This window comes from Mesoplodon densirostris, chromosome 18 (assembly GCF_025265405.1).
Source record: "Mesoplodon densirostris isolate mMesDen1 chromosome 18, mMesDen1 primary haplotype, whole genome shotgun sequence".
Classification (NCBI taxonomy): Eukaryota; Metazoa; Chordata; class Mammalia; order Artiodactyla; family Ziphiidae; genus Mesoplodon; species Mesoplodon densirostris.
The window spans coordinates 49,356,743-50,389,492 of record NC_082678.1 but is presented as its reverse complement, the minus strand read 5'-3'; the positions used below and the strand labels follow the sequence as shown (position 1 = coordinate 50,389,492).

General features: G+C 40.6%; 15 protein-coding genes, 5 non-coding genes and 5 pseudogenes across 43 annotated transcripts; 11 read left to right on the top strand and 14 right to left on the bottom strand.

Annotated features, from left to right (window-relative positions):
• Positions 1-12,452: 12,452 nt before the first annotated feature.
• On the top strand, positions 12,453-19,272 carry CRYBA1 (crystallin beta A1). The gene is made up of 6 exons (XM_060081849.1): positions 12,453-12,483; positions 14,106-14,170; positions 15,162-15,280; positions 16,525-16,666; positions 18,711-18,853; positions 19,125-19,272. The coding sequence occupies exons 1-6, from the start codon at positions 12,453-12,455 to the stop codon at positions 19,270-19,272; spliced, it is 648 nt and encodes a 215-aa protein (XP_059937832.1).
• A 782-nt stretch (positions 19,273-20,054) lies between these two features.
• Positions 20,055-49,211, bottom strand: NUFIP2 (nuclear FMR1 interacting protein 2). Its single transcript, XM_060080669.1, has 4 exons — positions 48,864-49,211; positions 41,961-43,685; positions 30,298-30,330; positions 20,055-28,515 (listed from the first exon to the last, which is right to left on the bottom strand). The coding sequence occupies exons 1-4, from the start codon at positions 49,141-49,143 to the stop codon at positions 28,463-28,465; spliced, it is 2,091 nt and encodes a 696-aa protein (XP_059936652.1). The 5' UTR covers positions 49,144-49,211; the 3' UTR covers positions 20,055-28,462.
• A 5,492-nt stretch (positions 49,212-54,703) lies between these two features.
• LOC132478416 (small ribosomal subunit protein eS1-like) lies at positions 54,704-55,461 on the top strand (annotated as a pseudogene).
• A 69,190-nt stretch (positions 55,462-124,651) lies between these two features.
• Positions 124,652-279,579, top strand: TAOK1 (TAO kinase 1). Its single transcript, XM_060082698.1, has 20 exons — positions 124,652-125,293; positions 181,485-181,706; positions 209,070-209,141; positions 211,743-211,844; positions 213,500-213,545; positions 214,112-214,208; positions 216,232-216,345; positions 218,982-219,073; positions 230,228-230,321; positions 232,094-232,175; positions 235,075-235,242; positions 237,035-237,238; positions 244,993-245,127; positions 249,905-250,141; positions 252,534-252,662; positions 256,437-256,640; positions 258,482-258,721; positions 261,608-261,820; positions 262,715-262,897; positions 270,248-279,579. Exons 2-20 carry the CDS (start codon positions 181,575-181,577, stop codon positions 270,707-270,709), a joined length of 3,006 nt encoding a protein of 1,001 aa, XP_059938681.1. The 5' UTR covers positions 124,652-125,293; positions 181,485-181,574; the 3' UTR covers positions 270,710-279,579.
• LOC132478945 (lysine-rich coiled-coil protein 1-like) lies at positions 221,847-222,751 on the top strand (annotated as a pseudogene).
• On the bottom strand, positions 267,968-268,259 carry LOC132479065 (dynein light chain Tctex-type 1-like; annotated as a pseudogene).
• Positions 279,580-286,398: 6,819 nt separating the features above from the next.
• ABHD15 (abhydrolase domain containing 15) lies at positions 286,399-290,286 on the bottom strand. Its single transcript, XM_060082245.1, has 2 exons — positions 289,406-290,286; positions 286,399-287,373 (listed from the first exon to the last, which is right to left on the bottom strand). The coding sequence occupies exons 1-2, from the start codon at positions 290,284-290,286 to the stop codon at positions 286,848-286,850; spliced, it is 1,407 nt and encodes a 468-aa protein (XP_059938228.1). The 3' UTR covers positions 286,399-286,847.
• A 2,043-nt stretch (positions 290,287-292,329) lies between these two features.
• On the top strand, positions 292,330-296,205 carry TP53I13 (tumor protein p53 inducible protein 13). Of its 5 annotated transcripts, XM_060081423.1 has the most exons (7): positions 292,330-292,464; positions 292,635-292,703; positions 292,927-292,968; positions 294,619-294,747; positions 294,884-295,084; positions 295,195-295,750; positions 295,842-296,205. In XM_060081423.1, the coding sequence occupies exons 1-7, from the start codon at positions 292,393-292,395 to the stop codon at positions 295,952-295,954; spliced, it is 1,182 nt and encodes a 393-aa protein (XP_059937406.1). In that variant the 5' UTR covers positions 292,330-292,392; the 3' UTR covers positions 295,955-296,205. The 5 variants fall into 5 exon arrangements, with proteins under 5 accessions (XP_059937406.1, XP_059937407.1, XP_059937408.1 ...); XM_060081424.1 differs by lacking the exon at positions 292,635-292,703; XM_060081425.1 differs by lacking the exon at positions 294,619-294,747.
• A 1,384-nt stretch (positions 296,206-297,589) lies between these two features.
• On the bottom strand, positions 297,590-312,043 carry GIT1 (GIT ArfGAP 1). The gene is made up of 20 exons (XM_060080763.1): positions 311,801-312,043; positions 306,174-306,307; positions 305,596-305,708; positions 305,369-305,474; positions 304,632-304,849; positions 304,452-304,546; positions 304,073-304,115; positions 301,895-301,943; positions 301,367-301,439; positions 300,711-300,808; positions 300,178-300,289; positions 299,918-300,051; positions 299,653-299,805; positions 299,311-299,541; positions 299,167-299,220; positions 298,891-298,977; positions 298,686-298,759; positions 298,398-298,580; positions 298,199-298,262; positions 297,590-298,021 (listed from the first exon to the last, which is right to left on the bottom strand). The coding sequence occupies exons 1-20, from the start codon at positions 311,850-311,852 to the stop codon at positions 297,809-297,811; spliced, it is 2,286 nt and encodes a 761-aa protein (XP_059936746.1). The 5' UTR covers positions 311,853-312,043; the 3' UTR covers positions 297,590-297,808.
• Positions 312,044-315,892: 3,849 nt separating this feature from the next.
• Positions 315,893-333,754, top strand: ANKRD13B (ankyrin repeat domain 13B). Of its 5 annotated transcripts, XM_060080377.1 has the most exons (16): positions 316,333-316,413; positions 318,117-318,177; positions 326,961-327,096; positions 327,231-327,355; positions 327,443-327,488; positions 328,095-328,238; positions 328,328-328,517; positions 328,594-328,660; positions 329,732-329,813; positions 330,534-330,598; positions 330,819-330,949; positions 331,043-331,200; positions 331,325-331,477; positions 331,595-331,758; positions 331,837-332,003; positions 332,391-333,754. In XM_060080377.1, the coding sequence occupies exons 5-16, from the start codon at positions 327,464-327,466 to the stop codon at positions 332,626-332,628; spliced, it is 1,584 nt and encodes a 527-aa protein (XP_059936360.1). In that variant the 5' UTR covers positions 316,333-316,413; positions 318,117-318,177; positions 326,961-327,096; positions 327,231-327,355; positions 327,443-327,463; the 3' UTR covers positions 332,629-333,754. The 5 variants fall into 5 exon arrangements, with proteins under 5 accessions (XP_059936358.1, XP_059936359.1, XP_059936357.1 ...); XM_060080375.1 differs by lacking the exons at positions 316,333-316,413; positions 318,117-318,177 and adding an exon at positions 315,893-316,179 and having other exon boundaries at positions 328,382-328,517; XM_060080376.1 differs by lacking the exons at positions 316,333-316,413; positions 318,117-318,177 and adding an exon at positions 315,893-316,179 and having other exon boundaries at positions 331,837-331,913.
• Positions 333,755-334,672: 918 nt separating this feature from the next.
• Positions 334,673-341,780, bottom strand: CORO6 (coronin 6). 6 transcript variants are annotated; one of them, XM_060080368.1, is made up of 13 exons: positions 341,566-341,780; positions 340,896-340,937; positions 340,146-340,400; positions 338,570-338,692; positions 338,004-338,133; positions 337,727-337,908; positions 336,981-337,100; positions 336,458-336,599; positions 335,938-336,320; positions 335,704-335,849; positions 335,303-335,360; positions 334,974-335,204; positions 334,673-334,879 (listed from the first exon to the last, which is right to left on the bottom strand). In XM_060080368.1, the coding sequence occupies exons 3-13, from the start codon at positions 340,341-340,343 to the stop codon at positions 334,757-334,759; spliced, it is 1,836 nt and encodes a 611-aa protein (XP_059936351.1). In that variant the 5' UTR covers positions 340,344-340,400; positions 340,896-340,937; positions 341,566-341,780; the 3' UTR covers positions 334,673-334,756. The 6 variants fall into 6 exon arrangements, with proteins under 6 accessions (XP_059936351.1, XP_059936350.1, XP_059936353.1 ...); XM_060080367.1 differs by lacking the exon at positions 340,896-340,937; XM_060080370.1 differs by lacking the exon at positions 340,896-340,937 and having other exon boundaries at positions 335,938-336,042; positions 336,480-336,599.
• A 6,150-nt stretch (positions 341,781-347,930) lies between these two features.
• Positions 347,931-591,965, bottom strand: SSH2 (slingshot protein phosphatase 2). Of its 5 annotated transcripts, XM_060082986.1 has the most exons (17): positions 591,912-591,965; positions 591,682-591,784; positions 527,744-527,824; positions 490,049-490,092; positions 412,166-412,269; positions 408,128-408,192; positions 394,618-394,739; positions 390,096-390,164; positions 389,251-389,316; positions 385,710-385,904; positions 382,011-382,104; positions 381,748-381,876; positions 371,806-371,852; positions 366,725-366,871; positions 363,198-363,398; positions 353,322-354,156; positions 347,931-351,170 (listed from the first exon to the last, which is right to left on the bottom strand). In XM_060082986.1, exons 2-17 carry the CDS (start codon positions 591,742-591,744, stop codon positions 349,083-349,085), a joined length of 4,350 nt encoding a protein of 1,449 aa, XP_059938969.1. In that variant the 5' UTR covers positions 591,745-591,784; positions 591,912-591,965; the 3' UTR covers positions 347,931-349,082. The 5 variants fall into 5 exon arrangements, with proteins under 5 accessions (XP_059938969.1, XP_059938973.1, XP_059938971.1 ...); XM_060082990.1 differs by lacking the exons at positions 527,744-527,824; positions 591,912-591,965 and adding an exon at positions 585,431-585,489 and having other exon boundaries at positions 591,682-591,741; XM_060082988.1 differs by lacking the exon at positions 527,744-527,824 and having other exon boundaries at positions 591,682-591,964.
• Positions 400,858-400,927, bottom strand: LOC132479374 (small nucleolar RNA U2-30). Its single transcript, XR_009530496.1, has one exon. It is a non-coding gene; the product is annotated as a small nucleolar RNA U2-30 (small nucleolar RNA).
• Positions 401,066-401,145, bottom strand: LOC132479376 (small nucleolar RNA U2-19). The gene has a single exon (XR_009530498.1). It is a non-coding gene; the product is annotated as a small nucleolar RNA U2-19 (small nucleolar RNA).
• On the bottom strand, positions 477,038-477,672 carry LOC132478439 (RNA 3'-terminal phosphate cyclase-like protein; annotated as a pseudogene).
• EFCAB5 (EF-hand calcium binding domain 5) lies at positions 591,573-716,380 on the top strand. The gene is given in 25 exon segments (XM_060082985.1): positions 591,573-591,700; positions 608,984-609,033; positions 609,427-609,489; positions 610,468-610,552; positions 627,456-628,026; positions 635,695-635,851; positions 638,264-638,312; positions 639,710-639,777; positions 656,233-656,388; positions 675,946-676,045; positions 679,810-680,817; positions 682,193-682,270; positions 682,370-682,462; positions 684,321-684,535; positions 685,978-686,134; positions 689,193-689,482; positions 692,202-692,371; positions 693,119-693,347; positions 695,249-695,401; positions 700,425-700,528; positions 702,635-702,888; positions 704,170-704,453; positions 704,849-704,945; positions 715,946-716,103; positions 716,105-716,380. Coding segments are annotated over 24 exon segments (4,605 nt in total). The 5' UTR covers positions 591,573-591,700; positions 608,984-608,991; the 3' UTR covers positions 716,129-716,380.
• Positions 599,668-601,075, top strand: LOC132479247 (elongation factor 1-alpha 1-like; annotated as a pseudogene).
• A 7,039-nt stretch (positions 716,381-723,419) lies between the features above and the next one.
• Positions 723,420-788,902, top strand: NSRP1 (nuclear speckle splicing regulatory protein 1). Of its 3 annotated transcripts, XM_060081250.1 has the most exons (8): positions 723,453-723,477; positions 723,883-723,949; positions 724,693-724,786; positions 772,552-772,608; positions 783,318-783,446; positions 784,352-784,559; positions 785,312-785,420; positions 787,374-788,902. In XM_060081250.1, the coding sequence occupies exons 4-8, from the start codon at positions 772,600-772,602 to the stop codon at positions 788,413-788,415; spliced, it is 1,497 nt and encodes a 498-aa protein (XP_059937233.1). In that variant the 5' UTR covers positions 723,453-723,477; positions 723,883-723,949; positions 724,693-724,786; positions 772,552-772,599; the 3' UTR covers positions 788,416-788,902. The 3 variants fall into 3 exon arrangements, with proteins under 3 accessions (XP_059937232.1, XP_059937234.1, XP_059937233.1); XM_060081249.1 differs by lacking the exon at positions 723,883-723,949 and having other exon boundaries at positions 723,420-723,477; XM_060081251.1 differs by lacking the exons at positions 723,883-723,949; positions 724,693-724,786 and having other exon boundaries at positions 723,436-723,477.
• Positions 745,977-746,049, bottom strand: TRNAW-CCA (transfer RNA tryptophan (anticodon CCA)). Its single transcript has one exon. It is a non-coding gene; the product is annotated as a tRNA-Trp (tRNA).
• On the top strand, positions 779,098-779,237 carry LOC132479409 (U4 spliceosomal RNA). Its single transcript, XR_009530527.1, has one exon. It is a non-coding gene; the product is annotated as a U4 spliceosomal RNA (small nuclear RNA).
• A 12,991-nt stretch (positions 788,903-801,893) lies between the features above and the next one.
• Positions 801,894-838,095, bottom strand: SLC6A4 (solute carrier family 6 member 4). Of its 2 annotated transcripts, XM_060080975.1 has the most exons (15): positions 837,883-838,095; positions 825,417-825,508; positions 823,913-824,366; positions 821,149-821,283; positions 820,493-820,712; positions 819,534-819,672; positions 818,856-818,990; positions 818,393-818,496; positions 817,148-817,275; positions 815,440-815,552; positions 814,648-814,779; positions 813,511-813,610; positions 811,979-812,079; positions 808,065-808,232; positions 801,894-803,703 (listed from the first exon to the last, which is right to left on the bottom strand). In XM_060080975.1, the coding sequence occupies exons 3-15, from the start codon at positions 824,253-824,255 to the stop codon at positions 803,629-803,631; spliced, it is 1,893 nt and encodes a 630-aa protein (XP_059936958.1). In that variant the 5' UTR covers positions 824,256-824,366; positions 825,417-825,508; positions 837,883-838,095; the 3' UTR covers positions 801,894-803,628. The 2 variants fall into 2 exon arrangements, with proteins under 2 accessions (XP_059936958.1, XP_059936957.1); XM_060080974.1 differs by lacking the exon at positions 825,417-825,508.
• A 12,772-nt stretch (positions 838,096-850,867) lies between these two features.
• Positions 850,868-894,178, bottom strand: BLMH (bleomycin hydrolase). Of its 4 annotated transcripts, none has more exons than XM_060082254.1 (12): positions 893,919-894,178; positions 893,413-893,613; positions 890,090-890,199; positions 889,117-889,258; positions 888,208-888,296; positions 886,809-886,901; positions 872,601-872,756; positions 871,321-871,479; positions 871,139-871,206; positions 869,219-869,336; positions 866,508-866,577; positions 850,868-851,833 (listed from the first exon to the last, which is right to left on the bottom strand). In XM_060082254.1, exons 1-12 carry the CDS (start codon positions 894,169-894,171, stop codon positions 851,682-851,684), a joined length of 1,611 nt encoding a protein of 536 aa, XP_059938237.1. In that variant the 5' UTR covers positions 894,172-894,178; the 3' UTR covers positions 850,868-851,681. The 4 variants fall into 4 exon arrangements, with proteins under 4 accessions (XP_059938237.1, XP_059938238.1, XP_059938239.1 ...); XM_060082255.1 differs by having other exon boundaries at positions 893,413-893,610; XM_060082256.1 differs by having other exon boundaries at positions 893,946-894,178.
• Positions 894,179-909,207: 15,029 nt separating this feature from the next.
• Positions 909,208-921,311, bottom strand: TMIGD1 (transmembrane and immunoglobulin domain containing 1). Its single transcript, XM_060082858.1, has 5 exons — positions 921,230-921,311; positions 918,897-919,175; positions 914,227-914,505; positions 910,099-910,202; positions 909,208-909,252 (listed from the first exon to the last, which is right to left on the bottom strand). The coding sequence occupies exons 1-5, from the start codon at positions 921,309-921,311 to the stop codon at positions 909,208-909,210; spliced, it is 789 nt and encodes a 262-aa protein (XP_059938841.1).
• Positions 921,312-941,415: 20,104 nt separating this feature from the next.
• On the bottom strand, positions 941,416-941,568 carry LOC132479439 (small nucleolar RNA SNORA57). Its single transcript, XR_009530553.1, has one exon. It is a non-coding gene; the product is annotated as a small nucleolar RNA SNORA57 (small nucleolar RNA).
• Positions 941,569-970,400: 28,832 nt separating this feature from the next.
• CPD (carboxypeptidase D) lies at positions 970,401-1,032,167 on the top strand. Its single transcript, XM_060080449.1, has 21 exons — positions 970,401-971,248; positions 977,502-977,749; positions 996,383-996,525; positions 997,193-997,362; positions 998,569-998,918; positions 999,414-999,605; positions 1,001,664-1,001,831; positions 1,006,898-1,007,007; positions 1,012,488-1,012,590; positions 1,013,311-1,013,453; positions 1,014,577-1,014,746; positions 1,016,095-1,016,418; positions 1,018,850-1,019,045; positions 1,021,271-1,021,406; positions 1,022,331-1,022,462; positions 1,023,256-1,023,351; positions 1,023,456-1,023,520; positions 1,024,907-1,025,038; positions 1,025,585-1,025,770; positions 1,026,072-1,026,171; positions 1,027,810-1,032,167. The coding sequence occupies exons 1-21, from the start codon at positions 970,413-970,415 to the stop codon at positions 1,028,034-1,028,036; spliced, it is 4,227 nt and encodes a 1,408-aa protein (XP_059936432.1). The 5' UTR covers positions 970,401-970,412; the 3' UTR covers positions 1,028,037-1,032,167.
• The last annotated feature ends 583 nt before the right edge of the window (positions 1,032,168-1,032,750 follow it).

Below are 1,032,750 nucleotides of genomic sequence, written 5' to 3'. Positions count from 1 at the left end.
GTGGATGTTACACAAGTGTGTGCACTTTATAAAAACTCATCAGACTGTTCACTCATGACTTGTGCATTTTTCTATAAGTATGCTAGATTTCAATAAAAAGTTTATCTAATAAACTCTTGATAGGTCCCTCATGACAAATCACAGGATATGCTCAGACCTCACTTATCACAAGCTGAAGCCCAGAGTCCTAGAGGGTATCAGAATCAGGAATTTAATGCCCCTCTAAGAATGGGAGATGAGGCCTCAGGCCCCATGAGCTGGAACCAGGTTTCCTGCTCAGAGCCAAGAAAAAAAAGGCTTTCTTATAGATAAAACAGGTTCTAGAAAAACTGCACCACTGGGCCATGGAACAGAGCAAGAGAGCTTGGTATCTGCCTGGAGTCTGTGAGTGGACAAATCAGACTCTGACATGGTACCAATCACAAAACCAGGGCATATGCTAGATTTGCTGTTTGAGTGCCCCGGTTCCAAGAAATTAGCAAACACTGGTCTGGAAATCGTGAAACTCATAGAGTACTAGCATAGAGAAAGACAAAATAACTCCTACAGGAATCCTCCAAAACCTAGAGAATGAGCAAAGCGCTGATCCCTGAAGAAACAAATAAATACAGAAGAAAATATCATGTTAGAGAAAATTTATACCCCTGGATTTACAGGTAAAAGAACAATCTGAAAAATGTTTCCATTCATGAAACATGAAAGCTAATTTAAAATAAATATCTCTAAAATGTCCAAATACATAAAGGGAGAAGTAAAATCCATATGATAAGTGAGATATTGTGGGGCAAAAGGTGGGTTTGAAAAATACCAAATAGAAATTCTAGAAATAAAGGCTTCCCTGGTGGCGCAGTGGTTAAGAATCTGCCTGCCAATGCAGGGGACATGGGATCGAGTCCTGGTCCAGGAAGATCCCACATGCCATGGAGCAACTAAGCCTGCGAACCACAACTACTGAGCCTGCACTCTAGAGCCCACAAGCCACAACTACTGAGCCCGCATGCCACAACTACTGAAGCCCGTGAGCCTAGAGCCTGTGCTCCACAACAAGAGAAGCCACCACAATGAGAAGCCCGCGCACTGCAACAAAGAGTAGCCCCCCCGCAACTAGAGAAAGCCTGCGCACAGCAACGAAGACCCAATGCAGCCAAAAATAAATAAATAAATACATTAAAAAAAAACCCAGGTCATTGAAGCTTACCTTACTGCATTATTATTATTTTTTTTAACTTTATTTATTTATTTATTTATTTATTTATTTTTGGCTGTGTTGGGTCTTCACTGCTGTGAGCGGGCTTTCTCTACTTGTGGTGAGCCAGGGCTATTCTTCGTTGCGGTGTGTGGGCTTTTCACTGCGGTGGCTTCTCTTGTTAAGAAAACAGGTTTCAGTAGTTGTGGCACGCAGGCTCAGTAGTTGTGGCACATGAGCTTAGTTGCTCCACGTCATGTGGGATCTGCCCAGACCAGGGCTCGAACCCATGTCCCCTGCACTGGCAGGCGGATTTTTAACCACTGAGCCACCAGGGAAGTCCCCTTACTGCATTATTGTCTGTTAAATGAACTAAATAATTTTCTTAGTGTCTAAGCCAGTTTGCATTAGGTTTTCTGTTACTTGCAGCCAAACTTATAATAACTGATAAATGGGGTTGCAGAACTGGGGACATATAGAACTATTAAGGAGGTAGAATTAGCAAGATTCAGCCAAAGGTTGGATACGATGGTGAGAAAGAGAGAGGAGTCAAGATTGATCTGGCTTGGATAACTAGGTGGATTGTGACACCATCTCTGAGACAGCGAAAATCAGAGGAAGATCAGGTTGAGGGGTAGGAGTGACAGTGGAGATCATCTGAACAGCTTGGCTCTGTTGGGTTTGAGGAGTCTGTTGGAAGCCATCTAACTGCAGATGTCCAGGAGGAAGCTGAATACTCAACACTGGAGTTGAAGAGTGAGCAGTGTCTCTCCAAACTTCATGTCCACCTAGAACCTCAGAATGTGACCTTATTTGGGAATACAGTCATTGCAGATGAAATTAGGTGAACTTAGATGTGGTCCTACTGGATTAGAGTGGACCCCAAATCCAATGATTGGTGTCATCAGAAATCCATGTGAAGACAGAGAGACACATGGGGAGAACAGCATGTGAAGATGAAGGCAGAGACTGGAGCGATGCATCTACAAGCCAAGGAAGGCTGAGAATTGCTGGCAACTACTGGAAGTTACGAGAGAGGCATGGGACAGTTTCTGCCGCAGAGCCTTCAGAAGGAACCAACTCTGCTGACACCATGATTAAAACTTCTGGCCTCTGGAACTGTGAGAGAATACATTTCTGTTGTTTTAAGCCAAGTTTGTGGTTATTTGTACAGTAGTCCTAGGAAACGAATATACAGAGAGATGTCTGAATTTGAAATATAGCTCTGAGGGTTATCAGAATAAAGTGGTTGTTGAAGTCTTGGGAGTAGACGAGATCATCTAAGGAGAGTCTAGAATGAGAAGAAAAGGAGGCCAAGAACAGACTCAGGAAGACTGACCTAGAAGGAGCAGGAAGGGGAAAGGGAAGAGACTGAGGAGACTGAGAAGACTGAGAAGCAGCAGAGAGCGGTCACTCAGACGGAGGTCAAGGGAAAAGAGTGTTTCTAAAGAAGGACACGTTCAATGAGTCAAATATTGTAAAGAGAGAAAACAAAGGGTCCGTCGGATGTGGCAGTATGGAAATCACTGGTCTCCCTTGCCAAAGCAGTTTTGGAAGAAAGGCAAGGACAGAAATAAGATTGCTGTTTTTGAAGACAGAGAGGGAGGTGAGGAAGTTGAAATAGTTACTTTTTTTTAAGGCCTGTGGTTATGAAGGCAGAGAGAGAGTAGGTGACGTCCAGAAGGGGAAGCAGAGTGTTGGAGGGGGTAGGTTGGGGTTTTGTTTTCAGACGAGGAGGCTTAAGCATGTTTATAGGCTGAGGAAAAAGAGTCAGTAGGAGAGAGGTTAAAAATTACAGGAACATGACATGGAGACCAAAAAACAGAAACAAACTCCATCACTGATGCAACCAGCAGACATATGTAACTTCCAATCAGATCTTTAAAACAAAAAGTGAACAGGAGCCTTTAAGGAGGTGGAGTATAACTCACCAGTCCCTGTGTTTGGGCTGTGCACAATGATACAAAGAGTGCAGTATGACTTCCAGGAGGGGAAACTGAACCAACCCAAGCAAAACACCTACAGTTACTGATTTTTAATAATTCCCAACCGAAAAAGCTGGCTGACCACCTTTTGTCATATAATGAAATCTACAGTTGACAGTTCACCCAGCCATCCAGACTTTCCAATCAGTTTTTCCCAGTGCACTTTTTCTTCAATAAGAAAGGACATCCACAGATCATGACACATGTAGGAAAAGTCTCCAACATAAAATAATAGTAGTAATAAACAAACAGAAGTAAAGGAACCTGAAGAGAATAGAGATAATGTAGGGAGATGTAGAAATTTCAAAGAAGCAAAAATATCCACAGGGAGATAAAAGAAAATACTGCATCTATGAAATAAGAACGGGATGCTTTAAAAATGAAACAATCAGAAAACAAAACTGGACTCTTGGACATTAACAATGTGATAGTTAAAATAACAAATTTGGTAAAAAGTTTGTGGTAGACAGAATAATGGCCCTCCAAAGATACGTCCACATCCTAATCTCCACAGCTTGTGAAAATGATCTTACATGGCAAAGGGACTTTGCAGATATGATTAAGGAACTTGAGATGGGGGACATTATGCTGGATTATCTGGGTATATAATCACAAGGGTCCTTTTGAGGGAGGCAGGCAGGAAGACCAGCGTCACACAGAGAGAGATTCGAAGATGCCATGCTGTTGGCTTGAAGGAAGGGGCCATCAGCCAAGAAATGCAGGCAACCAGCCTCTAGAAGCTGGAAAAGGCAAAGAAAGAGATTCTCCCTGAGAGCCTCCAGAAGGAGTGCAGTTCTGCCTCCAGAACTGTAGGATCATACGTTTGTGTTGTTTAAGTCACTATGTTTGGGCTAGTAATTTGCTATAGCAGCAGTAGGACACTAATATAGGATTAAAAGTTAAGATCAAGGAAATCTCTTAGATGTCAGAACAAAAAGACAAAGAGACATAAAAATAGAATAGGAATATAAAAAAAACTAGAGTATCAGTTCAGGAGGTCCAATGTCCAATGAATAATAGCTGCAGAAAAAGAAATACATTAAACAGAGGTGAGAAAATGATCAAAGAAGTAATACAGGAACATTTCAGAGAATTGAAGGACCTGTCTTTTCTGAAAGTTGAAAGAGTCTACTAAATGCCCACAGAAATAAAGGGAAAAAAAGATTTTACCAAGGCACAGCCTCAGGAAATTCAGATCACTGGGAATTAAAAAAAAAAAACTTCCAGAAAGAATGAAAAAATGTCTCATACAAAGGATGAGGAATCAAAATGGCATTATACGTCTCAATAGCAACATTGCACGTAGAAGACAAAGGGGAACCGCCTTTCCAATTTGTAGGGTACTAGAGCTCTATACGCAGCCAAACCTTCAATCAAATGTGACCATACAAAAATACATTTTTAGATAGTTTGACCTTAAAAAATTTATGTTCATGTGCCATTTCTCAGGACACTGTTAGAGAATGTGTTTTACTAACACAAGAGGGTAAACTATGAAAGAGGACACGGATTCAACCCTGGAGCACTGACAAGGGAGTTCCCAGGATGTCAGCCAAGAGAGGTCTCTGGGCAATACCTATGCAGTAGCATAGACAGAAACTTCTTCAGTCTGGAGCAGGAGAACAGAGGCTTCTAGATGGAAGTCTCCAGGGAGAAAAGATGCAGCCAATAGGATGTTCTGATAGGTTGAGCATGTAGGACATTGTATTAAGAGGTATTTCATGAAGATGCAAGAAAATTGAACCTATGACAAAACTAGGGAATGTTTAACTCCAGGGAAAACAAAACACGGTTCAAGAAAGGAAACGTTATCATGCATTACTTGGTCCAGTAGTAAATAATATTTAAAAAGTCATAGAAACTAATTCACTGAATATGGATTTAAGCAAAATTTGTAATGGATCTATAGGACAGTGGGGAGGGGAAGAGAGCTAAAATCCTGTCTGCCAAGATAAGAAATCAGTATATAATGTCTAAAAATCAATGAATACCAAAGGAAAAGCTAAAAGAGTTGAAAATGGTAACCTTTGAAAAGCAGGGCTCCTGGGTTTGTAAAAAATACTTATTGTACAGTTAATATATGACTTCTTCAGTTACATATACTTTTGTAGTAAAATACAGACATTATTTTTTAAAATACTAGACAAGAGAAGGCTAATCAATTAAATAAAATTCCTAAGAAGACAGAATGGTATGTTATCCAGGACAGGAAGTAGTGAACATCTGGGACTGGAGGTGAAGAGGTGAGGGTGGGTGTGGAAGTAGATAGTGCTGCAGGTACTGTAGGTTCCAGGGGCAGGAAGTTGGGGAAATCCATGCCTGATGAAACAGGATGTAAGTTCTCCTGCTGGGGGTAAAGGGAGCACAGGTGGGTGAACAGCATGAAGAGAGCAGCGAAGTAACACACCCATGTTACAGGATGTGAACATGGACGTTTTGGCTGAGACATTAGATGTTAGAAACCAAAGTGAGGGGACTTCCCTGGCAGTCTAGTGGTTAGGACTTCACCTTCCAATGCAGGGGGTGCGGGTTCAATCCCTGGTTGGGGGGAGACGAGATCCCACATGCCCCACAGCCAAAAAACCAAAACATAAAACAGAAACAATATTGTAACAAAATTCAATAAAGACTTTAAAAATGGTCCACGTTAAAAAAAATCTTAAAAAAAAAAAGAAACCAAAGTGAGTTATGTGACAGAACACTATGCAGAAATTTCAAAGGAGGTGTTTGAGAACTGATTTGATGGCTCTTAACACTTCCGACACCGAGGTTGTAAAGTTGGAGAGATTAGAGACAGACTATGGAGAGAGTGTTTTGAGAAGCTGTGCCGTGAACCCCATCATCCGTCAGGGGAGGAGTGAAAGAGCTTCACCTTAGGTGAAGGCTCCAGGGTCTCCACTTAGAAAGCCTGTTATGTGTCCCTGCAGTTAGAAATCTAAAGGTCAGAAGTTGAGCTGGGCAGTTGCTGAGGGATGAGGCAAAGCAGAGGAGGCTAAGAAAGAATCAGCCTACATTCTAGAATTTGCTGTGGTAAAGTACATGTAGTGTTTCCTGAGGCATGGCGTGGGTGATGCCTCAGAAGGAACTGGGATGGGGCTGGAGCAGATTTAGTCCAGCAGAACTCTTGGAGGATTGATGGGTCCTCAGCAGAGTAAAGCTAGACGTAGACCACCAGAGGCCTAGGGGCTGTAGAAGGAACAATAGCCAGAGCGGAGATGCACAGACCTGGGTCAAGGTTACTGCAGGTGGTGGTAGTGGTGGTGGTGGTGGCGGGGGGGTGGGGGTGGGGAGGTGGGCGTCTCCCAAGAACCAGTAAATACCCACAAGACGGGCAGTTTTGAAGATTTGCTGGGCACAGAATGTGAAGCCATCTTATCACAGGACCATCAAGTAAGGAATGTTCTGTTCTCCTTCTCCCATTCCCTCCAATCCTAGAAGGATCAGAAACCAGTGAGTAAGCAGGAGAAAGAAAAAAGAGTGCCCTTAACCTGGGCTCAGGCTTTCTGCCTAACGCAGGTCCTATCCGGGGTAGCAAGGAGAAGACACCTTTGAATGGAGATTGACGTTTTGGTTACTATAGTGGATAGAACATTCTCACTTTAAATTGAGACTGTCTTTTATGATTTAAAGTACATCCAACTTTTTATTACCTAAAAATGGCCACAAAAAGTCTTGGGAATGCCCAGGTTTACATCCAGGGCAAGGGAAAGAAATTAGCCCCAATGGAAAAACATAATGAGGCAGAGGAGATGAAAATAAATATGCTTTTATGGCTACTCTCTCTGAGTCATGCTGTTCAAACAAATGAAGGGTGAGGGATTCCTATAAACAACATGGTAAAGAATATAGATTTTGGGACCGAAGAGAATCAAGTTTGAAATCTGATTCTGCCACTTCCCAGCATTGTGACCTTGGGCAAGTAACATAAGCTCTCTGAGTCTGATTCTTCTACTGTAAAATGGGGTTAACTAAGCATATCTTTCAGGGTTAATTGGGAGGATTAAATAAGCTAACATTTGGGAAAACACTTTAAAACATATAGATTCTCTCCTGTTCTCCACTCTGTCAAAGGATGTTGTAGGGTGGCTGGTGGGACAGGGTATGCCAGGGAAGTGATCATGAGGATGGTGACTTTTTTACACTGTCTTCTCCAAAGGACAACAGAGAAGCAGATTGGCAGAGGGGTATCACCTCTGGATCCAGACAAAGGTGGAAGGAGACCGGTGTCGGCAGATCAAAAGCAGGACACTCCGTTCAATTTAAATTTCAGATAAACAACAAATAATTTTTTAGGATAAAAAATGTTTAGGACCTATTTATACTTCAAAATATTAATTGGTTATCTGGAATTCGAATTAACCTGGGTGTCCTATATTTTTATCTGCTAAATCTGGCCGCCCTAAATGAGACACAGAGTTGAACTACTTGGCTGTAGTTGAGAGAATGGGCTGAGTGCCACCAATAGGATAAGTCCCATCTTCGTTCCTATTTTTCTAATAGTTTCATGGAGTTCCAATTGAGAGGAAATGACAAGCTGCAGTATTGAGAAATTCAGTAAGACCGAATGGGATTGAGATGCCCTCCAGCTAGTTACACACAGAAGAAGCAGGCTAAGAGGCTCGCCCTTAGGACAACAGCACTCCCTAGCATGGAAGCAAAGGGATAGATGAACACAGAAAGAGCTCAGAAAGAACCAGAGGCTTGAGATACCTCCCAGGTTCTCTCCTAGTGCTTGCGCCTTCTCAGGCCCAGCCAGGCCCTGGCTCTCCTACTTGTTTAAAGGTGTAGCAAGGACTAGGGCAAAAAAGGTCCCCCCGAAGCAGCCCCTCATGGGGGAGGTAGGTGCTGGCTGAACGCTGACTGGGCCCTTTGCTTTGTACTCATCCTGCTTATTCCCAAACAACAGAAGTGCTGCTCAGCCGCCTGGTCAGCCCCATTATGCGCTTGCCAAAAAGTGCTGAGTCCAGGGGCTGCCCTGGCCCCATGACCTCACCCCTCTCACCCTGGGCCTCATCCTGTGAGGCTCCCTGGGCCCAGAGTCAAGGTCAGGGTGTCCAAGCCATCCATAAAATTCTTCTGAGCATCTACCATGATTGTCATGTGGCCTTAGTGCTGGGGAACCCAAGGTTCAAATCGACCTCATTACATTTGGGGATTGTCTCATTCTCCTCAACGTCTGTCATCACCTCCACATCTAAAAGCCCATCCCACTGGATAGACAGTTGCCCCACCTGTTCATGTGATGAGTGTGTGGACTGAGAACAGACTTCACAATCCCTGTCCCCCATAGATCAATGCCCCGCAGAAGATTAGACTGACAGAATGCGCTGTTAAAATGGAATAGAGAAAACTATTGGGAAAAAAAAAACCAAACGGAATGAATGTGGTCTTTTTGAAATTCAAAGACAATATTTTTTATCTGATAAATGTTTCTAAAACTTTGTTGCTTGTTCCCACTCATCTCTATGAGAATCTGGCACACGATAGTATCTGACTTGGAACAAGCTATAATATTGTTACCATTTATTGATGGTACTGGGTCCCAAAGGCTGCCCTAAACACCTTCATTTCCCTTCATCTGACAGCCGTGGGTCAGGTAGGTATTATCATCTGACTTTACGCCAGAGAGGCAGGGTTGCCAGGAGGAAAAACTCTGTGCTTTCGAATCAGCGAGATGTGCATTCAAGTCCCTGTTGGGTTCTCTGGCCCAGAACTTGGCCCCTCAGATCTTTAGTTAAGTCATTGGTAAAATGGGTATCATAATGATCTACTTCATGGGGTTGTTTTGAGAACAAAGAAGGTAGTGTCTGGTTCACAGTAAATGCTCTGTACACTGTAGTTATTGTTATTAAGGATGAAGAGGAGAGACCCAAACCCAGCTTGGGCGAAGGGAATGCAAGCTGGTTGCTCTCTTGGTTCCCACTTCTGCAGTGCCTCTGCCCTGACTTTCCTGGAAAGAGACAGTAGAGGGAGTTGGAGCTCTGAGGCCATAACCATCATGGGGCAGGTGAAGCAGGAGTTCCAAACAATGTCAAGGGGGGGAATCCTGTAGAACTTGGTTAAAAACCATATTGAGGGGACTTCCCTGGTGGCCCAGTGGCTAAGACACCACGCTCCCAATGGAAGGGGCTCGGGTTCAATCCCTGGTCGGGGAACTAGATCCCACATGCATGCCACAACTAAGATGATCCCAGGGCTTCCCTGGTGGCGCAGTGGTTAAGAATCCGCCTGCCAATGCAGGGGATGTGGGTTGGAGCCCTGGTCCGGGAAGATCCCACATGCCACGGAACAACAAAGCCCGTGCGCCACAACTACTGAGCCTGCGCTCTAGAGCCCGCGAGCCACAACTACTGAGCCCAGGTGCCACAACGACTGAAGCCCAGGCGCCTAGAGCCTGTGCTCCACAACAGAGAAGCCACTGCAAGGAGAAGCCCGAGCACCACAACGAAGAGTAGCCCGCGCTCGCCACAACTAGAGAAAGCCCGCGTGCAGCAACGCAGACCCAATGCAGCCAAAAATAAATAAATAAAAATAAATAAATTTATAAAAAAAAAAGATCCCGCGTGCCGCAACTAAAGGAGCCCACACGCGGCAACGATCCCATGTGCCGCAACTAAGACCCAGTGCAGCCAAATAAATAAATAAATATTTTTAAAAAAAAACATTGAGGTGCTATTTGGAAAGCGTGATGGTTGCCCTGGAGATTTGGTACTCCTTCTCCGGCATCCTTGGACTTAAGGTAATTGAGGAAAGAGGATAGAGGACAGGCTGGGGATGCTTATGACCCCAGGAAAACTGGATGGATATTTGTAAACTGTTTGCACAGTGACCTTGATCTTCCCCCTTACAGTGGTTTTGTTCATGGGTTTGGGTTTTTCAATCAAACGTAAAAGCCCCACTTTTCTGCAAAAATTAAAAATTGGCTCAATCAGCCTGCATGGTTCTAATACTCCAGTAGTGTGTAAAGCTCCCAAATTGAGATGCTGAGCGTGTATGAAGCACAAACACAACACAAGCAGGTCGGTTGTGGCTAGGGTGGTGAGGACTACATCAGTTTCACCTCTGCCCCCAGAGTCACAAAACCCCATCATAGGATGTCGTTCATTCATTCAAAACATATTTACTGGGCTTCCCTGGTGGCGCAGTGGTTGAGAATCTGCCTGCTAATGCAGGGGACACGGGTTCGAGCCCTGGTCTGGGAGGATCGCACATGTCGCGGAGCAACTAGGCCCGTGAGCCACAACTACTGAGCCTGCGCGTCTGGAGCCTGGGCTCCGCAACAAGAGAGGCTGCAATAGTGAGAGGCCCGTGCACCACGATGAAGAGTGGCCCCCGCTTGCCACAACTAGAGAAAGCCCTCGCACAGAAACGAAGATGCAACACAGCAACAATAAATAAATAAATTAATAAGCTCCTACCCCCAACATCTTCTTTTAAAAAACAAAACAAAACAAAACAAAAACATATTTACTGAGCTAAGAGTTTTGCCCAGAGCCAAAGATATAACAATGAACAAAACTGAGCCCCGGCCATCATAGAGAATGGCGTCTAGCAGAAGAAGCAGATAATTAAGCAAACAGTTTCTTTATCTTCAAAAATAACTTTGTTTTGATAGAAATATGTCCACATTGTTCAAAACTCAAAAAGTACAGAAAAATATACTATGAAAAGTTTTGTCCTATACCCGAACCCCAAGTGCCCAGTTTCCCTCCTTGGAGCCCAATATTTCTAGTTTCTAAAACAATTTCTAAGTGTGATCCATGCCATCATCGGTAAGTGCAGGGTGTCACGAGAGCACTTGGTGGGGGTACCTAAGCCAGTCCAGGGGTTAAGGAATGAATGAATGAACAAATGAACAAATAAGCGTTTTCCCAAGACCCCAGTTCTGAGGAGAAAGAAAAGGAAGGTTGAGGAAGAATCACCAGCATGGACAGCTGGTGCCTTAAGCCCTTGCACAGCCACCAGCCGGCCACGATCCCCAAGGCGACTCTGTTCTCGCTAGCCGTCGATCCAGATGCCATCAGTTGATCAAGCAGCAGAAACGTCCTAGGGTGGCACATCATGCTTATCATCAGACCAGTAGATTTGGAATGTTCTGCCTGACCTGCAAATACTTGTATGTATACCAGAACTAGCCCCTGGATTTTTGGTTCTGAGAAAAGGGGGCTCAGACAAACCTGAGTTACAGGCCAGAGAGATTGGCAGAGGGATTGGGAGAACTTTACTAGGAAAAGTTTCTTCCTCTCTCCAAGCTGCTATGAGATTTTCTACAGGATCTGTCACCAGAAAGAGAGTAGGATAATATGTAATAATAAACCTACGATGTGTTAGGCAGATAGTATCTCCTTTTTGGGGGTTGAGAGAAGCTGAATAACTTGCCCAGTCACCCACCCAGGGGGAGTTGGGATCTGAACTCACATCCGCCAGGCTCACCCATGGCACCCTCCACCCATGGCACCCTCCTCCTTCTCACAGTAGCTATGATGCTTGAACAACACATCCTCCCCTTCAGGGCTCCTGGGGAGGCCCCCAATTACCACACACTATTCTCACCAAGAGCCCTGAAATTCCAGGGAGAAATCATTTTACCTGTTAGGGTACCTTGGGCCTGTGAGACTGCTAAGGGCCTAAAGCAATATATTTTTTAAAAAAACCTCAAAAGATTTATTGGCTCCAAATTTGAAAAAGAAAGCTGCGAAATTAAAATGAATATTTAATAACAGAGCTACAGAGAGAGTCCTACTAGCTGACCATAACTGAATTCAACTCTAACATAGTTATACATATAAATATGGTATAATAAAGATTTCCAAGCACACACAGAACCATTTTTTAGAGTTCAGAATTGTAATAATCCTTTACATTTTTAAACAACAACCACCAAAGTGTATATCCTGTATGAGAAGGGAGGTGCGTTTTGATGTGTTTGTTATGACGTGGGGTCTTAGAAGGTCCTGGGGTGGCGAGAGGAAAGGAATCTGGAGAAGAGCAGGGGACAAGGATGCACGCAGAGACCTGTCCTCACCTCCCCGCTGCTCTGAGAGCAAGTCCACAGCAGCCAAGGCTTGCACAGCCAGCCTTGCCCACAGCAGCAGGGCCTCTCTGGATTTCTGTATCCCAGGTTTAAACAAAGCCCTGAGGGATGCCCGCCCAGCAGGCTGAGCCACCAAAGCTCTGGGATCAGGGGGAACAAAAGCAGAGGGAAAGCAGAGTGCTGACAGGGCCGGAGGGCATCAGCCGCAGGGCTATAAAGAGCAGGGCCATAGAGGAAGTGGCACCAGATGGAGACCCAGACTGTGCAGCAGGAGCTGGGTGAGTAAGGCCCTGAGGGGTGCTCTGGTCCTTTCTTTCCTTCCCCTGCAGAGACATGCCCAGAAGGGGGACCCCGTCTTCCTGCCTTGTGGTCAGAGCCTCTGAAGATGGCTGGAGAAGACTGGGGAACTCTGGGGGAGGTCATCTTCTCTTGCCACCTCAAGAGGTCACTTACCTGACAATAACCACTGCCCTAGCAACCATGGCTGGGAGGGGGCATGGCGCCCAAGAAATGACAGGCTCCTGGGGCATAGGGAGAAGGTAGGGGGGCAAGAGCTAGGAAGTGCTTGTTCAGAGGTTCAGAACGGAAAGTTACGTCACAGAGTTTATATGCATCAGTCCCTGGGCCAATACCAGCCAGAGGGAAAAGCTATGAATGGCTGTTCTGAGTTAAGAAAACTGATGTAGGGCTTCCCTGGTGGTGCAGTGGTTGAGAGTCCGCCTGCCGATGCAGGGGACACGGGTTCGTGCCCCGGTCCGGGAAGATCCCACATGCCGCGGAGCGGCTGGGCCCGTGAGCTATGGCCGCTGAGCCTGCGCGTCCGGAGCCTGCGCGTCCGGAGCCTGTGCTCCGCAACGGGAGAGGCCACAACAGTGAGAGGCCCGCGTACCGCAAAAAAAGAAAAAAAGAAAACTGATGTACACCTGCCTGTCTTCTTTCTTCCCTCCCTCCTTGCCCTCTCCCCCCCCGTCCTTCCCTCCTTTACTCTTCCTATCATCTTTTTCTATCTACCTCACCTCTATGAGCCTCCTCATCTGTAAAATGGGGATAATGATAGTGCTTCCCTCATAGGCTCATTGTGAAGATTAAATGTATTAATGCGTGTAAAGCATATAGGACAGGGCCTGGCATAGGGTGGGCCATTGTTAAGTGTTAGCTATTATTATCATCCTCTTTTCTTCCTCACTTTCCTTTGATAAGTTTTTCAATGCCGCCCGTCCCCCTCCTCAAACACGCACCACCCCAACATGGGCTCCGCATGGTGCTACATCAGTCGCTCTGGAGACCCAGGCCCTGCCATGGAGATGTTCACCCAGGACATATTCAATAGGAACACAGATCAGTACTGTGATGAGCGCTGGAAATGAGGAAAGAAAGCAAGTCGCCATAGGCTGGGGAAAGCAGCAAAGTCTCAGGAGGCAAGACCAAGGCTGGGTAGGTCTAGAAGGCAGAGAAGTAGGGAGGGGATGGTGCATGGCTGTGCACAGCTGGTCAGTTTGAGGGCTGTGAGAAGCCAGGTGACAGTGAGACCACGCACTGGTAATATGAAGAGTCCGGACTAGATGGCTGCCAAGGGGTTTATACTGGGGTATGTAAGACTGAGGCGATGCTGCCACCAGCAGCAGGTGCCTGGAGGCAGGCAAGGGGACAAGAGCCACGTTTATCAAGTGGTCGTGGCATCTGTTCAGTGCTCTACCTGCGTTATTGCTTCTAATCCTTACAATAACTCTGCGCGTAGAAGTTTTACCGATGGAAAACAACGGAGGCTCGGCTAGTGAGAAGCAGAGCCAGCATCCCAACCAAAGTCTGTTTACTGGACTTCAAGCCTCTTTTACTTCCGCCTGTGCTCCTCTCCCCTCACCCCAGAGGCCATGTCATTGGTGTGTGTTCTGTCTTCCAGAATCCCTTCCAACCACCAAGATGGCTCAAACTAACCCCATGCCGGGGTCTGTGGGGCCATGGAAGGTAAGCCCATCCCTATCACATGGAAAATTGAGGACTCCATCAGGGCAGGGGGTATAATACCACCTCAGAGCAGGGACAGTGACCGACCAATAAAACACCAGCTTGTAGGGAAGGGTTCAACCCAAAATCCAGATGCTGTCTCAGGAAGGTTCTTCTCAGGGTGCCCCATTCGGACAGAAGAAGGATGACCCCGGAAGCCCATGATGGGTTGGAAATGATACCTAGTTTTCTAGGTCAGTTTTCCTCCACACTGCTAAAATCATCTTAAAATAGAGCAGCCCGAGTGGATTATGACATGGAAAAACTGAGGGCCCAGAAATGAGGACAGATTGGCCACCAGATCCCAAATAAATGGTTGGACTATGGTCTCCTGACTCCCAGCGTGAGGCTGGTCGTAACCACTGCCTGAAGTGGCTGATCCTCAGCCACTGTTTCCCCCAACACCCTTACCTTCCTCACTGGGTCAACTCTTGAGTCCTGTTCACAGCTTTGGGAGTTGTCCTCTAGCCAGGTTCAAGAGCCAAGTTCTAGTTCAAGGTATGAAAGGGGTTTATCACAACTCTCCCCTTACTCTTTAGGTTTCTATAGAAGGTGTGGCTGGAGAAGCTAAGAAATAATTCACAGGGAGCCCCTGGGTCTCCCAGATTCCTGGCTTCTGGGCCACACTCATGCAGGAAGCATGGTGGAGTAAGAGTCCACAAATCATTGGTATGTCCACTAGGCCAGCTATCATCCCTGGAGGACAATTCCTATCAGAAACCAATCCCCACGTTTCATCCCGACTGGGCATGTGAACACCGCCAACCAGTGCTATTAGTTCAAACCCCTTCTTAACCCAGTCTACACTAGAAGAGACCTCATCAGGCCTCCTGGGCTGCAGCTAGTGATGGAAAACATAGGGTCAGACACAGGTTAAGATGTTGGCCTGGGCCTCTGTTCTTCCTGATGTACCACTTTCTAGCTCTGTTTTCCCATTTTAATCCCACTTCAGATAACCATCTATGACCAGGAGAACTTCCAGGGCAAGAGAATGGAGTTCACCAGCTCCTGCCCAAATGTCTCTGAGCGCAGTTTTGACAATGTCCGGTCTCTCAAGGTGGAATGTGGCGCGTGAGTATACACCTCAGCAGAACATCAGGTCCCTTATTTCTGGTCCCTTCAGACATGTGACCATAAAGGTGGAGATCAGGGAAGAAAGATGTTCCCCCAAACTCTAATAGTTTCTGGGAGAGAAGCCTCCATACTTAAGTAATCTCAAAAAAACCCAAAAGTCACTACATGCGTAATTTAGTAACTCAAAGCTGGAAGGAACATGAGGTTCTTAGTGGCTTGGTATTAGATTTGGGGGGGGGTTAAAGAAATATATACCATGGGGTGGGGCAGTGATGGTAATCAGTTCTGTGCTTCTGGAGCCCATAGGCTTCTGCCTGGGATTCCCTCAGAATAGCCACAAGCCCCTTGAGTTTTTCTTTTCTACAGAAAATAGAGAGGAAACTATCAAGCTACAGCTTCACAGCTAACTCCCCTCCATGTCCCAGAGCAGACACTGTTAGCTATTTTCTCTTTGTAAAAAGGAACTCAACTCCAGAGGGTAATATTAGTTCCTAGCTAGTCTTTCAGGAGTTTCTTGGTGGTGGTTAATCTCCCTGGCAAGGAAGACCCTCTCTTGTTTTGTCTTCTTACTCTTGGCAAGTTAGTTGAGGCCTTGATCATCAGCCTGAAAACACAAAGGGAAGGACTCTACTTTGGCCTAGGCAGAACTGGCCGTGCATGTCACAAGTTGCTAACCCCCAAAATTGAGCTCTTCCACCCTTAAAGTAAAATTCTTTAAGGTGTCATCAGTAACTGAGACCTGGTTGTGAAAAATCAATCTGAGGTGTTTTAATAAATAAGGTACAGGTATATATAGGTATGCAGAAGAACCCACAACGGGACAAGGAAACAAGAGACTAGTCATTCATCCGCTGCCTGTTCATCCCTTTGCTTCCTTAGAAAGAAGTCAATAGGTTTGGCTGGAGCCAAAGCAATAGTCAGTCACTAGATCCTGAACCTGGAGCTCCAAGTAGAGAATAAGGTAACTTGGAAAGGAAATATAATTTTAGACTGACTTTGCCAATACTCATTATTCAGGCCAGTGAAGTACACCTCTTCAGTGGATAACCCCAAACAAATATATTTACAAACCCACAGAGTGCAGCTGCCATTCTCCACCTCTCACGATAAAAGTATTACTTTGTATGGCTTTAATTGGATATTTCACCCCACTGTTAACATCTAAAACAAAAGATGCCTCCTCCATGAGGCCATGTAAGCTCTGAACACCATGAACAAACACCATTACTTGTCTTTGGCAGCTGGGTTGGTTATGAGCATACCAGCTTCTGCGGGCAACAGTTTGTCCTGGAGAGAGGAGAGTACCCTCGCTGGGATGCCTGGAGCGGGAGTAATGCCTACCACATTGAGCGCCTCATGTCCTTCCGCCCCATCTGTTCAGCTGTGAGTCCCTGAAATGTTCATTTCTGTGCATGTGGGGGATGGATAAGAGAGGGTGCATATGGACTGACACTTATGTTACTTCCCATCAGTTATGCTGAAATGTGGCAGGAAGGATAAAAGTATAAAGAGAAAAGAAAAATTCTGCTCCCTCAGTTTCTGAGTTTACCATTTGATTTTTTTTCTCTCCTAGATGGTATTTTTATTAAGCTAAAAGTAAGGGCTTCTTATAGGTGGCAGGAAGTGGATACTCAGGAGCCCAGATCTTCAGAAGTGCAATAGGATAATTAGTGAGAGCACTTACCATGTAATAAAAGTAAATCCTGGGCCAGTTAAATTTCAATCTGTGGGGCTTCCCTGGTGGCGCAGTGGTTGAGAGTCCGCCTGACGATGCAGGGGACGCGGGTTCGTGCCCCGGTCCAGGAAGATCCCACGTGCCACGGAGCGGCTGGGCCCGTGAGCCATGGCCGCTGAGCCTGCGCGTCTGGAGCCTGTGCTCCGCAACGGGAGAGGCCCACGTACCGCAAAAAAAAAAAAAAAAAAAAAAAAAAAATTTCAATCTGTGTATCATTTTACCTAGAAACAGGGAAATGCTGAAGTAACCTTTTAGTACAGTGGGATGACTGAAGTAGGCAAGAGCTCCAGCACCTCTTATCTTTGATTCCTAACTTTCTTGTTTCTAACACTAAGCAATATTCAATTATGCATCAGAATGGGATGATTTTAGTCTTTTGGAGAATTCAAGCAGAAGCAGGATGACCTTGAGGGGTGTGTGGAAAAATGATCCCTACACTGGGAGTAAGGCTAGGCTAAAACCTTTTCAAATGTTTATCTATATCATGTGATTTTCTCATGATTTTAGCTGTTAATGATCTCAAAGTCCTGTCAAAATTCAAGTAGTGGAAATGGTAAACTGAACTGCTCTAGAACTAAAAGGTATTTCCCTATCTGGATGTGTTTTCATCCCACTTTAACTCTGATTTTTTCCCTCTAATGTATTGATATAATTTACACATAGTAAAATGCACAAATCCTAAGTGTATATTCTTATGAGTTTTGAAAAACATGTATACCCACATAACCAACACCCTAATCAGATACAGAACAATTCCATTGCCCCATAAAATTACCTGGTGTCCCTTTCCAATCAATTGCTCCTTTCCACTTGCTATCACTAAGGCTAGTTTTGCCTGCTTTTGAACTTCATAAAGGTTAGTCTCTGCCTTCTTAATGCTTGTAGTCTTCATATCCCCTACTGGACATTTACATTGTTTCCAATGCCATGTACACACACAAACACTTAGGCACACATGGACTTACTTTTCCTATCAATTTGTGGGATCTTTTCCACATTACAATTAATCCTTTGGTTGGCTATGTGTTTCAAATATTTTTCCTGCTGTCATAGTTTTCTTTCATTGGTCTTTCGTTGTTCCAAAGTATATCAGTTATTTGTACATTTTAAATGTTATGGTATTGGGACATCCCTGGTGGCGCAGTGGTTAAGAATCCGCCTGCCAATGCAGGGGAAATGGGTTCGAGCCCTGGTCCAGGAAGATGCTACATGCCATGGAGCAACTAAGCCCATGCGCCACAACTACTGAGCCTGCACTCTAGAGCCCGCAAGCCACAACTACTGAGCCTGCGCTCTAGAGCCCACAAGCCACAACTACTGAGCCCGCGTGCCTAGAGCCCGTGCTCTGCATGCAACAAGAGAAGCCACCGCAATGAGAAGCCCGCGCACTGCAATGAAGGGTAGCCCCCACTCGCCGCAACTAGAGAAAGCCCACGCACAGCAACGAAGACCCAACGCAGCCAAAAATAAAGAACTTAAAAAAAATCTTAATTGTTATGGTATTAAATTGGATTAAACAGGATTACCCAATTTTTAAAATCTCTGTATTGCGTGAAATATTTTTACCATTAATGATCATGTACTTCCTCCTGTAAACCAGGAGAGTTTTGAGTTTGATAAATGTGGTAAAGAACTACAATGACAGCCTTAACACTGGTACTAAACTTTAAAAAAACAATTTCTGCATTACAGAATCATAAGGAGTCTAAGATGACCATCTTTGAGAAAGAAAACTTTATTGGACGACAATGGGAAATCTGTGATGACTACCCCTCCTTGCAAGCCATGGGTTGGTTCAACAATGAAGTTGGTTCCATGAAGATACAATGTGGAGCGTAAGTGCATCTCAGTTTTTCCTTCCCCCGACATTCCTGTATGGAAGGATTTATGTTGACTACTCTCATACCTTTTTTCATAATCAAGGTTAATTTTCAGCTGGTTGTAGGTATCTGCTCACAAATGGTGCCTGGCGTATTTAGGATGGCTCTTGTTTTCTAAGCCTAAAAGCCTTCCATATCATTGTGTTGAGGAAAGAGGCTCAGGTTTGGGGGTCTTGACCAGGTTCCTAACTAGTTTTAATAATCCAATCTGCTTTGGCTTTTATAGCTGGGTTTGCTACCAGTATCCTGGATACCGTGGCTATCAGTATATCTTGGAATGTGACCATCATGGAGGAGACTATAAACACTGGAGAGAGTGGGGTTCTCATGCCCAGACTTCCCAGATTCAATCAATTCGCCGTATCCAACAGTAGTGGATTAAAAGCTCCAAGTAACAATTCCCCAAGCATGAGACCTTGCTAAGCAATCTAGAATGAATTTTATGTTCTGCTCAGATATTGCTTCCAAATGTTAGCTGCTGAAATCCACAATAAATGTCATTAAAAAAAACCCAACAACTTTGTAGACTGAATTAACTACCATGCTTTATAGAAATCACATTTACATGCCTGAGAATCTTAAAAGACAAGCTTCAATAAAACCCCAAGTTCCCTTTTGTGTCCTTGCAAGTCACTTACCTGGCCAAGGACAATGATTCCCTATTTCAAAGAACATGAAAGCATATAACCCAAATGTATCAGTCTATATAGCGACAGACACACTCTTGGTAAATGTTTTTTCATCTTTTCTAACCCCCACTCTAATGTTGATGTTAGCACTGCTTTTTTTCACTTGTGACAAATCAATGCTAAACAAACTTAGGAAGTTTCTCAAATATGCATTGCCATATTGCTTAATTGCTTAGCTCAATTTCGGTTTCTTATTTCAACTGGAAGAACATAAGGCTCAGTGTCATGACAAAAGGCAGGATAGCTGCTCTCACAACCGATTTTTCCATACACATGCCAATTCTTAAGTACCTTAATAACCTGTATGATTAGAAAAAAAACCATGACCTATGACCATGCTATATTTAAGACTTAATTTGTACATTTGATACTTCGAAAAAAATATTATCAATGTCACGATCTTAACTTAGTTTTCAGTAGTTTTTTTGAATTAAAGCACACAAAAGATGATAACACAAACACCTCAGAAACTTTAAAATTTTTTATTCAACAATGTACACTTATTGTCTCTTAATTTGATCTACAAATTTCTCGTTTTTTTTTCCTGATAAAATAAGTAAATCTGGGTATGGATGTAGAGTGTTTGTAATTTGTATTTTTAAAACACTGAACATGAAGTAAGACACCAATAAAGGAAGAGCATCACGTAACTGACACTTCCTCAGAATCCATGACATCAGAAACAGCTATGGCAAATACCTAAGCATTTAGCAAAAGGGTAAATTTCTGGCCACTGTTCTTGTATCTAGAAAAGGCCTATCATTCTGACTGGTCAAAATAAACACTGAAAAAACATTTCTTTAAATTGGGAGATGGAAGGAAAAAAATCCTCTAACATAATTGTAGCCCATTAATTGTCCTTTCCCCCAGATTAAGAGGTAACTCAGCTCCTAAGTGCTGATGCACACAAGACACAGAAATTACTTTGCTCCTCCAATAACGTTCTAAGACTGAACATGTGAACCACTGACAGATGCTGAGTAGCCATAGCCATCAAAGATGATGCTATACTCCTGCATTCATGCCTTTTAAGGCCATGCATTATGGGCCACCTTTCACATCTTGACTAGTAGACTTAGATTTTAACTGTCACTTTCAGTTAAGGTATAGAAGGGTTTTGCTGTGTTTTCAAAGACAACAACATACATTAAGAGCACACTTGCTGATAGAGAAGTAATATTCTTCTATACATAGGAAAAAGCTATAAAACAGAAATATTTCTTTTATATCTAGGAGCAAGGGGAAAACACCATTAGTATTATCTCTACTTAAACATATTAGCCTCTTCTACAAAGGTCCGGAAGAGAATATAAAACAATCTTTTATAAGATGATTTGACAAAACCTGGCCAGTACATCTACACAACCTTTAAGTACACATACATGTGAAGTAAAGCTATTTAGTACATGCAGACTGCAGCAATTAAACCAAATCAGCTCAGTTTCTAACTTGTTCTAATCAGCTTGGGCAGTTTTAAAAAGATACACATCATCTTTAATCTGTGCTTTGATCTTTAAAGAACTAAATGATTCTTATCTCAAGTCAGTCATTCATTCAGTAAACCAAATTTATGCTAAAGCAAAGGTAAAAAGGCTATCCTACCTTTAAACCAGGTTTAGAGGTTTAACATAGAATTGTCACAGAACTCCATGTGGCAAAGGTCCTTCCTTCACTTCAGTTTCAATTACTTCCCATTTCTATTTGATCAAATAAACGAAAATTTCATTGAAGAGTATCCAACAGTTTGTAAAGCTGATAAAACTGCCCTGTTTTAAAAAAAAAAGCCCTTTAGTAGACATGAGTCAAGCTCTCATTTTAAACCTGTTGTTAAAATAGGTGCCAATTTTCCTCTCTTCTAGTTCCACTGATGAGCTAGCCCAGAACTCTAACTTTGAGCCATGTTTCTAAACATGGTAAAGCTAAGAGCAGCAAAGTAATAAGGATAGGTCACTTTTGGTAATGACACACAAATTAAACTTTCAAAACATGTGCATAGCTTTATTCATCTACTTAGATCTAACCTTTTCATGGAGCTTCGGCAAAATTCGAGTGTGCAAAATGCATTTCTAAAACGTAATGCAAGCAAAGATTTTCACATTTACACTGGCAGGAAATACAGAGAAACTAACAAGTCACAGTAGGGAGAGTTCAGATCTTTTTTTTTTTTTTTTTAATGACAGAATTGCACAGTTCATTATTTTGAGACAATTGTTGCAGACATAAATATTTAAAATTTTCTAAGCAAGGTGCTTTAACAATAAAAAATTTTTAAGTTGGAAAGAGCCAATAACTTGGATCATAGCTCACATAGAATTCCAAATGAAAGTGGACTCCATCATCTCCCTAGATTTTGCAAACAATGCTTTTTATAACACTAAAGGAAACAGCAAGCTGAAACGTCTTTCAAAGCACACAAGAAATGGTGTCATCACATTACTTGAAGAAGGTGCTGAGCGGGGAGGGAAAGGAAGTGAAGAATCCTTTTACTATTTCCCACTACAGAACAGCCACTAACAGACTAAGAACTAAAAAAAAAAAGAAAAAAAAAGAAAAAGAAAGAAACAACCAAAAAAGTAAATCAAATCACTTCCCAGTTTATAAAATAGTTCCAGTTTGTGACGAGATCTGTAACTTTAAACAGAGAGCACCAGTTGGGCGATAGAATGAGCATTTCATACTGCATAAAAATTAGTGAGGTGGTAAGAACCATCAACTATCTCGGGCATTGTAACATGGCCTTTCCAATTTTTTTTTTAATATACATGCAAGGCACATTGATATAAAAATAGATCTCTGGCCAACAAATATATTAAATAAGCAAATTAAAATTTTGGCTTTGCAATATTGGCAACATCAAAATATAATCAGATAGCTTTGGACCACATCTCTCTCATATTCTTCCACCCCATTTGGTGTTTTTCCTCCATCATATTGGGTTCAATCTCCTTCAAGTTTGAGTATGTGCTTGAGAAATGACTTTTCCTCTTGTCAAGTAGCATAAGTTTATCTTTCCTAAGTAAAAGTACGCTAGAGAAGCAGAATAGTTGGTTTTGATTGATTTGATTAAACTAAATCGGATTGGCTTGGGGAAACATTATTTCTCCTCTGTATACAAACAAAAATAAGCTCCCAGTATATATAGTAGACAATTGTTTTCTTTCCAAAAGACCAGCAACAAACCAATGATACTACTTCCTTTAAGCCATTCTTCCCAACTCCTCTTTTTGAGGCAGAGGGAATAACAGAAGCAAAATTAAGATTTAAAAGATTTTCAGTAGTAGAAGACATTTTAAGGCCAAAACGTGTAATACTAACAGAATTTGTATTTTCCTAAGTTAATGTCCTTCATAGGCCAATACCATAAATAATTTGTACTGATTCCCTCCCAAAGAGAATTTTTAAATTCATTCACTTTTGTTAGTGGCTGTGCTACAGGAAAGGTATCAAAGCAACCTATAAAGGTATGGTATATAGTAATGTAAAAAGTGCATCACATTCTTGATTTTTCAGTTTCTCATAGCAGCAGCAGGATTAATCCAAGACAGAAAATAGTTGTATACTCATCCTAAAAATGCAACAATACCTAATGAAATGTATTCAGTATCATGAAAGGATCCTCCTCCACGGAGGATAAAGGAAACAGACAAACAGGGGTAAACTAAAGGCATTCATTCATATTTACATATTAAACCACTTTTGTTAACACCAAATCTTTACACCTAGCAAAAGAAATATTTAAGAATAAAGCAGACATTACTAAAGCAGTATCCATTTTTGGAGCCTTTGTTTAGCACCTGAGGAGAAAAGGATTTATGGAAAGCTCTGCAATTTACCTCAAGTTGGTTTTGTTGGTCTACAGAGTAAAATTTTGATATGCAATCAAAGTGAAACTGAACTGGAAAATAAATGTCTGTAGCTATTCTAATAAGGCTGCAGAAAAGGGATACTGCAGTACTATAAAATGGCTTTAGAACTCTGGACATAAACAAAATCTTATGGATAAATAGGGAAGTCTGAATCAGCAAACCCACTTGTGAGGATGGCTGTTCCATAGGTTTCTAGCACATAACTGCTATTTGACACTCCCAGTAATGCAAAAGCAATATACCATTCATGCTTCACTGGGTGTTTTTATTGTGTAGACAACTTAAAACTCTATTTATTCGTAAGACCCTTCTTGAGTAGCAAAATGGTGTGAAATTTAATTTAAAACTCGGTAAATTTTGAGTGAAGTGAAATTTTGCTTTTGAGTGAAGCCAATGATTCATCATTCTTTAAACCAACCCAGGTTGGTCCTGGTTCTCACACATCTGAACAGATTGATGTATATTTAAAAAGAAACATTTTAAGATACTTAAAGCAGAAGCCCATCTTTCTCAAAATAAAAGAATCCTGGTGCGCTGTCAATTAATTACATTAATGAAAATAACATCAATATTAAGAACTAATGATAACCTAATGCATCTCTGAAAACATAAAGCAGCTATTATTCTTTTAGTCTTATCCTCTGCCCCTCCCCTTTAAACAAATATCAACATTTTGGGGGGAAAAAAGCTGAGCAAATTCTACCATTTCTTTAAAAAATTCAACAGTAAAATTATGGGTAGGATTATTAAAAGACACTGCCTGATCAGAATCTACAACTGGTGCAGCATTAACAGACCTGATCATAGTATGTATTTGTCCCACTATAGTGTCTGTTTTACACAGTTAGCACAGGTATACAAGAGGGATCATGTGTTATTTGAGGATATGGCTCAGTGGCATAACTATTCTCATAATCCTTGGAAAGTGTGGACTTTTAATCTATTTCTAGAACTTGAGGAAGAAAGCCTTGAAAGAATGACTTCCTCCTTATTTAGAGGAATTTAAAATCAAAGTCCTCTTCTAAATTTCCTTGACTGTGGCCATTTGGTACATGACATACAACTTCACTAAAAAAGTTTACAGCAAAAAATAAAACCATTTAGATGCCTCCAAAAGGGTTAGCAACAAGCCTAAAAACCAAGCACAGAACTACCACTGCTATGTAATGTTTTGTGAAAGAAACACATTTTGTACTGTGGACAACACTCATTGAGGTTTGTCATCCTATAAACTGTTATTTGAAAAAACAATGCAGCACTTTTTTTCCTTTATAAAGTTTTTGCAGATTCTGTGATGATTAGGGTAAGCAGATGATTAAGGAAAACAGCAAAATTCTAAACCTCTCCAGCCGTTTACTTTAAGGAAAAACAAACTGCCATTAACAAATTCCTAGTTATTGTCTATCCCCTCCTAGAAAGAGGAGGAAGGGCTAGCTACAGATGCTGTAAATACATTGTATGTGAAAGCTCATTATTACTGAAGTCAGAGGAAAGGCTATGGAATTAACTTCAGTTCAGCAAAGTGGGGTGAATGAAGAGAAAGATAAATACACCCTGTCTTTTGTGGGGAAGGGGAATTATTCAAGACATCTACAAGAGAGTGGTATGTGACACAGACACCTACAATCAAGACAGATTTAAAAAGAAATCTCCACCCTTAGTTAGTATCTTCATAGCTATTAAAAAAATAGGTCATGATTTCATTCGTAGTGCCATTTTTCAAATACTACCCTTTTAAGGATTAAAACCACCTGACTTTATTCTGTGTAATGAAAACAAATGGCACAAAATAAATACAAGTTCATTCTCTGAATACTAATATAATGTCTTACACACATTCATCTACTAATTTTTAATATCTCCTTCTCTCTCACACACACAAGCACTCAACAGACACACACACAGACACACACCTTTTCAGTCTTTACAATGGAGGGATGTTAAAAATCCCCTCTAGACTGTATTTGGTTTATGCTACAGTACTAATACTCTGAGTTGAAGAAAAATTCTTTATACCGAACAATAACACATCAATGTTATTTAAATGTGCTAAATTAATCACAGCTGAAGCTTACACAAAATAATCAGAAAACATCAACTCTTAAGATTTTTTTTTTTTAATAAGTGCTCTGTAAGGAATTGTGTGAGGACCTAAGAAAGATTGCGACAAGTAGAGTTAAGTGTTACCAAACAGCACAAAGGAGACATGTCTCAAAGTCCTGCTTGTACCTAGGCAATTAAGTCCATTAACCCAATGCCCCCAAAATACTGACAGTTAATGATGGGGCACTAGGGTTCCAGAAGGTTAAGAGACATCCCTAACTCTATACCTCTAACCATATAATCAAGGAAATTTCAGTGGGGAAATCAAAGTGAAATGTTGCATTGTTTCATTTAGAAGTGAGACTCAAAAACCTTTGGACAAACACAGAGATGGGGTACATTCTCTTTTTGGCTTCTCTAAACATGGAGGCCTGAGGGATATGGAAGGGAAGTAGGAAAGCAATGACAACTTTCAAAAGATATTTTCAAGTAAGTGTTGCTTCTAAATTAAAAATTCAGATGCGGGCTGTTTTTTTTTTTTTTTTTTCCTTTTAAAATATATATTCATTCAACCTCTGTATATCACAAACCCAGAAAGTTTCTTGTGAGTTGTGACACAGAAGAGCTTTCAAATTCCAGGTAAGCAAAATGGATGTTTAAAAAAAGGAGGGCGACAAGGGGAGAGGGAGAGAATCTGGCCCTAAGGCGACAAGTGGTTACACAAGGCAATTGAACACACAGCAGAACTTTAAAACCTGTAAAACAAACTGGAGCCTTTTTTTTCCTTTAATCAACCTTGTATCTTTTTTTTTAACCTTTTGAAAATTTTTATTTAAAAAAAAACACAAAAACACAGACTTCTTTCACTTCAGTATGTGGTATGATGCATTTTCCAGTTTGTTCAATGCTTTAAAGCTCAAGGATGCCTCTGCTTTCAATTGTACATGGGCCTGAAGCATCCTAGCTTTTGGCAAGCAGGCAGGAGACTCAACAAAAATCAAAATAGAACAAGGCAGACTAAATGCAGGGCACATCTGTAAACATATTATACATTTGAAAATTACAATATCTGTAAAAGTGATACAGTTTACAGGGGAAATGAAACTATCTGGAACTGGCCTACCACAAGTTTCTGAACCTGGACTGATACAATAAGTTATTATATATATATATTATGTATAAAAGTTTTGTTTACATCAAGTGGAATTGGCAATCCATGCTTATACTTTTAAAATCTAAGCAGGGCAGAAATCCAGACTATAAAGATATTTTCTCTACTCTATGCTGAGTCCAACAGCTTCTTTCACAAACTACTTGTTAAAAGCCTCAAATAATCAACAAAACAAGAAAACTCATCCATACTACGGTCGCTCAAAACTGGACATTTCTTAAGCAAAAGGGTTGAGCCAAAGTAGTTACTTTCTCCCCAAATACCCCTGGGGATCCAGTCTACTTTTATTAGAAGACTACATCTCTCTATATAAATGCCCTGCTATTTTAACCTGTATTTGACATACATGGATATACTAATTTCTGTGTGTGTGTGACGCAATGCTATGTCAGGCCAGAGAACTTGTTTTTACGCCACTAACACCACCCAATCTTAAGTTGGACCCTTAGTTTCTGCACACACAAAAAAATTTATTTTAGCATGCTATATACAAGCTGCAGTGCAACAGGATGGTAATGTGATGATAAGACAGGGCTAATGCTCTTCTCTGCCCAAAAGAAAATTTCCAGAATTTCACATTACTTTCTTTAAAAAACCCATTTGCTCTAGTATTAAAATATATTTATTAAGATATAATTAGAAGCTAATAAGCTCAGAAGTATAGTCTGAATGGAAACACACCTTCTATAGGCAGGGTTTATTACCTCCTCACTGGCTAAAAACATGAAGTTTCATATTTCCATGGACTTTTTTCTTCCCCCTTTAGATTATTTCTGAGAAATTAAAAGAGAATTTACAGAAAGGTACACAAGTTTCTCTTCAGATGTTTGATGAAAAACAAGAAAAACAGCACATTTAGTGTTAGTGACAGAGAGCAAGTCCGGAGCACCTACAGTTGAAAAGCAGAATATATTTTTGCTCCCACTTACACAATTACATTAAAATATGGGCACAGGAGTATTTTTCCATATTAAATATCTAAAGCCAATTGTTTGTTCTGTAACTTTTCTTTAAATGACACTCATGGATTCTTTACTTATTAGAGTCCAATATGTAACCAAAGCCAAGTGAACTATGTACCAACTATTCCAGAACTGTAGAACTTCAATGCCCTCCCCATCCCCACCCCACAAAAAAATAAAAGGAAAGAAAGAAAATATTTCCCCAACACCCCACAGAGGCTGCTTAACTCCTGGCAAGACATGCAAATCATATTCGCTAAAAAAATACACCCCTGCAAACTTCAAGGCATTTTATCCAGCATTCTCGCAGGGCTCATAGTATAACCAAAAGATCAAGGGAGGAGTGGGGGAAAATGCTGAATCATTCTGGGTTCCCCGTGATTAGTGTATCACTTTAGTCACAGAACAAGATACAGAGATCTTTTAAGTGGATTTGCCTTTCCAGTGGGTCATCTGTTGCCCAAGTTGATGACAGCAGGAACTTTAGAACCACGCTTGTTAATAAGTCCATATTCATTAATCACTTGCATTCACACTTAAAAACGAAAACTAACAAAAAAGAAAAAAAACTATTCAGTACCAGAGATTAAATAACCATGTGTAGTCTCTTGAAATAAATTTGATTCCTTAAGAAGTCTAATTACTTTCAGGTGCCTTTTTTTTAAATAACTATATATATATATGTATATATATATATATTTGTATATATTATCCTGTGATTCTACTTATGGTTCCTCTGCTGCGTTGAAGATCTAGGAGCATAAAAGCCTTGTATCCCCCATGAACGGTGGCTCTAATGCTGCAGAAAGGTTACAAATAGGCAGTCTGGTCCTTCATTGATCTGGACTATCCATGGCTTCATTGTAAGTGATTATCCTTTTGGGATCTGGAGGGAAGTTTAAAAAATAAACACATAAATAAAAACAAGGTCTGAAATCCCCAAATGCCCATGTTCAAAAAACAAATCCCAAATAACCATCATCATGTAAACTCCTTTTATGAAAACACAATTTAAAGACCATTTCCTCTTTGTATCAACACATGTGTGATCCACTTCGTCTCAACCAAATAAATCAACCTCAATGGATTCCCAGCATAAAGGTCCTCGAGCCAGTGAGGGGCCTCAACGCCTACAGGTTAAGAGGGTTGAGTTCAGTTAACCAGGACAATGTGCTTCTCCTGATTATAAAAGTAGCACATTTGAAAAAAGCAGACAAAGGTTATTAAGTCATCAATAATCTAACACTAAAGTAAACACTTAGATTTATTTTCTTTTGTTCTCCTCAGCAAAATGAAGTTAAAATTTATTTAAGCAATGTGGATTGTCTATTAAGGAACTGTTCAAGAAACACCTAGCACCAAAAATTTCAGGTTAAATTAAAGCAAAACTACCGGTTCAGTCCTAATTATGACTTATTTCTTCCCTCTAATTTCCCATAGCACCACCAGACTTTATTCTCAGCAACAGCAAAAACCTGTGGATATCCTAGGTTGAAGTATAAAACAGTCAGAATGTGTCTGGGCAGACTCCAGTGTTATTTTAAATTCCCATTATTTATCTGTATGCCCCCCTCTTCTGGAGAGCAATGTTTTTATTACATACTACGTCTATCTACCCTAAGAACTTTTTGAAGTACACATGCTTTAATAAAAATAAAACTTGTCAACCTAATAGAAAAGTATAAAGGCCTGAAAATAATATAGAAGAATTCAAGCTCACCTGAGGCTAAGAATCAATCTAATTTAGTCCAGAAACAATATCCTTTCTAGAACTCCAAGGGACATCCATTAGCAGCTTGCCAGGAAGGCAATGCTCAATTCTTAATAGTTAATAACCATTTTAGAGTAAAAAACAGGTAGGTCTACTTCTGCAGGGTATATTTTCTAGTCTATGTTTTAAATGTGTGTTTGAATAAGGAGGTACACAGAAAGCAATTCAAAATAGTTTAAGAGCTTGCCAGCTATTTTCAGGTCATGGCTGTGTTAGACGAAAAAGACCTGGCCTAAGAATAAGAGAGAGGATGGAAGAAGAAGCAATGCTGGAAAATCAGGGAATCTTACTTTCTAGTCCGGACACTTTCTAGTTTATATAGTAACCCCTCTGTGCCTCAGTTTCCTAATTTGTAGTAAGAAAACAGAATTTCTAATGCCTTCAAGTTCTGAAATTCTAGGACTTTCACATTCATCTGAAATTCACTTATTTTAACTAGCAAGCTGGATGGCAAGTGGGATCCAGCCCTGTAAGTGGGCTTACAGGGCTCTGAAAGCCAAAATCTATTATTAGTGACTGACTCTCCAAACCAATACTCACTTTATTTCAGGTATCCCACAACTAACATATTTTATTGTATTTGGAAAGAACGCACTCAATAATTAAGATAAGCAATTTTCAGTTTTTTGAAAATTCCAAATTATCCAGATGTGGATTATCCAGTCCCTCTGCCCTCCTGCTACTCACATCTTGTTTATGTGAGTGAAGGAAGCTAATCTGCTATTCTGTAGATTTCTAACCTTCTTTTCAGAGAATATACAGCCCAAATAAGGTTTTTACAACAGCTAATATTTTTATGAACTATGAATTTCAGTTCTTAGGCTACCCTTTGTCTATCACACAAATACAGATAAAGACTGGCCATAAGGACATTTTAGGTAACCTAACCATTCTTACCTTGCTTCTGCAAATTCCAAACAGATTCCATTTCTGCAAAGAAGAAAAAAAAGGATTATTTTTATACACCAAGTTTTAAGCTTTACACCAAGAGCAAAGTTTAAAGCTATGCTTTTCACTTTAAACCTAAAAAACCTAGATGGATTATTGCTGGGCTGGGTTCTATGAAACCCAGACAAAATATTCAAATTTTCCTTTAATTCTTGAGAGTGTCATTGAGATGTCCTTAAATGTTGATTACAGAAAATCAATTATTACCTGAAATCAAATTGCCAAGAGAACAACTCTGTCTGCACAAACAGTAAAGATATGCACATGCATGCTATAGATAAAATGATTTTTTTGTAATAGCTCATTGTTATTAAAAAACACCAAGTATTTTTTGGCAACCCATCATCCTTCAACAAGGTGCCAATGTCTTTTGAATGAAGCATTCATCAAATTTAACTAAGCTTGACACTTAAAATGCCTTATTAAAATTTTACTTAACTCTGTGTTATAGGTAAGTAGTTCTCTCCTACAAACCCAACCTACTCTTCTTAACCCATAAGGTCAAAATGTCAATCCATACCTATTTATTAATAACACACAACCCTTATCTGTTCCAATTCCATTCAAATGTGATCATTTACAATGTGCCTATTTTAGTATCTTAGAATAAGGGAAGTAGGTACATAACCAAACTGTAGTGACATACAGAGAGAGGGCAAGAAAAACTCCACCTGGAAGCATAAGAAAAAGCTTCACAGAAGGGATATTTGAAGTCTTGAGGAATAAGACAGTAGACGACTATTACACCACAAGAACCTAAGAACTGTTCCTTGAAAGGAGATTAATGTAAACAAAAACTACTTAGTAATAGGAATGACCTATAACTAACACTGAGAATAAGTGCTTTTCCACGGCCCTATAACTACCATTTTGAAAAGACAAAAAGGTGATTTTTATTCTGTATAACTGGACTGTCTGTAATTGTATTCTATAATTTATCAGCAACCAATTATAGTTAAGGAAAAATAAAACTGGAGCTCATTAAGATCAGATATATCTGAACATAGGTTATAGTTAAGGTACAACATAATAGCTCCCCAGGGCTAAAAGGAAGTAAGTGTCTAGATCTAAAATTATTACTTTTTGTTTTATGTGAATGGATGGGGTCAGGGAATGGTAGAATCACATTCTCCCTGCCCCCACCCCATCAAACTCACTTCTAAAAAACCTGCTAAGATTTTTTGAAAATTTGTCAGAATTGGATGTTTGGAGTAATGGGTTAATTATTCAAAATGACCAAAGAATTATCCAGATAAAACCCCATTCAAGGTATCACAGCAATTCCCTGATTAAACAAAGACTGGGAATAATGCACTGCTTGCCACTTGGTCCAAGAGCTTAGATGGATGCTATGGCCTTTAAATTGCTGAGCAGATGCCCATCTAAAGATTGGCAGGAAAATTCCCATCTCCTAGGAGGTCTAAGGAGAGAGAATTGCAACCAGTCTAATCTGGGGAAAAAAAGAAGATATATCAGGAAAGGAATTCTAGTCATGGCACTCATGTATCTATCACTTCAATATAATTTCTAATCCCATTAGTTTCAGGCAATTAGGAGTAGCTGCAATAGTAATTAGAGCTGTTATCTACAAACTTCTGGATCTCAGAATGGCTTACTTTAAGAAGTCCAAAGAGAAGCCTTTCCTTGGTTGACCTCACTACAAAAAAAATTAATCCGACCACCTTTCCCCCTTTTAAAGTACAGATATCTCACATTTTGCAACAGATAAATTCCTGAGTTCTGTATACACAGATTACTTGATGCTCATTATTTAAAGTTTGCTTAATGCAAAGATAAATCTATATTTAGTTTTATGTCGAGAAAAGAAAAGAACAACAGAACTTTTCATTGTTATAGCCCGCTTATGCTATAACATTTTCCTTTCTTTTCCCAGCCGAAAACCTCAACCTGCCGCTGCCCCACCCTTTTTTTGGTGGGTGGGGGGAGAAGGGCACTACATTCAAGAGTCACAGTAGCAGCATACTATTGTACTTTTAAAGCAGAGTAAACATACACATTTAGAATAAAGACAAAAATAACTATTTGCAAACATCCCATTTCTTTAGTGGATTGAAGACATTTCCTTAGCTTCAACTAGGACATTCAGCTTTACATTCTACTCTAATGATTTTAAATTATTTCTGGCAAGAAAATTTTATTACCCTCAAATATGGGCTCTGGAGTAGTGAATTTGACTATGACTTCTGAGGAGGGAAAAGGGATGCTGACCTAGCTAAAAAATTAGTCATGGGCCAGCCTAGCTTCCAGCCAGGAAATCAGCATTATCTGCAGTGTTGTACTGAGAAATGAATGCAATTCCCCTTCCTGCTATTTAATATCAATTACTTCTATAACTAGTAGCAACTTGATTTCCTTGATTAGAATTTAATGTTTCCATGAAACTCCAAGTTAAGATGAAAAAGAAGGGAAAATAAATCAAATATTGTTTGCAGGATTATATGCCATGCTTCAACCACTCTAAAAAGACTAACAAGAAGCTAGTGACAGAGAATACATGGGAAAGAAGTGAATGACATTTTGCCCTCTTTTAGGTTACAAAAGTTTGGATTCAGACGTTAAATATGAAATGAGTTTCTGTTTAACTTTATCACAAGAGAAGCTGAACAAGTATAAAGAAGCCTACAGAAGGCACCTTCAAGTATACAGAATCATAACATAGCATAACATTAATCTTTTTCCTTTTAACACTGCCCTCTTCTACACGCATGCACTCACACACACACACACACACACACACACACACACACACACACGTCTAACTTCCCAGTTCTTTTAAAACAGGAATCACACTATCCAATTATGCAAACAGTTACTGAGAAACAGCCACAGGGCCAAACTTGGTAGGCAATTTTGTCACGATTCTATCATTTAAACCACCACCACTCAAATTTGAAATTTTACTGTATCAAAATTTTAAAATTCAAATATTTAGTAATGCCACTCAAATGAAGAAAATGTAACATTCAATTTTCTAAAGCAGACTACCTTCTATGTAGTTCCCTATCTCAAGGCTTCCTGTAGTCAATGTCCAATTACCTACAAGTTCTTAATTCCAAGTGGATTAAAAGGCACTATTTAGGGATAGGGATATAGATGCAAAAACAGAAAGAAATGCTCTGCCTCTGTGAGCTTAGTAGAGTAGGTAGGTAGCTTTTCTAGGTAGAAGAAGCATCAGCACAATCAAAGCCTGATGCTATTAAACAAGGTGTGCTAATTTAAAGCAGTCAGCCAACTGGGTTCTACATACCACTTGTTTTTGCAAATAAAGTTTTACTGGAACAGAGCCACGCCCACTGCTTTTGTGTGCAAGGCTGAACCAAATAACAACAGAGACTCTGGCTCACAAAGCCTAAAATATTTACTATCTGGTCCTTTATAAAACAAGTTTCCTGACCCAGGCTTTAGCAGTCACAGGTAATTTAGTAAGTCACTAAGAGGAAAAGACTTAGACAAAGAACACCACTATTCAGGGAATAAAGCTGAAAGTCACCAAGAAGAAAAGATTTAGACAAAGAAAAATGCCTTTTTGCTATTTTGGGGAAAGAGCACAAAGCATTCATAAAGAAAAGTTTGTTATTTAATTACATCGGTGAAGGGAAGCTACTGAAGAAATATGAGGTTATTAACCAAATATTAGGAATGATTCCTCAAGGCAGCTGAAGAGAATGGATGAAATGACAATACAGAAAAAGAGCCCAGTAAATGTTACTGCAGAAGTAAAGAATTTAGGACAGTTGTATTAGAGATAGAAAAGAATGGAGATGTTCGAGAGGATCCATATAAACCTAATGATAAGGGTTGTATTGTATGTTAATTCAGAGAGGGAAGGCAAGAAAGAGCGAGCAGGTTTTGGGAAAAAAATGAATTCAGTTTTACAAACACAGCATTGGAGTGATGTTGAATTGAATATACGTGGTCTGAACTCAGCATAAAAGCAGCTGAAGAAGTCTTGAGCTGATTCACAGCAAGAGAATTAGATGAGATTACCCAGGAGTTCAAAAGCATGAAAAGGGGACTGAAGGAGCACCAACATTTAAGAAAAAGAGAATGATACCAGGAAGGTTATATCAAACACATAGGAAGTAGGAAGAGTGGGTCGAGTTAAGGAAATGGAAACTAGAGAACGCAGGGAGGGAGTGTTCAACTACTGCAACTCTTACCCAAAGTTAAGACATCTGTAACTTTCTAGTTACCTATCCCTATCCCCTCTTCTCTAGCCCAGTTCAAGCAGTGGTATCCTATGCACATTTCTGAAGTTGTCTTTTAACTGCTCTCTTATGAAGTTAACTGAGCCTCACTTTCTATTTTCTACACCATGGTTATAATTCTCTTCCTTTAAAAATATAAATCTGAAAGTGACCACACTGCTCAAAACATTTCAATGGATTCCCACGTGCCTACATGGAGATTGGTTCTGTGTATGTCTCATATAAAATTTATTTGTAGGGCTTCTTTGGTGACGCAGTGGATCTGCCTGCCAATGCAGGGGACACAGGTTCAAGCCCTGGTCCGGGAAGATCCCACAGGCCACGGAACAACTAAGCCCATGTGCCACAACTACTGAGCCCACGAGCCACAACTACTGAAGCCTGCACCTAGAGCTGGTGCTCCACAACAAGAGAAGCCACCGCAATGAGAAGCCCGCGCACCGCGACAAAGAGAAGCCCCAGCTCTCTGCAACTAGAGAAAGCCTGCACGCAGCAACAAAGACCCAATGCAGCCAAAAATAAGAAATGAAATAAAAAATAAATTTATTTCTAGCATTTGACACAGTGGCTGATACATAAATAAATAAATTCAATGACTAAGTTAAAGATTTAACTTGCACCATTCACCTTCCTTGAAACAAACTGAATAACTGGCAATCTTCAAACACTATTTCACTTCCACCTAAAATATTGACTCTCCTTCTACAAATAAATAAGCCAACGTTCACTTCTTTTTTGAATCCTGACTACCCTCATCCCGACCCCACCCACTCACCTTAGCGGTTTCTCTATATTCTAAATGCATTTTTCTATAGAGTAATCACACTAGTAATAAATTTCTTTCCATGTTTCCCCATCAGACTGAGTTCCTTAATAACATGAACCCTCTCTTTTCATCTGCTTATCACCACACACAGTGCTTGACATAATAAATAAATAACTATTGATTTGAACGGAATACTACTCATAAATCAAAGTAATAATATAGAAAAGTAGTTTTAGGTAGACCCATTTGAAACTGCTATTATTCAACCTGTTTTGACCTACAAAAAACAGCAATTTCATATGGTTCAACCAAATAGATTAATCTTCTAATTCTAAAATCCTTCAAAGAAAAAGACTGAAGAGGGTTAAAGCTAACTAAAAGCTTAACTGTTTGCCTTTAAAATTGAAAGATACTACTGTCCCAGTTTAATAGAACATTAAAAAAATCATTTAAAAACATTTAAACATTTTAAGAAGCATGTAATGGCTCCCCACAAAAAGAAAATAAATCATATATAAGGCAAAACAAGCTGATTCCCACAAATGAGAACCCCCAGATCAATTTATCAGTAATCATGCCTTCCAACCCCTTATTAAGACATTTTAGATCAAATTCTGTAAAATTCTGCAAGGGTGGTGGCATAAATTTAAACTTGCTTTTTCTCTAGCTTAGATTTACCTGTCTTTTGGTGATTTCTGGCTATCCCAATGCTGTGTTTTGCTATCCTGACTTCCTCCTTCTCAACCAGTCACTGTACCTACCTGCCTATTCTTTTGCTTGTCAGAAATTTCTCCCCACCCTTCTCTTTTTCTTCTCATTTTGACTATACCCATAAAGAAATACTGTACATTTTCAAGTAAAGTTGATTAAGGTAGTTGTTAAGTCACCACCTTTTCAGTAGATGCTTAACGAACTCTTCAGTGTATCAATCTCAATCCTACATTCCCCATTTGGAGCGACACCAACAGAAAACAGAATTGTCTGGACAACCTCTAAATACACACAATAGAAACTTGGAGCACTTATTCTATTTCAGATTACTTTTGAAGGTTAAATATCAAATTCAAGTTGCTTAGAATGAAACTGCTACTATTATGATAGTAACAGACAACTTCTGTTTTTATAGCATGGGTGATTACTTCCCTCTCCCTCAGGACTTCAGCTAATGAAATCTAGGGGTTAAATTTTAGCTTCTATTAAATTCCTTACAAGTTACCTTCCAGATTAGTAGCAAAGTAATTACTGTACTCATAAAGCAGAATTAATGAGAAATCAAATATCCAGTACGAATGTTAAAATGGAAAGTCACTGGGAAAAAAGGATCTTACACAATTATTAAGAATTACTTGTCACATACATTCCTATATGTCCCATATTACAGAGAGGGGAAAAAAGGACTCTTCCCAAATATAGGATATTCAGCTAGGACTGAAACCAAACTCAAATCTGCAGGTACCTGTTAATAAGATTATTAGAAAGATAGCTTTGATGGCACAATTATGGAGCAAATGCAATACAGTGAAAAGGCTTATTAAGCACTGTGTTAACGGGAGAAAATTTAATATTCAGATCTTTTTGTGAACAAATATATAAACTGTATGTATAGTTCCCATCAGTTTTATGGATCAATTTAATTAACCGTAACTTGCCTCCTCAATATCCTGTTTCCCTTGGGAGATTGGGATTGACATATATACACTAATATGTATAAAACAATAAGAACCTGCTGTATAAAAAAATACATAAAATTTAAAAAAAATCCTGTTTCCCATTATCCTGCAGATGTAGAAATATTTATCAGCTCCCTCTTCCCCTTACCCAATCTAAAAACTTTAAAAAAATAAACGTTTGTTCATTTTTGGATAAATAATACATTCACATGACTACAAATACAAAGGGGGAAATCTTTGTTATTTCTCTGCCGGGACTATTCCAAGAGTCTGACTGATCTTTTACTTCTAGTCGCCAGAAAAATGGCTTCTAATCTACCCTACAAATTGGTGCCACATTTATCTACCTGAACACAGATCTACAAGTCAATTGTTTAATACCAGCCCAGTTATTACAGCAGCTGAGTACAATCTGGTAACACAGAACAAAGGCTGATATACTTATTTTATAAAATTAGAAAACCCAGGCTTAAAAATGATAAATGATTTGCCCAAGTACATAGGAATTAGGAATAGCATTAAAACCCCTGTCTTTTGTCAGTTTAAGTTACTTCCATTCTACCAGCCTATCTCCCAGATATTCAGTGGCTCCCCCCTGCCTCCAGATGGAAATTAAAAACCTCCATGATCTGGCAGCTATTTACCTTCCTTCTCTTTTATATCCCCTCACCACATCCAAAGTGGATATCTTCCTACTTTACTTGTTTTCCAACTTTTCTGTTCTTTATCTTTCTGTTCTCTGTATTTCCATTAAGTCAAACATTTTACCCCCATCCATCAAAAATCCAGTTTAAATGCCACAGCCTCCAGGAAAACATACCCTGCATTTACTCCATTAAGAAACTCTCTCTCCCCCAACTAAAATCTCTTATTTTTATCCTTCTTATGACATTTAAAATCCTTGCCTTAAAACTTGTGTATTGTGTTTTCTCCTCTACTGAAGTTCTTTAAAGGAAAAGACTCACCCTGTGAAAGCAAGTTTTCCACAACTAGGCCTATGGTAGGTACAACATTAAGAGCAAAACAAATTATTGCACAACTCCTTAGTAGTACAGAAAACTGTGACAGAAAAGAAAATAAAAAGAATTAAGCTGGGGAAAGTTCTCTATAGACCTAGAGTCCCAATCCTAGTCGGCAATTAGAACCACCCAGTGAGTTAAAATTTTTTTTCAATCCAGGACCCAACTCGAGTGGATCAAACCACTTATGCCAATAACCTGCCACCTGTGGAGGTAATACAGAAACAAATTTTTTAAATTTCATGCAATAGCCTAGAGCTGCCTTAGGAATATTTTATACTAGACAGCTTTCATTTTGACTCACCCCAACCATCAAAAATTAAATCTTACACTATTTATCTCCCCTGAGTCTCTATGTGATGGGTAAATTTTATCAAATCAAATTATTTAATGAATACTCCAAAATGTCAGCATTTTGAATGCTTAATATCCTTTAGTGCAGTATTAGCCAGGCAAGATAAATTAACTGGTTTAAATTAACACATTAACCACACAACTCACACCAATCAATGTTACTTCTTGGCTTCAAATGACTTTAGACCATTTCAAAACTAAAGATATCACCTCAGAAAGTTAGGATCTAGTATTATAAGCCTTTGACAACAAATCAAAGAGTTCTACTAACTAAGCATTCTGAGTAATTACTTTGAAGGTGGCAATGGTTATATGTCTTGAGTATGTGCATTAAAAGCCATCACTCTAACATACTCAAAGTATCAACGACTAAAATGCTGATACCTGGAATTTGCTTTTAAAAACTCCTAAGAGTGTGAAGGTGGGTAGATGAAATAAGAATGACAATGTTTTCTAAATGTTCAAGCTGGATGATGGGCACATTGGGGTTCACTGTAGTATTTGGCTCCATTTTTAAATATACATAAATATATTTATATACTTATATATACTTAAATTTTTCATAATCAATTAAAAAATTATCACTTTGAAGTTTTAATTCAAGTGTCACTTGAGATAAATAGGAAAAGAGGCCGACCTCTTAACTTAAATACTGGTACTGCTATGTCATGGTACAATATTCCCCCCAAAACCACAAAGATTAACAGTCTTATTTCTTAAGAAGTTAGTAGCATATTTATATCAAAAGCTGTAAGAAAAATCCCAAGAACAAGAATTCCTATCAATTCCTTTTTTATGCCTCACTGTATCTTTTTTTTTTTTTTTTTTTTTGTGGTATGCGGGCCTCTCACTGCATGGGCTCCAGACGCGCAGGCTCAGCGGACATGGCTCATGGGCCCAGCCACTCCGCGGCATGTGGGATCTTCCCGGACCGGGGCACGAACCCGTGTCCCCTGCATCGGCAGGCGGACTCTCAACCACTGCGCCACCAGGGAAGCCCTGCCTCACTGTATCTTCATTTCACATCCCTCAACTAAACATTCAGATTTTTTAAATCTGCAGTAACTAACGTTTAAGACCACAGGTAATTAATATTTAATCTCAAAAATGTGCCATTCCTGTTGAACTGACATAATGCACCCTCCTACCTACTATTTCCAAATAAAGTTGCTGAAGGGCTTATTTTTGAAGTTAGGAAGTATGCACAGAACTTCCAATCCTAAGTCTAACTTCATTCAACTTACTCAGTAATAGGTTACTTTTGAACATTTAAAGATCATACTAAAGGATCAAGAAAATAATACAAGTGCTCTTTTAAAGGACAGTCCAATAAGTCCCACTGATTATTGCCTCTTTTAGAATTTTAGAACACTTGAAAAAAGGGCAAGTCTTCGTTTAAGAAAAAGATCTTCATATCTTCAAAAGGTTGTGACCAAAACAAATTCAAATAAAAGAAAAATTAGTGACCTAATGGATTTGGCAGGAATTCAAAGCACCTGCCACTTTGGGACCTAACTGAACTGAATATTACCTGTTTGTTCTAGGGAAGAAAAAAAAAAAATCAATACCAATTTCATCTCAATAATGTCCAATTACAAAACTCAAACTGATGCACTTTACTAAAGCAAATCTTTCAGTTACATCAGCAAAATTAAGTACAACTGCATCCGTGTAGGGGTATTTAGCTTATCTAAATACCATGGATTTCATAGTTAGCCCATCTATAGGACAAGTGCATACACAGAACACCTAAAAATAAACAGGAGTTAATACTCCCATTAAAAAAGGCCTGCATTTCTTCATAATAAACATCATACATAATACCAACAACCAAGTTCCCAATGGAACAACTTGTCCCAGAATTTTTCCAGGTTGTGGGAGAACATAACACAACCAGATATCTTCTCAGGCTCACACAACCACCACCAGTATAAAATACTTTGGTAAAGATTTTCCAAGTACACTGGTCTCTGGAGGGCAGATGGCACAGAAAATATCAAAAACACCCAACTCCCCTGGCAGAATTTAACATATAATTAACCAATGTCTTAAGAAAATAAGTATTTCTTTTACCCTAACTTTCCCAAAAACATCCAGCTCTTGGTTAACGCGTATTTACTTCCGAAGAGCAGTGCTGGAGAAAAGTGAAAACAGGTAATTTTATCTGCCAGGATTTCTACTCCTTAACTCCTAGAAGGCAATTCTAGTATTTACTCCTATTTTTTAAAGGAAGAAAAATTTAAAAGGACATCTGTTTATTTTACTAATGTCTTACAACCTGCAGCTAAAGAAAAGTATGGAGACTAGGTAATTGGCTTAGAAGTCACGTAAATAGCTTTGTTATTCATCTATGAGGCAGTGATTCTTCCAGGGAGAATATGGTTAATTACCTTATCCCTATGATCTGATATGCTATCTCTCCCCTGCAGTTGCAAATCATTGCCTAAATGAGCTACTGTTAAAAATGGGACTGTGCAGAATATATTAGGTGTGTGCATGCATGCATGGGGTATGGATTTCTGTTAGGGGAGGTGGGGGAGGTAGAAAAGGAAAACTGAAAACCACTGTTCTCCAAAGCACAGAGGTACTTGTAACATCATTTGTAAACATCATTCATGAAACAAAAAACATTGTTTTAAGTGGGAGTTTGGGATTAGCATATGCAAACTGGTATATATAGAATGGATAAACAATAAGGTCCTACTGTATAGCATAGGGAACTATACTCAATATCCTGTGATAAGCCACAATGGAAAAGAATATGAAAAAGAATGTATATATGTATAACTGAGTCACTTTGCTGTACAGCAGTAATTAACACAACACTGTAATTCAACTATACTTCAATAAAAAATAAATTTTAAAAAACGGCTACAAAAATACTGCAAAAACAAACACACCAAATAAACATTATTTTAAGGATTTAGTTATGCCACATAGCAAATTTTTCCTTAAGACACAAATAAGCCATATCCTAAGAAGGTTATTAACATGGAGCTTGAAAGATATCTGGTTCTTTTTTAACATGGGCTTTGGGGCTGTGACAGGTGCAGACTCCCAAGAGCCTGGTCCCTACCATTGTAGTTTGATTATCTTCTAGTTACCTTTTAGCACCTGTTATTCCTTCTTATAAGAGAAAAAATTAGTTGACACTCCACCTTTTTGGACTCCTCCAAAACACTGCTCCTACTCATTTTAAGCAAATGAGAACAAACAAGTGAGCTCACTAATAAAGAAGCATATGATATAAAAAGCAGAGGCAACACCTGTTCAAAGAAAAAATTTAATATTCCTTGAACAAAAGGCAGGAGGTCAATTATCCTTGTCTATATAAAAAGAAACGCTTTTAAGTTGGGAAAGTGAACATTCCTTCTAAACTTTAACCATACTGTTTTCAAAGACCCTGAATTAGAGTCTGGTATCAGCTGCTTATCAACATTGTTATTCTCAACTAAGCTCTGGAATTCTTAAAGAATCTCATAGTAGCTTCCAAATTTCACTCTTAATACAACAGCCAATAAATGTATATTAAAATGACCAGTAAGAACCTTCATATAGGAAACAAATAAGTTACCTTTAGTGTGATATACAATAGCAGCCCTCAGGTCAAAAGAACCCCAGCTATCATTCCTTTCTAGGCCTCTCTGGTATCTCTGTTCTTTGGCGGAGCCTAACAAAGTGTTCGTAGGAGACGCCAGAGGATTTTGATTTTCTATCTCATAGTCCTTTGAGAGAAACACTAAAGCACCTTGACTACTGGTGTCTGCTTTTTGCAGGTCACCTATATGACTGGGTTCCAAGGATAAGGCTCCACTCTCACTAGTAGTCCCAGATTTTAGAATGCTACCCAGAACTTGAGGACTAGTCCGTTTTTCCAGCTCATAAGCCTTGGGAAACACAGGATGCTCAGTTCCTGAGGGGATTATTTCAGCACCCTGTGAAACCAAAGTGGCAGGATATTCCCCTTGAAATGTCACCTCCATCACTTTATGATCTGATGATTTCCCAATAACAGTCTCAGGGCCAGCACTGGGCTCATTGATAAATGATAAACCCCACTGATTCTGGAAGATATCCCCCAGGTTTTGCTGATCTGTCTGAGAGGGTAGATCCACTTGTGCTGTGCTCAACAGCACAGTTTGCATATTTGAAGGGTAGATAAAAAGGCTGGACTTAATTTGTTCAACAGCTGCTGAAGTCAGACTCATGTCTTGGAGAACTGAATCAGTCCCAGAAGAGATGGGTGTTAGCGTATTAGCAGCAGTAGTTAGCAGTGGCTGACCCCCAGGAGAATACACACTTGCATCAGTCCCTGCTAAAACTGGCCCATTAGAGAAGCTGGCCGAAGTAACAGATTTCAGCGCTGACATAGGGACCTGGGATAATCGACTTGAAGATTGGGTCTGAGTTTCCCCAGTAGATGACGAAGAGGATGAAGATGAAGATGGTGACACGGAAGAGTTCTGTACAGTTTTGTTGAGGTTTTCCTTAACTTTGCTTGCATAACTTATTTTAGGAACTATTTTAGCACTGCTATTGTCCACTGGAAAAACTGGGGGTGGTTTAAATAGGGTCCACGAGTCCTCTTTGGAGGCAACAGCAGAAGTATGCTTTCCTTTGGGCCGATCATCAAACTTTTTGCTGCTCACACCAGGCTTGATATCAGAGCTTTTCCTCAGCATATCACCCACAGCAGGTTTTCCTCGACTTGTTCCTCCAGGCCCAGTTTCATACTTCCAAATGGGCTTTGAACCATCTACTCGATTTCCCTTTTGTTCACTGTAGTCAGGCTTGAAAGTTTCAAGTCCCTGTTTTAAGGTTGGGACATTGGTCTCTTGTTGCATTATTTTGTCCTGCACTAAATTAAGGTTTTCACAACCCTTGGCACTATTGCGCCTAGCTTTCCTTTTTTTAGGAGTGGTATATCCGCTCTCAGATCCACTACCATCATTATCTGCTCCTTTGCCCATATAACCATTAGCAATATAGCCAGAATTATTTGTTACAACACCATTTGGAATTGCTACGGTATCAGTCTTGTCTACAGATTGGTTCTCTCCAGATTTATTTTCATAAGACTTCCCATTCTTTTTGTCCATACTGTTTTTCTGAATGAAATTCCTGGTTTTAATTCCTGCTTTCCCAAAGGTGCTGGACTTTACAGTCTGCTTCAGATTAGTGTCTACAACTTGTTGGTTGCCATTGAGGACCCTGGAAATAGGGTTGGTGGCTTCATCAGAACCCAGGCTCTTTAAAGATATTTCTCTTTCTCCAGCATTACCATTTAGTTCACCATAGCCTAGGAAAAAAAGGTTAAAAAAATTACAATATGTACATAACACTTAACAACTATTCATTTACAACATACTAGACACTATACTATGACTTCAGCTTTACGTTATTATTTCATAACTCTATGAGAAAACACTTGTTAGTCCCATTTCACAGATTAGGAAGTTTACTAAGCAAGAGACAGAACTGACTGGTATCAAACCAGAGTCTAAGGTCAGAAAGAAGATGACCTCTTAAGCATAATATCTCTCACCTAACAGGATCAACCTTCCCATCATTCTCACAAGGCTGTTAGAAAATTTCCTTTATAGGGACTTCCCTGGTGGTCCAGGGGTTAAGACTCCATGCTCCCAATGCAAGGGGCCCAGGTTCAATCCCTGGTGGGGGAACTAAGATCCCACATACCGTAACTAAACCCTGCGCGCTGCAACGAAGACCCAGCGCAGCCTAAATAAATAAACAATTTAAATATAAACAAATAAGTAAATAAAACTTTTTTACACTTAAGAACAGAGCTACCTTCTGGGCAAAATCAAGTTATACTGATACAGTAAATCTAAGTATTACAACAAAATTAAAGATTCCACTTCTATGAAACCATAAATGGCTGGTGGTCACCATAAGCAGTTCCTATTGCATTCTGTGAAACAAAATCTAACACTTGTGAACTTTTTCAAAAGTGGTCTTGGGCTTCCCTGGCGGCACAGTGGTTGAGAGTCCGCCTAACGATGCAGGGGACACGGGTTCATGCCCCAGTCCGGGAAGATCCCATATGCCGCAGAGCGGCTAGGCCCGTGAGCCATAGCCGCTGAGCCTGCGCGTCCGGAGCCTGTGCTCCGCAACAGGAGAGGCCACAACAGTGAGAGGCCCACGTACCGCAAAAAAAAAAAAAAAAAAAAAAAAAAGTGGTCTTAAATTAATTGACACTTCCCAGACATTAAATCATACTGCTATTGTATGAAACCCAAACACCTATGTGCTAACTCTTATAAGATATATTTTCTTCATTTTATATTTGGGTAAACAGACTCTCAGAGAAATTAAGTGACTTGCCCAAGTCACAAAGTGGAAGAACTGGAAAGCTGAATTCCAGTCTGTCTGGAACATGGTTTCCTATCACTATATGTCATACTGCCTAACCAAATGATTCAGTAAGAAGATACTAACAAAACTACAATGAAAGGTACCTAATTTTAAAAAGTGTTATGGTATTCAAGTTTAATTTAAAAACTTCAGTCACCAGAATCAGTTTATTACTATAGGTGATTCAGCCGGGTCAACAACTTTTCTCACTTCCTTACTAGTAAAATAGCGTTACTACTTATCTACTTTACTGTGAAATGTTCCCTAAAGCATCTTGAGGTCAAGTCATTAGAAACAGATACATGATAAAAGAGAAGGATGGATACACACACACACTCACACTCATTTAAGGCAGCTTTTCGGGGTGGGGGGAAATCCAATAGTATTTAGTATTCCTAGTATTTAGTATTCCAACAGGAATAAATAATAAATAATTTGTCACTCTCATTCATTCTCTTGGGCCTTTAGCCTGTCAAGGCTAAAAGGCACATGAGCTTGTATATTCTTGTTTTGAAATTTGTTTTAATTTCCAATATGGTAAATATCAATAGACATAATCCACATCAAAAGCTCTTTGTATACTTTAAGAGTATGAGGGGCACTAAGATTTTTTCTAAGGCTTGAGAACCATTGTTTTAAAAGAACTTGATGTGAAACAGAACACACTGAGAAGATTCACAAGACGGTTTACTATAATTTTAAGTCACTTACTCCACATCAGAGAAATGAGCCAATTATATTATATTAACTTTCAGGAAATAACTTAAGAAAACATACTTAAGGCATAATCATTCTTGAGATATAGTGGCACAGAACTTGTTTCATGAGAGAATATATTTTGTAAAAGTTCTTAACTTCTGTAAAGGTACATTTTATTTTTTGGCTGGCTAAAAAAGCTATGATAGCCAATCAAATCAAACTTTTGGTGGAAAAATTCTATGAAACAGCAGAGATCACTGCTTTGGATGTTTTCTAAAAGGTTCTTATTTTTCTCCAGAAAAGCAGAAATTTTGATAGAGACTCTCAACATTTTTAACAGATACAAGTTTACCGGTGCACAACTCTAGACCAATGAGAACTATATATACCATTTAACATACTAACAGGCTAAAACAAAGGCTTGTACCCTTGGGCCAATTAGTCATAACTTTTCAGATCTCAAACATAAGCAGTCTTAAACACAAAAATAAATAAATAAATAATCCAAAGTCCAAACTAGTTGGACCAAAGCCAAGACTTTAAAATAACTAGAATTTTCCTATTTAGTGGTTCTGATATCAGAAATCACCAATTTAAAAACCACCCACAAGCCACTATACTTCCGCCCCCCAAGTTTTAACGACAAAAAATATTTCTCATTCAACCATATAAAAATTTTCCCATGGCAACTTTGTTGGTTGCAAAAAGTCTGCCGGAGAGACATTTTCTTTTAAAAATTTAGGTATTGAAAGAAAATGTAAACACTATAGAATTACTGAGAGAAATCAAAAGTCTCCAAGTGCTTTTATTATTTAGGGTTGCCATGCTAAAGCATCTAACCCTACTTCAAAAGGACTCGGCAGAACTGGAGTCCTGATAAATCTAGCTTTTGGATTAGTATCTGAAATTACCGAATGAATTTGCATTTGTCCCTCTCTTGCTCCCTCTTCTGGATAAAGAAAAATTGTTACTCTTTACAGGTTTATAGGTAATGGGTCATAAAAGCCCACCTCCACACGTTACAGACACATTTCAAAAATCCTCACAAGTTTTCTTAATAAATTAGCACTATGCATGCTGAAGCAACAGTGGTGTGACCAGGCCACACAAGAAAAGCTGCTCACCCCAAATTGTTTACATTCTCTCAGAACTGCTAAACCCAGTTTCCCCTATTTATTCCCTTTCAGGATAAGACAAACTATTATAATTTGAAGGATGCCACCTTGAATGGTTCAGGGGCTGCCCCCATAAGTAGAGAGGAGTCCTGCAGGAGTATATTAATACCTGACAGACAAAACTGAATTTTCCAATCTGAACTGTAATACTGCCTTATAGTCCAAGTAACCATAGTAAGATTTTTTTCACCTGAAGTTGAAAAAAACCTAACGTTAAAAATATCTAGTATTATATAGTTTCTAACAGTTTTTAAACTGTTCCAAATCCTTAGGATTAAATACTCAACAAATTTAATGTTCATTTCTACTGCATACCATCAGTCCCTACCACCCCCCAAAATGGAAAATCTGACATTCCAGTTTCAGTCTTCAAGTACTATTAAATCTGCAATAGAAAAGCAGTTTTTCTCCAGCTCTCAGTTAACTGCTTATATCAAATTTGACACGCAGGATTTAACATTCATTCTCCTACCGTTTCAATTTATAAAGAACCATTAATTTTTTTAATCTGCGTGGTTATAAACTTTTAAGTTCATTTCTTTTCAAATGTTTTCTAAAATGACTTTTGCCCTCAATTTAACATTTGTTAAAAAGAAGAGTTTGGGGATCCATATCGGTTTTAAAATCGGAAAACACCTTTCCTTTCAAACATGGAAAAAAAGTCTCCTCCCAGGCAAGATGGTAGTGCACCAACCTCATGGATGAGCCACCTCGGTTCACCCTTAAGGGCAAGAAAAAGGGGTCAAAAAAACGTCGCCCTCTATACCATTCAATCAAACATTTTTCTAATCTCTCTCCTCAAAACCCCTGCCCAAGCCCGGAAAATAAATGTTGGGGTGGTTGGAGAGAGATAGAACAAGCTTTTTTTTTTGTAAAAATGAGCTGCTAGAAGGAAAGGGCCCAAGTGAAAGCCTGAGAGGCGGAGTCGTGAGCGAACCTGGCAGGAGACGAGGTTCCTGTGGCAGAGAAACTCGTGACCGGGGAGCCTGGTTCCCGCTGGGTACCCCACCCGGTCTTCAGGCACCGCCTCTACCCAAAATGTATCCCTCCCGCCCCCCCGTCCAAGCCCTCCTGCCCCAGGAGCGCTCGCGGCCGCCGCCCGCGGCCTCCTTCTCCCTCGGCCCCGCTTCGAGGCCGGCTCCCCGCCCCGACCGCCCGCGCCTCCCGCCGCACCCGGGAGCGGGAAACGCGGCCGCCAGCACGCGGGGCCCAACGCAGGCCGCTCCCCTCGTGGCCGCTTCCCTCCCCCACCCCAACCGCCCCCGCCCCTCACCCCAGGGACCCGCCCGGGGCCGCGCGGCCGCCACCGGGTTACACAACCCGGCCGGCGACGGGGGGAGGGGCGGCCGCGGGCCAGGGGCGGCGGCGCCCCCGCAGGGCGGGAAGCGAGGTGACGCCGGGGGGGATCCCCAGCCACCCGGCTCGGCCGAGCCGTGCGCCCCTCGACACTCTTCCCCCTCCGCTCTTCAGTGGGCCGGAGTCGGTGACAGGAATCGGCTTCCAACATGGCGGACAGGAAGCGGCCCCGCGAGGAGGAGAGAACATTCCAGCCGCGCCGGCTCTGGGGGGAGCGGGCCCGGGGCGCCGGCCTCGGGAGGAGCCGCGGGGACAGACTGCAAGGTGCGGTGCCCGAAAGGGGCGTCTAGGGGTGGAAATGACCCGAGAGACGAGGGGTCCCATCCGTCCCCCCAGACGGGGAACCCCAAGGCCACAGGTGGGCTTGGGGTGGCGGGTGAGGGAGGACACTTCCTCAACTCTGCCCCCCTACCCTCTCGTCGCCGTATGCAAAAGGGTCTCGCGACGCCACCCGAGTCGGAATTCGTTAGGCCTTCCTGAGTTACACCCGAAGGACTTTCCTGGGGGGGTGAGGTTCACCCCCAACTCAGGGCCCCCAAATTAGGGTCCCTCCGGGGCCGCAAGAAGGTAAACAAGAAAGGAATATAAGGCTAGACTTCCAAGGCCGACCCTCCGGGTCTCCCTCCAGTCCGGGCCGGGAAGGTCACACTGGCCTGGTTGGGCCTCTCCCATGCTGAGAAGAGGGCGCTGCAAACCCCGGGGCCCAGCCCGAGCTTTCGGAGAATGAAAGGGGGCTTCCCCAGACCCGCAGGACAGGGACACACACGCACACACACCCTGACCCCGTCCGCGCTTCCCCGATCCAGCCCCACCCCCATCTCCCCTACCCCCCACCTCCATCCCCCTTCCCCCATTCGTCCTCCCTCCCGGACCTGTTTTCTTCTTCGGCGTTTCCTGGTGCTGCTGGAGGGCGTGTTTCTGCTCATGTTTCAGCGGCTTTGGCTGGGCCTTGGGGCTGCCCTCGGCTCCATGCTGCAGGTATTGGTGAGGCTGCTGGTGATGGTGGTGGTGATGGTGGTTGTGGCTGTGGTTGTAGAAATAATAATGGTGGTGGTGGTGCGACTGCTGCTGCTGTTGCTGCTGGGGGTGATGGTGCGGATGGTGGTGGCTGTGATGGTGCTGAGACTGTGGCTGGCTGGGCTTCTCCTCCATTGAAAGCGGCTGGGACTCTCTAGCTGAGGCTGCGGGCTGCTGCACCGTCAGGATCTGAGACTGCTTCTCAGGGCTCACTCAGTATATCTGAGCGCGTCTCGCAAGCGCACTGGTTAACCGAGCGATTCTGCGAGATTGGCAGCCGCACCCCAGCAATCAGGAGCCACGCTGTGCCTCTGGCCCCGCCCCTAGCCCAAATCCTCTTTCCTTCCCCTTAGCCACTGCCTGCTGGCCAACGCCACTTACCCTATGCAACCTCACAGGGCCGGGCCTTCAACGTCAGCACTATGGCTCTCTCTTCTGTCGCTTTCTCTCCTTCACCGCGCAGTCTGCGAACAGCACTTTCTACACTTCTCGCCCGCAAGCTAGCTCATGTTGAGGGCAGCAGATTCTACTGGCGATTCCACTGGCTCTGGGATCCATCTGTTGGTTTTGCATCTCCTAGAATCTATTGGCTTTTTTTTTTTTTTTTTCTAAATCCTTTTCCGGGTAACCAGAGGGGAAGCTCAATTCCCTTAACCCTGAGACCACTAAAGGGGCAATACAAAAAGAGGAAATAAATACATTTTTTAAAATACAAGAGCTTCGCAATCCAGTAGATCATTTTGTATTCTGGATTCATTTTGCTTTGTATTCATATGCTAATCTCTTCCTTTCCACGAAGGGATTATAGGATTCCACAATGGGGTATCTGTGTAATTTTCTAAAAGAGCACAAAGGGTTTAAATCATTGTTTCTTTGTAGTTGGAGGCAAGGGAGAGTGGGAGGAATGAAAATCTAAAATCTACACTGAAGTAGGTTTTTTTGTTTTGTTTTGTTTTGTTTTGTTTTAACGCTGCAGGTGAGGTCAACGGTGGAACCAAGAAGGGTTTTAGAATGTGAAGAGTTTCAAGAGAGAAAGAGGGTGAAAGAGCACTTTAAAAGTTAAGTTAAAAAAATTTTTTTGCATGTATGGAAAACATTGGAATTTAAAGAAATACTCTGTTGCATTTTGTGATATTGATTTAACTTATCCTGCATTATCACATCACAGCCTGATTTTTAAATGTTTAGTCAGGACAGTGGTTACTCAGGAAGGAAGAAAACGGTTGTGAGGGGGCACAGGGGTGCACTCTGATAATATTTTATTTCTTGACCTAGTTGGTGATTACACATATATTTGCTGTATAATTATTTCTTAAACTGAATATGTATGTATGTATAATACATTTTTCTCAATGTATGTTATACACTGGATTTTTTTAAATTTACCATAAAATACATAAGATTTACTATTTTACTCCTTCTTAAGTATGCAGTCCAGTGTCAGTAAGCACACTCACACTGTTAGGCAACCATCACCACTGTCCATCTCCAGAACTTTTCATCATCAGAGACTGAAACTCTGTACCCATTAAACAATAACTCCCTGTTCCTTCCTCCCCGCCATGCCCTGGTAACCGTTATTTTATTTTCTATCTCTATGATACCTCATATAAGTGGAATCATACAATATTTGTCCTTTTGTGTCTGGCTTATTTCACTTAGCGTAATGTCTTCAAGGTTCATCCATGCTGTGGTATGTATCAATATCAGAATTTCCTTCCTTTTTAAGGCTGAATAATATTCCATTGTATGCATATGCCACATTTTGTTTTTCCATTCATTCAGCAATGGACATGTGGATTGCTTCCTCAGTGTATATTTTACAATTTTAAAATGTGGCTTGAATTCCTACAGCAGGACAATGTTAAAGGAACAAGAAGCTTAAAAGAAAAAGTTTGTGCTTTGAAATCAATGAATATCAGCACAAAAGCATAATTAAAAGGTAAAAGTCTTTTTCCAAGAGCAAATGTCACTGAATTCAGACAACCATGTCCAGACTTGACTTGTTCTTTATAGTGAGGATTTGCGTTGCCTTGCGGAATTTTAAAGAAAGACCCCTTTGGGTGGTGGGGGAGTAAATTTACCCCATTTTGAGAGCTAAAACCCTAATAATAACATGTTGTGACAAATAAGTCCTTGCTGTTGAATAGTACTGCACCACTTTCCCATCTATTAAAGAAATAAAAGTGTTTATGGAATTTAGGATTATGTTGATAGGGCTTTATATTCTTTTGCTGACTTGGGACGTTTGGTTGAAAATCAAGAATCCCTGAGTCATAACTTCTCTTTCTACATTTTCCACATTATAGTTGCAGGCAAACCAAAAGCACTCACTCCGAGTTTCTGACTTTTCAAACTTTGGCCTGCCTTAGTTTCTTCACACACAGTCATATGAAGTTTAGGAAACTAAGCCTTGCTCTCAGATGCTCTAGTTACTATGAATGTCGCTGTAGTAGTATGTAGTAGTATGGAGAAAGACTTGTGATATAATGTAGGAAAAAAATGCAGACTATCAAATTATATATACAGTAAGGTCATAACCTTATAAAAACACGAATCTTTATTTACTTATTTATTTATTTTGGCCACGCCGCACGGCTTGTGGGAGTAACTATGGAAAGACAACAGTAGAATGTGTACCTTTTCTTCCTCCTGATTTTTTTCAAATAGTTGTATATAAAACATATTTTGAGATTTTCCATGTATTTGAAAATAATAATTCCATAATACCAACCCCCCTTGAAAAGAGAATAATTGGGGGACTTCCCTGGTGGTCCAGTGGCTAAGACTGTGCTCTCAATGCAGGGGCTCCGGGGTCGATCCTTGGTCAGGGAACTAGATTCCACATGCCACAACTAAGAGTTTGCATGCTTCAACTAAAGATCCTGCGTGCCGCAACTAAGACCCAGTGCAGCCAAATAAATAATTAAATTTAAAAAAAAGAGAATAATTGGGTCTACTTAGTTCAAGCATTTGTATATTTTAAATGAAGCCTGCATTAAGGAAAAAAACACAACAAGAAAATACAGCATAAGTCTGGAGAAATTATGGGTGCTATTTTTTTCTTTTCTCTATTTTCCAAATGTTCTGTTATGTAGTTACTACTTTTCATAATAACATTATTTATTTATTTATTTATTTATTTTTTGCAGTACGCGGGGCATCTCACTGTTGTGGCCTCTCCCGTTGCGGAGCACAGGCTGCGGACACTCAGGCTCAGCAGCCATGGCTCATGGGCCCAGCCGCTCCACGGCATGTGGGATCTTCCCGGACCGGGGCAGGAACCCGTGTCCCCTGCATCAGCAGGTGGACTCTCAACCACTGCGCCATCAGGGAAGCCCCATAACAACATTATTTTTAAAAATTAAAATAATAAAAGATTGAATGTGCACAATCCTTAAAACTAATTTTACACCATATTTTACCTACAGTCAATGTACAAAGTTGTAATGGAGAGAAAAGAGGTTCCCAAATAAGGTAGGCTAATGTTTTAACTATCACTGTAATCATAACACCTAATCTTTATGGAGCATTTATGATGTGTCAAGAACTGTACCACCTATTTTATCTTTGTTTTCATTTGCAATTCTTTGAGATAGATATTAAGCCCATTCTACAAATGAGGAATTTGAGACCTGAAGAAATTAAGAGACTTGCTTATAATTTAAAAGCCACCAAGTTTATGGTGGGGCCTGAAGTAGATTCCAGGTCAGCTGGATAGAAAGAATTTCTAACACTGTCAAAGTGTGATGTACATTTCTAAAATTTTAGTAAACCTCAAAAAAACATTCAAGCTGTATCATAGCCACCATGAAGGTAGTATCTGGTTACCAACAGAGGCATATGTAGCTAATGAAGCTAATGAAGGTTCAGGGCCACTCAATGCACAGGCCCCTCCAAGCCCTAGAGGGGCCCTAGAAATGGTCTCTTGAAAGAGATATTTTTTCATTGTTTTGTAAAAATTTTTTTAAAGTAACGTATTTTTGTATTTTTTCCTTAATGAGGGCCTCCCTACAAAACCTGGATTCACCCCTGTTAATAGTCATTTTTAACAGTCATTTGGGAATCTGACTCAGAAGTGTTGTAACTTCAATAGGTCCTTTAAAAGGTTCTGGTCAGGGCTTCTCTGGTGGCGCAGTGGTTGAGAGTCCGCCTGCCGATGCAGGGGACACGGGTTCGTGCCCCGGTCCCGGAGGATCCCACATGCCGCGGAGCGGCTGGGCCCGTGACCCATGGCCACTGAGCCTGCGCGTCCGGAGCCTGTGCTCCGCAATGGGAGGGGCCACAACAATGAGAGGCCCACGTACCGCAAAAAAAAAAAAAAAAAAAAAAAGGTTCTGGTCATTTTATAACACGGAAAAATGTTATGCTAAACTCAAGGGCAAAAAGCAAAATAAACTATATGTATACATTATGATTGCATATAAAATATGAATTCAAGGATTGTGAGGGAACTTGAAAATGAAAGCAATAAAATCTTTTTATTCATTTGTTCATTCGCAAATATTTATTAGGTACTTTTTATGTACCAGGTCTTATGCGTTTTGTTATTTGGGTTTTTTAAAAAATCTGTTTCTCTTATTGATAGAGTTTTAGAACTTGGGTGAATACATTTGCAACACTGTCTTAATTACCAGATGAAAGTCACTTTTCACACACCTGTACTCTTACACTTTGTCTACTATGACAGCTTAAGAGATACAGAGATATTTAATTCTCTGGACCTCAGTTTTCTCCCCTCTAAAATATGGAGAATGGGCAAAGTAGCCTCCAAATTTCTTCCTACTCTAACATTCCTTAATCACTATCACTGCTCTTTCTTTCCATATTACTCCTTTATTTCATTATAATAGACTCTACAGCAGCAGAAGTGTAGCTGATAAAAATCTAGCTTTTCAACTGTAACAGTTGACTATAACTTTAGAAATTATAATCAGAAACAGAATTATGTAGTTTTATATAAATGGAAATTGGCTCTCTGATGATAGTTCCAGTTTCAAATGAGGCAAATCACTGGTAACATCCACTGTTTTATTTTGGCAGGGAAAGAATTTTATTCATGTATATTTCCTTTAGATCTTAATATTTTTGTCTTGAGACACTATCTTCAAAAAACTTTCAAAGGAATTGAACGGAGGTATGGGTAAATTAGGTTAGTCTTTTAATAACAAATATGACGTCTTTTCTAAATATGAAAGTTTTTAAAATGACATTTTTCTTTTATGAAAAGTATTATGGGAACAAGTTTGAGGGAGAAACTATAGCAGAGTGTTATGAGTATAAATTTTGTAGTCAGACAGAACTGGGATGGAATCTCTATTCTGAAACTGCTTAGCTTTGTGACCCTGTGTGAGCAAATTATTTAACCTCTCTAGCCTTAGTTTACTTATCTGAAAAATAGAAGTAATATTAGTGCCTAACTCACAAGGTATAGTGAAAGTCAAATTAGATAATGTAAATAAAGTTGTTGGGTATAGTGTTTATAACATTAGTAAGTGGTACTAGATATTAAATATTAGTGATACTAAATTATTAAATATTAATACATAAAGTTAAAATTTCAGATATGATATTTCATTAAGGAAACTGAGTTTCAGAAAAATCAATTAGCAAGTTAACCAAGAATAGAATATTTTCCCAATTTTTAAAAAAATAAGCAAATAGCCCTTGAGCCTTTGGCCCTCTGAGCAGCACCATGGCAGTGGGCAAGAACAAGTGCTTATGAAAAGTGGCAAAAAGGTTGCCAAGAAGAAAGTGGTTAATCCATTCTCTATGAAAGATTGGTATGATGTGAAAGTACCAGCTGTGTTCAGTATATGAAACATTGGAAAAACACTAGTCAGGAAAACTCAAGGAATCAAAATTGCATCTGATGGCCTCAAGGGTCGTGTTTTTAAAGTGAGCCTTGCTGATCTGCAGAATAATGAAGTTGCATTTAGAAAATCCAAGCTAATTACTGAGGATGTTCAGGGCAAAAACTGCCCGACCAACTTCCATGGCATGGATTGTACCTGTGATAAACTGTGCTCCAGAATGGTCAAAAAATGGCAGGCCATGATCAAATCTCATGCTGATGTCAAGACTACCAATGGTTATTTGCTTCATCTAATTCTGTGTTGATTTTACTAAAAAACACAATAGTCAGAAATCCAAAAGAAGATGATAGGAGTCATGACCCAAGAGGTGCAGACAAATAACTTGAAAAAAGTGGTCAATAAATTGATTCCAGACAGCACTGGGAAAGACATAGAAAAGGCTTTGCCAATCTTTTTATCCTCTCTCTGATGTCTTTGTTAGAAAAGTAAAAATCCTAAGAAGCAAAAATTTGAATTGGATAAACTAATGGAGTTTCATGGTGAAGGTAGTAGTTTTGGAAAAGCTGCTGGGGATGAGTTGAATGCTAAAGTTGAATGAGCTTATGGATATGAGCCACCAGTCCAAGAATCTGTTTAAAATTCAGACATTTAATGGTGACAAGAAAAAGTCTTATTTGTGATGTTTAAAAAGAATAGGCAACTGCTGTCAACTAAAATCAATAGTGCATTCAGTAGCAGTCCTCTCTGAGTAGCAGGTTCAAAGTTGACTTTCACTTTCTTCTTTTTTGCTTCTCTATTTTTTGGTTGTTGTACATTTAACATTTATTCCTTTTGTTTAAAAAAAGTATTTTTAAAAAATGAATGAATTTAACATCTAACTCTCCTGTGAACATTAATCCAAAAAAAAAAAAAAGACCAACAGAATCAGTATGCCATTTTGGATTCCTTTCTGAGTCTCCAGTAGACAAAATGAATTTATGTATGAATGAATCAATAAATATTTAGTTGTCAGTGTGTATAATACTCAGTTTGTTGGAGTCCATAGTTAGATGCATCTAGAAGTTAGATAAAATGTCACTCCCTGGGAATAAAACTAGTAAGACTCAACATAAACTGGATGAGATTAACCACTACTAGGGAATCTAGTCAGTGTGGTTAGAATGCCTAAGAAGCTATTAAAATAAATAGTGTAACCATGGAAACTACTGTTGTAGTTTTTATTCAATTTTATTTCCCTCCTTATTGTCTTTTAGTGTTTTTTTTTTTTTTTTTTTGCGGTACGCGGGCCTCTCACTGTTGTGGCCTCTCCCGCCGTGGAGCACAGGCGGACGCACAGGCTCAGTGACAATGGCTCACGGGCCCAGCCGCTCCGCGGCACGTGGGATCCCCCCGTACCGGGACACGAACCCGCGTCCCCTGCATCGGCAGGCGGACTCCCAACCACGGTGCCACCAGGGAAGCCCCCTCTTTTAGTGTTTTTAAATTAGTATTTCAAAAGTTATATGATTGCTGTTGTATAGTTATTATTGCTGTGTAACAATTTACGCCAAACTTTACTGCTTAAAACAACAAACATTTACTATCTCACAGCCTCCGAGGGTTAGGAATCCAGGTGCTGCATACCTGGGTGCCTCTGGCGAGCATCTGCTTCCAAGCTCACTCATGTGGTTGATGGTGGAACTCAGTTCCTGGTGAGATGTTGGAGTGAAGACCTCAGTTCCTCACTGGTCATTAGCCAGAGGCCTCTCTATAGGGCAGCTCACAACATAGCAATTGTCTTTCCTCAGAGTGAGCAATAGAACAAGAGGGAGCTCTCAAGATGAAGCCACAATCCTTTTGTAACCTAATCTCAGAAGTGAAATCCCATCGTTTCTGCTACATTCTATTCGTTAAAAGTGAATACACACCTACACACAAGGGGAGGGGATCACAGGAGGGTATGAATACTATACTTTCATTAAAGGGATCATTGAAGTTTATCTCAGAGCCTGCCTACTGCAGGTATAAAACCATTTATTAAACTTCTTCTGCTTGCTCATATGTCATCACCTAGCTACATTCTGAATATAATCTCACATTATATATGACTTGTTTATAAGGAGAGTATACTAATCAACACACATAAGTTCCTCATCATTTATTAAATTAATAAATATTTTTAAACACTTGAATTTTGTCACTTGCCAGCCTTGTGAGTTTGGCTAGTGTGATTCAGTCTTCCTAATGCTGATAAGTATATGAACGTAAACTTGTGACCAGGACCAGGATTGTAGTCCTGCCTTGAGAGGGCCCACCTGAACTACCACAAGGCCTCCTTATGCAATAGGAATGGCAATATAAAACACCTACATGGCTAGTCAGGTTAACTTAACTTGGGTTAAGTTACTTGGCTGTAAGCAAACTTGGATGTAAGAAACATTTCTCCCAACACAGCATCAAATTCTACAGTGATAGCTCTATTAAAACATATACCTATTTACCTCAAGAACTGGATAACTTAACGTCTCAGTCTAATATCTACTTTCAGCTTACAGAAAGATAATCTGATACTCTCAAAATCCTTAGTTACATCTTTTCACGTAAGTTAATATTTACTCTTTTACTGTATAAGGTAATAGTCACACGTTCCAGTGTTTGGGATATGGACATATCTTTTTTTTTTTTTTTTTGCGGTATGTGGGCCTCTCACTGTTGTGGCCTCTCCCGTTGCGGAGCACAGGCTCCGGATGCGCAGGCCCAGCGGCCATGGCTCACGGGCCCAGCCGCTCCGCGGCATATGGGATCCTCCCAGACCGGGGCACGAACCCGTATCCCCTGCATCGGCAGGCGGACTCTCAACCACTGCGCCACCAGGGAGGCCCTGGACATATCTTTTTGAGGGCCATCATTCAGCCCACGACAGGGCCATTGTCTGCAAAGAATTTTTAAATAATAGTAAAATTGGCTAAATGTCAGTCCACTTTTTATTATCACCCTATGCAGGCAATTTTAAACAGATTCAATGATAAAATACTCCCCATGGGGGCAGACCACTTCCAACACCTTCCCCCACTCTCAGTGTGCCCATACTGAATATTCCAATATAAGCTATTCAGCCTGGCTTAACTTTTCACAGTCAGATTCTGCAAAAAACAGTTCAGTGTTTCATCAATAGCCAGCCACATCCCCTAATCTTGGTATGACTGACCCCTCATCCTTCAGGAATCAACTTAAGTAAATGTCACTTACCCAAGGAAAATTTCCCTAAAGACCCTTTCTAAACCCAAAGTGCCATACCACCCCTCCCACTTATTTCCTGTATCTGTTTGTTTCTTTCATAGCACTTGCCACACTTTGCAGTTATTTTATTTGTAGGTTAATTTTTTCCCGTCTCCTTTACTTGTTTGTAAGATGCAAGTCTTGTCTATCTTGTTCTCTGAGTTACCCCCAGAACCTAGCACAGGGCCTGCCACATGGTAGATGTTCAGAATACGTGTATTTTCATTGCATTCTCAGCTTGTGTGCTACCAGTAAAGCACATTGGCTCAACATTGAACAAACTTGTCTTTCTTCATCTCATGTCCATTACCCAAAAAGAAATAGCCACTTGTTGTTTAGGACTGGTGACATAGAGAACCATTTATCTCCATAATTCAGAAACAGCTGCAATGTCATGGATCTTAGTAGAATTGTTTCTCCTGATCCAAACTCCAACTCGGACATGACCATGAATGTTTTATCCTGAAAATTCATAGAGATATTGTAAGGCCTCATCACAAAATAAAATATAAGTATGGTATTAACATTGTGAAGGGGGACCTATACATTTTGCCAGGCATCACACTAGAAATGACACGAGTCTAGTCTGTACCTTAAACTTAGCAAGTTCCAAAGATAAATCATCAATTTCCTCTCCTAATCATATGCTCCTCTTAATTTCCTTCAGCATTTCTTTTAGTGGCACAACTATTCACCTGGCTAGTTCTCCATGCTCAGTCTTCAGCTCTCCTTTCTTCTCCCTTTACTTTGTCTTCCTAGGAGATCTAACCCATCTCCAAGTCTAAAATATTATCCCAGGACTACCCTGGTGGCGCAGTGGTTGAGAATCTGCCTGCCAATGCAGGGAACATGAGTTCGATCCCTGGTCTGAGGGGATCCCACATGCCACAGAGCAACTAACCCCGTGTGCCACAACTGCTGAACCTGCACGCCTAGAGCCCATGCTCCGCAACGGGAGAGGCCCCTGCTCACTGCAGCTAGAGAAGGCCGGCACACAGCAACAAAGACCCAACACAACCAAAAATAAATAATTAGTAAATAAATAAATTTATAAAATAATAAATAAATTAATTAAATAAAATATCATCCCTACAGTGTTATTTCTAATATATGTCCTCAGTCCTCTCCTCTGAGCTCCAGACTCTCAATTGCCTACTTGTTCTATCTTAGATACATCACAGGCATTTCAGATTTTTCATACCCAAAAGCAAAACTGGTTTTTCTTCTAACCTCTTTCTAACCTCTTTCTCTCTGATCTTCTCAGTCTGCAATGACACTACTATTCACCAGTGGCTTAATCCAGAAACCTGGGAGTCTTCTTGGACCCCTCTCTTTCTCTCATCCCCCACAATTATTTCATTCACAAGTCCTATCAGCTGTATCCACAAATATATGCAAATTGTGATGACTTCTTTACATCTCCACTACCTCCTAGTCTAAGCTATTGGTCTCTCTACTTTCATGGCATTCCTCTCCAAACTCATTTCATGTCACCCTCTCCTCAACCATTGTGTTACAACCATTCACTGTATCTTTCAGTTCTCTGTACAAGTCGAGCCTTAGCACATTCTGTTTCTTCTGCTGTAATGCTTCTCCCCGGCTCTTTCCAAAGCATGTTGCTTCTCATTTTAAAACTTAATGTAAAAAAAAAAAACTTAATGTAATTGTCACTTCAAAGACTCTTTTCCTCCCTGCCCTATGTAGTAAGTAGATCTCTCCACTTCTACTCTTTTTTTTAAAATAAATAAATTTATTTATTTATTTAGGCTGCGTTGGGTCTTTGCTGCTGCACGCGGGCTTTCTCTGGTTGTGGCGAGCGGGGGCCACTCTTCGTTGTGGCGGGCGGGCTTCTCATTGCGGTGGCTTCTCTTGTTGCAGAGCACGGGCTCTAGGCGCACGGGCTTCAGTAGTTGCAGCACGTGGGCTCAGTAGTTGTGGCTCGCGGGCTCTAGAGCGCAGGCTCAGTAGTTGTGGCGCACGGGCTTAGTTGCTCCACGGCATGTGGTATCTTCCCGGACCAGGGCTCGAACCCGTGTCCCCTGCACTGGCAGGCGGATTCCCAACCACTGCGCCACCAGGGAAGCCCTACTCTTTTTTTTAAAGATCGAAGTATAGTTCATTTACAATGTTGTGTTAGTTTCTGGTGTACAGAAAAAGTGATTCTTTTTCATATTCTTTTCCACTATGGTTTATTACAAGATATTGAATATAGTTCCCTGTGCTATACAATAGGGCCTTGTTTATTTATATATAGTAATTTGTATCTGCTAATCCTGAAGTCCTAATTTATCCCCTCCCCACCCCCCCTTTCCTCTTTGGTAACCATAAGTTTGTTTTCTAAGTCTGTGAGTCTGTTTCTGTTTTGTAAATAAATTCATTTGTGTCATATTTTAGATTCCACATATAAGTGATATCATAGGATATTTGTCTTTCTCTGTCTGACTCACTTCACTTAGTATGATAATCTCTAGGTCCATCCATGTTGCTGAAAATGGCATTATTTCATTCTTTTTTATGACTAATATTCCATTGTATATATATATGTCACATCTTCTTTATCCATTCATCTGTCAATGGACATTTAGGTTGCTTCTGTGTCTTGGCTATTGTAAATAGTGCTGCTATGAACACTGGGGTGCATGTACCTTGTTGAATTAGAGTTTTCTCCAGATATATGCCCAGGAGTAGGATTGCAGGATCATATGGCAACTCTATTTTTAGTTTTTTAAGGAAACTCCATACTGTTTTCCGAAGTGGCTGCACCAATTTACATTCCATTTAGCAGTGTAGGAGGGTTCCCTTTTCTCCACACCCTCTCCAGCATTTATTTGTAGACTTCTTAATGTTGGCCATTATAACTGGTGTGAAGTGGTACCTCATTGTAGTTTTGATTTGCATTTCTCTGATAATTAGTGATGTTGAGCATCTTTCCATGTGACTATTGGCCATCTGTATGTCTTCTTTGGAGAAGTGTCTATTTAAGTCTTCTGCCCATTTGTTGATTGGGTTGCTTGTTTATTTTTGTTTTTTTATTGAGTCACATGAGCTGTTTATATATTTTGGAAGTTAAGCCCTTGTCGGTCACATCATTTGCAAATATTTTCTTCCAGTCCATAGGTTGTCTCTTCATTTTGTTTATGGTTTCCTTTGCTCTGCAAAAGCTTATAAGTTTGATTAGGTCCCATTTGTTTATTTTAACTTTTATTTCTATTGCCTTGGGAGACTGACCTGACCTAAGAAAACATTGGTACAGTTAATGTCAGAGAATGGTTTGCCTATGTTCTCTTCTAGGAGATTTTTGTTTGTTTATTTTATTTATTTATTTTTTTTGCAGTACGCGGGCCTCTCACTGTTGTGGCCTCTCCCATTGCGGAGCACAGGCTCCGGACACACAGGCTCAGTGGCCATGGCTCACGGGCCTAGCCGCTCCGCGGCATGTGAGATCTTCCTGGACGGGGGCACGAACCCGTGGCCCCTGCATTGGCAGGCGGACTCTCAACCAGTGCGCCACCAGGGAAGCCCTGTTTGTGTTTTTTAAAAAATAAATTTATTTATTTATTTTTGGCTGCATTGGGTCTTCATTGCTGCGCGTGGGCTTTCTCTAGTTGCAGCGAGCGGGGGCTACTCTTCATTGAGGTGTGCGAGGTTCTCATTGCGGTGGTTTCTCTTGTTGAAGAGCTCAGGCTCTAGGCGCGCAGGCTTCAGTAGTTGTAGCACGTGGGCTCAGTAGTTGTGGCTCGTGGGCTCTGGAGTGCAGACTCAGTAGTTGTGGCACACAGGCTTAGTTGCTCTGCGACATGTGGGGTCTTCCCGGACCAGGGCTCGAGCCCATGTCCCCTGCATTGACAGGCAGATTCTTAACCACTGTGCCACCAGGAAAGCCCTCTTCTAGGAGTTTTATGGTGTCCTGTCTTATATTTAAGTCTTTAAGCCATTTTGAATTTATCTCTGTGTGTGGTGTGAGGATGTGTTCTAATTTCATTGTTTTACATGCAGCGTCCAGTTTTCCCAACACCACTTGCTGAAGAGACTGTCTTTTCTCCATTGTATATTCTTGTCTCCTTTGTCGAAGATTAATTGACTGTAGGTGTGTGGGTTTATTTCTGGGCTCTCTATTCTGTTCCATTGATCCACATGTCTGTTTTTGTGTCAATACCACACTGTTTTGATTACTGTAGCTTTGTAGTATTGTCTGAAGTCTGGGAGGGTTATGCCTCCAGCTTTGTTCTTTTTCCTCAGGATTGCTTTGGCAATGGTGGGCCTTTTATGGTTCCATATAAATTTTAGGATTACTTATTCTAGTTCTGTGAAAAATGTCATGGGTAGTTTGATAGGGATGCATTAAATCTATAGATTGCTTTGGGTAGTGTGGCCATTTTAACATATTAATTCTTCCAATCCAAGAGCATAAAATGTCTTTCCATTTCTTTGAATCATCTTCAGTCTTCTTTATCAACATTTTATAATTCTCAGCATATAAGTTTTTCACCTCTTTGGTCAGGTTTATTCCTAAGTTTGTGTGTGTGTGTGTGTGTGTATGTGTGTTTTTTAATGCAATTTTAAAAGAGATTCTTTTCCTGATATTTCCTTCTTAGTATAAAGAAATGCAGCCAATTTCTGTATGTTAATCTTGTATCCTCCTACCTTGATGTATTTGTTTACCAGTTCTAGTAGTTTTTGTGTGGAGTCTTCAGGGTTTTCTATATATAGTCTCATTTCATCTGCATATAATGACAATTTTACCTCTTCTCTTTCAATTTGGATACCTTTTATTTCTTTTTCTTGTCTGATTGCTGTGGCTAGGACTTCTAATACTATGTTGAATAGAAAAGGTGAGAGTGGGCATCCCTGTTCCAGATGTTAGTGGGAAAGCTTCCACCTTTCCGCTGTTGAGTATTATGTTGGCTGCGGGTTTGTCACAACATAGCTTTTATTATGTTGAGATATGTGCCCTCTATACCCACTTTGGTAAGAGTTTTTATCATGAATGAATGTTGGATTTTATCAAATGCTTTTTCTGCATCTGTTGAGATGATCATGTGGTTTTTGCCTTTTCTTTTGTTGATGTGGTGTATCACATTGATTGATTTGCGTATGTTGAACCATCCTTGTGATCCTGGGATGAATCCAACTTGATCGTGGTATATGATCTTTTTTATGTGTTGTTGGATTCAGTTTGCTAATATTTTTTAAACTTATTTTTTATTGAAGTATAGTTGATTTACATTATGTTCATTTCTGCTGTCCAGCAAAGTGACTCAGTTATACACATATATACATACTTTTTTTTTTTTTTTTTTTGTGGTACGCGGGCCTCTCACTGTTGTGGCCTCTCCCATTGCGGAGCACAGGCTCCAGACGTGCAGGCTCAGCGGCCATGGCTCACGGGCCCAGCCGCTCTGTGGCATGTGGGATCTTCCCGGACCAGGGCACAAACCCATGTCCCCTGCATCGGCAGGCGGACTCTCAACCACTGTGCCACCAGGGAAGCCCTGCATTCTTTTTTATATTCTTTTCCATTGTGATTTATCCCAGGATATTGAATATAGTTCCCTGTGCTATACAGTAGGACCTTGTTGTTTTTCCATTCTATAGGTAATAGTTTGCATCTACTAACTCCTAACTTCCAGTCCATCCCTCCCCAAAACCCCCTCTACCTTGGCGGTTTGCTAATATTTTGTTGAGAATTTTTGCATCTACATTCATCAAAGATATTGGCCTGTAATTTTCTTTTTTGATAATTTCTTTGTCTGATTTTTGTATCAGGGTGATGGTGGCTTCATAGAATGACTTTGGGAGGGTACTCTCCTCTTCAATCTTTTGAAAGAGTTTAATAAGAGTTGGTATAAGTTCTTTGTATGTTTGGCAGAATTCCCCAGTGAAGCCATCTGGTCTTGGACTTTTGTTTGCAGGGAGGTTTTTTTTTTTTTTTTTCCATTTTTTTTATTAGTTTCTGCTTTATAACAAAGTGAATCAGTCATACATATACATCTGTTCCCACATCCCCTCCCTCATGCATCTCCCTCCCTCCCACCCTCCCCATCCCTCCCCTCCAGGCAGTCACAAAGCACCGAGCTGATCTCCCTGTGCTCTGCGGCTGCTTCCCACTATCTATCTAGCCTACGTTTGGTAGTGTATATATGTCCATGCCTCTCTTTCGCTTTGTCACAGCTTACCCTTCCCCCTCCCCATATCCTCAAGTCCATTCTCAAGTAGGTCTGTGTCTTTATTCCCGTTTTACCCCTAGGTTCTTCATGACATTTTTTTTTCTTATATTCCATGTATATGTGTTAGCATACGGTATTTGTCTTTCTCTTTCTGACTTACTTCACTCTGTATGACAGACTCTAGGTCTATCCACCTCATTACAAATAGCTCAGTTTCGTTTCTTTTTATGGCTGAGTAATATTCCATTGTATATATGTGCCACATCTTCTTTATCCATTCATCCGATGATGGACACTTAGGTTGTTTCCAGCTCCGGGCTATTGTGAATAGAGCTGCAATGAACATTTTGGTACATGTCTCCTTTTGAATTATGGTTTTCTCAGGGTATATGCCTAGTAGTGGGATTGCTGGATCATATGGTAGTTCTATTTTTAGTTTTTTAAGGAACCTCCATACTGTTCTCCATAGTGGCTGTACCAATTCACATTCCCACCAGCAGTGCAAGAGTGTTCCCTTTTCTCCACACCCTCTCCAGCATTTATTGTTTCTAGATTTCTTGATGATGGCCATTCTGACTGGTGTGAGATGATATCTCATTGTAGTTTTGATTTGCATTTCTCTAATGATTAATGATGTTGAGCATTCTTTCATGTGTTTGTTGGCAGTCTGTATATCTTCTGTGGAGAAATGTCTATTTAAGTCTTCTGCCCATTTTTGGATTGGGTTGTTTGTTTTTTTGCTATTGAGCTGCATGAGCTGTTTATAAATTTTGGAGATTAATCCTTTGTCAGTTGCTTCATTTGCAAATATTTTCTCCCATTCTGAGGGTTGTCTTTTGGTCTTGTTTATGGTTTCCTTTGCTGTGCAAAAGCTTTGAAGTTTCATTAGGTCCCATGTGTTTATCTTTGTTTTTATTTCCATTTCTCTAGGAGGTGGGTCCAAAAGGGTCTTGCTGTGATTTATGTCATAGAGTGTTCTACCTATGTTTTCCTCTAAGAGTTTGATAGTTTCTGGCCTTACATTTAAGTCTTTAATCCATTTTGAGCTTATTTTTGTGTATGGTGTTAGGGAATGATCTAATCTCATACTTTTACATGTCCCTGTCCAGTTTTCCCAGCACCACTTATTGAAGAGGCTGTCCTTTCTCCACTGTACATTCCTGCCTCCTTTATCAAAGATAAGTTGGCCATATGTGCATGGGTTTATCTCTGGGCTTTCTATCCTGATCCACTGATCTATCTTTCTGTTTTTATGCCAGTACCACACTGTCTTAATTACTGTAGCTTTGTAGTATAGTCTGAAGTCAGGGAGCCTGATTCCTCCAGCTCCATTTTTCGTTCTCAAGATTGCTTTGGCTATTCGGGGTCTTTTGTTTTTCCAAACAAATTTTGAAATTTTTTGTTCTAGTTCTGTGAAAAATGCCAGTGGTAGTTTGATAGGGATTGCATTGAATCTGTAGATTGCTTTGGGTAGTAGAGTCATTTTCACAATATTGATTCTTCCAATCCAGGAGCATGGTATATCTCTCCATCTGTTTGTATCATCTTTAATTTCTTTCATCAGTGTCTTATAATTTTCTGCATACAGGTCTTTTGTCTCCTTAGGTAGGTTTATTCCTAGATATTTTATTCTTTTTGTTGCAATGGTAAATGGGAGTGTTTTCTTGATTTCATTTTCAGATTTTTCATCATTAGTGTACAGGAATGCCAGAGATTTCTGTACATTAATTTTGTAACCTGCTACTTTACCAAATTCATTGATTAGCTCTAGTAGTTTTTCGGTAGCATCTTTAGGATTGCAGGGAGTTTTTAAATTACAGATTCTATTTCACTTCTAGTGACTGTTCTGTTCAAATTATCTATTTCTTCTTGATTCAGAAGAGATCTTGGTGGGCTGCAAGTTTCTAGAAACTTGTCCGTTTCTTCTAGGTTGTCCAATTTGTTTTCATATAATTGATCATCTCCTCTCCTACTCTTATTTGCATTTATTGTATCCTACACATTTCCTTCATAGCACCTTATCCCAATTAATATATTTGATTAGTCTTCTCCACTAGATTTGAGGCTACATGAGGGCAGGAACTGTGTCTTGTTCACTAACGTATATCTAGCCCCTTGTGCAGTGTGTTGCCCATAAACACAGCAGGTGATTAATCAGTTGTTGAATAAATTAAGGTACCCTATTCTGTTTTGGTCTATGTGTTATAAGTATGATGCATTAGCACTACGTTGCTCAAAAGGGAAAAATTCTTATTCCTCCATTTCATGTCCATTACTGAAAAAAAGTCACTTGTCTGAGACCAGTGATATAGAGAGCTATTTATCTCCATGGTGCTGAAACAGCTGCAGTGTCATGGATCTTAATATAGACAATATTTTTCCCATGATTAGGAAAGTTTAATATTGAATCTTATAGGAATTTCAAAAAGAAATTGAATCATAAAATACAGGAAAGATTAATAGTAGGAAGGGATAGAACCTGGAAAATTTGGCCCTGAGGCAGTAAGATATTTTCTTTAAGCTTCTGAAATAACCATACAGATGTTTCTTTTTTGCACACTTCCAAGTCATCTCACAAAGATAACAACATCTGCTGCCTATGCTGGCCAGAAGTACAAAAGTTGTTTATTAAGGCATGATTCACCCACCCAGAGGCCTTCATTTCCATGAAGAGGAGAAGCAAACTAATTTCAGATAAGCCAGGCATAGTAAATTGACCTAACAGGAAAATGGGTCCACAGTTAACACTCTCTTGCATCTTACACCACACGACAGTGTCCAAAGCAGTGTCGCTTCTTGGCTACACTTCAGAACTGCTTTGCATACCTGGGCTTCCCAACAACCAGACCTCATTTGTTACGCCTCAAGCAGACACTCTTTAGGCTAGCTTGAAAGTACTCAAAGCTATAATAGCATTCAAACAACAAAAAGTCCTCAGATTTCCTTAGTTTCTATCTTTGAACAGTTCAAAGAGCTTCCACATTTATTTTTTTCTGGTTCTTTCCCTGTCATGGTATGACGTAAGAAGATCTGAGATTAGAGAACCTGAAGTTCAAATAGTTTGTTCAAAGCCACAATGAAATTACATATCACAGTCAGACTCCATTCTCCCAACTCTCTCTAGACCATGTAGTTTCCCAAGGGGTTTGAGACCCTTTATGAAAAATTTCAAAACTACATATAATTATGAGTCTTGAGCATTTTTTTAACCTTCTTAACATAGAGAAAAAATATTACTTTGCCGTTTTTAAATAAAAATGGCTTTGTGAGGACAGGCTTCTAAATTGCCTCATTCTAAATTCACATAGAAAAGATCAAAGGAATAAAAATAGAGGAAAAACCTTCCATATGCCAGAAACTTGGAGGGATGTCTTCTAGTTAAAATGCAAAAGGGCTCAATTAGGAGGAAGGGTCAGTTCAATATTCCACTTCTGTAAAATATATTATCACCCCAGTAGAATTCCATGAGCATCCCCTTACTCAAGGTCAAAGACTAGATGAAGGCAGACGGGGAGCTAGTCAGGGCACACAATCAGACCCACTTCAATCTCTGACAGAACCCTCTGCCATTCCTACTTAAATATTAACCAAAGCTGGACACATATAGACCTCTCTATGTTAAGATGAGCAAACGGAAAAAACCCATAGGACTATGAAAATATGCTGCAGCTCAAAGGATGAGGTTTCCTTGAAAAATCAGAACAAAGGTGGGTGATATAGAGAGCAGAGTCAGAAGATCCAATCAACAAAAATGTAAGCATTTATGTTCCCTAATGATGTATCCCCAGTACCTAAATTAGTGCCTAGCATAGAATAGTTGTTGAATAAGTTGACTGAGTACATTAGGAATCTCAGAAGGCGGAAACAGAATAGGAATAGAAGCAATAATTAAATAATTTTCCTAATACTTAAGCCTACTGGCAAAATGAATGAAAAGAAATCAACACCTAGACTAGCCAGGTGACATTTTTTAATATTTCTGGGATAAAGCAAAAAGCCTTCGAGAACCCAGGCAGGGGAGTGGGAGGGAACAGATTATCTCCAAAGGAACTAAACTCAAACTGGCCTCAGAATTCAGCACTCTAAGACACAAGTCAATAAAGTATATCCTGCAGAATTCTGAGAGTAAATGTTTATAATTTAAGAATTCTACACTCAGCAAAGTTGTCATGAAGTTGTGAAGGCCTCATAAATAAGTACTGAGATACAAAGGGCTCAAAAATGACACTACTCAGGTTATCTGCCCTGAAAGAAAAAACTTCTCAAACATGTACTGCTGAATGAGAAGTCAAGAATAGGGAAGAAGGGACTTCCCTGGAGGTCCAGTGGCTGAGACTCCATGCTTCCATTGCAGGGGGAGAGGGTTTGATTCCCTGGTCGGAGAACTAGGATCTTATACGCCGTGTGGCACAGCTGAAAAAAAAGAGTGAGGAAGAAGAAAGTCAGACCATAAAAAATTTATGCATAAAAGAACTTTAAAATAAATTGTCTAAACTAACTCTCATAAGAGAAAATACATAATGTAGAAAAAGAAATTTATCTTTCCAAGAGGGATAATCAAGGTAGAAAAGGCCAAATTGCACAAACAAAAACCAAGCTGATAGGATGTGGGGAGTGGGTGGTAAAGAATGAGGAGAAATAGTGTGCTACAGCAAAGGAAACCATAAACAAGATGAAGACAACCCTCAAAATGGGACAAAATATTTGCAAATGAATCAATGGACAAAGGATTAATCTCCAAAATATACAAACAGCTCAACATCAAAAAAACAAACAACCCAATCAAAAAATGGGAGGAAGACCTAAATAGACATTTCTCCAAAGAAGACATACAGATGGCCAAGAGGCACATGAAAAGATGCTCAACATCACAATTATTAGAGAAATGCAAATCAAAACTACAGTGAGGTATCACCTCACACCAGTTAGAATGGGCATCATCAAAAAATCTACAAACAATAAATGCTAGAGAGGGTGTGGAGAAAAGGAAACCCTCTTGCATTGTTGGTGAGAATGTAAATTGATACAGCCACTATGGAGAACAGTATGGAGGTTCCTTAAAAAACTAAAAATAGAATTACCATATGACCCAGCAATCCCACTACTGGGCATATGCCCAGAGAAAACCATAATTCAAGACGACACATGCACCCCAATATTCATTGCAACACTATTTACGATAGCCAGGTCATGGGAGCAACCTAAATGCCCATCGACAGATGAATGGATAAAGAAGATGTGGTACCTATATACAATGGAATATTACTCAGCCATAAAAAGGAACCCAATAAAAATTGGGTCATTTGCAGAGATGTGGATGGACCTAGAGACTGTCATACAGAATGAAGTAAGCCAGAAAGAGAGAAAAACAAATATTGTATATTAACACATATATGTGGAATCTAGAAAAATGGTACAGATGAACTGGTTTGCAAGGCAGAAACAGAGACACAGATGTAGAGAACAAACAAATGGATACCAAGGGGGGAAGGGGAGGTGGGATGAATTGGTAGATTGGGATTGACATAATATGTATAAAGTAGATAGCTAATGAGAACCTGCTGTGTAGCACAGGGAACTCTACTTCACTTCGCTGTACAGTAGAAACTAACACAACATTGTAAAACAACTATACCCCAATTAAAAAAAAAAGAAATAGTGTGCTAAACACACCATCTTGCACAAGAGAAATTAAGAGATATTATTTCATTGTGATATTGAAAATAAGGTGTTTTTCTTTAATCTAAAGGTGAGCATTTTTAGAATAAAAACAGGTTGTATACCTTCCAAAGCATGACACAGGATTTGAAAAGCAAAGAATACATAGTTCATATAGTAAGAGACAAGAAAAAGAGAAAATTGTTTCAGAATATGAAAAGAATTAAGAAAATAAGATGACAGAGTCTGAAACATCAGAGCATCTAAGCAATCCATTCTTTACCAAAGCAGTGTGTGAGAAACAATATTTCATTCATTCATCGATTATTTCAATAATCTTATGGAATATCATAAAGCCATTAAAGTTACGTTAGTAGAGGATAGTGAAATATTATATAGAAAATATAATAAAAAGTCAAAAAGCAGAATCAAAATTATTTCTATAGTAATTCCAATTTGATTTAAGACATGGAAATGTACCGGCAGTCATGGTTGAGATGATAGACTTTAGAATTGGATATAGATTTGTATCTCAAATCTACCATTTACTAACTAATGACCTCAGGCAAACAAATGAATACTCTCAGCCTCAATTTGCTCATCTGTAAAGTAAGAATGATAGTATCTTCTCATAGAACTATTGAAAGGATTATAAGAGAAAAACTGTATAAAAAAAGGAAATCAAGATATCTGGCATACCCCAGTAAATGATAACTATTATATATGTGTGTATATTATTTATATATAATATATATGTATATGCACATAGAATATATATTATACATACATATTACATATACATATTATATATGCAAATATACATATGTAACGTGTATATGTGTGCCTATGCACACATACACATAGAAATAGGGACAAGAAAAACTATACAGAAGTTTTTTTGGTTTTTTTTTGTGGTACGTGGGCCTCTTACTGTTGTGGCCTCTCCTGTTGCGGAGCACAGGCTCCGGACGCGCAGGCTCAGTGGCCATGGGTCACGGGCCTAGCCGCTCCGCGGCATGTGGGATCTTCCTGGACCGGGGCACGAACCCGTGTCCCCTGCACCGGCAGGCGGACTCTCAACCACTGCGCCACCAGGGAAGCCCCTATACAGAAGTTTTAACAACGGTTATCTCTAAAACTAACACAACTTTGTAAATCAACTATACTTCAGTTAAAAACAACTATGGTGGGACTTCCCTGGTGGCACAGTGGTTAAGAATCCGCCTGCCAATGCAGGAAACACGGGTTCGAGCTCCGGTCCGGGAAGATCCCACATGCCGCGGAGCAACTAAGCCCGTGCGCCACAACCACTGAGCCTGCCCTCTGGAGCACGCGAGCCGCAACTACTGAGCCCACGTGCCACAACTACTGAAGTCCGCATGCCTAGAGCCCGTGCCCTGCAACAAGAGAAGCCACCGCAATGAGAAGCCCGCGCACCGCAACGAAGAGTAGCCCCCACTCACCACAACTAGAGAAAGCCCGTGCGCAGCAGTGAAGACCCAATGCAGCCATAAATAAATAAATAAATAATAAAATTAAAAAAAAAAACAACTACGGTTATCTCTAGGTGGTGGAATTTTGAGTGATTTTTTTTTGTTTCTTTATACTTTTTGTTTCTCCCTCATGCTTTTCTGCATTTTCCAAAATTTCTACAAAGAATATGCTTGCTTTTACAATTATTAAAAAGATTAATTAAAATTAAAATACATAGTAAAATTTTGTAGGATAGCAATACAGATAGAAAAATATAACACTCCAAAAGCAGTATCCATTCTTAGATACCTAAAAGGCACAAAATTATCTATAAATAGAGCAGTGTCTTTCATATAGCTTGGGTTCAGTTTTAGCAAAACAAAACAAATGTCTTTTCCTCTGAATGGTGAATGCCTTGGAGTTACTCCAGAATAATATTGAATTATTCACTTTGAATGGTGAATGCCTGGAGTTACTCCAAAATTATATGAAATCAAACCTTATTTCAGTAATAACTTTTAAGCCTAAAATCCTACACATTGAATCAGTCCTAGTACATGTATCTGTTCCAGAAACCAGTCTCCAAACTTAGAGAGTCTAGGTCTGGCACTAGGAGATTGGATGTTTTAGACAAATGCTCCCTGATGCTGAGGGTAGAGGTTGTGGGGAGTACAGAATGATGAAACCAAACACCAATCTTTTTTTTTTTTTTTTGCTGTACGCGGGCCTCTCACTGCTGTGGCCTCTCCCGTTGCGGAGCACAGGCTCCGGACACACAGGCTCCGCGGCCATGGCTCGCGGGCCCAGCCGCTCCGCGGCATGTGGGATCTTCCGGGATCGGGGCACGAACCCGTGTCCCCTGCATCGGCAGGCGGACTCTCAACCACTGCGCCACCAGGGAAGCCCCAAACACCAATCTTTTAAATATTGTTAGTAACATCCATTTCCACCTCAGCTTTTACCAGAGTAGTATGCGATAAACAACACTTCATTCATTCATTTATTCTTTCAGTTAATATTTATTTAGGAGCCTATTATGCATGCAGCACTGTGCTAGGCACTGGGTTTACAGTGGAGAACAAAACAGGTGAGGTTTCTGCTTGCATAGGGCTGAGAGCCTAGTGGAGAAGATAGACAAAATACATACACTAATAGACATGCAGTTGCAAATTGTGATGAGTGCTATGGAGGAAAGTTCAGAATGTTTTGAAAGAGAATTGGGGGAAGGGGTATTTTAGGGTAGGAGAAGGGAGTGGTCAGACATGACCTCTCTGAGTAAGTGACATTTCAGTCAAAAGATGAGTAAGAGTTAGGGGAAGAATGGTGAAGAGTATTCTAGGAAGCAAAAGTGGCATATGCAAATGCCATGAGGCAGAAAAAAGCTTGAAGCCTTAGGAGTAATTGCAAGAGCAGTGCAATCTCCTATGGAAAGGCATGTTTAGGCTCCACTTTTCCTCATCCCAGTGAGAACAGAGCACAAGGCAATGAGACAACGCACAGGTGGCAGCGCACAGGTCTTAATCACATCTGTTACTTAGCTGTTTAACCTGATGTCTAGGCCTTTTTTCAGCATCTTTGAAATGAGAATTATGGAGTTCCTTCTTGAACCTCTTGTGAAACTTCATTATATTTCATCTGTAAAATACTTGCCCTTTTTATGATGTTACATAATCATATGTGTAATGTAATAATTGACAAAATGTGGCACTTTTACTATTAAAATGCACATTCGGAGGAAAAAGAGTAGGAGCTACCCGCTGGTTTAGGAAAGTGAAAAGAGAGAACTATATTCACTCATTTGCAATTGTCATTTAATTCCAGAAGGCTAATTATCATCAGCTAGGTCATCTATTTTTGTGAAAGTAAACTGTTATTTGCAAGAAGATGGTCTATTTGAAGCTTTCTCAAGGGGAATCCAGTGACTTAGCCTCAGAGCTTCATTGTGAAGTCTCTAAATCAACATGTGTTTCACTCAAATATACTCCTGCTTTGAACCATGTGGTACTTAGATAAGTGTCAGAGTCAAACTGACAATAATATATCCAGAGTCTCACCCCCACCCCAACCCTGCACTGGTCCCCTAAGTCCCTTGTGCTGGGCACAATGCTGAACACTTGCACGCAATAGTTTTCAGTTAAGCCCTGCCATAACAACCCTATGAGACAGTCAATTCTCATTATTTTTGGTAGTTATATTCTATAAAGTGGCCACAAGCACTGAATTAATGACTATCAAACCATTGCTCCTAAGGGAAACACAAGGTTCCTACAAACCTCTGGTTATAATATTTTTATCAACTGATCAATACATAACCTTGTTTTATGTGTGTTTCTGTTTAAAGACACCGTATTTATTATATATTGTCGATTCCTTAACGTTGAACTCATGGCCAACAGCCTTATAACTCATTCCTGAATGAAGCTTATCTAATGTTTATTTTCTCCATCTCTTCTTCATGGCAGCCTTCTTGCACCTAGGAACAATAGACAACACTTTAGCAATAAGCTTGGGGGCCATATTAAGTAGTAAAATCACCAACAGAAAGTGCAAAAATGCAAAAACCGTGGCATTAAATAGACCACTTTATATGGTTATGTCTACATGTGGTCCCCTGGAACTGCGGCAGCCATCCTGCAGCCATAAGGAGATAAGCCCAAGGACAAAAGCCAACACACTGAAGAGCAGAAAGTTAGGGAAAAAAACCCAAAACCCTACATCCTTGATAATGTTATTTGCTGCTAACTTAACCATCCTAGTAACTATTCTATCTCTTTTCTACTAGGTGAGATAATACATTTTCCTTGTTTAAATAATTTGAGCTGGAGTTTTCTGTTACCTGTAATCAAAAGCAGCCTAATTGAGAAAGTCTGCCAAGAGAAATTTTTAGCTCACTGATTTTCTAAGACAGATATAGTTCTCCTAAGAGAAATTGCCCTCTGCCTAGACAAACTAACATGTACCCTATTTCCACAAATTTGGGTGGCATTTGAGCTCATGGAAGAAGATAGTGAACTGATCACTTATTTAGCTCACACATGAAGCTTAACATGATGTTTCTAGAAATTTAATGGGTTTTCTTTCTAATAATAAGACACTCACGTGAAAAATATTCCTCCAAATGTCCCCCCTCACCCAGAGGACCTGCTTTCATATATCATTAATTAGAATTACATTACATGCTCATGCCTAAGCCATGATTGGCTTAGATCAATAAAAATTCACATCCTGGAGACAGGAAGGACCCAGATATCCATATCTTAATAAAACTGGGGTTCTGTTAGAAAGCAAGAATGGGAAAAGGGGACAACAGTTGGGTAGGCAACGAACAGGGTCTACCACACTGCTAAATAGCTATTATTTGATGTTATCATACCCATTGGCTAATACTAATATCCTATACCCACGATAGATGTCGTTGATAATGGAGCTCTGTAATGAGTCACTTCTTCAACATTATAGGTTTACTTTGTGGGGGGGGGCGGCAAGAATAATACAAATAACTCCTCCCCACCCCCAATCCATTTGGGTAAAAATTACCAACATGATGACCCATTATCCAGAAATACTTCAGAGTGTAGTTCCTACAAACATGGATATTTTCCTATGTGACCGCAATACAACCATCAAAACTGATATGTGACTGCCACCTAATACTCAGAATCTATTCCATTTTCAGCCATTGTCCCAATAATGTCCTTTGTAGGTATACAATTCAATCCAAGATCTCTTCCTTGACTTGCAATACCTTACACTTCTGAAGACTACAGACCAATTATTTTGTAGAATATCCTTCAATTTGGGTTACTCTCATGTTTCCTAATGATTAGATTCAGGTAATACATTTTTGGCAGAATTATCACAAAAGTGATACTGTGTTTTTCTCATTGCATCCTATCAGGTAGTACATACACAATTTCAGTTTGTCACATTGCTGCTAATGATAACTTTGATCACTTGGTTAATGTGATATTTGCCAGGTTTCTCCATTCCAAAGTTACTCTTTTTCACTGTGTAACTAAGTATTTTGTAAGGAGGTATTCTGAGACTATGTAAATATCCTGTTCCTCATCAAATTTTCACCCACTAACTTTAGTATCCACGATGTTTCTTGGTTTAATTATTACTACAGGTTGCCAAATGGTGATTTTCTAATTCCAGTATTCTTTCTACATGTATTAGTGTTCGAGTGTAAAGAAAATCTAGTTCTAGTCTTCCCATTGGTTTTCATTTATTTATTTATATCAATGTAGACTTATGCATTGCTGTTTATATAATCCATTACTATCATCATTTATTTTGATACCCAAATTGTCCCAGATTTAGCCCCCTTGAGGTGGCTTCTGTATCCTTTTGATGCACCCTTATCATTCTTTGACTACTACCTTATTTTTTGTGTACAAAAAGATGTTCCAAGCTTATCTTGTGCTTTCCATATTCCAAATAGCTTGGAATAAGCTATTTCTCCCAGCATCCCTGATATCATTTAACAGAGAGTACTATTTAGCAACCAAGATATGGGCACTTGTGTACTCATTGCTATTGGATTGTTGCTGCTCTAAGGCCCTCTAAGCTAATGGATATCTATATCTATATGTAAATATAAATTATGTACACATATATGTTGTATACAATGTATAATATTGTGTACCTATATATGTATTATATGTATATGCATGTGTAGATTTATATCTATATTTGTTTTTATGTCTCTGTCTGTATTTTAAACCATGAGTTCACACCGATAAGTTCAATTCTAATATAACATTAGAGGGCCCTTCTAGTTTTCTCCCCTTCCATATTTCTAATTCCCATAGTAAAATATCCTCAATATTTACTCATTGAGTCAATTCCCCCCATATTCTCCAAAGTGACTAATTACCCAAATCTATGATGCCCCCTCCTCAGGCAAACATTCTCTTCTTCCCACTCATACATCAACAACCTGCACCCAGTTGCCACTGCTCTTCATCCCCCTTCCTTGTGGACACCTATCTTGCTTGCCCCCCCACCCCATAATGGCTTTTAGATTGAATATTCAGAAGGAGAGGAAGTCAGAAGGGCAGGAAGGCAGGCAAGAAGACAGTTGGGAAAGCAGGCAAGCCATATATTTACCTTTTAAGAGACAGTACTCTAACCCAAAGGAAAACTGTAAGAGTGAGAAATGTTGGATGTTGAGTCAGGCCAGTGGAGATTATATTTTGGAGGAAACAGACCTTCACTACGATCTTTAAATAATAGGGTAAATATCAATACTTAGAGGTTAAGGTGAATTAGGATTTTTCCTTCTAAATATTTATGTTCATAATTTTTAAGTTAAAATAAATCACATCTCTTAAGTTAGAGCCTTGATACTCAAAGTATGATCCACAACCAGCTGCATCAGCATCTTCTGAGATCCTGTCAGAAATACAGAATCTCAGTCCCCACCCTAGATGTTCTGAATCAGAATCTGCATTTAATAAGATCCCCCAGGTGATTCATCTGTTCGCTAAAGTTTAAAAAGCACCGAGTTTGAACATTCACCATTTGTTGGCAAAATCCATCCTGGTCTCACCTACAAAATGTAAGTAGTAAAAATAATCCTTCTTCACTAACTCCAGAAGTTAAAGATAAAAGTAAATACTTCATCTATCTCACCTCACATGCTATTATTTATTATTTTTATTCCCTCACTTCTTTCTTCCCTTTCTATCTGCCTGTCTGCCTCCCTTCTCTTCTCCCTTCCTTCTCTTCTTTTTAAATGTCTAGTTCCCTTAAATAGGGTGTAAACACCTTTAGAATAGAAAACATTTGCCCTATAAGTCTACAGTTTAGTAGTCAAATAACGAAAGTCTGGCTATCGATTTACAAACTAACTTCTTTTTTTTTTTTTTGGTGGTACGCGGGCCTCTCACTGTTGTGGCCTCTCTCGTTGCGGAGCACAGACTCCGGACGCGCAGGCCCAGCAGACATGGCTCGCGGGCCCAGCCACTCTGCGGCATGTGGGATCCTCCTGGACCGGGGCACGAACCCGTGTCCCCTGCATCGGCAGACAGACTCTCAACCACTGCGCCACCAGGGAAGCCCCTACAAACTAACTTCTAAGGGAAATATATTCAAAGAGTACAATGAAATAAAACCCAGTTAGATTGCTCTGCTTTCAGAATTAGCTTCAAATCAGAGAACGAAATTATTTTTCTTCCTGCAAAATGTCAACATTTTGATTCTGGAATCAGGCAAACCTGGATTCAGATATCAGTCTGTGATTTGCTGGCTGTGTAACATTGAGCAAGTCTCTTAAACTCTCTGAACTTTTATTTCTATTCTTGGAGTGCTCAAACTCACGAGCTTTAGAATAAGAAAGCCAAGCTTTGAATCTTGCTTCTTTCTCTTCTTTGATATGTAGACTTAGGCAAAGTATTTAACCTTCTTTATCCTCAGTAAAATAGAGACCCACTTCAGAGGTTTGTCCTGGGAAAATGCATTTCAAGGGCTTAGGACAGTGCCTTGGCACATAGTAAGATGACCATTGAACAACGTGGGGATTAGGGGGACTGACCCTTCATGTAGTGGAAAATCCATGTATAATCTACAGTTGGTGCTCCCTACCCACAGTTCTGCATCCGGGGATTCAGTCAACTGCAGATCATATCGTGTAGTACGGTATTATTTACTATTGAAAAAAATCCATGTATATGTGGACCTACACAGCTCAAACGTGTTGTTCAACGGTCCACTGTATGTTCAGTAATTGTTAAATCTATGTTCTTTTCTCAATTTTGAAATAAGGATAATTATCTGCAACAAAGGTTGTAGTGAGAGCTTAGATGTGAAGAGTCTGTGGTACAAAGTAAGCACTCAGTAAATATTAGCTATGATTGGCTCATAGTGTTGCTGTGAGGATCCAGTGAGATAAGGTAGTGCGATACTCATAATCATTATTGTTCCCTTCCAATAGGGAGTAATTCTGACTTTGAGTTTTAGAGAATTTTGACTATGTTGTCTGTAACCTGCAAGCTGTTTTAGGGTTGTTGTTTTTTTTTAAGCCATTCTACATTTTACTTAATCCCTATACTTATCACTTATGTATATGCTGAAATGCTACAGAAAGAAACAGCTGGGCATTTCCACTTGGATCTGGCTTGGTTATGCTCCTCTGATCCTAAGATCCTGCTCCTGAAATGGCCAGCACCATCCGGTTCTTCCCAGATGAGTGGCTGGATTTTGACTGCAAAAAAAAAAGGAAAAGGAAAAGCAGGTGGAAAAAAATGTTCCAAAATCTTCTTTAAGATAAACGGCAAGGACTACATCTGCCTAGGAAATGACTTCTTTAAAGGCCATGCAAAGGATAAAAGGAGGAACAGAGGAAAGAGAAGCATCCAATTGCTATGGCAACTGGAATTTGCAAATAAATACTTCAGCATAGCTTGTTTCTCAAACAAACTGACCTATTCTTTCCGTTATTTCGTTCCCCTCCTGTTTCCTTATTCTCCCTTCATTAGTGTACACTCATTCCTATCATACCTCGGAATGAAAAGGATAAGTATTCCTTTCTGAGACTTTTTACTCCCCCCCACCAAATAAAATCTGGTAACACCTTGTTTGTTCATACACTGAGATGGGAAGTGTCCGTATTATACAGAAACTCTGTCCCTCCATGAGTGTCATCATGGAGGTATGGTAAGCCAGAAACTTCCCCCAAATCCTGACAGTCGAAACAATGAAGGTCTACTAATGACTTGTGAGTCACCAGATTTCTCTAAGCTTCCCTTTCCCAGTGTGCATGGGGGAAATGCTGCCCCATATTATAGGAAATGTGGGCAAGATTTGGGTCATTTGTATTCATATTCAACTGACCCAGTTTGGACCCAGTCTCGGTTTCCAGCTTAAGCTGTCACTGATCTCCGGTGCTTTAGCCAAACACGTCTACGTGTTCCTGGCACACGCACTTCTGTGCCTTGGCTCTTCCCATCTTTCTGCCTGGAATGCCCTTTCCCCTTCTCTCGATTTCCTCCTTCTATTTTATCAGACTCACGTCTCTCTTCCTATATGTCTCAAATCAAATAACACCTCTTCCACAAAGCCTTCTCTGATTTCCATAGCTAGTACATTTCTTGCTTTTCTTATTTGTGTTCCTCTCTGGTATTTGTAGTTGTTTGTGTACATCTTTCATCCACCTCACCTTCCCCCAGAAGAGATTAAGCCCCTTGAGAGCAGAGAACATATATTCTCCTTGATTCCCTATAGCATCCCAAACTATAAATGGCCTTTTTACTTACATGTATCCCTCCCCAACAAACCCTTGACTTATAAGCTTTTTAAGACCAAGGGCCATGTCTCGTTCCCTTTTACTTACCCAGTACCCAGCTCATTGCTTGGCACATAGCTGGTGCTCAAAAAAATAATGGTTGAAGTAATGAATAAAAGTAGACGCTTTTGGAAATGAATTAGATTAATTTGTAAAATAAAGCTTTAAATAGTGGGGAAAGTATATTGAGTAGTTACATGTGCATGAAATTCATTCATTCATTCAATCAGCAGTGAACAAGGCAAATGAGGATCTTGACTTAATGAAGCTTATGTTTTAATGGGACATGCAGAGAATTAACACACAAGCAAACAAAAAGATAAACTCAGGGACTTCCCTCGCGGTCCAGTGGTTAGACTCCGCACTTCCACTGCAGGGGGCACGGGTTCGATCCCTGGTTGAGGAACTAAGATCCTGCATGCCGCATGGCACAGACAAAAAAAGGTAAATTCAGATTGTGATAAGTGTTGTGAAGGAAATAAACAAGGCAATGAAATAGAGTCACTTTAAATAGGGTGTTATTTAAAGCGTTGTTTGTAGGGTTTCTCAACCTCTGCACTATTGTCATTTTGGAATGGATAATTCTTTCTTGCAGGGGGCTGTCCTGTGTATACTAGGTTGTTTAGTAGCATTTCTGGCCTCTATCCACTAGATGCCAGTAACAAAGCCCTCCAGTTGTGATAATCAAAAATGTCTCTAAACGTTGCCAAATCTCTGGGGGGCAAAATCACCCCCAGTTGACAACCACTCTGTTAAAGTACTACCTCTTTGAACTTGTGACATGGGCTGAAACCCGAAAGACAAGACATAAATAAACCTTCATAACTAGTAAAGTGTATTCCAGATAGGAAAGTAGATTACAGAACACACATACACACACACACACACACACACACACACACACACAAATAGACTATAGACATGAAGATTATTCATGTGGAGGGGAGTAATATATGATGTGATTGGAGAGGGAGGCAAGGGCCCAATCATATAGTTGCTTGAAGTCATATAAGGAAGCTCAGTTTTCATTTTAAAGCAATAGAGGTCATTAAGGATTTTAAGCTGAGATGTAGCATGATCTAATTTCTTTCTAAAGCTTACTGTAAGGTGGCAAATGGATTGGGCAAGAGTTGAAGCAAGGAGACTAATGAGCAGACTATTGGAACAATCCAGGTGAAAGATGATGAGGCTTTAGTCTGGGGTAATAACAACGGTAATGAAGATACTTGAACAGATTCATGATAGCAAAGAAGTATAAGACAAATGCTATCACTTAAAATTAAATACTACCAGCTAGAACAAGACAACCTATGGAGTGGTAATCTGGGCTCCTTGCTCCACCTCTCATAGTAATGGTTGGTCTATTGTCTCCATTTTCTCTGCAGATGAGTTTCTGTGCATCCACCAAACTTTAGCCCTCACATGGTTTTGATCTACTGTGGCCTAGCCTCTACAGTACCTTTTCATTCAAGCACCCACCACCTGCTAATTGCCTTGGTCTCTCAATTCCAAATTCCTGAGAGAGGGAATCTGATTGGTCTAGTTTGCTTCAGGTTACCCTCTCTTCTAGGGGATATGGGAAGAACAAGTTCACTAAAGATGGGATTCAAGTGAGAAGACAATGATTGGCACATCTACTGAAGATGGCAGGTTTTTTTTTTTTAACTCTGTGCTAATTAAAAAAAAGTTTGTGTGGGGCTTCCCTGGTGGTGCAGTGGTTGACAGTGCGCCTGCTGATGCAGGGGACACGGGTTCGTGCCCAAGTCCGGGAAGATCCCACATGCTGCGGAGCGGCTGGGCCCGTGAGCCATGGCCGCTGAGCCTGTGCATCCAGAGCCTGTGCTCCGCAACGGGAGAGGCCACAGCAGTGAGAGGCCTGCGTACCGCAAAAAAAAAAAAAAAAAAATTTGTGTGTGTGCAGGTAAAATATACACAACACAAAATCTGCCATTTTAAGCATTTTATGTACAAAATTCAGTGGAATTAAGCACACTCACAATGTTGTAGAACCATCACCAATATCCATTTCCAGAACTTTTTCATCATCCCAAAGTGAAACTCTGTACAGCTTAAACAATAACTCCTTTCTCTGCTCCCCCTAGCATCTAGGAAACTCTGTTATACTTTCTGTCTCTGTGAATTTACCTACCTTCGTTACCTCATGTAAGTGGAATCATACAGATTTGTCCTTTTGTGACTGGCTTATTTCATATAGCATAAGGTCTTCAAGTTCATCTATGTTGCAGCATGTATCAGAATTTCATCCTTTTTTAAGGCTGAATAATATTCCACAGTATGTATATACCACATTTATTTATCCATTCATCTGTTAATGGAAATTTGGGTTGTTTCCACTTTTTGGCTATTGTGAATAATGCTGCTATGAACATGGGTGTACAGATATCTGTTAGAGTCTTTGCTTTCAATACTTTTGGGTATACACCTAAAAGAGGAATTTTTTTCTTTTTCCTGGACCATATGATAATTAAGCTTAACTTTCTGAGGAACTGCCAAACTGTTTTCCACAGTGGCTACACCATTTTTAATTCTCACCATCATTCAGCACTTCACACCACTACAAATTCCAGGAGTCAACTCAATCTATCAGATCACCAATGCAACAACCCAAAATAAATAAATATTTTTAAAAGTAAATAAATAAGTAAAATAAAAAGTGAGATACAGGTAAGTCTTAAATAAGCAGCGTTCAGCTGGGTAGTACAACATAATGTGTCATTAAAGAGGTATATGCAGGGACTTCCCTGGTGGTTAAGACTTTGCCTTCCAATGCAGGGGGTACAGGTTTGACCCCTGGTCAGGGAGCTAAGATCCCACATGACTTGTGACCAAAAAACCAAAACATAAAACAGAAACAATATTGTAACAAATTCAATAAAGACTTTAAAAATGGTCCACACCAAAAAATAAATCTTAAAAAAAAAGGGTATATGCAAAGTGCTTTTGGAAGCACAGGGGATAGAGTAATGCTGGCAGAGCCAGAGAGGAAGTGACATTTGAGCTGTGTTAAAAGATGAAATGGAATTTTCCCGGCAGAGAAGAAAAAAAACAGTTATACCATGCATAAGTAAAGACATGGCATTTCCAGAATCTGTTATCTAGTTAAACTTTCTCCTGTAGGTCTTAGAAGCAAACAGCAGAAAATTACCTTTTATTATTCGGGTCCATGGTTGATACCTGTGATGGTAACATGGAAGATGGTTTGGAAGAGGGAGATTCTTAAATCCTGGAGATCTGCAATGATATTGTGGTTGCTTAGGCAAGAGGCACAAAGAATCTGTTGAGGTATGGAAGAAAACAAAGAGCTATGGAAGAAGTTGCCTATCGACTGCAGCAGTGAAAGAGGGGGAGTACTTGAAGATAACTTTCAAGTTTCTGGCTTCGGCAACTGGGTGGATGGTACTGCCATTCTCCAAGCTAAAGAACGTAAGAGAAGCAAGTCTGTGAGCATGAAGAGAATACACCCATTTCTTTTTTTTTAAATACCCATTTATTTTATTTTTCTGCCTACATCTCTGGAAAAGAGGATTTCCCTGCAAGTAGTACAGATAGTTTAAAAAACTGACTTTTATCTGTAACATAAAATTTTAATTTTGCTCCTCTTTTTAAAAATTTTAAACTGTTGCATGATATTCCACTGTATGGATGTAATAATTTCATGACTTATTTCAAAAGTTTGTTATTTATGGTTATCATACTATTGTTTATAGATAATTTTGAATTTTAAAAATTTATTGCTTTCCACATTTTCAGGAATAGGCAGGTACCATTAATACAGTTTTTTTAAAAGTTAGAGAAAAAGCAATGATATTGGAGTTTTGACTAAGGATACTAGAATCATGTTGTCATTGAACAGAAAAAGGGAACTCAGAAGGATGAATGTTTTCTTGGGACAGACTTGGGGGTGCTGAATGAGGAGCCAGTGTTTCTAGTCTGGAACAGGTTAAGACATAAGACTAGAATTCAGGAGAGAAATGAAATATGAACATTTGGGGCCATTCACAGAGGGAGAGTTGAAATTGCACAAAGAAGAGAGGGTAGAGGGAAAGAAGAGAGGGTGAAGGAAAAAGAAGTGAGAACACACACACACACACAAACACACCACACAGAAAACATGAGGGTTTGTTGCTAGATTGAGTTCATATTCTAGTTCCATAAATTACTATCTGTTCCAAAAATTACTAGCTAAGAGTCTTCCGGACAAATCACTTAATGTTTTTGAACCTCAATTCTCTCTTTAGTAAAATGGGTGTTAATAATACCATTTACCTAGAGTGCTGTAAAAATAGAGAAAAAATGTAGGAAAAGTATTTTATTAATTATTTTTGTTGTACAACAAATTATCCCAAAATTTAACTGTTGAAAACAACAGTAATTTATTATTTCATAGTTTCTAGGGGTCAGAAATATGGAAGTGAGTTGCTTAGCTGGCTCAGGGTCTCTTATGAAGTTGAGATCATGATGTCACTGAGGGCTGTGGTCCTCTGAAGGCTGTAGGATCTGCTTCCAAGAGGGCTTATTTGTATGGCTGATAGCAGAGGGCCTCAGTTCCCAGACACGTGAACTTCTCCACGGGGCTGTTGTGAGTGAGTGCCACTTCACAACGTGGCAGCTGCTTCTCCAGAGTGACTGATCAGAGAAAGCTGTGATGCCTTTTATGACCTATCTCCAAAGTCAAACACCATCACTTCTGTTGTAGTCCATTCATTAGAAGCGAGTCACTAAATCCAGTCCACACTCAAGGAGAATGGGATTAAGCTCAATCTCTTGAAGAGAGGAGTGTCAAAGATTTTGTGGATATATTTTAAAACCACAACAAATACCTGGCACACTGTTACTTCTTTTTTAAAAAATAAATTTATTTATTTATTTTTGGCTGTGTTGGGTCTTCGTTGCTTTGAGCGGGCTTTCTCTAGTTGCAGCTCCTCTTCCTTATGGTGTGCGGGTTTCTCATTGTCCTGGCTTTTCTTGTTGCAGAGCACAGGCTCTAGGCACGCAGGATTCAGTAGCTGTGGTGCGCGGGCTTCAGTACTTGTGGCTCACGGGCTCTAGAGCGCAGGCTCAGTAGTTGTGGTGCATGGGCTTAGTTGCTCCACTGCATGTGGGATCTTCCTGGGCCAGGGATCGAACCCGTGTCCCCTGCATTGGCAGGCAGATTCTTAACCACTGCACCACCAGGGAAGCCCACTGTTACTTCTTGAGATTTGATCCTGAACCCTCTTTTCCTCTCTATCAGTCTTGATTTTCTTACAAAACCCATCTTCCCTTAGCTTTCCCTTTCTCCGTAAGTGACACTACCATTCACTCAGTTACGAAAAGCCTGAGTCATTCTTTTTTTTTTCTTTATTACTATTATTATTTTTTGGCTGCGTCGGGTCTTAGCTGCAGCACTTGGGGTCTTCGTTGTGGCGTGCGGGTTTTCTCTCTCTGGTTGTGGCACGCGGGCTCCAGGGCACTCAAGCCCAGTAGGTGGGGCACGCGGGCTTAGTTGCCCCACTGCATGTGGGATCTTAGTTCCCTGACCAGGGCTCAAACCCGCGTCCCCTGCATTGGAAGGCAGATTCTTTACCACTGGACCACCAGGGAAGTCCCGAGTCATTCTTGATGCTTTTCTTTCTCTGACCTTATATCTCCCAAGGAATCTATCTGCAGGTATTGTTGGTTCTACTTCTAAGATAATGAATATATGAAAGTTGGGGAATTGAGGTGGTAGGGACCCACTGGAGAGATGGGGAAGCAGAGGTTTGGTATGGTTCTCCTACCTTCCTAAGGCAGCTTTTCAAGTGTACAGGCCTCTGTTAAGTGTAAGTATGGAGGGTTGGTGAGATTGCTTCCTAGCATTTATAGCAGCCACCCCTTTTTTTCAGGTTTATTGAGATGTATATGACATATAATGTTGTGTAAGTTGATACATTGTGATGATTTGATACACATATGTATTGCAAGATGTTTACCACAGTAGGGTTAGTTAACACATCCTTCACTTCACATAATTATCATTTTGTTGTTGTTGTTACAGTGAGAACATGTAAGATTTACTCTCTCAGCCACATTCAAGTATACAATACAGTATTGCTAGACAGTACATGCTATACATTAGATCCCCAGAGATTATTCCTCTTATAACTGGAAGTTTGTACCCGTTGACCATCTTCACTTATTTCCCCCGCCTCCCAGCCCCTGGCAGCCACCAATCTACTCTCTATTTCTATGAGCTCAGCTTTTTTAGATTTCACATGTAACTGAGATCATACAGTATTTGTCTCACTGTCTGAACTTTTCACTTAGCATAATGCCCTCAAGGTCCATCTATGTTGTTGCAAATTGCAGCATTTTCTTCTCTTTCTATAGCTGAATAATATTCCATTGTGTGTGTGTGTATATAAATATTATATATATATATATATATATATATATATATATATTTTTTTTTTTTTTTGCGGTACACGGGCCTCTCACTGTTGTGGCCTCTCCCGTTGCCGAGCACAGGCTCCAGACGTGCAGGCTCATCGGCCATGGCTCAAGGGCCTAGCCGCTCTGTGGCATGTGGGATCTTTCCAGACCAGGGCACGAACCTGTGTCCCCTGCATCAGCAGGCGGACTCTCAACCACTGCACCACCAGGGAAGCCCTATATATATATATGTATATATATATATATATATATATATAAAATATATATCACATTTTCTTTATCCATTCTTCCATCAGTGGATATTTAGGTTGTTTCCATGTCTTGGCTGTTGTGAATAATGCTGCAATGAACATGCAAGTGCAGATACAAGATAGTGATTTCATTTCCTTTGGATGAATACCCAGAAGTGGGATTGCTGAATCATATGGTAGTTCTATTTTTAATTTTTTGAAGAACCTCCATACCATTTTCTATAGTGGCTGTACCAATTTACATTTCCACCAATACTGCACTTGGGTTCCCTTTTCACCATATCTTTGCCAATACTTGTTATTTCTTTTCTTTTTGATAATAGTCATTGTAAGAAGTGTGAGGTGACATCTCATTGTGGTTTTGATTTGCATTTTTCTGATATTAGTGATGGTGAGCATTTTTTCCTGTATTTGTTAGCCATTGGTATGTCTTCTTTGGTAAAGTATCTATTCATGTTCTCTGCCCATTTTTAAATTGGATCTTTTGGGTCTTTGCTACTGAGTTTTACATGTTCCTTATGTATTTTAAGTATTCAGTATTAACCCCTTATTTGATATATGGTTTGCAAATATTTTCTCCCGTTCTGTAAGTTGCCTCTTCATTTTGTTGATTGTTTCTTTTGCTGTGCAGAAGCTTTTTGTTTGATGTAGTCCCTCTACAAATATAGTGTCACTTGTTTATTTTTGCTTTTGTTGCTTGTGCTTTTGATGTCATATCCAAAAAATTATTGCCAAGACCACCGTCAAGGAGATTTTTCCCTAAGTTTTCTTCTAGGAGTTTTAAGGTTTCAGGTCTTACCTTTTAGTCTTTATTCCATGTTGAGTTAATTTTTGACTGGTGTGAGATAGGAGTCCAAATTCATTCTCTGGCATGTGAATATCCAGTTTCCTCAACACCATTTACTGAAGTGACTATCCTTTCCTCATTGAGTGTTTTTTGGTCCTTGTCAAATATTAGTTGACTGTACATGACAGCCACCTTTTATTAAGCATTTACTTTGTACCTTGCACTGCACTAAGTAATTTTCATGCATTATCTCATTTAATCATCACACCTCTCTAAGGAGTAGCTGTTACTACTGCTCACCTAACACGTTTGCTTAAAAACTTACTTTTACTATTATCAAGACAATGCATGTTCACATATATTTTTTTATTCTTCTGTTAAATTATTTTCTTAGGATAATTTTCAGAAGTGGAATTACTGGGTCAAAGAATATAAAACTTTTTTTTTTTTTTTTTTTTTTTTTTTGCGGTATGCGGGCCTCTCACTGTTGTGGCCTCCCCCGTTGCGGAGCACAGGCTCCGGACGCGCAGGCTCAGCGGCCATGGCTCACGGGCCCAGCCGCTCCGTGGCATATGGGATCCTCCCAGACCGGGGCACGAACCCGTATCCCCTGCATCGGCAGGCGGACTCTCAACCACTTGCGCCACCAGGGAGGCCCGAATATAAAACTTTTAAAGCCATCAATAACTTTTTTCTAGGCTCACTTGGAGGACTTGTTTGCTCCCTTTCTTCATAGTCAACTTTTCTATTAAAAAAGAAAAGTGGGCTCCTCTTCCTGATGACCTGCCCAACCTAGAGCCTGACAGACAGTAGATCCTTAATAAATATTTACTTTATGAGTACCAAATATATTTAGAGTATCTTATCTAAAAGCCCATCTAAGAAAAATGAGTAGGGACTTCCCTGATGGTCCAGTGGCTAAGACTCCGCACTCCCAATGCAGGGGGCCCGGGGTCGATTCCTGGTCAAGGAACTAGATCCCACAAGCTGCAACTAAAGATCCCACATGCCACAACTAAAGATCCTGCATGCCACAACAAAGAGCCCGTAGGTGGCAATGAAGATCCCGCATGCCACAGCTAAGACCCGACACAGCCAAACAAATAAATAAATATTTTTTAAAAAAAGAAAGAAAGAAAAATGACTAGGTCTGTCTTTAATGAAGATTCAAGGATGGAGCTTCAAGGAATTGCCTGATTTTAATTGAGCTCATTCGTTCATTCATTCATTCATCTATAGTTTGTCTTCTTGCAAACAAGACCTTGGACTTTCCTAGTGGTCCAGTGGTTAGGACTCGGTACTTTCACTGCCATGACCCTGGGTTCAATCCCTGGTCGGGGAACTAAGATCCCGCAAGCTGCACAATACGGCAAAACAACAACAACAACAACAACAAAACCTTAAAGTGGCTTAGTAAGTTGCAAAAACAAATAGCAAGAGAAAATATATTCCGTATAAGAAAGGTAAAGCAAAGGGACTATAAGGGTAGGAAAATGGAGCAAAGAGTGAGGAAATCTCAAAAAGTGCATACCATGAAATTTTATATACACTTGCTAATAAGGGCAAAAAACAATTTTGATTTTAAGCTCCCTGGCAACCTGAAAAAAGGATGAGAATGTGATCAGCTGCAACAACATTTGCAGTGTTCATAGGCAAAAACAGTCTGGTTACTTAGGGAAATCACCACCTTTCCTGGAGATAAAACTTGACATAGCCCATCGACAGATGAATGGATAAAGAAGTTGTGGTACATATGTACAATGGAATATTACTCAGCCATAAAAAGGAACGAAATTGGGTCATTTGTTGAGACGTGGATGGATCTAGAGACTGTCATACAGAGTGAAGTAAGTCAGAAAGAGAAAAAAATATCGTATATTAATGCATGTATGTGGAACCTAGAAAAATGGTACAGATGAACAGGTTTGCAGGGCAGAAGTTGAGACACAGATGTAGAGAACAAACATATGGACACCAAGGGGGGAAAGCTGCATGGGAGTGGGGATGGTGGTGTGCTGAATTGGGCGATTGGGACTGACATGTATACACTGATGTGTATAAAATTGATGACTAATAAGAACCTGCTGTATAAAAAATAAATAAAATAAAATTCAAAAAAACCCCCAAAACTTGACATAAATTTCTGCTGTGCTTTCTCTGACCGCAAGTCTTGTGAACAATGTCACCTCCAACAGCATCCTCCTTATAGTAAGCATGGAGATAAATTTTGAAGGGCTGTTTCTTATAGTGCCTATAATAAAGGCTGAGAACATTACAGCCATGTACAGTTCAGTAAAGGCAAAGGATGATGATGATGATGCCCAGAAGATAAGCAACTCTCCTGGTTTTATTCAATCTATGCTTCTTTTATTTAAGGGATCTCTTGTGAAAGTTCTTAATCTAAGGTTTATGGACAACATTTAGAGTATTTAAATTCTCTGAAATTGTATGCAAAAATATTGTGTCACTTTGAGGGACTATGACATGTCAAGGTAGATTCGGCAGTTGCAACAAATGTACCACTATGATGGGGAATGTTGACAATGGGGGAGGCTATGCATGTGTGGGGCAGGGAGTATATGGGAAATCTCTGTATCTTACTCTCAATTTTGCTGTGAACCTAAAACTGCTCTTAAAAGGTAAAGTCTTGAGAAAAAAATTATGTCCAGGAGTAAATGCATTTTCCTGGGAAAAAGTTTAGAGCAGTAGTTCTTAAGCTTAACTGCACATTAGAGTCACCTTGGGAGCTTTAAAACTATAATGGTGGGAACTTTGGGTATCCTGATTTGATTGATCTTGAGGAGCCTGCACATGGCTATGTTTTAAAAGCTCACCAGGTGATTCTAATGTGCAAGGTTGCTGTGAATACAAAACACCTAATGATTTTGTGAAAATGCAGATACTGATTCAGTATATCTGGGGTTAGGCCTGAAATTCTGCATTTCTTTTTTTTTTTTAACTCATTTTATTGAAGTATAGTTGATTTACAATGATTCTGCATTTCTAAAAAGCTTCTACTGCTGCTGATCTTCAGAACATACTTTCAGTAGTAAGGCTCTAGAGCAGTAATATTCAAAGTGTGATCTGGGGATGCTTAAGGTGGAGGGAATGGCTTATTTGCATAACAAAACCAAGATATTATTTGCCTTTCTCACTACGTTGGCATTTGCACTAACGGTGCCAAAACAGTGGTGAGTAAAGCTGCTGGTGCCTTAGCACAAATCGAGGTGGGTAGCACCAACCATATTAGTACTCATTGTATTCTTTACTGCCATCTGCTTGCATTTTTTTTAAAAAAGTGCAGTTTTACTTAAGAGTAAATGACGATGCAGTAAAAATTATGAATTTTATTAAATCTTGACCCCTCGGTACATGTGTCTTTATTTTGGATGACAAAATGGGAAGTGTGCATGAAGCACTTTTGTGCTGCATGTGCAAGAAGGATCGATGGCTGTCTTGAGGAAAAACGTTTATGTGATTCATTGAGTTGTGATCTGAGCTGGCTGCTTTTCTCATTGACTACCATTTTTACTTGGAAGAATGACTAATAGACAAACTCTGGCTATTCAGACTTGTGAATTTGGCTGAAATTTTCTGAAAAATGAACAAAGTGAGCCTGCGTGTCAAGGAAAATAACTAACGGGCTTCCTTGCCATTGATAAAATTTGAGTTTTCAAACAAAAATTAGGATTTGGGGAAACTTGTTTTTACCACCATGAGCTCAACAGCTTCCCAATACTTTAGACTTTTCTGATGATGATAAATGTGCTTTTTAAAATATTGTACAATAAAATGTGTCAACAGTTGGAAGATCTGCATAGCTCAGTGAACCAATATTTTCAAATGACCAGTGCATATTAAATCATGCATGGTTAAAAGATCCATTCAATGAGCAAGAAAGACCAATGGATTTTAATGAAACAGAGAACAAAAAGTTCATTGATATGGTTTCAGATTCTATACTGCAAGTAACCTTTAAGAAATGACTACTTGTTGAATTTCCATACAATATCAAAAAATAACCACACTTATCTGAAAAGGCTATTAAAGTATGTCTCCTTTTTCCAGCTACATAGCTGTGTGAGGTCCAATATTCTTCATATACTTCACCTAAAACAATATATTGTAACAGACAGTGTGCACGTATATATGGGAATCTAGCTAGAGAAGACATTAATGAAATTTGTAAAAATGTAAAACATTGACAGTCTTCTTATTACATTTTTGGAAAATATAGCTACTTGTCATAAAAATATATTATTTATGTTAACATGTACTAATAAGTTTACATCTATTTTAAAATGAAATAATTATTTCTTTAATTTCTAATACAGTAATTATTGATAGATATAACCAACATAAACAAAAGCTCATTAATTTTTAAGACTTTTTGGTCTGAGAACTGCTGCTCTAGAACTTTCATTAAACTACAAAGAGGTCCAAGACCTCAAAATGGTTAAGAACTTCAGACTTTTAGAAAGGAATGGATAAACTGATTGCATATTCTCCACAAAACTTATTTTTCTCAGTTAAGATTTTTTAAAGTACACTTATTTATTATTTTATATTTATTTTTGGTTGCATTGGATCTTCATTGCTGCGCACGGGCTTTCTCTAGTTGCAGTGAGTGGGGGCTACTCTTCACTGTGGTGCGTGGGCTTCTCATTGCGGTGGCTTCTCTTGTTGCAGAGCACGGGTTCTAGGCACGCAGTCTTCAGTAGTTGTGGCACACAGGCTCAGTAGTTGTGGTGCACTGGCTTAGTTGCTCCACAGCATGTGGGATCTTCCCGGACCAGGGCTCGAACCTGTGTCTCCTGCATTGGCAGGCGAATTCTTAACCACTGCACCACCAGGGAAGTTCCTCAGTTAAGCTATTGAAAAGTATGGAATGGCAGTGTGTTCTAGAATATATTTCTGATAAGAAATTGGAGTACAACAGTTCTGAGCTGCCAGTTATCTACAGTCTTAATATTAACAGTTTGAAAACAACTCTTGAAGCTCAAATCCAATTCCATTTACTAATATGATGTACAAAAATCTTTATGAACTATGCTTTACAAGAATTAACCAATTTAATTCATGACAACCCTGGTAGGTACTCTTCTTTTTCTCCAATAAATTTATTTATTTATTTCTGGCTGCATTGGGTCTTCATTGCTGGGCGCGGGTTTCTCATTGTGGTGGCTTCTCTTGTTGCGGAGCATGGGTTCTAGGGATGCGGGCTTCAGTAATTGTGACTCGCTGGCTTCAGTAGTTGTGCCTTGCGGGCTCTAGAGCACAGGCTCAGGAGTTGTGGCGCATGGGCTTAGTTGCTCTGCAGCATGTAGGATCTTCCCGGATCAGGGATTGAACCCGTGTCCCCTGCATTGGCAGGCGGATTCTTAACCACTGCACCGCCAGGGAAGCCTGGTAGGTACTCTTATTATGTCTGATTTGTACATTTTATTGAATGAATGAATGAATGACTACATGAGTAAATAAACTTAAATTTTTTACCTGTACGCAAGTCTAATTTATTATAGTAAAGGGTTCTCAGTAACGCTCTACTCTTCCCATTAGTGATCACTTCTTATCTTTTTTTCCCTCTTTATTTGCCTATCTTCAGTTTTCATCTGTGTTTTTATTACCATCTGCTTCTTTGTTTTATCTCCTGAAAAGCCCCAGAGTTAATTCTTTTCCTTCTTGGGACTTGAGATCTCTTCCCTCTAAATCTCCATGCACCTTTTGCAAATAAATACAGATAACTCAGTCTCCATCATCTAGTCCCACCTGACTTACTGCACCCCAGTGCTCATGCTCCCTATATGGGCCATGTGCTCATCCTATCAGGCAGATCTCCTCACCATCTTCTGATAACCCTAGTAATAACAAGAACTAACATTCACTGGGTAATTACTATGTGCTATGTGCTTTACTGAATGACCTTACTTAGTCTTCATTGGGTAGCTACAGTACTATTTTTATCATCCCTATTTTACAGATGAAAAAAATAGAAGTTTGCGGAGCTAAAATAACTTGTCCAAGTCTCATAGCTAGATAGTAATAGAGCCAGGATTTGATTTAAACCTTCCACCACCACCCCACAGGTCTACTGAGGTATAATTTACATATCATAAAGTTAAGCTATTGTAAATATACAATTCTATGATTTTTAGTAAATTTATAGAGTTGTATGACCATTGCCACAATCTGGTTTTGGAATATCTCCCTAAGCCCAAAAAGCTCCCTTGCGGTCATTTGCAGTCAATTCCTGCTCCTACTCCTAGCTCCAGACAGCTACTCATCAGCTGTCTCTATAGAGTTGCCCTTTGTGGAACACATGTAAATGGAATCTTACATTGCATTTAAGTGGAACTTTTTGTGTCTGGCTTTTTTCACTTAGCATGATGTTTTTGAAGTTCATCCATGTTGCATAGTGTGTCAGTAGTTCATTCCTTCTTATTGCTGAACAATATCTGTTGGATGGATGGTTTATGATGGTTATCATAGACGATCACCAGCTGATGTACATTTAGGTGATTTCCACCTTGGGGCTATTATGAATAATGCCGTTATGACATTTACGTACAAATTTCTGAGTGGACATGTATATGGTCATTTCTTTTGGGAAGTTCTTCAGAGTGAAATTTCTGACTCAGAGTAAGTTTATGTTGAACATTTTAAGAAACTCTCAAACTGTCTTCCAAAGTGGCTGTGTCATTTTATATTCCCACCAATGATGTATGAAGGTTCCAATTTCTCCATATCCTCATCAACACTTGGCATTGTCAGTCTTTTGGATTATAACCATCCTAGTGGATGTGAAGTGGCATCTCATTGTGGTTTTAATCAGCATTTCCTTAATGACTAATAATGTTGAGTATCTTTTCCTGCACTTGTTAGCCATTCATATATCTTCTTTGGTGAGAACCCATGACTACAATGTTAATGCCTCCCAAATATGCCATACTCATTCTTGCCTTTCTGCTTTTGATAGTCTTCCTATAACCTAAAGTGCCCTGTTATTTTATGATCCCAAATTTACAGTTTTTAAAAATCTATTTCTAGACTTGCATCCCCTATAGGACTAATCCTGGCCCAACCTTTTATACATCCTATCTTCCATGCTTTTTTTTTTTTAATTTAGGCTGTGCTGGGTCTTAGTTGCAGCACTCAGGATCTTCGTTGCAGCATGCGAGATCTTTAGCTGCAGCATGTGAACTCTTAGTTGCGGCAGGAGAACTCAGTTGTGGCATGTATGCGGGATCTAGTTCCCAGACCGGGGATTAAACCCAGGCTCCCGGCTTTGGGACTGTGGAGTCTTACCCACTGGACCACAAGGGAAGTCCCTCCCATCATATTTTGCATACAGCAAAAATCCAAAAAATGTTTATTAAGTTTATGCATGGACTTTGCCCCAGTTAAAACATGTGAATTCTACTCAATTTCTGAGCAGAACAGATCCTCAACATATATTTCTTGAAAACTGATACGGAAGATACCAAGTCGAATAGAGCAAAATAAAGTTCATCATCTAGTTAATCATCTGGTACAAGGCACAGATACAGGCCCAAATAATGCAAAAGTACATCTTCAGCAGTTGTGTCATCACTTCAGGCTTAAATGACACCCAAAAGCCTACTATCTATTTATGCATCGGTTTGTTTAACTATCATTTATTGAGCACCTCCAGTGTATCAGCAACTGTAATTGCTATTGTTAGATACTAGAGATAAATAAGATCCTTCTATTTGTTCATAGTAAGATGAAGGGAAGTGATAGGTAATCAAATAATTCTAATACAATGTTAAGTGTTGTAATAAAGGTAGTAGTTCCAACGTGGGACACAGAGGAAAATGCGATCATGCTGTCACAAAAGAGATGACTTTGATTTGGTTCTTTAAGAAAGAATATTAGCCAAGTGAAATGTGGGGCTTCCTGGTAGGAATCTGGCCCATCTCTGGGTTTTTCTCTCACCTCAAGGAAGTCAGACTGTCAAAAAACCATATCCAATTTTGGACTCAGTTAAACAATCAGGGCACAAAGTTGTCCTGGATTGACCTGGGTTCCTAGGGATATTGGAATAATGTTAACAACAGCACTCCTCTTCACTTTTTCCCTCTCTGGACTCATTTCCGGGCATTATCCTCTGAGTTTTTAGGAAATGAACAGTCATAGAAATTAACAAGGGCACAAGGGCATGAATACTAGATAACAAATGAACCTCTAGAAAAAGGCCATCTTTAGCAATCTGATCTCTTCAGTTCCGGAGGACAGCCTAAGAGCTGGAGGCTCTGAATTGTAAATAAATTGTTCCAAAGTGAAACCATTAGGTTTTTAGATCCAAAAATTCTGCCCACTTGTGTTTGGTTTTAGCCCATACTGACTTGCTATTTAAGCCTTTCTTGGAGGACTTAATCTGGAAAACAGAAGTGGATGATGGGACTTCCCTGGTGGCGCAGTGGTTAAGAATCCGCCTGCCAATGCAGGGGACGCGGCTTCTAGCTCTGGTGTGGGAAGATCCCACATGCCGCGGAGCAACTAAGCCCATGTGCCACAACTATTAAGCCTGCACTCTAGAGCCCGCGAGCCACAACTACTGAAGCCCGCATGCCTAGCCTGTGCTCCGCAACAAGAGAAACCAGTGTTCTGAGACGCCCGAGCACCGCAATGAAGAGTAGCCCCTGCTCTCCGCAACTAGAGAAAACCCGCGCGCAATGAAGACCCAACGCAGCCAAAAATAAATAATAAATAAATAAATTTATTTTTTAAAAAGTGGATCATGGCCAAGGAAACAAAGTAAACATAAATATTGAATAGTAATATTCGTCTTGGGAATTGTTACTCTGAGTAACTCTAAACAGGAAGCTGTTTCTCCAGCCATTAACCTGGTGTAAAGACATAATTTCAGTCCTTACTCTGAAACCTTGGTCAAACCACTTAAATCTCCTAAATCTTAATCTCTTTATCAGAAAAATAATCTGCCTTTCATTCTTTATTGAAAGTTAAAGGAAGTAAAGTATGTAACAACCGCTGGTTATCTGCTTGATGATGGTGATGATGATGCTAATACTAATAGCAAACATTTATTGAGCATTTTCCATGTGCCAGGCAGTGTTCCAAAGTGCTTTTTATGATAAAAATTGTGATTATTTTTTTAAAATTTTATTTATTTTTGGCTGTGTTGGGTGTTGGTTGCTGCATGCGGGCTTTCTCTAGTTGCAGCGAGCAGGGGTTATTCTTTGTTGTGGTGCAAGGGTTTCTCATTGTGGTGGCTTCTCTTGTTGCAGAGCATGAGCTCTAGGTGCCCAGGCTTCAGTAGTTGTGGAACGTGGGCCCTAGAGTGTGCCAGCTTCAGTAGTTGAGGCGAATGGCCTCAGTAGTTGCCGTGCGTAGGCTCAGTAGATGTGGCACAAGGGCTTAGTTGCTCCACGGCATGTGGGGTCTTCCCAGACCCGGGATCTAACAACCTGTGTCCCCTGCATTGGCAGGCGGATTCTTAACCACTGCGCCACCAGGGAAGTCCTGTGATTATTTGTTGAATCACTGCTCAGCAGTACATCTATATGAGAGACCAGTGGATTATCAATTTTCTTAGCCAGCTTGGACTGTTATAACAAAGTATGTATACTGGGTGGCTTAAACAACAGACATTGATTTCTCATAGTTCTGGAGGCTGGGAAGTCCAAGATCAGGCTGTCAGCATGGTCACATTTGCAGTGAGGACTCTCTTCCTGGCTTGTAGATTACCACCTTCTTACTGTACTCTTACATGGAAGTTAAGGGAAAAACTCTGGTCTCTTCTTCTTCTTATAAAGACACTAATCCCACCATGGGGGCCCCACCCTCTCGACTTTATCTAAACCTAATTACCTCCTAAAGGTCCCACTTCCAAATACCATCACATTGGAAGTTAGGGCTTCAACATATGAATTTTGAGGGGGATACAAACATTCAGTCCATAACACCATTCTAGGAATTGGTTCTCCATCTTGACTGCACATTAATCATCTAGGGAGCTTTTAAAAAATATCATTGTCTAGATGCTAGACCAATTAAGTCAGAATATCTGGAGGTAGGCCCAGTTCTTCATTATAGAATAAAGAAGAGTTAGAAAGAGGTAGCATTCACATTTTTCCTAAGTAATGAGTACCCAAATTCATAAAGCCCAAGGAGCCCTGATTCACCCAATTTTCACTTCATTCCTGGATTTCTTTGTTTTTCCATATAGGAAGAAAATCCAAAGAGATACTTCTTTGATTATTTCTGTGGCTTCTGAAGAAAACATGTATCTGAAGCATGGTTAACACAGCACTTACTTTTTCTCAGAGTCCTATCAGGTCTCTTATTACTAGTTTCTGGGGCAAGCTTTGAATTTCTTGTAGAGATGTTCTGTTCCAGATTGATTGATTGATTGATTGATTGATTTACAGTGCTGCATGCAGGCTTAGTTCCCCGACCAGAGATCAAACCCACACCCCCTGCAGTGGAAGCACGGAATCTTAACCACTGAACAGCCAGGGAAGTCCCTGGATTTATTAATTTGATTACTATATATTGACTGTATACCCAGAGCTGTGCTGGGTGGTGGGGATTTAAAGAAGAAAATAAATACTTTATTCCTAAAGAATTCGCCCTCCAGGGTAAGAGACCCACACAAATAACACAGATAAAAAGTGGAAACTTTTATGTAAAAATATTGTGAAAGGTTTGAGAATGCTCATAAGGGAGCAGTTAATTATAGGCTATTAGGGAAAACTGGAGAGGGAGTATGCCATTAGCACTGGGCTTTAAGGACAAATGATAACAAGAGACGGGAGTGGGTAGAGAGGGTATTTCTGGCAGATAAATAATGTGAACAATGGGCTGAAATGTGATGGAATGTTGAGTGGTCCAGTGTCACTCAAATATAGGGCATTTAAGGAAATTGTAGAAAATGAGAATAGGATGGTAATTTCTGGTTAGATTTTAGAGGAGATAGAGATTAGGAGATGTAGTTTAAAGAGAGTAGTAAAGCTTCGAAACAGCCATTTTACAGAATGAGAAAGGGAGTTCACTAGGAATGAAGGTAGCAGTTACCATTTCTGAGCGCTTACTATGTGCCAGGCAATTTGCTAACTGCAGGATATGCATTGATGAACTAGGTGGACATGGTCCCTGCCCTCCTGGAGCCTCCAATCAGAAGGGGAGGCAGAGAACCGATAGGTGTATTCTAAAAATATATAACATTATTGTTGAGATAAACGTATGAAGAAACAAATGGTATCATGTAAAGGAATGGTTAGGGATGAAGGCCAGGTTGGAGAAGGGGAATAGCCTCGGACCAAGACTCAACGGATAAGAAATAGAACATGACAAGAGCAGAGGGAAGAGAGCTTTTGCCAAAGCTTGTGTCAAGAGAGAGCTTTGCCTATTCTAGGAATTGAAAGAAGGCCAGTGTGGCTGGAGCACAGCAGGAGAGAGTGGCATGAAGTTAGAATAGATAGCTGGGTAGAGGCCAAATCATTCAGGTTTTCTTCTAGGCCCTGGTAAGGAATTTGTATTATATTCTTAGAGCAATAGGAGTTTGTAGACTAGTTTTAAGCAGGGGAATAACATGACTGTATTTGTGTTTCAACATTAGTTACTAAAAGGGGAGTGGATTGTGTCAGAGCAATCAGGAGGCCTCAAGAAATTTTTGGAGGACTAATGCTTCTGTCAAATGAAATCCTGAAGGAAATTAAGAGCACAGGGTGGTTTGGTGAAGAAGTTGATGATGTAGGTTTAGGTTTTGTTGACTTTGGGGAGATATATATTAGTTATTTCTAGCATAGCTCCAAGTGGAACTGAGATAAGGAGATTTGTAGAGTCAGTATAGAGAATTTCACAGACTGTGGACAGCTAATGTAAGGATAAGAAGGGTCAGAGAGGTAATGCCTAGACTGGAGTACAGAGAAGCCAAGGTATTTTTTTGCCCAGAGCTACTTTTACAGGGCTGTCAAATACCTCACATTATCCTGTTGAAGATGTTCCACAAACTGGACTAGACCAGTAAGATCCAGGTTGTAGCACATCATGTAACCGAGCAGGACCCTACGGGGCCTTCCTGGGACAGACCCCTCCCCCATATCCTCTGCTTTAGCTCCTCTCTGAAGTACCTAGATAATAGTATCTGAGGTACATTTCCTGAGTTGTTTTACAGGTGTGAAAAAACCCCACCAAATGGAAGATGTTAACTATTTGATGGCCATGAGCACATAGGCCCAGGCCTCCTGTAGCCTAAGGACTGATAATGTTAACACCTGTGACACCACCCTGTTACTTCACCATCAGCCAATCAGAGAATTGTGCATGAACTGATCACATACCCTGTGACCTCCCTCCCTCACCTGTTTTTTAAAGTTGCTTTGCTGAGGCACTTGCTTGGTGGTCCAGTGGCTGGGACTCCACACTCCCAGTGCAGGGGGCCTGGGTTCAATCCCTGGTCAGGGAACTAGAGCCCACATGATGCAGCTAAAAGCCCCCCATGCTGCAACAAAGACATGGCGCAGCTAAATAAATAAATTAATATTTTTAAAAAATATGCTTTGCCGAAACCCTTCTGGGAACTCAGGGCTTTTTAGGGCATGAGCCACCCATCTCCTTGCATGGCCCTGCAATAAACCTTTCTATGCTTCAAACTCCGACGTTTCAGTTTGTTTGGCCTCACTGTGTGTCAGGCGCACAAACTTATGCTAATAATAGCAAGCAGTTAATTAATTATTGAATGAATAGGATAGATATGGTAATTCTCTATCTAGCAAGGGTAGTTGAAGGTATAGGAGTGGATGAAACCACTGAGGGAGAGAAGAGAGAGAAGGAAAAGGGAACAGCCAAGAACAACTAAGTTCTGATTGGAATTGATCTGACATAAACTAAATGGTGTGACCACAAGAGAAATTTGAGTTAGACTCTGGAAGATCTTAAAGTTGATATTTTTAGTAAGAATGGGAGAATATCTGTTAAAGAAAGATGTTTAATTTTCTCTTACGCCCAAAGAGATTTTTAAGAATAGGGGACTTCCGGGGAAGATGGCGGAAGAGTAAGACACGGAGATCACCTTCCTCCCCACAGATACACCAGAAATACAGCTACACGTGGAACAACTCCTACAGAACACCTACTGAACGCTGGCAGAAGACCTCAGACCTCCCAAAAGGCAAGAAACTCCCCACGTACCTGGGTAGGGCAAAGCGGAGAGATCCCCACACAGAGGATCGGTGCCGACCGGCACTCACCAGCCCGAGAGGCTTGTCTGCTCGCCCACCGGGGCGGGCGGCGCTGGAAGCTGAGCCTCGGGCTTCGGTCAGAGCGCAGGGAGAGGACTGGGGCTGGCGGCGAGAACTCAGCCTGAAGGGGGCTAATGCGCCACAGCTAGCCGGGAGGGAGTCCGGGAAAACTCTGGAGCTGCCAAAGAGGCAAGAGACTTTCTTCCCTCTTGGTTTCCTGGTGCGTGAGGAGAGGGGATTAAGAGCGCTGCTTAAAGGAGCTCCACAGACGGGCGCGAGTCGCGGCTGAAAGCGCGGAGCCCAGAGACGGGCGTGGGACGCTGGGGCTGCTGCTGCCACCGCCAAGAGGCCTGTGTGCGAGCGCAGGTCACTGTCCATGCCCCCTTTCTGGGGAGCCTGTGCAGCCCGTCACTGCCGGGGTCCCGGGACCCAGGGACGGCTTCCCTGGGAGAACGCACGGCGCGCCTCGAGCTGGTGCAACGTCACGCCGGCCTCTGCTGCTGCAGGCTCGCCCCGCACTCCGTGCCCCTCCCTCCCCCACGGCCTGAGTGAGCCAGAGTCCCCGAAGCGGCTGCTCCTTTAACCCTGTCCTGTCTGAGCGAAGAACAGACGCCCTCTGGCGACTTAGACTCAGAGGCGGGGCCATATCCAAAGCTGAGACCCGGGAGCTGTGAGAACAAAGAAGAGAAAGGGAAATCTCTCCCAGCAGCCTCAGAAGCAGCGGATTAAAGCTCCACAATCAACTTGATGTACCCTGCATCTGTGGAATACATGAATAGACAACAAATCATCCCAAATTGAGGAGCCAGGAGTCAGTGCTGTGCCTCTAAGGTGGGAGAGCCAACTTCAGGACACTGGTCCACAAGAGACCTCCCAGCTCCACATAATATCAAACAGCGAAAATCTTCCAGAGATCTCCATCTCAACACCAGCACCCAGCTTCACTCAACGACCAGCAAGCTACAGTGCTGGACACCCTATGCCAAACAACTAGCAGGACAGGAACACAACGCCACCCATTAGCAGAGAGGCTGCCTAAAATCATAAAAAGTCTGCAGACACCGCAAAACACACCACCAGACATGGACCTGCCCACCAGAAAGACAAGATCCAGCCTCATCCACCAGAACACAGGCACTAGTCCCCCTCCACCAGGAAGCCTACACAACCCACTAAACCAACCTTAGCCACTGGGGACAGACACCAAAAACAACGGGAACTACGAACCTGCAGCCTGCAAAAAGGAGACCCCAAACACAGTAACATAAGCAAAATGAGAAGACAGAAAAACACACAGCAGGAGAAGGAGCAAGATAAAAACCCACCAGACCTAACAAATGAAGAGGTAATAGGCAGTCTACCTGAAAAAGAATTCAGAATAATGATAGTAAAGATGATCCAAGATTCCATTTCCAAGATCCAAAATCTTGGAAATAGAATAGACAAAATGCAAGAAACAGTTAACAAGGACCTAGAAGAACTAAAGATGAATCAAGCATCGATTAAAAACACAATAAATGAAATGAAAAATACTCTAGATGGGATCAATAGCAGAATAACTGAGGCAGAAGAATGGATAAGTGACCTGGAAGATAAAATAGTGGAAATAACTGATGCAGAGCAAAATAAAGAAAAAAGAATGAAAAGAACAGAGGACAGTCTCAGAGACCTCTGGGACAACATTAAACGCACCAATATTCGAATTATAGGGGTTCCAGAAGAAGAAGAGAAAAAGAAAGGGACTGAGAAAATATTTGAAGAGATTATAGTTGAAAACTTCCCTAATATGGGAAAGGAAATAGTTAATCAAGTCCAGGAGGCACAGAGAGTCCCATACAGAATAAATCCAAGGAGAAATACGCCAAGACACATATTAATCAAACTGTCAAAAATTAAACACAAAGAAATCATATTAAAAGCAGCAAGGGAAAAACAACAAATAACACACAAGGGAATTCCCATCAGGATAACAGCTCATCTCTCAGCAGAAACTCTACAAGCCAGAAGGGAGTGGCAGGACATAGTTAAAGTGATGAAGGAGAAAAACCTGCAACCAAGATTACTCTACCCAGCAAGGATCTCATTCAGATTTGATGGAGAAATGAAAACGTTTACAGGGCTTCCCTGGTGGCGCAGTGGTTGAGAATCTGCCTGCCAATGCAGGGGACACGGGTTCGTGCCCTGGTCCAGGAAGATCCCACATGCCGCAGAGCGGCTAGGCCCGTGAGCCATGGCTGCTGAGCCTGTGCGTCCGGAGCCTGTGCTCCGCAACGGGAGAGACCACAAAAGTGAGAGGCCTGCATACAAAAAAAAAAAAAAAAGAAAAGGATAAAACGTTTACAGACAAGCAAAAGCTGAGAGAGTTCAGCACCACCAAACCAGCTTTACAACAAATGCTAAAGGAACTTCTCTAGGCAAGAAACACAACAGAAGGAAAAGACCTACAATAACAAACCCAAAACAATTAAGAAAATGGGAATAGGAACATACATATCGATAATTACCTTAAATGTAAATGGACTAAATGCTCCCACCAAAAGACACAGAGTGGCTGAATGGATACAAAAACAAGACCCATATATATGCTGTCTACAAGAGACCCACTTCAGACCTAGAGACACATACGGACTGAAAGTAAGGGGATGGAAAAAGATATTCCATGCAAATGGAAACCAAAAGAAAGCTGGAGTAGCAATTCTCACATCAGACAAAATAGACTTTAAAATAAAGACTACTAGAAGAGACAAAGAAGGACACTACATAATGATCAAGGGATCGATCCAAGAAGAAGATATAACAATTGTAAATATTTATGCACCCAACATAGGAGCACCTCAATACATAAGGCAAATACTAACAGCCATAAAAGGAGAAATCGACAGTAACACACTCATAGTAGGGGACTTTAACACCCCACTTTCACCAATGGACAGATCATCCAAAATGAAAATAAATAAGGAAACACAAGCTTTAAATGATACATTAAACAAGATGGACTTAATTGATATTTATAGGACATTCCATCCAAAACAACAGAATACACATTTTTCTCAAGTGCTCATGGAACATTCTCCAGGATAGATCATATCTTGGGTCACAAATCAAGCCTTGGTAAATTTAAGAAAATTGAAATTGTATCAAGTATCTTTTCTGACCACAATGCTATGAGACTAGATATCAATTACAGGAAGAGAGCTGTAAAAAATACAAACACATGGAGGCTAAACAATACACTACTTAATAACAAAGTGATCACTGAAGAAATCAAAGAGGAAATTAAAAAATACCTAGAAACAAATGACAATGGAGACACGACGACCCAAAACCTATGGGATGCAGCAAAAGCAGTTCTAAGAGGGAAGTTTATAGCAATACGATCCCACCTTAAGAAACAGGAAACATCTCGAATAAACAACCTAACCTTGCACCTAAAGCAATTAGAGAAAGAAGAACAAAAACATCCCAAAGTTAGCAGAAGGAAAGAAATCATAAAAATCAGATCAGAAATACATGAAAAAGAAATGAAGGAAACGATAGCAAAGATCAATAAAACTAAAAGCTGGTTCTTTGAGAAGATAAACAAAATTGATAAACCATTAGCCAGACTCATCAAGAAAAAAAGGGAGAAGACTCAAATCAATAGAATTAGAAATGAAAAAGGAGAAGTAACAACTGACACTGCAGAAATACAAAAGATCATGAGAGATTACTACAAGCAACTCTATGCCAATAAAATGGACAACCTGGAAGAAATGGACAAATTCTTAGAAATGCACAACCTGCCAAGACTGAATCAGGAAGAAATAGAAAATATGAACAGACCAATCACAAGCACTGAAATTGAAACTGTGATAAAAAATCTTCCAACAAACAAAAGCCCAGGACCAGATGGCTTCACAGGCAACAAGCATTTAGAGAAGAGCTAACACCTATCCTTCTCAAACTCTTCCAAAATATAGCAGAGGGAGGAACACTCCCAAACTCATTCTACAAGGCCACCATCGCCTTGATACCAAAACCAGACAAGGATGTCACAAAGAAAGAAAACTACAGGCCAATATCACTGATGAACATAGATGCAAAAATCCTCAACAAAATACTAGCCAACAGAATCCAACAGCACATTAAAAGGATCATACACCATGATCAAGTGGGGTTTATTCCAGGAATGCAAGGATTCTTCAATATATGCAAATCAATCAACGTGATACACCATATTAACAAATTGAAGGAGCAAAACCATATGATATTCTCAATAGATGCAGAGAAAGCTTTCGACAAAATTCAACACCCATTTATGATAAAAACCCTGCAGAAAGTAGGCATAGAGGGAAATTTCCTCAACATAATAAAGGCCATATATGACAAACCCACAGCCAACATCGTCCTCAATGGTGAAAAACTGAAACCATTTCCACTAAGATCAGGAACAAGACAAGGTTGCCCACTCTCACCAGTCTTATTCAACATAGTTTTGGAAGTTTTAGCCACAGCAATCAGAGAAGAAAAGGAAATAAAAGGAATCCAAATCGGAAAAGATGAACTAAAGCTGTCACTGTTTGCAGATGACATGATACTATACATAGAGAATCCTAAAGATGCTACCAGAAAACTCCTAGAGCTAATCAATGAATTTGGTAAAGTAGCAGGATACAAAATTAATGCACAGAAATCTCTGGCATTCCTATATACTAATGATGAAAAATCTGAAAGTGAAATCAAGGAAACACTCCCATTTACCATTGCAACAAAAAGAATAAAATATCTAGGAATAAACCTACCTAAGGAGACAAAAGACCTGTATGCAGAAAATTATAAGACACTGATGAAAGAAATTAAAGATGATACAAATAGATGGAGAGATGTACCATGTTCTTGGATTGGAAGAATCAACATTGGGAAAATGACTCTACTACCCAAAGCAATCTACAGATTCAATGCAATCCCTATCAAACTACCACTGGCATTTTTCACAGAACTAGAACAAAAAATTTCACAATTTGTATGGAAACACAAAAGACCCCGAATAGCCAAAGCAATCTTGAGAACGAAAAATGGAGCTGGAGGAATCAGGCTCCCTGACTTTAGACTATACTACAAAGCTACAGTAATCAAGACAGTATAGTACTAGCACAAAAACAGAAAGATAGATCAATGGAACAGGATAGAAAGCCCAGAGATAAACCCACGCACATATGGTCACCTTATCTTTGATAAAGGAGGCAGGAATGTACAGTGGAGAAAGGACAGTCTCTTCAATAAGTGGTGCTGGGAAAACTGGACAGGGACATGTAAAAGTATGAGATTAGATCACTCCCTAACACCATACACAAAAATAAGCTCAAAATGGATTAAAGACCTAAATGTAAGGCCAGACACTATCAAACTCTTAGAGGAAAACATAGGCAGAACACTCTATGACATAAATCACAGCAAGATCCTTTTTGACCCACCTCCTAGAGAAATGGAAATAAAGACAAAAATAAACACATGGGACCTAATGAAACTTAAAAGCTTTTGCACAGCAAAGGAAACCATAAACAAGACCAAAAGACAACCCTCAGAATGGGAGAAAATATTTGCAAATGAAGCAACTGACAAAGGATTAATCTCCAAAATTTATAAACAGCTCATGCAGCTCAATAACAAAAAAACAAACGACCCAATCCAAAAATGGGCAGAAGACCTAAATGGACATTTCTCCACAGAAGATATACAGACTGCCAACAAACACATGAAAGGATGCTCAACATCTTTACTCATTAGAGAAATGCAAATCAAAACTACAATGAGATATCATCTCACACCAGTCAGAATGGCCATCATCAAAAAATCTAGAAACAATAAATGCTGGAGAGGGTGTGGAAAAAAGGGAACACTCTTGCACTGCTGGTGGGAATGTGAATTAGTACAGCCACTATGGAGAACGGTATGGAGGTTCCTTAAAAAACTACAAATAGAACTACCATATGACCCAGCAATCCCACTACTGGGCATATACCCTGAGAAAACCATAATTCAAAAAGAGTCATGTACCAAAATGTTCATAGCAGCCCTATTTACAATAGCCTGGAGCTGGAAACAACCTAAGTGTCCATCATCGGATGAATGGATAAAGAAGATGTGGCACATATATACAATGGAATATTACTCAGCCATAAAAAGAAACGAAATTGAGCTATTTGTAATGAGGTGGATGGACCTAGAGTCTGTCATACAGAGTGAAGTAAGTCAGAAAGAGAAAGACAAATACTGTATGCTGACACATATATATGGAATTTAAGAAAAAAAATATCATGAAGAACATAGGGGTAAGATAGGAATAAAGACACAGACCTACTAGAGAATGGACTTGAGGATATGGGGAGGGGGAAGGGTAAGCTGTGACAAAGTGAAAGAGCGGCATGGACATATATACACTACCAAATGTAAGGTAGATAGCTAGTGGGAAGCAGCCGCATAGCACAGGGAAATCAGCTCGGTGCTTTGTGACCGCCTGGAGGGGTGGGATAGGGAGGGTGGGAGGGAGACGCAAAAGGGAGGGGATATTGGGGCCTCCCTGGTGGCGCAGTGGTTGAGAGTCCGCCTGCCGATGCAGGGGATACGGGTTCGTGCCCCGGTCTGGGAGGATCCCATATGCCGCGGAGCGGCTGGGCCCGTGAGCCATGGCCGCTGGGCCTGCGCATCCGGAGCCTGTGCTCCGCAACGGGAGAGGCCACAACAGTGAGAGGCCCGCATACCGCAAAAAGAAAAAAAAAAAAAAAAAAAGGGAGGGGATATTGGAACATATGTATATGTATAACTGATTAAATTTGTTATAAAGCAAAAAAAAATAATAAAAAATAAAGAAAAATTTAGAATAGACCAGTTGATTTTCTACAGGAGAGTTACTATAACCTAATTACTAAGATTGAGGCCATTAACGTTAGACAGACCTGGTTTTGATTCTTACTCGGCCATTTCCTAGCCCTGTGACTTTATGCAAGTTACTCAACCTCTCTAGGCCTAGTTTTCTCATCAGAGCTATATAGAAAATGAAAGAACCTACTTCAAAGGGTTATTGTGAAAATTAATTGAAAAAATTAAAGCATTTAACCCAGTGCCTTAAAGGCAATCCCTGACACGTTCCATTACAGAAAAACATAATAGAAACAATATAATATCCAACACTTAATATATGCCAGCTACTGTGCTTAGGTACTTTAAATACCTTATCTCATTTAATCCTTTGAGATAGGTACTATTTCTTATCTGAATTTCACTCATGAAGAAACTGAGGTTTGAGGAATTCCAGCAATCAGAGAGCTATAGGAATACCTAGTTAGCTCAGTCACCCACAGGTGTGCACATGTAATTTAATGCAAACATATGCAAGGATATTTACATGCACATTGTTGCCAGTCCCACATTTCCTGACACTTCTGTCTGAAACTGGTGGTGCTGGAATAGCACAGTGGCATTAGTGGAAATGAGTGGAGGAGCATCTACTCAACCAGCATGAGTGTTTTCAGGAAAAAGGTGATGTAATATAGCAAAGAGCACAACTCTGTCTCTAACTTGCCTTAGGACCCTAAATAAGTCATTGAACTGACTCTATGGGCCTCAATTTCCTCAGCTGTAAAATGAGGGAGCTGGCTCGGTTCTAGAATCCTCCGAAGCTAAGCAGCCCTCAAGCCTACCACCTTGTATAGGCAGTTCTATACAAACACTCTCGCCCCCATGGCAACGGCCACTCAGCTCTCAGCAGCACTGGTATGCGGCTCTACTCTAGCCTGCAGTACTATTTCCATCTCAAATTCCTGGGTGAATAGAGGACCTGAATGGGGGAGGGATCTGTTGGTCAGAAATCTTAAAGCCTCTGGCTTTAAAAGAAATTCTGGAATAAATTGCCTGTGGGTGGTGTGTATGTGCTAAATCAGAAAAACAGCATCAGTGTTTAATTCACAAAATCACCCTTTTAGCAGGTAGAGGAGCTGTCTTAGCTGAGATGAGACTTAAAGGGTCACTTTGCCACTAAGTGCTGAGTCAATGGGTGGAGGAGACTGTGGCCCAAGTTCATTAGCGTTGGTGAGGATGCCAAAGGAACGTTGCCAGAGGGCATTTAAATCAATCCGGATTTTTGAGAAGCGATTCCAGTATTTATTTCCAAGATCCATACACTTGGATGTGACTCTTTCATTATGATGGGCATTATCAGAACTCCATTTTAGAAGCGTGGGGACTCTGGGACAAAAGGACAAGGATTAAGGTTTGAGAGAAACACAACAACTCTTTTCAAGGAAAGCAGGAGATGTCTTTGATGAGGCTACCCTATATCTGCCCTACTCTCTGTTTTCAAGCCTTTGATAAGTTGTTTTCCAAGTCTGTTACTGGTAATGGTGATGATGACGATGCTGAATTCATGGAAGGGAGGAGCTCCTGCTTTTTCCTCCCCCACATTGCTTCCTTAAGTTTGAGTCCTAGAGTAGAAGGGGGCACTGTCTTTTTATAACTCGGATGCAAATGAAACGGAGGCTCAATAAGATACCAAGTTTAAAGAATTGACTTTCTGAGAGGGAGTGGCTCCAGGAAAAATGCAATGCACACTTCCCTAGGTCTCCACTTGAGGGCAGCAGTGCTAGCTTTTACAGCCTCTTTAGGCCTGCCCACTGCCAGATCTGCATTTCAAGGGCACCGAAGAGAGGAAGAGTGTGGAGGTGGGGATGGGAGGTTGGGAACAAGGCTGGTGAGAGTTCTCAGAAGAGGGCTTTCTAAAATGGGACACAGAGCTGTGTCCATGGAACTGGGGGAATCCTGGAATAAATGGATGGTCTTTGCTGAAGACGGAGCAACAGAACTTGCTCAGAGATACAAGAGCTGTGACGTTCAGGGCAAATCAAAGCTGGCTGCTCCTTATAAACCTGTGGAGCTAGAACTTGCTAATTTTCCTCTTGCCACTAGAGGACAGAATATGAAAAGAAGATTTGAGCTTCATCACCCTTTCAAACTGGCTATACAGCCCTGGAGGAATTCTAAGTTTCAGAAAGGATAAATCTTGGTCTTGCTAATATGTATATCTGGTCAAACCATTTCCCTGATGACACATTTTCAACGGCTCCCTAAAGTCTCCAGAGTAAAGTCTGAGCTGATGAGAATGGCATACAAAACTCTTTCCTAATTATCCTTTGTCTTCCTTCCTAACTTTATTGGTTAACTCCCTGTTCCCCACCTGAACATACACAGCCTTAGAGGGAGTAGTGAGGTGGAAAGGGGGAGGGTGCTGGAGCCAATCACAAGCCAGTAAATCATCCCAGACCCTCTCTTTTCCATCACTCTCACATCCAACTCCACTAATTCCTGTCTATTCTATCACAGATAAACTCTGTGAGGCAGGACCCCATCTGCCTTGTTCATCTTTATATCCTTGGTGCCTAGCACTCATAGTAGGAGCTTATTAAATATGTATTGATCAGAGTAATAAATGAATGAATACATCCATGTCACTGTTACCGTCCTGTCCAACTTACTACTATCTCTCACCTGGTCTGCAATAGGAACACAAAGGGTCTCCCTGTGTCCCCCCTTTATTCCCTGTAACCTGTTTTATACTCTGCAACCAGAGCAATCTTTCTGAAATGCAAATTTGCTTAAAATCCCTCCATGGCTTCCCCACTGCTCTTAAAATAAAGACAATAATCCTTAATATGGCCCATACAGTGAGTATAATTTAGCAGTTTGGGCACTTGCTAGTTAAGTGATCATAAGAAAATTATTAAATCTCACTGAATCCTGGTTTCCTCATCTAAAAAATGTGAACAATAATTATTCTTACCTCATAGGGTTATTGGGAGGATTAAATAAGTCAATTCATATATATAAAATGCTTAGCATAGTGTTCAGTTCTGTGTTCAATAAGTGGTTATTACAATTATTGGGTCCTGAATGATGTAGTCCCTGCCTGTCTCTTATTATTCCCTCTCATTTCTGGCAGCTTCATTAAGCTACTTTCAGATCCTGGAATGTGCTATGCTCCTTTTTATTCCTATTCCTCTTACTTCTTTTTTATTATTTTTAAAATATTTATTTATTTATTTTGGCTGCGCTGGGTCTTAGTTGCCGCACGCATGTGGGATCTAGTTCCCTGACCAGGGATCAAACCTGGGCCCCCTGCATTGGGAGCGTGGAGTCTTAACCACTGGACCACCAGGGAAGTGCCCCTATTCCTCTTTCTGGTCCCAGTGTAGAGTTTACTTCCTCTAAGAAGGCTTTCTTGACACTCCCTGTCTGGTTCAGGTGACCCTGCAATGGGTTCCCATAGCGCCCTATATACCATTTATCATGGCATTTGTTATCCGCTCCTGGCACAGTGACTGACATTTAGCAATGCCTCAGTAAATAAATGTCTTGAACCAACTCTACACCCACTGCACTTCTCTTTCCCATGCTCTTTGTTACGTTATTTCTTCTTTCTGTTCTAAACAGAACTTCATGACCGCTACATCCATATTTCCTTTCCAAGGGGAAAATTCCCCACCTACAGCCACTGTTGAAGAGGCAGCCCTAGGTAGCCACAGTTCATGTACAGTTCATGGAGGTACTTTTGCCTTAGCTGACTAGACCAGAACTGGCATCTGATGCAGTGGTGGACAATCCAGAACCTGGCCAGCAACTTACAACATACCTGGCACCAAAAAAGGACTAGGTCAATCAGATTCTCTCTTACTCTCTAAACATGAGTTAGAGAAAGGAGAGAATGTGGTTATTTTTTTAAATAAATAAATAAATTTATTTATTTATTTTTGGCTGCGTACGGGCTTTCTCTAGTTGCAGTGAGCAGGGGCTACTTTTTGTTTCAGTGTGCGGGCTTCTCATTATGGTGGCTTCTCTTGTTGAGGAGCATGGGCTCTAGGCACATGGGCTTCAGTAGTTGTGGCTTGCGGGCTCTGGAGCGCAGGCTCAGTAGTTGCAGCGCACGGCCTTAGTTGCTCCGCGGCATGTGGGATCCTCCCGGACCAGGGCTCGAACCCATGTCCCCTGCGTTGGCAGGCAGATTCTTAACCACTGTGCCACCAGGGAAGCCCAAGAATGTGCTATTAATGACAGGAACAAGAGCTAAAATGACATATAAAGAAAAGTCATGAGAGCTTCGAGCCCTGGTCCGGGAGGATCCCACATGCCGCGGAGCAACTAAGCCCGTGCGCTGCAACTACTGAGCCTGTGCTCCAGAGCCCGCGAGCCACAACTCCTGAAGCCTGAAACCTAGAGCACGTTCTCTGTAACAAGAGAAACCACGGCAATGAGAAGCCCGTACACCACAATGAAGAGTAGTCCCCGCTCACTGCAACTAGAGAAAGCCCGCGCACAGCAACAAATACCCAACGCAGCCAAAAATAAATAAAATAAATAATAATAAAATTTTTTAAAAATTTATATAAAAAAAAGAAAAGTCATGAGATAAACTCAGAGTCATGAGGGGTCAAGGCAAGCTAGAGCTGTGAGGATATAGAAACTATAAATTAGAGAACATAAATACAAAGCGAAGAATAAGGAACCAGTTGGAAAAGAGGTCCTGCCTGGAGGATAGCTAAGTCATGCTAATAGTCACTAGCATCCTGAGCATCAGGATGAAACTTCCTAAGATGCTGTCTCTTGCTCTTCTGGGCTGTTTTCCTGGGTTTCTTGTGACATATATCTTTAAAATAACATTGTTGAGCTAAATGGGGTGAGTCGTCCTTTGCAACCCAGAGTGCCTAACTAATAAGCCATTTCTGTTTTAGGAAAACCCAGACATCCTTCAAGGCTGAATTTCTGGCCCTCTTGTCTCTTCTGTCTCTCCATTCAGAGAAGTACTTGTCACATTACCTGTAATTATTGGTTTTTCTATCTGTATCGTATGGATATCAGCCTTTGAACTCTTTGAGGTCAGGTAATTTGTCTGTGTTTCTCAGCAACATACTCTGTCCAGAGGCATACTTGATATATAAAACCAGGTACTGATCAAAGTACTTTACATGTTTTAATTTATTTAATCCTCATGGAAGCCCTCTGAACAGGGTAATATTTTTTCTATAGATAATATTGAGGATTTATTTATTTGTTTGTTTGTTTGTTTACTTACTTATTTATTTTTGGCTACGGTGTGTGGCATGCGGGATCTTAGCTCCTGACCAGGGATCAAAACTGTGCCCCCTGCAGTGGAAGCATGGAGTCCTAACAACTGGACCACCAGGGAATTCCCAAGGATTTATTTTTTAAAACCACACTCTCAATCCTTTGCTTTAGCAAACAGTAGCCAGAACTTTTAGCATATATTGGTAATTTTAGTTTCTCCTACTTTTTCTGACTGTCATTTGATAGAAGTTCTTTTTTTAAAAAAAATTTATTGGAGTATAGTTGATTTACAATGTTGTGTTAGTTTCAGGTATACAGCAAAGTGAATCAGTTATATATATGCATATATCCACTCTTTTTTAGATTCTTTTCCCATATAGGCCATTACAGAGTATTGAGTAGAGTTCCCCATGCTACACAGTAGGTCCTTATCGTTATCTATTTTATATATAGTAGTGTGTATATTGAACAGGGTACTATTATCTTCCCCATTTCACAGATGGGGAAAGTGAAGCACAGAGAAAGCCTTGCCAAAAGTGCAAAGTAAACAGTAGAGAAGGAATTCATACCAGGAAGTTTGGCACCAGAGTCCTATGCAATATAGCTTTGAACTAAAGGGGAATGTGGGCATGGAAGAGTAGTTAAAAATGAATATTTGAACACTCTTCTACAGGGTACAAAGAACTTCCACATGTATTATATGAGGACATCAGAAGTCCCCTCACCCTTTGTGGGAAACTAGCCAGCAGTCCTAGCCCTGAAATGCCAAACGCCCAGATTCTTCCTACAGGCACAGAAAAAAATGAAGTATAAGTAAAGGGCACATATGGATGTATTTTGTAAACTCCATGGACCTTTAGAGATGTTAATACTTGGTAGGTTGGTCAGATTTCTAGGCTAGTGTCCCAAGAAAGAATTGTATTAGAATATGGAAACCTTTCATTTGGGCAAAACAGCCATTTTCTCAGCTATTCCAAGAACTGAGTCTGTCTATAAAACCTACAATTGAGAGTGTGTATTTGATGTTGTGAGGAGGGTGGATAGAGTGGTAATTCCACATTATGCTATTGTTTTTAAAGGAGTCTGAGTTTAGGGACTCTCTTGCAGATGCCTATATTGGCAGCTTCAACCATTTCTTCTGAGTTACCATGACAACAGGAAGCCAAACTTCGGGGGCTATATATTGATGAGTGGTAAGGAGCCAATTGAAAGGAAAACTCTTTGAGGAGGCCTGGTGTTGTTTGGGGTGGTAGTGGAGCAGGGTGTGTATGTATTGGTATAGGGTAAATCCAGATGCCTCCTGGCGAGATACACAAGTAACTTCCTCCTAATTGCCTATATCTCAGAGATCTGACTGAGTTACCAGGGGATAGGTCTGACAGTAGCAACTGTTCAGCATGAAAATGTTCTTAAATAGTAATGGTGCTGTGTAAGAACAGGAAGAGTCTTTAGGTTCCCCAGAAAGTGAGGGAACGGCAGGAGATGCCTATACCTGAGTAAAATTTCCCCAGGAAGTGAGTGCGATTTGTGTTTGGGCTGAATTCCTGGTGACACAGCCATATGGCTTTAGCTGACTGCCATCCTCCAGACAATATATTCCTTTTGCAGAGCAGCTAAAATGTATAGAGAACTGTGCTTCCCTCACCATCACCTTTACTCACTCCCCCATCATCAGTGGGTACTCTTTTATTTATGTATTTGTTTGTTTATTTATTTATTTATTTATTTTTGGCTGTGTTGGGTCTTCGTTGCTGCGTGCAGGCTCTCTCCAGTTGCAGCCAGTGGGGGCTACTCTTCGTTGCGGTGCACAGGCTTCTCATTGTGGTGGCTTTTCTTGTTGCGGAGCACGGGCTCTAGGTGCGCAGGCTTCAGTAATTGTGGCACTCGGGCTCAGTAGTTGTGGCACTCGGGCTCAGTAGTTGTGGCTTGCAGGCTCTAGAGCGCAGGCTCAGCAGTTGTGGCGCACGGGCTTAGTTGCTCCGTGGCATGTGGGATCTTCTGACACCAGGGATCAAACCTGTGTCTCCTGCATTGGCAGGTGGATTCTTAACCACTGTGCCACCAGGGAAGTCCCCAGCAAGTACTCTTAAATGAAGATGCCCCTACCTATCCTTCCAGCCTGAATTCCTACTCAAGATGCAGGATCTGGATCTTTTCCCCAAGCCACTTTCCCACATCTCTGATTTTCTCCCAAGAGTAGGAGGCTCCAGGGGACCACAGCTGACTCTGCCAGGCACAGAGGGTTGAGTCATTCTGCAGGCGTCAGAGCTGTTAGCAACAGCTCTGCTGATCTGTATGCAGCTCCAACTCCCTCTCCAGTTCAGAGTTTTGGAGCTGTCTTGTTCAAAAGTAAAGAACAGAACACAGATGGCTGGTAACAGGATCCCACAGGGGCCTCTTTTCCCACTGAGCCCATCCTGCTAATCCTTTTATAGGAGAAGAGGAAATAAATAGTGAATGAAGCAAAAAAGGAGTATCAGCTTTTGCTTGGTTCCTTGGGTCTTGGGATCTTGGATCTGAGAACAACCTTAACCTCCTGCTACCCATTACATTTCCCAGGCATTTTCCTGGTCCTTCTTTCTGGTCCTTCTTTCTTCTCATCCACTTCTTTTCCCTCCCAGTTCTCTATTCTCTGTAGCATCTTTGAATCTGATGGACTATTTTGTTGAATGTCTTCTATTTAATCAGGCAATTATAATCCATACATGTATAAGAAAATCATATGCACTAGAAATGCATTTATCAGTTTTATCTCTTGGGAATCCCTTTAGTTTCTTCTACTGAGGCAGCATAATGCATTACAAAGAGAACAGGCTTTGGAGCCAGAAAGTGGGTTCTAAGCTCTGTCCTAGGAAATAAATAAATACATTAAAAAAATCTGCTCTGTCATTTACTAGCTGCGTCATCTTGGGCAATTTACCTAACCTCTCTGAGCTGCAGATATGGCATCTGAAGATGTGTATAATAGTATCTACTTTGCCAGTTGATTTATAGATTAAATTAGGCAGAGGTAAAACATAGTATCTGGGACATAATAGATGTGCCCAGTAAATGTTAACTCTTTCCTCCAGTCTCCTGTTGCAATAAATATGAGGTCCCTGATTTTCAAGAATCTGAAGAAAATTTTTCCCATTGAGAAAGTTAGCATCCATGCTCAGGTGCTGCAATTGAAGAAAGAAAGGTGAGTGGGAAGTGTGCGTGAGTGTTTTTGCAAGACTAGAGGACCAAGACTTTGTAAAAACTAGCATGTGAATATGCTAATGTTGCTTTCCCCCAATTTAAAGATTCCTGGTAAAGATTGCTGGTTTCCTCATGTTGCTGCCGCAGTGTGGTTGATATTAATTTATTTTCCTTGGAAGATAAGATGCTGGGTTGCTGATTAGGTAAGTTTTTATCCCTCTCCAAGCTTCACCAGAACAAAGGATCACTGCTCCTCTTCAGTTCAGGAAAGGAAGAGGATTGGTTGAAGTTTGTGTAAATTCCAGGAGAAAAGTTAAGTATGGTTTGGTATTATCCTTGGCACTGAGAATACCAGAAGCGTTTGTACAATCAGGTCAAATGCCACTGTTCAATTTATGTGATTACCAAAGACTCAGCTGATACAGGGCTGTGGTTTGACATGGTCCCTTTGTTCCCGATAATAAACATGTGTAATGTCAATTATACTAATGTGCTTTGCTCTATTTGAAACAAGGAGGCTGATGATGAGGCCAGGACACTGTACCTCATTCTCTCTGACCAGGTGCTCTCTGATAACGCATTTTTCCTGTCTCTCTTTGTAACTGGTAATTAGGTTCTCAGCTGAGCTGTCAGGAATCTTGACAGGTTTCACAGGCAGTCACCATCTGACAGTTTACACCTGTGGGTTTTCGCAGCTGGCATGTTCCCTCCCTGGAAAGCAAAGTTTCTCAAATCCTAAGCTCCTCCTATCATTCAAAGAGTCTGATGTGAGTGGAAGGCTAGCTCTCTCAGTGCATTATCCAATTCCAAAGCAGACTCTTGAGTCCCGTGGTGGTGATGGGGGAAACCTCTGTATTCATGTATATCCTCAGCAGTAAGGGGCATATGATTGGGCAATAGAGTGGGAGTGGTCCAAGTCAGAGGCGGCATGGGAGTTTGGGAATTTGACATAGTCTATCAAAAAGAGAGGAAAAAAATTAGCTAATAAAGTTGCTTTTTCTTTTGTTTTTAAAAAGCTCAACCCCTGTACACCCCAACAATTGAAAGCAGGGACTCAGATATTTGTACACCATGTTCATAGCAGCATTATTCCCAATAGCCAAAGGTGGAAACAACCCAAATGTCCATTGACAGATGAATGCCTAAACAAAATGTGATACATACATACATGGAATATTATTCAGCCTTAAAAGGGAATGAAATTCTGACACATGCTACAACATGAATGAAACTTGAAGACATTATGCTAAGTAAAATAAGACAGTCACAAAAAGACAAACACTATGTGATTCCACTTATATGAGGTACCTGGGGTCATCAGATCATAGCGATAGAAAGTAGACTAGAGATTACTGGGGGCGGGGGGCAGGTAGGACAGTGGAGGTTGTTGTTTAATAGGTATAGAGTACAGAATTTCAGTTTCTTAAAAATTTTTTTTCACTCTATTTTATATTGGAGTATAGCCTATCAGAGTTTCAGTTTTGGAAGACGAAAAAAATTCTGGAGATTGTTAGTGGCGATGGTTGTACAACAACGTAAATGTACTTAGTGCCACTGAACTGTATATTTTCAAATGGTTAAAGTGGTAAATTTTGTTACGTATGTTTTACCACAGTCCCTTTTGGATTAGAGGACCTAGGTAGTCGATTAAAAGAAATCAGTTCTTCCCAGAAGCTCCTCAGATGGGCTCGCATACTTACCTTGATCACAGCACTGGCCAGACTGTACCATCAAGCCTATTTTGCTGCTCATCACTTGTTTTTGCTGCCTCTATGCATAGTCTGTGTGGTTCTTGTGACGTTGCATTCCAGAGATGGAGCACGTTTATCAGGCCTAAGCCCCCAGTGTGTGCAGTGTATGACATTCCCCGGTGTCTGGCTCAGGGATGGGCACATGATCCAGATAGAGCCAATGAGAGGCAATAAAACTTTCTCTGGCATTTTGGGGAAAGAAATTCTCTTATTTTTTTCCTGAAATTTGATGACAATAATGATAACAAAAATAATGAAATAGTTAACACTTATTAAGTGCTTATCCCGTGCCAGGGAGAGTTCTGAACACAATTTATTTTCTTTAGCCCTCACAATAACTATACGGGGTAAGTACAGTTATTATTCCACTTTTACAAATGGTGGAACTGAGGCACAGAGTGTTTCGATTAACCTGTTGAAGTTCTCATAGCTGGTATGTGGTGAGGCCAGGTGTCAAACCAGCTCTCACTCTGAACCACTACAGTCTGTTGCCTTGAAAGGATGTTAGGACTGGAATTGCTGATGCTTCTTGCTGTGAAGCCTCCAGACCAAAGTTAACGTGGTGGAAGTCCTAGAGATGAAACTAGAACATTTAAGCCCTAAACTAACTCTGCCTGAAGCCAGCCCGAACTGTGGACTTTTTAGCTTGTGTGAGCCAAACTATTCCCATTTTTTTCTTAAACTATTTTGGGTGTATGTCACTTACAGCCAAAGAGCCCTAAATGACTCAGGACTGTTTATTTGTTGGCCTTTTCCATCAGGCTGTGATCTCAAGAATAGGAATTGTATCTTACTCATCTCTATATCCATAGAGCCTAGCATAATACACATAACTGACATTCAATAATGCTTGCTATCTTTCAATTCATTATTCCATAAACACTTATTGTGGGTTGTCTGTGTGTCAGAAATTGGGTTAGATGTGGGAGATGGAAGTAAAATGAGTGAATGAAGGCTGTTATCCTGGAGTATGTGGAAGAATAGCAACTATAAATGTTAATGTGATAGAGTAATCTAGGAAAAGATGCATATGTGTGCTAGAGTTCCCAGGAAGTTGCAGTCACCTTGGCACTATGTACCTGGATGCTGGGCATTTTCTGGGTTCCTGCACATGCCAGATACTTTCAGAATTGTCTAACGTTCTAAGAATGTCTGGGAAGGCACCTGCCTCCCAAACTGACGTACATACCAGATACATAAATACCAGATACCTGGCCTTGTCATGTGAACCATGTGTTTCCCACTGTGCTTCTCTGTGTTGCTTGACTCTCAAAAGTGCATTCTGTAAAATAAGTATGCCCTGCCCATTTCTCAGAGTTATGGTGAAGATCAAAAGAGGTCATAGATATGAAAGTTCTATTGTGTCCAGGTGATAGTTGCTTTCTTTTACCTGGCCACAGCAAGTGCCAATATATTGTACTCTAGCTAGCATCCCCACAAAACCATATCATTTGGCCTCGCCAGCAGTTCTATTCTTCTTGTAGTGAACATCTGTTGTTTTTGTCTGTCCAGAATTTCTCCCTCATCTTCTGGCAGAAAGTACCCTACATTCCTTTAAGGAATTTCCTCTCCATCACTCTGTGTAGTTTTGTGGAGCTGTTACTCTGAGCCTCTTGCCACAGAGTGGACACACAATCCTAGCTAGGGCAATCAAAATGTCTCACCCCTTGGTGAAATGAGTAGCCCAGAGAAGGGCATATAACACAGGGTCCAATTTGGGCCACTCAAAGATGTTCCTTTGGATATTATATACTGTTAGGTGAGAGTGAGAAGCTTTCCTTTGCCTTTAGGGTCACTAAACTGGGATGAACTGTGAATCTGGACTTCTGTGGCCATTCCTCCCATTCCACTCTGCCCTCTGCCTCAGTCCAGCATCCATGCCTCTGCTACATGAATCGACTACTAAGATGGAAGTTCATCTAATATGATCTATGTGAAGCCTGTTTGCACCTCTCATGGAAACACTGTCTCTGGTCCATATGCCCCCAATTCTGATCTGCTCATCCTCACAAAAAGTACCAAATGACTTCAATTTCTACATTTACAATATTGTTATATTTTTGTGTTGAGAACATTTGTGAAGAGGAGAAATAAAGGATGAGTTTCATGATAACCATTTATATGGTACCATTTGATCACTAGACTAGACCTCTGTCCCCTGCTCAGGGGTTTTGGGCAACAGGTGAGAGAGAGCAGGTTATGCAGGAAAGGCCACATAGCAGGAGAGATTAAGTGGTTGTATAAACCTAAATTTTGGGACAGGGCTTCTGTCACTAATGATCATAATACAGTGTCATATCAGCAAGGGAAGCATCTGGTTAAAACCAATATTAGAAATGCCCTTGATTCATTTCCTGTGTACAGACAGTATTAATGGCAGCATTCAGTGTTGGGGTATATTAAACTAGATGACAGCAGTGGGAAGCACCCGGATCCTCAGTTGCATTCCCCCCTCCAATACAAACACAGACAACCTTATAACAAAATCCAATCTATGGAGAAAAATAGCCAAGCAATTGGGAGCTGGGTATGGTGCATGGAGAAGCTGAAAACGGGAAACAAAAAGAGGCAAACACCTGACAAAATTCTTTTAATTCCTGAAGCACTAGACTTTTCAGTTACAGGGTTTAATAAACTTCCTTTTTTTTTTCCCCTCTAAGGTGATTTCAATTGTCATTTTCAACCAAAGACTTCTTACCAGTATCATATTACTACCTAGCAAAGAGAAGGCTAAAGAGGAGGCCCAAAGACAATCCTAGGCCAATAAAATAACAACTTATTTTAAGTTTTGATTGCCAGCTGTTTGTTTCATATCCTACATATCAGAACTCTGGTAGGAATTTGTGTTTTCAATTGTGGCAGATGTCAGCCAAAGACAAGGGCATGACAAAATCACCAATTGGTCCAGAAGATACATTCCAAAAACCTCTCAGTCCACAGACATGCTGCCCAACCCTTGCCACATTCACAGATGTCCCATACAGTCGTGATGCACTGATCATGGGTGCCTGCCAGAGGGTAGTGTCAGAGCAGTGCGATGGATATTTACCTTCTGACACATACACAATAACAGCTAACACTTGAAAACATTTCCCATGGGTTAGGCACTTTACATGGTATCTTATTGAAATCCTCACACAACCCTGTAAGGAAGGTAATGTTAACCCCATTTTACAGATAAGGAAAGCAACACCCAGCCTGGTTATGAGACTGGCACAAAGTAACATACTCACTGACAGGAGTAAGAGATGGAGGCGGGACTCCACAGTCAATGTTTTTAACTACGGCTGTACTACCTTCACATCCACTGCCTGATATCTTCAGGGCTGGCTTTCTTTTAGACTCTGGTGCAGCTGCTTTAATTTATTCATGGCTTGCTGCAGATGCTTATCTGATAGATACCTGAGACTGAAAGGTTTCTAGGACAGGACTTTCTTGAACTGAATTGTATTCTACCATCCTTAGGGGACCTTGGCCCAGCATTTGTCTATTTCTGTGGGTTAAAATAGAGTACCTGCTGCCTTCACATACAGGGCATTTTTAAATGTGGCATTTGTAAAAGGTTCACAAAATGAACCCGATTAATACGGGGATGCAGAGCTCAAGAACCAACTCTGTATATGATGAGTGTTACTTTGCAGCCTGTGAAACCATGCTTCTATCAGGCAGCCTTTTGTAGACACGTCTGAATGAGGTATGACCACCAGACTTCAAGCTGTCAACAAATTTAACAAGTATTTGTTAAATTGAGTTGAACATAACTTGGTCTTTTAATGAGTGACAATACTGAACAGATAGTTTCATTAGCTAGATATCATATCAGTCAGTGTACCCACCCACACATTGACAAGCTATCTTTTTGCACACAGATACATGTGCAACAACAAATACACTGACATTACATGGTCAGGCATCTCTTAAACACTTGAAATGTGTACATGGCATCAAGCTGTCCTCGGTTGGTGGTACCAGGAGTATAATATGGTAGAAAGACAGCATGCTTTGGATTCATTCACAACTGGGTTCAAATTCTAGCTCACCACTTACTTATTAGTTTTTTGATTTGGGGCAAGTGACATAAGCTCTCTGAACCCTGTTTTCCTTACCTATAAAACAGAGGTAATAATAATAGTACATCACAAGTTTGTTGTGAGGATTAAATGAGACAGTGTTTGGAAAGAGCTTATTCTTGGTTTTGTCACTGCTTGGGTAACTTTTCTGTCAAGGTCAAATCATGGTTGGTACCCATTCATCTCCCAGAGCTTTCTGACCCCAATTTATAGGCTCAAAAGAATACCTAGTTGAGATATGAGATGGCCTCTCAGGGAAGTGACACTTGAAGCATATTAGCAGTTAGCAGAAGAGTGAATAATATCAGCATGGTAGGAATATCCTAAGGCTAGAGAGGTATGCAGGGGTTTTGTTTGGATTTAATTTGGAAGGCTTTGGGGAGTCATGCAAGAGTTTTAAGCAGAGAAATGAAATATTCAGCTTTTAGAAATTGCATTTTAGGAAGAATAAAAGCATTTAGCTCAGGACAGAGAATGGGGCATCCTGAGGGGTGGTAAGGAGAGTAGTTGGAAGACAATTACAGTACCTCAAGTGAGAAACTGAGGTATGAACCACCACAGGAGGAGCAATGGGGATGAAGAACGAGACCAATCCAAGAAATGTTCAGGAGTTAAATCCACAGAAAGCGCAATATCTGCAACCATTCTAAGCATTGACTTATTTTCCTACCATCGATGAGTGTAATTTTCTTTTTTTTGATAAATTCTAAAAATTAAATAACTGCTATGTTTTGCAGTACCTACTAACAGTACTTTCCTGTTGAACAAATTTGACATTGGGATAAGCCCATGTGTAGGTGTGTGTGTGTGAAATTTGAAGAATTTGAGGAGGGAGGCCTATTTGCACCAGATCATAGGCACAGATCTGGAATAATAATAATAATAATAATAATGATGAGACAGCCAGAATCTCTTAAGATGCCCCATGTGCTGAGGAAATGGGGCAGGGGGAACTACAATTTGTGGTAGAGGTGGAGGTAAGTGTGAGAACGAGGTAGTGGCAGATAAAAGATACTATAAAAACACCACACATACAACATCAAATCTTTAGATTTAACTACCAGTTTATAAGAAATATAATCATTGAAGCAAATGTGAAATGACATCATGAGGAGGCAACTGGCCAAATCCAGAATGTGGAAAATTCTTAGGATAAATAATCTGATTTCTTCAACAAATAAACTACATACAAAAAAGAAAGAAAAAAGGAAGGAAGGAAGAAAAAAGGAAGGGGAACGTGAAAAGAGACTGAAGAGACATATTTATCAATCAAATGCAAAGTGGAGAATTTGTTCAGACCCTGATTCAGATAAATGTGCTATGAAAAGATATTTTGGAAACTATTGGGAAAAACTGAACATGGATTGGGTATTAAATAATATTAAGGAAGTATTGTAAAGGTGTGATAATGAAATCACGGTTATGTTACAACAAAAGTATTTGTTAGAGATACGTATTAAAGTGCGTATTTACAGGCGAAATGTTATGATGGTTTATTAGAGATTTACTTAAAAGTACATGGGGTGAGGGGAAAGGCTGTGGGAGAATAGGTGAAACAAGATTGATAAAGTGTGATAACAGCTGAAGCTGGATGATAGACACATGGTTTACTATTCTATCTGACTCCTTTTTTTGTATGTGTGAAATTTTCTATAAAAAGATTAAGAACAAATAATATGGGAAAGCATGAATCTCTTTCCATTCCCAAATATATGAAGTAACTAGAACATTCTTGCTGTAACACTTTCAGAAGATGGGATCAGGACTGGAGGGGCATCATTTAAGGAGTGGGTGGAGGATGAGGGGCTTCAGGGACAGGAAGGTACAAGAAAAACTGGTTTTGAGTGGTGCTGAAAAGCCAAAGAGGAACACAAGTTTCAAGATGGAAGGAGTATCAACTGTGTCAAGTATTGTAGATGTCAAAAAGGAAGGGATTAAAATGAATACTCCACTAGACACAACTAGAAGGACACTCTTGACCTTGGCGAGATCAAATTCTCAATTTTCTGTGGAGGTGGGATGATAGACAACTTTTCCAAGACTTTGTCTGTGACGGACAGGAGAGGTGAAGATCATAATCTTTCTTTTCCCCTCAGAGAAGGAGAAATTTGGGCTTTTTTAAAAAAATTTTATTTTGTTTTGTTGTTGTTGTTGTTTTTAATGCTGAGGGGAAGTTGCCATTTGAGAATGGTTGACGATATAGGTGAAAAGAGTAATGACTGACTGACTTGCAAAGCAAGGACCCTTACTAGGAGAGGGAACATTTAGAACAAATTACATGTACATTCGGCTGAAGCAGAGAGCTTGTTTTTTCTCACAGCCAATGTACTTTCCTAGTTTATTGTAACTTCCAACAACTGTTCTGGTGTACATTTTCACTCACAAGTCCCACACAACAGATGTATTCATCTCAGTTGTTTTACTGATTGAAGAACCAAGATTTTTTATGACTGCACCTTAGGCATACCTTTTGGTTCTTGAAAAAAATTTCTCTTTGTGGCCCACTGAAGGGGTTTTCCCCTAAAAAAATGTTTTTCATTAAAAAAAATGAGAAGCACTACCTCTTCCCTTAGAACTCTTTAGTTTACTGCTCTTGTTACTCAACCTACTCAATCCACAAAAACTTTTCAAGAATTTGTCCCTTTCCTACCATCGCTAACTATAGGATGGTTTAGCTCTGTATTTCCAACTCTTGTTACCGTTCCAAAAATTATTATAAACGTTTAGAATCTGAAAAACTCAGTTATATACTGATTACGCTGACCAGCTTACCTCTGAATTCCACGGAGGGGTTGAAGTAAGGTGTGTAAGAAGGAGGCTATTCAACATGTCAGGGCAAGCTTCTCATTCGCAGGGTTTTGGGAGGGGGGACGGATATTTTAGGAGTGGGAAAAGCAAAGGAAGAGGAGAGCAGATAAGCTCTTCTTTCTTAGATTTCAGGGTGAAATGAATGCACCTGACGCCCACGTGGCAGAACGGCTCCGCCAGGTGAGCGAGGCCGGGTTGGGCAGAGGATGGAACTCTGGGCCACTCTGGAGACTCCGCCCAGTGTGAGCACTCGCGCGCTCCCGTGAGGGCGTGCACGCGTACGCAGTCTTGTCTCGCGCAGGGTCGAGCCTGTCAGGCGGGAAATCTCGCGAGATTGGATACTGGGATGACTGTCGGGAGGAGGGGAGTGGTGTCTGGGAAGGGGGGGGAATCTGGGCAGCGGCCGGGCTCTGTGGCTTCAGGGCTCGGAGAGAGAGAGAGGGAGGGTGGCAAAGAGAGTGAGTCGGTGCCGCCGCCTGCCTAAGGAGAGAGGAGGGGTCCTGCTTGCCTGCGCCCTTCGCGGGCCGAGAGCGCGAGGCACCCGCGAACCTCTGAGGCCTCCAGCCCCTGGGGACCCCGCCCCGCCGGCCGGCCGGCCCGGGGCCTCTCTTCCCTTTGTGAGCGCCCCCTTCCCAGGGGTGGTGGTGGCTGAGGGCTGTGCGTGGGCCCGCCCGCCAAGGGGCCGCGGCGGGGGACCGAGAGGGCCTCGGCTGTGTGAGGACGGGAGGCGGCCGAGGCCCGGGCCGGTTCCCCCGAGGCGGCGGCGGCGGCTCCCGGCACTTCCCCGCGCCATCTTAGCTGAGTCCAAGCGCTGAGGGCGCCTCCTCGACCCCGGTCGTCCCTTCGCCCCCCCCCCCCGCCCCTTGTCGCAGAGCTTGGGCTGGGCGGCTTGCTGGGGCTCCGGGGGGGGGGCGGCGGTCTGTCGCCTGGCCCCCTCCTCCTCCTCACTCCTCGCCCTCCAGCGTAGCGGATACCCAAGCGCTGCAGGGGGCTGTGGCTGCCTACTCCGCCCCAGACCTGTCGGCGAAAGGGTAAGGGCACCTCTGCCTTAGGAAAGGGAGACATGGAGGGGGCGGGGAAATTCGGCCCACTTTGGCCGCTGCGCGGAAGAAGGGATGTGGGGGTGGGGTGGGGGAGGGAGACAAGGAGGGTCTGTAATTCTGTGGGTGGGGTGAAGAAGCTGGTGAACTGGGCGCCCTCCCGTTTTGAGGGGCGAGAGCAATTACATTCCTCTTTCCTGAGGGTTACCGGAAGGGGTGGTAGAAGAGGATGTCTCGAGGAAGGTGTGGCCCTCCTAAGGAGACTGGGTTGATGTGCACCCCGATTTAAAGGCGCGAGGTCCCTTTCCCTTCTGATTCCTCTGCTCCTCCCTCTCCTCCTTTGTAGTGTCTGAATTCTTGGGAAGGGAGACTGCTCTGGGTAGTGTACTGGGTGGATTCCCACCCTCCCTCCTCGCTCGGGAAATCTATACCCCTCTTCTCTAGGGGTGATGGAAGCGTTTCTTTCCCCCTACCCTTCCCCATTCTTTAGTCTACTGCAGTGCTGCAGAAGAAGTCCAAGGCAGTTTCTTCATACACAGGCCCGTGTATACAGTGAAGGAAGGGGGAGCAAGAGAGGGAAGTAATGGCGCTTCCCTTAGAAAGGTTACCCCTTTTCCTTTGGTTTTAAATCGATAACGGTACTGGTTTAATACTCTTCCCCTCTGATCTGTCCCTGGGAAGTATGTCTGTTACTGTTGGGGGGATACGGCCTCTAAAGAGAGACCCTGCCATGTTAGAACAGTTTTGATGTCTCTCTCTTTTCAAAAGACTGGGTTGACTTTTTGTGTGTGTGAGCATATTGGGTTTTCGTTAGGATTAAAATAAAATAATTTTGTACTCCCTCATTTCCCTCTTTTTTTTCTTCCTATGACTTTTGTAGTTCTTGAAGAATTATTAAAGATTATTGTATACAGACAGGCTGTCTGATGGACATTCCTTCTCCCTGAGCTGTGAATTTTTAGGGTTAACACTATTTTGTATACATTGAAATCGGAATTTTCCGAAAATGATTAGGTTACAAACCTGTTGAAAATGCCTTGTTTCTTAATGTAATAAAAATTAATAAAGATTAATTTGCCTAATGATATTGTGATAGGATCTATATTCTGTAGTCAGTAGGTCGTTTTTCCACTTCTTTTGCTTCATGTCGTATTTGTTTAAAACAAATCATCTTACCTGGTTTACAGTAGTGCTTGTTGGTTTTGTTTAGTAGAATAGAAATAAATTTAAAAAAAATTAACATTCTGGAAGTGTGTTGCCAAGTTCTTGTGACCAAAGAGTAGTCTTGAAATTTACAGTTGATACTTTTTTCTTTAAGTATTTAGAGTTACTGATGAAGTGATTTCAAAATGTTCCGTACATGAATATTCATATAATTAAATAACTTTTATACAAAGTGATGAAGGTGACTAAACTAACTACAGAGATCATGTCTTGACATTTTACTAGCAAGTTGTATTTGGTGTTTAAGCTTTACTTAGTGGGTGACTTGTTTTTAAATACTTCCAAATACCATCTGCATATTACATTGTCCATCAGAGCTTTTTTGGTGTGTTTGTTGCATTTTGAAACCTGTTTTAAGACAGGTATTTAAAGATGTTAGTAGTAGTAGTGTTAAGCATTAATTTAGTTTCTGTCATCTTATTTCATGATTTTGATATAGGGAGGCACATTAATGGTATGTTAAATCAGTTTTTATTATTTTTCCTCAGCAAATGGAATTCTCCTTTATTCTCTTTTGATTTTTATCTGAACTCATTTTAACTTAAACAGCACTTCTCATATGAACCTTTATTTCATGGCACAAAGCTGCATGTTGTGGTGTGTAGTTTTCCCCTCTTTGGCAAATTGTGAGGTAAAGTCTAATTCCTGTGTTACGGCTTGTTGATAATTCATATGTACTAGCATGTATAAACCCAAGCATACTGCTCAGTAAAAAGTGACTGTTTTTGTCTTCGAAAGGTGAAGGCAGAGGGGATTTATCAATAAGGGCTACAAAACTTAAGGATGTACACTGGATATAGGTAAACTACTTGATATATATCAGCATACTAGAACTAAGAGGCACTCTTTAGAACAACTATGAAGAAACCCTTTACAGTAGATGGTAGGAGTTCTGTTAAAGGTGGTAAAACTATGTTCATGACCAATTAGATAAATTCATTATTAAGGAAAAACTGTCTGTGGGTTATTGCAGGTGAGTTCTGATGCCACTGTCAGAAAGAGAAACTAAGAGCTGTTAGTCTGAGTTAATTGATTCCAGATTATATGGTACCTCTTGGGTTTCTAAATAGTTATCTACAAAATGGCAGTGTACATCACTTCCTGTTCTTTCACAACTGATTCTCTGAATTCCCTCTTAGTGACTTAATTTTTGGCATTCTGATACCTGATTTGTTAATTTGGTTATAATTCTCATGTTTTATAGATGGAAGAATTTCTAAGAATCAGTTGGGTTTAAAGGCTTTGTATAGTCTAGGATTATCTTGACAGTAACTAAATTTCCTTCCAAATTAAAGGATAGTTTCTCAAACAGATTTAAACAGAGGTTTTAAAGAAATACAGCAATATACAGGACCAAAAGTATGAGTGAACTGAATAGAAAATAATTATTGTATTTTCTGTAGTATATATTTTGTGAGAACTGTAGATGTGGCAGTTAACATGTTAATATAAAACAAGTTTTATTTATATCAAGGTATACACATGATATTTGGTCCCATGCTATGATGCCATCCCACTAGTAAGAAAGAAACTGATTACTTACAGAATACTAGGACTGAATACTCTTAACTAACCATAAAAAGTGTAATTTATTTTAAGAATTTGCTGGTACTTAGTAGATATGAATACTTAGTAAATCCAGAAGTTATCTAGGGGGCCAACTGTTGGCATTGAAATTAGATTTGAGATTAATCTGTTATTTGAATTAATAAATTCTTTGCTTTTCATTTGACTTCTCTGTATATTAAAATCATTTTATTTCTCCTCTGTATATCTTTTTGGTTATCAGTAGTCTGTTGTAATAATTGTACTCATACTGATTTAACCTTTTAGAAATTAGGAGCTTTTTTCTATGTATAAGTTAAGGGCTGCTATTCAGTCAGGATCATATATGAATGCATCTCTTCTAAAAAGTGTCAATTCTGTAGTTAAGTCTTGCATAAAATTGAGATTGTTCCATTAAACAGAGTGCCAACGTATGTTCGTTTGCCTTTAGGTTTCTGTACTTGTTCATGGCTGGATTATTTTTTTATATTCTTCAAGATTTCAAATTCTAAAAATGTAAGTGTAAAAGATACAAACCTGTATTCATTCCATTATATTGGATGGAAATATTTTAATTTTAATGATAAAAATTGATATTTAATATCATTAAAGTGTCTCATACCTTCTTAAAAAATCCACATGAATTTAAATGTGTGGAGGGGCTAGAAACAATTACTTTCAATTGGGATGTTCTTTCAACATTTGGTAACAATTATTTCTATATCAGTCTCTTCTGTTTGTGCTAGAAGCAGACTTTTTGTTCTGAAATACAGTTTAAGGCTGCATTTTCTTACCTAGTGAAAAAATTAAGTGGCCCATAAAAGGTGGAAAGGTTTTTCACAATATAAAAAATTTACGTGGCATGTAAATAAAGTTAATAAAAGTACAGGTTACTAGGTACTTTGCATAATTAATATATAGCCTGTTAAAAATGCCAGTAGCAGTGACATTGTTATAAAAGCATAACTACATTTAATTAGCCTCTAACTTATCTTTAAAGCTGAGAAGGGGCTGGTTTTTCTTTTTGATAAAATTATTCAATATGATTGTATTGTGCAGATTCAGAAGTAGATGAATTACTTCATTTAGAAAGACATGCAAAGTTTAGTTTCTGAGAAAAACATCAACAGATACTGGAATGGAACAAAATATTCGGATCTGCAGCCACTAATAATACAACTGTCACTTAATATATCTTAATTTTACCATTTATTATCTGTGTAACTTCTTTATGTAACATTTTTAAGCCTCACTTTCCCTGTCTATAAAATGAAAATAATGCCTACTTTATAAGGTTGCTAGGTTTAAATGGGATAACCCTTGTTAAGTACTTAACGTATTGCTTGATACATAGTAAGCACCCAATAAGTTGTTAGCTGTCACATATTGGCCACTTAATAAATGTTTACAAATGAAAATAGTGAGTCTAATATTTAAGAATGAATTACATTCCATAATTTTGACTTGAAGTTGGATTTATACATTTGGAGCTCAATGTATATTTTTTAAAGAAATGGTTCAAATTTCTAACCAAGGGTAGCTTACAAACTTTTTTGTACCTGCAATGGACTACTATGTAGCTCTATAAGAGATTTTCTTTTTCCTTTGCTGGATGTAAAACCTGTCCTAAAGAACAAAATTTCCTTCCCCTTTGGTACTGAATTTGTTTATTTAAGTCTTTTGGTATCATACTATTACTTCCTGGAACTCTTTTCACCATCCCTGGCTTTGAGGGAATCCAAGGTACTCATGTTCTCCTAAGCCGTTTTTTGAGGTATGTTTTGTAGGTATGTCTCATCTTGAAAGTGCTTTATATTCCACAATATATTAATTCAGCAAACGTTAAGTGATGATTACGTGCCAATAAGGTTTAGTCCCTGCCCTGGAGGAATTGTCTTTCACTTTTTCCACTTCCTAAATAGTTTTCTCAAACTAGATATTCAGAGGAAAGCAAGGATCTTCCTGTGGTTGTCAGTTCCTCTAAGTCAGTGCTTTTCAAACTTTAGGTGGTGACCCATTAGTGACTTGTCAATTCAATTTACTGGGTCACAACACCAATTTTTTTAAATAAAAAATAATGGGAAATACCAGAGTGTGTTGTGTAAGTAAGGGTGAGCATTGTAATGGGAAGCTTTTTTTAGCTTTATTTTTATGTGTTCTGGGTACACAGATAAATTTTTTTGAAGTTTCTTTTTGAACTCATGCTTTTTACTTCTAACTGCGTATTTCTGAAGTATGAATATGCTTGTTGTTTCTTTTTCTTTCAACAATTCTCCTTTCAATCTCTCCTGATTCTAGTCTCTAGTCTACTTGTTAGTTATGTTGCACATATTTACCTTTCCTCGGTCTCAAAGCTTGTGGGGTACTGATAGGTCCTGGGCAGGATACCAGCAGTTTTGGGTATGATGATAACTTCTGAGGTTTTTATATTGGGGAGCATGTTATCACATGTTCTAATGTCACATCTTATGTATGTGAGGGCAATTTCTCATGAATTGCAGGATTTATTTTAAAAAAAGAAAACTTTATTTGGAGCATAATAAGAAAATATCTTTTATTTTTATTTGAGTCATATGTAGATTTAATTTTAAACTATTAATTGCACTAAATATTTCTTGTTTTGTTTTTGGTTTTGGTTTTTGTGTGTGTGTGTGTGTGTGTGTGGTACGCGGGCCTCTCACTGTTGTGACCTCTCCTGTTGCGGAGCACAGGCTCCGGACATGCAGGCCCAGCGGCCATGGCTCACGGGCCCAGCCACTCCGCTGCATGTGGGATTTTCCTGGACCGGGGCACGAACTCACGTCCCCTGCCTTGGCAGGCAGACTCTCAACCACGGCGCCACCAGGGAAGCTCTGCACTATGTATTTTATTTATTTATTTATTTATTTTTTGCGTTACGCAGGCCTCTCACTGTTGTGGCCTCTCCCGTTGCGGAGCACAGGCTCTGGATGCACAGGCTCAGCGGCCATGGCTCACGGGCCCAGCCGCTCCGCGGCATGTGGGATCCTCCCAGACCGGGGCACGAACCTGTGTCTCCTGCATCGGCAGGCAGACTCTCAACCACTGCGCCACCAGGGAAACCCTATTAAGTATTTTAAAAAAAATTTCAGTGTGCTTCAGTGCATTACATGTAATGATATCCTTATATTTTGGTTGATGTTTTTAGTTCACTTATGGTGGTAGTTACGAGTCTCTCTAGTTTGTATTTTGGATTGATTTTTTCCTGTTTATTTCCACTGAAGCTGAGAAAGGTTTTAGAAAAAGTTTGATGAACAGCATTACTAAACAAGGTCAAGGTTTTTCCTTTTTTACACTTGGGAACTTAGTGTCACTCAAAATTGGAAAAGCTTGTCTCTTTGCCAAAAGCATCCATATCTTTGATTGTAAAGACTAAAATTACTTATTAACCTATAATGGTACTTGATAAGGAAACTTTACTCTTCACTGTTGCACTCTGTATAGTATGTGTTACAGTATTTAATATACTGCGTTTAAGTAAGTTCATGCTGTGTAAATGGTAGATGATGATTGTGATGTTTTTTATAGGGAACATCACATTATTGGAGTACAGTATTTCACTTGGTTTTGTTTCTTACAGTTCAAGGGTTCTGAGTCCTGGGGGTGCAGTATAATGTGCTCACTCTCAGATTCTTTTTTTTTTTTTTTTAATAAATTTATTTATTTATTTATTTTTGGCTGCATTGGGTCTTCATTGCTGTGCACAGGCTTTCTCTAGTTGCAGTGAGCGGGGGCTGCTCTTTGTTGTGGTGCACGGGCTTCTCATTGCAGTGGCTTCTCTTGTTGTGGAGCACTGGCTCTAGGTGCGTGGGCGTCAGTAGTTGTGGAACACAGGCTCAGTAGTTGTGGCTCGTGGGCTCTAGAGCACAGGCTCAGTAGTTGTGGCACACGGGCTTAGTTGCTCCACGGCATGTGGGATCTTCCCGGACCAGGGCTTGAACCCGTGTCCCTTGCATTGGCAGGCGGATTCTCAACCACTGTGCCACCAGGGAAGCCCTCAGATTCTTTTCTTTGACATATGTGCTTGTTAGTGATGATAATTTTTTCATTACCCAGAAAAGTACAAGTAATTTGAAAATACCGTGATGAAAAGATCCTTTTGTCTTTAGTTTAGATACTGACAAAATATTTTTGTGTATTATGTGTGAAAGTTCAGTTCTATGAAATAATGCCATAAAACTTAAATCAAGAGTAAAAAGATTTTAAGGAAAAGATGGGAAAATTTTCTATTTAGGAAAGAAATGTTCTGTAGTAGAGAAACTTGAATGCTAGCAATAGAAAGTATAGAATTTGGATATTTCTTGGTTTATGTGGCATTTTTTTTTTTTTTTTTTTCGGTATGCGGGCCTCTCACTGTTGTGGCCTCCCCCGTTGCGGAGCACAGGCTCCGGACGCGCAGGCTCAGCGGCCATGGCTCACGGGCCAAGCCGCTCCGCGGCATATGGGATCCTCCCAGACCGGGGCACGAACCCGTATCCCCTGCATCGGCAGGCGGACTCTCAACCACTTGCGCCACCAGGGAGGCCCTGTGGCATTTTGATTGAACTGATTATGCATATGCATACAAATGTATGGTAAACTGGTTGGAGAGGTCCACTACGTTCAAGAATAGCATGGTTTTAGGGGAAAACAAAAATATTGATCCACAAATTTTGTTTTTGTAATATGTATTAGATAATTTGATAAATTAATTTATTTATTTATTTTTGCTGCATTGGGTCTTTGCCTCTGTGCAAGGGCTTTCTCCAGTTGTGGCAAGTGGGGGCCACTCTTCATCGCGGTGCGCGGGCCTCTCACCATCGTGGCCTCTCTTGTTGTGGAGCACAGGCTCCAGATGCGCAGGCTCAGTAGTTGTGGCTCACGGGCCCAGTTGCTCCATGGCATGTGGGATCTTCCCAGACCAGGGCTCGAACCCGTGTCCCCTGCATTAGCAGGCAGATTCTCAACCACTGCACCACCAGGGAAGCCCTAATTTGATAAATTAGAAGAATAAGTTTCACAAGAGAGTTTATTCCTGTAGTAAATGATGTTATACCAAAATCCTAAATAATGCATTGCTACTAAATGAATTTTTTTCTTTCTCTGGTTGAATACATGTGAAATAGGTGTTGTTTATTATTAATAATCAAATAAATGATAAGGATGGTGGGCTTTTTAAAATTTGTTTTTTGTTTTCTTTTTGCATTTAGTAGTTTCAGTATCAGAAGTGAATTAGATTTTGTGTCTTTAAGGAAGACCAAATGTGAATTTTTTGCAATTGTTTTTTTCAGTCAACAAGAATGAACCTATGTTGGAAGTTAAATGTTTTGAGAACTTTAAATAGGAATCAGATAAAGAACTTTCATTTTTACTTATCAGATTTGAAATGTAGATGTATTAATAATATATCATTCTCTCAAAAATTTAAGTTGGAGACTTAGTCTCCTAACATTTTACAGTCTGTCTACTCTAAACAACTAAATTTAACAAGGCATCTGGTTAATTTAAGAGCCTGTAAATACACATTTTCTTTCAACCTTCCTGGAGATGGCATGGAATATATTAGGGGAGGAATGGTGAAATAGATACAGTAAGCAAACATTGAAATGCGTATTATGATTATCTTTGAGGTGGTAAATCCAGTCATTAACAATATAATGATTCTGCTTTTGATGTACGAAATGTTTATTAAATAATACAAAAATGGTCTAATTGTTTTTGACAATTAATATATTAAGGTATACCACCATTCTGTTTTTTTTAACATGAATTATATTGGATTAATATTAGGTGAAATGGTATCCCAAATTTTAGTGTCTATTATTCTACTTTATCTCATTCAGGTGGCATTGTGATATGAGATTAAAACATTTTTTTTGAAAAAGTGTTCTTTGTTAAATCCTTTTGAAACATAGTCATTAAGCTATTTGGTTTACTCATATTTGGCTTAAGCTTAATATAGAAATGAATTTCAGTTTAACACTTTGAGATACATAGGTTATAATTTGTGATCTGTCAGTACGTACTATGAAAACACGAAATCAAAATAGTGATTGATGGAATTTGAATTTAAAGACTACCAGTTTAACCATTATCTACTTAGCTTTAGTATCAAAATAAGATTCAGTGATAACACATGTACTTACCATGTGTCTTTTGAGTGCTGCATTCTAGGCACTGTGCTTATCAAAATAGGTTCAGTGATGACATCTATTTATCATACATTTTTGACTGCTATTTGCTAGATATTGTGCTGGGATAAAGAAATGAGTATGATTTAATCTCTCCTGTTTTTTCAGTTCAGCAGGGATATGGACTTGCAAATAAATACATCATACAATAATGCAATGCACAGTTTCTCAAACATGGCAGTGTTGACATTTTAGGTAGGATAATTTATTGTGTGGATTTGTGCTGTGTATTATAAGATATTTTGAAGCATCCCTGGCCTTTACCCATTAGATGCCAGAAGCACTCCCTCTCCCCATTTGTGACAATTAAAAATGTCTCCAGACATTGGCAAAAGTCCCCTGGGAAGTAAAATCACCTCTTATTGAGATTCACTGGTGTAGTGAATACTAAGGTACAAAGAGCTGTCATCAGACAAGTGAAGTAAAATCAAGGGATGTTTAGATGGAATGACCCCTAAGGGAGTGCAATTTTATATGGGTCTTGAAGAAAAGTAGGAGTGGAAAGGGAATTATATACCTGAGAGCATGAAAGATCAATGTCTAAGAATGTAATTAGTAATAGTTTGTGACTATAGGCTATTTATGTGGTTTGGGATAGAAATTCAGTAAAATGAAGCTGAAAAACTACTTTGGGGCCATATCTTTTTTTTTTAATTTTTATTTTTTTATACAGCAAGTCCTTATTAGTCATCAGTTTTATACACATCAGTGTGTACATGTCAATCCCAATCACCCAATTCATCATACCCCCCCACCCCCCCACCTCTTTCCCCCCTTGGTGTCCATACGTTTGTTCTCTACATCTGTGTCTCAATTTCTGCCCTGCAAACCAGTTCATCTGTACCATTTTTCTAGGTTCCACATATATGCATTAATATACGATATTTGTTTTTCTCTTTCTGACTTCACTCTGTATGACAGTCTCTAAATCCATCCACATCTCTACAGATGACCCAATTTTGTTCTTCTTTATGGCTGAGTAATATTCCATTGTATATATGTACCACATCTTCTTTATCCATTCATCTGTCAATGGGCATTTAGGTTGCTTCCATGACCTGGCTATTGTAAATAGTGCTGCAATGAACATTGGGGTGCAGGTGTCCTTTTGAATTATGCTTTTCTCTGGCTATATGCCCAGGAGTGGGATTGCTGGATCATATGGTAATTCAATTTTCAGTTTTTTATGGAACTTCCATACTGTTCTCCATAGTGGCTGTATCAATTTACATTCCCACCAACAGTGCAAGTGGGTTCCCTTTTCTCCACACCCTCTCCAGCATTTGTTGTTTGTAGATTTTCTGATGATGCCCATTCTAACTGGTGTGAGGTGATACCTCGTAGTTTTGATTTGCATTTCTCTAATAATTAGTGATGTTGAGCAGCTTTTCATGTGCTTCTTGGCCATCTGTATGTCTTCTTTGGAGAAATGTCTATTTAGGTCTTCTGCCCATTTTTGGATTGGGTTGTTTGTCTCTTTAATATTAAGCTGCATGAGCTGTTTATATATTTTGGAGATTAATCCTTTGTTGATTCGTTTGCAAATATTTTCTCCCATAGTGAGGGTTGTCTTTTCGTCTTGTTTATGGTTTCCTTTGCTGTGCAAAAGCTTTTAAGTTTCATTAGGTCCCATTTGTTTACTTTTGTTTTTATTTCCATTACTCTAGGAGGTGGATCAAAAAAGATCTTGCTGTGATTTATGTCAAAGAGTGTTTTTCCTGTAAGAGTCTTATAGAGTCTGGTCTTACATTTAGGTCTCTAATCCATTTTTTTTTTGCGGTACGTGGGCCTCTCACCATTGTGACGTCTCCCGTTGCGGAGCACAGGCTCCGGATGCACAGGCTCAGCGGCCATGGCTCACGGGCCCAGCCGCTCCGTGGCATGTGGGATCCTCCCAGACCGGGGCACGAACCCGTGTCCCCTGCATCGGCAGGCAGACTTTCAACCACTGCGCCACCAGGGAAGCCCTCTAATCCATTTTGAGTTTATTTTTGTGTATGGTGTTAGGGAGTGTTCTAATTTCATTCTTTTACTTGTAGCTGTCCAGTTTTCCCAGCACCACTTATTGAAGAGACTGTCTTTTCTCCATTGTATATCCTTGCCTCCTTTGTCATAGATTAGTTGACCATAAGTGCATGGGTTTATCTCTGGGCTTTCTATCTTGTTACGTTGATCTATGTTTCTGTTTTTGTGCCAGTACCATATTGTCTTGATTACTGTAGCTTTGTAGTATAGTCTGAAGTCAGGGAGTCTGATTCCTCCAGCTCCGTTTTTTCCCCTCAAGACTGCTTTGGCCCTTCGGGGTCTTTTATGTCTCCATACAAATTTTAAGATTTTTGGTTCTAGCTCTGTAAAAAATGCCATTGGTAATTTGATAGGGATTGCATTGAATCTGTAGATTGCTTTGGGTAGTATAGTCATGTTCACAATATTGATTCTTCCAATCCAAGAACATGGTATATCTCTCCATCTGTTGGTATCATCTTTAATTTCTTTCATCAGTGTCTTATAGTTTTCTGCATACAGGTCTTTTGTCTCCCTAGGTAGGTTTATTCCTAGATATTTTATTCTTTTTGTTGCACTGGTAAATGGGAGTGTTTCCTTAATTCCTCTTTCAGATTTTTCATCATTAGTGTATAGGAATGCAAGAGATTTCTGTGCTTTAATTTTGTATCCTACAACTTTACCAAATTCATTGATTAGCTCTAGTAGTTTTCTGGTGGCATCTTTAGGATTCTCTATGTGTAGTACCATGTCATCTGCAAACAGTGACAGTTTTACTTCTTCTTTTCCAATTTGTATTCCTTTTATTTCTTTTTCTTCCCTGATTGCCATGGCTAGGACTTCCAAAACTATGTTGAATAGTAGTGGTGAGAGTGGACATCCTTGTCTTGTTCCTATTCTTAGAGGAAATGCTTTCAGTTTTTCACCATTGAGAATGATGTTTGCTGTGGGTTTATTGTATATGGCCTTTATTATGTTGAGGTAGGTTCCCTCTATGCCCGCTTTCTGGAGAGTTTTTATCATAAATGGGTGTTGAATTTTGTCAGAAGCTTTTTCTGCATCTATTGAGATGATCATATGGTTTTTCTTCTTCAGTTTGTTAATATGGTGTATGACATTGATTGATTTGCATATATTGAAGAATCCTTGCATCCCTGGGATAAATCTCACTTGATCATGGTATATGATCCTTTTAATGTGTTGTTGGATTCTGTTTGCTAGTATTTTGTTGAGGATTTTTGCATCTATATTCATCAGTGATATTGGTCTGTAATTTTCTTTTTTTGTAGTGTGTTTGTCTGGTTTTGGTATCAGGGTGATGGTGGCCTCGTAGAATGAGTTTGGTAATGTTCCTTCCTCCACTGTTTTTTGGAAGAGTTTGAGAAGGATGGGTGTTAGCTCTTCTCTAAATGTTTGACAGAATTCATCTGTGAAGCCATCTGGTCCTGGACTTTAGTTTGTTGGAAGATTTTTAATCACAGTTTCAATTTCATGACTTGTGATTGGTCTGTTCATATTTTCCATTTCTTCCTGGTTCAGTCTTGGAAGGTTATACCTTTCTAAGAATTTGTCCATTTCTTCCAGGTTGTCCATTTTATTGGCATAGAGTTGCTTGTAGTAGTCTCTTAGGATGCTTTGTATTTCTGCGGTGTCTGTTGTAACTTCTCCTTTTTCATTTCTAATTTTATTGATTTGAGTCCTCTCCCTCTTTTTCTTGATGAGTCTGGCTAATGGTTTGTCAATTTTGTTTATCTTCTCAAAGAACCAGCTTTTAGTTTTATTGATCCTTGCTATTGTTTTCTTTGTTTCTATTTCATTTATTTCTGCTCTGATCTTTATGATTTCTTTCCTTCTGCTAAGTTTGGGTTTTGTTTGTTCTTCTTTGTCTAGTTCCTTTAGGTGTAAGGTTAGATTGTTTATTTGAGATTTTTCTTGTTTCTTGAGGTAGGCTTCTATAGCTATAAACTTGCCTCTTAGAACTGCTTTTGCTGCATCCCATAGGTTTTGGATCGTCGTGTTTTCATTGGCATTTGTCTCTAGGTATTTTTGATTTCCTCTTTGATTTCTTCAGTGATCTCTTGGTTATTTAGTAATGTATTGTTTAGCCTCCATGTGTTTGTGTTTTTTACGTTTTTTTTCCTTGTAATTCATTTCTCATCTCATAGCATTGTGGTCAGAAAAGATGCTTGATATGATGTCAATTTTCTTAAATTTATTGTGGCTTGATTTGTGACCCAAGATGTGATCTATCCTGGAGAATGTTCCATATGCACTTCAGAAGAAAGTGTAATCTGCTGTTTCTGGATGGAATGTCCTATAAACGTCAATTAAATCTATCTGGTCTATTGTGTCATTTAAACTTCTGTTTCCTTATTTATTTTCATTCTGGATGATCTGTCCATGGGGGTAAATGAGGTGTTAAAGTCCCCCACTATTATTGTGTTACTGTCGATTTTCTCTTTTATAGCTGTTAGCAGTTGCCTTATGTGTTGAGGTGCCCCTATGTTGTGTGCATATATATTTATAATTGTTATATCTTCTTCTTGGATTGATCCCTTGATCATTACGTAGTGTCCTTCCTTGTCTCTTGTAACATTCTTTATTTTAAAGTCTATTTTATCTGATATGAGTATTGCTAGTCCAGCTTTCTTTTGATTTCCATTTGCATGGAATATCTTTTTCCATCCCTTCACTTTCAGTCTGTATGTGTCCCTAGGTCTGAGTGGGTCTCTTGTAGACAGCATATAGATGGGTCTTGTTTTTGTATCCATTCAGCAAGCCTGTGTCTTTTGGTTGGAGCATTTAATCCATTCACATTTAAGGTAATTATCAATATATGTTCCTATGACCATTTTCTTAATTGTTTTGGGTTTGTTTTTGTAGTTCCTTTTCTTCTCTTGTGTTTCCCACTTAGAGAAGTTCCTTTAGCATTTGTTGTAGAGCTGGTTTGGTGGTGCTGTATTCTCTTAGCTTTTGCTTGTCTGTAAAGCTTTTGATTTCTCCATCGAATCTGACTGAGATCCTTGCCCGGTAGAGTAATCTTGGTTGTAGGTTCTTCCCTTTCATCACTTTATCACGCCACTCCCTTCTGGCTTGTAGAGTTTTTGCTGAGAAATCAGCTGTTAACCTTATGGGAGTTCCCTTGTATGTTATTTGTCGTTTTTCTGTTGCTGCTTTCAATAATTTTCTTTGTCTTTAATATTTGCCAGTTTGATTACTATGTGTCTTGACGTGTTTCTCCTTGGGTTTATCCTGTATAGGACTCTCTGTGCTTCCTGGATTTGGGTGGCAATTTCCTTTCCCATGTTAGGGAAGTGTTCGACTATAATCTCTTCAAATATTTTCTCAGGTCCTTTCTCTCTCTCTTCTCCTTCTGGGACCCCTATAATGTGAATGTTGTTGCGTTTAATGTTGTCCCAGAGGTCTCTTAGGCTGTCTTCACTTCTTTTCATTCTTTTTTCTTTATTCTGTCCGCAGCAGTGAGTTCCACCATTCTGTCTTCCAGGTCACTTTCCATTCTTCTGCCTCAGTTATTCTGCTATTGATTCCTTCTAGTGTAGATTTCATTTCAGTTATTGTATTGTTCATCTCTGTTTGTTTGTTCTGTAATTCTTCTAGGTCTTTGTTAAACATTTCTTGCATCTTCTCGATCTTTGCCTCCATTCTTTTTCCGAGGTCCTGGATCATCTTCACTGTCATTCTGAATTTTTTTCTGGAAGGTTGCCTATCTCCACTTCATTTAGTTGTTTTACTGGGGTTTTATCTTGTTCCTTCATCTGGTACCTAGCCCTCTGCCTTTTCATTTTGTCTGTCTTTCTGTGAATGTGGTTTTTGTTCCACAGGCTGCAGGGTTGTAGTTCTTCTTGTTTCTGCTGTCTGCCCTCTGGGGGCCATATCTTTTTAACTGTTTAATTGAGGCATAATTAATGCAGCAAAGTATATAAATATTAAGTGTAAGCTTGTTGAATTTTTGCAGATGTATATACTCATGTAGCCACCGTGCACAACAACATATGGAACATTTCTATCATCTCTTACATTTCTTGAAGGGCCATTTTTTCTGTGCTCCTGTTTGATGTGAAAATCATATAAAAGCAGGGGTGTAGTATGATCAATTTTGTGTTTTAAAAAGATTACTCTGGAGTTGTGGCGAACAGATGGGCAAAAATTACACATAGCGAGTTTGGTTATAAGGTTATTAGAGAAATCAAAACAAGGAGTAGAACTGACATGATGGATTTTAGAGAGACCAAGGTGGAAATATTGATGGAATCAAGAGTTTCCTAGAGGTAGGGGACAGGATATGTTGAGAATGACTCTGGGTAACAAGCAGTTCAAAGATTTCAGTGACTTTTAACAGGACAAACAGTTTTTGCTTGACATGATGTACATATAGTGTGGATTTGTGGGGGTTTCTGTTTGTTCTCACTATGTAGGGTCTCAGAATGATGGAGGCTCCATCACATGATTCCATGATCTCTGTGACAATGGGAAGGAGACTGTTGCTAATAACTTATTGGCTCTTAAAGTGTTTACCTAGAAGAGGGTCATGTTGTTTTGGCTTATCGTTCATTGGCCAAAGCAAGTCATGGTCTTAAGAGATTTCACAGAGTGGGTAAGAAAGTGCAGTATGTCCTGAAGGGGAGAACTGAAATATTTCAGCTATGGTAAATATATGTCATTTTGATTTACAGCTTATTTAGTCATTTAAAAAGTGAATAATATTGAAATTTATGGTAAGAATTTTAGTAGTAACAAGATACCCACCATTTATTGAGCATTTACTGTGTGCCAGGTACTATTTAAGATATGTATTTTAAATTATATTTTTCATTTCAATTTTTACAACATCCCTGGAAGGTAGATGGCAGTTGCATTTTATAGAGGGGAAACTGATGCTCATGAGGTTAAATAACTTAAGATCACATAGCCAGTAAGTGGTGGAGCCAGGAGTGTATGTAAAGCCTGAGCTAGTTGTACTCTATTTGGTTGAATAGAACCTTCTTGGCAGTAGGGTAGAGGGAGGGAAAAAAAACCAAAACCTCTTTGATTGAATAATCAATCAAATATTGTTAATTCAACTTGTTGTTAATCAGGCTTAAATGAATGAACAGTGGTATTGTTCTTGTAAATAACATTTTGTCCTCCAAGATTTTTCTGAAATTTCACAAGTGTAGACTATTTAATTGCAGTTTAAAGATTCACAGATTAGAAGCTGCTGTTTGTTACTCATGTGTTCTGTTTTTTACCGCCTTCTGTCTGATTCCTGCCTATATTGCTCTACTTAACCTGTTCTCTAATTTTTTAAAAAAATAAATTTATTTATTTATTTATTTTTGGCTGTGTTGGGTCTTCGTTGCTGTGCGCGGACTTCCTCTTGTTGTGGTGATCGGGGGCCACGCTTTGTCGCGGTGCATGGGCTTCTCATTGCAGTGGCTTCTCTTATTGCGGTGGCTTCTCTTGTTGCGGAGCATGGGCTCTAGGCTCGCGGGCTTCAGTAGCTGTGGCTTGAAGGCTCTAGACCGCAGGCTCAGTCATTGTGGTGCATGGGCTTAGTTGCTCCGTGGCACGTGGCATCTTCCCAGACCAGGGCTCGAACCCACGTCTCCTGCATTGGCAGGCAGATTTTTAATCACTGCGCCACCAGGGAAGCCCTTCTCTAATTTTCTGAGTGTGAGAATCTTTCGTCAGTTCTTTGTACATGGAATTCTAGTGTATGTGATTTATTTCTCTATTACTACCCTTGGTGAGAATTTCCTTTCAGGTATGTGAATTGCTAGTCATGGGGATGTTGGTAATTAGAATAAGAGGGAGTCTGGCTGTTGGGAATAGAAAAGTCAAGTAGAAGGCTGAGTCAGGAGTAGGGATTTTTGTAAGAAAACCTTAGGAAAGATTAAAGGAAACAAGTAAATCTGATCTGTAAAACTGTCTTCTTACCTCCTTTGAAAGGAAAGGGCTTATTTTTGAGAGGCTAACAGTACTTCAACATGAAGTTAATGGGCAGAGCTAAAGCTCTCTGTAGTGGGCAAGGTCTGTGAAAAATAAGTTAGTCAAAGCATTTCCATCGTCCAAGCTGTCCTTGCATCCTGGGACCATGGTTGGCCTTTGGAAAATCAACTTTTGCCTTAAAAATCAAAAAGTCCTCAAATAATGGAAAAAAGTTAAATTGTTTAGAATAAGTTATAACAATACATGATGTAAAATTCAGAAGGTACAAAAAGATGGGACTTTCCTCGCCGTCCAGTGGTTAAGACTCTGAGGTTCCACTGCAGGGGGCGTGGGTTCCATCCCTGCTCGGGGAACTAAGATCCCACGTACCACGAGGCGCGGCCAAAAAAAAAAAAAGAGAGAAAAAAGAAAAATACATAGTTAGCAAATTAACTGTATGGTGTGCATAGCTAATATAGGATATATAAATGTTATTAGTATTTTCTTAGTCATTTAGTGTGTCCAAAAACATATGAAAAAAAGTTTCTAAGAGCATAAATCTACTTGTGACGTCAGTCCTCCTGACCCTGTTTTCTTTTTTAATATCTCAAGTGCCTAAAACATCAATTTGTTTATTAGGTAGATTTTCAGGGAGCGGGACTTTGACTTTCAGAGAGGGAGACTCTCTCTCTGTTTGCAAAACACTGTGTTAAGTGTTAGAAAAAAAATGTTCATAAAAGACAGGTTTAGAATTCACAAGAATAAATTCATGTGTGGTCCTTTATGCCCTATGCTTCTTTGTAATACTTAACACTATTTATCATCTCCTTCCTTCTTAAAAATTTTATTTTACTGATTCTTCTTTCTGACTGCCCCTAACTGTAGGTGTCTCAGCACTTGATACTTTTCTTTCTCTCTCTGCTCCTCTTCCTCTCTCTCCTCTTTCCAGTGCCTCTCCCATCCCCATCCTATATACCCAACTGCCTATCTGAGATGTCTTGTACTTCTTGGATATCTATAGGCACATCAGGTTCGACACATCTAAAATGAACTCATCTTTTTCATCCCCTTTTGCAAAAGGTTCCCCTTATTTACCCACCTGTTTCAATGCTAATAACACTTTTTTTTAAAGTCAGCTTACTTCACCAAGGTATAATTTACTTGCAGTAAAATTCACAGATTTTTAGCCTAGAGATCAATGGCTGTAACCATCAACCTAGTGAAGATGTAGAACATTTTTATTTCATCTGAAAATTCCCTAGCAGTCAGTCTCACTCCACTCTTATTCTTAGGCAGCCAGTGATGTGATTTCTGTTACTATGAATTAGATTTGTCTTTCCTAGAGTTTCGTAGAAATGGAATCACACAATATGTGGTTTTGTGCTTGGCTTCTTTCTCTTGGCATAATGTCTGTGATATTTATCCATTTTGTTGCATGTATCAGCAGTTCATTTCTTCTGTTCCTTAGTAATGATCCTGAGTTTGGATATACCATAATTTATTTATTAATTCACTTGATTGATATTTGAATCTTTTCCAGTTTTTGACTTTTATGAGTAAAACTGCTGTGAATATTTGTGTACAAGTCTTTTATGGACATTTATTTTTATTTCTGTTAATAACCTTTCTAAAGTCTTGCAGCTAGAAACTGGGATTGTTTTGATTCTTTTTTTTTTTTTTGCGATACGCGGGCCTCTCACCATTGTGGCCTCTCCCGTTGCGGAGCACAGGCTGCGGACGACGCAGGCTCAGTGGCCGTGGCTCACGGGCCCAGCCGCTCCGCGGCATGCGGGATCTCCCTGGACTGGGGTACAAACCCGTGTCCCCTGCATCGGCAGGCGGACCCTCAACCACTGCGCCACCAGGGAAGCCCTTTTCCAGGGATCTTTAACAGTGTTGTGAGAAGCTTCTTTTTTTTTTTTTTTTTTTTTTTTTGAAGCCTTATTTTAGGAGTAAGGGATAGAAGGATGATTATGCAAATGGAGTCCTTGCTGAGTGAGGCTTATAGTCAGGTGGAAATGCTGACTGAAATTGGTGAGAGGATGGTACTGACATTGAAGTTACGGGGTGGGGAAAAGGGATGTTGCTGCTGAATGCTCTCCATCCCTGGTAAAGCACTGTTTTAGTCCCTGTTTTTGTTGGTAGGTTGAGATTGCCATTTTTTAGCTTGTTTTGTTGTATATTCATGGGTATATATGTAGTGTGAGTGGTGAAAAAGAAAGTTTTTTTTTCACGGATATTCTCATTATGTGACTACTTAACCCAGGCCTTGGCTTCATCATCGGTAAAATGGGGATAATAATAATACCTGTCACATAGCGTTGTTAAGAAGATTAGATGCATTATTATATGTAAAGCTCTTAAAACAGTACCTGGCATGTTGTGTTCTATAAGTGTTAGCTAGTATGATTACCTTAATTCTAAGTTACTTAAAAGGCCGTCTTTTTCTCTCCCATTTCAGTTCCTCTTACATATTACTGTAAGATTTATCTCCTAACACACCACTCTTTGGCTACCTGTTCAAAGCTATAAAGCTGCTGTATTATTTGGCAACTATTTGTGTGTCCTTTTTTTCCAATTGTGGTAAAATATACAAACAGTAAAGTGTACAAATTAAATTTTACAAATGTATCTACCACTCAGACTAAGCTATAAAACTTTCTAACATTACAGAAGCTTCCCTCTTGTCTCTTTCCCTTCAGTAACCACTCCTCCCACATCTGTTTTGACTTCTTTACCATAGATTATTTTTGCAAATATGTCCTTTTTAAGTTTTCATTTATTTTTAAAAATATTTATTTATTTGGCTGCGTCGGGTCTTAGTTGTGGCAGGCAGGATCTTTTGTCGTGGTGAGCAGGCTCTCTAGTTGTGGCGCGCGGACTTAGTAGTTGTGGTACGTGGGCTTAGTTGCCCCGTGGCATGTGGGATCTTAGTTCCCTGACCAAGGATTGAACTCGCATCCCCTGCATTGGAAGGCGGATTCTTAACCACTGGACCACCAGGGAAGTCTCTGTCCTTTTTTAAATTGAGGTATAATTGACATACTAGTATCAGGTGTACAACATGATTTGATAGCTGTATGTATTGTGAAATCATCACTGCAACAATTCTAGTTAACAGTTGTCACCATACATAGTTACAGATCGTTTTTCTTACAATGAAAACTTTTAACATCTACTCTCTTAGCAACTTTCAAGTATGCAATACAGTATTATTAACTAGTCACCCTGCTGTACATTACATTCCTATGATATTTGTTTTATAACTGGAGGTTTGTACCTTTTGACCCACTTCACCCATTTTATCCACCCACAGTCCCTGCCTCTCGCAACTGCCAATCTGTTATCTGTATCTGAGCTCCGCCCCACACCCCGATTCCACATATAAGTGAGATCACATGGTATTTGTCTTTTTCTGTCTGACTTATTTCACTTAGGGTCTATCCCTGTTGTTGCAAATGGCAGGATTTTCTTCTCTTTTTATGGCTGAATAATACTCCATTTTATATATGTGTGTATGTATGTATTGCACATTTTCTTTATCCATTCATTCATTGATGGACACTTAGGTTGTTTCCATTATCTTGGCTGTTGTAAACGTTGCAGTGAACATGGAGATGCATATATCTTTTAGTATTTTCATGTTCTTCAGATAAATACCCAGAAGTGGAATTGCTGGATCGTATGGTAGTTCTATTTTTAATTTTTTAGAACCTCTGTACTGTTTTCCATAGGCTGCCTCAATTTACATTCCTACTAACAGTGTGCAAGGGTTCCCTTTTCTCCACATCCTTGCCATTCTTTTCATTTGGGTAATAGCCATTTTAACAGATGTGAGGTGATATTTCATTGTGGTTTTGATTTCTGTTTCCCTGATGATTAGCGATGTTGAGCAGCTTTTAACCTGTTGGTTAAACAGGTTAAAAGCTGCTGCAACAGGCTAATTGAGCAATTAAACTGTTGGCCATCTGTATGTCTTCTTTGGAATAATGTCTATTCATATCCTCTGCCCATGTTTAAATTGGATTGTATGTTTTTTTTCTCTTGAGTTGTACGAGTTTTTAAAAATATATTTTGGATATTAACCTCTTATCAGATATATGATTTGCAAATATTTTGTTTTAATAAATTTATTTATTTTATTTATTTATTTTTGGCTACTTTGGTTCTTTGTTGCTGTACGCGGCTTTCTCTAGTTGCGGCGAGCGGGGACTGCTCTTCTTTGCGGTACGTGGACTTCTTATTGCGGTGGCTTCTCTTGTCGTGGAGCACGGGCTCCAGGCACACGGGCTCAGTAGTTGTGGCTTGCGGGCTCTAGAGCACAGGCTCAGTAGTTGTGGCGCACAGGCCCAGTTGCGCTGCAGCATGTGGGATCCTCCTGGACCAGGGCTCGAACCCGTGTCCCCTGCACTGGCAGGCGGATTCTTAACCACTGCGCCACCAGGGAAGCCCGCAAATATTTTTTTCCTGTTCTGTAGGTTGTCTTTATTTTCTTGTTGGTGCAAATAATTGTTTAATTTTAAGCTTATCTGTGATTGGCCCCTCCATATCTGTGCAGTCTTATTTCCCATTACTGCTCAACACACAGATTTTATTACACCTGCTCTGCCTGTGTTCATGATGTCCCTTGAGTGTCCTTCTGATCTCATCTGCTCTTTTCTCCCTGTCCATTCAAGTGTTCTTCCATGAAATTGTCCCCAACTGTTCCAGCTTATATTGTCCTTGTTCTTCTTCTTCTTTTTTTTTTTTTTGTCCCCACCACACAGCATGTGGGATCTTAGTTCCTGGGCCAGGGATCGAACCTGTGCCCCCTGCGGTGGAAGCACAGAGTCCTAACCACTGGACTGCCAGGGAATTTTCCCTGTCCTTGTTCTTATCTAAGTACTTTTTGGCTCATTATCAGTATCCCAGTTTAGTACTTAATGAGATATTCTCCTTTTTTGTAATTACTTAATTGTCTTAACTTTAGTGGGACAGTGGTTATTTTCTATTTCTCCCTTATGATGCCTAACATAGTATACATAGGACTAATTGTTGATGAGAATCTAATTGAATTTTTAAAGTTTAAGTTTTCCTAAGTGTTGGATAGCAACTAGCAGTCGTAGTAGACAGCTTGACAGTGAACTAGGACAACTATTTATAAAACTACACAAAGTAGAGCTTCCCTGGTGGCGCAGTGGTTGAGAATCTGCCTGCTAATGCAGGGGACACGGGTTCGAGCCCTGGTCTGGGAGGATCCCACATGCCGCGGAGCAACTAGGCCCGTGAGCCACAACTACTGAGCCTGCACGTCTGGAGCCTGTGCTCCGCCAACAAGAGAGGCCGCGATAGTGAGAGGCCCGCGCACCGCGATGAAGAGTGGCCCCCGCTTGCCACAACTAGAGAAAGCCCTCGCACAGAAACGAAGACCCAACACAGCAAAAATAAATAAGTTAATTAATAAACTCCTACCCCCAACATCTTCAAAAAAAAAAAAAAAACTACACAAAGTAAAAAGCACATCTTCATGAACCTATGTAGATCTTGAGGCTATTCCAGTGTATTAGACTGCAGTAGAATGTGAAATTTAGAACTGAAAGGATCATAGAGATAACCTAATTAGGTTATTCTTATCCCCTCCTTAATGCTGAACCCATTGGAATTGCCTTTGTCAGTTCAGTAGGTCTGTGAACTTCCTGAGATTGTATGTAATTTGCCATGTATATATGTGCACACATGCATTTTTCTATGGTGATAATCTGTAGCTTAATTGGATTTTCACAGGTATCTGTGACTCTAGAACTGTTAAATATCCTGTGATCTAGCCAAAATATGACATTTCACAGATGAGACAACTGAGGCTCAGAGATAATTAAGACATAAGAGGGGTGACGCTTACTCCTATAGTAATTGTTATTCACAGTGATGATCCTGAGTCAACAGGAAAATATTAATTATGTTCAGTGTGCTTTTCTTTAAAAAAAGGGAAACAAGACTGTATGGAAGATTCTGATACAGTTAGGAAATGTTTCTGTCCCAGATGGTTAAAACAAACTTCTAAAAAATTGAGATGAAATTCACATAACATTAAATTAATAATTTTAAAGTGAGCAATTAAGTGGCATTTAGTACACTCACAGTATTGTGCAACTACCACCTCTTTCTAAGTTCCAGAGTATTTTACTTACCCCAGAAGCAAACCATTTACACATTAAGTAGTTGCTCCCTCTTTTCCCCTTTTCCTGCTCCTGATAACCACCAGTCTGTGTTCTGTCTCTGTAGATTTACCTATTCTCAGTATTTCATATAAATTGAATCATAGAACGTATGTATCTGACTTCTTTCACTAACATAATGTTTTGGAGGTTCATCCATATTTAGTACTTCATTCCTTTTTTTGGGTGAGTAATATTCTGTTGTATACAGAATTGTATACACAATTTATCCGTTCATCTGTTAATGGACATTTGGGCTGTTTTTACCTTTTGGTTGTTGTGCTAGTGCTGCTGTGAACATGTGTATACGTGTACTTCTTTAAGTACCTGTTTTCAGTTCTCATGGGTTTATACCTAGGAGTGAAATTGCTGGGTCATACAGTAATTCTCTGTTTAACTTTGAGGAACTGCAAACTGTTTTCCACAGTGGCTGAGTGCACAGAGGTTCCACTTTCTCCACATCCATTCCAATAGTTGTTATTTTTCATTAAATTTTTTTTAATGATAAGCCATCCTCATGGGTATGAAATGCTACCTCTTTTGCTTTTGATTTCCATTTCCTTAGTGGCTAATGATGTTGAACATCTTTTCATTTGCTTATTGGCCTTTTCCATATCTTCTTTGGACAAATATAAAATAAAATTTTGATTCTCAAAGAGGAATATTTTAGTTACCAAGAAAAATCTTTGAAGATGTAAAATATTTGGTGTTACTGTATAATTAAGTGCCAAACTAGTACAAATACAACATACTATGGGTATTTAAAAGGAGATGTGGGGCTTCCCTGGTGGCGGAGTGGTTGAGAGTCCGCCTGCCGATGCAGGGGACACGGGTTTGTGCCCCGCTCCGGGAAGATCCCACATGCCGCGGAGCGGCTGGGCCCGTGAGCCATGGCCGCTGAGCCTGCGCGTCCGGAGCCTGTGCTCCGCAACGGGAGAGGCCACAACAGTGAGAGGCCCACGTACCGCAAAAAAAAAAAAAACATTAACTACAAAAGAATAAGGATTGTGAAAAGTTAATATTTCTTCCATAGGATTAATTATAAAAATCAAAGTAAATGCTGGAATATCATTTTAATACATAGCTATTGGGTAAGGGCTTATAAGTTTGGCGATTTTACTAAAGAGGAATTCTTTTTTTAAAAAAATTTTTATTGGAGTATAGCTGATTTACAATGTTGTGTTAGTTTCAGGTGTACAGCAGAGTGAATCAGTTATACATATACATATATCCACTCTTCTTTAGATTCTTTTCCCATTTAGGGCATTACAGAGTATTGAGTAGAGTTCCCTTTGCTATGCAATAGGTCCTTATTAGTTATCTATTTTATATGTAGTAGTGTGTATATGTCAATCCCAACCTCCCAATTTATCCCCCCCCTTCCCCCCTGGTAACCATAAGTTTATTTTCTACATCTGTGACTCTGTTTCTGTTTTGTAAATAAGTTCCTTTGTACCATTTTTAGATTCCACATGTAAGCGATATCATATGATATTTGTCTTTCTCTATCTGACTTATACTTCACTCAGTATGACAGTCTCTGGGTCCACCCATGTTGCTGCAAATGGCATTATTTTGCTCTTTGTTATGGCTGAGTAATATTCTGTTGTATATATGTACCACATCTTCTTTATCCACTCCTCTGTCGATGGACATTTAGGTTGCTTCCATGTCTTGGCTGTTGTAAATAGTGCTGCAGTGAACATTGGAGTGCATGTATCTTTTTAAATTATGGTTTTCTCTGGATATATGTCCAGGAGTGGGATTGCTGGATCATATGGTAGTTTTATATTTAGTTTTTTAAGGAACCTCCATACCATTCTCCCTAATGGTTGTACCAATTTACATTCCCACCAACGGTGTAGGAGGGTTCCCTTTTCTGCACACCGTCTCCACCATTTATTGTTTGTAGATGTTTTGATGATGGCCAGGAATTTTTTTGTAATTTTTTTCTCAGTTTTATTGAGATATAATTGACATGTGATGTATTCTTTAAATTTTTGTAATATTTTTTGTCTTACAGAAAAGTTACAAAGTTAGTGGAGTGTTCAGGTATGCCCTTCATCTAGCTTCCCCTAATCTTTCATAACTATAAAATAATTACCAAGACAAGGAAATCAACATTGTTATAATCCTGTGATCTTAACCTCAGCCCCCCTTTGAATTTTACATTTTTTCACTAATAATAACCCTTTTCTGTTCCAGGACTGCACTCTGCAGTTTGTTGTAAGTCCTTGTTCTCCTCCAGTCTGTTGGTGGAACCTCAGTCTTTCCTTGTCATTCATGACCTTGACATTTTTTAACCTTGCTTTTTTTTTTTTTTTTTTTTTTTTTTGCAGTACGCGGGCCTCTCACTGTTGTGGCCTCTCCCGTTGCGGAGCACAGGCTCTGGACGCGCAGGCTCAGCGGCCATGGCTCACGGGCCCAGCCGCTTCGCGGCATGTGGGATCTTCCCAGACCGGGGCACGAACCCGTGTCCCCTGCATCGGCAGGCAGATTCTCAACCACTGTGCCACCAGGGAAGCCCAACCTTGCCATGTTTAATGAGTACCGGTCAGTTACTTTTAAAATGCCTCTCAATTTGGGCTTCTTTGGGGACTTCTCTGGTGGTCCAGTGGTTACGACTCTGTGCTTCCATTGCAGGGGGCACGGGTTTGATCCCTAGTTGGGGAACTAAGATCCCACATGCTGCGTGGCACGGCCAAAAAATTTAAAAAATAAAATACACACATTGAATTAAAATACGTTACAACACTAACAAAAATTTGGGGCTTCTTTGGTGTTTTCTCATGATTAGACTGAGGATATGTTTTTGCTAAGAATATTGCAGAGTGTATTGTGGCCTTCTCAGTGCATCATATCAGGGATATGATACATGATGTTGGTATGTTTTACTGTTGATGTTAACGTGGTTTTTTTGCTTATGATGGTATCTGTTGGATTTCTCTACTATGATTTTCCCCTTTATAATTTATAAATATCCTGAGACTGTGTGTTTAATAGTACTTTTGTCAAAACTAAGAAAACTGACATGAAATAACAAGGTCTTACTGTATAGCACAGGGAACTATATTCAATATCCTGTAATAAACCATAATGGGAAAGAATATGTATATATATGTATAACTGAATCTCTTTGGGGTACACCGTGAAGTAACACAACATTGTAAATCAACTATACCTCAATTAAAAAAAAGAAAGAAACTGACATGAGTATATTATCAACTCACAGACTTTATTTGGATTTCACCAGTTTTTCCATTAATGTTCTCTTTCTGTCACAGTCTCCTCTGGAATATGATAGTTTCCCAGTCCTTTATGTCCTTCTTGTTTGGAAGAATGTCCGCCAGTCTAGGTTTGTCTGGTGTTTTTCTCATGATTAGCCTGAAATGATAGGTTTTGGGGAAGAATACTGTAGAGGTGTAGCGCTTTTTTTTGGCCTTGCTGCGCGGCATGTGGGATCTTATCGAACCGCACCCTGTGCAGTGGAAGCACGGAGTCTTAACCACTAGACCGCCAGGGAAGTCCCTGTAGTGCCTTTCTTATCACGTCATATCAGGAGGTACAAGATAGCCACATGACAACACTGATGATGTTAGCCTTCCTCGCTTGGTTAATGTAGTGTTTGCCAGGTTTCACCACTGTAAAGTTACTAATTTTCCCTTTCCCTACTCTATTCTTGGGAAGTGAGTCACTAAGTCTAGCCCATCCCTTAAATGGGGAGGAGATTCATGTGATTTTGGTTTGCATTTCCTTGATGTCTCTTCATGTGCTTACTTGCCATCTATACTTTTCTTCAGCTAAGTGTCTATTCAAATTATTTGCCCATCTCTATTTTAAAATTGGGCTGTTTGTTATTATTTAGTTATGATTGTTATTATTTAGTTATGAATCATTTATTTGTATATAAGCCTTTTATTAGGTAGATACATGTTTTGCCAGTATTATCTCTCAGTCTGTGGCTTGGTTTTTTGTTTTCTTAACAGTATCTTTTAAAGAGCAGAAGTTTTCAATTTTGATGAAGTCTACTTTATCAGTTTCTTTTATGGGTTGTGCTTTTGGTTTTATATCTAAGAAATTTTTCCATAAATTAAGGTCACAAAATTTTTTTTTTAATGTATTTTATTTATTTATTTTTGGCTGAGTTGGGTCTTTGTTGCTGCTCACGGGCTTTCTCTAGTTGCAGAGAGTAGGGGCTACTCTTCTCTGTGTTGCGATGCGCGGGCTTCTCATTGCGGTGGCATCTCTGTTCTCTTCTTGAGCACGGGCTTTAGGCGTGTGGGCTTCAGTAGTTGTGCCGCACGGGCTTAGTTGCTCCGCGGCATGTGGGATCTTCCTGGACCAGGGATCGAACCTGTGTCCCCTGCATTGGCAGGTGGATTCTTAACCACTGAATCACCAGGGAAGTCCCACAAAAAATTTTTGTCCTATACTTTCTTTTAGAATTTTTAAAATTTTAGGTTTTACATTTAGGTCTGTTATTTCTTTTGACTGAGTTTTTGTTTAAGGGTGAGGTAAGTGTGTTAAAACATATATATTTCATAACATTTACTGTCCTTTCCTCATTGAATTATCTTTGCACCTTTGTCAAAAAACAGTTGACCATATATGTATGGGTCTACTTCTGGTCTCTGTCTGTTTCATTAATTTGTTTAGATTCTTACACCAGTATCACACTGTCTTGATCACACTATCTTGATTACTGTAGTTTTTTTAACATTCTGAGTACTATAGTGTAGTTCAGTCGGAGTGAGATTTCCAACTTTATTTTATTCAGAATTGTTTTGTTTATCCTAGGTGCTTTGCTTTTTTTTTTTTTTTTTTTGCGGTATGCGGGCCTCTCACTGTTGTGGCCTCCCCCGTTGCGGAGCACAGGCTCCGGACGCGCAGGCTCAGCGGCCATGGCTCACGGGCCCAGCCGCTCCGCGGCATATGGGATCCTCCCAGACCGGGGCACGAACCCGTATCCCCTGCATCGGCAGGCGGACTCTCAACCACTTGCGCCACCAGGGAGGCCCGGTGCTTTGCTTTTTAATGTAAGTTTTAGAATCAGCTTCTACAAAAAAGACTACTCGTCTTTTGAGATTGTGTTGAATTGTTGGCTCACTTTGGGAACATTGACATGTTAACAATATTGGGTCTCGCAATCTGTAAATAAGGTATATCTCTCCATTTGTTTGGGTCATCTTTGATTTCTGTCAGTGTTTTGTAGTTACCAGCCTACAATCTTGCATGTATTTGTTAGATTTATCCCTAAGTATTTAATGATTTTTGATGTTATTGTAAATGTTACTTCCCCCCCCAAATTTTAATTTCATTACTAATATGTAAAAATACAACTGATTTTTGCATATTGACTTTGTATTCTGCAACTGTGGTAAATTCACTTATTCTAGAAGGTGTTTTGTAGATTATTTGGGATTTTCTATGTAGACAATGATATTTATGAATAAAGACAATTTTATTTCTTCCTTTCCAGTCTTAATGCCTTTTATTTCTTTTCCTTTTTTGGTCTTATTGCCCTGGATAGGTCTTTCAATACAGTCGAATAGGTCTGGTGAGAGTGGATATCCTTGCCTTGTTCTCCATCTTATGGGGAAAATATTTAGTTTTTCATCATTACCTATGATATTAATTGTAGGGTTCTTACAGGTATTCTTTACCAGGTTAAGGAAGTTCCTTCTGTTTTCAGTTTATTGAAAGTTTTTGTCACGAATGAATTGAACCCTGTCAGTTTTTTTTTTTTTTTTTTTTTTTTTTTTTTTGCTGTACGCGGGCCTCTCACTGCTGTGGCCTCTCCCGTTGCGGAGCACAGGCTCCGGACACACAGGCTCCGCGGCCATGGCTCGCGGGCCCAGCCGCTCCGCGGCATGTGGAATCTTCCGGGATCGGGGCACGAACCCGTGTCCCCTGCATCGGCAGGCGGACTCTCAACCACTGCGCCACCAGGGAAGCCCCCTGTCAGTTTTTTATTTGTTTGTTTTTTGCTTCTACTGAGTTCATATGGTTATGCTTTTTTAGTCTAATATAGTGAATTACACTGATTGATTTTCACTCCTGGAATAAATTCCACTTGGTCATGATTTATTATTTTCATAAATTGCAGGGTTCTAGTTGCTAATTTTTTTTCAGAATTTTTCCATTTATATCCATATAGGATATTGGTCTGTAGTTTTCTTATTCATATCTGGGTTTGGTATCATGGTATCGTTGACTTCATAAGATAAGTTAGTAAGTGCTTAAATGCTGGAAGAACTTATGTAGAACTGGTGTTATTTCTTAAGTATTTGGTGGTGTTATTTCTTAAGTATTTGGTAGAATTTGCCAGTGAAACCATCTAGGCCTGGTATGTTCTTTGTTGCAAAGCTTTTAACTGTGAAGTCAGTTTATTTAATAGAAAGATTATCTATTTATTCTTGAGTTAACTTTGATAGTTTGTGCTTTTTAAGGACTTTTAATAGACTTTAAGTCTATTTCACCTAAGTTATCAAATTAACTGGTAAAAATTATTCATAATATTCCCTTATTCTTTTAATGTCTTTAGGGTCAGTAGTGATATCCTCTCTTTAGTTGCTGATACTGGTAATTTGTATCATTTCTCTCTTTTTTTCTGTATCCGTCAGGCTAGAGAGATTTCTCTGTTTTATCTTTTCAAAGAACTAGAAGTTGATTTTTCTCTTTTGGTTTCTTCAGTTTTTAATTTTATTGTTTTTTACTGTTTGTTATTACCTTTTTTTTAAAAAAAATATTTATTTATTTTTGGCTGCGTTGGGTCCTTGTTGCTGTGCGGGCTTTCTATAGTTGCAGCGAGCGGGAGCCACTCTTCGTTGTGCTGTGCAGGCTTCTCATTGCGGTGGCTTCTCTTGTTGCAGAGCACGGGATCTAGGGCTCACGGCTTCAGTAGTTGTGGCACACGGGCTCAGTAGTTGTGACGCACGGGCTTAATTGCTCCATGGCATGTGGGATCTTCCCAGACCAGGGCTTGAACACGTATCTCCTGCATTGGCAGGTGGATTCCTAACCACTGCGCCACCAGGGAAACCCCTGTTATTACCTTCTTTATGTTTGTGTTTAATTTGCTCTTTTCTTGTTTGTTTAAGTTGGAAGCTTATGTTACTGATTTCAAATCTTTCTTTTTTCCTTTTTTTTCTTTTATATTTTGGCTGCACTGCACAGCACGTGGGATCTTAGTTCCCTGACCAGGGATCGAACCCACGTCCTCTGCATTGGCAGTGAGGGGTCTTAACCACTGGACTGCCAGGGAAGTCCCCTCTTGTTTTCTAACATAAGGATTTAATGTTATAAACTTGCCCTTTAAGTACTTATTTAGCTGTGAACCACAGAGTTTGATATATCATGTTTTCACTTTTATTCAGTTCAGAATATTTTCTAATTTCCCTTGTGTCCTGCTCTTTGATCAGTCGTGTCATTTAGAAATATGTTGTTTAATATACAGATATGCAGCAATGTTCCTAATTTAATTTTTAATTTAATTCTGTGTGGTCAGAGAGCACACTTTGTGTGAATTTAATTCTTTTATATTTACTGAAACTTGTCTTATGGCCCAGTGTATAGTCTAGATTGGTTAATGGTCCATAAAGCTTAAGAAGAATATGTATTCTGCATTTATTGATGGTGTGCTTTTTAAATGTGAATTAGGTCAAATTATTTTGAATGTTAAGTTTCTGTACACCTGTTGCTTTTCTATACTTGTTCTCTCAATTATAGAGAGGAATGTTGAAATGTCAACTATAATTATTCATTTCTCTATTTTTCTTTTCAGTTTTGCTTCATGTATTTTGAACCTTTGTTGCTAGGTGCATACCCATTTAGGATTGTTGTATATTCTTGATGAATTGTCCTTTTCTCATTGTGAAATATCCCTTTTTTTCTTTGGTAGCTTTCTTTTTCTGGAAGGTCCTTTGGTAATATGGCTACTCCAGCAATCTTTAAACATTTTTTGAAAATTGTGTTAACATATGCATAACACAAAATGTACAATTTTAACCATTTTTAAGTGTACAATTCAGTAGCATTTAGTACACTCACAGTGTTGTGCAACCAGAGCCACTATTCGTATCCAGAACTTTATCATCCCAAACAGAAGCTATGTAACCATTAAAAAATAACTCCCATTCCCCCTCCCCCAGCTTCTGGTAATCTCTATTCTACTTTTTGTCTCTATGAGTTTGCATATTCTAGGTACCTCATATAAATAGAATCATACAGTATTTGTCCTTTTGTGTTTGGCTTATTTCACTTAGCATAATGTTTTCATGGCTGATTCATGTTGTTGTATGTCTCAGAATTTCATTCCTTTTTAAAAGCCTGAATTATATTTCATTGTATGTATATATCATATGTTTATCCGTTCATCTGTTGATAGACATTTGGGTTGTTTCCACCTTTTGGCTATCATGAATAATGCTGTTTCGAACATTGGTATGTGTATCTTTGAGCCCCTGCTTTCAGTTCCTTTGGCTGTATACCTAAGGCTACCCTGGTACTCTTTTTTAAGGGTTTTTTTTTTTTTTTTTTTTTGCTGTATGCGGGCCTCTCACTGCTGTGGCCTCTCCCGTTGCGGAGCACAGGCTCCGGACACACAGGCTCCGCGGCCATGGCTCGCGGGCCCAGCCGCTCCGCGGCATGTGGGATCTTCCGGGATCAGGGCACGAACCCGTGTCCCCTGCATCGGCAGGCGGACTCTCAACCACTGCGCCACCAGGGAAGCCCCTACCCTGGTACTCTTAACAGTGTTTGCATGGTATGTCATTTTTTTAAAAAAAATATTTATTTATTTATTTTTGGCTGCATGTGGGCTTTGTTGCTGTGCGCAGGCTTTCTCTAGTTGCAGCGAGAGGGGACTCCTCTTCGTTGTGGTGTACGGGCTTCTCATTGTTGTGACTTCTCTTGTTGCAGAGCATGGGCTCTAGGCGCACAGGCTCTAGTAGGCACACAAGCTTCAGTAGTTGTGGCACGTGGGCTTTAGAGCTCAGGCCCTGTAGTTGTGGTGCATGGGCTTAGTTGCTCTGCAGCATGTGGGGTCTTCCCGGACCAGGGCTCGAACCTGTGTCCCCTGCCTTGGCAGGTGGATTCTTAACCACTGCACCACCAGGGAAGTCCTATGAGAGACATTTTTATTTTATTTTATTTATTTATTTATTTATTTATTTATTTATTTATTTTTTTCGGTATGCGGGCCTCTCACTGTTGTGGCCTCCCCCGTTGCGGAGCACAGGCTCCGGACGCGCAGGCCCAGCGGCCATGGCTCACGGGCCCAGCCGCTCCGCGGCATATGGGATCCTCCCAGACCGGGGCACGAACCCGTATCCCCTGCATCGGCAGGCGGACTCTCAACCACTTGCGCCACCAGGGAGGCCCTGAGAGACATTTTTAGATACGTAAGATTCAAAGATAAATAAGGTAGCTTCTTCCTTTAAGGAACTCACCTAGTGGTTAGGTGAGATAGATATGTAAACAAATAATTCAGTACAGTGAGATGATGTAAGTGCTAATTGAGTATAAGCAAATTTAATGGAAGTATCACACACAGAGAAAACCAATTAATTTTGCCTGGAAGAAGAACTGGGTTGGGAAAAGTTTCCCAGTGGAGATGACAACCAGAAATTGAAATGGAGAGGAGTTTGGCATGAAGTGTACTTAATAATTTTGAGCACTGTGTTTTCTACACATATTTCATTCAGTCCTCACAAGATCCCCATGACATAGGTATTATCATTTCCCCTGTTTTAGAGATGGGAAAGCTGAGGTCAGAGAGATTGTTACTTGCCCAGCAAGTTAACTGCCAACAGTAAGTATGTTGGCAGATCCAGTTTGGGGACTTAAATAATATGATTTCAGAACCTGTGTTTTTAGTCACTGTATGTTCAGAGCTCTGTAGAAAGAGGAGCATAGTGATACACTGAGAGGCTTATGTCGTCAGAGCACAGGAGGTTGGAAGGAGATGACGCTAAAGAGGTAGGTAGTGTCAGACCATTCAGTTTCTTAAATGTCATGGTAAGGATTTTTGTTTCAACCAAAGTAAAGTGTAAAGGCATCGACAACTTTAAGAGAGGGAATGGCATAGTCAGATTTGCGTTTTGAAAGGTCATTCTGGTTGTAGTAGATGAAATGAATTGGAGGGGGGCCGAGAGTGGATGCAGTGGCACCCTTTAGGAGTTTGTTATAATAAGTAGCCCGGGTAAGGTAAAGTAATAGCCTGGATAGAATAAGTAGGTGATTGTGGAGATGGAGGAAAGTGGACCGATTTAAGAAAGATATAAAAGGACAAAACTACAAGACATGGTGATGGATTGGGTTATGAGTGAAGGAAAGGGAAGTGTCAAAAAATAACTCTTAGGTTTCTGAATTGCCCAGTTGGATACATTAGATTGATTCATTTTATTTTATATATGACACACAGAAAGAAGATTGGTTTGAGAGATTAGATTATGTTGAGTTAGAAGTGTCTTTGAGATATTCAAGTGGAGATGTCAAGAACATGGTGTTAATAGTACCTTTGAACTATCTATGTACCACATAAGCTTGCTCATTCTTTTGTTCCTAATAACATAACTTTTTCAGGGCTTCATCACAGTTGTAATCTCTTGAGTTACTGGTAATAAAAAAGAAAGTAAATAGAGTTTGACTCTTAATCATTAAAGCTAATAAAAGAATGTGAAAAGATTCTGCAGTCTAGAAAGCCACAAGGCAAGTATATTAGGACAGTTCTCCTTTGGAGAATGACAGAACCAAGAATAGATCCTGGAGAAAGACTAGTGACAAGAAGGCACAAAGGGCTAATCTAACTCTAAAGTAACAATTTAAAAGTAATCTGTTTTGAATATTGAAGTTAAATATTTCCTTCCTTTTGGTAACAAAGGAACTATTCCTGGCTTATCTAAACTACAATTACCCAAATTACTGTAGATCTGCAATGGGAAGAGCTGTAAGGGAAGAGAAGTGTTTTTTCTTTATTTCCCCATCACATTTGATGAGCTGATAAATCACCACAGTTTTGCTTTATATATTTGGGCATATTGGGTATTTTAATTATTTTAAAATTTTCTTGGAAAACAAATGAGGTCTGATGAATAGTTCTTAAATAAGTTAAAAACTATTCTCAAGTTGTTAGATTTTTATTGTTGAGCTTAGATCAGTGGTTCCTCTTTATCAGAAAATATATTGCCGGGCTTCCCTGGTGGCGCAGTGGTTGAGAGTCCGCCTGCCGATGCAGGGGACACGGGTTCAAGCCCTGGTCTGGGAAGATCCCACATGCCGCTGAGCGGCCGGGCCCGTGAGCCATGGCCGCTGAGCCTGCGCGTCCGGAGCCTGTGCTCCGCAACGGGAGAGGCCACAACAGTGAGAGGCCCATGTACCACACAAAAAAAAAAAAAAAAAAAAAAAAGAAAATATATTGCCGCTCTTGAAATTATTGTGATACTGAACTAACAAGACTAAGCTTTTGTTGCAGATTTTTAAACTTCTAGGTATTGTAGTATTGGCGTTTGTGTTACTGATATTTTAAAGTTCTCTGGAAAAAAAGTAGTTTTAAAAGTAATTCATGTATAGGGACTTCCCTGGTGGCGCAGTGGTTAAGAATCCGCCTGCCAATGCAGGGGACACAGGTTTAAGCCCTGGTCTGGGAAGATCCCACATGCTGTGGAGCAACTAAGCCCGTGTGCCACAACTACTGAGCCTGCGCGCCACGACTACTGAAGCCCGTGCACCTAGAGCCCGTGGTCCTCAACAAGAGAAGCCACTGCAATGAGAAGCCGGCACATCGCAATGAAGAGTAGCCCCTGCTCGCCACAACTAGAGAAAGCCTGTGCACAGTAACAAAGACCCAACACAGCCAAAAGTAAATAAATAAATTTATTTTTTTAAAAAGTAATTAGTGTATAGATGTAGACCATTTGGAAGATAAAAACCTGATTTTTTTAACCACCTAGAAATATCACTGTTTGTGTATTTTTCCTTTACTATTGCTTCTCTGTATCTTTAATGTGTAGGCAGTATATAGGGTAGTAGTTAAGAATGGGGATTCTAGAATTAAACCTCCTGAGTTCAGATTTCTGTTCTACCACTTATTAGCTGTGTGATTTTAGCAAATCACTTCATTTCTCTGAATCTTGAGTTTCACATCTTTAATGTGGGGATAGTAAAAGTAAACATTATTGTTTGCTTTGTGCCAGGTACTTTGCTAAGTATATTATATGTAAAATCTTAATTTTCATAACATCTCTACTTAGGAGCTACTTAGTGCCTTTAAGAGAATAAATTAAATAATGGATGTAATATACTTAGTATAGTGCTTAAGGCACAATAATGTGCTTAAGGCACATTACTTATTTTTTTTCAAAATTGCATTTATACAATATTGTCAACCTGTTACTAAAGCTTTTATTGTGGCAACATCCCCATGCCATTAATATTCTTGGAAAATGAAAAATTTTTAATGGCTTTAAAGAAGTTCATCAAATGGATTCATTTAGTCACCTCTCTAGTGATAGACCTTTAGATCATTAAATGGTGTTATGAACATATTTGTTATGATTATTTCTTTAATTCCCAGAGGTAGAATTGAGTCAAAGGGCATGAATATTTTTAAGGTTCTTTTTTTGCGTGTGTGTGCTATGTTGGGTCTTTGTTGCAGGTTCTTGATACCTTGTCCTGCATTGCTTTCCAGAAATGTGAATCAGTATACATTCTTATTTCTCATACATTCTTTTTAAAAATATTTATTTATTTATTTGGCTTTGCCGGGTCTTTGTTGCGGCACACGGGATCTTCATTGCAGCATGCAGGCTCTTTAGTTGTGGCATGCGGGATCTGGTTCCCTGACAAGGGATCAAACCTGGGCCCCCTGCATCAGGAGCGCAGAGTCTTAACCACTGGAGCACCAGGGAAGTCCCTATTGTTATTATTGTCTGAGTAATTTTACTTCTTGTCTTTGTTTCCTCAGCTAAAAGTATAGGCTTTACTTCCATGGTTTCTTTCAGTTCCAAATTCCATTTCTGTAACCTTGGAGTAGGGTTAAGTTTTAAATTATTGTAGGTTGATTAATTTTTATATCTTTGATGACATTTTAGCAGTCTTTGACATCTAATTAATTTCAGTAGTTTATCAGATTAATTATATGGAAAAGTAAAGAATGTTTATTTAGTTCAGCTTAAAATGAAAAGAGACTGACCAACAAACTCCAAGTGTTGGTGAGGATGTTAACAACATATATTGCTGGTGGGAAAGCAAAATGTTGTGGCCAGTTCGTACTTAGAAAGTTAAATGTATGTTTACCAGCAATCCCTATCCTAGGAATTTACCTAAGATAAATGCAAACACATGTGCTAACAAAGACACATACAAATAATGTTCATAACCGCTTTATTCATATTAGCCAGAAAATGGAAAAACTCAAGTGAACATCAACTGAAGAATGGATAAACAAATTGTATTATATCCATACACTTGAATGCTACTCAACAATAACGTCAATGAATCTGAAAGGCATTATACTAAATGAAAAAAGCCAGCCACCAAAGGCTGTATGATTCCATTTATAAGAAGTTCTAGAAAGGACAAAACTATAATGACAAAAATTGGATCAAGGGTATTGGGAACTTTTTGGGGGTGATGGAAATATTGTTGATTGTGGTGGTGATATCAAGACTGTATATACATGTATCAGAACTGTACCTTTAAAATGGGTGGATCTTACTGAATGTAAATTATACCTCAGTGAACCCTATTAGAAGGTATTTAGAACAGTTATTTGGGTTAAGTAGCAAATTAATATTTATTGATATATCCCAGAGAACTATATAATTGGTATCTTATGATTAAGGAATTTGCAATATTATTAGAAAGAAAATACAATTTACAGAGTCATTATATCTCTTAGAAAATAATACTGAACCTCAGATACAAGTATGGTCAGTTCTGCTATAACACAACATGTGTGTTCCTAAAAAATCACCATGTTATGCTAAATTATGTAGTGAAAACTACAGGGCTTATGGGAAAAATGGGGTTAGGAGCACAACAGTCAAAAACTTTAGTGTCACATAAAAAAAGATAGGAACCTAATAAAAACAGCATAGTTTTACACATGTTAAATGATTAATAAATATATAAATATTACAAGAAATACAGAACTTACTGAAAGAGACCTTAAGTTTGTTGTGGAAGTTGATTTAGTGGGAGTTATTGTGAAGTGATGAAAGACGGTTATCTAAAATCAGATAGAAAATTTTAACACCAGATGTGGTTGGGCATGCATAACACATGCAGTGAACTAAGGTAGCTAATATATGTTTAAGGTGTGTGTGTTTTGTGTATTCTTATATGGCTTGGTGTTTTAAAATGTAGGTTTTACTATTTTTCGGGTATGATGAGACCAACAGTTCAGAAGATGACTGTCATTGAAAAGATAGTTTGTTTCAGTTCCCGAGAGGAGGTGGGACACCAAGCCATCTAGGGCCACACAGGGAAGCACCAGGTTGGTCAGGAGGCAGAGGGAGCAGGAGGAAAATATGGCAAGAGCCTTTATTGTGGTTTCTGTGGGAGGAAATGGGCGAGGCAGGTTAAGCAGTTTTAGGATTGGCTACTTTTAATAATTCAGTGGTCTCTGAGCTATAGGGGCTGTCCTAAGGGTCTGGTACCTGGCCCTGGAGTGATTAAGGCAGGGGAATACTCGCCTGGAGTGTAAAAGCTAGGTAAAGGAGGTAGTTGGAAGTATGGATTTTGGATTGATTGGTTTACATTTGAAAGATATGATCTCAGATTAGTTGTTTGCTGTCTCTAAGAATTGACTGGCCCTGAGAGGACCAGAACATTGAAAATGCAGAAAATAAAAAAACACAGTTAATAGACTTGGTTCAGCTGGGTGCAGTTTGCTGCACTCATCTAGTGTTTCTCAGGGATGAAATTGCACATAAGTAAATGCATAATTCACGTTGTACTACAATTGTTTTCAGAATAAATGTTATAGCAGAACTGACTGTACAAAGTAGGATACAGTATTTGAGTCACCATTCCTTCCTTTGCAAAATTAATTATGCAAATTCTATTATATAGATTTTACATTAGTATAGTTCCTTGGGACATGACTGTATTTGTAAGCAAAACAATTTAATGGTAGATTTGATCTTGGGAAAGTAATCACAGATTTAAATTTAAATTTTAACTTTGAGAAAAATTTTGTCTTAGAGTACGTGCTCAGTGTAATTCAAGCAATTAAGCTGGGTAATATGTAGAGGTGAGAGACAAGATGGTGGAGTAGAAGGACCTTGAGCTCACCTTTCACGAGCACACCAAAATCACAACTAACTGCTGAACAAACCATCAATAAAAAAGACTGGAACCTACCAAAAAGGTATTCTACATCCAAAGACATTAAGAAGAAACCACAGTGAGACAGCTGGTAGGAGGGGTGCACTTGCGATATAATCAAATCCCATACCACCTGATTGGGCGACCCACAAACTGGAGAATAATTATATTTCAGAAGTTCTCCCATAGGAGCGAGAGCTCTAAGCCTCACGTCAGGCTCCCAAGCCTAGGCGTCCGGCATCGGGAGGAGGAGCCCCCAGAGCGTTTGGCTTTGAAGGCCAGCAGGGCTTGATTACAGGAGCTCAATAGGACTGCTTTTGCTGGACATTGCTGTGATTAAGGGATAGATACCCTAAGAGAAAAGACTGGAAAGGAAGGATTCAGCCAGATTGTGGAGTTCTTGAATGCCTTATATACCGTTTGAACTTTATTCTGTAAGTGTTATGGTATTATTTGAATTTAATTAAAAAGTGAGCAATAATTTTGTGACTTTTCTTAAGAATTTCCTGGGAATACCCTGGTGGTCCAGTGGTTAGGAATCTGCACTTCCACTGCAAGGGGGCATGGGTTTGATCCCTGGTCAGGCAGCTAAGATCCCACATGCCGCCCAGCATGGCCAAAAAAAAGAATTTCCTGCCTTAGTTTGTGCTTCTGTATATTAATGAAAAAATTAGAGAAACAATAAGAAAGATGAATTGGAGAGAATGAAACTACAAACAGTCTAGATAGGAGGTATTGCATTAGTCTAGGTGAGATATGATTAAGGCCTGAACTAGGCTACCCACAGTGAATAGAGGAGATTCAAGTCTGTTGGGTTTACCGATTTATTAGTTTGACATTAGAGGAGAAAAAGAGGAAGGGAAAAAAATTAAAAGGTCACATCTAGTTTTTTGGGTTTTTTTTTTAAAACATCTTTATTGGAGTGTAATTGCTTTACAATGGTGTGCCAGTTTCTGCCTTACAACAAAGTGAATTAACTGTGCACATACACACATCCCCATATCTCCTCCCTCCTACGTCTCCCTCCCACCCTCCCCATCCCACCCCTCTAGGTGGTCACAAAGCACCAAGCCGATCTCCCTGTGCCATGCGGCTGCCTCCCAGCAGCCATCCATTCTACATCTGGCAGTATACACAAGTCCATGCCACTCCTCACTTTGTCCCAGCCCACCCCTCCCCCTCCCTGTGTCCTCAAGTCCACTCTCCACATCTGAGTCTCTATTCCTGTCCTTCCCCTAGGTTCTTCATAACCATTTTTTTTTTTTTTTTTTTAGATTTCATATATGTGTCAGCATACGGTATCTGTCCTTCTCCCTCTGACCCACTTCACTCCGTATGACAGAGTCTAGGTCCATCCACCTCAGTACAAACAACCCAATTTTGTTTCTTTTTAGGTCACATCTAGTTTTCTGACCTCAGAGACACAAGGAATAGCCATGCCATTATCCTGGGTGGGAAATGCAGGATGGATTTGCTGAGTGGAATTGTGGGGTCGTATGGTAATTCTGTGTTTGGCTTTTTGAACTGCCAAACTTTTCCACAGTGGCTGTACCATTTAGCATTCCTACCAGCAATGTGTGAAGGTTCCAATTTCTTCACATCCTCCACAACACTTGTTATTTTCTGCCTCTTTGATTATAGCCATTCTAGTGGGTGTGGTATGGTATTTCATTGTAGTTTTGATTTGTAATTAATGATGTTGAGAATTTTTTCATGTGTTTATTGACCATTTGTGTATCTTCTTTGGAGAAATGTCTGTTCAAATCCTTTGCCCATTTTTAATTGGGTTATTTAATTGGATTAACCCAGTTAACAGTTCTTTTTTAAAATATTTATTTATTTATTTGGTTGCGCTGGGTCTTAGTTGTGGCATGTGAGTTCCTTAGTTGAGACACACAGCCTCCTTAGTTGTGGCATGGAAACTCTTAGTTGCAGTGTGCATGTGGTATCTAGTTCCCTGACCAGGGATTGAACCCGGGCCCCCTGCATTGGGAGTGCGGAATCTTAACCACTGTGCCACCAGTGAAGTCCCAAGAGTTATTTATATGTTCTGGATACTAGACCCTTATCAAATATATTGCTTGCAAATATTTTCCCCCATTCTGTGGGTTGTCTTTTTACCTTCTTGATTGGTGTCCATTGATGCACAAAAGTTTTAAAATTTTGATGAAGTCCATTTTATCTATTTTTTCTTTGCGTGTGCATTTGGAATTATATCTGAAAAACTGTTGCCTAATCCAGGGTCTTGCAGGTTGTCACCCATGTTTCCTTTTAAGGGTTTTATCGTTTTAGCTTTTGCCTTTTTGGTCCATTTGGATTTAAATTTTATATATAGTGTGAAGAAGAGGTCCACATTCATTCTCTTTTGCATGTGGATATCCAGTTATCTCACCAACTTTTGTTGAAAAGACTTATTTTCCCACTGAATGGTCTTGACACCTTTGCTGAAAATCATTTGACCATATATGTATGGGTTTATTGTCCCATACATTTGACTGTAAATATGGATTCTCAGTTCTTTTCTGTTGGTATATATGCCTATCCTTATGCCAGTTCCACACTGTCTTGATTACTGTAGCTTTGTAGTATGCTTTGAAATTGGGCAGGGTGAGTCTTCCAATTTTGTTCTAAATTTTTAAAGATTGTTTTGGTTATTCTGTGTCACTTGCAGTTACACATGAATATTAGAAAGAACTTGTTCATTTCTGAAAAATGACAGCCTGGAAACGGTTAGGGATTACTTTGAATATATTATTTTAAGTGGTATTACCATTTTATGTGTTCCAATCCATGAACACATGATGTTGTTCCATTTATTTAGGTCTTTAATTTCTTTCAACAATGTTTTGTCATTTTCTAAGTCTTGCACTTTGGTTAAATTTATTCCTAAGTACTTTTAAAATATATTATTATTAATATTTGTTTTATTTTAGTGACATTGTAAATGGAATTGTTAATTTCAGAATATTCATTGCTAGTGTACAGAAGTACAGCTGATATTTGTGTATTGATATATCCTGAAACTTTGCTGAACTCATTTGTTCTAATAGTTTTTTGTGGATTCTTTAGGATTTTCTATGTATAAGGTAATGTCATTTGTGAAAAGAAATAATTTTACTTCTTTTCCAGTCTAGATGCCATTTATTTCTTTTTCTTGTCAAGCCCTGACTCGAACTTCCTGTACAATGTTGAATAGAGGTATTGAGAGCCACATCCTTTTCTTGTTCCTGATTTTAGGGGGAAAGTTTTCAATCTTTCACCATTAACTATCATGATACCTGTGGGTTGAGGAAATTCCATTCTTTTCCTAGTTTGTTGAGTGTTTTTATCATGAAAGGGTGTTGGATTTTGTCAAATGCTTTTTCCGCTTCTGTTGAGATGATTGTTTTTTCTTTCATCTCATTAATATGGTATGTTACACTGATTTATTTTCATATGTTATACTACCCTGGTGTTCCTAGAATAAATCTCATTTGCTCATGGTATATCTTGTTGAAAATTTTTGTATCTGTACTTATAAGGGATATTGGTCTGTAATTTTCTTTTATTGTGATGTCTTTTAAAAAAATATTTATTTATATATTTGGCTCTGCCAGGTCTTAGTTGCGAGTAGGATCTTTAGTTGCAGCATGTGGAATCTTTAGTTGAGGCATGTGGGATCTAGTTCCCTGACCAGCGATCAAACCTGGGCCCCCTGCATTGGGAGCACAGAGTCTTAGCTACTGGGCCACCAGGGAAGTCCCTCCCTAATCTTAATTATAAAGATTTTAAGTGCTTATTACATGTAAGATGTGAAAGGTGCACAAAAGTTTCACATGGTTAGGCTAATTGGAGTAACTAATAAGGTTGTGTAAGTAAGGACTTTTTTTAAAAATAAATTTTAAAAATTTGTTTGTTTTATTTATTTTTGGCTTCATCAGGTCTTAGTTGCTGCACGTGGTTTGTTTGTTTGTTTGTTTGTTTTTGAGGCACTTGGGATATTTCGTTGTGGCATGCGGGTTTTTTTCTCTTCTCTAGTTGTTTTTTCTCTTCTCTTCTCTGTCGCAGGCTCCAGGGCATGTGAGCTCTGTAGTTGTGGCGTGTGGACTCCAGAGCACGTGGGCTCTGTAGTTTGCAGCATGCAGGCTCTGGTTGAGGTGCGCAAGCTCAGTAGTTGTGGCGCTCAGGCTTAGTTGCCCTGTGGCATATGGAATCTTAGTTCCCTGACCAGGGATCAAACCTGTGTCCCCTGCATTGCAAGGTGGATTCTTTACCACTGGACCACCGGGGAAGTCCCCGTAAGGCCTTTCTTGAAAAGAATATTACCTGTATCTCTCTTTAAAATTAAAAGAAAAATAATACATGCATATGGGGAATAAAAACTTGAAAGGTAGAAAGGATTCATAGGAAAAAAAAAGTCTCCTAAACACCCCTATTTCTGATGAATCCCTCCATAGATTACCTGTGTGTATACAGATATATTTTCTTATTTTTATATAAATGGTTACATATTACTTATACACCTATATCTTGTTTTATAAAAAAAATTGAATCTTCATATCTTTATCAATGCTCAGAATTAAACAATATTCATAATACTGCCCCATGCATTCTCTCCTACCCAACAGCCCAGTGACTTCTTTAATAATATTATTTTTGCTTAACACCTTTCTCTTCATTTCAGTTTGAAGTAGTAAACAGTGGTTCAGGTAATTGATTCTGTATTTCCCACCACTAATTTGCCCTGTGATTTTGAGAAAAGGCATGTGACCTTTTGAAACCAAGTACTCTCTTAATTTCTGGCAACCTTAAACTTTTGTAATTATAATGTATAATATTTATAAGTAGGTTGAAGCACCAGGCATCAAATCAGTTCTCTGTCAATTAAGGCTGATGTGAGTTCCTGTATTGTCAAATTTATCTTACTGATGACATTTCTCAGTTATTGGTAAAGTGATTTGTGTATATGTGTGTTTCTTTTGAGGGAAGACATAGTAGACAGTGTAATCTGTCTCTGCCGATTCTGTGTAAAGAGACAATTTTTCTTTCTCTAAAGTAATCGAACATTTGACTAAGTTGGCTGGTTTCTAAGCCTGAACCCTCTGAGTAACATGTAGGGAGAAGGGCGTTATGGTATTGAAGCAGTTGCTTAAGACCAACAATGTCCTTTTTGTGAAAATCTGAAGGTTCTTAAAAGATGGAATACTATGACATCATCACCGTTCCTCCAAGGAGCATTCCTCAAGTAATACTGAATATGCTGTGATTATCAGCACCCTTCCCCCATCTTCTTTCTGTGGCTTGACTGATGTTATTGTCAGTTATTTGACTGTGGTTTGCAAATGTGGAGCAGTTACTTAATTCTGAAAATCCTTTTGGGTCTGAGATTTTAAAGTATATTGGGTTTTTATTCTAGTTTCATCAGCTTTCTTAGCGATCTTTGTTTTAGGATTGAATAAAATGATATCACCTACAAAAATTATGTATCTTTTACATTCAGCCCTCAGTAGCCTAATAAATGATATGCTTCTCTGGTCTGTTTTTGTGGAAACAGAAACAAATTAGATCTCATTTGCTGTTTATAGGATTGTTAATGTCTTTTACTGTTGTCTTTTAGTAGGAAGGATATGGTGAGTTACAGTTTCCCCGAAGGACAGATTAGGTATCTTTAAAATGTAACCTAATAGCCTGTTTTTTGTTTTTTTTTAAAAGAAGATTGTATATGCAGTCTCATAGTACCTTTAAGAACTTTTTACAAATATTTATATCTTTTAAGCCTGATCTGTAGTTTATCAAGCTGTATTAGCCCTGTACTTGGGGTATTTATGTACCTAATATTCATTTTCAGCAGAAATTATGGAGTTTATGATTAGGGTTGCTGTGAAAGTTCCTCTGTGCTGTTTTCTTTTCCTAGTTTTTCATGACAGCTTATAAAAATGGGCAAGATTCAAATCAAGTACCTTTGTCAGTTTTACATTGATGACTCTATTATAGCAATGTTCTGCATGGGTACAGGGCAACCAGGATGGTGCTGATTTTTATAATAAAGTACTTTACTTTTGGAAATTTGAGGATGTATAGAAAAGAAGCAGTTATGCAATGGATACTATTAACTCTAGCTTAACAGTGTAATGATATATTTCAGAGACTTCTAACTTTATTGGCATTCTCACTTTTTATACATTTTGTGTTCATCTCTTCTGTCTTCTAACAATCCAAAGAATATGCACAAATGTTGTTGGATTTTTTAATGTTTTTTCCTGGTTGTAGAAATCAAACATGATTATTGTTGAAAATTTGGAATGTAAGAAAGCTATAGATTTGTGAATGTTTTTCAAAATACCAGCCATAATTAACTAAAAATAATCCATATGATTTTGTTGTATCGCCCTCTTTGCAAAAACTACAGTTGAGTCTCAAACAACATGGACTTGAACTGCATGGCTCCACTTCTATGCAGATTTTTTTCAGTAAATACATGTATGTACTGTCAATGTATTTTCTCTTCCTCATGATTTTCTTTTTTCTTTTTTTTTTTTTTTTTTGCGGTACGCGGGCCTCTCACTGTTGTGGCCTCTCCCATTGCGGAGCACAGGCTCCGGACGCGCAGGCTCAGTGGCCATGGCTCACAGGCCTAGCTGCTCCGCGGCATGTGGGATCTTCCCGGACCAGGGCACGAACCCGTGTCCCCTGCATCAGCAGGTGGACTCTCAACCTCTGCGCCACCAGGGAAGCCCCCTCATGATTTTCTTAATAACATTTCCTTTTCTCTAGCTTATTTCATTGTAAGAATATAGTATATAATATATATAACATACAAAGTATGTGTTAATTGACTTTATGTTATCAGTAAGGCTTCTTCTGTTCAACACTAGGCTATCAGTAGCTAAGTTTTGGGGGAGTAAAATCAAACATAGATATAGAAAATTCACAAAACAAATGAATTTGTTTAATGAACTATTGCAAATGAAATCCCGTATCTAAGGCAAGAAATAGAACTTTGCCATCCATTCCAGAATTTCCTCCATGTGTCTCTTCCCAATCACAACTCCCCCTTTCCCCTAAAGTAACCACTATCATGACTTGTATAGTGATAACATCTGGGAGTTTCTTTATAGTTTTATCATTCAAGTATGCATCTCTGTACTCCATTATTGAGTTTTGAGAGTTCTTTATATATTTATATATTTTATCTATTTTGAGATATGTGACTTGAAATAATGTTCCCCAGTCTTTGGCTTGACTTCATTCTTTTCTTTTAAAAGTATCCTTTGCAAGAGTAAAAGTTTTTGATTTTGATGAAGTCCAAATGATCAGTTTTGACTTTTATAGATTATACTTTTGGTGTCAAATCTAAGAACTCTTTAACTAACCTAAGGTTACAACGATTTTCTCCTGTGATTTCTTTTTTTTTTTTTTTTTTTTTTTTTTTTTTTTTTTTTTTTTACAAATTTAATCAGTTATACATATACATATGTTCCCATATCCCCTCCCTTTTGCGTCTCCCTCCCACCCTCCCTATCCCACCCCTCCAGGCGGTCACAAAGAACCGAGCTGATCTCCCTGTGCTATGCGGCTGCTTCCCACTAGCTATCTACCTTACGTTTGGTAGTGTATATATGTCCATGCCGCTCTTTCACTTTGTCACAGCTTACCCTTCCCCCTCCCCATATCCTCAAGTCCATGCTCTAGTAGGTCTGTGTCTTTATTCCTGTCTTACCCCTATGTTCTTGATGACATTTTTTTCTTAAATTCCATATATATGTGTCAGCATACAGTATTTGTCTTTCTCTTTCTGACTTACTTCACTCTGTATGACAGACTCTAGGTCCATCCACCTCATTACAAATAGCTCAATTGCATTTCTTTTTATGGCTGAGTAATATTCCATTGTATATATGTGCCACATCTTCTTTATCCATTCATCCGATGATGGACACTTAGGTTGTTTCCATCTCCGGGCTATTGTAAATAGGGCTGCTATGAACATTTTGGTACATGTCTCTTTTTGAATCATGGTTTTCTCAGGGTATATGCCCAGTAGTGGGATTGCTGGGTCATATGGTAGTTCTATTTGTAGTTTTTTAAGGAACCTCCATACCGTTCTCCATAGTGGCTGTACCAATTCACATTCCCACCAGCAGTGCAAGAGTGTTCCCTTTTTTCCACACCCTCTCCAGCATTTATTGTTTCTAGATTTTTTGATGATGGCCATTCTGACTGGTGTGAGATGATATCTCATTGTAGTTTTGATTTGCATTTCTCTAATGAGTAAAGATGTTGAGCATCCTTTCATGTGTTTGTTGGCAGTCTGTATATCTTCTGTGGAGAAATGTCTATTTAGGTCTTCTGCCCATTTTTGGATTGGGTTGTTTGTTTTTTTGCTATTGAGCTGCATGAGCTGCTTATAAATTTTGGAGATTAATCCTTTGTCAGTTGCTTCATTTGCAAATATTTTCTCCCATTCTGAGGGTTGTCTTTTGGTCTTGTTTATGGTTTCCTTTGCTGTGCAAAAGCTTTGAAGTTTCATTAGGTCCCATGTGTTTATTTTTGTCTTTATTTCCATTTCTCTAGGAGATGGGTCAAAAAGGATCTTGCTGTGATTTATGTCATAGAGTGTTCTGCCTATGTTTTCCTCTAGGAGTTTGATAGTGTCTGGCCTTACATTTAGGTCTTTAATCCATTTTGAGCTAATTTTTGTGTATGGTGTTAGGGAGTGATCTAATCTCATACTTTTACATGTCCCTGTCCAGTTTTCCCAGCACCACTTATTGAAGAGACTGTCCTTTCTCCACTGTACATTCCTGCCTCCTTTATCAAAGATAAGGTGACCATATGTGCGTGGGTTTATCTCTGGGCTTTCTATCCTGTTCCATTGATCTATATTTCTGTTTTTGTGCCAGTACCATACTGTCTTGATTACTGTAGCTTTGTAGTATAGTCTGAAGTCAGGGAGCCTGATTCCTCCAGCTCCATTTTTCGTTCTCAAGATTGCTTTGGCTATTCGGGGTCTTTTGTGTTTCCATACAAATTGTGAAATTTTTTGTTCTAGTTCTGTGAAAAATGCCATTGGTAGTTTGATAGGTATTGCATTGAATCTGTAGATTGCTTTGGGTAGTAGAGTCATTTTCACAATGTTGATTCTTCCAATCCAAGAACATGGTACATCTCTCCATCTATTTGTATCATCTTTAATTTCTTTCATCAGTGTCTTATAATTTTCTGCATACATCTCCTGTGATTTCTTCTCAACATTTTGTAGCATTAACTTTTTAACAGTGAGATAAATGAACCATGTTTGGACTTAATTTTTCTGTAAGGTGTGAGGTATGAGTCAGAGTTCATTTTTATACATATGGATGTCCAGTTGCTATGACACCATTTTTCAAAAAAGATTATCTTTTTTCTCTGTTGTACCTTTGTCAAAAATCAATTGACCAGGGACTTTCCTGGTGGTGCAGTGGTTAAGCATCTGCCTGCCATTTCAGGGGACGCGGGTTTGATCCCTGGTCTGGGAAGATCCCACATGCCACGGAGCAACTAAGCCCGTGCGCCACAACTGTTGAGCCTGCGCGCTAGAGCCCGAGAACCATAACTACTGAGCCCACACGCCGCAACTACTGAAGTCCGCACACCTAGAGCCCATGCTCCGCAACAAGAGAAGCTACCGCAGTGAGAAGCCCGTGCACCACAACGAAGAGTAGCCCCCGCTCACCACAACTAGAGAGAGGCCCACATGCAGCAACGAAGACCCAACCCAGCCAAAAATAAATAAATAAATAAATAAATAAATAAATAAATAAAGCCCATGCACCCAGAGCCTGGGCTGCACGTTAAAAAAATTGTCTTGACTAATATGGATTCTTTGCCTTTTTATGAACATTTTACACTCAGTTTTTTGATATGTACAAAAAAATTCTGTTGGATTTTGATTGAGATTGTTTTGAATCTATGAATTGTCGAATTTTAAAATCAGTTCGGGGAGGATTGACCTTATAACAATATTGAATCATTCGGTTCATGAACATGGTACATCTATTTAGTCAAGTTTGATTTATTTCATCAGGGTTTTATTGTTCTTACTATATAAATTCTACTCAAATATTTTAGACTTATATCTAAATATTCCATTTTCTTCCCTTGCTGTTTTGTATGTTCCTTGGGGGTTTTTTGTGTACACAATAATGTCTGCAACTAGAGATGGTTTTTTTCTTCCTTTCTGTTATGTATTCCTTTTCTTTCTTTTTCTTTACTTACAAAACTTCTAGTGTGATGTTGGATAGGAGTGATTATAGTGGAGATTCTTACCTTGCTTTCCCTATATCTTTAGGGGAAAGCTTTCCTTCTTTAGTCATTAAGTATGATGTTAGTTGTAGTTTTTTGTAGATAGCATTAACCAGGTTAATGCCGTTCCCTTCTATTCCTAGTTTTTTGAGAGTATTTGCCATGAATGGATGTTGAATTTGTGAAATCCTTTTTCTGCCTCTGTTGATATGATCCTGTGTTTTTTCTTCTTTAGTCTGTTTAGAATGGGAGAATTATGTTAATTTTTGACTGCTGAATCGGCCTTGCATTTCTGGGATAAATGCTACTTAGTCGTGATGTATCATTTTATTTCTGGATTTGATTTGCTAATTTAAAAACATTTTTTATTGAAGTATAGTTGAATTACAATGTTGTGTTAATTACTGCTGTACAGCAAAGTGACTCAGTTATACATACATATACATTCTTTTTCATATTCTTTTCCATTATGGTTTATCACAGGATATTGAATATAGTTCCCTGTGCTATATAGTAGGACCTTGTTGTTTATCCATTCTATATGTATCAGTTTGCATATGCTAATCCAAAACTCCCAGTGCAACCCTCTCCCACCCACCTTTTCCCTGGCAACCACCAGTCTATTCTCTATGTCCCTGATTCTGTTTCTTTTTCATAGATAGGTTCATTTGTGTCATCTTTTTTTTTTTTTTTTTTTTGCGGTAAGCGGGCCTCTCACCGTTGTGGCCTCTCCCGCTGCGGAGCAGAGGCTCCAGATGCGCAGGCTCAGTGGCCATGGCTCACGGGCCCAGCCGCTCCGCGGCATGTAGGATCCTCCCGGACCGGGGCACGAACCCTTGTCCCCTGCATCGGCAAGTGGACTCTCAACCACTGCGCCACCAGGGAAGCCCTGATTTTTTTTTTTTTTTAATTTCTGATACTGTATTTTTCAGTTCTGAATTTCCCATGAGGTTCTTTTTTTTATAGTTTCTCTTTCTCTGCTGAGAATTTGTCTTTTCAGTTGTTTCAAGAGTGTTAACCATCACCTCATTTATTATGATTATAATAGCCACTTTAACGTTTTTATGTGGGGATTTCCCTGGTGGCGCAGTGGTTAAGAATCCGCCTGCCAATGCAGGGGATGTGGATTTGAGCCCGTGGGGAAAATCCCACATGCTGCAGAGCAACTAAGCCTGTGTGCCACAACTACTGAGCCTGTGCTCTAGAGCCCGCGAGCCACAACTACTGAGCCCGCACACCACAACTACTGAAGCCCGTGCACCCTAAAGGCCATGCACCACAACTACTGAGCCTATGTGCTACAATTACGGAAGCCCATGCACCCAGAGCCTGGGCTGCACAACAAGAGAAGCCACCACAACGAGAAGCCCGTGCACCGCAACAAAGAGTAACCCCCACTCGCTGCAACTAGAGAAAACCTGAGCACAGCAACAAAGACCCAATGCAGCCAAAAAAAAAAAAAAAAAAAAACCTTTATGTGATAATTCCAACATGCATCATCTCAAAATAAGCATCTGTTGGTCCTCTTTTCCCTTGATAATTTGTCCCATTTTCCAGTTGTGTGTGTGTGTGTGTCTGTTTTGTGTATTTGTTTTTTTTTTTTTTTTTTGCTGTACGCGGGCCTCTCACTGCTGTGGCCTCTCCCGTTGCGGAGCACAGGCTCCGGACACACAGGCTCCGCGGCCATGGCTCGCGGGCCCAGCCGCTCCGCGGCATGTGGGATCCTCCGGGATCGGGGCACGAACCCATGTCCCCTGCATCGGCAGGCGGACTCTCAACCACTGCGCCACCAGGGAAGCCCGTGTATTTGTTTTTGCATGTAGAGTAATTTTGGATTTTATCTTGGACATTTTGAGTATTGTCATTTCTGATCCTGTTACTGTCCTCTGGAGAGTGTTGATTTGTTTGTTTGTTTTAGCAGACACCTACCAGTGTAGATGGCAAGTTGTTTCACTTTCTGTGGGTGGTGGCTCTAATATCAGTTCTGTTTACAAAGCTTTTGTTGTGCTCTTTGGATTTGCCCTGCATTGTGCCTCTCAGTGATAGTCTGGGACTTGGGCAGTGGTTTATATCATAGATTAGTTCTCTTTAGCGTAGCCTTTGCTGCACCTCTTTGAGTCTTGTTTTACACAAACGTAAATCATTATTTGTATTGGTTTATACACAGAATTAGGGGACCTCTTTTCCAGCTCTCTCCTCTCCGTGATTTCCCCCATACTCTTCAGTTTCCAGTGGCCTTTTTCCCAGTTCCAGAAAGACAGGTTTCTCTCAGCTGTCTCTCTGCATTGTACAGTTCCCCATAACTGGGGCTGCCCTTAAGTGAAGTGGGGAAAGAAGAGAGGAGGAAGAAAAATAATGGGAATTCCCCTAATACTTTTTGGATGACAGAGAGCCTGTTTTCGCAGTTTTTCTGGCCAGAGAGATTGGTTTTCTCATCGGGTTTTTCTGTTTCTGGGGTAGTGCAATTCTATGGCTGAGGAGAGAAAAAAGAAACCAAAAGAAGGCATTTCCCCCCACAATCTCCAGATCACAGGGTTCCCTTTTCCTGGTCCTTTGGACAGGGGGAGAATTTCTTTGTTTTCTTATCAGCACCCTGAACATAGTTTTGTATCTGAGGCCACACTCTTCTGTCAGAGACGGTAGATAAAGGAGGAAAATGGAATCAGAAAACTCGTGGCCATACCCATTATTCTTCAAGTTTTGACTTCTCTTCCCAATCATTTGTATTGCCTGTTTATGGCATGTTGATATATATCCTTTGGCCATTTATATTTTGGTGGATTAGGTATTTGCTCAGTGATTTGGATGATATCTCTATCTTTTTTTTTTTTTTTTTTGCTGTACGCGGGCCTCTCACTGCTGTGGCCTCTCCCGTTGCGGAGCACAGGCTCCGGACACACAGGCTCCGCGGCCATGGCTCGCGGGCCCAGCCGCTCCGCGGCATGTGGGATCTTCCGGGATCGGGGCACGAACCCGTGTCCCCTGCATCGGCAGGCGGACTCTCAACCACTGCGCCACCAGGGAAGCCCGATATCTCTATCTTTAAGGAGTAATAATAACGCTTAATTTTGTGTGCTCTGGATGTTTCAGTTTTTGCATTCAACTCAATTTTTTGATATACAGATTTTTTTAATGCATTAGTCTTTTGTAAGTTTAAGTACTAGTAGCCTTTTGGATGTTCTCTCTAGTTGGAGTATGTATTCTTCTAGTTTAAAAAGTATTCTATTTTATTTTTCTCAAATTAAAATTTTTTTTAAATGTTGAAAGTGGTTGCTATAAAAATTCAGGTAATATAGATGTCTAGGTTAACAAGTAATGTTCTTCACAGCCCTACTTTATCAGAGAAAATAATAACATTTTAATACACATCCTTCCATACCTTGTTTATAAATTTGCTATATATATATATCTTTTATATATATATAAATATGTATATATACACATATATTTATATGTTTTTATATACACATATATATATACACACATACATATATATATATCTTTAAAATTAATTAATTAATTTTTGGCTGTGCTGGGTCTTCGTTGCGGCACGTGGACTTCTCTACTTGCGGTATGTGGGATTTTAAGTTCCTTACCAAGGATCGAACCCGGGCCCCCGGCATTGCGAGCGTGGAGTGTTAGCCACTAGACCACCAGGGAAGTCCCTACATATATTTATCTTAGATTTTAAGACTTTTTTTTAAAAAAGATATTACTTTAATTGAGGTATAATATACATAAAGGCATCTATTTTAATATAGTTGGAGTTTTGACAAGAGTAATTCACTGCTGCAGTCAAGGTAATAGAAGATTCTGTTACCTCAGAAAGTCCTTGTGAGCCCTTTCGTGGTCAGTTCCCCTTTTATTCCCCCAACTGACCCCAAACAACCGTGACTCTGTCGCAATACTAGTTTTGCCTATTTGAGAATTTTTCAGGGTAATCATACAGTTTTTACTGTTTGGTTTCTGGCTTTTTTTGCTGGAGCATAATGCTTTTGAAATTCATCTGGGTTGTTGCATGGATCAGTAGTTTTGTTCCTTTTTATTGCTGTGAAAAAAATTTCATTGTGTGAATATATCACAATTTTATTATACATATATTTGTTGATAGATGTTTGTATTATATGCAGTTTTGGGCTATTATGAATAAAGCTGCTGTATACAAGTCTTTTTGTGTGCCTTTGTTTTCATTACTTTTGAGTAAGTGATAACTAGTTAAGGAACTGTTCCATCACATAATAAATGTTTATTTAACTTGATAAGCATCTGTTAAACAGTTTTCCAGAATGGTTGTATCATTTCAAATTCCCATCAACAATGTAACGAGTTCCAGTTCTTCACTTTGTTTTTTTTGATCTTTTTATTTTTTTGGACATCTACATGGCTTATGGGATCTTAGTTCCCTGACCAGGGATTAAACCCGGGCCCCCTGCAGTTGGAAGCGAGGAGTCCTAAACACTGGACCGCCAGGGGATTCCCCTAGTTCCTCACTTTGTACATTTATCATTTCTTATATTTTGTATAAGTATTTTTGATGTGGATTCTTTAAGTGGGATTTTTGTGTGAAATGGTAAGTGCATATTAGATTTTGCTAGATTTTTCTCCACAGGTTTTGTACTGTTTTTGCATTACCACTGCTACTATATGCAGATTTCTCTTCGACCCCACCATCAGTGTGTGGTGAATTTTTGCCATTCTGATAGGTACAAAATGAAATCTTCGGATAGTTTTAATTTGTATTTCTTATACTTTGAGTGATGTTGAACGTATTTTCATAGATTTGATGGTTGTTTCTTTTCTTTCTTTCTTTTTTTTTTTTTCTGTGAACTACCCATATCTCCTCCGGGTTGTTGTTGGTGGTGGTGTTTTCTTGGGGTGTGTGTGTGTGTGTGTGTGTGTGTGTGTGTGTGTGTGTGCTGTTTTTAGAAACTACATATTAAGAATGTAAGAATGTCAGGTTATTATTTCGTTTGTTTTTTGAAATTCTTTACATATTAGGAATACTAACCCTTTGTAAACGTTAAGTTTCAAACATTTTTTTCCAAGTTTATCATTTGTCCTTTTTGTCTGGAGTGTCTTTTTCCATGGCCCCTCCTCCCAAGTTTTTTTTTTTACCCTGTTAAATATATCAGTCTTTCTCCTTATTGTTTTGGATTTGGATCATAGTTAGGAAAGTTTCTACATTCCCTGATTACAGAGGAACTTACATTTCCTACTAGTACTTATATACTAGTACTTATATAGTTTCATTTTTCTAATTTTTGCATTTCTGACCCATATGTGATTCTGATATTACAGTTTGAGGAACAGGTGTTATTTTTTTCCAAATAGCTATTGGGGTCTCCCAACAACACATATTTTATCAAATACTTTTTTTTCCTCATTGATTTGAGAGGTTTGTTTAAGCCATTTAGCAGTAATGGTTATGTAAGGTATGTGATAGGGATATCATTATATAATTTTTTCCGAATGTGTTCTTAGGTTTCTTAACCAAATTTATTTCTTCTCCTTTAATTGTATGCTAAATTCCGAGATACATATACATGGGTTTGTTTCTGGACTCTTTTAGATTAATGGTTTACTTGTCTTATTTTAACATTCTACTGATAGCAATAGATTTGTATTATCTTTTGGTATTTGGTACAGCAGATTTTCCAGTTCCTTCATTTCTTTTTTCTCTGATTTTCTGGAGGGTGCTGTCCTTATGAATTTACTCTGTTTCTCTACTATTAACTTTAATATTTCACATATCATACTCTCATGTATACTATTTGGTAAATATTTGTGGAAACGAAATCATTTTAAGGGGTGTTAGAGAAGAATTAAGTGTATTATTTTAGTTCAACAAATATTTATGTAATATTAACTGTCGGAGGTATGGTGTAGGATGTAGACAGGTAATATAAAGATGAATGAGACACATTGTGCCTACCTGTCTAGTTAAAATTTTAAACATTACATTTAATCTAAATCTTGAAAGATTTTGAGTGGGGATTTGTTAGGCAGATAGGAATATGCAAATCATGGAACTGGTTAGAGAATTTTAATATAAAATAATTCTTGTAATAAAGGTACTATAACTTGATCATTCAGAGTTCTTAAATAAGTCTTAACGCTGCAGGTTTTTTAAAAACAGGTGGATTAATTGAATAATAATACTTTTTATGGAATATAGTTCAATCTTCTATGATCACATTCTTAGAACTATAATTGAAACACTTTGCAGGGAACTTGCAGAGCAGGAAAATTGGTAAATGTATATGGGGCAGCCTAGAAAGTGTGTTAGAAATGAAATACAAATTAATAATTTAAATGTTTTTATTGCAGTGGAGTGTTAATTTAAGGAGGTACAAAAGACATGTAAATATGTTTTATGTAGTTACAAAGAAGTTTTCTACCAAGAATTAAAATTGGTTCAGTTGACTTCACTAAAAATGAGACCAGTAGTTAAGTGGGGGAGAATTGACTAGAGTCTAATGAAATCAATTAGGAGGCAAATGAAATACATTTTGGAGGGTTTTCTTTTTTTTTTTTGATTGGTGAATTTATTTAGGTTAAAATAACTGACATTTAATGTAGTGCTTACTATGCCTGAGTACTAGTCTATGCTTGTATTTATTAACTCATTTAACCTTCACAACCACTGTATTAGGTAGGATATTATTTTCACTTTACAGATTAGGAAAATAAGGCTACTCAAGTTCGCAGTTTATAAATAGTGTTGCTAGGATTCATATCCAGGTAGTAACATTCCAGAACCTAGGTTCTGAAGTTTCTCAGTAATGACAGCCATTTTTTAAATTGGGTATCTGATATAGAGGAACTGATAGCGGAATCACCAGGGAATTTATTGGTTATCTGTAATGTCTACTTATCTAATGAAGCAGATTTGATAAAGGCCATATTTTAATGTGAGTCAGGTTTACAGGGGAAGCAGTTGTCTGCATTAAATTCATTACTTTCTCCCACTGCATTTTTCTTTGGAATGTTTGTGTTAGAGTTGATTGAACACTGGCATATGGTATCTGAAAGGAAAAGAAAGACAGCTAACTGAGTTAAATCCTTTGTGTATTTTCTTATATTTGAAAATCATTAATAGATGGGAATCTTCCTGTTGTTAGAAACCTCTTACGGGTACATCTTAAGTTATGCATGTTTTTTTAAATGGTCTGTGTGTTCTATTATCTCCTGCCAGTGGGCTCACTACCTCAGAATTAGATAAGGATTAGATAAGCCTTCCAAGATATAAAGATTTATTTAATTTTTAAAAGTATATGTACGGTAATACCCTATGTATAGTAGGACTCATTTTTTTAAGCACCACAGGTGATTGTGATGATGAGCCAGATTTAGGAACTACTGCACTAGTAGATCACACTTCCTTTTCAGTGAAATTCTAGGCCTGAGATAATTTTATATATGCTATCAGAAAATGATCTTATACTAATTATTCTTAGAAGCTTTTGGTTTTCCTGACTTTTTTCTTTTCTTATTTCTCTACAATAGTTTATGCCAGCGTGGCTTCATTCATACAGATGAACCAAGGATTGGGATAGCAATATAAAATTAGAATCAGACAGCTGATTGCCCAGCAGGATGCCATCAACTAACCGTGCGGGCAGCCTGAAGGACCCTGAAATTGCAGAGCTCTTCTTCAAAGAAGATCCAGAGAAGCTCTTCACAGATCTCAGAGAAATTGGCCATGGAAGCTTTGGAGCAGTGTATTTTGTAAGTGTTAAAGGCTTAATGTCAGCGACCAGGATTTACTTAAAATCCAGTCCTGGCAAAATGAAAAACAATAATATAAAGAGACAGACAGAGGCCATAGTCCATTTTATAGTCACTTGCATAGGTGTGTGTGTGTATAATATGAAAATAGCTTTATTTATTGAGTTTCTTGGATTATTGAAAAAATGGAAACGAATATTATTTTGCTTTGACTTAGTGTTTAGAATGTTTAGCACACTGTTTTTAGGAGTCATATGACTTGCATTGCTATAGAATTAAATATTGCAGAACACTGACTTCTGTAAAGTTCCATACAGAGTCAGTTTTAGTTTTGTGGAAATCTAGGATTATTATTTGGCAGAAGGATATGTACCAAAGTTTTTTTTTCTTGTGTGCGTGTGTGTGTATTTTATACTTAAAAAAACCCAAAAAACATCAGATTTGCCATTTTAACCATTTTGAGTGTACAATTTGTGGCATTAATTATACTCACAATGTTTACAACCATTACCACTATCTATTTTCAAAACTTTTTCATCACCCCAAACAGAAGCTCTGTATCTATTAGCAATAACTCCTCATTTCCCCCTCTACCCAGCTGGTGGTAACCTCTAGTCTACTTTTTGTCTTTATGAATTTGCCGAGTCTAGATATTTCATATAAGTGGAATCATACAATATTTGTACTTTCATGTATAGCTAATTTCACTTAGCATAATGTGTAGCATAATCACTTGGTGGGTCTTTGATGTTGTAGCATGTATCAGTACTTCATCCCTTTTTATAGCTGAATAATATTCCATTGTTTGTATATACCATGGTTTTGTTTATCCATTCATCTGTTGATGGGCACTAGATTGTGTCTACCTTTTGCCTATTGTGAATAAATGCTACAATGAACATTGGTGTACAAGTATCTGTTGGAGTCCCTGTTTTCACATTTTGGTATGTACCTAGAAGTGAAAATACTGAATTACATAGTAATTCTATGTTTAACTTTTTGAGGAACCGCCAAACTGCACCAGAGTGGCTGCTTCATTTCCATTCCCATCAACAATGTACCAGTGTTCCAATTACTCCATGTCCTTGCAAATGCCTATTATTGTCTGGTATTTTGATTTTAGCCATCCTACTAGGTCTGCAGTAGTATCTTGTAGTCTTGATTTGCATTTCCCTAATGACATATGTTGAGCATTTTTTCATGTGCTTATTGGCCATTTGTGTATCTTCTTTGGAGAAATGTCTGTTCAAGTCTTTTGACCGTTTTAAAAGTTGGGTTTTTTGTCTCTTTGTTGAGTTGTAAGGGTTCTTTATGTATTTTGAATATTAAATTATTGGATACATGATTTGAAAATATTTTCTCGCATTCTGTAGTTTATCTTTTCTCTTTCTTGATAATGTCGTTTGATATACAAAAGTTTAAACTTCGAATGAAATCCAGTTTATCTGTTTTTTCTTTCGTTGCTCATGCTTTTGCTATCATGTCTAAGAATTCAGCCAAATCCAAGGTCATAAAGATTTACCCCTGTGTTTTCTTCTAAGAGTTTTATGGTCTTAACTCTTCTATTTAGGTAACTGATCCATTTTGAGTTAATTTTTGTATATGTTGTGAGGTGGAGGTCCAACTTCATTTTTTGCATATGGAAATCCAGTTGTCCCAGTACTATCTGTTGAAGAGACTGCTGTTCCCCACTGAATTGTCTTGACATCCTTGTCAAATCACTCGGCCATATTGTATACATTTATATCTGAACTCTCTGATCTATTCCATTTGTCTTTATGCTAGTACCACACTAGCATACTAGCATGTTTTTTGTTTGTTTGTTTTTGTTTATTTTTTTGCGGTACGCAGGCCTCTCACTGTTGTGGCCTCTCCCGTTGCGGAGCACAGGCTCTGAACGCACAGGCTTAGCAGCCATGGCTCACGGGCCCAGCCGCTCCACGGCATGTGGGATCCTCCCGGACCAGGGCACAAACCCGTGTCCCCTGCATCGGCAGGCGGACTCTCAACCACTGCGCCACCAGGGAAGCCCTACTAGCATGTTTTGATTACTGTAGCTTTGTAGTGAGTTTGAGATCAGGAATAACTTTATTGTTCTCTTTAAGGACAGTTTTGGCTATTTGGGACCCCTCCCAATTCCATATGAATTTAAAGGCTAGCTTTTCCATTTCTGTAAAAAAGCCTGTTGGATTTTGATAGGGATTGTTTAAATCTGTAGATCATGTTTGGTAGTATTGGCATCTTAACAATATTAAGTCTTACAGTCCATGAACACAGCATGTCATTCTAAACATTTATTTAGGTCTTATTTAATTTTGTTTAGCAATGTTTTGTACTGTTCAATGAACTATATTCTGATGAACCTACATTGACGTAGCATACTCACCATAGTTTATATCAGGGTTCATTCTTAGTGTTGTACATTCTTTGGGTTTGGACAAATGTATAATGACAAGTATCATTATAGTATCATACAGAGTATTTTCACTGCCCTGAAAAAAGCTCTGTGTGCAGGTTTTTGTGTAGACGTTAGTTTTCAGCTCCTTTAAGCAAATACCAAGTGCTATTGCTGGATAAGTAAGAGTATGTTTAATTTTGTAAGAAACTGCCAAACTATGTTCTGAAGTGGCTGTACCATTTTGTATTCCTCCCAGCAGTGAATGAGAGTTCCTGTTGTTCCGCATCCTCACCAACCTTTGGTGCTATCAGTGTTCCAGATTTTGGCCGTTCTAATTAGTATGTAGCGTTATCTCATTGTTATTTCCATTTCCCTGATAATATATGGTGTGGACCATCTTTACAAATGCTTATTTGCCACCTGTATATATTCTTTGATATATACAGATATATACCTGATATATAGACCTCTGTTAACGTCTTTGGCTCATTTTTTTAATCAGGTTGTTTTCTCATTTAAGTGCCCAGTGGGTCCAGGGCTTTTCTTTTTTGGGAAATTTTTGATGACTTATTCAATCTCTTTACTGGTTATAGTAAGTAATAATAATAAGTAATACTATTCAGGTTTTCTATTTTTTCATCCTTTAGTCTTGGTAGGTTTTGTTTTTAGGAATTTGCCCATTTTGTCTAATTTGTTGGCATAGTACTCTCTTATAATCCTTTTTATTTCTGTAGGATCAGTAGTAATGTTCCCACTTCCATTTCTAATTTTAGTAATTTGGGTCTTCTCTTTTTTCTTAGTGTGTGTAGGTAAAGGTTTATCAATTTTGTTGATCTTTTTGAAGAACCAGCTTTTGGTTTCAATGATTTTCTCTGTTTTTTGATTCTTTCACTTATCTCTGCTTTAATCTTTATTATTTCCTTCCTTCTGCTAGCTTTGAGTTTAGTTTGTTTTTCTTCTTCTGGCTTTTAAGTTGTAAAGTTAGGTTGTTAATTTGAGATCTTTCTTGTTTTTTAATGTGTTTATAGCTATAAATTTCCTCCTGAGCACTTCTTTCACTTGGTTCCATAAGTTTTGATATGCTGTATTTTTGTATTAATTCAGCTCTCAGTATTTCTAATATGCCTTGTGACTTCTTCTTTGATACATTGGTTGTTTAAAAGTGTGCTGTTTAATTTTTACAATTTTGTGAATTTTCCATTTTCATTATTGATTTCTGACTTTATCCCATTGAGGTCAGAGAAGATACTTTGTATATCTGTCTTTTAAAATCTACTGATTCTTGATTTTTGGCATAACATATGGTCTGTCCTGAAAAATGTCCCATGTGCACTTGAGAAGAATGTGTATTCTGTTATTGTGTATAGAATGCATATTCTGTTAGATCTAGTTGGTTTATTGTATTAAGTCCTCTATTTCCCTGCTTATCTTCTGTCTGGTTGTCCTCTCCTTTATTATGAGTGGGTTATTGAAGTCTCCAACTATTATTGTAGAACTGTATATACTTACTGATCTGTCCATAGGTGTGTAAATGTTTATAATTGTTATATCTTCTTGCTGTATTGAACCTTTATTAATAAATAATGCCCTTTGTTTTTTATAAACTTTTTTGATTTAAAGTCTTGATTTACAAGTCTTTTTGTGGACCCAATTTTTCATTTCTTTTAAGTAAATACCTAAGATTTGTTGGAGTTGTTGGATCATAGGGCAGGTGTATGTTTAGTTCTATGCCAATTGCCAGACTTTTTCACTAAGTGGAAAGTTTACATTCCCATCTACAGTGTATGAGAATTCTTTTTGCTCCATATCCTTGCCAGCATTAGATGTTGACAGTCATTTTAATTTGAGTTATTCTGATGGGTGTGTAATTGTATTTCAGTTAGGTTTTAATGTACATTTCCCTGCTGATTGATGTTGTTGAGCTCTTTTTCATAGACTTAATGATCATTCACGTATCTTTGGAAGTATCTGTTCAAATATTTTGCCCATTTTTTGAAAATCGGGCTTTCTTTTTAAATTGAGTTTGTAGAATTTCCAGGATACTTGGTCAATCAATATATGTTTTGTGAATATTTTCTTCTAGTATGTGCACTGGAAAATTATATATATTCTGCAGTTTATTGGGCGTGATTATCTATGTATGTCAAGTAGGTAACATTTGTTGGTTATATTCTTCAGATCTTTTGGGTCCTTTCTGATTTTACTAGTTTGTTTTTGGTCTGTGTGTTCTATCAGTAACTGAAAGGTATTTAAAAATCTCCACTGATAGTGGATTTATCTAATTTGCTTTTTAGCTGTATCTTGTTTTACTTTATACATTTCTGATCTATGTTACTGGGAATGTACAAATTTAGGATTATTGTATCTTGTTGAATTGTCCCGTTATCATTAAAATTCCACTCTTTACCTTTCGTAGTATTTCTTGCTTTAAAATCTACTTTGATATTAATGATAGCTTTCTTTGGCTAATGCTTATGTAGTGTATTTCTTTTTCCTTTTCATTCATTATTTCTGGAACTTTATTCTAAAGTATTTCTCATCTTTGTTGTTTTTTCCCCCACGAATTGTTTTCCCCCTTTATTGTGATATAATTGACATATAACATTGTGTAAGTTTAAGGTGTACAGTGTGTTGATTTGATACATTTATATATTGCAAAATGATTACTACTATATCATTAGGTAACACCTCCATCCTGCCACATAATTACCATTTCCTTTTTGTAGTGAGAACATTTATGATCTACTCTTTGAGCAGCTTTCATGTATATAATAAAGTATTATTAGTTGTAATCCCCATGTTGTACGTTAGATTCCCAGAATTTGTTAATCTTATAACTTGTACCCTTTGACCATTATCTTCCCTACCCCCAACCCCTGGTAACCATCACTCTATTCTCTGTTTCTCTGAGTTCAGCTTTTTTAGATTCCACATATAATTGATAATAAACAGTATTTGTCTTTCTCGGTCTTACTTATTTCACATGCCCTCACGTTTCATCCAGGTTGTTGCGAACAGCAGAATTTTCTTCTTTTTCATGGCTGAATAATATTCTGTTGTTTCTATGGACACATACTACATCTTCTTAATCCATTCATCCTTTGATGGACACTTCAAGATATGGTTGTTTCCATGTCTTGACTATTGTGAATAATGCTGTAATGAACATGGAGGTGCAGATATCTCTTCAAATCGCAGTTCCAATTCATTTGGATATATATCCAGAAGTAGGATTGCTGGATCATATGGTAGTTCTATTTTTAATTTTTTGAGGAGCCTCCATACTGTTTTCCATAGTGGCCATACCAGTTTATGGCCACTGCACACTCTTTTTTTTTTTTTTTTTTTCTTTTTGCGGTATGCGGGCCTCTCACTGTTGTGGCCTCTCCCATTGCGGAGCACAGGCTCCGGACGCGCAGGCTCAGCGGCCATGGCTCACGGGCCCAGCCGCTCCGCGGCATATGGGATCCTCCCAGACCGGGGCACAAACCCGTATCCCCTGCATCGGCAGGCGGACTCTCAACCACTGCGCCACCAGGGAGGCCCTACTGCACACTCTTGCCAACACTTGTTATCACCTGTCTTTTTCATAATAGCCATTCTGACAGGTGTAAGGTAACATATCATTGTGGTTTTGATTTGCATTTCCCTAATGATTAGTGATATTTTCATGTACCTGTTGACATATGTCATCTTTGAAAAAATGTCTATTCAGGTCCTCTACCTGTATTTTAATTAGGTTGGTTTTTTGTTTTTGTTTGTTTGTTTGTTTTTTGCTATTGAGTTTTATGAGTTCTGTATATATTTTGGATATTAACCCCTTATCAGATACATGATTTGCAGATATTTTCTCCCATTCCATAGATTACCTTTCCATTTTGTTGATTGTTTCTTTTGCTGTGCAGAAGCTTTTTAATTTGATGCAGTCCCACTTATTTAATTTTGCTTTTGTTGTTTGTGCTTTGGGTGTCATATCCAGAAAATTGCTGCCAAGACCAATGTCAAGGAGCTTTTTCTCTATCTCATCTTTGTTTTAATTGGAGTGTTTTGCCCATCTATATTTGATGTTGTTACTAACATAGTTGGGCATAAGTCTGTTTTCCTATTTGATTTTTGTTTGTCCTATCTGTTCTTTATTCCTCATTCTTGCCATCTTTTGAATTAATCAAGTGTTATTGTTCTTTTGTTTTAAAATACAGGTTTTAATTCAGGTATGGAAAGACCAAAGATCAGGTAACAACTGCCATTGAAAAGATAGTTTAGGGATTTCCCTGATGGTCCAGTGGTAAAGAATCCCCCTTTCAATGCAGGGGACACGGGTTTGATCCCTAGTCAGGGAACTAAGATCCCACATGCTGTGGGGCAACTAAGCCTGCGCACCACAACTAGAGGGAGGCCTGAGTGCTGCACAACTAAGACCCAATGTAGCCAAAAATAAATAATAAGTCTTTAAAAAAAAAAGAAAAGATAGTTTATTATACTCATAGATTTCAAGAGAAGAGGGCATGCCATGCCAGAGAGGGCCACTTGGGGAAGCACTGGTATAAGTGAGAAAGCAAGGGAAAAAGCATGGGCAAGAGCCTTTATTGTGGTTTCTGTGGGAATAAAACAAGTGAAGCAGGGTAAGCAAGTTTTGGATTAACCACTTTAATTTCAGCAGGCCGTGGGTAGAGGGGCTGTCCCTGGTTGTCTGGCTTTCGGCCCTGTGGTGATTAGAATATGGTGTAGGGGCCCATAGTGTGAAGTCATTGGAGATACAGGCTCTGGATTTGTGGTTTGTATATGAAAGAAGTGCTTGTTTTTTCTCTCTAGGAATTAGCTAGCTCTGGGAGTGTAGTCTCTTCCTGTTAGCAAGGCCCTAGCTGTCAAAGCATCAGATTACAGCAACTTAGAAGATATGGTTAATATATTTTTTCTCACATTAACCTTTTGGTTATACAGCCCTTCATTATTATTTGAATTGTTACCCTAGAGATTGTACTATATATTCTTGACTTATTATAGTTAACTTAAATGAGCACTTTTACCACTTCTCAAACAATGTAAAAACTGTACAGTATTTCAACTCTTTCTCCTGTTTTTTGTGCAGTTTTTCTCATATATTTTACTTCTAAAATGTCCATTGATTCCCTTTGTTTAAAAAATATTTTATTTATTTATTTGGCTGCTCTGGGTCTTAGTTGCAGTGTGGGGGATCTTCACTGAGGCATGAGGGATCTTTATTTATTTATTTTTTTAGTTGAGCATGCGAGATCTTTTAGTTGTGGCGTGCAGTATCTTTTAGTTGTGGCATGCAGAATCTTTAGTTGCGGCATGCAGGATCTTTAGTTGTGGCATGCAAATTCTTAGTTGCAGCCTGTGGTATCTAGTTCCATGACCAGGGATCAAACCTAGGCCTCCTGCATTGGGAGCTTGGAGTCTTAGCCACTGGACCAACAGGGAAGTACCGCACCCCCCCCCCCCCGCTTTTTTTTTTAAGACTCTGTCAGTAACTCCAGTATTTGAGTCTCCCTTGGGCCTATTTATATTTCCAGTTTTTTCCTTTTTCAGTATTTGGTCCACTTTCTAGCATGCCTTACAATTTGTGATTGGTTACTCTTTTTTTTTTTTTTTTTTGCTGTACGCGGGCCTCTCACTGCTGTGGCCTCTCCCGCTGCGGAGCACAGGCTCCGGATGCGCAGGCTTAGCGGCCATGGCCCACGGGCCCAGCCGCTCCGCAGCATGTGGGATCCTCCTGGACCGGGGCACGAATCCGTGTCCCCTGCATCGGCAGGTGGACTCTCAACCACTGCGCCACCAGGGAAGCCCCGTTACTCTTCTTTTTAGAGGAGAATTTGTAGATGTTTTGGATGGTTCTATTTTTCTTCAAAGACAGTTGTGGTTTCTTTTGGTAAGCTGATAGTATAGTGTTGAATCACCTTGAGGCTTGGTTTTAGGCTTTATTAGGGCTAGTTGATGTCAGTTTTGCCCTTATTACTAGGCCTTTGCCCTTACTCTTAAAACATGGCTCTTCTAGAATCCCAACTGACTGTCTAGGGTGTTTATCAAAGCTCAAGCAGGGCTTTCCTAGTGGCGCAGTGGTTAAGAATCCGCCTGCCAATGGAGGGGACATGGGTTCGAGCCCTGGGCCGGGAAGATCCCACATGCTGCGGAGCAACTAAGCTGGTACACCACAACTACTGAGCCTGTGCTCTAGAGCCTGCGAGCCACAGTTACTGAAGCCCACACACCTGGAGCCCATGCTCCACAAGAGAAGCCAACGCAATGAGAAGCCTGCACACTGCAACGAAGAGTAGCCCCCACTCGCTGCAACTAGAGAAAGCCTGTGCACAGCAATGAAGACCCAACGCAGCCAAAATAAGTTAAATAAATAAATAAATTTATTTTTGAAAAAAGCAGTTTGGTGGGGTTTGAATTCCAACCTCCTTCTCTCCAGCACTTTTTGTCTTCTGAAAGCTCTGCTTATCTTTTTAGTCTTCCAACTGCTGTTTTCTTTTGGGTTTCTGGGAGTCTTAGGCAGTACATACTTAGGAGTTGACTGTTTACTTGAGGAGAATTCAGTTTTTTGAGCTGCTTCTTTTCAGCTCCCTCTTCTGTGGTTATGCCTTTTTTTCCAATATATTAACCTTTAAAAAAAATTGAAATATTGTTGATTTACAATATTATGTTAGTTTCAGGTGTATAGCAGAGTGATTCAGTTATATATATTTCAGATTATTTTTCATTACAAGTTATTGTAAGATATTGAATATAGTTCCCTGTGCTATACAGTAAATCCTTGTTGCTTATCTATTTTAGGTATAGTAGTTGTATGTGTTAATCCCACACTCCTAATTTATCCCTTCCCCACTCCCTTTCCCTTTTGGTAACCAGAAGTTTGTTTTCTATGTCTGTGAGTCTGTTTCTGTTTTGTATGTAGATTTATTTGTATTATTCTTTAGATTCCACATATAAGTGATATCATATAATATTTATCTTTTTCTGTCTGACTTCACTTTGTATGGTATTTTCTACATCATTCATGTTGCTGCAAATGGCAATATTTCACTCTTTTATGGCTGAGTAATATTCCATCATATATATACCACATCTTCTTAAATGATGATTGTGCTTTTTAAGTTCCAGATGCTTTGGAAGCTCCTATCTCTGGCCTCTCTCTTCAGCCTAGCTTCCTCCTTGGACTCTTTTTTTCCTGTTATACCACAAGTTCAGGGATGAAGCTGGAGTAAATTTATTGCTCACATTGTATACTGTTCTTCTCTCAAGGCTTCTAGTCTCTAAAGCTTTGCCTACATTTGTTGCTCTCCTGTAGTTTCATACAATTGTTATACATACATTGACTGCTTTGATTCTTGTTTGGGCTTTTGGGACAGTCTAACAGAAACATGGCAAAAATTAGTGGTGAAGTTTCCCTTGATTTATGTTTGATATTATTTGTACTTGCTAGACTTTTCATATATCCTACTCTAAAGATATGTCGTTTTGTTATTTATTTATTTATTTATTTATTTATGGCTGCATTGGGTCTTTGTTGCTGCGCACGGGCTTTCTCTAGTTGCAGTGGGCGGGGGCTACTCTTCATTGCGATGCATGGGCTTCTCATTGCAGTGGCTTCTCTTGTTGTGGAGCACAGACTCTAGGCGCACGGGCTTCAGCAGTTGTGACGTGTGGGCTCAGTAGTTGTGGCTTGTGGTCTCTAGAGTGCAGGCTCAGTAGTTGTGGTGTATGGGCTTAGTTGCTCCACAGCATGTGGGATCTTCCCAGACCAGGGCTCAAACCCATGTCCCCTGCATTGGCAGGAGGATTCTTAACCACTGTGCCACCAGGGAAGCCCAAGATACGTATTTTTGGAGCAATTGGTCTTTCATTGTTGATATTGAAAAGTAGAGAATTTCCGTAGGTTTTCTGTCTTCTTCAGACCTGTCCATATGATCTATCCAGTGAGGAATGTTATTGTCCTTTTCCTTTCGTTAAAGGGACTGAATTAAATCACATATTAGCAAATTATCAATGATTTAAAAATTTTAAATAAAGCTATAAAATTGCAGTATCCAAAATCCAGAACTGAAGTGGGTGTGTTTTGAATTAAGGTTGTAATGAGAACTAAGGATTGGATCAGAGAAAGGTAAAAAGGAAAGACAAGCAAGGGCTCCTGAAGGGAGCCTCCTCCACTAAATACTAAAAAATGTAGGCTTTATTCTGAAGTCTTGAGGGAACACTGAAGTGCAACAGAAATATTATATTTCCATTTGTGACATAGAAAGTTTATTTTTGTAGCAGTGTAGAAGATCTTTGGCAAGTGTCAAAGATCAAAGAAGGGAGGCTGATTATGAAGATTTTATAATTGGAAAGAAATGCTGAGAGCTCAAACTAGATAGTGGCAGTGAATTTAAAGCTTAAATTGATAGAATCAAAAGAACTTGTTTTCTGACAAGTTGAGAGGGTGGACACTGTGGTGCCTCACGGAAGAGAATTATTTACTGGGGTTGGGGGAGTGGTGGGCAGGGAGAGCTTCTCTAGTGCTTGGACCTCCTTGTGCAGTATTTCTGGGTTTGTCTTACCCAGGCTGGATTATTTCAGAGAGCTGTGGTTGGGAGAGAAAGTCTCATAGTCCCAGAGTTAAGTATAGCAGGGGCAACAAAAGCTAATTGGTCTAAGCTAGATATCAGGAGCTGCCTTAGGAGAGACCTGGTGGTTAAACACAATGGGTGATCCTGGATTGGGAAAAAATTTCTGTAAAGGACATTGAGATAGTTGGTGAAATTTAAATATGGACTATATATGCACTGTATAATAGTATTATATCAATGCTAAATTTCCTAAATTTGATATATTGTTTTTCAAGAGAATGTTCTTGTTCTCAGGAAATAAATGAAGTTCTTTGGAAACAAGGGTAGGAATTTATCTCAAGTCCTATTCAATAATAAAAGAATGATAATGTAATGATAACAGTATATATTTTTAGATAAAGAGTTTCAAAGCAAATGTGGCAAAATGTTAACCAAGGTTTTATCTATAGTAGGTGCCATGCTATAGCTCATGGTCCAGCCTGTGAACTATTTTCATTTAGCTTTCAAACTAAGAATGATTTTTACATTTGGAAAAACAAAAGGAAGAATATGCAACAGAAAAAGAAGAAATGTATTTGGCCCACAAGGCCTAAAATGTTTAATATCTTGTTCTCCACCCTCCCAACGCAGGGGGCCCGGCTGGGTTTGATCCCTGGTCGGGGAACTAGATCCCACATGCGTGCTGCAGCTAAGAAGTGTGCCTGCCACAACTAAAAGATCCCACACGCTGCAACTAAGACACCGTGCAGCCTCCCCCCCCCCCAAAAATATATATGTATATAAAGAAAAGAAACCTAGGTTCTGGTTAGGACCACCTGAGGAACCATTGCATGGAAGCTTAGAGGAGTCAGGGGCAACTGCTCAGAGCAGGTGTTTTCTGTTAATTGTCTTGATGTCTGGGAAACATGTACCCTATAGATGAGCAAAGTTTGACTGTAGCTCACAACTGAATAATTTTGCTGTCATTCTATTTCTAGGTCACTAACATTCATATTTTGTAGTATCAGCTAAACCCATGTGGCAGTGTGTGTATGTGTGTGTTGCATATGTGAATGTGCACACCTAAAAGTGTGCTTCTGATTTTATGTGCTCTCTCACCCCAACCTCATGACAGGGCTAAACGTGCAGTGTCTTTCTATAGAGTATATACAGGAAGGACCTTCTCATCAAATTTTTTTAGGTGACTAAAAATAGTTCTTAAAATATAGGTCTGAATTTTCATTAATTGACAGTAGGGGTCACCTTAAATTTAAAAATACTTCAATTGAGCCAGGTATTCTGGCTGTCTTCAGACAAGCTAATCAAGGACTGGCATCATAATAAGTGTTTGAAACCAAACCAAAGAGTCAGATATCCAAAAGGACCACTATCTCTAGATTGCCAGGAAGATAAACATTCTCTTTTAGTTTCCAGTACCTTACATAGAACCAACATGATGTCTGCAGATGGGCCATAGAACACTGGCTTTGGAACCAAGCTTCCTAACAAATGTGACAGACCATGTATGATCCCAGTGAAGTCATTTATTTACTTTGTAAAAGTTTTTTTCTTTATTTTAAAAACTGAGATGTAATATTTACCTCTTATTTCCTAGTGTAAGATTTTATTAATCTGTATTCTTTTAGGGGCTTGGCAAGTTTTATATTTTCAGTGGTACAGCAAATTGTTTAATGTTTTAAGAAAAAAGATATAAATATAAAAAAGAAGGGCTTCCTTGGTGGCGCAGTGGTTAAGAATCCGCCTGCCAATGCAGGAGACGGGTTCGAGACCTGGTCCGGGACGATCCCACATGCCGTGGAACAGCTAAGCCCGTGCGCCACAACTACTGAGCCTGTGCTCTAGAACCCGTGAGCCACAACTACTGAAGCCCGTGCGCCTAGAGCCCATGCTCCACAACAAGGGAAGCCACAGCAATAAGCCTGTGCACCACAATGAAGAGTAACCCCTGCTTGCCACAAGTAGAGAAAAGCCCGTGTGCAGCAACGAAGACCCAATGCAGCCAAAAATAAATAAATAAGAAAGAGAAAGACAAATACCGTATGCTAACACATATATACGGAATTTAAAAAAAAAAAAGTCATGAAGAACCTAGGGGTAAAACGGGAATAAAGACACAGACCTACTTGAGAATGGACTTGAGGATATGGGGAGGGGGAAGGGTAAGCTGTGACAAAGTGAAAGAGCGGCATGGACGTATATACACTACCAAACGTAAGGTAGATAGATAGTGGGAAGCAGCCGCAGAGCACAGGGAGATCAGCTCGGTGCTTTGTGACCGCCTGGAGGGGTGGGATGGGGAGGGTGGGAGGGAGGGAGATGTATGAGGGAAGGGATGTGGGAACAGATGTATATGTATGACTGATTCACTTTGTTATAAAGCAGAAACTAATAAAAAAATAAAATAAAAAAAAAGAATTATAGAAAGACAATTTACATATAATTAATTGATATGGTGATTTCAGATCATTCTTATTAATTCATTAAAATAGCTCCCAAATGGATATTCACATTTTCACATTCACATTTGATTGGTTGTATATATTGTCTTTTTTTTGCTCTTTACAGCATGAAGTTTGTCCTTAGGCCTGTAGCCAATTTTGCCTTTACTCTTTTACTTTCAGATGGTGAGAAGAGATAACATGTAGTATTGTGCTCTTATTTAATTACTCATAGCTCATTTAATTCTGTTCTAAATAGTATTTTAATTTTTTTATTGTTTGAATTATAATGGACCTACGATACTATGTTAGTTCCAAGTGCACAACATAGTGATTTGATATTTCTATATGTTACAAAATGGTTACTATGATAAATCTAGTTACCATCTGTCACCATACAAAGTTATTACAGTATCATTGCCTGTATTCCCCATGCTGTACATTTCATCCCTATGACTCACTTAGTTTCTAACTGGAAGTTTGTACCTCTTAATCTCCCTCACCTGTTTCACTCATCCCCTCACCCCCATCCCCTCTGGCAAACCACCTGTACCTTCCCTGTATCTATGAGAATGTTTCCATTTTGTTTGTTTGTTTTGTTTTTTAGATTCCACATGTAAGTGAAATCATATATTTGTCTTTCTCTGTCTGACTTATTTTACTTAGCATAATATCCCCTAGGTTCATCCATGGTTTCACAAATGGCAAGATTTCACCCCTTTTTAATGGCTTAGTAATACTCCATTTTATTTATATATATATATATACACACACACAGACACACGCCATTATATATATGTGTGTATGTATATATGCAGCTTGTCTTCTTTATCCATTGGACACTTAGGTTGCTTCCATATCTTGGCTATTGTGAATAAAGCTGCAGTGAACATGGGGGTGCGTATAATCTTTTCAAATTAGTGTTTTTGTTTTCTGCAGAAAAATACACAGAAGTGGAATTGCTGTATTGTCTAGCAGTTCTACTTTTAATTTTTGAGGAAGCTCCATGCTGTTTTCCATAGTGGCTGCACCAGTGTACATCCCCAGCAATAGTGCATTAGGGTTCCCTTTTCTCTACATCCTCATCAACACTAGTTATTTGTTGTCTGTTTAATAGTCATTCTGACAGGTGTGAGGTGATATCTTACTGTGCTTTTGATTTGCATTTCCCTGATGTATCTGTTGGCCATCTTTATGAATTCTTTGGGAAAATTTCTATTCAGGCCCTCTACCCACTTTTTAATTGGGTTGTTTGTTTTGATGTTGAGCTGTATGATTTCTTTGTATAATTTGAATATTAACGCCTTATCACATACATCATTTGCAAATATCTTCTCCCATTCAGTAGGCTGCCTTTTCATTTTGTTGACAGTTTCCTTCCCTGTGCAAAGCTTTTTAGTTTCATGTAGTCCCATTTGTTTATTTTTTGTTTTGTTTCCCTTGCCTGAGAAGACATATCTGAAAAAATATTCCTAAGACTGATTTCAAAGAGTGTACTACCTATGTTTTCTTCTAGGAGTTTTAATCCATTTTGAGTTTATTTTTGTATATGGTGTGAGAGAGTAGTCCAATTTGATTCTTCTGCATGTAGCTTTCTAGTTTTCCCAACACCCATTTATTGAAGAGACTGTCTTTTCCCCATTGTATGTTCTTGCTTCCTTTGTCATGGATTAATTAACCATATAAATGTGGGTTATTTCTGGGCTCTCTTATTGATCTATGTGTCTGTCTTGTGCCAGTATCATAGTGTTTTGGTAACTGTAGCATTGTGGTATAGTTTGAAATCAGGGAGCATGATACCATCAGCTTTGTTCTTCTTTCTTAGTATTGTTTTAGCTATTTGGGGTTTTATGTTTCCTTACAAATTTTAGAATAATTTGTTCTAGTTCTGTGAAAAATGCCATTGGTATTTTGATAGGGATTGCATTGAATCTATAGGTTGCCCTGAGTAGTATGGGCATTTTAACAATATGAATTTCTCCAATCCATGAGTAAATACATCCTTCCATTTGTTTGTGTAATCTTCCATTTCTTTTATCAATGTCTTACAGTTTTCAGAGAACAAGTCTTTTACCTCCTTGGAGGAATTATTCCTAGGTATTTTTTTTGATGTAATTGTAAATGGGATTGTTTTCTTAATTTCTTTCTTTCTCTGATAGTTGTTATTTGTATAGAAACTCAAGAGACTTCTGTACATTAATTTTGTATCCTGCAACTTTACTGAATTCACTGTTGAGTTCTAATAGCTTTTTGGTGGCATCCTTAGGATTTTTTTATATATAGTATCAGGCCATCTGCAAAAAGTGATAATTTTGCTTCCTCCTTTCCAATTTAGATGCCTTTTATTTCCTTTTCCTTCCTAATTGCTCTAGCTAGTACTTTCAGTACTATGTTGAATAAAAGTTACGAGAGTAGTCATCCTTGTCTTGTTCCTGATCTTAAAAGAAAGGCTTTCAGCTTTTCACCATTGTGTATAATGTTGTCTTCAGGTTTGTCATATATGCCCTTTAATATGTTAAGGTATATTCCCTCTGTACCCACTTTGTTGACAGTTTTTATCGTAAATGAATGTTGATTTTTGTCAATTCTTGCTGGCCTTGTAGAATAAGTTCAGAATCATTTCTTCCTCTTCAGCTTTTTGGAATAGTTTGAGAAGGATAGGTGTTAACTCTTCTTTAAATGTTTGGTTGTATTCACCTGTGAAGCCATCTGGTCCTGGACTTTGTTTCTTGGGAGTTTTTTGATTACTGATACAATTCATTACTGGTAATCGGTCTCTTCCTATTTTTTTTTTTTTTCTTTTTGCGGTATGTGGGCCTCTCACTGTTGTGGCCTCTCCTGTTGCGGAGCACAGGCTCCGGATGCGCAGGCCCAGCGGCCATGGCTCACGGGCCCAGCCGCTCCGCGGCATATGGGATCCTCCCAGACCGGGGCACGAACCCGTATCCCCTGCATCGGCAGGCGGACTCTTAACCACTGCGCCACCAGGGAGGCCCTCTTCCTATTTTTTATTTCTTCCTGATTCAGTCTTGGGAGATTGTACGTTTCTAGGAATTTATTTATTTCTTCTAGGTTGTCCATTTTACTGGTGTATAATTGTTCCTAGTAATCTCATTTGTAATTTGTAGTCTGTGATGTCAGTTGTAACTTCTCTTTCATTTCTGATTTTATTTATTTGGGCCCTCTCTTTTTTTCTTAATGAATCTGGCTAAAAGTTTATCAATTTTGTTTATCTTTTTGAAGAACCACCTCTTATTTTCATTGATCTTTTATGTTGTATTTTTAGCCTTTATTTATTTCTGCTCTGATTTTTATAATTTTTTCATTCTACTAACTTTGGATTTTGTTTGTTCTTCTTTTTCTAGTTCCTTTACATTTAAGGATAGGTTGTTTATTTGAGATTTTTCCTGTTTCTCGACGTGGGCTTGTATTACTCTAAACTTCCCTCTTAGAACTGCTTTTGTTATGTCCCATAGCTTTTGGTTCATTGTTTTTCCATTTTCATTCGTCTCCAGGTATTTATTTATTTTTTCAGTGACCCACTGATTACTTAGTGTTTAATATCATATAGTTTAGCTTCCATGTGTTTGTGTTTTTGCAGTTTTTTTCCTGTAATTGATTTCTAGTCTCATACTGTTGTGGTTGGGAAAGATGCTTGATAATAATATAATAATAATATTTATATATGAATTTTTATTTTATCTTATTTATTATTATTATTTTTTGGCTGCGTTGCATCTTCATTGCTGCATGCAGGCTTTCTCTCTAGTTTCAGCCAGCGGGGGCTACTCTTCATTGTGGCGCGTGGGCTTCTCATTGCGGTGGCTTCTCTTGTTGCAGAGCACGGGCTCTAGGTGCGCGGGCTTCAGTAGTTGCAGTACTGAGTATTCATTACTCAATCCTCCTTCTTTTTTTTTTTTTTGTGGTACGCGGGCCTCTCACTGTTGTGGCCTCTCCCGTTGCGGAGCACAGGCTCCAGACGCACAGGCTCAGCAGCCATGGCTCACGGGCCTAGCCGCTCCGCAGCATGTGGGATCTTCCCAGACCAGGGCATGAACGTGTGTCCCCTGCATTGGCAGGCAGACTCTCAACCACTGCACCACCAGGGAAGCCCCTGATTGCTATTCTTTGCCTTTAGCTCAGCTTTCATCTCAGCAAATGAGTTTTCTAATTTAATTGGCTGCTCTTTATAGTTTCTAATTCTTCGTTACAGTGGTTGGCATTTTTATCAATACCTTTCTTAATTCCTTCAGTATTTTTTTTTTTTTTTTTTTTTTTTTTTGTGGTACGCGGGCCTCTCACTGTTGTGGCCTCCCCCGTTGCAGAGCACAGGCTCCGGAAGCGCAGGCCCAGCGGCCATGGCTCACGGGCCCAGCCGCTCCGCAGCATGTGGGATCCTCCCAGACCGGGGCACGAACCCGTGTCCCCTGCATCGGCAGGCGGACTCTCAACCACTGCGCCACCAGGGAAGCCCTCCTTCAGTATTTTTATTACTTCCTTTTTGAGCTTGGGATCTCATAGACTGGAGAGGTCTGTTTCTTTTTTTTTAATTTAATTAATTTATTTATTTACTTATTTGGCTGCATTGGGTCTTCTTTGCTGTGTGCAGGCTTTCTCTAGTTGTGGCGAGTGGGGGCTACTCTTGGTTGCGGTGCGCGGACTTCTCATTGTGGTGGCTTCTCGTTGTGGAGCACAGGCTCTAGACGCGCGGGCTTCAGTAGTTGTGGCACGCAGCCTCAGTAGTTGTGGCTCGTGGGCTCTAGAGCACAGGCTCAGTAGTTGTGGTGCATGGGCTTAGTTGCTCTGCGTCATGTGGGATCTTCCTGGACCAGGGCTCGAACCCATGTCCCCTGCGTTGGCAGGTGGATTCTTAACCATTGTGCCACCAGGGAAGTCTCGAGAGGCCTGTTTCATTGCTTGTTCTTTCAGGAGATTTTTCTTGTTCTTTTAATTGGGAGTGGTTCCTCTGCTGCTTTATTTTACTTACATTTCTCTGACTCTGTGCATTTAGGAGAAACCCTTATCTACTGTGGTCTTGAAGGGCTGTTTTTATGTGGGAGCACCCTTGTGTAGTCTGTGTGAGTCTGATATTTTTGGTGCAAGGACTGTTTTTAATATGGGTGCCTGCCATGTCTTTCTTCAGTGTGTGGTGGCTTTTATTCTCTTGATAGGAGGTGTGATTGGTGTTGTAGTGAGCAGACAGCCTGCACTGGATGTTGAGTGGGGCCTCCTATTTGCTCTGTAATTGTCACAGCCCTTTTGGGGGTAAGGTCTGCTCCCCAGTTGTTGTAATAGAAGCCCCTAGATCGGTTTCTGAGCTGTGATGTGAGGTAGGTGGTACTGGAGCACCTCTGCTGGTAGAGGAGCCACTGAGTATTCCTCTACAGGAGCTGTCCACCAGGAAGTGCACTCTGTGGTGTTGCCTGTCACGTTATGTGCACTCACAAAGTACACTGTTGTTGGCACTACCTTCGGCCCTGCCTCAGTCAAGGGAATGCAGGCAGTCAGCCTGGATATCCCTCAGGCTTTGTGCTCACAAAGCCAGTAGGGCAGATCTACTGAAGTCAGGCACCTGGACGTTCCACAGGGGCTACAGAATCAGCCCATGTCCTGGCCCTGCCTCTGCATGCCTGTGTCCGCAAAGCCTGTAGCTGCTAGCGCAGGACCACCCCAGCCTTGGAAGCAACAGTAATCCACTGGGATGTCCCGCAGGCACAGAGCTTACAAAGCTGCCAGTAGCTGTGTAAATCCACCAGTCTCACAGCCCCTGAGGGTAGGCTCAGATTTCAGCCCCACTTCTGCATGTGGACAACCCACCAGCACAGAGGTGGTAGAGGTGGAGCCACATTGACTGTGAGCTCAGGTGAGCTCGTTGAAATGAGGCTGCTATGATGGGGCCCCGCCCCTCCCTTTACATGTGTGTTTAACTATGTGGCTTCTATTGTGGCCCCAGGCTCTATCCTGCGCACACCCCCGGTTGCAGCCCAGAGCACCCTCCAGCTCCTTCCGGCTGTCTCCACACAGCCAACCCCAGCCCTTTTCCCAGGTCTGTCCACTGAAGCCCAAGTTGTAGCACTCAGCCCCTGCACGCACCAGCAGATGTGCATCTCGGGCTGGGCAGTGCAGCGAGGTGGCCAGGACCATCTGTGCTGGTTTCTCTCTGTTCTGCCTCCCACAGTCTGGTTGCTACACTCTCCTCTGAGCCTGTGAAGCTCCTTATCTGTCCCAGCTGATCTCCCAACCAGTGAAAGGGGTTCCCAGACTGAGGGAACCTTCCTCTTTCATATCTCCCTCCCAGGGGCACAGGTCCCATCCTGATTCCTTTTTTTTTTTTTTCTTCATTCTACTCTGATATGTGGTGCTCTTTCTTACAGTTTTAGTTGTATTAGATATTCTGCCAGCGTCCAGTAGGTATTCTGTGAGAATTCTTCCACATGTAGATGTATTTTTAATGTATTTGTGGGAGGAGGTGTGCTCCACGTCCTTCTCTTCTGCCGTCTTTATCTCGAGAAGCAGTTTTCTTAATGTCCAAGAAAGAAGTTAGGAGTAAGGAAATGAGGAAGGCTAGAAATAACCCTGTTGTATGTTGAATTGGAATTGGAGGTATCAGTAGGAACTCCTCTCTCTCTCCTCTCTCTCTCTCTCTCTCTCTCTCTCTCTCTCTCTCTCTCTCTCTCTCTCTCATGCACACACACACACACACACGCAGATATACACATATTTATAAAGAATAAAAATTCCTTTTATTAAATGTAGAAGGACTAAGGGAAATAATTGTTGCAGCCAAGATCCACTAGTAGATGCTAAAATTAGTAGGTTAAAGTTTGAGATGAAACAGGATATATGCATAATCTCAAGTATAGCCCCAAAGATATTTATTAATTAAAATGGAAAAATCAAGGCATATATCTGGCAGAGACTACCTTAACCAAGTGATCAAGGTTAGTATCACCAGAAACATCGACATCATTTATCTCCTTTCTGAGATGACACCAAGAAGGATACATCATTCCTGTGGCATTCTCATTTAAAATCCATAAACAGTATAATTATGAGGAAATATCAGGTAAACTCAAATTAGGGAACATTATACAAAATAACCTGTACGCTTCAAAAGTGTCAAGGACATGAAATACAAGGAAAGATTTAAGAACTTTTGCAGATTTGGAGGAGAGAAAGGCAACATGATAACCAAATATTACTGCAATGTAGGATCCCAGAATAGAGAAAGGTTAGTAGTGGACTTCCCTGGTGACGCAGTGGTTAAGAATCTGCCTGCCAGTGCAGGGGACATGGGTTCGATCCATGGTCCGGGAAGATTCCACATGCCGTGGAGCAACTAAGCCCATGCACCACAACTACTGAGCCTACACGCCCTAGAGCCCGTGAGCTGCAGCTACTGAGCCCACGCGCTGCAACTGCTGAAGCGTTTGCTGCTAGAGCCCGTGCTCCGCAACAAGAGAAGCCACCACAATGAGAAGCCTGTGCACTGCAATGAAGAGTAGCCCCCACTTGCTCCAACTAGAGAAGGCCCTGCACAGCAATGAAGACCCAACGCAGAGAAAGAAAAACAAAGGTTCTTAGTGAAAAAATTGGTGAAATTCAAATAAAGCCTATAGTTTAGTTAGTAGTTAATAATTTTACCAGTGTTAATTTCTTAGTTTTGATAATTTTATTATGCAAGATATTAACATTAGGCAAAAGCTGGGTGAAAGGTGTATGGTAACTCTCTGTACTATATTTGCAACGTTTCCGTAAGTCTAAAATAATTTCAAAGAAAAAAATTTTTTTTAACTCACTAGTAACCAGAAAGGAACTTTTTCCCCAAAATTGGGGAGGATGTAAGTTTCTGTTGACTCTTTTTTTTTTTTTACTTCAGAAAAATAATATACATTTTAGAAATTAAAATTTCTAGGAAATAAAATTGGTAGTTAAAGGAATATGTTTTATTATTTTAAAGACCATAACTTTAAGATTGAGCCAGTGATATACTATTCTAAAGTCATAAAACATCTCTAAGTATTCCTTTCTTAATCTATAGGGGAAAACTCCACTCATTTATTTCTTCTTTGTATAAAAATTGTTTTTTCCCCCTCAAACAGCAAGTATTATACAGATGTTTAATATTTTGGCAGTATTATGGGTTTAGTCTTTTTTTATGGGCACCTTAGGAATGACACTACAATTTATTAATAAATTAATAAATTTAGTAATTTATTAATAATAAAATGTTATTTCCCTTGAGAAAATATGGTTCAAATTCTTAACAATTTGAGCTTTTGGTTTATACCCCAATTATAAATTGGAGACAAAAATAAGAAAAACTCCATCTATAATTTCACTACCCACGGACAGCTACTGTTAACAGTTAGGTATATAACTTGTAGAATTTTGTGTACACGTGTATGTGTGTGTTTGATGTTGCTCATGTTTGTTTAATTCTGGATTGGACACAAAATAGAGAAGAGGGACCCAAGGATATAGATATTTTAGAAACGACCCTTTTTCTGTATTACAGTTTTGTCTGAGTTTATGCTTATACCTTTCCTCTCCAAATACACTAATATAGAGAAATATAGAAAAAAGGAAAAATATACATAGAATCTTAGAAATGGGCCCAATAAAAAAACTCCATTGAGAAAATCCCTGAAAAATAGCCATTCAATATGCTGGTAGGAATTGTTTTTATTGATTTAATTTAATTTAATTCATATATAATAAATATACAGATATTAAATATATAGTTTGATGAAATCAGATAAATTATACAACCAACAGTTCAACATATAAAATGGTGATAGTTATAGGAATGGATATGAAGAGATAGAGGATGGAATGATTCTTGTTTGAATATACCTCTTTGGATAATAAATACTTTATATACTTAAAAATTAAAATTAATATGTATGGGGGTAAGGTTGTCACTGACATCAAAGGCAAACAGGAACAATGAACCCAACTGTATTTCAGACATAACCACATTGAGGGGAAAAATAGAACTAATATGAGTAACTTTTGTACATAGTATTTTAACTGTATACTCTCAGTCTGGTTGGGAGAGGGAAACTGTAGGCAAATCTTGAACCCTTCTTAATAGACTTGTTCCATATTTGTATGGGTGTGACGGATCTGAAACTATATGTTAAAGGATTAAGTGGGAATTCCTTGGTGGTCCAGTGATTAGGACTGGGCGTTTTCACTGCCGTGGCCGGGGCTCAATCCCTGGTTGGGGAACTAAGATCCTGCAAGCCATGTGGTGTGACCAAAAAAAAAAAAAGGAGGATTGAGTAATGAATAATGTTGATGTTGTTTGGGGTCAGGATCCTAACTGTGAAAATATGGAAAGAAATATGGAAGTGGGGAAGGTAAGGAAGAGCCCTGTGGGTTTGATTGGATAGGAATTAACAGTGTTAATATGAAATAATTATATCTCATATATGTGTGTGTGCATCTCTTAGCTCTATCTGCTGCAAGATTCTATTTGTAATGACACCCAGTAGTAATGAGCACACTTAGCACTCAGATCTTGAATTTAATTCCTAACTAAAAGGAACAAGAACTTATTGGAGGAATGTCTCATTTTGTTGCAGGGGCAGGGAACATAAATGATAAGCCTTAGAAGACCTTGTGCCAGAAAGTTAAAAAGTGCTTTAAAGAAAGAAAAAAAAAATGGGGCCTGTCAAAAAGACATTGGAGCCAGCTTATAGGGGCTTCTGCTGGCCAAATCTGGAACAATTTGAATATCAGTATAAAGATAGTAATGGATTATAACCCATTTAATAAAATAGGGCTTCATAATTTCCATGATAGATGATGGATGGATGGATGAAAAGGGGGGTGTTTTCCTTATAATAGAATGCCTGACTGATAAATGTGAAGGGAATGGTAGAGGTGGGGGGAGGAAATGTGCATTTTGTAATCATCAATAGTGAAGATTGTTTTGGGCTATTATCTTCAATGTTTGCTAAATCTAAGGGAAAATTTTGATGAGCAGGATGTTTACGTGGTTTTAAAGTATCTCTTCACAGATTGTTTGTTAGATACAAGGTAGGAAACAGTAACTTTAACTATACACATTGGAAAAACACGGCACCTTTAGTGGGTGATGAAAATTGGTAACACCAATGAGGAGTGGACACATTGTATATATGTCCAGATATGATACCCTGGGAAGGACACAATATCACTCTTATAGTATTCTTGCCAGGTGTGTATAATCAGAATCTAATCTTGAAGAAATGTCAGACAAGTACAAATTTAGTTACATTCTCTAAAATACCACAGTGTATTCTTCAAAAATGTCAGTATCATGAAAGACAAAGAGGGGTTATGGAATTGTTCTAGATTAGAGGAGACTAAGTAAGCACAATATGTGATCCTGAAGGGAGAGAAAAACATGTTCGTGAACATTAAATATTTTTACTTTTTGCTTTTTAAAAACATGAATAAGCAAAAGTCGTATCTCCTTTTAACTTGGTCATTTAATTTTAATCATCATTACTAGTACATTTGGATTTTAATAGTCACGTTTTAGTTTAATTTAGTATTTAAAAATAATATTAGATTTGCAGATTTCACAGTTAGTACAGTGTTTTTCCCTATAGTCTTTGTCTAGTTCCCCTAATGTTAATATGTTACATAATCATGGTACATTTATCAAAACTAAGAAATCAACATTGATAGGATACTAGTAACTAAGCTATCTACTATATTCTGTGTACTAAATTTTGCCAGTTTTTCCACTGTCTCTTCTCTGTTCTAGAATCTAATCCAGGATACTTCACTGCATTTAGTATACCCACTTTTAAATTAAGCTTTGTCTTAGGCCAATTAAAAGTGTAGCTGTTTAATGCAAAACAGTGGAATTAGGTCCTTACCTTATACTATAGAAACGATAGAAAAATTAACTCAAAATGGATCAAAACCTCAGTGTCACAGTTAAAACTATAAAACTCTTAGAAGAAATCATAGGGGTAAATCTGCATGTCTTTAGTTTTGGCAGAGCATTCTCAGATGTGACACCAAAAGTATGAGCAATAAAAGAAAAAAATAAATTGACCTTAATCAAAAATAAAAATTTCTGTGCTTCAAAGTAGTGAAAAGACAACCTACAGAATAGGAGAAAAAAATTTGTAAATCATATATCTGATAAGGGACTTGTGCCTAGAATATGTAAAGAACTCTTATAACTCAAATCAAAAGACAACCCAGTTTTAAAATGGGCAAAGGATCTGAATTGACATTTCTCAAAGAGAGATGTACAAATGGCTAAGGAGCACATGAAAAGATAATATCATTAGTCATGAATCTTGAAAAAAGCCAGTCACAAAAGACCACATATTACATAGTTCCATTTATATGAAATGTCCAGAATGGTCAAATCTCTAGAGACACGGAAAAGAGACACGGAAAAGTAGATTAGTTGTTGCTTAGGGCCGAATGGGTTTTTTTTTTTAATGAAGAAAAGAATTTTATTGTAAAATACACATAAAATTTACCGTTTGACTGTAATGCAAATTGCAATGAACAATTTGGAGTTTCTTTTTGAGGTGATGAAAGTTCTAAAATTATAATGATGGTTGCATATATCTGTGAATGTTCTAAATGCCACTGAATTGTACACATTAAAATAGGTGAATTGTATGGCATGTAAATTATATCTCAGCTCTTACAAAAGAGCGCAATATAGCTGTTTAGACATGATTAAAATAAAGAGGTTCGTAGATAGATAAGGAGAGAACATTTTGGAAAAATTAATTTATATTCAAGCATGATGTCTGTGGTTAGATCCGCTTCACCCATTACAATAAGTGGTGCCAGTTTCCTAACCAGTACACCGGTAATTGAAATTGGCATGTGATTAAGTTTCCCGAGGCCCACTTAACTGAGTGTCTTTTTTTTTTTTCCCCAAGCCACTCTATAGAGATAAAATTTACATATGTGCTGTCTTTTTTTTAACAAGTTTTAAAGTATAAATTACATACCATAAGTTCACCAATTTTATGCCTACATTTCAATGATTGTCAATAAATATGAGTTTTGCAGCCATCACCATAATCTAATTTAGAACATTTTATCTTGGGAACTCATTAAAAATCTGAATTGAAGATGAATTCTTCCAACAGATGATTTGAGGTGGTTCTGATACTTTTAGTTAACCCATTTAAAATATTTTGCAGCTAGTCTCATGTGCCTTCTTAATATATAATCATTTTTTTAACACATGGAAGTTTGGCTTTTCTAGTTAACTGTCGTGTTTCTGTTACATTTTTATTACCCTTTTTCAGAATTACCTCAACAATGTTAAGTAATAATTGTGATAGTATTTTAGCATTCTTAAGCCTGATTAGCAGTAGTTTACAATAGAGGTGATTTATCATGTTAAGGAATTACCTTTCTAATTTGTGTTTCCTAAGAGTTTGGCCTTCTTTGCAATTGAATACATTTAGAGTTGGGCACTTCTGAATTTTCAGGATTTATTGAGCATTTATAAATATGTGTGTGTGTGTGTGTGTGTGTGTGTGTTTATTTATTTATTTGTTTGTTTGTCCCCCCTTTAACTTTTAAAACTTGTGGTAAATTATGAAATTTTTTTTCTAATATTAGAATCTTTTGCATTTCTGTAATTTTATCCAAATGAAAAACTATATATATTAGTGGGGTTTTTTTGTTTTTTTTGTGTGTGTGTGTGTGTGTGGTACTCGGGCCTCTCACTGTTGTGGCCTCTCCCGTTGTGGAGCACAGGCTCCGGATGCGCAGGCTCAGTGGCCATGGCTCACGGGCCTAGCCGCTCCGCAGCATGTGGTATCTCCGGGGCACGAACCCGTGTCACCTGCATCGGCAGGCAGACTCTCAACCACTGCGCCACCAGGGAAGCCCTATATTAGTGTATTTTATCCAAATGAAAAATTATTTTAATGCTCTGTAATATTTTTAAATTTTCATTTAGAGTTTTCTTGTCTATATTTACAAGTGAAATTGATACCTTTCTATTTTGTGCTGTTTGTGAGGTTTTAGTTATTGGGTTATATTGCCTTCTTAAAATTAATGGGCTAGCTTTCCTTTTTTTCCCCCCTTACATCCTGGAAAGTTCACCTGGTAAAACTATTTTCCACTGTAGAGTATTTTAGATTTGTTTGTTTGTTTAATATTTGTTTATTGGGCTGCGTTGGGTCTTCGTGTGGCAAGTGAGATCTTTGTTGCTGTGTGTGGGATCTTCGTTGCAGCATGTGGGATCTTTAGTTGTGGCATGCAAGATCTTTAGTTGCAGCATGTGAACTCTTAGTTGTGGCATGTGGGATCTAGTTCCCTGACCAAGGATGGAACACTGCACTGGGAGCTCGGAGCCACTGGACCACTGGGGAAGTCCCTATGTTTTGTTTTGTTTTTTTGCTGCTTGCGGAATCTTAGTTCCCTGACCAGGGATCAAACCAGTGCCCTCGGCAGTGAAAGCCGGGGTCCTGACCACTGGACTGCCAGGGAAATCCCCACTCAAGAGTATTTTAAAGACAGTTCATTGGTGTTCTTTTCAGTCTGCCACCATTGTTTGTTTTTCTTACATTTCTTACATTTTCTTCTTAAGATCAGTTTTAGTAATTTATTCCTTCCAGAAAATTGTCCATTTCATTGAGATTTCAAAATTGATTAGCATAGGCTTGTATATACTAGTCTTGTTTTGTCTCTCTGTTATAGTGCTATTCATATTTCTGTTTTTTCCTCTTAATTAGATCTCTCAAAGATAAACCCTGCTTTATATTTCTTTCCAAAGTACCAGTTCCTAGATGATTTGATAAGTTTCACTATATGGTTATTGGGTTTTTTTGTTTTTAATGTTCTTTAAAGGCAGTTTTGATGTTCCTTTTGACATGGTAGCTCATAAATGCTTTTATTCTCAAAGAAATTATTGCCCAGATTTAATCTGTTAATTTTTACAATAGTTCTTTCTTTGTTTTTTTAGGCACGAGATGTGCGCACCAATGAAGTGGTGGCTATCAAGAAAATGTCTTATAGTGGAAAGCAGTCCACTGAGGTAGGTGAAATATTTATATTCTTTTTGACATGTTAGAAAAAGACATACTGTTTTTAATTAAGGGTAGCTGGGAATTTTTTCAAAAAAGTGTAGCATACCTAAAAGTATATGAATATTAAGAATATATCTCAGTGTATTTTCTTTCACAAACTGAGTGTACCCATTTAACTTGTACCTAGAGCCATAAACAGCATATTACTGGCATTCCAAAAGCCCACCTGTCCCCCTGCTTTGAATTTTTTAACTGTGGTATAATATATTACTTTATCTTTATCATAGAAGGCTTATCAGTTTCTAAAAGAGTAAACTAGAATAAGATGCATTTAACAGTAAATTATATTGGATGTAATTTTTTTAATGATTCAGACATTAAGGGCTGATTTAAGCAAACTTTAATCAGCAGACAATATATATCTAGTCTGAAAAATAAAAAAAATACAATTATTGATACTACACTGAGTATACTTTAGTTCACTAATACTGTGAGTAGTGCTTTTTAGTATATTTATTTTGTATAATTGCATAAATTTATTTTATGAAATATAGTCTGCTTTTTAAAACTAGGATCTGTCAGTCTTTAATTTTTCAATGTAATTATTTTTAATTGTGGTAAAATACACATAACAAATTTACCATCATAACCATTTTCAAGTATGTACTTCAGTGGCTTTAAGGACATTCACATTGTTTTGCATCCATCACCACCATTCATCTCCAGAACTCTTTTCATCTTGAAACACTGAAATTCTTTACCCATTAAACAATAACTCCCCACTCCCTCCTCCCCTCAGCCCCTGGATATCACTCTTCTGTTTTCTTTCTCTATGAATTTGACTACTTTAAGTATCTCATGTAAGTGAAATCATGTAGTATTTGTCCTTTTGTGACTGGCTTATTTCACTTTACATAATATCCTCAAAGTTCATCCAAGTTGTGGTATGTGTCAAAATTTCCATCCTTTTTAAGGCTAATATTCCTGTGTGTGTGTGTGTTTGTGTGTGTGTGTGTGTGTAAAACACTACATTTTATTTATCCATCCATTCATCTGTCAATGGATGCATAGGTTCCTACTGCCTCTTGGTTATTGTGAATAATGCTGCTGTAAATATGGGTTACACAAATTTTTTTTTGAGTCCTTAGTCTCAGTACTTTAGGTATATGCCCAGAGTTGGAATTGCTGGATCAGTCTTTAAAGATTTTGGTTTTCTACTTTTTTGGAATCTCTTTATTTTATGATAAATCTTATTTTTGTAATGATCATACTATGAATATGATAACACTATTATGATTGTATCACTGTTCCATCATTTTGATACCTAAAAAACTCAGTTTCTTACAGGATTACTCTCATTTATATTCTATTCTGTAGCACAATTTCAGAACTAAGCTTTCATAGGCAAACTTGTACTGTGTTGGAGTCTGTTTGATTAGTCACACCTAGAACAAAAAGTTTCATTTAGGGCATCATCTTTTCACATCTAATATTAACGTCTTTCATGAAATTTTTTTACATTGAAAAATGCAGGGTTTTGTTTTATTTTGAAAGTTTCAAATATCATTCAAACTTGAAATTTAAAGGCCATGAAACATTTTCTGAGTTTAGCATCTTGTATCTTACACATTTTATATAAAACACTGTGAACATATTTTGCTGTATTTTGTTGAGGGCTTGTGAAATAACATCGGCGATATATGATCTTACATTCTAGTACAAAACATTTTTTAAAGTTTCCTATTATGCCAGTTTCCCTGCTTTTAGAAATATGGCCCAAGTCAGTGGTAAAGGTTGAAAAAATGAAAACAAGAACAAAAAATAGATTCCTCTTTCTCACCCCACAGCTGCTAAGCCTCTGGAGTCTCTGGGTGTAGACCCGGTAAACAGTATTTTTAGAGTTCTCTGGTTGCTTCTTAAGAGTAACTATGTTTAGGACATGGCCTAAGTGTCTAAGGTTGTCATGGAGTAGCTTATGGCTGAAGGTTTATCTGTATTTCCTGGTAGGTGTCATTGAGGAATGCTCTTAGTAAAATATGTAGGGAAATGTTTTCATACTGTTTTTTTTTTCTTTGAACTTTCCCATATAATGACTAATTGTTCTCTAGCATTTTTTTTAGGAAGTGTGCACTTTACGGGTTTAAATCTTCATTTGAATTTAAAAAGCAAACAAAACCTTAACGTTTGGTAGAACACATAACCCAAAAACACAATAGATGAACTTAATGGTATGTAAATTATACATCAAAAAGCTGCAAATAAGAAGGGAAGATGAACTTTTGAAGAAAAATCACTAAATATGGTATATAGTTTTCATCGGCAAGTTTGGTGTGTGGTTATAAAATTTTAATAAGACTCATTGATGATAAGTTTTACCAAACTAAAATTTGTCCTACCTTGAATGAAATAATTTTATAAATTATGTAATTGAGTTATAAACTATATGAACATAACTTTTTAATTTATTATTTTGATATTTACATATTACAAATGAAGTTTAATGTTCTCAATAACCCTTCTTAATCTGATAACTTTTTTCTTATATAACTTTCTCAGGAAAAGCAGCTGTTCATAATTTTTTCCTTTATTCGTTTTTTTTCTCCCCATAGAAATGGCAGGATATTATTAAGGAAGTCAAGTTTCTACAAAGAATAAAACATCCCAACAGTATAGAATACAAAGGCTGCTATTTACGTGAGCACACAGCATGGGTAGGTATATGCTTCCCCCTTGCTGTAATTTTAGTTGGTTTCTGTTTAGAGTTAATTATTTCAAGAATGTCTCAAAATGGTTGTGTAAGGCCATGCAGAAACACCTTGAAATGTTAGTTCATTCTGAGAGGGAGAGTAGCTTTTCCTAGAACTCCTAGGCAGGAGAGGGAATGTATGTTTTGTGAGTTTACTGCAGAGATTTAGCTGACGTTTATGTACATTTCTTGTACTCATTTTTTAAGGTAAATGGTGACTAGGGTTTGTTTTACTTCAAACACTCTTCTTGATCGCCTTGGTGAATTTATTTTATCTCAAGTAGAATCTTTTTAATAATATATTACATGGTACATGGTAAAATATTCTCTGACATTTTTTAGTAGTATCATTCTTCAAATGGTTTATCAAACATTGTGAAAGCAATCCTGTTACTTGAGGATGAAATGTAGCCTATCTTTGACATAAACATATTGTAATCTATTTAACCACAAAGATCTTGGTGAAGTCCTGCTGAGTCCTGGTGAAGTTTGAACTGATTATGATTCCTTGGCTGAATAATACTAATGCTAGAGAATTGAGACACTTTGTTACAAGAAGTGGTGATTAATTTTGCCCCATTGTTACCGCTGAGGTGATACGGTAGTAGTGCTGTAGCATTGTGGGCATAACTGTATCTTTTAATAGAGAGGCTAAATTTTCTTTAAATGGAAATGATCCCTTATTTTGAATAATTAATAAGTCACAGCTAATTATCATTTTAGTATCCTGAACCTAGATTTGTAATGTTTGGTGCATTTTTATCCAGTTTAATTTTGGTGGTGATGGCAGTACTCCTGAACACAAGGCTGTGGTTAAAGAAAAAGCAGTGACATTGGGGAGATTACCTCTCTGTCTCTCACGTTTCTCCATTTGTAAAATAAGGATAGTAATAGGGCCTACCTCATAAGGTGGTTGTGAGGATTAAATTAGTTTTTTTAAAAAATATTTATTTATTTATTTGTTTGCACTGGGTCTTAGTTTCGGCAGGTGGGCTCCTTAGTTGTGGCTCAGAGGCTCCTCAGTTGTGGCTGGCAGGCTTCTTAGTTGTGGCATGCGAACTCTTAGCCGCTGCATGCATGTGGGATCTAGTTCCCTGACCAGAGATCGAACCCGGGCCCTCTGCATTGGGAGCACAGAGTCCCAACCACTGCGCCACCAGGGAAGTCCCTTAATTAGCTTTAATATATATAAAATATCTGGCACATAGAAGGTGCTCTGTGTTTGCTTTAACTGTAACCTAAGCTTTGTATATATAGTTCCAAAGGACAGTTTTTTGCTTCCTAGCGATTACTAAAGTATTGCTTTAGTACTATAGATTAATAGTAACAGAATATATATATTCCTTTATAATTTTAGTGGTAGTTATATATGAAATACACATCTTATACAAATGATTATATGTTGGTATTGTAAAAGATTAATGTATTATTAGCTTAACTTTACATTTGCACTTAATATATTACTAGATACATAAATACTCATTTTTTAAGGTAAATGGTGACTAGGGTTTGTTTTACTTCAAACTGTCTTCTTGATCTCCTTGGTGAATTTATTTTATCTCAAGTAGAATCTTTTTAATAATATATTTTAATGCTTGTATAATGTTTCTTCCCATGTAGCTTGTAATGGAATATTGTTTAGGATCTGCTTCAGATTTACTAGAAGGTAGGTTTCCTTTAATCATTAAGAAAAAACAGTATTAGCAAAATAAAATGAGAATTCAATAAAAGGTTTCTTAAATAATGTACAAATTTTCCAGAAAGAATAAAAATCTTAACCTTTCTATATCCTCTGCATAGTATGCACTATCCTCATTAAATGTAATGTAATAGCATAAAAAAAGGGATTTTTCAAAAAAAAAAAAGGGATTTTCTCTCATTTTGACTTAAGTTTTTTGGAATCTTTGTCATTCAGCTTAATCTGTTCCTTCTGTTCATAATGAAGATATTAGAATAAAGGGAGAACTTTTATTACTTTTGTTTTTGTAATCACCAAATAATTGCTTAATGTTGTTAGCTTAAAGGAAAATTGGCTGTGGACTATATACTTTAACAGCTAGGCACAACTGTATACTAGTTGTAAAGTTCAATAGCATTATTTTATTATCTTTGGAAGGAAATCCCGTCTTGCTAAATGTTAGTTTTTAGAAATTGCCCTATATATTAGGTATGTATTTTTAAACAAAAATGTTCTTTATAATAAATATTTTCAAATAACTTTCTTATTTTAAGTTCACAAAAAGCCATTACAAGAAGTGGAAATAGCAGCAATTACACATGGTGCTCTCCAGGGATTAGCCTACTTACATTCTCATACCATGATCCATAGGTAAGCACTTTGAAAATTATTATATATTAATAAGCAAATGGCTTGTTACATTATTAACTTATTAACCCTGAAAGTTTTGTCGATTATAGCCAAATAAAACCATTTCTTATAAACTCAGGTTTTTTAGATTGTCCATGTTAAAAAATACATACTAGTACACTTGATCTCTTTGTTTAGGATAATTTTTATCTTTGTCTATACATGTTGCTGGATTTTCCAAAGTTCAGGCATACCTCATTTTGTTATGCTTTGCTTTATTGTACTTCACAGATACCTCGTTTTTTACAAATTTAAGGTTTGTGGCAAGCCTGTGGCAAGCAGGACTCTAGGTGCCATTTTTCCAACAGCACTTGCTCACTTTGTGTTTCTGTCACATTTTGGTAATTCTCACAGTATTTCAAACTTTTTCATCATTTTATTTATTATGGTGATCTGTGATCATTGATCTTTGATGTTACCATTATGATTGTTTTGCCATTAGCAGTAAAATATTTTAAAATTAAGGTATGTACATTATTTTTTTAGAGATAACACTACTGCATATTTAGTAGCCTACAGTATAGTGTAAACATAAGTTTTATATGCACTGAGAAACCAAAAGATTTGTATGACTTGCTTTATTGTGTATTCTGTTTGTTACAGTAGTCTGGAATCAAACCTGTAGTATCTCTTAGGTATGCCTGTATGTGCACTTTATGGATTTGTGCACATTTAATTGAAATTAATTGTAGAATCATTTAATTTGGGGAATGGAAAAGACATTAGGGATTATATAGTCTTACTTTTTTCATTTTACCAGTGAAGAAACTGATGCCCTAATTTGTGACTAATTTCCCAAAGTTTACAAAGCCAGGTGGATTTAGATTAGAACTAAACCTAGATCTTCTGTCTTCCTGGTAACTGATAATGCCAGATTTATTCCATTGATTCCATGATAGGGATAAATAAAAGATACTTAATACTTTTTATGCTTTGAGTATTGATCCTTGATGATCCTTGATAATGAATAGTAAAATTAAGCCATTCCATAATGCATTTTTAGCATTGGTATTGGTTTTACCTGTTTTAGAAGGAAATTAGCATTTTTTGATTATATATGTGAATCAGGCAATACATGTTAAACTATATAGTAGAGTCAATTGTGAGTTAATGTGATTTTTTTTATTAAGATGAGGATTGTAAGGTCCAAGAGAAATTTACATACTAGTAAGTAAGTGAATAGAAGATTTAGAATTATAACCTAAGGTATTCACACTGCACAGCTTGTGGGATCTTAGTTCCCTGACCAGGGATTGAACCCAGACCCAAGGCAGTAAAAGCACTGCCAGGGAATTCCCTAAAGTACCTTCATTTTTAAAAAACAAATGGAAGGAAAATAGATTAATTTAGTATTATGTCCATTACAATAGTAAGAATTGACAAGTGCTTGGGAACTTAGTTTTTCTGTTTTTGAAAGGTTAAGTGTATGTTATGGTGCCCATTGGACATACAGTCCCATTTTATGAATATCCATAATTTTCTGGGATCATGGATATTACATTATCCATATGTTTGTTTTCATTTCATATCCTAAGGATGGAAATGATATGAATAATCCTTTTTTAAAAATTGGGGGCATGAAATTCTTTTGTTTATTTATTTATTTTTTACATTAAGTAGGTTACTCAGAAATCTTAAAATTATGAAGGAGTGGTCTGCTATTTAAATTTAATTTTTAAAACCATTATTTGTACCAATAAACAGGACCTCAAATGAAGACTATACACTTTAATTACCTGATTTTCTGTCCTGTTTTTACTGCTATTTTGCCTTCTCTTTTACAAAATTGTTACTATATATGAATTCTGTATTTTTTGTATTCTAATTTGGATCTTAATTCTCATCCCAATTGAGAGATTATCCTAGGACTTAATTATTTTGATTTCTCCTTCTCTGTTTTACAAATTTTTATTTGATTTTTATCATTTTTTTACACAACCCAGTGAAGGAAAGAGAAATAATTTTCTGTGTTCCTTAAACCCAGAGATATCAAAGCAGGAAATATCCTTCTGACAGAGCCAGGCCAGGTGAAACTTGCTGACTTTGGATCCGCTTCCATGGCATCTCCTGCCAATTCTTTTGTGGGAACGCCATATTGGTAAGAATAATCTTATCTGGATTTGATCTTCATAATTGATATTGTGTGTGGTTGTGCGTTTTTAAGATGTCTTTTTCCTGAAAATATAATGTTATTTTGGACATTTTAACTTTAAGCATTATAGTTAGTTTCAAGTACAGATTTGGAGTGCTCCCCTTACATCCCCCATTTTTTAAATTTGTCCCCCATTTTTTAAATTTGTCCCCCCTACAGTTTCCTTCCTATGATTATCTGCATCATATATTGGGTGTGGGAGTGGAAACATTCAATAAAAATTCAAGTGGGGAAAAGATAGAAATGCTAAGTGGAAATGTGTGTGTTTTCTTCAGATTTATATTTACTATATATCATTGATCTTCAGGCTAGGAGTACCTAAAGACTGGTAGTGGACTTGGAGTTCTCTGGGGTTTTTTGTTTTTATTTTTTATTATGGAGAATTTCAAATATAACACTAGACAAAAGTATAATGAACCCTACGTATTCATTCAGCCCAGCAACTTTATCCCCATGGCTAGTCCTGCCCTATGCACTCACCTCTCCCTTTCTTCCTCTCCCCTCAGTTACTTTGAAACATTCTAGACATCATCTAATTTTATCCATAAATAATTCATTATTAATGTCAGCAAGTTTGAAGGGAATAATTTTCCAGATCTTCAACTTTCAAATGTATCCTCTTTCTCTGTGTATACTGAGAGCTGTGTCTTAGGCCCACTACGTCATCTTTCTCACCTGCCTTTCAAATCTCCCTTCTCCTGCCTCATAAAAGAAAGGCTTCTAACTCACCCTGAATATTACAGTGATGCATTGCTCTGGGGTGTAAAAGCCTCAAAGCAACACCAGAGGAACAACTTGAGAAGATGTAGCATCTGTCAGATATATTGAAGAGTCAGGACAAAACTCTTGGCAAGTCCTTGTACCTTTCCAGTCATCTCCCTTCCGTTCCTTTTACCCTTTGCTTTTTCTTTCTCCCCAATTATCTTCCTTCTCTTCTTTTTTTCTAGTGTAGAATTCATAACTGACATGGTTGTCGTGGGGACACATTAACATGTTACTTGCATTGAATTCAGACTTTTTTCTGGCAGAAGGTGATTCTGATTTGACTGATTGATATGACCATGAAGACTGATTTTGCTAACTAGATTATAAGGCAGTGTTTTTAATAAATTGAATGAACTAATTCTGCAACTCCAAGTTTTTAGTATCTTTAAAGCACATACACAATATACATACATATAATGTGCATTATATCCTTTGCAACTATTAAATTTATAAACTTTACATATCAACTCAAAAGTGTGCAAGGGATACACAGTTTTTATAAATTCATTGAAGATAAATAAATGAATAAAAATTTGAAGACCACTGCTCTAGATGACCAAAAATTTCTATGTAAAACCCTAGTTTAGATAGAGTCCCCCATAAAAAAGGGTTCTGTGAGTGAATATTTCTCAGTGCTTCCCCTCTTTAGATATTAATGATGAATATTAGATATTAAAAAGGCCCTCGAAAGTTCTGCAATAAAAAAACAAATTACTTGTTTAACTTTTCCTGATAATTTCTCAAACTTCCTTCAGCATCTTAAAGAACACATTGACAATTGAAAGTTTACAATAAAGTAAACATATTGGTTAATTTGTATATAGTGTATTTGGTTCATATTTATATGTCTTTACACAAATGCACGTGTGCACACACACACAAACACACACACAGGGATACCTGGTAATAATCTTATTGAAGCAGTCAGCAACTGTTCTAAGTACCTATCTGTGCTTAATACCAAATATATATGAAGTATAAGGTAAAGTATCATCAAGAACCACAGACTCTAGTTGAAGACATGAATTAGTGTTTCGTTTTTTGTAGGATTTTGGGGGGGGGTTGTTTTGTTTTTTGTATTTTTTTGGCTGCGCCAAGTGGCATGTGGGATCTCCCTGACCAGGGATTGAACCTGCCACCCCCCCTGCAATGAATGGAAGCGTGGAGTCTTAACCACTGGACTGCCAGGAAAGTTCTGTGTTTCATTTTATCACCAAGACACCTGTCGTTGGTTGGTTATAAAGTTAATAATTTTGTGATTGTTTTAGTTGTGATCTGCCCTAGCCATGTTTATCATGGGACACTATTCTAATTTGAAAGAAAGGCTGCCAAGCTATGGTTATTCAGCGTTGGATATTGTGATAGGTACTTCCTAAAATAAATGGAGTGAGTTTGTCATTTCAAGGGAAACAACTGATGGTATTCAATGCCAATGGTAAAATTCCATCTTTCAAGCAAAAATTAGATGGGCTCCTGAGACCAAAATGTTTGAGAATCACTGGCCTAAAGGCTATACAGTATTAAAATTTGCAGACTTGAACAGATGCAGAATACAGCCCTGCTCTAGGGCATCCTTCCTTTAGGATGCTGTTATATGATCATGACACATGGTGAGAATGAGTCTCACACTATATATGCAAAGATAAATATTTACCTCACAACCTGTAATACATTTATTTCATATTATAAAAATTCTTAATGTCCAGATATATTGCCTGGAATTCACACCAGGTGTTCTCCATGTAGATAGTCATTACATTTTAAAAGAATAGCATACATTTTTAAAACTTTAATTTAAATGACATTTTATTTTTTAGGATGGCCCCAGAAGTAATTTTAGCCATGGATGAAGGACAGTATGATGGAAAAGTAGATGTATGGTCTCTTGGTATAACGTGTATTGAACTAGGTAAGCATGTTCTTTATTACTATGTAGTAAATTTTGATCAAAGTTTTACCTCAATTTCTATACCAAATTACAGCTTTTTATTTTTTATGTTGGTTGCTAAGGGGAGCAGTATGTTTATTACATAGTTTTCATTTTGGTTATCTGGTAATTTTTATATATATATATTAGCTTAGGTATGTTGTATTTGCTCTGTTAAATTAGGTCTAAAGTAATTTCCACTATAGTATTAATTAAGTTTGAGGTATCTATGTCTTATTATTAATGAGTATTTGTTAAACACTTGGAATATATATGCGATTACTAGATTTACCATCTATAGATGGTCTCTAAAGCATTTATGAGTTACTTACCTTTACCTAGGATACTTATTACTTTGAGTTAGATTTGAGAATTAGCTGTCAGGCTGCATACGTATTGTAGTAGTTTAATTTTATGCACACATTTTATTCTGTTGCCCATAAATGGAACTATGCTTAAAGCAGCGGACCACCATAACTTCACTAACATTCCCAATGTAAGTGAGCCAGGTGGGTAATTGAACTGTCACTGTAACTGAAGATGATGACCATCTTCTTGCTCTTGATTCCCCAGGCTTCCCCCCACAAGCCCAATATCCTTTTCTTTTTTTCCTTCTTATAAGAACATTCCATTAAACTTTATTTAAAAACAAGAATATTTAATTGAACATTCTAGGAGTGACCAAGAATTGAAAACAACACATTAAAGTAAAAATCCTTGTGTAATTTTGACAAATCATATTTATTTTAAAGTTTGATAACAGCAGTAAACAGATTTGGCGATTACCATAATGCCATTCTCCTCTGATCTCTTCATCTCAGTTTGAGGTTTGCAAAATGTTTCTTCCATTTGAAAGTATCCTTAAGTGTCTTAAATTCTTTTTCTCTTGATTCTTCTTCCTACTGGTAGATCCTAATTACTTTCTTAAGAAACCTGGGTATAAATGTAAAAAAGCTGGTTAATATATTCTGCCCATGGGTTATTTTTACACTCTTATGCTGGCTGATGCATATATGTGCCCCCTGGTGATAGCGAAATTGCATTAATGGTCCTGTTAGATATCTCTGATATATTTTAATATTTATCTGATTAGAAAGTATTCATTGGCTAATTTTACTGCTCAGAAAGAAATCTCTCTAAACTGCAGTTTCTGTGAAATGGTTTCTTTTTTCCAGACTTTTCTAGCTTCTTTTTATTATAGTTCACAAGATAGAATTACTTCACAGTGAGAGTATTTATGCTTATAATAAAGCAACTTCAGAAGATGTGACTGCCTTTGGATAATTTCAAATGAGTGAGATGTCTTAAAGAAATTCTTAGAGTTTTAGGCATACATTTGGCATCTTCAACTTTTATAAATAGTCTTTCATAATCACTTTAAAAATTTTTACTTACAAATATTTTGAATTATGAAGTTGTTCTAAGTTCAGGAACTATATTTTAAGCCTGCTTTGGGTTCCAAGGGAAAGGTCTAGAGGAGCACAAGCAAATAAAACTGTCTGCATTGGTAGAAATGTTCTGTGTCTGCATGCCTTTTGAGCACTTGAAATGTGGCTAATGTAACTGAGGAACTGAACTTAAAATTGTATTTTTCTTTTTTTTTTTTAATATTTATTTATTTTTTTGGTTGTGCCGGGTCTTAGTTGTGGTATGCAGGATCCTTGTTTCCACGTGCAGGATCTTCCTTGTGGCATGTGGAATCTTTAGTTGTGGCATGCGGTATCTTTAGTTGTGGCATGCAGGATCTTTTAGTTCTGGCACGCGGGAACTAGTTCTCTGACCAGGGATCAAACCCGGGCCGCCTGCATTGGGAGTGCCAAGTCTTAACCACTGGACCACCAGGGAAGTCCCTTAAAATTGTATTTCATTTAAGTAAGTTTACATATAGTCACATGTGGCTAAGGGGTACCCTGTTAGACAGTACAGGTCTGTAGGCATGCAAATTAGATTTGTAGTCTTGGGAACTAAATCTGTTACATGCTTTTACTTTAAAATAGTTAAAGATAGTGAATTAAAGCAAACTATTTTCTCATAGTTTGGTTATGTCTTATGACCAAGAAATCTTAAAGTGCAGGATTTTTCATACGTGAGTTTATATGTTTGATTACAGTTAATCTGATGGAAAAGATCCCTAGTTTGTTGTTTTCAGGAATGATTGTACAATCGTGTTTATAAAAATAAATTTACCATTTTTTTCTGATTATAAAAGTATATATTGAGGATGTAAAATTTCAGCACTTTAAAAGGAGTAAAAGGAAAATAAATCAAAATAAATATAACTACAATAATTTGTTAATGGATACACAGGATAGAAAGATGTAAACTGTGACATCAAAAACATAAATCAGTGGTGCACCTCACAGCTATGGCGGCCGTGCAGTGGTGCTGTCCAGTCAGCCGCTGGTGGTGTTGGTGACTTCCTCTCAGGAAGTCCGGTCTCCGCCTCCTGCTCCCACCACGCTTGCTTGGTGGCGGCAGAGGCAGCGGTTGTCCCTGCCTCTCCGCCTCCTCCACCTCGGCCTATCTACCAGCTGGCGTTGGCGGGGAGGGGGACAGTAGTTGTAGACAGCCACCCCTGCCTCAGAGAAGATAACACATTGAATGAGCAAAGAATGAACTTTTTACAGATACCTTTTATAAAAGGCTTATAAGGAATAGTGCCATAATTTGGATGACAATGGATTTCACATTATGAGGTAAATGGGAGTGAAGTATTGGACAAAAATAGATTTTTTAATCTCTGCATCATGGTTTTTAGCTCCTCAGTTGTTGCACAGTCTCACTATCTGTGGAAAGTTCATGCTAAAAAACTGAAGCAATTAATGGGTGAATATGATCAAATTTCTCCACCAAGTTCTCAACCTGATAAGCAGAATCCCTTGTCAACCTAATGAAGTATTCAAAGAAGACATCTGACTCTTTTCAAGATGAACTTGAAGATTATATCAAAGTGCAGAAAGCCAGAGGCTTAGAGCCAAAGACTTGTTTCAGAAAGGTGAGAGAGGATTATTTGGAAACCTGTGGATACAAAGACGAGGTTGATTCTAGACCCAGGTGTAGAATGTTTGATCAAAAACTCCCTTATGAACCTGTCCAGACCTACCGAAGACCATGCAATATTTCACAAGCAGTGGAGAAGTGGTTACCTCGGTGACTACCAGCTCATGACAGCAGGCTGAGACTGGACTCCCTGAACTACTGTCAATTCACCAGGGACTGTTTCTCAGGAAAACCAGTATCCCTGAACTTTAGTCAACAAGAGTAAAACTGTGGCTCATACAGTGAAGGATCTGGAGTTTACAGGCACCTCTCCTCAGAAAACAGTACCAGTGTCCATCAAGCTAGTTATAAACAGATACATCAGAAGAGAGAAAGATACCCAGAGGAAGGCCAGGAAAAACCAGAGGAGGAGTGGCCCAAGCATAAAAGGAAGAAAGCTTATGAGGAAATAGATTTAGACAAACACAAGAGCATCCAAAGAAACAAAACAGAGGTGGAAACAGAGTCAGTACAGAAAAGCTTAAGAACCAAAAGGAGAAAAAAAGCTGAGGTGTAGCCTCTAAGAAAGAGGAACATAAGCATAGAAAAGAGAAAAAGGAACAAGGGAAAGAAAGGACAGAAGAGGAGATGCTTTGGGACCGGTCTGCCCTTGGATTTTGAAGCTCTTGCACTGGTTCTCCTGAGGTTGAACTGAAAAAATAGTTAAGGAGCTTGGTTTTATGATGTCCATGTTCATATCGCTCTTCTCATGTGAACAGGTACAAAGGCTAAGTGAACAGAAAACATTTAGTGTGCTTGCTCTCCAAAATGGAAATTACTTTTCCTCTCCTAAAATCATTACTACATTTTTCTTATACATAATGTAATTTCCCTTAATGAGGGTGGCTCTGCTTTTATTCATCAAATTGCTATGATGGTGGAAGTATTTTTCCCTTGGGAGGTCATTTATTTTAAATTGGAGGATTTAATAGGCTTTATAGAATCTATTTCTTGATTGGGTGTTAGTTTGGGGTGGGTGTTTTTATATTCATTAGTTTTCTCTGTGAAGCAGTTTAGATTGATTTTTTTTTCCTTCATTAGATCTAACTTGCAGTATATTTTCTAGATTGGAAAGTGGAAAATGACATACATTATAATAAGCTTAAGTTGCATACAGTTTTAAACGTTTCAGAAAATCTTGATACAAAATCAGTTTATATTCTGGAAATGTTTATAATATAATAAAGTTCTAATTTCTACAAAAAGAAACATAAGTCAAAACCAACAAATGAAAGATAAAACATGGTGGTGGGGAGTAAAAATGTAGAGCTTTTTTTTTTTTTTTTTTTTTTTGTGGTATGCGGGCCTCTCACTGTCATGGCCTCTCCCGTTGTGGAGCACAGGCTCCGGATGCGCAGGCTCAGCGGCCATGGCTCACGGGCCCAGCTGCTCCACGGCATGTGGAATCTTCCCGGACCGGGGCACGAACCCATGTCCCCTGCATCAGCAGGCGGACTCTCAACCACTGCGCCACCAGGGAAGCCCTGTAGAGCTCTTTTTAAACTTAAGTTGTTATCAACTTAAAATAGACTATTATAAATATGTTGTTTTATATATTTTGTAAGCTTCATATCAATCACAAAGCAAAACCTATAGTAGATACACAAAAGATATAGAGAAAGGAATCCAAATGTAACACTAAAGATAGTCATCAATTCACAAAGGAAGAGAGTGAGAGGAGAAAAAAGGAACAAAGGAATTACGAAACAGCCAGAAACCGATTAACAAAATGGCAATGAGTACATATATTTATCAATAATTACTTTAATTGTAAGTGAACTAAATTCTCCAATCAAAAGAAATGGAATGACTAAATGGATAAAAAAACAAAACCCATCTGTATGTTGCCTACAAGAGAGTCACTTCAGATATAAGGACACATAGAGACTGAAAGTGAGGAATGGAAAAAGATATTCCATATAAATGGAAACCAAAAAGAAAGCTAGGGTAGCTATAGTTTTATCAGACAAAATAGACTTTAAAACAAAGACTGTAATAAAAGACAAAGAAGAGAGGCTTCCCTGATGGCGCAGTGGTTGAGAGTCCACCTGCCGATGCAGGAGACATGGGTTCGTGCCCCTGGTCCGGGAAGATCCCACATGCCGCGGAGCGGCTGGGCCCATGAGCCATGGCCGCTGAGCCTGCGTGTCCGGAGCCTGTGCTCCGCAACGGGAGAGGCCACAACAGTGAGAGGCCCGCGTACTGCCAAAAAAAAGTAGATAAGAGCATTACATAATGATTAAAGAAGTCAGTTCAGCAAGAGGATATACGTTTTGTAAATATTTATGCACCCAACATAAGATCACCTAAATATATAAAACAACATAAACAGACCTAAAGGGAGAAATGGACAGCAATACAATAACAGTAGGGGACTTTAATACCCCCTGTTCATCAGAGACTAGATCACAGACAAAAAGTCAATATGTAACATTGGCCTTAAATGACACATTAGACCAAATGGACTTAACAGACATGCACAGACATTTCATCTCAAAGCAACAGAATACACATATTTCTTAAGTGCATACGGAATGTTCTCCAGGATAGATCTTATGTTAGGCCACAAAACAAGTCTTAATAAATTTAAGAAGATTAAAATCACATCAAACTTCTTTCCCAACCACAATTGTATGAAACTTGAAATCAGTTATAAGAAGAAAACTGGAACATTCACAGATATATGGAGATTAAACAAAACAGTACTGAACACTCAATGGGTCAAAGAAGAAATCGAAAAATATCTCAAGGCAAATGAAAATACCTGGGACTTCCCTGGTGGTCCAGTAGTAAAGAATCCACTTTCCAAGGCAGGGGACGTGGGTAAGATCCCTGGGCAGGAAGATCCCACATGCTGCGGAGCAACTAAGCCCATGCGCCGCAACTACTGAGCCGGTGCTCTAGAGCCCGTGAGCCACACTACTGAGCCCGCGTGCCACAACTGCTGAAGCCCGCACGCCTAGAGCCTGTGCTCTGCAACAAGAGAAGCCACTGCAGTGAGAAGCCCGCACACCACAATGAAGAGTAGCCCCCGCTCACCGCAGCTAGAGAGAAAAGCCCACACGCAGCAATGAAGACCCAACGCAGCCAAAAAATTGAAAAAAAAATTTTTTTTAATTAAAAAATTACATCAAACTTCCTTTCCAACCACAGTCGTATGAAACTTGAAATCAATGATAAGGAGAAAACTGGAATATTCACAGATACATGGAGAGTAAACAAGATGATACTGAGCACTCAGTGGGTCAAAGAAGAAATAAAAAAGTATCTCAAGACAAATGAAAATAGAAATAAAACATACTAAAACATATGGGATGCAGCAGGGACTTCCCTGGTGGTCCAGTGGTGAAGAACCCTCCTTCCAGTTGCAGGGGATGCCGGTTTGATCCCTGGTCAGGGAACTAAGATCCCACATGCCTCGGAGCAACTAAGCCCGCACACCACAACTACTGAGCTCACGTGCCTCAACGAAAGAGCCCGTGTGCTGCAAACTACAGAGCCCACACGCTCTGGAGCCCACGCACCACAACTAGAGAGAGAAAACCTGCACACCACAACTAGAGAGAAGCCTGCACGCCACCGCAACTAGAGAGAAGCCCGTGCGCTGCAACAAAGATCCCACGTGCTGCAACTAAGACCCAATGCAGCCCCCAAAAAAACCACTAAGGAACAATGGAAAATCAAAGTAATAAATGGGATTTCAAAAAAATAACCAAACATGGGATGCAGCAAAAGCAGTTCTAGATAACCAATGAGAACCTGCTGTATAGCATAAGGAACTCTACTCAATACTCTGCAATGGCCTATATGGGAAAAGAATCCAAAAAAAAAAAAACGAGAGAGAGAGAGAGAGAGAGAGAGTGGATATACGTATATGTATAACAAATTCACTTTGCTCTACACGTCAAACTAACACAACATTGTAAATTAACTATACTCATTGTAAATTAACTATAAATTAACTATAGTTAAAAGTATTAACTATACTTTTTAACTATAAAAATTTTTTTAAATGATAAAAAAGAGGCAGTTCTAAGAGGGAAGCTCAGAGTGATAAATGCCTACTTTAAGAAACAAGAACCATCTCAAATAAACAATCTAACTTTACACCTCAAGGAATTAGTAAAAGAAGAACAAGCTAAGCCCTAAGTTAGTAGAAGGAAGGAAATAAAGATTAGAGCAGAAATAAGTGAAATGGAGACTAAAAAGACAATAGAAAAGAACAGTGAAACTTAGGAGCTGGGTTTTTTTAAAAAGATAAAATAGACAAATCTTTAGATAGACTTTCCATAAAAGAAAGAACTCAGATAAGAGATGGAGACATATCTGATAACACAGAAATACTAAAGAATCACAAGAAACTACTATGAACAGTTATACATCAACAAATTGAGCAACCTAACAGAAATGGACAAATTCCTGGAAATATTCAATGTTCCAAGACTGAATCATGAAGAAACAGAAAATCTAAACAGACTGATTACTAGTAAGGAGATTGAATCAGTAACCAAAAACCTCCCAACAAACAGAAGCCCAGGACCCAATGGCTTCACTGGTGAATTCTACCAAACATTTAAAGAAGAATTAATACCAGTCATTCTCAAACTCTTCCAAAAACCAGAAGAGGAGGAAACACTACCAAACTTATTTTACAAGGTCAGCATTACCCTGATACCAAAACCAGAAAAGGACACTATAAGAAAAGAAAGTTACACACCAATATCCCTGATGAACATAGACGCAAAAATTCTCAACAAAGTAGTAGCAAACAGTATTCAACAATACAGTAAAAGGATCATACACCATGATCAAGTGGTATTTATTCCCAGGATGTAAGGTTGGTTCAAAATGCACAAATCAATCAGTGTGGTACATCACATTAACAAAATGAAGGATAAAAATCATATCATCTCAGTAGATGCAGAAAAAGCTTTTGACGGAATTCAGCATCCATTTATGATAAAAATTCTCAACAAAGTGGGTATAGAGGGAACATACCTCAACATAATAAAGACCATATATGACAAGCTCAAAGCTAACATCATACTCAACAGTGAAAAGCTAAGATATTTTCCTCGTGAGATCGGGAAAAAGAAAAGGATGCTCACTGTTGACACTTATATTCAACATAGTATTGGAAGTCCAGATAGGCAAGAAGAAGAAATAAAAGACATCCAAGTCAGAAAGGAAGAAGTAAAACTGTCACTATTTGAAGATGACATGGTATTATATACAGAAAACCCTGAAGATTCCACCAGCAAACTCTTAGAACTAATAAACAAGTTCAGTCAAGTTGCAGGGTACAAAATCAGTATACAAAAATCAGTTGTATTTCTGTACACTAAAAACAGACTATAAGAAAGAGAACTTAAGAGAACAATAACCATTTACAATCATATCAAAAAGAATAAAATACCTAGGAATAAATTTAACTGAGAAGGTTAAAGACCTGTAAACTGAAAACTATAAGACTTTGATGAGAGAAATTGAAAAGGACACAAATAAATGGGAAGATATTTCGTGCTCATGGATTGGAAGAATGAATATTGTTAAAATGTCCATATTATCCAAAGCAGTCTACAAATTCAGTGCCATCTCCATCAAAATTCCAGTGGCATTTTTCACAGAAATAAAACAAACAATCCTAAACTTTGTATGGAACCACAGAAGACCCTGAATAGCAGAAGCAATCTTGAGAAAGAAGAAGAACGCTGGAGGCATCATACTTCTGTTTTGAACTGTATTAGGAAACTTTAGTAATCAAAACAGTATGATATTGGCATAAGACAAACACATAGATCAATGGAACAAGATAGAGAGCCCAGAAATAAACCAATGCATATATGGTTAATTAATTTATAGCAACAAGTCAAGTATAGACTATGGGGAAAGGACAGTCTCTTCAGTAAATGGTATTGGGAAAACTGGAAAACCACATGCAAAGAGTGAAAATGGACCAGTATCAGGAATTCCCTGGTGGTCCAGTGGTTAGGACTCGACACTTTCACTGCCATGGCACGGGTTCAATTTCCTGGTTGGGGAAATAAGATCCTGCAAGCCGCATGGCATGGCCAAAAAAAGAAAAGAAAAGAAAATGGACCACTATCTTATATCATACACAAAAATCAGCTGGTTACATACAGGGGAAATTTATCAACTAAGAAAATATATTAAAGATAATGAGAGTGAGGTTTTTCATTGTCAGAGAGGGATATTACAAATCATGGGAAGAAGATAAGCTGGAATAAATACTATGGTATTGGATTGGATTTGTGATATTATGGTGAACTCAATTGTTTTCAGTAAACAAATATAGATGTTTAATGTGCATGTATGTGTTCCCTAACTCTATCCACTGAGAGGATCTAAGAACAGTGACACCTCAGTAGCAGTGAGTACATCTGTTGCCATAGTTTCTTGGAGTAGGGAAAGTACAAGATGCTCCTGGAACATCTTAGTGTGCCAGAAGGCAAGGAAGGATCAAGGAGTGATGGGGCCATGTGAAAAAAATAGAAGCCATCATAAAAAGGTTCTTACTGCTCAAATGTGAGACAGTTTGAACATCAAAATAAATGATAATAGCAGGTTATAACATTAAATAAATAGAAATCTACAAGTCCATATAATAAAGAATAAAATGAAAGTTTTATGAAAAACAGGATATTTATATAAGTACCTTCTCACAAAATACTTATTAATTACAAAGACAAAAAGAGAAACTACTATGAAGAAGCCTGGTAGACACCACCGTAAGTGATCAAAGTGAACACCATCAATAATGGAACCATTTGAAATCATACATCATCTCATAGAATAAATTAGAAAAATATAACATTTACTTCTGTGATATTCCTGCCTAAGTTGTATAACCCAAATTTAATTATTAGGACCAACCCAAATTGAGGGATATTCAAGAGTCCTTTATACTTCAAAATTATCAAGGTCATGACTTCAACTCACCTTAAGAGACTGGAAAAAGAAGAGGAAATTCAACCCAAAATAAGCAGAAGAAAGAGAATAAAATATCAAAGCAGAAATCAGTTAAATAGAAAGCAGAGAAGCAATAGAGAAAATCAGTGAAACCAAAAACTAGTTCTTTGAGAAAATTAATAAAACTGGTAAACCACTAGCCAAATTGATCAGGAAAAGAAGAGAGAAGACACAATATCAGGAATAAGAGGTGACATCACTACAGATTTTACAGGTATTAAAAGAATTATACGGACTTCCCTGGTGGTCCAGTGGTAAAGAATCCACCTTCCAGTGCAGGGGACGTGGGTTTGATGATCCCACATGCCGTGGGGGCAACTAAAACCCATGCGCGACAACTACTGAGCTCGCACACCTCAACGAGAGAGCCTGCGTGCCACAAACTACAGAGCCCCCGCACACCACAACTAGAGAGAGAAAGCCCAAATGCCACAACTAGAGAGAAGCCTGCACACCACAACAAAGAGCCCGTGCCACAATGAAAGATCCCTCACGCTTTAATGAAGACCCCCCGCCCTGTGACGCAACCCAAAGCAGCCGAAAAATAAAAGAAAGGAGGGAGGGAAGAAGGGAGGGAGGGAAGGAGGAAGGAAGGAAGGAAGGAAGGGAGGGAGGGAGGGAGGGAGGGAAAGGAAGGAAGGAAGGAAGGAATTATAAGGAAATACTATGAACAACTTTGTTAATACATTTAACAAGTTAGATAAAATAGATAATTTCCTTGAAGGATGCAAATGACCAAAGGACACTTTTGCTACAGAGGACATTATTGGGATACTTGATTGAAACTTGAATGGGGTTTGAGGATTTAGACGATAGTCATGTATCATTATTAATGGTCGGTTTAATGGATGTGTTATGGTTTTTTAGTATTTTGAGAATATGTTTAGGAAATATACACTAAAGTATTTAGGAAGGGTGGGGCATCATGCCAGCAATTTACTGTACATTGACTCACTTGAAAAAGTTCTTTGAACTCTACTTGAAATTTTTTTTGCTAAGTTTAAAATTATTTCAAAAAAAAACAAAAACAAAAAAACTTTAACAATACTTGTATGTTCCTGTATAACAGGCACATATTTTAACAGGAAAGTTTTCTTTCTTTTACAGCGGAAAGGAAGCCTCCTTTATTTAATATGAATGCAATGAGTGCCTTATATCACATAGCCCAAAATGAATCCCCTACACTACAGTCTAATGAATGGTGAGTATTGCTAAGAGATATATTACTTGACATTGTATAAATTAAATGCTTTTTCATAATGTTATCAAAGTGATTTCATTTCAATTAGGTAAAATGTATTACCTGAAAAGATATTAAAATAGGTTCTATCATGTTTATCCTTTATTATGTCTGCTTTCTTAGCATATATGTAACTTAGTTCAGAAACAAAGGATAGATGATGCCATATGGAAGCAAAAAGTATTTGCTTTTCACAAAAAAAATTATATTTAGTTTTTTGAACTGTAGGAACATACATAACCCTGATTATATAATAAATAGCATGATTTAAACATAATATTTTATAACTAAAATATAGATTGCCACAACCTGTAGTGAAGTTCAGTTGGAGAATGGCTTATAATTTATATAGTATAAGATATAGGTAAAATGGTTTGATTTATCACAATTACCAGATAATTCATAACTTTGGAATCATTCTTATTGTTATTATGACATTTGTTATTCAGACTGCTTAATGTTTTTTTCTTCTAGTGCTTCCTTGATGTGATAAAATTTCATTCATGTAAAAAAGTTTATGGAGAATTGATTGACAGTTTTAGAAAACGAGGATTTTTATCAGAGATAGAAAATTTTACTGGGAAATTAATTCCTCAGGTGTATCTAGCATTTGAAAAATTCCAGGGGTATATGTAGCATATTTAATAAATATTTTTAAAAAGGTAGATGCAGGGCCTCCCTGGTGGCGCAAGTGGTTGAGAGTCCGCCTGCCGATGCAGGGGATACGGGTTCGTGCCCCGGTCTGGGAGGATCCCATATGCCGCGGAGCGGCTGGGCCCGTGAGCCATGGCCGCTGGGCCTGCGCATCCGGAGCCTGTGCTCCGCAGCGGGAGAGGCCACAGCAGTGAGAGGCCCACATACCGCAAAAAGAAAAAAAAAAAAAAAGGTAGATGCATAAGTTAGCAATACTTTATTTTTTAAGGATTAATTAGCACACATTCATAGTTCTTAGTACTTTGTAGATATACATAGAAGGAATCTTTTGGCTCAGACTTTAGTATTATGGTACATATAAGTAATAAATATATTGAACACAGACTGTCTTCACACTGTGTTTGATACGTTGGGGATTCAAAAAAGAGTTCCTTTTTTGCTTATAAGGAACTTAAGGTCTTCTTTGAATATTGAGACAAACATCGATGGAGAAATTATTACTGGCTTACTCATTGAACTCTCATCAGTAACACTATATAATAATAATGTGTTACAGACTTCTGATGTTTTAAAAAATATCTCAATTGGTTTTCTGGATTTAATGGAAGTTTTATCCATTTGCTCTAGGACACCAAATACTTAGGTATACAAAATGCTCCCTTCAAAACAAATGGAGTGATATTCTGAATCAGACTATACAGAAGATGATCCAAGGAGCAAAGAAGAAAGAAAGGTGGCTTATAGAAAGGAAAAAAAAAAATAAAGTTATCTTAGATTTGAATGCCAAAAGGAAAATATTGGCTTTTCTAATTTTCCCTCAATATAGAATGAGTTATGATATTTTAAATGTGGGAGCAGGATTTTAAAATAATCTGTGCAAATTTATTTTTGGAAAATGGTGAAGATTCATTGGTTGCTTTAGATAACTTTTCGTAGATATATATGAAATGTATATAGTATCTCCTTTTTTTTATCATTTCTTTTCCATCCCCCCTCCCACCAATAGGCATATGCCTTGTTTTGTGGATGTTTTTAAAGGAAATAGCAATATGTTCACTTGATACTTTCCTTTACAATAGGTCTGATTATTTTCGCAACTTTGTAGATTCTTGCCTCCAGAAAATCCCTCAAGATCGCCCTACATCAGAGGAACTTTTAAAGGTCAGTTCAATTATACTCTGTTTTCTACCCCTAAGAAATTATTTAAGAATGTGTTTTATTTTTCTTTGATTCTGCATCAGTATTAAGTATTCTCTACTAGTTTTTAATTAAAATGCAATTTTGTATACTGTTCTCTCTTGAGACTCTTCTTAGATCCTAAATTTTTTCATTTATTTTTTGAAAATTGATTAATTGCTTTTACTGTGTCTGGATAGTTATTTTGGATATAGTTAAATATCCAAAATAGTACCAAATGGCTAAATTTTTATATGTGCAATAATATATTCATGAGTTATAATTACAAATTTTAATTCAAAGTTGGTAAAGCATAGTTTAACTTTGGATCTAATTTTTATATCTACCATACTTTATGTATTTCTCTGTCCTGTATTAAAATAATATGAAAGAAAGAAATGACATGTAATATATTTACATAAATATTGTGGGAGAAAAGAGATTTTAAAAGAAACTGTTAAAATGGATATCATTTATCCTTTTAGGAAATACATTTTTCTAACTTAGCAATGAAAATAATTTTTGAATCATGTAAATTCTATGCAGTTTTCACTAACTTCCATTGCCTAATTTAAATAAATGATTGGTATATGCTTCCTGTTCTCAAAAATTTATTTATTTCATTTGGCAGTTGACTATTTTATTAATAGCAGTAATAGTATTGTTGAACTTAATATAGTTCTTAAAACATCTACATAAAGCAATAGTAAGTAGATTTGATTCTCTTTGTGACCCTAAGAAATCTTGTTGATTTTTCACTCTAAAATTTAAGTAGCCTATTTTTATATGAATGTTTTAGAATTTCAGAGGGATTCAGTTTATTTTCACCAACGCACATCAATTAAAGATACAAAGAGGGGCTTCCCTGGTGGCACAGTGGTTGAGAGTCCGCCTGCCGATGCAGGAGACACGGGTTCGTGCCCCGGTCTGGGAAGATCCCACATGCCACAGAGCGGCTGGGCCTGTGAGCCATGTCTGCTGAGCCTGTGCGTCCGGAGCCTGTGCTCCGCAACGAGAGAGGCCACAACAGTGAGAGGCCCGCGTACCGCAAAAAAAAAAAAAAAAAAAAAGATACAAAGAAATTGAAAGGATCTTATATATATTTGATAGTATTATTTGCAACTTCAGCATGTAGAAGAGCAGTATAAAGTTTCAGTAATGCTTGGGGAATTTTAGGCAGTAAGCGCACTCATACTGTCAGAAATGAAAGCTTGAATAAATTGGTACTCACAATAACAACAAAAGGTTTAGTAAAGCTAGGAATTATGTTAGTGAAAAATAAGCAAGATCTATATGTAGAAAACTGTCAAACTTAGAAATATTTCTAAGATATATTGTTTTGGGTAAGAAGACTGAATATTGTAAATAGTGGTACATACCAAGCTAAGGCTCAGGAAAAAGGAAGAATGTGATTTGCTTCTTACACTTGTCTAATATAGGTGAAAGAAGCTCTTTGGGTATAACCCAACCCACCAGGCCTCGGTATTTGGTATTTGGTGATTAGGTCCCAAGTCTGTATATAGTATTCATTTACCTGGTCCATAGTGTGTATTGGCACAGCCTTATTGGAAACGATAGGAAATATCTATCAGTGCTTCTTTCCCTTTGGCCTAATGACTTTTCTTTCACAATCCATCATAAAGAAAAAAATGAATAGAGAAAAGGTGTTTTTTATGTATGAAGCTATTTATCTCAGAATTAAAAGTTGGAAATAACTATCCAGAATTAGGGTAATGGTTAAATAATCTTGGCATAAAGATTTGATGAAATATTCTGTAGGCATCATGTTTATGAGTTTGAAATAACAATACTTATGATAGTGAAAGTAGAATCAAATATGATATAGTTAGGACTCTGCATAGAGAAGAAATAAATTTGGCTAACAAAGAACGTAAAAATGTTACAAAAATTCAAGGGTATCTCATGAACTCAAGGACAGAAGGTATCTTTCTGCAATCTATATACTAACTGTATCTACAAAACAAAAGTCTATACATAGAAAATTTCTGAAAAGAAAGGTATCAAAATGTAGCAGTGATATTCTAAAGTTGGAATTGTTCTTTCTACTTTTCTTTATTTGATAACATTAAGCTTTATTAAATGTTAGTGGTAAAAATCACTAACAATATAATGGCTTTTAATCAACTGCTAGTGTTTTATGAAGAGTTTTGTTTATGCAACATATAAAGAAAGCCGTAATATCCAGGTTTATATTACATAATTCACCATCAGTAAATGCATTTCTGTGAAAACCTAATAAAACTCAGAACTGATGTGCCTTTTCTGTGAAATCAACAGTTATAAGAATATGTAAACCTTTATTTAGCCTTTGTTTAGGGCTGTAATTGGACTTACTTCTTAGTGTTTAATTAAACCCTTTTATCATTTCAATTCTGCATTTTCAGTTGACCAACAAAAGTATGATGTGCAAAGTTTTTATAAAATGTACAGGGGTGGGCTTCCCTGGTGGCGCAGTGGTTGAGAGTCCGCCTGCCGATGCAGGGGACGCGGTTCGTGCCCCGGTCCGGGAGGATCCCACATGCCGCGGAGCTGCTGGGCCTGTGAGCCGTGGCCGCTGAGCCTGCACGTCCGGAGCCTGTGCTCCACAACAGGAGAGGCCACAACAGTGAGAGGCCCGCGTACTGCAAAAAAAAAAAAAAAAAAATGTACAGGGGTAGTTATGTAGGCAGAGAGTGAATATATGTAAATGACAATTTCATAAGTATAAGATGTCAGAAATGTAATAGAATTAAATAGCTATAGATTATATGCATTATCTATCATGCTTATTCAGGATATAATCTCTAGGGTCTAAGAAGGGGTACATTTGTACTAACTGAAAAATATATAGATTTCAACTTGATTTTTACATTCTTTTATCCAGCACATGTTTGTTCTTCGGGAGCGCCCTGAAACAGTGTTAATAGATCTTATTCAGAGGACAAAGGATGCAGTAAGGGAGCTGGACAATCTGCAGTATCGAAAGATGAAGAAACTCCTTTTCCAGGAGGCACATAATGGACCAGCTGTAGAAGCACAGGAAGAAGAAGAGGTAATAATTTAGAAATGATGCAAATATTGAGCTCTCTTCATTGGCTTCTTTACTTATGTAACTTGTCTTTTACATCACGAATTTCTTACATCAGTGGTTCTCAGGTTGTGTTTTCTTAACACTGGTCCTGTAAGATCCCAGGTGGGAAAAAAGGATTTTGTGTTCTTTAAATCCAGTCCCTTCATAGTGCACATTGGCATACATAGTAAAGCTCTGAGAAGTCTTGTATTAAAGAAACCGGCTCAACTTTGTTTAATCTGGTCCCTCTCAAATTTCTTGGCCACTGAACCCTTTTTTTTTTGCCTGATTGTCCAGTTGTGTGGGACATGCTTTTGAAAGTATTTGAAACTATAGACTCTGGAACTTGACCGTACTCACTCACAAGTCATTAGAAAGTTACCAAGCATTCTTCCAGGGACACTTCTTTTCAGTTCTGCATACTTTGATTCCATCTACGCAGTTCTAAATACTCATTTTACAAATGAGTAAAAGCAAGGGTCAGTGATTAACTCACTGTAGGTAGAGCCATATGGGTTCAAATTCAAATAGCTGTCACTCTTAAGGTCAGGTTCTTTCCCTGTTGCCTTTTAGGGAGAATGGAAATATAAATTTGCAATGGATATGTTACAGAACTTTCTCACATGGAAATATACATATAAAGCTATCTTTTTTACTGTAAATATTTTCAGTTTTCTTCTTTGCTTCTCTCAGAATTCCAGAGCTCTGATTTGTTTTTTCTGTTTTCCGGTGAGAAAGATCACTTTGCATTCTGAAACTAGGAGCAGCAGTTAGTTACTTTTATTTTTAATAGTGCTACATAATTAATGAACTATAAAATGCAAGATTTTCTTAACCTACAGTTTTGGGTATTTTTGTTTTATTTTATAGTTCTTTTGATAGTCTTTCGAAAATTGTTTTGGGTTATTCTAGATATATGAAATAAAGTTGTGGTAAAGTAAAGTTGTGAAATTAATAAGATTCTCATGTAGTTTAATCTATAACAGCATCTCTGTTAGGCTAGAGACATAAGAAAAGTTCCTCTATATATACCATGTGTCTGTATTTATTAAATTCTGCATATCTTATAGAATTTTGCTACGGTAAGACTATTGTAATGTTGTTACCCAGATACCATGGCTTGCCTGGTTACTTCACAAAAACATTCTTGTGATTCTGATTAAATATATATGTAATACATAATTTTTAATTTACAGAAAAATAGGAATTAAATTATTTGGTGGTAGAAGGATAGGCTAGAGACTACATTTTAAGTAAGAAAGAAAAATACACTTCAAACGGCTTCAACTAAAAGGAGTTGTTTCTAAGATTTTTTTTTTTAAAGGTTGGGGCTTGTTTTTTGTTTTTTGGAAGCACAGAGTCCTAACCACTGGACTGACATGGAATTCCCATGGTTAGGGCTTGTTTTAACCATGGGAATCACTGGGAAATGAGCAGAATCTCTCTATATAACCCATGAGATGTGTGGTAAAAATGGATTTCAAAAAGTGTCAAACAATTTAGAGAAAATGCTGTACTTTAGAAATAACCCAAAACTGATAAACTGCCTTTTTCACACAGTTGGTTTGGTTTTTGTTATTTACCTGCTGGTCATTTTTATTTGTTTATTTTTCTGTTAGCAGTTGGTTAACTCCCTTGTCTCAAAAATAAAGGGAATGTCTCATGATAGACCTCTGACTTTCTAAAGACTGTGTGCCAAGCAGTGTGCTTGGTGCTTATATTCACAAAATCGGAAGAGATACAGATATTTGAACCTAATGCTCTTTTTCCTTAGGAACAAGATCATGGTGTTGGGCGGACAGGAACAGTGAATAGTGTTGGAAGTAATCAGTCTATTCCCAGTATGTCCATCAGTGCCAGTAGCCAAAGCAGTAGTGTTAACAGTCTTCCAGATGCCTCGGATGACAAGAGTGAGCTAGACATGATGGAGGGAGACCACACAGTGATGTCTAATAGTTCTGTCATCCATTTAAAACCTGTGAGTATTTGGATTTCAGTGAAAAAAAATTTCAACTTTGGTAAATAACTTTCTTCATCTGATTAGTTTGAGTAGTTTTTTTGTGTGTGTGTATTTTTGAATTTTATTTTATATATATTTTTTATACAGCAGGTTCTTATTAGTCGTCAATTTTATACACATCAGTGTATACATGTCAATTCCATTCGCCCAGTTCAGCACACCACCATCCCCACACCCCCGCAGCTTTCCCTCCTTTGTGTCCATACGTTTGTTCTCTACATCTGTGTCTCGACTTCCGCCCTGCAAACCGATTCATCTGTACCATTTTTCTAGGTTCCACATACATGTGTTAATATATAATATTTGTTTTTCTCTTTCTGACTTACTTCACTCTGTATGACAGTCTCTAGATCCATCCTCATCTCAACAAATGACCCAATATCGTTCCTTTTTATGGCTGAGTAATATTCCATTGTGTATATGTACCACATCTTCTTTATCCATTAGTCTGTTGATGTACATTTAAGTTGCTTCCATGACCTGGCTATTGTAAATAGTGCATGTGTCTTTTTGAATTATGGTTTTCTCTGGGTATATGCCCAGTAGTGGGATTGCTGGATCATATGGTAATTCTATTTTTAGTTTTTTAAGGAACCTGCATACTGTACTCCATAGTGCCTGTATCAGTTTACGTTCCCACCAACAGTGCAAGAGGGTTCCCTTTTCTCCATACCCTCTCCAGCATTTGTTGTTTGTAGATTTTCTGATGATGCCCATTCTAATTGGTGTGAGGTGATACCTCATTGTAGTTTTGATTTGCATTTCTCTAATAATTAGTGATGTTGAGCGGCTTTTCATGTGCTTCTTGGCCATCTGTATGTCTTCTTTGGAGAAATGTCTATTTAGGTCTTCTGCCCATTTTTGGATTGGGTTGTTTGTCTCTTTAATATTAAGCTGCATGAGCTGTTTATATATTTTGGAGATTAATCCTTTGTTGATTCGTTTGCAAATATTTTCTCCCATAGTGAGGGTTGTCTTTTCGTCTTGTTTATGGTTTCCTTTGCTGTGCAAAAGCTTTTAAGTTTCATTAGGTCCCATTTGTTTATTTTTGTTTTTATTTCCATTACTCTAGGAGGTGGATCAAAAAAGATCTTGCTGTGATTTATGTCAAAGAGTGTTCTTGCTATGTTTTCCTCTAAGAGTTTTATAGTGTCTGGTCTTACATTTAGGTCTCTAATCCATTTTGAGGTTATTTTTGTGTATGGTGTTAGGGAGTGTTCTGATTTCATTCTTTTACATGTAGCTGTCCAGTTTTCCCAGCACCACATATTGAAGAGACTGTCTTTTCTCCATTGTATATCCTTGCCTCCTTTGTCATAGATTAGTTGACCATAAGTGCATGGGTTTATCTCTGGGCTTTCTATCTTGTTACGTTGATCTATGTTTCTGTTTTTGTGCCAGTACCATATTGTCTTGATTACTGTAGCTTTGTAGTATAGTCTGAAGTCAGGGAGTCTGATTCCTCCAGCTCCGTTTTTTCCCCTCAAGACTGCTTTGGCTCTTCGGGGTCTTTTATGTCTCCATACAAATTTTAAGATTTTTGGTTCTAGCTCTGTAAAAAATGCCATTGGTAATTTGATAGGGATTGCATTGAATCTGTAGATTGCTTTGGGTAGTATAGTCACGTTCACAATATTGATTCTTCCAATCCAAGAACATGGTATATCTCTCCATCTGTTGGTATCATCTTTAATTTCTTTCATCAGTGTCTTATAGTTTTCTGCATACAGGTCTTTTGTCTCCCTAGGTAGGTTTATTCCTAGGTATTTTATTCTTTTTGTTGCACTGGTAAATGGGAGTGTTTCCTTGATTTCACTTTCAGATTTTTCATCATTAGTATATAGGAATGCCAGAGATTTCTGTGCTTTAATTTTGTATCCTGCTACTTTACCAAATTCATTGATTAGCTCTAGTAGTTTTCTGGTGGCATCTTTAGGATTCTCTATGTATAATACCATGTCATCTGCAAACAGTGACAGTTTTACTTCTTCTTTTCCAATTTGTATTCCTTTTATTTCTTTTTCTTCTCTGATTGCCATGGCTAGGGCTTCCAAAACTATGTTGAATAATAGTGGTGAGAGTAGACATCCTTGTCTTATTCCTGATCTTAGAGGAAATGCTTTCAGTTTTTCACCATTGAGAATGATGTTTGCTGTGGGTTTTTTGTATATGGCCTTTATTATGTTGAGGTAGGTTCCCTCTATGCCCGCTTTCTGGAGAGTTTTTATCATAAATGGGTGTTGAATATTGTCAAAAGCTTTTTCTGCATCTATTGAGATGATCATATGGTTTTTCTTCTTCAAATTGTTAATATGGTGTATCACATTGATTGATTTGCGTATATTGAAGAATCCTTGCGTCCCTGGGATAAATCCCACTTGATCCTGGTATATGATCCTTTTAATGTGTTGTTGGATTCTGTTTGCTAGTATTTTGCTGAGGATTTTTGCATCTATATTCATCAGTGATATTGGTCTGTAATTTTCTTTTTTTGTAGTATCTTTGTCTGGTTTTGGTATCAGGGTGGTGGTGGCCTCATAGAATGAGTTTGGGAGTGTTCCTCCCTCCGCAGTTTTTTGGAAGAGTTTGAGAAGGATGGGTGTTAGCTCTTCTCTAAATGTTTGATAGAATTCGCCTGTGAAGCCATCTGGTCCTGGACTTTAGTTTGTTGGAAGATTTTTAATCACAGTTTCAATTTCATGACTTGTGATTGGTCTGTTCATATTTTCTATTTCTTCCTGTTTCAGTCTTGGAAGGTTATACCTTTCTAAGAATTTGTCCGTTTCTTCCAGTTGTCCATTTTATTGGCATAGATTTGCTTGTAGTAGTCTCTTAGGATGCTTTGTATTTTTGCAGTGTCTGTTGTAACTTCTCCTTTTTCATTTCTAATTTTATTGATTTGAGTCCTCTCCCTCTTTTTCTTGATGAGTCTGGCTAATGGTTTGTCAATTTTGTTTATCTTCTCAAAGAACCAGCTTTTAGTTTTATTGATCCTTGCTATTGTTTTCTTTGTTTCTATTTCATTTATTTCTGCTCTGATCTTTATGATTTCTTTCCTTCTGCTAAGTTTGGGTTTTGTTTGTTCTTCTTTGTCTAGTTCCTTTAGGTGTAAGGTTAGATTGTTTATTTGAGATTTTTCTTGTTTCTTGAGGTAGGCTTCTATAGCTATAAACTTGCCTCTTAGAACTGCTTTTGCTGCATCCCATAGGTTTTGGATCGTCGTGTTTTCATTGGCATTTGTCTCTAGGTATTTTTGATTTCCTCTTTGATTTCTTCAGTGATCTCTTGGTTATTTAGTAATGTATTGTTTAGCCATCATGTGTTTGTGTTTTTTACGTTTTTTTCCTTGTAATTCATTTCTCATCTCATAGTGTTGTGGTCAGAAAAGATGCTTGATATGGTTTCAATTTTCTTAAATTTATTGTGGCTTGATTTGTGACCCAAGATGTGATCTATCCTGGAGAATGTTCCATATGCACTTCAGAAGAAAGTGTAATCTGCTGTTTCTGGATGGAATGTCCTATAAACGTCAATTAAATCTATCTGGTCTATTGTGTCATTTAAACTTCTGTTTCCTTATTTATTTTCATTTTGGATGATCTGTCCATGGGGGTAAATGAGGTGTTAAAGTCCCCCACTATTATTGTGTTACTGTCGATTTTCTCTTTTATAGCTGTTAGCAGTTGCCTTATGTGTTGAGGTGCCCCTATGTTGTGTGCATATATATTTATAATTGTTATATCTTCTTCTTGGATTGATCCCTTGATCATTACGTAGTGTCCTTCCTTGTCTCTTGTAACATTCTTTATTTTAAAGTCTATTTTATCTGATATGAGTATTGCTAGTCCAGCTTTCTTTTGATTTCCATTTGCATGGAATATCTTTTTCCATCCCTTCACTTTCAGTCTGTATGTGTCCCTAGGTCTGAGTGGGTCTCTTGTAGACAGCATATAGATGGGTCTTGTTTTTGTATCCATTCAGCAAGCCTGTGTCTTTTGGTTGGAGCATTTAATCCATTCACATTTAAGGTAATTATCAATATATGTTCCTATGACCATTTTCTTAATTGTTTTGGGTTTGTTTTTGTAGTTCCTTTTCTTCTCTTGTGTTTCCCACTTAGAGAAGTTCCTTTAGCATTTGCTGTAGAGCTGGTTTGGTGGTGCTGAATTCTCTTAGCTTTTGCTTGTCTGTAAAGCTTTTGATTTCTCCATCGAATCTGAATGAGATCCTTGCCCGGTAGAGTAATCTTGGTTGTAGGTTCTTCCCTTTCATCACTTTATCACGCCACTCCCTTCTGGCTTGTAGAGTTTTTGCTGAGAAATAAGCTGTTAACCTTATGGGAGTTCCATTGTATGCTATTTGTCATTTTTCTGTTGCTGCTTTCAATAATTTTTCTTTGTCTTTAATTTTTGCCAGTTTGATTACTATGTGTCTTGGCGTGTTTCTCCTTGGGTTTATCCTGTATAGGATTCTCTGTGCTTCCTGGACTTGGGTGGCAATTTCCTTTCCCATGTTAGGGAAGTTTTTGACTGTAATCTCTTCAAATATTTTCTCAGGTCCTTCCTCTCTCTCTTCTCCTTCTGGGACCCCTATAATGTGAATGTTGTTGCATTTAATGTTGTCCCAGAGGTCTCTTAGGCTATCTTCATTTCTTCTCATTCTTTTTTCTTTATTCTGTTCCGCAGCAGTGAATTCCACCATTCTGTCTTCCAGGTCACGTATCCATTCTTCTGCCTCAGTTATTCTGCTATTGATTCCTTCTAGTGTAGTTTTCATTTCAGTTATTGTATTGTTCATCTCTGTTTGTTTGTTCTGTAATTCTTCTAGGTCTTTGTTAAACATTTCTTGCATCTTCGCGATCTTTGCCTCCATTCTTTTTCCGAGGTCCTGGATCATCTTCACTATCATTATTCTGAATTCTTTTTCTGGAAGGTTGCCTATCTCCACTTCATTTAGTTGTTTTACTGGGGTTTTATCTTGTTCCTTCATCTGGTACATAGCCCTCTGCCTTTTCATCTTGTCTATCTTTCTGTGAATGTGGTTTTTGTTCCACAGGCTGCAAGATTGTAGTTCTTCTTGCTTCAGCTTTCTGCCCTCTGGTGGATGAGGCTATCTAAGAGGCTTGTGCAAGTTTCCTGATGGGAGGGACTGGTGGTGGGTAGAGCTGACTGTTGCTCTGGTGGGCAGAGCTCAGTAAAACTTTAATCGGCTTGACTGCTGATGCCTGGGGCTGGGTTCCCTCCTTGTTGGTTGTTTGGCCTGAGGCAACCCAGCACTGGAGCCTACCTGGGCTCTTTGGTGGGGCTAGTGGCAGACTCTGGGAGGGCTCACGCCAAGGAGTACTTCCCAGAACTTCTGCTGCCAGCGTCCTTGTCCCCACGGTGAGCCACAGCCACCGCCCGCCTCTGCAGGAGACCCTCCAACACTAGCAGGTAGGTCTGGTTCAGTCTCCACTGGGGTCACTACTCCTTCCCCTGGGTCCCAGTACACACACGACTGTGTGTGCCCTCCAGGAGTGGAGTCTTTGTTTCCCCCAGTCCTGTCGAAGTCCTGCAGTCAAATCCCACTAGCCTTTAAAGTCTGATTCTCTAGGAATTCCTCTTCTCATTGCCGGACCCCCAGGTTGGGAACCTGACGTGGGGCTCAGAACCTTTCCTCGAGTGGGTGGACTTCTGTGGTGTAAGTGTTCTCCAGTCTGTGAGTCACCCACCCAGCAGTTATGGCATTTGATTTTACTGTGATTGTGCCCCTCCTACCATCTCATTGTGGCTTCTCCTTTGTCTTTGGATGCGGGGTGCCTTTTTTGGTGGGTTCCTGTGTCTTCCTGTCGATGATTGTCCAGCAGCTAGTTGTGATTCTGGTGTTCTTGCAAGAGGGAGTAAGAGCACGACCTACTTCACCATCTTGGTTCCTAATCCCCTTCGAGATTTTTTTTTTTTTTCTTTGCTGTTTCAGAAGTTTGGAACAATTTTAGGTAACTTATTTTAGAATGGCAATAGGCTTTTTAATTCCCAATGTAATGTCTGCATTTGGGAAACTAATGTTTTGAGAATACGAAAAGAATATTTTAAAAACTCTTAGAAGAAAAAATACAGAAATACTATATATAATGTATTATTTGAAGTTACTTAGATGGAAAATAAAGTATTTAAAAATAGTAGATTAAAAAAAAAATCTAGTAGGTTGTGACCTCCTGGAGGGGTGGGATAGGGAGGGTGGGAGGGAGACGCAAAAAGGAGGGGATATGGAAACATATGTATATGTATAACTGATTAAATTTGTTATAAAGCAAAAAAGAAAAAAAAATCTAGTAAGTTTACTCATGAAATTCATTATAATATAACGGTTGCCTTTGAAGAGTGGGAGAATGATTTAGGATGGGTGGTGACCAAAAGTGACTTTTGTGTTATCCATAATGTCTACATCTTTAAGATTTCGTATAATTATGGAAAAATATAAATTCTGGGTTTAGGAAATACCGGTGTTTAGTACATTAGTCTTCATACTTTCGAATGCAACATTTTAAATTTTCTTGAAAATATTTGAATATCAGATAACTCCTTTTAGCAGTTAATAGGAATGCTTCCTTTTAAACTTCACAGCTTAGTGTTACCTAGAAAGTTATTAGGAACAATAGCTAAAAGGTGGAACCAATCCAAGTGTTTCTCAACAGATAAATAAATAAACAAAACCATGGTATATACATATGATGAATATTTTTCAGCTGTAAAAAGGAATGAAATTCTGATATATGCTACAACATTAGTGAACCTTGAAAACATTATGCTAAGTGATATATGTCAGATGTAAAAGGACAAATAATGTATAATTCCACTTATATGAACTATCTAGAATAGGCAAATTCATAGAGACAGAAAGTGGATTAGAGGTTACCAGGGGCTGACTGGAGGATAAAATGGAGAATTTTTGCTAATGGATACAGAATTTCCATTTGGGCTGATGAAAAAGTTTGGGAAATAGTGGGGATGGTGGCACAGCATTGAAAATACAATTAACACCCCTGAATTATATATGTAAAAATGGTTAAAATGGAAAAATTTATATTACAAATGTTTTAACACACAGTTTTCAAGAATGATTTAGTTAAGTAGTAGTGTTATTTAGGGAAAAATCATGTTTAATTTTTATATTCTTAGGTAAGAGGATTAGCTGTAAAAAGATTATTCCCACAATTAGTTGGTTACTAGTTGACTTCCTTTTCAGTTAATGAACTAAGGTATATGTCAAGAAAGACATAAGTTCTCAAAATTTGTATAACTATTTTTTGTTTACTTGGACAAATGGCAGAAGTATTATAAAGATCTTTTTAAGCTATATTATTACTTTTAAAACCCAAGAGCCTTAGAGTAATTAATTTTATTACTGCTGTTTAAAATACTGGCTGCATGCTTTATTATCTTTGTTTTTAAGTTATGTTAAAGCTTTTTAATTTTGCATTTAATGTCTATTAATAACTCTAGCCATATACATTTCCTTATCATGAATCTGTGTGCTATTTCATACACTGAGGAAATAATGTTTCCTGATTCAAATTGTGTTGAAAATAAAATGTCAGCATTCCCATTTTTTGTTTTTGCTTTTTAAAATTGTCTTTGAGATTTATTGATCAAGTTGTATTTAGACTTTAACTTTCTTGAAAGTTCACATGAACTGTGTTCACCTCAGATAGTAATGTCTGTTTCTTTGCCTAGGAGGAAGAAAATTATAGAGAAGAGGGAGATCCTAGAACAAGGGCCTCAGATCCACAATCTCCACCCCAAGTATCTCGTCATAAATCACACTACCGTAATCGAGAACACTTTGCTACTATACGGACGGCATCACTGGTATGTACTACTGCAAATTAGAAATATATTTTTCATGTTGGACCTTTACACCTATACTCAAGTATAATTATCTCTCTTTTTTTTTTATTCGGGGTTTATTTTGCAAAACATTTATTCAACATTTAACTACCTCTTATGAGAAAGATATTATACAAAGCACTCTGAGAGATGTGTACACAAATAAGTAATATATTAGAATATATTGAATTAGCTTAAGAGGGCTAAAAGGTACTAAATAGGAATTCAGATTACCTTTGAATCGGGGCATAAAGGGAGTATTTATAAAATAAATCATCTGAGCCTTTAATAATTCGTTGGTTTTAGGCACGGGGGATAGGAAAAATGTAATTTCCACCTAAGAATTGACCAAAATGAGGGAGGAGATGTCTGGGAAATAGCAAGTAATCCAATTTGATATACTCAAAATGTAGTTCTTCTGATTTCCCAAATAATAAAAATGGATTATTTGTTCATTACAAGGATGTTATACTGGGGTACTCATAACCCTAATCGGTCAGATATGTAGGTCCAAAACATGATAAAGGATACTTACTAGGGATAGTAAGAAAATATGTTAAGATATCAAAGGGAAAATAGGTTATTAGAAAATATGACAGAAAGAAAAAAATATATGGGAGTTATCTGAATTATCAACTACATAGCAGATCTTATAAATCCCATGCTGTGGCCCATGAATCTGAATGATGTCTAAGGTCAAGAACACCATCCCTACCATAAGTCAAGTCATTCCTACTATTCTACGACATGTAAATAATTCTTTGAACAGAGCAAGTAGCAAACAATGATTGCTTAATTTTTTCATGACTATTTTAATAAATACCTGGACAGGGGCCAGCTTGTGGGAAAACATCTTTGTGACTGGGCACATATTAAGTGTTTCCCAAGCAAGCCTTCTGTCTCAAATTTTGGCTTCCTCAAATTAATTAAGGACACTATTTATTTATTTAGTCAGTTAATTAGTTAGTTAGTTAGTTGTGCTGCGCTGCATGGCTTGCAGGATGTTAATTCTCCAACCAGGAGTCCTAACCACTGGACCGCCAGGGAGTTCCGTAAGGACAGTCTTAAAAAGTTATGGCTTTAGGGCTTCCCTGGTGGCACAGTGGTTGAGAATCCGCCTGCCAATGCAGGGGACACGGGTTCAAGCCCTGGTCCAGGAAGATCCCACATGTTGTGGAGCAACTAAGCCCCTGTGCCACAACTACTGAGCCTGTGCTCTAGAGCCCGTGAGCCACAACTACTGAGCCTGCATGCTGCAACTACTGAAGCCTGTGTGCCTAGAGCCCGTGCTCCGCAACAAGAGAAGCCACTGCAATGAGAAGCCCTCGTACCGCAACAAAGAGTAGCCCCGCTCGCCACAACTAGAGAAAGCCTGTGCACAGCAACGAAGACCCAACACAGCCAAAAATAAATAAATGTAAAAAAAAAGAAAAAGTTTTTGAAAACTTAAGATCCATATCCTTAAACCTAGTAAGTCCATTTATTTCAAGTAAAACATTCAGAGAGTAGGTATATTTGTGTACAAAGATAGGAGTAACTATATTATTCAATATGAGTACCACGTACCATAACTCAGGCTGACTTATGTCTTGGATTTTTTCATACAATAAAATGCGTAGATCTTAGGTATTCAATTTGAAGTAGTTTTAGTGGTACACATTATGTTAACCATCGACTAAAAAAAATTTAAATTTATTGTCGTCCCAGAAAGTTCCCTCGTACCCCTCTTTAGTCAAGTCTCCACTCATGACCACCACTTTCTGTTTCTTCACTATTGTTAGTTCTAACTGTTTTTGGATTTTATATAGGGGGAATCACACAGAATGTACTCTTTTGTGTCTGGCTTATTTTGCTCAGCTTAATGTTTTTGAGATTCATCTATATTGTGTTCATCAAAGTTCATTCTTTTTTAGTACTGTAAATATATTTCCATTTTGTGAATATACCACAATTTTTTAATCCATTCTTCTATTGAGGAACACTTGGTTTGATTCCTGTTTGGGGCTATTACACATAAGATTGTTATAAACATTCTTACACAAGCCTTTATGTGAACATTATGTTTTAATTTCTTTTTGGTAAATACCTAAGAGTAGAATTGCTGAGTCATGGGGTATATATATATTTAACTTCCTCTGTCAAACAGTTTTCCAAAATGGTTGTACCATTTCACATGCCTATCAGCAATGTGTAAGAGTTCCAGTTGGTCTATATCCTCTCCAGCATTTGGTGTTGTCACTTTTTTTAGCCATTGTAGTGGGTGTGAAATGGAATCTCATAGTGGATTTTTTGGTTTGTTTTTTGCATTTCCCTGTGACTAAAGATGTCACCATAATAAGCACCTTTTCATGTGCTTATTGTCTGTTCATATATCTTCTTTAGTGAAGTGTCTCTTCAACTCTTTGCCTGGTTTCTTATTCAGACATTCACATTATAATATTGATTTGTACGAGTTCTTTATGTAGTCTGGATACAAGTATTATATCTCATATATATCTTGCAAATGTTTTTTCTTCATCTGTGGTTTATCTAGTCTTTTTCTTACTGTTGTCTTGATGAGAGGTTAAAATTTTTTAGTTTTAAATTCCAGTTTAAACAACCAAATTAAAACATAGGTAAAGGACTTGAATAAACACTTCTGCAAAGAATGTGTACAAGTGGCTAACAAGCACATGAAAAATGCTCAATGTCATTAGTCATTTGGGAAATGCAAATCAAAACCACAAAGAGGTACCACCTCACATCCACTAGGATGGCTATTTTTTTTTAAAAAAGAGGGCCTTCCCTGGTGGCACACGGGTTAAGAATCTGCCTGCAAATGCGGGGAACCTGGGTTCGAGCCCTGGTCCGGGGAGATCCCACATACTGCAGAGCAGCTAAGCCCGTGTGCCACAACTACTGAGCCTGTGCTCTAGAGCCCATGAGCCATAACTACTGCGCCTGCATGCTGCAACTACTTAAGCCCGCACACCTAGAGCCCATGCTCCACAACAAGAGAAGCCACTGCAGTGAGAAGCCTGTGCACCACAAGAAAGAGTAGCCCCCACTTGCCGCAACTAGAGAAAGCCTGCGTGCAGCAACGAAGACCCAGTGCAGCCAAAAATAAATTTTTTAATTAATTTAAAAAATAATAATAATGCTGCAGTGAACAGGAAGGTACAGATATCTTTTAAAAAAAGGAAAGGGCTTCCCTGGTGGCGCAGTGGTTGAGAGTCCGCCTGCCGATGCACGGGACGCGGGTTCATGACCCGGTCTGGGAGGATCCCACATGCCGCGGAGCGGCTGGGCCCGTGAGCCATGGCCACTGAGCCTGCATGTCCGGAGCCTGTGCTCCACAATGGGAGGGGCCACAACAGTGAGAGGCCTGCGTACCACAAGAAAAAATAAATAAAAAATTTAAAAAATAACAAAAGGAAAAGAAAAAGAAAAGGAAAAAAACAAAATAACAAGTGTTGGAGAGAGTGCAGAGAAATTGGAACTCCTGTATGTTGCTGGTAGGAATGTAAAATGGTTCAGCTGCTGTGGAAAACAGTTGATGATGCCTCAAAAAGTTAAACATAGATTTACCACATGACCCAGCTGTTCTACTACTAGGTATATACCCAAAAGAATTGAAAACAGTTACTCAAACAAGTACACTACACACATGTTCACAGCAGCACTATTCACAATACCCAAAAAGTGGAAACAACACAGATATTAATATTCACCAGTGGATGAATGGATAAACAAATTACGGTATATGCAAACAATGGAATATTATTTAGCTATAAAAAGGAATGAAATACTGATACATGCTATACAACATGCATGAACCTTGAAAACATGCTAAATTAAAGAAACCAGACACAAAAGGTCACATATTATATGACTCTATTTATATGAAATATCCAGAGTAGATAAATCCATAGAGACGGAAAACAGATTGGTGGTTACCAAAAGGGGAGAATGGGGAGCAGCTGCATAACAGGTACAGGGTTTTCTTAGGTGGTAAAACTGTCTCTTAAGTAGATAGAGGTGGTGGTTGCCTAACGTCGTGAATATACTAAATGCTGCTGGGTTGTTCACTTTAAAATGATTAATTTTATATTATGTGAATTTCACCTCAATTAAAAAATTCAGCTTATACATTTTTGTCTTTATAGTCAGTGCTTTTTGTGTCCTGCCCAAGAAATATTTGCCTGCGCTATGGTCATGAAGATATTCTGGTTTTTGTTCTACTTTATGATTCTGGATTTCGTGTTTATGTCAAATGATTCTCAAATTAATTTTTGTATATAGAGTGATACAGAAGTCAAGATTTTTGTTTTTGCTTTTATATACAGAGAACCAGTTGCGTACGCAGAATTTGATGATAACACATTTTTTCCTCTTTGAATTAACTTGACTTTTTGGTGGAAAATCAATTGACTAAATATATTTGGGTCTATTTCTAGATTTTATTCTGTTCCTTTGATCTGTCCAGCCTGTTCTTCCACCAATTCCACATTGTTTGGATTACTGAAATGTGTGTCTTCCAACTTTTTTTTCCCTCAAGATTGTTTTGGCTATTGTAGGTCCTTTACATTCCAATATAAATTTTAGAACCAACGTGGCTATTTCTTTAGGAGACCGCCTGGAAATTTAATTGGAAACTGCTCACTGGAATCTCTTACAGTGATTGTCTACTTGGCTAAATAGTAGAGTGGTCTAAAATGCTTCTGAAATAAAAAAGTTTTCTTTAATTTTATTCTTTTCTCTCCATTGTTTGTGTGTCTAGGTTACAAGGCAAATGCAAGAACATGAGCAGGACTCTGAGCTTAGAGAACAAATGTCTGGCTATAAGAGAATGAGGCGGCAACATCAAAAGCAGCTGATGACTCTGGAAAATAAGTTAAAGGCTGAGATGGATGAACATCGCCTCAGATTAGACAAAGATCTTGAAACACAACGTAACAATTTTGCTGCAGAAATGGAGAAACTTATCAAGAAACATCAGGCCGCTATGGAAAAAGAGGTGGCTGATTCAGTATTATTAATTTATTTACTCTAGATTGTAGCCATCTCAGAATTAACCAAGATGGCATTTTGATGTTAGGATATATCTTCCCCAGAACCAAGCAAATCAGTTGGGGAAAAGAAAAAACATTTATATAACTTGTATAATATCAAGTACTGAGTCTGGGAAGCAACAGATGTGGGATTATTTCCTGACACTGATCGTTTTATAGTATCACAGTGGGTAAATCATGCAACCATTCTAGGCCCTAGGTACCCTGATTATCTGAGGAGATTGTTAATCACCTATGAATAGGTGATTTAGGTCTCGAAAAATCATTCATGATTCTCTTTGTGATTTTTGGAGACCTATCTTAAATTTATAGCAGAATTTTAATATCAGAGAATAATTGAAGATTACAAAGAATGTTAGAGATAATAAAAGAGGTTCAGGTTAAGATTTAGCCCATTTGTGGGTTGTTTTTTTTAATATTTATTTATTTATTTATGGCTGCATTGGGTCTTCGTTGCTGCACGCAGGCTTTCTCTAATTGCAGCGAGCGGGGGCTACTCTTTGTTGCAGTTCAGGGCTTCTCTTGTTGCAGTGCATGGGCACTAGGCGTGCGGGTTTCAGTAGTTGTGGCACACAGTCTCAGTGGTTGTGGCACACAGGCTTCGTTGCTCTGTGGCATGTGGGATCTTCCCAGACCAGGGCTTGAACCCGTGTCCCCTGCATTGGCAGGCGGGTTCTTAACCACTGAGCCACTAGGGAAGTCAGCCCATTTGTTTTTTGGTATTTTTTTCATTTTTGGCTGTGTTGGGTCTTGGTTGCGACATGTGGGATCTTCGTTGCAGCATGCGGGATCTTTCATTGTGGTGCCCGGGGTCTTCCTTGCGGCTCACAAGCTTCTGTCTAGTTGTGGCGCATGGGCTCCAGAGTGAGTGGGCTCTGTAGTTGTGGCACGTGGGCTCCAGAGCCCATGGGCTCTGTAGTTTGCCATACGCAGGCTCTCTAGTGGAGGCGCGTGGGCTTAGTTGCCTTGCAGCATGCGGGATCTTAGTTCCCCAACCAAGGATTGAACCCGCGTCCCCTGCATTGGAGGGCCGATTCTTAACCAGTGGCCAACCAGGGAAGTCCCAGCCCATTTGTTTTTTTACAAATAAGTGTCATTTTACTATATGATTTAAGTATATTTTTTTAGGATTCTTGTTATGTGAGACCTTTTCTTCTAATGTTTTTGATGTCCCATCAGTTAAATTTTATTTTGATAGTCACATTTGTCAGGTAAAATGTAAGCTTCTCTGTAAATTCACACAATATCTAGAAATGTGTCTGGCTTGTCCACATTGAGGCATTACTTATTATAGTTACCCTGTTCTGCCTTTCCCCCCAAAATAGAAGAACTACTCTCTCATAATAGAGAATTTGGCAAACTAATTTACAGAGTAAATAATTATTTGCTTTTGAAATAATTTGATGAAAGAATGTATAGATTTTTAGAATCCTGTTGGACATTGGATAGTATTTTTAATAACTCAGGAAGAGGTAGATACATATTTAGAAAGGCAAATCATGAAACAGGTTGTGCAATATGATTACAGATTTATTTAAAATGTATGTATGCATAGAAGTAAATAGGAAGGGTATGCACCAAAATGTTTATATTTGTTATCTCTGGGTGGTAAAATCATACAAGTTTTTTTGTGTTTTCCTGTATTTCCTAAATGATCTACAATGAATATGCATTACCTATATAATCAGAAATAAAACAGTATGATATGTATCTAATATTTAACATTTTCATATTACTTAATATATAAGTTAAAGGTCAGGGTTTTGGGGCTTCCCTGGTGGCGCAGTGGTTGAGAGTCCGCCTGCCGATGCAGGGGACACGGGTTTGTGTCCCGGTCTGGGAAGATCCCATATGCAGCGGAGCGGCTAGGCCCGTGAGCCATGGCCACTGAGCCTACATGTCCGGAGCCTGTGCTTCGCAGCAGGAGAGGCCACAACAGTGAGAGGCCCGCGTACCGCAAAAAAAAAAAAGTCAGCGTTTAATTTGAAGAGGAATATATTATATTATTTAATGTACAAATCAATCTAGATAAAAGGTCATGACTTAATTATATTTGTGGATAGATATATATTTGTTTTATTTTCTTGGGGGAGGACATATTGTTAAATTTTTAAAAAGGTGAAAACATTTTGATTCTGTAAAAGATCAACATATTAAGGATGAGTTCCATTTTACTGGTTCTCTGAAATTCAAATAATAAGATGCTGAGTAATTGGTATTGGTAATGCTTATACTGATTTTATGTTCTTAAGGGGAAAAATATCCTTAGTGGTGTAAATTAAACTGTTGCTTTGAATCTACTTAACTAATTTGATCCATTTTTTAAATTTCCCATAGGCTAAAGTGATGGCCAATGAAGAGAAAAAATTTCAGCAACATATTCAGGCCCAACAGAAGAAAGAATTAAACAGCTTTTTGGAGTCCCAGAAAAGAGAATATAAACTTCGAAAAGAACAGCTTAAGGAGGTATCTATTTTATAAAAATTTTCACGCCAGTTGTCTACTTATTGATTTTATCTATTGATGTTGATTGACTTATAGAACCATTAGGATAAATTCTTCTTTTGTTGTTTGTGGCCACTAAATGTTTACCAGTTTGAATGAAGGCAAACTTTAATCAGTTACTCTTCAACAGTTACTCTTCAACAGAGATCTTCAATTGAGTAGGATCTAAAAAGAATCATCTCCTAAAAATATAAATTATTTTATTTATAATAGTTTTCGTATGCACTTACTAAATAACTGACTCACTAGAAATAAAATACTTGAGCTGTGATCGATGTGGAAAACAACTTAAGGGCGGCTGGCCTGGGCTCAGGGCTAGAATCCCTGAGGACCCAGGAAAGGGCAAGGAGGCGGGTGGCAGGCTCCCCAAGGACGGGTCCAAAATCATCAGGATCTAGACGGCTATTGGGCTTCAGGACATTTATTTCATGTCCCTCCGTACAGGCCCTGGGGCCAGGTGTGGGGACAAGAGACCAGGCAGGGATGGCAATAAATAACACGGACAAACAGAGCTCCCCTTGAGACAGATGAGATTAAAGGAGGTTACAGGGGAGCCACAATGCGGAGGTGGGGCACTGGCAGGGCGGGGGCAGCTGGGAGGGAGGGGGAGGCCAGGCCCTCATTGTCACCTGCCACATCCCTTTCCTGCCCCAGCCCCCACTACTTTGGGGAGGAAGGGAGCCCCCCCCCAAATATACTTGAGCTATGAAAGGAAGCCACACATTTCTTTTTCTAAAAGTAGACCATACCAGGCTTCCCTGGTGGCTCATGGTTAAGAATACGCCTGCCAGTGCAGGGGACACAGGTTTGAGCCTTGCTCCGGGAAGATCCCACATGCCGTGGAGCAGCTAAGCCCGTGTGCCACAACTACTGAGCCTGCGCTCTAGAGCCCGCGAGCCACAACTACTGAGCCTGTGCACTGCAACTACTGAAGCCCACGCGCCTAGAGCCCATGCTCTGCAAGGAGAAGCCAGCGCAATGAGAAACCTGCGTACCGCAGCGAAGAGTAGCCCCTGCTTGCCGCAACTAGAGAAAGCCTGCGTGCAACAACGAAGACCCACGCAGCCAAAAAAAAAACAAAAACAAAAAAAAATTAAACCATACCTTCTTACTTTTGGCTCAGAAGATTACAATAATTTGTTCATAGAGTAAGGATAAGAGACATACTTGCTCATCACATTTTCTTTAATAGCAAAACATACTGATTATTTATTTATGATTCCACGATTTCATATTTATTTGCTCTCCATGTGCTGCATTTTTGAACTTCTTTTAAAAGCAGATGTAGTCTGACTTTGAAGAACACCTTGATTGTTCCAAGGCAGTTTCTGAAAGGGTGTAACTATTCAGGATAGTAGTCAGGAGAGAGAAATGATATGTCCCAGTTTAGACCCCCTTTTACAGACTGATTGACTGAAATTTTTAGTCCATGTAATTAATTATTAGGGCGCTGATAAATTAATTGACCTTAATAAAATAATAGTAATCTCTTTGCTAATAATGCTTTTGTTTGTGTAGGAATTTATAGGCACTTATTTAAATGTTATTATGGACATATTGTTGGCACAAAAGCTTGCTGTATATACCCTGCCAACTGAGCTTCATTGAAAAGAATTTTCTAACTCTAAAGGGTATAACCTGTAATATATTCCCGTGACTGTAATACAAAAGCCAAACTCTATATTGGCACATTGGGTTTGAAAAGACTGTAAATAGGTCCCCAACTGTAAATAAATATCCAACAGAATGCGGTTTTACAGATCCATTTCCCAGTTAAATGAGATTTTAGTTTTATGGGTGCATTGCTTTAGGTAATGCTTTAGGCATATATCAGGTAGTCCAGCTAATAAATTCATTTTCTTTTAGAAGCCAAATTAGTGTGTATTTATGTGTGTGAGTTCATTTAAAACAATCATTTTTAGCATAGAGGAAGGGATATACTAGAATCGTTAGTGGAGAAGTTCCCTGGTAAAAGATTTTGAAAAATATACCCAGGTGATTGATTATTTATGTGCCCTTTCTCTTCCCATAGTGTGTGTACACATATACCCTTAAGTTTAGAACTACTAAAATTTTTTTAATGTGTTTGTGTATCTTATGAACTAAAGTTATAAAGAACTGATCTCTTTCTTGAAAACCAGGGGAAGGACCATAAGGTTAGTAGTCTTTGAAAAATTATCTTATACCTAGGAAAGATGGCTTATTTATATACTGTGCAACATTGTTACTTTTTAGGTTGAAGATTTATTAGTATTAATTATCATACTAGAGTTTGCCTCATTCAGTGCATTGTCAGTGTTCTCATCTGGCCCAATATAAATGCATTTTCATTTAGATAGTTTGTAAGATAATACATATATATTTTTTGAAGTATAGTTGATTTACAATGCTGTATTAATTTCTGCTGTACAGCAAAGTGACTCAGTTCTACATATGTATATTCTTTTTCATATTCTTTTCCATTATGGTTTATCACAGGATATTGAATATGGTTCCCTGTGCTATGCAGTAGGACCTTGTTGTTTGTCCATCCTATATGTAATAGTTTGCATCTGCTAATCCCAAACTCCCAGTCCTTCCCTCCCCACCGCCACCAGCAAGTCTGTTCTCTATACCTGTGGGTCTGTTTCTGTTCGTAGATATGTTCATTTGTGTCATATTTTAGATTCCATATATAAGTGATATCATATAGTATTTGTCTTGCTCTTTTTGACTTACTTTGCTTAGTATGATAATCTCTGGGTCCATCCATGTTGCTGCAGAAGGCATTATTTCATTCTTTTTTATGGCTGAGTAGAGTATTCCATTGTATATATATACCACATGTAAGGTAATATTTTATTTTCACTTTTATTTTTTTTATTGGAGTATAATTGCTTTACAATGTTGTGTTAGTTTCTGCTGTACAATGAAGTGAATCAATTATATGTATACCTACATCCCCTCCCTCTTGGACCTCCCTCCCACCCCCGCCCCCCCATCTCCCCCATCTAGGTTTTCACAGAGCACCGAGCTGAGTTTCCTGTGCTTTATAGCATGTTCCCACTAGCTGTCTATTTTACGCATGGTAGTGTATATATGTCAATCCTAATCTCCCAATTCTTCCTACCCTCCTCTTCCCCCACCTCCTGTGTCCACAGGACTGTGGAAGGTGATATTTTAAATGCTATAGAAAAGCACTGGTTTTGGTTTGTTTAGTTAAATACGATTCATAAAAAGGGTTTCTATTCTCCCATGGTTTCGTTGATTTTCCATTTAATTTCTAATTCTTTTATACTGAGTCTATCCATAATTTTGCCAAAAACTTAATACTTAGAATGTCAGAAACCAAGAAGTGACACATTAAATGTATTTTTGCCCTAATATTCATATAAATGATTTTTACCTGAAAGCACTGCCTTATGTCTCTTCTTGGGAAGCATTTAAAGAATGATGTGTTTTACTTCATTTACCAATATTGTGTGCTTTTAAAGCTAGGAACCATCATAAATGTAGCTGTGTAAAGCTGAAAGGTATGCATGTTTTCTAGCATACATTTCTCTTTTCCTGTCCTACTTCACCAGTTAACTCAAGAAAAGGAAAATGTTACCTACCTCCTTAAGGTCATTGCCCTGCCTTGAGCATTAGAAAGGACACAGATTAAGTACTTTTATTTAAATGCACCAAATACCAGATGATATATTCATGCAATTAATTTTTATGTATTTTTAACTGAGTTGTTTTTTATGTTGCCAGGAGCTGAATGAAAATCAGAGCACCCCCAAAAAAGAAAAACAGGAGTGGCTTTCAAAACAGAAAGAGAATATACAGCATTTCCAAGCAGAAGAAGAGGCTAATCTTCTACGGCGTCAGAGACAATACCTAGAGCTGGAATGCCGTCGCTTCAAGAGAAGAATGTTACTTGGGCGCCATAACTTAGAACAGGACCTTGTCAGGGAGGTACGTTTGAAACGAGAATATTTCCTGAAAGTATGTTTGTCACTTCCCAGACTCAGGGTCTTTGCACTTGTACCTCCCTCAGCCTGAGTTCTTCTTCCCTAGATTATCTACATGGCTTGTTTCCTCCCTTCATGTCTCTCCTCAGATACCACCTCCTCAGAAGTGCCTTCCCTAATGTCCAAATCCTTCTTCTTCTTTAAGTGTTCTTCTCTGCACTTCTCTCTCTTACACATACACACTTTTTGGGGGGAAGTTTCTCATCCTGCCTAGAATGGAAATTTTATAAAGTCACTGGTTTTGTTCCGGTCTTTATATCCCCCTAGTATTTGGCCCATAGTAGGTATTCAATAAATATTTATTAAATACATATTAAATCTGTGAATGAGAGGGGTATTCATTTTTAAATACCATAAAATTATTGGATACTTTATACCTTTTGAACTGAAATGGGTGCCATGAAGTATGTGTTATCATTTAACACATTTTTTATAATCATGTAATTATTAATTGGGCAAATGTAGAAACTCTTATGTCAGTGAAAACATATTCTCACTATCAGGGATACCTGTGAGCACAGATTAATTTATTTACAAGAGTGGCTTAAAATAAACGTCAAGTATAGCATAATTGTTCAAATTCACTAATAATTAAAGAAATTCAAATTAAAACAGTTGCATCAATTAAATAAGAACAATTTAAAAGACTAGCAACATTGAATCCTAGTAGTGGCATTGGGAAATGTGCAGTGTTGGTAAGAATATAAATTGATACTGATATATTGATAGATATGCTTTTATCTGTCAAATCCACTTCTAGAACTCTATCCTAAAGAAATAATAACATGATTATATGATGCATCATGCATAAACATTTAATGAAAATTTATTTATCAAGCAAAAAATGGAAAATTATGGTATTGCAAAGCAGAAGCTTACTATGAAACTTAAAAAAAGATCTGTATATACTGATCTGATCTGGATATATATCCATTATATTGTTAGGTGAAGAAAGCACATTATATGCCTATAACGTATGTCATTCAGTTTTTAAAACTGTATGTTTTTGTGTAATAGATGTTTCACGATAAGCATGGGGAAGGTTGGGAAGCATTTGCACCAAACTGTTGGCCTCTGGAGAAAGGGTTTGCAGGGGCAAAGGGGGTAGGTTTGACTTCTCTGTGTGTGTGTGTGTGTGTTTTACACTTGTTCTTCTTAATCTAAAAAAAAAAAAAAAGAATTAGAACATTTATTGAGCAGCATGTGCGAGGTATTGTTCTGAGAACTTTCCATTTATGAACTCACTTCATCCTCACATTAAATCTGTGAAGTAGCTGTATTATTATCTTCATTTGAAAAGTGATGAAACTGAAGCACAGAGAGTTTAAACGATTAACCCAAGGACTTAGGGCTCATAGGTAGCAGAGCCAGATCCATGTTCTTATCCACTATACTGTGCTGGGTATACTGCATGTAATAGAATTGAATAGGATACTCTGATAATTCAAAGAATGGCTTAGGAGTTCTCTTCAAATATAAAATTGGGAAACAAGAAAGAAAGAAAAGAAAGAAGGAAGGACATTAAGCCTACTGAGATAGATTTGCTACGTCTTAAGCTTATTGCATAAAATAGTATTAATGAATAGTAAATGAATAGAATAAGGAAATTGGTGCTACTAATTGCCCATTTACTGCAGTAAAGGTCATAAAATCTAATATTTACTATGCAGTCATTATTGAATCTGAGGATTACATCTACTTCCTGATTAATCTATTTCTTAGGAATTTTTTTCCTAGCATTGTACAGCAATAAATTATACCTTTGTCTTTTGTGTTATGGATTAGGAGTTAAATAAAAGACAGACTCAGAAGGACTTAGAGCACGCCATGCTGCTGCGACAGCATGAGTCCATGCAAGAACTGGAGTTCCGCCACCTCAACACAATTCAGAAGATGCGCTGTGAGTTGATCAGATTGCAGCATCAAACTGAGCTCACTAACCAGCTGGAATATAATAAGCGAAGAGAACGAGAACTAAGGCGAAAGCATGTCATGGAGGTTCGACAACAGCCTAAGAGTCTGAAGGTACCTTTAGCCTAAGCTTCTTGACAAAGGGGAATAGGAATAAAAGGCATCCATATAAGCAGTAAAAGTCTAAGACAAAAGTCTGTCTTGAAGAAATTGAATAAACCTTTTTCTTTTCATTTTAAGCGTGTTTAATTAGTTTTAACATGGAGTGTCTGTAGCTACAGACTTTTGCTCATGTATTTCTCAGTAGAGTACCGAAAAAATTTTAACTGTGGGGAGTGCCATAAATAAGAATCAAAATTCTTATTTTAATGTACCCAAATGTCCAATGCTGACATTACAGTCTACATGTCAACATGCTAACTAACCTGTTGGCTTCTCTTTATTGTTCCAAGTAATACAGTTTTGGAATCTTATTTGCTCTTAGTGTGATTTGTATCCAAAAAAGACAGTAAGTTCCTAGTCAGTACAGAAGCCAGTGAATGAAAAAAAAATGCCTTTTTACCCCCTCTCCCTTCATTGTGTGTGCTTATCTTAAGAGGAATAGTGGAATCACCACAGTGTTACTCCCATTCTGCTTATTTTCTTTATGTGTTTGGTAGTGTAGGTGAGACCATGGCATGGTAGTTGGGATATGTATTTTTTAATTAGCATATCAGAGTGGAGCAAGTTGTTATATGCCCTCCCCCAGACAAATAAGGAAAGACAAGTGTTGGTGATATATATAAAACCAAAGAACTTTAAATCTTATATTTGCTTTGTACAGAGGAATTCATTCACATGGTATGAAATTCAAAAGACACCAAAGTATTACAAAGGTAAAAGTTTCCATCTCTCCTTGTCCCTCTGGCCACCTTGTCCAGTCCCTGCCATCAAATTTAACCAGAGTTAACAATTCAAAGAAATATTTTAATTTTATAACTTGTAATAAATATTTGAAAAAGTGTAATCATATGAATCTTAATAAAAACAAAAACCACTCATAATATAGGCTCTCATCAATAGTAGTATCTCAATTAATCTGTACATGATTTCGCATTTTAAACTTTTATTTACATCCAGTAAGGCCCAGGTCCCACAGTATTTTCTTTTAAAACCCTACCTCCTTATCTGAATAACTGTCCTGGAGTGAAGTGAAATTCATTCACAGGGGTAATCTGTGTCAAAATCTAGAAGCTACACCACACCCAATGGTATCTCTTGATTCCCACTCAACTCCATTCAAGCAAGCTGTCTTGAACAAAAGTATAGAAGCAAAGTTAAGATGTTTTTACCCTTTCCTTGTGAACCTGAGTAAAATTTCACTTTGTTTTCCAAACAGCTAATTAACATCATTTACAGAGTAGCTTATGTTGACTACTCACATAATCTTCATTAGTCATTGCTTAGGAAATTGGAATTCATAATGATTTTTCAAATTTATTTTGTCTTTGTAGGGGAGAGGTATATACTCTTTCGGCTATAGAATAGACAATTTCCCACCAAAAGATTAGTTAAATAACATGTCTGTGAAATTAATGACTGTTTTAAAGTCAGCAGCACCCAGAAGTAAACCAAACTGAAAGCTTGTTAGTTTTCTATCGTCATACCATAAATTTGATATGACTGCATTTCTGTAGGGCTTGGCATAGAGTTGTTTGATGTTTAGCCATTCCTGTTTTTTGTTGTTGCCTTTTCAGTTTGAAAGCTTGTAAATACTAGTGTAATCTTCACAGATACTATACAAAAAGTGAGGCAAAAAATAATGTTTCACAATTATAGTCAGATTTAGAATAGAATGTCTCCTTCTGATGACAGATGAGCTCAAGATTTTCCATAAAGGAGATTGTTCTGTTACTTTACTAGGGAAGAAAACCATCATGTTCCTCTTAGTTATGTATTTCTATCTACTTACTCAATTTGAACAAAACTGACTTGATTTTAATGCCAAGTTATCCCATTTTTATTTACCTAAGTAATGGTTGCCTCTTCCAACTTTTTCCAGGACTTTAAAGGGAGATAGGGGGACTTCAGTTTTAGCACTTACGTAATTTGACTAGGATTTGGGGTGGGGGGTTTGGGGTACTATGTCTATGGAATGGGTTGGATATATGCCTGCTCTGTTGTTTCTTCATCTGGCATCCAGATGATGTTTTGTCATTGTTAAATGAGTAGAAACAACTGTAACTTACATTCATCTTGCTTTCACTTGAGTCAAACATTGAGGGATATAGTTTATTCTTGGTACAAGTATTACTCTTCTTATAGAAAAAACATTTTTCAAGGAGCTTTTTTTTCCCCCTCATTAGGCTAGTGATGTGGAATGATTACAGTTTTCTTGGCACAATATTTTAAAAACTTTTAAAAGAATAGAGGCTGTTATACAGAGGTAGAAGAGAATGTCTAAATGTCATTGTCCCATTCCTGGCTAACTTGGAAGAATTTTGTTAACCAAGGACAGTATTTAAAAGTGGTGCCACTGGGACTTCTGGCGGTCCAGTGGTTAAGACTTAACCTTCCAATGCAGGGGTGCAGGTTCAGACCCTGGTCGGGAGCTAAGATCCCACATGCCTAACGGCCAAAATACCAAAACATAAAATGGAAGCAGTATTGTAACAAATTCAATAAAGACTTTAAAAATGGTCCACATCAAAAAAATCTATAAAAAAATTTACTTGTAACTAAATGTACTAGTAAAATAATCAGTATTACCTGAAGTCCTATGAAGAAAGTAAGGTTCTTGATATTCTAATGTTTTAAATTAGAGATTTTGTTACAAAAATACATAGAATGTAATGGTTTGACCTAATAACCAAGTGGAAAAGTACTGTACCTGCAACCTTATGGTCTGACCTTTTTGTTTTTCATCTCCTTGTCTCCTAGTAGCCTTTATTTTCATATAAGCATAAAGTATAACAAATGCCATATGTTAAAAATTATATACATCTTTTTTTTCCTTCCCAGTCTAAAGAACTCCAAATAAAAAAGCAGTTTCAGGACACCTGCAAAATCCAAACCAGACAGTACAAAGCATTAAGAAATCACCTACTGGAGACTACACCAAAGAGTGAGCACAAAGCTGTTCTGAAACGGCTCAAGGAGGAGCAGACCCGGAAGTTAGCCATCTTGGCTGAACAGTATGACCACAGCATTAATGAAATGCTGTCCACCCAAGCTGTGAGTTCGTTTTATTTAAGCAAAACAAATTCAGTGCCCCTTTCATCCCACCACATGAATGAAATTCCAGCAATTAAAATACTGGTTGGAAGTGATAGCTCTCCTACAGCTTGAGAAATAGTGGTGGTTATCTATATTTTTCCTGTTCTCTGCATTGCTTGGAGGTAGGCATGATTTATATAGAATTCTCATTGATACATTTAGTCATGAGGTTCTAAATAGGCGCTCTGCCAGTGCCTCTCAGGTGTTCAGCACATATCCCAACGGTATAGGAGGATTAGAGCAGCAGCTTTGTTAAGCAGTGAGCACTAAGTAGTACTGTATTGGGGATCCAAATGGTCACATTTTAGTGAAGGCAAATACAAAATATTTTCTATATGAGTTTTGCAAACTTTTTCTAAAAGGGCCAGATAGTAAATATTTTAGGTTTTGTAGTCCGTGATACAAAATTGAGGATAATTATATGGGTACTTATATAGCCATTTAAAATGTAAAAGCCATTCTTAACTAGTGGACTATCAAATTAATTAATTAAAACAAGCAGCTGACCACATTTGGTCTGGAGGCTATAGTTTGCTGGTCCCTGTTCTGTAGTTATTTCCATTGCAGAGAAGAGATTGAGAGTCTTACATCACCTAATCAGATTCTAGATTTTTCTTAAGAAAAATATGATTATTCAGGCATTCTCCTAATAGATTATGATAGCTTTTATCTTCATATTACCATCACTGGTTACTGTGCCTTCCTTTTTCAGAGATGTTTACTCCAAGATACAAGAGAGAACAATTGTATATCCTACAAAAGAGTTGTCTGTCTTTTCTCACACCTCCTTTCCATAGGTCATGGATAAATAGCTCACAGTAGGATATATCTGGGTTTTTTCCTCTCTTTCAGCTGCGTTTGGATGAAGCACAGGAAGCAGAGTGCCAGGTTTTAAAAATGCAGCTGCAGCAGGAACTGGAGCTGTTAAATGCATATCAGAGCAAAATCAAGATGCAAGCTGAGGCACAACATGATCGAGAGCTTCGGGAACTTGAACAGAGGGTCTCCCTCCGCAGGGCACTCTTAGAACAAAAGGTATAGATAATAGAAGGAAGTTAATTGTGCTAGTATTTGCCTTCATCAGAAACATTTTATAAATACATTTTCATATTAAGAGAGGTGGCGTTAGATTGTTTTCACCATACTGTATTTCCTTAATTCTAGTTTTGGTAGTGTTTTTCTTTAAAATTATTGTTTCAGTAATGAACCTTGTAATTAATGAATTCTAAACATCAGAGGAATATAGTTAAGTAGTAATTGCTAGAGGAAGGATATGGTGTTATGTGAAGACAGTTGAATTGTGAGAGAGTAGCTCTGGCTCCATGTTCCTCACTTTTTTTGTGTACCTAGCTCTACCTAAAGAGATTGGAGAAAAACTTGGATAGTGAAGAAAAAGAACTTTAGTAATTGCCTGAGAGAGGCAGGGGCAAAGGATCTGGAATATATACTTTACTCTTCTATCCTGGGCCTGGAACTATACAGATTGGTGGAAGAGTACTAGGGGACAGAAGGTAAAGCCAGTTCTACACAAGCTGAAAATGTTACTTCTAGATGTATCTTTTTTTCTTTCTTTCTCTCTTTTTTTTCACTTATTCTTTGTCAGATATATTAGAGAATAGGACTAAAATCCCCAGATTCATTTCCTTTCCATCCTTTAAAGTATTATAGCTGTGTGTGTGTGCGCGCGCGTGCGTGTGTGTGTATTTTGGGGAAAGACTGATGGACAGAAGATTTTTAGATTTTGAAAGGTAAAGAGGAAAGTTTTGCCATGAGAAGTAGTAGAATATAATTGTATCTAGAATTCAAAGCTATGTTCCAGAATTCCTGAGCCATGAGTTCCCAACAGGTGATATAGTCTTAGCTCCATTGATCCTTTGTATGTTAGTACTTGGCTAACTTAATAAAAGTTGTCATGGTTTCTAGACCATTGCTCCATAGATTTTCCTCTGTTTCCTGCAGTTCTTGTGATAAAAATAGAATGCCTTATTAAATTAAAAAATACATTCTTAAAAAAACCACCTAAATAAGATGTTACTCTTTTTCTGGCATAGCTCTCATTACTGGCTTCTTCAAGAGGTACTTGCCTCTAAAAATTATCTCACTTATGTTTCTCATTCAAGATGGGAAAGATATAAACACATATAAATTTTGAGAAAAATCTAGTTTGTCCCATGTACAGATTTCATAAATCTGTCTGATTCCAACTTGCTTATTAAAATTCAACATAAAGTTCTGTCTCTTATGCTTCATAAAATTATCACTAAAATGAAAACTCCCTATAGTGTTGTGAGAGAAATATTAGTACTATTTTCAGTCAGCCCTCTCATACCTGTGGGTTCTGCATCCATGGATTCAACTAACCTCTGATTGAAAGTATTCGGGGGAAAGAAAATTCCAGAAAGTTCCAAAAAGCAAAACTGCCATTTGCTGCATGCCCCCAGCAACTAGTTACAGAGTATTTACACTGTATAGAGTATTGTAAGTAATCTAGAGGTGATTTAAAGTATGAAAGTATCTGTGTGGCCTTTATGCAAACACTACACTATTTTAGATAAGGGACTTGAGCATCCTCAGATTTTGGTATCTGAGGAACGGTCCTGGAACCCTTCCCCCAAGGATACTGGGGTAGGACTGTGTATTTGTATTTTTAGCTCCACCTAGTGGTTCAGAGTTAGTGCTGATTAGTGTCTTAGGTACAATCTTATTTCACTGTATGAACCAAGCCTGTATGTTCTACAGAGCCTAGTAAAATATGGGCATAAAACTGATACACATTGGTGAAGGTGCAGTGGCACTCTCATATATTGTTAATGCTTTTTGCAAAGCAATTTGGAAGTGTGTATATATATATATATATATATATATATATATATATATTTAACATCTTTATTGGAGTATAATTGCTTTACAGTGGTGTGTTAGTTTCTGCTTTATAACAAAGTGAATCAGTTATACATATACATATGTCCCCATATCTCTTCCCTCTGGAAGTATATATTGTACTTTGGGAATGTTAAGTGTTTGAGAATTTATTCTAAGGAAATCCAAATATAGGAAAAACAAGATGCTAAGTATGGTAATTATAGCATAGTTTATAATGGTTTAAAATACATAGCCATCTAAGATAGAGATATAATTAAGTAATTATGGCCAAGGCACTTAATAAAATCTTATTCAACCATTTAAATGATGGCTACAAAGACAGTATTAATATAGAAAATGCTTATGATGTGTTGAATAAAATAAAAAAAGACCAATCACACTTAAAGTGAATTGAAGTAATGCTAGTAGTGGCTATATTAACATGATAGAATGGTTTTTCTATTTTACTTTTTTGGTGGGGACTGTACCACGCGTATGCAGGATCTTACTTCCCTGACCAGGGATGAACCCGTGCCCCCTGCAGTGGAAGCACAGAGTCCTAACCAGTGGACTGCCAGGGAATTCCCTATATTTTACTTTTTTAATGCAGTTTATATTACTTTGATAAGGGAAAATACATAAGATTATTTAGTATGACAAATAATAAAGGAACAGTAGGGTGATGAATCTGTAGTGCTTTGAGTTGCTACTAGGGCTAATATTTACATTTCAAGTGACATGCATGTAAAGCAGTTTGGGGTCAGTTGGCAGCTACCAAACCCAGGTATCCTCTCTACAGAAACTTTGAAAAATCTTAACTGCTGTATTTTCTGCACTTGGCACTTACTGGTTGTACAGATGAGAAACAGTAATCTGAAAATAAATAGAGCTGGAACCAGAGTGAATATTACTTGTTTCATGATGAATAGTTCTCTTTGAAGTTTGCTTTAATCTCGAAATGAACCAAGAGTTGTTCCTGTAGGTTGAGGCACCAACAAAGTAAAAGTAAGCCTCACTTGACTCACATAAGGTCCTTTTATGACTTTTCTCATATTTCATTTACATTAAAATTTTCAGCAAAATGACAACATAACTATAAATGTTAAATTCCCTATGAATTAAAAAAAATTTTTTTATTGGCGCCTAGTTGATTCCCTGTGAATTTTATATGTGCATGAAAAGTGGCAGTATTTCCAAAAGTATAAATGTTTTCATTTTTTAGTTTTATCATTTCAATTAATTTTCTTTCAGTATTTCACTTAGTATCAACAAACATGGTTGGTAGTTTTTAAGTGAGAATTGACGACTGGAATGTCTTACAGGATCTTTCTTTGTGGAACTGAAAATATTCACACAAAAATATCACATTTGATTTCAAAGAAGATAGGTCGGGAGAGCCTCTCAAAAGTCTTAAGTATGGTAACTTTTATCTACCCAGTGAAACCACCTTTCTAATTTGCAGTAATAAATAACATGTTTTAAAAGAAATGGGGATTAATGTAACCTATCACAAATCTTAGGTTTTATTTTTGTTTAATTGAAAAATGTTCTGAGTTTCTTGAATGGCAAAACTAATCAGCAAACAAAATTGAAGCAATACTTACTGGATAAAAGGTTCATAAGCATTAATGTGTTTAATATTTTTATCATGAGTTTCCTTCAGATTATATGCAAGGAATTCAGATCAGTTACATGCTAAGTGCTTTCCCATCATTTATTAGATCCTTCAAATTAAAATAAGTGCTTTTAAGTAAATGGATTTAAAAATTTTTTACATATAAAATACTTTAAAAATTTGAAGTTCTCTGAATCCTTAGAGATAAATAAGTTTAATTCCAAAGAATTGGGTATTTTATATATAGATACTAAAAGAATGGGAAAATTATTTTATAAATACACAATCATTTTTTAAAACCTGGCAAATATAGAGAAACAGAAATGTCCTTAATCCTTCCACTCAGGAATCACCACAGTTAACAATTTGATGTCTTTACCTCACAGGAAGCATTCATGTTTAATCTAAGTTCTCCTTCAATCTTCAAATGAATGACCCTCTCTAAATCTTTGTAACACTAGTATTTAGAACTTTCGATAATTTTCAAACTCTTCTTACTGGAGTCCATCTGGCCGATCTGTAATTCTCCAAACACTTCTTATTTTTACCATTTGTCCGTGTCTTTGCACATGTTCTCTCTGCTGAAAATATTTTCCCCTCCGCTTGTCTTCCTGGTAAAGTTGTATTCTTCCTTCAGAATCCAGTCTCTACCACCTCCTCTAGAAGACTTCTTTGCCCTAGTCTCCTTCTCCTGTAGAGTGAATCACTCCGTCCCTTAGTATTTCTGCTATACTTTATAAATCTATTATTACGTCTTATCATATTCTGTTGTAATTTTTATTTGCCTGTGTTTCCCATGCTAAACTGTGTTTTTTTTTTAAGGGCACTTAAAAATGACACATAGAAAGTAAACATTTATCGAGCTAGATTTCTACAGATAGCAATATGACTATTGGCTTAAGTTCTCAAATATCTTGAAACATGATTATTTAATGCTCCTGTACAAATTCTCTTTTTTCCTAACTTTTAAAAACTTTTTTTCATGGAAATTTTCAAACATATACAAAAGTAGGAAGAATTAGTACAATGAAATTCCAAGTACTCATCACCCAGCTTCAACAGTTATCAGTATTTTGCTAATTTTTTCTTATCTATTCCCCCCGCTACATACACACACACATATACATACACACACACACACTCTTGGGGGAAACAATATCTGGGATATATATATATTTTTTAAATTGGAATAATGTATTATTCTAACAAAAGTACAAAGTATGGAAAATTAGTGTATTTGAATCATTTCAGAGAGTAGAGGAAGTTTCACACTTAGCAGATTTCGGCTTTTTAGCACCTTTGAAAAGAAACATTCAAAGTTAAGACAAGTGTCAGGACAGGCTCCTGACTACCTTCAGTGATGACTCCTCTGACTTAGGATGTGCAGGTCACGGAACAGTGTGGTTATTTGTTTTTTTTCTCTACATTTTGAGAGTGCCACAAAAACACACTTAAAGAGAGTGAGACAGGTGATCACTGACTAGATGGCTGGTGATTAGAAGATGGTAGAGAAACGTTGGGACAAAAGGAGAAAATCAGAGGCTGGACGAGGTAGTCAAATGGACAGCCCAAAGGCGCTGATAATGTAGTACATGGTCTTGTTCTCCCATCGCACAGCGCAGCTCCCATCAGTAGAGCTGTCCCAGAAGCAGGAACTTGCCGTGTATAATCCCGCTCTGTTCTTCTGCATGATTACACGGGTCACAATGTATTTAAATGGTTTCCCCAGCTTGGTGAGTTGGCTTAGGGTTTGCTCCACTACGTTTGTGGTCCACTGATTCACTTTGCTGTGCTGATAGGCATTGTCACCAATGGCTCTTTCTATGGCCTCTTTTACAATGTTGCTCACTTCACCAACAACAAAAGCAGTCTCCTTGGTAGCCTGGTAGTCTTCCATCTTTCCTTCGGCGCCTTGCCTCTGCCTCCTGTCTGGGATATTTTAAAGCAAATTCTAGTATAGCATCATTTCACCCCTAAATATAGATAAGGACTTTTTTACTTTAATATAATCATAAGTCCATCATAATATTTAACAAAATTGATAATAAAATTTAAATATTACCTCATACTCAGTCCATGCCTGAATTTCTCCTTTTATCTCAGAAATGTCTTCTTTAATTTGGCTTATTTGGATTGGGGCCCAAACAAGGTCCAGACATTGCTTTGGTTAATTGTCTTTTAAGTTAATTAGTCTATAATAGGGCCCTCTCCCCTACACTTTTTTTCCCCCCATTTGGATTGGATCATTTGTTCTGTAGGAGTTCTCAAAATCTGTATTTGGCTGATTGCGTCCTCATGGTGTCATTTAATGTATTCTCTTTTTTACTTCATATTTCCTACATAAACTGGTAATGAGATCCAGAGGCATGATTATATTTAGATTCAATTTTTAATTTTTGCAAGGAATTTTCATGAGGGTTACTGTGTACTTCCTTTTGCATCACATCAAGAGATACATAATGTCTAGCTGTCCCCCTTTTAAGTGACATTAATATTGATCAGTGGGTTTAGGCAGTTATCAATTTGATCAGTCATAAAAAAGTTCTCCATCAACTTTTTTTTCGTTGTCTCTTGACTTTATTATGAATTGCTTTACATTTTAAAAAATATATGTATAGTCAACTACATTTATTTGTAATACCTTCCAGTTTTCCAGAACTGATGATGATGGTTACCCAACCACTAATTTCTAGGTATATAGAAACTAACTTTTTTTTTTTTTTTTTGCACGGTACGCGGGCCTCTCACTGTTGTGGCCTCTCCCGTTGCGGAGCACAGGCTCCGGACGCACAGGCTCAGCGGCCATGGCTCACGGGCCCAGCCGCTCTGCGGCATGTGGGATCTTCCCGGACAGGGGCACAAACCCGTGTCCCCTGCATCGGCAGGCGGACTCTAAACCACTGCACCACCAGGGGAGCCCTAGAAACTAACTTTTTAATGAAAATTTTAGTTTTTGTTTGTTTGCTTTTCACTTAAGGCTTTGGTCTATCTGGAATGTGGTATAAGATGGGGTTCCATTTTTATTCCCTTCCAGATGGTTGGCCAGTTGGGCCTCTGTCATTTGTTTAAGAATCCATCTTTTCCCCCATTGAATTAATTAATTAATGCTTTTGTCCTGCTTTAAAAACCTACAAATTGAGATCTTTATTCTATTTCTGTTTCACTAATAGTCTGTCCCTGCACCAATACCACATTTATTTTATTTTTTAATCTTATTTATTTAATTATTTATTTAGTTTTGGCTGCGTTGGGTCTTCGTTGCTGTGCGCAGGCTTTCTCTAGTTGCGGCGAGCGGGGGCTACTCTTTGTTCTGGTGTGTGTGCTTCTCATTATGGTGGCTTCTCTTGTTTCGGAGGACGGGCTCTAGGCACGCCAGCTTCAGTAGTTGTGGCTTTGGGGCTCTAGAGTGCAGGCTCAGCTGTTGTGCACAGGCTTAGTTGCTTCGCAGCATGTGGGATCTTCCCGGACCAAGTATCAAACCCATGTCCCCTGCATTGGCAGATGGATTCTTAACCACTGCACCACCAGGGAAGTCCCCCACATTTATTTTATTAGAGTGAGATTTTGGTGTGTCTGATGAAGCTAGTTTCCCTTCACCCACTTTTTTTTTAATTCAGTGTTTTACCTAATGATTTAGTAGCCATTGATGATAATTGCCTTGATTTATTATTTCAGTAGAGGTTATTGCCTTTGCTTTTAAGAACTTGATTTTACACATTTTAGAAATATAAATTACAGATTATTTGTACAGTACATCTCTTTGATTTTTGAATGTACATCCATAAAATAGCCAGAGGGAACTTTTTTATGATTCACTTCAAAGCTGAGTAATTATCACTTCCTTAGTTTGTAGATTTTAAAAAATAAATCAGCTTTCTTTTTGCTTCTCTCCTCCTAACCCCCATCAGATTGAAGAAGAAATGTTGGCTTTGCAGAATGAACGCACAGAACGAATACGAAGCCTGCTGGAACGTCAAGCCAGAGAAATTGAAGCCTTTGACTCTGAAAGCATGAGACTAGGTTTTAGTAACATGGTCCTTTCTAATCTCTCCCCTGAGGCATTCAGCCACAGCTACCCGGGAGCTTCTGGTTGGTCTCACAATCCTACTGGGGGTCCAGGACCTCACTGGGGTCATCCCATGGGTGGCCCACCACAGGCTTGGGGCCATCCAATGCAAGGTGGACCCCAGCCATGGGGTCACCCCTCAGGGCCAATGCAAGGGGTACCTCGAGGTAGCGGTATGGGAGTCCGCAATAGCCCTCAGGCTCTAAGGCGGACAGCTTCTGGGGGACGGACGGAGCAGGGCATGAGCAGAAGCACGAGTGTCACTTCACAAATATCCAATGGGTCACACATGTCTTATACCTAACTTAATAATTGAGAGTGGCAATTCCGCTGGAGCTGTCTGCCAAAAGAAACTGCCTACAGACATCGTCACAGCAGCCTCCTCACTTGGGTACTACAGTGTGGAAGCTGAGTGCATATGGTATATTTTATTCATTTTTGTAAAGCGTTCTGTTTTGTGTTTACTAATTGAGATGTCATAGTATTTGGCTGCCGGGTTTTGTTTTTTTGTTTTTGTTTTTTAACTTTCGGAGAAATTTTGAAAAGGGGAATAGATATGTATGTGTGTATACATATACACACACACACACACACACACACACACACGCATCTCAAGCATGTGGTTACAAGAAATTGGCTAGTTAGGGGGTATTTTCTGAACACTGCAAAAATAGAATGCAGCAATATGTCCTGAGTCATCACTTTGGGGCAATTATATCCTAAGAAGGTCATGAAAAAATCTAAAGCCTTTCTCCATACCCCAAATTCTTATAAGCTACTCACAGCAGGCAGCATATGCTGAAACAAGTTATTATGGAAACACATCTGTGTCCCCTCACCAATGTATTTTCTTTATTAAATTGGTCTGACTTCTCAGCCTCATTTGGAGTGAAAAAGAACGTGGAAATCCATGAACACTAAAGGGTTCCATTGACTTTTTCAGAGAGTAGAAAACAATTTAGTTCTTTTTCTGAATGCTGCATAGATACGTCAGTGATTCTTTTTTATTTTATTTTTTTCCATTCAATTGTGCCTTTTTTGTGGCATGGTGAGATGGAGGTGTAAGGAGATCACAAGTTGTGTGGGAATTGTATCAACGAGCCTGTGAGCCTTTAAAGGGGAAGACCAGAAGGGTGAGAGAGGCCCCTGAACGTTCATATGGTGGGTATGTTCAGCAGCATAGTGAGGAGATGAAGCCTCTATATCCTGACGTTTTGTTGCTTATACTGTGATATCTTATCCTAGCTAAGCTCTATAACTCCCAAGACCCCAAACAGTACTTTTACTTTGTACAAAAACAAAGAACATATAGCCAATACAAATCAAATGCCAGAGAGTTTTGAATGATGCCATATTTGCAAACTGCCATCTATTGGAATTCTCACCACACTACATAGACATAATTTGATTACCCCTTTTGGCTTATGGGATTTCCTGTTTACAAGTAGAATAGCCAATTATTTAAATGCTTAGCTGCCATAGTGAACCAGGAGTCACTGAGCCAATGACTTTACCAGCTGCTGACTAATCCTCATCACCACTGTAGATTTTGCTGCATGTGCAGGTCCTCTTTTTTTTTTTTTTTCTTTTTTTTTTAATTGCTGTTTTTGTTGCTGCAATACTTTACAAACTTCTAGTTCCTTGAGACTTAGTGACCATTTGGCATCATGTTAACATCACACAACAGGAAACACCACTTCCAGAAGTCTCTAGCCTCAGTGCTAAAGTACTACTGAAAAGGAACTAGCAAGTTTGGCAAATTAAAAAAAAAAAAAAGTAAAGTAAGTTATAGTGGTCAGGGAATCTCTTGACAAACGCTAACTTTTTTTTTTTCCCACAGAGGGGCGTGTTTTGTTTTGTTTTGTTCTGTTCTGTTTTGTTTTGCAATGAAGGATCAACCCAATGCTGAAAGTTAGATGTTACTTGGTATTCCACTGCTAGTGTGGAAATAGAGTTGAAGGTGGGTAGGAAGCTTTGAGTATGACTTGAAGGAAAAAAACTTTCTTTTCAGTGATAAATCAGAGTTTCTTACAAGTTGTCTTGACCCCTCCCTTGTCTTGAAGAACCCTTGCTGCTGACTCTGGATCCTGCTTTTCGTCATAGTCAGAGGACTCCAAGGTAGAATTTTCTGAGTCCCTCTCAATGATACTCTTCACCTAGACCAGGCTAATGACCAAACAGTAATCTATAATTGTTGAAATATTGGCTTTCTCAACCAAATTTAAGTCTTCCCCAGGTATATCAGTCTAATCTCCATGAATCCTCCCCTTTAGGAGTTTCTGGCATTCATTTAAAGGTAACTAGAAGAAAAATTAATATTTTAATGTAAATCTTTTAAAAACCAAGATCACAGTAGAATTCACACACAGTTTTAGGCAGTGTTTCAGGTAGCACTCCGGTACATTGTCCTCTTGGCCATGCTTGAGATCACCAGTTTTTAGGTGAACGTGACATGTACTTCTTGTCTGTCTAATGAAAGGAGCTTTTAATTTTCTGTCATTTTGCAATCACCTATTATACAGTATTTCAAACAAATGGAGATATTTACCTATTTGGAGGAAAATGATAGGAGAGAGCTTTAAAATTAATGTCCAAAAATATAATGAATTTGATACCTTTAAAAAAAATTCTTATTAGATCTGACCCCTCTGTACTACTGGAGGGGTGGAATAGGAGTACAGCTCAGTTTTACATACAAAACTCTTTAAAATAAAAAATACTACCAATAATACATGTTAAAGTCCACTTGTGGACTTAAATTAGTCAGATTGAGTTATTGAGTTCATGCAGATCATATGTACTTGTAAAATTGTGATTGAATACTGACTCCAAATGTCTATCCAGTAGGTCTTTGTATCTGATTTAATTGTGTGGCAACCAGTTTTACATGTAGGTCATGACTATACCTGGATTATTCCATTAAGTTCATTTTAATTAAAATATATATAGTTTGCAAAAATGGTTCAACTTAATTGATTTGTGTGTGTTTGCAAGATCTGACTTCTGAGGAATATCATACATGGTAGGAATTATCAAAGAGTAAAGCTTGTAGCAGGAACATTTGAAAGATTTTGAGAGATTCTGAAGAAAGAAGCAGGCACTTTCTGAATCAGTGTACAGACGTCAACATTTGATCAGATTCCTACTACCTCTTCCCCATTGTTGGTGTTCACTCGATATATATGTGTTTAAGAAAATAAAAAGTATGGGATATTTGTCCAGCATATCAGAAAGTCGTAAATGCTATGTCTGGTATCCAGAGCTTGGCAGTAAAAGTTTCTTGTGTTCACTGTCTCTCCCTTTTTTAAGTTAGCATTAGAAAAATGCAAAACCTCATACCTTGAAAGATATTGTTCCTAATGGGGTTCCCTTCCTTTTGCACATATTTTTTCCCTTATTAAAGTCAGCTCTAACCCCGAATTAAAGTATCAAAGTATTTTCATTATATAGATAAAGTTAGTTGGAAAATATGTTTTTATCAGTTTTATTCAGAGCTGCCATTCTTTTTAGTCATTTCTGTGCCTAGAGATGAGTAGTCCTGCATTTGAAGCCACACCCACAGATATGATATGCTTGGTACTCTAGGCCAAGGATTTATTGGTAAGTTGAACTTTTTAACATAGTCATTACGATTTTCAGTTGCCTAGACATCAGGTAAACACCATTCAGTACACTAAAGAAACTGTCCTTGACTCTCTCCCACTCCCACCTATTTTTCCTCACCCCCTTTTCAAAAATTGAAAACGCTATGAGTGTCTTTTTCAGACCCTAAGGCAGACTTTAGTAGCTTTCTACTTCTTTAACTAAATGTCTGGCATTTTAAACTTTTATAGAATACATTGTGTTGGACACTGGAATAATACTGTTTATTTTCACCTGTGAAAAATGACTTTATTGTACTTGAAACACCTCCTTTGCATTTCTCCATTTGTGCCATTCACTAGTGGAAATAAATTGTATTATACCATAATCTACTGGCTTTTAAAAACTGTGTTAAATATGCACATTTTTGGTATAGCTATTATCATTTGTATGTATATATTGTATATACATATGAGTGTCTATATGTGTGTATAGATTGATGAATATAATTCATACTGTACATTTCCATCAGGGCACTTAAGGTTCTGTTATTTTGTTTCATTATTTTAGTCCTCAGTTAAGGCAAGAATGCATGTGTTTCTTAACAATGAGTACTCTGGGTTGATATTTATGAGAAGGTGGTCATTAGATGCAATCTTTTCTATTTTAATCCCCTCTTAGCACTTGAGTGGGTGGAAAGAAAGTTAAGTAAAATGTGGAACCATAAGTTGCAATGCAGTAAAATAGTGCTGGGGAAGGAGCCAGTTAGTGTTTCTGTGAGTTTGTGTCATGATGCAATGAAAGATAGGTGATGCAGAGAGAAATGAACCATGGAAACTAAAAACACTGGTGGTGATTCCTCTGCAAAGATAAAAGAACCAATAAGTCACATAATCTTCATGTGCACTCCATACATATTTCTTAGTAGTGGTGCCATTGATCCTCTTACCCTTTTTACTCCATTTATAATAATAATTATAAATTTTGCTAAGGACCAAAACATCCGAGAAAGGAATTACCGCTAAAGCATCTAAGGTTCTCCTAAACTATAAAATCAACAGGAAATGGCCACTGGGAGAGAAGGATTTGGTATTGGCAAGGGGCTTTCTCCTTTTAGCTGCCTCTTCTTGCTTGCTAATAGTAAGTTCTTCATGCACCTTCCACCCCTTTGGAGGCACTACGTTTCAAGCACAGATTTGGCCCAACACTGCAGCCCTTTCCTAAGAAGTTTATATGGCCCTGCGTTTTGTTCCATGCTCACAATGTGAAGTGTCTAGTGTATATTCCAGTCAGAAAATAATATATTTAAGGTGTATAAGTGTGAATCTCCTATAATGATGGAAGAGGAGGCTCTTATTTCTTAGAAAACTGCTTTCTCTAAGGAACAAATCTAAAACTTGGGCTGTCATCTTGGAGCTGCTTACCAAAATACAGATCCTTATTAAAAAACAAATTCTCTGTTTTCCCTCCTCTATCATGATAGTGCCCCCCAACCAGGTTGTAGCATTGCCTATTAAAAGGCACTCACTCTTAGTTGTTACGAACTGGAAATTTTCCATCCTCAGATTCCTTAAAGGATGAAGAGTGTGCTGTACACTTAGCAGACTTGCCTCTTGTATGCAAGGACTACTGATTGAAGTCTATTTTGCTGTGTGTCTGGTTATGTTGTCTGCACTTTTATTAAATCACTACAGTAAGTCTACATTGGAAGTGACTTAATTTGTAAAGAAGTTTTATTAAACACTGTCTAGAAAAAGAAAGTGAAGCTGAGAACTCTTTATTGTGCATTTATATTTTCTACTGAATTCTGGTAGCCCCTTTTAAAGTCACATTAACTAATTCTTCCCTTGTTTATATTCAGATTTCCAAAATTTCACTCATGCAAGGGAGGAGAATCTATTTGGCCTAATGGTGGTCTTCAGATCATAAGAAATACGTAAATTAGCATGCACCTTATCTGCCTGTTGTGGGTTTCTTAAACTTGCACTTCCCTCTCACCCACCCCAAAATAGATATCCTTTCAAGAAAATAAAGGCAGAGAATTAAAACTGGGGAGCCATTTACTATGTCACCATCACTGTTAACTGTTACCCAGCAATCAAAACTTTTTGAAGTTTCAGAGCTTTGTGTGTGTGTGTGTGTGTGTGTGTGTATCTGTTTGATTGTGTTGGGTTTGTTTTGTTTTTAAATGTACAAGAGAGTCTTCTTTAAATAGAGAAAAAGGTTAATCCTCTCTGAAACAGGATGCCCATTGGATATACTAATCTGGACATCTGTAGGTAGTTTGCCATGAAAAAGTAGAAGATGAGACTTGTGAATGAATGAAAAGGGTATCTTGATACCCCAGAATTCCCCCTAAATTACGGGTAATTCAACCTGCACAGTTTCCTTTTCACTCATAGTTTTTAGCAATTGTGAGTGAAGAAATCATGTAATTATCTGTAAATATTTAGCTAACAAATTGACCTAGTTTCTGTATTTTTTTGTTTTTGTACTAAAGTTTATAAGTCTGTGCCAGCTAGAGAGGAGTTGCTGTCATTGCCAGTTGTGGTCCTAGCATCTAACCCTGAAACCATCCTAGGTAACATTTTTAGAATTAATACTTCAGTGTTGTTAAACAGGGAGAAATTAAGCTCAACCATTGGTCAGGTTTAAAATCTTTTGAAGCAAAGTCATTTTATTTAATACAATGATTACATGTCCTCAATCATGAATGAGGTAGGGAACCTCCCTCCCCCAGTGGCCATGTTTACAGAAGTGTGTTTTGTCTATAAAGTGCAAGGGTTTTAATGTTTATGTAAATTATGCAGGTGATAACATTATGGCTTGGAATTGTTTATTGGGCTCTTGCTGAATTTTCAAATGAAATGAACTATGCTTATTACTGGCACATTGATCCCATTTCTGGAGCATTTTCCTATTTCCAGAATTACATGTATTCCTTTGTCATTATCCCTTGATATGCCTTGTAGCCTAAGGTATTAAAAGCTGGTAAACATAGATGAGGGAATTGCATTTTTTTAAATCCATGAACCTTCATTTGTATTCCTTCATTACTCATGTTTCTTTGGCAACTCTGAGGTCAGTGAAGTTTAGAAATGAGATACCAGTGTTAATGAAAAGTGTGTACTCTTTGCTTTTGCATGGCTTGGCTTAGCATCAAGGGTATATTTGGGCCACTTGAAAGCATGAAGACCAGTTGTATGGGAACAGGTTTCTCTCAGTGGCACATTTTGCTTTTTCTGAGCCCTCAAATACATTGCCTCAGCATGAACATTATTGTTTCTATAAATTACACATGGTCATGGAATGAATTATGTGATTTAAAAGGATGGAACTGCTTAATGTTTGCAGATTCCAGCTGGCCATGTGACTATTGGGCACATATCAAACCTGGGGGGAAATATTGGAGCCCTTCTAACCCTTTTTTGGTCATAGACAAGTATATTTAGTTTATTAAAAGATGTTGGCTGCCCCTGGTATGTTGCCAGAAAGCTCTTTTTTGGTGCCTATTCCAAATGTGCTTTCTTGCATTTCATAATATCAAAGAAACCACCACCCCTTCTTCCCAACAGCATTTTATGTCAGACCTTTTATTCCACATTAAATGGGAGTTGTGCCTACTTAGAGTGCCCCTCCAATTAATTACATACACGTGTCCTAAAATAATCCAAGCAGGAGACACAGGTAGGAAAATTTTTTTTAGGAAGTCCACTCGAGGCCAGTAATCTATCTGACAAGGTATTTTACCACATTATCTTGCCACTTGATAAATGAGCCTATTAGGAATTGCAGGTGGTTTCATAGGGTAAAATCCAAGTAGAGAGGGGTATGTGGGGTTTCTATTAAGAGATAATTTTGTTATTGTTTTACCTCTCCTTTTATGATCCTTCTCTGCTAGGTTAGAATGGGTTAATTCTCCAAATTTATTTTGTTTTTTTTCTTTTAGGGAAATTTTTACAAAAGTGATGGTCTGATGTAAATAACATTTTGAAGTATAGTGCACATAAGTTCCCGAGACTATTTCAACCTGATAATTTGTAAATGCTTTAGAGTTTTTTTCATTAACACTTGTGTTGCTAAATCCTATTTAAGTCTGCTAAAAATTTTAACCCATTTAAAACTTAAACATTTAAATAATGGATGAGTTACTCTGAGCAATTTAGCTTTCAAAACCCCCTTGTTTTAGTATATGAAAAAGATAGCCTAATGCGCATTAATGAGGTTGGAGAGACTATGAGAAATATGTATAGTGTATATTTTAAAACAGCTTTGCTTGTATTGTGAAGATTTAAAAACAAACTTGAGATTTTTAACGTAACTATTAACACAGTTTTAACATAAGTTATCCCACTGGGTTTAAGAGCATCTTGAATGTATAATCCTTTTTGTAACCCAGGTTGGTTTCTGCTTTTACCAGTCATCCAAACATATTATTTATGATTTTAGTTTTATATACTCATTTACTTTTGTTTTCCTCAACCAGCATGATTTTTTTGCACATGTATTGTAGAAATTTTTAAAAAGAAAAATCAGTACATCATTTTCTCTGGATTTTCTTCACTTCCTTTCTACTAACCCATTACCTTAAAGGCCATATCGCTCCATTTGCATTATTTGTGCAAATGCCGGGGTTGGTTTTTATTTTTATTTTTGCTATTTACCTAAAAAAAGAAAAATGCTTCAGTCAATTGCTTTTTTATTTAAAAAAAGAAAAAAGAAAAGAAAAAAAGCTGTAACCTTATCATTTCTGAGTAGACCATTGAGAGATGAATGCACACCTGTAATAGCCCAGGACCAGCTTTGGTGGCTAAAGGGAATATTTTAACTAAGCAAGAGGTTCTTTTCTAAAAGTGGTATATATTATTCACAATCTCTTTCAGTTATTCCCACAAGTCAGGGGTCCAGATAAAATGAGGGTTATCAGCTAACTGATATGTTATCATTGAGGTTCATCAATGAATTTGTACATTTCTAGTTCCCTTTGGTGAAGGGAAAAAAAATGATGATTTTGCAAGACCTAGATTTTGGCTTGGTTTCTTGCCTCCTTTTTTGGCAGCCTTCATCTTCTCATCTCCTAAAGCCCTTGAGCCTGTAGGGTTTTCATGGTGGACAAAGGACCTGTGGTCTTTTAAAACTAGGACTGATTTTTTTGGCAAGAGATTATCATGTTGAAAGTGATGTTCTGCCACTTTACCGATGACTAATTTTAAATATACACAGTCCTCTTAATTTTCGGACCAAACAGACACCCACAGTGGAGGCTTATCAAGGGTTGCAATGGGGAAGAAGCCTCTCCCTCACTGTCAGCACCAGCTGGTAAAGGTGACTGTACAGATGTGCATTTTCCTTTTGGTAGAAATGGTCCGCAGCACTAATTGGTAAGGCTTATTGTACAGTATATTGTCAGTATTCTTCTGGTTCAACATACCTTATAGTTCATATATAACCTGTATTAATTGTATAGATTGTGCATTTAAAGCTGTTACCAAGTTGTCAGAACATAAGAGCGAAAACAAGGTCATATGTAATATTTTGTTTGTAAGTATCCTTTGTATCATAGCAAAGGAAATGTTTAAAAAAATCAACTGTAATAAAGTAATTTTAGTACACAGAGTGTCTGCTCAGTTTTTTTAAGTAATTGTATTCCCATAAAGATAAAGTATATTTCAGTTCAGTGACTATTTACTGGATAATTACTGAATCTCAGGCACTGTGCTGTATGTTGGGGGTTACAAAAATGAGTAAGATGTGGGTAAGAATGAGCTCCCCAGTGTAGACTAAAACCCTCTAGACTAATTGCCTCGAATTCTGTGTGCCCAGACAGTGAAGTGGCCTGTGCTGTGGATGTGAGATGATTCTACTTTAGGTTCTAATGGCTTGTTGCAGGTTCTTAAGTTTTGTATAGACATATGTTGTGGTCTCTGTAACTACAGTTCCTCCCAGACACATGGACACATAGATGTATGCAGTTCTTGGACCTTGTACAAAGCTTCACAAGGTGGTTTCACCTGGGTTCGTCTTCCCAGATTTGAAAATCATCACATTTTAGCCCTGAATGGGGTAGAGTATCTAATCCAGTCCTGTTAAAATGACTTTGTCAGAAGGCTTAATTTGGAGGGAAGGAGTTTCTTGGGCTGGGGTTTATGTTTTTTTCTATAAGAAAATAGTTTTAAGTGTTGTCATTTTAAAAAGTATAGTTGAGATTACCTACTTTATTGAATAGAAGACTATCAGAAAAAAATGGCACTTTTAACTTTTTAACATAGCTTCTAAACTCCTAGAATGTTGATGCTGAGCTATTTTGAGATTAATTAGCATTTATGTAGTATTTAATTTGCCTGGGTCAAACAACTACGTGGCAGAGCCAAGATTTGATTCCAGGTGTTCTATCTCCAGCATTTCCCAACATCCCACCTTGAATTTGGTTGAGTTGAAAGGGGGTTTAAAAAACAAGATTTCTTTCTGCTTTATCCCCACAATTGAGCGGTTCAAACTACAGTGGAAGGAGAGTTCGGTGCTTCTACCATGTCAGCAACCCAAAACAAATGCTGTCATTGACTAAACACATCAAAGATGCTCTGAGTTATGCTTAGGGTTTAAAGCCTATCCTACCTGACTATAAAAGAAAAAAAAATTTTTATGAAAGAAAATTTAACATAAATTTAAAAATCACCACAGTGGTTGGCTAGCTCCACAGCCCCAGGGTTGCAAGTTAGTGCTATCATCTACATCTCAGTGATGCCAGCTGCCAAACCAGGGTTTTCCTATATATGTCCTAGGCAATTAGTGACTTTTTTTTTATTGGAGTATAATTGCTTTACAATGGTGTGTTAGTTTCTGCTTTATAACAAAGTGAATCAGTTATACATATGTTCCCATATCTCTTCCCTCTTGCGTCTCTCTCCCTCCCACCCTCCCTATCCCACCCTTCTAGGTGGTCACAAAGCACAGAGCTGATCTCCCTGTGCTATGCTGCTGCTTCCCACTAGCTATCTCTTTTACGTTTGGTAGTGTATATATGTCCATGCCACTCTCTCACTTTGTCACAGCTTACCCTTCCCCCTCCACATATCCTCAAGTCCATTCTCTAGTAGGTCTGTGTCTTTATTCCTGTCTTACCCCTATGTTCTTCATGACATGTTTTTCTTAAATTCCATATATATGTGTTAGCATACGGTATTTGTCTTTCTCTTTCTGACTTACTTCACTCTGTATGACAGACTCTAGGTCCATCCACCTCATTACAAATAGCTCAATTTCATTTCTTTTTATGGCTGAGTAATATTCCATTGTATATATGTGCCACATCTTCTTTATCCATTCATCCAATGATAAGACACTTAGGTTGTTTCCATCTCCTGGCTATTGTAAATAGAGCTGCAATGAACATTCTGGTACATGACTCTTTTTGAATTATGGTTTTCTCAGGGTATATGCCCAGTAGTGGGATTGCTGGATCATATGGTAGTTCTATTTGTAGTTTTTTAAGGAACCTCCATACTGTTCTCCATAGTGGCTGTACCAATTCACATTCCCACCAGCAGTGCAAGAGTGTTCCCTTTTCTCCACACCCTCTCCAGCATTTATTGTTTCTAGATTTTTTGATGATGGCCATTCTGACTGGTGTGAGATGATATCTCATGGTAGTTTTGATTTGCATTTCTCTAATGGTTAATGATGTTGAGTATTCTTTCATGTGCAATTAGTGACTTTAATTATACTTTCAGATACTTGTTCTTACGGATACGAGGGAGGCAAGGCTGCTGAGGGTGTTGTTTATTGCAGGCTGTGTGATAAACAACTTTAGGGGTGCCATTTATAGATTCATGTTGGCTCCGCCACAGGAGTTGTGCAGCAGCTCTGAAGACAAATTCTTTCTCCTTTTGTTAACACCCTTTACATTATGGAGTTTAAAATGAGCATTATTTACTGTCATCTTAGCCAGTGATTGACTAGGAAAAGGCAAATTATGGCATATTTAGAGCAGTGGTTTAGAGTTCTGGTCTTCAGCCCCGTCACTACTAACTGAGATCTTAAAAGTCACATCCCTTCTGACCATCACTTACAAGAAATAGGAAAGCAGATGGTTTTTGGCTGGAACAAATGAATCAATGTATAACCTATTAGCCATATCATGGTTATCCAAGAGAGAGAGCATGTGTGTTGTGTTTGGGAAGGGGGTGGGGAGAGTTTGTCCTCAGTTGGGCAACCCAGCACCCAGTTTGTAAGCCTCAAAGGTGCTGCTCTTCCAGCCCCTTCCCAACTTTGCAGTGGAATTAATAACTGGAAATCCTTGGCCTTACAAGAATCAGAATATAGACTCTGATCTGAAAGCAGATGCCACCTCATTATAGAGGTCTTTGAGCTCTGGTTGAGGAATTAAATGGGCTTGAAGAATGGGATCCATCTGCTCTTACTGTTTCATTATAGCCTAACAGACCTTAATTAAGGCCTATTCATAATCTCAGTCTTTTCATATGGAACAACTCATAACTTGCCCGAAGTCATATGAGTCACAAATGAAGTAGAAACTAGAACCCACATCTCCAAACTATTTCAGTGCTCTATCCAACACACAAATTACTAATTGCCCCCTGGAAAATATCTCTATGTAGGTACCACTGATGATCAGGGAATTTTGAGCCTACTGGGAAATTATTAGCCCAGAGCAGGAGGCCTGGTGGTTGATTAAAACAGAGGTTCCGCTGGTTAGTGTTACGGGACACAAGCCTAGATCTATAGCAGTGAAGCAACAACCAGCAAATAGAGAATGCGCAGTGAGGCTTCGTTAACTCCACAGGTAGGTAAGCACAGCTCAGTACATAGAGGACTTAAGAAGACAAACAGCACATTTGTCTATGGAGATTTAAAAAAGAATGACATTCCATTGTTGCAGGGAGACTGCAATTTATTATTCAGAGGCAAACAAGCTGAGAGAATTTTTTCTTCAATCTCACTAGTGATAGACACTAGAGCAAGATACCTTATTACACAGGAAGGCTGGAGGAGCCAGAGACATTTGTTTTTTAAGTGTTAATATCTTTTATTGTTTAATGAAATTCTACTTTTCCTCTCAACTTTTAGCTCTTCCTGGATACTTCAGAGCATAATTATTAGATGTCTTAAAACATCCTCTGGTCGCTTTGGTAGGGTTATTTTCATTAAAATCTTTATGTCATCTCCCAACTCCCAGAATTTGGATCAGGTCTGTGATCTGATCCTCAAGCCCATAAACCAACCAGAAGTCTTTACAACCCACCGAGCTCGTTAGCATTGTTTCCAGTCACCAACTCTCAGATGAGAAGAGACCTTATATCTAATGTAGGCCACCCTTATTTCTCAGCACATGTCCCCTCCATGATACGTGCCTAGGAACAGTCTAGCTTGTGTATACCAACAATGATGTGGGACCTTCTGCTTCCTAAGGCATTCATTCCATCCCTGGGCACTTGGACACTCCCTAGGTATAACTTCTTAATCTTAACTCTACAAACTGTCATAACTAGTGAAAACAGTTTCTGATGCCATCTTTTGTGGCTTGGCTGTAGGATCATTGGTATCATTGAATTATTGGTATCATTGGCAAGTTCTGCCAAAGTGGCCAATTATCTCTGCCTGTTTAAGCAGGGAGGGAACTTTATACTAAAGTTCATTTCTAAAGGAAGAAACCATGGCATTACTAAGGGTGACTGACTGACAAAGGATCCTGCAGTCTGGGTGGAAGATGAGTACAGAGGAACTTCTGACTCTGGGGTGGTTTTGAGGTTATATATAAAGCTAAGATGACACTTCCTGTGTCAAGACCTCTTTTCTAACAGTACTCAAGTCTTAGCAAGGATATCTTCACTCAAAACAGAGATAACATCTCAAAATGAGGATTTGGTGCTGTGTTTTTTTATTATTGTCATCTCTGGCCAAGCCACCTTGGAAACCTATGCATAAATACATAAAATGCTAAATCTTTAAGAGAATTAAGTTATAGCTTAGCACAGTCTTTGGTATCAGAGGTCAGAACTTAGCAGGACTCAAGGAAACCTTGAGAAGCAGTTGTCTGCTTCCTGCATTCTGATCCAGTGGGTGGAGACAGATAACTCAGGTCTGAGATTATGCCTCCTTTATTGTAATTGGGTTGTGTTTTCTTTTCCCCCTTTACCATTGGAAGGTGTTTATAAACAATGAAGAGACCAAAAGGGAGGCAAGCAAGTGAATGAGACCTGAGAGGATTGCCAAAGACTTGCTACCTGGAAAACTCCCAACTCAGTGGTACTTCTTTGGGTTTTGTTTGTTTTGTTGTTTGTTTCTTGCTTCCGCAAACTCATAATTTGTCACTTTGTTTTTAGGGCCATGCATTCTCTCAGAATGTGTGCCTGGGGTTCCTCCATCTGGTTTCATATAATTAGCTATTAACAAAAGCAGAGCCAATTTGGGTGATTCCTTCATCGTTAGACTGAAGGACAGGGTCACCCAAACCTGCTTGAACAGGAACTATGCTTTCTTGGCAAAAATGGCTTGAAAAGCAGTGATGTCACCAAATGGTGATGAGAAGATGAGAGAGAGGTAGCTTCCTGAGAATGGCTATGAGTACCTCTGGCACAGGGGCATGGAGGAGAAATACTTTAGGGTTTAGGTGATTAGGGCTGTGGATCCAAGGGGATCCAAGAGACAAGGGCTGTTCTGCTGTTCACAGAGCTTTAAGACTATAACTGGAAAATATATATATATATATATATATATATATATATATATATATATATATATATATATCCTCCCCCACCCCACCCCACAAGCTGGCTTTCCTGTAAAAAAGGAACCATGATTTCTCCAAAAGCTATTATCTTAACCAGAGTCCCGTGGTTATCTGGCCTAGAGAAACAATCTGGATTTTAGCCCTTAGGGGCCCTTTAATCCTGGGGGGTGAGGGTGGGGGTGGTTAAAAACCACTGGACTGCTCCCCATTTTTCAGTGAGTTCTGAATGATTTTAGGGTCCTGCATATGGGACTGCAAGACCTAATAAACTGAAATCCCCACTGTACCAGATGCTGGGGGAGGGGGCTGGCCAGATGTCAGTAATTCTTCTTTGCCAAGCCTTACACCAAGGCGTTAACCAGAAGTAGAACAGCTTCTTTAGGGTTCACTTCCTTATTATCTCTCCTGCTCAGAAATGGTGAGAGAATGTTAGATGAGGAACATAGAGGAGGAGGAACAAGAAGTGGGGAAGGAGGGAAGGAATTTTTTCATGACAGGATAATGTGTCTTAGATAATTGAATGTTGTCTGCATTTCAGTTTAGATTCTTGGATAGTTCAGAGTTTCTTCTTATTTGATCCAGACAAACAAGGATGGGCTAAAATTATCCAAACCTAAAATCATGGCCCCAGAAATTCCTCATACCAAGCCTTAGGGTATGGCTTTTGGTAGACATCTCTCCTTCTTCAAATTGTTTTGCTATTTGTGAGGCCAGTATGGAGCTTCCTGTCAAAACAGGTGCCTTCTTTCTTGATGACCAATTAAAATTTCAGGGCAAAGCTTTTCTGGGAGGAACTGGATGTCCTATTGTATTGCTTAATGGCCTAATCCAAACCAAGGTGTGGGTCAATCTGTACAATGCCTTATTTTACTCTGATCTTAAGCATTAGTCCTCATAAAACCAAAGAGCCTATCAGTCACTGAGTGGTCAGATCCAGGAGGAAGCTTTTCCTGCATCTACATGGATGGCCTTTTGAATGAGCAGAAAAAGCATGGTAATGTGAAATATTCATAAATCACTGAGTCAGCTCTAGCCAATCTCTTGGAAATTTTGTTTGCTTTCTCTGGTCCCAGATGTCTCTCCAGGGTCTGGAGAGGGAAAGGCTAGTAGTAGTGTCAGAAAAGAGGGCAACTAACCAAAAAAACACCTAAGATATGAGGTTTATACTTTTACCACTTAGAGAAAGCCCACATCTCAGGAGGAAAACACCTCTGGCTAGGACTCTCTGGAGTAATCCCCCGAAATGGTACTGGAGGGAGCAGCTAGAATGTCTGCGAGCCTGGCTCCTTGAGCCATGGTCAAGCAGACCCTGCAAGGATTTCGTCTTCCTAAAATCATCCTTGGGATCTCTCTAGTGAGTCTTGAGGTCCTAGGCTGAAGCCCCAGATCAGCCCCACTCCCAGTCAGGACTTGCAGAACTCCACCGAAAGACTGGCCCTTGGTATTCCAGACGCAGGCGTTCACGCTCTCTAGCTGGTTGCCCTCCCCAACCCCGTCTCAGCACAGCACTTACTGCCCCTGGGCCTATCTCACACTCAACGCAAGATGCATTGGCTCTGTGAGCTGCTTCCACATCTGCCACCACATGAAGTCAGCAGAGCGCCACAGCCTCAGAAAAAAATGAGGGAAGTGGCATCGAGACACAAACATCCTGTCCTCACTACATCAAGTGGCTCCAGCTTGAGAACCAGTGTCACAGAGCTGATTATTTATGTGGCACAGACCTGCCCAATGGCTCACAAAACTCATCTCCTTTGTATCTTTGCTGTGAGTGAGCATTTTCTCTTGAGTCCAGGGACATACATGGAGATATTCTTTGGCTTATGAAGTCAGTGACAGGGGACCGTGACAGGGAATGCCCAGCTGCTGAACCAGGATGAGTTGGCATGTGTAGAGCAGGGCCTGGGCAGGAGTTCTGCTCAGGGGCAAATGAACGCTAGCTTGCTGGAAGTTCCATCTCTTTCCACAGACCAGTTTAAGAGAGAAGGGGCTGAATCAGGGGCAAAGAGCTGAAGCCGCCTGCCCCACTCAGTCCTCACTGCGTTTTCAGGACTCAGCCGTGCCCAGCTCTGTTCTTCCTCGCAGGGCTGGCGGGTTCTTGGGTCAGGTCTCACCTTGTATACGATCTCTTCCAGCTAAAGATCTCCTCCAGGTTGGAAGAGGGAGAGACCTCCCGCTTTGGCACGGTTCCCCAGCGACGCCGGCCCCCTAGGAAAGAAACTCGGCGTCTGCTCAGCCCTTTCATCCTCTCTTCCGTTCGGAAGAACTCAGTCAAGGCCCGGAAGTACTCCAAGATGACCTCGTGGCTCCAGGCTGGCAAGGGCTCCTGGCGCAGGAAGCCACAGTGGCCTCCGTGGCGGCTGAGCAGGAGGAAGAAGTAGGGGTTGCTGTGAAAGAGTTCAGTTGGCAGAAAGTGGTTTGGGGGCCCGCACACAGGATCATCGGTGCTACAGATGCATAGCACAGGTACGGCTGCCTCGTCCACATCCCGGAGGGGGTCGTTGTGGTCCCAGTAGGTGTCCCAGCTGATGGGGAAGCTCTTGGTGTGGCAGAAGAGGGTCTCTTCAAACTCTCGCAGGGAGCGACTCCTGAACAGTTTTCCAGTGTCCACTGTGTCCTCCAGGGCTGTGGCGTACCTGGCAGAAAGAAGTTGAATGGGGAAGGAAGGAAAGAGAGGAAAGAACTGGAAAATAAATTGACAGCAGAAGTTACAGAGTGGCAGCCCACAGGCCAGACTCTGACCACAGAGGCTTTCTTTGGCCATAGAATGTACTTAAAAACTTCCATGTCATTGCCATCATTTAAAATCAGGAGATTTCACATAAAATGCATCTTTCTGGCTTCTCGAGGGAAATGGGGAGATCTGGCGACATGGACTGGCATGGCAACAATCAGGGTATTTCCTCCCTCCTTCCTGTGTTACAGTTTCTACCAGGACAGTCATTCATGGCATTACCTCCCCAGCCCTGGGGCAGCATTTGACTTTACAGCCTCTGAGTTATTGCAACAGCTCTCCTCCAGACCTCATCTTCTGACCCTCTGTAGGGAGCCTGCTATGAAATGTCACCTCCTGAACCTCTCTTGGAAGAACTCAATGGCTCAGACTATCCAAACCAGCAAGTGACATCCCCCAACATTAACATCTTACTTTAAGTTGTATTAGTTTGCTTTTTTAAAAGATAATATGCTATCCAGCTGATGACAAATGAGTGTGTCCTTGATCAGTGGGGCAGGTATTCCTAGAGAGGGCTGAGTGGCGGAGGAAGTGACTGGGAGTGTAATTAATTGGGTGAGGTCCCAAATGGGAGCCTGAGAGCAACTGCTCTGGGAAAGAGGAACATCTTTGCTGTTTCCACCTCCCTGGAGAGGGCCTGGCACCCTGACCAGGAGGCCAGGATGGGCAGCTCAGTCCTTTATTTGGATTAATTCAGCCTTAGCCAGCTGAATTTGGATAGGTGTTTCCTGCAAACATTCAAAGAGGCTTGCCCCAAGTTGGCAATCCCAAAATTCCATGGGCAGGGCAGTTCCTAAAGGCCCAGGTTTCCTCTCCACTTCCCTTACCTTATCCTCCAGCTGGTTCCCAGGGTCAGCACTGAGGATGGTCATTTGGGGATGGAAACTGGCAGTTAAGCCATGTAAAAGTACCTTGCCCCTGGACTGTTCCAGCGGCTCTGGGTTGCCATGGTAGCACATGGGCTGTTGCTGAGCTCAGGGTTGACCTTCTTAGAACAGGAGGCAAAATAGGGCAAGGAAAGAAAGAGAAATCACAATTGTCACCATGTATTGGTGCCAGGCCCCTTACTTTCGTTATCTTATTTCATGCTTTTAACCACCTTGGGAAGTGGTTATTATAAACTCCATTTAACTGAAGAGGGAAGTGAGGCTCAAAGGGGTTAGCTAACTTGCTGGAAATTCAGGATTTGAACCCAAGTGGGTCTGACCCCACATCCCAGTTCTTTCTGCCACACCACACTGCTGCCATCATGTCTTTGACCTCGTTCTTCTATCTCCTAGGAAAACAACAGTGTAAGCAGAGGCCTGGTTATTTGCTGTGGGAATGTCACTCAGGCCTTCTCAGTGGAAAATTCTCCCCTGTCACCCTGGTGGTAGATTCTTTTCTTTTTGGAGATTAAAAAAAAATGTTTAAATACTCTTAAAATTTTTGCATTAAATATTGAGTATATACCTGGGAATATGCAAAACACCTGTCAGGTCTAAAGAATTTTAATAAATCAAATACCACCAAATTTCTTATTCCTGTCACCTCCAGGCTCAGAGGAAATATTCTGGACAGATAACCAGTCACAATTGCTTCCAGAGCCCTCTTTGCTGATTTGACAAGCTATGGACTAAGCGATGTCAGGTGCTGCCTCTTGTGGCGGGTGGGGCAGGTGCTCAGGTTGCTAGGACACGGTGGGGCTGAGGTGAGGCCAGCGGGCCCCAGGTCAGGAGTCCCTGCTCTAACTAATGATGCTGAGTCTGTCTGTGGCTTTTAAACCTGCTTCCCTGATTCTGTCCAGACTAGAGGGCTTGGACGCTTCAGGAAGTGTGTGAGGAAAACTTTGCCCAAATTGCTCTAAACCTGTTTGATTCAAAACCAGGCAGAGCCGTTTCTCAGCCCCAAACCTCTATTCCCCCCATTGCTCGTCTGCAGCCTCCGTTACCCACCTGCTGAGGGCGATCTTCTGGTGGAGCAGAAAGCCCCGCTCGTAGGGCCAGGGCAGGCCGGCCTCAAACCACTCGCGGCAGCATAGCACCGGCGAGATGCAGGCTGCACCAGTCATGTAGCTGGAGGAGCCACACTCGCCCAGGTAGGACAGCAGCAGCGCCGAGCCTGAGCCCTCGCTCACCGCGAACAGCGGGGCTGCGGGGTGTCGGAAGCGGATGTAAGTGATGGCCTCTTTGAGATCAGACGGGTCCCCGAAAGGCTGCAGCCGGGGGCTGACCAGTGGGCAGCCGTGGTGGCCGCGACGGTGGAAGATGACCGGGTAGTAGCCGCGCTCTAGGGCCAGCAGGCAGAGGCCGAGCACGTTGCGGGTGAGGCGTCCCCAGGCATTGGGGATCACCAGCAGCACCGCCGGGAGGCCCCCGGCATTGGTGACCCGGCGGCCCCGGGCGCAAGGTCCCACGACCCAGTCCAGGGCCACCAGCCCGTCGTCCGCCAACTGCAGGTACTCCCGGGCCAGATCGGACCCCGGCCCCACCGGCAGCACGAAATGGCAGAGGGTCTGCAGGTGGGGCCCGGAGAGCCAGGAGCGCGGGCCCGGCTCCAGCGCTGTCGAGCGTCGCAAGGCGCGCAGCAGGCACTGGGCCAGCGCCGACGGCTTACAGATGAGCCTGCACCCGCCGGGCAGAGGCTCACGCTCGTCGCTGAACTGGTCCGCGGGGCCTGCGCCGTCCACCTCCTCCTCGTGGTCTTGGCCCTGCGCCCCCGGCAGGGTCCTCGCTCCGACGGCGCGCCTCCCGGGGCGCCGCAGCAGCGCGGCGAGCAGGCCAAGCAGGGCGAGCGCGGCCAGGAGCAGGGCGAGGGCGGCGCCCCACGGCGGCATGGCGAGGCCGGAGAGCCTCCGGCGGGCGGCAGCGGCGGGGACGTCCCCTTGGCGAGCTCCCCGCTCTGGCCGCGGCTCCGCCGGGCCGCGGCGACTGCCCAGGGCCCTTCCGCGGGGAGGGAGGGGGTGCACTCCGGATTGGCCGCGGCCCCGCAGAGGCAGCCAGTTCGGTCCCGGCTCCCCTCACCCGCCCCCCACCTCCCGCCCACGGCCCTTTGTACAGTGATTGCGACAAGCAGGAGCAAGAGGTGAAAGGAGCGGAGGCCACGGGGAGGGAGCGAGGACGCGCCGGCGAGACGGAAGGGAGTGGGGAGGGCAGCAAGCCGAGGAGTGGGGTGTGGGGGGCAGAGAAGCGGGGAGACTTGGAGACCGAGGCTTGGGGGACGGGGATGAGTCTCAGAATCCTCTGCCCCCGCCCCTCCGTCCCGCGTGTTGTGTAGGGTGTGCAGCTACCGGGGAGACCTGCGTCGCTGCGCCCTCAGGGGCCGCTGTTGAGAAGTAGCAAAAGGGAGAAGTGAATAAACCGCAGCTCCCGGCGCGGGCTCCCGGGCTTCCGCGGGGCGGCTGCAGTGCAGCCGGAGCCACCACCCGCACCTCCGTCGCCAGGCTCGGCTGTGCTCTCTGACCTCGGTGTTTGTCTTGGCCCCGCGGGCACCCGCAACTGCGCAATAACCCGGCCGGGCGGGGGTCCGGCTCAGGGCCAGCGAGGGCCAGGGCCGGCGTCGTGCCCTGACCGCGGGTTAGCAGCGGGAGGCTGGAGTGCCGGGGAATGCTCTTTCCCTTGCCTGCATTAGTGCGCTGTGCCGATCCCCCCGGGGAGCGTGGGGCTCCCCTGGAACCTGGTAGAAGAAATCCTCAACACCGCTCCCCAGGAAGGACTTCCCCAAAAGAAACAGCCCCAAACCTCCGAGAATAGGCTGGAGGAAAAGACGCACTCAGGTGCCCGTGGAGGGGGATGCCTATCACCCCGCGACCCGGCCGTGGCAGGGGATAGATGGCAGTCCCTTCATCAGCTCAATAACTGGCAATTACCGGGGAATGGGGGAAGGGTAAGAAATACCCCTTGCAAGTCACAGCTATGTGGGAGACGGTCTTGCTCTATTTCAAAGTTTGGGGCTGGGCATTTCAACTCTCACCCTCCACCCACTTTCCCGTCTTTCCTCAAAATCCTGAGCCGGGCCAAGGAGAAGGGCACCGGGGAGAGGGCGGCAGAGCGGGCACCCGCTGCAGGTGACGTCTGGCCAGCGCTCCCTGCTGGGGGCGAGGCCTGTGACTCCACCTCACGGTGACCAAAGTCTCCTTGGGCATCTGCTGGTGCCCGCTGGGCTAATTACGAAAGCGGAGGCGGACGTGGGCAAGAAAGCAGCCCCCAGCCCGGCTCCAGCTTCCTGGGACTTCTGGGTCTGGAGAGCGTGGAGGCCTGAGACCCTTGGAGACTCCTCCGGGTTCGGGCGCTATTTGTGAGGGCAAGAGTGGGATGGGATGAAGGTGTAGCTCTAGAGTGGGGACCCTCTTCCTTCTGCAGCTCGGACTTCAGGCTTCTGTCCCTCTTCTAGATGCAGGTCACATTGATAAGTGTGAAGCGGGTTTGCCGAAGGAGCGGACCCGTCTCCCCTACTGGGCCACCCAGTTCACAGTGGAATCCCAATTCCCGCCCTCCTCCCCGCTCCAAGATTCCACCCAGGAGCTGCAGCTGCGCCCTGCAGGCCGCGGAGACCCGCTGAGACGAGTGCCCGGGCGAAGGAGGTGGTCCCGCCTGCCTCGCAGCGCGGCGCGCCGAAGACCGGCTTCCGAACTTTTCCGGCTTGGGGTTGAGGACGCGTGCGCGCACTGTCCCGGGCTGTGGGCGGGCACTGGGGCGGGGCGGGGACCCGGCGAGAGTGGGCCGGAGCTGCGGGGGCGGGGCGGGGCGAGGCGGGGCGAGGCGAGGGGCGCGCGAGCCTGGGGAGTCGCGGCGCGCGGTCTGGGGTCGGGGCGGGACGGCGCGCGCGAGCCCGGGGTCTACGTGGGCACGTGGGCGGCGTGGGTGCGCGGGGGCGGGGGCAGGGCCAGGCGGCGCGCGCTCCCTGGCTTGCTGGGCTGCGGGCAGTGCTGGGGCGGGCCGGGATGGCGCCTCCTCCGCCTCCGCCCCAACTGCTGCTCCTGGCGGCCCTGGCGGGGCTCCTGGGTCCCAGTGAGGTAAGGCTACCCGCTCCCGAGAAGCCTTCGGCCAAAAGTTCGTGCTGGAAGGAGTGGCGCGCGGAGAGGGGACTAGGAGTTCTCCCCTTGGAGGGCTGGGCCTGGGAGGGAGAGGGCAGAGCCCGCGCCGAGGCCAAACGCCCCAGCTCTTCTGCGCCTTGAACCCACAGGTGGTGGCTGAGCCGGCGGAGGAGGCGGGAGCCCGTTGTCCCGAGGGCCTGTGGCCTCTGCCCCCACAGGTGGGTGCCTGGAGGGCGGTGGGAGAGAGGAGTGTGAAGGGGCAGCCCAGTGCCGCCCTGGCCTCGCGGCACCCTCCACAGCCACCCTCTGAGCACCTCTGCCGGTTCCTCCGGCCCTCAAGTCACCAACGTTTCCATTCCAACGTGACGGCACGGGCTTGCTGTCCTCCCCCCACCCAGAGTCCCCCGTGGGCTCTAAGCTCTCTTCTCTCCCCCTGTATAGGTGTTGCCAAGAGTGACCTACACACGGGTGAGTCCACGGCAGGTAAGTACAAGCAGGAGGCATCCTCAGTGTCTGCACTGGAAACAGCGAGCTCCTCGCAGGCTTTCTCCACCTTTTCTGCTCACCAGTTCCATTCTTTACCACTCCCCCCAGTAAGGGGCAATGTTCTTAGTCCCAGGACAGTGAGCCACAGGCCTTGGTCCTCTGCAGTGCTTATCAGGAATCCTGTTGAGTAGCTGGCTGTGTGGGCAGGAGGCTGCAAGGGAAACTCTGAGGGTAGTAGGAAAAAACAACCTGCGCTCCAGCTCTGCTGTGTGACTTTGGAAGTCTCCTGACTTCTCTGGGCCTCATTTTTCTGTAAGAGAGGTTATTAGTAACGTCCCTCCCCATGAGGAGTTAACAAATAGTGTGGGACAGCACTTTGGAAAATAGGAAGCTGTAAGGAGTGTGTACCTCAGGTTACCAACCAAACTGGGGGTTCACCTTGTGTGGCTGCCTGTTTTCATTGCCAATGGTTGGATAGCTTCTCTGTCCCTTTGGTTTTCCTTCTGAAATATCTTTTTTTTTTTTTTTGATCCTTGTAATAGCTCCAGGCCAAAAGAGCTCCTGCCACCTACCTGATTCCTTTTCCCAAACAGCCCTTTCATTCCACTGTTCAGAAACCAGTGGCTCCTTATTTCTCGCCTTATCATGGCCATACTCCCCTGTCTAGTTTTTCAGGCTCTACCTCGTTAAGTAAACCTCATCCATCCTCCCCACATCTTTGGTTCCTCTCGTCTTGTTGGTCTGCTCACCACACATATGAGTTCGAGGCTTGTTCCCACCGTTGTACTTTTGCACCTGCTTATTCCCCTCAACACCTGGCGTATCCTGACTTGAAGGGGGCAGCTCCCTGCCCTCCTGCCATCCATCCCCATCCATCTTCAAAGCCCAGCATAGGAGTCAGCTCTCTCTTGAGACCTTGCCTGATCATATGAGCCCTTATTTATTCATCACCTTCTCCAAATTTGTGTAATGCTTATAATGTATCTCTTGTAATTTAACAACTAATCACTTCGAGTGTTATTAGTTTGCGCTTTCATTTGCGTTAGTTCGGTTCCCCTGAGTTTCCTTTGCATTCCCTGCAAGTGGAGTCCAGGAGTTCTCTTTTGGCATCTCCTGTAGCATCTGGCACAAGTGCTGAGTGTCAGGTCAGCTCAATCAAAGAATAATTAATAATTGATGAAGGGTTTCCATCCTGAGATTGTGCACCTGCTGCCTTTGTGCCCTGTATTTGGGTGCGTTGGGGAGACGAGACTGAATACATAGATGGGTCAATACATAGAAGAGCTGGTCTCTGTTTGGGGGGTGCTTACAGTCTAGACTGGGAACCTGTAGAGCCACCGTGGCAGGTCCAGAGAAATATAGCTAAAGAGTGTGGTCTGAGTCTGGCAGGGTTAACCACGCATGCTGCCACAGAAGTTGTGAGCTTTGAGGGGTGGCAGTGCATGGAGAGGAGGGATGAAAGGAATGCCTTCAGAGGCAAGAGGGGGTGCACGCCAGTATCCAGGGCCCTTTGTCCTTTCCTGAGCCCTGAAGGTGGAAGGGTCATCTGGCCATCCTGGGAGCCCCTTTAAGTTGGCTCCTCAGGATGGGAGAACTTGGGATTCTTAGGGAGGGACCTGGCTTGATGTCTCCATGCCCTTCCTCCAGGCTGAGAATGTCAGCTTCCTCTACCATCCCTGTGCCCACCCCTGGCTGAAGCTCCAGCTTGCCTTCCTGGCCCACATTTGCGTGGCCCGGCCCTTACTGGCCCCTGACTCCAGCCTCACCCAGGATCGGGTACGTGGTTGCTGAAAGGTGGTTGTCTGGCACTGGCAGAGGCTGCGGCTCCACGTTCAGGGCAAGGGGAATTCAGGGCCTCCTCTTGCTTGCTCCCCATCTTTGTCTTAGCTCTAACAGTTACCTCCTTTCATAGCCCCTGGTACTGGCAGCATGGGGGGTGGCACTGGAGATGGCATGGGTAGAGCCAGCCTGGGCTGCCCACTGGCTGAAGAGGAGGAGGCGGCGGAAGCAAAAGAAGGAGAAAGCATGGTTTCGCTCTGACAGTTTTTCTGGGCCCTATCCCTTGGTGCCAACACCGGGCAGAGGGAGGCTGTGCCGGAGAGGGTGCGTACAGGTGAGGGGTGCTGGCCAGGCTTGATGGTCATTGGGTTGGTGGCCCAGGGTGGTGGTGCCACTGGGTGATCTGGGCAGGGAAAGGGTGATTGCTGTCTCTTCTCCTCTTAGGCCACGGCTTTGGCCTTTACTCTGCGGAGCTGGAGGCCCCCAGGCGTAGAGGTGGCATCTAGAGGGCCTAGGCAGCTCTTTCCTGGTGGTGCCAAGAGGCGTGGGCTGCGGGCTGCCCTTGGTCTCCAGCCCACCCCCTCAGCCCTGAGGTTCCGCTCTGTTTCCTCACGGAGCATGGAGGCCAAGCAGCCTATGTTGGGACCCCAGGGTGCAGGGGATAATGCCCCATCTGTGCCTACCGGCCCACTGCTGCTTGGGGGGCCTGGAAGCAGTGTCAGCTCCAGGCTAGAGGCTCAGGTGCCCAAAGGGCAAAGCAGCCCAGGGGTCTGTGCCTGTCCAAGTCAGGCTTCCCCGGCCGCTCGCGCAGCAGCGCCTCCGCCGGCAGCCCGGGGCCCCACCCCGCGCACGGAGGAGGCCGCCTGGGCTGCCATGGCCCTGACCTTCCTGTTGGTGCTGCTCACCCTGGCCACGCTCTGCACGCGGCTGCACCGAAACTTCAGGCGTGGGGAGAGCATCTACTGGGAGCCCACAGTGGACAGCCAGGACACAGTGGCTGGTGAGAAGTTCCCCTCCTCACCTGCCCTGCCCTGCCCCGCCCCGCCCCCCATGGCTTCCCTGCCCTTGACAGCTCCCCACCCTGCCCATAGCGGTGCTGAAGCGGAGGCTGCAGATGCCCCCTCGCCGGGTCAAGCGCTCCCGCCGGAGACCCCTCCTCCCGCCCACGCCGGACAGCGGCCCGGATGGGGACAGCTCCGAGTGACCTGCCCCAGCCCTGCCACTGTGGCAGGTCCGGCTCCTCCTCCCGTCGGGAGGCTGTGCCACGTGGACCGCGCGCAGGGCCGCCCCCTGGTGGCCAGATGCCGCAGTCCTGCCTAATCGCTGCAAAAGGGCTGGTCCTTAGTGTGTGGTTTGCTGGGAGGGATGGGGGGGGGGAAAGGGAGGAGAGAAAAAGGAGCTGTCTCATCCTCCGTTGCAAAAACTCCGTTTTTCTTATTAAATTATTTTAGTAGAGCCTGGAGTTGAGCTTGTGCATCTGCCACACAGACTCCCTCCCACCCAGGGCACTGTCCTAGCCCATTTAGGTCGTGTTTGAGGTAGGGGGTTTCTAGTATCAAGTTGGGCACTCGCTGGCCTGTCTCCTCTTGCCCGCGGGGCCTCAGACACTGGGGTTTAGTAGCGTGATAGACCCCTCCCACCACCAGGGGTGAGCAGGTGGTGGGGATGGTGGTGGTATTTACTGAAACATTGTTATTTTCAGGACTCCTCTAAGAGATGACAGGGGCTTCCCTTCCCTCAAGTACAGGGGCTGGAAGAGTCGTGGTCTTCACTTGCTTCATACTTTCGCCAGGTTGGTCTTTCTCCGTTTCACGTCTGCCACCTCCCCAGTCCCTCCCACAGTTCCCTAAGCATCAGAAAGGGCACATGGTCACTTATTTATTTTTGATACAAATGTACATGACACACATCTTGACACTCAGCCCACCACCACCACACAGGTAGAGCCTGGCCCCCGGGACAGAGGTGGGACGGGGAGAGGAGCTGGTGGGCGCTGCCATCTGTCTCTCAGCCTTCCTAGGCTGCAGCCCAGGCTCCAGGGACCCAGATAGCGCAGGCACTGGCCTCTCAGAGGTTACAGGGAGGGGCTCTCGGCTGAGTCCGGGACCCCGGGGAGCCAGCCCCAGGCTCAGGGGCTCAGTTCTCTGCCCCAGCCAGCACGATCCCCCTCCACAAGGGAGGGGAAGAGAGATGGAGCCAAGTGGTTTTCCTGTTACGTTCACAGAGAAAGGGTATGAGTCGGGGGAACAGTGAGGGGAGGCCGAGGGCAGGACCCCAGCTGCTTACCCCGGCAGTCCCTGGCCCCAGGATGGGGGAGAGGGGCCAACGCCCAACACGGGTCCTGCTGCTCTGGTCCCCTCACCCCCTCACAGAACTCCAGGTGGGCCAGGCCTCCGGAACGGCACTGCCGCCCCGCACACTCACACACAGGCACGCAGGGACACTCAGTTACCACAACGTTAAAATTAAGGGGTGGGAGAGAGGAGAGAGAGAAAAAAAGACTTTTCCAGTGTTTGCTGCTGGGGACCCCAGGAACACAGGTTGGGGCCTGTGCCCCAGGCTGGGGCCGTTTGGCATTGAAGGAGAGCAGCAGGGGGCTGGTGGCTACAGGGTGGGGACATCCACAGGTATTATGTACAAGGGGGGATGCCCCCGCTCAGCCCCCAGTAGGGCTGGACTGGCTCATGGGGGTGGGGTGCATGTAAAGGAACCACCCCATTTGGAGTGTCCCCACCCGACCCTTTGCTGAGGGTGCCCCAGAGGGCAAGGGGCTGGGAGTGATGCCTTGCAGGCCCCGGGCACACTAGAGGGGGAGGGGATGCTATGTACAGGGAGAGGTGCGTGGAATGTAGGGGACAGAGGCTCCTGCCACCTCACCTCCCCATCCTTGGGGGCTCGAGGGGGACGGGCACCAGGGCACCTGGCTGCCAGGTGAGAGTGGCAGCACTAAGGGCACTTGTGCCAGCGGCTCTGTTGGGGTGGGGATTAGTGTCTGGAGTGGCCCAGCTCCCATGGCCAGTGAGGTCCCAGGGTGCGGGTGAGGGTGCAGGGAGAGTGGTCACTGCTTCTTCTCTCGGGTGGTGATGGTGACCAGCTGCTTGGCAGCCTTGGCGATGTCGTAGGCGCACTGGATCACCTGCTGAGTCAGCAGCTGGAAGTCCACAGGGGCGCCAGGCTCTGGGGGCACCGTCTTCCGGCACTCGCTCTGCAGCCGGTAGGCGCTGGCGTTGAGCAGCCGCAGGGAGCTGCGCACTGGCTCCAGGGCTGGCCTCTGGAGGGAGGACGGAGGGAGTTGGGCCTTGGATTTCAAACCACGAGCCGTGATATGGCCCAGTGTGTCCATGTCTCCACGCAGGCAGTTGTCAGGTTCTCTGCACCTGCCCCGCCCTGAGGCCCTGCCCCACCCTGAGGCGACGCCCAGTCCTGCTCCCCTCTCTGGCCCCTGTACCTTTGGGAAGAGAGAGGCCATCTCAGTCACAGCCAAATGGATCTTTTCTGAGCAGGGCACAAAGCTGTGGGGGGAGGGGAGGGTAAATTAGGAGGGCTCTCAGGGAAGGTTCCCAGGGACAGTGGAACACTGGTCCCTCTCTTGCCCTCTCTTGCCCAACACCCCAGAAGCCCATACGAGCCTCCGCCCACCTCCATACCTGTCATGCTTGAATTCCTGGGCAGCCCGCAATAATTCCTGAATGTTCTTGGTGACCTGCTCCGTCTTCAGGATGACATCCTCTGTGCTGGGAAGCCCAGGGTCGAGGTCTCCATCCAGGCTTTCCAACTCCGGGTGGAAGTCCTCTTCCTTGCCCAGCTCTAGAAACCTCTTCCCTTCCAGGCTGGGGTTAGAGAGGAGAGAGGGAGGCATTCCAGCCGTGAGGCCGCTTGCCTACACCCTCACAGGCGCTCAGGGGCCACTCACCCCCCTCCCCCGGGTGCCTCACCCCAGCAGCGGGTCCCCACTTTGCGTGTTCTCATAGTCACTGTCTGCGCCGCTGCCATGGCGGGAAAGCTTGCTCTGGAGGGGTACAGGGAAGGGGTGGCAGGTAAGGTGCACGTTCACAGACCACCACCCCCCCGCCCCGCCCATCACCTCCCAAGCACACATCTCATTCAGCCCATCCCTCGGGCCCTGGGGATGCACATTACCGAGTGACGGCTTCCTTCCTGGGAGCACGACAGCAGTGGGGAGGAGGGAGTGAAGGGCACAGCTGAGGCCGACACCCCCTTCCGGACCTGAAACCCAGGTAGGGCTGGAGTCAGTTTCCTCCTCCCCACCACCCACCTTGCAGCTTCCCTGCAGTGAGGCTGGGACCGTGTGTGTCTAGTCATCCTTGTGCCCAGCGTCCAGCATAGAGCCTGGCACTCGCTGGGGCTCACAACCTAGTTGTGGGTACGGACCCACCTCCCCCAGGCCCTGCTTACCCGGTAAAGGCCAGCAGGGACGTGCACTGAATAGATGGCGTCATCCTCCAACTCCTGGGGGTGGCACAGTGGGCGTCATGGAAGGCCCTGCAGTGGTCCCAGCCCCGTCTCCACCCCCCACCCCGAGGCCCATAGGCAGCTCACGGTGCTGTGGAAAGGCTGGAGCCGGGTGGTGAGTTCATCCCCAGGTGGGCCTCCAAAGGGCTTCAGGGCAGAGCCCGGTTCATACATGGAGAAGGCCTGGCGGTCCCTGCGGTGGGCGCTCCCGCCAGGCCCCATGGGCGCGTGCTCCGCTCGTTCGCTGGGAAGTGGGGCTGTGGGCACTGGCCCCGGCGGCTGCCGGATCTGCAAGTTCTCAGCCTGCAGCTTGTGGATCTGAGAGCGAGAGTGGTGTCAAGACACTCCGGAGGGTCCAGGCAGTACCACCACCTCCAGCAGGGGGTAACTCCTCCCCGCACTGGGGCCCTGGGAGGCCCCCATCCTCACCTCCCGCTGCAGCCTCCGGAGCTCGTCACTCAGGCTGCTGTTGACTTTCATGAGCTGCTGCACCTTTGCCTCGGAGGCGGCCAGGGCCTTCTTGAGCTCCAGGTACTCTTGCAGTGTCACCGCCCCGTCCGACAGGTCTGAGGAGTCCATGCTCTGCAGAAGGAGACGTGAGCCGGCCAGTCAGTCCCCCTGTCCCCAAGGCCCCGAGCTACGAGAGGATGGAGCAGGGCCTTGGAGGAGGCAAGGGGAGGGGCAGCGCTCAGACCCGAGCACGGTTGTTCCGAGTGGCACCAGCGCTGCGCAGGGGCTCCTGGTCTGTGTCCTCGTCCGAGGCCACGCTGTCGTAGTCGTGCTGGTCGTCCAGGTCACTCTGGCTCCGCACAGACAGCTCGAGGTTGTCTGAGGGCACAGGCCTGTCACTCAGGGCTCCTACGGCCCACCCATCCTGCCACCCCCGGAAGGGAGCCATGAGCGAGCCTATCCTGGAACAGTGCCCCCACTGCGCCCCCTCCACGCCCTCCGCACCTGTGGGGCTGCTCAGGCTCTTGCCCAGCTGTCTCCGCTTGGCCTCACTGAGAATGTCGATGATCAAGGTGGCGAACTCTCGGGCATTAAAGCGGGCCAACTTCTGTCGCCCCTGAGAGGCAGAAAGGGCCAGGCCGGGGTGAGGAGGCCCTTACGGCTGACACACAGAGATGGGGACAAAGCAGCCAGGCCGTCCGACAGTTGACTTAACCACAGCTAAAATGTGCCAGCCCAGCTCGCCGGGCCAGGGCAGGGGGTGGGGAATGACACAGATTTGGGGTGCCTAGGGGAGCTCTCAGGAAGAGGCTGTAACACCCCCCCAAGAGGCTGCTCACCAAGTGCTCCAAAGAACAGCCTCCTCCCCATTCCCAAATCCCAGAGCCAGCGGGGCCAGGGAGAGGCCTCAGCCAGGAGTGGGAAAGACTCAGCCCAGACAGCAGCCTGCCAGGAAGGGCAGGACCCACAGAGCTGGTGACCCCAGGAGGGGAGATCATCGGCCCAGGCACCCCCGCCCAGCCCACCAGCCCACTCACCTGATTCCGCGTGGCTGAGTATTCAGGGTTAACGGGCAGGAAGGGTACAGCACTGCGCTCCGTCACCAGGGTGCTGTGGTTTTGGGTTGCCAGCCACACTGGGGGGGGAGGGGCAGGGAGCGGATGGTCCGCGGTGGCCAGGCCCACGGGGTGGAGGTGGGAAAGCGAGGAGCACAGCCTTCTGAGCTCCTCCCCATGCCCACCGAGTGCTGGTGTTCAAGAAAGGGGTGGTCTCCGGACAGGGGAAGTAAGGCTGGGTCAGGGAGAGGCCGGTTGGGGACTGACAAACAGGACGAGGCGACTCCCTCCCGCCAGCCCTTACCAACCGGGAGTTTGGGCTGGAATCTGGCTGTGGCCAGGAAGAAGGGATGCAGTGGGCGGAGTGGGACTGGGGAGAGAGCCAAAGTGGGAGGCAGCCAGAGCAGAGCCGCCCCAGTCCAGGGGGCTGGGGGGAGGAGCAGGCTGGCAGCCTCCAGCTCAGCGTCCTCTGCCTGCCTGGCTGGGGCTTACGTGCAGGCCTGCCGAGCAGACCAGCCCCCGGTACCTCTTCCTAGTCCCAGTAAAAGGACCGCAGAGCCACACCAGGTCCCACCCCCTCCCCAGCAGGCAGGCGCGCTGTCCCCTCTGCCCAAGGCTTCGATCCCCTCCCGGCTCACCAGCGTCATTTTCTCTTCGATCCACCTCGTCATACACGTCCATGGCAAGTTCCTCAAAAAGCCGGTTGCTGAGCTGGAGGCGGAGATGGGGACCCAGGCTTTGTCAGATCAACTGGCCCCCCCAGTGCCAAGCAAGCCAGCTCACCGGGATCTTAGAAGATGTCGAAAACGACTTGTGTGTCCCTTGTGCCACCCAGCCCTCTCCCCAGTCTCAGAACTGGCAACTGGGGTAGGGGTCTGCCTGCCAAGCTCCGAGGTGGGAGAGGCAGAGGGAGACCAGAGCAGACTGGTTAGTGCCCAGGTAGCTAGAGATGCGCCACGTGCCCCGGGAGCCTTAGGAGGGCAGAGCCAGGGTCAAAGGCGAGGGGTGTGGAGGTGGAGGACAGGTGACTGAGGAGACTAGAGTGAGGGGCAGGTCCAAGACTTGGAAAAGCGCACCAGGTCAGAGAAAGGGGGAGCCATCGCAGGGATGGGGGCGGGTCAGAGATGGAGGGCAGCTCCAAGCCTTAGGGGCCTGAGTAGACTCACCGCCTGCAGCTTCTTCTTGGCAGCTTTGGCCAACTCGGACAGGTCTAGGCTGTGGACGAAGGAGGGAGACGGGAATGGGGAAGAGGGGAGAGGCCAGACGTGAGCGGTGGCCAGGCCCCCGCCAGTGACCTCCCAAACATGCAGGGATCCCAGGGAGACGACACCCCAGGTGCTGCACACCAAGTGCCTCCCTGCCCCACCCAACCTCCAGAGCCTGTTCCCGAGCAGGCACCATATACCTCTGAGACATGCACTTTTGCCGAGATCTAAGTCCAGAGGAAGGCAGCAGAGAGAAGAACAGGACAGAGGCAGCAGTTACCCAGGAGCAGGGCAGCAACGCCTCCCCACGTCAAGCTCAGACCCGTCTCCGTGCACATGCCAGGCCCACAGTGTACCAAACCCAGCTCGTCTTCCCCCCAGCCCCTCCTCGGCCGGCTCGCTCCTCCTCTCAGTGACCCACTTGCCCCGCACCAGCGGCAGCTCCTGGGGGTCACCTGCAACCTCCCTCACCCTCAAGCCCCAGCCAGGCTTTCCCCAGGTTCTGCCATTCCATCCTCCTGCCTGGTCTTTTGCAACATTTTTTCATCCATCTTCCCGCTTTCAGTCTTGCCCCTGCACCCCTTTATTCACCAGAAGCCAGAGTATTTTTGACACATCTGGCTGCACTACCCCTGGCCTTAAGAACTTTTCAATAGTAACAGGTTACGTACGTATGGCACACTTCAACAAAAAGCTCACTTAAAAATATGCTAGGGAATTCCCTGGCGGTCCAGTGGTTAGGACTCGGTGCTTTCACTGCCAGGGGCCCAGGTTGGGGAATTAAGATCCTGCAAGCCACACGGTGCGGCCAAAAAAATAAATAAACGTAATAAAAACGCTAAATGCTTTGCACGCACTATCTTATTTAATCCTCTCAGAAGCAGAAAGATAGGTACAGTCCCCCTTATTTCCAGAAGCAGTAACTAAGGCTCAGAGAGGTTAAGGAGCCTGCCTGAAGCCACACAGCCAATAAGCGGCAGAGCAGACTCCGCACGTCCGTGTTGGAACCTCTCTGCTCTTGGAGTGGTCTCAGCTCTTGTTGGGGCTCAGGACCGGCCCCTCTCTTGCCCTGTCTCTCTTCCAGTCTTGCTCCTGGGATTCCCTGCCTCTCACATGCTTCAGCTACACAGTCTGCCTGTAGTTCCTGGCACAGCATTTCTGACGTCTATGTCTTTGCCTCTCTTGCTGTACTCCCCACAATGGACTTCGACTGACTAGGGTGCCTCCCCTCTTGGCTGTGACCTCCTTAAGGGTAGGGATCACGCCTGAGTTACCTCTGGGTCCAGCGGCAAGAACAGCTGGCACTGGGAAGGTGGTCGGTTAACATTTCATTGAGAACACATTTACAACACACACGCAAGCAGGCAGACACACCAGGCAAAATCAGACCAGAAAAGTAGCAGGGAGTCTTGGGGTCTCAGAAGAGAGAAGATCTGGGCGTTCAGGGATCCGAGGTGCCCAGGTCTGACCATCCCCATCTGGCCACACTGGCTTCTGGAGAGGGAGGGAGCCTCCCCAGATCCAGGCCAGCAGGCACAGCTTGGCCATCGCAGGCAGCCACCAGGTGGCGCCAGCATCCATCCTGTGAGCTGGGTGAGCACCCCCACCCCCACCCCCCCAACCCCGAGCCTGGGCTCCTGGGGCCTCTTGGATAAGAGACAGAAACACCTCTACTGGCCTTGGGCCCACAGCCCCTGCCCAACTTCTGAGCACACCACAGAGGCCTGGCAGAATCCCAAAGTTAGTCAAACTCCCGGGGCCCACCACCTTTTCACTGAAGAGCAAAAATTTGTCTAAAGATTTTACAGTTGGAGTCAGTGCCACTGGGAACAGAACTCAGTGATCCGCTGCTCCTAGGGGGGCTATTTCTTGTACTCAAACCCCACGTGCTTGACAGCCATGGGGGTTAGGCTGTGCTGGCCGCGTGCTGAGTCAACATTTCTTACCTGCCTTGGGGCCCAGCATTAGGGAGTGAGGACTGGCCTGCGATATGCTTGTGCCTCCAGCCCCAAAGGGGAAGGGGGGCGGGGGTCCCAGGCCCCTAAAGCTGAAGAGTTGGGGGGTGGGGGCGGCTCTGGGGGTCAGGCACCCACAGGGCATCCAGCTGCCTCTGGGAAGGGGCGTCAGGTGGGCACTCACCTGTCCGCCATCTGTGGGATGATGTAATGCCCATTCCTGTGATCTGAGTAAAAATAAAAATGCCAAGTCACTGGTGCTGGGTGGCCTTAGCAGCTGGGAGCCCACCTCACTGCCATGAGCAGGGCTTGGCACCCAGAAGTGACAGGGGAAGGGAGGAGGGCAGGCCACCCCCAAGAGCCCTGGGAACTGGCTAGAAGTTATGCCCACCCCCACTCCCTACCCCAACACGCTTCAGCCCAGAGCCTGCAGCAATTTCACAGGAGCCAGTTGCCTAGCAACGCTGTTCCCCAGCCGGCTTTGTCACCATGGCACCTGCTGCTGGGGTGTGTCTGGGTCCCACCTGCCTGGCCCGGCCAAGCCCACCCCACACTCTGCTCACCCGGCTTGCGTCCACAGAGATAGAAGGCCAACCGGTCAGTGAGCTCATACTGGCACTCGACTAGCCTTTCCGCCAGCTCATGGTGCCCCGCCTGCCTGTGGGGAGGGGGCATGGCTCAGCCCTACAGCCGCAGCCCGCTCCCCACACCCACCCGAGCCTCACACTTCAGCGGACCCTCACCTGGCATAGTCAATGGGTGTGCGGCCGTTAACATCAGGGGAGCCAGGGTCAGCCCCGTACACTACGAGCAGCTCGGCCTGCAGCGTCTGCCCTGCCTTGGCAGCCACATGCAGCGGTGTGGTGCCCTTCTCTGGGTGGAAGAAGTTGGCCTGGGCACCCAGGGACAGCAGGCGCAGACACGTCTCCAGGTTTCCCGTCCGCACGCTCGAGTGGAGTTGCTGTGAGGAGCAGAGTGTGCCACGAACGGGTGGGGGTGGCCCCTCCCACCTCCAGCGGCACCTGGTCCAGGCCCGCCTGGGACTCCTCCCAGCTCCACGGGGCCCAGCTGAAGTTAGGTTGTCGGGGGACAGAGGGCTTCCTACTAGGAGTTCATGCCCACTAATCACAGCTGCAGTCGGTCACCACCTACCACAGCTGTTAACTCTGTGGTAGATGCTATTTCTTTCCCATTTTACAGATGAGGAAACCGAGGCTCTGGGAGGCTCAGAAACTGTCCAGAGTTTTCTGCCTTTCGGGCAGCAGCTGAAGAATTTTAGCCTCGTGGGTCCACTTGGGAGCGGAGGGGCCTTATTCACACCTGATTGCGGCCTGACCACGCAATCTCGTCCCTCCACCGTGCCCACCACGCTTGCCTGACCTGGCTGCCTTGGGGGCCTAGGGGGCCTAGGGCTCAGTGGTGATGGCACTGTGGGTGAGGAGAGGAGAGGCCCAGCCCTCCGCTGTGGGGCCCCGCAAACCTTGCTGAGGTCCTTGGCGGTGACTCCGTCGTCGTCCCGGCAGGGCAGCTTGTGCACAAAAGCCAGCATCTGGTACTTGGCTCTGATGAACTCTGACTTGATGGGGCTGCATGGAGCACGCAGGAGGGAATGGGGAGCAGAGCGGGAGAGGCCGGGCGCCCAGCCACCTCCCAGGCTCCTGCCCCCGAGCGCACAACCGCAGCCACCACCCCTCGAGCCCGACTCACTGGACTTTGTCTTGGGGGTTGGCTTTGCGCCGGCCGCTCTGCACCTGCGCGGGGTCCAGCAGGGAATGCTCCCAGATGGAGTTGGCCCCGTTGCTGGCGAGTGTGTGCACCATCTGTAGGGAAGAGGTGCCAGAGTGAGAATGCCCACTGTGCGCTGGGGAACACCTCCGAGCACCAGGCTGGACACAGTACTAACAGGCCTACTGTGTGCCTGGCACTGCTGCACCCCTACCCAGTCAGGCCATCCCAGCCAAGGATGCGGGTCCTGCTTCGCACTTCGGGTGACATGATGGGCACACCAAGGCTCTGAGACATTAAGCTCGACAGTACATGGCCGAGCTACTAGGTGGCAGAGCTGGGGTGAGAGCCCAGGTCTGTGTGACTCTGGTCCTGGAAGCCTCCTCTCCGTGTGGGCCGGCGCCCGGGTGGAGAGGGTAAGGGTTAGGTTCTGCCCTGGGAGGGTGCTGCCCCCGGAAGCCACGGGATCCAGAGAGCTGTGTATGTGGGTGCGGGGGGAAAACGTGCCGGCGCTCAGCACACGCTACTGGGAAGGCAGAATGGCCCAGCACAGCCTGTACCTGCAGCAGAGTGGGGGGCCAGGCGCTGTGGCGAAGGTGCTTGACAATGGAGATGTGGCGTCCCAGGCTCCGGTGCACACTGCAGCACTCGTCACACACCAGCACACCCCTGCTGATGGAGGCCCAGCCGGGGTCTGCGGGGGTGGGGGGAAGGGTCAGCCACAGCCAGACACGGGCAGGGCCTCCTGAACACCGCCCTGGGCCCGCACTACGCTTAGAACTCCACGCACATTTGCGCACTCAGTCCCCCAGGGCTCTGGGAGCTGGACCAGCGATGAGGACGCTGAGCTCTGGAGGCGGGAGGGGCTCCCATCAGAGCCAAGCCCTTTCCTACATGTCTTTGCCCCTCTGGGGAGGTGTGGTCCCCAGGGCCTACTCGGCGGGCACAGCTTCCTGTCCTGCAGCCACTGCGACCAGTTCCACAGCCTTTCCCCAGGGAACAAGGCTGCCACCCTAGCCCTGCCCCAGGGAGGCAGGAGTCCCCAAGGACCGCATGCCACGCATCTCTAGGCACTCCTGTGTCCGGGTCAGTGCCACGTTTCTCCTACACTCAGGCTTTTTTTAGAACCACTGGCTCACCTGCCTGACCCATCACACCCCTCTGGGGGCTCCCGCCTCTGTCCTCATCCTGGCAGGTAAGAGCCCCTTTCATGACCGAGTCTCCTGACACCACCAGTGATGGGGTGAGCTGGAGCCCCTCTTAAGGGGGATGGAGAGAGCAAAGGAACTAACACTGACTGAGTACCCACTGTGTACCAGTTGGGTGCCATAAGTATGGTACCTCTAATGACTGTCAGGCAAGGTGGGAAATGCTACCCCTGCTTTACCAATGAGGAAGCAGTGTCTCAGAGAGGTTAGGGTGCTTACTCAAAGCCACACAGCTAATGAGTGGGACTGCTGGGATGTGAACCCAGGCATTTAGATGCCGGAGACCATGCCATGTCCACACCAGCTGCTGTTGCAGCCCCAAGTGGGCGCCACTCTCCACTCCTTGGGGAGAAGTGAACTTTAGAAGAAGGGGGACCAGAGCAGGACGGGAACTCCTGGGGTCCTTCTCCAGGGCAGGGGAGATGCCACCCATCCCAGGCCCCTTGGGAGAGGGGGAGGCGACAGCTGCATACAGCTCAGGCTGCGGAAAGGTCACGGGGGAGAAAGCAGCCATTGTGTGGCACTGGAGAGTGGGGGCGGGGAGCCTCTCTCGCAGGACACTGTGCTCTGCCCAGGCCCCGGGCCTGTCTCACGAAGCCCCGTCCTGGCGGGGGGTGAGGGGGTGGGGACTGGCTCTCTGCCTCGCCCCTAGTGCTCATGTTGTCCAGAGGGGCCCCCACCAGGGGAGGGGACAGGCTTGGGGTAATGAGAGCCTCTCCAACCAGAAGGCAATTCTCTTACCCTTCCCTGCAAGGGCTTCTACCAGTGTTCGCCAGAGAATTGTGACGAAACTGAGTCAGGATACAGCCTGAGCTCTGCCGTGGTGAGTGTCCCCTCCATGGCATGGAAACAGGAGGTGAAAGGGGGAGGGCTCAGTTCTTTGGGTCTGGACTTCTTTAGGGATTCCCCCAAAACAGGGCAGAGGGATGCACGAGGCACCCGCCATGCACCCTCCTCGGAGGCTGAGGGGCCCACGAGGGAAGGACCCACCATCTGTGCCAAGAGGGGGAGCCCTAGAGCAAACTTCAGTGTTGGCTTTACCCAAACGGCGAGGCCCCCCAGGCACGGAGAGCTCCTTCCCCCCCACCCCCAAAAACCACTGGGTCAGGGGTCTGCCTGCCAGCCCCCTCCGCCAGCCCAGGCAGGAAGCTGGAAATGACGCAGCCTGAATTCCTCTTGTTGAAATGGTGGGGTTTCCTGTCAGGAGGGAGCCGCCCAGGCCAGGATCATAAATGGGCAGCTCTACGGCCTCCACCCCAAGCCCGTGGCCCTACCGGAGAAGCCAGACCTGGGAAGGCTGGCCAGATATCCAGGGCCAGACCAGACACGGTGAGCCCCTGCAAGAGGCAGTGACCAGGAGCTGGGGAAAGGGGTCCAAGGCTCTACTCGGCACTCTCCCAGCCTGGGGGAGGGGTTCTCCCTCTCTTCCACGGTGACCTGAGATAGGAAGGGTGGGGGCAGGGGTGACTGTCCTGGTCTGGGGTACACTGGTGCCGCTCAGTTCTGGATGACACAGATGGGCCACCTTCCTACCTGCCTCCTATGTCCAAGGGGCCTGGGCCTACCCAAGCAGGAGCCCCCAAGGCCCACCTCGGCCAGTTCCTAAGCCAAAGGGCCAGGAAGGGTTTCTGAAAGTCAAAGGGCTATTGTAATTTAAGGTTAAAGGACCCTTGCCCCCAAAAAGGCTTCCAGGACCAAAGAGGGCAGAAGGGTTAGGGACGTGGTCTCCTCCTCAGTACCCTGCCCACCTTCCCCCTGGGCTTCTGCCTCAGTCGTGGGGCGGGGGGCACCTGGTATGTGTGAGCAAGTAGCAGGAGGGGTCCTGGGAAAATGTTAACCAGCACCAACCCCATGGAGGCCTCTATTGAGGTGAATACATGTCACCACCCAAAGCCACTGGTGACCTCCAGGGCCCGGAGCCAGCCTCTTCTGATCTAGGGACCAGATGCTCACTAGACAAGAGGGAGAAGTCCACCATCTTGAAAGCAGGCAAGAGTAATCCACGGGGACAGAGGTCAGAATGGCGGTTGCCTTTGGGGGCGTTGACACAAGAAAGCCCTGTAGAGTGATAGGAACGCTCTACCTCTTGATCGGAGCTGCGGTTACACAAGTATATACACAGGTAAAAACTTATCAGGCTGAACAATAAGGAAGAGGCACTCTGCTGTACATAAGTTATACCTCAGTAAAAGCAGCAGCCCATCACTCACCCCACCCCACAATCCATATTATGAAGACAAATAAGCCTGCAGGTTCCCAAATGTCCCTAGCTGGTGGCCAGCCTTGCTCACTCAAGGTGCCTGCAGGATGGGCCTCTTGAGGTCTTCACGCCTGTGCCTGGGGCTGCCAAAGCGGGAAGGCTGCCTGAAAGCCTGTGGTGTGAGGCGCAGGCCCGTGACACAGAAGCCAGGACTGTGCGGCAGGGTGAGTGGAGGGGCAGGAAACACATTTTCCAGGGCTCCCCGACCCCTGGCCCTCTCCGGCACCCCCAAGGCAGGCAGGGACACAGACGGTGCCTAATGAGGTGGCACCAGCTGCCAGAGCGGGCGTGCCCTGCCCAGCTGTCTCACAGCGTGCTCACACGTGTCCCGTGTGCCCAGGCCTGCGAGCAGAGGGAGGGCAGGGCCCTCTGGGGTCAGGCTGCATCTTACCTTTCACCTCCATGACCCTGCAAATTAACCAACCACAAAAAGGCCACAACCCCACTCCTAGGGCTGGGACTGCAGGGCTCCTATCACAGTGAGAAGCCTACGACTTTGGGTAGGAAGCATACACCAAGGAGGTGGCTCTGGGCCTGGGCTCCAAACTGCTGGTTTCCCTCAAGCCTCTTACCCGGGCTGCTACAGGTCCCAGACTGAAAATGCCACTCCATGCATCATAGGGTCGGGGTGTGGGGTAGCCCCAAAGAGTCAGCTGGGGTCCTGAGAAGCATCCAGACACTTGAAGAATGCCTGCGATGTGCCAGACACCATGCTAGGTGCTGGGGTGGGGGGATGAGCAAGACTTCATCGGCACCCTGCACACCTCACCATCCTGACCTCACCACCTGCCTCTTCCTGACCTGTATTCTGGATCAGGGAAAAGGATATTCCAGGGGGGCACAAATGGCTCTGTGGGATGAGGACTGGGGGTAGGAGCTGGGCACCTCAGCACAACAGATACACACCACTCCTGCCCATGCCCACTGGACATCCAGAGGCTTCCAGCCAAACAGTCAAATGCAGCAGAGAAAGGACAACTGCCTTGCTAATGCTGCCCGACGTCCTCCTGGCCCAGAATCAGGACCACAGACTTGGAGGTGGAACAGTCCTCAAAAACCATTTCTACTCCAACTTCTTTGCCTCAGAGTTGAGGAAACTGAGACCCAGAGTGAAGAAAGTCTTGCCATGAGTCACAGAGTAAGCTGGAAACAAAGACAACACCAAAATCCAGGCTTCCCTGATAAAGTGTCTGCTAAGCAACCCCCTCCCAGTCCTACCTGCCCTCCCCGCACTGCTACGTCTGCCCAGCCGAGGTGCAGAACAGCCTCGGACAGACAGACAGAAGGCAAGCTCTCCTCCCAGCCCTTCCATCCCCAGACCTGCCTGCAGCTGGGGTAAGGAGAGAGTTTCTAACTAATCAGGGGTAGGGACATCCCTTCTCTCCTCCCCTCGCCCCCTCCCTCAGATAGTTTCTTCAAGGCCCTCTAGACCATGACATGCCCTGAGAGGAGGCCTCAGGGTCAAAATCACCCAGACCACCGTGCCTCTGCCAGGCACCCACAGTTCCCTGTTGGGGTCCTGGTCCTGTCCAAAGGGTGGCTGCAAGTTATGGGCCCACAAAACAGCACCCCACACTCTCACACTTATTTTGCGCCCAGAGGTTCACAGACAACCCCACCCTCCCCCGAGCCTGCCCAGAGGTCTCCCAGGGAGATGGCGCCTTTTCTAAAAAGAAGACGGTCAAGGGCCAAGGCTTTCCTTTCCCCAGGCCAACTGCTGAGCCCCATCACTGGCAGTGTCCTCCCACATCAGAATGGAGCAGCCTCTCTGGGTCACTGATCCTCACTTCCTCAGTAGGTCAGGGGGGGTTTACATCAGCCTGGACCTGACTCTGCTGGGAAGGAGAAGGGAAACACCACGGTAAATACAGCCAGGAGGCAGGCCAGGAAGCCAGGTGGATCCCAGGAATCTAGGCACCCCTCGGCACTGCTCCCTACCCATTTCTGGCCAGACTGGGCTACGGGATGGGGAGGGGTCTGTGCCCAGGCTGGGGTAACGCCAAGCCCACCTTCCAAGTAGGCCTTACTGGGACCCCGTCAATGCTGTCTCGTTGCTCCCAGTCACCAGGCCTGGGGACGCCTCAGGGGAAGATGCCCAGGCTCGTGGTGGCCCTGAACACCAGGCCCTGCGAGGAGCTTTGGGAACCCGGGGCAGGGAGTCCTAGGAGTAGCCACCCCCTCATCTGCTCCCGAGGAAACAGTATCCAGGCCCCCCTGGCCCATGTGCCCAGCTCTCTGCCCCTTGCCCTCCGCCACCCCAGCGGGCGCGCAGACCATGCGAGCAGCAGGTGCAAGACGCGGGGGTGGCACTGAGATGACACAAAACCACACTCGCCCCCACCTCCTAAACCCGGCCGGCCTCTGCCACAGCCCTCCTGCCACCCCAGGCTGGCGCTTCCGTTTGGATACTGAGATGGAAGGGGGGGCAGCCAGCTGCCCTCCTCCCTCATACTGAGGGGTGGGAGGCGGCGCCGGGAATGTCCTTCCTCGCCGGTCCACGGACGCGAGGAAACAGCGGCCCCCCAGGCGTCCCTCCCGCCAAGGACGCGGCTCCGCAGTGGCCCGGGCGGGGGCCGAGACCGGAGGCCGGAGGCCGCAGCCCCCGGCCCGGCCCGGCCCCGCCCCGCCCTCCGGCCCCGCAAGGCGCTCCCGCCAGGCCCCGGCGCCCGCCCGGCGGTGCCTCGGTGAGCGGTCCCGCCCCCGGCCCGGCCCCGCTTACCCGGGGCGCTGCAGTCCGCACACACCTCCGCTCGCGGCCCCTTCCGGGACATCCTCAGCGGCGACGCGGCCGCAGCCCTCTGGGCCAGCGTGGGGGGCGCGGGCGGCGGGCCCGGGCGGCGACGGCCCCTGCAGCCCGGCCCAGCTCCGGCAAGGCCTCGGCTAGGCTCCGCAAGCCCAGCCAACCGTCCGCCCCCGGGGCTGGCCCGGAACCCGCCGTGCCCGCCCGCCCGCTCGCCCTCGGGCGCCCTCCGCCCCGCACCGCCCCGCGCCGCCCCACCGCCGCTCGCCGCTCGCTCTCTCCGCCCCCTGCGCGGCTCCCGGCCGCTCCTGCAGGAAGCGGCGCAGGCCCGTCCCACCGGGGGAGGGGCAGACTGCACACCCGCCCCGCCGCCAGGCCCTGCCTGCCGCGCCTCCAGGAGAAAGGAAGCCGAGAGCGCGGGCGGTAGGGGGCGGGGGCGCTTAAAGGGACCACGGCCGCCGCCAGGCCAGAGCCGGCAGTGCCTCCTACGGCCCAGGCCTCGGCTCCGGCGCACCCCTGCCCCCAGACGGTGTGAGTTTGCCTCACAGCCCCATCCCCTTCATTTCCGGGGACAGTGACCCCTGGGGATCAGAGAAGAGAGTAAGGAGCTGGAGCCCCGGGCTCCCCTTCCTCATCAAGGGGCTGTGGCTCAGGGTACCCGCTGTGGTTCAGGGTACCTGTCTCTGTTTGGGGTGAGTTGTGCATCCTGGTCCCCCATGAGTCCGCCTCTGTGTGTCCAGGTGTATGTGTGGTCACACTCTTGCTGACTGCGCACACCGCCAGCAATATGGACGCCCAGGTGCCAGAGGTCATGCAGTGTATCCCCTGCCACCGGGCTAAAAAGACATCTATCCCTCCTCCATGCTTTCATCCAGAGAGGAAAGAATCTGGGCAATTTTTTTTGAAGACCTCCTGAGGAGTGACCACTGTGCCTGTGTGCAGTAATATCCACTTCGCATCGGTCTTGTATATATCAACGGTGTTTCTGAGCCACCAGGGGTGTGTGTCCAGGGCGTGTGCATATAACATACAAGGACCTTTTTTGTGGTGGCCTTTCTTCCTGGACTTCACACTGAGACTCATTGGAGGTGGGGGGGCGGTGGACAGGGAGAGAAGGCGCAGGCCGCACGTTGGTGCACCCCTGGACTGAGCATGCTCCCCCATACACGTGTGCCCCACGTGCACCCAACCCCCATCCCTGCAGTAGCAAAAGGCCAGAGCTCTGTGGGGAGAGGGCAGAGGGGCCCAGGCCCAGGACCAAGGGACAGGTCAGTGATGACACGATTAAGGGACGGTTCCCCAGATTAGGGGAGGGTTCCCCAGCGGCATGTAGTCCTGCTGTGTAACAAGGGAGCAGGAGGGGAGTCCTTGGGCAGGGGTGCAGGAGTTGGTTGATTTTATCCCATTGGTGCCAGAGCAGCAGTGACTTGTGGGTGGCAGGCTGCTTCCCTGGGGGAGACAAGTAATGTTCATGAGTCACACCACCCGAAATATATGCAAAGCTGCCTCCATCGCCTTTCGCTGCAGCCCAGATTGACAAGTTTGTTTGAGATCGCGATCCACGAGGTATATTTATAATCGCACCTTAAAAAAAAAAATCTTCTTGCAGGCACCCCCTCCCCCCATAGCCAGCAGCTCCTCTGGCAGGGTTTCTGCGAGCTAAGATACCTCGCGGGGGGGGGGGGACGGGGGGAGGGAGGACACCACCTGCCGCCCTGTGCTGCACTCCACCGAGGAGTCCGTCCGTGGGCTTGGTGGCCCCATCCCTGGCGATGGGAGGAGCGGCCTGGCCGCTCTTACTGGGCGCACAGCCCACGAGCAGTGGCCGCCCGTTCACCCCCGATCGACCCCCAGCTATGGAATTTCATTTATTAGAAGTCGAGGCGGCTGCTGGCAACCCCATTGCTTGGCTGTCTTTGTTTCTCTGCTGTGTGGGCGCGTCTCGAGCACGTGGCAGCTGGAGCGCGCAGGCCGGAGGAAAAGCGACCTGGGTTTAGAGTCCAGGGCCGCTTGGCAAAAAGAGAAACTCCGGCTGCCCAGAGGATAGCCCCCCCGCCCCAATCCAGGCTGAGCTCCCCGCCTCCTTAAGCTCCAAGCCTTTTCAGGGGAGGAAGGATAAGTCACCCCGTTCCCCCCACCCCGCTAGCCCCATCTCCTGGTTGGCCCTGGGACTACCTGGGAGTGGCCGAAGCAGGGATCCACTCTCCAAACTTTGTTCCCGAAGCCACCAGCCCCGCCACAGACGAGCTTCTGGGCCTGGGGCTAGAGATAAAAGGGTTTCAGAATTTCCCTTTGGAGACTTTGCCACCTCAGGAAGCAGGGCAGTTAGAGAGATCACAAAAACACTCTAAAAACAATTTAATGAGGAAATGTACAGGCATTCTCCCGGCCACTCCTAGCCGTCCCTTCCCCGCTCCAGCCTCCTCCCCAACTCTGGCAGCAGCCACGACACTCTGCTGACCCCTCGTGGTGGAGGTGGGCAGCGGTCTCCGGCTGCGGGAGACGCCAGCTGGCTCCTCCCAGCCTGGAGAAAGGGGCGAGGCGGTCCACTTCTCCCTCATCCTTTCCCGCCGTGGCCTGGCACTGCAGGGTGTGGAGGAGGAAGGACAGAAGACCACACAAAGAAACCTGAGAGAGGCTCGGAGAGTTTGCAAGCTTTTGCTAGCACCTCCCACAAAAATGTTTCCTGGATTGTTCTAAGTAGGACTGGTATGGAATCCCTTATTCCTGTCTTGTTATAAGGTGGGCTCAAGAAGGCACTGTGCCTGGTCCCGCCACCTGTCCCAGTCCGCCGGGTTGGGGGAGGGATGCGCCATTTCCAGGGCAGTCACTATCCTCAGCTCACCAGAGGAGGTAGTATTTAGTGTCACATTTTAGAGGTGAGTGGTCCGAGAAACCAGAAAATTTAAGCAATCTGCTTAAGGCCAGGCAGATAGTAAGGAGGAATTCAAACTCAGGTTCTCTCAGACACCCCAGTCCCTATCCACACCAGGTCCTACCAGCCCTTGCAATAGGCTGCCCCAGAGGGCAATTGCACTTTTATCACGGCGCCTGCAGGCACCCTTCTGGAAAGACCTCTCTGCCCTGGGGTTATTCAGGAAGGAGTTAGTCTCCGGAATCAGTCACTTCCTCTCCAGAGGGGACCACATGGGGTGGAGGTGGGGAGCTGCCACCTGCTGCTGTCTCTGCCCAGCCCCACTCTGGTCCTTGCAGAGGACAGCGTATGGGGGGAGGGGTCTGTTCTCCCAGCCTTAATAGACATTCTCTTTCCAACGTCAAATGTGGAAGATGGAGTTTAATTTTAAAAGAAGGCAGGGAAGACTCCTATGCAATATTTCAGGTGCCAGATTCCTGGTTGCTCCAGTGACCCTTGGCACTAACGCCCCGCACCTTTCTCAGGATTCCTCCCATCAGTCACTCTTTTCTTGGAATCTGGATCCTGCTCACGTTCCACTAGGACCCAAACTCAATCCTGAAGGCCACACCTTCCCGCGACCCCTAAGGCTTGAGCAAGGCCTGTAACCCCCTCCTTCCCCAGCAAAAGGCAAAATGCCAGCGGGTGGCGGTGCGCCCCAGTCCAACTGGCGTCAGGACACTGCCTCCGTTCCGGCCAGGCCTGACTCCCTCCCCACTCTCTCAGTGAATCAGGGGACCACTGCGGGACCCTCTCCGGCCGCTCGCCACCCCCAGTTCCACGAGGCGGACTACAAGCCCCATGATGCCGCGGGGCCGAGTTATAACAAGCACTGCCCAGGGCACCCACGTCCCCCTCCTCTCTCCCCCGCATCCCCGCATCCCTAGCCGACCGCTCGGGCTGAGGGCCGGGCTATGCAGCTGCGGGCGCGCGTCCCTGCGGCGGCGGCGGCGGCGTCCCTGGGGCCCTCGCCCCGTGCGCCCCCGCGCCCGCTGCGGGCGCCTGCTCCCTCGGCCGAGCAGCGTCTTTGTACGCGGGGGTGTGGGAGGCGAGGCGCGACTCCGCGCCGCGCCGCCGAGTGCCCGCGCCCTCTCCGGGCGGGTGGGGGCCTCTCCGCGCCACCCGCCGCCTCGCGAGGACGCCCGCGGCCCGCACCGCCCGCACCGTTCCGGGCGCGCCACCCCCGCCCGCCGGCGCCGCTAGCACATGCCCGAGCCGCAGCCCTGCGAGCAGGCAGCGCTGGCCCCCCGCCCCGCGGCTCCGGGCCCTGGCTCTGGCGCGGTCCCTCCTCCCGGGCCGGGCGCCGCGGCCCCGGCATGAGGAGCGGGCGATGATCCCCGCCAACGCCTCCGCCAAAAAGGGGCCCGAGGGCAAGTACCCGCTGCACTACCTCGTGTGGCACAACCGCCACCGCGAGCTGGAGAAAGAGGTCCTCGCCGGCCAGGTAAGAGCGCCGTCGGGGCGCCGCGAGGACCCCATGGCCGGGCACACCCGCCCGGCTTGGGGAGGGGGCGCGGCGCGGGCTGTCCCGCCCCCCTGGCGAGTTTGCAGCGCTTCTTTGTTCGCAGCCGCCGCTTTTGTGCTGTTGACCCGGAGAGGGTGATGGGAGCGGCCCCCGCCCGCTTCCCTCCGGCCCGGACTGGCGGCCCACACGTGCTCCGGACCCTCCCAGATTGGGGTAGGGGACGCCGTGCCCCTCCTCCGCGGGGGCAGTGAGGGCTGCGGGGAGGGGCTGCCGGCTCCATCTGTGTTCCACGCGGTAGGAGAGTCCGCCCCACTCAGCTCGGCAGCAACACCTCCCGCGTTAGTGTGCGGAGGTGGGCAAGGCCTGCGTAGGGAGTGGGTCACGGGTCAAGGATCAAAGAGGCTGTGACACTCCCAGATATTCCAGCCCCACCCAGTGCCCTCTACCCTCACGATGAGCGCTTATCTGTTTGCTCCGACTGGGCAGAGCCCCTGGATCCCTCAGACCCGGCTCAGGAGTGGGGAGTAAAGAGACCTTCTTGGGTTTAGCCCTGAAGGGCCTTGTCCAGGTGCTGAAAGGCGCTCTCCTGCCCTCTGGTGCTGGGGCCTGGCTTCTAGGCGCTGAGGAAGCGAGGGGCCCTTTGGCCCCTGGCAAGATTTGAGAGTTTGCACACAGAGCAGGCTACCAGGTTCCTCTAGTCAGTGAGAATGGGTGGGTCAGCCAGCTTTGGCTGGGCGGTGGCCTCCAAGAAGATAAGGTAAGGGATGGGGCCTCCTGGCTGTTCTATAGGCCCAGGGCAGGCAGGCAGGCAGGCACAGGTCACAAATAGTTCCCAACTCTGCCGTTGGCCTTCAGACACAGGTAGGCACTCGTGGCCTGGACGACTAACCCTCCAGGGTGGGGAGGCAGGAGCGAGAGCTGGGCCCAGCCTGCCCTGGTTTGTCTCCAGTTGAGGCCTGCAGACTTGGCCTAGATCTGAGATCCTGGGGCCATGGGCTGGGAGTGGTTTGCTAAGGCATTGCCCCTTTGGGAATATGCCTTTTGAGGGCCACTTCCTGAGTCACAGGAAGTTCAGTTTAAGGAGCTGTCTGCTTCCCAAGGGAAGAGTGAGGTGGAGAGCAGGACATCCCCAGATGGTCAGCAAAGTGAGGGTCAGAGTGTGTCTCTGAATTCCACCACTGAGCCCTCAGACCAGTGCAGCACCCAGCTCTGCATAGCAGTCCCAGGAAGTGTTGGGGTGACCTGAGCCTCCATCTCTGGTCGGGGTGTCCACTTTCATTCTACCTCTGCTTCCACAAGGATGCTCCAGGTTGCTCCTCAGACCACGTCTCTGTTTATCCATCATAAAGGAAGTGGTTTGCAGCCACTGGTAAAGGAAGCGAGGTCAGAGTGGTGGATCCTGTGGGACAAAGATGACCAAACCAGGCACAGCCCATGCCCTCCAGGAAACCCTGTTCTGGTGAAGCAAGTGTGAACAGGGAAGTAGTGTGATGTGCAGGGTGCTAACAGTCCAGCCTCTTCTGGCTCTTCTCTGCTTTCCTCCCCTTGAGGGCAAGAGAAGACAAGCCTCTGATAGAGGTTACAGCTGGAGGGATTTAAGTATGATCTGAGAAGAACTTCCCAATGGGATGGTTGACGGTTGGTCGAAGAATTTTTAGGCAGATAGCTAGTGGCTGAATGTCCAGAACACCTCAGTCACACTCCCTTGCCCAAGGGGTGGGTGGTCCTTTTCTTGCAGAGATTGGAGAGAGGCAGAATGCCTTAGAAGAAAAGGCTTTTTCACCCAGGCCTCTCTGATTGACAGTCCTCAGGTCAGCAGTCATCTTCCTGGGGTGAGGCTGGATGGGGAGCACTGGAACCCGCTGCAGGTAGGGGTGGTTTGGACCACTGAGTGTGTTCCTCTTTGCTCCCCTCAGGCTGCCACAGAAACCAGGGACCAGGTTCACCCCATCCCCACCCACTCATCCCCTCACCCTGGTGAGTTTTTGTCTTCCTGAAACGGATACTGCCTGCCCTGATCCAGGCCAGGGAGAATATAGGGCACTGGTTGATATTAAACCCTTCTTCAACCATAAGGGAGTCAGGGGTGCCAAGAAGGGGAATGCCGGTCAGTCTGGGTGGGAGAGCCCCCTGGCTGTATTTCGACTCCAGGACTGACCCAGAGTGATGCTTGCATCCAGATGTGCACTGCTCAGTCCCCAGGGCCTCAGACTCCCAGGGAGAACTGAGGATGCCCACCCCAGCCATTTTCTGCAGGTGATGGGTCTGGGGGCAGCCACTTAACATCCTAATGAAACCCTGTAGACACCAGGCATCTCATCTGGGGGTCCCTGGTCTCTGGTCCTTCTGGCACCCACCGTCACAGAAAACAGCTGCGTTTTCCTCAAACACACAGCAGCTGGGTTTCCCTGGTCTTCACTCGTCATAGCTGCCTCTTCTTCACCCCAAGAAAGCCCCGCAGACGCCCCCCCGTGGGCAGGCTGGGCAATGCTGGCCAAGGACGAGGGGGATGGCACAGCAGGCTTCTGAGCAGGTTCATGGGGCCTGGACGCAGGGAGGGGCGGGGAGATGGGAGGTGCTCAGCGGGTGTTTTTTGGTGAAGGGAAGGGTCCATGATCACCCCTAGCCAATACCCAGCAATACAATGGTTGCTGGGTGCCCTGCTTCCTGCCACACACCTGCTCTGCCAGGTTGGGAGGGGGCAGGGTGTTGTAGGGTAGTGGATGTGCCAGTTCCCCCTTGGCTGGCACGAGGCCTGAGGTCCAGACAGCTGGGCATGGCCTTGGTTCTGGAGTCATGCGTCCCTGGTGTTCCCTGGGGGTGGGAGGTGGAGGTTAGACTGAATAGCTCCCTGTGGGAGGGCCAAGGAGAGCAGGATTCTTCCCAGGTAACAGGCACTCTGGAGGGGGCTGGACTGTGGTCCTAGAGAAACATTTTCTTTTTTCCGGCGGCGGCTGCCTCCACCATGGTCCTCCTTCCTGCTTTCCCCGGTTCATCCTTCTAACCTAGAGGCAGGTGAGATGGGATCGTGGGGCCCCTGGATACTCAGACAGAGGCTGCCTCGCCCAAAGTACCTGTTGTGTCCAGGAGCACCTGTGATCCCTTCTCCTCGCAAAGTAGGCAGTCCTGGGTATGGGCTGTCACCACAGCTGATGAGTTGGGAAGCTCAGGAGAGGGAGCCACAAACCCTAGAAACCAAATATCAATGTGTCTGGGATGAGGGGGAGGGGCTGTGTGGGGCAGGATGGAGGGGGTGGGCGGAGGGCGTGGGCGGAGGGGGAGTCAGCAGGTGCCACCCCCACTGGCCCAACTCCACTTGGGGAAGCATCTTGCTTCCCTCCCCCCGTTGAGTGAGCTCAGGCCTGCCTGGTGGGACAGCAGAGGAGCAGTGGCCATACCAGACTCTGGCTGTCTTCCCTGGGGCTGGGGGATGGAGCGGGGCAAGGAAAGGAGACGCAAGCTGAGCAGGCTCTGGGCCCCAGGCTCTGGGCCCCTCACCTTACTTCTCCAGCACCTGTGTTTAGTCTATACATTTGGTATGTTCTTATAAGATTTCACCTAACAAAAGGACTCTGCTAATGCTACACAACTTTGAAAAATACCCTGCTAGTGCATGTGGGTTCAAGGAGTGTGCATGTGCAAATGCGCTGGCAAATACGTGTGTTACATGAGTAGAGGCCTGCAGGCCAGAGGGCAGCTGGGCACACATGTGCTTGTACACTTAGGGATGCACATGTACAGTGAGTGTGGATGCAGGAGTAAGAGTGTGTGTCCTTATGGTACCTGTACAAGTGTGTGTGTGTGTGTGTGTGTGCGTGCAGGCAGGTGCCTGAGTGGAAGCAGGGAGACTCTGCCCAGGGAGCCCCAGCTCCTAAGCTCGAAAGACCCCTGCTTTTGGCTCCAGCTGAGGCCAGCTGGGGTGCAGAGTTTCCATTCTCTTGGTGGGGAGGGCTGGCTATTGGGTTTCATGGGAAACCTTTTCATTCCAGCAATTAAATAGCAGCAGGCCTTTGCCGAGGAAATTAATGAATTCTCCCACCTGGGCCCCCAGCAAGGTGCCTCTTCCCCTGCAGGCCCAGCTTTGGACGGGTGAGGGGGAACTTCTTTGGGGCTCGGCTGGCAGTATGCAGGGCTGATGTTGGCCCTGGAAGACAGTGGTGCCTTGGGGACTCTGGGGAGTTGGGAGAGCTCCTGTGGAGTGGGGGCAGGGAGGGCACCCCTGCCCGGCAGGCAGTGCCAGCCTCTCTGTGGAGCCTGGAGCTGGGGCACCTGAGGGGGAAGGAGGCGGGTGGCATCTGGAGCCCCGGGCCCAGGCCCTGCTGGCTCCCTGGGGCCTTGATAGCAGCAGCAGCATCTGGGGCAGGGCCGGTGGGAGGCATGGGTGGCTGGGCTGCGGCCCTATGGGAAGGCCTCTTCCTGACACCCTCCATGACCCAGCCAGCTCAGGGTCTATGGATCCTGCATCACCCCCACCCCAGGACTCAGGACCCCACCCAGGTCGGACCCTGAGGGGCCCAGCTCAACCCGTAAGAGGCTCCCCTCCCCTCTGGGGAGCTCATGTAGAGGAGCAGCAGGGGGGCCACTCACAGGGGCCAGGCACAGTTTTGGGGGTTTTTTTGAGGCTCCCAGTATATTTAAAAATGAAGAAATGCCAACACAGGGTTATAAAAATTATATAAATCTGAATTATTTTAAATGTTTTATTTTTGACAAAGGAGTTCCCACTCATGTTTAAAATATTTAACTGTTGCTAGAAGGTAGCAGCCCTCACTACTTTCCCACTCCTCTCAGGCACAACCACTTTGAACTCTTTAGGCTGTTTTGGTATTTGCCTCCATAATTATAAGCACTATACCTCTACAAGTATTTACTGGTTAATCAATTTTACACTTTACTGCCTTGCCTTCCTTCCCCATGTCCCTTAAAAAGTCATCTATGCATTTGTTTAATAAATATTTATTAAGCACCAGTTATGTGCCAGATGCTGTCCAGAGACTGGGGATGTAGCACTGAACAAGATAGACTGTCCCTCTGTGGGGCTTACAGTCTAGGAGAGGGAGACAATGAAAAAATAACTAAGCAGTTTAATGTTGGCAGAGAACTAGAGCAGGATAAGGGACAATAGACAGATAAATAGCAACTGACATTTGAGATGGGTTGTCAGGACCAGCCTTTCTAAGGAGGTGACATTTGAGCGGTGGCCTGAATGAAGTGAGAGAAGCAGCTTTGTGGCTGCTAGTACCCAGGAGAAGATGGTTCCGGAGAAGGCTGATATGCAGGAGTGGAGCTTGGAGAGATGGGAGAGCATGTGAGTTCAAAGAGACATCCAGGATTCTTTTCTCAACTGGATGGGAAGCCATGGAGAGATTTTGAGCTAAGGGGCGTCAGGATCTGAGGAATATTTCACAGGATGACAGCACCTATGATGGGCCCTGTGAAGAACAGACCTAAGGAACCAAGAGTGGGCGGAATTAGGTGACAGATGGGGTGGCCACGACCAGGAGGGTAGCCTGAAGGTGGTGAAAACTAAGATGACTTTGGATCTATTTTGAAGGTAGAGCCTGTAAGGTCAAATTTTACTGATGGACTAGATATGGAAGGTGAGAGAAAAAGAAGAGATAAAAACAGTCCTAATGTTTCTTACCTGGAAAGGGGGTGAACTGAGGTGCTGTTTACTGTGATGGGAGAACTGGGGCAGGTGAAGCTGTCCAGGTATGGCTGGCATAAAGAAAGCAATGGAGGGCTTCCCTGGTGGTGCAGTGGTTGAGAATCTGCCTGCTAATGCAGGGGACATGGGTTCGAGCCCTGGTCTGGGAAGATCCCACATGCTGCGGAGCAACTAGGCCCATGAGCCACAACTACTGAGCCTGCGGATCTGGAGCCTGTGCTCCGCAACAAGAGAGGCCGCGATAGTCAGAGGCCCGCGCACCGCGATGAGGAGTGGCCCCCACTTGCCACAAGTAGAGAAAGCCCTCGCACAAAAACGAAGACCCAACACAGCCAAAAATAAATTAATTAAAGTACCCTTAATTTAAAAAAAAAAAAAAAGCAAGGGAAGGAAGTCACAGGTCAGAATGTCCCATTTTGTTTCATGAATTCAATTTCCTTTTCATATTTTTCTCAGGGTGTAAATTACTGTCCCCCCCCCCCCGCCCGCCAAATTTTTTTTTCTTCTGTTTCCTGCATTGACAGTTGTTTCCTCTGGGTTTTTAGCATCTATTTGCATGTTTTGGTATCTTTCATGTTGGCAGCTTTCCTCAAGTGTCCAGTCACCCTCGGCTCTTGGGGCATATTTAAGGATGGGGGTGTGGAGCTTATTAACAAATGGGTGCTGCTCTAAGATGATTGGCCTGCTTATTGTTAGGATCCCCAAATTTCTGTACCCAGAGGTCTGTGGTGCCTCTAGTTTCTGCAAGAAAGAATTCTCCAGTCTCCTGCTAGGGATAGGATGGAGCAGTGTTATGTGCAGTCTGGCTGCCAGGGGTTCAGGACTTGAGGCAGGGAAGGGACTGGGCTTTCACTGTTCACCAGTTTTCAGTCCCATGACCTCATCCTCAGACCAATGTCCGAGTTTAGTACATCTGAAGCTCCATTTCTATAAAGAATAAACCCTTGGCATCCTGTGGAGACGAAGGGGGGCATCTCCCAGCTTTACAAGATTGGGGAGGGGGTTCTGAATTTTAACCAGACCCCCCTGTATTCAGTCCTGAGCCTTTCTCCCACCCCTGCTGTTCCCACTGCCTGCATGTTTTACACCTGTCAAGGGTGCTAAGGGGGGAATCTAGCTTGCTAACCACTGGGGTTTCCCTCTGTGAATGCTTGGGTTCTAGTACCTTCTGTTCCCTTAAGTCAATTGTGATGCCCCAGCCACTTTCTTGTGGGTTTTAAATATTTTATTGGCATTCTTATACTTGCTCACACATTTACTTTTATTTTTTTAATGTGGTTGTGCCAGGTCTTAGTTGCGGCAGGTGGCGGGTTCCTTAGTTGCAGCAGGCAGGCTCCTTAGTTGCAGCATGCAAACTCTTAGTTGCAGCATGCATATGGGATCTAGCTCCCTGACCAGGGATCGAAGCTGGGCCCCCTGCACTGGGAGCGCAGAGTCTTAACCACTGCACCACGAGGGAAGTCCATCACACATTTACCTTTTGAGGCAATCTTCAGTCCTTTGTATAGATCTAAGTTTCCATCTGGTATCATTTTCCTTCTACTTGAATAACTTCATTTAACATTTCTTGCATGTCTTCTGGTGATAAATTCTCTTAGCTCTTGTTTGTCCATAAAAGTCTTTATTCCCCCATTTCATTTTTTTTTTTTTTTTTTTTTTTTTGTGGTACGCGGGCCTCTCACTGTTGTGGCCTCTCCCGCTGCGGGGCACAGGCTCCAGACACGCAGGCTCAGCGGCCATGGCTGACGGACCCAGCCACTCCGCGACACGTGGGATCTTCCCCAACCAGGGGACGAACCCATGTCCCCTGCATCGGCAGGCGGACTCTCAACCACTGCGCCACCAGGGAAGCCCCCCCCATTTCATTTTTGAAGTATATTTTTCACAGGATATAGAATTCTAGGTTGACAGTTTTTCCCCCAGCACTTCAAAGATTTCATTCTGTTGTCTTCTAGCTTGCATGGTTACTGATGAAAAGTATGTAGTATTTCCTACATTTGTCCTTACATACATAGCGTGTCTCAATTCTCAAAATGCTTTCCACAACACTGTAAATCAACTACACTCAAATAAAAATTTTTTTAAAATGCTTTTAAGATTTTCTTTTTATCGTTAGTTTTCAGCATTTGATTATGATGGGCCTTGGCATAGGTTTTTTGGTGTTTTTCTTCCTTGGGATTCATTGAGTTCCTTGGTTCTGTGGATTTATCATTGTATTAGTTTCCGCAACGAATTACCACAGACTGGGTGGGTTAAAACAACAAAAATTTATTCTCTCATCATTTTAGAAGCCCAGATTCAAGGTATCAGCTCCACTCCTTCCCAAGTCTCTAGGGGAGAGAGACTCCTTCCTTGTCTCTTCAAGCTTCTGGCGGCTCCAAGCATTCCTTGGCTTGTGGTTGCATAGCTTCAGTCTCTGCCTGCATCTTCACATGGAACTTCTCTGTGTGTGTGTTTTATAAACTGGATTTAGGGCCTACCTGGATAATTCAGGCTGATCTCATTTTAAGATCCTTAACTTAATTATGTCTGCAAAGACCCTTTTTCCAAATAAGGTCACATTCACAGGTTCTAGCAGTTAAGACGTAGACTATATTTTGTGGGGGCACCACCATTCAACTTACTACAGTAGTTTTTTTAAAATCAAATTTGGAAATTTTTTGGCTATTTCTTTAAATTTGTCTTATGCCTCCACTTCCTTATCCTATCCTGTGGACTCCAATTATACATATGTTAGAATGCCTTATAGTGTCTCACAGATTGCTGAGGCTGTTTGAATGTTTTTCGATACTTTTTTTCTCCTCTGTTCTTCAGTTTGTACAGTTCTGTTGCTGTATCTTTAAATTCACTGATTTTCTTTTTATTCTGTAGTGTCTAGTCTACTGTTAATTCTATCCAGTGAAAATTTCATTTCAGATATTGTACTTTTTATCTCCCATTTCTTTCCCTGTGAATGTTGTGTTTTTCTTTAAACTTTTGAGCATATCGAGCCATTCATCTTTGTTTCTATTAAATGATTTTTCTCGTGATTATGGGTTTTATATTTTCCTACTTCTGTGCATGTCTAGTCTTTTTTAACTGGATGTTGGACATTGTAAATGTTGCGATGTTAAGCACTGGGATATTGTTGTCTTCCTTTAGAGAGCGTTAGACTTTGTTCTGGCAGCCTAAGTTAAGTTACTTGCAAATCAGTTTGATCTTTTGGAGCTTATTTTTTATCTTTATTAGATTAGGTCTGGGTGAGCCTTTTCTCTTGGGATAGGATTCCTACTCCTAAGGTATAACCCTTCTTGGGTCTCTTGAATACCCTGGGTGATCAACAAAGACTCTCTACTCTAGCAGGTTGGAGCTTGAATGTCTCCCTGCCATGGGTGAGCTGAGAATTTACCAGCCTATTGTTCCTTTTCTGCCTGGTTTTGTTGAGTTTCACTCTACACATGTGAAGTTTAGTATTCAGCAAAGATTCAAAGGGACCATATGCAGATTTCTGGAGTGTTTTTTTTTTTTTTTCCACATAGCTCACTTCTTCCTGGAACTCTGCCCTGCAACTTCTAGCTACCTCAGCCTCCCTGAACTCCTCTCTCCTTAACTCGTCAGCAAGACTACCATGCTCTGCTGGGGATTACCCTACCTGAATTGCTGTCTGGAATATTCCTCCAAGTAGAAACTTAGGCAATCATAGAGCCCACCTTGTTTGTTTCTCTTACTTCAGGGATCACAGTCCTGGACTAATTGTTGCCTAATGTTTGAAAACAATTATTTCATGTATTTTGAAGCAATAGTTTTCTCTGTTTGGTCGGAGGGTAATATCAGTTATCTCATCATATTGGAGTAGAAGCCTTTTCCTGGCATTTTAATCAAGTTTTGGAGAGGAGAAAAGGAGTTACATACATGTGGTCAGTTCACATATTTAAGCAGGAGTCCTAGTCTCCTGAAATATATCTAAATATTTATGTTTAACAAACATATGCTTTTATCATGCAACAAAAATCTCATGTAGAGAGTCTGCCTGCTAATGCAGGGGACACGGGTTCGAGCCCTGGTCTGGGAGGATCCCACATGCCGCGGAGCAACTAGGCCCGTGAGCCATAACTACTGAGCCTGCGCATCTGGAGCCTGTGCTCCGCAACAAGAGAGGCCGCAATAGTGAGAGGCCCGTGCACCGCGATGAAGAGTGGCCCCCACTTGCCACAAGTAGAGAAAGCCCTTGCACAGAAACGAAGACCCAACACAGCAAAAATAAATAAATTAATAAATAAACGCCTTCCCCCAAATCTTCTAAAAAGAAAAAAAAAATCTCATGTAATATAATCGTGTTATTCACAAAACAATAATAGTATTTATAAAAAATGTTAATACATAGTGTCCCATAGGCACAGGACATGGGTTTGAAGTTATACCATGAACATATTCTTTCATTCTTATCAATGTATTACTCCAACTGTTTGCTAAACCTCTCAGGGATAATGTCAATGATCTAAATTGGTGGCCCTTCCTGAAGGTGTGGTCTTTTTTTTGGGGGGGTGGGGTGGTATGCGGGCCTCTCACTGTTGTGGCCTCTCCCGTTGCGGAGCACAGGCTCCGGACGCACAGGCCCAGCGGCCGTGGCTCACGGGCCCAGCCTCTCCGCAGCATGTGGGATCTTCCCAGACCAGGGCACGAACCCGTGTCCCCTGTATCAGCAGGCAGACTCTCAACCACTGTGCCACCAGGGAAGCCCTGAAGGTGTGGTCTTGGACCCCTAGGATAGGTCCTGTCTCAGGTGCCCTCCCTGGCCAAGAGTCTTTCTAGACCACACTTCGGGCCCAGGCTTACTCTTCACAGGCAGACTACTGGGCCTTGGAAGAGTGAACCCAGTCAGGGCACCTAGGTGGACAGGAAAGGAAGTCCTTCCCTTTCTCAGAGTTACTTCCCACCCTCTCCTGCTAGCCCCTTTCCCCTCACCTGACCCCAGCTCATTGTGTCTATTTTTTCCAGTGCCTTCTGAGATGGGCAAGCCAGGACAGCTAGGTGTTTGCTGCCTGCCTAGAGGCTGTTAGGCTTAGATGGGCTACCTCAGAAGTGACCAGGGCGACCTCTTCACCTCTTCCAGGTGGACATCGAGCAGCTGGATCCCCGTGGGCGGACTCCCCTGCACTTGGCCACCACCCTGGGGCACCTCGAGTGTGCCCGCGTGCTCCTGGCACACGGCGCAGATGTGGGCAGGGAGAATCGCAGCGGCTGGACAGGTGGGCACCCCTACTCACCCCTACCCCACAGCCTGGGTCTCCCGGCATCATATCCTCACCTCTGATTGGTTGAAGGGAGCCCCAGGCAGGGTCCTGCCGTGTGACATTGCCTCTTGCCCACACCCCGCCCCCAGTGCTTCAGGAAGCTGTGAGTACCCGGGACCTGGAGCTGGTGCAGCTGGTGCTGCGGTACCGGGACTACCAGCGGGTGGTGAAGCGGCTGGCAGGCATCCCTGTGCTCCTGGAGAAGCTGCGCAAGGTGAGGGCCAGCCTCTCAGCCTCCCCACCACGGTCTTTGAACACTATCTCTAGCGCAGGCTTAGCCACTCTCCTCTTCATCCTCCAGGCCCAGGACTTCTACGTGGAGATGAAATGGGAGTTCACTAGCTGGGGTAAGAGGGGCTGACGGGGGCCTCTCTGGGCACTCTCCCACCTCAGGGCTTCTGCACTTGCTGCTTCCCTGCCTAGAGCACTCTTCCCATCGCTCTCCCATGGCTCCTCTCTCCTCTTAGCTCTCAGCTCATTGCTACCTCTTCCTGAGGCCTTTCCTCAATGCCTCTATTGATTCCGTTATTATTTCCTTTACTTTGTAATGACTGGCTCATTTGTTTGTTACTTGTCACCCCTTACTAGAAGGTGAGCTCCAAGAGGGCAGGGGTCCTGTCTTGTTCAATGTTGTATCCCCAGTGCCTGGCACATAGTAGGTGTTTAATAAATATTTGTTGGAAGACTAGATGAAAGGTTGAGTGAGTGAATTAAATGGTGGATACTAGGGACTTGGTGGTGGCTGAGTCATGCCTGTCCCCAGCCTCAGGTTGTTCATTTCTGAGTGACTGTGGTCTACATTTGTTGGGGGGAACTGGGGCAGGGGCTGCTCTCCCACCGGTTCCCTTACCCGTTCCCAGCCACACTCCTGACCCTGACCCCCATGCTCTGAGGTGGCCGAGGGTGGTGGGCCAGATAAACTGAAGCCACCTCTGACCTTCTCTTCAACCTAGTGCCCCTGGTGTCCAAGATCTGCCCCAGTGACACCTACAAAGTGTGGAAGAGTGGGCAGAACCTTCGGGTAGACACCACGCTTCTGGGCTTTGACCACATGACGTGGCAGCGAGGGAACCGCAGCTTTGTCTTCAGGGGCCAAGGTCAGGCAGGCGGGATATGGGGCAGGGTGGGGAGCCTGGGGACAGCCCCCTGAGACCCCTGACCCCCTGTGCTATTCTGCGGCTGGCAGACACGAGCGCCGTGGTCATGGAGATTGACCACGACCGCCGGGTGGTGTACACAGAGACCCTGGCTCTGGCTGGGCAGGACCGTGAGCTACTGCTGGCTGCTGCCCAGCCCACTGAGGAGCAGGTGCTGAGCCGGCTCACCGCACCCGTCGTCACCACGCAGCTCGACACCAAGAACATCTCCTTTGAGAGGTGAGTGGGCATGGCCTCGGAAGCCTGGAGCCAGCCCGGTGGATGCCCCCTCACCGAGACCACGCTGCTTCCCTAGGAACAAGACCGGCATCCTGGGCTGGCGCAGCGAGAAGACCGAGATGGTGAATGGGTATGAAGCCAAGGTGAGGTCATAGCTCCCGGGTGCCAGCCCCACCACACTCTTGCCTATAGCGAGCTGGGCAGGGGTTTCCTGACCATGCTTTCTCGGCCTTGGAGGTGCAGAGGCTATGCAGCGTGGAGGCAAGGTCATGAGACTAAGAGGCAACTGATGAGAATGGCCGGCATTTATTGAGCACCGAATATTATGTTCATGCTCAAGGCTCTGTTCTGACATTTTAAATGTATGTACTTGTATGTATGTATGTGTGTCTATGTACACATGCACACATGTCTATGTATATACGTGTGTATGTCTCACACACACACACACTCATTTAATCCTCACGACAACCCTTTCGGGTAGATGCTATTATTATTCCCATTTTACAGAGGTTTATCGAGCCCTTTCCACCGTTTCCCATTTAATCTTCACAACTCTACGAAGTAGGGAACTGGCCCATTTTAGGATGAGGAAGCAGGGGCTTGGAGTGACTAAGTGGCCAGTACAAGGTTGCCCAGAGCCAAGCTTCAGACCCAGCTGGCTGACTCCAAAGCCAGGCCTTTACCCCTAAGAAGACTGTTGTGGGGCACCCCCAGCAGTCACTCTGGGACCCCCATATCACCCATGTGGGGCCATGTGGTGAAGGGTCTAACCAATGCAAGTTTCTGTGTCATTGTTGTTTCCTCCTGGAAGCCTTCCCTGGTTCACAGGCTGGGTTATGGCCTCTGGTTTTTGTTCCCACAGTCCTGTGCTCTCCCCATTAGAGCATGTATCACACTGCGTTATTACTGTCCATTGTCTTCTTGATTGTGAGCCTCAAGAGGGCAAGGATCGTGTCTGGCCATGCTTGTTCACCACTGTATCCCTGACGGCTGCCTCAGTGCCTGGCTTATAAAGCCTCCTCACAAAATGTTGAATGAATAAGAGAACTGAATGAATAACTTCATATAATTACTTGCCCAAAGGCCTGGAGATTGGAGCTGACAGCACCCCCCTCCCCTGACCGTTCCTTGTAGGAAGTGTTCATAACGCCCTTAGGGGCAGGGTAGGGGTCCCAAAGCTGTCTGTGAGTCCTTTCCTCATCTGTCCCCAGGTATATGGGGCATCCAATGTGGAGCTCATCACCCGGACACGGACAGAGCATCTTTCAGAACAGCACAAGGGCAAGGTCAAAGGTAATGAGGCAGAGGTGGATGGGGGCGTGGGGGGAGGAACCAGCCCCACTCAAGCGCCTCCATCAGTATTTCCTCTGACATCCCAGCAAGAGCCAGGATAGTTTATTCAGTCAAATAGGTTTCAATTCAAGTGCTAAATCCTAGTGATTGGTAGTGGTTGCCTAGAGTGCTGTTAAGATTCTAAGGCAACATTTGGGCTCAACAGGAAGGAATGCTACAATTGATTACTAATATCTGCATTGGATTTGGGGCAGGGGGGAATGTCATGTACGCTGTTTGTTGGCCATTCTAGTCTAGTGGGACACACCCTAGGCAGAAGGACAGGGGCCCTGCCACTGATGCTCTGTGCCCACTGATACTACGACTGACTCTCTAGGCACCAGTTAGTCTGTCTAAAGTGGATAGACATAATTCCCACCTCACAAGAGAACAAAATGAAGTTAACGTGGATGCACCTGAAGGAAAACACATACACATGCATACCCCAAAACACTTCTGGAAGTTTCTCCTGAGCCCCAGGCCTACTTTTATTCCAGCTGTGCTTATGGTGGTCCTGCCCCTGCCCCTTGGAGTCCTCAGTCACCTTCAGGTGAAGGTGCCGGGGTGTGTGGTGGGGGTGAGCAATCCTCCCTCCCCCCAGGGACCAGCCTCCTCCCTGGGTCTTGGGTGCTGTCACTTCTGAGGACTGCAGTGTCCTCTGAAATGCCATATTTCTTGCAGGCTGTAAGACACCTCTGCAGTCCTTCCTGGGAATTGCTGAGCAGCATGGGGGCCCCCAAAATGGGGTGAGTGTGTGTAAGGGGTACCCCTCCGTGGAAGGGTGTGCATGGGGATCAGGAGGAAGTCTGGGAGGCACCCTGTGGGGAACTCCTTTCTTTCCACAATGCCCAAGGCCCTGTCAGCTCCACAGTGGCGGGGGAACAGATCCGGGGCTTGTAATACCAAGTGGCTGGCCTGGCCTCAGGGACTGAGAAGGGCTCATAAGCCCCTCCCTGTGTGGTACAGACCCTGATCACTCAGACTCTGAGCCAAGCCAACCCCACTGCCATCACCGCAGAAGAGTACTTCAATCCCAACTTTGAGCTTGGCAACCGTGACATGGGCCGACCCATGGAACTGACCACCAAGACACAGAAGTGAGGTCCCATGGTGGTGCTGGGGAAGGGTGGGCAGGGCTGGGAGGCCATGGCTTCTACAGTGTCCCTCACCCCTTGGGATCTGGGGCACAGGTTCAAGGCCAAGCTGTGGCTGTGTGAGGAGCATCCCCTGTCCCTGTGTGAGCAGGTGGCCCCCATCATTGACCTCATGGCCGTCAGCAATGCACTCTTTGCCAAGCTCCGGGATTTCATTACCCTGCGCCTGCCTCCGGGATTCCCTGTCAAGATTGGTGAGGCTCCACCCCCATTTCCCTTGAGCAGCAATTGGGAGGATGGGGCTTAGAGGAGGTAAAGAGTGGGTACCTAAGGTGTGAGGGAGTGGGTGGTGGCGCCTGATGGTTTCTGCATCCTCAGAAATCCCGATTTTCCACATCCTCAACGCCCGCATCACCTTCGGGAACCTCAATGGCTGCGATGAGCCGGTGCCGTTGGTGCGAGGCAGCCCCAGCAGCGAGACCCCTTCCCCAGGCAGTGACTCCTCCAGTGTCAGCAGCTCCAGTTCCACAAGTGAGACCCTGTCCCGCCCTGAGCCCGCCCTCACTTCCCCTCCCCACCGAGCACTTCCCCGGGAGTGGCCGGGAGGGGAGGTCTGGTCCACTCTGACCCACAGCCCGGCGCCCCCAGCCTCGTGCCGCGGCTGCGAGATCTCCCCCGCGTTGTTCGAGGCCCCACGCGGCTACAGCGTGCTGGGCGGCCAGCGAGAGGCCGCCACCCGCGACGACGATGACGACCTGCTGCAGTTCGCCATCCAGCAGAGCCTGCTTGAGGCGGGCAGTGAGTATGACCAGGTGTGTCCCCGCGGCCGCACGGGGCCACTGGACTGCAGTGCCGCCACAGCTAACTGGCTCACCCCCGCCTCCGCCCAGGTCACCATCTGGGAGGCGCTAACCAACAGCAAACCGGGCACTCACCCCATGTCCTACGAGGGTCGCCGACAGGACAGGTCAGTGCCCGCCCGTCCTGAGAGGGTTTGGAGACGCCTATTCCCCCACCTCCCATACACGTGCACAGAGAACACCAGGGCCCTATCACGGTGCGTATGAACACTGCCGCATGAGCACCCCTCTTGGCCCAGAGGAACCGTGGTACCGTCATCAGGGACCCTACTGGTTTCAAGATGGCGTCTACCACCACCACCTGTTCCTGACTCAGGGGTGGGTGCGCAGTACTCCACACGCGGCCTTAGAGCCTTCACAGACCCTCGCCAGACAGAATGTCGGGGCTGGGGTTCTAGAAGACTGGGAGGATGGGCTTTGCAGGACCTGGGACCACCTCCTACCGGGTGGGAGGGAGCCAGGGAGGCTTCTACCTCCACTGGAGGGTGTTGAGGCCTGCGCTGTCCCGGGGCCTCCACACCGTCTCCCGTCCCGCATACGGGCAGATGCGCCCGGAGCCCTCGACGTATCTTACCTGCCTCCAGGAGCGCTCCGCCTACGCCGCAGCGCCAGTCCACAACCCCCGCGGGCTTGGCGTCCGTCCCCAGCCCTCGGCCCAGCCCGCGCCCAGGCCAAGGCGGCCACGTGTTCCGGAGCTACGATGAACAGCTGCGGCTGGCCATGGAGCTGTCTGCGCAGGAGCAGGAGGAGCGGCGGCGGCGCGCGCGCCAGGAGGAGGAGGAGCTGGAGCGCATCCTGCGGCTCTCTCTGACTGAGCAGTAGCGCCCACTGCCGGGCCCCTTGGCCACGCCCCGCGGGACCCGCCCCGGAGCGAGAGTCGCCCCTCCTGCGCGCTCTCCGAGCTGAGTCCGGAGACACGAACCGCCGCCTCGGGGGCGTAGCGGCGCACCCGGCACCAGATGGGGAGGGGTTCGGCCCGACCGTGGGGTACCTTCCTGGAGGCAGCTGGCACGGCCCGGCTCCCCTGCTTTGCTGTATCCTGACCCCACCCCACTCCCCTGGGCTCTGACCGGTCCAAGGGCGGAGCCAAGCCGTTTGAGGGGGAGACGGTCCTTAGAGGAGCACTGTCTCCATCCCTTGCTCCTTCTGGCCGGTCCTCCTTTCTGCTCACTGACCCCACTCCAGGACACTGCCCGTGAAGCCTTTGCATCTCCGCTCTTCACCCCCGGGGCGCAGCTGAGCTCCCCACGTGCTGTGTGGCTGCTTCGTCCTAGACACAAACCAGCACGTCAAGGGCCCAGCTCCTCCCCGACCCCGGCATTTCAGCGTCAAGTGCACTTAGCGGGGTGCCCGGCTCCCCCAGCCCCCACACCCCTCCCGGGTCTCAGGGTGGTCCCAGCTTCTCTTTGGGTGACCACAGAGGTTGGAGTCCCCATCCCCAAGGCACGTTTTTGTGAGCAGGGAGGGTGCCCAAGGTGGCCCCAGGTCTGGGCAAGGCCTGGCTCCCTCGTGGTGTCTTGGCGAATGGGGGGGCATAGTGGGCGTGGGGCAAACACCAGACTGGACACAGGGGTTGCCCAGGGCCCTGGCACCACCATCCATCCCTTCCCACCAGCTGCTGCTAGCCCTCTGTGGTTGTGCATCCTACTTTCCCCCCACCCAGGGGCTGACTCCAAAACCCTTCATCCAATGGTGCTAACCCCCGGCTCTCCCCTGCCCCACCCCACCACCCAGAGAAGCACAGACCCCGCCAGGGGCAGGGGCCCGCTGCACACCCTTGTCTGGGTTCTCTCGGACTGGCCTTCCTGGCTCAGCCAGTGAGGCTTGGAAGGGACACGAAAGCGATGGAAGAAAACAACAAAGGGAAGCTGTTCCTCTCACCCTCTTCCCTGATGCCAGGGGCACCAGACTGATTCTGAGGCACAAATAAAAGAGGCTTCAAACCCGAGGCTTTTCCTACCTGCCTTTACTGGGGAAGAACGCCCATCTGTGGGTTGAGGGTTCCTTCTGAACCTCAGTGTGGGGAGGGCTCTGAAGTAAGGATGTCTGGTGGGTCCTGAGCCAAGCGTTGCATTTGTCAGGGCCCCCAGGAGTCTGGTGGTGGCACTTACAGAGGCTGGGGGTCTAGCATCCCCACCCATGTAGGAGGCACAGACTGAGCACTTGGTAAAATGTTTCATTCAGTACGTCTTGTTTTCCTCCTAGAGTCAAGGCCACAACAGAGGGCTGGGGGCAGAGAGTGCGTGCGTGTGTGTGTGTGTGGGAGGGGGGAGGTGTGAACCTGCTTCCTCATGCCAGTTCTCTGGTTGGTTCTCCTGCGGGAGTGCCGTGAGGAAGCCGTCCTCTCCCCTGCAGATGGAGAGAAGGAAGAGAGCCCTCTGCCATAGACTGCTGGGTGTAGCCCGTGGGTCCGGCTGTACAGCCAACGTTTGTGTATGTCCGTAGAACTGGGGTGACGCCCGTTCAGTTTACCACTCAGGGTGGTGGAGTCAAGTGAGCTGATTAGAGGGAGAAGCGTTGTAATTTTCCCCAGCCGGTCTGGGGAGACCCGTCAAATCGCTACCCCTTTGAGGTCAAGCCCAAGCTCCCCAACATCCCCAAGCATTGCGCTAATACTAAGCACTTTCCCTGCCCTGGGCGGGAAGGGAAACAAAGGGGACACTGCCTGCCCTGCAGCACCATTGTTGAGGCCCCCGTCACCCTGGGCCTTCCAAGGCCAGCTCCTGCTGAGTCCTGTACGGGGCACACAGCCCGGTAGGCGCCAGACGGACGCGAGAGTCCGCAACGCTTCATTTGTCCAGGACTCCCGCGAGGGGCGGAGTTCCCTCCCCAGTCCCGGCCCAGGCCCAGAGAGGCGGGGTGCGGAGGGCCCAAAGCCGGGGCGGCGCGGGAGTGCTTGCGCTCCGCCCCACTTTGCCCTCCCGGCTTGGAGCTTCCCCGGCGCGATGCGCTAGTCCGTGCCGTCCACCAGCTCGCACAGCATGTTCTCCAAAGACGTGATGCGCTGCTCCTGGGCTTGCACCTGCTCGCGCAGGGCCTTGATCTCCTCCAGCAGTGTCTCCAGGGTGTGCTGCTGTTGGACGCAGAGAACGGAAGAGGCGGCGTTGGGCGGGGTGCGGTAGGGGGATGTGAAGATTGGGCCTGGGTGGAGCAGGGCGGGACCTTACCGACAAGGGGGGGTCGCTGGCTGACTGGCTGCGGCGGGGGCCGGGGGGCGGGCGCACGTCCAGGATGTTGCGCTTGGTGACCCGCAGCTCGCGGTGCTTGGGGGGCATGTAACCGTCCCTCAACGAGATGAGCACGGGTTCGGCGTCCTGGCCGGATAGCCATTCATCCGCTTCTAGGGCCGGTTCGGGGCCCGGCGTATCTGGGTAAAGGTCGTCTTGGAACAGGTCTGACTGCATGGGTAGGGGGACACGAGAACGAGCAGGGTGCCAGGCCTGCTCCGCTCCTTTCCGCCTTGGAGCCCTGCCCAACCCCTCTCCCGGCCACTCACCTTGCGGGGCACAGTCATGATGATGGGTTCACACTTTCTTTCGTACAACTTGTAGAACCTATAAGGGAGCGGGGATCGGCACACGCTCAGGCTCCCACTCCCTTAACTCTTGCCCGGGGCCAAGGGGTTAGAGGCCAACACTTGCTGAGCGCCTACCATGCATTGCACTTTAAACACCCTCTGATGGGGTGTTTATCATCATTAAGAGATGAAGAAACTGAAGTTCAGAGAATGTCAAGCCTGTAGCATTGGGGCTGGCACTGGAAACAAGCCCGTATGACACCCCCCATCCCCGAAAACCCACTATTTTCCAGAGACTACACTATTGGGGAAGCCCCCGGGTCTTCCCGGATGGGACGTGGGCACAGAAGCAGGTGAGCGGGAAGGGCAAGGCTGCTGACCGTGCAATCTCGCACTTGCTGACATCCAGTCCCCGCTTGGGCATGAAGCCCATGCCCCTCTGCGGCTCCTTGCTGCTGAACGTGTTCAGGTAATGCACGAAAGGTGGTTCCTCGGTAATCTCAAAGTACCGAATGCTGCTGTCGCCCTGCAAAACCAGTCGGTTCGGAGATATGCTGGGCGGCCGCCCGATATCTCGGTCCAGCCCCCTCTTCTCCCCTCCCTGCTGCGAGCACCTTGCCACACAGGTAGACGATGCTGGAGTCGGGATCGTAGAAGGGCAGCAGGACCCCGTTGCTTGTGTCCATCTCCTGCAGTGCCACTGGCTCCTCGAAGTTGTTCTGCCCGAGCATAGGAGGCGTGACCAGCCCTGTCCCGCCCCCCGTGCCGCTCTGGACCCCTTGAAGCTCCTGTACGCTTCGTGCCCTCCCCAAAGCCCACGCATTCCCAAGGCAACTCTGGTGAAGAGAGCTGCAGACCCCAAACCTGGACACCACTCTCGGTCCCCCGCACCGATACCCCCTGCGCCGCCGCATGCAGTCACCGCAAACCACCCCCAGGGACTCGGCATCACCAGGCAGGGGCGCCAGCGGGGGCTCCTTCAGGCGACGCAGCAAAACTGGGCAGAGGGGTGGGTGTTAGGATGGCAGGCGCTGCAAAGAGGGCAGCAGCCTCCAGCCCTGTCCAGGTGGGCATGCCCTGCGGGTGGGGGGCGCCTGGCCCCTCTCCCGTGATGCCAGTCCCCGGGGCACACACCCCAAGCGTCCAGCTGCGTTACCGGGTCCCACAGGCCCAGCTCTCGCTGGCTCATGCGGGTGAAGCCCGTGGTGAAGATATGACCCTGGCGCGTGAAGACGGCCCGCATGGGCCTCATTCCCTCGTGGGCCGCAAACCTCTCCTGGGGGGAGGGGGAGACAGGGAGAGGCGTCACCCAGCTGCCTGCCCTGGGGAGCCTGGAGGGCCGGGCAACCAACTTGCTGACTTGGGTGTGGGGGGCGGAGACAAAAGGGGTCCTAAATTTTCAGTTTCCTGGAGTCTCCTGGCTGGCCCCAGGCCTGGAGAGCGCGGGGCGCGGGCCTCTCTCTGCAGATTCTGAGCCCTTAAGCGCCCTCAGAGCAGGGGGTGCCTGCGGGTTTCCCAGGGGAGCAGAGAGGCGCTTCCCAAACGGGAGCTCCCCGCTCCGCTTCAGCTATCTTGGGCGCGGGCCACGGTCTGGGAGAGCGCTCCCGGCTGACCCAGCGAAGGAGCGAGCGCGTGCGCCCGGCGCGGCCTGGCCTACCGGGTCCCAGAGCGCGAGTTGCCGCTCACTCATCCTGCTGAAGCCGGTGCTGAGTAGCTTCCCGTCTGCGGTGAAGACGGCCCGCAGCGGGCGGGCGCCCTCGTGAGGCCGGGCTCGCTCCTGCTCGCGGGGTTAGTGGGTTAGAGTGCCCGCCGCCCCGCCCCTCTCCGCTCCCGCCGCGCGCACTCCGCGCAGACGTGCACGTGCCCCGCGCATCCAGCGCCCCGCCTTAGGTTGAGGCTGGTGAGGCAGGTGCCGCCGCCCTCCCAGGGCACCCAGCCGGGGCAAACAACGCGCGAGGGTTGCCTCCAATCTCCCGCCTAGCGGGTCAACTAGGTTGGAAAGGGGCCTGCCCGCGAGCCAGTGTCAGGCTCAGGCGCCGGAAGATGGCGCTGGGTGCCGGCTGGGAGGAGAGGGGTCCGGGGGCGCAGGTTCGGTTCATGCAGTTCTGGTGGGAGGGTAGAGTTTGCAGCTTCTCCCCTCCTCAGTCACAAATCGAGCAGCCCTCCTCTGAGCTTCTGAGATGCAGGGGAGGGGAGGGAACAGGAGCGGGGCTGAGAATTGCGGGCTGGGGGCTTACTTAGGTCAGGGGCTGTGGTTGCAGACACGGAGGGGCAAGGCTGGTGTCTGGGGTTAAGGTGGAGGAGGTGAGAGCTGGGATGAGGGGCTCAGGGGGTTGTGGGTACAGAGGCCTGACAGCTGCTTCCTGGGGCAGGGGTTGGGACGTGGCCAGGCTAGGCACTCACCGCCACCACCTGGCCCTTGCGGGGGTCGATGATGCGCAGGGTCTTGTCCTTGCAGGTGGTGGCTAGCAGCCTCCCGTTGCTGTTCCAGCACACGCTGTGGATGACGTCCGGGTGTATGTCGTCTAGACTCAGAAGCACCTCCCCAGTGCCCACGTTCCAGATGATGATCACATTGTCACCACCTGCCCAGAATGGCCAGGCACCGTCACGTGGCCCTGCCTTTGCCACTCCCCACACCCCCAATCTATGGTAGGGACCCCTCCCTAGGCCCCCAGACCTGCACTGAGCAGGACATTCCGGGCAGTGGGGTGCCAGGAGAGGATGCCCACACGTTTGGAGTGGCCCTCGAGTGTGAGGATGGGTTCTGTAATGTTGCGCATAGGGGTATAGTCTGGAATCTGCCACACCTAGATAGAAGGAAAAGGCACAGGGTAGGTGGGATGAGGAGCCCACTTTGTCACTCTGCTCTTCCCTTACTTCCCCCACCCTCCTTCCCCAGGGTCAAGTGCAGGACAAGATGTGATGGTGCCCACATGGGGCAGAAGCAGCTGGGAGCCAGGAGGTGGCACTGTCAGCTTTCCAGAGACCTCCCTACTCAAACGAGCAGGGAGACTTCAGAGCACTGCCCTCCTGCTCTTCAGGCCCCAAGGTAGCCATGGCTAAAATTAGTCCTAAGCAGTTCATCCTGGGAGGGGGTGGGCCTGTAGCTAAAAATAGCCTGGGAGCTGGACAGGGCAGGGCCCTGGAACTCAGCACCTCCCTCACCACCTTCCGCAGCACAGGTGAGGCAGCCCTCCCTGCTTCCCCTGCCCGACAGCCCAGCAGCATCCACCTGGCTCCTACCATGATGGTGGTGTCATCTGAGGCACTGGCGATGACGTTGTCATTGTGTGGGCACCAGTCGATGTCCAGCACAGGGGCAGTGTGCCCAGTGACCAGTGGGTAGTTCTTATCCACTCGCCCTGTCTGCAGGGGTCAGAGAGGGAGATGTGGGGCCACTGTCCTGCGTGTTTTCAGGGGGTGGGGAGTGGATCTGTTTACATCTCAATTCTCTATTTTCTGTTTTCTCTTTGCAGAACCCACCCCCTTTCTGCTCTTCCAACCCCATCCGGCCTACTTCCTCTACTTCACGGAAGACAGAGTTGAAGTCATTTCATATCAAGGAATCAGACACAGAGAGGTAAGATAACTTAACCAAGGACACACAGCAAGATACTGGTAGAGTCAAGACTTGACTTCTTAGTCCAGTGCTCTTCTAAAAACATCTACTTGGAGGAGACTGTTCTTGGGCCTGTTCCCCCAACTGAAATGTCCATGGCAAGCCCCTGGTGGAATAGGTCAAGGTAAGGTAAGATGCAATGCAGTGCTTGACAGCCCTTTACTAGCCACAGTTGGCAGATCTCCCCCTTGTCAATGGCTTTACCTTGGAACCACAAGCAGCAGGCATTCCTTGTGCTTGCCGTCTCCCAACCTGAGCTGGGGCCCATCTATTTTTAATCTTTATGGTATGTTTGTGGGGGCTCTGAGGCCTTTGCAGGGGCTGGCGTCAACCCAGACCAGGCGGTAGGGGAGAGGGGTGGCCGTGTGGCATTGGAATGGCACTTGTACTGGGGGAGGAGGTGGCTCCAGCTGAAATTTGAGCCCAGGGGATGATGTCCTTGGATGGTGTCTGCATTGTCCTGGAGTGAGTCACTGGCTATTGCCAGGCCTCATCCTGACCTTGCCACCTGTGGGGCCTCCCCTAACAAGGTGTAGGAGCCGGAATCCAGGTCAAGGTCATGACTTGGAGTGGCCATCCTGTGGGTAGAGATGGCTGAGGGGCTTGAGGCTACTCAGTAAAGGTGCTGGTCATTGCCTGGCCCCCATCCCTGGAGTAGAGGGGGCTTTGGCCTTATATGTCATGTCCCCCGGCCCTTTGCTCTCATTCTACCTCACTGCAAGAACCAGAATCGGGGAGGTGGCCAAGAACTCTTTGGATAGAGCCTGACTCTGTCCTCAGTGTGCTGCTCCGGGGTGTGATTTAATCCAATGCTCACCCTGGGCTGCGTACAAAGATCCTGACACCAAAAACGTAAGGGGTGTGGCATCAGGAGAGATAGGAACAGAATCTGGCCAGGTTCTGTCTCCACTGCTTCCCAACTATCCATCACCCACTCCTGGTCCCTGCTGGGAACAGGGTGCTGCATGGAGAAGGGATGGGCTGCGAGTAGGTGGGGGCCGATGTGATGCTGCTGTTCTAGGAGGGGTGACAGAGCCTCCCAATTGGTCCCTGAGTGATTGGGGAACAGGGAGCCGTCAGTCCACATAGACTGCCCTCCTGACTGAGGAATGGAACTAGGTGAGAACACAGGCTGCTATCAGGAGTCCCCAGGAGTCACAGCCAGTGTCCTCCACCTGCTTCCTTCCCCTCATCTCTCACCTTGGCCAGAGGCAGGACGATGAAGGCACCTCCACCTCCAGCCTCCACAATAATGGCCAGGAATTTGGGGTTGACGGCACAGAAGGAGCTGTCCCATGTGACCTTGGACACACGGATGTCCTCGTAGGCCTGGTCAGCCTTTGCCGCCTGTCCAAACACATGGCGGAACTTGCTCTGCCGAACCACGCGCCGGCTCATAGCTGGGGGCAGAGATGGAGGATCTCGGTGCCCAAATTTTGGTCCTTAGTCCCGTAGCTGTGGGAGGGAGGGAGGAAGAGTTGGGGGAGTGGCAAGTGAGAAGGGTTATCTGACCAAGAGTCAGCTATAAATTAATATAGAGTCTGGTCCTAGAAGCAGGGAGTTTTCCTCAAGGTGATGTATGGGAAAGTTCTTTGCTTAGTTCAAGGGGCTAGGATTTGGGGCCTGACTTCTCCTTAGAGAGCCAGGCTGGGGGACAGTGGAGCCTGACTGGGTCTGAAAGCTTCCTGGAAGTTGAAGTGGTTTTGGGAGGAGCCTCAATGCCAGGCTGCCCTCCCACTGCCAGGCTTGTATGAGCATCTCTTCACGGAAGTGGTTTATCTCCCAGAGGCATCTTGTCCAGAATCAGAGGCTTTGGCTTAAGGCCATTTGTGGGGTTAGGACTGCAGCCACTCAAGATCCTAAACTCAGCATCTGTGGCATAGTTTAGGTGGATGGGGTTTTGCCTTTTTCTAAAAATTTGCCAAGGAAAAGTTCCTCCTGTTAGCTCACCTGAGTTCTTCCTGCTACTGTTTTCATCAGTTTCCTCCCATGCTGTTGGCGGGGGGCGGTGGTGGGGGACACAGTGTAAGGTGGATCTCTCCTCCTCCCACTTCTCTCTGCACTGGCTTCTCTAAGAGGCCCTCACCATTGTGTTCTGGCTTTTGCCGGCCATATTTCAGCTCCACTGCTCTTCTGGGTCCTCTCTCCTACTAAATTCTCTTGGGGGTGGGGTCCTCGACCCCCCTCCCCCCGGCTCAGAGCCAGATTTTCAGGAGTGGAGTGAGGAGGGCGAGGTGCCTTTTCTCCCGCTTGGGGCTTGAGCTAAGCTCTTCCCCAGGGGACACACCGAGCTCTTCCAAAGCCCCAGCGACTGACTCCAGCCCCTCCCCAGCCCCGGGCATCCCTGTGCCCTTCAAGACGCTTCTACGGCTCCCGGCCCGAGGCCCGGCCTCCCCACACCCTTCTCCGGCCTCCTGCCCAGGCACTGCGTTTTTGCGAGACGAGGTGTCTGCGCCCTGCGGGCGCGCGGGCCGCTGTTCGGCCAAATATAGACACCAAGTCCGCCCCGCCCGGGACCGAATTTGGCGGCGGGTGGGGGGGAGGGGGCGCAGACCTCTGTCCCCTCCAGACACCCCGCCCGCTTCACTGGCTACGGTGGCGGCGGTGGGGGGGTGGGTACCTGGTCCTGAGCCGGCCGAGGGGCGCTCACGCTGCGACTTCTCTGCGGAGGGGGTTGGGGCTGCGCTGGGGACCAAGGGAGGCGTCAGGGCACCGGAACTGCCTCTCCGGGTGTCCGCGGCGTCTGGGGCCCGGGCGTTCGGCTGCGCGCTCCGGCCGCTGCCTGCGACTCTCGGGTCCGGGCGTCGCTGCAGTCCCAGCTGCCGCTGCCATCAACCTGCGGAGGCGGACCTAGCGCAGGGGCGGGGTCACATCGGCCCCGCCCTCTCCAGCGGCGGGAAAATCGAGTGCTGCAGACTCTGCGCGGCCAGTCCGCGGGCCTTCGAGAAGCGTCAAAAGTAATTCTGCGTGTGTGCGCCGGCTGTGCGCGCTCCTCCGCGCTCCGCGCCTAGCGGGTGGGCTGAGGAGGCCCAGGTTCCCAGACCAGAGCTGAGCGCTGAGAGGGGGAGCCTACGAGGGGGCGCGCTCCCCTCAGAGCCGGCGGCCGAGCAAGATCAGATGCCTTCACGCTGCATTCCTACTGCAATCACACTCCCAATTTAGACCATACCGGCGGGCCGGGGCTGTGGGACTGCACGTCCAGACACCCCTGAGGAGAGGTCCCGGAAGATGCTCTGGGGGCCCTTGGATGAGGGCCTAGGCTGGCCCAGGGCAGCTGTGAGGGTACCCGACAGGGGCCTGTGAATGTTACTGTTATTAATAGCAATAGCGACCACTGTCACTGTACTAGTAGGCACTTCACCCCGTTAGAGAGGATTCCACGGAACAGGGCACAAAGCAGCCTAAAAACCGGTGATAGGGGTGTGGGAGAAAAAAAAGTGAACACCAGGTTCAAGGGAAAGCGGCTGGCACGGGTCTTTTATTTTATTTTTTTTTTAATAAATTTACTATTTATTTCATTTATTTATTATTTTTGGCTGCGTTGGGTCTTCGTTGGGTGGGCTTTCTCTAGTGGACGCAAGGCATGTGGGATCTTCCCAGACCAGGGCTCAAACGCATGTCCCCTGCATTGGCAGGCGGATTCTTAACCACTGTGCCACCAGGGAAGCCTAGAAGCAGGAATCCTTCAATCCATTCTGCCTTCAGTTCCATCACCTGGGCGGGGGTGGGGTGGGGTGGGGTGGTGGTTGCTCTCCAGGTACAAGAGCAGGAACTTACAGGTGTTGTTTAGAGCTGGCATGGCTCAGCCCTGCCCTCTAGCCTTCTTCTGGCTGCCAAGGCCTGGCAGAGCTGGGGGTAGGTGGAGCCAAGGCACAAAGAACCAATCAGTGGAAGAAGCTACTTGGACTTGGTGCTTTCCCTTGCTGTTATCCATTTGAACTGTTACCCATCTGAATAGCAATCCATAAAAGATAGGCATAGACTTCATCTTTCATAAAGCCATTTTCTGGAAGAGGTGGCCTGGCAGCTTAGACATGATTTGGTCCATTTGCTTTGGCTAGAAAGCCATGACTGATCAGGGTCAGGGACTCCAGGCACCCCTAGAATATTTTGTGAAATGACCTTGCCTTCACCATCATGCACTCTGGCACTCCAGCCAGAGACCAGTGGTGTGCCCATCTCATTTGATATGGACGATTCAGACTGAAGCAGGCTGACTTAATTTTAGTTCAAGGCAGTGTCTTCTCTGGAAACTGAGCTTTCCCTAGATGGTAGGGCTGCTTTATATGTGATGAATGGCACCACTAAATATCTCATGATGGGTCTGTGGAGGGGTGGGAGAAGTGGAGACCCCTCCCCCCAGCCTGTTTTTGTTTGTTTTTGTTTTTGGCCATGCCGCAGGGCTTGCAGGATCTTAGTTCCCTGACCAGGGATTGAACCCGCGCCCTCGGCGGTGAAAGCACGGAGTCCTAACCACTGGACCGCCAGGGAATCCGCACCGCCCCCCCGCGCCCGTTTTAGGGAACTGCTCTTTGGCCCCATCTCTCTTCCTCTACCACTGACATCGAGTGCTTCTCTTCTCTTCTAATTATGGGAGAGGGTTAAAGCTTTTACTTCTTTGGAAAGTCATGCCGTTTCTAGAAACCTTTCAGTGAGCTGAGGTGCCCTGTGCCGAAAGCTTGTGAACTCTATCTTGTTAATGTCCAGAGAAGTCACCTACCCAAGAAATCCAGTCTCTGTTGGGGCACGTCACGGCAGCTGTCCCAGAACACTTTGTACCACAGATGGCGGCGGAATTTTGGTCCCTTTGCTTATTCATTCTCCTAACATTCAGGTGGTGGCTTTGGCAAGAGCCTCTTTGACCAGGCAAGTTCCCAGCGTGGTCACTTGATTGGAGCCACACTGTCTGAAATAATCTTTAGTGATGCCATTTCCCATCCAGTCTTCATTTTGTGAGAGGTAGAAAGTTGTATTTTTTCCCAGAGCTCAGCTCTCTCCTGAGGGAGGGAGATCAATCAATGGGAATTGCATCATGTTTACCATCAGTGTTCTCTTCCAATCCCTCCACCTTTCAGCAACCCCCTCTTTTGTTGCACTTGATCAAGTACACGTTTCATCTTCAAAATAAAAATTTATTCAATCTGTAACAAGAACATTGAATCTGCACATTTGCGCACAAGTTCACATTTAAAAACAGCGGAGCACATCAGTAATAAAAAAACCTATGATACAAGTGGAACATCCCAACCACCAGGAAGATTAAGGAGGGAGATGAGACCACTCTTTATATTCTGCTTCAAATGCCTCAAAAAGGTCCCAGAGATTCCAGGGAGCACCTGCTTTATTTAATAAAATGTGAGCATAAAAGTTTGGGGTGGCCTGGGGCAAAGGTAACAGTCAGTGGGAGAGTCTTTTGGACTTGTTTTCTACATTTAGAACGAGTCCTACAAAATTAAAGTAGAAAGAAAGAAAGAAAAGGCACCTTAAGCTATGCCAAGCAAACCAAATTCCAATAAAACATAAAAACCAAACCGTTCCCTGTGGACGTACTGATTGGGAAACATTTCAGGGCCAGTTACCCAGCTTCCAGACTGGGTCATCAGCTTGAGTTAAGCCCTGGGTACTAGCTCTCCATGTGTGCACAGGATGCTGCCACCGGTGTTGCTGTGAGGACACAGATGGCAGCACTAGTCATATACCCCTTGGGACATCTTCAAGCTGATGAGGGATGATTCCAGTTTAGAAATCCTGTCCCACATCCCTGGGGCACTGAGAAAATGAGGCTGGTTCTCTTTTCATAGCAGGAGCCAGGCACAGGCACCCTCCACTTCCAGGCCAGAAAAGTACAGGAGCACCTTGCAATAGCTCTCCATGACATCAAGGGACCCCAAGCCCTGGAGAAGGGTTAGGAGTGTGCAGCTTCCTGCTTTGGTAGCAGGAGGCTTTTTCCTGATACAGCCGTCGGATGAGTCGCGGCAGCAAATACATTTATGCCTAATACACGCCTTAATCTTTTAGTTTGGAAGGGAAAACAAATCCAAGATGTTTTTAAGTTGGATTGGTGCTGAAATAGCTAAAATTTCATCTCATCTACCATCAAAAAGCAAAACAAAATTAGACAAAAACGACACTAGCCATTCACCACTACAACCATCACTATAAGACACACCATCACTGAGGAAATGATGAATATTTCCATACAGAGTGTTGGATGGGAGTGCAAGACACAGACGGAAGTCAGCTCCAGGTTTTCCCCACTTACCCATGAGGGCTGACCATAAGGCTGACCTTGCTCAGTGTGAGGACTCACAGGATGGCCAGGGCTGGGTGCCTGGAGGAGGAATCTGAGCGGCCATCAAGATGATGCACGTTTTAATATTCACAATGTAAACAAAATATCCACAAACAGTTCAAAAAAGCCAAAGAATGGCTTTATTTAAAAAATTTAAAATGCCCTTGAAAGAGACCCTTTTTGCATAATGCTTTCTTAAAAAAAAAAAAAAAAAAGAGAGAGAGAGAGAGAGAAACAGTTCCCACAAAAACATCTTTACCAAACATGGCTAGATCACTTCAGAACTGAAATCCTCAGATGGAACAGATGAAGATTTCTGTGAGCTGCTATGTCTCAGAAGCTTCAGGTCTATCCAAGAGCATCTGTCTGGGGCCCTTTAGCAGGAGGGGACCTCAGAGCCTGGGCTGTCATCCTCAGGCTGTCCTTGGGGCTCTTGGTAGTTCCCAAAATGAGAAAGAGGAAATCCCAGTTGGGATAAAGGTACAGAACCAGGAAAATGCTAGATAAAGAGCCTGAAGAGGCTGAGATGTTAGGAATGATCCTAAACATTCGGAATCTGAAAGGCAACCAAAATAAGGAGAGATGAGTATTACTACACTACGGTACTGTGTATCTGCTATAGTACAAACTACTCCTAAGTGTTTCTAAAATCAAAAAGGGGTTTCTCTCCTTCCTACTGACCAGGTAACCATCCAGATTACAGCTCAAAATCTGTGTGCTCCTGGGGCTTTTACCCCATGCACCACAGTGTTACGTTTTACACACACATACACACACACACACACACACACACAACCCCTCCAGAATAATTTTGAGTCAGACTATGGTGGTTTTTCAAAATAAAGAGAGGCACTGAGCAAGAGGTCCAAACTTTTCCTACTCATCTCTGTCAATCTACCAGACCTGCTGTTTCGGGTCTGGCTTTTCCATGAACAGAAAAGGGAAATAGGCCACCTGAGATTATCCGTTTGAAGAGAATAAAGTTTAGAAAGTTCTTGATAGGCCATCATGTACTTCCCCTGGACAGTGCTCAGCTACATAAATAGCACAAGAACACTCAGTTTTGGGAGTCTGAGGGCTGGCAAAACCCTATGGCATGGCTGAATTACAGACCTTGTGTAGAGAATGTTTACTTAGGCAGGTAAATTAAATGATAAAAAGTGTAATTATTAAAAAAAAAAGGCAGAGCAAGACCTCCTCTACTCTTTAAAAAAAAAAAAGGTTCTGTTTTTCTTCACAGCGCTTGAGGTTCCCCCACTCCCAATCTTTGTTGTTCTTTAATGCAGTGAGGGTGAGCATTAAACACAGTGGCCGGGAGAAGCGAGAACAGTGCAATACTGTCGACCCTGTGTGTACTTCTTCATATGAGGGATGTCACCATCTCAAGGGATTAACTGAGTGGACACTACTCTCTTAACCTCCATGCAAAGCCTCCTCTTCCCACCCCTGCCACAGTTTCCTCTCCTTTCGCCAACATATTGGTGATGGAACTGCCTCAGCAAGAAAGGGCAGTTTAGATGGATGAGCCCTGGAAATTCAAAACCCTGTCCTGCAAGCCTCCTCACACTGGAACATGCCGCCTAGTAAAACATTTTACAACACATTAAATATCCTGGAGTCACAAAGCTGTGCGGATGACACATTTGAACATTTAAGGAAACTATTTAGGGACAGCACAGGTACGTATCATTACACCATAAGAACACTTAGAGCAGGAGGTTTCTGTCCAATCTGCCTCCTGGCGGTGATGTCAGACCCAACTATGGCCTCCACCCGGCAACCGGATTCACAGCTCCTCTTGAACACCTGCGAGTGGCCTCAGTCCACCTTTTCTCTCTCCTTTGGGTCACCATACCACCTGTCCTCATCGAACTCTGGCCTCTGACATCACTTTGACAGTCTGTGCATCTTTTCCCTCTAAGTGCTGTGATGAACCTCAAACCTAAATCTTAGGTCTGTGCTCGGTCAACCTCTCAGCAATGTGGACAACCACCAAAGCAAACAGGAAGCAAATTTGCAAACCTCTTCAGCTCTGATGAGCTGCAGTGGGTGTTCCATTCCAAGCTAAATATGTTTTCTGTAAGTAGCTGAAATAGGCTTGTTTACGGCAGGTGCTCCTGTGTTAAGGACCTCCACAATAGCAGCAAAGCAATAGCATCCTAAACGTGGTCATTAAGGGTGCCTGCCCTTGGCTGAGGCCTCCCTGCAGCCCTTCAGCCTAATCCATTAGGAGCTTCCACCTTGGGCAGCAGTAACACTCACATATACTCCCTGGCTCTGGTTCAGCTAGTGGCGAACAACATTCTGGGATTTCAGTCTCAAAGAGGAATCAGCCTTCAGTCAAACTGTGATCTAATAGGAGCCTTTAGGGGTTTCTCTGAGGAGGAAGTTACTAACGCATAATTTGGCAGGAGCTGGTGATTAGAAGTCTCCATTTAAAAAAAACCCACCATCAATATATACTCTGCAGATTCCTACCAACACCCATCAGTCTTATTTCTGTGGTGTCCGTATGTTTTCCAGTTGCAGCTTTACTATTTCTTAAAATGGATAAGTCAAAAAGACCCTACAACATACAACATTAACAACAAAACAATGTAAGAAAGTGACGACATTATGTACATAAGTACTGTGTATAAACTAGAGAAATGACAAATCTTCCAGGAAAAGGAAAAAAAAAAACTTACGTCAAGTGTTAACAGTGATAATATTAAAAAGAAAACTTTGCATTCAATGGAGGTTATACATATGTAATGTAACAATTCAAATACCTACAAAATTTAAAAAAAATAGGCAGCACTGGGAGAAACAGCATGAGGGAGGAAAATAAATTGGAAAAAATATGGCCATTAAACTTAGAAGGCCCACAGAATTATTCAAGTAACGAAAGGGTTAAAACCCTACATATGTATTCATTTTACAAGAACACACTGACTTTTAATTGCTGTTTTTCAAACTTGTCCCTATTGTGTTTTAGTAGGGAGAATGCTGCAGGGCACATTCCCAGGGGATGGGTGGGTGGGGTAGGATGACCACCTGTGTGGAGCCCATCCACCTGGAAGATACTGGGCAGTGGTGGCCTCTCCACCCCCAATTTCACCTCCTTCTCTTCTGCTTTCCTCTAGAGAGGACCTCTCAGATTGCCTTTGGAGTTCATTTTAAATTTAATAAAATTATTTGCTTGGGGTAAAAACGTATTTGCTTGATAAGTTTACAAAGCCAGCCATTATCATGCCTTTTTGTAATGATACTCTGGAGACCAGGAGAAATGATCTGGAATACCCTCTTTGAGAGCAAAGCAGAACCTGCCCATTTCAGGAACTCCAAGGGGCTGGGGCTGGGGCTGGGGACCAAGTCTGAGAGCATGCTGACGTTGGGCTGCCCCCTTCAGTGAATCCAATGCATCAGGTCTGAAGACCTAACCATCATCACACAGGCCTGGGGCAGCATTTCCAATTCCCAGCTTCAACCCCACCTTCCCCATCTGCTTCCTTCCTCAATCAAGCAAGCATGCCTTCCTTCAGGGGGCAATATGAGGAGCAGGTGGCAGTAGATTGAAAAACAGCAATTTGCCTTTGATAAAGGTGTTCTTTGAAAATGAGTATTTTTTGAGGTTTGCATTTTCCAAAAATAAAAAATGATAAAATGGTCTTGCCGTCCAAATCAAACTCTCTCTCTCTCTCACACACACACACAGAGGAAAAAAACCAAACCCTGCATGCGCCAGGAACAGTAAAATGACCAAAATATTATAAAATTAACCAATAAAGTGCATGTTCCTTACATATTACACCTGCCCCTTTTACAAACATTTCTTTCAGAAAGTCACATGTAGAGGCTCAGAATCACATGGTATTATAGAAGGGGTTGGTTGTCCGTTTTTTATCATTTGCTTTTTTCAGTCTCCTTAGGGGGTGAGTTCTGCCGTGCTGCTGACGGGGCACTACAGCCAGCCCTGGAGCTGGGCCTGCACCCTGCAGTCCCTGGGTCTGTACCAAAGGAAGGCCTCCTTCAGAACTAGTCAATTCAGGTCCTGCCCTGGGGAGCAAACACTGCTGACTAGAACCAAATTCTTTGGCATACTGTACAAGGGGCCTCTCCACCGGCTTGCTCTGTGCGATACACTCTGTTGTTTTGAGTTGCTCTATGAAATACTTGGTGGGCTCTAGGTTCTGGGGAGCATTTGGGTTTTCTGGGGCCTCCTGGGCCTCCATTCCCGAGCCCATTCTGAGGAAGGGCTGAAGCAGTTTGAGATGAGGGGACTCAGAGCAGACAGGCCCCGTCTCCGGTAAACAGTCTTTACAGAGGTCCAGGTAACCTAACTTGGCGAGGGAAGCTGAACGCCTCATCTGCGATGGTTTGGGGAGCCCTACCTGGGAAATCGCTCGGGACTCGATTTCTTTAGCGCATTCCTTCACCCCACTGGGGCTGTGACTGAGACCCTTCATACCGTCACTACTAGAGCCGTGTGGGAGCTGACAGGCTACAGGCGATGGGTCCAGTTCTTCTTGTTGCTCCCCAACACTGTCGCCGAGTTTGCTAATTAAACACAGGTCTTCGCAACTTAACTGGGAGCCCCGATATGGCACTTCACCGCCCCTGGAGAGGGGGCCCTCCTGACTTTCTTCCCAGCTGCGCTTCTCCGCAGAGGGCTCATCGTCTGTGCTGCTGCTTTGCTCTGTGAAGCCTTCCAGGTGAACCACCGTCTGGGGATGCAGGTAAGCTAAGCTGGCACCAAGCAGGTGGGCTGAGTGACTGACAGAAGGCGCTGCTATCTCCGGGGCAGTTGCTGGGCTGTTGCCCCAGTCTTCAGGGCTGCTCGGGGTGGGGGCTGGGTGGGCGGGCCTGCCGTGCTCATGCTCGGGAGAGGAAGAATGAGGCAGAGGTAGCGCTCTGGGGTGCAGGGAAGCCCGGTCGGGGCTCAGTGTCCGGTTCCGATTTTCATCCAGTGCACAGAGGACAGCGATGGACTCCTCCACTCCCACTTTCCTCGGTCCCTGCGCCCCGCTCTTTCCGCTGGTGGCTGTTTCCCCGTCCGGCCCGTGAGCAGGTGTCGTGGCCGTGTGGGTGTATCCCATGGCTTCTCTCTCCCTGGGGAGAGGCAGAGGGACTGCCGGTGTCTCAGGTCCCTGGCACGAGACTGACGTCCTCTGGTCCTTCAGGACTCCTTCCTGCTGCGTTCTGGGACCTGACCCTGGGCACTTCTGAGGAGCTGGCAACGGGCGAGACCCCAGCAGCTCGGGTGCTGGAGCGGGGGCATGCTGCTCAGAATGGGGTAGGGAGCCAGCCTCGGACCCACTGCATTTCCCGTTGCCCTTGCTCATCTCTGGTTCCTTGGGGACAAATGAATGTTCTAGGGTGGCTTCATCACTCCTCCCTTTTGGTGCTAGATCTGCCACAGAAGAAGAATCATTCTTGGAATTCTTACGAGTGGACAACAAGGTACAAGCAGGGGCAGCACCGTGGTGCTCTTGCTCCTGCCGCAAGCGCTCCTCAAACTCCAAGGTGGCTCGCCTCACGGACCCGGGGTACCACTTGGCACCCGGGGGCATCCCTGGGCCCCAGAGCTCTTGTTCCCCCTCAGCTGGTTCCTCTTCTTCCAACTCTGTGGTGGATGAGTGTGCCACCGGGCACCCTTCTGGCTCCCACTTCCCTGAGTCTTTGGCCAGTTCAGGCTGGGCTGTGCAGGAACCTCCACTCTGCTCCAGATTTCCAGGTTTGTTCTCTGCGGCTTGGGCCCTCTCAAGGGGCAGCTCATGGACGATGTGCTTCTTTGGTGTATGGCATGGAATGGATAGGACGTCGCCTTTCACTTGAATCTGTCCAACTCCTTGACTGATGGATTCAATCTCAGTGACGATTTCTTTGACTGAAATTGCATTTTCTGAGTGAGACTGCATGAAGATGTCTGGGCTGACCAGTTCTGAGATTGCCTAAGAAGAGAAAACAGCGAGATGGTTATGGCAAACTGTAATCCAATTGAAAATGCCAGATGTTTTGCTTACTAATCCTCTGATCCAGGAGAACCTTCTGGCTCTCTGAGGACACAAATCATGGAGTGCCTGGGACTGTCCTCTGCCTGGGGTTGTATTCTGTTTTGTCGTACAAGAAAAAACCGGATTCATCAAAGGCAGAGATACAAAATTAGTCACAGGTTGTGTCACTGTCTAGTAAACTTCTGTTCTGTTGACTCAAATAGGATTCTAATCCAGTATCTTGCTCCAAAAGTAAAAAGCAAGTAGCCTTGGAGGCTCCTATAATCCTTATTTTCCTAAGACCATGAGCCTTCAGGATTTAGGCCATACTGGGGTAAATAAAACCTCTCCTCTCTAGCCTATCCCCTTCCTGTTTGATCCTAACTTGGTTCAAGGGGAAGAGTTCCACTGAAGGGCTCAGTGGCCACCTTAAATATGCCCAGTGTTAGAAGAAGCTGGATGTCTGATGTGGAGACTCACTGCTCTCTTCTGTCCTTTGTCTTGCCAGCTTTCGTCCACATCCTCCCACTGCTTCTCCCAGCAGCCGCATCCCAGCACATGGGGGCACTCTATATCTGACTGCACAGTTCCTATGTTTCACATGGCTTCTTCCTTGGCTTATGCAGCCACATGCCTGAGCAAACTTAGAAACTGCGAATCTGACATTTTAATGTTCCACCAGTTACATATTCCCAGATGGATTTAGAACAAGGCCAAAGAAAACTGGCCAATGCAAAATCAAGTCCTACTGTAAAAAAATAAGAATTTCAAAATTTAGAAATGGCCCTTGGACATCTCTTAAAGCAACATCATTATGACCATCAATCTACTTTGTTAACATTTTTATAAACCTTCAAGGTACAGTATTTCCCTAGGAATTGTTCTTGTTTTTCTCCTTCAAAAAGAGTCAGAGCTAGTACAAACTAACAAGATCAGTTATGCCTTTGGGAGAAATCTGCTGGGACATCAGGCAGAGGCGAACTTGCCAAGGCTGGGAGAGAAGCCACAGCAGGCCCAGTGTGTGCATGGGCTGTGGAGAGAGTGCTCATATGACCAGAACTTTGCAGAAAAGCTATTTCTGTCAGAGCCACTACATCCACTAGTCCAAAGGAGAGCTCAGGCATTCTGATCTTCCCAGTAGAAATGAAATAGAGGCATAGCTTTTGGGGAGAGGAGAAGACAGAAGCAGAGGCAACAACTGCCCTGGGGTAGTTAAGAAGAGAGAGAACAGATGAGGAGTGAACGAGGTGGTAAATATAAGTAGACAGCAATTAGGAGATGTCAAGAATCTAGTCAGCTCCACTGAAATCGTGAAATGACTTCATTTATCTTAGAGTACATCTGTCCCCACTTGCTTCCCAATTACTGTATTATACTGACATAAGATATCATTGTTTTTAAGATGCAACCCAATTTCAAAAGTCAAAATGAGAATAAGTGTGAGTCTTAGAGTTGATGATGTATAGTAATTCTTTCCCTGGTCTGAGACGGCTCATAAGAACTCATGCCACTGAGACGAATCCTGGGATTCTGTCTGCTCCCAAATCATTTCCCCACACCATCCCTCAATTCTTGAATACCACAGCGTCTGCAATGAGGAACAAGTCAGAGACATTATTAATAGCAAGAACTCAGCATGGGAATCAGTTGCTACTCCAACAACTATTAACACACGTCTAGTCTTTGAATTTTCTGAGGCAGAAAGAATTTCCCAAACAAATCCATCCTCTCAAAGAGACACACGTCTCACTCAGGCAACAGATCAGTCCCTGGCACCTCACTGTTGGTGAGATTTGATCTGAACTGCAGAGGTCCCAAGGGGACCCTCTCCTTGGTCAGGCAGGACATTTGTTTTGGCTAATCCCTCTTCCCTCATCCCCTCTCAGAAGTGCTTCCAATGACACCAAAAGCCTGGAAAGATAAATTCCTTGAAAGGCAACTGATTTAGAAAAATATTTAAACCCTAAATTTTCACGCCAGACTGTCTCCCTCACATCGCCTTCCTAAATCTTTAGCAACATCAAAAATAGAGTGAACATAGCAGAGTCCCAAATATTTTGTCATTAAAGAGAACTTCATTAGGCATAGAACTATAAAGACAGTTTTTACCTTTGACTGTTCCTCATCTATTGAAGACTCTTCAGATGCATGGGGAGTATTACTCAGAGAGCTGCTTCTCTGATCATCAGCTGTCGCTTCGGAAGGGGCTACTTCGACCACTGACAGCCGACAGCCCTCGCTCCTTCCTCCTCCCAGTTCCTCCATCCTTGAGTGAGAAAAAGATCGGGACCGGGTTTCTTGGGAAAGCTCTACAAACTTCTCTAGCGCGCTAAAAAAGTCAATGCGATCTGTACTGAAATCTGAGACTTCAGCCTGGCAACTGGGTTGGGGGCTCGGTGAGTCAGGATCAGGGGACATGGGGAGATCTTTCAGGCGGGATGTCAATTCTTCCATGGGCAGTAAGTGGACGTTCATGTCTGCTTTCAGTGCGTCTGTCTCCAAATCTTCCACTGTTAAGTCTGGGAACTTGTTGGCCATTTCTGGGTCCTGTCCAGGTTGGATTAAGGCTTTGGATGCATGGCAGTTGTCAAGAGGGAATTTTGATTCATTGAGACAACACCCTGATGAGCATCCATTGATGTCATTTAGGTTTAATTCATCTTCAATCTGTCCGGCATGAAATTCCCTAGAAGTAAACTCCAAGCAGATCATTCTTTCTTTGGTACACAGGCCTTTCTGATTTTCATCCTGTGGGACGACATGTTCCACGAAGACGGGAGGTATGGGTGGGTGACTCTCCATGGTCTTCACCTCGGCAATCTGGTCTGCTGAGGTGGTGATCTCCTTCTTGTTGAGTTCTAGTCCTGCTTTGCAGATGGGTTCGTGGTGGTCCGAGAGGTCACTATCTGAATGAGATCGCCAGAGCTTGTTATGCCGCTGTTTGCTGTGGAGGACATGCATAGGAAATGTCTTACTCTGGTTTGTGAAAACAATCAATACCCTCCCAGGAAACCGCTCCCAGATAAACTTAAATCTTAACCTGCAAGATGCTTTGTTAATGCCCAATGGAAGTAGGTAATCAACAGTTGAAAAGAGGCTCAATTTCACTAACAGCAAACAACAAAAACAAAGCAAAATAACAACAAAAACAAATGAATATGAGATCTGATTTTTTACTATCAGACTTATAAGAGCTAAGACAGTTGTTAACAGCCAGTGTTGATGATGGTTTGGTCAAACTAGCCCTCTCATAATACACAGTTGATAGGAGTGTGAACTGTAGAATTTTAAAGAATGAAATCTGGCAATAGCTCTCAAAATCTAACCCTTTAAACAGCAACTCTCCCTTTAAAATTTTTACTTGGAGAAATACTACTACCGAAGTGCACAAAGCTATACATATAAGGATGTTTACTGTAATACTGCAACACCAAAAAAAATTTATTTAAATTATAGTCCATACACTTATATGAGGCTATTAAAAACAGTCAAGGGGACTTCCCTGGTGATCCAGCGGGTAAGACTCCGCGCTCCCAATGCAGGCAGCCCGGGTTCGATCCCTTGTCAGGGAATTAGATCCCACATGCCGCAACTAAGAGTGTCCTCATGCCGCAACTAAAAGATCCTGTGTGCCACAACTAAGACCCAGTGCAGACTAAATAAATAAATAAATAAATTTTTTAAAATTAAAAAAAAAAAACAGCCAAATATTTTAGTGGAATGATGTTCAAGGTACACTATTAAGTGAAAAGCATGTTGAACACACTTGGAATAGTCAGTTCCCATATTAGAATAAGTATAGTAAAATATCTAGAGGAACATCACCAAACCGGTAACAGTGTTCCTAGGCTTTTACTTTTGGGGAGGGCTTTACATTCTACACTCTGTAGTATGTCTACAATTTTTGAATTAAAAAAATGAGCCTGATTAATATTAATAACTGGGGGAAAAAAAACCAAAACAGCATCCAAGTAATACAAAGAGAAATAATCAATATAGGATTAATCACTGATGTGGAAGTGTGAGGAGGGTGGTAATCTTTCTTGAATTAGAAAGCAAAGATGAGGGAGTTCCCTGGCGTTCCAGTGGTTAGGGCTTAGTGCTTTCGCTGCCATGGCCCCGGGTTCAATCCCTGGTTTGGGAACTAAGATCCTGCAGGACATGTGGCGCAGCCAAAAAAAAAGAGAAAGCAAAGATGAGGCTAGTAAATCTGGAGAAAAAGGTTGGTAACAGAACGGAAGAGGATAAGCGTGAAGTACAGGCCTTTTCATAAGCAACTGTGGATAAAAACCATCAAGCTAAAGTGACCCCTGGAAAAGGAGGTGGGCCAAAAAGACTATATGCACACATCCATCCTTTGGTTGATTTTATGGAGAGAAGGTCTGCTGAGATCTCATTTCAAACCACACTCTAACAAGGAAGCACAGTTCTCAAAGCTCCAATGAAAAAGGGAAAGGTGGCCCTGTGGCTGGGCAGGATCACCTGCCCAGGGAACAGGTTGCTAAATGTGGCATTTGGGGGTATGGTTTCCATGACTTACAAGCTGATGAAGAGCTACCTTGCCGCAGGGTGGAATGGAAACAGCCCAGAACAACTAACCCTGGGCTCAGGGCCATACCTGCCTTGGCTGCCTGTGAATCTCTGCCGAGTCACATGCCTGCACTAATGTGAACCCCTGTTTGTGCTCAACTCTGCACCTGCTCTCAGCTCCCCCGCCTGCCTGCTGCTTGGGTGGGGCTCTCTCGGACTCAGGCCTACCCAGCAGAAGGGTGCTTTTCTGGGTAGGGCACAGGTCAATTTGTTTATGAAGACAAGCTATAATCAAGTAGCTGGGTGTAAGGTGGGGTTTTCCCCCTTTCCAAGCTGCACGAACTCCAGCCACCCCTAGGAGGAGACAACGTATCACACACCCCAAACGAGTGAGTGGCTGTGGGGAGGGGCAAGCTGACTGGTTGGATAGGTGGGTCCGAACTGTACTTTGTGACCAACGGGTGCCAATGTGCTCCCCTTAAAGCTTCTTCTTTTTTGTCTGACACCCTGTTTCCTGACCTAAATAGTACTGTGTTCTCCAACTTCCATCCCTCACCTATCATGAGGATGTTCAAACCTGCACCAAGTCCTCTCAGCCACCACCCACCAAGGCAGGACAAGTCCTGTGATGCAAATCACTGGGAAGATATCTCAGGGAGTAGCTGTTCTCACCCTAATAGTAAAGAACAGCTTATCTCATCAAACAACAGGCAAATGGGAAATTTTCATGATCCCGAGAACCCTCCAAAGTATGTTTTTAAAAAACTGCCTGGAAATCACTAATAAATTGAGAGGGAACGAGAGACTGATGTTATGCTATTAGGCACCAACAGTGCAAGTCTCAGAGAAAGTAGCTGACATCATAGCTGCTTTACCCAGCAGGGATTTCCTTCTCTTCTTGGGGAAGATATTCATCAGAAAATATTGGGTCAGGGCTCTGGAATTAAACTGACACCTCTTGTAAAGGAGAAAGAAAAATCCCAATCCAAAAATAAGTCTGATTCTGCTGCCTTTTTCATTTTTGCAGTAAAACCTGCAGGGAGAGTGGCAGGCGGCTCTCTGACATAGTCATTATACTCATCCCCACAGCTTGTGAAGCACTGCTATTCCATGTGGCCCTTCCCGATTCCCCCTTCTCCTCCCAGTGCAGGGGTTAGTAACCAGTCACCTGAATTTTGTGCTTATCATTCCCTCCCTTTTCCTTATTGTGTCATCGCATGTTTTGTTCTAACAATATATAGCTTAGTTTGCATGTTTTGAATTTTACATCAGTGAAATCATGCTGTATGTATTCTTCTACAACTTTTTATGCCTAATATGTTTTAAGACTCATCGATGTGTGTAGCTGTGATTTCATAGAGTGTAGTGAATATGCCACAATTTATTATTCATCCACCCTGTTGATAAGCAGTTTTAGCTATTACGAACAACACTGCCATGGACATTCTTGTGCCTGGTGCACACTTTGGTTTCACAAAGGTGTTAAATATAGGAGGGGAAAAAAGGTGGGTCACAAGGCATATGTGCATCATTAGTTTTACTTGGTATCACCAAACTGTCTCCCAGTGAAGCCTTTTCTCAGCCAGTTTATTCTAATGCTCCGTCACTGGTAGGAATAGGTGTAAGACATTAGATCATATTTGTTATTTTAAACTGTTAATGTTTATACTCAGCTGACTCCCCCGACCTATTCCAGGTAGGCAGCAAGTGCCAAAAAGAACTTCAGAGTTGGTTTGTGGCCTGGATGATGCAACCAAGTCTCAGGTTCTTGTCCTCCTTGAGTGGCCTCTGACCTGAATTTGGATTCACTTAAACACACTGACACACATGAGATGACTGGGCCATTCTGGGTAAGAATGTGGCTTTTTACTTAGTAAATGAGCAAGAAGGAAAGCTAAATGACAGGATGCATATGATGTCCCATTCTCTTGCCTCCACTTTCTTTCTTATTGTTATATGTTTGGTAAAGTACCAACTCTGAGAAAATTATATAGAGGAAAATACTGCTAAAAATGGAGTATCAGTTGTAGTAAAATCAGACTATTTATGGTCACTTCTTAGGGCATTAGGCAGCCTATAGAGAAGAGGAGAAGGAAGAGAAGAAGCATCAACAATTGAGCATTTTCTGTGCTGTGCGTGGTCCTAAATACTTTAAGATTATTTCACTGAAAAGCTGTTAAGAAAATCCTTTAAACCTTACTTGTGATTGACTGTCACCTGACCAGGAATCCATGTCCTCTCATTCTCGGGTTCCCTCCTGCTGGCTGACCACTGTGTACCAGCTAACTAGACTTCAATGTCTTCACCAGCAAAGCCAGGGTGAAAGACAGCTCTGTCTCCTCTGGCCCTGCTGACAGGGACATTCAAACAATCAAAACTAACATCTATGAGGACATGTGTCACGAACTCTCCCTGGCCACCACCCAGTTTTTCTTCCTTGCCCCTTATACACTGGAACCTAATATCTCAGACACATGGTCCAGCTCGCAGATGCATGAAATCTGAACTTGTCTAATGGAACATAAATCTGCCAGATATCTAAATGATCCAACTCCAGAATAACAAACAGGGTTGCTGGTAATTTAATGGAGGGTTTCAACACACACACACACTGACACACACTGACACACACTGACACACACACACCCCTCCTCCTGCCCTCACTCCCATCCCCCAGCTATAAAAACAGAAAAAATAAAATTAGATATGAACAGTATCAGTGCCTTTATGATACCCTCACTTTTAGGTCTAAAGGAGACTATTAAATATTAGCCTCCCTGAGGCTTAAAGACATACTAAAAGATGCAAAAAGTCCCTTGTATTTCAGAGGGACTGTCACTGTTTGGTCCACCCTCTCACATTCTGATTAAGAGACTGTAACCAATTCATAAATCACTACAGGGGCCTAGAGTCACTCTGTTAAACTTTTCTTCTACCAAGAGGTCAAAGTACCAAGCTAATACCCTCAAACAGAGGGCTGCCACCTCAAGTTAAGCACCCAGTGCCACTCTGGACAACCAATGGTGCTTGACAATGCTAGGATCAGAGCTCTATCTCTTTGGGAAAACCACCATGTGCCTTCTGGGAGAAGATATGAAATACAAGATATCTAAGCACCTGGAGAGGAAATGGAATTTCTTTGCAAATACAATTGAGTGGGATTTTCCCAAGGACTTTCCTCTCTTGGTGACCTAAGCTGCAAGGCTTGACAGAGCTTCAGACCGTCACAGGAATCTGGGGCTTCTCCTTCTTTGCTCTTCTAAGCAGACAGACCCTGGAGCAGTACTCTAGGGCTGGGCAAGAGTCTGCGAGGCCCAATCTACTTGGCAGTCAGCCTGGCAGGTAGCCTACAAGTGCTGTTTCTTGACAACACATCATAGATTGCAGACCCTAACAGCTATATACCCAAGAGGCACTCCTACTCTTTTTCCTTACTAGCAGAGGCCTGATTTGGTTTGACTGTTCACTGCCCCACAGTTTCAGGGAATGTGGCACTTCCTTAGCACCAGAGAGTGAATGTGAATTTGTTTTAACCAGTCCAGGAAATTCTATTTTCCTACCCAGTGATTGGTTTTAAGAATATGACCCAGTCCTGGTCAGTGGTCCTGTGGGGGTGGGGTGGGGTGGGTGGGTGGCAGTCAACTGGGGAGCTTCTGGGAAAAGTCTTCTCCTCTAATTGAGATGCCCATTCTTTCAGCCCGACGCTGTGGAATTTACATGTAGATGCCTAGAAATGTGGCAGATATCTGGCAATCATGAGGCAAATTCAAGGACCAAGCTATTAACTAAGGAAGGGAGAAAAGAAAGTAAGAGCAGGAAGATGAGAGCACCAAAGTCCCTGATTACATCCCCGAGCCCATTACAGTCTACTTCGGTGCTTCTTGCTACAAAAGAAGGTAAATGGTCCAACTTTTTTTTTTTTTTTTTTACGGTATGCGGGCCTCTCACTGCCGTGGCCTCTCCCGTTGCGGAGCACAGGCTCCAGACACGCAGGCTCAGCGGCCATGGCCCACGGGCCCAGCCGCTCCGCGGCACATGGGATCCTCCCAGACCGGGGCACGAACCCGTATCCCCTGCATCGGCAGGCGGACTCTCAACCACTGCGCCACCAGGGAGGCCCAATGGTCCAACTTTTTAACTACCTACAGCTGGGTGCTGGCTCCTGCAGATCCACTCTTCAGCCTTTCTACCCTGCTCTCTGCCCTGGAGACTGACGTATGAACCACCTCCACTGGTCCCCCTTTCTTCGGACTTCCACAGGGTTTGGCTAATGGCGAGCCCCAGCAGGAGACTGGAGGGAGGAGAGTGAAGGCAGTCCTCTAGTCCTGTAGCTCCTTCCCCGCAGGGCCACCCTGGCTGGCTGGGTCCCCTGACTGAAGGCTACCGCTCCTCTCTGAAGGTGCCTTTTCTCCAGGAGTCTCCTTCTAGGTTCTAGTAACTGCGCCATCCCTCTCTGGGCCCAGGAGCTATTACCAAACAGCTCTGCTGATATAAGTTCCTTGATTCCACTACAGTCCTACATCTTTGTAAACAGTCCCTTTATAAAGTCTTCCCTGTATAATCTGAGTGTGCTGCTTCTTGCTGAAATCCCAGTTGATGAAGATATTCTATTACTTGCAGCTGAAAGCAGCCTAAGTGACACCCCCAGCACTAGATTTTAGCTTTTAAAATTCAGGAAACATCACAATACAGAAAATTCCAGGACACTTCCATTCCAGTTTCTAACACAGTTAGTGTGTCTGTTGGTGGTGGAAGGCAGTGGCTGGAGGAACTGAATGGCACATGCATGTGTGTTCTCTGGGTAGCCTTGCAGGAGGGGCTTGATGAGAACCATATCTGAATAACCCTTAAGAGTACATAATATACATTATATACACTTTTATTTACAATAACCCTGTGAGCTAGGTCTCTTGATTTTCATTTTATAGATGGGGTCAGGTGAGGATCAGAACTGTGAATTAACTTCTCAAAGTTGCAGCAAGGGGGTGAACCAGGAACGGAAACCACATCTACTGACTCAAATTCTGTGGTTTTCTCACTCCCCAGGGCTTGCCCCTCCTCCATGAATCAAGACCAGGAAGGCAGGATGGAACCAAAAGGGAAAGGGAAGAGGCAGGGTGACTTGTGGGTTTATGTTGCCCTTTTTATCCTCATCTAAGATTTTTCTGAAATACCTTTAACATCTAAGAAAAACTACATACGCTAAAAAAAAAAAACCCAAAAAAACACCCCAACCCAACAGCTTGCCTGGGATTCCAGAATAAATACTGAAATTGGCAGGACACACAGTATCCTTCCTCTCAACGGGTCACGTGAGGACACTGCCTAATATCCGTCATGTGTGCGTCTGGGAATATACAATATTTGTGTCTCATCCAACCCTCAGATGCCTCTTTCTTGTGCCAAAAAGAACTGCTCTGTCCTACCTTCTGATGTAATCTAAAAATGTCATCAAAATCTGGCCCCAAAGACCTCTAAATTCTTTTTAAGTGGAGGAGACTTCAGGATGCTCCTAAGAGAATGGCTCAGATGAAATCATGCCAAGTACTGAGTAAATGGGAGGGGTTTTTTAGTGGAAACTGTAATGCTATGCTGTGGCCACATTTTCACAATACTTCGGCGGTGGGAGGGTGGTCACTCTGCCTGGTTAGGCTGGAAGGCTATTTACCATTTTGTTCAGAAGAAACACAGCCCAGATTCAAGAGTCGAGACCAAGTCATGAGACTCACTGGAGTCAAACTCTGGCATCAGCCCCGAAGGCTTCTAGGCAGCAGTGCCTTCACCCTAACAAAACCACCTAGAATGTGCCTACATGGAAAAACAAAGCAAAATATAGCACTCCATGGAACTACAGCATGTGGCATCTCAGGAAGTTGATCCTTGAATTCAGTTTACTTAGAGAGTAAACTGAATCTTTTTCCTGAGATCAGCTGAAGGTGGCTTTCACCACCAAAGGGGTAATAAAAATAATGTAGTGAAATTACTCATTTTATAACCAATTACCAAATTATTGTTGAAAGAGCCAGTTCTTATTGATACAGGAAGATGTTCAAGACCTAGTACTGGGTAGACAGAGAAAGACAAATACTGTACGGTGGTATCTCTTATACATGGAATCTAAAAATGCTAAACTCAGACAAAGAGAGTAGAGTGGTGGTTACCAGGGCGTGGGTGGGGTTGTTGAGGGAAATGGGGAAATGTTGGTCAAAGGGTACAAATTTCCAGTTATGAGATTATAAAGTTCTGGGGATTTAATGTACAGCATGGTAATTATAGCTAATAATACTGAATCATATACTTGAATGTTGCTAAGAGAGATCTTAAATAGTCTTACCACAAAAAAGAAACGGCAGTTATGTCAGGTGATGGAGGTGTTAGCTAATGCTACAGTGTTAATCAGCTTGCAGTATGTAAATGTATGAAATCAATACACTGGACACCTTAAACTTATGCAATGTTGTGCATCAATTGTATCTCAATAAAGCTAGGGGAAAAAAAGGAACAGTGGCAGTTAAGTGCAGTGTAAGTGCTCAATAAACGCTGCCACAGTTTAAAAAAAAAAAAAAAAGACCTAATACTGGGTGAAGAAGTAAGGCTGAAGAACAGGTTTTGTGGGAAAAAAAAAAAATCCATCAATATATGTGATAAGAGGTAAGATAATGTCAACTGCTTTCTGTGGTTATTGAGTTTCTAAATGATTTCTCCCTTTGTAATTTTCTGCATTTCTGCAAAACATATATATATAAAATCAGATTAAAAGATCTTAAAAAAGAAAACAAGAGAGCTATTTCTGGGAAGCCCCTTCATACCTCAAATGGGTTATATATATCCCAATTCTACAGATTTGTCACATGACCAGAATTACTGTTGAAGGTTCAGTGAAACCAAGCACTGGAAAAAAAAAAAACAAAAAAAAAACAAAAAACAAACCCAAAGCAGCAGCAGGTACTTGTTTTAAAAGAATGGGCCAGGGACTTCCCTGGGAGTCCAGTGGTTAAGACTCTGCACCTCCACTGCAGGGGGTGCAGGTTTGATCCCTGGTTGGGGAACCAAGATCCCACATGCCACGCAGCCTAAAAAAAAAAAAATTTCTAAGAATTTCAGCTAGCACTACCCTGGGAGCAATCAGTATCCATTTTGATAAGGCAGCTGCATCTGGCCTTAGAAGCTGTTGAGAAGTATTTATTAAAATCTGCACCTAATTGAGATCTGAAATAAGGGAACAGTATTTCCACCCTTTAGTTTAATGTCTTTAGTTTAGATTAAATGCCTAATCTTCCATGCTAATCTTAAATACTGGTACTTAATTTTTAAAAACTAGATGGATAGAGGTTTCAATTTTCAAATCTATCACACACTTAAATTAGGTGAGAACTAGCTGCAGAGAAGGACATTTCACTGTGCCCTGGGGAGCATAAAGGAGGGAAAACCTGAGGAAGTCAATTAAGGACTCACCTTGCCAGCAAGATCCCCTGGTACTCTTCCAGCTGTCTCATGAAGCTGGGGTTGGGCTTGGTCACTGTTCGTCTTTCCTTCACGTAGTCATAGGCTCGGTCCAGATTCCAGCCATACTCCTTCATCGCATAGGCAATCACAGTGGAGGCTGAGCGACTCACCCCCATTTTGCAGTGCACAAGGCATTTAGATCCGTGTTTCCTAGTTTGGGGGATTGAGGTAAGGAGGAAAACACAATAGTGAGTACACTTTAAGAGCTAGGTTCTAAATGTGTCCACGTCTCCTGTCTCGCCTTTCCATTTTCTTGCTTTGCAATTCACCCCACCTTACTGCACTTGTGTGCACCTCTAATCAAATGTGTGGGGCAATTCTGGTGCACTCAAACGATATTCAGTGTTAATATTAAGCCTCTCTAGTTCATTCAGCAAACATTTATCAGGGATTTACCATGTTTAAGACAATGTGCAAGGTCTGGGATGTAAAAATAAGTAACAGTTTTTCCCTAAAGTTTAGGACTCATTGGGAGAAGTAGACAATTAAAATTCAAAATGGTAATTGCAATGACAGTTGGTCACAGAGCACAGAAGGAAAATTTTCTCTTTAGAGACTGGACCCCATTTTGTGTGTGGCTGGAGGCCAGTCCTTTCAGCCCCAGGGGCACGTTGACGGCTGGCATGCTATTGAATTACAGGTGTGGCAGTGATTCATCTAATTTACCCAAATGTTGTGAGTTGCTTCCAGTTCCAGTTCCAGTAAGAGTTCTGTCCCGGGAGTAAAGCACAAACCAAATGAAACTAACTCTCCTCTTTACTCAGATGTAGCCCTGGATATTACTTTTCACAACACCACCACCCGTGTTCTGTCTAGGGACTGGCTATATAACCCGTGGAGCTGGATGGGACCATGTGATGTACCTCATGGCTTTCTCAGCAAGGAGGGTGGAATGAATAATTAGCTGTTTTTGTGTTTTTTTATGGGGTGGAAGTAAGAGAAAACAAAGTCACCATAAAGTGACACTAACAAACAAACAAACAAAACTCCTCAGTCTTATGCCAGAGCTCATTACCTTGGATCTGAGCATTACTCAGCTATGCTAATTCTGCTAATAACACAGTGTCTGGCCCAGAGTAAGCCTTCAAATATTTGCTAAATGTATGAACAAACTTATGGATCTCCTGATTACATCTGTCACTTGTAAGTAGGAACAACATTTTAAAATCTAGAAAAAAGAACATTTATTCTTATCACTAGTGTACGTGGGCTGGAATCCTTCCCAAGTGGTTATTCCAATAAATTAAAAAATGCACACATCAGCCTAACAGGGGAAATCTATTCATACACTCACTCACTGTATTACAGGAGACAAGCTTCCTTCCAGAAGCTTATAATCCTCCTGCTGGAGACAGACACACATGAATGTTAACTCACCAATGCAAGGAGGCATAAGGTTAAGTGCCAAAATGAGAGGGCCAGCCAGATAAGCTATGGGAATGGAGAGAATGGTCTGGAATAACTGAAACAGTCTCAAAAGAAAGGTAAAATTTTAGTGTCCTATGGTTGGTGCGCATATGTGTCTCTGTATGTTTGGGTGATCCCAAATGACTAGGACATGTTTGTTTTGCTTATGGCACCACAGAGTTTTCACTTAGACTACAGTTGGCAAGCCATGTCACAGTGACGCAGATGGAAGTTCAGACATGTGCTCTATATTTTCCCATCAAGCTCTGACAACTTTAATACATCGAATTTCAGGTCTATGCCTGCAGGCATGGAAGGTGCTCAAACTTGGACAATCTTAAGAAAAATACAATTATGAAATCCACTCCTATGAAAACATTTCTTCATTTTGAACTGGGCTTTTTCAGTGGATGGCTTCTAACTCAGGTAATGAAGGATCTGCAGTTAGTTCTCACCTAGCCCAATTTCACCTTTCAGGTTCATTGCCCACCCCACCCCCTCACTTCAAGTGCTAGACTGTCCAAATTAAGCCCAACATCACATTAGGAATCCTAAACTCACCACGTGTAGGTAGAGTGGCCCTGAAAATGTGGAGTCCTAACCACTGGACTGCCAGGGCCCTGATTAGGGTGAAACACGAGATGCCCAGGGTGCCACTTAAGGGGAGGCACTCATTCTGAGACGCTGACCTATACTTGCAGGACATGGAGAGTGCATGCCTCTCAGTAAATGTAATGTGGGCGCCTCACGTATCTCCCTCTAACCCCAGCCCTGCTGAAATCAAGTCTTTCTCTTCACTAGGACTGGGGCCTCGCCTTGATCGCTAGCCTCTTTGGCTGTAACCCTGACAACTTGCTTAGTCTTTTCCAGTCCCCTTTCCTTAAGGAACTAGACTATTCCCATATACTTGATGGACTGAAATGAGACATGATCTTAGGTTCAAGTCCTGTCTCAACCACTAGTTACTTAATATCTCTGAACCTCATCTCTGCAGTCTGTCCTCTTCTGTACAGAAGGAAGACAGCATATGCCTCTCTGGGTTTTGGAACGTACAGGAGAGAATATGTGTAAAGTACATGGCACATAGGAAGCATGCCATGAGTGGCAGAAGCTTCAACAGTATAAAACAGTCTCTCAGGTATTGGTTAGAGACTGAGAGAATGGGCTCAGAGCTAGAGTATGGGGATTCAGGACAACTAAGAGGAAGCATTTCCTGACCATGAAGGTCCTTAAGTGAGGTGTGGTATCATTCTTGAAGGAGGACTTTAAAAACAGAAGTGGGAATTCGCTGGCGGTCCAGTGGTTAGCACTCCATGCTTTCACTGCTGAGGGCCTGGGTCTTCTGAGTGTCACCCCACCTGCAGAGGGAATGTGGCCAACATGCTTACTGATGGTTTTTTTCTACTGAAGGGATAAATAGGACTGGTAAAGAAATCCCCAGGGACTTAAAAAATCAGTGTTGATATATTAATACTAATACTAAACACTAAATTAATACTATGGAATTGTTTCACTAAAAGGACCAATTAATTTAAGGAAGATAACAACAGAAGGGCCAGAGAAAAATTTCACTATTTAGAGTAGCATGAAAGTAAAGTAAAAGAATGGGGAAAAATGTCCAAAGCGTACTGTTTCTCTCCTTGTCTTCAGAGAGCAGGATCAAGTGTTCCACTTGTCTGGAATAATTTCTATTCTATAACTTTCAAGTGTCCCTGTTGGTAACTTAAGAATTCTTCCTTCTCTCATTCAGAATTTCTTCTCTATTTCAGAATTTCTTCCTTCTCTCATTTCTATTTCTTTCACTGCAGCTTGAGTTTATTTTCTCTAATTTTGTGCTCAACGGAAATAGCCAACATGAGATCATCTTCCAGGGGCTTCATCTACTTAAAGCAAAAGTATTAAGTCACTAGTCATCCTTTTCTTAGTATTAAGAGATCTCAGTCTCCCTTTTTTTCTTTACTTCCTTTCCTCTGAGTATCATCAGTAAGTTATCTACAGCTTTCAGACCCCAACCATGTGTGGTGCACAAGGAAGAGGGGTCAGAACGTGTGTGTGGGACCATTACTCACTTTGCTTTAGAGATGAATTTGTAAGTGTCATTCCAGTAAGCCAGGAGATCCGTTGCCTCTTCATCATATACCCGAATGTTGTGATACTCAAAGACGCCTGGGAAGAAGTTATCTATCTCTCGAGTGACATTCAAGATATATCGCACCCTGTGAGGAAACCAACGGAGAATATGAGCCCTACTACTCAGGCAAAATCCAATTCCCAGCGCTGGAATTTTTCTTATTTAAAACTTGCTTACTCCTGGGCTTCCCTGGTGGCGCAGTGGTTAAGAACCCGGCTGCCAGTGCAGGGGACACGGGTTCGAGTCCTGGTCTGGGAAGATCCCGCATGCCACGGAGCAACTAAGCCCATGCACCACAACTACTGAGCCTGCGCTCTAGAGCCCACAAGCCACAACTACTGAGCCCGAGTGCCACAACTACTGAAGCCCACGTGCCTAGAGCCCGTGCTCCACAACAAGAGAAGCCACCACAATGAGAAGCCCACGCACCGCAACCAAGAGTAGCCCCCGCTCACCACAACTAGAGAAAGCCTGTGCACAGCAACGAAGACCCAACGCAGCCAAAAATAAAAATAAATAAATAAAAAACAAACTTGTTTATTCCTGAGGCTGAAATTAAATACTAAAATATTGAAGAAAGCTAAAAAAAAAAAAACCAAACAAACCTAAGAGGCTATCCTTATTTAATACAGAAATTGTATAACAGGGTCCTGGGCATACCTGGGTATCAGGAAGTTATTAAGAGAAAAGCTGTCTACCAAGTTCAACATCTATATTCCATTTTCAGTTTGTGTTTAGTTATACAATCTCATCTTTCAGAGTCTTTTGAAAATAGGCCTTGCATTTTACTCCAAAGAATCAACTTGAGGCCCATGATCTGACAATTTCTCTGCAGTCACTAAAATTACCAGCAACAAAATTTATTTTTTGTAAGTCATCTGTATTAAATCAGACTATTAACATGTACCTTAAGAAAAAAAATAGAAGGAAACATTCCCTCCTATCTTTCTAAATGACAGGTTGCCAGCTTTTGCTCTATTACTCTCCTTAAACTACATGAAGGCAAGTGAGGCCAGGCTGGTAGGGTCAGAGGAAAGTTGGACTTAAAACTCTCTTAACTCTCTAGGCGGCATTCCTGGCTGCTATGGCAGCAGATGTGTCTGAGAGTTCTCCCAGGCTTGTAGAAAATGGTTTCTGTATCAAAAATTTCTTTTGCTATCTCTCTCACTGTGCAATCTCAATAAATGCTTCGGTTTAATCTGCCAAAGGATTACCTTTTCTCAGTGCTGTATGGACTTAGACATCACTGTTGTCAACTCCAACAACACATCACAGACTCACTCATTTCCCTCTGTAGAAGCTGCTTCCTTCTTAGAACCACACGTGGGGTTCTACAAACCCAATCACTGAAGTCAGAGAAATGACTACAAAAAGGGAGAGCCAAGCTAACCAATTCTGTGGTTAAGGTCAAGCAACCAAAATTTTTCTGGGACATGGTTTGAATCTGTTTTAACTTAGCATCAAAGTCCATTACTAGAAAGGATTTTTTCTTTTTAATTTAAAAAGCAAGCTGGGCTTCCCTGTTGGTCCAGTGGTTAAGACTCGGCGCTTCCACTGCAGGGGGAGAGGGTTCGATTCCCTGGTCAGGGAATTAGGATCCCACATGCCGTGCGGTGTGGCCAAAAAAAAAAAAAAAAAAAAGATTAAGTAAAAGCAAGCAACATGCACCTGTGGAAAACACTCCAGCAGTTCCCCAAAAGGTTACCACCATATGACCCCGTAAGTCCTCTCCTAGGCATAAACTGAAGAGAAATGACAACATATGTCCACCCAAAGATTCATACATGAATGGTCGTAAGAGTATTCGTAATAGCCAAAAAGTGGAAACAACCCAAAGGCCCATCAAATGATGAATGGGCAAATAAAATGTGGTGTGTATATATATCTCCATATAATGGAATACTATTTGGCAATATAAAAGGAATGAAGTACTAATACATGGTACAACATTGATAAACCTTGAAAATACAATGTTAAGTGAAATAAACCATGCTTAAAAGACTACATATTGTATAATTTCATATAAATGAAATGTCCAGAATAGGCAAATCTATAGAGACAGAAAGTAGGCTAGTAGTTTCTAGGAGCTGAAGGGAGGAAGGGAAATGGGAGTGACTGCTAAAGGGTACAGGCTTTCCTTTTGGGTTGGAAAAAAATGTTCTGAATTGATTGTTGCACAGCTCTGTGAATATACTAAAAACCACTGAAGTACACATTTTAAAAGGGTGAACGATATATGTGAATTATATCTCAAAACTGTCAGAAAAAAAAGGCAAGCACACTTCCTCTTATTTCATTTAAAATAAAAATGAACAACAACCTTCCCATCCACAATCCCATACTTCAGTAATGGATTATAGCAGGACAGGGTTTCCCAATCTTTTTCATTACAGAAGTCTAGTCAGCCACTACCAATTGGAAATGGCACTCCTTGAAACTTCTTTGTCATTCTTACACTTCACTGTAAGCTATTCCTTACAATGCTTTGTAAGAAACAGCATTTTACTTGGAGTTCTAAAGTCAGTGGATTGGGAGAAAATGGCCTTATTGTCAAAATTACACTTGAAAAATCCCTTAAATCATCCACAGGGGGCAATATACATGTTTTGTGTACAGATCCCTGAACTATATAATTCTTGATCCATTGAAGTTTTTTTTTTTTTTAAATAAATTTATTTAATTTTTATTTATTTATTTTTGGCTGTGTTGGGTCTTCGTTGCTGCTCACGGGCTTTCTCCAGTTGCGGCAAGCAGGGGACACTCTTCGTTGCGGTGCAAGGGCTTCTCATTGCAGTGGCTTCTCGTTGCAGAGCATGGGCTCTAGGCGCGTGGGTTTCAGTAGTTGTGGCACGCAGGTTCAGCAGTTGTGGCTTGTGGGCTCTAGAGCGCAGGCTCAGTAGTTGTGGTGCACGGGCTTAGTTTAGTTGCTCCACGGCAGGTGGGATCTTCCCGGACCAGGGCTGGAACCCATGTCCCCTGCATTGGCAGGTGGATTCTTAACCACTGTGCCACCTGGGAAATCCTTCTTCTTCCATTAAAGTTTAAGCACCAGTGAATTTAAGAAACAAGATCTAAGTAGATGTCTGAGCATCTAACCATACTTGTCTTTTTTCTGTGTCCTATAATTTAGCATTGTAAGTAGTAAATGAGATAAATAGGTCTCATCTCCAGCTGGGGATATAAGTCAAAAGTCAAAGTGAGGGGCCTCCCTGGTGGCGCAGTGGTTAAGAGTCCGCCTGCCGATGCAGGGGATACGGGTTCGTGCCCCGGGCTGGGAGGATCCCATATGCCGCGGAGCGGCTGGGCCCGTGAGCCATGGCCGCTGGGCCTGCGCGTCCGGAGCCTGTGCTCCGCAACGGGAGAGGCCACAACAGTGAGAGGCCCACATACCGCAAAAAGAAAAAAAAAAAAAAAAAAAAAAAAAAAAAAAAGTCAAAGTGAATATATGCATGACGTGATTCTAATGCATTTGGCAGGCAGTGCTCTATCAAATCTCAGATTTCATATTAAACACTGTATCAGGTGCTAGTTTCCTGCAGGTCACATTCTGTCAATTTTTCTACCATTCCTTCACATTTACCGGGCACCCTTTTGATATAAGGCTCTGAGCTAGGTATGTTTCACACAAACTAAGATATGGTCTCTGCTTTCAAGAACTTCTGATTCAATCCTTATCAACTTAAATTTTCCAAGTTCTATTTAATTTCATACCTTAAGATTAAGTAACCAGATTTCCATCCCCGCCCCCGCCCCAAGAACTCTTTGTATAATCACTTGGCTTCCTTTCTTCTGAGGGAAAAGTAGGAAGTATGCGTCTAATGACGTTAAAGATAACCAGAAGGCTGACTTGTAGCTGAGAAAACAGGCAGCCAGCAACCAGTCAGGGAGTCATCACTATCTCTCGAGTCTCAGTAGGTCTTATCTCTGTCCAAAATGAAGAGTTAGAATGGCCAATTTCCAGACATGATTTTCTCTTCTCTTATTGGAATGATCTGTCCTCCTAAGGCCGAGTTCAATGAAAGATTTAGGCATTAGCTAAGAAGTGAAAAGGGAAAATGGCAGCTTTTTGCTTGCTGAATGGTCACTGTGGTCTCAGTTGCTTCAATCAAACTCATAACCATGCTGCTTAGGAACACATTTCTTACTACAAGGTCAGTCTTTTTATTCAATTTTACACTGTCTCTTTTATATTTATAACCTACTTAGTCTTCATGCACCTTACTATAAAAGGATAGGAACTGAGTCTTATTTTTCTTTGGATCCCTAGCATCTAGCACTGTGCTTGGTCTACAGAAGTTGCTCAAAGACCTGTGAACCCAGCATATGCAGTTCTGTGTACTCTTACATAAAAATAGGAACCAAAGTCTAGAGAGACAGGAAAAAGATCAGTGGTTGCCAGGGGGTGGGGGTGGGGAATAAATGGACAGAGCACAGAGGATTTTTAGGGCACTGAAAATACTCTGTATGATGCCATCGTGATGGACACATGGTCATTACACATTTGTCCAAAGCCATAGAACGTACAGCACCAAGAGTGAACTGTAATGTGAACTATGGACTTCAGATGATTACGAGGTGTCAATGTAGGTTCATCAGTTGTAAAAAAATGTACCTCTCTGGTGGGGATGTTGAGAATGGGGGAGACTATGCATGTGTGGGGCAGGGAGTATATGAGAACTCTCTTTACCTTCCCCTCAATTTTGCTGTGAACCTTAAACTGCTCTTTAAAAAAAAAAAAAAAAGGGAGTCAATAACTAGATTTGGTTTTAAACAGCATGAAAGGCTTGCACATTTGTTTTTGAAAGCCTTTCCACTGAAACAGTTGATCTTTCTTCAGAGGGGATGAAACAGTGGGAGAATAGCCATTTTAATTTTTATTAAATTATACCCAGTAAGAATCAACTGGAAGCAACTCTTAAGCTTAAAGTTACTCACTGACACCTCTCTGACAGGAAAATGTAAAGATAAAACAGTGATTTTTGCGACATGGGGGTGTCAGCAATTGCTCTGTGTGCTTACCCTCGGTTCTGTAAATCCTCTAAGTTAGAGGCATTCCATTCCGAGCCCTGTGGAACCAAAAAGACAAGGTTAGAGAGTATTAGCCAATGAACCAAATACAATACTTGAAAAGGAGTCCTGTGAGCGAAGAAACAGAGTTTCTAAAAAGAAGGCCAATAACATCTACCAAGTTTCCTCTCTACGTGCCAGGTACTTTATATGCTATCACATTCAGTTTCCACAAATGATAGAGTAAGAAAGTTACCTTCATTTTTTAGAGATATGAAAACCAACCCTTATAGAATTCAGATAATATCTGCTCAAGATCACATTGCTGGAAAGGTTTCTTTGACCATTCTCCAATCTAAGTTAAATGTAGTCTGCCACTCTTGTTTATAGTAGTCTATTTTATCAATAGCATGCATCACTATTTTTACTTGTATATTTATTTATGTGCTTATTTACTACCTTTCTCCTCCACTATAATACAAGCTTCTTGAGGGCAGCAACCAGGTCTCTTGTTCTCTAAGGAAACTCCTGCACAGTGCCTGGCACCTCGCAGATATTCTTAAATGAACAAAGTAGCATTATTATGAATTAAAACTGGGTTTCATTTTAAAACCCACACTTTTCCTAGTGCATTATGTTGCATCTAAGAAGTTGGGATGGCACAGTGTGTGTGTATGTCTGTAGGGGGAGAGAGTGAAATAGTCAAACAAATGAGAGAAACATGATGTGCAAAATTTAAAGGAAAATGTTTCTATAGATTATCTGCAAGATACATCAATTGTTAATATTTTGCCATATTTGCTTTCTTGCTCTCCTTCCCTTTCTTTCGATATACATCATACTTTTTTTTTACCTGAACCATTTAAGTAACTTGAGCATCATGACACTTCAATACTTGATCATGTATCATTTAAGAACAAGAATATTCTCCTATATAATTCCATTTTTGCAACCAAGAAAGATAACATGAATACAATAATAATCTAATACATCATCTGTATTTGAATTTTAGAAATTGCCCTCAAAATGTCCTTTATATTCATTCAATCAAGAATCATACTGGGGCTTCCCTGGTGGTGCAGTGGTTGAGAGTCCACCTGCCGATGCAGGGGACACAGGTTCGTGCCCCGATCCCGGAGGATCCCACATGCCGCGGAGCGGCTGGGCCCGCGAGCCATGGCCGCGGAACCTGTGTGTCCGGAGCCTGTGCTCCGCAACGGGAGAGGCCACAGCAGTGAGAGGCCCGCGTACAGCAAAAAAAAAAAAAAAAAAAAAAAAAAAAAAAAAAAAAAAAGAATCATACTGTGCATTTAGTTGCCATGTCTTTAATCTAGAACAGTCCACCCCTGTGCCTTTACTTATTTTGCCTTTCATGATACTGACATTTTTGTAGACTACAGGTCTGTAATACTGGAGAGCTCCCCACAACCTGGATTTATCTGACTGTTTCCTGATGATTAGATTCAGGTCAAACATTCCTGGCAAGAATATGACAAGGGAGGGCTTCCCTGGTGGTGCAGTGGTTGAGAATCCGCCTGCCAATGCAGGGGACACGGGTTCAAGCCCTGGTCTGGGAAGATCCCATATGCCGCGGAGCAACTAAGCCCATGCGCCACAACTACTGAGCCTGCGCTCTAGAACCTGTGTGCCACAACTGCTGAAGCCCATGTGCCCTAGAGCCCGTGCTCTGTAACAGGAGAAGCCACCGCAATGAGAAGCCCGCGCACCACAAAGAAGAGTAGCCCCTGCTCACCGCAACTAGAAAAAGCTCGCGCACAGCAACGGAGACCCAACACAGCCAAAAATAAATAAATAAAATAAAAAAAGAATATTACAAGGGAGATATTGTGTACTTTGTACTGCATCAAATCATGAGGCACATGATGTCAGTTTGTCCCATTATTTGTCAGGCTGAGTTTGAATTCTTGGTAGATACCTTTGTGTCTGCCACATCCCTCTATTGTAAAGGTTCCTTTGAAATTAATTAGTAGTCTATAGTAATCTTTGAAGCCATGTGAAAGCCAAAGTAATCTTTTTGACCTAGGATTTCAGCATCAATTGCCGATCTTGCCCAAATGAATTACTCTACTGGAGGTTACAAAACGGTAACTTTCTAATTCCATCATTCCTTCTGCAAGTTGGCTGGCATCCTTCTGTAAAAGAGTCTCACCTAATCATCATCACACCCTTTACTGAAGTGTCACTATGGACTCTTGAATTCTTTTTGTATTTAGAACGTTATAATCCATTACCATCTTTTTTTGGGGACATGCAGATTGTCCGGAACTTGGCCGGTGGGAATCTCTTCAAACAGGTTCCTTTTGATATGATTCCATTAGTCTTTGAGCGCATCCATGCTTTGTGGTACAGAAAGTTGTTCCGGATTCACTTTGTGAGTAGAATCAGCCAGTTCCCCAAGAAGCCCTGGTTTCTTTTAGTGAAGAATGATATTTTGTAACCAAGATCTGGGCATTAATTAGGTATGCTCCTAACTACTGGGTGTCATTGTTTCTAAAACTTTTCAGTGGTCAGATCTAGGAAATATTTCTAAAAAAATCCTGAGTTTATATTTTTACCTTCAACTGAAATTAATTCAATACCACAAGGTTCTTCCTTTCTTTCTTGCCTCTCCCACACTGTTTATATATCTCCTTACTCCACGGTGAGAACTTTGGTTCCCAACAACTCATTTATTCTACTTACAAAATAGTTTTAACATTATTACACCAATACCAAAACCAATAACAAAAATATTAAGTTCAAATTTTCTTTGCATTTCTTTTTTTTTCCTTATTATATCCCACTAAGGAGTACAATTAGAGTATTATGCTTAAGTTATTTGAATTAATTTCTTTCTGTGAGGTTATCAATTTGATACATATTTGGGTTCATTTGCTCCTGTTTATTCAATTTTAGGGTGTGTTTCTTCTTCCATGTTTTCCATTTTTTTGAACATACAAGACTTTTATAATATTGAAAGTCAAAAGTTGATTAAAAAGTAAACTTGAAGTCTCACTCCCACCCCCATCTCCTCAATCTCCATGGGTAACCATTTTTATTAGTTTGTGGCTTATTCTACCTATGTTGTATTTTGAAAAAAATATAAGCAAATATATACTTACCACTTCTGACTTACACAAAAGTACTTTACTACATATGCTTTTTTTGTTCTTTGCTTTCTTCACTTTACAATATATCCTCAGACCCACTCCACATCACAGTGCCACTTTCCCCATAGCCTTGCCAACAAAATGTGTGGTTAAGCTTTTGAATCTTTTTCAAACTGATAAGCGTGAAATGTTATCTCAGTGTAATTTTAATTTGCATTTCTGTTTAGCGTAAAAGTGAGCAACTCTTCAATGTTTCAGGTCCATTTTCTATCTTTGAGCTATATGTTCATGTCTTTTGAAAAGGCAAACATTTAAAAATAAGAATTTATCTATTTCAGAATAATGCATTAAGTGGAATGTAGCTTTAGAAGACAAGACTCAGGTTCAAGTCCCAACTCCCCCTCTGACTGGGGGACCTTGGGCAAACTGCTTAACCTCTCTGTCTTCACTTTCCTTATCTGTAAAATGAAACACTCCTCCCACCCTAGTCCTAGGAATCTAATGGATAGCTTCCCCTCAAACTACAAATATAAAGTTTCTCCCCATTCCTTTTGCCATGTAAGAATACAAAGAGAAGTCTGTGACCTGGAAGAGGGCCCTCACCCGACCATGCAGGCACACTGGTCTCAAGACTTCCAGCCTCTCCAGAACTGTAATAAGTTTCTATTGTTTATAAGCCAACACCTCCCACCCCCTGCCTCACATTTCTTTCATATTAAAATGGAAAACCCTCTCTCCATCCTAAATCCTCCTCTGGACACTGTCCTTTTCCTTTTCCTTTCATGGCCAAGATTCATAGAAATACAATCTAATACTCACTTTCTAAAATTCCTCATTTCCCAGGTATCTCAACCCACAGCACTGTGGCTTCTGCCCTCCTCACTCTTGCTAATGACCCCTTCTAATTGTCTAATCCAGAGGTCACCTTTGTAACCTTATTCCATTGGCCTTCTATGAGTATCTATCTTGATATGGTCATCACTCCCTCCTTATGGAATTAGATCAGACTGCACAAATATCTAGCCTCATGCCTGGCACAACAAAGAGGATCAACAAATGCTTGTTGAATAAATCATCAAATGAGATAAGTAAATGAAGCACTCTGAAAATTGTCAAGTGTTATGTAAGCACTATCTTCGTATTACAAGTGATCTGTAATTTGGCCATTGAACTAGGAGATCTCAAGGATGCTATGCTGAAGTACATTTAGGAAAATTGTCAGTAAGTGACAGATGACTGATCTTTTCTACAGACCAGGGCTCATCTGACTTGCTTTAAAAAAAATATGAGGTTCTAAAGACTCTGTGCTCAAACTTAGAAAACTGGCTCCCATACCAAAGAAAGAGGCAAGAATTATTTTTAAAAAAAAAGGACTTTCAAGGAGACAGAAGCCAAGCAATAAGGGTTGAGTGGCTAAACTGGAGCCAGGGAAATGTGACCACCTCACTCCTTAATTTAGAAATCTAAATCCTCTGTGAATTCTGTACAGCTAGATGGAAATAACCCTGATGTGATGGTAAAAGTCCATGGTTTTCATCTACCTGTCCAGAGAAACTTCAAACTGACAATCTGAAATGACAAATATCCAGAAACAAAATAAATTAAACTCATCAGCTACTGACTCAGTGAAGCCCATGTAAAGTGACTTGGGCTCTGCTTAGGGCTGTTTCAGGTTCAGCCTGAAAGAACTGGAATCAACATGGTGTAATTACTTTTCTGTCCTCAATACAAATGCCATGCATATTATCCCCCTTGGGTCCTCAACAGACTCAATCTCTTTTTTTTTTGCCTCCATGCTTCTCAGGCAGTGACATAATTCCATGGCGGTTTTCAATAAGTTCTATGTAATTATGCAAAGCATATTTTAATTGTATGGAAGTGTAAAATGAAATCTTGAAACTATATTGTAATACATTTAAAAAATAATAAATTTATTTATTTTTGGCCGCGTTGGGTCTTCGTTGCTGCGTGCGGGCTTCTCATTGCAATGGCTTCTCTTGTTGCAGAGCATGGGCTCTAGGCATGTGGGCTTCCGTAGTTGTGGCGCACGGGCTTAGTTGCTCTGCGGCATGTGGGATCTTCCCAGACCAGGGATTGAACCCATGTCCCCTGCATTGGCAGGCAGATTCCTAACCCCTGCACCACCAGGGAAGTCCCGCTCCTACAGTTTGTTTGTTTGTTTGTTTTTTTGCAGTACGCGGGCCTCTCACTGTTGTGGCCTCTCCCGTTGCGAAGCACAGGCTCCGGACGCGCAGGCTCAGCGGCCATGGCTCACAGGCCCAGCCGCTCCGCGGCATGTGGGATCTTCCCAGACCGGGGCACAAACCCGTGTCTCCTGCATCGGCAGGCGGACTCTCAACCACTGCGCCACCAGGGAAGCCCCGCTCCTATAGTTTTTAAATAAGTTCACTTCCACCTTTCACTCTGGTTCACCTACACTGTACTCTGGCCCAAAGAGTGAAGTGACTGATTTCTTTTAAAATGTTATCCTTAGTACATGCACCCCAGTATTCACTGCAGTACTGTTTACAATAGCCAAGACATGGAAGCAACCTAAATGTACATCAACAGAGGAATGGATAAAGAAGATGTGGTTCATATATACAATGGAATATTATTCAGCCATTAAAAGGATGAAATAATGCCCTTTGCAGCAACATGGATGGACCTAGAGATTGTCTTACTGAGTGAAGTAAGTCAGAAAGAGAAAGAGAAATATATGATATCCCTTATAGGTGGAATCTAAAAAGAAATGATAAAAATGAACTCATTTACAAAACAGAAACAGAATCATAGACTTAGAGAATGAACTTATGGTTACCAGGGGGGGAAGGGTGGGGGGAAAGGATAGTTAGGGAGTTTGGGATCAATATGTACACACTGCTATATTTAAGATGGATACCCAACAAGGACCTACTGTATAGCACAGGGGCCTAACTCTGCTCAAAGTTATGTAGGAGTCTGAGGGAGAATGGATACATGTATATGTATGGCTGAGTTGCTTTGCTGTGCACCTGAAACTATCACAGCATTGTTAATCGGCTATACTCCACCCCCACCTCCCAAAAAAGACGAAATAATTCTGTAAGTTCCAAATTGGGATGAAAACTAAAATTGCCTGAAGTAAAAAAAAAAAAAAAAAAAAGTTATCCTTAGGAAATAACCTTGTTGGGGTCCAAAAGTTCCAAGCAAAATAGAAGAGGACAGCACATTTATGGCAAAGAAGGACAACTGTACTGGGGGTTCTGCGAAGATCATACAACTTGAGATAATCTTCAAGGATTGGTATCCCTGTCCAAATCTTTATCATACCATACCTACAGCCTCAATGCTGTGAGTCACTTTACTGTGGCAGCCAGGCACAGGATTGATAACTTTTTCTTCTAAAAAGTTTATGCTACACATCTCCAGTTGAGGGGCAAAAATCATGAATATGAGACTTAATTTTTCTTTGAAACCAAAACTCTACTTTAAAAGGACCTGTAATGTCAAATCTTGAAAAAGATAACCATCAGCAGTAAAATTCTGATTTCTTTCTCATTCACAAACAACATTACTGGTTGCCTGTCCAATATTACTGTGTTTCCCTAATTTAACTAAGAATGCTGCCTGCCTTTCTGCAAAGGCTCTCTGTTCACATCTAGCATTTTCTCAGCCAAATCGGACAGCCTCCAGGAGAGCTGTTGATACGAGATTTGGTTGGCAAAGGCTTCCAGCTTAGAGAAGTAGTACACTCTTAAGGGTGTGGAAGAACTGCTTTTTCTGGAAATACCCTGGCTTCCAACCAATCAATCCTGGCTTCTCGCTGCAGATTTTCTTTAAACTACGCTCTATACTTTTCTTCTCCATATCAGCTGGACACCTTTCCAAATAAACATCTCTGTGCAGTGCACTACTAAGCCGAGCATTCTTCCAAAGGGAGGGGAGAAATCCTGCTGCATCCCTTCACACAATCTGCTCGCGCTCCAGGCATGGCAGCTACGCACAAGATGAAATGACTTTGCAGAAAATTAACAACACCACTTACAGTTTGGATAAAACCTCTTTTTCTGTGTCAACTGCTGGGAAAGCCAGCAGAGCACAGACTCACTGGAGAAGACACAGGGGTTTGGACACAGGATATGGTGGTACAAATAAAGGGAAGAAGCCATCACGGAAGAAATACAATAAGATGTTTAGACAACCTGTTCAGGCACTTATTTTGTTGGATAAGAGTTAAATTTCAGGATTCTCCAGTTTGAAAGTTTTTTCCCCAAATAAGAAAAATATTCACAATGCAAAGAACATGTCCATTCTAGAGAAAACAGAATTGTATCTGAAGCTGAATATACTTTCCTTTTTTCAAAAATATGTACATAGATACATATTAAAAAAGTAAAAAAGAACTAGAAGGCAATATTATATAATGAAAGATAATAGTGCTTATCTCCCTTGGTATTGATTAAATGTCATTTATTGTCTTCTGAAGTTGTCTAAATTTTCTATAACGAACATGAATTATTTTTGTAATAAGAGAAAAACCCAAGACAGAAGACTACACCAATAATCATGAAATAATAGGATCAATTTAGTGATACAAATACTCAAATGCATTTCTAGTTGATTAGTGACTAATTTGGGGAGAACTGGATTGTTTTTTCTGCTTAGAGTACTATTAAAATTTATTTATATGTCCTAAAATAGTACCATTTGAGGAAGGGGTAAGGAGAAGGTAGTTCTTGAGGGGGTGGCATCAGAGACACAAGGAAGCATGTCTGAAATTAAACAGTTAATGACTGAATTTGATATTCATCATGTCTATGTCCTTTTAGGTATTAAGATCTAAGCTCAATGGGAAAGCAACTTGCAAGTTTAAAGCTTTGGTCACTTTCAAAGGAGTTATTTTTGGCTACAGGCACTTGCCCTTCATAAAAATTAGTCATGTTACATGGAGACAGTTGGGGGCAGGGTCCATTTGAATGAGTGACTCATAAGTTTTCTATGCACAACACAAAAATTATTTCCAAGGATACAAGAGCAGGGAATACGTGAACCCTCATGGAATTACACACAAAAGACAACAAAGCCAGGTGCTATACAAATGGAAAGGTCAATGACAGTTTTGCCATATGATCTACATCAAGAAATGGCAACACACATTGGTCAAGTTAAAGTAAAGAAAAGAAGCTCCCCTCCCAGCTCACAGCTTTTCATGAGTAATTTAATAGCTAAACACCACCATGAATCACTTGACAAGCATATATACTCCTAAGTGTCAACAAGTTAATTCAGGGCACAAGCCTTCAATGGCATGAAGTCTGACTGCTTGGTGAAATAAACTCTTATATTCAGGGTGAGATGATGCAGTTTAGTCAGTTCCTGTGCATTTTTATTCCTCTTCTCTCCTGTTTCCCAGCTTCTAATCACTTCAAAAATGTCCTTACCAGAGAAAGGAAGTGAAATTCAAACCAATCGATTTAGTTCCTTGTTAGCATTTTTAGTCGAAGTATGTGGGAATTGGAAATAACAGTGGGGTTTTGGTGTTCCCCACTGACTTCAATTATCCTTGTTATCCTTGTGCCCACTACCATGTACAGGTGAAAACTAGAACTCTTTAACATTTGGGAGATAAATAGGTCTTAGGATGTTAGAAGCTTTCCTAATCCATCTGTCAGAGACATCTCCTTGGGCTAATTACAAGCCCTTGAATGTTCAGGTACCATGAAGAACAATTTTAAATCACTGAAGAGTTGGTGATCAAAAAGTAATTGAGGGGGTTCCCCTGGTGGCGCAGTGGTTGAGAGCCCGCCTGCCGATGCAGGGGACACGGGTTTGTGCCCCGGTCCGGGAAGATCCCACATGCCGCGGAGCGACTGGGACCGTGAGCCATGGCCGCTGAGCCTGCGCGTCCGGAGCCTGTGCTCCGCAACGGGAGAGGCCACAACAGTGAGAGGCCCGCGTACGGCAAAAAAAAAAAAAAAAAAGTAATTGAGGGACTAAAAATGTAGATACAAGGTTCCAAATGTTTTAAAAGTCCAATAGTCTTTGTTATAAGTAGTTTTCTGGGGGGCTTCCCTGGTGGCACAGTGGGTGGGAATCTGCCTGCCAATGCAGGGCACACGGGTTCGATCCCTGGCCCAGGAAGATTCCCACATGCCACGGAGCAACTAAGCCTGTGTGCCACAACTACTGAGCCTGCACTCTAGAGCCCGTGCTCTGCAACAAGAGAAGCCACAACAATGAGAAGCCCGTGCACCACTCGCTGCAACTAGAGAAAGCCTGCGCACAGAACAAAGACCCAACACAGCCAAAAATAAAAACAAATAAATAAATAAATTTATTTTTTTTAAAAAAAAGTAGTTTTCTGCTCTCTTCAGATATATCAGATCTTAGACCCATTTGGCAGATTTAAAAGAGTGATCTCAAAAAGGATCATTCTTTTTGGATACACTGTATACAACTACTGTGGACTGGTCCGCTTTGTGGCTCTATTATGTAGGACAGATGAGATCTTTAACAACCCATGGGGAAGAAAGGCCTGATCTGTAGCATTTGCCAATTTCCTCGGTGTAAATTTTCCCACCATAGTCAATTGATGTCACTGAGGAATTGGGAAGAGATGAGCAGAAGCACACCATTATGTAACATTTCCACCATATAATAGATATAAATAACCTTAAGAGCACAGATAATTGTAAAATGTAGTAAAATATAGGAAGTGATGAGGTTTGAGTATTTATGACCTTTGTTTTTAATGTAAGTTACATTTTATCTAAATATAATAAAATTTGATAATTGCCCCCGCCCCCATGAGTTGGTATGGACTAGCCCCAGCACACCCCTTTGAAGTGGCCCTAGGACTTACCAAGAACACGTGCTCAAATATCTGTGTAGGGCTATCCATCTGACCAAGGATCACTATCATTTCATTATCTATAAATTCCTTGAATTCTCGCAAGTTGCACACCATTTGCATTTCCAATTCAGTTCGTATCTGAAACAGAGATGACATTTTGTACTAATCTCTGAAAAGTCCCTCTGGACTTTCACTCACTCACCATTTCTAGCCCCACTCCTATTATCATTCTACCTCTAGCCTTGGAACAATGGGGACTCAAGGTCTCTTACCTCTTTGGATGTGATATTCTCCAAATCCTTCTGCATCATAATCTCCCTTAATTTGGTTTTAATTAGCCTTTCTGTTCGCTCACGTTCAGTTGGTCTGAGAAGAGAGAAATGGTGATTTTTCTTAGGCAGGATTTTGACCAAGTTAATGAATGTGCCATCTGATTATGTTTCCAAACTGGCAGGCCTTCCCTTTGTCACCCTTAAATTTATATTCTGAAGGCATGGGAAAAAGAAAATTATATTTTAAAATTTTTCTTTTCAGAATGTATAGAATATAAACATGTAGAAATTATTACTTGAAGAGATTGTACATGTCTAAAAGCCCATAAATATATTCACGCATACAGATCCAAGAAGGAGTAAAAGACAAATAGGCTATACTGAGTGTAATACTTTAATGGAGGACCACTTCCCATCAAGTACCCCTGAGTACCCTTGCTGAGCTAGAATACCAAACTGGGAAGACCAGTGGTGTGACCTACTATGGAACTGGGTCTTCAGTAGCTTAAAAATGCCACCCAATGCTGACCATTTGTTGCTATGGTTCTAGAAAAATGCAAAAGAGAGAAGAGTGATTTCTGCCTTCTTCAATGAAGCAAATTCTCTTCCAAAATGGATTTTAAGGATTAGCTACCTGGAGTACTCCACCCAAAGTATTTTCTTTTTCACAAAAGCCCTCACCAATATCTCTGTGAAATTATTATCCCCATTTTACAGATAAAGGAAATAAACAGCTAAAAGGTTAAATAACATGCCAACCATCACTTTCACTGGCAGGAGACCCAGAACTCTCCGTCCAGCCTAACACTCTACCTGCAAGATTATGTTGCTTCCCATAGTCTTCTGACTCTCTTAAAAACAAAAATTTCCCTTGGAACTTTACTATGAAATCAAACTAGGAAGCTGATTCTCCAATTACTGGAAAGATACTGGTTCAACATAACTAGATGCTTCTCTCTAAAAGCATTATTTCATATTATGCAGAATTTGAGTGAGGCCAACAGAGAGCACTTTCTGTCTCATCTTTCCCTCCTACCTACTTGAGAAAGGTATCTGCCCTGTACTTCCTTATTTGGAGATGGAAATGGACTAAGCCTTCAGGCATCCTGCCTGCCCTTGCTGCCTACGGCCTTATCACTGGCTGCAAAAATAGCTTCAGTATAATCTCCAAAGATGGATGCTCTGACCCCACAACCTTGGGGCTCCCTACCACTTGGACTCTTAGTGTCTCACGAACCCTGCAGAGTATAGCTAACGCCTCTGCCATTTCCCTGTCAATCGGCCAAAGCATCCCTGTCTTGACTAGGATTAACATTCTTAACCATGCTCCCCACCATTTTTCCTAGACATAGCTAATGGTAGAAAATTATACATTTCAGTCTTCTACTAAAAATAAATATTGGTAAAAAACAAATTTTAGCACCTGTGTGCATCGGTTCGATTCCCTAGTTTAGCAGACTTTCTCCCAATCCTTCACACTTGTTGGGCCAGAGTGGTTTGGGAGCAGACATACCTGGGTTTTAATCCCAGTCCTGCTACTTACTAGTGGTATGACCTTGAACAAATACCTTCCCTTTGCTGAACCTCTGTTTCCTTTTCTATAAAATGTGAACAGTAATACTATTTGCCTCATGAGGTTTTTATGAGAATTAAATGAGATACCATGTATGAAGCGCCTGGCATAACATCTGACGTACACTGGAGGCACCATACACCTACGTTCCCTGCTCTACCTTCCTTGGATTTCAAAATATAAACTTTATTCACAGTAGAGCACTTAAGTCCATTTTGGCATACACTCTCCTCTGTAACCTCAGCATTATTTTTTAGGCTTTTCTAGTCAACTTAGGGAAGAAGAGGGAATGGAAGAGGCATTGCAACACAAACATACTTTCTCCCTTGATTTCACTAGAGAAAAATCTGGAAAATACATATATACACAAAGAAAATAAAAATCACTGAAAATCCCAGTCATTATTAATACTCTCACCTACAGTTCTCAGTCTCTTTTTCTATAGACAGACATTTGTTTATTAAATATATCTTAAATTGTGGTTATATTGTACTTAGTAAGAATTAACATTTAATGAGCCTTTACCATGTGCCAGGGACTACATTTTACATTATTATTATTATTTTTTTTTGCTCAGGGATAGAGAGAGATTATGGGCAATTTCATTTTCTTTCCTTTTTGTGCTGTAATTTCCAAATCTTCTCTAATAAAATCAGGAAAAATGAAAAGTCTGATTCAAAATGTCCATTTATGAACCAGATGAGACATCCATTTCTCCAATACCCAACAACCAGTCATAAAGCATGAAATCAATAACACTGCCCACGATTCTGAAAGCCATACATACTATCCTTATCTTTTTAGTTACTGTGGAATCTTATTTATTTGTTTGTTTATTTATTTATGGCTGCGCTGGGTCTTCGTTGCTGCGTGCGGGCCTTCTCTAGTTGCAGTGATTGGGGGCTACTCTTCATTGCAGTGTGCGGGCTTCTCATTGCGGTGGCTTTTCACGGGCTCTAGGCGCGCGGGCTTCAGTAGTTGTGGCTCGCTGGCTCTAGAGTGCAGGCTCAGTAGTTGTGGCAAATGGGCCTAGCTGCTCCATGGCACGTGGGATCTTCCTGGACCAGGGCTTGAACCCGTGTCCCCTGCACTGGCAGGCATATTCAGAACTGCTGCGCCACCAGGGAAGCCCCAGTTACTGTGCAATCTTGAAAGGACTAGAGCTGCTAGTACTAACTGGTCCTCGTACCAATAATACCCTATACAAAAAAGCTTTCACTGTGTTTTTTGACTGTTCCATTCACACAATTCTTAGAAATTTCACCTTTTCTAGTAAAAAGCATTTATTATCTAAATTAAGCCTTTAAAAAAAGAATCATGAATTGTTTTGGTATCACTTTAGGAATCTGAAGGTGAAGGTTTGTAAGACCATTTAGCAAGTAGCTACTCTTCTTTCCCAGATGTAGAACACCTTGGAAGTGCAGAAAGATCAATTCAGAGCAAAATAAACATCCTGATTAATTTCCAAAGCAGGAACTAAGTGTGAAAAAATTTCCAAAATAGTCACATAAGTTTCAACACATAGACCTAAAAAGGAAATAAACATCAGCTCCACCTTAGGCTATCCCATTTGCAGTACAGCAGGGAGATTTAATAAAAATGTTACAGACCTAACAAGGCAAATGTGGGGCTGAGTAAGACAGAAATTACAATATATATTTTTAAAAATTTGAACAGAAATCAGTTAAAAATTAGCATAACAACATAGGTATTCTAAATTGACTGGAAACATCTTGTTTTCTTAAGTATTAGCAACATCCCTCTAAAAGCTTCTCTATGTCATTAATTTGCTTAGGAAATGCTTCTTTAAAGATAATGGAAAGTCAGACTTCAGCCTGACTCCTTTAAACTCAAATTCAAATTAGTGGAATCTGAATTAATGATTTTATGGTATTGCAGTTCTTAACTATGGAGACTCCACTGTGCCCAGGAGTGAAACTCTTCAGGCCTTTGCACACAACAGAAAGGACAGGTTTCTTTGCATGGCAGATGTGTAGTGTGGACAATGACTAATATCACTGGTAAGGTTAATTCCCTAAGAGGAGAGATTAGGGAGGAACATGCTGGTTCTGGCCCCCGAGAACGCAACAGAGAGGACTTCCATGATCCTCAGCAAGATGACTTACATGTCTGTGAAAAGAGCTGGAGAGTCAGGCCGGTGGGACTGCACATCCTGCATAGCATTCCATTCATTGACTGAGGATTGATCTGAGTTGATATGGCTCTCATAATAACTCACCCAGGTGAGAAACAGGCTGCCAGGGTAGTAGTTATGCATTCTGGCGACTTCACAAGCCTTGTGTAGACTCTGTAATGCAGACCTGAAAGATATGCTGGGAAATGAGCACTGGAGAACTGTGGGGATACCAAAAGGCCAATAAGCCATGTGCTCCCCAAACTCTTCCAATTTTTAAATCCTATAGAGTTGGGCCTCTGGAGAATCTATTCCTTGGAATTCAAGAATCTCTGATTCTGATCATACTACATTATCTCTTCATAGCAATCAACTAGACATTTCTTGCTGAAAGATATGATGCATTATTAAGGCAGTGGGTAGAGGGGAGCAGGAGAACTGACAAGCTACCAGTGAAAAATAGGTCTGAGTACCTATGGAGCTCACAGTCCTGTAGTTGGAATCACGCTGTGGCTACTGTCACTAGAGAAGTAAAGATCTACTTCATTTACTACACAAACATTTGTTTCTCTTGGCACAGAGTCACGTTAGAACATGTATTCCCTATGACTCTTAGAGGTCCCACAAAGATCACATAGACAGATGTTCCTAAGCCTTAAGGACAAGTCCTTTAATGTCCAGGATGTACTGATCTAATGACACCTGTCATTCTTGCTACCTTAGTCTCCTAGTCTTTTTAAACCATTTATTCATACACTTGAGCAACTTTCTAAGAACAGCTCTGGTTATACTGAGACTAATTAAGTCTCTGACTCTGAACTCAGGAACTCAAGAAGGGTAAACAAAACTGAAAAGTACCTTTTTGGTTATATACTTGGGAAAACTAAAGCCAGAAATGCTAGGAAGAGTTATACAAGAGCAGGCATCTTTCTATGTTTTTGTTTACTGGTTTGTCTCAAGTGCCTAAAAGAATGCCTTCTTAAAAAAAAAGAAAAAGAAAAGAATGCCTTCTAGTTCAAAGTTGGAGCACAGTTAAAATTTGTTGAATGAAATGTCTTATTAGCTATAAACTAATGTCTCTCTCCTAAGGGAAAAGGATAGTATGCGAGAACTCTGTGGCCAATCTATACCCATCTTTTTCTTAAAAATGCCTTTTTATTTTTTTTCTTTCATAACAAATGTGATCATGCTCATTTTAGAAAATTTAGGGACCTCAGGTAAACAGCAGAAATATCCTGTAATCTGACTGCCCAGAAATAACCACTGTTGGTCTCTGCAGAGATCTAAAATAAGGATGATCATATTCTGCACACCATTTAACTTGTTCTTTTACTATATACCTTGTCATCAACATCTTTCCAGGTCAATAAATATTCCTCAACTAGATAATTTTTAATGGTTGCATAATATTTAGAAACATGGATGTACCATAATTTAACTGATTCCTATTATTTTAGCCATTTAAATTGCTTTCCATTTTTTGCTACTATTAGAACACTGACAAACATTCTTATAGTTAAAAATTTGCACACACCCTTGATTATTACCTTAGGATAAATTCTTAGAAGCACAATTACTATGTCAAAGGGCATATAAAATGATACAGCAAGCTGGCAAATCATTCTCCAGAAAGGTTGTTCCAGTTTATTTTCCCACAAGTAGGTCTATGACAATGCTGTTCCTTGAGTCCTTGTCAACCCCGTAAAATGTAAATTAAAAAATAAAATCATGACCAATTTCATGAGAAAAACATGCCAGTCCATTTTTAGTAGGGAAACAGATTTTCCCTTAAGAACAAAGTTGCAGAATCTTTTAAAATGCCTCCTTTTACTTAACGTAAGCCAGATTCTCAGAATTCTCAGCAAATTTCAGTTTCTTACACAGATTCAAAGGTAAAAGTCAGCTTAGCGCAATGTACAGGATATTCGATGCATGTTTTCTTCATCCAGGAAACACATGCTTCAAAAGCATATGCCACAAGTGTCTGGGGCAAATGTCCTAAACACACTCAAGGCATAACCAGCTCATACTTCAGCTGCATACAGGAGAGTGAGGCGGCAGTTAACGACTTTCCTGTGAAGGAAACACCTGGTCTAAATGCTGCTTTGATCCATACATCATCTTCTCCTGTTCTTTCTTTCTTTTTTTTTTTTTTTTTTTGTGACTTTCAGTTCACTACTCCTCATGTGGTACACCAAAAAAAGTTTCTTCTGCAATAAGCCAACAGAGCTAGGACTAGTCAGTCTACTTTAGAACATCAAAGCTTGAATTACTTGAATCCTTAAGAATTAAGACTGCTTTATACTCCTCCCCAAAATATAACTGAAAACACTGCATTTATGGGACTTAGGACTTATGGGTTTTACCTGGTATAGGTCAGCTGCTTTTAATGGACCCTTAGTCAAAGGAGGTCATAAGTTTTCTATGAGAAATTTATCTGTGAAATATGCCCTAAATCTAAAAATTGGTCTAAACACATAACCTGAAACTCTGTCCTACCTCAATTACTGCATGAAATAAGATTTAATTGTTCAGCTGACTCTCTTTTAGGACCGCACCCACTTCAAGCCTATCAATCCTGTTATTCAGGGGTAAGTTATCTCCCTGGAGTCTTTTTCAGGCTCCTTTATTTCTTGTTTGGCTTGCATTCTGCCCATTCTACTCCTCATGGGGACTTCCACTATAGAACAGGCAACTGAATGAGGAACTGAAATTCAAATCGCTGACTGGGGGATGACTCTGAATCTTAGAGTCATATCATTCCCTGCTTATACTGGATCATTTTTCTAGATAATCTAGAACAAGAGAATAAGAATCTATTCTGTCTAAATGTAAGAGATACTCTTAGGCCAGTTATATAACCTCTCCAAACTTTGGTTTTCTCACACGTAATAGGGAGCTAATAATACTATCTTGGGGAGTTGGTGTGATGATTAGATGTATTCCATGTAAAGCACTAGGCTCAATGCCTGACATATATAGTAAGTAACCCAAAAGTGTCAGTACACCAGCTGATGGTTATTAACAACTACAGTGTTTTTTCTAGGCTTTATTTGCATTATGTAAATAGTCTCACAAACAGCTGCCAGCAATTAAATGGAAACTTATCCATGTATAATATAACTCCATCAATGCTATCCCTGATTACCTGAAGAAAGAGGAAGTTAATGCATAGTCGTGAATGTTCTAGACTCGGCTCTAGATTGTTACTAACTTAGTCAATGTGTTCCTATAAAACTCAGTTCCAGCTGGCTATCTGATCCATTAAGTGTCTTCCAGAGTCTAAGAGCACCTCTGAGTTTCACTTGTTCACCAATGCTGAAGGCCTTCCATTGTGATAATTTGAAAACTGAACTTCTAGGTCATCTTTAACTATGATGGCCACACAGACAGATCACACAAAATCCTATACACACAAACAGATCATAGAGCATTTTCATAAAGAACTGTACCATTTCAAATACTACTTCTCACAAAATATTGTTCCAATAACATTAAAAAAACTTTCATAGAGATATTAAAAGTCCTCTTACCACATTGCCTGCACAGACACAGGTTTGAATATGTGAACTCTGTTATCTGTTGATACGCTGAACCCACTAAGGAAAACAGAATGAGACAAAAATCCATAAATGAGAGTAGGTTATTTCAGTTGTGAGTTTTCAAGGCTGTTTCCCAGGCTAGAAATTGCTGGCTCAGTAGAAGGTATCATCAGGCACTTTGTGTAGAAGTTAACTGGAGTATGGGACTTGACTGAAAAGCTTCAACGAATTGTCTGATTTTATCTACCAAGCAAAATGAATGGACTCCCACATTGGAGTCAGGGAATTACATACTGTTTCCCAGCTGTAGCTATGGACAAACTGTTCTGCTGTATGTTTCTATTTGGAAGTCTTGTGGGTTCTTAGCAAACCTGACCCTGGTTTTATAAACTGGAGCAAACATCTTGGTCTCTTCGGGACACATTCTAAAAACACCAGTAGGTGGGGGGTGCGGGGGTCACTGGCACAGGAATGGGTTATACTATAGGCTGACAGCTGGCAGAGGCAGCAAGAGGTTATTTGAAACAGAACATATCATCCTCTGGGAGAGCACTGCAACAGTCCCACATGCTCAGATTAAAGAGTGAGCCAACAGACTAGTTCTTCTTTGTTTGGATTCTTACCACAGTCAGTCTAGAGGAGTAGAAGTGAGAGGCTCTGGCAAGCGGTATTTTTACTCTACTTTACAAAACAGGAGTTTAAAAGGACTCACTGAGCTGCTGACATGACAGTTCAGTTGGGCATAATGGGCCTCCCATTCAGCTGAATGAATGGGTGCTAAGATGGAACCCCACCCCTTGGCTTTCTGTAGGAGAATAGAAAGGGAAAGCTCTTACCCATCGCCATCCAAATGAATTAGGGTGTCACTCCAGAGAGGCAGGACTAAGCCCATAGTACAAGTGCTACTGCAAGGCAAGAAATAGTCCATAAGTTACTTCCGGTTACTCTAGGAAGCAGCTGTTTATTAACTCTTTCACTACAAAGGATAAGTCCCTAAGCTCTAAATTATGACATAAGTGCAGAAATTTCTATCATATTACTAGTAACCCAACATATGTGCCCAAGAGCTGTTTTAAACAGGCGTTAGTTAGGTCTCTATGTATTAAACATAGAGAACTTATTGACTGAGCTTCCTTTACTGCTGTCTTGCAAATGGCCACTGTCTAAAAAGTCCAGGTGAGTGCTGACTTGCAACTGGCAGGTCTCAGCCCAAGTTCACAGCACCCAATTCAACTCAGAATTATTTCTAATGCCAAGAACTATTGCTAGTTATTGAAGACCTCTGAATATGTGATTTGCTCAATTCTAATCCTGAGGTTTACATAGATTTATTAAATACCAGAAGGTACTCAATAGTCTAAAAGGGAAAAGTAATTGTTAATGGCTTGTAATCAAGTTAGAGAGACAAAACAGACACATTACAACTTAAATAAATAAAACAGTGCTTGGTGGCTGTGCACTGAAACAGCATTGCTGAAATGCAGAGTGAAGCGGAATGTCAACAACCAAAAAAAGGGTAGCTCTAGTATGGTATGTTAAAATATTATTTAAATCACACCCTATCCCAGGGAGGAGACTAGTTTTAAGTTAGTGGAACAGGTTAGGATGGGAAGCCATGGACTCCCAATTGTGTCTCTATCACACCACTTCTCTGGACAACTATAATCTACCTTAGAACTCTGCCACTTTCTCTCCTTAAGGCTGCCATAAACCATTTTCCCCTCCATCCAGTCTCCCAAAGGCTCCTACACCCTCTCCCTTCCAATATATCTTAGAAAAGCAGCATGGTACAGTAGAGAAAACACCAGATGTAGGAGGTGGAACAGCGAAGTATGGTTAAGGGCATAGGCTCTGGAGTCAGAAGGGCTTTGGAATCTGGATTCTGGCATTAACTGTATAATTTTAGGCAAATTATTTAATTGCGTTGTGCTCCAGTTTCCTCATCTGTAAAACTGGGATAAAACCACCTTCTTTATTGGGCTGTTTTGAAGGTTAAATTAGATAACACACCAAAAAAAAATGTGTACGACAGGGCCTAAAACACAATAACAACTACCACGTATTGAGCAGTTATACTATATCAAAAGATCTGGATTCGATCTCCTTCAGTATTTCAATTCCTTTTGACAAGTTATTTAACCTCTCACAGCCTTAATTTCTTCATCTTAAAATATAGGTAATGAAACCTAAGGCTCACAGGGTTATCATAAAAATTTAAAATATTTAAAGTGAAACAATACATATGAATGTATTGTCATGTAAAACAAATGTTGAATATGAATCTGTGGTGGGTGCTCTAACACAATGGAAAGTGATTTTGGCAGGGCAGGGTGGGGGACATTATGAAAAATGCATTAAAAACAACATGGGGAATACTGAACTCCCACTGCTGCTGGAGTCACTGCAGGGCTAACAAAGGCCATTCCCTAGTTGGGCTGTATCTAAGGCTCTGCACTGCACTTGCTGGCCTGTGTTACAACTCCACTAGTGACTCCAGAGTTCAGGAGATTCAAATCAAGATTGCAACAGCTTAGGCACATTGTAACCTTGGGCCTGAACTCCTGAACAGCTATCAAGCCAGGCCCTGGAGGGAGGAAGACTGCTCCACCACTGTTTTTGTTGACTAGATGAGGTGAGTACAAGGAAAACCTGTTTTGAAAATGGCTTCCCAAGGTTGAGCGAGTTATTTTTAGAGTAGTTTTTTTTTTTTTTCCTTAAGTGAATGCTTAGCTAGGTCCTAGCAGCAAGTATAATTAGGGTATAAACATGAAGGATTTATAGCTTAGTGACAAATCTAGAAATTAAGTAACTACAGAAGATACCAAAGGTCCAAAAGAGTGTGATCTATGAGCTTGTGACCAGACACCAGTTAAACTTTAGACAAGTGACAATGATATGCAGGAAACAAACATCAAATTTTCTGCTTGTATTCAGGTCAGAATGCTTTTTTACATTAAGAAGTAGCTTTTTCACATGACAGGAAAGAGAGGCCTGAATTAGGCACACCTAGTGTTTTTATCTAGTTTATCTTGAGTCTCATGAAATTTTCTCCACTAAAGTATAGTTACTTATTTTAATAGATACTCATCCCATTAAAAAATTATTTATTGAGTGCCGCTATGTACCAGACATTTCAAGGTGTTGGGGGTATGAAGAAAAATTATAAAATAATACCATAAAACTCTATTACTTTATAACTTGAAATATATATCAAATGCAATTTGGAAACCAAGGTTATACTTTTTATTTAAAAATTTATTACTTAAAATATAACACAATACTCAAAGAACTTATAAATAGGCTAAATAAATTGGCTGTAATATATCTTGAGAATTACTTGGGATGAGCATGTCATAAACAATCTGGGTTCCACTTTGGTTTAATACTGTTTTGAAACAAACTTTTTATATTCTCAGATACAAAATGATAACAGATTCCTTCAAACAGCAACTGAGATAGAAATGATACTAGATTACTTGAGCAACAGTATTCTAAAGTGGGCAGCAATTTTCTTACTGTCCAAGCTCATTCAAACAGAGGGTGAAGGGGAATGCATAATATCAAATTTACCAAATAGAATGAAAACTAGTTTCTATAGCTTTTCTTATCACATTTTGTCTTCCATAAACGAAAATTTTCTTTTGTTAGTCAGATACGATTCAGACAGGACTATTACCAAAGACAGATGCAGTTTACCAAGGATAAATTACTGGGCACCCACAGTAATAAGCATTCTTTATGATTTCTGGGAACGTAAGATCAGACACCTGATTTCCCAGACTCTGGGTCAGGAGAATCTGAAGTTGTCGCCTTCTCTCTCTAGGGCAAGACTCAAATGACATTTCCATGCAGCTCCAGTTCCTGTTTTATGGGATTTCCAAAGGAGGAGTCAGGGAGAACCAGACAAAGGAAATAAGATGGAGAGCAGCACTGTCCACCTGATCTTTCTGCAATGATGGAAATGTTCTATAAGTGTACTGTCCAACAGGGAAGCCACAAGCCACATATAGCTAGAGTACTTGAAATGTGGCTAGCTGTGGCTGAGGAACTGAAATTTTAATTTTATTTAATTTTAATTTATTTAAATAGTTACAATGTGATTAGTGGCTATTGTACTGGACAGTACAGATCTAGAGACATAAAAACCCAAATCAGAGGTCTTAAAGTACTAATGAATGTAGGCAAGGTAGGTATTCTTACAGGATAAATGCTTATTGAAAGATCTGTGTTGCTTAGCTAACACCAGAGGTTAAAACCATGCAGGAGAAAAAGCTTCCTCAATGTGGTTTACAAGCCTGTGTAATTTCAGAGCGTACAATTAAAGGCTGTAAGTGGTATACAAGGTAACAACTCTGGCCTTGTGATCCTGGTGAACCCACATATCATTTTCAGGTTGACTGCTATGTACAAGCTCAGGTAAACACTAGTTTGGGAATCTTTCTGGTGACAATGTGATTTTTTTTTCCTTCCAACATCAGGACAATGAGAATCACTCCTAGTCTCCTCTTCTCTTTGCCGCTAAATTCTCCCAGGCCTGGGTCACACCCCTAGCTACTCCACAATCGCATTCTAGTCCTGAACCAGGAAGTCAATGCTTTGAGATATCTGGCAGGATTTCCTGAGGCTTATTATCTACAGTGCAAAGATCTGCTTAGCAGTCACATTCCACAGTCTTCCCAAGGTTTCTCCAAAAAAAATGGGAAAATAAAATGGAAAGCAACAAACCTTAGAGGCACAAAAAAGCCAGGTGATACATGGTATCTTTAATCTTAGGATGTATAGTGCTGCTAAAGCCAAAGGTAAATGATTATAAAAGGTTCTGTTTTGAGTTTAAACAATCATCCCCCCTGCCTTTTTTTTAACTCAGAAGAAGAAAAAAGGAAGTGTAACATTTGACAAAAGCAAGGTGCAAGGCCACGGATATAAGAGACTGGAATTAATAAAGTGGGCTCTCTTTGAACCCAGAACCCACTGGTACACTATCACGAAGGGTGTGTGCCCCAGAACCACCAAATAAATCGTTACTGCTTAAAATAAAGAGGACCGCAAAGAAAAGCCAGTTTCCGCACCCCCCTTGGAGATAGAAATTTAAACCATTTGCTTTATATCATTACCACCTAAAGATGAGAGGAAGAAGGTAAGGAACAGTGGTAAATTAGGAACACACAACCAAAGACATTCACTAAACATTTTTGTCTCTCACGATTGTGTGACTAAGATACTTTTGATGTTCTCTAGTTTTATGCACTGAGCTTTTAGAGTAGAACTGCATAAGATGTTTCTGTGATAACTCAAAAGGTAACTGGAGTGGGTTGTTTAAAAAGAGGTTTTCTCATTCTCCCCTCTGTGGTACCATACCTGTCATTAGAGGAGAAATCCATTCCTAGGACGATGCTTTCTTCAGTGTCTTGTCTACCATTAGTTGAAACCACTACCATATAGCGTGTTCGATTCTGGTAAGTACTTTCTAGTCTTACAGCCTGGAGGTTAATAGACAATAAAGAAATTAAGAAATTTAGAAGATCAATTTTAGATCATTCAACCCTTTTTACATCCCCATTTTAAAGCATACTCAAGGAGATAGCAGAGCCAGTAATTAGGAGACCTAAATTCAAATCCCAGTTCATGTATTAACTATGAAAACTTCAGTAAGTTAATTGGAGGGAAATATAATAATACCTATTCCATTGGGTTATAAGAATCTTATGAAATAATGCATGTAAAGTACAGTGCTTGGCATATACTAAATGCTCAATAAATGTGTGCTATCAGGATAATTTATAACAATAAGGATTACCAGGGCATGTTCTAATGATCTAAGAGTGGAATGTGAGGTACATGAATGTGAGCACCTGACTCACAGATCCATGTCCCACAAACAATAATAATAGGAAGCAAAGTTTAATGTCTAAGAGGAATATGCTCTATTGCATTCTTACAGATTATACACTACAAGATTTTCTTCTTTAGTTTCAAATATCAGAAGTTTATATTATTTTTGTCAAAATTATGATATTTTAAAAGGTCCTTCAGAAAATTCAAATATGCACATGGTCTTAGATGATATTTAGGATTTACCGTTAGTGTGATAATGGCATTGTGGTTATGCCTTTTTCTTAAATATCTGGAGTGAGAAGACCTGAGGCCCAAGTTTTACTTAAAAATCTTCCAACAATGGGAAGCAACAAGATATTCTTCAGTAGGTGAATGGATAAACTGTGGTACATCCAGATAATGGACTAAAAAGAAATGAGCTATCAAGCCATGAAAAGACATGGATGGAGGAATCTTACAGGCATATTACTAAGTGAAAGAAGCCAATGTGAAGAGGCTAGATAGATAGTATGATTCCAACTCTATGACATTCTGGAAAAGGCAAAACTATGGAGTCAGTAAAAAGATCAGTAGTTGCCAGGGGTAAGGGGAGCACCAAGGATCTTTAGGGCAGTGAAATTACTCTGTATGATACTCAAGTGGTAGATACGTGTCATTACACATTTGTCAAAACCCATAAAATGTATAGCACCCAAGAGTGAACCCTAATGTAACTATGGACTTTGAGTAATAATGATGTGTCAACGTAGGTCCATCAGTTGTGACAAATGTTCAGCTCTTGTGGGAGATTGTGATAATGGGGGAGGCTATGCTTGAGTGGGAATAGAGGGTATGTGGCAAGTCTCTGTACCTTCTGCTCAATTTTACTGTGAACATAAAACTGTTCTTAAAAATGCAGTCTATTAAAAAAATTTGCTAAGAGGGTAGATCTTCTATTAAGTTCACCACCATCGTCATCATCCTAAGGAGGAGGAAGAAGAGGGAGGGAGGGTTGGAGGAAACTTTTAGAGGTGATGAATATGTCTATGACATAGACTGTAGTAATGGTTTCACAGGTACATACTCATCTCCAAACTCATCAAGTTGTATATATAAATATGTACAACTTTTTGTATGTCAATCGTACCTCAATAAAGTGGTTTTTAAAAAGTTCCAGCGGGGCCTCCCTGGTGGCGCAAGTGGTTGGGAGTCCGCCTGCCGATGCAGGGGATACGGGTTCGTGCCCCGGTCTGGGAGGATCCCATATGCCGCGGAGCGGCTGGGCCCGTGAGCCATGGCCGCTGGGCCTGCGCGTCCGGAGCCTGTGCTCCGCAACGGGGGAGGCCACAACAGTGAGAGGCCCGCATACCGCAAAAAAAAAAAATAAATAAATAAATAAAAAGTTCCAGCGAAGAAAGAATAAAAGGGGGAGATAAATGAAAGAAATCTGGCAAAATGTTGATGGTTATTAAAGTTGGGTAACAGGTTCACGAAGACGTATTTTCTACTTTATATGTTTGGGAATTTTCTTAATAAGAAGGCTCAAAAAGATACTTTATAAACCCTAAAAATAAAGTAAAATGGCTACTAGTCAACATTCATTCAATCATTTACTCTGTATCTACAGTGTATATCATCAGAGCAGCCATGAGGATTCAGTGGTGGAAGAGAGAGATATGGTTCCTGCCCTCACAGACTGTACAGTCTAGACTACTCTTCTTTTTATCTGTTAATAAAAAGCCAGGAAGATGTGCACTGGAGGCAATATCCTCTGTATAACATACTCTCCCACCCCCACTCCTTATCTCAGAAGAGAAACGGTTCCAATCCTATCACCTGGCTCAAGAAATTTGTCAGAAATTTGTTAGAAATTTCTATCTGGAATTCTTTTAGCGCTACTTTTCTTGGAGCCTCCTCCTTCGTTCTGTCACTATTCCAAAAGTGGCCAGGCAAAGAAAAAAAAAGAGACATCACATGACCCACTTAAAAAGGCAGAGGTGGGTCTCTCCTGGCTATCTTTTCACCTCTATTCTGATACTCCTAGGAAAAGCTACTTGTAAGCACAATCACCTGAAGTAACTACATTAAGCTTGTCTCTAATAAAGAGCTGATACACCAAGAATATAATTCCCACCATACTAACTCCATGTACCAGGTAGAGAGCTGTACTGCTGACTTTTATGTTCCATGAAATAACAGAACATTTCAAACCAAATTCCCTTGTGAGAAGCTAAGAGGAACTAATACTTAAACTGACGAAGGTCTAGCCCTATTTGGCTGGGACCAAGTGAGCATTATACACATAGAGCTATAAGTAGTAGTAAATGCACATGAGGAGGACTGACAGGCAGCACAGACTCTATGATTCTAGAAACATTCCACAAAATATTAAACTAACCAAAAACCTGGTGCAGGTAAACTAGAATTTCTTATAAACAAGATCTCAGATATTATTACATATCTAAGCCTGGGCTTGCTTTGGCAAGCTCTGATCTAACTGTTCAGTTTCCTGAATATGTATGTTAGAGGCCTTTTATCCTGTCAAAGCTCTGAGAATTTCTGGAAAGGCTCACATGCAAATGGCATGGAAACAACTAAACTATGCTTCTGATCATTTATCCATAACTTCTACACCAACTAGTGGGGACTGACTGGCTAAGCTGAAGCTGATAAAGGTAAAAACAAAAACAAACAAAAGACCTCCATAAATATTACCTATTATGCAAGTTATCAGGCCAAGTTAGCAGGTGGGTAGCAAGTTTCTGTGTGATATTCAAATGAAACATTAGTTGTTTCTCTTTTAAAAGTCAGGTGTGTATCTGTTTATCTATGTATCTATTTAAAATATAAAGAGCATTTCAAATGTTTGGCCCTCCCTTGCTTAATCTAATCAGAACAGAAGATCCTAAACCTAATGGGAAAGGCCCCAGTCATCTCACACTGATGTAGGCTTGAGAAACTGGCACATCACAGATTCATTCCATTTTAAGCTTCTTAGATGGAAGAATAGCACTTAGAGGTCTTGGGATTTGATCATGGACCTCTAGATAGCACCTACAGTTATTACTAAACTTTTACTAAATGGAAGTGGAGCTTTAATCAGTGGGTGAGAAGCCATGACATTAACTTAACACCTACATCCTAATTAGAAGGACAAGATCAAAAAAAATTTTTTAATTAATTAATATTTTTGGCTGCGTTGGGTCTTCGTTGCTGCGCGTGGGCTTTCTCTAGTTGCAGTGAGTGCGGGCTACTCTTTGTTGCTGTGCATGGGCTTCTTATTGCAGTGGCTTTTCTTGTTGTGGAGCATGGACTCTAGGCACACGGGCTTCAGTAGTTGTGGCATGTGGGCTCAGTAGTTGTGCCTCACAGGCTCTAGAGCGCAGGCTCAGTAGTTGTGGCTCACGGGCTTAGTTGCTCCACAGCATGTGGGATCTTCCCGGACCAGGACTCGAACCTGTGTCCCCTGCATCGGGAGGCGGATTATTAACCACTGTGCCACCAGGGAAGCCCAAAATAAAATTTTTTTATAAAAAAAGTTTTTTTGCAATGCCAGGGGACAGACCTGAGGCTTCAAAATTCCCTTTAAGCTTCAAGATTCTAGATTAAGGAAATAAATAAAAATTTAAGAGCCACAGCATAGAGAAAAAACTAATACTCACCCTGGTTTGAGGTCTATTTCACTCCTGTGTTGGGGAGATTAACAAAATCTAATAATCTAATTTGATTCATTAAGTCAATCAGAGAAATATAATTTAAAATGGCAGTTTGTACATAATACCCTAATATTAGAATTGGCAGGAATTCCAATGTTTCCTCAGTTTCCAGAACTCGCATGGAATAGATGACAAATAAGGCAACAATTCAGATGCATTTGATTAAAGTTCTCATTGAAAAGGAGACTACTGAAGTTTACTCTAATCGTCCAAATAAAATAACATTTTGGATTTTTTTTAACGTCTTTATTGGAGTATAATTGCTTTACAATGGTGTGTTAGTTTCTGCTTTATAACAAAGTGAATCAGCTACACATAAACATATATCTCCATATCTCCTCAACATTTTGGATTAAAAAAAAATATTTTTCTTATCTGTCTATCTATCTATCTATGGCTGTGTTGGGTCTTCGTTGCTGCTCGCGGGCTTTCCCTAGTTGTGGAGGGTGGGGGCTACTCTTCGTTGTGGTGCACGGGCTCCTTATTGTGGTGGCTTCTCTTGTTGTGGAGAACTGGCTCAGTAGTTGTGGCTCGTAGGCTCTAGAGTGCAGGCTCAGTAGTTGTGGCGCACGGGCTTAGTTGCTCCACGGCATGTGGGATCTTCCCAGACCAGGGCTCGAACCCGTGTCTCCTGTACTGTCAGGTAGATTCTTAACCACTGCGCCAACAGGGAAGTCCCAACGTTTTGGATTTTAAAACGTGGCAGCAATAGCAACTGAGAAAAGAAAGTCCATTTATTGCTAAATTTGGAATAGTACAAGTTTCAGGAGAACTGGATCCAGCGATCCTAGGTCTGAGAAGTCATCTCATTTTCAAAGCTCATCTTATCGAAGAATGTTAAAACTTCCCTTGTTTAAATGCTTAATCTGATTATAAGCAGTTCACAACCCGATACAACAGCTTCTCTGCTCAGCATCATCCAGCATCATCCAGCATCAGGAAATACTCCTCCTTAAGTTTACACTGCACCTTTGTCTTTAATCTATTTCCAACAAGAATCTTACATCATGCCCCTACATGCAATGTTTATCCTGAGGGGAGCCACATTATAAAGTCCCAATGTCAGACAGGCAGCTCACGCAATCCATCAAGCAAGAAAGGTTTCAAAAGTATGCAAATATTAAATTCTAGCCAAAAGAACAAAGTTAATACCTAAAATTAAAATGGACTTCAGATGTGACACTAATGAACTAAAGAACACTCTCTTCAAAAGAAACAGAGCTTGAGGGAGTCTCTGGATTTTATTATTTTAAAAAATCTCTATGAAATTCTTTTTTTTTTTTTTTTTTTTTTTTTTCTGTACGCGGGCCTCTCACTGCTGTGGCCTCTCCCGTGGCGGAGCACAGGCTCCGGACGCGCAGGCTCAGCGGCCATGGCTCACGGGCCCAGCCGCTCCGCGGCATGTGGGATCTTCCTGGACGGGGGCACGAACCCGTGTCCCCTGCATCGGCAGGCGGACCCTCAACCACTGCGCCACCAGGGAAGCCCTGAAATTCTTAAAAAAAAGACCCTATGGGAGGACTTCCCTGGAGGTCCAGTGGTTAAGACTCTGCCCTTCCAATGCAGAGGGTGCAGGTCGGGGAACTACGATCCCTCATGCCGTGGGGTGCAGCCAAAAAAAAAAAAAAGAAAACCCTGCAAACCCAATGACTTATATCTGTGCAGGCATTAAAAACAGATTTATTGGGCTTCCCTGGTGGCGCAGTGATTGAGAGTCCGCCTGCCGATGCAGGGGACACGGGTTTGTGCCCCGGTCCGGGAAGATCCCACATGCCGCGGAGCGGCTGGGCCCGTGAGCTATGGCCGCTGAGCCTGCGCGTCCGGAGCCTGTGCTCCGCAACGGGAGAGGCCACAACAGTGAGAGGCCCACGTAACCGCAAAAAAAACACACCAAAAACAAAAAACAAAAACAGATTTATTTACTGACATGGAAAGATACCCACAGGAAAGTATGACAAAAGCAGGTTATAAAACAACATTTAGATTTTCACCTGTTTGTTAAAAAAAAAAAAAAAAAGATAAAAAAGGCACTCTCTGACATGACATATTTTTTTTCTTCTTTCATTTCTGAGCTCAGATCAAGTACAAAAACCTTAATAGTTATAAAGGTCAGTAGTAAAATCTTTTCATCATGGCTCAGAACTGATTAGCCTTTCATACACACACTGCCCCTCCCCCCAATCTCATTCAACCACTGACAAGTCTTCAGTGATCCACTGTCACCTTATAAATACATAAGCCCTTACTTATGTTTTAAATTACTTTATACTTTTGCTTCTCAGTACTACAGAGATCATGCATTAGGTAGACTGCAAGGTTTTCTGATGCTCAGATTTGGCTATTTTCATCACTGACCCAGTTCAGTAAGAGTAGATCGCAGAGAATCAGACACATACTCTTACACGTACACTTAAGACGAGAAGGATACTCATCCAAACAGTAAGAATGGTTTTCTTGGAGTATAGGATACAAAGTGATTTTTACTTTGCCTTTATGCCTCTCTGTACTGTCTGATTAAAAAAAAAATTTAACCCCTTTTTCTTTTTGGAAAAACAAAAACAAAACCCAAAAAACTAATTTTCTTAAATTCTCCGGCAAATTACTCAAAAACAACTCCTAGTACCTTGTCAGCACCTCACTGCTAGTTAAAAACACTAGCTTAAGTTGCTTTAAATGTTAGGAAAGCTCTTAATTTCCCAGTCTATTTTTTTTTTAATTAAAGGGGTCTTTGATAATGTGCAAGAGTACTGTAAAACCACTGCCTTCATTTTATCAGCTATGGTTTTTCTAAGTACCTAAGCTAATGCTTAAGATTGTATTTACAATGCAGAGCTTCACTGGAGGAAAAATTAGTTTAGTCCTATTTACAATGCTAAAGCAAAATGTGGGATTTAGTGCCTTTATTTGTTGTTGGGTTATTAAAAAAAATAAAAGCAGGAATTTCAGTTAACTATCAAACTTTTAACCTTATGCACAATCCCCAGAATGAGAGTTTCAGCATTTCAAATTTAACTCAAAACAAAAGGCTTTTTGCTTTGAGTCTACAAATGCTCCTTTCAGTTAGAAAAGTGCTAATTTGTCCAAAGTCACACAATGTATTCACTCATTTTCTTGAAGATGACTCACTCAATAATCTGAAACATAATGACTATGTGTTTGTAACAATTCAAAACAACTGCTGTAAAATGGCTTGTCACTTGAACTCTGAATTCAAAGGCGTCAGTTACATTTTTTGAATTTATATTTTATAAATGTAAAGCAGCTGAAGCTGCATACTTTAGCAGGAAAGAAAAAATATAATTGCCGATTCTGCCTTCGTAACTGCTCCCTTATGCTTTCCCGAGTCTCTTGTGGTTGAAATTATTTTTAACATTCAGAGGTGCAACCCAAACTCTGGAATTTTATTAATGAGAACGAGATAAAGTGAGTGATAGACCTCAGCTTTAGCTCTACCAAAGCACATAATTTTTGGAAACTAGCCACAAATTTCTATCTCTATTTCTAATATATGCAAGTGACCATTATTATGGGTTTTAGAGGGGTTGTTCTCAAAGTGTGATTCCTGGACCAGCACCATCAGCATCATTTGAAAACTTGTTAAAAATGTAAATTATCACTGCCTCCCACTCCCCAGATAAAACTCTTCAGGTGGAGTCCAGCAAATGTCAGTTTAACAAAGCTCTGGAGGTGATTCTGATGTACTCTAAAGTTTGAGCATCACAGCTTTAAAATACTAATGCTGTAAGAATTGGACCCCACTTTCTTCACTTAAAAGGAAGAGTTTAAGATAGAAGAATATCAAGAAATATAGACAAGATTTATGTAAGTATAATAATGCTACATTAGGATTAGGATATAAAATAATTATGGAGGGATTTTTTATTTCAATTCCTTTATATTTCAAAGTGAGTTTCTCAACAAAAATTAGTGGCCATGTCAAGAAGGCTATAGAGGCAGCATTCAGGAGAAAAAAATGACAGAACCTACACACAGAATGATCAGTGTAATTACCATACAGTTCAGAGGGCTGATCATCAACTTTCCAATCATTCATGTATTCTACTCATTATCTCTCTTCCCAGACACAAAGCAGAGATCAGCTATTTGGATTTCCACAGATACATTAAGTTCAATTTCCAAGTTATCACCTTAGCCCAGAAGGGCTCGTCACCACACACCTGGATTATTGCAGTAACTACCCAGCAGGCTTACTGATTTAAGTTGGCTGCCTTCTCCCCTCTACTCTGTATTAGCTTCTGAGGAATCTTTCTTAAATACTGTAGCTGTCAAGTGCTCATGGAACATTCTCCAGGATAGATCATATCTTGAGTCAAAATCAAGCCCTGGTAAATTTAAGAAAATTGAAATCGTATCAAATATCTTTTCTGACCACAACACTATGAGTCTAGATATCAATTACAGGAAAAAAATCTGTAAAAAAATACGAACACATGGAAGCTAAACAATACACTACTAAATAACCAAGAGATCACTGAAGAAATCAAAGAGGAAATCAAAAAATACCTAGAAACAAATGACAATGAGAACACGATGACCCAAAACCTATGGGATGCAGCAAAAGCAGTTCTAAGAAGGAAGTTTATAGCAATACAATCCTACCTCAAGAAACAAGAAACATCTCAAATAAACAACCTAACCTTACACCTAAAACAATTAGAGATAGAACAAAAAACCCCCAAAGTTAGCAGAAGGAAAGAAATCATAAAAATCAGATCAGAAATAAATGAAAAGGAAACGATAGCCAAGATCAGTAAAACTAAAAGCTGGTTCTTTGAGAAGATAAACAAAATGGATAAACCATTAGCCAGACGCATCAAGAAAAAAAGGGAGAAGACTCAAATCAATAGAATTAGAAATGAGAAAGGAGAAGTAACAACTGACACTGCAGAAATACAAAGGATCATGAGAGATTACTACAAGCAACTCTATGCCAATAAAATGGACAACCTGGAAGAAATGGACAAATTCTTAAAAAAGTACAACCTTCCCAGACTGAACCAGGAAGAAATAGAAAATATAAACAGACCAATCATAAGCACTGAAATTGAGACTGTGACAAAAATCTTCTAACAAACAAAAGCCCAGGACCAGATGGCTTCACAGGCGAATTCTACCAAACATTTAGAGAAGAGTTAACACCTATCCTTCTCAAACTCTTCCAAAATATTGCAGAGGGAAGAACACTCCTAAATTCATTCTACAAGGCCACCATCACCCTAATACCAAAACCAGACAAAGATGTCACAAAAAAAGAAAACTACAGGCCAACATCATTGATGAACATAGATGCAAAAATCCTCAACAAAATACTAGCAAACAGAATCCAGCAGCACATTAAAAGGATCATACACCATGATCAAGTGGGGTTTATTCCAGGAATGCAAGGATTCTTCAATATAGGCAAATCAATCAATGTGATACACCATATTAACAAACTGAAGGAGAAAAACCATAAGATCATCTCAATAGATGCAGAAAAAACTTCCGACAAAATTCAACACCCATTTATGATAAAAACTCTCCAGAAAGTAGGCATAGAGGGAACTTACCTCAACATAATAAAGGCCACATATGACAAACCCACAGCCAACATTGTTCTCAGTGGTGAAAAACTGAAACCATTTCCACTAAGATCAGGAATAAGACAAGGTTGCCCACTCGCACCACTATTATGCAACATAGTTTTGGAAGTTTTAGCCACAGCAATCAGAGAAGAAAAAGACATAAAAGGAATCCAAATCAGAAAAGAAGTAAAACTGTCACTGTTTGCAGATGACATGATACTATACATAGAGAATCCTAAAGATGCTACCAGAAAACTACTAGAGCTAATCAGTGAATTTGGTAAAGTAGCAGGATACAAAATTAATGCACAGAAATCTCTTGCATTCCTATTCACTAATGATGAAAAATCTGAAAGAGAAATTAAGGAAACACTCCCATTTACCACTGCAACAAAAAGAATAAAATACCTAGGAATAAACCTACCTAAAGAGACAAAAGACCTGTATGCAGAAAACTATAAGACACTGATGAAAGAAATTAAAGATGATACAACAGATGGAGAGAAATACCATGTTTTTGGATTGGAAGAGTCAACATTGTGAAAATGACTCTACTACCCAAAGCAATCTACAGATTCAATGCAATCCCTATCAAACTACCAATGGCATTTTTCACAGAACCAGAACAAAAAATTTCACAATTTGTATGGAAACACAAAAGACCCTGAATAGCCAAAGCAATCTTGAGAAAGAAAAACGGAGCTGGAGGAATCAGGCTCCCTGACTTCAGATTATACTACAAAGCTACAGTAATCAAGATGGTACGGTACTGGCACAAAAACAGAAATACAGATCAGTGGAACAGGGCAGAAAGCCCAGGGATAACCCAGGCACATATGGTCACCTAAAGGGGGCAAGAGTATACAATGGAGAAAAGACAGCCTCTTCAATAAGTGGTGCTGGGAAAACTGGACAGCTACATGTAAAAGAATGAAATTAGAACACTCCCTAACACCATGCACAAAAATAAACTCAAAATGGATTAGAGACCTAAATGTAAGGCCAGACACTATAAAGCTCTTAGAGGAAAACACAGGCAGAACACTCTGTGACATAAATCACAGCAAGATCCTTTTTGACCTGCCTCCTAGAGAAATGGAAGGAAAAACAAAATTAAACAAATGGGACCTAATGAAACTTAAAAGTTTTTGCACAGCAAAGGAAACCATCAACAAGATGAAAAGACAACCCTCAGAATGGGAGAAAATATTTGCAAACGAAGCAACTGACAAAGGATTAATCCAAAATATACAAGCAGCTCATGCAGCTCAATATCAAAAAAACAAACAACCCAATCCAAAAATGGGCAGAAGACCTAAATAGACATTTCTCCAAAGAAGATATACAGATTGCCAACAAACACGTGAAAGGATGCTCAACATCACTGATCATTAGAGAAATGCAAATCAAAACTACAATGAGGTATCACCTCACACCAGTCAGAGTGACCATCATCCAAAAATATACAAACCATAAATGCTGGAGAGGGTGTGGAGAAAAGGGAACCCTCTTGCACTGTTGGTGGGAATGTAAATTGATACAGCCACTATGGAGAACAGTATGGAGGTTCCTTAAAAAACTAAAAATAGAACTACCATATGACCCAGCAATCCCACTACTGGGCATAGACCCTGAGAAAATCATAATTCAAAAAGAGTCATGTACCACAATGTTCATTGCAGCTCTATTTACAATAGCCAGGACACGAAAGCAACCTAAGTGTCCACTGACAGATGAATGGCTAAAGAAAATGTGGCACATATATACAATGGAATATGAGCCATAAAAAGAAACGAAATTGAGCTATTTGTAGTGAGGTGGATGGACCTAGAGTCTGTCATACAGAATGAAGTAAGTCAGAAAGAGAAAAACAAATACCATATGCTAACACATTTATATGGAATCTAAAAAAAAAAAAAAAAAAAGGTTCGGAAGAACCTAGGGGCAGGACAGGAATAAAGACACAGATGCAGGGGCTTCCCTGGTGGCACAGTGGTTGAGAGTCCGCCTGCCAATGCAGGGGACGCAGGTTCGTGCCCCGGTCTGGGAGGATCCTGCGTGCCGCGGAGCGGCTGGGCCCGTGAGCCATGGCCGCTGGGCCTGCGCGTCCGGAGCCTGTGTTCCGCAGCGGGAGAGGCCACAGCAGTGAGAGGCCCGCGTACCGCAAAAAAAAAAGACGCAGATGCAGAGAATGGACCTGAGGACACAGGGAGGGGGAAGGGTAAGCTGGGACGAAGTGAGAGAGTGGCAATGGACATATATACACTACCAAATGTAAAATAGATAGCTCGTGGGAAGCAGCCGCATAGCACAGGGAGATCAGCTTGGTGTTTTGCGTCCACCTAGAGGGGTGGGATAGGGAGGGTGGGAGGGAGACGCAAGAGGGAGGAGATATGGGGATATATGTATATATATAGCTGATTCACTTCGTTATACAGCAGAAACTAACACACCATTGTAAAGCAATTATACTCCGATACAGATGTTTAAAAAAAAAATACTGTAGCTGTCCCATGTAACTTCTTGGCTCAAAAACCTGTAATGCTTCACTACAGATTACTGAAGTGGTAGAGGTACTAAAGGTATTAAATATTAGGGGGTCAGATAGGGAATGTAAACGAGTGGAGTCGTCCACGTGAAGGTTAAATGGGTAGAAATACTTTTCACTTTCCACAAAGAATCATACTCATCCCATTTTTACTTTCCTACTTTTATTAGATGTTTTACTATAAGGCAACAGTGAAGGAATGATGACAAATGGTGACACCTGACTTTAGTGTGCAGGAGACAACAGAATATGTACTAATTACAGTAAATTAAGAACCCAGGCCACACTGATGCCCTCCCCCTACCAAGTCCAGCCAAGTTTTGCCATGTAAGAACAAGGTCCCAGTGTTGCCAGAATTCTTGATTTTTCAAGAAAAGCCCCAAGTCTGGATTTCTATGTGAAATCATCCAGCTTTAAAATTCTGGCTCAGATTTAAAACAACGACAACAACAGCAACCACAACCACTGTGTGGTCCAAACAAAACATATCTCTGGCCTGTGGACTGCCAGATTGAGACCTCTAGTTTGGAGCATTAAGTCCCTATTTGCCTGCCTTGTCTTTTGGTATCTTAACTTCCCTGTATTAACAACAGTCCCCATACGTAGGCAGCATTTTATACTCTTTGATATGCTTTAGTGTCCGTTTGATTCTCTCAACTGTGAGAGGTAGAAAAGGGATAAGGAAGCAGGCACAGACAGACAAAGTGATTTGTCCAACACCACATGGTTGTCTCTAAGCCCAGGTCTCCTGACTCTGAGACCAGCATAAACCTTTGGCCACTTAACTCTCTCCCTGTCCCTCTTATGTGTGCTTTTGCTTCAGTCATGCCCTCATCTAGAATGACTGTCTTCTTTCCTTCTGCCAATCTCATCATCTTTCAAGACCCAGCTTAAGCTCTACTGTCTATATAAAACCTTCCTCAACTAGGTTAAGTGGCGCAGTTTCTTTTTTCTGAATTTTAATTGGTGTTATGGTCAATAACTTACAAACTGGCGCTCATCAAGTCTTGAACCAAATTATTTCACATCATTTCAGATTAACTCATATCCCCAGTTACATTCTAAGCTCTTTGATGATGGGGACATGTCATTCTTCTTTTCTATTCCACACAGTTTTTATGCTGGGACATAAAAATGACTGCTTAATGTTTGCTATCTTAGACAGTCTTTTGAGGAAGAAAGTTATAATAATATCTCTAACTTACCAGCCTGATGTTGTCTTCTGGGCGGAGTAATATGAACATTGCTTGGAGATGCTGTTGGAGGTCACCTGGTGAAATTTACAAAACAAAGGATAATTATTCTCCATTGTAATGTTAACAGAGAGGATTCCTTCTACCCTAATAACTTGTGTAAAAGAAAGTTCTGGTTCACTAAGGGACTCTAATTAGATACAGAAATTGAGTGAGTGTCTTAATATGAATGGTAGACTGGATCTCTATACATTCACTTTTAAGTCTACACTACATTAAAATTTGCTTTGTGTTTGTCCTATGGAAGCTGCATTTGAAACCAGTCAGTTTTGTACCACGATTGATGTTGATGAAAGCGATGGTGAAATGTGTTGGGCAGAGAAAGCACTGGCTGTGTTTTCAGGCCCACTGAAGGTGGAATCAAGGGAATCTTGAAATTGGAATGTATGGTATACAGTGTTAGAATTATCTCTAACTTTTAAAAAGCTAACCATTTTGCCATTCCAATCTCTGTAATTGTGATATTCAGTTGCACTTAATCTAAGAAGAATTTTAGATTCCTCCCTAGAATAATGTCAACAGTTAAAAACGATCTCCACATCAGTAGCTGATATTAAAAAGATATTAAATACAGCAGATCTCAGTGCAGCATATGAAAATGTTCTAAAATTAGATTGCGGTGATGGCTACACAACTCTGTGAATATACTAAAAAAAATCACTGACTGTACACTTTAAATGGGTAAATTGGGTGAATAATATGGTATTTATGTCTCAATAAAGCTGTTAAAAATAAAAGAATCAGCGTGGGGAGACAAAGTGTTAGGTATAAACAATGAAGAATGACTACAGTTACAATTGAGGTAAGCAGCTCAGGCTTTTAAAAAATTAAGTTTCCTTTTGTTCTGTCAGGACCAATAACCTGAAGAAAGACTTTTTAGGATGGAGAACTTCTAGAGGAGAAACATTTCTGGGCAAACAGCAGCCCTAAGACTCCACTCCAAGCACTACTGGCCCAAATATCTAGCTAGACCTTCTTAGAAGGTCCGACAAAAGTCAGGGAGCCCTACCCCTACAGTAGGCCTTATTATGCGAGCTGGGTATGTGGAAGCTCAGGTTTGCTAGTGGTGAAAAGTACTGCCATGAGGTATTTCCTCTTGGGAAACTGTCCTTCACAGAGACTAACAGAGGCAATATACCTGTACCATTAAGATCTTTTTCCTACATTTTGTTTTCATATACTTCACTGCTGGTAGCCAAGTTTTAGACTTCAGTTTGATTTTAAAGACTTTTGGTTGTTTCTCTTTAAAATGTTAGCAGACATTCACTTATAATATCACTTTTTGATTACAAAAAAGTACTTGGATATTTTTAATGAAGCCCAGATAAAATTCTAATTCTAATATGCATAAGAAAGTACAATTAGACAGAGTAAGCCCTTGATCTGCTCGCATTTCTGCCATTATCTTTCAGTTACTGTGGGCTCAGCCAAGGGAGCTCCAGCTTATGTGAAGGTCTGGCTCTGTGAGCTGCATTTATACTCACACTGCCTCATCTGGATCACAAGTAAAGTCCATTCATCTTGTGTTAAATCTGCTTTTCTTTTTGGTATGGAGAAAGCTAAGTGAACAAGGTCAAGTAGAAACCTGGGTGGCAGCTGAAAAGCCACTGACCCCACTTACTATTACATGCCACAGAGCAATTTGCCTAACATCTTAGTCAGACAAGCTGGATTTAAACCAATATTTTGTCTTCTTTTTACTGTGATAAATATCCACACCAAACAGAAACACAAAGCTCAGCTGGGTCTACTTCCTCTGTGCATTCAAGTTTTGGCGGGGTTGGGGAGGAGTTTCCCCCTTGACTCTGGTGGTTGGCGTTGAAGAGGAAGGTTTTTAGAAAATGTAGTACAAAGCCAATTTTCCAAAGAGTTTTTTCACCTGCCCCTTTAAAAAATTTTCCATGGCTGGAGAGTTTTGGTACGAGGATAATACTGTCCAATGAGATGGATTATAATTCTGAGCTGCTACATTTGGAACTAGATGAAGGTCCAAACAAGAAGTAGGGCAGCCCCTAAAATAGCTAAGATTACCTGCACTGGAGTTAAACTCACTACTGGCTCCATGGGACCCAGTACTTCTGGCTTTCACCTCTGACCTACACACTCAAGGTTTACAGTCTTCTTTGTTCTCTTCTTAGTAATTCCAATTTCTTCCACTCCTGGACATCACATGTCATCAAAATGGCACATTTTGGACAATAAGCAAACACTCTTTGTATAGCACTGATTGGGATTTCTCTAATTGGTGTCCTCAGGACAACTGACTTTTTTTTTTCCCCAAAATGACACAAGTTAGGCTTGCTGTTAGAAGAGAGGCATAAGGCTGATTATCTTCCTTTAAACTGTGGATATCCTATACTTGGAGACCTCTTTCTCCAGACCAACTTTCTTCAATTCTTTCTTAACCTCATCACCACAGTGCACCTGACTTTAGAGAAGTCTAACATATGGAAATATTAAATGCGTACACTACTGTTAGTGGGTGTGATACAGTGATTTAATAAAATATATATATATATATATATATATATATATATATATATATATATATATATATATATATATATTTGGTCTCTGTCCAGTTCCTGGCACAGAGCTCTTAACATCATTGGAATTTCTTTCTCTTTTTTTTTTTTAACATCTTTATTGGAGTACAATTGCTTTATAGTGGTCATTGGAATTTCTTAAGTGATGTGGAGCAAAGAAGGTGTCTTTTTTTCTATTAATGACTTGACTCTATGAAAGCACCTAGGGATGGGGGCTGGTTGCCAGGGGAACCAACTGTGTGATTAGAGGGTTGGAACTTCCTTATCTGGGGCTGGAAGTTCAATGGATCACCAATAGCCAACAATTGAATTAATCATGCCAGTGTAATGAACTCTCCACAAAACCCCAAAAGGGCAGGGTTCAGAGTGCTTCCAGACTGCTGAACACATGGAGATTTGGGGAGGGCATACACTCAGAGAGGGCACAGAAGCTCCGTGCCCCTTCCCACATACCTTGCCCTACGCATCTCTTCCATCTGGCTGTTCCTGAGTTATACCCTTTTATAATAAGCCAGTAATCCAATAAGTAAAATGTTTCTCTGAGTTCTGTGAGCTGCTCTAGCAAATTAAACAAACCCAAGGAAGGAAGGGGTCATTGGAACTTCCAATCTACAGACAACCCGGACATGTGACTGGCACCTGAAGTGGGGGGTAAGGGGGGCAGCCTTATACAACTGAGCCCTTAACCTGTGGAATCTGACACTATCTCCAGGTAGATGGTGTCAGAATTGAGGTGAATTGCAGGACACCCAGCTGGTGTCTGAGAATTGCTTGGATGTGTGGGGAAACAAGCCTCACATTGGTACTGGGTGCAAAATATTAGTGGGTTATTTCAAAATCAGAGTATTATACTTATCCCTAAGTGAACATTTATTTGATGATTCCTTGTTTCTCTAAAAGTCCTCTGAATTAAATTTCCAGTCTTTTTAGCGAGAATACAATCAAGAAGTAGACTCTGTTATTTAAGAACTGGTATTTTAATACATGATATCATAACTCTTGTTAACACAATAGTGCTACTGAACTTATTTATATTAGTAATATACCATATTAGTCTCCTCATAACATCACTAGAGAGCAGACAGAAAAAAAAAGTCATCTTTGGTTAATCGATTTTACATAGAGTCTGAAGAAACATCTGAACATCTTTTAGCTGATTACCAAAACCTTAACCGAGATGTCACATAAGACTTCATTAGCGTATTTTTGTACCTGATTATTTTTCCAACAAAAATTTATTGTTGAACATCTACTTCGTGTATAAGGTATTCTGTTAAGTGCCAGAAATATGGTCTATGAGAGCGAAAGAAAAGTGGTTACAGCATAGTACAATGCTTTCTTTCACTATTACAGAACTGTTGAAGAAATGGCAATGAGGTAGTCTTTTAGAACAAAACAAAAGGCAAACAAACCAAGAAAAGGAATGGCATATGTGGAGCTTTACCTGCATGCTTATTGCGTCTGTGGCTGATTCTTGGTGTGGATGAGCCATTTCCCCGTGGTAGAAAAAGGGCAGCACCTTTGACAGTTAGAAAGCTCTCGCTGATGCTATAAGGAAAAAGTAAAAATAAATGAATAAATAAGTAATTTAAGGAAGAAAATCAAAGAGTAAGATGAAGACCGACTTTGGGATTATTTTCTCTTCCCTTTTCTAAAGTTCCAACCTCATGGGAGGAAGTAAAAATAAAATCAGAAGAGCCTCTGATAAACAACAAGGTCCTACTGTATAGCACAGGGAACTATATTCAATATCCTGTAATAAACCATGATGGAAAAGAATATGAAAATGAATATGTATGTGTGTGTGTGTGTGTGTGTGTGTGTGTATATATATACACACACACACACACACACACACATATATATATGTATAACTGAATCAATTTCCTGTACAACAGAAACTAACGGAACATTGTAAATCGACTATACTTCAATTAAAAAAAAGAGAGAGACTCTGGTTACTCACACAGTCTTGTCTACTATAATTTTTCTGAAACAAAACTTACAATATTCTATATACATTACACAGTAGCAGTTAGGAGTGAAGGCTTTGGAAATATAAGGGTAAAGGCTCTGGAACCAGACTGCCTGGGTTTGAATCCTAGCTCTACTACTTCCTACTTGAGTGAATTTTAGGGGGCCTAAGTTTCTTTATCTGTAAAACAGGGATTAATAAATAAATTGAGGTTGTTGTGAGGAATCAATAAGAATAAGAAGGGGCTTCCTGGGCCTCCCTGGTGGCGCAGTGGTTGAGAGTCCGCCTGCCGATGCAGGGGATACGGGTTCGTGCCCCGGTCTGGGAGGATCCCATATGCCGCGGAGCGGCTGGGCCCGTGAGCCATGGCCGCTGGGCCTGTGCGTCCGGAGCCTGTGCTCCGCAACGGGAGAGGCCACAACAGTGAGAGGCCCACATACCGCAAAAAGAAAAAAAAAAAAAAAAAAAAGAAGGGGCTTCCCTGGTGGCGCAGTGGTTGAGAGTCCGCCTGCTGATGCAGGGGACACGAGTTTGTGCCCCGGTCCGGGAGGATCCCACATGCCGCGGAGCGGCTGGGCCCGTGAGCCATGGCCGCTGAGCCTGTGCATCTGGAGCCTGTGCTCCGCAAGGGGAGAGGCCACAACAGTGAGAGGCCCGCGTAACGAAAAAAAAAAAAAAAAAAAAAAAAAAGAATAAGAAGCTTCTTAGAGTGGTGCCCTTAATAAATATTAGTTTAACAACTAACAGAGCTAACAGATCTATGGTTATCAATAACTAATAGATCTATGGTTGTCAATAATGGTGTTTCAACAGTGTTCTAATCAGACGTGAAATATGTTACAATACTTAGCTACTAATAACAGATCCAAAGTTTGCATAAAAGAACTTATATTTAAAATATACACACATCACACTAACGTGTTACTCAAACTTTTACTTTCACAAACTTGTATTTCCATATGCATTGAAAAGGAGTAGTGCACGGGAAGTATGGTCAACCCATGGAGTTCGTCCTCCATGTTAACATCCTTCATGTGAATGACAGATCAACAGGTGGGGAACTACTGCTCAGGAGAGAGGCTATTCAAAATACAATTACTAGTGGATATCCACAGAAAACAGAAATTGTATCTAAATTATTTCGTATCGACAGACTAAGAGCCTTTCAATGTTATCTACAGAATCCGAAAAGGATAGAACTTCTAAGTCATTAATGGCAAAGTTTAGAAACACATAATGAAGGATTCCAAGATTGCTTGCGAGTACACCATTCAGTGTTAGCTAATGTACTGTAAATTACACTGTGCTGCCTACTCAACATTTCCACTTGGAAAACTAATTGGCATTTCAAATTTACATTGCCAAAACTAATCTCTTGAGTCCCCTGCAAACCTGATCCTTAGCCTCATCCACCCAAGCTGTTTGGTACAAACATATAACAGTCATCCTTGGTTTCTCTATTTCCAACAATATATATCTAATCCATCAACAAGACCTATGAGATTTACTTTCAAATACATCTTGAATCTGCCCATGTAGCTCCATTGCTACTCTGACAATGGTCCAGGGTACCACTGTTTTTCACTTAGACTACTGTTAAAAAGTTTTCTTCTAGGTGTTTTATTACAGAAAATTTCAGACATATACAAAAAAATAGAGGTAATAATACATGAGCCCCCCCACGTTCTCATACATTTCAGCTTCAATTCATGGGCAATTCTGCTTTTTCTATATCTTTACCTCTTTCGCCCTGTCCCTGAAGTGAAACTAACCTCAGACATTACATCAGCAAAAATCCTCTAAACTGGTCTGTCTGCAGCTATTTCTGTATCACTACTATCCACTTACCAAACAACAACCAGAGTGCTTTAAAATATACAGATAAATATCATATAATGTCACTTTCCTGCTTAAAACCCACCAACAGCTTCCCTTTTTATGTATAAATAAAACCTGAAGTCCTTAGCTGGGACCTCAAGGCCCTGTAACAGCTGATGAGAAGTTATTTCTCTGGTCTTATACCATCTCCCCTTTTGTTTACTATGATCTGGTTACACTAGCCTTCTTTCTGTTTCTTCTATATTTCAGGCCCCTTCTCAGGGCCTTTGTGCTCTTTGTTTTCTACTTGGGACACTTTTCTCCTGGCCTGTCACTATTTAAGTCACAGCTCCAATATCATCACCTCTCCCCCCATCCCAATCATACTCTATCCTGTTGTCCTGTTTTGTTTCCTTCAGGATATTTATCATAAGCTAAAATTATATTTATTCACTTGTATACTTGATTGTGGTCATCTCCCTATGATAGAATATAAGCTCTATATTCTATTCTAAATAAAGAATAAGACTTTATTTTGCTCAGCACTGTTGTATCTTCAACACTGGAAACAGTGCCAAGCACATATTAGGTGCTTGACAGATATTTGATGGATAAATGAATTCATCCCAGGGTTTTTTCCCCCCATACTCTTTTATCTGACCCATCCCTGAAACAGGAATTGTAATTTAGGACAAGAAAATAGAAATTCTGTAATCTCACAGGTAAAAAGTAATGATTACAGAATTCAATATATGTGGCAGATTACTGAGCTGTAAAATACAAATGTGTGATGATCAATTAATCGATTAAATGAAATTAAATCATCTCTATAACAGTTGTCAGTCCTTGATTCAATTTTATCGTTTAATCATGTGGCATGAAGCTGATATACCTTTAAGGTAACTTGCCAGATAAACTGCAACATGTCTTCTAAAAACAAACACAAGACTCCATAGAGGCCACTTTAAAATTCTGCATGCTGGCTGCCTTTGTTTTGTTTTGTTTTCCTCTTTAAATAAAGCATTGCACTCTTGTGGTCTGTTGCACAAGTCTTGTCTATTGTTACATTTGTGGTATGCACATGTCACCCTGCTGTGGGTCGCTCTGTTTCACTCACATTACGGGAACAACCTAAAACAAAATGTCTGAGCGACAGGATGAGAGGGGTACACCACAGACAGGAAATGACATTCACACTGCTGCCAACACAGCAACTGTCTGTTTTACTAAATGAAAATATTTTAAAAATAAAGGCTAATGGGCCTCCCTGGTGGCGCAGTGGTTGAGAGTCCGCCTGCCGATGCAGGGGATACGGGTTCGTGCCCCGGTCCGGGAGGATCCCATATGCCGCGGAGCGGCTGGGCCCGTGAGCCATGGCCGCTGAGCCTGCGCATCCGGAGCCTGTGCTCCGCAACGGGAGAGGCCACAACGGTGAGAGGCCCGCGTACCGCAAAAAAAAAAAATAAATAAAAAATAAAGGCTAAATAGTCTACCTATCAGCAGGCAAGTTACAGCTATGGGCACTTTGGTTTCCAGTACACAAAGTGGTCTCTACATCTACTAAAGAAGTATATTTGTCGAGAGCTTATTTCAGTCATTCTTTTTGTGAGACAAGAGTAGTTTCTCTTTGACAAACACACCAACTTCCTGGATTTTAGAGTTCTGGAATATTGTTCTTAGATACATTTGTTGCTTATGCTTTAAAGCATATTTCTTAAGTGTGTTCTTTAAAATGTATGTAGTGCTTTCACAAGGGGAGGATTGGGGTGGAGGACAAGGGCCCTTGGTTAACTCAAAGCTACCTGGAAAATTTCTGATTATAAAAGAAAAACCAGGGCCTCCCTGGTGGCGCAAGTGGTTAAGAGTCCGCCTGCCGATGCAGGGGATACGGGTTCGTGCCCCGGTCTGGGAGGATCCCATATGCCGCGGAGCGGCTGGGCCCGTGAGCCATGGCCGCTGGGCCTGCGCATCCGGAGCCTGTGCTCCGCAACGGGAGAGGCCACAACAGTGAGAGGCCCACATACCGCAAAAAGAAAAAAAAAAAAAAAAAAAAAAAAAAAAAAAACCAGGAGTCAAAGTCACAATTGGTATAAGGGAAAAGATGCTGTTCTATTTGAGTCATTTATACAAATCTCAATAAACTTTTCTGATACAACAAAATGCACAGCAGGTCCAGCTGGGCCAGGAGACTGCCCTAGTAGGTGCGATCTAGGCCCCCAGAGAGTCATGGCAGACACACTCTGGATGGTATAATCAATCCTCTTTATTCTGTGGCCCCAGATTATGACTCCCCAGTTATCACAAAAGTGGCATAAACTGTTGATCACAAGGGGACCAGGAATGGAAGTGTAGCTATTTACAAAAAACCCTTTTCATCACTGAAAAAAAGTCAAAGTTCTATAAACGCTATCAAAGATGGGATGGCAACATGGTGGCATGGAAGTGAAAAAATAAAATTCGAAACCACCAGAGTTTAGGAGGATCAATTTCAACTTGAAAATTAAATGCTTTATTTGCATATGAAGAAAATAATATGTATATTTAATCACATGTACTTCAGTGTAAGGTAAAGCCTTAGTATATCTTGCTAGAACAGTGAGAGACATTTACGTAAATATTCGTCTTTCTGAAGCATCTGGCTAAAGATTCAATCAACACAGAGTTGGTCTCTAATTTAAAATCTAGAAAGGCAGGTGAAAACTTTTACATGTTTTCTGAACTGACCAGTTATCTAGAGCCTGGCCCAGGAAGAGGAATGTTCCAATAAATTCTATGGAGCCATCTGTACGTGATTACAGATGTCCAAGTTAAATACAAACCTCAAAGGACTTAAGAACCCCCATATTAAGGAAAACACAAGATAAAGAACATTCTCCAAATCTAAAGATGGAGAGTAATTAGCTGCTTGATGAGAAAATGACAAGGATCATCTTTCTAACACAGTGACAGTGACATTCTCCAGTTTTTATCAGAATACATCTGAAGAACATCTACTCTTCTCTTGCCGTAAGATCACTTGATCAACAAATGGAAAGGCATCCCTAGTTTGATACATGAACTGAGCTAATAACAGCTAACTTGAGTAGATGCCAACTGTATGCCAGGCACTGAGCTAAGCACTTTACATTATTTCATTTAACCTTCACAACAATCCTATGAAGTAGGTACTATTTTTTACCCCCAGTTTACACGTAAGAGACTGAGGTGGCTCAGAGATGGTAAATTACCTGCCCAAGATCATACAGCTAGCTAGCAATCCTCTGAGTAAGGATTCAAACCAAGTTCTGACTTGAAAGCTCATGTTCTGAATCACTCTCTATTATGCTGTTCTAGTTTTATGATATAGTTTATGGAAGATGAAACGCAATGTCTTCCCTACAGAAATTTTCAACAGCACAGAATTTAAAAGTAGATACAGAAGTGAAAGAAAAGGACTGAAATCCATTCAGATCTCAACTCTTATTCCTTTTTTGTTCCCCCTATCAAGGCCATGAACAGAAAGACTTTACTGAGGGGAAAGAAGAACATCTGGCTGAGAGATGAATCCAGATGGGCTGGACAGTAGAGAAAAGAACTGGGAATGATAGTAGCATTTTAGTCTCAAAAATAGAGGAAAGAGTACTCTGTTTTAAATAATTTGGGGAAGCACTCTGTGCCAATCCCTCCCAATCAAAAGCACTTTGCAAAGCATGAAATTTGTTAACTGGCAGTTTCTTCTCAGGCAAAGTGTAGAGAAAAAAGTCAACTAAGTGAAGGAAATACTTAACTGTTCTGAGGTTAGAATAACCTTTGAGGAATGTGGCCAGGGTGGTCATCCATGACCAGCAGGAAGGCCAAGGAAGCAAAACAAAGCAATGACACACCTGGCCAAACTGCTACATGTTAGCTTGACAGACATTCTTCTGTTTTACATGTAACACATGAGATGAAATGAATCATTCACTATGGGAAATCAAGTTTCATAAAGTGGGTGTAAAATGCTTTTACTTTAACATTAAAATGAAGAAAGTAGATTTTCATGTTTATAATGTTTCTAATGCCAAACTCTTGAGTTTGTTTGGCATTTCTGCCTGAAGCCAAAATTCGTAGGTAAATTATTGTGTAATATTGATGGCACAAAATGTTATTGCACAAGGGAAGCTAGTTAGCATTTATGTAAAATTCGAATACACATAATCTGAACTGTTATATTTTTATCTTGAAGAATATTCATTTATGGGAAACTTGCAAATACATTCCACTCTCCTAACAACACTCTCCCTTTCCTGATAAGCTTTCTCTGCTTATTTAGTTGCTTAATTTCAGATTCAAGGTACTAGGGCAGCTCTGTCAATCCCATTAGGTGGAAAGGAATTCATGTCCCCACTCAGTGTGCCCACATCCCACAGAAAGGTAAGTTCATAATAAAAAGTTTCAAATATCAGACCAGAGGCCAAAGGACTACAGAGCTATCAATACTAGTGCCTATTGAAAAAGTCTGGCTAAATCCAAAAAACAGGAAGGACAAAGTCACTGTGCCTTTGATGGATGAAACATGGCTACAAAGGTCAAAAACACACTTCAGGTAGTGAGAAAAGTTTGATTCTGTAATCCTAAAGAAATTTAGATTACAACGGGAGAAAATCCAAACCCAAATATTGTATGCACTATTCTCTGTAATGAAACAATCCCCAACCCCATCTCCAACATACAGGCCATATGTTCAAGTGACAGTGTTGGAATGGCAATGGATACCTGGAACCCTCTCTGCACCCAGGACATAAACTCCCAGGTACATGCCTATGAATGCAGGCAGCGGGATTTTTTCTCTATCAGCAGACAAGCAGAGGCTGGGGTACATTAGTAAACCGGTTATTGGCAAAGTGGATAAGAGCTTAAGGCAGTTCTTATTCATTAGCTACAACCACCAGACCATTTTAGTTCCAGCTAATCTTCCTCTTAAACTCTGTTGCACAATGCCCAGCACAACTACCTTCAGATGCAGCTATTTTTCCCCCCTTTCCTACTTTTCTACAATCTAAGAAGGAAAAAAAAAGGTCTGTTCAAGGCTGAGGGACAAATTCCATCAGGACTAATCTTCCCGGTCCTTTCCCTACAGACGATAAGTTGGATGGGAAACCCCCCCAGAATATTCCTTTTGAATGTTCATTTACTGATAAGATCTTCTAACTATCCCATTTTTGCCTCAAACATGTGCATCTTAGAAATGTCCAGATAGAAACACAATCTAGGATCAATAATTTTATCACTGGCCATACAATTCAACCTTCCAGTTTCTATAGATGGGGGCACATCTGAGTTGACATTTGTGGTTTCTGGCTGTCCAGCAATAGAGCTCTCCTTTCTAATTTCACCCTAGTCTCCTTTTGGGGAATCCCCCAAATGTGCCTGGTCACGGTGACCCTCCAACTCTGGAACTGCAAGGGGCCTTGCAGGAAGCTGGCATGTGGTTTAGGCCTGGCCAGTTGGAAACCCTCTCCTGAATCTCAGGCAAGTGACCCAAGTGAGTAGGGAGAATGGGGAATGGTCACATTCATAGTGGGGAGAGTAGCAAGGTACAGCACAGTCTACTCCTGCTCCTGGGCTTTCCTTGAATGCCCTTTGCTCTTGCCTGTTCTCTAAGTTTGGTCTTCTAGTCTCCCTTCCATTAGGTAAGCTCTGACATCCTTCTAAGAAATATTTTGCTTAAGATAGTTAGAATTCATTTCTCAGCTTGCAACAAAGAATCAGATACATCAACTGAAGTTCAGAGATGTGAATGACTTGCCCCAAGTCACACAGCTAGATAGCAGTGGAGCATAGACTAAGGCCCATGTCATCCGAAACCCAGGGCGGCGCTTTAACCCTTTATCTTAAGTTAGCGGTTACCATAACAGGACATATTTGCTGACTTAATAATTTGAAGCAACCAGAAGTTAAAAACACATCTGGTCAGTTCATCTAAAGAGAACAAAGGTAGGATTTCATGGCAAAGCCTGGTGTGATATTTGTTCTGTTTTTTGTTTTTTTTTTTGTTTTTTTTTTTGCGGTACGCGGGCCTCTCACTGTTGTGGCCTCTCCCGTTGCGGAGCACAGGCTCCGGACGCGCAGGCTCAGTGGCCATGGCTCATGGGCCTAGCCACTCCACGGCATGTGGGATCTTCCTGGACCGGGGCACGAACCCGTGTCCCCTGCATCGGCAGGCGGACTCTCAACCACTGCGCCACCAGGGAAGCCCATTTGTTCTGTTTTTCATGGTATCCTGAAAACAAAGTTCAGGTCTGGATAGGGAAATATTTAGACATACTCCCATGAGGCAAATACTTTCATGCTGTTTCTTAAAGTTGCTTCTTTTTTCTTTTTCCTTTAGTATGTTTGTTGGATATTAAACATTGCTTTAAAAAAAATATCAAAAACTACATGCCAAAAACAAGAAGTAAGGAAGACCATGAGGCCTAGGCAGGAGGGCAAGAAAGCCTACATGGGAAAAGAAGTGGATGCCTGACCAGCCCTTGGTTCCTCTGCAGTCTTCTCTCAGACCAAAGGTGCTTCTTTCTAGATGTTGTCTGGTCATATACACACTTGACCTCCTGTCAGGGATTTAAAGTGTTTAGATTTTGGTTTGGAGTTTTGAAGTACTAGCAAATAATGAAAGGTCAGAGCTGGAGGGCCCTCAGAGAGGGTCTAGGTCATGGCTCCAGCTGGTAGTAGGCGGGCCTAATTCAGCACATTTTGTGAGACCAGCACAGATGTAAAATCATCTTAATTTCTGAATACCTTTGAGAAGAGCAGCCACTCTCTCCAGCTCCTCCAGGTGGCCACCACCCCTGGAATTACACTGAGCAGTCTGGCCCCCAAACACTTCTGAGTTTGAGCTAAGATTCAGAGACCAGAACTTCTCATGACACTACTGCCGCCTTCTAGTCTCTGTCCCTTTGCAGCCACTCTACCAAGCCTCAGCCTCATCTCCAACAGCCATCTGCCAATATTCCACCCTCCTCAGAGAAATAAAAACAAATACTCCCCCCTCTCCCCCACCTACCACCACCAAAAAAAAAAAAACCCAAAAACCCTAGGTGCCTATGAAAGGAGTTGGTTTCAGGCACTTCCTAACACAACTGACCCTAGTCCGCCTGATGACTGACAGTGCTGGGGAGTTTTGTTTTCAAGAAGGTCCTCCTCCAAGGAGGGGAGAAACCACCTCAGCTCAAAGGAGCCCATTTCCTTTACAGGCTGAATTAATAAAGCTTCTCAGTCCCGTGGCCCCGAACTCTAGACTTAAATACTGTTCTTTCAAAAAGGTAAAGCCTAAAAGCTGTCTGAACCAAAGACGAAATGACCTTGAACAGTTCTTTCTCAGTATTTAAAATGCTGGATGTACTGATCGCCAAGAGACATGACCAACATTACTTAGCACCAAATTTTAAATAGTTGGTGGGATTAAACAAAAAACAAAAGGAGATTAACTAAGAAAAACTGTTCAGCATTTGAAATATTATTTCATTTGCATGATTCAACAAATGCCTTTCCAGGTATTTTGAACACACCTGCAGAAGGAATGTAAGTTGGGCTTTTAAGCACTCGGCCAAAACGTCAACCCCTGCTTTCAGACCATTTCTCTTTCACCTTTACGCAAAACCTCTTGTGAGGCTCAGGGCACCTTCTATTCTTTGTTGCTGTCACCTTCTGACATCCTTGTCACTAGCTTTAATTTACTCCTTATTTTGCTCAATCTTCTCTCTTTTAACCCTGATTCCTACTACAATCTTAACAGATTCCATTGTTCATAGAGATGAACATCCAACAGCTTGTCCCCGAATTTCTTGTCCCCTTGATCTTCAAACACCTTCACCTGGACTCCATTTAGACTTCTAATTCCCAGAGTTCCTTTCGAAGACATCAGAGTTTGATGGACTTGATTTCAGAAGCCAAACTCCCACTTTCTGACTACAACCCCCTCTCTTGTGACCTTCATGTGTTCACCCTCTCTTCAACCTGGTGGAGACTCCAGCCCCTTGATTTCTCAATTTCTTCCCAAGCCATCTACCTCTTTTTGGCTTTTCTTCCTTCCCTCACCAACCTAGTCCCATGTCCTATTTCCTAACTGGTTTCCCTGCAATCTGTTCTCTTTGTTTCTGAATTCCCTTCATAATACTTACTACAGCTTAAAATTATAGTATTTTTGGGTGACTTATTTATAATTTTCTGTATGAGCAGCAAGCTCCTTGAGCGGGAACAACTGCCTTGTTTAATGTTATCTCTAACATCTAGCATAGCACCTGACGCTAAGCGCACGTGCAATAAATATATATTGAACAAATGAAAGGCAGCCCAATGTTTAAGGAGATTATGAAACCATGCCTCTGGATGCCGGCGCACATCCATGGTCTCAGTGACAGAGATGTCAGAGATGACAGCAACAACACTGAGTTGACTCAGCTGGGCAGTTAACACCCCCAGACAGCGCCCCCACCAGTTCCATCCCTACCTGCTCCAAACCCTCCTCGCTCTCAAGTCCCGTCACAACTCCTGTTTCCTTCAGCTCTCCACTTAACCTGGTCTTCTACACCATCAAGAAATGGAGGCTAGCTGGTGTGATTTCTCCCAGTTATTGACACTTTCCCTCACCTGCGGACTTATCGCCTTTCTCCAATCTGAGAGAATGATGCATCCAGCTGTCAAAAGTCAACCCTCTCACCTGTGTCCTTGACCCCATTCCCTTGTATCCTAGTTTTACCAATCAGTCACCCCTCTCTCTAGTGACCGCTTCTCCTCAGCCCAGAAACATGCTCAGCTCTGTTCTTTCACATCCTTAAAACAAAACCCTTACTTGATCGTGTGTCCCCTTCTAAGTTCTCTTCTTTATCACAGCGAGTCTATACTTGCTGTCTCCATCTTCTTCCCTTGCCAGTCGTTTTTTTTCTGCTGCCATCTTGCTTCGGTCCCACCTCTGAACGCCTCCCCATCCTAAGTTTGCCAGTGATTTCCCAAGTGATAGATCCGAAGGACAAAGATCCTTGTCTTAGCTTGACACCAATTTCTGTTTTTCATTTAGCACCTGGAGCCTTGATGGGCACTAGCAAATCCCTTTCTCCTTTTTGAAATTCTCTCCTCTTAGCGTCTAAGACACTGAATCCACTTGGTACTTCTCTAAGCATCCCAGCTCGAGATCCTCTGCCAGATACCCTACCCTACCCCACTCGCTGCTCTTACACCAGACAGATTGTCTGACCTTCACAGTGCTCTGAAACTCATTTACAACTAATTGTACTTAAAAATCAGAATTTCCAGCTTCTCTTGAAAGATGAGAAAATCTGCACACATATGTCCACATTCATTCATGCCTAGCAAAAACTGGCCAGAGCTGCACAGTGGCTGCCCCTTTAGATATCACATGATGGTAAGTGCTACAGAGAAAAACACAATAGAGTAACAGTGAGCGCTGCTGTATGTATTTGTGTTATAAGGTATGCCCTGGGATATATGTGGAACCTAGAAAAATGGTACAGATGAACCGGTTTGCAGGGCAGAAATTGAGACACAGATGTAGAGAACAAACGCATGGACACCAAGGGGGGAAAGCGGCTGGGGGGTGGTGGTGGTGGTGTGATGAATTGGGCGATTGGGATTGACATGTATACACTGATGTGTATAAAATGGATGACTAATAAGAACCTGCTGTATAAAAAAATAAATAAAATTCAAAAAAAAAAAAAAAGGTATGCCCAGGGAAAGTCTCTCTGATGACGTTTGAGCAGAGATCTGTAGGAAGTAAGGGAGGGGGCTGTGTGGCTGTTTGGGAAAACAACATTAAAAGTAGAGGGAGCAGCAAATGCAAAGGCTCTGAAGTGTACTTGGCTGGTTTGGGAAATAGCAAGGAGGTCAACAACACTGAAGTGTAGTGAGCCAAAGACGTGTGGTAGAAGATGAAACCAAAGAGACAGGGAAGGGCAAGTGGCGCAGGTCTCAGTGTCTCCACTTCATTTGTAATTTGGCTTCCAAGGCACTGTAGTTGAGATTTTCTTTGGTTAGTCAAATCCAATGGGCATTTTTCAGTCCTAATCTTTCTTGACCATTTGATATCATTGATGACCTTGTAATATTCTTTCTTTGTATTCCTCCTATGCTTCTATTCCTTCACATTTTCATTTGTGGACTCCTATTCTTTTGCCAACCTCTTAAATATGCTGTCTTCTATCATTTCCTTGTCATTCCTCTTCTTGCTCTATATATACTCTTTTGGATGCCCTCATCCACTTTCATGGCCACCCTGTCCTATAAAGGATAAAGGATGACTCCTGACTAGTTATCTACTGATAGATAACAAATTACCCTAAAACTTGGAAGACTAAAGCAACAAAATCATGTATTATCTCATACAGTTTCTGTGGGTTAAGAGTCCAGGAGCAGGCCAGCTGGTGGTTCTGCCTCAGGGTCTCTTATGAGAATGAAGTAATCTAAAGCCTAGACTGGGGCTGGGAAGATCTGCTTTGCTTCCAAGATTGCTCCCTTACATGGCTATTGATAGGAGGCCTCAGTTCTCTGCCATGCAATGGTCTGCTTGACTAACCTTATGACATGGCAGCTGCCTTTCTCCTGAGTAAGTGATCCCAGGGGGAACAAGGCAGAAGTGTGGTATTTCATGTCTTAACCTTGGAAGTGACACACCATAATTTCTGCAATATCCTATTAGTTACACAGGTCAGCCCTATTTAATGCAGGAGGGAACTACACAGGGATGTAAATAGTGGGAGGCAAGAATCATTGGGAACGATCATTGAGGCCTGTCTCGCCTCCCAAATTGGTTCTCCAGCTCAGATTTATCACCAAAGCCCCAGACCTGTACAGTAAGCTGTCTACTGAATAGCTACTGTTTGTTGATAATAACGGCAACAACTCTGCCATTAACTTCACAAACTTTTTTTATGAAAACCTGGAATCGGGTACAATGGCATGTCCATCAAAACGTTCTCTCCGGGAGTTGTGTGATGGTGGTGGAAGTGGTTAGGTGCTGGCTCTGAGCACTATGAAGTAAACTTAAAGATGCTGTAACTATCATTTACTGAGTACCCACCCTGTGTCAGGCACGGTGCCTGGTGCTTTACAATCACTCTCTCGCAACAACTCCATGAACAGAAGTTATGCTTCCCATTTCACAGATGAACAAACAAAGGTTTTGAGGGTAACTTCCCTAAGCTTACCAATTACACAATCAGCATGACAAAGCAGGGATCAAATTCTGGCCAATTTCCAAGTTATGCTGTTTTGTTTTGTACTTTGAAACTCCACTCCATGGCTTTAGTAGTCTTGAGTTCTTTGCCTGTTTTGTACAATGCAGTCTCACTGTAGCCTACCTACTAGGGTACCGATAAGGTTCTAAGAAAGAATTCTCAAATTATCAGAAAACCAAGGTTTTATGTTTTGGTTTTGGTTTTAAATTGAGTTAGTTCAGTACTACTTTACCGCAGCCTTACAAGTAATTCTCAAAATTCACTGGCCACAAAAATTTAATCCAGTCTGTAGAACATTAGTCTATCAATTTTCCTTGCCTAACCAGTTCTTCTATAGTTGTTCTCTACCTTACTAGGCTAAGAAAATGAAATAATTTGCCAGCAGGCACTCTTAAAAGTCTCTCAAAGATACTAATTCTCAAACTATCAAACCAAGGGGAATAGAGAAAGGCATGGCAAAGTATGTTGACTCTTTTAAATCTACTCGCTGGTTTTCTTTACTATCCACTGCACTGTCTGACTTTTTAAAAGTCCTTGGGCAAAATCCTTATATTTGTAACTGTCTTCATGCACATTACAGATCCTTTCAGCCCCATACTGATGCACAATGAAATCTAGGAAGAACACTGTTGCCAGTGCTTAGGTTCTGACACTTAAAAAAACAGTTAACTTTTGTAAAATAGTAATACTAGTGGTGATGGTGATGATGATGACGACGAAGGAGCAGGAGGAGGAAGAGGATGAGAAGGAAGAGAAAAAAACAAACAGCAAAAGGCAAAGTTCAAAGGACAATTTAAGGAGCTGTCAAAGAAAAGGGAAAAGAGAAAAAAGTAAATGGCAGGCAGTCTCTGGCCTTAATCAGCTGACATTTTTTAATCGACCTGATGTTCCTTGTTTCCTACTGTCTTCCCCCTTACAGAATCATCACAGAATTGTACCACCAATACAGATGAAAAAGTTACTCCACTTTTCCTTGCAAATTTAATTTATTGAGCTTTCCTGATGCCTGATTTAATGTTTAATAGTTAATTTTTCAAATTCACTAAATGCACATTTTTAGATAAACTCATGCAGAAGCAATGACCCACAGCACTTCCTTCCCTATTTTCAGATAGTATTCATAAGAAACCAGAGGGCTAGGGACAAAGAGATCACACAGTAGTATTTTGCAATACTCTAGTGTGCAATATGAAGCAATGAGAATTCCAAACATTTCAGTTAGGATTTGGAAAAACAGGAAAATATTAAAATCAAAATGATTCAAGAGTAAATTAAAATTTTCCTATGTGTTTAAATGTGGTGGAGGGAAAAATGGTAAATCATCACATACTTGCTCCAGTGTAGGAACAATCTTACAACTTACACCTAAATGTTTTTAGGTACTGGTTGAGCTAGGTCCTAAAACTACTCCAAGTGGCAACTCAGGACAAAGGAAAACATAAGGAACAAAAGGAAATGATTTTTAACTGCCAAAGGCAGATTTTTTGCACAATGATTGGAAGGAAAGTTGCAACCCTGAGGAGGATCTTTTACCTTCTCACATGGCAATAGACAGATAGCAAGGCCGTATGTAAGTGTTGCAGACTTCCTTAGTCATCAGGGGACCCTACACACCACAGAGGTCTACCCTTTAAATACCTAAGCACAGGGGAGCACAGGAAGTCTAAAAGGAAGGTGGCTGAAGGTATTCTTAAATGTGCATTTTTTTTTTGGAGGGCTGTATGAATTGAAACGTTTATTTATATTTATGATAAATACTGATATATGGACTAATCTGTTTCTTCTATTTACTTAGCTTTTACTTGTATATTTTCTTTCCTCTCAGCTATCAGGGTAAAGAATATATATTCTATTTCTATTTTTACATGCTTATCAACATTTTAATAAATATATTTAATGCAGCAAATCAATATTTCTAGTTTGTAGATATGTTTCTTCCTAAATGAGGCTTCCCTGGGGTGGGCACAGCAATGTGCCTTGAAAGTCAATATAATTTAAAACACCAGTTTTTAAACGTTAAGAAAATTAAAAATCCTGCACATATATGTGTCTTACTTTTAAAAATAAAGGTTGGATCTCAGCCATACTCTAAACACTAGAATACTTGGATCTAGGAAAGGAAAATAAGAGAAAGAGGACTCACTGACAAAATGTTGATAAGCTGCAATGCCCTTTCAGTAACTCAAGACCAAAAACCAAAAGATGATGCCAGGATCAGGGGGAAAAAAAAAGGGAAGTGGCTGAATGACAAAGTATCTGAAATTTGGCTTAAGAAAAAGCATGTAACCAGGCAAAACACTATGCATGTAAAGAATAGGAAAGTAATATGGCAGGAGTGGAAATGGCTATTAGTAAGGATGGAGGCATTGTGGGTGATTTTTTTCTCTTTTTGCAAATTTCTTTTTAATGATGGTTATACTGTGTTTTCAATTTTAAAAAAGAACCCAAAAGCGGGGGGGGGGGCGGCGAGCAGTACAGGAAAACACACCGTGGGAACAGAGTCATGCACACAGATGTTTTGCGTAAGCTGCATTTTCAGAGACATCTGCCTTTGTACAAGACTTGAGAAAGTAAAGCTGTCGTCAACAAGTTCTCTGAAGTGATGGGTGGGGCCTGAGAGAAAGTGAGCTGTGAAGAAACCAACAATTAGTACCCTTAGGGCTCAGAAACCCACAGTTTCTTAGATTAAGTTCCTCATTTATGAGCCACCTCTCTGCCCAAAATGCTTTGCCATCAGCAACGTCTGCTACTCAAACAAGGAGGACTCAAGCTGCTCATGTCTCCACTCAAGTGATTGAGGTTCTTTGTCAGCAGCACCACTCAGCTCTTTGCAGAGAGAGGCTGTCTCTCTGTGGTAGAAGAGACAGGGCACAACCTACTGTACGATAATCTGAGTGGGAAGCAAGCTTCCCTACTCCTCCCTTCTTGCTTCAATTCCAAATAAAAATGTTTATCATGTACAGAAAATTTCACATAAAAGCAAAGATAATACACTTGTTCCACCGCCTTGCTTTGCTGTGTGTTAAACTTCACTTCTGTTTAATGAGATGAATATTCCTAGGTCTGTATTGTTTGTTTTTTTGTGTGTGAGGCACTGAGAGTCCGCTGACACTGCTTTGCACAGTGCCCGCTCTAACACCATGTACAGAGTATTTAATAAATGTGATCTGAAAATGACAACAGAAACAATGCTGAAGACTCAAGCACATTTCGAAGGATAATAAAGTATGAAAGTCACTCACTGTAAAACCTCTTCTCTGGTGTGTGTACACAGGGTGTGTGAGCCCTGAGGTCTGCAACACACACCACAGGGAGAGCCTGCTTTACTTGTTCTTCTTTGCAGCCTTCAGTCATGCCTGATGCCAAGTGGGGAACTTCTATTCACAGAAGAACTTTCAACTTACTTGCAAAGTTCTTACAAAGTTTTATCTGTTATCCTTTCTTGAACTTCCCTTTTCTGAGAAGTTGGGTGTGTTGTGTGGGTTACTGTCTTACATCTGCCTTCTGAGTGAGTTTACTACAAAAGATTTTAGAAATTTCTTGTTCAAGCATAGCAGCCTCTTCTAGGTTCTATATGAGCTCCCCTTACTGCTAACATGACAATGGAGCTGATAATCTGTATTTATATAAATTTGTTTGGATAAAGCTACCCAAACTGCTAATATAATCTTTTTTTAAAAAAATATTTATTTTGGCTGTGCCGGGTCTTAGTTGCAGCATGTAGGCTTCTTAGTTGCAGCATGAGGACTCTTAGCTGCGGCATGCATGCAGGATCCAGTTCCCCGACCAGGGGTGGACGTAACCAGGCAAAACGCTATGCATGTAAAGAATAGGAAAGTAATATGGCAGGAGTGTGGAGTCTTACTCACTGGACCACCAGGGAAGTCCCTATAATCTTACTATATGGTGAAAGAGTTAAGAGGGAGGGTCAAAGTAAACATGGGGAGAGGTAAGCAGGTCATAGATCTGAAGGGTCTTATATTACTTGCCAAATAATTTGGACTTTACCCTGAGGATAACAGAGATCCATAGTTTGCATTTCTAGAAAGATTCCTCTAACTACAGTATGGAGAATGGATTGGAAGGGGTTGAGACTTAGAAATAGGAAGACAGATGTTACTTTAGTGTTTCAGACAAGAAGTAGAGAAGGGTAGTCTGATCTGAGCTAATGGGAATGAAGAGAAGATGGATATCTTGGGGATATTCGTCTAGTTTACTTTCTGGTACCGATGGAAAATTTACTCTGTAAAGAAATTCAAATTCTAAGAAAAAATCTGAGAGAGAAAGCTTTGATATGTCAATTCCTTGCGATCAAAGAATGTCTTTTTCTTTGCACCTCCTGACTCTTCAGACAGATCTTTTCCTTTTAACAAATCCCAAAGCTTTACAGACTCTCACGCAAGAGGGTCAAAAAAGAAGCCTTACTGACGTGGACATTAACTTTCATACCACCTGCTTATGTCCAAACTTTTCTCAAAATAGGTTTTTTTCACTACCTCAACTTTCTCTTAAGTTTTACTTTACTAATCCTCAGATTTGGAGATCAAATTTGCCTTAACCTATCTGTCAGCTGACAGCCAATCATCCTGCACAAGCCAGGGAAACTTACAGGCAATTCTTCCTCACGTCACTTTGTTATCTCACATGTCTAAATCATTTCCTGCCAGGCACCAAACTTCCAGCATCAAGGAAGAACAGCTGAAGAATACTTTTACACAAAGGACTTCCCTCCTTCCTAACCCCCTACTCAACGGATATGACAGTATACAGATGATACAGTCAGGGCTCAATTTAAATGGAAGATAGTGCAGCTAAGTTGTGAAACCACCATTTTAAACCAATCATAAAGAAAGCAAGGTTGTCTGCACATAATAACAAGCAAAAAATGAATCAGAAACCTGAAGCCAACTACAACCAAAGGAAGGCAACTGAATTTTACAAATTCATCTGTATTACATTAGAATAGGACATCAGTGAAGAACTGCTGAGCTGGTAATGCTAAATCTCTTTGCCTCTCAGCTAAATTAAGCTACCCATTATTAAAGACTATCTATGAGAAGACAGTTCTCATAGATAATTAATTTCCCCACCTCTAAAATCTGTAGTTGTGTAAAACATAGCTCTGGAGAACTTAGAAAGAATTTATATTAAACATTAACCACAGGCTATCCAGAGGAAAGGACTGGAATAAATCTGGGGAATATACTTAAATCACAGTAAAGTTGCCATGTTAAAAAAGCCAACTAACCTTGCTTCTTATTTCTCTTCTGTTAAGTGGGATCACAACACTAAATAAGATGTTAGAGTGAAAGATGATTAAAAATGTGATGAGGGCTTCCCTGGTGGCGCAGTGGTTGGGAGTCCGCCTGCCGGTGCGGGGGAGACGGGTTCGTGCCCCGGTCTGGGAGGATCCCGCATGCCGCGGAGCAGCTGAGCCCGTGAGCCATGGCCGCTGGGCCTGTGCATCTGGAGCCTGTGCTCCGCGGCGGGGGAGGCCGCAACAGTGAGAGGCCCACATACCGCAAAAAAAAAAAAAAAAAATGTGATGAGGTGGCTGTACCAAACCTTTCTTTGTTGTCTCGGGGAAGACAGTAGGGGCACACCTGGCCAGGACTCAGCTGACCAGGGTTTTCTAATTTCACTTTACATATGGTTTGGTGCCTTTGAGTCAGTTTTAGCACTTTAGGCAGATTCTCTATTTACAAAGAGAAGGTTAGTATCTCACCTGCTGCAGGGAAACATGTAAAGGTAGAGAGGAAAAAGCATGGAACTGACAGTCAGGTGACCTAGAGTTCTTGCTCTGTCACCAAGGAATTGTATAATATGGCATGAGACAATCGGATCTCAATTTCCTCATTCAACATTATAAACTTCTTAAGTTTGTGATTTTAGGAGATTACCACTAGGAACCTTAAAATCATTCCATTAGTTCAAGATGAGATCACCATATTCCTATAGTATTAAACAGTCAAAAATACCAACTAGGTTTTTCACTGCAGAAGAGGTAACTCTCAAAGAATGCCCCTAAAAGGTTATGTCACAATGGGCTGGATGCCTCTGCAAATGTGATGTTAAATCCTATAGGTTTCTGCTCAGTAACCAAATGGTTAATCTGTCCACTGGATTCCTGATTCCACTGGAAAATTTTTCTGCAAATGGAATCCCGTCCCTCCCCCACTCCAGTGTTGATCAATTAAAAAAGAAAAGGATGAAACGGCTGCTTGAGTCGTTTTACACTCATAAAAGAGGGTACAAGTTGCCTGCCTGAGCTAAAAGGTGGTGTACTGGAGTCACCCAAATTGGCCATATTACTGATTCACTTGGCCCTCTAGAAAGCCATTCTACCTCTGAGTTTCTCCATCTGTAAAACAGGATTAGCTCTATCTATCCTGTCTCACATGCTTAGGGATAAAATATCCTTTCTTCTTAGTTGACAAAAGTTCGTGCAAGCTTTCTAAAAAGTATCAAGTACCAGAATTATATAAATACAAGTTATTATCCTAAAGTACATGAAGCTTAGGCTTTACCTTTTAAATTCTGAATAAATGTTAACTTTTGGTCAATGAAATAGAAAAAGAAACCACCCCCTAGGCATGTTTAAAAAAAAATAATAAATTTGTTTGTTTGTTTATTTTATTTTTGACTACATTGGGTCTTCGTTGCTGCGTGTGGGCTTGCTCTGGTTGTGGTGAGCGGGGGCTACTCTTCATTGCGGTGCGTGGGCTTCTCACTGCGGTGGCTTCTCTTGTTGTGGAGCACCAGCTCTAGGCTCGTGGGCTGCAGCAGTTGCAACACGCAGGCTCAGTAGTTGTGGCTTGCGGGCTCTAGAGTGCAGGCTCGGTAGTTGTGGCACATGGGCTTAGTTGCTCCGCAGCATGTGGGATCTTCCCGGACCAGGGCTCGAACCCATGTCCCCTGCATTGGCAGGCGGATTCTTAACCACTGCACCACCAAGAAGTCCCATGGGCATGTTTTCATATGGAATGAACTCCTGGCTTCTTTCTGAAGTGACTTACTTTAGCTTTTAAAACAATTTTTTGGTTTAGCGCATAAAACCTCTTAACCCAAGGAGCAGCTGGAAAAAAGCATCTCTACATATAAGCAGAACTAAAATAGTGTCCCTATTTCTTTAAATATAATTGTAACACTAGTAATGAAGGCCAGCTAAGGTCATTCTACTGTCTTTTTCCACATTAGCCAAGTCCACAACTTGCTATATTTAGACAAGGTATGCATACCCCACTAAAGATAGGAGACTCAGTCCTAGGTTTAGGGTCAGAACAGTGGGGTTATTACCTCAGCTGAGGGGGAAAGACACCAAGAAAGAAAACCTATATTGATGCATTCCTTGGCAACCAACAGAACAACCAATGCTCAATTTTATCTCACTGTGAACAGATGTATAATCTCTAGTATGCATAGAACAATCTCTACCATACATAACTCCAGCACAGTCATGACTAAAGCAAAGCAGTGAATATCATTTAGATAACTCGCACGCCAGGATTGCTCACCATGCCTTAGCCAAAGAGCTGCCTAGGTCAACAGGGTAAAACATTCAGCCGTTTGATCTCTTGGGAACTGGAACAAATAGGTTTTCAACTCGGGAATCCCCACTATGTCAAAAACACCAGGGTCTGACTGGTAGAGTCCTCTAGCAGTGTCCAGCTGACAGCCTCTTGGATCCATCGTCCGGCAAAGGAAGAACCAAATGGGGACAAAACTGACTTACGTATTTTTTTTAAAAAGCTTATGGAACATGGATTTTATAATAGAGACTGTTGAACTGAGTCAGGGACATGGTAATGCAGGTAATGGAGGAACCTGCTTGGGTGGATATATTCTGTAAGGGGCCCCTAAACCTGGGGTCAAAAGAAAAAGTCTGGGCTTCCCTGGTGGCGCAGTGGTTGACAGTCCGCCTGCCAATGCAGGGGACACGGGTTCGTGCCCCGGTCCGGGAAGATCCCACATGCCGCGGAGCAGCTGGGCCCGTGAGCCATGGCCGCTGAGCCTGCGCGTCCAGAGCCTGTGCTCCACAACAGGAGAGGCCACAGCAGTGAGAGGCCCGCGTACCGCAAAAAAAAAAAAAGAAAAAGCCTGAGGAAAATATATTAAAGAAAAACACAATTGTCCTCAAGAGAAAGCTAAGAAAACCCCAATAACAATCAGATGTTTCTGGTACCTCCCCAACTGTGAGGTGAAAAAAATTAAATACATTTAAAGAATTCAGTAAACATGCTTCTGAAACATAAGTATAACAAATAGAAATCTGTTTATCTTCATTCAAAGGAAACTGCACATTGCAATTATGAACATTTCCACTGCAGGAAAGATAAGCAGATGTTGGATGTTTTCCCAAAGTTTTTTCAGTGTCACTGAAGAGGCATTTTTTTTCAGATTAATGGTTAATGCTAAAAAGGCAACATTTTGAATGTTGTTTTTTCTCTTCCTATATATTTTAACATTTCTACAGTGACATATTTAACGAACAGTCAGCAAAGAGAAAACAACTACACATACAGCTTATACAGTATACTTGTATATTCATTTTCCAATATTTACTTCTAAACTAAAAGCAACATAGAAAAATATTTTAGTGTAAATTCTGAAGAAAACCTCCATTCTCTGTTTCCTCTGCATTAAAATCCTACTTAATGAAAAATAACTACATCTAAATATTCTCAGTTGACACTGAAAGACTGAATCCTCTTGTAGGACAAAATTCTAGGATGTAAATAAATAAGCTTTTTTAAAGGGTGTTTAATTTCTAAGAGAGATAAACTGGTCTGAGTTTTCTCACGGCTTTATATGCAAAACACAGATTTTTTTTTTTTTTTGCCAAATATGCACTGGATTAGGCCTAAATAAATGAATTACGTGAGATGGCAAGAAAGCAAAAATGGCACATAAAACTTAATTGCTCACACTTCTAAAAATTTGTAACTATACACTGTAGGCTGCAGAAACTGGTCTTAAATAGCAAAGAATGGTTTAATGGGTTGGAGAATACTTTGACTCTCAGTGCACAACACATTAAATAGCACACTCATACCACTAAATATCTACGCCCAGGGCAGTCGTCCCCAAACTTCTCAACAAGCTCTTTATAACTTAATAAGAATCTGGCTTAAATGTATTTAGAAATTCTCCTAATTCTTCTCACGACTTTTACTTCAAAGTAACAACTTTAAGTTATTTCTGCCTTCCTGGATATAGTTCAAAGCACCAGAAATACTTTACCCCAATACTGCTTCTCTTTTCACTCACCACACAGGTTGTGACTATTTGCTGAGGAACACAAACATTCAGGCTTTACAGTAATATTCCAAATCTTCTTTAGCAAGGCAAATACCATTCTTGGAATATCTACTCCAAGATTATTAGAGAGAGAGAGAACTCAAAAGGCTGCATAATCCTTCTCAATAGAGAGAAAATGGTAGTTCAAAATCTTTCATTGTGGGGAAATCATGAGTGATTGTTTAAAAATGGATAAATGAATCTCACTGGGAAGGTCAAACAGCTTAAAAACACCTTACTTAATTTCTAAGTCAAGTGCCTAAAATAGTCTATTCCAGGTTCTTAATTTGGGGTAAGGGGAAGGGCATTACGGGCACTACATTCCTTTGAGAATTTGATGAAAATTATGGCTTTTTCCTGCAGAAAAATAAATGTACTAATAATATATACACCCACCTTTGCATATTATTTCATTGTATTCATGAATGAAGTTTAAAACTCTGGATTAAAGGAACCTTGTAGTTGCCCTCAAGAGACTATGAGCAACTGGGAATTAACAGTCCTCCGACCCCCTCCCTCCCACCTCATCTTTTAGCAGACAACTCAGCTTTAACAAGAGGCAAACACTGAATGATTGGTGCTTGGATTTAACTTTGAAACCAGAAGAACAGATAAGGCCTGGGGCTTTCTAAGGGTCTTCTATTAATACTTTGGACTCTTGCCATTCTAAAGCACGCAAAAGGCAAATCCTATGAAAAGGCCCTCTTACCTGCCCCGTAACGCTGCCTCCTCTCCTCATTTCTGGAAATCCCTCTACAATAAACTTGCTTATATCACAAAGATTCCCAAGCATTAGGTGAAAGTTCACTTACTGACGCCCTGTAGTACAAGATATAACAGAATTTCAGTACAATAAAGGATTTTGGACAAGATTTTGAAATTCATTAAAGTCAAACCTGACCAGCAAATGAGGTTTTACATTTCCTAAACCTGTTGGATACTCCAGAATTTTTTAATAGCTACCCAGAGCATGCCATTTCATGTAGCATGCCATTACTGTACTTATATTCTAACAGTGTGAAAAATCCACAATACATTAAACACTGCTTTATGTGGTAGTGATTTAGCATGAAGGAAATGACTAGATTTAGAGCTTTTTTGAGCTTATGATTTTATGATCCATGCTACATGGGAGAGGAGATTTAAATGCAAGGTATAAGTGTTACTGTAGGCTAATGTTTATGTAAGTTAACAATCCTTATCTATTTTTTTAAAAAATTAATTTATTTATTTTTGTCTGCGTTGTGCCTTTGTTACTGCGGGAGGGGCTGAGCGGGGGCTACTCTTCGTTGCGGGGCGCGGGCTTCTCATTGCGGTGGCTTCTCTTGTTGCGGAGCACGGGCTCCAGGCTCGCAGGCTCAGTACTTGTGGCGCACGGGCTTAGTTGCTCCGCGGAACGTGGGATCTTCCCCGACCAGGGCTCAAACCCGTGCCCCCTGCATCGGCAGGAGGATTCTTAACCACTGCGCCACCAGGGAAGCCCCAACAATCCTTATCTACGGCTATTATGTCCGTAAATGCAGTGGCCTCATATTGTTTAGATTATTTGTCATACCTAAAAATTGATTTATACTTTTATACCACATGTCCATACTTCAGTTTGTGGCTCAAAAAATTTATCAGTTTCCTGACTATTTTCTCTAAAATAGCACTCCTTCTCCCAGGTTACTTTCCATCTTTTTTGTCCTGCTTTATTTTTTCTTTATAGCCATATCATCAGCTGATTATTTACAATAGTTTATTTACATTCTGGAATGTAAGTTCTAAGAGCTTAGAGTTGGTCTTTTTGGATCATTCCCAGTGTCTAGAACATTGTAGGTGATCAATACATGAATGAACAGGTTATTTACTAAGTGGAGATACAAAATTAATTGGAGGCAAATATAGCATAGTCAAAAAGCATGAGATATAAAGAGGACTTGGATTTTAGTCACTGCTCTTACATTTATTAATTATATAACCTGAATAAGTCATTTAATCTCTTTGAACGTCAATCTCTTTCCTTTAAAATGATGCTAAAATATTACTACAAAGGGTTATTTGCAAGGGTTATAGGAAATAACAGAAGTAAAAACTTGTTGCAAATATTAATGATTCTATCCCAGCAGTTATTCTTGGAAAATTGGCAGAAAATTCTGTAAAACAGATCAATCTTAAGAAAGCAAGTTATTCTGTCACCTAATCTTTGGCCTTGCAAACTGTAGAGGCAGAATGAAGTAGTGAGAAAGCACAGCATTACAAGGGATGGGCTTGAACCTCACTTACCAGCTGGCTGACCTTGAGAAAATCTCTTAACCTCTCTGACGCTTACTTTTCTTACATATAAAATGTGGGGGGAAATGCTACCTCAAAAGTGTAATTGTTTGAACTAAATGTTACGTTAATTGTGAAAGCACTTTTTAAACTTTGACACAGAATATGTATTTTTAGTTAAATCAATTAATTACCTTTCCTTAAAGAAAATCCTAACCTTGTTTGTTCCACCAGCCAAATGGAAGGAAATATTATTCCAGAACGTGCTCACATGAACTATGGGCAGAAGTATACAACATACTCCCAATTCTTGCTGCAAGTTCTCCAACTTTGGTGACAGGATGGAACAGAACACGAAAAGACAGAAAAGGAAGATACAGAATGGAAAGAGAAAACAGAGGTTCAAATAGACACAAATAAGTAGCAAAGAACAAGCAGCAAGTAGAATAAGTAGCAAAGTTCTGATCAACATTGAGTATATCTGATTTCTTTTTTTCTTTTTTTAAGTTTTTGATGTGGACCATTTTTAAAGTTTTTATTGAATATGTTACAATATTGCTTGTTTTATGTTCTGGTTTTTTTTGGCCAAGAGGCATGTGGGATCTTAGCTCCCAGACCAGGGATCGAACCCGCACCCCCTGGATTGGAAGGGGAAGTCTTAGCCACTGGACCGCCAGGGAAGCCCTGAGTCTATATTTAATTTCATATCCCAAGGTCAGGGCCCACTTCATGGACGTGCGATCTGTGCAGCTGCACAAGGTTGGTGCTTGAAAGGGGCTTGCACTTGATTCAATGCTCTGCTGTTGCTGTCTTGAAATTCTTAATGCTTTTCAAACAGGGGGCCCCACATTTTCATTATGTACTGGGCCCTGCAAATTATGTAGCTAGTCCTGCTCGCAATCTTTCCACTAGACTAGAGGACAGGATAATAGCTTACAATCTTAATGACTGCACACAAGGACCACTACTAACTTAAAGGACAATCACTAACAAGTAGACTTTTAATCAGGTTGGTGATCATATATTTGTAGTACCTAAATTCTGAAGTTAACAAAATACTTAGTAAAAGCCAATTTAATTAAAAAGCAGTAGACCAGGGCCTCCCTGGTGGCGCAGTGGTTGAGAGTCCGCCTGCCGATGCAGGGGATACGGGTTCGTGCCCCGGTCTGGGAGGATCCCATATGCCGCGGAGCGGCTGGGCCCGTGAGCCATGGCCGCTGGGCCTGCGCATCCGGAGCCTGTGCTCCGCAACGGGAGAGGCCACAACAGTGAGAGGCCCACATACCGCAAAAAGAAAAAAAAAAAAAAAAAAAAAAAGAAAAAGCAGTAGACCAAATTAGAAATGCAAATATTATTTGCTTTTCCCATTTTTGTGGTCCATCACGTCCTAATAACAGGCCAAACGGTGATGTCAGCAAATGAAGTACCTGAATCTAACCTAACTGACGTTTCATTCTGAAACCCAACAAAAGATCCCAGTGATTGTGGATTACCTTCAGTTTTTGTTTTGTTTTGTTTTGTTTTGTTTTTTTGGCGGTACGCGGGCCTCTCACTGTTGTGGCCTCTCCAGTTGTGGAGTACAGGCTCCGGACGTGCAGGCTCAGTGGCCCTGGCTCACGGGCCCAGCCGCTCCGCGGCATGTGGGATCTTCCCAGACCAGGGCACGAACCCGTGTCCCCTGCATCGGCAGGCGGACTCTCAACCACTGCGCCACCAGGGAAGCCCTACCTTCAGTTTTTGATTTAATATCTGCTACCTTACAGTACGCAGAGTAACAGTGCCACAGAAATCATCTCTGAAGTGAAAGCGCTAACACAATCCAGTTCAATTAAAGCACACCCTTTGAATAATGTTTTGTTTCTTTCCTGCTCCTGTGGACTGAGAGACAGCTAGTGGCTTTTCTTTGATTGAAGCTGAAAGGCTGAAGCTGATGAACTGAACATTTCCCGTGCGGCAAATTCAATTTTTGATGCCTGCAGGCCAAAAAGATACTTTTCCCCCTTAAAGCCAGACTCACCCCACATTGGTCCATTTTGACCTTTGGACCCCTTATCAGTCACCTTCAGTCTCCGACAGTAGTTGGACTGGCCAACCCACAGAGGTCCACTCTCCAGAGAACAAAGGCTTGCTATGTAAAAGAGATGGGCTGTGCGCAGAGATACCATCTGTAGAGAAGGTGCTGAACTCATCCTCTGTGTTCCAGCAGCATGACCAGGACTGCTGCCACTACAAAAAAGTGAAACTTCACCCCAGAACTTTCTCCGCCTGTGATTTAAACACACACCTTCATTAAGGAAGGAGCTCGGTTTCAGACAGAGGCAGGCCACCAATACTACTGAATCCAGCATGCAAATGTGGCCTGCATTCTAACATTCCTTTCTCCTTCCCATCTTTTTTCTTTAAGTCTGCCAGAAGCCCCTCTGAGTACTATTTAGATCTGCAGGGACATTCAAAGTAAGACTCTTTCAGAGCTTTAAGAAATACATACACTCTTGGGCTTCCCTGGTGGTGCAATGCTTAAGAGTCCACCTGCCAATGCAGGGGACACGGGTTTGAGCCCTGGTCTGGGAAGATCTCACATGCCGTGGACTAAGCCTGTGAGCCACAACTACTGAGCCTGCACGCCACAATTGCTGAAGCCCATGCAACACAACAAGAGCCTGTGCTCCACAACAAGACAAGCCACCGCAATGAGAAGCCCGCACACGGCAACCAAGAGTAGCCCCTGCTCGCCACAGCTAGAGAAAGCCTGCGTGCAGCAACAAACACCCAACGCAGCCAAAAATAAATAAATAAATAAATTTATTTATTTAAAAAAAGAGAAATACATAACTCTTCTCCTCTCTCCTATATTCAATATTCAAAGAGCCTCAAAGATGAAAACTTTTTTTCAAGATTTTAAATGGCTTGTTCCCCAGAAAGTTCACCTCCTCAACTTTGAGAAATATACCCACTGCTTCCTATAAACAAGATGAGGAAATTCTAACTTTGTAAGTATAGTTACAAGCATTAACAAACTAATGTATATGGTCATCGTTTAAAATTTCAGTATCCTTAATAAGATAGAACTTTGGGAAATCTCAATGATGCTTAACACTTCCTAAACAGAAAACAATGAAATGTTCAAGGTTAATTTGCTGCAGGACCCTAGGTAAGTGTCAGTTATCTTTTGGCTCAGAAATCTCTAAGTCAAAAATGGTGATGATTTTAGAATAAAATAAAAACATGGGGAGCAAACCTAAATTCACAAACACTACAGATATATTCAACACCATCTCGGGATAATTAGTTTCTTCATCTTATCAATGCACTATTATTTCATCTTTCCATAAGTTCTACTCAAATAGCTTACAAATTTTCCATCAGTGCTTGGGTATGAAAGCAATTCCTGATAGGAAAGACAAATAAGGATCAACTTTCCTGGGTCTCCAACTGGTTCAGATGAATTGAAGGATAAAATTGTATCTACCTTGATTTTATTTTTTATTATTTTATCAGCACTATGAAAATGAATTACTAAAATTGTTGGTGGGAGTGTAGACTGGTACAACATTTCTGGTGAGCAAACAGGCAATCTATATCAAAAACTCTAGAAATATGTATACCCTTTGGTCTAGCAATCCCAGAAATGAGTTTTAGGGTATTTCCTTCAGGGACATGTGTAAAGATTTAGGCACAAGGATATTCATTCAGTGAGGCTTTGTTTATAACTACAAAAAACTGAACACAATCAAAATGTGCAACAACAGGGCAGACAGAATTCAGTTCTATGGAAAACAAACAACTCTCAAAAAGGATATGAAAGAAACTCATTTGAGGACAATGACAGGATGTTCCCAATATGCTAAGTGAAAAAAAAAAAAAAAAAAAGAAAAACGGAGTACAAAAGCAAACGATAGAGGACAATCCCATTTTTAAAAGTATATACATACATTAAATAAATAAATAAATAAAAGTATACACATACATAGAAACGCCTGGATGGTATTAACAGTAAACATATTTGGGAGATAAGAATAAGGATAATGCTTTTGGGGGAGAGGAGGAATGTCTCAGTGTTTTCTGTTTTTCCTATAATAAACATGCATTATCTGCAATATTAAAAAATAACCAATATTTTTGCTTTGTTGATTTTAAGTACCAGTAAGACCAGTTCCATTAAAAAAAAAAATCACTCACCCAGGACACGTTCACTTTTAAGCTGAGTGGGTGGTAAAGAATGAGATATTATCAACTTTACTGTGTATAAGGTAGACAGGCTTTTTAAAGCAAAAGAGATTCTGCATTTGAAAAATTTCCTCAAATGGATCTGTAAGACTGCCATAAAGAGGAGTACTGATATTCAATATTTATTGGTTGATTTTGATTTTAGTTGAGGAAGAGACTAGATGCTATCATTTCTTTAAAAAGCATAATAAACATTCTTATGACACTATCATTTTCTGACAAACAGGGCGTATGGCCTTGCTGAGAACTTCTCCAAGTATGTAAAATGGCAAGAAAGAATTCTAGCAGTGTGAGCATAGCGGTGGACTACCAAGATAACTGAGACTGACCACAGGCGAGACACAAAAGTGAACAGGCCCCAACTCATGAATAGCCAGGACTAAGGTAGGTTCTCAATGGATATACTCAAGTATATTTCCAAGGAGGTAAGTAATAAAGTATGATTAAAACAACAATGGCTTTCAATCTTTAAGTTAGAGAGATGATAACTAGCCAGTCTATAATCTTCAGTTTTTCTTTAACTCTGAAAAAAAATTACACTGGGTTTAAATTCATTTAGTTAGAATCACTAAATGGAAATAAATACAGTCTCAGTTTGGCATTTCTCTCATTGCAGGAGAGTATACAATAAGGCACAATCTGCTAAATTTTTAGTAGCTGCAGTAACTCTTCTTTGAATCAATATTGTTAAACTATCATTTGGGCATTTATATAGTTCTTGGTCTTTATTGATATATAATTATAGGCTTACTTACATATGTGTAAAAGATCCCCCTGTCCACTAGGATGGTTTCCATGTGTACTTAAACTAAGGAGCTGTACATTGCTTATACAACTCTAAATAAGATGAGCCATTAATTGACAACCAGGCCATTAAACTGGTAGCCAAGCCATTAAGAACAAAGTCAGCACACCCTTCCCCTTAGAGCTCACTCCACTGGAAATATTACAAGCCCTCTGTGCCATGGGAACCACCTTGCCTACCACATGGTGCTGATGTAACAATATCTAGAGCTATGCACCTGGAGAAAGCAGGGAATGAGGTTTTGCTTTGGATTACTTGAATGTTTCTTTCTTTCCTCCCTCCTTCCCCCCTTCCTTTCTTTCTTTTAACCATAAAGCCACTAGCAGATAGTTTAATGATTTCTGTTCTTATGCTGCCTATGGGGATTTCACACTGCACTACCAACCACTGGTACTAATTCAACAACAGCCTTGTAAAATTGGCAGCCTTCCTAAATAAGCTATGTAAAGCCTGCAAATGCTGGTTACTGTGCTGTGTAGTCAGTGGGTACTCGATAAAAACGTGATTAAAATTCTGCTCACATGATATATCCCAAATATGCTCATACCTATTTTCTAAAGAACATTATCAGTCTATACAAAAGTATTTCTGGATTCTCCTTCTTACCACAAATGATTAATAGCAGTCATTCACTGAAAACTATCTGTCATATGGCCATGACATCTGCCATATTAGTCTTCCTTTTCTCTCACCACTCAAGTACCCTTTACCTCTGCTTATACAGATCAAGACATTTAAGAGGGCCAGAAATAAAGGTCAGCGTTCCAGCTCAAATCCTACCATAAAGGCTCATTTACAATGACTTTTTGTCCTCTGAATACCTAAAGCACCAACTGCACCATTCGTCTGCCACTTAGCATGTGCTAAGTTGTGTTCTTATTTATCCTTTTATTGATCTGTCTTATATCTCTCAGCAGACTGAGCATCCTGACTGCAAGAACCATGTCTTGTATTTCTTTGTATCTCCCATGACAATTATGCATATGATGGAATTTTTACCACCAGGCTGGCGTACCACTCTAATTCTTTCTCCTATACTTTGGCTCATGTCAAAAGGGCAAAAATATTAGCTACCATTTACTGAGTGCTTACTATTTGCAGTACTTTATAAATATTACATTTAATTAACTTAAATGAACTACATTAATATTAATAGACACTATAGTTCCATTTTATTGATAAGAAAACCAAGGCTCATGGTGGTTTTATGATATGTTGAACATACTGAAGGTCAAACAGCTTACAGGTGGTGAAACTGACTGGAACTCAGGTCTGTCTCATTCCAAACACCAGACTATTACTATCAGCCACAAGAACAAATGACAAGTAAGATAATGAATATATGACCCAAGACACCTTTTAAGAATTTCTAAATAGAGTATTTAATGAATGGGATACTTTAAGAATTGAGTGTGAGATTTTATTGGGGAGGAATAAGCATCACAGGTGTGGGGTTGATAGAATGATCTATACCAAATTTGGTCAAAGGGACGTCCAAAAAGTTGAGCTTCACACATCGTCTAAATCTATTTCATTCCCCTCCTGGGAAGAAAAGTTTACACTGAGAATTCACATTCTCCCATAGATGTCCCAACTTCTCAAACTAAATTTCCCCCCCAAAATAAAGATGATAAAATAATAGGAAGTTAAAAATTTTTGGTGTTCATGAGAATTGGGTATATTTTAGGACAAACACAGTAATTTAAAGGTACCTGGGACAGAGCAGAGTCCCAAAGAAATGACATCTCTCTTAAGAGCTCTCTGTTATAAGTGATACTTATTTAAAATCAGTGAAGAAAAATCATAAATACTCTCATTCAGTTTATTCCTTATGAAGATCAACTGGCTTTTATTACACAAAATTCAAAGAACAACAGAGATGAGATGCACAGATAAGATGCTAAGCTCATAAACCTGATCAGCCTTTTGTTGAGGTACTGAAGGCTTCTTGGGTTGTAAACAGGCCTGCTTATCTGTGGCATGAAGTTTTAAGAATACAGACACCACAGAAGACAAGCGATATGAAGTCCACAATTAGAATTCTCAAGGCTTGAAAGGTCCTGCTACGGATCATGAATATCCACATGAATCTTTGTCAATAAACATTAAGTACAAAGGACAAAAGTAACACAATCGTTAACTGAAAATTTTATTGTTCTTTCTTATTAACTATCTCATTTGATCTCCACAGTCCCCTGAAATGAGGCAGCTATTATTCCCCCCAAAACATAAGCAACAATTTGAACCATTTAGCTCATCATCAAAAAAAAAAAAAAATCAAATAATTCTATGTCTTCTACATCTGGAAAACTGAACTTACAATTAAAAAAAAACCCACTCTAGTACAGGCTAACACTGAAGTTTCTCTTTATTTGAGAGGAATACAAGCCTCTGGATTCTGTGGCTTTAACAGACACATAACTAATGCCAAATCCCTCAGGTTACTAAAAGAAGGGTCTCACCCCTCTAAAAACAGATTAATGCAAAAAACAAGAGTTGCCCAATTTGCACAACCTGCAAAAAGGAAGTGAGCCCAAATGTGCCCTTTGGTGTGCAGTACTAGCAATCTATTTATAAATCATGTGCCACATCCTTTCCAAATCACAGGAACACCTAAAAAGGCCTTGATGTTTTTTAGCACATTTCTTCAAGTTAAATCTAATTATGTTAGTGGAAGCAACATCCTGCATAATTCTAACAATGCAAAGCTAACTCTAACTCTATCTGAAAGTAGTTAAGATACTGATTATTATTATTTTTTTGCTTTCACCTTAGAAATTCAGAAACATTATGTGATAGCATCTACACCACTGTTCTTTAGCCCCAAGACAATTTTACATAAGGTAATTAAGAAGATTCACATTTACTGGAGAAACCCAAGAAGAGAGGGAGCAAGAGGATCTGTAGTTTAGCCCCTCCATTACTCCAAGGTCCAACAGCTCTTGGAGCCAGAGAATGACAACATCCTTAATTATTTGGCTTTGGGCAGTGGTTTCTCAGTGTAAGTCTAAAGAAATTGCCCAATTTCAGGAGTGATTACAGGTGAGCACACAATCTGAAGAACAGTAATTTAGAAAAAAAAATTCACTCAGATTTATCAAAGAAATCTTGCCTTGAATGCATCACAACCTCGCCATTCCTGTTCATCTTCATTATGCAGAGTTACTCTTCAGTTAACCGGTTTCCAGTAAGGCCAAATTTGAGAGCTTTTTTCCCCTCTGTTCCAAGACAATTACTGCTCTACTGACTTCAAAGCAGCACAGTGCGGATAAAGCCACACAAAGTTATCACTGCTAATGAAAACACAAATGCACCTTTTACTCTGACAATTAACTTCTCCTTCATATTTGAAGGCCATCACCTAGAAGCTTAATTCATTTGATGTAAACTTATTTGAGCACCTTTTAAACAATATTCTACCTTTTAAGGCTATATTACCTATTCAAGGATCAGAAACAAGCACAAAAACAGTACTGATTTAAAATCAAAGAGACATCTCATGCCTTTTAAAAATATTATTATTAGTCTCTTTACCCACCGAGAAAAAAAGCTCTTAAATCATAAATGAATGCCTGGCTTCAATCACTGAATTATCAATTATTATAATTATGTTCATCCATTTCTGCAGAGGACAAATGTAGATTTTAAAAGTATCATGGACGATAAACACACTTATTCAATAGAACAAGGAAATTTAAGAATTTGAAAGGCAAAACAATTTCATAAAATTATAACATTTGGAGTAGGACTTCGTGGTTCTAGGCTTTTAAAGTACAGAATTTCTGCTAAAGAACTGTTTTAGAGCTAGAAAAAGATGGAAGACTACAGCTAAATCATTCAACAAATCATACGTAAGCTGGACAAAGAGAGCACCAAAGATTCAACAAATATTTGAATGAAAAAATCTTAAAATATTAGTAAACCAATTCCAGCAATATGTTAACAAATAATGCAAACAGCGTGAAAGGACAATTCAACTTTTGCAACTCAACGTGTCACTGCATTCCCAGGAAAGGGGGAAAATATTATCCTTCCAACAGATGTCTAAAAAACATGTAATAAAATTCAATAACTAGGGCCTCCCTGGTGGCGCAGTGGTTGAGAGTCCGCCTGCCGATGCAGGGGATACGGGTTCGTGCCCTGGTCCGGGAGGATCCCATATGCCGCGGAGCGGCTGGGCCCGTGAGCCATGGCCGCTGGGCCCGCGCGTCCGGAGCCTGTGCTCCGCAACGGGAGAGGCCACAACAGTGAGAGGCCCGCATACCGCAAAAAAAAAAAAAAAATTCAATAACTATATCTAATTTAAAAATATTTGAAATTAGGAATAGTAGGAAATATCCTCAACTTGGTAAGTGATCTATGCTGGGACCTACAGCACACAATACATCTATTTAGAAAACATAAAAAGCACCCCTTTTACAATGGAAAACAAGATAAGACCACTAGCATGGCTCCTCTTTAACACTACACTAAAGCCTAAGGCAAAGCAATGAAGAGTTACACTTAGAGAAAACCCATTTACAGATGATATAATCATCCACCCAGAGAAGTCAAGAAAATCAACTAAAATATCTATTAGATATTAGGACTAAGAGTTTAGCAAGGTGGTCTGATACAAAAGCAAATACTATAAAAACCAGTTTTCCCACACACCTACAGGGACTAATTAGAAAACATCATGGGAAAGAAGAGCTCATTCACAAGAGCAACAAAAACTTTATAAAACACCCATGAATATATCTAATAAGAAATGTGTAACTACTGTATGAGGAAAAGTGTAAAATTTAAATGAAGGACATTTTAAAAACAGTGGATAGGGCTTCCCTGGTGGCACGGTGGTTGAGAGTCTGCCTGCAGATGCAGGGGACGCGGGTTCGTGCCCCGGTCCGGGAGGATCCCACATGCCGCGGAGCAGCTGGGCCCATGAGCCATGGCTGTTGGGCCTGCGTGTCCAGAGCCTGTGCTCTGCGACGGGAGAGGCCACAGCAGTGAGGGGCCCACATACCAAAAACAAAAACAAAAAAAAATAAAATAAAAACAGTGGATAAACAGACACACATACCACATTCCTCATCGGGAAGGCTCATTTTATAAAGCTGTTAATTCTTCCTAAACCTAGTTCAGTACAATTTAAATCAAAATCCCAATAGGATTTTTAAAAGTAGAAATTGACAATCTGTTTCTGAGACTTACCTGGAAAATAAGCAAGAGTAGCTAAGATATTAAAAAAACACATACACTGAGGTAGGCCTTGTGATACAAGATATCAAAATGTCCACTAAATCTACATTAAGTAAAAATGTGGGGCTTCCCTGGTGGCGCAGTGGTTGGGAGTCCGCCTGCCAATGCAGGGGACGCGGGTTCGTGCCCTGGTCTGGGAAGATCCCACGTGCCGCGGAGCGGCTGGGCCCGTGAGCCATGGCCGCTGGGCCTGCGCGTCCGGAGCCTGTGCTCCGCAACGGGAGAGGCCGCAACAGTGAGAGGTCCGCGTACCGCAAAAAAAAAAAAAAATGTGGTATTGGTGTATGAAAGAAAACATGTCAGTAGGACTTTATAATATGAATAGCATTTCAAATCAGTGAAGTGAGAATGAGCTAAATAAATGGTATTGGAATAAATGACTGTCCATTTGGAAAAAAGGTAAAGTTAAAGCTCGACCTCACACAATAAATACAGGCATACCTTGTTTTGTTGTGCTTCTCTTTATTGTGCTTTGCAGATACTGGTTTTTTTTTTTTTTAAACAAATTTAAGGTTTGTGGCAACCCTGAGTAGAGCAAGTCTACTGGTGCCATTTTTTCAACAGCATTTGCTCACTTCATGTCTCTGTGTCACCTTTTGGTATTTCTCGCAATATTTCAAACCCTCCACCACCAAAAAGATCAAGACTTGCTGAAGGCTCAGATGAGGGTTAGCATTTAGCAGTAAAGCATTTTAAAATTAAGGTAAACAGATTTTGTTTTTAGACATAATGCTACCACACACTTTACAGACTACAGTGTAAACAACTTTTATATGCATGGGGAAAGCAAAAAATTCGTGTAACTCATTTTATTGTAACATTCACTTTATTGTGGTAGTCTGGAACTGAACCCGCATTATCTCCAAGGTATGTCTGTGAAGATAAATTACAGTTTTAAAGAGTGAAATATTTTTAAAGTGTAGACATACTAGAAAAATACAAAAGAGTATTTATAATCCTGGGAGTGGGTGGGAAGGGGTTTTTAAAGGCCAGATGCAAAACTGAAATCGTAAGAGAAAATACAGACAGATTTTACTACATAAAAATTAAAAACTTTTGGGACTTTCCTGGTGGCACAGTGGTTAAGAATCCACCCGCCAATGCAGGGGACACAGGTTCAAGCCCTGGTCCGGGAAGATCCCACATGCCACGGAGCAACTAAGCCTGTGTGCCACACTACTGAGCCTGTGCTCTAGAGCCCACGAGCCACAACTACTGAAGCCCTCATTGCCTAGAGCCCGTGCTCCACAATAAGAGAAGCCACCGCAATGGGAAGCCCGCGCACCGCAACAAAGAGTAGGCCCCCGCTCACCACAGCTAGAGAAAGCCCGTGCGCAGCAACGAAGATCCAACGCAGCCAATAAATTAAAAAAAGAAAAAAAATTAAAAACTTTTATACAAGATGCAAAATTAAAAGACAAGCAATAGGCTGGGCAAAGTATTTTTAAAACATTCAGAATATACAGAGTACTACATGAAAATGAAAAAAACTACCAAAAGAAAAATGGTTAAAGTACAAACATGCAAATTACAGAAGAAAAATGAGCAAGACCAATAAAAATACAAAAGGATCCTAAAGTTCTTCAATAGTAAGGGAAGTGCAAACAGAGGAGTGTTTAAGAGCAGGGGTCCTGGAGTGAGACTGTCTGTGTTTGCATCCTGGCTGTATTACCTTAGACAAATTACTTAACATCTCTGTGCCTCTCATGTGTAACTAGGATACACCTAAGTCAAAGTTGTTAAGAACAGAGAATGAGGTAATATGCATAGTACTCAAAACAATGCCTGGCACACAGTAAGAGCTCAGTAAAAAATTAACTGCTATCTAATATCACTAATATTACCAGAGTTGGTGAAGATACCTATGTAAGTATATAAGTAAGATATACTCTTACTTATAGCTGGTAAGAGGAAACTAGCAAAGCAAACTGCAAAGCATTTTGGCAGCATGTATCGAAATTTTAACAGGTACATACCATCAGACCCAGAAATTCCACTGTTAGAATTTTATCTAAAGAAATGTTCCCACATATATACAAAGCATCAGGACTTTGAGTGCAGCATCGTTAAGAGCTCTAGATTTGGAGACAGGAAATGCTGGTTCTAGTTTCAGTTCTACCAATAGCAATTCATGTAATCCCTGTGGCAATCACTTCACCATTTTGATTTTTTAGTTTATTTACTCTACAAAATATGGATAATGACTTGCCCAATCTGCCTCACAGGAATACTTTAAGGTAGTGGTTTCCCAAGTGTGGTCCCTGGATCAGCATCATCAGCATCCTCTAGGAACTTGTTAGAAATTTAAATTCTCTAGTCTCACCCCAGACTTACAGAATCAGAAACTCTGGGGGCGTAGGCAGCAGTCTGTGTTTCAATAAGCCATCCAGGTGATCCTGATGCAAGCTTAAGTTCAGAGATGAGCACAAGTGAAATCACTTGCATAACTATACAGCAGAACTGAAAGAGCATTCGTACTATCACTAATAAACACAAAAAATAAAGCTGTTTCTACCTTTCAATTTCATGTAAAGGTACATCTTGGATAATCATCTCAATATGCTCCTCTGTTGCTGACCTTGAGCTTCAGATAGCACTGATGTGAAGCTAGGAAGTCAAACTCATATACGTAACCAAATAAATAAATACAAGTATTTTGGGTCAAGGATAAAACGCTCAAGGTAACCTCATTAACAAATCAAGCAAGGTCTCAAGCTTCTAAGTTCCAAGACTTTTTTTTTTTTTTTTAAGTTCCAAGACTTTTGATCAGCGGTTTTCATAATGGGAACACTGCTTTAACGATAGCCTTTGCCAGCATTTTATCTACTAATTCTTGATCCTTCCCTGAACTTTTCAGGACACAAAAATAGTCACTTATTTGTTGATAAGCTATTTGTCTGGCATATAACAATAACATTAGAAAAGCCTTGGCCCCTTGCTTAGCAACTTCACTTCTCAGAGGTTGAAGGCTGGCTCTCTAAAAATAACATAGGTTTAAAAAAAAATAACATAGGCTCCCACATTTTTCAGAAGTTCAGATTTTTGTTTTATTTAAAAGCATGTGTAGATTCTTAAAGGGTATGGAACTTTTCATGATCATTTGAGCAGTCTGATCCAAGACTCTTGAAGTTTGATCAGATGATGCTCGGGTTGCTCACATATATTTTTCTAGTAGGATTAACACTTACGACAGTAACTATTCTTTGTTTCTGGAGTTAATTCAATCACTTCTTAATGTTCTTCTCTCAATACATAAAAAATAACACTATATTTGGTGAGTTTTACATAATGGTAAGGGGAGACCTTAATCCAATAATGATGATATAATTCCCAATAAAATACAGTAATACCCAAGCTATTCTCTAATTTCACCTATATGTATATACACACAGTTAAAAGTCAAGAAATTCGAAAGAGCCTGTGAAATCACCAAAATAGGTATCCAAAGGCCCTACTCTAAAGGTCATTAACTTTCTCCATAGGGAAGCCCCTAAGATCTCACTGTGGTCTTTTTACTCTGACACAGTTCTCATGGGATTTGTTACATGGTTTACTTGGTTTCTAAACCCAGAGCAAATCTGAGGCAGCAAACAAGAAAAGGAAAAAAAGCTCTTATGAGTGGCTCCTCAGCAATGACAAGAGAACCACTGGCCTAAGAGTATTCAGGTGTCAAGGTACCCCTTGCCCCAAGCATACACTTAAAATTCAGTCTTCACTTAAGGACCTTAAATCTTAATCTTTTAGTTGCTCCCATTCATCACTGCTATTTACATATCTGGCACCACAGGGAAATGCTCACACCAGTTAAGTTTTTACTGTATCAGGCCTTAGAAACAATACTTCCCTTTAGGAAGGAGATTTTTAAAAAATATTTATTTATTTGTTTGTTTACTTGGCTGTGCCAGGTCTTAGTTGCGGCATTCGGGATCCTTTAGTTGGGGCATGCAGGATCTAGCTCTCTGACCAGGGTTGGAACCCGGGCCCCCTCCATTGGGAGCGTGGAATCTCAGCCATTGGACCACCAGTGAAGTCCCAGGAAGGAGATTCCTAACCTTTTATAAGATCACATTACTTTGAGAATATGGTTTTTAAATATATATTTACCCAACATTTTCATATGATCTCAAGGAGTTCATTAAGCTTCTAAGGCCAATTCATGGCTTCAGTAACCATAGACCCCAAATTAAGAACTTCTGCATTAGGTGCCAAAAATGTGTGTAAGTTAACAAAATTTAGGGGTTTATTCAGAATGATCTTTAAAGATTTGTGTTGGGTCTTTGCTGCTGTGTGCAGGCTTTCTCTAGTTGTGGCGATCAGGGGCTACTCTTCGCTGGGGTACGCAGGCTTCTCACTGCGGTGGCTTCTCTTGTCGCGGAGCATGGGCTCTAGGGGCAAGGGCTTCAGTAGTTGTGACTCGCGGGCTCTAGAGCGCAGGCTCAGTAGCTGTGGTGCACGGGCTTAGTTGCTCCGCGGCATGTGGGACCTTCCCGGACCAGGGCTTGAACCCGTGTCCCCTGCATTGGCAGGCGGATTCTTAACCACTGTGCCACTAAGATTTTTAAATGATGATGAACTGGGCAACACTATAAATGTAAAATAAAAATGATGGCTAAAGCAATACTAATAAATACACTTTAGAAGAAGTGAATATTAGCAAAACTCTCTTAAGAAAAAAAAAAAGTGGTAAAAGAGAGACAAAAAGGAAAAGAGAAATATTCTGCAAATTCTTTAAAAGACTGTCTACCTTAACAGCAAAACTCTTCGTGTAGCAAATGTTTTCACTACTAAGTTGAAGATGTCAGCACATAAAGATAACTCCTAAGACGTAAGTCTCAAAAGTGACCTTGTAACTACTAAGACAGAAGATCATTTTTCTAGTGGTTAAGAGCACTGGCCTAGGAAACATCTGGATTCTAAGGACAGTTTTGTCATTTACAAGCTATATGGTCTTGAGTAATTACTTAACTTCTCTAAGCCTCAGCTACATTATCTGTAAACAGAATAAATTAGTTCATAGGGTGGCTGTGATGATTAAATGAGATAATAATACACATTAAACTTAGCACAGTGGCAAGTGGTCAATAAATGGCAGCTAATAGTTTTTGTTTAATTTCAATTAACACATTATCCTGGGCAGGGGTTTATAGTTTGTAAATTGTTACCACGCATATAATCTTTAGCCATCCTCTGGGGGAGGAACCACCTTATCCTCATTTTACAGTTTAAGAAACTGAACTCAGGGCCTCCCTGGTGGCGCAAGTGGTTGGGAGTCCGCCTGCCGATGCAGGGGATGCGGGTTCGTGCCCCGGTCTGGGAGGATCCCATATGCCGCGGAGCGGCTGGGCCCGTGAGCCATGGCCGCTGGGCCTGCGCGTCCGGAGCCTGTGCTCCGCAACGGGGGAGGCCACAGCGGTGGGAGGCCCGCATACCGCAAAAAAAAAAAAAAAAAAAAAAAAAGAAACTGAACTCAAATGACTTACCTAAAGTCACTAATTAGTAGGAAAAGAAATCTGTACTTGCTTGACCACACTAGGAAGCAAGATTCAAAACTCCTTTTCCCCAAAAAGCTTAGAAGCTCTGCCTTTTAAGTTTTGTTTAACCTTTTTTTAAACTGTAGTTAAATATACATAAAATTTGCCATTTTAACCATTTTTTTTTTTTTTTTTTTTTTTTTTTTTTTTTTGCGGTATGCGGGCCTCTCACTGTTGTGGCCTCTCCCGTTGCGGAGCACAGGCTCCGGATGCGCAGGCCCAGCGGCCATGGCTCACGGGCCCAGCCGCTCCGCGGCATATGGGATCCTCCCAGACCGGGGCACGAACCCGTATCCCCTGCATCGGCAGGCAGACTCTCAACCACTGCGCCACCAGGGAGGCCCCATTTTAACCATTTTTAAGTGTACAGTTCAGTGCCAATAAATACATTCACATTGTTGTGCAACCATCACCACCATCCATCCCCATAACTTTTTCTTCTTCCTCAAATGAAATTCTGTACCTATTAAAAACAAACATCTCATTCTCCTCCTCCAACCCCTAGCAACCAGACTACTCTAAGGTCCCTCACATAAGTGGAATCATACAGTATTTGTACTTTGTCACTGGCTTATTTCACTTAGTATGATGTCTTCAAAGTTCATCCATGCTGTAGCATATATCAGAATTTCCTTCCTTTTTAAGGCTGAATAATATTCAGTTGTATTATATACCACATTCTGTTTATCCATGTATCCATTAATGGACATGTGGGTTGCTTCCACTACCTTTTTAGAAGTATTGTTAACACTTATTTTGAGATTGGTTATCCACTTTCAGATTCTTCATTCCAATTGTCCTTTTTTTTTTTAAAGGGAAAAAACAAGTAAACAGTTGATTTAATTCTGTAGAGTTTATAATACAGAACAGTAAAACCATGATACTGCGGGGGGATATTGTTTTTTCGGTGCGCCACCATGAATCAACACAAAGGAAAAAAGTTGAAATGCAAATTTGATTTGGTAAGAGAGCGAAACAGTTAGTTAAAATAATAAATTAGTTTTAAGATTATCTATAAATCACTTTACATGCTATTCTTGGGACCTTTAATAAGGGATGATGGAAAGTTTCTATTGTTGGACATGAAACTAAAAAGTTCTTTAGGGTTGACCTGGGAGGGAAAGAGAAGTTGCTCAAGTGCCAGGAGTCTGGGAAAACCTCAGTAGGTGACTCTCCTTGAAGGTACTCCGAATGAGTGCTAATACACTACAAAGACCAAACTGCTGCTATCTAAAAGTAACCCTAAATCACTCAACTAGTTTAAGGATGCAACGTGAATAGATGGGAGTCCCTCTACTTTGCCCTTTTTAACTGTGAGATGAGAGAGTTCCTTTACTTCGCCCTAACTGTGAGATGAGATTAACCACAAGCTTGAGCACACAGTTCTCAGAAATAACTAAACCACAATGGAAGGGAGGAACAACTCTAGAGACTTTGAAAACAGTTAAGATTTAAAGATGCAAATGAATCTTGCACTTTGGCGATTGAAGGTGTGCATACAGGCTTGGGTTGTTAGCACGTACTACTACAGGCGGAGACAAAAAGAAAAAGAGCCAAACTACTAAAATCCAGTTTTATGAAATAATTTCAGACTACAACCAGCGGGTGTTAAGAATGAACTGCCTTTCTTTGTGTGCACGGCTTGTAACCGAAACCTATGGTCACAAGCAAACTTATTTGAAACAAGAAAACAAAACAACACGGGAGCTTGAGCACCAGCAGGACCCGCAAGGGAGTGCTAGCTTTTCCGGCCGGCGGTTCAGAGCTACTGACCGCCCTTCAGCCCAAGTCTCCCGAATGCCATACGGCTGTCACTCAGTCATCACAATTTCCCGGGGCGACCTCACTTTCAGATTCTCTCAAAGTTTACCAGAAATGCTCCCAAAAGGATTCTTCTGTCCGCCTCCCCACCCCCAGGACACTTTCTCCCTCCAAGAATTACCCTTCCCCTCCACCCCACTATGCCCCCAGACGCCCCGAGACCTGCAAGCAAGCAGGATGCGATTTCGCCCTTGCTTGCTCTCAACTGCCGGGGGAAAGCGGCTGCTGAAAAGCAAACTTTCCGAGCGTTCACAGAGGGGTGGGAGGGCGCGCGGCGCACTCACAGCTGGTTGATGGCGTTCTGCGAGATGACCGCGTTGGCAGAGAAGTAGGGGATCATGTCGGGGCCACTGAGGCTCCAGGTGCAGGCGGGGGGCGCCTTCCTCTCGCGGGCCAACGTGCTCAGGGTCATGGGGCCGGCTCAAGGCGCATAGCTCCGCATCCCGGCCCCCGCCCGGGTCCGGCACGAGGCGCTCGCTTTGGGCTCCGCCGGACTGGAGGCGCGGGCAGCGCGGACTCCCGGCGGCAGAAGTGGGCCCGCCGGGTCGCGCGGAAGCAGCTGCCGTAGCCCTGGGGCTCGGCTGTGGAGTCCCGGCGGCCGGGCGCCTCCAGCAGCCCGCCCCAACTCGCGTCCGGGGCGGGGCGGGGTGGAGCTGAGCGCGCCGGCGGGGAGGGTCCTGAGACCCGAGAGGGTCGGGCCCCGCGGGCGCCCCGCCCCGGAGCTCTTAGCACCCGCCGGATCCGCTGCCGGCGTCGGAGCCTGGGGAACAAGGGTCAGCCCCAAGCCACCTCGGCTTGGGTGAAGGAGTGAAGAGAGCCGGGGGGTGGGCCAGAAAGGCTCGCATTTCATTGGAATGTTTCAACAGAAAGGTCCTGCCTCTTAATCCGCTTTATGCATGAACCTCAAACAAACCCCATTTTTCAAATGACCTTAAAACTTTAAAAGGCTGCACACTCGCAAATGCAATAAATGTTTATCAACGGCTTCCTATGTGCTACGGGCTAGGAAAATGCTGAGATACACTGGATTTTTTTTTTAATAGTTGAAACTATGATGGGGAAAAAAGTCTATCTACACTGTCGATAACATCTGCTAATGCTTGTAAATAAATTTACTAACCCTCCTCCAAACCAAGGATTCCCAGCCTTAACTGCACATATGAATCCACCTGTGGAGATTTAAAAAAATCCCAATGCCCGATTGCACCCTAGACATATCAAATCGGAATCTCTTAAAGTTGGGATCTAGAAATCAGTATTTTTCAAAGCTCCCCTGGTAATCCCATTGCGCAGCCTGGTTGAGAACTACTGTACCAAATGATCTAGAGAGGAAGACGGGCTAGAGATTATATCCTCACTGTACTGATGTGGAAACACTGAGGGTCTAGCCAGATGATCTTATTTGTAATTGACTTAGATAGGAACTCCCGTTTTATAACTCCTGATCTAAGGCTTTCCCCACCAAACCCTATTCCCTGATGCTTTATGATTTTCCTTAACAACTCGCTGAGCAGTGCCTTTCACCTGAACAGGGACCAGCTCTGTAAAAAGAGAATCTCTTTTCTCTCTCACCTACACACTATGCTGTGTAGTGGCTTACAAAAGGGACTGGCCCCCTTCAGGCACTCAGTAAAAGTTAGCTTCCTGGGCTTCCCTGGTGGTACAGTGGTTAAGAATCTGCCTGCCAATGCAGAGGACACGGGTTCGATCCCTGGTCCGGAAGGATTCCACATGCCGCGGAGCAACTAAGTCCATGTGCCCCAACTACTGAGCCTGCGCTCTAGAGCCCGCGAGCCACAACTACTGAGCCTACATGCTACAACTACTGAAGCCCACGATCCTAGAGCCTGTGCTCCACAAGAGAAGCCCCCGTAATGAGAAGCCCGCACACCGCAACGAAGAATAGCCCCCGCTCACTGCAACTAGAGAAAGCCCGTGTGCAGCAACGAAGACCCAATGCAGCCAAAAATAAATAAATTAATTTTTAAAAAAAGTTAGCTCCCTTATCTCTTATCCTTACTGTCTCATCAGAACAAGTATTTTTGGGCATCAGTATTTTTAGCTTTTATGAATACTTGACTAAAATATACATTGATATAAGTTGCTTTAGGAATTCCAGAGCCAAAAATTAATAATTAAAAAAAGACTTCACTATCATAAGAGATCATGAGAAAAATTATAAGAGAAAGTAGAATTATAAAAGGGACTATAATTAGGAAGAACTCACTTTACTACTCAGCATATGCTAGAATCAAGAAGAAATGTCTTTGTTTTATATAAAATTTCAGACTTCTTTTCCTATTGGGAAGTTTGGCAATTTTCAAAATACCAGTAATGAAATAATCTAAACTATAAATTCTATGTCTACAACCAGAATCCCTCTTTTGTTAGTTGATCCTTCCATAAAACAAAGTTGTTGCCAAGGCACTGAGGGACTGGAAATATTGCGAACTCATGCCAGAAATAGATATCTAAATTAAGAAGGAACTAGTTGGCAAGTGAAGAGTTAATGAAAGGTCTGAACTTCGGAGTCCAGTGCATCATCATCTTCATCCATCTCTAGGAAGGAAAAATTTTGAAAGATTTATTCAGGCTATGTCAGCAGGCACCCAAATGGCAGTGTAAGAAAAAATCTGCTGATACACCCCAAAATAAATTGCTTTAAATATCTGGCAAACTTGCCAGTTTGAAACTTCTTCCAGGCTGTAATTTATTACAGCCTCCTGCAGTGATTTAAAAAAAAAACCAAAAAACAAGAAAACCGTAGCAGGCTGTTTGGAACAGCACTGTTAAGGTGAGTCCAGTTCCTTTCATGACACAGCAGTGATAGGATTTTATTGAAGTCAACACTTAAATGACGCTTAGGAAAAGATGATGTCATGGTAATCATTTGTATCTGCCGGAAAAAGAACTCAGCAGCAAATGTATTTTACTCAATGCAACACTTAATATCTCTGGCATTTAAAAACGCTAGAGATAAAGATTTCATAAATATGTATACTTGCCTTTTATAAATAGGTTCCTATAGTGACACCCCATAAGTGCATAGTCCTTTGTTTCTCCTCAAAAGACTTCTGTCAGTGCCCGTTCAACAAAAGGAGACTATTTTAACACCCCCATCGAGGCTTTTTCAAAAGCTTTTCAAAGTTAAATTCTCATTTTGAACTGTAATATAGAAAATTGGGGAAGTGCTAGAACATGCCTCTTAGTTTTTAAGGAAAAAAAAAATCATCTCTGCAGACTGAGGTACCTTTAAGGAAATAGTTCTTTCTACTACTGTTTCAAAAAGTTGAACAAATTCCATTTCTTTTCACAATCTGCAGAGTGTCAAAATGTCAATCAATTTAGTTTCAGCTCAATTTAATCCTTTACTCTCCAGTGTCAGGAAACAAGGCTCTAGGGAGCAAGTTCTCTGTACCCAAGCATCTAGGAATTCAAAAATGATTCCAAATTAAATTGAGCAGCATGAAATAAACTAAGCTAGTTTTCTACTCCACATGAAGTCAGAAGGGGTTTTCTCTAAAAAAAAAATCTGCACAAAGGCCCTGAAGAAAAATCACTGCATTTCTTTATACTGTTGCTTGAATTTAGTAGACTTGAAATGAATTTTGTCATGTCATTTGCTGACTATTTCAAGGGTCAGAAATATGAATATTCTAAAATGTTAATTTGGCTCTTGACAGCATTAGCTATGACCAAATTAAATTTTTTGTAGACTCATATATTAATAGCATTAAAAAATTTTTAAGTAATAGATGTCTCTTGTATCCATAAGATACTTCCATTACTATGTTTCCATGTGTCCCTCCATAAGGTATAAACACTGTAAAACTGTATAAAACCAGAGACTTGCATACTGACTGACCTAACTGTACTCCAGGACAGGTCCAAAGGTGAATTGTGAAGGATGTGAACATGCTTTTGTTGCTGTAACAGAATTTCAACATGGGTGGATCACTTGAATTGACAATAGCTAATGAGCTAAAAGGTGACAATGTTATAGTACCAAAAACTGCAGGCTAGAAACCAGAGGACCTAAATTTAGTTCTAACACAGTCATTTAATAATCTAAGATTTTGGTCAAGTCACTTAACTTCATCTGTAAAATGGGATAATAAAACCCTAAGGAAATATCCCAAGATCTGTTTTTGGGAGAGTCGGGAACCTTAGGAAAGAAATTTCATCCAATCTGGAGATCCTGAAAAATGGATTTAATCCACTTAATGCAGTCATCTAGTTCAAAGCAGTACAGCCCAACAGTTAAAAACTCTGGCTGGATTTCCCTGGTGGCACAGTGGTTAAGAATCCACCTGCCAATGCAGGGGACACGGATTCGATCCCTGGTCCAGGAAGACCCCGCATGTTGTGGAGCAACTAAGCCCATGCGCCACAACTACTGAACCTGCGCAGGCTCTAGAGCCCATGAGCCACAACTACTGAAGCCCGTGCGCCTATAGAGCCCATACTCCGCAACAAGAGAAGCCACCACAGTGAGAAGCCCGCGCACCTCAAAGAAGAGTAGCCCCTGCTCACTGCAGCTAGAGAAAGCCTGCACGCAGCAACAAAGAGCCAATGCAGCCAAAAATAAATATTAATTAATTAATTAATTTTAAAAAGAACTTTAAAAATAATTTTTTAAGTTTATTAAAAAACCCCAACAAACTCTGGTCTTGGAATTAATAGGCTGAGTTTGAATCCTAGTGCCACCAACAGCTATGAACTTTAAATAGCTACTTAATCTAGGGCTCAGTATTAGTTCCTAATTTATGAGGTTATTGGGAGGATTAATTAAATTAACACATATAAAGCTCCGAAAAGAGTGCCTGGCACAAAAATCTACTTTTGGGCCTTAATGGCTCTGTAAGCTTAAGAGACCTAAGGGAAAGGTTGAGGAGATTGCCCTTCAGGAATAAAATCAGAGAGTTGGAGCGTTCAATGAAGAATCTTAGATCAGAGTGCAGAATTATAATAAATTTTTACATTTTTATTAAAATGTTTCTGCTTTTCTAACTCTTCCATGTATCTTATCCTTTGAGTGTTTCTCTAAGGTAAAAGACCTATGTGCTTTTCTTTAGGTTGTTCAGAAAGCATGTGTGTGCGTGTGTGGGGGGCGCAAGGGGACTCTGAAGTCAGTCTGGCAACCTTCAGGTAAAGTCCACTGTGCATTTTAGTTTATTCACTGAGAAAATGAAAATGTTGGACTAGAGATAATCCTCTATGCTCTTTTCCACCAACCTGAAAAACAGCTAAAGCGGGCAACATTAAAATGGCAATGAATCTGATATCAGAAAGTTCTAGACTCTAGCTACTTTGTCCACAGGCAAAACTTACTCTTTTCCAGCCCTGATTCCTTTAATCTTAAAGTGGGATGGTAATGCTTACCTCCCAGGTTTACTAAGATACACAGACACAAGTGCTTTGTAAACAGGACGGCACTAAATTTTTGTATTTTTACCGTCCATAAATTGCCAATCAGCTTCCAATAACAGAAAGCATTGTAGTTGTTTGTAATCGGGATGAGAAGTTGATGAATGAATGAAAATTAAAATACAAATAAACTTCCCCTATATACCACCATTTCATTCAGGAAGTCTTTACTATTATTGTTTACCAGGCAGTTAATTATATATTGCCATCTTGTAGTAACATGAGATCTGCAGGGCTTACTGGGATTTTGCTTTCTTTTTTTTTAAGCTTTGAAATAATAGTATTAACTTATATAACTTTATTTTTTTAAATACCTAGTCATAAGAAAGAATGATTATACAAATCAGAAGACCTATTTGTATTTTTATGTTTTCTCTAAGGGGCTTGATCTAGAGAAATAAATAGTAAATTAATCTCCTGAGGGTCAAAAGGGAGAAAACCAACACTTTAAAGAGTTACAAAACAAAAAGCCTGTTACCTAGAGTAGCACAACAGTCTGTCTCCTGTTAATCTGTAAAATGCTAGGATAAAACTCTCAAGATAATACCCCTAATTTTCAAACTTGTTGCCCAGACAGTACCTAGAGGTATCTTGCTACACTTAGTCAAAGGCACTCTTCATTCAATACAATACACTAAACTCTGTAAACAAAGGCTCTTAAAAGCGATCAAGTTTTGCAATCACCACGAGGCTAATAGTTTTATTTAAAAGAATATCTGACAATAGTTTTAAACACTGGATTAAACAGTGTTACTGAGCCCTTCCAATCCTTTCTATGGAACTTTCCACCGTAAGAGCAATGGGGAATACCTAAAAGATCTGCCTATCAACACCGTGAGAGGCAGATCTAAGGCACTCATCCCCCATAGTCTTAACTATATGCTCTAGTAGGAAGAGATGTTGAAATGCTGCTTTCTTCAGGTTACAAAAACCTCACACTCTATTGTTTAGTAAAAATAATAGGCATTTATAGATCACTTTTCACATCCAACACACCGTACAAAACATTAAACCATTTAATCCTCACAATCTCTTTAAACATTAAAAAAAATTTTTAAACACATGCTCAGAAACATTTTTCTTTTCAGTATTCAGAAAGATAAAGTAAAAGTCACTCTTCTCAGCCCCATCATCCTACTCCCAGGGATGATTGTTAATACTTCCAGAAATTTTCCTTGCATAAGCAAACATTAATATATTGTAGCTGCTCTTTAAGAAACACACATGCACACAAGCCATAATTATATTATGCATATTATTCTGCTTTGTGCTCCCCACACACTTATCACTATATCTTGGACACTTTTCCATGTTTATAAAGATGTATCTCATTCTTTTAAAGGAGTGCATAGTATTCTATTTTACAATTATATATAATTTATTTAAATAGTCCTCTACTGATGAACATTTAAATTGTTTCCAGTCTTTACTATTATATACAGTATCACTATGAACATGTTTTCACACAATCTTTGGGCATTCATGTGAATTATTTGTTGGATGGATACCTAGAGGTGGAATTGGCAGTTAGTTAAAATATTTTAAACATCTTAGGAATCGGCAGACATTATCAAATTGCCTTCCTAAGGGGTTTAGTTTTTTGTTTTCCACTGGAATCTTTGTGTCTCCTCCCACACTGTGATCTATTAAATTAACTCAGGGCCCAAGATTCTCTTCTACACATCTTTTACATACTGCGCTAAAAAAATATATATATATATATCAATATATGTATATATACGTACATATGCGTACGTATATGTGTATAATATGAGAACAGTAAAACATGCTTAAGGAAACTAGAGAAATATACTAAATTATAAAGAAAAATATGAAGAACTATATTATAGACAATTAATTTAAAAGAATTAGACTGTAAAAAATATAGTACATAAACTATTTTGAAGATAATTTTTAATTCAAAAGATGTTTTAAGATCTTGTTTGATGCTAATGATGTAGAAGACATTATAGGTGAATAAGCCAAATATGGCCTAATACTATCAATGTCCTGAAATGGGGTGAGACAGAGATAGAAAAATGGGAAATAAATTTGGGAGTAACATAATACGGAATCTAGAGGAGTTGAGAAGGTCTTGAAAGTAAAAACAATAACTGATATTTATTGAGCTGACACTCACTGTGTACCAGATCCTCTATTAAGAGTTTACATGCAGTATCTCAATTCTCACAAACAACCTATGATTCTATTATTATCTTTACAAGGCTCAGAGAGGTTAAATGATTTGCCTAAGGTAATACAGTAGTATTTCAAACTCAGCCAGTTATTCTGGCTCCAGAACCTGTTTTGTTAATCAGTCTTCTACATTGTCTGCATGATTATGTAGGTTCACTACTGAACAGGTTAAGTCTGAAAAGGTCTACTGCTAAAAGGAAGAACTCCTGCGGACCTTAAATACCTACCTTCGTGCACCTGGTGTTTTCTCCTCTACTTGATCCTAGCTATAGCTAGCAGGTCCTGACAATAATAGGGACCTAACCCAGTACTAAATATAGCAGTAAGATGATCTTCTGGCTGTTGTATACCATCCTCTTGCTACCAGATCCCTTAGAACTCTGTATTTCAAACTCCTATTCATCCCAAGACATTTTTCAAAGCACTTATATCTAAACATATTTTTGTTTCCCTAGTTTTGTTTAACACAGCGTCTTACATGAAGGAGGCATTTAATGTATTTGTGGATAACCATGGGATCATCATCTCATTTGATGTTTTAAATAAACCTACTAGCTGGGCAAGTATTAGCATTCCTTGCTACAGTTAAGGAAAAGATGAACCAGACTAATGTCTAGGTGACAAGAAGCCTAGACTCTAGGCTAAGGTGTGTCCAATTCATCCAGTCTCAGATCCATTTATCTACGCTCAGATGTGTCCAATTCAATCTGTCAACATACTATTGACAGATTAACTGAATACAATTGGACTCATCCTGAACACCTTAAGACCAGGCACTCTAGATACTGATTATCAAAATGAGTTAAGCCCTTTTATAATAATTCCCTACTTAACACCCCCAAATAGTTCCTTATTCCCTTTCAGATCAAGTCTAAGCTCTTCTTCTGGCCTTCAGATCCATTATTTATTTATTTATTTATTTATTTCCTTTTTTTTTTTTTTAATTTATTTTTGTCTGCGTTGGGTTTTTGTTGCTGTGTGCGGGCTTTCTCTAGCTGTGGCGAGTGGGGGCTACTCTTCATTGCGGTGCGCAGGCTTCTCATCGCGGTGGTTTCTCTTGTTGCAGAGCATGGGCTCTAGGCGCACTGGCTTCAGTAGTTGTGGCATGTGGGCTCAGTAGTTGTGGCACGTGGGCTCAGCAGTTGTGGCGCATGGGCTTAGTTGCTCCGCGGCATGTGGGATCTTCCCAGACCAGGGCTCAAACCCGTGTCCCCTGCATTGGCAGGCAGATTCTTAACCACTGCACCACTGGGGAAGTCCCAGATCCTCCATAATTTAAATCCTACTGTAATCCAGCCATTATGGCATATTATTCTCAACTCCATCCCTTCTCCAACACAATCGGTGTAACCATTTTTTACCCATTCTCCCAAAACAAATCCTTGCCATAATTGGGTGGTTTCTATCCTGTCCTCCTATATCTGAGTCTCCCTCTCCTCTCTGTTCAAATTATTCCTTCTCTTAAGACCTTTTTTTTTTTTTTGCGGTATGCAGGCCTCTCACTGCTGTGGCCTCTCCGTTGCGGAGCACAGGCTCCGGACGCACAGGTCCAGCAGCCATGGCTCATGGGCCTAGCCGCTCCACGGCATGTGGGATCTTCCCGGACCGGGGCACGAACCCGTGTCCCCTGCATTGGCAGGCGGACTCCCAACCACTGCACCACCAGGGAAGCCCTCTGAGAGCATTTTTATCTAGGTTATCCATGTATAAAATATTTTCAAGGCCTGGTTCAATTCTCAGCTCTTTCGTTAATTAAAAACTCTACAGTGTTTTCACATACATCCTCACTTGATTCTTATTGAAATCCTGTGTATAGGTAAATAGAGCTAGCTGGGATTATCAGCTTCATTTTATTGGTGTGGAAATTGAGGCTCAAAAATTAAGGGACCTGCCCAAGTTTATATAGCAAGTGTCAGAGTTAGGATTTGAACTGAGGCCTTCTGATTAAGTCCAATGATCAATTCCTGGTTTATAGTATGCTATGACTCTTTTCTAATGCCTTTAGAATTTATTTATTTAAAAAAATAATAAATTTATTATTTATTTTTGGCTGCGTTGGGTCTTCGTTGCTGCGTGTGGGCTTTCTCCGGTTGCAGTGATTGGACTGCAACTACTCTTAGTTGCGGTGCATGGGCTTCTCATTGCGGTGGCTTCTCTTGCTGTGGAGTACAGGCTCTACGCGCGTGGGCTTCAATAGTTGTGGCTCGCAGGCTCACAGTGCAGGCTCAGTAGTTGTGGCGCACGGGCTTAGTTGATCCATGGCATGTGGGATCTTCCCGGACCAGGGCTCGAACCTGTGTCCCCTGCATTGGCAGGTGGATTCTTAACCACTGTGCCACCAGGGAAGTCCCTCCTTTAGCATTATAATCTGTAATGTTATTCAAGGTCTTATTCTCTATTTTATGTCACATATGCCACAGAATTTATCTCTCTGCTGAAGCAAATCATGTACAGTAACTCTCTTTTGTGGACTTCATAGAGCCTAGCACAGTGCTGGGCAAGTCATAAGCATTAAATATATTCTGGTTTGGGCTTCCCTGGTGGTGCAGTGGTTGAGAGTCCGCCTGCCGATGCAGGGGATGCGGGTTCATGCCCCGGTCCGGGAAGATCCCACATGCCGCGGAGCGGCTGGGCCCGTGAGCCATGGCCGCTGAGCCTGCGCGTCTGGAGCCTGTGCTCCGCAATGGGAGAGGCCACAGCAGTGAGAGGCCAGCGTACCGAAAAAAAAAATATATATATATATATACATATATATATATATATATATTCTGGTTGGTTGATCCTTTACCCCACACCCCACTATATTCTGCTTAGGGCTCTAGATAAATATTCCCTGAAGGAATCAGTATGTTAATGACAGAGGGTCTCTCTCCCTGGGAGCTCCTGATATGGGGAGAAATCCCTAGGACTCCTTTTCATTGCCTCATCTTTCTGCTGCCTCTTGCTCTTGGGTAGATGCCTCCTTCATACAGAGAATACAGCAGAGGGCCTGGAACACAATCCAGTATGTAAGGGTTTTATTTTTATTTTCAAGCCTGCTCTAGACTTTCAGGAGCCAAAAGTTCAAATCGCAGCAGGATTGATTCAGCCCTTTCACAAGCAATTTAGTACTATGCAGTTTGTTTAGACTGATCAAGTTTCCAGGCCCTGGCTGAGCAGCATCATTATCTCTCCAAGCTTTCATGTATCAGCTTCCCTGGCCATATTTCACTTTCCATGTCTTTCTTCTCTGAAATCAGGTGAACATGTAAAATTACAGTTATACACAATTTTGTACTTTTCAACAACCTTCAAATATCTTCATGGAATTTAAATACAATACAGGAAGTTTCTGGTTTTTTTTTCTTTTCCCTACCTCGGTTAGGCAAAAATCAAGAAGGATGCAAAAGTTATACTCCTCAATTCTCAGTAGAAAGGGGGTACTCTGTATCATTCTTCAGCTAGTACATCAACTAACTGAGAAGAGATATGGTATTGCTCGATTCTATTCAATCCACCTCAGCTGGAGGCCAACTGGACAATGGATCTTAAGTGAAATGAAAAATACTTTGCCAGGGGAAAAGAAGACTAGGTAGCAACTCTTTCTCTTAATGTTTAATTGTGAAATATTTCAAACATACAGCAAAGAACAGAGAGGATAACACACAGCCAGATACTCAGTAGACAGCAGGATCACGTTCTAACATTTTACTCTTCAGATTTTAAAACATTACAGTTGAAGCCCCCTGTGAACTTCTCTATGAGCACTTTCCCCTTCCTCTATGCACATAACTACTCTCCTGAATTTGGTGTTCATCTTTCCATTCATGTGTTTATATTATGCATGTGGAATATTTTTCTTTAATATAAAACTCATTCAGAAAATTACAGCTTATAAACATTGAACTTAAAAAATTTTTTTTCTTAAGGTTGCTATATAAAATACACATAAGAGAGTAAATAAAAACGTTTTCCTGCTTAAAAACTTCTAGTCCAGGGATGGATAGATGAGTAGATATATGATAAAGCCAATATAGCAAAACGTTAATTGTGAATCCAGGGGGGGATGTGTATTTGAGTGTTTACTGTATACTTCTTTCAACTTGCTTGCATGTTTACATTTTTTTCCTTTAATTTTATTTATTTTTGGCTGTGTTGGGTCTTCATTGCTGTGTGTGGGCTTCCTCTAGTTGCAGCGAGTGGTGGTTACTCTTCGTTGCCGTGTGCGGGCTTCTCATTGCTGTGGCTTCTCTTGTTGCGGAACATGGGCTCTAGGCGTGCGGGCTTCAGTAGTTGCGGCACACGGGCTCTAGAGCGCAGGCTCAATAGTTGTGGCACACAGGCTTAGTTGCTCCGCGGCATGTGGGATCTTCCTGGACCAGGGCTCGAACCCGTGTCTCCTGCACTGGCAGGCGGATTCTTAACCACGCCACCAGGGGAGCCCTACATTTTTTTTTAATAATAAAATATTAGGAACCCCCCCCCAAAATCTCTAGTTCATATTTTGTCTAAAAATCTCAGTGAGGAAGGACATCAACTGGTTTCAGATGCTTAAGGATCTAGTATACTTACAGAAAATAATTATTAGGCTTGATAGTCTAATTACTGTTTAAGCTCTTACTTTATGGTATGTAACAAATAAAAAGAGAAAAGACCAGTTCCTCTAAGATTTATCTTCACAGAGCCACATCTTATAAAGCAGCAATTTCAGCTTTGACCTTTCCATCCTTTTCTGGAGTTCATAAAATGATTTGTTTGTAATCCCTTTCTCATCATGATTTAAGCCCCCAAATGGAAAACTGTTTATGGTTGATAAGCATACCTAATAAAATGAGTGTATTAAAAAATTAGAAGAGCAATACTTTTAAATGTTTTAAAAAGATTTTTATAGTCCCTCTCACAAACCTTCTAAATGAACTCATCTCAGGAAAATGCTCTGCTACAAGTTGATCTTGAGAAGAACTAGTACAAAAGACATTCACTACTGGTAGAATAAATACCACTGTGATATAATATTACACAATAGTACTTTGCCTGCTGTTTGAGGTATTTTCATATTTGTATATTATTTTTGCCTGACAATAAGCACACTAATTTTTTTTTTTAAGGAAGAGGAAACTGAGTCTCAAAGAATGATTCTACTTGTGTCAAGTCATGCAACCAATACAAACACAGGCCTCCTAACTTCAATACCAGTGCTCTTTTCATATAACTGAGAACAATGAACTAAAAATCTTTTTGTTTTAGTGGCATTTAAAAAATGACTACATTACCAGAAATTACACTATTTATCATTTGTTTGTAAAGTACTTTACCTTAAGTGGCCTAATTTAATAGTAATTACTCTTTGGGGTTGATATTTTCATAATTTTACAGGTAAAGTAACGTATTCAGAGAAAACTAAGCTTAATGAGGACTTTTTTTTTTTTTTTTAGTATTTATTTATTTGGCTGCACCGGGTCTTAGTTGTGGCATACAGGATCTTTAGTTGTGGCATGTGGGATCTAGTTCCCTGACCAGGGATTGAACCCAGGCCCCCTGCATTGGGAGCGTGGAGTTTTAGCTACTGGACCACCAAGGAAGTCCCATGAAGACTGTTTTAATTATAGCATACTGCCTTCCAAAAGGAAGGTCCTTCAAGGAAAAGGATTATGCTGGGTTAAAAACAGCAATTCCATTTTGGACAATGAGAGATATTGTTGCATCAACACAATTCTTAACAAAAAATTTTAAAGAAAAATTGTGTATTTATTAAAATTAAATGTAATTAACATTTTAAATTAAAATTTAAAATATGTACAAGCTGACTTTTGAAAACTGAGCAAATAAAAAGATATGATAAATGATTGTCAAAAATAAAGTCAGTGAAATTTACTGATTGCTGAACACTGCTTATAATTATAGTCCTTTTTAAATCATAATAAATCAAAATAAATTTTGGGCTTTGTGTGTGAGCCTAGTGACAGATTTAGCTAACAGTGAATGAATTACAGTTAAAGAGTTATTTTCTTCTTATAATATTACCAGGTGTAATTTATTCTAGATATTACTGGAACAGAAGTGGATGATTAAATATGATGTTACAGTTAATTAAACGGTAATAAAAACATAGACCCCCCCACCCCGCCCCATTCTGAAACTCTTACAGCTGAATGTAATCCAAAGTGGCACCTAATACACATTTAAAAGTTAATTCTTTCAGGGGCTTACCTGGTGGCGCAGTGGTTGAGAACCCACCTGCCAATGCAGCGGACACAGGTTTGAGCCCTGGTCTGGGAAGATCCCACATGCTGCAGAGCAACTAAGCCCGTGCGCCACAACTACTGAGCCTGCGCTCTAGAGCCTGCAAGCCACAACTACTGAAGCCCGCACGCCTAGAGCCCATGCTCTGCAACAAGAGAAGCCATCACAATGAGAAGTCCGCATACCACAACAAAGAGTAGCCCCCGCTAACCGCAACTAGAGAAAGCCTGCGTGCAGCAACGAAGACACACAGCCAAAAATAAATAAATAAAATAAATCTATAAAAAAAGTTAATTCTTTCAAGAAGAAATTTCGTCACTTAAAAAAAAAGCACACAAATACCTGTCTTTGTGGGCTATAAGTGTTCTTTGTAAAGATGCAATCCCTGTTTAAAGGCATCTTAATTCTGCACAGCCACCCCATCTCCAAAGAGCAATACTGATATAGGACTATATAGAGTGATACCGCTTGAATGATGGATGCATTCCATCAAACATTAAGTTCACATCTCTGAAGGGAGTTCAAATTTTGCTCTGCATCAAAAAAACCCCATAAGGGGTAGCCATGTTTTCCCCTAAGAACCCTGTTTTTTACAAAATCTCAAGGGAAAGAGAGCTTTAGTTAGTCAAACTGAAGCATTAACTACGAAAAACTTTCTGCTTACTCTTTTACATGGGCATAATAAGTACTGGAATGATAAGTACTAAGAATCTAGGGAAAATTCTGAAATAATAAAAAAAGGAACCCTAGGAAGCAGAATATTAAATTTCTTATGCTGAACCTTCAAAATAGGGCTTTTACAGTCCTAAATGTTAATTTATGTTTGGACATATACTATACTTATTGTTTATATTTTACAGATGGGTAAACAGAGGCATACTAAAACAGTGAATGCCAATTTTGCCAGGTACCATGTTAGTGTGAGATATTCAAAGAAGTATGAGAATATGTAATTATATACCAAACAGCTCCCTGTAAAGCAGGGGAGACAGATGAGATATGTGAAAAAAAATGGCCCTCAGTCCACCAAACATGCTTTTTACAGGTTTGCATTTGCAGATGTTGTTCACTTAACTTGAAAAACCTATTCCTCCCCTCCTCTCATCACTACCCAAAGCTGTCTGGTTAATGCCTTTACTCAAGATGCCTTCTGTAAAGGTTATAGTGGGTTATAAACGTTCTTAGTAATAGTAAATAATTTATTGAGCATTTACTGTGTGCTAAGCATCATGCCAAACTATGTAAATGAATGATATCTCATTTCATCATCACGGCAATTTTATGAGAACTGCTAACCAGCGTTCACTTTTAAGGAATTTCCTGGAGTAATTGACAGTCTCCATTCTCTCTGTAAAGCATCCTACCATAGTAGCAGAGATGCTCCTGCCTAACAGGTTACTCCTCTCTAGTATGCCTGTTCACTTCTGCTTTTACAAGTTGGATGCTCATCAAGAATATTTGTATTTGTTTTAAGAACTGTTGGGGGCTTCCCTGGTGGCGCAGTGGTTGAGAGTCCGCCTGCCGATGCAGGGGACACAGGTTTGTGCCCTGGTCCGGGAAGATCCCACATGCCGCGGAGCGGCTGGGCCCGTGAGCCATGGCCGCTAAGCCTGCGTGTCCGGAGCCTGTGCTCCGCAATGGGAGAGGCCACAACAGTGAGAGGCCCGCGTACCGCAAAAAAAAAAAAAAAAAAAAAAAAAAAAAAAGAACTGTTGGTTCCGATGTAGAGAATGGACTTGAGGACACGGGAAGGGGGAAGGGTGAGCTAGGACGAAATGAGAGAGTGGCATGGACATATGTACACTACCAAATGTAAAACAGATAGCTAGTGGGAAGCAGCCACATAGCACAGGGAGATCAGCTTGGGGCTTTGTGTCCAACTAGAGGGGTGGGATACGGAGGGTGGGAGGGAGATGCAACAGGGAAGAGATATGGGGATATATGTTTATGTATAGCTGATTCACTTTGTTATACAGCAGAAACTAACACACCATTGTAAAGCAATTATATTCCAATAAAGATGTTAAAAAAAAAGTGACAGAAACAAATCCTTCCCCCCCCCAAAAAAACCTGTTGGTTCCTATTGCAATCACAATTATACAATTTAATGAAACATTATGTAAACCAATTACAAATGAATACAAAAATAATTTATTTCTATGAAAATAAAGTCGGATGCTTTTGAAAAACCTAAAAAGAGGAGAGTTACTTTAAAAATTGCTGTTGAAGGCTCTTCAATAATTGGTGCTGGGAAAACTGGACAGCTACATGTAAAAGAATGAAATTAGAACACTCCCTAACACCATACACAAAAATAAACTCAAAATGGATTGAAGACCTCAATGTAAGGCCAGACACTATTAAACTCTTAGAGGAAAACATAGGCAGAACACTCTATGACATAAATCACAGCAAGATCCTTTTTGACCCACCTCCTAGAGAAATGGAAATAAAAACAAAAATAAACAAATGGGACCTGATGAAACTTAAAAGCTTTTGCATAGCAAAGGAAACTATCAACAAGATGAAAAGACAACCCTCAGAATGGGAGAAAATATTTGCAGATGAAGCAACTGACAAAGGATTAATCTCCAAAATTTACAAGCAGCTCATGCAGCTCAATATCAAAAAAACAAACAACCCAATCCAAAAATGGGCAGAAGACCTAAATAGACATTTCTCCAAAGAAGATATAGAGATGGCCAACAAACACGTGAAAGGATGCTCAACATCACTGATCATTAGAGAAATGCAAATCAAAACTACAATGAGGTATCACCTCACACCAGTCAGAATGGCCATCATCAAAAAATCTACAAACAATAAATGTTGGAGAGGGTGTGGAGAAAAGGGAACCCTCTTGCACTGTTGGTGGGAATGTAAATTGATACAGCCACTATGGAGAACAGTATGGAGGTTCCTTAAAAAACTAAAAATAGAACTACCATACCACCCAGCAATCCCACTACTGGCATATACCCTGAGAAAACCATAATTCAAAAAGAGTCATGTACCACAATGTTCATTGCAGCTCTATTTACAATAGCCAGGACATGAAAGCAACCTAAGTGTCCATCAACAGATGAATGGATAAAGAAGATGTGGCACATATATATAATGGAATATTACCCAGCCATAAAAAGAAATTGAGTTATTTGTAGTGAGGCGGATGGACCTAGAGTCTGTCATACAGAGTGAAGTTAAGTCAGAAAGAGAAAAACAAATACCGTATGCTAACACATATATATGGAATCTAAAAAAAAAAAAAAAAAAGGTTCTGAAGAACCTAGGGTCAGGACAGGAATAAAGACACAGACGCAGAGAATGGACTTGAGGACACAGGGAGTGGGAAGGGTAAGCTGGGACGAAGTGAGAGAGTGGCATAGACATATATACACTACCAAATGTAAAATAGATAGCTAGTGGGAAGCAGCCATATAGCACAGGGAGATCAGCTCGGAGCTTTGTGACCACCTAGAGGGGTGGGATAGGGAGGGTGGGAGGGAGACGCAAGAGGGAGGAGATATGGGGATATATGTATATGTATAGCTGATTCACTTTGTTATAAAGCAGATACTAACACACCATTGTAAAGCAATTATACTCCAATAAAGATGTTAAAAAAAGAAAAAGAAAAGAGACGAACAGGGCAAGAATTGCTGGTGAAACCAACTGGGATACTATGGGCAGAGGGTATAAGGAAAACCAGCAAAGAACGATGATAAGAAAGCCAAAGGAGGTGAGAACTGCAAAGAATGGTCAATAGTGTCATTTAAGATGGGGATCAAAAATTATTCACTGGCAATCTTAACAAGAACAGCAGTTTGAGTGGTGGAGGGAAAAAAAAGTCAGATTTCATGGGTTAAACAGTGAATGTGAGTTGACAAAGGAGGCAGTAAATACAGACTGTCCTTTCAAGAAATCAAAATCAACTTGTAGTTTGAGGTAAAAACAAGGTTATGGGATGGTATTTTAAAATTATATTTTAATTTCTTTTAGTCTGATAAAGACCTGACCATGTTTATAAGATGAGGGAAACAAGCCAATAGAGAGAGGTAAAACATTGTATTTAAACCTATGACAAATTAAAACATTAAATAATAGTCACAATAAATCTTGATAAAGGATACAATATTTAAAAAGTCTAAACTCCATGAAACAGGAATATATTTACCAAAGGTATAGATGCCAATAAGACCATTAGAATGCTTTGCATATTAAAAACCTTCCAAAAATGTGTTCACATACTTGAACCTTAAATATCCGTATCAAGTTGGCTCAGAAGTCATTTTCCAGAAATTTCTAGAATGGCAGAGAAACGTAATTGTGTGTGTGTGTTAAGGATAATTTAATTTCTCATTCTCGACATCTGCTTGATATCTGAAGAGATCTGCGTAGGCTTATTTTCTGCTACATGGCATTAAGAGTTTAATATACCCCCAAATAAATTACAGTATGTAAAAAATAAAAGCCTAGAGCGAGGAAAGATTAGGAGGTAATTCAGTTAATGAGCTTTACGTGGTGGAATCTGGTATTCTAAAAACTGAGCTCCTGCATAGTTACCTTATCGCACACAGTTAAGGGACTTGCAATTTCATATGTAACTTCTGGCCAGCAGGTTATTTTTTTAAAAAATAAGAACCAGGGCCTCCCTGGTGGCGCAAGTGGTTGGGAGTCCGCCTGCCGATGCAGGGGATACGGGTTCGTGCCCCGGTCTGGGAGGATCCCATGTGCCGCGGAGCGGCTGGGCCCGTGAGCCATGGCCGCTGAGCCTGCGCGTCCGGAGCCTGCGCGTCCGGAGCCTGCGCGTCCGGAGCCTGTGCTCCGCAACGGGGGAGGCCACAGCAGTGAGAGGCCCGCATACCGAAAAAAAAAAATAAATAAAAATAAATAAATAAATAAAATAAGAACCATTTCCTCTTTTCAATTATAGGTAAAATCTCCAACTTAAAAATAGTAACACACATGAACTTATTGGCACCTTATTTTTAATGTAATTATTTGTAATCTTCCCAAATATGCCTTTCCTATATTCTACATGACCTGTATTTTCCTGTCCCAGAGTATCAATTATAAATATTTTATGTAGCTAAAGACACAGCAGCAACACATGTGTGTGTGTGAGAGGGAGAGTGTGTATGTAACGTATATATGTTATAGATGTCCTTTTAACAGAAAGCTTAGAGTTTGGTTCTCCTAAAATTAAGTCATTTGGTATTCTGTAGAATTCACATACCAATCTACCTAAGACAATCACCATTTAACTCAGTTGAATACTAAAAGTGATTTCATTGATTACATGTTCCAGCTGTTAAGAGGAATAGTTATGCAAAACAAAACAAACAAAAAAACACTGGCCTGCCAGTTATATTTAAATTTAGTTGAAAACCTTAATGTATCAACTGACTTTTTTTTTTTTTTTTTTTTTTTAGTGGGGATGAAGAACTAGGCTATAGTGATTCTGAAGGTTTCTGAAATACTGTAAAAATTTACTTGTTTATTATGGACATAAAATTATGATCCTACTTTTAGAAGAGCTCAGTTTATAATAATAAAAAGGAATATTAGTAATAATAATAATAATAGTTACCACTTGTTGGGTGCCTATTATTGTGATAGGCACTTAACCTTTATATCTCAAATCCTTGTTTCTGTTATAGAGTTGAGGAAATGGGCTTGAAGAGGCTAAGTATCTTTTCCCAAAGCCTGAAAATGGGTGGAAAGTATGGTTCGTTATTTATTCCTTCTACAGAAAACTAGTGAGTACCATCTGTGTGTCAGAATTTAAGGATACAATCATGAACAAGATATTGTCTTTGCTCTCACTCAGTTTAAGTGGCAAGAACAGACAAGTAATGTGTAACAACAGTGTTGGAAGTGCTGTGAAAGGGAAGCAGAGAGTTCCGTTAGAGCATGAGGTGAGACTTTTTCCACTGAAGGGTAAGGATTATTATAAGCAAAGGTGGCTCATAACCAATTATGTGTTTTAAATAGTTTCTAAATTTCCTGATCTTTTGTTTGGTGTGTTGGCAGAACAGCTGTTTTAGGGTTGGTTTAGGTAATCCATAACAGGTCCTTTCTTCTTCCTCCAAATGGGTCCTTGGCTTGGGGAAATTCTCAGTGAATAATTAATACCAGAATAGTCTGCCAGTTATGTTTATTAATACAATCTTTTTGCCTCAGGATGGTGGAATAGCAGTGAGTCAGAGAAGCAAGCAGATGAGTCTGTGCTTAGTAAATATTCATTGATGAATGAAGCAAGATGATCAGTACTTTTAAACAGGGTTTTACAAGTAGCATCCAATGGCTGTGACTTTAGGTAATCATCCAGGTGGAATCAGATTTGACTTACTGACTCAGAGATGGGAAGCTCCCATTTCTAATTCAATACTAGGTTTGTACTAAATAAGAACTTTATTGATATACGACGTGTGACAATTTCTCTTCTTGTTTTTCCTCAGTAAATGATCTTAATATTATATGATGTAAATGGTGTCAGTCATAGTACAGAGTTAGAGAAATTAGGCTGTGAGTTTGTGAAATTAAAATGGAACAGAAATAAGTAAATACTAGTGAAAGTATATCACTTTATATCTTGCCTTAATACTTGGTGCTTGATATTCATTTAAGCTTTCCTATAAACAATTTTATTTGCATTTTCAACAATCCTATAGGATAGATGGGCAGATGCTATCCTCATTTTACAGATAGACAGGAAGGCTCAAACAGAAGTGAATTTTTATCCATAGAAATATTATTATAATGAAGATAGAAAAAATAATGTAGTCCAATTCTCTGCCATTACACAGGTATAATAAAAATATTTGATGCTTATAATTTATATATATTTCCTGTTAAATTACAGTTTGAAAAACAGATGCTGTGCTGCGGTAAGTTTTCACTTTTACTTGGGAAATCTTTTGTTTTTCAGAAATCTTGTTCTCTAATCACCTGATGAAAATATAGCAAGCATTTTGAACTATCTTTTCTAAAGACTAATAGTCTACAAATAATACTAACATTCAACACATCAGTTCTAATAAGCGCTTTACTCATCATCTTCTGAGATAATTAAATATGAATGTTGAAGCGATATAGAATTTGATGATGGCGGCAATTTGTGAGTTCATCTGAGTTATAATAGGAAATCTTTCTGTAGTGTTTATTTCCTATAAAATATGTTTAACACAAACAAATACAGGTGATACATAAATACATATATATAATTTTTCTTACTCTGAAATATGTACTTGTGTGTGTGTATACCCTGTGTGTGTACATACACATATGTATGTATATGTAGATATACTTCAGGGTAAGAAAAATCATGAATCTCAGGAGTTCCTACAGTTAATACTGTTAAAACCCATAAGCATAAGAATATCAGAAGGAGAGAAGTAAATAAAAACTTGACCTTGTACTGAACTCAGCAGTTCTGATATTAAGTGTTCAGAATAAACCTTTCCTAATAGCTTCTTATCCTGTCATCCAAAACAAATAACTTGTAGTGAACAAAGGAAATATATTAACTTTATTACTTTTTTAAAGTTTCCTGAAAATTTTCTGGAGGAAGGTAGATTCTAATTTTGGGAACTGCAGTGGGAGTGTAGAGAAGTAGGCAAAAGGATGGGAAAATCTTTGATTCTTTTTTGTAGGCTACTTTTTTAAAAAATGAAATTAATTACACCTTTTATTCATTTGGGAAAATCATTTTTGGAGAAGGTACCAGCACTACAGAAAGTTAATCATCCAGCCATGAATTACTTTTAAAGCCACAAGATGGATTTTTTTAATCAAGCTTCCCTAGCTTCAACTCATATATTTATCATTCATTTGCTCAGTAATTTAACAATTAGGTAATGCATGCCTACTGGTTGCCAGGGCTTGGCCTGGATCTTGGGACTGTAAAACCAAGGCATGCATGGGAGCCGACGGCATATGAGGGGAGACAAACAAGAGTGTGAAAAATGATGAAGTCCTTCCTTAGAGAAAATTACTATGAACTTTTCAATGTTAATTTTATTCACCAAATTAATATACAACAGACTTGCAAAATTCAACATAGTTTTAAAGTAGGATTAACAGCAAGTACACCTTTTCATGAGTGAATGAAACTATTTTCTTTTTTTGGATATATAGTTGTCTTTTATTTGTATGTTCTGATTTGTTGTTGTTGTTGATGATGAAAAGAAAAGAAAATCCTTAATATAGTAGCTCTCCTGTCCTGGATGTATGCATTCAAACTCATTCCCTGGGTCTCCTTGGCTGCATTGTTTTTTCTGTAGGTAGGGCTTTATCCTGAGATAATATCATTTGATGGTCTTGCTGAATTAGTAAAGCCAATGCCAAAACAAGTCATCAATACTTTATCTCTGCCCTTGAGTTCTTCACAACATGGCTTTATTTTTAAATTTTAAACATAATCTGGAAAAAGCTCTTCAAATGCCTCAAAAACTATGGTAAGGGGAAGACAGCAGGGCTAGCAGGACTTTGGAGCACGAGCAGCCTCTAGGATCAGGCTATAGTTAGTAGAATCTACACATCTGCCTGTTTAGACTCCTTCCAGCAGCAGCTTGGTTGACACAGTTTCTGCCGAGATCCACTGGAGCACTGCTGCCCCCGGCCCTGAGGGCTGAAGGCCAGTTCAGCACTCAGGAAGGTTCTTTTAGTGGTCTTGGCAAAAAGTGATAGCCCAAAGCCCAGAGCCTTCCCAGGGTTGGCTCCTTTCACCTGGTCTGCATACATAAAGAAAGGAAATGTTGAAGGTGCTCCCTCAAGTGCCACAATTTAGTTAGTCATGAAAGGTTATATACATCTATGGAGTAGCCCTCTAATACTTTTGATTTATCTAGGATCCGTGAGCTTAATAGGTCTCAAGACCTTCCTTATAAGACATGAGAAAAATACTTCGCCACCTCTAGGAGGCATCCCCATTGCATAGTCTTTAGTTCAAAGGATTCACTCATCAATCTCAAACTGTTTCCACACAGGGCTGTGGTCATAAAGAGCCAAGCAAAGAAGGCTTTGGAGGTAACAGCCTCTACTGTGATGGGCACTGTAGCTGTGTTCTATTAACTCACCATACAAAGGCCTACCTGATAATAAAAGGGCACACTAATTTGGTTTACTTCCATTGGAAAACCAATAATTGTTTTGTCCAGCAGTCTTATGACATTGGCTTCAAAATCTCTGAGGCCTGGGTTGGGGTCTTTGGCCTGGGTTTTTTGGACCTTGATGGGATGGACAGACTGATGCAAGAAGCTGCAACACACATGGCTGAAAAAGTACATCTGGATTGTCATGTGGGTGCCATGGAGGTACTGTACCCACATACAGAGCACTGGAGATGATGGTCATACCTGTGGCTTTCTCACTCTCTTGCAGCTCACTGACAATGTCTTTTTAAAAGGATAAACTTAAAAAAGAATATTTGCATAGCACTCTGTGATTACTGAAAGTAGACGTTTTCTTTTAACTCAGAAAGGTACAGAAACATATTGGATTGTGGTTAAAATAAAAAATTCATTGCTATTATCAGTTATTTAATTGTTAGATCTTATAACTTACAGCACTATCTAGTTCTTATAGGGAGATGTCTCCTTGGTTTTAGTAGTTAATACACAAATACTTGTTAATTACTGAGAACTTTTTATTTTCCTAGAGGCATAATTTTACATTTTTAACCTTCCTGTTTGAGGACTCAAGCTTAACCTATAAAATGTTACTGTATATTTGTCAATTATTCCTTAATACAGTTTTTTTTAAAGTATCAATTTTATTTAAGGACAACCTAGGAATTTGTCCATTTCATCTAGATGATCCAATTTGTTGGTGTACAATTGTTCATAGTTCACTTTTATAATCCTTTTTCTGTAGAATCAGCAGTAATGTCCCCACTTTTATTGCTGATTTTAGTAAATTTTTAAAATAATTTAATTTAATTATTTTTGGTTGCGCTGGGTCTTTGTTGCTGCAGACAGGCTTTCTCTAGTTGCAGTGAGCAGGCTTCTCATTGTGGTTTCTGTTGTTGCAGAGCATGGACTCTAGGTGCATGGGCTTCAGTAGTTGTGGCTTGCAGGCTCTAGAGCGCAGGCTCAGTAGTTGTGGCGCACGGGCTTAGTTGCTCTGCGGCATGTGGGATCTTCCCAGACCAGGGTTCGAACCCATGTCCCCAGCATTGGCAGGTGGATTCTTAAACACTGCACCACCAGGGAAGCCCCAGTAATTTTTTTTTAATTTTATTTTTTGGCTGCGTGACATGTGGGATCTTAGTTCCCTGACCAGGGATAGAACCCGCATCCCCTGCGTTGGAAGCGTGGAATCTTAACTGCTCACTGCAGCTAGAGAAAGCCTGCACGCAGCAACAAAGAGCCAACACAGCCAAAAATAAATATTAATTAATTAATTAATTTAAAAAAGAACTTTAAAAATAATTTTTTTAAGTTTATTAAAAACCCCCAACAAACTGGCCTTATAGAACTGTCTATTTCTCCCTTCAATTCTGTTTTTGCTTCATACATTTTGATGGTTTGTCATTAAGTGCATAAATGTTTATAACTGTTATATTTTCTTGCTGCATCAAATGTTTTGTTAATACAGCACATCCCTCTTTGTCTCTTGTAACCTTTTTGATTTGAAGTCTACTTTATCTGATAATTAGTACAGTCACCCCTGTTCTCTTCTGGTTACTGTTTGCATAGAATATCTTTTTCCATCCTTTTACTTTCAACCTGATTGTGTCTCTGGATGTCAAATGAGTCTCTTGTAGTTGGGTCATGTATTTTTTATCCCTTATGTCAATCTCTGTCTTTTGTTTGAAGAGTTTCATGGACTCATTTACCCTTAAAGTAATTACTGAGAAGAAAAGACTTGCTTCTCTCATTGTGCTATTTATTTTACACATGCCTTAAAGCTTTTTTTGTCCCTTATTTCCCGCATTACTGTCTTCTTTTGTGTTTTGTTGAGTTTTTGTAGTGAAATGTTTAAATTCCTTTCTCATTTCCTTTTGTGTATGTTCTATAGCTAATTTCTTTGAGGTCATCATGGGATTACACTTAACAACCTAAAGTTTTAACACTGTGAATTCAACTTATACCAGCTTAGCTTCGATAACATAAAAAAACTCTGTTCCTTTACAGCTGTCTCCACTCCTTTCAGTTTCTGATGTCACAACACCATTATTCATTGTGTCCCAGAACATAAACTAATAATTCTTTTAAATGCATTACTCTCTTAAATTATGTATAAAACAAGATTTGCAGTTATAAACCAGAGTTACAGTAACACTAGCTTTTACACTAATCATTGGGGGGTTTTTTAGTTTAAATGTATTAGTCTCTTAAATCACGCAGAAAACAAAAAGTGCAGTTACAAACCAAGGTTACAATAATACTAGCTTTTATAATTGTCCATGTATTTACCTTTACTGAGATCTTTATATCTCAATATGGCTTTGAGTTATACTATCTGATGTCCTTTCATTTTACCTTGCAGGAAGCCCTTGGGTATTTCCTGCAGGGCAAGTCTAGTGGTCATAAACTCCCTCAGCTTTTATTCATTTGGAATATCTTAACTTCTCTTTCTCTTTTGAAGGGCAGTTTTGCCAGATATAGGATTCTTGGTTGACTGTTTTTTTCTTTTAGAACTTTGAATATATTGGCCCATTGTCTTTTGGCCTCCAAAGTTTCTGATAAGAAAACTTTTGGCCTCCAGATTTCTGATGAGAAATCTGCTGATATTCTTCTTGGGGATCCCTTGTATGTGATGATGCACTTCTTTCTTGATGCTTTCAAGATTCTTTCTTTGTCTTTGTCTTTTGAAAGTTTTATTATAATGTGTCTCAGTGTGGATCTCTTTGAGTTTATCTTACTTGGAGTTTATTGAGCTTCTTGGATATTTATACTGTGTCTTTCAACAAATTTGGGAAGGTTTTTGTTGTTGTTGTTCTTGTTGATTTTTGGCTGTGCCACATGGCTTGAGGGATCTCAGTTCCCAAACCAGGGACTGAACCTGGGCCACCGCAGTGAGAGCCTGGAATCCTAACCACTAGGCAACCAGGGAACACCCAAATTTGGTAAGTTTTTAGTCATTATTTCTTTAAATATTTGCTCTGGCTCTTTCTCTCTCATCCTTCCAGGTCTCCCATGATATGTATGTTGGTCCTCTTGATGATGTCCCATAAGTCCCTTAAGTTCTGCTTGCTTTTATTCAGTCCTTTTTCTTTCTATTCCTCAGACTTGATAATTTCCATTGTCCTATCTTCAAGTTTGATGATCTTTTCTCTTGCCTGCTCAAATCTGCCTCTGAATCCATCCAGCGAATTTTTAATTTTAGTTACTGTACTTTTCAGCTCCAGAAGCTCTTTTTTGGTTTCTTTTTAGATTTTCTATCTCCTTATTGACATTTCCATTTTGTTCACACAGCATTTTCATAACTTCCTCCACGTTTTCCTTTAGTTCTTTAAACATCTTTAAGATGGTTGTTTTAAAGTCTTTGTATAGTATATCTGCCATTAGGTCTTTTTCAGGGACAGTTTCTGATATTTTTTTCTTTTGAATCGGTCATACTTTACTGTTTTTTGTATGCCTTGTGATTTTTTTTGTTGAACACTAATAATGTGGTATTAGTGTGAATCTAATAATGCGGTAACTTTGGAAATCAGATTCTCCACCTTCCCTGGGGTTTACTATTTTTTGTTATTGTTTTTGTTTTTCTGATTGCTGTAGGCCATCTCTGTGCCAAGGATCAGTCTGAGATATAAGCTTAAGGTCTTCTCAGGTCTTTTCTGAGCCTTTCCCTAGGCATATGTGGACATATTCTCATTTTCCCCCTATATGAGCTGTTTTTGAAGTCCTCTCTTTAATGTCTGACTCCCAAAAGGTGGAAAGACAAAAAGTGAAAGGGGAGAAAAAAAGGGTGCTAGCCCTTTAAATCCCTGGATGTCACTTCAGCATGAGGAAGAGGGGCTTGCAACAAAGCGGGGAGATGCAGCAACACTGGCTGCCTGCCCCTTTGTCTGTACCTCTATGCTCAGAAGTGGCACTCAGCTATCAGATCACAGATCCCTGATATCTGGAGGACAGGGTCTTTTTTGCCCACCCCATCTTGCTGTGTGCAAGCTACACCAGGAACATGTGCACAGCTGCCTACCATGTGGCTGAGGGGGAGGGATGGATAGCTACTAAGAGCTAAGAGCTGAAATTGACCACAATTTACCCTCCAGTTCTTCCCCTAGTAGTTGCAGGCCTTCAACAGACTCCAGAGTTCAAAAATAGTTACCTCAGACAGATTCTGCCAGTTCAATTTGTTGTCGAGATGGAGAGCCAGATTCCTGGTGCTTCCTACTCCACTATCTTCCCAGATTCCTCTCCCAGCGGTAATAAGTATTTGACACTTTATTAGTCTCTGGAGTTTTATACTATAAAAAAACAACTTTTCAAAAACTTACTGTGGCAAAGTCAAGAATTGAGGGGAAATTGCTTTTTTTTTTTTTTAATACCCTTAAGAATAACATCTGGGGGGAAAAATGTAAAATTATTAAAAGAAAAAAACCAAGTAAAATTATTTGCCTAGCTTTAAAAGATATACCTAATTTCATTATGTATGCAATAATTAGTTTGCTTTTCAAGTCAGATTTAAGAGGAATGCCTACTGTAGCTACCAGAAGCAGAACATGTCAGATAAATATAAAATAGAATCTGTGAATACATTCTTCAGAAACACAGAGTACTTCAGGGAAGTGAAAATTCTTACTCTTGTTGAGTGGCTAGGAAAAGAACCTTTCAAAGTGTGCACCTACCAATTTAAAGGGGCTACTCCATACAGTGGCAGAACTCAAGAGAATGAGAGGATAGCTCACTACATCCCCTGGTGGCCACATCAAAATATTTATAAACAGCTGAAAGTTCTCTGGATCAGAAGAGTAATCCATATGGTGGGAGGTGGAGATCAGACTTCAGGAGGGCCAAAAGCAAAAGATGAAGAGCTTCACTATCATCAGTTAGGGACGGTTTTTAAATACATGGAAAGCTCTACTTTTGTAAATCAATGAATCACACACACACATATATTCTGCTATAAGTTCAATAAAAGGCTTCTCCATGAAATATTAATATCATCATTCTGTTTCTTAAAATAGAAAAGTGAGGTGAGGGGGGCATATTACTATGAAATGGCTCAGAAAAAAAAGTTCCTTGTACTGTATCAGCAATTTTTCTATGAGATTGCTTCAAAATTAAAAAATATACATATGAGGATAAATTATCAGTTCATATTTACAGCAGACTCTTCCTCCTTACCACTTTTTTTTAATGTTAAGTAGAATACTCTTATTCTCTAGGTTAACAAATTCTTTAACTAGAACATATACTCAGGTAGAAGTACATCTGTTTTCCTTCCACAGCCTAAAGATGGGCAATGTAGTATTTACTGTCATTATGATATTTAAATCCATACAAAAATTATTTCACTAAATAGGCTGAAATTAAATGAAGTCATATCTCAAAACTAAAAAAATAAACAGCAAACGCAAGAGAAAGAGAACTTGACGAGGTACTAAAGAGAGATCTGGAAGAAAGAGTTGACCACGAAATGAATGCATTAGTAACACAGTACCATTGTGAAATTATATCTTACACAAAGACATGCCCTGATTCCATGTTTTCTTTCAGCCGTCTTCAAGCTGTTTCCACTTGACTACTGCCCTGTTACTTCACATGTTCAAAGGTGAACTCTTCATATGTGTTCACAGAAGTTCTCTTTTTCAACTATATCATTTCTAGTAAAGATATCAACCAATATTCTATTCTCTTTCATTCATTCATTCATTCATTCAACAAGCATTTACTGAGTGGCAACTACAGGCTAATTGCTGTGGATACTGAGATAAAAGACACAGTCACTGTCCTCATGCTGCTGTCAGTTGGAGGTGATTGCCCACCTCTAGCCATTTGCCTGCAACAGCTTCCTGAGTCATTTTCCTGCCTCCTCTCATACTGCATAACACTGCCAGACTCTTTTCTGGCATTCATGCCATTCTTCTAGACAGAGATCTATCAAATCAGAACTCCTCTGCTCTTAAGATATAGACAATTGTCTTCTTATTGTCCCTGGAACACATTAGCACCTACTTCCAGACTTCTGGGAATATCCTCCCACTCTCCCCATCCTCCTATATTTGGAATGCTCTTCTTCTATTCTCCTATCTAATCCCATTCGTTCAAGACCCAACTCTTCCCAGGATATTTTCTGATACTCCTCTGGCCCACACTGCTTGCTCTCTCTCTTCCCCACCTGCAACAAAACTTTCATTGTTAGGTTTGAAGTACTTAAGAGAAAATAACACGTTTTCAAAGGTGCAGAACTTTTTCAGTTGATGGTAAGTAATTCTTTATGTCTATGAAAAACTGAAGAGGAAGAAATTACGTTTAAAAACAGGAGAGGTTTAGGGCTAAACATGAAAAATAACTGCACATTCACAGTAATTAAAAATAGTAACAAATATTATACATGTTGCTTGAGTTAAAGGGAGAAAACATAAAAACTGTCCTGAGTGGCTTAAACATTCATTTGTCTAAAAAAAAGTAGTACAGGCGGTGGGTGGGATTTCTTTGAGATGTTTGAAACTATATTATTGTACAATACTATAAATTACTGACCCAAAAGACAATTTCCTAAAGGTTATTCCTTCTCTTTACTTTATACAGTTCTTAGCTTAGAGTTGATATATACAGAAATGTGAGAATTCTACTATAATTAAAATATTTTCTAAATTTAGATCTAAGGTACTTTGTTTCCTTCCCCAACTAGTCACCTCAAAAAAGATGTCTTGGGATTTCAAGATTTATTTCAATGGCATCTTTCTTTTGCTCACTTTTATTTAGTATCTTGCAATTTTATTAGGTTGACTCATATGAGATAGCCATTTATAAATCAAAATGGTTGAATATTGGTGTGTTATATGGTTTCGTTTTATAGTTACCTTCCTGGCTGTTCCCCAGTCAGCAAAGTGGGTTATGACACAAGAAGACGTAAATCTATCAGTTCATAAATATGCAAAAAAAAGACTGGAGGGACTTCCCTGGTGGCACAGTGGTTAAGAATCTGCCTGCCAATGCAGGGGACATGGGTTCAGGCCCTGGTCCAGGAAGATCCCACATGCCATGGAGCAACTAAGCCCGTCAGCCACAACTACTGAGCCTGTGCTCTAGAGCCCATGAGCCACAACTACTGAGCCCACGTGCCACAACTACTGAAGCCCACACGCCTAGAGCCCATACTCTGCAACAAAAGAAGCCACTGCAATGAGAAGCCCGGGCACCGCAACAAAGAGTAGCCCCCGCTCGCTACAACTAGAAAAAGCCTGTGTGCAGCAACTAAGACGCAACGCAGCCAAAAATAAACAAACAAACAAATAAATAAATTTATAAAGAAAAAAAGGGAAAAGACTGGAACTGAATTTCATCCATTTATATTTTTATCAAAAAGGTAATAATACACAACCTGATTTTTAGTTCTATAATTATGTTTTTTTTATGCTAATCTCCTGGGAACAACAAAGCAGCACCAGAATTAGATATCATAAAAAGGGGCTGGTGTGACATGAGTAGATCATTTGTTTTTTAATTATAGTAAAATACATATAACATAAAATTTGCCCTCTTAAATAACTATTTTTAAGTGTACAAAGCATGAAGTAATTCACACTGTTGTTCGTTGTTCAATTATCACTACCATCCATCTCTAGAACTTTTTTCTCTTCCAAAAATGAAATTCTGTACCCATTAAATAACTCCCTATCCATCCTCCCCTATCCCCTGGCAACCAACATTCTACTTCCCTTCTCTGAGAATTCGACTACAGTAGGTACCTCATATAAGTGGAATCATACAATATGTATCCTTCTGGGACTGCCTTTTTTCACTTAGCATAATGTCCTCAAGGTTCATCATAAATTGCAGGATTTCCTACTTTTTTAAGCCTGAATAATATTCCATTATACATATATATTACATGTTGTTTATCCATTTATCTGTCTATGGATACTTGGGTTGCTTCTACCCTTGGGAAAATAATGTTGCTATGAACATGGGTGCACAAACTTCTCAAGACCCTGCTTTTAGATATTTTGAGTATATACTCAGAAAGGGAATTGCTGGATCATACGGTAATTTCTAATTTTTTCCCACACATTAACATTTATTAAACATTTTGAGTACTATACACAATAGAAATATTGGTTAGTTATTTCTTTATTCATCAACATTTGGGATGTTTCCAAGTTTAAAAAAAATGTTGCAACAAATACTCTTGGGTCCATCTCTTTGTTCTGGATTAACTTCTAAAAGTGGAAGTTCTGGGTCCAAATCCAGAATATTTTGAATTTTAATTGATACTGCTAACTTACACTCTAAAAAGGTTGTACCAATTTATAAGGCAGAAAATGCTATTTTTTTGGATACTAATAATCTAAATCTTTGCTAACACAATGGTTAAAACGTTTTAATTTTCACTTTTTAATTCTGTGAAGTTTAGTTTCTAACTTACTAATTTTGCTTTCTAGCAATATTCACTCTCAATTCATTACCTCTTTGAATTCTTAATTTTAGCGTGCTTGTTACTAGATTACTCTTTTTTTTTGTAAAGAGCAGCCAATTCTTCCATCATTGTAACATCCATGGACTCTCAATGAAGACCAGAAACAGAAAATGAGACAGGATGAAGGGAGGTTGTGAACATGAACATTCTCCAAGAAAAGGGAAGAGTACCCCAAAAAGATTCAGAGATCGTCAAGGCTGCTACTCCCACCACACGCCGAGAGTGCGAGGGCTGACAGGCAAGGCTGCCTCCACGTCAGTTTCAAAGGTGCCAGGTAGGTGGGCCCTTGCAAAACACTGCATGGGTGGTACTCCAAGGGAGCCAGAAGTGCAGGGCTGCTCAGGTGATCCCTGGAGATGACACCACCACTCCAGTGAGTCCTGAAGGCAGGACTACTTCCCCACTGGGTTTAGAAGGCACAGTATCAAACCAAAGAGGATTATTCTTGAGCCTTAAGATCTAATGGGATTTGTCTCACTAAGTTTTGGACTTACTTGGGCCCTGTCATCTTTTCTTTCCTTTCTATTTCTCCCTTTTGGAATGGGAATGTCTAGCCTATGCCTGTCCTACCATTGTATTTTAAAGTGTATAATTAATCTGATTCCACAGGTTCATAGATGGAGAGGAATTTTGCCTCTAGTCTCACCCATATCTTATTTAGATGATATTTAAAGATATATATATATATATATATATATATATATATATATATTTTTTTTTTTTTTTTTTTTTTTTTTTTTTTGCGGTACGCGGGCCTCTCACTGTTGTGGCCTCTCCCGTTGCGGAGCACAGGTTCCGGACGCGCAGGCTCAGCGGCCATGGCTCACGGGCCCAGCCGCTCGGCGGCATGTGGGATCTTCCTGGACCAGGGCACGAACCCGTGTCCCCTGCATCGGCAGGCGGACTCTCAACCACTGAGCCACCAGGGAAGCCCATTTAGATGATATTTAGATAAGACTTTGGACTTTAGAGTCGATGCTAGAATGAGTTAAGACCTTTGGGGCTGTTGGGATGTGATGAATATATTTTGTATGTGAGAAGGAGATGAATTGGGGGGGGCATGGGTGGAATGTTATGGACTAAATGTTTATGTGCCCCCCAAATCTGTATGCTGAAGCCAACCTCCAATGTGATGATATTTGGAGATGGGAGGGAGCCTTTGGGAGGAAATTAGGGTTAGATGATGTCATGAGGGTGTGGCCAACATGATAGGATTAGTGTACATTCAAGAAGAGGAAGAGAACAGAGCACCCTCTCTCTTACAGCCATGTGAGGACTCAGCAAGAAAGCAGCTGTCTACAAGCCAGGAAGAGGGTTCTCATCAGGAAGCAAATCTGCCAGCACATTGATCTTGGACTACTAGCTTCCAGAACCGTGAGAAACAAATGTCTGAAATTTAAGCCACTCAATCTATGGTATTTTGTTATAGGAGCCCAAGCTGACTAAGACAGGTTGTTTTTTTCTTGCTGAGTTGTAAAAGAGTTCTTTTTATATTCTGGATATTAATCCCTTATTAGCTACATGATTTGCAAATATCTTCTCCCATTCTGTGGGTTGCCTTTTCACTCTGTTGTTGTATCCTTTGATGCACAGAAGTTTTAAATTTTGATGCAGTCTAATTTATCTATTTTTGTTATTGTTTTTGCCTGTGAACACTGGTTTTTAAAGGCAGCATAGTTTGAGCTAATTATACTAAAAGATTACTTTTAACTTATTACTTTCCCAATAAATGATATTTGGTTAAAATAAGAGATTAATGCAACATTTTTTTATTACCTGGAATTGGTATTAGTTTCAATGATATACTGTTTTTATGGTTCTTAATGGTTTGACAATTCAGTGCTGTGAATAAGAAAATAGACTTGCATTGCCTCATCATTATGTAATTTTGGGGGATTTATCCCAGTAGATGCATAAAGAAATTAACCCAGAGATCTTTAAATCTGGCCTAATAGAAAATTTAAGAATCCTTTGGAATCCTTTTTCATTCTAATGGGAATAAGGTTATGATGTCTCTGGTAAACAGTGAGCTAAAATTTCTTCTAGGTTTCTGTCTCTTAGTCCTATGCAAAAGAATGACACTTCACTGTCAGATCTTCCCTAAGAGACAGTGAGAAATTAAGCTTTAAGCCTAAATTTTTGTGATAAGGCAGGAAAAATATTGCCAATAACCTCAGTCACTGACGAAAAGAAACTATTTTTATATTAAGTTGTGGTTTACACAAGTGAGGTATATATATATCAACAAAGACACGATAATTTATCATTAAGGAAGCACGCCCTTTAGCCAGCTTCTCCACAATGAACACGTTTATTGTATCTGTTCTCACTATCATCTAGAATAGCTCTTGTGATTGAGTTCAGAGGACACAAATTTGGTAGCATTTAAATGACCGTCTAGAACTTACCAGGACTATTTCTTGTGGGAGGGAGTTGATTAAAAAAAAACATTTTATTTCACAGACATTTAAACAAATATTTTTAAAAGGCACTTATTTCTTACAAAAGATGTACCCTATTGTGTCACAGTATAATAATGTTTATAACAGGAAAGTTGAATTCCATGCAATCTTGAGAAATTAAAATATCATATAATATATTTTGTTGCATACAACATTGACATTGCTATTACAGACTTTCAAAGTTCTAAGGATTTCAGTGAATTCTGAACTATTGAATCTTTAATATTACCATAAAAAATTTTAAAGAAGGTAACAGAAATGTTATTATATATGTCCTAGATGTCTCTCACAATTTTTTTCTTTTAATGGCAGCAGGTATTGGTATCCTTATAATGTGCCCACTATTCCATAAGAGGGAGAAAAGAAGGTTCACTGTATTTTAAAAGATTGGGTAAGTTACTTAGTATATTCTTTGTATTGAGGAAGTGAAATATTAACCAATCCGTAAAAATTGCCAAAACCTATCAAAATGAATGACAAAAATAAGTATAAAACCAAAGGCTGAAATGTTCCTTAGTTGACATTTTCCTATAAGGTAAGGAAAATTTGCTTTTTTATTACCCAAGACAGTTCTAGAGACTTGGGTCAAAGCTGGGCCAATACTGGCCTTTCTGCATTAAAAAGAGAGAAATCTACCACTTAATTAAAGTAATTAGTTACTTTATTTACTGAGGTATAACTGACATACAACATAATATTAATTTCAGGTGCACAACATAATGCAGTCTACCATTTAAAATCTTTCTGAGTCAGTAACTGGATTCTTAAATTTTTTTTTTTTTTTTTTTTTTTTGGCTGCGTTGGGTCTTCGTTGCTGGGCATGGGTGAGCGGGGCCTACTCCTCATTGCAGTGTGTGGGCTTCTCATTGTGGTGCATTCTCTTGCTGCGGAGCACCGGCTCTAGGCATGTGGGCTTCAGTAGTTGCAGCACGCAGGCTCAGTAGTTGTGGCTCACAGGCTCTAAAGCGCAGGCTCAGTAGTTGTGGCACATGGGCTTATTTGCTCCGCGGCATGTGGGATCTTCCCGGACCAGGGCTCAAACCCATGTCCCCTACATTGGCAGGCAGATTCTCAACCACTGTGCCACCAGGGAAGGCCCAGTAACTGGATTCTTAAAGTAATTCGATTTTGAGAGACCAACTAAGCATCTTGGAAAACAAGGATAAACTAATCTGACAAGACTGAGAAAGAATTAGAGAAAACACATTAACTACAGAAATACTATAGGATGTAGTGAACAAACATACCTCCTGGGCTGTGATCGGCATTCCTCCTCCCCACTGTCTGCCTCCTGTATAGACAGGAAAATGAGAAAAAAATAATTTAAAACCTGAGGTCTCATATCATAATACCAACAATGTAATTTTACTAAGCTTTACATGTAGGAATATCTCATTGATGCTGTGTACTTAAACTAAATTCTCTCCATAAAAAGTGACTTCAACCAACCCAGGGAGTTGATATATATCAACATAATTTATTCCTGGAGGAAAATTTCACAATAGTCTACAAATTTTTTTTAATAACAAAGTGCTCATAATTAAAAGAATTACCTCTGAAAACCAACTGAAGATGCTATGTTACTGTTATATTACTTAAACTTAAAATGAGTGGGTATTCTGACTTTCACCAACAAATCTCTTCAAGATGGTCTATTAATGATTCTGATCCCCAAAGAACAACCTAAACAATGAACACCATTTTGCAAAGTGTTCATGATCACGTCACCATTACCTTAATGGCTACTACTTATTGAGTATTTATAACATGCCAGGTGCCTTGCTCAACACTTTAAGTACATTGTCCAACTTATTCCTTATAAACTCAGAAGGTTGACGGTACCCTAGTTTCACTGATTCTGACACATACACATAAATTGGGATAAATTTACAATCAATGTGACTAAAAAGCATTGAATCATAGTTTAATTGCAATATTTATTTTTTTTAGTGGCACATAAAATAACTGAGGGTGTTATACTTATGGCAATTTAGGCTCAATGAAATATGAATATTTTACAGAAACTGAAATTCACAGAAAGGAAAGAAGTTGCTCAAGGAAACTCATGTAGTAAAGCTAGAATTAAAACTGATAAAATACTGCCTCCCAACACATTGAAAAAGCATATCATTCACCCCTCCCTAACCTAGGTTAGGAATTATTATGTTAAGATACTATACAGATCTTCATGGAGACAAGAATAGCAACATGAAGGAAAAGTGAGAAAAGATGAGAGAATTAATGATAGTGAGGTGCTAATTTTTTCTTTAAGTTTGCTCTCTGACATTTTATATTTGCACTCTGGTCACTTTTGCCCTATTTGGCAAACACAAAAATAGGAGGAGAAAAACAATCTCAAACAATACGTGTACTGTCTGCTGATAAGTCACCTACATTTTCGAGTTTATGGAACCATCCCCATTCACCTCTACATCATTCTACCTCCATTCCTGGGCAGCCACAGCCAGCTCTATAACTTTTTATTTTCATTATTGATTTCAGGTATGCCCATTATCTTGCACAAAGGGAAGAAGACAGCAAAGATCCTACCCTCGGAGGGAGGAAAGGGGAGGTGTCATGGTATATTACACTCTACCTACAGGGGAAGTTTTAGGTTCAGAAGTATGCCCTTTAGGAAGTGAAAAGAATGGTGCTAAAATGAAAAGAACCGATCGTCTCTACAGTCAATAGTCAGAACCTGGAAAGTTTGCAAGAATGAAAATGAGAAGACTCATAAGCAAAGATAAGTGTTAGATTTTGGAGCCCAAGGGAACTGTAATAAATAGAAATGATTTCCTGGAATCTCATTTAACAAATAATGCTTCATTATTGTTATCAGTGGTTAATAGATTTCTACTTCTGATGTATTCTTCTCATTTTTTAATTGTATGAAAAATTACATGACAATAGATATATTTAAAATATATGTAAATTATGAGGCACAATAATAAAATGAATACCTGTGAACAACATTCTACTTAAAAGCTAGAATAGTACCAATACCTTTGCATTTACCTGTGTGCTTATTTCCTATCTCCCATTCTTATCCTTCTCCCAAGATGTGAGTACTATCTTGAATTTGTTAAAAATATTTATTTATTTATTTATTTATTTTGATGCACCGGGTCTTAGTTGCAGCACGTGGGATCTTCGTTGCCCCATGCGGGATCTTATGTTGCGGCATGCAGGATCTTTAGTTGTGGCATGAGGGATCTAATTCCCTGACCAGGGATTGAACCCGGGTCCCCTGCATTGGGAGCGCAGAGTCTTAACCACTGGACCACCAGGGAAGTCCCACTATCTTAAATTTTAAGTTTATAATTTTCTTGCTTTCATTCTACTATAAAAAATTTCATACATACAGAAAAGCTGAAACATCTTATAGTGAACCTGTGTATCCACCATCTGGATTCTACCAGTAACATTTTTTATATTTGCGTTATCACTTCTCTATTAATCTTTCTGCCTCACTGATCAATCCATCTTATTCTTCTGTTGCATTTCAAAGTAGTTTACAGTGTACTTGCCCTTAAATGCACATAATTAGAATTCAGTATTACAGTTCTTTTTTTCTTTTAAGGTAAAATGTATATACAATGAAATAAATGCACAAATCTTAAGTGCACCATTCAATGAGTTTTGACAAATGTATGTATCTGTGTAACTCAAACTTTTACCAAGAAATGCAACATTTCTATCAGCTCAGAAATTTCTCTCATTTAATACCTGGCACGACCCACAACCTAGAGGCAGCCACTGTTACTTTTCTTCCACCACAATTTTTTTCCATCAAAAATTAGTATATAGCATATGACTCCATTTAAATGGTTTCCCTGTTCACACAAATAGAATCATACATTATGTACTCTTTTGTGTGTGGCTTCTTTCACTCAGCATAATGTTTTTGAGATTCTCCTATGTTGTTGTATGTAAAAGGAGTTCCTTCCTTTTTATACCTGAGGATTCCATTGTATGAATATACCATAGTTTGTTTATTCATCTCCTATTGATATATATACTCAGGATGTTTGAGTTTTTGTCTATTATGAATAAAACTTTTACATGAGCATTCTTTGCCGTTTTTTTGGTGGACATGTGCTTTTGTGTTTTTTTAGGTCATGGAACACATGCATGTGTAATTTTATTTTTATTTTATTTATTTATTTATTATTTATTTTTTTTCTTTTTGCGGTATGCGGGCCTCTCACTGTTGTGGCCTCTCCCGTTGCGGAGCACAGGCTCCGGACGCGCAGGCCCAGCGGCCATGGCTCACGGGCCCAGCCGCTCCGCGGCATGCGGGATCCTCCCAGACCGGGGCACAAACCCGTATCCCCTGCATCGGCAGGCGGACTCTCAACCACTGCGCCACCAGGGAGGCCCGCATGTGTAATTTTAGAGAAAATTACCAGGGCTTCCAAAGTGCTTATACCACTTTACATGCTTATCAACAATGTGTGAGAGTTGTAATTATAGTCTAATTGGAAATTTTTTTCTCCTATAGTTACTGTTTTCTATGTCTTCAGAAACCTTTGCCTACCCTTTAGTCACAAAGACATTCTATAATATTTTCTTATTAAAACCTTTATGGTTTTATGTTTAAGGTCTATGATCTATCCCGAATAAATATTTGTATGTGGTGTGAGATGGGGTGGAGGCTCTTTTTTTTCCCATATCGATTTCGAGTTTTCAAGCACATTTATTGAAAAGACTTTCCTTTCTCCATTTGATAACTTGGCTCCTTGTAAAAAATCAAATGACAGTGTAAGTGAGGTCTACTTCTGGGTTCTTTATTCTGTTCCATTGATCTATTTGTCATTCTTTATGCCAGTACTATACCTTTATTACTATAGCTCATAGTAAGTTTTGAAGGAAATATAAATCCTTTAACTTGATTCTTATTTTTCAGGATACCTTTATCTTCTAGTAAGACATTTTATCTTGAAATCTACTTTATCTAATATTAACATAGCTACTCCAGACTTATGCTCACTGTTTGCAAGGTATATTTTTCAATCTCTTTATAATTTAAAGAATGTCTTTTATAGACAGAATGTAGTTGGATCTTGCTTTATTTTACCCATTGTGACAATCTTTGCCTTTTAATTGTAGTGGTTAGTCCATTAACATTTAATGTAATTACTGATATAGTTAGTAACATGGTAGAACCAAATCCATTTATTTTCTGTTTGTTCCCTATACCTTTATACCTGTGTTTCTCCTTTTCTGCCTTATTTTGTATTATTTGAATATTTTTTAGAATTTCATTTTAATTTACATATTGGTTCTTTGCATTATTTTTTTATTCCACTATTAAAAAAATTACATGATGTCTATATTGTTAAACAATATATTATTTAGTTTTGATTGTTTGGGGGCTTTAAAAATTGTATTACACTTATGCAGTCTTCCCAATATGTTTATTATTTTAAAAAAATTTTTTCACACACACACACACTGTATTTTATTTTTACACCAATATACTTTTTAAAAACTAAATATTATGCTAATAAGATTCATCCATTTATTACCTATAGCTACAGTTCATTCATTTTTTTGCTGGGGTAAAAGACTGCATTATAGGAATATATCAAAGTTTACCCATTCTACTCAGACAGATTGGACTGTTCCAGTTTTTGGTGACATCAACCATGCTGCTATAACTTCCTTGTAATGTCTTTTGGTCTACATGCACAAGAGTGTCAATGGGATATACGTACACCTAAGGTACCTAGGAGTAGAAATGCAGAGTCACAGAATAACTAAAGGTACAAGTTTACCAGGTAGTGCCAAATTATTTCCTAAAGTAGCTGTGCCAATCTATACTCTCACCAGGAAGGAGTGAGAGTTTCAGTTGTTCTAAATCCTAGCCAACACTTAAAATCATCAGATGTTTTCTTTTACTTTTTTGCCAATCTAGTGTTGTATGTATCTCACCATGGTCTTAATTTGCTGTGCCTTGACTACTACTAAGGTTGAGTCCCCTTTTAGATGTTTATGGGCTATTACTAACTTAATATCCTTTCCCTCATACATAAAATGAGCTGACCAAAAAGAGATAATTCAAATTATTTTCAGCTTTTTTGGTAGATTTTTCTACCTATGAGAATTGTGATGAGAAATAAAAAGCAAAAATACCCTTGATGTTTCCTTAGGGGCCACAAACAGCTAAAACCAGTTACATCTACAGAGGTGAACTAACATCTATTTAACACTACTATGGGCCAGGTACTTTATACATTATTTTATTTAATGTGCACCACAACGCTATACAGCTTGCTAAAGGTCACAATGCCAATAAATGCCACGTGGAGTCATGATTTGAACTCAGGTCTACATTTCTGCTATAACCAGCTGCCTCAACTAAGAATCTGCATTTGGTACCTATACCCCGGGACAGTGGTTAGGAAGGGAACTGCAGAAAAAAGCATAACTTTTCTCATGGCTTATAATAAAGTAATATCCTTTGTCACCTTTCTTCTATGACTTCTACACTTTAAAATAGTGCCAAAGGAGTGGAAATTCCTTTGGCCCACAAAAAAAGCAAGTCAGAGAAGTGTTTCTAACACAAGATACCCAAATGACTTTTTTCTTTCTTTCTTAGATTAATATTACAATAGTCAGGCCAATGAATGATTTGCTTCCCCTTCATCTTACTTGGAAAAAGAGACTTAGAAAACAAAAACAAAATAAAAAAAAACTCAGTATGTCAAGGCATTATAGGCCTAAGCTAAAGTGGATTTTTTTTAAATGAAGAGTGTTGATTATGCTTTTCAATGGAATTCAGTGCCAAAAACGCAGATACAACATTGCTTATTCAGCAAGATTAATTACCAGATAATACAGTTATCTTGAATAGTGGCATTTAAATGGTAGCTAAAGGGAGAATGCTTACCATTCTATTGTAACAAGTGCATACACCAGACCATATATAACCACCTACCTTGTCAAGTAACTTCACATATTGTTAGTTAAAAAAAAAAAAAAAGAAAAGAGAAAAGAAATGCAAGTAGTCAACGTGCTCAGAACATTAGAAATCACAAGGAGAGTGGGCTTCCCTGGTGGCGCAGTGGTTGAGGGTCCGCCTGCCGATGCAGGGGACACGGGTTCGTGCCAGTCCGGGAAGATCCCACATGCCACGGAGCGGCTCGGCCCATAAGCCACGGCTGCTGGGCCTGCACGTTCGGAGCCTGTGCTCCGCAACGGGAGAGGCCACAGCAGTGAGAGGCCCGCATACCGCAAAAAAAAAAAAAAAAAAGAAATCACAAGGAGAAAACTGTAGAGATAAACATGTTTCTTCTTAGTAAATAGAATAATTTCTGATGTATAAGGAGAACTAATTAATTAAATGATTAAATACATGTTTGTTGACTTTTTTTAATATTCCAGAGTCCTACTGTTAAGTAGTTTTTATTTAAAGAATATAATTTCTTCTTGATGTTCTTAAGAAAAATTTGACCTATAAACAATATGGTGTGAGATTCTGAATGTGCATTTAATTTTAGGATATTCAGAAAACACTGACTCAAAAAGACCCATGCAGGGCTTCCCTGGTGGCGCAGTGGTTGAGAGTCCGCCTGCCGATGCAGGGGATGCGGGTTCGTGCCCCGGTCCGGGAAGATCCCACGTGCCGCGGAGCGGCTGGGCCCATGAGCCATGGCCGCTGAGCCTGTGCGTCCGGAGCCTGTGCTCCGCAGTGGGAGAGGCCACAACAGTGAGAGGCCCGCATACCGCAAAAAAAAAAAAAAAAAAAAAAAGACCCATGCATCCCAATGTTCATAGGACCATTATTTACAATAGCCAAGATATGGAAGCAACCTAAGTGTACATCAACAGATGAATGGATAAAGAAGATGTGGCATATATATATACATACATACATACATACATAATGGAATATTACTCAGCCATAAAAAAGAATGAAATTCTGCCATTTGCAACAACATGGATGAACCTAGAGGGTATTATGCTCAGTGAAATAAGTTAGAGAAAGACAAATATTCTATGTTATCACTTATATGTGGAATCTAAAAAATAAAATAAACAGATGTTTGTAACAAAACAGAAACACACTCATAGATATAGAGAACAAACTGGTGGTTACCAGTGGAGGTGGGGGAAGGGGGTGGGTAAGATAGGGGTATGGGATTGAGAGATACAAACTACTATGTATAATAAGTAAAAAGGATATATTATACAGCACAGGGAAATATAGCCATTATTTTGTAATAACTTTAAATGAAGTATAATCTCTAAAAATATTGAATCACTAATGTGGTATACCTGAAACTAATATAATATTGTAAATCAACTATACTTCAATTAAAAAATAAAATACATAATTTTAGGGTATTTGGGAACCATTAAGTATGAATTGAAAAATTAATGTATTCTTATTAATCTACTTAATACCTGAGCATAAAAGTAGGTAACTAAGTAAAAGATGTTTGGAAAAAACGTAAGCACCCAAGTCATATTTGCTGAGAAGTAGGCTGGAAGTGCTGCCAGCCTTGAAAAACACCAGGCTAGGTAGGTGTTAAGCAATAATTTCCCAAGCTTTATTGTTGCAAGATTCTTTACACTTTCCATACACTCCAATCCAAGTGGACTCATTCATCAGTTTTCAAAAGCAACTATTAACTTCCTTTGTCTGTGCTGTTTCATCATCCTGCAAGGCCCCTCTCCCCTCTCCTATATCCTTCCCTAGCATTCAAAGCTGGTTTCAAAAGCCAGTAGTTCATGGTATTTCTTCTATCACTTTACTGATAGGCTGTCTGCCTCCCTCCAAACCTGACGGTCACTGTGCATGTTTCCTGTGGCACTACCGAGATCTGTTTCTGGGTTACCACTGGGTTCTTGTTTTATGTTCCATTATCAGACTGTAATCTGCCTTATTTTCCCTTTGCATCTCACTCTGTGTTTAGCACAATGCCCTATGTGCAGATGGAACTCGATAAAGAGTTGAATGAATGCGTGATTAGAGCGGTGAACTAAAACCATGTGAACACTTGGAGCTAATTGGCTGTGCATTCTCAGCTAGTGAGGACTATGCCCGTTATGTTTTCTCCTTAGCCGGTTAAAAGAATAGTTTTTGTTGCTCAGGAGTTAGCCTGTGACGAAGATCTGGAAGTAATACCTTAGGTTTTCCCTTTGGTTAAACAGACAGAATCATTCACTTGCTCTCATTTATATATTCATTCACTCATTCAACACTAATTGACTACCTATTATGTGTTAGGTACTAGGCACCAGGAATTAAAATTAAGCAAAACTGCCCTTATCCTTGGATAGTTCACATTGTATTAGGAGAGACAGTTCCATAAGCCAAAAAATTATAATGATATGTCATTTGGCTTACAGATATTCAAAATGCTATAGAAACAACAGAGGAGGAAATGACTAACTGTGGGGCTTGGATATGCTTCACAGAAGTTAATTTTCAGGCTGGGCTTGAATTAGTGGGTTTGTGTTGGATGGAAAATAGGAGGAAAGAGTATTTCAGGCAGAAGTGTTGGCAAAAGGAACAGAAGAGGAGTAAGAGTCTGGACATTTAGGGAATGGTGAGCAGCTGTGAATTGCTGGAGCAAAGGTACGGGTATTGGGGGTTAAGGCTATCAAGTAATATTGATGTTATGAGTCCATAAAGGTAGGAATATTAAGATAACAGTCCTATGATTACAAAAAGTGGTGGTGCATTATCCATTAACTGGACTTCAGATTATCCATCAGTCACTTCTGCCCCTGGGAGAAAATTAATACTGGGAGGTGTCTGTCAGACAGGATAAAGTAATCTGGTAGTCTTCCTAAGAATGGACGTGAGCTTCGAAATCAGAAAAGCCCTGCTTCTGGCTTTTGGAAGAAGCAAACGTGAAGAACACAGGCTTGAGGAGGAAGTAAAGGCACCATTTTGCCACTTGGTTACTGGTAAGAGAAGGCTTAGATTCTCTCCTAGTAACAAGAGACAAAGAAGATGGGGATGGAACCAGCAGTTTGGGTTATCCATTGCTTAATAACAAACTACTAATTTATTATATTTCATGATTTCATGGGTCAGAAATTCAAGCAGTGCTTAGCTAGGCAATTCTTCTGCTCCACATGGCATTGCTAAAGGTCAGTCAGTGCTACTCAGGTGGTATTTAGCTAGAAGATGGGCTAGTAGTCAGGGTCCAGGCAGCTTTACTCACATGTCTGACGTCTTAGCCTGGAAAACTGGAAAGCGGGGCTCAAGCGGAAAGTCAACTAGAACGTCTATGGATTGGACCTTCTCAAAGTCCATTGTGGCCTCAGGGTTGGTCTTTTCACATGGGGGCTCAGAACTCCAAAAGGCTGGGCTCAGAGCTGGCACGGTGTCACTTCTGCCATGCTCTGTTGGTGTATTAAAGAAGTCTAGCCCAGGTTCAAGGGGAGGGGAATTAGACACTCTCTCTCAGTGGGAGAAATAGCAAAGAATCTGCAGCCATCTTTAATCAACTCTACCAATTCTGGTGACCAGCTAGTAGGTATGTAGGCAAGATGAACAGGACAGGAAAAAGGCCATTAAAGATAGTTAATGAAGTAGAACTTCTAAAGACTAGGGCCATAGAGATATCCAGGAGAGTAAAGAATAAAGAAGATGATTCTTATGTCAGTACAAGATGCACTGAAGGCCATAGGGATACTTTTATAGGCTGGTGTCTATAATGAAGTGTCCTCCCATTTGGAAGGCTGAAGATCAGAAAGGACCTGCAAGTGTGGTCACACACACACTCCACTGTCCAGGACCAGAATGAATAACCTGGGCACTCACATCTGAGAAGCTGGTCTGTAAGGTCAGACACCATCAAATCAGCAGTCCCAATATAATTTGACTTTGTTTTAAAGTCTAGCTTAAATTGAGGTGTATAGTACTTGCTGGTATTAGGAACCAAAACAGAGAGTCAATCTAGTCATATTTTAGAGAGATGTAACATGCATTAAAGTAAAATAAGGAAGCCAGAATATAGTGCAATACTTATTACCGACATCAAAGCCACACCATGCTCTCATGACAGGGTTTAAGAAGCCCGAAATAAACTTTCTTGCCCATGATTTCAAGCAATAGAAAACTTCTGTGAGATACCTACTATTTCTCAAGTGCTTCCTTTGAATTCCTTTCAAATACAAATATGTATGAAACACAGTTGGAATGGTTAATGAGGTACTTCCTCAGTGATGAGAAAACCAGCTTGATTAGAATGTGACTTCAATAACTCTGTTTCTGAAGAACACCAAGTCTTTGGTCAACAGCTAGTTTAAGAGGTATCACAGTCCAGTCACTGCCCACTAGAAAACCCGAGCTCTGGGTGTAGAGCTGTTATTGGATGCCTTTTGTTTACAATCCTTATTCCACTTAAACATTTTATTTAATATATGTGACTTAACCCACCCACTTGCCATAATTAGAGAGTTGCTAGACTGTCTTTTCTACCACAGAGATCCAACTCCTTGAGGCTACTTGGTTTTAAAAAGCAACTAGTCTGAATCTGTCACATCTGACAAGCATGCAATATGGAAACTTCATAGGTCACTGGTTCTTAACTCCGGCTCCATTCAAAACCTTTTTAATAACAAAAATCTTCAGGCCTCTTGCCTACAGGCTTTTATTCTTTAGCTCTGAGGTGAAGCCAGTGGTGTGCTAGAGCCAATTGCTAGATTTTTAAGGATCTTATGAGACTCACATTGGTAGCTTGAAATTGGCCATGCTAGGAGTATTTACCAGGGAAATCAGCAAATGCTACAAAGCAGCTCTTACCCAGAAAACAGGTTTTTGAACATTTACCAGCACACCATGAGGTGTGGGGTCCAAGGATCTGCATATTTTAAAAGCTCCTGATAACTGACAAGCAGTTAAGATGGAAAACATTTGTCTTTAAGGTCTGGAAAAACATCAAAAAGCTCAGAGTACACAGAGCTACTCCTCCTCCAGATAACTGTGCTAGGTGCCAGGGAGATCAGTGACGATGGGAACTCAGCTCTCCAGAAAGATCTTACGTCTCCCTTCCTAGACAGTAAGCTCTGTAAGAGCAGGACTATGTTTGCATAGTGGCAGTCATACAGAAGATGCTCCGTAGATATTAGATTAATTAATAAGTATTGCCCAAGGTATGGTAACCAGTAAGTGGCAAAATTAGGAATACACCTTAGGTTAACTCAGTATATCATGTGCCTCATCTCCATTCAATTATTGGTCATATCCTTGGTTTGTCAATCCAAAATGAGTGCTTAAACATGGGGTAGAGAGCAAGCAGCATCCATCATAAGATAATAAGACTCTGCCTGTGTGCCACTCCATAATTTAAAGTCTTTTCATGACTATTATCTCATTTGAGCCAACCTAGGATAAATGCAGCACAGGTATGATTAATACTTATTTTTCAGCTGAAGAAACTGCCTCATGAAAGTGAGATAATTTGCTCAAAGTAACCTAAGAGTAAGGAGCAGTCAGGATTCTGTCTGGGAAGGGCAAATATACTTTCTACTGGAACAAACTGCCCCTCTTGCTTAAAGGAATACTCCAGGTACACCAATAGGGGCCTAAGACCTTGTCTTTATCTCCCTGTCCAGATTCTGTTTCCTTCTATTAAAGTGAAATTCCACATCCCACTCTCTGAAGACCTCACACTTGGTCCATTTCCTTCATTGTAGCCTGAGGCCTCAATACAGACATATGGTCTTATGTTCAGCCAGGACATGGTGGTACAACTGTACTAATTGTTTACACACTGAAATACCGAATGGTAAATAGTGGTTGCCTAGAGCCCCTCTGAATGTTTCATGATCCAGCAACAATCAGGTTAATGCCTGGCAGAGTAGAGGACCTCCAGGTCTTACTCCTGCCTATTCTGATTGGTTGATAGCTGTGCCATATTGCTAAATATTCTGAATATCACCTCTACCCATGGCAACATCTTTACTGTTCTCTGACCTTTGGTTTAAAATTCTTGACTCTGATCTTAGCTTCACCTTGGAGATAGTGCCTCTCTATAATCTGTTCTCTTGTTTGTGTGTCCTGCTAGCCACACCCCACTTGCTTAGCTTGGCTTCTGGTTTTATTACTGGTCCTCTGCTATACATGATTAGCATTCCTCCACAAGGAATTTAAACTATAAAAAGCATTGATAACACCTGGGGGAGGCTAAGTAAAATCCACGTATGAAGAGTCTTTTAATATTAAATCTTTGAATTGTTTATGGATATAAAGAATTAGACTATGATCAACCAAAGTTTAAGTTGAAACATTATTCAGAAATAAGGTCAAAGAACACATGCAGAAGGGTAATGAAGCAACACTGATTACTTACCAAATATTACTAAACTAACAGCATGATTACTTTCAAATTTCCAGTCATTTTCAAACTAAGGAGTTGATACATACCGTCACTGGTTCTGACCAAAAAGAAAATAGAATATTTAAAACAGATGTACTGCTGTCAGTTTTGATTAGGGGGAAATGCATTGCTATTTTGTTAATATTTATATTTAAATCTAGACAATTAGCTTTTCAGCCATCAACAGGGGAAAAGATAGAAGCAGGATGCTCAATATCTTTGAATGGCAAATAAATAATCAACATATTCATTTAGAGCTGCTAGAGTCCATCAGAGACACAAAGAAATACGATAGTACTATGCTCAAGGAGCTTATCTGCCTGAAGAGATAAGGCTGTTATATTTGAAATGTTGATCCAACAAATACAGTGTAAATTTATGGCACAGGAAGTATATTGCATAGGAGTTCAGAAGTGAGAACACTGTGGGTACAGTGTTCACAGGAACAAGAGAGCTTTGAATCCAGTCTTGAAGGAAGAGGAAGATCTGAAGAGGCACAGAGGCTAACAGAGCATTTGAGACATGAACAAAAAGTAAAGGGCAGTGGGAATATGTCTGACACACTGGGGTGGTGGTGAACTGACCAGTTGAGTTGAAACCCAAGGCTTGCCTTGAGGTAAGCTGCAAAGATAAGTTGCCGAGGGCAGGGGTCTAGACCTGATCCTAGGGGGAAGCGAGGGAGGGGATTTATCAGCATCTTAGAAAGTAGAATAAAATTATAAATATGTTGCTTTGGTGGTAATAAAAAATTCAAGGAAACAGAGGCTAAAATTTGGAAAGCCAATTGAGAAAACTTAGGTATTTTTCCTAAAGCCGGGAGACACTGGTTAATTTAACCACATATCTCCACTAGAGGGCAGACAATTCAAAGGTTACACTGTGATGGAACTGGAGAAACTGCATCCACAGAAAACGAACACTAGGAGTAAACACCATACATGGTTGCTTAAAGACCATTTTCAGTGCCTTCAACCCTGGAAAGAGCCCTTAGCTAGCAGATAAATCTTTCACAGGTTAGCTTTATGTGGTATAAAATGTGTCTTAATTGCAAAATGGACTGGTGGAAAAGTTATACTTTGGGAATCTGGCTTGGCTGACGAGACACATGTGCTTATACATGACAAGCATACCTTGGAATGCCAACAGCAGCACTCATCACTGGCTAATTTACCTCAATCTTCCCCACCCATCTCAGGAACATCCTAACCACCACTCAAGACACAGCCTAACAATGTGTATACCACCTGGACCATGATTTCAATCTGGGTTCTCCTTTTGGTCAACTGGGGAGATGCTTGGTCCTAAGGGCTCATAACCCTTTAAAGTCAGAGTAAGGTGAGGCCACCAGACAGAGGTTCTTCTATGTGCATTTGTCTTAGTAGGCTGAGCAGCTGTCATATAGGGGTGTTGGTCCCTCAGGTCTCACTAACTGGGACACAGCATCAATATTAACATCTAAATAAAAGGACTGAGAATTCCATCACACATTTATATGCTAAAATAGATCTGCAAAGTACTATAAACACTTTCTCTGTTTTTCTCTCTTACAAAATGTCTCTCATTAAAGGTGCAAGGGCAATTTTCTATTTAGTAGGATGACTTTCTGCCAGTAGCTGGAAGTTTGACCAATGCTGACCAGTGTTCATATGACAAGAATTTTCTTTTCCCCTGGAAAATGACAACATTTAGTTTCAGATATCAGGTACTTCAACTGCAGGTGAATTTTGCTATTCTAAAATTCTTACAGTATTTCCAACAAGCTAGGCCATCTTATCTCTTAGACTTTGCCATATTCTTCTCTCTGCCTGGTACACTTCATTCCGTCTTTGCTTGCCTACTTCTTCTACTCATCCTTCAGACTGTAGCTTAGGTGTCCCCTTCTCCAGAGGCTTTCCCTGATGCCTCTAGACTGAGGCATATTCCGAGAGTATCTTTTTTTTTTTTTTTTTTTTTGCGGTATGTGGGCCTCTTACTGTTGTGGCCTCTCCTGTTGCGGAGCACAGGCTCCGGATGCGCAGGACGCGCAGGCTCAGCGGCCATGGCTCACGGGCCCAGCCGCTCCGCGGCATGTGGGATCTTCCCGGACCGGGGCACGAACCCGCATCGCCTGCATCGGCAGGTGGACTCTCAACCACTGCGCCACCAGGAAAGCCCCTGAGAGCATCAATTTTACTTGATGCGAAGTAATATTTTTATAGTAACAGAGATACAGATACATAAATATGTGCATGAAATTTAAAGTAAATCATAAGAACTCAAATACATTTCAGCCTTGTAATAAGCTCCTTTAAACTTTATATATCCACACTGCCAGGGGTTCCGCATTCACACTGTGCTGCTGTTAGAGCAATTTCTGGTGGGAAGGTTTGAGGAGCACTGCAGAGGACTGCTGTATGTAACTTTGAAGTTAAGCTTGTGCCTAATATTGAAAAATGAAGATAGAAGTTAAATTTGGGGGGGGTATGGTAGTTAATAAATAAGAAGAGAAGATCGGGTGCTTATGACTCCTTGGTCTAATCCCTAAGACTACAGGCATGTCATTAACTTTATTTGGCTTCCATAAACAAAAGACAAAAAAACAAAAAGTTCAGAAAAAGCTGATTCAGCACTTAAACAAACAAACAAACAAACCCAAAGCCTCCAAACTTACCTGAAGTGAAACATAGGTATTGAAATGAAGGAAAAAATATGAAGTTATAAATCAGAGTACGATCTAATTCCTAATATAGGTTAGGCCTAGCTAGTTATCCTTGCTAACACACTGAACATCATAAAGAAACCAATTATTAAGTCTTCCACAGTTAAAACACTCCTTGCTTTTCTTTATTAATGGAAATAAATGACAGAGAAAAAATTGGCAACTTAATGCAGGAAGATTTTAATTACACTCACAGTCACCATTAACCTTGACAACCCACCAACTAACATGTAACAAGACAGCACCTCCCCCACTAACATTAGTCTAAGTAAAACTTCATGAATACCCTCATGAGAAAGGTAAAATCTTATGAGAAGCACGCAATCATCTGAATTTCCCTCCGACGGTTGAAAATCAGCATCATGTGTTGTCAATTTACAGACTATCTAACCCACCTCAGAAGCTTCTCAGTTACTCCCTCTTTTAAGTATCTATTATTTTTCTTTAACTACGTCCACATGTCTCATTTTCTCCTGTAACCTCAATTTTACTTCCCTAAGGCTCCTTCCTATCTACTATTCCCTTCCATTTTGCACAAACCTCAAGTTCTCCCATTGGTCTTCTTTTTACTTTTATATCTTGAGATAACTTAAGAAAATATTTATGCTCTAAACTTTGGGAAAATACTGATGCATTTCCCCCTGCCACCCTCTCACCAATTAACAGTCTAAGACAGAAGAAACTGTTATAACCAACTTTTCAATGCAATACTTTTCTTCTGCCATCCGCAAGGAGTTCAGAATACAACTCACCAGTGATGCTTAAGGTCATTAGAATCTGACAAGTAACTACAGGAAGCCTATAATGATATAGTCAGATTATTTTGCTAATTAGCCTATGTTATCTATTAGTAATGTACTCTTTGATCTAGATTTTCCCCCTAAAACTGAATAGAACTAGGGAAGGGAGAAAAAAAGGTAAACAGTAAAAGGCAAGATGAGTATACAGTACCTGACAGGAAGCCCCCTCCCCTATTTATAGATTCTAACATAAATAAGCTTAACTATGAAAGCATCTATCCTCATTTTCATTGGTTAAATATTTCTTCTTGAGAAACTAGTACAGACCCGATAGGGAGTTAGCTGAATGTGTAAATTCAAAGAACCAATAAAAGGCACCAATAATTCCATAAAAATGCAATTCCTGTAAGCAAAGGTTAAGTATAAAAAGGCATTCCACAGACAATATCCTGCTCAGTAAATACCTCTGAGCAACTACCAAGAAATATTTATTACTTGCCTAATTTCCTAGAACCATAACTTTCCTGATAAACAATGTCTTGAACACCCCATGAAAAGAATAACCAAGGCTACTAAGTGTTGGTAAAATGAAACATTACACACTGCTATTTCACATAACTTGAACAGAGTCAACTGAAACTACAGAATAAAATAGTAGCTATAAAGTGTGCTGTAGATTAAAAAAAAAAACCCTCTCAACCTAATAAAGTGAATTGAGATGGCAGACAAAATGCTTTCATGTCATGTTTTCAGTTTGATAAAAGAAGCAATCAAACAATCACATAAGCATAACTAAAACTGCAACTACCAATAGCTGGGAGATAAAATAGTACCACCGGTATTTACCACACATACACACTGACAGCATGCCCCAGGTCCCAGAAATTATGCTGTGTGCAGTAAAAATCCTAACTCCCTTCTAGAAGTTATTCTTCAAAGCTTCCTTTCATTCCTCATCACTGGTTTACTGAATAAAACAAATTTAAATAAAACATTTCTACTGATTTTCTGATATAAGGCTGCCCTGGAGACTACCTCAACCAGAGGCCATTAAAGTAGACTTTAGATTTCAAATTATAAGGAAGCCTATTGGAAAACTAGTAAGTAAGTAAGTAAATAAATAAATAAATAAATAAAAAATTTTAAAGGTTTTAATTTTTATGAAATTCAGTTTAGATTAAATTCAGCCCCTTGCCACCTCTCTCTTCCCAGGGGTCCTTGGACTGTGCAGCAATTTTTGCCTTTGTTACTTAGGGGAACCATCAACCATGAGAACTCTGGCACTTTCACTTTTCTCTTCTTCTGTACCACCTACAAGCATCTGAAAGAGTCCATTCAGAATTCCAAACCATTTCAAATTATTCTTAGCACCATGTCCCACGGAAATGCCTCAGTCAAAAACATATTACGCTCTGACTCTCTTTCATCAAAGACTTGGTTCCTGCTTCTTAGGAGGAAAAATCATGAAAAATCCTGAAGTCTCTGATCTTCCTCAACTGGGTATGAGCTCTCCTTTCCTAAAAGTCCTGTTCTTTCTTCTCGTATTTCTCTTCTTCTTTGAATTATAATTACATGTAATCACATCTTATCCTGATTTATGAAGAGTAAAGCACCTAATAGATACTCTATAAATATTTATTGAATGAGTGAGTCATTGGAACAAATAAATTATAAAAAAATGTTTCTAGGTAAGGAAAGAAGAAATGAGTAAACTGGACTTCAAAATAATGAAAAACCATGGAGGGGGAAAATTGTGATCCACTATATAGAAAAAAAGAATTGGAAAAACTAACCAGTCAACCAAGCCAATAATAACCAAAAGAATATCTAAATGTGTTATACCTAATAAGCCTTGGAATTCATGATGGTAAGAGACTGGAAACAAGAGCTAAATAATAACCTGGGTCAAATTTGTAGCTAAGGGCAAAGGCCACACTTAATATAATCACAGAACCAGAATCACCGAGGCCCTTTTAAAAAACGCTGCTACTTCCCTGTACATTAGCCTAATCGTTCAGCATCTCCAGTGATATGTGACCTACCAGCTCAGTCACCTGAGACTGGCAACTAGTTAACATAAAGTGCTGCACTTCCTCAATCTCATTAAATTCAGCAAATTTTAAGTGGTATATATTTCTAGATACGAAAAGCTTTTGTTAAAATGATGTCATATAATCATTGAAGAAAAACTTCATATGAGCCAGGTACTCTTTTACTTTCCTCTCTACTGATCCTGGTTTCTTCCAATCCTCACTCCCATAAAAGCACATTTTAATGTACAATGTATAGCTCTTGGCTTTGCGAAAATCAACCTGGCTCTAATTCTGCCTGACGATCACAGTGGGATCTAGGCTGGCCACACTTATCACTAATAAAATGGGCTAATCTTGAATAGCTAATCACATTTGCAAAGTGATTGCAATCATATTGTGCTGTTATGTTGGTATTAATGGTGAGCTGAAATTTCTGCTTACAGAATCAAAAGAGTTTGGGACATGAGTAAGCTTGATCTTTTTCTCTCAAAGGACTATTTCTATCAGGCTTCCTCTGAAACTTTTAAAAAGTGCCATAGAATCATTGTGAAAAAATTAAATACTTTAGTTCTACTCCACTGAAAACTAAAATGAAAAATATTTTCTATACAGATGAAATGCAGATTATAATTAATAAGATTTATACATTATAAAAAATAAGCTGACTTGTTGGGAAGGTGAAGTTGCTTTAATCAAACATACAAGTCTTTAAGACATTTTGTGTGATATATTAAAATAAGCAACAGTTTCATATTTTAAAAAGGGGCATTAGGAATGTTAACTTCATGACATTTTCATTAAAAAATGAAAAGAGGTGCATTTTGAACACATATGATTACAAAATCACAGTAGAGTTTCCAGAGCAGTCTAAGCAGGTACTTTCCTCACCCTACTAAGAATCTGACACCTTGCATTGGACCAGTGACTACATATGCCTTCCTCACATTCCTCAGGCTCTACCACCCCCATACTGGGCTGCCCCTCTGGCTTCCCACAGCTACTCCCTGCTTACCATACATAGGGGCTCAAACAACCAGCTCCAGGGCACCTCCCTCATGTTGATGCCCCTTCACCTTGCTTGGGCTCCAATATCCCACCCACACTGGGCCTCAGTGCCCACCTGAAGATACCTACCATGCTTAGTCCTATCTAACGGCTTTTGGATTGAATTGTTAGAGAAGGAGAAGAAGGGTGTTTTATCTTTCAGTGCTTTGGTTATAAATACAAATAGAGACAACCACATTTATCTAACACATATTTATTCAACTTCAACTATATACGTACGAGGCACTATAATAGGTCCAGTGGGACTATGTAGCCCTCCAAGAGCTTCTCTTCTCTCTGAGGAACCCACAATATCTCTACTTATTACTCAGGATGTTTTCCAATCTCAAGTAATAAAAAAAAAAATCCATCAAAAAGTGGCTTAAGGGACTTCCCTGGTGGCACAGTGGTTAAGAATCCGCCTGCCAGGGCTTCCCTGGTGGTGCAGTGGTTGAGCATCTGCCTGCCGATGCAGGGGACACAGGTTCGTGCCCCGGTCTGGGAAGATCCCACATGCCGCGGAGCGACTGGGACCGTCAGCCATGGCTGCTGAGCCTGCGCGTCTGGAGCCTGTGCTCCGCAATGGGAGAGGCCACAACAGTGAGAGGCCCGCGTACCCCAAAAAAAAAAAAAAAAAAAAAAAAAAAGAATCCGCCTGCCAATGGAGGGGACATGGGTTCGAGCTCTGGTCCAGGAAGATCCCGCATGCCGCGGACCAACAAAGCCCGTGCGCCACAACTACTGAGCCCGCGTGCCACAACTACTGAAGCCTGCACACCTAGAGCCCGTGCTCTGCAACAAGAGAAGCCATCGCAATGAGAAGCCCGTGCACCACAACGAAGAGTATTTCCCGCTCTCCGTAGCTAGAGAAAGCCCTCGCGCAGCAACGAAGACCCAACGCCGCCAAAAAAAAAAAGAAAAAGAAAAAGGCTTAAACAATACAGAAAAGTATCATCTCGATTAATTCAGTAGTTGAACTTTATCAAGAATGAAATGTTCCTTATCTTTCTGCTCTGCCATCCTGATTGTTTCAGCACTGCTCTTAGGCTAATATGGTCCCAAGATTACTGCCACATTCAAGGTCCATCACATATATACCCAACATCTGTCAGCTGAAGAAAACAGCTCTTCCCTTGTGTCTCTTAAGTACAAGGAAAACTGTCCCAGTAGCTTCCTCCCCACATCTTCTCTCATCTGAACTGGATACATGCTCATTCTTAAGCCAACCTCCAGCAGGGGGATGGTACCCTCTGATTGGCTGTTACGTGAAAAAACAAATAACCTTTATTTTTCTATTTAAGCCAGTTTCTGTTACTCTCAACCAAGATTTTTGACAAATATATTATGAACCACATTTTCCATTGTGCACCAAGGAGAGGTAAGAGAAGAAAAAATTTTTATTTCCATTTTATTTATTTATTTGTTTCCAATTTTTTATTTCCACTTTACAGGTAGAAAAATTAAAGCACTGACAGGTTAAAATGACAGATCACTATTGTGCTTTGCCCATGAGAATATGTTGCCCCTCACGTAAGCTGGAAAGTCCAGCACAGATATTGAAGATTACAATAATTTACACACACAAATATATTTTTAAAGCAAAATGTTCCCTAAAATTTCAGTGAAAAAAATTTTATATATCTGCCTTTGAAGTCCAGGACAGTGGAGGGAGGAGAAGACAGGATGTTTTGAACAAATGCCATCGCCTCAAAGAGACACGGTTAAAGCGGGTGTTCAGGTCCACAGAGCTCACTGCTGCCTGTATCACACACTCACTTTGCAGAGTGCAGGCACCTTCCTTGTGGTTGTCTGCCAAAGGCTCTATTAATTTCAACACTTCCATACTGATACTACATGGCTGCAAATCAGGCTTTTGTTCAATCTGTCCTTAAACCATTTCCTCCTACCTGTCTGGTTTCTTTATTTTCAGATAGCAAGGCCTGGTTACGGAGATGCTATCCTTGTCCTGGCCACATAAGAGAACTTCTCATGGGTAAGGCTAGAGTGTTTACATAGTGTCTGAGTTTTAAACACCCGTCATTATAGACTTTGTCCTGCCACATAATATGAAACAAGGCAACTATAATTTGGTCAGAGGTCACAGCCCTAAAAGCAGATTTAGTTCCCGTATGGTAAACCAAGAAACACTGCTGTTTGCTTCTAGCCTTGTAGCTTAATACTTAACTGCAGTAACTATGCACACTAAATATTTTAATAATCTCATTCTGCAGACACTAGTATTTCTAGATGGCATATTAAAAGATTTTTTCACTTGAATTATTTAGAAAATTTTAATATATAAAAATATATTCCAAACAAGTATCATTTAGATGGGCTACAATAACCTACAGCATTAAAATCTTAGTGGCTTAAAATAATAAGTTTCTTATTTATGCTATATGTCTGTCTTAGGTTGCTGGAGATTCTGTTCCATGTTACCCTCTCTCATCTGGAACATGACTAGTCACTATGGCAGGGAGAACTGAATATAATGAGTCATGCATCAGCCCTTCAGACTTAAAGGCATCCATCCATCTGGGAAGAGACAAAAGTCACATATTTCATTTGCTAAAGCAGTCATATGATCATGCCCAACTCCCAAGGAATTATAATCCTACCATTATCTGGAATAAGGAGGACCAGAAATATTGGCAAACACAAATGACTGCTACAATAATAGATAAGGATACCGTATTATACAAGAAGCAATGTGAGTTAAGAAAAACAAAAAAGGTAGTGGTTCATGTAGCTGGTAAATCCAAGAGGGATTTAAAAAATGCAATGATGTTATTAGGTCTCTACTTTCTCCTCTCTCTTTGGACTCTGCTTGATTCCTATTCTTAGGCAGACTATCTCAATGTAGTAGTTAGATGACCACCAACCACACCAAGCATATATCATCCTCTTAATCAGATAGTCCAGAAAAAAGAACTTAAACTTTTTACTCCCAGCGTCCATATCTCTCTCAACATGACCCTGACTAGTCCAGCTTGGGTCATGTGCTACCCTGGATCAATCATGGTATCCAAGGAAAAGGGATACTTTGACCAGCCTGACATGGGTCTATGGGCATATGACCAATCCCAGTGGTAGAAAAGCAGGGCCAAGTGATTGTCAGCCCCACCAGAATCACATGGAATAGAGCAGATAAGCTCCCAAAATGAAAGCAGACCATACCAGAAATGTAGCAGCTATCTACCCAGAGAACTCTGTTATTTCATTTCCTACCTCATTCCCCTCAACTCTGATGACATGTGTGAGATTAAATTCTACAAACATAAACTCATGTGGTCTTGGCTCACATAGTACAAATTGTTGGTGATGTTAAGCCAGATCAGCTGTAAAAACACATTCGGGAACATATATAGGTAAATCCTGGGACAAAATTTCTTTATTTTGCATAAAATTCCTCCGAGTACAAACCCAAGCAATTAACAAGGAAATTTCATCTTACAGAGCCAATGCAAGGGATGACTATTGAGAAACCCAAATGAATGATAACATGACAACACGATTACTAGGCTTACAAGTAAGAGGGTCAAAGAGTGACTTCCCAAGGTCAGAGACAACACGTAGTCATGCTAGATTTGAACCTAGCACTTTCCTTGGCGGAGGCAGAAGGTGAAATGGTAACAGGCATCAAACTACAAGCTTTACAGGGCAGTGCTTTCTGGTTTTGTTCACAGATGTACCTTAAGCAACTAGCATAGTGTATACTACATGCTAAGTGGTTGATGAAGAGGAGCAAGGATTAAGTTCCTTTTCCTATTTTAAATAATAGTCAACACATAAAATAAACTTGGTTTTCCTACACTGTCAGTTCAGGAAACAAATTTCTACAGGAATAAAATGTTCAGTTCCCAGGAAGTTCCAGGTAACACACACTATGACTTGGTACACTCCTCAATATAGCTTATTGAAGCTGGGCAGGAAAAACACAAAACAATGAAAGAAAAAGAAAAACAGACTGAATGAGTACATTAAAAAACCAACATAGCTATAGTGTCTATATGTGAACATTTTTTTAGATCAACATAAGCCCACACCACTTTAGGTTTTAGCAGTAATGCTACATAACACATTAGTTAATCATTTAAAAGAATGTAGTTACATATGGTAGAACCTCTGTTTATCTTCCTGCAACAGCTAGGGAAAGCCCTATTTTTGGCCAAGTCCTTCCTTACCCAACACTCTCTCCGCTGCCAGAACAATTTAGCTAATACTTTTGGGTCTTCCATTAGAGCACTGAGTGACAGAAAAGGCAGCTCTGCAGGTGGAGACATCATGTTAGACAAGAGAAAGAACAAAACACAAAGCTCACTTTTATTTTAAAAATGGAATTACCCACCATCTGTGAACCATCTCACCACAGGAAATCTCTGACAAATTCAGTAAGTAAACTTGATTGCAGGGAACTCTCATTGACTACATAAGAAACTTTTAATTTTTCCCTTGGTAGCACTTGGCAGCAAAACTCCCTTTAAAATTCTGCCCTCTTATATTCTCAAGACAGAAGACAAATTTAAACACAGAAGACTTTCCAGGCAGTCTGAATCCACTGCAAACTTTTAGAATAGATTCCCACCTACCCAAACTCCCCAGGACTCTTACAGAAAAATGGCATGCTTTAGCCCCTCTCCCTAGTTCCACAAAACAAATCAAAGGCAGAAATGTATAATTTTAGAGGACAGGCTAACAATAACAAAAGTCAGGCAGTGAGAATTTCTATAAGCATGTGATGTGGCAAACTTTAAAGCAGAAGAAAAAACACATTTTCTGTGTACTAATTTCTTAGAAAACATTAAATTGGAAGATCCCAGTTTCCAGGCCTAGAATTACATCTCACTGAATGAAGAAATCAGTGGCATTTAAACCTTTTGTGAAGCTGGAACAATCTATTTTGGAAAAGTAGTTTTAGAGTAGACATTATTAACATTTCAAATACTGTCAACAATTAACCTTGATCAACCTGAGGCTTTGCTCAGCAGCATAATTACAGACATTAGTTACCTAGTATTGCGGGAAACAAAGAGATACAGCCGTTTCCAAGCAACGACTACATTCTATTGATTTCCTGCAAGTGTTGGAAACCTCTCAAAAGCCAGCTTCAAAGCAAAACCATAGCTAGGGTTAAAGCAAGCTACCATTCCTCAGCCTTCATTTCCATCTCCAAGTGACATTTGTGAAATTAAACCTTATACATGATGTTTCTCTACCAGCTGACTAGGCTAGATTCCTACAGTCCAGTGGTGGTGGCTAGACAAGCCCACATGTGACCTCTGGATGGAAAGCTACTCCATGGACCACCAAGAATGGGTGGTTCTCAGAGCAGCAGCTAAACCCTTCATGAGATTATTAGACTGTAACAGTGGCTAACATTTATTAGAGGCTTACAATGTGCCAGGCCTTAATCTAAGTGTTTTGCAGATATTATTTTATTCAATTTTTACAATTACCCCATGAGGCAGATATACTATTTATTATCTCCATTCTTTGGATGAAGAAATTGAGACTTAGAGAAGGAAAGTAAGTTATCCAGGGTCACACACTCTTCACCACCATACTGCCTTTCTGTCAACTTTCCTCTTATTAAGAGCGCCATTGCCCGACGAATGAGTTAACCAAACCAAATCACAAAAAAAACACTGCCCCAACTGTCTATGGCATGCATAAATAAATAAATACATACATACATACATAAATAAATAGATAGATAGATAAATAAATAGATAGATAGATAGGAAGTCCATTCTTCATAGTAAAGCCAGGTAGATCTTTTTAAACGGTACCCTATTCATGCCCCCAGCTGAAAACTCTTCAATGGCTTTTTCTTGTCTGAGGAATAAAGACTAAGATTCTTAATTTAGTTTATAAGACTCAGTACCATCTGGCCTGTGCTGACCTTGCCAGCATCATCTTGGGTTATTTCCTCCCTTATTTTTATGTTCCAACCTCATTGACCTTTTTTTGGTTCCTTGAATAAGTTTCCTGACGTCTAAGTATTTTCTTCCCCATTCTCTCCACCCAACTTTTCTCTGGTTGACTCTGACTCATCTTTCAGAGCACTCAAAACACCAGTTCTCCAAGGAAGCCTTCCCTTGACCACTAACCTTAAGCAGGTCAGGTCCCGGCTTGCCATATTCTCACAGGATGGTGTGCTTTCCTCTTTTCAGAATCTATCACAATCAAAATTTTAAAATTCACTAACTAAATTAGGTGTTTAATGCCACCTTTCTCTACGAGAATGTAAATTTCCAAGGGAGGAACCAAGTTTGCTGTATGTACCACTATTTATCCCCAACAACCAGCACAGTGTCTAGCACATCAGACGTATCCTGTACATATTTGTTGAAACAATAACTAAGTGAAAGGTAACCATACACACAAAACATGGAAACTAAGGGCATGCCCTTAAGGCACAGGGGCCAGGCAGGGAAGTGTCACGATAGCCAGTGAAGGAAATACCAAGGCTAGTTCTGCTGCGCTTTTGGTGGTTTAAATAGCTCAGGATAGTGCAAAATAGTTCAAAATGGAGGCACGGTACCAGATCAGTGGAAACCAAGAATGGGGAAGAAAATGAAACAGTAGTGCTTATGACTTAATGAGAGGTGGAGCTGATCACAAGAACTGGGCCTAACTTTGCATGGTAGAATTTAAATTATTAGGACATAGCACCATCACACTGATTAATATTCCAGTGGATTTTAATTTGTATTTACTTGTTATATGTAGCTCATAACAGGAAGGACCATAAATTCTGAGGGCTAGAATTGCTTAATACAATACTGGCTGCTCTGTAGCTCACCTTTAAGGCATCTAAAAATGGCTCCAGTGAGGGTCTGCTATATTAAAGAAGCTCCTTAAGGAGGAAAAAAGCAGTTAAGTAATAAAAAATTTAGAATTTTTGTTTACACACACACCCTCCCCCCAAAGATCACTGAACACTTCTACAGATATGACCTATACACTAATCAGTTCCTGAGTTCAGTACATATTTTGGATATTAACCCCTAATTGGACATATCATTTGCAAATATCGTCTCCCATTCAGTAGGCGGCCTTTTCATTTTGTTCATGGTTTCCTTCACTGTGCAAAAGCTTTTTAGTTTGATGTGGTCCCATTTGTTTATTTTTGGTTTTGTTGCTCAGGCCTGAGCAGACAGATCCAAAAATATATTGCTAAGACCAATTTCAAAGAGCATATTGCCTATGTTTTCTTCTAGAAGTTTCATGGTTTCAGGTCTTACATTTAAGTCTTTAATCTATTTTGAGTTTATTTTTATATATGGTGTAAGAAAATGGTCTATTTCATCATTTTACATGTAGCTGCCTAGTGCTCCCAACACCACTTACTGAAGACATTGTTTTTCCCTATTGTATATTCTTGCTTCCTTTGTCATAGATTAATTGACCATATGTACATCGGTTTATTTCTGGGCTCTCTATTCTGTTCCCTTGATCTATATGTCTGTTTTTTTTGCATGCCAGTATCATACTGTTTTGATTACTATAGCTTTGTAGTGTAGTTTGAAGTCAGGGTACATGATACCTCCAGCTTTGTTGTTCTTTCTTAAGATTGCCTTGGCTATTTGGGTTTTTTTTTTTGTAGTTCCAAACTAATATTAGGATTATTTGTTCCAGTTCTGTGAAAAATGCCATGGTATTTGGATAGGGATTGCATTGAATCTGAAAGTTTGCCATTTGTGAAAACGTGGATAGACCTAGAGGGTATTGTGCTAATAAGTGAAATAAGTCAGATAGAGAAAGACAAATACCATCTGATTTCACTTATATATAGACTCTGAAAAACAAAGCACATGAACAAATAAAACAGAAAAAGACTCATAGATACAGAGAACAAACTAGTGGTTGCCAGAGGGGAGGAGAGTTGGGAGAGGGGTGGAATAAGTGAAGAGGATTAAAAGGTACAAACTACCAGTTATAAAATAAGTCATGGGGATATAATGTACAGCACAGGGAATACAGTCAGTATAACTTTGTATAGTGCAGAATGTATAAAAATATTGAATCACTATGTTGTACACCTCAAACTAATATTCTATGTCAATATACTCGAATAAAAATTTTTTTAATTTAAAAAAGGACAATATGATATATATTAAATAATCAGTCTCTACCTTACATCTGCTTCCCAGCCAACAAGTTCTTCTCCTTAAAGGCAATTGCTCTTTTTAATTTTTTTTTTTTTTTTTTTTTTTTTTTTGCGGTACGCGGGCCTCTCTCACTGTTGTGGCCTCTCCCGCTGCAGAGCACAGGCTCCGGACGCGCAGGCTCAACGGCCATGGCTCATGGGCCTAGCCGCTCCACGGCATGTGGGATCCTCCCGGACTGGGGCACGAACCCACACCCCCTGCATCAGCAGGCGGACTCTCAACCACTGCGCCACCAGGGAAGCCCTCTTTTTAATTTTTATGTATATTACCAGATATAATCTAAGTGTATTTAAGGATCTAAACATATTCTTTTCCATCTACTATTTTGTTTTGGGTTTTTTTTTTTTTGTTTTACACAAATGATACACACACTGCTTTGCATCTTGGTGTTGTCTTGGTGTTGTCTTTTCACAATATTGGTTCATACGGAAACCGTTTGATGGACATCTAGGATACTTCTAATTTTTTTCTATTACAAATGATGTTGCAATGAATATCTCTGAATATATGAATTTTTACACATATAGGAATATTTCTGGAGGATAAGTTTCTACTAGTGAAATTTCTGAAGCAAATGTTATGGGCATTCAGAATTTTGACAGATATTTCTAAATTGTCCTCAGTAGCGGTTATTCTAATTTATACCCCACCAACAATAAATAGCAAAGCTGCTTCCCCTGTGACCCTGACAATACAATGCAATTATCAAACTTTTTTGATCTTTGCCAATCTGAGAGGTAAAAAATGGTATTGGTTATGAGAACTACTGAATATCTTTTCATATGTTGAAGAGCCATTTGTATATCTTTTTCTGTGAAAGTCTGTTAATTTCTTCTGCACATCGTATTATGTTTCTGAGCTTTAAAAAAAATTATAGAACACATTAGGTATTTTAGAAATTAGATCTTTGTCATGTGTTGAAAATCTTTCTCCCAACATGTTGTTTGTCTTTGACTTTGTTTACAGGATCTTTTAATGTAGAATTTTTGACTTTATTTGAATTCATCAATGTTTTCTTTTATGATTTCTGAGTTTTGTGTCATATTTTTAAAAAGGCTTTCCTGCTCCAAGATTACAAAAAAAGTTTCTCTTGTATGTTCTAACTTGTAATATCAATTTTTTAAAATTTAATTCTCCGATCTATCTGTTATTTGTTTTGTCATAAGAGTGAGGTAGAGATGCAACTTAATTTTTCCATTTATTTACCTTTTCACTTAACATTTCATATATAATTTCTCATAGAACTATATATCAATAGTTTTCATGTTTTTCATTTTAATGGCTTCATTGAGTTAATATCACCATAGTTTACTTAACCATCTCCTCTCTCCTATTACTAAACATATTCACTAATATGTTAGTACATATACTTTTCTTTTAAAATGATTTCCTCAGAGGAAATTTTCAAGAATTAGATTTCTGGGTCAAAGACTTTGAACACTGTTATAACTTTTGACTAAACTGTCAAGATTGCAAGGATCTAGTCAATTTATAATCTTCACCAATACAATCATCAAGTAAGATGTATATATGAATATCACACACAAATCTTTTCCAAGCAGAACTTTACACTAGGCACTCTTTACATCTAAACAGTTAGGCTTATAATCCAGAATCTAACAACTTGCATCACACTTCTACAGACTCTGACCAGCCTAAGAATTGTTGTTATTGGGATTTCCCTGGTGGCACAGTGGTTAAGAATCCGCCTGCCAATGTAGGGGACACGGGTTCGAGCCCTGGTCCAGGAAGATCCCACATGCCGCAGAGCAACTAAGCCCTTGTGCCACAACTACTGAGCCCACATGCTGCAACTACTGAAGGCTGTGTGCCTAGAGCCCGTGTTCCGCAACAAGAAAAGCCACTGCAACGAGAAGCCTGTGCACCGCAACGAAGAGTGGCTCCGCTCACTGCAACCAAAGAAAGCCCGCGCACAGCAACAAAGATCAATGCGGCCAAAAATTAAAAAAAAAAAAAAAAAAGTCTTCTTTGGAGAAATGTCTATTCAGATCCTTTGCCCATTAAAAAAAGAAAATTAAAAAAAAAAAAAAAAGAATTGTTGTCATTTCCTGGGAGGAAAAAGAGCAAGTGAACAAATTCTTCTGGAGCAAAGGGCAATGCAGAGGCCTCTGCTGGAAAACCCTAAGACAGTAATTTGGCAAATCAAGCATTGCAATAGAGTCAGAAGAAGACTGCAGCATTTAAATTCAAGACTGCATTTCACTGTTCCTCTCTGTCCTTTCCCTTCCCAAGAGCAGTTCCCCTTCCTCCTACATTCTTTCCAAGCACCTTGAGGTTCTAGGCACCATCTAACACTTCTTAGTCAGTATCTTCCATGAGCAGTCTTCTGCTTGGTTCCTAGATCAGGGCCTTCAAATTAAGTTCAAGTAAGGACAGGAAATAGGATGTTGATCCAAAGTGGAACATCCACCCCAGCCCATGCATGTGAAAGGGCATTTCCTCATGCAAATGTACCTAGCGCATTTACGGCAGAGATTTTCAGCTTCTTTGTGTATCTCCATCATTTGCTGAAATTCATATATTATTTGCCATCCTGTTTGCTCCCCCTTCTCTATGCTACCTCCTAGGGCTCTTTTTAAAGAAGTATTTTAGGAAGCAAGTTTCTTTTTAAAAAATTATCTTATTGTTATAATTTCTTTCTTTATGATGCTCTTCTGGAAATCTGGTACAGTGTCATGGTATGAATGCTGGTCAGACCAGAGAGGAGAGTCACAAACCTGGGGTAGATTCCAAGCACATGTCTAACAGGCAGCATGCATGGTGAGTAGAGCTTTCGGAATCACACTTGAATTTCACCACTTACTAGATATGATGCTAAGCAAACTCCTTAACTATCTTGAGCTAAAATATCACCACATTAGAGAGGCTCTTCTTGATTATCCTTTATCTAAATGGCAATTCTGCCTTGTTATTCTTTATTATTATTTCCCCATTTGTATTTTTCATAGCACTATCACATTTTGTAACTGAATTCTTATTTGTTTTTTATTATGTGTCTTCCCCAATGGACTGTAAGTTCCACAAGTATAGGGTCTGACTTGTTCATCACTGGATACTCATTTCCCAGCACGGTGACTGCCAGAGAGTAGACTCAAGTAACTGTAGAATACATGAGCTCAGTTTTCTTATCTCTAAAACAGGGATAAATAACACTACGCACATCAGAGATGCAATATGAGATAATGAATGTAAAAACGTTTAGGACAGAGCCAGGTACATGGTTAGTGCTCAACAAATGTTAGCCATTATTTCATTTATAGTTCTCAGAAAGTCATGGCCTTTGAAATTATAACTCAACTTTCTCCACTGTAAAGTGAAAGGAAGAATTACTACCCCTTCCCTACCGCCAAAGCACACTGAGAGATTACAAAAACATAAACAAAAGCCATTAGGAGGAACTCAGAAGACAGGGTCCATTGAGATTAAGAACTTGTTAAGTTTACAACTCTCCCATGACATCTGTCTTAATCAGGGCCATCCACTGCTCTCTCCAAGGTTAGCAGTTCTTGCCTAATAGCTCTGAAATCACGACTTCACCAGGACTTCACCCCCAGCACTGAGAAAACAGATTACCAGGGATAGCAAACTACGGTTGAGAAAGACTGCTTGAGCACAAAAGTGGCAGCACTCTAGAAATGCACAGAAAGAATGGAGAATCAATCCTTCTATAAAATACCCCAGTGATATATCCAATTTCTGGTGATAAACACTATCTTACCTCCTGAAACATGAAACTTGACTATTATTAAGCTACCTCCTCCTTCTCTACACTTCTAACAACAATGTGTCTCTAAAATATTCCAAATTCAGTCTTCAAATGCCCCCAAATCTGTAATCTTATAATTCCTCTCTAGGAAACTTCTATGAACCACTATTCTTAACTCTGGCTGCATGAAGAAACACCTAAGGAGCTTTGTAAAGAATAAAAATGTTGAGCTCATCCAAGACCCACTGAATTAGGAGCTTCCTAAAGTGAGATTTGAGTGTCTATATTTTTGAAAAGCTCCACAGATTATTCTGCTGCAAAGCTGGAGCTGAGACCCACTGTTCCATTTGCTCCTGATCTCCTCGCATGAGAATAACAATATTCTATTCAAGGGTAAAGGCAACCCAGCATAAGGTTAAGGGCTCAAGCAGGGAGTGTCAGGCAGACTTGGCCCTCAATATCAGCACTGTCACATACGTTAGGCAAGTCTCTGTTTCCTCAGTTTTAAATGGGAAATACTAAAAGTACTTAACCTCAAAGCTTGGATTTAAGACTAAATTGTATGAAAATCACTTAACACATCTGGCAAATAGTAAGTGCTCAATAAATTATCTTGCTAACCTTCCAAAGGGTAAATTATTTCCAAACTATAATCTTTAAAAAAAAAAGTCTGTACAATTTTATTAATGAAAAACCTACAAGTCCTGCCATCTCCTGTTTTGCTTGTTCTCCTAAACCAAAATTAGGGGAAAATATACCTGAGCAGGCCTGACCTCAGATCATGGAAGCAGAATAACTCAGCTAGTTACAGCTTTTATTTGGTTGATTTTATAAATTAGGCCAAGTTCTTGGTTTCTGCCTGCAATTGTTTAACTGCTACATTCTGTATGTTCTTGTGCTAGATGTCTCAAAAATATGTCTCTGGTCAAAAGGAACAGAAATCAGACCAATACAAATCCAGCACAGGAAAGCAAGATGTGCAGGAAGCATCATTTTCAGATTCCTTTGTCCAAGGCACGACACTACATGCAACTTGTAAATCACTGTGCTAGGTGCTGTGGCAAATATAAAGATGCATAAGAAGATGTTTCTGGCCTTTCAGTAATCACTTTATGAATTTAAATAACATATTTTAGAAGTTGCCACAAGTTAGTCCTGCCACAGGCCAAATCAAGGATGGTGAGGAAAAGGAAAGACAGTCAGGATGCCCACTTTTTCCTCCTCCTTCCCCCCCAGAGCTAGACTATGAACTAAATTGTGCCCACGGACCACAGTGGCGTTGTCCTGACTCTGCTGAAGACATGATGACATCAGGGAATCCTATATCTGCCTCTGCTCTCAGCACAGGAAATGTGCCAGACCCATAAATTATCTCATTTAATTCTAACAACTCTATGAGACAGGTCCTATTGTTACCCCTGTTTTACAGATGGGGGAAGTAAGGCTTAGAGAAGTGGAGTCACACAGCCAGTGTGACTTACTATGAGCTGGGACTTTGACTCAGGCTGTTGGAACCTTGAATCTGAGCTCTTTAAATATTACATGATGCTGACCCCTGATTCTGGAGGTCAGAGAGGTCATCTAAAGGGCATAGCCTCATGCCCACATCAAAATCATATGGTCAAGAAGTCAGGAGAGTAGTTCTCTCTGGGGGGTGATAGCCAGAGGGTGAGTAGTGACTGGAAGGAAGCAAGGAGGGGGTGTTGGAGGAAGGGGGAACTGGTGGAGGGGAGTAGTAATATTCCATTTCTTGATCTAGGTCCAGGTTACACAGTTTCTTGATGTGTGTTTGTGAAAACTTCAGTTTGTGAAAATTTACGATAAAAGTACAAAATAAGTGCACTTTTCTGTATGTATATTTTATTTTAATAAAGTTATAATACACAAAGTATAAAAGTGCTCTTTGATTCTTTTCTATGCCAGCTCCTAGCAGTGTTGACACAGGAAGGGTAAGTCTCAATAACCTCATGGAAAACTTTACCCTTCATTGACACAGGTTTACTGAGGATTTGACTTACCTAATTTCAGTATCTTGCTCCTCTTTGAACAGAAGCCTAGCCAAGGAATTTCACTGAATAAAAGTTAATTGCATTGTACCTGAAGTAGTAAATGCATACAGTCAACTCATTATTCTAATCAATCTCATATTTTATTCTCTCTTCATGTAAACAGATGTTACAAATGTTGCAGATTGGAGCTCTGATTTGGAGGCAAAAAAAAATTAGCATAGCTAGAGATAAAACAGTGGTTCTGAACCCTTGATTCACATTAGAATAATCCTGGGAGCATTTAAAAAATACTAATACCTGGGTCCCACTCACAGAGATCCTGGTTTAACTGGACTGAGGTGAGACCCTGTTATTAAATTATTTTAAAAGGTCACCAGGTGATTCTAACGTGCAGCCATGATGAGAGCCACTGAGTTAAATTATAAAGCTAATTTTTAAAGTAGACTTTGTACTCAAGATTACTACAAACCTCATTTCTCTTCAAATAAATCGCTTAAGAGGGTAAGACTTCAAAAAAAGAAAAGTTGAAAACTGTTTCTCATTTGTTATTCTAGGATAAAATAGTCAAGCTATGCTTTATTCTGGAACAAAGAAAAATAATTTTAACATCATAGGAGGATTTCTACCAGTGTTACCATTTGGATCAGACTCCCTCTAAAGGAAAAAATAGGAATACTGTTCATGGTAAAACTATGTTTCTGCCACTAGCAACACTTTTAACCTCTTTTCCGACCAGATGCCCTAATCAGCAATCTCTTTACTATGCAGCAGAGGTGAGGCAGAAACAATTCAAATCATCCTGAACTCTGGTCAGACAGCTGTTCACTGTTGGCTAAATGGCCATTTGAAACTCGTAATAAAACCCACATCTCCTTAGCAACGAATTTTCCTTTTTAAATTCTTTTTACATTTGTGTGCATTGGCTAGTGAAATGGTGTCTCTGCAAGTGAGTCTGAAAAAAGAAATAAAAAACAGCGTACAGAGAGCTGAAAGGGAGAGAGAGAGCTGAAAGGAAGAGGGTAAATACAAATCATCAGAAATGACCAGATGCACATGCTCGTTGGCCCACATACCATCACCACCTTCCATCCAACCAGCTGGTTATCATTGTATCTGTAGGTTCATCTACAAGCATCTTGCTTGTGCTTACAATCTCTAGAGATTTACAAAAGTAGATTTCCTGACAATAGCGGTTCTCCCTTTCTAAGTGTAGTTTTACTTTCTAAGCCAACAAATCATTCATTGTTTTGATCATTCCATACACCATATTCTAAAACTTAAAACACACAAGAAAAACAGGATGCTTCCAAAGAATCCTGAAGATTAAAGCTCCTTCTATCTTCAATCCATAGGTTGGCTACTCATTTGAACCAGGGCTTATCTTAATGCTAATAACTTTTTAAAATTCTTAAATCCTTCGTCTTGAACTTAGTATTAGCCACGTCATATATTCTCTCTCTCCCAAAGCCATTCTCCTACCCCACTACACATGAAAACCTCCACTGAAGTTGCCATCTATTCTGAGACACCTGTCCCGACCTAGAAGAGAATGCAAACCTAAAGTTTAAAAATGTAAAGTATTCTAAACCAAATAGTTTTTACATTTTAGATTTTCCTTTCTTTTCATCTGCCTTCTCCACACTCAATTCTAGAGGGTAGCTTTCCCTTTTTTTCTTTTTTTAATAACAGAAGGCTAATACCTCTCCCTTTCACTGGGCTATTCAAACATAAAATCTGTTTTGATTGCACAGAGGGAAAATGCATTCCCTACAAGGATATAATATCCAAGCAAAGGAGCGAAATAGACCATAAAAATGGTATGACCACCTATATCCATCCCTCTTCCTGCTTGGTAGGGTAGGGGTGGGGTCAGAAGAGCAGAGAAAGGAGAGAAAGAATTAAGTTGTATTCTTAGGAGACAAAGTAACACAACAAGCATTTTCCTGACCTACAGGCTAGGGAGGAAATAACCCTACAATGAATCCAGTTGTTTCTAGCTGAACCCCACAATCACCATAATGGGAATCCCAGCTCAGGCAGAGCTCTCTCTCCTTTAAGGCAGGATAGCAGTAGGTATGGGGATGGGAAATTTGAAGAGAACCCTCAGGAGTCTCAGTAGCTGCTGCAGCCACTAGTAACGGAACCTGCTCTAGTCACTGCCCACATTCTTTCTTTTCTGGAGACAAAGTGAAACTCCTGCGCTAGGGCCAGTGTCTTCTTCCTCTGTGACCTCTTCCAGTCACACGGTCACCCTGTTCTAGGGAAGGCAGTCCCTCTTCCCATTATGGAGGCCTCCAACAACCCTTTGCATAGCAGAGGGAGCAAATAGCTTCTGCTGCTTCTACACTTTATCTGGTTCCCTAGAGGCTGAGTGGGACTAGAGAAGGGGCAGGGGTCTCTCTACATTCCTCTCCTCTCTTCCGGGAAAGCCCCAGGAAATGTAAGGCAGCTAGCCCTCTTCCAGAGAGAGCCATCCCTTCTTTGCCTCCAGCCAAATTTCTTTCCACTCACCCACAGATTTCTTCTCTTCTCCCCATGTACTGCATTTCCGTGAATACTCATAAAACTAATCTGTTGAAGAGTAGATTATACATTCTCCTAGAGTAATTTTAATTTCAGCTTTATTGGGGTAAAACTGACAAGTAAAATTGTAAGATATTTAAAGTGTACATCATGGCGATTTGACATATGAATACATTGTGAAATGATTCCCCCAACTGGTTAACTAACACGTCAGTCACCTCATATATTTATCTTTTTTTTTTTTGGTGAGAACATTTAAGTTCTGCTCTTTTAGCAATTTCAATTATAAAATACAATGTTAACTACAGTCACCATGTTTTACATTAGAGCCTCAGACCTTATTTACCTTATAGCTGGATGTTTGCTCTTAGGGTAGATTTGATATTTTAGGCCTAACCCCCAACGCCTTGGGCCTGGTAATTTGTACATGAGAGTCAATCAATGCTTGGTGAATGAATGAGTGCGTGCATAAGGGAAGGAATGAATATAGCTAACCAAAGTTCACATTTCTGTTATTCCAAGGTTTATTGAAAAAGTTCTTTATCTTCTACTCTTCATTACGACAGTTAACTTCTATTTCAAATAGTTATCAAGATCCCGTACCACTTCCTTTGAAAAAAATTCGAAGTGGCATTTCAGTCAGTTTGCTCTGCAAAAAATTCTGTTTTCAAGTTTAAGCCTTCAAATTGGGAAGGAGGGGCTTCCCTGGTGGCGCAGTGGTTGAGAATCTGCCTGCCAATGCAGGGGACAGGGGTTCGAGCCCTGGTCTGGGAGGATCCCACATGCCGCGGAGCAACTAGCCCCGTGAGCCACAAATACTGAGCCTGCGCGTCTGGAGCCTGTGCTCCGCAACGAGAGGCCGCGATAGTGAGAGGCCCGTGCACCGCGATGAGGAGTGGCCCCCACTTGCCGCAACTAGAGAAAGCCCTCACACAGAAACGAAGAGCCAACACAGCCATAAATAAATAAATAAATAAAAATTAAAAAAAAAAAAATTGGGAAGGAGCTTTTCAATCTCCTTCGATGTGGGGGTGGGAATGGGAAGGTGAGAAAAGAAAAAAAAAGTATGGGAAACACTTCCTGAGCACACAAAACAGGAGGAAGATCCAGTACCTTTACAGGTAAAGCCAGCCAAGTACATGTAACCACTTTTGCCTCTTGAAGAAGAAAAGACAACAAACATGACTTAAATGAATGAAAGTTCTGGCAATAAAATCAAGCAATCCTGAGTAATCTGCAAATATATATACCCATCTAATTTTTTCTGAGAGAAAACTATTAAAACTAGAGTCTTTTCCCCACATGTCCAACTTCATAAAAATATTCTTTACGTGGACTGCCATGCACTGACCTCTGTAAGACAAAATCAGCCAAAACAATAAGCCAGTCCAAGTCTAGAAGACTCCACTGCAGACTGAACAGGATAAATCTTGTAAGGCACTATATATAAGGAGACTGGTACACATTCCATCACTGAAGATGCTGGCTGCTGATAATGAGCTCACTGACGGCTGTCAGCTGAGACCTGATGTCAGCGCTGCCCCTGATTATCACACAACGTTGGGCAAAGAATATAACATTTCCACCCTCAGTCTGTCATCTGCAAAATGTTGATAATAAATGAGTGTTCATATGAATTCATCGGTTAATGTTTTCAAGTACTAGGGAAGTGAGCACCACTCCAGCTATTAGTGAGTCACAATAACTGACTTCATGCCATTTCAGACTCTTCGTCAATGCTGAACGAAGTGCAACCAGATAAGTCAACATAACAGTTGAATGAGGTCTTAAAATAGTGATCACCTTCACTGTGCCATGAAGGTGAAGTAAAGACAGTTTAAAAGCAGGCAGTACTATGGTGATATACTTGAGAGGCACAGCTTCATTGAGAGAGAGTTTCCACTGATGAAACTTCAGCGATATTTATAGAATACCTACTATGCACAATAAGCATTCTGGAATAGACAGAACTCAGATTTTATCATCAAGGTTTGTAGAACCTAGTTTTAGCCACGGCTAGCCAAGGCAGTTATCCTATTGGAAGCGATACGTAGTTAATTTAAGTCATTCTCTAACTTCAGCCTGATTCTGTGGGTAATTTGCAATAATTAAGCAACTCTGCTGGAGGTCAGATGAGATCAATACAATTTATAACACCTCATGAAATGTAGTGAGATAGTTCTACGTTTGAGATGATCTGGCTGACTCTGTAGTCTAGGATTTATAACATTTCTTTGGCTTAACATTACCAACAGCCAGGATATGTTAGGTCTTTGTATGTGGGGAATAAAGGTCCAGGGGCAGCACCAATACCAAGCAGTTGTCACAGGGAAAAGACCATAAAAAAAATGTGAAAAACCCACAAAAACAATCATATTCCTTAGTGAAGGAGACTCAAGGTTTCAGGGTGCAACATTTATCTACTCTGAGAGATATGCTTTGAATGGAGATTATTACGCATACAAATATACCATACTATTTATACATACACTCATTCCAAGTCACTTATTTGCCTTCCCAGGCTATTTGGCTGAGTGAAGCCAAATAGATAAACTAATAGGCATTATCTCAGATGCATTTAAGAGCCAAATTTACTCAAAAAGCTCTCACTTGAATCACCAAAGGCTGTATAAAGACAAATACCTACGTACATTGGAATCACTAAAGATTTCTGATTCTTCACGTTCACAGCAAAGTAATGCTGCGGATTCACTGTCTTCCAAATGAGAGCTCTGTAATACAAACAAGATCATTTCAGAGATCCAGATAACAGGGTCCTAAGCATAAGGGAAAAGGCCAGCAGAAATCACTGTGTCAGTGTTAGCCCATACGTGAGAAGGTGCAATTCTGATTAGTAACAGCTGTTTTGAAGAGAATAAAGCCAACAAGGTGATTGGTTAGGAAAATTGAGGAATATTTGAGTAGCAGAAGCATTTTCCGTGGTTTCCAATTTGGGCAATGGGATGTCCTTTTTCTGGAAAGGTGGTGCTACTAAACCTTCAGAGTATGTACTCTGGACTTTTTCCAGAATGGGGTAGGTTTGTGTTCACTTACCCTCATATTCAAAGGTATATATTTGATGACTGTTTGGAGACAGGCTTTAGAATGTAATAGCACATGATTAAGGGATCTAACTACTAGCCTGGCCTCGTTAGCCCTCTGCTAACAAGTGTTTATAAGAAGAGCCAAAAAACATGCCCTACCCAAGTCCTACTGACAGATGCCAGCAAACAATTTAAAACATTTCTTCCACTCTCCAACCTCTTTTTCAAAATCTGTCTAGAAGACAGATAAGAAAAATGAGACAAAGGAGTGAAACAATGAGCTGGTAACACAAGAGTATTTTTCCCTTATGACTAACAGCAACACAAAAAAAGAGAAGAGAATAAGCTCCAACTCTGACCCATTAAGTTCCTTCAAATGTTTGCTGTTTGGGTAACAGCTGCTGGAAACTGAGTTATTCCTACATAGAGATATATAAACTTATGTCATCAAAACTTCACACTACCATATGATCCACCAAACCCACTTCTGGGTATAAATCCAAAGGAATTGAAATCAGGATCTCGAAGAGACATCTGCACTCTCATGTGCACTGCAGCATTATTCACAATAACCAAGATATGGAAACAACTCAAATTCTATTGACAGACAGATGGGTAAAGAAAATGTGGTATATACCTACAATGGGATGTTATTCAGTCTTAAAAAAGGAGGAAATCCTGCCATATGTGACAACATGGATGAGCCTGGAGGACATTATGATCAGTGAAATAGGCCAGTCATAGAAGGACAAATGTGCATGATTCCACATATTTGAGGTATCTAAAATAATCCAACTCACAGTAACACAGAGTAGAATGGTAGTTGCCAGGGGTTTGAGGGGAAGGAGGAAAAGGGGAGTTGTTTAAAGGGTATAAAGTTTCAGTTATGCAAATGATTATGTTTTAGAAATCTGCTGTACAACATGGGGCCTACTGTTAACAATACTGTGCATTAAAATTCTTTGTTAAGAGGGTAGATCTCATGTTAAATGTTCTTACCGCAAAAGAAACAACTAACAAAACCCCTAAGGGGCACAAGGAAACTTTTGGAGGTAATAGATATGTTTATTACCTTGATTTTAATGATGGCTTCATGGGTGTACGCATTTGTCCAAACTCATCAAACTGTATGCATTAACTACGTCAAGTTTTTTGTTTATCAATTACATCTCAATAAAGCTATTAAACAAAAAACTTCTCACTACCGGTGGCTGAAACTTAATCATATACAACTACTTTATGGCTATCATGGTTGACTCATATTTTGTATTTTCAAACCTGAGACTGTGTTTCATTCAACTCACAGAATACCTGCAGAGACTGAGTTGTAGAGTGCAAATAAACAAAGTAAAGTTCAGAGCTCCTACTTCTCCTAACTGCCTTCTCCTGGTTAATTTCCTTCTTACTTTTTTCCTACCCTGATCCTTTGCCTACTTTTGGTTTTTGTCCTTACAACCCGGTCTCATATTCCATTTCTCCTCCCTCTTCCTCTTTCAGAAAATAAACAGAAACAACTAAATATTTAAAATCATTTTTAGGTCCTGCAAATGCAAAGTCTCTTTATTCCTTACTCCCCTGCATTTTGGAGGAGGAAAAAATAAGAATATTTACTCTCCTTTGTCTTTTCAAAAAGAAAAAAAATCAGTCTACAAAATATGTGAATACTTCTAATATTACAAAAGCTAAAGGCTTAATAAATAACAAACAAAATACCTGAAGGAATAAGGTAGAGATCAAAGCTGCTTTCAATTCTCCCAAATTCCCATATCACAACAAAATGATAACATAGATAATATTAAGCATATCAAAAATGGCTTGTCACTGTCAAGGTGTACACAAACTGAAAAAAGTACACAGTAATTAATCCAAATTATACTAGTTAAGATTTTTAAGTTTTCACTCTTGTATATACTTCAGCATGTTTACATGAGCTCTTTCAAAATGACCTTTCAAGAAAGAGGTTCTTTTATATAAAATGGAATATTACTCGGCCATAAAAGAGAATGAAATTCTGCCATTTGCAACAACATGGATAGACCTGGAGTGTATTATGCTTAGTAAAATAAGTCAGACAGAGAAAGACAAATATGGTATGTAATCACTTATATGTGGAGTCTAAAAAATAAAACAAATGTATATAACAAAACAGGAACAGACTCACAGATATAGAAAACAAACTAGTAGATACCAGTGGAGGAAGGGAAGGAGGAGGAGCAAGATAGGGGTATGGGATTAAGAGATACAAACTACTATGTATAAAGTAGATAAGCAACAAGGATATACTGTGCAACATAGGGAAATTATAGCCATTATTTTGTAATAACTTTAAAGGGAGTAAAATCTATAAAAATACTGAATCACTACGCTGTACATCTGAAGCTAATATAATATTGTAAATCAACTATATTTCAATTGAAAAAAGAGGTCCTATAATGACACTTGCATTCCTAAAGTTATTTTAAGACTTTACTGCATACTTATTAATTGAAATTCAATTCATTAAGATACAGGTATCAATTTAAGTGTGCTGGTAGCGTTAAAAATAATTGGTTCCTGGAACAAGTATTTACCTGCAACCAACATATTTAATTCTAAATTAAATCCTAAGAATCCTAAAGGAAGACAAAGAATATTTCGATTTCTTTCCTCTGCTTTCTGAGGTACTTGGTAATTCTAATTCCTGAGTTGTTTCTGGGTTCTGCAGATTGAACTGTCTTGCTTATGACTATTCATAGAAGGAACTTTCACATATTGAGTTATGGGGAAGTCATTCTAGCTTGTACATGATTTAACTTGAATTTTATGCTTATTTTATAAGCCTTTTGTGGCCTATCAAACATACATTGTACATCTGCTTTAATCACTTAAAAAAAAGGTGCATTTACCAGAAGTAAGGAATGTCCGTGTTAAAAAAAAAGATTAAATGCCTCCCTTCCTGCGATGCCAATGCTGGTACTCCTTCGATGATAAAAGTTCCTTCCCAGGTGCCAAGGCCATATTGATTTGCTGTGTACATGCTGATCTGGTGTGTTTTTTTTTTTTTTAAACCTTGAAGAAATGTATCTCTGACTTGTCTGATGTTCTTTGTTCTGACAAGATATAAAACTGTGTTGAAAACCATGCTCCTCCAGAGCAGTTCCTCACGGTTATCTGAGAGGCTGTCTCTTGGGCTATAGTCCTCAGTTTGGTTCAAATAAAACTCTTTTTTATTCCTATTATAGACTGTTTATTGATTATTTTTGTTGACATTATAAAGGATTCATTCTAAGAATGAATGCTTAGGAACTCTATTAATATAATTTAGCATGTAATTAAGAAAAAAAATAAATGAGTATCTAATAGATAGTAAAAGATACTGATTAAAATTAACAGTCATTTTTAGTTTCAAACATTTTTAGTAAGCTAGGAACAAAAGATGTTTCCTTAAACTCACTCCCTAGGTGAGTTTAGTTTATATGTAGTACTTCTCAGGTTGGTAGGCCCTTGCCTCAACCTGGTCTTGCCTGAATTTCATGTTGTACAAAATCCTCCAGTGTTTCTTCTAACATGAGGACAGTGATCATGCCTAGTTTGTAGTGCAGATATCAATTCTCTTTTCCCTTCTTTCTCTTCCTTTTTTTCCCTCCCTCCTTCCTTCCTTTTTAAATAACCCTTTGACCATTTTTAGTAGGAATTTTTAAGACAATAAAAGTCAAACTAATATTCTTGGATTGGAAGTACCAAGCCCAAATCTTAACTAAACTAAATTGAATTCATATCCTGGTTCTGCCACTTACTAGTCATGTGGTGTTGAACACATTACTTAATCTCTCTGAGCTCAATTTCCTCATCCATAAAAATGGGCACAACAATAGCATCTATCTAATAGGGTCACTGGAAAAACTGTATGAGAGATAATATAAGAAAAACACTTAGCATAACTTAGCTACTCATGTTGGTAATACTATAATAATAATATTACTATAATAATAATAATCTCCATCCTAAATGTTAAAGACTTACACATTTGGGCTAAATTCTCTTTCAAAGAAAATTTTGCCATCTAGGGAAATTTTGCTTCTATAAAATTATAAGTGTTTCACTTCTAAATCAAGACAATTTTGTATTCCCTACATAACCCTAAAGTATTGAGCTCACAATGAGTCATTCATCACCATTTACTGTATCCCTACTGTGTACTAAGCACTTCACCTGGTCCTGGATTAGCTATAGTAAAACTCCAAACAAAAAGGGAAAGATAACTGAACAGGTTCCAAAAAGACTTTTTACTTTTTATGGAGATGCAAAAACCACAAAGATAAGAATATGGCTCTGTGGAAATATGCCCCTTTGGTCAAGTATCATTTGGAGAAAAACAGGGGCTAAGATTGTTGGTTAGGAAAACACATCCGTATATAACAAGAAGTTTCAATCCAGAACAGCTTCTGAGCAACAATTATAGTAATAAAATGTTGCAATCTTTTATGGAACTTATGATGTAAAGTCTCATGTACTATGGAGGATGTTTTGAAGAGTGTTAAAATCTAACTTGTGCAGTTACCTAACAATTTGCAAGCAGAAGTCTTAAAAAATAATCCCCAAAGAGTCAAAACCTATTCCTACTGTTGTCTCTTTCATTCTATTTTTGTTACGGCTTATGTGATTTTAAAAAGTAGAAAACATTAATTATTATTACATTTCTATCCTTCCTTTTTTCCTGCATCTTTTCTCCCCCCAACTCTTTTAGGGGTTCTAATTAAGTGAAGAATCGCAGTTGTTCCTTCTTTTCTCTTTCTTTTGGCTGCGCTGGGTCTTCGTTGCTGCGTGCGGGCTTTCTCTAGTTGTGGAGAGCAGGGGCTACTCTTCGTTGTGCTGCGTGGGCTTCTCATTATGGTGCCTTCTCTTGTTGCGGAGCACAGGCTCTAGGCACACAGGTTTCAGTAGTTGCAGCATGTGGGCTCAGTAGTTGTGGCTCATGGGCTCTAGAGTGCAGGCTCAGTAGCTGCAGTGTGGCTTAGTTGCTCTGCAGCACCAGGGCTCAAACCCATGTCCCCTGCATTGGCAGGCGGATTCTTAACCACTGTGCCACCAGGGAAGTCCCTGCAGTTGTTCTTAAAGAACTAGAGACTTTGAAAATATACTTTGGACATCAAACAATAAAATACATGTGTACCCTAAAGCCTGATGACCACTTTCGGACTAAGAGCTTTTAACCTTTAAAGGTCAAGAGAAGAAGTAGATCTTATGTATCCTGACACTTACGTGTAACTGGATTGAACAAAGCAATTTCATAGCCTAAGGATGACCCAGCTGAGAAAACTCTCTGCAGTCCCTAACCCCAAGTTACACATTTAAAACCATTCTTTCTTTTAAAAAAATTACATTCCCATGACTTATCTATTTTAGAAGTTTGCACCCTTTGACACCCTCACCTATTCTGCCCACTCCCTGCCTCCGGCAACTACCAACCTGTTGTCTGTATCTGCGAACTTAGTAAAAAACATTATTTCAATATGTACGTGGTAAACAGGATTCAGAAGGTGTCAGAGAGTATTTATTTTCCTCCCATCACTGTCCCCCACACCTCCTAGTTCTCTAAAACCCCATTCCCAGAAGTAGTCACTATGCTAAGTTTCTTGGGATATCTTTTCAGAGATATACTGTACACATACAAGCATTACATGTGTATATATCCTTTCTCTAAAATATACAATGGAAACACACTGCACCTATTTTTCTGTCGCTGCCTTTTTAACTAATCTTTGTTTAAAATTTTTTAAATTGTGGTAAAATAACATAAAATTTACCATCTTAAACATTTTCAAGTGTAGAGTTCATTAGTGTTAAGCATATTCACGTTGTTGTTCAACCAATCTCTGGAACTTTTTCATCTTGCAAAACTAAAACTCTATACCCATTAAAAAAAATTCTTCATTTCCTTAGAAGAAGTAAAACTGTCACTGTTTGCAGATGACATGATACTATATATAAAGAATTCTAAAGATGCCACCAGAAAACTACTAGAGCTAATCAATGAATTTGGTAAAGCTGCAGGATACAAAATTAACGCACAGAAATCTCTTGCATTCCTATACACTAATGATGAAAAATCTGAAAGAGAAATTAAGGAAACACTCCCATTTACCATTACAACAAAAAGAATAAAATACCTAGGAATAAACCTACCTAGGGAGACAAAAGACCTGTATGCAGAAAACTATAAGACACTGTTGAAAGAAATTAAAGATGATACCAACAGATGGAGAGATATACCATGTTCTTGGATTTTAAGAATCAATATTGTGAAAATGACTATACTACACAAAGCAATCTACAGATTCAATGCAATCCCTATCAAATTACCAATGGCACTTTTTACAGAACTAGAACAAAAAATCTTCAAATTTGTATGGAGACACAAAAGACCCCGAATAGCCAAAGCAGTCTTGAAGGAAAAAAACGGAGCTGGAGGAATCAGACTCCCTGACTTCAGACTATACTACAAAGCTACAGTAATCAAGACAATATGGTACTGGCACAAAAACAGAAACATAGATCAATGGAACAGGATAGAAAGCCTAGAGATAAACCCACGCACTTATGGTCAACTAATCTATGACAAAGGAGGCAAGGATATACAATGGAGAAAAGACAGTCTCTTCAATAAGTGTTCTGGGAAAACTGGACAGCTACATGTAAAAGAATGAAATTAGAACACTCCCTAACACCATACACAAAAATAAACTCAAAATGGATTAGAGACCTAAATGTAAGACTGGACACTATAAAAGTCTTAGAGGAAAACACAGGCAGAACACTCTTTGACATAAATCACAGCAAGATCTTTTTTGATGCACCTCCTAGAGTAATGGAAATGAAAACAAAAATAAACAAATGGGACCTAATGAAACTTATAACTTTTGCAAAGCAAAGGAAACTACAAACAAGATGAAAAGACAACCCTCAGAATGGGAAAAAATATTTGCAAACGAATCAACGGACAAAGGATTAACCTCCAAAATATATAAACAGCTCATGCAGCTCAATATTAAAAACACAAACAACCCAATTAAAAAATGGGCAGGGCTTCCCTGCTGGCGCAGTGATTGAGAGTCCGCCTGCTGATGCAGGGGACACGGGTTTGTGCCCCAGTCTGGGAAGATCCCACATGCCGCGGAGCGGCTGGGCCCATGAGCCATGGCCGCTGCGCCTGCATGTCCGGAGCCTGTGCTCCACAACGGGAGAGGCCACAACAGTGAGAGGCCTGCATACCACACACAAAAAAATAATAATAAAAATTAAAACCAGCAGAAGACCTAAATATACATTTCTCCAAAGAGGACATACAGATGGCCGAGAAGCACATGAAAAGCTGCTCAACATCACTAATTATTAGAGAAATGCAAATCAAAACTACAATGAGGTATCACCTCACACCAGTTAGAATGGGCATCATCAGAAAATCTACAAACAACAAATGCTGGAGAGGGTGTGGAGAAAATGGAACCCCCTCTTGCACTGTTGGTGGGAATGTAAATTGATACAGCCACCTTGGAGAACAGTATGGAGGTTGCTTAAAAAACTAAAACTAGAATTACCATATGACTCAGCAATCCCATTACTGGGCATATACCCTGAGAAAACCATAATTCAAAAAGAGTCATTCACCCCAATGTTCACTGCAGCACTATTTACAATAGCCAGGTCATGGAAGCAACCTAAATGCCCATCAACAGACGAATGGATAAAAAAGATGTGGTACATATATACAACAGAATATTACTCAGCCATAAAACGGAACGAAACTGGGTCATTTGTAGAGACGTGGATGAATCTAGAAACTGTCATACAGAGTGAAGTAAGTCAGAAAGAGAAAAACAAATATTACATATTAACACATATATGTGGAACCTAGAAAAATGGTACAGATGAACCGGTTTGCAGGGCAGAAATTGAGACACAGATATAGAGAACAAACGTATGGACACCAAGGGGGAAAGTGGTGGGGGTGGTGGTGGTGGTGGTGGGATGAGTTGGGAGACTGGGATTGACATGTATACACTGATGTGTAGGAAATGGATGACTAATAAGAACCTGCTGTATAAAAAAATAAAATTAAGTTAAAAAAATAAATAAAATTAAATTAAAAAAAAATTAACAACAACAAAATTCTTCATTTCTCCCTCATTAGCCCCTGGTAACCATTATTCTACTTCCTGTTTCTATGAGTTTGATAACTCTAGATGTCTCATATAAGTAGAATCATATAGTATTTGTCTTTTTGTGACTGGCTTATTTCACTTAGCATAATGTCCTCAGTGGTCATACACGTTGTAGCATGTATCAGAATTTCCTTCCCATTTATTTATTTATTTATTTATTTTTGGCTGTGTTGGGTCTTTGATGCTGCGTGTGGGCTTTCTCTAGTTGCGGCAAGCAGGGGCTACTCTTTGTTGCGGTGCACAGGCTTCTCATTGTGGTGGCTTCTCTTGTTGCAAGGCATGGGCTCTAGGCGCGCGGGCTTCCGTAGCTGCGGCATGTGGGCTCAGTAGTTGTGGCGTGTGGGCTCTAGGGCACGTGTGCTTCAGCAGTCGTGGCTCGTGGGCTCTAGAGTGCAGACTCAGTAGTTGTGGCACACGGGCTTAGTTGCTCCACGGCATGTGGGATCTTCCCGGACCAGGGATTGAACCCATGTTCCCTGCACTGGCAGGTGGATTCTTAACCACCGAGCCATCAGGGAAGTCCTTCCTTCCCTTTTAAGGCTGAATAATATTCCACTGTATGTATATACCACATTTTGTTTATCCACTCATCCATCAATGGACATTTACTTCATGATTTTTGATCACTGCATGATATCCCATTGTATACATATTCCACAATACAGTTCATCAGTCTCCTATTGGTAGATTCAGGTTACTTGTATTTGTTTTCTCATTTGTTATATTGAATTATCACAAACTTGATGGCTTAAACAACATAAATTTATTATCTTACAGTTCTGGAGCTCAGAAGTACTAAAATTAAAGTGGTGGCAGACCCATGTTCCTTCTGGAGGCTCTAGCAGAGTATTATGAGCTGAACTGTGGTCCCCCCCAACCCCAAATTTATATGTTTAAGTCCTAATCCCTAGTATCTCATAGTGTGACTGCATCTGGAGATGAGGTAATTAAATTAAAATGAGGTTATTAGGGTGGGACTTCATCCAGTATGACTGGTATCCTTATAAGAGAAGATCAGGACACAGATACACACAGAGGAAAGATCATGTGAAGACACAGGGAGAAGAAAGACATCTACAAGCTAAGGAGAGAGGTCTCAGAAAAAAATCAACCCTGCCAACACCTTGATCTCTGACTTCTAGCCTCCAGAACTGTGAGAAAATAAATTTCTGTTGTTTAGACCACCAGTCTACAGTACTTTTTATGGCAGCCCTAGCAAACTAATACAGAGAGAATACATTTCCTTGCCTCTTCCAGCATCTAGAGGCCACCTGAATTTCTTGGCTTGTGGCCCCCTTCCTCCATCTTTAAAGTTAGCAAAAGTGGGTTGAGTTGTTCTCGTATCAGTACGACCTCTTCTCTGTCTCCGTCTTTGACTTTTAAAGATCCTTATAATGACACTGTCCCCTACTCAGATAATCCAGGATAATCTGCCTGTTTTAAAGTCATCTGATTAACAACCTGAATTCCATCCAACCTTAATTTCCCCTTTACCATGTAACATAATATATTCACAGGTTCACGGATGAGGACTCTATTGGGGGAGCCATTATTCTTCTTCCTACCACAGAATCTTCTTTTCTGCAAGTTTTACTGGGGAAAACAATTGTGTTTTAGAACCCAATATTCACACCAGTACAGTGGGAAGCACAAAATTAAGGGACCAAGCAATGCTAGAGCTATATATTTTACACTTAAAGAGGATCCTAAAAACTTAGTAGCGGGGCTTCCCTGGTGGCACAGTGGTTGAGAATCTGTCTGCTAATGCAGGGGACACGGGTTTGAGCCCTGGTCTGGGAAGATGCCACATGCCGCGGAGCAACTAGGCCCGTGAGCCACAGCTACTGAGCCTGCGTGTCTGGAGCCTGTGCTCCGCAACAAGAGAGGCCGCGATAGAGGCCTGCGCACCGCGAAGAAGAGTGGCCCCCCACTTGCCACAACTAGAGAAAGCCCGCGCACAGAAACAAAGACCCAACACAGCAAAAATAAATTAATAAACTCCTACCCCCAACATCTTAAAAAAAAAAAAACAACTTAGTAGCAACAGCAGGATGTTTGAAATAGCTTTTTCCAGATGATGAATTGGATTTGATCCAACCACAGTATTTTACACAGGCCTCTTTATAATCAATGGTACAGATCTGCAAGATAATTGGTTAGTATTAAGGGTATAATCTATGGCCAGTAGTAATTAGAGTGGGTCAACTTGACAGATTAAATCAGAACGAACTGGTGATTCCTTCTTCTAAGCATCCATAGTTCCCTGCACATACATTTTCTAATGCTTACCTCACACTGCCATAATTATTTCTATATACATATTGTTTCTCTCTCTAGACAGTGAGCTTCTCAAGTTGTATCTCTATAGTCTGGCACAGAGTAAGCATTCACTAAATGTTCAATGAATGAGTAAGTGACAGCATTAGTTGTTACAATTCTTCCTTGTTGCCAATAACAATAACGCAAATTAAGATGAGTTATAATCTTTGTGTATAGTTTTGGTTAAGAGACCAATAGTCTTCACTACCCTAAACACATGATGTTTGTCCATTAATTAGTCATAGTAGCAACAGCTCCTATTGAAGAGCCAATTGTTACATGAGACACTGCCTTCCCTGGGCTCCAAGTCAACGTGGAGGCTTTAAGCCAAAAGAGCATCTTCATTTCTCAGAGCTACTTAGCAGCTTGGCTTGTCAGTGGCTGAGACTGTCCAGGTATTCATGCCACAGGACTCCCTGACTCTGGCTTGCAGTTAGTCCATTTCATCTGCAAAGGTACTGCTGCTCTGTATGTAATTCACAGCTCTTTTATGGTAAGCATCACAGGCTTGTTTCTCTGCTCACTTCTCCTTGCAGAAGGAATACAATCTCTCAATCTAAATTTCAGCCATCCTTCAAAGCACCTCTCAAATCCCAGAATTTCAGGAAGCTTCAAAATGATGACTTCAGCCTCACTGGCCTTGGCAGGGGTTAGCCATCAACAGCCTGCTTTCATATGGCCAGCAAGCTAAGAATGGTTTTCACATTTTTAAATGGCTATTTTGTTTTGTTTTCTAAAGAAAAGGCAAAGAAGAATATGCAACACAGACCATTTAAGGCTGGCAGAGCCTAAAATATTTACTGTCAGGCTTTTAACAGAAAAAGTTTGTCAATCCCTGGCCTAGAGCATACAATTTAACTCAGGCTAATGAGAATACTGCCTAGAACTGTCTCTAATCTTTGTACGGATCATAGTTTTATCTCCCTGCGGTTTTATTGAGATATAACTGACATATAACATTGTATTAGTTTAAGGTATACAACATAATGATTTGACATATGGATATTTTGTAGATTTAGAGGTTTTGCTTTTAATTCTTTGAATATTCACTTAGGATAGTATTTCAGATCCTATACAAATGCCACATTACTTGTACCAGCAAATTCACACCCTCACACAGAGATAATCTGAAAATATTTTTTAAAAAGCCCACCAAATCCCATGATCTCCATGAGGTTTGGTTTCTTTTCTCTTTTTCTGATATAACCATCTGTCCTACAAGGGCATGTTTCTGAAATAGGAGAAAAATTCCTATTTTGGAAGAAGCAGTGATTCTCAAAGTGTGGCACCCAGTCCACCAGGCACGGCCTCACTTGTGAACTGGTTAGAAATGCAAATTCTTAGGCTCCATTCTAAATCTATCAAATTAGGAAATCTGGGGTTAGGGCCTAGAAATGTGTTTTTAACAAGCCCTCCAAGTGATTCTGATGTACATTAAATATATTAACTATAAGTTAAAGTTTGAGAGCCACTGGACTAAAGTATTTGCATCTGTAGATAGCACATATATCACTGCTTTAGAACCAGAATGATGGAATCGTATCACTCCAAAACTAACTCCTGATAGCAAAACCAACAAAGGGAAAGTAGTGAGTAACGAAAAGTGGCCAGTGAGATATAAAAGCAGTTATTCGTATGCACAGGTTATTCAATTTATATAAAGGGGCACCACCTGTATTTAATGAATACGTATATAAGGTAACTAAGCTAGGTACCATGATGGATTCTGAAAAGTAATCTTAATCCACAGAAGTAAGAACAAATTAATAAACGAGTAATAAGTCCATAAACACAGAGAAAAGTAAAGAAGCTGGTGGTAGATGCTCAACCTTCGCTGAAAGCCCACAAGAAGAATGAGAGTAAAATAGCTGCTGCACGGACTTCCCTGGTGGTGCAGTGGTTAAGAATCCGCCTTTCAATGCAGGAGACACGGGTTCGAGCCCTGGTCCAGGAAGATAGCACATGCCCCAGAGCGACTAAGCCCGTGCGCCACAACTACTGAGCCTGAGCTCTAGAGCCCGTGAGCCACAACTACTGAGCCCACGTGCCACAACTACTGAAGCCCGTGTGCTTAGAGCCCATGCTCCACAACAAGAGAAGCCCCTGCAATGAGAAGCCTGCGCACTGCAACGAAGAGCAGCCCCCGCTCGCTGCAACTAGAGAAAGCCTGTGCGCAGCAACAAAGACCCAACGCAGCCATAAATAAATAAATTAATTAATTTAAAAAAATAGCTGCTGCAACTCAGAACTTCAAGATCTGGAATCTCAAGATACAAAAGAAAAAAGAAAACTTCTGGATTTATGTCTCTGGTTGATAATTAAGTGGCTCAAAATTGGTATGTAATCTACAGAGAGATGGGTTTGTCTCAATTTAGGCAAACCAAATATTCTATTTTTTTCCATTTTCGGTTAGGCTTCTGCTATTAACTAGTTAGCTGCTTACTTCCCTCCTGTTCTGTGTAGGAGTTTAAAAAAAAACAATTCTGTCAAGTTCATGAGCTGAGAGCAAGCTAGCAAAACAAGGAGGTACAGAAAGCTTAACTCCACATCTGCTGAAAGCATACAATTCTTGTTGACCCCATTTATTTGTAAATCATCCTACATATTGTCTTATGGCCTTTAACGCCTTAGAATTCTAATTATTTCCCACCTCAGACCAATGTATGAGAGCTATCTGTGGTTTAAACACAACCATTAATCACCCCCAACTCCCCCCCACACACACACATACACACACACACAAACACACAAACACCTTTAAAACTTTTTTGTGTAGCTTGATTTGGAACCTGGGCTATGAAAGTGAATTAGGTTTTAGAGATGCTAATGTGTATGCCATGTAATATGACCACTGTATGCTTCTGTAGAGTGTGCAGAGAGGTGAAGCTCTTTATTCCTTTGGGGAACACAGGTTTGAAGAGCAAAGAGAAGGCTATTTTAGAGAAAGTAGGAGAATTCAGGAAACAAGAGGAATCTGAAGAAGACACTGAGTAAGAAAGGAGAGAAAAGCCTCCCTTGGACAATTGTCTGGGGATGTGTGCCAGGAAAGAAAGATTGCTGTTACTGAGATAGAATCATGAGACATTACCAAGTCAGGTTTCAGACGATTGTGAAAAGAACAGTTTTTTACTGAGGACCGAGGATTAGGCCTATTTTCCAGTAAGTAAAGAGCTCGATTCCTTCTGCAATAAATAAGAGAACTAAAAGATTTAGCTCTAGTACTGGAGGAGGAATCTAGGTTGATCAGCAAGGAAGGCTAGAGATACCTAAAATTAAGAACTAACAGGCTGAACTGGGAGTAAAGTGAATGATGGTTTTGTACTTGTAATTAATTTCCTATATAAATTCTGACCACAAGATCTCTTCACACAGCATAAAGGTCATTTTTGCATTTTAATTGATAAACTAGACTATGATGAGAGAAGCTGCCCAGAAGGAGCTTAAAGGTTGTAAACCTCAGGTTATAATCTTTCAAAGAAATTCTCTCTGGAGAAATAGTTACACCAACAGTTCAAACTATCCAAGGGGAACCTCACCTGAATACCATTCCAGAGCTCTCCTTTCCTGATCCAAACTCTCAACATGCGTTAAAAAAATCACATTCAGCTTTGGGTATGGCAGAGGTAGGGCCTACCCCTCAAGATCCTTGAATTCATAAAGCTATTTAAAGGGGAGAGAAGCCCAATTACAAAATCTGTCCTAGTCTTTTTCTCCTTAGTCACCCATATTTCAGGGGCTGACACCATAGTGAGATTGCCAAGCTCCTTGGGGAAAACTCACGCAGGTCAGAGACAAAGTGATCACATAAAATTCAGTTTCCACCAGAGAATTCTGAGAAGGATCCCTATCAAATACTGGTTATGGGCCTGTGAAATCCTCCCCACTCCCCTCAGTGAGGAGAAAAAAAGATGGACTTTTCAGCCTCTCTCATCCTGCATCATAAAAAATAATCTGGAAAAGTGGGACTTTGGACTTTGTGGAGGGCTAATAGCCCAGAGCTGACTACAAGTTGAGCAACGTAAGGAAATGAGCAAAGAGATGAGAATGGAAGTGTCTCAAGAGATTCCAGACATAAAACAGCAATGCCCCAGAGAGAGAGGAGCAAGAGAACCTGGAGAGAAGAACCCATAAAAGAGGGCACTTCTCTAAGTTTAGTTTCCACTTTAGGAAAAGGATTTTAGAGATCAATTCAGAAATTGCTTCAAGGGCCAGAGATTCTAGGGCAATGGTCAATACCAAGGGGGTCTTATCTCCTAAACCACAATTGGAAGACATCATAAGAGCCATTGTGAGAAACTCCCAAAAGCTGAAGTGGTCTATGGGCTCCAGCAGCAAAGCAGTATCTCCTACAACCAAGAATGCTGGTTGCCCCAAATCCAAGCCAATCATGCTTTAAAAAGGAGATTGCTGGTGAGTCAAAGCTCAAATTTGAGGTAGGGCTCCAGTACCAGTCACAGGGCTGTCCCCTTGCAGTGCTCCTTAATTCAGTTGGGTTGGCTTCTAAGGTCTCAGAGTCCCATCTCCAGAGTATTTCCAATGGGGCCATGGCAGCTTTCCAGGTGCTGTGTGTCCTTATGGAGGCCAAAGGGAAACACCTTGGGTCCCTAAGCTTCAGGCCAAAGGGAAGAGCCAGGACAAGGATTTTGCACCAACTGACAGAAGCAAGGATACTAGACTAGAGACTCAAAGGAGGAGAATATCAAGGACGAATGAAGGATTGGGGAACTCACAAGGGAAGAGTTATCCTGCCTAGGCCAGGGCATTAGAGACCCTTGTGAACAAGACCCGCTGATTACTGCCACAGGAGGAAGTTCCTCTGAAAAGAAACTTGCTGAAAAGGATGACTTGCTTTTGAGAGTGGCTTTTTCTCAAGAACAGAGGCAAAGTGCAGGAAGGTCCCCTGTAGAAATCAAAGTCCATGTCAATCTCTGCACAGAGCCCAGGGCCAGATGAAACCAGAGCTCTTTACATGAGCAGCAGGGATAGATACTAAAGCACAGGAATTTATGATAGCCACTATCCTGATCCTAGAGAAAAACTGGAGCTTATGCATGGACTTCTTATATGGGACATCAGTCAGCACAATGAAGAACTCCAGGCCCATGCAGGGACCCTGAGCAAAGCAAAGTGAAAAGTGCCATGTCTCACAGACATCAGTCAGGTTCTGACAGCCAGAGGTGTCTGAGCCTGGTCAGGATTGTCAGAAATATGGATATTCCAGCAGAAAATCACCTCCCAGGAGGATAACTTCTCTGAAGGAAAATGTTCATTCCATGTAGAGAAAGATCTTAGTTCTCATGTTAACATATCCTCCAAAGATGATGGTCTCTGTTTCTCATAACCAAGGAATTTCTTTCCAAATACGCTAGTTTCTTCTAACTGGAGAAACAAAACAAAACAAAAACCTGAGAAGCCTTAGACTTGGGAACTGTCCTAAGCCCACTTTGTTATTCTCACTATTCCCACTGTCTAGATGGAGAACAAATATTTGTATGAGAACACTGGTATTCTTGGTTGGTATTTAAACCACGTGCATCTTAGAAAATTACTGTTTAAAATACAATAATTTACTATCACCCCTTTGCCACCATAAAATAATTCCATTAGAAAGGGGACCAGCCCATCAGGAAATGCAACAGAAACTTACACCCTCCAGAAACTTTAAATCTGGACCATATTTTCTGTAATTCCTCAAATCAATGTTAATTAGCTTATGTGGATTTGTCAAAGGAAGGTGGTTAGAAAGATTCAAAGTAAAAAAGCACCCTGTTATAGTGTTACACTCCCATTGGGAGTTAAAAAAACAAAAATCTCCACTACCAAAAACTCAACTTTTAGGTCCATTCTGAGTAGAAATCAGACTAAAAAATGTCACAGAATAAAACTTCCTCTGATTAAAAGTCTCTAATTTCAAATTTCTGAAGCAACATCCTTTCTTCTCTAATCCTCAAATAACTGCAAACTGAGATAAATGGATAGACCCCTCTCATGTTCTGAAGTTCTGAATTGTCTGCTTAAAAGATAAGAAAAAGTTTTATATTTTGATAAAAAGGTCACTTGTGGTTAGGGTTCATAAAACTCCCTTCTCTGAGGACTGTTCATAATTTACATCCAGCCAAGTAATACCACTCAGGATACCCAGTTTCCTCAATTCCAAACAATCAATGAAGAAAGAAACTTTTAAATGTTCTTACTGAAACAATTTTTCAGGTTTCTGTGTATGTTTTAGCATTAGTTTGAGTACAAATTTCCTTAGCTAGTTATTTCCCACTTATTCCTAAATCTATAATGGGCCTCATAATTTTGTGAACAAGTAGAGAAGCATTGTCATTTCCAGCACTACAGAATCTTACAAAGGAAGTAAGCACTTCCTTTGAAATTTTGAAAGTTTTGGTGTGTTTAGGGGGAAAGTATAGTTATACTTACTGTCCCACTTGACCAAAGGACAGCTGGGGATCTCAAGAAGCAAACACTATATTCATGTTCTCCCAGCAAGCCCCTTGGCAACAAACCACAGTCTGTAAGTCTTCCCAAAACACAGTAATAAACCAGCTTCTATTCATTTTTTTTCAAACTGCAGGCTGAGAGACCCATGAGCAGCTTGTGAAATCAATTTAGTGGTTTGTAGCAACATACTTTGTTTTTTTTAAAACTAACTAGAATAGAAAATATCAGAGTACACTGCATGAAGGAAAAGGAAGAACTGTTTCATGAAACTTGTTTTAGATATGTATACAAAAACACCTACACAAGCATACCAGGTCATAATGTAAAATGTATTTATTACTGTGAATCTCAGTCATAAGAATTTGAAAGCTACTCCTTTCCAGGGGTCCCCAACCCCCAGGCTGTGGTAGCATCCTCGGCCTGTGAGGAACCCGCCGCACAGCAGGAGGTGAGCCGCGGGCCAGCAAGCGAAGCATTATCTGCTGCTCCCCATTACCACCTGAACCATACCCCCACACTCCATCCGTGGAAAAACTGTCTTCCACGAAACTTGCCCCTGGTGCCAAAAAGACTGGGGACTGCTGCTCTAGACTATAAGTTGCATGAGGAAAAAGATCAAGTGTACCTAATTCATTCATTCTATATACCCAGCAACTACACATAATGCCTGGCATTTATAATAAGCACTCAATAAGTATTTGTTGGCTGACTGTTCAATATGCATTCTTACATTATTAATACTGTGGTCCATAAATCAAAATTTGGACTGAATCTAAGTAGTTAGACAATATCTTTTACGAGGCACTAAGAAAATAACATTTGATTAGTAAATTTAACAATTTCTCCCTTGCTTGCCCTCTGATTGATGGGCTAAACAAATGGTAGATCCCAGCAGGAAATGAGAGAAGGCAAGGTCTTGGGAACTGACAAACTAAATGATTACCCTTAGGATATATCAGACCAGCATGGTTTATGATCTTCCTATGTACATATTCTGACATAATATGCACAAACTTGTACAGCGAGAAAAGCACAGAATTTAGAATTAGTTAGACATAATGACAACTAACGACTAAATGACCTTGGGCAAATAGTTTTAACTTCCCTGAGCTTAATTTCCTCAACTGGGAAAGCAAGTTGTGACAACTATAAATGGTTACCAAAATATAGGTGTAACTTCTACAAGAACATACAGGAGAAAATCTTTGCAGCACTGGGTTAGGCAAAGATTTCTTAACGACAGAAAAAGCACTATCCGTAAAGGAAAAAGTTTGTAAAAACTATGCTCTTTGAAAGACACACTTAAGAAAACAAAAAGTAATCTACAGACTGGGGAGAAATACATGCAAAATATGTCTGACAAAGTGCTTGTAAACACAATATATAAAGACAAATATCTTAATAAAAAATAGGCAAAATATTTGAACAGACCCTTCACCAAGAAAAGATACAGACTGCAAATAAGCACATGAAAAGATGCCAGCCAAGTGTACCATTTATTGATGGGAAAATAAAGAAATAGATAGAGTACAGATCATGATACGTAACATTAAAGAATGAAAAGAATCCTTTCTGAATTTTTGCCCAGATTATAAACTACTAATATAGTTTATATTACTATATTGAGGGCAAGGACAATGTCTTCAAAGACTAGGAACTAAATGAATGTTTATACCTAGTGTATTGTGAATGAGTTTAAAATCATGATGCTATTTAAAATGTCGATCATTAATTTTTTTTAAACTGCAAAGCAGTATTTAGGATGGTAGCAAGTTGAGTAAGTGAACTTTCTTAGAATTTTGTAATTGCCTTGAACTATCTGTGGTAACAAGGAAGTAATTTAAAGTGCTGAATTAGAGTTATTGGCCACCACTGAAAAGTAATCATTACTGAAAGTAATCATTTAGTATTTTCATTGCCTTTTTTACTTACATAAAGAAAAATATTTCAAAGCTATCTCATTTAGTGATACAGATCAGAATCTCTGGTCAGTTAACTATGACCTCTGTTCCTTTCCAGGTTTGGTTTTTAAGGTTGAACCCTTGGGTCACATTCTAGCTTTATACCTATTGAAAATAAAACTATACCTTCCCTTTGGCCCAGCAGCTCTATTTCTAGAAATTTATTATAATTTTGTGAAATGACATTTTTCTAATGTTATTCACTGCAGCATTTATTATAAAAACAAAAGCCTGGAGACTGGAAATTAAAGTACATCTATGCAATGGAATACTATCTAGAAATAATAAAAACAAGGGAGCTTTTTATGTACTAATATGGAGCATTTCTAAGCTAGACTAAGTGAAAAAAAGCAAGGTACAGAATATTGTAGATGGTATGGTACCATTAGTATAAAAAAGGGGAAAGGCACGCACACACACACACTTGCTTGTCTATACATAGAGTACTTTTAGAGACACAGAAAATTAATAACATTAGTTGTATGTGAAGAAGAGGAGTGAATGGCTGGGGGACAGAAGTAGGAAGACTCTTCACTATATACCCTTTCATAACTTCTTGAATTCTGAGTCTTTTTTTTTTTTTTTTGCGGTACGCGGGCCTCTCACCGCTGTGGCTTCTCCTGTTGCTGAGCACAGGCTCCGGACGCGCAGGCTCAGCGGCCATGGCTCACGGGCCCAGCCGCTCCGCGGCATGTGGGATCTAACTGGACCGGGGCACGAACCCACGTCTCCTGCATCAGCAGGCGGACTCTCAACCACTGCGCCACCATGGAAGCCCTTGAATTGAATCTTATGAATACATTATCTAGTTTAAAAAATTAAAAAATAAACTTAAAAATCAAATAATAATAATGAAAGAATTTAGTCTTTCAGCAGTAAGCAAGTCCAAGAAAAAAAAAAAACAGATTTGACTAAACTCTGACATTTGAATGAAGATACTGACAACTGTCACAGAGGCACCCATCTGGGCCTGTGTGAGTTCCTTTGGAGACCTGAAATACTGATACAATAAACCCAAAACCTGTACGTGGCATCATTCAGACACTGATTCATCAAATTCCTACTGGAATTACCACTCTTTCATCATCCATTTGATTAAAAAAATAGTTTTAAAGTTTCTTTTCATTACCTGTAATTTTTACCTCAATACAATATGAAGAAGCAGGCTTTCTTACAATGGATATAAGACAAATGAAGTCTGGGTATCTTCAAAGGTCAAAATAGAATCTTTCATGGGTGAACTCTAATTGTACACAGAGTCTTCTAAATATGACAGCATCATAGGGTGGCAACTAAAGGAGTATCAAGACTTACTGAAGTTGTGAGATTCCCTTAAGCATTTCTAAAACTTCTCACATGAGAAGGAAGGGAAGTAATATATGGAATTTTAGGAATGAAACTCTGGCTAACAGGGTTATGGGGCATCTGAGAAGTCACGGGATAGGTCTGACTTTCTCAGAGGGGAGGCTGCATTTTTTTTTTAAATTTCCATCATCTGCTATTAAAATTAGTTCTGCACAAATGTTTGCAGATGCAGAGCAGCTGGCAGTCTTGCTGCATTTTGCTCATTGGTAGATCATAAGCAAGTCAATGAAGAAGGGCTGTTGAATTTTCCATCTGTGTTCCAGTGTTTTCAGAGAACTGTCAAATTTATGTTCTGGGACACTGGATTCACAATGTTAATATCCTATTGAACACTGGCTAGAGCTTGAAAGTTTACATCTAGTCTCTGAAGATAATAAGATTTGAAAACATACTCTCTTGCAACCATTTGTAAGCAAATCCTTTTTATACCCATGTGGAATAAACATATATTATCCTATCTACATTAGTGCTTTCTGATGCATTTGATTTTTTTTTAAAATCAGAACATAAACATGTCCTACTTCATTAGCTAATCAAAAATGCAAAATAAAACAAGATACAATTTTCATCCTTCAGACTGGCAAAGATAAGAGACTATAAATGTTTCCAAAGCTATTAAGGAAAAGAGAAAGAGGAACTCTCACATACCAATGGCTGTGAGTATAAAATAGTAAAATTTTTCTGAAAAGTAATCTGATATTGTATCAAAAAAATCTTGAAGATGTTCATTATCTTTGGCTGAGGAAATTCCAGAATTTATTTTAAAGAAATAATCTGAGATGTATATAAAGATTTACGTAAAAAAATTAAAAATTAAAAAACCAGAAATAAAGTCACAGATGTAGAAAACAATCTTATGGTTACTGGGGGGAAGTGGGGGAGGGATAAATTGGGAGATTGGGATTGACATATACACACTACTGTATATAAAATAGATAAGTAATAAGGACCTACTGTATAGCACAGAGAACTCTACTCAATACTCTGTAATGACATATATGGGAAAAGAATCTAAAAAAGAGTGGATATACGTACATGTATAACTGATTCACTTCACTATAAAGCAGAAAGTAACACAACATTGTAAATCAACTATACTCCAATAAAAAATTTTTTGAAAAGATTTATGTACAAAATATTCCCTATAGAATTAACACACATTGCAACTCAAATATCCAACAACAGGTAAATAGTTAAATTATAGCACATTGAAATGAATACCTTAGTAAAACACAGGGAGACTCTTATTTCAGCCAAATCCTTTAATAAGTCTGATTCTTTTTTTTTTTTTTTTTTGCAGTACGCGGGCCTCTCACTGTTGTGGCCTCTCCCGTTGCAGAGCACAGGCTCCGGATGCACAGGCTCAGCGGCCATGGCGCACGGGCCCAGCCGCTCTGCAGCATGTGGGATCTTCCCGGACCGGGGCACAAACCCGTATCCCCTGAATTGGCAGGCGGGCTCTCAACCACTGCACCACCATGGAAGCCCTGATTCATTTTTTAAAAACAGAAAAACAGTGATGAAAAGCAGTGGTCCATTAGACATGCTTGCTTTCTGGTTTTCAAAGGGATAGAAGGATAAAACAATTTCTTTTGAATTATGTACATGTTTGTCTTAGACTAATTCCAGCTCTGATTCTAGAAAACTGAGAGTTTAGAGATATACGTTTGTTTTAGCATCTCACAAAAGGAATTGGTGACTATTAGTACCCACAGTACAACATTAGCATGAAGACTTGGCTCCCATCCAGGAAACAATACAATAGCAACAATAAAAATCAGTGTGTATTCCTATGCCTAGAGCCTACACTAAAAAAAGAAAAGCCAAAGCTCCCTCTCCCAGCAAAAAAGTTTAATAATATTTACATAAGGTTAGGTGGGTATAGGAACAACTAGAGATAGTGCTCTCTTAACATGGTGATATGGAGCACAGAAGGAGGGCCCCTGCCTACTTCTCTAGTTTTTTTTATTCTGTCTCACAGCACGTTGATCTAGAAACACTGGCCTTCCTTCGAATTCTCAAATATGCCAAACTCTCTCCACCTCAGGGCCTTTGAACAAGCTATTCTCTTTGCTTACACTACTCTTTTCCTTATTTTCTTATGGCAGGCCCCTCCTCACTAAGTATGACTTCTTCAGGGAGGCCTTGCTTAATCTCCAATTTAAGCACTGCTCCCTGCTGTTTCAGTCAGAGAACCATCACAATTTGTAATTACAAGTTTGCATACATGCTTAATTCTATCTTCACTACTATATAAAATAAGCTTCATGAGAGAAAGAACTATGTCTGCTTTATTCATCAATGCATACATAATTGCCTAGAACAGTATGTGCTTATTGCCTAGCACAGTATGTGACACATAGTAGTGTTCAATATATATTTTTAGAATTAGTAAATCAATGAATGAAGATATTTTAAAAGCAATTGGAGAAATGTATGAAAACAATGAGAAGATCAAGAATATCTGGGTGGCAAATACTACCATACTACCTGTTTGGTAGTATGGCAGTATTTAAAATTTCTTCCAGATTTCTACTATAGTAGATATTCCATATTAAATAATGCATTACTAGTCATAAGTATCAGTGAAGGCATATGGAAAATATGAGATAAAAATCTAGCCATATCCTACTAAATACATTACACTATGATTGTAACTAGTAAACTCTAATGGTGCAATATGATACTCATGATCTCAAATTATTAATTATCTACATAATTAAGAATAGGCATAAGTTACATAAATTATGAATAGGCAGAAAAATAAGCTCAAAGCAGCAAGTGAACAACTGAAAAAGTCTGGTTCAAGACTCGTTGATTTTCTGATGTGAATCATAGGAAATCTTTAAAAACATAGCATTTGGTGTTGTTATTTTTCATAATTATACAAATTAGTGACTAAATTACATTAATTTCCTCTAAATATCATGCCTGTACATTTTATTTTTTAAAATGTGTCCAGGTGTACATTGTTTTAAAATTCCATGGTGAAAAGTCTAAGAACTAAAATATGATGACCATATTTTCCAGACAAAAAATCAGAATGTATATTGACAAATATTTTAAAACAAGAGTATCAAAAATCTTAAGTATCATCATCTCCATATTACAGATAAGAGTACAGGGACTCAGTCAAGTAATTTATCCAAGATGTAAATAAGAGATAGAACCAGTATTCAAACTAGGTTTTTCTTACTCAGAGGCTCATGCTATTTCCACTTTGCTACAATGCTTTCTGCTGTTCATTTTTTCATTTACTCCAATATTAATTGAGTATCTACTAGATGCTACTGTGATTAAGTAGATATAAGAAAGGAAACTATAACTTGTCCTTGAAGCTCGAGAATATTTCCAGAATCAAAATAAACCTAATGGCGGGGGGGTGGGGGTGGGGGGGAGGGAAGGAGGGAGGGGGAGAGAGGGAGGTTCCTTGAAACAAAGAGGGATCAACTGTCTGTCTTCTTCTTTGTTAGATCTGCTCAAACAGCATGTGACATCCATTTGAGGCCTCTGGCCCATCAGAAAGTCATCAAAACAAGATGCATTGTTTCCAAGTCTCAGCTAAGGCTCATGAAAATTAAGCTGGTAAAAGCAATGCCATAAATATAATGTTGAAATTTAAAATTTTGACACCTAAAGATGTAAGAGAATTAGAATGTTAGAAAGACGAAGGCTGTTTTTAAAAACTTAATGTTATAAAATAATTTGTTAAGAGTCAAATAAAAAAATAAAATGCAAACCAAGTACAAGGCCACACTTAATATAGTTATGCACATGCTGCTAGGAAAAAAAAGACTTCTAGGGCTTCCCTGGTGGCACAGTGGTTAAGAATCTGCCTGCCAATGCAGGGGACATGGGTTCGATCCCCAGTCCGGGAAGATCCCACATGCCGCGGAGCAACTAAGCCCGTGTGCCATAACTACTGAGCCTGCGCTCTAAAGCCTGCATGTCACAACTACTGAAGCCCGTGCACCTAGAGCCCGTGCTCCGCAATGGGAGAAGCCACCGCAATGAGAGGTCTGCACACCGCAACGAAGAGTAGCCCCCGCCTGCTGCAACTAGAGAAAGCCCTCGCCCAGCAACGAAGACCCAACACAGCCAAAAATAAATAAATTAAATAAATAAAAAATTTTAAAAAGTTTTCTAGTCATTCCTTCATTCATCTATCAGTCCATTATCTATCTCACCAGCTGGCCATCAAACATCACTAAGTGCCTATTACATGGGACACTCTGCTGAATGGTACATAAGGTTGAATCAAATGTGGATTGCACTCTTAAGTAGTCTTCAGTACGAGAAGGAAAAAATAATTACAAGGTAGAAAGGAAAGCTTACTTTCTGCTTAAGGATTAGGGAGGGCTTTGTGGAGGAGGGGTGTTTAAACTAGACCTTGACACACAGAAAAGATGTGGACATATGGAAACATGAGGAGAGTGTACTTGTGTATTCTGACTGGGTGGAGGCAGCAGGTTGAATACCATAAGGAGGTTAAATGGAATCCAGGCTTCATCCTGGAGTCCATGATTTTGCTATTAACTCAGCCCACTTAGCTCATAATGTTGAGATACTTCCCACTTCTAAACTATAAAATGGAGCTAATACTATCCTCCTCCTTGCCTTGGATTTTGTGAGGAGTAATTAATACTTACAAAGGAGTAATATTCTCAGAGGAAGCTTCTTTTCCTGAATTTTAAAAGACAGAAAATCATTTTACACATTACATTTTCTTTCCTAGTTTCTCCTTAATAAGTTTTGCATCAGCCATAGTTAGTTTCTCTAGCCAAGCCAATCTAATAAATAAACCTAAGATAATTCCTCAAAGTATCACAGAATTCTCTGTCTTCCTTGGATCTGTGTCTTAACCCTTATTAGGCTAACAACAGAAGTAAGACAGAGCAACTGCCTAGGAGGGGTAATAGTGAGATAGAAAATACACTCAGGTGAATTAGTTTGCTGCCATCAGAATATAAGCTTCTTAACATAAAAGAAAGTAATTCTCAGAAACTGGAAGGGTTGTTACAGATGGATTTAGTTCAACTTACACAGATGAGGGAACTAAAGCTGAGGGAGATCTAATGACCTGCCCAAGGTTGTCCAGCTAGTTAATGGCAGACCTAGGACTTCCATTTCTGGTCCAGCATTCTTTCCTTTAAACCAGGGTCGAAAACCAGGACTTGCAGGAAGAATCCTGCCTACAGAATTGTTCAGTATAGCCCCCATGGTATTTTTTTTATTAATCTGAATTTTTAAACAGGAGACACACAGAGATTTGTCACAGACTCCATCTATTCCCTAAGTCTTAGATAGTCCCAATTCACATATTCATGCTACCTGCCTGGCTCTGGCAGAATGAATTCTGACCAATTTTCTCCGTGCTGCCTTCTCTAACAGTACACACTAAATTTAATCAAGGAAGTTAATTCCCTACCATCCCAAATCTCAAATGCCAAGTTTTTTTTCTTTTCCCTAGTAATATTACCTCATATTTGAACAATACTTTGATATAAATTATATTCTTTGTGTAGGACATTTTATGAAAACTCAGAGATAAGTGATATGCTCAAGGTTACAAAGCTAACTAGTAACAGAGCTAGGGCTAGACCCGAGGATTCAGTTCAGAGGTCTTTTTTTTTTTTCCTTCCAGTTTTATTCACATATATACAGTACTGTATAAGTTTAAGGTGTACAGCATGATGATTTGACTTACATACCTCATGAAACAGTTTCCCAATAAGTTCAGTAAACATCCACCATCTCATATAGAAACAAAATTAAGGAAATAGAAATGTTTGTGTGATGAGAACTCCTAGGCTTTACTCTCTTAACAATTTTCATATGTAACATACAGCAGTGTTAATTATATTTATCATGTTGTACATTACATCCCTAGTACTTATTTAACTTATAACTGGAAGTTTGTGGTACCTTTTGACTGCTTTCATCCAATTCCCCTTCTCCCCACTCTCCGCCTCTGGTAACCACAAATCTTACCTCTTTTCCTGTGAGTTTGTTTGTATGTTTTTGAAGTAGAGTTGACCTATGACACTATGTCAGTTCCTGTTATACAATATAGTGACTTTTTTCTATACATTTCAAAATGATCACCATGTTGAGTCTATGCTATGACACCATACAAAGATATTACTTAGTTATTGACTATATTCCCCACACTGTACATTTCATACCTGTGACTCATTTATTTTGCAACTGGAAGTTTGCACCTCTTAATCTCCCTCACCTATTCCTAACCTATTTCTTTCTTCCCCCATCCCCCTCTCCTCCGGTAACCACCTTTTTGTTCTTTGTATCTATAACTGTTTTGTTATGTTTGTTCATTTGTTTGTTTTTTAGATTCCACCTGTAAGTGAAACCATACAGTATTTGTCTTTCTGTCTGACTTATTTCACTTAGCATAATACTCTCTAGGTCCACCCATGTTGCAGCAAATGGCAAGATTTCATTATTTTTTATGGCTGAGAAATATTCCATTGTATATATATTCCACATCTCCTTTATCCATTCATCTACTGATGGGTTGCTTCCATATCTTGTCTACTGTAAATAATGCTGCAATGAATACAGGGGCACATGTATCTTTTTGAATTAGTGTTTTTGTTTTCTTTGGATAAATACCCAGGAGTGGAATTGCTGGATCCTATGGTAGTTCTATTTTTAATTTTCTGAGGAATCTTCATACTGTTTTCCACAGTGGCTGCACCAATTTACATTCCCACCAACAATGCACAAGGGTTCCCTTTTCTCCACAGCCTTGCCAACACCTGTTAAATGTTGTCTTTTTGATAACAGCCATTCTGACAGGTGTGAGGTGATATCTCATTGTGATTTTGATTTGCATTTCCCTGATGATTAGTAATGTTGAACATCTCTTCATGTGCCTGTTGGACATCTGTATGTCTTCTTCGGAAAAATGTCTATTCAGATCTGTCCATTTTTTTTAATCGAGTTGTTTGGGTTTTTGACATTGAGTTGTATGAGCTCTTACATATTTTAGATATTAACCCCTTATCAGATATATCATTTGCAAATATCTTCTCCCATTCAGTAAGTGGCCTTTTTATTTTGTTGATAGCTTCCTTCACTGTGCAAAAGCTTTTTAGTTTGATGTAGTCCCTTTTGTTTATTTTTGCTTTGTTTTCCCCTGCCCAAGGAGACATATCCAAAAAAAATATTACCAAGACCAATGTCAAAGAGAGTATGCCTATGTTTTCTTCTCAAAGTTTTATGGTTTCAGGTCCTATATTTAAATCTTTAATCCATTTTGAATTTATTTTTGTGCATGGTATGAGTAGTCCAGTTTGATTATTTTGCATGTAGCTGTTTTTTCCCAACACCATTTATTGAAAAGGCTGTCTTTTCCCCATTGCATATTCTTGCCTCCTTTGTTGTAGATTAATTGCCTGTGTAAGTGTGGGTTCATTTCTGGGCTCGATATTCTGTTCCATTGATCTGTGTCTGTTTTTGATTACTGTAGCTTTATAGTATAGTTTTAAATCAGGGAGCATGATACTTCCAGGTTTGTTCTTCTTTCTCAAGATTGTTTTGGTTATTCCTGGTCTGTGTCTTCATACAGATTTTATAATTATTTGTTCTAGATCTGTTAAAAATGCCCACTGCTTTTCTGATAGGGATTGCACTAAATCTGTAGATTACCTTGAGTAGTATGGTAGTAAGATATACTGTGTTCATGAACTGGAAGAATTAATATTGTTTAAATGGCCATACTACCCCAGGCAATGTACAGGTTCAACACAATGCCTATCAAAGTACCAATGGCATTTTTCACCAGAACTAGAATAATTCTAAAATTTGTAAGGAAACACAGAAGGGGCCTTTTTATTAAGCCTTGAGCCCACAGGACCAAACAGCATATCCCACAATTCATCTATAGCTCAATTCCTTCTTTTCACAAAAATATTTATATCAAACTAAAAGTGAACATATTTTACTCAAGAGTATATTTCACACTAGGTATAGGGGGTCTAAAAAATAGAGAGCAGTATCTATGTGCCCATTATATATTCCAAGTTGTAATTAATGTCTTCAAATACAAATGTATAATCAATTAACACAAATGGAATGTAAGATGAACAAAGTGTTAAATGGCTAAAGATTAAAAAAAAAACAAAAAAACCCTAAAGACTAGAAACTAGAATTTAATACACTGCCAACATCTACACATATGTGAAGTACTAAAGATATCCCAAACCTTAGCTACAGTAGCTATAAGTTTATTGTCAACTGGCCACCAAAAAATAGTAGGATGGTTTTTAAATGAAAAACAGAAATTAAATCCTTATATTAAACGGAATTAGGGAATTGTAAACCATCTGTAGCAGCCACTTTCCCAATTTTTTGTTAATAACAAAATAATTATGTAAAGTACACCTGGGAGATGAAATCAGAACTTGAAAATTCCCTAAAAACTATAAAATGAACTCAAACTTTTAAAGGCTTCAAGGAGAAAAAAACATTAAACATATCCATTGAGAAACAGACTGCAAAACTGGCTTCTTAAGATGTATAGGAAGTAGTTTGGTTATCGAATTCAATGGCTAGAGGATTCTAGGACATACAATAGGTTGGTACATAGCTATCAACTTTGTCACCTGAATAGCTATACAACGACAAGTTTCTTAACTTTTCCTAAAATGAGAATATAATTTTTAATTTTTGGAAAATGATGTTTGGGGCACACTCACTGTCGTTACTGGTAGAAGTGCAAACTAATATACTTTTCTGGAAAGTAATGTGGCACACTTACCAAAATTCTTTTTTTAAAAATAAATTTATTTATCTATTATTTATTTTTGGCTGCGTTGGGTCTTTGTTGCTGTGTGTGGGCTTTCTTTAGTTGTGGCGAGCAGGGGCTACTCTTGGTTGAAGCGCGTGGGCTTCTCATTGCAGTGGCTTCTCTTGTTGCAGAGCACAGGCTCCAGTAGTTGCAGCACACAGGCTCTCAGCAGTTGTGGCTCCCGAGCTCTAGAGTGCAGGCACAGTAGTTGTGGCACACGGGCCTAGCTGCTCCACGGCATGTGGGATCCTCCCGGACCAGGGCGCGAACCCATGTCCCCTGCATTGGCAGGCGGATTCTCAACCACTGGGCCACCAGGGAAGTCCCACCAAAATTCTTTAAAAAGTTCTTTGCCTTTTTTCTAGTAAATCTATCTTGCCATGCCATTTTTCTTTCCTCCTACTATCATCACCATCAAATGAATACAACAAATTTGAATCATCAAGGATTTATAACTGAACAAGCCAGGATTTTCCCCCCCTCATAATATACTCAATGTAACATTCTACTCTCACATAGAACTTTACAATACTTGCATTTTGTTTTGTTTTGTTTTTTGTTTTTTTTTTTTTTTTGCATTACGCGGGCCTCTCACTGTTGTGGCCTCTCCCGTTGCCAAGCACAGGCTCCGGACGCGCAGGCTCAGCGGCCATGGCTCACGGGCCCAGCCTTCCCGCGGCACGTGGGATCCTCCCGGACGGCACGAACCTGTGTCCCCTGCATCGGCAGGCGGACTCCCAATCACCGTGCCACCAGGGAAGCCCCGACAATACTTGCTTTTTAATAAACATGCTTCAAGCTGGAAGTCTACCAAGTTATCATTAATGACAATTTTTTTCTTAATGGCCAAATTAAATTCTTTTGCCTAGTGACAAGTTGAATTCTTGTATAACAAAAGGCACCTATTAAAAACAGTTTGGTACTCATTTTTAGAGTTAGTAAGTTCAAGGAATGTAAACCCTGAATGATGAGTACCTTTTATATTTTAGGCTATAGGCCTGTAATTCAAACATTCTCCAAATCCTATATGAGTTGCCTTTTTTTGGGGTGTCCAGTATGTGTTGAATGACTGTAAAAAGAAAGGAAGAATATAAAAAGAAAGAGAATACACATTTTCCTACCACGTTTCAGAAAGGTTTTTGCTAATCTGTACAGAAGTCAAGGCAACAGATTAGTATTAACCTAATTATATATGACATACTATATTATCTAAATATTGTATTCGTAGGAATTTTTATCTATGTACAGACAGATTGATAAAACCACAAATAAGATATATTTTAAGTTCTAATGGGAGTAAAAGAATGAGAAATGTCATCCTATATAGTAAGATTCAACCATAAGAGGAAATATATATTTAAATCACAGAAGATGAGGTAGCTCTTTTCCTGGTCCAGACTAACTCCTTATTCAGGGTTCTGGATGCCCCCCACTTCCCCTGAGACTTGGACCCCATCAATTATCCCCTCCCTCACTTTTATCTTCTATATTTTCCCCTGCTCACAACACTTTGGCTCATTTCCCTCAATATCTAAACATTTTCATACTTTATGAGATAAGTATGAGATAAACTATCTCATACTTTAAAAACAAAAACAAGACGTATCTTCATCTGATCCTACCATTCTTTTTCTCCTTGCATTCACAGCAGCACTTCTGGAAAGGAGTATTTTATATTCACTGTTTCCACTTGATCAATTTCCTCTTCTACCTACTACAATCAGGTTTCTCTGTCCCACCTCTCCAATGAAACTACTCTAGCCAAAGTCACTGGCGGTCTCCATTCAGAGCACTTTTCTTGGTCTTACTGGATTTCTCAGCTGCATTTGACAGAATTGGACCATTCACTCCTTCCTAAAACTCTCTTTTGGCATCTGTGATACCACTCTCTACCGGTCGTCCACAAACTACTTTCCAGTTGTTCCTTCTCAGTCTCTGTCAGATATTTATTTTCTACTTTTACCCCTTAAACATGAAGGCCCGCAGGATTCTGCCCTTGGTATCTATCTCCATGGGCATTCCTTCAGTGATCTCATCTCTCTGAGTTTCAACAAAAGTCTACAAACTAATTACTTCCAAATTTTCATTGCCAGTCCTCTTGGATATCCTACTGCCTAATGGGAACATATCTGCTTAGATGTTCTACAGGATTACACACTCAACATGTCTACAACTGAACTCATCTTCTTCCCACAGAAGTTTCACTTCTTGTACCTTTGTTAATGGAATCCGTCACCTACTCAGCCCAACCAAGCTGAAAATCTTCAAGAGTCAACTTAGGCTTCTTCTACCTCACCTCTCACAATCCATCATCAAGCCCCTACACCGCTTTACTTTTTATATTTTTCTCTAATCTGTCTCATCCTTTCTATCCCAACCACAACTGCCTTAGTCTGGGCCTTTGTGTTTAGTTCTAGGACTTGGCTACTGCAACGATCTACTCTAAGTCGCAGTTCTGACTTTGCTTCTGTGAATAAAGGCCTTTATGTTCTTCATTGCCAAAAGCAGTGTTTCCTGTGTCAGAGTTACCTAAGGATGCTTATAAAAATGCATATTCCTAGGCCAATCTGCAATTTTACATGCTTCCCAAGTGACTGTGATACAATCTAAAGCTTGAGAAATAAAGGCTAAAGTTTAAGTCCAAAATTCTTACCAAGGCACACAAGGCCCTGCAGGACTTGGCTCTTGTCTACTTAGCTCTCTAAGCTAGCATCTCCTTCTCTCTCCCATCAAGTGCTTTATTATCTAGAATACTGAAATTTTCTGCACTTATCTCCATGTCTTTGGCTTCCATGCCTTTGTTGTTCTTCCCCTTTCTTCATCAAGCCTTACTCAACCTTTATGGAATTACGAAAGAAGGTCCACCACGGAACTGCCTTTATTCTACCAAGCTGACACTTAGCTCCCAAATCCTCTTAACCAAAGACTGAGTTTTGCTGTCATGGTATCACAGAAAGATATCTGGTCTTTGTCCCTGGTTCCAGGCACAGAGCCTAAAACCCTTGTGATTTCCTGAGTGGCAAGGGCAATGGGAGCATCTTTTGTTCTAATGAGGTGACTCTTACTGGGCCTCTAAATAGCTTCAGGATGGGAACGAGAAAGACCAAGCCTTAATTAGAAGCTTGGAAATTTCAGCCCTACCCCCCAAACACTAGGAAGAGGAGAGGGGATGGAGACTGAGTTAATCATCAATAGCCAATGATTTAATCAATCATGCTTAGGTGATGAAATCTCCATAAAAACCCCCTAAACGACAGGGTTCAGAGAGCTTTCAGGTTGGTGAACACATCAAGGTGCTGGGAGGGTGAAACACCTGGAGAGGTCATGGAAGCTCCATGCCCCTTCCCCCACAGCTTGCCCTATGCATCTCTTCCTTTTGCCTATTTCTGAGTTGTATCCTTTACAATAAACCGGTAACAGCAAGTAAGGTGCTTTCCTGAGTTCTATGAGTCATTCTAGCAAATTACTGAACCTGAGGAGAGGGGTTGTGGGAATCCCTGACTTTGTAGCCAAGTTGGACAGACATGTGAATAATCTGGGGACCTGATACTTGAGATTGGTGTCTGAAGTAAGGACAGTCCTGTGGGACTAAGCCCTTAAACTTCTGGAGTCTGATGCTAACTCTGGGTAGTTAGTGTCAGAATTGAACTGACACCTAGCTAGTGTCCTCAGAGAATCAGAGAGTTGGTTGGTGTCAGGAGGAAAAACAATTCTCACTTGTCTTTAGAAGCATATGCATTCTCTGAAGGAGATGGAACTTATGATTAAGAAAATAAGTAAAATTATTATCATTCTCCATCTTTAAGAATCTACTGCAAAAAAAAAAGGCATCTCACACTCTAATACAACCATAAACAACCAAGGAAGACTCTCTGGGAATTTCCAGTGACCATATTTTCAAAAACAATCCATGAAGTACCCCCACTTGACCTGTTAAAATTGCTGATAGGAAACTAGAATTCATTAAGAGGAAATGTAACAATGTCTTTCAAATTACTGAAGTGGATTAAGTCTAATTCTACAGCTTCCTGAAGAAGAAAGCCCATGATTATATATGGGTTACTACCACCCTCCAAACTTAAACTCACATCAGTAAATGTTAGATTTGATTAAGAGTAATTTTCACAAAAACTTAAATATCATGATTCAAGTGAATTTTTAAAAGAGGTTTCAACCTTCATCAGAGGGCCTCTTTGTTTTCTCTTTAGAAAACTGCTTCTGTTTTAAAAATGTGTTGTTCACTGTGAAAGAAAAACGTTAAAAATATAAAAGCATATAGAACACATCAAGTATTAAAAACTACCCATGATTCTACCATCCAGAGAGATTCAATGTTTTTATGTACTACCTTCTAGTTACACACATATAAAAGTATTTTATTGGGGGCTTCCCTGGTGGTCCAGTGGTTAAGAATCTGACTTCTAGTGCAGGGGACGTGGGTTCGATCCCTGGTCAGGGAACTAAGATTCCACATGCCTCCCGGCAACTAAGTCCGCACGCTGCAACTACTGAGCCTCTGCGACACGCCTTAACTAGAGAGAAGTCCGTGCACCACAAGTAGAGAGAAGCCCAGGCGCAGCAGCGAAGAGCCCACACGCCACAATGAAAAGATCTCCCGTGCCACAACTAAGACCCGACGCAGCCAAAAATAAATTAATTTTAAAAAAGTGTTTTACTAAGTAAAAATGATTCCACACTGTAGAAGTGTTTTCAAATATGCTTATTTATTTATTTATGTATTTATTTTTGCGGTACGCGGGCCTCTCACTGTTGTGGCCCCTCCCGTTGCAGAGCACAGGCTCCGGACACGCAGGTTCAGCAGCTATGGCTCACGGGCCCGGCCGCTCCGCGGCATGTGGGATCTTCCCGGACTGGGGCACGAACCCGTGTCCCCTGCATCGGCAGGCGGACTCTCAACCACTGCACCACCAGGGAACCCCAAATATGCTTTTTTAAATCAAAATTTCCTATCACCATAATTTTTTAAATTAGGTTTATTTTAAATTAAACAAATGAGACAAGAATACACTGTTTAAAAAATTTCAACTACACTTTAGAAAAAGTCCAACTTTCCCTTTAGAAAAAGCCCAGGCTCAGTCTCCTCCCAAGTTAAGTGCACCTATTAGCCAGATTTTTATTTTTTTATTATTTTTAAAATATTTATTTAGGCTGCCTGGGTCTTAGTTGTGGCATGCAGGATCTTTGTTGCGGCATACAAACTCTTAGTTGCATCATGCAAACTCTTAGGTGTGGCATGCATGCACGATCTATTTCCCTGCGACCAGGGATGGAACCCGGGCCCCCTACATTGGGATCATGGAGTCTTACCCACTGGACCACGAGGGAAGTCCCTAGCCAGATTTTTAGATATGTGTACGTGTGTATGTTTATACAACAGAAATGTTTTATTTTACATAAGTAGTATTATATTGTATTTACTGTTCTGTAATTTGCTTTCTTTATTCAGTGTTATTTGGAAGATCTTTCCCTGTTAGTACACATAGATTTATCCTATTCTTTTTTTTTTTTTTTGCAGTACACGGGCCTCTCACTGTTGTGGCCTCTCCCGTTGCGGAGCACAGGCTCCGGACGCACAGGCTCAGCGGCCATGGCTCACGGGCCCAGCCGCTCTGCGGCATGTGGGATCTTCCTGGACCGGGGCACGAACCCATGTCCCCTGCATCGGCAGGCAGACTCTCAACCACTGCGCCACCAGGGAAGCCCTATCCCATTATTTTTAAGCACTACCTAGTGTTCCTGAGTTTAAGCATTCCCCTATGAATGAATATTTAGGTTTTTTGGTTTTATTTTGTCTTGTTTTGCTATTACAGATAATGCTACAACAGTCATTCTTGCAGCTCATGCTTGTATTACATGTAAGAATGTTTTTCCTAGGGTAGATAACAAGAAAGGGAACTGCTGAGTCATAAGGTACAGGTATTTTAAATTTTAACAGATACTACATCAAATTGCCTGCCAAAGTAGCTGTACCAAATTATATGTCCACAGTTTATGACAATACTTCTTTCTCTATCCCCTCATCATACCAGATATTATCACACTAAATATTTTTGCTAACACAATGGGTGAAAATTTTTATCTTATTTTTAAATTTCTCTAATTACTAATGAACATATTTCTCTAATTACTAATGAACATATTTTCTTATGAGTCATTTTTATTCCCTCTTCTATGAATTTGTTTTTTACTATTAGGTATATTTTGTATTATTTTTAGGAGTTCTTTATGTATCAGGAGTACAAAGCATTTGCTATATATATTATGAATACTTCTCAATTATTGCTTGTTTTCTAATGTAATTATTGTGTCTTATTTTATTAAAATTTATATTTTGATATAGTCAAATTTATTAATCTTTTTTTTAGGGCTTTGTGTTTTGTCACCTACTTAAGATTTTTTTCTTTCTCAAGGAAACATAAACCTACTTTCCTATATTTTTCCTCTAATAACTTTATATATTTAAAAATGTTTAGGCCTGTAATCCATCTAGGATTTATTTTTGAGTTTGATCTAATGTGGAGCTCTAATTTTACTTTTTTCCATTTGGAAAGCTAATTACCAACTCCAGTTGTCATTCTTCCTATCACCACTGATTTGAAACATTATTTCTATCATGTAGTAAATCCCTATATATACACATTGACCTGTATCTGTTCCATTAATTTATACTGCTTTAGTAATGGTTTATAATATATTTTGCTCTCTGCTAGGGCACATCTCTCACTCTCTTATTTAAAAGTATCTTGCTATTCTTGAGCATGTCTCTTCCACATGATTTTTAGAATCAAGTTCTAACGGAAAGCCTGTTGGGATTCTGACTGGGATTGCATTGAAGTTGTAAATTAATCGGGGTAGAAATGGCACCTCTGCAATATTAAGTCTTCTCTTCAAGGAACATGCATAGATCTCTACTTACTCAGGTTTTCTTTTATATCCTTCAGTAGGGTTCATACAGGTCTTACAGATTTCTTGTCAAAATGCTGCCATGCACAGTGGGCACTCTATAAGTGGTAGCTACTATTATTACTAAGGGTTTATTGGTTACAGTATACTAAAAATAACCAAGGAAGCATATTCTAGAAACCACTGTCAGTTTCCCAGGACAAAACTAAATCTGGATCCTAAATTATCCTTCAACCCCCATCTCCCTTCCTATTCTTACCTCTATTCATACCAAAAGGTCCATTTTTAAGAATTATTTTTAAAACAAGTTTTTAAAAATCTGATTTTAGTCAGTAATATATTAACTCATTAGAGAATATATTTCAGCCTTGAACAGTCTCTGGGCAGATCCTTAATAGAACACTAAGACCAACTAAAAATACATATCCAAAACATAGCATGTAAATCACATTTCCTGTGCAGGAGCAGAGGTTTCTACTCCAAGGATCCACAGGGCAGTTAACAGAATTATCTCTCAGCCTGTTCTGCACACCTGCCAATAATTACCATAAAACCCAAGGAAGAAAACCCAATTAAAGTACTCGTTCAAATTATATTTCATGGTTCCAAAGACACTTTACCAAGAGTATATAGTATCTTTGAATGCTAAAACTGAACAGGACCTTAGAACTTCAACTCTTATTTCTTACATGAGAAAACTAGGGTCAGACAGATGAAGAGACTGGCTAGGGTCACAGAGTTAAATGGTAGCAAAGCCAGATGAATGGCTCTCCTACCACGCCAATGTTACTTCTTCCAGGTCATGCAGCTTGTGTTACTTTGGGGCCACCTGTTTTACTTATTTATTTATTTCTTTAATAAAGTTATTTATTTATTTTTGGCTGTGTTGGGTCTTCATTGCTGCACACAGGCTTTTTCCAGTTGTGGCGAGTGGGGGCTACTCTTCGTTGTGGTGAAGTGGCTTCTCCTGTTGCAGAGCACGAGCTCTAGGCGCATGGTCTTCAGTAGTTTTGGCTCACGGGCTCTAGAGCGCAGGCTCAGTAGTTGTGGTGCACAGGCTTAGCTGCTCCGCGGCATGTGGGATCTTCCCGGACCAGGGCTCAAACCCCTGTCCCCTGCATTGGCAGGCAGATTCTTAACCACTGTGCCACCAGGGAAGTCCCGGGGAGACCTGTTTTATTTGATAATATTCCTATGGACGATATTTTGGTAACAATACCCAGGATTAGTAATTAATTAATGTTATAAAAGCAAACTGCTACCATAGAATACATTTAATAGCATAAAAAAATGTCTGGGAGCACATGTGGGGATCTTTTACATTTGGGATATTATCATTATGGAACTGTTTAATGAGGATTGATGGAGGATAAGATTGAGTATTAGAAGGAAAAAAAACCCCCAAAACCCCAGGGTACTTCAGGTATGTTTCCTAGATCCTCTTTCCTAGACCCACCAAAAATGACATATGGAATTCAAGATTAGAGTTTAAGACAGGAAGGATAAAGCAGGCCAATCTTCAGCAGGAGCTATTAAGACAGTGGGATCTGAAGTCAGACTACCTGGATTCTAATCCTGTTCTACCCCTTATCTGTTCCTAAATTTTCTCATCTGTTAAATGGAGATGATAAGAGCACCTATCCTCAGAAGGGTGCTGGGATCAGACCTACAAAGAGCTCAGAACAGTGCCTGGCAGAGAGTAAATGCTCAGGAAATGTTGGTTATTCTTATTTCTGTCTCTTTGGAGAGAAGAAACTTTCTGGTCATCACAGAACAGGGAACAGACCTATTTTTAAATGGTCTTCTGCACTGGAAGTTAGGGGATGCTATTGCTAAATATTAATTTTAGGAAAGAAAGAAAGAATTTTCAGCTTTGTAATTTTTAAAAAATTAATTAATTAATTTTTTTTTTGGCTGCGCTGGGTCTTCGTTGCTGCCTGTGGGCTTTCTCTAGTTGTGGCGAGTGGGGGCTACTCTTTGTTGCGGTGCACGGGCTTCTCATTTCGGTGGCTTCTCTTGTTGTGGAGCACTGGCTCTAGGCATGCAGGCTTCAGTAGTTGTGGCACGCAGGCTCAGTAGTTGTGGCTCACGGGCTCTAGAGCACAGGTTCAGTAGTGGTGCATGGGCTTAGTTGTTCCACAGCATGTGGGATTTTCCCAGGCAGCGTCTCGAACCCGTGTCCCCTGCATTGGCAGGTGGATTCTTAACCACTGCGCCACCAGGGAAGTCCAATATAGTGGAATATTATTCTGCTATAAAAAGGAGTGAAATACTGATACAGGCCACAATATGGATGAAGCTTGAAAATATTATGGTAAGTGAAAGAAGCCAGTCACAAAAGACAACATATTGTATGATTCCATACATATGAAAGTTCAGAATAGGGAAATCTATAGACAGAAAGTTGATTACTGATTGCTTAGGGTTCAGGGGAAATAGGATGGTGATAACCAAAGGGTAAGAGGTTTCTTTCTGAGGTGATAAAAATGTTTAAAAAATTGACTGTGGTGATAGGTACACAAATCAGTGACTATACCAAAAACCACTGAACACTTTAAATATGTTAACTGAATAGTATGAATTCTATGTCAATAAAGTTGTTAAAAAATAATAAGTCTGAAAAACATTTTAAAAGATCATCCCGGGAATTCCCTGGTGGTCCAGTGGTTAGGACTCCGCACTTTCACTGCCGAGGGCCTGTGTTTGATCCCTGGTCGGGGAACTAAGATCCCAAAAGCAGTGTGGCCAAAACAATAAAATAAAGTATAATAATAATAATAAAATGGATACCTTAAAAAAATATATATATATCATCCAAAGAAAAGCACCTGGACGCATACTCATCTGATTTAGGTTCTAACCATGGATACTTTTGCCAACATTCAGTGGAAGAACCAGGACAGGTCAGACTTAATCACAGGCTGGATCCCCTGCACCAGTAGTTTTCATATGTTTAGTGCCTATTGGAATCACCCAAGAGCCTGTTAACAATACACAGTCCTGAACTCCATCAAGAGAGATTTGGTAGGACAGAGATGAAGCCCATGACTCTGCTTTGCTATGTACCCACATGTGTCTAGTGCAGATGGATAGCAAACACATTTAATACAAACACTTCCCTGTACTGTGCTATCTGGATGAAACCCATCAGATTTAATCTATATTTCTAAATAAATTCTAAAATGCTGAACATATACCCTAGTTAACAGAAAAAGGGGAAAAAATAGCCTCCAAACTTTTGAAAAGTAGTCCAGAGGTAACTGCATAATTTCCAGATTTCTCATTTGAACAAAAGGGCTAGCTAACTCTAGAGAAAGAACCATAAATAGCCATAAAAGCACAGAGCAGGACTACATCCTTATATAATGACCCACTTAAATCAAAAGGCCTCAGTATAGACCACACCACAAATACCTGGTACTACTAACTGGAGAATATTTACTCTTGCACATTTTAATGGTTATAATTCAGAACCTTATGTCCTGTCATCCCATTACTTTACTAGACTCTAGTTAAAAACTATCTTTAAACTGAAGAGATTTTGTATGAACAATATATAGTTTCTTAAAATGAACGAATGGCTTTTGGAATTTAAAAAAGAGAAATGAAGTACTAGTAGACATTTTCAATAGAAAATATATATAAATAAAAAACTTCTAGAAGTTCCTTACTTGGTATTTCATCTGGAAAATGTAGAAATTCCAAAGCAACTCCCTTCCACCACCTCACCTAAAAAAAGGGGGATTCTAAGTACAGAAGAGAGACGTCCCAAAGCTTATGAACTCCATCCCTTGGGGGTGGGGCGCAACATGCTTTCTAGACCTTCAGTTTATTTACTCTTGCTTCCTATTCAAACCTGAACAGCTTATTTCCTGGTTTTCTAGTTGGAAGCAGATTTGAAGCAGCAAATTAGAAGTAAAGAACTACTAGAAGACACAATGACAGTAGAAAGTGACAGCCAACTCTGTGACAATAAGGAAGAAGACTCAGTAAGACTATAAAAAGTAGACATAGAGGGCTTCCCTGGTGGCGCAGTGGTTGAGAGTCCGCCTGCCGATGCAGGGGACACGGGTTCGTGCCCCAGTCCGGGAAGATCCCACATGCCGTGGAGCGGCTAGGCCCGTGAGCCACGGCCACTGAGCCTGCGCGTCCGGAGCCTGTGCTCCGCAACAGGAGAGGCCACAACAGTGAGAGGCCCGCATACCGCAAAAAAAAAAAAAAAAAAAAAGGTTCACTTTTAGTGCTTCACTCATCTCATGCCTTAGTCCTCCACTTATCTCACCTTATACATTCACCGTAAGTGACCTCATTTACCCTCATGGTTTCAACCCAACTCTAAAGTCGACAAGTGACTCTGACACTTACTAACTTGTGCAACCACAGATCTTGGTTTCATAATCTATAAAATGGGAATAATGATAACTAATTCATAAGGACTAAATGCATGATGTATATAAAGTATTTACCACAATGTATTCACACATTTACACCTTTAAGCAGAAGCTCAGTAAATGGTCACAATCATTTTCTCTGTCTCCAGCCTAGATCTTCTTGCTGAGCAGCAGATGGATTTATCCAACTTGGGACTTTCCCTCAGTTGTTTCATATATACCTTAAGCTCAAGATACTCACCTCCCACCCTACCATCTAAACTGACCCCTGAACATCCTAGCTGGGTGAACAGCACTACTCTCTCCACCCAGCTGCCCAAACCTGAAACACTGAAGCCATACTCTAGACTCTTCCTTTTCAATCACCATCCTTCCCTCTGCCTACCAATTTAGTAACTAAGTAGACTTGGCTTCCCTCCAATACATTTTCTGATGGCTAACTTTCAAAAGCACGAAATCTGATCACATCACTCCTCCTCTTAAAATTCTTCAATATTTCCTCATGGTTTTCAGGATAAAATTCAACCTGCTAATGTATTACAGAAGCTTCTTCATAATATGTCCTCTTTAGTTTCATCTCTCTCCATGCCCCATCCTGACATACACTCCCCATTCCAAACAAATCAAATCATGTGTATTTCTACAAATGATCATACTGTCATGTCTTTGCACATCCTATCTTGTCCATAAAGTCAATTCAACCCTACTCCTACCCACTTTATTGATGGTTAATTCCAAATGGTCTTTTTCATGAGTTTATTTGTTATCTCATTCTTATCCTTTCAATTTTCTCTGTAACAAATATAAAACACAGCCTATAAATTTAAATATCCATCCTCAACCTATTTAATGCTATGAAATACAAGCAATCCATCCAATATGCTTAGGTAAAATTATCAGCCCCAGAATTGTCTTATTTTAGTAATGAGGAAATCTATAATTAAATGAGATCAACATTTCTTCACTGACATATATTTATTACATATTTATTACATTCTGACACTAAGAGGGTTACAAAAAAGAGCAAGAAAAGTTCCTTACCTCAGTCTAATGAGAGAGGCTGACGCTTAAACAAATAACCCCAATATAATGCTATAAGTATATGTAGTTGTATAAAATTTCTATGAGAAAACAAAGGAAGAAATGACTAACTTATGTGAGGTGGTTTCAAAAGAATATTAATGGGAACAAATTCCAAATAAAATATTTTCCCTCTTAGTAAACACTCACCCAATAAATAACAAGATAAATTCCAGTTCTATCATAGAGTGGCCATATGTTCCAGTTTGCACTTCCTAGTTAACATCTGCCACGCAGTGAAATGACCACTAGCACCCCTTTCATTCCCATTATCATCCTGGTTTGGAATAAACTATAAGGTCACTTTATCTATCATCCATTTCCTGTTCCCCTAAAACCAATCTCAATAATTTGGTTTTTTGCTCTGAAGGTTATTTCTATCATTTAACATCTTTAACATTTTGAGGGGGCAAAAAAAGTATCTAATTTTAACTACTCTGTCTCTGAGATGGATCAGCTCAAAATATTCTTCAGTTTTACTACCTCTTTCTCCCTCTCTCCCCCTCACATTTGCTGTGAAAGGAGACTGTCTTCTTTAGCCTTAGGTGGGGAGAGGCATCTAGGAGAGGTAGGAAACAGTGGACGAACTCTATGTTAAATTTACATGTTGAATACTTTTTGAGAATATCTCTTAAGGTAAAAATAGAGAATTCAATTTAAGCCTCCAAAAAAATAAACTAATGAAAGCACAATGAATGTTCTTTTTAAATGGTCATCTTAAGAGGTTCTATGATATCCCACTATTGGAAATACTTTTGGAATATCTGCTTGGATATACTGTTTAAGCCAGTTCATGACTCACAAAAATTTATCTCACTAACTTATAGACAGGCCTATCTTCATTTCCTTCCTTTTACCAAAATTATTAATTTTGTAAATAGGACTTTAGAGTCCACTTCTCTGTTATGCATCTCCCTGCCAAATCCCTTAAACAGTCTTTCGATGTGCCAATTGCCCCAGGGTTATGTACCAACTCTTGTCCCACAACTTTGAAGGCAGGGCCTGATTATTTTAAACATTCTTACACCCTTAGGGCCTGAAATATGAAAGACGCTCAACTAAGCTGTTTTAGATTGGTTAATTAATATTCATCAGATATGGATACGAGTTATTTTTGGCTATTTCCAAAAATCAAATTCACCTTCAAAGGAAGATTTGCTACCTTTGGAGATACTTAAAAGAACTGAAGGCAATGCCAAAAAAGGAGCTCCAAAGATACTAAGCAAAGTTGCAACATTTGCACAAGTACATTGTCCACTTCCCTTGGGGACTAGACAACAGTCTTTTGAATGTATAAGCTAATCTTATTACTCAAATCCTGGAACTCCTTAACTGAAATCTTCCAAATAAATAAAGAAAAAACTTAAAGTCCAGAGCCAAATTGGCTACTCTTCATCAACATCTGCCTTAAACGTTTTCTTGCTTTTAAAAACTCTCTAATTCTCTCCAAGATAAGACTAGCAATCAGAGTCAAAGTGCATCAACCCTGCCAAAACCTTAATTACGTTTCAATCCTTTCCCTAAGTTTTTCATCAAGAGTTTCTTCAAACCTCTCTTAGCTTTAGAAGATTTATTAAAAACTATACTCTTCCTTATTGTAAAAATGACTTACGTTTCAATACAACTTCTCTTATAGGAAATTTAAAACGTCTCCAAATCTCTGTAAGTAGGAAATAAATGTCTAAGTATCTTTCCAGTTATCCATACTTCTCCCCCTTTTACTAGCAAACAGTATTTCCCGGTATCATGGCAATACCTGCACAGCTATAAAGATACAAAAATCAAGTCTCCATTAGACCTAGTTCCATAACCACAGTAAGATTAAAAAAAAAAAAACACACCATAAAATAAGACTCAGTAGCTGAATTTAATTAACTCTAAATGGATAAATCATCCAATTGAAAATGAATGGGTCTCAAAGGACATTAGGAGAAAAATAATCACAGATAAGAGAGACTGTTACATATTTGAAATCTTAAAAGTATAAGCTAATTATAACTCATATTGTAAATGCCACACAAATTCTCATGGTCATATAGCAGTGATATTTAATGATTCTTACTATTAACCTTCTGGAACCAGGTACCTACCTGTACACAGATTCCTGAGAATTCCCAATATGAGTTAAATTCTATGGGAAAATTGTCAGTATCTGTTATTACTAGTTCTCATATTGAGCAAAGAAACACCCACCCCATTACTAACATACTACATCACTATATGAGTCACTTTAAAACAAGATTTTCCTCCTTCGTTTAAAAACAAGACAACTCTATACCAAGCAATGAGTGATAAGGTACAAATTTAGGCAACTTTACTTCCAGTAGAATACACCTGACAGCACTTGAACAAAGGCATATTATTGATCTTAGAGTTTTACTTTCTGTCATGGTTATTCTTACTTTTAAATTCTGGATCCTCAAGAAAAACATTCAGAGGTTGCATCCTTGGCCATAGTAACCTGCAAAATAAGTACTTCCTCTGAGAAAAGGGGGGTCTATTTGTCTTCCTACATGGCAATTTCTTAAGCTATATTTATGCCTTACTCTTTATATGATTAATTATATTTGAAGCACCACAATCTGACCCAAGCAACTGAAGTCCCAAAGTATTTTAAGCAACAACTGCATGTTATTCAGAGAGTAAGTGTACAAAGATTATGATATCATTATATACATAATAAGTACTTTTTGTCAGTGGTATAAGATCTTGTCAGACGTATGTGTCAATGCTGTAATACAGATCATCTATAACTGTTTATGGTTCAGTGTAGCTTTACTTGAATACGATTAACATCCTTGATGATTGACTTCCCAGATGAATTTTATCATTAGGGCTTCCTGACATCTTGCATTCCACTTAATATCACTCTGTCTTTTAAAAACCTTTACATCATAAATTTAAAAGCAAGCAAAAAATTTTTTGCATTAGGGCTTCCCTGGTGGCGCAGTGGTTGAGAGTCCGCCTGCCGATGCAGGGCACACGGGTTCGTGCCCCAGTCTGGGAGGATCCCACATGCCGCGGAGCGGCTGGGCCCGTGAGCCCATGGCTGCTGAGCCTGCACGTCCGGAGCCTGTGCTCCGCAACGGGAGAGGCCACAACAGTGAGAGGCCCGCGTACTGCAAAAAAAAAAAAAAAAAAAAAAATTTCTTTTGCTTTAAAAAAGTCAAAATATTCTTCTGTGTAAATGACATACATCCAACTTGAACAACAAAAAAGAAAAAATTAGCATATTTTGGGGGATCATGTTAATTTTGGCTTATAAATTTGGAGGCAGTAATGTTAGAGTTTTCCCTTGAAATACAATTCATAACCCTCATCTTAACCCCTAAAATAGTGACATTATTCCCTTGGCTACACTCATCTGTTATAAATTTTGGCTGGTGTGGCAGGAAAAAAGAATCATCACTGGTCCATGTTGCATATCAGGAGTCAAGCTGAGCCCTGGACAACTTCAATTCCTTCATCCTTAAACAGCACATGTTATACCTATGCTAACAGCAACAGCTACCATTTATTGAAGGCTTAAAAGGGCTAGGTTCTATGCTAAGCATCTCACAAATAATAACTCTCGAGTTGCATCAAATATGCATTTAATTTATGCTAATTTGATTACATGTGCTCATAAGAGAATAAATATGAATGAAAGTATAAGTTATGTTATAGCTCACATGACTTTACATGCCATTACATTCAACAAGTTCATGCAGGGGCTTCTCTGGTGGCCCAGTGGTTGAGAATCTGCCTGCCAATGCAGGGGACACGGGTTAGATCCCTTGTCCGGGAAGATCTCACATGCTGCAGAGCAACTAAGCCCGAGTGCCACGACTACTGAGCCTGCGCTCTAGAGCCCGAGAGCCACAACTACTGAGCCCACATGTCTCAACTACTGAAGCTCACGTGCCTAGAGCACGCGCACCGCAACAAGAGAAGTCACTGCAGTGAGAAGCCCGCGCACCACAACGAAGAGTAGACCCTGCTCGCCGCAACTAGAGAAAGCCCATGCGCAGCAACGAAGACCCAACGCAGCCAAAAATAAATAAATAAATTTTAAAAAAAGTGCATGCAACAAAATGAGCATGAGATGGGAGAAACTGTTTCCCCTCAGACAGTCTCAGTTACAGAGTTGTATGCCCAAACCATGAATATTGCTCTTTATGGGTGATTTAAGAGATGTTTTTCAAGGGTAATTTTGACTATAATTAGATTTTTTCCTATATGTTAACTTTCAAACCATGCTAAGGTGGGGACTTCACTGTATCTCATTTGGTCTTCATAAAGAATCTGTGAAATAAGTACAAATATTAACCTCATTTTACAGAAGAATTAACAAGCAGAGAGATCGTGCAACTTTCTTGGCAGAGATAGGATCCAACTTAGGTCTTTCTGATTCCACAGCCTCTGCACTTAACCACTATCTATACTGCAATATTATATGCCCATTTTCCAGATGAAGAATGAGAGGCACAGAAAGATTAAGCAAACTTGTCCAATATTACACTGCTAACAAGTCTTCGTACCAGGACTTAAATACAAGCTTTCTTTTTAAAAAAAATTTATTTATTTATTTAATTTTGGCTGCTTTGGGTCTTTGTTGCTGCACGTGGGCTTTCTCTAGTTGCAGCGAGCGGGGGCTACTCTTCGTTGCGGTGCGCGGGCTTCTCATTGTGGTGGCTTCTCTTGCTGCAGAGCATGGGCTCTAGGCACGCGGGCTTCAGTAGTTGTGGCACACGGGCTCAGTAGTTGTGGCTCTCGGGCTCTAGAATACAGGCTCAGTAGTCATGGCACTCGGGCTTAGCTGCTCTGTGGCATGTGGGATCTTCCCGGACCAGGGCTCCAACCCATGTCCCCTGCATTGGCAGGCGGATTCTTAACCACTGCGCTACCAGGGAAGTCCCAAATGCAAGCTTTCTAATTTCAACACTCTTTCTGCATTATGAAAAGATACCTTTTTTCCACTAGGCTACCCTGGAAACCTAATAAAATAACTAACTGATAGAAGCCAGAACAAGTAGTAGAGTACTAAACTAAGGCAGGGCGGGGGGGACTGTGATAATGTGTCCACAAACTAGTGGCCCACACAATAAATCTGTGCCACGGATGTGTTCTGTTTAGCTCTCAAGATACATTTCTTTAAATTGCATTAGTTGTTATGATAGATAAAGTTTGACAACAGATATTCCAAACGTCCTTCTCCCTTGCTGCCACTCAATGATTATGATGGAAAGTCATATAACTGCACTTCCCAGGCTCTCTTGCAGCTAGAGATAACCATGTGACCTACGTTCTGGCCAGAGACTTAAAGAGAAGTCGGCTAGGAATGGGGTTGGTTTCCAGGAAAACTTTTGCTTTCCTAATTAAAAGTAAAGCTAACTGCTGGCACTGTACCTTTCACCCCTTCTTGCATCAAACATGGATGTACTGCCTGAAGCTACAACAGACATCTTTTATGTGGAGACGAGTATAAAAATGGGAATCCAACATACTATCAACGGTAGAACATAAAGACATAAAGAGCTTGGATCCTTATGGTATTGTTAAGCTGCTGAATGAGTTAGTCCTGAACTATATATCTTTGGATTTCCTGCTAGACAAGCCAAAAGTATTCTTATGTTTTAAACGGTCTTTTGTTACTTGTAGCCAAAATATCATTCCCAGAAAATTCAGTTGCCAACATTTAAAAATCAAGAGATTTCAGTAACAGCCTGCATTACTAGTGTTTCTTGAAATAGAAGACTTTTCCCACAACACTGGGTCTGCACTCTCACTTGGTCACAACTGGCAGCCCCTGACAATACAGCTTAAAGTCTCCAACTTGCCACAAGCCTCATTTGGCTAAGTTCATTAATTTTGGTCACCTGCATAATCCCACCACCACATTTAAATGTGTGACCTTCTGTATTATACCTCTCAGTAGGTCTATCCTAGAACCCAGGTGCCTACTTGAATGCCTAGCATTGCAGAAAACCTCCAATCAATTCCTACTAAAGATGTAGTACAGAGCTTTTACTATAGCAAAAACTCTCCTGAAACTGCCCAAAAGATGAGTTATTCTGAACTTTATCACTAGAACCAAACTAGAAACTATTTAACAGGAGTTAGAATAGTCAATTTTCTAGTTCTGGAACTCTGTGAAACCCTAGGAAGCAATATTTATGAATAAACCCCAAGATTTCAACAGTCATCAAAGGTCCAAGAAACCTGCTGGATTTGTTCCATAGAAGTAGCAAGGAAATATAAAAATCACTGCATCCAAATTCCTCAAACAAGAGACTGGGTTGTGATTCAGTAATCTTAACAATAAGGTGAGCTTGCACTACCACTGTACATTACTGGTAAAAGGTTTAGGGTTCTGATGTCCAAAACTATTAAGCCAGAATTTTACAAAAACTCAAATGTCACAGGTGAGGGATGATGTTGGGGGACATTTCAAAAAGGCTGTCATTTAGGATAGCTAAATAATGGAGACTTTCACTAGAAGCAGTTTCAAAAACTGACACACATCTCAACTCACAGAAGACTATTCCTTGTCAATTCTTTGGACAAATAATATAAAAGAATGGCTGAATTATTATTATTTTTTTATTATTATTATTATTTTTTTCGGTATGCGGGCCTCTCACTGTTGTGGCCTCTCCCGTTGCGGAGCACAGGCTCCGGACGCTCCGGACGCGCAGGCTCAGCGGCCATGGCTCACAGGCCCAGCCGCTCCGCGGCATATGGGATCCTCCCAGACCGGGGCACGAACCCGTATCCCCTGCATCGGCAGGCGGACTCTCAACCACTGCGCCACCAGGGAGGCCCTGGCTGAATTATTTTAAATATCACTCATGTGTGTCACTGAGCATTACACTTTGGACTCATATGCTTAGTGCAAAAGGTCACTGCATCTTTATCTAAAAAGAATTTTAAGAGCTTTAAGGGTAGCTGTAGATAAGCACAAACTACAGTTTTCACTATCTTCAAGTGCACTTCATTACATATCACTTCATTACCATTACAGAGATGGTTGTGCTAATTTCAATCCAGGGTGTACAACTTCTCATAAAGTGACCCATGTGAAAGTAATACATATTTGACACAATTCAGTAAAGACCCAAATATATCACCTATAATAAATTCACTTTGGAAGCCAAGCTTCCAAATCATATAATCATATTAATCTTTAAAAATTAAATACTATTATGTAATAATGTGCAAAAAGCAAAGAATTAAATCTACTTAACATTAGTAATCACTAGCAGCTACCTAACACTATGCTATAGTCCTAGACATTGTGCTAAGCTTTCATGTAGTTATTTCATGAAAGCCAACATAAATCCTGTAATATAAGGAAACTGAAGCTTAGAAAGGTGATTTTCCCAAGGTCTACACCTAGTAAGTGGGAGAGCTGGGATTTTAACTCCAGAATCTGGCTCTAGAACTTAAAGTCAATTTAACCACTATGCTACGATACAGCCTACTTCCTTAAGAACAAGAATTTAAGACAGAAAATCATTATTAAGTTAGCCAGAGAGGGAAACTGTCCTTTGAGGTCTGGATTTGGCAGGGAAGAAAAGTATACTCAGGGCCAGTGTACAGAATACTTTTCTTCTGAGGAATATAATCAAGAAAGTTTTAGCAGCATTAAAAAAATTTCATTATTCCAACATCACTGTCACATTGGCTACTGATCTTGAAGAAATTCTGCTCTCAATTTGCAGAATGGCATTTCAGAAAGTCAATAATAAATCAAGTGAAGTGGGCAAAAAGGAAAATGAGAAAAGAGAACTTCCTAATTTTAGGGAGGCGTCAAGAGATAATTATCTTATACGGTATTTTCTCAACTATTGACCCATACATTTTCAAATAACACTTTTGTATATTCGAATATCTTCCAAAGGCAACTGTCCATTTCAATAATTTCTTTCCTTGTCTTTGAATTAGGACCACATGTGATCCCATTCTACACTATAAGGTTTCAGTTTGGAGTCCACACAACTATTGCAGAAAAGTTATTTCTAATTAGAGAATCACTATTACAGTTATTTCAGAAATGTGAGCCACAAATAGAATACAAAATTTTAAAGTACAAAATGAAATGGGAGATTTCAGCATATAAAAAGAAAGAATAAAACACAGAACCTCAATCATCCAATTTTCTAGATCACACGTTCAAGATAAGGCAACTTGTTTTAAAAAATACACTGTACTAGAAGCTTAAATGATATAAAGTCTTATGCACAGTAGGAACTTAATAAATGTTTGCAAGTGGATGCTATTCAATAAAGTGAAAAAAATCTATGGAAAAAAACAGAACAAAACAAAAACATAAGCCTGGGACCTGTTAAAACACTATCTTCCTCTAAGTGCCATGAATCACTTGAAAAGACAACTGGAAACAAACCAAAGACTAATTTGGTGAGTAATACCTCTCTTTCTAACTTTCCATGTACTGGCGTTCTAAACAAGCTCATGAAACAGAGGGGTTCAAATCATCCTTGGGCCTTTAAACTTTTTCACTTTGCGCCACAACTATAGTCTTCTATAAGACAATTTTAAGAACACAAGAAGACTTCTCATGGTTTTGTTTAATAAAATTTTCTTTTTTTAATCTTATAGATTAAAATCCTACAAAAAATGGTGCTTAAATGGAAATCTCCTAAGCATATGTTCTTTCTCCTAAGAGCCCTATATTTAATTTTCAAGATTCTATATCCCACAAGAATGTTTTGTAGGCAAGTGGAGGAGTTCCTGGATTTTTCAGCCACACCTTGCCTAACTAGACTTCCTTTACAGCCTGCACAATTTCCTTTGAAGTTTAATTGGAAACCACAGAATCAGCATAAAAATGCTGAGTTGAGAAAGTTGAAGCTTGTATAGACAGATCAAAGGGGCAAATCAAAATATTGTGCTTATAGAAATCTTAATGCAATTTTTTTCAGTACTCTCTCTAAGAAGAAATAGGTTGTTTCTATTTTCTGACAGGTTCAATAATAAAAACTGTAATCAAAGTGCAACCAAAGTCTGAACCAAAGCTCTCTTGTTATATCATACGTGAGTTCATCCAGTTGCTTTAGAAATGCATCTTCAAAAGGGTGCATTCAATTTCTCCTGTCAACTGCTTGGTATAGCTGGATTAGACAGATCATTCTTCTCACCTATTGTTTCCTTATACAAAGATATATTTAAACCCATAAATACATTCAGTGTCCTCAGAGTCTCCATATTTTAAAAATATCTATTTACAATAGCCAGGACATGGAAGCGACCTAAGTGACCATCAACAGATGAATGGATAAAGAAGATGTGGCACATGTATACAATGGAATATTAGCCATAAAAAGAAGCGAAATTGAGTTATTTGTAGTGAGGTGTATGGACCCAGAGTCTGTCACACAGAGTGAAGTAAGTCAGAAAGAGAAAAACAAATACCGTATGCTAACACATATATTTGGAATCTAAAAAACAACAACAAAAAATGGTCATGAAGAACCTAGGGGCAAGACAGGAGTAAAGACGCAGACCTACTAGAGAATGGACTTGAGGAAACGGGGAGGGGGAAGGGTAAGCTGGGACAAAGTGAGAGTGGCATGGACATATATACACTACCAAGTGTAAAATAGATAGCTAGTAGGAAGCAGCCGTGTAGCACAGGGAGATCAGCTTGGTGTTTTGTGACCACCTAGAGGGGTGGGATAGGGAGGGTGGGAGGGAGGGAGATGCAAGAGGGAGGAGATATGGGGATATATGTATATGCATAACTGATTCACTTTGTTATAAAGCAGACTAACACACCATTGTAAAGCAATTATACTCCAATAAAGATGTTAAAAAAATCTGTCAATTTCTGTTCTATTTTGCTACATGATTCATAACCTCGATCATTAAAAACACCAACATATTCAGTCTATGATACAAACTAAGGTGACCACTTGCAGTGGCTACCATATAGCCAAACATTCAACAGATTAATATGCTTCTGGACTTGCCTGGTGGCACAGTGGTTAAGAATCCGCCTGCCAATGCAGGGGACACGGGTTTGAGCCCTGGTCTGGGAAGATCCCACATGCTGCGGAACAACTAAGCCCGTGCGCTACAACTACTGAGCCTGTGCTCTAGAGCCTGTGAGCCACAACTACTGAGCCCGCGTGCCACAACTACTGAAGTCCGCACGCCTAGAGCCCATGCTCTGCAACGAGAAGCCACGAGAAGCCACCGCAGTGAGAAGCCCGTGCACCACAACGAAGAGTAGCCCTGCTCACCGCTACTAGAGAAAGCCCGCATGCAACAACATAGACCCAGTGCAGCCAAAAATAAAATAAATAATTTTTTAAAAAAATGCTGCTAAGCATGCCCTAGAAAACTGATAAGCTCTCAAGTGAAAAAAATTTTTAAAGATTACAGTTACATTATTATTCTGTATGGTGCTCCAGGGTCATTACAAAATCAAACACAACATACTTTGTCACGGAGATTGGCATCTAGAACTGAGATTCCCCAATTTTTAAAATATAGCTATTATTGAGTTAAAAAAATACAAAAGAAAGAAAAAAGGTAAAGAGAAACTAACCCTTGAAATAGGCTATTCATTTGAATTATACTGCCATAAAACAAATATCCTCCCCACCAAATTTGTGTTATAACGAAAAATTGCTTAATAACCAAACAGCAACTCTAAATCACCATCATTATAAAAATGACTAATACTTCATAAGTGCATGCTTATTTGGTGCCAGGCATAATGCTAAGGCATTCTCTCATTTAATGCTTATTTCTGTGAAAGAAGTACTATTATTACCCCTATTTTACAGATGGGCAAATTGAAGCATAGGACAGTTAAGTGAGTTGTCTAAGTCTAGTAAGTTGTAAAGGCAGGGTTCAGATTCAGGCAGGCTGTTTCCAGACCTTACACTCTTTACCACTATGCTAGACTGCTTCATGTTGCTACAGGCATTTCTGAAGGCCTAAGAAAAGAGAAATGAAAATACTTTTAGGGATTCCCCACTCCCATGTGATTTATATTAGAATCATTGGCAAATACTATTTTTATTCTAAACCACAATCACTTTCTTAAACCCCAAAGAATCAAAGAGCTTCCCTAATAGACTAAAATAATGTGTTATAGTTGCTAACCTGTGGTTTACTTTAATTCCTGCCTGAGACGTGCTAAATATCATAAATGTGAAAAAAGGGCTCTCCCAAATTGTTGCTCTTTTTATAAAACTGTCTGAAGCAACAACTGGAGAATCATTGCTCTAATAACTAACTTGCACAGAAATGTCTTCCCTTAAAGTTCAATAAATATAATTTCATATATTCACCTATATGAAGCAGTAAAAAAGAGGTGGTTGTTTTTCTTTAAGTGGGGGAAGGTATAGAGGTGGGAGGGGAAGAACAGGCAAGGGGCAAGGTAATATCTACAAACACACATTTTGCAAAGATAGAAGCTTCAGTATCTGGCTACCATGCCTTAGACAACAATATCTTACAATAATCACCCTGTAGAGAAAACTGGCTTCTAACTGTGAATAGAACTGAAAGAGATTAATATTTAGAATAAACATATCTTTCACTTTCTTAGCTGCAAAAACCTTTTGCTCCTCCAACTTTTCCAATTGATCTGTTAAACACTCCCTGTCCAGCATGTCCTACAGAATTGGTATCTTCTTCCGATGTTCACACTTGGTTTGTGCCTCTCCTGTTGCCCTCACCATACTAGGGTTTGTTTTGTTTTAATTCATGCTTAGCTTATAGCTGCCTTCCCCTACTAGACTTTTAAATTCTAAGGCAAGGATAATGCCTTATATCATCCCATATTGCTTGAGAAGGTTCTCAACAAACTTCTGCTGAACTGAGTTTATCAAGTACCAAGGCATAAGCAGCAAAATGACTCAAATTGCAGTGACTTAAACTAAAGGAGGACAAACAGGAAGCGAAATGGTCCAAAAAAAAAAAAAAAGAAGAAGAAGAAGAAATCAAACAGCACCTAGACACTGAGACTAATTCTAACACCTAGAAGGTAATTTAGTCTAGTAGTTGGTCTCTGAGTGTGACAACCAAAGTTTAAATCCCGGCTCTGCCACTCCTAGCTGGGGGAGTCTAGACACCTCTCTGAAAAATCAGTTTCTTCATCTGTAAAATGGGAACAATTATAGTACTTCTTCAAATCATTGTTGTGATGCCTGTTACTGCTGAATCCAGTGTCTACAGCACAGCAAACACTTGAAAAATGGTAGCTATGCAGTTATACTTTAAGGTTTCTTGCTTATGTCACAAATTTTAACAAATTCACTTTAAAGGAAAGCCAAAGTAAGGGCACATGTGCTACAGTTCAAAAGAAGTTATCTTTGCTTTTCCAGCCCCATTTTCTGCACTTTACACAGCATCAACACTGTACTGCTTGTGGTTTCCAGCACACACGTGCCATTTCTGGCCCTGTGCCTTAAGTTCATGCTTAGAAGTACCTGCCTCCCTCCTGCTACTCACCCTCTAATTGCTGGTCAACTCCACTCACTCGTTAAGGCTCAACTCAGAAGTCCTTGCTGGCCTTCTTTCTCTTCCTCAAGGCTTATACATCAATTGTGATTACTACACTGTAATATAAATACCAATCTTTCCACTATACTCTAAGCTTCCTGAGGCCAGGGACTAACTGGCTGCTGGATCCCCAATCCTGGCATGACTAAGTAAAGAAACAGATACCTTCAGAATCAAGTATAGCACAGGATACAAAAAGGTGCTAAATTACCTTTAAAAAAAATGAAGCAAACAGCTCCAAAAAATCTAGGCTGTAACACAGTACATTACTTCTGCCCATTTCTTTCTAAGCATATCCTCTCCCACCAAGTAAGTGAAATTATTTCACTTTCAGAAAATCAAGGGAACCATGGGACTTTCATTACATTTCAGAGCAAAGATCACCTCACCTGACTTTCTCTTGACAAACAGGAAAATGAGGGGCACTGTGAACAGCAGCTATACTGCTCAGCTGCACAAGAAAATGCAAGGCAGTTTGTAAATGTACCTGAAAAAGACATGGTGCTGAGAACCAGAGTAAGAGAATGGATTGCATTACCTGCACAAAACAGCACTCAGTACCTATTTGCTGATTAACAAGATTCCTTAGGTCTCACCTCCCATGTACACCTGACCTCTGGCATTTTTCAAATTGGGTAGAGTTGTATCAATAATCAAACTGCTTGATTTTTTTTTGAAATAGTTTCCCTACTATAGCTAGGTTTCTTGAATGAATGAACAAATAAATGAAACACATGGACATGAGAATGCCTACCATGAGCTAGGCACTGTGTAGCCAACACGACAGCCGGTATTTAATGGAAAAACTGCAAAGCTCTAAGCTGCTGGAACCTGGAATGATATGCAATGGTGATACACAGGAAGGCAGTGTGGGCTCTGCATGGTGCCTTTTTCAGACAGGGCATAATCTAGAATCTGCTCCCTCTCACTAAAGCCAGATAGAAAGGACAAGAGACTTGAAGACACATTTTAAGTACCAAAGAACTGCTCTTCCTCCGGACTTTCCAGACACCAGTCAAAATTTAAAATCTAAGCTAGTTTAAGTTTATTTTCTGCCCACACAACTTTTTTTTAAATATATACATTTATTTATTTATTTTTGGCTGCGTTGGGTCTTCGTTGCTGCACACAGGCTTTCTCTAGTTGCAGCGAGCAGGGCCTACTCTTCATTGCAGTACGCGGGCTTCTCACTGCAGTGGCTTCTCTTGTTGCGGAGCACAGGCTCTAGGTGCACCGCCTTCAGTAGTTGTGGCTCACAGGCTCTAGAGTGCAGGCTCAGTAGTTACGGTGCCTAGGCTTAGTGGCTCCACAGCATGTGGGATCTTCCCGGACCAGGGATCAAACCCGCATCCCCTGCGCTGGCAGGCATACTCCTAACCACTGCACCAGCAGGGAAGTCCCTGTCCACACAATTTAATAAATACTAAATAATACGTGCTAACCTAACTAAACTCCTGTGGGAAGAGCAATGGAACTTCACTGGAACACACTCCAGCTTATACCCTAATGTAGTATTTCCCAGAGGTGGAATTAGAAAAAAGGAGTGATTGTTTCATAAAATGAACTGGGACAAGTTAACTATTTGGAACAAAATTAATATTTTCCTCACACCATGCAGTAAAATTAAGTATAAAAATAATCTGTAAAACAACTTAAGAAAATATCAGTGAATATTTCTCTACTCTATTGATGGAAAATTGAACTAAGTAGAAAAACAATGGAAACACACATACACAGACTTTGAAATGACAGCATTAAAATTTTTTAATGTCTGTACATCAAAATGAATAAAAAACAAATAAAACAGAATGGCAAAGGAAAACCAAGGCAAAATGTGCAACATAACAGAAAAAGGTTAATATTATAAGTATATAAAGAATATTTACAAATCAATATGGCAAAAATAACTCCACGAAGAAAGCTGGGCTAATCATATGAATGACTTAAAAAACAGGGACTATAAAATAAATAATGGTAAGTATTTGAAAAATGTTTAACCTCTGACTTAAAAAAAAAAGGCAACTCAAAACAATAATAAAATACTAGTGTTGAAGAGAGTTCTGGGGTCAGACACCAGACCTATAATCTTGGGCAATTCATTTTACTTCCTTGAGCCTCAATTTTCTTTGTAAATTAGAGATAATAATACCTAAACCACAGGAGTGATGTAAAAATTAAACAATATAATGCACATAAGGTACTTAGCACAGTGTTTGGCACACAGTAAATGTTCAGTAAACAAGAGCTCTTATTATGATAAAGAAAACAAATGATGACAATATTCAGGGCTGATGAGGGTACAATGAAGCAGACATTTTTATACACAGCTTGTCAACAAAATTTGATTCAACTTTTATGGAGGACAATTTAGCAATATTTATCAAAAGTCTTAAGGGTAGGGACTTCCCTGGTGGAGCAGGGGTTAAGAATCCGCCTGCCAATGCAGGGGACACGGGTTCAAGCCCTGGTCCAGGAAGATCCCACATGCCGCGGAGCAACTAAGCCCATGTGCCACGACTACTGAGCCTGCGCTCTAGAGCCCGCGAGCCACAACTACTGAGCCTGGGCGCCACAACTACTGAAGCCCAGGCGCTCTCGGGTCCGTGCTCCACAACAGAGAAGCCACCGCAATGAGAAGCCCACAACAAAAAGTGGCCCCCGCTCGCCCCAACTAGAGAAAGCCCACGCACAGCAACAAAGACCCAATGCAGCCAATAAATAAATAAATAAATAAAACATTTAAAAAGTCTTAAGGGTGGTCACATTCTTTGGGCTTCTAGAAACAAATCAGTGCTTAAAAACAATGGAAGAGGGCTTTCCTGGTGGCACAGTGGTTGAGAGTCCGCCTGCCGATGCAGGGAACACGGGTTCGTGCCCTGGTCCGGGAAGATCCCACATGCCGCAGAGCGGCTGGGCCCATGAGCCATGGTTGCTGAGCCTGCGCGTCTGGAGCCTGTGCTCCGCAATGGGAGAGGCCACAACAGTGAGAGGCCCGCGTACCGCAAAACAAAAAACAAAACAAAACAAAATAAATAAACAATGGAAGAACTCAAAATGGAAAAAATTGCTAAATATGACTATATCCATCGATCCATCCATTGATCCACAGTCCAATATTTTTGACCCTGGTGATATAAAAATATGTAAATAGACCCAGTCCCTGGCTTAAAGGTTAGTTGGGGAGATAAGCAATCAAACAGTCAAGTACAATAAAGAGATAAGAGCCACGATGGGTAAGTATAGGGTGCTATGTTGCGCACAGAAGGAGCACCTACCATAGTCTGGGAGTGGAGTCAGGGAAGCTTCCCAGAAGAAGTGACATTTAAGCTGAGACCTGAAGGATGAGCAGGAATTAGTCAGGTAAAGAGATGAAGGGAAGGTGTTCCAGGAAAAGGGAACAGCATGTGCAAAAGCCTAGAGATCAAAGGGAGCATGGCATGTCAGCGTGACTGAGCAGTGTGCAAGGCAGGGACTTGGGAAGAGACAAGGCTGAAGAGGTAAGCAAGGCTGCGTTAGTAAAAGTCTTGCTAGCAAAACTCTGGAGTGTAGACTTTATTCTAAGGGCAATACAAACATTAAAAAGCAAACAGTTTTAATAAATAAAGGGTTAATATTCATAACGTATCAAGAGAATACACAGATTGAAAAGAATACATAGCTCATAAGATAGAAATACAGGATTATAGTGAAGGTGGAACAACTCTGTAAGTTTATTAAAAATTACTGAATTGAACACTTATTAAAACAGGTTTATTTTAGGGCCTGTAGTCTATACTTCAATAAAATTATCTTTTAAAAAAGTTAACAAAAATGCCTAATAAACATCTAAAAAATATTCAACTTGTCTAATAATAAAATACATATCAAGCCAACTAGGTACTACTGTTTATCCTCAAAAATTACCAATGATTAACAATAAAATGAGAATAAGGCTAAGTGTTAATAAGGCTAAGAGAAATGAGCATTCTTACACTATGTTGGTTGGAATAAACATTAACTGGGAACAACCGTCCTAGGAAGTATAACTATGTAACAGGAATCTTAAAGTTGTATATACTCTGTGATCCAGTAATTGTATTTCTTGAAATCTTAATAAATGTTCCAAAATGCAGTCAAATATTTATGCACAATGATGGTCACTGCAATGTAATTTATAATAGAAAAAAAAGTTAGAAAAAAACTGAGATATTCACCAATAATGGAGTGGTTAGAATGAGTTATAACTACTCAATGCAGCCATTTAAGTGATTTGGCAATATATCTATGATATATATAAAACTTTTTTTAAAAGCATACAAAATTATACATATAGCAGCATTTCAGCTATGTAAAAATACATGATCTGCTGTATGGCACATATCTTTTATTCTCTTTTCTGTGTTTTTCCATATTTTCCAAATTTCCTACAACTGGTATGTATTATTTCTACAGTTCAAGAAAGTTTCTAAAGCTGTCTTCAAAAAAATTAAAAGCATCACTTTTAAGCATATACTTTATATAAATCAATTTCATATTTGCTATGGCTTTATTTTCTCCACCTAGAGAGAGAGGTGTGGTCATATCTGAATATATATAATTGAATAATATCTATTTATCCCACATCCCCATTCATTTATATATATATATATATGAATTGCCCAATTAATTAAAATGTGCATCTTTTTTTTAACATCTTTATTGGAGTATAATTGCTTTACAATGTTGTGTTAGTTTCTGCTTTATAACAAAGTGAATCAGTTATACATATACATATGTTCCCATATCTCTTCCCTCTTGCGTCTCCCTCCCTCCCACCCTACCTATCCCACCCCTCTAGGTGGTCACAAACCACCGAGCTGATCTCCCTGTGCTATGCGGCTGCTTCCCATTAGCCATCTATTTTACATTTGGTAGTGTATATATGTCCATGCCACCCTCTCACTTTGTCACAGCTTACCCTTCCCCCTCCCCATATCCTCAATATCAAGACTTTGGTGAAACTTGGATGGATCTCTATCTGAAAACACACTTCACTCAATCCCGACTGCTTAAACCAAGACAAAACAAGATTATGCCTTCTTAACGATGATTTGGGGTCATCACTATAACCATATAACAGTTGCTCTGAAGGAGTACTGGGTCTTAGAGGGGTATTTGTCCTTACATTAAGTAGTCCCTAACTGCTAAATTGTTTCCTTGGGTCAGCTATTTATAGGTTTTCTTCCTCCTCCCTTGCTGTAAAACCATTCAACTATTATTTTCCAGAACTTTAAGGAGCCTGCCTTTAGCAGCCCCTGCCCCTCTCCATTCCTATTTTACTGCTGGTAATCTTCTATGAGTATGGAAACTAAATATTCAAGTTTATAAGATTTCTATGTAAACCAAGAGATAATAGGCTTCAAATAAGGGTATCACCGAAAAATGATTTGTACAAGACTTGGATGATTCTGTTCTAGACAGTCAAGACAGAAAGTCAAAACAGACAATATATAAATGAACTCAAAAGGCAGTGTGAGTTCTTGATTGCATCTCAAGTCTTGATTCCTTTTCTCTATTGGCAGTCAAGTTCTCAGGATCAGAAACTAATATGCTGTCTCTCTTATCACTCCATGGACCAGGAGCCAAGGAACTTAGTTCTACTGCAGGATCTTATACCAACAGTTTTGCAATCTTCAGCAAGCCTTTTAACCTTGGTATTTGTCCTGCGTAACTTATGAGGCTATTCTAGAATTAAATTAGACCATGAACACAAAACATTCTGAAAAGCATAAAGCACTTTTACAAAAGTAAAAGATTTTTGTGGTATTTCACTGTATTTATATAACCCTGGACCAATATAGGTATCCATTCAGAAAATTCATACCAGAAAGATAGAAGGTAAGAGATAATTCTTAAATCGCCCCCAATTAGTTAGAAACATCTAGAACAATATATTCCAAGAGTTGGCATCTCTGATCCCTCCTCCCCTATATCCAATCAATCCCAGGTCCTTTGTGTCTTCTCCACAATCCCTTGCATCTGTCCTTTTCCTTCCCTTCTTTCACATTCCCAGTTCATGCCTTTATTATCTCACACCTGGGCTACTGTAACAGCCTCTAACCTGCTCCACACATGCCCTCTCTCCCTCTCAACTCCCTCTGGCCCACAGCTGCTAGATCAGTTTTCTTAAAACACCACTGTGATCATATCCGCTCAAAAACCTCTGAGGACTCTCCATTACCTTCTCTATCAAGTTCAAATTCCTAAGCTCAGCAGTCCCTTTGCAGCCCTAGCTGCCTCCCCACCTTTATCTATTACTACTCTTCGAAACAAATCCTTCCTCCAACTGGTCTATTTAAGTCCTTCAGATATGGCTTGTACGTTCCTGTCTCTAAGTCTTGGTGTATACAGCTTCTTTCCACCTGGAATACTCTCTACTTCCCAGCTTCTATCTAAGCCTATAAACATTCAACCTATCCTTCAAGGCCTAGTTCAAGAGCCACCCAACCAACTATGTATACTTTTCTTTGATACCAGGAAGGAAAAAGATGGAAGATTCTAAAGTTAGACACATCTGTGTTTCAATTACATCTTCAACAGCTGAGTGTCACTGGGTACATTCCTTAATAGCTCTTTGCCTCAGTTTCATCAGTAAGATGGGGATAATAGCAATTTCCCTTGGGCATACTGTGAGGAGTAAATAAGTTAATCCATGTAAGGCACTTACATGTTACATATTGTTATTACTACTATTGCCATTAGTGAATTTATCTTAATTTGAATTCAGACAATACTTATGGCCATTTACAAACTGGCTGTTCATGTACATACAGTAGCATCCCCTCACTTTCCTTTTCTACTCTCTCACATGTTTGTTCCTCCTCCAGTCCCTGTCCCTTCCCTCAACCCCTCCCTCCCAAGATTATTGACCCTGACAGATAGGGTCAATATCTTATACGTCTTGGTACTATAATAGTCACTCACACCCAGTAGATGATCAATAGATTTGTTTAATCTCTAATGAAAGAACACTGAAGAGCTGACGGTATTAAAATGTCTTACCTCCTACAGTGAAAAAGCGTAACAGAATGCTTAATATGATTAATTAAAAAAACCTAAATTTCCAGCCCCACAAAATTAAATCTCTCCTTTTGTGGTTCTATAGATTCTTTCTGCTCTCTTTTAAAACAAACAACTCAACTTATTCATGCAGCAAGAGATGCAACAGCAAATATATTCAAGTCGGACAGCAGTCAAATACTGGAACACAAGGACCATAAGACAACTCAGCTGAAAAAGCTCTGGATAAAGTGGAATAGGAAAACAATTTAAAGGGAAAGGTAACTGGGTCATAGTCATGCTAACAATGCTGACTGTTACACACACACACACACACACACACACACACACACACACACACACACACACGTCCCAGGATTTCTTTGCTCCCAGGGCCACATATAAGCTGAAATACCCAGGTTACTATAGCAAGTAGATGTAGAAATATCAGTCACTTAGCTCAACAACTGAGCTTACCACATGATCAATTTAATTACCTATGTCAAAAGTGCCTATTAACATACCTCCAGATTCTAAAATAACCAAGTGTTGGCTAATTAAGTCACATCAAGTAGATATGGTACTACTAATCATTCACCTCAAGAAAATTAGTATGATAACGTGATACACATATATTATTATTACAGCATAAACTGCTACCAACAATGCCCAGGGAAAATCATGTCAATATAATACTGGTTCCTGGTTTGCCTACATGACTCAATTAACCTTCAGTTGCTTTCTCAGCCAAAATCTGGCGTGGTAACCACTTTCTTCCAAAGGTTTACTGGTGGGGTGAATTAAGATGGTCTGATGGTATGTTAGTGACTTTCCAAAAACTAGCATAAAATACCACATATAAGAATAAAGTATATTAAATTTCCATTCCTGTGATACTTGTCTTCAGATGACCCTTAAATATTTTACTAGTGTCAAGTGCAGTTATTCTCAAATCACATAATCTTCAGAGTTGGAAAGAGCCCTTTTACCACCTCCTAGGCAAAAGGCCCTCCAGCCTTTGCTTGAACCTTTCAGCAATGGGCACTCACTATTTTGCAAGGCAGTCCACCCCACTGTTACAAAATTCCCCCTTAGAATGATTGGAAATCTGCCTCCCTGAATTTCTTTCTATCCAAGGATCCTAGCTAGTTCTGCTCTCTGGAAACAACACGGGGTAAGGTAACCTCTGAAGTATAATCACTTGGAGAATTAGGATACAGCTGCCAATTTGGTCACACAACGTGCAAAAGCTAGCTCAGGAAAAAAGAAACCACCACTATACACAACAAAATTTTGAAATTCAGGAAACTATATTAAAATTACAAACCAGCACACTTTCAAGATGTCAACATTCACACACACCTCAGTTAACATATACATATGAAGAGTAACCCGAATTTTTACAGTGGAAGGTAGTACAGCGTTTACTGAATACGTTTTTGCAAGTTGAAACCACTACATCCACCAACACAGTTTTTTAAATTACTGTTCTGAAGGAAGTTCAAAATGGTTTTTCCAATTTCTCATATATTCATTCCACTTATTCCCTCTAAAACATCTAGTTTTTTTTTTAAAGATCCCATTTCCCCCCACTGGTACAATATTTTATTTAAAAAAATAAATATTTTCAGGAAAAAAAAAAAGCCTAAAAGAATGGAGCGTAAAGGAGTGGGGGTGGGGCGAAGGGAAAGAAGGGCCCAGCAGGAAAAGGCTGGTTACTGGGTATTTTCCTTCTGGAAGCACGCTTCATTGGCACAGGCATCTGAAGTAACGAGCCATACAAACACGACCCAAGAACAAGAACGATCATGAGCAATGAGTGTAAGGCATAAATGTCTGTGAGATGTAAATGAATTGGCACTGGTCATCAAGCAGCGCCAGATGCTTCGGGACCTCACAGAGGTAAGAGATCCAAAGAGCAGAGACCACGGCCACCCTTTGAGGGAGGGGAGGAGGGGAGAAAGCAAGGAGTAACTACCGTTCAGCCGTCCAATGAAGCCCAATGGACAGGGCACAAAAAGACAGCGAGTGACCAGGGTGAAGAAAGACACCCGGAGAGCCCGAAGGGCGTGCATTGTGCGAATACGGAACGGGTCCCTGAAATGGGCGCGGGTAAGGGGATGTGGGTGTGTGTATGGGGCAACGCAGGAGTCCCAGGGTCCTCTCCCCGCAGCAGAGCAACAGAGGGTAAAGGAAGGGGGAGGGTGAAAAGCAAGAATGACTCATTCCCGAAAGGAAGTGCTCAAGCCAGAGGAAGGCATGCCACAGGGGGGTTCGGGGCGAGGACTGTGAGGCGCTAGGTGCTCAGAGTGATGGGGGCACAAATCAACGTTCTGTAGTTCCTGCAGCTCGTCTTTAAGATGGGGGGGTGTGGGGGGTTCGCGGCAGCCGAGTGCCCAGGCCTGGGAAGCGACGCGGCGCGTGCGCAGTGGCGCTCGGCGGGACCCGCTGAGGCAAAGCGGAGCCGCAGTGACAGAAGCGAGCAGAGCGGCTGCCGGGAAAGACTCACCGAGGCGCAGGGGCTGGAGGTAGTGCTGGGGGTAGGCGACCGCTGGACCGTGACCAAAGCCATCTAGGCGCTGCTGGGCTGTTCCGGGCAGGGCATTCTTGTCCTGAGTGTGGGGGGCGGGAGGGTGACGGAGCCGGGATGAGGCAAGGGGTGTGGGGTGGGGATGAGGGGGGCGGGGAGGAGGAGGAGGAGGAGGAGACCGCGCGAACGGCAGCAGGCTCCGCACCCACCACCGGACTCTCGCAGACTGACGCGCTGAACTGGCGGCTGGCGGGCGGGCGGGCGGGCGATTCGGCAGCTGCGGGGCACAATGAGCGCTCCCAGTGCGCAGGCGCCACCTGTCAGCAACCGCCTCTCCCCTCGGCGCGCGCCGCCGCCTGGCCGTAACCCTTGAGTTGCCGGAAGCCGGCCGGGTGCGTGCGCCAAGGGCCGCCGCCCCCTCCCGGGTTTCCTCCTTGCCTCTGGAATCACGCAGTTTGGCTGCGCCGGGGGCTGTGGAGTGGGTTGGGGGGCGGGGTCTCGGAGCTGAGCGTCGCTGGAGCCCCCACTCCTGAAGGACGACCATTTTCTGAGGTGGGGTGCACAGCTTAACCCACCTTCGTGAGAAGAAACTGAGGTAAAAATCCTGAGGCAAACGTGTTTCCGGATGGGAAAGGGCGCCGCGGGGTTTCAAACGCTTTCTCTGAGCGTGGGTGGGGCTTACTGGGCTAGAGACCCTCCCTTTGACCCGGCTGTCGGGGAGGCTTTTTTTGAGCTTTCCCACCCTTCCGTCTCCGACTCTATGTTTTAGGATGAGACTTTTTGAAAGTAAGAAAGATTTGTAATTTTATACCCCGGGAGTCTTTATGGTACCCTCGTGCTTCCTCTATTATCCTGGCCCCTGTCTTAGGACTCATTCATTATTCGTGAGGTGCAGAGCGGCCAAGCGAGCCTGGGAGGCCGAGAAAGCTGGGCTCACGGAGTTGGAAGGGTCCAGCCTGCTATTTACCTCCCATTTGCTTCCTGCTGGCAAGAAGTTCTCTTGGCTAAACAGGATTTGCTCCTAGGGGTTTCCTCTCCTTCGTCTTTATTCGTCATTATTTCATAGACACATGCGGAATGCCGATTAAATATTTTAAAGAAATCGTTTTCTAAAAGATAAATCATCAGCTGAGCATAAGCCAAGAATGTAATGAAAAATCAAGATTGAAGGTGGGGGGCAATCGCACTATGCAAATGCCATTGATTGATTACACAGGGCAAGAGAGTTGACAAGGCTGTTTCTCAATTTGAGTGGATGTGCTGGTAAATACTACCATACATATCAAAGCTGTAAAACACACACATTCAGGAGTTTGCAGTTATTAACGCACCGCCTTATCGCTGACCCTCTTGGATCTTATTGCTTCTTTTAAACTGACAGAGCTGTCGTGAGCTCTTTCTGGCCGCTTTATGGTTAAGTGCCACTAGAGCCCTCTGTGCTGAGCCTTTGTTGTCTCCTTGGGGCCCTGTGGTTGAAATAATTAGCAGGGAGGTTCCATCAAGCATCAGACACTGAGGGTCCCTGTACTGTACAGTCCTATGTGGAATGTACTGCAGAGAAGCTAGCTGGTAGGCTTTTGCCCCCTGGTGGTGGTCAAGAGTGCCTGCGAGACAAAATTAAACAAAGATGTATGGTTCACAGATAAAACAATCTGACTGTGTTTTTCCCAGAGCTACTTAGTAAACAGGAAAAGAGAAGACAAAGTTCAGAAGTAAGAACTTTGAACCAAAGCTTAGGAGACCAAACAGGAGGCTGTATGCGTAGGCAAGAATTATACATAGCTGAAAGCTGAATGAAGGCAAATAAATGAAACGTGATTTATAAACCAAAGTATCATTCTAGAGAAAAGTATTATTCAAAGCAATAGGTCTTAGTAATGTACTTATATGTTAATTTTCTTACTGACTCAGGGACAGCAACGCTGATTATCTACTTTTATGTAGCAACATAATCTTAAATTCTTTTGGAAGATGATAATCTTACAGTGTAGGATAATTGTACAGTGGGCAAGAGCACTACCCTAGGAATCAGAGACCTGGCTTCTAGTTCTAGCTCTGTAAAACCTTGAGCAAATGGCTTAAACTTTTCGAGCTTTAGTTTCTTCATTTCTGCAACGGAGCTCTAACTCACAGGATTCCTGTGATCAAATGAGAAAAAAATGTAAAGTGCAATATAAACTGTAAAGCCCCATATGTAATTAAGATAACTTTATTATTCTCATAAGTTTGTTCCAAGTTCAGTGAGCTTTTGCTGAGTGTATCCTATGTGTAGAAAATAGCATCAAGCAGAAAGGTAATAAAAAAGAATGAAAAATACATGATTCCATGCCTTTTCTTAACAGTAGGAGAAGTAGATTAGTGGTCAAGACATGTCTCATTTGTATGTAGGTATAGAACATCATTATTCGTCACATCTGAGGTGATAAAATCCTGGTCAAAATTGGGATTGTAAGGTACCCAAATTCACATAAGGCTTGTAACAGAAAGTTAATTTATTTACAGGAGAAATACCTCTTCCTGGCATATGCCTTTTAAGGAAAGTAAGATTTGGAAATTGTTGGTGCATGTTCATTGATTTATTCACCATTAATTGAGAAAATACCAAGGGTGTATTATACACTAGTCACTGTTTTAAAAACAAAAGTCTATCTACCCCTCATAACTTGTTAGCAGGAAAAAGCTCATCAAATAATTACAGTAAGGTTTAGTGGTACTGTTGCTTCAGTCACCTCTGCTAGGCCCCAGAAGTACACACACACACACACACACACACGCACATACACACACATACACATACACATATATATGAGAAGTCTAGATATGTACAAAGTGCTTTAGAAACACAGAGACGGTCTGGGCAAATAAATGTACGCTTTATGATATTGGATTTCAGGCTTTGCCTACAGATCCCAGTATAGCCACGTTGTGAACTGATCTGGATCACATGTGAGCATTTGCAATCTATGCTCTCTGCGCCATTTATACCCATTCTTTCCTGGGCTCCACCCTGCTTCCTACTTGGTCTTCTGGTGATCTGAGGGAAGAGGTGTCATAATATGCTAGCTGAATTCGAGAAGAGGCCAAGAACAGGATTCCCAAAAGAGGGAGCCAAAGAGAAAAGTTCTCCTAGCTCTATTTAGAGCACCTTTCTTCTTCCCACCTGTGATAATGGAGGCTTCCTTGTGCCATTGGAGTTCATTTAACCCTTAACTGGTGTTATCACTTCTTCAAGGTGAAATTATAAGGGAGCTTTTGAAATTTCTGAGATCAGCTGGTTCTTAAGCTTTGAGAACCTGATGAAAACGGTTAGCCATCTCTCCAGAAAGATATATTTACATATTTCACACACACACTGAAATCCATTAAGGAGTCCCAGGTTAAGAATCCTGGTTTAAAGGTTAAAGCAGTGCTTCTCAACCTTTTTTCATATCATGACATCCATAGAAATGATATTGTTCAGCACACTGGGATAAATTAGAGGGGATTTGGAGGCAACAATATGGGGCTTGGTGAAAAAAGTTATTTTCTTTTTATAATTATAATGAGAAAAATAACAAACATATTTAAGGGTGATATTAAATATTGAATTTTATAAGCTTCCAAATAAAGTCTCAAAAATTTAATGAAAAACCCGAGATTGCCTCTATAAACATGACATTTTCTATGTAGGGCTTTATGACTGAAATGACTGCATGTAATTTCTGAACAAGACAGTTTAACAGTGATCAATTAGTAGTCATTATTGATGCGAATTTAGTTCATACAAGTAGGTGATAAATTTAAAATAATTTTCACAACTATTCAAAATTTGCAAGTATAAATTATGTGTGACTCCAGTCGCTCTTACTTTTTTCCCACTAGAAAATGTAATATGGTAATATCTTATGATAGCATGACTGGATTTAGAATCCACTTAAACTTTTTTGTATTAAGTATATTTTACAAAATAATAACAAAACTCCAGTTTGCAGGGTAGGACTGTGTTACGAGAGCAATAATTCCGCAGCTAACTTGGATGTAACTAAAAGGGCACATCAGCCATAAACAAAGGGAAGAATTCAATATATATGAAGAGAGATTAAGAGCTGAGTCCATGAGGAGTATCTGGCAGACTTCCCTGCCTTTCCTGGCCACACCTTAGGCTCTGAGTCCTGCTCCTTGAGTACCTGGAGCATGCACTCCTCCAGCAGCTCCAAGGTTCAATGTTTATGATGAGCAGCAATACACACTGCAACTGGCCTCTGAAAGTGATGTCTTGGAGATGGAACATTCCTTGGCTTTGCTTCTTTATTAGAGGATACTTGCTTTAATAAAGCAAATCCTCCATTGTGCTTGCCTCCTGTGGGACCATGGGGCACACTAGGACAGATCATCAGACTCTGATTCTTTGGGTTGCTCCTTGAGAATCCTTAAGTCAAACTGCTTCTGGCCATGGGTGAATTATGTAGAGGCACCAACCACCATAGTCCTTTCAGGCCACTCCTAGGGCTGAATAGATAACTATCTTGCAGTACGTCTGTAACTCATTGATCACAGACCAAATGAAGTATGTCACTTAAAAGACTGTATAGCTAAGCTTGTTAAAATGTGTGGGGGGGGAAATCATTCGTTATAATCCAACCCCTTACATTTGAAATGACTAGTTACGAATAATAAAACAAGTAGAAATATATAGAGATAGAATATAAAATAGCTAAGAGTGAGTGGAGTATGATTGAGTCATGTATTGCCTCTACCTGGTTGTAATTTTTCTTAAATTTTAATAATCTTATACTAACTTTATTGATAGTCAGTGTCCAGATAGGAGATAAAATTCACACCAGTTATTTGAACAGATAATTTAACAAGAATTGTTAACTAGGTATGAAGTTAAGTAGGTGAATGAAAAACTGAAAAGAGAAATCTAAGGTGTGACAGAGGTAGCAACTGTTTTTATTACCTTTAGAGCTGAAAAACAACCTAAACAAAGGAATTAAAGGGAAAAAATTACAAACTTGGAGGAGTGACACCACAGAGCTGAAACTCAGGTCTCTGAGAAGAAGATACTGCCTGGCTGCCGTTGCTGTCTCTGAGCTTAGATGGGGGGCTCCATGGGACCCAGCAGTCTGGGGCCCAGACCTCTGCAGCAGGAACACTGGCTGGCTGATGTCAATGAAAACTACAAAACTGTAGAAAAACTGCAAACTGGTTTCAGCTGCTGCTGCCAGGTTAAAGAAGCATAGCTGGAGTGAAGCACACTGGGACCAAAACACCACAGGAAGCAGTCATGAGGTAGACAGGAAGGAACAAGTCTCTTGTCCTTCCTCAGCCTTGTGGTCTCCATCTGATGCCCCCAATTAGCAGAGCTTAACAGAGCCAGCTGGCAAGGCAAAGTAATGTGGTTTTCGTACTCCAGCTCCAGCATGAAAGAAAAGTACAAAAGGGTGAATTTGGAGCTGAGAAAATAATTTAGTAACTGGCACTTGGCTGATGTAGAAATTGATACCAGAAGTGGAATTTATCTTCCATCCGCTGGTTTTGCATATATTTCATGAAGACAGTTAAAGACCTCGCTCCTTTTGCTCCCCGATGCAATCAGCATAATGTCATCAATGAACTGGACCAACTTAATGCTGATTGGAAGGTGAAGATGCTCAGTATCTCTGTGGACTATATTATGGCAGAGAGCAGGAAAATTGATGTAGCCATGGGGCAAGACTGTGAAGTTATATTGTTGGCCCTGCCAAGTAAAAGCAAATTGCTTCTGGTGTTTCTTGCCAATTTGTATGGAGAAATAAGCATTTGCTGGATCACTACCTGCATACCAATTGGCACGGGCTGTGTTGATTTGCTCCAGTAAAGTTACTACATATGGAAGAGCAGCTGCAATTGGAGGCATCACCTGATTAAATTTATAATCAACCACGCTCATTCTCCAAGATCTATCTGCCTTCTTCACAGGCCTAACAGGTGAATTAAATTGGCGAGAGATAGAGTTCATCACTCCTGCTTCTTTTTTTTTTTTTTCGATATGCGGGCCTCTCACTGTTGTGGCCTCTCCTGTTGCGGAGCACAGGCTCCAGACGCGCAGGCTCCAGATGCACAGGCTCAGCGGCCATGGCTCACGGGCCCAGCCGCTCCGCAGCTGCCCCGGACCGGGGCACGAACCCACGTCCCCTGCATCGGCAGGCAGACTCTCAACCACGCCCCACCAGGGAAGCCCTACTCCTGCTTCTTTTAAACCTTTATTGGTGTCACTAATCTCTGTAATCCCCCATTCTGCCATCCCAAGGAAGCAATAATTTTTGTTTACTCTTCTGGTGTATGGGGGAGGTGGAAGGGGAGTTCCCAAGGGCTTCAACTTGGCTTTTCATTGTCCTTATTCCAGGATCAAAGAACCAATATGGAAATTCTGCCAGTTACCAGGTATCTATTCTAATTATACATCCAGGAGCTGGTGAAATCACCGCGGAGTGTTCTATGGGCCTACTCTGCCCACTGTGATTCAAACTTGAGTTAAGGGGACTTCCCTGGTGGCACAGTGGTTAAGAATCTGCCTGCCAATGCAGGGGACATGGGTTCAATCCCTTGTCCAGGAAGATCCCTCATGCTGGGGAGCATCTAAGCCTGTGCGCCACAACTACTGAAGCCGGCACACCTGGAGTCCGTGCTCCACAACGAGAAGCCTGTGCACCACAAGGAAGAGTAGCCCCGGCTCACAACTAGAGAAAACCCGTGCACAGCAATGAAGACCCAATGCAGCCAAAAATAAATAAATAAATTTAAAAAAGCAAAACACAAACCAGTTAAGACTGCATCTCTCACCTGTCCAATACAGGCCCCACTTCAACTGGTGGAATGTATTTGGGTCCCCAGAAATTAACACCAATTAATGCCAATGTTTAGAAGTCCCTGAAATACCTGAATATTAATCTTTTTCCTCATTACACAGTCATTTTAGGAAATGGCCTAAGGTCTCTGTGGAGAAGACTTGGAGGAAGATTTTCAGTATATGCTATGGCAGTGCTGCAGAATCCTTCCTTAAGGGGATCCAGCCTGCCCTTTCAATTAAGAGGCTCAGCTATGGAAACTGGGTGAGAGAGGTCAGAACTCTCCACTATGGTGACTAAAGTCATATTTTTGACTATCATATATAGATTTTTAAATATTATGTGTAGATGATCAATACTTTATTAGGCTGCCCATCTATTTTAATCCTGGCACCACCATAATCATTTAGCTGAATGTCAAAAATAATCTGATTACCACTGTATCTCTACTTCTCTTTATGGTAAATGTGCCCGCCTTGTCTTTGGTGGTAAACACTGACATCTGGCTTCTGCTGCCTGAAATGGGTCATCCCATCATGAATTTCCTACAGAAGAAAGCCAACATAGAGCTTTTCAAGGATATAAGTACTCCCACTCACTAATGTATCTTTCAGTGCTTTAGTAAAGGGACACCCCCCAAGTTCTCTTGGAGAATATACTTGTGGGGAGTGGATATGCAAGTCAAAATGTGATAAATCTACTCCAACATTCCCATATCCCTAAGACTTTGGATTCCTTTTACATTATCCAGGGAAGTTCCAGTATCTCCACTTAATTAAACATAGGCCACTATGGAGTCCAAGTTTCAGTGAACTTACCCAGTAAATAGTGAGTGTCACTTCCAGCTGTAGGTGCTAATACATTAAATCCTTAATTTCTGATACGGGTACCCATATCAATAAATTCCAGCCAACCCAGTATTATATTTTGTGCTCCTTCCTTTAACTCCCTTATAATATACTCATGTCTGTTCCCTGGGCTTCTGCCACTAAACAAGAAAATAATGAAAATATTTTGCCATAAAATCTATTTCCACTTGGTTAGACTTTGTATTTGCCCTGCTGGAGCATTTTAAGATCTGATTTTAGCTTTTTTCGCAATGGGTTTGCCACCAGGACACAGGTGTCATGAAAACTACCACTAAATCTAAGCCACAATGGGAAAGGAGAAGCCTCACATCAACATCACTGTGGACATGTAGATCTGGGCAAGTCTACCACTACTGGCCATCTGATCTATAAATGTGGTGGGATCAACAAAAGAACCATCGAAAAGTTCAAGAAGGAGGCTGCTGAGATGGGAAAGGGCTCCTTCAAGTATGCCTGGATCTTGGACAAACTGAAAGCTGAATGTGAGTATGCTATCACCATTGATATCTCCCTGTGGAAATTCGAGACCAGCAAGTACTATGTGACCATAATTGATGTCCCAGGACACAGAGACTTTATCAAAAACATGATTACAGGTGCATCTCAGGCTGATTGTGCTGTTCTGATTGATGCTGCTGGCACTGATGAATTTGAAGCCAGTAAGTATCCCCAAGAATGGGCAGACCCATGAGTATGCTCTTCTGGCTTATACTCTGAGTGTGAAAGAACTAATTGCTGGCACTAACAAAATGGATTCCACTGAGCCACTCTACAGCCAGAAGAGCTGAGAGGAAATTGTTTAGGAAGTCAGCACCTACATTCAGAAAGTTGGCTACCACCCCGACACAGTAACATTTGTGCCAGTTTCTGGGTGGAATGGTGGCACCATGCTGGAGCCAAGTGCTAACCTGCTTTGGTTCAAGGGATAGAAAGTCACCCATAAAAATGACAATGCCAGTGGAACCATGCTGCTTGAAGCTCTGGATTGCATCCTGCCACCAGCATGTCCGACTGACAAGCCTTTGCATGTGCCACTCCAGTATGTCTACAAAATTGGTGGTATTGGTATTGTCCCTGTGGGTCGAGTGGAGACTGGTGTTCTCAAACCGGTCATGGTGGTCACCTTTGCTCCAGTCAGTGTTAAAACTGAAGTGAAGTCTATTGAAATGCACCACGAAGCTTTGAGTGAAGCCCTTCCTGGGGTCAATATGGGCTTCAGTGTCAAGAACGTGTCTGTCAAAGATGTTTGTTGTGGCAGTGTGGCTGGTGACAGCAAAAATGACCCACCGATGGAGGCAGTGGGCTTCACAGCTCAGGTGATTATCTTGAACCAACCAGGCCAAATCAGTGCTGAATATGCACCTGTGCTGGATTGTCACACAGCTCACATTGCTTGCAAGTTTGCTGAGCTGAAGAAGATTGATCATCGTTCTGGGAAAAAGCTGGAAGGTGGCCCCAAATTCTTGAAATCTGGTGATGCTGCCATCATTGATATAGTTCCTGGCAAGCCCATGTGTGTTGAGAGCTTCTCTGACTATCCTCCTCTGAGTCATTTTGCTATTCGTGACATGAGACAGACGATTGCTGTGGGTGTCATCAAAGTAGTGGACAAAAAAAAAAAAAAAAAAGTGGGCAAAGGCAGCTGCAGCTGGCAAGGTTATCAAGTCTGCCCAGAAAGCTCAGAAGGCTACATGAATGTTATCCCCAATACCTGCCACCCCAGTCTTAATCAGTGGTGGAAGAACGGTCTTAGGACTGTTCACTTCAATTGGCCATTTAATAGTAAAAGACTGCATCACAAAACCTTCAGAAGGAAAGGAGAATATTTTGTCAACCATTTGTTTTATGTGTGGCAGTTTTTCCTTTATTTTATTTTATTTTTCATTTTTTAATTTTTATTGGAGTATAGTTCATTTACAATGTTGTGTTAGTTTCAGGTGTACAGCACAGTGAATCAGTTATACATATACCTATATCCACTCTTTTTTTTTAGATTCTTTTCCCATGTAGGCCATTACAGAGTATTGAGTAGAGTTCTCTGTGCTATACAGCAGGTTCTTATTAGTTATCAGTTTTATATATCGTAGTGTGTATATGTCAATCCCAATCTCCCAATTTATCCCTCCCCACCCTCATTCCCTGGTAACCATAAGTTTGTTTTCTACATCTGTGACTCTACTTCTGTTTTGTAAACAAGTTCATTTGTACCCTTTTTTTAGATTCCACATATAAGTGATATTATATGATATTTGTCTTTCTGTTTCTGACTTACTTCACTCAGTATGACAATCTCTAGGTCCATCCATGTTGCTGCAAATGGCATTACTTTGTTCTTTTTTATAGCTGAGTAATATTCCATTGTATATATGTACCACATCTTCTGTATCCATTCCTCTGTTGATGGACATTTAGTTGCTTCCATGTCCTGGGTATCGTAAATAGTGCTGCAATGAACACTGGGGTGCATGTATCTTTTTGAATTATTATTTTCTCCAGGTATATGCCCAGGAGTGGGATTGCTGGGTTATGTGATATGTGTGGCAGTTTTAAGTTAGCTTTTAAAATCAGTACTTTTTTTTTTTTTTTTTTTTTTTGCGGTATGCGGGCCTCTCACTGTTGTGGCCTCTCCCGTCTCGGAGCACAGGCTCCGGACACACAGGCTCAGCGGCCATGGCTCATGGGCCCAGCCGCTCCGTGGCATGTGGGATCTTCCCGGACCGGGGCACAAACCTGTGTCCCCTGCATCAGCAGGTGGACTCTCAACCACTGCGCCATCAGGAAAGCCCTAAAATCAGTACTTTTTTATGGAAACAACTTGACCAAAAATCTGTCACAGAATTTTGAGACCCATTGAAACAAAGTTTAATGAGAAAATAAAAAGACCTGATTTGAGTTATGCGTCTACTATAAGTAAGAGGTGGTTGTGGTGAGTCTTGAGGAAAATGGGCATCCTCTTGCAAGGCAGTTGCCCCAGATGAGATTATTACAAAATTTTCAATTAAGAGGATAGTCTTCACAAATACAAGAGGACAAACTGCTTTCACTGTCAAAAAAGGCTCAAAGTGACTCAGAAGTTTGAGATTATCAGTCTCCTAGTCCAACTAAATGTCCCCATTCCAAATTTCAGGGTACTCTTTCCCAATCAGTCCCTCAATTTTGACATGAATAACTTGGCTGGAATTTTTTTTTTTTTTTTTTTTTTTTTTTTTTTTTGCGGTATGCGGGCCTCTCACTGTCGTGGCCTCCCCCGTTGCGGAGCACAGGCTCCGGACGCGCAGGCTCCGGACGCGCAGGCTCAGCGGCCATGGCTCACGGGCCCAGCCGCTCCGCGGCACATGGGATCCTCCCAGACCGGGGCACGAACCCGTATCCCCTGCATCGGCAGGCGGACTCTCAACCACTTGCGCCACCAGGGAGGCCCACTTGGCTGGAATTTGAATTCAATTAATATTCTAATTCTGCAACCCATAATTCTTGATTTATTGACTCTTTTATCATTAAACGATGACTTCCTTTGTCTCTTACAGTTTTTGGCTTAAAGTCTATTTTGTCTGATGTAAGTATAGCTATCTCTGCTCTCTTTCGGTTTTCACTTGCCTGGAATATCTTTTTCCATCCCTTCACTTTGAGCCTATGTGTATCCTTAAAGCTGATGTGAGTCTCTTATAAGCAGCATATAGTTGGGTCTTGGTTTTTTTATCCATCCAGCCACTCTATGCATTTAGATGGAGAATTTAATCCATTTTATTGATAGGTGAGAACTTTTATTAATCAACATCTAATTAAATGTCATCTTATTGTTTTCTGGCTGTTTTGTAATTCCTTTGTTTCTTTCTTCCTGTCTTACTGTCTTCCTTTGTGAATTGATGATTTTCTGCAGTGGTATGTTTTGATTCCATTCTCTTTATCTTTTGTGCATCTACTATAGGTTATTGCTTTGTGGTTACCATGAGGCTTACATAAAACACCTTATAGATACAATGGTTTATCTTAAACTGATGACAACTTAATTTCGATCACATACAAAAACTCTACCTTTTTATATCCTCCCCCCATCTTATATTTTTGATGCCACAGTTTACATCTTTTTATATTGGATATCCAATAGCAAATTATTGTTTGCAAAGCTATAGTTATTTTTAATACTTGTGTCCTTAACCTTTATTCTAGAGGTAAGTGATTAACACACCACCATATTACAGTATTGGAATATTCCGAATTTGACTGTATAGTTACACTTACCAGTGTGTTTTCATGTTACTAATTAGTGTCCTTTCATTTCAGCTTGAAGAACACCTTTTAGCATTTCTTGTAAGACAGTTCTGGTGGGGGTGAGCTCCCCTCAGCTTTTATTTGTGTGGGAAAGATTTTATCTCTCTTTCATTTCTTTTTACTTATTTATTTAAATTTTAAAAATATTTTTTTGATGTGGACCACTTTTTTTAAAGTCTTTATTGAATTTGTTACAATATTCCTTCTGTTTTATGTTTTGGTTTTTTGGCCACAAGACATGTAGGATCTTAGCTCCCCGACCAGGGGTCGAACCTGCACCCCCCTGCATTGGAAGGCAAAGTCCTAACCACTGGACCACCAGGGAAGTCCCTCTCTCTTTCATTTCTGAGGATCACTTTGCCAGATAGAATATTCTTGAGTGACAGGTTTTTGGGGTTTCTTTCCTTTCAGCACTTTGAATAGGTCATCCTACTCTCTCCTGGCCTGTAAGGTTTCTGCTGAGAAATCCTCTGATAGTCTTACGGGGTTCCTTTGTAAGTGGCAAACGTCTTTTCTATTGCTTCTTTCAAGATTTTCTCTTTGTCTTTGATTTTGACAGTTTTATTACAATGTGTCTTGGAGAAGATCTCTTTGAGTTGAATTTGTTTGCAGACCTATGAGCTTCATGAGCTTGGATGTCCAAATCTCTCTTCAGATATGTGAAGTTCTCAGACATTATTTTGGGGGGGGGTGCTGTTAAGGATTCTGCATCTTAATTTGTGGGGGCATGGTGGAGGTTGCACACACACACATTTAGTATATAATAAGAAGAAAGTTAATGGACCAGGAAGGAGCCTTGAAGATGGGAGTATGAGCTGTTCTAATCCCTTGGAGAAGTTGAGACAGCGGCAGTGGATTGGAGGGGTCACACTCACACCACTGTACTTTCATGGCAGGCCGGTGGTCTAGGTCAGACAGCAGTTTTCAAAAAGCTTTCTGCCCCTTTCTCCCCTTCGTCAGACTCTCATATTGTACAGATTGTTTCTCTTAATGGTGTCCCAGAAGTCCCACAGGCTTTCTTCGTTCCCCTTCATTGTTTTCTTTTTGTCTTCACCAGCTGAATCTTTTCAGATGATCTGTGTTTGAGTTTACCGATTCTTTCTTCTGCTTGGTTTAGTCTTGTATTGAATCTCTCTACTGAATTATTCATGTCAGCCATTGTATTCTTCAGCTCCAAAATTTCTGTTTGGTTCTCTTTTTTTGTTTTCTCTTTGTGGAACTTATCATTTCATTCTTGTACCATTTCCCTTATTTCATTAAATTGTTTACCTGTGTTCTCTTGTAGCTCTCTGAGCATCTTTAGAACAATTATTTTGAATTCTTTATCAAGCAATTTGTGAATCTCCACTTCCCATTACTGGAAGTTTACTGTGTTCCTTTGGTAGTGTCATGTTCCTCCTATGTTTTGTGATCCCTGTAGTTTTTGTAGGTATCTGTGCATTTGAAGAAGCAGTTACCTCTTTCAGACTTTATGGACAGACTTTGGTATGGAAAGACTTTCATCTGTGGGCAGGCACGTGCTGGAACATGCTGTGACCCTAGATCTAGTGGTGCAGGGTGCAAAGTGTGAGGGCATGTAACACCTCCGAATGATGGGGAGGGACGTGATGTCTTGTTGGCTCAGCAGCTGGGGTCCATGACGTCAACAACTGCATAATCTTTGGTGAGAGCTGTAGGCAGTCCACAGTGGCTTCAAGGGCTGTTGAAGTCTTTAGCAGTACTTCCAGTCCAGTGTCTAGGGATCAGGCCAGGCAGTGGTGGTGTCCGGAGCCAGTGGTATGCACACACTTGGCTGCAGGGCTAGTTGTGGGGACTGGCTGCAGGGGCACAGTGGCAGGGGCTGGGGCCAACTGGGGGTGCACAAGCAGCTGCAGTGGCCCTGGCTGTCAGTGTGTCCTTGAGTGACAATGGGGCTAGCTGAAGGCACATGCTGGGCAGTGGTGGCCAGTGACGGGAGCTGAGGCTGGTGTCTTGCAGGTACACAACTGTAGGGTTAACTGCAGGTAAGCAGAGCCATGCAAGCCAGTGACAGGTGTCCACATTGAATCCAGGCCCTTCAGTAGCTATGGGTGCCTTGGCTGTTGGTGTACACTTGTGGGGCCATAGGGGCTTGCTGTGGGCATGTGCACGGCTGTAGCGGCTGGTAGTGGGAGTCAGGCCAGCAATGTGCAGGTCCACAGCTGCAGGAGTCTCCTGCCATTCTCAGCAGTTATCAGTATCTTTCACTGGCTCTTCTTTCTTAGCCCTACTTGTAAGTGTTCATCAACAAGGGTTTATTTTCAGCCTTTTTTTCCCCTTCTCTTAGCTATTATTGGGTGAGCCCCACTAGCATCCTCTTACAAATGTATCTTTCTATCAATACCCAGGGGTTCAAGACTCACAAGAAATCCAGGTAAATGACATTTCTTATCCTCTATGAGTCTGAGAAATCAGAACGATATATGATTTCTCTCATACTGGGAAACTCCTTCCTCAAGGATAATTGGCTACTCTTTCACATATGACTGACGGTCTTACTAATCAAGATGCTATTGGGGGCCTCCCTGGTGGCGCAAGTGGTTGAGAGTCCGCCTGCCGATGCAGGGGATACGGGTTCGTGCCCCGGTCTGGGAGGATCCCATATGCCGCGGAGCGGCTGGGCCCGTGAGCCATGGCCGCTGGGCCTGCGCGTCCGGAGCCTGTGCTCCGCAGCGGGAGAGGCCACGGCAGTGAGAGGCCCACATACCACAAAAAGAAAAAAAAAAAAAAAAAGATGCTATTGGGACTTCCCTGGTGGTCCAGTGGCTAAGACTCCACGCTCCCAATGCAGGGGGCCTGGGTTCGATCCCTGGTCAGGGAACTAGATCCCACATGCCACAACTAAGAGTTCGAATGCCGCAACTAAATATCCCGCATGCCGCAACTAAGACCCGATGCAGCCAAATAAATAAATTTTTTTTTTTTTTTTTTTTTTTTTTGCAGTACGCGGGCTTCTCATTGTTGTGGCCTCTCCCGTTGCGGAGCACAGGCTCCGGACGCGCAGGCTCAGCAGCCATGGCTCACGGGCCTAGCCGCTCCGCGGCATGTGGGATCTTCCCGGTCCAGGGCACGAACCCGTGTGCCCTGCATCGGCAGGCAGATTCTCAACCACTGCGCCACCAGGGAAGCCCCAAATAAATAAATATTTTTTAAAATGCTATCAAGCAGGTGTCTTAAATGTAATACTTCCAAACTCAAACTCATATCATTCCTCAAACCTGTTTTTCTCTCCTTTCCTTATTTCACTTAATGGCATCATCATCCATTCAGCCTTCTAAATATTAAAAAACGCTCAGTGAGCCTTAACTACTCCTCTTTCACTCCTTAGACCTAATTATGCCCCCAGTCCTGATCATTCTATCTGTTGTAAATAGTTTGGGTTCCCTCAGAACAGACCCTGGTCCAAGGAGTTGAGTGCAAGTTTATTTGGGTGGAAACAATGGTAAGGGAGTAGGGAAGTAGACTACAGTCAGGGGCATTCATCTCAGGTGCAACATTTAAGGTACAAAATTTACCTTCATTCTATCTTTCCCCACTCTTTCACACTTCCAGTCTTTGCCAGCAGAGTCAGCTTTTTAAAAACACCGATTTCATCACATCTTGTCCTATGCTTAAAAAGCACAAAATAAAATCCAAACTCCTTGATTTATTGTGAAAAAGTTACCTTTTTAGCCTCATCTTCTGCCACTTTCTATTATATAACTATGCTCTGCTATGAATGCTTCAAACACTTTTTGAACTTTTATACTCCAGCGTATAATGTTCCTTCTGCCTCAAATACTCTTTCCCCCCTCCTTTACACACACAAAAAGTCTTATTAGTCACTTAAAATCTAGCTTGGAAATCTATTTTTCTGTGAAATCTTCCCTGACCTCCCTGAGAAAATTAATTACAGCTCCTCTGTATTCCTTAATATTTTGTATGTACCTCTGCTTTTGCACGTACAGATGGAATTGCATCTGTTTATCCCTTTTCCTCTCACTAAACTAGGAACTCTTCAAAAGCAGGTCCTATCCATCTTTTTAACCCCAAAGTCTGCCTGCATATGGAAGGCACCCAGTAAAGGTTTATTGAGTTGAATTTATCTGGGTGCATCCAAACAAAACAAATTTTAAAATAAATGGGGGGACTTCCCTGGTGGTCCAGTGGGTAAGACTCTGAGCTCCCAGTGCAGGGGGCCTGGGTTCGATCCCTGGTGGGGGAAGTAGATCCCACATGCTTGCCGCAACTAAGAGTCCGCGGGCCGCAACGAAGATCCCACGTGCCGCAGCAAAGATCCCATGTGCCGCAACTAAGACCCGGCACAGCCTAAATAAATAAATAAAAATAAGTAAATCTTAAAAGAAATGGGAGGAAGCTTTTTAGCAATTTCAGGAGATGGATACCAGAAGCAAAAAAAGCAGTCTGTGAAAATGTACAATTGGGACCTATCAAAGAAATCTATTGTGTATTATTTATTATTTATGAATTGCTTCAAAAATGCTTTGAGGCAGCCATTTTTGTGTTGGAAGCTGTTGTCTCCAAAGGCAGTACTTTTGGTTTATTCAAGCAGAACATATGTTGATAAAAAGAAAAGTGAATACTCTAGCACATTATAAATAATACCATTTCAAATTAAGAAGTCCCTAGATTGTAACTGCCCTAGCAGCAGAGGCCATGTATATAAAATGCATTACTTTTTACATAGCACCTAGCTTAAATATCCACAAAGTCTTAAATGATTTTTGACACAAGAGTGATTTTGATCATCTGTGACTGAATCTATAGTCATTTGCAATTGAAGTAGGGGATGTGGTAATTATCTATTTTTATTCCTTAGCATGAATAAATAAACCATATAAATTTCATTCCTCTCAGAACTCCCCCCTCCAAAAATATTTTAGCAAGGTGATTATTCTAATGTCTGTCTTTCTCACGTGAATTAAATAGCAATCAAAGTTTCATTTCACCTCACTTTGTAATTTCAAAAACTAATGAGGATGATGATAATGTTTTAAAAATTCAGTTGCATTACTGTTGCTGTTTTTTTAAATGCTAATGGTGATGATTACTGTAGTGACTTTTCCTGTCTCCCTGAACCCTAGCCTAGCACTAATTGAGCTTTGATCAGTAACCACAGTAATAACAGTAGTACAGTCTGAGAAGTTTAGCAGTTGAGAACTTAATATCATTCAGTAGAATGGTGGGATGAGGTTGTAGGGGGAGATTTTGATCTTCCAGAGTATTTCTGTTTGTTAATATTTTCTTTCTCTCCTTTTGTTATTAATAGTGGTCTGGTAATACTTTTCCTTACCATTTGGTGATATCTTTTAGTGGTCCAGATGAGTGAGTCGACATCTCAAGAGGAACCCAAACCTGCTCAGGTACCTGGTCTACATAGGTTTCTAACCATTTAGCCATGAGAGGATTTGACATTCAACATTTTTGGGGAAAATTGAGATGCAATATCATATTCTATCATTGAATTATTTCTGTTTTTAGTTGAATTTTTATGCATCAAGTTTTGACAAAAATGGGGTCAACTAATAGTTGAGTCACAGTGGCCTGCTTCTAGTTGCTTTGTATTCTTTATACCTAACAAGTCTGTTACTGTTTGAGTTTGCTAATACAGCTACTTTATGTGATTTTATTTGGTATGATGTTTACTCGTTATGTGAATTTTTTTACATGAAAAGCTTGCTACACTAGAGTATAAAATGTTAGTTTTATTTCCAGCTCCTGTTGGATACCATTTACTAACACTATTTCCACTTCAGGAAAATGGAAAAGAAGACCAAGAAAGGAACCAGGAAACAACCGAAGTAAAAGAGCCTATTAAGGTAGAGTTTTCATGAGTAATCAGATGTTAATGCTTGAGAGTAAACTGAAGAAATTAATTTTCTTACAAAGAAAAAAAAGGAAAAGATGTGGGTATTCAAAAAGATAAAATGGCAAATGGGAAAAAGCAAACCCATGTTGATCATTAAGCTGACTCATTTGAGTCAGTTGCAGAAAACTTCCATTGACAGGTAAATTATTTGTGAAGAGCTATTATGAATTATAAGTAAATAAAGTTTACTTTCTAAAATAAGAACTGTTACCCTGAGTACAATAACCACCAGTTTTTAGGGGAACTTCGCTATCATTCTGAAAATGTAATCTCCATGTTAATCATTTAAGTAACTTTGTGTTTAAATAAATAGAAGACTTCAATGAGGAAATATATTTTATAGAAAAGGGGAGGCAAGTGAAAATAGTTATATGGATTCACCATTAAGTTGACTAATGTGAGTCTTAAAGTATTCTATTATCATCCTTTTAAAAGTACATCAGCATGAGTACAAAAAGCTATTTTGTCACCATTTATTCATAAAACTAACCTTTACTTTCTTTAATTAAGGTGAAAATGTTTTTCTTTCCACCACAAACATGGAAGGTGATTCTAATAGTAAAAGAAAACAGCAGCAATTTCAAATGTCCTATTTCACTGTGTTGTGGTCTCAAATTATGTTTCTAGAAAGTATTATATAATTCAAGGATTAATGTACATCTGGAATAATATTCTTAGCATATTACTTTGTTAGCAATAGGAAGATGTGATGACATTCTGAGCCAATGCACTTTATCTTGTAAATGCAGTAAATAGACCGTGATTACTGCTTTGCTTCTAATATATAGCATTAAATCCTAGCAAAATTAGGGAGGAATGTTTGGTGGTTTTTACAAGGGATTTATGTGCATTCTTTAATTGGGAGAGTTGATGCAACTTTGATGAAAAGCATTTCACTTTTTAATTGGTGTTTCTTTTCTCCTTTCAGAGTTCACGGAGTATACCAGACAGTTTGGCATTAGGCACCTGCAGCAATGTGGCAGGAACAGCAGCAAATAAAGTCAAATCCCAAGGTAAAGAACTAGGCTTTCTCCTACACAATAGAATGTAAAACTATTACTAAATTTTAGTTGGGGATGGATTCCTCAAGATTTTGCCTTTTAAAGATATAATCCCAGGGATATTTTAAATGCAGTTTGGGAAATAATTTAAAATATATTCCCATCATCTTCTATTGATACTTTGAGGCAAGTTTATAACCATTCATCTTGTGCTTAAAGAGAAAATTTAGCTAAGAGAGCTGACTGACACATAGCAGACAACCCATTAATACAAAAATAAAATGAAGAACCCTAGTGATTCAACCTGCCTGCTGTTTTTCTATTTCTTCTTTTTACCTCTGTACTTGACAACACATTTATTCTATTTGACTTCCAGCCCAATCCTTAACCCAAATGCCACATAATTATGCAGGTTGAAAATTTATATGATCAAAAGGCAACAAATAACTGGGCAAGACATTCATCCCTTTCACTACAGTTCTTCTAATTTTAGATACTTAGTGAAATCCTGTATGATAGAAAATTTTCACAATATTTAAAATTTAACAATTTCAACTTATATTTTAGTTAATTGAAATTCTTTTCAATTTAGTTTACAGCTATTGAGTGTTTAGTATGTGCTAGGCTGAGCTATAATAATAATTTTTTTAAATAAATTTATTTATTTTATTTATTTATTTTTGGCTGTATTGGGTCTTCATCGCTATGTGCGGGCTTTCTCTAGTTGCGGTGAGCGGGGGCTACTCTTCGTTGCGGCAGGCGGGCTTTTCTTTGCGGTGGCTTCTCTTGTTGAGCACGGGCTCTAGGTGCGCAGGCTTCAGTAGTTGTGGCACGTGGGCTCAGTAGTTGTGGCTCGCAGGCTCTAGAGTGTAGGCTCAGTAGTTGTGGCGCACGGGCTTAGTTGCTCCACCGCATGTGGGATCTTCCCGGACCAGGGCTCGAACCCATGTCCCCTGCATTGGCAGGTGGATTCTTAGCCACTGTGCTACCAGGGAAGTCCCAATAATAATTTTTAAAGCATTTTCTAAACTATAAATTGCTATATAGATGGTAGTTATAACTTGTAGTTGCTTACTTTTCTCCAAAGTGTTTTTCTGTCTTTTAAACCAATTATAAGTATTATTTACTATTCCTTCTTATTAGTAAATAATAACACATACACATTAAGAACCAAACTTTTCAGCATTTATTTTGCCTTTATTATAAACTTAGTACTGTTTTCACAGCTTCACTAACTTTTAAAAAGTTTCTTGGCAAGTCCCTCCTACCTGCCCCCTACCACTAGTTTCTTTCTTTCTTTTTTTTTTTTTTTGCATTTGTCAACATTTTTTTTTTTACATCTTTCTTGGAGTATAATTGCTTTACAATGTTGTGTTAGTTTCTGCTGTATAACAAAGTGAATCAGCTATACATATGCATATATCCCCATATCCCCTCCCTCTTGAGCCTCCCTCTCACCCTCCCTATCCCACCCCTCTAGGTGGTCACAAAACACCGAGCTGATCTCCCTGTCCTATGCAGCTGCTTCCCACTAGCTATCTGTTTTACATTTGGTAGTGTATATATGTCAATGCTACTCTCTCACTTCGTCCCAGCTTCCCCTCCCCGCCCCGTGTCCTCAAGTCCATTCTCTACGTCTACGTCTTTATTCCTGTCCTGCCACTAGGTTCATCAGAACCATACTTTTTTAGATTCTATATATATGTGTTAGCATATGGTATTTGTCTTTCTCTTTCTGACTTACTTCACTCTGTATGACAGACTCTAGGTCCATCCACCTCACTACAAATAACTCAGTTTCGTTTCTTTTTATGGCTGAGTATTCCACTGTATATACCACCAGTTTCTTGATTTTACTTCCACCTCACTCCCACCCTTCACCATCACACCATAAATACACTTTGCCTTTACCATACTCACTTGGTCCAGGTTTATAAATGAACTCTTGCGTTTTAAACATGGCAAGCAGAATCACAATCTAGGTAATTTGCTATAAATTTAATTAGGTGTTCACTTTAATCAGTTTATGGCCAAATTTGCACCTACAAATCTTCACACATATATTCCAACATGTAATTTATTGCCTCTCTAGAAAACATATCAGTCAAGAGTTTATTGTCTTTTCTGTTCTTGTACTTTCAATTTGTTATCACTTTTCAATGTATGGTAGAGGGAAATGTGTTTTGTTTGTTTAAGTCTATTCGTCCCAGTTTGTGATATATACTGAAAACATTGCAGTTGCTTGTTGTGATATCAAATGCAATGCAATGTACTTATTTATTCAGTGATCAGTCACTATTAATTCTAACATTTCTAAGTCTCCCTTTGTAAATACATGTATGTGTTTATGTGTATGTGTGTGTGTGTGTGTGTTTAAGAAGTGGGAAGAGGAACTGTTATTTTAGTCTCAACATGTCAAAGGATGTGTCTTTATCCTTGTTATATGCTTGTCAAAATTAAAAGGATGTTATCTTGCCAGGCAGCTCCCAGAATACACTCAAATACGTATCTTTGCATAGAAAATATTGTGGTTAAATGTACCATGTGAATTCCTCATTTCTTTCCCTAGTTATTGTATTTTTTAGGCTATGAGCTTAACTTGTGTTTTGAGAAATCTTATTTCTCTTTTATTAACTTACTCAGCTTTATTCTTATTACACAGCCCTAAGTTTAAAAACGTTTTGTAGGAAAATGCCTTTTCCTATAGCTATTGAATTTTAATTACAGTAGTGTTTAATAGTGCTTCTTCTCTTCCTCCTTTCGTAGTTATTCTACATTATGTACAAATGGTAAGAAATTCTGGTAAGACCAAGACAGCTGAGTTTCAGACAGGACCTGTGTTTAAAGGAAACATCACACATCTGTTAATTAGCCCTGCTGCGTCAATTTTCACCAGTTTAATCAGCAGCCAGTCCCTGTAATGTTATATGCCTTCTGTGAAGAAAGAGTCTGTTAAAGCTTATTATAATGTGGGTTATAATTCATTCCTATTTATGTCCTTAAATAGGGTTGTACTGAGGCCATGCCCAGCAGTGGGCCATGCACTAAGTGCAGGAAATGATAAAAGTCACTTATAAGATTGGACCTTTCAAAATATAAATAAGGAATTCTTTTGTGTTCCTACTTACCTAGTTGAGAGTATTTGTACCCATATTGCCTGAATAGGACTTTGTATGTTAGAAGGTGGATTGATACAGGGGTGAAGGTGTGCATATTGGGAAAGAATGTGAAAAGCTCTTAATTCCGCAAGAGTTTAGGAAGACAATCCTGAAAAAGAATTTCAGTGCTTAGCGTAGTGCCTGGCACTATGACATCAATAATTATTTATTGAGTGAATATGTAAATGAATCTATCTATCTGTAAAAGGTTTAGGAATGTCCAAGCATAGACCTGCTAAAAAACCCAGTACCTATTTGAAATTATATTCAATTAAACCTCTTAATTTTCCCTTGCGGCAGTGCTGTAATTTATGAATTCAGAGATCACCCAATCAAAAGACAGCTACAGATAGGCTGGTTCAGAATTCTGATTTACTGACCCTGCTATTGCTGTGCCTCCTTTTCTTTTCTTGATTTTATGGCTCTAAGACAGAAGTGTTTGACCAGAGCTGTAACCAAACACATATCTACTTCCATTCTGCATATCGGTGGGGACAATGCAAGCACGAGGATTATTGCTTAGCAACCTATAATAGCCAAGCACACTAGAGGAGCACTAGCAGGCTGCAGCAAAGATAAGACAATGCCCTAGTTCATGTGTGAGTTTACTAATGAGCCATGCAGATGGCTAGATATTAAGTTGCTATAAATCTGTAGCACTCCCCTTAAAGCAGGAGGAGGAATATCTGCCTTGGGTTATGCTAGAGAGGTTAAAAGCAAAGAGTGTACATTAGAACCCGCAGACCTTAAAAAAAAAAAATTGGTCTCTATCACACTTATTTAAAATAGAAGTAAAAGCATTGTGACAAAACAGAATGGAAACACTATCCACCCACCCCCCAGAAAAAGAGGTTAACTTGTTTACAGATCCAACTGAGAGGTAACAGAGAGCATTATACTACCCTCCTCATTTCCCCCATATATGAATAAGCCAAGAGGAAATCAAAACTTGGGAGAGATATTCATACATACTATCCACTGTTGGACTTAAGACATTCTTTAAATGAAATGTTGGCTTTTCAAGTGTTTTTAAAAATAAACCACTTAATTTTTTTCCTGGTTAGAAAGATGGATACTATGTAGGTAGAATTTTTTTAACATCTTTATTAAAGTATAATAGCTTTACAATGTTGTGTCAGTTTCTGCTTTATAACAAAGTGAATCAGTTATACATATGTCCCCATATCTCTTCCCTCTTGCATCTCCCTCCCTCCCACCCTCCCTATCCCACCTCTCTAGGTGGTCACAAAGCACCGAGCTGATCTCCCTGTGCTATGCGGCTGCTTCCCACGAGCTATCTCTTTTACGTTTGGTAGTGTATATATGTCCATACCACTCTCTCACTTCGTCCCAGCTTCCCCTTCCCCTTCCCCGTATCCTCAAGTCCATTCTCTAGTAGGTCTGCATCTTTATTCCCATCTTGCCCCTAGGTTCTTCTGACCATTTCCTTTTTTTTTTTTTTTTTTTTTTTTTTTTAGAATCCATATATATGTGTTAGCATATGGTATTTGTTTTTCTCTTTCTGACTTACTTCACTCTGTATGACAGTCGCTAGGCCCATCCACCTCACTACAAATAACTCAGTTTTGTTCCTTTTTATGGCTGAGTAATATTCCATTGTATATATATGCCACATCTTCTTTATCCATTCATCTGTTGATGGACACTTAGGTTGCTTCCACGTCCTGGCTATTGTAAATAGAGCTGCAGTGAACATTGTGGTACATGACCCTTTTTGAATTACGCTTTTCTCAGGGTATATGCCCAGTAGTGGGAGTGCTGGGTCATATGGTAGTTCTACTTTTAGTTTTTTAAAGAACCTCCATACTGTTCTCCATGGTGGCTGTATCAAGTTACATTCCCACCAACAGTGCAAGAGGGTTCCCTTTTCTCCACACCCTCTCCAGCATTTATTGTTTGTAGATTTTTTGATGATGGCCATACTGACCAGTGTGAGATGATATGTCATTGTAGTTTTGATTTGCATTTCTCTAATGATTAATGACGTTGAGTGTTCTTTCATGTGTTTGTTGGCAATCTGTATATCTTCTTTGGAGAAATGTCTATTCAGGTCTTCTGCCCATTTTTGGATTGGGTTGTTTGTTTTTTTGATATTGAGCTGCATGAGCTGCTTGTATGTTTTGGAGATTAATCCTTTGTCAGTTGCTTCATTTGCAAATATTTTTTCCCATTCTGAGGGTTGTCTTTTCGTCTTGTTTATGGTTTCCTTTGCTGTGCAAAAGCTTTTAAGTTTCATTAGGTCCCATTTGTTTATTTTTGTTTTTATTTCCATTTCTCTAGGAGGTGGGTCAAAAAGGATCTTGCTGTGATTTATGTCATAGAGTGTTCTGCCTGTGTTTTCCTCTAAGAGTTTGATGGTGCTGGCCTTACATTTAGGTCTTTAATCCATTTTGTGTTTATTTTTGTGTATGGTGTTAGGGAGTGTTCTAATTTCATTCTTTTACATGTAGCTGTCCAGTTTTCCCAGCACCCCTTATTGAAGAGGCTGTCTTTTCTCCACTGTATATTCTTGCCTCCTTTATCAAAGATAAGGTGACCATATGTGCGTGGGTTTATCTCTGGGTTTTCTATCCTGTTCCATTGATTTATATTTTTGTTTTTGTGCCAATACCATACTGTCTTGATTACTATAGCTTTGTAGTATAGTCTGAAGTCAGGAAGCCTGATTCCTCCAGCTCCGTTTTTCTTTCTCAAGATTACTTTGGCTATTCGGGGTCTTTTGTGTTTCCATACAAATTGTGAAATTTTTTGTTCTAGTTCTGTGAAAAATGCCAGTGGTAGTTTGATAGGGATTGCACTGAATCTGTAGATTGCTTTGGGTAGTAGAGTCATTTTCCCAATGTTGATTCTTCCAATCCAAGAACATGGTACATCTCTCCATCTATTTGTATCATCTTTAATTTCTTTCATCAGAGTCTTATAATTTTCTTCATACAGGTCTTTTGTCTCCTTAGGTAGATTTATTCCTAGATATTTTATTCTTTTTGTTGCAGTGGTAAATGGGAGTGTTTTCTTAATTTCACTTTCAGATTTTTCATCTTTAGTGAATAGTAATGCAAGAGATTTCTGTGCATTAATTTTGTATCCTGCAACTTTACCAAATTCATTGATTAGCTCTAGTAGTTTTCTGGTAGCATCTTTAGGATTCTCTATGTATAGTATCATGTCATCTGCAAACAGTGACAGCTTTACTTCTTTTCCCATTTGGATTCCTCTTATTTCTTTTTCTTCTCTGATTGCTGTGGCTAAAACTTCCAAAACTATGTTGAATAAGAGTGGTGAGAGTGGGCAACCTTTTCTTGTTCCTGATCTTAGTGGAAATGGTTTCAGCTTTTCACCATTGAAGATGATGCTGGCTGTGGGTTTGTCCTATATGGCCTTTATTATGTTGAGGAAAGTTCCCTCTATGCCTACTTTCTGCAGGGTTTTTATCATAAATGGGTGTTGATTTTTGTCGAAAGCTTTCTCGGCATCTATTGAGATTATCATATGGTTTTTCTCCTTCAATTTGTTAATATGGTGTATCATGTTGATTGATTTGCATATATTGAACAATCCTTGCATTTCTGGGATAAACCCCACTTGATCATAATGTATGATCTTTTTAATGTGCTTTTGGATTTTGTTTGCTAGTATTTTGTTGAGGATTTTTGCATCTATGTTCATCAGTGATATTGGCCTGTAGTTTTCTTTCCGTGTGACATCTTTGTCTGGTTTTGGTATCAGAGTGATGGTGGCCTCATAGAATGAGTTTGGGAGTGTTCCTCCCTCTGCTATATTTTGGAAGAGTTTGAGAAGGATGGGTGTTAACTCTTCTCTAAATGTTTACTGGAATTCGCTTGTGAAGCCATCTGGTCCTGGGCTTTTGTTTGTTGGAAGATTTTTAATCACAGTTTCAATTTCAGTGCTTGTGATTGGTCTGTTCATATTTTCTATTTCTTCCTGATTCAGTCTTGGCAGGTTGTGCATTTCTAAGAATTTGTCCATTTCTTCCAGGTTGTGCATTTTATTCGCATAGAGTTGCTTGTAGTAATCTTTCATGATCCTTTGTATTTCTGCAGTGTCAGTTGTTACTTCTCCTTTTTTATTTCTAATTCTACTGATTTGAGTCTTCTACCTTTTTTTCTTGATAAGTCTGGCTAATGGGTTATCAATTTTGTTTATCTTCTCAAAGAACCAGCTTTTAGTTTTATTGATCTTTGCTATCGTTTCCTTCATTTCTTTTTCATTTATTTCTGATCTGATCTTTATGATTTCTTTCCTTCTGCTAACTTTGGGATTTTTTGTTCTTCTTTCTGTAATTGCTTTAGGTGTAAGGTTAGGTTGTTTATTTGAGATGTTTCTTGTTTCTTAAGGTAGGCTTGTATAGCTAAAAACTTCCCTCTTAGAACTGCTTTTGCTGAATCCCATAGGTTTTGGGTCCTTGTGTTTTCATTGTCATTTGTTTCTAGGTATTTTTTGATTTCCTCTTTGATTTCTTTAGTGATCTCTTGGTTATTAAGTAGTGTGTTGTTTAGCCTCCATGTGTTTGTATTTCTTACAGATTTTTTTCTGTAATTGATATCTAGTCTCACAGCGTTGTGGTCAGAAAAGATACTTGATACGATTTCAATTTTCTTAAATTTACCGAGGTTTGATTTGTGACCCAAGATATGATCTATCCTGGAGAATGTTCCATGAGCACTTGAGAAGAATGTGTATTCTGTTGTTTTCGGATGGAATGTCCTGTAAATATCAATTAAGTCCATCTTGTTTAATGTATCATTTAAAGCTTGTGTTTCCTTATTTATTTTCATTTTGGATGAGCTGTCCATTGGTGAAAGTGGGGTGTTAAAGTCCCCTACTATAATTGTGTTACTGTCGATTTCCCCTTTTATGGCTGTTAGTACTTGCCTTATGTATTGAGGTGCTCCTATGTTGGGTGCATAAATATTTACAATTGTTATATCTTCTTCTTGGATTGATCCCTTGATCATGATGTAGTGTCCTTCTTTGTCTCTTCTAATAGTCTTTATTTTAAAGTCTGTTTTGTCTGATATGAGAATTGCTACTCCAGCTTTCTTTTGATTTCCATTTGCATGGAATATCTTTTTCCATCCCCTCACTTTCAGTCTGTATGTGTCCCTAGGTCTGAAGTGGGTCTCTTGTAGACAGCATATATACGGGTCTTGTTTTTGTATCCATTCAGCCAGTCTGTGTCTTTTGGTTGGAACATTTAATCCATTTACATTTAAGGTAATTATCGGTGTGTATGTTCCTATGACCATTTTCTTAATTGTTTTGGATTTATTATTGTAGTTATTTTCCTTCTGTTGTGTTTCCTGCCTACAGAAGTTCCTTTAGCATTTGTTGTAAAGCTGGTTTGGTGGTGCTGAATTCTCTTAGCTTTTGCTTGTCTGTGAAAGCTTTTAATTTCTCCATCAAATCTGAATGAGATCCTTGCTGGGTAGAGTAATCTTGGTTGTAGGTTTTTCTCTTTCATCACTTTAAATATGTCCTGCCACTCCCTTCTGGCTTGCAGAGTTTCTCCTGAAAGATCAGCTGTTAACTTCATGGTGATTCCCTTATGTGTTACTTGTTGTTTTTCCCTTGCTGCTTTTAATATTTGTTCTTTGTATTTAATTTTTGATAGTTTGAATAATATGTGTCTTGGCGTGTTTCTCCTTGGATTTATCCTGTATGGGACTCTCTGTGCTTCCTGGACTTGATTAACTATTTCCTTTCCCATATTAAGGAAGTTTTCAACTATAATCTCTTAAAATATTTTCTCAGTCCCTTTTTTTTTCTTTTGTTCTTCTGGGACCCCTATAATTCGAATGTTGGTGCATTTAACGTTGTCCCAGAGGTCTCTGAGACTGTCCTCTATTCTTTTCATTCTTTCTCCTTTATTCTGCTCTGCAGTAGTTATTTCCACTATTTTATCTTGCAGGTCATTTATCCGTTCTTCTGCCTCAGTTATTCTGCTATTGATCCCTTCTAGATAATTTTTAATTTCATTTATTGTGTTGTTCATCTCTGTTTAGAGTTTGCTGTTTAGTTCTTCTAGGTCCTTGTTAAATGTTTCTTGTATTTTCTCCATTCTATTTCCAAGATTTTGGATCATCTTTACTATCATTATTCTGAATTCCTTTTCAGGTAGACTGCCTATTTCCTCTCCATTTGTTAGGTCTGGTGGGTTTTTGCTTTCCTCCTTCATCTGCTGTGTGTTTCTCTGTCTTCTCATTTTGCTTAACTTACTGTGTTTGGGGTCTCCTTTTTGCAGGCTGCAGGTTCGTAGTTTCCATTGTTTTTGGTGTCTGTCCCCAGTGGCTAAGGTTGGTTCAGTGGGTTGTGTAGGCTTTCTGGTGGAGGGGACTAGTGCCTGTGTTCTGGTGGATGAGGCTGGATCTTGCCTTTCTGGTGGGCAGGTCCACATCTGGTGGTGTGTTTTGGGGTGTCTGTGGCCTTATTATGATTTTAGGCAGCCTTTCTGCTAGTGAGTGGGGTTGTGTTCCTGTCTTGCTAGTTGTTTGGCATAGGGTGTCCTGCTTTGTAGCTTGCTGGTCGTTGAGTGGAGGTGGGTGTTGGTGTTGAGATGGAGATCTCTGGGCGATTTTCGCTGTTTGATATTACGTGGAGCTGGGAGGTCTCTTGTGGACCAGTGTCCTGAACTTGGCTCTCCCACCTCAGTGGCATAGCCCTGATGCCTGGCTGGAGCACCCAGAGCCTGTCCTCCACACGGCTCAGAATAAAAGAGAGGAAAAAGAAGAAAGAAAGAAGAAGATAAAATAAAATAAAGTAAAGTAAAATATAATAAAGTTATGAAAATAAAAATTAAAAATAATTATTAAGAAAAAAAAAATTTTAAGTAAAAACAAAAAACCGACAGACAGAACCCTAGGACAAATGGTAAAAGCAAAGCTATACAGACAAAATCATACACGGAAGCATACACATACACGCTCACAAAAAGAGAAAAAGGGGAAAAATATATATATATCGTTGCTCCCAAAGTCCACCTCCTCATTTTGGGTTGATTCCTTGTCTATTCAGGTATTCCACAGATGCAGGTTACATCAAGTTGATTGTGGAGATTTAATCCGCTGCTCCTGAGGCTGCTGGGAGAGATTTCCCTTTCTCTTCTGTGTTCGCACAGCTCCTAGGGTTCAGCTTTGGATGTGGACTCTGTGTGTAGGTCTCCTGAGACCGTCTGTTCCTGGTCAGACAGGACGGGGTTAAAGGAGCAGCTGATTCGGCGGCTCTGGCTCACTTAGGCGGGGGGCAGGGAGGGGTGCGGATGCGGGGCGAGCCTGCGACGGCAGAGGCCGGCGTGACGTTGCACCAGCCTGAGGCGCACCGTGCATTCTCCCGGGTAAGTTGTCCCTGGATCACGGGACCCTGGCAGTGGTGGGCTGCACAGGCTCCTGGGAGGGACGGTGTGGATAGTGACCTGTGCTTGCACACAGGCTTCTTGGTGGCTGCAGTAGCAGCCTTAGCATCCCATGCCCGTCTCTGGGGCCCGCGCTGATAGCCGCGGCTCGCGCCCATCTCTGGAGCTCCTTTAAGCGGCGCTCTTAATCCCCTCTCCTCGCGCACCAGGAAACAAAGAGGCAAGAAAAAGTCTCTTGTCTCTTCGGCAGCTCCAGACTTTTTCCCGGACTCCCTCCCAGCTAGCTGTGGCGCAGTAGCCCCCTTCAGGCTGTGTTCACGCAGCCAACCTCAGTCCTTTCCCTGGGATCCGACGGAAGCCCAAGCCTTGGCTCCCAGCCCCGACCCATCCCGGTGGGTGAGCAGACAATCCTCTAGTCTGGTGAGCGCTGGTCGGCACTGATCCTCTGTGCGGGAATCTCTCCGCTTTGCCCTCCACACCCCTGTTGCTGCACTCTCCTCTGTGGCTCCGAAGCTCCCCCTCTCCGCCACCAGCAGTCTCCGCCTGCAAAGGGGCTTCCCGGTGTGTGGAAACCTTTCCTCCTTCATAGCTCCCTCCCACTCGTGCAGGTCCCATCCCTATTCTTTGTCTCTGTTTTTTCTTTTACCCTACCCAGGTACGTGCGTGGGGAGTTTCTTGCCTTTTGGGAGGTCTTAGGTCTTCTGCCAGCGTTCAGTAGGGGTTCTGTAGGAGTTGTTCCACATGTGGATGTATTTCTGATGTATTTGTGGGGAGGAAGGTGATCTCCGCATCTTACTCTTCCGCCATCTTGAAGTTCCACCTGTAGGTAGGATTTAAAAGTATTCTTCAGAGTACTCTCAATAAAGCTAAGAAAGAAATTTTAATAAATAAAAAGAATTTTAAAATATTTATGGATAGCCTCCCCCAAAATGAGAATGAATAAATACATTGCAATGCAGTCATATAATGAAATATTATGAAGCAGTGAAAAACGAACACACTGGAGCTGCAGTTATCAATATAGATGAATTTCATAAACATAATATTAAGTATTTAAAAGGTCACAGAATACACATGATATGAAATCATTTTTATAAAAATTAAAAACAAGAACAATATTATATTGCTTATATATAATATATACAAATGCAGAAAAATAATAAACATGAAAATCAGAATAGTGTTTCTATCAAAGTAGGGGTATTTGAGAGGCTTTAATATACAGGTAATTTTTTTCTTAAGCTAAGAGTAGATATATGGCTACTTATATCATCATTATACTTACAGGTCTCAAATATTTCGTAATAAATAAGATTTAAAAAAACACTGCTCTAAGTTGTAGAGGTTCTGATCTCTTACCCTTTTATTTCACTAGTACTATTTATTGAGAGTTATTAATGATTGAAGCATGGGTCAATAACTACTTTCTGGCTATGTTAAAAACAATGAGTATGGGGACTTCCCTGGCTGCCCAGTGGTTAGGACTTCGCCTTCCAATGCAGAGCTAAGATCCCAAATGCCTCGTGCCCACAAAACCAAAACAAAAAACAGAAGCAGTATTGTAACAAATTGAATAAAGACTTTAAAAGTGGTCCACATTAAAAAAAAATCTTTAAAAAAATAATGAGTATCAAAATAATTTACATATCTATTTCTTCTTTTTTCCTGAATCCACGAAGTAATAGAGGCAAAGAACTTTAACAGTGTGTGGCCCTAATCCTATTGTGGTTCAGTTTGACATTAATATTTTTTCAGTGGAGAGAAGCAAATTGACTAGTAGATAATGTTTGAAAGCCCTGGAACTACTTCATCTCCATGGCCATATCAGAAAAAACCTTAAGATTCTTACTAAGTTTTTCATTCCAATCACCTCAGCAATCGTGGCTGTAGAAAAAAACATCTGATAGCTTATTGATCAGAGCCTGAACGAGCTAGGTCCTGGGAACCTAATTATATTTCTATTATATATTAGCAACAAACAATTAGAAAATGAAAATTTTAAAATACAATTTTAATGGCATAAAAAGCACTAAATATCTCAAAATAAATCTAACGAAAAATGAACAAAACCTGTACACTGAAACTATAAAACATTGTTAAAAGAAATTAAAGAAGACCTAAATAAATGAAAAAATATACCTTATTCATGAATTAGAAGACTTAATATTGTTAAGAAAGTAGTGCTCCCTCGATTGACCTCTAGATTCAGTGTAATTCTAGCAAAAAGTTGTGCAGGGTTCTGTATATGTGTCTGTGTGTATATAAAATAATTTGATTCTAAAATTTATGTAGAAATGCAAAAGACCTAGAAAAGCCAAGGAAATCTTGAAGAACAACAAAGCTGGGGGATTTATATTACTATATCAATATTTACAATTAGGTTACAGAAATTAGGACAGTAGGACATTGACATAAGGATAGACAAATAAGCCAATGAAATAGAGTCCAGTTGAAAGTCCTGTATTGAAAACAGGACGTGTTTTCAATAATGATGCCAAAATGGAAAATATGTATTTTTGAGTCCTACCTCACCCCACACATGCAAATAAATTCTACATGTACTGTAGATACAAATGTGAGTGATAAAACAGTAAGTAATTTTAGAAGATAACAGGAGAATATTCTCATGATTTGCTAATATTTTGTTGAAGATTTACATCTATATTCATAAGGAATAGTAGTCTGAAATTTTCTTTTCATGTGGTGTCCTTATCTGGCTTTAGTATCATATCTATGCTGGCCTCATAGAATGAGTTAGAAACTGTTATGTCCTCTTCAGTTTGGGGGGAGGAGTGTTGTAAGGATAGGTTTTAATTCTTTAAATGTTTGATTAAATTCACTGGTGAAGCCATCTGGTCCAGGACTTTTCTTTGTTGTGAGGGTTTTGATTACTAATTTAATCTCTTTACTTGTTATGGGTCTGTTAAGATTTTCTATTTCTTTCTGAGTCAGTTTAGATACTTTTTGTGTATTTTTTGTCCATTTATTCTAGGTTATCCTTTTTATCTCTGGGAGATTGGTGGTAATGTTCCCACTTTCATTTCTTATATTAGTTTTTTTGTCTTCACTCTTTTTCTCTTTGCCAGTCTAGCAATTTGTCAATCATGTTGATCTTTTCAAATAACCAACTTTTGGTTTTATTGATTTTCTCTGCTGTTTTTATAGTCTCTATTTTGTTTATCTCCACTCTGATCTTTATTATTTCCTTCCTTCTGTTTGTTTTAGGTTTATTTTACTCTTCTTTTTCTAGTCCTTGAGATGAAAACTTAGATTATTGATTTGAGATTTTTCTTCTCTTCTAATGTAGTCACTTAACAGCTATAAATTTCCCTCTGAGCATTGCTTTCACTGCATCCCATAAGTTTTGGTATATTGTGTGTTCATTTTCATTCATCTCTAAGTATGTTCTAATTTCCCTTGTGATTTCTTCCTTAACCCATTGGTTGTTTAAAAGTGTGTTTTTTAATCCTGCAGATTTCTCCTATATCTTCAAAGAAGACACTTTTTATGATATTTATATTTTTAAATCTATTAGGATTTGTTTTGTGGCCTAACATATAGTCTATCCTGGAGGATGTCCCATGTGCACTTGAGCAGAATGTGTATTCTACTGTTGTTGGGTGGAATATTCGGTATAGATCTGTTAGAGCTGGTTAATTTTTGTTTATAGCATGAAGTATGGGTCCAACTTCATTTTTTTGCATATGGATACCCATTTGTTACAGCACCGTTTGCTGAAGAGATAATTTTTTCCCCATTGAATGACCTTGGCACCCTTGGCAAAAGTCAATTGGTCATATATTTATGGGTATATTTCTGCTCCAGGCTCATCTTGAATATTTCTTGCCCCAGTCCTAGAATCAGCCATTTTTTCAATGAGTCCTGATTTTTTTTAATTGGAGAATGATATTAGAAACCAAGGTCTGGGGGCCTCCCTGGTGGCGCAGTGGTTGGGAGTCCGCCTGCCGATGCAGGGGATACGGGTTCGTGCCCCGGTCTGGGAGGATCCCATATGCCGCGGAGCGGCTGGGCCCGTGAGCCATGGCCGCTGGGCCTGCGCATCCGGAGCCTGTGCTCTGCAACGGGAGAGGCCACAACAGTGAGAGGCCCGCATACCGCAAAAAAAAAAAAAAAAAAAAAAGAAACCAAGGTCTGGGGACTTCCCTGGTGGCACAGTGGTTAAGAATCCGCCTGCCAATGAAGGGGACATGGGTTTGAGCCCTGGTCTGGGAAGGTCCCACATGCCATGGAGCAACTAAACCCGAGTGCCACAACTACTGAGCCTGCACTTTAGAGCCCATGCTCCACAACAAGAGAAGCCACCGCAATGAGAAGCCTGTGCACCGCAGTGAAGAGCAGCCCCTGCTCGCCGCAACTAGGGAAAGCCTGCACGCAGCAACAAAGACCCAATGCAGCCAAAAATAAATAAATAAATAAATTTAAAATTTCAATCCTATTAAAAAAAAAAAAGAAAGAAACCAAGGTCTGAGCACTAGATTTCCAAGCTCCCATAATTTTTAAAAATAATATAACTATATTTTTAATTTCCTCTAATTTCTCTGCTCTGAGGATATTAATTACAGCTCTTTTAGAACTCCTTATATTTGTTCTATTAATGGTGCTTCCTTGGATAGTATTAATCATTGCATTCGTTTAGTCATGGAGTTAGTTTTCGTTAAATATTTGGTGATCCTTATGTGTGTACTTACATTTGCATTTGGGAATCCCTGTTTGCTTTTCTCTGGATGACGTTTCTGTTTTCTGTAGCCTGCTGCCAGTGATTGTGGAGGAGGGGTAAGCTATGCAGATTGTGGAGGAGGGGTAAGATATGCAGACAGTGAAGTCTGTCAGCAATTCATTTTCTCTGTGTGTGGAGGCATTATCCTGCCTCTCTTGCCCGAATCCCCTTGTCCCAGTTCAAGGGTGAATGCCTCTGGTGCCCGATGATTAGCTCAAATGGGGATGAAGATACACAAAAAGGTCAGTCATTCCCCTGCTATCCATATCTACATCCTTTAAACTTAGGGTGCCTCAGAGGTGCTCCCAAATTTCACAGTCATCTTCTGGATCTTTTTAGTCTTATAGTTTCTTTAGTCAATCTAATCCCATCTACCTTACAGTTTTCAGAGACCTTCAGAGTTTCTGAAGGCCCTCTTCATGATTGATTGTTAGCATTCTTTTTTTTTTTTTTTTTTTGGCTGTGCCACCTTAGTTGCAGCATGCAAGGATCTTCATTGTGACATGAGGACTCTTAGTTGTGGCATGCATGTGGGATCTAGTTCCCCAACCAGGAATCAAACCCAGGCCCCTTGCATTGGGGAGCGTGAAGTCTTACCCACTGGACCACCAGAAGAGTCCTTTTTTAAAATTAATTTTTATTGGAGTATAGTTGCCTTACAGTGTTGTGTTAGTTTCTACTGGTTGTTAGCATTCTTATGTTCATATTAAAACACACACACACACACACAAACACACACACACCCTTTTCTATCATTTCTAGAGATTTTGGTAGGGAGGGCATGTAGGTCCTGATCTCAGTCCACTATCTTGGTCTAAAATCTCCAACATGAAAGAAGTTGGAAATATGAGAGTGGGAAGAAATATATTTATTGGCTTGGCCAAAAGGTTCATTTGGGTTTTTCTGTAACACCTTATGGAAAACCCCGAACAAACTTTTTGGCCAACCCAATACACGTACATGTCTGGTAGACTCTCTTCACTGCCTACTCAGCAGACATTTTCCCACCTTTTGTCTGCCAATGGAACTTAAGTTTTGTAGCAGATGGAAATCACTTGATATCAGAGAATATGGTCTAAAACCTGACCAAATTTGGTCTAAACCCTGACCAAGGAATAAATTATGATTGATCAAAACTATTCTCAATAACCCTTTTACCTTTACCAGCTATTGGCCTAGGGTGGGCACGTAACCTAATTAGGGCCAATGAAATGTAAAGGAAAGTCTTAGAGTGAGGAGTCTGGGATCTTCTCTTCTTGAATAATATAACAGAACTTCAAGAGGATAAAGACCCTTCGTTCTCAATCCTTTTCTCCTTTAAAGAAGTGATGCCTGGAGCTGCAATAGCTATCTTGTGATCCTGAGATACAAGCACAAAAAATGAATAAAGAACAATAGAAACATGCTAGGTACTTAATAAAAACACTGAGCTGTTGAACGGCTTCTGATTAAGAAAACAGTAAATGTCCTTATGGTTAAAGTCACTGCTGTCTGATTTTCTGTTACTTTTAGCTGTGTTCGAATATACCATGTAAATGGATGTAAAATAATTTTCTAATAATATTCTAAAGTAACATAGATTAAAATCTACTTCTAATATTTCTTACATTTCAATTTTTGTCCCCTCAGAATTAAACCTGGAGGAGCAGCCAAAAATCTCTACTTGTTCAATAAAGGACTCTAGAATCTCAAAGAATACTGTATTTAGAAAACCTGCGAAAGTGCTTTTCAATTTAGATCAAACTGCACAGAATTCAAAGCTAGAACAGTCATGGAAGAAAAATCTTTTTGAAAGAGTGCAGGCAAGAGCCCAGGCAATGCAGCAGAAAATCATAGATAAGGAAAATCTGAAGAAGGAACTAGAAAAAAAGGCTGAAGAAAAACTCCCCAGAGATAATTTGGCCAAAGAGTGGTTTAATACTGAAAACATGACACTGAACACTCGTGTGTATTTGCTCGAGAAACTTCTACCCACCTTAGTTCCTGGAATGGAAAAAATGTTAATGCAAGTGGAAAAGAAAAAGCTTTTGGCAGAAGTTGATATTCCAACCAAGTTTGATCCAATTAACCACTTGGGGGAATACTTAATGAGAAACAACCCTAATTATATCAAAGACTCAGGAATGTCTGGTTATCAGAGGGTGATGAGAAATATCGCAGAAGACCTGAAGATAAACATTCCGAACACTACTTACAACAGGTACAGTTTGTTGTATTTGCAGTTGATGATCTAGCTCCCTATGTTGAAAAGCAAGTAGAACAATAACATAATCATACAAATAGGACTTAAAGTAATTTTATAGTTCTTCAAAAAGTATTATTGATTTACTACTATGTGCTTCACTGTTTATGAAGCACTGTGAAGACTAACGAGGTATATTAAGTAAGTTCCTTGTACTGATGAATTTAGTTATCTCACTAGGATCCCAAGTGTATATTTATTTGTTTATTATTTGTCTTCTTGCATTGGAAAGTAAGCTATATGAGAGGAAGGACTTTTTAAAATTTAACTTTTCAGATAGGTAATATGTTCACCTGCTTCAAAAGCTGAAACGTATGAAGTGTTATATGATGGAAACTTTCTCTCCCATTCTTACCCTCCATCCACACAGTGCTCCACCTCTGCAATAAATAGCTACTGTTCTTAATTTTCAATGGATCCTTCCAGAGTTTCTTAGTGCATACATAAGCAAATGCAAATATACATTCTTAATTTTCTTCCTTTTATCCAAAGCATGTGAATGAGTTACAAATATTTTCCTCTGTTTTTCACCTGTCATTTATCTTGTGTCATGTAGAGGATTTTTTATTTCTATGTGGTCAAATTTATTTACTTTTATTTTATGGCTTCTGGGCTTTGAGTCATTGTTACATTTCATTTCAAGATGTTAAAAGAATTGTCCCATGTTTTCTTCTGGAATTATTTTAATTTTAATTTAAAATATTGATCCATTTAGAATTTATCCTAGTGTAAGATTTAAAATATGTATCCAACTTTTTCCTTTTCCAAATGGCTGCATAGTGAGCCCAATAACAGTTACTGAATAGTCTATATTTGTTCTTCTTTTCTAATCACTACTGTCTATTCTTGTGTGTTTACTTTTCAATATGAACTTTAGAATTGGTTCATCTACCTGAGGGAAAAAAGCTGGGGAGAGAGAACACCAAAAGAAACGTTATAGGAATTTTTATTGAAATAAGATTAAATTTATTCATTATCTTAGGGAAAATCAACATCTTTAATAATGACAAGTGTTTCTATATGAGAATGCTTGTCTTTCCATTTGCTCATCTTATTCTGTATCAGTCAATGTTGTCTTAAAGTTGTTAGGAATATCATGAAAGAGTTAAAGTATTTAAAGATGCTTTCTTTGCCGAGATTATCAGAATTAGGGTTTCATCTTCCTCTGGCAAAAATCCAAGATCCATATGTCAACACAAGACAGTTTCAGGCATTTGTAGAATATTCAGAAATCCTAGGGATGCTTTACAGCAGCACAATGTCTATTGACTTAAAGCTTGGATACCCAGCAATCTTAGCAAAAATAGTCCTGCTTTTAAATTCTCTGAACTATATCACTGTTTGTGTTGTTCTCAATCCATTAGAGAGCTTTGGAGAAGTCCGTTCATTTTAGGAATGAGAGTTTTCCTTACTTATGCTCAAGAAAAAGGACACATAATATTTTTGTTTGGTTTGTCAAGACTTTATCTTCTGGTGATAATGTTAAAGTGTCTGTTTGACTCAACCTGCTCTGAAAATTTTTCATCTGCCTACTTCCCTGGACAAAAAGGGATTCATCTTTGTTTGGTGTCTAAGTACAATAGATAGAGAAGACACTCCTTACTGACTTGGAACAATTTATGTAGTGGTAGCCACTTATCTAAAAAATAAAATATCACTGTTATTTGTAAGTTTTACATATGCAGTATACTTTCATTGCTTTCCCTCAGGGTTCCTGAAAGACATGTATAGAATTGAAGTGGACTATAATTCTTACATGTAAATTTGCAAAACTGATGAGGAGGGTAGGTTTGTGTCATTTTGTTTTTCTTCATATTTTCTTTTCTTTTAGCATCTTTTCCCTCTGATTCTTGATCCCTCCAGTTCTTGAGAATGCATATTCTATGTCACTACTGCCTTATTGTGAATTGATAAATGAAAAATATTTGCTCTTAAAGTAAGATTACAGGGCTTCCCTGGTGGCACAGTGGTTGAGAGTCCGCCTGCCGATGCAGGGGACACGGGTTTGTGCCGCGGTCCGGGAAGATCCCACATGCCGCGGAGCGGCTAGGCCCGTGAGCCATGGCCGCTGAGCCTGCGCGTCCGGAGCCTGTGCTCCGCAATGGGAGAGGCCGCAACAGGGAGAGGCCCGTGTACTGCAAAAAAAAAAAAAAAGAAGAAAAGAAAAAAAAGTAAGATTACAAACTTTTGATAGCTTGATTATGGTGATGGTTACACATATTTATACATGTGTTGAAATTTATACAACTATGCACCAAAAAAGGTTAATTTTACTGTATGATATTTTTTTAAAAAGTTAAACATTAAAAAGGAAGTATAGAGAAAGATTATTAATGTTAGAATTTCACACTGTTGCAGAGAAGTACACTATTGTACACTATTTTCTATCATATTGAACACTATATTGTACACCACTTTCTATCATATCTATATTTCCAACACTGAGCGAAGTATTTGACATGAGTTGGACCTCAATAAATATTTGTTAGATGAATGAATTAATAAATTTATTGAGGAGTCTTCACAGTCCATCAGTATTTATGGCATAATTATTCAGTGCTTAATGTTGAGCCATACCTTATACGAAAAAAAAATTCAAAATTTGGTTCTTGTCATGAGGAGCTTATACACTCTAGTTGAGGAAATATTACTAAAACATAGCCAAATTTATCAAAATAGTTGTCCACATAGCACTCTCCCTACTTCCTACACTTTTATCAACCTGTTCGATCTGGTCTTTTTTCCAGGCTCTCTTCAATAAATGTCACTTACCAATATGACAACATTCTCTCTGCTTCTAGGCCCAGTGGAAAGTTTGCAGTCCTCATCTTACTTGACCTCTTAGCAGTGTTCAATTATGTTAGCCATTTCCTCCTTGAAATACTGTTTCCCTTCCTTCCATGATATCATTCTTTACTAGTTTTCCCTCTACCTCTGTTTAATCCTTCTCAGTATCCTTTGCTGGTTCATTCTTTGCTACCTGATCTTCAAATATTAAGGTTCCTTAAGGCATAGTTCTCCTATCACTCCATAATCCATCCCTGAGTGCCCTCATTACAACATATGTAACTATTCAGTATCTGCACTTGGATGTTTCACGAGCATCTCAGTTTCAACAAGTCATTGTCTTAATTGATCATCCATCCAGATTTTTAAGCCAAAACCAGAGGGATCAACCTTGACACTTTCTACTTCCTCATTGATCACTTCCAGTCAATCATTAAGTCCTCCTGATTTTACCTCCTTCTTTCAAATCTATTCATTTCTGACCCCCCCCACTGCTGTCACCCTAGTCTAAGCTACCATGATCTGTCACCTGCAATATTGCAATAGTCTCCTAATTGTTATGTTTACATCCATTTTGCCCTCTTCCACTCTATCGTTTACCTGTAACTGAAGTGATTTTTTTTTAAGTTTAACGTTTTCATATTTTTCTCCAGTGTGAACCCTTTCAATAGTATCCCTTTATTCTTAGGATAAAACCCAAAATCCTTAACTAGGCCTATACAAACTTTCTTGTATGACTGAGTCTCTGACTTTTTCTCTAGCCCGGGCTCCCACCTCTCTCATTCTCACACTCTATACTCCAGGCATATAGGATTTCTTTCAGTTCTTCAAACATACTGTGCTGCTTTCCACTTCAGGATCTTTTCACATGTCGTTACTTCTTCCCGCTCCTCTTTATCTTATCCTACCAGTCCTTCAGAGTTCAGCTCAAATACCACGTCGTCATGAATTTGGGTTGGGATCTTCCCTTATAGGCTCTCTCATTGCATCCTGTGTTTCTTCTTCATTGCACTTATCACAATTGTAATGGTTGTTTCTCCTGCTGTAATGTGAGCAGGAACTACATCTGTCATATTCACCATTGAATCCCCAGCATCTAACACTGTGTCATGTAAATAATGCTCAATAAATATTTGTTAAATGAATTAACTGACATATTCTAATCTGGCTTAGAATGATGAAAGTTTTCTTGTTGTTTTTTTTTTAGATACATAAGATTATTTTGAGATATGTCTTAATTTGGAGTAATTGAATGTTTAATTTTGAAATCTCTATGATTAATCATCTGTACTTAAGTGGGAGGCTATAATAAATGTTCTTCATCATTTTATAAAATTCCAAATAGGCCTCATTATTTAGCTGTTCAAATATCATTGATTAACCAGTAACTTAGATTTTTCTTAAGTCATTGAACCTTATGTCAGGAACTTCATTTCATAATAAGCTGTATATTGAATAAACAGAAGAAAATGGGTTAAGTACAATAATTAAGTAGACACATATCATATATGTATTTTTATAAGAATACTCATCACAGGAATAATGTGGACATGCTCCAAGAATGACAAGAAGTCCAGTTTAGCTTTGTGAAACTAAGACCATCAGAGCTTAAAAACAAACAAACAAACAAAAGCTGAGTTTATTAACTTGCCAGGCAAAGGAATCTACACCAGTGAAGAATTCACTGACTAGTTTGCTGAGGGGGAAAATTCTGGCGTTTTTAAGTGTTAGGAAGGGAGCTTTATAGTGGTTATACTTATAACAACTGAAGACGATCACACTGTATATAGGACAGAGTGAGTCCATAGGTTTGTACATGATTGATTAAAACAAGTTCTGTTGTTTAGCAGTCGAGAAAGAGTCTTCCCTTGGGTCTAGTAATGGTCTGGTGTGCAGGGGTCACTCAAAGTTCATGATCAATTACCCACTTAAGCTGGTTAGAACCAGTTTTTATGAAATACAACATTCAGGTTTTTTTGGGGTTTTTTTTGTTGTTTTTTTTTTTTCTTTTTGCGGTATGCGGGCCTCTCACTGTTGTGGCCTCTCCCGTTGCGGAGCACAGGCTCCGGACGCGCAGGCCCAGCGGCCATGGCTCACGGGCCCAGCCGCTCCGCGGCATATGGGATCCTCCCAGACCGGGGCACGAACCCGTATCCCCTGCATCGGCAGGCGGACTCTTAACCACTGCGCCACCAGGGAGGCCCCAACATTCAGTTTTGATATAATCTAGGCAAATACTCTGAGTGGAAGATTTTCCTAACACAGCTTGAATGGATGGATAGGATTTGGATTGGCACAATTAGGGTAAGGAAGCATTTTTACTTCTTTAATCAGTTAGATTTATACTGTACTTTTCTTTGAAAGAGCTCAAAACACTTGTTAAGATGGCAAAACTGTTTCGTTAGTTAGCTTTTGCTGCATAACAAAATACCTCAAAACTCAGTAGCTTAAATAAACAATCATTTATTTGCTCATGATTTTGGACTCAGCTCATCTCTGATCCACATGGTATCATTTGGACTCACTCATACATTGCGGTAAAATGGCAATGATAGTCTTAGTCATTTGTCTATTAGTTGGCTGACCGTTGGTAAAAGCAATGGAGGTAACTGGATCATCATCCAGCAGGCTAGCCAAGGCTTATTTCCAAGGTGGTGGTAGAAGTGCTCTTAAGTTCAATGCAAGAGAGCAAACTCCAATGTTTAAGCACTTTTTCTTCCAGTTTTATTGTGATATAATTTATAGCACTTTTCAACTTTCTGCTTCCATCATGTTTGCTAATGACCCATCGGCTAAAGCAAGTCACATGGCCACAGACAGAGACAAGAGATGCAGAAATAGACTCCAGCTTATAATGGGAAAAGCTGCAAAGTTACACTGCATACAGACAGACATGCATACAGGAATGGGAAGAATCTGTGATAATTTTTGCATTTTACCACACTGCAGTTTTTTTTCTTTCCGGTCTCCTTAAATGTGGATTTATATTTAGAATCTGCTTACAGATTATGGCTACCCTACATTACCCAAAGTTATGAGTTTTGGATGCTATGGAATTCTGTTGATTAATTTAGATATCCTCTTGAGATAATGCAGACCACAAAAGAGAAATTTTATTCAGTCCCTGAATGAGTTACCTAGTAAATTAAAAATCCATCTGGATTATATTTGGAGTCTCATGTGCAGTAGCCCTGAAGCACAAAACTAAGTTTTGTTTCTAAATGTGGGCATTAATAAGAGGGAGGAAATGATGTCTGAACTGAGACCTAAAGGATGTGGAGGATCTAGTCAAACAAAGAGAGGGAGGAAGGCTTTTTTCAGGCAGATGGAAATAGGACAGAAACTCAGTTTTGTTAATCTGTGTTGATTAATACACATGAGAATCTAGAGACACCGAGTACTTATTACACAATATCACTTACTTACCTGTTCTGCAGTGGACCCTAAGCTTTATAATGTCAGAATCCATAGTAGGTGCTTGATAAATGTTTGTGTAATGAGTAAATAAGAAACTGACTTAGTGAGTGAGTATGAATGAGTGAATAATGAGAAAAAGCTAGAAGAAGGACACAGACACAGAACAGAGGATCATGCAGAAAAGACAGAAGTTGAGGGGAGTGCTGTATAGAGACAGGGGAAAGGGGAGAGGAGGATAGAGAGAGAGGGAGAGAGGGAAAAAGATAAAGCAGCAGGGAGAGAAAGAGTAGGGGAAGAGCAGAAGAGCCAGCCAAGAATAGACTGGAGGTTCTGAGATAAGTGGTGGCGGTTTGGCTAGTTAGTAGTCGCATTAGAGGAACTTAGCACATCCTTTAAAATGCTAATTAATCTTCCAGCAGTTCAGAAGCAAGCCCTTCCTCACTGTTTAACAACTTGCCTATTTTTATTTTTTCAAACTTCAAAGTTTATTTTTGAAGGCTTCTTTTCTTAGAGGATTTTGAAGGCCTTATATGGGCATAAAGTAATGATTTAGATTTTAGTTGTTTCTTTTGGATTATTGGAGTTCTCCAGTTTACCAGTTCTTACTGAGAATTCTTTTGCGTTTCCAAATCTGTCAGATTGCCCTAGTCTTTCTTCTTTGAAAGATGAAGACCTGACTCAAACATTACTTGAAAATTGTATTTGAAACCAGCAGCTATTTTTATTATTCTGAACCATTTTGGTGTTTCAATCAAATCGAGTTTGGGGGTTTTGAAGTCCTAGTAGGGATGATAAACATAGGAATGACTAAAATCACATTCTTCCCCCATTTTCAACCTGGGTGATGCAACTCTGTCTGAGTACAAGTTAACTATTATGCTCAGGGGCCGTCAAAAGTATTTGACTCCAGCCGGATAAAGGAAATTGGCAATAAATTTTCCTAGACAGAAATCAGAAGTTTGGTCCAAGGCATCAGAATTACCTGAGATGCTTGTTATAAATGCAGTTTCCAGGCTCCCACCCTAGACTTGGAATCAGAGTCCTTCCAAGATGACTTATGTGTCCAGGGAAAAAAGAGGCCCACCACCTTCAGGCTTTAGTGCGTTCAACCTTGCTTTTATATGTGGAAGCTTCTAGAGCTATTCTTAGTGCTTCTTAAGTACAGTATTTAGTTGAGTAAAATAAGGCCTACCTCTATAAAAAGTCAAATAATAGTAGAAGGCAGCTTATCATTAATGCCAAATTCAGTATGTGCTGGGGGAAGGAGGGATCCCTACAGGCTTGAATGAAGGAAAATTTCATGGAAAAAGACAGATCCAAAGTTTAAATGAGGCTCTGAACTCCTGTATTCTGCCATTTGAACAATCTGAGTCAAATCCAGTGGTCTCAACTCGACATTTCTTCTGTTTCTACATCCTTCAGAGTGTCCAAGATGAAGGAGAATATTAAACAGAAACGAGAACAAAGAGAATGCATGAACAAAGTTAAAGCCAAGGTGGCCAACACATGGAAACAGGCTCTGCAGGAACAGTTCAATGAGTGGATTCTAGACCCCAAAGGAATGATTCCTATGATAGTGGTAAGGAAGACGGTATCTGTGAAGGGTAGGTGGAATGGGTGATAAGAGGGTGATTGCTAGATACTGAGCAGAGTGCTAGAAGCCTCCCTCTAAATTTTTGGTCCTGCTGATGTAAGTCTAGCCCATGAAAGTCAATTTCTTCAATTTTCTCTTGAACATTAAAAAGAAAATTCTAGGTAGATTTCCAAAATATTGACTCTGGCTGAATTTCACAAACTCTTTATTACAGACAGACATAGCTTTCGTGTGTTTTTTGTATGTGTGTGACTAATTACTTCTGTGGACTAAAAGACCGTATCCTGTTTTGGCGGGGGAGGCCGCGCCACACAGCTTGTGGGATTTTAGTTCCCTGACCAGGGATCAAACCCAGGCCCTCGGCAGTGAGAGCGCAGAGTCCTAACCACCAGACTGCCAAGGAATTACCTAAAAGACCATGTCTTTAGCTCTGAAAAAGAACTGTACTCTAATAGTTATATATGTTCTCTTAGGTGTATAAGATGTGAGAATAATTATTGGTTAGATACAATACCAAGCATATTTCCAGTTGCTAAAAATAGACCAAGGAAGACAAGCCACAGACTGGAAGAAAATATTTGCAAAAGACATATCTGATAAAGGACAGTAATATACAAATAACTCTTAAAATCAACAATAGGAAAACTAATAACAGATTTTAGAATGGGCAAAAGACCTGAACAGACACTTCACCAAAGATATACAGGTGACAAATAAGCGTATGAAAAGGTGTTCCACATATGTCATCAGGGAAATGCAATTAGAACAGCAATGAGATACCACTACACACCTATCAGAATGGCCAAAATCCAGAACATTGACAACACCAAATGCTAGCAAAGATGTGCAGCAACAGAAAATCTCATTCGTTGTTGGTAAAATACAAAAAGGTGTGGTCACTTTGGAATACAGTTTGGCAGTCTCTTATAAAACTAAACATACTCTTACCATACAATCAAGCCATGGTAGATGGTCCTTTGTATTTACCCAAAGGAGTTGAAAATTTATGTCCACACGGAAGCCTATACATGGATGTTTACAGCATAATTAACAAAACTTGGAAGCAACCAAGATGTCCTTCAGTGGGTGAATAATAAATAAATGTGGTACATCCAGATAGTGGAATATTATTCTGTGCTAAAAAGAAATGAGCTATCAAGCCATGAAAAGACATGGAAGAACCTTAAATGAATATTACTAAGTGAAAGAAGCCAATCTGAAAAATATACTGTATGATTCTAACTCTATGACTTTCCAGAAAAGGTAAAATTATGGAGACTGTAAAAAGGTCATTGGTTTCCAGGAGTGAGGGGGGGAAATAAGGATGGATAGGCAGAGCACAGAGGAGTTTTAGGGTGGTGAAGCAATTCTGTACAATACCATAATAATGGATAATGTCATCATATAATTTTCAAAACCCATAGAATGTATAACACTAATGTAAAATATGGACTTTGGGTTATGAGTTTCCAATGTAGGTTCATTGATGGTAACAAATGTAGCATTGTGATGGGGGATGTTGGTAGTGGAGGAAAGCTATGTATGTGGTTGGGGGGGCAGGGAGTCTATGGAAACTCTCTGTACTTTCTGGTCAATTTTTCTGTGAACCTAAAACTGCCCTGAAAAATAAAGTCTTATTTTTAAAAAAGGAACTTCCCTGGTGGCACAGTGGTTAAGGATCCGCCTGCCAATGCAGGGTACGTGGGTTTGAGCCCTGGTCCAGGAAGATCCCACATGCTGCGGAGCAACTAAGCCCGTGTGCCACAGCTACTGCACCTGTGCTCTAGAGCCCGCGAGCCACAACTGCTGAGCCCACGTGCCACAACTACTGAGCCCACGTGCCACAACTATTGAAGCTCTTGCACCTACAGCCCGTGCTCCACAACAAGAGAAGCCACCGCAATGAGAAGCCTGCGCACCACAATGACGACCCAATGCAGCCAAAAATAAATAAATAAAATTTAAAAATAAAAATAATAAAATAATAAATAAAAAATGGACCAAGAAGAGCTCCGAAATTTTGTTTTTAGTCATTGAAGAATGAGGAATTATAGAGGACTCTTTGGATTGCCAAGCTGGTTGCCAAATTTGCCTTAGCTCCATCATGCCCAATGTCTGAGTGTTGTTAGAAATTTCCTTGGAGGGGGCAAATGGGATCTGCTCAGCATCCTAGTTCTCACACAAAAAGGTTGAAAATCAGTGAGGAAATATATGCAAAAGCATTTTATATACTTTGAAATCTGCTATAAACGAAATGTTAATTATTACTATTTCTGTCCCTGGGTTAGAAGACTTACCTAGGACTTAAATTAAAAGACTACAGATGGCTTTTAGTCTAAAATACTTAATATATGCTAATTGAAAAGTAGTATATGGTCTCTTTTCTTTGATTTGCAGATTCAGAATGTTCTTCATGAATTTTTTCAAAATCCAGATTTCCAGCTTGGTAAGCCTGCCTGTTCCTCTTACTGCAGTGTTTATATTTTTCTCTCCTTTTTTTTGAGGGTGGAGGGATGCTGAGTAAAGATGAAGAGTCATGTAGTCAAGCTCTTTTGCTCTTTTCAGTTGGAGAATGTAGAAAAGCAGAGATGCAATCAGTGATTTTTAATTCTTTTAGTCGAGTGCCCCATTTTACAACTATTTTGTAATAACCCTTTATTATCCTATCAAATTCCTAGAAAATATTGCTTACATACACAGAATTTTAAAAGAAAGATATAATGTCATAACTGTGATATGAAGGAGAAATACAAGTAAAGACATAAGAAAATTAAATGTGCTGTATTTCAATATATAAATGCTTAGTTACAACTTCGCTAAAAGACATATGGAATAGTCAGACATTGGTACCTATTTATAATGAATGTTTAGACATAAGAAAAGTAAAATTATATCCAATCAGTCATACTCTTTGTATTTGGCGTTTTGAAATAAGAGCAAAATGAATGGATTTTTATATACATGTAGAATCCTAGGGCTTCCTTGGTGGCGCAGTGGTTGAGAGTCCGCCTGCCGATGCAGGGGACACGGGTTCGTGCCCCGGTCCGGGAAGATCCCACATGCTGCGGAGCGGCTAGGCCCGTGAGCCATGGCCGCTGAGCCTGTGCGTCCGGAGCCTGTGCTCAGCAACGGGAGAGGCCGCAACAGTGAGAGGCCCGCGTACTGCAAAAAAAAAAAAAAAAAAAAGAAAAAAAAAATCTTTTTATGTACCAGCCCATAATAGGCAGGAAGAGTTATTCTTAGAAGTGGGAGAGGAAACCAGTGTATTAATTCTTTTATCATGAGCTTTCATACAATTTATGTGTCTTAGTAAGGTCAATAAGGAACATGTAATTGTCATATCAAATGAAGGTTTAAAAAAGTCTTTATTTCAAGTATTGCTGTTTATATTTTTATATTATCTGAATCTTTTACCAAAAGAATATATTCATATTTATTTAATTTTTAAAATATTAAAGACAAAATTAAGTATTTAAAAGGAATGTTTGTGGAAGTGTTGTGTTTTAGGACCTTCTAGCATAAATGCTAGCATAAACCAACACAGATATTTTTGCAGTCTTTTATACTATTGATGTGCCTATTTATTTCTGCTTTATCTTGACATGGTCATTAAAAATGTAGGCATGTTCTTTTTAGTGTTTGAGTTGCTTAGTTAAATAGAAGCCAGGAAAAATAATAATTTTGTAGTAACTGGAATGTTACCCAACTATATATCATTTACTCTATTATAAATATTGATGGACATTAAGAATTTTATTTTCTTTTGGAGTACTATAATATGAATGTAAAATATGAATGTATCACAACCAAACTATCAAATAACCTTTGTTCCATAATTAAAAGCATGCTGCCAACAATTGGATATTGCTGACTCAATGGAACCAAGACTGAACAAAATGGAATTTATAGAAGTAAGTTATACTATTCATTATTTGAATCAAATTATTTTGCCAGTTTCAGTTGTCTTTTGGTGGATGTCACACATACATTAACTTAAATTAAATGAAAGCATAAAAACTTATTTTATCGATTCTAAGATGTACACTTTAAAATATTTTAACCCCTCTGAAGTTAGGTTACATCTTTTTTTTTTTTTTTTTTTTTTGTCAGCCCTCATACCATATCCCTTAAGCAGTACTATCTTACAGTAACATAATGGAGCCATATCAGCAATTTTAAAGTTGTTCTTTTTACTCTTTAAAATGTGGCTACATTTTAAAAAGTAAAAAGAACATAGATAAAATTAATTTTATTTTATTTATTTTTTTTAATTTAACAAATTTAATCAGTTATACATATACATATGTTCCCATATCCCCTCCCTTTTGCGTCTCCCTCCTGCCCTCCCTATCCCACCCCTCCAGGCGGTCACAAAGCACCGAGCTGATCTCCCTGTGCTATGGGGCTGCTTCCCACTAGCTATCTACCTTACGTTTGGTAGTGTATATATGTCCATGCCGCTCTTTCGCTTTGTCACAGCTTACCCTTCCCCCTCCCCATATCCTCAAGTCCATTCTCTAGTAGATCTGTGTCTTTATTCCTGTCTTACCCCTATGTTCTTCATGACATTTTTTTTCTTAAATTCCATATATATGTGTCAGCAGACAGTATTTGTCTTTCTCTTTCTGACTTACTTCACTCTGTATGACAGACTCTACGTCCATCCACCTCATTACAAATAGCTCAATTTCGTTTCTTTTTATGGCTGAGTAATATTCCATTGTATATATGTGCCACATCTTCTTTATCCATTCATCCAATGATGGACACTTAGGTTGTTTCCATCTCCGGGCTATTGTAAATAGGGCTGCTATGAACATTTTGGTACATGTCTCTTTTTGAATTATGGTTTTCTCAGGGTATATGCCCAGTAGTGGGATTGCTGGGTCATATGGTAGTTCTATTTGTAGTTTTTTAAGGAACCTCCATACCGTTCTCCATAGTGGCTGTACCAATTCACATTCCCACCAGCAGTGCAAGAGTGTTCCCTTTTCTCCACACCCTCTCCAGCATTTATTGTTTGTAGATTTTTTGATGATGGCCATTCTGACCGGTGTGAGATGATATCTCATTGTAGTTTTGATTTGCATTTCTCTAATAATTAGTGATGTTGAGCATCCTTTCATGTGTTTGTTGGCCATCTGTATATCTTCTTTGGAGAAATGTCTATTTAGGTCTTCTGCCCATTTTTGGATTGGGTTGTTTGTTTTTTTGATATTGAGCTGCATGAGCTGCTTGTATGTTTTGGAGATTAATCCTTTGTCAGTTGCTTCATTTGCAAATATTTTTTCCCATTCTGAGGGTTGTCTTTTGGTCTTGTTTATGGTTTCCTTTGCTGTGCAAAAGCTTTTAAGTTTCATTAGGTCCCATGTGTTTATTTTTGTCTTTATTTCCATTACTCTAGGAGGTGGGTCAAAAAGGATCTTGCTGTGATTTATGTCATAGAGTGTTCTGCCTATGTTTTCCTCTAAGAGTTTGATAGTGTCTGGCCTTACATTTAGGTCTTTAATCCATTTTGAGCTTATTTTTGTGTTTGGTGTTAGGGAGTGATCTAATCTCATACTTTTACATGTCCCTGTCCAGTTTTCCCAGCACCACTTATTGAAGAGACTGTCCTTTCTCCACTGTACATTCCTGCCTCCTTTATCAAAGATAAGGTGACCATATGTGCATGGGTTTATCTCTGGGCTTTCTATCCTGTTCCATTGATCTATCTTTCTGTTTTTGTGCTAGTACCACACTGTCTTGATTACTGTTGCTTTGTAGTATAGTCTGAAGTCAGGGAGCCTGATTCCTCCAGCTCCATTATTCGTTCTCAAGGTTGCTTTGGCTATTCGGAGTCTTTTGTGTTTCCATACAAATTGTGAAATTTTTTGTTCTAGTTCTGTGAAAAATGCCAGTGGTAGTTTGATAGGGATTGCATTGAATCTGTAGATTGCTTTGGGTAGTAGAGTCATTTTCACAATGTTGATTCTTCCAATTCAAGAACGTGGTACATCTCTCCATCTATTTGTATCATCTTTAATTTCTTTCGTCAGTGTCTTGTAATTTTCTTCATACAGGTCTTTTGTCTCCTTAGGTAGGTTTATTCCTAGATATTCTTTTTGTTGCAATAGTAAATGGGAGTGTTTCCTTGATTTCACTTTCAGATTTTTCATCATTAGTATATAGGAATGCCAGAGATTTCTGTGCATTAATTTTGTATCCTGCTACTTTACCAAATTCATTGATTAGCTCTAGTAGTTTTCTGGTAGCATCTTTAGGATTCTCTATGTATAGTATCATGTCATCTGAAAACAGTGACAGCTTTACTTCTTCTTTTCCGATTTGGATTCCTTTTATTTCCTTTTCTTCTCTGATTGCTGTGGCTAAAACTTCCAAAACTATGTTGAATAAGAGTGGTGAGAGTGGGCAACCTTGTCTTGTTCCTGATCTTAGTGGAAATGGTTTCAGTTTTTCACCATTGAGGACGATGCTGGCTGTGGGTTTGTCTTATATGGCCTTTATTATGTTGAGGAAAGTTCCCTCTATGCCTACTTTCTGCAGGGTTTTTATCATAAATGGGTGTTGAATTTTGTCGAAAGCTTTCTCGGCATCTATTGAGATTATCATATGGTTTTTCTCCTTCAATTTGTTAATATGGTGTATCATGTTGATTGATTTGCATATATTGAAGAATCCTTGCATTCCTGGAATAAACCCCACTTGATCATGGTGTATGATCCTTTTAATGTGCTGTTGGATTCTGTTTGCTAGTATTTTGTTGAGGATTTTTGCATCTATGTTCATCAGTGATATTGGCCTGTAGTTTTCTTTGTGACATCCTTGTCTGCTTTTGGTATCAAGGTGATGGTGGCCTCGTAGAATGAGTTTGGGAGTGTTCCTCCCTCTGCTATATTTTGGAAGAGTTTGAGAAGGATAGGTGTTAGCTCTTCTCTAAATGCTTGATAGAACTCACCTGTGAAGCCATCTGGTCCTGGGCTTTTGTTTGTTGGAAGATTTTTTATCACAGTTTCAATTTCAGTGCTTGTGATTGGTCTGTTCATATTTTCTATTTCTTCCTGATTCAGTCTTGGCAGGTTGTGCATTTCTAAGAATTTGTCCATTTCTTCCAGGTTGTCCATTTTATTGGCATAGAGTTGCTTGTAATAATCTCTCATGATCTTTTGTATTTCTGCAGTGTCAGTTGTTACTTCTCCTTTTTCATTTCTAATTCTATTGATTTGAGTCTTCTCCCTTTTTTTCTTGATGAGTCTGGCTAATGGGTTATCAATTTTGTTTATCTTCTCAAAGAACCAGCTTTTTTTTTTTTTTTTTTTTTTTTTTTTTTGCGGTATGCGGGCCCCTCACTGTTGTGGCCTCCCCCGTTGCGGAGCACAGGCTCCGGACGCGCAGGCTCCGGACGCGCAGGCTCAGCGGCCATGGCTCATGGGCCCAGCCGCTCCGCGGCATATGGGATCCTCCCAGACCGGGGCACGAACCCGTATCCCCTGCATCGGCAGGCGGACTCTCAACCACTTGCGCCACCAGGGAGGCCCCCAGCTTTTAGTTTTATTGATCTTTGCTATCGTTTCCTTCATTTCTTTTTCATTTATTTCCAATCTGATTTTTATGATTTCATTCCTTCTGCTAACTTTGGGATGTTTTTGTTCTTCTTTCTCTAATTGCTTTAGGTACAAGGTTAGGTTGTTTATTCGAGATGTTTCCTGTTTCTTTTTTTTTTTTTTTTTTTTTTTTTTTTGTGGTACGCGGGCCTCTCACTGTTGTGGCCTCTCCCGTTGCGGAGCACAGGCTCCGGACGCTCAGGCTCAGCGGCCATGGCTCACGGGCCTAGTTGCTCTGCGGCATGTGGGATCTTCCTGGACCGGGGCACAAACCCGTGTCCCCTGCATCGGCAGGCGGACTCTCAACCACTGCGCCACCAGGGAAGCCCTCCTGTTTCTTAAGGTAGGATTTTATTGCTATAAACTTCCCTCTTAGAACTGCTTTTGCTACATCCCATAGGTTTTGGGTCGTCGTGTCTCCATTGTCATTTGTTTCTAGGTACTTTTTAATTTCCTCTTTGATTTCTTCAGTGATCACTTCGTTATTAAGTAGTGTATTGTTTAGCCTCCATGTGTTTGTATTTTTTACAGCTCTTTTCCTGTAATTGATACCTAGTCTCATAGCATTGTGGTCGGAAAAGATACTTGATACAATTTCAATTTTCTTAAATTTACCAAGGCTTGATTTGTGACCCAAGATATGATCTGTCCTGGAGAATGTTCCATGAGCACTTGAGAAAAATGTGTATTCTGTTGTTTTTGGATGGAATGTCCTATAAATATCAATTAAGTCCATCTTGTTTAATGTATCATTTAAAGCTTGTGTTTCCTTATTTATTTTCATTTTGGATGATCTGTCCATTGGTGAAAGTGGGGTGTTTAAGTCCCCTACTATGATTGTGTTACTGTCGATTTCTCCTTTTATGGCTGTTAGTATTTGCCTTATGTATTGAGGAGCTCCTATGTTGGGTGCATAAATATTTACAATTGTTATATCTTCTTCTTGGATTGATCCCTTGATCATTATGTTGTGTCCTTCTTTGTCTCTTGTAATAGTCTTTATTTTAAAGTCTATTTTGTCTGATATGAGAATTGCTACCCCAGCTTTCTTTTGGTTTCCATTTGCATGGAATATCTTTTTCCATCTCCTTACTTTCAGTCTGTATGTGTCTCTAGGTCTGAAGTGGGTCTCTTGTAGACAGCATATATACGGGTCTTGTTTTTGTATCCATTCAGCCAATCTGTGTCTTTTGGTGGGAGCATTTAGTCCATTTACATTTAAGGTAGTTATCGATATGTATGTTCCTGTTCCCATTTTCTTAATTGTTTTGGGTTCGTTATTGTAGTTCTTTTCCTTTGTTGTGTTTCTTGCCTAGAGAAGTTCCTTTAGCATTTGTAAAGCTGGTTTGGTGGTGCTGAACTCTCTCAGGTTTTGCTTGTCTGTAAACGTTTTAATTTCTCCATCAAATCTGAATGAGATCCTTGCTGGGTAGAGTAATCTTGGTTGCAGGTTTTTCTCCTTCATCACTTTAATTATGTCCTGCCACTCCCTTCTGGCTTGTAGAGTTTCTGCTGAGAGATCAGCTGTTATCCTGATGGGGATTCCCTTGTGTGTTATTTGTTGTTTTTCCCTTGCTGCTTTTAATATGATTTCTTTGTGTTTAATTTTTGACAGTTTGATTAATATGTGTCTTGGTGTATTTCTCCTTGGATTTATTCTGTATGGGACTCTGTGCCTCTTGGACTTGATTAACTATTTCCTTTCCCATATTAGGGAAGTTTTCAACTATAATCTCTTCAAATATTTTCTCAGTCCCTTTCTTTTTCTCTTCTTCTTCTGGAACCCCTATAATTCGAATGTTGGTGCGTTTAATGTTGTCCCAGAGGTCTCTGAGACTGTCCTCTGTTCTTTTCATTCTTTTTTCTTTATTTTGCTCTGCATCAGTTATTTCCACTATTTTATCTTCCACCTCACTTATCCGTTCTTCTGCCTCAGTTATTCTGCTATTGATCCCATCTAGAGTACTTTTCATTTCATTTATTGTGTTTTTAATCGATGCTTGATTCATCTTTAGTTCTTCTAGGTCCTTGTTAACTGTTTCTTGCATTTTATCTATTCTATTTCCAAGATTTTGGATCTTGGAAATAGAATCTTGGATCATCTTTACTATCATTATTCTGAATTTTTTTTTCAGGTAGACTGCCTATTACCTCTTCATTTGTTAGGCCTGGTGGTTTTTTATCTTGCTCCTTCTCCTGCTGTGTGTTTTTCTGTCTTCTCATTGTGCTTATGTTACTGTGTTTGGGGTCTCCTTTTTGCAGGCTGCAGGTTTGTAGTTCCCGTTGTTTTTGGTGTCTGTCCCTAGTGGCTAAGGTTGGTTTAGTGGGTTGTGTAGGCTTCCTGGTGGAGGGGACTAGTGCCTGTGTTCTGGTGGATGAGGCTGGATCTTGTCTTTCTGGTGGGCAGGTCCACGTCTGGTGGTGTGTTTTGGGGTGTCTGCGGACATTTTATGATTTTAGGCAGCCTCTCTGCTAATAGGTGGCGTTGTGTTCCTGTCTTGCTAGTTGTTTGGCATAGGGTGTCCAGCACTGTAGCTTGCTGGTCGTTGAGTGAAGCTGGGTGCTGGAGTTGAGATGGAGATCTCTGGAAGATTTTTGCCGTTTGATATTATGTGGAGCTGGGAGGTCTCTTGTGGACCAGTGTCCTGAAGTTGGCTCTCCCACCTCAGAGGCACAGCACTGACTCCTGGCTCCTCAATTTGGGATGATTTGTTGTCTATTCATGTATTCCACAGATGCAGGGTACATCAAGTTGATTGTGGAGCTTTAATCCGCTGCTTCTGAGGCTGCTGGGAGAGATTTCCCTTTCTCTTCTTTGTTCCCACAGCTCCCGGGTCTCAGCTTTGGATTTGGCCCCGCCTCTGCGTGTAGGTCGCCGGAGGGCGTCTGTTCTTCGCTCAGACAGGACAGGGTTAAAGGAGCAGCCGCTTCAGGGACTCTGGCTCACTCAGGCCGGGGGGGAGGGAGGGGCACGCAGTGCCGGGCGAACCTGCAGCCCGAGGCACGCCGTGCATTCTCCCAGGGAAGCCGTCTCTGGATCCCGGGACCCTGGCAGTGACGGGCTGTACAGGCTCCCGGAAGGGCGGCGTGGACAGTGACCTGCGCTCGCACACAGGCCTCTTGGCGGCGGCAGCAGCAGCCCCAGCGTCCCACGCCCGTCTCTGGGCTCCGCGCTTTCAGCCGCGGCTTGCGCCAGTATGTGAGGCTCCTTTAAGCAGCGCTCTTAATCCCCTCTCCTCGCGCGCCAGGAAACCAAGAGGAAAGAAATAGTCTCTTGCCTCTTCGGCAGCTCCAGAGTTTTCCCGGACTCCCTCCCGGCTAGCTGTGGCGCATTAGCCCCCTTCAGGCTGAGTTCTCGCCGCCAGCCCCAGTCCTCTCCCTGCGCTCTGACCGAAGCCCGAGGCTCAGCTTCCAGCACCGCCCGCCCGGGCAGGCGAGCAGACAAGCCTCTCGGGCTGGTGAGTGCCGGTCGGCACCGATCCTCTGTGCGGGAATCTCTCCGCTTTGCCTTTCCCAGGTACGTGGGGAGTTTCTTGCCTTTTGGGAGGTCTGAGGTCTTCTGCCAGCGTTCAGTAGGGGTTCTGTAGGAGTTGTTCCACGTGTAGCTATATTTCTGGTGTATCTGTGGGGAGGAAGGTGATCTCCGCGTCTTACTCTTCCGCCATCTTCCCCGGAAGTCTAGGTTACATCTTATAATCAAAGGCATGTTGCAACTTCTTTCAGTCAGTGGTACTCATGATGTGTGTGAAAAACTTCCACTGACACCTTCGCGTAGGGCCAAGAAAAACCAGCTTCTTACATTCAGTGAAATCTGGTTCTACAAATAATAATGAGACTTCAAACTTACAAAGCATTTCCTATGGGCCAGGTGCTGTCCAAAGCTATCCATATATTAACTCAGGTAAGCTCAGCAATCCTTATTCCTACTTTTATAGATGAAGACACTAAGGTACAGAAAAGGTAAGTAACTTGTACAAGGTCTCAAAATTAGTGGAGCTAGGGAAATTTGTATTCAGGCAGTTTGGCTTAGAAGTCTACCTAAATATCCTCATGTGTTCCTATCTTTTTTCTTGTTATGTCTCCCAAGTTTAGTTATTTTATAATTTTTATTTTATCCAGATTTATATCATTTACTTTCTCTTCTGTAACTATAGTTCCCATAACTGATTAATCTTAGTCTAATATTTAACTGGATTTGAGGTTCACTTCCTGTTCTTTTACAGTGGCTTTGCTATTCCTGAGTTACTTATTTTGATTCATCTCTTAATTAACTAAACTTATTGTAAAGTTTTTTCAGGAAGGTCTCAAGGGTGCTATATTTTCTGACTTCTTTTCTGTTGAAAATGCCTGCATATTGCCTCTAAAGCTATATGTTGGATGGGTATACTGTATTTGGGTCACATTTTCTTTTCACCTCAAAACATTATGGACATTGCTCAATTATTTTCTGGTATTGAATGTTGTGAACTCTGTCAGTTTTACTTTTCTCCCTTCATTCGTTTTAATTAATTCAACAAATATGTACATGTACCTAATACATATATACATACACACATATCATATATGAATACATATATGTATATATCCATATATGATATTTATCTATTTGTGTGCATATGTATATATGTAAGTAAATCCATACAATTAAAGGAGAAAGCGGGTAAGGGTGATATATATACATACTTAATACAAACTCATTAGCATTCTACATAATAACTTTGTAGATCTATATATCTATATATATATGTATGTGGGTATATATATGTGTATATAAATAAATTTTTGTTTTAATGAGTGGTTTGGGCTATTAATAATTTTTTTTCTGACATTTCCCAACTTCTCTTCCTGAAATGCAAACAGCATATCTTCAGGTACTTTCATTAGAGCGAAGAGCTGTTATGTCAACAGAAACCAAGAAAGTATTTCTTGTATAGAAATATTTATTGAAAATGTTTAATGATCTGATCAATAAATCATTGAGACATGACATCTGACATAGGAAGTAGTGTTGAGAACACTTGCATTTTTTTAAATTTATTTTTTATGAGGTAACATTGGTTTATAAGGTTCACGTGTACAACACAGATGGAATACTTGCTTTTAAAGAGATGTGCTGTAAGGTTATTTTGTCAGCACTCCCCGAAGCTGGAAGAAAATAAAATTATAAATGTTGGGTTTAAAGTCAAGCTATTACACACAGGTGCCACCCAGTGGACATACAATGCCATGCAGTTGCCCTCTAATTGTTTTAATGAGAAGTGTAATTAGCGTTCAGGTTGGAGCATGTTTGGAGAAAGTGCAGTCACTGAGTAATAATCAATATAGAGAAAAAGACAAATGGAGAGATTGAATGGTCACAGATACTTCCACATGCACATCATTTTCCTAGCATGTCTGTTTTTTGGTGGTTAAATGAATAGATGATGATCTTTTTGTTGACTTTTACCTCTCTTTTCATGTGTTTTATTCCATTAAATGAAGATCTAGAGTAACTATTTTAGAATATTTACTTCTAGCCTCTTAGTTATTAAGTATATACTGACTGTTTATTCTCTGTGCTAGGAAAGATGTCAAAATTAGAGTTGTACTTCTTACCCTTAAGGACCAAATAATGCATTACTGCATTATTTTTGTATGGGAGTGTGCCTATGGCTACGTGCAGGCATTTATGTCCGTGTGTGTGTGTGTGTAGATGAATGCATACATACACTGGATAAAACCAGAGTAGGATACAGGGAATGGAAGGATCAAAATATAAGCGAATTAAGGACAGACACCACAAAAAGACAATTGGAAAGCAATGAACAGGTGTAAAACATTATGAATTATATTATTATATTGCTGAGGGATGCATAGAAAAGAAAAATGAGACTTCAGTGGACCAGGTTTGATGTAGGAAACTCATCTGGTGTTCATGAGTTTTAAATTTCTTCCACTTGCCATGTATCTCCACCTTGTATCTCCTTACTTTATGTTTAATGTTCTTAAACATTAAGAACAATGCATTAAACATTTATATATTGACAGGAACAATTTTAAATGTAAAATGTGCTACTTTATTTGAGATTGTTTTGTTTGGATTATAAGCTAAATATTTAGACACAAGAAATATGTTTTGGAAGAGTGTCAGGCTTGTTTTAAATTCTCAGAACACTCTGGTTCCCAAAAGACAACTCCTTCTAGGAGACAAAACTTACCATTTGTATCATTTTAATGCTGGGGCTGAGTTGTTCAAGTAGATATTGTGTTCTCTATACAAGTTTGAAAAGGAACAGAAGTCTTAACCTTTAGATTTCAGTGGGCTCCCATTAGCAAAACTAATTGCATTGCCTTGTGTTCAGGCTAGGAGTAAGCAGGTGCTGATAGGCAGCTCCTTCCTGAAGTTCCCAGATGTCAATCTTACAGATCTACCCTTTCATTTCCCTATCTGAGTGGTTAATTTGTTTATCAACAGAAGAAAACCATTTCAAGTACATTTGCTTTATCTGAACATCACTAATGTGTTTATAGAAAATGTAATTAACTTTTTAGGTAGGAGGGTTCTTTTAATTCCCTGGACTTTTTGAACTCCATGAATTCCCTTTGTTTTGGTAAAGAATTTCCTAATAATCTGTTTCAAGAGAAGTCTGAGAGATAAGTATGTCTAAATTTTTCTTGGTACATTTTAAGGCAAAGATTACCTTGAGTTGTCAAAAAGTGCCCATAATTTTTTTTGATAATAGTCCCACAAATGGCTGTATGCCCCTCTCCAAAAAAAGTTTCTGTAGGTTGATTGGTTGTTTGGAACTTGAAACCCATTTTCCAAATAGAATATTTTATATAGTGGCCGGGGTCCTTGTTTTCAAAGTTCCTGAAATGGAGTTCTTAATAATCATTAAGTAACTATTTATGTGGGGGAAAGTGCTACCTGAAGAAGAGGGCATCACCATGCACTACCAGGGAAAGGAACTTCCTTATTTCTAATCCATTGATGATGACTATATACAAGACCTTTAGTATGACAAGGTTCATGGAGTAAAGGGTAAGGATGGCCTAGGGTAGAAGAGGGCCTCCGAAGACCCCACAGTGAGGAGCTGAAGGAGGCTGTCCTCTTATCAATGCAGATCATCCTTTCCCACCTCTGGGGGTCCAGAGATTGACACACTTCTATTTCTACTGATAGTAGCAATCGGCCCTTGACTGATGGATGTTCTTTCCCTGATGCAGTTTCACAGTTAGTCCCGTAAACCAGGGGTCCCCAACCCCCAGGCCACACAGCAGGAGGTGAGCGGCCGGCGAGCCAGCGAAGCTTCATCTGCCGCTCCACATTGCTTGTATTACCGCCTGAACCAACCTCCCCCCAACCCCCCGCCATGGAAAAATTGTCTTCCACAAAACCGGTCCCTGGTGCCAGAAAGGTTGGGGACTGCTGAAACTGTTGCCTCAAAGTAATACAAAGTATAGATTTCTCAGACAAGAGTGAATCCTTTTAAAGAACTATTCTCTAGGGGTATGTGGCCTGCTTATCAGTTCTGCTCCCTCTAGGCACCAGAATCTTGACTCAGATTGTCATTTGTGTTCACCATTCCCAGTTATTTGTAACAAACGTTTAGGTGTTCTTTATCTTGTAATTATCTAAATACAACAGAAGGATCAAGAATGGGTGAATGCATACCACAGAATAATAACTCTACATAGTTTGCTTTATGTTTGTCCCAGTGGATTGGAGATGAAGAGATGCCACAGACACAACGGCTGCAAAGTTTCGTTTACAGATACTTACAGAGAAAGTTTGTTATATAAAGCAGGATACAACACAGCATGCTTCCAGAGGATCCCTAGAATTCCCCACAGGGATTAGACTATTGGCATGAATCAGAGTAGAGGGTTTCAAACCATCCTGGTTTGCCTGGGACTGAGGGGTTTCTCAGTATATGGGACTTTCAGTGCTTAACCAGGAAAGTTCCAGGCAAAGTGAGGCAGTTGGTCACCCTAATTGAGGAGTTTACTTTGCTTTTCTTTGTCCTTATCTCCCACCTGATCATTGTGGAAACTCTGGCCACGTATCTACCTGCTCACCAAGGACAAGTGAAAACAACCCAACACCTTCCTGTTTACTGTGGAACTGGCTAAGGTTGAGGGTCAGTTTCCCAGCAGCATCCTTCAGTAGACGTAGGCTTCAAGCAGTCTGAGGTCTACACCTGAATTATAAAATGGGCTTAAGAATAATTATATACAAAACTGCAATTTACTATACAGTGGGATTCAGATGTTAAGTTTTGATTCTGCCACACTGAGGAACCAGTGTATCTCTTGGCCAGGTGTAAATAAGGGCCAGGCCTCTGCCTAGACTCTCTTTTTTGGGATTCTTTGTTCTTGCTCCAAAGTGGTCTGCTTTGAGATGGTCACTTCCTTATGCTCAGTTGTTTTATATCAGTCAGACAGTCTGAGGCCTTCAAACTGACACAGCTCAAAGTTTAAACTTTAAATAGAGAGGCTTCATCAGCTGTACCCAAAGATTGTACTTTAATGTATTCTACTAAGTCCAGGCTGTGCATTTTCCTCGAGATGGTATGCATCTGAGTGGCTTTCTATTCTCTCTAGTTCCACTGTATTTTGTAATTTTTGTTTGTTTTGTTTTGCTCATTTTGTTTTCCATGTGCTTTGAGCTATGGCAGAGAAGGACAGAAGATGGAAGAATGATGGCTTTGGGAGAGGTAGAGGCAGCAATATGTTGTGAAACTACCTGAGGAAACCTTAGGAGGAAACAAGGGAATTTTAAGCCAGGGAAATGGGAGAGCCTATGGTAAACTATCCTCCAAGTTGGTGTGTGTCTTGCCAGGTGGTCTTCAACTGTAAGAAACACACAAATCAAGGAACTGTCTGATCAGCAATTCCTTATTGTTTGTATTAGTTTGCTAAGGCTGCCATAACAAAGTACCATAGACTGGGTGACTTAAACATCAGAAATTTAACTTCTCAGTTCTGGAAGCTAGAAGTCCAAGACAAGAAATTGGCAGGGTTGGTTTCTTCTGAGAGTCTCTCTCTCCTTGGCTTGTAGATGGCCATCTTCTCCTTGTACCTTCACGCGATCTTCCCCTCTGTACATGTACAAATTTCCTCTTTTTAAAAAAAATGTTTTTTGGCTGCACCATGCTGCATGCAGGATCTTAGTTCCCCGACCAGGGATTGAAACTGTGCCCCCTGCAGTGGAAGCATGGAGTCTTAAACAGTGGACTCCCCACCAGGGAAGTCCCAAAATTTCCTCTTTTTTTAAGGGTACTAGTCAGATGAGGGCCCACCCTAGTCACCTCATTTTAATTTAATTACCTCTTTAAAGACCCTATCTCAACATACAGTCACATTCTGAGGAACTGGGGGTTAGGCCTTCAACATATGAATTTTGGGGGCACACCACTCAACCCATAACATTGCCTAAGCCACCTTTTACCAGTATGGGTTAGACTGTGTGTTTCAGTCTGTCACTTTTAGTATTATTGGATATTAAATGAGGCCTTTGTTCAATTCATTTGTTAAGCGAAGTTTTTAAAGATCAGAACATTTTTCTGCTTTGTTGAATATATAATTAGCATTAATTGTTTTTAAAAGTTCCCTGTCTGAGACTGGAAAGCTAATTTTCTGCCCAAATGCTATATGAACATATCACTTCTTCAATGATAGATAGCAAATATAATATGTGTATTTCAATATTCTATAGTTCTTGCTTGCAGACATTTCTGAAAACGTTATTTACTACCAAGGCTTCCAAACACAATTTGGAAGTTAATACCTAACATAGATAGTTTTCAAACATAGTTTTCTTCCTACTGCTCTCAGATCACCCACTTCATCAATCTTCCAGTATGTCTATAATTAAATAAGTGTGAATCCCAAGGCTGTAGAGTCTTAACAGTAGCTACCAACCTGTTAAGTGTGACATTTACTGCATTCTCAACATTTTGATTTTCCTGTCAGAAAGGAAAATCCTAGAATTCATTACGTTGGGATCCAGCACACACAGACAACTTGATTAAGTACAGTTCTAATGTTTAACAGCTCACAAAGTGATTAAACTGAAGGCTATTAGAAGCTAATCATATTCTTAAATTCATCTAAGCAATTATTTCAGGACTTATGGATATTAATTGACTCATTCCTTGGGAGGGATGTGAAAACACAAAAGCTACCATATGTTTTCATTTTTTCTGTTTTTACAAGAGATACTGGCAAACTGCTATAATTGTTCTATTTGGAATTCGATTTGTAGTTCAGTTGGCATCTGGTTGTCTTTCATGTCATGTAGCCCATGCCTATGGAACATGCTCACTCAGAAAAGCTAGAATGTTAAAGTGTCTCTTGGAGAAACAATTAAACTAAGTCTTGATTTAATAACATTCCCACAGCCAGAAAATTCATATGGCTTTGAGGTCAATTCCCAAAAGCTTAATACAAAACAAGATGAATCTTTTCATGAATCAGTAATTTTTATTTCAGCATTAGAGCACTGAGCCACAATATTGCCAGAAAATGTCAATTATTCGGTAATTCTACCTTATCAGTAATTTAGAGAAGTACCTACTATTCAAGCAAAAAGTCATTAAGGATTGAACAATAGGATCTTAGAATACTGGTATAATTAGGACCAGTTGCCTCAGACCATCTAATTCAAACTTAAGTGAGTTTGAGCATAAGAATCACCCAGAGGGCTTCTAAAAACAGACTCTAGGTCTCCAGAGTTTCTGATTCAGTAGGTTTGGAGTAGGGTCCCCAAATTTGCATTTCTAACAAGCTCTCAAGGGCCCACACTTTGAGAACCACTGATCTCATTGAGTTTTTCCGTCTAAAATACATATGTCAGCTGAGAGGACTTTTATTTTATAAAGAAAACCTTCTTGATCAATTTCTTACCTAGCTCAAAAGGAGAAAGAGCAATGGCTGCAGAGAACTTATTGCATGAAATACCTATACTCTGTACATATACAGGGTCCTCTCCATGACCCAGTGAGATAGCGACTGTGGTAGCTATTACAGAACAAATTAAGGAACTGGGAAGTCCAGCGACTCATCCAATGTTACTCAACCAGTAAATATGGGAACTGGGATTATTTGACCTGAGACAAAATGTGAGGTCTTAACCGGTATACTATTCTGCTTCCCAAGTAACAGAAAAGAACTTAATTGTGCTCATTAATCCATCAAGAATAATGACAATTAGGTGGTTTAGGCAGTTAAGGAAATGAAATATTTAGAAAAGCTCCTTTGCTCTGCTTAAATTTTCCTCTTTTGATCTCTAAACCAGTTGAATGATGGTTTATGACTCATTAGCATGGATTCAAGCCTAATATATCTCTTACATAATACATCCTAAATTTGCCTACATGATATTAATGAGGAAGTGAAATATCGACTAAACCTTCATTTCAAAGATTATGTCAACGAAATATGCCAACAAAATGTTCCATTTCAAACAAACTGTATTAGTTGTTATTCTTTAATTGTAAGAAACAGGAACCAACCTGAGCTAACGTAGCTGAAAATGCAATGTGCAGAAACCAAGGGCAGGAATTTGTTCTGGCTTCAGGAAGAGACTGGAATAGGGAGTTGGAGAACATCAAGACTCTTTCCTCTCTGCTTTTTGTTTCATCTGTCTCTGTGTACAGACTTCTTCTGCATCCTTAGTTCACATGGAGAAATCTGGCCTCCCAATAAATCTTAAGTTTACATTCACAGGTCCAGCCCCTCTCAGAGATCAATTGGCCATTCCCCAGTCCTAATTCTCAATTTGCAGTATAGAGAATCTGAATGAGTTTGTTTAGGATAAGTATCCTCCCATGGCCCAATCATTTCTAGCTATGGAAGCAGGGCCATTCAGTACAAATTTGACTGCCACTGTGCTTGGGGCAGAGGAAGAAATCATTGACTTGTGAGGTAGGCTAACACCTAAAGAGGAGTCCACTCAGAAACTCTTCCAGTGGTTGATACACTGCTCTCTATCACAAGATACTTACAGTCATGTGTAGATCAAGATTGTAATGTTCCTGACCTATCAAATTAGCAGAAATGTGGAAAGCAATACACACTGATGATGAGGCTGAAGAGAAACAGCCACTCATACATTAGTGGTGGGAGTGCAAAAGGGTACAAGCCTGATGTCAAAACCTACCAAAAGTACAGATGTGTTTACCTTCTAAGCAAGCAATCCCACTTCTGGGAATCTATTCAGCAGGGCTCAAGAAGAATAGCCCAAGAGCATAGGTGTTTTCAGATTCTAGACTTTCAAAAGAAAAAACAAATCATGGACAAAGGATACTTTATTGCAAAATCAGAAGATAAAAAAACCACCCACTCTCCCCATCCCTTCACTCCAATAATTAAATGTAGCCAGTCTTGGAGCACACATGCTCTTATATCCCCTACATCAAAAGAAAAACTACATTCAATTTTTAGAGCTATTCATTTATAGGCCACATTTTATGACTGCTGCTATTTCATACTGTGAGGTTAAAACTGCTCCCATATAAAATTGATGTGATCTAGAGGGAAATTGTTCCAAAAATATCTAGTCCCGCTTGTATATGGTGTTGGGGACTGTACTGATCACCTCTCTCTGCAGCATAGCCTTGTATAATAACACTAACATGAAAATACTTTATCTAAGTGACAAGCAAATGATATGAAAAAAATTGCAGTCAGTAATTTCATGCACATCAACTGAATCCTTGGAAAAAATCCAAGTAAAGAACACGGTTTTAAATCAATCATTTATCCTCTTTTTCTCCACAGTTCATCTCTTCTCACGTTGCAGGCTTTAAAAGTGAAATGTTTGAGGAGCTCCTTAAGCACCTTTGCCACTGTGCAGATGAATTCAGGGAGGTTATAAAAACTGACATGCGGAGACAGATGTTTGCTGAACTCTTTTTGCATTGTGACCATGGGAAGGTAAGGTAAGACCCTTAAAGCAGTGCTTCTCAAACTATTTGTTATGAAGGACCTGTTTTTAGGTTGTTGTTGTCGGTGGTAATATTTTTAATATCCAACCTGTTGTGGACTGATAATGAAAATGGATTACTAGGAGGGAAAAAGGACATACAAAATACAATTCACGTTTTATTATCAGATTCAAATCTGATTTATTATCACTTTCTCAAGTTGCTATAACATTCTAGATGTTATTCTCAATTTCTACCTTTCACATCACAGATTACCTCTCGAGTGGCATTGTATTTCATGATTTATAACTTGTCCCTAAGTTTCTTTCCCATTCTTAAGAATGGGTTGCTTAGAATTGTTTTTGCTTACTCTCTTTGCTGGTGGCTTCCTATAGAAAAGAGCTGCTGGGAATAGAAAGCCTACCACATTTTATTCTGCTTCTTAAAAACAAGAAACATTTATATCAAAAAGTATTTCTAGAAATAGGATTTGGGAAGGCACTAGTGTGCCAGGATACCAAATGGATTTGCAAAAATAGATACAAACTTTACTGAAATATATTTGTTTATGAACCTTATATTTATTTGTTTGCATCCCCATGTTACTGAAAAGATTTAAGGAAGCTTATAAGAATAGATACAATGCAACAGAATAACATAGATTAAAAGTAGGATGAAAGAAGAAAAAAATAAGAGGCAGGATACTAAGTGAAGCTGGGAACAAAGCCCAAAATGCATACCAGAATGACCTAAATATTTGCTCTGGTTGTCTACAGGTCTGAATCTAATCTTCCTAGTAGTGAATGTGAAAGGGAAACATGACAAAACACACTATTGACAATGCTTTTAAGATAAATATAAGCTGGAGCTAAGAAGAAGTGCAAAAATTTGGGATAAAAAGTATAGTCAGGAGTTTCTTCTGGAAGTATCCATTAAAGGGGCCCTATGTGATGAAGTGAACATCTTTATGCTGGACTTATAATAAGTGAAAAAACGACTTTATTAGAACAGTTTCTCTTTTTTAAAATATATTTATTTATTTATTTATGGCTGCATTGGGTCTTCTTTGCTGCACGCGGACTTTCTCTAGTTGCAGTGAGTGGGGGCTACTCTTCATTGCAGTGCGTAGGCTTCTCATTGCGGTGGCTTGTTGTGGAGCACGGGCTGTAGGCACATGGGCTTCAGTAGTTGTGGCACATGGGCTCAGTAGTTGTGGTTTGCAGGCTCTAGAGTGCAGGCTCAGTAGTTGTGGCACACAGGCTTAGTTGCTCCGCGGCATGTGGTATCTTCCCAGACCAGGGCTTGAACCTGTGTCCCTGCATTGGCAGATGGATTCTTCACAACTGCACCACCAGGGAAGCCCAGAACAGTTTCTTAAAACCACCTTACAGGTAGGTAAATGATACGACACCTGACCACAATTCAGAAAAAGCAGTTCTTAAAGGAGCCAATGCATTACAGTCTAGGTTCTCAGATACCTGCTAATTTGGCTTAAGTCAGGAATATATTTTATGAAATCTGAAATGTCTATGTGTCTTTCAGGCAATCCTTGACAATTGTTTCTTTTAACGGAGCTAATAATAAATATTGGGTAACATGGGTTAAGATTTTACTCCCTGACAAATGCCAGGAGAACAACTATTCTCTGTTGGCCAACTTAATACCAACTCGTGTGCAGTACAAAACATTACCTCACATAGTGGGATATCCCACACAGTGGGATAATATTTAGAAGAATAACTCAGGTTTGCTTATGCTTTTTGCTTTTCTTCCCACCATTCAAACAATAGTTATGTGCTGATCTTCGAAGGAAGGTAGATACAGTCTAGAGTAAAGAAGTTAATTGAGTTTCTGAATATTTTCAACGAGGAGCTGAGACAAGAGTTCAAAAGCCTCTACTTTCAAATGAAAATACTGGGATCTTGAGAAAGAATGCAAGAATGCAAAATATGACATCAAAGCACTTTTTCTGTCAGTGGGAAGTTGTGATCAGCTGATGGGAGAAGAAGGTTGGAGGGGTTGTGACTACTGCTTAGGGGTTGCCTGGCTCCCTAAGTCAGAGTTAATATCTGATATTACACCCTTATACCCCAACCAGGGTTGTATGTTGAAGGCAACATTATAGACACTTAGAAATTCCAAGTAGGTTGAGGAGAAATTTAAGAACACCAGGGCTTATGCATCATTTCCTGGGTGTAGCTCAGAGACTGCAAGCTTCATTGAGAAGTCCTGAGTGCAACATGGCACTAAAGAGGAAGGTTAGCCACTGCAGAAGGAGGGGTCTAGGTGGATGAGCCTGAGGGTAGTCCCACTCCTGTGGCTAGAGGAAAGATAATTAGTGTTCCTAAATACCTGTGTGTAAAGGGGGTGGGTGTGCAGAGAAGATGACAGTAAAAGTTCTGGAAGTACCCCCAGGAAGTGTCCAACACTTGAAGTTGGGACAAGGAGAACCATGGGCATTAACAAAAAACACCAAAAAAAAAAAAAAAAAGTCCCACTTCCAAATGATTCAGTGGGATGAACTCCATATGGTCAGAATCAACAAGTACTACTGGCACTGAACTAATTGCCCCTTTATTTGATGGTAGGACACTGTAAGCCCCCAAAGAAAAATGGGCAAAGGATATGAACATAGAATATGTAGAATCACTGCATACTCAACAGATGAGCAAAAACATTTTAAAATGACAATACCGAAAAATAAATAAATAAAACAAAATGATAATACCTATTGCTAGTAGGGATAGAGGAAAAGCATTTTTTCAAACATTCCTGGTGAAAATTTAATAGTATAGTATCTTTGTAAAGCAATCTGGATATACCTATTTAACTAAAAATTATACACATCCTTCAACCAAGTGATCCCATTCCTGAAATTTTTATCCCAAAGAAATAAAAGCACCAGTAGAAAGAAAATACACGTACAAGGATGATTCCTGTGGCACTGTTTACACATGAAAAAGAGAGAGAGAGAGGGAGAGATAAAGGGAATGTTTATCTGTAGGGAAATGTTTTTTAAATGAGGGTACATCTACATCTTGGAATATCATGCAGCCTTTATACAAATTGAATAGATCTACACCAGCTGACTTGGAGGATTTTTATATATTATTAATGAGTGAAAAAAGTAAAAGATGGAGAACTGTATGTAATAAGATCCCATTTTTGTAAAGCAAACAAGGAGATAAACCATATGGGTACATATACATAGGTACACATGTTTGTCTATCTGTAGCTACATGAGCCTAGAGAAATGTTTATAATAAGACATGTAGTTAACTGGAATGAGACTCAGAATCCACCATTCAGAGTGGTCCTTAAAGGCAGACGTCTCCTCTGAGATATTTATTCAGTTGAAGTTTTCAGAATTAGGTACAGCATTAAAAAAAAAAAGCAATACTAGTTCTTAGTCAGAGGATGCTATTAAAAATATATATTGGGGCTTCCCTGGTAGCACAGTGGTTAAGAATCCTCCTGCCAATGCAGGGGGACACGGGTTTGAGCCCTGGTCTGGGAAGATCCCACATGCTGCAGAGCAACTAAGCCCCTGTGCCAGAACTACTGAGCCTGTGCTCCAGAGCCCATGAGCCACAACTACTGAAACCAGTGAGCCACAACTACTGAAGTCCACGCACCTAGAGACCATGCTCCGCAACAAGGGAAGCCACTGCAATGAGAAGCCCACGCGCCGCAATTAAGACCCAATACAGCCAAAAATAGATATATTAATTAATTTTTAAAAAATATATATGTATATGGAGCCATGCTTTGTTGAGTGAGGAGCAATGATCTTTTAAGTGTTAACCAGGATCTTGAATCCACAGTGCCATCCACTAGCTTCTTGTTTCAACCAGCCATGTTCCAAATTAAACCCCAGAGATAAAAAATATATATATGTGAAATTAAAACTTTACTACATAAGATTAGCATGAAATTAGACACTGAAGAAGAAAATATTAGTAAACATAAGGACATAGCAATAGAAACTATCCAAACTGAAGCAGTGAGAGAGAAAAAGAAAATGCCTGAGTGGTTATAAAAGACTTTTCTCCTCATTTAAAATGTTATTTAAATGATCATTTACTCTTTGAAGCAAAACTAATAATGTATTGTGAAGTTTACAATATATGTAGAAGTGAAATGTATGACAACAATAGCAAAAATAATGGATGGGAGAAAATAGAAATAAGTTTCTTACATTAGGCATAAAGTGTGTAATATTATTTGAAAGTAGACTGTGATAAGATAAAGATGCATAATGTTAAATTTTAGAGCAATTACCAGAAAAAAAGAGAGGTATAGCTATTAAACCAATTGTGGCAATAAAGTGGAGTATTAAAATATAATCAAAAGAAGGCAGGAACGGGACTTCCCTGGTGGTGCAGTGGTTAAGAATTTGCCTGCCAATGCAGGGGACACGGGTTCGAGCCCTGGTCCGGGAAGATCCCACATGCCATGGAGCAACTAAGCCCGTGTGCCACAACTGTTGAGCCTGAAAGCCAAAGTTATTGAGGCTGCGTGCCACAACTACTAAAGCCTGCATGCCTAGAGCCCCTGCACTGCCACCACAATGAGAAGCCCGCGCGCTGCAACAAAGAGTAGCCCCCACTCTCCTCAACTAGAGAAAGACCACGCGCAGCAACAAAGACCCAACACAACCAAAAATAAATAAATTTATTTTTTAAAAAGGCAGGAAAAGAAGCAAAAAAAGAAGGAGAAGGAGAGAAAGAGGAAGAGGAAGAAGGAGAAGGGGGAGAAGAAGAAGAAGAAGAAGAAAGAAGAAATGGGACAAAAACAAACAAAAAACCCAAGTAGCAAGATGGTCTATCTAAAGTTAAACATAGTAATAATTACTTAAATGAATATGGGCTAAACACTCCAGTCTAAAGACAGAGATTGTCAGGCTGGATAAAACCAATATAAAGATACAAATAGTTTAAAAGTAAAGGTATGGGGCCTCCCTGGTGGCGCAAGTGGTTGAGAGTCCGCCTGCCGATGCAGGGGATACGGGTTCGTGCCCCGGTCTGGGAGGATCCCATATGCCGCGGAGCGGCTGGGCCCGTGAGCCATGGCCGCTGAGCCTGCGCGTCCGGAGCCTGCGCGTCCAGAGCCTGTGCTCCGCAATGGGGGAGGCCACAACAGTGAGAGGCCCGCATACCACAAAAAAAAAAAAAAAAAAAAAAAAAAGTAAAGGTATGGAAAAAGATATATCTTTTGGCTACATTAGTATAAGACAAAGGAGCCTTCAGAACAGGAGTATTACCAAGGATTAAGAGGGCTACAGTATAACGATAAAGGGGTCAATTTGATAAGAAGACATAATAATTCTAATTGTCTATACACCTAATAGAGTTTCAAAGTACATGAAGCAAAAAATGACAGAACTGAAATTACAATTGGAGAATTAAACACTACTTTCTTAGCAGTTGATAGAACAAGTAGACAGAAAATCAGCGAGGATATAAAATACTTCAAAAATGCTGTCGGGGCTTCCCTGGTGGCGCAGTGGTTGAGAGTCCGCCTGCCGATGCAGGGGACACGGGTTCGTGCCCCGGTCTGTGAAGATCCCACATGCCGCGGAGCGGCTGGGCCCGTGAGCCATGGCCGCTGAGCCTGCGCGTCCGGAACCTGTGCTCCACAATGGCAGAGGCCACAACAGTGAGAGGCCCGCGTACTGCAAAAAAAAAAATGCTGTCAACCAACTTGACTTTGAGTGTTATAGAACATTCAACTCAACAACTGCAGAAAAATATACTTTTCAATTGCACTTGAAACATTCACAAAGATGATCACATGCTATACCATGAAACAGATCTCAATAAATTTAAAAGAATTAAAATCACCCTGTGTACGCTCTTTGACTACAGCAGAATTAAGTTAGAAATCAATAAGAGAAAGATAGTTGGAAAATCCCCAAATATTAAGAAACACTTCTAAATAACCCATGAGGAAAAAAAAATCACAAGAGAAATTAGGAAATATTTGAAACTGTGTGATAACTAAAACACAATGTAATAAAATTAGAGAAATGCCACTAAAGAAGTGCTTAGAAATTTATAGCTTTGAGTGCTTATATAAGAAAATAAGATCAGTCTAAAATAAACAAATGGGACCTAATTAAACTTAAAGCTTTTGCACAAAAAAGGAAACCATAAACAAGACAAAAAGTAACCCTCAGAATGTGGGAAAATATTTGCAAACGAAGCAACGGACAAAGAATTAATCTCCAAACAGTTCATGCAGCTCAATATCAAAAAAACGACAACCCAATCAAAAAGTGGGCGGAAGGGACTTCCATGGTGGCACAGTGGTTAAGAATCTGCCTGCCAGTGAGGGGACAGGGGTTCAATCCCTGGTCTGAGAAGATCCCACATGCCTCGGAGCAACTAAGCCAGTGTGCAACAGCTACTGAGCCTGCGCTCTAGAGCCCGCAAGCCACAACTACTGAGCCCATGTGCCATAACTACTGAAGCCTGCACGCCTAGAGCCCGTGCTCTGCAACAAGAGAAGCCACTGCAATGAGAAGCCCACGCACTGTGTGGAAGAATAGCCCCCATCACCGCAACTAGAGAAAGCCCGCACGCAGCAACGAAGACCCAACACAGCCAAAAATAAATAAATAAATAAATAAATGGGCAGAAGACCTAAATAGACATTTCTCCAAAGAAGACATACACATGGCCAAGAGTCATATGAAAAGATGCTCAACATCACTAATTATTAGAGATTTGAAAATCAAAACTACAGTGAGGTATCACCTCACACCAGTCAGAATGGCCATCATCAAAAGATCTACAAACAGGGTTTCCCTGGTGGCACAGTGGTTAAGAATCCGCCTGCCAATGCAGGGGACACAGGTTTGAGCCCTGGTCTAGGAAGATACCACATGCCGCAGAGCAACTAAGCCCATGCACCACAGCTACTGAGCCTGCACTCCAGAGCCCACGAGCCACAACTACTGAGCGCACACACCACAACTACTGAAGCCCGAGTGCCTAGAGCCCGTGCTCCGCAACAAGAGAAGCCATTGCGATGAGAAGACTGTGCACCGCAACAAAGAGTAGCCCCCCCTTGCCGCAACTAGAGAAAGCCGGTACGCAGCAGTGAAGACCCAACACAGCCAAAATAAATAAATAAATAAAAATAAAATAAATTAAAAATAATCTACAAACAATAAATGCTGGAGAGGGAGTGGAGAAAAGGGAACCTGCTTACACTGTTGGTGGGAATGTAAATTGATACAGCCACTGTGGGGAACACTATGGAGGTTCCTTAAAAAACTAAAAATAGAACTACCATATGACCCAGCAATCCCACTACTGAGCATATACCCTGAGAAAACCATATTTCAAAAAAGACACATGTACCCCATTGTTCATTGCAGCACTATTTACAATAGCCAGGTCATGGAAACACCTAAATGTCCATCAACAGGGGAATGTATAAAGAAGATGTGGTACATATATACAATGGAATATTACTCACCTATAAAAAGGAACGAAATTTGGTCATTTATAGATGGACCTAGAGTCTTTCATACAGAGTGAAGTATGTCAGAAAGAGAAAAACAAATATCGTATATTAATACATATATGTGGAACCAAGAAAAATAGTACAGATGAACCTATTTCCAGGGCAGCAATAGAGATGCAGATGTAGAGAATGGACATGTGGACACAGTCGGGGAGGGGAGGGTGCAATGAACTTGGAGATTAGATTTGACATAAATACGCTACCATGTGTAAAATAGATAGCTAGTGGGAACCTGCGGTATAGCACAGGGAGCTCAGCTCATTACTCTGTGATGACCTAGATGGGTGGAGTGGGTGGGGGAGGGAGGTCCAAGAGGGAGGGGATATATGTATACATAAAGCTGATTCACTTCCTTGTACAGCAGAAACGAATGCAACATTGTAAAGCAATTATACTCCAATAAAAATTTTTTAAAAAAGAGCAGTCTAAAATCAGTGATCTAAACTTCCATCTTTTTTTTTTTTTTTTTTTTGGTATGCGGGCCTCTCACTGTTGTGGCCTCTCCTGTTGCGGAGCACAGGCTCCGGACGCGCAGGCTCAGCGGCCATGGCTCACGGGCCTAGCCACTCCGCGGCATGTGGGATCTTCCTGGACCGGGGCACGAACCCGCGTCCCCTGCATCAGCAGGTGGACTCTCAACCACTGTGCCACCAGGGAAGCCCTAAGCTTCCATCTTATAAAGCTAGAAAAAGAAAAGCAAAACCAAATAAATGAAAAGTAAATAAAAAGGAAGAAATGATAAAGAAATCAGCAAAAATCAATGAAATAAAATACAATTGTGAAAATCAAAACAAAAGCTGGCTCTTTGAAAAGATGAATATAATTGATAACGCTCTAGGTAGAGTGATCAAAGAAAAAAGAGAAGAAACAAATTACTGATATCAGGAAAGAAAGAGCACTACAGAGCCACAGACATTAAAAAGACAGTGGGGGGGAGGACTTTCCTGGCAGTCCAGTGGTTAAGACTCCACCCTTCCAGGACTTCCCTGGTGGTCCAATGGTAAAGAATCCGCCTTCCGATGCAGGGGATGCGGGTTCAATCCCCGGTATTCGGGGAACTGGGATCCCACATGCCGTGGGGTAACTAAGCCCGCGCCACAACTACTGAGCCTGCGTGCCTCAACGAGAGAGCCCACGTGCTGCAAACTAGAGAGCCCACGCACTGTGGAGTCCGTGCACCACAACTAGGGAGAGAAACCTTTACGCCACAATTAGAAGAGCCTGCGCCACAACTAGAGAGAAGCCCGCACGTGGCAAAGAAAGATCCCGCGTGCCTCAACTAAGACCGGACGCAGCCAACAAAGGAAGGAAGGGAGGGAAGGAGGAAGGAAGGAAGGAAGGAAGGAAGGAAGGAAGGAGGGAGGGAAGGAAGGAAGGAAGGAAGAAAATAAATAAGACTCCGCCCTTCCACTGCAGGAGGTATGGATTCAATCCCTGGTCGGAGAACTAAGACCCCTCATGCCGTGTGGCATGGTCCAAAAATATTAAAAGAAAAAAATTTTTTTTTTTTTTTTTTTTTTTTTTTGCGGTTTGTGGGCCTCTCACTGTTGTGGCCTCTCCCGTTGCGGAGCACAGGCTCCGGATGCGCAGGCCCAGCGGCCATGGCCCACGGGCCCAGCCGCTCCGCGGCATATGGGATCCTCCCAGACCGGGGCACGAACCCGTATCCCCTGCATCGGCAGGCGGACTCTCAACCACTGCGCCACCAGGGAGGCCCAAAAAAATTTTTTTAATAAAATAAAAAATAAAAAGACAATGAGGGAACATTATGAACAACTTTATGCCAATAAATTTGCCACTTAGATTGAGTGGACAAATTCTTTGACAGACACAAATTACCAAGTCTGACTCGAAAGGAAATAGAAAACCTAGATACTCTCATATGTATAAAGAAATTAATGTCATTAAAAACCTTTCCACAAACAAAACTCCAGGCCAAGATGGCTTTACTGCTGAGTCCTAGCAAACATTTAAGGAAGAAATAATTCCAGACCCACACAAAGTCTTCCAGAAAATAGAAGCGAGAACATTTTCCAACTCATTTTATGTGACCATCATTATTCTGATATAAAAACCAGACAAAACTATCTCAAGGAAAAAAAAAACCTGTAAGCTAATATCTTCCAAAAATCTTTAAGTTAATTTTAGCAAATTAGTTCAGCAATATATTAAAAAGGTAATATATTAAGATCAAGTGGAGTGTAATCCAGGGATGTAAGATTGGTTTAATATTCAAAATTCAATCAAGGCAATTAACCATATTAAGAAACTAAAAAAAGAAAAACTATATGGCCATCTGACCAAGTTCAACACACATTCATGATTTTTTTTAAAAACCTCTCAGCAAACTAGAAATAGAATTTTTTTCAAAATGATAAGGAGCATCTATGGAAAGCCTACAGTTATACTTAATGGTGAAAAAATTAATGATTTCTTCCTTATATCAGGGACAAGGCAAGGATGTCCACCCTCACCCCTTTTATTTAACATTGTAGTGGAGGTACTAGCCAGTGAAATAGGCATGAAAAGAAAAAGAAATCCTCTTTATTCAAGATTACCTGATCTTCTATGTAGAAAATCCTAAGGATATAAAAATTGAATTCACTAGAACATATACATGAATTTAGTAAGGCTTCAGGACATAAGATCAATACATACAGATCAATTGTATGTCTATATACTAGCAATGAGCAATTGGAAAATGAACATTTTAAATGCCTAAATCACATACATGAAATACGATAAATTGAACAAAATGTATACAATACCCATAGACTGAAAACTACCTAACATTACTGAGAAAAATAAAAAACCTAATTCATTGAAGAGACCAGTCCTCATTTCTCTCAGAGACCATACTCATGAATCAAAAGACTCACTGTGTTTAGTCAGTTCCCAAATTGATCTATAAGTCCAGCACAATTCCGATCCAAATCCTGGCAAGCTTAGTTATAGAAATTGACAAGACTAATTTTAAAACGTTCATGAATTTCAAAGGATGCAGAGTAGCCAAAATAATTTTGAAAAAGAACAAAGTTGGAAAATTTACACTAGCTGATTTAAGGATTTAATATACATCTACAGAAATCAAAACAGCATGGTATTGGCATGAGAATAGACAAATAGATCAGTGGAACCAAATAGTAAGAAATGTAACCACATATACGTGGTCAGCTGATTTTCAACAGAGGTTCCTAGGATAATCTTTTCAACACATGGTGCTGGAAAAACTGGCTACCGACTTTGGGGTGGGGGGGTGAGTTGTACCCCAAGCTTTGCCTCACACCAAGCTTATTAAAAATAAGCTTGAAATTGCCTTTAGACCTAAATGTTTAAGGTAAAATCACAAACTTCCAGAAGAAAACATGAACCTTAAAGGAATATTTGATAAAATGGACTTCACCAAATTTAAAATTCTGTTCTCTGAAAGACACTGTTGAGGAAATGAAAAGACAGCTATAGACTGGGATAAAATATTTACAGTAGATTTAATGACAAAAGTTGCGTGTCCAGAGTGCATAGAGGACTCCTACAACTTAATGAAACAATCTAATCAAAATGCCATGGATTTTTTTTTAACTTTCAGGAAAGAAGATATATGTATGTCCAGTAAGCACATGCAGATATGTTCAATGTCAATAGTCATAGAGAAATGCAAATTAAAACCACTATGAGATAAAAATTACACCCACTAGAGTAGCTAAAATTAAAAAGCCTGACAGGGCCTCCCTGGTGGCGCAAGTGGTTGAGAGTCCGCCTGCCGATGCAGGGGATACGGGTTCGTGCCCCGGTCTGGGAGGATCCCATATGCCGCGGAGCGGCTGGGCCCGTGAGCCATGGCCGCTGAGCCTGCGCGTCCGGAGCCTGCGCGTCCGGAGCCTGTGCTCCGCAACGGGGGAGGCCACAACAGTGAGAGGCCCGCATACCACAAAAAAAAAAAAAAAAAAAAAAAGCCTGACAATACCAAGTGTTGATAAAGATGTAGAGCAACCAGCATTCTCATACATTGCTGATAGAAATGGAACAACCACTTTGCAAAACAGTTTGGTGGTTTCTTTTTTTTTTTTTTTTTTTGGCCATACCGCACAGCTTGCAGGATTTTAGTTCCCCGACGAGGGATTGAACCTGTGCCCTGGGCAGTGAAAACACAGAGTCCTAACCATTGGACCGCCAGGGAATTCCCAGTTTGGTGGTTTCTTAAAAAGTTAAACATATACTTACCATATTACCCATCAACCAGCAATTCCACTCCGAGATATTTACCTAGGAGAAATAAAATGGAATGAGAGAAATCTGAACATATGTATACCCAAAGACATATTTAATGTTCTTAACAGACTCATTCATAACAGCTCGAAACTGGAAACAACTCAGATGTCCATAACTTGTGGATAAACACACGGTAGTATAGCCACACAGTGGAATTACTACTCATCAATGAAAGAGAATGAACTACTGATATATAATATAACGTTGAGGAATCTTAAAAATATTATGGGGCTTCCCTGGTGGCACAGTGGTTGAGAGTCCGCCTGCCGATGCAGGGGACGCAGGTTCGTGCCCCAGTCCGGGAAGATCCCGCATGCCGTGGAGCGGCTAGGCCCATGAGCCATGGCCACTGAGCCTGCGTGTCCGGAGCCTGTGCTCTGCAACGGGAGAGGCCACAACAGTGAGAGGCCCGCGTACCGCAAAAAAAAAAAAAAAAAAAAAAAAAAAATTATGCTAAGTGAAAGAAGGCAGTCACAGAAGAGAACACACTACATGATTTCATTGTATGAAAATCTAAAACAAAACAAAAAAAAAGAAAATCTAAAACACAGAAAACTAATCTACAACAGTAGAAAGCAGACTGGTAGTTTTCTGGGGCCATGAGTAGAAGGGACTGACTGCAAAGTGGCACAAGAGAACTTTTGGTTTCATGAAAATGTTCTTTCTCTTCATTGTGGTGGTAGTTACTTGGGTGTATACACTATCAAAACTCATTAAACTGTACACTTTTTAAATATTTTTTTTGACGTGGACCGTTTTAAAAGTCTTTATTGAATTTGATACACTATTGCTTCTGTTCTATATTTTGGTTTTTTGACCATGAGGCATGTGGGACCTTGCTCCCCGACCAGAGATCCAACCTGCATCCCCTGCATTGGAAGGCGAAGTCTTAACCACTGGACTGCCAGGGAAGTCCCTGAACTGTACACTTTAAAATGATGCATTTTACTGGATGTAAATTATGCTTCATTGAAATTGACCAAAAAATCCAAAAAGTGTTCATAGTAGTGAAAAACTAAAAACAACACAAATGTACATCAACAATAAAATGATTAAATAAATTTTCATATATATATTCATACAGTAGAATATTGTGTAGCAATGGAAAAAGAATTACAGTCAAATGAAACATGAATAACATTCACAGATAAAATGTTGAACAAAAAAAGACACAAAAGATCATATATTATATAACTCCAATTATATGAAATTAAATAACAGATAAACTAATCTATAGTGATAAATATCAGAATAATTACTACCTTTGGGGGAATTATTGACTAACAGAAACCATGAAGGAGCCTTTTAGAGCTGATAAAAATGTTCTATATCTTTATCTGAGTAATGTTTACACAGTATATAGATAGGTAAACATTTATTGTGCTAAACACTTAAGATGTATACCCTTTATTGCATATTTATTATTCCTCAATGAAAAAAATTTTAAATGATCACTTATGGTTGCTTGGGATGAAGTGCCTTGGGCTTTAAGAGACCAAGTGGCTGCTGCATTTTATCATAATTGTAATAGTGCTGACTACAAGGGCTGTCGGTGATTGAGCTTCATCTCACTGCATTGGAGAGGTTATAGAAAGTAAAAGACAAGCTCAGGGCTTTAAATGCTCAGCTCAAGTTGCAGTCACAAAACCAGAAAATGTCCATGATGACTCTAAAGGAATTTCTATTTCTTGTAGCTTCAGAGCAGATATAGATTAAAAAAAATCAGCCCCCAAGTTTAATGGGACAGAATGAAAACATAAGCCAAATTCATAAGTCTCTCGTGTGAAAGTCAGCACATTGCTTGGAAAATAGAGGGATGCTGAGACTTGGAATGGTTACATTTGGATGGAAGCTGAGACTTGTGCCACGAACCTCCCTGAAGACTCCCTTGGCAGCAAAAGCAATCCCTTCTCTCCTTTTTTTGAGGATATAAGCTTTTCTTTCCTTACAGAACCTATAACTTCACTTGGGGCAATTAGCTATTTTCCTTAAGGCCCACCTGTGTATCATCCATTGCCTTTAGACCCAAAAGTCAGATCTCAGCATGCCCCAAGAGGACTAGTCAAATCTGTAGAGAAAGGTGATTGTTAGTATTCCAGGAGAATAGCAAGTTTTTGCTAATTCATAGCAGCAGAAACTTGGGGAACATGTGTGGGAATTGATTATAAAAAATTTTTTTTGGCCACGTCACGTGGCATGTGGGACCTTAGTTCCCAACCAGGGGTCAAACCCGTGCCCCCTGCAGTGGAAGGTAAAGTCCTAACCACTGGACCGACAGAGAATTCCTGTTTATAAAACTTTTAGACTTAGGAGGATGGATATAACTTTGGATTAGCCCAGATTTATCAATATCATTACACTTAGAAGATTTGCTAAGCAGTAATATTTTTAGTATCTTGGAAATGGTTTTAACAGTTTTCTTGGTAGATTAACTGTAACCTTGACTCAAATACAGCCTACATTCAATGAAATTGAGATGCCAGAGCCTTCATGGCATGCTATAAAGGAATAAATCCAAAGGCTTGTAAAATTGACGAAGTTGATTTCTCATAGGTAGCCTACGCATATTCACCCTATTCCCCAAGAGTCCCCAGGTGACAATCCCTGAGAAATCCATTAATGACGGGAGCACTAACATCCCTAAAATGCTCTTTGGTAGCTGTCCTCTGTAGGTTGGAAATGATGGTAGGAGATAGTGGCATTGAAGTGGGCTTTCTAGTTTCAAGGAACTGATGGGATTCCTAGAAGACAAGTGGCATTTAACTGCCAGAGATAGAGTCTACTGGTCAAAGTTAATATCATAGATAAATGGTATTTTGACTTAGTGCCCAAGGTTAAAGGCCATATTATAATAGACCTTATTTGTCTAGGACTCATACTGTGGTTTTTTACCTAGTTCCTGAACGTATGATTGGAATTACCACAATGAACAGCAGAAATTAAAGTGGCCATATGAATGCTTTGACTCATAGATTTTCTGTAGTGATCATGCTTTTCTTAGGAATTACGTAGGTAGGATATCTACTAAATTATTACTAGAACTGTTTACAGAAAAGCTCTAACTATGGGGCCAGAAACATGAGATGAGACACCACAATGGAGAGTTTTGGCTTCTTATCCAGTTCCCAGACAAGCAGTTGATACACCCAGAAGGCTTTGGTTGAAGTGGAGGCTGGCCTTCTTGAGGAAGAATTCTGCTAGGAGCATATACTCTAGATCTTACTTCAAGCCTTCCTCAAAGGGCATGTAGCCTTTTACTAGGGTGAATATGCATTGGAAAAAGGGAAATATCCCACCAGACTTTCAGAGATTACCAGACTCCAAGTTAACACTAATCCCTGGTATCCCAAAGTGCCCCAGTGGACCACTGGTTAAAGGTAGGGCTTATGGATGTCAAGTGATAAATGCTGTTTTGGTCCAAGGTTATATCATAGACCCAGTTAATCTGCGGGACCTAGCTATATTTATTTCTGGTTCTTGAATGTACAACTGAAATAGACATGTACAGCAACTAGCAGAATTCTCACAAATTAGGGGCTGAAGGCTATCATGGTGAACTTTCTCTGCCTGCCAAAATGGTAAAAAACAAACGGATAACAAAAACAAATTTAAAAAAACACAATTCCACAGAGATTAGATATGAAAATATATTAGTGATATGAAGGATTCAGAAAATAACATTCTTATTACATTCTTATCTAGTTCTTCTGTTTTGCCTATGCAGAAGGTAGGTAGATCTTGAAGAATATTTGTAGATTACACTAACACCATTTGCAGCTGCTATTCAAGATGTGGAACCTTTATTGGACCAAATTGACACAGATCCATCATTCATGACAACTGATCTGGCAACTACTATTTTCTCTAGAGCAGTTTGCAAGGACCAACAAAAGAAGCTTGATTTCACCTATTAGGAACAGCAGCATCCTTTCACTGCCTTGGCATAGGGCTAAGGCAGCTCTTTTTCTTTCTATCATAATTTAGTATGCAGAGACATTGATTGTGTTGACATATCATAGAACATCATACAGGTTCACCACCTTGATGATTTCCATTGTGGTGATTGGACTGGATGAGCTGGAAGGATTAGATGCCTTGGTAAGCTCCATGTGTGTCAGAGGGTGGAAGATAAAAACCATAAAAATTCAGTGTTTTCTACTGGGCATATACCCTGAGAAAACCATAATTCAAAAAGAGACATGTACCAAAATGTTCATAGCAGCCCTATTTACAATAGCCCGGAGATGGAAACAACCTAAGTGTCCATCATCGGATGAATGGATAAAGAAGATGTGGCACATATATACAATGGAATATTACTCAGCCATAAAAAGAAATGAAATTGAGCTATTTGTAATGAGGTGGATGGACCTAGAGTCTGTCATACAGAGTGAAGTAAGTCAGAAAGAGAAAGACAAATACTGTATGCTGACACATATATATGGAATTTAAGAAAAAAATGTCATCAAGAACATAGGGGTAAGACAGGAATAAAGACACAGACCTACTAGAGCATGGACTTGAGGATATGGGGAGGGGGAAGGGTAAGCTGTGACAAAGTGAAAGAGCGGCATGGACATATATACACTACCAAACGTAAGGTAGATAGCTAGTGGGAAGCAGCCGCATAGCACAGGGAGATCACCTCGGTGCTTTGTGACCGCCTGGAGGGGTGGGATAGGGAGGGTGGGAGGGAGACGCAAAAGGGAGGGGATATGGGAACATATGTATATGTATAACTGATTAAATTTGTAAAAAAAAAAAATAAAATAAAAAAAATATATATATACGATAAAAAAAAAAAAAAAAAAAAAAAGAATGAAAAAAAAAAAAAAAAAAAAAAAAAAAAAAAAAAATTCAGTGTTTTCTACATTGGTAAAATTTTTAGCTTCCAGTAGTTGGAAGCATGACAGGATATCTGTTTCAAATACGAGGCAAATTGCCGTATCCTGTGCCACCTACTACTAAGAAAGAAGCATAATGCTTATTGGACCTTTTTACATTTTAGGAACAACCTTTACCACATTTTTATCAATCTGTGCTGCTCTTTTGTGTTAACTGAGCCATCAGCTGGCAAAGGGGATCCCAGAGCAAGAAAAGGTCTTGTAGGCTTTCTAGGCTGCATTACAAAGCCTCTTCTTTATCTTGTGCCTTATCGCCTAGAAGATCCTACAGTATTTGAAATGAACAGGGCAAATTAGAAAGCTATCGCAAGTTTCAGTAGTAGAATCACAATGTAGATCCCTCAAATTTTGGAGCAAAACCATGCCTTCTACTAAAGTTAACTATTCTCCTTTGAGAAACAGCTCATGTGTATGTTTATACTGTGATAATTCATAAAACCATACACTTATTATTTGTGTACTTTTCTGTATGTTATTTTTCAAAGCTTTAGTTTTTAAAAATTGTATGGAAAAATGAAGGTCCAAATATAGCAAAAACAATTCTAAAAAGAAGAACAAGTTGGGGAGAATTTTCCTGATTTATAAAAATAAAGTTATATTAACAGAATATTGAACCTGGCATCAGACCTATGAGAATGTGGGAATTTAGTGTATAACATGGATGTAAACTAGTGGGAAGGGACTGATCAATAAATGATATTGGGATGATTGGCTTCCATATTGAAAAAAAAATTAGATTTCAGTCTCCTTAATGAGGAAAAATAAGTTCCATCTGATCAAAGACCTAGATGTGGAAAACAAAATTTTTTAAGTTTTAGAAGCAGAAATAGAGCGTGCCTTTTGACCTCAGTATAGGTAATACTTCCTAAATAAAACAGCAAGTAAGCACAAACCATAGAGGAAATGATTGATGCATTTGACTACTTCAAAATTTAGAACAGTGATATGGCTAAACTCACCAAAAGTTAAGTTAATAAGAGATTAACTGACATTGATAAGAGATAAACTGAGAAAGACTATTTGCTATATAGATAACAGAATGATCATTATCAAAAAATTTATAAGTTAATAAGAAACAGACTACTCATGCCAACTGAAAAAATGGGAAAGGACAAGAAAAAGCCATTCACTGGGGGACTTCCCTGGCGGTCCAGTGGTTAAGACTTCCCCTTCCAATGCAGGAGGTACGGGTTCAATCACTGGTCAGGGAGCTAAGATCCCACATGCCTCGTGGCCAAAAAAACAAAACATAAAACGGAAGCAAGATTGTAACAAAATCAATAAAGACTTTAAAAATGGTCCACATGGGGCCTCCCTGGTGGCGCAGTGGTTGAGAGTCCGCCTGCCGATGCAGGGGATACGGGTTCGTGCCCCGATCTGGGAGGATCCCATATGCCGCGGAGCGGCTGGGCCCGTGAGCCATGGCCGCTGGGCCTGCGCATCCGGAGCCTGTGCTCTGCAACGGGAGAGGCCACGACAGTGATAGGCCCGCATACCGCAAAAAAAAAAAAAAAAAAAATGGTCCACATGAAAAAAATCTTTAAAAAAAAAAGCCATTCATTGATCAGGAAACCCAAGTACATAATAAACATATGAAAATGTAATATATTTAATCTCACTAATAATCAGGGAAATGCAAATTAAAATAATTAGATACCATTTTTTATCCATCAGATTATAAACTCTAACAATATCAAATATTGGCATGGATATGGAGAAGTTACATCCTCATTCAGTGCTGGTGAGAATGTAAATTGGTATAGGTGTTTTGTAGAGCTATTTGGCAATAACTACTAAAATTGAAAATGCACATTATACACAATCCATTAATTATACTTCTGTTTATTTACCCTAAGGAAATGTTTACATATGTATACAAAGAGAAGTATGTAAGGATATCCACTGCAACATTATTTTGGTATCAAAATACTGGAAATAATCTAAATGCTCATCCATAGAGGGGTGTTTTTAAAAATTAGGATGTTTTCATATTATAGAATACCATGCATCAATTAAAGAAATAAAATATATTTCCTTAAATACATGAATCAGATCTCAATGTTGAGTAAATAAAAGCAAGGGAACGTGTATTATATCAGTATTTAAAGTACATACATAAAATGTTAACAAACATAATTTCTGGGTGTTGGGAACACAAGTGTTAGTTTTATCATTTTCTATATTTTTCTCTAATGGAAATTTTTCTTGAAATAAAAACAGTGCAAAAAAAGAACAGGGCTTCCCTGGTGACACAGTGGTTAAGAATCCGCCTGCCAACGCAGGGTACACGGGTTCAAGCCCTGGTCCGGGAAGATCCCACATGCCGCGGAGCAACTACTGAGCCTGTGCTCTAGAGCCCGCGAGCCCCAACTACTGAAGCCTGCGCACCTAGAGCCTGTGCTCCGCAACAAGAGAAGCCACCACAATGAGAAGCTCACGCACCGCAATGAAGAGTAGCCCCCGCTCGCCGCAACTAGAGAAAGACCGCGCACAGCAACAAAGACCCAATGCAGCCAAAAATAAATAAATAAATAAATTTATTTAAAAAAAAAAAAAGAACAAGTAGGGAGCAATTAATTGTTCTGAATGTCATACTCAGGTCAGATTAGATAATAACTGAACATCATGTATTGGTTTTAGCAATTAAGTAAGTAACAACAAATATTTATGCAGCTACTAAATGTTACAGAAAGGGGAAGTAGAGTATAAGCCTAAAGGCAAGATATAACTTTCCTGATTTTGACTCTGCAACTTTTACTTACATGATTACGGTGCTGGTGGTAATGATAAAATCTTCAATATTCCATCTACATAAAAATTTCAAATCTTCTGTAACAACTAATTGCCAACTTTCTGCTTAGATAGGGTTTTTGGATCGGCAGAAGACATTGGCTTTGCTGGAAACATTCTATGACCAAAGTTCAAAAGTGCTCAGAGGTTTACTCCGAAACCCAAGACAATGTAAGTGCCACTCAGAGGGAGCATGCTCAAGCTGGAGTGATGCAGTACACCGAAATGATAATACAAGGTCATTCTATCCCCATGGAATCCCTTCATATAACATCTCCCTTAGATCATGATAGCTCTATCTAGTTGTTCATTCCACACAAAATTCAGTCTTCATCACAACTAGATGTGTTTTTCACTATGGTGTAATACTAAAAGTTGTTAAGTCAGAGCTCATCTAGAATTCAATTTTAAATTCATTCAAGTGAAGGAGTGCTTTAGTGACAATCTGAATGTTTTGGAAATTAAGTTGGTAGTGGTAATTGCAGTTTTAATGTCCAACTTAGAATTCTAAGGTTTCTAAGAAAAATGTTTCCTTCTCCCAAGCATTTTTTATTGAAATATAGTTGATGTACAATATTATGTTAGTTTCAAATGTACTACATAATGACTTGACATTTTCATGTATTACGAAATAATCACCGTGATGAGTCTAGTAACAATCTATCCCCCTACAAACATCACAATATGATTGACCATATTCTTTATGCTGTATATTACATCCCTGTGACTTATTTATTATATAACTGGAGGTTTGTGCCTTTTAATTCACCTCACCTGTTTCACCCACACCTCAAACCCTTCTGGCAACCAGCCATTTGTTCTCTGGGTCATACGGCAGTTCTACTTTTAATTTTTTGAGGAATCTCCATACTGTTTTCCATAGTGGCTGCATTAATTTACAATACCACCAGCAGTGCACAAGGGTTCCCTTTTCTCCATATCTTTGCCAGCACTTATTATTTGTTGTCTTTTTGATGATAGCCATTCTGACAGGTATGAGGTGGTATCTCATTGCGGTTTCGATTTGCATTTCCCTGATGATTAGTGTGATGTTGAGCATCTTCCACGTATCTGTAGGCCATCTGTACATCTTCTCTGGGAAAAAAGTCTATTTGGGTCCTCTGTCCATTTTTTAATCAGGTTGTTTTTTTGATGTTGGTTTGTATGTCTTCTTCATTTTGGATATTAACCCTTTAGCAGATATATCATTTATAAATATCTTCCCCCATTCATTAGGCAGTCTTTTTGTTTTGTTGATAGTTTCCTTTGCTGTGCCAAAGCTTTTTAGTTTGATACTGTTCCATTTGTTTATTTTTGCTTTTGTTTCCCTTGCCTAAGGAGACATATCCAAAAATACATCACTAAGGCAGATGTCAAAGAGCCTACTGCCAGTGTTTTCTTCTAGGAGTTTAATGGATTCAGGTCTTACATTTACGTCTTTAATCCATTTTGATTTTATTTTTGTACATGGTGTGAGAAAGTAATTCAGCTTGATTCTTTTGCATGTAGCTGTCTAGTTTTCCCAACACTATTTATTGAAGAGACTGTCTTTCCCCATTGTATACTCTTACCTTCTTTGTTGTAGATTAATTGACGATATTAAGTGTGGGTTCATTTCTGGTCTCTCTATTCTTTTCCATTGATCTACATGCCAGTTTTGTTCCAGTACCATACTGTTTTGATTACCATAGCTTTTGTTTGTTTGTTTGGGTTTTTGTGGGGGTTTTTTGGCCACACTGCACAACTTGTGGGATCTTAGTTCCCTGCCCAGGGATTGAACCCGTGCCCTTGGCAGTGAAAGTGCAAAGTCCTAACCACCGAACCTCAGGGAATTCCCTGTAATATATTTTGAAATCAGGGTGTGCGATAGCTCCAGCTTCTTCTTTCTCAAGATTGTTTTGGCTATTCAGGGTCTTTTGTGTTTCTATAAAAATTTCAGAATTATTTGTCCTAGTTCTGTGAAAAATGCCATTGTTGTTTTGATAGAGATTGCACTGAATCTGTAGATTGCCTTGGGTAATATAGTCATTTTAACAATATTGATTCTTCCAGTCCATAAGCACAGTGTATCTTTCCATTTGTGTCATCTTAACTTCTTTCATCAATGTCTTATAGTTTCCAGGTACCAGTCTTTAAGGGCCCTGCTGCCCTTCAAAGCCAGATGTTCTGGGGCAGGACCTCCAGTCTAGGATCCTGATGTGGGAGTTAGACCCCTTGCTCCTTGCAGAGAACCTCTGCAATTGTAATTATCCTCTTGTTTGTGGGTCACCTACCCAGGGGTGTGGGTCTTGATTATACCACATCTCTGCCCCTCCTGCCTGTCTCATAGTGGTTCCTTCTTTATGTCTTTAGTTGCGTAAAATCTTTTCTGCTTTCTTGGATAGTCGCTCTGTAAATAGTTGTAATTTTGGTGTGCCCAAGGAAGGAGGTGACCTTGTGGTCTTCCTAATCTGGCCTCTTGGCCACACCTCTCTCTCTCAAGCACTTTTACTTGTACACCTCTACTGTACTTATACAGTAAAATATCTTTTTTATATTACTCCCAAAACAAAAGGATTGTGGGTTATATTTTTATTTTTTAAAGAGAAGGTCTTTGAATGGATGAGCTTTCCAAAGAAAGTGAATATTTTACTTGTGTGAAAATTTATTACTTGGATAGTTAAAAATCTATGGATAATGTACATAGAGTATCCTGAAAATTGTGGGAATAGCAGTTTTAGAACTTAAATACTAACTGTTTTGGGAGGAAGGGGTACAATCTTGTGGCATGAGTCCCATTTTCTGTAGTCCTGGATATCAGGGTTGTTTTGTTGTTGTTGTTGTTGTTTAACAGTGGGATTCTCATGAGTGCTATCCAGTCTTTCCCTAGAATTCTGAACCAGGTGTCCACATAAGTTGTGGAGAAAAAGAATTGAGGAATGAAGAAGAAAGAGAGGGAAGAGGGAAGGGAGAGAAAATGAATATTGGAAAAATGTAGCTCAGTGAAAGATTGTAATAGAACTTTGCTTTTATTTTGGTATTGCAGATACTGAAAAGGTATATGAGGTGAAAGATATTTGTCACTTTCCTAAGCCCTATGCTATGCTTATTGTGGGAGGACCAGAGTAGAGGATAAATTCTATTTGCCTTGGAAGTCTAAGCAACTCTCCTAGTAGCAAAAGAAGAATCTTGTTCACTTCCAAAACCATACCTTTTAGGAAGGGATTATTTCTAATTTACAGTAGTGAGCATCTTTTATGTTCCTTTAGATACCTTTTTGATTTTTATTGGGTTGCTGGGAAAGGTAACTGATATTTATTTAAAGCAATAGGTCTATATTACAGTCACTGTGCTGATTGCTTTTCTTTATTTTTTATTTTATAATAGAGTATAGGGCTTCCCTGGTGGCGCAGTGGTTGAGAATCCACCTGCCGGTGCAGGGGACGCGGGTTCGTGCCCCAGTCTGGGAAGATCCCACATGCCGCGGAGCGGCTGGGCCCGTGAGCCATGGCCACTGAGCCTGCGCGTCCAGAGCCTGTGCTCCACAGCGTGAGAGACCACAACAGTGAGAGGCCCGCGTACCGCAAAAAAAAAAAAAAAAAAAAAGTATAATAGAGTATAGTTGATTTACAATGTTGTGTTAGTTTCAGGTGTACAGCAAAGTGATTCAGTTATACATACACATACATCCATTCTTTTTAAAATTCTTTTCCCGTATAGATTTTTTTTTAATTGGAGTATAATTGTTTTACAAAGTTGTATTAACTTCTGCTGCACAATGAAGGGAATCAGCTATACGTATACATATATCCCCTCCCTCTTGGCCCTCCCTCACACCCCTCCCATCCCACCCATCTAGGTCATCACAGCCCATTGCTTTTTTACATTAATTTACTAGCTCTGATTCTACACTATAAGATCAATTGTTTAGGTAAATGTTTTGTTTTCTGTGTTAGGGCCGTTTGTTGAATTTGGAGAGATAGACTTGCCTGAGTTCTGGGGAGACATGGATAATCAGAAGCACATTTATGAAGACTTTGACAAAGTACTCTTAGAGATGAATACATTACTTTCTGAAAAACATGCTAGCAAAAGCCAAAGTAAATTATTAGCAAATCCAGAAGATCAACATAAACATGATAAACATAGAAAATCAACACTACCACAAAGCCCACCAGAACAGCAGAGAGGGGCAACTGCAAACCAAGAACCAAACAGAATTTCAGCCAACGAACAAGAACAAGACAAAGAGTCAACTGGAGAACAAGAATTGAACAAAGAATCAGTAGCAAAACGAGGAACCTACACAGGGTCAACTCCAGAACAAGGATCAAGTAGAGAGTTAATAATAGAACAAAGACCACATAATGAGTCAATAACAGAACAAGGAGTACCACCAGGAATCCACACTGAACCAGCTGCAGAGCAAGGACTTTACAGAGAATCAGTAACAGCACAAGGACAACATGAAGAGTCAGCCTCAGGACAAGGATCACACAGAGGGTCACCTGAGGAACAGGGACCACATAGAGAGTCAGTATTAGAACAGGGACCACACAGAGGGTCAATTGCAGAACAGGGATCACACAGAGAGTCACTCTTAGATCGACACCCCAGAGGGTCAACTGCAGAACAGGAAGCACGCAGAGAATCCCTATTAGATCAAGGACGACCCAGAGGGTCAGTTGCAGAACAAGGAGCACGCAGAGAGTCAACTGCAGAACAACAACCACCCATAGAGACAATTTCAGAAAAACAAGAGGACATAGACTCAACTTCACAATCAAGAAAAGGTAGTATCTTAGGAGAAAGTGAAAAATCTAGGGAGGCTATTTCCTTTGAGTACACTGAAATCCTTCCACAGGAAGAAAAGACTCAGGGGCAAATCTATGAAGAGCAACTATTCATGAGTCCTGAAGTGCAAGAGAAAATTTCGGTATCAAGCAGAAAAGGTCATCTTTCAGGTAGTAATATAGTTCTTCTACATCAGCTCTTTGTTTTGTACAGTGGTTTTTAAAGTCCTTTCAGGAAATATTCATTTCAGTTAGGATCTCTTCCTGACATATAAGGTCATGCAATCTTCATATATATTTTGCTACTCAACATGAGTCTAGACCTTGAGTAATCAATTACCTGCAAACCAGAAAGTCTCTATTATCAATTTACCTAGAATTGCTTTAACACTAGAAGCCCATTTGTAAGGAAGAAATCTGGTAATATTACATGTAGAAATTTTCATTGGACCTCTGAAAAGGCAGTAGAAGCCCTTTTATTTTAAATGTGGTGTCTGATATCAGAATAAAAGAAATAAATTTCTTTTATTTCAATTTTAAAAGTATCTCACTTTTGGGCTTCCCTGGTGGCGCAGTGGTTGAGAGTCTGCCTGCCGATGCAGGGGACACGGGTTCGTGCCCCGGTCCAGGAAGATCCCACATGCTGCGGAGCGGCTGGGCCCGTGAGTCATGGCCGCTGAGCCTGCGCGTCCGGAGCCTGTGCTCTGCAACGGGAGAGGCCACAACAGTGAGAGGCCCACGTACTGCAAAAAAAAAAAAAAAAAAAAAAAAAAACCTCCTAAGAGATGGGTAACCTATGTTCTAGATTCTATACTAACATTAACTAATTTTAAATCTTTCATTTTTTTTAGCATTATACTTATTTCTCCATGAAACAAGACTACTAATTTCTGGCTCTCCCTGCATAGTAGGGATACAGCTTAAAAAGTTAGTGAAGTTTCTATTCAGTCAGATGTATTATTAGTGAGGACTTAATTTTGACTATCTGTAACAGTGATCCAAAATAAGTGTCTAAAAAACAAACAAAAGCAAAACAAAATAACAATGTCTAAACAAGACAGGAGTTTCTTTGTTTCTCATGTAAAAGTCAAAATTTATATGACAGCTCAGCCCCATGAAATCAACAGAGGCTCAAGCTCTTTCTGTCTTGTGTCTCCTCCAACCACGTGGTCCAAGATAGCTCACCACCATGTCCACATTCTGACCACCAGGTGAGGAGAAAGGATAGGTATTACATCATTTCCCATCACAGTTCATTGGTCGGAATTTAGGCATATAGTGACGCCTAGCTGCCAGGGAGGCTAGGAAATATAGCCCTTAATTTGCATGGCCAAATTTGGGTACAACAAATAGCCTTTGTCACAGAGCTGCTCCCAACAACTAGAGTTATTAAGTGATACCACTATGATACAGCATATATAGGAAAGGACCTGAAAGAAAGTTTTTGTGTTCTATATGCAAGGTGTTTCTCTCATTTATTAACTTTAGAATATATAATAGAATATATAATGTCCAACTCATAGGCATTTTCTTTTGTACCTTTTAGAAACTGAAAAAAAGGAAGTTCAGAAAGACAAATCCTGTGAACCCAAGTCCCAAAAAATAGAAGGAAAATCATGGTCAGGTAACTTCTCATTTAATCCTCTTTTCATTCATACTCTAGAGCAAAACCATTATGAAAATGAAGTTACGTTGGCTATATTATGGAACCTGTATTTTATAGGTGAACTTTTGACTTGTACCTGGAACACGAAGTATGCCAAATGTGAAGAGGAGGAACAGGCAAACTTAATCTATGGTAACTCCAAGTTCACAGGTACATGTTAACAACAAAACCAGGAAGAATAGATGGCACTCTAATTGATGAGCTTAATTTACTGTGGTACACGATGATAAGGGTTGGACTTAGCCAAGGCACAATGGCAGAGTGATAGTTGCGTTATTGTGTCCCTGAGCTGATGGATCTAAACATATTCAAGATGACTGTTTTGGGTGGTAGTGTACATGCAGTGCTATTGATGAATGCTCTTTAACACGTATGCATTAATACAGTTGTCTCTCAGTACCTGCAGGGGATTGTTCCACGGAAACCAGCCCCAAAGCTCCCCCCATGAATACCAATATTCAGGGATGGTCAAGTCCCTTACGTAAAATGGAATAGTATTTGTATATAACCAGTGCACATCTTCCCATATACCTTAAATCATCTCTAGATTATGTTTAATACCTAATACAATGTAAATACTATGTAAATAGTTATAAATACAATGTGAATGCTATGTAAATGGTTGCCAGCATGTGGCAAATTCAAGTTTTGCTTTTTTGGAACTTTCTGGAAATTTTTTTTCTGAATATTTTTGATCCACAGTTGAGTCCACAGATGCAGAACCTGTGGCTACAGAGGGCCGTATCCAATTTTTTTTTCTTTTTACTGTTAAATGGCCCTGAAACCACTTTGAAGCTATCATCAAGGTATACAAAGGGAATCAGATGTTAGATATGAGAAAAATAGAAATCATTCCAGCTATTCCTCTCCCTGGTAGTTCCACATCCAAATATGTGAGGCAGGAGGATCTATCTTGTTTTTGAAGACTTACAAAGGAAGATCTACTCAACAGAGACAATAAAGAGTAGATGTTAGCTCTCAGTAAACCATGTCTTTAACAACAATTATTCCAACAAGTACTATTTTATCATTTTACCTTTCATCAACAAGTAGTAGAACTTATAAGATCAAGATATTTTCTACCTATCTGTAATTTTTTTCTCATTTAAGCATGGATCAAATAACAAATTTCTAGCCTCCAAATATTTCATGAAGTTGCATGGCATTGATTAAGCTCTTGTTGCCTGCTAATTCATGTTCCTCTTCTCCTGGTCTTACTTCTTTATCTCAGTTTTGCTTTACCATTTTAACAGTTGCATGGGTGATCCTTTTTAAGTCACATCAAATCTCATATGGGAAGCATAAGGGCATGAACGATTGAATTAGTTAATAAATCAAACATAAATCACTGGGCTTTTTCATGAAATATGCTTCATGTTATAACATTGAGCTTCAAGATAAATATATTAGTCAAGACTCTTTGGGGGAGACGTGGTAGTGGTGGTATTTACAGACTTATTTAACTAGTGAGTCCAGACTGCAACTGGCTTCAGGCACAGCTGAATCCAAGAGCTCAATAATAGCAGCAGGACAGTATCTCTTTGCCTCTCAGCCCTGTTCTTCTCTGTGTAACTTTCAGTTTTAGTTTTCACTGTATTGTGGCAAAGATGTCCATGAGAGCATCTCTAAGCCTACATCCTACTAGTTCAGGAATCAGAAGAGTGATTCTCCCCCAGTAGTTGCCCCAAGAGTTCTGGGGCTAATTCTCATTGGCCTATAGTGGATTCCATTGCTGTCGTATGTGAATCATTGGCCGGACCTATATCACATGGCCATCCTTGAAGCAAGGGTGGAGGAAGCTCAGAACTACCTGATACATCTAAACTGACAATGGGGGAGAGATGTTTTCCTAAATCAAAAAAGGAGGGTGCTGAACTCATGAAGGGAGCATGAATTCCTGACAGGAAAAAAAGGAGCAGATGTCCATTACAATAAGTACTCGTATATTTTCCAGAACTTTGATAAAATTGTTCACTTCACTGTTTGATGTATGTTTCTTCCTTGATAGACCTACACTCGATGATCAGAAATATTCAGTCTTACAAGGAAATAAAAGGTAGGAGTGCCTTTAATGGAGTTTCCTTCAATCTGCTCCAGTTTGTGCAACTCCTGGATACATTTGTTGGTGAAGATGCCCCCTTGAGTGTCAGTGAAGCCCTCACCTCCTTTTTTAAGAAGGGCTTTGTTGAAACAAAAGAAGAGAAAATGAGTGGCTTAGAAGAGGTGAGTAATATTATTTAATCAATAAAACAAGTGAGGTCACTATTATAAATAAATCTATCAATCTCAGTTGCTCCTAGTCTAGCTCTTCTTAAGTAACTTACAACCAAACCTATCACTTTAGTTCAACCAGCATGGCCATTAAATACTTCATTTTAATGTCAAATATTCTAAGATCACACTCCAGAGAACTCATTCCCCTAATAAGAACATGATTGCTGATGGCAGGTGATGGTTTATTTTACAGCTGTGTTTTTGCTCCTCTAAAGCTGGAAGAGCAGATTCCAAGGAGCAGAAATGTGTATATGCAAAGATGTGTGTTTGTGTATGTGTGTGTGTGTGTACACTGTCTGCTGTGTGAGTGCATTTGCAAATGCACATACATAGGGGTACAGTTGTGGCTTGAATATATATTTTTATTCATGTGCACATATTTCTTAAGAAATTACTACTTATGGGCTTCCCTGGTGGCGCAGTGGTTGAGAGTCCGCCTGCCAATGCAGGGGACGCGGGTTCGTGCCCCAGTCTGGGAGGATTCCACATGCGGCGGAGCGGCTGGGCCTGTGAACCATGGCCGCTGAGCCTGCGCATCTGGAGCCTGTGCTCCGCAACGGGAGAGGCCACAACAGTAAGAGGCCCGCGTACCGCAAAAAAAAAAGAAAGAAATTACTACTTACTTAGGTGATAAATGCAAACACATTAGCTGATATAAACAGCTTATGTACTCTTATACGAAACACATAAATCAGGTTCACCAGGCATATTCAGTAAACTTATGAGTCTTCTCAACCTAATCTAGAGTTGATATTCCTTTTGCTTCCTCAACTGCTATTCCCCCCATTTAATCAAATGGTATATGTTCACTTTCTTTTAGCAACAAAATTAAATTACTATCTAGTTGACATAATCTAGTAAAAAAGTCTAAATCATAAATAAAATTAGTATCAAGTTAGGTCAATGTTAAATATAAAAAAGAATTTTTGAACACAGTCATTTTTTTGTTGTTTGAACACTGCCATTCAACCCCCTTTACTACAAAACATATTCCATCAAGAAGCCAGGCAGAGCACCCCATGTTTTATCACTTTCTTGAACAACTAGTAAGGGAGTGGAAAGGAATGAATCAACGATTCTCAAGGAGTGAGTCCCCTTCCTAAATTAATGTTTTAGCTCAATGCAGAGAATGCCTGCTTTTTGGCTTAGAGGTGAAACAAAGAAATGATATTTAGAGAATTAAAATGAAATCCATTAAAACATTTTTTAATTAAAAATTTTTTTAAATAATAAAAAAATAAATGCTTCATTTTACCATTCATATTTATGCTTAGTCCCAAAGTAAAGCTGTTTCTATAAAAAGTGCCGCACTTTGGGGGGAATAAGCCTAAGATGCCAACTAGCACAGTACGGTGTATCTTCTGTGCTTTGTTATCCTGTTTGTATCCTAGGCTAGACAAAATGCTTCCCAAGTCCGACAGGGACTTCTCCTAAATGCCCTCTTTCAGAAGTGGGACTGTGATGGCTCAGGCTTCCTGGATCTGAATGAAGTTGATGAACTCTTGTACACATACAAGGAGGGAATGGAAAAGGAATCTATGAAGAAAGGTAAAATGTAAGAATTTTCTTAAGTTGTGGTAACGACTTGGCTTCAAGTTTCCCGGTATTATGGCATATATAAAGTTAAAACACTGGTTGGTCTAAAACCATGAGATACCACTTCACACCTACTAGTGTGGCTATAATTTGTTTTGAGCTTTATTGAGATATAATTGACATGTAACATTGTGTAAGTTTAAGATGTACGATGTATTGCTTTGATGCACATATATTGTGAAATGATTACCACAGTAGCTTAGTTAATACTTCCACCACCTCACACAATACCGTTTCTTTTTTTGTGATGAGAGCATTTAAGATCTACTCTCTTAGAAACTTTCAAGTATACAATGCAGTATTAACTATAATCACCATGCTGTACATTAGAATCCCAGAACTTTTCTTACAATGAAAGTTTGTACACTTTGACCAACATCTCCCCATTTCCCCCACCCCCAGCCCCTGGCAACTACCATTCTACACTCTTTCTGTGAGTTTGGCTTTTTTAGATTCCACATATAAGTGAGATCATACAGTATTTGTCTTTGTCTGACTTATTTCCCTTAGCATAATGCCCTCAAGGTCCATCCATGTTGTTGCAAATGACAGGATTTCCTTCTTTCTCATGGCTCAATAATATTCCATGGTATATGTGTCATTCACATATATACATATATATATATAATTCATATGTCATATATATATATATACACACACACACACATACCATGATTCTTTATCCATTAATTCGTTGACAGACACTTAGGTTGTTTCCATATCTTGGCTATTGTGAATAATTCTGCAATGAACATGAGATGCAGATATCCCTTCGAGTTAGTGATTTTATTTCCTTTAGATATATATCCAGAAGTAGAATTCCTGGATCATTTGGTAGTTCTATTTTTAATTTTTTGAGGAATCTCCACACTGTTTTCCACAGTAACTATACCAATTTACATTCCCACCAACAGTCCACAAGGGTTCCCTTTTCTTCACATCCTTACCAATACTTGTTATCTCTTGTCTTTTTGATGTCAGTCATTCTAACAAGTGTGATGTGATATCTCGTGGTTTTGATTTGCATTTCCCTGATGATTAATGATGTTTGAGCATCTTTTCATGCACCTTTGGTCATTTGCATGTCTTCTTTGGAAAAGTATCTATTCAGTTCCTCTGCCCATTTTTCAATCAGATTTTTTGTTTCTATTGAGTTGTATGAGCTCCTTACGTATTTTGGATATTAACCCCTTATCAGATATATGATTTGCAAATATTTTCTCCCATACTGTAGGTGTTCATTTTGTTGCTACTTTTGGTGTGCAGAAGGTTTTTAGTTTGATGTAGCCCCGCTAATTTATTTTTGCTTTTGTTGCTCATGTAGCATGACTATAATTTTTTTTTTTTTTTTTTTTTTTTTTTTTTGCGGTATGCGGGCCTCTCACTGTTGTGGCCTCTCCCGTTGCGGAGCACAGGCTCTGGATGCGCAGGCCCAGCGGCCATGGCTCACGGGCCTAGCCGCTCCGCGGCATATGGGATCCTCCCAGACCGGGGCACGAACCCGTATCCCCTGCATCGGCAGGCGGACTCTTAACCACTGCGCCACCAGGGAGGCCCATGACTATAATTTTTTAAATGGAAAATAACAGTGTTTGCAAGGATATGGAAAAATTGGAACCCTTGTGCATTGCTGGTGGGAATATAGAAAATGTCAGAGCAATCAGGAGTTGAATTGTTGTAGAGTGCTTTGTCCAAGACCTTAACTGTACTTAGTTAGGTTCCTTCTGTGTACCTGGCTACCCATGCTCTTGGGGTTAAAAGAATCCAAACCACTCCACAGTTCTGCCTATTTTCCCTTCTTGTTTTATTTTTCCGCTTCTACAAGGTCTGATTCACCTCTCAAGTCTGAATGGCTTGCAAGTTTCCCCTGAAGTTACTTAACTTCTTATTCTCCTTAATGACTTTTTCTTCTCCTATATTATATTTTTCTCTTCTGATCAATTCTTCTCAATCAGAAGCTACTAAAATATTATTCTAATGTAATAAGTTCTCTCCTTCATTTGCTTAGATCCCAGTATAAATGATTTTGCTCTTCACTGGGTTTAAGGATTTATCTGATTACTTTGGCATAACAGATTTCAAATTCTTAAAGTATGTAGTACATGAGGGAAAGAGCAATCAGAGTTAGTTAAGGTCTTCAACCCTTTCAGAAATGAACATAACCAATACGTTGATCTTCAAAGGTACCTAAGTTTATCAACTGTCATGTGTTCTTCATTACAAACTGTACATTATACTACACTACTTGTCTTAGACTGCCTCCAAAGACAATTTACTTAATGAAGCTTCAAAAGGTATAATGAGGTGGTTTCCACTTAACAAGATGGGAAAACTTCATAACAGAGAACTATGTTCCATAGAAGAAAAGATACTACACAATGGTCAGGAGAGCTGGGTTCCAATACTGGATCTTTCACTAAATGGTCACATGACCATGGGCAAGTTACTGAACCTCTATAGAGTTAAGTGTCCACATGGGTAAAATGAAGGAGTTAGACACGATGGATTCTAGAATTTAAGGGACCTAAGGATGATGTTATAAGGTTTCACCTGGCTGAGTGGTAGAATTAAAACAAAACAATAGGGCTTCCCTGGTGGCGCAGTAATTGAGAGTCCGCCTGCCGATGCAGGGGACACGGGTTCGCACCCCGGTCCGGGAGGATCCCACATGCCGCGGAGCGGCTGGGCCTGTGAGCCATGGCCACTGAGCCTGCGCGTCCGGAGCCTGTGCTCCGCAACGGGAGAGGCCACAACAGTGAGAGGCCCACGCACCACACACACACACACACAAAATAAAACAATAATAGATGACATAAGAGTCATCTTGAGTTCAGTATAGGAAGTCACTGTAAGATGTTACAGTGGACTTGAGGTGCCTTTGATATGCCTGGTTTTCCATGGGAAGCAGTTGTCTGCGGCTTCAATTTGCTGTAAGAGAGGAGAATGAAAATTTCCCCCACAGATGAATGAACTTTTGATTAGTTCTTGGTTTTGTATTTATGTCTTTTAGCTAAACTACACATCCAATTTCCAAAGCCACACCCTGGTCACGAAGTGAGGTTGTCTTCCAAACAGTTTCAGAAATACATAGAATTGGTTGTATCTGAACTCAGAGGCAGTGAAGATCAAGTTCTGGAAAGCGTTGTGGAGTTTCTGATGAATACTTTAGAAAGGAGCCATGTTGAGAGTCTGAGAAACTGTGCCAGACAAAAGTGGCTGCATCAAATCCAACATGCTGCAGAGACAAGTGGAGTATCTTTGGAGCCAGTGTACACAGAGACCTTTAAGGCCCTCACCCAGGTGTGTTTTCTAAAATGATATATAAGAGAAAAAATTTCCTTACAGTAGGTGATGTGCAATGGTTACAAAGGAGGAACACACTAAATTCTCTTGAGAAATTGCTGCTATAGATGTTTTATTCATTCCAATACTTTACAATGACCCAAAGCCTAGTAAAGATGCAACTGGAATGATTGCAAGTTGGCAAGCAGAGAGGAAAGGTATAAGAAATAAAATTATGTCTTGGGATTCCTAATTTCATTTGTGCCAAAAGTCAGATAAGCCTAGAACAGACAATAAACTGCCATTAAAAAATAACCGTGAGGAATGTTCATTGCAGCACTATTTACAGTAGCCAGGACATGGAAGCAACCTAAGTGTCCATCGACAGATGAATGAATATATACAGTACCAAACGTAAGGTAGATAGATAGTGGGAAGCAGCCGCATAGCACAGGGAGATCAGCTCGGTGCTTTGTGACCGCCTGGAGGGGTGGGATAGGGAGGGTGGGAGGGAGGGAGACGCAAGAGGGAAGGGATGGGGGAACAGATGTATATGTATGACTGATTCACTTTGTTATAAAGCAGAAACAAAAAAAAAAGATGTGGCACATATATGCAACGGATTATTACTCAGCCATAAAAAGTAACGAAATTGAGTTATTTGTAGTGAGGTGGATGGACCTAGAGTCTGTCATACAGAGTGAAGTAAGTCAGAAAGAGAAAAACAAATACTGTATGCTAACACATAGATATAGAATCTAAAAAAAAAAAGGTTTTGATGAACATAGGGGCAGGACAGGAATAAACACTCAGACATAGAGAATGGACTTGAGGACACGGGGAAGGGGAAGGGTAAGCTGGGACGAAGTAAGAAAGTAGCATTGACATATATACACTACCAAATGTAAAATAGCTAGCTAGTGGGAAGCAGCTGCATAGCACAGGGAGATCGACTCGATGCTTTGTGACCACCTAGAGGGGTGGGATAGGGAGGGTTGGAGGGAGACACAAGAGGGAGGGGATATGGGGATATATGTATACATATAGCTGATTCACTTTGTTATACAGCAGAAACTAACACAGCATTGTAAAGCAATTACACTCCAAGAAAGATGTTAAAAAAAAAATAGCCGTGAGGAGATGTACATGCAGTTTAAGCTACATTTCCCTTGCATGATGTTTTGGGAGTCAGTTTTAAAAGGAACTATTTAAATCATAAAGTCATTATAAAGTAGAATCCAACATGACACTATATTTCATAGCACTGCCTAGAAACAATCTGAGACTATTACAGAATCCTGTCACTTAAAATACATGACCTGGATGAACCACTGTCCACAGCTCTACTGCCACCTCAGACACTCCCAGCTTGCTGCTCTTTCCAGGCAGAAACAGCATGGCTGTCTTCCACATATATCACAGCTTCCACTGATCCAGGGAAACTATGTCGTTCATCCCAGCTAAATAGCAGCACTTGATTATGGGAATCATCTCCTGAATGGCTGAATTTTCCAATGTAGTTGGAAATGATGTGACCAGCAACAGGAGACCAATCAAGAAAAAGAGGTATTGCTCCAACTTGCTTCAGAGATCTGCAGTACCCTAAGATACATCTTTTTTTTAAATTATTTAATTTATTTTTGACTGTGTTGGGTCTCATTGCTGTGCGCAGGCTTTCTCTAGTTGCGGCGAGCGGGGGCTACTCTGTTGCGGTGCGCGGGCTTCTCATTGCGGTGGCTTCTCTTGTTGCAGAGCATGGGCTCTAGGCGTGTGGGCTTCAGTAGTTGTGGCACACTGGCTCAGTAGTTGTAGCTCACGGGCTGTAGAACACAGGCTCAGTAGTTGTGGCGCACGGGCTTAGTTGCTTCACGGCATGTGGGATCTTCCCAGACCAGGGCTCAAACCCATGTCCCCTGCATTGGCAGGCAGATTCTTAACCACTGCGCCACCAGGGAAGCCCACCCTCAGATACATCTTAATACATCTTTGTTAGTTAGCCTATTGATCTTCTATGTAGAAAAGGAGGAGTCAAGGCAGAAGGGAAAAGAAAAGCACAAAGAGCAAACCCAAGTGCATAGAAAGAGGAGACAAATACCAGAGAAAGTGTCTCTCATGTCCCCAATTTATGGGCATATTTAATATATGTGTTAACATATAATATTGTTATAATATTTTAGGTACAGAGAATTCTCAGTTATTTTAATTAGAAATAGTAGTTGAGTAAAGTGTGCAATCTGTATCCCCAAGTAATCCTTTCCTGAAATGATGTAAATCAAACGTCATAGCCAAACAATGTTAAGAATTTCTTGAGAGCATTTTTTCCCATATTCACATCATAGTAGATGGTTAAGAAATATGAATGAAATGAAGTCATCTTCTTGCCTCAGCTTTCTAAAATAAGTACTTCTAACTGAAGCCCATACAACATGAGTATGGTTCAAAGGGATCCAAGTTTTAAACCTCTAAATTTAAGTAGACCTGGCAGATTTCTTTTTTAAGTAAACTAGTCTGATTGACATAGTGTATATCTATTCCACTCACTAAAACTCAGGTTTCAGGAACAGCTGTGGTGTCAGCTGTTTCCCCACTGCCTATGAATGGTAATATCTGCATCATTTATTCAGGGAAGTTAAATTATCGGGTTCAGATACACAAACTGGCTAATGAAGGGAGACATGATTAAGAGAATAGCTCTTTGGCTATTGGCAAATAAATGGTCAGAAACATTTTGCCATAGGATGCTGAAGCCCATGGAAATAAGAAGATCAGTGCTCACATTTCCCTCTTAGAAGAAAACCTACTACTGCCTGATAGAGGGAAGGTTCTATTGAGGAATATAGCTTGTACTTTAGACGATGCTCCATTTGTACTGAACAGCGTGCTCTACAGGGACATGAAGGGGATCAGGTAAGAATATCTTGAAGAGGTTGGTTTCACCCTTCTAAAGAAAATAATTCCTTTTGTGAAGTAAACTAGCATTGAAATCCTAGTTAGCTGCCCAAGAGAGAAATGCCTCAGATCACCAAACTTTCTAGAGCAGGAGGTGACGGGTTTGCAGTCTTGGATGGTTTCACCTGGTTGTTTCTAGAGTTCACTCTTAGGCATTAATTTTCCATGTAGGGACTGTGCTTCACAGTGTCAGTTCAATTACTTCTGCCTACTCTGTAAGTTATGTCTCCTGCATCCTTTTTATATATGTTTTCTCTGTTATGATCTAAGCTTTTTTTTTTGCCTGTCACAGTGTAAGCACTCTATGTCAACTTTTATTGATATTATTTTCCTTTGTAGCAGTCTTTCCCCAACAACATTTAGAGTCCCACATCAAATGCAGCTGGATATTGCAACCATTATAACAATATAATCACTATTAATTCCTTGCCCTTTCCATCGTGTCCCCCTATTCTGACTGTATCTGGCTCATCCATCCTCATTTTTTTCTGAGCAACATCTTGCTTCTTCTATATACACACCATTAAGCTTATTTTTTAAATCTTTCTCTCAAGTCAGACTCTCCTAACTGGTAATTTTATCTGAGTCCACTTCTCCGACATATAATACTAATGATTATGAATGGTTGGATCTAGTTTCCTGCATGGTTTAATCTGAAGCCCCCTCCTGTTGCCTCTCTCCCATCCTCATATTCCTATTTCTCAGCTTTACAGTAGTGGATGAAGGGAAGCCAATACACGTCCCCCAAGTTCAGAACCATGGGAACGTCTTCTTCTGGAACCATTCCCGCAAGAAGAACGATCGAAATGGGTCATTCCTGGCTCTGCCTCTTCAGGATGCATATAGGAGGATCTTTGGGGTCTTGGCTGTTGACACCTTAAGAGATCCCCAGAAAATAAACATCTTCCTACCCCATGAGATCAAATTCTATCAGGTAAGGCACAGAAAAATTCTTCAAGATCTGTGGTAGGGTGGCCTCTCCTTCTATACTTTTAAAAAAGCGAAACCTGAAATCAGATGAGAGTGAAGCTATGTATATAGGTAGTGTCATCATACTTGTATCAGTCTTTGGAGAGGCTCCCCATTACACATGGAAGGACTCAGCCTCAGTTGCCCATCTATGTCTCAGCCTGTCTGGGAAGATTGTTAATATGTGTCTGATTGCATTAATCATAGGAACAGCATTTTCTGCTATAGAACTGAAATCCAGCTATTAGACTACTAACTAAAACCCAAAAAGTAGGAAGGAACTTTTAGAAGGGACATATTAATGTTTTATTAATAGTGGTACCTTGAAATCCTTTGCTCTTTCCACAAGCGGTTCTAAACATGATATGCCTTCCCATAGTTCTTATTTCAGTGTTATAATTTTTGAGGATAAAAATGAAGGAAAAGCCTAAATGTTTCTCGAGTATTCGTGTTTTCATGTTAGATCTCAAAAAGGAGAGGCACTTTTAAGACTATAAAATAACTGGACCGTTTCTACAAGCATTTAAATTTAATTTTATGAATAGAAATTTCAGTGAAGGAAGATTGAAAACCTTTATGGAGGCAATGGACTGGGACATAGCAGCAATCAGGAAGTTGCTATCATTTGTTCCCCTGTATGCTCTTGATGTTTATTTACCATTATTTAAATTTTTCTCCTCTCATTTACTGGATGTACAACTGAGGAAAGTGGTAGAATCGTTTTCCCTGGACATCTTTTTTAATAATAAGTTTCATTCTCATCAGACATAAGAATCATGTGAAGATATTAAGAAGCAAAATGGAAGAGTATGGAGTTATCAGTAGGTGAACTATATATGGTCTTATTAGAGAATATGTCAAAGTGAATTCCAAATTGACTCTCTAGCCCTTGGAGGTAAAGGCTCCTGGGTTACCCGTAGATGCCTTGGGTCCTAATACAAAATGCAGATATTTTTGAAGAATTTTTGGTTCCTAGAGTTTCTTTTTTTTTTTTTTTTAATAAAGGTGTCACATTTTATTTATTTATTTATTTATCTTTGGCTGTGTTGGGTCTTCGTTTCTGTGTGAGGGCTTTCTCTAGTTGTGGCAAGTGGGGTCCACTTTTCATTGCGGTGCGCAGGCCTCTCACTGTTGTGGCCTCTCTTGTTGCGGAGCACAGGCTTCACACGCGCAGGCTCAGTAGTTGTGGCTCACGGGTCCAGTTGCTCCGTGGCATGTGGGATCTTCCCAGACCAGGGCTCGAACCCGCGTCCCCTGCATTAGCAGGCAGACTCTCAACCACTGCGCCACCAGGGAAGCCCCCCTAGAGTTTCTTGACAAGAAGACCACAGATGGGTTCTAAGGACTTCCCGTCCCTTCTCTGTAGAACAGGCTCTCTTTGTGTATCTAAGAAGATGGTGTACTCTAGCGTGTTGCAGGCCTTGGAACCCAGCACACCTGTACTGCTTGCTGATCTGATGACAGTAACCTTGTAAAGATGCAGACATTAATATTGCATCAGATCGGGGCAGCTCTTACCCATCTGTCCAAGGTTGGCATCAGTTCTTGACTTTTAAACTTTTTTTTCTCATTTCAAAGTTTATCTTGTTCTTCTGACACTATTTTCTGATAGCACATATCACAGATTTCACTGGATGATTGTCAGGAAACACAATAAGTTAGGTTGATCTTATGGTAGATCTCTCCTTACTTTTGATTCCATTGTGATCCTTTTTTCATAGTAGAATCTGGAACGCTACCTTTTGAGAACTGATGAATAATTTGTAGGAAGTAGATTATCAATTAAAAAGATAATCCAATTGATGCATTACTAATTATTTTGGTGTTTTAAATAGAAAAGGCAATTTGAATTTTCTGTCTCTACAGGGAGTTGCCAACGTTTTTAGCACTGCCTATCACTACATCCACAGCCGAGAGCATATCCTGCACATTGTGATCACCGGCATCAGCTGGCTCTACAGCATCACATCCAGCATCACTGCCATCACCACATACTTCACTGAGCCTAGCCCAGAGAAGGTAGGCAAGGCTGGGCAGTGTTAGACCTCCCCAGGTTAACAGAGTTTCTAGATACTATTGACTTGCTCGTATTTTAAAGCATATTCAGTTAGCTATTATGCTATGACCCCAACTCAAGATCCTTGGTTGTGAGTGGCAGAAATCCATCAAACTGCCTTAGGCAAAGCGGGGGGATTGATTAACTCAGGTAACCAAATGAAGAAAGGGCAGGGGTCAGGCTGGCTTCCGGGATGACCATCTGGGCTCTCTCATGTTATTTTTCTTCCCAGTTCTCACGTTTGCTTCCCTCTGCACTTTGGCTTTGCCCTTCTGGCTAAAGACAGGTTTTTTTCTACAGGGCAAGCCTGATGCTTAGTAACTAAAAAAGAATTTTGCTTTCCTGTTCCAATTTGGAAAACCCAAGAAAGAAAACTCGTTTTGATCTATCCTGAGATATGCGCCTCCTGACCAGGGTGGGAAATTTACAGGAACTGGCAGACCCCACCAGGATCATATGGGTGAACTGGGAAGGGATGAGGCACCCCTGTTTTGGAAGGACACCTTATATCACACCAATCAAAAACAGAAAAAAACAGGCTCCCTATCTATAATGTGATGAGTTTTTGATGAATGTTTGCTTTGCTTCTTTACACCTAATGTTAATGTTAGGATTTTTCATGTGATAAGAATGGATGGAAAGGGGTCCTCCTTTCAAGAAGGCTAAACTATTCTGCACGGTGCCTGATCAGGTGGTGGCAACACCTTGATTGTCTTTCAGTCCTTTACCTGGCCCTCCCACAGGTGCCTCTCCCCTTCCTTTTTGGCTTCTTTTCCTTCCTTCCCTCCAGGTCCCCGCTTCCCTCCTTCAGTGGCTGGATCAAGCTGACGAGGCCTTGGCTAAAGAGGGCAGAATCACAGAGCTCTCTGATGGGGTGACCAGGCCAAGGAGGTGGAGAATGCCTAGTTGTGGGTGCTGCTCCTGGGGTGGGGTGGGGGTGGGAGCCTTCAAGTGCCTTCTGAACTGGGGCGGACTGCCTGGTGTGTGTGTGTTGGGTGGGCTGTGGTGAGAACCTCTCGGTATAGGGGGCAGACCACCAGGTCCCATAGGCCACAGGCACAGTGGGGCCATAGTGTGTGGGGTCTGGGGAGCATTCCACTTGGCCAGCGTCTAAGCACTTTGTTGGAGCCCTCAGAGAAACAGCACCTAGGGCCCATGAAGAAGGTTAACATCACCTATAGCAGTCAGCAAGAAGCGTGGCTGAAGGGGCGTGTAGTTTCAGAATTGTAATGCTGTGGACAAGACCACAAGGGTCACTATGCATCTGACCCAAAGCCATCTTATGGAGGTGGAGACCATCTCCCAACGGGGAGAGGAGGACCACTCAGCAGCCAGGGTCTGGGTGGGGTCACAGCCAGGTAGAGACCAGTACAGCCTGTCTAAGCCTGTAGTCAAGGGTTTGTCCTAGGTGGGATACTAGGTGAGGTTTTGATGTTAAAAATGGCTGAGGATGGCTGTAGGGATACCTTTTTTTTTTTTTTTTTTTTTTTGCGATATGCGGGCCTCTCACTGTTGTGGCCTCTCCCATTGCGGAGCACAGGCTCCAGATGCTCAGGCTCAGCGGCCATGGCTCCCAGGCCCAGCCGCTCCGCAGCATGTGGGATCTTCCCAGACCGGGGCACAAACCCATGTCCCCTGCATCGGCAGGCAGACTCTCAACCACTGCGCCACCAGGGAAACCCAGGGATACCTTTTTTTTAAAGCATTCAACTATGGTAACTTACTAAGCCTCTCCCTTACTTTATGCAGCCCCTCCAGATCTACTCTCCTCTCTTCTCCAGCTCGCTCTGTACCTCAGAAAGTAGACTGAATCAATGGACTCCTTGGCCTTTAGCTTCTGCTTGGGATTGTCCAGTGAGAGGCACCAGTAGGAGATTGATGGGCAGAAAGAGAGGGAGGCTCTCCTTCTGTTTTTGGCTCTCCCTCTGCCAGGTTGCTGTGGGTTAGCTGTGTTCTTCAACTAAAGGCCACTGTACCTTTAGTCAAGTGGCCCTCTCCCTCTCCTGTCTTCTCCAAGTTCCAGTAATTGCTTCCATCCCTTGCCTCTTCAGGCTAAAAGTGGTAGCAGCTCCCCATTGTTACAAGGCCTGGGATTCTAAATACTGCCCATGCTTTCATAAATAGTCCCTTTATTAAACTCTCTTCAAATTAGCCAGTACTGGTGTGTCATCTGCTTCCTCCTGACATCCTGATACAAATTATAAAGTAGATTCTGAGACACCCCACCTCACCTCATGCCCATGTTTCTGTAAGGTACAGAGTCATGGAGGAAAAAGAGTTCTCGCTCTTTTGACAATACCTATAAATGAGGGAACATAGGAGTTTCAATTTCTCTTAGATATGAAACTCAGGTTATCTCTTTTATTGTGAATAATAATAAATATCATTATTATTATTATTTATTTAGTTTATCACCCCAAAGCACCTATGTCTAACTATTTCTTTGGAGCACCAAATTTGTTAAATATTTAACTGTGTTAGGCCAAATAATGTTTCCCCCCACCAAGACGTCCATATCCTAATTCCTGGAACCTGTAAATATGTTACCTTAGTGGCAAAAGGAATTTTGCAGACATGATTAGTATTAAGGACCTTGAGAAAGGGAGGGTGTTCTGGATTAGCCAGGTAGGCCCTATCAACTATACTTGTCCTTTAAAGCAGATAACCTTTTCTGGCTATGGGCCCTGAAAGGTGAAAGGATGGAAGAAGAGTCAGAGCGATGGCAGTGTGAGAGAGTTGACACCCTGTTGCTGGTTCTGAAGCTGTACAAAGACCCAAGGTTGCTAGGAGCTAAGGGCAGCCCCCAGCTGACAGCCAGCAAGGAGACCAAGACCTCAGTCTCTTACTTTCCTGAGGTCTTAAGAGGAAAAAGCAGCTAACATGTGCCTGGTTTGCTATCTTAAGTTATATCAAGTAGGCTTTTGAAAAAACAAAAGCCAGAGATTAGCAGGTGACTTCTGCTTTCCATCTCTCCCCATTTCTTTTCTTAGGCAGCACAAACTTTCTGCTTGAGTGGGGAGGAGGGTGGTATACAATACCACAATTAATGTTTCACATCCCACCACACATAATAGAAACCTTTTAAAATTTTTTTCTTTTCTTTTGGCTGTGCTGGGTCTTCGTTGCGGTGTGCAGGCTCTTTGTTTCCGGCTTCTCTCTAGTTGCAGCACGCGGGCTCTCTAGTTGTGGTGCGCAGGTTTAGTTCCCCCACCACATGTGGGATCTTAGCTCCCCGACCAGGGATCAAACCCCCAACCCCTGCATTGGAAGGCGGATTCTTAACCAGTGGACCACCAGGGAAGTCATGAAACCTTTTTTTTTTTAACCTCAGGGACTTCAAAAATGCTGTTATCCTGCCCAGAACATTCCCCCCACTTCACTCCACTTAGGTCCTACCTGAAGCAAACTACAAACTTTACCAAGGGACATAAATTTTTTTCATAAAATTAAAAAATCATATCATGATTATTTTCACAAGAAGACCACTTTTTAAAAATATAATTTCTTACCAAAATTATTTTTAAGTTTAACAAAATTCCAAGATAAATTCCAGCATGATTTTTTTAATTGGTCAAATGATTTTAATCTTCATCTGGAAGAAGAATAAATGCATGAGAATAGCTAAGAAAATGAAGGATAGGAGGGAATTTACAGCCATGGTCTGAGGAAGGATGGCTGATTCTATTTCAAAGATTGAAATGATTAAAGCGAGGTTGATACATTGATGACATAAAAATGTAAAACTTTCCTGCATCAAAGTTATAAACACAATTAATTGCCACATATCTGACAAAGGATTAACAGTGATATATAAAAGTCAATGAGATTTTGAAAATCCAAAATAAAAATAAGCAAAGGACAATTTTATTTTTTTAAAAAACCTCATGCAAATGGTCAATAAACATGGGAAAAATGTTCAATCGTTCTCATAATGAAATAAATACAAAGTTAAGTAGAAGATAATTTCTTACCTAATAAATTGAAAAAGGTTTTTTTAAAATATAATTTGAAATGTCTGTTAGACATCTAAGTGGAGATATTGAATAGGCAGTTGGATATATGAGCTTAGTGTTTGGGAGAAATCCAGGCTGGTAAATAAATTATATTTAAAACTACTCGACTGGGCTTCCCTGGTGGCACAGTGGTTGAGAGTCCGCCTGCCGATGCAGGGGACATGGGTTCCTGCCCCGGTCAGGGAGGATCCCACATGCCGTGGAGCGGTTGGGCCTGGGAGCCATGGCCGCTGAGCCTGCGCATCCGGAGCCTGTGCTCTGCAATGGAAGAGGCCACAACAGCGAGAGGCCCGCGTACCAAAAAAAAAAAAAAAAAAAAAACTACTCAACTGGTTACACATTGTGAATGTATTTAATCCCACTGAATTGCACACTTATGAATGGTTAAAATGATAATATTATGCTGTGTATATTTTACCAAAACAACCCAAAACAAAACAAAAACCATGAGACTGGATGGGATGACCAATAGAATGAGTGAGGATAGGAAAAAAAAATTCTGAGACCCAAACCTTGAGGCCCAAGTGTTTGGCATCATTGTGGCTCAAAATTATATTGACCTTGACCTATAATTTGAAAAACATTTTATATTACCTAAGCTTTTCTAATTTTTTTTCTGTTTATTTGTCCCCAAAAGTCTTAATGAGAGTATGAAGTCTAGAGGACTTCCCTGGTGGTCCAGTGGTTAAGAATCTGCCTTCCAATGCAGGGGACAAGGGTTTGATCTCTGGTCGTGGGACTAAGATCACACATGCCTCGGGGCAACTAAGTTGGTGCACTGCAGTTACTGACCCCACGGACCACAACTAGAGAGAAGCCGGCGCGCCACAACGAAGAGCCCGCATGCTGCCCATGCACCACAACTAAGACCCTGACCCAGCCAAAAACAAATAAATAAATATTTTTTAAAAAAGAGAGAGAGTATGAAGTCTAAGTACTCCTCTCTCTAATGATATCTCTGCCTCTTTTCAAGGATTCAGACTATGTTTTACGAAATATGATGGTCACAGGGCACCTGGGTCTAACAGAAGTCCACAGGAATCCCCCTATCATCTTTAGGAAGACTTGCATCTTCAGGTATGAGACATATCTCATGGTCTGTTTTGTTTGACTGCCAGCTTCTGCCTCTTATTAATATACACTGGCTCTCATTCTGATTGGGTTTTAAAGAAAAATTACTGCAGACCTTTGTCTGCCTGGGTCCTTTCCCCCTCAAGTCCTTTTTAAAACAGATTTCAATTTAGTGTTTTATTTTCTATAATTGTCCTGTAAACATGGAATTAACAAAAACCCACCATGGTTATGAAAAATACACCCACATCACTTAATCAGAGCTCATCCTCTTAATGTTAGCTAGCCTGTGGACTTGTATTTTTTATTTAAAGAAGACAGTCTGGGGCAAAGATGGGGAGGAGGCAATGAATGTTACCTTTAATAGCCCCCAGTTCTAGATAACCTTGAATGCCTCTCACCTGTGGAACGCAAAGGCTATTAAACTGTGGACAGATGCAGAACAGATCTTAACTAGAATACATCTTTTGCAAAAAGGGACCACTGCTTCTTAGAAGGTCAGCACAGTTGAATAGGCGGTAACCTATCTCAGACTAGTAGGCTAATCTGACATTTAAGTACCTATGTTAATTCAATTTTAGTTTGGCCTCATACCAGAATGTTCATTCAGTTTTAAGCTCTTTTCTATATAGTTATTCTTTGTGCTGGTCAAGAGTTTTACAGGAGTCCTTGTAACACCCAGACTTATAACCTCAGATTCCTGTGTGTAACTTAGAGCAGGTGCTTTTTGAGGAACTCTGTTGACCAAGAAAGCTTAGCATGATGCATCATTACTATGGTTATCATAAAGACACAAAGTGATGGCTCAGCTGCAGCAAGGGGTAGGAATAGCAAAAGAAGGACATAACCTTCCCTATCATCATAGGATTGATGTTATGATCTATAAGTGTTTTTTTTTTCTTTTGGCCATGCCCTGCAGCATATGGGAATCTTAGTTCCCCGACCAGGGATCGAACCCCTGTCCCCTGCAGTGGAAGCACAGAGTCCTAACCACTGGACCACGAGGGAATTCCCTAAACGTGCTTTTTGAGGCTATGCAAAACACCAACATTTTTACAAATACCTCAAAGGAATGACATCTCAATATCATGTAAGGACTTCCCTGATGGTCCAGTGGTTAAGACTGTGAGCTTCCACTGCAGGGGGCGGGGGTTTGATCCCTGGTTAAGGAAGTTCCGCATGCCAAAGTTCGGCCAAAAAAAAAAAAGAGATACACTCAATATCATGTAGATGGGGAAAGAGGGAAAGAGATAAAAAGAGACACCTCACTAGAGAATAAGGGAGCCACTACATTTCTATGAAAACTGCAGGTCCCTCACTGAAGCAGGTGCCCTGCCCAGATCCCCATGTACCTTCTGCCAGGGGCCAGGTCCTACTGCTAATGAGTCACACTGTAACTTTCTCTGGAGGAGCGCCCTTGAGCAATGGGAGCCTCTCACCAGGAGGTGCCTAAGAGTTCTGTAAGCACCCTCTCCACACACAACCCGAGCAGCTTAGAGCTCTAATGACTGACAAAAGGCCTCTCCCCTGCCTCAAGGTAGAGCAGAGTCTGGGCACAATTTGCCTTCCAGAGCTCCCCTTGGGATCAGACTGAGGCTAGAGTTCACCTGAAATCACATTCTTGCTTAGCTCTTCCCCCTTGCCTATCCTGCTTTTCTCAGACTCTTACAGGTTTCTCCTGAGAGCACTCCCTCAATAAATCATTTGCACAGAGCATCCCTTTCCCAGGCTCTGCTTCTAGGGCACCTGACCTAACACGCTCATTGTTCCTTCAGGCATTCAACCAATACTTATTGGACAATATTTAAACAAAAAACAAATACCCTCAGATAAGGATAAGTATATAGTAAAAACAATAAGGCAGAGTATCAGGGTGCAGCGAGACTCAGGTGCAGCTATTTTAGATTGTGGGGACTGGGAGGGCTTCTCTATGAGGAGCTGAGACCCCCGTGAACTCAAGGGGTGGAGTGGTCCAGGCAGACGAAACAGCAACAAGGGCTGGTGCGGTTGGAGTGTAGTAGGCACAAGAGAAGATGATTCAGTATGTTTGGGTGGAATGTTACGAACAGGCTGTTGTTTTATATCCTTATGCTTATTTGGTTTTGGTTTCAGAGATTTCCTCTTTAAGTGTACAGACAGTTCAGAAGTTGTTTTGGCCTCTGTCTGTGGAGAAAACCACATAGTAGTTCCACTTCGTGAGAGAACAGGAGAAGCTTTGGGAGTTCTCGATGTTAACATTGGCAGGAGTAAGATGTTGTCGTATCGAGAATTTAAAGATCTACAGAAAATGACGAAGGTGATCCAAGTTGCCTGCAATGAAATACTGGGCGAATTATCTGGAGAAATAAAGAAAAACTATATCTTAGGTATTGTGCAAGTGGCGACCATCTGAATTCATGGGTTTAAAAAGTTTTGGGGAAATCACAGACAATGCAATGCAGGATGCATTTTCTAAAATGAACTGTTGCAATATATAGATCTTTCCACATGGAAGGATTTCCTTCTTGCAGTCTTGGGCTGATGAGTATGGGCTATAAATGATACCAAAGGGTAAGGAATCACGTTTTCTTGGCTAGAGTCATGGTTTTAGAACTGGAAGGACTCATAAAGGCAGTATACAAGTAGCATTTTATTGGGTTGGCCAAAAAGGTCATTTGGGTTTTTCTGTAACATCTTATGGAAAAACCCGAATGACCCTTTTGGCCAGCCCAATATTAAATGTCAACATCATGTGCCAAGCACTTTAAATATGTTATTTCAGTTAGTCCTTATCATAACTCTATGAGGTGAATGGTGATTATTTCATTTTACAGATGAGGAAAGTAAAGTTCAGAGAAACAATTTGCACCAAATCACATCGTTAACAGGTGGTGAAGGCTGGATTTGCACCCCAGTTTGGGTGCTCTTTTCACTACATTACACAGCACTAACTCATCGGAACATCTCATTTTACAGATAAAGAAGCTAAGGCCCGTCAAAATAAAGTCCGATAGCAAGCTAGTGCACCACCAAGAACAGGCCCCCAGTCCTTATGATTCCACATCCACTAGGCTACCCTTAGCACAAAATCAGTTTTGGCAGAAGGGAGGGAAGAAGGAAGCATGGAAACCTTTGGCTGCCTGGAATGGAATAACCAGAATTAGTAGAGTAACACTCTGGTGGGGTAAAGCTGAAAGGTTTCTAGCCACTACACAGTGTGGGAGAAGAAGAAAAAAGAAAAGAAAACTGTGTCTTTTGAGCATCCACTATGTGTAAGACCTGGGGCTAAGCACTTTTACATATACCATCTCCTGTAATTCCCGCAGCTCAACAGGGAAGTAGGGATCAGCTCTATTCTCACAGAAAATGAAAAGGAGGCTCAGAGAGACAGCAGAACCAATAAGGGGGAAAGTAGGTATTCAAACCAAGATCTGACTCCAAAAATGTTTTCACATTTCCTCAAAGCCTCTTCCTGTGAACTTCACCAGGTGTAATTCCATTTTTGCCTTTTGATTTCGTGAATAGAGAAACTGATTGTTTAAAACCATAGGATATGGTCTTCTTTTTCCTGAAGAAAAAAAAAAGTTTTACTATATTATGTTCAGAATCCTATTAAAAAGTAGTGTGTGTACTGAACAACAATGTGGGATGTCATTCTATTATTCCAGAAATTGAAAATGTGGGAGAAGTCCAGCGGGCAGGCATTCTCTTCTTCCGAGTCATGCTGAAAGAGCTACAACAGTGCCTCCGGCTGCTTACCTCCATGGACTTTGTGTCACTGTTGCTCTATGATTATGATCCTCTGGCAGAGCCAAAATCACCAGACAGCCAGTCCCAGGAGTTGGAAGCCAACATAAAACTAGTACAAGACATTCTAAAAGGGATTATTTTGTTCTTTCATCCAGAATTGGAATTATCAAGTGACTTAGGAAATTGGGATCAGTGTAAACTGGTAAGTTTTTTTTTAAGTACACTTTATTGAAAAATATCCTACACAAGTTTAGATATACAAATCATAATTGCACAAATCCTAAGTATACAAAGGCAAGAATTTTTACACAATGAATATTTGTAACAGGCACCTAGATCAAGAAACAGAACATTAGTGGCATCCCCAAAGCCTTCCTTTGTACCCTCTCGCATCACCAGCTTCTCACACACACACACACACACACACACACACACGCACGCACACTCACCCCGGGGTAACCAGAATCCTAACTTCTAACACCATAGACTGGTTTTACCTGTTTTAAAGTGTATATAAATGGAATTACGTAAACTGATGAACTGGGCACTCTACTTCCACTTGTGGATGATTCCATAACTTTTGTTCTTTGTTCACAGTACGTTAACCAATACTTAGTCGAGAATATTTGTGGCTTTGATCCAACTGCTAGGAAACTGAAGGTTAATTTAAAGCTCATTGATGAATATATCAGAGGTAAATTTCCACTTAATTATGGTCTAAATCTATACCAACAGCAACAAAACACAGTTGCAATCCAGAGACTTTTATTAGAATAAAGCAAGTGGCTCATACATTCAATTTTTAGGGGAAAATAGTTCTGATTATAGTCTTCTAAAAGAAGGGGCATTGTCTGTAATCTACTGCAGTCCCCAAAGTGACTGTCTGTGCCACACATATGAGAATTCAGAAGCACCTCTGTCTCCCACTTATTGACTACATGTTCATAATTCGCTAAAAAACAAAAGCAAATAGGGGCTGCAGTGAGACTAGGAGACAAGTATGTTAAGCAAAAAGGCAGCTATTATCTTTAGTTTCCATGAAGAACCAAAGAAAATAATAGATCATGAGTCTTTATAGACTAGTAATGTAGACTTTTTGGAGGAGGAACATCAGCAGGAATCAAAGCAGTGAGGCTCCCAGGTTGGAAGAGGTGATGAGCTCTTTGACCACAGAGAACTGGTCACATATAAGGGTAAATATACATATACAAGCACACATTTCTCTATGTGTGTATATTACCCCACCAGAGACCTGAGGCCAGTTTTGTTTTGTTTTGTTTTGTATTTTGCTGCTCAGCTAGTGGGATCTTAGTTCCCTGACCAGGGATCGAACCTAGGCCCTCGGCAGTGGAAGCACAGAGTCCTAACCACTGGACAGCCAGGGAATCCCCCTGAGGCCATTTATATGACTAGAACAGTAAAGAGTGAACTTAAAATTTTGGCTCTTTTTTTTTTTAACTCATTTAAAAAACTAATCATTAATTGGAAAAATGGCTCTGTAGAAATCTCTTCACTAAGCCTATCTATCTCTCCCCCATTCTCTTTGGAGACTCTGGACCAAGTCACAAGGGTTTCTGGACTTCTGTGACACCTATATTAGGCAGAGAGGCTTGGAATCAGACTCCTAGGACAAGAGAAAGGAAAAGGCAACTCAGAGGAAGAGAGCCACACTCTTCAGGCTGTCTGTGGCAGTGGAAGCACATAGCACAGTGGAAGCACAAAGCAGTGAGCGAGGACGGGTGGATGAGAGAGAGAGATCTTCTGGCTTAGGAAGGAGAGATACTCCCAGAAGTTCGGGAGTGCTAGACACGAGATTCACATAAAAGTTAACATGAATTCATGTGGACTGAGAGTGGTGTGAGTAAAGATTAGAATTCCTGTTTGGAAGGTCTTCTGTGTGCCCTCAAGGCCATGGACTGATTCACAGAGCCTCTGCATTCACAGGTGTTGCAGTTATCACTTCTAAGGTGCTGTTTAAGGAAAACGGTAACGGCAGCAGCAACAAAAATGAATACGTGTTCACTATATATTTGTATACACTGTACTTGGTCTATACTTGTTCACTGTTCACTGAGGGCTTAAAACTCTAGAAGAAGTATTTTCTATGTCAGTGCCTAGTTGCTGCTTTTCCCTTTGGAGTAAGTTTAGTCCCTGCTGTGGACCTGGCACTGCCCCATGTGTGGCCCGTTTGTCTAATTGATATTCTCCCTGAGTCCCTACTCCACTTTGGTCCCCATCCAACCTGCCAGCCCCTTGGCCTAGAGCCAGACCCTGCTGCCACTTGTGTCCCTTCAGACTGATGCTCCCCTTCTTGGGCAAGGACTCAGGTACCCCCCAGTGTCCAGTCCAGTCCCTCTGTCAGATAGGAGCTAGGGACGAGGAACAGGCCCCTCCCCTCTCCACCTTGAAGGCATGTTCAGGAACTGGCTCTCAGCCCTTAATAAAGGCATCGTCCATGGCATTGTACCAATGCTTCAAGGGAGTTTCTTCAGGCTCACCTCCGATTTGCCTATCAGAACTACCTCCTATTGTCATATATAGCTCTTTTGTTTCAGGAAAACATGGAAATTTCTGTTTCCTTTGCTTGCCCTCACTTTGGACTGTGCTAGCTGATTCCTGAGCAGCCTTGATCTCCAATGCTCCCAACCACTTTCTTTTCCAACAGTGTCCTCAGGTGCCAGGAATTCCAACTGCAGTTAACAGAGCTGGATTCAGCCAGAAGCTAATATCCCCTAGGCTCCCCTACTATGACCACCAAACCTTTAGCATTACCACAGTCTCTGAAGCAATCAAGAAAGTTCATAGACCACCCAGGTACCAACCCTCTCTCCTTCAGATGCAATTGTATCAGGAAATTCTAAGCTCCGCATTTGGGGAAAGGAAAGAGAACTTTTGGGGCACCTTTCTGCTTGTGCCAGAAAAAGAGGAGTCTTCTGGCAGGGCACTCTGCTGCCCAAGTTTATCTGAGCCTTCTTCTAGAAGTAAGTAAGGCCCCTACTCAATGACTCCACCCAGCATGAAATGCCACCAATACCTATAGGTTCTGCCCAGGATGGGGAGGGACTTTTGGCATAGCTCCTAACTCACCAAACCTTCCAAACTGATGATTTTGCCAAGAAGACAGAGTCAGGGCTGGTGATGTGCCCACACTTTTTTAGGCCTTCTGCTTCCAACTCTTACTCCACTTCATCCTAGCTCTAGTGAGATCATACGGTATTTGTCTTTGTCTGACTCATTTCACTTAGCCTAATGCCCTGTAGTTTCATCCATGTTCTTGCAAATGGCAGGATTTCCTTATTTTTTATGACTGAACAATATTCCACTGTATGTATATATCACATTTTCATTATTCATTCATCTGTCAGTGAACACCTAGGTTGTTCCCACGTCTTGGTTATTGTAAGTAACACTGCAGTGAACATGAGGGGTGCAGATATCTCTTCAAGATAGTGATTTCATTTCCTTCAGATATATACCCAAAAATGGAATTGCTGGATCATACGGTAGTTCTATTTATAATGTTTTGAGAAAACTCCATATTGTTTTCCATAGTGACTTTACCAACTTACATTCCTACCAACTGTGCATAAGGGTTCTCTTTTCTCCACATCCTGGCCAGCACTTGTTATTTCTTGGGGTTTTTTTGTTTGTTTGTTTTTTGTTTTGGTAATAGCCATTCTAACAGATGTGTTGTGATATCTCATCGTGGTTTTGATTTGCATTTCTAGAAAGGGTTATTTTATATTCTGGTGGAATTCCAGGCAGCTGTGTCCCACCTTTATATCGAGACAGTCATCTTTGAAGGAGCACTGGGCAGCTTTGTTCAGCAGGCTTGGCTTCCCAAGACTATGCCATTGCATGTGAATGTTGCTGACATACTTCCCTTTGGGGGACCCACTGACTCCAGTGACCACTCCTGGACAGCTGTGCATAGTGCATCAAAAGCCTGCTACCCTCTGTTACTCTGCCTAAAGTACTCACGTAGTTAGCCTTCTCTACCTGAAGGCCCGTGACCTGACCACCTTGTAATGGATCTGTTCTCCTCACTCCATTTTGGACCTCTGATGCCAGCCTCGCCTGGTTTTTCTGTCCCATGTCCCCTTCCCAGTGGGTTTGGACAGACGTTTTCTACCAGGAAATGTTCTCAGACCTAGAGGTAAGAAGAGCTGTCTCCCATTCCAAGTGTGACCAGAATCACTTTGCTGTCTAGAAACTGTGTTTCTGCAAGTAGCCATACTTCCTCCCCACACCTAAATCCAAGCATCTATAGGTGCACAGACACTGGTCTTAGCAGGAGTTCCCCAGGCCCTCCACTTTTCCTGCGAGATCCCCAGGGCTCCTCTTCCAAAGCAGCCACAGCCTCAGTGCTATCACCATCTATAAAGAAACTCACCAGCTTCCTCCATAAAATACCACCATGATCCTCCAAGAATGACAGTGGAGGGAGATGCTCTACCATCAGGGGGCAGGACTGCTGGACTCACAGCCCTGATTAACTTCTGTCCTCAAGATTCACCTTTCCCCGGGAGATCATTCCCTAATTGCTATTGCCACCACCGTGGCGGCTCTACTGCGTGCTGTTCTCCATCCCTCTCCATTCCCGAAGTGGGGCAAGACTCTCTCCTTCACCTCCCACTGCACAGCTAAAGATCAGACAGGATTCTACCAGCCATCCAGAAATAGCAAATATGAATACAGCACTGAACTGAATCTGCACCTGTGAGGTTGTGCCGGGTTCTTTTAAATGAGTCAGAATGAAATGGACAAGGAAACAAGAAAATTGTTTTGTCCTATAAATTTGGCTTGGATTTGGCTACAGTTCCCTACCACTTTTTCAAACCTAGTATTCTTGGATAGTGGTCTCTTCCAAGACTTGTTCCTACTTGTCGGAAAAGAGCTGCTATCACAGTTAGATCTGGGTTTAAGAGGGAGTCTAGCGTGTGATATTTATGAGCTGCTCACGAATTTCAGGCTCTAGAGGTAGAAACATCCATTCCGTTCTAGAATAGATTTCCTTGTCCTGAAAAGAACCGCTTAAAGGGCCCTTTTAGTTAAGATATGAGACAAGTACTCACACACTGTTCAGGAACTATTTTGGAATTTGGTAAAGACCTGGGGCCTAGGTGCTTGCCTATTTCCCATGCATTTCCCCTCCAGTTTCAAGTCATCTGGGGGAAAAAGAAAGAGAAAAGTTAAATTAGCTATTTTCTTTCGTTCCTTATCATTCCTTTTGATTTTAAATTTTGAAGTTTTCCAACAGTAGTTATTGAATTATGAGAAAAATGGTTTTATTTGTCAGGGTAACATCCCATTGCTTTGATATCTGATAAAGGCTGTTGAAAATCAGTTTAATGAGAACATTTTTCTATTTAAGGCAAACATTTTTCAAGTTCCTTTGTCACTCATTTTTTTTCATTTCAGTGGATGTTAAAACAATCTTTTATCCCAAACGGATTATAAAAATTATATCATACTTTTTATTAAAGTAGTTTAAAAGGTCAAATAGAGCTAAAAGCCTTCTAACAAAGAAGTCACTAGCCCATCCCTTTCCCCTCTTTTCCCCAGTTCCTCTCACCATGCAATTCTTTTTGACTCTTTTGACTGTTTCTTCTGTTGTTTTCAAATTTTCTATATTTCTAATATTATGCACTATTGCTATCTTTTGAGTCATTAATTTAAGCCTTGTCAAATGATTTTCTTCTTATAGATGAAAGTTTAGTTCTGTTATACCACAATTTTCTTATCCTGCCCTCCCAATGAAATTGTATTACAATTTGGAGTTAAATCAAAATGCAAAGTTTACATGATTTTGCCTATTCAGATATCCACAGCTGAGCATTGTAGCATATTTTGATCATTCCTTTTTCACTTTTTGTTTTTCCTGAAGTAAATAATTGCCTTTTATTTTTTAAATTGCTTAGTTTTCTTTGTACTTCATAATTATTCTCACCCCTTCTATTTGTCTCTCCATATTTTAAATTTCCCAAAAGGTCAGTCTTACCAGGTAATTTTTGTTGGTTTCAATTTCTTTTTTTCTTGAAGCCATCCTTCCTAGAGATCTTAATATTCTTTGAATCTGGGGGCTTCCCCCACCCCAGATCTGCTCCTTAGCTGCCTTCCTGAAATTTATTTTGCTGCCGTCAGAGGCATTTACTTTGCCATTCTCTTGGTTCATTCTTCCTCGATCTACTCCCATGTTTTGAGGTAGCATATCTCTAGTAGTTTCCTGAGCACTAGTGCATGAATGGTAAATTTTTTGAGACTTCATGTCTGAAGATGTTTTTATTCAACTTCCACATTTGATTTGCAGTTTTCTAGGAAGTGTAATTTTAAACACGTTGCCCCATTGTCTTTTTTGGGGGGGCTGCGTTGGGTCTTCGTTGCTGCGCCCAGGCTTTCTCTAGCTGCAGTGAGCGGGGGCTACTGTTCATTGCATTGCGTGGGCTTCTCACTGCAGTGCCTTCTCTTGTTGCGGAGCATGGGCTCTAGGCACGCGGGCTTGAGTAGTTGTGGCATGCGGGCTCGGTAGTTGTGGTGCACAGGTTTAGTTGCTCCAAGGCATGTGGCATCTTCCCGGACCAGGGCTCGAACCCATGTCTCCTGCATTGGCTGGCTGATTCTTAACCACTGAGCCACCAGAGAACTCCCCCACTGTCTTCTTTTAGAAATTGAGATATAATTCACATACCACAGATTTCACTCTTTTAAAGTATACCATTTGGTGGTTTTTAATATGTTCACCAGGTTGTGCAATCATCACCACTATCTAATTTTAGAACATTTTCATCACTTTAGAAAGAAACCTGGTACCCATTAGCAGTCACTCTCCTTTGCCCCTCCCCACCCCAGCCCTTGGCAACCACTAATCTACTTTCAGTCTATATAGATTTGCCTATTCTGGACATGTCATATAAATGGAATCATACAATAGGTGGCTTTTGTATGTGGCTTCTTTCACTTAGCATAATGTTTCAAGGTTCATCTATGTCCAAGCATGTACCAGTACTTCATTACTTTCTTATAGCTGAATAATAGTCTGTTATAAGGATATACCACATTTTATTTATCCATTTATCCGTCGATGGACATGTGGGTTGTTTCTACTTTTTGGCTATTATAAATAATACTCCTATGAATATTTGTTTACAAGTTTTTGTGTGAGAATATGTTTTCAGTTCTCTTGATACATAACTAGGAGTGGAATTGCTGGGTCATATGGAAACTCTATGGTTAACTTCTTGAGGAAATGGCTCCATTGTTAGAAGAAACTTGGAAACTTCCAAGCTTGCTGTTGAAAAGAAGTCTGAAGCCTTTCTGATTCTGCGCATGTAAATTTCTGATTCTGTGCATGTTTTCTTTTGTTTCTCTCCAGAAGCTATAGAATTACTCCTTTATCTCCAAGACTGTGAAGTTTCATAATGATATGTCTTGATGTGGGTCTGTTTTCATCCATTGATCTGAGCACTCACTGGGCCTTTTCAGTTGTGAAACACAGGTCCTTAAGTCCTGATGATTTCCTCCATGGCATCAAGGCTGCTACTTACAGCTGTGCAGTCTGTGCAGTGCACAGATGTGCCCTGCTGAGGATGGTGGGGGCTGAAATCTAACCAGAATTCCATTCACTAAACTGTGTGCTTCAGCTTAAGGCTACATCTGCTTGGAGGAGGGTATCTCTTTCCTCACACCTTTTTCTTTTTTTTTTTTAACTTTTAATTTTATATTGGAGTATAGCCGATTAACAGTGTTGTGATAGTTTTAGGTGCATAGCAAGGCGACTCAACCATACATATACATGTATCCATCCTCCCCCAGACTCTCCCCCATCCAGGCTGCCACATAACATTGAGCAGAGTTCCCTGTGCTATACAGTAGATCATACACCTTTTTCTGCTCAGCAAGCCGTGTGCTTATAAAGTATATTCATCCATGGTAGGTGTCTTTTTTTTTTTTTTTTTTTTTTTTTGTGGTACGCGGGCCTCTCACTGTTGTGGCCTCTCCCGTTGCGGAGCACAGGCTCTGGATGCGCAGGCTCAGCGGCCATGGCTCATGGGCCTAGCCGCTCCGCGGCATGTGGGATCTTCCCGGACCAGGGCACGAACCGGTGTCCCCTGCATCGGCAGGCGGACTCTCAACCACTGCGCCACCAGGGAAGCCCTGTCTTTTTCTTATTTACACAGAAATGACCTAGAGGTTAGTGGAGGCCCTACCCTCCCTTTTCTGTGTTCCCTCTTTTGAACTTCTCTGATTATTCAGACATGGGATCTCCTAGACTCAGCCTCAAAATTCCCTGTATTTTCTGTCCTATTTTCCATCTTTTTGTCTTTTTGTTTCACTTTCTGAGACATTCTCTGAACTTTTAATCCTATTGAGTTTTTGTTTCTGCCCATTTATTGTTTGAGAGCTTTTGTTCCTCTTGTTCTCTAAATATTTGCTTTCTACAACATCTTGTTCATATTTCATGACTGCAATGTCTTATCTCACTGAGAGTATTAATGGTAAGTAGTTTTTGAAGTTTTCTTCTCCCTGTTGTTTCTCATCTTTCTGTTTTAGTGTTTTGGTCTCTGTATCTCATCTTCTCTACATCACACGACTGGGCAACCTTCCCGCCCCAACCCTAGAAATTTATTCCTCAGAGAGGGTAACCTAGAAGATCTCCGGACTGGGGGACATCAGACACAACTGAGAGGAAGAGTACCAGAGTGAAAACAGAGAGAGTATGAGTGTGTTTACTGAATGCAAAGACCCCTGTAGGCTTCCCACACTAAGCTCCAAACAAAAAGGAGCAAACAACTGATACCTGTGCCATTGGAATACAAGAAAAATATCATTCAACTTTTATTTGTAATGGTTTTATCACATCAATAGCGAGTTTCTATTTTTTGTTTAAAAGTGTTTTAAAATAATTTAATTTAAATAAACAGTAAAGGGGCTTCCCTGGTGGCGCAGTGGTTAAGAATCCACCTGCCAATTCAAGGGACACGGGTTCAAGCCCTGCTCCAGGAAGATCCCACAGGCTGCAGAGCAACTAAGCCCGTGTGCCACAAGGACTGAGCCTGTGCTCTAGAGCTCGCGAGCCACAACTACTGAGCCCACATGCCACAACTACTGAAGCCCGCACGCCTAGAGCCCGTGCTCCGCAACAAGAGAAGCCACTGCAGTGAGAAACCCGCGCACCGCAACGAAGAGTAGCCCCCGCTCGCCACAACGAAAGCCCGCATGCAGCAACAAAGACCCAATGCAACCAAAAATTTTTTTAAAAGATACACTGCTTGCGCATCTTGGGTTAGTTTTTAGTTGAAAGGGAAATACAAAATATTATTTGTATTTCAGCAAGTCTTTAAACTCAGATATATTCAAATAACTTACTATATCCTTTACAAAGGAAGAATTACTAAATCTATGCGCATTGGGGCTCTGCTGAACTGCAGAGATCTGGCGTCTATCCACCACAAGAGGGCAGTAACCTCAACCGTTGTTACTGGGAACCCAGCCGACCAATGGAGGCTTCATTAGAGAAATCATTAGAGCCAGTTGTTAAGGCATCAATCTCTCATTGAAACGGGGCAGGGAAACAGGAACCTCCACCCAGACAGGTTCGGAGCTTCTGTCCTCGGTAACAGTAAGACAGGAAATAAGCAACAGGGGCTTGTGAAAAGGAGCGACCTCGCTCCCCATCCTCAAATCCTTGAATCACCATGGAGATGGCTGATTAGCTTAATAATGGCTGTAGATAGGGGTGTGATCATTTGGATGTCGGATAAGAACACTGGCAGGCGTCAATGCAACAGGGCTCTTAATGGGGATCTGGGAAAGGCAGAATAAAGGCTGTGGGGAGTGGCAGAGCTGTTATATCTCAGAAAATTAGTTAGGACTGGTTTTAGGAGTGTTCTAGAGTGAACTTTAGATTCATAACATTGGAACATTATGATAAAGTAATCTTTGCAGCCTATAGCGTTAACTTTTAAAGTTTCCAGGAAGCTAATTAATACAAAAAGGGATCAATTACAACAAATGCATCTCAATATTTTAAGTATGTATGTTATTGGTCTAGTATTACCCATAATATGATATGAATCAGGTATTTTTAATGTGCTCTCATGACCAGCACCTGTTTTAATTTTTATTCATAATTGTCACTAATGTTACTGAAAAGACTTAGTATTTGAAAAGCCTAACTTAATTATTCCACAATTTAATGTTGTTTCAATCAACATTTATTAAACACCTACAACTGAGAGAAGACAGTACCTCTGTGTGCGTGCGTGTGTGTGTTAAAATAGAATTTTAGAAAATTGTACCCACGTGTTTTAAAGTGAGCTTCAAATAAAAATGAGACTTGAGTATGTTTTCCATATTTTATGTGCCTTTCCTGTCCCACATTGTACCTTTTGTGGTAGTGATGCCTTCAAAACCATAGAAAGTCTAAGCCTAATTCAGGGAAATTTGTTCCTTCATGTTGATAGAAGATAGGGAAATAATATATGTTCTGTTTTGTCATCCTAATAGATATCCATAAGTGACATAAATGTCAGTGTTGTTAATGAGCTACTGTATAGAAGACAACATTTAAAACCTCTTATTCAATTATAAGTATCACTTAATAGTTTGATTCAACTCAAATCAGCAAACATTTATTGGGTTAGGAACTGTATTAGACACTAGAAGTAACAAAAATGAGTAAAACATAGACCTGAGGGTAGAAGGCACCTGAAAGAAGGAAAGTAATTAACATTTTTTTGAGCAACTACTCTGTGACAGATTTTTGCATATCTTTTCTCATTAATCCTCATAGCAATTCTGAGTTATCTCTGTTTTTTGGAAGAAGAAACAGGCTCAGAGCAATTAAGTGACTTTTTTCAAGGTCACAAAACTAGTTGGGGTACAGCCAAGATTAGAACTCAGATCCTTTCAACTTTAAAGTACATTCTCTTTCCATTGGACCATTCTATCTGAATATTAGTCACTGACTGACTCCTGGGAAAAAGTAACTTTTACGAGTGGCAGCTTAATAGCAGTCTAACAAATGAAATGTTTTGGTGTGCAGTGATTATATGTTTAAAAATAATTTTTAATAAGAAAATATTTCAAACACAGAAGTTAAGAGACTAACACCTGTGTAGTCATTATGGAGCCATATTCTATATCCAACCTTAACATTATGCGTGGTTGATTCAGACTTTCTTAAAGAAAGAAAACATTATAGGAACAGTTGAGACTTTCTATACCCCTCCCTGATCCCATTCTCCTCTCTTCCTCCCTAGAGCTAATATTATTATGAATTTGGTATTTATCAGTTTCATCATGATTTCTTACTTTTACTACATGCCTATGAATCCATAAACAATATAATATTTTCAGGTTTTAAAATTGTTTTTAACTATATCCGAAAGAACATAATATTCTACAACTTACTGTTCTCAGCAGTATGTTTTTGAGATTTATCCACAATGAAATATGTAGCTCTAGTTCTTTAATTGTTAAATGCTGTGTAGTATTCCATTATATGAATATAAGGAAATTTATTTATCCATTTTCCTGTAATTACATATTTAAACAAGATTCTGCTATGGTTTTGACTCAAAATATATCTAATGAACTTTTGTCATAATTTATATTTTATATTTTAGTATTAAAATATATTTTAGTAATAAAAGTACAAAACTATTCACACTAACTTTTTTTTTCTTGGTGCAGATCATTCTCGAATTGAAGTATGGAAATTTGGTAATACTGCTATCGAATACTTATACCACTGGGCACACATCTGTTCAGCTCTTATGAAGCTCAACAAAAAAATAAATAGTGCCATTTCACCCCCATTGCCATCCAAGACTGACTCCTATGTGCATGCAAAAATGCCAGGGGGAAGCTTGCTAGGGAAATGCTAATGGAATTGCTACTGTATTTAGGGTATTTTTGTCATGTTCAGTTTTGTTAACTATAAAATAAAATATTTTCATTTGGAAAGGAGTGCCACATAAACATATTCTTCTCCTAGACATTTATCTCAGCACTTTATAAAACCCAAAGTGCTACCTAAGGAGAAATTTGATCTAAAAAATATCTAGTTAAGGTAGCCATAACCAAATGTATGTTATAGAATATATTTTAAAGTTTCCTTTTAGTTTTAGCATTGTATCTGGCATGGGACTATTACAGTTCATTGGGCAGAGTTATTTTAATTTTTTTAAGGTACAAGTGAAGAAAGGCTGACGATTTAGAAAAAATGGCAGTTTTTACATCAAAAGAGCACCAAGTAATAAAGATTTTAAGAAATGGACTGGGAATTGTTTTTCTAATTTTTCAAAGACTTCTATGAGCACCACTTCCTCCCCATCCCCATCTCCACCCCCCACCCCTACTTACCTTAACAACTTAAAAGTTATTTCAATGAATAGAAATTCTGGGAAAATGTTTGTCCATGACTCACGGAAAAAAGAAAACACTTTTTAAATAACAAAATCCTCTCAAGTTCAAGAACTGCAAAAAATTTATATTTATTTAAAGCTTCTTACTACAGCAAACTTTACTGCTCTGTTGTGAGATTTCATCTTTGCAATAAGATATCTGATGACAGAGTCCATTTTTAATAAAATTTTGGGAAATTAAACTTCATTTTCTTTATTTGGTTGACAAAATGTGATGTGTTCCAAACATCTTATATTTTGAGATTGGAGGTCCCTTTTTAACCTTTTCTGATAAGATGGCAGTGTTATTACCAGTCCTCATCTCTTGGATGATCGCATGCCCAGTTTTAACCTATAAGCCTGTTTCATATTTGGAAGTGGTCTTTTCAGGGCATTTGCAGCAACATTTCTAGGAACAATGTTCTTGAAGATATTAAACTGATAGCCACATATCGTGATGGCTTCAGATCAAGCTTATAAAGAGTCCACTGTGAATACAAATGGCATTTTAGGCAGCAAGGAGGGGAAATTTTTGCAGACTGCCACCTGGTTTAACCATTATCATGGTTATTATTTGATTAGCTCTTTCTCCATAGTTTATAGGTAACAATGATACTGCATGGTGTAGACCATCCAGACCACTTTCCTTTATCATGGAGTTAACTAAATGGCATCTAGCTTAATGATAAATTATCACACACTTGCATGGCATTTTAACTTGTTTGAAGTATCAGCATTTTCACATACTAGCTCATTTGATCCTCCTCATAACGTGTAAGGTGGCAGTCTCGATATTACAATACTATGCCCATTTTATAACCAAGGAAATAGGTTCAAAGAGTGAGTTATTTAGGTCACAACAGCTAGTAAGAGGCACCCACATGTCCTAATTTCTGTTTTATTGCTCTTGCCAGCATTCCAGACATCTCACCAACACTTTCCAGACTTTACTAGGCTAAAGACTATGCTATTAGTCTTGGAAGCTACTTTAAAATTAAGCAACCAACAGGGTTGAATTTATCTAACTATCGTTCAAGTAAAGTCCTATCCCTTAACACCAGGAGTTTACTCTTTTAGTGAAGAGGATGTTATTTATGCTTGACAAAAATTTAGATGTAGGTTTATATTTAAACCTATTTATTTGACTCAATAGATGTATTGATTTATTTTTATTTACATATACTTCAGAAGCTTAGACTTGATTAATTGGATTTTTTATTAGCTCTTTCTCCATAGTTTATAGGTAACAATGATACTGCATGGTGTAGACCATCCAGACCACTTTCCTTTATAATTATAGCTTTCCATGGTCCAGAAACAACATAAGGTTTCAAGACAATGATACTGGAATCCCAGAAAAGCTCCTATTGGCTTTTTTTTTTTTTTTTTTATGTGGTACGCGGGCCTCTCACTGTTGTGGCCTCTCCCATTGCGGAGCACAGGCTCTGGATGCGCAGGCTCAGTGGCCATGGCTCACGGGCCCAGCCGCTCCGCAGCATGTGGGATCCTCCCGGACCAGGGCACGAACCCGTGTCCCCTGCATCGGCAGGCGGACTCTCAACCACTGCGCCACCAGGGAAGCCCCTATTGGCTCTTTTAACAGCTTCATTGAAATATAACACATACATTATACACTTCACATGCTTAATGAAAATGCTTTTTAGTATATTCACAAAATTGTGCAACCATTTACGACAATTTCAGAACATTTTCATCACCCCCATAAAAACTCCATACCCCATTTTTCCCCACCCCAGCCCTAGGCAACTACTAACCTTGCTTTCTCTATGGGTTTGCCTGTTCTGGATATTTTATATAAAAGGAATCATACATTATATGGTCTTTTGTGACTGACTTCCCATTCCTTCATAATCTAAATGTGATCAAGCAACCAGCTGCCCTTAACTTCCACAGGCATCCCCAATCTATGGACTCAGAAGACCCTTTGCAGGTAATTTAGGGAATTTTCATTCCTCTTCTGTAAGGTTTTATGCAATGCCACTCCCACCTAACCCCACCCTACATCATCAACTCTATGTTCCTACTCTCCCCTCCATGACCTTATTATAAAGACTTCTCAGCAGGCAAGATCAATTAATTAAATATTGCCTATGTCTTTCTCTGTAGGCATTGTAATTCCCCTTGGTGGGTGTTCCATCTCCTAGTCATTAACCATATTTTACCTCTCCTCAACCTACTGCCTGAGCTTAAAGGCAATGGGAGAATACAGAAACTTGCATTATATAGGATATTGAACTGGATAACTTTGTGTAACTAATTCCCCATCCAGTCTCCATAAGTAAGAGGCAGACAGCCCAGGCAGGAGGCTTTATTTTTACCCTTTATCGATTCTTTTTAAGCAAAGTCACACATGCTCATAGTTTAAAAAGTCCTTCTGTCATACAAGGTCTATCAAGACCAGAGCATTTCCCAGCTCAACCTCACCCCTATTTTCCTTGCTTCTGAGTCAACTACTTTCAGTTCTTTTATCTCAGGAGTTAATAAACAGCCCATAAGCTAAATCTGGCTAGTTGCCTGTCATGATAAAGTTTTATTGGAAAAACCATGCCCATATTGTCTATGACTGCTTTCATACCACTGGGCAAAGCTGAGTAGCTGCCACAGAGACCTATGACCCATAAGGCCTAAATATTTACTATGTAAGCCTTTGCATAAAAACTTTGCCAACCCCTATTCTGGCTGTAGTTTTGACATGTGCCTCCATATTGCAAAATAACATGCTGTGTGGCTACTTTTTTTTTCCTGAATTAGGCAATATTTATTAACCTCCCAGTATGCAATACAAAGATTTAGCTCCTTCCCCAGTATGTGCATCCACACACACACAAACACATACACATTTTCCACTCCTTCCTTCTTCCCAATATAATTACATAGTAATTTAGATCAGAATAGCTGGATATTCAGTGTTCGCATTATCATGATCATGTATGCTATTTAGGGCTTAGCTATGTAGTAAGTTACAATTATTTTCCTTTCCTGAACATCTTTTTGCTTTCCCTGGCGTTCGTGTCAAAAGAAAACTTTTGGAGTGGCTGGAGTGACTATAAGGATATCAGACAAAGTAGATTTCAGAGCAAAGAATATGACTGATAAAGAAGGTCATTCCATAATGAAAAAAGGGTCAATTAAGAAGACATAAAAATCTTAAATAATTACACACCTAATAACATAGTTCCAAAATAACAGAGCAAAAACTAATAGGACTGCAGGTCCATAGAGAACAGAAGTAGATTACTGGTTGCCTACTGTTGCGGGAGGGTAAATGGGAGCGACTAATGGGTACATGGTTTTTTTTTCTGGGTATTGAAAGTATCCTAAAATTGCTTGTGATGATGGTAGCACAACTCTCTGAATATATTAAAAACCATTGAATTGGGCTTCCCTGGTGGCGCAGTGGTTGAGAGTCCGCCTGCCGATGCAGGGGACCTGGGTTCGTGCCCCGGTCTGGGAGGATCCCACATGCCGCGCAGCGGCTGGGCCCGTGAGCCATGGCCGCTGAGCCTGCGCGTCCGGAGCCTGTGCTCCGCAATGGGAGAGGCCACAACAGTGAGAGGCCCACGTACTGAAAAAAAAACAAAAAACCAAAAACAAACAAAAAAAAACCCATTGAATTGTACGGTTTTGTTTTTTTTGGCTGCGTGGCATGGCGAACAGTATCTTAGTTCTGGTACCAGGGATCGAACCCATGCCCCCTGCAGTGGAAGCGCAGAGTCTTACCCAATGGACCGCCAGGGAAGTCCTGAATTGTATGTTTTAAATGGGTAAATTGCATAGTATGTGAATTATGTCTCAATAAAGCTGTTTAAAAAAAAAGATGTTTATACTAAATAGGAATCTGGTTCTACACAAACATATGGAGACACTGGAAATGGTAATTATGTGAATAAACATAATATTTTTCTTTTCTTTTTACATTGACCTATTTATTATATAAGGGATATGATAAAGTATACATATAAACAACCAGATAGAGATACATAGGTGAGGTGAGGAAGGGCGCTTCTGTCCTCATGAAGTTGGGGTGTACCACCCTCTGGGCAGGTGGATATGTTCACCAACCTGGAAGCTCTTAGAATTCCATACTTTTGGGTTGTTTATGGAGGCTTCATTATGTAGGCATGATGGATCATTAATTTGGTTTAAAACCCCCCTCTTCTTCCCGGAGGATGGGAGGTGGGGTAGAAAGTTTCAAGCTTCTAATTATGGTGTGGTCTCTCTGGTGACTAGCCCCCATGCTGATGCTATCCAGAAGCCCACCAAGAGTTTCCTCATTGGAACAAAATAACCCCTATCACCCAGGGAACCAGGAACTAGAGTCAAAGACCAAGTATCAAAACAACAGTTGCTCTTAGTGCTCTAATTACTCAGGAAATCACAAAGGTTTTAGGAGCTCTGTACCGGGAATCTGGGGCAGAAACCAATATATGTGTCTATATATGTATATATATTTTTTCCCTCTTATTTCACTGTGCCCCAAGCAGATTTCATATTTGGCTTCTATCTAGCCTTACCCTAATCACTTTGGGGGAAAAAAAGACATTCAGCATATTCCTATATGCAAAGCTATATAATTCCTTTAGTAATATATCTCAGCATTAATTCATTTAGAAGAGTGGATCTTAAAATGTGGTCTGTGGACTCCCGAAGGCCCCTAAAACACTTCTGGGATTTTCCAGGTCAAAGCTATATTTCTAATAATACTATGACATCATTTGCCTTTTTCATTCATCCTCACACCAGTGTGCAATTGAACTTTTGAGAGGCTTCATGATGTGTGATGATGTCATCGTTCTGACAGCTAATAGAACGTGTGCCTGTGGATTCTTCTGCGTTTTCTTTCAACTTTATTTCTTCCAGTTTTATTAAGATATAATTAACATACAGCACTGTATAAGTTTACGGTGTACAGCATAATAATTTGACTTACATACATCATGAAATGATTACAATAAATTTAGTGAACATCCATAATTTCATATAGATATAAAAGAAAAAGAAAAAATATTTTTCCTTTTGATGAGAACTCTTAGGATTTACCCTTAACTACTTTCATATATAACATACAGCAATGTCAACTATATTAATCATGTTGTACATTACATCCTAATACTTTTTTATCTTATAACTGGAAGTTTGTACCCTTTGACCATCAATTCCTCCTCCCACTACCCCACCCTTTCCTGCTAAAAAGAAAAAAAAAAAAAGAAAAAGAAATCTGGATCTACACAAAGATACGCAGCCACGGGAAATGGTAAATATGTGGATAAACATAACACTTTTCTTATTTAAAAATATTTTTAAAAGATAATTGGCTGTTTAAAGCAAAAATGATAATTTATTGTGCATTTATAACATAGGTAGAAGTAAAATGTGTGACAAATATAGCACAAAGTCTCAGAGAGGGAAAATGGAACTATACTTTTATAAAGTTTTTATACTATACAGAAAGTGCTTCATTCTTACTTGAAGGTAGACTATGATAAGTTAAAGATGTGTACCAGAAACCCTAAAGCAAAACCTTAAAAAAAAAAACAAAGTATGGCCAATAAGCCAACAAAGAAGTTGAAGCATAAAAATCTTAAGCAGTCATAAAAATTTATTGATTAATTCAAAAGGGTGGGGGAAGGTGGAGGGGGTAGTACAAAACACAGATAGGAAAAAGAGAAAACAAATTGCAACTATACTAATAACTGCTTTAATGAAAATGTTCTAAATACCCACGTTAAAAGGAAGAAATTGCCAGGCTGGATAAAAAAGCGAGACCCAACTATACGTATCAACAAGAGAACCACTTTAAATATAAAGACACAAACTAATTAAAGTAGGTTAAAAGTAAAAGGATGGGAAAAGATACACTATGCTAACAATGCTGGTTATATTAATATCAGATGAAGTAGATAAAAATAAAAAAATAAAGAGGATCATTTCTTAATGGTATAGGGGTCAATGTAAGAGGACATAACAATCCTACATGTTTATATATCTAATAACAAAACTTTAAAATACATGAAACAAAACATGACAGGAGTAAAAAGAGAAATAGACAAATCCACAATTACAGCTGGAGATTTTAACATTCTTCTATCGGTAATTCAAAAGATCTCTTTGCTGTTACTAGTTTGGAAGGGGCCGAGAATGAGTGGGTCCACAGGTGAAGTATGACTAGCATTTTTTAAAAAGTATCATATATAATTTTACTTCCTATACCCAGTGGTACCACGGTATTTTATTAATCATTTCTGTCCTATAATGAGATACTTAGCGTATAGATTTTCATCTTCTGCCAAATTACCCTGAGCCAGGTATACTCACACTGAGTACCTCGGGGGCGGGGAGGGAATCGATAGCCTAGGGCAGTGGTTTTCAAACTTGAGTATCAGAATTACCTGGAGGGCTCGTTAAAATTCAGATTTCTGGGCCCCATCCCAGAGTTTCTGATTCCGTAGATGTGGAACAGAGCCGGAAATTTTGCATTTCTAACAAATTCCCGGGTGATGCCGACTCTGCTGGTCCCAGGACCACTCTCTGCGAACCTCTGGCCTAAAATTTTGTCATTCCTTTCTTCCCACTGATTTCGAGGCAGTCTGTCGGTTTTCAAAACAACGCCAAAAGCCAAACATCAGATTCTAAGCAGTGCGGAAGCAACACAATACGCGAACCCAGCCGGTAGGCGGGTTCTAGGCCGCCCAAACCCGCGCGAGAGCTCACGTTCGACGTCGGCGTCTGCGTCAGCGTCACGTCGGCGTCGGCCACGTTCAGCGGAGACGGGAGCAAGATGGCGATTCCGGGCAGGCAGTGAGTGACCTGGGAGTTAGGGTTAGGCTGGGGAGTGATACACCACGGCGACTGTGTCTTTGGCCGAGCACTAGAAGTGCGCTGGAAGTGAAGGGGCTGTGTCGTCAGGGATAGAGATGGGGGAAAGCGAGAAATCCTGAGGAACATATATTCCCATCCCCCCCCCCCCCCCACATTTTCCAGGATGGAAGCCCGAAGTTTGAGGGAGAAACTTGTGAGGAGATAAAGGAAGTTAGGCTGAGGGGCAGAGAGCGAGACTTTTCTATTTTCCAAAAGCTCGGTCTGAGGCCCCTCAGTCTTGCTTCCTACCCCGCGCTTGAGTTTCTCCCCGGTTGGATGCTTTCAGGGGCAATGAGAAGAGAGACAATTCCTGGCTTTCTTAGAGGGTCTTGTTCTACTTGGCAGGTCAAGTTCTGATTACCGCCCTCCCTTCTCGGTTTAGGAATGTTGTGCTGAGAAGCCACAGAAAAGGGTAGGCATATAGGGAATTGGGGTATACGTTGCCACAAAAGAGACAAATGTTATGTTATATGTTCTTGGAAGTTTTATCTTTGATGTATAATCCTCGCTTGTGATGCGGCTTCCCGTGATTTCTGCGTCTTAAAGGCCAAAACGTGAGAAACTAAATGAGTTGGATCTTATGGGATGGTTCTTTCAGGTGCTCCAAGACAAAGCAAGTGTGCTTAATAAAGTGTAATGGCAATTTGCTCCGTGGCTACTTGGGTTTCTCAGTTAATGTAATCTTTTAAAAAATTTTCATGGGTGACATTAACCTTTATCCAATAACTGCTTTAAAATTGTGTACCCAATAGGGGAAAAAAAAGTATTTTCTTGACTCTTGTTAGATCACAAGGATAATTTAGAGCGTTTTTATTTTTAGTGGACATCAACTGAGCTTTCCACTAACATGTTCTTTTTAAAACCTTGCTATCATTTCACCATCTAAAACATTTCTAAACTCTTCATTCACTTCCCTTCTTTGATTAAAATGGTATTTTGATTTTGGCCCACAAATAATCACTTAGAGTAGTAATTATAAAATCTTTAGCGCATATTAGAACTTTTAGATAGTTGAAAATCAGAACCAGTGTTATATGTTCATAGGTTATGTGACATGTTTTGACTTGGTAGCTTCGTCTGGAAGAGGTAGTGGATGTATTATTGTTTAACATTTAAATATAATGGTGTAATTTCTATTTCAAAAAAAAAATGCAGGTATGGGCTTACTTTGCCAAAGAAAGCACAGCAGTTGCACCCTGTTTTGCAAAAACCTTCAGTGTTTGGGAATGATTCTGATGATGATGATGAGGTAAGGGAAACTATGTTTTTCTACTGCATTGTTGGAAATTTTTTTCTTAGTTGAACTTGTGAATTTTACGTCTTTGCTTGCTTTAGATATTTGTTAATACAGTGTATCTGTAGCATTATAATTTACAGAATTATCAAAAAGGATAAAGAAGAAAGCTCTACTTTTTTTTTTTTGTAGGTGATACATGGGTAATCTAAGAGATTTTTTTTTTCCCAAGGCTATGAACTTCAGTTATTTTTAAGCAGTTATACAGAGTAATTTCAGACAATAATACTGATATATAACAAAATTGTTGCTGTAAAGATTCCTGGAAATAAGCTATTAAGATGTCGCCAGTTTCCTAGAAATTTTTATTAGCAAAGTAGTTTCTTATGAGACTACTTTTGTGGTTACTCAGTGTCTGCTAAGTGTAATTATTCAGTTGTAATGTGGTAGTGTATAAAGTTAGCATTGATGATAATGACATCTAATATGAACATTTTATGTTTTAGCAGCCAAACCAGTGTTTTCCTATGAAGCCCCAGTTTACAGCAGTTTATAAAACCCCCAAATGTGTGCTTATTTAATACTTCAGTCATTTTCTATATTTCTAAAAGACCTTTGTATCAATTTCGTACTTCCTTTGCTCTGGCAGAAAAAATCACTTCTCTTTCAGTTTTTGCTAATTATATAATAGCATAGTTAGGTAATTGAACATATTTGATCCTTTGCTTCTTTTCTTCTGTTGAAGAAATAGACTGTAGATGGCTTACTTTTTTAAAAGTTGATAATTTACATACAATTTGCATATAAACTCATGGATTTTAAGTGTACAGGTTGTTGACTTTTGACAAATATATACGCCCCAGGGCTTCCCTGGTGGCGCAGTGGTTGAGAGTACGCCTGCTGATGCAGGGGGACACGGGTTCGTGCCCCAGTTCGGGAAGATCCCACATGCCGTGGAGCGGCTGGGCCCGTGAGCCCTGGCCGCTGAGCCTGCGCGTCCGGAGCCTGTGCTCCGCAGCGGGAGAGGCCACAACAGTGAGAGGCCCGTGTACCAAAAAATATAATAATAATAAAATATATATATGTGTGTGTGGGGGTGTGTGTGTGTGTGTATATATATATATATATATATATATATATATATGTATGTATGTATATATATGTATGTATATATATATATGCCCCAGTCAAGATGTATTGTAGAATATTTCTTTCTTCCCTGAAAGTTCTTTAATGCCCCTTTGCAGTTAGTTTGCTTCCCCACATTATGCCCCAGACAACTATCTCATTGTGGTTTTGATTTGCATTTTACTTACGAGCAAGGATATTGGCCATTTATGTATCATCTTTAGAGAAATGTCTGTTCATATCATTTGCCTAGTTTTTAATTGGGTTGTCATTTTGTTATGAGTTGTAGGATTCCTTTATATATTCTAGATACAAGTCGCTAATTAGGTGTAATTTGTAAATATTTTCTCCCATTCTGTGAATTGTCTTTTCACTTTCTTGATAATGTCCTTTGAAGTACAAAAGTTCAAATTTGAGGAAGTCCAATATATTTTTTTTCTTAGGTTGCTACTGCTTTGATGTCATACCTAAGAAACCATTGCTTAATCTAGGGTCACAAAGATTTACGCATATGTTTTCTTCTAAGAATTTTGTAGTTTTAGTTCTAAAATTACATCTATGATCCATTTTGAGTTAATTTTTGTATACGGTTATGAGATGGGGGTTCAGTTTCACTATTTGCATGTGGATGGATATCCAGTTGTCCCAACACCATTTGTTGAAGGCTCTTCCCCATTGAATTGACATTACCCTTGTGGTTTGTTTTAATGTACAAATAATTTTTTTAAATCACTGTAGACACAACAGAAAAATACAACATGGTTGTCTTGTAGTTTCACATAAATCATCCTGGCATACCCATGTAATGCAAAGCAACATATACTCCAGTTTGAGAAGGATGGGTTTATACAAGTGATCTAGAAAGTTTACTGATGTGATTGCTGTTTCTTTTCCATTGTGAAATGAGACTAGTGGAAGCTGGACGGTGGGTACACTAGAGTCAGAAAAGAAAGGCCTAGGGCCATTTTGCTCTTCCCTCCCTCCCTCCCACCCTCCTTCCTTTTACATGGAGAGACTTTAATGCAGAGAATTGGTTACATGGGTGATGGAAGACTTGAGAAACTACAAGAGATGGTGAAGCAACCCAGAGATTAGCAGTAGTAAAAGGCAAGAAGTGATAAATGGAGGGATACAGGTAGGAGATGGACCTGGAGGCCAGGGGCTAGGGTTACTTGGTGGGAACTGGACTTTCCCAAAAGGAGTTGAAGCCACTGGGAGATTTAGTCTTAGGTAGAGAGAAAGGCAGGGAGAAATACCTCATCATCTCTCTTTCTCCTACTCTCCAATATACTGTTTTTGTATTCTGTTGGTAGAACCCAGCCAGAAGCCAACTGACAGGGAGCTGCAGTTTAGTTCTTAATGAGTAGAGAATATAAAACCGGTCTTTAGAATAATTTCCTTACTTACAAAACATCAGTCTGGTGAATTCCAGCTTATCCTTATATATTATTTAAATGTTTGTGAGCTTTGAATATAAAACTCTTCTTTTTTAAAAATTTATTTTATTGAAATATAGTTAATTTACAATGTTGTGTTAATTTCTGCTGTACAGCAAAGTGACTCAGTTTATTTATATACACACACACACACACACACACACATTCGTTTTCATATTCTTTTCCATTATGGTTTATCACAGGATATTGAATATAGTTTCCTGTGCTATACAGTAGGACCTTGTTTATCCATTCTATATATAATAGTTTGCATCTGCTAATCCCAAACTCCCAATCAATTCCTCTCCCACCCACCTCCCCCTTGATAACCACAAGTCTCTTCTCTATGTCAGTGAATCTAAAACTCTCTTCTTTAAAAATTAATCAGTTAAGAAACAATAAAATTATTGGCGTTTTGGAAAATACAGAGAAAGATATTTTATGTTTCCCCTCCTGAGGAGGGCATTTGATAAACCTGGCGAGGAGCTTCTGAAGCAAATCCAACTATTCTTATTTTCAGGAATTCAGCAGAAGCAACGAAGAGCCCAAATTTTTTTTTTTTTTTTTTTTTGGCTGTGTTGGGTCTTCGTTTCTGTGCGAGGGCTTTCTCTAGTTGTGGCAAGTGGGGGCCACTCTTCATCGCAGTGCGCGGTCCTCTCACTATCGCGGCCTCTCTTGTTGCGGAGCACAGGCTCCAGACGCGCAGGCTCAGCAATTTTGGCTCACGGGCCCAATCGCTCCGCGGCATGCGGGATCTTCCCAGACCGGGGCAGGAACCCGTGTCCCCTGCATCGGCAGGCAGACTCTCAACCGCTGCGCCACCAGGGAAGCCCGAAGAGCCCAAATTTAAGATCAGACTTTTATTCCAGTGGTCAAGCAGAGGGAGCCCTAGCAAGCGAATTCTGTTTCAGTGTGTGTTTGTATCCAGAGTTAGTTTAAAAATGGGAGAAAGTGGTAGTCCAGCACTTTAAATTATTATTTAAATAGTCCCTCTTCTTGAAATTATCAGAACTAAATAGAAGCAATTATCATTTTGTTCAAAGGTAGAGGAGATAAAGAGGTTTTACCCCATATCAGTAAGGTTTATATTATATCCAGATGCTGCTGTCTGATAATAAGAGAGTACTGGAACTATTTAAAAGCATGAAAGAAGATGAAATAAGCAGAATACAAAATTGAATATGTATATATGGTTGTACAAAACTATATGGATATATAAGTGGACAATTAAAGAGAATTGGTTTGGGTTTTTTTGGTGACAGTATGAGCTTTTAAATTTTTTTTCAAAATTGTATTTATTTCATTGTTATAATTTTTCTTTTCTTTTTTTTTTTTTTTGCGGTACGTGGTCCTCTCACTGTTGTGGCCTCTCCCTTTGCGGAGCACAGGCTCCAGACGCGCAGGCTCAGCGGCCATGGCTCACGGGCCCAGCCGCTCTGCGGCATGTGGGATCTTCCCGGACCGGCACACAAACCTGTGTCCCCTGCATCGGCAGGGGGACTCTCAACCACTGCGCCACCAGGGAAGCCCAATTGTTACAATTTTTGAAGAACAGAAGGAAATCAGTGCTTTAAAAAATACATGACTGTAATTGTATATCCCCCAAATTAGAAACATTTGCAAATTACCGGATTACATGGTATATTTTCATTGCTTTTACTATTTCTTTTCTTTTTAGTTTTATTGAAGTATAGTTGATTTACAGTGTTGTGTTAATTTCTTCTGTACAGCAAAGTGACTCAGTTACACACATATATATATTCTTTTTCATATTCTTTTCCATTGTTTGTGATAAGATAACTAAGATAATAGTGTGTTTGTTTCATTTTTTTCCAGTCCCTCCTCTCTTTCCAGTCCCATTGCCACCGCCTTCATTACTTCTGTCATGGATTATTATAGCTTTGTAACAATTTCCTTATCACCTCTCTCTCCTCAAATTCATTTCAAATACTGTTGATAGATAGATCTTCCTAAAGCACAGTTCTAATCACTGTTAACTTCCTTACTCTTGAACCTAATTGTATTTAAAATCTAAACTGCTCATCCTGACATTGAAAACCTTCCCTATGCTTTGGCTTTGAAGGACTTATTAGCATTTTCTCCTAACTGTGCTTCTCCATGCAAAGTACACTGTTATGTTTGTATTCTTTCACAACTTTACTTTTCTTCACACTGGAAGTCTCTCCATCCTATATGTCCAAATTATAGCCATCCTTTAAAACCCAGTGCAAAAGTTGCTTCCTTCAAGATTTTCCCCACTGGAAAGACTCTTCCTTTTTCTGACACTCTTTACCTTTCTTAGAGCACTTAGCCTTTTATATCTTGTATTATAAGTTATTTGCATACAAGTCTTTCACTGTACTAGAGTATGAGCTCCATGAGTTAGGATCCGAATGTTTGTGCTGGCTTCCAAGAATGAGTAAAATCATTTACTCAGATGTTTTAGCTGTCTATATTGTAAAGAGCCAGATAGTAGATGTTTTAGGCTTTGCAAGCTAAGTAGTCAACTTTGATCTCCTAGTGTGAAAGCAGCCATTAGATAATATGTAAATGAATGAGCATGACTAATAAATGTGTCCTAATACAACTTTATTTACAAAAGTGGGGATGGCTGAGATTTGGCTGTAACTTGCTGACCCATGATGTATACAATTATCCAAAGTACGTGTGACAACCAGTATTTCACAAGTGTTATAAAGTGGCTAGTGAATAAAATAGATGTTGCATGACAAACATGGAACTTCCTTTTAGATATTTCTCCGTGATAAATGCTTGCTCATTTTGCAGAACATAATTTTTCTTTTAGTCTTGGCAATTGAAATGCTCATTTCTAGATAATAATAATCTTGTGAGATCCAGTTTTGTAATATAATTCATATGCCATGAAGAGGTATGATTCATACAACCTGAGAATTGTCACTGTTGGATAAAGATGCAAAACTTCTTGATCTCTTTAAAAGAGAATATTACGTTAAAATAGCTTAAATTCATTCATTTAGTTTTTTGTGTATATATCAAATATGTTAGGTAAATGGTAGATGATAATAATTGCACTTTGACTACTCAGAAGCCATGGTATAGTCCTTTTATAGGTTAAGCTTTCATTTTCATAAACTATAGAACAGTTACAAAAACTATAAGAAAAACATTAAAACCCCAGCAGAAAACCAAGGAAAATACATAGAGAAATATAGAAGAAATGGAAATATCTAATAAACATTAAAAATGTTTAATCTTAGTATATCTAAGAAATGTAAATTAGGGCAACAGTAAGCTGCCATTTTTTTTTTTACTATGTTAGAAAATACTTTAAAAAATGATAATGGCAAGGTTTTGGTGAAATGGGAAATTCTGAAATTCAAAATTTTCTTGTAAATCATTGCCCCTTTTTGGAAGGCAGTTTTGCAATTCGTATCAATCCTTTAAGAATCAAGTATATTTAACCCACTGTATCAATCAGAAGACAGAGGCTGTGCCAGAATTTTCCCTTCTAAAATTCTCTCCTGAGGAAGTTGTCAGAAGTTTGCATTAAAGATCTATAGGTATTCAGAAGTCTTTATTTCAGGGTTGTTTATGATAGTAAAATCTTAGAACCAGTCCAGCTTTCAACAGTGAAATCATGGCTAAGTAAAGTGAGGTGCAGTGTATATTACAGAATTGTTATAAATAAAATGAAAGGAAAAAAGAGTAAAGAGAGCATTTCAGAATATTAATGGTAGTTGTCTTTGGTGGACTTATGAGTGGTTATTTTGTTTTTTATGCTTTTCTGTATTTTCTAAATTTTCCACAATAGTTTTTATAATTGAAAAACAATTTTTAAGAAAAATTTATGGTGAACTTTAAGAATTTCCTGTAAGATACTTAGCTTCCAAATCATATTAAAATATAAAAGGAAATAACACATTTAATCTGATAGAAGTCATAATGAGAGAGAGTACTGGAACTATTTAAAAGCATGAAAGAAGATGAAATAAGCAGAATACAAAATTGAATATGTATATATGGTTGTACAAAACTATATGGATATATAAGTGGAAAATTAAAGAGAATTGGTTTGGGTTTTTTTGGTGACAGTATGAGCTTTTAAATTTTTTTTCAAAATTGTATTTATTTCATTGTTATAATTTTTCTTTTCTTTTTTTTTTTTTTTTTTGCGGTACGTGGTCCTCTCACTGTTGTGGCCTCTCCCTTTGTGGAGCACAGGCTCCAGACGTGCAGGCTCAGCGGCCATGGTTCACGGGCCTAGCCACTCCGCGACATGTGGGATCTTCCCGGACCGGGGCACGAACCTGTGTCCCCTGCATCGGCAGGCGAACTCTCAACCACTGTGCCACCAGGGAAGCCCATGTTTTTGTTTTTTTTTTAAATATTTATTATTTATTTAATTATTTGGCTGTGTTGGGTCTTAGTTGCAGCAAGTGGGATCTTCATTGCTGCATACAGGATGTTCAGTTGCAGCATGTGAGATCTAGTTCCCTGACCAGGGATTGAACCCGGGCCCCCTGCATTGGGAGTGCGGAGTCTTAACCAGTGGACCACCAGGGAAGTCCCTGTTTTTGTTTTGTAGATATGTTGATTTGTATCGTATTTTAGATTCCACATATAAGTGATATCATATGGTATTTGTCTTTCTCTTTCTGACTTACTTTGCTTAGTACGATAATCTCTAGGTCTATCTATGTTGCTGCGAATGGCATTATTTCATTCTTTTTTATGGCTGAGTAATATTCCATTTTATATATGTACCACATCTTCTTTATCCATTCACCTGTTGATGGACATTTGGCTGTTTGTGAATAGTGCTGCTATGAACATAGGGGTGCATGTATCTTTTCTAATTATAGTTTTGTCCAGATATATATGCCCAGGAGTGGGATTGCTGGGTTATATTGTAGTTCTATTTTTAGTTTTCTGAGGAACTTCCATACTGTTTTCCATAGTGGTTGTACCAACTTACATTCCCACCAACAGAGTAAGAGGGCCCCCTTTTCTCCATAGCCTCTCCAGCACTTGCTATTTGTAGATTTTTTAATGATGGCCATTCTGACTGGTATGAAGTGGTACCTCACTGTAGTTTCGATTTGCATTTCTCTCATAATTAGTGATGTTGAGCACCTTTTCATGTGCCTAGGGCCATCTGTAAGTGTTCTTTGGAGAAATGTCTATTTAGGTCTTCTGCTGATTTTTCAATTGGGTTGTTTGTTTTGTTGTTATTGAGTTGTATGAGCTGTTTATATATTTTGGAGATTAAGCCCTTGTCAGTTGCATCATTTGCAAATGTTTTCTCCCATTCTGTAGGTTGTCTTTTTGTTTGTTTTTTTTTTTTTTTTTTTTTCTCTTTTTGCGGTATGTGGGCCTCTCACTGTTGTGGCCTCTCCCGTTGCGGAGCACAGGCTCCGGATGCGCAGGCCCAGCGGCCATGGCTCACGGGCCCAGCCGCTCCGCGGCATATGGGATCCTCCCAGACTGGGGCACGAACCCGTATCCCCTGCATCGGCAGGCGGACTCTTAACCACTGCGCCACCAGGGAGGCCCGTCTTTTTGTTTTGCTTATGGTTTCATTTGCTGTGCAAAAGCTTGTAAGTTTGATTAGGTCCCATTTGTTTATTTTTGTTTTTATTTTTATTGCTTTGGGAGACTGACCTAAGAAAACGTTGGTATGATTTATGTCAGAATGTTTTGCTTATGATTTCTTCTAGGAGCTTTCTGGTGTCATATCTTGTGTTTAAGTCTTTAAGCCATTTTGAGTTTATTTTCGTGCATGGTGTGAGGGTGTGTTCTAACTTCATTGATTTACATGCAGCTGTCCAACTTTCCCAGCACCCTTTACTGAAGAGACTGTCTTTTTCCCATTTTATATTCTTGCCTCCTTTGTTGAAGATTAATTGACTGTAGGTGTGTGGGTTTATTTCTGAGATCTCTATTCTGTTCCGTTGATCCATATGTCTGTGTTTGTGCCAATAACACACTGTTTTGATCACTGTAGCTTTGTAGTATTGTTTGCAGTCTGGGAGGGTTATTCCTATTTCTTAATCTTTCACCACTTTAACTCCAGTCTTTTTTTTTTTTTTTTTGGCGGTAACACGGGCCTCTCACTGTTGTGGCCTCTCCCATTGCAGAGCACAGGCTCCAGATGCGCAGGCCCAGTGGCCATGGCTCACGGGCCCAGCTGCTCTGCGGCATGTGGGATCTTCCCGGACCGGGGGATGAACCCTTGTCCCCTGCATTGGCAGGCGGACTCTCAACCACTGCACCACCAGGGAAGCCCAAACTCCAGTCTTTTATCTTTTATTTATTTATTTATTTTTATAGAAGCAGTTAGGTCTTTAATTTTTTTTTTAATTTATTTTTTGGCTGAGTTGGGTGTTCGTTGCTGCATGTGGGCTTTCTCTAGTTGCAGTGAGCAGGGGCTGCTCTTCGTTGCAATGTGTGGGCTTCTCATTACGGTGGCTTCTCTTGTGGCAGAGCATGGGCTCTAGGCGCATGGGCTTCAGTAGTTGTGGCACATGGGCTCAGTAGTTGCGGTGTGTGGGCTCAGTAGTTGTAGCTCGTGGGCTCTAGAGTGCAGGCTCAGTAGTTACGGTTCACGGGCTTATGGGCTTAGTTGCTCCGCAGCATGTGGGATCTTCTGGACCAGGGCTCAAACCTGTGTCCCCTGCATTGGCAGGTGGATTCTTAATGACTGCACCACCAGGGAAGTCCCAACTCCAGTCTTTTAAGAACACTTTCTTGGGACTTCCCTGGTCGTCCAGTGGTTAAGACTCCGTGCTCCCAATGCAAGGGGTGCACATTCAATCCCTGGTTGGGGAACTAAGATCCCACATGCTGTGTGGCCAATAATAAATAAATAAATAGTTCCCCTAGATAAATAAAAACACTTTCTTGAATAACTAAAGTAGTCTTCATAAGTCTGTTTTTCCTAAAATGAATCTTTTTTTCGTTGGAAGCCTGTTTGGCTTGCTAGTGGTAAGAAAAAGTTAAAATTTTAATCTCTCTGAACATTATAGTACATCTGAATCAAGGAAGTGTTTCAGTTGCAGTTTTTCATCAGTTATCAGGCTCATAATTTCCTATTTCTCTGGAGATAGTCTGGTATAGTTTGAATAAAATGACAGTTTTATATGGACATGACAAAGCATATTATTTGTGAAAATGGCAGGAAATTTGGGTTATTTTAATGATGGCTAAGAATTTTTTATGCTTTTATCATATGCTACTAAACTGAGTTCCTAGAGATTCATGATCCTGAATATATCTAATAGCAGTATAAGCAGTGAAAAATTTTAAGTAATTGTGTAGCTTTGCTAAAAATTCATCCCTTAACCTGCTATCTGTGAGTGAAATGGATATGTAAGAAAATGCAAGAAGAGAGCAAAGGACAACATTAAATGATAGAATTTTGTGAGGAGTGGGAACGACAGCAAGAGGATTCTGTTCTTCTTATGCCAGTAGGATAAGAGCGTTACCAAAGTGGCTGAGATCATCCAGATTATGAAGATGAGATGACGTAGGAATTTTTGTTCTTTTCTAGGAAAGAAATGGTGGTATTAATCATGTGCCTTCATAGACGTAAAGTTGCTTTGTGAATCTCTGGTTAAATTTGTTTAGCCAGATTTACTTACGTTGACACATGGGTGAATTATTTTTTAAAAATCTCCTTTGTCTGAGATATAATGCACATTGTTGTATTTTCAACTCCTGAGGTTTGTTTTTTTTTGTAAATTCTTTTTATTGGTATTCTCAATTTGGTGAGATATTCTCATACTTTTCTTTAGTTTTTTAGACAGTTTCCTTTAGTTAATTGAATGCGTTTATTCTGTGTGTGGACTGTACTTTCTTGTTTCTTTGTATGTCTCATAAATTGGGGTTGAAAACTGAACATTTAAAATAATAGAAATGGCAACTGCAGAAATCAGAGCTTCCCCTCTTCCCAAGGTTGGTTGTTTTTGCTGGGTTTTTTTTTTTTTTTTTTTTTTTTTTTCTTTTTGCGGTATGCGGGCCTCTCACTGTTGTGGCCTCTCCCGTTGCGGAGCACAGGCTCCGGATGCGCAGGCCCAGCGGCCATGGCTCACGGGCCCAGCCGCTCCGCAGCATATGGGATCCTCCCAGACCGGGGCACGAACCCGTATCCCCTGCATCGGCAGGCGGACTCTTAACCACTGCGCCACCAGGGAGGCCCTGCTGGGTTTTTTTGGTTGTTGTTTTTTGCTTAGCGACTTTTCTGAGCTAATTGTTTTTGTTTTGGGTTTTGTTTTTTTTGGACACACCACGTGGCTTGTGGGATCTTAGTTCCTGGACCAGGGGTTGAATCTGGGCCCACGGCAGTGAAAGTGCTGAGTCTCAACCACTGGACTGCCAGGGAATTCCCTGAACTAATTCTTAAAGTCTGTATTCATTGTTGTGTGTGGCCACTGAAGTCTGCTTGGTTAGCTTAGTGGTCAGCTAATGAGCTGACAGAGACTTCCTTAAACACCTGGAACTAATAAGTCACAAATCTGCCAAGAGACTCTGTGCATGTTGGGGTATGCCTTCAACACAGAGCCAGGCATTTTACAACTTTGCCTTATCCTTCACTTCTTGCTTGTGCAGTGCCTGATGTCAGTCCTCAAGATCTGTCTTGAGAGTTTAGGACCTTCTTAGGTCTTTCCTGATCATGCTCAAAGGTCTGTGTATGCATGTGATCTTCATGATCCCTAGGAATATTTTGGAGATTTCAAGCCCATATGGACATTCTATTCCTCTGCTTTTCTTCCTTTTAAGCTTTTTGGTTAACTCGTTATTTTCCCCAACTGTTAAAACTGTTACCCACTGCCTCAGGCCACCCTGAGGTTCAACAGTTGTCTTTGATTGTTTTTGACAGATACCCCCAGGGAAAAGGCTGTTTTATATGAGCAACTCTGTCAAGTCAGATTAAGACAGCCTTGTGAGTGGTGTCTTTCAGGGAACCACCAGACATGTCCAATAATTCTCTGGGATGAGGTTTTCAAGGAACTTCATCTGCCCTTTGCAATGGCTGCCAGACTGCTGATTTTTCTATTGTACTATGATTGTGGTCTCTTGTTTTTAGGCTACCATGGCACTAGGGAGGGGATGATGGAAATAGGGCAAGTTAAAACACCACAAAGTTCTTACCAAGATTCAGTTCTTGAATAAATGCTCCCTAGACTACTGTAAGCCTTTGGTTAATTTCCAGAGTTCTAAAAAAGCTGATTCTGACCTTTTTTGCCAGTATTTTTATGGTGTTTTGGAGAAGAGAATTTCTGTTAGGTCCATACCACCATTTTCACTGACATCCCAGGTTGTCTTTTGAGCCTCTCCAATACATTTTTGCACACTTTTGACAAAGTCGTCTTACTTGTTTTAAAATCACTGTTGACTTCCCATTGCTCTTAAAGACCGAAATCTTCATTTTTGATCTGCAAAGTCATTCATTGTCTTGCTGTTCTGTTCAGCCTGTTCTCTACTGTAGCGCTCTATCTTATTCTTTAAAATTGCCTTAAGTCATTTAAGTGTGTTTTAGTGTCACCTTCAGTTTCATAATGAAACTAGGGATTTTGATTGGAATTGCATTGAATTTATAAGTTTAGAAGAGAATTGATATTTTAATATTTCACTCTTTATATATATAAAGATAGCATATTTCCTTATTTGTTCAGGTGTTTTATATGTCCTTTAGTACAGTTTTATCATTTCTTCCATGAGGGTCACACCCACCTTTTGTTGGATTTATTTCTAGGTACGTTGTAGCCCTTGTTATCGTATAAGGGGATTTTTTTCTAATTTATTATTATTAGTATGTGTAAAAGCTTCTGATTTTCTTGTTATTGTTGATTTAATTCTAGTACCTATATAGTTCTAATAGTTTACCTGATGATTCTTTTGGATTTCCTTTGTGGACATAGTGTCTGTAAATAAGGATAATTTTGTCTCTTTTCAACTCTTTTACCTCATATTTCTTATTTTCTGGTGTGATTATGAGATTGTCTTATTATGTTGTCTGAAAACTACAATATCTAGAGAGAGGCAATGATAGAAACTTCGTTACATTCCTGACTTTAATGGAAATTGCTTATAAAATTTCTCAAATGTGATGTTCGCTTTACATTTTAGCTACTATTTCTAGTTTACTACGAATTTTTATCAAAAATGATTTTAAATTTTAATTTTTTTAGCATCAATGTGAGTTTACATTAATTTTTTTTAACACCTTTATTGGAGTATAATTGCTTTACGATGGTGTGTTAGTTTCTGCTTTATAACAAAGTGAATCGGTTATACATATACATATGTTCCCATATCTTTTCCCTCTTGCGTCTCCCTCCCTCCCACCCTCCCTATCCCACCCCTCTAGGTGGTCACAAAGCACCGAGCTGATCTCCCTGTGCTATGCAGCTGCTTCCCACTAGCTATCTCTTTTACGTTTGGTAGTGTATATATGTCCATACCACTCTCTCACTTTGTCACAGCTTACCCTTCCCCCTCCCCATATCCTCAAGTCCATTCTCTAGTAGGTCTGTGTCTTTATTCCCGTCTTACCCCTAGGTTCTTCATGACCTTTTTTTTTTTTCTTAGATTCCATATATATGTGTTAGCATATGGTATTTGTTTTTCTCTTTCTGACTTACTTCACTTTGTATGACAGACTCTAGGTCCATCCACCTCACTACAAATAACTCAATTTCGTTTCTTTTTATGGCTGAGTAATATTCCATTGTACATATGTGCCCCATCTTCTTTATCCATTCATCTGCTGATGGACGCTTAGGGGTTGCTTCCATATCCTGGCTATTGTAAATAGAGCTGCAGTGAACATTTTGGTACATGACTCTCTGAATTATGGTTTTCTCAGGGTATATGCCCAGTAGTGGGATTGCTGGGTCGTATGGTAGTTCTACTTGTAGTTTTTTAAGGGACCTCCATACTGTTCTCCATAGTGGCTGTATCAGTTTACATTCCCACCAGCAGTGCAAGAGTTTCCCTTTACTCCACACCCTCTCCAGCATTTATTGTTTCTAGATTTCTTGATGATGGCCATTCTGACCAGTGTGAGATGATATCTCATTGTACTTTTTTTTTTTTCGGTACGCGGGCCTCTCACTGTTTTGGCCTCTTCCGTTGCGGAGCACAGCCTCCGGACACGCAGGCTCAGCGGCCATGCCTCACAGGCCCAGCCGCTCCGCGGCATGTGGGACCTTCCCAGACTGGGGCACGAACCCACGTCCCCTGTATCGGCAGGCGGACTCTCAGCCACTGCGCCACCAGGGAAGCCCCCATTGTACTTTTGATTTGCATTTCTCTAATGATTAATGATGTTGAGCATTCTTTCATGTGTTTGTTGGCAATCTGTATATCTTCTTTGGAGAAATGTCTATTTAGGTCTTCTGCCCATTTTTGGATTGAGTTGTTTGTTTTTTTGTTATTGAGCTGCATGAGCTGCTTGTAAATTTTGGAGATTAATCCTTTGTCAGTTGCTTCATTTGCAAATATTTTCTCCCATTCTGAGGGTTGTCTTTTGGTCTTGTTTATGGTTTCCTTTGCTGTGCAGAAGCTTTTAAGTTTCATTAGGTCCCATTTGTTTATTTTTATTTCCATTTCACTAGGAGATGGGTCAAAAAGGATCTTGCTGTGATTTATGTCATAGAGTGTTCTGCCTATGTTTTCCTCTAAGAGTTTGATAGTTTCTGGCCTTACCTTTAGATCTTTAATCCATTTTGAGCTTATTTTTGTGTATGGTGTTACGGAGTGTTCTAATCTCATACTTTTACATGTAGCTGTCCAGTTTTCCCAGAACCACTTATTGAAGAGGCTGTCTTTTCTCCACTGTATATTCTTGCCTCCTTTATCAAAGATAAGGTGACCATATGTGCGTGGGTTTATCTCTGGGCTTTCTATCGTGTTCCATTGATCTATATTTCTGTTTTTGTGCCAGTACCATACTGTCTTGATTACTGTAGCTTTGTAGTATAGTCTGAAGTCAAGGAGCCTGATTCCTCCAGCTCCGTTTTTCTTTCTCAAGATTACTTTGGCTATTCGGGGTCTTTTGTGTTTCCATATAAATTGTGAAATTTTTTGTTCTAGTTCTGTGAAAAATGCCAGTGGTAATTTGATAAGGATTGCATTGAATCTGTAGAGTGCTTTGGGTAGTAGAGTCATTTTCCCAGTGTTGATTCTTCCAATCCAAGAACATGGTATATCTCTCCCTCTATTTGTATCATCTTTAATTTCTTTCACAGTGTCTTATAATTTTCTTCATACAGGTCTTTTGTCTCCTTAGGTAGGTTTATTCCTAGATATTTTATTCTTTTTGTTGCAGTGGTAAGTGGGAGTGTTTTCTTAATTTCACTTTCAGATTTTTCATCTTTAGTGAATAGTAATGCAAGAGATTTCTGTGCATTAATTTTGTATCCTGCAACTTTACCAAATTCATTGATTAGCTCTAGTAGTTTTCTGGTAGCATCTTTAGGATTCTCTATGTATAGTATCATGTCATCTGCAAACAGTGACAGCTTTACTTCTTTTCCAATTTGGATTCCTTTTATTTCTTTTTCTTCTCTGATTGCTGTGGCTAAAACTTCCAAAACTATGTTGAATAAGACTGGTGAGAGTGGGCAAGCTTTTCTTGTTCCTGATCTTAGTGGAAATGGTTTCAGTTTTTCACCATTGAGGATGATGTTGGCTGTGGGTTTGTCCTATATGGCCTTTATTATGTTGAGGAATGTTCCCTCTCTGCCTACTTTCTGGAGAGTTTTTATCATAAATGGGTGTTGAATTTTGTCAAAAGCTTTCTCTGCATCTATTGAGATGATCATATGGTTTTTCTCCTTCAGTTTGTTAATATGGTGTATCACGTTGATTGATTTGTGTATATTGAAGAATCCTTGCATTCCTGGAATAAACCCCACTTGATCATGGTGTATGATCCTTTTAATGTGCTGTTGGATTCTGTTTGCTAGTATTTTGTTGAGGATTTTTGCATCTATGTTCATCAGTGATATTGGCCTGAAGTTTTCTTTCTTTGTGACCTCTTTGTTTGGTTTTGGTGTCAGGGTGATGGTGGCCTCGTAGAATGAGTTTGGGAGTGTTCCTCCCTCTGCTATATTTTGGAGGAGTTTGAGAAGGATAGGTGTTAACTCTTCTCTAAATGTTTGATAGAATTCGCCTGTGAAGCCATCTGGTCCTGGGCTTTTGTTTGTTGGAAGATTTTTAATCACAGTTTCAATTTCAGTGCTTGTGATTGGTCTGTTCATATTTTGTATTTCTTCCTGGTTCAGTCTCAGAAGGTTGTGCATTTCTAAGAATTTGTCCATTTCTTCCAGGTTGTGCATTTTATTGGCATAGAGTTGCTTGTAGTAATCTCTCATGATCTTTTGTATTTCTGCAGTGTCAATTGTTACTTCTCCTTTTTCATTTCTAATTCTATTGATTTGAGTCTTCTCCCTTTTTCTCTTGATGAGTCTGGCTAATGGTTTATCCATTTTGTTTATCTTCTCAAAGAACCAGCTTTTAGTTTTATTGATCTTTTTTTTTTTTTTTTTTTTTTTTTTTTTTTTTTGCGGTACGCGGGCCTCTCACTGTTGTGGCCTCTCCCGTTGCGGAGCGCAGGCTCCGGATGCGCAGGCTCAGCGGCCATGGCTCACGGGCCCAGCCGCTCCGTGGCATGTGGGATCTTCCCAGACCGGGGCACGAACCTGTGTCCCCTGCATCGGCAGGCGGACTCTCAACCACTGCGCCACCAGGGAAGCCCAGTTTTATTGATCTTTGCTATCGTTTCCTTCATTTCCTTTTCATTTATTTCTGATCTGATCTTTATGATTTCTTTCCTTCTGCTAACTTTGGGGTTTCTTTGTTCATCTTTCTCTAATTGTTTTAGGTGCAAGGTTAGGTTGTTTATTTGAGATGTTTCCTGTTTCTTAAGGTAGGATTGTATTGCTGTAAACTTCCCTCTTAGAACTGCTTTTGCTGCATCCCATAGGTTTTGGGTTGTCGTGTCTCCACTGTCATTTGTTTCTAGGTATTTTTTGATTTCCTCTTTGATTTCTTCAGCGATCACTTCGTTATTAAGTAGTGTATTGTTTAGCCTCCATGTGTTTGTATTTTTTACAGATCTTTTCCTGTAATTGATATCTAGTCTCATAGCGTTGTGGTTGGAAGATACTTGATACAATTTCAATTTTCTTAAATTTACCAAGGGTTGATTTGTGACCCAAGATATGATCTGTCCTGGAGAATGTTCCATGAGCACTTGAGAAAAATGTGTATTCTGTTGTTTTCTGGTGGAATGTCCTATAAATATCAATTAAGTCCATCTTGTTTAATGTATCATTTAAAGCTTGTGTTTCCTTATTTATTTTCATTTTGGATGATCTGTCCATTGGTGAAAGTGGGGTGTTAAAGTCCCCTACTATAATTGTGTTACTGTCGATTTCCCCCTTTTATGGCTGTTAGTATTTGCCTTATGTATTGAGGTGCTCCTATGTTGGGTGCATAAACATTTACAATTGTCATATCTTCTTCTTGGATTGATCCCTTGATCATGATGTAGTGTCCTTCTTTGTCTCTTCTAATAGTCTTTATTTTAAAGTCTGTTTTGTCTGATATGAGAATTGCTACTCCAGCTTTCTCTTGATTTCCATTTGCATGGAATATCTTTTTCCATCCCCTCACTTTCAGTCTGTATGTGTCCCTAGGTCTGAAGTGGGTCTCTTGTAGACAGCATATGTATGGGTCTTGTTTTTGTATCCATTCAGCTGGTCTGTGTCTTTTGATGGGAGCATTTAATCTATTTACATTTAAGATAATTATCAATATGTATATTCCTATTCCCATTTTCTTAATTGTTTGGGGTTTGTTATTGTAGGTCTTTTCCTTCTCTTGTGTTTCCTGCCTAGAGAAGTTCCTTTAGCATTTGTTGTAAAGCTGGTTTGGTGGTGCTGAACTCTCTCAGGTTTTGCTTGTCTGTAAAGGTTTTAATTTCTCCATCAAATCTGAAGGAGATCCTTGCTGGGTAGAGTAATCTTAGTTGTAGGTTTTTCTCCTTCACCACTTTAAATATGTCCTGCCACTCCCTTCTGGCTTGCAGAGTTTCTGCTGAAAGATCAGCTGGTAACCTTATGGGGATTCCCTTGTGTGTTATTTGTTGTTTTTCCCTTGCTGCTTTTAATATGTTTTATTTTATTTAATTTTTGACAGTTTGATTAATATGTGTCTTGGCGTGTTTCTCCTTGGATTTATCCTGTATGGGACTCTCTGTGCTTCCTGGACTTGATTAACTGTTTCCTTTCCCATATTAGGGAAGTTTTCAACTATAATCTCTTCAAATATTTTCTCAGTCCCTTTCTTTTTCTCTTGCTCTTCTGGGACCCCTATAATTCGAATGTTGGTGCGTTTAATGTTGTCCCAGAGGTCTCTGAGACTGTCCTCAGTTCTTTTCATTCTTTTTTCTTTATTCTGCTCTGCAGTAGTTATTTCCACTATTTTATCTTGCAGGTCATTTATCCGTTCTTCTGCCTCAGTTATTCTGCTATTGATCCCTTTTAGAGTTTTTTTGTTTTGTTTTGTTTTGTTTGTTTTGTTTTGTTTTGTTTTTGCGGTACACGGGCCTCTCACTGTTGTGGCCTCTCCTGTTGAGGAGCACAGGCTCCGGACGTTCAGGCTCCGCGGCCGTGGCTCATGGGCCCAGCCGCTCCGTGGCATGTGGGATCATCCTGGACTGGGGCACGAATCCGCGTCCCCTGCATCGGCAGGTGGACTCTCAACCACTGCACCACCAGGGAAACCCCCTTCTAGAGTATTTTTAATTTCATTTATTGTGTTGTTCATCGTTGCTTGTTTCCTCTTTAGTTCTTCTAGGTCCTTGTTAAATGTTTCTTGCATTTTCTCTATTCTATTTCCAAGATTTTGCATCATCTTTACTATCATTATTCTGAATTATTTTTCAGGTAGACTGCCTATTTCCTCTTCATTTGTTAGGTCTGGTGTGTTTTTATCTTACTGCTTCATCTGCTGTGTGTTTTTCTGTCTTCTCATTTTGCTTATCTTACTGTGTTTGGGGTCTCCTTTTTGCAGGCTGCAGGTTTGTAGTTCCCATTGTTTATGGTGTCTGTCCCCAGTGGCTAAAGTAGGTTCAGTGGGTTGTGTAGGCTTCCTGGTGGAGGGGACTAGTGCCTGTGTTCTGGTGGATGAGGCTGGATCTTTTCTTTCTGGTGGGCAGGTCCACGTCTGGTGGTGTGTTTTGGGGTGTCTGTGGCCTTTTGCGTTGCCCTAGTCTTGAAGCTTCTGCCCCTGCTCCTCAGGCCGCATCCCCATCTACATTAATTTTTTGAAGTTAAATCATTTTTGTATTCCTGTATTTTGTATTCCTTGTTTTCTTATTTAATTCAATTCAGTGCACTCTACTAGTCCTTTTACCGGTGCTTTCCATTTCTGAGATCTTCACCTTAATTTCATTGTCCCATAGTTTTTCAACATGTGCTTATAGGGGCATTATTTCCTAAATTCTTAATTGTTAAGGAATGATTGGATTCCTGTTGCTTTTGTCACCTAAATAATCTATCTGAATGGTTGTAGAATTTCTAGAATAACAATTTATTTCAAAACTTTGTAGACTGTAGTTATTTTCCCTGGCACTGAGTATTTTTATGAGGAAGTAAAATACTGTAGTTATTTTATGCCACTTTCGATGACTTACTTTTTATTGGCTTGGACAGCTGGTGAGTATTTTCTTTATATCCTTTAAGTTCAGTGTGTTTTGGTGCAAATCATTTTGAATTACTTTTTCTGGAATAAATTGTTTTTTACCTAAATATTTAAGTATTCCTTCATTTCATAGAAATTTATCATCATCATATCAATACTTTTTCTGATTCATTTGCTTTTTATCTTTTTGGAGGATCATCTTTGTCTTCCATATCATCATGCATTCATTAGTACATTCAACTATTTAGTGATTCCCTGCTCTGTGCCAGTGAAACAAAACAAAGCCACTGCCTTTCTGGAGCTTACATTCTAGTGGGAGGAGAAGAGGTGATAAGTGGTTAACCTAAGAGACTAGTAAATTACATGTTAATTTAGAAGATGACAAGGACCAAGAAAAGTAGAGTTGGGTAAGATGAGAGAGTTAAACAGATATTTGGAGGAATTACTCAATCTTTGTCTTTTTCTCTGCATCAAAGATGATCATCTTAAACCTTTGTCAGTATTTCAGTTGCGTCTTTTCTGTTTTTTTGCTGTTTCTAATTTATTTGTTGGCTCTAGTGGTGTTGTTTTAGTCCTTGGTGTATTTTCTTAGTTCTTCAGTCTCCCTTTCCATCCCTTCTTTGTTCTGTTATGTGATCATTAACTTCTTTGATTTAATTCATGTTCTAGTTTGAAAGAGTTTGACCAGGAAGAGAGGAGACGGAGTTGATAGAAGGAATAATGGTAATGGTAGAGTTGGTGGAAATTTCCTTTTTGTTTTTGTTTTCTTAGGGTGAAGATGTTTTGTACATGTTTATAATGGAAAAAGCTGAAGGAAAAGGGGAGATTTTATGCTAAGGAATCCTAGGTGTCAAGAAGTTAATTAATCTATATCACACACAGAGTACTTAGGTAATAGAGCTAGTTTTTGACCCCAGAAGATCTGCCTTTTACCAAAGTCCATGCTTTTAAACATGATAATGGGGCCTCCCTGGTGGCGCAAGTGGTTGAGAGTCCGCCTGCCGATGCAGGGGATACGGGTTCGTGCCCCGGTCTGGGAGGATCCCATATGCCGCGGAGCGGCTGGGCCCGTGAGCCATGGCCGCTGAGCCTGCGCGTCCGGAGCCTGTGCTCCGCAACGGGAGAGGCCACAACAGTGAGAGGCCCGCATACCGCAAAAAAAAAAAAAAAAAAAAAAAAAAAAAACATGATAATGTATTGCCTCTGAGAGGCAGTTTGTTTGTAATGGAGTTTTAAAAGTTTGAGAGAGCAATGGAAAAAGGGTTAGTTGAGGAATTGGCAGAGCTAGAGACTTCAGAGTCAACTTGTTTACTAGTTGGAAAAGGAACACAAGCTTATGTTGAGATGTAGTTTTTATCATGTGAAATTATACAACTCTGCCTTCCAGTGATTTAGGAATATTTTGAGGAGATGGGTCTATTAATTTTCAACAAAATGGATATCTAGTTGTTCAGTTTTTTTTGGAACAGTCTTATTCCAGGGGTTTTCGGCACTTCAAGAGAGGCATTAAGAAACTTATGGAGTTGCTTTTACTTATCACGGTTTTTGAGAGAGAGTGTATTGAGAACAATTTGATGTGGGCCAGGAATTGTAAATATTCTTCCTCTCATTACCCCCATTCATATAGGTGAAATCCCTCTGAACATGTGTACAGATGAAAACCTATAATTTTATGAGCCTTGGACCTAAGTTCTTTTTACACATAAACCTAACATATGTTTTGTACATTCTTTTTTTTTTTTTTGGTTGGGGGGTGGTGGTTGGCCCTCACTGCGCAGTATGTGGGATCATAGTTCCCTAATCAGGGATTGAACCTGCACCCCCTGCATTGGAATCACAGAGTCTTAACCACTAGACTGCCAGGGAAGTCCCTGCACATTCTATTTTTATTAAATAAAAGTTTTGTTTTTTGTTTTGGCTGCACCACACGGCTTGTGGGATCCTAATTCCCTGACCAGGGATTGAACCTGGGCCCCCTGCAGTGGAAGCATGGAGTCCTAACCACTGGACCACCAGGGAATTCCCAAAAATAAAATAAAACTTTAAATACTTTTAAAAAGTATTATTTTTACGTGGCAAAAGTATTTTTTTTTTTTTTTTTTTTTTTTTTTTTTTTTTTTTTGCGGTATGCGGGCCTCTCACTGTTGTGGCCTCCCCCGTTGCGGAGCACAGGCTCCGGACGCGCAGGCTCCGGACGCGCAGGCTCAGCGGCCATGGCTCACGGGCCCAGCCGCTCCGCGGCATATGGGATCCTCCCAGACCGGGGCACGAACCCGTATCCCCTGCATCGGCAGGCGGACTCTCAACCACTTGCGCCACCAGGGAGGCCCAAAAGTATTATTTTTATGTGGCTAAATTTTCTCCTATTTTTGACTGTCTTATAGATTAAGTGAAGATTGTATCCTATTCTGTTTAGAACTTTACCAGGAGTTCACCATTTAAGAAAATCAGGTCACTGTCCCCAGTGTCACTTGTGGTATTTGAGTCACCAGTTCTACAGTCAGCATTTGTATCTGTAGCATTAATGGTGATTACAGTGATTCTGCCTGTTAGAAGCATTTGACAACTTACTGTCTTCTAATGTGGTTATGCATTTATATATTGAAATACAGTATATATTATTCTCCTATAAATTAATTTCCCTTTATTTTTTTAGTTCTGTAAGGATGTATGTGTGTATCCAAAACTGGGTTAGAGAGAAGGAATGGGTGTGTGTATGTATAACTTCTAAGAATTGTGTGTAGACGTTTATATTATCTATTTATTTTCTTTCAGTATGGATAAGGAGTATTTACAAAGACTTCCTATAAAAGCGGGGTATTGAGTATGATAGGATGAGAACTACCATTATGTGCCTTCCCCACTGATATAAAATGATTCATTTATTATGTATTAAATTCCCATAAATATGCAGGTCTCTTTCCCTGGACTGTTTATTCTGTTCCATTGATTTCTTTCTCTAATCCTGCTCCCCTGCCATTTTATTTCAATTACTCTGGCATCATAATCTGTTTTGATAAATACAGTGGGACAAAGAATAAAAAACTAATATTTATTGAGAACTTGCTATATGTTAAGTATTGCTCTAAGTGTTTAATATGAATTAGCTCATGTAATCATCACAATAATATTAAATATTACTGTATTTTATCAAATGTAAGATACTTTGATATTGATGCTTTCTTGATGTTACCAGAAAGTGACACTGGAAAGTGTTCATATACTATTGATGCATTATTATTGCTTTCTGGGTGACAGCTGTTCTTGCAAGAAGTCATCAGTTTCTGAGAGGTTAAAGTGAAAAATTTGTTTTAGAATCAATGAAATAGGTTGTCATTATCTTCATTTCACAGTTGAAGAAACAAGCAGAGTTTGCCTAAGATGATGTAGTTAATTGGCTTCATAGCTCATATGCTTGGTTGGGATCTTTTAAATTTATTGTTACATTTATTACATTTTCTAAGTGTTTATTGCTGATATATAGCATTAGTTATTTTTGCTCTAGGTTCATGGTAAATACCTTTTTTCAAATTAAGGGAGTTGCCCTTTGTTGTAGATTTATCATCCCCAAGTCTTACTTACAATTATTGGGCAACCCTCTCTACTGGGTCCATCTCTATAGAGTTCTCCCATCAGATGCCTCTCCCTTTGGGAGAGTATACTTCCTGCCCCTTGATACTAGGCTTATTCATGAGACTTGTTTTGGCAAGTGTGGAATGTGAATGGAAGTGATAAGCTATATCCTGATTTAGCCATTGCTTTTTTTTCCCTTTGCCATATGAACAGCATGTTGCAGATAGGTAGTATGAGCAAGAAATAAACCTTGTGTTGTAAGCCATGAGATTTTCATGTTTCTTAATGCAGGATAAATTAGTGAAAGTTGGTCAGTAACTCTGGATTGCCAGAAATTTTTATTAGGCATTTCCTCCTCCCCCTAGCTCCTGGAAACCACCATTCCACTTTTATGAATTGACTGTCTTCTTACCACATATAAGTGGAATCATACAGTATTTGTCTTTTTGTGACCAGCTTATTTCACTTAGCATAGTGTCCTCAAGGTTCATCCATGCTGTAGCACGTCAGAATTCCCTTCCTTTTTAAGGCTGCATAACATTCCATTGTATGTATATAACACATTTTGCTTATCCATTCATCTGTCATGGACGCTTGGGTTTTTTCCAGCTTTTGACTATTGTGAGTAATGCCACTATGACACTTGTGTACAAGTATCTTTTGAGTCCCTGCTTTCACTTCTTTTGAATATATACCCAAGTAGCACTGTTGGATCATACGGTAATTCTGTGTTTTTGAGGAACCACCATATTGTTTTCCACAGTGGCTGTACCATTTTACTTTTCTGCCAGCAGTGAACAGTGGTTCCACTTTCTTCACATCCTTTCCAATCCTTTCAATAGTTATTGACTATTTTTTTAATAATAGCTATTCTCATGGTAGTGAAGTAATATCGCATTGTGTTTTTGATTGTATTTCCCTGGTAACGGATGTTGTTGAGCATCTTTTCATATGCTTATCGGTCATTTGTAGATATATTTTAGAGAAATGTCTGTTCAAGTCCTTTGCCCATTATTAAATTGGGTAGTTCAGGGGTTTTTTTTGTTGTTAAGTTGTAGGAGTTTACTCTGGTTATCAATCCCTTATCAGATATATGACTTGTGAATATTTTCTTCTATTCCATGGGTTGCTTTCTCACTCTGTTGATAGTGTCCTTTGATACACAAAAATTTTAAATTTTGTTGAAGCCCAGTTTATCACATTTTCTTTTGTTGTCTGTGCTTTTCATGTCATATCCAGTAAATCATTGCCAGATCCAGTGTCATGAAGCTTTTACCCTGTTTTCTTCCAAGAGTCTCAACTCTTAGGTACAGGTCTTTGATACCTTTTTAGTTAATTTTTGTGTATGTTATAAGGTAAGTATTTGCTCTTAAGTCACACTGACCTAGTTTTCTTGTTCTGTTCTTACCTGGTGTTGGTGTAGCTTTCCATCTTTTTTTTCTTTTCTAGAGCAGTGGCTCTCCACTTGTAATATGGAGGCCCCTAGATGTCCTCAAGATCCTTTCATGAGGTCTGCAAAGTCAAAACTATTTTCGTCATAATATTAAGACGTTGTTTGCCTTTTTTACTCTCATTTTCTTACAAATGTACAGTGGAGTTTCCTAGATACTGCAGTACATGTGAATTGCAACAAATTGAACACAGAGCAATATGAGAAAACCCAACAATCTTCTGCTAAATACACTTGCAAAAATATAAAACACCACCACTCTTCTTACTAAATTTTTTTTGGTAAAATACAGTTTTTTTTCATAAGACTGTGGTTAGTGTGAAATGAGTTTATTGCTGTTTTTCAACGAATTAATAAGTATTAAAATTTTCGGGCTTCCCTGGTGGTGCAGCGGTTGAGAGTCCGCCTGCCGATGCAGGGGACACGGGTTCGTGCCCTGGTCCGGGAAGATCCCACATGCCGTGGAGCGGCTGGGCCCGTGAGGCTGAGCCCACGCGTCCGGAGCCTGTGCTCCGCAATGGGAGAGGCCACAACAGTGAGAGGCCCGCGTACCGTAAAAATAAATAAATAAATAAATAAATAAATACATAAATACATAAATAAATAAATAAATAAATAAATAAAATTTTCTATTTACTTTCTAATGTGGTAAATATTGCTAGGTATAACTCATATAAACAAAAGCTCTTTGGGTCCTAAATAATTTTGAGTGTAAAAGTTTCCTGAGACCAAAACATCTTAGAGCCTCTGCTTTAGAACATTTAACAGAGAAAATATGTTCCTTTAAAATATTTTAAAATGCACAGTGATATTTTGCATTTGGTGCTTGACTATTTCAGTTTCTTCCTTTTTTAAATCTGTTCCAGTTTCTACATTTTCAGCTAATTTTGGTTATTTGTATTTTCCTAAGGAGTCATTCATTTTTCTAGGGATTCAAATTATATTTGTAGAGCTGTTTTTTTTTTTTTTTTTTTTTTTTTTGCGGTATGCGGGCCTCTCACTGTTGTGGCCTCTCCCGTTGTGGAGCACAGGCTCTGGACGCGCAGGCTCAGCAGCCATGGCTCACGGGCCCAGCCGCTCCGCAGCATGTGGGATCTTCCCGGACTGGGGCACGAACCCGTGTCCCCTGCATCGGCAGGTGGACTCCCAGCCACTGCGCCACCAGGGAAGCCCTATAGAGCATTTTAATAATAGTTAAAATGCTTTCTAAAAATTTCTTCTGCATTTGTAATTATGTCTCTTTTTTTCCCCTGATGTTGTTTATTTGCTATTTCTTTCCTTTTTTCTTGATCATACCTGGCAAAAGTTTACCTATTATATTACCTTTTCAAAGCATTAGCTTTTTGATTATTGGTCATCCAGCTATCTTTTAGTTTTCTATTTTATTACTTTGTTCTCTGTTATTTCCATATAATCTTTCTTTGTTCTTAGTCTGTTCTCTCTTACATTCTTCAATTGAACATCTTTTTTGTTTCCTAAGAAATTTATTAATGGCTGTAAATTTTTCCATAGTCCTGCTTTGCATGCCATAGGCTTTGTTATTTGCCTACCTCATTGTATATTTTTTTTAAAGTAGTTCATAATTTTTGTTTTGATTCTCTTTTTTTAATGAAGGAATCATTTAGAATTGTGTTTTTAATTTCCAGGTATCTGATCTTTTCCTTCCCATTTGCTATTATTAGTCCTAGTGCATTTTGCCTGTGAACATGGTCCATGTGACTTCTGCTTTTTGTAATTTCTTGACATTTTCTTAATGGCTCAATGCAGATTTTGTGACTGATCTATGTATATTTGAAATGAAAATTTTTTCTGTTTTCTTTAAAGTACTACACATACTTGTACTATAATAAACGTTTATGTACATATATACGAAGATATATTCGTGTTTGTATGTATATTTGTGCATTCATTTATTTAATAGACACAAGCAAGTTGGCTGTCTGTCATGACAGTCTTTAAAATTTTTTAAATATGACTACCTTTAGGTGGGGCTTGTACTCTTTGGTTAGCTATAGTTTCTGCCAGTCCCTGTTGATTACTATTGATTACTATCTCTCTGGCCTGGGAAGGAGTTTACATTCTCTGTCCAAACTTAACTGCACTGTTCAAGTCTATACCCTTTCTCACTTGGTATCTATTTGATATTTCTCTGAGTATGGTATGGTAGTTTTCCACTATGGTTACAGTTTGTTGATTTCTCTTTTTAAATACATTTTATTTTTGTATGTTGGGAACTATGTTAATTATGTAAAGATTCATTAATATCTCCATGGGTTGTTCCGTTTTTGTCTTAAGATTTCTTTAAATTAATTTTGCTGGTTTTTTTAGCATGTTCATGCTGTGTCTCTCTTCATCTCTTTATTTTTAGCTTTATTTAATTCATCCATTCATTCGTTACCTTTTTTTGTATCTCTTGGATATAGCTGTGTTTTGTTCTTGTCTTTTAAATAGGTGATTATGATGTTTGGACTTATTCCTGTCATTTTATATCTCTTGTTTACCATGCTTTCTTATTAATCATATATTTCTTGTTTTTTCTTCTGTTTGTTGGATTAAGTTTTTGTTGCTGTGGTGATGGTGGTTGTTCCATTTTACCCTTCTCTTTGGGAACTTTACATTCTGTTATTTTAATGTTTACCCTTAAAATTTCAGCACAGTAATTAAACTTAAGTTATTCTAATGGCGTTTAGAATAGAATATTCACATCCTCTCTTGGAAAAGTCCAGAACCGTAGCAAATTGTTTTTAATTTATTTTATTTTTGGCTGCATTGGGTCTTCGTTGCTGCTCACAGGCTTTCTCTAGTTGTGGCAAGTGGAGGCTACTCTTCATTGCAGTGCACAGGCTTCTCATTGCGGTGGCTTCTCTTGTTGGGGATCATGGGCTCTAGGCACACGGGCTTCAGTAGTTGTGACACATGGGCTCAGTAGTTGTGGCTCTCGGGCTCTAGAGCTCAGGCTCAGTAGTTGTGGCATACGGGCTTAGTGCTCCATGGCATATGGGATCCTCTCAGACCAGGGATCGAATCCATGTCCCCTGCATTGGCAGGCGGATTCTTAACCACTGTGCCACCGGAGAAGTCCAAGCGGGGCCACTCTTCGTTGCGGTGCACTGGCTTTTCATTGTGGTGGCTTCTCTTGTTGCAGAGCATGGGCTCTAGGCACACGGGCTTCAGTAGTTGTGGCATGCGGGCTCAGTACTTGTGGCACGCAGGCTCTAGAGCACAGGCTCAGTAGTTGTGGCACATGGGCTTAGTTGGTCTGCAGTATGTGGGATCTTCCCAGACCAGGGCTCTAACGTGTGTCCCCTGTATTGGCAGGCAGATTCTTAACCACTGTGCCATCAGGGAAGCCCAGCAATTTTTTACTTCCTTCCATTTTTCTCTTTTTTCCTCTTTCTCTGTTACCTTATGCTGATTACATTTGAGATTTTAGTTGCATGTATTTTTTTTTAACAGTACATGCATTGTTGATTTATGCTTCCTGCTTCTTTGTTTGTACTTCCAGTAGTATTTTCTCAAGTAATTCTTTTAGAGAGTATCTGTGGGTGATAATCTTTGAATCCTTGCACATCTCCAGACGTCTTTATTTTGCCTTCACTCTTTTTTTTTTTTTTTCCTTTTTGCGTTATGTGGGCCTCTCACTGTTGTGGCCTCTCCCGCTGCGGAGCACAGGCTCCGGATGCGCAGGCCCAGCGGCCATGGCTCACGGGCCCAGCCGCTCCGCGGCACATGGGATCCTCCCAGACCGGGGCACGAACCCGTATCCCCCGCACCGGCAGGCGGACTCTCGACCACTGCGCCACCAGGGAGGCCCTTGCCTTCACTCTTGAAAGATAGTTTGGCTACATACAGAATTCCAAGTTCAAAATTACTTTCCTTCAGAACTTTAAAATAACACTTTGTTTTCCTTTTATATCCACTATTTCCAAATGGAGGCACCTGATATCAGTCTGATTTTTTGTAAGTAATTTTCACTCCCAGCTTCCTTCTTAGGTGTTAGGATTTTTCTCTTTATCCTTGGTATTATAAAAATTTCACCAGGCTAACTCAAGCTCCTACAATCACTATTCTCAATTAAGGGCAGAAATGAATCTTTTTATTTACCTTTTCCAAGAAAGGCAGCATGTAAGGATCACCTGCATTGCTGCTTCTAATGCAAAAACCCCAGTTAATTTATCTTTGTCGTCTTCTGCTCTTTGTATCCCTTACCTCAGAACATGTAGTGCCCTTGGAGCCATGCCCATCTTCTCTAGCATTCAGCCTCTGGGCAGTTTGGTTTCTAGTCTTCTATCTTCCTCAAGTTTCCAGTCTATTGAAAGCACCCTTTCTTGTTTCCAGCATAGTTATGGATTTCTTTTCTGTCATTCTAAGGGTTTGGAAGAGGAGGAGGCTGCAGCATGTTTTTTTTTTTTTTTAACATCTTTATTGGAGTGCAGCATGTATTAATTTGCTAACTTAAACCGGAAACTTTTCATTGCTATCCTAGCTCTGAGATCTTGAGCAGATTGTCTAATCTTTTTAGTTTTAGTTCCACATTAAAGAAAATCTCTATAATATCTAAACGTTTATTTTAAGGATTAGAGGTACCTTAAGTGCCTAGTACAGTGCATGGCACAGAATAGAAGTATAATAAATGGTACCTGGGTTTCCCTGGTGGCGCAGTGGTTGAGAGTCCGCCTGCCGATGCAGAGAACGTGGGTTCGTGCCCCGGTCCAGAAGGATCCCACATGCCGTGGAGCGGCTGGGCCCGTGAGCCATGGCCGCTGAGCCTGCGCGTCCGGAGCCTGTGGTCCACAACGGGAGAGGCCACAACAGTGAGAGGCCCGCGTACCGCAAAAAAAAATAAAAATAAAAAAAATAAATGGTACCTATATTGCTACAATAAAAATGATATCTTCTTTGTGTAGGATAACTGTCATCGTTAATCATTAGTCATCTGAAAGTTACTTGTGCTGTCTCCATTGCACGTTGTATTAGACTCATGTTTGGTAGCCTGGCTTTATCGTGACTTTTTAATAGAATCTTGATCTTCATTTTGGGTTGTGGGCATTAGCTAAGAACCATTAGAAAAATTTTCTATAAAGAAGGCAGTAATAACCATAATTATATTTTTGCATTATTATTGTTTTATTTGGTTTCTATACAATCTCATTGCACCCTTTTTAGTCATCATTTTTAACTGACAATTTCTAATTAGATGATGGTAAAAACCTTACTTCTAAATTTGCTGTTAAATAAAAAATTAGCTTTCTGTTTTCTAAAACCATACACATCTTTCTTGTACAGTGACAGGCTTTGATATTGCCTATTCTAGCTTCACCATAAAAAACATTAAAAAAAAGTTTTTCCTTTATTTTCATGTTGTGTTTCAGTGTGTGTAGTCAGACAGAAAGCAATAATCCCCCATCTCATTCTTGGATTTATCAAAAGCTGAAAATAAAATAGATCAGATCACTTTCTGAAACAAAATTACTTTATTAGTTTAGTAATAATTTGAGGTTACTTTAAAGATAAGAAGCAGCATTTGGGAGGAGATTCATTTCCTGCCTTTGGGCTTTATCTGTAAGAACTACATCTTCAATGTCAAGAGATTGTGTATTTATAACTGAACTCTAATAAAGTCTGTACTGGGGTTTACTGCACACCTGACTTGGTCATTATGATTATATATTAGGTGCCAAACCTGCTTGTCTTTTTTTTTTTTTTTTTTTTTTTTTTTTTTTTTTTTTTTTTTTTTTTTTTTTTTGGCTGTACGCGGGCCTCTCACTGCTGTGGCCTCTCCCGTTGCGGAGCACAGGCTCCGGACACACAGGCTCCGCGGCCATGGCTCGCGGGCCCAGCCGCTCCGCGGCATGTGGGATCTTCCGGGATAGGGGCACGAACCCATGTCCCCTGCATCGGCAGGCGGACTCTCAACCACTGCGCCACCAGGGAAGCCCCCTGCTTGTCTTTTGAAAAAAATACATTACCAAATGTATTTCATTAAAATTTGGCCTGTGTGGGGAGGATTACAAGACCATCAACTATTGATTATAAGTGTGCTGGTTATTACCAACATGGTTAATGATGTTCCTTTGGGAAATAAGTGGAATAAAATGTAGTTTTCCTTTTATTGGTGAATTAAGCAATAATTGGAAGAGGTGTCATTATAATAAATGTTTTTACTAAATCTTATAAAATGTTTTTCTACCACTCTTTGACTGTGCAACATAAGATATCGAGAATCATGTTCTGAGTTTTTTTTTCCTTTAATCCTTATCTGTCACTATATGTGGATATTAAAGAACTGTGTTCTTTTCCTTATGAGCAGTCCAAAATTACCATCTTTTTTTTTTTTTTTTTTTTTTTTTCCGTACGCGGGCCTCTCACTGTTGTGGCCTCTCCCGTTGCAGAGCACAGGCTCCGGATGCGCAGGCTCAGCGGCCATGGCTCACGGGCCCAGCCGCTCCGCGGCATATGGGATCCTCCCAGACCGGGGCACGAACCCGTATCCCCTGCATCGGCAGGCGGACTCTCAACCACTGCGCCACCAGGGAGGCCCCAAAATTACCATCTTTTTTACACAATTTTTATGCTTCTCCCACTTTGTCTTGTCATCACAGAGAAATTGTCACATGAAACAGATAAGATTGTTATTTCAGAACAGCATCCTTCATGACATTTTCATCTTTGTGTTGTTGGTGCACGTGTGTGTGTGTCTTTCTGGAACTGTGACATCTCTGACAAGGAAAGAACTGTTAAGCATGTAGTAATGTGCTTTTTTTTTAAACAATCAGAGAATTGTTAGTCATACTTCTCACTTCAGGGCACACTCACATTATCAGCCTGCACAAGACTCTTATTTATCAGTTTTCCTCTTCATCCCCTCTCCCATTCCCTTTTAAACATACTGTGATATGTCTGATACATTTGCTTGAATATGTGTGTATGCTTTTGTATTGTGTTGTTTTGATTGTGTATTTTTTTTGGCCATGCCCTCAGTTCCCTGACCAGGGATTTAACCTGGGCCACAACAGTGAAAGCCCAGAATCCTAACCACTAGACCACCAGGGAGCTCCCAAGTGTGTATATTTTATATATATATGAACTTCACTGTATTATAGATCTCATTTTTTTCAATTAATACTACATTATATTGTATATACCTAGTTGATTCTAACTATAGCATATTACATGCACCATATTTTATCCCATTCCCCCAGAGATAAACATTTAAGTTATCCTTAGTTCCCTATCACAGCACTATAAAAAACATTCTTGTACATGTCCCAGTAAAAGCCAAATAGAAACCAAAGGGTTTCTTTGGATTTCTGGATCAGAGAGTATATAGATACATTATTTCAGTAAGTACTGGCAAATTGCTTTCTGGAATGACTATACCAATTTGCATTCCATTGGTGGTCTCTATTTCTTCATCTTGTTAGCACAATAGTTTTTCCCATGCTTCATTGTTTTACTTTGCACTTCATTGATTGTTAATTATTAGGCATTTCTTCTTTGTTTTCTGTAAATTTCTCATTCATATACACTACCCTCCTTTTTATTGTATTTCCTATCTTTTTTTATGATATGTAATTTGGATAGTAATCCATTGTTGGTTCTAGACATTGAAAATCTCTCAGTCTGTTACTTTTTTTGTGGTCCCTATGGTGAGGATTGCTAATAATACACATAAATCTGTCCTTCCCTAATGCAGTGACAGAGTTTAAGCTGGGCACATAGCTGCTCAGTTAGAGGTATGTTTCTACTATATCATTAGCTAATTGAGACCACATGACTAATTTTGCCAATCAAACATGGACAAAAGTATTATGTGCACTCTTACCTCAATGTGGACTTCTTTTCTACCTTGTCGTAAGTTGGAATATGGATAGGTTTATTATTTCAGGCCATGACCCAGCTTCCTCTATACCCTTGTGATAGCTGGAGAGAGCTTGGGTTTCTGAATGACCGTATGGAACAGAGAGCTGTCTTGCCAAACTGAACTGTCCCCTTGGTGGAAAAATAATCTAGAGAGAAACTTAATTAGCAGTATTTGAGAGCTAATTTGTTACTGTAACTTAAAGTTGACTATAATATAGTGTCCTTTGTAGAGCATAAATTCTCTCTCTTTAATATAGTCAAATTAATTATTCCTATATGGTTTGTGCTTAAGAGGTCTTGTTTAAGAAGCTCTTCACCACCCTGAGGCCACCAAGATATTCTCCTACCTTCTATTAGATATATAATACTTTTTATATATAGGTCTTTAATCCATCTTGAATTCACTCTTTATGTGTGTTGTGAGGTAGGGATCCAACATTATTTTTCTTAAAATGGACCAGTTCTCCCAGTACCATCTATAGACAGTGTGTGCTTTACCTCCTGATTTGTGGGTCATCTTTATCATGTCAAGTTCCCATATATTCATGAGTCTGCTGCTAATCTCTCATTTTATTACAGTTTTTAAAAATTATTATGGCTTAGTAGTAAATCTTACTATCTAGTAAGCTGAGTCCTTTATTTTACACCTCTCTTACAAACTTGATTAAACTGTTTTTAGACAATTAGAGTTGGTAAAGTTCCTTAAAAATTAAAACTCCAATTTGTATTGGAATTGCCTTGGATTTATAGTTTAGTCTTTAGGAACTACCCATAAATGTGGTATAGTTCTCCATTCATTTAGACTTTTTAATGAAGTAATTTTTTATCTCATTAATGTTCTGTACCTTATCTTCAGGTTTATTCCTAGATACTTCATAGTTTTTATAGCTATTGTGAATGGTACCTTGTTTTCAAGTATATTTTCCAGTTGACTGTTCCACTGTAGAGCAATGCTGTTGATTTTGTAAATTGATTTTGTATCTGGCAGTCTTTCTAAACTCATTTACTGTAATAATTTGTCTATACCGTCTGCTTTATCTCTTTTAATCCTATGCTTTTTTTCCCTCTGTTTTATTATATTAGCCAAGTCTCCCAGTAGTATGTTAGACTACCTCAGTGGGCATTCTTTCTTGTCTGTATTTTAAATGAAATACTTCTGACTGTTCCTGAGTAAAGTTTTATTGGAACACAGCCTTGCCATTTACTTATTTGTTGTGTGTGACTTCTTCTGTGAAACAGTGACACAAAACTGTTTGCATGTGGCAAACAGTTGCAACAGAGGCCACATTGCCACAAGTCTAAAATATTCACCATCTGGGCCTTAAAGAGAAAATTTGCTGACTCCTACTCTAGATCTGTGCTAATATGGTAGCCACTAGTCACAGAGACTTTTAATTTTAAACTTAAATAAAATTTAAATTTAAAATTCGGTCACTGTAGTTACATTTCACATGCACAATAGCCACATGTGACTAGTAGCTACCATATTGGGCAACAAATATAGAACATTTGAGTTATTTCAGAAAGTTCTGTTGTATAGAGCTGCTCTAGATTTTTAGTTCTGGATCATTTTGCTTATCTTTTTGCTCATTTTTAAAGATAATATTAAGTTTTACTTAATCTCACAATATCATTCTTATTGGGAATAGTTCCCTTAATGCATATTTTCAGAGAGAGCCTTTATGTGGCAAATCTTCTGAGACTTGGTGTGCTTAAAATATCTTTACTTTTGATGCTAGTTTATCTGGATATAAACTTTTTGGTTTGAAGTTTTTTCCATCAACACTTTAAAATTACTCCACCCAGTAATTTTAAGAATTACTTATTCTTAAATCTTGTGTGGCTGATGAGGTGTCCGAGGTCATTCTGATCTTATTCTTTTATAGGTGATCTATTCTTTGTTAGGAGCTTTTAGAATTTTCCTTTGTCTTTGATTTTCTTAAATTTAATTCTAATGTATCAAAGTGTTGTGTATGTATATGTGTTTTATTTATTTTCTGTTCTCTTTGGCATTCACAATCTGTTCAGTTTGACTTTTTTTTCTTTAATTCTTGAAAAGCCTCAGTCATTCAGATGTTTCTTTGAATCTGTTCAGTTTATATGTATTCTTTGTCTTTAATTTTTATGAATGTTGATACTTCTATCTCTCATATCTCTGTATCTTTAAAAAAAAATCTCCTTATCCCTTCTTCATATGTTCCAGGAGCATTTCTTAGCCTAATAATTCTAGCTCACTAAAACATTTTAGAGCCATATCTTTTAATCCATTCACCCATCTCTTAATATTTTTGTTTTAACTGTATTTTCTATACACATTACTTCAAATTGTTTCTTTTTAAAAACTGTTTTTCTGCTTCATGTTGCCAGTGTCCTCTCTCTTATTTCTGAGGATATGTATTATGGTCATTTAAAATTTATATTCAGTCTGGTTCATTAATCTGGTTCTTTTTAATGTATATTATTCAGTTCTTTTGTCCTTTTTTTAATCTTCAGAAAGATTTTTATAACCCTTATACTTCTCCATTGCTGGATTATTATTTTTCTTTCATGAACATATTTTCCATTGGGATTATCAGCCACATTAATTTTGATGGTAATATGTTTGGGAGGAATGGTAAGGTCCGGAGAAAGGAAGAAGAACCTCAGGGCAGAGAGCCTATGATGTTAATCCTAGGCTTCCCTTTGCTGTATCCACCAAGTAACCATATCCCTCAGGACACTTCCCAGTAACTACATCAGAGTTGCTCTTTATTTGAGAACAGACTCCTGTGGAAGTTTAAAGATTGGGGTGCTGCTCTGACATTACCTCAGAACAGTTGCTTTTTTTGCCTATGGGGAGACAAAGAACATTTCTGAAAAGCTTTCCATCATCCACCCCCTAAGTTGCATGCCCTATCCTCTTTAACTGTGGTTTGCTACTCTGCCCTTCCTCTGTCCAGACAAGTCAGCTTTTTTTCCCCAGGCATTTTTCCCCCACAGTTTTTATATTTGTTTCTCGCGTCCAACCTCTCTCACCTGTTAGAACATCTTCAGAGAAAGAGAGCCTGGCTTAATTTCTTACCAAGAATTGGAAGCTGAGTATGACTAATTCTAAAAATTTTATATATGTGGCTTTTGATTTCATGAGTGTTTATTTTTTTTTACTAGTTTTGTATTTAGGGATCACATATTCTGTTGGCAGTGGTAAAGAACAGAGGGAGGGCCTGTGCCATGGAAGGAGACTGGTCTAGGAATATTATCAAGTGGTAATTCAGAAAGTAGATAATGGAGGTTTCAATAAAAATAATATGTATATATTTTAATGGTTTTCTTGTTCAACACTTTTTTTTTTTTTTTTTTTGCGGTACACGGGCCTCTCACTGTTGTGGCCTCTCCCGTTGCGGAGCACAGGCTCGGGACACGCAGGCTCAACGGCCATGGCTCACGGGCCCAGCCGCTCTGCGGCGTGTGGGATCTTCCCGCACCGGGGCACGAACCCGTGTCCCCTGTATCGGCAGGCGGACTCTCAACCACTGCACCACCAGGGAAGCCCTGTTCAGCACTTTTAACCATCATTATTTGAGCATCTGATGTGTAGAAAATACTGAACTCCTGTTAGTAAATAAAAGGCTGAACAGGACAATCTCGGTTCTCAAGGACCTTTTTATTGTACATTATGAAAGTGAATTTGTAGACAATTCAAGTTAAAACTAAAATATCTTCACTTCTGGGAGAAGTTAAAATTTCAGAAACTATTAAGGGTGTTTTGTTAGAATTAGGGCCATTTCTCATTGAGCCACCAGGAATAAAAGCCAAATGGAGCATCCAGCCTTACTTTGAGAAGAATTTTGTGTGAGCTCCTATTCTTGTGCATAGTTTTGCTTCTTTTGTTTATTCTGCATTGTACTTGGCTCTGACCACTCTCTAGCTTCACCTGTTTTTGCTGCCTGCTTTCTGTTCTTAAAGTCAGCCTTAAACCATAGTTTGTTCATGCATTCCAGGAATGATTTGCTTTATATACTTGGACTGTGCTCTTTAGTTTGTCTCTGTCAGTCTGTTCATCTGTTGCATCATAATTTGCCTTTGCTACCAGATTCCTGCCTCTGAATTTGCTCTGCACCTGTCCTCATGTGTTCTTGGCTTGGCATATTTTGATTCCTGGCTTTGGTTTCTAAATATGCCCTCACTTCTCTTCTTCCTGAGGTTAATTCATTGAGGCTTCTTTGCACCTGGTTTTGTAAAACGCCTGTCAACCCTGTCACTGGTTCAAATCATCTCTTCCTCCTCCCCAGTATATGAGTCGTGATAACCACAGCTCATTTTATTTTAAAATTATTGTTATTATATCAGTTTTTCTATTTAAAATTACCCACCAGAGGTAAATAGTCCACAGTTTTCAGCATATGGCCTGACATTATTTTACTTAAAAAAATACCTTTATTGAGGAATAATTGATATATACATGCACTTATTTAAAGTATACAATTTGCTAAGTTTTGACCTAAGTTTATACCTTGAAACTGCTCTGCAACAAAGGCAATGAACATCCATCGCACCCAAAAGTTTCCCCATGCCCCTTTGTAATTTCTCCTTTCTGCCCCTTCTCACACACACCAACCCCCAGGCAGCTACTGATCTGCTTTGTATCACTATAGTTTTCATTTTGTAAAATTTATATAAATGGAATCATGCACTGTGTACTTTGGATGGGGGTGAGGGGTGTCTGGCTTCTTTCAGCATAACTATTTTGAGATTAACTCACATTGTGTGTCAGTAGTCTGTTCCTTTTTTCTTGCTGAGTAGTATTCCTTTGTATGAATATACTACAGCTTGTTTGTTTATTCACTGTTGATCATTTGGATTGTTTCCAGTTTTTGGCTATTACAGGTAAAATGGCTATGAACATTTGTGTACAAGTCTTTGTATAGAGTTATGCTTTAATTTCTCTCGGGTAAAACCTAGGCATGAAATGGTCACATGGTAGGTGTAACTTTTTAAGAAACTGCTAAATTCTGGGGACTTTCCTGGCGGTCCAGTGGTTAAGAGGCTGTGCTTCCACTGTGGGGGGGCATGGGTTCAATCCCTGGTAGGGGAACTAAGATCCCACATACTGTGCAGCGTGGCCAAAAAAAAAAAGAAAAAAGAAACTGCTAAATTCTTTTCCAAAGTTGTACCATTTTACATTTCCACTATTGGTATATGAGAGTTATAATTGTTCTACCTCCTTTCTACAGACATACTGTTGTTTTACCTTTGAGTAAAATTTTATTCTCTTCTTAATGTTTTGCAACTTGTGTTTGCATTTAAATGTTTAATAACACCTGGAGTGTATTTTGATGTTTGTTATAAGGAATGAGGTGTGAGGAAGGTATCAGTTTTAATTGTTTTTTTGTTGTTTTTTTTTTCAAAAGCCTGGATAGTTGTCTCCACACCATTTATTAAATAGTCTATCATTTTCCCACTGATTTGAAATTTGCTTTCCTAAGGAATTGTTTCAGATGAATACACTTTTAGGTTCTTTGCCTGTTCAGAACCTATATGTTTAGATATTAGAGAAAAATGTAGAACAAACCAGAAAATTCTCCATTTATGATGCAATAAGGTATTTTTAAGGAGGTAAAATTATGAGGATCGCGTCCTTTATGTGAGATGTGAGTTGTCAATGGGTGAACTATTATAATAATACTTCAAAAAATACAATTCATGGGCTTCCCTGGTGGCGCGGTGGTTGGGAGTCCGCCTGCCGATGCAGGGGATGCGGGTTCGGGCCCCGGTCCGGGAGGATCCCGCATGCCGCGGAGCGGCTGGGCCCGTGCCGGAGCCTGTGCTTCGCAACGGGAGAGGCCACAGCGGTGAGAGGCCCGCGTACTGCAAAAAAAATATATATATATATACAATTCATATCTTTTGGATAGGGAATATAATTTTTTGTTTAATTTAAAACCATTTTAAAAACAGCTCTGGATGAAATGATCTTTCTATAACATACATATTATTCCACTTCTCATCACTATATTTCTGCAGTCTCCTAGCTTAGAAACTTTAATACCATGTTTGATTCTATTTTCTACATTCCTTCTATTTCCAAGTTCTTTTTCTTTTAGAATATTGCCTAGATTTACCCTTTCTGTCCATTCCCACCTAACATAGTCTTGTAAACCCTGTGCCCTGAGTCTCCTTATTAACCGTATTGCATTAATTCCAGATCATTTTTCTAAATTACTTTTTCATTAGCTTAAAAAAACCTCTAATAATTCTTTTTGTCTTTGTATCACTTTCAGAGTTCCAGCTGTTTTCATAACATGGTCTTAGTCCAACTTTAGTTCTTAACACCCAAATAGAAGTCATTTGCTATAATCATATTGATTTCTGCATCCTTGGTTTTTTTTGTTTTGTTTTGCTTTGTTTTGTTTTGTTTTTTGACATGCCACCCATCTTGCAGGATCTTAGTTCCCTGACCAGAGTTTGAACCTGGGCCCAGGCAGTGGAAGTTCAGAGTCCTAACAACTGGACTGCCAGGGAATTCCTGATCTCTGTATTCTTTATTGCCATGTTTATGTCATTGTATTTCCTATTGGGGTTTCCTCTGTATAATACAATCTATTTATTTATTTATTTGTTTGTTTGGCTGCATTGAATCTTAGTTGCAGCACGCAGGATCTTTGTTGTGGCATGCGGGATCTTTCATTGTGGCTCGCGGGCTCTCTAGTTGTGATGCATAGGCTCTAGAGCACACGGGCTCATTTGCCCTGTGGCATGTGGAATCTTAGTTCCCCAGCCAGGGATCGAACCCATGTCCCCTGCATTGGAAGGTGGATTCTCAACTACTGGACCACCAGGGAAGTCCCCACAATCTTTTTTCACTGTTACCCATCTTTCTAAATTTGGCCTCATCCTTCTTCCTCCATAGATGATTCTTTGATTCTCTCAGACCATGATTTTCCTTTCCCTGAACTCTAATACTTATAGTTTGTTTCTTTACTCACTGTTCCATCCTTGCCTTCCTCCTTGGACATATCTGGTGTGTTCTTGCCTATTCTCTGTGTCTGAAAAGCTCTTCTCCACATCTCATTGTGACTTGTTTTCTCATCTTCTACTGGCCTTGGTTCAAATGGTATGCTCTCATTGAAACCTTCCTCGAAGATCCTATTTCAAATTCAATCCACTCCTGCCTCTACTCTTCTTTGATTTATTTTTCTGCATAGAAGGCAACATATCTGACATAAATTTTGTCTGTCTGTTTATTGTCTGTTCCCTTATAAGCTCATTGAGGGCAGGGGTTTTTGTTTATAATTTTTCCTCCAACACCTTGAATAGTGCCTTGCACATGGCATATGCTCCATAAATATTTAAATGAATGAATAAATGCCATTAGGTTGGTATTGATTGCTCTTTAGTTGTATAAAAGTATTAGTTGTTCGTTTCCTTAACTAATGGTAAGTTCTTTAAAAGGTAGAGTATATTCTCAGCTCTTTCTTGGTGTTGGCATAGAGTGACCTAACCAACATTAAATAGTAACTGGCTGAAGGTGTGGAATTAGAAATTTTGACCACACAAAGGCAGATGGCACTTCCTATTCTGCAAAACTGGTCAAGATACTAAGCATAATTAACTTTCAGTTCTGAGTAGGATCTTAAAGATGCTTTTGTTAATTAATAAATTAGAATAACTTCTGTTTACTTAATAAATCAGAATAACTTCTTGTTATATAAAAATACGTAGTCATTATAGACCAGTTAGAAAATACAGAAAAGTATGAAAGAAAAATTAAAAGTCCTGTTAATCCCATCACTCAGAAGTAACCACTGTACACGTTTGGACAGCAGCTCCTTAATATTTTATAGTATATTTGGACCATAATTTATTCAGCTGTTTTCTTATTGTTGGACATTTCAATTTTTTTTAATAGTCTGGTGCTTTTATTTCAATGTCATATTTCCATAATGAGGCTTCTTGGTTGAAGAATATGTATGTATATTTTAAATACTAAATAGAAGTGCAGGGCTTCCCTGGTGGCGCACTTTTTGAAAGTCCGCCTGCCGATTCAGGGGACACGGGTTCGTGCCCCGGTCCAGGAAGATCCCACATGCCGCGGAGCGGCTGGGCCCGTGAGCCGTGGCCGCTGAGCCTGCACGTCCGGAGCCTGTGCTCCGCAACGGGAGAGGCCACAACAGTGAGAGGCCCGTGTACCGCCAAAAAAAAAAAAAAAAATAGATGTGCAGTATCATTTTAGATGGTCATATCGCATTCCATTATATGAATAAACCATAATTTAACCATTCTTTTGTTGAATCTTAGAGTGGTTACCAGCTTTTTGATTTTACAGATTCCATTATCCCACAAGGCATTATTCTTGTACACATTTGAGATTATTTCCTAGGGATGAATTCTTGAAGTGGAATTGCTGGATCAGAGGCTGAACAAATTTTTAAAGCTTGTAATATCACACATAGAAAATGTGATAGTAGTGGAAAATACAACCATAAATTGAACACTTATTTATTTAACAAATACTTATGTGCCGGTCATGTTGCCAGTTTGTGAAGTTACAGAAGTGTTTAAAGATGGACAACGTCCCTGTCCTTATGAAACTTTTAGTCAGTAGGGGGTACAGCCAAGTAAAATGACAACTTCAGTATAGAATGATAAGTAAAATGAGAAAATATAGATGTACCTAGGAGGGAATAAATATCTAACACATTCTTTGAGTCAGGGAAGATTTTCTGAAGGAGGCCAAGACTAGAAGGATAAGTCACTTATCCAAGTAGAGGGAGTTAGATACACAAAGTCCTGAAGTTGAAAGAGGACATGTTGTGTTCAAGAGAATGAAAGTAGCTAATTAAGAATGGATCATAAACACTGTAGTGTATACAGAAGTCTAAATAGAATGTTGTATTTACATATACAATACATGTATATTGTTATAAACCAATGTTACTTCAATTTAAAAAAAAGAAAGAATGGAGCATAAAAAGAGAGAGAGGAACTAATAAGAAATGAGCTTGAGGGAGTTTAAAGCAAGGCCAGGATCAACTAGGTCAGATACTTCTGAGAGGTCAAATAAGATAAATATCAAAACTATGGATTAGGTTTAACAACAAAGGTTTTAGAACGATTTCAGTGGAGTGGTAGGGACAGAGACCAGGTTGCTCTGGGCTTGAGGAATGTATGTGGATAGAGGCAACAAGGGTAGACCACTTTGGCTCTTATGGGATGCCAGGGTTCTTACGGTGGCTATAGGGACAGTGGGGTCAGGGGGAAGGAAATCTTTGTTTTCATGTAGGAGAGATTTAAGCATGGGTCCTGACACACAGGTTTTTAGGTTTTGTGAGAGGGAGTTATAGGAGTTGCTATTTGATGTTTCTCTTAAAAGATGCCAACAGCATAGGTGTCATTTTAAAAGGGAAAACACAAGTCATAGGGGAAAGACATTTGCAACCATAAAAATAAGAAAAGATTATTGTCCAGAGTATACGAAGAACTCCAACAAATCATTAAGAAAACAAGAGAACCCAAATAGAAAAATGTACAAAAGACATGAATATGACTAATAAATATATGAAAAATATATAAATTATATGAATATATAATTCAGCCTCAATAATAAGGGAAATGCAAAACAAAATCATTTTATGCCCATAAAATTGCCTAAAGAATAAAATGTTCCACAATATAAAATGTTCACAAGGATAGAGTAGTGGGAATTTATACACGGTAGGTGGGAGTGTGAATTGGTTAGACTACTTTGGAGAATAATTTGTCAGTATTTAGTGACATTGAAGATATATCTCCCTACAATGTAGCAGTTCTCCTAAATGGTTACACATGTGTATCAGGACACATGCACAACCATGTTCATAGCTTCTTTGTTTGCAAAAAACAAAAACAAAGGAAACCCAAATAAATGTTCATCAGCAGAGGCATGGATACAAGTTCAGTTTCTGTAAAGTAAAACATCATTTGGAGAGGTATACTGTAGAAGGAGGTAAGATACTCCTTCATTCTGCTAGAAACTCTAGCTGGGGCTGACATAAAGACAGATGAGCAGGAGAAAAGCATATGAAGTTCTTTTACACATATATGGAAGCCCTCACAAGAAAAAGTGAAAACCCAGAGAAGTGAGTAGGCCTAAGTGCTTATATAATAGGTTAACAAAGAGTAGCAATTGTGGAAAAGTAAAATTTGGGGGAGACTAAAGAAAGATAAGAGTTATTCTAACAATGTCTGTTTGTATAGATTTCTGCTGGCTTTGACTCCCCATCTCTGGTGATAAGAATTTTTCTAACTCCTAGTACGGGGAAGGCACCTTTCACATGGGAATTTTATCTCCTGCTTTTAGGAAGAAAAAGGAAGGTCAGAGTGTCCTTGTATCTGCTGTTTTTCAGGTGTCTTTAACTCAAAACAATCAATATGCCAAAGCAGCATATTTTGGGGTAGCATGTCCTGAGCCCCTTCAATATCTATGTAGCAAAACTATTAAAAAAAAAATCAAGCAGACTGTAAACAAAATTCAGGGTGGAAAGGGTAGGCGATAAGATTAGGGAAGGACATATAGGGACTTCAGGTGTACTGATAATGTTCTGTTTGTTAGGCTGGATAATGAATTCATAGGTGTTATTTTTTGTACTTTTTTGTACAAAATAATTTTTCATAATAGTTTTGAAAGGTGGCAGTAATCTTAGGTAATGTGTATACAGGGAGTTGACAAAGACTAGGAGGTTTAAAAAGAGAGGAGGCTTGGATATAGTTGGTAGTGAAAGGAGATAGACTTGACTAATGAAAAAGAAGAATTGGTAGGTAGCATTAGGGCCCAATTACAATTAGAAACTAAGAAATTACATTTTACGGAAGTGCTTGGCAGGCCTAATACAGACAGCAGATGGTTGGATTGATTCAGGACTTGGGTTTGTCAAATGAGTAATAGAAGATAGGCAGCACAGCAAAGGAGTTAAGATTATTGGCAAGAGTAGTTGAAGATTTACTACTATAAAGATTCTAATAGAAAATAGAAGAATCAAGGGATTAGGGGCATCCATAGGATCAAAGAAAGGATACAGTGGAAATAAATGATCAAGAGAGCTACTGTATTTTGTTGAATTTAAAACATTGTAGATTGCAATGTTATTTTATGTACCACTAAGAAAAAGAACACTGTCAATTAAACAGGACAGTCTTTCCTGTCACTTAGAATTTTAATTGTATATTTAGTACACGATACAATATTGAAAGGCTTCTTTTAGTCTAAATTAGATACAGATTTTTAAATTTAGGTTACTCTTATACATACATAAAGCAAAATATAAGCGAAATTAATTGGTTAAGGAATTCTTAAAACTTTTTCATATCTAGTATTTTTTGGACTCACTTTTTCACTCAGACAGTGTTTTTCCACACTATATCATTCTCTCTGGCATCAAACTTGACGTTTATAAGCAGAGTGTTTGGAGGTGGTGAAGCAGGCATGTTAAGTAATAATCCCAAGTGGGAGTCAAAAGTAAATTATCTCCACAAAATTGCATAATTTTAAGAAATGCTACATCAACACTCAGTGATGCTCATTCTACAAGTTTTGATGCTGATACTTCTAATATTCACACATGAAAGCAGTAGTATCAACTAAAGTATTAAGACTACCTCTGGTTTGACAGTAATTCAATGATGCCACTGATTGTAAGGTGTATTCGGATTTCGGCAATGTTAAAATGTGAAATAATGCACATCTTATGTTCAGGGAAACATAGTTAGAAGAGTAGTGGTGGTTATCAGGTGGGTTGCACAAGTTTATAGTTTCAGAGCTGGGGCAGTTGCAGATAGTAACAAGAGTGACCGTGAGAGAGGGTGGCTGAAGTAGAGAGGAAACAGTCATTAAACTGCAGTCAGACAAATATGATATGACTAAAAGGGAGACTTAAAAACCTTTAAAACGTAAGTGGAGATGAGGAAAACAAGGTTAGTGTTTGTTGTATGCATTATCTGGGATGATGATGGCATGCCAGGGTGATGGCACGATGTAAAGAAGAGAGGAAGACTGAGCTCAAGATGTCAGAGATAGTAAGTAATAAAGGGTTCATGAATTGAGAGAAGAGAGGGGTAAGGGTAACATAGTCATATAGCATGAGCTTCAAAGGAACAGGGATTTTTAACTACAGTGTTTGAGACTAGAATCAGGAGGAGACACAGCCTCCTAATCTGAAGTACAGGGTATATGAGCCATGAGCAGCCTCAAATGAAAGATGTCTTTAGGGAAAAGCCAGTTTTTAGTCGAGGAAGTGAAAGGGAAGTTCATCAAAGAGGATGAGGATATGGGAAGGTTTGAGTCAAGGTAAAATACGCAAGAAGCAGAGTGGCCATAGTATGAGAGGAAATGATTATCGGGTGGCTTCTTGAGTAGTGAACAAGGACTAGTATGCATGTAGCCTTAAAGTTTCCCCATACCATTAAATGTTGTTGAAAACAGAATTTCAGTTGGCTACAAAACTTTCTGTTGAGGAGTATACACTTACTTAACCAATCTTATTTTGTTCAAAGTTTTTCACTAATGTGACTAGATATCCCATTATATAACATAGTGAATATCATAGTACCTAAATCTTTTTGTGCATCTTTTTTTATGTCCTTAGAATAAACTGTAAGTGGAATTACTGGATCAAAAGAAATGGATATTTTTTAGCCTCTCTTGATACATTTTGCTAAATTGAAACTATTTCACATTTTCACAATGTAGGAGTATATCTTTGTTCATTACCTTGCCAGTATTGGATGATATAATTTTTAAAAATCTTTGCCAATTTGATAGGTGATAAAAATTAGTATTTTCATTTTTATCTTTTTAGTTATTGGTAAGATTGCACATTTTTTCATATAGTTAATGGTCATTTATATTTTCTCATTTCTAAATTTTCTGTTCAGAGCCACATCTTTTTCTGAGTTTATATAATAAAAATTTTCTGTATTTTTCACAACTCTTAAACAGGCTTTGTACTTAAAAGAGTCATGTGAATGTGGACAAATAAAGCCCATAATACAGATTACTGAGTTGTAGGACCTTTAATAAATGATCTGTTGCTAGGTTTAAAGAAAAAATAAAGCACAGGAATTTTTCATTTCTAAGTTCTAAGAGCACAACAGAAGATTGTAGCCATAAGCCATTTAAGGAAGGATTGATTCTTTTTTTAAATAAATAAATAAATTAATTATTTTTATCCTTTTTGGCTGTGTTGGGTCTTTGTTGCTATGCGCGGGCTTTCTCTAGTTGCGGTGAGCGGGGGCTACTCTTCGTTGTGGTGCGCAGGCTTCTGTCATGGCTTCTCTTGTTGCGGATCATGGGCTCTAGGTGCGCAGGCTTCAGTACTTGTGGCACGTGGGCTCAGTAGTTATGGCTTGCGGACTCTAGAGCTCAGGCTCAGTAGTTGTGGCGTACAGGCTTAGTTGCTCCGCGGCATGTGGTATCTTCCCGGGAGAGGGCACGAACCTGTATCCCTTGCATTGGTAGGCAGATTCTTAACCACTGGGCCACCAAGGAAGCCCAAAGAAGGATTGATTTCTTGAACTGTTTTTTCTTTAACTGAGATCTGTTTTGGATAAGTGGATAGGTAAACCTCTTTTTTCAGAAAGAAGCCCATAGGTAATTTTTTTTTCCCTTTGTGGTTTATTAGTTATGGAATAACAGATTAGTTTCTGTAAAAAAAAAAAAAAAACCCTTTTCTGAATTTTCATTTAATTAAAAAAAGTTTATGACTGAAGAACGATAACTTAATAATATAAATAATGGTCCAGGGCCTCCCTGGTGGCGCAGTGGTTGAGAGTCCGCCTGCCGATGCAGGGGACACGGGTTCGTGCCCCGATCCCGGAGGATCCCACATGCCGCGGAGCGGCTGGGCCCGCGAGCCATGGCCGCGGAGCCTGTGTGTCCGGAGCCTGTGCTCCGCAACGGGAGAGGCCACAGCAGTGAGAGGCCCGCGTACAGCAAAAAAAATAAAATAAAATAAAATAAAATAAAATAATAATGGTCCAGTATCTGTAATTTTTCCCCAGTGTCATTAAACTATATTTTGTGTATTGATGAAGGAGTTCCAGTAATACATACAGAGCCATTTCTCTTCTGGTTGTTACCACAGCACAGGAGGCAGCCCAGTAGTGATGGAAGAAAGGTGCTGCACAACCATGTGCTTTCCCTTCCGTTTATCTGAGCTAACTGCAAAGGTTTTTTAAACAGTCTCCCTTTTAGTCATGTCATATCTGACTGCAATTTAATGAAACAAAGCACTAGTAAATAGTTTTTATTCTCTACAAGAACAATGGAGGTAATAAAGGCTAAGACAATCCAGTTGCAGTGTTCTCCTTAATTCTGCAATCATGGTACTAATACTTGATGATCACATCTTTACCCTTTATAATTGTGTGTGTGCGTGTGTGTGTGTGTGTGTGTGTGTGTGGAGAGAGAGAAAAAGAATTGTTGTATATATAAAATGGACCAGGTTTTTGTTTTGTTTTGTTTTTGCGGTACGCGGGCCTCTCACTGTTGTGGCCTCTCCCGTTGCGGAGCACAGGCTCTGAACGCGCAGGCTCAGCGGCCATGGCTCACGGGCCCAGCCGCTCCGTGGCACGTGGGATCTTCCCGGACTGGGGCACGAACCCGTGTCCCCTGCATCGGCAGGCGGACTCTCAACCACTGCGCCACCAAGGAAGCCCCTAGTAGTCTTGTTTTTTAAGATATAATTTACACACCATAAAATGCACCCCTTTAGTGTGTACATTTCATTGTTGGTTAGTATATTTACAAGGCCTTATACTTTTAAGGGAACAGTTTTTCCTAAGTGTTCTAATTATATTCCTTTTCTTAGCTGCAGGTCTTTACTTTCGCCCGTGTGGTTACTACTTTCTGTACTCTTCTTGTCTTCTCTGAAATTCCTTTTGATTGAGGTCTAATGTCATCTCTCTTTTGGGAAGGCTTTCTTGATTCCTTATACATTTAGTCTCCTCTGTTCTCCTGCAGCCCTTTTTTTATCCCTTTGTTATATTGCCTGTCACATTTATATTGTGATTATCTCTTTTAGTTATTTGTCTTCCCTTTCAGACCATTTATCTCTCAAGCACAGAGACTGTTCTTGTTTTTCTGCTGTCTTCAGGAGCTAGAACAATGCCTGTTATGGTAGGCTTTTCAGTACATATTTATTGAATGATAATAACGACAGATAGTCCTGGCTGTCCCTGAGCCTTCAGTATGTCCTAAGAGTTTGATATACTATATTCAGTGGTGAATATTAAAATAATGTGCTTTTTGTTGCTGAGAATCATACCATTTTAGTATTGGAAGGGACCAATTTTCCCCCATGCAACACGCGCACATTCACATATGTACCCAAAGCAAATTGAAATCCTTAGAACTTGAACAACTTAGTGGTGAAGCTGGGACTGAAAACCCATGTTACCTCATCTTGTCCTGTACCATTTTATTTTCTCTTACACCCTGATGATTTATAATGAAGATTCATTCGTTTCCTAAAGTTTAGGGTGAAGACCTTGAAAATGTTAATTTAATTCATAATATTATCTTTCTATTTTTAACCATAAGTAAGGAACTAGTTGCCAACCAGAATACTGGAAAAGAAGTTTTAAATTGGTTGAAACACTGACAGCGTTTTCCTGTTTTATAGACCTCTGTGAGTGAAAGCCTTCAGAGAGAAGCTGCTAAGAAGCAAGCAATGAAACAGGTAATGTAGAAGGGTGAATTAAATGCATCGGGTGAATTAAATGCATCTGGTGAAGTAAGTAGTTCCGCTCACATTTTTTTTTTTTTTTGCTGTACGCGGGCCTCTCACTGCTGTGGCCTCTCCCGTTGCGGAGCACAGGCTCCGGACACACAGGCCCCGCGGCCATGGCTCGCGGGCCCAGCCGCTCCGCGGCATGTGGGATCCTCCGGGATCGGGGCACGAACTCGTGTCCCCTGCATCGGCAGGCGGACTCTCAACCACTGCGCCACCAGGGAGGCCCTCCGCTCACATTTTAAAGTATCAGTTTTGGTATCTAGGTACCTGAGACTAAAAAGAGTAAGGGTGTATAAGGAAAAATTTTATCTTGACACTTGTTTTCTGAAAATGTGTAAGATGTTTCTTGATTTACATAGATCTCAAGTTTCTTGTATAAATTTTAAAGGAGAAAAACACAGTGAAGAATTAGCTCCTTATTGCTGTGTTGTAGATTAAACCCATTTCTGCTTTCAGATGACTTAGTCTGACGATGGATTACATGGTTTAATAATTCCTGCTAATGAGCTTACTTGCTAAAAAAAAAAAACAAAGGATACAACCAAAATGATTTTGCAGTTTTATAATTATTTCAAATTCATCTAGTAAGGAAGGGGAATATCAGGTGATTTTCGGTAGACTTGCCAGCACCTTATATTTATGTATACTGTATAGTATTTCCAAGTACTTTTATACATACATTATCTTTTTAAAATTCTCACAAACCTGCCCATGGTCCTGATAAAGAAGTTTGAAACTTCAAAAGGATGTTACCCCTCATGATTACACAGCTCATTACAGAACTAGGCCTGGAGTTTTCATAATTTTTCTACTACTGTACCAGTGTATTTTAGATTTAGCTGCAGTAGAAAATAATGAAATTAAACAATGGCAAAGTACCTTTCTTTTCCATTTTAATTCCTTTTCCTCCACATTTTCTTTAATTTTTGACACCTGTTTTTCCCTTGTGTATCTAGAATCCTGCATAAGGATAAATTTGTTAAGCACTTTCTATGAGCCAGACATTATGGCAACTCCTTTCTAAGAGTTATCTTTAATTCTTACAGCAGTCCTATTTTAGGATAATTGCTCTTAAAATCTCTATTTTGTAGTTGAGGAAGTGAAGGCAAAAAAGATTTATGTGACTTTCATGAGATTTCATAATTAGTAAATGGTCAAGTTCACACCCAGGCAGTGAAATTGCAGAGCCCAAGCTTCTAGCCACTGTGTTTTACTGCCTCCTTGGGGAATGGGCACAGAATTATGTATTTAGTTACTTTAAGATAATATCTTAGTGTCATATGAGATATAACATGTAACTTAGCCTCAAAATGATTTAATACACACATAACATTAACAACTTTGATTCTTCAGCGTAAGTGCTGGAGTGCTTTGAATTAGAATTTTAGAGCTCAGTAGAATTTTAGAGAGACTATCAAGTTCAGTTTCTTCACTATATGGATGAGAGAATTAGTTCTAGAGAGTCTGGTGACTTCTCCAAGTCATGTAGGTATCTTGTTTTCTAGTGTTCTTTTCACATTTTTTGCTGCCTTTTTAAAAAATTAATTAATTAATTTGATTGACCCGGCTCCTTAGTTGCAACATGCATGTGGGATCTAGCTCCCTGACTAGGGATCGAACCGGGGCCGCCCCCAAAACTGGGAGCGTGGAGTCCCAACCACTGTGCCACCAGGGAAGTCCTTGTGTTGCCTTTTCTTATTCACTTAAAGCATAAGTCCCAAATCTAATTTTATTCTCAACTCTGGCTTGTTCAAATCCACTTCTTCTGATAGTGGGACTTTTTCATAATTTGCTTGGAAATTGGGGATGCTGCTACAGCTCTTCTACCTCTCACCTGCCTGCTGCTGCTATACTACCTTTCACCTTATTTTCCCCACTTGAATGATTCAACTCTTGTCTTCTGCTTTAATCTCAAACTAACTTTTATCATGAAGAATACCACTTGATTGCATTTACTAAATCTAAGAGAAAATACTCTTAGAAATGGGGTACTTTATCTGTTAGACCTTTCTTCTTTTCTTTCCTTTTTTAAATTAAAAAAATTTTTATTTATTTATTTATTTTTGGCTGTGTTGGGACTCCGCTGCTGTGCACAGGCTTTCTCCAGCTACGGCGAGCGGGGGCACCCCCCACCGCAATGCGCAGGCCTCTCACTGCAGTGGCCTCTCCCGTCACAGAGCACAAGCTGCGGGCGCACGGGCCTCAGTAGCCGTGGCACACCTCAGTGGCAGTTGTGGCGCACAGGCTCAGTAGTTGTGGCACATGGGCTTAGTTGCTCCACGGCATGTGGGATCCTCCTGGACTAGGGCTCGAACCCATGTCCCCTGCATCAACAGGCGACTCCCAAACACTGTGCCACCAGGGAAGTCCTTCTTTTCTTTTCTCTTTTTTTTTTCTTTTGTTTTCTTTTCTCCCCTTCCCTTCTCTCCCCTCTTCTCCTCTCCCATCAGTTTTTTTATCTGGCTATCAGGTGCACAGAACTGATGTTGTCAACATTATTATCTTATTCCCTATTTCACTGGAAAAACTTTTAATATGTCATCATTAAAATAATATTTCTTGTAGGTCTTTGGTAGATATCTGTTTTCAAGCTAAGGAAGTTCTTTTCTGGTCTTGGTTTGAGGTTTTTTTTTGTTGTGTTTTATTTTTTGAAAGTCATGCATGAACTATATTCACACCAGTAAAGATCAATTTAACTTTAGAAAATCAGTAATGATCACTTCACATAAATGATATAAACACAACATAGGTATAGAGTATTCTTCTTTTTATGTTCCATTGCATTTGGTTTACTAAAATTTCATTAAGGATTTTTGTTTTAAGTGTTAAGGAGTTTTGGGTTTTTTTTTTTTTTTATTGTCAGTGAGATTGGCCTGTGATTTTCCTTTTCTTTCACTGTAATTATCCAGATTGAAAAAAATATAAAAGTCTGACAGTCCCAAGATTTAGTGGGATAAATTTGGTTTCTCATTCATTACTTTCTGTCCTGACAAATTAGTGTTTTCTTCATTCTGCTTTCTTTGGGTTGATTTTGTTATTTTTCTTACTTTTTGAAATGAGTGCATAGCTGTTTTCAAAAGCCCTTTCTCTTTTCTAATGTGTTTAAAGCGATACATTTTCCTCTAAGCACTGCTATAGCTGTGCTTATCTCACAAACTTTTGGTAAGTATCAGTTCAAAATATTTTCTAATTTCTGTTATGATTTCTTCTTTCATCTGTGGGTTATTTAGAACTTAATTTTTAAACATATAGGAGTTTTTTGTTTTCTTTTTGTTATTGGTTTTTTATTTTTTTTATTTATTTATTTTTTATTTATTTTTTTTTTTTTTTTGCTGTACGCGGGCCTCTCACTGCTGTGGCCTCTCCCGTTGCGGAGCACAGGCTCCGGACACACAGGCTCCGCGGCCATGGCTCGCGGGCCCAGCCGCTCCGCGGCATGTGGGATCCTCCGGGATCGGGGCACGAACCCGTGTCCCCTGCATCGGCAGGCGGACTCTCAACCACTGCGCCACCAGGGAGGCCCCTGTTATTGGTTTTTTAACATGATTTCTTTGTGTTCCAAGATGATGCATTGTATTGTTTCATGTCTTTAAAAAATGTGTTGAGATTAACTGTGTGGTCCAGTAGTTTTTAATAAATATTCCTTTGATGCTTGAAAAAATATTCTAAATGGTTTTTTTTGGCCAGTTGTGTGAATCCATATATATTCATACTAATTTTTTTGGTCTCTTAATTACTGAGAGGCGTATGTTAAAATCCCCTATTATAGTTTTGGACTTGCCTGTTTTTCCTTAGATTTCTGTTCAGTTTTTACTTTATATATTTTGGGACTTAGGTTAATTAACAATACCCTATATCTACACACATGCCCTCTTGCCGCTCTCCCAATATACAAAAAAGTAAGTTATCAATTTAAAACAATTTAGTGTCCTGTTTCCCTTGCTTTTTGTTGGTGTGATGGTGATGATTTCTTGGATTTCATGTTTTCCTCCTCTGAGTTTTCCAGGTTGGTTTTGGGGAAGGAGCAGCAGTAGCAGTGCTAATTCACCATGTAGGCAGGAGAATCATTGTTTTTCTGAGGTTAAAGTAAATGTTGAAATGTTTTAAAAAATAATTATTTTTTAATATCTTAAGCAATATTCCAGAAAAAAAGTTTTTAATTGGGCATGTACATCATTCCAGTCTAATTGTTGACATGTAAAAACCTGAGAATATCAGGTCAGTTCTTTGAATAATTTATACTATCACCCTATCACTTAAAAGGATCACTTTTATGTTCCACATTGCATTAGGCAATGTACCAATTAAAGAAAAAGTTAAAATGTGTACTCTCTGTACCTCAGGAACTTACAAGTTGGGACAAGAGACTAAGATTTGTGAAATAATTAGGAAGTGATAACATCAGGAGTATTCTTAGGAACTGTATATTGCAGTACAGAATGTGCCATCAGACTTCAAAAGAAAGACCTCACTGGGGGTAAAAGAGATGGCCTCGTTTAAGAGGTAGGAGGTGAGCTGGCCTGAAACTCTAGATAAGATTTTGATGGCCTGAAAGCGGGAGGAGGAACGTTAAAGTATTTCCCCAGAGAGGACCTACAAGCAGCCAGAAAACAATTAACAAGATGGCAATAAGTACATACATATCAATAATTAATTTAAAGGTAAATGGACCAAATTCTCCTGTCAAAAGACATAGAATGGCTGAATGGGTAAAAAAACAAGACTCATCTATATACTGTATACAAGAGACTTACCGCAGATGTAGGGACATACACAGACTGAAAGTGAAGGGATGGAAAAAGATATTTCATGCAAATGGAAACTAAAAGAAAGGTGGGGATACTAATATCAGACAAAATATACTTTAAAACAAAGACTTTAATAAAAGACAAAGATGGGTGTTACATAATGATATAGGGATCAGTCCAACAAAAGATATAACACTTGTAAATTTTTGTGCACCCAACATAGGAGCACCTAAATACATAAAGCAAATATTAACAGACCTAAAGGGAGAAATTGACAGCAATACAATAATAGCAGGGGACTTTAGTACCCCACTTATATCAATGGGTAGGTCATCCAGACAGAAAATCAATAAGGAAACATTGGCCTTAAACGACACATTAGAGCAGATGGACTTAATAGATAGGTATAGAATATTCCATCAAAAAACAACAGAATACACATTCTTCCCAAATGCTCATGGACCATTCTCTAGGATAGAACATATGTTAGGCCACAACACAAGTCTTAATCAATTTAAAAGTATTGAAATCATATCAAGCATCATTCCAACCACAGTGGTATGAAACTAGAACTTACAAGGAGAAAACTGGAAAAATCGCAAATATGTGGAGAATAAACAACATGCTACTGAGCCAGTAGGGCAATGAAGATATCAAAGGAGAAATAAAAAATACCTTGAGACAAAAGACAGTGGAAATACAGCACACCGAAATCTGTGGGGTATAGCAATAACAGTTCTAAGACGGGCGTTTAAAGCAATACAGGCCTGCCTCAAGAAACAAAAATCTGAAATCTAAAAGAACTAGAAAAGAACAAATGAAGCCCATAGTTAGAGGAAGGAAGGCAATAGTAAAAATTAGAGCAGAAATAAGCACTAGGGGACTTCCCTGGTGGCGCAGTGGTTAAGAATCCACCTGCCAACGTAGGGGACACAGGTTCGAGCCCTGGTCCGGGAAGATCCCACATGCCGCGGAGCAACTGAGCCTGTGCGCCACAACTACTGACCCTGCGCTCTAGAGCCCGTGAGCCACAACTGCTGAAGCCCGCATGCCTAGAGCCCATGCTCTGTGCAGCAAGAGAAGCCACTGCAATGAGAAGCCCACGCACCGCAACAAAGAGTAGCCCCCGCTCACCGCAACTAGAGAAAGCCCGCGCGCAGCAATGAAGACCCAACACAGACAAAAATAAACAAACAAATAAATAAATAAATAAATAAATAAATAAAATTTATTTATTTTAAAAAAAGAAGTAGACACTAAAAAGACAACAGAAAAGATCAGTGAACTGAAGAGCTGGTTCTTTGAAGAGATAAAATTGACAGACCTTTAGTTAGGCTCACTAAGAAAAAGAGAGGGCTCAAATAAATAAAATCAGAAATGAAAGAGGAGAAATTACAACTGATACCAAAGAAATACAGAGGATTGTAAGAAAATGAATAATTATATGGCAACAAATTGGACAACCTAGAAGAAATGGATAAATTCCTAGAAACATACAATCTTCCAAGACTGAATCATGAGAAGATAGAAAATCTGAATAGACTGATTACTAGTAAGGAGTTCAATCAGTAATCAACTCCCAACAAACAAAAGTCCAGGACCAGGCTTCACTGATGAATTCTACTAAATATTTAAAGAAGATTTAATACCAGTCTTTCTCAAACTCTTTTAGAAAACAGAAGAGGGGGGCCTTGTGCAGTGGCGGTATCATAGCCAATGAGGTTTATCCGAGGTGTGATATTGCTAATTGAAAACTTTTCCCCATACCCTTCCATGATGACTTGAAATATAATTGGCACTGGCAGTTTTTGACAGTCTCTGCAGAGACTGCATAATAAAATTTTTTTAAAAAGAGGAGGGAACTCTTCCAAACTTATTTTATGTGAGCAGCATTATTCTGATACCAAAACCAGTCAAGGACCCCACAAGAAAAGGAAATTACGGACCAATATCCCTGATAAACATAGATGCAAAAATCCTCACCAAAATATTAGCAAACCAAATTGAATAATACATTAAAAGGAGCATATGTCATAATCAAGTGGGATTTATTCCAGGGATATCAGGATAGTTTAACACCCACAAATCAATCAATGTAATATACCACATTAATAAAATGAAGGACAGAAATCAATGATTATCTCAATAGATGCAGAAAAAGCATTTGTTGAAATGCAACATTACATTTTTGATGAAAACTCTCAACAAAGTGGATGTGCATGGAGCATACCTCAACATAGTAAAGTCCATATATGACAAGCCAACCACTAGCATCATACTTAATGGTGAAAAGCTGAAACCTTTTCCCTTAAAATCAGGAAGAAGACAAGTATGCCCACTCTTGCCACTTATATTCAACATAGTATTGGAAGTCCTAACCACAGCAGCTAGGCAAGAAAAAGAAATAAAAGTCATCCAAATTGGAAAGGAAGAAGTAAAACTATTAATATTTGCAAATGACATGATTTTATATATGGAAAACTATAAAGACTCTGCCAAAAAAACCTGTTAGAATTAATAAATGAGTTCAGTAAAGTTGCAGGATACAAAATTAATATACAGAAATATGTTGTTTTTATATACTATCAATGAACTATCAAAAATAAAAATTATGAAAACAGTCTCATTTACAGTTGCATCAAAGAGAATAAAATTCTAGGAATAAATTTAGACAAGGAGGTGAAAGACCTGTACATGGCAAACCATAAAACATTGATGAAAGAAATTGAAGAAGACAAAAATAAATGGAAAGATTCCATGCTCATGAATTGGAAGACTTAATTTTGATTAAATGTTTATATTACCCAAAGCAGTGTACAGATTTAGTGCATTCCCTTTCAAAATTCTAAGGGCATTTTTCATAGAATGGAACAATCCATCCTAAAATTTGTGTGGAACCATGAAGATTTCAACTAGCCAAAGCAATCTGGAGAAAGAACAACAAAACAAGAGGTGTCACACCCCCTAATTTCAAACTATATTGCAGAGCTATAGTAATCAAAACAATATGGTATTGGCATAAAAACAGACACATAGGCCATGGAACAGAATAGAGAGCCCATAAATAAACCCATGCATATACAGTCAATCAATTTATGATAAAGGAGGGAAGAATGTACAATGGGGAAAGGACAGTCTCTTCAACACATAGTATTAGGAACACTGGACAGCCACATGTGACAGAATGAAACTGGACCACTAGTGTACAGCATGCACAAAAATTAACTCAAAATGGGTTAAAGACTTGAATGTAAGACCTGAAACCATAAAACTTCCAGAAGAAAATAGGTGGTAAGTTTCTTGACATCATTCTTGGTGATATTTTTTTCATCTGACTCCAAAGGCAATGAGCACAAAAGCAAAAATAAACAAATGGAACTACGTCAAACTAAAAAGCTCTGCACAGCGAAGGAAACCATCAACAAAATTAAAAGGCATCCTACTGAACATGAGAAGATGCTTGCAAGTCATATATCTGATAAAGGGTTGATATCCAAAATACGTAAAGAACTCATACAGCTCAAAAACAAAAAACAATCCAATTAAAAATGGGCAGATACATGTATAGCTGATAAACTTTGCTGTATAGCAGAAACTAACGCAACGTAAATCAACTATACTCCAATAAAAATTAATTTAAGAAAAAGAAAAAAAATATGCAGAAGATCTAAGTAGACATTTTTCCAGAGAAGACATACAGATAGCGAACAAGCACTTGAAAAGATGTTCAACAGCACTAATCATCAGGGAAATAATAATCAAAATCACAGTGAGATATCACATCACACCTGTGAGAATGACTTATCAAAAAGACAACATATAACAAGTGTTGGCAAAGATGTGGAGAACAGGGAACCCTCATACACTGTTGGTGGGAATGTAAATTGGTACAGCCAGTATGGAAGATTGTATTGAGGTTCCTCAAAAATTAAAAATAGAGTTACCATATGATCCAGCAATTCCACCTCTGTGTATTTATCCAAAGAAAATGAAAATATTAATTCAAAAAGATACATGCACCCGTGTGTTCATTGCAGCATTATTTATAACAGCCAGGATATGGTAACAACCTAAGGGTCCATTGACGGGTGAATGGATAAAGTATTCCATGCCACACAAATGGAATATTACTCAGCCATAAAAAAAAGAAATCTTGCCATTTGCAACAACATGGATGGACCTTGAGGGTATCATGCTAAGTGAAGTAAGTCAGACAAAAATACCATATGATGTCACTTATATGTGGAATCTAAAAAACAAAATGATCAAACAAAACAAAACTCATAGAGAAAAGATTTATGGTTGCCAGAGGGGAGGGTGATGGGGGGTTGGTGAAATCAATGAAGGGGATTAAGAAATACAAAATTCAGGGCTTCCCTGGTGGCGCAGTGGTTGGGAGTCCGCCTGCCAATGCAGGGGACATGGGTTCGAGCCCTGGTCCTGGAAGATACCACGTGCCACAGAGCACCTAAGCCCGTACACCACAACTACTGGGCCTGTGCTCTGTAGCCCGCGAGCCACAACTGCTGAGGCCCACGCACCTGGAGCCCGTGCTCTGCAATGGGAGAAGCCACCTCAGTGAGAAGCCTGTGCACTGCAGCGGGGAGTGGCCCCTGCTCACTGCAACTAGAGAAAGCCCGTGCAGCAACAAGGACCCAACATGGCCAAAAATAAATAAAATAAATAAATTTACTTTTAAAAAAAGAAATACAAAATTCAAGTTATAAAGTAAATAAGTCATGGCGATGTAATGTACAGCATGGTGACTATAGTCAGTAATACTGTATGCAAATTTGAAAATTGCTAGGGAAGTAAATCTTAGAAGTTTTTATCACAAGGGGATTTTTTTTTGTGGTAACTTTGTATAATGACAGACGGTAACTAGACTTACTGTGGTGATCATTTCACAGTGTATACAAATGTCAAATCATAATGTAAGTTATACTTCAATGAAAATAAATAAGTTTTTTTTTTTTTTTTTGGCTGCGTTGGGTCTTCTTCGTTGCTCTGCACGGGCTTTCTCTAGTTGTGGCAAGTGGGGGCTACTCTTCGTTGCAATGCATAGGCTTCTCACTGCGGTGGCTTCTCTTGTTGCAGAGCACGGGCTCTAGGCGTGGGCTAGTAGCAGCACGCGGGCTCCATAGTTGTGGCCCATGAGCCCTAGAGCGTGCGGGCTTCAGTAGTTGAGGCGCATGGGCTCAGTAGTTGTGGCGCGTGGGCTCTAGGGCATGTGGACTTCAGTAGTTGTGGTGCACAGGCTCTAGAGCGCAGGCTCAGTAGTTGTGGCTCACGGGCTTAGTTGCTCCATGGCATGTGGGATCTTCCCGGACCAGGGATTGAACCTGTGTCCCCTGCATTGGCAGGTGGATTCTTAACCACTGTGCCAGTAGGGAAGTCCCTATTAAAATATTTTTATGAAAAACATATCACAGACAATTTTTTTAAACTACCTGTATTGTCATTTCTGTAGTGAATATACTGCTTATTTTAAATTCTGAAGGTGACATCTCTAAAAGTAAAGTATTTTTCAATTACCAAAAAAAAAAAAAAGGTATTTCCTACCATTTGAAACTTGAGCATTTTATTTGGTAACACAAGTAAAAATGATATGCAAGTTTAATATGTAATATAGGCATCTCAAAATTAAGGTTAGGTGTTTCTAAGTCATACCCTGGTCCTTTTGTAGATAATTCTGTTTATGTACAAGTGAATAGATAATAATGTTTACTGAACACTTAACTCTTTGTCAGGCTCTATGCTAAGTGCTTTAAGTTTAAAATGTGATTGATGCAATTTTTATGATATATTTCTGATTTATGTTTCTGTCTCAAAAGAATTACTTAGACTTTTTGTAGTATCTGTTAGTTGGCTCATATTTTTGAAACGTGTTCAATGTTTTCTTTAAAGACCAAACTGGAAATCCAGAAGGCCCTTGCAGAAGATTCTACTGTATATGAATATGACAGTATTTATGATGAAATGAAGAAAAAAAAGGAAGAAAGTAATCCAAAATTGCTTTTGGGAAAAGACCGAAAGGTTTGTAGCTGAAAATACAAAGTTTCTTTGACCTTGACCTGCATTTTGTATCTTATGCTTATTTCAACATGAGAATGATCTGAGAAAAAGCTTTTAGGTATTTGAAGTGTGAAGAGCCCCTAGTTCCAGAGAGTATGGATTTGATTGAGAACCTAGGAAACTATATATTTAGTATCCTAACAGGAGCAAGAAAATTATCTAACAATTTTATAAATTTTGTTTTTTTGCTTTAAAACTTTTGCAGATTATGTTTTGAAAGTTTTTCCTAAGAAAGTCTTTGTACTGCTTCTTCTCCTGTTCATGTTTGTGTCTTATAATTTTTTATTGCTTCCTAGCTGGTAACTGAATCATCTGCGTGTAACATGGTCGTATTTTTAGTTTGAAAAAACAAGTTAGGGTGTGGAGATTGAATGAAATAAGTTCAAATTTTCTATCACTCTTATTCTTTCACAAAGCACAGACTGGTGTTTAAGGATCTTTACATCTTACAGTATCTACAGATAAAGTGGTGCTGTAAAATGATATTGAAACTGCTATTTTAAATGATTGTATTTCAACTAATGTGAAAAATTAGTCAGAAGCCTTTCTATTCACATATCTGTTGAAGTAAGACAATGCCATTTTGTAAAAAGGGAGAGAAAAACTGGGAAAATGACCTATTTAGTTTGAGATTTTTTTAAAATGCCATTTTGAATAATTTTTTGTTTTTATACTTAAATTTCTATTGAAAAGAATTTTATTATCTTGCTAGTAAATTTATATTGAATTTTGAGAAGTTGACAGTCCTATTTATTTGGATTTATGTCTTAATGAATTTCTATAGTAATAAATTCATGATAAAAACAGAATATTAGCAGTTAATTATCTTTGACTCTTTCCTAAATAATCTTATTTTTTTCCCCTAGCCCAAGTACATTCACAACTTACTAAAAGCAGTTGAGATCAGAAAAAAGGAACAGGAAAAAAGAATGGAAAAGAAAATACAAAGAGAGCGAGAAATGGAAAAGGGAGAATTTGATGATAAAGAGGCATTTGTAACATCTGCTTATAAGAAAAAACTGCAAGAGAGAGCTGAAGAGGAAGAAAGAGAAAAGAGGGCTGCTGCACTTGAAGGTGAAATGGAAGAGGGAGAGGGTAGAAGGAAACAAACAGGAGAGTTCTGCCCTGTGGTTAACCATTTGCTCGTCACTGAACTTTTAGATTATCATGTTGTCATAATTTGTGTATATGAATGCAGGGTACAAGATATATGATGTTATGTATATTATAAAACAGGAGATTTTAACTAAAAACACAGTTGCACTCTTAGTAACTATTACTTCTACTGAACTTTTGAATTATATCTCACTTTGTTGCTTAAAACTATGATTCTCACAAGTCATTGCCTTAGAAAATGATTTCAAATGTAAAAACATCGATTACAAGGCATGGAAAGCGTAACATTTGTCAAAGGCGGTATAAACTGAGATCTAAATCCTAGTTATATTTCCTGGAATGAGAAAACTAGAGTAACATTGCCCAAGGAGCATTAACTGGGCATTTACAAAAAGAATAACATTAATTCAAGAAAGAACAAAGATGGGCAGAGGCCAATGAATACCTTAGTGCTTTACTTCATTGCTTTCTACTCGTGGTCGTTTCTCAAGGTCTAAATAAAATGTGTACTTACAAATAGCTTAATTGGCAAGTGCTTATCAACTTTAAGTGGAAGAAAACCAAATGTATAAGACTTGGTCTAAGCATGTACTATGTGTTCATCTAGAGCACCACTTCATACACTGTGTTACATACTCTGTACCTGTGAAACTGAACTGCATTTTGCCTTTTTGAATATATTATTCTCAATTTTGCTTTCATTCTCTTAGCACGTTTGGATGTAACCAAGCAGAGCGATCTCAGTGGATTCTATAGGCACCTATTAAATCAAGCAGTTGGTGAAGAGGAAGTACCTACATGCAGCTTTCGTGAAGCCAGGTGAGATGTGGCATATGGAATATTTAGAAGAAAGATACTGTTCATGATTTGTGGTTGTGGGATCATTTTAACTCTCTGGAAGTAGAGGATTGCAGTATTGCATATTGTGTTGTTAGCCAAACCTGACCTAATTGAATGAATAACTAGGGATTTACAGTTTTTTAATTAAAACACTTTTAGTTCAAGTTTATTTTTATTTTACAGTTAATTCTACACACATGTTCAGAAAGTATATAAAAAGAGAAGTGTATATATATATATATATATATTAACATCTTTATTGGAGTATAATTGTTTTACAGTGGTGTGTTAGTTTCTGCTTTATAACAAAGTGAATCAGCTATACATATACATATATCCCCATATCTCCTCCCAAAAAGAGAAGTATTTTTTTTCATAAATAGGACCTAGCCTCCATAAAACATAAGATTCACATAATCAAGGGCTTAGAAATGCATTATCCATTATGTAGCCACTAGTTACATGTAGCTGTTTAAATCTAAATTATATTAAATCTAAAATTTTGGTCACAACAGTCACATTTCAAGTATTCCATTGCCACATTTGGCTAGTGGCTACCATATTGGACAGCACAGATATATGGACATTACTATTTCTGTAGACATTTTTTTCTTCTGGCCATGCTGCACAGCCTGTGGTATCTTAGTTCCCCAACCAGGGATTGAACCTGGGCCCCGGCAGTGAAAGCACTGAGTCCTAACCACTGGACCGTCAGGGAATTCCCCATTTCTGTAGACATTTCTGTTAATACTGGTCTAGAAAGTAAGGATTGGAGGATTTTTGAATAAAATTATAAAATATTATAGGGATGGTGAAATGATTATGGTGTAAGTTTATAGCTGAAGGTAAAATTTGTCTTAAACTTGTATCTAAGGAAATCATTTTTTGGAATAGAAACATTCAGATAAGAGGGTCTGAGTCTTTGTTGCTAGGGAAAGAGGAGATGCAGGAGAATGGAATTAAGGATGAAGAGAAGAGATTACATCCCAACTACTAGGTTTTGATTGTAAAATTGGTGAGAATTATGAGTCTCAGAAAGCATATTTGAAGACTGAAATTTTTGAATGAAAAATTAGAGTTTCATCTGGAATTGTTGTGAGGCCAGCCGTGAAACTCCATAATGTCATATAGTAGTTGCAATTCCCAGAGTCTTAATAATAGAATTCCTAACTATTAGTGAGTCCTTTAGCCAAGACACTTTTGCCAGTAATTGCTAGAGAACCATAGTTGTTGCTTTGTTTGGTGAGTAAGTGATTAGTGAGAATAAATGTGTAATGTAAATAAATTAACCATGCTTATTGGCTGGGAAAATGTAGGTGATGTAAACAGTGTTAATGTAACTGTTCGTAATAGCTGGATAGATTCACATATTTCCATTTTGTTGTAAAAGATGCCAAAGGGTAGAGCAGGATGCTGGTGCCCTTTCAGTCATGAAAGGGATTATTTAGTGACATTTAGAATTAGATTTTATCACTATTTTGCTGTGAAAAAATTTATCTTCATCTTCTTCCAGGACTATTTTTTAATATTTTTAAAAATAAAAATCCAACAAAGCCACAACTTGAACCTCATGTTGTAAACTAGTACTTATATTCAGAATATATCTTTTCCCAATTATTCTTTGTCTGTGCTTGGCGAAAATGAAGACCTTGCACAGACCCCTGCCTGAAGGTTCTAGTTGTCCATACAGAAGGGCTGATTTTTACTTTTTCATTTCTACCAATATTGAAAATATTCGGAATGGTTAGAAAATACTAGTTTGCAGATGTTTACAAGGTAAATAGACAGCAGCACCTTTTCGAATTTGGGATAATCAGAAGGTTTATATAGTGTAGGTGTATTGACTTAAGTACTGATGAACTTTATATGAACACTTCATTTATTTACTATAATTGATAATGTAGCATTTTCTGTTACATTATTTTTCTTAAGGTCTGGGATAAAAGAAGAAAAATCAAAGGGATATTCCGATGAAGTAAGTTCAGAAAACACAACACCTCATGAGAACTGCGTTCGCCAAACTGTTGTGAAAGTAGAGGAAAACCCAGATGCAGACAGTGACTTTGATGCTAAGAGCAGTGAGGATGATGAAATGGAAGAAGATAATAAAGTGAACTGCAGAAGGGAGAAGGGCACAGAGACCTTAAAAAATGACTCCAGGCATCACAGGAGTCATACCCACTCACGGTCATCTAGTGAAGAAAGAGAGCATGGTACCAAATACCACACAAAAAGTTCCAAGTCAAGAGGACATGAGAAAAGGGAAGATCAGCACCTAGAGAGACAATCCAGGGAGGACAGCTATTACACTGACCGTGATTACCAAAAAGAAAAGAAGGATTCCCATAGGTACAGAGAGGCCAGTTACAGAGATTCACACTGGAAGAGGCATGAACAAGAAGATAGACTGAGAGGAAGAGACCAGAGAGAAAGAAATGATAGGGAATGGAAAAGGGAGAAAGACAGGGAGAAATACCCCTCAAGAGAACAAGAAAGAGACAGACAACGAAATGATTATGACCGACACATTGAGAAAGGAGGAGAGAAGGAAGAGCATGTGAAAGCAAGGAAAGAAAGATATGAAAACAGTGATAAATACAGAGATAGAGAAAAACGAGAAGTAAGTGTTCAATCTTCAGAAAGAAATCAAGAAAGAAAGGAAAGCAGCCCAAATTCTAGGACAAAGGATAGATTTCTTAACCAGGAAAGAGCCAATAAAATGAGAAATATGGAAAAGGACAAAGAAAGAAACCCAGAGAAACCTTCTAGTTCTGAAACATCACTGGGGGCAAAACACAGAATCACAGAGAAATGCCAAGGGACTGGCAAGGAACAAGAGAGGCCACACGAGACAGTGAACAAGTTTGCAAAGCGGAGCAACGAAGAAACTGTAATGTCAGCGAGAGACAGATACTTGGCCCGGCAAATGGCACGGGTTAATGCAAAGACCTATATTGAGAAAGAAGATGATTGATAACTGCCCCAATAGGAAGACCTATGGAAGCACAGAAAATTATAATTCCTGGAAAATGTTGAGTGAACACATAAAGGAGTGTGTTAACAGTGGTTGGGAGGGTATTTTAAAATATATTTTCAAAATTCATTTTTGGTTTAGGTTTAAGTCAGAAGTCAATCCTTTTATCTTGAATGTTTAACTAAATTAATATATAATATTTACTTATCAATACCACATTCTTGGTTGTATTCAAGCAACCTAAAGAGAGTGCTGAATCCCTGTAGGTACTTAATGAGGAAAATTGGCTCCACTACAACCATTAAAAGATAATTTAAATAACTCTTCTATGTTGCTGTTGTTGCAGGAGCTGTTTGTTTTATAAATGTCATGTTTCAGATAAAAATATGTGGATTTGAACAGAGAATATTGTTTTATGTTCTAAAATTTGTATTAAAGTGTAAAATACAGACCACACATCTTGTCTAAGCTTTTTAACCCACAACATACTCACTTAAATGAAAATAAAAATAGTGATATATTTGTACATTTAATTGATGCTTATATTTTATTTGAAAAATAATGTCATTCATGTCATGCTGTAATTCCTCTTTTTTTTAAATTAAAAATCACTTTATTTCTGAAACCCTAGCAAGTAAGTAAATTGGTTATGTGTATAAATAAGTTTTAGCTGAGGGTGAAAAGATGGAGATACTCAGCCTGAAGAAATTACCTAAAGATCCAGGTGACCTGTTTATGAACATGTCTTGTGTAATATACTCTAAAAAATATAGTACATCTTATTAGAGTTTCTATTTATATATCAAAATAAAACTAAAATTTCTGTACTAAGTCTTTGTAACTTAACCATTTGAAGTTATAAACTGTAAATAATTTATTCATGTGAAAAGGATGAATCATACGGAGAAAACAGTTCTCTTAACAGTCTTCCCATTAAGAAAGTGCTATTTTTATCTCTCCTACTTCATGAAGAGTTACCACATTGTCTTATTTTAGAAGGATAAATGTAGTTTAGTAAGAATATTGTCTTTAAGAAAATATATATAAAAGATCAAATTTAGCATTCATAAATCATTTTGTTATACTTTTTAAACCAGAAAGGAAAAGTAGCAAGAAAGCTAATGCCTGTGTCTCTTGACAGACACATTAAATATCGGTTACACCCTAATACTTTAAAATATATCAGTGACAGTGACAAACACTTCAAAAGCACTGACTTGGTGTACACAGAGGGGTGTAGTATAATGTAACTGTGAAAGAGGGTGAGATCATGGAAGACCATGAGTGACAGGCTAAAAATCTTCAACTTTGGTAGAGAATTGGATTCCTTTGTTAGGGTTGTCGTACTAAAGCCATATATTGGGAAGATTTCATTTTATAGTATGCAGGATAAAGCCTAGGAGAAAGAAACTGGAGGTGGAGAGATCTGATAAACTGTTGATTTCCCTCTCCCAGTAATTCAGAGACTTAAAGCAGCATGGATGGTTTAGATAAGAAAAGTTACATATTTTAAAAAATTATTTAAATGTAATTGATTTACATTATTGTGTTTCAGGTATATAGCATAGTGATTCAGTTTTTTATATTATATTCTATTATAGGTTATTAGAAGATACTGAATGTAATTCTCTGTGCTATATAGTAAAGCCTTGTTGCTTATTTATGTACAGTAGTTTGTATCTGTTAATCCCATACTCTTAATTTGTCCCTCCTGTCCTCCCTCTCCCCTTTGGAAACCATAAGCTTGTTTTCTAGTTTGAGTCTTTCTGTTTTGTATGTAGATTAATTTGAATTATTTTTTAGAGTCTACATATAAGTGATACAGTATTTGTCTTTCTCTGACTCACTAAGCATGTTCTTCGCTTGGTACACCCATGTTGCTGCAAATGGCAATATTTTATTCTTTTTTATGGCTGAGTAATATTCCACTGTGTATATATACCACATCTTCTTAAGCCAGCCTGTTGATGGGCACTTGAGTTGTTTCCATGTCTTGGCTATTGTAAATAGTGTTATGAACATTGGGGTGCACGTATCTTTTCCAAGTACAATTTTTGGTTTTTTTTCTGGATATATACCCAGGAGTGGGATTGCTGGATCATGTGATAGCTCTGTTACATAATACTTTTATTAACCAAGTTTGACGTAACTCAGGGGGAAACTGCAAATTAAGGGTTTCTTCTCTCTCCTTCCCCAGATGTACAGATGTTTTTGCCTCTTTGGCATTCACTCCCCCATTTCTGAGAATAGTGCCTTGATTTTCACTTGGGAAAGTACCCTTCACTACTCTTAGTCCAGTGTTTCAGATGGGGCTGAAACAGCTCCAGGAAGGTATGTGACTCAAGATAGGCCAATTCTGAGACTTGTCATAACTTAAAGTGATGTTTTCCAGTAGATTTCTGGACTGTGAAGATGAAGTAATTCCAGAGTTATATGGGAAAATGAGTGCCTGACTGCCTGACATAATAAAGCCCACACAAAAGAAAACAGAAATGAGAGGTGAGAAGGACAAAGACCTGATGATTGCTTTTGAAACTTTGGCTCTAGTAGATCATATTTCGATATTTAAACCAGTACTTTTCTCTTGGGCCGATTGGATTTGGATTTCTACCAAAAAAGCCCTATTTGACACAAAAAGGTTCCACCTCTGGTAAGTCTGTGCCAAAAATCACTAGAATATTCTTAGTAAGCTTTTAAAAATTGTAGTATAACAAACATAAAGAAAAGTTCATATATCACGAGTACATAGTTCAATGGATTTACACAGTGAACATACCCAATTCAAAAAGAGACCGTTGCCTGCCCCACAGAAGCTCCCCTCAAACCATTTCCCAGCCTATTCCCTGCCTTTACTTTTAACACCATAGATTAATTTAGCTTGTTTTCTTGATTGTATAATATTTATCCATCTACTGTTGATGGCCATTGAGTTATTTCCATTTGGGGGTTATTATGAATAATGCTTCTAGGAACATTCTTACATTTGTCTTCTAGTATGTACATGTATATGTTTTGATTGGGTAGGTCCTAGGAATGGAATTGCTGATCCATAGGGTAAGTATATGTTCATAATAATAGGTAATGTCAGTTTTCCAAAATAAACTCCAATGTATGAGAGTTACAGTTGCTTCACATTCTTGCTTACACTTGTAATTGTTTAACCTTTGTCTTTTTGTCTTTTAATTTGAGCCATTCTGGTATGCGTGATGGTATCTCATGAGTTTATTTTGGGGTTCCCTGATGACTTTCATATTTATTAGCATTTTGATATCTCATTTTTGAAGAATCTGTTTCTTTTGCCTATTGTTTTTTAATTTTATTTATTTATTTTTGGCTGCACTGGGTCTTTGTTGCTGCGTGTAGGCTTTCTCTAGCTGCGGCAAGCAGGGGCTACTCTTCGTTGTGGTGCGCAGGCTTCTCTTGTTGCAGAGCATGGGCTCTATGCACGGGCTTCAGTAGTTGTGGCATGAGGGCTCTAGAGCACAGGCTCAGTAGTTGTGGCGCATGGACTTAGTTGCTCTGCGGCCTGTGGGATCTTCCCGGACCAGGGCTTGAACCCGTGTCCCCTGCATTGGCAGGTGGATTCTTAACCACTGTGCCAGCAGGGAAGTCCTGCCTTTTTTTTTTTTTTTTTTTTTTTTTTTTTTTTGCGGTACACGGGCCTCTCACTGTTGTGGCCTCTCCCATTGCAGAGCAACAGGTTCCGGATGCACAGGCTCAGCGGCCATGGCTCACGGGCCCAGCCGCTCCGTGGCACGTGGGATCTTCCTGGACCGGGGCACGAACCTGTGTCCCCTGCATCGGCAGGCGTACTCTCAACCACTGCGCCACCAGGGAAGCCCCTGCCTATTTTTGTTTTGAAGTGGGTGAGTAGGACTATCTGCCTTTTTCTTCATGACCTGTACTGATTCTCTATATGGATAGGAGTTGTCTTTGCTAGTAACTTCTACCTCAGTATGGCTTGCCTTTTCACTCTCTCATAAGGTATTTTTAGCGAACAGAAATCTTTAATTTTGATAAAGTTCACCTTAATCAAAAGTTAAATTTAGGGGCTTCCCTGGTGGTGCAGTGGTTGAGAGTCCACCTGCCGATGCAGGGGACACGGGTTCGTGCCCCAGTCCGGGAAGATCCCACATGCCGCAGAGCAGCTGGGCCCGTGAGCCATGGCTGCTGAGCCTGTGCGTCCGGAGCCTGTGCTCCGCAATGGGAGAGGCCACAACAGTGAGAGGCCCACATACCGCAAAAAAAAAAAAAAAAAAAGTTAAATTTAAAATTCAGTTCCTTAGTTGCACTAGACATATTTGAAGTGTTCAATAACCATATGAAGCTAGGAGCTACCATAGAGGAAAATGAAGCTTTATAGAACACTTCTGTCATTGCAGAAAGTTCTGGACAACACTATTCTAGAAGCATTATTGTCTACTTTTCACATTTAGATCTACTGTGCACCTGGAATGAATTTTTGTGTGTGGTATAATATAGAGATTAAGATTTTTTTCCATATGGATATCAGGTAGACTCAGCAGTGAATGAAAATTTGTTCAAATTAATACTACAATGAATACCATTATACATCCACCAGGAATGGCAAAAATGTGTAGAGACTTACAATACCAAATGTTGGTGAGATATGGAGCAAAAAGTAAGTCATATATGCTACTAATGGCAGGTAAACTGGTAGGATCTTTTTGGAAAACAATTTGGCTTTACCTAGTAACACTGTTGCTGCACATTTGTCTTACACAGATGCATCAGGAATATTCATAATAGTGTTTCCATCAAACTGGAAATAATCTAAATGTCCATCAGTAGTAAATTAATCTAGTGTGTATATATGCACAATACAGTGAAATGAATATACTAGAGGTATAACTAGGATGAATTTCATAGTGTAAGAAACAAAAAGTAATTTATATAGTTTATGTTTTTATAAAACAGGCAAAACTGTATAGAGACACATGGGTAGGTGGTAAAACTAAAGAAAAACAAGGAAATAATTACAAAAGTCAAGATACCATTTGTGATATGGGAGAGTACACATGGGTTCTAGATGCTGGCAATAGTTTTTTGACCTGGGTGGTAGTTACTTGGCTATTCACTCTATCAATTGTAAATATGTTTTATATATTATTCCATATGCATAAGATATCTCACAGTAAACATTTTTGTAATTTAAGATTTTTAATATATGAATGGAGGAATGTTGGCCATGCTGGTTAATCTTAGTCATTTCCATAGGAAGAATATGTAGATGTTGATTAATCAAGTGCCTTATGCACAGGGCAGCAGTTCTTTGATAACGAATTATTTGGACCAGTATAAATAAGGGGTTCATTATATTTGTTACTAGATACGTGTTCTTTTAAATATATGAGGTCTGAAATAATGTACTTAAAAGAAATTTTATGAATTGGTAAACAGCTGTTCCTGTGATTCAGTGTCTTTAATTTTCCTTTTCCCTCCCCTTGTTTACTCCTGTTCCAATCATACCAATTACACAGTGCTGTTTCAAGGTAGCCGTGCCTTCTCACATACTAATCGCTTTACCTGGAAAGTCATGTTTCTGCCTAACTCCTTATTTTTAAAACTGAAGTGTGATTGCCTCTAGAAAACCTCTTATAATACCTTTCTTTGTTTCAGCCACACCTGTTTCCTTTTAATTCTGTGGGTAATACTATCACAGCATTATGGTATAATGATTGTATGTTAGTTGTTTGAAGGCAAAGATCTGATCTCAACTTTGTATGCCCAGTACCTACTATAATAGCTGGCATGAGTGAACGTTTAGAAAAGTTTTTGCTTCATTGTTTTAACTTCATTTACTTTAATATCTGTTAAGTATTTCTTAAAATTAGAATTTTAAAACAAGAATGAACTTAGAAATCATCTATAACCCCTCGAATTTAAAATGTTTTTAAGATGCTATGACATCAGGTTTAATAGCTGAGGCTTGGAAATCTTGGGCCCACCACTTGCTGCATAATCTTGGACAAATTATCTAAGTTCTCTGAACTTTATTTTTTCCTTATTTGTAATATGAGGATAATAAAAGGGTCTCTTTCATAAGACTGATGTGAGGATTGCTTGAAACAATGTATGTAATGCTGTGCCTGACGTTAGCACACAGTAAATACTAGTGTGTGTATATATCATATGTATATATATTTTGTGTATATATGTATATTATTACCCATGAGGAGATGGGGCCAGTAAAGTTGAGTGACTTAAATAAGGTTCCTTAGCTTGGTAGTGGATGAGAAAGGACTTGAGCTTGTCTTCTCAATCCTATCTGGTTGCTCTTAACACAGGCGCAGAAAAGTTTTTTTGCTTTTGGTAAAATGTTTGATATGAGCCATACTTACTATGGAGGGAAACTAGGCCAGACAAATGACATGAAGTATGCATTATTTTCATGTATTCAGCAAATTGGGGGCTATGTACCAGATGTGCTAGAGTCTTCTTAATTGTGTTAAGAAGACAAAGCCTTAAGAATCAAAGGAATACTAAGCAGGAAAGGTTTTGGAAAAAGAGTTTAGAGATACACTTTAATACTGAAGTTTCTGTCTTGGAAGATGCTTTGTCCAAGCTTTACCCATCCCACTATACTGCTAATCCCATTCCTCTCTCTGCCCCTTAAGAAAAGACTATGGCTTTCTTAGGCTATAATTGTAACAATTAATGAATGTAAACCGGTCCTCCTCCTTTTTCACCATCCCTTCCCTAACAATTCAGTCCAAAAGCCATTAAGTGGGGCTGAGCAAGGTAAAGCTATCATGACCGAGAGCTGGGTGTCACTAAAACACAGTGAAGAGCATCGTGAAGGAGCAGCCCAAATGAATGTGAGGGGTAATCCATGCAGAAAGGAGGTCCGTTCAGGATATCTGAGCCCAAGTGGTGGAGGGGGAGGCATCTGTGCAGTGGATGGTGATGGTGACTGCCCAACAAGGGACGTCAGCTTGAGCAGGGTGAGAAGGGCATTTGTACAGGGACAGTCCCAGCATGAGGTGTCAGAACCTGAATGGGGTAAAAAGGGCTATGTAGATGGCAGTGACAGCAGCAATGGAATATTGCTTACATTCAGGGATATTGATCAAAAGTAAGTATTTGTTATAATGGGAGCCAGGTTTCTCACTGCCCTAGAAGGGGTTATAAACATGAAGAGAGAAAATTAGAATGAACTTTGTAGTGTTGGCTTGGAACTGGAGTTACTGGTATAAACTCATATAGTTTTCAAGATAGAGAAATAATAATAGATGAAAATGTGTGTTTTTGTGCACACATGTGAGAAGACGGGATCAGTGACACTCCAGTGAACATACCTGGCACCTAGATCTTGGTTTCTAAATATATTCTTCACTAAAAGAAACCAGGACTTCTTGGAGAAATGGCTGTGTCAGAGAAAGTACAAGATGATACTGTAACATCTTACTCCAGAAGGTAAGGAAGTGAGTGTTCCAGGAATGATGGGGACATGTCCAAGGATACCAGAGCCAGCTTGAAAGGATTCTCACTGGCTAAATATGGAACCATTTGAGCATCAAAATGAATAATGATTATAATCCATTGAATAAGAATCCGTAAAAAATGAATTGAAAGTTAGATGAGGAACAGTGTATTCGCACAGTCTCAGAGTAAACCCCCTACAAAAGATTAATTACAAAAACAAAAGAAACTGTACTTGGTGGAAAGTCTGGCAGATACCACCTTAATGAAGTGATTGAAGTTAATATCGCCAGTATGGGGACAAAAATTGAACCATACTCGACCTGATAGAATGTGCTGAGAACACAACATCATTCCTGTGATACTTCTGCCAAAAATGTATATTAGCTTGAATCTAATCATGAGTCAATTATCAAATCAAATTGAGAGAAATTCTACAGAATAACTAGCTTGTAATATTTGAAAGTGTCAAGTTCATGAAACAAGGAAAGTCTGGAAAACTGTTGCAGACTGAGGGAGACAAAAGAGACATGAATGTGTGGTTCTAGACTGGATCCTTTTGGTAAAAGGACGTAATTGGTGTCTGAGATTAGATGGCAGTAATGTTTCAATGTTTCCTGATTTTGATGATCCTATTGTGGTTATGTAGGAGAATGTCCTTGTTTGTTGGAAAAACATCCTTCATGATTTTCCTTTTTGAATTTAGCATCTGTATTTTGGCTTCTATGGATGATGATTTTTTTTTTAGTTAAGACTTTTTTTTAATCGATTTACAATGTTGTGTTAATTTCTGCTGTACAGCAAAGTGACTCAGTTATATATACATTCTTTTTTTTTAATTTATTTTTGGCTGTGTTGGGTCTTCACTGCTGCATGTGGTCTTTCTCTAGTTGCGGCGGGCGGGGGATACTCTTCGTTTCTGTGCGCAGGCTTCTCATTGCGGTGGCTTCTCCTGTTGCGGAGCATGGGCTCTAGGCTTGTGGGCTTCAGTAGTTGTGACAGCTCATGGGCTCTAGAGCGAAGGCTCAGTAGTTGTGGCACACGGGCTTATTTGTTTCGCAGCATGTGAGATCTTCCCAGACCAGGACTCGAACCCGTGTCCCCTGCATTGGCAGGTGGATTCTTAACCACTGTACCACCAGGGAAGTCCCTACATTATTTTTTTTTAATATTTTCCATTATGGTTTATCCCAGGAGATTGGCTATCGTTCCCTGTGCTATACAGTAGGACGTTGCTGTTTGTCCATTCTAAATGTAATAGTTTGCATCTACTAACCCCAAACTCCCAGTCCATCCTTCCCCCTCTCCCCTCCCCCTTGGCAACCACAAGTCTGTTCTCTATGTCTGTGAGTCTGTTTCTGTTTTGTAGATAGGTTCGTTTGTGCCATATTTTAGATTCCACATGTAAGTGATATCATATGGTATTTGTCTTTCTGACTTATTTCACTTAGTATGATAATCTCTGGTTGCATCCGTGTTGCTGCAAATGGCATTATTCTTTTTTATGGCTTAGTACTATTGTATATATGTACCACATCTTCTTTATCCATTCATCTGTTGATGGACATTTGGCTATTTGTGAATAGTGCCACTATGAACATGGGGTGTATGTATCTTTTCTAATTATAGCTTTGTCCAGATATATATGCCCAGTAGTGGAATTGCTGGATCATATGGAGTGGGATTGCTGGATCATATGGTAGTTCTATTTTTAGTTTTCTGAGGAACCTCCATACTGTTTTCCATAGTGGCTGCACCAACTTATATTCCCATCAGCAGAGTAGGAGGGTTCCCTTTTCTCTACACCCTCTCCAGCATTTATTTGTAGACTTTTTAATGATGGCCATTCTGACCGGTGTGAAGTGGTACCTTATTGTAGTTGTGATTTGCATTTCTCTAATAATTAGTGATGTTGAGCACCTTTTCACATGCCTAGGGCCATCTGTAAGTCTTCTTCGGAGAAATATCTATTTAGGTCTTCTGCTGATTTTTCAGTTGGGTTGTTTGTTTTGTTGTTGAGTTGTATGAGCTGTTTATATATTTTGGAGATTAAGCCCTTGTGGGTTGCATCATCTGCAAATGTTTTCTCCCATTCTGTAGGTTGTCTTTCCGTTTTGTTTATGGTTTCCTTTGCTGTGCAAAAGCTTGTAAGTTTGATTAGGTTCCATTTGTTTATTTTTGTTTTTATTTCTATTGCCTTGGGAGACTGACCTAAGAAAACAATGGCATGGTTTATGTCATAGAATGTTTTGCCTTTGCTCTCTTTAAGAGTTTTATATGGGTGATGATTTTAAAGAAAGACATGCAAGTAATGTTTGGCCTGCAATCAGAAAACCTAGGTATAAGGCCTGTTCTAGAACTTTCCAGCTGTGTGAACCTGGGCAAATCAACTGACCTCTCTGAGCCTCAGGCTCCTTATCTGCAGAACGGGGGAAGTAACACTGTCACCCATGTCACCCAGAGTTCTGATGATCAAATGAGATGATCGTGTGAAAGCACATTATAAACTGAAGCTCTGCACAAATTGCAAAAATTGTAGTTTATTTAGCTTTACTGAAATTTAATATCTCTAACTCTAGGTACTTTTGATGCTAAGTATTTGCAAATCACATGCAGTGATTTTATATTTATTTATTTGGTTGCGTCTGGTCTTAGTTGTGGCAGGCGGGCTCCTTTGTTGTGGCAGGCGGACTCCTTTTTTGCAGCAGGCAGGCTCCTTAGTTGTGGCTCACCGGTGCCTTAGTTGTGACATGCGAACTCTTAATTGTGACATGCATGTGGGATCTAGTTCCCAGACCAGGGATCGAACCCGGGCCCCCTGCGTTGGGAACATGGAGTCTTAACCACTGTGCCACCAGGGAAGTCCCACATGCAGTGATGTTTTGGGGGATGTGTAAATGTTTTAACAATATACAGTTAAGATTTTTCTTTTAACCTTAAGAGTTTGGAAAGGTTTTTTTGGTTTTGTTTTTTAATGAGACAGAATCTATTCATCATGATGTTACAAGTTATTACAGTAATATTTCACAACAAAAGGCATTTACTAATATCTTAAAATATAGTTTGGAGCATTTATGACTAAACTGCATAAATGTATACATGGGCATTTCATGCATCTTAGAGAGGGGACTCCCATTTTGTATAAATAAAACAGGTTTAATTCTGTCACTGAAGTTTAAAAATAAACATGTTTCATGTAAAAAATGTTTCATGGAAGATTTCATATTACCACTGTTGACAGGTGAATAGTGGAAGAAATTTATTTTTCTTAGCTCTAAATAATGTGGAAGAAGAAAGGAAAGATGAGGAAAAAGAAATAGCATTTATATAATTCAACTAACTGTATATAATCCACACTTTGAAGCACCTCATTGATATGTTCGACACACAAAGTATCCTGAAAATGTTTTTTGTAAATCAAATCATATTTTAAATGCCACTGGAGAAATAACTGCAAATTCTTATGTAAAGTCCCTAATTTTATCCTTTAAACTTTGCATTTTTCATGTATCAAGTTTTAAGATAAGGTACACTTATCATATTAGAGTTTGAGTAAGAATCAAATCGTTTTTTAAAAGAAAAAACAGCAAATGTTCTTATTTATTTATGGAAATTTAGGTATTTTAGCATAGAGATGGGCTAGCTGCTCCTTCCTAAATATTTGTTGTTTGGACTGTCAGTGTTTACAAATTGTTAGAAATAAATTATCTGCTATAATTGTAGTCTTCAGTTGTAGAACTGAAGGACTGAAATCATCTTTTCTCTCTACTAAATGATAAGGTTCTTCTTAGTTCAGCAGACATAAAACTTTCTTCTGATGATATGCTCCACCAGTGCACACTGGTTCCAAATTAGACTTGGCCAATGGAATAATCTCTTTTTGATAACTTAAGGGAAAACCTTGCATTGGTGGCAGAGCAATTTGGTGTGAATTTTATGATGTGTTGGTAAGAGAAATACAACCTGAAATTCCAATTGAAATATACTGTGAATTATTTCCAAAAAATAAAGACTTCTGAAAAGATGGTTTGCTTGGAAAAACCTAATGTAGAAACAGTACTGAATGAATTCTAACTGTATGTAACAAAAAGAAAGACATATTTAAGATTCCATCTTTTCCATTGTGGTAAATGCCTACTAAACAATTGAGAGGGGCATTATTTCATTCTAGGAGAGGAAATAAAACTTAAGCTCACCTTCCTTTAGAAACTTCCAGATCCCAAGAAAAGTAGAGAAATTAGCTAGGTTTGTTTCTGCCTCTAAATGTTCTATCATTGAAATTTAGAGACAGTTAAGCAATGAGGGGAAAAGTGGATACTATAAAAAGTAAGAAAAAAATATTTAGAGCTTTTAAAATAGTCCTTTCATGGAACTGAATGTGACAAATTTTAATAAATATCACTGACTTATCTCTGATACTGAAGAAAAGAATTCAGAATGTTTCAAGTGGACCAGGAAAGCTTTCCACAGTGTAAGAATATTCCTTGTCTTAATGGGTTTCTTTCCATATTTGAATTTATAAATTTCAGTCTGTAACATACTTCTCAAGCAAGCATTTTCTAAGTTCCCCTTCCTAATTTAGAGCCTTTTGTGTAACTCTCCTTGCGTTTTTAAATAATGATGACTTTAAAGTATACAACTTCTTCCACTTAGCATAGGACTATTTTGCTTTTATTGCTTTTGGGGGATGACAGGTTGTAGTATAGTCTCTCTGAGGAATCTACTATTTCACTTCCCCACCCATCTCTGATAATAATAAAAAAAAAAGGGAGGGTAGAAAATGCCTTCTGAATACTGCCTTATTTAATGATATCTTAAGCACCAGATGTTGATTTATGAGCAAAGAGACATGCTATGAAAGGAACTAGGTGTGGATTGTACCACTGGGTAGCTAAGCATTGTCTAAAATGCGTAAGAACAGCACAGTTAAGCCACTGCATTCCATGGTTTTAAGCTTTGCTTGACAGTGACCTCCAAATCAGTTATACAACAGATACAATGTATCAGGTCAGCCTTTCCTAATTATCAAAAGAGTATGGTTCTAATTCTAGGAGAATAATCTCCCTTTTAAGGGGTCAGGGTGGGGTGGGTGAGTTAAATGGAAATTCATACTTACACTTAAATATTGAGATTGGTGGCACCAAATTAACAAGTTTCCTAAAAAGCAGGGACGGTGAGAGAGTGACTCATCTCAAGAATAACTTTTTGCCTTAATTTGAGATTCATTATTTGATTTGATTGTCATTGTTTGATTTTGGAGCTAATACATTGACTTTGGGTTTGTTGGGGTCTTTGCATCCATCTCTACATGGGGCAGCCAGGGCGATGAATTTAGGTTACAGGGCATATGCATTCCACACAACAAATGGAATAAGTTTTAACTGGGTTGCAAGTTTTTTGGAATAAAGATAAATTCTTTGGACTCCATTACATGTCAACATACAGGAACAACCTCAGTCAATTGAACTGCCTCCATGCCTTTGCTTGTGTCTTGCCTATTTCTCAGGTATTTCTCACTAATAAAATCAAAGAAAAAAAAAACTTCAGTACTTAAATAACTTTACAATTCATTCCACTTTTAATTTTTACTGTTATGTAAATGCTACATTAGATGTAAAAGGTCTTTAAAAGATTAAAGTCCATTTACCAACTCAAGTTTTCCTTAAAAAAAAAATCCATGGTAGTATTGATAAATAGGGGTCAAGTAAATGCAAACTATGCCGAGGAGAGATTTTGGATTTTTTGTCTAGTGACATTTGAAAACTTTTCAAAACACCTGTATAACACCTGGCTTGACAAAACTTTGTTTGAAAAGGTGCTTTTTAAAAAATGGTATCTTTGGAAAATGCATAAGTGTGTGTGGGATGGGGAGAATACATATCTGAATATATTTATAAAGCAAGTTCTTAAATTTGCAAAGCTATTTACCACCGAGTACGCTGCCACTTATATAACCTCTCCTTTTAGCATGCTGGAAGGCAAAGAGAACGGACATGAGGTAGCAGGACGGAGTGAAGGAGTGAAGATGATGAAGGCAGGTCAGTGAAGAGTCGTGTTTAAATCCCCCTCTCTTTTCTTCTAATATGTTGGGAAACTTCTCAGCAGCTAACATCTATGAGGAAAATATTCTGCTGGGAAAAGCAAAGAATCAGCAATAGAAGAATGTAGGGGGAATACAGGAAGGTGGCCAGGGAATAGTGTTGGGGAAAGGAAGCCAAGGGAGGAAGCTCTATAATTGGATTAAACTAGGCCTCTGCTATATGGATCTTCTTTCTATAAGGTTAGGATTAAGTTAGATTTGTATAGAGGACTGATGTGATGTGGGGCCAGATCATTGAGTCCTTTTATCATTGACTAGGCTTTACTCCCTTTAAGATTTTGGTAAGGAAATCTCACACTACAAGGTAAAATTTGCTTCTCTACCTATGCATCTGAGAGTCCCAAGCCACTGAAGGTCAAATATACTTGATTTGTATTAAGGGTTTTATGTGGCATGTCAGGTTATTCACTTAACTGACCCTTTTCCAATCAGGCTTACTTAGACTCAGTCTTGAAAATTATCGGGAGGGCTCACTATCCTGGTAGCCAACCAGGAAGGGTCAAGGGGTTGGGAGGAGGTTCATTTAAGGCTAACCCAGACTCTCCAATTGCTTTTGGGTTGAGGATGACCTTGGTTTAGGTCAGGGTACCAGATCTCTACACGCTGTGAAAATTTGATTTATCTACTCTTCACAAAGCCAAGTAACCTTAATGGTTAAACTGAGTCATTTGAAGTAGAGCTTAAACCAGATAGTGAACTGAACACTGAAGATGCATTTATCAATATTCATCTTCAAAGTACTTCATAGCCAAGCCACAGTGACTAATGAAATAGGCCAGATTTGCCTGTGGAACATTATCCTGAATGTTTAGCAGAGAGAGACAGGAAGATGGCAGTGAAGTGCAGGAAATACTAAAGCATGGCCCATAAAGGAAGATGTATGGGCTAAAGTAGTGTCGGAAAAGGAGCAGGTGGCAGAGCGTGTTGTAGTAATTATACCCTTCAAATAATAACATACATACGAATTTCAGTAGGTGGAATTTGTTAATGTAAGAAAAACTAGAGGAAATTCATATAGTTTGTAATGGGCCCAAAGTATTAGAATAGAGTTAGGGATACACTGGAACAACAGTATACACAGACACACATGCTCACACGTACACATTATTTTTCAGCTTAGCTTCTTACATCTTCCTCTCTGGACTCCAGAGCAGCACACAGGTTACAGGGTTCTAGTAGATTCCAGCTATAGAATTCTATGCTACTCAGGAAATATATGGCTAGCAAGACAGTATCCCTGTTTTCTCCTAAGTGGTTTATGCATTCATGAACAGTGAAACCTTTGGAAGCAAACGATGTTAGATACTGATGATCGTAACAAGGAATGATACAGGAGACTTTCACAGACTTGATCCTATAGCTAATCCTAACTGACGATATTGTGGTTTTCATCACCTCCATACACACCCTCACGCATCCAAAGCAGTCCACTTCAGCTGCATCACAGAGTCTAACATGATAACATGTCTGGGAGATTTCACAGAAAGAAGTGGCTGGAGGCCATAAGAGTCTGGGCACCATAGTCTTTTGGGACTGTGTCTATATGAAGAAGGCCCTTCCATCGGCAGGCTTAGCTGGCAGCTCATTGACTTAGAGGGAGAAGGCAAGGTGTGACTTGTCAGAACTGGAGGAAGAGCTTGTTGGGAAGCCATTTTCCTTTCATTGATGTTTTACACAGCGTTCAAGTGGATATCCCCACAGGGAATTTCTGTCGGTGTTTCTGGAGTGATACCTTTAATAAGACGCTGTTAGGAAGAAAACACGATGTTATAAATATTCTTATAATTTAACAGTTTAAAATATTTTTCAGTATTAATATTAAAACAAAGGTTAAGTAGCATTTAAATGGCATTTAATAGTAAATTGGAATAGTCTTACTGACTTTCCTTAAGAAAGGAATCCACAATTCTCAAATATGGGTAAAAATGGCATATTCAGGAACTATATAAGCATCTGTAAACTAATTAAGGAAGTCATCATAACACTAATGGGAGAAATGATGGACCTTCAATAGAACCTCTGCTGGCCTGTAACATGCCTTTGATGGCCTGGGAAAGGGCATCCTTTTCTCTTGTCAGAGGAGGCTTCATGTGGCCCACACGGCTTGGGAAGCAGAGTGAGCTCTGGATTCTGGCTCCCCCCACCTCAGCCATGCTCCTTGTGCCCGCATACGTGCTACAGGCACAGTGCACAGTGCCATCAGCCACTATAACAGCCAGGATGTTACTGATTTAATGAATTTACCTGTAAAGGAGCACTGGTTAGTTCATAACAAGGGTGCAAATTATTACATAATTAAATTTTAAAAGATGTGCCCATTTAAATCATCATTCCTAAAGCAATCTCATGTTGATGTAGTACTTAGCACAGGGAAAAGGCTGAGAATTTTTACTTTAGAAACAGCTGAGGTACACAGAAGCTTTGGGACAGATCTGAAATATGCTTGGGCTTGGGTATGAAATATACAGCCTGCCTTGCAAAACTTAGCATCAGTGACACGAAGCAGCTCAAGGATGTGGGGAGCACTGCAGAAGCTTAGAAAAAAATCTTTGTTAAGTAAGTTGCTCAGTAAAATCTTTGATGCCAAAAGTCTGTACATACGGTGAGCAAGGCAAAATTGGATCTGAAAGCATATTTTGATTTATTGACTTTAGGTGAAGCTCTGCTACTTGTCCTTTTTATTTTGGAGTGAAAAAGTATGTAGTCCCCTTCAGTTTTTTTTATTTCCTCGTTCTGGGGGTTGATTCTTCTTTAGGGAGCAGGGCCTATGGAATTTTAAAAGTTCCCATTTTCATAGGTAATAAAGTTCACAAAATTGTACATGTTCTGTTCCTAATGACCTTAATATTCAAGAACTAAAATCTCACACTAGAGATCCATTTAAAAATGAGTTGCTGCAGTGCTCATCAACTACCTGGACATGTCAAGTCATAGAAAGCAAAATTTCACAAACCATCCTTTCCCATAGATGAATCTGTAACCCATAACTGATTAAGGAGAATTTGGCCTTTCTAATTGGGAACTGGACACATCACTCTAACTAGTCTTCAGTGGAGCTCTGCTGTGCAGAGAGAGAAGAGCGGTCAAATGTAGGGTAGAGGCAAGACCCACAGTGAACAACACTGTAAAGTAGAACATTTGGCTTTTGTGCCCTAGCCCCCACCTGCCCATTCTCCTGCCCTTCTGGCTGCTGATCTCCCAAAATGCCAGGTCCACCTTCGTCTTCCATATTTCAGCAGCATTCCAGTTGCCACATTACTATTGCTCTCAAAATTTGCCAGTCCCTGGCCTTCTGCAAGGCAATCATCTAAGCAATGGATCACTGTTGCCATTTCATGAATGCTTACTTATTAGGGACCATCTTCCCAGTGTCTTTGTGCAGGTTACTAGCGGCTTCTGGGGGCAGTGACCTAATCCAGTCGATGACTCCAACCTTGAGACTTCCAGGTTACAGATGCACATGACGGCCTCCAAATTACAGGGGAGCAAGTGGTGACTCACTCCACAAACTGTAGCCTTGTACATGGCTAGGGCCCAGGAGAGTTAAGAAATTTACTTTTTTTTTTCTTTTTAACCATACCAAAATTTTATATGAGTTCTCCCTCCCTCATAGATAGAATGTTAAAGACCATCAAGTCTGGTATTCACAAAATATTTTAGTCCCTTGGGGTGCTGGGCAAAAACATGGCATGCTTTATTCTTCTCAGAAATTAAGCATGCACATAGGCATGTTAAGGCTTTTGAGAGATCCTGAAGTAAAGATACCTATTTACCTTGCCTTAATCCAGCATTCTCCAAAATTATTTGACCATGTAACCTTTTTCCCCCAGCAGTAACACTTATTGATATCCCATGGAACTACTACTACTCCTTAAAACACACTTTGGAAATGTTAATCCAATTCAATGAGCACATTTTAAAGATGAAGAAACTAAGGCCCAGAGCAGGTAAGTGACTTGCCATAGTCTTTTCCCTCCTAGGCCCCCTTGACCAGCTATATCATGATGCTTCCTGGTAACCCACTGTTTCCCATCTGGTGGCCTATGACAAACATGGCCCGGCAGTCGGCCTTACCTCTACTACTAATGGATCTGAGCTCTGTTAATTATACACCTTTGGGTGGCATTTCCTTGTGGCCAACGGGGAATTTGCAAGAAAGATGATGAAGACTTGAGGTACAGTCTGTGACCAAAGAATACTGAAATTTATTAACCTAACTAGAGTTCCCACCCCCGACCTTGGCCTCTGGGTTTGAGTCAGCTGGGCCAGTGGACTATCATGACTGCCATAAAGGACAACCTGAAGGAGCAAGTACAGTGACTCTTGTCTGACTGTATTTCAGGCAACACCAGAGTCCAAGCCCCTTTGGGAGGAATGAGGTTGTGATAGGACTGTTTTGGGTGTAGGAAATTAGTAACTCCTTGCAGAGTTACTAATTCTGTTCACCTAGAATTCAGTTTTTCTGTTTGGAAAAAGAAGCAATCTCAGTTCTTAGAAAAGAGATGATGTTTAATGGCCTCATGTTCTCTTGCTTCATGTTTCTTGTGAAATGTTTTAGGAAGATGAGTATGATGATCTGATATTTAAGTTTTGCTTCTAAGAGCCCATAGACTAGCCCACCTATGCTCTCAGGTCATTATAGAGCACAAGTCCCTCTAGCTATCCCCCAAATACCACTCTTCACCTTTGAGCTTGTCTCCTACAAAAGCACCCACCCACAGGCTTGTAAGTGGCCACTCCTTCAGGCTCTACTGCCACAGTAACCTTACTATGGCAAGAAACACAACCAAACAAGTAATGACCCAAGCATTTTCAATTCTGGTGACATTGCTGGGAATCCTGGCAGCCTGAACACTAACTCTGGCAGTACCGGATGAAAAGTGGCAACTCATCTCTCCCTAACCTCTACAGCCAATTTCTACATTAGCAAACTATTAGTACCCTGAGGACACAAAAGAGAAGCTGCACCTAAACATGAAAGAGCATTGGACCAAAAACCAGAAGACTTGGATTCTGAGCCTCCCTGTACTGTGTATCCCTGGACAAGGAAACTATAAGCAGCATGATTCCCAGACTCAGTATCTTTGTCTGCTAATGATACCTGCCCATCTACCTCACAAAGTATTTTGATAACAAAATAAAATAGTCTACATGAAGATGCTTTAAAATATATACAATCTTATACAAATTGTAAGATTCTGTTATTGAAATTTTTGCAGGACTTATTCATTTACTGACATGAATCTTGCTAAAATGGCAACTTTTTTTTTCACTCCAGTGACTTGAACTAAAACTACGATATTGTTGCAACACCCTTATTTAGTGATTTTCATAACAGCCCTTGTAGGGCTTCCCTGGTGGCACAGTGGTTAAGAATCCGCCTGCCAGTCCCCTGCCAGGGGACATGGGTTCGAGCCCTGGCCCAGGAAGATCCCACATGCCGCGGAGCAACTAAGCCTGTGCGCCACAACTACTGAGCCTGCACTCTGGAGGCCGCGAGCCACAACTACTGAAGCCTGTGCTCCACAACAAGAGAGGCCACTGCAATGGGAGGCCCACGCGCCACAATGAAGAGTAGCCCCCACTCGCTGCAACTAGAGAGAGCCCCCATGCAGCAACAAAGACCCAACCAACGCAGCCAAATTAATTAATTAAAAAAAAAAACCCTTATCACCCTGCTGTTAGAAAATGACCACAGACATTTTCCATCATAATCTCCACTTAAATCCACTTAAACCAAGTGGATTTAATTTAAATCCACTTAAATCAAATTTGCATTATTGCTCCAGACACCACTGATCTGATGTCCATGCCCAATGCCATGCAGGAGGCAAAGCAGTTTTCTGATATGTTTAGAATGCTATACACCAAGCTGTGTGCTATGGTGCACCCAACTGGCCAGCTCACTCTTTCACCTTTGTACTTGAGGCAAGGTGACAGTGGCAGCTGTTAGAGGCTACACGATGGTATAGTTATATAATTATATAAGAGAGCCTCCTGGTGAATTCTTGTGGTGGACTTACATCCTTTGAATAGAGCATAAGAAGAGAACCCTTTTCTCCCCAAACAGTTACCAATCTGAACACACACACACAGTAGCACATACCTCCTTAAGTGTCCCTGGAGTGATGATCAGCCGATAAGTTATATATATTGGGATGCAGATGAAAGATGAGGTTCCTATGCAGTAACCCAGGATGATGCTCCACTGAGGATAATTATACTGAAAAAGTCGTAGCTGTGGTGGGCTCATCAAAAAACTGCAAATGATGAACTAAAACAAATTCCAAGAAACATTAAAAAATCTTCACGGTATCCACACAGAGACAGTCCGGATACCACAAACACTGAACACTAAAGCTAAGACACTTTCAGGAAATTGCCTAAGTGTGATATATCCTAGACTGAACTCTGACACAAAGAAGTCACTAATTTCTGTGCCTCAGCTGCCAACAATGAAGCCGTTAGGGACTTATCTTGATTTTCCTCCCTACCCCCCACCTCAGCCCCTACAGTGGGGATGCCAAGGCCTCAGAAGGTTATTTAGGGGGGTTGCAGCGCCCCTTTCAGGGCAAAGGAGAAGAGACTGGCATCCATCAGGAGTGGTTCAGGCCCCGATTTGTGAGACAGTGGAGGAATAAACTGGGAGACTTCTCCACAGCTCCTGCCAGTCCTAGGGCTTCATATTTCTTTCTGCTTTGTTTTCATTTCCTCCTGCGTTTCTCTGTGGTGATTGTTTTTGGTAAGATGGAAGGCACCTGGGTCCAGGAAACAGAATAAGGTTCTCAAGACCTGGAGAAGACTCAGGCTCCTAGGTAAGAAGTTCTCCCTCTCCCCACTTTCCTTGCATTAACCCCAGGCTAAGAACAGGGATTTCAACAAGGATGGCTCTGCCGTGAGGCATCTTGACAATAAATGACTGCCTGCCACAGGCCCTTGTAATGAAAGGAATAATGGAAGGAAAAAGTAGCTCAATACACTTTTTACGTGAAAATTCAGTGAAGATTCTGACCAAGAAAAATTCCATGGTGTGCTTCCAGCACTCGGTTTATGAGTTTTCTTATTTCAGTTTGGTTTCCAGAGACAGCGTAAATACCAGTCTTTGCCTAGTAACCACTGTGCTGAAATCGTTATTGCTCTTGATTTAATTTTATCTTATTATTTCATAGTCATAAAGAAGACAGTAATGTAAATTATTTGTGGGCTTAAACATCTATTTATATCTTTTTTTTCTTTCTCTTCAGATAATAAGATGGGAAATTGTTAAACACACATTCATCTTCAGAACAGTGTTATCCTAAGTCCAGGAGGAAGCTTTCAAAACAAGAGCCCAGCCAATCGCAAACCTTTCTCTGGACAGACTCTCCTCAGCCCCAGACCTGGCTACTAAGAAAGGTAATTTTGAAATAGGGAAAGGTGGGGTCTGGTTAGGAGCCATCCCTGCTGTAACTCGTCTCATCTTGATGTCAGGTGTGTGAAACCTGATGCAGTTCAGGGAGGGCTCAAGCTCTCATTGTGGCCACTAAGTATTGCTCCAGACACCCCCTCATACATCCCCACCTACTCTTGCTCATATACGATATTTCTCTTTTTTATAACTTGGCTTCAGTGAAAAAGAATATTTTTAGTAAGCTACTCGTTGCTTACCTAAAGCAGCTTTAAAAAGCCCAAAGCAGAGGATCTGTTAAGTAAACCCAGAAGTGGAAGACAGGTTTGCCTTCTCTTAATTGGGCCCTGGAGCACTTGCCTTTAGAGTAAGTGAGTAGAGTGACATTACAGGAATTATGTCATGTCCCTGAACCCAGATCTGTACCTGGGTTTTGCTGGGCACGGAAACTCATTGGCTGTACACCAAGAGTTCACCCAGTTTGCCAGACAACCACAGAAATGAAAATACTAAAAGCCTGGGGCCAGGACTAGGGTAAGGCATATGAGATATTCACCTTGGGCACAACATTTAAGAGGATGTCAGAACTTCAGTAATCAAGAAATAATAATAATATAATATTTTAGTGCAATACTTTAAAAAGACAAGCTCTGACAGGGCCAGATTAGGGCAAGGTGAGTGAAGTGAGACATGCAAGTATATGGTTGGATCCTGTGTTTATTTAAAACGTTGGCATTTTGCTCATCAGGGACTTTTTTTTGCATTAATTTTGATTTTTAAAAACTACTGCATAAAAATAGTTTTTATCGGGACTTCCCTGGTAGTCCAGTGGTTAAGACTCCATGCTTCCACTGCAGGGAGCAAGGGTTCAATCCCTGGTCGGGGAACTAAGATCCCACAAGCTGTGTGACGCAGCCAAAAAAAAAAAGTATTTATCTTGACTACTGAGTTTTTTGGCACCCCCGGAAATTTTACGTCCAGGATGAGTGCCTTGCATGCCTTTCCTGAGTCTCAGCCCTGAACATCATTCCCTCCCTGTGTGGAGAATATGAAAGTAGACAAACAAACAAACATGGCTTCTTCCCTCAGGGAACTAATCCAATATCTCTCCTTCCTTTGAAAAACAACTGAAAAGATTTAAGTAGATTATCAAGAAGCACTGGTAACAATATAATAACCCATTTATGTCAGGACTTCTGCTTCTAGTAATGGCAGACTAGTGATCCAGACCAACCCTCTCACTGAAAACAACTAAAATTTCTGGATTTAAAAATACATTGTTTTAAATTTACCAAAAAGCAACAGCGAGCTGACAAGGTAATAAGGAACTACCAGGCCAAGATCTAGAGGAACACTGGAGCCCACAGCACACACCAGAGCCCCCAGGCCCTGAGAGTATCTGCTGCTTGGGGCAAAGGTTGGCTTTGGTTCTGGAAACCTCCAGGGTCCAGGGGAATGGAAGTCAAGGAGGGATTCTGGGGTAGAGAGAGACACGTGCAGCATTATGGAGGCAAGAATGAGCATGCTGTCCATCTTATAGGTTAACGTCGAGATGTGCGGGTACAGAAAAGCACAAAAAATTAAGAACTACCCCGAGAAAGTCAAAATAGAATGCAAAAAGGGTTGTTTTGAAAGAAGGGGAAGGCACAGATGCATACATGTCCTAAGATGAAATGGATGGTCCAGATATCCTAATAAGCTGGAGCTGGACTGAAGGAACAGTCTCTGGCTCTAAAAGATCAAAAAGCTCCCCCCACCCCAAATCAAGTTACAGATAAATGAAAGAACTGAGAGTAATCCCTGCTGATGTGCACGGAGTCACTTTACCCCAGGCTACCTCAGAGTGCACTTGGGATGTTAGCAGGGTGCTTATCCATCTTGGGGCAAACATCTCCTTCAGACGGGTACTAGGAGGGACGTAGGGGCACATGCAGCAAGGATGGAGTCAGCACTGAACACGTCCTGGCAAACAGGCAACCCTTGGAGCTGAGCTCTCTCATTCTACAATGAATGGATTCTACTTTTGACTCAGATCTACACCAGAGAAACCTGGCGGGGGGTGGGGGTGGTCTTTAAGAAAATGAATACAGAATTACTAGGACTCTTGTTAGGTCCTACATGAGCAGCACAGTAAATACTTCCCCGGCCTTGAACAGTTCTTGTCATGTGACCTTGGACCCTAAGCCTCAATTTCTCTGAAACTGTGAAATGGGGGACTAGAACTCTACTTCATAGAATTGTTGTGAGAGTTGAAACAGCAATGGGTGTTAAGTTTAGCATAAAGTCTGGCCTGGCACTTTACTGCTCAATGAACGCTATGTGTCATTATCACAGAGCAGGGGAGGGATGAAGTAATGTGACAGAAACCGGAAGAGTGGTTAACTATGGGGGGGCACAGTGACTGGGAGGGGACACAAGAGGGGCTTGTGAAGTACTGGTCATGTGTTTGTTTCTTGGTATGGTTTTAGCTACAAAATGGTGCTCAATTTATAGAATTTCACTGAGATGTACACTTATGATTTGCACACTTTTCTGTATATATATGGTACACTTCAATAAAATTTATTTTTTTATGAGTGTTTGAGGGTGAATCTTTCTCCAGGGCAAGAAGGAGAAGGGAAATGACAACTCACCAGGAGAAACAGAGGGCTGATGGCTACCCAGCAGATCCTCCAAAACCATCCAGGGCTGAAGCCAAGCATTTCCTTCACATCACTGCAGAACTGATTGATGCCTAAAATCATCCAAAAGAGAACGAGATTGACTGACTGAGAGAGGAACTAGACTGTCCTCCTATCCCTTGACTCAGAGAGAGTAGCAGCTCTGGAGTTTCTCCAAAGGAGGGGCTCGGGGGCACCAATCTGGTCTGAAAGTGAGATGGGGCACTTGTCACAAAAATGCACGTTACAGTAAGCAAAGCTCTTTCTACACAGAGTGGGAGGATTGGTGGACATCTGGGGAGGGACCTAAAAGCCCCCTCTTGGTGCTCACACTCCCCTTCTAGGATTTCAGCATATATCTGATTTTATCGTTTACTGTAGAAAAGGAAGTGGAATTTTGTCTAAAAATGGTGAACCCACTTGACAGACTGACTCTGACCATATGCTGGAAACTTTCAAGAGAAAATTTTAACCACACTATTGCTCATTCATATGTCAGATCAAGATCAAGGTTCTTCTCTACAAAGTAACTGGCATGGCAGTGAGGACTCGGCGGAGATGTCGACAAGGGGAGGGAAGGGCGCTCTGCAGTTGCTTCCCTGCAAGTGCCCAGCAGGTCTGTAACATCACACACCTTGCACTTGGTCCTCCGAAGTGCTGAGGAGGTGGGGAGGACTTCTTTCAAAAAAAAAAAAAAGGTCTCACATGCAACTCAAAATGTGGGCCCCCCCTTCTTTATATTACGTGTAATGACACACATGCTAAAGCTGTTCTGCTATCATAGAAACTAGGAAAATATTTTCAGAATGAAATCATCATGTCTTGATTTTAAAGATGAAGAAAGGCATCTCTGAACTTGGTTTTCTTCATTTCCATTGCCTGTGCCCTCCTCATCCTCGCCCAGGGGCTCTTGGGATCCCTGCCCATGAACCTGTGTCAGCTCTCTCCGCTCCTGGTGGTTTCACCCTTATCAGATTCCATCCCACGATGCGGGGGGTATAAATTGGAGGCTTTACCAAGACAGATAATCCAAATAGGAACATTCTTGCCTCTTCCCTAGAAGATAAGCTCCTAAACTCTGTCTCAGGGCTCTGGAGGGAGTGCTCGTTTGTGAAATTTAAAGTGGGGCCACTCTATGTAACAGCAGAATATTGTACACTCTGCAAATGCATTCACTGTGCACTAGTTCTTTGTTGTCTGTCCAATTCTTAGAGCCTGTTGGGATCTTAAGCAACCACTGTGGATGAGCTATAGGGAACCACTTCAGCCCTGTCTCCACTGGGTAAACATATAAACTCAGAAGAAAAAAACATCCTCCCAGGAGTGCAGGCAATCTGTTGCACAGAGTGTGGAGGAAGTGATGACCTGTTTTTGAAGAAGGGATGCAGGAGGTGACGTCTTGTACACCGGCCTGCTTTTCCCTGACGACATCAGCCCTTCTGTATTCTGGTGGCTACGTGGGCTGGTGTAGGAAGGATCGTGGCTAGTGGAAGGGAGCATCTTACCATAGAACCAATACACAGCAATTGCTTCTATCAGGGCAACAGTGAGCACTGCGGGTCCCGTGGCAAACTCCTCCAGCAGCTTCACCACATAGGCCCCTCCCTGGAAATGAGACCACAAACCCAGTTAAAGGCCCTCTGAGGCACTGCCTCCTCTTTACGACAGGAGCAAAAAGAACTTCTTAGGATAATTCTGGAAAATTCTCACCTTGGGTCTAACATAAGTGTCCCAGAGCCTACTTCTTGGACTGGCCTTGGCAGATGGGCAAGATTTCACCCCATCAGACACGCCTCTTCCCGCCCTACAGGTCACTCGTCTTGCTTCCACTCCCCACTAAGCTTTAAGAGACAAACTCAAAAGCACCTCTGGATCTGTTTTCAACTTTCTTCAATTTACTGAATACCTACTGTGTATTCTACCCCAGAAAATCTACACTACCAGACACACCAGGCCCAGTGGCCATGGTTTTGCCTCTGTCCTAACTCACAAATCCCTTGGGTCCTACTCAGGGCCCCACAACCCTGCTGAAGCTCCAGAGTCATTGGGGTCATGGCTTGAAGATGTTTATCTACAAAATCTGCCTTGAGTCAGAAGGATACACGCCTACAATGCCTATGGGTACTATCTGATGCCTGATTTACAGTTTGACAGTATTTGCCTCAGCTACCCAAAAAAAAAAAAAAAAAAAAAAAAAAAATCACTGGAGAAGGTCTAACTTCTTTACCATTACAAATTCTCTGGAGGAGATGAAGTGACATTACAAATGAGATGCCAGCCTCCAGATATTCAGCGTATCAGGACATCAGGGCACTATTCCTATGAAAGCAGCCCTAAGGACTGGAAATAGACTGAAAAGGCACATCTTAGTTTTCCTCCAGATAGTCTGTCAAGCCTTAAATCTAGTTGGATTTGCTGTAAAATGCTGAGTCTCCAGATACCACGCCCAGATCCTTCAGACAGATGCCACTAGAAGCAACTTTTCTTCTTCTCCTTGATGACTAACTTTTTAACAGCAGTGACAACTTCTCTCCCTTTGGCCCCAAAGCCAGGGCACCATGTGGGCTGGAAAGGAACAGCCTCTTGTAACATTCTGTTGCCCTAGGGGAGGCTGACTCTAAATTTAGGGTTGTGGTACTCACAAAAGTCAGGGTGATCAGGGATCCAAGGAAGCAGGTAATGACCACGCTGAGCACAAACCACTCCCGGCGCTTGGACCAGATATGTGGAAACTCATCCAGCACGGCTGTGATCACCCCCTCCAAGCCTGCAAACTGAGAGGGGCACACAAATGGTCACTGTGTAGACTTTGGGACAAATCTGCTACCTCTAGGACAGTGAACAGAAGGGAGGGGTTAGACTGCCAAGTGCCCTGTCAAGCTGATCATGACCAGTTCCCCCTACTCACCGGCCCTCACTGGAAACATATCTCCATTTTACCCCGTCATTTAGAACCCATTCCTAAGGGCATCAAGGAAAGAAAGTATAGCACATGGAGAGGACTTCTTTACATGAGGTCTCTCGGGGAGACTTTGGTTGCACCAGAAATGCCAACTGAAAGCTGAGATTCATTCCACACTAATCATATGAATGCTGGGCTGCAGGGCACTGAGACACAAGTGTGACCTTGCCCTGGCCTTCAGGTGCTGCCAGTCTGGTCAAGGGACAGTGCACAGTCAGTGCACAACAGTTCACATATGCTGAGCTCTTGGCCTGTGCCTGGCACCTTACCCTCATCATCCCATTAATGCCTCTAATGTACTAGAGGGCAGTAAGCACCCAAGTGAACAGGGGCTGAGGGAGCACCAAGAGGGAGCAGCCAACATGGCCTGGGGTGGCCAGGATGGGAAGGAATGGATACAGCTTCCTTCCCCTCCTCCTCCCCCCCCTTCTCCCTCCTCCCGAGAGCCGGATTTCCCTCCCCATTCACTTACTGTGCTGTCCAAGCCCAGTGTGATTAACATCAGGAAGAAGATGATGGCAAAGAACGTGGATGCCGGCATGTTGGCTATGGCTTCCGCATATGTGATGAAGAGCAGGCTGGGGCCTGAGACAGAGCGGGAAAGAGGAGGAGGTGGTCGCTGAGACCTGCCCTACGAAGATGTCTCAGGAGAAGCTTGGCCACACCAACAATTACAAATCCCATCACAAAACCCGACATGTGAATCAGGGTTGGACATGTACCAACTGCTTCCTCACACCCCACACTATCCTATCTGGACATCCTGGGAGGCAGGAAGGGAACAGTATCCACCTTGAAGAGTATACGCCCTCAACCAACACGGAGAAACGAAACAAACTTGAGACCTCAAGACTAGCAAAGCTGAGCACGAATTAGAGTGTCCGCTATATAATAATTCAGTGCTTTGTTTTTTCACCATGAGGATTGATATATCTCTGAAGTCTCACAGCGTTTAGCTCTCTCTTTAGCTCCGAAACAGTAGGAAATGTTATATTGATTTCAGAAGAATCATAGCGGCCTCGGAATAAAGACCTCCAGCTATTTTGAAGTCCTTTTTGATAGTATGAGGGACATGTCTTCAACCTCTCATGGACTAGATAGGCCGCCCTTAGTTTGGGGCATGGAGTTCATCAGAGCACCGTGTCAGGCTAAAGACAGATGTATGTTTGCAAGAAAGCCCTGGGACTCCATCCACAAGATCCCATAACCTCCTCTTCAATGTCTGTCACTCTTTTTCCATGAAACCTTATAGTACAGTAGAGTGCTACATCATCTACATTTAATTTTTCTGCAAAGGATTAGTAATCATTTGCTTACTAGACTTGGACCCATCACAGGACCCAAACACACTTTTTTTTATTGTTTTGTTTTTTTAAAATAGGAATTGCTATCTATCTATTTATTTATTTAGGCTGTGTTGGGTCTTCATTGCTGCACGCGGGCTTTCTCTAGTTGCGGTGAGCGGGGGCTACTCTTCATTGCGGTGCACAGGCTTCTCGTTGCGGTGGCTTCTCTTGCTGCGGAGCACGGGCTCTAGGCCAGTGGGCTTCAGTACTTGTGGCTCGCAGGCTCTAGAGCGCAGGCTCAGTAGCTGCGGCACACGGGCTTAGTTGCTCCATGGCATGTGGAATCTTCCTGGACTAGGGCTTGAACCCGTGTCCTCTGCGTTGGCAGGCGGATCCTTAACCACTGAGCCACTAGGGAAGCCCCACACTGTTTTTTAGTTTGTTTGTTTTATTTGGCTGCCACTGGGTTTTAGTTGAGGCACAAGGGATCTTCGTTGTGGCATGGGGGATCTTTTAGTTGCAGCATGCATACGGGATCTAGTTCCCTGACCAGGGATTGAACCTGGGTCCCGGTCCCCTGCATTGGGAGCACGGAGTCTTAACCACTGGACCACCAGGGAAGTCCCCCAAACCCACTAGTTTTAAAAGCCATCATCCAAGTCATATTTCCAAGCCCACAGTGTATTCAAGGCCCCAGTACTGGGTGCCAAGGGAGCTGCCCCATTACCACCATGGAAAGGGTTGAAATTTCCAAGGCAGTAAGTTTCTCTAAAACCTTTGAGAATTTTAAGAGGAACATTTATAATAATGCAAAAGTTAGATACTTGTAAAGATCCAAAGAGCAGCAAAGCAATTCAGTGGAGCCAGGAACCCAAACAAAACCCGAGGTCCTACCTGCATCTTTGGCCACCTCAGACACATCTTCGTTCCTCATCTCAGCCATATACCCCAGCACTGTGAAGATGACAAATCCTGAAACGAAGCTCGTCATGCAATTCACCACACTGGTCACCAAGGCGTCTCTGGAGCAGAAAACCCAAGGGGCCTGAGACATTTCCAAGTCAGGAATCTAAGGAGCCTCTGTCTCCAGCTGTGACAGGGGTGAGTGGGCTGAGCTCACAGGGACTTCAAGCCTGTCCGGGTGTCTCCTCCCCTCCTGCCGGGGCCCAGCCTCTCAGACGGGTTGCATTACCTTGAAGCACAAGCTGCTGTTACCACCACGCCTGGCATGGGGAGAACAGCAGTCAGGGGTGGTTTTAAGGTGATTTTAAGAGATGATTCTGTTGTAAACCAGCACAGCACAGACCTGGATTTCAAACAAGGCTTGCTCTGAAGCAGGGCCTGAGTTGCAGCGGGGGCCCGGAGGAGGCCTTGGCCTTACATTTGTGAAGACCTCAGATTTAGACTTTTGACATTATGTGTAAATGAGGTTATAAGAGTGACACAAAGATATCCTGACACTTTTAAAAGAGGACTTCATCCTATGACTTTAGGCTGGTGTCCCAATGCAAGGCCACATTGCTTAGGGTGCCTGTAAATTTCTTTTTTAAAAACTAATTAATTCTATAATTATCTTAACGAATAGCACGATCAGACTGCTGGACATTGCCATCTGTGATAGAATATTAAAACAAAGTTAACTCTAAAGATGGAGTGATATTTAAATCATAATTGGCGTCATGCTCCCTGTTTTGTCACATTTCCGAAATGAGATTTTGACATAAAAATTATGGCATTCTATGTTGGTCAAAATAGCTCAATAATTATTCTTTTTGTGTATATATACATAAATAAATTATCATAATTTTGTTGTTAAATACATTAACAGGTCAAATCTAAACATTGAATGTATGTTGTGATTTTCGTAAACCTGCTTTGGAATTTCTTCATTTTTCCTGACATATAGAGAATCTCACAAAACAGAAGTGGCCTGGAGCCTCTCTCAACCCCTGAGTGGCCTGGGTGAGGCTATGGTCTGGGTGAGTGGCCAGGCACCTGTGGCACCCCTGAGGGTCAGAGTGTCAACGTGGCCTAAGCCTGGCCAGGTTTGAGGCCATCGGTTTGATTGCTTTCCTCCAGACCAGCTGACTTACACTCACTCCACTTTCAAGCTTTGCTTGGGGGGCCCCAGATACTCACTGGTAACAGTTGTTGTTGAATTTGTTGTAGCTCGCAAAAGCCAGCAGGACCCCAAAGCCAGGACCGAGAGAGAAGAAGATCTGGGCGGCCGCATCCACCCACACCTGCAACATAGCAGAGGTAAGGGCCAGGGCCGAGACCCAGGCCATCGCTGAGCACCAGCGGGGCCGGCGCCCTCACGCCTCCATGTGGCTACATGCAGAGGCAAAAAACAGGCTTCTCAGGGCTCCTTCCAGGGCTGGCCACATACCAAGTGCAAACAAATGTGAGTTCTCTTCCTATCACTTAGACATAAACCAACGCAGTGGCCTCAACTGTACTTTTCATGCTTGTATTTCTGGTTTAAAGCATCACTGCAGACTTGCCACTGAACCCAAATTTCAGTTGTTCCTACTGTCCTATTCGGAGGACTAGCTTCAGTTGGTAAAAAGATAGGTGCACACTGCTTTCCTCATTATCTTACCCCTGTCTCCAGGAGTTTCTGCCAGTTGGGTTTCAAATAGAAGAGAACTCCCCTCCAGGCTCCGGGGAGGGTGGCCCCCCTCACCAGCAGGATCGAAAGGATGATGTAAGGGAAGGTGGCTGTTACCCAAACCACCTGTAAGGAAGGAAACATAGGTTATCACCACATGAATGCTGGTGTCTTATTCTTGAAAACCTCCAAGAAAGAAGATCTGCCTCTTTTTCTTCTGTAATTTTAGGAGGCAGGGTGGCAGAAAGATCACAGCCTTTAAAATCATACAGGGATCTGATTCCCTGCTTGCTGGTACTAACTACCTCTAAACCCATTCCCCATCTGTAAGATGGGGGAAATACCTAGCAGGAGGCAGAAGTAGCCAGTGTATACAAAACACTGTACATGGTCCATGATGGGTTTTCAGTAAATTATTGCCACTATTATTAGTTAGGACACTACCAGCGTGTTAAAGGAATTTTTAAAAAATCATATAATGGTTCTTGGGATTGACCCATTTCTAGAATTTTCTAACCGATTTGGTGACGAGAGACTGAAAATCATGGAATGTGTTTGGTGTAAAGGAAAACAGTCCCCCTGTCTCTGGCTATCCAGGCCACTGAATTCTGAGTTAGATCCTCCAGGGCCCCTTGGTAGGCCTGGCTCAGCAGCCAGAGTCCTCCTCACCTTGCCAGATGTTTTGACACCTTTCCAGATGCTAAAGTAGATAATAGTGAAGATCAGCATGATGCAGAGGGCAAGCTGCCAGCTGATGCCCCCCAGGTCCTGGAGCCCCTTTGACCGGTGGATCTGCAGGACGTGGCGCCTGAGTGAATGAGAAAGAAGGACCAGTGATGTGGTCTGAACAGTTACCTGAGCATACTGCGTGTGATACCTCTGGGAGGACGCCAAGAGAAAAAACGGACACAGCACTGCAAGGATCAAGTGGTCAGCAAGCCTCGGGAAGAGCTGGGAGGGGCTCTGCCCATCCTGAAGGAGAGAACAGGGCAGTCAAGCTGACCAACCCTGGGAAGAGCGCTCGGCCCAAAAGCAGACTTCCAGGTCTCCTTCCTAAGCTGGGACCCAATGAATGACTAACATGACTGGCTTCTGGGTGCATGTGGATTTGTATGTGTGGGCAGTGGGTCCCTTCCCCACCCCAAAACAGCTCCCTTTGGGCTGCTATTGCCTGAAATTCCAGCATTAAAGAAAACTACCTACTCCAGGCATCTTCTTCCAAAGGGTAGATCCCACGTATTAAGTGAATACATGAAACCAGAAACTCTGTGTAGTTTCAAACTATTGAAGTAGTGGGAGGCTTTGCTTCCATGACAGCTGGCTGCAAGGAGGGCCCAGAAAGAAGGGCAGTTTTGATGCAGGGGAATAGTTTTGGAATGTGAAGGTAGGGACCGGCCTGGGCACAACAGAAAAGTGGGGGACGGCACAGAGACCCGACTGTGGACCATTCAAGGTAGTCTCCCAACTCCCTCAGTCACATTTACTCCCCCTCCCCGATAGCTTCATCTCTCAGAAATCCATCAGCCAAGAGGTGAAGAGCCCCTGGCTCCCACCTCCCTCCTAAGAAGCCAAAGCCCAGGGGTGTGGCCTGCCCCTAACAGGCCACCCCCTCACTTACATGCACTTACGTATAAAATTCTTCTGCAGGGGATGTTGAGTGGAGTGTCCAGGTGATGTTGTCCTCGGAGAAGTAGTTGGTACAGTTGCCAGTGTTCCAGGGGTTCTTACAGCTGGTCCAGGGCAGCTGGGCCGCGAAGGAGGAGATGAGGTAGTAGAGCGCCCAGGCCATGATGGTGTTGTAGTAGGAGGCGATGTAAAAGGCAATGACGCAGGTGGCGTAACCGATCCCTGGGAGAGAGAGGGCGAGGGAGGCCAAGTTTCAAGGGCAGCCCAGCAGTTAAGCAGGGCGTCGGAGGCACTGCAGCCCGGGTGAGGGGTAAAGGTGGGGCTGCCATTCATCCGTCCTCCAGAGACTCCAGGAGACAGTGGAAAAGTGGCAATATGGTAGATTCCTTATTTGTATTTGCAAGGTTACACGTTTTAGAAAATGTGTACATGTGCTATTAATGCTTTTTCTATTTAGTTTACTTTTAATTGCCATTTATTCTATTTTGCTTTTAACAATCTCATACGGCTTGAGCAGTCAAAACCCTAATTACTCAAGTTATCTCCCAGGGATACTTAAGGCCTAACTGATTCCAGAAGAAGGTCCCCATCTCGACCCATTGATAGAAATCATCACTTCCTGGGAGGACCCACTCACCCACCCAAGCCTTTCCGTTACCTTTGAAAATCGGGCAGATTTTCCTCCATATCGAAATGCATCCATTTCGGTGGTACTGGCCCAGCGCGAGCTCCATGTAGAAGAGCGGGATCCCCCCGAAAACGGCCATGATAGTGTACGGGAGGAGGAACGCCCCTGAGGCAGATGAAAGACAGTTTCACTCCCTGCCCACATCTGACCCAGGACAGCCCAACTGATCTGGACACACAGAGCCATCTGATGCTCCAGAGTCATGAAGCCACCCTGTCCTGAGTGACCTCACACGGTGCTCCCCTGGTCTTAATCGTTTGCCAGAAGTAGTAGTAGACAGAGCTCCACAGTGAAGTGAGGTTTGGGAGGAGGCGGAGAGTATGTGGAAAGGAAACTGGGTCTGGGAGTCAACAGAAGAGGCCCTAGGACCAGTTCCACTTCTAACTGCCTGGAGGACCCTTCTCTCTGGGCCTCTTTTTCTTCCACTAGAAACATGGGGTTGAGGAGAACTGAGGTTCCCAAACCCAGCCACTCATCATAATCACTGGTAAGCTTAAAAACACACAACCCACCGTGACCTCCTGAAGCAGAAGCTTCAGGTGTGAATAAAAAAGATTTTTTTTTTTTTCTTTTTGCGGTATGCGGGCCTCTCACTGCTGTGGCCTCTCCCGTTGCGGAGCACAGGCTCCGGACGCGCAGGCCCAGCGGCCATGGCTCACGGGCCCAGCCGCTCCGCGGCATATGGGATCCTCCCAGATCAGGGCACGAACCCGTATCCCCTGCATCGGCAGGCGGACTCTCAACCACTGCGCCACCAGGGAGGCCCAAAAAAGATTTTTTTTAAGCTCTCCAGGTGATTCTGATGCAATCAGTACATGGACCAGCATTTGGGACCCTTGGAACAGGTCTCCTGTGACCACCTGTACAACAGCTGCAATTGTCTGTTGACTACTGCAAGTCACTGAATTAGTATCTTTGTTCATCTGTATCCCTGGCTCCAGACACTTGACTACTGATGTTTGGTTATATTTCCATAACTCCACGGAGCCAGAATGCTCCCTCCTGAGCCAGATTTGCAGGTGTGGCTGAAATTTGCAGGTAGTTTGCTACAGAATGAGAAAGTGCAGAACTGCTGCACCACGGGAGATGCTGGTGTGTCCTGGCTCTTGTGGCTGAGGCAGAATTTGGGTACACCATGCTGGGGATTGCTCACCTGCTGCCTGAGTTTCAGCCCAAAGGGTGAGCCGGCTGTGATTTTTCCTTGATAACTTTCCCTCCCATAAAGTGTTCTGAACCTAGAACTCTGAAATCTGTGCAACTCAGAAAGGTTTCGTCTAACTTACAATCACACTGGGTAAATCTGGCTTGAGAATAATAACCATGCTGTGTTCTCATAATGACTTTTGTCCAAAGGGTTTGCTTGACTGGCTTTACAGTAGGGGAAACATCACCGGTGACCCAACCCCTTATATAATGCTCAGGCTACAGGCGGGTCCTCCCAAGCTGGAGATAAGATGATTCCAACTTCTGCCCCTCCCAGGCCAGGAGCGCTGGGCTTCCCTGCACTCCCTCCACCCCCCCCCCACCCTCTCGGAATAGCCTTTGCAGCTGAATGGACCCAGGTGCTTAAAAGATGCAGCAAATCCAGGCAACTCTGTGTCAGGTCACGGAGGAAATGAGGGGGACACAAACGCATTATCCCTCAAACCTCATTTTAGTTGCCCTCCTAAATCTGTTGCCAGAGCTCCTGTCAAAATAAATGACTGGGACTCCCCTGATGGCGCAGTGGTTAAGGCTCCACGCTCCCAATGCAGGGGGTGTGGGTTCGATCCCTGGTCAGGGAACTAGATCCCACATGCATGCCGCAACTAAGGAGCCCATGAGCTGCAACTAAGGAGCCCACAGGCCGCAACTAAGATCTGGCGCACCCAAATACATTTTATAAATAAATAAATAAACAAACTGATTTGACTCTCACTTCTGGTCCTTTTCCTGTTCTGATAGCAAGTCCATTGTCAGAACAGAGGCCCCGTACCTACCTGCTCTGCTCTCTGGGGCCCCCATATCTGTGCCTACAATCAGCTACTATGTTTGATAATCTGCAAATAAACTGCTCTGTAGGTGTTAGATGTAGTAGGAGGAACAAGAGATCGTCTCTGGCCTTAGGAATCTAATGCTCTTGTAGGAGCTATAAGGCATATCCATACACGGTTTGGTGCTGGCGTTAACGTGGCTGGGTTCAGCTACAGATCATGCCCAGATTGTAACTTAAGGCTGTGGACTGGAGCTGACGCCCTCTCTGCCCTCACACAGGTCCAAAGGCCCAGCAGGGTCTGGGAACGTGGAGCCACTTCCCAATTTTTCCTTTCACAGATCTAAGCTCTCTGGACTCTTCTGAGCAGAGCCAGCCAGCAGGAGCGACAGAGCTCAGCATGGTGCTGATGCTCATTGCCCCACGTCTCACTTGGAGGAGAGCAGGGCTTGTATAATGCAGGGATGAGAAGGGGGCTCTTCCACAGATGAAGCATTAATGATGCTGAAAATCTGGTGAGGTCAGGTTCAGGAGAGCTTTCATTCAACTTCATGACCCAGAGAGCCACAGACATGCTGACTTAAAGTTTTGGCTTACTGGAGATTTGTCTTTTAGACTAGCTTGAAAGTCTAAGCAACCATGTTCCCAGATGCATTATCAGTTAAACAAGACAGAAAAGACATGATTTATCCTCTGGCCTCCCAAGAGGATCTACAGACCACCCCTGGGTCACAGCCTCTGCTTGCGGCCCATGATACTGACCCCCTCCATTCTGGTAACAGATGTAGGGAAAGCGCCAGACGTTGCCCAGGTCCACAGCGTAGCCAATGACGGAGAGGAGGAAATCCATCTTCTTGCCCCAGGTCTCTCGTTCCCCTGGATGAACCTCAGCCACTAGGGCGGTGGTGGCAGCCGGGATGGAATGCTGAGTGTCTTCTCCTGCACTGGGGCTTGGAACTGCAGAGTACCCATTCGAGATTTGGCCAGACTCCGCCTTATCCCCAGGGGCAGGGACACCCTTCTGTAGAACACTGTTTCCTTGACAATCTTCTCCATCCTTATATGCTGATAGCTCCTTCTGGGAATTTAAGGGTGTGGTCTCCATCCTACTAGCTAGTAGATGATGCTGACGCCCATGTGCTGAGGACCGACCTGAATTCTTGGTGCTCAGATCTATGAGTCTCCTCAGCACTTGATATCAGTGGGGTTGAAAGCTCTGTTGGAAAGGCACACAGAGAAAGGAAAACAGAATTAGGCATTTTACTTGTCTTTGGTAACTCATCATACATCTTGAATTACATTAGTTAATGGGATTACAAAGGCATCTGTTAAAGGTGAGACACCCTGTTTGCTATATGAGAGTCAATAAAATCAACTATGGCCACAAAAAGGAAAAAAAAAAATCAACTACGGCCACTTGCCTTCTGAGACGGATCGCATTCTGCCTGTGGAATGCGTATCTCTGTCAATAAACCTGCTTTCACTTTACTATGGCTTGCTCTTGAATTCTTTCCTGCACGAAGCCAAGGACCCTCACTTGGTGGCCTGTCCCAGGAACTCATCCGAGACCTGGGACATGACCATCCTCCCACGATCCATTTTCTGTAAACTCTTTACAAAGGGTATTAATAAATCTGCTTCTTGCCTATCAAAAAAAGTTTTAAAGTAAAGTAAAATCAACTACATTTTTCAACCTATGCAAGGTATCAAATCACAACCAAGTAATTGAAAAGGAAAAAACAAAATAACAGGACAAACAAAAATAGCAAATAACCAAGGTTTTGCCTAGGCTCTATTAAGAACAAAGTATTGACCTCAATTTTAGGGACTGGGATCCCACCCTGGAGTTTAGCAGTGACTCAGAAGAACAAAGCTTCACTTCAACAAAGTTTCTCAGAGCACTTACTTTGTCTTGGATGCTGTGCTGGGAAAAGAGTAACAAAGAAGCAGTTTCTGGCTGCAAATAGATAAGGACAGTCCTCTCCATCATTTAAACTGAACACTCAAAGTATATTTTATATAAACTATAGGTGTGACTTAAAAAGGAAGAGAGCATAGGAGAGAGATGAAAAGGCCACCCTTTGTGAGGCACCCCTTAGCTCCTTAGCTGTAGACTTTTTCACTCTTCCTGGAGCCCAGCTCTTAGAAACCTTTGGGCAGATTCTAGCTGCCTCCAGCTGTGTCCAGTCCATCTGTGCCTTGCCTTTCTGCATTCCCATCATGCCTCTGTAAGTCCCACTGAGCCTTAAATGTCACTGCTGCTCACCATTCATTCTTCTTGCCACTCCCCAGCAACTCCTGAGGCTAATCCACTTGTGTTCTGCAACAGTGGGCAGGCAGGGTCACCTCTCATCCACGCTGGAAGAGCCAGAGAGAAGAGCGTGGAGGTTACACATGCCAGTGTGACTGGTGTCTCTGTCCCCACATGCCACAGGGCTGCCGTGCCTTCATGTCACTGACGTGGGCCAGGGTACAGGGAAGTCAGCTCAGCTCTCTGAGATGTCAGACATGGGGTAGAAATCCGAGCCCTTTCGGACTTTAACCCTAGGGCCTGTTATAAAGTAGTAAGGAGCCAGGACCTGCCAGCTAACTTCATTCTTCTGGGCTTGAACTTTGTTTCTGCTTACCTCAAATCACATTATACCTTTCTAGGAAAAGATGTCCAGGGCTCCTGCTACTGCTATTCATAACTGCAAAGATCTGATACCAATCCTCCAAATCCAACAGTAGGGAGGCTGGCTAGGAACTGGTAGCTCATAAAAAAACGTGAGTGTATGTCTCCTACCCTGGTGGGGCTTTCGATGACTACAACTTAACTATCCACGTGTGGAAATGTGGAGACAAAAATGTAGTGAGTGAAAAATTAGAACACAGGGTATGTAGATTCACACTGATGACTATGCACAGAAATATCGGCAAGGATCAGAAATGAACACGGGATGCAACTAATTAGAGTTTCATGTTTACTGGGTAGTTTCCTTCTGTAAAGTAGAAAATAAAAATTTTAAAGGGATTGATTGATACCAAAAATACCACAGCAACAAGAGAGAAACCACCTCTATGTAGCGAGGGTGTGTGTGTGGTGTGTTAACGGGTTGGGGTAGGTGTCCTGGGTTCTACCCTATCTAACTGGCCCCCGCCTCTGACCCTATCCCGGGTTCAAGGAGGCAAACATGACCCATAGAAGGATACGAATTTCTGACAGAGTGATCTAGATAAAAACCTGTTCTGCTTATCCTCACGCTGCTGTCCAGCCTTCCCTGCCCCCACCCATTCCCTGAGACCTCAACTAGACTTGATGGACTTTTTAAATAACCACACATCCTCTCATCCACCATAAGGTACCATTTACCGGGCTAAGGGATTTTTATTTTAAGGTGTTTTTGTTTTTGAGAGAGATGAGTTGTCAATATATTTGAATACACAGCTAAATTAAACCTGAACTTGGCAGTCTCTGGTTGTGTTGTTTGAAGAAGGCCTCTGTACTTCCCTCCAGCCTATATCAATGGCATGTTTTCCACATTAAACAGTGAAGAACTTGCAGACCAGATGGCAGAAACAGAGCTTTACCACATGCGGATGGTCAGACGGCACCCAGCTGACAGATCCTGCCTGTGACCGAGGCCCCCCTTCCCTGGTCTTTCTTTTTCCACCTTCAAAATTTTACCCAAAATTTTCTGTAGGAACATCTTCCCATCTTTAATACTGCAACTTTCCTCTCATTTAAATTGAAGCTCAGAGAGCAACTGTATCACCCAACCTTCCTCTGGCATGTCCATCACAGTCTCTAGAAGGGAAACATCACCCATCTCTGAGGAATACGTTGGCGGGGGAATAAACGTTTAGCCATACAGTGGCTCTGTCACCCTCCTGCTGCAAGAGCCGTGTGAATTTTTCTAGATTTCATTTACTTCCTCCCCTGGGTAACTCTGCAGGAAGTAGGAAAATGTGTGTGGGCTGGTGAACTTTGGTTGGGCAATGTATGTTCTTCAGGGTTCTCAGGGGTTCAGCCCCCAAGGTATTTGATCTCGATTTCTTGGCAATTGTTATGAGCAACTCCTAGAAGAATAATACACCAGACTATTTTTGCTGAGCATTACAAAAGGTCTTGTTCCCTAAAATATCCCTCAGCATTAAAAAAAAAAAAAAAATCATCAACGGCTGAAATAGCCCAAGTCATAAGAAAACCTATTCAGAGGGTCCTTTAGCCCAATCATGACTTCAGGTTGCCTCTCCCCCCGAGGCTGGTCTCTCTCCATCCAGCTGTGCTTTCTGGGGTTCTCTTATTGGGCTCCTGACCCAATCATAGAACCCGGGGTACAAATAGATAAGTTACAGCCACACGGAGCCACCGAACAGGCAGGAGATGCACATCTCCTTTTCTTCAAATCACTCCTCTGCCTTTTAGAAGAAAGCGCCTCCCAAAGACTAGTCCGTCATCCAGGAGCAGATGGCCGGGCCTGGGTTCCCTTCTGCCTGCAGGATGCTGCCTGTGGATCCAGACTCCTTTCCCATTTTCCTGATTCTACAGAGCACTGACCAGCTTTCTTCCTACTGAGACCAGCAGATAGCAATAGTTGAGAGCAAGCTGGCCCAGGAATATAGAAGGAAGAGATGTTAAGAAGGTTGCTTTCTAAGAATGTTGTCTTGAGAGCTTTCTTTTTTAAAAGGTATTTTTATCCTGCTGGGTAAGGAGACTGCAAATGAGTCCAATATTACAGCTGTGTCCTCTTCCAGGCAGACTTGAATTTCTCCGTGGCCAGAAACAGCCCCAGAAGCCTTCCTGTGCACCTTGAATGTATGCCGTTTTCCTGGGCTGAGCAGGTGACCAGCTGTGGGTGGGGCTGTGCACCTCACCCAGCTCCATGGTAGGATGACAGCTTGACATGCAGGAGCCTCATCCCCCAGGGGTCTGCACACGAGGGACCGAGCAGTGATGCACTTGACAGGATGCTCATATTAGCCCAGGGAGTGGGCTAATTCACTCCACCTCCCCCCCACCCCCCAGTAAAAAGGATTGTTTCTATTTAAACTTCTGATCAAATCTCCATTCCTCTTTCCACAAACTTGGTCTCTGTAGCCAGGGGAACCAGTATCTGAACAAGCATGTAATTACAGTGATTAGTCATGAAACCACCCAGCCCTTTGGAAATGCCCATGACCCTACTTGTCTGTTTGATGCCTCAGCACATCCTAAGCAAAAACACTATAGAAATTTTGTACTTTGACTTCACATGTCCAGATCAAAGTGAGTTCATTTCTCAGGACACTCAATTTTCATTTTCAAAAAAAAAAACAAACAAAAACTGAAAAAGAAAACCCCCCAAAACCAACAAGAATTATGGGTTTACCACTGAGATAAGATTAATTATAGGTCATATACCCAAGTGGCAATTGGCACTCTCTATTCAGAGGGAGTCTAAAGTTCCCAGGACACCAAGGACGATAGGAGTTACGGAGTCCTGGTGCCTGTAATGCGGTGAACACTGAACCTGCTCCTCTGCCACGGACTGGCACGAATTCAGCAGACACGTGCTGTCTGCCTACTATGTGCTAGGCTCTTGCAGACAAGGCAGGCTCAGCCCTGCCTTCATGAAGTTTATGGTACAAGGCCAAACTACGACTGGTAGGAAAACACCAGCCTGCGGAACAAGGGAGAGGCCGGTGCCGCCTCCTACCGCTGCCACACAACCTGCTGTAAACCAAGATTTCCACGGACTGGACACAGCGTGTTCAGATACCTTGCATTTTTAGCTTCCAAGTTGCCCTTGGGTTTTAAAGGTCTTCCTTTGGTTGCTATTGCATAGCTTCTGTCACAGGACCCTGGATTTTCGCTGCTTCTGGCTCATGTCTTCACAGTGCAAAATGGTGGCTTATATTTGTACCTGTTGAAGGGACCGTTGAGTTCTCTGAGGGTCATAAGCCACGGGACTCCTACTCGCCTTTCAAACAAAATAGAGACTTCATGATCTGAACAGAGAGAGTAGAGAAAATCTCCTTGTTTTTTGGACGTAAGGGATAGAAATGAACTCCACTATCACAGCCATCTCCCTATCCAAAGAGTGCCTTGTATGAGACAGTTTAATTTTTTGGAGAGGAATTAAATAGGCTATAATGCTCAGGGCCATTTGGGCCAGTTACCATGAGAAAGGAAAAGGGTATCCACCTAGAACTTTCCCTGGGGGAGGATAGCTTCAAGCTTCTCACCACACAGGGTGTAAAATTTAGAGGATCAGCCATTTGTGCTGGGGTTGAGATCACTCCAGAGGCTGGGTAAAAGTACAATGGATTATTTATTTTGACTTTAATAAAAAGAAGTGGATCTGGCATAGATAGGCATAAATAGCCCTGCTGTAGTGAACATGAACAGGAAAGCCTAGACTAACTACCTTCCTGAGGCATCATTTTTAACAGTCCTTGTGTGTCCACAATCCATGGCTCTCCTGTTGCACACATCTGCAGTGGAATCCCAGACCCATCACTTACTGGCTGTGTGACTTTGGGCAGGTTGCTTAACCTCTCTGAGCTTCACTTTCCCCATATGTAAAAGCAGACCCTTAAAATTCCTGCTTCCTAAAGGTTGTTGTGGAAATTAAACAAACGTATGACAAACACTTAACTCAGTGTCTAGCACATGGAAAGCATCAATAAATGACAGTGAGTTGATGGCCACTGAGCCACCACATATATGCAACCCATTCTGCTTTTCTACTCCTCACCCCAGTCCGAGAAACTGGGGCCCACAAGGCTAAGTGATTCGTAGCCCACAGCACAAGTGGGCCACTTGAGCCAGAAGCTACAGCCTCCATCCCCATCCATAGGCCCTCACTGGTTCTTGCTTGTTCCTCTCAATCAGTGGCTTGGAGTCACTGGGAAACTTGTAAACAGCAGATTCCTGGGCTGCTCTCTCGGAGATTCTAATAAAGAGATCCAATGCAGTGGGTGCTGCATTGTTAACAAGTACCCCAGGTTACTAGGGGCAGGTGGGCCACTGAGCATGCCCAGTGCATCGCCACCCTGCCGCTTCGCTCCCTCAAATCGTCCTGCATCCTCCAGGCGTGGCTTGTCTCTATCCACCCCCGCCCTGTAGCTTTCTCTCACCACCCCAGTCCAAGATGATCTCTCTCTACTCATTTGTCATTCCTCACTGATTTTCAAGTATCATTAGTTATCCTTTTATGTCTAGTTGCTTCACCTCCCCCTGGAAGCAGGGGCCATGGCTCATACATTCTGTACTCAAATACTTGCTGACTGGTGTGTGCTCTTCATAGCTCCCAGCACAGAGGGTCTATTTCAGGTTTCCTGGGCATGGGACCCAGGGAACCACAGCTGCCATGCTGGCAGGTGTAAGCCTCAGGTGAGGCTCTACTCTTTCTTTCCGGGGTCCCAATCTCAGGGGGCTGCCCCTCCTCCCTCCTCACCCATTAAGAAGATCCGCTGTGCATCTCGGGGGCCGAGGGAGGACTGTCACAACAATAATTTTAATGAACTCTGGATTGGAAAAGACTGACATGTCTAGGATTAAAGAAGAGCCCAGGTTGTGCTTTTAGACTTTGAAACAAGTACCAGCAGGCATGCCCGTCAAAGGTCTGTGTTCCAAACATTCATTTGTGGGTTGTTTGTTTGGAACTTGCAATATATTTTCTACCTACAGAAGGAAATGTTGTAAACGGTGGTTAACTTACTAACCTAGTTTACAAAATCCTAGTTTAACCATAAAATACAAAAACACCTAAAATGCAAGCTGTAGAACACAGCATTGTTAAGTACTACAAAAGAGGGTGGGGGCTTCCCTGGTGGCGCAGTGGTTGAGAGTCCGCCTGCCGATGCAGGGGACACGGGTTCGTGCCCCGATCCCGGAGGGTCCCACATGCCGCGGAGCGGCTGGGCCCGCGAGCCATGGCCGCGGAGCCTGTGTGTCCGGAGCCTGTGCTCCGCAACGGGAGAGGCCACAGCAGTGAGAGGCCCGCGTACAGCAAAAAAATAAAAAATAAAAAAATAAAAACAAAAGGGGGTGGGAGGTGACAATTAAACTGATTAGAAGTTGTTTATTTTAACATTCTTCCTGGTTCCTAAGGAAAAGTGAATTTAAAGAGAGAAGGATAAGGAGGTAGACAGGCTTGTGTATAGAATCTGTGGAGGTGCCTTTAGAAGTTGAGGACACAGATCCCTTATTACATTTAACTACACAATTTACAACTTTTTGCAGAAAACAAAACTGCCTTCACTCTGTTTCAACATGGACAAGGCCAGGAAAGAGGCTTTGGAAACTCGCACAGGTGGTGTGTTAGATTAGGCAGAATGAGGAGTACCGGGCTTCCTTCATGGCACAGTCGTTAAGAATCCGCCTGCCAATTCAGGGGACACGGGTTTGTTCCCTGGCCCGGGAAGATCCCACATGCCACAGAGCAACTAAGTCCGTGCGCCACAACTACTGAGCCTGCGCTCTAGAGCCCGTGAGCCACAACAACTGAAGCCTGTGCACCTAGAGCCTGTGCTCTGCAACAAGAGAAGCCACCGCAGTGAGAAGCCTGCACACCACAATGAAGAGCAGCCCCTGCTCACCACAACTAGAGATAGCCTGCACAGCAACGAAGACCCAACACAGCCAAAAAATAAATTTAAAAAATAATCATTAAAGGGCCTCCCTGGTGGCGCAAGTGGTTGAGAGTCCGCCTGCCGATGCAGGGGATACGGGTTCGTGCCCCGGTCTGGGAGGATCCCATATGCCGCGGAGCGGCTGGGCCCGTGAGCCATGGCCGCTGAGCCTGCGCGTCCGGAGCCTGCGCGTCCGGAGCCTGTGCTCCGCAACGGGGGAGGCCACAACAGTGAGAGGCCCGCATACCGCAAAAAAAAAAAAAAAAAAAAAAAAAAAAAATCATTAAAAAAGAGTTAGTTTCCTTAAAAAAGAAAAGAAAAGAACGAGGAGTATCACTTACACCTTCTAATACTCTTTTATTGTTATAATGCAATTTATGCAATAAATAGAAATCAAGATTTAAAAAAACATGGGAGCACTTCCAAACACAGATTTTTCTTTTCCTTAACACAGGTATATTACTAAGACTACTTTTGTGTGAAACAGACATGATTAGACCCACAAAGAAAGCCGAGAGAGGGAGAGACGGGAGAGAGAGAAAACCAGCCCCAGGGAGAGGGTGTTACGAAATGAGAGCAGATTTACCGGGGGCAGCTGGTAGAAGAGAGAAGGGGAGGAGAAAGGGATTCGAAGTGGAATTAGATACAATGTGAGTGAAGAGAAAGGGAAGGGGGAACCGGGCCCGTTTCTCTGGGTGGGGCAGGGAGGGGGAGAACGAAACGAGGGGAGAGATGGGGTCCAGCAGCAGAGTAGGGCGGGGGATGGGGGCCACCTCTGCAGCCACAGGCTGTTTGTGACTTGGGTAACGTTGCTCAAAGGTGCCTATGCTCTTAGGTCAAGTTCTGAAATGTGCTTTACAATGTGTCACACACACATGGTTCGGGAACATTCATGAAAAATCAGTTCATCATTACACAGAATTGATCTAGTTCTCAGATGCACTGACATGAGGGCAAGAGGTAATTTCTCATCCCTAGGATCTGATGGTCTCAAAAAGTAACCCTCTGAGGGCTTCCCTGGCGGCGCAGTGGTTGAGAGTCTGCCTGCCAATGCAGGGGACATGGGTTCGAGCCCTGGTCTCGGAAGATCCCACATGCCACGGAGCAACTAGGCCCGTGGGCCACAGCTGCTGAGCCTGCGCGTCTGGAGCCTGTGCTCCGCAACAAGAGAGGCTGTGATAGTGAGAGGCCCGTGCACTGCGATGAAGAGTGGCCCCCGCTCGCCGCAACTAGAGAAAACCCTCGCACAGAAACAAAGACCCAACACAGCAAAAATAAATTAAAAAAAAAAAAAAAAGTAACCCTCTGAGCTAAAACGGACATCACTGAGATAGTGAGGGAAATCTGAATATGGGCTGTATGTTTTATAAAATATTTTATCAATGTTAAGTTTTCCAAATGTGATAATTATGGGGCTCTGATTATGTAGGAGGATGTCCTTGTTCTTAGGAGACACGAGCTAAAGTATCCAGGGGTGAAGTATTTGGATATCTGCAAATTCTCACACGTTCAACAACAAAATTACATATATATGTACATATATATAGTATAATTATTACATTAGTTATATCATATTATACATAATGTATCAAGTCATATATATATGTTAACATGTGTAAAAATTAGAAATGTGTCTAATTAGAGAGAAAGCTTAGGTCCAAATGTGGCAAAATGTTAACAACTGGTGAAGCTTCACTGGGCCACTTCACCAACTTTTCAGTTGAAATGTTTCAAAATTAAAAACTGAGGGGAAATGGGCTTCCTTGGTGGCACAGTGGTTGAGAGTCCGCCTGCCGATGCAGGGGACACGGGTTCGTGCCTCAGTCTAGGAAGATCCCACATGCCGCAGAGCGGCTGGGCCCGTGAGCCATGGCCTATGAGCCTGCACGTCCGGAGCCTGTGCTCCGCAACGGGAGAGGCCACAACAGTGAGAGGCCCGCGTACCGCAAAAAAAAAAAAAAAAAAAAAACTGAGGGGAGATGGGATTGGGTGCATTCAGGGTGGTATGGTCTAGGGGTGGCATAGGGAGGGTGGGAGGGAGATGCAAGAGGGAGGGGATATGGGGTTATATGTATATATATATATAGCGATTCACATTGTTATACAGCAGAAACTAATACAACATTGTAAAGCAATTATACTCCAATAAAGATGTTAAAAAAAAAAAACTTACGATTACCAGGGGGTAAAGGAGGGAGGGATAAATTGGGAGATTGGGATTGACATATACACACTATTATATATAAAAGACATAACTAATAAGGACCTATATAGTAGAGCACAGGGAACTCTACTCAATACTCTGTAATGGCCTACATGGGAAAAGAATCTAAAAAAAAAAAGACTGGATATATGTGTATGTATAACTGATTCACTTTGCTGTACACCTGAAACTAACACAACATTGTAAGTCAACTATACTCCAATAAAAATTTTTTTAATCATAAAAAAAAAAAAATGGGGGGGAGAAAAATAATTCTAGCCCCGGACGAGCTGGGAAACGCCCAGTCAGTCAAACCTCCCTGCTGCCTGGAATAGCATATCTCCTCTCTCCCCGTCTCTCCCTGTCTCGTCCCTCCCCTTTCCTTCCTGCCCCAGCTCCTCTCCTCTGAAACAAGGAAAAGAGCCAGCTAATTTAGCGTTTAAAACAACACACCCAGCGGAGAGAAAAAAACAGATGCGCAGGAGACTCAAGTTCGAGGCCTAGCCTGGAACTCAGGGCTGTGGGCGAACTTCAACAAGCCACGGAGGACTCGGAGCAGCTCCCCGGAGAGGCCCCTTCCAGCTCTCCTCTTCCCTAACTCTAGGGAATCCCTTAGTTAGAGGGAGAAAAATCAGTTTATCTTATTTTCATGCAGCAGCTCCATAGCAAAGGAAATACCATCTTCTTTTTCCTTGAATATGCCCCGAAAGACCACACGACAACACGAGAAGGCAAAGGCCCACTGACTGGCTCCCTCTCACCAAGCCCACCTGCCAGGCTCCAGCTCTGGATTTGCCCAGGGCACACAGGTGGCTCTCCAACATCTGCCACCGGCCTCATCACAGACCCTACCTCTTCCCTTCCTACCTCAAATAATGACACAAAGAACTGGACCTCAGGATTCCAGGAGACCTCCCAGCGCCAGACCTCAGGCACTAGCAAGTGGCATGGGGACCCTGGCAGTCGAGCTGGCCCTGGGACACCACCTCCGTGTCTCCACGTCGCTGGGGTTCATCCCTCACTCTGCAGTCCAGGAGTTTTGGGGGTTAATAGAGAGCTATCCTGTCCTGGCTTTTAGAAAGCCTAGGGCTTACGATACCCACTATCAAGTGCCCTTGGTCCCGGGCTGGGGTGGCAGCAAGGGAGCTGCTGCCAGGTTCCAGGGGAGCCAAAGGAAAGAGGAGAAGGCAGCCGGACTTGTCTCCACTCGTTTTGCCACCCCATTAGACACCCGGCTGGGAAAACACTTGGTTTACAAAAATGTTGACGTTCAGTAAGTGAGCCTTCATCTTCCCAGGTGCTGACAGCTGACAAAGGTCAGGCAGGAGGAAGTGCCCCCTGCACAGAGCCTTTACTCAGAGATCATTTCTGCATGTGGATCCATGTCAGTTCGCTGAGCTCTGCCTAGAAATGGGGGGGCTGTGCTGGCTGACGTTGGGTCTCGTGCCCACCCTAGAAAAGCAGGTCACCCTCTGACCAGGGGAAGTCATTTATGCCAGGGTTCTTTAAAATGCTAAGTTTCATCTATTTTCCACCTGGGTCTATTTTCCATCTTTCCCTCCTAGAAAGATGGCAGTTCCCTTTCCTTAGGGTGCTATTTGGCCCGGTTAAGCCCAGAAATGGGATTCCCCACTGGAGCAGGTGAGTTGACATCATTTGCCTGAGGAACAGAGAAACGGGCCGCTTTCTCAGACCTGTGACTCCACTCCCAAGCCTGCCCCGTGGAACACCACCAACCTCAGTGGAGTGCAGCCCACTGGCAACAGCTCAGTGACTGCAAAGAAAACCAGCCCAGCACAAATCTCTACCGTCTGGGGGCCGTTTCTCCTGCCCCACACCCTGGACAGTTTGCAAAGGGGATTCGAGGAGTCTAGGAACTCAGGCCCCTGTCAGCTGGACAGGGTTGAGGTGCAGGACTTAACTTGTGCATGTCAGTGTGCAAAGCCTCTGCCTTAGAGGGCAAGCTGGGGGTCCCCAGAGGACCCTAATCTGATGGAAACACCTGGGTAGAGAGTCCTGGCCCCCAGGCATTTTGCACCATCACTTCAACTCGTGTTTGCTTAAAGCAGAGAGGCTAGGCTCACAGTCACAGAGTGAGTGGAGGGAACGTGGACATCATGTTAGGCAGGGCCCCCCACCCCTTGCTTAGAGCTGAGGACCTCGAGACCCAGAGGAGCTGATCTGTGACGGGGAATAATTAAGGTCTGAGGTACCTTCTTAAACTGACAGAAACATGACTGCATAATTTTCCCTTTGGCCATCCAAGCATCTTTATTTAAAAAGTCAAGTCATGACCATATCCTGTTGATTCATTAAGCCAAATTAAAATTAAACTTCTTCAGGCAACCCTGCCTTTGTTCTCCCAAATTATACCATTCGAGGAGTATGAAGGAGAAGAACTGCCATTTAGTGGCTTAATGTCTGGAATTACCTGCATTTCTCTTTGGAGGGGGACACATCCAGGATGTTTTTGCAAGCCTGCCGTAAGAGACAACACCCTCCAGCCAAGCACCCCATTCCACGGTCACCTCACCCATTTGTGACTCTTTGACATGCCTCTCCGAGTTTCATCAAAATGCTCAGACAACTCTAAGAATTCCCCAAAGAGGAATTTCTGAGGTTTTGCTGATTCCATTAAAACTGCAATGTTATTCCGTCCCCACCGCCCACCCCTAGTATAAATATTTTTAAGCAAGGAGACTAAAAGAGATCGGTTTGAATATCTGTGCTGGTGTCACAGCTCTGAAACGTCCTAGATGGATCACCCGAGTGTTGAGGGGACATTTGATTAATTGTGAAGCAGTTGCAAGTAACCTGCTCTTACTCAGGTTCAGTGAAAAAAAAGGAAAACCCGTGCCCAAAACAGCTTGCACAAACCCCATAAGAACATGCATCTCATCCACGCTGGAAGCGGCCACCCCAACCCGAGTCTGCGGTAGGAAAATCTGAATCTTTGAGCACCAGTGGCTTCCCACAAAAGCGAGCAACGGGACAGAGTCAAAGCTGTGTGTTTCCCTCCACTCCCAAAACCCAAACAGCCATGTGCCATGGCGCCCTCCACTTCATTAAACACAAATCCCAGTGTTGCTTTCTTAGACATTTTTCCTATGTAACTGAAGGCAAAACACATTAAATATTTGATCTCGTCTTACTCTGATGAGAGCTAGCAGGCTCATAAATAATCCATTGACCTGGTTCATTTTTCTGGACAAAATTGATCATAAAAATACATGCACACAAGCCTTTGTAATGTCTGACTCTTAGAAATTCCACCCCTCTGAAATTCTTTAGAACCCCAACTGAAAAAGAAATTCATTATGCAGAAGACCCAGGGCAAAAAGAAATGTGTTTCTTAGTGTTCTTTAGCTCCAGAGATCCTTTTCAAAAGCAAATTTGAATATACACATTTTTCAAGCAACTGATGGTTACACACTTCAACCACGTAAAACAGCTCTCTTGAGTTTTACATAAATTCTGAATGACTGAGCATGCATCGGCTCTGCCAGGGAAAACTACCCAAGCGCACGGAGACTCGTCCCACTTATGTGTCATTCAGAGATTTCTCTCGATATTTGGGCATTTGCGTCCACCAGGACTCTCCCCGCAGCGATGCTTGCACACAGCGCCCTGCACGCGATGGCCGTCAGTGAAGAGCAAACAGAAGCCATGGGTTGAAAGTAAAGCAACTTTTCCTCCCGACAGCAGGACCGTCCTGAAGGGCTTTCCTGGGCTACTGGGCCACCCGAAGCCGGGCAGCCGGGGACGAAGGAGCGCTCCGAGCCGGTCGCCCGCCCGCGTCCCCTTGTTCCCGCGGCCGATTCCGCGCGCGCCCACCCTGCCCAGAGCCCCCGCGCCGGTGCCCGGAGAGGCCGGGCGGGATGAAGTTCGGGAGAGAAGTGGGCATTAGAAGCCGGGAGGAAAGCGGACCCACCTGCCGGGAGTCCACGGAGGCCGGTCCGGGGCTTCCGAGGCGGGCGATCCTCGCGCCCTCGAGGCACCGGGGCGCCGCTGCCTGTGCCAGCGCCGACGCCCGCGCGGCCGTATTTGTACTCTCGGCCCCTCACATGGTCTGATCTCTAGATATCCGCCGCCAAAGAGCTCTTACAGAATTTGTGCGTCACTTTTGAGCCGCAGAAACTTTACGTTTCCCCGCGGCTGCGGCTCTGCGTTCCTCCTGGGGAGGGGGAAGGATGGGGGATGGGGGGTGGGCGCGCTCACTGGGGAGGGGCCGCCGGGGGTGGGAGTGGAGGGGGAGCCGGGGCCCGGGGAGGGGAAGGACCCCTTCTCCCCAACACACACACTGAGACACACACACTCGCACACACGCACACTCGCTCCCCGGAAGGGGCAGCGCCCTGGGAAGAGAGGGAGCCGGGGGCGGTGAGGGGCGGGCAGCAGGCCGAGAGGAGCTAAGAATCCTGACCCTCGTGTTCGTTAAGCTTGAGGGGGAGGAGCTGCTCCACAACCCACAGGTGTAGTTCCTCCCCCAGCAAATGGCTCCCAAATTTTTATTTAGTTTTCGGCTCAATGTCTCTTTCTCAGAAGGATCTCTCTTGACCACTGACACCCCCCCATCACCCTCACCCCGCATCCTGCCCTATTTTCCTTCCTGGGACTTTAGCCCCTGGCTCTCCGTCCGGCTCTACCGCTGGGAGGTGAGCGCAGCCAGAAGGGATCTTGTTTAATTCCTCGCCCTCCCCGGTGCCTCCAATAAAGCCCAGGCTAATGGCTCACAGTAAATACTTGCAGAAGGAATGAATGAATGAAGAATTCTTTCCCATTTTGTTAACCAGCTACAGTTAAAAGCAATATCAGAACAGTGGGTGGTGATCTGGAAAACGCAGTATATGCCTGTGGTGTTGGGCGAGTGGGTGAATTGTTAACAATATTTTAATTATCTGAAGAGGGTCAATAGGAGCCTCTTGTGTTGAACCATGTGAATACATTGCTTCGATAATTTTTTAAAAAATTAAGTTTAAAAGTGAACTTAATGTTATTATATTTTCAGTAAAATTATTTTTTACATTTGAAAAGAACAGATGCAGTACTTGCTCTGGGATGTCCCTGAAGCTGAGATGGGAGGGTGAGGGCTGACCCACCTACTTCTCCCTAGAGGAGGCCAGGGTCCCAGCCAAGTAGAAGGCAGAATTGAAACAACAATTGCAAGTTTGCAGCCCCTGTACTTGGACGGAACGGAACCCAGAAAGCTGAACTGGCAGCCAGCTGAGTTGAGCTGGAGTCTGCAGGGACTGAGTTGGAACAGCTCCGTTCCCGGGCGTGGGCGGTGCCCCAACCTGGGAGGAATCAGTGTGAGGTTTTGGCGCCACCTAGACGTCAGGGTGGCGATTGCAAGGAAAGCGGGATGGGCTTCAGAGAGCACCGGGCTGTTCTGGTGAGCTGGCTGGGGATTCCCTGGGGAATCTTGGGCAGTTCATCCCGTGGCCAAATCCCGGGGTGACAGGGTCCACATTAGGCAGCGCCTCCCTTCAGATGAACACAATGTGTGAGCACTGTGTGAACTGGGACTACACAAGTGTAAGGTGTGGTTCTGGGGAGGGGACTGGGGGCAGTGGGTGACTCCAGCCCTTGGCTAAGGCTCTTGTCTCCCCACCCAGTCTGTCCTCCACGTTGGGTCAACGTGACTTTTTTTTAAAGATTTTTTTTTTTTGATGTGGACCATTTTTAAAGTCTTTACTGAATTTGTTACAATATTGCTTCTGTTTTATGTTTTGGTTTTTCGGCCACGCAGCATGTGGGATCTTAGCTCCCCGGCCAGGGGTCGAACCCACATCCCCTGCAGTGGAAGGCGAAGTCCTAACCACTGGACCGCCAGGGAAGCCCCCGCAACATGACTTTTTAACCCCATTCCAGAGTCTCATGAGCCTGCTGAACACTTCCGGCCTTCTTTCGAGGGCCTAATACCCATCCCTGCCCAGCCACCCCGGCCCCTCTCAGAACTGCTGTTTTGGGGGGCGGGGTGCTGGCCTAGAGAGTGGGACTCCCGCGGACCTGGGTTAAATCCCAGCTCTGCCCCTGTGCTGTCCGTGGGGGTTTGTTCCCACACAAGGTGAATCCCTTCATCAGTGGGGCCTTCAGCTCCTTTGTGTGTAAAATAGGGATCACAAAGATGGCAGGCACCGCCCAGCCGCAGGGAGGGAGGGGGCTGGTGTGTGCAGTAACACCAGGGTCCTCTCCGCCCAGGGAGACCCCACCCTCCCTCCCTCCTCGGCCTTGGACCACCCCAGGCCAGTCTTCTCCCCACTCGCTCCCTGGCTGAGGGGTGGTATCAAAGACGTTGGGATTACCCAGACTGGACCTTTCCCTTATTCCTCACCGCCTCCCTGGCACAGTCCATCCTCTCTCTACACATGTGCTGTCGCTTCTTCTTGTCCCTGTGGGTGTCGGCCTCAGCTGCCCCCCTTCCCCTCAACAAATCCAGCCTCTCTCCTCCCTAAGGCGAAGTCTTCCCTGTCTTGCTTCCCATGCTGTTGCCACATCTGCCCTGTCTTTCTCCAGCATCCGGACTCCCTCCCTGGTGGAGCTCCTTAGTGCCGGCGCCTGGTCCCACTGCCGGGTGTGTGTGGGGGGGCTCTACTCGACCACCCTTCCTCGCCTCCCGATCGGGGTGAGTGGACAGACATCATCCACTGCCCAAGAGAGGGCAGCCCTGTACCCTTCCCAGCTGTCCGCCTCCATCAAAGCTCCTTCCCGACTGAGCACCTGCTCCACGCCAGGCCCCGAGGAGGATACACCCTCTGCCCTTGGGGGTCAGGGAGAAGGGCTGTGCTGAGCATGGAAGGCATTTGGGAGCCCTGAGTGGGAGAGGCGTTGACGAAAGCAGTGTTCCTGGGGAGGACCGACATGGGCTAGAGGAAGCAGACGGGTTCCTTAGACCGTGAGTGCAGGTGTGGAGCAGGTGTGAGGCAGGCAGGCACCAGCACACACAGGGAAGAGACGGGAGTCAGACACCCAAGAGAACCTATGGGGCTCGGCGGCTGGTGTCTGGGGAAAACGGTGCATCTGTCAATGATGCCGTGAACCTGGGCGATCATGGTTCAGCAGGACTTTCTCTTTGTTCCACTAGCCCTAGATCAGAAATAGTGGGGCCTCCGGCCTGCTATGAGGCTGCTTTGAGAGGTAAAGGGCACGTTTAAGTATTTCCATCCTCTCCCCAGCTCTCTCTCCCTCACCACACACAGACATCGCCACCAAGGAGACCCACTTCCTGCGTGTCTCAAGGCCCAGCAACTGTTCCCCTGTGGAGCCAGGCTGGGACACACGGTGTAAATCACAATAATGGAAGACGAGGCCCACCCACCCCTTCTTGTGGGCTCTTTCTCAGTACTCCAGTCTTTAGAGTGTCTCACAGGACCCCCTTGTTTCTCCTGGGACGTGGCATAGTTTTGGTGATGGGGCCCACAGTCAACCATGCGAGGGGTACAGCACCTCCAGGGCAGGATTCGCTGCCACTGTGAACCCTGGGCTCATGCTCACAGAGATCTACGCAGGAGCCCCCCGTGGGAGGCTGTCTCTGATCCAGATGAAGCAAGGCCAAGGGGAGGAGACCAAAAGCCCTTTCAGGAGTGCCAGGAACTTGACATGCAGGGGGTGTGGGAGCGGAATGCCCCGAGAAAGGCAGAAAACTTTTGCAAGTAGATGACTTGTGTCTTTGGTCACCTTTTCCTGGCCCCCTCTCTCCCATTCCTTAGGAGCCTACTGCCCTTGCTAAACAAACCCTGTTCCCCCAGATTTTACAGGTATTGTGACTTCCCCATGCTCTATGATATTTCTGAACCAAGGTTTTTGGGTTTTACTTCCTTGCTACAGGATTCCCTCCCCTGACTCTAAACACCTTAGCTCGGGCCACATTCTGGAGGGCGGCTGTTTTTACCTTCCACCTTGGCTGAGAAGTCGCAGCTGGGAGAAGCACAGAGCACCAGGGCGGGACCCCAGCCCTGTGCCCGCACAGACCTGTGAGAGCCCTCAGATGTCTCCTAAAGGCCCACCTCCTCCGCTAGGCTCTGAGTTCCCAAGGGAAGGGGCTCTGCGTCTCTCCACGTCTCAACACCCAGCACTGTGTCTGCACACAGCAGGCCCCATAAACAAGAACTGGCAACGAAGGACTAGGAAAATGCCTTTCACTCTTCGCAGACTTAAAGTGTCCTAAGAACCGGTGCCCTTGGCACTGGTGAGTAAACGGTGGCATATCTGACAATGGAGAAACAGCCAGCAGGGAAAGGAGTGAGGCCGTTTTCTCTGCGTATTGAAATCGCTTTAAGTATGTAGAAGAAACTGGGGATCCTAAGTGCCTTGGAGGGAAGGGACGTTAAAAGTAGAAGGGAACCCTGCTTTTTCACTGTATTCCCTTCTGTACTACTTAAATATTTGCCATGTGTAGGTAATATTTTTATAAAACCTTTTCAGAAAGGCAACATTTTAAAACATTTATAAAAGTTAAAAAAAAAAGAAGGAAGAAAGAAAAAAAGAGAGGGGAAAGAAAGAACACAGGAAGATGTTCTAAGGGCCCCAAGCTTGTGGCAAAGCAGGGGAAAAGCCTGGAAGATTCTCAGCTCCACTTCACGCAGTGCAGACATGTTTCCTTCCCAAACGGGGCCAAATTACTCAGGACCACTGTCATTTTCTTTTGTTCCCTTAGGAAGGAGGCAAATATTTTCTCTAATTTTCTCTAATTTTCTAACAAGTATGGCTGTGAGCCAAGAGGTGGCACCCAGGGCTTTGCTCAGGATCCCAGCAAGAGGGACAGGACTATTTTTAGAACCAAGTCCTCCGCTTCCAGCCCCTGAGGCCATTCCTCCCCGCTCTGTCCCGCTCCCAGCTTTCTCGGCCTGCTCAAGATTACAAAACACTCACCCTCTCTTTAGCGCTTCTCCTCCTCCAGGAACTTCAAGATAACTTGGGTCTCTGCACATAGGGAGATTTTCCCTTAGTCTCTTCTTGGAAAACTGATCACCCTCATCCTAGATGTCTGTGGTCACTGTGGTCAGAAGTTAGTTTGAAACCGGACAGCTTTTCTTTTCCTTCTCCAACTTCAAGCTCTTTCCTAACAATTATGGTATTTACTGGAGAACTTCAGACAAGTCATCTGCTTTTGCAACCGGCTCGTGTATATACATCTTATTTTCCCAACGACACGGCACATTTCTGCAGAGCAGGGAATTGCTTTACGCCCCAGAGGGCCTCACACAATGGACACACTGGAGAAGCTCTGTGAGAACTGGTTATGACCAGCGGCTCCCGCTTACTGAGCCTCTATCTCCCAGGCACATTATCTGCGCCTCTTTTGTTCTTTTCCTACCACATATGGGTAATATGCAGTCTTTTCAACCCTTTGGCTATATTTGCTGTAAGTGTTATTTAAAATATAGTTCTCCTTTTCAAGCTGTGACTTTTCCTATTTAATACATTTCAAAATGCTTTTCAATAAAGATGGTATGGAGACAGGCTCAGAGAGGTTTGGTGACTTGTCCCTGCTTACATGGCTCCAAGCAGCTCAGCCAAGCCGTCTGCCTGAGTCCAAAGTCGCTGGGATACTCACTCTGCTGGGCTGATTTGAAGAAAGAAAGGTGCAAGCAGTGAAAAAAGTGGAGTAAACTTTTGAGGGTTTCCCCCTCTCTTCCACTCCCCTTATGCCAGTCACCAGGAAAGCTAGACCTTTCTGTTAAGCACTGAAGTATCAAGATCCACAGGGGTTTTGTTCTCATTCTAATTGTCCCTACTCAGCAAGTTATCGGGAAGCCCACTTCGGATCTATGTATAAACTTTTTTTTTTTCCTTTGGCTGCGTTGGGTCTTCACTGCTGTGCGAGGGCTTTTCTCTAGTTGTGGCGAGCGGGGGCTACTCTTCGTTGCGGTGTGCAGGCTTCTCATTGCAGTGGCTTTTCTTGTCGCGGAGCACGAGCTCTAGGCACGCGAGCTTCAGTAGTTGTGGCACACGGTCTCAGTAGTTGTGGCTCGCGGGCTCTAGAGCGCAGGCTCAGTAGTTGTGGCACACGGGCTTAACCGCTCCGCAGCATGTGGGATCTTCCCGGACCAGGGCTCAAACCCGTGTCCCCTGCATTGGCAGGTGGATTTTTAACCACTGCACCACCAGGGAAGTCTCTATGTATAAACTTTTAATTGAGTATAGCTGTCAGAATTTAGGGCATTTTCAATCAGGCAGCCAACCGTATTTACGGTGAACCAGGCTTGTGAACACAGTGGCAAGACAAAGCCCCCGCCCTTGGGGAGCCGACAGGGAGTATCGACTTTGGGGAAAACAGAAGTAAACATATAAATAAACAAGAATTTCAGAAAGTGCTAGAAGTGAAGGAAATAGATCCCAGTTACAGTATAGAGAAAGAAAGGTATGGAGGTGGTAGACGCAGTGGGGAGGGGGCAGCTGGCTACTTAGATAAGGTGACCATCGAGCCATGACCTGAATCATAAGAGGCCAGCCTTTAGGCTGAGGGAGGAGCTTTAGGAAGAGGGAACAGTTGGGAGGTGGGAAGGAGTTTGGTGTGTCTGAGGGACAAAGCAGGCGGAGGGCGGTTGGTTGGAACAGAAGGGAAGGGAGGCAGCTGAGGCCCGAGAGGCGGGTCAGGGCCACAAGGGAGGAGGCTGTGCGCTCCTGTCACTGAATGTGTCCAAGGAGAACTTAAAGGGTTCCTCACCCATCTTGGGGCAGTGTGGACGAGATAGCCGGTAAGGGCCCTCCCAGGTGAGAGCACACTCTGGTACTTTCCACCGTGTACCCACCCTGCCTCAGCCGCTCCATTCTTCTGCAAAGCAGATAATTTTTAAGAATAAAACAAAAAACTGTCTTAGGATAGCCTGAGAGATGGTTCCAGAGCCCATTCCATCCACTTCAAGAGGAGCTACTAGAGTTTTTCTACAGGAGTAAGCAAGAGAGAGAGAGCAGGGAGCATTCAAACCATACTAAGAAAGACGGGTGCAGAAGGGCTTCCCACCTTCACACAATCCTGTTCCCAAGTAACTGCAGCTTCTATGAATCAGACATTCCCTCCCTCTCTTCCTTTCCCTTTGTGGTAATGTGTAAAGGGCTTGGATTCTGAAAAGGAAAACAAAGCAAAACAAAACAACTCTGGCCAACTGATTCCTAGTTTTCAATCAAATTGTGTCACAGACCCCAAGGGAGAATAGTCATCTTCCTAAGAAGCAAGACTGGTTCTGAACAAGTTGTCTTAACTATGGGAATGCTCATCTGCTATTACTTAAAAGGAAAAACCCAACTTAACCAATGACTATGGCATAGTCAGCAACAAGGCTCACCCATGCCACACGGCTGGAGAAATGGGAATTAAAGTGCAAGTGCCCTGGCACTGCCAACAGCAAATAAGAATTCAGCTACTGTTTGGTGACAAGCCAGAGCACATAGACGGATCCACAACCACATCCTGAAGGAATGTCTCATCATCAGGTCCTGGCTTCTTGGATGTGTAGGGTCAGCATGACTCTACATGTCTCAAGAGGAATCCTGGGGCTGGCAAGGAACTTCCAGAGGTGAGAGTGTCATTCAAAGAGTTACAGGGGAAGACAATTCATACCTTCTCCTTTCCGAGCTCACCCAAAAGTTAGCAAGTTCTTCCAATTCAGATGTCTGGCTAAAACTCTGGCCCATTTCCTTTAATCTTCAGCAGAGAAGACATACCCGCCATTCTTTGTTTCTCTACACAGGATCCTAATTTTATTTGGAAAATAGATTTTATTAAATATTTGGTTATGAAGATTATCTTTATTCGTTGGATTTGGTTAGTAATATTTGATTAGGGATTTTGCATCTGTTTATGGGGGAGATTTGCATGTATTTTCTTCTTTTACTATCTTTGTCAGGGTTATGGCAGCCTCATAAAATAATTCTTTATGCCATAAAATAGTTCTTTACATCTTTCCGCTTAATCTAATCAAGATTCCCCAGAGAAACACTTCCAATCTCCTGCACACTAGGCTTCTGGGAGCCTAGTATGACTGAGGACACAGAACCCCTTAAGGTACTTTCATCCTCAACTCAGTTTCTGACCTCTAGGCCATAAACTATTTTTCTCTATGGAGAATAAATTTTCAATTGGCTGCTGCTGAGATGGGGAGGGGCAGTCACCTAGCTACCCAAAGCAGGGAGGGAATCTAACAGACATTCAGTAACCCTCTTTTTACTCCCAATTCCCAGGGTAATACTCTCTGGTGCTACCATATCTGAGCTATGGAGGGATTATGCAATTATAAACTGGTTTGCTTGTCACTAGCTCTCTCCACCACTGGCTCAGGATTCAACTTTTTCAGTTCTGCTAAATCTTTCAATGTCTCAATCTGCTTTTCAGTTTGTTTCTTCTTTCCCTTCTTCCCAGGGTTTGGGGATTTATGTCTTCCAAACAAATCCCTTTACTGTCACTTTTGACAACATTAAGGGTATCTTCTATTTTTCAAATATCTGCAGTATAATAGTATCCTCCTTTCAATTTCTTTTATGTCCGTGTATGTACTTTTTTGGGATCAGTCTTGCCAAATATGTTAATTTGCTTTATTTATTTATTTTTTTTTAGAGAACCACTTATATAAAATGGGAAAAAGACAGTCTCTTCAGCAAGTGGTCCTGGGAAAGTTGGATAGCTGCATGTAAATCAATGAAGTTAGAACACACCCTCACACGATGCACAAAAATGAACTCAAAATGGCTTAAAGACTTAACCATAAGACATTACACCATAAAACTCCTAGAAGAGAGCATAGGCAAAACATTCTATGACATAAATTGTACCAATGTTTTAAGTCAGTCTCCCAAGGCAATAGAAATAAAAACAAAAATAAACAAATGGGACCTAATCAAGCTTACAAGCTTTTGCACAGCAAAGGAAACCATAGATAAAATGAAAAGACAACCTACAGAATGGGAAAAAACATTTGCAAATGATGCAACCGACAAGGGCTTAATCTCTGAAATATATAAACAGCTCATACAACTCAACAACAACAAAACAACCCAATTGAAAAATGGGCAGAAGACCTAAATAGATATTTCTCTGAAGAAGACATACAGATGGCCCTAGGCACATGAAAAGGTGCTCAACATCACTAATTATTAGAGAAATGCAAATCACAACTACAATGAGGTACCACTTCACACCGGTCAGAATGGCCATCATTAAAATGTCTACAAATAACGAATGCTGGAGAGGGTGTGGAGAAAAGGGAACCCTCCTACACTGTTGGTGGGAGTGTAAGTTGGTGCAGCCACTATGGAAAACAGTATGGAGGTTCCTCAGAAAACTGAAAGTAGAACTACCATATGATCCAGCAATCCCACTCCTGGGCATATACCCAGACAAAACTATATTCAAAAAGATACATGCACCCCTGTGTTCACAGCAGCACTATTCACAACAGCCAAGACATGCAAACAACCTAAATGTCCAACAGATGAATGAATAAAAAAGATGTGGTATATATATACAATGGAATAGTACTCAGCCATAAAAAAGAATGAAATAATGCCATTTGTAGCAACATGGATGCACCTAGAGATTATCATACTAAGTGAAATAAGTCAGAAAGAGAAAGACAAATACCATATGATATCACTTATATGTGGAATCTAAAATATGGCACAAATGAACCTATCTACAAAACAAAAACAGACTCACATAGAAAACAGACTTGTGGTTGCCAAGGGGGAAGGGAGAGGGGGAGGGATGGACTGGGAGTTTGGGGTTAGTAGATGCAAACTATTACATTTAGAATGGACAAACAGCAAGGTCCTATTGTATAGCATAGGGAACTATATCCAATCTCCTGCGATAAACCATAATGGAAAAGAATATAAAAAAAGAGGCATGGGCATATATACAGTACCAAACGTAAGGTAGATAGATAGTGGGAAGCAGCCGCATGGCACAGGGAGATCAGCTCGGTGCTTTGTGACCGCCTGGAGGGGTGGGATAGGGAGGGTGGGAGGGAGGGAGACGCAAGAGGGAAGGGATGTGGGAACAGAGGTATATGTATGACTGATTCACTTTGTTATAAAGCAGAAACTAATAATAATAATAAAAAATCTCTTCCTAAAAAAAAAAAAGAATGTATATACACATATAACTGAGTCACTTTGCTGTACGGCAGAAATCAGCACAACATTGTAAATCAATTATACTTCAATAAAAAAATAAAATGAAAAAAAGAAAGCCAAAAAAGAACCACTTATGGCAATGTTGATCCTATGTTTAATTTCTGCACGTCTTTCCTATTTCCTTCTACTTTCTTCAGTTTTTTTTGTACTTCTAATTTCTTGAAATAGATGCTAAACTCAATTTTTAGCCTTTCTTACATTCTAATAAACTTTTTTTTTTTTTTTTTTTTTTTGCGGTACCTGTTGTGGCCTCTCCCGTTGCAGAGCACAGGCTCCAGACGCGCAGGCTCAGCAGCCATGGCTCATGTGCCCAGCCGCTCCACGGCATGTGGGATCTTCCCGGACCGGGGCACGAACTCGTGTCCCCTGCATCAGCAGGCGGACTCTCAACCACTGCGCCACCAGGGAAGCCCTCTAATAAACTTTTAACTCTATAAAATCTAAGTACTATTTTATCTGTATCTCGTTTTGATATGTATTTTTATTATTGTTCAGGTTAAATTTCCTTTTAATTAGTTATCTTTCTTTAGTTTTTATAGCTTTATTAGTTATCTTTTAATTTTGGTTTCTAACTTGATTGCATTGTGGTTTGAGTGTGGTCTGCATGCTAACAATCCACTGAAATTTCTTGAGACTGACTCTATTGCCCAGCATCTGCTCAATTTTTGCAGGAGTTCCATATGTGCTCAAAACAGAATTAGTAAGGACTTCTCTCATGGTCCAGTGGTTAAGACTCTGTGCTTCCACTGCAGGGGGGCATGGGTTCAATACCTGGTCGGGGGTGAATGAGAGATCCCACATGCCATGTGGCATGGCCAAAAAAAAAAAAAAAAGAATTAGCAGTTGTTAGATGTGGTAGGATACTAGATGTCTATTATATCAAACTTATTAAATGCTTAAATCTTCACCTGATTTTTTTGGTTGCTTGATCAATAATTGAGAAGTGTTAAAATCTTCCATTATGATATTGGGTTATTTGTTTTTCCATGTAGCCATCAGTTTTTGTTTTATATATTTTGAGGTTATTAGGTGAATACTAATTTAGAATCCTTCAATTTTCCTGGAGAATCAAGTGAGCATATAATTATGTATTGATTCTATCCTTAGTAATGCTTTTTGTTTTAAAGCCTATTTCCAGAGCCACTGTGCTGTACAATTCCAGGGAGGCTGTGAAAAACACATCCCAGAATTAGTCTGAGTGGCCATAATTTTACTGGTTATTAAGAAAGCTATACTAAATTTATTTCGGTTAGTACCTGCCTGATATATCTCTTCTATCCTTTTTTTTTTTTTTTTTTTTTTTTTCTTTTTGCGGTATGCGGGCCTCTCACTGTTGTGGCCTCTCCCGTTGCGGAGCACAGGCTCCGGATGCGCAGGCCCAGCGGCCATGGCTCACGGGCCCAGCCGCTCCGCGGCATATGGGATCCTCCCAGACCGGGGCACGAACCCGTATCCCCTGCATCGGCAGGCGGACTCTCAACCACTGCGCCACCAGGGAGGCCCTCTTCTATCCTTTTTTATCCTAGGTACTGATGTCTCTTGTAATCAACTTATGGCTGAATTTCTTTTAAAAATCCCATTTGACAATGTCTTTTTTCTGAAACATTTAACCCATTTATAGACATTGTAATTATTGTCACATTTAGATTTCTATCTTATTTGGACATGGTATTTGTCCTGTGTTTTCTTTTCTTCCCCCCATCTTATTTTATTTTAAAGTTAATCAATATACTTATCATCTTCCTCAGTGATGTGAGGACTTCAGAGTATGTTTATTTTATTCCAATCATCTCCCTCATTATCTATTTTCATGTATTTTGGTTTTATCTTTTTTTTGAACCCTGTAAGACTACCCACAGTCACTTCTTGTTTAGATGGTGCACGTGTTTATCACTTTGATTCTACATTCTTTTGTTGAATTTCAGACCTTCTATATTAGATCACTATTGTTCTGCTTGGGCAACAGTTTTTGACTGAAAATGTCTTATTTCACCCTTGTTTTCCCCCTCCCCACCCTTGTTCTTGAAAGACAGTTTCACTCAGTATAGGATTCCAGGTTCATGGTTAATTTCTAATTGTACTTTGAAGGTACATTTCACTGTCTTCTGTCATATATAGTTGCTGATGAGAAGTGAGCTGTCAATCTAACTGTCTTTTCTTTGGAGGCAATCTGTATTTTCTTCCTGGATGCTTTTAAGATCTGTTCTGGGGTTTCATCATGATATATCTAGAAATGGATTTATCCTGCTTGGAACAGGATTATTAGAATCCTGTAAACACTGATTAATGCTTGAGCCTTTAACTAATGTTATCTTGGAAAGTGCTATGACAAACAATATTCCATGCTAGAACGGAGAAGGTTCTTGGAGAGCCCGAAAGGTAGGGACTCAGGCACTGATGGAAATGTTGATTAGGGTGCTGTATTTATTTGCTTTCAATGAAAGAAAGGCCCAGTCTTAGTAAAATACATACTCTTCAGCCCGTTCTAAGGCTGGACCTAGCAGAGCCTTACTTCCCACCCTTGTAGAGACCCTGGATCTTGGTGGAAGAATGGTTAAGTGGCAGGGGCACAAGCCCTCCTAAATATGGTGCCTGGAAGCCCTCTGCAGAAGCCAGTGAAGATCAGCACAGGCTGGGAAGGATCATACATCCCACAGAGAAGCTAAAGCAGGGCAGCCCTGAACCACCTTGCTGTTTTTTCACTGTCAAGAACACAAGTCACCTGGTTGCTTTCCTTTGTAGCTAAACAAACACACACTTCTTAGATCAAATAAGCCAACATATCTCATTTAGCAAAGTGTTTTATTCAAAAGCTTCTCAGCACCATCTAGTTGTCAGAAAGAATGGATATCCCCTTTTCATGCCCACCCAACTCCCAAACCCAGAGGCAGAAGTTAAACCATTTGGTGAGAGCTCCCTCTAATGATTATAATTCAGATCATGATAAGGTTTTGGTTGTTCTCTCACCTACTTTCTCCAACCTTCTACTTAACCATGACTCAAGTAGAGCTGTGTTCCCCCGCAGTTCAGAACAACAGGAAGGAATCATGTCAGTTTTGATCAACCTCCCAATCCTGGGCTATTAGAGGCACATGAAATTACCTTGAAAAATCCGAATTCAGCGACTGCCACCTAGGAGGGACAGTGTTATTGCCAGGCAGCATGCAGTTTTGAGAGCTCAATATTAGGGCACCCTCCCCCCACTCTACTCTAGCAACAAGGAGCACTAAGTCTGTTTTCTCTCCACACACCTCAACTGCTCGTCCTCTCCTGCCTTATAAAACAGACACTGAACCAAACTGGTGTGACAGAGTTGAGACAAACAATTACATCTGATGAAAATGCTAAGAGATCCTGAGCTGTTGGAGATGAGGAGAGTAGATAGTACGACCTGATGTTTCCCTTTTTTTCTTTAGAGAGTATTTTGTTTCAGCATAAAGCACACTTTCCCAAAGAGGTTCCTGGAGGAGAAATCCAAGAGTCTGACTGTGTCCCGTGGGAACACACAGTCACCTGTGTAACTCTGGCTTCAGTCCCTGGATCTGTCCTTTGCAGCTACTTCAGGTCCCATGGGAGGAGGAAAAGCTGGAGGCAATATCACTCAGCCAAAGCACCCATGGGGTCCCAGGCTGGCAGGACAATGGGTTCCTGCTCTAGTACAGCTAGCACCTCTTCAGGGACATGCTTCCTGTCCACCACCACTTCGTAGACATATTCAGAGAACCACTCATCTGTCATGCACAGGTAACCTGGAGAAAAGAACAGAAGCCTCATGAGTCCAGAGGGCGAGGGGCAAAGAGCAGAAGCCTTACTGGCACTATAAGAAAGTCTTTTACAAAACTAACATTTGTACATGTTTTTCAGCTTTCCCATCTATAATCTCACTTAATCTGATTAAGTCTTATTAGCAACCCTGTGAAGCAGACAGGACAGGATGGCTATATTTTTACCAATTAGAAAACTGGGGCTCAGAGTAACTAAGTGATGTACCCAGGTCACATGGGTTCAGAAGTTCAGGGCTGGGCCTTGCACCTAAAGCTGCTACCAGATCCTGCTATTCCACTGCCCAGGCTGCCTTGCTGAAGGTGGGTCAATGACCCTAAAGGTAGGTGGAAATGTTTCTTGTTCATACAGCCATACATACATAGGGGGTTAATCTCTAGGGTGAGAAGGGCAAGCATACCCGCTCGATTCTTACCCTACCCACCTTCTCAGCATCCGTGGCTGCCGTCTCTCCTTCCTCTCTACCATAAATTCCTACAACAATCAGCTAAGCCACTAGGGGGATCCTGATGGGGCCTGATCATCATTCCCAGGTAGCCACTTATTTCCAGATGATACTGGGTGAGTCGCTGCTTTCTTAGGAGGAAATCTGTGGTGAGGATCAGGCAGGACGGACGACGAGACAGCTGCTCGACCTATATTCCTCACAAAGGCCCTGGGATTTGTGGATCTCTGCAGTGGCAGGACTAGAGGGGCTCAGCTGTACCAACACCCCAGGCTGACAGCTTAGCTGAGAAAAAGTGTGGCGTCATCAGGTACCTATCCTAGACACCTGCCTCTTCCCCTCAGGGAGATTGCATCTCAGGCTCCACTAGGACAACACAAATTCCTCTTCAGGATCACATGTCCAACAAACTGAAACAGCGGGGAAAATGCTTCACCTGAGCCACTGCTAATACAAAGAGCAAAATTAAAGCAAGAGATGAAAGAGTGTGTATTTAAAACAAGGATGGGCCAGGGAAAGAGCACAGAGGACAAACCTGTGTACCTACACAGGGGTACTACGTGCACCTACACACCCAAGGACTCACAGGAACTAGCAATCTTCCTCTTCATCATCATCATCATCATCTTATGATATCTGGCACCTGCTGTATACTAGACACTTGAGCAATTTTTCTCTGAAAATGTCTGTGCAAATCTAGGTCTATGCTATAGCATTTCCCACTACACAGGACCAAGAGGAAGGGAGAGGAGGTAAGTATTTTTCCTAAGGTGATCTTCTAGTATGTTGGTTCTCAAACTTCCTGGCCCCAGGATCAAGACTGTACACTTAAAGCTACTGAGGACCCTAAAAAGTTGTTTATGTGGGTTATACTTACTGATATTTACCGTAGTAAAAATTAAAACAGAAAGTTAAAAATATTGGTGCATTTAAAAATAAGAATTAAAAAACATGAATATTAATAATATATTTTTAGGAAAAATAATTATATCTTTTAAAACAAAATAAATTTTAGTTAGGAAAGTGGCATTACTTTACAATTCAGAAGATAGCTAAATTCTTGTACCTGCTTCTGTGTGCAATCTGTTGTTTTGGATGAAGTAGATGAAGCAAATCCGGCCTCACACAGATACGTTGTTGGAGAAGGAAGACCTTGTAGATGCCCTAAAAGGGTCCCAGGGACCCGGCAGGGGTCCTCAGACCACACTCTGAGAACTGCTGCTCTAAAAGCAAGACTGATTTAAATAATTAAAAGGCATCACGGGCTTCCCTGGTGGCGCAGTGGTTGAGAGTCCGCCTGCTGATGCAGGGGACACGCGTTCGTTCCCCGGTCTGGGAAGATCCCACATGCTGCAGAGCGGCTAGGCCCGTGAGCCATGGCCGCTGAGCCTGCGCATCCGGAGCCTGTGCTCCGCAACGGGAGAGGCCACAACAGTGAGAGGCCCTCGTATCGCAAAAAAAAAAAAAAAAAGGCATCATGACGGTTAAGTCTAATTTTAAGCTAAATGGTGTGACAGAGGACATTATTTAACTTGAAAACACAACTGCTTTGGGGAGCTCATCTATGCCCAATTCTGCTCCTGCAACAGCAGTCAAAGACAGCTCATCCTGATGTGGCACCGCACGTTTACCCTCACCAGAAAATGTCCGGGAAGTGTGCAAGGGCTTTCATCCCCTCACGATCCAGTGCTCCTTTCTCAACAGGAGATTCAGGGAAGAAGAACACAGATAAACGCTGTAGCCCGTGCCATTCCAAAGTCCCTGGCCCCTACCATCACCTACATTACTGCCACTAAGTTCTAGCAGCCAAAGCTTGGTCAGCTGAAGGACCAACCAGTACCATTTCTTGCTGCAAGAAATGTAAGTAAGTGCTTCCTGAGAAAGTCAGCATCTGCCTTGTCTAAGAGTTCTCGTGGGCAGGAGACCAGGCTACTAAACGCTACACCATTTGAGATATTAGGCATCCTTCCCCTCACCCTAATGCACGCTGAATAAATCCTTAGAGGAGCTTGGGGCAGTGAGGCAGGTGAAGGATAGAGACGGATTCATGTAATAAAGTTCTGTATCCTTATGACAATACTATCATCACACAATCAAATGAGTCTTCAAAGAATGCCCAGAGAAAATGGACAATAAGTACATCTACACCATCTTGTTCCAAAAGCAGGAGATAAGAGTAAGTCCTTACAAATTAAAACTCCTATCAATTGTAATCCACCCTTTCAGTGTCCCTGCCAAGAGGGCCTGCCTTGATTAGTCTCTCTCTTCAGGATATGAGTTCTTTGGGGGCCCACAGAAACCTCACAGTCTAGGTGGCTGCCAAGTAACTGCGCCCTGGGTAGGTAATGAACTTGTGGCCACTGTAACTGTTGATACTGCGTGTCTTGGAGTTTGACTGAGAAGATTAGGATCGGTGTGTCTAAAACCCAAGTGAGGGCTGTGCGGAGGAGCAGTAAGGTACCCACTCAGGCAGGATGAAAGAGGCCATTTCGATTTGAGGAAAGTTGCAGCCTCTAGCCCTTATGTACTCTGGCCATTAGAAACTGGTGTTCCCCAAAGGAAAAAGGAAAAAAGAAAAAAAAAAGAAAACAAAAAATCTGCTCCAAGGATCCCAAGGTTCAGGGAACAAGGCACTCAGGGAAACAGACAAATGGATAAAGAAAGTCAGCTTTAGGAATTAAATTAAATTTTGTTTAAACTTTAATGTCTTGTTTACATGCTATGAGGAAGAAATAAAATTAATGAACAGGCCCTCAAAGACACTGGCAATGTTTCTGTATTTGTTAAGAGAAAGGGCAGTATCGGTCTGTAAGGGGAAAAAGTGTCTGTGGATACAGCTCTAGGCCGGTTAGGCCAAATTCACTCACAAACAGAAGAGTTTCGAATGGGTTCGTATAAGGGAAAGAAGAACTTTACCCTAAGAAAAGTTTTCTGAAATCCTGCTAAAGATCTAAATTTTAAATCTCTCAGACTAAATTAAAGTGATAAATATATTATCATTTACGAATTAGATGTATTTTTTGCTTTGTTCTATGAAGTATTTCACCTCACTAACAAACTATTTGTGGTTAAAATATATATATATATATATATATATTGCTATTTTAAAAAAAGGTATGACAAAATCAAGTTATCAGGTCTGCTGTGATGGATCTGTCTGGCAGCGCAGACCTAAGGAAGCCAGACGACTGAAGCCTCATTAAGTCACCGCCAATCTTTCACCTGATGCTGATAACTCAAGGCTGAAGAAAGGCTCCCAGAAAGGAAAGCAAAGGCTTTACTGACACTTGTCTCGTATTTCAAACTTCCTAATAAATAGTGAGAAACCACTTCACCCAACGTTAATCAGTCATTTAAGATGAAGTTGCAAAGACTACATAGTAACATGGATATAAAACATGGATATAAAAACAAGTATATAAAAATGGCATATCCTATATAACTATGTTAAAAATCCAGATACACAGGGGGAGAAAACATGAAAAGAAAAAAAAAAGCAAAATGATAATTTTATATCACTGGGTAGGTGATTTTCCCCTAAAAATTCTGAAATGTTATATTGCTTTTTGATTCCTTAAAGATTACCCAAATAATTAATGCCCATTATAAAAAATTCTGGAAACACAGGAGGAGGAGGAAGATGAGAAAAAGAAGGAAGAGGTGGATGGTAAGAAGATGAATATAAATTTTAAAACTGCCTACAGTCTCACCACTTTGGGATAAGCCCTATTCAGATTTATCATCCTCTGATAAAAGTTTCTACATATACTCTGTACATTTAGATTCTGTACGTTTAATAAAAATGAGACATCATACGTGCTCTATTATTAGAGTACCACACATGCTGTTTTCCAATATTGCTCTTTTCACACTGATAAAAAAATACATCTATCTACATCTTAATTTTTAAGCTGAATTTGTATGAATAAAACCAGAATGTATTTAATCAATCCCCTACTGTTGGAATCTGGATTGTTTTTTTAGGCTTAGAAACAATACTGCTATAAACATCTTTGTAATTAAAGCTTTGTGTACATCCTTAATTACCTATTTAATTTCCTTATATCCTCATCAATACTTGGTATATATAATTACAACTTTCTTTTTGGGTCCAATTTGAACTTCCATCTGTGTGTGCTTGCTATTTACAGTTTTCTTTTATAAAGAGTCTGTTTCGGACCTCTGCCTAATTTTAACTGGTGTGTTTGTCATTTTCACAGTGATCAGTAATAGTGCTCTCTATATTAATATATTATAATGATTGTAAACTTTTTTTCCTATTATGCAATTTGCCTTCTAATTTAGTTGATGATGTATTTTTCTAGTATACTAAAATTTTTTATATTTTATGAAGTCAAATTTATCAATCTTTTCCTTTATGACTTCTAACTTTTTTGTTATGCTTACAAACATTTTCCTGCTACTATATTAAAAAAATAAATAAGAGAGAAAAGTAGGGCTAGTGGTAAGAAAACGTAAGAAACACAATCTCAGTGAAAAATCCACCACTCAGTAAGGCCTCGTCACAGTCTAGTCCCCAGCTATGAACATACACAATTTCAACAGGTAATTAAGTAGAGACAATCTGTCACCCACTTCTGTTGGTTACCCACTGTGTAAAGCATGCCTTACATTTGTACAGAGTATGCTGCAAATGTACAAAAAGACACAATCCCTATGGAATGGAATTTGGCAACCTAGAAAAAATTCAAATGCATTTACCCTCTTCACTAAGCAATGCCATTTCTGGAACTTCATCCTGCAGACAAAACAGTACTTACATGCAGACAATACATGTTTATTTAGGCACAATAATAGTTAATATTTATTCAGCTCTTACTATTGTCAGGCACTGTTCTAATCATTGTATGATATTAACTCACTGCAATATAGTTTGTAATAGCAAAAGCTTGGAAATGACCCAAGTTCCATTAGTAAGGGAACTGGCTAAATAAAGTATGGTACATCCAGACAATGGAAGATAATGAAGCTGTACTGATGTGAAAACGTACTGACAGGCCTCAAAGACATGCTGTTAAGTGAAGCGAGAGCAAGACGCAGAGTGGGGCATAAGGTGTGCTACCTTTGCTGCACTAAAACACACTGGAAGGATACAATAGAAATGAACAGAAGTGGGAAACTGAAAGAAGGGGAGGTGAAAGGAGTAGAGAGTGACAGAGGTGGAAACAAGATTCCCCTTTGTATACTTTTTTGTATTTTGATTTTGGAACAATGTAATTTTATTATTTATTAAAAGAATTATACCTTAGAAAGCAAAATAAAACAAAACACACACAGGGATCTGTAGGGAGCTTAGACTTCAAAATGCAATTTTAGGGCTTCCCTGGTGGCGCAGTGGTTGAGAGTCCGCCTGCCGATGCAGGGGACACGGGTTCGTTCCCCGGTCCAGAAGAATCCCACATGCCGCGGAGCGGCTGGGCCCGTGAGCCATGGCCGCTGAGCCTGCGCGTCCGGAGCCTGTGCTCCGCAACGGGAGAGGCCACAACAGTGAGAGGCCCGCGTACCGCAAAAAAAAAATGCAATTTTACATCCACTATCCTTGTTTTGATTTTAACCCTCACAGCAACACTACGAGGCAGGCGGGGTTGGTATGAGCTGTTTAAAGTCACATAGGCCAATAAGTAAGTAAAGCCCAAACTCAAATCCACGTCTTAACTTCAAATTTGGTCTTTTCCATGGGGCTCAGCTTCCGCACTCAGGGGGCCAAAGAGAGTGGCAGGTAGTTATGACTTTGGCCGACAGATAACTGCTTAATCTAGCTCCTCATCTAGGCACTGTCTGGAATCGGGTCCCATCTGCTCAGACACCCCACATCAAGAGCCATGAGCCCAGGTTTTGCGGGGTCCATTTATGAGGTATTTTGTATCTTTAAATCAAAGAGATGTCATGTGTTCTAAGTGCATTTATTTAGAAGGCTGGAGAACAGGATGGGCTGGACGTTTTTCAAAAAGAAACAAACCTACTACTTAAGAGACAGATATCTGGACAGTGATCTGAGGAGAAGCTTCTTTTTCCTCCAGAGTAAAACACAAACGTCTGGTGTATAGTTCAGGTTCCTGAACCTTTTGCTGATAAGAGAAGGGCTACTCTTACAGCTGGATATTACCTGTAGCCTCTTTCAGAAACAAAGGCTACAGAAGATTCTGCTTCCCTGGTAAGAAGGCAGAGTGGAAAAATGTGGTTGGGAAAGAGGGTTGTTTTGGTTTGTGGGTTGCATTTTTTTAAACCATCAAACCACAGCAAAGTTCAGTCTGCAGAAGTGCACACTTCCTGAGGAAGTGCCCTCTGCTAAGGGGTCCAGAAGAGGCCTGTCCACCTCTGGGCTGAGGAGAGAAGGCAGCACACCAACCAGTCTGATTTTTTGTTTCCCTGGACTGTGAGCATGATCCAGGCAAGTCTGAGATCACACAAAATCCTGCCAGGGTCTCTGATGTTGGACAGGAGGAGAAAACACATCTTTAGGTGTCATCCAAGGGTTGTTTCCTCATCCAAACTCAATGACTTCTCTCTAACCCCAAACATCATTACTCCTATTTGTTTCAGGCAAAGCCTGCTTTCTGATCATTCCTTAAAAGCTCCATTGATGGCAGGCCTCATTATTTCTTGGCTCCAGGCCTCGGACTGGCCTGAAGCATGCTCCACAGGTCAAGAGCAATGCTTCTCAGCTCCCCTTTCCTTGGCCTTCCACTTCGCTTCCCAAAAGAGCCACAACCCTAACATCTTTCCTAAAACTCTGCTCACCTTTGAAGAATCACTAAGGAGCCTTCCCTGTTCCAATCACTCACCATCTCTCTTGTAGTTTACCCCCTTTATTATTTTGCACTTATAATTATAAAAGCAATTTGTTTTTATAATAAATTGCTCTTATAATAAATTGCAAACACCATACAGAACAAGATCTACAGCCTCAATGGCCCCAGCTCAATTCCTGGCCTCCCCACTCCCTGTACCTAGCATTTGAAAGACTCAAGTACAAAATGCTCCTGCTGTGGCATTTATAGCACCGTTGGGCTTCTACCCTCACCCCTCCTAAAGTTTCCAAAACCTGCCTTAAAGTCCAATCCCAAAGCCTCTCCCACTGACTCATTTTCTGGCTGCCCTGCTGCAGCAGCATTTACCACCAAGTTCTCCCTGACATCACCTAGTTCCATGACTTCTCCCTAACCCTTCACCCATTTCAACAACCTCAGCTTCAATGTCTTTCTATTGTCTCCCCACTGAGGGGGCTCTACCCGGTTCCTCCTCTTTTGCTGTCATCTGCTTTCTTGGAGAAACCATCCCTTCTCTTGCTTTCCTTGGTCCACTTATCCTATATCTTACAGTCTGAGGAGTACACCACGAATGCCACTTTTGTCCTATCACAGCCCTCTTCAAATCCCCTTCCATGTCTCAGGTGAGTAAGTATAAATTCCTCTGAGGGTCAGAGACATTCGTTCCACCATGGTCTGTGCACGGTTCCCTGCATCCCATCAGTAAATGTGAGGTGATGCTATTGCTAATGGGTTTTCCTGGGTACTAGGTTTATTCGCCTCCACTGCTTTCTTTCATGCAACTAAGCCCACATGACAAGTCATCCATCCAGTAAACTGGTATGTAGTCCAGTGGTCACACGAGGGTCTTGAATTCTTAGAGACCTGATGCGAGAACCATGCGCAAGTTAAGACAGCCCTCTCCCAGAGGGAAAGATTAAGGAGCCTTATGTTCTCTCTCTCCTGCTCCCACCTGTCTACAGGTAACATTAACAAAAGTAACAACAATAGCTAATATTTTCATGCACTCCTTATATGCCTGGCACGGTTCTCACAACAACCCTATGAGGTAGGTACAATTATTAACCCCATTTTACAGATCAGAAAACTAAGGCTTATAAAGGTTAAATACCATGACTAAGGCTACAGAGCCAATAGGAGGGACTGCCAGGATGTGTTCCCAGGCATCTGGTGCCAGGTTCTGTGCTTAACCTCTATCCTCCTCAAAGCAATACAAACACACCTGGGAGACAATCTGGTGAAAATGACAGATCCTCTCTATAGGAGAAAGCAAATACACACACACAAATCTGTATTAAATGTGAAGAGATTTCTCCCTGAAACCAATGCCTGCTTGCAGGTTAGGAGAAGCCTCTGTTAAACAGTTTGTCCCCCTCTCACAAATGGTAGCCCTCTGCTAGTCACACACTTTGATAAGGAAGCAACGGTTAATCTTCCTCTGTTCCACTCACATGAACTATTTTTTAGCTTGAGTCATGCAGGTTCGTTGGTGAATGGAGATGGAGGATGAGGAGTCCCTCTGAAAGAACTCAGATACCCGAATCTGATAGTAGCAGCGCTTTCTCCAAGCCTGGAGAGACATGAAAACCCTGAGGTGACAAAACAAATTTGTATCTTGCTCTTTTACAGGAAATCAGAAGCATCCACTTTTAGCTCATATAATTTTCTCTTATTTCTGCAAATCCAGCTCAATATTGTCTATAATTTATATTATCTGTGCTAGAGATCCACTGAATCTCAAACTGATCTGCAAATAACTGGTTATCTTTCATAGGTAATATACATTTTTAGGGAAGCTGCCTGTGTCACATTAAGAAATCTGAATTCCAATTCTCTCTCTGACACTGGGCAACCTGAACAAGTCAAAACCTCTCAGCATGTTTTCATTTTTTCACATCAAACATGGGTGTTCATATCCTGAGTTACTCTACATGATGCTGTGAGGAAAAAAAATACAAATACATTAGCAAATGTTGAATTCTTATGAAGCAAGATGTTATGAACTCTATGTCCTGAGTACCTCTGACAGAAATATGGAATATTCATTGAACTTTTTAGAGTTATATAACAGTATACAGTTTGATGGCTACATATAAACTATAGGGCCTCACAAGGAAATAGTCATTATCCGTGTTACTGATAGAGAAATGTGAAACCATAAGGAGACAAATGACTGCCCAGGATCTATAATCAAGAAAGTAGTAACTGTCTCTCTTGGTTCCACCATATAACGTTATATGAAGGATAGGATGAATTTTGTGCCTAGCTTTGGACATACTGTTCCCAAAATCACATGGTGAGGCAATTTAAAGGCCATACTTTCGGTTTTTAGAAAGCAGCAGAAGTCCAGATGTAATGTGAATCAGCCACATAAATTTCTTTCCAGATTAATCTCTAACGTGCCAAAGCCTCTTTAACTGAAATCATCAAGAGACTCCCTTTTATGAGGAAGTCTGGAAATTTTACTAAAATGAAATCAGGAACAGAAAGGCTTATTTGTAAGGAAAGATGAAGAATGTGAGTTAAAAACAACTTCAAGGGCTTCCCTGGTGGTGCAGTGGTTGAGAGTCCGCCTGCCGATGCAGGGGACACGGGTTCATGCCCCGGTCCGGGAGGATCCCACATGCTGCGGAGCGGCTAGACCTGTGAGCCATGGCCGCTGAGCCTGCGCGTCCAGAGCTTGTGCTCCGCAACAGGAGAGGTCACAACAGTGAGAGGCCCACACACCGCAAAAAAAAACAACAACAACTTCAAAGTTGAAGTTGAAAGGCACAAAAGCAATCTGAAAAATGAAAACTAATCTTGGTTCAAAATGAAAATGTAGAGAAACAAATTTTTAAAAGACAAAGATTTTCCTTCAATGACCATTGCAGAGTTAGAAAATAATATTCCTCCTAACCTTACTAAAAAGTTGTATTATTCATCATATTAAGAAACTAGACTACAAGCATTAAGAACTACGTTATGATAATTCTACCTTCAGAGCTCTAATGTATCAGACTTTAGAACTGGAATATCATCTCATGACTAAGTGAACCAATCATAAGAAGAAGTTCCATAATAAGACTGGTTCATTAGGGAGACCATCCAAGAATTTAATTTATTGAGTATCAACACTTTTGTTATATGCATGGCAGAATGTTGATAACTATTGAAGCTGGGTTATGGGCACATGGGGACTTCTTAATACTATTCTGTTTATATATGCTTGAAATTGTCCATGATAAAAATTAAAAAAAAAAACAGAAACAAAAACAAAGAACCATGTTATAAAGCAGCATGGACAAAATAATCCTGGGAAATTTTTGGTGGTTACATACAGTTTTTCACTTGCCTAACTCACGATGTGCTAACTCTGGACACAAACCACTCACAAGATGCTCCATCCTCCCCTCCTTGTTCAGATTCCCAGACATAAACGGTGCTCTAAGAGCCCTTTCTCCTGACAGCAGACATTTACTCGTCTCCAGATACTTTATACAAGTTTTATGTCCCCGTAGCCACTAGTTTCTGGTCACCAAGATCATAAATTGATCTGGTATGTCCATGAGCAGACTAGATGTTAGTAGAACAGAGAAGCTTGGAGGAAGCACAGTTAGTGGTTAAGAAAACAGGCTCTAATGTCAGACTGAATTATAATTCTGGCTCTACCACTTTTTAGTGAGATGACCTGTAGGTCACTTTGGCTTAAAGATTATGCTCTTCTCAGATGAATTTCTGACTAAGAGTAAGAAGCACCAAAGGTTATCACCCCTATTTTAAATTTTTAAACATTTTACAAACTACTTGATTCTAACAAGCCTATCAACTTTTCAAAATGAAAGACAATGTAACAAGTCCCAAGGTCTGTTCCCTCATTTAACTATGAAATCCATTTCTAATATGATCCATAAACACAGTCAAGTACTCCAAGAAGTGGGGGAAAAAAGAAAGCCACGTTGGTTGTACACCATCTTAGATATGTATCCAATTTTCAGTCCATCTGACTAAGAACACTAGAATTCTAGAATATTAGAATACTTCGCCAATATGAAGTAAACCAATGGCTTCAATAAGATAAGAATTAATTTCTCCCTTTATGTGTCTAGTGGTCAGAGGTAATATTTGTCCCCTTTGGGAAACAGTCAGGTTATCTGATTTTTTTTTTTTTTTTTTTTTTTTTTTTTTTTTTTTTTTTTTTGCAGGTTATCTGATTTAATTAGTAGTCTCATGACCAATGGGAAAGGCCAAAGCCAGAACTGGGCAGAAGGAAAAGGCAGCCTGCCCAGGTATCTCTGCTCTGTTCACCTCCAGCTTGTAGTATTATCAACATCGCTTTTTGAGAAACCATCAATCTTAACAAGCAGAAACCCCATAGAGAACAGTAACAAACTGTTAACGATGTTATCTACAGAAACAAAATCCTAGCAATGCTGTTCAAGGTTGTCCTGTCTCCTGAAAGAGCATCAAAGAGGTTCTGTCTCAGCCATGGCAGCCAATGCCCACCAGGATGACAGAAGGGAGGGCCCTGCTGGGGTAAACACACATCACCAGCATAATAACATACTACGTATTCTCCTAAGGTCAGGCCAAGTGTGCCAATTAAATTAGATCATGTTTTCTTTCCTTCCTTCCTGTTAAGTCAGAAAGAACATTACCAAGAAACACATGAGAATAATTTATTTTGGCTTTGAATGAACTATTCACTACCCCCACTCAGTTCAATTTATCTTTTGGCTCTCTACGGAAATGCTTTACTCTGTATAATCTCAGGCATTTCAGTTATTCAAGAACAACAAAAAAGTTAGTTTAGTCTTAACTAGACAGCTGCAGGTTTCACTAGGAAGGATTACAGGCAGACCACAGGGATCAAGACCCCAGTTCTTGGGAGGAAGTGAGAGAGTGGCATGGACATATATACACTACCAAATGTAAAACAGATAGCTAGTGGGAAGCAGCCACATAGCACAGGGAGATCAGCTCAGGGCTCTGTGACCACCTAGAGGGGTGGGATAGGGAGGGTGGGAGGGAGACACAAGAGGGAGGAGATATGGGGATATATATATATGCATAGCTGATTCACTTTGTTATAAAGCAGAAACTAACACACCATTGTAAAGCAATTATACTCCAATAAAGATGTTAAAAAAAAAACCCAAAAAACTAAGAAGGGAGTTTCATTGTCATTAAAGTAAATTTTAAGAAGTAAAATGGTGATATAATGCAAATATAAAATGAACACGTGTTAAAGATTTTATTCAACTCACTACAAGAGTGAACCAGTAAGATAACACAATCAGTTCAAAGAGCCAAAGGACATTTGAAAATGTGTGTGTGATATAATTAGGTGTGCTTTATAATATAAATTATAAAATTCATATAATTATGTAAATAATTAAATGTTAGACTTCTGGGTTGGAAGCAAAACTGGTTAATGTTTTATAGTGCAATAAGCTATAACCTTTGAAACAAACCATAAGCTATAACCTTTGAAACAAACAAACCATAACTTTAGTCCTTTTCCTAGACACTAATCTTTATAATGACAAACCATTTACAGGGACCAAATGAGACCAAAAATGAAACAGAAGCTACAGAGTTTCATCTGAAACAATAGCTTATGTTTTAAAATGTTACAAACACCAAATCCTTCCAATTCAAGACAAGCTTTTCCTTTGTATCCACTTCTTAACCATCATCAACGGATATAACTGAATTCTGAGTTGTTTGTTTTTAATCTTTTTGCTAGTTTCCTTACACCCACCTCTACCTGATCCCAATGTTTTTGTGTCTTAAAATGAATTTATCTTATAAGAAATCACCAATTAAAAAATATGTTGCACTTTAATTCATAATAGTTAATTTAGCAAGTGCCCCATCATCGCAGAACAATAACAGAAATCACAGATGGGGGACATGCAACTACCTGATGATGAACAGATACGCACCAATAGCGCTGATATTCGTTTACATATAATCACTGAGCTGCTGAGTTTCACAGCAGATTCCAGGGATAGTTAGCCAAAATCCACCAATGAGCATTTCATGGGGAGATGAAAAGACTTGGAATGACAGATTAAATGGCCTCTAGGTGTTGGCATCACCTACTAGCCTGTGCCACTCAATCGCAGCATACTCAAGTCTTGTCAAGGCTCTTCTAAGACAGTAGTTTTCAAATATAAACAACTGAAGCCCCACCTGCTCACTTCCAAACCTCCACCTTTTACCTGTGGAAATCTTAGAGCTCTAAAGAACTTAGCTGGAAAATCACTTAAACAAAGAGGGAAGCAACAGGTAAAGAGTTGCTGAGATCACTATTTTTTTTTTCTTTCACTTTGTTTTACTTTTTTTAAAGAAAATTTCTGGCTGATTGCTGTTTGGGTGAGATAGCTTAAGTCTGATTCCAAGTGTCTGGGTAATCTCACTGGATTCCCTACCTATTTCCTTCCAGTCTTCTAACTAGTCTAGAGCGCTGTGGTTAATGTATCCTTCCTAGCCAGAATCCACTGGCTAAAAGTAAGAAGTATGGACTCTGGGAAACAGCTGCTACAAGATGTGACCAGCACATAACACACAGGCAAATACATGCTGACATGCATAATATTCTCTGGTAGTTGCCACTTTTTGGTTTGAAACTCTACAAATTAAAGCATAACAACACCTTAAAAGGCTTTTATCTACTGAATCTACTATGAAAAATAGTCTTAAGAAATATGGTCTCTAAGATTTGCAAGAATATACCCTAAACAGTTAATCAATGGTGATTGCTGGGTAGCAGGATTATTAGAGACTTTTTTCCCCTCTTTTGGCTTATCTGTAGTTTTTATTTTTCTACAATTCATATATTACTTGTGGTTTTTCTTTAAGCCTAATTACTATAATTTACTTATGACTTCTGCCTGCGTTTTGTCAGAATAAAACCGTCTAAATGGTAACCACGGCATTCTTTCCCTCTTTAGACTTCACAACTTCTCATGAGTCTCCAATACATGCCTAAAGTTTCTTGCCAATCCCATTCTCCCACTAGAAAGCTTCTGATTTTCTAGAGTTAGTGCAGTAAATGAAAATGCACCTAACTCCATACAGCAAGTGTCCTGGCAAAGGGCACTCAAACTTCTTACTGGCCAAGTGATTCTGGTACAAAGGTCTACTAGGGTCAGCACGGTTTGGAACAAATGCCAGCACATACTGATCTCAGAGCCAACCAGGGAGTTCAGGCCTACCACGTTGGTCATAGGGATCCTGGGAGCACACTAGATCCTCAGATTTTTCTCCAGAATAGTCTAGCTAATAATCTAGCTAATGGGACCAATTACTGAAAAATAAAAATGATCCACACTAGGGCAGCTTTTTCTTCACATTAGGAGGCAGAGAGTAGAGCCGACCTAGGCACTCTGAGTTAGTATTTTACCAGATTAAGCTTACCTTTGTGGCCATGGTCTTCACCCCACGAATTTTCCACTCTCCATTTCATGAAAGCACCCTCCTGATCATCCTGCAAAAGAGTGGATGACAGTGTGTAGTCTGAAAGTAGATCCGTCCTGATGAGGTGTCATGTAATTTTAGCTCTTATTCAGCCACTCAGAAGAAAGAGCCTTCTCTATACAGCAATGATATACATGACCAGGGTCGTATATCTTCCACTATAACCAAAGGGATACTCGAATAGCAGTGGAGTTTGAATCTCTTGGGGTGAAAATGCAATAAACCCAGCAAAGCGATAAATACTATTTTCTTTATATCCTATTGTATACAGAAAGTAAGCACAATAAAATACCTCTTGGCTAAGAAAAACAAAATATTAAATTACTGAAAGCAGTGAACACCATCTGAAGCCAGAGACCCTTGCTTTTAATTAATCAGCATTCTTTGCAGAAGTATCCCACTGTATTTATTTTAGAAATGATTCTAAGACCTGGTCAAGAGTTTAAAAAAGAAAACAAACACATTCTCATCAATACAGCCTACTTTTCTTTCTTAGGGGAACTGAGTAATGACACTCACCAATGTGTTCTTTTATTGATTCAGTTACACAAATATTGAATTTAATACAATAGAGACTGAATGGCAAACCAAACACTATTTTCATAAAACAAAACCCAGGCAGTTCCGTTCCTTCTATCTTCATTAATAAAATAAGCTCAATTTTCATCTTCTTAAAGGGACAACGATACTCATCATGATAACTTTCATTTATAGTCTTTATTACAGTGAAACAGAGAGGGATAAGAAGCCTGCACTTGGGAAAAGACTGTTCTCTCTCATGTTTACCCAGGGCATTAGCCGATGTCAAAACAACTTAAATCTCGGTAGCATGAGAAGAGAGCTGGCTCCTGAATTATCTCCTAATGATTTAATCTGTCAACTCCCACCTGCATAAAACTGCACGAGTCCCATCTACATGGGATTTGATTTTACTCCTGACAGTTTTCTTGAATCTCAGTAATTTTCAGTCTCAGAAATAGCCAACAATCAAACTCACAAGTTTCAAACACCCTTATCTGTACTACCTACCCCTTAATCTTAGCCCCAGGTACCTTTAAAACCACATCAATAAACTATACATTCTGGGGCTAGCTTATTAAATGTTTTGGTTTTCTATTCCCTGCATTATAGTCCATCTTTACTTTCCTTTTAAATATAACTGTTAGAATCTATATCACCTAAAGTCATTTATTATAGTAAGTTTGAAAATGTTTCTTCTTTCCTTTGCCAATGAATTCCTGCATGACCTAGATCAAGCCATGTCATCTACAAATATAGAATAATATCTGGACCTCCCTCAGAGGGATTCCAAGAAACCAGAAACAAGAAAGAATATCCCAGAATACTTACTAGCATTTATCTCTGCATTATCATTCAAATGCAGTGCAAACTAGTTTTGTAGTGGTCAAAAACTCAAAGTAGAAGGAAGAGAAAAATCTCAATATAAAATTCCAGTTATGATAGTATCGATTCTGCTTTATAATATTTACAGGTAATGTAGCTCCATTTCCCAGAGGGGAAACAAAAGCATATTAATAAACCATGCCAATGAAAGAATGGAAGTTCCAGAGAAAATGACATGGAGTATGTATGATTTTATTTCTGAAAAACAGGAATACTCTATAATAGAGATGGAAAATGATAAAACCCAAAACTCTCTTGGAAATTACAAGGTTTTTAGTTTGTTTTCCTTTTTAATAATCCTCTGAATAGTTTAAAAGTTTAACTTTAAGGAGCTTTAGTTATAAATCCACTGAATTTTACAATATAGGGGGTCCAAACATAAATATGAACAACTTAATATTTTATTCTAAGTATTTTAGTAGTATTTTATTCTAGTTTATTTACTATAGCATTTTATTTCATTATTTACAGTATTTTATGAGAAGTTCCTTCTAATATTTTGTTTCTAAGGTCAAGGTAGTTATTCTGTGACTTTCTTTCCAATTAGGCTAGGAAAAGAACACTTTTGCTTGCAGTGGTAAAGAACTAAAGTATTTTGAAGTCTTCTCTTCTTTATGATCCCTGAGCACAGGAGTAAATATCTATTCTACAGCTTAGAAATGGGGAGGCTTATTTGTGAAATAAAACTGCAGTTGTTGTTTCCAACACTGTGTCTTAGAAACAGTGATATTATTAGTCAGAGTATTTCATAGGAAATTCAACATACTTTTTACATCCAATTTCCTGAAGCTCTGCATAAATCCAGTAATGGGCATGGAGTCTACAAATTACTGTTATTGACATTTTACTGCAGAAGAATCTGAATGACAAATGAAAGGATGGTGAGTCTGAACATAAGTCATCAAGATATGAACACTTTCAGGGCACATTTTAATTCTTGATTAAACTGAAGTTATCCTCTCCCAAGTTCCCTTGCTGACCTCTTTTCACACCAAGAATTTCCAAAGTTACAGAAAAGCAGTTACTTCCTTACTCCCTGCTGACACAAATTCTGCTCCTCATGGAAAGTTTCTATTTTTATTACTTCTGAGCATCCAGCCAAACCCCAAGTGAGGCAGGTACAATGTCTTGCTAACTTTTAAAAGAAATCATATACACTATGAAGAAGCTCTGCTGGAATAAACGGTCTGCAGGAGCATGTAGATCCATCTATGCAAACACTGGAGTGGGCACGCTGAGGGTCATACCTTTTCTGAGACGGCAGTGAAGGTCATGGCGTGGGTCATAAGTGACTCACCAAAAGTCAGCCTCTCAGCTTTATTCATGTTCTTCATGGAGACACCAAACACTAACTCATGGTCATAGCTGTAAAAGAGAACAATAGCACAGAATATACAGAGTACAGTCATGGGGGATAATTGGCTTCTGGTTGTAAAAGGATCATAGAAGAACCTGAAGGGGCTTTGCAGCTCCAGATATATCTGGGCTGTAGCTCTTTAGAGAACGTGGTACATGCAAAATTTAGTCTCTCAATGGGATTCCATTCTCTCTGTGTCGCAAGAGTACTCAGAAAAATACAAAGTTATTAAACATAAATTCCCCAAATCAAAAAGTTGACAAGATAAGCTTGCATTGTCATTTTGGCAAGAAAACTTAAAAGTTTCTGAAGTAATTTCTTTCAAAAATGGTCTCTTTTGAGCCGGCAGAAGCACTCAGTTTCTGAATTCATTTAGACCACTGCTAACTGTGAAATTTAAATAAATAGTGTCAAAATATTGGAGAATATTTTCAAAGTTTAAAAAAACCTCATGAATTCTCTCTTTTAGCAGATTTCCTTTCTCCTGTTGTTAACTGTCAAGATATTTACTCAATTTCCTACAAGCAATAATTACTTACAAGTAACACTAAAGTGATATATTTTAACAGTCAAGGAATTTGAATGATTCAGTTCACAAATCAATCTTCATTGTCATAAACAACCAGGAGGAATGCTTTAAAGTATGTATGCATATTAGTCCTAGTTGTCATAAAGACAAAATACATAAGGTATCAAAGCAATAGAAGTAGTTAAGAAGGCTCAAATAGCAAACAAGAGATCTGGAAAACCTTTCGTTATATCCCCAAATGCACTAAGCAGATTTACACAGTAATCAATTACTATTATTTTTATAACCTTTTGTAATCCAACTTTCTTTTTTTTTTTTTTTTTTTTTTGGCTGCGTTGGGTTTTCATTGCTGCGTGCAGGCTTTCTTTAGTTGTGGCAAGCTGGGGGCTACTCTTCGTTGTGGTGCGTGGGCTTTTCATTGCAGTGGCTTCTCTTGTTGCGGAGCACGGGCTCTAGGCACGTGGACTTCGGCAGTTGTGGCGCACGGGCTTAGTTGCTCTGTGGCATGTGGGATCTTCCCGGACCAGGGATCGAACCTGTGTCCCTGGCATTGGCAGGCAGATTCTTAACCACTGTGCCACTAGGGAAGTCCCAGTAATCCAACTTTTAAGCTGCCTTTTTTTAAAAAAAAAATTATTTATTTGGCTGCACCGGGTCTTAGTTGCGGCACACAGGATCTTCATTGCCGCATGTAGGATCTTTAGTTGCAGCATGTGGGATCTTTTAGTTGCATCATGTGAACTCTTAGCTGCAGCATGTGGGATATAGTTCTCTGACCAGGGATTGAACCCGGGTCCCCTGTATTGGGAACGTGGAGCCTTAGCCACTGGACCACCCATGGAAGTCCCTTAAGTTGTCTTTTAAAAAGTAATTATTGTACAAAAATAAAGACAAAAAGTATGTGTTATCTTTGATAAATACTTGGTATCAAATACTTGGCATCACATTATTATGTCTTTTACAATATTACTTTGAGTGTTATTCTTTTTAAATCAAAAAAAATTTTTTTAAGTGTCTTTCTCATGTAGGATGACTTTTTAGGAACGTCCAACAATTTCAACTCAGATATGAAGTATGATCTTGACTTCCCAGGTTACAGCATATAAATATGTGGAGTTTCTGCTATGAATCCTCAAACTCTACAAAATAGAAAGAAATAGACCCACCCTCAGGCCAATCTTAATCTTTGAGTGAACCTGAGCTGAGTCACTTCATACCAAGAGTGCACTCCAACAGTCACAACCCACAAATGATTTTCTATTTTAAATTTCTTGCACTCACACATTCATGTCACTGAGGCCCAACTTGCCATTGAAGTGTTTTCCAACATCACAGCCAAACCATACAGCCTAGAAATAGAGGAAAGAAGAAGAAAGAAGTCAACATAAGTTCTTCCTATTACACCAAAGAAGTTGGAAGAAGGGTTTTAACGCCTATGCAGAAGACAAAGAAACAATACCAACCTCTCCATCTTTGATGGAGGCAGCAACCATCTTTTTCAATAAGTCAATGGGCTGGTTGTTATATAGAGTTTTCCTCCCTCCAACCATGTTGCTTAAGTAGTCCACCGTGTAAAGTTTGCTGTACTTGTGGTGGGGCCGAGGGTCATTCACTAAACAAATCTATTGAGATCAAGAACATGTTGATTAGAGCATAAAACCAGGAGTGTCAAGCAAGATACAGACCTCTCCTTTAAGTTCATATATTTGTATCAAGCTTAGCGCCTCTGCCTACAAGAACAAGCATTACACATTGTTAAATGAGAAACAAAAGGTGGCAAGGTCATGTGAGAGAGGTCCCTGTATATTCTAATTAGTATAAGGGACATATTTGGGAGTTGCAACAACCTGTATTTCCTACTGGCAGGAATCACCCCAAAACTAATTCTGCAGAACTGTGTGCACTGAGTAAGGCAAGTTGGCAATTCACGAGTCCATCACTACAAAACCTCCGCTCTCAAGTTACCAGAAAGGCTCAACATCTGGCAGTACCACAACTGAGTTGGGACTCCAATCATAATAACAACGCCATGTGCTTTTAAGACAGTCAAGATGCCAAAGAAGAAGGCTCTAGTCATCTTGCTAGGCAGGTGGAGAAGCCCTGAAGTGAGCAGGAAAAACTAGGATGGGACACTGCTCCTTTCCGCAAGAGAGTCCCGAGAGGGGCCCACAGTAGAGTGATGCTCTGAACCCATGGTAAGAAACTCCCAATATACTTTTATTGTCTTCGCACCTGAGAATGACTCAGGGCCCAAATCAGGGGAGCTTATGAGAATTAAACTGACTGCTGGCTCATAGTCAGAAAAGTCTCTGATGAGGAGCACTGGGGATCCTAATATGATCAACTGAATTGGTACATAAAATGCCTCAGAGGAAGGAGGAAAGATTTTGTTTAGTGTCTAGTTTGACGACCATGCATGGTAACCCAGGAATCGTGTATTCTTTCTTGTAGTCAACAGGCATTTGAAAGTAAACAGCCAGGGCTTCCCTGGTGGCACAGTGGTTGGGAGTCCGCCTGCCGATGCTGCCGATGCAGGGGACACGGGTTCGTGCCCCGGTCCGGGGGGATCCCGCGTGCCGTGGAGCGGCTGGGCCCGTGGGCCATGGCCACTGGGCCTGCACGTCCGGAGCCTGTGCTCCATGGCAGGTGGGGGGCCGCGGCGGTGAGGGGCCCGCGTGCACGAAAAAAAAAGAAAAAAAAAGAGAAAGTAAACAGCCAGTGGCTGCCAGTGCCAGTCTCCAACCTTATCTTCCATATTGAAGAGTGGCTTGACATGTTCCTTGTAAAACTTCAAGGGTGTTATGGGGCCAATCTTCTGATAGTTTTTATCTTTGTCTCGATACTCCCAGGTAAACGTCTCTGGTGGATTACCCAAACAGATGCACACCACTCTGAATATCTGGAAAAAAGGAGGACAGATGAGTGATGGCTAGGGGGAAGCAGTATTTTTTACCTCTTCATTTTCTTCTAGCTTGGGAAACACAAGAAATCAGTGGCTAAATTCAAGCCAGAAATTTCACAGGAAATCTAATATTGCTCCAAAAATTGGAAGGTTGATGTCCAGGATTTGATATCAGCTAACTTCTGAGTTCTTAAATAAACACTGTGAACAATACAATTCTGAAATGTTAATATTTAGTGCTTAGTATTTGCCCTGCAAGTTAAACTTCCCTAGCCAAGAAGTCACTCACCACTGATACACAAGACCTGGGTTGCTGTTCTGCTGATTATATTTCAAGTGACAAACAATTACATACATTTTATAAATGGATTTCCTTCCTTTTATGTTTCTAGGTTTTGCTTTGATTGTGACAGGGGTCTCTACTCACAGAAAAGTCATTAACTTTTTGGTGGAGCTTAGATGACAATGTCTATTAAAATTATTATTAGAACAAGACTAAATTTAGTAGTAAGGTATGAGTTTTTGGGTTGTGAGATCTAAACATACTATCCAATGATGTCATAAAACCTTCAATTAGCATTATTACAATCCAAGGATATTTCAATATTTTATATTATTTTCATCTTATAGAAAGACAAAAATAGAAGTATAGAGACATTCCTTCCTCTTCTGTATCAAATTTGCTTTATCTTTTAAAAAATACACACTATGATCCGCTTCTTCTTTCTCCACCCCAGGCACCACCCTAATCCAATTTTATTACCTGTATTATTTGCTCCATACATTTGTATTGATATACTCCAATACAGTCAAAAGAAACGGATCCTGTATTTATTAAGTGTGACTATTTTGTGCTAGATACTATATATCTGCTAGGTTAACTTAATTCTCACAGAACTCTCTCAAGGCATAATTTCCCCTCCTTTTTCGTTTCTTCCCCCAAAAGAGATAGAAACTCAAAGAAACTAAGTAACCTACTTAAGATCACATAGCTAGTAACTGGCAGAACCATGGTCTAAACTGACGTCGCACACTGTCCCCCCCCCAAAAAAGTTTTGCTCCATTGGTACAGGTTTTAAAACAAAAAAGGGAACATTTATTGACTGTTTTCTGTGCTGTACTACAATCTTTAAATATCATATCTCTCAATCCTCTCAAAAAAAAAGGTAGGTATTATTCACATTTTACAGATAAGGAAACCAAGGCTCAGGGAAATAATTAGCTTGACTGAGGTCCTAAAGCCAATAAATCACAAAATTAGGATTTGAACCCAGGTCTGACCTCAGCACTATTTCTATAACACCATGAATTAAGCATTTGTCGTTTACTGTAACTTTCTCGGTTTCCTATAACCTGTCTCTTACAAAAGGTCATAAACTTCTCAAGGATAAGGACCAGGTCATGGATATTTTGTATCTCCTATAGCATCTAGCACTATATCTGACCTAGATATGATAACTGATGTGAACACTGTTCCACTCTCCACCACAGGATGAATAATTTCAGAAGTACCACCCTTTCTTCAAGTCACTTCCTTGCTGAAGATTCAATAATGCTTTCCTATAACAAATCTAAACCCCATGACCTGATCTATTTGTCTTCTTTTTTTTACTTCAGCATAACATACATTCAACAGTTATACAAAGTGCACTAATCTTACATACAAAACTCAGTTCAATTTTTTACATAGGTATACACCCATGTAACCACCATTCAAATCAATATACAGAATATTTCCAGGGTTCCAAAGGTTCCCTAGCTCCCTTCTAATCAATAACCACACCTTCCCCAAGGTAAGCATCATTCTGACTTATATAACCACTGATTAGTTTTGCCTGTTCTTTAATTTCATATAAATGGAATCACACAGCATATTCTCTGTTGTGTATGGCAACCTTTGTTGACATAATGCCTGTAAGATTCATTCATGGTGTTGTGGATATCACTAATTTGTCTTTATTGCTGTGTAAATATATTATAATTTATTCACTTGTGTTGGTGGACATTTGAGTTGTTTTCAGTGTAGGGTTATTTATAAAGCAGCTAAGAATATTTTTATCCAAACGGTTTTCCAGAGGCTTGAAGGAATTTCCATACTCTCCAGCAAAGGAAGAAAGTTCCAGTTCTAACAATACATTCTTGCCAAGCCTGGCACTGTATTTTTAATTTTAGCCATTTTGGTGGGTAAGTAATGGTATCCCCAATGTGGTTTTAGCTTGCATTTCTCTGATGAACATGGTTGGATTTTAAAGGCTCTCTGTAACTTCACCCAACCTTGTTTCCCATCATGAAGCCTGCTCACCCGTCAGGCCTGTCTATGTCTCTCCTTACTGTCCACTCAATGCACTCAGCTCGCTGTCACCTTCATAACTTTACTGTCTCTTCTGTTCCTCAAAACCCAATCCTACTCCCATGCTATAAACTCAGTGCAGGGAATTCCCTGGCGGTTCAGTGGTTAAGACTCCACACTTTCACTGCCGAGGGCCCGAGTTCAATCCCTGGTCAGAGGACAAGACTCCGCAAGCCATGTGGCACAGCCAAAAAAAAAAAAAAAAAAAAAAAAAAAGCTCAGTGCAGGATGACCCTTTTCCAGAAAGTTTTCACTAATTAAATTTTTGTCAGAAGTATTCAGAGAAGGGAGAAATTAGTGTGAGCTAGAAAAATTAACATTTGATTCCATAATGTCATTTGTGTTTCTCTGTCTCCCCTGCTAGACTTAATCTACCAGGGACAGAAACTAGACCTTAGACGTATCCCCACATTAAAAACAGTTTTCTTAAATTGAAAGTTCTTCTCCAGTGACTGGTGTAAAACTTAAATTTAGTTCAAACTGGGCAGACCCTAAAAGCAGAACAAAAGGGAAGGCTTAGAGAATAAAACAAAGCTATAGCCTGTAAGAAATAAACCTTTCCTTCCCCTCCTCTCCTTGGACCCCAACTCTGGAGAACTCTGCTGTCCTTAACCTGACAGATCCCACCCTCTTCCCTCACTTTACCCTCCACTCCCTTCAGAAATGTCGGCTCCTGCCTCTGCTCTAGAAAGAATCACCAGAGAATGATCTATGATGGCCTGATTTCTTAATATGCCCAACCCCACCACTTTCAGCCAGAAAGACCACTTAAGGAGCTTAGTTTTTGATACTCCTTAGCTGTACATTAGTAGTTGTTTTGAGCAGCCAGGACTTCTCCAGACTGACCTTTAGGTAAATTCAGTAGGTACCCCAGTCCCTATCTGGCTTTAGGGAACACATGTCCAAGATCCCCCAATTCTAAATCGGTATCCATATGTCATCATCAGCCACTGAAATTGTATTTATTTCTCTTCATCATCTCCAGTGCATTCATTCTAGGCCTCAAAAAGCCTTGGGACAGACTGGAACCTGATACCAAGGCTCAAACTTATTCTCTGAACCAAAGCTAGAAAACTAAACATAGGCCTGCCTATGACATTAGGCCTATAATTAAGGGTAAAAAGACTCTTAATTCATGTGTTATTTTGGAAGACAGAGCCTGACTCTACCATCTTAACAGAAACAGATTAACCTACAGATGAAGTTATGTTTGCCTTTCATTTTATGTTTTGTTTCCCAAGAGAGAATCTTCCTTTACTAGGATTTACTTTGTGTTTTATGAGCCTAAACAGCTGCTCCTTAAACCACCTCTTTTTTTTTTTTTTGCGGTACGTGGGCCTCTCACCGCTGTGGCCTCTCCCATTGCGGAGCACAGGCTCCGGACGCGCAGGCTCAGCGGCCATGGCTCACGAGCCCAGCCGCTCCGCGGCATGTGGGATCTTCCCGGACCGGGGCACGAACCCATGTCCCCTGCATCGGCAGGCGGACTCTCAACCACTGCACCACCAGGGAAGCCCCACCTCTCTTTTAATGTTGCATCATTCTCAGGTTGGTTTCTAGTACAGAAAAGCAGCAGCAGGTCATCACATTAGCAACTGTAATTGAGCTAATCTAGCCATGGATTAATGAGCTCTGTTTGGGATTCATAAGGACCAGAGAGTCATTTTGTATTTGCTCAGCACCAAGGCCACAAATGGCACCTTTCATCATGAGGACGCTGCCACTGGTAACTAAAGACAATGACAATGAAAGTATATAATCAGAACATGTTTAAATAAGGAAGGTTTTAAAGACTTAAATGGTGTGTATTTTCAACTAGTAAACGTTGTCACATGTGTATGAACATTTTATATGGGGTCATCTTGATTAATTCTCAGTCATCCAAGGGTGGTTTATCCAGTTCAGTTAGGCTCTGGCCAAAAAAAGGAGGCTAGGGCTAGGCCTAATGAAGATTTAAGACAACTAAGTGAATTTCTGTTTACTTTTAAACACATTCTAAATACAAATGAGTGTTTGACACTACAATTTACATATACCTCATTATGCATTTGACTCCCTATCTAAAGTAAAAAGTGTTAAATCATTCCTTCCTTCTCCCCAAAAATGCATTAAAGGAAACCTGCATTTTAGTTATCTAAATGAATTCTATGATTAATCTTTTTGGAATACAAATACTTATGCCCTACTGCATATGATTTATAAATCTGAATTTTTATCAGAGGTACACATAAGGCATGAGTGAGGATAAGGGTGATATCTCTTTCTCTTGGATTTTAGTAAAACTGTAATTTGAGACATGTTTCTTTGTTTACCATGACTATAATTATCCAAAGCCATTCAGATTCAAGTCAGTTTATAACACTTTGGAAGGAATATTTGGCTCCCAGTCAACTAACAATAGTTAAACAAGCTCTAATTTTTTAAAACTCTCCAAAGTATAGTCTCCAGGGTCCCTGATACTACATTTCTTGATAAGAGACTCTGCTGTTCTGAAATAATATTCCCGGTTCCCAAAGTATAAAGCTGGCACTGAGTTTTGGATATCTGAGTCTGCTCTCTGGTGGGCAACTTGGGAGTGTCACCTGCTTCTCACAAGATGCACTTGGTATTCAGGACAAAAATAGATGCTGGACACTGAACACAAGTCATTATGCAGAACTGAATACTGGTGAATAATAAAACCAGGAAAGGGAATGGAAAAAAGAAAAAGGACACAGAAAGCATGAAATACAGGACATAGGGAAAGAATGTGTGGGCCCCAATTTAAAGACAAATGATGTGGGATGGATTCAATTCCTATACCCATGGCTAAACTGGGAGACAGACATCAAGTGAGAGGAGGAAGGCAGGATGCAATAGTTGAGAGTCAGTCATGAATACTTAGAAGTGTGAGAGTTGAAAGCCAGCTACAGGCAGACGCAGAATGGAGGAAACCATAATAATTAGAAATGTTAGAATGGGAAGGTAGTGCAATGGTAACAACCAAGCTACTTGTAATGGAGCAAAATTGGTAAAGCTAAAAGATTTCAGTGCTTGGAACCACTGCAGAAGTGACAGAATATTAGAATCTTCATTTGTATTTACAATACTGTATTGCCTAGGAAAGTCTAAAGCACTGTAGAAATATTACTTACTTCTATTGTTATAAAAACGCAAAGCTACAGTGCCATTAAGAAATCACCTACTCTGACTTTTTAGTTTCACTGATGGAGAATTAGGCTCATAGGTAAAATGACCTATTGATCACAGAGTTGAATGACCGCAAGGACACAAAAGTGGTCAAAGAATATAGCTGAACTTTGAAGAAAGTTCAGTGCTAAGGGTAAATGAACCAGTTACAAGAGGGAAGGAGCAGAGACCTTAGTGACTGCTGATAATGCACAGAAAGGAGAGAGAAGACAGCTCTCTACTGCTTTCTGGTGGGGAATGAAAGAAAGGCAAGGATCTGTTTTAAAAACAAAAATCTTGGGGCCTCCCTGGTGGCGCAGTGGTTGAGAGTCCGCCTGCCGATGCAGGGGATACGGGTTCGTGCCCCGGTCTGGGAGGATCCCATATGCCGCGGAGCGGCTGGGCCCGTGAGCCATGGCCGCTGGGCCTGCGCGTCCGGAGCCTGTGCTCCGCAACGGGAGAGGCCACAACAGTGAGAGGCCCGCATACCGCAAAAAAGAAAAAAAAAAAAAAAATCTTACCTGTGCCTGCAGAAGCAGGCAGAGAAGGAGATACTTTCTGGGGGCACCAAATATATTTTCAGGCAGGGAAAGACATAAGAAGGTACACTTAAAGGGTATGTGCCCTTCTGTGATGTTAAGAGAAATGAGGTCATACAGATGATAACTAAGAATCAAATGATCATCTTGAGACTACTTCTAGAGTGGTGGTTGAATCAAAGAAATAGTTAGAAATTCAGACTCTCCAGTCCCACCCAGACCTACTGAATCAATCTGCACTTTAGCAAGATCCTCAGGGGATTCAACTGTACATTAAAGTTTGAAAGCACTACTTCAGAGCACATTTATTCTTTCCCTCCTCCAAAACCTTGCTTCTTCAATTACTGCTTCTCTCACTCGCATCTGCTATCCCTTACCACACACAGGTTTCCTCATCACTGCCGAAAAGCCCTCTTTCCTACCTGTAACCCCTCCCACTTCAGACACTATACATCACGCCAATTCTTCCCTCTTCCTTGTCCTCCACATCAGCAAGTCCTGACAGCTTCACTTCCAAGATACACCCCCAAATGTATTCACTTCTCTTAATCCTCACTCTCATCAATCTGGTCGGAACCACTAGGATATCTCATCTACACAACCACAAGAGCCTCCTAACTGGTCTCCCTACTTCCTCTCCCACTGTTTTACCATCCATTCTCAAAACAGCCAGAGTGGCATATTTTTAAAACAAAAATTAAACCATGTCACTCCTCAGCTTAAATTCCCCAGTGCCTAGCTCACTTAGAATAAAATGCAATATCCTTACCATGGCTCACAGGTGCTATATTAGCCGGTTCTCATTTCCTCTGAGATCTATTCCAGCCATTCCCACTCTCTTTCCAAGCTCGAGTCACACTGCCTTCTTTCTGTTCCTCAAAAATACCAAGCTTGGGCCTCCCTGGTGGCGCAAGTGGTTAAGAGTCCGCCTGCCGATGCAGGGGATACGGGTTCGTGCCCCGGTCTGGGAGGATCCCATATGCCGCGGAGCGGCTGGGCCCGTGAGCCATGGCCGCTGGGCCTGCGCATCCGGAGCCTGTGCTCCGCAACGGGAGAGGCCACAACAGTGAGAGGCCCACATACCGCAAAAAGGAAAACAAAACAAAACAAAACAAAACAAAAAAAAAAAATACCAAGCTTCCTCCCGTCTTAGGGCTTTTGCACCCACTGTCTCCTCAGCCTGCTATGCTCTATGTCCAGATCTCTGAATGGATGGATTCTTCCTGCTATTTATATCTCAGCTCATATTTGACCTCAGAAAGGCCTTTTTATTTTTTTGGCTGTGCCATGGCTTGCAGGATCTTAGTTCCCTGACCAGAGATTGAACCCCAGGGCCACAGCTGTAAAAGCCAAGCCCTAACACTGGACTGCCAGGGAACTCCCTGGAAAGGCCTTTCTTAACCACCCTATCAATCACTGCATTCTATGTTCTTCAGAGTACATATCACATCAGATTGTTTATTTACTTGTGTATCATCTGTCTCCCTCCACTAGTATGTAAAATCCATGTGAGCAGGGACCAGGTCTGTTTCAGTCATCACTGTACCCACAGTGCTTAGAACATGCTTAATATTTAGTAGGTACTCAATAAATACTTATGGAATAAATGCGTATCAACTTCTCTCCTCTGCACTGCCCAGCTTCTTGAAACTCCCCGCCTCTCCGTGCCATGGTCTGACTCCTCTCCACCTAGCTCCTTCCCTTCTCCATTCCACACACCCTTACTCAGGAATCAGCAGCCTTTCCTCAGTCCTCAGAGTCTCTGGCCTGTCTGCAGCATCTGACACTGATGACCAGCACCTACATCACACAGCTCTGGCACTCACTTTTATAGAAATGGAAGTTTTAGGGAAACAGATTACTTTCCAGAATTCTTTACTCAGACCTATTCTATCCTTCCATTCTCCCTCAGGAATTTCAATAATTCGCAAGGTTTCAGCCACCTGTACTAGCATCATTATCACTTTTCTAGATCTAGATGATCTAGAATGATTTCCATATGCTTGAAACCCATTTCCAACTGGACAGTGCCTTGGGACTAGGCACTCTGAAGTCAATATTTCTCCTCTTCACGGTGGCCTCTGAAAAGAGCTTCTCTTACTGACGTGTGTGACCCACAGCAGCATTCTCCCAGTTGCCAGGCTTAAAACCTTAAAGTTATTCGTAATGATGAATCCTTGGCAGATAAGTTGCCAAGTGCTATGGATTTTTCCTCTGAGATCTCTCACATTTCTCTCATTTCCATTTCTATCCTCACTATTCTTGTTCAGGCCAAATTAGTACCACCTGGACTGCTGCAGCTTCTAACTGGTTTTCCTACCTCTCTTCCTTCCAGTTTCACAATTTAACTAAATCTCCTGAAGTGCAGCTTTACTTCAAAAGGGAAATGCAATTTGTGAATATAATCTATTTCCTTTAAGAACCTCAAGGGAAAGGTTAGTCCCCTATTCAGTGTCAGAAATGTCCTCTATGACTATCAGAATAATAATTCCTTTCCTCTTCCAGAATCCAAAAGAGAAGACCATATTAGAAAATGTTACATCTTAGCAGCAGTGGCTCTTAAACCAGAATCACCTGAGAAGCTTTTAATGGTGTAGATGCCACAATTCGACAAATGCCAAAACAAAATTCACCAGGAAAACAAGAGAACAATGAGATGGGGCTAACTCTACAAACACTAAAACACTATAAATAGCTTCAGTAACTAAAATACAGAATTACTGGCAGATGAATAAACACACTAAACGAACAGAATTGCATGCCTGGAGACTTCAGAAATGATAGATGGCATCTCAAATTAAGGGGTAGGGAGAGGATGGACTATTTGAAAAGATGTGGGTCAACTGGGTAGCCTTGAGAGGAAAACAGATCCATATCTCATACCCTATGCCAGGATAAATTCTAAATGGATCAGAGATTCAAACACAAAAATCAAAACTCTATAGGTACTAGAAGAAAAATGGAAGAATTCTTTTATAATTTGAGAAAAGCTTTTCTAATTAAAAACCATAAAAAACTTCAAATTTGACTATATATAAGTAAAAAATTCTGCATAGCAAAAAAAAGCATATCACAGATAAGCAACAAACTAAGAAAAAAATTTTGCATCTCATATCACAATGGGCTAATTTCTGTAACATTTAAGGAATACCTAGAAACTGATAAAAGACCAAGAAAAAAAACAAGTAAAGGATAAGAATATACAGTTCACAGAAAAGATGCTCAGCCCCACTCAAAGTAAGAAAATATAAATTAAAACTACAATGAGATAGTTTATCTATCAGACTGTTTACCTGTCAACTGTGTACCTTATCAGATCGGTAAGGATCCGATTGTTTGATAAATGCACTGCCTTGATAAATCTAAAGGGAAACAGGTTCTGTCAGATATTGCTGATGAGAGCGTAAATTGATAGACCCTCCAAAGAGGTTAATTTGGCATTATATATCAAAATTACAAATGCATATTCTCCCTGACTCAAAAATTCTATTTCTATTATGTTTTTTAAAAAAGAAATCTCTGGAAGGATGACTAACAGCTAAAACTAATAACAAAAACTAATAAAACTAATTTGGGGGTACATGGTAATTGGAAGGATGGAGAATAGGGTGAGAAGACTTCTCACTGTATATCTTCTTCTATTTTTGATATTTATGCTAAGTGAAATGTCAGACAGAAAAATACTGTATGATATCACTTACATGTGGAATCTAAAAGATACAACAAACTAGTGAATATAACAAAAAAGAAACAGACTCACAGATACAGAGAACAAACAAGTGGTTACCAGTGTGTGGGGGGGAGTGGGAGGTACAAACTAATGGGTGTAAGACAAGCTCAAGGATGCATTGTACAACATGGGGTATATAGCCAATATCTTGTAATAACTGTAAATGGAAAGAAACCTTTAAAAATTGTATTAAAAGAAACTATAGGCTTTAGAGAAAGACAAAGAAAATGAAAAAAACAAGTTATAAAACAGTGTATAGGATCCCTTTTTAAAGCTATTCTCATATGATCTTAAATGAAAAAAATATGGAAGAAAATGCACCAGAGTGTTAGCAGTGCTAACCTTTGGCTCACAAGGACTTTCTATGTCATCCTTCCTTGTGTTAGTATGTAATTTCTTATATTTATAAAGTTTAAAAGTACAAGCATTATCCATGCTCCTGGTATAACACTCAAAAGTCTCTAATGTGCAACACGGTAGAATGATTAGCAAATGTAATTCAAATATGTTGTATGTTTCAAACTAAGAAGTTAATTGTTCAGTTGAAAAAATAAAATAAATGGGTATACCTCCGAAAGAAAGATAACTAGGCCCTAATCTCAAAGAAAATGACCTTGACCTTAGGTCTGAAGCAAGCCTAAGCCCATATATTATTTTTGTTTGTTTGTTTGTTTTTGTGGTACGCAGGCCTCTCACTGTTGTGGCCTCTCCCATTGCGGAGCACAGGCTCCAGACACTCAGGCTCAGCGGCCATGGCTCACGGGCCCAGCCACTCCACGGGCCCAGCAGCATGTGGGATCTTCCTGGACCGGGGCACGAACCCGCGTCCCCTGCATCGGCAGGTGGACTCTCAACCACTGCACCACCAGGGAAGCCCCCATATATTGCTTTTAAAAGCTGAGAGCCACTGCTATAGAATTTCCTGAGTAAATCATAATGACTCCCTGTCTCTTCCTATGGCACTGATAAATATTGTTTCTGGTCTTTGTTCTATGTTTTGTTTTTTAACAGACAGAGTTTTGGTAGAGAATACACTTAATAATCCTAAGGGAATCTGGAGACTAAAAGAGAGTAGACACACTAAGAAAACACTACAACAGAAGTGACTACACGGTTCCAGATCTGCCTTGTCTGTCATCACAACAAACAACCTGCCTTTCTCTTCTCTTAGAAAGAATGCCTTTAGCATAAATACATTACATTCAAAGCTATCTGAGCTTCATGGCTGTTAAGTCATCATTTTGATGTGCCTACAAGACTAGGCAAAACATACGTACTAATTTGTGGCTTTAAAACCACAGCTAGGGCTTCCCTGGTGGCGCAGTGGTTGAGAGTCTGCCTGCCGATGCAGGGGACACGGGTTCATGCCCCGGTCCGGGAAGATCCCACATGCCGCGGAGCGGCTGGGCCCGTGAGCCATGGCCGCTGAGCCTGCGCGTCTGGAGCCTGTGCTCCGCAACGGGAGAGGCCACAACAGTGAGAGGCCCGCATACCGCAAAAAAGAAAAATAAAATAAAATAAAATAGAACCACAGCTAGACTCTTCATTACATAAGAGTCAGGTTAAATAAAGAGTTATCTAGGGGATTGTAAAAATCTAAAGACCTATACCACACAGAATTCTACAGTCAACAGTTTACCTAGAATCATTAAGTAAACAACCCTATTTATAAAACATCCATACTCAGGACTTGGTAAGGTGGTGTTGTACTATTTTTCCAAGGTTAGGAACAGGAGAGAAAAGATATGTGAAATATACCTGCCCTAATTTGTTTTTGTTTTTTCTTTTGGCCGCACCACACCACACGTGGGATCCTAGTTCCCCAACAAGGGATCGAACCTGCGCCCCCTGCACTAGAAGCGCAGAGTCTTAACCACTGGACCGCCAGGGAAGTGAACCTGCCCTAATTCTTATCAGCTAATCCCAGAGTCAGAACATGGATTTTAGACATATCATTTAAAAGATCATTAAAGCAAACATCTTAAGCCAACAGAATGCTTGTGATTTGCAATAAGTGTTATCTGAGCTGGTTTCCATAACTCTTTATAGAAACTTCATCCTTACTACATCCCACCATCTTACTATAATCATAAAGAAAGGCAAATTATGCAGGAGATATGGCCTCAACAGGAGAGATCATTCCAAGGAGAAAGAGAAAAAACTAACATTTATTGGACCACTGCTATGTACCAGGCACTACGCCTTACACTCTTATACTTAATTCCTTATTTGATCCCCACAAAAATCCAATGAGAAATATATTTTAAACCCCAAACGGAATTTCAGACAGGTTAAGTATTTTATCCAAAATCACAGAGCTGTTAAGTGATAGAGCCGGAACTGAAACCCATGTCCTACTCCAAAACCTATTTTCTTCTACTACAGTCAGATACCTCTCTTAACAAAGAACACTTAAGGAGTAAAGAAAGAGGTAAATATGAGATAATTTAAATGTATCTAGCAAAATGAAACCTCTGTATTCATCCACTGAATAATATTTAAGAAATGAATATTGTATCAAGCTAGATGTGTTGCACTTGAACAAACTGAGACTTCAGAGCTTCAGGAACCTGTCTCAGGTCACATGGCTGTTAAATGAGATTAGATAGCCTGACTCCAGAGACCATGCTCTCGACTACACTATGCTGCCTCTCTAAAATTCAAAGGAAAACACGAGTGAAGCATTAATGTTGTGCGCTGCAGTGAAAAAATTTAGGCCATCTTAACTCCATACAAACAGTCTTGAAAGTACTGTTAGTTGAGTGATTCCTAGTAATGGGCCCACTAGATGAAAAAGGGAAATGTTTGTACTTTTCTCAAAGTGATTTCACAGTTTTATACATATTCATCTGGATTATGAATAGTATTTAATAATAAAGATTTTTAACTGCCTTGATAATATTACTGCCTTATATTTGTTTAATGCTTTTTAAGTTTTCCAAAATGTTTTCACATACATTATTTTAACTGTTATAACCATCGATAGCTTCTCATCTTTATTCCTATAGAATAAAACCAAAAGATCTGGCATCTACCTAAGATCCCTCACAGCTCTGCCTTTCTACCTTAATTTACTACCAAACACACTCACAAAATGTTACGTTTCAGCTACCGTGTTCTCTGAAGATTCCACCTTTGTTCATGCTACTGTACATGCAATTCCTGTTGTCTGGAATGGTTTTCCCAGTTACCCATCTGGTACATCTTTACTGCTCTTTCAAGAGCTGGTTCCAATATCTTCCCCATGAAACCTTCAGTTCACTGAATTAGTCACTCCCTCCTTTATGACCACCAAATTCTTTATAACACATCTCTAGCATAGGATTTAATTATTCATGTGTTTCTTTTACCAAGAGATTGAGCTCCTTGAAAGTAGAGACCATGTCTTTCTCATCTTCGTATTCCCAGTGGCAAACTCATAGCACGTATTCAATATTTATGAAATGAATAAGAGTGAATTATGGAATAATAAATTGGGAAATAGAAGATATGAGTACAAGTCCCATACTAAACTGCAAAGTTTATACTTCAGCCTTTTCAGCTTTAAAATAAGTAATTTTCTTCCTTTTATTTTTTAAAGATTCTACACTTTATTTTTTATTTATTTATTTTTGGTTGCATTGGGTCTTCGTTGCTGCACGCGAGCTTTCTCTAGTTGGGGCGAGCGGTGGCTACTCTCTGTTGCGGTGCATGGGCTTCTCATCGCAGTGGCTTCTCTTGTTGTGGAGCATGGGCTCTAGGCATGCAGGCTTCAGTAGTTGTGGCACGCAGGCTCAGTAGTTGTGGCTCGCAGGCTCTAGAGCACAGGCTCAGTAGTTGTGGCACACAGGCTTAGTTGCTCTGCGGCATGTGGGATCTTCCCAGACTAGGGCTCAAACCCGTGTCCCCTGCATTGGCAGGCAGATTCTTAACCAGTGTGCCACCAGGGGAGCCCTTGTTTTTTTTTTTTTTTTAATATTTATTTATTTATTTATTTTGGCTGCACCAGGTCTTAGTGGTGGCATGCAGAATATCTAGTTGTGGCATGCGGACTACTTAGTTGTGGCATGCATCTGGGATCTAGTTCCCTGACCAGGGCTTGAACCCAGGTCCCCCACATTGGGAGCTCAGGACTGGACCACCAGGGAAGTCCCTAAAATAAGTAATTTTCAATTCAATTCAACATTACCTACAATGACCACGCTTCCCAATCAATGTAACAGATAGGCATATTCTGAGAGTTCTTTAGAAGGGACACAAAAAATCCAAATAATTGTTATTACCTCCTCCATCATGGCATCCTGTGTGGCTGAGATTTCTCCTTTGGTTGCGCCGCTGTGTACCAGGTTCCTTAGTCGTATACAGAATTCTCTCATCTATGATAGAAACTTACTCAGTTACCCATATTCAACTACAAATGAGCCTAATAGACCAGTGCTAGCTCTATTTTGAAGTATAACTCAGCCAAGACCCCAGGCAAAGTTCATAAAAGCAAATCCATCTTTCCCCAACCAGTCCACTTAAACACAGAGCTAAAAACACTCTCCATAAGGAGAAAAGACAGGAATCATTCCCCAACAATACTAGATGGAACTGCTCCTGCTCTGCAACTGATGGTACCCTCTGTGATACATGTCTGGGGATGGGGAAAACATGTAATTCCATAATGCCATCACCCTCAGAAAAAGCAAGAGACAAGCTGATTATGCCACTAAGTCACTCTAATAGATTTTAATTTACAATTTTACTGGTTGTCCATTTCTTCTCTGTAAAATCATTATGACCATGGCTATGCCAACCCCCAATATACTTTTCATTTTTGTTGTTTTCAATTTTGAGAGATGCCAAAGATAAAGGTGAGTCATAAACCTAACCACTGTGCTAAAGAGAATCTTGCTCCCACCTGAAATGGAATCCAATGCTATACTATTAATGACCTTTTAGCCTGTGGATAATATTCCCCAGTTTCCTGGGTGGAAAATAACCTACTTCTAATATTGAGGAAACACATTTACAGTTTATTTTAAAATGCAGTCTTTCTCCCAGGAATGACAAATCCAATTTTAGCCTCATAGATCAAGACAGCAGATTCTGGCAACTCCCAGTTCTTAAAAAAGATGTCTGGCTGGCAGAGCAGCATCCCTGTAGGATTCACAATCCTCCTTGGGAAAATGGGTTATGTAGAGAAGAGAGAATGATTCATTAAGACAACTGAGGCAATAAAAAGCAGTTCAGTGACTACATCAAATGTTAAGTGAATGGATAAACTACACTGATATAGTTTGGGGAAGCCGCAGAACTCTGCATACTCTCTGAGGAAGTCTTCCAAAGAGTTCTTTTTGGTTTTACTAGAACATAAAGCTGCCCCAGTCCACCTCCACTAGAACCAAGTTAGCATGCTTGTGGCTGAGAATGGGGCTTTCTTTCCTCAGTACCCATAAGAAAATATTAAAATCAATAGAAATAAAAGTGGGAGATTTTTAAAGAGAAGGAAAAAAACCACCCTAATCTCAATTATTTTTAAAGTTAATATGAGGCTACATTGCCTTGGATAGACACTGAGTAGCTATCTTGTACACAGACTGTGTATACTGAAATGCCCAGGAATGTCCCTGGAAAATCAGTTAGGAGTTTTAAGGTAAGTATACTACATGCAATCCCACCCTGCTCCATATGCTGTACCTTGTGATTCAGAATATCATTCATCCTTCTGGTTGCCTCTGTTGTATAAGATTCAGGGAAGCACTTCTTAGGGATAACACCGTATTTTTCTAAAAGAAAACAAATTTTAACGTTCAATAAAGTAAACGTATACTCCAGTGTCAGGAACCCTGGCAAAAATAGCTATTGCTTTTAAAAACAGGCCATATTGGGCTTCCCTGGTGGCGCAGTGGTTGAGAGTCTGCCTGCCGATGCAGGGGACACACGTTCGTGCCCCGGTCCAGGAAGATCCCACATGCCGCGGAGCGGCTGGGCCCGTGAGCCATGGCTGCTGGGCCTGCGTGTCCAGAGCCTGTGCTCCGCAACGGGAGAGGCCACAACAGTGAGAGGTCCGCATATCGCAAAAAAAAAAAAAAAAAAAAAAAAAGGCCATATTTTGCTAGTCTAACTCAGAAAACTTAATGACCTTACAATATTATTAAACAGGTCATTTAATCTGCCTATTTATCCATCTATCTTGAATTAATTCTGTTCTTTTTAATCTAACACACTTTGTAAAGTATTCAGCATGATGAAGTTTCTCCAAAAGACAATTTTTTGAATGAGGACATTTTCAAACAGTTGCAGTTTCAACGCGTTTCTTGATTACATCAATGGATAAGAGATAAACTTTTTCATAGAAAGTTAGTTCTACTTAATACAACCTTTTCTTCTCTAACTCAACCTTCACAGTACCTATCTCCTTACCTCTAATTTAAGAAAGGTACTTAATAGGTAAGAGTGTGAGATAAAGGTTCTTAAAGCTAACTGTATACCCCTCTGGGGACCAATTCTACTCTGTACTTAACCACCAAAGAAATGACCTGTGCCTAACTACAGAGCCTTGCTTGATCATGCTGCGTTTCTGTTTCATTAGAGAAAGGCTCTTACCAACAATATTGACAAGCATATCCCATTGTCCTCCATCATTTGCAGGATTCGTAAGCAAATACTGCACCAGCCTACCATCCTCAGGCTCCTTTTTCTGGGCTGTGTCCACAAAAGCATTTAAGAAGAAATAACAGCGTTCAACCTAGAGTAAGAGAAGTTAAATAAAATTAAAGGAGAAGAAAGCTAATATCTTTATTGGCATTATCAACAGAATATGAGTCCTGGAACTACTGTAGACCCAACAGAGTAGGTATTTTTAAACTAAAGTTGGTAATTACATAGCAGTATCTCTGGGGCTTCCCTGGGGGTCCAGTGGTTGACTCTTCACTTCCACTGCAGGGAGCATGGGTTCGATCCCTGGTCGGGAAACTAAGATCCCACATGTCACGTGGTGTGTGTGGTGGGGGAAAGCAGTATCTGGTTTCATGAGAATGTCTGAAGTGTTTTCCTTTATCTGTGTGTACACATTGTAATAGTTTATCCAAAACAAGGCACTGCTTTATTCTGAAACAGAAAAATCTGATATTTAGAGTCTTCAATCAATAAAGATCTAATGGATACATATAACATACACTTTAAAGATAAAAAACTGGAATAAAATTATTTACTGTTTTTCAGACAAGTATTACCTGGAGAAAGGGAATTAGGTCCTAGAAATACAAATAATCTACATAAAGATGCTAAAAGGGGAAATCACTGAAAACAAAATAAAAAATTTTAAATAAGAAAGAAACAAGGAAGTAGTAAGGTGAGTCATCAGACTTATTATTTCATTGCAAAAAGTAGCCACCTAACAACCAAAAGTAGTTCTGCCTTTGAAAAGAGTCAACTTTTGATACTTTGGAAATCAGAATAAATGCTGTCCCATCTATAATGGAAGGCAGACTACAACTAGAAAAGCAAGAAATGAAGAGATAGTCCCTACCAAGGTTGACATTGAAACAAAAAGAATATTTCAAGATCAGTCCCATACCTTGTCCCAGAAAAAGAGGTAAGACTGACTAAATTCAAATTCTTCAATATTTAATTTTCTCATGAATGGAAGTCTCATAACATTCAGACAAGAAAAGATCCAGCATCGCCCTGAAAAAAGAAAGCAAATCAAGAAAGTATGATGAATGTTCACATAGATTACATTGTTCCAACTGTATTTCCCAATACTGAATCTATGACAAGATCTTGGACAGTTTAAGACCAAATCAGAAAGAGCAGAAAGATACAAACACAAAAACAAGAAAGGTAGTACTTACTATTTGCAATATATATGCAAAGGTTTATATCCTTAACATATAAAAAAAATCTCTTTACGTATCACATAAAGAATCAATTACAAATCACCTAAGAAAATTACATTAGAAAAAGAAATACTGGTAGAGAAACATGAGCAAAGATCATGAACAGCTAATTTAATAGTCAAAAAAGATACAAATAGCCAAGAAACATTTTTTTAAAGTTCATCATAAGACATCTGTTAAATGGAGAAACATTATTTTTCAATTAATAATGCCCAATATTGGCAAGGACCTGGGGAAACAGCATTATTATATACCCTGGATAGGAATCTAAACAGGTAAAAAATATCTGAAGGCAATCTGGCAATATGTGGCAAAACCTTTAAAAAGTCTCCACCCTTTAATGTGGAATATATAGTATATGCTTCAATATAAGATGACTCTAACATAAGTCAATCCCCATGCCCCAACGAGAATTTTTCTTTAAGTTATTTAGTTAACTGGATTATATAAACACTTAAAAATATAGATGAAATAGTAACTGTCTGCCTATAATATTTAATTCAGTAGTTTTAATATTTAGATATTTAAAATCATATTAATATAATAAATTGATGTAGAAGCATTGTTTTTTCCACTTTGACATGTCATTTTCACACTGATCCACACTTTTCACGTGCATCTTGGCATCAGTGCCTTTACCATTATTAGATCACTCTTTCAAACAGAACACATCATCCTTCTTCCATCTACTATATTTGAGTCACAGCAATGCTTTGAATCCATGCATAATGCTGTCCCTAAAAAATGTTATGCCACCACCATATAATCATATTCGTCATTTGTCCTGTAAGTGGATAATCACAAACTCCACAATGTCACCATCTTCTGTACTTCTGTACTTCATCTTAAGTGATCTTTAGAGGTCTATTTACAAGGATATCCAACATTTCCACGTGAGGTCATGTCCTAGAAAAATATTGCATTCAAATTGTCTGCTTTTTAAAAAAAACTGATTCAATCAAATGACCTCCATAAGCATCCCAAACTAGCATGGATCAAGGTCATTTCAGAGTAATTAATGTCTTTCCCAAAATGTACTTTACTTCAAATTAAATTAACTGAGAATGCTCATGATCAAAGTCTTTGTAAAACCTCACACATAGGGTAACTCTTTTCTAAGGAAGATTCAGAGGGGAAAAACCTTGACTTTTATCTGGGCATAACTTTTTTACTAATATGAAAATACGTTCACAATATATTGGTAAGTGAAAAAGGTAGGTAGGTTACCTAACAATATGTAAGGTATCACCCATATTAAACACACACACACAGTATAAAGACCTGACAGAATACTTACTCATCGGTATTTTGCAAATATTCTACATTGAACAACAGTAATCTTACAAGAAGAAAAAATAATTAAAAATAAGTAACTACACACAGTGTTTTTCAAAAGTCACTAATGGGGCTTCCCTGGTGGCACAGTGGTTAAGAATCCACCTGCCAATGCAGGGGACACGAATTCGAGCCCTGGTCCAGGAAGATTCCACATGCTGCGGACCAACTAAGCCCGTGCACAACTACTGAGCCTGCGCTCTAGAGCCCGCGAGCCACAACTACTGAGCCCAAGTACGACTACTGAAGCCTGTATGCATAGAGCCCGTGCTCCACAACAAGAGAAGCCACTGCAATGAGAAGCCTGCACACCGCAATGAAGAGTAGCCCCCATTCACCCCAACTAGAGAACAGCCCGCGCACAGCAATGAAGACCCAACGCAGCCAAAAATAAATAAAATAAATAAAAAAAATTTTAAAAAGTCACTAATGACTTAGTATAGCTCATCTTTACCTTGGTTTTACCTGTATGCCACCTCTCTCATAAGCACACTATTATTTCCTAGTGAGGAAATCTGGATGAACTGTTAATGTGAAAACTGCAGGGAAATAACCTACATAGCTCATGTGCTATTTGTACCTCTTGCAAATAAAACTGACACTACAGGATATATAAGACGTGATCTGTTCTAGATGAACATTTCCAGGCTTTTCCCTAAAAGGGCACTGCAATCTAAACCATGTAGGACCACTAATAACATTACTAACTGGATCTAACTGGATAATTTGTAGCCTGACAGGCCACACCACCCCAAGCACTTTCTACTGTGGCAAAACATTAATTACTGCAAGATCATAATTTTTTTCTTAAAATTTAAAAATGAACTTTACTGAGGTATAATTTACATACAATAAAATACATCCATGTTATAAATGTACACTTTGAGTTCTGACTGGCTTTAAGCAAGCACTGATCTGCTTTCTGCCAAAATAAATAGACTGGAAGTAGTTTTAAAATGGATAGACTTTAAAAAGTCCTTTTAGTACAATTCTGCCATGAGAATGTCCTTATTTAGATTCCTGGATAACCCATCTTTCACTGTAGCTGTTTTTCTGTTTTCTAGTGGTGCTAGATAGCAGATAGCAAAGCAAGAGCTCTTGACCAGCAAGGCATGAGAAATGAGTATTTTTCTGTATTACAAACTAGTCTACTGGTGGTAACTTAGCCCATTAGCATATGTGTTCAAACTGCAACCAAAAGTTATACTTAAAAATAACATTTGATGACATTTTGATGCAATTACATTGTGTCTTTTCCATCCCATACATTTGTACATGGCCTTCAGGGCAACGTGGAGGTGTCCTCTAGGGCATGAACCTTTTTGCATGATCTGTTTCGTACCAAGAACATATATCTCCAAGACATGGGGCTGCAGTCACATAAGTTCAAGACAGAATGTCGTGAATTAATTCAAACAGATGACCATGGGCTAGTCAGTCACTTTAGTGCTCAAATCAAATATACTAACGAACCACAGAGCACGAAAACAAGTCACAAAGTAACCTTCTTGGCCCAGCCTGTACTTGGCGCCTGTTCTCTAAAAATTTACTACAACTTCTTTCTATCCAAACCTCTTCTCCCCTAAGGCCATTCTTAGGTAAGACACCACAATGGGACGCTGTCAAGAAAGTCAAGGGAAGTGTGCAAGAAGTTTAAAGACCTCACCTGAGCTCTTCTGGTTGGTGACAGGCTTGCCTTCAGGATGCACGGCGTGCTGGAACACATGCTGAACACCCTGGACCGTGGCCCTCTTCAGACAGATGTCCAGGAGGTCGTGGGTGGTGCCGACATTCTGGGCCAGTACGAACTGAGGATCGGAATTCAGTTTCTGAAGCAAAGCAGCTACCTTCTCCGAATTCAGTCCTGCTAAAAGACCAAACAGGATTGATTATAACATCAAAAAGAGGCTGAGAAGGGCTGACCCGGGACTCCCACACTCGGGCTCTAACTTGCTAAGAACATCCCGAGGTGACCATAGCAGCGGAGAAGCCCTTCACCGGCGTCCTCGCCCACAATGCTGCCTCCCTCCGGGCCGCTCCAGCCCACCCAGAAAGCTCTACCCTCAGCATCGCCTCGGGACCCGGCCCCGGCCCCGGCCCCGGCCCTTCCCCGCCGCCGGGCCTCCGGGGCGCAGCTGAGTCCCCAGAGGCCACCCGCGCCCCCCGGCTTACCCTCGGCGGGGAAGAGTGGCGCCTCACCCGCGTCGTTCATGGCGCCCACGCTGCCCGGCGGGGGAACGGTAGTTTCGGGGTCCTCAGGCAAGAGCCGGGGCTGCACAGCGGCTCGCTGCCTAAGCTGCCCGACCTGGCTTTCGCACCCCGACCGCCGGAAAGAGGAAACCGGCTCAGCGGCGGCGGAGGGCTGAGAGAAACGGGGTCCGCGGAGGGACAAAACTCCCCCCACGCGTTGCTGAGTCAGCGCCATCGGGGCGGGCCCCGCCCGGGGGAGGGCCGAGGGGGCGGGTCGCTGACGCACTGCAGCCGCCCGCGCCCCCGCCCCGGGCGGGTCCCCCTCAGCTCAGGCCCACGCTCTCCCTCAGCGCTGCCTGCCGTCTGCCCCACCGGCGCCGGCGTTCACAGCCAGCCGTGATTACGCTTCCTGACCACCGGGGCGCCCTCCTGGGATAAGGTCAGTCCCGAGCGTGGAACTCGAGGGTTCCATGCCGGGCCCGGAGACCGAATACCCTAGCATTGTGAAATTGGCCCCATGAAGCCCTTTCAGAGGCCAAAAGGGGGCTCAAAGGCGGTAGGGCGGGCTCAGGAGCCGCATAATTAAGCACTGGGCTTAGGATGGGTTGACTCATTTCAGAAATGAACCCGAAAGCTCTTCCAATAGGCATCCTTCGCTGACCAGTCACTGCACTTTTAATGGCAATGTTTTTGTGTTTGAGGGGAAATTGGAATCAAGCTCTTTCCTACCCACTCAGTTGCTACCAGGGTTCTACAAACATACAATTGCTGGAACTTCCCTGGTGGCGCAGTGATTAAGAATCCGCCTGCCCACGCAGGAGACATGGGTTCCATCCCTGGTCCGGGAAGATCCCACATGCCGCGGAGCAACTTAGCCCATGCAAGCCACAAGTACTGAGCCCGCATGCTGCAACTACTGAAGTCTGCGTGCCTAGAGCCCGTGGTCCACAGCAAGAGAAGCCACCACAATGAGAAGCCCACGCACTGCGTGGAAAAGTAGCCCCCGCTCGCGGCAACTAGGGAAAGCCTGCGCGCAGCCAAAAAACCCAAAGCAGCCAAAAACAAACAAACAAACAAACCCAACACCACAAAAAACATACAATTGCTCATTTCGAGGAAACTACTCATTCTGGGCTTCAGAGACAGTGAGTGTCTCCTACCTAGCTAAGGGGAGTGACAGAAGTCAGTCTAATGCATCGATACTGTTTGTCCAGCCCTCTACAAAACCTTCAAATGAGCGGGCCCTCGTCCCCAGGCTTTCAGGATAACTGAGAGGTTTAACAAGGTTTTGAGATAGTGAAGCCTTTTTATGTTGTTTTTCGTGCTCTAAAATCTCAAACCTTAGTGAGATGTTGGGATGGGACCCAAAGGTGATGAAACAAATCCAGATAGATCTGTCTACCACTGAAAAGCCTGACTCTGCTACTCAGAGCAGTGAGAGTCTTCTGTGGAACCTAGCATCTAGGTCCTAGATTGAAAATAATCTCTGATTCGAAGGAACTCTAATATCTGGGGGAAAAACCATACTCTGACACCAATCAGTCATTTGAGAAATCACAGTCTCTGTGTCCCTAGAGAGACCTAGCCAAAGTTTGGGGATATGATGTAACAACTGTCTCCAACAGAGCCCATCAGCTGTCCCATTCTGAGATTCTTCTGATGTCTGAAGAAAAGGAACAGGTTGAAAATTATGCTGAAAGAAATCATTGGTCCTTTCACAAAATGATGTTCAAGCATCCTGCCCAATTCAACTCATAAAATTTTATTCAAGGGCTTCCTTTGTGGCGCAGTGGTTGAGAGTCCGCCGGCTGATGCAGGAGATGCGGGTTCGTGCCCCTGTCCTGGAAGATCCCACATACCGCAGAGCGGCTGGGCCTGTGAGCCATGGCCGCTGAACCTGCGCATCTGGAGCCTGTTATTCTCAACAGGAGAGGCCACAACAGTGAGAGGCCCGAGTACCGCAAAAAAAAAAAAAAGAAAGAAAACAAGGGAATATATATATATATTTCTTTGCATTACGCGGGCCTCTCACTGTTGTGGCCTCTCCCGCTGCGGAGCACAGGCTCCGGACGCGCAGGCTCAGCGGCCATGGCTCACGGGCCCAGCCGCTCCGCGGCATGTGGGATCTTCCCGGACCGGGGCACGAACCCGTGTCTCCTGTATTGGCAGGCAGACTCTCAACCACTGCGCCACCAGGGAAGCCCGAAAACAAGGGAATATTAAACATCAAATTTAAGGTAGTGTTTGCCTTTGGGAAAGAGACACAGCCAGCTTCAAAGGTATTGGCAATATTGTGTTTCTTAAACTGGTGGTGGGTACATGGGTTTTCATCTTATTTGTTACACCTGATTTCATACATTATCTATATTTTTGTATATATGAAATATTTCTTCTTAAAAAGGTCACTCTAGCTGCAGTGTAAATGAGAGACTGAAGGGAGATGGGAATGTAAGCCCGAGACCTGTTAGGAGACTATAATTGTCCAGGCAAAAGGCGACTGGTGACCTTGATCAAGAGGTCAGCAGTGGAGATGAAAGGAAGTGGATGAAAATGGGATATGTTTTGGAGGTGAATCACCCTAACCCCAATCCTAACCCTAACCATTATGCTCTGGTAGAGGTTTGCATGGTGTAATGTGGAGCATTAAAGAGGAATATGTAAGTCAGACCGGGAGCTTTAGAGAGAGCTCCTTGGAAGAGAGGAGAAATTATTTGAATTTGGAACAATTAGGGGTTTGTTAAATGATAATGATTGAGGAAAGGCATTCTACTTGAAGGTAATGGCTTTTAAGAAGAATTTAAGGCAGCAAGTCTCTGTCTGGGAACTGAAGACACTGAGCATAGTTGGAACTAAAGAGCGAGAAGGCAGGGGCCAAACGCGGAGAGCCAATTGTGTCCATCAGGGGTTAAGACCTTATTCTGGAAGATGCAGGGAAATTGCCCTTGTTTTCCTTTCCTTTTGCCAGATCCTTGTGAACAACAACAAAATAAGGACCGATATAACGCTGTGAAAATCTAGCCACAAGGAGGCCCTAGCTGGGCTACTCTGAAAATGCTTCTCTTTGAACTAATCGTTTTTAGAAAATGATCACCCATGATCACCAAAACCTGAATTGTAGAATCACAGAAAGATTGAGATGAGTATGAAAAGAAAAGAAAGGCACATGGAAGAGAAAATGATAGAGATGAAAAAGGAGTAATTGGATTTGAGAGAAAATAATAAGCATCATTGGAGACCATAGATCCCTGTTTCCTTTTAGGAATGCTGTTAGACTGGTTTTCCTTAATGGTGCAATGAACAAAACCAGAGCTTTCTTTATTTCTTCTTTTGTTCATGAACTACATTCTTTGCTATCTTAAGCAAATATTTAAGTGTAATAATTATGACATTCTTGTACTCTTTTCAGAGGTATTTCTTGAGACAAAGTATAAAAATCTGAGAAATAAAGTTAATACGAAGGAGGTGGTGACTCAAATCCACCTTTTCTAATGCACATTCTTTATAATATTTTCTCATCAGATTCCCATTTGTGCATCTCATTTTATTTTTCTTTCATTTAATTTTCTTTCTTCCTTGTTCCAAGAATAATTCATAAGCTAAAAGTAAAACAACACATTCACAGGGCAAATAAAAAACTAAAAAAAGATAATATGCATCTCACCCTGAAAGTAGATGAAAAACTTGTCCTCTCTTTTTAGGACTAAAAAAAGAAAAGAATATGTTCCTTAAAAGCTCTCTGTTAGAAAGCCTGGTTTCTTCTCTTAAATAAGAAAAGCAATGTGGAGTTAGGAGGCGAAGGTTTGAAGTTCATTAGACCTTGTTTTTAAGTCCCAACTCCTGTTTATAGGTGTAAAAAATCATTTAATCTGAGGCTCAGTTTCTTCTTCTGAAAACTGGGATAGTAGCTATAATAGCTAAAATTCAGTGAGTGCTTAGTGTGTCTTACAGTGTACACGTCTCAGCTCATTTAATTCTCATAGTAACCATAAGTCAGGAGGTAGATTCTATTTCTATCCCCATTTTATAGATGAGGGAATGCAGGAACAGAGAGGTTAGGTAACTTGCCTATCACCACACAGCTAGTAAAGTGGTAGAACTTGGATATATACCTAGGTAGTCTGATTCCAGAGACTAAGAGTTCAGGCTGTCTAAGCCTAAGGATCAAAAGATATAATGTAAGTGAAAGAATTTTGAAACAAGTACTTGAGACATGTCAGTTTAAATAATAAACTTGCAGATTTATAAATTGCTGAGCGTTGTGTGTCATTTTTCAATTTGCAATGAAGTAACCATTGTGGATATTCCATTTGTGGATGGTTTAGTTTTATGGGTGCTTTTACTCTAGGCTTTGACAAATGGAACATAATCAGGAAGTTTTTCTTGGGCCCATACATATACAGCTGTTAAGTTTTCGCATTGTCCCATTTTAATTGGTCTAATATAGGTAGAAAATCATGATGACCACTCATATGACAAACAAAGATCAATGATAGAAGCCTTAATAGCTTAACAGATGCTTAACTTTTTTTTTTTTTTTAATTTATTTTGGCTGTGTTGGATCTTCGTTGCTGTGCGCGGGCTTTCTCTAATTGCGGCAAGCGGGGGCTACTCTTCATGTAGTGCGCGGGCTTCTCATTGCAGTGGCTTCTCTTGCTTCAGAGCATGGGCTCTAGGCGCGTGGGCTTCAGTAGTTGTGACTCACGGGCTCTAGAGCACAGGCTCAGTAGTTGTGGCGCACGGGCTTAGTTGCTCCATGGCATGTGGGATCTTCCCGGACCAGGGATTGAATCCGTGTTCCCTGAACTGGCAGGCGGATTCTCAACCACTGCGCCATCAGGGAAGCCCCGAGATGCTTAACTTAATAGCATTGTGGAATCATAAAACACATTATGCCTACATTTAGAGTGATTGAAAGAGGTTGTGCAGAAATCTTAAGCAAAAATATGAAATTGTTACTAAATCGTTAAATATTTTCTTAAAAACAAATATGATCCACATGTCAAATTGGGGCAAAGTCCTTTAGACTGGTGATTTCCAAGTGAGCCAAGTTTGTTATTAAACGCTTTTATGAGTACCATAACTATAAAATTCAGGAATTCAAGGCTATGATCCTTTATCGACAGCAAAGTCTATATCCTCTTTAGTGCAATGTTTTAAATGATGCCCTTGAGCTGCCTATAAACTGCTGGAGTGAAAAATGACCAGTTTTGGGATGAGAATCTGTTGCAAGAGGAACATACATTTTGCAGAATGACGCACAAGGAGGTAGTAAGACTTCCTAAGTTTTGTTACCGTTAAATTTTTTTTTTTAATGTCAGTCATATAATATGAGGGCTTGCAGGATCTTAGAGATTGTCTTTTGGTATAGTCCCTTAGTTCAGAGTCTCTGAAAGATTATGTGACACCCTTGAGCTGAGCAGCTCATTAGTGGCTGAGCCAGGAGGAGAGGCCTGTTTTTCTGTTCGTACATGTGGTAGCTTCATGTACATCTGGTAGCTGAAACTTTTCCATGAGCAATGTTGAATATATGCAGCAGAGTTGCGTTACAGCTATAAGAATCCAGCTACTCCCTTTGACCCGGCTCATGTTCAGTGATACAAGTGGGTTGCAGCTTACTCAGAGATAAAGTTCCAAAGGCAGGCAAAAATAGACTATAGTCTACACTATCATTGGAAATTCTTTGGGAAAGTATCACTTCAGAGACCCAAACACCTCCTCTTAATAAGCACTGCAGGGCAGGTTTCTATTCCAGTATGGGAAGAGATTGCTGTTTCTTCAGTTGAGAACCAATGAAGTAGTTGGCAAATCTGTGAGCACTAGATTCATCCCCAGCACATGAGATGCTCACACTTTGAGAGCCATAAGGGAATTAACTGGGACTGGCCTGGGGAGCTGATTCTCCTCTTCATCTCATGCTCACTTCAGGGCACATGTTCTTTCAGTTGAATGGCAGGTCTCATTGCAGGCACTTTTAAGTTGTTCTTCCTGTCTGTCTGTCTGTCTCTCTCTCTGCACCCTTTCTTTTTTACCCATCCTCTTTTTCCTCCCTATCTCCTAAATCTAATTTCGATTTGAATTCAAATGTTAAATGTGTCTCTTATAGGGATTAAATGAGTTTATATATGTTGTTTCCTGCCATGTAGGAAGTACTATATAAGTTAGTTATTAATGTAAGGGGCAATTTTGTCTAATGGTTAAAGACCCAGGAGCCATACAACCTTGGTCTAAATTCTTATTCAGCCACTAACAAACTGTGTGACCCAGGACGTGTGACTTAAATTCTCCGTGCCTCAGTTTTCCTCCCCTGTAAATTGGGTGTGATAAAAATAGGACCCTTCTTATGTGATTGTTATAAAGATTAAGTAAGTTATATATAAGGTGCTTAGCATAGTACAATATAAGGTAAGTGCTTATTGGAGTATAACTATTGCTATGTGATGTCACTATACTTCAGGTAACTCAGAGAACTCAATTTTAAGAAGTTCTAAAAATTACGTGTTAGTTTAATTTCTCATCTCCTGCCTCAATTCTTACTGGCATACAGTGATTACCCATAAGGCAAAAGGGCTGAATGATTGTCCTGTACAAAACTGAGAGCAATAGTAGTACTCACCTAGAGCCAAAAGTCAGGGTGATGGGAGGAGTGACTCTTCATACAAGCTGTGTGACCTTGGACAGATAACTTAACCTTTCAGAGCTTTGGTATCTCCAGTTGTACATCATAAATAATGACATCACTACCTGTCTCACAGAGTGGCTGTGAGGATCAAACAAGACATGTGTAAAATGTTTTATAAACTATAAGGTAACATGAAAATGTAAGAGATTGTTGTTAATACCTATAATTTAAACAGAGGCTGACACTATTGTTACTACCAAGATTGCCCAGAGAAATAAAGACAAATAATTCATGAGTTTCCACAGCAACACTTTAGGAATCTGTTGGCAGGAACACCAGATCTCCAATTTTTTCTTCATATGTACACGATCCTCTGAGAGCGCAAGTTTTTGAGAATTCACAGTAGTGTCCTTCATGTTTTCCAGTATTACATACACAAAAACTACCCATGATGTTTGCTGTACAACAACCTTGATGTTGCAGAGATAGGCTCTTGATAAAAGATTATATGAGTGTTAAGGAATTTGTCATTAACTTATAGATTTTATTTTCTATAGTTGCTGGCATGAGATTAAGTATAATTTGTCTTTTTTAATAAAATGAAACAAATGAATTAATTTTTTCTAGCTGCACTACTGCTGCCCTATTTCCTTAAAGATGTGTTGTCAATAGATGTAAATCTATTCAAAGGGAAAATTATGATTTTACTGCAGGTTATTCAGCATTTTATATGACTCAGGGTCCCTGGTGGGAGGGGTAGGGATTATTATGAACTTGCCCTTGAAATTAAGCATTATTTCATTAAACTAGATTAAACTTTCCCCTGAATTCTTATTATAATGAAAGTTTTATGAGTATTTGAATTATGCCAATGAAAATACCTGTGTTAGTCAGGATAGGCTAAGTTATGCTGCAGTAACATATTAACCCTAAAGAATAGTGGTTTAACACAAGGATCTATTTCTCACATACATGTGAGCAGGTAGCTCTGTTCCACATCATTATTCAGAATCCCAGACTAACAGATGTTCTCCCCAGTTGCCATGTCAGAGGAAGGAAGAAGTGAAAGAATATGCATCCATTCTGCTTTGCTTTGTCTGAAAGTGACACCGTTAATTCTATCCATAGCTCCTTGACTAGAACTAGTCACATGGGCTAGTTAATGGCAAGTGAGCAGGGAAATGTGAAGAGCACAAGGATATTCAGTGAATGATGAATCTCTCTGCTACAACCCCCAAACTCCTAAAGCAGTAAGATGTTCTCAATTGCTTTCTGGTAGCTTTATCCTAATCCTTAGTCTCCAAGATAGTGCAATGTAGAGGAAGGAGCATGGACTGTGGGGTCAAACTGCCTTGGGTTCAAATCCCAACTACACCTCCTGCTAGTTGTGTGAGTTTGAGCATGTTGTTTTGTTTCTCTAATCCTCAGTTTCCTCATCTGTAAAATGGGGATTCAAACACCTACCTGTTAGGGTTGTTGCAACAACAGGAAATTATGAGAGAAGTGGTTTGTCTTTATTATTCAACTTTTGCCCCTTCTGTGATAGCTTCTTTCCTACTCCAGGTCCCAGGCTTTGGATCAGCTTGGTATGAATTCCAGTTTAGTCACTCTCTATAACTTAGTTAAGCATTCTGAGCCCAAGTGTCCTCATCATCAAAATTGAGACAATCATGACTACTTTATAGGGTTGTTCACAGGATCAAGTAATGCAGGTGAAGTCCTCAGCACAGCGCAGGCATACTTTGTTTTATTGCCCTTCGCTTTATTGAGCATCACAGATATTACGATTTTTACAAATTGAAGGTTTGTGGCAACGCTGCATTGAGCAAGTCTATTGGTGCCATTTTTCCAACAGCATATGCACACTTCGTGTCTCTGTGTCACACTTTGGTAATTCTCACAATATTTCAAACTTTTTCATTATTATTATATTTGTTATGGTGATCTGTTATCAGTGATCTTTGATGTTACTTTTGTAATTGTTTTGGGTGCCACAAACTGTGCCCCTATGAGACAGCAAACAATTGATAAGTGTTGAGTGTGTTCTGACTGCTCCATCGACCAGCTGTTCCCCTGTTTCTCTCTCTCCTCAGGCCTCCCTATTCCCAGAGACACAACAGTATTGAAATTAGGCCAATTAATAACCCTACAGTGCCTTCAAAGTATTCGAATGAAGGGAGAGGCGCATGTCTCTTACTTTAAGCTTAACGAGGAAGGCATGTCAAAAACCAAGATAGGGGGCTTCCCTGGTGGCGCAGTGGTTGAGAGTCCGCCTGCCGATGCAGGGGACACGGGTTCGTGCCCCGATCCCGGAAGATCCCACATGCCGCGGAGCGGCTGGGCCCGCGAGCCATGGCCGCGGAGCCTGTGTGTCCGGAGCCTGTGCTCCGCAACGGGAGAGGCCACAGCAGTGAGAGGCCCGCGTACAGCAAAAAAAAAAAAAAAAAACCAAGATAGGCTGGAAGCTAGCCCTCTTGTGCCAAACAACCAAGCTGTGAGTGCAAAGGAAAAGCTCTTGAAGGAAGTGAAAAGTGCTACTCCAGTGAACACACATATGATAAGAAAGCAAAACAGCCTTATTACTGATATGGAGAAAGTTTGAGTGGTCTGGATATAAGATCAAACCAGCCACGACATTCCCTTAAGCCCAAGCCTAATCCAGAGCAAGGCCCTAACTCTCTTCAATTCTATGAAGGCTGAGAGAGGTGAGGAAGCTGCAGAAGAAAAGTTTGAAGCTAGCCAAGGTTGGTTCATGAGGTTTAAGGAAAGATGCCGTCTCCATAACATCAAAGTGCAAGGGGAAGCAGCAAGTGTCGATATAGAAGTTGCAGCAAGTCATCCAGGAGATCCAGCTAAGATAATTAATGAAGGTGGCTACACTAAACAATAGATTTTCAATGTAGACAAAACAGTCTTATATTGGAAGGAGATGCCATAGTCAGAGAACAGAAGTCAATGCCTGGCTTCAAAGCTTCAAAGGACAGGCTGACTCTCTTGTTAGGGGCCAATGCAGCTGATGACTTTAAGCTGAAGCCATATGCTCTCTTACCATTCCAAAAATCCTAGGGCCCTTAAGAATTATGCTAAATCATAATCTAAACACAAACTTTAGTTAAAATATATATATACATATAAATCAGTAGAATACCATATTACAAGTGCCCAGAAATACAGTATAAAGATCAGAAACTGTTTGGAAATATTTCTAACTCTTTTGGGGATTATACTCATAATCTAATAAAGATTATGAACTAGCACAATCATTACTGGGGCCAACATTTCAAAATTCGCCTGTCAAAGCTAGCACCAAGAGAGTATTATACACATAAAATTGAGAAACAGATAAACTTTACTTCAGAAAATAACAGTCCTACAGAGTATTGCTCTCATTATTTACCTAGTATAAGGGTCAATCTGTCTCACTGAGGCATGTATCTATCTTTGCGCTATTAACATCTTATCTGAAATGCTTTCCAGTTTTTTGGTACCTGTTGAAAACCTGTGCTCTATAAATGGAGCAACAAAGCCTGGATGACAGCACATCTGTTTACAACATAGTTTACTGAATATTCGAAGCCCACTGTTGAGATCTATGGCTCAGAAAAAAAGATTCCTTTCAAAATATTGACAATGTTCATTGACAATGCACCTGGTCACCAAGAGCTCTAATGGAGATATACAAAGAGATTAATGCTGTTTTCATGCCTGCTAACACAACATCCACTCTGCAGCCCATGGATCAAGGAGTAATTTCAACTTTCAAATCTTATTATTTAAGGAAAACATTTCATAAGGCTATAGCTGCCATCGATAGTAATTCCTCTGATGGATCTGGGCAAAGTCAATTGAAAACCTTCTGGAAAGCAGTCACCATTCTAGGTGCCACTAAGAACATTCATGATTCATAGGAAGAGGTCAAAATATCAACATTAACGGGAATTTGGAAGAAGTTGATTCCAACCCTCATGGATGACTGAGGGGATCAAGACTTCAGTGGACAAAGTAACTGCAGATGTGGTGGAAATAGCAAGAGAACTAGAATTAGAAGTGGAGGCTGAAGATGTGATGAATTGCTGCAATCTCATGATAAAACTTTCATGGGTGAGGAGTTGCTTCTTATGGATGAGCAAAGAAAGTGGTTTCTTGAGATGGAATCTACTCCTGGTGAAGATGCTATGAAGATTGTTGAAATGACAAGAAAGGATTTAGAACATGACATAAACTTAGTTGATAAAGCAGTGGCAGAGTTTGAGAGGATTGACTACAATTTTGAAAGAAGTTCTACTGCAGGAAAAATGCTATCAAAAAGCATCTTTGCTACAGAGAAGTCACTCATGAAAGAAAGAATCAATTGATGTGGCACACTTCATTGTTCATTACTGCCTTATTTTAAGAAATGGCTACAGCCGCCCCAACCTTTCAGCAGCAACCATCCTGATCAGTCAACAGCCAAGAACGTTGAGGCAGGACCCTTCACCAGCAAAAAGATTACATACAACTCACTGAAGCCTCAGATGATGGTTAGCATTTTTCAGCAATAAAGTTTTGGGTTTTTTCTCCGCTGCACCCCGCAGCATGTGGGAATCTTATTTCCCCCGACCAGGGATCGAACGCGCACCCCCTGCATTGGCAGCCTGGAGTCGTAACCACTGGACTGCAGGGGGAAGTCCCGGCAATAAACTATATTTAAATTAAGGTATTTACATCGTTTTTAGACATAATGCTGTTGCACATTTAATAGACTACAGTGAAGTGTAAACCTAACTTTTATATGCACCAGGAAACCAAAAAAATGTGTTACCCACTTTTTTGAGATGTTTGCTTTATTGCAATGTATCCGCAATATCTCTGAGGTATTTCTGCAGAACCTCTGATTTGGTTCTGCAGAACCTCTGATTTGGTTCATCGTGATCATGCTTGAGCTTTGGAGAATAGTAGACTATGAGTGAAAATTACAAGAGCTGTTTCACAAAAATCTCCATGAAACAATGAAAGCCCAAGTCAACACCAGGTTTTAACTTACCTAACAGAGAATGACACATATTGGGGTGAGAAGGTTCTTCTACTCCTAGATATACAAGATTTTTTTAAAGTTTTTTTAAATTAGGAGAACTACACATAAAAATCCAGATTTCTGACTTCTCTTACAGAATCAGAAGACCTGTCCCCAGTGGTAAATATTAGCCCTCTTTTAGACATAGATGTGCTATTTGCTACAGTCCCCACCACTCCCTATTGTACATCTAGCCTGCTTCACTCATTGATCTGCTTGACCCCTGTAAGAATATGACTTTATGACCCCTGGCTAATAGGTTCAGGAAAGTAGTCATGATCATGGTGATGACAGGCGTAAAGTTGGTGAACTATTTGGTAATAGTTGTAAGCTATTTTCAATGATTCAAAAAGCCTAACTGCAATGATTATATTGTTAACCTCTAAAAAACTGCACAGGTTAACTATAGTACGAGATTTATTTTCTTTTAAATGGAATTACATCAAGTGGGTAATTGTCTTGTCATAAAAGAAGCTTAGACTGACAAGTAGGGATCATTGATAAATGTTTTTTAAATTGGGAAAACAGATGACTCTTATTTAATAAATAAAATTTGTTTGATAGACCAGTTCTTTCAAAATATGGAGCCCAAGAAGGAGAAAAATAATAATTATGAAAGTTGTCCTTATTGATAAAAAGGTTGAGAAGGGAGCAACTGGATTTTTCTGTCACTTCTCCACTGGTATTTGTAGTCCAAAGGGTCAAAACCAGATGAGGGGATGTTGGAATTCCACGTACCTCACAGTAGGTAGAGAAAACACTGGGGAAAGGTTATGGGGTTTCTTTATTTTTTTAATTTTTTTTTTTTTTTTTGCAGTACGCGGGCCTCTCACTGCTGTGGCCTCTCCCGTTGCGGAGCACAGGCTCCAGACGCGCAGGCCCTGCAGCCACGGCTCATGGGCCCAGCCGCTCCGCGGCATGTGGGATCTTCCTGGACCGGGGCACGAACCTGCGTCCCCTGCATTGGCAGGCGGACTCTCAACCACTGCGCCACCAGGGAACACCCCTATTTTTAAAATTTTATTATTTTTTTAATTGAAGTATAGTTGATTTACATATGGAGTTTCTTTTGAATCCTGGAATTTAACATCTTTCTAAGACAGGCTCTAGGCTAACTTCTAATTTTAAATAATAGACATAGTTTTAGTACAGACTCTGTTTCAAAACTGTAAGGCAAAATGAGAGGCAATGACTATTTATAATATTACTGTGCTCTGTTAAAACTAGTTAAGGTTCCTTCTCTGTGCTAATGTCCAAGGTCATTGTATTTAACAAGGGTGAAGAAACTCTTTCCTGATGACCTGTAATTCTCAAGGATATTTATATGTTCTAGAACAAAGGTGATTCATAAGTGCTAGGCGGGGCAAAGGTATTACATTTTCAGTCTTTCTTGCCAACTCCTTTAGACATTTAACTAAACTATGTGGGAATCTTTTTAGGATCACAGAATTTTCAAGCTAAAATGAAAAATGAATCTTAATTCTCCTCTTAATCCAACCTCCTTATTTTCCAAAGGCCCAAGAGAGGGAAAAGCGCTTGCCCAAGGTACCACAGCCAAGATTGGAACTCAGATCTCCTGATTCCAAGTCCAATTAAATATGTTAAGTTTTTCTGTTTCCTCTTCCACTTTAAACTATCCCAACCCACCGTTTTTTAATTTCTCATTTCCAGGGTTCTACTTAATTGTCTAACCTTTCAGATTTTCACAATCCTCCTACCTTATCTTTACAGCATTTTCACAGGGCTTCCAAATTCTAATCTGAGAAATCCTGAATGAGGGACATGATCTGAAGGCTTCCCCACAAAACCTACTAGGGCCTCCAAGAAGACAGAGAAATCTGTGAACCACAGTTTTTTAATGGTCTCTGTCTCCATTTCATGCTGATGTTTCCAAGGAAGCAAAGAGGAGCCTAACAGGAGGATGTGTCTGTTCTTCTTAGTAACAAAAGACTGTTAAGGTTTAATACATTCTGCTCATTTCTTCTCTTTGCTTCTAAGGCAATAAAGGGATTTTAACCACCTGTCTGACAGCAGCTCTCTCTCCTTCTCTTTCACTGTGGCACATTTAGCTCCTGCAACATTAGACAAAAAAATTTTTTCTAAGATAGAGTGAGAGCACAGCAGAGACAATCAAGGGTGCTTCTGGCCAAGGCTGCCTCTCCGTATAACCCACCCCAGCTGTGTGGGAAACTGAAGCAGAGACTCTTACAGGGAAAAAAATGAAGAAAGAATGGAAGTGGGGAAAGTCAGCAATAAATAATAAGAGAGCTGCAATTTTAAATTAAGGTATATGAGAAGAGTACAGGCTGATTCATAATATCGCTGGATCTATGCAAATGGTTATGCAAAAAGAACAAAGGATACTAGGAAACAAACATGCTATCCCCTGTCCCCTGCCGTTTTCATCTTCATCACCACACAAAACTCACAAAGTTTGTGACTGTCAACCACGATAAGATGAGAAAAATAAGGACATATGTTGTTTTTTATAATACTGAATTTTTTCCATTTAAAGGAATACTTTATATTCTGAGATTATATCCTTCCTTTTTTAGTCCTAGAACATTTCTTTTTTGAAATGACAGTGAAGGTAGATATAATTGATATTACTTATGTGTTTCCTTGGCAACTTTAGAAATTGATCCCTCTATGTTGCCCCCATCCTCCAGTTTTTTTTTTTTTTTGGTAGTGTACTGATTAGTGAAACCCAAATGTCTGTTAATCTCCTACCTAGAAGAATACACACTAAATGTAAATGGTTACCAATCTTTTCAGGACAAATTTCAATTAATTAACATATCCTTCAAGGAGAAGACTTTAAAAATCTTATCTTTCAATCTTTACAGCTTTCTTCCTGTAAGTGTTCTTGCAAGTATATTAAATTAGTCATAATAACTACTGCTAAGTGCTTAATGAAACACTTCTTCATAACCTCTGACAATTTGACAGGAATGAACTTAGTAATAGCAATAAATACAGATGGGACTACATAAATCAAGGAGGTCCTGATGCAAAACTCTTGCTGTATTAGATGTCATCTTGGCTTTTTCATCTGAAATGAATCAAGAAATTAATTATAATGGTGATCATAACACTAAGAAAAAAAATCAAAACAAAATTCATACTCTTGGAAAGAATGCCTCTGTTCTTTTTAACCACTGCCCACTTCAGGTATGCTGGAGCCAACGGTCTAAAGGAAGCTCCAAAGAGAAGGCGGTATTTAGGATGAGGAATGTGGCTTCTGACCTGGCTGTGAAGGAGAATGCAGTAGTGGCTTCCCCCAGGGTAAGCTCTCTCAGACATTTACATTGTGTGGCAATAAAAGGCAGTTGCACAAGAATTAGCCTGAAATTGCTTAAAGAAAGAGTAGGCTCAAGACCAAAGGTGTTGTCATTTCCAGGCAACGTTCCAACCTAGCCTCACCTGTCTTCCTCTAAAGTGGAGGCAGATTCTCCTCCACCCTCCATTCTCCTCTGAACCACTTCACCTTCTAGCACCTTACATCTCAGGAGGAGTTTGCCCAGGATGGGCTTTATGATGCACACCATTGACTGCTACCCATCTGCTTATGGAAAATCGTTGACCCCAGCCCAGAGTACTTACAGAGCTGTTCTGCTTTGAAGATCTTTATCCTTTATGCAGAGCTAAAAGCAAACATGACAAGGGCAATGAATTTGCCTGTTTTGCTAAGGCCCATGAATAAACATTTTGAATGCATCAAGGTGGCTCAAGGGACAGGAAACCCAAATGTCTGTTAACCGTCTATGTAGAAAAATACATACCAATACAGAGGTGGCTGGGAATACAGCCACCTCTGCACTGGTCGAGGTCTTATTTCTTTGACCACATTAATCATTTTTATTTAACCTAAGAAAATGTAATTCCACACTGGCCTTTCCTTAGAGGCTTTCTGCCACATTTGCCTGCCTTTGGCACTGGATTAACTGGTGGAGTCAAATGCATAGCATTAACCTATGCATGCAGGTCCTCTGCATCATGCTAACCAACAAGGTTAACCATTCAACAATTCAAACTCCAGCCCACCACAGCCAGGGCATGTGGCTGTACTCAAGAGGTGAGCAGTAAGTGCCATCTTTTTCACACAGATCTCTGAATCCAGAGCAGATGTGCCTCTATATTTATGTATGTATGTATGTATGTATGTATTTATTTATTTATTTATTGTACCAAAGGAACCATAGCAACAATAAAGAGAAATTTAAGAGGAAGAAAAATCAGCACCTACTTCTAACACCACAGCTATTTTCATTCAGGTCTTGTCCATATGCACATCTATTCTTCTACTCTATTCTTCGTAAAGCTGTACTCATAATAGATGTACAATCTTATTCCCCTTGAGCAACTTCCATTTTAGATCTCATGGTAGAGAGACCAGATCGTTCAAGTATGGTTCCTAATTCTATAGTCACTTATATAGCCAGTTCTCTGCTTTTATTTAGATGACTTTTTAGCTTAGAATACTTAGATACCTTCATTATTCTTTTTCTTCTGGCAATCAGTCCAAATAACAAGGTCAGAAAGACCACAATACATGCAGCAATAATGGGTTCTATTGGTACAGATGAAGCTTTATCTGTTGGAAGTGCAAACACAGGAAACAAGAAAGTTCACATTTATATGCTTCTAATTTATGTACTTCTAGTATGTCCCAGCCACAGTGCCTTGAACTTAACACTTTTCCTCTTAATTAATTTCTCCAAACAACCTCGAAGAATATTATTATCATTTTTTTTATAGGCGAGGAACCAGGGGCTTTGAGTTTACTTGTCAAAGTCACAGAACTAGTAACTAGCAGAGACAGGCTTTGAATCCATTCCTTTTTGGAAGGATAATTTATTGTAATATGAATAACTCCCCAAAGTCAGATCATTTTGTGCTTGATCCATAATTTTTGCCATGCAGAAAGCAGAAGTAAGCTGAAATCAATGCTTTTTCCTACCATTTGAAAAGCCCGAAAGATGTTGGGAGGTATCCTGGAGAGAGAAAGAGAGGGAGGAAGGTTTTAAGAGGAAGAAGAGAAAAGGTGAGGAAGCTCCTGGACTAAGGAGAGAGGAACAGTGGGACCCTTGTAGCTGTGCTGTGATTGTGCTCCAAGTAGGTGACAAGACATTATACAGGGTGGTTGCATAGTGCCCCCCAGGAAAGTAGAGCTCTAAGCATCAGCCTTCCCAATCTTGGCAAAGATTTTCATCTTTCTCTAAATGATATGGAAGAACAGAGAGTCTACTTCTAACTTGGGCTAGGAAGACACCAGCCACCTAGAAGTGAAAGCCCATTCCCTTGTTTTGTGAACACCAGGTAAGCTCAGAGCCATTTTGTACTACAGGTGCAGTCCCTGTGCTTGTAAGCTTTCCAAGAGCCTATGAAAATATTTGAGACCGGAAAGAAAAGTATTGGCTCCAAAATATGAAAATAAAGTAGCAAAGTTAATCAAAATTCATAAATGTTTAAGCATCTATAAAATGTAACTTTGTGTCAACTATCACCCAACTGTTAAATAATAATAATAACATTTAAAACTTAAGAACCAAATTAATAACTTATTTATAGAAAAATTCAAAATGTATGCAAGTTTTAAATACCCTTTCAAATTTTTACAGCAAAAAAGTATACTTAATACTTCATGTTAATATATTTGATATGGGGTGAAACTTACAAAAGTAAGAGTGCTAAGTTCAACAAAGGTATTTAAATGACTCTAAGCTCCTGGATTCTGATGCCACCCTAGGAGGGAAAGGGGCTCCAATCATGGCTAAGATAAAATTTTTGGAATTTATAGGAAATAAAGAGTGTGCTATTTATTGTATAATTGAGTTTGTAGAGTGAATGAAATCAATAGATTTTTGCTAAATGACTACTGTGTGTTGGGTGCTGTTCTTAGCCCTGAAAAAATAGGACAGGCATGAAAGGCTCCTGTCTCTGAGGAGCTCATATTCTAGTGGGAGAGACTGACATTAAAAAAAAAAACTACTGCAGATTGAGATAGTATTATAAAGGACAAAGTGTTATGAGATAGTATATGAAGGGTAAAAGGAAGAGAGAAGGGGAAGAGAAGACTTTTGATTAATTTCAAAGCCCAAGCCCCATATGCCTCAAGATTATGAAATGGGGTTTATCCCTCCACAATTGTATGAGACACTATTTACCTTTTAACTGTTGTCTTCTCCATTATGTGTCCGGCTCAGGATAATTTTAGGGAGTAGATTAAGCATCCTTTACTTTTGCTCTCTCGTGGCTGTTGCTAAAAATTATTCTCATGAGGATGTGGGTGACACCAAACCTCTGGAGAAGCTCTGCTCAGTGGGATTTCTTTTTTTTTTTTTTAATATTTATTTATTTGGCTGCACTGGGTCTTAGTTGCGGCATGTGGGATCTTTAGTTGCAGCATGTGGGATCTATTTCCCTAACCAGGGTTTGAACCCGGGCCCCCTGCATTGAACCCGAGCACCAGCATCGGAGTGCTTATGCTCCTAAGGCAGCCAATAGCCAGGCAAGTAATAACGCAGGAAGAAATAAGAAAAACCAGTTGGTTTAGAAGAGCTCAACCCAAAACAGGATTCTGCCCACCTGAAAGCTAATTTGCCAAGCTGGCATCCTGCTTGCCACACAAGCTGTATGTTTAGTGTGACATAGAGAAATTATGATTCCTTCTTAACCAAGAGTTTGTGGGTTTGGTTTTTTTTTTTTTTTTTTTTTTGCAGTACGCGGGCCTCTCACTGTTGTGGCCTCTCCCATTGCGGAGCACAGGCTCCGGACGCAGGCTCAGCGGCCATGGCTCACGGGCCCAGTCGCTCCGCGGCATGTGGGATCTTCCCAGACCGGGGCACGAACCCGTGTCCCCTGCATCGGCAGGCGGACTCTCAACCACTGCGCCACCAGGGAAGCCCCTGTGGGTTTGGTTTTTAAAGCAAGTAGCCCCTGCGCATACTGTCACTGTTCTGCAGGAGAAATTACTGAACGCACCAGTAATCACAGTGATGGGCATTCAACTGGCAGCCCCTCCTACCCACCAGCCACTCTATTGGTACAGTAATAAGAAGCCCTATGGTCACATGTCCAACGCTTCTGGCTGGGGTTCAATTGGCTTCCTGAGGACTGGCAAGAAAGGCAATGAGTGGCACAGAGAGGCAAATGACAAAGTGACTGATGTTCTAACAAGATATAGGAGCCTCAGCTTGTTTGGCTGCTTCTAGCATCCTGGCCCCAGACCAGGAAATGTGTGCGTGAGCATTATCTGCATCTGCCACTCCAGGTATCTCGCCTTCCTCTTTCTATATGAGTGAAAAATAAGAGGAGGGAAAGACACTTGGAGCTTCTTTTGTTCCTTGTTATTGCAGAGATCATAAACCTGGGTAGAAGAAGCATGAAGCCAAGAGAAAGAAGCTGTTTCCCCCATTCTCCCCCACTCCCTTTTCTGATTAGCCTATAGGTTACAATTTCAGAGTTAGGAGTGATTTTATAGATCTATTTTCTTATCTAGTCAGTATATTTTTCCTCTATGTGTTTATGACTTCTCTTCCGTTTGTCACTAAGCTGTTAACTCAAAAGTCCAATTTCAGATTTCCCTGGTGGCGCAGTGGTTAAGAATCCGCCTGCCCATGCAGGGAACATGGGTTCCAGCCCTAGTCCGGGAAGATCCCACATGCTGCGGAACAACTAAGCCTGTGCACCACAACTACCGAGTTTGCGCTCTAGAGCCTGCAAGCCACAACTACTGAGTCCGCATGCCACAACTACTGAAGCCTGCGCTCCTAGGGCCTGTGCTCCACAACAAGAGAAGCCACCGCAATGAGAAGCCCACGCACCGCAACGAAGAGTAGCCCCCACTCGCCGCAACTAGAGAAAGCCCGCGCGCAGCCATGAAGACCCAACACAGCCAAATTAAAAAAAAAAAAGTCCAGTTCCTACAAACCTTGTTGCCTAAGAAAATTCATGGAAATACTCCTCCATAAAAGCCAACCAGAACTGTCTTCTACTACTTGATTCTAGAAAAGGACCTTTGCTCAAAAAGCAGTATCCTATATGGAATGGGAATAATTCCCCTAAAAGAAACAACTAGAATTCCTTGGATCGAGATAATTCTCCAAAGAAAATCCTAGCTACTAATCATAACTGTCATCATCATTAGTTGTCACAAAAAATATTTACTGAGCATCTCTCTGAGTTTTGTACTATGCTAGATAGTACAAACTTTTAAAAAAGTTACCTTTGTGGATGGACCTCAAAAGTATTACGCTCTCTGTCGATTTGACAGAGAAAGACAAATACTGTATGTTATCACTTATATGTGGAAAAAAAATAAATGAATGTATAAAACAAAACAGAAACAGACTCACAGATATAGAAAACAAACTATTGGATACCAGTGAGGAGAGGGAAGGAGGGAGGGGCAGGATAGGGGTATAGGATTATGAGATACAAACTCTGTGTATAAGCAACAAGGATATATTGTACAACACAGGGAAATATAGCCATTGTTTTGTAATAATGTGAAAGGGAGTATAATCTATAAAAATATTAAATCACTATGCTGTACACCTGAAACTAACATAATATGGTAAATCAACTATATTTCAGTAAATAAACAAGAGAGTTACCTTTGACAATAAGGTGAAAGTCCTTGGTCTTCGTTTCCATAAGTGAATTTGCAATACAGCTGTAGGTTCCGTTGTCAGATTTCTTGACTTTGGTGATTGACAGTTGAAGATACTCACTTGTCTGTTGGATTTGGTGATGGTTTTTCTCTAAATTCAAGAAGCCACTGTTTTTGTACCACATCATTTGAGCCTGGGGGTTGGATTTCACATTGCAAACCAACTTCACATCACTGCCTTCCTCAGCTGTTTGGAAGTCCTTTCCACTTAGGAGAGGAGGAACTGCAAGACGCAAGCATTTAAGTTTAATTAGCAGATAAGCAGTAGTTTATTGCCCGTGTTCAAGATGTCCCTTCAGTCTATCTCATGTAGTCATTCATTTATTTGACAAAAATTTATTGAGGGGGCTTCCCTGGTGGCGCAGTGGTTGAGAATCTGCCTGCTAATGCAGGGGACATGGGTTCGAGCCCTGGTCTGGGAGGATCCCACATGCCGCGGAGCAACTGGGCCCGTGAGGCCATGGCCGCTGAGCCTGCGCATCTGGAGCCTGTGCTCTGCAACAGGAGAGGCCGCGATAGTGAGAGGCCCGCGCACCGCGATGAAGAGTGACCCCCGCTTGCCACAACTAGAGAAAGCCCTCACACAGAAACGAAGAGCCAACAAATAAATAAATTAATTAATAAACTCCTACCCCCAACATCTTCTTTAAAAAAAAAAAAATTTATTGAGTACCTATTGTTTGGCAAGCACTGGGTTAGGAACCAGGGGTACAATGGTAAATAACATACATCCATTTTCAAACTTAATAACACTTTTTTTTTTTTTTTTTTTTTTTGCGGTACGCGGGCCTCTCACTGTTGTGGCCTCTCCCGTTGCGGAACACAGGCTCCGGACGCGCAGGCTCAGCGACCGTGGCTCATGGGCCTAGCCGCTTCGTGGCACATGGGATCTTCCCGGACTGGGGCACGAGCCCGCGTCCCCTGCATCGGCAGGCGGACTCTCAACCACTGCGCCACCAAGGAAGCCCTTAATAGCACTTTTAATGTGGTGGGGAAGACAAACCATGAAACAAATGTATATAATAATGAATCTGTATTCAATAGACAATTTGTAACACATGGAACAATAACCATACTTGCCCTGGCCAGAGATTTACCAATGCATATTTGCATTTCCTCAATGATCTTCTAGAAATAATGTCCTTCTATCAGAAGGCACTCCAATCGTGGCAACTCTGGCATCCATGGAAGATGAGCATAACCTTGAGTCCCTCTCAACCTTCTGTGTGAGCAACTTCTTATTCCCTTCATGATAAGGACATCTGTAGACCCATAGATTGTCAAACACATTTATCTTCACCAAATGATTCCAACCCTTACTACCACCAGGGCTTTCCAACATCTAGGGGGAGAAATGGCTGAACTGACTCTCCCCTCTTCTCCATGCTCCTTGCATTTTTTTGGCCAAGGTACAGAAGAGTAATAAAATGCACGAAAAGTGGGCAGTAGGAAAGAGGTAGATGCAGAGAAGGAGGGACAAAAGGAGCTTGTATAATCTGCACACTGAATAATTAGACCCTGAGTAGGCTGTGCTATTAATAGCTCTCTCAGAAGAATGACATTTTATTGCTCTTTGGAATGTGTTTGAATTCTGTATCCATGTCCAACAAGAATGTTATACGGTATTCAGATAGTTGTTCCTTTTTATTTAACTATTTAAAATTAATTTTTAAGCATATCGGCTCTACATGAGCATTCCCTTTTAAAAGTATTAGTACAGGGCTTCCCTGGTGGCGCAGTGGTTGAGAGTCCGCCTGCCGATGCAGGGGACACGGGTTCGAGCCCCGGTTCAGGAAGATCCCACATGCCGTGGAGCGGCTGGGCTCGTGAGCCATGGCCGCTGAGCCTGTGCGTCCGGAGCCTGTGCTCTGCAGCGGGAGAGGCCACAACAGTGAGAGGCCCGCGTACCGCAAAAAAATAAAATAAATAAATAAATAAATAAAATAAAAGTATTAGTACATTTCAGATAAAGTTAAGGTCCTCCTTGACTCCATCCTGGTCACTTCCTGACTCCCCAGAGACACCCCGTGCTATGAGTTTGATGTAAATACTTGCAGATCTTTTTTTTTAATAGTATTTTTAAAATACATATGATATTCCCATAGGAAACATATTGTATTGTTCTAGGAGGGTGAGAAGTGTTTACAGAAAAGACTTCACTCTCTCAACAATTGCACGCTTTGAGATATATTCATGTTGAACCACAGAATTCCAGCTCATTGCTTTTAGATTGCTATAGTATAATATCTGACTCTTTAATTATTTTATTTTGATGGGCATCAGGTTATTTTCATTTTAAAATGCTAAACAGTGCTTCAATAAACATCCTTGTAAACAAAAAAGAATGGGCTCAGGACAGAACCCTGTGTAGTGGCTATAATCTAAAGACTAAAAGCAAAAGCAAGGAGAAAAATGTGACCAGATGTTCAGCAAATATTTAAATAAAATCTAAAAGGAAAAGTCAAAAAAATCCTTGTATATGTCTCTTTATGCATATGTGCATGTATTTCTCTAAGGTTAACATCTCAAAGCAGAAACGCTGGGTCATAGGGTAGGTGCGCTTTAAATTTTGATAGATATTGCAAAAGAGGTGGTCTCAATTTACACTTTCAGGAACAACGTATAAAAGCCGTTTCTGGGGCTTCCCTGGTGGCGCAGTGGTTGGGAGTCCGCCTGCCGATGCAGGGGATGCGGGTTCGTGCCCCGGTCCGGGAGGATCCCACATGCCGCGGAGCGGCTGGGTCCGTGAGCCATGGCCGCTGAGCCTGCGCGTCCGGAGCCTGTGCTCCGCGGCGGGAGAGGCCACAGCAGTGAGAGGCCCGCGTACCGCAAAAAAAAAAAAAAAGACGTTTCTGCACACCCTCAAATAGTGTATTATCAAGTTTCCATTGAGTTCTTGGTCTGCCATTTATAACAATAATCCATAATACTTACTCAAGACTGTACATGATATTCTTGTCACTTTTATGACCTTATCTTGATTTATTGATTGATGAGTTTGTGTCAGTTATTGTCACTATGAATCACTGGCCAATTGGTTTTTTTCTATATATGTGCAACGATGATAATATTAAATGTGGAATCAGGCTGGGAAACTGAAAATCATTTTTTTAAGCCACTGAATCATATTATCGGCATTTCTACTGTGTCTCTCTTAAGGTTACAATGGAAAGAGCACTAGATTAGGAGCCTGGGGATTTGTGTTCTGTTCTCAGCTCCAGATGTGATAATTAGGGCCTTCATTCTGGGCCTCAGTTTCCTTGTCTGTCATTTTATAAGGATTACAAAAGCTCCATGGTATGCTGCTAGTCTTGGATTCTAACAAAGTTGCCAAGAGATAGCTTGTTAAAAATCACATTTTATCAATTCACAGAAAATAAAAAGCAAAGCTCCTTTGTCCAGAAACATGTAAATGATTCACTCTGGAAGCTCAAGCTGCAAGATGCCAGCAGATTCCAGCACTGGATTCCTTGGCATTTTCCCCACCCTTTTATCTCCGGAACAATGGCATCAATTTTTCACAGAAAAGTTTGCTGAGCTCATGGGATCAAATGGCTTTGACATTTTATTACTAGGTTCCAAGTCCAGAGCTCTTTCAACCAGACCACACCATATTATCACCCTTACTCACATCACCCCTCACCACACTATCCACACCCGCCTCACGTAGAACCAGTTTTCCACCCGAACCACCTAGATGATCACCTCCATAGACTCATTCAAAGGACAACTAACCTCAGATAGTTCCACCAATGGGTTACCAGTACCTGGAACCCAAATATCAAAGAGCTTCACCTTTGAGGGTTTAAGGTGATGTTAAAAGATTCCCAATGAATATCTTTCTAAGTAGAACACAAAAGCTAGAAAAACTTTTAAGAAAGAAAAGATTGGTAATTTTAAATACAGAAACATTTAAAATTTCAATATGGCAAAGAAAAGAACTATTTTAAAATGTCAAAAATAAGTAGACAAAATACTTATCATTCAAAATGACAAAAGGCTAATTTCCTTACTGTACAAAGCGCTTCTACAAATCAATAAGAAAAAGGCAAATAACCCAGTAGAAACATGGGTAAAGACATGAGCAAGCATTTTGCAGACAAGAACCATGAAAAGGTAATGCACTTATGAAAAGGTGAACACCCTCATTCCTGATTTAGAAAATGAAAATAAAATTTCAAGTCAGGCTGGCAGATTCTTTTTTTTTTTTTTTTTTTGCCGTACGCGGGCCTCTCACTGTTGTGGCCTCTCCCGTTGCGGAGCACAGGCTCCGGACGCGCAGGCTCAGCGGCCATGGCTCACGGGCCCAGCCGCTCCGCGGCACATGGGATCCTCCCAGACCGGGGCACGAACCCGTATCCCCTGCATCGGCAGGCGGACTCTCAACCACTGCGCCACCAGGGAGGCCCTGGCAGATTCTTAGAGCTTGAGGATACTCAGGCTCATGAGGGTGTGGGAAACAGGCACCCTCATGCGTTGTTGTGGGATCATAAATAGGGCAATTGGGCAGTATCAAGCAAATGTTAAAATACACATACTCTTCAGACCCAGATTTCATCTACCACTGTGTACAGGCAACACAAACTAACTAGCAGTTTCTTTCCCCTCACTCACAAGTGACATTCAGCACCACTGAGATGGACGTCGACTGATTCCTCCTCAGCTTGCAGGTAAAGGTGATGCCGTTGTCATTTTCACTGATGGAAGTGACACAGACAGAGCTTGAGTTGATTTTGTTTCCAGATTTCAAATCCACTCTCCCATCTTCGCGGTACCAGAGAAGTTCTTCTTCTCTGGTATGGTTTTGAACAGCACAGTTCAGAGATGCTTCGAGGCCAGGCTCAGTGTCCAGAATATAGTTTTCAGTTTTACCATTCACAGTTAAAATAGAACCTGGGAGTGCAGGAAGAAACTATTAAGATAGAGTGAACAATCTAAATGACCATAATTAGAGAATTGGCTAAATATATTACATCGGTACAATGAAATGCTCTGCAGTGATTAAAAATAGTCATATTGAGCTATGTGATTTTACAAGGAAAAGATCGAAAAGGATTATTAATTTAAAAAAGGAAAAGGTTAAAAAAGGGTGGTTACCAAATTTTGCTGCACATTGGAATCATCTGGGGATCTTCAAAAACGTACTGATGCCTGGCTCCCATCCCCAGACTTTCTGACTAATTAATATTAGTGTAACCTGGGCACTGGGGTTTTAAAAAAGCTCCCAGGTGATTCTAGTATGCAGAGAAGTTTGAGAACCACTGGGTTAGAAAACAATATGTATGGAATTACCCCATTTATACACACACACACATATACATATATATATGTATACATATATATGTATGGACAAGTCTTGGGAAAATCCTATCTATATATTGACTAGGATTGATAAAAATAGAGAAAATGGCAGAGAAATAGTTACCAGATCTTGGGCCTCCCTGGTGGCGCAAGTGGTTGAGAGTCCGCCTGCCGATGCAGGGGATACGGGTTCGTGCCCCGGTCTGGGAGGATCCCATGTGCCGCGGAGCGGCTGGGCCCGTGAGCCGTGGCCGCTGAGCCTGCGCGTCCGGAGCCTGTGCTCCGCAACGGGGGAGGCCACAACAGTGAGAGGCCCGCATACCGCAAAAAAAAAAAAAAAAAAAAAAAAAAAATAGTTACCAGATCTAAATTGTTTACTTCAAGTGCTTGGAAATAGCATAGTAAGGGGATGGGAGTGGGGAAATACAAAGGAGAAAGAAAGAGCAAAATGGAAAAATATTTAACATATAATATTAGGTGAATAGGCAGAATGTAAAGTACATCTCTAACAATTCCTATAAATATATCAAAATTGAATATGCATGTGGGCAAAAGCTAATTTGAAAACATTTTTGATTAGATGATGGGATTATAGACAAATTTGGTTTTGTATATCTGATGTTTCACTATTCTACTGACAGTGTAGTAAAATAAGATGTTTAAACATCTGTGGTTTGTGTGGTAAAGTTGTTGTTGTGGGGTGGATGATCAGGATATATAGCAGTTAATCTTTACCTCTGATTTTTAGAAATCCATCGTAACATCCCTAAATTTCAGTTTGTACTTTCCCCATTTAGAAGCAAGTAACAAAGCTAAAAAATGACTTTAGCTGCCACAAACTTGCCCCCTATATATCATTTGTTAATATATTCTGTAAATGCATTAACTTTTCCTTTAAAAAGCATGAACTACTGGTGATTGCTGCCTAGCATTTTTTTAAAACCTGGAAGAATATACATCAAAACGTAGAGTGGTTATCTCTCTTTTTTTTTTTTTTTTTTGCGGTATGCGGGCCTCTCACTTTTGTGGCCTCTCCCGTTGCAGAGCACAGGCTCTGGACGCTCAGGCCCAGCGCTCCGCGGCATGTGGGATCCTCCCGGACCGGGGCACAAACCCGCGTCCCCTGCATCGGCAGGTGGACTCTCAACCACTGCGCCACCAGGGAAGCCCGAGTGGTTATCTCTTGATGATGGGATTTGGGGGAATTTTTACTTTTCTTTATTCTTTTATATATTTCCTAACTTATATTACAATGACTGCTTATCACTTTTTGAATCAAGAAGGAAAAAGGTATTTCCAGGTTGGGGTGGGGAGCAAACGTAGAAAAGATTGTCATGTATGTTGTATGCTCAAATAAAGAGCAGAGGTTTATTTTAGATATGATTAGTAATGAAATGCATTAAAATGTAGGAAAATTCTGGCTGTGGCTCTGGAGAGAATAAAATACTTCACCCTGTCTTATAATATTAGAACCATAAAAATATTTTTCCACTTAATTTTTCACTATTTTATCTGACTTCTGTACTCTGAGCCATATCAACTGTGTAATCATTCCATTTTGGATTTTGTATTTTCCCAAAGCCCCCAATCATTTTATAATCTGAAATTTTCTTTATTTAAAAAGAAGCCCAAAAGTATTAACTTACTTGTCATCTCATGTGGCAGAAATAAAATCACTAAGAGAAGAAATCTGTACATTTGCATTAGGCTGCTGGTCTTCCATGCCATGTTTAATGAATTTAAGTCTGATCTGCTGGGGGAAAAAGAGTGCATTTGGTTCTGCACTTTGGTCTACACTGAGCTTATGAACCTTCCTCTTGTCTATTATATATTTAAAATAAAGTCCCAGATGAGTCATCCCAGTTATAATGGTACTATTTCTAGTTTTTAATTAAACAATCTTGTTCTGACTACTAAGTTCAAAGTACTTCTAGTATTAGGTTTTCTTTTTTTTGCGGTACGCGGGCCTCTCACTGTTGTGGCCTCTCCCGTTGAGGAGCACAGGCTCCAGACACGCAGGCTCAGCGGCCATGACTCACGGGCCCAGCCGCTCCGCGACATGTGGGATCTTCCCGGACTGGGGCACGAACCTGTGTCCCCTGCATCGGCAGGCGGACTCTCAACCACTGCGCCACCAGGGAAGCCCGTATTAGGGGTTTTTTAAAAGACAGCAAAACACGAAACCACAGGAAATAGGCCATAAAATAGAGGGCAGCTACAGAGCGGCCCCGAGGAAGGTGAAACCAGTCTTCCCTAGAGACATTGATAGAATGTCATTTTAACAGTAAGAAAAGTGAAATTTCCTTTCTGCTCAGATAGCCTCTGCTGAACAAAGTAATTCTTGTCTTGAAAGCCTCTCTTGGGACATTTTTCATAAAGTTGCTCTCTGCTAATAGAGGGTTTTTTTTTTTTTTTTTTTTGCTGTACGCGGGCCTCTCACTGCTGTGGCCTCTCCCGTTGCGGAGCACAGGCTCCGGACACACAGGCCCCGCGGCCATGGCTCGCGGGCCCAGCCGCTCCGCGGCATGTGGGATCCTCCGGGATCGGGGCACGAACCCGTGTCCCCTGCATCGGCAGGCGGACTCTCAACCACTGCGCCACCAGGGAGGCCCTAATAGAGGGTTTTTGAAACTGTTCCAAATCACATAGATTCAAATGGTTTGTACCTTAGAAAAGGCTGAATGTGAACATGGCCTCTAGTCTTTTTTTTTTTTTTTTTAAGATTTATTTATTATTTATTTATTTAATTTATTTTTGGCTGTGTCAGGTCTTAGTTGCAGCGCACGGGATCTTTGCTGTGGTGCGTGGGCTTCTCTCTAGTTGTGGCACAGAAGCTTAGTCGCCCCGTGGCATGTGGGATTTTAGTTCCCTGACCAAGGACTGAACCCGCGTCCCCGGCATTGTAAGGCAGATGCTTTACCACTGGACCACCAGTGAAGCCCCAGCCTCCGGCTTTAAACCACATTAATCTCTGCTTTCCCCCTTCCCTCCACCCCTCATAACACTCTTCCCCCTTGACCCAGCATGGGCTAAAAAGAATAAATAACAAAGACCTCTTTTCTCCCTTCTTCTGTGCTTTTCCTGCTGCCGTCTCTCTCCCAAAGATATTCCCTGCTTCCATCTGGGAGAAACATGTATTTATTACTTCCTTTCAGGAGTATCACTATAAATACAGTAGAAACACATGTGGACTGTTTTCTAAGCAACAGGCAGTGTGCTAAACACTTCACATACATTATTTCAATCTCAGTTAAGCCCCTAACAAGCTTCTTGAGGTCATTTCTAAAGGTTTTGAGAGATTATATAATTTGACCAAATGTCAAATTACATGATCTGTAAATGTCAGGGTGACGATTCTAACCCAGGACTCCTAAAGCAAGGTTCTTCACCATGCTGCTGCCTAGGTAAACATTATCTTCCTTAAAGAAACTGCTGTTCATCCCTTCCTGTCCCTGTCCACTCCAAAGACCTCAGCAACTTGGAGTTTTGTCCTCTTCACACAAATATAAATCTTCAAGAGCTGGAACATACCTATGACTTTTGGGGGCTGGCTCCGCTCCTACCCATGCCAGGCCTGTCCTGCCAGGAGCAAGTTTCATTCCTGCCAGGCTCACTCTTTCTGGCTGGCAAGTCTTCATCAATCTTTCAGTAAGATGCTATTAGAAATAATATTGATTCTTTTATAATTTAAAAATTTTGTCAGTAAGATTTCCAGTACAGCACTGTTAACAGTGATGATTTCAGAATTTGGTCATTAATAGAGTTTTCTCAAGCACTCTCCACTGTAGGTGCTTAGTAAACAGTGAGAGTGTGGGCTTCTTAGCAGACCTCACCCACCCTATTAAGGAGGATGATTGCTGTCTCCCTTTATCTTCCACCCCATTAAGAAAACAAGTTTTCAAAATGAATTTCTCTCACTTGACTTGTTTTTAATTTTCATGACTCTCTACTTTCTATGCAAGACAAAGTCTTACCACTTACCCACTGAGCTCTGAAAGCTGACTTCCTTGGCCAATTGTTCCTCCGTCTGGGAACCTGAATCCTTTTCCTGTTACCATCTTTATAATACTTGAATCTGAACACTTTATGACAGTAGGGTCAAGTAAATAAGATACATTGGGTTCAAAGTCTGTTTCTCTTTGTGGATTCTTAGAGAAGACAGTAATTGGGAAAGGCATCTTCTTAAGATCCAAGTTTTTCTGTGTACTTAAGTTACTGGGTGGGGCCAGGTATTACTAACAAGGATGTAATTGTTCCAAGAAAGCCTGACCTTGTGCAAAAATTGTAGCACATCTCACTGAGAGTTGTCATGCTCAAGTTAGATAGCTGTGCTTGATAATCTGACAGCCTGAGAATTGTGATAGGGCAAGTCTGAGGGGAGTCTGATTTTCACAGCAGCTGAAACACTGGAAGATTCCACACAACTTAAATAATGCTGGAAAAATAATACTTACCACTGGCAACCCAAGTGTAGTATATAAGCTGTGCTAAGACAGGCATGGCAGGGGAAAGTTTTATCCCTTTGAGGCTCTCAACTGACTGGGAATCCTTGCTTTACACTTTTAAGAATTAGCAATTTGAAGATAACATTTTTATTTATTTGTTTGTTTGTTTGTTTATTTTTTATTCAGCAGGTTCTTATTAGTCATCAATATTATACACATCAGTGTATACATGCCAATCCCAATCTCCCAATTCAGCACACCACCATCCCCACCCTCCCACAGCTTTCCCCCCTTGTTGTCCATACATTTGTTCTCTACATCTGTGTCTCAATTTCTGCCCTGCAAACCGGTTCGTCTGTACCATTTTTCTAGGTTCCACATATATGCATTAATATACGATATTTGTTTTTCTCTGACTTACTTCACTCTGTATGATAGTTTCTAGATCCATCCACGTCTCAACAAATGACCCAATTTCGCTCCTTTTTATGGCTGAGTAATATTCCATTGTATGTATATATGTACCACATCTTTATCCATTCATCTGTCGATGGGCATTTAGGTTGCTTCCATGACCTGGCTATTGTAAGTAGTGCTGTAATGAACACTGGGGTGCATGTGTCTTTTTTTTTTTTTTTTTTTTTTCTTTTTGCGGTATGTGGGCTTCTCACTGTTGTGGCCTCTCCCATTGCGGAGCACAGGCTCCGGACGCGCAGGCCCAGCGGCCATGGCCCACGGGCCCAGCCGCTCCGCGGCATATGGGATCCTCCCAGACCGGGGCACGAACCCGTATCCCCTGCATCGGCAGGCGGACTCCCAACCACTTGCGCCACCAGGGAGGCCCTGCATGTGTCTTTTTGAATTGTGGTTTTCTCTGCATATATGCCCAGTAGTGGGATTGCTGGGTCATATGGTAATTCTATTTTAGGTTTTTTAAGGAACCTCCATACTGTTCTCCATAGTGGCTGTATCAGTTTACATTCCCACCAACAGTTCAAGAGGGTTCCCTTTTCTCCACACCCTCTCCAGCATTTGTTGTTTGTAGATTTTCTAATGAAGCCCATTCTAACTGGAGTGAGGTGATACCTCACTGTAGTTTTGATTTGCATTTCTCTAATAATTAGTGATGTTGAGCAGCTTTTCATGTGCTTCTTGGCCATCTGTATGTCTTCTTTGGAGAAAAGTCTATTTAGGTCTTCTGCCCATTTTTGTATTGGGTTGTTTGTTTTTTTAGTATTGAGCTGCATGAGCTGTTTATATATTTTGGAGACTAATCCTTTGTCGGTTGATTCATCTGCAAATATTTTCTCCCATTCTGAGGGTTGTCTTTTCATCTTGTTTATGGTTTCCTTTGCTGTGCAAAAGCTTTTAAGTTTCATTAGGTCCCATTTGTTTATTTTATTTTATTTTTTATTTTTTTTATTTTTTGCTTTATAACAAATTTAATCAGTTATACATATACATATGTTCCCATATCCCCTCCCTTTTGCGTCTCCCTCCCACCCTCCCTATCCCACCCCTCCAGGCGGTCACAAAGCACCGAGCTGATCTCCCTGTGCTATGCGGCTGCTTCCCACTAGTTATCTACCTTACGTTTGGTAGTGTATATATGTCCATGCCGCTCTTTCACTTTGTCACAGCTTACCCTGCCCCCTCCCCATATCCTCAAGTCCATTCTCTAGTAGGTCTGTGTCTTTATTCCTGTCTTACCCCTATGTTCTTCATGACATTTTTTTTTCTTAAATTCCATATATATGTGTCAGCATACAGTATTTGTCTTTCTCTTTCTGACTTACTTCATTCTGTATGACAGACTCTAGGTCCATCCACCTCATTACAAATAGCTCAATTTCATTTCTTTTTATGGCTGAGTAATATTCCATTGTATATATGTGCCACATCTTCTTTACCCATTCATCTGATGATGGACACTTAGGTTGTTTCCATCTCCAGGCTATTGTAAATAGGGCTGCTATGAACATTTTGGTACATGTCTCTTTTTGAATTATGGTTTTTTCAGGGTATATGCCCAGTAGTGGGATTGCTGGGTCATATGGTAGCTCTATTTGTAGTTTTTTAAGGAACCTCCATACCGTTCTCCATAGTGGCTGTACCAATTCACATTCCCACCAGCAGTGCAAGAGTGTTCCTTTTTTTCCCACACCCTCTCCAGCATTTATTGTTTCTAGATTTTTTGATGATGGCCATTCTGACTGGTGTGAGATGATATCTCATTGTAGTTTTGATTTGCATTTCTCTAATGAGCAAAGATGTTGAGCATCCTTTCATGTGTTTGTTGGCAGTCTGTATATCTTCTGTGGAGAAATGTCTATTTAGGTCTTCTGCCCATTTTTGGATTGGGTTGTTTGTTTTTTTGTTATTGAGCTGCATGAGCTGCTTATAAATTTTGGAGATTAATCCTTTGTCAGTTGCTTCATTTACAAATATTTTCTCCCATTCTGAGGGTTGTCTTTTGGTCTTGTTTATGGTTTCCTTTGCTGTGCAAAAGCTTTTAAGTTTCATTAGGTCCCATTTGTTTATTTTTGTTTTTATTTCCATTACTCTAGGAGGTGGATCAGAAAAGATCTTGCTGTGATTTATGTCAGAGAGTGTTCTTCCTATGTTTTCCTCTAAGAGTTTTATAGTGTCCAGTCTTACATTTAGGTCTCTAATCCTCTTTGAGTTTATGGTGTTAGGGAGTGTCCTAATTTCATTCTTTTACATGTAGCTATCCAGTTTTCCCAGCACCACTTATTGAAGAGACTGTCTTTTCTCCATTGTATATCCTTGCCTCCTTTGTCATAGATTAGTTGACCATAGGTGCGTGGGTTTACCTCTGGGCTTTCTATCTTGTTCCATTGATCTATGTTTCTGTTTTTGTGCCAATGCCATATTGTCTTGATTACTGTTCCTTTGTAGTATAGTCTGAAGTCAGGGAGCCTGATTCCTCCAGCTCTGTTTTTTTTCCCTCAAGACTGCTTTGGCTATTTGTGGTCTTTTGTGTCTCCATACAAATTTTAAGATTTTTTGTTCTAGTTCTGTAAAAAATGTCATTGGTAATTTGATAGGGATTGCATTGAATCTGTAGATTTCTTTGAGTAGTATAGTCATTTTCACAGTATTGATTCTTCCAATCCAAGAACATGGTATATCTCTCCATCTGTTGGTATCATCTTTAATTTCTTTCATCAGTGTCTTATAGTTTTCTGCATACAGGTCTTTTGTCTCCCTAGGTAGGTTAATCCTAGGTATTTTATTTTTTTTTGTTGCAAAGGTAAGTGGGAGTGTTTCCTTAATTTCTTTTTCAGATTTTTCATCATTAATGTATAGGAATGCAAGAGATTTCTGTGCATTAATTTTGTATCCTGCAACTTTACCAAATTCATTGATTAGCTCTAGTAGTTTTCTGGTGGCGTCTTTAGGATTCTCTATTTATAGTATCATGTCATCTGCAAACAGTGACAGTTTTACTTCTTCTTTTCCAATTTATATTCCTTTTATTTCTTTTTCTTCTCTGGTTGCCGTAGCTAGGACTTCCAAAACTATGTTGAATAATGAAGATAACATTTTTAATTGGTTAAAAATACATATGTTTATGATATCACTTATATATGGAATCTAAAATATGACACAAATGAACTTATCTACAAAACAGAAACAAACTCAGAGACACAGAGAAGAGACTGTGGTTGCCAAGCAGGAGGAGAGAGGCAGAGGGATGGACTGGGAGTTTGGGGTTAGTAGATGTAATTATATATAGAATGGATAAAAAACACAGTCCTACTGTATAGCACAGGGAACTATGTACAATATCCTGTGATAAACCATAATGGAAAAGAATATGAAAAAGAATGTATATATATGTATAACTGAATCACTGCTGTAGAGCAGAAATTAACACAACATTGTAAGTCAACTACACTTCGATAAAAGAAATTTTTAAAAATACATGTTAATGGTGTTGTTGCAACATGAATTTTATCTGGCAAGTACTGTTGTTCCCATTCATACAAGAATAGAATTAAAAAATATTTATGGTCATCTGTACATTTTAATACATTGGTTAAGAACACCAGAGATCTGCTGCTTGCTAGCTGTATGACTTCATAAAGTTATTTTACTTCTAGGGTCCTCAGGTTCTTCATCAATACAATGGGAATAATAATAGTGTCCTCTCTACAAGGTCACTTGAGGATTAAATGAAATAAAGCATGTGAAGCAGCCACACAGTAAGCTCTTATTAAGCAGTAGCTATTATTATTATTAATAGAGGTTGGGCAGGGCATAATAAATAAACACAGCCTCACTATAGCATTGTTCCAGTAAGAATCATAACTAAGGGCATTTCCTGTTGACTGGGTTGCAAGCACCATCTAAGCAGGTTTTGAGTTTGCTTCTGTATGGATCTAAGGGCACTGTGTTTTGCTATCATTTTAAAGACTTTTACATTTATTTATTTATTTTATTTATTTATTTTTGGCTGTGTTGGGTCTTCGTTGCTGCACGCGGGCTTTCTCTAGTTGCAGCGAGCGGGGGCTACTCTTCGTTGTGATGCGCGGGCTTCTCATTGCAGTGGCTTCTCTGGTTGTGCAGCGTGGGCTCTAGGCGCATGGGCTTCAGTAGTTGTGGCACATGGGCTCAGTAGTTGTGGCTCACGGGCTTAGTTGCTCCGCGGCATGTGGTATCTTCCCAGACCAGGGCTTGAACCCGTGTCCCCTGCATTGGCAGGTGGATTCTTAACCACTGTGCCACCAGGGAAGCCCTTGCTCTCATTTAAAAATGAACTTAGCAGAGGATTGATGTCTTGGTTCTGGGTCCCTCCAGAGCAGACCTGAAGATAAAACTTTGCATGCAAGTAGTTTATTTAAAGGTGATCTCAGGAAGCACAGTAAGGGAGTGAGATAGGGAAGGAAGGAAAACTAATAAAGGATGTGTTAATGAACAGGTTACTATGGGTGACTGTTGCTGTGGACCCTTTGACAAGCTCTGTCGAACACACCTCAGAATCAACTCATGCGGGGGAAGGAAGCTTGAGTATCTGTCTACCAGCTTTCCTCCATCATTGGTTAAGGGGCACTCTTGGGGTGTTGACTCCCCAGCACTTCCAGCCCGCCCTGTGAAGGCAGAGTGCACTCTCTTGATCTGGCTGTGAATGTCCAGGCAGACCCTCAGGAAGTCATTGGCTATATGGGAATTGTTTGCGGGTGACCTCTAGGCAGGCCAAGGGATGTGAGTAGGGCACCAACATCAACTTCTACAAGTGGGTATTAGGTGGTTAGGAAATAACGGTTAATTACTCTTAGGTGTGATAATGGTATTGTTGTTATATAGGAGAATGTCCTCATTCTTAAGAGATGCCTGCTGAAATATTTATGTGTCACAGTGATTGCAACTAACTTTCAAATGATTCAGCAAAAATAAATAAACACACTCACAAAGCAAATACAGCAAAATGTTAACATTTACTGAATCTAGAGTCTAGGTAGTGGTCTATAGATATTCATTGTACTATTCCTTCAACTCTTCTGTATGTTTGACATTTTCATAAATAAAATGTTGAGGAAAAGTATTTAATATTTATTGAGTGTCTGCTATGTGATGAATACTCTAAGCAATGGGGTTGCCAGTCCCATCCAAACCAAGGCGGTAGCTTTGTCATGAATTAGTAAGACTTGGCTTTTCAAGTCACTCTCCCGCCATCTGTGGAGAACTGTTTTAATAACTATACAATGGATAATGTCTATAAAACGAATGGTGCTCCCTTAACTCCACAACATTAGGTTGGTACCCTGGGAGATACAAAGATGAGCAAAACAAAGCTCCTGGTCTTCAAGCGTCTTACATTCTAGTGGGGTAACAATGATTAGGAGCCAGTTAGAGTGCATTTTCAGATTAAAAAACGTTATCATGGCGCCCCTTCTGGAGAGTCAAAGAAGTGACGTGCTTTGTCCAAGACCATACAAATTGTCCCTGGAACATTCCTCTTTCCTAGGACCGACAGAGAGAGGAAACCATTTTGCTATAAGTAGTTAAGCCCAGTAGTTAACCATTAAGCCTAAGTAGTTTGGCTGGTTGGAGTATTAACAGAGTCCAATACTCCACGTCCTCCACAAGTGGCTCAGGCCCAGAGGGAGAGAAGACAGGCAGCCTCAAATGTGGAAATTCCTGGGAGTAGATACAGTCTGCTCCACATCAGGCCCATGTACTTCTGGGCAGAGGAGGGGGTCCAAGAACTGGCAGCCATGGCCATCTGATTTAAGTGAGCCCAAGAAGCACCTGTGGAGTCTCTGGGCACCTTTCCTTCATCAGGAATCTCATTTTTAACAAACTCCCAGGTGACCGACATGGTGGTTCAGGGGTCTCATTTTGAGAACCATGGACTATGGGACTAAGTATTGATGAGGGTGATGAAGGTAGAAGCCCCTCAGCTCAGGGTAAGTGCCTAGCACAGTGCCTAGTGCATGGTGGGTACTCAGGAAACAGTAGTGAAAGGAAGGAAGGAGGGAAGGAAGGAAGGAAAAAAGGAAGGGAGGGAGGGGGGGAAAGATGGGGAGGATGCCTGCTCAGAGGTAAATGGGGTGCCCTTCCCCGGAAGAGAATGTGTACACAGGGCTGCCCCGTGGGAAAATGACTCTGCTGGTGCACAGACCTCACAGTACTTCCTGCTGTGTGGGAATGAAGAACAGGGAGGGAAACAGACAACCAGGGGGAAAGACCCGATGGGCAGCACAGCTGACTGCTGACAAGTGCCATCCCCAAAGGCCTTTGAGCTGCAGCCTTCACATCTGCTGTCACCAAGCTTGATGTGACAGAGGCCGCAGCTCAGCAAATGGGTGGAGGGTCACAGGCCATCAGGGTCATCTGGCCAGGTCACTGGAAATACAACTGAGGGTCTTAATGTAAAAGAAAAATTAGAAATCTGGTAGTCACAGCCTTGCAATGACAGAGTGGTTCTTTGAGCAATGCAGGGACCCAGTGTGGTGCCTTTCCATCTAGAATCTGACACAGTATCAACTAAACTGCTTAAAATTGGTCATAGAACTTCAGAATTTCCAGCTTGTAAACAGTAATTAATGATCCTCTAACTTCCCATCCTCCATTAGGATTCCTTCATCCCCCAAAATCCTAGACCTTAAATCAAGACCTGAAAGGCCACCTGTCTAGGGTTGCCAGATTTAGCAAATAAAAATACAAGACACCCATTAAATGTGGATTTCAGATAAGTAACAACTAATTTTTTAGTATAACTATGTCCTGTGCACCTACTATCTGTTAATTTATGACAAAGCCAATATTTGGAATATATTTATACTAAAAAACCCTTTATTTATGTGAAATTCAGATTTAACCAGGTGTTCTGTCTTTTATGTGGCAACTCTACTTCTGTCTAATCCTCCTGTTTTTTAATAGGTGAGGAAGTGAAGTTCAGAGAGGTAAAGCGACTTGTTCAAAGTGACACAGGGTTAGAATCCATTCAGGATTCCTCGCTGCCACACTGTATCCTTTTCCAAATGCCTTACTTCAGAGTTTCTTAACTTGGCTTCTTGAACCACTAGGGATGAATTTTAGAGTGTCAGTAAAATCCCTGAATTTTAGGCAAAAACGTGTGCGTGTGCGTGTGTGAGTGCGTGTGGGTATTTCTCTGGGGAGGTCATCTCTGCTTTTTCAATTAGCTTCTCAAGAGTCAAGATTTTAATAAAATATTAAAATATACTATTTCAGGGACTTCCCTGCTGGCGCAGTGGTTAAGAATCCATCTGCCATTGCAGGGGATATGGGTTTGATCCCTGGTCGGGGAAGCCCACATGCCACGGAGCAACTAAGCCCGCGAGCCACAACAGCTGAGCCTGCGTGCTGCAACTTCTGAAGTCCACGCGCCTAGAGCCCATGCTCTGCAGCAAGAGAAGCCACCGCAGTGAGAAGCCCGCACACTGCAACGAAGAGCAGCCCCCGCTCGGCGCAGCTAGAGGAAGCCTGCACGCAGCAACAGAGACCCAACGCAGCCAAAAAATTTTAAAAATATAAATAAATAAAATAAAACATACTCTTTCACAGTACTACGTTCTGCTTTCAAAATGCAGAACATCTACTACTTTGGGCTGAAGTCACATTTCTGCTTCCCCTATATCCCTTCATTCCCTGGCACAGCACTGGGTCCAATCATGCTAGGAGATGAATAGATTTTGAGTGCAAGTATACGGAAAAACATCCACTACATCTTCTACATGCCATGCAGTGGAAGCCATCTTACCATCCACAACCTACCTATATCAAAATGCAAAATTCCTCTCAACTATCCTATACTTTCCTTCCTCCACTTCTTAGACTGGCAACCCAGAGTTGACAGGTCAGAACACCTTTCAGAGGATAGGTAGAAGGTCGCAGTGATGTGACCTTTGAGATTGACCACTAGAGGTCCCTTCTTATCCACAGTGATTCTGAAGTTAGACTTTGCTAGGGGTTAGAGAAGATATTTCCTTGGACCAATGGGGCAGATCTCTGCCTGTCACAGGCATAACTGGCGTATTCTGTATCAAGCAGTGGGGAAGTAGCCATGTGATACAGCAGGAATGATGCAGAATAAAATAGCTTCCTAAGAAGAAATTGGATAGGGCTTCCCTGGTGGCGCAGTGGGTGAGAATCTGCCTGCTAATGCAGGGCACACGGGTTCGAGCCCTGGTCTGGGAGGATCCCACATGCCACGGAACGGCTGGGCCCATGAGCCATGGCTGCTGAGCCTGTGCGTCCGGAGCCTGTGCTCCACAACAAGAGAGGCTGCAACAGTGAGAGGCCTGCGCACTGCGATGAAGAGTGGCCGCCACTTGCCACAACTAGAGAAAGCCCTCGCACAGAAATGAAGACCCAACACAGTCAAAAATAAATAAATTAATTAATTTTAAAAAAAAGAAGAAGAAATTGGATAATGTCTTCCAGTGTCAGGCTCGAAGGCAGAGTTTTTAAACAGAAACAGGGGTCTGGAGTTTCCTCATCAACCAAAAGGAAAAAAAAATGCAGGACATTCCACCACTCACCAACACCAGGCAAACATCCAATTTCCTTTTGAGTGTAGTCTGGCTCCAGGGGCATATTTACTGGAATCTAATGATGCTTCTGCTGGAGACCCTCATTTGCACAGGCTCATTCTAAAGACCCTGACCTCAGTAGCTTTATATTTGTAATTATATTTGTAATTCTTTTCCTTAAAGAAGACCCCTGAGTATATAAATGTTAGGCCCCATAGGGCTTGGATCTAGCCCTGTTTGGCTCCAGGATACAGGATGTCAGGGAGGAAGGAGGTGGGGGAGAGTTTCAAAGTCCCTGGAGACTAACCAGAGTTTTCTGTGGGATGAGGAAGAGATTCATACATGTGCCAAAGAACCAGACAGCAACTTAATTTCCAAAGAATTGTAACTGTGAGGGCACCAGAAGTGAGGGGGCTCCCTCTTGCCTGCTCAGAGCTTTCCTTGGTCAGTAGAAGTTTGCCAAATCTTTAGGTGAACTAACAAGCCTGTAGCATCCTGTTGACTGCTTTCTGAATAAACAAATGGTCTTGCCAACCATTGTGTAGATTTCGGAGGAAAAAATCAACCAAACAAAACTCTGGTTCCAGAATTCCTGTGAGCCGGGATAAGCCATGAAGTTTACAAAGGACTAAATAATCAACCAGGGTTGAATGAACAATTCTGTTTGGGACTTATGGATTGGATTTTGGAATAAAAGTTAAAGCCATATACACAAATTTAGAAGCAGGTGAGTGTAAGGAGTTGCTTCTGTTTCTGAAAGAGAATGGGGCTGGAAACCTGCAGCCAGCAACGTGGTGGAACTGCTAGTACCGACTAGTAAGAGCTGCCTCTGCGCTTTTCTTCTCAACTCTGCATTCAGTGACTTCAACTTGGTACATTGAAATTGGCCTGGTTGGGAGCATTTACACCATTGAAATTGACAACTGTTACAAATCAGGGCTCTCCTCTCCAGGACGGGCTGTTAGACCTTTACCAGCACATTGTTGCCTGCACCCCACCCCTAACCTACTCTCCCCCTCCTGCCCCACTCCACCCACTGACACATCACAGAACTTGCAGGCACATCCCCCTGAGTATTTGTATATGTGTAGACACACAGAGGATCATATATGCACACTTTCCCCTTTACGGCCAGCTTGGATGTCAGCAATCATCCTTGCTCTGTCGCGCCGACATCTTTGGTGTTTTTCTACTAATTACATTGTGATCTCACACAGTGATCTCTCTCTCTCTCTCTCTCATTCACAATTGTTCTCTCCCTTGAATCATGAGGCCCTCTGTGCCTCAGGGATTAAAGTAGCCAATTGTGAAATTTCTGAGGCAATAATACTAGTCAGGAGAGCAGATTTACCTTAGCTATCCATAAGTGAGCAGTAAACATGACATGAATAACTGCACAGTATCATCCAAATGGAAACCATGTTAATACTTGGTCAGTGTTCTTTCACAATGCTCAGTTTTCACCAGTGTACATCCCGTTCTTGTAGCACTCAGAGAAATCTGAGATGAGCAGCTTTGTGTCAGATGGACAGAAGCAGGCAAAGAAAAGTCATGTGACTTGCTCAGGCCAGTCAAACCCAGGAACGGATGTCACTTCTCAGCCTGAAGACCTTGAGCTACAAAATATTACATGGGAGACAGAGGGGAGGGACTGACATTTTCATGCCTACTTTATGCCAGGTACTCCTGTAATAAATAGTCATTATTCCCAATTTCCAGACAAAAGAACAGAGGCCCAGGGGATTTAATCTATTCAAGGATATATAGCTAGTAGGTAGTAGAATATTTTGTTGAGAATTTAAAATTTTTTATATCTAAGAAAGTGTGTGTATATACATATCCTAAATCCACTCCCCAAAGGAACTCTTTTCAGACTTTTACTGTTTCTTCTGGTAGTCATCTTAATGTCTCCACCTTTAACCAATAGGCTTATTAGTAGAATGATGAGTACAGTGGCTTTTTTTAGTTTAGTATTTTATGTTTGTATCCTTGATACCTAGAACAGTGCTTGGCACATCATAAACATGTGTTGAAAAAATATCATTATTTCTTTTTTAAAATTCTTTTCCATTGCAGTTTATTATAAGATATTGAATATAGTACCCTGTGCTATATGGTAGGATCTTATTGTTTGTCTATTTTATACATAGTAGCTTGCATCTGCCAATCCCAAACTCCTAAGTTATCCCACCCCCCTTTCCCCTTTGGTAACCATAAGTTAGTTTTCTTTGTCTGTGAGTCTGTTTCTGTTTTGTAAATAAGTTCATTTGTATCATATGTTAGATTCCACGTATAAGTGATATTATATGATATTTGTCTTTCTCTGTTTGACTTACTTCACCTAGTATGATAATCTCTAGGTCCATCCATGTTGCTGCAAATGGCACTATTTCATTCTTTTTTATGGCTGAGTAATATTCCACTATATATATATATATATATATATATATATATATATATATATATACACACCATATATATATATCATATATATATACACACCATATATACACACACACACACATATATATATACCACATCTTCTTTATCCATTCATCTGTCAATGGACATCTATGTAGCTTCCATGTCTTGACTATTGTAAACAGTGCTGCTGTAAACACTAGGGTGCATGTATCTTTTTAAATTAGAGTTTTCTCTGGATATAAGCCCAGGAGTGGGATTCCAGGATCATATGATAACTCGATTTTTAGTTTTTTAAGGAACTTTCATACTGCTTTCCATAGTGGCCACACCAATTTTCATTTCCACCAACAGTGCAGGAATATCATTTCTTGATTTATCAATTGACCTCCTGCTGTGAGAGAAAAGGCTCTAGTGCACTAACAGCATTTCCCTTTCATCTCCCAAGCTGCTTCCCCGTAAGGTTTTATCAATATTTTTAGTTCTTCAGCTGGTCATCTTGTAACTCTAGGTAATGGATGTACTCCTTCATTTCTAGTTCCACACCTACAGATAGTATCTTTGGACTCCAGTGTGAGAGTCTTGATCTCAGTGCAGGTCTGCCTGACTTGAGGACCCAAACACTTTGTATTCCACACTGAGCCTCCCACACTGACCCCTTCTGGACCAGTGAAGGTCCCTTTGCCTGATTTTGGGAAATGTATTTTAAAATAATTGGCACTGGTAATGGATTTTGAACAAGAGGCATTCTCGGGCCAGTGCATACCAAGATAGAACAGTCTGAAGATAATGGAGTAAGTTTATCAAACTAAAGTTAAATTTAGTTCAGAAGCATTCAGAAAAGTGTGCATGGTCCAGAATCTTGACAGTAGGTAATAAATTTGCTGAAACTCTCCTGTTCCTTAAGGTGAATTCCTGCTCTTTCCATAAGGCTGGACTTGCATTTTACAATAGGAATACTTTGAGCCTAAGAAACTGGTGGATACCTTGGATCCTCCACTGCTCTCATAGGCACAAAATGCCCCAGAAACATCCCTTGTGTGTGCCCTGAGGCAAGTTATTTCTTGGTATGCCGTGAAAAGGAGAGTGAGAGCTGAGCATAGCCCTGGCATAAGCCTGGGTGTGGGTTTCACTAGGGAAGGTCATTGATACCGTAGAGCAGAGGCTGTGAAAGGAAAACAGACATGGGCTTTGTTTCCCAGGGCCCTCTGGCTGGCATTGCACACACAACGCAAACACTGTGCACGTTGGTGCTTGATATGGGTTTTTGTTTGTGTCTATTCCCTGCCTACTTTCAGAAGACAGCTTTGCTTATCTTTTATCTGTACTTCCTTGTCCCTGGCAATTCCCACCCCTTGTTCTTAAAGGTACCTGCTGGCTCTGCATATCTGAGTTAGACAGGGACTTGACCTACAGATCATAAACCTGTCAGGCCTTTGGACTTAGGCAGCACCCATGGCAGATGGCAGGAGAGCTCAGGGTCCCACAGCCTCCTGCTAGTCCTGCTACCCGAAGAGAACCCCAAGGACTAGCCCCTGCCCTGATGTAGCCCCACCCCTGTGGTTCAACAGGTACATCCAGCTCACTGCAGATTGCCCCATAATCTGGATACAGCCAGTCAGCCCATCCTAGGTCCTCACCCATTACCAGTGGGAACCTGGCAACGTTTGCTATAGCTTTTTGCCCTATACTTGGAAACAATACCTGCCCACTAGGAGAGAAGTAGGAAGTAGTGGGGCAGCTCAGGTCATAGCAAGACTAGATGTGAATTGCATACATTTAGGATCTGCACTTGGACAAAGCCACATCTGTAGTTAGGATTAGCTTCAGTTAGGAGTAACAGAAAAATCAAGACATGGCTCAAACAAAAATGCAAATTTATTTCTCTTTCACATATAAGAAATCCAAAGATAGTCATCCCAGGATTGATGTGGTCTGCCAGAGAGTCCTTCTTTCATGTTGTTTCACCCTGCATAGCTTCTACTCCCAAGGTGAACTCAATATGACTGCTAGAATTTCAGTCACTACATGCATATTCTAGCTAACATAAAGGAAAAAGCCTATAGAAGGGTATACTGCTTTCCTGTAGGCCCACTTCCTCAAAATTGCTCACACCATCTACTTATATTGCTTATACCAACTATGCTTATATTTCATTGGCCAGAGCACAGTCACATGACCACATCTGACTGCAAGAAAACTGACCATTGTTGTCCTTTCTCCTGGCAGCCATGTGCCCAGCTAATAATTGAGATTTTCTTACTAAGGATAAAGAGGAAAATGGAGATTGGAGGATGACCAACAGTCACTCATCCCTGGTAAAGTAGATCAGTAAAAGACTCACTGCCCTAATTCAAGCCACTCTTATTTGGGTTGACTGGCCAAAACAAAAAATGCCCAAAGTTTGAAAGCCTGCTCCCAAGCCATAATGATGGAGAATCCTCTCAGGTCAAACCCACTCTATTGCTGTTTCAGTCAGGTCAGACCAACTCTATCTGAGGAACTAGGATGAATCCATTTCTCAATACATCCCAGCTGAAATGGCATGCTGACTGAAGACAACCTCTATTCCTGCCATGGGAAGGAAGAACAATAGGTTTAGACCTCTCCCACCAAACAGCCATGCCCGCTGAAGGGGGCGGGGGAATACCCACCAGCTCTATCGTACACGTGTACGCACAGACACTGGACTTCTAAATGAGGTTTTGATTTAGACCTTACACCCATCTTCAGCAACTGACATGGCTGGTCAAGTTTGGCCTCCTGGATCACAGAACACTGAGAATTCAGCCCATGCCAAATGGAGAAGTAGAGAGCTTCACTGATCAAGACTTGGTGAATTGTGTGACACCTGGTCCAAGTAAAACCACACCCACGAAGTATATGGATACAGGCAGCCTCTGAGAGGGCCCTAACGATCCCTACCTCCTGGTCTCCATACCTGTGTGTAATCTCCTCTCCTTGTGCCTGGGCAGGACCTACTGACTCATTTCTAACAAATAGATTAGGGCAGAAGGGATGGATGTCACTTCTGAGGTTAGGCTTACAAAAAGACTGTGGCTTCTGTCTTGCTGGCCTTCTCTTACTCTCTTACTCATTCTGAGGGAAGCCAGCTGCCATGTTGTGAGATGGCCTCGGGGTGGGTGGAGGGGCACGTGGCAGTGGATGAACTGCCATCTCCAGCCAACAGCCAGGGATGACTGAGTCCTGCCAACAGCCGCCCAAGTGAGCTTGGAAGTGGATCCTTCTCCAGTCGAGCCTGAGACAACCGCAGCTCCAGCCAATAGCTTGACCACTGCCTTGTGAGGAACCCTGAGCCAGAGGCACCCAGCTAACCTGCACCCAGATTCTTGCCCCACAGAAACTGTGAGATCATAAATGTTTGTTGTTTTATACTGCTGAGTTTGGGGATAAGTTGTTATGTAGCGACAAATAATTAATTCAGCTTGTTTATATCTTCTTAAGAAATTCTGCTGGTTTATTTTCAACTTTTAAAACTTGTTGCTATATCCATCTTGAAGTGACAGGTTCAGGCCATGCGAGACTGTGAACACAGAGCTGAGATAATCCACTTGAAAATAGAGAAATGTCTCTGCAGGCATTATGAGTGTCACGAAGAAATACCAAAAATCCCTTCCTTTATTTAAAAAAATGTGTGGGAGTGACTTTCTTCAGCAGACAACACGTCTCCACTTAGAAAAGCAGAATCTTGTTTCTTCTCTCTAAAAAGACATTCACTCAGTGGTTGTGACCTGAGCATATTTGCGACCTTCACTCTTTCCTTCATCCTTGATTCAAGGTCAGGGTGCATGTTGTCTGCTAATCATTCTCTAGGAATGAAGCAGAAGATTGGCATTCAAGTGCAACCTTTCTTTGCTAAACATATGGCCAGGTTTCCATCAGTACCGACTCCAACATATATTTTCTCAAAAAATAATTTTTGTAGATGAAAAATTTCTTCTCCCATATCATGCATCTGTAGTGATAAATAGAATTAAATGTCATGGAGCGTTTTCCCCTCATATATGTAGCACACATATGTCAAGGGCTGATTTGTACATAGCATATCAGCCGTTTCCTTCCTATGCAATGGGCAATAGCTTCCAGGATGCACACATGATAGTAATTGCTCTTTCACATTGTATGCCATTGAATTTTTGAAGTTGCCTAGACTTTATAAAGGACTTTTGTTCACTTTCTCTTCAAGCACAAAATGTGTCATTAGCTTCGTAATTGGATTTATACCTATTTGGCAATAGAATGATTTACAGCCTTATTTTGCTGAAGAAAGGTAGATTTCATTACTATAGCAATGATGTTGCTATAGTTTTGATATTTTCTGCCTGCCTTTAGAAACAAAATTCTTCAATTTGGAAAGTATGGTTTTGTTCTTATTCTAGAAAAATATTATTTCCTTACTAGGCAGGTCACTTTTGTTTGAAAATGACAATAAAAAGTCAAGGGTGGCTTTATGCTCATATATGAACAAGTTCATAATAAATAATACACTGAGGAATACAGATGAATAACTTGCTAGCCCAGTAATATCCAATTTTCAGATACTCATCATCCCTTTTACTATTTGCACTGTTATCTTTTGCTTACTGGTGCAATTTAATCGTATTTTCAGACGCTTATTCTATAACACACAGAATCATACTCTATATTTTCACTAGAGTCCTGTTCACTATTTGACTTTATAATGCTATTCTGATTTATGGTATCACATTACCATATTAATGATTTGTTAAAAAAACTTTAATAATAGGTTTATTGATATATAATTCACGTAAAATTTGCCCTTTTAAAGTGTGCAATTCAGTGGTTTTCAGAATATTCAGTGTTGTGCAACCATCACTATCTAATTTTAGGATATTTTCATCACTCCAAAAAAAACCCTGTGCCTCTTAGTAGTCACTGCCTATTTCCCCCTTCCCTCCAGTCCGGGAAAAACCACTAATCTACATCCTGTCTCTATGGATTTGCTTATTCTGGACATTTCTTATAAATGTAATCACACAATATGTGGTCTTTTATGTCTGACCTCTTTTACTTAGCATGATGGTTTCAAAATTAATCTGTGGTGTAGCATGTATCAGGACTTCATTTCTTTTGATGGTCAAATATTATTCCATTGTATGGATATACCACGTTTTGCTTATTCATTCATCAGTTCATGCACAATTAGATTGTTTCCACTTTTTAGCTATTGTGAATAATGCTTCTATGAATATTCATGTACAGGTTTTTGTGTGGACTATGTTTTCATTTCTCTTGGGTATATACCGAGGAGGGGAATTGCTGAGTCTTATGGTAACTCTATGTTTAACATTTTGAGGAACTTTCAAAGTGACTGCATCATTTTATGAACCCACCAGCCACATATGAGGGTTGCAATGTTTTGACATACTTGTCATCGTTTGTTATTGTCGGTCTTTTCTATTTTAGTCATCCTAGTAGGTGTAAAGTGGCATCTCATTGTGGGTTTTTGGTGATGGCTTTATTAAGATATAATTCATCTGCATACAATTCACCCATTTAAAGTGTACAATTCCATGGGTTTTAGTACATTCACAGTTGTGCAACCATCACTACAATCAGTTTTGGCACCATCATCTCCAAAAGAAACTCGGCACCTTTTAGCAATTTCATTGTGGTTTTCATTTGCATTGCCCTAATGAGTAATAATGCTGAGCATATTTTCATGTTCTTATTGGCCATTTGCACTTGTTCTTTGAAAAAATGTCTATTCAAGTCTTTTGCCAAATTTTCACTGAGTTATTTTTCTTCTTATTTTTGAGTTGTTAGATTCTTTATATATCCTAAATACAAATCCCTTATCAGATATATGATTTGCAAATATTTTGTGGATTGTCTTTTCACTTCTTATTTATTCATTTATTTTTATTTAGTTATTTATATTTTTTCTGTTTCTTTTTTCCCCTGTGTCCTGGCTCTTGAGGATAGAACCGGCAGACTAGAAGCCGCCGGTACCGAAGACATGATGTCAAGGGGCCAGAGCCATACCTCTTTCCCTCTACTCCTTGCATTACGGGGACCAGGACCGCAAGCCCCATCCCTGCCAAGAAATGGAGGGTGCCTTTTTACTTTCTTGATACTGTCGTTTGAAGCACAAATTTTAAAAATTTTGAGTAAGTCTAATTTAACTATTTTTTTCTTGTGTCACTTATGCTTCTGGTGTCATATCTAAGGTACCATTGTGTAATCCAAGGTCATGAAGATACACTTCTATGTTTTCTTCTAAGAGTTTTACAGTTTTAGCTCTTATGTTTAGGCCTGTTATCCACTGTGAGTTAATTTTTTGCATATGGTATGAGAGCAGAGTCCAAAATCATTTATTTGTATGTGGATATCCAGTTGTCTGAGAACATTTTGTTGAAAAGACTATTTTTTCCCCACCGAATGGTCTTGCACCCTTGCTAAAAATCAGTTAACCAAAAAATGAGAAGGTTTATTTCTGGACACTCAATTCTATTCCATTGATCTATGTGTCTATCCTTATGCTATTACCACACTATTTTGATTACTGTAGCTTTTTACTAGGTTTTGAAATTAGGAAGTATGATTCCTCCAACTTTGTTCTTCTTTTTCAAGATCGTTTTGGCTATCCTAAGTCCCTTGCATTTCCATACGAACGTTAGGATCAACTCACCAATTTCTGCGAAAAAGGATGCTGATAGAAATTTCACTGGATCTGTGTAGCAATTTGGAGTAATGCCATCTTAACAACGTCAGATCTTTTGATTCATGAACATGGGATGTTTTTCCAGTCATTTAGATCTTCTTTAATTTTTTTCAATATTTTGTAGTTTTGGTGTACAAGTCTTGAACTTCTTTTGTTAAATTGGTTCCTGAGTATTTTAACTTTTTTGATGCCATTGGAAATGGAATTATTTTCTTAATTTCATTTTCAGATTGTTCATTGCAGGTATACAGAAATACAGTTGATTTCTGCATGTTGATCTTGTATCCTGCAACCCTGCTGAACTCATTTATTAATTCTAGTAGTTTTTAGTGGATTCCTTAGGATTGTCTGTATATAAGTCATATCATCTGCAAACAGAGGTAGTTTTACTTCTTTCTTTTCTACCTGGTTGCCTTTTATTTCTTTTTTTCTTTTCTAACATCCTAAATGGAACATCCAGTACAATATTGAAAAGAATTAGTGAAAGTGGACATCTTTGACTTGTTCCTGATTTTAAGGGAACGTGTCAGCCTTTCATCATCAAGTATAATATTAGACGTGGTTTATATTAATATTTTAATGAATCACTTTGAGCTACTAATCCTTTTTTTTCATTTTAATCTCTTTCTTTCTTTCTTTCTTTTTTTTGCGGTACGCAGGCCTCTCACTGTTGTGGCCTCTCCCGTTGCGGAGCACAGGCTCCGGACATGCAGGCTCAGCGGCCATGGCTCACGGGCCTAGCCGCTCCAAGGCATGTGGGATATTCCCAGACCGGGGCACGAACCCGTGTCCCCTGCATCGGCAGGCAGACTCTCAACCACTGCGCCACCAGGGAAGCCCAATCTCTTTATTTCTTATTGAATTTTTAACATTTCCCTTTTTCCATTTTCAACTAAGTGATTGTCAAATGTTTATCCACTCCTGCATTCTTTAAAATTTAGTCTTCTAATGTTCTTTTTTTTAAAAAACAGCAGGTTCTTATTAGTCATCAGTTTTATACACATCAGTGTGTACATGTCAATCCCAATCTCCCAATTCTCACACCCCCACCCCCATTCCCCACCACTTTCCCCCCTTGGTGTCCATACGTTTGTTCTCTACATCTGTGTCTCAATTTCTGCCCTGCAAACCAGTTCATCTGTACCATTTTTCTAAGTTCCACATATATGCGTTAATATACGATATTTGTTTTTCTCTTTCTGACTTACTTCACTCTGTATGACAGTTTCTAGATCCATCCACGTCTCTACAAATGACCCAATTTCATTCCTTTTTATGGCTGAGTAATACTCCATTGTATATATGTACCACATCTTCTTTATCCTTTCATCTGTCAATGGGCATTTAGTTTGCTTCCATGACCTGGCTATTGTAAATAGTGCTGCAATGAACATTGGGGTACATGTGTCTTTTTGAATTATGGTTTTCTATGGGTATATGTCCAGTAGTGGGATTGCTGGGTCATATGGTAATTCTATTTTTAGTTTTTTAAGGAACCTCCATACTGTTCTCCATAGTGGCTGTATCAATTTACATTCCCACCAACAGTTCAAGAGGGTTCCTTTTCTCCACACCCTCTCCAGCATTTGTTGTCTGTAGATTTTCTGATGATGCCCATTCTAACTGGTGTGAGGTGATACCTTATTGTAGTTTTCATTTGCATTTCTCTAATAATTAGTGATGTTGAGCAGCTTTTCATGTGCTTCTTGGCCATCTGTATGTCTTCTTTGGAGAAAAAGTCTATTTAGGTCTTCTGCCCATTTTTGGATTGGGTTGTTTGTTTTTTTAATATTGAGCTGCATGAGCTGTTTATATATTTTGGAGACTAATCCTTTGTCGGTTGATTCATTTGCAAATATTTTCTCCCATTCTGAGGGTTGTCTTTTCATCTTGTTTATGGTTTCCTTTGCTGTGCAAAAGCTTTTAAGTTTCATTAGGTCCCATTTGTTTATTTTTGTTTTTATTTCCATTACTCTAGGAGGTGGATCAAAAAGGATCTTGCTGTGATTTATGTCAGAGAGTGTTCTTCCTACATTTTCCTCTAAGAGTTTTATAGTGTCTGGTCTTACATTTAGGTCTCTAATCCACTTTGAGTTTATTTTTGTGTATGGTGTTAGGGAGTGTTCTAATTTTATTCTTTTACATGTAGCTATCCAGTTTTCCCAGCACCACTTATTGAAGAGACTGTCTTTTCTCCATTGTATATCCTTGCCTCCTTTGTCATAGATTAGTTGATCATAGGTGCATAGGTTTATCTCTGAGCTTTCTATCTTGTTCCATTGATCTATATTTCTGTTTTTGTGCCAGTACCATATTGTCTTGATTACTTGATTACTGAAGTCAGGGAGTCTGATTCCTCCAGCTCTGTGTTTTTCCCTCCAGACTGCTTTGGCTATTTGGGGTCTTTTGTATCTCCATACAAATTTTAAGATTTTTTTGTTCTAATTCTGTAAAAAATGCCATTGGTAATTTGATAGGGATTGCATTGAATCTGTAGATTGCTTTGGGTAGTATAGTCATTTTCACAATATTGATTCTTCTAATCCAAGAACATGGTATATCTCTCCATCTGTTGATATCAACTTTAATTTCTTTCATCAGTGTCTTATAGTTTTCTGCATACAGGTTTTTTGTCTCCCTAGGTAAGTTTATTCCTAGGTATTTTATTCTTTTTGTTGCAATGGTAAGTGGGAGTGTTTCCTTAATTTCTTTTTCAGATTTTTCATCATTAGTGTGTAAGAATGCAAGAGATTTCTGTGCATTAATTTTGTATCCTGCTACTTTACCAAATTCATTGATTAACTCTAGTAGTTTTCGGGTAGCATCTTTAGGATTCTCTATGTATAGTATCATGTCATCTGCAAACAGTGACAGTTTTACTTCCTCTTTTCCAAGTTGTATCCCTTTTATTTCTTTTTCTTCTCTGATTGCCATGGCTAGGACTTCCAAAATATGTTGAATAATAGTGGTGAGAGTGGACATCCTTGTCTTGTTCCTGATCTTAGAGGAAATGCTTTCAGTTTTTCACCATTGAGAATGATGTTTGCTGTGGGTTTTTCATATACGTCCTTTATTATGTTGAGGTAGGCTCCCTCTATGCCTAATTTCTGGAGAGTTTTTATCATAAATGGGTGTTGAATTTTGTCAAAAGCTTTTTCTGCATCTATTGAGATGATCATATGGTTTTTATTCTTCAATTTGTTAATATGGTGTATCACATTGATTGATTTGCATATATTGAAGAATCCTTGCATCCCTGGGATAAATCCCACTTGATCATGGTGTATGATCCTTTTAATGTGTTGTTGGATTCTGTTTGCTAGTATTTTGTGGAGGATTTTTGCATCTATATTCTTCAGTGATATTGGTCTGTAATTTTCTTTTTTTGTAGTATATTTGGTTTTGGTATCAGGGTGATGGTGGCCTCATAGAATGAGTTTGGTAGTGCTCCTTCCTCTGCAATTGTTTGGAAGAGTTTGAGAAGGATGGGTGTTAGCTCTTCTCTAAATTTTTGATAGAATTCACCTGTGAAGCCATCTGGTCCTGGACTTTTGTTTGTTGGAAGATTTTTAATCACAGTTTAAATTTCATTACTTGTGATTGGTCTGCTCACATTTTCTATTTCTTCCTGGTTCAGTCTTGGAAGGTTATACCTCTCTAAGAATTTGTCCATTTCTTCCAGGCTGTCCATTTCATTGGCATAGAGTTTCTTGTAGTAGTCTCTTATGATGCTTTGTATTTCTGCAGTGTCTGTTGTAACTTCTCCTTTTTTATTTCTAATTTTATTGATTTGAGTCCTCTCCCTCTTTTTCTTGATGAGTCTGGCTAATGGTTTATCAATTTTGTTTATCTTCTCAAAGAACCAGCTTTTAGTTTTATTGATCTTTGCTATTGTTTTCTTTGTTTCTATTTCATTTATTTCTGCTCTGATCTTTATGATTTCTTTCCTTCTGCTAACGTTGGGTTTTGTTTGTTCTTCTTTGTCTAGTTCCTTTAGGTGTAAGTTTAGATTGTTTATTTGAGATTTTTCTTGTTTCTTGAGGTAGGCTTGTATAGCTATAAACTTCCCTCTTAGAGCTGCTTTTGCTGCATGCCATAGGTTTTGGATCGTCGTGTTTTCATTGTCATTTGTCTCTAGGTATTTTTTTTATTTCCTCTTTGATTTCTTCAGTGATCTCTTGGTTATTTAGTAACCTATTGTTTAGCCTCCTTGTGTTTGTGTTTTTTATGTTTTTTTCCCTGTAATTCATTTCTAATCTCATAACGTTGTGGTCAGAGAAGATGCTTGATATGGTTTCAATTTTCTTAAATTTATTGTGGCTTGATTTGTGACCCAAGATGTGATCTATCCTGGAGAATGTTCCATGTGCACTTGAGAAGAAAGTGAGGTGTTAAAATCCCCCACTATTATTGTGTTACTGTCGATTTCTTCTTTTATAGCTGTTAGCAGTTGCCTTATGTATTGAGGTGCTTCTATGTTGGGTGCATATATATTTATAATTATTATATCTTCTTCTTGGATTGATCCCTTGATCATTATGTAGTGTCCTTCCTTGTCTCTTGTAACAGTCTTTATTTTAAAGTCTAGTTTATCTGATATGAGTATTACTACTCCAGCTTTCTTTTGATTTCCATTTGCATGGAATATCTTTTTCCATCCCCTCACTTTCAGTCTGTGTGTGTCCCTAGGTCTGAAGTGTGTCTATTGAAGACAGCATATAATGGGTCTTGTTTTTGTATCCATTCAGCGAGCCTGTGTCTTTTGGTTGGATCCTTTAATCCATTCATGTTTAAGGTAATTATTGATATGTATATTCTTATTACCATTTTCTTAATTATTTTGAGTTGGTTTTGTAGGTCCTTTTCTTCTCTTGTGTTTACCACTTAGAGAAGTTCCTTTAGCATTTGTTGTAGAGCTGGTTTGGTGGTGCTGAATTCTCTTAGCTTTTGCTTGTCTGTGAAGCTTTTGATTTCTCCATCGAATCTGAATGAGATCTTTTCCGGTAGAGTCATCTTGGTTGTAGGTTCTTCCCTTTCATCACTTTAAGTATATCATGCCACTGTCTCTGGCTTGTAGAGTTTCTGCTGAGAAATCAGCTGTTAACCTTATGGGAGTTCCTTTGCATGTTATTTGTCATTTTTCCCTTGCTGCTTTCAATAATTTTTCTTTGTCTTTAACTTTTGCCAATTTGATTACTATGTGTCTCGGCGTGTTTCTCCTTAGATTTATCCTGTATGGGACTCTCTGTGCTTCCTGGATTTGGGTGGCTATTTCCTTTCCCATGTTAGGGAAGTTTTCGACTATAATCTCTCCACATATTTTCTTGGGTCCTTTCTCTCCCTCTTCTCCTTCTGGGACCCCTATAATGTGAATGTTGTTACATTTAATGTTGTCTCAGAGGTCTCTTAGGCTGTCTTCATTTCTTTTCATTCTTTTTTCTTTATTCTCTTCTGCAGCAGGGAATTCCACCATTCTGTCTTCCAGGTCACTTATCGGTTCTTCTGCCTCAGTTATTCTGCTATTGATTCTTTCTAGTGTATTTTTCATTTCAGTTATTGTATTGTTCATCTCTGTTTGTTTGTTCTTTAATTCTTCTAGATCTTTATTGAACATTTCTTGCATCCTCTCGATCTTTGCCTCCATTCTTTTTCCGAGGTCCTGGATTATCTTCACTGTCATTATTCTGAATTCTTTTTCTGGAAGGTTACCTATCTCCACTTCATTTAGTTGTTTTTCTGGGTTTTATCTTGTTCCTTCATCTGACATAGCCCTCTGCCTTTTCATCTTTTCTATCTTTCTGTGAATGTGGTTTTTGTTCCATAGGCTGCAGGATTGTCGTTCTTCTTGCTTCTGCTGTCTGCCCTCTGGTGGATGAGGCTATCTAAGAAGCTTGTGCAAGTTTCCTGATGGGAGGGACTGGTGGTGGGTAGAGCTGGCTGTTGCTCTGGTGGGCAGATTTCAGTAGGGCTGGGTTCCGTCCCTGTTGGTTGTTTGGCCTGAGGGGACCGAACACTGGTGCCTACCTGGGCTCTTTGGTTAGGCTAATGGCGGACTCTGGGAGTGCTCACGCCAAGGAGTACTTCCCAGTTCTTCTGCTGCCAGTGTCCTTGTCCTCACCGTGAGACAGAGCCACACTCTGCCTCTGCAAGAGACCCTCCAACATTAACAGGTAGGTCTGGCTCAGTCTCCTGTGGGATCACTGCTCCTTCCCCTGGGTCCCGATGCGCACACTACTTTGTGTGTGCCCTCCAAGTGTAGAGCCTCTGTTTCCCCCAGTCCTGTTGAAGTCCTGCAATCACATCCCGCTAGCCTTCAAAGTCTGATTCTCTAGAAATTCCTCCTCCTGTTGCCAGACCCCCAGGTTCAGAAGCCTGACGTGGGGCTCAGAACCTTCACTCCAGTGGGTGGACTTCTGTGGTGTAAGTGTTCTCCAGTCTGTGAGTCACCCACCCAGCAGTTATGGGATGTGATTTATTGTGACTGTGCCCCTCCTACCATCTCACTGTGGCTTCTCCTTTGTCTTTGGATGTCTTTGTATCTTTTTTGGTGAGTTCCTGTCGATGACTGTTCAGCAGTTAGTTGTGATTCTGGTGTTCTCGCAAGAGGGAGTGAGAGCACCTCCTTCTACTCCGCCGTCTTGAACCAATCTGCTACTAATCCTTTTTTAAATTTTGGAAATATGGTGCACTGTGATAGAAACAATGAAAATGCAAATTTAATCATTGTTCAGTCAGAATTCTTAGTTGCAAGCAACAGAAACTAGGTGGTTTAAGCACAAAAGAAAATTTGCCAAAGGGCTATTGCTAGGAAGGATGGAGAAATAGGCTCTGAAAATGGTCAAAACAAGAAGTCGGGGTGGTGGGGGGTGGCGGCAGTCCCAGCAGCAGTCAGGACCACAGCCTAAATGTTGCCATAAGTCAGTCCAGGAAGATTCTGTGATGACAAGTGCTGAAACATTGAATGCCACAGGCTGGACCATGGTCCTCAGAGGCACTGGACACTGCCCCACTGCTGAAACTGTAGCCCCTGCAAATGGATGTTTCTCCCACCAAAGCTGCCACTGGGCACCATATCCAATTCTGGATTCATTGTGTCACTTGCTCTAAGCTCAAAGTTGAGGGGAGAGGTGTGCAAGTGCACTCTTACTCTTCTCTTTCTTATCTGTTGACACTTGCAGTGGTGAGGAGGTATAGCACTCCAGGGTTAAGAGCACACCTTTGGAATAAGACTGGACCAGATCAAAGATACAGCAATCTGGAGGAGGTCTTGTGTTGAAATTGCATTCACAGAGTTGTTTTTCCTTAGATTGTATATTTATTTGAGGTATTTGAGGTTGCTTTGGGCAAACTAATAGAAATTATGGAGAGACAGTGGTTGGAGCATTCCTCCACACCAAACCATCCTTTATCATACGTAATTCAGACATACCTAGGTTCAAATCCTGGCTGAGCCACTTAGTTTAGCCATGGGGCTTAGGAAAATGGCTTCATTTTTCTAAGCCTCAGTTTCTTTGTCTAGAAATTGAAAGCATAACAGTACCTTCTTTACAGGGCCACTGTAAGAGTTAAAGGGACAATGAACGTAAGGTGAATAAGACAGTGTTTGGGACATAGTAAGCATTAACAACTGGTGGCTATTGTTCATATTCCTCTGTCACCCTATTCCTTGGCAACCAGATCCTTTTCCTTGGACTCAACCATAGTCTCTGTTTTTCACTCTAGCTTTTGAACCATTTCTGGCTCCCAGTCTTTTTTCATATTTCAACCCCCAACCAGTGCCAGTGTTTCTGAACTTGAGTATCTGATCCACTCAGAAGCAGCACTGCCTCATATTGAACTTGGGATCGGCCATGTTATTGGCTGAAAGCTGTCTGACTTAGCAATGCCTCTCCACCCCTGTTACAATTAGCCATGACAAGTTGGCATGAGACAGGGCAGAACAATGAGATGCTATAAGCACAGGCTCTGGAGTTAAACTGCCTAGACTCCAACCCACCCACCTCTACCATTTACTAGTCAGTGACTTTGGGGAAGTTGTATAATCTCTGTGTCTCAGTGTTATCTTCTGTAAAATGGGGATAATAATATTATTTTAGAGAGTTACGAGGATTAAATAAATGTATGTAAAGCACGCAGAACAATACTAGGCAAGGAGTAAGCTCTGTAGTATTTGTTATTATTGCTGTTGTTATTGCTTTATCTATTTACCTATCTATCTGTCTATGTATCTATCATCTATTTATTTTAAATCCAGGACTCAAATCCAAGCATTGACGAATGAGGACACAAGGCGAGAAAACCATAACTGGCAACTAAGTTGCTAAGGTCAGACTGTGCCCAGTAGAAAGACTGGCTCAGGCCAAACACTGCGTTGCTGACGTTGGCCTCCTGGCAGGAGAGGGACAGGGTCAGAGCAATGTTTTACTACAGTGGCCTCCAAAGAGGGTACCTGTGCTCCTTCCTGAGTGTACATTAGATGCTGCCTTAGGATACAGAAAAAATATTACAATTTCTATTTATTTTTCTTAAAAAAAATAAACTTTACTGATATCTATCGATTCATGCTGGTAGCCACACTTGTCTGTACAGAAGTTGTGTCATAATGGTAAGAGAAATCTCCTGAGAGGAATTTTTGTGCTCTAGGGTGTCATTGTTAAGAGCATTTTCATAAAAACAAAAACAAACCCCCCAAATTTTTAAGTGGTAGAACCTTTATAATATTGTAACGAGATGGGGAGCAACAGTAAAAATCAATTGTATCAAACAGGTTCACGGGTCACTTGAGGGTAAAGGAGTTAAAAGAATTGTCAATTTAAAGATGAATGACTTATTCTCTTACAAAAAGACTGGTGTTCCAAAATTCCTGACCTTTTCTGTTATGACAAGTGACTTTCAATACTGTGCTACCTAACAGATATTAAAATAATAAATACATTTATTTAGCCAGTACCTTTAAGGAAAAGATAGTGTTAACAATAAATGAAAAAGTAACTGCTTTTGCAAATAAACACTTTTTATTGAGAGAGCATTTTATTTGAAATGCCTGGAAATGTTTCCATTATTATTTTATTCCTGAAATGAATACAACTGTATCATTGCCTATGAAAAATTTATATTTGCATGCTTAAAAAAATTTGGAAACAATCTTCTAACCTATTAATATTCCAGATGTAGACTTATATTATCTTTCAATTAGCTTGCAAGAATAACTCTTTGATGGGACTTCCCTGGTGGTGCAGTGGTTAAGAATCCACCTGCCAATGCAGGGGACACCGCTTGGAGTCCTGGTCCAGGGAGATACCACATGCTGCAGAGCAACAAAGCCCATGCACCACAATTACTGAGTCTGCGCTCTAGAACCGCAAGCCACAACTACTGAAGCCCACGTGCCTAGAGCCCATGCTCTGCAACAGGGGAAGCTACCATGAGAAGCCCATGCACCACAACAAAGAGTAGCCCCTGCTCGCTGCAACTAGAGAAAGCCTGCACGCAGCAACGAAGACCCAGTACAGCCATAAATAAATAAATAAAAGATTAATTGTAAAAAAATCACTTTGCATAATTGGTGGACGAAAATGAATAATAGGATTCAGTAATGCATTTTTGGTGCATTTGGTACTATGTAACTCTGTGAATATCTTCTTTGGCTATGATGACAATTAAAACCTATTTTCAAAAGACAGTGAAGTTAGAAACATACTTGTGAATCTCTGCATCACAAATTATTAACCAATAATTTAAAAAAACAGTGACATTTATTCAATTATAGGGAGAACAAAAATGATTTTGTACCTTTAAGAAAGCAAATAAAAATTTAAAGTATTCATTTCCTCTCTATTTCCTTTTACTTTCTATTTTTCTGTACGTTTTACAAAGTACATGTATGTTTAGTCATATGTGTACATTAGTTAGAAATAAATAAATATAGTAGGAATTCATGCTCAAGCATTTTTATTGGTAGAGTGTGCTTTCAAAAGGGTTTGAAGACCACTGCTTAGAAAGACAGGTCTGAACCTGTGTATGAGATAAAAGTAGAGAGAGGGCACAAGGATGACAAGACAGGAGATTAATCAAGCCCTCGAACAAAGCAACATTCCAGGTCAGGGCAGAGGCTAGATTAGAGTGGTGATATTTTGAATGGAAAGGAACAGATTCAAGGAAATGAGGGAATGAGGAGAGTTCCCTGGTGGTCCAGTGGGTTAGACTCTGCGCTCCCAATGCAGGGGGCCTGGGTTTGATCCCTGGTCGGGGAATTAGATCCCACGTGCATGCTGCAACTAAAAGAGTTCGCATGCCACAACTAAAGATCCCTCATGCCGCAACTAAACATGCCGCAACAAAGATCCCACGTGCCTCAGCTGAGACCCAGCACAGCCAAAATAAATAAATATTTTTAAAAAAAGAAAAAGAAAATGAGGGAATGAGAAGACAGGAGCAATAAATTTTGATGACTAATGGTACGTAGAAAGCAAGGGGGAGGGAGGTGTCAGTGAATAAACTGGGAGGAAGAAAAAGTTCTTGGGGGCAAAACAATGGATTTCCCTTTAAATATGTTGAACTTGAGTGCCCTTTGGAACGTTAACTGAAAGGATCTAAGGAACAGTTGAAAAAAGACCAGGTGACAGTGACTAAAAATGACTTTGTAGAGAAGTTTTACATTCCATATGTTTTACAATTCTGACATATATTGCTGTAAAGATAATATGCATTCGTGGGAACCAACAGATTTGACTTCTTAAAATATGAATACCCTTTAGAGGCACACACATCTCTTTTTTTCCTTCAGGACTTCCCACTATAGCAGAAGATGGGAGAGAGAGAGGATTAATGTGGAAACACTGCTTTGGGAAACTCTGGTTCCAAACCCACTCTACCATTTAGCAGTGAGGCAACTCTGGAGATTTATTTAACTCTTCTGAGGCTTGATCTCTTTATTGAATCATGGTCTAATAATATTTGTTTTTTATAGTTATTTTTGAGCATTGAATGAGTTAACACATGTAATGTGCTTATGTCTTTGCCTTGTACAGTTTTGAAGCATTATTTAATGTTAACTAAAAATTAGTTCTAAATATTGCTTGGTCACTGTAGTTCTTGGAAAACAAACTGACTACTGTGTTATCTTTTATCTCAGCCTACTACATCATTATCACACATTCGCATGCTTATAAAACCTGGACTTTGTGGTATGTCTGTTCCTAAATAAACATTATTTTCTCCCCTTCAATATTGCTGTAAACAGTGGCACACATGTAGCATATGTTTGATTTTTTTTTACTGTTTCATAAGAAAAGTACATACATGCTCAAATGTGTACACACACACTCAAACACACACTAAAGGTCATTCACAAAGTTTTTAGTATCTGAGACCTGAACTGAGAAAGAACAGTAAAATTCCCATATTTGGATCACACTTGTAACAATAATTATGATCCTTATGTTCTGGACTAAATGTTTGTGTCCTCCCAAAATTCATATGTTGAAATCCTAACCCTCAATATGATGGTATTAGGAGGTGGAGTCTTTCGAGGTGATTAGTTCATGAGAGTGGAGCCCTCATGAATGGGATTAGTGCCCATACAAAAGAGACTCCAGAGAGTTCTCTTGCCCCTTTGGCCATGTGAGGATACAGTGAGAAGATGGGCATCTATGAACGAGGAAGTGAGCCCTCACCAAACACTAAATCTGTTGGTGCCTTGATCTTGGACGTCCCAGCCTCCAGAACTGTGAGAAACAAATTTCTGTTGTTTATGAGCTACTCAGTCTATGTTATTTTGTTGTAGAAACCTGAGCTAAGACACCTTACAACTACATAGGATTTTGCTGTTATACGAATGATATACATTGATAAGTGACAAGAGAAATCCACTATATAAATATATTTGGTGTCCCTGAGGTAGAGAGTACAGCAAATGGAGAATAAAAGTATTCAAAGAGAAAAGTATACTTTCCTGAAATGAAGAACAGAATCCACAAATTTAAAGGATACACTGTGTTGTAGGAAAAATTAACACAGAAGCATAGAAATATGACATGGCCACATGAAATGACTAAACTCATGAATTAAGTAAATAATCCTATGTATATCTAGGCAAAAAACCACAAGTCACTTGTAATAGGAAGAGGTAAATCTGGGTTCAAACTTACAGCAATGATCCTCACTAGAAGATGATAGAGCAATGTTTACAAAGTTCTAAGGAGAAATGAGGTGACCCAAGAATTTTATACCCAGCCAAATTTCTGTGTATGAAGGAAACCAACAAATAGTCTCAAATATGCCACGGCTTGGGTCAGGTAAGGCACATACAAATACTTTTTGAAAAAGTTGGGGACTTCCCTGGTGGTGCAGTGGTTAAGAATCTGCCTGCCAATGCAGGGGACACAGGTTCGAACCCTGGTCTGGGAAGATCCCACATGCCGCGGAGCAACAAAGCCCCTGCGCCACAACTACTGAGCCTGTGCTCTAGAGCCCGCGAGCCACAACTACTAAGCCTGCGTGCCACAACTACTGAAGCCCACGGGCCTAGAGCCTGTGCTCCACAACAAGAGAAGCCACCGTAATGAGAAGCCCGTGCACCGCAACGAAGTGTAGCCCCCGCTTGCTGCAACTAGAGAAAGCCCATGTGCAGCAACAAAAACCCAATGCAGCCAAAAACAAATTAAAAAAAAAAAAGCTACCTGATGATAAAATCCAGGCAATTAAGACATTTCAGAAGGGAAAACTAGGGAATGGGGAAAATAGGATATAACAAGGCTTGTCGTGAAGTCGAATCTATGTAAATCTAGAAATAAGGCAAAACAATTACAGATATTGCAAAATATGACCTACATGTTTGAACAAGGAGGATAAGCTGGCAAGCAAAGTGAGGAGGACATCCATGCAATGGTGCAACCCAGTATGGGGTGTCAGAGCCTGAGTGGAGCAAGGAGAGCATCCCCTCAGGGGAGCAACTCAGCACAGGGTGGGTGTCCGAATCTGAGCAGGGTGCCTCTGGTGGAATGCAAGGAGCTGCAGCCTGTGCAAGGTGAGAATGGTGTCCTCATGGAGCGGTGGTGATGGTGGTGGCTCAGAGCAGGGTTTAGAGTCTGAGCCAGTTGAGGAAAATGTCCGTGCATATGGGTGACCTGGTGAGGGTATCAGAGCCCAAGGAGGGTGGAGGAGAGCCACCCTATGGGTGCACAAACTGGCATAGGGTTTGAGAGCTTGAGCAGGATGAAAGGGAATCCCCGCTGGAGGGACATAAAAAAGTTTTTGTTCTTATTTATGATTTTTCTGAAAGTATGTTATTTTTTAAAATGTGTCTTAACACATCAGATTTTTTTTTCTGATATTGCAGCTACTTACCTGGGAGGAAACAACATACAAAATATATTTAAATTCTTATTTGATGTACTATATGTCTACAAGCGCTGGGATTATCATATAAAATCACACGACACCGATTCCTTTCAACTGTATCTTGCTTTCATAATATATAAATCATTCTGGATGTATCAATAAGAATTTTGCTGTGCTAATTTAATAGAATATTTTAATGCTACTTAAAGAATGTGAAGTCAGTAGAATGCATATAGACCCAGAAAATTCCTGGACTTTGCAATGCCTGTTCACCTCTTTCCTAAACGGGCGCATGAAACTTAGTGTTCAGGCACCCAGAATTTTCTGGGACGCCACTCACTGCAAAGGTTGAACCTTGGAACCAGCTCTGAATTTCCTTGTGGTTTCACACTTACTGCATTTTCTTCTCACCTTGCCACTTCCCACGCAGACTCAGCCTTCCTGGCTGTGTCAACTTTGGGTTGCTTCACTTCCTGGCTTCTGTGAAGTTGCAGCTGCAAGAGCTTTTGCACGCTAAGCAGGCGCCCTATAAAGGCCCCCAAATTAGAACACAGATGCAGGAAAGTCACAAGTGTGCTTTCTGGGGGTGTCAGGGTGAGAAGAACATTGTGTCCCCAGCCCTCACTGTCATCCTCTGGTGAAGAGGTCTCTCTGATCTTCAGTCTTTCAGAAGCTGTCTCTGGGATATTTTTGTGTGATAGTCTCTACACGTGAATGAAAACACGGTTTCAGGACACCGGAAATGTCATATTGGGTCAAATAATGGTTCGGTGGGCTCGGGCTTTTTATCACTGCTTTTGGTGCCATCCACCCCCACTCTGTAGTAACTAGTGGTAGCAGTTCCAAACTCTGGTCTCCAAACAGCTGCTGATATGGGAATTTTTTTTAATTAATCTGTAATGAAATAAGAAGAGTAAGAATAACATGGGAGAACATGTTCAAATGTCATTTGGGGGTAAAGAACTGTTCTTTATCGTGAGACTATGTCCTTCTTCCATTTTTTTTACCTTCAAAAATATCCCTCCTTTTGTGAAATGCAGGTAATAGTAGATGGTGGATTATTTGTTGTTTTTTTGTGTGTCTTACCTGGCAAAATAAAAAGGAGACAATCATAGTCCCTGTGCAACTTTTTTCAATAATCTTTTTAAAAAAAAATGTGCTGACAGAGAGATCAGCTCGGTGCTCTGTGACCACCTAGAGGGGTGGGATAGGGAGGGTGGGAGGGAAGGAGATGCAAGAGGGAGGGGATATGGGGATATATGTATATGTATAGCTGATTCACTTTGTTATAAAGCAGAAACGAACGCACCATTGTAAAGCAATTATACTCCAATAAAGATGTTAAAAAAACTGTGCTGAGGTACACATAACTTAAAATTTACCATAATTTGACTGAAACTTTTTCAAGTATACAGTGCAGTGGTATCAAGTACATTCACAATGTTGTGCAACCTTCACCAACATCCATCTCCAGAACTCTTTCCATCTTGCAAAAAGGAAACTCTGTACTCATTAAACAATAACTCCCATTCCCTCCTCCCCTTCCCAGCCCCTGGCTACCATCATTTACTTTCTGCCTCTATGAATCTGACTATTCTAGGTACTTTATATAAGTGGAATCATACAGTATTTTTCTTTTTGTGACTGGCTCCTCTCACTTAGCATAATGTCCTCAACGTTCGTCCATGGTGTAGAGTGTGTCCGAATTTCCTTCCTTTTTTTTTCTTTTTTAAAATAAATTTATTTATTTATTTTTGGCCGCGTTGGGTCGTCATTGATGCGCACGGGCTTTTTCTACTTGCGGAGAGTGGGGGCTATTCTTTTTTTTTTTTTTTTTTTTTTGCTGTACGCGGGCCTCTCACTGTTGTGGCCTCCCCCGTTGCGGAGCACAGGCTCCGGACGCGCAGGCTCAGCGGCCATGGCTCACGGGCCCAGCCGCTCCGCGGCACATGGGATCCTCCCAGACCGGGGCACGAACCCGTATCCCCTGCATCGGCAGGCGGACTCTCAACCACCTGCGCCACCAGGGAGGCCCGTGGGGGCTATTCTTCGTTGCGGTGCGCGGGCTTCTCATTGCGGTGGCTTCTCTTGTTGTGGAGCACGGGCTCTAGGCGCGCGGGCTTCAGTAGTTGTGGTTTGCGGGCTCTAGAGCGCAGGCTCAGTAGTTGTGGCGCACGGGCTTAGTTGCTCCGTGGCATGTGGCATCTTCCCAGACCAGGGATCGAACTCATGTCCCCTGCATTGGCAGGTGGATTCTTAACCACTGCACCACCAGGGCAGCCCAGAATTTCCTTCCTTTTGATAGCTGAATAATGTTCCATTGTATGTATACACCACTTCTGTTTATCCATTCTTCTGTCAATGGGCACTTGTATTGCTTCCACCTTTTGGCTATTGTAAATAATGCTGCTATGAACATGGGTGTACAAATATTCTTTTTTATTGAGGTATAATTTACATAAAATGCACAGACTTTAATGAACTGTTTGATGAGCTTTGACAAATATATAGATCAATGTAACTGCCACCCTATAGAACATTTCTACGACCTCAGAAATTTCCCTTGTGCCTATTTCAGTCAATGTCTCCTCCCAAACAAACTCCTCCTCCCACTCTCCTGATTTTTATCACCATAATTGGTTAGTTTTGCCTGTTACTAGAACTTAATAAAAATGGAATCATACACTATGTACTCTTGTGTCTGGCATTTTTTGCTCAATATAAGTTTTTTGAGATTCAGCCACATTATTGTGATTCATTACCCTTAATTGCTAAGTGTTATACCATTTTATAAATATATACAATTTGTTTATCCATTCTCACTTGAGTTGCTTCCAGTTTGGAGCTATCATGAATAAAGCTGCTAAGAACGTTCTTGTACATCTTTTTGTGGACATATATTTTCATTTCTTTTGGGTAAAGACCTAGAAGTGGAATCTCTCTCATAGGAAAGGGGTATGTGTAACTTTATTGGAAAATGACAAAAAGTTGTTTTATTTTATGTTTATCATCTTACCCCTTGTCCTCAGCAATATCTGAGAGTCCCAGTTTTTCCACATTTTCGCCGTTTGGTATTGTCAATTAAAAAATTTTTTAACCATTCTAGTTGATGTATGGTAGTACCTGTGCAACTTTTAATAAATTCCTCAGGCAATTAATTTCCTTCAGTAATATTGCCAGATGGCTTTGCTAGGATAGGATTCTTTGGATAAAAGTTAAAGAAACACAACTTAAACTAGTCTAAGTGGAAACAGAATGTATTGCCTCTTGCAACCAAACCATGGAGGTCAGAGGTGGAACTGCCCTTCCCATCACTCTCCCGTGTGTCCTCTCCTCTCTACCTCTCTTTGCATGTTGGCTTCATTCTCCAAATTCCATCGTCCCCATGAAATTGGAGCTTTGTCTTCAAGCAAGTCTAAGCTTTCATCCACATAGCCTTCCAACTGAACAGAGAAGAAATCACCTTTCCATCTGTTGCAGTTAGAGAACTCTGATTATCCTGGCTTGGGATTCATGCCATCCCTGAAACCAATCATTCTTCAAATCACTGACAACCACAGTCAGAGATACAGCCCAGACACTTCTTCATTTTTTTATTGGCCATGCTGCACAGCTTGTGGGATCTTATTTCTCCGATCAGGGATTGATCTTATTTTCCCAACCCAGGCCCTGGACAGTGTGAGCACAGAGTCCCAACCACAGGACTACCAGGGAATTCCCCCAGACACTTCTTTTCAAAAAAAATTGTTTTTATTGAGTATAGGTGATTTACAATGTTGTATTAGTTTCTGGAGTACAGCAAAGTGATTCAGTTATATATATATACACATATATACATATTCTTTTTCATATTCTTTTCCGTTATGGTTTCTTACAGGATATTGAGTATAGTTCCCTGTGCTATACAGTAGGACCTTGTTGTTTATGTATCTTATATACAGTAGTTTGTATCTGGTAATCCCAGACTCCCAGTTTATCCCTCCCCGACCCCTTTTCCCCTTTGGTAACCATAAATTTGTTTTCTATGTCTGTGAGTCTGTTTCTGTTTTGTAAATAAGTTCCTTTGTGTCATATTTTAGATTCCACATATAAGTGATGTTATATGATATTTCTCTTTCTCTTTCTAACTTACTTCACTTAGTATGATAATCTCTAGGTCCATCATGTTGCTGCAAATGGCATTATTTCATTCTTTTTTATGGCTGAGTAGTATTCCATTGTATATATGTACCACATCTTCTTTATCCATTTGTCTGTCAACAGACATTTATGTTGCTTCCATGTTTTGACTATTGTAAGTAATGCTGCTATGAACAGTGGGGTGCATGTACCTTTTCTTTTTTTTTTCGCATGTGTATTTTTTGAATTAGAGTTTTCTCTGGCTATATGCTCAGGAGTGTAATCTAGACTCTTCTAATCTCACTTAATTTGTTGCACATCTCTCAGCTATGGGCATACTAACCATCTATGAACCAATTCCATTTAGGTTCTGGCTTGTATGGCCTCTCAGGTGAACTTAGGAACTGGAAGAGAAGTGCCACGTAAGCAACATTCTGTTGGGCCCAGTAGCCAAAATCCCATCAAGGCTTCCTAGCAGGCCTGCCACACCTTGCTAACATGTTGACATTCTTTCATATTCTCCTTTGATTTTTTAATCTTGCCTTTAGAACCCAACTCTACACAGTAAGTCATTGGTTTTTAACTCCTCTTCCACTGTCCAGCTTTTTAAAAAAAATTAATTAATTTATTTATTTATTTATGGCTGCATTGGGTCTTTGTTGCTGTACATGGGCTTTCTCTAGTTGCAGTGAGTGGGGGTTACTCTTCATTGTGGTGCATGGGTTTCTCATTGTGGTGGCTTTCTTGTTGCGGAGCAAGGGTTCCAGGCACGTGGGCTTCAGTAGTTGTGGCACTTGGGCTCAGTAGTTGTGGCTCGCGGGCTGTAGAGTGCAGTCTCAGTAATTGTGGTGCATGGGCTTAGTTGCTCCGCTGCATGTGGGATCTTCCCAGACCAGGGATTGAACTCGTGTCCCCTGCATTGGCAGGCAGATTCCACTGCACCACCAGGGGAGTCCCCAGCTCATAACTTTGGAAACTTTCTTTCTTTACAGTTCTCAGGTTCCAAGCCTAATTATTTTAGCTATTGGAATCCATCTCAGGAACTCTCTTTTCCTCCCTGGTCTTGACCCGTACCTATACTGCTTTTCTGTGGACCTGCCATTCTTCAAGTCCTGCCTGGTTTAACATTATTCTCAGACTTTAGCCACGGGATTCCAGTGGTCCCTGAGGTCAGTTATAAGAAGTGATCTCTAATTCTAGTGTTCAAGGATATGATGGACATGGCCACATTTGCTGAAGCCATAACTTTATGGTTTGGGTCATATAATCTCCCAATTTTTATATGTTTAGATAGTGTTAAAAGTATGAAATGATTTAGTTTATCATTAAGATGGAAGTCATTTCATCCCTCTGATATCTTGGTGTTCCTCCTCTCAAAACCTTCGGCACATCTTGAAGCACAACTACTGAAAGTTCATTCAGTGTCCTGATGTGAGAGCCCAAATGATTTTGTGGGATTTTTGTCATCAAGAAATCTGGTCCCTTTTCCAGCATATTAATTCCTCCCCTTGTTGCCATCCTATTCTCCTTCCACTCATTAACAACCATGGTGGTTACCAGAAATTGGGAAAGAGAAGAGCAGCCATTGTAGCCAGAAAGGCAAGCATCATCCTCCCTCTTGAGAGCTTTTTAAGGGCTGGGAAAAGGCTCATAGCTAGGTTACCCCTTAAGGCACTGGCAAAGCAGGAACATCAAAATGAGAGAAACATTCATCTTTAATGTAATCTGAACTTTCTAATCCTCAAACCTAGAAGGAAGCTATTTTGATTCTAGAATATATATAAAGTTTGTGTCATTTTGAAAAATAAAAATTTAATTTGAGTTTTATTTTGGGAATGGGATACCATAATTCTTTAGTTCTTAAGGTGCGGAGGCTCTTCTTAATCTGCCCTTAATTGTGTTTTCCTTACTTCTATGTCCAGAGCCTTGTACTGGATCTGGAACAGAGACTGTGCTTAGTCAAGTTCTATTGCATGAATTAATAAATGGATGGAAGACTTGTAGAGTAGAAGGAAGTGCTGGGTAAGGAGCAAAGATGGGAGTTGGGGGTAGGGTGGCATTGGGAAGCAGCATTAGAGAACCTGACAGGAACATCTGCTCTGGTGTCCCTAGAGATTTGCTATAATTGCCATCTATGCTGTCTTGTCTTTGGTTGCATCAGTTCCACCTGTTTTATCTGGTATCATTGTCATTCTTTCCTTTCTGCATAAAGTGTTTCCCTTCTCTATTGAGCATATGAGCTAGTAATTCCTTCTTATAAGGGTCATTTTGCAAACCCACTGCTTTGTTCTGTGTCCCTGGCACTCAGGGTCTCCTGGGGAGCCTTGGCTTTTCTGTGGGCTTGCAGCATTTCAGTAACTGCTTTGTCCTTGTAACTGCTATCATTCCCTTACACCGTTTTCACCCAGACCTGTAACAGGGAGATGACTACAGATTGTTCCCATAAATAGTATCAATCTCTTCACCTTCTGGCACTTCTTCATCTTGTACCCTTGAGATAGAGTCCAGCTGGCTGGGTGTGAATGTGCTTTGTTTGTGCCAATCCAGTCTCGGCAAGTATTTTCATCAAAATTAGAGGCTGCAATTGCTGACTGCCAGAGCATCCCTGGTAACAATATTTTTCTGGTTGGGAGGTGTGAGTTGTGCTCTGGGGCCTTTATGCAAGAGCGCACAGTCCTAGTTTATTGCTGTTTTTATTGGAAGATGTCTTTGGATCGGGGCATACCTGACTATGTCTGGGCAAGAGAGCACTTGGTCCCATTTGAATTTGTTGCTAGAATCTAGGACCAGCCTTGGGCAGACTTACACAATAGGTATAAGTTATAACCCAAGTAAGACTAAGATCTACTCAGCCCTGTCTCAGCATGGTCACATCCAAAGGAAATCCAAATCCGATTCCTGAAAATTATGGTAAGTCTTCACTGACGTTATCTTTTTTTTTTTTTTTTTTTTTTGGTTGGTTTTTTTGCGGTATGTGGGCCTCTCACTGTTGCGGCCTCTCCCGTTGCGGAGCACAGGCTCCAGACGCGCAGGCTCAGCGGCCATGGCTCACTGGCCCAGCCGCTCCACGGCATGTGGGATCTTCCCAGACCGGGGCACGAACCCGTGTCCCCTGCATCGGCAGGTGGACTCTCAACCACTGCGCCACCAGGGAAGCCCTGACGTTATCTTAAAGGTGTGTCTCTCCTAAAGTCTCACACTTCTCAGGAATTTCCTCCAGTCTTCCTTTTCTCTCTGAAACTCCTCCACCCTCATACATGCTCTTTATTACCTCCCCACTCTCAGGGAATTCAGGGTGCTAGTTGTTTTTTTTTTTAATTTTAGCTCACATAACATAAAATTAACCATTTTAAAGTGTACATTTCAGTGACATTTAGTACATTCACAATATTGTAGAACCATCAGCTTTATCTAGTTCCACAATTTTTTCATTGCCCAAAAGGAAACCCTGTATCCATCAAGCAGCCACTCCCATTCCCCCCTACACTTGCATTTTCAAAAAGCTTCCAAGGTGGGCTTCCCTGGTGGCACAGTGGTTGAGAGTCCACCTGCCGATGCAGGGGACACGGGTTTGGTGCCCCGGTCCGGGAAGATCCCACATGCCACGGAGCGGCTAGGCCCGTGAGCCATGGCCGCTGAGCCTGCGCGTCTGGAGCCTGTGCTCTGCAACGGGAGCGGCCACAACAGTGAGAGGCCCGCGTATCGCAAAAAAAAAAAACAAAAAACAAACCTCCCAAGGTGATCCTAAGCAGGGTTGAGAACCATCAGTATGAAGCAATCTAGTCTTTCCTGGGGCTTCCCCTACTGACATCTCCACTCTTTACCCCAGTGGGCTAAGTAGAGAAGCCAAAGATCCTCCTTAGAAATGTGAGGGCAAGTTCTGTTTTTAGTCCCAGTCTCATGGAAACCCTATTCCTCCTCTTTTAGTGTTTTTCTCCCTCTCCTGTCCCACCCACCTGTATCCCACTCTCATGGGCCCTTACTCTTAAGCAGCTGTTAAACAAGTCCATCCAGGTGTCAGCTGACAAGACCTCAGGATCCCTGGAGTGTTTGCCTTTTAATGGAGGGAAAAGCCTTTCAGACTCAGAAGAACCTCTCTCTAGTGGTACCCTCGGGTACCAGACAGATGGGGAGAGAAAGGGACTATTTTGCGAATGAAGGAGTCTTTCTGTTTCTCCTTTACCTGTGAATGAGGCATATGGTGAAAAAAGTATGCGTTTGAAGTTGGAAGATAGTGTGGTCCTAGGTACAAGTTACTTAATCTCTCAGAGCCTGTATTCTCACCTGAAAATGAGGATGATAATGATAATACTGACCTCAAAGGGTTGTATTTCACTAACTTGCAGCCTCAGAAACTGATTCTGATTAAAAACAGGTTTATTGAAAGGATATTGGTTGACTCGCAGAATTGCTGGAAGCATTGGAAAATCAGAGGTTACACAGATAGAACAAAATGCTCCAAAACGAGCAGCAGAATTGGCTGCTACTGTCACCAGGTACCAACTGCTGCAGCTTGTCCCCCTACCACCGGCACTGGGAGCTGGATGTCCTTTCTGTTTCCTCTGTCACCCCAGAAATTGTATGTTGCTGCCACCCTCACCCACCACAGCCAAAAAGAGTTATCCACAGTCTCTGCTTCTTTGTGTCACTGGCTCCCAGTTCAAAGTCCGTCACAGGTTCATCTGCTTGACCAAACCGAGACTATGAGCCCATGTTCCAGGAGACATTTTCAGCCTGAATAGTAGGAGACCCTGCTCTCCACCAAGACCCCTAAAGTGGAGGGTCCCCCAAATGAGGGGAAGGGGTTCAGATACTGGACAGCCAAAAATAAGGACAAATATTCCCTTTCCAAATTGTGACGATTAGTGAGACAAACTGCAGATTGTAAACTCTAAAGCCCTGTGCAGGGCTTAGTTATCAGCACTTTGTACATACTGTTACTTATTTCACTGTGTTACAGCACTTCCTCTTCCTTCTCCCTTTTTTCTTCTTTCACATGCCCCCACCCACATCCCCGGACAGGGCACACAGATACGCCTCATAAATGTTGAGTGAATAAAACATTCTGCTGCTTTCACTTGGTTGGTGAAGCAGGTTGGTAATTGACTGGCTGTCTCCCCAGCTCCCATCCCCCCTTCTGCCTTGCCATAGGCCCTAATTTCCATTTGGGGAACCATGTAATTTTTGGGAATCAGATTCCACCCCCAGCCCCAGCAATGGAGTTCATATCCTAAGCCAAGCCAATCAGCATACTCCATCTCCCTGGCCATAGTGATTGGTTCGGGGTTAGGCATATGACCTAAGCTGATCCAATATGAGTGTAAATTAGCAAAATCAATAGTACAAGGGCATCCTCTGTTTGTTGCTGAGTATGAAAAGAAAGCATGTGGCTTTAGGACCTTCTGGCATGTGGCTTTAGGACCTTCTGGCAGCCCTCTTGGGACCACAAAGGGAGTCAGACTTAGAATAAAGTGAACATTGTAGAAGGCAACATCAAGGGACAAGAAGAAAGCAGGTGCCTGGTAACCATTTAGCCACAGGATAAAGCTATGCCTGAATCCAGACTTCTCCTTTGGACTTCTCAGTGATATGAGCCAATACATTCCATTTATTATTCAAACTAGAATGAGTCAGGTTTTCTGATAGGTACAACCAAAAGTAACTGATACCTGCTTCCCTCCTTCTTTGCCACATAAGAATAGAACTGCTGTCCATTTGGTGCTGGCACATAGTGAGTTTTTTTGAAATACTGATCAAAATCGTTGTCATGGCCTCAGGTTTGGGTGGCAGCATGTCTATGCCCTAGAATTGGGCCTGACTAAAATTAAAATAGAATGGGCCTACCTAACCAAGGGCAATTTTTGAAAGTGGTTTCAATAAACATCTTTCATTTCTCTTTAGTCTGGAAAGATAAGGACTCTGAGGAAGTAAGACCAAACTCTGTAAAAACCAAAACAAACCCCTCTGTTCCATGTCCCATTAGCAGGTCCAGATGACATGTTAAAAAACTGCTGGTCCTTATTAAGTGTCAATGGCTGAAAACTATTACTCTCCATTTCTCTCTCCCACTCTTTGAGATAATTATTTCACATCTTTCTCTCTTTCCTCAAACCTCCAATACCACCACCACATCCTTACTCTCAACTGACAGCTACAACATCCCGTTTCATTAAGAAAACAAAAGCAATCAGCAGAGAATAACCACCAGCTCTCAACATGTCACATACCCACTTAATTGTACTTATGCCCATACATTCTGCCTTTCCACTTGTGACTACAGGTGAAGTGTCTGTGCTCTTACTTAAGACCAAGCCTCCAGTGGTGTATTAGATCCTATGCCCTCTCAAAGGCTTGGCTCCAGCAATTCTCCCTCCTCTCTAATGAATCATTAAAATTTCCCTCTTTATTAGATCATTCCCATCAGTATATAAACAATCTGTAGTTTCTCCCATCTTAAGAAAAAAACCTAAAGCCCCCAAAACTCTCTTGGCCTTCCATCCCCATTCAGCATTGTCTCATTTTTCTACTCTCCTTTATAGACTCCTCAGAAGAATTATTTCACCAACTCCACTTCATTACCTTCTAGTCTCTCTTGAACCCCCTCCATTCAGGTTTTCCCTGCACCATTCCACGGTAAAGGTCATCAGTAAAGGGACTTCCCTGGCGGTCCAGTGGTTAAGACTCCGTGCTTCCACTGCAGGGGTGCAGTTTCCATCCAAAAAGTAAAAAAAAAAAAAAAAAAGTCATCAGTAACCTCTGCATTGCTAAATCCAATGCTCAATTCAATTTAGTCCTCAGCTCAGAAAGATTTTTCTCCTGCCTTCCTTGTCTTGGATGCTGGCAAGGCCAACTCATCTGGTCATCTTCACTAGTTGTGAAGTCATCTTTTACTTCCTCTTCCCTCTTATCCAAGCAGTTGCTTAATCTTGTCAACCCAATAACCCAAATATCATTCTAATTTATCTTCTCCTTTCTGTCCTCACTAATCTTGTCAGAATCAGCTCCTGTCTGGATGGCAACTGCATTTTGTTTTGTTTTTTTGCCATGCCACGCGGCTGGCAGAATCTTAGTTCCCCGACCAGGGATCGAACCTGCACCCTGAGCAGTGAAAGTGTGGAGTCCTAACTACTGGACCACTACGGAATTCCCGGCAACTGCTTTTAAGTCTGCCCCACACAGCTCCTGGAACTCTCTTGCTAAAGCCCGGATATGATCCACACCACTCTCTTCATAAACAGCTCTGTAAGTTTTTCATATGCTGTGGAATAAAGCAAAAACCCCTTAGCATAATAGTTAAGGCTTTTCATCATCTGGCACCATCCTTCCTTCATAGCTATGGATTCTGCTGCTCCTCCCAACACATCTTATATTCCAGCCACCATTACTGCATGCTTCTGCCCCTCTATCCTCACTGGTCCCACTGCCTGGAGTGTTCTTTTCTCCTTTTTTGTTTTTTTTCCTGTTTGAGAATTCTTCTTATTAAGCACAATAAAAATCATGATGATTTCTGAAAATCTCTTATATGCCAAGTATCAAGTATTACATTAAATATTATACATGTATTATCTCATTTAATTCTCAGAAAAATGAAATAACTTCCCCAAGTTGAAACAGCTAGAAAATGGTTGATCTAGGATTTGAACTCAGTTCATGATCTAACAGTATTGATGAAGTTTTCTCTGACTCCTCATCACAATTAGTTGCTTTTTCCTCTGTGTTCCTATAGAAGGTTCTTTTTGGTTTTTGTCTTTGTTTCATTTTGTTTTGTTTTAGTTCACTACATAGAAGCAGTTTTATCACAGTGTAAACACACGGACTCTGAAGCCAGACTCCCTGAGTTTGAGTCCTGGATCTGTGGCTTGCCAGCTGTGAGATCTGGTGCCTCAGTATATTTATTTATCTTTGAAACGGGAAAGATAATAGTACCTATCTCAGGATTGTTGTGAAGATTAAATGCATCAACCAATGTAAAGGGTTTAGCACAGTGCCTGTTACATAGCACTGGCCTCATGGGAATATTCTGTCCTGTCTATGTTATATCTCCCTCACTAGACTCTGACCTCCTAGAAGAGGACAATCTTTCATTCATCCTCCAATCCTCCTGCACCCAGCACAGCAGACCTTTCACTAGATGGGTGCTCCATAAACATTTGCCAACTTGAATGTGTCAGTCTGTGGGTGTTTCTGCCAGACAGTGTGACATTTACAGGTTCATGATCTATGGTGTGCTTCAATTACCTAAGAGTCTTTTTAGAAAAAGTGGTTGCTGAAGTTGGGCAGGCCATTCAAAAGCTCTGCCCTGTTTTCAAAAATCCAGGTCATTACCACTCTGCTTCTGTGAACCGGAAGCCTTTCCCCAAGTTCCCTCACTTGTGAGGCCAAGACTTTCCTTGTGGGAAGGAGAAAAGGGACACCTGTCACAAGGTTAAGATTTCTCAGGGGCAGCTGGAGTTATTTAGTTGGAGTTTTCCCCTCCAGTGAGCAGTGACCCGGTTGGGAGCTTTGGGTTTCACTTCTAACCACCAGCACCGGGTACCTGCTTAGGATGGAGACTCCAGACCCAAAAGAGGCAACAATCACAAGGCAGGAGGCCCGGGGATTCCTGGGAGGGTGGTGGCTCAAGTTACATCACATTATTTCACTGCCTTCACACGTTTATTTATCGCCTCACTAGGCGAGGCTGCAGGATTGAGTTGGCAGGAAGAGGCTTCAAAGGAGAGTGAAAATGGTAGAAAAGGAAATATTTGATTAGAGGTTAACATGTCCCCTGGGGCTTCTTTGATTTGGATTATTCTAAAAGTGCACAGTGTAATGATTAAGTTCCGGGGTGGGCGGCGGGGGGGGGGGAGGGGGGAGTGGTCTCTGTACAGAGTTGGGGCTTTGTTTCTGATGAGTTGCAGCTGCTGTGTAAAAGGCGCACTAAACCAAGCAGGCAGGGAGGAGAAAAGGAGCTCACAGGACCAGAGTGACTGTGCTAAAGTCATCATCTTCACCTAAGCCCACACTTTCTCCTGTCCTACACCTCAGTGAACACCTGCAAGTTGCTTTGGCTATAACTTGAAGTCAGCCTACAACCCTCTGTCTCTCTCTGTCACCAGATCCTGTCCACTTTCTCTCCTAAAGTTCTTTCAAATCCATTTCCTTCTTTCTACCTCCACTGGCACTGTCCTTGAGGGTTCAGAGCCTCATGTCTTCTTGGATTATATCTTCCTTACAGGGTTCTTGGTCTCGAGTCTTAGTCCTTCCACTCCATTCTCCATGTTACTGTCAGAAGGATTTTTCTAAACTAGCTTAAAATCCATCAGTGGGTCTCCATGGTCTTACAGATCAAGTGCTCCCCAGAGCCTGGCTTGTGAGGTTCTTTGGGTTCTGGTCCTGCTTCTCTGACTTGTGTCCTCCATACCTGTGAGCTCCTTTACAATCCTGCTCTGCATGCAGTTCCCAGAATGTGCAGTATTTGCTCTCAAGCCTTCGGCGCTTGCTCTTCCTTCTGTCCAGAATACCTCCCTTCCTCCCCTAGTTTCTCTTTTTCTCCCTTACTCCTCCTTGGGTTGAATGAGGTTTCCCTCATCTGGGCCCCCATATCCATATTGTACCACTTATCACAAACTGTATCCAACCTCTAACTGAGCAGAGTGAATTGCTTACCAGCACGTAGCTCTAGCACACAATAGTTGCTCAGTAAAAATCTGATAAATGAATGAACTCTTTACTATTCATATTAGGGTTCAATCATAGTTCAAGGAAGGAGACTTGAATCTCCTGGCTCTGAGAGAAGGAACCAGAACAGTTATTGCAATTACATTCTTTGTTGGGTAGAATTTCACACTTGATAAAAGGATTGTGAGGTTTTGTGTTTCTTCAAGCTAAAGTGATTTAAGCCTACTTTGAAGACCAGTTTAAAGGCTTCTTCTCCAGACGATAAAACAGGGTACTTGTCAGCTTTGAGGCGTTCCGGAATTATTCTCACCAAGCGTCTCCAGAAATGTCATACCTGCTGCTTTTAAAATGTTATTTTAAGGCCACAGTTAAACAAGTATCTCGCTCAGGAGAGGTGTGAGAGGTGGGCAAGTGAATCATGAAATGAAATCTGCCTACAGGGCTGAGAAAAGCACACACAGGAACCAATGGCAATGAAATAAACTGGGGTAACACCAAGGAAATATATTCATTAACCCAAAGGGAGCCTACTGCATAGCAGATTTCCACTGTACATAAAGGAGACACCTTCTTTCAACATAGAGACTAAAAACTGAAATGAGGTAGTGAGCTCTCTGCCACTCCAAGTGTCCCAGTCTCTTCAACCGCTGCCGGGGCGCTGGGCGACAGACTCCGATGGAAGGGGTGCAAGGTGCAAAGGGCTGAGGCGTCTTTTGGCTCTTCCCAGGTAGATTCTTTAGAACCTTTGGATTTTTTCGAGTCCTTTGATTCTCTTGATTCTTTCAGCTCTCGTTTCTAAGCGTTAAAGCGCCGCTAGGAAAAGATGGGAAGGAAGCTAGTGAGAGTACTCAGAGAAAAAGGGGTGAGAATTTAAGGGGTAAGCCAGAAAGAAGAAACTGAGGGAGTATAGGAGAAGCGGAGCAAACGCAGAAGGGAAACGGGGAGGAGGGAAAGAGAGCGACAGGAACCTAGACCGACGAAGAGCGTGAGCAAACTCTTCCCCGAGAGGACGAAGGCACGCCCAGAGGGAATCGGCTGCTTTAAGGACAGCCCCGCCCCTCGGCGTGACGCCGCAGCAGGACCGCCCGCGAATGGCTGCGGCCTGGAGGGCGGGATGGGGTTGCTGGGAGCGGAGGGGATCCGGCTGGCCAAGGCCTCCTGGAGCGCGGAGCCGAGGGAACGGAGTCCGGGTTTGCAGCGCTGCTGGAAGATGGCGAGAGGCTGGGACGCGCGGCTGCTCTGGCGGCCAGGGCGCGTCCCGCTGCTGCTGTGTCTGCTGTTGCTGCTGCTGCTGCGGAGCCCGGCCCGGGCAGCGCACATCAAGAAGGCGGAGGCGACGACGACGACGACGAGCGCGGGCGCCGAGGCGGTCAAGAGCCAGTTCGACCGCTACTACCACGAAGAGGAGCTGGGCTTGGCGCTGAGGGAAGCGGCGGCCGCGGGGCCCCCGGGCCTGGCCCGCCTCTTCAGCATCGGCAGCTCGGTGGAGGGCCGGCCGCTGTGGGTGCTGCGCCTCACGGCCGGCCTGGGGCCGCCGCCTTCTGACGGCGATACGGGGCCCGACGCGGCGGGGCCGCTCCTGCCCGGCCGGCCGCAGGTGAAGCTGGTGGGCAACATGCACGGCGACGAGACCGTCTCGCGCCAGGTGCTCGTCTACCTGGCCCGCGAGCTGGCGGCTGGCTACCGCCGCGGGGACCAGCGCCTGGTCCGCCTGCTCAACACCACTGACGTGTACGTGCTGCCCAGCCTCAACCCCGACGGCTTCGAGCGCGCCCGCGAGGGCGACTGCGGCTTCAGCGACAGCGGCCCTCCGGGGGCCAGCGGCCGCGACAACAGCCGTGGCCGCGACCTCAACCGCAGCTTCCCGGACCAGTTCAGCACCGGTGAGCCCCCGTCCCTGGACGACGTGCCCGAGGTGCGCGCCCTGATCGAGTGGATCCGCAGGAACAAGTGAGTGTCGTCCTCCCTCCACCGCCGCCGCCTCCCCCACGCACCCTCCCCATCCAAGTGAGCCTCCAGAGCAGAGGCTGGGTCCGGCACTCAGTAAGCGCTCAAACGGTGCTCTCAGGCCTAAGGGACGGGGGTAGTGAGGGCGGAGAGCGACACCCCGTAACAGGGACAGGGCCCAGGCCGCTTAGCCTCCTGTCCGGCTCATTGTCCGAGAAGCGCTGCCTAGAGGCTGTCATTTGTTCAAAGGATGCAGAGAGCGCTGTTTGGCTGGAGGGGAGACTCTTCTAGCATTCTGGCCCCTGTTCTCACAGGATCGTAGAATATGAGCGACGGAAGAGACATTAAGGATGACCTAGGTCAGCTCACTTATTTTATACATAAACTGACAAGATTGCGATTATCTTATTACTACAGGCACTGTGCTAAGCCCTTTCCGTGGACTGCATGATCTCAGTTTATGCTGGCCACAACCTGATGATCAGACAGCATTAACATCCCTGTTCTGTAGCTGGGACTTCAACTCACGCATTTAGTCAGTGCTCTTAACAGGCATGGAGGGAGACTGTAGCCTAGAAATGACAGATGACACTCCTGGGGTCTTCTTCTTGGTTATTTAACAGAAACTGGTTCTCTTCCCATCTTTACCTCTGACTCAGCTACGGAGCATATAGATATGGCTGGCTGGAGAACTTGTACAGATCTGGAACCTTCATCTGTAAGCAGCTTCATTTTAGACTCTGAAGGGTTTCTGCTGCCACTTGTGCACATTATTAGTGGGCCAGGGCCAAATGGCTAATTGTCACAATTAATAGACACCTTAAGTGTTAGTAACTGCTCTGTGAGATTTAAAAACTTAAAGGAAGCACGAGGACCTGAAGAAATTGGTGTATAACAAGAAAATATTATAAATATATATATGGTGTGTTTATGTACCCAGTTAAACCTTACAGGAATTGTTCCTACTGGCAAAATGTGTGTGGGCTGCAATAATATGGGTCATCTCTGTGGAGAAGGTAGAACTTGAACTGAGTCTTGAGAGATGGGTAGGATTTTCAGCAAAAAGGTGGAGGAGCAGAATAAAGGAAGAAGGAACTTATTCCAGATGGAATAATATCTGAAGTGACCATGCACCTCTTCCTTTTGTCAAGCATCGGCTTTGCCAGCATATCCCCATTTTTGTGTCTTCATAAGGCTTGTGAAGCAATTAATCTTTCCATCCTGATTAGAAGAAGATATCTGAGTGATAGATAAGATACAAGCAATAATGAACAAAGAAGTTTCCCTGTAGGACTTGGAATCATCTCTTCTACAAGGTTCAGCACATATAGCAGACCTTGAAAAATTCATGGCCATTATGACAATTCTAGATTCTTTTTATCTCCTACCTTTCACTTTACTCCTTCTGAGATCCCTTGTAGGTATTAATTTCACGTGCTTTCTGGGAAGATTTTTCCTTTAAAGATAGTGGTGTCGGGACTTCCCTGGTGGCGCAGTGGTTAAGAATCTGCCTGCAAATGCAGGGGACACGGGTTGGAGCCCTGGTCCGGGAAGATCCCACATGTTGCAAAGCAACTAAGCCCGCAAGCCACGACTGCTGAGCCTGCGTGCCACAACTTCTGAAGCCCACGCGCCTAGAGCCCGGGCTCCGCAACAAGAGAAGCCGCGGCAGTGAGAAGCCCGCACACTGCAATGAAGAGTAGCCCCAGCTCGCCGCAACTAGAGAAAGCCCAAGTGTAACAATGAAGACCCAACACAGCCATAAATAAATAAATAAATTTAAATAAAATAAAAAATAAAAAAATAAAGATAATGGTGTCAGGACCTCTGAACATTTACATAAGAAGTGTGACTTTAACATACAACTTATTGTCAGAAGCTGTGAAGGCCAGGGCCTTTCTGAGATGATATATCAAATTCACTGTTTGCATTGCTTAAAGGACATGTTTAAGAAGCCCCATCATGACCTTTGCAGGGATGTAAATTCTGTGAGTAGATTTTTCTATTCAGTATTACTTCTGCTGTGACCAGAAATAAAAATGAGCTTTGTCTTGGTGCAAGTCACCTTGAGACTATACTGAAAGCTTTAAATTTTAAATCTAGGACCAAAAATGTGCTCTTTGGATAACTCTTTCATATCACCAGTATTTAATGATTAAAGTTATGGTCTGGGCTGGCTAGTTCAATGATAGGAGCTTGTGAAGATTTTAAAAGCTCATCTGTGTCAGTTGGTATTACAAAGAAAGTGGCTCTATTTTGTGGCTATGGACTACCCTAATCATATCCGCCCTCTTTTCAAATGTAACTCTAATCAGAAGGGAAAGTAGGTGAGTGTATAGGGTGAAAAGTACATCCTTCCATCCTCAATCATAAATAACTCAAGATGCATATTATTTAATGATTAATCAGTAACAAGGGACATTGATATGTGAATAAAGTAAAAAAACAAGTACATACACGATTTGAGATTGATTCCTAAATATATAGAGTCAGCTTTATGGATAGGAAATTCTAAAACCACAGACATCCGTCTCGACAGGGAAATTACCTTTTTCAATGTATTTCGTGAAATAAATCATTTGAATAATTTCTTGATATCCTAATCACCCAGCTGTATTAGAAATAGATTTTTGTTGTTGTTTTGGATACATAACAATTTAAGACTCATTTCCTCCTGCTTAGGAAAGTGGAGTTTATTTTCTTTGTTTCACTTTATACTTCATCCAATCCGTGATTTTGTACTACTGATAGTTGACTCATCTGCTCAAGAAAATATACAAGATTTTAACTCCATCATTAAAATAAAGATTTTATAGTTTACTTCACCCTCATATTTTTGGCACAGTTCTTTAATTAAATATACCTGCTTAGACTTTAATAGGAGATTAGCATGTAAATGATTTTTTGGGTATGTTTGTGAAAAGAATGATCATATTGTTGGGGTAGGTGTATAGCTACAATTTCCTGAAACCTTTAGAATTTAGTTTATCAGACATCAAGTTTTCTTAATTTTTTAAAGTTATTTACAGGGTTATCTGGGGACCATAATAAAGTTAACTTGGAGATTGACTTTTTAATATCTACAGACTCTTCTTTATAATTTTTATATTTACCAGTTACTTTAAATCTTACGCAAGGAATGATATATGATATTGAAGTCAAGTGTGAGAAATACTTAAGAGAATTGATTTGATTGGAAACCATAAAATACCCTTCAAATAAAATTGGATCGATATACAAAGTTGGTTTGACAAAGACTAAAAGAAATAATTTTACGACCACTATAATAGATATCACTTTCTTTTGAAATCGCCCTTACCAGAGTGGCATTGGTGCTTTTAAAACTATGTGAGTAGGGTAAGGAAAATCTAATAATTTAATTTTATCACTCAAGTAGATTGCAAATATTTCATTGTTCTAAAAGTATTTGGTTAGGCCATTTTAACAGTATTTCTGAGAAGTGTTAGAAGAAATGTCAAACAAAGTGAAAAACAGCATTTAATAGAGAATCTTGGAATTTAAAATTTTAATTGAACACGTATGAAGTAACATGCTTCACTTATTTAGAATATTCAGTTACCTTTTTTTTTTTTTTTTTTCCCACTAGACTGTGAATGCCATGAGGGCATTTTTGTATTTGTTTCTTCACTGATACATACCTTAGTGCCTAGAACATTTGGCTTATAGTTGACACTCAAGAAAATTTGTTGCTCAGTTGATTGTCTGAGCTGGGCCAGCCTTCTTGTAACTTTCCCCAAGTCAGTGTGGGGTGGTGGGGAAATACTTAAATTATTTTAGGCATAGAAACCAAAAAGTAAATTGTTAATAACTTGCTATGGAGGAGGGATGGGTAAATTGGAGTTAGAATAGATGCTTAGTTTTTGTTTCTGTTACATTGTAGCATTGCAACTGGTGAGTAGAATGATAGTCTGTAAGGCAGTGATTCCCTAAGCAGGATGCTAGATGTCTCCAAAGGAATGAACATTTGTTGCGCAGGGGCTATAAAGCAGTCACTGTGCTGGAAGATAATTGTACGTGTATTATCGTATTTAATTCTTGTAACAACCCTGGGAGGCAGGTAGCATTAATCCCCATTTTACAGATGAGAGAGAGACTGGGGTTCAGTGGATTTAGAGGCAGCAACTTCTGATCATGTTACTGGTGAGTGACATGTCTGCAAAACCAAATGTTCTTACCCATATTTGCCTGGTTTTAAAGCCTGTGCTATTGCCGCTATACCAAATGGCATTCCCCTCTGGTATCTAGAACTGTGCTAATTTTAGTTATATAAAACTAGTCTTCTTTCATAGTCTATTCTGGTGTTTAATCCCTGTCTTTATCAGCTAAATTCTGTCTTCTGATGAATAGATTCTGTGTTACAAGTAATTTTCATTGTTTGACCTCCTCTGGGAAGTACTGATCATACTTAACCTTTCAAATTAAACATATCATAGACTTAATTTTCTTTCAAATATGTAGAAAGAAATGTTATAAATCAACCCCCTTTAGAATTACTGTAGGTCAGTTTATTTCAGCCACAAAAAGGCAGAAGCAAAAAATCTAATTTTGAGTGCAAAGAGAAAAGTGTTTAATCTCCACTCATAGTAATGGTTTGAACTGTTACCTGAGTGAAAAATGTATAAATAGGACTTCGGCATGTTTTTGCCTTTACCTTTTACCATAAAAGGCCTTCTTCAGTATTTATATATCTATAAATTTGACCAAATTGTAAATGGGTTCGCTTAAAAGTATCAATAAAAATGCAAAAAGTTTAAAATGTTTCTTTTATAGAAACAGCCTTGTCTCCATGTCAGTTTATTTTTTTTATTTATTTATTTATTTTTTTTTTTTCCTTTTTGCGGTATGCGGGCCTCTCACTGTTGTGGCCTCTCCCATTGCGGAGCACAGGCTCCGGACGCGCAGGCCCAGCGGCCATGGCTCACGGGCCCAGCCGCTCCGCGGCATATGGGATCCTCCCAGATCGGGGCACGAACCCGTATCCCCTGCATCGGCAGGCGGACTCTCAACCACTGCGCCACCAGGGAGGCCCCAGTTTATTTTTTAATGGTCCAACCAGGAACCTTGCACCTAGAAAGAGAGCTGCTTTTACAGTGATGCAATGTGCTGTATTGTTTTTATCTGAAAGCAGCTCAGGTCTTTCCCCACCCCTGAATTTTCTCAACTATGGCTTCTCTCCTGAAAATGTGAATTTAGTGTACTGTGAAAATGGAATGAGGCAAAGCACATCCTGTTTTTTTTTTTTTTTTTTTTTTTTTTTTTTTTTTCTTTTTGCGGTATGTGGGCCTCTCACTGTTGTGGCCTCTCCCGTTGCGGAGCACAGGCTCCGGATGCGCAGGCCCAGCGGCCATGGCTCACGGGCCCAGCCGCTCCGCGGCACATGGGATCCTCCCAGACCGGGGCACGAACCCGTATCCCCTGCATCGGCAGGCGGACTCTCAACCACTGCGCCACCAGGGAGGCCCCAGTTTATTTTTTAATGGTCCAACCAGGAACCTTGCACCTAGAAAGAGAGCTGCTTTTACAGTGATGCAATGTGCTGTATTGTTTTTATCTGAAAGCAGCTCAGGTCTTTCCCCACCCCTGAATTTTCTCAACTATGGCTTCTCTCCTGAAAATGTGAATTTAGTGTACTGTGAAAATGGAATGAGGCAAAGCACATCCTGTTTTAAATTAGACTCCCTATCTTAAAAATTCTCTCTGGACAGTAATATAAAAAGCATGAAACTTATTAACTTAACTCGTATATTCAACAAATATTTATTTATGCCAGCCATGCTTTCTATGAAATTAACACAATATGAAGTACAAGAATTAGATTGAACTCTATGAACTCTATGAAATTGTCATTTTTGTAGGTCAAAACATGGTTGAATAGTGGCAAGTTCATATTGTTCAACTTAATACATGATTTTACAGTCCCCTGAATAAGACATCTCCTGAAACATTAATTTACACTGTGTTATGCAGCTATTTTTTTCAGTGATGGGGAAATTATTTAAAGTTATTTGAAGTTAACTTGGACTGTAAAAACTGTTTGGAATTTATTGAATTAATAATACTTTCTTTCCATTTTCTTTTTTTTTTATTGTTGTTAGTTTGTTTTAACAGCTGATAGAGTTGTCTTCTAGGTGTCAAGAAGAATATCTAAGTTCATTTATGAAAGATGTAGAATTTTAAAATGCATGTTTTCTGTGCCCTTTAAAAAGTGATATGTGATTTGGTTATGTTTTCAAAGGTTTGTGCTTTCTGGAAATCTGCATGGTGGCTCGGTGGTAGCAAGCTATCCTTTTGATGATTCTCCAGAACATAAGGCTACTGGAATCTATAGCAAAACCTCAGATGATGAAGTATTTAAATACTTGGCAAAAGCCTATGCTTCAAACCACCCCATAATGAAAACTGGTGCCCCTCATTGTCCTGGAGATGAAGATGAGACTTTCAAAGATGGGATCACAAATGGTGCGCATTGGTATGATGTGGAAGGTATGTAAAGCCCTGAATATGCTATATTTCCCCCTGTGTTCATTTAGCATTCCTAAGTATACTCTGGTAGAAAGAGGAAATTTTGAGGAATTCTGATTTTTTTTTTTGGCCGTGCTGCACAGCACGTGGGATCTTAGTTCCCTGACCAGGGATCAAACCTGTGCCCCCTGCATTGGAAACGCAGAGTCTTAACCACTGGACCACTGGGGAAGTCTGAATTCTGATTTTTTTAATCTTTTTTTTTTAATTTTAAAAATTTCAAACCCACGGTAAAATTGAAAGAAAACTACATGAATACCTGTATATCCTTCATTTAAATTCACCGTTATCTTACCCCAAATGTTCCCCCTCCTAACCCCTCTCACGTGTATGCACATGTGCGCACACACACACACACACACACACACACACTCTCTCTCTCTCTTTTGCCACATGATCCAAAAGTAGGTTGCAGATTTTATGACACTTCACCTGTAAATACCTCCCAAGTATGTATTTCCTAAGTACAAGGACATTCTCTTGCATAACCCATGTACCATTATTGTAACTGAGAAATAAACAGTAATTCAGTACTATCATCGCACATGCTGTTCATAACTCAAAATTCCTCTGTAATCCCCCAAATATCTTTTATAGCTCCTTTTTTTCCAGATCAGATGCAGTCAAGATTCCAGCATTGCATTTGGCTCTTGTGTTTTTTTAGTTTCCCCCATCTTGAACAGTCATATCAGCAGTCTCTTTTCTTAATGATGGTGAAACTTCTGAAGTGTTCAGGCCAGTTGTCCTACAGAACGTCCCATATTCTAGATTTGCTGCTTTCTTCCTGATAAGATTATCAGGTCAAAATTTCCAGCAAGATCATTATATCAATCACATTGGGAGGCACATAAAGTGAGGCTGCAAGTGGCCAAGTTGGACAGCTTGGTTAATGTGATGACCACCACTTCTCTCCATTTTACATAAAGGCACATTTTCCCTTTGTATTTTAATATGTGGGATGATTGTAGAATGCTGTTTTTTAAAAATTGTGGTTGAAAAATACATATATATCATAAAATTTGACATTTTAACCATTTTAAAATGTAGAATTAAGTGGTATTAATTATATTCACAATGTTGTACATCTGTATCACTACCATCTACTTACAAAACTTTAAAAATACCAGACAGAAACTTCGTAACCATTAAGCAAAAACTCCCTATTCCCCACTCATTTCCCACCGCCACCCCCCCACCCCAGCCACTGGTAACTTCTAATCTCCTTTTTATCTCTGTGAATTTGCCTATTCTAGATATTTCATATAACTAGAGTTAATATATTTGTCCTTCTACATCTGGCTCATTTCACTTAGCATAACGTTTTCAGGGTTCATCCATTTAGCAGCATGTATCAGAACTTCATTTCTTTTTATGGCTGAGAAGTATTCCATTGTATGTATATACTACATTTCATTTATCCAGTCATCCGTTGTTTCCACCTTTTGGCTACTATGAATAATGCTGCTATGAATGTTGGTGTACAAGTATCTACTTGAGTCCTTGTTTTCAAATCTTTTCAAATACTCAGGAGTGGAATTGCTGGGTCATATGGTAATTCTGTATTTAGCTTTTTACATAGTGGCTGTACTACTTTACGTATCCACCAGCAATTTCTCGTGGAATGCTATGTTTATGTTAAAGTAAGCTTGAATTGTTTACCTTTTCTTTTAAATGTTATAAAAACAGCTATTGTTCTTTTTAAACTTTTGGTATCCTTTGAATAATGACTTTTTCATTTTTATGCCCAGGCTTAGACAATTTAATTAAGAGTAATCAGAAGGAACAAGTCAATCTATGGAAAAGTCATCAGTATAAACTTTTTTCTCTTCTTAGAATCTGCCCACGGTGAATGCCTTAGGTTTCCCCTTACCTTTTTATTGGCAGTTAATCACATTATAAAGTATGTTACGACGTTTCTCTTGATGTGCCTTCATATAAATATTTGAATAACTCTGACTTTTTATGTCAAGCCAAGTGTACGCAAATTGGGTGCTAAGTTTGAGGACTTGATACTTTCTAGAGTCTTCTTATTCCCATATAGTTTCTACCAGTGTTTCTTATATATAACTAGTGATTTGAACTATTTAGAAAGGACTTTGAAATATTTAGAAGCCAAACTTTCTGCCCAGAACAATTAGAGGTGGTTTGAAAACCATTAAAAAATTTTAAAGATAAGGAACGTACTTTAATGTTTAATCTCATTTCAATCTTTAGCAAATATATTTCTATTTTTTCTTTCTTTTTTTTTTTTTCGTGGGATCTTAGTTCCCCAACCAGGGATTGAACTTACGCCGTCCGCAGTGAAAGCACAGAGTTTTAGCCACTGGATCACCAGGGAATTCCCTTTAGCAAGTATATTTAATAAAACCTGATTTCATGAACTAGTGGTTTTGTGATGTAATCAAGTTGCTTCATTATTTGAGATACTATTTAAAATAATGGACTAAAAAATAATTAAATTTTCATTTTTGGAGAAAGTTGTAAAAGGTTAGAAAGTAGTTTCTAATTGACAAATAATTAAGGAAGGTAAATATATGTTATACTATTTTAAAAGTAAGTGTGCTTCCTTCACAGTAAGATTATTTGGTTAAACCAGGCAACGGGTTTTTCTGAGTCTTCAGGCATCTAAAGGAGCTAAATTTTGCTGTTGCCATTATTATTGTTTTTATGAGCATCTACTTCTCTCCTGTTTTAGCTGGATGGTCAGACATATTTTATTTCTACAATAGGTAGCTTATATCTCTTACTGCCTTAGCAATATTGAGCAGTTTTGGTAGTTTCTTTTGTGTGTGTGTTTTAATAGCTTTATCAAGGTATAATGGACATACAATAAACTGGACACATTTAAAGTGTACAATTTCATAAGTTTCAACAAATATGTGCACCCATGAAACATAAGTATTAAGTTTCAGTAGTTTCAACTGGGTAAATTCATTGTTTGTCTTATACTGGACTGCGATAAGATGTTGTGAAACCTTGTGACTAGGCATATATTCAGACCCGGATGTCCTGGAGTAACTTGACTGACATTTATGTGATGTATTTAGAAATTCTAACTCAAAGAAGTATAGACTTTTAGAGCTGAAAATGAATATATTGATCTAGTCCAACCCTTTTACTTTATAGGAAATTAAGGCCTTAGAGAAGAAATAACTGGTGCAGAATTATTTATTAACCTAGCAAATATTTACTGAGCACCTGCCACATCCCATACATTATATTAAGCGATGGGGTACAGTGTGAGCAAAACAGAAACAATTCCTGCTCTCGGGAATCAGATAGTGTATTAGTAGTGGGGGATGTGAGGTAATTTGGCCCCCACCACCTTCACCTTCATTGCCAGGGTTGATTCAGCATATCTAGCTGCCTACGTGGGTGGCCTTGCTTCTCTCAACATGTCTCTCAAACCTCAGGATCCATCTAGGGAATGACTGTCCTAATAAGGCCTGTGAACAGTTGTGCTCCTCTGCTAAAGCCTGTTATTGTGAGAGCCTAAGCTGAACTTATTCACGGGCAGGCCTTCTTCTATTTTTTTTTTTTTAACCACAATGTGCTGATTTGTATGCCTTTTGTTTACCATTCTTTATTATTTTCTTTCTTCATGGTTTTGAAGACATTATAAAAATCATCTGATGGTTTAATATGTTTATTCCAAAGCAAACCTAATGAAACTGAATTATAGTTTCAGTCAACTTTTAAGAATTGCTCTCTTTCAACTTACAGAAATTTTTAAAAGGGCAAGTAACCACCTAGAAAGAGAAGAGATCTATGAAATGTGACCAGATAACATATCTGTAACTAATTCAGGTTTTTTGGTGCGACTTTAAACTCCTTTGATCGTGTGGGCAGCCATTCTCTGCATAAAGTGGAGGTCATACTGAGTAGCACTAATGTGCTCTTAAATACTGAGGTATATTTGGCTTTAAGTAGATTGCTGACAGAAAGGAAAGAGGCTGGGGAAAATAATTACCAAACTGTTTTGAACAGCATAAAAGTTTAGATTTGGTCCAAAAATGGACTGAAAATCTTATTCTTGTGCGGCATTCTCTGTGTCATTAAATAGGGCATTATGTCATAATTCTTATGACACCAGGAAATTGGAATCTATATAAAATAAAAAAGAATCAAATGGATGGTACAGAACTGACGAAATATAAGACAAATCCATAAATACAGTAGGAGATTTTAAACATGCCTTTCTCAGTAATCGTTAGATCATGAAGACAAAAATATCAGTAAGGACACAGAGGATTTAAATAACATAAACCAATCTGACCTAATGAACATGTACAAAATACTGTCCTCATATCTAATTTTCCTGCAGAGTCTGTTTACTAATCCAAAGTGTATATGATAAGTGATTTACTATTGGTCACACTTAAGGTAGATGTGTCTAGTTCTATTAGTGCTTGTGTTAATTTTTGTTTTAAAAATTACATATTAAAAGCAAACTAGCAAACACACTTAAAGCATTCTTATATCTTTGCTTGTTTCACATTTTAATTGGAGCAAGTCTAAACTTTTCACAGTCTGACTCAAGCCTACATTTCTAGTCTTCTCTCCTTCTTTTCACCTACCACTGAATGCCTTGTCCTTCCTGCAAAATGTGAACCTTCACATACTGTATTCTCTGTCTGGAATGCTTTTCTCCAGTTCAGCTGTAACCTTCTCTGAAAACCTCCCTTGTAGTAACTGTCACTCTTACCTTCCTAGAACATTTTGTTTAACATCAGTGTAATGCTTATCTACTTATGTTGTTAGTTTTTTGTGTCTCCTGCTAGAGTGTGAATTCCTTGATAAGGACAGTGTGGTGCTATGCATTTTGTAGTTATCTTTATACAAAATGTATTGGCAGGGAAAGGGTCCTACAGGAAGTGAGACTAGGGAGGTTTTTACGGTTATATGGAGTAAGGTCTTTTTTTGGAGATATGGGCTTTATCTAGAGGGATGCCATGGGAATGAAAAGGGAGTATGAGATATATAAGAAATTGTGCAAGAAGAGTTGCAGAATTGACCTTCAGTTAGATAGTAGAACAGAGAGTCAAGGCAAAGGAAGACTTAATTAAAGATATAACTTGGAGATTTTGAGCCTGGATAAGTAAGAATGATAATGGAAATGGGAAAAAAAACTAATTAGAAAGGGTGTTTGTGTTTTCTCTTTAGATGTGAGAGGAGTGAAAATTGGAGGTGAGGTGGTACTGGATGTACTAGTTATAAATACTTGATGTACAGTTCGAGATAGGCTCTGGAGCTTGGGAAAGAGGTCAAGATTATAAAGAGATTTAGGCATTATGAGATATGTGGAAAGCATATGGCAGTGTGCCTGATTTTGAAAATTGAATTGATATTGTTTCCTAGCATCATTTAATTTCTTGGAGCCAGAAATTCAACTAGGGGGAAAAAAATATATATATATATATGAACAGATGGGTGCTTTTTCATCTCCAAAAGTGAATGTACTTCTGGCATTTTGTACTGGGATGTTTTCTTTAAGGAATATCAACAGTTTAGATATTCTCAGCCTGTTCATATTTTAAGAATACTATTGATAATCAAATGTGCATTAATAAAGGACTTTTGGTTTTATCTGATCTTGTACATTCAGGAGCTACTTGGATCTTTCTTCCTTTCTCTCTTTCTCTCTTTTATCTGAGTGCCACCTCATTTAAAAGGAAAGCAAAAACTTAAAATGATAATCAAACAGAATTTTTTCTTCTGCTTGAGTCATAAGTTTGTTTGTTTTAGTAAACTGAAGTATAGCCTCATATAAAAATCTAACCTTTAGGAGCAGTGTGCTTGTATATTTTGTAATGTAATAGTAGACTTTCTTCAAGGTTGAGAACCAAACACTGTTTTAGGATATGGCCCCTAAATCTTCAGATCCAAAGTCTAAAAATTAGATGTGCTTTTTTTTTTTTAAATACAGGTGGTATAAAATAGGAAAGTACTTAAAAACAACAACAACAACAACAGAGGAAAATACAGTTCGAAGACCTGCCTGAGAGAGAGTGTTGACCAAGTTAGACAAAACTGAAAACAGATGCAAGACGTGTAATGTAGTTTAACTTTGTAGAATCATATCATTAGCAAATATATATTCAGTGGGAGTGGTGAAGGAAATAGATTTTCATAAGATAAGTTGTTCAGAATATGAAGACCAAGTTCAGTTAAGATTTGGTGAAAGCAAACTTGAATTTAAAGACCAGGAATATGGGAAAAATTCTTTCAAGGGCAATCTCTGTTTTTTCCATTCATTTAATGCAGATCTTCCACTTAAAAATTTTTATGACCATCATACTCATTAGCTTTTAAAAATATCTCAAGGAGTACAAAATTATCATTTAATAACCCACTTATTTATAAATAAATTGTTCACAGAAGTCAAAGTTGTGAGAGCTTTGCAGTATCCCTTGAAGTAGTTTTTTTTTTTTTATTCCACCACATTCTTTTTTTTTTAACATCTTTATTGGAGTATAATTGCTTTACAATGGTGTGTTAGTTTCTGCTGTATGACAAAGTGAATCAGCTATACGTATACATATATCCCCATATCTCCTGCCTCTTGCATCTCCTTCCCACCCTCCCTATCCCACCCCTCTAGGTGGTCACAGAGCACCGAGCTGATCTCCCTGTTTTATGCAGCTGCTTCTCACTAGCTATCTATTTTACATTTGGTAGTGTATATGTGTCCATGCCACTCTCTCAGTTCATCCCAGCTTGAAGTAGTTTTATTAAAAAAATAACAGTAAGCTCCAAATTTAAATATAGAATAAAAATTGCCTATCTATATTCCTGCATGCTAAAATGCTTTTCCTAATGAAAAAAAATACATGGCATTTTTTTTTCTGTAAAAGGTTTATGGGGTTCTTGTGTCATACAGTTTGATACTTTATAGTTGGCCTACTGAGGCAAGTTAAAAAAAAAACTTGCTATGTTCAAGTCTTAACACTGTAACATTGGTTATATTTTTTTTCCATTGACTTTCTGCATGAGGCATAAGAGTGAGTTGTTAGTGCACCATCTTTGAATGAATGGTTGAATTTATTTAAATACCCTCCACCTCCTTAAAGCTAGATCTCTCTAGTGAAAACAGTAATAGGGATTGGTTCCATGATAAAGATGAATTGAGTATCTTCAAGCATATGAAGATTAGTTGTGAGACACATGGATTGAAGGAGTTGAATGGGTATGAATAGATCCTTTGATCAGAAGATTTAGCCACCCATAACAATGAGTATCGATCACAATTTGTTGTAGTGCTGGACAGATTCCTAGTGATTACACTTTTAGTCTTATTCTTTTTTTTTTTCTTTTTGCGGTATGCGGGCCTCTCACTGTTGTGGCCTCTCCTGTTGCGGAGCACAGGCTCCGGATGCGCAGGCCCAGCGGCCATGGCTCACGGGCCCAGCCGCTCCGCGGTATATGGGATCCTCCCAGATCGGGGCACGAACCCGTATCCCCTGCATCGGCAGGCGGACTCTCAACCACTGCGCCACCAGGGAGGCCCTAGTCTTATTCTTTAATATGGGTAAAGGAATGAAAACATCATAGCTTTCACAATACATTGCATTCAATATTTTCTGAGTATAGAAAAATTAGATTGGTAGGTAGGCTTAAAAACAAAATGTATACCTTTCGTCTTTCTTTGCCAGTTTCCCTTGGGAGTAGAGGAAATAGTCTAAATCAGTGGTTTTCAAGCTGGGTATATATGGGGAGGAGGAAGAGACCAGTTAGTTTGGATAACTTTAAGGAAATAAATTTCCAGATCTTCCATGCCTGAGAAAGATACTGGCTGCTGAGATTCAATCTCATATCCTCTTCTTCCACTTGACTGAAGATAGGCCTATTTTTTTCTATCCATCTGAATCACACTATGATATGTTAACTCAGAGTTTTACAAAGTGCACCAAAAACAAAAGGGACAATTTGGTGATTACTTTAATGGTATCATAAAAGCATCACTGAAACGTCTCATGAAAAGATATATTTTCAGTAATTATTACCTGTTAGGTTTATTATTTATTGAAATTGATAATAAAACTATGCCTTTATCGATAAATTGTATACCAGTAGTTATTGTCATATTCAATCTATAAAGATTTTTTTTGATGTGGACCATTTTTAAAGTCTGTATTGAATTTGTTACAGTATTGATTCTGTTTTATGTTTTGGTTTTTTGTCCTCGGGGCATGTGAGATCTTAGTTAGCTCCCCGACCAGGTATTGAACCCATACCCCCTGCATTGGAAGGTGAAGTCTTAACCACTGGACTGCCAGGGAAGTCCCAATAATTCAATCTAGAAGACAAAAATTTAATAGGGCATTAATGTCATTGGAAATTAAGAGAAATTTAAATATGCATACATACATATTATTATAGATTGAAGTATTATAGGATGATCAATGAAGGACTTTCAAGCATAAAAGTATATCCCATTTGAAGCAGCAGCATAGCATAGGGAGATCGGCTTGGTGCTTTGCAATGACCTAGAGGGGTGGGATAGGGAGGATGGGAGGGAGGCTCAAGAGGGAGGGGATATGGGGACACGTGTATTCATATGGCTGATACGCATTGTTGTGCTACAGAAACTAACACAGTATTGCAAAGCAATTATACTCCAATAAAGATCTATTAAAAAAAAAGTATGTCCCATTTGAATAACAATCTGTGGAGCAAGTGGAATGGAAATAAAAGTTCAAGTTTCTTTTACAAAAGAAAGCTATAAAATTCCTCCTGTTGAAGAAGAATGTTCATGCAAGTTTTAAAAGATGATTCTAGGAATCAAATCTCTGTAGTATTTTTATTTATTTGAATCCACCTAAAATAACAATGTAAAGGCTTTATTTAAAAAATAAAAATTTACATTGTGCAAGAAATTACATTGTTACTATTTAAATTTAAAATCAAAACTTTTAGGTACCAGCTTTAAAATGTGTGAAATGTTGCATAATTTTTCAAGATTATTTTCCTGTGAATAAAAAAGTTCGAAGGTCATTGGTTTAGATAGCCCAGTAAGAGACTAATGGATTTTAGAGGCTTGATTATTTATGATTGTTAATGAGTAATGTTATTGCTTTGAGGTATGCCTATGGTGAATGTTTCATTCCCAAAATTAAAATTTTCTTTGACTGGATAATGTTCTGAAATCAGACATTTTATCCTTTAGTCTATGTTGAGCCACATAACATATCAGCTTAAAAAATAAACAAATGTATTAACTGAATCTGGTAGTAGCTGCAGCTGTCAGAAATGTCAGGCCTATCTTAGATCAGTGTTCTCTGTGACAGTGAACTCTAGCTTTAGCTTTGCATAAGTAGGTTTTCTGTTAAGGAAAAAATCAAGACAACGGATCTGGACCAGCTACTTAGCTAAGATTACTTATTATACAGTCTTTGACATTTAGTATTGGAAAAATAATGTGAAGTTTAATACAGATGGCAAATAATGCCTATTTGTGGCATCTTGAAAAAAAATCTTAAATTATTCATAACTCAGTTAATATCCCCATTTGTTTCCAGTTTTTTAGATGATTTTTAAAAGTAATTTTTAAACTAAAACTTGAAGTTGGTGAATAAAGACTTTTTTGATATTCTGAAGTTAGGATAGCTTTATCATTTTTGTCTTGCAAACTAAAAGTTAGTTTGCTACTCTTCTGACATTGATTGACTCCTACGATTTCAAAAGAGGTAGATTAAGGTGTATATCATGGCTCACTAATTGCCTTCTGGGACTGGCTCATTATTATAGACTCAGAGGAAATGTGCTTTATTTTTATGAGATTTCATTGAGAGAAGGATATTTTGTGTGTCTTTCTGACTGATTTCTGTGTAATTCCATATGTCAAAGAACATACTTTGTATAATTTCAGTTCTTTTAAATCTTTTATCTTTGTTTTATGACCCAGGGTATGGTCTGTCTTGGTAAATATTCCACATGTACTTGAAAAGAATGTGTATTCTGCTGTGGTTGGGTAGGATCTACTATAAATGTCATTTAGATCTAGTTAAGTGATGCTGTTTTTCGATTCTTGTCTAGCCTTTGCTGATTTTCTGTCTACTTTTTCTGTTGATTACTGAGAGAGGAATACTGAAGTCTGCAACTATAATTGTGGATTTATTCATTTCTTCTTTTAGTACTATCAGTTTTTGTATCATGTGTTTTGAAGTTCTTTTGTTAGGTGCCACATTTAGGATTGTTATATTGTCTTGGTGAATTGACTCTTTTAACATTATGTACTATCCCTCTTTATACCTGGCACTTTTCCTTGCTCTGAATTCTACTTTATATGATATTAATACTTGATTTGTGTTTGCATGGTATATTTTTTCCATTCTTTTAACATACTATACCATTATATTTAAAGTGAGCATATATTGTGGTTGGGACTTGTTTTTTAATTCAATTTGACAATTTCTTTTAGTTGGTGCATTTGCACCATTTATATTGAATATAATTGTTGATGTGTTTGGTTTAAGGTCTACCTTTTTATTATTTTTCTGTTTGTCTCTCTGTTTTTTATTCCATTGCTTCCTCTTTCCTGCCTTCTGTTGTATTGTTTGGATGTTTATCATATCATTTTAACTGTAGTATTTTAACTATATCTCTTCGTAAAGTTTGTTTTGGTAGTTGCTCTGGGAATTACAATATACATACTTAACTTTTGACAGTTCTACCTAGAAGTAATATTTTACCACCTCAAGAAGAACGTACAAATCGTACCACCACACCCTTTACCCTCCCCGACTTTATGTGGCAGTTTTATTATATGTATATTTTTTATATACGTACCTTAAAAGCCCCACCAGTGTTATGATTTTTGCTTTCAACTGATATACATATTTTTGAAAACTTAAAAGAAGAAAAAAAGTTTATTATATTTACCCAGATATTTACCATTTCTGTTTTTTCATTCCTGAAGTTCCAAGTTTTTCTCTGCTATCATTTCTCTTCTACCTGAAGAACTTCCTTTAACATTTCTTTTAAAGGAAGTCTGCTTGTGGTGGATCCTTTTTGCTTTCCTTCACTGAGAATATCTATTTCTGCCTTTGTTCCTGAAGGATATTTTCCCTGGATATAAAACTCTAGGTTCTGGGTTGACTATTCTTTTTCTTTTTTTTTTTTAAATTGTTTTGTGCCATTGCCTTCTGGCCTTCATGGCTTCTGATGAGAAATTCACAGTCATTTAAATTGTTTCCCTATGTAAATGTATCATTTTTCTCTGACTACTTTCAAGATTTTTTCCTTTGTCTTTGTATTTCAGTAGTTTGACAAGAAGGATCTAGGCATGAACTTCTTTGAGATTTGCTGAGCTTTTGAAGTATAAGTTTATGTCTTTTGCCAAATTTGGGAAGTTTTCAGCCATTATTTCCTCAACACTTTTTTTTTCAGCATAGCACTCTTTTCTCTCTCCTTTTGAGACTCCAGTGGCAAGAATATTAGACTTTTTGGTGTGTCCCTAAAACTCTGTTCTTTTTTTTTTTCCCTCTGTATTCAGATTAGGTAATTTCTATTTATCTTCAAGTTAACCCTCTTTATCTTTGTCAGTTCCATTCTTCTGTTGAACTCATCCAGTAAACTTAAAATTTTTGTTTATATTTTTTACTTCTGAACTTTCTATTTTGTTCTTTTTTACGTCTTCTGTTTGTTTCTTTTATTTCATTTCAAGAATGTTTAATCTTACTCCCTTAAAGCATGGCTATAATAATTACTTTAAGGTTAGTCTGATAATTCCAACATCTGGGTAATCTTGGGGTTGGTATGTATTGATTATTTTTTCCTTGCAAGTTGTTGACATTTGACTAGTTCTTTAAATGTCAAATAATTTTGGATTATATTCTGAACATTTTGAATCTTAGGTTATAAAATCTGAGTCTTGTTTAAACCCTATAAAAATGGTAACTTTTTGTTTATTTGTTCTGACAGTGAATGACCCACTATCAGACTTGTTCCGTTGTGAGTTTTGACTCGCCTTTTTTAGGCTGTGATTCCAATGTCAGTTCAGTTTTCAAAACCTTTACACTGCCTGTTCAGATCTGTCTTATGTGAGCACCACCCAGGGAGCAGTCTGAGACCTGGTCAGTGGTCTGTTCTGTAGATCAATTCCCAATGCTTTTGGTATGTTGTTTAGGGTCAGACCCTTACATGTGCAATTCATAGTTGAGCCCAGGAGTTCATAGAAACTTTATAGAATCCCTTTTTTGAGCTCTCTCCTGTCTGCAGTCTCATAATCTCTGGCTTCCAAGGTCTCCCAAAATAGATCATGAATAAAGACATCATAGGGTGTCAACTGTCATTAGTTGTCAGGGAAATACATATTGAAACCACAATGAGATACCACTACACACCCACCAGGATGCTTAAAATTTAAAAGGGCTGACCAGTTGCTTGAGCAGCTTGTTAGTTAAGGTTGCAGAGCAACTGGAACATTCATACCTTGATGGGGGGAATGTGAAATGGTACAGACACTTTGGAAAACAGTTTGACAGTTTCTTATGAAGTTAAATTTACACTTACCACATGATGCAACCATGCTTCTCCTAGGTATTTACCCAAAAGACATGAAAAAATATGTCTACACTAAGACTTAGGCACAGTTTTATTCATAATCGCCCAAAGCCGAAACCAAGTCAAATACCTGCCACATAGTGAATGGATAAACAAATTGTACTATATCCATACAATGGAATATATAATAATAAAAAGGAGAATTTGTATATATAACAATATGAATGAATATCAAAAGTGTTAGGCTAAGTGCAAGAAGCCTGATACAAAAGACTATACATTGTATGACTTCATTTATATGAAATTCTGGAGAAGGCAAAAATATAGGGAAAGAAATTAGATTAGTGGTTGCCCAGGGCCTGGGACCAGAGGGGAGGGAACTTTCTGGGGTGATGCAAATGTTCTGTATCTTGATTGTGGAAATGGTTATATGACTGGACACATTGCACTGTACATTTAAAAGGGATTACAGTGTATAAATTATACCACAATAAACCTGAGTTTTAGAAAAAGCTGTAAAGCAGCATGTAGATCAGAGAGATTGTCAAAGTTGTTTTGGATCGGTTACTTCATACTTGGGTAAAGGGGAACTGAGAAATTCTGTAGGCTTCAAAGAAGAATAAAATTTAAAGTATCTTACAAAAAGATGTATCTTGTATATGCTGTTTTATAACCTTTTTTATTATTACATGGTAAATATCATGACCATAAGTGTGTGTCTGTAACATTTTAAATTATTGCATAGTAGCTCACTTTATATCATATTTACTAAACTGGTCCACCATTTTTGGACCTTCAGGTTGTTCCCTGTTTTATTCTCCTTCAAGTTAAACACTATAGTCCTTATCACTGTAGCTGTTATCTTAAAATAAATTCCTGGAAAATGAATTTCTGTGTTAAGGTCATGCCTACTTTAAAGATTTTATATACATATTGCTAAATTGTTACCCAGCAATATTCTATACACCTTTATTTTTATCTGGGTTTTTTTTTTCAGTTTTTTTTTGTTTTTTTGTTTTTTTTACTTTTTTAAGGCAGTTTTTTGATCAACAGGTAGTTTACAATTTTTAGGTAGTTAAATCTATCATTTATGGCTTTATACTACTTTGCTGTCATACTTAGAAAGGCTTTCCTCATCCTGAGAGTATAAAAATACTAGTTGGCTTCTGATTTTGTTTATGGCTACATTTTTACATCATGTTCCATGTGGACTTAAGACTTTATTTCGTATGATCTGAGGTAAATCTCACCTATATTTTTGTCACACAGTTAACCAGTTATCCATGTAACAGTTACTAATTCTTTCCCCGTTGGTTTTAAACGTCTTTAATTATATCCCAAATGCTTTTGTTTCTGTTATTGTGCTTTCTATTTTGTTCTGCCAGTCTATTTATTTTGACATCTTAATTGCACTGCTTTAGTAAATATGGTTTTATAATACATTGTAATATCTGGCAATGCAAAATAATCATTTTAATTTTTTAATGTTTTCTTGGATATTCTCACCCATTTATTTTTCCAAATTCCAGATCATTTTGTCCAGTTCCAATAAATATCTATTTTTCTGCATGATGCTTGTAAATTAATTTCAGGGACATTTGATATTGTTATAAGCCTCCTATCTGGAAGCATGAAATTTACATCCCTCAGTAGAATTTATAATGTTGATTTATATTATGCATTTTATTACATTTAATCCTATACATGTTCTGGGTTTTGATGCTGGCATCTTTTTTCTGTTACATTTTCTGATTATTGCTGAAATATAGGAAAGACATTTTGTATTGTTTTTACACAGTCATCCTTTTATTTCCAACATCATTTTACATGACTTTCTGTTGAGTAGTGTCTTATCAAAGGAAAATTTGGGAAACATATGTCAAGATTTAATTAATATTCTATTTTATATCTCCACTAGGTTCCACATGGTAAAGTTAATATTAATTCTATGAAGACGTGTTACAGTTAGGTACATTATTCACTGTAATATTTCCCCAAATCTATAGAATCTACAAAAAGAGATTTGTCATCATGAATCAGACATTTAGTTTTAGATTGTTCGTAGAGTTATATGTTACAAAATCACTATTTATATGAAATGTGATCTGTAGGACCAGAGGCCACTGAATGTAGTTTCTTCTCTGTGAATTAGGTCTTATTTTTAAAAGACTTCTGTCCTTTCTCCCCGCCCCTTACCCTGGGCATATGTTTATATGTGTTACTGATTGGAGCTGGCTAGTTACAGTCCTATTAAAGTTACATCTAAAAAGATGATTAGATAACACTCTAAAATATGACTGTAAGCTTTGTCTTCTTGTTGCTGTTAGCTAATATTTCTTAAATTACTGCTGAAGTAAGACAATTAAGGGGTAGACAAAAGAATGCTAGGACTCAAGCCTGGTGATTATAGTATTATAAGTAGTCTACTTCACTGCATTTTGGCATAATTAAAGTGTGAGTTGATTGTGTTTGCAATTTAATTCAGCTATTAAGTTTTTTTTTTCCTTAGATGGGAAGATTTTTTTTCTATTAAGTTTTACATATGCAGAAAAATAGATTAGTTCACATTTGTATTGCTCTGAAATTATTTGTATGTGTTCTGTGTTTCTTTTCCTCACCAAGACTCTAAACTCTGAACGGAAATATGTCTCCTATTTATAAATCCCTATAATCTTAGTTTAATGACTTACAATGACCATTGTACTGTGACCAATACAATAGTAAATATTGGAGATTAATAAATATAATAGACAATGAATAACATATGTATGTTCACATGTATACATGTGAGTCAGAGTTACCAAAGATGATCAGAGGTCAGCAATGACTGAAGGTGACTTACATCACTTAATGACTAAATATGACTAGTAGGGATGTGAAAATCAGCATCTCACCATTTTTCTTCCAGACCCAAAGTAAGTGCCAAGATGCTGGAAGATAAGAGAAAGCCAAAAGATGGATAGCTTGCCTTCTAAGAAAAAAGGTTAAGACAAAGTTACTGGGCTTGTGGTAGTGGTAAACCTGCACATATATTTTACGAAGACAAAGTCTATTTGACATCTCCACATGGATGGTCAATGGGAATCTCAAATTTAATGCATTCAAAACAGAAGTCTTAATTTCCCACTGATCCAGCCTACATACTTTCATTCCTTCAACAAATATTTACTGAAGGAATACGATGTGACGGGTACTGTTCTTGTGCTTGGAATATCCATCAATGAGCATAACAAATATTCTGCCCTTGTGTTGCTTATAATCTAGCAAGGAGGAACAGGCAGTAAATAAGAAACATAATAGGTAAATTGTTAGGTACTGTAGAAAAAAAAGAAAAAAGTAGAAAAGGGTGAGAGTGCTGGTGAGATGGGCTTGGGGACAGCGATGGGGAGAAGTAAGGAGCAACTTTAAGTGGGGAGATGGAGGTGAGCCTAATTGTCAAGTTGAAATTGGAGCAAAGAGCTGAAGGTGAGGGGAGGGAGTTAGTCAAGTAGAGGTATCTGGGGGAAGTGCATACCAGGCAAAGGAAACAGCTAGAACAAAGACCCAAAGTCAGGAGGTACCTAGTGTATCCGGTGAATGGTGGGGAGGCCAGTGTGGCTGGTGCACAGCCAGTGATGGGGAGAGTATAAAAGGAGGTTAGAGAGGGAAGGGGAGTGGTGGTGGACAAATCATGCAGAGGCTTAGGCTTTGGCTCTTAGTCTGAGTGAAATAGAGAGTCATTGTATAGGGGAATAACATCCGACTTACATTTTAGCAGAATTTCTCTGGCATCTCTGTTGAGAAAAGAACATAGAACGGCTAGGGCAGGGACAGGGAGGCCTATTAAGGGTGATTGCAGAAATCCAGGTGGAGAAACAATTGTGGCTTGTATCAGGGCAGCAGCAGTAGAGGTGAGGAGAAATCTTGGGATTCTGGATATATTTTGAAGTTACGATTTCCTGATGCTTTAGATGTGGGATGTGACTCCAGGGCTTTGGGCCTGAGCAACTAAATTCTTCTAGTGCCATTGACCGTCATGGGAGAGACTGGTTTAGGGAAGATGAGAATGTGTTAGGTTTGTGATATCCAAGTAGAGATATTGAATAGGCAATTGGATGGGAGATCCAGTTCTTCGTTGCAGTGCACAGGCTTCTCATCGCGGTGGCTTCTCTTGTTGCAGAGCACAGGTTGTAGGTGCGCAGGCTTTAATAGTTGCAGCACGCAGCTCAGTAGTTGCAGCATGCGAGCTCTAGAGTGCAAGCTCAGTAGCTGTGGAGCACGGGCTTAGTTGCTTCTCGGCATGTGAGATCTTCCCGGACCAGGGATCGAACCCATGTCCCCTGCATTGGCAGGCAGATTCTTAACCACTGCGCCACCAGGGAAGTCCTATTTTTCATTTTAGTTATTGTATTCTTTAGCCCGAATTGGTCTTTTTTATATTTTCTAACTCTTTGTTGAAGTTTTCACTGTGTTCATCCATTCTTCTCCTGTGTTCAGTGAGCATCTTTATGATCATTACCTTTAACTCTTTATCAGGTAGATTGCTTATCTCCATTTCATTTAGGTCTTTTTCTGAGGTTCTGTCTTACTGTTTCATTTGGAACACATTCCTCTGTCTCTTCATTTTGCCTAATTTTCTGTGTAGATTTTCTTTGTATTAAATAGGTCTGTTATGTCTTCCGATCTTGGAGAAGTGACTTTATGTTGGAGATGTCCTATGGGCCCAGCAGCTTGCTCCCCTCTGGGCAGACACTTCAGGGGTGTTCCCTATGAGGGCTGCTTGTACCTTTCTGTTGTGGCAGGGCCAAATGCTTGGGCACATTGATGGTCAGGGCAGGCCCCGGCATGACTGAGTGTGATGCTCAGCATTGTTTGACCACTGTGGGCATGCTGGTGGGTGAGGCAGGCCCGTGGCTCTAATAGGCTCGAGAGAGGATTCCAAAATGGTGCCTGTCAGTGCTGGTGTCAGCAGGATAGAATGAGATCACAAAAATGGCTGCTGCCAGCATCTCAGACCCCAGGGGGAGTCCCAGCTGCCTCCTACCTCTCCTGGAGGCTATCCAATATCAGCAAGTGTGTCTGATTCAGGTGCCTTTCAAACTGTTGCCTCTGTGCTGGGACTTGGAGCGAGTGTATTTTTGCATGCACCCTTATGAGCAGAGTCTTGGTTTCTTACAGCTCTCTGGTACTCCTGAACATAAGCCCCGCTGGCTTTTAAGCCAGACATTTTGGAGGCTTGTCTTCCTAATTCAGGACCCTGGGCTAGGGAGCTCAATGTAGGTCTTGGACTCCTTGCTCCTCAGGGATAACTGTCACAGTTGTGATATTCCTCCTGCTTGTGCGTCGTTGCACCAGGGGTGTGGGCCCTGACTAGACTGCATCTCCACCCACCCACCCCATTTTGTTGTGGCTCCTTCCTTATATCTTTAGCTGTGGAAAATCTTTTCTGTTATTCTTCAGGTTGTTCTCAGAGGTAGTTGTTCTGTAAGTAGTTGTAATTTTAGTGTGCCTATGTGAGGAGTTGAGCTCGGGATCTTTCTACTCTACCATTTTGATCCAGACCCTTCTTGTCACCTTTGGGATACAGGGAGTACAGTTAGAATAGTAAGCCCTTAATAATGCTTTGGTGTGAATATCCTTTATAACTTTAAGATCTTGAGTATTCTTCATGTTCATTCTGTCAAAAATCTTCACCTCTCTGTGCCTTACTTCTCACATCTGTAAAGTGGGTGAAATAGCAATACCTACCTCAAAAAGTTTTGTAAAGATTAAATGTTAATACACATGAAGGGCATAGAACAGAGCTGGCATATAGTAAACACTCAAATGTAGAGTGGTTATCATTATTGCTATTGTTATTAACAATTATATTCATGCTCTTTATAACTGTTTATCCTATCAATCAAATATATTTCCTTTATGTATATTCCTTTCCAAGGTGTATTCCTTTTGCCTTCCTTGTTGTGTCCTCTATAATTCAAGAGCCTTCTCCAATTTCAAACAATTTAATGAAAAGAGAATTTATACATGCAGAGATGACTGATTTAATTTCTATGGTCTTTTTGAGAGTAGAATTCTGAGAATAAACTTATTTTTTCCTTCATGTTTCAGGTGGCATGCAAGATTACAATTATCTTTGGGCCAACTGTTTTGAAATCACATTAGAACTGTCTTGTTGCAAGTACCCACCAGCTTCGCAGCTTCAACAAGAATGGGAGAACAATCGTGAGTCTTTGATCACATTGATTGAAAAGGTAAAAGCTGAATGGAAGGTTGGCATATGGTAATAATTGATTAAATAAGGGAGAAATTTGTGTATATGAACAACAGTTTATTCTAGATACCCTTTATTTTTCTGTTTTTATTATTTAAGATTGTAGATTATATTTAGAAATTATTATATTAGAATCTATTAGAACATATTCTAGTCATGCCTCTGTTATCCTTCCCCCCAGCTCTTTTCCTCTGGAGGGCTTCTTCTGACTGTCTTACAACACTTTTACAACCTGAAATAATTAGCAAAATTTGTAGTACCAGATTCTTACAATGCTCTTTGATCATATTTGCTAGAGAACCTTTACCATTATATGAACCATGGACATAAGTTTAATTTAAGTATCAGGCAGGTTAATTGGATATATCAGAAATGATTACTTATATCTTGTTGATAAAAGCAGAAGTCTGGCTTTGAGGAGAAGGAATTTCAAAAGCATTTTACCAGTCTAGATTTCAGATGACTTAAGTTGAAGGATTTAATTTTTTTGGTCTATATTTTATTTTAACTTGGAGGGATTGAAAAATATTTCAGGGAGCTAGAGGAATAACCTTATTTTTAAAAAATTCTAGCATCAATGCAGAGAGGTTATTTTCTCTTGCCTTCCAAATTGATTGAGCAGTCTACTTTGATTCTTGTTTTTTTAGGTCCACATTGGAGTTAAAGGATTTGTTAAAGATTCAGTAACAGGAGCTGGCTTAGAGAATGCAACCATCTCAGTGGCTGGTATTAATCATAATATCACAACAGGAAGATTTGGTGATTTCCACCGATTACTTGTTCCTGGAACTTATAACATTACAGCAGTTTTAACTGGGTAAGAATTTAAACTAGACTCTTAAAATGTCAAGTTTCCGTTTATATCTAAGAAGAGAAATATACTCTTGGAGATCTTATTTACTGTATCTGGCTTTTATTTTTCCTTGTTTTCTGATTTTTTCCCCCTTTATAATGAGAAAATACTATGGTGGATCTTTTGTCACATTAACAATACAACTGGATATGAAGCATCGTTGTAAAATTGGGAGAAAGGACAGTTTTAAAAGCTTGATGGTCAGCTGTGTAAAGCATTGCTGCAAGGCTAATTGAATACCAAGGTAGAAGAAACTCAGGGCTCTATGAAAGACATTTTGAAGAGCTCTCTCACCATCAGCTTTCTAAAACATGACATGAGTGGTTCCCCACCTCCTCTGGAAACATTTCTGGAAGCTCATTTTGCTAAGGATTTACCTTTAGCAAATAAATTACCTTTAATTTTGAACTTTCCCATTTGGTAAAGTAGTTGGAATGTCAGTCTGATAAGGCACTGCAAAGAATTGGATCATTTATCCCTACTTTGAGTATTGTAGCAATGGTTACAATGGATTAACGATCTTCATTTTTCATTGTATTCTCTCCTTTGAATGTAATTTTTAAAAAATTTTTATTTATTTAATAAATTTATTTATTTTGGGCTGCGTTGGGTCTTCGTTGCTGTGCACAGGCTTTCTCTAGTTGCAGTGAGCAGGGGCTACTCTGTTGCGGTATGCGGGCTTCTCATTGCAGTGGCTTCTCTTGTTGCAGAGCACAAGCTCTAAGTGCGCAGGCTTCAGTAGCTGTGGCATGTGGGCTCAGTAGTTGTGCCTCTCTGCCTCTAGAGCACAGGCTCAGTAGTTGTGGCACATGGGCTTTGTTGGTCCCTGGCATGTGGGATCTTCCTGGCCCAGGGCTCAGACCCGTGTCCCCTGCATTGGCAGGGGAATGCCCTGCCAGGGAAGCCCCTGAATGTAATTTTTTATAAGCATTCTAATGTGTGGAACCTGAAAGGATGGTAAGAGAAATAGTTCTTTAAAGACTTAATCTGGGATTCTTTGTGAGATAATATGCTAAAAGTCTTGAATTTACACATACATCTTTATTTGATTTGACTTTCGATAGACTAAGTGCAAGAGTATGAAAAGGCTATTGTACTTTTATAATGTTAAAGCATTGTCTGTTTCAATTTAACTCCAAGCCATCTACTTTTTCAAATTTTTCTTTTCAGGTATATGCCACTGACTGTTAATAACATAATAGTGAAAGAAGGACCAGCCACAAAGGTGAATTTCCCCCTTCGGCCAACCGTGGCTTCAGTAGTCCCTGACACAACTGAGGTTGTAGTAACTGCTAGCACAGTTGCTATACCTAATAGTCCTCTTGGAACACAGTCCTCCCACCAGCCAGTTCAGCCACAGGACTTTCACCACCACCATTTCCCTGATATGGAAATCTTCTTGAGAAGGTTTGCCAATGAATATCCTAACATCACCCGGCTTTATTCATTGGGAAAATCGGTAGAGTCAAGAGAACTTTATGTAATGGAGATATCTGATAATCCAGGTGTCCATGAACCAGGTAATTGGTGTAGTTTCACACATAATTTCAGACTGCTTCTCAGAGCTATGTGCTATATTGCTTTGCTTCATCTAGAAAGGTCACCTATTGTATGTATAACTGGATCAAAGAAAACGTAACCAATTTTTTCCTAGAAAAGAAGAAAATCCATTTGATAATCCATATTATGCACAAAGTTTAACATACTGCATAATTACATTCTTTCTGCTAATAGTACTTTTATTTTCATATTATATGGCATATATACGTATGTATGTGTGTATATATATATATATATATATATATACACACACACATACGTATATATGCTTTGAGCTTGCTCAGACGTATATATTAGTAAGGACTGCTTTATAAGATGCTTTTTCCTGTTTCTTTTGCCAAAATATATCTTAAATCTTTGGTTCAGTGTCTTTGTATGTGTTGGGGGAAAAGTAGAGAGAGTCTAGGATTAGTGAAGAGGAAAAAATGTCTTCCATGTAATTACTTTATTTTCAGGTGAACCAGAATTTAAGTACATTGGAAATATGCATGGAAATGAAGTGGTTGGAAGAGAACTGTTACTGAACCTCATTGAATACCTTTGTAAGAACTTTGGAACAGATCCCGATGTAACAGATTTGGTTCTTAACACTAGAATTCACCTTATGCCATCCATGAATCCTGATGGGTATGAAAAGGCCCAGGAAGGTAAAGAATAGCTGTCTACTAATGCTTAACCTTTTTGATTATTATATGGCATAATTACTGGGGGATAGAAAAGAATTTGAACTGGTTGTTTCCCTGAAATTTCTTCCTATTTTTATACTTATAATTTATCATTGGTTCTAGCTTTTGTATTCTTGTAAGATAGGCTAGTTCGTTCAACAATTATGTCATCAAGTTTACATTTAATGAAGTTCTCCACTTTGGTAATGGCTCTTATTTACTAAAATAATGTAAGATTTTTACAAATTGTTCCATTATAACAGTAATTTTTGTTAAATTATTGTATTGGGAACTTTATCTCATAAGTGAAATCTCAAACCAAATATTTTTTAAGCCAGTGACTCTGTTTTGACTCCCATTTCTACGCCCCATGCATGTATAATCTAAACCTGCTAAGTTATTGACTTCCCATTCCTTTGCCTCCTCTAGGCTAGCCCATCTTTACTAGGACATTATAGTAAGGGCAGGGAGAGCAACTTTCTTACATGGGCCACATTATGCAGAACACTAGGAGAGTGAGAATCCATCTTTTCCCAACCTGTGATTCCTTCCAGGCAGTGATACCAGTGAGTAGAAAAGATACCATAATATGAATATGCAGCCACGTGATTTATTACTCTCACTGACTGAACACTGAGAGAATCGATTAGTGAATGACCAGGTTAATCCTTATATATATCATTTAGATTCTTTCCCTAAGGACCTTATTCTCTGTCAGCCTCACCAATTCCTTCCACATTCCTCCCTTGAGACCTTTCTGAAAGATGGAACTACTTACTACTAGTCCTCTAGTAGGTTTTCTTCATTCACTTGCATTCATTTTCTCATTATAATGACAATAATAGGGCTCTCATCCCATAGTAAAATGGAATAAGCTTAAGTTGAACCCTTTCTCTTCCTCCCTTCCACCTATGTTCTTGACTAACTTTACCTTTTTGTTTTCACTTTAATGTAAGCATACTGCAACTTTTTTATTTTCATTTGGTCTGTTTATTTACATTGTTTTAGTGACCTGTATACCAGTACAGTAGAGTCCCCCTCATGCCAGTCATGCCCACTCAACATTGTGATCACGTCACTGTATGTGGATTATTGACAGATGAGCAATATTTTAATGTAATTCGTATGGTTGGAGTTTTTCCCCTCAAAGTATGACCAGAGGCAGAAATGAAAGGATAATGGTTTTACCTTTCTATTCAGAAGATCTAGAAGAGATACATTTTTTTTAATGTACAATGTAAAAACGATGTGTGTTTTAATCACGTTACCCAACTGAACTTGGATCCTCTCACCTGCTGCAGAGCAAAGCCAATTTACTGATATGAGGTTGTGGTGAAGGAAAGTACAGGATTTATCTGCAGGCACTAAACAAGGAGAGTGGGCAGCTCATGCTCAAAAGACCCGAACTTCTCAATGGCTTTCAGGGAAGGATTTTTAAAGGCAACATTTGGGGTGAGGGTACAGGGTGCATGACTTTCTTCTGATTGATTGGTGGTGTGGAGGAACAGGGTGATGTTTCGGGAATCTTAATCATCAACCTTCTGGTTCCAACCAGTCTGGGGTCTACATGCTTGTGCTCAGCACATAGTCACCTTCCCCTACTGGGTCGGGGTCTTACATCCTGCAGAACAACTCAAGGATACCTGTTAGATTGTTATGTATATCCCTTGAGTAAGAACTAGGACTCTTGTTTTTAATCGGGAATTGTTGTCATTACTTTTCTTGCTTAACTGCTTTTCGTTTACTTCTGAATTTCCTTGCTTCCCTAATTAGTAACTGCTTATACCTGCTCTTTGGAACTCAGGGAAAGCCTAGGAGACTAAAGCCTTTTTTCTACAAACAAGAAATACGGGATACAGAGGGGCTTTTTTAACCTGGGAAGGCCCCACAGGGTCCTACTCGGTTTCAATCATAGTGTGTTTGATCATAGTGAAGCCTGATGTGTTCACACTTACCTTTGAGTTAAGATAGCTGAAGTAGTATGTATTGGATTAAAATATAAATGAAACATGACGTAAATTGGAATCTTTTATCATACAGGAGATTCAATAAGTGTAGTCGGCAGAAATAACAGCAACAACTTTGACCTGAACCGAAATTTCCCAGATCAGTTCTTTCAGATCACAGATCCTACCCAACCAGAAACTATTGCTGTAATGAGCTGGATGAAGGCCTATCCGTTTGTGCTGTCAGCAAACCTGCATGGAGGTAATGGCAACTTGATATTCCACTAATTAATTCTTGTTGAGAGCATTTGAAAATCCTGGTGGAAGTTTATCTCTTTATAGTCTTAGGCTGTCTTAAGCCTGTTAGTGCTTTTATGGCAGACAACAATAAAGGTCTTTTCTCATGACTTTTTAAGCCAGTTTCCTGGCTGTTTTCCCCGTTCCTCCCCCACCCCTCCCCTCTCCCAGGACTCCTCCATTCTCCCTCCTTCCATCTACCCTGCCTCCCTCTCTTTCTCTGTCTCTCACCCTCCACCTCTCCTTCCCTTTTCCTCCTTCTCCCTCCCTCAATTTCTTTCTCACTTAGTTCTTCAAGTGTTTTATATTTATCCCTCAGAAATGTTTTATATTTATCCCTCTCACTGGGAATTTGGTAACATGTTCTTTGTCATTTATAAAAATTAAACACTAACAGATCCAAATGTTTAGTCCTATTTCTCCCTAAAGTTTAATATGCCCGTTTATGTAGGTTTAGATTTTGACATTCTCTTATCTTTTATCTGCTGTGTATTTAACTGTAGCACAATGACCTCATTCTCATGTAGTGTCTGAGCTTATACACCTCCATATAATTCAGCAGGAACTTAGTTGAATAGGATCAGAGGTCAAGATTAAAAATCATCACAATGAGGCTCCCCTGGTGGCTCAGTGTCCACCTGCCAACGCAGGGGACACAGGTTCGAGCCCTGGCCCGGGAAGGCCCCGCCTGCCACGGAGCAACTAAGCCCGTGCACCGCAACTACCAAGCCTGTGCTCTAGATCCCATGAGCCACAACTACTGAGCCCAGGTGCCACAACTACTAAAGCCCACGTGCCGAGAGCCCGTGCTCTGCAACAAAAGAAGCCACCACAACAAGAAGCCCGGGCACTGCAATGAAGAGTAGGTCCCCCGCATGCCTCAGCTAGAGAAAGCCCATGTGCTGCAACAAGGACCCAACGCAGCCAAAAATAAAAAAATAAACAACAACAAAAAAAATCATCACAGTGTCCAACTAGGGTTGTGTGAATAAGTGTCAATACCCTAGAGACCTGAAAACACATGTCTACATGTAAACTGGTATGTGGACGTTCATAGTAGCACTATTCATAATAACCAGGAAGTATAAATAACCCAAATGTCCACCGACTAACGATCAGATAAATAAAATGTGGTATACAATTGAATGTTATCTGGCTGTGAAAAGGAATGAAGGACTGATGCATGCTACAGCATAGATGAGTCTTGAAAGCATGGTAGGTGATAGAAGCCGGTCATAAGAAACCATATATTGTATGATTACATTTTTTATTAAATGTGCAGAAATAGGCAAATCCATAGAGATAGAAAATAGATTAGCAGTTGCCTCAAGCTGTAGAGGATAGTGGTGGAGAGAATGGGGAGTGACTGCTAATGGGTATGGGTTTTTTTTTTTTCAGTAATGAAATGTTCTGTAATTAGATAGTAGTGATGGTTGTATATTCAACCCTGTGAATATACTAAACAACAGTGAATTATATACTTTAAGTGGATGGATTGTATGGTATGTGAATTATATCTCAATAAATTTAAAAAAAAAAGAGTGAAGGTATTAACACCAGGGGCAATAGGTAAGAAATTTAGTGTCCACATTTGTTGGATTATCCAAGGAAGTATCACAGTCAAGATTTGATGGCGTATAGATTAACCTGCCATTTTAGAAATGACAGTACACACATGGATATTTGTATGTAAGAAGTACATTGAGATTCTCCAAAAATGACTTTGAAAGCTTGCTAATAGTAGGAGAAAATACTTCTATAATTGGTAATCATGGACGATTCTCAAAGACCCAAATAGGAATTATGAAGTTGCAGCCTTGTTAGCAAAATAATTTTTTTGGCTTTTTTCTTACTGTATAATTGTATACCATGTTTGACAGAAAATATTTTTTATTTTGAGCTTTTAAAAATATTCTGTAAAAAATACATCATGTCATGTTGGCTAAAGCTGAAAACTTAATACTAGTTACATTCCAGTGAAAATAATTGACAGATGTTTACATGTGGTATCAAGACCTTGGCATGGTGGGGGATACATCTTCAGTCACGTAGATATGTTTCTTTCCATGACGTATTTTGCTTTCTTATCTTAAAATCTTTAAATGAGTTTTGAAATCTTGGCAAAGAAATTTAACAGAGGAATTCTTTGCTGTCAACTTAACAGTTTAGAAGGATTTTGAAAGAATATAGAGAAAAGTAATATTTCTTTTTGTAATTTTTGATATTAATTTTTTATTTAGGTGAAATTCATATAACACTAATCATGTTCAGGTAAATAATTCAGTGACATTTAGTGCATTCACAATGCTGTGCAACCACCATCTCTATCTTGTTCCAAAACATTTTCACCTCCCCAAAAGGAAACCCCTTAGCCATTAAGCAGTTGCTTTCTATTCCCCATGCCCCTCAAGCCCTGGTAACCACCAATCTGTGTTCTGTCTCTATGGATTTACTTGTTTTGGATATTTCATAGAAATGAAATCATATAATATATGACCTTTTGTGTCTGTCTTCTTTCACTTAGCATAGTATTTTCAAGGTTCATTCATATTGTAGCATATGTTAGTACTTTATTCCTTTTTATGGCTGAATAATTTTCCATTGTATGTATATACCACAATTTGTTTATCTATTTATCTGTTGATGGACATTTGGGTTGTTTTTACTTTTTACTATTATGAATAATACTACTATGAACATTGGCAGACAATATCTGAGTCCCTGTTTTCAATTCTTTTGGGTTATCCTATGTTTGGCTTTTTGATGGAAATACCATCATATGGTAATTCCATGTTTAGCTTTTTGATGAACTGCCAAACTGTTCCACAGTAGCAGAACCATTTTATATTCCCACCAGCAATGTATGAGGGTTCCAGTTTTTCCACATCCTTACCTTGTTAATTTTTTTTTTATTATAGCCGTTTTAGTGGGTGAAAGGTGATATCTCACTGAAATTGAGATTTGCATTTCCCTGATGGCTAATGATGCTGAGCATCTTTTTGTGTGCTTGTTGTCCATTTGTATATCTTATTTGGAGAAATATATGTTCAAGTCTTTTGCCCATTGTTAATTGGGTTTTTCATCTTTTTGTTGAGTTTAAGGACTTCTTTATATAGTCTGGATTCTAGACCGTTATCAAATTGCTGATTTGCAAATATTTTCTCCCATTCTATAGGTTTATTTTAACTTTCTTAATAATGTCCTTTGATGCACAAAATTTTTAATATTGATGAAGTCAGATTTATCTTTTTTAAAATAGCTCATGCTCTTTGTGTTATACTAAATTTTTTAAATTTTTTAATTAATTAATTTATTTATTCATGCTTGGCTGCGTTGGGTCTTCGTTGCTGCACACGGGCCCTCTCTAGTTGCGGGGCACGGGGGCCACCCTTTGTTGTGGTGCGTGGGGCTCTCATCGCGGTGGCCTCTTCTGTTGCTGAGCCGGGCTCTAGGCGCGCAGGCTCCAGAGCGCAGGCTCAGCAGTTGTGGCGCACGAGCCCAGTTGCTCCGCGGTCCCAGACCAGACCTTGAACCCGTGTCCCCTGCATTGGCAGGCGGATTCCCAACCACTGCGCCACCAGGGAAGTCCCAGTACTAATTATAATTTTTTTTTTTTGCGGTACGCGGGCCTCTCACTGTTGTGGCTTCTCCCGTCGCGGAGCACAGGCTCTGGACGCGCAGGCTCAGCGGCCATGGCTCACGGGCCCAGCCGCTCCGCGGCATGTGGGATCCTCCCGGACCGGGGCACGAACCCGTGCGCCCTGCATCGGCAGGCGGACTCTCAACCACTGCGCCACCAGGGAGGCCCAATACTAATTATTTTTTAAATAAACTTTTGTAGGAGTATTGTAAGTCTTTTATGACTTTTTTTTTGGCCTTATAAAATTAGCCATTTGAAAGACAATATTAAGTAGAAGTTGACTTTTTTCTGTTTAACTTTTAGGCATGAGTCATAGATCCAGGTGAAATTAATTTTTTTTGGAGTAATTTGTCTAAGAACAGGTGTTGACGTACACTTATCTTGTTAGAACTATTTTGGGGAATAAAATGAACATAGTTCTTCATACTTGTTTCTTAAAGAAAAAATTTTTCTAATATATGAATGTTTGCTGGTATTTGTTACCACAGGTTACTTCATCTGGATTCAAGTTGAATTTGTTCCTTCACTTCCATGCCCAGGAAGTGGCATGACAAAAAAGGCAAAGATGAATGGCCTAATCAAGGCAGAATAAATGGGCACATGGACAAATGAAAATGATGTGACTAATAGGAAAATAAGGGATTTGATCCTATGGTGGGGGGGGTGGGCTCAGGGCTCCTGCCTGAGAAGCACCCTAATTCCTTTATGTCCTAGGGGGAGCATGAAGGGAGTTGATATCCTTTATATATGTTTTAAAACATCACTCTCTGTATTTTAGGTCATGAAAAATCATATGATATAACTCCAGTTGACTAATTTATAATATGAGCATAAGAGAAATTTTTAGCATTTTTTTCTGAATGAAGGTCAGGACTGGCTCTACTATCCATACATTTGTTGTTTAGCCTCTCCATTTTAGACTCCACGTCTGCAAAATGAAGAGGGTGGGTTAATTGGACTTCAAGGGTCCTTTCTTAGTTTAAAATTCCATGACATGATCTTATAAATGTCTGAATTTTAGTGAAAAAGTACCAAATTTTGCTCAATTTTTCTGATCCTAAATATTATAAAAGTAAAATTGTTTAAATTAAGCCTGTATACTTCTGGTTTCAGTTCTAACATGTAAAGTATGCCTGTAAGTTCAGGCAAACTCCCAAGACCTTTCCAGTTAAGGCAGCCTTTAAGTATCATGCATAGCTATTTAATATTTTATTTATCCACTTTGATTTTCTATTGAGGAAATTAGCAACTTTTTCTTTTCTATTGAGGAAATTAACCTTGGAAAATTGTATTGGTTTCCTGTCTCTGGCAGTATTGTGAAAAGCTTACTTTATGTTAATGCTCCATCTTGAAAGAAATAACACAATACATTTTGCTCATTTCCCTCATAGGTTCTTTGGTGGTTAACTACCCTTTTGATGATGATGAACAAGGGCTTGCCACATATAGTAAATCACCAGATGATGCTGTATTTCAACAAATAGCACTTTCTTATTCCAAGGTAGGCTTGTGCTTAAGCATAAAATGCTATAAAAATTCATTTTTCATTTAAAAAAATGCGTTAAAACGAAGTCCTACAAGACTCAGGTCAAGTGCTTTCTTCTCTGTTAAGCCTTCCATGATTCCTTTCAGACAACCTTACCTCTTTTTCTCCTCTGTTTCCCACCTCACTTTTAAACATACTGCATGTGTTTCCCCATTAGCCATGAAGTTCAGGTAATGTCTTTTCATCTACAGCTTTTAGCACAGTACCTGGAACATAATAAATTAAACAAACTGCTAGTTTATTTAATTTGAGAAGTACTTAAATATAAACCTCATAAAGTAGTCTAAGGTGGGGTTGACAAGTTATAGCTCTGGGACTAAATCCAGCCTACCACCTGTTCTTGTAAATAAAGTTTTATTGACATACGGCACATCCATTCTTTAAAATATTGTCCATTGCTGCTTTCTTGTTTAACATTTGAAAATAAGTCAGTGTAATTCACCATATTAACAGACTAAAGAAGAAAAATGCTGCAGTCATCTCAATAGATGCAGAGGGCAGGGTTGAGTCATTGCAACAGACACTTTAGAGCCTGTAAAGCCAAAAGTTTTTACTATCTGACCCTTCACAGAAAAAAATTGCCAATCTATAGCCTAGGGAAGCGGTCTCCGACCTTTGTGGCACCAGGGACCAGTTTCGGGGAAGACAGTGTTTCCACGGGCAGGGGTGGGGAGTAGGGGGTGGTTTAGGCAGTAATGAGAGTGATGGGGAGCGGCAGATGAAGCTTTGCTCACTTGGTGGCCGCTCACCTCCTGCTGTGTGGCCCGGTTCCTAACAGGCCAGGGACTGGTACCAGTCTGCAGCCTGCGGGTTGGGGACCCCTGATCTAAGGTATTTAAGAGCCTAGTAGTAACATACTGCAAAGGAGCAAGTAGAAATTCTGTATTTTCTAAACTTCCTATAATGAACACACATTACTTTCATAATCAGAAATGTTATATTTGTGTGTGTGTGTATGTGTGAAATTTTAGTTTAGAAGTTGTTCTTAGAAAGCATGTTAAAAGTTGAGGCTTGGGGGCTTCCCTGGTGGCTCAGTGGTCGAGAGTCCACCTGCCAATGCAGGGGACACGGGTTCGTGCCCCGGTTCGGGAAGATCCCACATGCCGTGGAGCGGCTGGGCCCGTGAGCCATGGCCGCTGAGCCTGCGTGTTCGGAGCCTGTGCTCCGCAACGGGAGAGGCCACAACAGTGAGAGGCTCGCATACCGCAAAAAAAAAAAAAAAAAAGCACAAGTGACAGAAAAAAGACATACTGGGCATCATCAAACTTTAATACTTTTTTGCTGCAGAGGATAGTGTGTTAGTTTCCAGAACTGCTGTAACAATTTTTCGTCTTACAGTTCTAGAGTCTAGAAGTCCAAAATCAAGATGTTGGCAGGGCCATGCTCCCTTGAAACCTGGAAGGGAATCCTTCCTTGCCTCTTCCTAGCTTCTGGTGTTTTTCTGGCAGTCTTTGCCATTCATTGGTTTCTAGATGGATTATCCCAGTCCTCTGTCTTCACATGGCATTCTCCCTGTTGTCTGTGTCCAAATTTTCCCTTTTTATAAAGATACCAGTCATATTGGATTAGGGCCCACCGTAATTAGCTCATTTTAACTTGATTACCTCTGTAATTAAATACAGTCACATTATGAGGTTTTGGGGGTTAGGACTTCAGCGTATCTTTGGAGGAGACATAATTCAACATATAACAGATGATAATCAAGGAAGTAAAAAGACAACCCACAGCATAGGGGAATATCATATATCTGATAAGGATCTTATATCTAAAATATATAATGAAATATATAATGAACTCTTGCAACTAAATAATAAAAAGACAATCCAATTGAAAAATGGGCAAAGAATCTGAACACACATTTCTCCAAAGAAATATACAAATGACCGACAAACTCACAAAAAGATGCTTAGTATCATTAGCCATCAGGGAAATGCAAATCAAAACAATGAGATACTACTTTATACCCACTAGGATGGCTATAGTTTAAAAAAAAAAAGAAAATAACAAGGGTTGGTAAGGATGTGGAGAAATTGGAACCCTTGTGCATTGCTGGTGGGAATGTAAAATGGTACAACTGCTTTGGAAAACAATCTTGCGGTTCCTCAAAATGTTAAATATAGAATTATCATGTGGCCTGACAATGCCACTCCTAAGTATATGTCCAAGAGAAATGAAAACCTAGTCCACACAAAACTTGTACACAAATGTTCATAGCAGCATTATCCACAATAGCCAAAATGGACACAACCCACATGTCCATCAGGTGATAAGTGGATAAACAAAATGTGATATATCCATGCAATGGAATACTATTCACTCATAAAAACAAATAAAGTACTGATACAAACTACAACTTAGATTACCCTTGAAAACATGCTTGGTGAAAGCACCCAGTCACAAGAGACTACATATTGTGTGATTCCATTTATATGAAATGTCCAGAATAGGCAAATCCATAGAGACAGAAAATAGACTGGTAATTGCCTTGGGCTTGGGATGTAGGGAGAGGCAGGGAAGAGGTTGGGAGGAAATGGTGAGTGCTGATGGGTACAGGTTTATTTTGGGGTCATGAAAATGTCCTAAAATTTACTGTGGTGATGGTCACACAACTGAGTGAATATACCAAGGACCATTGAGTTGTATACTTCAGATGTGTGAGTTGTGTGGCGTGTGAATTATATTTCAATAAAGCAGATTTTGAGAACCTAGAGAAGACTCAGGGGTGGGGTATCCATGCTCAGTTCATATATAGGCTAAAAAAACGTCAAAAGTTATATGCCAAAATATTAAATGATTGGTGATCTCTAGGTTTATATTTTTTTTCTTTTGGCTTGCCTCAATTTTCTAATCTTTCTACAGTAACTTTTATTATATTTTAAGTATAATGAAATTCAATGAATTCAATTAAGTGAAAGTGAAAAAATGGAGCTATACAGTGTGACATAATAAGTGAAGAGAAAATTTCAAGGAGGCATTAGTGGAAGACTGGTGATATTTGAATAAAATATAGGTTTTTTAGGGGCTTCCCTGGTGGTGCAGTGGTTGAGAGTCCGCCTACTGATGCAGAAGACATGGGTTCGTGCCCCTGTCTGGGAAGATCCCACACGCCGTGGAGCAGCTGGGCCCGTGAGCCATGGCCGCTGGGCCTGCATGTCCGGAGCCTGTGCTCCGCAGTGGGAGAGGCCACAACAGTGGGAGGCCCACGTACCGCAAAAATAAATTTTATATATATATATATATATATAATATATATATATATATATATATGTTTTTTAGTTAATAGTATCATGCCAGTGTTAATTTCCTTGTTTTGATAATTGTGCTATGGTTATATAAGATGCTAACATCAGGGAAAGCTGGATCAAAGGTATATAAAACTCTCTGTACTATTTTTGCAACTTTTCTGCAACTCTAAAATTAGTTCAAAAGAAATCAAAAGAAAAGAATAAGAAAAGTGAATAGTCTCTGCTTATCTCCACTTCCTTATTGTTCTCTTATGCCTCAGTATCTTGTCATCTGTCTTCTGCCTACATTGTTTTACCTGGAAGTGCCCTCTGAAAGGTTACCCGAAGTCTATTTTTTTAAAATGTTCTTGACCTCTGAAGTCTAATGCTCTTGTCTTCTCCCCTTGATCTCTGTTACATTATATATAGCAGAGAGCTTTGCTTCCTTTTTCCTCTTTCAGTGGCTCAACCTCTCTCTTTTACTTTTTTCCCCCCTCCATATTCTGTCCTTAGCCATTTTTACTGTCTTGACAATTGCATCCAGTTGCTTTAGCTGTCACCACTATGTAAATGCCTCTTTAAAAAGTTGTTTCATATAATGAAAGTTATTATAAAAAGATTAGAGACTATAGCCAAGCAAAAAGAAGAGAATAATTTACTATCTTGGTATATATTTTAGACTCTTTATATATGGACTGAGACTGGAGACCTACATCCTCACCCCCTGTCTTCTTTAAGTTGTCAAACTGTTTGCTTTAAAATTTTTAATTAGTTTTTTTAAAAAAGATTATCAAAGTAGAGTAGTGAGAATTAAAGAAGATGGTAAAATACACATGGTAAAACCTATGTGTCACAACCTTTCAGATGCTCATTATCTCTCAGTTGGATTATTTCAGTAGTACTCTGATGAGTCTCCCTGGCTTTGGTCCATTTTTTCACATTATTATCAGAATAAACTTCCTAGAGCCATGACTATATCATATATCACCCTTCCATCAGAAATCTTCACAAGTTCCTTATTGCTCTGAGAATAAAGTCAAAATGTTAACAGCAGTTGCCCAGAACTGTGGTGTCTAGAGTGGGATTTATACTAGATGATCCGTTAAGATGTAGGAAGAATATATTAGAAGTTCTGTTTTTAAAATGTTTTTTAATGCAGGTTTGTAATATACATACTATATTAATTAGTACAGTAGTACATCTATATAATTTATAATCAAATGGATAGATATTGATGGAAATGGAGATAGGGATATAGAGACATAGAAGATGTGTACAAGTGTTTAGTGGAAAAACCAGAGAGCAAAAGAGCATGTACACAAATATTCCAGTAACCTAAAACAATAGCTTTCATTTGATAACAGAGTGGTGGGATCATAAGCCTGTAATTGGTATGTTAAGTTTACGAAAGGGGGTTGTTTTGTGTATTTTAAAGTTAATTCTCAGTGATGGGAAAGTGAGAAATTACTTTTCTCTTTACACTTTTCTGTACTTTTTTTCCTTTTCTATTTACAAGAGAGAAATGAAGTTTTGACCATCTTTCAAAGCTTACTTTCTTCAGGAAAATTCCCCTGCCACTCTAGTCAGAAATAATCATTCTCTCCTCTAGCTCCCAGTAGTGTTTATTTGTGCCTCTGCGGCAGTTTTTCTTACTCTCCATTGAACAAGCAATTGCACATGTGCTGTGTAGACACTGCTGGATGCCGAGGACACAAAGACACAAACTGTTTCAAGGAGTAGTGTGTTGTCTTTAGGGGGAAAAGAGGTGCAACCAGTTTTAACAGGATAAAATAATTGTACAGAGTGCAGTCAAAGCACAGAGGGGCTACCTTAGTCCCCAAGAAGTCAGAGAAAGATGCTTACTTTCCATTGTGTGTGAATTACCTCTTCTGGACTTTAAGCTTCTTGAGATCATGAAATGGAAGTACGAATATGAACAGTGTTGTTTTTGTTTTTGAGAGGGGTTGGGTTGCATTTTTATATTACTTGTAATTACAAGTAATAAATGAAGTCTTCACTTTTTTTTTACAGAGCATAAACTGTTTAGCTTTGATTTTAAAAAGTAGGTAGTAAGTCACTGCTTCCCATGACTCCATCCACCCCCATATATACCCTATTGTTAACCACTCTTCCTATCTTTCTTTATCCTTCCCATGTTTTTTGATGCAGATACAAATAAATACAAGTAAAGATTCTTTTTTTTTTTTCCAGGAAAATTCCCAGATGTTTCAAGGTAGACCTTGCAAGAATATGTACCCTAATGAATATTTTCCTCATGGAATAACAAATGGAGCCAGTTGGTACAATGTCCCAGGTGAACATTCTTTTATATTAAGGCCGTATAACTTGATGGATTTTCTGTCCCCCTGGATGGTACTGCTTGTTACTGATTTTTTAATTTTGAGAAAGAATCATTCTTTTAAAAATATTGTATAAATAGTTTAAAACATTCAAATTACCGGGGCTTCCCTGGTGGCGCAGTGGTTGAGAGTCCGCCTGCCGATGCAGGGGATACGGGTTCGTGCCCCGGTCTGGGAAGATCCCACATACCGCGGAGCGGCTGGGCCCGTGAGCCATGGCCGCTGAGCCTGCGCGTCCGGAGCCTGTGCTCCACAATGGGAGAGGCCACAACAGTGAGAGGCCCGCGTACCACAAAAAAAAAACAAAAAAACAAAAAGACATTCAAATTATCGTTTCAACTATTTTTAATATTTGGTGCACTTTGACTTTTGAGTAAAATAATGTACTGAAACTTCATGAAAGTGTTATATTTTACTGCTGGCTATTACAAAGAACTTTAGATGTGCTAAGAAGAAGAGTGTGAGCTACACTTGAATTCTTCCTGAACATGAAAGTACAGATGTTTTACCTGTACCACAAGCATCAGAAAGCTCTCAAATGAACGCATTATTGGTTTTCAGCCATGCTGATAAAAGACGAATTTGGCTTTTTACTATGAATGTTGCTTACAATTTGGGATCTGAGCTAGTTAGAACTTCTTCAGAGTAATTGATTTAAAATTTTTATCCTTCAGGTGGTATGCAGGACTGGAACTATTTACAAACAAACTGCTTTGAAGTGACTATTGAACTTGGTTGTGTGAAATACCCATTTGAGAAAGATCTGCCAAAATTTTGGGAACAGAATCGAAGATCTCTAATCCAGTTTCTGAAACAGGTGACGATTCTGGAGTGATGTATGAAATTTCTCCCAAGAGCAAGAAGATTTTTGTGTGTACATGTGGTTTTCACACATTGATTTTAGAATACACCTCATTTGAATTCCAGTTTGACCTATTCATGTTTTCGTATATTTATCTAGAAAATTTGTGGATGTAAATGAGTTTATTTATATGCACAGAGAAGAGTTAAAAATGATTAAACAATATAGTGATGATGTTTTGCACTTAATGGTTAGTGGTCACTTTTTACCCTTGTCTTTATAAAGGGCTACTATAGATTGGGTACATGCCTAAGAATTTGTCAAGTGATAAAGATGGGCTATGGGGTAAATTTTTTTTTTTTTTTTGGGCCATTGGTTTACTGTGAAACAATTAATTTCCTTTTGTTTGGATGTGCATCGTGGCCAATAGATAAAGACTATAAGAAATATGCTAGTAGTGGTTAAAATTATTAGGATAATCTGACTAATACTTTGTGCCAGTACTTTGCTGAGTAGAGTGGCATAATGGCTGTGAGTTTGCATACTAATTTTTTAGAACATTTTATTCTGAAAATTTGTAAGCATCAGGAAAAATTATAAAACTAACAATAAATACTACTATTCCTTTACCTAGGTTTAACAATTTTTATACTTTGCTGCATTTGTATTTTATATATATATAAACACGTACACACTTTTGTTGAACTATTTCAGTATAAATTGCAAGTGTTATGATATTTATCCCAAAGTATTTTGGAATACATCTTCTAAAAATAAGGTTAATTCTCCTACCTGACTTCTCCAGTTGCTATTATCTCACCTAAGGAAATTAACAGTAACTCCCTATACTACCTAATACCTAATCCATGTTCAAATTTCCTCCACTTGTCCTCAAAATGTCTTTCTGTAGCTGATAGGAAGATAAAAACAAATCTAACGTATGAAAAACTAGCCTTTCAGAAACTGAAATATTTTGTTTAATGGGCGGTTACATTTAGCTTTACTCTGAGCTCCTGAATTCCTATTTGTTCTACATGTTTACATTATTTAACAATCTGTTATTTTGGATGTGAACTCCCAAAATAATTAGATGATGATTTTTATCAGTAAAATCTGGGTGTCCTTGTGCTTTATCCAGGTTCATCAGGGTGTCAAAGGATTCGTCCTAGATGCCACAGATGGCAGAGGTATATTAAATGCCACCATTAGTGTTGCTGAAATTAATCACCCAGTAACTACTTACAAAACTGGAGATTACTGGCGTCTGTTGGTTCCAGGAACTTATAAAATCACAGCATCTGCTCGAGGGTGAGTTACTGAATGCTTTGTAATTGAGTGCTTGGAGATGAAACAAGCATAGTTCCATTCTAAAAGATTATTGCCAGAAAGCCCTGTAGAGGCTAAGCAACCTTGAGTTTAACGCTGAGAAGTTTAGAGCTGGTTACACATTTGACTCTTCTCTGGTGGCACAGTGAGTACATGAACCATCAGATGTAAGAAATCTGTGAAATTATTCACTTTGAACTGTAGCCTCTTTTACCTTCATCCTCTCAGGTCACCTTCCCCTGTCCAGATGTAAAGCCGTAGTGACTGATTTCCTTCACTATGGGTAACAGTTCTGGGAAGTACTTGTTAGTAGGGAAAAAAAGACTTCTGTTCTGCATACTTCTAGTCATGTTGTCCCCCAAATACCACCACTTTACATTTGTACCCTTTTAAAACTCTTTCACAGACACTTATTTTTTATTATTGTACCTTTGCCTTCTCACATCAGTGAGATTTTCTTACTTACTGCTAATTCTCTGAGAAAAGCCATTTTCATATTTTTTACAGTTTTTCTCACCACAAAGATATATTTACTTGAAAAGAAAAAATTAACTTATGACCTTTTCCCTTGGAAAAAACTTAATATTCCTTATGTTCCTCCTCCTTTACAAATACCTTAGAACCGGAGCCACCTTACTTTTTAGTCAAAACTTATAATTTTTATCCTCTTGTAGTTTTCTTTTTTATATTTGATACATGTAGGTGTTCCCACAGAATATTTTCCCCTCCCCCTACTAGCTCTCTTATATCTGAAGAGTTAGTTTGAACACTCATTGAAGTAAGGGTAAATACATGGAAACATTTAAAGTTATTGTTACCTTTTTTTAAAAAATGGTTTTCAAATACCAAGTGGTCTATAAATGAATGGGTTAGAACTTTAACGAGTAAAGAAGTCTATTCTGGTTTTTTTCAGTTTTGGCATAGTACTGGAAAAACCAAAGCATCAAGGTATCTGAAAAATGGGGCAAGAATGATGCGTTTGGCAGAGAATGTCCTAAGTTAGTACTTCTCAAACTTTTCCCACCATATTCCCTGATGACAGACAAGTGAACTCAGATTCCAGGAGTATACACTGCAAGCATGAGCTTTCTTTTGAAGTCATATATTTAATCTTAAAAACTCATTTATGTTTTATAGTCTACCCTTGTATGGTCTTCGTTAATGTTTAAAACAAATCTTTAAGTTCTCACAAAGTTAACAATTTGACCCTTTAGGGAGATGCCCCACATTTATCTCAAGGATTCACATATCCTCTGCACACCTCTGTTTTCCCAGGGTTTGGGTCCTCCAGCTGCAGAAGCGTGGCTCTGATCTGTCTTCTTTATTGCAGGTATAATCCAGTTACCAAGAATGTGACCGTAAACAGTGAAGGTGCTGTTCAGGTCAACTTCACACTTGTTCGATCTTCAACAGATTCAAACAATGAATCAAAGAAAGGCAAGGGGGACAGCACCAACAATGAGGGTGCCAGCGATCCGACTACTAAAGAGTTTGAAACTTTAATTAAAGACCTTTCAGCTGAGAATGGTTTGGAAGGCTTCATGTTACGCTCCTCCTCAAATCTGGCTCTTTATCGATACCATTCATACAAGGACTTATCAGAGTTTCTGAGAGGACTTGTGATGAACTATCCACATATTACAAATCTTACCAAGTAAGTGTCACCTTCTTGCTGCCTTTTTTTCCTCTTTCTTTCTCCCTTTCTCCTTCCCTCCCTCTTTCTTTCTTCCTTCCTTCCTCTCCCTCCCTCCCTCCCTCCCTCCCTCCCTTCCTTCCTTCCTTCCTTCCTTCTTCATTTTAAAGAGGTTACATCATTTAGCATAAGCCACATTAAATGGTTCTTGTAATTTATTTAGAGATATTTGGGAGCTGAATGTATAGAGAGTTGGATTTCGCTTATTTTGAAACAGATGTTTGCTTGGAGATCTTTCTAACAATGAATCTTGGAAACTTTTATGAGAAACATTGGAGCAGAATTACTTGTTAGTTTAGCAATGTGTGGCCTGTGCCTCCAGAAAATGTAAAATCATTCTTTCTAATGATTACTTTGATTTCAAAACCTTTCTACTTCTCAGCTGCAGATTCACGTTCTGACTAAATATTTAGTTTGTTTCATTTTTCTGGGGGCAGGGACAAATTTGGAACTATGAGCTCTCTTGTCAGGGATCATGTTTAACCTTTTCTTCAAATTAGAAAATGAAGCCTGGTTGGCTGTCATTTTCTGTGCTTTAGTCTCTACTCACAGTCATGGTTCCCTGAAGCCTTATGGACATATGTGATTGAGGGTTCTGGGAAAACATGCAGTACTGGCTTATGTAAAACTGATGGCTGAGACAACTTTTACCTTCACTTCTTAAGCTTCTCTGCTTCACTTTCACCGTCTCAAAACTATTTCCTTGATTTGTTGATTCCTATTATTTGCCTATTTTAGGGCCTTTACATTTCGCCCTGAACTTACAGTTCTCTACTACAAACCTAATGAACATTAACTAGCCTTTCACTTTTTCACTTTTTTTCCTTCATTGGTTCTTTTAATTTTACCAGTAAATTTACTTTCTCAAATACTGGTTTATAATGTCTGTAATTGCAAAGACTGATATTTACTTTGGCAATACCAATTACCTCTCTTCCGCAACTGACTCTTGAACATTTCTGCCCAGGTCAGGTTTTAATACTGTCCATGTTAGTGCCATATAGACGTTACAGACTTCTTATTTTTTTTTTTTTTTTTTTTTTTTTTTTTTTTTTTTTTTTTTTTTGCGGTACGCGGGCCTCTCACTGTTGTGGCCTCTCCCGTTGCGGAGCACAGGCTCCGGACGCGCAGGCTCAGCGGCCATGGCTCACGGGCCCAGCTGCTCCACGGCATGTGGGATCTTCCCGGACAGGGGCACGAACCCGTGTCCCCTGCATCGGGAGGCAGACTCTCAACCACTGCGCCACCAGGGAAGCCCCAGACTTCTTATTTTAAAACAAAAAAATTGGACATTATTTTGCTATCCATTTACTTAGTTCATTTAAGTTTTTTTTTAACCTTTCAATTAAACATGCACTTCTTTTTTTTTTTTTTTTTTTTTTTTTTTTTGAGGTACATGGGCCTCTCACTGTTGTGGCCTCTCCCGTTGCGGAGCACAGGCTCCGGACGCACAGACTCAGTGGCCATGGCTCACGGGCCTAACCGCTCCACGGCATGTGGGATCCTCCCAGACCAGGGCTCGAACCCGTGTCCCCTGCATTGGCAGGCGGACTCTCAACCACTGCGCCACCAGGGAAGCCCAACATGCACTTCTTAGTTAAATATTTCCCCAGCAAATATGCAACACCTGCCAGTGGTGGGACACAAGGCAGTTTTAGGTGGTCCTCCAACGTTTGCTAAGTATCATTAAATACCATTGTGAGAAAGTGGTACTTTGTCTATTCTATTAATCCTCAATTTAATGCCAATATTATTTTTTCTATCTAACTCTTTATATCAAAGAAAGCAGGCCTTTTCAATTAGTTTTGCTGTAATCTTGGTACTGCATTTAAAGTATAAAATGTCTTATTTGTGTAAATTAATTTAGATTTTAAAAGTAAGGTGCTCTGCATTTGTGTATATTTAAATATTTCCATAATAAAAATTTAAGTGAGTTAACTTAAAAGACATATGTTAACTAGGGACTTCCCTGGAGGTCCAGTGGCTAAGACTCCATGCTTCCAGTGCAGGGGCCGCAGGTTCGATCCCTGGTCGGGGAACTAGGATCCCACATGCTAGGCGGCACAGCCAAAAAAAAAAAAAAGACATATATTAACTAAAGAGTAGTATAGATTATAGAAGATTGGGTAAATATTATGAAGATGATAGGAGAATGACAATTTGGAGGAATGCTGAACTCTAAATCATAATCTTTCCTAAATCTGATAGTATCTCACAACTATTTGACTTTCTTTGATTAAGGGAACCTAATTTTCTTAAAGTAGTCTGACATAAAGATTTACTCTTTAAAGACTTTTCAAATTTTGTTCTCATTTGTTTTTTTAAAATCTGTAAGGCAGCGTTAACATAATACTTGATTACTTGCTGACTTTTTATTTCTGGTTTTTGAAAGTTTGGGACAGAGTGCTGAATATCGTCACATTTGGTCCCTTGAAATCTCCAATAAGCCCAATGTATCTGAGCCTGAAGAACCAAAGATTCGTTTTGTTGCTGGTATCCATGGAAATGCTCCAGTTGGAACTGAACTTCTTTTGGCTCTGGCAGAATTTCTCTGCCTAAACTACAAAAAGAACCCAGCTGTTACCCAAGTAAGAAAATAGCCTGTTTTGACATGTCTTAAAAGGAAAAAGCTCAGTGATACACTGATATCAAGGCACCATTTTTTTAAATTTAATTTCCTGTTAGATTCTATACAGAGGTACTTTTAAGGTCATTATAAACTTTACTCTTTAAAAATGGACCTTGGTATATAGTCATTGTTAATAGTGTCTTTCTATTATATTTCTTTGTATATATTAAGAGCCATAGAGGAAAAAAATAATAAAGATTTGCATTCAGTCCTCTATTCCTTTATGTTACCCTTCCAATCTTTACTCACAGTGATGTATATTCTAATTAGAGGGACTTCCATTGCCAGTTATTCATAACTAGGATACTATATTGAAAAATGAGGTAGAAGAGAAATCGGTTTTTTTTTCATGTAATAAAGATGAAATTATTGGACACCTTGGATGCTAAGAGATTTTAGAAAAAGTGATATGGCAGTGCCTACTTTAGTCGCCCGTGACTATAGAATAGAATGTTGATCCAGAAGCTGGTTATGTATGATTAAGCAACCTAGTTTCTGTGTTGTCTTAGGGAAAGGAAGGAGAGAGTGTGCATCTGTCTAGAACACTCACTAATTGGCACTGTCTGTATAGAATTTAGGAAAGGGGGGAAGTACTAGTATTTGTTTAATACCTACTATGTGCTAGGTACTTTACATACATCATAATTTAATCCTCAACCCTGCAATTATGTTAGCTTCATTTTATAGATGTGAAAACTGAGGCAGAGATATTTGATAACTTACAGGAGGTCACACAGCTACTAAGTGGTAAGGCAGGGATTTAAACCCAAGCATGTCTCACTCTAAAGCCTGTGCTGTTCTGTTTTACCCTACTGCCTCCCCTGAAAGAAATTTGGAAAGAATTGATGTCATGATTTCCTAAATTTCCATTTATTTTACCATTTTCAGCAAAGTAGATCCCATTGACTTCTTCATGTGAGTTGCAGGAGTATTTCAAAGATTTTTGTTGTTGTTCTTTTTTAAAAGGGAGATTACCTAGGACAGTGGTTCTCTACCCTGGCTATACATTGAAAACATCTGGGAAGCTTTTACAAATACCAGTGCCTGGGCTCCATCCCCAGAAGCATCAATATTTCTTTAAAAGCTCCTTAGGTTATTGTAACATTTGGCCAGAGTTACTACCTACTGATCTTAAGGTTATAAGAGACTATATATCCCAGGTAAAACATCTACCAGGAATTTCAAAACTCCTAGTTTATGAGAATTTGCCTCACTGGTCTAATTAGGCTTAGATCACTTTAGATTGCCATTTGTTTTGAGCTGAGTGCCAGAATTGTCTGGAGAGTTCAAGGAAATATACATATACCCAGAGACATATGGTTAAGCCCAAGCATAGGAAAAAAGTCTCCCTCAGAGATTCCAGCATAAATGGATTAAAGGATTGCAAATATATTTTCAGGCTATGGACAATTTTACTAGAATAAATAAACCAGGGATCACTTATTCTGATTTATTATTAGAAATATGTAGGATGAATTATATCAGAAATTCATGCCATAAATGTAGGTATTAACACCTCTGGATATGGCTCATTTGAAGGAGAAATTATGAGTAAGACAAATATCCCACCTCATTTTTTTTTGATATGCTGATTTCAACTCTTCTGTCTCATTGTTTCCAGACATACATTGATATTTGTCACATTATATGTTCCAGTTTTTAATCTGGAAGTACAATATTATTATTAATACAGTATTATTGTGTTTATTGTATTTGTATTATTTTTATTTATTGGTCAGTTATTATTGACCTAAGCCAGTGGTCAGCAAACTTTTTCTGTAAAGGGCCATATAGCATATATTTTGGACTTTGTGGGTCAGATGTTGTGTGTTGCAACTACTCAACTCTGCCATTGCAGAACAAAAATAGTCATATGAATGGGCAAGGCTGTGTGCCCATAAAACTTTATTTACAATAGCAAGCAGCAGTCTGGGCTTAGCCTACAGACAGTGGTTTCTGACCCTGTTGTAAGATATTGGGAGGTCTCTGGGAACAGTAGCCGTGCAGTTTTTTGTTTCTTTTTTAATTTTTTTGGAGCAAGAGAGAATTTTATTTATTTTTCAGTTCTGCCTTTTAAATCTGTGTTTAAAACAAACAATAAAGACTTTCTGTTTGAAGCATGGGAGGGTACCTTTTGATTCCACATAGACCTAATAAACTCATTGATTTCTGTTTCCATTTTAGTTGGTCGACAGGACTAGAATTGTGATTGTCCCTTCTCTAAATCCAGATGGGCGAGAGAGAGCACAAGAGAAAGACTGTACTTCAAAGATAGGACAGACAAATGCTCGTGGCAAAGACCTGGATACAGACTTCACAAGTAAGACCAATATTTAGGTCATTAAAGTACTTTGTAGATAATTTTATTTCTCTTTGCTAGGAGATTGGTTGATCCTATTTTATAGATGAATAAGGGGTGCTTTCTTGTCTAGGATGTACAATATAAATGAATAGAGACATCTAGAAAACTTTTCAAATTTTTGTTGTTTTTCATTTGCAAAAGTAATTCAAGTTTTTTTCTTAGAAATTCAATCAATAATATTGGGGGGGAGGTTTTCATCATAGTCATACAGAGATGTATATTCTCTCTCTACTTTCTTATATATGAGTATACACACATGTACACACACACACACAATGTATGTGTGTATTGATTTGAAGGGGCCTGTTTCTTATTTACTTAAATAGGATCATCAGCTATACATATTGTTCTGCAACTTTTTTATTGGATATATCATTGACATCTATCTATTTCAATACTCATAGATCTCTAACATTCTTATTAATGGCATCTTATTATGCTATTAATATATGGTAGTACTCTAGTTTATTCAACAATTTCCCTACTGATGGACATTTAGTTTCTTTTTAATTTTTTGCTCTTGCAAACAATGCTTCAGAAAATACCCTGATTTCTGAAAATCTTATTTTCTTTCAAGGACGGGTTATTATTTTTTAAAAGAGGATATGTCCATCCCTTTTTGTTTCTAGTAAGAACTTTCTTAAACTTGGTTAGAGTCATTAACCTTTCAACATTACCCTAAAGTGTGTAAAACTCAAAATATCCTACCTCCTAGGATGTATCTTTCTTGCGTGAGGTAGTGGCTTATGGAGTAATAAAGTATTTATCTACAGATTTTGTAAGTTAGCCTTTTGACTATGCTCAAGTAGGGAATATTTTCTTAGCTGCTCATACTAAAAATGTAAAACTTGATATTTTATGTTTGACATTTCTATCTTTTAGATAATGCCTCCCAACCTGAAACTAAAGCCATCATTGAAAATTTGATTCAGAAACAGGACTTCAGTCTTTCTGTTGCTTTAGATGGTGGTTCAGTGCTGGTCACATACCCATATGACAAGCCAGTACAAACAGGTATGTAGAATGTCACTTTACATATGTACTATTTAAGCTTAAATAGGAAATTTCAATTAGGTAATATCCCTTCTAAAAATTTTTTAAATGGTGAGCATTTGAGCACACTGCATGAATAAACAACCTAAGAAGACTGTACATACATCAACAGTTCAGTTGCTTGGAGGAGGGAGGTCAGATCTAATGATGACCTAGCTTTATTCAGTGTAGCCATCTTGTCACATCTGCTCAATTTGTACTCCATAAACATTTATGGAACAATTATTATGTCTCTAGACATTGGAAATACAAAAGTGAATAAGACACAATGCCCACCCCAAGAAATCCATATTATGTTAACCAAACATTAACAATACAGAATTGCCCTCTCCTGCTTTAAACCTTGACTGACTGGTTGCACCTTGTGGTGAGTTGCCTGTTGAATCTCTCTGAGGCCATTGTATATGGAGATATTTTGTGTTGCTTTCAATGCAGCTTACAAGGAATATTGTAATTAGGCCACAGTCGCCCCCAAACGTAGTAAAACATACCAAAATAGGTTTGTATTCTAGTGTGATAACTTGTTAAACTCGCTGTTAGTGCCTTTTAATATAAGGAAGATGCTTATCTTCTTGGACAGATTATCTTGGGGTGCACAGAACCATGTGCTTAATTATAATAACTCCTCAATAAACTTCAGTGAGGTACAAGATTTACTAGAAGGAAAGGAATATGACTTTTGTGTCCATGAAGTTGAACTTGGAGAAAAATCTTTTCAATTTCTCCGCTAACTTCTGTATTTTTCTTTTTGTAGTGGAAAACAAAGAGACTCTAAAGCATTTGGCATCTCTTTATGCAAATAATCATCCATCGATGCATATGGGTCAGCCCAGTTGCCCAAATAAATCAGGTAGGTATTTTCCCTACCCTTTGTTATTGTCGTTGCTGTTTTGGGAGAGAATGAGGACTTGCCTTCTGATCTTGTTGATCCTACATCTCTCAATGCTTTTATAGATGAGAATATTCCAGGAGGAGTAATGCGTGGAGCAGAATGGCACAGTCACCTGGGCAGCATGAAGGTATGCTTTATAGAGTACGGTGAGAATGGAATTATAAATACGTATTGGACATTGAGTGAAAGAATAGGTGACTTTTCTGATATAGTAAAGTGAATGGCATCTGCTTTGTGGCTTCCTTGACATGATAGCCCTTAAATTAACTAACCTCTGACAGCAATTTTTTTTTGCCATTTTAACCATTTTTAATTATAATTTCAGTGATATTTTAATTACATTAACAGTGTCAGGCAACTATCACCATATCTATTTTCAAAACTTTCATTACCCCAAACAGAAACTCTGTGCCCCAAAGCAATAACTCCCATTATCCTCTTCTCCCAGCCCCTGGTAACTTCTAATCTACTCTCTGTCTCTATGTATTTGCCTATTCTGGATATTTCATATAAGTGGAATTGTACAATATTTTTTCTTTTGTCTCCAGCTTTTTTCACTTAGCATAATGCCTTCTGGGTTCATCCATTCTGAAGCATACATCACCTACTCCATTCCTTTTTATGGCTAAATAATATTCCATTGTATGTGTAGATCACATTTTGTTTATCAGTTCATCTTTTGATGGACAGATGTTTCCACCTTTTGGCTCTTGAAAATAATACTGCAGTGAACATTTGTGTACAGGTATCTGTTTAAGCCCCTGTAAGGAATGGGAAGTAAGTGGTAAGTTAGATTTTGGAACCTGTCCACACAAGTAGTTCCTACCTAAATAATTGCTATATTGCTGTATGGTAGGTAGGTTCGAGCCTGCAGATTGAGGGTATCAGAGAGCAAATACTTGTGCTTTTACCTCTAAGAACTCCAGAACAGCAGTAACAACAGTGAAGTTCCAGGGGTTAGAGGGAAGCTGGCCCTCTGCATGTACTTACTCATTTATTCAACAAACCCTAATAAGAACCCCTCTACTGCCAGTCACTGTAGGAAGCACTGGAGATATAAAAATGAATTAGACATAGTCCCTGATCTTAAGAACTCTCTTATGGGCTTCCCTGGTGGCGCAGTGGTTGAGAGTCCGCCTGCCGATGCAGGGGACACGGGTTCGTGCCCCGATCCGGAAGGATTCCACATGCCGCGGAACGGCTGGGCCTGTGGGCCATGGCCGCTGGGCGTGCGCGTCCGGAGCCTGTGCTCCGCAACGGGAGAGGCCACAACAGTGAGAGGCCCGTGTACCGCAAAAAAAAAAAAGAACTCTCTTAGGAGTGGCCATGTTTGTGACTGGTTATAATACCAAGTGGTTTATTTATATTTGCTGTAAAATGCTGTACAGATTCTTTGTTTACATCGCCCAGCTTTTCTTTTTATTCCATTCATTCCATTTGTCATATTACATGACCTCATTCTTACTTTTACTTATTAATTTTCCTACATTTGTTTTTGAATCTTATATTCCAGGATTATAGTGTTACCTATGGCCACTGTCCAGAAATCACAGTATACACAAGCTGCTGCTACTTTCCTAGTGCAGCACAACTCCCTTCGTTGTGGGCAGAAAATAAAAAATCTCTTCTTAGCATGTTGGTGGAGGTGAGTCTTTCCCTTTTAACTAGAAGCAAACTCCCAGGAATATCGTCAATGAAAACCTTTATCAAAATATTTTCTTAATCTTTTACCAAAATTTTGTATTGTTTATTTTAAATGTATGTAGAAAGGAGAGTTTTGTTCATTTTTTATTGCCTAAATAGGTGCCATGAGTTCGCATATCTGATGTATATTGAGGTAATTTAACCCTGTGAGATGCTGCAGGTTCTTCCGTTTGAATATCACACAGAGTTACTCGAGACAGTGTCCTGTGGTGGGAAGTAAAGCATTCAAGACGTTGGAAGATTTGGGTTCAAACATTTTAGGCTTTGACTCTATCGGAGGCCTCTCTCCCATTATTTCCATCTCTGTGCCTCTGAAGCAGTGAATGAGTAGCAAACAAGGTCAGAGTCAGTGGGGAGGGACGAATAAGCTAGACTTATAGAGGGTTTTGTTGTTTTGTTTGTTTTTGTCAGGCCTCAAGTTATGGCCTCTAGAATATCTGGCATTATGAAAACATAAATTTATATCTTAAACATTTGTTTTTTTAAGGTTCACAAGGGAGTTCATGGATTTGTTAAAGATAAGACTGGAAAACCAATCTCTAAAGCAGTCATTGTGCTCAATGAAGGAATAAAAGTACACACAAAAGAGGGAGGTTATTTCCATGTACTATTAGCCCCAGGTGTCCATAACATCAATGCCATTGCCGATGGGTATCAGCAACAACATTCCCAGGTAAGAAACTCAACTAGAGTGGTCTCATGTAAATTTTTATTATTAATACTACTTACATTTAATTTGAAACTCTTGTTAGAAAGCTTGTGGGGAATAAAGAAAAATGTGACCACCTCTTGATTATGGTATCTTGTTATCTTTCTATCCTTTAGCAACAAAAAGGGAATTTTTGTAGCATTTTGTGTACTTTAGATGACAATGAACCATCTCCTTGGTTTGCTATAAAAGCCCTAGGAATATAGCAGGGATACAATATACCTTAGGTAAACTTTTTCCTAATTCTTGCACTTTATCTTCCTAGGTCTTTGTGCATCATGATGCAGCCAGTTCTGTGGTAATAGTCTTTGACACAGATAACCGGATATTTGGTTTGCCAAGGGAGCTTGTGGTAACTGTATCAGGTAAAAAAATTTAAATTTTCAGTAGTTGAAATTAAAACCAATCCTGACATTTTAATTTGAGAGTGGATCACCTCCATAATCACCCGAAAATAATCACTTTTCTTCTCACATCTCCTATCTAAACATGATTTTCCTGGAACACTGTTTTCTCATATGTTCTCATGGCTTGCCCCATCACATTTTCAGGTCTGTACTCAAATGTCACCTCCACAGAGAGGCCTTCCCTGATCACCCTAGCTAAAATAGTACCCCTGTCACTATCTCACTGCCGGTTGTTTCTGTTAAAGCACTTGTCACTACCTGCCGTTACATTATGTATTAGTCATCTATTTGTCTGTATTCGATCTCTCCCACTAAAACATAAGCTCTGAGAGGACAGGGATTTCATCTGCCTCCCAATGCCTAGAACCATGGGTTGGCATGTAGTGGGTCTTAATAAAGAGTTGTTGATTGAATGAATTGCTTTATACTAAGATCATAAGTCCCTTGGACTTTGACTTATATTCGTTCTATTTTTTCCATGATCCTGGAAGGAGGGAATATTTGTTTTCTCCAGGCTTAATGTGTGCCATTGCTTGAATCACTGAAAGTTTAGAAAGAAAAAATGTGGTAAATAATACATACTCTGCTGTATTGTATCTTTTGACACAAAGAACCTTGGTTCATTTCTAAGTACAACTTGGACCTGATGCAAAATAACCAAGTTTTATTACAGGGTGTGTTGGAGAGAGATCCTTAGTTGAGAGAGAGTGGCATATTGGAAACATGGTCAAATCATAGAGCCTGTTGTGGGGTGTTTATGGTAGAGTTCTTAACTTGAATCGGATAAAGCATAAATCACTAAGTGCTTAGAAACATAGGAGCTGGGATTCAGTTTAAATCTGGCTCTGCCACCCATTTGCTGTTGTGAACTTAATTTATTTTTTAATATTTGGCTGCGCCGGGTCTTAGTTGTGGCACCCAGAGTCTTCGTTGTCGCGTGCGGGATCTTTAGTTGCGGCATGTGGGATCTTTAGTTGTGGCATGCATGCAGGATCTAGTTCCCTGACCAGGGATCGAACCTGGACCCACTGCACTAGGAGCCTGGAGTCTTAACTACTGGACCACCAGGGAAGTCCCATGAACTTAATTTTTATTACGATTTTATTGGTATTATTTTCTGTTACTTAGACTGTTACTCTGATAACCTTATGTAAAAATATTTTAAATAAATGACGGATTTGGAATGAGATGAAAATTTACCGGAAAGGAAAAGTAGAAGTCATTGACCGATGAAAAGCAGGTTACACAACAGTAGACACAGTTTGATTTCATTGTGGTAAAAGAAAAAATATATGTGTACATACACACACGTGAAGGAAAATCCAGAAAAAATATGCCCTAGGGTTGTTAAAGATGACCTTGGGGTAATGGAGATGTGAAGTGGAGTTTGGGGTATGGGATTTTAGTATTTTGCTTATCTGTATTTTTCTAATTTTGCACATGATACATGTACTACTTCTGTAATAAAAAAGGTTTTTAAGTGAATGAAAAAAATAAAATAAATGAAGGGCATAATGTAAAAAGTGCTATTGTAAGCAGCTGCTTATTTATATTCTTCAACTAGAACACCACTCACGTGATGGTTTTGGTTGACAGGTGCCACCATGTCAGCATTGATCCTAACAGCTTGCATTATTTGGTGCATCTGCTCAATCAAGTCTAACAGACACAAGGATGGCTTTCATCGGCTCAGGCAGCATCATGATGAGTATGAAGATGAAATTCGCATGATGTCAACCGGCTCCAAGAAGTCTCTCTTAAGCCATGAGTTCCAGGATGAAACAGACACTGAAGAGGAAACATTATATTCCAGCAAACATTGAAACACACACCTTGCATCTCTCCCAGCATAAGTACCAAGCAAAGTTACAGTTCCTTTTGGGAGACACTGCATTAAGAAGAGAGACTATCTTGCTTCTTCAAAGAGCTTTGGGAAGTTAACTTGCTAAATTTGTTTTCTCTGTGAATTTGGCTGGCAGTTTTGAACTTCCCCTCCTTAACGTACTCTTACCTTAAAAAAAAAAATCTGCTTTCTATTTATGCAGAGATGGGACAGCCACTTTGTTTTTCTTCTTAATTTAAGATGAGCTGTTTGGAGCTTATGCTGTAACTGAAGAAAGCCAACTAGTGGATGTTGTATTTTGCACACCAGGTGTTTACTAGTGGCTTTAGCTTTTTCTCTTTGTTTTAAATGGCCAAAAGAATCCAGAAACAATAAGGCAGGGACAGCAGTCAGAATCTGACATAAAGCTTTAAAAACTCGAGGTTTTTTCAACCTATTGAGGAGTACTTTTCTCTAGTTATTAAATAGCTGGAGTTTCTCTTATTATTCAGGTTTAATGGAGGCTGAATTGATTTTGAAACTTATGTAACATTAGGAAATGATTAAACGGGCTTCCGTATTTGGCTTTCTACCTGTTCCAAGGCTAGATCAGAACTAGTGGGCTTTGCTCTAAGCAGGATTTCACTACCTCTTGTGTAAGGTTTAGCAAAGTTGTAAACATCCCCATTTTAAGGGAGAACTTGTTGACTGTTGTAAAAGATCTCAGTGTCCATTTGCGTAGAGCTGAGAGGGAGATCTAGCAAAAGCTAAAACTCGTGTTGCCTATCTTTTAACTTGGTAAAAACCCACAGGTGCTGTTGCTTTTATCTGTGAAGCACTAGTTTATTCTAGGAATGCCTAATTCTTTACTGTTTCCTAAATTTGAACCTTTTTCTATGTTGTACACTTAGGGTTTTCAGATGACCTGGCAATCGACAAGATCTGAATTCTACTGAAAATGCCTGGAAGCGTGGAAGAGACCTATTTGCACATTCTTAACCTACATTTGAACGCAGAATATCTACACTCCTTGTTAACCCAAGCCAGCACCATATCATAGCATCCTGTTATTGAAATAGCTTGGCCAACCTTATTCGTAAAGGCCTCTGCGTGTAATTGGGTTCTTTGTCCTAATGTTTCATTTGACAGTCTCTTCTTGATCAACCAATTTTTTAAAAGTTCACTTGAAAGCACTTAAACATGGCTCCCTCCATTAAAAAAAAAAAAAAAGTAACACTATAGTGAGAAAGTGTTATCTTCAGTGCCAGTGGGGTTACTGCAAAGGCCTAAAAGATTTGCGTTTTATTGTGTCTGTCATATCATGCTATTCAATGGAAATGATGCTTTTTGTAAGTATGAGTCTTACCAATGATCTAATGGTTTAATACCTTTGAATGTTTTAATGGCCAAGTTGCTGCTGAACTTGTACTAAATCAGGGGATCAAAAAACTTGCTCTCATCTTTTCAAGTTGTATGCTATATCCATTAATGTATCTGTCATCCCAAAGCCTTCATGTGGAGTGGTTTACCACCCATCTAGGTCATTCAACCAAGTATTGTGAGAAATGTACCCAAAGTGGCTTCATAAACAGAGATTTGGTTTAGCAGGAATAATGAAGTCATGACATTTATTAATGAGTATCTGTGATCTAATTTGGGTGGTTCCGGGTTAAGCCATTCTGGTATTAATCCTGTTATTAACAACTCGAAATTTTGAGCCCTTGCCACCCCACTCTTAGCCTACCACGTACACAGAACAGAGTTTGTGGGGTGCTAATACTTAATGAAATATACATGATTTAATTTCTTCTAATAATGCTCTACACTTTCCTTAAGGGGATGATGTGGTGGTATTGCTCTTTGCAGCTTTATTTTTGAGTGCAAAGTCAGAAAACCATCAAAGGGCCTATGAGTGGCTGGCTCTGCTTGGGACATTGCAGGTAGAAATGAAACAAAGCTGACATGACAACCTTTACTTTATTAGCATTGGTCTTCACTAGAGGATGCCTTTTAAATTCATCTCTGTCTTAAACCTGTCTTTCACTGTACATCACAGTGGCTGGAGTCCATGCCTTTTAAGCATGTGTAAACTATTTTTAGAGATGAACGTATAAATAGTTCTTTTAATAATTTTTCCTGAAAGGAAAACCAAATTCTGCTATGAATCTTGAATCTCTAATGAATTTCTAAATAATGCATTGCTCTGGAAAACAAGGCCTTCTCAGCCTATGTTACCTGTTAACATGAATGTACAGGATAATGACTACTAAGGCTGTGTTCTCTGCCCTGCTTTGTCTTTTATTTGTGGATCTAATCTGAGACCACATCAACTGCTTAAGGCGTTGAAGCCATGTGGCATGGGGAATGCATTTCTTCAGTATTTCTCCTAAAGACTTTCCATTTCCTTGGAGTCATGGAGGCAAGTAAGTATCACAGTATTAAGAAATTTGCCCAAGCCTGAGTTGTGCCTTTCTTTACTCACAAGGCTTTTTTTCTGTGTGTCCTGGTGATCAGTTTGTAAGCCTTCTTCCCTCCCAGCTCCTTCATAAAAGCAAAGTGATTGAGTAGGTAATGTTCAAAGTGTCTGCCTATGTAAATGCACTTGTACTGATTATGCAGTTCAATAAGATGATCTCAAGTTAATTTCAGAAGGAAAGATCCTTTCGTTTTAATGTTTTTTGCTGAACATTTGAGTAGTTGTTGGGATCCCATCCAGTTGAGGAATGCTTGCAATTCTCTTTGGAGGGAATGTGCTTTGGGACTTTGTCATCCTCCAGAAAGGAAACGTAATGTATATTTGGCCCAGCGTGATTGATTGGTTAATCCTTGGTAACTTTCACCTGAATGGGATTTGCTGAATTAATGAATATTGAACTTAAAACTAATTATGAGTTGACAAATAAATAAAAGGTAGTGCTTATGCCTGAGCTTAGTGTGTTTCTGAGCTAACACCAGGTTACTCAGTAACCAGGACCTGTTCTTCTATTTCCACTTTATTCTCAGCAGTAAATCATTTTATTTTCTTGTGGCCTGAAGTGCACTTGTGCCAGATTTTGTCCTTGCTGTATTAAAAGCTTCTTGGCTATGAATGCTGTAATAGTGCCCTATGTTATGGTTCTCTGGTGGAATTGTTTTTAACAGTAGCAGCTTTTTTTTTTTTTTTTTTTTTTTTTTTTTTTGCTGTACGCCGGCCTCTCACTGTTGTGGCCTCTCCTGTTGTGGAGCACAGGCTCTGGACGCGCAGGCTCAGCGGCCATGGCTCACGGGCCTAGCCGCCCCGCGGCATGTGGGATCTTCCCAGACCGGGGCACAAACCCGTGTCCCCTGCTTCGGCAGGTGGACTCTCAACCACTGCGCCACCAGGGAAGCTCTAACAGTAGCAACTTTAATGTTACTACAAAAAAGTCCACTATGGTTGATGTTCAGTGACCTTCTAAATAGCAAATTTTTGATAAATATTTGGTTTCTGATTTGCTTTAATTAAAGTAGATTTGGGGGGGTGATGAGAGCCCTTGATTAATGTCAGCTGAACTTGGATTTCCAGTTCATGAAGAAATATTTCCCAACATCCAATCCTCCTATTTTTAGCAATAATTCATTAATATTCCACTTGACTTTCAGAATATTATCCTAGTTGATTTCCATTTGGCAGAATCTATTGTGAAATTTGAAAATAGGCTACCATTTTGAGGCATTTGGATATAAATTATATAAATATGTATGATTATGGCTTTTACAAATGGTATAACATGAGTATACTAGCTACCTTCTATGCTGGCCATGCTGCAGACTTTCTGGAGGTATGCCATAATGGTATTTTTTTACACACAGAATAAAAATCAACTTTTCACCTCCCCATTTTTTCAGAGTGACATTCCCCAGCTCCAGAACAATCTATAGCTATTTATATGAGGTGCCCAAAACTCATTCATCTCAAGTGCTTCAGTCTTTGGTTCATTTTCATGCACTGTGCCTTCAAAATGAAATTTTTAAAAGGGACTTTAAACAAAGTTGAATAGTAGTTTTAAAAAGTCAATCTGTGTAATTTATGTGAAATCTAACTGTAATGAGGGCCTTTCTGTTTTTTGTATGTAAACAGATCTACTAATCCTGTATAAAAGTTATTTTATGATGTTTGTCTTTCTTTGTGTTTTGTCTCATAATCTTTTTTCAAAAGCAATAGACCAGAAAAAGTTACTGTTCCAATTCGAAAGTTATGGATTTAGTTTTTCTACCTATATGAGGGGAAAGATAGTCCCAGGCAAGGAATACAGGTTGTTAGCTGCAGAGTGTTTCTGTCTTCATGAATTGACTTAAAATAAAACTATGTTTCTGGAATAATTACATAGTAGCCACAGCTCAGCTAGATTGATATGTGTCCAGTCATTCCACAATGAACATAATAAAAGTGGCCATTGAAAGGTTTATGTACCCATTTCAAGGTTGTTTGTTTAAAATTTGGTTCTTTTTACAGATGAGCCGAGTTAGAGTAATGTGTCCTGGCACTTTTAGGCACAGTGGCAATGAATTTAATATCCCCTTTTCATTTAGCAATAACTTGTTGATACTGCTGCTCTAATAGGAATTGGGAAAACAAAGTTATATAAAAAACATGGGCTCTGCTGACAAGGAATTCATACTCCAGACCAGAAAGATAGAAATGGAAATAAGCTGTACTTTTTTTTTTTTTTTTTTTTGTGGTACACGGGCCTCTC

Bases quoted from the DNA above. Each gene is read 5' to 3' on its own strand.
- ABHD15 (XM_060082245.1), bottom strand. From the start codon at position 290,286: ATGCCGCCGTGGGGCGCCGCCCTCGCCCTGCTCCTGGCCGCGCTCGCC. The intron at 287,374-289,405 runs GTGGGTAACGGA...TCTTTCTGCCAG, and splicing joins CAGAAGATCGCCCTCAGCAG to GTACGCCACAGCCCTGGAGG.
- TMIGD1 (XM_060082858.1), bottom strand. From the start codon at position 921,311: ATGGCATGGAAGACCAGCAGCCTAATGCAAATGTACAGATTTCTTCTC. The intron at 914,506-918,896 runs GTGAGTGAGGGG...TGCGTCTTGCAG, and splicing joins AGTGGTGCTGAATGTCACTT to TTCCTCCTCTCCTAAGTGGA. The intron at 909,253-910,098 runs GTATCTAAGTAT...GTTTGCTTTTAG, and splicing joins GAAGAAAAAGAATAATGAAG to CTCTGCATAAAGGATAAAGA.
- ANKRD13B (XM_060080373.1), top strand. From the start codon at position 316,066: ATGATCCCCGCCAACGCCTCCGCCAAAAAGGGGCCCGAGGGCAAGTAC. The intron at 328,239-328,327 runs GTCAGGCAGGCG...TGCGGCTGGCAG, and splicing joins CTTTGTCTTCAGGGGCCAAG to ACACGAGCGCCGTGGTCATG. The intron at 332,004-332,390 runs GTGCGTATGAAC...ACCTGCCTCCAG, and splicing joins AACACCAGGGCCCTATCACG to GAGCGCTCCGCCTACGCCGC.
- GIT1 (XM_060080763.1), bottom strand. From the start codon at position 311,852: ATGTCCCGGAAGGGGCCGCGAGCGGAGGTGTGTGCGGACTGCAGCGCC. The intron at 299,542-299,652 runs GTGAGGATGGGG...TCTCGCTCTCAG, and splicing joins TCCGGAGGCTGCAGCGGGAG to ATCCACAAGCTGCAGGCTGA. The intron at 298,263-298,397 runs GTATGGAGGTGG...CTCCCCCCACAG, and splicing joins CAGGAATTCAAGCATGACAG to CTTTGTGCCCTGCTCAGAAA.
- TP53I13 (XM_060081423.1), top strand. From the start codon at position 292,393: ATGGCGCCTCCTCCGCCTCCGCCCCAACTGCTGCTCCTGGCGGCCCTG. The intron at 292,969-294,618 runs GTAAGTACAAGC...CCCTTCCTCCAG, and splicing joins CACGGGTGAGTCCACGGCAG to GCTGAGAATGTCAGCTTCCT. The intron at 294,748-294,883 runs GTACGTGGTTGC...CTCCTTTCATAG, and splicing joins CCAGCCTCACCCAGGATCGG to CCCCTGGTACTGGCAGCATG.
- SSH2 (XM_060082986.1), bottom strand. From the start codon at position 591,744: ATGGCTTTGGTCACGGTCCAGCGGTCGCCTACCCCCAGCACTACCTCC. The intron at 412,270-490,048 runs GTATGTTTGTTC...TTTTCCTTATAG, and splicing joins TGCCGATCACAGCCCAGGAG to CATCAGCGAGAGCTTTCTAA. The intron at 408,193-412,165 runs GTAAAGCTCCAC...AAATTTCACCAG, and splicing joins CAGACGCAATAAGCATGCAG to GTGACCTCCAACAGCATCTC.
- TAOK1 (XM_060082698.1), top strand. From the start codon at position 181,575: ATGCCATCAACTAACCGTGCGGGCAGCCTGAAGGACCCTGAAATTGCA. The intron at 209,142-211,742 runs GTAGGTGAAATA...TTCTCCCCATAG, and splicing joins GTGGAAAGCAGTCCACTGAG to AAATGGCAGGATATTATTAA. The intron at 250,142-252,533 runs GTGGCTGATTCA...AATTTCCCATAG, and splicing joins AGGCCGCTATGGAAAAAGAG to GCTAAAGTGATGGCCAATGA.
- NUFIP2 (XM_060080669.1), bottom strand. From the start codon at position 49,143: ATGGAGGAGAAGCCCAGCCAGCCACAGTCTCAGCACCATCACAGCCAC. The intron at 43,686-48,863 runs GTCCGGGAGGGA...TTTTTTTCCTAG, and splicing joins AACGCCGAAGAAGAAAACAG to GCTATGGTGAACTAAATGGT. The intron at 28,516-30,297 runs GTAAGAATGGTT...ACTTCCCTCCAG, and splicing joins TTGGAATTTGCAGAAGCAAG to ATCCCAAAAGGATAATCACT.
- NSRP1 (XM_060081249.1), top strand. From the start codon at position 723,458: ATGGCGATTCCGGGCAGGCA. The intron at 723,478-724,692 runs GTGAGTGACCTG...AAAAAAATGCAG, and splicing joins ATGGCGATTCCGGGCAGGCA to GTATGGGCTTACTTTGCCAA. The intron at 772,609-783,317 runs GTAATGTAGAAG...TTTTCTTTAAAG, and splicing joins AGAAGCAAGCAATGAAACAG to ACCAAACTGGAAATCCAGAA.
- CRYBA1 (XM_060081849.1), top strand. From the start codon at position 12,453: ATGGAGACCCAGACTGTGCAGCAGGAGCTGG. The intron at 12,484-14,105 runs GTGAGTAAGGCC...TCTGTCTTCCAG, and splicing joins GACTGTGCAGCAGGAGCTGG to AATCCCTTCCAACCACCAAG. The intron at 15,281-16,524 runs GTGAGTATACAC...TGTCTTTGGCAG, and splicing joins CTCAAGGTGGAATGTGGCGC to CTGGGTTGGTTATGAGCATA.
- CORO6 (XM_060080368.1), bottom strand. From the start codon at position 340,343: ATGAGCCGGCGCGTGGTTCGGCAGAGCAAGTTCCGCCATGTGTTTGGA. The intron at 335,361-335,703 runs GTCAGCAGCCTT...GCTCCCTTATAG, and splicing joins AGCAAGTGCGAGATTGCACG to GTTCTACAAGTTGTACGAAA. The intron at 335,205-335,302 runs GTGAGTGGCCGG...CTACCCATGCAG, and splicing joins TCATGACTGTGCCCCGCAAG to TCAGACCTGTTCCAAGACGA.
- BLMH (XM_060082254.1), bottom strand. From the start codon at position 894,171: ATGGCGCTGACTCAGCAACGCGTGGGGGGAGTTTTGTCCCTCCGCGGA. The intron at 893,614-893,918 runs GTAAGCCGGGGG...TTGGTCTTTTAG, and splicing joins GCCACTCTTCCCCGCCGAGG to CAGGACTGAATTCGGAGAAG. The intron at 872,757-886,808 runs GTAATAACAATT...CCTTTTTTCCAG, and splicing joins AGGATGCCATGATGGAGGAG to ATATTCAGAGTGGTGTGCAT.
- SLC6A4 (XM_060080975.1), bottom strand. From the start codon at position 824,255: ATGGAGACCACACCCTTAAATTCCCAGAAGGAGCTATCAGCATATAAG. The intron at 818,991-819,533 runs GTGAGGAGGACT...CCTTCCTTACAG, and splicing joins GTGTCAAAACATCTGGCAAG to GTGGTTTGGGTAACAGCCAC. The intron at 818,497-818,855 runs GTAAGATAATGA...GCTATGTTGCAG, and splicing joins AGAAACTCCTGGAGACAGGG to GTGTGGGTGGATGCGGCCGC.
- CPD (XM_060080449.1), top strand. From the start codon at position 970,413: ATGGGGTTGCTGGGAGCGGAGGGGATCCGGCTGGCCAAGGCCTCCTGG. The intron at 999,606-1,001,663 runs GTAAAGAATAGC...TTTATCATACAG, and splicing joins GTATGAAAAGGCCCAGGAAG to GAGATTCAATAAGTGTAGTC. The intron at 1,026,172-1,027,809 runs GTAAAAAAATTT...TTTGGTTGACAG, and splicing joins GCTTGTGGTAACTGTATCAG to GTGCCACCATGTCAGCATTG.